The 1,063,646-nt window shown below is 45.3% G+C and overlaps 18 protein-coding genes, 1 non-coding gene and 3 pseudogenes across 63 annotated transcripts; 11 read left to right on the top strand and 11 right to left on the bottom strand.

The window, feature by feature from the left end:
• Window positions 1–26,858: 26,858 nt before the first annotated feature.
• ENTHD1 (ENTH domain containing 1) lies at window positions 26,859–98,378 on the bottom strand. Its single transcript, XM_036457824.2, has 6 exons — window positions 97,968–98,378; window positions 89,258–89,500; window positions 69,942–70,060; window positions 59,403–59,532; window positions 34,740–35,135; window positions 26,859–28,040 (listed from the first exon to the last, which is right to left on the bottom strand). Exons 1-6 carry the CDS (start codon window positions 98,314–98,316, stop codon window positions 27,427–27,429), a joined length of 1,851 nt encoding a protein of 616 aa, XP_036313717.1. The 5' UTR covers window positions 98,317–98,378; the 3' UTR covers window positions 26,859–27,426.
• LOC118730453 lies at window positions 50,667–51,496 on the bottom strand (annotated as a pseudogene).
• An 11,037-nt stretch (window positions 98,379–109,415) lies between the features above and the next one.
• On the top strand, window positions 109,416–174,492 carry GRAP2 (GRB2 related adaptor protein 2). 2 transcript variants are annotated; one of them, XM_036458219.2, is made up of 9 exons: window positions 109,416–109,633; window positions 110,581–110,583; window positions 153,988–154,076; window positions 160,766–160,857; window positions 164,774–164,893; window positions 168,051–168,219; window positions 170,374–170,562; window positions 172,526–172,648; window positions 173,248–174,492. In XM_036458219.2, the coding sequence occupies exons 3-9, from the start codon at window positions 153,999–154,001 to the stop codon at window positions 173,425–173,427; spliced, it is 951 nt and encodes a 316-aa protein (XP_036314112.1). In that variant the 5' UTR covers window positions 109,416–109,633; window positions 110,581–110,583; window positions 153,988–153,998; the 3' UTR covers window positions 173,428–174,492. The 2 variants fall into 2 exon arrangements, with proteins under 2 accessions (XP_036314112.1, XP_036314115.1); XM_036458222.2 differs by lacking the exons at window positions 109,416–109,633; window positions 110,581–110,583; window positions 153,988–154,076; window positions 160,766–160,857; window positions 168,051–168,219.
• Window positions 174,493–185,166: 10,674 nt separating this feature from the next.
• FAM83F (family with sequence similarity 83 member F) lies at window positions 185,167–214,958 on the top strand. 3 transcript variants are annotated; one of them, XM_036459363.2, is made up of 5 exons: window positions 185,170–185,757; window positions 204,895–205,062; window positions 205,557–205,678; window positions 206,880–207,550; window positions 213,766–214,060. In XM_036459363.2, exons 1-5 carry the CDS (start codon window positions 185,248–185,250, stop codon window positions 213,813–213,815), a joined length of 1,521 nt encoding a protein of 506 aa, XP_036315256.1. In that variant the 5' UTR covers window positions 185,170–185,247; the 3' UTR covers window positions 213,816–214,060. The 3 variants fall into 3 exon arrangements, with proteins under 3 accessions (XP_045443422.1, XP_045443421.1, XP_036315256.1); XM_045587466.1 differs by lacking the exons at window positions 205,557–205,678; window positions 213,766–214,060 and adding an exon at window positions 207,790–207,890 and having other exon boundaries at window positions 185,167–185,757; window positions 206,880–207,590; XM_045587465.1 differs by lacking the exon at window positions 205,557–205,678 and having other exon boundaries at window positions 185,168–185,757; window positions 213,766–214,958.
• A 12,815-nt stretch (window positions 214,959–227,773) lies between these two features.
• TNRC6B (trinucleotide repeat containing adaptor 6B) lies at window positions 227,774–432,939 on the top strand. 13 transcript variants are annotated; one of them, XM_045587458.1, is made up of 26 exons: window positions 227,775–228,006; window positions 277,629–277,702; window positions 284,968–285,058; window positions 293,404–293,471; window positions 367,635–367,722; window positions 373,745–373,766; window positions 379,001–379,342; window positions 381,754–384,078; window positions 386,309–386,467; window positions 389,974–390,149; window positions 391,773–391,847; window positions 392,662–392,707; window positions 394,392–394,540; window positions 395,467–395,715; window positions 400,024–400,149; window positions 409,207–409,338; window positions 409,520–409,624; window positions 409,807–409,984; window positions 417,972–418,109; window positions 420,836–421,012; window positions 422,495–422,641; window positions 422,844–422,939; window positions 426,255–426,479; window positions 426,940–427,010; window positions 431,123–431,262; window positions 432,202–432,939. In XM_045587458.1, the coding sequence occupies exons 3-26, from the start codon at window positions 285,014–285,016 to the stop codon at window positions 432,587–432,589; spliced, it is 5,667 nt and encodes a 1,888-aa protein (XP_045443414.1). In that variant the 5' UTR covers window positions 227,775–228,006; window positions 277,629–277,702; window positions 284,968–285,013; the 3' UTR covers window positions 432,590–432,939. The 13 variants fall into 13 exon arrangements, with proteins under 13 accessions (XP_036315233.1, XP_045443417.1, XP_045443414.1 ...); XM_036459339.2 differs by having other exon boundaries at window positions 227,776–228,006; window positions 395,545–395,715; XM_045587459.1 differs by lacking the exon at window positions 227,775–228,006 and adding an exon at window positions 259,653–259,676.
• Window positions 432,940–451,573: 18,634 nt separating this feature from the next.
• On the top strand, window positions 451,574–468,431 carry ADSL (adenylosuccinate lyase). Of its 2 annotated transcripts, XM_036459362.2 has the most exons (13): window positions 451,575–451,801; window positions 455,375–455,578; window positions 457,300–457,344; window positions 457,673–457,752; window positions 461,003–461,174; window positions 461,321–461,367; window positions 461,944–462,034; window positions 462,491–462,560; window positions 462,700–462,847; window positions 464,550–464,640; window positions 466,188–466,277; window positions 466,750–466,926; window positions 468,178–468,431. In XM_036459362.2, the coding sequence occupies exons 1-13, from the start codon at window positions 451,631–451,633 to the stop codon at window positions 468,262–468,264; spliced, it is 1,473 nt and encodes a 490-aa protein (XP_036315255.1). In that variant the 5' UTR covers window positions 451,575–451,630; the 3' UTR covers window positions 468,265–468,431. The 2 variants fall into 2 exon arrangements, with proteins under 2 accessions (XP_045443420.1, XP_036315255.1); XM_045587464.1 differs by lacking the exon at window positions 457,300–457,344 and having other exon boundaries at window positions 451,574–451,801.
• Window positions 468,432–474,009: 5,578 nt separating this feature from the next.
• Window positions 474,010–505,541, top strand: SGSM3 (small G protein signaling modulator 3). 3 transcript variants are annotated; one of them, XM_036459358.2, is made up of 22 exons: window positions 474,012–474,118; window positions 494,155–494,269; window positions 495,012–495,097; window positions 495,727–495,793; window positions 499,358–499,566; window positions 499,647–499,754; window positions 500,205–500,348; window positions 500,534–500,729; window positions 501,023–501,168; window positions 501,391–501,615; window positions 501,939–501,993; window positions 502,181–502,308; window positions 502,410–502,565; window positions 502,801–502,855; window positions 502,997–503,046; window positions 503,239–503,391; window positions 503,542–503,612; window positions 503,722–503,770; window positions 503,844–503,929; window positions 504,655–504,777; window positions 504,890–504,950; window positions 505,071–505,541. In XM_036459358.2, the coding sequence occupies exons 2-22, from the start codon at window positions 494,263–494,265 to the stop codon at window positions 505,149–505,151; spliced, it is 2,256 nt and encodes a 751-aa protein (XP_036315251.1). In that variant the 5' UTR covers window positions 474,012–474,118; window positions 494,155–494,262; the 3' UTR covers window positions 505,152–505,541. The 3 variants fall into 3 exon arrangements, with proteins under 3 accessions (XP_036315253.2, XP_036315251.1, XP_036315254.1); XM_036459361.2 differs by lacking the exons at window positions 474,012–474,118; window positions 494,155–494,269 and adding an exon at window positions 494,371–494,392; XM_036459360.2 differs by lacking the exons at window positions 504,655–504,777; window positions 504,890–504,950; window positions 505,071–505,541 and adding an exon at window positions 504,094–504,206 and having other exon boundaries at window positions 474,010–474,118.
• Window positions 505,542–505,702: 161 nt separating this feature from the next.
• On the bottom strand, window positions 505,703–664,283 carry MRTFA (myocardin related transcription factor A). 11 transcript variants are annotated; one of them, XM_036459353.2, is made up of 15 exons: window positions 664,021–664,283; window positions 635,449–635,510; window positions 610,809–611,070; window positions 546,859–546,924; window positions 524,624–524,679; window positions 522,266–522,341; window positions 521,278–521,439; window positions 517,628–517,803; window positions 517,107–517,238; window positions 514,672–514,925; window positions 514,260–514,434; window positions 512,335–513,342; window positions 511,113–511,265; window positions 510,771–510,831; window positions 505,703–507,113 (listed from the first exon to the last, which is right to left on the bottom strand). In XM_036459353.2, exons 4-15 carry the CDS (start codon window positions 546,863–546,865, stop codon window positions 506,599–506,601), a joined length of 2,775 nt encoding a protein of 924 aa, XP_036315246.1. In that variant the 5' UTR covers window positions 546,866–546,924; window positions 610,809–611,070; window positions 635,449–635,510; window positions 664,021–664,283; the 3' UTR covers window positions 505,703–506,598. The 11 variants fall into 11 exon arrangements, with proteins under 11 accessions (XP_036315246.1, XP_036315245.1, XP_036315249.1 ...); XM_036459352.2 differs by having other exon boundaries at window positions 511,104–511,265; window positions 664,021–664,280; XM_036459356.2 differs by lacking the exon at window positions 517,107–517,238 and having other exon boundaries at window positions 664,021–664,281.
• Window positions 548,330–549,420, bottom strand: LOC118730901 (annotated as a pseudogene).
• Window positions 664,284–691,251: 26,968 nt separating the features above from the next.
• On the top strand, window positions 691,252–693,522 carry MCHR1 (melanin concentrating hormone receptor 1). The gene is made up of 2 exons (XM_036458782.2): window positions 691,252–691,380; window positions 692,473–693,522. Exons 1-2 carry the CDS (start codon window positions 691,299–691,301, stop codon window positions 693,438–693,440), a joined length of 1,050 nt encoding a protein of 349 aa, XP_036314675.1. The 5' UTR covers window positions 691,252–691,298; the 3' UTR covers window positions 693,441–693,522.
• A 40,688-nt stretch (window positions 693,523–734,210) lies between these two features.
• On the bottom strand, window positions 734,211–766,637 carry SLC25A17 (solute carrier family 25 member 17). Its single transcript, XM_036457646.2, has 9 exons — window positions 766,469–766,637; window positions 757,688–757,748; window positions 755,382–755,448; window positions 753,483–753,634; window positions 743,947–744,063; window positions 741,847–741,992; window positions 741,666–741,761; window positions 738,258–738,340; window positions 734,211–735,538 (listed from the first exon to the last, which is right to left on the bottom strand). Exons 1-9 carry the CDS (start codon window positions 766,520–766,522, stop codon window positions 735,391–735,393), a joined length of 924 nt encoding a protein of 307 aa, XP_036313539.1. The 5' UTR covers window positions 766,523–766,637; the 3' UTR covers window positions 734,211–735,390.
• Window positions 766,638–768,831: 2,194 nt separating this feature from the next.
• Window positions 768,832–790,008, bottom strand: ST13 (ST13 Hsp70 interacting protein). The gene is made up of 12 exons (XM_036459037.2): window positions 789,749–790,008; window positions 786,184–786,238; window positions 785,124–785,199; window positions 783,970–784,040; window positions 780,454–780,520; window positions 779,173–779,257; window positions 778,709–778,819; window positions 777,719–777,821; window positions 775,958–776,074; window positions 775,163–775,211; window positions 772,403–772,536; window positions 768,832–770,887 (listed from the first exon to the last, which is right to left on the bottom strand). Exons 1-12 carry the CDS (start codon window positions 789,856–789,858, stop codon window positions 770,759–770,761), a joined length of 1,107 nt encoding a protein of 368 aa, XP_036314930.1. The 5' UTR covers window positions 789,859–790,008; the 3' UTR covers window positions 768,832–770,758.
• Window positions 790,009–790,303: 295 nt separating this feature from the next.
• On the top strand, window positions 790,304–824,420 carry XPNPEP3 (X-prolyl aminopeptidase 3). 6 transcript variants are annotated; one of them, XM_036459034.2, is made up of 11 exons: window positions 790,304–790,527; window positions 799,042–799,158; window positions 801,860–802,267; window positions 804,648–804,850; window positions 809,075–809,137; window positions 810,105–810,218; window positions 811,551–811,636; window positions 814,537–814,717; window positions 816,005–816,125; window positions 817,619–819,822; window positions 824,409–824,420. In XM_036459034.2, the coding sequence occupies exons 1-10, from the start codon at window positions 790,464–790,466 to the stop codon at window positions 817,783–817,785; spliced, it is 1,524 nt and encodes a 507-aa protein (XP_036314927.1). In that variant the 5' UTR covers window positions 790,304–790,463; the 3' UTR covers window positions 817,786–819,822; window positions 824,409–824,420. The 6 variants fall into 6 exon arrangements, with proteins under 6 accessions (XP_036314927.1, XP_045443410.1, XP_045443409.1 ...); XM_045587454.1 differs by lacking the exon at window positions 824,409–824,420 and adding an exon at window positions 821,539–821,851 and having other exon boundaries at window positions 817,619–817,871; XM_045587453.1 differs by lacking the exon at window positions 824,409–824,420 and adding an exon at window positions 821,536–821,851 and having other exon boundaries at window positions 817,619–817,871.
• DNAJB7 (DnaJ heat shock protein family (Hsp40) member B7) lies at window positions 794,073–795,026 on the bottom strand. The gene has a single exon (XM_036459038.2). The coding sequence runs from the start codon at window positions 795,011–795,013 to the stop codon at window positions 794,093–794,095; it is 921 nt and encodes a 306-aa protein (XP_036314931.1). The 5' UTR covers window positions 795,014–795,026; the 3' UTR covers window positions 794,073–794,092.
• A 1,353-nt stretch (window positions 824,421–825,773) lies between the features above and the next one.
• LOC118730805 (small ubiquitin-related modifier 1-like) lies at window positions 825,774–826,935 on the bottom strand. The gene has a single exon (XM_036459039.2). The coding sequence runs from the start codon at window positions 826,850–826,852 to the stop codon at window positions 826,547–826,549; it is 306 nt and encodes a 101-aa protein (XP_036314932.1). The 5' UTR covers window positions 826,853–826,935; the 3' UTR covers window positions 825,774–826,546.
• Window positions 826,936–830,538: 3,603 nt separating this feature from the next.
• On the top strand, window positions 830,539–843,397 carry RBX1 (ring-box 1). Of its 2 annotated transcripts, XM_036459033.2 has the most exons (5): window positions 830,540–830,696; window positions 832,490–832,568; window positions 837,223–837,293; window positions 840,397–840,482; window positions 843,212–843,397. In XM_036459033.2, the coding sequence occupies exons 1-5, from the start codon at window positions 830,619–830,621 to the stop codon at window positions 843,222–843,224; spliced, it is 327 nt and encodes a 108-aa protein (XP_036314926.1). In that variant the 5' UTR covers window positions 830,540–830,618; the 3' UTR covers window positions 843,225–843,397. The 2 variants fall into 2 exon arrangements, with proteins under 2 accessions (XP_045443408.1, XP_036314926.1); XM_045587452.1 differs by lacking the exon at window positions 840,397–840,482 and having other exon boundaries at window positions 830,539–830,696.
• Window positions 843,398–856,327: 12,930 nt separating this feature from the next.
• Window positions 856,328–856,878, bottom strand: LOC118730799 (annotated as a pseudogene).
• A 60,384-nt stretch (window positions 856,879–917,262) lies between these two features.
• Window positions 917,263–985,729, top strand: EP300 (E1A binding protein p300). Of its 5 annotated transcripts, none has more exons than XM_036454638.2 (31): window positions 917,263–917,478; window positions 931,688–932,307; window positions 939,765–939,941; window positions 941,301–941,562; window positions 942,794–942,907; window positions 944,136–944,381; window positions 946,970–947,063; window positions 947,594–947,731; window positions 949,579–949,696; window positions 950,343–950,517; window positions 955,190–955,267; window positions 955,694–955,803; window positions 957,384–957,521; window positions 958,419–958,862; window positions 960,311–960,490; window positions 960,730–960,874; window positions 962,742–962,860; window positions 964,299–964,538; window positions 964,957–965,045; window positions 966,569–966,679; window positions 968,757–968,813; window positions 969,339–969,416; window positions 971,544–971,611; window positions 972,636–972,786; window positions 972,887–973,033; window positions 973,639–973,752; window positions 974,698–974,863; window positions 975,963–976,127; window positions 977,805–977,966; window positions 981,812–982,093; window positions 982,457–985,729. In XM_036454638.2, exons 1-31 carry the CDS (start codon window positions 917,385–917,387, stop codon window positions 984,641–984,643), a joined length of 7,269 nt encoding a protein of 2,422 aa, XP_036310531.1. In that variant the 5' UTR covers window positions 917,263–917,384; the 3' UTR covers window positions 984,644–985,729. The 5 variants fall into 5 exon arrangements, with proteins under 5 accessions (XP_036310531.1, XP_045443407.1, XP_045443406.1 ...); XM_036454639.2 differs by having other exon boundaries at window positions 917,344–917,478; window positions 966,599–966,679; XM_045587451.1 differs by lacking the exon at window positions 931,688–932,307.
• Window positions 985,730–999,047: 13,318 nt separating this feature from the next.
• L3MBTL2 (L3MBTL histone methyl-lysine binding protein 2) lies at window positions 999,048–1,017,620 on the top strand. 3 transcript variants are annotated; one of them, XM_036456295.2, is made up of 17 exons: window positions 999,048–999,158; window positions 1,003,270–1,003,528; window positions 1,005,031–1,005,164; window positions 1,007,168–1,007,291; window positions 1,008,001–1,008,080; window positions 1,009,514–1,009,631; window positions 1,009,958–1,010,092; window positions 1,010,325–1,010,413; window positions 1,012,139–1,012,370; window positions 1,013,120–1,013,196; window positions 1,013,333–1,013,437; window positions 1,013,750–1,013,897; window positions 1,014,001–1,014,083; window positions 1,014,300–1,014,534; window positions 1,014,948–1,015,013; window positions 1,015,538–1,015,654; window positions 1,015,902–1,017,620. In XM_036456295.2, the coding sequence occupies exons 1-17, from the start codon at window positions 999,135–999,137 to the stop codon at window positions 1,016,012–1,016,014; spliced, it is 2,139 nt and encodes a 712-aa protein (XP_036312188.1). In that variant the 5' UTR covers window positions 999,048–999,134; the 3' UTR covers window positions 1,016,015–1,017,620. The 3 variants fall into 3 exon arrangements, with proteins under 3 accessions (XP_036312188.1, XP_045443405.1, XP_036312189.1); XM_045587449.1 differs by lacking the exon at window positions 1,015,902–1,017,620 and having other exon boundaries at window positions 1,015,538–1,015,877; XM_036456296.2 differs by lacking the exons at window positions 1,014,948–1,015,013; window positions 1,015,538–1,015,654; window positions 1,015,902–1,017,620 and adding an exon at window positions 1,014,688–1,014,746.
• LOC118731119 lies at window positions 1,000,002–1,000,164 on the top strand. The gene has a single exon (XR_004991811.1). It is a non-coding gene; the product is annotated as a U1 spliceosomal RNA (small nuclear RNA).
• On the bottom strand, window positions 1,015,509–1,025,947 carry CHADL (chondroadherin like). Of its 2 annotated transcripts, XM_045587446.1 has the most exons (7): window positions 1,025,683–1,025,945; window positions 1,024,287–1,024,449; window positions 1,021,603–1,023,318; window positions 1,020,944–1,021,110; window positions 1,020,229–1,020,414; window positions 1,017,898–1,017,900; window positions 1,015,509–1,015,700 (listed from the first exon to the last, which is right to left on the bottom strand). In XM_045587446.1, the coding sequence occupies exons 1-5, from the start codon at window positions 1,025,808–1,025,810 to the stop codon at window positions 1,020,246–1,020,248; spliced, it is 2,343 nt and encodes a 780-aa protein (XP_045443402.1). In that variant the 5' UTR covers window positions 1,025,811–1,025,945; the 3' UTR covers window positions 1,015,509–1,015,700; window positions 1,017,898–1,017,900; window positions 1,020,229–1,020,245. The 2 variants fall into 2 exon arrangements, with proteins under 2 accessions (XP_045443402.1, XP_045443404.1); XM_045587448.1 differs by lacking the exon at window positions 1,017,898–1,017,900 and having other exon boundaries at window positions 1,025,683–1,025,947.
• Window positions 1,025,948–1,030,593: 4,646 nt separating this feature from the next.
• On the bottom strand, window positions 1,030,594–1,054,238 carry RANGAP1 (Ran GTPase activating protein 1). 4 transcript variants are annotated; one of them, XM_045587444.1, is made up of 17 exons: window positions 1,053,901–1,054,238; window positions 1,050,489–1,050,638; window positions 1,044,647–1,044,774; window positions 1,042,403–1,042,462; window positions 1,040,862–1,041,041; window positions 1,039,245–1,039,379; window positions 1,038,400–1,038,558; window positions 1,038,214–1,038,327; window positions 1,037,330–1,037,429; window positions 1,037,157–1,037,241; window positions 1,036,215–1,036,284; window positions 1,036,101–1,036,184; window positions 1,035,511–1,035,630; window positions 1,034,229–1,034,331; window positions 1,033,236–1,033,324; window positions 1,032,535–1,032,656; window positions 1,030,594–1,031,457 (listed from the first exon to the last, which is right to left on the bottom strand). In XM_045587444.1, exons 2-17 carry the CDS (start codon window positions 1,050,598–1,050,600, stop codon window positions 1,031,388–1,031,390), a joined length of 1,731 nt encoding a protein of 576 aa, XP_045443400.1. In that variant the 5' UTR covers window positions 1,050,601–1,050,638; window positions 1,053,901–1,054,238; the 3' UTR covers window positions 1,030,594–1,031,387. The 4 variants fall into 4 exon arrangements, with proteins under 4 accessions (XP_045443400.1, XP_045443401.1, XP_045443399.1 ...); XM_045587445.1 differs by having other exon boundaries at window positions 1,036,218–1,036,284; window positions 1,053,901–1,054,237; XM_045587443.1 differs by having other exon boundaries at window positions 1,036,101–1,036,284; window positions 1,050,489–1,050,631.
• Between the last annotated feature and the right edge of the window lie 9,408 nt (window positions 1,054,239–1,063,646).

Here is a 1,063,646-nt window from a genome sequence, read left to right as displayed (position 1 = left end):
CAGTCTTGTAGGTACCCACCCGGAGTCCGCAGACACGTAGTAAACCAGTTAGATGTGTTTCTTTAGAAAAATCAGGGGTGACCGTTGTGTTTCCTTAGGGCTGGGGTGGGGGTGGCAAGCAACTCCCAGGCTGGCACAGGGGGCCCTGACCCGGGTGAGGCCCCTGCCCCAGCGGGCACTTCCTGGGTGAGGGTCTGCTATGGCTTTGCCCCCCGGGAAGCCGAGGGCAGGTGTGGAGGCAGCAGGAGACAGGACAGCCCCTGAGATGCTGGCAAGGTCAAGGGTGCCCCTGGCCTGTGCTGGCCGTGGCCTTTTACCCTCCCGGTGGGAGCAGGCGTGGGCACCTGCCTGGGCCCTGGGACCACCCCCTCTTCACACCTGTCACCTGGAGCCAACCCACACACACCTATTCCATTTTCCCACCTTCCCAAAGCTGCAGAGCTGGTTTCACTACAGCAACGCTTCTGGCGAGGTTTGTAGATGGGCATTTGAATGCATTTATTTCAGTACTTATTAGGAAGTCAGCAGTAACTGAGCCCTGGAATTCACAGACATATAGCTTAGGTCCAGGCTAAGCTTTTGAAAGTGAGTGGACAGACCGGCCAGTCTAAGGAAGATGGGGAAGGTGGTGGCCTTCGGGGTGGGACACGCTGCATTTCAGCAATAACCAGGCCTCTTCCTTCTGAAATCTCAGATGGTGTGGCTGGGCCCTGCCTGGGGGCCTGTCCTGTCCTAAACCCGGACCTTGAAGAACGTGGCTCAGGCCGGGCTGGCAGGTGGTGTTTAGGGGGGTAGCTGCTCGGACGGGCCCCGGGTGTCTCCCAGACTAGCTCAGGGACCCCAGTGCCGGGGGCACTGTAGCAAAGAAAGGAGGTAATGAGTGGCGTAAGCTCAGGGGCCTGCAAAGCCCTTCCCCTAGTAGTTCATGGTGGGGGTGGGGAAGGTGGCTAGGCCCACTCTGCAGGTGAGGAAACTGAGGCCTGGAGAGGCTGAGGGGCCGACTCAGAACCCCTCGGGGCCCTGGCAGCAAAGAGGCTGGGGCACCCCAGGGCCAGCACCAAAGTACCTGGAATGTGAAGAACTGGCCTGAGTTCAGAGAGGGCGGGAAGGGAAGGCAGAGCCGGCGGGGCCTCTGTCAGCGCCGTGGAGCCGGGCGGCAAGGCAGGCAGACCTGGATTGGGCCCTGCTGCGCTCTCTCCTCACCCCACTGTGTGGACGGTAGGCCGCGGTGAGGTGCGGGGCAGCAGCCTCCAGGGTGAGGGCTTAGCCGGGCCGGGCTCTCCCTCCTGGTCTTGCCCAGCCCCGGGGTGGCCCATCCCTGCAGGGGGGGGAGCCGGGCACAGATCCAAGCCGCTGCTCCAGAGCTCCCGGGCCGCCTCCCCTGCTGTGCTGACCTGTTCATTCGAGGGCAGGAGAGGGGCAGGCAGGCCTGTCTGGCTCTGGGCGCCCTCCCCACCCACACTGAGGGGGAGGGGGCAGGAGGGGAGGAGGGGCGCTCCCAGCAGTCGAGGTCAGAGGCGGCAGCACACGCATTGCTTAGCGCGCCGGAGCCTGGCGGAGGGGCAGTGGGTTAAGTCACGGCTGACTTGGCTTGGGCTCCAGGGGACCGCGTGGACACTGGTCACCCCATTTAACAGGCACGTGGCCCGGAGCAGAGCGCACACACAGGGAAGTGGCACCGGAGAGCAGAGCGTGTGCCAGGGTGGGACCTGCTGAGCCGAGAGGAGAGACAGATGCTTCGCCCCGGGAGCCGGGAGCGGGTCTGGTTCCCGGCCTGGGGGCAGCGCTGTGATTGTCCGGCCAGCACTGGCTGCAGCGGGGAGGGTTAGGCGATGGCCCCCGGGCCCTTCTTGATCCTACAGCCCCTCCGTCACAAAAGCACAAACTTACCCTCACCCCACAGGCCTGGTCCTGGGCGAGGGGGGCACGGGGTGGCGCTCCCCATGCTGTCTGTGTGCGGGGCTCTGCAGGGTGGGGGCTGGCAGGCACCTGGTGTCCGCGCAGAGGGAACCCACGACCAGCCAGGGGGGTGGCCCAGCCCCGTCTAAGCCTCTGCCCGCCGCCCGCCCTCGGGCACCCAAAGGACGCCGTGTGCACAGTGCCCGTCTGTCTGCCGTCTCCCCTTCGGGTCCTCTCCCTGGAGCCCTGCGTCCGGGGTCCCCTTTGCTGCATTGTGTAAGGGCTTGGGGTCTTAGAAGCCGCTACACATACTCTTTCTGTCTTTGTGCAATAATAGTCAGTGTTTCCGGCGGGGCCGGGGCGGGGGGGGGGGGGGGGGGGGGGAAGCTGGGGCCCAAGGGGGAGGCGAGGCCTCCTCCTCCTCCTCCTCCGGGAAGCCCTCAGCCTGGCTCCGCTGCTGTGACCACTGCGCTCCCAGTCGCTGTACAGTTTCTATGGTGTGAACGACCCTCTCCCCTAGCTGCTGAGGGCGCTGGTCCCGCTGGCCCACGGTCTGGGCACAGAGAAACCGCGCGGCAGCTGCTGCCAGCGTCGTTCTGAATAAAACCCAGAAGCCTATTTCAGAATGCCTCTGCGTCCGTGCTGCTCTCTCGGCAGGTGGGTGTTGAGCTCGTGTGTGTGTGTGTGTGTGTGTGTGTGTGTGTGTGTGTGTGTGAGGTGGGGTCCCCCATCGAGCCCAGGCTGGGGCCTGGGGGGTCTGGGACCTGGGGAAGGGCCCTGTGGCGGGGACCTCTCAGGGCCGGGGGATGGGTCAGGGTCTGCGGGGCCAGGGAGGAGGCAGGGCCCAGCTCTCACGCGCTGGTTCGGTCGCTAAGATGTTGGACTTGGGTGAGGGGTCACACGGGAATCATGGCCTCCTATATTTGGCACTGCTTCCTGAATTCGTATTATGGATATTGTCAGGACTCTCTCGGCTGCAAATGACAAAAAAAAAAAAAAAGATAAAATTAAAAAAAAAACAAAAAACCCAACTCAAAGGAGTTTAAGAATAAAAGAAAGGGGCCCTAACTGGTTTGGCTCAGTGGATAGAGCGTCAGCCTGCGGACTGAAGGGTCCCAGGTTGGATTCCGGTCAAGGGCATGTACCTTGGTTGGGGGCACATCCCCAGTAGGGAGTGTGCAGGAGGCAGCTGATCGATATTTCTAACTCTCTCTCCCTTGCTCTCTGTAAAAAATCAAAATATATTAAAAAAAAAAAGAAGAAGAATAAAAGAAAGGGGCAAAGCAAGAAAAGGAAGGGAGGGAGGAAAGAAACAAGGCCGTGACTTGGTAGCTAAGAGCCCCGAGGTGGTCTGGCTTCAGGTCCAGGTGGGTAAGGGCTCCCCTTTCCCACACTCAGGGCACAGCCTTTCCCCGCCTCTTAGCTCTGCTCCCTCCTGTGCTGGCTTCCCTCCTCTCCTGTGCCAGCGGCAGCTCCGGCTTCAGGCCTGCCCACCAGTCCCCACGAGAACGAGAGCTTTTCTCCTGACGGTCAGGCCAAGCCGGTGGCATCAGCCATGCTCTGACGGCCCGGCCTGGCCTCGGGGGCCCAGAGCTTGCAGCCCCCTCCCTGTGTCTGGGCACCCAGTTCACCCTCTCTGTCCCAGCCCCGTGTGAGTACCTCCATGGCCCCCGAGGCCTGTACCCCAGGCCCACGCTAGCCTCCCCTGCTCCCTTTCTCCCGTCCCCCTGGCGAATGTTTCATGGTCCCTTCCTCCGGGCAGCCTTCCCAGCTCCCCATGGCTTTGTCTGTCTCCTGACTGAGAGTCCTGGAGCCCCAGGGCCCTCGTCCCAGCCCAGGGCCTAGTGCAGGGCTGAGCCTCCACACGAGTCAGTGATGGGTCTTTGTTTTGGAAGCCAAAGGGGTGGATTTTCAAGATCGATGGAGCCTCTCTCCCCGCTTTATCTGCGCGAGGACACAGAGGCCCAGAGAGGGGGCACTGTGCTCGCAGGCCACACAGGAAGGAGGTGCTGGGATGACGGGTGCCCACGCCGCCCTCCCAGGGTGGGGGAGTGAGCACCCAGCTCTCCCGCTGCAGCCACTGCCCCTGAGGTGCCACCTCCTTTGTTTGGTCTCCCTCACCCATTAATAATGGGATTAAAAGCAAGTTGCTGCCAATGGGAGTGACCGACTTTAAAACACACATACACACACACACCCAGGAACATTTAAAGGAAATGAAAAACTTGAGCCACCAGCACTTTTTATTTAAACCTGAATTCATGAATTTTAACCAAATAGACACTGGCGTGTTCGGTATTAATATATGTACAATTATGCAAAACCGCTTTTATGGCTGTGACGAAAATTAGATTCTGACTCTGGGGTGGCATTCCAGGAGAGAGGCATCCTCCTGCTCCCAGCACCGTGAACGCCTGTTGCTGTTGCCATGGTGACTGAGCTATCGTGGGAATCTGTGGACCAGAGGCTGGCTGGTCCTGTGGGGAGGGGCTGGGCTCGGCTCTGACCCTGAACCTCATAGGAGATGGGCAAGCCACCAGTGGGAGCAGGCAGGGTGGGCAAAACCAGCAGGTGCCCAGTGCCCAGAGGTCACACACATTCTCTCGTGCTCCCTCCCCAGGGAGGCATCCCTTTCACTTTTTCAATAAACACTTGTTGAGCACCTACTATGTGCTAGGCCTATGGAAGGTGCTGAGGATACAGCAGCAACAGGTGCCTGAGCTCATGAACCTGTGTCTCAGAGGAGGAGACAGATAATAAACAGCAAACAGACCCGTGGGTTGGGTTCCAGGCACATCAGCGTCTGGGAGTCCCAGAAGGCAATGGGGCAGGTGATGTGGGGGGTGACTCAGGGGAGGAGGGGGGAGGTCTGTTCACAAGGTGCTCAGGGAAGACCGCACGGGGGAAGGGTCATTTGAGCTGGGGCCTAAAGGACAAGAGGGAGACAGCCATGCAAAGGCATTGCGGCCTCTCAGAGCAGAGTTGCCAGATGAAATGGAACACGCAGTTAAATGTGCATTTCAGATAAACCACAGACACATTTTTTAGGGTAAGTATGTCACGTGTCATGTTTGGGACATGCACTAAGAAGTTACCCATGATTCGTCTGGAATTCACATTTTTATTGGCTAAATCTGGCCAGCCTGGGAGGGGAGGTGACTTGCCCAGGTTGCCAACAGCACAGGCGGGCGCACACTCGGCCCATTCTCCTGGCCACCCCAACTCCTCTGACTCACTGCTCTGCTGGAAACCAGCTGCCATGACCTCCCTCCCATGGAGATGACCTCATGGCAAGGAATGGAAGGATGCCTCCTGCCCTGGGGGAGGAGGCCCTCAGGGCAACAACCATAGGGCAACGGATGCCACCAACACGAGCAGGTCTCCCTCAGCGGCCCAGCCAACACGCCGACTGCAGACTTGAGACCTCTCAAGCCAGAGGATTCAGTGAAGCCACGTCTGGCTCCCAACCCGCAGACACTGTGAAGCCCTAAGAGTCGTTGTTTTAAGCTGCCTAATTTTGGGGTGATTTGTTACGCAGCCACAGGTAACTGATACAAGTACATAAAACTGGACCGTGTTATGAAATCACATCCTGTAGGAGGTAAGATTCCACAACAGGCAAGATGAGTGAGAAGAGTGCATGATGGGAAACCGTCAGAAGAGTGCCCTGGGAACAGGGGCAGGGCTGAGCAAAAGAGGCCCGAGGGAATGTTCTGGAAGGAAGGCAGTGTCCTTTGAACTGACAGGGGCTTGTGTTTCACAGGCATAAGCATTTGTCAAAACTCAACAGCTGACTTTCAGGATTTGTGCATCTCACTATATGTAAGTTTTATATATAAAACAGTAAACACTAAATTGTTCAGGGGAAATTGGACTGATGTAAAAAAAATAAATAAATAAGGTGGGCGGAAACCGGTTTGGCTCAGTGGATAGAGCGTCTGCCTGCGGACTGAAAGGTCCCAGGTTCGATTCCAATCAAGGGCATGTACCTTGGTTGCGGGCACATCCTCAGTAGGGGGTGTGCAAGAGGCAGCTGATCGATGACTCTCTGTCATCGATGTTTCTAACTCTCTATCCCTCTCTCTTCCTCTCTGTAAAAAAATCAATAAGATATATTAAAAAAAAAAAAAAAGATGGATTGATGGTTGGATATCGGTAAAGCAAGTGTTATGAAATGCGAACGGTAGAAGTCCGCCATTACGGTCTACGGGTATTCACTACAGATTCAACGTGGCTGTGTGTTTGAAGTTTTCATAATGAAATGTTGTGAAATCGCCTATTTTGCAGATTCAGAGTGCTTAATGGGAGGAGATTAGAATTATGGCCCTGTGGTCTGATAATTGTAATCAAGGTTTATTATGTGCTTAAGCCTCTGCTGAGGCTCTCGCACACGTGTTGCCTCATTTCACCCTTAACGGCCAGCACACAAGGGAGCGGTGAGGGCTCCTCATTTACAGGTGGGGAAACTGAGGCATACGTGAGTCGATCCAGCCGTGTCATACGTCCAGAAAGCTGCAAAGCGGGGGTTTTCCCAGGGACGAGTGCTCAGAGGGGTGAGCTGTGTCGGCCTGAGGGTGTCATTCCCCTCTGTGCCTCAGTTTCCCCATCCCTGAAGCAGAGAGGCAACCTGCCCATGGGTGACGTCGGGGACCACGGCTGCCGTTCTCCAGGGCCGAGTCTGTGCAGCTCCGCTACTGTCGGAGGGAGAGGCTGTGGAGCCTTGGGGGGTCCAGTCCCCCCCAGAGCGGGTGCAGTAGGTGGGGTGACTCTGCAGCACAGAGGCCCTGTCCTTCCTTCGAGGCTGGCCTCCTCGCTTCCAGGCCTGCGGCCCAGATGCCCCGCCGGGGGCTTCTGGGAACCTCCATCCCACGCAGCCGGGCCCCCGTGGGCAGTGACTTGGCCTAGAGGGACACAACACAGCCTCTCAGGCCCCCAGGGCCTCGCCCAGGCCTTCTCTTCCCCAGGAAAAAGGCCACTTCGTTCAGGCCTCCAGCCCTGCCCCCGACAGTGTCGATGGGACACAGGCAGGGCTCCCCGGTGAGAGCACCAGGCCCGGAAACACGCACTGGAAGCCCAGTGTCTGCCCGGGAGGAGCAGGAAGAGGACGGAGGAGAGCGAGGCCCATGACTCCCACGCTGTCCCCCACCCGACACCCCGCACCCCACTTAGTCACCTTCTCTGACCACCGTGGTCTGGGTGCTCCCAGCGTCCCTCCAAGGACCAGCAGGCCCACCGTCTCAAACGGGCACACACGGGAGGAGGGAGCGGCCATGCTGGCAGACCACCCACGCACAACCAGCCCCAGCGACGTCAGGTGTTTGCGTGAGCAGCTCTCAAATGAAAAAGAGTTAAAGATGTTTCTAAAGAGAGAAGAACTGAGACCAGGGATGAGGAAACAAAGACGAGAGAGAGAGAGATGGAAAAGAAGCAAGCAGACCCCTGGCCGTGGACATGAAATAACTGAAGCATGAAGCTCTCTGGGTGGCTCAGCTGCAGACACACACAGTTCAGGAGGAATCAGGACCCAGAGGACGTAGCTGATGCGACTGGCAGGAGGCACCAGGCAGGGCCGGGGAAGGAGACACAGGACATGAGAAACGGAGGTTAAACCACGAGAAGGTGGGAGGAGGAGGAAAACGCACATCTATTTGGAGTTCCACAGGGAGAGCAGAGTCATTATTCAAAGAGGCAGTGGCTGAGGCTTTTCCGGAACCGAGAAAGGTCATGAATTTCAGATCAGGGCACACAGCTGATCCTTCGCAAGGGCAAGGGGTAAAGAAAACCGCCCCCACGTGGACCCCTCTCCGTGCACAGAAGAGAAGGTTTGACAAGGAGCCGGAGGGAAGAGGCAGAAGGACGGAAAGCAGACTCTCAGGCCGGGAGCCGGGGGGCCATATCATCAATAATAACAAATAAGGGACTTGTCCGCCTGGAATCGATACCAAGTGAAAACGTTTCTCAGGAACAAGATGGAGATGTCTCCAGACCCAGCCTGGGCCATGCAGGTGCCAGCGCACCCACGGGGCTGCTTCTAAAGAGAGGCGATCTGTTCCTCTCTCATCTGTGTTTCTAGCTCTCTGTCCCTCTCCCTTCCTCTCTGTAAAAATTCAATAAAATATATTTTAAAAACGAAATAAAGGGAGGCAGTCCTGAAGGAAGGAGGGCCCAGAGGCCAGAGCAGGGGGCTGAGTCGGCCGAGGTGCGGGGAAGACTCCACGTCCGCCAACGCGATGGAGCAGTTCCAATTCTGTCTCCTCCGGGGGCTAAGCGAGGCAACGCTCAGCGAGGTTCTGGTATGTTCCATGGTGCCTAGTTTGATGCTTTTGGGAAAAACACGAAATATGAAATTCTTTGGAAAGCTGTTTTCTGCTTTGCCCGTGCCCAAGTGCGCACTATCCACCTGCGGGGTGATCGGACACCTGGATGGGAGCCTGGAAAGCCCACACTCTTGGCCGGAGGAGAGAATTCCCAGGATGTTGGCTCCTTGGGGCCTGTCTTCCTGGCCCCCGGTGGTTCTCCAGCAGAGCACCTGGGGGGCTCCTCAGTCCCAGGCTGAGCCCCACCCCTGAGTCCAGCCGGAGAGTCTGCATTTCCACGTCCCCAGGGGCTGCTGGGCCCCTGAGCATCATGGAGAGCCATGGCGTTAGCCCGTGGTCAGCAAAAGGCGGCTCCTGAGCCACAGGCGGCTCTTTGGCCCCTTGAGTGTGGCTCTTCCACAAAATCCCACGGCCTGGGCCAGTCTATTCTGAAGAAAGTGGCTTTAGAAGAAGTTTAAGTTTAAAAAAAATGTGGCTCTCCAAAGAAATTTCAATCGTTGTCCTGTTCTATTTGGCTCCGTGGACTCATGAGTTTGCGGACCACGTCTCTCCCGTCCAGGCAGGGCTGGCCGCTCCTCCGGGAAGCCTTCCTTCCAGCACGCACACCCCATCGACTCTGCCTTTCACCACGACCTGCTCGGAGCAGAGCGGATGCTACATCACTTTTAGGTGAATGACTGACTTTCTAAGCCTTCAGGAGTGTGTAGTGTGGTCAGTGGGTCTTTGAGTAGGGGTGGAGTCAGAGTACCTCTGGGCCCTGCACACACACACACACACACACACACACACACACAATTTTCTCTTCACCGGAGTCAGCACATCTCCCCGCCTCTCAGCAGGCCTTCTCGGTGCCCCGTGAGCATCAGGCCTGGCGTTGGATGGGGCCCAGCCTACTGACCTCTAAAAAACGAGGTCACAGGCCCCAGGATGCTTCTCCTAGCTTCCCTTCCTCCTCCGAACCCCCACACCGAAGGCCAGGTCCCTTAAGGACTGGTGTAGGGTCCCCCAAAAGTCCTCGCTCCTCCTCTCCCCTGAAGCTGCCTCTCCTGGCGGAGGAGTGAGTGGGACGCACTCAGGGCTGGAGGGGCAGTGGGGCCTGGGAGTCCCGGTGGCTGGCGTTGAGGGGGATTGAGAAGACGGATGGCCTGTCCCTGAGCCGGGAAATGAATCTCCCTGCAAACCTCTGAGGTCGGGCGTGCAGGAGGCAGCTTTGTCCAGAGCAGCTCAGGGGAGTGACGAGGAGCAGTGGGCTGAGACGGAGGTGAGAGTCAGGAGAGCTGTCCGGGCGGGGAAGCGGGCGGTGGTTGGAAGGCAGCTAGGGCGGGAGGGGGCGGGCCTGCTGCCCTGAGTGATGGCTCTGGCGGCACCAGGTGAGGAGGCGGCTGGGAGAGCCGGCCTCGAGGATGACCCGCATCAGCCGGAGACCACTTCCCTGAAGCCACGACTGCCACGGCCTCCTCTCCTGGGCCCCGAGGCCAGGAGCTCCCAGGAGGGCTGGGACCCACAGAGGGACAGAGGCAGGGCTCGGGCCCCTGCTATCCTCGGGGCAGGCGTTTGTTCTTTTAAAAAATAAAAATAAAAATATTTTATTGATTTTTTACAGAGAGGAAGGGAGAGGGAGAGAGAGTTAGAAACATCAATGAGAGAGAATCATCGGTCTGCCGCCTCTTGCACACCCCCACTGGGGATGTGCCTGCAACCAGGGTACATGCCCTTGACCGGAATCGAATCTGGGACCATTTAATCCACAGGCCAAGGCTCTATCCACTGAGCCACACCGGTTAGGGCGAGGCGTTTGTCCTTGGTATCTGTCCTTTTCCTGGGGCGGGGGTGGGGGGTGGGGGTGAGGGGATGGGGGGCAGGGCGGTGTCTAGGCACCAGCACCCGCTGTGGGGGCCCAGGTCACACAGCCAGTGCTTAGCGGCGTGGGGATTCGAACAACAAGCGGGTTAATTCAGAGCCCAGCTTTCTGTCCCGGGTCCCTGCGGGGAAGCTCAGGAAGGCTCACCTCGCCTCCGAGGTGCTCTTGAAAGCATCTCCGGGGCCGCGGGGAGGGGCTGCACCGCCACGCTCGCACCCCTATCCTGAGCGGGCGCTGGAGGTTCCTCCACTCAGGAGCGGGCTCACAGTGGCCTGGGTCCCAGGCGGCAGGCGGGCCCAGCGCTGAGGACCTGGACACTGACTCAGGCCCAGAACAGGGGCTCAGGCTGGGGGTGCCGGGAGGGGGCGGGGACTCCCCTCTGCCCAGCGCCTGCTGGAGCCGGGGGTAGGCAGACACTGGTTCTCCCCACTTTGCAAACGAGAGATGGAGTGGGAGTGGGGTGTATGTGTGTGTGTGGGGGGGAGGTCAGGGGAGGCTCAGCATCCTGCCTTTGGAGGTCCCCAGTGGCTATGAAGTTCAGGTACAGTTCAAACCGCGATTTCCGCCTCGCCCGCCCGAGGGCACGGAGGGCACACGTCTGGCTCCTCCGTTAGTGCTTCATCGCTCCCAGCCCTTCCCAGGAGCAGGAGGCAGGCTGGTGCCCGCAGCGCCCAGGGAGCTGCCTGTCCAGCCTGGCCCTCGTACGCGCTCTGCCTTCTGAGGACCAGCGGGGCCGAGGGCCTGTAAAGAGGGACCTCCTCCCCATGCAAGCCCCCCGCATCCAGACAAGATCCGAGCTGGCCTGAGAGACGGACCAGGACCCACGTCCGAAAGGGAGAGGGTGGAGTCTGTCCCGGTACCTCGTCTGGAGCCTGGAATCGGCACGGAAACCTCTGACGTTCACAGAGGTCCCCACATACCCCGCCCAAGCCCAGCGAGGCCCTGCCCCGGGTGGGTGGCCTGAAAAGCCCCATCAACATCCCCCATCGGAGACCAGGCCTCTGCCCTCCAGCCTCTGGAAGGGGAGGAGGTGCTGGGTGGACGGGAGGCCAGGGTGGGGCCCATGCCCTCTCTCTGGACCTCAGCGTCCTCACCGCTGGACGGCAGCATCTTCCTGCCGCCAGTAACCTGAGGGTTCTGAGGGGCCCCGGCCGCTCTCACTCAGCGCCCCTTCTCCTCCCGCCCTTCTCCCCGGCCCGGCAGCCTGGGGAGGGCGGCTGGCTGCTTGGGGCTCCCTGGCCCCCGGCCCCCGGCCCCCATGGGCTCAGGGATGGCAGCCTCTGCCTGCCCCGATTTTAATGGTCTCCGTGCGGGTCTGTCTCCACCCGGAGCCTGTTAAACACGGGGCCATGCTCAGCCCTGACGCCCCTTTTCCCGGGGAAACGTCTGAGCAGCTCACAAACAGGGCCCAGGAGGGCTCTGGAGGGCTCTGGGGAGCGCGGTTAGGTTGCCTGTGATATGTTAATAGAAGTGCCGCTGCCCGGAGCTGCCTTCATTAGGGACCAGGTGTAGCCACCGGGGCCTCTTCCCGGCTCCGAGGGTAACAACGGCCTGCTGCCACCACCCCCCCCCCCCAGCCTCCCGCCTCCCCGTGTCCCTGCCTCCCCACCCGAGGCTGCAGCCCCCGGCGCTGGGACCTGCTCGGCTCTCAGTGGCCCGCCCGGAGCCAAAGGGCAGCCGGAGCCTGGCCTCTTGACCTTCCTCTGCGCCCAGACCACCGACCACCCGGCGGGCGGGCGGACCCGCCTCCTCATCCCTCCCCAGCACCCAGCCTCCCTCCCCCACCTCCTGGGAGCCACTTTAAGTGCAAATGAGTCGGAATGCACCAGCCTCTCACCTTTGGCAGCTCCCCAGAGCTTTCGGAATAAATAAGGCTCCCTCTGCCTCCCTGCCTTCCTCCCCTTCCCTCCCTCTCCTCCCTCTCCCTCCTCTCCCCTTACCTCAGCTGCCCTCTGCCCATGCCCCCCGCCTTCTCTCCCGTTTCCTGCCCTGAAAACCCAAGGCAACTGCAGCCCCCTCTGCCCCCCACTTCTCCCCTCCCCTCCCTGATGCCCCGGGCTCTGCGGGCTGCGAAATGTCACACTGGGTGAAAACTTTTATTTCCCAACTTATGTAAGCCTTCCCGCAATGCCTCCCCGCCCCCCCAGACACCCTGCCGCGGGCTCCCGCCCCACGGAGCCGCTGAGGACAATAAGCCTCACGCATTCCCGAGCGAGGCGGTGTCCGCGCCTTCTCCTCATCACTGCGGGGCCAGTACAGGACTGGGGGTGGGTGGGGGGCAGCTGTGCCCACAGCCTCGACCACAGCCCCACCGAGACGCATGCCAGACGGCGGGGCCTGTCGAGCACTCTCTTGCCCGTCTTGGTGGCCGTGCTCCTTCCATTCCTCAGAAACCGCCCAGGCCTCCCCACGGACACGACAGGGGTCCCAGGCAGGTGCACCCGGGTCAGAGGTCGGACAGGAGCCTGGAGGAGATGTGAGGGGCGGGGACACGGGATCTGAGTCCGTGTGGGAGGCAGCTGCAGGCCCGCAGGGAAGACAGAGTTGCACAGACCCTCTGGGGGGTCAGGTCCTGATTTCAAAGGTCTGGGCGGTGCCCCCTGTGCCCAGAGCAGGAGGCGGGTGGTGGTGCCCTGGAAGGGAGTGTAGGCGCACAGTGGGTGCTGAGGGTGCATAGCCCAGGACAGGGGCTTGGCTGGGGTTGGCTGTTTGCAAACCTCTCTGAAGGCAATTTAAATAAGGATCCAGGGGGAACTCCCCCTCGGGGCTCCCTCTGGAGTGGTGCCCTCTGCGCCTGCCCCTCTGCATGCCAGCCCCACCCTCACCCAGCAGCGTGGCTCCCGATATCCTGAGGCTTTGCCTGCGCCGCTCTCTCACTCCTCACCTGGACACACAGACCAGCACCGTCCCAGGCCTCTCAGCGTCTGCGGGGTCCCAGCCAGAGGCCGTTAGCCCCGGTCCCCCTGGGGTGCCCAGCTGGTCTCCTGCGGGGAGGGATCCCCTTTCCCAGGGGCTGGAACAAGCTCCCTTTGGATGGACATACATGCAGCTCTGTGCAGACCGAACATAGATCGGGGGGCCACCCCCAGGTGAACTGCGGAGAGCTACCCCCACCCCACCCCACCCCATCCTCCCGGCCCCAAGTGTCCCTCTGCGGCCAGCCTTGAGGATGGAGGGCGTATCATGATTAAGGAAACTGGCAAATTCCTTACAGAAATGAGGCTCAGAGGGTGGGTCGGGTTGAGCTTCAGAGTCCTGTCTCTGGGGAGGGGCCCCCGGACCCTCCCTCCCACGGTGGCAGCCGCAGAGAGAGCCGGAGTCGGAGCTCTGTCCCAGGTTCCAGCCTAGCACGACCCCTACCTAACCCGGAAGCTGGTCTCATTTTCCTTCCTCCGTCCCTGCTCCAGCTCAGTGACAACGAGGCCAGAAATCGTGGACTTCACAGTCTGCCAACCACGGCCCTAACCGCTTAGCAACACTGGGCAGGGCAAGACAGCCTTTCAGAGGAACAGCCTTCAGCCTTAAAGAGAAGAGCATTCCGGTTCAGGCTGCAGCGATGAGAGGGGCCAGCCACAGAGAGACAAACACTTCCGCTGCCATGTCAGCGCGGTGCCCGGAGGGACGGCCACGGAGCCGGGACGGAGGGCGGGGCTGCGGACGGGGAAGTGTTTCCGGGCGATGGGCACCTTCCCCTGTGGGTGATGAGAGAACCGTGGGGATGGGTGGTGCTGATGGCGCACCCATCTGCACCCTTACAGAGATTAAGATGGTAAGTTTTGTGTACATGTTACCACAATTAAAAAAAAAAAAAAAAAGCCACGTTTTGGGATGGAAAATGAGGGGATGGAGACGTACCTCATTTCCAGAAAACAGTAACGGGGTGTGTGTGTGTGTGTGTGTGTGTGTGTGTGTGTGTGTGTGTTTCCCTTAGACAGAGACACGTAAAGGCGGGGCCGTGAGTGGGACTGGGACGGAAGGTGCCGTCCAGGAAGCTGAAGTGTTTGCAGCCCCCAGGCCAGTGCCCTTCACCTGGGAGAGAAGCCGGTGCCGCCGGTAACATTTTAAAAGGTCAGCACCAAGCGGAATGTCAGCCGCTGCCTAAATGCATGATAATAGCAGATTTAAAAATTAATTACAGGGCCTCTCCTGCTCCGTGGGTGCGGGGCCCGGGGCGCCCTCCGAGGGGCCGGCCTCAGAAAGCCGTTCCCGGTGGCTTTGTTCTCAGGCCCAGCTCGGCGCTGCTTCAGGCCATTATCCCGGCCAACAACATGCTCTGAAATGAAACATGCCCTAATTGGACGCGAAGGGAGACACCTTCTGGGTCCGGAGCCCAGCCGGGAGTCAGAGCTGGACTGAGCCGAGGGCGGGAGGAAGAGCAGTCCGGCCGGGCGCCTGGGACCGTCCTCAGCTCCAGGACCCTAAGCTCCAGAGCCCGGGAAGGTGGACAGAGCGCCGTGGAGCGCCCACCCCCGCCGCGGGCTTCCCACCGGGCGCCTGGCTGACACTCTCCCCGTTCCCAAGGAGGCCCTGGGTTCGTGTGCATCTTCCTTCGCTCACTCACGCACGAATCTCTCTATCAGCCAGTATGGCGAGGTTCTGCTGCAGTGACAACAGCGGCATGCACCAGCCAACACACATTCATGCTACGTGTCTTTTTAAATTCTAATTTATCTTTATGGTTGACAGTATCACAGATGTCCCCAGTATGGTTTTCCCCAGGGACCCCTCATCCCCAGGCCTTCACCACGCTATTATGCTACGTGTCTCTTGCCAGCCAGCCGGCAAGCACCACATCTTCCACTGTGGGCCCCGGGCCATTCCACGCCAGGAAACGTGACTCGCAAAGGGTTTGGCCGTGTTTGAAGTGACCCTCCGGGGAGTGGGGAGCGCAGCTGTGCCTGGTGCTGGGGGGGAGAGGGGCCGGATGATTCCATCCACATGGTGTGCTCTCCTGCTTGCTCTGCTGGGTTGTCCTCCGGATGGAGGAATTGCATGTGATGCACTTTGCAAGTCATCAAGTCCTCCCGGGTGTAAATGGCGCATGAGATATACAAATGTAAGGTACGAATATATTATTATTTTTTAAAATATCTTTTATTTAGGAAGAGGGATAGACAATTAGAAACATCGAAGAGAGAGAAACATCCATCAGCTGCCTCTTGCACACCCCCCACTGCGGATGTGCCCCCCCAACCAAGGTACATGCCCTTGACCGGAATCGAACCTGGGACCCTTGAGTCCCCAGGCCGACGCTCTATCCATTGAGCCAAACCGGTTTTGGCTGAATGCATTCTTACTGTTGCTATTGTGACGTCAATAACCTCTCCTGTGTCTCACTCTGGGCAAGAACCAGCCGTGACCGACCGTCAACCAGAGTCGGGAGGCGCTCCTCCCGCCGGGACCCAGACGCCGAGCAGACGCGGCTCTGTCAGCCTGCTCCCCGCGCCTGCCTTCTGGTGTCTGAGCGTCATTAGGTCTTTCTCTCCCTCCGCTGAAATTTCTATCATTGCCCAATCCCAAAGCCACAGAGGCACCCGTTTTAATAGAGCTGGGCCCCTGAGCCTGCGAGCGAGGCATCGCGATGCTCAGCTACGGATGGAAGCGCCGCCTCCACGTGCCGGCTTTCACCATGGGGGGCGGGGAGGGGGGGCAGGGGCGAGCTCAGGCCCGGCAGGCCTTTCATCCATGGGATTTGGGGGGGGGGGGCTCCCCGGAGGAGCTCCGGGGGAGAGCATTCAGAGGCCCGGCGCCCGTGTAATTGGCTCGGTCTTGCTGGCCCTGGCCCTGCCCCAAGGTGATGCGGTAGGATGGAGAGCAGAGCTTTAGAGGAAACTCATCAACCAAGAGTTTGACAACCTCCAAACGTTCCCAGATGCCTGTGCTTGAGGCTTCTGCTCGCCATCGTGTTTCTGTATTCTCTCCCTCAGCCCAGGCCCTTCCCCCAGCTGCTCCGTCTTTTCCCTCATCCTTTTAGCTGATGTTTCTCATTCTGCACCGCCCCCCCCCCCCCCCCCCCCGACCGTGTCCCCAGGTTCTCTCTCTGCACTTCTTCTCTGAGAGGACGTGCAGTGCACGCAGCTGCGGGAACCCTGGGCCAGGCAGTCCTGCTCTCGGTCCCTGCCTCTGACCCTCACAGTGCGTGCTCCCGGCCAGTTCCCAAACCTCTCTGAGTCCAATTTCCTTCCGAGCCGGGGGAGGAGCGCCTGGTTTACAGAGCTTGCCGGGTGACTGTGATAACCTCGTGCCTTCCTGTCCTCCCTCTCCTCCCCCCACGGCCACCCGGCCCAAGACCCAGGCCACCCTCCTTGGGCTCCCCAGTCCCCCGCGTTCCCTGCCCTGCAACTCAGCCCACGGGGCCCTGGCTCAGCCCTGCCCTGAAGCCCCCACCCCATCTCAGCTCCTCTGTGGGCGGAGGGGAGGGCCAGGAGGAGATCCTCAGGGGGGGACCCAAAAAGGCAGCTTGGACACAGCTGCGTCGCTTTAAGAGACGTAGAGAGAAAGGCGGAGCCTTGAGTTTCGGGCCTCTGGCCTGTGGCTCGTTCAGAGGCTGGGCCAGGCGGGCCCAGGGCACAGAATTACCCTCCAGTTAATGCTCAGTCCCCTCGAGCGGCTCCCTCCCCGGTGTGGCTCACCCGTGGGCCCCATTCTCTCCCACTTTCACGGCTGGGACACGCTCCGTGGGACCATCGCTCGGGGTGACCTGGTGGACCTCACTCCAGGCCTCCAGCCTTCTCTGACATCCCCGGGCCCACCGGCTCAGCCGCGCCCGCGCTCCCTCCCAGCCTCTGTGAGCCGTTTGGAAATCTAGACTTGGGGTCCTGGGACTTCGCTTGCAGCCTCTTTGGGGTGCCACTTCTGCCACCGTGGGCCTGCCTCCTCCTCATCTCTGCAGCCTGCTCCCAGCACCCCTAGTATGGCCTCGGGCCTTGCCAGCAAGGTCTGGCCACACACAACCTCTCCTCTGTGAGTTTATGGTCCCCGAGACGCTGGTGCATTTTTCTGTCCTGAATGGACACCCCCAGGTGGACACACTGGCCTCCGCCGGCCTCTCCAGCCTTATTTCCCCTCTACTCTTCTTTCTCCTCTCCCGGGCTCTTTCTGTCCCTGTGCTGTGCCCACCACGGCTGGGGAAGCCCCTCCATCTTTCCAAGCCTCGGTCTCCCCATCTGCCAGAGGGAGGAGAATGGATTATTTCAAGGGGTAAAGGCGTCCACAGGGGAAAGTACCCGCCCTCCTGGGTGTTGGTTGAATGAACAAATGAATGAATAAATGAATGAATGAATGAATAAACACTTGAAGTCTGGTCCCTTTCGATTGGACTTTTTACAAATCAGTCTCCTCCGGCTTGAACGGGTCTGGAAAAGCTGATAAGGCAGGTGTTTCTAAACCTCTAACACCAAGGTGGTGGTGACCCCAGCGGTGACCCTGGCAAGGGGCTGCCCTCCTGAGAGGGACGATTTTCAGAAAGTGTCAGTCGGGCCCTGAGCAGAGAGACCTGTGCTCTGAATGCCGCTCCTCTCCTCTGAATGCTGCTCCTCTCCTCAGAATGCTGCTCCTCTCCTCTGAATGCTGCTCCTCTCCTCAGAATGCTGCTCCTCTCCTCTGAATGCTGCTTCTCGGGGTGCCGGCCCGGTGGCAGGGCAGACGATGCGGCTCGGCAGACACAAAAGCCCACGCACCTCGGGGCCTGGAGGGACACCGCGACAGCCAATTAGGGCCAGGCACGGCATTCGGCCGGTGTCCTTGTCACAGGAGGCAGCCCGCCGGCCGGCTCAGTGCCCCTGGGTGATTCTGGAAACCTAGGCGCTGAGAGATGCGTCTCCCTGTCGGCTGATGGAACCACAAAGTCAGCGCAGGAAGCACCTGCTTGTGGGGCCGTTGCCTGGGTGACAGTGTCAGGTCAACTGAAAACCTGACGTGTGTGAGGTCTGTGGGACTCACTGGGATGGAAGGACAGGGCTGATCTTTATCGGGCACCTACTATGTGCGAGGCAGCGCGTGGGTACGTTTTTATTGCATTCCCATAATAACCGGGCGATTAACTTTCTTTTCTTTCTTTCTTTTTAAAAAAAAATATATTTTATTGATTTTTTTCAGAGAGGAAGAGAGAGGGGTAGAGAGTTAGAAACATCGATGAGAGAGAATCATCAATGAGCTGCCTCTGGCACACCCCCCACTGGGGATGTGCCCACAACCAAGGTACATGCCCTTGACCGGTATCGAACCTGGGACCTTTCAGTCTGCAGACCGACGCTCTATCCACTGAGCCAAACCGGTTTCAGTGGGTGATTAACTTTCGATGCAGGTGAAGGGACAGAGGCGAGGCGCCCGTCAGCCCTGTCTGACCCCACACTGTGCGTATCCCATGAGCCTGCTGAGCCTGCATGGATGAGAGGCAAGACAAGAATGACCGGCCGTGGGGCCGGCTGCCCCCTCGGGACTGGATCAATCTGGGTGGGTGCCTGCAGGAGGGCCTGTTTTATGGACGTGTTTGTTCACATGTGAGGAGAAGAGATGCTATGGGTGGGGCACAGGGATTGGGATGGGCTGCATTGTGTCTCCTGAAAAATAAACGGTGAGTTCTGACCCCCAGGACCCCACACAGACCCGGTCCAGTATGAAGGGTGTCCTTATCAGAGAGGGACACGCACGGGGGGTGGGGGGGGTGCGATGGGACACGGGGTGAAGGCCAGGGGGAGGCAGAAGCAGAGGAAGGCGGAGGGAGGCCTGGAATATTCCACTCAGCCCTCAGGGAGCACCAACCTGCCAGCCCCCCGCCCCACCCCAGACCCTGGCCTCCGGAGCTGTGACGTCACACATCTGCTCTTTCAGGCCCCCACGCCTGTGGCACTTCGTTCTGGCCGCTCTGGGACACGAATGCAGGGGTGTGGCTGTGGCTTCCGCTCTCCTGTTGGCGCATTCGGCCCTGGCGTGGCTTGGACAGGCCACTCTCTCAGCAAGGTCAGCCGACCTCCCGGTGGGAGGGTTTTGGTGGCAGCCCGGGTATCACCAGCACTGCCACCGGAAGTCACACACCCTCGGCCCCAGGGAGCGTGGTGAAGACAGTGTTCTCATCCCATCTCCCGCCCGCTGTGCTGCGATGCCCGAGGGGCTGGCCAGGGAGACCTGAGAGCAGGTTCGAAGTGACAAACTTCAGGGCGAACTGCACACACCAGAGGGAGATCCCAGAAAGGCACCTGCTCACTCCTAACTCTGCCCACCATGGGGTTATTTTGACACTAGAGACCCGGTGCATGGAAATTTATGCACTGGAGGGGGTTCCTCAGCCCAGCCTGCCCCCCTCACAGTGTGGCAATCAGGGGAAGGCGTTGCCTCCATCACACCTCTGCTGCTGCCACTGCCAGCAGCGCAAGCCTCAGATGGCCCTGGTTACCTGAGCCTCAGGTTGCCCTCAGTAGCTGGGCAGCTGACATCTGAGGCTTGCCTGTGCCTCAGGCATCAGCGGGCAGTTGCCATTTGAGGCTTGTCTGCTCCTAGGGCTGGCCCTGGGTGGCTGGGGGGCTGAGGGGACTGGGGGACACTGGAGGCAGGCACACAGAGCTGCCAGACTTGCCCGGGGGTGGACCTGGCCGTGCCGTGTGCCTGCCACCCCTGCAGGGCTGAGGGGACTGGGTGCTACCATCTTGTGGCTGTGGGTGCCGCCATCTTTGAGGGTGTGACAGTCAATTAGCATATCCCCTCCTTATTGGCTGTGGGTGCCGCCATCTTTGTGAGGGTGTGACAGCCAATTAGCATACTCCTTTCTTTATTAGATAGGATTCTTTAAATTTGGGAGTTCTTATGAATAGATGAATGAATGAATGAACTCATTGCTCATTAATATTCAAGCCTCTACTTTATTTTTCCATGTGGGACTGGTGATGGGCTAGGAAGCGGGCATGTGCTGCTTATGTTCCAACATTAGACAGCAGGGGGGTATGGCTGAGAACCTGGGCTTGCAAAGACTGTCATTTAGGCATCTAGACAGAATCACAGGGACAGCCACCTCCCCCTTCAGCTCGCCTCAGGAATGCGAGGGGCCTGGTCTCCGGGGAACACAGTTTCCAGTAACCCTGGCTTGGCGGGGGAAGACGGGGAGATGAATGAGCCACAGAAAACACTAATTTCCGTACATTAGAGATGATAGGATATGCTAATGGCTTACACAAAGCTCATCTACAAGATGAAGAGTATAACAGACAACTCTAAGGGCAGAGGCGCCACTGTGAGTCTTTGGCAGCCGATCAGAGTCTGGGCGCTTCCCTGTGCTTTCAGAGAGGAAAGAGCTGGAGGCGCCTGGCCCCCCAGGAGACAACACCTCCAGCATCCAAAACCCGGGGAGGCCCTCACTCGCTGCCCAGGGCGGTGTGACCCGGAGCAGGTGCCTCAGCCTCTCCGGGGTCCCAGTCCTTCATCTGCCTGGCTCTCCGAGGAGCCATGACGCTGAACAGAAATGTATCTCCCCTACCGCCTGGAAGCACAAGGCCGGGGAGATGGGAACAATCGCGAGGGGACTGAACTGTGAGCAGCGGAAACCGGAGATAAATAGCCAGTTGCTCCCTCTGCAGCTTCCTAAAGCACTTCACCAGAGGAAACCCACAGGCCCCGGATGAGGCTTGCCAGCCCAGCCGGCCTACAGGGCAGGTAAGGAGCCTTTTGCTCCTGAGCCGCATGCCCTGGCTGTCCCGGGGACGGTGGCTGGCTACAGCGGTTAATGCAGCGTCCCCTCCAACAGAGCAGTGACAGAGCAGAGAGCCCGCTCAGCAGTGCTCCCCAGCCAACAGGTGAGGAAGCTAGCATGCATCTGCCAGCCTCCGAGGGGCCGGACAGCCGTGCTCAGCAAAGGGGGGGCTCTCAGAGAGCCGCCTCCCGCCCGGCCCCTCTGCAGCCGGAAAAGCCCGTCCGCCCTGCGGGCTCCAGAGGCTCCTGTTTTTCGGGGGCGCCGTGTGGATGCTGATGGATGGAAGGCGCGGCTTGTGCATCTTCTGTGCGGGCCCCTTGCCTCGTAGACACAGGAAGTTTGGGCTTCACGTTTCCCAACCACTCGGGGGACTGTGCCCTCTTGCACGGTCCCCAGAGGGGTCAGCAGGGAGGGGGTTGTCTGCCATACCTGCCTTCCATCCCAGACCAGCCGTCACCCCTAATCCCGCCTCTTTCAGGCTCAAGTCAGCATCTCAGTTGTGTCCCATCGTGTCCCTTCGCCAAAGGCTTTTGAACTGCCAGCCAATGCTGCGGGCAGTGGCTCTGTCACCGACCGGCCACTCTGCCCTGTGTAGGGGCCAGAGGCCGCGGGGGCTCCTCCCTCTGCCGGTTCCGCGCATCTTGGGAACGTGTGCTCTTCCAGCTGCGTGGTCATCCCCACACGTGGCTTCCTCCAGGGCGTTGCTGTTTCCAGTCCAGTCCCCCCTCCGTGTTCAGTTTTGGGAGTTCGGGGTTAATTCCGCCAGCTCCTCGGGGTGGGTGGCTGCTCCGGAGCCTCTGGGGCCCAGGGGAGTGGAAGGGACGCAAATAGCCATCATTACCAAAGACGAGGAAGCTAACCGCTGGGAGACACTGCTAAGTGCTCCCACCATCTTCCTAATGAAGTATGAACATATTACTGTGAGGGAATGGAATCCAGAGCTAATTTTGTGTTGGTTTCTGGCTGCTCTGTGTGGCTTCCAAGTGCAAATTACACTCTCCAGCGGCAGAGGCCCGCCGGAGACATGGAAATGCCCACGGCTGGGCCGAGCCTGCGAGAACCGTCCCCAATTAAAACCGCGTGTGTGCGGCTGCATGACATTAATTAGGTGAAAAGAGAGAAAACGGGACAGGCTCTCATCTCCAAAGCAGCCCTTCCTGTGCTCTCGCTCTGCCCCAGCCGCTGCTAATTTGGGTCTAGACATGAAAGAGGGCAAGGAAGGGCTGGGGGTGTGAGGGAGGCAGCCGGCGTCTCAGAAACAGGGGGACCAGCCGAAACCAGTTTGGCTCAGTGGATAGAAAGTCCTGTGGACTGAAAGGTCCCAGGTTCGATTCCGGTCAAAGGCATGTACCTTGGTTGCGGGCACATCCCCAGTCTGGGGTGTGCAAGAGGCAACTGATTGATGATTCTCTGTCATTGATGTTTCTAACTCTCTATCCCTCTCTCTTTCTCTCTGTAAAAAATCAATAAAATATATTAAAAAAAAAGAAACAGGGGCACCAGCGGAAGAAGACCCGGAGGTCTGGGGTGGCTGCTCCTGCAGAGCCTCCTGGAGTGAGGGGGGCGGTGACCAGCTGGGGAACAGGAGGCAGAAGGAGAGGGCACGTGAGGAAGGCGAGGCTCCAGCTCCTCCCCGGGAAAGCGGACCTGCCTGTCTTTCCGCTTTCCTGTCCCTGTCAGTGGCCACTGCCCACCCGGCCACCCTGACCCTGCACAGGGAGGCCGTGTGATCACGTGGTTGCACGCACAAGCTCCACACCAAGACAGACCAGGGTTCAAGGTCTGGCTTTGACCCTTACCCCTTCCCGTGTGGCCCTGGACGAGTTCCTGAGCTTTGCGAGGCCTCTCTTTTCTCATGTGCAGTGTGACAGCACGAGGACCTTCCTGGGGAGGGTGTTGAGAGAATTAGAGTGCCTATGCTAGGGGTGTCAAACTCAATCAGAGAAGGGGCCAAAATCTAAAATCCAGCCTAAATCGCGGGCCGAATGGTTTACTGAACAGTCATAAACTGTCATTGTGATGGAAACGCAGCGGAGTGCAGTGATGACAGTGCGGTGCGGGCCACATTGCAAGGCCTGGCGGGACGGATTTGGCCCGCGGGCCTTGTGTTTGACACATGTGGCCTACGCCCTAGTCCTGTGGTCGGCAAACTGCGGCTCTCGAGCCCCATGTGGCTCTTTGGCCCCTTGAGTGGCTCTTCCACAAAATACCACGGCCTGGGTGAGTCTATTTTGAAGAAGTGGCGTTAGAAGAAGTTTAAGTTTAAAAATTTGGCTCTCAGGAGAAATTTCATTTGTTGTACTGTTGATATTTGGCTCTGTGGACTAATGAGTTTGCCGACCACTGGGCCTAGCAGGTTTGGCTCAGTGGATAGAGCATTGGCTTGCAGACTGAAGGGTTCATTTCTGGTCAAGGGCCTATGCCGGGTTGCGGGCTCCATCCCTAGTAGGGGGCATGCAGGAGTTAGCTGGAGTCTCTCTCATTATTGATGTTTCTATCTCTCTCCCCCTCCCTTCCTCTCTGAAATTGATAAAAATATATTTATTTTTTTTTTAAAAAGAGTGCTTAGAATGCCTTGTCTGTGTGGCTCTGTTGGCTGGACGTCATCCTGTACACCAAAAGGTTGTGGGGCCAATTCCCAGTCAGGGCACATATTGGGGGTGCAGGTTCTATCTCCAGACGGGGCGCATAAAGAAGGCAACCAATAGATGTTCTCTCTCACTCTGATGTTTTTCTCTCTCTGCCATCCCTGCTCTCTAAAATCAATCAGCATATTCTCAGGTGAGGATTTAAAAAAGTGCTTAGAACATTGTTAGCATTTAATAAGTGTCAACCACTATTATTACTGCTGGAGTAACAATATTAAAGCAGAATCCTGGAGCTACCCGTGTTTCCCCGAAAATAAGACATCCTCAGAAAATAAGACCTAGCACACGGAAAGATAAGACATCCCCTGAAAATAAGACCTAGCGCAACTTTGGGAGAAAAAATTAATATAAGACACTGTCTTATTTTCGGGGAAACAGGGTAGTCTTTCCCCCATTCCTACCTCTCATCGCACATTGGTAATTAATCACCGAGTCCCGAACTTGTGCTCATGCGCCTTGCCACGCGTGCTCTGAGGCGTGAGGATGCGGGAGACGAGGGGGGACAGTGCTCAGCTGCCGCACAAAGGCTCGCACAGATTGCTTTACCGCATAATGGAATTCTGCTGTGCGAAGAGCTGCGCGTGCCGGAGGCCACCGCTCTGCAATAATTACCATATCTTTGAGAACTTTCTGCATCATCAGGGAGAAAGCAGAATTCAAAATTACCCAACAAAACCGTCCTGAAAACCGAGTTTCCTCTGAGCCAATTTACTCTTTTCTGAGCCTGCCTGCTGATGAAAGGTGGCAGCCACATGCGGCCGGAACAATAAGGTGCTCGGCCTCCGCAAATTACTCTGCAAGAGATAAAAATCAGCTCCACATCTCCACACCCTTTTATCACATCTCAGAATCCACCTATGGTATTCAAAGTAAGGGAGCCTAGCGAAACAGCCCCCGGGGCCCTGAGTGTGTACCCCCTCCACCCAGCTGTTCTTTCCATCCTTTCCCCTTTAAAACGGGTGTGTGTGTGTGGGGGGGGGGGTTGGGGGGGTTTTGCACAAGAGGAGGGATCCTGGCGCAACCAGGAGCAAACCCCTGTCACCCCAAACTCTGCGGGGAGATGAGTCTCCAGGTCTCCCAAAATCCATTGAAAGCTTATTTTAATCCGTTTGTGAATGGATTTTGGGAACCCTTTAATCCTCACATTTCTCTGACATTTTATTTCCAATAGGATCCATTTCCTTGTCACTCAGTTCTTTTCTGAGAGCCAGGCCAGAAATGCCACGTGACCACCGCTGACGGGGCTGCTGGGTAAGGGCCACCGAAGTGCTCACGCTTCTGACCTGCCGTTTTGGACGTTGTGTCCTCTCGGACTCACCCAGTTCTCTCCTGCTCCCAGCTTTCGTACACGCCATTCTCTCTGCCCGGATTCCCTCTCTGCCCAGAAGATTCCCTCTGTCCTGACCTCCATTGTTCGATGAACTCCTGCTTATCCTTCCGAATTCAGTGTGGACTTCGTTTCTGCCAGGAAGTGCTCCCTGGCCTCCACATCGGAGCAGGCTGTCCCTCTGTCCCAGGCACCCCCACTCCAGCCTGTGCTTACCAAGGTCATAGGCCTTACCAGGTGCACATTGCACTCCAGTTACCCATCTGCCTCTCCGCATCTCCCCTAGACTGTAACTGAGACAGGACTGCAGCCACCCTGCTCACCATGGTGTCCCCGGAGTCTAGCAAAAGGCCGACTCCTAACCGGGGCTGCTTAGGTATCTAAAGGAGGAACACACGAGTCATTTGACAGTAAGTAAACTGTCAAGTATTTTTATTGCTGGCTGATAAGAGCCACAAGTTGCAAGTAAAGTACTTAAGAGAGTAACGTCTAATGAAGTGTTTTAAAACTGGGATAATTACAGTCAATCAGTATACCCACTTCTAAGTGAAGCCAAGTTTGCTCTATTCGTTTAATGGAGTTGGCTACATAGAAACTCAAATAAGTGCTTGCTAATTAACAAATGGCTGAATTAAAATGCACGAGCTCTAGTTAAAAATCTGAAGTTCCCATGTGCGTGTACTAAGCACAGAGCGAGTAAGATCGTTTCTCAAAGGGATGGTTTTTGTTGTCTGAGTTATTTGTGAGGTTCCTCCGAGTAACTTTCTAGACATTGGAAGCAGCATGTTTTGGTGATGGGGGTATGGGGGTGGGGAGGAAGTTGTGTCTGATCCCTGGAGGGTTTTTATTCTCCTCTCTGAGCAAGGTGCAGCTCAGAAATGTTCTAGCCCGTATACAAAGGAAATACCGCATCCTTCTATTCCCTACGAATCCACTCGTGGACCTCCCGGGTGTATGAAGAAAGCCAACAGAAGATGTCTTAGGATTTTTTTTTTTTTTTAATCCCATAAAGAAGTTTTATGGCCAACATGTCATTAGTGACATTTATTTCCTTAATCCTGGAATCCATATTTCAGCTCAAAAGTGACTTCCTTAAAAATTCCTTTGCCAGGTTAAGTCCTCAAGAACCTTTCCCGGAACTATTAGCCTTTACATTTTTGAGAAAACAAATTGATCTCTGAAATTTCTCTAGAATTCAAGCTCTGAGGACAGGAGCTACTGGTTAGCTCACCACTGTACCCCAGGGCCTGGTGCAGAGTCTTAGGAGTAACAGGAACTGAAAAAGACCAAGACCCGATGGGTAAATGATGGCAGAAGCCACTCTCTCCCCAAGGGCACTTGTTGAGTTCACCAGATTCCAACTCTCTTTCTGATACCCTGGCCCCGTGACAGGAACAGAAACCGCCTCACCCACGGTGAACTCTAGCAAGAGAGCGCCTCCAGCAAAGTCAAATCCAACGACTATGCAATGAGAATGAATTGGGGATGAACCATCCCTATGAGGAACCGAAGTCTGGGATTAAGCTGGTATTCTAGAACACTGCAACAAAGGTCTTGAGGAACCTGCACTGCCCGGCACTCTGCCCTGCCTTTCCTCCCTGGCCTCGTCTCCTCCCGCTCTCCTCTTTCCTCACTCGCCGCAGCCACCCTGGCGTCTTTGACATTCTCAAACCTGCCAAAGACCTTCCTGCTGTGCAGTCTTTGCACTAACAGTTCCCTCCAGTGCTTGACTAGTTTGCATGAAAATCAGTTCTGATTTGGGAGTGGCATCCAGGCATGACAGTATTGTTTACACGTCCTGTATTTCTTCGAAATTTGTATCAGGAATCATCTTAGCTTTTTATAGAAAGTTGTTGAAACTGAGTGATGGGTACATGCAGCCCCTTATACTGTTCCATCAACCAAATACAAAACTAACAAGAGCTTCTCCAGGGATCCTCAGGCGAAACAGGAGTGAGAAGCATTGGCCTGTAATCCCCAAATGAGACCATTCTGTTCATATAGTAATTGAGATATTTCCAGGTGAAAGGATGTTTTAATGAATTTAAAAGATACAAGATGAAAAATATCAAATTTATTTTTGAAAATACAAGAGAGTAAACATTTGAATTCACTTTGAAATATACATGAACAACAAAAACACCTGTTCCATGTTCTGTTTGTCTCAACTAAATTCCCAAACAACATGGCATCCATAAGGAGGGGAAGGTTCTGGCCCTTGGTTTGCAGAACACAAACATGGCATGAGGAGATGTAAAACCCATGCCCCAGACTCAATCTTCCTAACTCAAGGCAAAGGCTTGTTGCCAATGACACCCCACACAGATGAGAAGTAAAGGGCCTCTCACTGCCAGCTCACCCCAGACCTCTACAATACTCATTTCCCCTGTGAGGGCTTACCTTAACTTGCACTGCTGTTTAAATGTATTTTGACTTAAAGAACATGGAAGAATGAAATTCTCTTCAGTTTCAAGTGAATTAATATCTAAATCTGAAAATATTATCAAAGGTGAACCTTTTCTGTTTGAAAAAAATAAACCACCCAAGTGAATTTATTGATGTGAAAGATACTTGTTATTAAATCTGACAAAGAAAAACCAAACTGTCAGTCTATTTCGCCATAGTAATGAGAGTCTATCGCACGCTAACTCAGTGTCGGGGAAGTGGAACCACATGAGCTCTATCAGATTTGGTTAGTGGGGTGACTCTATTGGACCTGAGCTCTCCTCAGAGGACTGGGGCAGCGGCGAAGCTGTGCTGGCTTGTGGGCTATTCCCACTCATTCTTACCAGATGGCTGTTGATGACACAAAGTTCTTGTATCACCATACTCAGGTCTTCGTGTAGTTTGACTATTGCATTTTTTACCTCCCCTAGAAGACCCTGAATGGAACTGTTTGCTTTAGGCTCCTGAGGCAGGCCTTTGGTTGTCTGGAAACTAGGACAGGGCACAGAGGTGAAGTGGTCTACACTTTGGGTGGAAAGCCCTGCCCAATTACTGCTGGAAATAGGACTTATCTTCTTTTTAGCAGAATCAGAGTTATCTGGAAGACTTTCCAGTAGATTGAAGTTGTCCGTTTCTTCATCAGAAGACAGAGGGCTCCTAGGAGCAAAGGGGTGACGAACCCTGGCTTTCTTATCTTTATCTTCAAAGAAGACAGAAGAAGACTGTTGATGGGACAAAGCCCAGTAGGAAGGTCCAGTCAAAATCCGCGGTAAGAGAGGAGCACACTTGTCCGGAGAGGCCGAGCCAGGAGACGATATGGAGAGAGTAGAAAAGGAGGATGTCCCCTCAGAGGTGGTTGACACTAAAATGTATAAACGAGAAAGATTATGCAACATACAAACGAGACTACTAGCTAGAATAATTTTACAGCATCAAATCCTATCTGAAAGGTCTCAACATAAATACCCTACTTAGAATTTGATGTGCAAAATAATAATAATAAACCTAAAGCAGGAAACAGAGAAAAATCTAAAGTTTTTCTAATGGAAACTAAAATAAAATGACCAATATTTATCTTCACTCTCAGATCCTGACTACCATATTTTTATATTCCACTTGTCAGAGAGAGCAGAAAGTCAAGCATTATGCCCCATTCTACTGATGGCATTTTAAGTTGACATTTAAAATATAAAGTCTGAGAAACCTGCAACTTACATTCCTTCTCCATTTTTTCTTCTACAGAGAATACTATGGCAAAACGAACAACCAACTACAGGTATCAAAAGTTGTGAAACTGATTTTTTTCTCTCAAGAGTCAAACATGTCAAGACTGAAGTCCATCTGAGATCCAGAACACTAGTGCATGCATGCAATTAGTTTTCCACAGAGAAACTGCATATAAAATAAAAAGCACTTTAAGTCTATTCTCCATAAAATTAAAGATTTAATAACATTTTAACTTTCAGGAAAAACTGTATTAAATCTCTTCAGTACTTTGTTCTAAATCATTATTTCCCAAAGTGTATTCTGAGGAATGCAGTGTGCCTGACGGTGTAACAACATGATCTGGGAAAACGGGGCTTCCGGGTCAAATCAGACTAGTGACTGCGTACGTGCCTCCCATTCAATTGGCACAGTGTTTACTCGTGTTTCCCCAGACTTTCTTGGACACAGAACTTTTTCTTGTCTCCTTGGAATGTCTATGTACATTCATTTATGAATTAGGTGGTACAAATGGTTAGTTCTAAAATCTTTGAAACTAACTCTGGACTTGCTACTTAAGTTGAAAAATAAAAAAACCTTACTCTCTTTAGTCATAGAACAGAGAAATCAATGCTTACCACTTAGCACCTATGACTTATAAATTACTTTCTTTTCTTTTAAAAAAATATATTTTATTGATTTTGTGTTTGTTTTTTTTTACAGAGAGGAATAGAGAGTTAGAAACATCGATGAGAGAGAAACATTGATCAGTTTCCTCCTGCACACCCCCCACTGGGTATGTGCCTGCAACCAAGGTACATGCCCTTGACCAGAATCGAACCTGGGACCCTTCAGTTGGCAGGCCGATGCTCTATCCACAAAGCCAAACCAGCTAGGGCTATTACTTTCTATCTTACTTTATTTCCTTTACATACTCACATCCCTTTAAACTAAATTGGACCTCTTGTAAAAATTATGGCTGGTGTAGGCGGCTTCTATTTCCTGCTTCAAAGCTTTCCAGTTCTCGGGAAAAATCCCAATCACAGAACTTTCCGGGGTGAAACGAGTCCTCTAGTGACGCAGCAGCAGGATGGGAAGGGAAGCAGCATGTCATCGGCACATGGTCAGGAGGAGACCAGCCCCCTTGAGACTCAGGCCGGCTTATCCACTGTCTCTCCTTGGGTTAAAAGGGGCACCATGCTAACGATGAAAGCCTCAACACATACTAGCCCTGAGTCACACAACATGTCCCTGCACCAGCCTCCTGTGTGGCTCTCCTGTGTCCTACCCCCCGTGTCTTTCTCTTTCATGGTTTACTCTCAGTTTGGAGTAGCACATTCTCCAGCAGTTCACTGGAAAAAAGAACCTGCTTGTTTGAAAATGTCTATAAAGAATGCAAATCTTTACCAAAAAAAGGGAGAGTGTGAGATAGCGTGAGAGGCTATATTTAATTATTAGAAGGTAGTCACAAAACCTTATCAATATTTATATTTCATTTCTCAAATTGTGGATGAGTTAGAACTGGGATTAATAGATGAAAGTTATATGCCGAAACCGGTTTGGCTCAGTGGGTAGAGCATCGGCCTGCCAACTGAAGGGTCCCGGGTTCGATTCCGGTCAAGGGCATGTACCTTGGTTGCGGGCACATCCCCGGTGGGGGGCGTGCAAGAGGCAGCTGATCAATGACTCTCTCTCATCGATGTTTCTATCTATCTCTGTCCCTTCCTCTCTGTAAAAAAAAAATCAATAAAATATATATATTTAAAAATAGATGAAAGTTATAGGAAAACAGATTTTAGCCCAATTAAAAAACAAACAAAAAACTGTAACATTTTCTAGTGCTTGTCCACACATGAAGTGGGAGTGTGGGGAAAGGGTGAGGTTCCTGGCACTCATGGGCTCAGGCATGGCGGTTTGCAGGACCATTTCATGAATCAGGTGGACAGACTATCTGTCCTTGATGAGACTCCAAAATTCCAGGACCCAAAGCATATCTTGAAGTTGCTAAGAAACTATCCTAGGAATAGTGCACACTGGTCAGGAAGAATGATTTTAATGAGAAACACTTAAGTAGGCCAAGAGGAAATAATATTTAAGTCAAATATTACCGTATATTTTTGAAGATAACCACTTATGTTAGTCACATATATACAATGTGGTTAAAATATCTGCGCTTTAGGAACAACTGTAATAATATGAACAATAAAGATTAGGAAAAAAAATCTGGACTTGAGTGGTTCTCAGAGTTGGTCCCTGACTCAGTAGCAGCAGCAGCGGCAGCACCTGGGAACTTGTTAAGGACAAAGGTCCTGGCTTCACTGCAGACCCACTAACTCAGACAGAGTGTTAACAAGCCTCTGGTGTGAGAAACCCGCTCTCTCCCGCACCTCCACCTTGTTTCCTCTGCAGCGGCGGCGGCTGACTAACTAGCTCACCACCACTCAGTTTAGCAGCTTTGATTCTGGGCTCCGTGCTGCCTCCGCTCCTAAGGAGCCACTTCACCTCTAATTGCTGCGCCATTTGCTTTTGTTTCCAAACACAGCGCAGCTGCACCAGACACTTCAGGCAGCTCTGGGGGCAGCTCCCTGCCCGCTGGGGTCCCCTTCTCTGACGCACTCGGAAGCTATGAGGGTACCTCTTTAACTCTCATCCCCTTCCAGCCGATCTGCCAAAGGCGGAACCCAGCAATTACTGAAATAAGCTGCAGTAAACGTGTGATGTATGCACACCACTTAATGCTCCGCTTGCTGAGGATCACACCGATGAGACGAGCCCAAGAGCTGTTATCTCTAAGTTTATACTCACGAGGAACACCGAACCATTATATTACAACTTTAAATTTAAAAAGCATTTAGAACTCGTGGGTGCAAAAGTAAAATGAAAAATACACTTCTACAAATATTTTAGAACTTAGCTGTACTGTGAATACAGTTCGTTGTAAACTACAGGGATTTTTTCCCCCATTCTCCAATTCATTTATTTCAATTTTCCGAAATGGTTTATAATGGCTGCCAAGTTAGCTCTACACATAAATTAAGACATTCTGACTTTGTCCAGTGGTTAAAAAATATTTTACACAAACATTCATAGCAGAATTAGTTATAACAGTCAAAAGGGAGAACAACTCAAATGTCCATCAACTGTGAGTGGATAAATGAAACGTGTTTGTCTATACAATGGAATATTATTCTGCCATAAAAAGGAACAAAGTGTGATACATGCTATAACATGGATGAACCATAAAAGCATGCAAAGTGAAGGACACAGTCACCAAGGCCCCATGCTGTATGACCCACCATATGAAGTGCCCAGAACAGGCAATCCATGGAGACAGCCAGGAGACTGTGGTTGCGGGCGGTAGGGAGAGGGGGGAGTGAGGGGGCTGCTGTGAGCACAGGCTTCTGGGAAGACGGGCAGCTGGAGGAGGTGCTGTACTGTCTCGGGCAGGGCGGCAGCTTGGCCGTGACTTCCGGTGGGACAAGGCTCCCTTCAACACTGAGCTTCTGAAGCGGCCCAACCCGTGGCTCAGGAATGGCCTAAAGGGTTTGCAGAACTGTTTCCTATCGTTTTCCCACTTCTTTTGAGGAAATTGTTAATTTTTCTGGCTCTGGAGTCCTGAGTGAAGCTTTTGAGAGTCAAAAGTTATATGCAGATTTTCAACTGCTCACACAGGTGTTGGGATTCCTAACCCCCGTGTTGTTTAAGGGTCCATTGTAGCAGAAACCGGTTTGGCTCAGTGGTAGAGTGTCGATCTGCGGACTGAAGGGTCCCAGGTTCGATTCTGGTCAAGGGCATGTACATTGGTTGCGGGCACATCCCCGGTAGGGGGTGTGCAAGAGGCAGCTGGTCGATGTTTCTCTCTCATCGATGTTTCTAGCTCTCTATCTCTCTCCCTTCCTCTCTGTAAAAAATCAATAATAAAAAAAAAGTGTCTATTGTACTGTTTTTCCCATACACATACTTATGATACAGTTTAATTTGTAAATTGGACACAGTAAGAATTTAATGATAATAATAAAATGGAACTATTATAACAACAATACAAGTTATGTGCATGTGGCCACTCCTTTCAGGGGACCCTGTGCAGTCTCCATATGGCTCAGTGCTTTCTGACGTGACTCGCTGGCATCATTCAGAACACGTCTTCTGCTCATGTCTTCCACCCCCAGATTTAATGCCTTCTCCCTCGTAACTAAGCAGTTATCACCAGCTGTGGCTGGAACCTACAGTCTGAGGTGCGACAATAAAGCTAGCACACATTTCTTTTTCCTGCCTCACAACTCACGGAGGACGATTTGTTCTTACCACAGAGCTTAGCAACCTCCGCACACGATTTCTCTTCTTCCCTTATTAGGTCAACAACTTTCCCCCTTTCGCTTGAAAGCAGCACTGACTGGCTTCTCCCAGCACATCCACATGGCCAGCATCACTACTCTTATGCTTCGGCGCCATCACTAAGTAGTTAAAACGGTTACAAAAACGGTTACATAAACACAAGCACCGAGAGACCTCACAGTCCGTCTGACCATTCAGTGACTAATGGGCAGACGGCATACACGTCCCGGACAAGTTGGACAAAGGTGATGATTAATATCCTGGGCAGGATGGAGGGGAAAGCATAAGATTCCACTGTGCTACTCAGACCAACATGCAATTTTAAACTTATGAGTTGTTTATTTCTGGAATTTTCCATTGAATATTTTCAGTTCACAGTTGGCCAGAGGTATGTGAAACTTTGAAATGCAAAACCATGGAAAAGGGAGGCGGAAGGCTACTGTATTACCTTCCCTATCCTCCATCATCCAGAGTGATGCCAGCGTCCATGGAGACTAGTCATCCATCCTTACCTCATCATTTCTTGAATCCTCAACCAGCCATTCCCCTGAGTATTCCTTAGAACAGGTCATCACTCAGAACTGCCTCTCTCTGAAATCTTATTTTCCAAGATTACTTTCCTTCTGAATCTCTCCCAACCCCCTCATTCCTTTAAATACATCTACCCTTTGGCCTCGTTGAGACCACAGATCTAATGATGCTTTTGTTTTCTCTACTCTACCAGTGTCTGCCTGGCTCGACCTCCCTTCTTGTCCAGCGTAAAATCCCATCATCCATCACTTTTAACCACTTTCTTGCTACCTCCGTGTTGCTGTGTTTTCTGCCTTACCTGCTGCTAATTCCTAATCTGAGAGTCAGCAAACCTCTTTCTAAAGGACCAGATAGCAAATATTTTAGGTTTTGTGGGACATACAGTGTCTGTTGCAACTGCTCAGCTCTGCTGTTATAGCACAAAACCAGCCAAAGACGGTATGCAAACCAATTAGCGTGGTTGTGTTCCAAGAGCCCTTAGATTATAAAAGCAGTCAGTGGCCCCGGCCAGTTTCACTCAGTGGTCAGAGCATCGGCCCTTGGACAGAAGGATCTCAGGTTCGAGGGCATATATCTCAGCTGCAGGCTCGATTCCCTGGTTGGGGCAATCAATGTGTCTCTCTCACATAGATGTTTCTCTCTCCCTCCACTTCCTCTCTACTTTCTCTTAAAAAATCAATGGTAGATATGGTCCCTTCCTGCATGAGGTTCCACTTTTGGGGAAAAACATTAAAAACTTAATGCATATATAATTTTATTTAATTAGAGTGACAATAAGTGCTAGGAAGAACAATTGTAGGATACTAAGATAGCATACTGTTGGGGGGATTTGAAATAATCCAGGGGTCAGGAAATCTTGAGGAAATGATGTCTGAGCTGACCTCTAAAAGATGAGTAAGAGCGAACTAGGAAAGCGATGGATTAGAGGGGACAAGAGTCCAAAGGTGGTGAAGCCACATGGTTCCTTTGACAACTGGAAAGAAGGTCAGGCTGCTGAGAGGCAGAAGCTGGACTGTGCAGGCTGGGAAGGCTATTGGGTCGTCAGGAACATGGGAGCAGCTCACGGTTTACGTGGGGAGATTAGTCTTCAGGTCATTCGGGTTGTTCTAAGGAGAATTAACTGGAGTTTCACAGAATTTCCTCGCTCAGTCACAACTCTATTATTCCTCAGCCTGCATGCCCTTTCTGGAAGGACAGACGTTTACATGTTCCTGAGAATAAACAAGAAACAACCAAAAGGAAGCTCTTGTCTATGCCAGTTCTTTCTAATGTGATCGCCACCAGAGCTGCTCAGGGCTTGTGCTTCAGTGGAGCATTGTCACCCACAAGGGTGGGCTGCCCATTGGCCCTTTAATTAAAGGGCACTTTCCCAACTGAGCAAGTCCTCTATGGCATGCACATTTTAATGCCCCTGGATGGAGAGTGAAAGGGGAAGAGAGAAAGTTAATGAAGAATGCTTCAAAAGAGCATTTTTGTGTGTTTTTAGACTCACCCCATTCCGTTAAGCTCTTGAGGATATCAGCATCCCTCTGAACAATGCTGGGCTGGGCTGGTTTCTGAGCATCCTTCTTGGTTACAGTCTCCTTCGCTGGGTCAAACATCTTGTACGAGGGAGAGACATAGAGTGTCTCTACAGAGGCCCGGTTATAGAAAGTCGAATCCGACTTGGATATTCTTACACTTGGATGGATAGACTCTTCTTTACTCAGTGACCCAAATGTTGGTAAAGTTGTCAATTTTTCAAAATTTTTTGCAGTTGACTGCTTTTCTGGAGGCATTTGAAAAGGGTTTTCTGGGACAGTATTTGTAACGGTACTCTCTGGTTTCTTGTCCAAATTTACATTTGTCTGCAGAGATGGGTTTTTTTCTGAGGGAGTAGTTACAGCATCTGTAAAATAACAAATCAAAACTGAATACACTAATTGTTTCTGCCTTCTTACTGTGTTTCTCCTCTGCCTCTTTGTTATATTATTGATTTTTTACAGAGAGGAAGGGAGAGAGAGAGAGAGCCAGAAACGTCGATGAGAGAGAAACATCGACCAGCCGCCTCCTGCACACCCCCAACTGGGGATGTGCCGGCAACCAACATACACGCCCTTGACTGGGATGGAACCTGGGACCTTTCAGTCCGCAGACCGACGCTCTACCTCTGAGCCAAACCGGTTTCGGCTCTCCTCTGCCTCTTTGAACTGTACCCGCACTGTAACGCCGCCTTAGTCATTCGGGGGCTGCCTTCGCTCCTCACTAAGCACACGAAGAAGAAAGCTTCAAACAACTTATCTTAAAATATTTCCCCTTCACCTACTACTGTTTCTGAAACCACTATGTTTTTAGTACTTTCATCTTTTATTTGTAAACCAGATAAACTAGAGAAAACCTGGCATATTATATTGGTCTATCCTTCCAGAATCCCCAGTCACACACACAAAAAGTCTTTTTTTCCTGAAATTATATATATTAAAAAAAGTCTTCTTCTGAACATAAACTGTGCACCTATGGATGAGGACAATGGGGGGTAGGGAGGGGGCGGAGGGTGGGGTGGGAACCTTGTGGAGGGGGGAAGAAATGAGGAACCTTTGTAATAATATGAACAATAAAGATTGATTAAAAAAAAAAAAAAGTCTTCTTGCCCCAATGTTACAACAAAGCCCATGAAAGAAAATCACTACTTTAGGTAGTGGTCTAATTTTAATAAATCCTTTGTCACATGGGAGAAAAGAGGCCATCTTTCAGAGCTGTTGTGATGATTACTAAAATGTTAGGTTCCATCTGGTCAGGGATCTTTGTCCATTTAATTAATATCACCAAGTATCTGGAGTATGACAAAGTACCTGAACAATAACAGATAAATAATAATTACTGTAAATAGAAGGAACTGAGGAATTGCAAGGAGTTGATATGTAAGGGGGTCAGATATAGGGATATCTATGAATTATGAGCCTAGTCCAAATTTCCAGGTGTACACTGTTATCCATGCTCAGCCCTACGGTTTGCTCTCAAGTAGTTTCACCTGAACTTGAATATGGACAGAAAGAAAATTATTTCTAAGAAAGAAAGAGTTCTTGAAATTAAAAGCATAACTATGTGAGAAAGGACAATAGCAAGATTATGTCATTCAAAGCTCTGAAAGAAGAGGGTACAGGAGCTGTGTAATTCGCTATCAGGTGTTTGCATATCACAATGTTCATCGCAGCCTACCTCATAATGCACATTCATATGTTAGCAGCACCACTTTCAGGCAATGAGTGACTAAGAAAAGAAAATTTTCTTAGACTCTAAAAACCTTCCTTTCCATTTTTTTTTTAAATTTTCTTTTTTTAAAAAATATATTTTATTGATTTTTTACAGAGAGGAAGGGAGAGAGATAGAGAGCTAGAAACGTCGATGAGAGAAAAACATCGACCAGTTGCCTCTTGCACACCCCCTACCGGGGATGTGCCCGCAACCAATGTACATGCCCCTGACCGGAATCGAACCTGGGACCTTTCAGTCCGCAGACCGACGCTCTACCAATGAGCCAAACCGGCTTCGGCTTCCTTTCGATTTTCATCCATAGTTGGAGGCCAACCACGGGCAAAAACGCTGCTAGTATACCAGCTAGACAATTCAAGAAATGTACATCACTACCTCTACAGGGAATTCCATTTTCCCCCAACCTTTTCATCTCTGAACTTAATTATCTTTCAAAACTCAATTCAAGAATCATCTTCTTTATATCCTTTTCTTTCCTGCCTGTAACCTATTGTTGTCTTACATATCCCATTTGGAATCCTGTGAATAACATTTCATCTCATTTATTACAAGGCTCCTCTCCCCCACCCGCAAACAGGCTCTCGAAGAGACCTTGTTAGGAGTCACCTTTGTATCTCAGCACCCAAGAGTGCCACTCGCATAGGATGTGTTCGATAAATGTTTGAACACTTTTGAGTGAAGAACAGACTGACGCACAAGGACCAAGAAAAAGTAATGATGTTGTTTTTCTAAATTGAATATAGCTTACTTAATAGTGATGAAAGGAAATAGAGAACTGGTAGATGAAAGCAACTTCTAGAATACTCTTAATTTGCATATGAGCAAGTTATATCTAGTTGGTAAAGGTTCTGTTAAAAATACTAACATACTCCTAGAATACTAGATTTATAGTATTCCAAAGTACATGGGTACATCTCCATATTTATTTATTTTTTATTTTTATTTTTAAATATATTTTATTGATTTTTTACAGAGAGGAAGGGAGAGAGATAGAGAGCTAGAAACGTCGATGACAGAGAAACATCGAGCAGCTGCCTCCTGCACACCCCCTACCGGGGATGTGCCCGCAACCAACGTACATGCCCTTGACCGGAATCAAACCTGGGACCTTTCAGTCCGCAGACTGACACTCTACCACTGAGCCAAATCGGTTTCAGCGATCTCCATATTTATATAAAGGTAAATTTCAGTCAAATATTTTCCGTTGACTTTCATTATACATGTGAGAAAGATGGGAGTGAGGGGGAAACCATTTTTCTATATGGTTGCAAGATTCTAATTGTTTATTTTTAAATATATACATATTTTTTATTTCAGAGAGAAAGAGAGAGGGAGAGAGAGATAAAAACATCAATGATGAGCCGGGACCGGTTTGGCTCAATGGATAGAGCGTTGGCTTGGGGACTGAAGGGTCCCGGGTTCGATTCCGGTCAAGGGCATGTACCTTGGTTGCGGGCATATCCCCAGTAGGGGGTGTGCAAGAGGCAGCTGATCGATGACTCTCTCTCATCGATGTTTCTGGCTCTCTATCTCTCTCCCTTCCTCTCTGTACAAAATCAATAAAATATATTTAAAAAAACAAACAAACAAAAAAAAACATCAATGATGAGAGAGAATCATTGATTGGCTGCTTCCTCCACGCCCCACACTGGAGATAGAGCCCACCACTTGGGCCTGTGCCCTGACCGGGAATCAAACTGTGATAGCTTGGGTCATAGTTGGACGCTCAACCACTGAGTCACACAAGCTGGGTGCAAGATTCTAATATTTCAAATGAGATGGTGATATAGTGAGACTGTGAAATGTTAAGGATATATAATTTAATCCCTGGAGAAAAAAACTAAAATTCATGCAAAGAGGCATAAATTTTTCTGCACAGAAGGCAACTGATAAGTTAAAAATTTTAAAGTACTGAATTAGCTCAAGAGAAGACAGCAATGGAAGCACAGAGGAACAAAACACAGGTGGGACAAACAGATGGGACAAGAAGAAAGTAAAATAGTAAATCTAAATTCAAGTGTATTGGTAATTATACTAAAATGCAAATTATAAAGCATAAATTTTCAGACTGAATAAAAAATAAGATCCAATCGTATGCTGTATACAAGAGACAAGCTTAAAAACAAAGTCACACATAAGTTGAAGGATTGAAAAAAAGATATCATGCAACAACAAACCTAAAAAAGCTTAGTAGCTACCTTAATATCAGTAAAATAGGCTTCAAGACAAGGAGTATTACTTGAGAATAAAAAGGACATTTCATAATGACAAAAGGCCACATCTTGAAAATATAACATTATAAGTGTGTAAATGCCTAATAATAGAACTATAAATAAATGAAGTAAAAAAATGACAGAATTAAAGAGAAAATTAAACAAATCCACTAAATCAACATTTGGCAATTCTGACATGCCTCTCTAAGCAACTGATAGAATAGATGAAATATCTGCATGAATACAGAAGATGTACACAACACTATCAACTCTCTTGGCTCAATCAATATCTACAAACCACCACACTCAGCCCTCGCACTGATAGTTTTTTTTTTCTCCTTGAAACTCATTCCTCTATAGATGCTTCAGCAGAACTTTGCTGGTTCTTCTCCATCTCTGTAGGCAATCTTCTCAATATTCCTCCCTGGCTCTGTTCCCTCTAAATTGCAGACATTCTATTCTTGACTCTTTTATCTTCTGCTCCTACAATCTCCCAGGGTGATGTCATCTATTACCTATTTAAACTAGGACCAGCTCTATCACTTGTATGCAGGTAATGCACACATTTTAATTCTCAGCCCAGACACCTGCTAAGGTCTAGCCCCAAATATACATATTCCTCTGCACAGGGAGGTCTTATTGCCCTCCAGCCTCCTCATCCTTGGGTGTACATTTTACCTCTATCAATATGACCATCAAGCACAATTTATCATAGCTAACATTTGGAAACAGCCTAAGTGCCCATCAGCAGATGAGTGGATTAAAAAACTGTGGTGCATCTACACAATGGAATACTGTGCTGCAGTAAAAAAGGAGGAGTTCTTACCATTTGCAACAGCATGGATGGAGCTGGAGAGCATTATGCTAAGTGAAATAAGCCAGAGAAAGATAAATACCACAAAATCTCACTCATTTGTGGAATATAATGAACAACATAAACTGATGAACAAAAACAGATCCGGAGACAGAGAAGCATTGATCAGCCCATCAAACCTCAGAGGGAAGGTAGGGGAGGGTGGGGGTAAGGGGGAGAGATCAACCAAAGGACTTATGTGCCTGCATATAAGCCTAACCAATGGACACAGACATCAGGCGGTGAGGGCATGAGTGGGGAGTGGGGGCTAAAAGGGGGAATAAGGACACATATGTAATACCTTAATTAATAAAGAAAAAAGTAAAAATAAAAAAATGACAAACACCATATGATTTCACTTATATGTGAAATCTAAAGAACAAAATAAACGAACACATACACACACACACACACACACACTGACCATCAGCTTCCCAGCCACTCAGGTAATTTTGGAGCTGTGATTGCTAGCACAGCTCTGAGAGGTCTCCCACGCTGTCCCCTCAGTTCATTCTGCACAGCGTACCCAGAGTGACCTTTCTAAAATGAATATCAAATCATGCTACTTCTCTCCATTACTTCTTCAAACTACTTCATGTGGTTTACAGCTTTCCATAAATTAGACCTATTTGCCTCTCTCGTCTTATTTTTTACTACTATTTTTCCTGAGAGTATATGGTCCTGCTACCCTAAATTCTTTCATTTCTTCAAATTTACCATGTTTCCTCTGTGCACCAGCCTCCATCCATGCTGTTCCTTTTGCCTGAAATGTTCTTCTGCCTCTTTATGTCTGATTCCCGACTTCCAGGGTGATGTCCATTAGGTGGACATACATGTGCATGTCTCTGCATTTTTGCTTGTGCTTTCCCTCAACCTAAAAATCCTTCATCCCTACCCTTCCTCTATCAAAAACTGCTCCGTTCTTCTACACTCAGTTCACATACAACCTCCTTTGTGAAACCTTTTCTTTATTCTCCAACGAATCTTTTTTTTTTTTTTGCTTTTGCTTAATCCAACGTGAATATTTATATTTTCACTTATTTCATATTTCAAATATTACAAATTTGGTAAGTATGTAATAAGTACAAGTATGTGGCAAGCACTATTCCATGCTCTGACAATAGCAATAAACAAATTGTTGTTTATGGCTTGTTATAATTTCCTGTTTTTAGATCTGTCACCTCCAGTAGACTCCAGGCCCCTTAGGGCACACATCTTGTTCAATGTGTTCAGGCCAAAGGTGACTAGCAAAGTGCCTGACATTCATTTGATACACATTTGTTCAATGAATCAGTATCTGACTAGCTTAATCATTACACTAAACTCAACGGTAGAGAAAGTCTTAAAGGACTTTGCGATAGAGGCCAGGACCTGAGACTTTCAGCATCACACAAAGGTTAAAGGGCAGAAGTAGGACCAGAACCTGAGGTTCTTGAATCCTAAATCAATGTTCTTTTTATGAGGGGAATAAAGGAAGGAACAAAAAATCTGGTAGAGCCTGTTGTACCAAGTATTTCTCTACTAACACTGTTCTAATCAGTCAGAACTGTGAGGTGACTGAAGCCCTTCTCGGGATCACTCCACCTGTCCCGGATGGTGCCTTCAGAGGTGCGGGGCCGTGGGGAGGGGACTGAGTTAAGTACATAGTTGGCCTACGTTCTTGGACTCACATAAAAAATGAATAGCATTTATGGAACATTTTTTGAAGCCCAGGAGAACTTGTGGGGATTTGACAGAGAACAGCAATGAATACTGTCTTTATATGTTTAAACACAGAGCACATAAATGCATGCTCTGTAAACACGCAAATGACTGTTTCAAAAGGGCTTCCCAACTCTCTCTGAATGTCTCTGAATTCCACCAAAAAGGCAGAGGGGAGTAGAGAGTGAATTAATTTGGTTGGCTCGCTTTTCTCATTTTCTTTCCATTCAAATCTCAATGTCAAAGAGCTTTGTTCTCAAGTAATCTACCCAGCAGACTCCTGGACGGGAAGCCCAGTATGAAACTGAGACTACATCAGCTTTCTCTATTGCACAGTGCTTTGCACTTGCAAATATATTTGATTGATGCAAAATGGGACCTTGAAATTTTGGTCAAATCAAAGCTGGCTTGATTATTCTTGATATTTTATCTTATCCAAAGAAGCTTATTCTCTACGTAAGACATCAGATTGCAAATTTAAATACAGACTTTCAGTAAAGTGCCTGAAGTAAGGAAAAAAACAAATCAACAGTAATACACCGCCATGCTTAGAGCCTAAGGACAAAAGAGAACAGCTCTGCTGTTGAAGGTACTGAAATGTTGTTGCTAGTTTGGAGAAAATGCTGAAATCATTTTTGAAAGAGAACTTCAGATTTAATTCTGAGCTAAGAGCCTTTGCCTACAGACAGGAACATTCCATCTGGTAATGCCTTCTCATTTTTCAATAATTCCACTGCCTTGTTCCAGGTACTATAATTACTGAATATTATTTTATATTCCGTTATACTGTGAATCTAAGAATGGGTTTATGTTCCAGCGGAGCTATCGCTGTGATCAATTCTCCTGTTGGTCTAACAAATAGTATCCAATTACAGCTACAAAGCAGAGAGCTGGCAAGCATGACAGAAAATGGATCCCAAAATATGTCTTTCAGTGGTTTAACAATGTGTAACTGAAGGAGTTCCTACTTTAGTAATTATGTTAATCGAAGGAAATAGGATCTGAAGATAATAAGGCCATTTTTTCTAAGCCACAGTTATAAATTATTAATATAGCAGGATGTTCTGTATTACTCATTGATATATTGGTATAAAGTAGACAAGCCACTAATTTAAAATGGATACTCAATGTGAAACTTAACATATTTGACATGCAAATTATAATATATTTGTCTTACTGTATATTTGAAACCCCAAATAATCATAATAAGGTGGAATAGCTATAATTTCCCTATAGTCTGTGTTAAGTGTAAGTGTATGTATATATGTGTATGTATGTAAACAGACAGTTGTAGGTTCTGAGAACTTTTTATTGTTTACCACCACATTAGCTGTATTATATTATACCAAAATATTAAAATAAGAAAACATTTGGAAAATGTAGCTATGAAATATGTTAAGTATATTACTTCTTTCAATATTTTTGAGTTAATGGTTTAACTTCTCATAGGAAAATAGATTTGTAGACACACTTAAAGGAGATTTTTTTTTATTCTCACCTGAGGATATTTTCCCATTGATTTTTAGAAAGAGTGGAAGAGAGAGGGAAAGACAGAGATAAATATTAATGTGAGAGAAACGCATCGATTGGGTTGCCTCCTGCAGATGCCCAACCAGAGCCCAGACTAGGGAGGAGCCTGCAACTGAGGTAATATGCCCTTAACCGGAGTCAAACACGGAATCCTTCTGTCAACAGACTGACATTCTATCCATACTGGTTAGGGCAGTGGTCGGCAAACTCATTAGTCAACAGAGCCAAATATCAGCAGTACGACAAATGAAATTTCTTTGGAGAGCCAAATTTTTAAAACTTAAACTTCTTCTAACACCACTTCTTCAAAATAGACATGCCCAGGCTGTGGTATTTTGTGGAAGAGCCACACTTAAGGGGCCAAAGAGCCGCATGTGGCTCGCGAGCCGCAGTTTGCCGACCATGGGGCTAGGGCAAAGGTGCTTTTCTTTTACAATTTCTTCAAGTAGATAGCTGAAGACTCCCAGGCCATGAATATGGATCATATATAACAGGTACAGGATCCTCATTAAATTTCACACAATTACAGTTCCATCAATAATAAAAATTGTCATTTCCTTCAGTAGATTATCATTATAAAACTGAGGCTGAAAATGACTCTGAGAAGCTGGCGATCATTAGCACTTCGATGCTTTCAGCCTTTCAGGCTGGAGTGGAATCGGGTCTCCAGCATGCCAAGGCCCCATGCTTTACAGAGCACACTCCAGGCCAAACAGATGAGCAGGGTCTGAAGGTCAAGTGCTTGTGACAGTCAGACCAAGTCTCATAATGACAGTGACACCCTATGGGTGACTTTAGGAGAGTCCGAAGTTAAGCTAGATTGGGTCAGGGTTTAATTCTGACATGAATTAAATAAATGGCATGCTTGAAATGGTACCTGGGACCTGGTGAACACTATGTAGTTACTGGGTTTTGTTGGTTATGGAACAGTCGGAAGAAGTGGAATCACAAGGGATTCAAAATGGGACCTTGAAATTTTGGTCACACCAAAGCTGGTTTGGTTATTCTTGGTATCTTATCCTGCCATGGGCCGACTGTTAGCAATGGGAACCTGAACACACCAGGTGCTCTCCCTGCCCCTCAGCAACCCCTGCACTTATAGACCACAGCATGACGCATGCCCTCTGTGCCCACCGCTTCTTGCATTTAAGGCCAGGAGAACTGGCATGCTGTGGAAAGATGACGATGAGAAGAACTATAATTCTTAAATATTTCCCTCATTAGATGTGCAGACCAACAGAAAATTTCTTACTTCAATACTGAGTAGGAATCACGCCTAAATCTGCAACACTGCAACAAACCTTTAAATATCATTTAAATTGTGCACTCAGAAGAAGTGCTAGTTCTCACGAAGCATGAGCTATTACTCAAAATAAGCAAAAAAAGAAACCCCCAAAATCCACACACCACCAACAAACGACAACAAAATCCCAAACAACCTCTCCAAATCCCACGTATTAAAAAGTAATATCCTATCTAATAAAAGAGCAATATGCAAATTGACTGTCACTCCAACAAACAAGATGGCTGCCCCCATGTGGTCAAAGATGGCTCTCCCCATGTGGACACAAGATGGCCGCTACAAGATGGCTAGCAGAGGAGGGCAGTTGGGAGGGACCAGGCCTGCAAGGTAGGGCAGTTGGGGGCGATCAAGCCTGCAGGGGAGGGCAGTTAGGGGTGACCAGGCCTGCAGAGGAGGGAAGTTAGGGGTGACCAGGCCTGCAGGGGAGGGCAGTTAGGGGCAAATAAGCTGGCAGGGGAGCAGATAGGCATCAATAAGGCTGGTAAGCAGAAGTGGTTAGGGGCAATTAGGAAGGCAGGCTGGCGAGCAGTTGGGAGCCAGCAGTCCTGTATTGTGAGGATCGGACCTAAATGGGCAGTCAGACATCCCTCGAGGGATCCCAGGTTGGAGAGGGTGCAGGCTGGGCTGAGGGACACTTCTCCCCCACCCCCTGTTCACAAATTTTGCACACTAGGCCTCTAGTCCTATATAATAAAGAGCTAATATGCAAATGGTAATCACGCCCTCACACCCTTGTGCCCTCGTGCTGGGGCCGGGGGACCTGAGGCCGTGCCCAACCAGACCCAGTGTCGGGGCTGGAGGACCTGAGTCTGCGTCCCCTGACATTGTGCTTGGCTGAGGTTAACCTGTTTGAGTCTGGGGGGAGGGGAATCAGTATGAAGCAACAGCAGAGCAGACGCTTTGACAATTCAGCATGGAGTCACTGTAGCCATGACAGTTTTGTCAAGTGCTATGTTAAGACTGAGGTAATGAGAACACACTTTGGAAGCATCCAAAACCACAAGTATGGGCACTCAGTGGACTTCCACCACTGGGAGAGCTATAAGAACTCAGAGCTCCAACCATTAAGCCACACCAACTGTACCAAGGTCATACTGGGAGCCCCGCTGGCCTTCCACTGCAGCTACCTGGCTTGAGAACCATGCCAACCTCTCCACCTGTGGACACGCCAGTGACCTAGTGGCTGGGACTGTGTCCAGCACTCGCTCGTTCCTGGAAGCTCCCTGACTCTGTGTGTGACTCTACTGGCTTGTTGGGGAGGTCTCTCCTAATGAGCCTGGCAGTGTGGAAAGAAAGAAGGTGTGTGATGCTTCCATGCTCACGACAAGGTCTTTGTCAGGCTGCTTTCCTCCAGGAAGAACCTGTTTGTCAGGAGCAGGACCAGAGGCCTAGAGCCGGTGTACCTCCTGGAACACGTCACTTAATGCAGAAGTTGAGGCTCCACTTCCTGCTGGGCTGGCTCCAGCCTAGTGTTCTGATTCTGATGCTGTTATCAGCATTGGCCTCAGGGAACCTGCCTGATTCCTTCACACTCAGCCCCCTGCTCCAATCAGGTTTCAGTCCTCAGGCCTACTGTCCTTAGTCCGCTTTTGTGCCGTTTTGCTCGTGGAGATTTCCTTTAACCTCCATGCATCTAACAATGCACTAAACGATATCTTTTATCCAGAATCTAGTTTTGTGGCTCTTTTTTTAACAGCAGGAGGACCTCCACATTGCAGAAAATGAAAGAAGTCCGGAGTACAGTTTTTATCCTGCAGATAATGAAGAGCCATTAAAGCTGCTTTGAAGTTTTGTGTTATCCAGATTCCTGGGGAGAGCGCTGGCAGTCAGACAGGAGTGAGACTCAGGCAAGATCGCTGACCAAGGTATTTTAACAGAGCAAGTAACACATGACAAAGGCCCGCGAAGTAGGCATAGAGATGACATTTAAAATATGATCATCAAAGAATCTTTACAACTTAGTGATTGAATATTTCTAAATAATTAGGCTTTCTCCAAGTTTATAGGTAGCAAGGACTGGTGACATGGAGGGCCTACTCCAGGAAGGAGCTACCTTCCTAGATAACTAGTTTAATCTAAAGTAAGGAGGAAGCTAGCAAGGCCTGTTAGATCAAAATCCATCCTGTGACCCATTGTTCAAGATGGCCCAGCAAATATTTATTTATCGATATTAAACATTAACATATTCATCTCCTTGTGAACTGCCTTACTTTCTGTTAGAAGTTCTGGGCCCCACCTTCCTCCTCTTACCATGGAATGACATATATGCCTCATGTTTCCTGTCTTTGGAATTTTCACACATATGTGAATTTCCCATGTGCACATATTAATATTTAATTTCTCCTGTTAATCTGTTGTATGTCGTTTGGATTATTCAACCAGCCAGAAAGAAGAACTAAGTGGGAAAGAGGAAAGTGTCCCATCTCCAACACCACTGATGTAAAACACCTTTTTCATTTATATTTACTAAAAACATTTGACCTTGGCATGAGCCATAACTGAGCTATCAGGGTCTGTAACTGCTGTAGCCCTTTGCTTATCCGGTCTCCAGGCCACAAGGCATGATGGTCCAAAAGAAACACGTGCTGCAAAAGTCTAAGGCACCTCCAGGGCTCCTCTGTAGTGCAAAGTGCAGCCATCTGAAACACACACACACACACACACACTACAAAATCTTGAGAAAGGAAAAGAGAACATTTGTAGGAGGCTAATCCACCTCTCAGAAACTAGGTCACTCCTTGTCTACTCTGCCCAGTCCTCTGAAACATCCATGCATTGTTGTGTGGAAGATAGCAATACGGATTGGAACAAATTAAGTACCACGATTTCCATTTCATTAAAACTGCTAACTTCAGGGAAAATGAAGCTGTAGTTTGTACATGTTGGACCTGTTGGATTATAATCAACTACAAGGGCAAAAGGATTAGCTACTTGCTAGATTTCTCAGAATTTACTACACGATTGGGCATGTTTGCTGATGACCTACTTTCAAGATGTGCTGTGCTTTTTATTTATTTTTCATGGTAATGAAATGCTCATATCTCTCAAATGCACAACAAACATACAAGCACCAGCTACATAGCACAGTTTGAATTTTTAAAAATTATGCATTTCAAGGGAAGACATTGGGGAGAGAATGCAGAGAGCATGGCCTAACAAGGCAACAGCAAGGCGGTGCTGTTAGATATCAGTGGACACAGGCAAAGAGAGGTGGACAACCTGGGAGCAATGGGTAAGTTTCCTCTCAGCAGAAGGCAGGGTAAAGAGATGGCAGGGACCAGGGAGCAAATCTCCCCCATCCCCAAAGCCATAAGGCCAAGCAGTCCCTGAAATTCTGCGGCCACCCTCAAGAGGAAAAGGGAGAAAGGGAAATCCTGAACTGACCAATTTAAACTGGAGGATGACTGAGAAAACAGAATAGCCAAGTTTATATTTTCTGCCACCAAGAAATTTAAGGTTATCTTGAATTATAGAAAAATATAGGGACTTTTGGCAGAGTTGAGGCCACGGCTTGAAAACATCACACCCATGACAAATGTGAGTAAGTGTCTTGTGGCCTGGAGACCGGATAAGCAAGAAAGCCCTTTGTCTTTCTTCACCCACCGCTTCTAAGTAAGACAGCTCCTTAGCACTCTCTCTGCTCTCCAGATCTTCCTGCCTCTAAAACGAACCTGAGTAACAATAGCTTGAACTGGGCGAGATCACCCATACTGTGTCTCTGGGTTTCTGCCATACAGAAACCCAGAGACAGATCCTGGTTTTAGACCAGATTTGAAGTGATATAAAAGGAAAAGCTAAATATTGTAAATAATATCTGGGCCAACACCAATGCCCATGTGCATTCCCTCTCTATATCATTTCAAACTAAAGGCACAGTGCACGAATTCGTGCACCAGTGAGGTCCCACAGCCTGGCCTCTGCCCTCTCGCAATCCAGCATACCTCGAGGGATGTAGTAGTGCGTGAAGTGGCAGGAAACCAGGGTGCCGCTCATTCTGGCCCTGCTGTGCCTGCCACTGCCGCTTGGTAGCACTGCACAGAGGTGGGCGAGGCTTACGCTGCCACAATTGTACTTGCCAGCCATGAGCCCAGTGTCTGGTGCCTGTCTGTCAGCTGAGCAGCGCTCCAGCTGTGGTAGCACACTGACCACCAGGGGGCAGCTCCTGCATTGAGCATCTGCCCCCTGGTGATCAGTGGGCACCATAGCTACCAGCCAGTCGTCCAGTCATCAGGTTGACAGGTCAGGTAGGCTTTTATATATATAGATTAGAGGCCCGGTGCACAAAATTCATGCCAGGGGGTGTGTCCCTCAGCCCAGCATGCACTCTCTCCAATCTGGGACCCCTTGAAAGATGTCTGACTGTCCATTTAGGCCCGATCCTAATAGTAGAGAGGGATGTCCGATCCTAATAGGGCAGTTGGACATCCCTCTCACAATCTAGGACTTCTGGCTCCCAACTGCTTGCCTGCCTGCCTTCCTGATTGCCCCTAACCACTTCTGCCTGCCAGATGGCTGACAGGTCCATGCAAAAGTGTTCAACATCACTAATGAAGGGAATGCAAGTCAAACCATAATGAGATACCACCTCATCCCTCTTAGCATGGCTACAATCAAAGAGGTAAGAAATAAGTGTTAGAGAGAATGGGCATTCAGGCCTGTCTTAGTCTGTAAGGGTTCTTTAACAAAATACCAGACTGGGTAGCTTATAAACAACAGAAAATGATTTCTCACAGTTCCGGAGGCTGAAGTCCAAGATCAGGGTGACAGCAATAGTCAGGTTCTGGGGAAGGCCTTCTTCCCAGCAGCAGACTGCTGACTCCTTCCTAAGTGCTCCCACATGGAAGCTCTATGGGTCTTTTTATGTCACTAATTCCATTCATGAGGGTTCCACCCAGGTGACCTAATCACTTCTCAAGGGCCCCACCTCCAAATACCATCCCTTGGGCATTAGGTTGTCAACGTATTTGAGGAGAACACAAACATTCAGACCAGAGCAATGCCCCTTTGGAGGAAGCTCCAGGTTCACTCTGTTACTCTGGCATCATATTAATTATGCCTCCTTTTACTTCAAAAATGTCAAGACTTGGACAATAAGTTACATGGTCACCTTTCCTGATATGACTGTTTACTTTTCTGGCTTCATCTGGTACCTTTCCGGACTTCCACTTAATCCTAAACCCCTGCTCATTTCTGTCAGTTAACCTTCCTCCTACCTGGTCTCACACACAGTTCACTTTGCCTAAGGTCCTCTCTTCTTCACTCCTCACTTGGTCTGTTCATTCGGTGTCGTAAGGAAAATAGTGCAGTGAACTATTTTTCCAACTGTGGGTTGTGACCCGTTCGTTAGTAGGTTGTAAAATCAATTTTGTGGGTCACATTCAGTATTTTTTAAAAAGTAAAAGTGTCTAGAATAAAAGAGAATTGATCAGAATGCATCATTAATAACTAGTTTGTGAAACTGCTGTTTCGGGGTGCGGAGTGATTGTGTGTGGACTGGGGTCATGACCTGAAAGGCACCTCTGACTGGATCAGAGTCACATCGGCATAGGCTGCGGGATCAGACTATTTGATCTAAATCCTGACTTTGCCACTTCCTAGCTTTGTGACCTTGGACAAGTTATTTAAACTGTGAGGATTTTCCTCGTTTGTCTTATGAGATTGTTACAAAATTAAATGAATTAAAATGGTTAAAACTGTACCCAGCACACACAACACGCGTTGACTATTTATCATTACCTATCCTTCAGGTTCTAGTTGGAGCATCACTTTCTCCAGAAAGCCTCCCCTAACATCCAAAGTCAGGGTTAGTGCCCTCCTATGTCCTCCCTTCTTACCCCTGATCCCACTTGTCTGAGGAGATGTGGCCAGATCTGATGAGACCACCGGGAGCTACAGAAAGGCGGGTATCTTGTTCATCATTTGGTATCTAGCCATTAGCACAGTACCTGGCACATAATAAGGTATCAGTACATTTTTACAGAATTAATCATTTAATCACTCTTGGATATAGATATACAGCCATTTGTTTTATGCAAATAAAGTCATCGTGAGACTTACACACCTGAGAAGTCACAGTCATTTTGATGAAGAACCTGTCACCTTAGTTTAGATTAAGCCTGATTCTCTTAATTTGAAATGTCAGAGGGTTATATAACTTTTTATAATATACACTCGTTAGCAAGGTAGTAAAAGATTTATGTTGGATGGCTTCTTGATCTAAAATTCATAAATAATTTTAAAATCAGCATCTATTAATTTTTCTTTTAATCATTACGATGGAAAAAGTTGGGTACTGCATGACAAATTGAAGGTGGCACCTTAATTTATTTATTTTGGGGGGGCAGTAAAAATAGTATTTTATTCCATCCCCTCCCACTCACCATCTCCCTACACCCACCAGTACATTTTTTCTTTCTCGTTCCCACAGCAATGTTACAATCAGAAAACAAATGTGTGGGTGTTTTTTGTTTGTTTGTTTGTTTTGTTTTGTTTGGGGGGGGGGGCACGGGATTTGGGGAGGAATATGGGTAAAAAAATCAAATTACAGTTGGAATTTTTCCAAATAGGTTATCCACCTAAGTCATTATCTTCTCTCTCATCTTCAGGTTCTCATTTTTGCTTCTGAGCCCTTTCTTCAAGATCTTCATCTTCCTCGTTGTTTACTTCCCAGTCATTATAGCGTCTTCATCCTCTTAATTCTCTCCAGTCACATCGTCCTCCTCTTCTTCCACTGCCTGAGCTGCCTCCTCCCCGTCCTCTCCTCCTCCTCTTCATCTTCCTCCCCCTCCTCTTCCTCTTGGTCCAGGCCCTCTACATAGCCCTGGGTGCCTGAGCCAGGGGCCTCGTTGTCATCCTTCCGGATATGTAAGTGATGGAGGAGCTTGAACACACTTTATCTATAGTCATTCAGGCTGGTTACCTCACAACTGAAAAGGTTCTGTCCTGAGCTTTTCTAGCTTTTTCAGTGGCTCTATTGTGCTGAGGTCTCTAATTTTGTTGACACTTTTTTGCCAAGACTTCCAAGCCCCTGAGATTGTTACCGCTTAGTTCAAGCTTCTTAAGTTTAACTTTGCTAAGCTTGTGACTGAGGTGAAGGCCATGGTGATTGCACATAAGAACTCCAGTTCTTCAAATGCATCTGTGAGGCCTTCGGTTTTGCCTTCATTAGACCGACAGCTGTCCGGGACAAGCTCTTTCGTATCAGAGGGCGTTCTCCGCAGCTCTCCGTGAACCCATTGACCAGGTCCATCTCCTGCGCTCTCTGCAGAGGCTCCTAAGACAGCGGAATTCAATCAATACACCCTCACCCCACAGCCACACTGTTTAGAATTTGAAGGCTCAACCAGCTCCGCTCGATTCTTCAAAAGGTGGCATATGTAAATGTACTTACCATCCATCTTTCTAGTCTTTTGTTTAACTGAGCTCTGCAAATAATTGTGGTTTTGCTCTATTCATTCATTTCAATGTAAGCATTGAAATAATTTTATCTATGTCTTTTTCATGTCTGAATCATGTTTCCCATATTTTTGAAGTAAAAAGGAACAATTAAGTTAAAAAGCATTTTAATTGGCTTTATTAATACCAACTATGTAATACATAATTACTATGTTGATAACCTCTCAAAGTTCTCTCATCGGTTCTTTAATTTGAAGAATGCTTTGCAATGCTCTGGTGACTGACATAGACTATTTTGGGGAAATGTGACTATTTCAGGGAAATGTGAAAGCCTCCAGCAACTGCCCTCAAAATGGAAGACATCAATCAGCGCCCAGTTTATGAGCAACATCTAAAAAGAATATGCAATAGCTAGAAGAGTATTGCATTGATAGGGGTGACAGAGAGCAGAGCCCAGAATAGTGCTGTGCTAACGGCAGATTCACCCAGACCCCTGCGGATGGACTGGGAACTCTTGTACAACTAACTCTCTTACTAAGTCACATGGACACAAGTCAGATGATGATGAGGGTTACAAAGAAAATAAAGCAGAGAAGAGGGATAGGGAGTGCCAATGGTGGTGGTGGAGGGTGTCAGTTTTTAATAAAATGTTCAGGAAGACCTCCCTAGAAGGTGACATTTCAGCAGAATATGAAAAGATGGAGAGACAGAGACAGAGTGAGAGACCGAGGGAGCACTATGGGTACAGATGCAGGAGTGACTTCAGAACAGAAGGCCTTCCTCCGGCACACTGTAAAGAAGGCTAAAGGCTCCATAAAGTGGGACTGGGAATAAGTCTCTTATATACTCAGCTATCTTCCAATTGTCCTGGAGGACACTCCTTTCACCAGGGATTAAAAATGTTCAGTGACGGGCACCTGTGTTTGTTTTCTGATTGTGACAGCTTTGTGGTGCTTGTCTTCTGTAGGCTGAAGATGACCGCTGGGTGATGCAGTGAAATCAGGCCCCCTGATCTCTGTGGGAATGATGGCAGCCTGGAGTGGTAGAAGCCAGATGCTTGTGCTTAACTCTTGGAGACAACTTGGCACAGTAACCATAGTTAGCCACAGGGATATAATGATAACAGCTTTTTGTTGTTTTTTTACTTTCAGGGATGTATCATAATGGTTAATGAATCACAAGACCTATAGGAAATAGATAAGCAGCTTACTACGTGCTGTTAGACATACATAGACGGAAGACTTAACTATTGTCATCATGGTGGGGTTCGTGGTCTCTTACCCAATTCCTAAACCTAAGCCAGTTCACAGAGCCAGAGCCTCTTGATTGAGGGGGAAGGTCAGATCCCTCTGAGGGAGAATCCTGAAATTCCACCACAGGCGTACATAGTAAATTTTGCTCTAAGCCTTCCCTACAGGTACCTGAAGCCATTTACAACAACTGCTGTACCAGGAAAGGGAAATACACAGGATTTCCAGGTCTTGTTAGATGCTGGCTCTTAACTGACATTAATCTCTGGAGATCCAACAACTCCACTATAGTTCAGTGAGTAGAAATTTATGGAAATCAGATGGCACCTGAAGTCTTGGCCTAGGCTCCACCCCACAATGGGCCCAGTAAAACCACAGACCTACCTCTAGCAGTTTCCATGGTCTCAGAACGTATGATGGGAACAGAACATTCAGTGACTGGAAGAATCCCCACATCGGTTCCATGACCCATGGAATCAAGGCTATTATGGTTAGAAGGACAGGGTAGATAGAAGCCCTCAGAATTACTCTCCCCACCCCCCACCCCCTCAAAAAAAATCCATCAAAGACTTGATTCTTATCACATTCCAATATCACCTGCCTGCTTTTCTGAAAAGCCAGATGGATTGTAGAGAATGATACATATTATTGCAAATATAATCAGATGGTGATGCCAATCATAGCTGTAGCTCCAGCTGTGGTATCCTTACTCTCAGTCTAGAAATGTTTTTCCAAAATCTATTAATAATTAGAATCAGTTAGCCTGCATGTGACTGGGACACAGTATACCTTGATTGTCTTGCCTCACAGCTGGATTTTCTTAATATCCCACAGAACATCACCCGGATCCAGTAGTGAGTTTTCTTAATATCCCACAGAACATCACCCGGATCCAGTAGTGATGGTACAATGCTGACTGGACTTATTAAGCACGGAGCAGCAAGCACTCTTGGTGCTACCTGCTTGCAGAAGGTGGGTGGTAAGTCCTGGGAAGTCCAAGGGCTGCCACACCTGTGCAGCGTTCATACGGTGGTGAGGGGAGGGTCAGGATATCTTCTCTAACGTGAGAGGCAAGTTGTTGCACCTCAAAATACGCCCCCTCGCCCCCACACACCCAATAAAATCACAGTAATCATGACCTCTTTGAATTTTGGAGGCAATGTATACGACATTTGGGCGTCTGCTCTGACCATGTACCCCGCTTTCAGTGCTCATCAAAACAAGAAAAGGTTCTGCAGCAGCACGGCCCACTGCTCAGGCTGCCCGGACAGTGCAACCTAGAACCAACGCAAGTGCCTTAGGCAGAGACAGATGCTCAATGAGCCCTGGTAGGAAGTCACAAAGCTGATCTCTAGAAGATTTAAATGAACAGAATAATTTGATATTGTAAAAATATCACTTCTCCAAATTGATTTAAAAATTGACAGTGCCAATGAAAACTGTAATGGAGTGGGGTTGTTGTTTTTTTTTTTTTCAAGGAATGTGACAAAACTTTTTTGTAGAAAAGCAAAAAGTAAAAAATAGACAAAACACTCCTAATGAAGGAAGTCATCAAGAATTATTGCAAAGGTAGAGTAATTAAAACTATTTGTTGGCGCAGGGATAATAGAATAATTTACAGAACAGAATAAAGAGCTCAGAAACAAATCCATGCATATGTGTAAACTTGCTTTAGGATACAGATGGCATTACAGTTCAGCTAGGAAAGAACACACTTTTCAATAAAATGATGCTGGGACAGCTGGATATCCATTTAGAAGTAAAATTAGACTCCTGCTTCCACCATACACAAAACCAATACCAGCTGCATTAAAATTGTAATTGTGGAAAGCAAAACTAGAAAATGTTTAACCTACATAGAAGTATCTTTATGGTCTTGAGGCAAGAAAAAATTTTTTTTTAAATAACAAGATACAGAAAGTACAAATCATAGGAATAAAATTCTACCTCATTAAAACTGAGAACTTCCGTTATTCAAAAGACTCTTTACAAAGTGGAAAGATAGGTCATGAACTGGACAAAAGTATTTTAAAAATGAAATGTTAGCCTCTAGAATAGATGAAGAATTCCTACAAATCAAGAAAAAGCCAAACAACCAAATAGAAAAATGGACAAAAGATCAGAACAGACAATTCACAGGTGAGGAAATATGAGTGAACCATGCACATATGAAAACATGCTCAATTTAATTATTAAACAATACATTTAAAAACAAATAAGATACCAACCATCACCCAACAGATTGGCGATTACCCTCCCCTCCCCCAAAATGACACTATACTGTAAAGAGCTGGTGGGGACATGGAGCAACTAGAACTTTGGAAAACTACTTGGCACTATCTAGTAAATTTAAAGATGTTCATATTGAACCATCAACAATTTCACTCTGAATATGTGCCCTAGAGAAACTCTTGCCCATGAGAACCATGAGTCTCATAGAATCATGTTCACAAACAGCACCTTTTACAATGCAAAAAACCTGAGCTCCATACTGATGGCAGCGTTCTAGAGTGGAATAAATGAATACGCTCTAATACATGTACACAATAAAATACTATACAGCCATGACAACCATGTACACATCTAGATGAACCTTAAAAACATATTACTGAGTGATAGAGTCACAGAAAAATAAACTCAATGACTATAATAAAAGGGTAATATGCTAATTAGACTGGACATCCTTCCAGACTAAGCTGGGCTGGACTGAAGCCAGGTCCTGGGTGCCTGCCAGCAGCTGGACGGAAGCTGCCTGGGTCCCCCAAGTGCCTGCTGATGACCAGAGCGAAGCCAGGGTCCCAGGTGCCTGAGGGAAGCCAGTGCTGGTGCCGGCAGCCAGGGGAAGGAAGGTCTATTCCTGCATGAATTTTTTGTGCAACAAACCTCTAGTATTTAGATAAAATTTTAAAGCCTGTAAAATGAATAATGTATTTTTCAGAGTATAAACATATGTAGAAAAACTATAAAGAAAAGCAAGGAATGGTGAGCACAAAATTCAAAAGAATAGTCACTCAGAAGAAAGGAATGGGCTCAGTGAAGCAATGACCAAGTGTTGGTGAGGGTGGCGCTCCCAAACACACAGGCCAGAGTGCGGACAGCGGATCACGCGCCTGAGGAGGGAAGCGACAGGCAGAGAGGAGAACTGAGCATGCTGCACCAGAATCACTTTCCTACTTTATTTTTGCCTTGGGCTGAAGTTGCCAAAATTATAACATGGAAATTAGAACCATCTGTTGACAGTATAAGTTAGTGAGCTGGGCAGAATTTACCAAAAGAAATTGAGTAATGTATTTTAAATCTGACTCAAATTGTGGAAAAATATAAATAAAAAGCCTACTTTATTTGAGAGAGGAAAAAGCTGTCATTTTATCATCATCTATTATGGCAAACATGGAAATAACTTAAACAACCATTAACATAATATTGGTTAAGTAAAATAGGAGACATTCATACTGTGCCACACTGTTATAATAATTATAAAAAATTAAATAGATCAGGAACAGTGAAATGGACCAAAGGAACAGGAGAGAGTTGTTAAATAGATGCTATTATATGACTCTAACTTAGTAGAGGTTAGAGTCATTTCAAAACAGAAGAGAAAAATTAATCAGTCAATAATAAATGTTTTTGAGACACTGGATCCCCTCTGATGTATCTCAAAACATTCACAAATATATTCAATCCAGATAGGTTAAGGAACCAAAAAAATTAAGATGAAATATGGGTGAACATGCACTCTGAACCTGTGTGGGAAAAGCCTTCTTAAAAACACAAAAACAAATGCTCAGAAGGAAAAGAGGAATAAATATGACTATGAAACAGAAAGCCTCTATAAAAACACCAACAAAACAAAAAAATCTCTATAAAAAAAGGTTTAGAGGTAATTCATAGCCTGAAAAATGATATTTGCAACATAAATAACAGAAAGGATTAGTAAAATGGTAGAATCTTCCCTCGTGTGACATATTTTGTGACTTTTTCCCTTTTAACAGTTGCCACTGATGCTCACTTATACTCAATTTCACTTGTATTAAAATGTTGGCAGGAGAACCATGTCCCCAAAGCCTGAGCATGGAAATTTACAGCGCCTTTAATTATAACTAGAGGCCCAGCGCACAGAATTTGTGCACGGGTATGGTCCTTTAGGCCTGGCCTGTGATCAGTGCCATCTTTCCCCCGCTGCCCGCAGCCGGCCCTCCCCCCGCCCCCCGCCCTGCTGCCACCCACCCTTGGTTTCCCATTTGCCATCGGCAATCGGAGCCTGCTGGTTGGTGGGGAAGAACTGAGAGGTCGGGGCACTTCCCTTGCCACTCACCCTCCGTTCCCCATTTGCCACTGGGCGATCGGAGCCTGATGGCTGGGGGAAGGGACCGAGAGGTTGGCTGTTCCTGCCTGCTCACCGGCCCCGTCCTTGCCGTGAGTTGCCCCGTGGGTGTAGAGTGACTGGCAGGGTGGGAGCCTTAGCCTGGCACAAACCGCATCCCCTGCCACCTACCCCCGGTTCCCCATTCGCCATCAGGCAATTGGAGCCTGCTGGCAGAGAAAGGGACCAAGAGGTGGTCAGTGCGCCTCATAGTGACTGGTTGAGCAGTCATTCTGGTCATTCTGTCATTAGGGTCAATTTGCATATCACCTTTTTATCATATAGGAGGACTGCCAATACTTGGAGACAACCAAGATGTTCTTCAGTAGGCGAATGGATAAGCACCCTAGCATATCCTACTCAGCACTAAAAGGAAAAGCCTATTAAGCCGTGGAAGACAAATATCACTAAGTGAAAGAAGCCAGTCTGAAAAGGATACGTAACGTATGATGCTAACTACGTGACTTTTTGGAAAAGACAAAAGTATGGAGACAGCTCCAGTATCAGTGGTTACCAGTGGGTAGAAGGGGATGTAGAAATGAACAGTGGAGCATAGAGGATTTTTAGGGCCGTGAAACTTCTCCACATCATACTCTAATGGTGGACACGTTACAAATTTGTCATAGGATGTATCACACCAAGAGTGAAGCCTAATGTAAACCATGGGGTTTGTATGCTATTGTAGGTGGTCATAAGGTGTTCATAGGTTCTCTGACTGCTATGAATGTAGCACTGTGGTGCGGGATGCTCACAGTATGGGAAGCAGTGCTTATCACCTGGAAGGAGGGGTGTATGGAAATCTCTGTACCTTCTGCTCAATTTTGTGGTGAACCTAAAGCTGCTCTTAAAAATAAAATCTATTAAAAATGTGGGGGAAATGTATGGGGTTACTAATAAGAATACAAAATGTTTCCTTACTACTCTTTCTTAAAGCTTCTGGGTTTGGGAAAAAAAAAAAAAAAAAGCTTCTGGATTTGGAAAAAAAAAAAAGCTTCTGGGTTTGGACCAGTTTACGTAAAGTGTATTCTAAGAATACAAAGCAAGATGTCTACAAAACTATAACCACTTACAACTAATTATCCATGTGAATAATGCCATTCTTGTGCGGCAGATATGACCTACAACTTCTTGGTTTTTGCCATTAAAATATTCTCACCATTCTCATGATTGGTTTTATAAGGAAACTATAAACATTAACTTGTAACATAAATCTATAGTAATAAGCTACAGTTTTTAAAAATATATATTTTATTGATTTTTTACAGAGAGAGGAAGAGAGAGGGATAGAGAGTTAGAAACATAGATGAGAGAGAATCATTGTACAGCTGCCTCTTGCACACCCCCCACTGGGGATATGCCCTCAACTAACATACATGCTCTTGACCAGAATCAAACCTGGGACCTTTCAGTCCACAGGCCAACGCTCTATCCACTGAGCCAAACCGGTTTCGGCATAAGCTACAATTTTTATATTTTTTGGATACTGGGGATCTAGTTAAAGGAAAAGTGTGGTGCATAGTCCAAAGATGAGGGAGAGGATGAAACTTAGAACATAAGGAGCCACCTCTGTGATAAAGGGAAAGCATGCCCAGGTGAATATAAAAGCAAAGATATCTGAAGGGATGAAAAACACTAATGAAAAAGTTTCATTCTCGTATTGGCAGATCTTTCATTCGATTTTTTGAAAAAATCAAGAGGAAGAATGGACTGAAGATTGAGTGTTCACAGAGAACAGACAGGATGAAGTGGCTCAACAATGAACCAATCAGATCTTGAGGAGCAGAAGAGCCCAAGTGGAATTTAATGGTGTAATTTATTGGAGACAGCTTTTGTATAATTTTATACTGTGCCTTTTTCTCTAGTGTTAATTACTCAAGAGGTGATTAACCAATTTGTGGGATGCTATATACATCTTGCTTTTCATCTACTGCTTGCTTCTGAAAAATGGCATAATTTAAAATCTTTATCAAAGAGAAGTTAATACAAATGAAAAAAGGAACTGAAATTAATTTGTTCTGTTCTTAACCATTCATAAAAGATGTAAGGCTTGTAGTTGATAATTTATTAAACTAAACAATGAAAAATAGAGAAAAAACATTGAAATAAATGGTAAAATAAGATTACAGACTCACATGTGGGTTGAATTTGCCCATTCCAGTCTTGTCCTTCATGTTCAAAGTTAAATTAAAACTATTGTTGCTATATTTCACAAAATAAAATTTGATGAAAAAAATTCCGCCCAGTGTTTCTTATTCACGTTTCTGAGTAAACTTCCTATTTTTTCAACCAACTTACCTGCATTCCAGAGGTTACAATCTTCCGCTTGCCCTTCTGACAACCACGTAGTTGATGAGATACTAGTAACGGTTGGAGGAACTGTCGGCAAAACTGGCTTTGGATCATCCTCATAAAATAACATCAGGTCCTTTCAGAAAACAAGAGAGCACATAAAAGTTGAGGGGAAAATACCATTGTCTTAGTTTGCTACAATGAATGGGCAATTTGTGGAGATACAACCTATATGCGTTATGTGCAAAATGTGCATAAACACATTTTGATGGAAAGAATTCACGCATGAGCTATCTATAAACTTGGGTGTCCACTGAGTATCGGATGATCCAAATAAAGTATATGCAGTGGGACTGGTTAATAAATCTTCTTCTCCCATAAATGGGGATATTTGGTAGTACTTTATTATAGTACTAGAGGCCCGGTTCATGAAAATTCATGCACAGGAGGGGGGGGTCCCTCAGCACCGCCTGCCCCCTCTCACAGTCTCAGGGGCACGAGGCGACCCAGTGATCAGGGGAAGGCAATGCCCCCATCACACCTCTGCTGCTGCCACTGCCAGCAGCACAAGCCTCAGCCAGCCCTGGTTACCTGAGCCTCAGATGGCCCTGGGAGGCTGGGCAGCTACCATCTGAGGTTTGCCTGTGCCTTGTGCTAGCCCTGGGCGGCTTGGGAGGCTGAGGAGACTGGAGGACTCTGGAGACAGGTGCACAGTGCACCAGTGGGGCTGAGCTGACTAGGCACCACCATCTTGTGACTGTGGGGGCCACCATCTTTGAGGACATGGAGTCAATTATTAATAACATATTCCCTCCTTATTGGTTGTGGGCATCACCATTTTTATGAGGGTGTGACAGTCAATTACCATATTTCCTCTTTATTAGATAGAATAATGAACATATAGTAAATGCATAAACCTTAAGTATGAGCTCAAGTAACTTTTAAGTTTAGGTGTATACCTATATAGCCACATTTCTTTCACTCCAGAAAGTTCTCTGGAGTTCCTTTATACTTGATACCATCCCTCCATCACTAGTAAACAGTTTTCTATCACCATCAATGAGTTTGCCTGTTCTTGAACTTTATATAAAGATAACCTTATACTATATATTCTTGTGTATCTGACTCTCATTGTTTTAACATAATGGTCATGAGATGCATCCATATTTTGTGTGCAAGTAGTTCCCCCCTTATCTGTGGTTTTGCTTTCTGTAGTTTTAGTTATCCATAGTCAAACACTCTTCAAAAATACTAAATAAAAATTCCTGAAATAAACTATTCATAAGTTTTAAATTGTGTACCATTCTGAGTAGCATGATGAAATCTTGTGCTATCCCACTTGTCCTGCCCAGAATGCAAATAGTCCCTCTGTCCAGCATATCCATGCTGTATATGCTGCCCCCCGTTAGTCACTTAGTAGCTGTCATGGTGATCAGATAGACTGTCACGGTATCACAATGGTTGTGTTCAGTAACTCTTATAGTAGCCTAATGCTATGTCACTTCATCTCACCATGGAGGCACTGTATCACCTCACATCATCACAAGAAGGGTGAGTATAGTACTACCAGAAGCCCAGTGCACAAAATTCGTGCATGGGTAGGGTCCCTAGCAGCTTCCAGCTGTCAGCTGCCAGCCGGGGCACCTCCCTACTCTGGAATGCCTGCTACCACCCTGCCCCTTGGTTGAACTCCCGAACTCCTGGTGGACGGGACAATTTGTATATTAGGCTTTTACTATATAGGACTAGAGGCCCAGTGCATGAAATTCATGAAGGGGGTGTGTCTCCCTCAGCCGAGCCTGCACCTTCTCCAATCTGGGATCCTACCTGGATTGGGCCTAAACGGGCAGTCAGACATCTCTCTCACAATCCAAGACTACTGGCTCCCAACTGCTCACCTTCCTGCCTTCCTGATTGCCCCTAACCACTTCTGCTTGCCAGCCTGATCACACCCAACCACTCCCCTGCCAGCCTGATTGCTGCCTAACTGCTCTCCTGCCAGCCTGGTCACCCCTAACTGCCCTCCCCTGCAGGCCTGGTCCCCACCCAACTGACCTTCCTTGCAGGCCCAGTAGCTCCCAACTTCCCTCCTCTGCTTGCTGGTCACCCCTAACTGCCCTCTCTTGCAGGCCTTGACCCTCCCAACTGCTCTCCCCTGATGACCGTCTTGTGTCCACATGGGAGCAGCCATCTTTGACCACATGAAGGCAGTCATCCTGTGTGTTGAAGTGATAGTCAATTTGAATATTACTCTTTTATTAGTAGGATATTTTGGATAGACAGAAACCACATTCACATAATTTTTAGTGCAGTATATTGTTATAATTGTTCTCTTTATAATGTTATTATTAATCTGTTATTGTGCCTAATTATAAATTAAACTTTATCACAGGTATTAGAAAAAACAGTACATATGGGGTTCAATATTATCCTCAGTTTCAGGCATCCACTGGATCTTGGAGCATATCCCCCATGGGTTAAGGTGGAACAACTCCATCGGTATCTTTTTTGAAAGAAATATTCCATTGTATGAATATATCACAATTTAAAAAAATTTCTTTATTATTTAAAGTATTACATATGTCTCCTTTTTCCCCCATTAACCTCTCCCCAGCCACTCCCACCCCCAGCACATGCCCTCACCCCCCTAGTCTCTGTGTCCACTGGTTATACCTGCATATAAATCCTTTGGTGGATCTCTTACCCCCTCCCCCACCTTCCCCTACCTTCCCTCTGAGGTTTGATGGTCCACTCGATGCTTCTCTGTCTCTGGATTTATTTTTGTTCATTAGTTTATGTTGTTCATTATATTTCACAAATGAGTGAGATCATGTGATATTTATCTTTCTCTGAATAGCTTACTTTGCTTAGCATAATGCTCTCCATGTCCATCGATCCTGTTGCGAATCATAAAAGTTTTCTTTTTTACAGCAGCATAGTATTCCACTGTGTAGATATAACATGAGTTTGTGTTTAAAAAAAAAAAAAATATATATATATATATATGTGTGTGTGTGTGTGTGTGTGTGTGTATAATTGATTTTTTTACAGAGAGAAAGGGAGAGGGATAGAGAGTTAGAAACATCAATGAGAGAGAAACATCAATCAGCTGCCTCCTGCACACCTCCTACTGGGGTTATGCCCACAACCAAGGTACATGCCCTAGACCGGAGTCGAACCTGGGACCTTTCAGTCCACAGCCAATGGTCTATCCACTGAACCAAACCAATTAGAGCATGTACCACAGTTTTTTAATCCACTCATCTGTTGATGGGCATTTAGGCTGTTTCCAAATCTTAGCTATCGATATTATAAATTGTGCTGCTATGAACGTATGGGGTGCATATATCCTTTCTGATTGGTGTTTCTGATTTCTTGGGATATTCACAATTTTCAATCCATTCTCCTGCATATGGACATTTGAGTTATTTCCAAATTTCAGTTATTAAGAATAAAGCTCATTACCCCTGGATATTACTAGGTGTACCAGTTAATAATGCGAATTTTTTCAATAGATGGAGTTACACATATGTTGATATATATACGATTTGATATGCATGCTGTTTTGTTGTATTGAAAGCAAGCTTCAAAACTTCATATGTCAAATTTGCTGAAGGTGTTAACATCATAGGTATTTTTACACTTAAAAATGTCGAATTTCGTGCCAAAAAAAGAGCATTTGCGGGAAGTTTTAACTGTTGGCCATTTGTATGTCTTCTAGGGAGAAGTGTCTATTTAGGTCCTCTGCCCACTTTTAATTGGATTGTTTGTTTGGTGTTGAGTTGTATTGGTTCTTTATTTATTTTGACTATTAACCCCTTGTCAGAGCTGTTGTTTGTAAATATCTTCTCCCCTTTGGTTGGTTGCCCTTTGGTTTGTTGGCAGTTTCTTTTGCTGTGTCAAACCTTTTAGTTTGACACAGTCCAATTCATTTATTTTTGCCTTTGCTTTCCTTGCCTTATGAATTTGGGATCAAATTCATAAAAGCGTCTCTAAGAGCAATACGATGGCCACAACACAATATAATAATAGTGATATGTTATTTAAATGTATTGTTGTATTCAATTTGTATTCATAAGTTTAGTATCTATGTTTTCTTCTATATGATTTATTGTTTCAGGTATTATACTTAGGTCTTTGATCCTTTTTGAATTAATTTTTATACTTGGGGACAGACTGTAGTCTAATTTCATTCTTTTGCATGTGGTTTTCCAATTTTCCCAGCCCCATTTATTGAACAGGCTTTCTTTTCTCCATTATATGTTTTCTGTTCCTTTGTCAAAAATTATTTGCCTACATACATGTGGTTTTTATTTCTGGGTTCTCAGTTCTATTCCATTGGTCTGTGTGTCTGTTTTTCTGTCAATACCATGCTGCTTTGATTATCATTGTTCTGTAGTATAATTTAAAGTCAGGTAGTGTGAGACCTTTGGCTACATTCTTTTCCCTGAGAATTGCTTTGGCTATTCCAGGTCTTTTGTGGTTCCATACACATCTGATTTTTTTGGTTTATTTCTTTAAAAAATATCATTGAAATTTTGATGGGGATTGCATTAAATCTAAATATTGCTTTGGTAATATGGACATTTTAACTATGTTGATTCTTCCAATCCATGAACGTGGAATATCTTCCAATTTCACTGTATCTTTTACAATCTCTTTTTTGTAGTTTTCAGTACATAGGCCCTTCACATCCTTTGTTAAAAGTTGATACCTATGTATTTTATTCTGTTTGCAATTGCAAAAGAATTTTTTCATTTATTTTTCTAATATTTCATTGTTAGTATATAGAAATGCAGTGGATTTTTGAACACTAATTTTGTATCCTGCAACTTTACTGTATTTGTTTATTATTCCTAAAAGTTTTTGGGGGAGTCTTTAGGATTTTCTATAGAAAAAAATCATGTCATCTGCAAAAAGTAACACTTTTACTTTTTCATTCCCAATTTGGATGGCTTTTGTTTCTTTCTCTTACCTAATTGCTCTGGCTAGGATATCCAGTACTATGTTGACTGAGAATAGTAAGGGTGGATATCCTTGGCTTGTTCCTGATTTTAGAAGAAAAGCTTTCAATTTTTTGAATATATTATGTTGAGGTACTTTCCTTCTATACCTATTTTATTGAATATTTGAATCACAAATGGATGTTGTAACTTACCAAATGCTTTTTCTGCATATTGATAAGCCCATATGATTTTTATCCTTTGTTTTGTTAATGTAGTGTATTACATTTATTGATTTGCATATATTGAACCATCCTTGTGCTCCTGGAATGAACCCCGCCTTAATCATGATTTATTATTTTTTAATGTATTATTGTATTCAATTTGCTAGTATTTTGTGTTTCTGTCTGTTGTTTTTATTTGGTGTATTCCACAACTTATTCCTCTGCTTCCTCTTTTTTAAAGTTATGTGTCTCAATTTTGTGGGGTGTGTGTATGTGTATGTGTGGTTACCATTAGGTTTATGAAAAAGAAAGTTTCATATATACAGTAGTCCTTTTTCTTTTTAATCTAACCTCCTTTGCAAATTCAGACTTTACCCTCACCCCTTTCATGTTTTTATTGTCACAAATTATCCCTGTTTATGCTGCTAAGTGTGTTGATGATCTTATTTGTACAGCAAAAGTTTTAAATTGTGATGTCTTACATCATGTTTTTTTCTTTTAGGGATTATGTTTTTGGCCAGCCCTACATCCAAAAGGGTTTTCTCCAATATATTTTTTTAAGTATTATACTTTTACATTTAAGTCTGTGATCCATTTGGAGTGAATTTTTGTTTAATTTCAAATTCATAGTTTTGCCCAAAAAATGTCCAACTGCTTGAATATAATTTATTGAAAATATTATCTTTAAATTTCTTTTGTCAAAAATCAGTTGGCCATATTTGTGTGGGTCTATTTCTTAGTTCTCTACAATGTTTCATTGACTTGAGTCTAGCCCTCCACCAACATAAAAAATCCCTATATGATTACCAACAGGGATTGGTTAAATAAATTAATTTATATATCAAGAATACAGCAAAGTTAATATGCACTGATATAAAAATATGTCCACAACATGTAGGTTAGTGATAAAAGCATATTTTAAAACAATATGCATTGAACAATTGCATTTATTACTACAGAAAGTTGTGCAAGATATATTGCTCAGTTCAAAGCATGTTACAGAGCACTATACAATGAATAAATATATTCAAGTAAAAGAAATGTAAGGACACAGAAAATTTTTTCCCAAAATTCATAGAAAAAACCCCTGCTAGTATAGTTGTCTCTTAGAAAAGGAACAGAAGGAATAGAGAGAAATAAGAAGAAACTGTTTTTTACTTTTTACCCTTCAATTTTGTTTAATTTTTCAATAAGTATTGTCTAATTTAAAAAGAATAAAAGCACAAACATAAAAATAAAACAGGATTCAACCATAAAGCAATGATGCAGTAAGTAAAGGGGTAATAAATTAACATAACTAAAATAAGCATAATTTTCATTTTTCTAACAGCTTTGATGAGTTCAAATTTTTACAAATATAATAAGTGACATGCTAATAAACCCAAAGATAAAAACTATTTATTCTTAATTTAGCAAAATAATAAATGAAGGCAGTAGGAAATAAATATTTATCTTCTATCACTAGCAATTTAGTAACTCACAAGGAGACTGAAAGCTTTGGTCACCTTTAATTTTGTGTGAGTCAATTCATAGCATCCCTATCTGTTGCTATGGGAACAACTGTGACTGAAAAAGTCATAGCCTCATTGTTGAATCTCCTCCAACAGGAAAAGAGGAAGGTTTTTTGAGGTGATGAAAAGCTACAAATGGCCTTATTAATTAGCAGACTTAATAAGAAAAATTCTGGACAGTATGCAAAGAGAAAGCACACTGTCTCACTGTCACACACGTAAAGGCTTTCCTTTACACAGGTAAGCACTGCTCTGCCTTTGAAAGCCATGTTCTATTATTGTTGTTAGATAATTCTTTCATTTATAGAAAGAAAATAGTTAAAGAGGTTTCTATTTAAAGTTTTTAAAAGGTATTTTTAAGCACTCCTCATTGTGCCTAAGCAACCAACAATATCATTTCTTCCTCATTCTCTACTAAGAACATGAGGGTTTTAATGTAGACGCAGTACATTTGGCAACAACAATGGGGTTTACTGTTTAGCACGATAGCTCTTGTCTTCTGCTTCAAGAGCAGGTTTCCGAAGAGGGCAATATAGGGTGGCATCAAATGTTCCTGACAGACATTAGGAGTTGCTTGTCAGTAGTAATGTTTTGAAAAAGGGAAATACAGCTCCAGCTTTAAACTTCCTTTGAGGAAAAGAAACCGTATTTTTACTCATTGATATAACATGTGGAATGATGTAAATCAATTACTGTACCTCCCTCTAAAGTAAGAAAAACAAATAATAATGAGAAGTTAATGACCGATACAAAAAAAGGCTACGTAGCACTTTAGATCTCTGTTTGGCTCCGATGCATGTAAGATTATTCCAGTCGATTTTCTCCCTTAAAAGCCAGCAGCAACAGATAAATTGATCTCGAATTTAAAAATCATTTTGATTTAATGTCATATCTTTTAAGATAATCTAGACATTTTCAATCTATGGGCTATTATGCAATTAAGGAATAGTGAAATTTTAATGTTATGTACTTCTCAGAGCTGCCATAAATCCAGTGCCTAATTGGGTTGGGGAAAGGAGTTGGAAACAGAAGGTCAAGAAATAATTCCAATCTCCCTGGCAGGAGCTGTGGCAGCGAATACTAAACAAAGCACTCAGAGCAGGAGACCAAACAAGCCTCTTTCACAGGAAAGGAAGAGAAGGACGGTACTATTGAAAGTCTACCATTCATTGATTTCATTTAAAAAAATGTGGCAACTAACGATTCAGTAGTGAATAAAACTTAAAAAGGTCTTTAGTCTCAAGAAGCTTTCCTTCTGGTAGGAGAAACACATACCAAACAGAAAAACGAGTGAGTGAATACGATAATTTCATATAGTCTTGAGTGGAACAGATTTCCAATCCAGATGGTTCTATACGTTTGGTTCATGCTTTGGGGATACCTTCCTCCCCCAAACACACAGCAATGAAAGGGAAAATGCAAATGTGAAAATTAAGGACACAGTGATGGTCAAACACAAGATGAACATCTTCATGGATGAGAGCTTCACAGAAACACATAAATGCTAAGGAGGTGGAAGCTGTGGACCTTTAGGGCTTTGGATCCAGAAAAGGGCAGAGAAAAGCAGGAGCTCCACTCTGAGGGGAGAAGTACAGATTTAAAGTGTCCATGTAAGACAGGAGTGCTGAGTATGGGCTCACTGCTGGAAATTATGCCCGGGCACTGGGATCTCCCACTCAATGAAGAAGCTGAAATAACCAGGCATTAATCACCACCTGGATAGACAGCCTCTTACAGTATTATACTCAGGTAGGTGAGAGCACACAAACTGAGCTTCACCAACAACTGATCCTCACCACCCACTGGTCAGAACCAGATCTGGAACATCTCTGATATGAGCACAAGGAAGGAGCCCCAAGCTGCCAGTGGAAGTCCTGAGAGTGGATCTGTGACCCTAAGTGTCAGAAGGAAGCAAATGAAAAACTGTCAGGCAGGAAAGGACTGTAAGAACTCTCAGAAAGAAGAAAGATTAAACACTTGAGCCACTGGCTCTGGCCGGTGTGGCTCTGTTGGTTGGAGCATTGTCCTGTACAACAAAAGGTGGCGAGTTTGATTCCTGGTCAGGGCACATATCCTATTTTCAGGTTTGATCCCTGGTTGGGGCGCATAGTGGTGCAAGGGGGCCAATCTATGTTTCTCTCCCCCCCTTCCTCTTTCTTTAAAAATCTATAAAAAGCATATCATTGAGTGAGGATTGAAAAAAACACACATAAATTAAATAGAAATATTAAATATAAAATGTAAAAATAAAATACTGAAATAGAGAACACAGATGGGATAAATAGTAGAATGGATATAGCTGAGAACAAATTAATAAACTGAAGGTCAGACTGAGGAACTTTAGAAGAAAAAAAGAAAACAGCCCCTCTGGAAAACAGTTTGACAGTTTCTTACAAAACCAGCAATCAGACCCTTGGATATTTATCCCAGAGATTTGAAAACTTTACATACAAAAACTATCCATAAATGTTCACTGCAGCTTTATTCATCAATAGCGTCTAACTGGAAGCACCCAAATGCCTCTCATTGGATGAACAATTGAATAAACTCTGATATATCTATAAAATGGGGTGCTTTCAAAAATAAACAATAAAAAGGAATGAATTATTGAAACATGCGACAACCTGAATGGATCTCAAGAGCATTATGATGAGTGAAAAAAAATCTATCTCAAAAGGTTACATTTACATAGCATTCTAGAAATAACAAAACTATAGATGGAGAAAAGATCAGTGCTTGCCAGGGGGAGGTTGTGGGGGGGCGAGATTGTAGCATAAGGGCATGAGGAACTTCTTTTGTGGGGATAGAACAGTCTGTATCTTCATTTTGGTGCTGGTTATACAAATCTATACTTAGAATAAAATTACATAAAATGCACACACATACACACCCAAATGGGGGTTAAAAAACTGAACACTGAATTGAAAATTGTAGTCCACTTAGCTGTAACACGCCAATGTTCGTTTCCTAGTTTTGAGATTGTGCTTCAGCTATGGAAGATGTCGATACTAGAGTAGGTGGGGGAAGGATACATGGAACTCCATACTATTTCTGCAACTTTCTATAATATAATCATTTTATAACAAAATGTTTTTTAAGACTGAGTAGAGAATGATAAACTGTTCAAAGAATTAAATACTGTTTTTCCACAGAGATTCAAATAACATAAGATCCTATCTCACACGACACAGTAAAATTCTAGAGGGCATAAGGATTTCAACATTTAGAAAAAAAAGTACAAGATCTTTATTATAGTAGGATAAAAAAGATTTTTAGATGCACAAGCTATAAAGGGAAGCTGATCAGTTAAACTTATTCTTATTCAAAACTCTGTGTAACAAAAACAAAGTTTAAAGACAAGCAGCTTCTCTTAGAACACATGCTGAAAAAGGCAAGAAAACCCCCTCCCCCTGGAGCCTGCAGAAAGGAACACAACTCTGCAGCACCTTGACTTTATTTTTATTTTATTTTATTTTATTTTATTTTATTTTTTATAAGGTAATCTTTTTTTTAATAATATATTTTTTATTGATTTTTTACAGAGAGGCAGTGAGAGGGATAGAGTTAGAAACATCAATGAGAGAGAATCATCGATCAGCTGCCTCTTGCACACCCCCTACTGAGGATGTACCCGCAACCAAGGTACATGCCCTTGACCAGAATCGAACCTGGGACCTTTCAGTCCGCAGGCTGACTCTCTATCCACTGAGCCACACCGGTTTCGGCCGGACAACTTGACTTTAGCTCAGAGAGCATGCTAGCCTTCCAGGCTGCACAACTGTAAGAGAATGCGTTTGTGTTGACTGAAGGCACTAAGCTTGAGGCAGTTTTTTAGAGCAGCAACAGGAAACTACCACAGCAACTTACCTCTGAGGATTTCCACGCATTGAACTTGAGTGGTAGTGTCTCCTGGGACAACACAGCATCCCCAGGCAGCTGGCTGTCCTGCCACTGCTCTTGTTTCCATCCAGCCTTGGACGTATTCTCTGTCAATGACATCAAGGGATTTTACTTTGGCAGAAAATTGTAATTTTTTTTGCATTACCTCGTGATTTTTAAAGCAATCACTTCTGAAGATCCATTTTGCCTACAAAATATATATATGATCTACCAATGGTTACTTAGGAATAGTAATCACTTTAATATAGCCCTTTATAATAATGAATTGAGACAGATTTCAAAAATACAACTTCGATTCTAGCCCTTCCCTCATCAACAATTTTTATTTTATAGATTATGTGAAACATCTTTTTAATATAAAGTATAATATTATATAGAGTTTGAAAATGTGAAAATTATTCAAATGAAATTTTAGCAAAATAGGAATAATTATAATTATTCTAAGTAATACTTTTTAAAACATATTTTTATTGATTTCATAGAGGAAGGGGGAGGGAGGGAGAGATAGAAACATCAATGATGAGAGAGAATCATTGATTGGCTGCCTCCTGCATGCCCCACACTAGGGTTTGAGCCCAAACCTGAACAGGGGCAAATACCCTGATTAGGAATCAAACTGCAACCTCCTGGTTCATAGGCCAATGCTCAACCACTGAGCCACACAAGCCAGGTTCTAAGTAATATTTAAAAGAAGTTTATTACTGCTGTGTGAACTTCATATGTTCTAAGCAAAACTATAAAAAATGTATAGATTATTTGATAAGAACTTTTAAACAAAGAATTTTAAAATTTAAACATAAAAAAATATGCCAATGAAAATAAAGATATTTCTGCTTATATATTTGTACTAAACTGAACATATTTGCAGTCTTACTATCACTTCCTCCCTATGTTAACTAATATGTAAATCAAGTATTAGTACCAACTCTCTATCAGCATACTACTGGGTACATTAAAAAGTACAAGAAAGCTATTTTCAAACTGGTGTACGCACATCACTGTGGATACTTGAATACTTCCCAAGGTCCAGGTGGGCCTACACCATTCTATGGGCATGAATACCCAGGTGCACAACTTCTGTGTATATTCTTTCCAAACACTGATCATTCTGAGAATGCAACTGTGTGGAAGCATCAGGCTAGTTCTCTCCCCTTTCCCTTTCACAATCATTTTATGCCACTTAATAAAGACAGACATAATCTTAGCCTAATCTTATTATGGTACATCTTCCCTTAAGTGCAAACGTAAGAACCTTTAAGGCACCAAACAGCAGCAAAAAAGATGGAGATGGGGTCACCTCCTTTAATCAAGGCATGAAAAATCCAAAGTAGAGCCTCAGAGTCTTTCCTGTCAAAGTATAGCACAGGCAACAGGGAATTTTGGTCCATTCTGGGATGTTTGGGAATCAGATATGTTACAGTATGGAGAAGCAGGACAGCTGACAAATTTCATTTAATATGGTTGTGATTTACACCTCTCAGCTATTGTCAAAGAGTGAATCATTCCTGAGAAAGAGTCCCATGGGAAGAAAGCAGAAAGCCTGGGAGGCAGGGGCCCTCATTTCATCAACACATCAACCTGGCCCTTATTTCATCAATGCATCAATAAGGCTTCATGCCTTGGCTTTCTACCTTAGGAAGAGTGCCCAGGAGCGTGAATACCACCAGAGTGATGTGTGTTTGCATGTTTATTTGAATAAAAAAGTAGTATATTTTATTTTAAAATATATGATTTGGTTGGTTGTTTTGACAGTAAAGTCTGGTTTTGCCAATTATGGTAAGTAATTTCCAAAAATTGAATGAACCAAACCCATACTTCTGAATAGTTGGTTAAAATATATTTAAAGCATATGACACATAAAATCATTTTCTCAAAAAATTCTTATATTGACAGATATATTGATAGAGTGTTTCCCTACTTCCCATGCATTCTGAGTATATTGTGTTCAGTGTAACACGTACAATTAATAGTCATTTGATAAATGTTAGTAAAGATTTTTTTTATTCTTAGAAACTGAAAAAGTAAATTATTCCTACTGACTGTTTAAACTGTTTAGTCTTTTTCTAAGTAGGATATTTCTAATCTTTTGCTTTCAACAACATGAAGAAAGACCTATTCAAGTTAAGAGTTGACAAGAGATGAAAAACGTTTTCATAATAAACCAATATATAATTTTTGGCATATTATTTGGAAGGTATTCATAAAATGACATTACATAGTAAAATACCTCCTATTCCTAAGAACAATTTTGTGTGAACAAGTCTTCTCAGCATTTACATATATAGAAATGTAAAACAGAAATGGAATTCATGCTATTAAATCTAGCAATAGGTAATGTTCATACATAAATGAAAAGTTCCATATATCTCACAAAAACATGAATTTCCAATAAAATTGTATCCTTTATGTGTTTTTTAATTTTAAATGTTTTTATTGATTTTAGAGGGGGAGAGAGAAATATCGATAGGCTGCCCCCTACTGGAGATCAAACCCACAAACCAGGCAGGTGCCCTGACCAGGATTTGAACTGGCAACCTCTCTGTGCATGGGACAACACTCAACCAACGGAGCCACACTGGCCATGGTAAGTATTTATAATACATTTATGTGGTTTTGATTTTGCCTGATTATGTACTAAAAATAATTGGAATGATAAAGCAATCTAGAAATATTTCACCAGTTAAAGCCCCTTATCAGAAAAAATTTAAAAATAATTTCAATTTATACCCATATTTGATTACTATATAAAAAGTAGTAGTCCTGCACACGAATCCATGCACCAGTAGCTCTCTGCAGGGCCTGGCCGCTCCACACCCCTGCTCAGAGGCCCATCTGCAGCCAGGTGTGGAATGCTTGCCTCGTTGCCGCGGTGATGAAGCAAGCATTCAGCCAGGCTGCTCATGCTGCCTGCTCACAGCGGCCGCTCCCAACCTCCAAGACTAGGGGGCTCTGGCAAGGCTCAGAGGACTGGACACCACCATCTTGTGGCTATAGGTGCTGCCATCTTTATGATGGAGTGATGGTTAATTTGCATATTGTCCTTTTATTAGCTAGGATTAAGTACTAGAAGCCCAATGCATGAAGATCCGTGCTAGAATGGGCTGTCCTGTCCCTGGCCGCCAGCACTGCCTTTCCACTCCGGCCCAGCCCCTTTCCACTCAGGCCCTGGAGCCACCTCTTTCCACTCCAGCCTTGCCTTCCCACCTACCCAGAGGCCCTGAGAGACCGGAGGTGGGGCAGAACACCTGTGTCATCGCCATGGAGACAACACAAGCATTCCACCCCAGTCACTTGGTGCCTGCATATGCAAATTAACAGCCATCTTTGCTGGGTTGATTTGTATATCACTCCTGATTGGCTGGTGGCATAGCAGAAGTAGGTCAATTTACATGTTTGTCTATTATTAGGTAAGATTTTATGCTTGATTTTCCTTTCAAGGATAAAAATACTTTCTATTTAGGATAAAATTCTGGGAAGGATATGGAAGAATAAAAATATGACTTCAAGTAGAAAAGGGAATAATGTAAAATTTCCAACAGTTAAAGAGGACTTTATGTATTTTTTTCAAATGAATGACTATAAGTATCACAATAGCATTTAGATTTCTTTAGTTACATTTAAAAGTCTCATGTGATAGTTTTTGTTTTGTTTCCTTTTATCTTCAATATTTTTAATGACATCCTTTCTGCTTATTTATACTTATGATAATATTTAACACTTCAACTTAAAACTGTGTAAAGAGGCATGTAATTTTTCAAAATAATTTTAGGGATTATGCAAGAAAAAATAGCTTGAAAAGCAATGATATAAAACAATGGATTGTCCTTGCCTTCAAAAAGTTGAAGCCTGACTAGAAAGATAAGTTTAACGTACAGACTTATGGAAACAATTAAAGGAGAATAATTATATGCCAAACTTCTTTAAATTAACTAACTTTAGAACTAGACATGCTGAGGAGGAAAAAAACCCCAAAATATATAACAGAGTAATAAGAAAGGGCCTTAAATAGGAAGTAAAATTTGAGTAAGTTTTAAAGGATGGCTAGGTTTCTGATAAATGTGGACAGGGAAATTATTCCAAGCAGTGGGCTCACATGAGCAAAAGAAGCAAGTATGGTGTATTCCAAGCACATCAAACTTGTGGCCCGCCAGCCACGAGTTTGACATGCTTGGTGTATATCAAAGATACTAAAGAAAGAAATAAAGCCGAAGCCGGTTTGGCTCAGTGGTAGAGCATCGGTCTGCGGACTGAAGAGTCCTGAGTTCGATTCCGGTCAAGGGCATGTACCTTGGTTGCGGACACATCCCGGGTGGGGTGTGTGCAAGAGGCAGCTGGTCGATGTTTCTGTCTCATCGACGTTTCTAGCTCTCTATCTCTCTCCCTTTCTCTCAGTACAAAATCAATAAAATGTATATTTTTTTTAAAAAAATAAAGAAATAAGAACTTTCCATTTGCATTTCTAGCTTTGCATTTTCTTATAAATTCACATGAAAATGAATAATTAAAATGAGTTTATTTTGGGATTGGAGATTTTGTGATTGGAGTTTATTTTGGGATTGGAGATTTTAGAATTAGTGCTGGCAAATAATAGGTTTGAGGCTTAGATCATCTATGTATTTTCATGTGATTTAATCAGAAACTATATCATCACTCTTAGAGGATTCAGCAACAAAATCATCCTTGAAATGATAATGACCTAGATTTCAGACATCATAGTAGATTTAAAAATTTTTAGGAAGTCAATGTTAAAGTGTGAGGACACTGAAGAATAGTTAAGAATTGTGAAAGAACAAATATCTTGCATATTAGGAGATACATTTTAGCCTAGAGTAGCTAAAATGTTACATACATATATTAACTAATCTTACAGGGGCAAGAAGGAAGACAGTTATAAAAGAGTGAGTCTATGGAAACTCATTTAGAAATTTTTTAGAATCAAACAGCATAACACTGAAAGCGAGGTGTGTTTAATGAAATAAGATCATTTCTGGATTTCACAAGCAAATGGGAAGGGATAACACACATTTAGTTCCTTGTAAAATAAAGTCCCTTTGGTATCATAAGCTATTTATCAACTGACATTGTGAACTCACATGCCAAGGAGGACCAGTAGATGAATGAGAAACCTCAAAGCAAAAAGTGAAGATGCTACAGGAAATGATGCTAGTGAGTCATCGAAGATGTGTGCTTAGATACCAAGGCCGTAGGTACTTTGTAGAAACTATCTAGAGAGAAGCTGTAGATCTCGTTGAGCCTATACCATCAGATAATACCACAAAGCAGAATTGGTAGGCCCTGTGATGCTTCTTAGATGAGATATCAAACTGACAGTCAAGCTATCAGACATTAACCATGCAACAGCACATCTTGGTAATGAAATGTTCCATAAATTGAACAAATTCCCAAATTGTTCCATTTATTCTTTAGCATATAATAAATATTGTTGCTATGTACTGACAGAGTCCTTTCAGGTATAATTTAAGTAAATTAGTCATTTATTATACTTAACAAAATTAATTTTTAAGAATAAAAACATTTTTAATTTTAAATAACAAACAAATCCATCATAGAGAACAGTCAGGGAGGACATATATGCACAGCCCACGGACAAAGACAATAGTGTAGTGAGAGCCAGGGGTTCGGGGGAGGGGCAGGGACAGGGTGGAGGTGGGCAAAGAGGGGGTGGGGGGAACAGGAGACATCTGTAATAGTGTCAACAATAAAAAAAAAAAGAAAGAAAATAGTCAGTGGGCTAATGAAGAACTGATAAGATATAAAAGTCTCATAGTGATTAAATTCATATTTAACCTTTATAGAATGAGTTTGGAACCTTAACAATTTTGCTGTCTTATGCTTTAGTATCTTTAAGTAATTGATATTTGTCCTAATTTCTGAAAATGTCATTTTATAATAATTTAAACTTGCAGAAAAATTGTAAGAATAGTATAAGGAACTCCCATATACTCCTCGTCCTGAGATTCACCTACTGTTAATATTTTGCCCCATTTGCTTTATAATTCTTTTTCTTCACTTAGGTACACATATTATGATAATCCTATAATTTGAATCTTGAATAAAAGCCATTGTGTTAGGTTGGATTCTTCAAGAAACAGACCCCATGGCTCAGGTTGGTGTGAGGGAGATTTGCTGGAGAATGCTCTTGAAAACAATCTTTAAAAAAAAAAATAGTAGCAAATATTAATAACTTATTATGGGCCATGCACTGTGCTAAGCTCTTTATATGTTAACTAGAGGCCTGATGCACAAAATTTGTCACTTGTGGGTAGGGTCCCTCAGCCCAGAGGGACAGACCAGGCTGAGGGACCCCTCCGGTACACAATTGGGTCCAAGAAGGTTTGCAGGAGGTTGGCCAGGCAGGGAGGGACTGCAGGAGGGCTCCAGTACGTGTCCGGCCTGTCTCACTCTGTCCCGACTGGCTGAACCGCAGCAGCAAGCTAACCTACCAACAGAGCATCTGCCCCCTGGTGGTCAGTGCACATCATAGCTAGTGGTTGAGCAGCCTTAGCATATCATGCATTCAGGCTATGGATTTGTGCACATTGAAAGGAAATTAATTAGAAGTTGGCTGGTGGGGTTGGCTGGTGGGGCCGGGCACACCCTGGAGCCAACTTCCCACAGTCCCTCCCCAGCTGGCAGCACCTGGGACAGCACTGGGGCTCAATGGAGTGAGAGGAGTTCCTCCAGCAGGTGGGATCCTTCAGCCTGGCCTGTCGGATCAGGCTGAAACCAGCAGTCCGACATCCCCTGAGGGTTTCCAGAGTGCAAGAGGGCACTCTACAAAGTTGCTGTTGCTCAGCAGCTCCTTCATTGAGCATCTGCCCCCTGGTGGTCAGTGCACATCATACCTGCCAGCCGGTCACTTAGCCTTTTATATATACAGATTACATTTTTTGATTGGTTGAATGGCCAACCGGACAACTGGACACTTAGCATATTAGGTTTTGTTTTTTTGTGCTTAGGAGAATTTATTGAGATTTCCTTAGTGAATGGATATATATTTCTGTAAATGTTTCACAAATTCTTCCTGGAGGCATTTGTAATATTTTCTTTCCCAATGTGACACAAGTCCAATTTATTATCAAAATCTGTCAAATCTACAAAAAATTTATTTTACATCAACCTCACTGTCTCCAACTTCACTGCCTCCTCCTCCCTCGCATATTAGGTTTTTATTATATAGAATAATCATAACAGTTTGCTGTAATTATCTTCACTTTACAAATGAGGAAACTGAGGCATAGAGGTTTATATACCTGTCGGCCATACAGCTGGTAAGTGGTGGAGCCAAGATGATAAACCAGGCCACTCAATTTCAAAACCCATTACTGTGTCAATACCCTCCAGCTAAAGACCGCCAGGGACACCTGTCGTTGAACAAGTTGGGTTTATGACTCATTACAGAGAGAGAGAAATAGCAGCATGGGGAAATGTGGGTGTCTCAATAAGAAGGTGTTAGAAAGGACTTATGAAGACCTGGCTTCATGTTAGGTGACTTGGGGGGGGGAGTTAAGGAAGTAAGACTTTTCTCTGAACTAGATGCTATCAGGAAATAGGGGTGATTCTATGATTGGGTATCTTAATAAATTTTATGAAGGAAGAGGAAGATTAGAGAGTTGAGTGGTAAAGCAGCAGCAGTCCCATGTTAGCAGGATAAAGACATAGGAAATAGGTAAAAGAGTCAATTGGATTCCAGACTGGACCAGAGTGGAAACAGTCTTTGTGGAGTGGGGGAGGCAGGATGGGCCAGGGAGAACTCAGCAGTTGCCACAGAGGAACTAGTCACTCTCCTCATAGGGGTTTTGAGGCTGGAATGGCTCCTCACAGTTGTCCTGCTTTGAAGCAAGGGGGTTGGCCACAGCTGTAGGTCTTTGGAGGCAGGTTCCCTCAGGAAGTGGGTGTGACCTTGGGCAAAGCTGTTGGGAATGCCCAGAGCAGGACTCTGCTGAGAGCCATGCGCCACCAACCCTCCCAGGAGAAATGAGTGCCTTGGTCTTGAAGCAGGGGCCTGGGGGCCCCACAGCAGCCAGGACAGTCACATGACTTCTGAGAAATGCTACAGAGGGACAGGACACAGACTGTGACTACTGTACATCTTTTCTGAAAGGTGAATTTTGACATTAGTGAGAAATTTGGAAAAACAAAAAAGGAAAAGGAAAACAGAAGGGATAAAGGATAAAAAAGCAGAGATGTTTAAGCAGATTTTTGATTTTGAAATAGGTAAATAAGAAAAGTGAAAAGGACAAACTTTTGTTGCAGGAGATCTTAAAATGGGATTAAAGCAATTTTATTTCTGTGTTTTGCTAACAATAGCATATGAAATTTGAGACACTGCCTGTAGTCCTTACTTAAGAATAATGGGGAACGGGAAACCCCACCAACTGTTAAATGCTCAGCTCTGGGCCAGGAGAAATAAGCAGTCACTACAAAAGCAAGTTTAAATAGTCACTGGCTGGCTCCTGGGTTAAGATAACAGATTGAAACGGCAGCACAGAATGTCCATCACCCAATACTTAATGAAATGTGTCTTTTTAAGATAAAACTAATAAAAAATGTACAACGGCAATCTAACACAGAAACAGATACAACAAACGTAACTTTTAAAAGAAAAAATGAAGATAACTGGTGCCATGAAAAGAAACAGGATCTAAGACAACCCTTCTTCCGCGAAGATGACAGTGACGAGCTGACAAGATTCTAAGATTTCTCATCAATATACGAATGTCTAGAAAAAGGGAGACCGGGTGAACAATACTTCTCCCCTTCTTCTGACTGAGAAGAGTGGAAATGGCTAATGAAAAAGATGGGTGTGGCAGTGAGTCAATAAGGTGCTGACGTTTAAATGGAAGTGAATCCACGGTTTCACACTGAGTTGGTAGATTAGTTGAAGCTTTCTTCTTGCAGAGACATCTCCCTAGTCCAGTGGTCAGCAAACTCATTAGTCAACAGAGCCAAATATCAACAGTACAACGATTGAAATTTCTCTTGAGAGTCAAAATTTTTAACCTTAAACTTCTTCTAACGCCACTTCTTCAAAATAGACTCACCCAAGCAGTGGTATTTTGTGGAAGAGCCACACTCAAGGGGCCAAAGAGCCGCATGTGCTTGCGAGCCGCAGTTTGCTGACCACGGCCCTAGCCCATGGGAACAGGGTACATTTCCCAACTAGACAGAATGAACAAGATCTTGTACAAGACTCAGAAGATAGAGCAGACTCCGGGTATTCTAAACAAGACTGCAAAGGGCCTAATGCGGGCTCCCATTTTTCTTGTGGCAGGAGAGTGGGTAAAGTAACGGCCTACGAACTACAAGTTGGTGGAGAAAACAAACCAGTCTCAGAGATGGTAAGAAGAGTTAAGAAATCACTAAGTGGATCTGAGCTAATAACTGCCAAAGCTTATTGTACTGCACCTGTGTTAGCCCTTTTAGGTCTTACAACCACTCTAAAATAGGAACTGTATTGTCTCCATTTTTCATAAAATAAAACTGCAGCACAAAGGTTTAAGTAACATGTCCAAAGTCAAACAAGTCACAGAATCTGAATCGGGATTCAAATCCAGGCAGTATGGCCCAGGACCTGAGCCCTTACCCATTCCTCTCTCCTGCCCTCAAAACAGTGCCTCGTCAGAGCTGCCACAGCACAAGCAAGATACAAAGGAATGGCCTGGCATAAACCCAACATGTTACAGCAGATAAGAGGAAAGAGAAGAGGAGAAGGAATGGAGGGAGAAGCAAGAAGGAGGAGAGAAAGGAAGAAAGTATGCAAAAAAAAAAAAAAAGATTGTAAATATATCGATAGCTCAAGGAACATAAGGAAACTCCTCACAAATGGCATTAGATGTTTTTTACAGTTATGGTGAATTTGATATTTTCACTTGTAATTATTTGTTGCTACTATATAACAACAAGGTTGAACATTTAAAAAAAATGTTTCTTGGCTTTACATGTTTTCTCTTTTTTTTAAAGGATGCTTTCCATGTCTCCTTCCTATTTTTCAGTCCGACTATCCTTTTCTTATTTGTAGGAATTCTGTACATAGTCTGGGTACTAAAACTTTGTTAGTTATTTGTATTGAAAATATTTCTCCTAGTTTCTGTATTTTTCTCTTTTTTTATGGTATTTTTATGAAGAGATATTTCTTAAATTTAGTATATTTTTTACTTTTTTAAAGCTGTCAAAAATTATTACAACTTGGCTTAAAACAATACCTATTTCTCATGTTACAGTTCTGAGGTCAGAGGTCTAGGCAGGCTGGCTGGGTTCTCTGCTTCAGGTCTCACAGGTCAAAACCAAGGTGTTCTTTAACTTAGATGGACTCCCATCTGGAGACTCTGGAGAAGAATCCACTTCCAAGATGATTTGGTTGTTGACAGAATTTAGTGTTCCTTGTGATTGTAGAACTGAAGTCCCCATTTCCTTGCTGGCCGGCAACCAAGAGTCCAGTCCCTCTGGTCTTCTAGAAGCTACTTGCACCTCTTAGCACTCCATCTCTAAGCGACTAAGAGTGCATCAGATCCTCACACAGCCCCTCTGCCTTCCTCTTCTTCCACTAGCCGAGAAAACAGCTTTTAATGGTTTGAGTGGTTAAATTAAGCCTGTCCAGATACTCCTTTTTGGCATATAATGTAACATAATCATAGGAGTGATAATTCAGCATGCTCACAATTACACCCACACTCGCAGGGGAGGGGATTATATAAAGGCAAGGGTCACTGAGGCTTACCACATCAGTCAAATTTAGAAATGCTGTAAAAAATGTTTGTACTTTTTTTGTTATGTTTAAGAAATCCGACTCTATCTTAATGTAAAAAAGATATTCTCCTACATTTTCTTCTAAACATTTTAAAGTTTTGTTTTTCACTTTTAAGTCATTCATTCATCTAGAATTTGTTTTTGTGCAGGGTATGAGGTAGAGACCTAATTTCATTTTTTTCAATATGGACAAATAATTGCCCAGGTATTAAGTAGTTCATCTTTTCCCATGCCAGTGAAATGCCACCTATGCTATGTACTAAGATAACACAGCTGCACAGTCCACATTCTGGGCTCTACCTGCATCAAGACCGGGTCTTTAACTGTCATGATGCCTAATGCTTTAGTCTTGCTTTCTAGAAAGGCAAGTTCTCATCTATTTTTCTTTAGGAATGTTTGGATATTTTTGACCTTTTGATTCTTGTAGTCAAATTTTAGAATCAGTCCATAAATTCTTCTTTAAAAATCATTTTTGGATTTTGATTGCAATTGCACTGAATCAGTGGTTCTCAACTGGGGACAATTTTGGACCCCAGGGAACATGTGACAATGTCTGCAGACATTTTTAGTTCTCACAACAGGAGGGATGTGTCTAATAATATCTAGGCAGGGAGAATGCTAAACATCCTATACTGCACAGGACAGCCTTTAAAATAAAGAATTATCTGGCTTAAAATGTCCACAGCACCAAGTTTAAGAAACCTCCTCTAAAACTTTTATATTTGTAGATAACTGATATTTATGTTTCTGAGGATTTCAATAGACAAACATAAATATCTTCCCTTTTATATAGGTACTTTTCAATGTATTTAAATTGTCCTAATTTTCAGTGTACATATCTTGAACATCTTTTACAAGTTTTATCCCTAAGTAGATCATGATATTTTGCTATTATATTATTTTTTAAATTATGTTTATTGCTTGATGAAACACAGAAATATAACTTGATTTATATATATTTTGATCTTATAGCTAGATATCTTGCTAAAGTTTAGTATTTCTTTTTTAACATTTTTAATTCGATATTATTTTTGTATTAGTTCAGGTATATAGTATAGTGGTTAGACAATCATTTACTTTACAAAGTATTCTCCCTGATATTTCCAGTACCTGCCTGGCACCACCCAATTATTATAGTATTATTGACTATATTCCCTATGTTGTACTTTAAATTCCCATGACTATTTTGTAACTACCAACTTACCTCTAAAAAATAATTTTTTAATACTCACCCAAGGATATGTTTTTTAAAAAATTTATTTTAGAGAAAGGAAGGGAAAGAGAGAGAAACATCAATCGATTCACTCCTCTTCCCTTGCCCCTCACAACACACCACAAATGGGGATTGAGCCTGCAACCTAGGTATGTGCCCTGACCAGGAATCAAACCCGTAACCTTTTGGTGTAAAGGATGATGTTCCAACCAACTGAGACACCTGACCAGGGTGATAGTTTATTAATATATTTGGACTTATTTCTACTATATTAGTGGGTTTTTTTTAATTTCCATTTGTCCCACTTTATCTATGCATTTTGCCCTGCATAATATTTTTTTCTCATTTCATTTTTTTCTCACTGCTTTGGAATTTATGCACTCTATACTCTTCTTTTAGCATTTACCCTTGGAAGTTTATTATGCACATTTACCTTTAAAAATAATATTCTTACCCTTCGCTAAAAAATTACGAGGACCTTAGTACACTATGATTCACAGACCCACTTCCAACTTCATACATGGCTATTCACTATTTTAGCTGCTTTTTTAAAAAACTCAAAAATGAGACATTATTTTACATAGAAAGTGTTTGTTTTAATTTATGTACATGTTTACTAGTGATGTCTCCAATCTTTCTTTTGGAATAATTTTCCTTCTTTTTAAAGTATTTCCTTTAATGTAGATCTTCTGGTGGTAAATTCTCAGTTTTTGTGTTTATCTGTAAATTATTATTTCACTTGCATCTTTGAATGATAGTTTTGCTGGGTACACAATTATAAGCTATTATTTTCTCTCAGCACTTTGAAAATAGAGCTGTAGCTGATGAGTTTATAGTAACTGTCACTCCTCTGGAGATGTATCTCTATGTCTCATTATTGCTTTCATATTTCCATTTACTTTGAACATATCTTCTAGTTTACTAAATTAAATTTTTAAAATTTCATTGGTATTTCTCATTTCTGTAAGTTCCCATTTTTCAAATTCATAGTCATTCCTAATAATCTTTTTTATAAAATAAAAGTTTTAATTTTTAGGAGTCTGGTTGAGCTCAAAGAGCTAGGCTATGACAGATATAACTGGCATTTAAATAACTGGATTAATTTAGAGAAGGGCAAATCTGTTTTGATGGTTGTGCTTCAGTGTATATATTTCTCTTTTACTTTATTTTTTAGCAGTTTTAGGTTTACAACAAAATTGAGAAATACAAAGATTCCCCATATACCCAGTGCCCTATATGTGTAGTGCCTTCCCCATTATCAACTTTGCATAAATCCTTTATTTATTTAAATACATAGCTATTCTACATCAAGCATCTGACCTTCTTAGTATATACAGTCTTTGGAAAACTAAATATGCTCTTCGCTAATTACTTTTCCTGTGTTTGGCTATTTGGATTGTGAGCTCATTGTCTAATTTTAATTGGTGGGAATCCTGTGAACCTAACTTGTAAATTGAGCAGGATTTCTTCTTGCAGAGACACTGCCCAGAATCAGCCTGGCCCTTCTTTTTTAAAACGTTTTTATTGATTGTTAGAGAGAGAGACAAAGGGAGGAGAGGAAGGAGGAAAGGGAGGGAGGGAGGGGAATCATTGATCTGTTTCTTCCTACACGCATCCCAACTGAGGATCGAACATGCAAACTGGCCATGTGCCCTTCCTGGGAATAGAATCAGAGACCTTTTGGTGCACAGGACAATGCTCAACCAACTGAGCCACACCAGCCAGGGCCTCTCATGACCGTGTGGGGGCAGCATAGTAATCCCTGGCTTCCCCTCCCAATACTCAAGGCAGGCCCCAAACTCACTTTCTTAACTGCCGACAATTGATCTTAAGCAATTCAACTGCTATAGTCAGTTCCAAAGGCAATAGCTTGAAGTCACTCTGACCCCAGATCACATGTCCTGTTCTTATTCTGCTTATTAAATTAATTAATTAAATTTAATTTTTGGAAGGAGACTCTTACAGACTTCCCATACCTCTGGTGAAGCCAGAACTTTCTCAAATGGTGTATCATTTCCAGTCTTTGGTTACTGTGCAATAAATGGACTTCCTGGGGCTCCTAGTAAGTCTTATTGCCAGAAGTAGACCCGAATTAATTTTTTAGTAAAAATGGCATCTAGTATAATTCTATTTTTATAAAAACGATTTCTTTTTAGTTACACATCTTTTGATATGATTATATGAATAGAAAGGTACCTAGATGTTATGTTCATCTGAGATTAACTATGGCTATTTCTGAGTGATGGGATTGGAAGTGACTCATTCTCTATAATGAGCCTGCATTGTTTTTACAGGAATAAAGTGACTTTTTTTCTGAAATAAAAACAAAAGAAAAAAAAGCTGACTGGAACCAACTATTCTAATTTGGTAATAGTGGTTGGTATAGAGTAAAAGGGATATAAGTTATTGTTATTTTCATTTTTGTACATTTATTTACTTCAAATTTTTTTAAATCATTGTTTGACATTCATCAATGAAAATGTTTGAGCAGCAATCACCATTTATACCATAAGCCCTGCTATCTAGGCTGTACATGAAAAGGCAACCAACTCTGTTAGCACAAAGTTCATTATAAGAATTGTAACAGCAACGTGTTTTTGCTTATAAAAGCACTAGTAGCCTGGTGCACAAAATTCATGCACTCGGTAGGGGGGGAAGAGGATTAGGGGGTTCCTCAGCCCAGATTGTGAGAGGGTGCAGGCCAGGCCAAAGAACCCCACCGGGGTAGGATCAGGCCAGGGAGGGATGCAGGAGGTTGGCCAGCCGGGAAGGGACCACAGGAGGGCTCCAGGGCTTGTCTCGCTCAGTCCCGATTGGCCAGACCCCAGCAGCAAGCTAACCTACCTTTTGGAGCATCTGCCCCCTGGTGGTCAGTGTACATCATAGCAAGCAGTTGAGTGGCCTTAGCATATCATTAGTATATTATGTTTTGTTTGGTTGAATAGCCAACCAGACACTTAGCATACATATTAGGCTTTTATTATATATTATAGGATGACAACTATTTCGAAGTTTAACTTTTGGTCCAACAGGAATCATACCATTTTTAGGAAAATGTTTCCATGACATAGACCAGAGTAATCCTTCTCAAATATGGGTAAAGTTCCATTGCAAAGAATACTACTATTAAAGAGCTCTTTATGGAAGATCAGACAACCAAGAGAAGTAATGCTTTGCTAATCTGGTTGTACACAATGTCTGTGGTGGTAGTTTTTATTACCTCTAAAAAAGGACCTAACTCTGATGCTTACAGCTCAGAAAAGCTGAGTTATAACTGTGCTTTATATACTTTTCTGTCTTGCCGTTAAGCAGCAATTATCCTTCAGCTCATCTCTTTCTCAAGACATTAAAATCATCTAAACAAAACCACCCAAGCTACCTACTAGAATTAAAACATGGGGAAAACATCCAGGAATAGAAAAAAAAAAAAGTATAAGTAGTAATGTGTGTATAACACCTTCTCTAAAGTACCTCTTTTCCCCTGCTAATTTACAACAAAGAAGCTAGACACAGCTGTTTCAGCTCTAGATCCTAAAGCCTGGAAATCATATTTCTAGCAATGCATTCAATTTTACATTTCATTACAACGAAATAATTTAGAGACGTCTTTACATTCCTTCTAATGGAAATTTACCTGCATGATACCATCACTTGCCTCCATTTCCTCTCTATATCCTATCCTTAAACATTACCTTCCCCTCATTTCAATAACCCTAGAGCAGGTCTTGGATGCTTGGGTGGGAACAACTGTCTTACAAGCTCCTTCCAGTTTGTTTCTCCTCCACTTCTACACCGAGCAATAACATCTCCCACCAACAGCTGTTTTCAGTAATAAGAAAGCTAAGTTCTGTGACTAAGCTAAACATCCCTTCTGTTCTCCGAGGCCTACAATGGTTCCTAGTTGCCAATTACATCAAATTGAAATTTCCAAATACTGTTCACTATGTCCTTAATGAACTGTACTGAGTACTCTGAACTATCTGTTCACATTTTCCTACATATTCAAATCTATATTCTCTATTCTATGTACTCTGACAACTTTGTATTATACCACGATTAATTCATTTCTTACTTGTATTTTTTCCTACTGTGGTCAGGACTATTTGCTGTTCTTATATTTATTTATTCTCTCCTTCCTCCTTAACAATAGATTTTTCTAACTTTTATCTGGCTACTTAGCTGTCCAGTATAAAGTTTGCATTATACTTTGCATTATATTGCCTCTCTTGCAGCTAGGAATATCCATGTGACTATGTGCTAAACAATAATATGTAAGCCAAATGTCATCAGCAACTTCAATAAGTGTTCTTAAAAGAAAGGATCATTCATATTTCAACTTCTCCTTCCTACTGGCTAGACTGCAGATGTGATGACCGGATCATGAAATGGAAGTTATGTGCTGAGTTTGGTGGAGCAACAAGAAAGAGCGAGCACTGGGTCACTGACATCACTGAGAGCCAGAGCAGTCCTAGAATACCTTGTTCTGGACTCCTATTATATCCTGGAGGCCCAATGCACGAAATTCACGCAAGGGTCTCGGTCCTCGCAGCCCTGGCTTCGTCCAGAAGGTTGTCTGGGAGGACATCTAGAAGGATGTCCAGAAGATCATTTGGCTGTTGGTCTAATTAGCATATTACGCTTTCATTATTATAGACATGTGCTACCATTTTTATGGCCTCTCTATCATTGTGGGTGTACCAAATTCTAACTGATGCATTCATCTCTAAGTTTTTATTTGCTACTTCTCCTATCCCACTAAGAAGGTCCCCCAATTTTTCCTATCTTCCCTCCTACCTCAATCAAATTGTCAGTTTTCTTTCTTCCTTTAAAATACAGCTTCAGATTCAAACACAGAATCCTACATGGAAATGGTAATGTTGCTAAGCTTACTTAATTAAATTATTCTTCTTTGAACAAAAAAACATATATATCTATATGGATAAATAAAATTAAAAATAATTTAACAGATTTTTAACAAATTTACTACAGCTTATACACCCAAACATTCACTATTTAAATAGTACTCTTACTACAGATTCATTATAATAATGCCATCATTCACCAAAACTTTTTGCACAGTAAGGAAAAACAACACAAAACCCGTGACCCTTCCATCACTAGATATAACCTCCATGAGAGTGGAAATATACCAAATTTGCTTATCAGGCCTAAAACAGTAACTAACATATAGTAAGTAGGTACTCAAGACATATTTTATACAGTATAAAAATATAAATTGTAGCAAAACGTCTTCATTGCAAGGTAGACTGATTTTTTTAAAAAGAGTCAAAAGTCATTCAGGGCTTAGGCTAGTGAATAAGATGTGTCATAAATCTGGGAATATAATTTTGGGTTAAAAAAGTAGTGATTATAAAATAATAAACTGGATTTTTCTTGTATGAATCATGAAACAGCTCAGAGATGAGCCAGTTCTGTAGCAGTTAGGGCCTCATTTCCTAAGCTTGTAGTTAAGGATGCCAAGCTTGCTCCAGTATCAGAACATTTTGCACCGCTGTGCCCTCTGCCTGGAACACTCCAGCTATCACATGATTACTCCTCACATCATTCAGGTCTCCTTTATATATTCACCTCTCCCAAAGGACTTCCCTTACTACCTGACCTAAAATAAAGCTGTTCTAGTCCTTCTCTGTCCCGACACTGCTTTCCTTGTTTTCTTTTGTAGATAGGAATTGCTATTTCACTATCTGACATAATAGCTTTTGTTTGATTGGCTGCCTTCCACATATACCCAACCAGGACCAGGGATCGGGGTCAGGGGTCAGGGGCAGGGATTCAAACTGTACATGTCCTTGATGGGGAATCAAACCCGTGACCCTTCCATGCTCAGGCAGATGCTTTAACCACTGAGCACACTAGCCAAAGCCTGCCATAACAGTTTTATATCTACTTTGCTTATGCGTCTTGAATATCTGTCTCAGTCACTAGAATATTTTCTCCAAAATGAAAAGGTCTTTATTATCAGTGCTATAGCTCCAAATTTCTGCTAGACGTCAAAATTTCAAATAATAAACTCAATAAAATTATGTTTATAGTAACAGAGAAAAGGAGAGAGAGAAGAAATGAAGGAGGGTACAAGAAAGGTAACAGAGAAGTAGCAAAAGGGGTAAAGAAACTCTAGATAAACCACAATTGGTTATTTTACAGTTACTTCTTTTTAGTGTCAGTTTGAATTCAAGGCTTCCCTGAGAAAATTTCAAAATGGGTCTATCTCTTTTGAGATATATTTCAAAGGAATGGGTACCCTAGAGAAGGAGGTTCCATCACCTTTTGAAAGCATTTGGGTGATATTTACTATTATAATTACAATGGCCACCTCTTTATTGTATTCCCATCTCCCCAGTCCACACAAGTACAGATAGAACTTCTGACCGAGTCAGACAAATACTTTAATGATTTCTAGTAGAACTGGTTTGTGTTGGTATTACTATTAACATTTTGACATTTTCAAACTGACATTTGGAATGTCTACTCATATTGAATACCTGCATCTCTTTCAGATCATGAGAAACAGATTTACCTAAAGCTAGAGGTACAATACTTGTAACTAACTATATGTTACTGCTACTAAGCCCCTCACTTATAGCACAAAGTTTAGTTCTGTTCAAGGGACAATTATCTACGTCAGATTTCATTAATGTTTCTGTCTCCTCAACCTGTCCATTCCTTAAACACGGCTTATCAAAACAGGTTTGTACTAGAGAAGTTAGGGCAAAATGACAGCCCTTTGTGTTTAAGCAAATTTGGTAGAAAAAAAAATCCATTTTCCTGCTTTCTAATAAAAAAAAATCCCTTCTTAAGAAAAGTTCAGTAGTCCAGAATTAACATTTTAGTCAAAGGAAAGAGTTTTAGAGCAATTTTAAAATTTTGAGGCACATTTAAGAAAATGTCAATTTCCTGATTTATAGAATTATTGTAAATGACACAAATGTACCCATACGCAGATCCGAGTCTCAGAAAACAATTCTTACTGACATTGCAATTTTAATTATAACCTTAAAGATCAAACAGGATGCAAAATAGGGTAGTAGTCACTCATTTAATTCCTTTTAAGCTCAAAATAATTTTATTTGAATCCCAGAAACTGCATTCAGAAAATAGCCATAAAATATTCTACTGAATATTATTCTTCATCTTTGTTCTCTAAAGTATGATGACTACTATAGTAGTAACATTACAACTACTATAATATTAACAAGTGTGCACTAAAAGTTACGCTTTACTTTTTGTAGTTGTTCTTAAATACCTATTGCATTTAGGCCAATGTTCACGTTATACGCACTTCTTTCACGCTGCCTTGCAACCTTAAGAAGCTTATACTTGTTCTCTGAGGCAGGAGCTTCTGGTGTGGGGGCAGAAGCCCAGGCTGTTGGTGAGTTACCTGTATGAGGTAATCTTTTAGAAAATGCCATAGAGTAGGAGCTACGCCGTCTAGTCCGACATGCTACTTCCCTCTCTTTCTGCAGCAACTGCTCATCCATCAGCAATGTTACGACTTGCTTAGACTTTTCCCGGATATGATAACCTGAAAAATGCGTTGAATGTGCATAGAAAAAAAATATTAATTAAGGCTACAATTAATTTCTATTCAAAAAAAGATTAGGAAAAATGAATATGTGAACAAAGTGAAAAAAACCTGTGGCAAATGTAGAGAGGAACCTGTTTCATTGCAATTATCAATAAATATATTCATTTTTTTATATTTCAAGAAACAAATAAACATAAGGTGAAATTATATCAGGTGGCATTACATTATTCACTTTACGTATAATTTAAAGAGCTACATAATCTGCAAGAGGTCAAACAAAATTGGCAAAGAGGAGGAATGAGTTAGATCTAGAGGTGCTGACGTAGAGGAATGACTATGACATATGGCAAAAGATTTAAAAAATGTGCATTGTATGACAAAATCTGTAAAGCATAGGGGAAAATAAACCAATACTTGTATCCAGGAGAGAAAAGTGGATGGATGGACAGATTGATGATGGATGGGTGGATAATGGTGGGCAGGCAGACAACCCACTGTGTACCCACATTAGTAATATGTAACCTCAGAGGGGTACAACTACAGAGGAAAAGAAAAGAAAGGGCAACTGACTTTTCTTTGACATGATAGCAAACTTGATGCCATTAACAGAGGCCAGAGCACAGTCTAAGACCTGAATTCCAACCGTGCTGCTGCCCTCTATCACCTGTGTGACTCTGAACCACATGTCTGTCTGGCCTGAATTTCCTTCCTGAAAAACAGTATAAGGATATCCGTTCAGTCTAACTCACAGATATAAAGTTTACTCTTTCAAACATGTAGTAATATTATTATCATTCTCAATCTTTTTCAATGTGATGATATAAGAAATCCCTTACTTCTCCACATTTTGGGACCAACATATATTAACATTTCATGTTTCTTCAAGCCTTCTTTGAGGAAAGCTGAAAAGTCCTTAAAGATCCACTATTATGTTCATTTTGGGCTTCAAGTGTAATGAATTAAATATTAATGTTTATAACTATAACTTACTAGTAGTGGAAATAATTTGAAATGGTCAAATTCAGCAAATACTGGGGTGAGCAAATGTAGGTTTATAGTTGTTTGTATAGAAAATACAGTAATTAATAAATATGATATAAGAATAAACTGTTTCACATACTCACAACTGTAAACCTATTTTGCCCACCCCCTGTTTAGAGAAGAGAAGCCAACAATGTTCTCTAAGTGCCCATCATTTCATCAAGGATTGATAGAGATCGTGTGAGAAACCTTTGCTCAAGTTGCCATCTTTTTCAAGATTTTATCCAATTTCACTTCTTAGTCATTTCTTCCTTTCAAACTTTCTTATAACTGCTTCAAACCTTATTCTATACACTCTAATTTCCTATAATTAGCTTGCAGTTTTTAACCAAAAAAATCCACATGAAAGGCAGACGGCTTCTGTGACTGTCAGCCTTCGGGGACTAGGAACACACCAGACACTACCTTCTCCGACCTCCCCCATAACTGACAGCACTTGGTTTGGGTGGGGAGTGAAAAACTTCTTTTCCCTTTAATTTCAGGAGCTCACCTCCTTCCACTTTTCCCCTCACTCCCTCTACGCTAGCTACCCTGGCTGCCTTATTCTATAATCCTACCGTGCTCTTTATCTCCTCAGAGCTGTGTGCTGGCTGTTGCTTCTACCAGGAACTCTGCATGGCTAGATCCTTGACTCATTCAGGTCTCTACTCCAATGTCAGCTCCTCAGAGAAGCCTTCCTGCTGCTCACCCTTTCTAAAATAGACCAGCCCATCAGTCCTCCCAAACTCAAGTCCCTTATCCTACTTTATATTTCACCTTGGCATTAAGCACTACCTAACATTGTATTATGTATTTATTTGTTTGTTTATTGTTTCCTCACCTAAAAATAAGCTCCATTAGAGCAGAGAACCTCATTCATCCAGTATCTTCAGCATCTAGAAGAGTAATTGCATATGGTAGATGCTTAATAAATATTTACCGGATGAATGAATGGATCAATAAAAGGAGCAAATTACCAAAAATCTCAATTTCCTCCTTGACATAGTACAAATGGATAATGAGAGCCAATTTACAACCTAGCCGCCTAAGGAAGTTTCTTGACCTAAAATAACTTCTTGCAACACCCCTAATTAAAAAAAGTTAGAAGTTATGGAACAGATGTGGGATATCTGCATGGATTGATAGGGATTGAGGGCAGCTCTCCTCATTCAAAGTGACAAGCAGGCACATAGAGTAGAAAGCCAACTGCAGTAATGGGAGATTTCTCCCTGAAACACCGGGGGTCCTCCCTGAGGGAGCAGTCTGCAGCATCAGTCAGGTCAGGTCACAGGAAGTGACAGAAAATTGGGAAGAAATCACCCAGACATGAACTTCCTGCTCACGGCTGCCCACTGCCCTGGCTACCTCCCCATCATCCTTGAGATGCTGAAGAATAGAAACCTGGCTGTTCTAAAGCATCAAAGTTGAAAGTGAAAAATTTTAAGAACCCAATAAGCCTGTTTCACAGATGGGTTAAATATTAACAATAAAAATAAGATGGCATCTACCTCACTTCCAACCAACATGTTTTTGTTTCATTTTTTAGAGGAGAGAGTGGAAGGGAGGGAGGGGGAGAAAGAGAGAAACATCAATGTGAGAGAAACACATCTATTGATTACCTTCTGCCCACAGGGCTTGGTCGACGCTCTAACCACTTAGTAACACCAGCCCGGGTTAACCAATATGTTTTTAAATAAAGGAAAGAGGACACAGAACTCAAATAGACTATTACTGGAACTAGAATAAACTTAGCAGAAACTTCTTTGTATCATAAAGAGAGAAAGAAAAGAGAGGGATGGGGAAAAGGAGAGGGAAAAGGAGGGAGTACAGCGAGACAGAGAGGGGGAGAAAAATATGGCTTCTCTGAAACAAGATACTATGCAAGAGATAAATACCCAAAGATACTGTATAAAACACACAAGATGAAAAGCTTGTTATAGTTGAGGTGAAGGTTAAAGTAAAAATAAAATTATATATTATTTTTAATTAGGAATATTTGGCTATAAGCAACAGAAACTCAATTTGAACTGGCTAAGGCAAAGGGCAGGAAAAAACAGGGGTTGCAATTGGGCCTCAGGTCCAGATGCAGCAGAAACTGGAAAACTACCGGGAAGGACTCTTTCTTTTCTCCTCTCCCACTTCCGCTTCTCTGTTTAATGCCTTCATTTTCTCCTCCTGCAGACCGGCTTCTTCAATCTGGATGTGGATATGGCCACAAACAGCTCCAGGTTCACCTCATAGTCTGCCACCTGAGAAGTCTCCTCCGACTCTGTCCTTCAAATTGGAAAACTCCGGGAGAAAACTCTGTGCCAGCTAGCAAGTCACTTGCCTGTCACTGTGGCCAGAGAGTGAAATGTTACCCTGGGCTCCTCCCACTGGAAAGGCACAGTAGAGTGAGGGCAGGATCAATGGGATAGAAAAGTGAACAACCAGAAGACCCACTGAGGAGTCCTCCCAAACTCAAGGCAGAGGACATGCAAATCAGAGCAACCATGTAACAGACCAATACCCAAGGTTATTCACATTTAATCAGTCTGAACACTTATGTTTCAGAAAATGTTCTAAACAGTGAGGGCACAGGTGAAGAAAAAAAGAGACAAGGACCCTAAACAAGATAATTTCAGAGAAAAATAAATACTCTAAAGGAAATGAAAAGTGAGATGCAAAACATTAATATGGGGTGTGATCAAGAACTGTTTTTTTGGGGGTTTTTTTTTGTATAATTTTATTGATTTTTTTACAGAGAGGAAGAGAGAGGGATAGAGAGTTAGAAACATCGATTAGCTGCCTCTTACACACCCCTTACTGGGGATGTGCCTACAACCAAGGTACATGCCCCTGACCGGAATCGAACCAGGGACCCTTCAGTCTGCAGGCCGACGCTCTATCCACTGAGCCAAACCAGTTTCAGCTCAAGAACTGTCTTGCTGAGGAACTACCACATCAGTTGGTCTTGAACAGCAAGAAAAAGCCACCCATCCAGGTGCACCGGAGAGCTCAGCCCTCATTTCCTCAGGAAAGCCTTTCTGAGAGGAAAAACCCCTCCCACTCGCCCCACACACACCAGGGCCGCAGACCTGGTCAGGCCGCACTCTCACATACAGCACGTCCACAGACTGTAACTGCTATTTGATAAATGTCCTTTTTCTCTATCCATGTATAACACTCTTCAATACAGCCAGAACTATATTTGCTTGCTTAAGCAATACTTAATGCTTGTCAAATGAATGAATGAATGAATGAATGAATGAATATGCTGAAAAAACTTCCCAAATACAGGGAAGGAGTCTAATAACCGAATATCAAGTGAAGAGATTTGGAAACATGGTAAATTCAAAGATCTTGGGCACTGAGATGCACTAGCATGAAAGATACAGACCAGACTTTTTGAATTATATGAACTGAGCTTCACACAGTAGTTACAAAACATCTTCATTCTCCTTTTCCTTTCTGCCCCACCAAAATCTACTCTTCTCCCCATATTCCTTTCACAGTGAATTTTATCTCCATTTAAAGCCAGAAATATGAGCATTCACCTCTTCGAATGCAATAATGTATGTCTATTGATTGTACATACTACACTGTAAATATCTTCTAAGCCAATTCTCTCCACTCCATCTCCCTGATCATTTGTTGCCTGTGGTATTTTAAATTATTTACTTACTGGGGGCCTGGTGCATGACATTCGTGCACTGGGGCGGGGGTGGGGGATCCTTCAGCCCAGCCATGCCCTCTCCCATGGGACTGGCCTAAGCTGGCAGTGGGACATTCCCTCAGGGGTCCTCAATGCTGCAGTGGAGGCGGGAAAGGCTCCCGCCACTGCCACTGTGCTCGCCAGCCATGAGCCTGGCTTCTGGCTGAGGAGCACGCTCCCTGTGGGAGAGCACTGACCACCAGGGGGCAGCTCCTGCATTGAACGTCTGCCCCCTGGTGGTCAGTGCACATCATAGCCACCAGTTGTTCTGACTAGGTCGATATGCATATTAGGGTTTTATTATATAGGATTTTTAGCCTCCCTTCCAATCTACCCTTCACGATGCCTCAGAGATGGGGGTGGGGAGAGAGAGGAGAAGTATGCCAGACATTGCTATTTTCAAGGTAAAAAAAAAAAACACCTTCAGTTCTGTTGGCACAGTAAGTTCATGCTTCAAATTACCCTTGGCTCTGCTCCAAAAATCACAGCAATGATAGATCATCAATCTCAAAAACAAGATAAAAACCTTGGTGACCCAGAAATAAAGAGAAATGAAAAGGCAGTGAGCAGGGCTGAAGCCACAGACGGTTAGACTCTTGATCTGGCACCAGGAGTTCAGCTCCTCAGGTGTCAGGGAATCTGCACTCTTTGATGTCAGGGGTTATCCATGCTTATAAGAGAAGTCTTGAAAGAAAAGAAAAAAAAAAGCCCTCAATAGCTTTCTCGGCTATAATGTATTCATAGCTGTGGGTCTAGAAGCAAGAGGCCACACATTCAGCCTTAAGGTTTAAAACTAAACTCAGCCACCTGCTGGCTCAGGGCGGGATCCACGACACACACACTAGTTTATCTCAAGCAGGAGCCCTAAGCTACCTTTCTGAGGGCAACACTGAAGGCTCAAAGGGAGCTGAGTGGCAGGAACTGAAAAACCAACATAAAGAGAAAAGTGAACAGGGGTGGTTGGGGAATAATATCTCATTCAAAATAAGGTGAAAACTAAAATTCCAAATATATTTTTTAAAAATATGTTAGTAGTCAATGGAAGAGCAATCACAACAAATTCACTCTGAATGAAACCAGTGTTCTACAGGACTCTATGAAATTTTCTACAAACCAATAATCTATATTGTTAAAGGATTTAAACAAAGATTTTGGTGTTTGTTTTTTTGTGTGTTTGTGTTTTTTTTTTTGTGTGTGTGTGTGTGTTTTAATATATTCTATTGATTTTTTTACAGAGAGGAAGGAAGAGAGAGAGTTAGAAACATCGATGAGAGAGAAACATCGATCAGTTGCCTCCTGCACACCCCCTACTGGGGATGTGCCCGCAACCAAGATACATGCCCTTGAGATGAATCGAACCTGAGACCTTCAGGCCGTAGGCCGATGCTCTATCCACTGAGCCAAACCGATTACGGCAGTGGTCGGCAAACTCATTAGTCAACAGAGCCAAATATCAACAGTACAATGACTAAAATTTCTTTTGAGAGCCAAATTTTTTAAACTTTAACTTCTTCTAATGCCACTTCTTCCAAATAGGCCAGGCTGTGGTATTCTGTGGAAGAGCCACACTCAAGGGGCCAAAGAGCTGCATGTGGCTCACAAGCCTCGGTTTGCCGACCACTGGGTTAGGGCAAGATTTGGTTTTGTTGTTGTTAATCCTCACCCGAGGATATTTTTTCATTGATTTTTAGAGTGGACAGGCGGAGCATGGAGGAGGGGTGAAAGGGAGAAACATTGACGTGAGAGAGACAGGAAGTAAATTAGAAGTGAGCAGGGGACATATGCTTGATAGTGGAGATGATTATGCAACATTGAGAATGTAATTAATGTCTGAATTGTACATTTAAAATGGCAAGTTTTGTAAGTATTTTAAGCTTTAAAAATAATATACCAAAGCCATGGAATTGTACACTTTAAATGGGTGAGTTATGTTATACTGTATATGACATATCTCAATAACAATGTTTTAAAAAGTGAAGAAAAGCCCTGGCCAGTGTTGTTCCAGGGGTCAGAGCATTGCCTTGTACCAAAGGTTTGATTCTCAGGCAACAACACGTACCTGAGTTGTAGGTTCAATCCCCAACCCCAACTGGGGCACATGAGAGAGGCAACCAATGTGTTTCCCTCATACCGACATTTCTCTGTCTCTGTCTCTGTCTCTAACTCTATCTCCTTCCATCCCTTCTTCCCTTCCATTCTTTCTAAAAATCAATGGAAAAAATATCCTCAAGTAAGGATTAACAACAACAAAAGAGTAAAGTACAAAAAGAGAAATTAGGTCTCTCAAGCTATAAAAAGACATGGAGGAATCTTAAATGCATATTGCTAAGTGAAAGAAACCAGTCTGAAAAAGCTACATGCCATTTGGTTCCAACCATGGAGACAGTAAAAAGATCAGTGGTTGTCAAGGCTTGAGGAGGGTGAGGCAGGGGAGAACAGGGCACTTATAAGGCAGTAAACAATCCTATATAATAACGGAACAGTAGATACATATCACTATGCATTTTCAAAACCCACAGAATTGTAGAACAGAGTGAACCATGATGTAAACTAAGGACATTAGGTAATAATAATCCTCCTATGTAATAAAAGGCTAATATGCAAATTGACTGAGCAGCAGAACAACCAGTTGCTATGACACCCACTGACTACCAGGGGGCCGAAGCTCCATATAGGAGCTTTCCTCTGGTCGTCAGTGAGCTCCCACAGGGAGAGCACCTCTCAGCCAGAAGCCAGGCTCATGGCTGGTGAGTGCAGCAGTGGCGGCAGCAGCCCCTTTCGCCTCTGTGGCAGCACTAAGGACGTCTGACTGATGGCAGGCCTAAGCCATCAGTTGGACATCCACTGAGGGCTCAAGGACTGCGGGAGGGCGCAGGCCAGGCTGAGGGAACCCTCCCCCCCAACCAGTGCATGAATTTTGTGCACCAGGCCTCTAATATATCAATATTGATTCATCTACTGCAACAAATGTACTACACAAATGCAAAATGTTCACTAGGTGAAACCATGTGAGGGTAGGAAAGGGTATGTAAGATCTCTGTACTTTCTGCATAATTTTTCTGTAAGCTGCTGTAAAAAGTCTATTTTTAAAAATGTACACTTACCACAGACACTGGCACTGAATTATATCCTTTTCTCATTATTCCTAAGATTATTCACTTTAAGCACAAATAATTTTACATTGGATGGGGAGGAAGTGCTGCTGCTTTTGCCATTGTAGAAAATCAGGCACTACTGAATCATCTCAGTCCAGTACTTCATTTACCCTCTCCCTACTTCACCCCTTCTCCCACTGACAAAATTATTTTATGACTTAGATTTTATATTCATAAAACCACTTGAATATAACTAGCCTATGAAGATTCCATAGCCTTTGCAAACATTTCCTTATATTTATGACTAAGCTCCAATCTAATTATAGTTATGAATTATAGTGACATTATTTCACCCATTTGCCATACCTCCTGTTTTATTCACTTTGCTCATTTTCTATGAGGTATTATTTTATCATGAACCAAAGTGTTAGTTTTATACATCCTTTTGGGGGGGGGGGGAACCAACAACAGAAAATGCTGCCCTCTAAGGCTCTCAAGAGACAGCACAAAGGATTAAACTGGAAGCACAACTGTCCCAGAGGAAAGGTAACTAATACGTTTAAGAATAACTTTTCCCCAGCTCCTGGTTTAAAATTATTCCCTCCCAAGCTCCTATTCTTTATTAGCACAACAGTGTACACTTCTTTAACTGTACCTTGGTCTTTTCCAGCTTCATCTACGTGTTGAAAATCTTTTAGTGTTTGAAGGTTACATAACCCCTCTCGGCAAAGCTGAATAACTTTCTTAGATCCATTCTTGAGGAGATAATCCATTAGCATAAGGGATTTATACACATGGCGCCAGTTCTTCCCATGGTCGTTTAGTCTCTGCCATAGCATATTCATAATCTCTGAGAGAGAAATCGTGTTGAAAGTCAGGTCACTGATAGCTAACATCAGGGAACTAGAAGGACCCCAAGGATCATTAGAAGTTGCTTCCCTGACTTTTATTTCAGCATCTGAGTAATTTTTCACAAAGTTTTTCACTTGCCTCCTGAATGCCATAGGTAAGACAAGTCTGAAGGTGACAGAGGAGAGCAGAGCAATGGCATAGGAGTGTGTGTAACTGGTTTATAAAACCCTTGGCTGGTCATTGGTTTCCGTTTCTGCTGTTCCCGAATACAAACGATTAATCATCATCTTGACAAGGCATCAATTTCCTGCAAAGAAAAGCACACACAAACGTGTAAGTTAATTATTTTTTTAATGTCTATTGAACGCTCAGTCTGAAAAATCTAGTTTTAGTTTCTAAATCGGCCCTTCGCTTACATCAGCCTGAATTGAGAGTACATATAAATATTTCTAAGATCATTATGGGATAATCTCTCATAAGGGATTGGCCTACTTAATTTAGAGCAATATAAGTGGTCTTTCTAGTCCTAATGGTTCCTGCAGAAAATATCATTCATCCTCTTTAGCCAGAAATAGAATTATTACAAAGCATTTAATGGACAGTGGACAACTTAGTGTAAGAAAATAGGACTTGGGCCCTAGCTGATGTGGCTCAGTGCATAGAGCATTGGCCATGGACTGAAGGGTCTCAGGTTTAATTCCAGTCAGAGCATGTACTTTGGTTACAGGCTCAGTCCCAGGCCCTGGTTGGGGCACGAGCAGGAGGCTACCAATCAATGTCTCTCTCAGATCGAAGTTTCTCTCCCTGTGTTTCTCCCCCTCCCTCTACTCTCTCTAAAAATCAATAGAAGAATACCCTCAAGTGAGATTAACCAAAAAAAGAAAAGGAAAATGAGACTTGGGCTCTGACACATCATGCTTAAGATTTGTTGTCATATCTAAAAATATTACAGTTCTAAAAGTAATTAAGATGGTGAAAATTGAGTCACCAAGTAAACTTATAGTCATATTCTTTTTAGAACTATAACCCAGTAGAACCAGATCTAAATGTTGTCCTCTTTCTTGTTAATCAAAAGGTGGAAGAAAGGGTCACAAACTATTAAGACAAGTAGTTGCACCTCAGTGGACTCCACATCCAACTCATGGTACCCTAAAGCAATATTTAGTCCTAGTAAGACTAACACATTCAAGGAAAAGATTAAATTACTTTATTTACTCAACTTAAAAAGAAAAAAAAAAGTCTGAGATTAGAACAGTATGATTCAAACAGTGTAAAAATTTTCCTAAAATCAGAAGTGGCAGGCATGTCTCTCTCAGATCTCAAAACAAGTACACAAGAAAGTCCCATGTAGGTTGATAAAAAAAAATACACTAAAACTTAAAAAGGGTATACACCACAAAACTTTAAATAATGCTTATGAATGGTCAATTCCATAAAACTCTTCCCTTTCTCCGTTTTCATTATTTTGGATTAAGGTGGGTCAATTAGTTTGCAATTTCTGTAGTGACCACCACTGATGACAATCAAAACAGTGAACACTAAATTGATTTCAAGCCCTGTGAGCATCTAGGCTCAATGAAGCCTCCACAACCTATAATTAGATCCTGCTGGAGAAACTGTATACATACAAAAGAAAATGGTTGAAATCCATAACAAATGTGTTTGTATTTTTAATTTTGTTTCTCTTCCTGACCTTCTCAACTCCCAGCTCAGACTTTATTAATTCCTGTGTGTGTACTTATGGAATACATTAATTTTTAGAAGCATTTTAAATGAACTATTGTATCCTTTTTTAAAAATAAGAGGAGATAATCTTTTTTTTTTTTTTAATACAACACATCTTCAAATAAGCAAGATAGAAAATGCATCAGTTTAATTAAGATTTCTCAGAAAGAGTCTATCATCAACCCAGGAAGAAAAAAAATAAATGGTGTGCTTTTTAATTTTTCTGATTTTTTCTCATTTTCACTTCAAATACAAGCATTTTTATATGACTCACCACTGCAGCAAAAACCCAGTGTATAAGCTATTAAAATTTTCAATCATGAGAGTTTTCTTTTCCTATTGTCCTTTTTCCCCCTCTACCAAGCTCACAAAATGTAGAGACACATTGTGACATTGGCTTAGAGCAACAAATATTGATCTGTTTCCTCACAATTCTATTAAAAAAACAACACCCTGTTAGAATCATACCCTTCTGTAATTGAACAACAGTCATTAAAACCCATTTTTTCTTTTTGAAGAGCTATCTATATTTTGGTGGGACAAAACCCTAATTTTTAGGTTTTCCTATTTTCTCTAACCTGCATTTTTAAATTAAAAAAAAATGTTTTCTTAAATGAATTTTCTGCCCCATAAAACTACCTAAATAATAGCCTTCAATCCAATATAGTAGTTTAAAATGGATGCTGTTGGCATCATACCAAAATTAAATACATTTCCAACCATTAGAAAAACCAAAAAGAAAAACATCTGGATAAGTGAATTAGTATCATTTATTAACATATGGTACTTTATGACAAGATAAAGAATATGTAAGACATGATCCTACTCCTGATGTTTTCACACTAAGAAGCTCAATTAACTGTAGCTGTAAATTATATGTTTGTTTATTATGTGTTTTAAACACCTTACTACATGCAAACACTCAATTTACTCATATCATCAAATACTTGAGATTATTATCACAATGATGAGACAAAATTAGTGCCCCCAAAAGGTAAATTTTCATACCAGAATTTGGTAGTATGACTACCCAAATCCCTATAATATGTAGAAATGGAGGTAAGATATTCCATACCCCAAGTCTATGTTACCTCCTTTGGGAGGTCTTCACTGCCCTTGCTAACTATTGTACTTACGTCTTCCCATCAAACTCTTTTTAACACCCGGTGTATTTCCTTTATAGACTTATCTTAATCTGTACATATGTATTTGTCATTTGCTCTTCAGCTTTCTCCACCACCAGACTGGACCTTGAGAACAGGGATCTTGTCCATCTTATTTACCAGTGTAATCCTATTGACTAACATGTACCTAGCACGTAGTAGGTACTCAAGAAACAGGTGTTGGGTGCATGGCCAAATGGTTGAATGATTCTGCTTTGGGATAAACTTGCATTGATTCTGTATCTTTAGATTATAAACATGACATTTTAAAAATATAACCCAGCTCTTGGAATTGTCCAGTAAAACTCTAGCATATTGAGCAAATGTTCTCAAATCAATAAATATTTCTTGAATACCTACCACTTATACACCTTTGTGGTAGATACCTATATATCTATATCTATATCTATATCTATATCTATATCTATATCTATATCTATATTTATATATGTATATAGACATATCTGTATCTATATATCTATATGTCTATATACATACATATAAAAGCCTAATATGCTAATTGTCCCTCCAACCATTTGACTGTTCAACCAGTCACTATGATGTGTACTGACCACCAGGGGGCAGATGCTCCAACTGGTAGGTTAGCTTGCTGCTGGGGTCCGGCAGATCAGGACTGTGTGAGACAGGCCAAACATGCCCTGGAGCCCTCCATGGTCCCTCTCTGGCCCTGATTGTGACTGGGCCCCAATCGTGAACTGGTGGGGTCCTTCGGCCTATCCTGCACCCACTCGCAATCCAGGACCTCTCAGGGGGATGTCAGAGAGCTAGTTTTGGCCTGATTCCTGCAGGCCAGGCCAAGGGACCCACTGGTGCACAAATCCATGCACCATGCCTCTAGTAAGAAATATAAAACATGATCCCTACATTAAAAACACATCATTAAGGATCTATTCCTATTAAATAACTTCAAAATGAACAAATGAAGTAGAAGAAGTCTCTTTTCTTTTTAGGTTTATCCACTTCCACAATGCTTTGTCAAAAACTGTTTCCTCCCACAACTTCACCTGAATCAAAACAGGAAGTCATTTTAACTTAAGTGAGTGACATTGGTCCACAATTTCTTATCCAAATCCAATGGGGTCAGGTGAGTTGCAGAATTCAAACTCAATTTTTAATTTTTATATTTTACTTTTGAAGGGTAATGCCATGCCTGTACTATATATCTGTACATATATTGATATATGTACTTATCATGATATCCACAGTAAGGTGTGGGACCACTAAGAACAATCAAACATTACCATGACTGCAAGCAAAACCTAAAAGTATATGGAATAAATTAAGACAAATGGCTCATTTCTGTTCAGGTCTTGCCACCATATAAGTTAGGGGGGAAATTGGTTTTCAAAACTTGTAGGGTATTAAAATTGAGGATAAGAGATTGAGCTGCTGAAATGCCTTTTTTCCAAAGACATAAAATAATCACCACCACCACATCCAAGAGGCTGAGTGCCAAAAAGCATGTCTAGAAAGATGGATTTAGGGTAGTGCAATAATGAGGAGAAAACAGCTCTTGTGTTTGTATAGGCTCTGCCTATGAGATCAGCTCGGGAGGAAATAAGGTCTTACCAAGACGGTTACTATGAAATGAGTATCTAGAATACTATGCCATTAGATCTAACGGTTCCGATGGAAAGAACACCGTCGGAGCCCCTCCTGTGTGTTCATTAATTGTTAGTTTTCCATAGTTTACCGTCTAACAGGCTCATTCTAGGACCTGGAGGATCAGGTGCACAAGCCGCAGTCACCACCCTCAGAAGTCATTAGCTCCTCTTTCCTGAGTGCTCGCATTCACCTGTCTCATCTCATTAGTTCAATAAGGATCCCAAAGGCAGGAACGTGAGGTGCTGCTCTGCCATCTCCTCAGGAAGGCGTAGAGCCTTCGCTGGGCCTCAGTTCCCCCGCTGATCACCTCACAGGCGGGGCGGTTGAGAAGAAATGAGATGCGTGGGGAAGAATTCTATACGTGAAGTGGCTGAGAGGGAAACAACTTCCGGCGACTGCCCTCCGTAGAGTCTAAGAGCACACTTAGAGGGGGAGAAGCTTCTAGAAAGCGGGAGTGATGGGATGGCGTCACACAGCAGGGCCCTTCCCTCAGGCAGACTGTGCGGACCTCGACCCTCTTTTACCGAATCCGGCATGAGACAGAGGCCTACGCAGGCCCCTTCCCGCCGACCTCCATCACCGCGCCCTCCTCCAAACGAGAATCTACCTGAGCAGAAATTCCAGCTTTCGTGTGGGGACCTTTTCCCACTCAAATTCACGCCCCCCGCTGCCCAGGCCTATCCGCCACCTCCAACCAGGCCCAAGTGCCTTTGCCCCGTCCCACTTCCGCTTTGTCACTTCCGGCCGCTCACTTCCGGGCCCTCACTTCCGGCCTCGCGCTTGCCTTCTCTCCTAGGGCGGGTGCGTGCGGCTCCCAGGGCCTCGAGCAAGAGAGACGCGAGGGGTTAAACCCAGCCGGCGCGCGTCCGGTGGAAGGAAGGTAAATGTCTTCATTTAACAATCTGCTGAACTGCGGCGCGACCCTAATTCCCCTTCCAAAGACTGAGTTTCACAGTTGTGTGTTGGTGTCCTTGGAACGGACTAAAAATGCCGCCCGCCCCTGATTTCCACCTCGAAGGACAGAGAATGGAAAAGTCGCGTCTGGAGACGAAAAGAGCGGTGTGCGCGATGGACAGTGACAGAGTGCTCCAGCGATGACCTGCGGGGCCCCTGCAAGAGGCAGCTGATCTTGAGGGAACACCCACCCACTAGGTGCCAGGCACCCCCCACACACACACACGCAGTAAGGACCCACACGTAACACACAACCCAGTGGCCCGTGAGTCTGCAGGCCGGTGGTAGTGGAGGTGACAGCCGCCGTCACAGAAGGTGGTGACAGGATGTGCATGGCGTAACGAGAGAAGAGCAAGCATCTAATTACGCCAAGAAGTATGTAAGGGCAGGTTTCACCGAAGAGTTTACATTTGATGTGAGCCTTCAAAAAATGACCGGGAGTTCACTGAAGAAGCAAAGTCGAGGAGGCCATTAAGAGGCTAAGGACCCCTCGTGTGTAAAAGCCTGAAGGCGGAGAGGGCTTATTACCTTGGGAAAACTGCCAGCACTGTAGCTGCGATGGCTATTGCCAAGGCCGTTAGCAGAACAGCGGAGGGAGAGGAAGTGGCAGAGGAAAATCAGATCATGAGGGACCTTATCCATGCTACTCGGTGATTTTATCCAGCAGGCATTGGAAATATAATCAAACCTATGCTTCAAAGCACGTTGGCGGTTGAGTGGAATATGTCAGCATGCTACGAGGATGGAGGGCAGACATCCAGAGAATAGGAAAATGCTTAGTAGGTGCAAGTAACGTTTGTTTTCAGTTCTTACTACTAAAATGATTATTATTAGAACAGCCCACATTGCTCATGCTGACGTGTAGATAGATACATATAATATAAAATGTAGGAGATAAGAAAGAAGTTGGTCTGCTTGAAATATTGCCTAGCCAGAGGTAATATAGAGTAGTGGGGTAGTAGCAGAGGGAAATAGAAAAGGTGGCCAGGAAAGAGGTTGTTCAAGGCCATGAATTACATGCTGAAGTGCTATTCTATAAAGTAAGGGGGGAGGGAAACAAGTATTTTATATATTGCGTTACCACTTATGAAGATTTTTTTCTAAGCATATCTTCTGAAAAGTAGGCATTAATTATCCCAATTTACTTAGGAGGCAGTGAGTTTGGGAACATGAATTCATTCTGCATGATTGAGCACCTGCTGTGTGCCATGCACTCTGCTGAGCCATGCAATACAAGGAAATTAGAGTCTAATATCTCATAGAGGAGACAGGAGTAAATCAGCAATTATAATAGGTTGATAATAAAGGCAAGGATAAAGTGATAGGGAGTAAAAAAGGGATTTGTCTAAATCTACAAAGTTAGGGAAGGCTTCCTGGAGTAGGTGACCTTGAGCTGAGTTTGCAGGAACAAAGAGGTTACATACTTGCCCGCAATTACTCAAGTAGCATTCGGCCAGCAAGTGATTTCGCTGGAACTTGAACACAAATGTGCTGTGTCCTGTTCTGTGCCCTTTCCCCTACCCTAAGGATTAGCTTTGGTCCTTGATATTGAGCTCCCATTGATATTCTCATTCACAAGTCCACCTGTTGTATTTTGAGAAGGACAGAGATCCCACTTTTTCTTTTTAAACCCATTCGTTTTCTCCTTTTAGACAGAATCTCTGGATACATGTAAAAGGGAGTTGATTAGACTTTGCATAAGTATAGTGCTACCTACCCCGTGGAATTAACTCCGGAAAGTGGCATTATGTAAGAGGTCCTTTTTATCTGCTTTCCTCCATTTGGGGGCACCATAATTTAGTTGCAATAATGTAGTACTCACCAAATACAGACATCATTTTACAATAACTTGGTGTGTTCCTCCCCACCCCTGAAACTCAGAGTTTTATAGAATTCAGCAAAGTTTTCTTCTCTTGATTTCTAGGTCACCTTCTCATCTCTTTGGCTGGTTTCTTCTCGTTTCTCTGACTTCTCAGCTTTACAGCAGCCTGTTCTCTGTATTCTGTAGGCGGCTTTATTCAGTTTCACAGCTTTAAACATCCTTTTCTTTCAACAACTCTCAGTGTTTCATTATCAGCTCTAACCTCTCCTGACCAGCCCCCCTACTGGCATTTCTCACAGACATCTCAAATGTAATATGTCCAAATTCCTGACTTCCCAGACCTGCTCCCCCATCTCAGTAAGTGACACATCCTTGCTTCTGGTTTCTCAGGCCATGACCTTGGAGTCATCGTTGACTCCTCTCTTTGTCACACCGCACATCATATTCCTCAGCTCATCTTTCATACTAAATCTGGATAATAAGTGGTCTGTAGTTAATAAATGGTGTATCAGTGCACATTCTAATACACAATAAAAGAACAATATCTATGTTTCCAGACTTTACAGTCACCCTGTATATTCAGAATTCAATTACTTCCACATCTTCTCTTCCCACAAGCTGTCCTAGGTTGCCATCATCTCTTGCCAGGAATAGTACAGTAGCCTCCTAACTGGTCTCCCTGCTTCTGTTCTTACTCTCTTATAATCTAATCTCAACACAATAACCTGGAGTGATCCTTTTAAAACTTAAAGCCCAAGTCAGATCATATAATACCCAGTTCAAAATCTTCCATTGACTCCCATCTCACTCAGAGTAAAACCCAAAGACCTTGCCATGGCTAGCAAGGCCCTAAGTGTCTGGCTCCTGTCTCTCTAACCTCCATCCTGACAGGCTTGCTCCCACCTTAAGCCTTTGCCCCTGCTGGTCCCTGTACCTGCAAAAGCTGTTAGTCCAGAGAGCTAATAGGCTGGTGCTATGGCTTTGTTTTGGATTTTGCTTAAACGTCCTTTGATCTTCCAGTAAAATCACAACCCCCACCTCAGCCATACTCCCTCTGACTCTTGCCCCATTTTAGGTTTCTCTGTGGTAGTACAACCATCTGACATGTGTCCTATTTCTCCTTGTGCCAGAAGTAAGATTCAGGATGGTAAGAGCCATGTTTTGTTCACTGATACATTCCCAGCCCTTAGAACAGGCCTGACACCAAGTAGGTGTCCAAACATTACTTAATGAATGAAAAGAGAGTGACTGGATCTACCCTATTGAATAAGAAGCACATATTACCATAGAGTTAGATTAAACATGGTTATGCACAAGAAGTTCTGATACTAACAACAATTCCCTCAAAAAGAATTGCTAAAAGTTTTTAAACAAGTATACAGTTTTAAAAGAAAAATTCTCCATTGTAGGTAAGTTGAGAATTCACATATTCCTAAACCCTCCCAAATTTGCTTATATTCTTCTGAGTGTCCATGATGGTGAGAGCGGAAATGCTGCCATTATCACATTACAGTCTATTCCAAGGTTCTGCCTTTGCACTTGTTCAATTAATTACAGAACTGTTATGAAATAAACCAATAAGTGGCCTTCCTACCCTCCCAATATGCTCTATCACATCTGCTGATTGTTACTACTGAAATAACTTCTCTTAGAGATTTTCCTGCTCTGCACTCTGCCCATACTAGTTAGGGGAAGGGCTATGTTCTCCCTGGAATGCAGTATCCTATGGAAAAGTAGCTTCCTCATTAAGGTGCAAGCTAAAAACACCATGGTGCTTCCTATAGAGCACTACTCAGCTTTTCCTTTCTTCCCACTCCCCAGCCAGGGAAGTTCAGGGATTCAGTGTGTAACCACTAACTTGGGATAAGGCCTGTGGCCAGAGGATTCAGTGTTTGAAAACCAGCAGTGGAGCTGTTGAGCGTAATGATGATCCAGGTCCATAAACTAGGAAGACTAAAGGATACGGAGGCCAAACTTGAGATGTCATTGATTTAAAATCGGCAACATGTTACCTTGAAATTTCTATCTTTACAACATGAGGAAATAACGGGGACCCTGTTCAGACATTTAAGGAAATTCAACAAGCTGGCATTATTAAAAAGAAAGTCCTTCAAAGAGTTGGGCATAGCAAATTACTTCTTTTAACTCGTTTAACAAATACAGGGTGTCCCCAAAAAAATGTATACACATTTTGAAAATGAAATGTATGTTATTAAACACTGCCTTTATAATTATTCAAAGTGTGTGTATACATTTTTTGGGACCCCCTGTACTTACTGAACATCTGCCTACTATGACCAAGGTAATTGCTGATTCTACACCAGATTCTTCTTTTCTATTTCAATTTTCTAAAAAGAAAACCATTACCAAATAAAAGCTCAAAAGGGTACATCTTGAGCAAGGTTTAGGCATAAAAGGGCAAAGAGATAGAAAAAGATACAATTTCAAAGTATAGAATAAATTTAAATTTTAGAATCCCAAATTGAGTCTTACATAATACCTTTCTTCTTAGCCTTCAAGGGATTAATGTTAGGAATATCCTGTGAGCCAGCAGTTTCCTCTTTATCTTGGGACAGTTCCTCAACTCTGAACGGTGCCAGTTAGCAAATTGAAATGTGTCTAATTTTTAAAAAATATATTTTATTGATTTTTTTTACAGAGAGGAAGGGAGAGGAACAGAGAGTTAGAAACATCAATGAACAGTGTTGTCTTATAAATTGAGAATTTTTTAATGCTTTTTTAAAAATATATTTTATTGACTTTCCACAGAGAGGAAGAGAGAGGGATAAAGAATTAGAAACATTGGCCGAAACCGGTTTGGCTCAATGGATAGAGCGTCGGCTTTGGGACTGAAAGGTCCCGGATTCGATTCCCGTCAAGGGCATGTACCTTGGTTGCGGGCATATCCTCAGTAGGGGGTGTGCAAGAGGCAGCTAATCGTTGACTCTCTCATCAATGTTTCTAACTATCTCTCTTCCTTCCTCTCTGTACAAAATCAATAAAATATATTTAAAAAAAAGAAAAAAGAATTAGAAACATCGATGACAGAGAAACATCGACCAGCTGCCTCCTGTACACCCCCTACTGGGGATGTGCCCGCAACCAAGGTATTACATGCCCTTGACTAGAATCGAATCTGGGACCCTTCAGTCCGCAGGCCAATGCTCTATCCACTGAGCCAAACCAGATAGAGCAAAAATGTATCTAATTTTGTACAAAAGATGCAATGTTTCAATCCATTTCCAACAAGATAAAAGATATGGAAAGAGGCCTTCACAAGCTGTACTTGTTATGAAAGAGAGGAACTTAGAGAGACGGGTGAGTTATAAATTTGAAGAGTTGCAAGAAAGTTGAGGTGACAAAAACTAAGGCAGTGGGGGAAAAAAATCTTAAAATTTCAGAAATCCTTTAGTCTAACCAACTCAAAAGAAAGTGAATCCCAGAAGTTGAAGTAGCCAGTCTCAGTTCATGTCCTGACAGCGGTAAAACAGGTTGGAACGCATCCTGGCTCAGAGCTTTTCTCTCTTTTGTTTGTTTGTTAAGGGTAATATTATGGGCTAAGTGCACTGAGAAAGCATTTTCCCTGGGATTTTAATATTGTGAGTGAACCGGAGTGGTATTAAGTAAGTTCCCCTAAGGATTCTTAATGTTCCTATGGATGCTTGGCTATACTAAGAGGAAATGAGCGTTTTCCTTAAGACCAGCAGCAGCTTGCCAATGGATCATCTCCGGGTCTAGAAATATTCTTATGTGAACATAATGGTTCAGGGGGAAATTGGTTAAAACTGAAACCAAGCATAAAGAAGCAGTGTTTCAGTGAGCCTCCTGCATTTTAGTTCAACTCTGGCAGCAAGAAAACAAAACCACATAATCTAAGGCTCACGCCCAACTCTCTGAAGCCCCATATCTGCTAGTTCCTGTGTGGTTTGCCTGCAGACTGCAGGACTGACTGGGGGTAGTTGGGAGGAGGGAGCAAGAAGTAGGGAGGAGGAGGAACTTTATTGGTTCTGTGAGCATGTACCCTCTGTTTAGTGTGGTAATTGGAAGACGGCACAAGGTGTATCTGTACCCTGAAATGCAGTAATTTGGATGTGAATGCATCTTCCTTCTTGCAGGAGAGGATTCTAATAACTCAGTGTCAAAGCCAAGATACAGACTCAACCGCTTCTCTTCTGAAAGGTATGTCATTATACATCGGTCCACATACCTTAGACATCTTGAACAATTTTATAATTTGCAGAATGCTCTCTATGAGTCAGATCCAATTAAAATGAACCCCATGGGCTCTCCAAATATTGCTTTTAATACTCTGGTCCATCAGCTAAGGTCTCTAAATCATTTGTTGTGGCTGTGGCTGTGGTGATAGGATTTGACTTCTATGGAGCAGATGAACTAGAAGACCTGTTCCTTCCCCAGCCCATTACAGAAAAATGCCTCCGCTGACTGGCCTCTGAGCCATCTCAGAGACTTTAGGCCCTGGGAGCATCACAAAGGTGAGATTCCACTTCACCAGAGTCAGCATTTGATTCAAACTGGGGAGTGGAGGTGAGGGGCTGAGCAGCAATGAATGAACACCAGTACGCTGAGGTCAGGATTTCTCTTATTGCTCTCATGTCTACTTCTGTTAGTACTTGTGTTACCTTTACAAAGAACTCCAGTTTGGGTTTCTTTACAAAAAGAAAACGTTATGTCGAAAGAGATTTTGAGAAGAGTGCTGTCTATCTTCGTCTCTTTATTAACCGTTAATGCTATATCCCTGGGTCTGTCTTTAGTTCAGGCATCAAGTCTTAAAAGATACCTCCTCTATGCTCTTTGCCCCATCTGTCCCTGCATGTGAGGACTGAACACACCTGCCAAGGATTTTACTAATTTTAAAATATTGTATTTAAACATGATTTCGTGGGGGAAAATATTGTATTTATATATTCCAAATTAGGCCTTGTTAATTAAGCCTATGCTCTTAATTTGCACATTACTGAAAATAAGCATCCCTAGATAAATTGAGAGGAAAAATTTGGGATCTAAAAATCCAATGGAAAGGATTACATGTTGCTTCTATTGTGTCATCTGAGAATGGGAAACCTCAGGTTGAAGACTCTTGTTCTGTACAATTACATTTATCATAGCTTGTTTAGGTCCTTGGTGGTCCCCTTTCCTATTTTTTTCTTATTTTTGGTTTCAGAAATAACATTTACTGTAAGTATATTCTGCTTTAACAAGCCAGTGTATTTTTTTTTATAAAACTTAATATTTTTTAAATAATTTAAAGTGATTCTCTTTGTAAAAGGACCCATTATTAAATAAAGAAAACTATGTAAATAGTCAACTAAGTGCATTTAAATTTCAAGTTTTAAAAATTCTGATTTGTACTTTTTTGAGAATTTTTTTTTTTTTTTTAAGAGAGACAGCCGTATATCATTGAATAAAATTACCTTTTTAGATTGAACTGGGAGTGTCTTCCCTGTAGTAAACTGTAATCTTATTCTCCCTAAATTATAATAGATTTTATCTTTTTAAAAAGACTTTACTGAAGCAGAGGGGAAGGAGGTGATCAGTTTGTTCAATATGAAGAAATATCACTATTGCCAATATAATATCCTTTTGAATTTCTTCCACATCTTAGACCTGATAAAAATCCCTTTTTAAAAAAATTTCAATAGTTCTATGTCTACCCTATAGGGATATTATAAGAATAAATGAGTTAACATAGATATGAAGTGCCTTAGGAAAATGGCACTTTGAAAACACAAAATTATATCATTATTATTTTTTAGAATCTCGATCATTTTCTTCCCACCTCTTATACAAAGTATATCTCACTTACTACCTAAACCCATCTCTTTGAGAATCATTGCCTTCTGGACGAGCTGAAAATGACTCTAGTTTCCACATATTTATTGATCCTCAAAGAATAACATCCACTGGTGTTGGTGACTTGTAGGGTTCATGCCGAAACTTGAGCAAAACTTGCCTCTTTTCCTGAATCAAGAAAAGTCTACAATTGTTCAAAACTGTTATTAAGTGTGATTCCATCAGTATTTTCTAAACAAGTAATAGTAGTTGCTTCTGGATTAATCCTAGGGACAGATTCTTCATTTTCATGCCTTTGCAAAACAAACTCAAAACTTGGTCAAGAATCTTCACAACCTAAGTTATTCGAATCAAAAGATAGGGTCGATTGGCCCCCATTTTGCCCATCTCAAGTATTTGCCCAGCATATCTTGATCCATAAAGAAACAGCACAGCCTCCTCTCTCCCTCTCTCTCTCTCTCTCCCTCTCCCTCTCCCTCTCCCTCTCCCTCTCCCTCTCCCTCTACTTCTACCTCTATCTCTATCTCTATCTCTATCTCTATCTCTATCTCTATCTCTTCCTCCTCTCCCTCTCTCTCTCCCTCCCTCTTTCTCTCTACTTTGCAGGCCTTAGGAAAGCATACTACATACATAAATGAACACTGACAAACATTTATTGGACATTTATATGTTAGGCACTGAATTCTCTTCAGCAATGTTAATAACAGTTTTCAATAAACTTGAGTCAATAGAAATTTAGTAACTTTTTAAAAAAGTTTTCTTTTTAAATATTAATTTAGAGGCAAACATTTTAGGAAATTAAAACACAAAACTATTATTAAGTACGTGAAAATAAAAGTCCTACATGTTCTTCAAAGATGTAAGACAAATATCTTATGAAGAAAGTGAAGAAAATGTTCAGAATTAAAGTTGAAATATTAGTACAATTAACACCTCTAGAATCACCTAGATTCAGCAGTTGTGAATTTATTGCTGTATTTGTTACATTTGTTTGTGATTTCTTTCTGAACTACTTGTAAGTTATAGGCAAAATGACATTTCATCTCTAAATAATTCAGTACACATCTAAAAGAAGGACATTTGCCTATATTACTACAATGCCATCATTATACCTAAGAAAATGAACAGTAATTCCTTAATATTATCTAATATCTAGGCCATACCTAACTTTCACCATTTGTCCCTGAAATGACTTCCATACCTAAAAAATAACAAAACAAAACTGGATCTGATTGTTAAAAAAGAAAGCACATTTTTTGCCTTGGTGTTTTATGTCTTTTTATTTGACGTTGAATTTTTTAAAAGGTTAGGCCATTTATCTTGTGGAATGTTCCACATTCTGGATTTGTTGTTGCCTCATGCTATCATTTAATTTCTTCCTTTACCCCTTGTATTCCTTGTAAACTCAAAGTTAGAACTAACACACTTATTATATTTCAAATGAGCATTTATTGCAAGGTGCTCTATATTGCATCTCATCAGGAGGTGCAAAATGCCAGGTTGTTCTTCTATTTGTGATGCTCCGTTTGATCATGGCTCAAGGTAGCGACCTCACTTCAAGGATCTCTGTTGCAAAATACCTTTTTCTCCTTTGCAATTGAGAAGTAATCTGAGCAGGTGACACTTTGGCACATGGCAATACCCCGTGTCCCAACAAACTTCACCAATGACTTTGGGCGATAATCCTTGCCTAAATCGACTCTTCCGTTAGGGGTCTTATACATCTTAGTACACTTTGAAGAAGGATTAAACATACAAATTCATCATTATCAGCAGCAACAGCAGATATTTATTTTTTATAAGTATTTTTTACTTTTTAAAATTTTATTGTTTGGTTTTTAGAGAGAAAGGAAGGGAGGGAGAGAGATAGAAAGAGAAACATTGATTTGTCGTTCCACTTTGTGCATTCATTGGTTGGTTCTCCTATGTGCCTTGACTGGGGATCCGGCCTGCAACGTTGGCGTATTGCAACGATGCTCCACCCAACTGAGCTACCCGGCCAGGGCAACAGGAGACATTTATTGAGTTTTAAGTTCAGGTAACAACAACAAGTAACATTTACTGAATGCTTGCTGTCAAGCCAGACAGTCTGGGTTTGAAACCAATCCTTCAGTTACTAATTGGACCAACTGGGACAAGTTACTTAGTCTTTCTGTGCCTTAGTTTCTTAAGCTATAAAGTGACAGTAATAATTGCACCTATCTCCTCCTATCATTTTGAAGATGAAATAATTTATACATATAAAGTTCCTAAAACAGTGTCTGTTATTTGCCATGCACTGGTCTGACACTTAGAAAGTATTAAATCATTTGCTTTTCATAATGGCACAATGAAATAAGTGCTGATATTATCCTTCTTTCACAAGTGAGAAAACTGAGGTACAGAGAAGTTAGGCAACTTGCACAAGGTCGTTTAACTAGTATGTAAGAATCCAGATTAGAACCCAGGTGATCTGTCAGGGAGAAGCAACACAAATGAAACTGAATGGAAATAAGTAACAGGACCCATCAATCCCCAAGCACCACCACCACCATCCAAGTTTGTGTGTTTTTTTTAATATATATATTTTTTATTGATTTTTGGCAGAGAGGAAGGGAGATGGATAGAGAGTTAGAAATATCAATGAGAGAGAAACATCAGCTGCCTCCTGCACACCCCCTACTGGGATGTGCTTGCAACCAAGGTACATGCCCTTGACCAGAAATCAAACCTGGGACCTTTCAGTCTGCAGGCTGGTGCTCTAGCCACTGAGCCACACCAGTTAGGGCCACCATCCAAGTTTTAAGTTATTAAAAACCTGGGAATGTTGCTACCAAAATGTTTTTTGGTTTTGTTCATCTGAATTAGAGCAATAGATTTCACTTATTGTATTTATATACCTTCAGGCTCTGTATAAGAAACTTGAAACATAAAAGATAATACTAGGAACTGAAAAATGTAAAATGATAAAGGAATAAGAAGGAAAAAAACTGAAAGGAATAATAGGAGAGGGAGGTTAGGAGACCTCGGAGCCTCAAGATACGAGATGATATTTTGATATATCAAGGGAAAATAATTTCTTATTTTCCACATTCCTGTACTGTCTAAGATGTCGCTGCTAAAACACAAGAGTATAGCCATTGTCAGAATTATAAAAGACCACACTGGATTTCTTCCTGGGACAAAGGATGAGTCTTGTTAGAAGGTGACTTCCCTAATTGGTTATCTCCTGCACTCAGACATTCTGTAAATCAGTCTGGCTTCTGAAACAACTACCCAGAAAAGGCCTTACAAGCTGGGGATCGTCCCTACCCCTTCATTAACATCACAAAGGGTCTCAGTGCTCTTATTTGCTCCTTTGATTGCCATTACTGAAAACTCTCAAGTGTAATTTTCTAAAGAGAACTAAAAATAAATGAGAAAAAATCCAACATTAATAATGTTTTCATGCATTTCTAACAGTCATTGCTAAATTGTTTCCGCCTTTTTTTATGTTTTTTAATGAAAAGCACTCTAATTGATCAATTGGTCATGAATAATACCTTTCCATTTGTTTTTCTCCACACCTCTCAGCCTTCCAGAAATACAGGTTTAATGTGGCAGCCTACAAATGGTGTGTGAGTAGTGTCTTCTGTCTGGTGCTTTGTCAGAAAATACTGGAAACGATCTGCTGGGGACTCAGTAGGAACTCAGTAAATAATATGTAGATAGTTCTCCTGTTAAACATGATTTTAAAGAAAAGGCTTTTTAAATAACTAAGAAAGCCCTAGCCGGTTTAGCTCAATGGATAGAGCGTCGGCCTGCGAACTGAAAGGTCTCAGGTTCGATGCCCAAGTTGTGGGCTCTATCCCCAGTGAGGACTTGCAGAAGGCAGCCATCCATGATTCTCTCTCATCTTGGAGTTTCTTTCTCTCTCTCCCTCTTCTTTCCTCTCTGACATCAATAAAAATATATAAAAGTAAATAAATAAGAAATATTACTAGGAAAGTATACAAGTAGAAAAAAATATGGGTGATTTGTTTGAAATATGTATTCATTTTATAGGTCATAGATTTTTAGCACCTTATGGAGCAAAATGTGAAGTCAGATTTGATCCCCACCACCAAAGAGAATTATATTCTAAAGTTATGAATTATTATTAATTATACCCTTATTATTAAGGCTAGCAGGAAGATCTCAACCATATGCTAAATCTAAGAAAAGTGTCATATTTTAATACAGTATATAAACTCTTTAAGTTAATCATAAATACGTTGATATCCAAGACAGCACATAGATTATCTCTGGTGGTGGTGAGGTGGGGGGTGGAGGGGAGTGTCAGAGACACATTTACAATGCTGAGGAAAGCTATAGAAATTCTCTTGCGGGGAGGGGGGGAGGCAAACGGGGAGGGGGGATATGCAAGCTCTCATCCACACACTGCTGTACACAGAATGTCCAATGGCCCATGGATCCCCAGAGTCCATCCATATATCTCTGACAGGAAAAATGTCCTTTACTTGGAGCTTTATCTTCCCCTCTGAGCCTTATAAAGCTTTAAAAAGAGTTTTCGAACATTATCTCGTTTGATCTGGCTGTGATCTCTGAGCTAGACAGACCACATATTTTACCTCTGGTTTTGCAGAGTGGGAAAAGCAAAGCTCATGAGGTAAAGCGACTTGCTCAAGGTAATTTTGCTAATGTCTGCCAAGACAGCGCCAAGGCTGGTAAGTTGTAGCCCTGGCCGCCGCCTCCTGCCACTGTCTGGGCACAGCATTCTGGAGACGCAGGAACCCTTTCTGGGACTTCTGGAATCTGAATTCCGGCTCTACTGGAAATGACCTGTGCGACTTTGAGCATAACATTATAACCACTCTGGGCCTCAGTTTCCTTCTTGGTCAAGTGTGAGGTTAGACCACGTGTTCTCTACAGCTCTTTTGGTTCTGTTGCAAACTACCTAATCCCACTGGGTCTGAGAACAGAAATGACCTTTTCTGTGATAGATGGCAACACCTTTCAACCCTTCCCTGTAGGTCATAAGAGCTGGCATCCAATTCCTGATGGGTTCCTTTGCAATATCCAAATCCTGTTGGAAACTATAAGCATCAATAGCGCTTTGATGGCCTGTTTGTGTGTCGTTCTGCTGGTTGCTTCATTTTCCTGCGGGGCTGACTGTCTCACAGCGATTTTGCTCTAACGCTGCTCTGCATCATACAGACATAACACGATATTTTATTATCCCTCTTGGGTAGTTCAGGGTATAATATGGAAATAAATCATGTTGATGGACTTATTTTGGGCTGATAGACCTTATCCTTCTGAAAAGGTTATTCCTCTTGAAAGACCCAAACCTTCCACCTGATTTTTCATTATTGAGAGTTATTTTTATATTTCCTTCATATCCCTGAAATGTGCTTGGAAACTTGAGATTCATGAAAGGCCCTGCAGAACTAAATGCAGAAGCCCCAAGACAGGAAAAATGTGACCAAGCTTTTGGAGATATTTGGAGAATCTTTGAGCCAGTATAATTAGGACAAGTTTGTATGTTAACATTTGATTCCGATTTATAAAAAGTGTCCATAGCATATGCTGCCAAGTACACAAAATCCATGATATGGTCCCGTTTAATTCTGAGTCTCTCCGGGAAGCTAAAACAAGCAGGAAATTCTTATGTTCCATATGTCAGTGAGCTGGGATTTTAGAACAGCAGTTGTCAAACGGTGGAACTGCAGAAACAAGGGCCTGCTGCAGGCACCCCCTGCCCTTGGCCTCTGGACTCATCCAAGCCAAATGCCGCCAGCATGGACAGGATGGCTACCTCAGTCACCAGGAAGCTGGCAATCTGTATTGGTATCAGCTGATGATAAGAAATTGGGGGCCTTGTTTCTCAGTCATTTTGCCCTTTAATTTCCTAAAAGAACTTCAGCCTGGCAAATGGCCTTATATCAATTTCTTACAGAGAAATATATAATTTGCTCTGTGCTGTGTCAGGTCATTGGACTGTGGGAGGTAATACTGTCCGGGGATGAGAGTGACGGAGCATGAACTTTGTCCCATGTTTTGTATTCTATTCTCAGTTTGTGGATGGCTCAGGGTGTCCATCCACTCCTCTGGGCTTGAGTGAAATTATATCATTCTTCAACCTGCTACCTAGGAGACTCAGGAAGAGATAGGCATTGTTACCCCAAAAGCATTTTTATGTCTTTGATATAAATATTCAGTATTTCATTTATAAAATGCATAACATGGTGCTTTCTTATGTAAACAAACCCGTTTGTGGAATTTCTGTCTCCTACACCAATATTGTTAAGTAGACTACTAATTCATTTTGTAAACCAGAAGCTGTGTGGTGTTGTGACTTGACATCGGGTACCCTGTGAAGTGTGAAGGCAAAGAATCCCCCAGCTGCAGAGTAATTCCCAAGCCCTGCCCCAGGCTGAGCTCTAAGACTGTGAACTCTGTTTTTCTCCAGCGTGGACACACAAGTTTTATTTTAAAATGCAAAATGCAGGGAGAAGTACGTTTTACTACACAGCCATCTCTGTCAGCTTGGATTATTTTATAAAGTGAATGTTCAATTAGGTGTTGTTATCGCCAAGAGAGCACGCTGTAATGCTCTGTCATGTAGACGCTGTAAAAAATTACCTGTCTGGTTACTTTAATTCATCTTTTGGCTCCCCTCCGTCTCTGATTCACTGTACCCAGATGTACTGAGAACATTTAGGGTAATAAAAACAAAAACAAAATGGCGTCCTTTCCCCCCGAGGAACTAACAAGCTATTAGGGAAACTGGGACAAACAATAGAAAATGCTGCTGCAGTGCAGAGCTCCGAGGAGGAGACTGCGGAGTAAGTGGCTCCAGGGGCTCTGCAGAGAGGGCTTCCTGAAGGAGGTGCACCTGCAGGCAGAGGGGTGGCTTGTTCGAGAGGCATAAATCCATCCACTTATTCGCACTTTGTAGAAAATCATAGGAGGAGCAGGGTCTTCTTCACTGGAGATCTGTTTATTTTGCAAATGACAGAGTTGAGAGGACTCTCATGATTCTACACCCTCCCCCTTGGGGATCTAGACATTAAACTTCTGCCACTGGAAACTGTACTTTAAGCTCTTTTTACAGAAAGACTGCTCTTTTCATTACAATGATGCCCCTCTCTAAGTCTTCTCTTTCAAACACAAATATCCTTCATTCTTTTAACTACTCTCCCATGATGTGGTTTTACATGCTATCTTCATCTTAAGTGTTCATCTGTCAGAGTGTCCATTGAAGACCCCTCCTAAACCATGGTGCCGGGATGGGACAGAGCTCTTGGGAGTAGTCTGACACATGCAGAATCCAGGCAGTAGTATCCTCCCTCGATGTATACCTTATACTTCTCTTACTATGGCCCAAGGTTGCATAAGCCTTTGAGCATTTATGTCACACTGCTGACTCATAGTGAAATTGTGGTCAACTAAAACCCATGAGTTCCCATGCACTGCTATTAAGTCAGATCTTTATTCTATACCTAGGCACACAGGTTCAAGTATAGAGAAGCCTATCCCTTTTATACTTCATCATATCAGTAACCCCCTCTCAAAATATTTCAGAGCTGGCATATTCGTTCTCTTTCCCAGCAGGTGAGTGTGTGCTTATTTGCTATGAGGGCATAGCAAGTCTCTTGCTGGGTCACTGGAAGAGGCCATCAAAGGGTCAGTACTTGGATTATCTCCTTCCTGTTGATAAATTGTTTGCAACTCTGCACAAATCTACATCTTTAGACAAACTAGTGAGCCCTAACTTCCTTATTATAAAATAGGAGCAAATGTGAATGGTTATTTCCTTCCCAAGGATACACAACAATGAGGTCTACAAAACTCGAAGTAAAAGTTGCTCAGAGCCAAAACCAGTTTGGCTCAGTGGATAGAGCGTTGGTCTGCAGACTGAAAGGTCCCAGGTTCGATTCCGGTCAAGGGCATGTACCTTGGTTGCAGGCACATCCCCAGTAGGGGGTGTGCAAGAGGCAGCTGATCAATGATTCTCTCTCTCATCCATGTTTCTATCCCTCTCTCTTCCTCTCTGTAAAATATCAATAAAATATATATATTTTTTAAAAGTTCCTCAGAGGCAGTATGAGAAAAAGAAATTTTTATTTTAAGCTCTTGGCAGCTTTCAGAAGATTTGATTTTCCTTATCATTTCATGATACAGTAAATAACATTCATTTTTTCAACTGGTTTAAAGTTATAATTGAGTTATCTAATTTGGGGTTCCAGTAACATCATGTGATGTTAATTTCAGTGGACAATTTTTTGTAATTTGTGTAAACACCATAAGGTGTATCTGTTTTATTGCAAGGCTCTGTTTAAAGTGATTCTCCTCTCTCCATCCCCTCCCCCACCTCCATCCTCACCCCTAGCCTCTTCCGTTAGTAAAACAAGGGCTACGAAGACCTTGAAGTTTAGGTTTTCATCAGACATTTGGAAACCTCTAAAAGTCTTGCCAAACTATTGTAGCTTAGCAGTTCATAGGTTTTCATTTCTGGTCAAAGCAGAGCGCTCACAGGAAACTTGTATAATATTTATAATTTTAACCTAATAGAAATGTCACGTTTCAGAACACATCCCTGTAGCAGTTTCATTTATTATAGAAAGGTACAGGGAACATCCAGGTTTTTCTGATCTGCCATTCTAATGCAAATTCTAAGGTTGTCATGATCATGACCTTGAAATTATTAAGATTCAAACCCCCTCTCCACCCCTCCCTGGTGATTTTGTTTAGGGTCTTGCTATTCTGTGTGAAATCTGGAGATCAGTAGCATTGACACCATCTGGGAGCTGGTTATAAATGAGGATCCCAGACTCAGAATCTTAACTTTAAAAAGATTCCCCTGCTGATTCTTATGCACTATAAAATCTGAGCATTGACCTAGGATGAAGGGACTTCATCCCACTTTACCCATTACCTACATTGTGTTGTGATACAAAACTTACAAAATTCCATTTGGTGCCTTCTAAGAGTTTAGAGTTGTTAGTTAACATTTTATCAGATTTAAATATTCTGTATACATCCAGCTTATATACATCCAGCTACTTCTCAAATATATAACTGGCTTTAAAATACTCTTGTCTTTGTGGGTTCTTATAGAGCAGAAGCTGTCAGCAGAGGGTGATTTTGGCAACCCCTTCCCAGCCCCAGGAATATTTCTCAATGTCTGCAGACATTTCTGATCGCCACAATTTGAATGGGGGGAGGGGAGGGTTGTCACTGGCACCTGATGGGCAGAGGCCAGGAATGCTACTAAGGATCCTGTCATGCACCGGACAGTCCCCACAACAAAGACCTAACCAGCCCAACATGTCAATAATAATGAGGTTGAGAGGCCCTATGATAAAGGTGTATGGTCTGTAGAGAAAGTCAGATGTGCAGCCATGCATAGCGGAATGACATAGGAGAATGGAGCCATGTGCCACATCATGGTATGGCCAGGCAAAGAGCAAATAGATTGACAGCTGCCTGAGTGATGATGGTGGGGGCTTGGAAGGAAGAGAGTGGGAAATCCAGCCACAGTGAGAGGAGACATCGGGACAGACAGTAAGTAACCAGTGCGCAAAGAGACAGTCAACTCTACGTAGCGGGCTGGCTGGGCTCAGAGGCTGCACACAGAGCGGTGTGGGCTGGAGAGACGCAGGCTCCTCGTGGGGCCACTCGGTCTGATCGCAAAGTCACGTGAGACCTGGAGAACAAGAAAGGATTTCAAGTGCTAGCATAGGAGTGCACGGTGGATTTCAAATGCAGGGAGATGTGGACTTGGGAGCAAGACAGAGTCCTACTTGCTAAAACTGGGACACCCCGGAGCCAGGCCAGCAGCAGGGGGTGAGCTTTCAGCCAGAGTGAGCGTCTTAAATCCCTCCCAACCTCGAAGCGCTTTGTGTTGTGTCTGCAGTGTGGTTCACTTGCAGGAAGACGTCAAGTGCTCTCAGCTATGGAGATAGGAGGGGCAGAAGCAATCCGGGCACTGACACCGGCTGCTGAAAAATCACAGGATAAGGCCTGGAATAGAACTTGAGAGTCTCTTCAGGTTGTTTTCCTACTACAGGGCACCTAAATCATTTTGGAAAGATCATCTTCTCTTCAAGTATAACATTTCCAGAGAAAGATGTGTGCTGATACCTAATCCGATCTAAACCAAGACTTCTGCATTCCTAACCGTGAACCTCTGGACTGGGGTGTAATGCAGTTGCCTCTCTTTTATCCTGCCCTGCACACAGGGCACTTTCTAACATTCAGGGATGGTAAGTGACCCAAATTGCCTCCACAGCTGCCAGGCCCAGGCTTCCCTGCTCTGGGCTGCAGAATCTCAATCCCATTAGCGTGTCACCCTGAGTCTCTGCCTAACCTCTTACCCCTTCGTACTTCTCCATGCGCTCTCCAAGTTCTGTCTGCTTGTGATAGTCACCACCAAAACGTGTTTATTAAATACATGCTGTGTGTAGACAGCCCTTTGACCCAGGAAAGCAAAGAATGGAAAATACAAAAGGATATACATGGTTTGATTGGTTTTTATAGTCTTTCTCTCTCCAAGGAGTTGTCAATCTTGGCCAAATTCATACACTTGGAGCAGTAGTCTTCAGGCTAAGTTCCACTGGGACATTCTGATTGTCCTTGCAAACACTTCCACTGGGCCCTCACCTAACGACGATAGAGTTCACTGTCATATAAAGTAGCTCAGATGTGAACTTAGCCCTAAATAAAAAAGATAAACGCATTGGCGAAGGTATTAGACTGCCGTGTGAATTTGGTTTCTAATGAATTGCAAAACCAAGTTCTTTCCACAAAAAGGGATTTATTCAACAGAATCCATTCCTTTGCTGCAATGGATTAATTCCATTCCACACCGTGTCTCTAAGTAGAGAAATAAACTGATTTGCAGCAGGCTGAAAGGATATGTTGACGCATCCAAGTCAGGAAATTATGCCAACTAGACTACAACCATGGTGGGCCAGTTGTTTTTGTTTCTGTAAAGTAGTTGCAAAAGCACTCCCCGTCAGTATGTGGGCTGACAAGAGCTTATCAAAGTTACAATAGATTTGGGATGTGGTAGGATGAGAGAGCGCGCAGATGTGCAAAATGAGATGAGTGTTCTGCCCTTTCCTCTGGCTGGAACCCCTCGTCCACTCCTCAGTGTCATAAAAGAATGTTCATTTTTGTCTTATGCCCATGTTCTAAAAACCACCATTTCAGACTTTTGAATTGTGTTTCCCATGGCACTGTTCAAGGTACGCACCCAACCCACTTGTGGTTAAGCAGGTACTGGCTGTGGGACATTGTGTGCTCAGCACTGTGCTGAGTACCACCGGGTAATGGGCCTCTACCCTCCACTCACTCCATCCTCCACTCTCTGCTGCGCGCCGCCTTTTCTACATCGCTCTCCATTTCCACAGGCACCACCTCTTCAGCTCCCCTCGGCTTTCAGTCTCTGTCTATCTCGGAGCCTTCCTTTCATTTCTCCTGAATTGCTGGCTTTATTCTGGCTTTCACTTCTAACACAAGAGGGCTGCTCATGGAAATTTTTCTCATTTCCATAGCTCGTAGTTTCTGTAACCAGTAGTTACTTTCAAAGGAAATAGCTGTGGAGAAAAAGCAGCTGGGCGATATATTAAAATTCAGTAGGACTGGGTAGCACAGTTGAAAAAGAGAATTGGAGAACTTGAGGCACTGACCCCTCCATGGGTAAGCTAGAGGCCTTCAACATTCCTTTCAGCCAAAACCCGCTCACTCCACTGAGAATGCATGCTCTAATCTAAGGACCAGGCCTTCCTTCTTGCTTGAGCTCCCCATCCCTCGCCTGGTCACCTTTCAGAATCCCAGCAACCTACAAGGGCAAGCCCCAAAACTTCCCTTCATCCAGCTCTTCCCCAGACAGAATTAATCTTTTTCTCCCCAGCACTCATGTCAGCCCATGGTAGAATTATTTATGTGGTATTGATCTCCCTGAATTGACTCTGACCTGCTGAAGGGCATCTGCTGGGCCCTCCCCGCCCTCCGTGAGTAACAGCTCAAAGTGGAGTGGCCAGAGGATAAAGGAGAAAACTCCAAGGACCAGAAATGTCCACAAAAAGGCTTTCTTCCCCGAGGCTGGTCTCAGATATGGAAATGACCTTGGGTGAGCAACCTCTGAGAAGGAAGTCCCCTCTGAAATGGAGCAGGGCCTAGTCAGTAGCTCATAAAACCCCCATGAGTGATGGGCACAGGGAAGCTTCTATTTCCTCTTCACGTTTCTGTACCTTTAAAATGGTCATAGAGCCGAGACCAGTTTGGCTCAATGGATAGAGCGTCGGCTTGGGGACTGAAAGGTCCTGGGTTCGATTCTGGTCAAGGGCATGTACCTTGGTTGCGGGCATATCCCCGGTAGGGGGTGTGCAAGAGGCAACTGATCGATGACTCTCTCTCATCGATGTTTCTAACTCTCTGTCTCTCTCCCTTCCTCTCTGTACAAAAATCAATAAAATATATAAAAAAAAAATAAATAAATAAAATGGTCATAGAGCCGAGACCAGTTTGGCTCAATGGATAGAGCGTCGGCTTGGGGACTGAAAGGTCCTGGGTTCGATTCTGGTTAAGGGCATGTACCTTGGTTGTGGGCATATCCCCAGTGGGGGGTGTGCAGGAGGTAGCTGATCAACGACTCTCTCTCATCGATGTTTCTAACTCTATCTCTCTCCCTTCCTCTCTGTACAAAATCAATAAAATATATATATTTTTTAAAATAAATAAAATGGTCATAGAAAGACCCCATCCTATTTAAAAAGTAGTGAGTTGAGTAACTTGCCCTGTCGCTTGATTTTCAGCCTAGAAGTTTCCCTGTAATTTAAGTGACAAAAGTCATCCTTTGCTTCCCAGCGTAATTGTATTTATCTACTGGATATGGTACCCCTTGAACTTGTTAGTTCTCTCACGGAATGCCAGGTTACACTGCACCTTGTGCAGGGTGTGGGACTCAGAGAATGAAAAGTTTCTCTATTTAGCACATTTAAAAAATCCTACAGCTGATTTAATATTTTAATACCTTATCTTGGGCAGAGCAATAGTCATTTTTAGGAATCATCTATGAACCCATGTGCCATTTAACTATTGCCAAGTACATAAAAAGCACTCAGTAAATATTTTTTAAATAAATTAGAATGATAAGCACTTCTGAATAAAAGACAACTTGAGTCCTTTAAAGCGGAACACAATGGGTATAGTTTCCAATTGCTGTTCTTTGTATCCATTAGAAATTATAGAAAAAATGGGAAGTTGGGTGGGGGAGATCAGACACTGTTATGGAAACTGCATGGATGATTAGCAGCTTGTAATTTTGTTTACAGTGACTTGATACACAATGATTCGAGGATTTTATTGTCATCCTGGATTAAAGCTGTGTTGTTACTATAATAGAAGATTGGCCCAGAGCCCTCCTCCAGGGCCAGACTCTCTAGCACCGCTTCTGTTCTTCCATCAACAACCCAGGGTCCCCTCCCCCCCCCAAAACTCTGGGATGCAGTCCTGGCACAGACCCCTAACCTCAAACTCCAGCCAACTTCTCTAAAGTCACTTTCCCCCCTTCATCTGCCGGATGCTTCTTGTTCTCAGACGTTACACCCTGAAATTGGGGCTTTCAGTGAGTTAAAAAGGGAAATATAGAATTACCTGGCTCTATCAGTGTTTTAGGTATTCTTGTAGACTGAAATGAGAGCTCTGTACAAAACCATTGAATTCTTTCTTAAGATATGCTAATTTCTTCTCTCTTTGACTGAACTGTTGACCTTCTAGATATATGACTAGTTATTACCTCAAGTATGTTTGGAACTATTCTCACCCCAACCATTCAAAAATGTAATTAGCATGAAGACATTATTGTAGGAGCACATCACCGTGGGCAACGATCTTATTAGATAGCACAAATTGAGCGGAATTAAGCGTGCTCCGGTGCTTTAAAATAAAAAATAAAAAAATCTCTGAGAAAAATGGGTGGCGTTGGAAGAAAACTTAAAATTAACACTTTTGTGAGCCCCCTCTTGCTCAGACATTTGATTTGTGTTAAGAATCCAAACGTAGAGAGGCTTGTGGTTCTTCTGTTTGAAAAATGAAAGCAACTCTGTTTTCTCAGAACTCAGCTTTTACGATGGGGCTGCTGTCACAGTTCTGGGTCAACCAAAACCAAAAGAATACATTTTAGGGCTCGAGCTTTCCTCCCCAAGAAACACAGAGCATTTGAAGACATCATCCCACCTATCCTCGCAACAACAGATGCAATAGAGAATGACGGTTCTGCAGGAGGTCATTAACAAGCAGGGGAAACTGAGGCCCAGGGAGGTGCAATCACTCGGTCACTCACGCTCCTTGCACATTACCCATCCATCTCTTCCACCATGGAAGGCACTCTTTCTTTTCTGACTTGAAAACCAGGCCGTGCTGCCTGCTCAATTATTTCAGTATGTACTCCTGAGTTGGGGCTAATCCCAACTGTTATGAAACCTAATGTGAATAATAATAAAGCTCCTAGTTCCTGGGATCGCAAAGTGACCATTTCTAGTTCATTTCAGGGCACTGTGGATGCGCTAGCGGGCCCCTAAAGGATGGGAACCTGCAGAGGAACCATTGCCTGATTCTGTCACTCACCTCATTTGCGAGTCTGTAATGTATTTTAGTGCACAGAGATGTCACATAAACAGTAATTTCTCATTATTGTACTCACATTTTCCCCTAATTGCAAAAGTATATCTGACCCAAATTTATTCTTGTCGTGTCTGTGTGCGCAAGCAGAGTCTTATTTGGCTTTACAATATATTAATAATGTACTAATTAGCTTCCCAGTGCTGCCCAAACAAGGAACAGAAAGATTTGTCTAAATCATGAAACACGAAACAAAGCTAGCAATTTGTTAATTTTATTTTAAGGACAGTCTCAGCATTAGGCAGTATGGCAAAATGTAGGCCTATTTTTGAGCAAAGATAGCAGAAAACACTGCTCAATTAATAAAACATTTGTTTAACACCTACTGTGCACAAACTCTGAGAGGCAAAAGAGGCGAAGACAACTAAATTGGCTAATTTCGTTTTATAGTCATTGTTAAAAGGCAATCAAGGGCAAGGTAATATGTGTTTTGATTGAGTGTCAAAGTATCTTACATATATCAGATGGAACCATATGAAATTGACAACGTCTGACAGTTTTTTACCGAAAGAAGTGGCAATTTCATGATTCAACCTAATATTAAGAATACCCTTGTCATGCTGTACCAGCTCCTAAAACGTTACACTGTTCATTTTCTCTCTATTTTTTAAATTAAATGACTCGTTTCAAGTTGAAGCTGTCATTATTAGACAATCAATAGAAGGTAAATACAGGTCAGAGTTTTTCATACTTATTTTTGTAGACTCAAAAATAATATATATTTTGTCTGTTTACTTTTGCTTATTTGACATAAAGTCGTGCATGAGCCTGCTACCGGTTCCTCACGTGTGATGTTCCCCTAGTCGGTTTCTCATGCCATTTCCTTCGAGATTTTCATGCAGAACTGGCATCGCTCTTCCTTCGTTTCTGCAGAGATGTGTGCTTGTAGAACACTTATTTAGGAGATTAAATCTAACATCCGGTCTGGTAGTCAGGCTACTGAGAAATCAGAACAGCTCACCATATGTATATTCCACTAAACACGTTCTTCTAGTTCCATCGATGTTTAACAAATATTTACCAGGCACCTATTTTGCGCAAGCCATGGAGTCAGTCCTCTGCCAAATATGAAGTTGTATAAACAGAAAATGTATGCATTAATATAAATACAAATGTAGTGCTGACTGTGTAGACTAGGCACTATCCCAAGTACTTGACAAGCATTAATCTATTTAACACTGCCCAAGGGGGTAGATTCCAGGGTTATATTCATTTTAAAGATGAGGAAAACTGAAGCCAAAGAGGTTAAGTGAGCTTTTAGAACCCAAAAGCTTAACCAAGACACCAACAGATTACCTGGTCATTGTGGGAGCCCGGATGTTAGAAAGCGAGTGCTTTTCCTGGACCATGATCTAAAAGTGTGAGCAATTAGCAATGCCTCCTAATGCCCTAAATATCAGCCAGGCCAACTTGTGTACAATGTCAGCACACACTTGAGCCTGTCCCACTGCGCTTACTCCCAGCTCAGGACACGAAGACACACCCCTGTGAGGCCCCTGACACTCATTGGGACACAGGCCACATGCACTGACCAGGGCATTCTTGCAGAGTCACATCTTAGTCCAAATCTTATCACAACCCTGCCGGAGGCCAGGCACTATCAAGAAAATGTTCCCTCATCTTCCCGTTATTTCCAATGTGTGAACACTGATAACACATCTAAATTCGAAGAAAATCAACAGACATCATCTCAGTCAACCTGAAAAGTCCAGTGACTCATTCACAGTCTTTCGCAGGGCTCCTGCCCAGCCACCCAGCTCTCCAGTGCCAGCCTCCGGGCCTCCCACAGCCCGCGCACAGCTCAGGGCTTGATCACTCTGCCGCTGAAGCTGAGCAAATGAGCGCTGCCTTCCTTTCGTACAGGCATTTGAGTTGCTAGGCAAGCTGCCGCTTGTCTGTGCCGACAGCGACCCCACTGCTTTGGTCCCCGAGGCAGGCTAAACTAGGTCGCCTTGGAAAAAACAACAAGGAATAAGATGCTGGCTTTTCGGCCCCCAAGAGTCAAATCCATCACTCTGAAGGTAAAATCAGAATATCTAAATGTGACCCGATGTATGTCAGGTCTTGTAAACACAGGCACACATGTGGATGCTTAAACCATGTATGCTGACTGCTGAAAACAAAACAACACGCTGTCTCTTTAGGAAGATAAAAGCTGGCAGGCCAGCTCACCAGAATAAAGAAAAATGGGCACTCTAACTTGGCTCGCACGCACATTGCTATAGTGAAGCCCACAAGACAGTTGCTCTGGCATTGGCGGGCAGATAATGTTCTCAATGATTTTTGCGTTAAATTTAAACCGGACCCACGAGCTTGGCTTTCGGCCTCCATCCTCAGCTAGAGGTCTGGCATCAATTGCAGCCTCTAGTTAGGCTCAGGAATGTCATGCTGGAATGTTAGAGCTACCATTTTCCAGCTGTGCACCCAGCTCAGTGACTTACCCACACAGCGCCTCCATTTCCTCACCTTAAAGTGAACTCATGCGGGTTTGTCATGAAGACTTAATGAAATAGATGGAAAAGTGTTTAGAACAATGCCTGGATCAGAGGAGGCCCACAACATAAGTGATTTGGTTTAGTAACTTGAACCTACATTTCCCAGTTAGCAAGCCTTTGAGTTCTGTTCTGTTTTCAACGTGAATCTTATAGCAGTTCAGTCTCATTTCTTCTTTTTCTAGGCACATGCAGAAGGAGGATGGGTAGTCATTCTTAGAGTACAATCTTCAATAAAAGCCTTTAATAAGTTTCTTTTCTGCGATAAATGATCCAGATTACTTAATGGTTCTGTTTTACATGCTTTGATCATTTATTTGAACTTCCCAACCATCTCCAGATTTATAGTACATGCAGAAATATTGTCTAAGAAATTTGATTTTGAAATTTCTTATCATCTACATCCATTAACTCAAATGTTTAAAATCCATTGTTCATAAGATCTAAGTTAAGTTCTTTACCATATTGGTAGGTTGGTTTTATTCTGTCATAGTGACCTAATTTTCAAATGGATAGTTCAGCACAAGCCGAACCAGAGAAACCATAGGTCATTTCATTCATCAAATATTTATTGAGGGTCTACTATATGCCAAGCCCTATGCTATGTTTCAGATTATAAATAAGACACTTCTGTCCGGCTTGTGTGGTTCAGTGGATTGAGCATCGTCCTATGCACCAAGAGGTCACTGATTGGATTCCCAGTCAGGGTATATGCCTGATTGCAGGCTTGATCCCCAGTAGGGGGTTTGCAGGAGGTAGCCAACTGACGTTTCTCTCTCATCGGTGTTTCTGTCTTTCTCCCCATCTCCCTTCCTCTCTCTCTAAAGTCAGTAAAAATATATTTTACAAAAAAGACACTCCTTACTTGAAGGAGCTTACAGCTTGGGAGGGAAGACATGGAATAAACAGACCACTGCAAACGTCTGCCATTAGATGCTGGACTTGGAGTGAGAAGGCGTCGGGATAACCTGGGAGAGAGGGAGGGAGAATGCAGCACTGCATGGTGGGAACAGCAAGGCTACACAGGGAAGTTGACTTTTGAACCATGTGAAAGAATAACAAGGGTTTAGAGGAAAGAAGGATGAGAGTATTCAGGGAAGAAGCAGTAATTTGCAGGTTGTATGGCCAGGGAACCTTCGAAGACGCAGGTATGCGTGGGGCCCAGGATCTAGGAAGGATGCAGAGATACAGAGCTTCCCAGGTTAGCTGGGCCAGGCCAGTAGAGATGGAGAAGCCTGAGCTCCATCCTGCAGGCACGAGGATCCAGGAGAGGGTGTGTTTACAATTCCCTCTGGAAGTAATGACGAGGGGACACTGGAGGCCTTTGAGCCTAGAAACAGAGAAGTGGCTGCTGGCGTCATGGAGAGAGGTTATGAAGCCTGCGCTGAGGAAAGGGGGCTGGAAATAAGAGAGCGATTTAAAAGATGGGGCTTAAAGGCTCAGGCGAGAGGGCTGTCAGGTTTGGGAAAGAGGGAGGAACCCAGAAGGAATTCCAGGTTTCCTAGGCGTGAGGGCCATGACACCATATAGTGCCATCGTGGAGCGAATACAAGCTGGCACAAATCCTTCTAGAAATGCTCCTCGAACACCTAGGACCTGTGAACAGTCCATAGGGAATGCCAACATCACATGCGAAGAGCAGTATATTTCTTATTACTTATTCTTTTTAAAATACCCGTTAATGTATGTGATATACATGAGCTAAGATAATACTTACCTGCGAGTCTTCATTTTTTAATGGCCTGGAAGTTAGTTTTCCAAATACGATGTTAGTATTAGCTCAGTTCTGTATACCTGACATAGTACATATCTGTTTGTGGGTTTACTTATTTATTATCTGTCTCCCCCAGCTGAACACAGGCTCCAGGAGGTCAAGGACTTTGCCTCTTTTCTCCCATCTCCATCCCCAGCACCTAAAATGCTGTTTGGCTCGTCATGGGTAAAAAGAAACAATCCTATCCTTTGCTAATGAGGAAAGAAAAGAGAAAAAAATAGATTTAAAACAGTTTCTCATGAACAGATCCAATTTGCAAAAAAATGGTACTGAAGTTTAAAAGCTATTTTTCTTCCTGAAGCTCTGCTTCTGGGAGAATCGCGGCTGCCAGCTTATAGATGGTGGTTTCAGCCGCCCGGTTACAAGTTCTGTGCAGTTGTACGGATTGGTGAAGCTCAGCTTCCTTAAACGCTGTTGGATCAGTGAGGAAGCGGTGATTTTCCTTATTGATTTAATGCCAGTTCCTCTTTTGTGAAAAATCCCATGTGCTGCTCAATGGAACAGGGACGATAAAAACCGAACATCGGGGCCAGACTTAAGTAAGTCACTCCTGTTCCTCTCTAGTCAGGTGATGCTAACCCGTTTGTACTCTCAGTCTGCAGCGTTCAGCGTTTTCCCCTTTAAATTTAGCAGAGTGATTGTTCCCCCTGGTGGGCTGCACATATGCTCCCTTTGATCTGTGAAGTAGCTCATTCCTGCATGAACTTTTAAGTTCTCAAGTAATGCATATAAAATACTGTTTATGGATCGTGGGAGGAATGTTTCACAATCTCATTACTCCAAAATGGTTGTGCCAAACTCTCTCTGAGGTTCCTTTTTGTTTTTTACCCCAGAAGAGAGAAAAAGAACTTCAGGCCGCAGTACTATGATAACAATAATAATCATACTTCCCAGGGATTTTGCTCCATAGGCTCATCAAGGCTGCAATGTAGGAAACATTTCATCAGCAAACACTTACTGGGAGCGGGGCCCTGTGCCAGGTGCATGGATCGCAAGAGGGGTGAGGCACAGTTCCTACCTCTAGGCTTATAAACTAACTGGGGAGGTCTGACCCAAACCACAGAGTAAAAGCAATCGGTAAATATGAACGACATGGTCAGTAAGGGGTTCAGAGGAGTTTGGGGTGTCTAGACAGCATTCATAGAGGAGATGGACTGGAATTTGAGTTGGGCCTTTGGTGGGGGTGGGGAGTCTGGAAGGAGAAAAGGCAGAGAGGTGAGAACATCTGTGGATTCCATTGCCAGGAGTCCCATCTGGCTGAGGCGCAGGTTGGGGCAGGAAAGGAGGGGGGTAGATTGGGGATGGCCTTGAATGCCACTCTAAGGACTTTGGGCTTGATTCTGTAAGTCAACTGAAATCATTGAGTGTTTGAGCAGAAAGAATGTGAGCTGAACAATGTTTCCCAGATACTAGACCAAGCAGGGATCTGTGCTGTGAATTTCATTGGGGGGGCTTCAGAATTGAGATGAGACTCCGGCCCAGGCTGGGGACAGTGGGATACCTCCATCCTGCGGGACATTTCTGTGAATACTTCTTAGGATTCTATAAAATTGTGCTCAGTGTGCCTCGCTGCCTCCACACTCCAAGACCACTTGATACTGTGATATTACCATGTGCTGAAAGGGCTTCATGATGTGTACATAGAACAGAACCAGGCGTGGGCCATGTGAGGCTTCAGAATCCAGGCCACTTCCAGTATGAAGCTGGGAGGACTCTAGGAGTCCGCCAGGTCCATCTCCTCATCTAACCTACACAGAAGCCGGCCTTGCCCCATTTCCACACCCATCGGTGGAGGGTCCAGACAGGACCAGAGCTTCTTACTGCACTCCAGCAGCTTGCCCAGTGCTGGTCCAGAGTCTGCTTTGAGATGTGTGTGTGTGTGTGTGTACGTACAGATGCTGGCAGAATCCAGAAGAGCTTTTTGGCCCTCTAACTGAGTTAGTTGAAGTTCTTTTCCTTTACTCCCCCAGAATCCTACCCCAATCCAGTCTTCACCTGAGCCCCCACTTCATTTCTGCCAACTCCCTGCCTCCATGCTTTCCTGCAGCACCTTCTGCCTTCTAGTTCTCTGCTCACTCCCGGTGGTTTCTCGTGGCCTGCCATCAATTGTGTTGTCTTCTTTGTCCGGAACTTTTTAAGGCCCAGCTTAAACCTCACCACCTTCAGGAAATGCCCCCTGGCCTCAACCCCTCCCCTAGACAGACTAAGGTCTCCCTCTGAGGAGCTCCCACACCACATGCACAGAGTTCTGTCTCTGTCTCCGTGATGTCTTATAATCCTCTGCTGATGGACCTGCCTTCCATCCTTCAACTGTGAGCTCCTGGAGGGCAGGAACTGTGTCTCTGCATCACTGAACACCCCGTATCTAGCCCAGGGCCTAACACACACTGGGCATTTAAAGGTCTGATGAATGAATCGATGGCATTTGCCTTCATTCACTTAATAAATATTTATTGAGCAATTTATATTATTTATATTGAGCAAATATATCAATAAATATTTGTTGAGTACTTATCATTAGCACCTCAGTAGTCACACTTACATGTCAAAATATACCAATGCACTCAAGCTACAAATTATGCATGCATCAATTATGCTTCTAGAGTGTTAGCATGCACACACAGCAGGGACTGCGTGCACAACCACACATACCGGCGCTAGCAGACGCAGAAAACTGTGCCAGATGTCCCTGGAATCTACAAAGACCCGAGAACCAAAAATGACAGTTAGCTCCATAAGCCGCTACAAGAAAAAAAATGCAAAAGAACAAAAGAACCTCGAGCAGGAGGAAGTGGCTATGTTTCTTTTTTTTTTCTTTTTCTCCCCCCCACCCCTCCCACCCCTGTGTACTTGAGCCAGGGGTGGGGGAGATTTATCAAAGCATTTTATGCTGGGCAGGTTCATGTAAGTCTGAGTTCCTCAAGGGTTGGCTTTAGAAGCTATTAGGAAAATTCATTGCCATGCAGGAGTCAGGGGACTGCTTTTTATTCCGCTGGAAATTGTTAATGGGGACTGCATTAGCGGCCCCTTATCGCTTTTCCTGATAGAGAGACAGCAGGTTCACCCAAGCAATTCTGGAACCCTGATCACTGCCAATTAGGGGAGCATTGTCTGGCTGACATAACCAAGTGAGTATAAATATATTTATTGTGATTAGCACGGGGAAGGGAGACAGCAGAGAGATGGAAGCAGAAGCTGCCACCCCCTTGCCTGGCTCCGGCTTGTGTCAGACTCGGCATGTCTGTCACCGGGTGCTCAGCAAAAGGGGTCATGGCTTCCTAAGGTGGAAGGAACTGTGAGAATTTGGGACCAGCGTTGTTTTTCCCAGAAGGGACTCTGTCTCCTTTTTTTCCTCCTCTCCTCTTCCCTTTTTTCACGTTTGCTTCTGTGAAAGCTGAATAGGGAAGAGAAACTAGATGCCACGTTGATCACATTTTAATTTCACCCTGTTGGCCACACCGCCCCCACTTAGCTTACCTGCAATTCAACGTGATCGTGGAGAAGTGGAGAATAATACTATGACAGGACTCCCTCACCTTCTCTCCCCCCCCCCCCCCCCCCCCCGCCTTCCTGGGTGTGCCAGTCTGTCTGGCATGGGTTTGTCTCATTGTGGACTTGTGGGACTTTCGTGGGAAAATCTGTGATGTGCCTCAGAGCTGGGATTGCAAGACCCGGATAAAAATAGTTCCCTGTGGGGGACTAGATATGGAAGGAATTTCAACACCTTGGAAAAGGAGAGCGGTGTTTAAATCCTATCTGGTGGCATTCTTGTCTGACTGGAGAGGAGGGTTTGTGCATCTGCACAGATTCCAACATGCAGGCGGCATCTCTTCATCCCCAAATGGCCGAGTCACATTGTTCTAGGAGTGGTCACCGACTGGATTCCAGCTCATGGCTGAATTGGAACTCCTGCCAATTCAGGGCCAGTCCATCAAACATCTGGCTTTTCTTTTCTCACCCTTGACTGTTGGATAACAGCAGTTACAGAGCTGAGTGAATTTCCGTTACTTCCCTCCGCCCTCCTCGTGTGTGCTGCTCTGTTCCCCACTTGAGGGCTAGAGACACTTCCCACCGGCTACAGCAGAGGGAGGAACCCCCTGCCCCGGGTCCTGTTCCTTCTGTTTGTCTTCACCACTGCAGATTGCTCTCAGCTTGTCTTCCTGAATATTTCAAAAAGGATTTCATTTCTGGTGGCACAGATGTAATATGCAACCATATAAGGGAAGGCATAGATACACAAAATAAATAAGGGAGAAGTGTTATCTGTAGATAGCACTTAGCCTGAAGACATCTGACCACTCCTTACTCAGCCTATTCCTGCTGAATGTTTCCCCCTGCAGCTGCTCAAAAATTGGGAGGCCAAACTCTTCTCACCTCGCTGCCAGACACATGTGTTCCCTTTGCTTTTCAGATCATGATGGACAAAACACTTCTTTTTCCTGTCTTCTGCCTCTTGTGAGCTATATTGTTTTGGGGGAACTAGAGCTCATTTATCTCCAAGGCAGAAAGAAAGTCATTCCATATTTACCCGTTAACAAATTACCACTTACAGTGAAAACACGGAGCCGCTCCCGCACTCTGCAGTAAATGGGGTTATCCGTCTTGGCTGAACCTTGGCTGATGGACAGCCACTGTTCCTTCAAGTTGGCTTAATTTCCTTTCGTTGGTTTTCATTGCTTCACAGCAAAGAGAATTCTGGGTTCTTTGTTTGATTCTGCTTTTGAGCAATGGGCCTATCTCCTCTGCATTGTTAGTTTTGTGAGCTGGTTGGATTAAACTCCTAACATTTATCGAGTAGTCTATTGTGGTGGGTCCTGTGGGTTCCTCTGAAGTCCTCCCTGCTTGGAAGGTTGATGAAGTCACTAATCTGAATGCTAACGCCCTTCTAATCCATTGTCTTTCTGCCATGTAAATGGGGGTATGAAATCACCATCGAACAAGAGACAGTGGGATGTCATAAACTGAGCTTGAGTTCTATAGTCAATGAGACCTAGGTTGTACAGCCATGCAATCTTATGTCGCATATTCTTTGTTATAAATCCTGGTGGGAACAGCAGAACAGTCTGTTGTTGTTCTTTGCTCTTCTCTGGAATGAGATAAAGCCAAACAGACAATGAAGGACCTGGTCTAAGAACATGGTACAAATTACAGATGACTGTAAGAAGGTATTTGGCATTTCGTGTTGTATTTGATACATGTCACTTAGTTAAGAGGCTAAACCTCTTGAACACACTCAAAACTCTTGATCTGGCTGGACATTACATCTAACATCATTTTGATTCTGTTTATTCAAGGTACTTCTCACTAGGAAGTGGTAAAAGAGATGATAGCAGTCCAGCTAATAGTATTGTCCAGTGTCAGTTTCCTGGGTTTGAGATTGTACTATGGTGATGTAAGATGTAACCATTAAAGATAGCAGCGTAACGGGTACAGAGGAACTCTCTGTACTATTTTTATCTCGTGTAGGTTTATTATTATTTCAAAATAAATATATTTAATGAGAGAATATAAATGGGAATGCAATTAGGAAATAAGTGTTCATCTTGGTTTCAGTCCTTGCCTGGACAAATATTTACATTTTTTTACCTCCTCCTCCCCTTTTCGCATATAGACTTTGTGAGCAGACAGGTGTAAGAGCTCAGGCTCATTTTTCTATAGAAGAGAAGAAAGAAGTAGAATAAGCCAAGAGAACCTCTGCCGCCATCAGATTAGAAGTCCTACTTCCTGCCTGTCCCCACCCCCTTCACCGACACAAACTTACCTCCTTCCTTCCATTCACCAGGGGGGTGCCGCACCTGCTGCTACAAACGAAGTCCTTCACCCACAGGCATCCATCCCTTCCTGCTGTTCCCAAAGGCTCAGTCCTTCTGTGCAGCCTTCCCTTGTGAGTTCCTCCTCACCGCCGGTGTTAACCACCACCTGTCTGAGAATAGCTCCCAAATTTATTTGTCTCATATCTTTTTGCTAGAATCCACACCTACATAACTCAACCCCTGACGAGGAATCTCTACCTAGAGGTATCACATTTCACACTCCTTCCAATTTACCTTTTCCTCCTATATGCCCTTATCTCTGAAAATGTTGCCATCTACCATATTGCTCATGGCAGAAATGTAAGAGCCATTCCTAGACCCACACTGCCCAATATTGCAGCCTCTAGCCACAGGTGCTGTTAAGTACTTAAGATGTGGCTAGTTTAAGTTGAAATGTGCAGTAAGTGTAAAATACATTCCAGGCTTGGTTCAGAAAGAAGGGTGCAAATAGTTTGATAATATTTTACACTGATTTCATGTTGAAATGACAATATGTTGGATTATTGTGTCTAATAAAATAAACTATTAAAAATAGTTTCCTCTTACTTTTTAATGTGCTGCTAGAATATTTTAAATTACCTGAGTGGCTTGCACTGAATTTCTATAGAATAGTGCTGCTCTAGACTTACCTGCCTTTTAGCCACTCCCAATTGGCCAAGAAATCTCAGTGATTCTCTCAAATCAAGACACGGGACAATATCAGTTAAGTGAACAGGCTGAATTTGAAACCTGGCTCCACATATTTTGATCCATATGAACCTGGCATGTATTTAGTAATAATAACTTCTTTGAACTTCAGTTTCCTCATCTGTCAGATTCATATAAAATAGTTCTTACTCTTCAGGTTCTTGCAAGCATAAAATGAGATGATATGTGGAAAAAACTCACTATGGAGATAAAAGCTTGTGCAAAGGCCCAATGCCAAGAGAAAGAGCATGGTCTCTCATTGTCATATTTCAGACCTTCATCATTTCTAGCCAAGACTTGCAATAGTCTTTCCATGTCCAGTTCACCCTGCCCTTTAGTCTCTCACACAATCACCAGATCAAGCATTTCATAATGCAAATATTATCAGTATCTTATTTACTCCCTATCACCTTTTGGCATGTATGCAAGGCCCTCCATGGCATGCCCTCATCTGAATCACAGTCCCACCCCCTGCCAGTCCATGATGGCCACAACTCCTATCTAAACATACTGTTGTCTCCATCAGTGATGTACATGCCCTCTACTTGTCTGCAAGACTGAGTTTATTCGTCACCTCATTTGGGAAGCTTCCCTGGTCCCTCCTGCACCTATGCCCATCCCAGCATGGATTAGGAACCACCCATTTGGGCTTCTCAACCACTTGAGGTTTGACACCACCACCACACTGATCTCACTTGTCTGTCTTTCCTGCAAGACTATGAACCAGCTGAGGCCCAGGATGGGTTCTCTAATCCACTCTGAATCACCACGCTGAGCACAGTGCGTGGCACAAAGTAGGGCCCATAAATGTTTGTTGAGTGAATACATGAAGTAAGGAGCATGAGAGGCCAGTGGCATCAAGCAGCAGAAAATCTGAAGACTAGCCCAAGGAGAAAGCACTGCTTCTTGGCCATGCAGACAGAGTTGGGAGAGAGAGAAAAGAATCTGGGCAAGAAGTCAGTAATGGGGGATTTGAAGTGAAAGATTATAAAGAAGAAAAGATCATGAACAAAACAGAACCACATTTGATACTGCTGGTGGTTTAGTAACTTCCTCTACATAGTTCCAGGAAGAGACGGGCTCTAGGAAGGCACAGATCATGTAAAGAGAGGACAAGGTATCAGCAGCCGGTTCGAGGATTAGCTGTCATCAGGAGTGGATGCATGGTGACACAGTAAATGTCAACCTGGTGACGACGTGATGGGACTAATAACTTACTGGTGCTGCTGCCTAGGAATTTTTTACTGTGGTGCAAATGCCAAGCATGGAAAATTTTGACAATTTACAGATATGGGATAGCAGATAGTGAATTTGAGAATAACGACGTGAAATGCCAGAATAATCACAAGAGGAAAATCTGAATATGTAAGAGGGCTGAGAGGAGACCTACTTTATTACAAGTTTGGATTGCAAGGAAAAAAAATAAATATATATATATATATATATATATATATATATATACACACACACACACACACACACACACACACACACACACACATATATATATATATATATATATATATATATATATATATATATATGCCAAACAATAGAACAATCGGTCACTATGACACTATGACACACACTGCGGTGCCAACTGGCCCCCACAACCTCCAGCAGCCCCCTCCACTGACCCAGCCCCAATTGGCCCCCATCAGGACGGATGGCCAGATCCCACTTGTGCACGAATTCATGCACCAGGCCTCTAGTTTACTAATAAGAACAGAAATGTCCATATATAAAACCCACTTATCAAAACTTGTAGTGTTCCATAATACATACTGGTAAAAGGATGCCTTTTGACCCACACAGTATTAAAAAGAACAAGCAATACAAGAAAGATAGAGAAAGAAAGGAGGACATTTTGAAGCTCATAGGATACACATAGAAAATATGTACTTCCGTGTGCAAGCCATAACCGTGACAACAACACCTTAAGGCTTCACTCCAAGACCTCAGTCTCACTCCACAGGTTGGTCCACTTCCCAATTTTCATGTATGAGGTCTTGTGGGAGAGGCATATGTGAGCTGGAGGGGCACAGGGGAAATCAAGATGAGACGATGGAAAATTGAAATGATTCCTTGCCATGGTTCTTAACACCGAAGTTTCCATGGAGAAGGAGAAATTTTGAGTTATACTAGGAAACTGTTTGTTGTTCATCTGAATTCAATTTGAACTGGGCATTCTGTATTTTATCTAGCAGCCCTCCCTGGTGAGCTATGCACTTTCTCCCTCATGCCTCCCGAGAGCCACAGACAGCATGTCTCAATCGTTAGCTATTGGTGCATAAAGTAGCAATAGCTAACAACTATTGAGTGCCCATTATGTGCCAGGTGCCAAACTAAGTGGTTTAGATGGGCATTTCACATATTCTTCACAAGAACACTATGGGGCAGGCATTACTATTATTTCTGTTTTAAAGATGAGGAAACTGAGGCTCAGAGAATTAAATAACTTGCTCAGTGTCCCCAGAGAGCTAGTGGGAGAGCCAGGATTTGAACTCTGGGCAGCCCGGCTCCAAAAGCCCAAGTGCTTACCCACCTCACTTGACATGGCACAGCACTCAGCCAGCGGTAGACACACTGAGTCCCCCAGGAGAATAAGAGCTAGAGCACAGGGCGAGATGGGCAAGCTCTGAGGAAGGCCTTGAAGGAGAGCTGAAATCCGACCAGGCACCTTTAAGTTAGAGAAGTGTGCCCTACCTTCAGACAGAAGCAGTCCATGCCAGGACTCCCAGCTCCATTAGAAGAGCAGCAGATGGCCCTGCCCGGTGGTGTTCAGTGTTCGGAGCATCACCCCCACACCAAAGGTCTCAGGTTCAAGTCCCAGTCAAGGGCACGGTTCATCCTCATCCCAGTCAGGGTGCATGAGGAGGCAGCCAGTCCTTGTGTCTCTTTCACATCAGTGTTCCTCTCTCTGTGTGTCTCTTTCTCTCCCTTCTCACTCCCTTCCACTCTCACTAAAAATCTACGGAAAACTTCGAGTAAAGATTTTAAGAAGGAGAAGGAGGAAAAGGAGAAGAGCACCAGACGGACTTGACCCCCACTGCAGGCTTAGCCCTTGTACGGCGAACATGCACGGCCGTACATAGCAGCCTGAGTTCGATGCTGAAGAAAAAGCCGTGCAGAGGCAAAGATGCAGATGGGAAGCTTAGAGGATAAGGAGAAGCCATTTTCCAAAGTGCACTACGGGGCATGTGGTTTTCTGAACTCAGTTTGCAGACAGGATGGGGGAGATTGCTGAAGGCCTGAAAGGACAGTGGATCAAATGGGGAGATGACTCCAAGTTGTATGTCAGAGAGCTTCAACACACAGGGCTGCTGCTCCATCAAGCAGGAGGAAGGGGGTGGAGGGAGAATGAGGCATGGTAGGTAAGGTGGCAGCAGCTCTTTAAAAGGCATTAAAAGAAAACTCAGTTGCCCGGAAAAGAGGACAAGGAGTAGGGAACAGAAAACACAAAAGAGGGGAAATGAGTGAGAAGATTCATTTCTTCCACTTAGCATTTTCCCAAGTGCGGCCCCAAAGCCGTGGTCAGCAAACTGCAACTCGAGAGCCACATGCGGCTCTTTGGCCCCTTGAGTGTGGCTCTTCCACAAACTACCACGGCCTGGGCGAGTCTATTTTGAAGAAGTGGCTTTAGAAGTTTAAGTTTAAAAAATTGGGCTCTCCAAAGAAATTTCAGTCATTGTACTGTTGATATTTGGCTCTGTGGGCTAATGAGTTTGCCGACCACTGCCCTAAAGGAAGCGTTGACCCTGTTCTAGTTTATTTTCTTCTCCTAAAGGGCGTTATAAGGAAAGGGTCGCAGGCACAGCACAGTGGTTTTAGCAAGGCATTTGGTTATATTTTTCATGATACTCTGGAGAACAAAATGCAGAAAGACAGGCCGAATGATAACTAATCTGGTAGGTTTGGAGTTGATACTCAATGTTGATTCATAGGTTAATGACAACCTGGAGGAGACGAGTGTTTAGGTAAGAAGCTGAGTTCTGAGATAACCGATTTACTTATGATCATGCAGCTGAGGAAGAAAGGAGCCAGGATTCAAACCCAGCTCTGCCTGACTCCAAAGCCCGTGTTCTATTTATTATAGAATAAAGACCAAAAAGGCATTATGTTTGCTTATGAAAAAAAGAGTTGGAAGAGATAAACAGGATAGGATTACAAATCCATGCCCAAAAGGATTGTGACTGATGGAAGAAACTTCCCAGTTTTTCAATGTTCTTTTCAGAATGTGTTACCTGGAATTGACAAAATCTCCCCATCTGACCCACTATCATTTCAGGCCTTCAGCAATCTCCCCCATCCTGTCTCTAAATTGAGTTCAGAAAACCACATGCCCCAGGGGGAGGGCAAAAACAAGGTGAATGGCAAACAGATTAAATGTGAACTCACATTTCGGTTCCCAAAAATTCCGTAAAGAATTAGAGAGGCCTGGCCTGGCTCTGCTTCACGGTGGGCAACACTTGAGGTTTTATCATAGTTGTTGTTGAACTCCCTGACAACCAATAGTGTAACAAATCCATAAAGATCTGTACAGCCCTGGCCAGCATCGCTCAGTGGTTAGAGGGTCAACCTGCACACTGAAGGGTGGAAGGTTCAATTCTCAGTCAAGAGCACATACATGGTTTGCAGGTCCAATCTCCGGCCCCAGTTGGGGCATGCATGGGAAGCAACCAATAGATGTGTCTCTATAATATCGATGTTTCTCTTATCCTCGTTCCCTTTCCTCCCCTTCCCGTCTCTAATACCCTCACTATTCGGGCGAGGATTTAAAATACATACATATACATATATATATATATATATATATATATATATATATATATATAATATCTATATAATAAAGAGTTGATATGCAAATTGACGGGCATGCCCTTGCACAAGATGGCCGCCTCCGTGGGATCACAAGATGGTTGCCCCATGTGGTCACAAGATGGCTGGCAGGGGAGGGCAGTTAAGGGTGATCAGGCCAGCAAGGAAGGGGAGTTGGGGGCCACCTGGCTGGCAGGGAAGGGCAGTTGGGGACAATTGGGCTGGCAGGGGAGCAGTTAGGCATTGATCAGACTGGCAGGCAGGCAAGTTGGGAGTAGGCAGTCAGACATCCCCCAAGGGGCCCCAAATTGGAGAGGGTGCAGGCTGAGCTGAGGGTCATCCCCACCCCCACCCCCTCAATTGCACAAATTTAATGCACCAGGCCTTATGTATGTATATATGTATGTGTGTATATATATTTTACATATAAAGTAATTATATAGTCCCATTCTACTCAGTCCAGCTCAGACCACACCTTGAACACTAGGTTCAATTCCAGATAACGCATTCTGAGAAGAACATTGAAAAACTGTGATGTGACCTGGAGAGCAGGGAGTCTGAGCCTTGTCACAGGGAGGCCCTGGGGCTATTTCAGCTTACCAATACGGAATTGGGGGTTGTGAGCACATCTTCCTATGTTCAGTGTCTTTATGTCTTAGGGCAGAATGCAGATTGAAGACTATAGTGAGACATTTCAGTTCCTATAACAACTCCTGCCCCTTCTTCCCCTCCCTGTGCCCTTTCTCTGACATCTCAATACATTAGGGAAAGACGGGACAAACTTTCGGGGTCACTTCCAACTTTGAGAACCTAAGATTTAGGGCCCTACTTAATCAAAACTGGCAATTAAAAAGAAACAGAACGACTTTAAGCAAGACAAATACAGGTGTTCCTCAGTTTAAGCAAACTCAGATTAAGACCTAAATTTCCACTTGATGGAAGTAATTTGCACTATCATTCCTCTTATTGGCAGCTCTTTAGTACCTGTATGGGGTGACTTAATATATAAAAATGTAATTATTGCCAGCTTTTTAGCATAGACATATCAAATTAAGCAAGGTGAGCTGTTACACAAGTTAATATCCGCTTTGGCGAGTTTTATGACCAGCGAACTGAAAAAATGACCCATGTTCCAATAATAAATGGGGGCTTGGGGACCTCAGTAAAAGTGACAAGAAGATGAAAGTAGCTGTGGCTGTGCAGTCATCTGCTCTACCCTTTGAGCTTTGCCCAAACAGGGATTAAGGCAGCGCAGACTGTGAGCGGCGGGGAGAGGACGCCAGCGTATTTACCACGTTTGTGAGTGATACTACAGCCCTGGTGACGCCAGAGCCAGGCCATAGAAGCTCAATTGTATGACAGATGAGCCGTGCCTGTGCCTCCCACGCCCAAATCAACAAAAACAAACATGAAATGAACAGAAGGGGAGGGGGGAAAAGAGAACATAAAGGCGCCTTAATATCCTGGTGATACAGTTGAGGGGAAATCGTGATGCAAATAGAAAATAGGAATGAAAACACAAATGAGGCCTGGAGATTTGCAAAATGGTCTCTCTGCCTGTCTCCTTCTTGCCCTCCGCTCACATCCACCACCGCCCTCCCACCCTCCTTACAGGGCTCATTAGATCAGATGTTTGTGATGCTTCTTTCACGTTGGGGTTGTGACAGCAGGATTCATGGTGTCCCCGGAGACAGTTATCATTGCTTTGGAAAACAATAAGGCTAAAAGGAGGAAATACAGTGACTTATCTCAGGGTGGCAGCAGCGTGGGGCTGGGGGAAACCTTTCCAGAAGGATTGGTTGCTCTGTCTCATTCTGTTGTGGTGTTGTGATTGATGTTCTCTTATGCTGTCATTTAAATAAGAAAAGTGGAGGAGATTTAAAAACAAACGCATTTTAGATACGCTTTTTTCCTTATTAGATTCATGGTGAGTAATGTTTTGAGGAGAAAGAAAAAGAACTTGAAAATGCAGAATATATTCTGGGGACATTTAATGGTGGGAAAGATTGGAAAATGAGAGAGAAAACGGAGCAGAAAGGCATAGAACAGAGCAGTACCTTGTAAGTTTATTAACAGAGATTGTTTCCATTTCTGCCATCGCCTTAAAGCACGTGATTGCCTGGGGTCAGCCACGTTTATTGCAATCTTTGCCTCTTTGACCAAAGAGTGATGGGCCTGAATTCTGTGGATGTGTGAGAATTATTGCCACCAATTGCCTGGCAGAAGGACAGCCGACCAAGAAGGGTTGGGGACCTTAAGCTAGTTAGTCATTATCCTGCACCAGGGCAAGACTGGCACCATGTTGCTAGGACTGGCAGAGGCCTGTGGTGAAGCAGGAGCACAGCCTGAGGAGCCAGCAGACAGGCACTCTCACCTCTCGCCTCAGTTTCTCAGCTATAGAGTGTGAGTGGTGGGAACAGTAATAATCCAGGTTGCAAAGGGAGACTTCTGTGAACCCCTGGCACCTGATGGACCATATCAATGAGCAGAACGGACAAGGTCTGCAGGAGGCGCACTGGGCCTCTGAGCTGATTGTTCTAGACTTAGGTGAGGCGCGGTTGGTGCTCTCCTAGCGTGGCTGCCCGGGCTTCCTGTTTAAAGGTAGCTACTCGGTGGCTGAGCTCTGGGCCCACAGCAAGGCTGAGAAGCCAGATCAGTTTTCTGTTGCTCAGCGTTCCATTTCCCCACCTCCCTTCTGTTAGTGCCATCTTTTCTCTCACTCGCTGGATTGTCTTGATTATAAGAGTGTTGTACCCTCCTGTGACATTGCACCCAGAACTCCGTGGTGAGAGAGAGGCTAGTACTATCCAGGAGTGTGAGGAATAACGGGACTTGAGAAGCTGAGAAGGACTGTATATGCTTTGTGGGTATACACTTTTTATAAATAGTTTTGAAATTTTCTTCTCTGCAAGAAAGGGTGGTAAGTAGCAGAGATGCTTTAGAGAAAGATGCTAAACTGTCAAACACCAAGGAAGAGCCGAGCATTCTCCATCCTCCTCCCGACAGTGCCGTGGAGTGAGGATTATAATCTGGATTCCTGATGAGAATACTGAGGCATGGAGAATTGTCTCCCCAGCTACCAGTCAGATCTGAGATTGGAAGCAGGTCTCCCTGAGGTCCGGGTCGCAGGGGCCTCCACAGATGCCAGCAGCCTCACCTTGCAGACAGTAGCAAGTTAAGAAGAGAAGGATGACATGGGTTGAGTTTGATGGGACATGTACACTACACTAAAAGACAAAGATCTTTTTCTAACAAGGAATTTGAGGACAAATAACATTTGAACTTAGAAAAAGTTACGTTTTATAAGCCAGACTGGTATTGATTAAAAAAGAATGAGGTGATACATAATCAGAGAAGGAATATAATATTGTATGTCAACTATGCTTTAACAAAAAATAATTTAAAAAATATATCAGAAAAAGGAAGAGCAAATGACCCTTCATCTGGACATCACTCATCTTACAAGGCTGCTCCCCAGGGGAGGGGACCTGCACTGGGACAATCTCCTGATTTGTCCTCTTCCTCTTCTATTCCCTCCTTTTACTATCCTGCCCCCACCCCCACCCCCACCACCCAAAAAAGAACACCTTAAGCAGGAAAAGAGGAACTAATTTAAAAAGAGAACAGCATCCTTGAGAGCAGTGGGACCTCCCTGATCCACAGTGGCAAACAGGGACCTGCAGAAGAGCAACTTGATTAAATAAGGATATACAGGATTTGGAGGAGCTCTCCGGTTGTGCACAGCGTATCTGTGCGTCTTTGAAATATTTTTATTTGGCTTCCAAGCCTAGAAACCAAGTGCCTTCTAGCTGAAGAGATGGTTCCTATTGAAAAAATTAGAAGAGATCTCAAGACAAGGCCAAAGGCTGGGACTGAAACCGAAGAGGTTGGCCGAGGGTCTGCAGGAGGCGCATTGGTAGACAGAGCCTGGTAGGGGTGTGTAAAGCCAACCTCCCTGAGGAGGCCGATGGGCGGAGCCTGAGCAGCCCAAGGAGAGAATAACACCCCTAAAAACCCACTGCCCATTAGTTACCTGCCACCAGAGACAGCTCTGTTGCTGCATTCCATGAAGGCGGAGTAGCCAGAGGTTGAGTGGTATGTGGGGAGCAGACATGCACAGAAAGATGGGGAACGCCCTGAAGGCTTCTTTCATAAGCCACTCCTTGTGGCCTCCACGACTGGCATCAGCAGATCAGCCTCCAGGAACTGCTTGCTGTTCTCAGTCAGGGTTTGGAGGGCCCCTCCAGTTCCCTGGGTTCACCCTATTGTCAAGCAAGGGGACTTACGCTTTCCTGCAATTTTGGAGGGGAAATAAGGAGTCACCAGGGAACGAGGAAAGTAAGAATGTCCTGTGTGCATAAAAGCATACACTGATCTCTGAATGCATAATAATCTGGCCACTCAGTGTACATTCTATGTAATAAAAGGCTAATATGCAAATTGTCCCCTAGACCAGGAGTTTGACCAGCAGGTAGGCAAGCCAACTGCCCATGTCCCCTCCCTCTGGCCAGGCTGGCCGTACCCCACCCATGCACAAATTCATGCACCAGGCCCCCAATACACACACACACACACACACACACACACACACACACAGAGTGGCCAGATTAGTATGCATTCAGAGATCATAATAATCTGGCCACTCAGTGTATAAAGTGGAGGCTCTCCGAGGGTACTGAAATCACAGTCACCAACCAAAAATGGTGTGGCAGGGTATGTTTCGCTTGTCTTGACTCACTCTGGTTGCTACGAAATCAGAAATGTTTAGATCCCATGGAGAGAGCATCTGGGAAACAGGCCAGGTCCTCTTGAGAAGGCTGTTTATGCCCCAGGGATCCTGAGCCCCAAAAGAAATGGTCTTGTCTCTGATTGGGAGATCCAGATAAGAACAGGAACTGTTGGTTGGAAATGGTTTAAAGCAGAGACCCCTGAAGGCCACTCCCAAGTTCATGGCTACCTGCAAGCTGAGTTGCCACTGCCATGATTCAGCCCCCACCTAACCCTCTGCATTTGGCCCAGGAGCTGAGTCGCCAGAGAACCCAGAAGGAGGATCTTACTAGAAAAGGATTTGAAGGTCTGTATTTTAGAGGATGTGCTAGAGATAATTCAAGAGTGAGCACAGTAAAAAATACATATATGTATATATGTAAGCCTTGTTAGACATTTAGGCAGAAGGTTAACATTTCCAACTTGGCCCGCTGATTAAGAGGTCTCCTGTAAGCAGCGATTCTGTGGGTTAGAATAGAGCAAAAACTGTTGTCAGATGAGAACTCACACTGAGAAAAGGCCAGCCCTCGATCTCCTGGCCAGCCTCAGCCTTTTGCTTCTCTTCTTTTCCAGAACAGATTTGTTTGGGTCTGGAGAAGACTATTTAAGCAGCGGCTGACAGGTGAACAATAGGTAGTTGTTCGTCCTATGCTTATGAATTTTCAAGGTTAATGATTTATGTTGAAACCTATTATATGTTTCTGTTTTTTTATGTGAACCCTACAGGTGGGACTGGAACCTTTCTGCCTCAGTTTATCCCCTTTTACTGGCCATTGGACAGAGGAACAGGGCCCTGAAAATAAATAAGAGGGGTTTCAACACAAACCGTTAACCTAGAGTCAAAAGCAGGAGCGAGGGACCAGTCACTTTGACATGAACAGGGACCACCTTTTCTGGAAACTCAGAGGAAATTTAAGCATCAGGAAACATAGGAGCAGATGGCTTCGAATTCTTTTCCATCTAAGCAATTCTGTATTTTATGGGCTTTAGACTCTTTGAAATGTTAAAGTTTATATGCTTCAAATGCATAAAAGACAATGAGCCTAATTGGGAAACCTGTCTAGATAAAGGGACTCACATACAAAGAGAAGTTAGCAGTTGGAATCGCAGATTTGGGGTGCACCATTGCCCTCTATTGGATTGAAGAAACCAGACCTTTAGTGTGGGTGTGTGTTTATCTCTGGCTGCATTTGCTGAGAAGTCAGGGCACCTTTGAGTGGGAAATTAATTTATCTTTGTAAATGGGTCTTATCTGCTGTCCCTTTCCCTAGAAAATCAATGACAGTTGTATCTCTGATGGCAGATAATTTATCATGTTTTTATTCACTCAGCAAACATGTATTAAGTGCCCACTATGCACTGGTTAGGTATTGTAGGGAATCTAAGAGTAAATAACAGCAGTAGCTACTATTAGCATTTGTTGGATACCTACTATGGGCCAAGGTCTTTATATACATGAACACACAACACACGACCCCATGAATTAAGTGTAGTTACTGCCGTCTTATGGATAAAGAAACAGGGGACTTGAGAAGTAAATGGCACATCCAAGATTCAAATCCAAACCCATCAACTCCTAAGCCTACCTTTTGTCTACTAATCTACAGCCTTTCTCCTCAAGTTTACAAATGTTGAGGAGAGACAGGAGATGAATATAAACGTTTATGCCACTGATTGGCAAACTGTCGCCAGTAGGCCAAATCAACCCATCACATCATTTTGAGAACGAGCTAAGATGGTTTTTACATTTTTAAATGGTTGTGGAAAAATCAGAAGAGCAATCATACTTTGTGGCGTGTATTATTCGAATCTGAGCGTTCATAGATACCGTTTTATTGGAATCCAGCTTCACCCATTCCCTCACTCTTCCCCCGGATGCCTTCCAGGCTGCAGCAGCACAGCCGAGTGGTTATGGTAGAGACCTTATGGAGACAAAGCCAAAAATATCTACTCTCTGGCCCTTACAGAAACCATTTGCCGACTCCCAGTCTATACTCCAAAGGGAAAAGCTACATATCAATAGGAGAGGTTTTTAAAAAGGGTTTTGAGAATTAAGAAGAGGGAAAACGAATATTGATTTAACCCAGGGTGTGAGGTGCCTCACGGGTTATACAGGTGTGTTCAAGTTGTAAAACTCATCCAGACTTCAAAAGAGGTAAATTAAAGGGTAGTGATTTGCATAACAAATTTTCCTTTGCACTTCGTAAAAGGATTCACCACGGGGGTTCTTTTATGGAATGAGCTTCCATATGTATGCTAATATGGTTCATTTACGAATACTCTTTTCATAATAACTTTTCTAGAACAAAGCTATTGTGTACAGTGAGGCTTGGCTACAGTTTTTCCTGGCGGGGTAAGGCTCCCTATTTCTGGAAAGTCGTTGAGCTGACCCATCAGTTCCTGAGGGCAGCAAATGCTCAGTCTCCAGGAGGGGCTTTGCCTGAGGAATAGAAGGGGTGTGGCTTCCAGTGTCTGCCTTAAGTGAAGTCCAATGGCTGCTCCAACTTCACACTTTCAGCCAAGCTCCTCTTCGGAGCTACAGCCCAAAACCTAAAACGTTAGCTCCTCACTATTCTGTTAACTCCTCACTATTCTACCACTTTATTTGATGCACAAGATAAATTCATAAAAATTATATTTGTTGCTAATGTCCTGATAAATATGCTACAAGCAATACAGTTGATCCTTGAACAGCACGGGTTTGAACTATGCCAGTTTACTTATACGTGAGTTTTTGTTTTGTGGGGCTTTTGTTTGTTTGTTTGTTTGTTTTCAGTAAATGTCTGTACAGTTTTTGACACATGAGGGGTCCATGGAAGTGGAGGGCCTACTGTATATGCTGACCTAGGAGACTTGAGCAACCTCAGATTTGGCATCTGTGGAGGTCCTGGAACCAATCCCTCATGGACACTGAGGGACGGCTACACTTATGAGAAGTCAAAAGCTATATGCAGATTTTCAGCTGGGGCGTCAGCACCTCTAACCCCCATGTTGTTTAAGAGTCTTAGAACGAGCAGTGTTTCTCCCCCCCCCCCCCAAGGCATTGTCTTAACTGAATTACAGTATCAACTCGGGCAAGTAATATGATCTTCAAATTAGAACTCTCCCCAGGAAAATAGGAAGTGGGGTCACTGATTCCCTTTAGGACCCGGCTCCCTCGCTCATGGACCTTGAGCCTGAGTCTTCAGACAGCTTTCTGGTGTTACGCAATTGCTCTTGTTAAGAGCCGCATAAAACAGAAACCTTGACTATTCATAGCTATCTTATGAGGAGCTGAAATCTTTTTAGAGGTTTCTTACCATTTTGATGGTAACCATGTGTTTCTGAACACATCCACTTATTCTGGCTTTCAGTTAAGGATTTTCTTCTCAATAAACATGTAGATCTACCTTCAATCAGTTTGGTACATGATACAGATTGGTTTTACAGCTTTTAATGAGCTGAACTAGACATTTCTAAGCACAGCAGTGCACAGAGGTCACAGTGCAACAAATATCTTAAGGTGAAATAAGGTCTTTTGATAGAACTACCTCTGCATGAACAAATAGATAAAAATTTGAAAAGGTTTCTGTATGCCTTCTGGATTAAAAAAACAAATTCTTAATGGCTCCAGACACTAAGCTGCTGAAGGACGGAGGGGAAAGGCCGAGAGTTTAGCGGCAAGAGCTCTTCTCGCAAAATCCAATTAATTTGGCATCACGTGACTTTGTTGTTAGAGCAGTATTCGAAATTACAGAAGATGAGATGCTTCATCAGCTGCATTTCACCAGAATTGCTCTGTGTGTTGCCATGATGTGTGACAGGTATTCGTATGTAGCTAAATGACATCAGTTACGGATGGGTCTGTCACAGCACTGTCTCCTGGCTTTTGTTTCCACTCTCTGTGGTGACTATTTCAGACATAGAGAAGCATTCCTGGTGTTCAGTCTGAATACTGTCTCGGGTTCTTTGGTGGTAAAAGTGCAAGGGCAGAGAAACTCGTGCGTGGAGTCCTGTGCAGTGCTGCCCCGCAGTGAGGCGGATCTATGTCACGGGGCTGCTAATGGCTGTTCCCTGCCATTAGTGAAGGGGGAGTGAGGCAGATGCGGAGGGCTGGGGAGAAGCAGAGGGCGCAGCAGGGACAGGCGGCTCAGAGGTAGGATTCCTGGATAAATGGCATTGTCCCCGTCGGGTTGGGGTGGGCAGGGGAGGCTGCTGGAGGTGGCTTGCCTGCCCCTGGAAACTGTCACTTCTCAGGCACACTGTATGGCAGATAGCATTGCAGCCATTTCTAAAGCTGGTCACTGGCAGGAAAAGCACACTTAATCTAGCTGGGAGGCCTCTGAAGGGTGGCTCTGTCTTCTGCTCCCTGTGAGGTCACTGGCACTGTTACTGCAGACAGCATGGAGAAGGCATTGCACTCTGGAATTCTAATTCTAGAAACCGCTTCTCTTTCCCCCTTCATATTCCTCTTTATCTCTCTCTCCCTATCCCCTCTCTCTCATCTTTCTCTCTCCTCTTTTCTATCTCAAAAGTGTTGCTACCATATTTTATCATATATTCATAGATATAGTTTCCCAGATGCAGTATGCAGTGGTAGTGGGTACAGATTATAAACCAAACAGATAAATATTGAATAAACTACATTAGTTCAGTTTTATTCTTCCCTCGTGGCAATTTTAAACTTTCCCAAATTAAATTAAAATGAATGGCTATTGAGGAATGAGAGATACATTGTTAGGCATTTCTATGCTCACACAGGAGACCGGCCTCCAGGGGTGGCACACGGACCATCCTCTGCCATTAGGGAGGCAGAGAATGGTAAAATCAAGGGAAGAGTTTGCAAAGCCCTGCGATTTGAACCAAAACAAAGCATACCTCACTCCCCCTGCACAGCTTCCTCCTACCGAACAGCAGCTGAACAGATTCCATTTCACAAATGGAAATGGGATGCAAACAAATTTTTTCAAAGCGATATCATGAAGAGCGGGCCTACTTAATTGGGTTTTCTGAGCCAGGATTAATATTATAAGCGGGGGAGCGATGTGATGCGGCTGCGTCGTTGAAAGCCAGCCACCTGCCTCGTGGGGGAAGGAGAAAAGTGCCCCTATTCAGAGGCAATTCTGCTTCCACCTCAGCCCTCTCTCTCTGAAGTGACTTACAGCCAGCCCAGGCCGAGGGCGTAATCGGAGTTCCATGTCATGGAGGAAAGCTCTTCCCAAGCTCAAGGTCACATCTAGAGCAGGCCTTGAATATTCCTTTCATCTCTAATTTATGTGGCTTTCTAATATGTTGAACATTTGCACTCCCCCGGTCTCCATCCTGCTCATTAAGGTAAATTTGCATGGAAATGGGATCTTGGTTTTCAGGACCATTCACCTGACACTTGATCTCCTGAAGTGGCCAGTGTCCACTGTTGATACCATGAGGGTGACCCTCAGACACCACATCTTAACGTGGTGCCAACTAGAGGCAAGGCCTAATTAGGGGAAGCTTTGGATGTTAAAGTAATGGAGTGAATCAAACCATCAAAGGCATTTAGCTCTCACTGTGGAGGGCAGAATAGGCCTTCCCGTTGAGTAGGTCATCCTAGGTCACAAGAATTTTAATGTGCCTTAAATAGACAGATCTTGAAGAAAGTGTACAAAGAGTATACTTTTTCCTTGCGCTTTCAGAATCATTTTGATGTGTGATAGGGCTCAGACAGCAGTGACATTTTACTTTGGCTCCTGAAATATGTCTTGCTTAATATCTTTCTTTGGGATGGGTAATATTCATCTCTACAAATTACCTTTGGACGGCCAAGCAAATGTGGCAAATCAAAGAGATGAGTCCCTTGCTGTCACCACTACACAGGTCTCCTCTGCTACTAGGAGGGTCAGTATTTTAACTAAATTCAGAAGTAATGGCTCCAATCCCCTGATCTCGGCCACTGCAGCTCCCACCCAGGTGGCCTTTCTTCCTTATTTACCCAAGTCTTGTCACTTAGGCCGAAACCTCCACTAAGGGGACAGTTTGCTGGTCCCAGTTTACTGGTCACCGAAAGTCAATTAAGTTTGAGTGTTACTAACCTAAAGGGTTTCAGATTTGGACAAATTTTGCAAAACATAAAAGCCAAACAACAGCTTTCAAGACTGTCCTGACAGTAAGCCATCTTAGCAGAGGACCAAAGGGTTTGAGGGTCACGGAGAATAATACCAAATTTCAATGAGAAAAGTTCTAGGAGACGGGGGAGATGAGAAGAAACTTGTGCTGCTGTTAGCCAGCTTTCCTTTGCTGAGGAGAAATTCATCCCATCAGATTATTTTAAAACAAAAATGCTACTTAGCTTTACCTTCTAATATAACATTTTGCATCTATTTAGTTTAATTGCACCCTCTTACTATCGTGTTTCCCCGAAAATAAGACACCCTCCGAAAATAAGACCTAGCACGTAGAAAGATAAGACCTCCCCTGAAAATAAGACCTAGCGTAACGTTGGGAGAAAAAATTAATATAAGACACTGTCTTATTTTCGGGGAAACAGGGTAGTTGAATATTATGACCCCATTTTACAGACGAGGAAACTGAGACTCCAAGAAGCTAGTTACTTGCAACCATTCACCAACAAAATCAGGTCTCAGCTCCCTATTACATCCCCACTGTCTCCTAGAACAAAAAACAAAAACAAAAACCTCTATTTCATTTGTAGGCTGACCTATTTCTCTTTACACAGGTTTCATCTGTTACGAAGAGGGGTCAATATTTTAACTCAACTCAGAAGTACTAAAATGAAAATTTTCCAAATGTACTTGGCTTACACAATATTAATAACATAAATTAGGAAGCTGACTAATCGAGTCTCCCAACTCTAAAACCAGAAAGCTTTCTATTCTCAAACATACAGAAGGACCTGACGGTCCCCACTGGCCAGCACTGTCTAATTCTCTTAAATGATTCAGATGTAAAGATGCCATGGCATCTGTCTAATTCACACCACCTGGTAAGATATAGCTGCCAAGGGTCGCCTCGGACAACATAGAGAATCCATCCCAATATTGGCAGCAAAAGAGAGGCAGGAAATTAGAAGCTAGATTGAGAAATGTAGTTGAAGGAAGTGTGTGTTTTTTTCCTTTTAACTTTTCTGGAGAATAGGGAAATTTTAAACAAGATATTAAGCTCTATTTGCAATGAGAGATGAGTCGTATGTTCACAATACCCATGGGTAGGGGAGAGATTGCTCAACAGGTGGCAGACCCTTCTGTGGCTTTGATAAGATCCCAAAGCATTGAAGGTCACCTTTTTCTGAGTCAGCAGTCAAAGGGCATTTTGACCTTGAAAAGCTCTAACACTGAAGGCACATTTAAAGACTGTGTTTAAAGAAAAGTCTTTCAGGCCCTCAGGCCTCAGGTTAGAGATGATCACAACTCTCCTTTCCTGTGAACCAAAAATGGAGATGCCCAGAAATGGTGACAGGCTGGGCCGGGCCAGGCAAAGGGAGATGAAGAGAGAGTCAGTCTCTGGCTTTCACTTCCTGCTCCTGGCATCCAGGGATTCAGAGAGTGATGCCAGGAAGCAGGCCCCAAGGGCTCCAGCAGGACTCCTCTCAAAAACAAGTCTCCACAGTACGCCTGCGCCTCGCCCTCCAGCCTGGACAGTGGACCACTCGCCTACCCACTGCTCAGACTGCTACCCAGCACCGTGTGCACTGCTGTCCTTCTCCCGGCAGAAGGCACAATGACCACGTTCCTTTTCTTCCAGCTCCTCCCAACATGGAAGCCATCGCCAAGTTTGATTTCGCCGCCTCGGGCGAGGATGAGCTGAGCTTTCGTGCTGGAGACACACTGAAGGTAGGTGATTGGAGGCCCAGGGGCGCCCTGGGGAGTTCAGGTTACTCCTGTCCGGCCACTGACCTAAAATAACTATGCGTACCTTTGTCTCTAAAGAATCGCACATGGTTCCTTTCCAAAATAGACGTTCACCTCAATCAAAAGGGTTCCTTCTGAGCACCTGGGTGCCAGCTACCAGCCCAGGGGATAGAAGTGCGGTTGACATAAGACATCATCCTTGTCCTGAGATGCCTGTTGTCTCTGGAGGGGAAACCAATCCATCGAAGGGCTGTTGTAGATGCTCTTACCCAAGAGCTCGGGGAGCACAGGTGAGGGAGGAAGTGGTCCCACCGTGAAAGGTGGTTTGTAGCCACTGTGGCAACATCAGGTGTGAGGATGTCATGAAGGTGAGTTGGGCTGTTCGCTGAGGCTCCGAAAGGAGCAAGCCCATGTGGGGTTCTGTGCACATTGTGAGACTCAGCGGGCTGGGGCTACAAGATGAGGGTGTAGGCGGAAATAGGACTCAACCAAGGCCACGCACACCCAGCCTGCACTGGAGCTGTAGCGGCCACTCGCAAAGCTGAAGGGGCCTTGGACCTCTTCCAAATGTCACGCCTCACACTGGCAGACTGTGCATCTTAGCCCCTGTTGTGTGCAAAAGAGTAAAGGTGGTCTTCAGAGGCCGCTGGGGAGTCTGAGGTGCCAGTATCCCCCTGCCTGGCCTCGGAGCGCCTCGGCTGTTGATCTGGCTCCCAGCAGCACAGAGGCCACCATGGTCTCACCGCTAAGATCATGCTTGTTATGGAAAGACACGTGTCGGTACAGGAGAGGTGACTCAGAAAGTGTCTGTGGAGCATGAGCCAGGTAGGATGACTTGGTTTGGAACTTGAACACCCCCAATATTTGTCCTTCTGGCTGTTCTCACCTTGCAAGTAAGGTGGTTGCAAAAAAATGTGCCTTCGATGTTAGAGCTTTTCAAGGTTAAAATGCCCTTTGACTGCTGACTCAGGAAAAAGCGACCTTCAATTCTTTGGGATCTTATCAAGGTCACAGAAGGGTCTGCCACCTGGTGAGCAATCTTTCCCTTACCCATGGGTATGGTGAACATATGACTCATCTCTCACTGCAAATAGAGCTTAATATCTTGTTTAAAAGTTCCCTATTCTCCAGGAAAGTTAAAAGGAAAAAAACACACACTTCCCTTAACTCCGTTTCTCAATCCAGCTTCCAATTTTTTACCTCTCTTTTGCTGGCAATACTGGGATGGATTATCTATGCTGGTGCTTCTACTCCCATTCATTCCACGGAAACCCTGGAATCTGACTTTCACCCCCAACACTTTCTTAAAATCCACCAGCGATGTCCTTTTATAGGATATAATGATCCTACTAAGATGCCTGTGGGGTGTGACACTGCTAACTCCCTCTCCCGGATCTGAATAGAGTTCTGTCTGACTTGCAAGCACTGTCCTCTGCTCTGAATACTTTTCTTCGATGGTATTTCTCAAGCAATCCCTTTCTTTGCTAGAGAGGAGCCGATGCAGTCAAAAGGAGCATGGGCTTTGGACACAGATAAATCTGCTTTTGAATCCAGCTTACTAGCTGTGCGGCCTGGCCAGTCACTTGCCCTCTGAGACTCAGTGTCTTCTCTAGGTGGACGCCATATCTGTTCTGCAGGGTTGTGGGACAGATTAGAGGTAATGGTCCCATCCCAAAGCGGATGCTCACTGAGTGGCCACTGTATTATTCATATTACTCATTCCTGCTGCCTCTGCCTGTTCAGACTATGGCCACAGCCCCCTGACTGACCTCATCACCTCCTGTATCTTCCTCCTTCCATCAACCTCTATGCTAGTCCTGGAGGGATCTTTCTGGAAGACAGATCAGATCATGTCACTTCCTTATTCAAAAGCATTCATTGGTCCCCCATTACCAATTGATTGAAATCTAAGCCGTCTGTCCCCAGCTTCATCATGCTCACACACACACACACACACACACACATACACACACACACACACACACGCGCGCACACATCTCTGTGTGCTAATGCCTCTCCTCCCCCTGCGCAGGACACACTACACACCACTCTCTCTCATGCTCTCCCCATCCTCCAAATGCCCTTCTCCTGCACACACACACTTGACCACTCTGCCCCAGAACCCTCACCAATCCTCCCGCTTCCTACTGCCCTGGAAAATTACCAATGGTAAGTACTCCCTCTTCAGCGATTCCACAGCATTTCCCAGGCACTTTATTCAAGGCATTTATGTCCTGCCTACATGACAGTTATTTATGGGCAGGCCGAGCGCCCGTGCTCTGATGTGCCTGTACCTGCACCTCGGGTTGCTGTCCTTGCCCCATGGGATCTGATGGCCATTTGTGTGTTGGCCACAGAACAAAGCTCCGTGAGGGCGGGGGCTGGGTCTGCCTCAGCGTTCAGAACAACAGAAAGGTGACCCTCCCTAGTAGGTGGAAAGTGAATGAATGGTTGACCCCTCCCCGGGTCTGTGAGCTCACTGGGAGCAGAGCCATGCCGTCTTTGCATCTTCCCAGCATCGAATACAAATCACGGCCCCAAACAGGTGCTCTTGAATGGCTGGATTGCGTTTCTGCAGGCTCGTGTGGAACTCCATCAGAAGGTCAGATTCCTCTTTCTTTTTAAACTCTGCCCATTGCAGCTGTGCAGTGAAGAGAAAAGCAGCGGGGCTTTCTCGCCGAGCTTCTCAGCGTGTCTGCCGCGCGGGGGTGAGGGGCCCTGCCTGTGGGACCCTCTGCATATGGCCGCAAAGCCTGTCCCTTCTCCCCGGAGCCGAGTAACGCCTGGGAGCCTCACCATTGTTTTCAAAGCCATTTCTGGACAGACTCTGCAGCTCCCTCCTGGGATGCTCTTTTGTGTTTGGCCTTTAGAGCTAAATAAAAGGCTAAACAGACTTTTGCATTAGAGGGTACAAAAAAGGCCTGCCCAGCTCGCCACCAAGCCACCCCCTCCAGCCTGTGAGTCCCGGGGGGGGGGGGGGGGGCGCGAAGGCCCCAGCTTATTCACCTCTGCATTCCCAGCACCTCCGTGCAAACAGCAGGTGCCCACTAGATGCTGGTGGCAGAATGGTGAACAGAGAACTCCTGCCAGGTGGCCTGAGCCCGCTTCTGCTGTGAGAGCAGCATTTGAAAAGCTGGGCGCCAGGTGTTTTGTATTTGTGTCAAACCTCGGACCTGCAGCTACACAGCGCCAGTTGAACTTGTCAGTATGTCTGTCTGTTCTGTAGCACATCTAATCCGACCCCAATTCTTCCTACTAAAACAGCCGCCTAAAAGCACTAATTTGATCCGGCGTCATTTACTTCAGTATTTCACATTTCTGCACTGCCTCTAAGAGCAGGAATTCCATCCAATTGTAAAATTCTCCCAACCGTACAACTCGTCCTCTTCCCAGTGTCAGGCCATGGAGCCAGCAGCGTGTCCTGTGGGCAGCGTCATGAGAATGAAGACACAGTGAGTGGGGCATCGGACCTCCCGTGCTCAGGCCGAACTCCTTGCTCAGGCTTCGGTGACGGGGACAGAGATGGGGGGTGGAGAGATGAGCACAGGAAACCCGGGGCCCCGCCACGGCAGGAGGAAACCACCTCCCCCAAACACTCTTCTTTGCAGAAAATGGATTTTTTTTAAACCTTGTCTTCTAGACACCAAAAACAGGCTGTAAAGTCACCTCCCAGGGACACAGTCTCAGGCAGACCGAACGCCAGGTGGTGGGAGAAGGGGCCGGCATCAGTCGCCGGAGAGGTGGATGGGTGTGAGCCACGATTACTAAAATGACAGCTAGTTTCAGGTCAGAGAACTAAGCACAGAATGTGGTTTCTCCTGCGGAGAGCCAGTTTCCAAATGGCCTCTTTCACCTCATCCCTGCCCACTCTCCTGTTTGGCATTGGCCACGCAGGCCAAACTCCAAATTGCCAGGAGACGGGAGAAGGGAATTCCGGAACCATAGACCCGGGGACACGGCCCGAGTGAACCGTCCTCAAACCGCCCTCGTGCCTGTATGTGGATCCTCCTTCTTCTGGCCTAGTTTTCTGTTCCCCGCCCCCTCCGCATACACACACCACACGTTCCCAGTGACAGCGTAGCCACATTTGGTGTAAGAAACTGTCACATTTTCTTTTCTCAGCAATTCTAGAACTTAGTTATTGGACACTTTTGTTTCTTCATAACAAATGATTAAACTCAAGACATATATACAGAATGCGTTTAAGAACTTACAAAACCCTCTGTGTCCTTCAGAGCTGGAGTCCTCCCTCATAAGAAATCACATTTTACAGAATTATATTTTTGAAAATCAGCACACTCCTTCTGAAGGAAGTCCGGGTACAGGGCTCCACTGATCTTCACATCAAGGCATGAGCCCGGGTTTCCGTCCCCGCATTTCGGATGGTCAGTTGACTTGCCAAAGGTCACGCAGCGAGTGCCGGGCCAAGCTAGAAGCCAGGTCTTCTCATTCCAAACTCAACGTGCTGTCCCCTTCCCTCCACCTCAGGAGGGACAGTAGAAAGAGGCCATCGTCGCTTCTCAATCACTTAGCTCCCTTTCATTCTCTGTTTGTCTCTGGGACAGAGAAATGCAGGGGTCCTATGGCCGCAACTCCACCCACTTTCCGGCGAATCTAGCATCCCGACCCTGCTGCTGAGTCCAGACACGTGTCTCCCACTGCTCCCCGAGCTCTTCTCCTCAGACGTCCCGGAGGCAACCTGGCTCACCCACACGCTGAGGCCCATGTGTTCCCCTCAGACCTGCTCCTCCTCCTGTGTTTTCTATTTTAGTGAGGGCATCACCACCCACTCAGCCTCCCCAGCCAGAAATCCTTCCCAGAATCCCCATTCTCCCTTCGCTCCACAAGCAGTCATGAAATTTTGCTTCCTGATTCCTCTAAAATGTGTCTCAGCTCTTCTTAGGCCAGATCCCTCCCTCTCTCGCCTGGATGTCTGCAGTAGCCTTCCTGCAGTTCCTTCCCCAACTTTCCCCCTCCTCTCATCTCTGCACTCTTTCTTCTCTCTCCTTCTCACTGTGTTATGTCCCTGCTTTAATGGCTCATCCTTCAATGGTTCCCATAAATGTCAAGATAAAAAATTCAAACTGTCAACATGGGCCATGAAGCCGGGTGTCTGGTTTCCCCTCTCCCTATCTCTGGACAACAATCTAAACTCTCACCAGAGTGAGGCATTCACTCCCAGGATGCACTGCACTTTCACATATCCCGGAAGTGGTTCTTTGGACATCAGACTTCTCCTGGGAGCTCCTGTCATTGCTTGGACAGCCCAGATGTCCCCTCCTCCAGATAGCCTTTCCGATCCGCCCTCTGCTCTCCCTTTCATCACAGCACTCCTATCAGTTAACACACTCTCAGCTACAAGAAACAGAAACTAAAAATTGTTAAAGATTTATTAATTCTCATCCAGAGTCCAGAAGTAGGCGGGCTCCTGGGTGGCTGATCCCATGGCTCAATGGCATCATCAGGGTTCTTCCCACCTTCTTTCTCTGCCATCTTCATTTTGAATTATTGTTCATGTCTATGCCACATACTATAGAAACGTTCTCAGAGGGTTGCTGTGGGCAAATACTTGTCTTTTAATGGCAAAACATTTCCTAAAATAACCAAAGGTCACATAGAGCCAAGGCAGGCCAGCCACATGTGTAATCACAGGATGTGATAACATTTGGGATCACAGTCAAGGGAGGACCATGCCATAGTGAGGCAGGACTTCTGGTTTGACCTGTGACCTGGCTCTAACAGCGAGTTTAATTCCCACCAGCAATGTGGGAGTGGTCCAGTTCTCTGCATCCGGGGCAGTCTTGGGTGCTACCTTCGCTTTTTATTTTCGCCATTCTGATAGGTGTGTGGTGATAACTCATTGTCATCTTAATTTGTGTTTCTCTAATGACTAATAATATTGAACACCTTTTCATGTGCTTCCTTGCCATCTGTATATTCTCTTTAATGAAATGGCTGCCTGTCATGTCTTTTGTTCTTTTTTATTTGGATTGTTTGGGCTTTTTTACCATTGTATTTTGAGAAGTCTTTATATAGTCTTGATGCTAAGATATGTATCAAGAATACATGTGATTGCAAATAAAATAAATAAAATAAAAGCAAGTTTTAAAAAGGCATTCTAGATATCTTGACTTATGCCCAAATTGTTTGTGAACCACATGGCGTGTGAACACAAAGAGTTACTGTTCTCAAAGCTGGCCCCACTTGGATATTTATGTTTTAATCTGCTTGTTTCCAAAAGAAAAATAGAGCAAATTAAATTTTTAAAAGGATCCTGGTTACCTGACACAGAAAAAAATTATGGAGCAGTCACTCTTGCCTTCTTACCGTCAGCCCAGACAATGAGCTTAGGTGCTAAGGTCTGGGGCACATGAATTTCCAAACTAGAAAGAGAAAGGGATTCTGGGAAGCCCCTGAGTGCTGAGTCTGGGGGCCACGCCATGGTGGGGGCACCTGTGTAGGTGGCACTCAAGGACAGAAATAGCTGGAGGTAAAGAAAGGCTAAACCCCAAAGATAGCTCTGCGGCTCCCCCTCTAGGGCAGCTGTGAGGTTTCTTTTGTTTATTTTCTCTAAACCTAAAATAAAAGAGCATTCTTCACCCTGCAGCCCCTTTCTTTGCTTCTCGATGTCCTCCCTACAGTGTCTTTGTCCTTCCTTCTCTTCCATGTAGATCTTAAGTAACCAAGAGGAGTGGTTCAAGGCAGAGCTTGGGAGCCAAGAAGGATACGTGCCCAAGAATTTTATAGACATCCAGTTTCCTGAGTAAGTATTTCCAGCCTGCTGAGACGGGCCTACCCACACACACTCCCCTTACTGCTTGGTAGTCACTAAAATTATCCACGCACACCAGGAGGCTGTCAAAAATGGTTGCCTTGAGAGGGAACCACACAGCTGAAGGCCAGGGGTGGGAGGGAGATTTGCATTTCACTGCCTTCTCTTTTGAATTTTATACCACCTGTTTAAAGTTCATAAACTAAAATCATCTATAATTGTAATCACAGGGTTTCCAAGAATTCCACTGGGGGCACTGTTGGCCATTGAACTTCAAGAGCAGCTACTACAAAGCACTCCATTACCTCCCAGCCAGCCAGCCCTCCCTCCCAACCGGGGATCCCAAACAGCTCCGGCCCTAGTCAGGCGCGGACACTCCCTGCCTGCCTTAAACCACGCTCACACCAAAAGGAGAAGTCAGTGGGAGAGAAGGGGAAGTTCCCTTCATAAAGAGGAAATGAAAATTTGAGATTGAATCTCATTTGTCTCAAGAACTGACCACAAGGGTTAGATAGAAAGCTAGTCTTATCTGAGCGGCAGGGACTAGCCAACGAGCAAAGGTTTGCTAGAAAACCAAAGTGGGGAGGTGCAGTGACACTCCTGCGAACCAGTGCTGACCACTGACCTCCAGCCCTCCCCCTCCCCCCAATCTTCTGGTGACATCATGCCTGCCCTGCTCCTCAACCTCCAGCGCCTCCGCCCCCGCACTCTCAGCCCAGGGTCCCTGGGTCAGTGGAAGCCACCAGAAAAGCCCCTCCACGCCACCCGCTCCTGACTCACTGCATCCTCCCGCCTCCTGCCACTGCACCGACACTGCTTGGAAAGAACCTTCTGTGCTTCCAGCAAAATTCTCCCCTCTCTCTCCCACATCGACTCTCTTTCCCTCTGCTCATCATCCCCACTGCAATTCCTCCCATCCCCAGCCAAAAACCAAAACCAAACAGCTCTGAGTCCCTCATCCCCTTCCAGCTACCACGGCACTTCGAAGGAATTGTTTATATCCATCATCTCTACCTCCTCCACTCCCACTCTCTCTAGAACCCTTCTACTCCTGCGAATGCTTTTGATCAAGGTCACAGTGAACTACATACAGTCCCGGTGGTCAATTCTTGGCCATTATCTCAGCACAGTTTGATTTTTTTTCCCTCCTCTTCGTTTGGCTCTGGGACATCCCTCCTCCTGACTGCTCCTCCGTCCCCTTTGCTTTCTCCTCATCCCCCCAAGCTCCTTTAGTTTAGAAAACGCCTTCCCAGTGAGGCTCTCGTGGCACAGTATGGTAACTACATACAGTCCCGGTGGTCAATTCTACACCATACACCCCACCCCTGCTCTCCACGCTCTTACCCTCCTGGACACACTACCCATTGGAACTACTCTGCTGTTTACTGTGCGCCCCTCCCCCAGAATAGAAAGTCCCTGAAGGCAGGGGTTTTTGTCCCTTCTGCTCACCATTTATCCACAGTGCCCAGAAGAGGGCCCGCACTTTTTTGAATTATTGATTTGAGAGAGAGAGAGAGAGAGAGAGAGAGAGAGAGAGAGAGAGAGAGAGAGACATTGATGTGTTGTTCCACGTATTTATGCATCATTGGTTGATTCTTGAATGTGCCTTGAGTGGGGATCCAACCCGCTACCGTGGCATATGAGCACAACGCTCTAACCAACTGAGCTACCCACGCAGGGCTGGCCCCGCACTTGTTAATAAAAGCTGTTGAATGAATGAATGGCTTTGGAATGAAATGTAACATTGAAACCCTGGCCACGCATTTAATATGTAGTGTGTGGACAGCTTTGCAAGTCTTGCAAAGTGTCATTTATCAAATTCCAGTCGGACGACAAATGTGTATTTTCTAAACGATCCCCCCATTGCCTGCTGCATCGTCTGATACGTTTCCTTTGGGGTGTGGCTGCTGTGTCCCGTTCCTGTTCCCATCCCCTTAGGTTTCCTGCACAAATCCCTGCAGGGCTTGTGGCGAACACTCTGGGCAGGACTCTAGGCAAGTGACCAGCAGAGCCTCTGCTTCCAGCCCCTCAGAGTCCCCCCCCCACACACACACACCCCGCCCCCTGCAGTCCTGGAATAAGGGCTCCCGCCCGCCACCCCGTCTGTTCGGATTCCTGGGTTCTAGAGAGCTCGGGGCGTCACAGAGACATCCCAAGCCGCGCTGCTGGACATCCACCTTAAAGGGGTGCACACTGGCCTCCCAGTGGCAGCAATTAGGGCGGCCAGCTGGGAGCAATGGGCCCCAGTCCCACCTTTGGCCGCTGAGTGATTGCAAATACTGGTTCACTTCCCTGTGGTTGAGTGTCTGGCCTCCTCCGAGGCGGCAGCCACTGTTGGCCTGGCCTGTGGAAGTGCTTGGCCCTTTCCGTTCTGGGTACCTTCCTGGTAGAGTCTTTGCTGTAGATATTTTGCTGCAGACATTTCTCCATATAACTAATTGGCTGAATTTAGGCAATTTTACAACAACAACAAAAAGATAAATAACTGGTTGACAGTTGTTATTTTCTCTGTTTTGGCTTCATCTCTTTATTGACAAATCAATCAACTGCCATAAAAAAGAAAATAACCGTTTGGCAGTTTGATTTTGACTTTTTTGTTTGTTTGTTTGGTTTCATTTCTCCATCGATGAACCGATCAATTGCCTTCCACACACAGTGCATCTAAGCTAGTTGTCATTTTGTCTCATTTCTCCACGACAAGCTCTCCCAGTTCCACCCATTGCTGTACTGTCTGTGAGTGTTATCCCTCTGCACAGTCTGTGCAGAGAGAGGAGGCGTGGCTGGGTCTTAACATAGCGTTTCTTCCAGGGGAGGAAGATGGGCCCCCAGGGTGGGTTTCTTGTGTTCAAACACACTGATTGGAGGAGAGAAGCGAGGCCCTGTGCGGGCACAGATCTGAACCCACATCTCCCACAGAACGAAGACACGTGCTCAGTGACAATCTCCAAAATAAAATCCGTTACCTGCGCAGCACTGCCATGAAGCCGTGTATATTCACACTTCGGCTATATTCACATAAAGCCCCTTCAATTTTATGTTCTTTTATTTGTCTTGCTTTTAACTTTTTTTACTGCAAAATTGCCTTGTAACCATTAGTTATGCGGTGAAAATGTTTAGGGCAAAAGGGCTTTTGACAGAGATGTTTCCGGCAAATAGCTTACGGGGAAGATACTGGGAATGCGGCCTTTTCCATAGGCGACGGGCGGCCTGACCCTTCCGAGGCCGCCACCCTCGCTGCCCCTCGAAAGGGCAGTCTCTCCTCGGTTCCTCCTTTCCCGCAGTGAAGGTTCTTGCCAGCCTGGGTTTCTGAGGCCCAGAAGCCCGCTCTGTAGATGTGGCTCCCCGGCTACTGCTGACCTCACTCACTCCCAAGTGCGTGTGCAGGGCTTCCAAGATGCCTTGCACCTTGGCCGGGTACTGAGCGAGAGCGGGCCCTGGGCTGCGACTCTCCTTCTGGCCCCGAGGTCTCGGCCCGGGAGCCCAGCCCCAGGCCCTCCCCAGCTCTGCCCGGTGCCACCTCCAGTGCTTGCAGGGATGTCCACCTGGCACAGGGATGTCCCTGGAGTTCTTCCCTCACAGCTTCCCCCCTGCAGCTGCCAGCAGAGCTGCCCCCCTCCCCCCCTTTCCCCCCCAGAGCCAGTCCCCACGAGGCCCCATCCTGGTGCAGCCGCACGTTTCCATGATGCAGGTTTTCTGAGCTGGACGGGCTCCTCCAGGAGGGGACGGGATCGCTGAGCCTGAACACACCGCACATGTGTTGGGCTTCCAGAGCTCCTGGCCCTTCTCCCTCCTTTCTCTGCTGCTGCCCCAGCCTCTCTCCCTGGGGTTATCTCACCTCTACCAGTACTTCCCCCTCCTATCGCTCCGGCATCTCACCAAAACCCTGTGGTTTTCTCTCACCCGGTAGATGGTTTCACGAAGGCCTCTCACGACACCAGGCAGAGAACTCGCTCATGGCCAAGGAGGTTGGTTTCTTCGTCATCCGGGCCAGCCAGAGCTCCCCCGGGGACTTCTCCATATCCGTCAGGTACTGCCATCCCCACAGCGCCCTGACCCGGGCCTCTAAGCCGTGCAGTGACCTCTTGCACGTGACCTATGGCTCAAGAGCGTGGAGGCCAGGGGCCTGGGCACCTTATCGGCTGTGATGCTATCCACTTCCTTCCATGGCACGTGCATGTAACTCCTAGGAACATTGGTTTGTGGCCAAAAACATGTATACATTTCTCCGCCTCCCCCTCTAGCGCAGGAGCTTCCGGAAGGATGGGATTTTTATCTCCCTCATCTCTGTGCCTTGAACAGTGCCTGTGCCCAGTGCGTGCTTGATGAGAATTTGTGAAAAGACGTGGGGAGAATTGTCCACCTTCTTCCTGAGATCTAAACTGTCACCTTTTACTGCAGATGGAGGTCTGAGGCGGGCTCAGAGAGGAATGAAAACCCCCAGTCATCACCACAGGGCCCATATGGAGTGGAGGATGGCCGCACCAAACGCCCACAGCAGGCAGCAGGGCAGAGCCGAGGCGGGCAGGGGTGGGAGACTAACAGCAAACTCCCTCCCGGGCAGCACCCAGAGGAAGTGACTCAGTCCAGGCACAAGCCTGACACGGCCCCACACTCAGAAGCCCCCAGCCTGAACACCGCGTGTGGTCAGCATGGCCGGGGCTGCCAGTCACGTTTCAGACGTGACCACGTGTGAAAGTGCAAGCATTCGTGCTGATGGCAGCACGGGAGGGTGACAGCCTGCACGGCGAAGCCTGCTGTCAAGCTGGTTGACAGGAAACGCTAGTCTGGATCACTCAATGTATTTTGAAAGGCCCGCAGCCTGAGTACAAACTCCGATCTCAGCTAATAAACTGAGGTCACTTTACTATTTAGGAAGAATGGATATTTTAAGGGCTCGGTAGGAGGGGCAGACACATAATGGGTCAGTGATTTGTCTGTGCACGTGCCTCTCGAGTGCTCAAACAGAGCTTGGGCTTGTGTGCATTGCCCTTGGAGTCTCGCTTAAACTCTTTAATTTTCCTTTCTTTTTCGCAGCCCGGACAGTGATATATTCTAGGTCAGGCCAATAGCGATGTCTCACAATTCTTTTATTTTATTTTTTTAATATTTTATTGATTTTGTACAGAGAGGAAGAGAGAGAGATAGCAAGTTAGAAACATCAATGAGAGAGAGTCATCAATCAGCTGCCTCTTGCACACCCCTACTGGGGATGTGCCCGCAACCAAGGTTGCTCTTGACCGGAATTGAACCCGGGGCCCTTCAGTCCCCAAGCCGACGCTCTATCCATTAAGCCAAACCGGTTTCGGCCGTGATGTCTCACAATTCTAAGCTTGTTACATCTCTTAATGAAATTTTGCTCTATCAATAAACCTTACAAGCCTAACCTAGTTCTTAAGAGCCTTGATTATGGAATGGACCAAGTGAGTTGTCGGACTGAAGGGCACCTCCTGGTGCATGAAGTTGGCTCTGGCCTCTTCAGCCGGGAACTATGACTTCCAGCTCCTTGACTGAAGTAGATTCTATAAAGCAGTCAGCCCTGCCTTCCTCCAGAGCCTTCCCCTGCTCCGGAGGCAATGCAGCTCCTTGTAACAGTGATCATTACCATAATCATGATCTCATCGTCTGCTGAAAAGTAGGGTAACGCATTCCAGAGTGAAGTCATTTTTTTAATTTATTTACACATTTGCTTTCTGTCATGGGCACAGATAATTAAGAGCTAATTGTAGTTCTGTCACTTAGCATTTTGATAAGCATCTGAAACACTAGACTTCAGCCTTTTCTCTGCCCCTCCCAGAACACGCTCTCTCCACCATAATCCTGGCATCCTCCCACTCCCAGCTCACGAGAGTGAAAGGGTTAAAGTTTCTTACTCTGTGGTCTTTGGCCAGAGGCATGGATGAATAACATACCCCAGGGACAGTCCCTCCTCTTCACCCCAGTGTGAGGGGTAAGGACTGTGAGCTGAGCCAGGGGATGTTACAGGAAGAAAACGTCTGTGACTGGCCGTGCCATGATGGCACAGTGTTGGTTACCACTCCAGAGCCACCACAGCAGAGCTCACGGCATGGGTTCACCTGCCACAGCAGAGCCCAGCACGTAAATGAACCCGATGATCAGAATCCCTGTCCCCTCTGAGCACAGACCACTAACTCCATCCCTAATGAAGCTCCACTCTCCATCCTTCAGATGTGTCTTCACTCTCCAACACTCTAAATTCTTGAATTTTCTGCTGGGTCAGGCAATTGGCAGTATTAACATCAGTTAATTTTTAGATAGAAATGTGTGTCCATTTCACACATAAACTTGATATTCTAAAGAGAGTGACTTGGAGCTATTAGTAAAGGTCCAGTCCTCCCTTTCACAATGAATAAAATCCAATCTTTCCAACCCACTACAAATGTGCCCCTGCCCTGTGAGTCCAGCTGGTGCTGAAAGATGCCCATCTAAAGGAGTTGGCATGTATACATTGTGTGGCAGGCAGGCAGCAGAGACCCGGGGTTCTTGCCTCAGCTCTGCCATTCACTCGTGGGGACCTTGACCAAGGCCCTCCACCTCTGAGCCTCAGCACCCTCAGCTGTAACATGGAGACATGAGGATAAACAATCTCTGAAGGCTGTTCCAATGAAAACATCACAATTCTAGGTGATACTTCTTTCCCCAAAAGCTCAAAATGCTTTGCAACCTTATTTATGCACAACATAAACCGAGACCGAGGTAGAGACCAAGCATGACATACTTCTCATGGTAGGTCTGACTCTCCAGAGCAAGCCTGTGGGCTTGAAGGAGCTGGGTCAAAGTATTTCTGATAACGGAAAGATAACAAGGGCTTAAAAAACCAGAGTCCTTAGCATAGTACATTTCTCAGGGGTGGCCATATTTCAGATAAACATAGTGGGAAAGCCTTGACCTCATAGTTTTTAAAGCACTGGGCACATTTTTTCTTGTAAAAGGTCGACTCCAGTGTCAGAAGACACATTACCTTCTGCTCTTGTGCAGCCTGTGTCCTGAACCGCCCTTTTCCGCTAGAGCTTGACTGGCCTAACCCACCTGCCTAGTGATGAGCTCCCCATATCGCCATGTCCTGCCCTAACAGAACTCGCTTGGCATCCCCAGATGCCATCAACCCCGAAGGCGGGGACACTGTCACCGTGTAACACACAGTTTGGATTTGCCTTGATCTCTAGGCACGAGGATGATGTTCAGCACTTCAAGGTCATGAGGGACAACAAGGGTAACTACTTCCTGTGGACAGAGAAGTTTCCATCCCTCAACAAACTGGTGGACTACTACAGGACGACGTCTATCTCCAAACAGAAGCAGATCTTCCTGAGGGATAGGACGCGAGAGGACCAGGTCAGCCTATCTCAGGATTGAAAAACAAATGTTTTCATATATATATATATTATTGATTTCAGGGAGAGGAAGAGAGAGGGAGAGAGGGAAGAAAACATCAATATGAGAGAGAATCATTGATTGGCTTCCTCCTGCATGTCCCCTAATGGAGATTGAGCCTGCAACTGGGCATGTGCCCTGACTGGGAATAGAACAGTGACCTCCGGTTCATGGGTTGACCCTCAACCACTGAGCCACACCGGCCAGGCCCACTAGGGATTTTAGGCAGCTAGAGTCTTACATGAACCACCAAGACGATGTATTTGATGGGCAGGTCCTCTGAGGATTCTGAAAGGTAGAATCACTGCGAAGTCAGATCTCAGTTTAAACCCCTAGCCAGGTGACTTTGGAAAGTTCTGCCATCCTCAGTTTCCTCATCCAAGAAATCAGGATGACAGTGATAGCCACCTCCCAGGGTGGGTGTGAAGGAGAGAAGATAATGCGTCCCCTTCCCGTACATCACTCCTAACCATGCAGCCCTCGGTGCAGTGGGGCTCTTACTGTAGACAGACACCACTGCATCAGTTCCGGCCCAGAGCTGGAGCTTTGTGACAGGATTTGGGGAGGGGAGGAGGCATCGGAGTGGAAAACTTAGTGTAGTACAGGATTTATAGTCCTAGAATTCCTGCTCTTGGGAAATTTGGAATGTAGAGACTTGTTTTCACAGAAAATGCATCAGACAAGACCTGGCTTTAAATCCTGATTTCACACTAGCTAAAACCTTTCTGCCCTGGCCGGTGGCTCACTTGGTTGGAGTGTTATCCCGTGCTCCTAAAGATTGTGGGTTCGATTCCCACAGGGTACGTACTCAAGTTGCAGGTTTGATTCCCAGTTGGGGACACATACAGGAGGCAACTCATTGATGTTTCTCTCTCACATCAATGTCTCTCTCTCTACCTATCTATCTATCTCTCACTCTCATTACCCCTCTTCCTCTCTCTAAAATCAATAAAAATATATCCTCTGATGAAGAATTAAAAAACATTTATAAAAACAAAAAAGAAACATTTATGAATATATTGTAGAATGGGCTGTTATGAGGATTAATTGAGAAAATGCCTGTATAGTTATAGCACTTGCCACAGATTCTGGTCCATAGTAGGTACAATGAAAATACTAACTTGTCTCCCATGAGTAAATTCACAGACACACACACACACACAACTTATAAAATGATTTTCAAAGGAAAACACATGAGAGAGAGGTCTGGGAAGAAGCGTTGACCGGAGTAGCTGAAATCCAGGGACGGGCTCTCTGAAAGGCATTGAGACTTTGAGAGCAGCACATGCTGTGGGGAAACAAAGGAAACCGTCCCTTTCAAGTAATTGGCTGCTTTTCAGCCTGAGAAGTTACCATCAAAGGAGAAAAGGGTGTTCCCACCAAGTGCACACACAAGTTCAGAAAGAAAAACAAAGGTTGGCCAAGACCTTGTGAGTTATTGTAACCAGGAAACGGACAGGGTATTAATTTACTAAGATGTGCATGCAGACATAGAGAGGCCACATGAAACTGCCCTAAACTGGATTCGATCCATTCGTATCTGTAAAGTGCTTAGAACGGGGCCTGGCATATACTAAACCCCTCTACAACTGTTACATAAAAATAACGGTCTCTGATTCCTGAGGTGGAGACCCTTGAGAAGAAGGCCTTGTGCCTCCCAGCATGCCCTGGGCAGGCCTTGTTTCCATGGTGCTGCAGGAGTGTTGTGTTTGTGTCTCATCACCAGGCTATAAATGACAGTTCAGAATCATGCAAAGTCAATAGCAGAGCTTATCTGGAGGGTAGCATGTCCGGCATTGTGGCAACATGCGATAAGGAGGGCTGGCATTGTGTCAGTAAGAGAATGTTTAAGCTTGATTACACAGAGAGGAAACAAGCCCACTAGGAAGGGACTAAATGGAGACCATATGGAAAGTGTCAGTCTGTGGCCCAGAGAGCTGACATCCCCACAGAAAGAGAATATGAGGGTCTGAACCATGGGTTCTCTCTAAGATGCCCCCCAACCTGTCAGCGGTTTCTCAGGGCTGTCATGAGCAATCTGGGAACAGCTGCCTGAAGGGTGGGGGAGAGCCAGGAGACACGGGAGGACGATGGGTCATCCTTGTTCTCTCCCAGGGTCGCCGGGGCAGCAGCCTGGACCGATGGCCCCAGGGAGGCCCACATACCAGCGGGGCTGTGGGAGAAGACATTCGGCCTGCGATGAACCGGAAGCTGTCGGATCACCCACCACCCCCTCCATCACAGTATCCCCCGGCCCCACCGCCGGCGCAGCAGCGGTACCTGCAGCATCACCACTTTCATCAGGTATCTGGAAGGGATGGAGTGGCACAGTGAGGTGGGGGCAGGCCCTTCTCTCCCTCACCCCCACCCCCACACTGAGGCTCAGGTCAACTTGATCCCACTGCCACTTACTGCGTGAGAACTCCCCGAGAGGCTGGAAACAGCCATAGCAAATAAACACCATGGTTCTGTGGGGTCCTGGGCTGCCGGCCTGGCCCCACCTCAGCAGGTCTCACAAAGTTCATAAAGAAGACGCTAGGACCCTAGCCAGTTTGACTCAGTGGATAGAGCGTATGTCTGTGGACTGAAAGGTCCCAGATTCAATTCTGGCCAAGGGCACATGTCCAGGTTGGGGGCTTGATCCCCAATGGGGGGGTGTGCAAGAGGCAGCCAGTCAACGATTTTCTCTCATCATTGATGTTTCTATCTCTCTCCCTCTCCATTCCTCTCTGAAATTGATAAAAACATATTTTTAAAAAAAAAAAAAAAGAAGAAGATGCTGGGGCCCCAAGTGGTAGAAATATAATATGGGAACTGGTTTGGCAAAGAAGCCTGTGTGAATCAAAACGGCTCCCTGCCTGAACACACACACACACACACACACACACACACACACACACACACACACACAATCACACACACACACACACACTCTCTCACACACACTCACACACAAACACTCACACACACACATACAGTACACTCACACACACTCTCACACTCACACACACACACACACTCACACACACACTCACACACACACCCTTTCTTACCTAAGGACTCAGGGAACAACTGTTTCATTTTCCCATCAGCAACATTTCCAATCTGTTCACGTCCCTCACCCCACCGGGCTGTGGCAATCTACAAGAAAGACGGATTAACACCTGCTGTGGAGCCTGCCTTACTTACTTACTTATTTATTTACTTCCCCCGCCTCGCCCAGATGGGATTTGAGGCGGCTTACCAAGATGGACAATACAGCCGGATAACATCGTCCGTAAATTCCTTAGCGGGGCATACAGAGTCCTTTGTGAGCTGCGTATATCTGTTCCCAGCCTCTCTCCCGCTACCTCCCTCTGCTGCCCACACACACACATTTCAGCGATGCCCACTGCCTTCAGTTAACCGGCATGCCTGTTGTTTCTTCTTTCATGCCTTCGAGACTTGTTATGTGCTGTGCCCTCTGCCTCAGACCCCCTTTCCTGGCGCGCCCCCTTAAGCTGCCATTCAAGCATCACTTCCTCTGTGAAGCCCTCCCTGGTTACCCGGGCAGACTTAGACATTCATCTCCCTGTTCACTTACCTCTTACATGTGCATGATTCCCCCTCGGGACTGACGCCCATGAAGACAGGGACCTTCTCTTCCCAGCCCCGTGTCCCCATTGCTGAGAGCAGTATGGAGCGCTTGAATAATTGGGGCCTGCCATCATCTTTGTCTTCAGAATCTTAGGTGCCTTTTCATCCCTCTGCCCCTCACCATCTTCTAGGGCAGTGGTTCTCAACCTTTCTAATGCCGTGGCCCTTTAATCCAGCTCCTCATGTTGTGGTGACCCCCAACCATAACATTATTTTCGTTGCTACTTCATAACTGTGATTTTGCTGCTGTTATGAATTGTAATGTAAATATCTGTGTTTTCCGATGGTCTTAGGCGACCCTGCTAGCCGTTCTCAACCTGTGGGTTGCAACTGTAGAGCCTAAGACCATCAGAAAACACAGATATTTACCTTGTGTTTCATTAACAGTAGCAAAATTACAGTTATGAAATAGCAAGGAAAATAATTTTATGGTTGGGGGTCACCACAACATGAGGAGCTGTACTAAAAGGCCGCGGCATTAGAAAGGTGGAGAACCGCTGCTCTGTAGGGTTTATTGCCATCATCAACAAGCATTACTGGAACCCGGGCCGTGTTTATCCAAGCAAGGCACTGGGGGAGACAGTGAGGGGTGCCGGCGTGATGACAGGTCCTCTCTTGCGTCCGTTTCTAGGACCGCCGTGGAGGCAGCCTGGACATAAACGACGGACACTGCAGCATGAGCATGGGCAGCGAGATGAACGCCACCCTCATGCACCGGAGGCACACGGACCCAGTGCAGCTGCAGGTGGCCGGGGTGCGTGACCTTCCCTCCGGGTCAGTGGAGGAGTGAGGGGGGCCATTAGAGAAACGGTTGGTCTTCAGGAAAGATGCCAAACTGCACGGAGCTCACACAGAGGGAGTGGGAACCCAGATAGTGACGGTGGGGGGCGTGTTCCCGGCGGGGGTGGTCCCAGCCCTTGTTCTCGGCTGGCCGGCGGCCTTGCCCTGGCCTTCTCCCATTTCCTGGCTCTGGTTCTGGTGGAGGGAGATGCGTTACCGGGATCCCTGCTCCATCCTGACTCAGGGCTGTTTTTTTGGACACTGCCGTTCTGCTTGTCACGTGAACAAAGTAGAAAGAGCCCCTGTTGGTGTAAGGAGAGTCGTCCTCAAGGGTTCTCTTGGGGCCTCAGAGACTCTGTCAGCCCAAGTCCTGAGCCTCGGCGATGACTCTTGGACTCGGAGCTCAGGGCCGTGCAGCCGCATCTGCTTCCCATTGCTGTGGGGCGAAATGTCTCCCGAGAGGCACGTCAGCCTTTAAGGCAGGCCGCTCTATGTCAAAGCCAGCAGATTCCCTGCTGCGTGGCGTGGCTCGGAGGCCGCCAGCTCATAGGACCCCTGTGACTCCCCCCACAGCGCGTGCGGTGGGCCCGGGCGCTGTATGACTTCGAGGCCCTGGAGGACGACGAGCTGGGGTTCCGCTCCGGAGAGGTGGTCGAGGTCCTGGACAGCTCCAACCCGTCCTGGTGGACCGGCCGCCTGCACAACAAGCTGGGCCTCTTCCCGGCCAACTACGTGGCGCCCATGATCCGGTGAAGCCCTTCCTGGCCGGAGGCTCATGTCTGAGCGGCCGGCAAGAAGCAGCAAGGAGGAAAGGCTGGAAGTGCATGTGTGTGTGTGTGTGTGTGTGTATGTGCGCACGTACCCACATACATGCCTATGGGTGCACACATTTTATAATAGTAATTTATTGGCAATTTAGTTGGTTAATTAGTTGATATGAAAGGAACTCAGGTGGAAGCTTATATTCATACTTGTTTTTCTGTCCCCCAAAGGGGTGTGTAGGAGGTGGGGCGCTTGGGAGAGGTGGGGGCAGGGAAACTGAAGTCCTTCCTCTCCTAAAGATGGCACCACGTCCCCCTGGTCTTGGGAATTTTCAAGGCGCTGAGCAGAGACCCACACCCGGAGCTGGACGCAGAACCACAGGCTCGGGCAGGACTCGGCCGGCGTGTTCGGGCTCACCTGCACGCCCACTCACCCCGAGGGTTTGCAGGGCGGCCTCCCGCCTGGTCTCCAGGGAGAGCGTGCTGGATTGAGAATTGAGGTGCAGCCACTCAAGTCTGAGCTGGCACGGCTGGGTGTGAGGCCTGGGCACGGCCGGCACCCTCCTCTCCATCAATGGCTGCTCCTGAGCTGCCGCTCTCCTGCGGCCCGCGTGGACACACGGGGACATCGTGCGGGGCCAGGCGCTGGGGAGTGAAGGGGCTGTCACACACCTCCCCGGGGCGGGCCAGGTGTACACTCTGTGTCCTGGCTTCTAAGAAAGTGCTTCTCAGAGAAGCCCTGGCCCAGGATGCAGGCAGAGGTCTTGTTCTGTGGATACAGATGTCTCTTCAGGGCTCTGTTTTCTGTCTTGGTTTTCTGCGTTTTGAAGATGCCTTGCCCAGCGGCACAGAGAGAAGCCCACGCCACAAGAGCGAGGACTAGTGACTGGCTAATTGGTTGGTTGAACATGACCCTGGGTGGGGCCTGGATTTCAGATGAGCTTCCTGTTCCCCTGGCCGTTGGACCTGCGCTGGCACCTTTCCTCCACCAAGAGCTGCACCTGGGGACCCTCCCCTCTCAGCATCTCCAAGCGGGCGGTCTCCCAGGCCCCCCCCCCCCCCCCCCCCCCGGGCGTGAACAGACCCGCCAGCGGGGAAAGGGGCCCTGGGGGCGGACGCTCAGTGCCCCGGGGTAGCAGCACACCTCTGCCTGAGGGCGCCTGGAAGGGTGTGTGTGTGTGTGTGTGTGTGTGTGTGTGTACGTGTACGTGCTGAACCAGGAAGAAAGGGTGGGCTGAGTGTTAGTGAGGGGCATGTGCGGTGAGGGGGGTCTGTTCCTTCTTCCTCAGTCCTTGCTGCTCTAAGGAGGGACGGGACAGCCATCACTGGAGGGGATAGAAACAGAAGAACGAGTTTGTGACTCAGAAGTAACTGTCGGTATAATGCGATTCTCTGATCCCCATGAGACCTTTAGAGACAAACAGGACATGAAGGGACACGTGGTGGGCTGTGGGAGGGGAGAGAATAGCCTGAGAGAAGCGGAGAGGCAAGCGTGCATGAGGGGCGTCTTGTAGCCTCTGAAAATGAAAGCACAGGAAGGAAAAGTAACGAAGACATTTCAAAAGATGAAGGAGCCGGTGAGAGGCGCAGAGGGAGGGGAGGGAGCCAGAGGTTAAGTGGGGCAGGCCGGGAAGACGCTGGAGTCAGCAGGCAGACGCTCCGGAGGAGGGCGAGGCGGAGCAGGTGGGAGGAGGAACTGGAGCGGAGAGATGAAGCCAGCAGGTAGGGGCAAAGGCACCGCAGGAATGAAGACAGAGCAGAGGCAGAGGGGACTCAGCTTTGTGGTGCGAGGCAATGGAAACGCGGTGTGGAAAATAAAAGCCAGAATTAATGTCTGATTTTACAGCATTTACAACTCATGCTTCAAACAGCCCTCAAACTGGATCCGTCTGTCTGATCGTGTGAGGACCAGCCCCGGAGAGGACAGAATCAGAGGATTTGGTTCTGGCCTGGATTTCGGGCCTTGAAACACTTTCCAAGAAAGCCGTGATAAGACAAGGGCCCTTGTTTTGTGGGGCTGCCTGCTCACACACACAGCACAGGAGGCTGGCCACACAGTATGGGCAGAGCTTTCAGAGCCCCTGGGACTGGGCCCTTTCTCCCCCCAGAGGCCCCTGTGGGAGTCGTTTTAACTGAGCACCAAAACCGCCTGCTCATTAGATGCTCAGCTCAGAAGGAAGGTGCCACCCTGGCCCCCCAGAGAACAAGAGCCTTGGGGACCACTCTGAGAGGACAAGGCCCCACACTGTCTGCGTCAGGGGAGGGAGCTGGAGCCCCTGCGAGTGCGTCCAGTAGCATCCCAGCCCCAGGGCGCGGCCACCAGTGCCCCGGGCCGCACAACCAGGAAGCAGCACACTGCCTCTGAACGCAGCTGCAGTGCCCTGTGGGGCTTGGGAGCAGGGAACTTCCAGCGAAAATCCAGTTCCTGTCGGACCAGTTGGGTTTCACCAAAGGCATGCCGAGTTCCTCGGAGTTCCACAAGCCGAGGCTCGCTGGTTTCCAACGCCTGGCACCTGCCCTGCCCACCCACTTTTAACGGCCTTGGGGTGAGCTAAGGCTGGTGCTTCTCAAAATAAACGTGCTGTGAGTTGCCTGGAGCATGTGTTAAGACGCAGGTCCTGACCAATCCTGCTTTCGGCCAGCCTCAGAAATGACGTTGCGTGGCCACGGCCCACATGGGAGCACAGGGCAGAGGACTTGTCAGTGAGCTAAACAGCTACTTGGACCTGGATCCCTTTTCTAGGGACGTTAGAGCACCTCTCCTTTTTGCTAACAAGTAAGCCACTTGGGCTGTGGGACAGAGACATGATTCAGAACTGTCATCATGACATCACATTTGGCTGCCCAGGCGACGTATTATTACAGCATCTTCATCTCCATCAGGAAGTCAGGAAATTTTAGGGGGAGGGGCATTCAGGTGAAGCACAAACTGGGATTTCCGAATGGTAATGATTCTGAGCGTGAGCAAAGGTTGTGGTTGTGAAAGCCTTCTCAGGAAATCTTTAAATCGATTCTCGTCCTCGGGTGTGGGCCTGCTGGGCGGCAGGGGAATGGCCTTGTGACATCCTTAGGTCTGAGCCAGCCCAAAGCAAAACAGGCCACATGAGAAGTGTACGGCATGGCCAGGACGCCGCCATTTGTCTGAAGTCTACAGTTCGGCTGCTCTAGCAAGGCACGGGCATGAGAAAAACATCGTGTCGGTTCTTTCTTTAAATACTGCTCAGCTCCTTCACGTCTCTCCCTGCCCACAGCCATGCCGGACCTTTCTCCCTCCGGCAACTGAGCCAGCCTCCGCCTTTCTCCCTGCTGCCCTCTTGCTCCTGCTCCCTTCTACACATGGCTGACAGAATCTGACTGCATCTTGCCCCTTGCACTTGGGTTAAAAATGCAAAGTACTAGCGTGGCCCTGTGAGGTCTGGCCCCGCCTTCCTCCCCAGCCCCCTCAGTGCCTCTCCCCTCCTTCCCTTCATGCTCCTGCCCCACTGGCCTTCGCTCAGCCCCCAGATGGCCAAGGTGTGTCCTCACGTCCTTTGCACCCGCTGTTCCCTCTATCTGGAACGCATGCCCTGTTCTTCCCCTGGCTGATTGCCATGCGTCTCCAGGTCTTGGTTTAAATGTCACTTTCTCAGATTGTCCTTTTCTGGCCCCTAATCTAAAACCGTCCTTCCCATTGCCAGGGGTGGGGTACCTTGTTCCTGCCAAGGGCCACTTGGATATTTATAACCTCTTTCACAGCCATACCAAATGATCAACGTAAGAATCGGCCTGCTGTACTTGGTCAAACATTTCACTCACCCCTATGCCTTGGCAGGGCCAGACCACAGGATGTCTCGGGCCTTACAGGGCCCGTGGGCGGGACTTCCTGCGCCTGCATTAGACCGCCTCGTGGTGCCGGGGCTTTTCCTGAGTCGCCCTAGATGATGGCACCAGACTGGCTGTATGACTGTTAGACTGTAAGCTCCCTGGGGGCAGGGGTCACCTCTGTTTTGTAAGCTGTTGTCTGCCCAGCATCTAGCACTGTGCATGGCATACAGAGGCTCAATAAATATTTGTCTAATAAAGGATGCGGCAGTGGCTGTCAAGACCCAGGCTACAGGGGATATTAAAAGATACACATCTTAAATGACCAGATCATTCCATAAACATTTCTTGAGGTAGTTAAGGAACAAGAATGCAGTGTGAGGGAGCACCATTCCCCAGCTTTTCCCAAGTCAAAATGCCTATGTAGTCAGACACACACACACACACACACACGTGGTGTCTGTGTCTCACACACACACACCCTCCCACCCACCCTCCTGTGTGGATTTCCACATGCAGATGAAGCCAGCACGGCAGTGGGGTCAGATTCCATGCTATTCACAGAAGCCAGACCCCACATAATGAGGCCCTGTGTCTGCTGTGGGACAGAGGCCCCAGCCAGCCTGATCTGTGTCATAAATCCCAGCAACTCACGGAGCCTCTGCAGCACAGGCTCTCTCAGGTATGGCTCTACCCAGGGTCATTGGTGAGCACATTCTGCTTGGGCAGTTCCATTTCCACAGGTCAGAATTCCCCGGGGTGGGCAGCGAGGGGCGCCTCCCTCCCCCTGCTCTGTCTGACCTGGTTATGGGGAGTTGCTAGGTAACCGCTAGTCAGCCTCTGCTTCCCATGCCGAAAGGAGGGTTGGTTGCCATGGCAAGTCCAGATGAGATGGGGCGTGCAGGGGAAAGGGAGTGCTGGCCAGGAGTTCTGCAGCCTGGATTCTGCCCTCACCCCCTCTGGGTCACTGGGCCTGAGGGCCGTCTCTTCACCCCTCTGGGCCTGAGTTTCCTTACAAGTGAAATAAAGGAGAGGCTGGGTCTCTTCTTGCTCTAAATCGCTGATGTATGCAGCCAGTGTGAACTAGTCAAACATCAGAGTCCCATGCCCCCAGTGGAGAAGGCCTCAGCTTTGAGTCAGACAGACCTGGGTCCCCGTCCAGACTCTACCACTGACTGTGTGAGCCTGGACAAGTCACATGACCTCTCTGAGGTCACGTAGAGAGCCAGAGCCAAAAGCACAGAGTTGTCATGAGAAGAAAACACAGGATAGGAATTGCTTGGTAAGGGCCCAGCCATGGTGGGCAGCCCTACCATGCCTTCCAGATGGCCGAAGCAGCCCTCTTTACCTGGCCACCCACCCCCAGGGACATGTTCCTACAAAGGCCTGCCCCCTTTGTCACTCCCTGTCCTATGGTCAGTCCTGCTCAAGGAAAGTCTCTGCGTTGGTGAAACCAGTAACTTGCTGCTGGAGTAAATCTGCTTGGGGAGATGCCCCCTCCCTGGGCCTCGCCCTCCCTCATCCAGGCGATGGCTGCCTGTAGGGGTGGCCAGCAGGGATCAGTGCTGAGGTGTTGGCCAAGTAAAAAGGAAAGATTCTTTGTTTAAATGTATTTTTCAAGTACGGTTGACGTATGTCTAGTTATGGACGTACAACATGGCTAGACATGTGCATACCTTACAGAGCAATCTGCTGATGATGCCAGTGCCCACCTGGCACCCTACACAGGTAGGACAATGTCATTGACTGTATTCCAGAGGCTGAGCTTCACATCCCCATGGCTACTTCCATCACTGGCCATTTGTGCCTCTTAATCCCTTAGATCTCGTTCACCCACTCCAGCCCTGCTCCTGCCTCGCAGCCAGCAGCTGCAGCATTCTGGACAAGAGCCAAGACTGGGAAGTAACTTAGGTGTCCATTGATAGATGAATGGATAAAGAAGAAGTGACATGTATATATAATGGAATATTATTCAGCCATTTAAAAAAGTGAAATCTTGGTGTTTGCAACATGAGCAGTCCTAGAGGATAATATACTAAGTTGGTGGTCAGCAAACTGCGGCTCGAGAGCCACATGCGGCTCTTTGGCCCCTTAAGTGTGGCTCTTCCACAAAATACCATGGCCCGGGCGAGTCTATGTTGAAGAAATGGTGTTAGAAGAAGTTTAAGTTTTAAAAATGTGGCTCTCCAAAGAAATTTCAATCGTGGTACTGTTGACATTTGGCTCTGCTGACTAATGAGTTTGCCGACCACTGTAGTAAGTGAAATAAGTCAGAGGAAGGCAAGTGCTTGATCATTTCACTGACATGTGGAGTCTAAAAATAAATGAACAAACACAATAGAAACAAACTCATGGAAACAGAGACCAAAGGAGTGAATCTTGTGGGGAGAAGTGTAGGCCAGGCCCAGGGGCTGGTAGCAGCTGGAGCCACCATCCCTCCCTTAGGCCTGTAGGCTCCCCGCCCTTACACACCAGCCCGCCCAGACCGGCACCTTCTCTCCTGGAACACCTTTCCCCGCCGTCCTGGGCGTGGTCCCAGCTGCCTCTGGAAAGCAGGGGAGGGGAGATGGAGGCAGGACCTCTGGGCTGCTTTGCAATGCCCCTGCCTTTCTATGGACCTGCGTCCACATCCTCACCAGCCTGCGAGGGCAGGGACAGTGCCATGTCCTCCCCAGTCTTCCTTGGGTCTCACCGTCCCTCTCCTGGCAGGTGCTCCTTGGGCCTTGCCCTAGAGAGGGGTGCACCGAGGGTCCGTGCCCTGGGACGGTCAGGTTTCCATCCCCAAAGACAGGAATGAGCAGAATAGGTAGGTAATTCCAGCTCCTGCCCCTTGTTTGAGGTCAGAGCTGTTTTAAAAATGTGTCCTCGGTTCCTGGCCCTGCCAGCGGGTGGGAGACGGAGGTGTTTCAGCAGCAGCTCTGAGCCCTGCGGGTAAAGGTTGCTCCAGCCACCTGCTCAGCTCCCAGGGTGCACCGCTCCAGGAATTCCCCGTGGCTGTGCCCTGGGGAACCACGCCGACATGTGAGGCATGACTGAAGCGGACTGAGAATGAGTAATGGGGGAGGGGAGGGACAGAAAACCCAGGAATCAGGGTGTCCAGTTGCAAAGTGGTTGGGGTCAGGAGAGTCCATATGTTTCCAAAGTTGCAGATACAACAAAGCCCCCAAGCCTGGAAGGCCTGGGAGGGCAGGAATGTGCCAAGCACGTAACAGCTCAATAAACCCTCCTGGATGGAGAGGTGAAGGCCTCTGTGAGTGAGGCCCAGCCGGGGAGAAGCTCGGTGTTCATTTCTCAGGCCAGAGTGAAAGCTGTTCAACTAGTCCGGTCCTGGGACCTACCCGCCTCCCTCACGGTCCCACTGCAGCCCCTGCCCTCATGCTCACATCCTCTCTGGGAGCAGCAGCAGCAAGCACGGATCTCAGAGGCGCGAGAGAGCCCTCGGCGTTTTATGATGCACTCGTGACACACGCTGCCACAGACGGGAAAGTCAGCCCGGGAACTCACCTAAGCACATGTCAAGAGGTGGGCTGTTTGGGGACGCGCGTTACCCGGATGGCCTGGGGATGAACACAGCTACAATTACTGTTAATGACAAGGCGTCCTATCTCCACGGCTCACGCAGCCAGCAGCGCGCCGTGGGTGCGGGGAAGGTGGACGAGAGCCAAGCTCCCAGGCAGGAGGGAGAGGCACAGTTCCTTGCCAAGGAAGGCGGAGGCGCGATTTCTCAGGAAGGCCAGTCACCTTGCCCCACCTCACTCAGGGGAACTCCAGACGGAAGGCAGGAGGAACTGGAGAGCCAGAGGCCTACTGGATGTCCCCATTCATGGAATGTCCCCCAGCACCACGGGAGCTGTGGCTAAAAGGAAAGGTTTCCTGGCTGACAAGGCTCTTCAGGAGTCTGGGTAATGAAGCTCGGCGTGCTCAGCTGGGCGGCCCGGGGCTCGGGCTGCGTGCACACATGTCCGAATTTCCACTGGCAGCAGACAGCCTTGAGCAGACCTCCCGGAGCCTCAGTGTGTGCATCTGTAGTACCGGACAGTAATCACTTCCACAGTTCCTTTCCCAGATCGGGGCAGGCAGGTCAGATAACCGTACATTCAAATACCTCCCTCCACAGCAAAGGCCACCGTGTCACTTACCAACCAGCCTCGTAAACATGGGGTGTCTGACTCCCCGCTGAACAAAGGGAGCCATCACAGCAGCTGGCTGGCATGTCTGGTGCCTCTTTCTTTCTTGTTCTCAGAGACGTGCGAATAAATGTTGGTTGAATAAATACGGCATTGGTATGTAAAGGGAAACATCAGTGTGTTTCAATCAGATCTAAGAAATATTTTTGTCCGGTGTGAACTGTCACTCAAGGATTCTACTCAGATCCTCACCTTCTGTTCCATTCCACTTTGTGTCATATAACATTTGTGCTCCTTCAGAGCAAAACCATGTCTCAATCATCCCACGTGGGCCAGGACTTGGTCTTGATCGGAGCTGCATCTCCAGCGCACAGAGCATGCCTTGTGCTCAGTAAGGCTCAGTAAGGCTATGGTGAGTGAATGAATGGTTTGCAGCCTATAGTATAAGGCTGAGCACTGAGCAGATGTTTGTTGGATGAATAAGTTACTAAATAAGGGGAACACTGTCTTTTACTAATGTCCCTTTCCAGCGCTCCCAACACACGCAGCAAAACAAAGTGGGTAGGTAGCCAGGCTCTGGAATCAGGTCCAGATTTTAATCCTGGCTCTTGTTTACTAGCTGGGCAACCTCGGGTGAGCTCCTGACCCTCTCTGTGCTTCAGTTTTCTCACCTCTAAGCTGGGGATAATAATAATTTTTCCAGGAGGGTTTTGTGGATTCACTTGGAGGATACTTAAAATATTGATACTTAGCACAGTGCCCGGCACATAGTCACTGCTGCTATTTTTTAATGACCACATCACTCTCTTAATAACCTTCATGGCTCCTCTCTAGCTACAGAATAAGATCTAAAGTCAAGGTCCCCACAATTTGGCCCCGATGTCCCTTCCTTCCGGGCCCGATGTCCCTTCCTTCCGGTCCCACTTACCCATACTTCAACACCGACTGCCTTCACTGGCTTCCAGACGCTCCTCTAACTAATGTGTGTCCATTAGCTTGTTTCCTTTCTCACACGGCCCTGGACTTCTTATTGCCCATATTTCGCTGATGATGTGACCGAGGCTCAGAAAGGGGACGTGGCTTCCCCAGGGTCACACAGCTTATCCCAGGAAAGTGGGACTCCATTCCAGGACTCTCTGGCATGCAAGTTCATGCTCCTGGTCACCGGCCTCTGAAATCCTTGCCAAGCACACTGTGACCTAGGAACCAGCACTGCCAGCCCTACCCGGGAGCTTGCTGGAAATGGAGACCCTCGCGTCCCACCTCACACCTACTGAACCAGAATCTCAATTTTAGCAAGATTCCCCAGGTGCCTACCAAGCTCAGTCAAGTTTTAGAATCACGGTTGTAAACCACTTTCAACCAGTCAGACAGAACTAATTAAGTCAAATATGTGATCTCAGTTAATCCCTACATCAGTCTGAGAGCTCCTCGGAGGTCAGCATTATTATCCCTTTTTACAGATGGGGACACTAAGGCTCTGAGGCATAAGTACAGCCATGCGACGCTTGACAACAGGGATGCATCCTGAGAAATGTGTCCTTAGGTGATTGCGTCATTGTGCAGACATAGAGCACCCGCACAAGCCTAGAAGGCTGGCAGGTAGGCGGCACAAGTCATTAGGAAACGAACTAAATGCCCTCCAGTCTAAAGATGAAAATTTGTCTATGCCGGGACTGGTTTGGCTCAGTGGATAGAGCGTCGGCCTGCGTACTGAAAGGTCCCGGGTTCAATTCCGGTCAAGGGCATGTACCTTGGTTGCGGGCACATCCCCAGTTGGGGGTGTGCAAGAGGCAGCTGGTCGATGTTTCTCATCGATGTTTCTAACTCTCTGTCCCTCTCAATTCCTTTCTGTGTAAAATCAATAAAATGTATTTAAAAAAAAAAAAAGAAAAAGAAAATTTGTCTATATATACAAGTGGAGTGTTAGCAGGAGTAAGGCTTGCCCATCCCCAAGAGTAGAAAAAGGACACAGGTTACTCACCACTAGGATCTTTGGGCTGACACAGGATGGCAGAGTGACTTTTAAAAAAAAACTTTAATATATATATATATATATATATATATATATATATATATATATTATTGATTTTTTTACAGAGAGGAAAGGAGAAGGATGGAGAGTTAGAAACATCGATGAAAGAGAAATATCAATTAGCTGCCTCTTGCACATCCCCCACTGGGAATGTGCCCGCAATCAAAGTACAAGCTCTTGACCAGAATTGAACCCGGGACCCCTCAGTCCGCAGGTCTGCAGGCTGTTGCTCTATCCACTGAGCCAGATCAGTCAGGCAACTTTTTAAAAGAACTTTTAAAAATATGTGTTTTTTATTGATTTTTAGAGAGAGGGATAGAGAGATAGAAACATCCATGAGAGAGAAACATTGTCGATCAGTTGCCTCCTGCATGCCCCCCACTAGGGATTGAGCCCGGAACCCTGGTATGTGCCCTGACCAGGAATTAAACCGGTGACCTCTTGGTTCATGGGTGGACACTCAACCATTGAGCCACACCAGCCAGGCAGAACTGACTATTGTAACAAAATTTGCTTATATTTGAAAATCTAATCCTCGTTTTATTTTAAGACCATCAAAAGGAAACCTATTCAAATTCCCTGGGTTAAAATCAGGGCCCAGATCCTGTCATTCCACAAGAGAAATAAAAAAGACAAAAGTGCTTTTAATGTCGGGCAAAGAGCTCTGAGACATAGAACCCCACGGCTGGTTTTCTTTGCAGAGAATGTGGGCAAACCACGTGTTTCCAAGCCCCAATTTCCTCATCTGTAAATGAGGGGGCTGGACGAGTTTCTGAAGCTCTAAGAGGCTGAGCTATAAAACGAGAGAAATGTGAGCCCTTGTCTGCTATGATCTGAAAATATTTTGAATGTAGAGAATCAAATGTACAAGAGTGCTGGAACAAAATAATACGGTAATGACTAAGAAAATTCTATTGAATCCAGTGGGAACCAGCAGAGCAGTTGCTGGGGGTGGAGATTGTGTGTGTGTGTGTCTGTGTGTGTGTGTGTGTCGTCTCCTCATGTGCGGCTTTCTTCCTTGAGCTCAAACATCTATTTTGAATCACTGATATGGTAATCAGGCCTCTGGCAGCCCATCTTGCCCAAACACACATACACATGCACACACACGCGCACACACATGCACACTCCACTTCAAATTAAAATGGGGTGAAATTCCACCACTGTTGCTTGCTTACTAGTACATCCTGATTGCTGCATTTGGGTGGGGTGTTTTGTGTGTGGGTTTTGTTTTTCTTGTGTGTGTGTGTGTGTGTGTGTGTGTGTTTACCGTAAATAAATTTCTATCCTGGTGAAGGTGTTGAAGGAGGCCTCTGATCTCTGCAAAGGGCCGCCTGGGCCTGGAGCTGGGGGCTTTATTATAATTTTCCTTGTGCACACTCCCTGCCCCTTACCGTCCAGTCCAGCATCGGGGCCCCAAGCTCTCCGAATGGGAGAGGTCAGACCGCAGCCCCAGAAGCGCCCCGGGCGGCCCAGCACGTGCTGGGGCTCCCCGCGGGGGGGCGTTAGAGGGGGCCCATGCCCGCGCACCTGCGACGCCCCTGGCTCCGGCTCCGCAGGAGGGTGAGCTCCCCCACCTCGCTCCTTGGGGAGGAGGAAGCCAGCCAGAGGCCGCCTGCGGTAGCTCCCGCGAGCCCCCCAGGACGCCCCCGCCCCCGCGCCGGGCCGTCGGTGCCGCTCGCGGCCGCAGAGGCGGAGGCCAGGCCGCCCCTCCCCGCCCGACGGCCGCGCCCGCGCCCGCCCGCCCGCCCATTGGGCCCGCGGCAGGTGCGCCCCGCCCCTCGGCGCTCCAGGTGCGGCGGAGGGACCGGCCGCGGTCCGGGCCGGGCGGCGGCGGGCGGCCGGCACCATGGCCGAGTCGCAGCTGAGCTGCCTGGACGAGGCCCACGTGAACGAGCGGGTGACCGAGGCGCACGCCGCCTTCTACTACTGCGAGCGGCGGCGGGCGGCGCTGGAGGCGCTGCTGGGCGGCGGCGAGCGGGCCTACCGGGAGCGGGTCCAGCGGGAGCGGCTGCGGGACTTCCTGTCCAGCCACGAGCGCCTGGCCCTCCGCGCCGCCTGGAGCCCCTACGAGGACGCCGCCGCCGCCGCCAGCCCCGCCGCCCGCGGCAAGGCCAAGGCCAAGGCCAAGGCCAAGGCCCCTTCGCCGCCGCCGGCCGCCGCAGCCGAGCCCAGGGAGTCCCTGGCCTACTGGCCCGACCGCTCCGACACCGAGGTGCCCCCGCTGGACCTGGGCTGGACCAACACCGGCTTCTACCGCGGCGTGAGCCGCGTCACCCTCTTCACCCACCCCCCCAAGGAGGAGAAAGCGCCCCACCTCAAGCAGGTGATCAGGCAGATGATCCAACAGGCCCAGAAGGTAGGCCCTGGCGTCCCCGCCGCCGCCGCCTCATGGGTGGGGGACCAGAGCCCCCACCCCAGGTGCAAACCGGACCAGACCCCCCACCCCAGGGGCAAACGGCCCTGCCCACCCTGGGGGCAAATGGGTCCAGGATGCCTCATTCACACCCTAGGGCTGCGCGGAGGCCTCTGGAGGGTGTAGGGGTCCGCGGTGGCAAATTACAAAGTAATGAGCAGGTGTTGGTCATTATTACAGGGTCCAGGGCGCTGGCTTCCACCTGCCATGTGCTTCTGTGTCCCCGTGAAGTTCCTATCCCCAGAGGCTAGTGGGGCCACTCAAAGGTCATGGCCATACCTGCCTGCTGCCCAAGGTTTTACAAGACATTTCCCTGGCCATTTCCTCATTTGATCTTCAAAACAGCCTCCGGAAGCCGGCGGTTTGACCTCCTCACTCCTGGCCATGATGCTCTTAGCCTGTGGCTAGCCCATCGGGTTCCCACTCCCAGCTGGAGCTCAAGCTGCCTGGAATGAATGAGGAAGCGTGAGCACCTGCTATGTGCCTGGCTCTGTGCTGGGCACCTGGGCACCTGGTCGCTGGACTCAGCAGCTCGGAAAAAGCTCCCCCTGACCTCGTGTGCTATGCACAGGGGCCAGAGGAAGGAATGCGCCGCGGTAGGTTGTGGGGCAGAAAAAAAAAGATTTTAATCTTTACTCCGTGCCCTTGGGTAGACTTCCCAGCTAAACGATAGGACGCCCCATTAACTTGGAATTTCAGCTAAACCACAGGTACTGTTTTAGTATTACTATGCCCCGCATAGCGCACGGGGCATACCAAATATTAAAAAGTAAATGGTTATTTATCTGAAACTCCGAGTTCACGGGGCATCCTGTGCTTTGTTTACTCAGTCCGGCTCCCCTCCACGGGGATTTGCTAAGAAACACCAGCAGCCTTTGGTGTCCGGTTCGGCATAGACAGCAGGAGCGGCTTGGGTGCACGGTTCTGATTCAGCTCCGGGCACGTGGTTGGAGTTCAGTTACCTCCGGAGGCTGACCGGCCTGGGGAGGGAGGACTGACCTGGAAAGAGCAGCGGGGGCGGGAGGTGGTGCAGAGGCACCTCTTCCGGGAAGGGGTGGCGAGGCAGGCTGTGGGCTGGATTGGCCGCCAGAAGGAAGGGTTCACTTGCTCCCTACTTCCCCCCCTCTCTTTCCCACGGAATTCTTCTTTGCCGGCCTGAGCTGTCTGTGCGTATTCATTGCATTCGGCAGCAGACAGGCAGGTTTGGACAGGGGAGGGAGGACGCGGTGGCTGTTGTGCGGCAGGCTGCCGCCGGGGTCAAGTCTTGTAACGCCAACAGGCCTGGACGCATCAGCGCTCGGTGTGTGCCAGCCGCGGCGAACACGGTTTGCCTGCAGTTTCTCCTGTGCTTTTCCCGACAGCGAGGGGAACTGGCGTTTCCCTTATTTTTGGATTCAGAACAGCTAAGTGACTTGCTGAGGGTCACATGGCTGGTTAAGGGGTTGAGGCAGGATTTAAACGCCGGAGTCCTTGCTCTCAACCGCTGGGTAGCCTGCTCTGCTGCCTGGTGATGGTGCGGCAGGATGAAGCCAAGGAGCTCGAGTGGCGTTAGCCTGGTCACTGCCTGGTTCCGAGTTGTGTACCCCTGTTACAAGAAGAGATGCTCAGGGCCTCTGCCCACTGGGACTTCTTGTCTGTTTTTGTTTGTTTGTTTTTGTTTTGTTTTGTTTTTTATAGAGAGGAAGGGAGAGGGATAGAAAATTAGAAACATGGATGAGAGAGAATAATCTATCAGCTGCCTCCTGCATACCCTCTACTGGGGAAGTGCCTGCAACCAAGGTACATGCCCTTGATCAGAATCGAACCTGGGACCCTTGAGTCTACAGGCTGACCCTCTATCCATTGAGCCAAACTGGTCAGGGCTGGTGGAGTGTTCTTAACTCTAACTATTTAACAACCGAAATTTTAACCATTGTAAGCTGTTCCAGTATTCCAATCTGTACATGTTTAAGAATAGGTATTTCCTGAGTGCTCAGTGTCAGGTGCTAGCCATGGGAGGACGTGATCTGTGGCCTTTGCCTTCCAAGAGTTAACTCGAAGGCTGGGGGGGGGGGGGGGGGGGTGCTCGAAGCAAGAACTTTTGAGGCCGGATGTGCTTAATCTGGGAGGGCTTCCTGGGGGAGGTGGACCACTGAGTTAAACAGGGAGAGAGAAGAACCTGGAGTGGACGGTGTCTCCATAAGACACTGAGGAGAAGGAGGGAGAGACTTTTGCTTCCAAACAGCAAGCAGCTTTGATTGGCAGAAGGGAGGAGCTGTCCTGGTGGGAGCTGAGTATTGTGTGGGCCTGGGGTGGGGATCCTAAAACTAGGTGCAAAGCGGGTGACCACCCCCTGGGAGAAAGAAGCAGCTTCTGACCCTGTCTATACCCCTCCACTGCCAGGCCCTCTGGCCCCCTTGTCATCACTGCTGCTCACACCAGTGCAGCACCTTCTCCTCAAAGACCCTGAGGAAAAGGTAGGGCAGCGGGGTAGACCCTGTTTCCCAGGGGAGGAAACTGAGGCACGGAAAAGGCAAGGGCCTTGCCCAAAGGTCACATGGCTGGTGACAAAGACACTGAGCCCTGGCTTCTGCTCTAACAGCGACCCCTCTGGCCACGGCCCGCCGCCACCCTCACCCCGACTCATCCAGCTGGCAAGCAGCCCTCCGAGGCCAGACTGGGCCCTTCCTCCTTCCTTGTTACCCCGAGGGAGGGAGTTTCTTTGTTTTCGGGGAGTCAGGCTGCTGTGAGGCCGGGTGGGGCAGACTGTGCGATGCGTTGAGTGCAGAGACATGGGTGATGGGGGAAGAGAGGAGCAGGACATGTGTGTCCAACTGTGTGCCAGAGTTTTGTCTTTTTTTTCCTTTTTTTTTAAATTAAGGTATTATATGTGTACATATCTTACCATTGCCCTCCCCACTCCTATACATGCCCCGACACACACACACACACCCCATCCCCAGAATTTTGCGTCCATTGGTTATGCTTATATGCATGCATACAAGTCCTCAGTGATCTCTTATCTCCCTAATATCTCCCTACCCTCCCCCGCTGTAATTTGACATTCTGTTTGATGCTTTACTGTCTCTGTATCTATCTTTTTGTTCATCTGTTTATAATGTTCTTTATTATCCATAAATGAGTGAGGTAATGTGGTGTTTCTCTTTCATTGATTGGCTTATTTCACTCAGCATAATGTTCTCCAATTCCATCCAGGTCGCTGCAAATGCTAAGAATTCCTTCTTTTTTATGGCAGCACAGTATTCCATTGTGTAGATGCACCATAGTTTTCTGATCCAATCATCTGCTGACGGGCACCTAGGCTGTTTCCAAATCCTAGCTATTGAAAATTGTGCTGCTATGAACATAGGGTGCATACATCCTTTCTGATTGGTGTTTCCAGTTTCTTAGGATATATTCCCAGGAGTGGGATTACTGGGTCAAATGGGAGTTCCAGAGTTTTGTCTTTTATCTCACTTAATCCTCAGAATAATCTCATGAGGTTATTCCTGAGTGAGAACCAGAAACTGGGGCTCTGTGGCTGTGACTTACCCGCAGATGCAGACCAGTGAGGCTTCCCCACCTGGGCCTCAGGGTTGTGGGGGAGGGGGAGCCTAAAGGAGACGCTTTGGAAATATGATGGGGGCTGGGGAGGAGGGGCAGAGGGTCGTGGCCGGTGAGGGAGCAGCCCAGCAGGCATGAAGGCAGGACCATGTGGAATGGGAGGAGGCCTTTGAGGCCGGCAGTCTTATCTGCTCCCCAGGCCTCCGCAAATGTCAGGAGGCCTCCCGGGGCACTAGGCAGCCAACGTGCAAACACGCGGCCATGTTTACTCATGGGGTGGGGTTTTTGTCATGTTTTTTCCCGGGAGTTGTCTGTGTAGTTTAGTGTCACTGAATGATGTCTTTTGTCTGCTTAAACTGCGGGCGGGACGGTTGCCTTCAGGGACCCAGAAACGAGTCCCTGGTGTGTCCCTGGCTGGCGAGATGACCAGCAGAGGTTGGGCTGCTAAGATCCTTGTCACTGCCAGGGGCGGACTTAAACCAGACCACGGCCTGGGAAACTCTTAGTTCTCACATGGGCAGAGCGAGAGGCTCCAACAACTCGAATTTGGATGGACTTTTGACTCTGAAGGGTAATGCACCCATTTGGTCACTGCGCAGATAGCAGTATAAATTGTAATCCTCACCTGGGGATATTTTTCCATTGATTTTTAGAAAGAGTGGAGGTGGGGAGGGGATAGACAGAGAGAGAGAAACATTGATGTGAGAGAGACATGTTGATTGGTTGGTTGCCTCCCACACCTGCCCTTCACTGGAATTGTGACCCTTCAGCCCTCGGGTCCACACTCTCTCCAGTGAACCAAACCAGCTGGGGCTGGACAGGTATTTTGAGGTCCACTGTGTGCGAAGCACGTTAGTAGAAAACAGCCATAGTAAACTCCCCTAGGTGCCCAATGGTCTGCTAACCCGTCGTTACAATGCAGTGTGCCGAGTGCCTGAGCAGAGGGTGTGACGGGAGGGCCGCTAACCCAGCCCGGAATGGGGTGAGGGCGGGACTGTGGATGCCGAGGACCTGCCCACAGCGGGTCTGAACGCGGCGGGAGAGGTGAGACTGCACCTCGCCAGCCAGCCCTCCTGGTGCCCAGGCCCCGCTGACCGCTGACCAGCAGCTTCCATGCGCGAGGCCGCAGGGCCGGGTGAGGGAGGATTTATCACCTGCGCCTCACCTCTGCATCCCTGCGTCCGTTTCCTTAGGTAGGGGTGTCGAACTCAATCAGAGAAGGGGCCAAAATCTAAAATCCAGCCTAAATCGCGGGCCGAATGGTTTACTGAACAGTCATAAACTGTCATTGTGATAGAAACACAGCGGAGTGCAGTGATGACAGCGCGGTGCGGGCCACATTGCAAGGCCTGGCGGGACGGATTTGGCCCGCGGGCCTTGTGTTTGACACATGTGCCTTAGAGCCTCCATCACCTGGGACGGCAGAGTGCTGTCCTCATTTCCCAGCGGAGGCCTCCGACGTCCAAAAGGGCCAGCCCCCCCAGGTCCCAGGTCAGGATGGCCAGGAACCCTGCACAGGTTATAAGCATGGCCAGGAAAGGGGGGTGCTGGGCGAGGCAGCTCTTATGAACCCGGGGACCGAGGGGCGTAGGTAGCCAGGCTCGGCCCTACCTCGCCTCCGCCTGCTGGCGGGTTTGTTCCCTTTCCCTCGGGGCCCGATCCAGATGGCACCTCTTCCTTGGCCCTTTATCGGGTTCACCGTCCAGAGGAGTCTTGTTGTGCTCAGATGAGGCTCCTGTCGGTGCCGCCAGGGTGCCTGGCACACAGCTCGCTGCAGGGGAACCCCTTCCCCCCCCCGGGACCGGGAGCTTTGAGGAGCTCTAAGGAGTCTGCTCCGGGAGGCCCTGCGCCGAGACGAGACGGCCGGCACCCAGCTCCCTGATTCCTAACCAGGGAGGCCCGAGGGTGTTGCCCTCGCACCCACCAGCACCCAGAGGGGCCTGACCGGCCACACAGGCTCCGCCCGGGGAGCCCCAGGGCAGTCTGGGAGGACTCCCCACAACTCGAGCTTTCCAGAGAGGGCGATGGGCCTGAGGGACAGGCTATTCCCTGTCGGGAGGAGAGGGAAAGCGAGGCTCGATTCCTGTGAAATGGACCACTTTGGGCCCCCGATGGTGAGGCTGGTGTTTGCCAGGGAGTGCAAAAGCAGGAGACGGGGCCCGGGTGAGCCGGGCCTGCATCGAGGCCTCTGGACACAGAGCCGGGTCTGCCGGGCAGCGGTGTCCGGAGGCCAGGCCACGGCAGGGGAGGAGGACACAGCTGGGAACCAGAGCCCGGATGTCCCTGTCCTTGCTTGGCTGTCTCTTTCCTCACCCACCGGGTGACCTTGGGCAAACCGTTTGACCTTGCTGGGCCTCCATCTCTGCATCGGGAAAGTGGGGACAATGTTTGCCTTCTTGCTTGCAAGGCTGCTCTGAGATGCTAGTGCGAGACTGTGAGGCAGCGCTTTGAAAAGGATGAGCAGTGTTTGCGGATAAAAGGGATTTCTATTAAGAGGGACTAATGTTATTGAAAGACAGGTGCCTCCCGTGTGGTTTCTGCCGATTGATTCAATCCTGGCAAGAGAAGCGGTGTTTTCCTGGAGGCTCAGGGAAAGCACGAGGCCCCAGCACGCCCAAGAGGCCAGCGGGCTCGACGCAGGCCCGAGGTCAAGGCTGCCGTCCCACTACAAACACAGGCTACGGTTGGGGGTTGCCCCCTGGGGCCACATCTTCCCTCTAAAACTTCCAAAAACAAAAGCTACCAGCCCGGCCCCAAGAAGCTCACACGCTTGTCTGGAGGCGGACAAGTGCAAGGTCGCTAGCTGCTCCGCCCTGGGTAGTGGGGGAGGGGGAGGACACACTGCTCGGGGACACGGGGCCGGGGTCCCCGGGAAGCCTCCAGGGGCCGGTTGTCCTCTTCGCGGCCACTTTCTGGCCCCAGAGTCCTGTGTCCTCAACGACAAGCTGAGACCTTGATGGGTTCCCAGCCAGACACCCCCAGCCCTCCGCGTGGTTGCCCCCGAGGATGCTTGTTGCTCACCTTGGCGGCCAGATCACCTTCCTTTTCTCAGGGGTACAAGGCCGAGCCTGTGCTGGGGCGAGCTTCTCCTGGGGGTGAGGGAGCCGGCAGAGAACCAGCAAGCCCGGCAGGGTGGGGCCTGGCGCTGTCCCCCGCCCCCCCCGCCCCGAGGCTGAGTCACTGGGGGATCCCTGCTCTTCCCCGTCCAGCACCTCACCACCCCAGGGCCATGAGCAGTCAGCTTCGCTGCCTTCCCAAGAGCTCTCTCTCCACTTCTCTGAACCCGTGGCGTCTGTGGACTTGCCCAGGGCCCCAGAGTCACAGGCCTGGACGAGAGTGTTTCTCATTATCCGTCTCTCGGCCCGAGTCTCCTGTTTTCTGGTGTAGCTGGCCGAGTGGTCATCATCTGTCGGGCCCTGGCAGTCCTGGCTGGGCACTGGGAGGCTCAGCTTGGGAGCCCTTGTTGGTGTGAGTCCCCGGATGGCTGGGGTGGGGCGGGCACCTGTAGGCGGATCTTGGAGGACAGACCGTGTCCTTAACTCCCCCTCCCAGGAGGGCTTCCGCACTGCCTGGTTTATTTAACGTGTTTTTTTTCTGAGGACCTAGTGTGTGCCATGTCCCAGAAGCACACAGATGAATAAAAAGTGGACCCTCGTCTTCATCCTGATGGGGGAGAGAAAAAGAAAATGAATGGCAGCACAGTGAGGCGGGTTAATAGCTGTTACTTACAGGGCAATTAAACTAAATGCCAGCCAGACATGTGCCAGCCCTGAAGAATAGATATCATTAAATTTTCACCAAAATCCGGCAACTTTCCATTGCCCGCGTGAGGGAAGTGAGGGTCAGAGAGGGTAAGGCCATTCTGCCAGTGGAACTGGGTGGGAATCCGATTCCCACCAATCGCCAGGGGAGCACCGGCCCGGGAATGCGCCGCCGAAGCAGCCAGCCTGGCCGGAGAGAGCAGGCAGGGCGGGAGTGTGCGGGAATGAGGTCTGGGAACGCATAGATTCACACCGTTCCCCTCGCTCCAACACCTTCTCTTTTGTTTTCTGTTAAGCCTCACCCGAGGATATTTTTTCCAAGGGAGGAAGGGGCGGGGGTGGCAGAGGGAGAGAGATACACATCCATGAGTTGCCTCCCACATGGGCCCCAACCGGAATCAGGGATCGAACCTGCAACCCAGGTACGTGCCCTTGACCGGGAATCGAACCCAGGATCCTTTGGTGCTGGGGCCAGCAGTCTGATCACATAGCCACACCAGCCAGGGCTCCGACACCTTCGTGGCCACTTTCCCGACCGAATTTCTCGCTGTGCACTCCCGGGCCCCCCCCCCCCCCCCCCCCCCCCCCCCCCCCCCCCCCCCCCCCCCCGCTCTGGGGAGCCCGCCCGGGTAGCATCACCTGACGGTGACCACAAAGCCGTCCTCTGCTGCTCAGAGCCTCCCGGGAACGCTGCCCGCTCCAGTCGTCCTGCCCGGCGGGTCCCTCGGGAAGCTACAGGCGGGTCCTGCCCAGCCCTGCCTCCCTCTGCCCGTGCATTACAGCGCCCAGAGCTCCGGGCCGGCCAGCCCAGCAGCTGAGCCTAAGGAGCGTCTGTGTATCTTCATTGGATTTTTTTTTTTTTCCCGCTGATTTATCTTCCTAATTATGTTTAGCTTTAAGCTAACGTTAAAACGAGCTTGCATTAGATAATTTCCACTAATTAACGCCAGCTTAGTGCGCGGGACGCCGTCCCAGCAGCGAGCCCGGGGGCAGGGGAAAGCTGGCCTCGGATCTTAAGAAGAATCGCCACGTCACTCCCCGGCGAATCGCATATGGTTCTTCACGGCCCACTTGGCTGGCCTCGCTCCCGTGGGTGCAGTCTGTCCCCTCTCTCCGGAGAGCCAGCTGCGTGCCTCCTGCAGCAGCCAGGGTTCGGGTTCGGGTGTGAAGAGCGGTGGCCGCCGAGGGCCAGGTCACCAGGGAAGGAGCGCCCGTGGTGAAACGGGGAGGCGTGACCGCGGGCTGGACCCGGAGCCCTGCGCCGAGGGCACGTGCCAAGGCCTGGGAGAGGAGGCGGCCGGGCTGGGCAGATCGGGCTCCAGCGGCTGCCAGTGCGGCCAGGGAGCCTGGTGTTTGATGGTGTCTCATGAGTGAGCCTGAAACGGGGTAACACGGCTGCAGACAGCTGGGAAGCCTCCGCTGACAAAGCACAGATGCCCCGCTGGTGGGCTGGGGGCAGCCTGGCCTCCAAACAGAATAGGACCCCTGGGTCTTGGCCCCGGTCCTTGCTGCCGCTCCCTCAGCTCCCCAGGGGAGGACCCCGGCAGAGGGAGTCTGCTGGGAGCAGTTCCTGCCAGTCAGGCCCTGTGCAGGCAGGGAGGACAGGCCTCTGTCCTTCACACACACCCCTCGGTCACTTGCTCAGACACAGGCCTGCGCAGACCAGCATCCCTGGGGGCCAGGGGCAGAGCTGGGTCCTGGGACAGCCTCAGGGAAGAGTGGAATGGTGGAGGGAGGGTATTCCTATTGCCACGGGGATAAGGTTGTGACGGCAAGAGTTAGGTCAGGAGGGCAGAGCCTGCTGGGTGTGTTTGGAGAGCTTAGTGTGTTGATTGTCCGGGGGTGGGGGGGGGGGGGAGGGAGTGGGTTGGACACACACGGAGGGTCTTCAGCCAGGCTGAGGGCTTGGTTCTGTGGGCAGTGAGGGCCAGAGTGTGTGAGCAAGGGAACACCGTGTTCAGGGCCGTGTTGGTGGAGCCGCCTGCCCAGAGGAAGCATGATCCGGACTGTGAAGCTAGCACCTCCATCAAGCTGACCCTGCGCACCTACTGTGTGCCAGACACTACAGGGGAGAGGGACAAAGCCCAGCCACGGGGCAGGCATCAGACCAGATCCTGTCCAGGCCTCAGAGTGTTTCTTTGCATCCTCGACAGAACCAGGAGGCAACCTCGCTATTCAGGTGGAATCCAGAGGGGTTCAGCAGAGCGCCCACAACCCTTCCACCAGGATGGGACTCTGGTCTCCACAGTCGCTGTCCCCACTGCCGTGTGCCCTTGGACTGTGGAGATTTGCCCCCTCCTGGTGCAGACATGGGCGATGCTTCCAATAGGGCCTGCTGCAGCCTTGATGACCAAAGAAAGCCTCCGGGTGTACCCGAGCCCAAGCCCTCCCCACAAGAGATGAATCGTTCCGTCCCCCAGCCCTGTGCTGGGCCTGCGTCCCAGAGCCACCCCCAGGCCGTCTCTGCTCTGCCCTGGGTTTCTCAGCAGGAGCTCCGGCTGCTCAGGGTGCGGAACAGCCGCCCAGCCTCCGCCACCAGCACGCCATGCGCTCTTCTCCCCCTAATCGGCCGCCCTTCCCCTCCGTTAGCGCGAGCTTGACCCTTCGGGGAGAGTACTGCCCCCCAGGCTCTGATCCGCGCCCCAGGCCGGCCTGCTGAGCCCGTACTGAGCCAAAGGAAGACAACTCCGCCGCGATGTCTGCTGGGGCGGCGCCCTGCGCTCTGCCTGTGGTCGCCCCTCACACACACCCCGGCTCTGCGCCCACACCGGCCGCTTCCTCCCCTCCCCCCCTCCTCTGAAGGGACGGCCTTTGTTCTGGTTCCCGCTCTGAGGACAGAGGAGGCCGTGGCATATGCCCACTGCTCCGCACAGGCCCGCACCGGCTCCCTCAGAACCCCGTGAACGTGTCCCCTCCCCGTCTACAGCGAAGAAATGGAGGCTGAGGTGGAGGGACTCGCTCGGGGCCACACCAGCAGGAAGGTTTTCTGCTTCCAGAGGGCATATTCTCTTCCGAACACCAGCCAGACAGGGAGACCTCGGCCTTGTCTTCTTGAAGGGAAAAAAATTAAGAGATAAAGTGCAGCAAAGCAAGCAAGAATGTATTGGCTCAGGACTGCAAAACGAGGGAGGGCTTAGCACAGAAGAGGCAACAGAGGAGCCGAGGCTGGGCTGCTGCGGCTCCCTGGCAAGTCAGAGAAAAGGGGCCTTGGAGGCAGGTCCGGGGGTTAGCCCGACACCAGCTGCTGCTGCCCGCTGCTCCCCTGGTTGCAAGTTTTGTGGGGTCCCTCCGAGCCTGGGAGATGCACACACTGTGGGGGAGGAAGAGGAGGCAGGAGAAGGTGCTCCCCAGAGGGCCCTTCCCTCCCCTGCCCCCTCAGGGTTTCTCTCTCTCTTGCAGGGGGAACCTTAGGGGAGCTCTCAGGGGAGACCTCAACAGAACATGCATCAGCTCTCCAGGTGTCCCGGTCTCCACTGATTGGTTGGCACTGGATCATTAGTCAGTGCAGCCGGTCCTGAGGCAGCCATGGAGCTGCTGGTCTGGTTTTGCTGCTTTTCTGGGCCCGGATGTTATCTCCCAGATGTTATCTTTCGGGAGGAAAGGTCTGGGTACCAGTGATATGAAAGGTCAGGGGCTCGCAGCCACATGACTGGTGATGTGCGAGGGAGGAAAGGGTACGCCGGGGGCAAAGTCCTGGTTTTCCTAGTTTTGCTCATAGCGAGGCGCTCAGGGCTTTCCGCCCTGCTGACCTGTATCTGGCCCATCGTCCTTGCTCAGCTCCTGGGGGTCTAACTGCCTCACCCAAAAGTCTGGTCTGCACATTCAGCAGGCTCACCCCCACCCCAGGGAGTCTGCACACGCTGACCTTTAAGTGTATCTGGGGCCCCAGACCCCTCTTTGGGGAGCCAGAGGAGGACATTCCACAGTTGGGGAGGCAGCCCAGCCCACCCAGCACTACCCTCCATGGGAACAGGAAGGCCTGCTCTCTGGTCCCAGACAAACCAACCCCCCTGGGCTGCCAGGCAGATGGCTGTTCCGGGAGGCAGAAGCTTGCCCAGCTTGCCCAGGTGCTGCCCTCCCTGCCCCCAGGGACCGCAGGGCTAAAGGCGTGGAGTTGGCACCCCTCACCTGTAGCGATTGAGCTTAATGGGCTCTCTCACTGCAGAGCTTCTTCCTGGGGCGCCCGGACATGATGTCACCGGAGCCGCCAGCAGGCATGGAGAGTCAGCAGGGTGAGCATGAGGGGGGAGGGTGTGGGGGGAGCATCAGAGTCGGGCCCCAGGCTCATGTGAGTCATCAAGGGGAAAGCAGGGACGTGCCTCCGTAGGCTCCCTTTCTTTCCTCCCTGGGAAGTGACCGTGCCAGCACAGCCCTGCGGTGAGCAGGCTTGGCCTGTGACCTCTTGCTTTTTCCCACCACAGATCTGAGAAAGGAGTGGATCTTTGCCAGAACAGCTACCACACCCACCCTAGTACCTAGAGCTCAGCATCTGCAGAACTGGGCAAACCAGTGAGGGAGTGGGTGGGATAGTCCAGTTCTACCAGTGCACCTCGGTTTTGTCTGACCAGAGGTGGCCTGGGGTCCTAGCCAGACCTGTCCCAGAGCCTGCCGTGGCCACATCATCGGGGGTGATAGCTCAGGACTAGTGCCAGACGCCGAGCTTTAGGCCTGCCTCTGCCCAGTCCCAGACGGACAACTTAACCTCCAGGCTAGGCTCTAGCTAAGCTTTCTCCTAGCTCGGAGGAAGTGGCCTTCTGGAATGTTCTTCAGTGCAGGGGCCAAGTGCAGAGGGGCAGCCTGTGCCCTTCAGGCGGGCACAGCCAAGGGGCTCAGTGGGGCTGCCATGGAGCCCATGCTCCACAGATGGGCTTGCGTCCAGCACAGAGAGGACGGCATCCTTTTGTAGTTTGCACCAAGATGTTTGCTCCATGGGCTAGTGACAGCCCTGCCTCCTCCTCAAGTCCCTGGTGTGGACTTCCGCCCCGAGGTTCAGTGCTGTCCTCACTCTTGGCTGGCTGCTCCTTCAGCATCTTCGGTGGATGGCGCAGAGCCGAGGCCAGGTCCCGGAGCTGTTGGCTGGGGCAGCAGTCCCTTCTCTGCAGCCTTGAGGGAGAACTGCACTCTGCCTTCCAGCAAGACAATCAACCAGGAACTTTGCTCAGCATTCTCTTTCCTCTCCACCCCAGTGCCCTGTCGTTACTGAAATAAAAGAGGCAACTACAAAGCTACACCCACCCCCACAAATACAACAATAAACACGAAGCAGCCTCCATTCAGACATTCATTCCACAAACATGGAGACCTGGCGTGGTGTTAAGATGGCCCCTGAGGGTAGAGATTCTGAGAGAAATCATGATCCCTGCCATCCGGGAGCCGTGTCCAGAAAGGGGCAGAGGCGTTCGGCAGACGTAGCCATACAATGTCCGGGAGTTCTGTTTGCCTGGCACCATGCAGGCAGGACGCGAGGAGCAGTGCTCACTGCCGGGCGGGGAGAAGCTCGGAAGTTCTCTGCTGAGTCCGGAGAGATGCCCGGATGTTTCACAAGGTGTGGAAGGGGAGGAACAGGCCCTAAACTGCCTGATGTGTGTAGTGATTCTCACGAGATGTCTGGAGGGGTGGAGGGGGTGAGATGCTGGGATTTTGCCCCCAGGAAACATTTATTCACGGCTGCAGACATTTTGTTGTTGTTGTTGTTGTTGTTGTCGTCACCACTCGGGATGCTACTGGCATGCTCCTAAATAAACATCCTGCTGAAACCGGTTTGGCTCAGTGGATAGAGCGTCAGCCTGTGAACTGAAGGGTCCCAGGTTCGATTCCGGTCAAGGGCAAGAGGGTGTGAAGGAGGCAGCTGATCGATGTTTCTCTCTCATTGGTGTTTCTAACTTTCTATCTCCCTTCCTCTCTGTAAAAAAAATCAGTAAAATATATTTTTAAAAAATAAACAATAAACATCCTGCAGTGCACAGAACAGCCTCCACAGCAGGAGGCCCCAGGAGGTCAGTATTGCCAAGAAATGGCGTGTGAGGGTAACTGTAGGCCCTTCTACTGGGCTGAAGAGAGGGCAGAGGTGAAACGGCCCGAAGAAGCTGGGGGGCTTTCTCATGCCAGGTTAGGGGTTTGCCCTGCTCGTGACTCGGGAGGGCCACTGCCGTGATGAATGGCATGGAGCGAAGATGGAGGAGGAGCTATTCCAGGGGTTCGGTAGGAAATTCGGGGCCTGAGCTGGGGCAGCGGTCCAGGGGGAACAGGAAGGAGTGAACCCAGAGAAGCTGCTGGGGCAGGTGGGACCTGCTAGACCCCATGACGGGTTGGAACTGTCAGTGGGGAGAAGAAGGGAGAGGCCAGAGGCTGTGGGTAGCGGACAGGATGTTGATTTGGGAGGGGCGGGGGAGGGTCAGGAGGCCGGTGAGCGGGCTCGGAGCCTGGCCAGGGTCATCTAATGCACCCGGGGAGCCCGTCGCCGGCTGTCTTGAGCCGAGGAGTGCTCGAGGGAAGGTGGATCCTGTTCCTTGTTATCTGGTGGTAATTAAGGAGTGGAGAAAGAGAACCTGAAACGCTGGCAGTTTAATTAATGGTGAGTGACAGGTAGAGGGGAATTCGGAGGCTCCCTGCCCCCCCTTCCTCCTCCCCCTCCTCGCTGCAGCATGATTTCAAAGCAGGAGGCCCGACGCTAAGCAAACGCCCTGTGAGAAGTATTACAGCATCAGAGCCTCCTTGCCAGTACCCACAGTGGCTTCCAAAGACTCCTGCCACCTGGAATTAGCCTCTCTCCTCCGCGCTGGCACCGCACGTCCGTCCGTGGGTACCAGCTAGAGGACACGGCGAGCCTGCCCCGGGGAGGGCTGGATGCAATCTGTCTCCCGGTTCTGAGCCTGTGACGTCCTTCTTTTAAAACCTGGTTTGGCACTGACGCCAGGAGTCCTGAAGCCCAGTCTGGTGCGGTGGGTCACACGGCACATTACACACCGGGCAGAGTGGGGGGAGCTGGTTGTCCCCGGCCTGGCGCTTGGAGCTGGGTGCCAACGGGGGCCTGGGAGACCCACGGGGAGGGTAATTATCGCTTCTCCTCCACAACGAGATTGCCGGAGTCGCGAGTCAGCGAGCAATTGATTTTTTCCTGGGACAGATAGTTCACTGTTTAATTGGCGGTGACACCGATGGCCGGCTTGCACCAGGGTGCCAGACCAAGCCGGAATACAGGGCCCTCGGATTTTCTCTCCCTCCCATCTGTGATCCCGTCCGGTCACAGCCTTAGCGGGTGGGGGCAGGGCAGCTCTTTCCATCACAAAACAAAAGCCTCCGTGCCTCCCAGAGCCAGTCCAGCCGGCCCCGGCCACAGCCTGGGAGCCGGCTTCCAGCTGGACGCTGTGGAGCATCTGGAAATGAGCATCTGCTGGGCCCGGGCTCAGACGGCACGGGGCGATCAGACATCAGGTGCCCTCCAAGATGGGGGGAGCCGTGTTCTGACGGAAGGAGGCCAGAAGTGTCACGTTAAAAACCTCTGTAGTTAAGCCCAGCCCCACCGCTGTACCTACCCCCAACTGCTCCAGGCCCCCGTCTGTTCCGGATCTCCTTAACGGCGCTGACTGTGAGTCGCAGTCCGTGCTCCACAGCCTCCATCAGTCCAAGTAGGACCCTCCCTCTCCTTTTCCTTCCTCCTTCCCTCCCTCCCTTTAACCTCCCCTAGGCAGTCACCCTTGGGTATTTAGCTTATGTCCTTGGCCATGTCTGTATCCTTGAAAAACACGCTGTGTTGTTTTATTGACGCCGGTATTAGGCTATAGATCTTGTCCTCTAACATTTTAAACCAAACTCTCTGTTTTAAAGATACCAAGTTCTGTGTGCAGACAGTTCATTGCTCCTGTCTGCTGCGCTGCTGTGTACATTCCTGACATACCTGGTGTCTGTTCTTCTAGAAATTCACATTAAGGTGTTGCCAGCTCTTTGCTATCCCAAAGGAAGCTGCAGTGAGTGTCCTTGTCCCTGGTCCCTTATGGACCCGTGCAGAGGCCCAGGAGGCTTCCTGGGTGCTGGCTGCCGTTAGACACACCGTTCACCGAGCGCCCTTCCTTGCTCCTGGGAGTAGCTGCACCAGTGTTCCCTCCCGCCATTTCTTTGCTTTAATTTGAATTCTTCTGATCGCTTTATATACTTATTAGCCATTCAGATATCTCCCCTAGGACTTGCCTCTTCATATCCTTTGCTCATTTTCCTAATTAGTTTCCTGGTTTGTTTGTTTTCCTTGCCAGTTTGCAGAGGTCCTGGCCTTAGATGGGTGGCTCAGTTGGTTAGAGCATCGTCCAGGTACGCCGAAGTTGCAAGTTCAATCCTGGGTCAGGGCACATACAAGAACCAACCAATGAATGCATAAATAAGTGTACAACAAATTGATTTGTATCTCTCTTTCCCTCTCCCTCTCCTTCTTCCTCTCTTCCTCTCCCTCTCCCTCTTTTTCTCTCCTTCTCCCTCTTCCTCTCTCTCCCCCTTTCCTCTCTCTCTAAAATAAAAAATTAATTAATTTAAAATTTTGCAGGAATCATTGTATATTATTAATTCCTTTTTATCACAGACATTGCATAAATCCTCTCCCTGTCTTTTAAAAAAGACTAAACAAGATAGTCTCCTTCAGTTACCGTGGTCTATGGCATCTTTCTTTGAACAAAAAATCCCAAATTTGCGGAGCACGGCTTTAAAAATTTTTATTTGCCTTAGGATTTCTGCTTTCGGAATCTTGAGCAATCCTTTCTTGCCTGTGCCATGAAGATATCTTCAACATGTCATCAATTCCTTTCTTAGTTTTATCTTTCACATTTAGCTGCTTAGCCTGCCTGCCGTTCACCTTGATATGTAGTGTGAGGTAGGGATCCGCTTATTCTTCTCTACACAGGAAACCAGTTTCCCCAATAGCATCTACTAAACCTTCCTCACCAAGGTGTGATCCTACCTCCATCAGACTTGGAGTTTCCTGCAGGTTGATAGGTGCACATACGGTTCTGTCTCTCCATTGTATTCCATCCGTTAGTTCCTTCCTACTTCAGTACCACAGCTTACCACTATAGCGCTGTAGTGTATCTATCTGCTCTCTGGTAGGACAAGGGTCCCCGTTTAGCTTTTCTTTTTCAAAATTGGCTTAGCTGTTATGGATCTTTTTGCTTTCTCACATCTTAGAACTATTTGGGTTCCTCAAAAAAAAAAAATGTGCTGAACTTTTATTAACCCTTTGTACGCCATTAAGTGTCTATAGACGCAAGCAGGGGACCTTCCCACACACCCTTGAGTCCGCAGGCCGGCGCTCTGTCCACTGAGCCAAACCGGTTAGGGCTGTCAGTCTTGCTAGAAATTTGTCTATCTATCTTGTTTAGTCTTTTTTAAAAGCCAGTTTTTTTTACGTGATGTTTCTAAAATAACTTACAGCTGCCCCATCTTTGTGACCCAGTATGATGCAGTGCAGTGAAGATCGTGGAGGTCAAACAGAGGACCAGAGTCCAAATCCCTGCTCTGCTACATGCTGTGTGGCCTCGGGCACATTTCTTGCCCCTTTGCACTTACCCCTTTGTCCTCTTTTATAGCTCCACCATCCTCCCCATTGTGAGGATCAGGTTAGAAAGCACCTGGAGCAGCGTGAGGCACGTTAAGACTGTTCAGTGCATGTTAATCCCTGCCTTCAGGCCTTTCTGCTGTGCTGTTTGCCGGAAATGCCCACCTGCTAGGCACCTGCCAGCCCGTTTGGCACCTGTGTGCAGGTTAGAAAAGGCGCCCCTTGCCGAGACTGGTTTGGCTCAGTGGATAGAGCATCAGCCTGCCGACTTAAAGGTCCTGAGTTCGATTCTAGTCAAGGGCATGTACCGTGGTTGCGGGCACATCCCCAGTAGGAGGTGTGCAGGAGGCAGCTGATCGATGTCTCTCTCTCATCGACGTTTCTAACTCTCCATCCCTCTCCTTTCTTCCCTGCTCTGTCTCCCTCTCTGCCCATTTCTCGTGGTGCCCCCTGCTGCCCATTCTCCAGATGTCAGCTTCCTCGCTGAAGTGTTTCTTGTTCTCTGCTGGCTGAGAGTAATCAATGTATTTCCTTCCTTCACCTCCTGGCCCCCACCCTGAATTCACATCACATCTCATCTGTGCATCTCTTAAGGCGTTTATTTCATCACACCTCATGTCTTAGTTCTTTTGTGCAAATGTCTTATCGTTCCTCCTGGATTAATCCCTTGAAGTTAGGGATTATAGTTTATTTGTCTTTAGCTCCTCCCTCTGCCTGGGCAGCTCAGTCAGTGTTACTTGTGTAAATGATGGGATGTTAAACATAGGTGCTCAGAAGAGCCTGGAGTAATGTTGTGTGGATGGCGTTGGGGGTGGGGTTCTTTAGAGGCAGGAGTCGTGGCAATGCACCTGCGTGATGGTGATGATAAAAATGACGGTGATGCCGAAACCGGTTTGACTCAGTGGATAGAGCATTGACCTGCGGACTGAAAGGTCCTGGGTTCGATTCAGGTGAAGGGCATGTACCTTGGGGATGTGCAGGAGGCAGCTGATTGATGATTCTCTCTCATCGATGTTTCTAACTCTCTATCCCTCTCTCGTCCTCTCTGTAAAAATCAATTTTATATATATATATATAATATATATATATATATATATATATATATATATATATATATTTTTTTTTTTTTTTTTTTTTTTTTTTTTTTTTAATGACGGTGATGATATGGAGGGTACCACTCATTGGGCTTCCCATGTGCAGGGGCCTGTGTGAACTGCTCCCACAGTTTCTCAGCCCTCCCGACAGCGCTGAGATAGGTGTTACTATTCGCTCCATGTTGCTGCCAAGGAAACTGGCGCTCTGACCAGTCAGCGGGGAGATGGCACCAGGTGTGGTCTCCTGGCTAGACCAGCAGGTGCCCTTGCCCACACAGCCGCGTCCGTTTGTTGAGGACTCGCTCCGTCCCAGATGCTTCACAGACCTTGTCTGTCATCCTAACAGCGGAGAGGTACAGGGCACCTCTCCTTTGCAGATAAGGAGGCTCATCAAGATTAAGAGACCTGCCTAAGGTCACATCCAAGGAAAGGTCGCCTAACCAGATCTCTCTGACCCCGAAGCCTGCTCTGTCTTCTGCGTCATGTGCACAGTGCTTGGGGCCAGCAGGAAAACCCTTGCATGGGGGCTGGGGCGGGGGAGGGAGATAGAGGAAGCTGAGGTCAGAAAAGCTTGCCTCCGGCTGCAGAAGGCCCAGCCTGCCAGCATGGAAACCCAGGGTCGTCGGCAGTGACCTTGCTCTGAGGATGGAGTGGGATGGCCTGCACACCCGGAGGCCGGGGAGGCCGAGCTCACTGGAGCTCTGCCTTGCTCGGCCCACAGGGAAGCGCAGGGCTGTTCCCTTAGCTCTGCCTGAGGGAAGCTGCGGGGAGATCAGAGCGCCCGCAGAGAGAGCAGCTCTGGAGCAGGTCCGAGGCTTGTGGGAACGAGTCCATTCCTTGCCTCTCTGTGATCACACCTTCTGAGCCTGCTTGTCTCCACCTCCCCAATCTCGCCCATCCGGCTTCTGCTGGGAACTCCTCAGGGGGGGAGGTTTGTCAGGATGGCCTGCACCCTCGGGGTTCCCAGAGCAGCGGGCGCAGAGGCGCTCAGACGCGGGTGAGGAGTGAGGCGCCAGGAGAGGTACCGGCGGAGTTTTTTACTTTGGCCACCAGTCTCTCCAGGTCCGCGGGCCCTCGCTGGGCCCAGGCGTGTCTCTGCGGGTGTGAGGTCACCACGTGCCTCACCAGCGCCCTCCCCACCCAGGTCATTGCCGTGGTCATGGACCTCTTCACCGACGGCGACATCTTCCAAGACATTGTGGACGCTGCCTCGAAGCGCCGGGTGCCCGTGTACATCCTCCTGGACGAGCCGGGCGTGAAGTATTTCCTGGAGATGTGCCAGGGCCTGGAGCTCACGGACTACCGCATCCGGGTGAGTCGCACCGCTGAGAACTGGCGTGTGAGGCCCAGAAACCGAGACAGGGATGGCCTCTGCCCCTTTCTCTGTCTCCTCTCCGGTTCAGGGGCTCAGACGAACATCACGATCTCAGCCCCTCCTGTCTAAAACCTGATCTCGCGAACCGATAACCCTAACTTACACGCCACGCTTACTTTCTATCACAAGACTGCTGAGGCTAAGGAGGCAGCTCTGGCCCAGATCTGGGTGCTCAGCCCATCGTCCAAGGTCAAAGCTGGGGCCGTGGCTCTCTTCTGGGGAGCTCTGGGCACAGGCAGGAACCACCCTGAGGTTATCCACACCCAACGCGAGATTTGCTGGCTTCTCCCCGCCGTCCAGTTGGGGTTCTCCTGCAAGGCCACGGGGAGCAGGGCTGAGTGCAGACAGGGGCCGGCAGGCAGGTCCCGTGGACCAGAGCGCCCCTCCGCTGCCCAGCCCGCGTGACCCCGTCTTTCTCTTCTTCTCCACAGAACATCCGTGTCCGCTCCGTGACGGGCGTTGGCTTCTACATGCCCCTGGGGAAGATCAGAGGGACCCTGTCATCCAAGTTCTTAATGGTCGATGGTGACAAAGTCGCCACGGGATCGTACAGGTCAGAGAAGGGCCGGGGAGGCCGTTCTTCCTCGTGATAAACGCTCATATTCGGGAATGGGCTGGCGGGGCCTCCGTGGCCACTCCCGAGGTATCGTCTGATCCGACGGCAAAGAAGAGCCTCCCGGCTCGTCCTTCCCCTCAGGCGTGGTGGCCACTGGGTTATCCCGGAGAGAGGCCAGCGCTTCCCGGACATAAGCACAGCTGCTTTTCGCGGTCCCCCGCGTCAGGCGGGACAAGCAGGAAGCAGAATGGGTCAGATCCGGGGAAAGAAATGTGAGGGTGTGGCACGGAAGGAACATCCCCTGAATTCTGAGGCTAAAGTAGATTATCAGGAACGTAGGAGGCGGTGTCTGTGCGGGGGGGGTCTGCCCTCCTCGTGAATTAAAGTCTAGCTGCCAGAGAGAAGCCCAGGTACCGAAACCAGCCACACAGGACCTGCGTCATCATCATCGTCGTCGTCGTCGTCTTCTTCTTCTTCTTCTTCTTCTTTTTAAATGTATTTCATTGAGTTTTTACAGAGAGGAAGAGAGAGGGATAGAGAGTTAAAAACATCGATGAGAGAGAAACATCGATCAGCTGCCTCCTGCACACCCCCTACTGGGCCTCTTGGATGGGAGCAAGGGCGCGACAAGAGGCCCGCAACCAAGGTACATGCCCTTGACCGGAATCAAACCTGGGACCTTCCAGTCCCCAGGCCGACGCTCTATCCACTGAGCCACACCGGTTTCGGCAGGCCTGCGTCCTCTTGCACAGCGCACGCAGGGCTGTCACAGACACTCGGTGCTCTGAAAAGTCACAGGAAAACCAACAAGGAACGGAATGATGTTAGAAAGAGTAGCAGCTCCAGTGTCTATTTACTAAACGTGGGCTTGTGGCCGCCGCTGCACTAGCCACTGTATGCACGTTATCTCACGCGAGCCTCGCAGCAGCTCTGTGCCGGCGCCCCCATGAGCCCCGTGTTACACGGGGTAGAAACCAGGGTGGAACCCGGGCCCGACTTCTCAGCCCCTCGCCTGGCACCCACTGCCTGCTTTCTGCCCTTGAGGCCAGGACCTGGGCCAAAGGGAGGCTTGGGCCCGTGGAGGGACGGGATCCCAGCACGAAGGCTGGACGGCGCCCCCCTCCCCCGGGCCCGCGTGGCAGGACGAGGCCACGGGCCCGGGCACACGTGTCTTGCTTTCCCGTCGCCACCCCCCCAGGTTCACCTGGAGCTCCTCGTACGTGGACAGGAACCTCCTGCTGCTCCTGACGGGCCAGAACGTGGAGCCCTTCGACGTGGAGTTCCGGGAGCTGTACGCCATCTCCGAGGAGGTGAACCTGCACCAGCAGCTGGGCCTGGCCGGAGGGGCGGGCGCATTCGGCCCCTACTCCTCCTCCACCGTGGCCCGCAAGCTCATCAACCCCAAGTACGCCCTGGTGTCCGCCAGCCGCCACCCGCCCGGGGAGATGATGCGCTGGGCCGCCCGGCAGCAGCGGGAGGCCGGCGGCGGCCAGGAGGAGGACAGCCCGAGCGGCGAGTCGGCCCAGCGCCTGGAGAACTTCCTGCACGACCTGGTGACGCTGGAGCAGGTGCTGCCCCCCGTGGAGCCCGTGCCCATGGGGGAGCTGAGCCGCAAGGGCAGGGCGGCTCCCCTGCGCGGGGACCCGAAGGCGCGGGAGGCCCTCGCCCAGAACGGCAAGGGAGAGGCGCTCAACGGGGACGCGGCCCAGGCCAAGGGGGGCAAGCGCTTCAGCTACCGGCTCTTCAGCCACCGCGCCAAGCGGCCCGCCGCGCCCAACGGCATGGCCGGCTCCCTCTCCACCGAGAACTTCGCCGAAGTGGAGTTCAAGGGCAAGAGGCCCAACGACGGCTCCGGCGCCAACGCCTCAGGTGAGCCCTCCGGGCGGCCCGGGCTCCCCGGCCTCTGGCCAGTGTCGGTAAGGTGACCAGACGGCCCGCGCTTTTGGCGGGGACAGTCCCAATGTTTTACAACTTGTCCCGCGTCCCTCAGCATTTTGAAACAGTACTGATGTCCCTATTTTTAACAATTTGTGCTGTGATCGGGACTATTTTAAAACGCTGCGGGACGCGGCACCAACTGTTAAAAATCAGGACATCTGGTCACCTTACGTACCGGGGAGCATGCACTTGGACCTGCAGAAAGGCAGCGGTGCCGGCGTGAGAGAGCCCCGGTCCGGGTCAGACCGTCCTCGTTTCCCTCCGCCCTCGCTCCCGTCCAGCTCCTGGTCCGGGCCAGGCACTGCCCGTCTGAGGCTCCCGCCCCTCGTCTCTGGCAGGGAGGTGAGGCTCGCCTTGCCCAGCTGCCCTGAGGATATAAGGCGCTCGGAGCAGCGCCAGGCGTGGGGGAGGCTGAGCGCTGCTATTGCTGCCACTGAGGGCCCAGAAAGTGTCTCCTTTGTAGATGGAGCCATGGAGCCACAGCGCAGTGGAGTGGCCGGGCGAAGGCCCGACCCTGCCTCTGAGCTTAGGGCTCCAGCTGGCAAAGCTTGTTCCTTGTCAGCAGGATCTCACCTGGACAAACACACCCCACCCTCCCCTGCGCCCCACCAACGCCCTGACCCACTTTTCTCGTTTCTGCTCTAACGTGGTCTGGCGGGGTTCCTTCCCGTGTTTATCTGATCAGCGGTGTTTGCCGGGCTGCCGACCTCCGGGAGAGGTTGTTCCTGATGGTGATGGTGATCTCCTTCTGGCTGTCCCACTGGGATCCCCCAGAGCAGCGGTTCTCCGCCTTCCTGATGCCCCGGCCCTTTAATACAGCTCCTCATGTGGCGGTGATCCCAACCATAACATTATTTCCGTTGCTACTTCATAACTGTAACGTTGCTACTGTTATGAATTGTAATGTAAACGTGTTTTCCGATGGTCTTAGGCCACCCTGCTAGAGGTTCTCACCCTTTCTAATGTCGTGACCCACAAGCTGAGAACCGCTAGCAGGGTCACCTAAGGCCATCAGAAAACACAGATATTTACATTACGATTCATAACAGTAACAACATTACAGTTATGAAGTAGCAACGGAAATAATGTTATGGGTGGGGGTCACCACAACCTGAGGAGCTGTATTAAAGGGCCGGGCATTAGAAAGGCTGAGAACCGCTGCCCTAGACCAAGCATGTCAAACTCAGAGGCTAACACGGGCCGAATAAACAAGCCTTACGTGTATGTGGGCTGCAAAACAACAAAAGCTTCCATTTTCATAGACACGTAGGTTTATTTTGATAGAGACACGCTGAATACAAAGGGCTGAAATAAGTAAGTCATCGGTAACAAAATAATAAAACACTTTAATAAAAGTTAATATTTTTCCTTGGACATTCGCTTACCAGACAATGAATAACTATGCAAATTAATAAGCGTAACGCTTTTTTTCTTGTTCTCCAAAAGCGAAATATTTCCTGTTGCACACACCAAACAAGTCAGTCCAAGACTAATGACGTGGCCATCGGCTGCTAAAATATCCGCTGCTGGTGTGAGTGGAGAGAAATGGTGCTCCTGCGAGTGAGGGAAGTGAGTGCAACACGATTATAGTCATCAGTCATTAGCGAGTGTTGTAGTTCGTTACTAATAATTGTGCATAACAGGCTATTGTAAACATTAAGTCATGAAATTTTCATTAAAACGTTCCTTACGCACCGTTTCATTGGCTGGGCCGCACGTGCCCTCGAGTTTGACATGCCTGCCCTAGAGGCCCTGGCCCCATCCCTTTCTCTGGAGCAGTTTCCATGCAGCCTTTCCGGAGGCCGGCGGTGACGGCCCGGGCTGCTGCGGGTGCCTCTGCTGGTGTCAGCATCTGGGAACCAAAAAGGTTTCCGTGTGGGGATGGCTCCTCCGTGGCTCCGGGGCCTAGCCGCAGGGCCTGGCTCCCTGGCCTGCCCGGGAGTGACGGCGGGGCCTGAGGCCTGGCCCTGGGCGGGCTGAGCAGCCCCGGCTTTGACCTCACAGTGAGCGGCCTGAGTGCCAGGCTCTTCCCCTCCGCTCACCCGCAGCCTGCCGCAGAGCCCGCACACTCTGCTCCTAAAGCGAGGACGGCCTGTGAACGGGGCCCCGCGGGAGCACCCTGCTGCACCCCTGTTTGGCCAGGGAGCGTTTACTGAGCCCCTCCATGTGCCAGGTCCCTCCCCAGGTGCTTCCTCTCTCACTGGCCCCACAACAGCCTGGAAGCCAGGAGCGGTGACTTCAGTGGTCCCTGCAGGGGGTGAGGGGGACCGGGGCCAGGACCCAGGCTCTGCCAGGGGGCGGGGTGACTGGCCTAGTCCCGTTTCCCCTCGGCTCCCTAGCTCCCCCAACACCAGATGCTGCTGCTGCTTTGCACCTCTTGTTTGGAGGCAGGGTTGCCATGGTGAACACCTGGCAGGGAAGGGAGGGGGAGGGCTGAGCCCAGCCGCAAGAGGGGCCATTTCCCAAGTCCTGGCGGAGGTGAAGTGGAAGCTTTTCTCTTCCTCAGCCCCTCACCCTGAGGTGCTGTTTCCATAGAAACGGAAGGCCCATTGTCTTGTCCCTTCTTGCTGCCTTTCCCCGAGTCTCTCAGCATCTCTGTGACTTGGGCAGTCTTTGCTCAGACATGCCACTCACACGGTGCCCAGCAGCCCTGGGCTGTGCCCTGGAGAAGCCCCTCCCCCCGGGGCCGGGCACCCCGAGAGAGCGCGACACCCGAAGAGATGGTGAGAGAGAGGACCGCAAACTCGAGAGTCACAACAAGGTGTGCCCAGCAAGATCCCGCGATTCCTCGCCATTCTTTAGAAGGAACACGGAGTGGCCTCGTCCAGCACAGCCTCTGCCCACCGGGGTGGGCACCGGTACCTGAGGGCCTGAAGTTCAAGTCCCTGATGAGACTTTTCCTCTCCCTGCTGCTTTCCTCCCTCCAAGTCCCGGCTGTCTGATGCCTCCTCTCAGTCACTGGAAGCCAGAGGGTGAGGCTCCTGACAGCACGGAGACCCCAAGGTGGGCACCAGTAACCTGGTGCACTCGGGACTGTCAGCTGCTCCCTTAGGGCCCCCAGTCCAGGGAAAGGTCCTTGTCCTGCAGTGAACATTCAGGCCATTGTCACAGCAGCTGGCCAAGGGCCTCCACTCCCGCTCCCTAGGCCTTCTCCCCACCCTCTGGACATTCCCCTTCACCTCCCAGGGACATTTCCCGGTCAAGAAGAGCCGGGGTGAGCGGGGGAGGGGTTCCAAGGTCCCTTTGAGCTGTGAGTCTGACTCTGTTCTTCCCGTTTCTGCTGCCCTGTCGCAGGGGAGAGCTGGGCTGACGACAGGGTGGGAGAAGGAGAGAGAAACAGGAAAGCGAGGTGCTGACAGCCTGTGAAATTGATGCAAACCCAAGTGCGGGCTCGGGAGGACCTTGAAAAATGCCTTCCTTTGGGCTGACATTCAGCAGGGGGCCGCCTGCTGGTGTGAAGGCTCACGGCGCCCTCTACTGGCGGAGCTGAGCACCTTTCCTTCCGGTTTCTCTCTTGGCTGAGACCATGCGCTGCACTGAGTTGCCCACAGTTCAGGGTCATTCCTGGGGGGCTGGGGCCTGACCCCAGCCGGCATTTAAACCGCAGTGCCGTGTTGTGAGCCTGGGCACGGTCAGCACTGAGGCCCCGGGCACACGGCCCCGGCGAAGGGAGCGGGGGGGGGCCTCCTCCACGGCACTGATCCCACTAGGGAAGAGGCGGGACCCTTGTTCTCATGGCGGAGGGCACAGCCCTCCCGCCATTCTGGCTGCTCTTGGGCCTGGGCAGGGCTTTGTCACCATCTCAGTGGTGAGGTGAGTGTAGAGGGCACATGTCCTGCAGTGAACATTCAGGCCTGTCCTCATCTGTTGATGCCATTCGTTTGTGTGTGTGTGTGTGTTGGTGGTGGTGGTGGTGGTGGTTTTTTATCCTCACATGACATAGAGCAAGGGAGAGAAATATCAGTGTGAGAGAGAAACTCCTGCACGCTCCCTGGTCAGGGATCAAACCCACTACCTAAATATGTGCCCTCACTGGTAATCGAACCTGCAGCCATGCTCCAACCAACGGAGCCACCTGGCCAGAGCTGCCTGTCACTCACTAACGCCTAACGAACGTCCGTCTCTGCACAGCCGGCTCCGGGCCGGTCGCGTCCTCCGTTCCGGGGCAGCCGTGCCCCCCGCGAGCCCGTCCCGCCCTGACGGAGTGGACGCCACGCTGCAGAGAGCGGCGGGCGGCCAGGCCCTTTGATGAAGGGACTTGAATGGAGGGAGGGAGAGAGCCAGGTGGACATCCAGGGGAAGAACCTTCCAGAAAAGGGGGTGTGTGGAGCCCTGAGACCCGAGGGACAGTGAAGCCTCCTGCCCTCATCCTGCTGTCCATGTCGGTGTAGTGGCCTGCCCACCTCTCCCCCTGCCCCAGGCTGTCCCCCCTCCTGCCCTGACTCCATGCTGCCTCCTCCCACTTCCCACCCCACCTGCAGTCTCACTCCGTGTGACCTCCCTTTGAAGCTTGACTTTCTCTCATCAGCCTCCTCCGGGCATCCATGCCACAAATTCTCTATTTAAAAAAAAAAAAAATACTTGGGCTGTTCATGATTCTCCCCTATTAATCGGAGCAGGTCTGATTTGCCTCGGAGCCTTGCCGAGCACCGGCATGCGCTGAGGGAGCGATGGAACATAAAGAATTTTCCCTCAGACAGTCTCCCTGTCAGAGGCATGACAATGAATTCCGAGTATAAAGGGTCTCCCCAGGCTCTCATCCAGTCTCTCGGCATGAGCGTGGGAGCAGATTCCTGCCCTCCCCGGGGGCAGCAGGGGGGGCAGGCTCCTCTGACCCCCCTGCCCAGCCCACTCCCGGCCCCGGCTTATCTCACTTACTGCCTCCCAAATGCCGCTGCCCCCGGGAGGACCGTGGCACCGGCTCAGTGGGCCAAGCAAATAAAAGCAGCCACGAGGAACAGAAGTGGGGACAGACGTGTCCACCTTGCTGAGGACAAGCTTGTCCTCCGCCAAGCCAGGCAGCCTGCCTAGCGGAGCGGGCTACGCCTGGATTAGGAAAATCGGTTCTGGAGCCGACAGAAGGGGCTGTGGGGCGGCAGGTGGTTGTCCCTTCACCGGGGCAGCCTCAGCTCCGCCCGGGAAGATGCCCAAGCTCCTTGGCCCTGGGGCCCTCCAGGCGGGGAGGGGCACAGTCACCCCCTCTGAGCTCTATGTGCCGTCAGCACCCCTCCCAGGAGCTCAGCTGGGCTTATAGGTCCCAAGGAGAGCTGATGGAGCAGGACAGGGGCGAGGGACCCCACTCGGCCTTCCAGGGTCCCTCCTGGCCCAGGGGAAGAGGCAGCCAGCACCTCAGCTGCCAGCTGAGGTGAGATGGGATGGTGGTGTGAGGACCTGACCCTGGCCGCGTAGAAGGGACCTGGCAGGGAACAGCTGGGCAGCGTCCACCTGGGAGGCAGGCAGCCAGCCCTCCTCCAGGGCCGGGGCCGGCAGCCAGGCCTCGAGGGCAGCCGGGAGCGGCCGGTGTCTGCCTGGCAGCCTAAGAGCAGGCATCCCGCCCAGGGAGCCACCGGCCTCCGCAAGGGGTGACGGGAGGGCGTGGGGAGGGGAGACCTGCTTCTCCAGCCCAGGGCACAGCTGCCTTCTCTCCTGTCCCCGGACTGTGTCCTCTCCCTCCACTCAAACCGCCTCCCGGCCAGCTGCCCACCTCCCGAGGCGCAGCTTGTCCTCCCCAACCCAGGCAGCCTGCCTGGCGGAGGGGGCTGCGCCTGGATTTGGAAAACCAGGTTCTGGAGCCCAGAGGCTCTGGGCTGACAGTAGCGTCTCAGGCGCGGCTGCCGTGAGGATGGGTGTGAGAACGGCTACGGTTATGCCTGTGGGCTCTGAGGCCGCATCGGTATCAGCTACAGGCGAACGGCCTTCTAGCAAGACTTTCTGTCACTGATTATATCTGTTGGTTTGGGGTCTACGTCCTCCCCACTGGCCCCCCGAGATCAGAAGAGGGCAGATCCCTCGATGGCCCGCCCCACAGCGGTCTTTCCTTTCGCATCCCTGGGCCCCACCGCCCTGCTTCCAGGAGAGGCGCTGGAGCCAAGTCCCCTGAGCCCTTCACTCACATCCTTTCCCGCCCGTGTCTCTTGTCTCCGCAGGGAAATCGAGTCCCAGTCCTGCCAAGGCCAGCAACTGCGTGATCTCCTGAGCCGCGGGCCCGCGGGGGCCAGGACCCGGCCGCCCCGCCGCCCGTCCTGTGGCGAACACAGGTCAAACCCTGCACCAGTTTGCACACCGGGCCCCTCCTGTCCTCCTGCCCGGCAGCCTCCGCCCCGGCCTCAGGGAGCCTGCGCCCCACATCTGCCCCCTCCCCCGGCGGCCACGCGCCGCCACGCGACTACGGGTGCCTGGGCAGGGGTCGCTCCTCCTTGTTTACATGAAGTGGAAGCTTGACTGGTGTCCTCTCTCCTTTATGCCCGACTCCCTCCGCCCACGAGGCCAGCCTCGCCCCGCAGGGCCCCAGAGGGGGTGAGCCCGTATCTTTCTGCCTCGATGTGGTGGGCTCTCCCGGGCAGCCCCAGGCCCTGGCTCCTCCTCTCCCGGGCGTCCTGGTGCTTCTGGTCCCCCGGCAGGTTTGATGGAATACAAGGGGAGAAGACGGGCCTTCGAACTGAAGGCAGAGGATCCTGGGTCAGCTAGGGCGCCGGCTCATGTGGCCTCCCGGGCGGTCCCTGCGGCTCCCGCTCTGGACCCTGATGGCGTGAGGATAAGACCGCCCTCGGGAGGCAGCGGCAGACGTGGATGCTGAGGGCTCCTTCCCTCACTCGGCTCCATCTTAGAGCTCTCTGCCTGGGGTCCAGACCTCCTTGGCTGTTGCCCCCTGTAAGCCATGATGGGGTTTTGGAGTGCCTTCACCTGGGGCTGCTCCCTCCCCCAATGTGCCTTGATTTGCAGCCCAAAGCTTGGCCAATCTAGATTCTGGTGGCCTCCCCCCGCCCCCGAGATGGCCCTTCACCCCCATCACCAGCCAGGACTCAGGTTCCTCGTCTGGTTACATTTCAGCCAAAGACCAGCCTTAGCCCCCTGCCGAAAGGCGGACTGGTTAGGGCCCTCGGCCTCTCCACAGGGCCTGATTACCATGGTGCCAGGCCAGCAGCCCTGCCTGGAGTCACATCCCACCCTCACCACTGTGTGACGGGGGTCTGCGGGGAGAGTTTGCCCATGCACACTTGAGAAATTGCCAAACTGCAGGCTCAGCAAGCGGCCCCCACCCCCACCCCGGCAGGCGCTGGGGGGTCAGAGCCAGCGCTGTGAACCCTGAATGCACCAGGCCTCTCACTTCTGAACCAAACTCGTCTCCTGTGTCTTTCCTTCTGCAAAGCCGGGGGGCACCGGCAGCACCGGGGAGGGCCCAGGTGTCTGAGGAGGCTGGTGGGAGGCCCGTCCGGCCGTGCTGAGGTGAGCAGATGTCTGTGAGGAGCGGGAAGTGGCCAGCACAGTGCAGTCACTGGAGAAAAACCGCAGGGAGGGGAGGGGAGGGAAGGGGAGGGGAGGGTGGTGGGGTGTGTGCGGGGGGGGGGGGGGGGCGCGAGCCTGGTTCCCAGGGCTCCTCTGTTCATCCAGGGTCGGACCCTGACCCACCCCCTGAGCCTTCGTGAGGATTAAACATGTTCTGGGAAGTGCTTCTCATGCCCCAGAGCCTGGCAGAGTGGCCCGTGCTTGTTCTGGAAGGGCAGGCAGGCAGGGAGGGAGAGACGGGCAGCTGGGGGCTATGGCCGTCCCCTGACGGTGTGGGGCACAGGTGGGTGAGGGCCATTGTGGGGAAGAGGGCGCTGTGGGTGCGGAGAGTGGGCAGCTCTGGGGACCAGGGAGGAGGCCGGCGAGGGACCAGCTCCAAGCGATTCCGCAAGGACTTCTGGGGCCTCCTCAGCGAGAAAACCCCAGAGCAGGCCGGGCACCCTCCCCGCCTGCCGCGTAGGAGGACCCAGATTGGAAGGCCCAAGTTAGTACGGCCCCGAGCCAGGCCTCCTTCCCGCCCCAGTTTCCGTGGGTGCCGAGCGGGCGTAGCTGGCCCCGTAGAATGGGGTGGACGACAAACGCAGTGGAATGGGAAAGAGTGCAGGCACCGGCCCTGTGGCCCAGCCTCCTCATGCCCAGCAGAGGTTCGGACAAGTGGCCTCTGACCCCCTCCAGCCCGGAGATGGCTTGCGCAGAGACAGGTGCAAAGGTTGCTGGGAATCCAGACACCCGAGAATGCGGCTCCCGAAGTGCGCCCCTCCGCCCGGGCTCAGCCCACTCTGGCCTGTGTCTTGGCTCCTCGGTTCTTAGATCCTCTGCCCTCTCTGTCCCAGCATCACACACACTCCGTGACATAGCCTCTATCCAGTCTCCAGGGGACAGCTGGCCTTCCCAGTTGGATGGCAAGTTCAAGGGTGGATCATGCCCTTGGTCCCCCCCGCAGAGGCTTGCACAAGTCCGGGAGCGTCAGAAGGGGGGGCGGGGAGAAACAGGGACCAGAGGGATGGTCCGTGGGGGCCTGGCTTCCCTGCCTCCGTCCCCCACCACTTGAGCTGCCCGCTTTCTGCGCCTGCGTCCTGTAGGTGGTGTTCACAGCGGGGGTGGCTATTTGAGAAGGGTGGCCTCCAGGAGCACAGGTGTCTGAGGGCTGAGTCCCGGGGCTGCTGCCCCTCCCCCCCCCCGATCCTGCCCCATTGGGGCTGGAAGCACCGGCTCCTGCATGGTTCCAGGAAGCTTCCCCTTGAGGTTTAGCAAGACTTCCCAGCCTCTTGCCAGATGTCTGTCGTTAGGTATGGTTAGTCCTGGGTGTGATCCCTCAAGGGTGCTTTCAAAACAGCTCTGCTAGCACCATGGCCCCCAGTCTGTATAGAGCCCAACGGAAAGTCTAACCCCGTGGTCGGCAAACTCATTAGCCAACAGAGCCAAATATCAACAGAGCAAGGATTGAAATTTCTTTGGAGAGCCAAATTTTTGAAACTTAAACTTCTTCTAATGCCACTTCTTCAAAATAGACTCGCGCAGGCAGTGGTATTTTGTGGAAGAGCCACACTCAAGGGGCCCAAGAGCCGCGGTTTGCCGACCTCGGTGCTAGGCCAAGAAAGGCAGCCTTGAGATGTAGAGGAAACAAGCCAGAGAGGGAGTGGACTTCTACTTTGCTGCTTTTTCCTTTTTAATTTATTGAGCTCCTGCTATATACCAGTCACTGTGCTGGGTGCTTTGCTCACTGGGGGCCTCAATCTTGGAAAAGCTCATGAAAGAGCTCTGAAAATAAAATTTTAAAATATATATATTTATTGATTTTTTTTACAGAGAGGAAGGGAGAGGGGGAGAGAGTTAGAAACATCAATGAGAGAGAATCATCGATCAGCCGCCTCCTGCACACCCCCTACTGGGGATGTGACCACAACCAAGGTACATGCCCTTGACCGGGATCGAACCTGGGACCCTTGAGTCTGCAGGCCGACGCTCTATCCACTGAGCCAAACCAGTTAGGGCTGGAAATAAAGTTCTAAAACACGCGCACTCAGAGATTGAGCCTCACAGAACTGTGTGATAAGCGGCACAGGCCTTATTGTCCCCGTTTTCCAGGCTCTGCTCGAACCCCACCTCACGTGAGCCTGCCTCTCCAGCTCCGGGCTTCTCACCTTCAACGCTTAGTGACACTCTGGAGCCGCAAAATCCTGTTGGGGGAGGGGCTGTCCCACACACAAATGATGTTCGCAGCACCTCTGGCCTCCCCCTCCTACATGCCAGTAGCACCCCTTGAGATAAGACAGCCCAGAATGCCTCCAGATGTTGCCAAATGTCCCCGGGGTGGGGTGGGGGTGGAACGGCTCAAACTGCCCCCGTGGGGGAGGTCCACTCTGCCCTGCAGCCCTGCAGTCCCTCGGGGTGCCTGCATGTGTGTCCCCCCTAAAACGGTGCTGTGGCCCAGAGAGGTTTGGCTTGCCAAAGGCTGTGCTTTCTGTGACGGACATAAGAGCATCTTCCATCTTGGTTCTGGTTACCGCGTTAGCGCTGGTCCCCCGGAGCAGGTGTTTGCGTGCACCTGTCCGCCTGCCTTCCCCCAGCGCGCCCAATCTGTCCCCCGTCCTCCAGTCTCAGCGCAGTCCCGCGTGGAGAGCCACCGGACAGAGCTGTGTGGGTCCAGCCGCGTCCCCTCCTCTGAAGGCGGCCGGCAGGGCAGGCCCAGGGGGAAGGGAGGACAGCGCTCGCGCCGAGCACCCACAAAGGCCTCTCCGCAGCTAATCAGCCCCGCGTGTGCCTGGACACAGCTCGTCATCCGCTGTGCACCGCATCCGTCCCCCTGCCCGGAGGCCCCGCGGCTGTCACTGTGACCATCGCTGCGGTGGTTTCTGTGCCAGGAGCCCTGGTGCAAGGCAGGCCCCGGCCTCAGCGAGCTGGCCCGGACCGAGGTGGGGAGGACCTAGCGAAGGTCCGCAGGCGGCAGGCACCGACGCCAGAGCGTTCTTAGGCTGCATGACCGCTGGGCCCGCCAGAAGGCCTAGAACATTAGGGTGACCGGAGCATCTCACCCCTCCCCTGCGGACGTTCGCCTGCCGGGCTGGGAACTGAGGAAGGCCCTGCACCGGTACCCGCTCCAGCAGCTCGATTGAAAACCTGGCAGCCGCCTGATGGAATAAGCCAGGCTGATCGATGCGGGTGTGGCGGGGCCTCCAGAACCGATCAGGACCTTTCGGTCCGTTTCCGACTTCCGGGACTCCATGGGAGGCACACAGGAGTCTACTCTCTGCTATCTAATTACTTAAGGCCTGGGTGTATCAAGAGTCCTCCCTGATCCAACCAGTTCCTCCAGGAAGGTCCTCCTTTCAGTGTGTGTCCTTGGTGGGCAGCCGTCATCTCCCCGTCTCTCCAGACCGGGTGGACCCAGGTCCGGGGCTGCCCTGGGTGACCCTATCTGCACATTTCCTTCCAAAAGTCCAACACAAAGGCAGGGAGAGAGGGACAAACCATAAAGGGAGGGAATTTGCCCAAAGGCACCCAGCAGGCGATGGGAAGGACTGGAAACTGGTCGTCCAGACCCTCTTGGAGCACCGTCATGTGGCCTCTCCGAGGGACAGCCTGCCGGAGACAAGTTTTCATCGGAAAAGCGGCTGGAAGTTAGGCGTTGTCCGCAGCCTCTAAAAAGCACCTGCAGGAACAGACGTCCCCGTCCGAGGAGACCGGCTAGGACCTGCAAGGAAGCCAGCCAGTGTGTGGGAAGCCTGGAGGAGGGAAAGGCAAGAGCAGGCAGTGTGCCCGAAGAGGCTGTGGTCCTCGGGGCCCACCCAGAAGAGAGCCGTGCTCTGCTAGGAGCAAGAACCGGGCTCCTGGTTCTCCTTTCCTGCGTGCAGCGTGGACTCGCTGGAAGTGGGCGATCGGACAAGGAAAGACCCTTCACCACAGTATTGGTCATCTGTTTGTTCAGTGGACGTTCACGGGGCAGCAGGCCTGGGGAGGCGTGGTGAGGAAGGCCATGTGCACTGGCGGAGTTAGTGGGGGAGGGAGGGGGCATGCTGCCTGCTGTGATCTTAGCTGAGGCCGGGTGGCGAGAGGATGGGCTTCAGAACCGGCAGGCTCCGGGGAGTAAAGCGCTCAGCACAGCGGCTGAGCAACCCGTGGGGACGTGCTGTCTCGGGGGCTTTATCGTTTTCCTGTTGGGGCATCCTCTCCCGGCTTCTCTCCCTCGCTCCCTCCCTTTGTACTTGCACTTTCATGTATTTCCTCCCTGTCCGCCTGGAGGAAGTTTCCAGGCCCAGGTTTTGGAAAGTGATGGAGAAAACCTGCCAGAGACGCCAGGCTGAGCCTCGTCCACATCCTTCCCCACTTCATGCGTTTGCTGGTTCCCAGCGTGGAACAGGGTCACAGCCTTACCTCGTTGTGCAAAACTGTTCTTGACTTCTAGTTTTGGGTAAAATGAACAATTCTAGTCTATTTGGAGAACTCTTCCTATATAGAATACAAATTAAACCAAAACCAAAGAAACAGCGCATCCAGAAAAGGCTGCCACCTGCACCTCCCAAACCAGCCCCGCACCCGCCCTGCAGGCTCCAGCCAGACGGGGAGGAGCTCAAGGGCTGGCTCCAGTCTCAGGTTCCTTAGAGGGGCCTATGGGGCTGAAGCCACTGTGGTGAAATGCTGACACCAGGTGGCCAGCTGGCGCCATAGCTCCTTCCTCCTCCTGGTAAGAGACGTCAGATGGCAGAAGCCAGGGGTGGGCAAACATTTTTACCAGGTGATAAATATTCCAGGCTTTGCAGACACGCAGTGTATGTCACAATATCGCTGCTGCAGCACTAAACAACCACAGTATACCCTAGTAAAGTGAGTGAGTGCGGCCGAATTCCAGTGATACTGCAGCCACTGAAATACGAATTTCATTATAATTTGCACATGTCACAAAATAGTATTCCTTTAATTGTTTCCCAACCATTAAAAACATAAAAAATATTCTTAGCTCACAGGCCATGGCAGAACAGACGGGCTGGATTTGGCCCCAGCCCAGGACACCTTTCCTCCACACTGCTAGCACTAACTCCCAGCTGTCACGCCTGGGGATCCTTGCTTTCTCATTGTTCTGTCCAGAGGAGTCCCCCATCCTTCCTCCCCCGGCCAGATTGCTGCCTCTTCTCAGACATTCTGGAGTTGTCCCTGGTTTTCACCCATTCTATAAGTTTATGTAAGTATCCATTAGGTGCCCAGTCCTGTACTGAGGGCCATAAGAGCCTAGAGTTTTAACCAGCATTTAACATTTACTTTTACTCATTTGCTGATGTGTTTAAACAAACATTGAGAACTTACTGTGTCCCAGGCGCTGTAATAAGACATACCCCATCTCTACCCTCAGGACATCCATAACCTGCTTGGGAATATGGCCCCAGGGAGGCGGTGTTAGGATGGGCGAGTGGAGGGCGGGTGGAAGCCCAGAAGAGGCACTGAACCCAACCTGGAGGAGGGGGTGACCTCTGAGCTGGTACCTGAGGAATGAGTGGGGGAAGGGAGGATGAGGCAAGACTTTCCAGGAAAAGGTCCAGAGCCTAGAAAGAATTTTCAAGAGAATTGTAAACATTAAAGATGTAGTGAGGATTCAGATACAGTATCTCCCCTCAAGGCCGCCCGACCTGGTGGGTGACACAGGCTATCACAGGCGATTGTAATGTCGTGGAGAACAGTTTTTTAAAATGTTCGCACCAGCCTTGCAGGGTTGGTTATCTGAAGGTTATGCATAATCCCCAGGGCCAGGCTGGGGGGTGGATCTGACTCCACATGGATCCTGAGAGGACCTCATGGGGAGAGAGCTGTCAGCTGGCTTCTCTGCTGCGGGAACCCCTGAGAGGAGGAGGGGCTGGAACTGAGCTTTGAAGAAAGTGTAGGCTCGGACCCAGAGAAGGAGGCTTTGCACATGCGCACTCACGGAGGACGGAGCGGACGTGGCCCACGGGGTGGCCTCCTGAGGGTTCCCTGGGAGGGACCTGCCCTTCTCTGTGTGAATCTCACAGCAATGCCCACTGGGCAGGTGGTGTTTTTCTCAACTCCACCAATGAAAAGCTGTGACCTGGAACCGTCTCTTAACCTCTCCCTACTTTGGTTTCTCATCTGTATCTGCCTCATCAGATTGTTATAAGGATTGGATAAGCTAATCTATATATAGGAAAGCCTAAGCAACCTATATGACCAGTCAACCAGAACGACTGATTACTATGACGAACACTGACCACCAGAGGTCAGACTCTCGACACAGGAGCTGGCCCTGGTGGTCAGTGCACTCCCACAGCAGGAGTGCCTTTCAGCCAGAAGCCAGGCTCATGGCTGGCAAGTGTAGCTGTGGCTGCAGCAGCACTACCCAGTGGCAGCAGGTGGCAGCAGGCTGGGATGAGCAGGAGGGGTAGGGCTCCTCCCCAGCTGCCTGCCACTTCAACACTGCTGCATCCCTCAGGGGGATGTCAGACTACCAGTTTCAGACCAAAACCAGCAGTCTGACATCCCCCGAGGGGTCCCGGATTGCTAGAGGGCACAGGCCAGGCTGAGACCCTGCCTGTGCATGAATCTGTGCACCAGGCTTCTAGTACATGTATAGTTTTTGGAACTGTGCCTGGCTTCGTGGACATGCAACCTGTGTGGTGTCACAGGCCCCTGCTCAGAAGGCAAAGGGGCCTACATCTGGTTTAATGCTCTGCTATTGCTGTCTTGATGTTCTTAAAAATTTTGGAAGAAGGAATCCCATGCTTTCATTTTGCATGGCCACAAATTATATAGCTGGTCCTGCCTGGCATAATATGTGCTTAAACATTTTAAGTGTTACCGTTATCTCAGAGTCTACAACAATAAATACATCCATTTTAGAAATGAGGAAATGGAAGCACAGACCATTTACGTGACTTACACAAGGTCACACAGCAAGCAGGCTGCCGAAGGAAGATTGAAGATGGAGAGGTGACAATCACGATCTTAGAGGTGAAGGCAGGACAGTGGCCCGGTGGCTCTCCTCACGCCAACCCTCCTACCCCCTCCCCCACCCCGAAGAAGGTGACATAAGGACAGAAGAACGGACAGGCTCCTTTGAAGGAGCTAAGAGAAAGAGGTGGTTCGAAAAAGGGCATGAACAGTTGTGGAGGTAGGAGGGAAGCTGGCTATTTTGGGAAGTCAGGAGACGATTCTCAGAGTACAACAGTGATGAAGCCATGGAAACAAGGGCTGGGAACGTCTCTTGGATCTCGGCCACCAAGAGGTCATAGATGTGCCTGGAGAAATGGGTTTTAGTGGAGAATTAGGGCTAGAAGCCAGGTTTAAAGAATGAACGAGCATCAACGGCGGAGACAGCCACGGATCGATATTTTAAAGCTAAGAAAAGGAACTAGATGGGGAAAGGAAGGAGGGGAGAAAGGCAGGTAGGAAGACAATTATTTTGAGGGGAGTGGCAGGAGAGCCAGAGCTCAATTAGGAAGTGGAGGAAGGACCATCAGGAGAAGCAATTTAGCCAAGAAGAGGTGCGCCTCTGCCCCTGAGTCTGTAGGGCAAAGAGCATGGGTTGAGCTAATAAAGCAGCGGTTCTCAACCTTCCTAATGCCGCGGCCCTTTAGTACAGCTCCTCGTGTTGTGCTGACCCCCAACCATAACATTTTTTTCGTTGCTACTTCATAACTGTAATGTTGCTACTGTTACAAATTGTAATGTAAATATATGTGTTTTCCGATGGTCCTAGGCTCTACAGCAGCGGTTCTCAACCTTTATGACATAAAGGCTGTGTTCCCTGGGGGGCTGGTTGTCTCCCCAACAGCACTGTGACTTTCTTCAGACAGACATCCCAGGGCACCATAACAGCATGGAAAAGAGCTTGCTCTTAGAGCCAGACTACCTGGGTTCAACTGCAAGGTTACTTACTACCTTAGGGGAATAACTGGGGCAAGTTAGTCAGCCCTCCAGTGCCTTCGTTTCCCTAACTGGAAATAGGGAAACCACATTAACTGCCAGGATCCAGCACGTGTTCACGAAAGGGTGGCTCCTAGCCACAGCCACGGCTGCTGATTCTCTCACGACCCTCCTGTGGGTCTAGCATTGGCCAGCACACAGGAACGGTTCGGCATCTGCTGCCTCACCCAGCGCTTTTCAGGAAGTGTGGTCTGAAGAAATGAGAGGTGACTTAGAAGTGGCTCAGCGTCGGCCACAAGGGCTTTGTTGCACAATAAGTGCTACCAGACATGTAATGAATGCTTATGAGCATGTCCGCTATAATCAGCGCCCTGAAGAAGGCTCCCCTTGGCTGTGGCCCCACCCACCATGCAAGTGAGCAGTATCAGCTGTCCCCCGTTCCTCTTGTCTTTTTGGATTAGGTTGCTGTGCCGGGATCTCCCCATGTTTATCAGTTTGGAGAATTGAAGAATGCTCACAAACACTTCCCAAGTGTCTCAGAGCAGCGAGAGGCCGGGGCGAAGGGTGGAGGGAGCTTTCCTGCACCGCAGCAACCGGAGCTGGCGCCCATCCAGCTGGCCAGGCCACCCCACGCCTGTGGGTCAATGCAGAATCGTTTGCAGAAGTTCCTGTTGCACTGGATTTTATCCAGGCCAATGCAATGTGTGCAGGGATCACAGAACACTCTCTCAAGGGAAAAAAAGGAAGGCCTATTGCTTGGAATGGCTCAGAGCACTTTTGGTCGCCATCCAAGGCAGCTATCACTCATTAAATCTGCCTTTCCCTCCAGCAGAAAGCCAGCTGCACAGAACCACACATACAGAGCTCTAAGAATAGTAGAGCACTCCAAGAACATACTGTACTTGGCCTGCATACAGGTGTGAGGGGTTAGCTGTGCCTTTTCGCTCTCAAAGCCAGGGGGCTTGAAACAAACATTCTCCTCCACCCCCCGCCCCCAATAATTTGCAGAGAAGAAATGAAAAAAGAGAGCAGAGAAGAACACCCTAGCATGTCCTTCTCTGACCTGCGCTGCCTTTTTCTAGGCATAGATTGACTCTACAGAAAGCATGTCAAACTCAAAGGCTATCACAGGCCAAATAAATGAGGCATGTGGCCCCGTAGGCCACGGGTTTGACATGTTTGCTCTATAGCCACCAAGGCATGCCAGTAAGCCCTAGAGCAGTAAGCACAGCAGGCCCTCCCCTCCCCCTTCCTCCTGCCATTCATTGTTTCTGCACGAGGTCCAGCAGGCCCCAAAGTCCTGGAACAGGTGGTTCATTTATCATTTGCTACGGCAGGAATTGGAAACCCATCATCCGCTGCAATAAATATTTGGTTGATTTAGAAGGACTTGTATACATGCATATAAGTACAACCAATGGACATAAAACTATGGGGAGGGAGGGGCTATGGGGGAGGGAGGGAGGGGGGCAAAAAAAAAATCATTAAAATATGTAAAAAAAAATAATTAAATAAATAATTAAAAAAAAAATAATAATAAAATAAATATTTGGTTGATTTATTGGCTTCCCTCCCATAAGCATAGAAAGTGAGACCAGGTTCCTTCCCAAACTGCAGTTCTGAGCCATGAGAGTTCTCAGCGTGCAGACCAGACCCTGAAACCACATCCCAATCTTGGGAAGAAAGCCATGTCTCGGTCTCTTCATAAAAGAGTCTGGGAGGGTAATCTCCTTAAGCGTTTGGTTTTAGCAATGGGATTTGGGGGAGCTTTTATTTTCTATGGTAAAACTTTCTGGATTGTCTGAAATCTTTACTCAAGTGTTACTTTTAACGATCAGGAAAAACAACAACAACAACAACCAGCAATCTTAATGTGAAAATGTTCTTATTCTCAAATGGGCAAACATGACAGGGTTCCCAGCTTCCTGCTTTCCCCTGGGGAGGGAAATCTAATGAGGTGAAGTGAACAGATAGCTGAAGGCCCTCCAAGACAAAGATTATAGGAAGCAGCTTTGGTCACTCCTGGGTATTCCTACCTGTTCCCTGACCCCAGAGAGATTTGTGGCAGGTCATCACAGATTCCCAGTCTCTTGCCTAGCTAACCACAAAGCATCCTTTCGTCCTCCTTGTAAATATCACTTCTAGGAAGCCATCCCTGTCTGTCCAAGATTGAATTCTGTGTCCCTCGCATGTGCTTCAAACCACCTGCACTTTGTGATTATCTGTCTGCCTCCTGGTCACCTTTGTTAGACTGAGATCCCTGAGGCAGAGGTGTTTTCTTTATCTGTTTAGCCTTAGGAACAGTGCCAACAGGCTCCATAAACATTTGTGTGTGTTATATGCCTTGCGTGCCATTGAGTTGGCTCCGACTTCTGGCAACCTTATCAGTGAGTGATGGATATCCACAGGTTCTGTCCTCAGCAAGGTTCAGCCCTGCTCAGCCCCCGTAGACTCATGCCTACGGCTTCTCTTACGGAGTCAATCCATCTCAGACCTGGTCTTCCTCTTTTCTTGCTGCCTTCTATTTTTCCCAGCAGGATTATTCTTTCCAAAGAACCCTGCCTTCTCAGGATGTGCCTGAAGTAGGGCAGCTTCAGTTCTGTCATTCTTGCCTCCAGCGATGTTCCGTTGTACTGAATAATGATTAATTGGGGAACTTCAATAATCAGAGCAATTTAAGGGATGAGAAGATGAAAAAGAAACCGTTCATTTTCAAGGAACTTTCAACTAGTTGGGGGAGATTGATGTGTCTGATTATAAAACCAAGTGCTAGTTTAAGGGTTCAAATGTCAGTACAAACAGCCAACTCTAAAGACAAGGAAGGTTGGACCCTGAACAATTCTCACTCATTGTTTCCAGCTCAGGATCTCAAACTGAAATGCTACTATGGGGTATGTGCACATGGTTATAAGGGCTCAGGATTTTAAGACCTTTATTAGAATCTGACGCACGATTTTCTGCTGTCAGTTGCCCTAGGAATACCTGCCATTCAACCTTAATTGGTGTTTGTGAAATGCCGTGTCTTCCTCTGCTGAAAGGCTTTGAGTGCTGAGCATTATGACTGTTACAGCGGTTGTTTTATTATTAAAGCAGTGCCAGTGAGGTTACACAACAGCTTGGGTCAGGAAGTGAAACCAGGGCGCTGATCCCACTGACGCTACAGAGGATGGGGATTTGGGATGGTAAAATGTTAATTACTCGAGGCAGAATGCAGGCTCCCATCCAGCACTGTGCTCCTGCAGATCCTTTTGGTACCGGAGGCTGGGGCTGGCTCTCTGGTCGTGGGTCCTAAGCACCCTTTCCCTCCCCTGGCCGGAATGCTGGATTCACTTCGCTGTAAGCTGCCACTGAAAAAGAACCCACTGGCCACCAGCCAGGAGCACACATCTTGTACAGCATCAGGGCTAATGCTGGAAGCTTCCCAGGAGCAGAAGGGCTGTTCCCCTTGCATGCAATCAATTATTTATTTCTAAGCCATGTATTCTTTCTCCTTGCTTCCAGCTCCTGAGGACTCTCTCCAAAGATGGAGTGGGGGTCGAGGAGGTAGGCTTGGGCACACAAGGATGGTAGAAATATCCATTTATAAAGATGAGAAGGTGGACATAGAGATGGACGGGCTTTGGGTCAGAAAGCACCAGGATTGTTTAATCTAGGGCGGGAGAAAAGGGTCCTGGAGAGGAGGCTGTGGTGGAGGCAATGACAACCTCTCCATAGCTTTTTAGGTCCCAACTTCTAGATACGGATTCAAGAACTTGAATTCTTAACGAAATGTTATTTTTAAGATGATGGGTTTGGCTGACAGGTACAATTCTGGCTAAGAGAGAGGCACTAAAGTACCATGAAAAAGAGAGAAGGCTCTGGAGTCAGACAGATCGAGGACCCAATGCCAGGCCCACCAAATACTTTCTATCTGGGTGACCTTGGGGCAAGTTTCCCAACCTCCCTGGCACCTTGGTTTCCTCTCCGTAAGATTTAGAGAATTTGTAACACTCACAGGTTTAACCAGATTAATTCCTGTAAAGGATTCCGCTCCGTACTTGGCACCACGTGGGCACCCAGTAAGTGCTAGTCATGATCACCATCACCTACAGGCCACAGGACGGAGTCCTCCACACTCCCCCAGTAAACAATTAACTAGCACGGCGAACCCCAGCTCTGATGGACGCGTTTATTTGCCCAATAAGGTGCCAGAAAAGAACTCAGTGGAGTCAAACCAATGGCGTTGGCCTTTGTTGTTGGCCGGGCTTTCTTGCTTTTCCACCAATAGTTGGAAGATTTGACTAGCGAGTGACATGCTGACAGCCCAATGACGCACCACCTGCCCACACTCCGCGCTTCGGCGGAGATAAATCAAGGAGCCGGCACGTATACATTCCGTTACTAGGCAGTATCGGATGGAGAGAGGGACTTAGGAGACACTGTGCGAGGGCGAGGCACTAATGAGCTAAAGAAAAAAAAGAAAAAAGAAAAAAGACGATGGTTGCGCCCAGTGAGCTCGGCCGCCATCATGCTCTAATTTCCCCTACGCCTCTCCCGGTCGGCGACCGAGGAAGCGGCCTCTGGGATGCTAAGGGGGTGTGTCCCCCTATGATTGGCGCAGGCGGTCCAGCCAATCGTAGCTCGTCAAACGGGAAGCACTTGGCCAATGAGGGGCGACGGCAGCGGCGAGGCATTGGAGGGGCGGGGCGTTAGCGTGACAAACACAAAAGCCAGCCAGTGAGAGCCGGAGGCATCCTTCCTGCAGCCAATGGCGCGGGGCTGTGGGCGGGCCCCCGGAGTGTTTGTGTTGTGGTTTTGGGGGAGGGAGGCGGAGGGGAAAGTTTGTTTATTTTGTTTTAGTTTCTGGGGGTCCCCGTGTGTCTGGGAGGCGAAGCGGGAGGGACTGACCCCCGTTCTCCTCAGTCCCCCTGCTGCGTCGCTTCCACAGCCGGCGGAGGCGCGGGGGCCGCGCGCAGCGCAGCGCATCGCCTCACAGCGGAACGCCGCGCGCTCGGAACCGGCACTGCTCGGCGGTGAGTGAGTGAGGACCGCGACGGCCGCCGCCGCTGCTCCCCTCCCCCGCACACCGCGAGCCCGAACTGGGCGGCCGGGAGGGCGAGGACGCCCGCGGGAGCGCGCGGGGCGGGCAGGCCTGTCAAGCTGAGGCGCAGGGCGTGCGAGTCCTCGCGAGTGAGCGAGCGAGCGAGCGCGGCGGGGAGAGGGCCGGGAGGGGCGTGAGCGCGCGCGGGCCCGGCGGGGCGGGGGTCCGGAGCGCGTGCTCCGAGGGGGCGGCCGGCTGGTGGTTTTGACCCGGGTAGGGGGGCGGGGGAGGCGGGCAGGGACGCGGGTGATGTCCCGCCGGCCGCGCAGGGAAGGGGCGCCGGGGATGGCGGGGCCGGGGCGGACGGGCGCGCGGCCGTGGGCGTCACGCGCCGGCAGGTGTGAGCCGGGGAGGGCTTCCGGGCGGGTTCCCTTCCCGTGGCCGGGGGGCCTCGGGGCGGGGAGGGGGGCCCCGTCGCGATGGGAAGCCGAGGCCCGCGGAGGCGCGTGTCCGAGAGGCGTCAGGCCTCGGAGCCTCCTGGCCCGGGTCTGTGTGCAGGACCTGCGTGACCGGGTGGGGGTCCCACCCTCTCACCCCCTCGTCCCAGAGCCCTGCGTGTGCGACCCCATCTTCGACAGGCGAGTCAGACTTTCCAAGAGGAAACGAGGGGAGTAACGTTGGGATGAAACAGCCCGAGGAATGTTGTCTGCCTTTCGATGGTCCGCCGCCCTTTAGTTTCGGACTAGCGCGGGGTCACCGGCCCACAGTGGGGTCCATACACTCGGGTCGCTGTAGACACCCAGTAACGGGAGCCTCCTGGGAGCGCGTCAAGGACCAGCCCATCCTCAGTGCCTTGGGCACGGGGTGCCAGTCTGGGGTTTTTCAGACTCCTTGCTCTCTCATGATTTGGCTGTTGTATTGCTTTTTAGCATCTGTGCTAGAGATTGAGCCGAGGATAAGGCAAATTTCAACTTGGTCGTTTGTATACCAATGTAAGCAATTGGTATACAAACCAATTTTTGTCAAGAGATGTTTCTCCATAAGCATTGAAAAAAAAAAAAACCCAAACACGTCGTTAGTTGCACCCACCAAGCAGTTAAACATTATAGCGTTTTGTGAAAATTTTAACCAGAGAGGCTGTTTCCTTCATCTTCGTGGAGAATTTCATTAGGTTGAGAGCTTCTTTTGATTTGGAGAAAAGCATTGGTGACTCGGGGTTTTGAACCGGCATTTATTCTTCTGGTAGTGTTATGTAAATGCCTCCTAAAAAGCAGAACTTTTAGCATTTGTCTTGCAGAGGGTAGTAGTGCTGTCGCTGGTGGTGGGAGGGATATGAATGCAGTAGGTCCCCTACATTAAGGCAAGTATCCCCAGAATGTAGATCAGACTGGCTCGTCCCATTTGGGACACCTTTATATTTTCTTAGAAGACCATTTTTAAATTGCTTGTCCCAAATATTATTTGAGCAGAATAGTTTGTAATAGGACTTCACGAGAAGACAATTCCAAGCTGCTTTTCCAAGGTAGCAGATAAATGCCATACCCTTGAAATAAAAGAATTTTGGTCCTCATTCAAAAGGAAGCACTTAGAAACGTTTAAAATCAGAACAGTATCATTTGTTCAAATGGTAGTAACACGTTTATTGTGTGAAATATGCCAGCCTCTATATATTTTTGATTGCTTGTTTTTGTTAATCCTCACCCCAGGATATTTTTCATTGATTCTTAGCGTGAGAGGAAGGGAGGAAAAGAGACACAGAAAGAGAAACATCAGTGTGATGAGAGACGCTTTGGTTGCCTCTGGAACATGCCCCTGACCAAGGGGCCTACAACTGAAGTATATGCCCTTCATGCCCTTGACTGGAATCGAACCCGGGACCCTTCAGTCCACAGGTTGGTGCTCTGTCCACTGAGCCAAACTGTCTAGGGCTATTTTTTCTAATCCTTATCTTACTCAAGCCTGTTTTATGAGTGAGAAAAGGAGCCTACAAGAGCCACTTAGCTAGGAAGTTGGGTGCATAGATTTGGTCTCAAGTCTGTCTGGTTTCAAAGCCTGTTCTTGTTCCATTTTGCTCCCTAAGTTATCCAGAGGAAGAAATACGGAAAGGGCACTGGAAAGTAGAGAGGAATAGTAGGGGAAATGCTACGAATGATTAGGTTGCCCCAACCTAATTTAAGAATTTAATGTTAAACTCATTCTTAGCTTTAAAAGTTAAGAACGTTTGTACCAAAGCGCATCTGTGCTGTTTTTATTTCCTCCCTGTTTAATTTTTATAAAGAAAGTGTATTTCATTAGAGGTCAAGGCTTTCAGAGCCCCTTGATCAGATCTCCGCTTCCCTACCTTGCTGTTATGATTGATCCTGTGCCTTCTTCCAGGGACCAGGAACTCTTGTATCCGGCACAGTGCTTAGCACATAGTAGAGACACAGTAAATGTTAGTTGACTAAGGAGCAGAGTTGTAATGATATCAGCTTCATTTTAGCAGTTTTAGTTTAATGGGACAATAAAGTGAATAGCTCATGTGCAAAATGCAAATTCTGGAAGAAGAATTAAATGGAACAGCATATGATCTTGGATGTTGGCTCTGCCAGTTTGCTAAATCTCCCAGGTGTACTTATCTGAGCTGCTGTACCATTCTGCTTTTCCTTTCACCTCGAGTTCTAAAAGAGGAGGCTATAATGATTGCTTCCCTTGACTACTCAGTTCTTTGAACCTTTGCTGGCTCCCAACCTCACCACTCTCTAAGGCTTTTCCCAGGTCATCAATTACCTAATGGTTAAATTTACCAGAACACCTTTTTCTGTCTTCCTTCAGCAGTCAGTCCTTGCACTGTCCCCTGCCCCTTTAAATTTATTTTATTTTTAAAAATAACATATAGTAGCATTGACTTTTAGGGTGTATACAGTTCCATGAATGTTAACACATGTATAGATTTAACCACCAACTAGGATACTGAGCAGTTACATTGCACCCCACACCCCAAATCTTTCATGCTATATCCCTTTTTATTTTTATTGATTTCAGAGAGGAAGAGAGAGAGAGAAACATCAATGATGAGAGGGAATCTTTGATTGACTGCCTCTTACATGCCCTCTACTGGGGATCCAGCCCACAATCCAGGCATGTGCCCTTGATCAGAATCGAATTCAGGACCCTGTAGTCCACAGGCTGATGCTCTATCCCCTGAGCAAAACCAGCTAGGGCCATTCTATATCCCTTTTGATATACTTTCTCCTGATTTCAATTCCAGAGGTGAACAAACACTAATGATCAGGCTGGGGCTCCGTTTGTTATCCTTGTTTTCTTTTTCTTTTTTCCTACTCCCTAAAAATGTTAACCTGCATATCTGTGCCTGGCTCCCTTCCATAATCCAAACAACATCCCCGTTTACCTGCTAGAATTCTTCATTACTCCTCTATACTCTCTGTGTTAAAGCTAGGCCTTTACTTCGCCTTCTGCACCTGCTTTTTCACCAGATTTTCTGTAATTTTCAGTGGTGCCATCCTTCTCCCAAACTTGGAACTCCGGAACACTTAGAGGGCCTCATAAAAACTCTTATCCCAGACCTGATATCCTGCTACTCAGCTACAAATTCTGCCCACTTGCTGCCAAGCCAGCTCTGATTCAGTAGGCTGAGTGGAGGGGAGGCAATTGGAGCATCTGGAACCCCATCAGGATCTGTCTGCTCTTCTGGTCAGAACCCCTCATGGCTTCCCATTGCACTCAGGTTGTTTGGGATTTTATTTCACTCCCCTATCCCCCTCCTTTAAAATAATACAAAATATTTACACATATTTTATTCTTTTTATTTTAGAGAGGAAGGAAGATGGGGAGAGATAGAAACATTAATGATGAGAATCATTGATTTGCACACCCCCCACTGGGGGTTGAGCCCACAACACAGGCATGCGCCCTGATGGGAAATCCAACTGTGACCTCCTGGTTCATAGGTCAGAGCTCAACCATTGAGCCACACCAGCTGGGTAACCCACCCCCCTGTCTGACTTAACTCTACTTGGTCTCTCAATTCCTTGAATTGCCCAAGCTTTTTTCAGCCTTGATGTTTTTGTACCTACCATTCTCCTGGCTTGGGCTGTTCTTCCCTCCCTGCTTCCTAACCTTATCCTAACCCTAATCCTCTGCTTCCCCCTTGTCTTCACCCACTTGACTTTAGGGTTCAGATTAAATTGTCACTTCCTCAGACCTCATCCCACTTCCTCCACCCACCCTCTGTTAGATCTCTCAGAGCTCCTGTGATTTTTTTTCTTAGCTACAATTTGTGATTCAAGACCATGTCTGTTTTGTTTCTCATGTCTCCAGAGCCTAGCCAAGAATCGGGCGAACAGCAAACTCCCAGGAAATGTTTGCTGGCTGTGTTGTGTCTGGGCTTTTGATTTTATAATTTATTGCTATCTTGTAGTTTCTGGTAACCTTGTTTTCTCCTACCTTCTCTGGGACTTGACCCCACGATTGGAGGTCTCGTCATGTAGAGAGAGATCAGAAATCGCTGAAGAGGACCCCGATCCTGTTCTCCCTCTGAATTGTGCCTCTGCCTGGAAGCCCTTACCACTGAGCCAGACTAGATCTAACCTAAACTGTTAGCTGAGCCTGCCAAGTCTGCTGAGCAGTGCACCTTGGTTATCTAGACTCGGGTCAGCGTTTGCAGCTGTTCTCCCCTCGCCTCACCCTGCTCTTGATTTCTTCCTCCTCTCACCGCGCGGTGTGAACTTCCAAAGGCAGTGTACCCTTTCCCGCTGAGTCTGCTTACCCTTTGACATTTACTACTCTTTGACATTGACAATTGCCTCTAGTGTCTTGACCCTACAGATTGCCCCCACACTAATCTTTGTTTGTGTTTCCTGCCCCCTCCCCAAGTCTGCCCCAGGCACTTAAGTTTGGAAACCTTCAATGGTGTTCCATTGTCCAGATAGTTTAGAAGGCAAGCCACAAATACGAGCCATGAAGGTAATTTTAATTTTCCTAGCAGCCACATTAAAACTAGTAGAAAGGGTAAAATAGATCTTTATTTACTTCAGTATATCCAAAATATTATTATATGACCATGTTATCAGCAAAAAAATAAAATTAAAAACATTGAGATGCTTTATCTTCCTTTTTTTTTATGTTAAGTCTTTGACATCTGGAGTATATTTTTCAACATCTCAATTCAGACTAACCACATGTCAGATTCTAAGTAGCCACATGTGGCTAATGGTTACCATGCTGAACAGCACACCTCTAAACCATATCCTCAATATAGTTGAAGGGCTGTAACTGGGAATTTCCAGCCGCTGGCCTTTAGATGACTCTGTGTCCCTTATCTAGAGCCAGCTCCTTTTCCAAATATGCGAACATTCCTTGCTGAGAAACCCCGGGGATCCCAAGACCATTCTTATACTTTCAGTTCTCAACATCTCTCCTGGACCCTTTTAACATTAATTTTTTGTGTCACTATTTTTTTTTCATATAGCAATTACTGATAATATTTATTAGTTTGTCTTGTAATCAGGGGTAACATTAAAATATTTAACAACTGATAAAGCATGGGCACTGACCAATAGGAATAGGTGCCTGCTGAAATAGAATCAATGGAATCTGTACACAGCCTGTATGTTCCCACTGTGTGTACCTGTTGAATCAACAGCTTGGATTATTTTGGGGTGTGCATTATCAGCTTCCCTTCAAGAGAGTGTGAGTTGAGTTCCTTGAAAGCAGACTTTTATTTTACTCATGTTTGCATTCCTAAGATAGCTCTTGACCTGACCTGTAGTAGGCAATTTATAATTATCCTAATATATAAAAACCCTGGGCCCATCATGATCAGAGGCTTGACCAACCAGAAGTCAGTCCTGCAGTCAGCCCTGGGTTGCCGTGGCGACCCAGCACTGACTGCTATGGCTGCAGGCGTGGTAACCCAGCACTGACTGATGAGGGGGCTGCAAATCAGACCTGAAGAGAGGCCCAAAGAGAGAAGCAGAGTCTGATCTGTAGCCTCTGTGGCAGCTGTTGATCAGCACTTGCCTCTTTCTTTCTCTCTGGGCCTGGCCAGCAGCCATGCCTCCATTTCTCTCCAGACCTCCACTGGGGCTGATAATCAGCCCCACCTTTCTGATCAGGACCCGTTAATAGGCCCAGAGATGCTGACTGGCATAGAAACTGACCAATTAGAGCCAAATCTGGGTGAAGTGTCAGGAGCAAATGGCTGCCTAGGAGGTGGAGCTTTTGACACTAACTAGCATAGAAACTGACCAATCAGAACCAAATCTGGGTCAACTGTGAGGAGCCAATGGCTGCCTAGGAGGCGGAACTTTTGACACTGACTGGCATAGAAACTGACCAGTCAGAACTAAATTGGCTAGCAGAGGACGGCAGTTTGGGGTTAATCAGGCCAGCAAGGGAGCGGTTAGGGGGTGATCAGGCTGGCAGGCTGGTTAGGAGCTAGCAGTCCCGGATTGTGAGAGGGAGGTCTGACTGCCGGTTTAGGCCTGATCTCTGTGGGATTGGGCCTAAACCGGCAGTCAGACATCCCCCAAGGGGTTCCCAGATTGGAGAGGGTGCAGGCTGGGTTGGGGGACACCCCCTTCCCAGTGCACAAATTTCATGCACCAGGCCTCTAATCCTATATAATTAAAGCCTAATATGCAAATTGACCAAACAGTGGAATAACTGGTCGCTCTGACACACTGACTACCAGGGGGCAGGTGCTCAGTGCAGGAGCTGTCCCCTGGTGGTGAGTGTACTTCCACAGGGAGAGCACCACTCAGCCAGAAGCTGGGCTCATGAAGCAGTGAGTGGAGCATTAAGGAGCAGTGAGCAGGTGGGTGGTAAGGAGCAGGTCGGGCTGAGGGACACTCTCCCCTCCCCCACCAGTGCATGAATTTTGTGTACCGGTCCTCTAGTTTTAAATGAATGAACAAATGCTACCCTGCATATAGAAACTAAAATATTGTATTTTTTTAAAAATTATTTTAGAGAGAAACATTGATTTGTTGTTCCACTTATTTATGCATACATTGGTTGATTCTTTTCTCTCTTTTTTAAAAATATATATTTTATTGATTATTTTACAGAGAGGAAGGGAGAGGGATAGAGAGTTAGAAACATCGATGAGAGAGAAACATCCATCAGCTGCCTCCTGCACACTCCCCACTGGAGTTGATTGGAATCGAACCTGGGACCTTTCAGTCTGTAGGCCGACGCTCTATCCACTGAGCCAAAAGGTTGATTCTTTTATGTGCCCTGACCAGGAATGGAATTCACAATCTTGGTGTATCTGGACAATGCTCTAATAAACTGAGCTACCTGGCCAGAGCCAAAATATAAGTCCTTTGAGGACAGAGATCATGAATTGTGAAGGAGTATATAGCATACTGTCTCCATAGGAACATTTCTTCTGAATGAAGATTTGCTTTTAAATAACTATGCTCAGATCTTGTTTTGGATTTTCAGGCTGGGTCAGAAATGAGGTTTGGCTTTAATTTAATGAGACTTATTTTCTGTTGTGGTTTGTGAGCTTCAAAAGAAGAGCTCCTTGGAATTAATGCAAACTCTTCCAGAGTTAGGGGCTCAGTTGATTACTGGAAAGGGACTGAACGAGGGGTTAAAAGTCCTAGGTTGGTTTACATTAAAGACATTTGGTTGAGTGCCTACTATGTCCCAAGCACAGGAATGATTGCAAATTCATCTACTACAATATAATAGTATGGAAAAAGTGCCCCTTTATCAAGAGTTGCAGAAATGATTCATTCTCCCTAGAGAGATTTAATTCCTCTCTGCTCCCCTATATTTTACTCATTTCTAACATGAACTATACTGTATTATGTTTCAAGATGTTTCTTTTACTGGATTGAGAGTTTCTTAAGAGGAAGGCTGTTGCATTCATCTCTGTGTCCTCAAACACATGCTGTACTTAACTGTACCTGCCATATTGTAGGCACTCAAATGTTTGAGTAAATAACCTCAAATAAATTACTTGGCTTTGTAGAACCTCAGTTTTTTCTTTTGTAAGTATGGAATTCTCTGCCTCAGCAAGAATAATCTTTTAAAACTACATACCTGTTCTCTATATGTTATACTTCAAATGTAAAACATTTACTTAAAAACCAAGTATAGCTCTTTCTGGTGTGACTCAGGTGGTTTGGCATCATCCTGTGCACTGAAAGGTTGCCAGTTCAATTCCTGGTCAGGACACATGCCTGGATTGTGTACTATATCTGTGGTGGGGGGCATATAGAAGGCAGCTGATCGATGGTTTGCTATCACATCAATGTTTCCCTCTCCCTCTCTCTCTAAAAAATACCAATTAAAAAAACTACACCCCCCCCCCTCCAAGAATAAATCTGATCATATTTCTTCCCTCCTTTAAACAGTTAATGAGTCTCCCAGACCCTGCTTTCCCCTCTCTGGAATATAAACTTTATTAGAACACGTACCTAGTCTGTCTTGTTCACTTGGTGCCAGTGGAGACCCTGCCTCTTTCATGCCGTTCTCCCCTCTGCTGCCTGCATGGTTGCACACTGATCCTCCTGGTTCTTGAGATGCATATTCCTCCCCATTCAAGTTCTCCTCCTGGCACTTGCTATTCCTGTGGCCTGTAAGCCTCCCACCCTGTCGTTTAAGCCTCCCTCCCTGGCCTTAGTTGATGCTTCTTCAAGGATTGGAGCTCAGTTTATGTTACTTCTTTAGCGACTTCATAGTCACCCCCAGCCCAGACCAGGAGATGTGCTCCTTTTACACACTCAGAGCACTTAATACAATTGTAATCAAATATTTGTATATCGTTTCCCTGCTAGACCATAGCTACGAGAATAAAACCGCCCTGTCTGTTTTTGTTCACGTTTGTAGCACCAGGATTTAGCGCTGTAGCTTATACATAGTAGGTCCTCAATAAATGTTTTTCAAATGAAGTTAGGAAAGAGAACTAAAAATAGAGTTTTAAAAATCCTTAGTCATTATAATGGCTTAAATAAATTAAATGCATGGGGGCAGGGAGTTTCCTTTTTAAATTATCTCCAGGTTATATTTTTCTTACGCAATGGGTAAACATTTTAAGATTAGAGAAAGAAGGTTGAAATTAAAAACTTGAATTTGTCTGGAAATTTTATTTAGTCATTGTAGACTTTAATGAGTATCCTTTTAATCTTTACTAGCAGGAATGATCAGAATGGTTATTTCTTTAAAAACCTTTTCATATGCTGGGGACTCACATACCTACAGTTTCACTGAACCTTTGAGGTACACCATGTGCTGAATTCTGGGACTATACGGATGGGATGAGAAGAGATCTTTGCTCCTAAGGAGTGCACAGCCAGGAGGGTGAGGCAGACATGGACCACTTGGTGTAATAAATACTGTAATGGACAGTACAAGGGAAGTGGCAGAGGTGAAAAAGAGAGTCATCAACACAACTGGAGGTCAAGGTAGCTTTCTCAAGGGAGGAAACACTCCCATTAAAGCCCTGAAGGAAAGGCATTCCAGGCGGAGGGCACAGCCTGTGCAGAGGCACGAAGCAGCAGCATATTTGAGACAGGATGTGGAGAATGACTATATAAAGTGGTATGTGTTATAAAGCTGATGTGGGATACAGAGCCAACAGCTAACTTAGACAGGCGAAGTCACACTGTGGCATGTCACACTCAGACTCTTAGGTTATACTGCATTTTAGAACTGGAAATGACCTTAAAAATAATTATGTGATTTCTTATCTTTGAATTCCTGAAGGCATTATAAAGCACTATTCAGAGAAGATCATCATAAACCAGGATGGTGCTTGTCACTTCTGGTGAATATGCTCGAGTGAGTGTAGAGAGTACTTTCAACCGTGCAGATGGTTCAGGTGGAGTTGTAGAAAGTGGTGACTCACTTAAACTTATCTTTAGGAGCTGAGGGTAAAGGCGGTGACCTCTTGGTCACCTGAGGTGAGTGCTGATCTGTATCTCTCACCAGGGCCAAACACTGAACCAGTGAAAGGGATGAGATCAGAAAGGATTGCCCAGAGGGTTTCTGGGTACATGTATGAGAAAGATGATTCCGCTAGCTTGAAAGTCTTTACAGTACTTTATAGCTCTCCAAGTGGTTCACTGGACCAGCATTAACTTAATTTGTTGAATGGAAACCTGGTCATTTTCCTTCATTTTGCTCCTCTTTAGTTCAATAGCTCTTTGCTTTCATGTCCTCCCTCTCCATCTCTCCTTTCCCCTTTCCCTAATCCACCCCATCCATTGCCATCTTTCATTCTATCACCACTAAATTGTTTTCAGATATAACCGTGGAGTGTCTGTACTTTGTTGGCAAACCAGTGTCTCAGCTTTCCATATCAGGAGCTTGATATTTTTCACAAAGAGATGATTAAGCTCTGGTAGTGCTGATCACACTCGGAAAGATGCTAACTGACCTATTAAATGTCAATTAATACAAATTTTGTATGTTCGTTTATTGACATAGATTACTAGGGGTGAGAAGATAATGGATAGTAGAATGAGTGAAAGCTGTGTGCAGTTTATTTCAGAATGTTTGGGAAAGAAAGGAAGGAGAAAATAGAAGCAGGCAAGATTGAGAAGGCAATATCTTAAGGTAAAATAGAAAACCTGTTTAAAGGTGTATAAGAAAAACCCAGAAGAGAAAGATAAATTAGAGCTTGACTGGAGAAAGTAGCAGGTGATTGGTGGGGAAGGGCCACCAGATTCCTCCCAAGGGCCTGGGTGGAATGAGAATCATTAGAAGTTCTTTATAGTTGCTCAACTAGAGAAGAGGGGTTGTCGGGCTTCTCTCTTGGATAACTTGAGCTCAAAACAAGTTTATACAACTTTATTTTTTCTGTGGTCCCCCAGCAGAATGGTTTGCACATTGTAGGTATAAAGTCTAAGAGATAAATTCACAGGATTAAAATAAGATATTAATTATAACTTTAAACTTGTTTCAACTACCAGTTCATCCTATCTGTGGTTCATGACAAATGAGCATGTTTATGAATCCTGGTATCTTGTGAATAGTACAGTTATACTGTATTCTTTTCCCAAAAGTGTTTTAATTGAATAAACGTGTACATTTATTATATATCACAATTTTTTTTCTTTTTTAATCCTCACCCCAGGATTGATTTTTTTTTTTTTTAAGATAAGGAAGATAGAAATATTGATGTGAGAGAGAAACATTGTTAGCTGTCTTCCTTACACCCCCGACCAGGGATCGAACCCACAACCTAGGTATGTGCCCTGACCACGACTTGAACCCGCAACATTTTTTATGTATGAGCCACGTGGCCAGAGCAAAACTATACCACAGTTTTTATAGTGCTGTTTTGGAAGTCTTTATTTCAAGGACATAGTAAGAACCTCAAAAAGTGGAAGTGACCTAGGCTTCCTAAGTTAGGCCCAGGTAATATATCAAGACAAATGTCTTGAGCCCTGGCCAGTGTGGCTCAGTTGGGTGAAACATTATCCTGTACACCAAAAGGTTATGGGTTCGGTTCCCAGTCAAAGCACATACCTAGGTTGCAGGTTTGACCCCAGGTTGGGTGTGTGTGGGAGGCAGCTAATCTATGTTTATCTGTCACATCATTGTTTTTTCGTCTTTCTCTCTCCCTTTCCCTTCCTCTCTCTTTAAAATGAGTTTTTTGTTTTTTGTTTTTAAAGACATGTTTTGAGTATCTGCTCTGCCCTAACATGGAGGAAGGAGATACAAAGTAAAACAAGAAATTGAGGCCCTCCACAGAGTTATGTTTTCCTTCCCCGGAAGATCTTGCTGATGGTGTATCATGTTTAGTACGTAATTCCCTTTTCATGAGATTCTCAGCCAGAATAAAGAAATGAAGGTTCATAAGGAGATATTTTACCTACATGTATATTTCTGTGGGACTTTTAAATATAAAAGCTTTCCACTTAGATATTCTAGTGGGCAACAGATTTTAAAACACAATTTTCACCAACTATTTTGTCAACCTTTTCACTACAAGAGTTTTATATTTGTAATCCTCAACCCAGGATTAATTTTTTTAAAGCTAAGGGAGACAGAAATATTGATGTGAGAGAGAAACGGTGCACAAAATTGATGCATGGGTAGGGTCCCTAGGCCTGCTGGCGATCTGGGCCAATCAGGTTCCCCGCCTCCCTGCCTCCTCCTTCCATCATTCCCTCAGCGCCCCCTGCCATTGCGGGTCCCCTGTCATGTTCCGTGCCACTCCCTGGTGGTCAGTGCACATCATAGCGAGGCATCAAACTCCCAGTCTCCTGATCGAACTCCCGAGGGGACAATTTGCATATTAGCCTTTTATTATATAGGATACCAAAGCGTTTAAAATTTATGATGTTTTTGCCTGCAGTTTGCTTTCTATTCCCTTAACAAAAGGGCCCACTAGTTATCAGTTCCCACTTAAACCATGCAGGTAAGTCTGTGGGTTGGTATAAAGAGAAATATTTTTGTGCCCCTTACAGTCCGAGTATATGGCCAGAACATGGGCCCCGAGGGGTGAAATGTTATTTTTAAAACACCGAAACAGTTAGTGAAAAGGCTCTTTGTAGGAACAAAAAAAACAAAACAACCTCCCCCCCCCCCCCCCCCCCACACACACACTCACACAAAACAAGAGAATGAAAATGCAAAAGACATCACATTTCCAGCCAGTAAGGGCTGGTTTGAAAACTTTGAAAAGGGAACCCTTGCCCCACACAGCCTGTGAGTTGGCCTCAGCACATCGTGACACCACCCTCCGCTTCCCGAACCCGCCAGAGCCAGGGCTCCACACTGGAGCCTTGTGCTTGCTTTTGAGTGAATGCTCTCCAGACTTCTATTTACTGTACTTAAAAAGGTGTGTTTACTGTCCTTCCTCTTGTTTTCCGTTAGCCGCCTGTGTTTTAGATCTTGGCTTTACCATTCAGGGTGCTTTTCAGAAAGGCTAACTCTGGAGGCTGAGAGGGGCCTTGCTTCGGGAACTCCCTTAAAAAGTTACTTATTGACTCTTTCTGGTCCCATCTTTGGTAACCTGTCCTCCCAGCACCTGGATCTTGAAATCCTGAGAGACTGACTCTTGAAACATTGTCAAATCCTTTAGCTCTATACTCTTTGGCTTTGGCCTTAGGACCCCTCATTTTTGTTTTTGTGCCGCCATCCTGATTCTAAGTCATCCTCAGGCTGTCTGGATTATTAAAATAGCTTCCTGTCAATTGTGCTGGTTCCAGAAAACATTTCCTACATTCTGTTTTCATTTCCCTTCTTTATCACCCTGTGTGTTCTTACTTCGTGAAGTCCGAGCGCCTGTGTCTGAGCCAGGCGCCTATATTGTGTCCATCTATCAGCTGTCATTCACTAGTTTTGAATCTTGGCCTTCTTTCATATAATCTTCTCTCTATTTTCTATATGACTTCCTCCCTTCCCCTCCCATACTTTATAAAGGCTCTGCCTTATATAAAACATTCTGTTTCTGGTTTCCAAGCCATTTTCTTTCTCACTCTCAGAAAGCCTTCTCTAAATTTTATTTTTCTTGGAATAATTTCTTATTGGAGACCTCTTCATTTGGGTACAGTTTGGTTTATTGACATGATTGTGACTAATAAAAATTTACTTAGCTAATTTTCTTTTTAAAAATATATTTTATTGATTTTTTATTTTTATTTTTTTTTAAGAGAGGAAGGGAGAGGGAGAGATAGAAACATTGATCAGCTGCCTCCTGCACATCCCTTACTGGGAATGTGCCTGCAACCAAGGTACATGCCCTTAACAGGAATTGAACCTGGGACCTTTCAGTCCACAGGCCGACTCTCTATCCACTGAACCAAACCAGTTTTGGCTGCTAATTTCCTTTATTCTAGTGGAATTTTTGTACATTTGTGGGGTTTTTGTTGTTTTGTTTTGTTTTGTTTTTACAGGTATCACAATTATATCATTTACAAATAAAGTCAATTATATCATTTACAAATAAAGTCAATTTTATTTTCTTACCTTTGAGTTCTGTTTGTTGCCTGTTGTACTTGCTATGACCTCAAGTACCACATTTGATAGAAGTGGTATGAATGTGCATCCTTGCTTTCCCCCCACAGATTTAGGGGGAAGGCTTTGTAGCAGTAAGTGTGATGTTAGCTTGTTTTTCTTAGTTCCCCTGCTAATACTCAGCTGAATACTCAAGGGGTCCCCTGCAGCTCACTCTCTCTGTGCAGCTCTTTCCTCTGCAGTACTGCACGCTGCAGACGCCAGCTGTCTTGGCCTCCCCAGAATCTCAGCTCTATCTTCTCAAATAAGAGCGGTCTCTGCGTTCCACCCGAGTTCCCCTTTCGTGTGCCGTGGCCTGGAAACCACCTAGGCAGCAAGCTTGCTCGGGCAACTGTGTGGCTCACCTTACTTGTTCACCATTTCTCAGGGGTCACTGTCCCTGCCTGCCTGATGTTCAGGGTTTTGAAAATATATTTTATCCGTATTTTTAGTTGTTTCGGGTGCAAGGTACATCTGGTCCCTCTTCCTCCATCTTTTCTGGAAGTGGCAGTGCTGCCTTTTCTTGAAACATCTAAGGAATCATTTAGGAGTTGCTTCCAGAGTATGAGGCATCCTTTGGAATTTCCGCAGAGGAAAATCTTCATTCTTTCAGGGTTGATTTGGTTTAGGGGGGCAACCAAGAATCACTTTTCAGGTCTGGTTAAATGATTTGTCTGGATAATACTCTTTGGGGTCCAAAATGAGTTCAGAGTTATGAGCAGATTTCCTTGTGTAATTTTATTTGTAAACTAGTTTGAAAGCAAAATAGGAGTTTCGAAATATTTTCAGTGGTGACAACCTAATTAAAATAAATATGAAACTTCTTAGGGGGGATATATCTTGAAAAATACATTTGAATGTTTCTATCTATTTATTGGTATATAGTTAGTATCAGTTTATATTTACAATTTGCACTTAACTGCTTCTTAGTAAGCTTTCTTTTTTTTTTTTTTAAATATGTTTTTATTGAGTTGAGAGAGAGAGAGAGAGAGAGAGAGAGAGAGAAAGGGAGAGGGAGACAGAGAAACATCAATCAGCTGCTTCCTGCCTGCCCCTCACTGGGGACTAGCCTACATACAACCCCTGCATGTGCCCTGACCAGGAAAGAAACCTACAACCTCTGGGTGCACACAGGTCCGATACCCAACCAAAGGAGCCACAGCAGCCAGGGCTTAGTAAGCTTTCTTACATTGTTTTTATATGATACAGATCTCTCTCCGGCTGATGTCTAGATATTTTCTTTTTTTTAAAAAAATATATTTTATTGATTTTTTTACAGAGAGGAAGGGAGAGGGATAGAAAGTTAAAAACATCGATGAGAGAGAAACATCGATCAGTTGCCTCTTGCACACCCCCCACTGGGGATGTGCCCGCAACCAAGGTACATGCCCTTGACCGGAATCGAACCCGGGACCCTTCAGTCTGCAGGCTAACGCTCTGTCCACTGAGCCAAACCGGTTTCGGCATGATGTCTAGATACTTTCGTGTATTTCCTCACTACATTGCACTGCATCGTGGGAGCTCAAGTCATGATGGTAGACTAGCTAATTTCTGTGTAAGGAAACTAAGATCACTCTGTCAAAATGCATTGCATGATATAAAGGATGTAAAATTGGTTCCTGTTACCTGTACAGCATTTTTAATACCTGAAGGTATGATTTAAATTTAAAGTTATTCATGTAAGATGCTGAATTCCAGAGCATGAGCACATACCTGTATCTGGCTTATACTAGGAATTATATGAATGACCTAGTTCAAAGACATGCCTTAAATCTGGATCTGTTAAGTAATTAACCAAGGCATATCCTTAGAACCTAGTAGGTTGGTGTATGGATACTATATTAATGCAACCTTATATAATTCTTTTCCTAACGTCTTTGTTTTTTAGCACCTGAATGTCTCATTAGCCCTACTCTGACCCCCAATTAGGAAACAAGGACTTTTTTTTTTTTTATTCCTCGAGGATATGTTTGGTTTTTTTAGATTGATTTTAGAGAAGAAGGGAGAAGAGAAACATCAATGTAAGAGAAAAACATACATTGGCTGCCTCCCATACATGCCCCAGTTAAGGATTAAACCCACAGCTTACATATGTGCCCTGACTGGGAATCAAACCCACAACATTTTGGTGTACTGAACAATGCTCCCAACTAGCTGAGCGACATGGCCAGGGTGAAACAAGGACTTTTAAAAAATATTCCTAATAGATTAAATTCTTACATTTTTAGCTTTCAACTTTGGTTTTCTTTAATTTTATAATTTTAGTTAATTGAATTTATAGCTTTATAGTTTTTTTTAATAATAAATCTTATATTAGAGAGTTTGGATACTCAAGTGTATCCTCTGGGCTTGCTCTTTATCCTCAATGGTCTTGTACCTTTTGTCATGCTCCTTTTCCTTTTCCTCTTCCTCTTTTTCTTCTGCATACAGGAGTTACGATTGGAGAGAGGAGGATTTATTTGCCTTCCAGGCCTTGATTTTCCTCAGATAAAGCTCCAGCTCCTTGCCCTCTGGTGCATAGCCATCTGCTGCCGAGCTACATTGCAGTGGTCTTAAAGCAATGCATGCAAGAAGCTTGCCCTGCTGGAACTACTCTTCTAGAAGACTGCTGATTGTGGCCTTATTTTCCCTTTCATCCTATTTCTTCAGAATTTTCTTTTATTTTCAGTAACCCTGCTTTGCATGTCTAACAGAAGTGTTCAGTCTTAAGACATGGTACTTCTGGTTACCTCCCTGCACATGGACGGTCTATTTGGTGGGGGCCAATCTTAGTGTTGGTAGCAGGGCATCCTATCGTGTTTCCCCGAAAATAAGGCTCTTCCGAAAATAAGACCTAGCGCATGGAAAGATAAGACATCCCCTGAAAATAAGACCTAGCGCAACTTTGGGAGAAAAAATGAATATAAGACACTGTCTTATTTTCGGGGAAACCGGGTACTAGCTCACCTTTTTGCATCTTTTGTTGGGCCTTTCTCTTGCCCCAGGTCTTGCTTCCCTTGCGCCTGTTGTCCCGAGAGATGCCCAGGGCTTGGCACTGGCTAGAAAGAGTAAATACCAGGGTCATGATCCTTGTCTTTTATTTTTTATCCTCTTTTCTTTAAGTTCGGTTTTAAGTAAAAGGGAGGAATGTAATGGGAAATTTTTCTTTTAAATCCAACTTTACCCTGAAGTTCTTTCTTTTTCTTTTTAATTAATTTAGAATTCCATGTTAACAGTGATGCTTTTATGTATACCATTTCTGATGCCGCATATTTTCTTGGATATTTAAAACCATAGGTTAGTAAGTGATACTTGTAAAGATAGCATTGTCCTTTGATTCCAGGATGAAGCAACAACCAATTTTGCTAAGGTTGCATTGAGTGTTTTGAATTATTTTTCAGTCTTTGGTTTCTTTAGACAGAAATAATTGGGGGTTCTTCTCTAATCCACACATTTATTAAGAGAGGTTTTCACTGCTTTCATGTCTACCAGTTGTGAAATGAGGTTCCTGTTTGGCTGCATTGTTTCTAGCATTGGTTAGTTGTGTTTGTGACAGAATGAGGGAGAGAGGCAGGATTGATTGGTGTATAGTAAAAAATAATGAAAAACAAAAAATTTTCTTTTATGTAGATACAAGGGTTTAAAATATAGTACTGTATTTATATTTATTAAAATGTTCATTTTGTCCCTATTTTTCATGGGAAATGTTCTAAATTATTTTTTATTATAATTAATTATAGGTTCTTAGTAGTCTTATATCTTAGTTCTTGCTTTAATCGGGTTTTACAGTTTTCTTTCTATAATAGAGATCTTTGAGTTTTGCAAGTTTTGTTATCATTTAGTTGCACACTATATTAGCATTGACACATGACTGGGCTAAAATATATCGTTTTCCGTGTACATGATCTCTTTCTTGACTTTTGTGTTCTGTTTCTTGATAACAACTCAGATTTTATGACTTTTTAAAATTTATTTAAATGATTTAAATTGGTGGCTGTTATTAACTTTTTAAGTCAATGCTCCTCTTTAATACACTGAGAAAATCTCATGCCCTTTGGTTTGTTTTTAACATGAAAAAGAAAAATCAAAGCATATTGACAGAGGTCTGCTTTTTTAACTTTACTATCTTTATCCCATTCAGATACCATCCTCTTGCCAAAGGTCAATTGTAATGTTGTCTTCAGAGAGAGGTTGACTTAAAATAATGTTGAAGTGGTATAAAGTATTCTAATAATACAATTATAGATTTATAGAAATTCAAGATATAATATTTTAAGAGTGGTAAGTTTTTTAAAGAGAGAAATTAATTAGTTCACATTAATTTATTAAGATATTTTTAGAAAATAATTATATATTTCAGTGGAGGTCAGCAAGACCTTTTTAATAAAAACCCATTTTTAGGTCCTTAGTCCCTTACTGGAAAGCTAGTAAGATGCATTTAACATTCATTATATAACGTCCCTGCAGAGTAGGGGGCAGCACTTTATAGTCAAATACATTTGTATTTCGGCAGCCAAAGCTATGACTCTCCTTACTTTAGTAGGTAGACTATAAATAGTCTCATGTTAGTTCAGGTCAGGTTTTGCTGCCAATTAGGTTCAGATCAAGTTTTGCCACAGAATGAACTACAGAAAACGTTTGGTTTTCAGAAGTTTTTGGATTTTGGAATTATGGCTAAGGGATCATGGACCTGTGTTTATTTTCTTAGCTCTAATGTTGGTTACTTTTGTTGCCTTCAGAAAATGAAACCTGTTTTCCTTTTTCTCTTCTACAGGATGTGAGATTAAATCTGTTCTCTCCAGGCCAGTTAATAGAAATTAGGACACCTCTTCACAAAGCTTGATACCTTATGCAGCTGTCACTGTCACGTGACACTTCACAATTCACTGGCTTCATGTGAAGAATCTTAGAGTTCCCTTCTCCTTTCTCCTTTCAGAAGTGCTCTGCAATAATAAATAATAAGGAAAAGAGATTTAAAAGGTGCAGCACTCCACACAGCATATATCCTAACTCAGGTAGTAAGGTTTCACATGCTTTCTCTGGATTGACCTTCCCTGCTCCCAATTTATGTGGTAGCTTAAAAAAGAAATCTTTTGCCGAGACCGGTTTGGCTCAATGGATAGAGCGTCGGCTTGGGGACTGAAGGGTCCTGGGTTCGATTCCGGTCAAGGGCATGTACCTTGGTTGCCAGCATATCCCCAGTAGGGGGTGTGCAAGAGGCAGCTGATCGATGACTCTCTCTCATCGATGTTTCTGACTCTCTATCTCTCTCCCTTCCTCTCTGTACAAAATCAATAAAATATATTTAAAAAAAGAAAGAAATCTTTCTAAAAAGAATACATGCGTATGGCAAAACAAAAATCCAAATGGTACAGAAGCATAAATAAGAAGAAGAGGCTTTCCCCTCCCCTGCGGCTCTCCTTCCCAACCAGCTTTTGATCACTTGTTTACTAGTTCTTAGGGGTTTGGCTCCTTTTTGGCTAATTTTTTTTTTTTTTTTTTTTTTTAGTTCAGGCATGACGGGACATTTTAGAAATTTCTGATTAAGCATTACAAGCCCACTTGGACTGATATTGTGTTCATTGTATGTTAATCTTTTGAGATGTCCTTTTTTTTTTTTTTAAGTATATTTTATTGATTTTTCTTACAGAGAGGAAGGGAGAGAGCTAGAGAGCTAGAAACGTCAATGAGAGAGAAACATCGACCAGCTGCCTCCTGCACACCTCCTACCGGGGATGTGCCCGCAACTAATGTACATGCCCTTGACCGGAATCGAACCTGGGACCCTTCAGTCCACAGACCGACCTTTTATAATCTAGCTGGGATGTATAAATTTTATTTCTAGTGCTATTGTTTGTTCAAACTGCATAGTTTTGAGACATTAAACATGTTTAAAATATTAATTTTGGTCCAGATTGAGTATTACCGATACACAGAAGTAGAAATACAATGACTTACTGATCTATTTAGCAACATCAATTCAAAAATTATACATATTATAATATTTTGTTTTGTTTTGTTTTTAAATTGCACATAATATTTGATAGTATGTACTTACTTTTAAGGAGCATTCACTTTTTTTAACTTTATTTTTATTGTTCAATATCTATTTCAGATAGTTTCATTTCTTCCCCTTTTTTCCCCCCTTCCCTCTAGCCATCACCTCATTGTCGTCTATGTTTATGGGTTAGCCAAAAGAGTACTACTTTTGTTTGCTTGTTTTTGTTCTCACCCGAGGATTTGTTTATTTATTTTAGAGTGAGGAAGGGGGGAAAGAGAGAGAGGAACATCGATGTAAGAGAGAAACATTGATTGGTTGTCTCCCATATGTGCCCCAAACTGGGATCAAACTGGAAACCTAGGTATGTGTCCTCATTGGAAATCAAACCCCAAACCTTTTGGTGCCCAGGATGCTGCTGCAACCAACTGAGCCACCGAGTCAGGTTCGGGGCACTCACTTTTATAGAAGGGGGGTGTTGACTCATTGGCCAAGTCAGTGCTTCTCAAGATAAGCATGTAGGCAACAGAATGCAGATGCAGTCCCACTAATGTCCCATGAATATTTTTGAAATTGTTCATGTTCTTCAACCCATGGTAAATATAAGGACACACAAACAAATAAAAAATATCAATTTTTTAAGTAGAGCTGATTATTTTAGGTAATTAGGTAGAGCTTAAAAGTAATATAATTATCCTCTCTGATAGAAATAAATAATGTAAGCTAATAATTTCAGAGTAAATAGTGGATATAGATATGGAGAAACTTTTTTTTTTAGAGCAAATGAAACCAATACATTGACTGCCTTGCCTCTGTGTGCAGCCATTCGTTTTGGTCTTGCCTTCTGGAATGACCTAGAGCATGGCGGTTTGTTCTTCACATGCAAGTTCTGCATGTGTCCCCCTTCGAGTATTAACCAAACTCCCCCCTCCCCCCGCAGTGACTTCTCATGGAACCTAGCTTCCATTTACCTTGTGGCCAGTTTCTTTTTATTTCACTTTATCTGGTCTTATAAATACAATTCGCAGACAATAGAAGGAATTGACTACTGATTCACACAGCAACATAGCTGAATCTCAAAAATGTGCTGAGTGAAAGAAACCAACAGAAGCAAAGAAAGTGCATACTGTATGATTCCATTTACATGAAACCCTAAAGAAGACAAATCTCTCGTGACAAAAAGCAAATCAGTGGTTGCTTGGGGCTGGCTGTGAGTGAGGGTGGTTGACTGAAATGAAGCACAAGGAAATTTTAGGAACGACGTTCTTTATCTTGGTGGTGGTAGTTACATAGTGTATAAACTTGTCAGCTTTTAATATTTATATTTTATTGATTTTTTTTTACAGAGAGGAAGGGAGAGGGATAGAGAGTTAGAAACATCGATAAGAGAGAAACATCGATCAGCTGCTTCCTGCATAACCCCCACTGGGGATGTGCCCACTACCAAGGTACATACATGCCCTTGACCGAGATTGAACCTGGGACCCTTCAGTCCGCAGGCCGACGCTCTATCCACTGAGCCAAACCGGTTAGAGCTAAACTTGTCAGCTTTTATCACACTGTACACTTAAGTGGGTACATTTTATTGTGACATATCTCAAAAAAGTTGATTAAAAGACTTCTCAGAAATTAATGTGATACTAGCTGCAGTTCCCCTAGTACAGAACATAATTGAACTATTTCTTCTCTCTATCTGGATACCTTACCTTCCTATTAATAATTTATTAGTTTTGCCCTGGCCGGTTTGGCTCAGTGGGTAGAGCATCAGCTGTGGACTGAAGGGTTCTGGGTTTGATTCTGGGCAAGGGCATTACCTTGGTTGCATGCTTGATCTCTGGCCCTGGTCAGGGCTTGTGTGGGAGGCAGCCACTTGATGTTTGTCTCTCACATCCATGTTGCACTCTCTCTTTCTCTCCCCCTCCCTTCCACTCTCTCTAAAAATCAATGGGAAAATATTCTCAGATAAGTTAATAAAAACAAATATAATTTTTAAAATAATTTAAATTATATATTTTTTAAATAATAATTTACCAGTTCTAAGGAACTCTTTCATATTGCTGATACCCTGTAAATCATACTTCACTGAAACCTCTTTCATATGTATTATTATCAACCCAAGTATAACTCTTCTAACTTTTATAATTGATTCTTTTTCTTTAAGTTTTTACAAATTCATTGATTTGAGAGAGAGAGTAGAGGCAGGGAGAGAGGGAAGGAGAGAGAGAGAGAGAGAAATTTTTGTTGTTCCACTAATTTATGCATTCATTGGCTGATTTTGTAGGTGCCTTGACCAAGGTTCGAATCCAAACCTTAACATATTGGGTCAACGCTCTCCTCAGCTTGGGTACTACCATTGAATCCGAAAATATATTCTCTGTGCTCCCAGACCATTTTGTTCAAGCACAGCACTGTGATAATAGCATTTGCCTCATTGTGTTGAGGTTTTTCTATTAAAGTGTCTGCCTCTCTCTGATTAAACACTAAGGCCCATGCAGAGCTTTAGTCCTTTCTTATCCCTGGATCCCAGTATAGTAATTGGGTATTAAAGGCACTTTATAAACGTTGTTTGGTTAAATACTAATGAATGCAGGAATAAACACATTTTTCAGAACCTATCTCACATATACCTCCTTTAGCAAGTCTTTTTTTATCTTTTACTGCTCAAAGCCAGGTTTAGGTGTTTTTCCTGGCTGCATCACTACTACCTTTACTTATCCATCGTAATATATATTATATGTCCTGTTTTCATATTTAAGGATACTCACTGTACTATTATTTATAGTAGTGTAAAATAGGAAATGGTTAAATTCTGATTCATTGTAATACTGAAATCTGTTATTAAAATATTTTAAAAGAATTTTTAAACATTGGAAAAATATTTCTGAAACAATGATAAGAGAAAAGGATGCAAAAGACTATATTTAAATTTCCTGGCTTTAAGAAAAGTAAAATTATTTGTATACATATATCAAATGGAAAAAAGACCAGTAGACTATAGATATTAGGAGTGCGGGAGAGAGTAGTATTAGAGATTTTATTCTTTCTTTTTCTTTTCTTTTTTGTTTTACTTTCCAGAAAACATCTATTACTATAAACAGGAAAAAAGTTATTAAAAGTATAATTGAGAGGAGACGGAGACGTGACAACTAATGGAATGAGGGATTCTGGAACAAAAAAGGACATTCATGTCAAAATTCGGGACATCAGATTAAGGTCCATGGTTAATGTTTTGTAGCAGTGTTAATTTCCTAGTTTCACTGATTGTGCCATAGTTACATAAAGTATTAATGTTAGGGAAAGCTGGGTGAAGATGCTATGATAACTCTCTATAACATCTTTACAACTTTTCTGTACTAAAAATATATCAAAGTGTAAAAATAAAAAATTGAGTGTTAATAGGGTTATATACTCATTGAAGATAGAGTGTTTGTCTTACTCATCATGACATACTGGGCTATAGCAGGCTTACTGTAGGTGCTCATTAAATATTTACTAAGTAAATGCATTGAGGTAAGTTATATGTTTTCTCAGTTACTATGATCCAAATTATTTTGACTTGGGCTTCAACCTCTTACAGTGATATTAAATCCTGGTATAATATTATCCATTCATATCCTAAATTTTTATTGAATATTTACAGGTAGCATTTAATATGCTAAGCCTCACAAGCTCTCAAATACAGTCCCCTGGCACTTGTGAGGTAATGATGAGAGAGATGCGTATAGATATTTATAAAAAGGATGACTGTGATAAGTACTACAAGAGAATTACCCCTCCTCTCACCCTCCCCCCAAAAAAAATATCTTATGGAGGTGGGAAGAAGACAGAGCACATACTCATTTGGGAAATTAAAGAATGCTTATTTGAATAGGAAGTGAAATTTTGAATTCATGGTGGTAAAATTCTACCATATTTCAAGAAGAAAGGTGAATATTTTTATATTTAAAATGTAGCATTTGGTTAAGATATGTGGAAAGAGATGTGTCTTTTCATTGACTTGAGCCATACAGAGAACCAGTCCCTCTCTTTCTGCTTATTTCTGATGGCAGGGATAAGGAGAGAAAAGGAGTGGGAAAGAGAGGTAGAAGGAACCGGAAGGAGTGGAACAACCTTTTCCCCAGGGCTATTACATCCTTCACGTGTGTTTTAGGAGTGTGAGGAGTTGTGGGTTAAAGAACTTTAGACATGAATATATACTGTATAGTTCGAGTGGTGGGATATTTTACAGTGTTCATTACATTTATAGGTGTGTGGAACACTTACTGTATATGGTATAGTCATTTACTCATTCCACAAATATTTATTGAGTGGCGTACAAAGGAAGATGAGCTCATTCAGTTCCCACTGCGGGCTCCCTGTGGGAGAGGAGTCTAGGATTATCATGGTTCTCAGTCCCCAGGTTGTGTTTTAGAGAAGTTAAGTAAGTAGTTTAGTACCACACAGCTATGTGGTAATTTCTAGAACCTGTCTCTTCCTTCTCAAATTAAGTGCTCTTCCCAGTCTGCCTTTTAGTTTACTCAGACATTTTGCTGAACATATGTTTTTGAGAGCTAAGCGAAATACTAAACAGTTTCCATTCCTGACCTTATTGAACCCAGTCAGTTACAGGAAGCTAGATCATTTCTTTTGTGTCTACCAAAACATTAGAGACTTTCTACTTCCAGTCTGTTAAGAAAGTAACAGTCTGTTGACCTTTATCCTTTCCTTAAAATAACTATTAGAAATTTTCATTTGAGAATCACAGATAGTGTGATTCAGTATTTGGCATTTGCTGGACTACAAGAGATCCTCATTTGCTTTTATTTTGTGTGATGGGAATGGAATTCAGATAACTAAAAAAAAGTTTTTATTACATAACTAATAGTTATTTTAGACAATTTTAGAAAATACACATTGCCCTTTATCACTGAAATTCCACTACACTGAGATAATTACTGTTAACATTTTGCTAATGATCATTCATATATATTACACACATATATATATACACACACACATAACATGACATATAGAATATATATAAATTCTATATGTATAGATTTTTTCCACAAAAATGAGCAGTACAATATATCATTGCATCAAGGTCTGTTTTAAATGAAGTCCCATGTTAATAGACTTCATTTTTAATGGCTGCCATGTATTTCATTATATGGATATGTAATAATTTCCCTTACTGATTCTAGCTTATTTCCAGTTTATTATTATTGACAGCAGTGTAACGAGTACATCTGTCCTTGTACACATCCATAGTTAACTAGTTTTCTTTATATAGAAGAATTGCTGGGTCACAGGATATATGTGTGTTTTTCAACGCTCTAAAAGTACACGTTGTCAAGCTAATGGTAAAGTGTAGGTACAGTAAGTGAAAATTTATCATGAAGTTTCCATACTACTTTCCTACATGAAGACTTTTTATTAAAGTGCTTTTTCAGTCTCAGTAAAATTACTAATTATCACTGATTAATGCTACTGAAAATCAATGTGCATTTTTTAAAATGAAGACTTTTATTTTTAAAAAGGTCTCTCTTTTAAGCCTCTCCTTCAGCCTAGGAGCTCTGGTATGCTTCTAGAGGGGTATCACCGAGCACCCAGGTAGTTCTGACCAGCAGAAAGGTGTTGGAAGTGCTGCTTGGGATCTCTGCTTCCTGTTTTTCTAACACGGTGGACTTGATAATCTTCATGTTGGTTCGCAAGCCACATTAGTCTGCCACCAGAACAACATTTCTCTGAAGCCCCGTTTTAATTGAAAAATTCATATAAAATTTATATTCTATTTCATAAAATGTTATTTTATAAATAATTTTATGATCTTATTATTTATATTTAACTAAGGCCCAATACATGAAATCCATGCAAGGGGCTTGGCCTCCACTGCTGCAGTGGCTGCCTCTGCCTTGGCCGCCATCGCGGAGTCATCCGGAAGGACGTCCGGAACCTCGTCTGGTCTAATTAGCATATTACGCTTTTATTATTATAGATCCCAAATCTTAAATAACATGAAGGTGAGGATCTAACTGGATTTTTTTTCATTTGGCATTTATTAAATGAACAATCCTTTCTCCACTGATCTGAATGCCACTATTATTGTATACCAAATTCCAATGTACATATATAGGTCTGTTTCTGGGTATTGTTTGGTTATATATTCCTTTGTGATGACCATGCTTTTTAAATAACTGTGGCTTTGAAGCATTTTTGTTAGGCACTTATTTAATTTTATAGTAAACAATGATATTGAAGATCACATCTGGACACTCGCTGCCAGCCTCATCTTTGCCACTCACACAAAATGGACTCCCTTAAATCTGGCCAGCCATGCCTTTATGCAGATCATTCCCTTTGCCTACCTTTTCCTTCTAATATGGTTAATTTGTCCTTCAAGATCCAGCAAAGGTTCATCTCTTCTGTGAAGCTTTCCCAGATTCCCCTCCGGCTGCAAAAATAAAAATTAAAAACACACACACATACCTTCCTCCTTTATGTCTTCATAGTGCTTCATGCATAACTTTTTCATAGTGTTTCATCTCTAGTCTCATACCCAAACCTCCTAGCACAATGTCACTCATTACACCCAGTTTTTAAAAGTAAACCAGATTCCTCGAAGAATCCTGGGTGTACCATGTTTCTTCAAGTGCCTACATATTTGTTTGCACATAGTGATTTCCTCAGACTGTATCTCCTAGCAATTTCCTGCTTAAGCTTTCCGACTCCGCTCAGGGAACGCCTCTGATGGAGACCTTTTACCTTCTTACTCTTCAGGTTTCCCTGCTTGCTTCCACCTTGCCGTATGCATGCCTCTTATAACGTTTTCCACAGTGCTCTGCTGGGAGGTGCACATCTGGAAGTATAGTGCTGTTTAGTGGCTTAGCTTTAGAATAAAGTATCCTAAGTTCTCCATCTGATTTTACCACTTTCCAGCTTTGTAACCTGCTACTAAGTATTTAACCTTCATAAACCTCAGTTTCCTTAGGTGCATGATGAGTATTATAATGGTTTCTTACAGCATTGCAGTTGGATTAAGTGAGACAATACTCTGAAATGCTTAGAGTATTTGTCCAGAACGTAAGTGGCTGTGAATAAGTACTACTTCTTCTTATATCTTCCTCTGCTAGACTCTGTATAAGACTTTCTCTTCTTTATCGCTGAAACCCAATACTTAGCACAGAGCCTGTGGCAGGGCGTAGACTGATGAATAAATTACCAAGTGAGTCCTCACAATCTTCTCTCCTGGTTTTGCTTTTCTCAGTTATGCCATCTCATTGAAAGCAAAAAAATTTGTTGAGTGTTTATCACGAGTCTGTGCAAGGTCCTGGATGAAGAAGAGATAAAGATACGGTCTTTATCCATCAGAGCTTCCAGTATAACAGGAAAAGTAGTCTGTGGTCTGTCTACTTTCCCTGCTATTCTAGAAAATGCTGCAGTCTGTGGTCTCATTATCCTGTTTGCTATACTTTTGTTTATGTTCATAAATTTTCAAAATAAGTTTTAAAATACGTAAATAATTATAAAACGTTATATGCTGTGAAAAAATGAATAAAGGCCGCCTTAGAAATTTTCAGGGAGGACCATCACAGATCAAGTGCTCTGGGGAGTTTACCTTTAAACTGAGACATGAGATTGAGAAAGGGTCACTATGCTCCACTAAGAAAGAAAGAATGAGGCCAATTAGTTGTAAGTTATAAGATGGCATTAGCCCTAACTGATTTGGCTCAGTGGATAGAGCGTCGGCCTGCGGACTGAAGGGTCCCAGGTTCGATTCCAGTCAAGGGCACATGCTTGGGTTGTGGGCGGGATCTCCAGTAGGGGGCATACAGGAGGCAACCACTCAGTGATTCTCTCTCATCATTGATGTTTCAAGCTCTCCCTCTCCCTTCCTCTCTGAAATCAATAAGTATATGTGTGTGTGTGTGTGTGTGTGTGTGTGTGTGTGTGTGTATATATATATATATATATATATATATATATATATATATATATTTTTTAAAGAAGGCATTAACTACAAAACCTGTCTGGATTTCAGAGATGTTAACATGTAAAGGAAAAAAAAATGCAATTCAGAATTGATGGAATACAGTATTTTAGTAGTAAGTACTCTTGAAGTGTAGGAAAAGAAAAAACAAAGTTTGAATGAGAACCTGATGAAATAAATACGCATTACTCATAGCTGAAGAGTTTGTGCATAAAATATTGAAGGTTAAGACAACTTCTTTACTTTTATTTCTTCAGAAGTCAATGTGAACTGCAAGTGAACTGCCCTTGAGAAGGATTAGGATTTTCCCAGTGGCGGTTACTTAAACAAAAAGTGTTCTTTAACATCAAATTAGTTTGCACTAGCTGTGAAAAGGACAGATGTTGAATGTGCAACATATTTGATAAAGCAGGAGTTTAATATGCAGCTAAAATAGCATTCTTTTGCAGGCGTTTCTTAGAAGTGTTTTCAATTTTCTTTTCACTCTGGATTTTGATAACCACATTCATGTAGTTGAGAGGATATTATTGCTAATTTCATGTGAACTTGGAGTTGATCTGTTTTGGTCTTGTTACTGATGATACTGCAATCTGTGTCAGTGCATATAAGCATCAGTACTCTTTCCAGACATTTTGATTTGGTTAGATCATCTCAAATCATTATGAAGCTTCTAGCTAGAGTGCTGTCATTTAATGATACACAGTCTAGAAATCTTTTCAACTCCGTTTCCACGAAGAAAAAGAAGACTAAACTCAGTTATTAGGATAAAATTTTTGTTCTTTGGATTGCCATAATAGTCTCATTCTTCCTCCTCCTACTACATATTTTTATCAATTAGGAATAAATTATACAATGTATAATGGAAAATATCAACCTTTACTTTAACCAGATAGAGATTAATTTTTTCTTACACAACATAAAGTTGAGAAGTGATCCAAAGCTCTGCAGTCACTCCACAATGCGGTTAACATCTCAGCTTCTTTCTAACCATCCTTAAATGTGTTGATGTGTTTTTTTTTGTGTGTGTGGTGGTTGTTAATCCTCATCCGAGGATATTTTTCCATTGATTTTTAGAGAGAGTGGAAGGGAGGAGGGGCAACACAGAGAGAGAAACATCGATGTGAGAGAGACTCATCAATTGGTTGCCTTCTTCACGCGCCCTGACCAGGGTCGGGAATCGAGCCTGCAACTGAGGTACATGCCCTTGACCAGAATCGAACCTGGGACCTTTCAGTCTGCAGGCTGATACTCTATCCACCCAGCCAAACTGGCTAGGGCTGTCACTGTGTCTCTTGATAGTGGAATGGTCACTTCTCTGTGACCCCCAAACCCTCCCCCACCCCGGAAGAAGCGGAAAGGGTGAGATACGAGAGAGGTGCCTCATCTAACGATGTGCGTCTCATTGACCAGAGCTGTGATACTGGGCCACATCTATTTATAAGAAATGTTGGGGAATCTAGCTGAGTACAGGGTTATGCCCAACCAAATCTGGATTGCAAGAGGAAGTGTAGGCAACTACCAGCATTTGCCATGAGCCCCTTTATTGTGTGATATATAGTTTTCTAAAGCATATGCTTCATTGATTTAGCAAACATTTATTGGGTACCTGCTCTGTGCCAAGCACCATGAATACAAATATGAGTAAGGTACCCCATTCCTGCTCTAATTGATAGCGGAAGTGGACATCAAAACAAAAAAAAATTATAAGTACTATGACTTAACAGCCTTCATATTCAAGGCAGATGTGATTGAAAATTACAGTAGTTCATCCATGTCATCGACAGGTAACTGAGCTAAGGACTTTAGCCCCTTCACCTTGCATGCATACTGACTCCCTTACACTCTGATCCCCAAACCCTAGTATTTGTATTTTATTGCATTGATTATCTTAGAAACATATAAACATAACTACCATACCAACTTCAGAAAGCACTGTCTGTCATATTGAATACATTGATGCCCAGAATAAATAGGGCACTAACAGCCCTAACCATGGCTAAAATTTTATGAGACTTCAGATACCGATCTTTATACACAGAGACCTGCCAGGGCTCCTCACACAGGGCACCACTGTGCTGGGGCTGACCAGCAGCCCCTGAATGACAGATGAATGGATCACTCCACCCAGTTTCACTGTGAAAGAGAGAGCTAAGGGGTCGCCTGACTCAAGGGACCAAGCAGCCTCGATTGCCTGCCTTGTTTGCCTTTTATTGTAGCAGCAGTTTGAGAGAAAGTTTATCTTTTAGATACCATCAGTGGGTGAGTAATCTTGGGAGGACACATGTGTTTACACTGTCCTCTAGGCAAGGGCATCCAGGGATTAAGCGTAAGGATTCCAGTAAACACCCGGGGATCTGCACGTGCACAGACTTATTTGGAAAGGTCAAGGAATAATCAGGGGCGCTGCCTTCACTCCCCTGAGTCTCCCCTAAGTCAGAATTCCAAAAAACAGGGCAGGCAGCCTTCGCACACTTCGCTTTTCTCAGAACGTCGTCCTCACAAACTTTCCAACTGAGTCTCGTGGTCCCCAACAGGGTACTACTGAAATGGCCAGTTCTCTCTCAGGAGGCCTGTGAGGACAAGGATCAGCCGTAAGGAGTGGGTTACAAAAGAGCTCAGATATTACCTAGTGATGCCCAAGAAACTCTTGATGTTATGGGTGATCAGAGAAGAGTTTCTGTTACTCAGGCATAGCATTGTCTTTTTTTATTTTTGGAAAATTCAGATTTCCTGCAGAGACATGATATTTCCATTAATTGAATGAACCCTGGGTCAAACTTGCACAGGCATATCGGTGGTGTGACATTGCTGGACCTTGGCAACTTGAGTGAATTTGGGCTTGCAGGATGAATAGCGCAGCTTGATCAGGATGTTGTCTGAGTACTTAATGGAACTCCATTACACTCCCACCAAAACTGGCTCCACCTCTCATGCCTTCTAAGAAATGTTTCCCCCTGCTATTGAACAATTGTAATTTTCTTAATTCATGGATTTCATAGGATGCTGGATATATGTCAACAAATGACTATGAAAAACAAGGCAAAAAAACAACCACCCCAAAACATTTTAAAATATTAGAAGAAGAAAAAAAGTTTGATTTTGGTTTTCAGTGATGGGGTTGTATTGGTTAGCCTGTACATTGTGACTTATTTTCCCACAAAGCAGTTGAAAAAATCTGTTAATTTATTTGCGCACTGTTAACATTGTTCTGAAAATAACCAGTTAGAGTGCTATTTCAATGTGCTCCATCGCGATAAAAGCTTTACTAATGGCAGGAAAGGTTATCAGGGGTGGGCAGGAGACTGGTTAGGAGGGCTACAATGAGGAGGGAGAGGAGATATTTCTGCCTAACCTGCTCCATCAGAGAGGTCACCCTGCCCATGGGTGGGGTGGCAGGTGGCAGAGCTGGGCCATGCTTCCATCTCACTGAGGAGTTTAGACTGTATTCTCTGTGGGCTGGGGAGTTCTAGAACTTTTTGAACAGACATAATTAGATTTACTTTTTATTGTGAGAGTGATTCGTGTTCTTTGAAGTTTATGAAGGAGAAAATGGAAAATTCCCCTATTCCACTCCTTAGCGGTACCTGTTTGTTTGTATCTTCACCCGCTGCTTGTTTCCCTCCTCTCCTTCCCATAGGTTGCCCTGACTAGGATCCAACCCCTAGTGCAGGACCTGGAATTGAATCTGTGTGCACAGGACAAATCTCCCACCAACTCAGCCACCTGGCTACAGCAGCAGCACCTGCTTTTAAAGGTTGCTGTATATCTTCCCAGGCTTTTCCCAAAACTTGTATTCTAGCAGATAATACATAAACACACACACACCTACACACACACACTAGTAGAGGCCTGGTGCATGAAAATTCATGCACTTGAGGGGAGGGGTTCTTCAGCCTGGCTGGCCTCCTTTTATAGTATGGGAGCCCTCAGGGGCAGGAGCTGACCTGGAAATCAGGAGAAGGCGATACCCCCTTCGCATCTCTGCTGCTGCCACTGCTGGCAGCGTAAGCCTTGGTCAGCCCTGGTTACCTGAGCCTCGGGTGGCCCTGGGTGGCTGGGCAGCTGCCATCCAAGGCTTGCCTGCGCCTCAGGCATTGGCTGGTTAGCTGCCATCTGAGGCTTGCCTGCACCTCGGGCCAGCCCTGGGTGGCTGGAGGGCTGAGGGTGGGTCCAGCTGCACCGTGCGCCTGCCACCCCCTTGGCAGGGTTGAAGGGACTGGGCATCGCCATCTTGTGGCTACGGGTGCCACCATCTTTGTGACAGCATGATGGTCAATTTGCATATTACCTCTTTATTATATAGGGTACTAGAGGCCTGGTGCATAAATTCGTGCACCAGTGGGGTCTTTTGGCTTGGCCTGCGGGATAGGGCCAAAACTGGCTCTCCAACATCTCCTGAGGGGTTCTGGATTGCGAGAGGCCACAGGCCAGGCCAAGGGACCCCACTGGTGCACAATCAGGGCTGGAGAGGGACGTGGAAGGTTGGCCAGCCGGGGAGGGACAACGGAAGGGCTTCAGGGTGTGACCAGTCTGTCTTGCTCAGTCCAGGTTGGACCCGAGCAGCAAGCTTATCTACAGGTCAGATTGTCTGCCCCCTGGTGGTCAGTGTATGTCATAGCAAGAGGTTGAGCAGCCTTAGCATATCAATAGCATATTAGACTTTGACTAGTTGAACAGATAACTGGACACTTAGGATATTAGAATTTTATTATATAGGATTATACATTTTGTGCATTATACAGGATTGGGCAAAAGTAGGTTTACAATCGTAAGTACATGAAACAGTTTATTCTTGAGTTATTATTTATTTATTATTTTCCATATAAACAAAAATCCTCCACCAATTTGAAGGGCCCTTCAAGCATAATTTCCCATATATAGTGTTCTCCCCCTCCCCCCACCGACTGCTTAGAGCCCCAACATACTAATCAACAAGATTAGTATATTGGATGAAGACTGGTGGGAAAGGAGGTTGAATGTAAGCAATGTAGAGGGTTGTGATAGAAGTGAATCACAGTTGGAAGAGCAGGTTTGGGGGGAGAGGTCTTTTTGAATAGGTTGGTTATTTGTTTTAAATATATTTTTATTGATTTTACACAGAAAGGAATTGAGAGGGACAGAGAGTTAGAAACGTCGATGAGAGAGAAACATCGACCAGCTGCCTCTTGCACAACCCCGCAACCAAGGTACCTGCCCTTGACCGGAATTGAACCCGGGACCTTTCAGTCTGCAGGCCGACGCTCAATCCACTGAGCCAAACCGGTCCCGGCTGGATAGGTTGGTTAAGAGTGGGGGGACTTTGTGGTAGAAATTCCTAGCAGGTCCCCACATTCTCTGCTCCTCTTGGTCCATTCTTTCCTCTTATCCTTCTCTCTATAAACTAATTCTCAAACTTGAGCCTACATCAGAATCACCTGGAGGGGCTCCTTAAGAACACGGAGTGCTAGTCCTGCCCGCAGTGTTTCTGATTTAGTAGGTCTGGGTAAAGGCTGATAATTTACATTTCTGCTACATTCCTAGGTGGTGCTGATGCTGCTGTTAGGGGGGGCCATGCTTTCATCTTAGATTATTCTATAGTGTCTGGTTTGGCTTCTTTCCCCAGTTTCCCAGCCCTTTAACACCGCTAGATACAAATTAGGATTATATTGGTGAGAGTAGAAGTTGAGAGAAAGGAATAAACCTGAAAGACTTGGCAAAAGAAAGATAAATGGTCTATGGAGACAGAGTAGATGTGAGGGACAAAGGAACAGAAAGCAAAAGAGGCATTTTCTAAATATTGCCGCCAGATTTACACTTTCAAAGACATTTCTTTCATCTTGTTGTTTCCCTGTTCAGAAATATGCAGAAAGATAAATCTAAAACGAATTTTATTTGAATAAAATACAACTGACAGTTGACACCCGACCAATGCGGTTTCTCCTGTTTTGTCTAAGTCAAATCTCATTATGACAAACGACTTTGCAAGTCGATCTCTGCATTACCAAATACTTTCAAGCCTGAGCCAGTGACCTACTTTAAGCAATATCCAATTTAACAATTTCAGTTCAGCAAACTAATTTGGATAGCATTTTAGGACTTGTAGAATTTGATCTGAAGTACATTTGTATAAAGAACTCTCAGTGGTTAAGGGTTAGTTTAAACCCTATTTACAAATCCTATTTATCGTACCTACCATATGTCATTATTCTTTTATCTTACAATACACTATGCTTTCTGTATTTACCTTTTCCTTAGACTTGCTATTTGCCCAAAAAAGGGAGGGCATCATGCCAAATATTCACGTTTGCAATTATAAATGCAGATGAAGCCAGTGTATGTTTGTACAGGTGGGATGAAATAAACAAATGACAGCGAAAGCCTGTTTATCAAGATAATTGTTTGTTGCTCCTAGATCAAAAGATGAGCATAGAGATGGCGTTTTGGGTTTTTTAAGATATTCAGTATGTGCCATTTTTATTTTTTTATTTTTAAAAGCTGATTTTTATTGCTTTCTTCTTATGCTATTTAATCCCTTATGTTGTTGAGATTTTAAAGATGTGGGAATTACAGCTGGCTGTAAAAGAGTGCCTAATATTTGTTTTTGTTTTGTTTTTAATTTTATTGAGGTATAATTTACATACCATAAAATTCACCCATTTTAGGTAATAGAATTAAAACATTTCAGTAATTTTACAGTCGTGTAATCATCATCACAACCCAAATGCAGAACATTTCCATGTTTACCCATTTGCTGTCAGTCCTTGTTCCCATTCCCATCCCTAGGTATCCACTAATTTACTTTCTGTCTGTATAGATTTGCCTTTTCTAAAATTTTATGTAAATGGAGTCAAACAATATGTGATCTTTTGGGGATGACTTCTTTCACTGAATGTAATGTTTTTGAGGTTCACCTATGTCGTAATATGTATCAGTAGTTTATTCCTTTTTATTGCCGAGCAGTTTTCCACTGGGTAGGTGTACCATACTGTATAAGTTCACTGGTTAATGGACATTTGGGTTCATTTATGAATAATATGAATAATGGGGCTATTACAAATAATGCTGCTGTAAGCATTCTCACTCACAAATGTTTGTTCTGACATTACATAAATGATGAATAACCAAATGAGAAAATAGGGAAATTTCATTGCAAAATATTTTAATCTGAAAATAAAAAATCTTATCTTAGACCATTATCAGATTGCATTTTTACATTATATTAATTTCTTATTATCCCTTAAAGTGCTTTCCAGACTTGCAATATCATAGTAATCCTGTTGTTCTAAGGTGGTAAAATCTCATACAGTAGAGATTCACTTTTAAAATTTTATTTTTATAGTCATTATCACTTGAGCTTCGCAATAGCCTTAGAGCAGTTAGATAGGACAAGTATTATTACTTGTCCCTCATTTGCTGCTACCAGAGGGAGTCTACATTCATATTCTGAGGTAATTGCTGTAGGAATCTCATCAAGACTATGCTTCCGGTTTGTGGAGTGCACAAAGGATAGGGTAGCGCCAAAGGACTGCTCTTACATGTGACGTAGATCCACGTTTGGAGTCTTTGTAGCTTATTCATTCCACAGATATTTGTTAAACATCTAGTACCTGACAAGCACTGTGTTAGAGAGGGATTGAGACATGAAAGGTATACTCTTAAGAAATTAACTGTGGAAGCCCAGAGGAAGACTATATCTAATGTGAAGGAGCCTTGTGGATAGGGAGGAGGTTATCAGTGCATTTTTGAGAATAGTAATAGCTTATACCTAGTTAGTAATAATAATAGCTAATGCCTAGTGTTTACTCTTTCCCAGGCATGTTCTAAGCACATGGCTTATATTTACTCATGTCATCTTCACAACAACCCAGTGAGGCAAGTCATATCTTTATCTCATTTTGCAGATGAGAAAGCTACAAAAACCGAGGCCGGTAAGTTGATCAAGGTCACACCACCAGTAAATGGCAGACCTGGAATCTGAACCAGGCAGTGTGCCTCTAGCATCCGTGTCTCCTGCAAAGGTCTCTCGCAGTAGCTGGCCCCCAGGCTGTATCTGGAATGACGTTTTGTACTTTGGCAGAAGATGATTGAGATATGTCTATGTGGCTTTCTAGACAGAGAAATACCACACGGAAAAGTAAGAAAGGCACAGGGTTGAGAGCGAGTATGAGACTACTTTTGAAGAGGTGGATGGTAAGAGATAAGACGAGAAAGACAAGGCTGGGTAAAGAATTTGGGTTTTGTGCTCTAATTTTTAAAATTATACCAAAGATACCACTTTATCCTTAGTATTAATTTTGTTCTTTTTAAGGCTTTCATTCTTTTTTTCTTGTAAAACTTATCATACAACTAGAAAAGTGCCTAATATACAAATATAAAACAATGAGTTATTTTAAAATAACCACCTCTGTGGTCAAGAAATAGGTTGTTGCTGGGAGCCAGCAGCCCCTTCTAACTAGTAGTGATCTCTGCTGGTCGTAGTCCGTCCCTTCCCTTTCTGCTTTTACCACCCACATACCGTATTTTTCCCACGTTTAAGACGACCCCCTAATTTTACAGTTAAAACATAGGTTTAGGCCTATATTCACTGAATAAGACTACCCCCCACTTCAAAGAAAAGACTTACTTTGCCGTCAAGATCTGCAGGTAATTTTTGTGCAATTTTGATCTTTTGCCCCCCATTTTCGGTTGACTTTTTTTGTTTTAAAAGCCGTCTTATACGCCGGAACATATGGTACCTCTAAATATTATAGTTTGGCTGATTTTGAACACAGATTCACATGCTATATCCTAGTATATAACCTGGTCATTATGCTTGCAAAATCCATCCCATGTTGTTGTATGTAGCTGTTATTTATTCTTTTTTATTACTGTACTAGAGGCCCGGTGCACAAAATTGATGCATGTGTGCCGTCTCTAGGCATGGCCAGCAATCAGGGCCTATTGGGGCTGTCTTGCCCAGTCCTGATTAGGGCTGGGCCTGCTGGGGCCTATGGGCAGCAGGCCACTGGCCAACCTCTGGCTGCCGGACAGGGCCTGCCAGAGGGGGAGAGGGACCGAGGGACGTTGGCTGTAGGAACACACTGACCACCAGGGGGTAGCTCCTGCATTGACTGTCTGCCCCCTGGTGGTCAGTATGTGTCATAGTGACTGGTTGACCAGTCATTCGGTCCTAACAGTCGCTTAGGCTTCTGTATATATAGAATGGCATTCCATTTTATGAATATTCCAGAATGTTTTTATCTCTTATATGAGAATATTTCAGTTATTCCCAGTTAGGGGTTATTATGAATAATGCTGCTCTGAATATTTTTATATATGTCTTTTTGTGCACATGTGCATGAATTCTGTTGGGTAGATACCTGGGGTGGAATTGCTAGATCATGAAGTATGTCTGTCTTTAACTTTACTAATAGAACAGAAGAGCCAGACTGCATTCCAAAATGGATGTAGCAGTTGACATTTTCACACAATTAGTATGTGAGAAGTCCCAATTGTTCCATATCCTTGACAGTACTTATTCTCAGCTCTTAAAGTTTGTAGCTATTCTGGTATATCATGATATATATATATATATCATGATTTTTGGGGAGGGTATTGGGTATTTTTTCATTATGATTGTTGTTGTTTTTTTGTATTTTTCTCATTTACTATTGAGGCGAGGCATTTTTTTTCATATATTTATTGGCCATTTAGGTAATATAATTTTTTTGTTTGTTTGATGATGTTCCTCATTGAACCTTTTGCCCATTTTTTATTGAGTTAGCTGCCTTTTTTTTTTTAACTTGTTAGAACTCTTTAATGTTTTGAATATGAGCCATTGATTGGTTTTATATGCCCTGCTTTTTTACTTTCAATCTTCAATGAACAAAAATTCTGAATTTTTGTGTAGTCATATTTATCTCTTTCTTTCTTTTTATTTTTATTTTTATAATAGGTGCTTTTTGTATTCTGTGTAAGAGATCCTTCCCTACCCCTAGGTTATGGAAACATTATTCCATATTATCTTCTAGAAGCTTTATTATTTGTTTTTCACATGTATAGTTCACCTGGAATTGATTTTTTGTATATGGTAAATCTTAATTAACTTCTTAGTACTCCTCTGTCTTCAAGATACTTTTTATATTTTGCCCAGATTTTCTGGCTGTCCTCGGTATTGATTGGTCTGGATTACATAGTTTACCATCCGCAGAGCAAATATCTCTTCTAAAGTTTTGGTTTCACTTTGACTTCAAAATGATCTGTTCTCTAAAGAGGCCTTAATAAATGTTTACTATAAAAATAAAATTAAAAAGACTGAAAAATATATAGATTCATAGTTTTTTTCCCTTTTTTTTTTAAAATTTGAGATCAAAAGAGAAGCTTGTTTCATCAGTGTTTCTCTTAACTATAAAATACTGTTAGACAACTTAAAACTTGCTTCATAAAATAAACAACTGTACTACTTGCAGGATAATTTTAGAACGTTAATCATGTAAATTTTCAAATTAAAGAGCATCCTCTATTGAACATTGACTTTGCTGATAAAAAAACAGTTTAACAGTGATAGTAGCTACCTCTCTCTCTCTGTCTTTCCATATATTTCAGCCTCTTTTTTTGGCTACCGGGGGACTGTGTGCAAACCACATCCAGAATGCTTTTAGTTTGTGCCACAAAATATGAAGAAAATGTTTTCAGTTTATGGCAACTAGATCCATGACATACGACGCTCCAGGAACTGTTTTTGCATGCATGCGAATGGAATAGCAAACTGGCATGGTTATTGGCAAGGGAAAGCTAGCCACGTGGCTGATGTTAACATGCTTTTTAAGACAGCCAGATCAAGAAATGTCTGAAGAATCTGAGACTGTAGCAGGAGAAGATTTTCAGTTATTAAAACTCAGCCTCGGGAAGCCAGGGGAAGGCAGTTTCTTGTGAGCCATTTACAGCTTCGAGAAGGAGAGCGTAGTGCAGGCGCCAGAGAGGAAAACCTGACGTAGCCTCCGGGGAATGCTGCCAGGGGAAGCACACACCAGTGTCCCGCTCTCACCAGAACCCCACCTCGCCCTGCCACTTCTGTTTCTGAGGTTCACAATGGAGGTTATAGCCAAGATATTAGGAATGAATGTGAGTATGTGGAAGTTATGGCTCTCAAGCCACCCACTTCCTTCCTGCCCAGCTCTTGCTTATAACCATTCTCTTTCTCTTTTAAAATTAATGATTAGCCAAAGTGTGGTCTGAGGGTCCCTCCCCACCTGCCATCCAGACCCTTTCAGGGGGTCTGTGAGGTCACAACTATTTCATTAGTACTAGAGTGATATATGCCTTTTAAACTCATTTTCTCATGATTGTAGAGTTTTTCCAGATGCTACATGACATATGAGACTACAAAAGGTTGAATGCAAAAACAGAAATTAGGATACAGCTGTTGTCTCTTAAGATATTTGCAAAAATGTAAAACAATGGCACTTTTCTCAAATTTTTATCTTTTAAAATATTTTTAATTTTAAAATGTTTATTTGTGTATGTTTTTAATATATTTTTATTGATTGCAGAGAGGAAGGAAGAGGGATAGAGAGACAGAAACATCAATGAGAGAGAATCATTGATCTGCTGCCTCCTGCACACTCCGTACTAGGGATCTACCTCATAATCGGGGCATGTGCCCTTGACTGGAATCGAACCTGGGATCCTTCAGTCTGTAGGCCGAGGCTCTATCCACTGAGCCAAACTGGCCAGGGCTGTTTTTTTAAATGAATACTTAGGAATAAATATTTTAAATTTTTCATAGTTTACTTTTTAATATGGTAAATATTGACAGTTATGACCCAAATAAACGAAAGCTCTTTAGGGTCCTTAATAATTTTTAAGAATCTAAAGAGAGCCTGAGGCCAAAAAGTTTGAGCATCACTGCTTTAAATCCCGTCAATTTCAGATGAAACCCTAGTTTCCATGAGGGCTGCAAAGATTGTCTAGCCCATTGTTTTAACTGCATTCCCGAAACTTCTGTGCCACACAGTTTAGCGCTTAGTTTTTGTGGAATTGCTTCCTGTGCTAGTTTTCTTCTTCTTAGAGTGTAAGGCTTCTGAGGACAGGGGTATCATAAATGAGAGCTTTTGAAGGCATCCATGATACATGTTTTTATTTATTTTTCTAAAAATACATTTTATTGATTTTTTTTTTTACAGAGAGGGAGAGGGATAGAGAGTTAGAAACATTGATCAGCAGCCTCTTGCATTCCCCCCCCCCCCACTGGGCATGGACCCTCAGCCAAGGTACATGCCCCTGACCGGTATCGAACCTGGGGCCTTTGAGTCCGCAGGCCAATGCTCCATCCACTGAACCAAACCGGCGAGGGCAGTTTATGATACATATTGCTGTTCACAGCAGGAACAGTTAGTAATGATGACGATGATTATTATCTTCAATATCAATATTAAAATTTCCCAAACTCACTGGTTTATTGAAGAACCAATATGCCTTTACAATTTTTTAAACAACCTTAATAGAAATAGTTACTTGATTAAAAACAGCAACGCTACATAAAATCAACATACATATGGGAAAAGATTAAAGCCTTTTTAAAAATCATAAATTGTCAATAAATTGGCTATAAAAGCTGAGTATGTTAGTTGATCTGTTTAATTTTTATGTGACCAACAATTGCTATAAAACCTGAGCATAGGCCCTTGCTCTGAAAACACCGAGCATCGTGCTGGGCACTTATAAGCATTCAGCAAAGGTTGAGTTGAATATGCTGTTTCAGTAGCCGGCCATCTCTACTGTTCTTGTAGCAGGCAACTGTCACTCCCTGCCCCCACCTCAGCTGCGTGTGGGTCTTCAGAAATTAGCCTTATTTTCCTAAGCCCTTTCTGTTAAGGAACTGGCAAGTTATCTTATACTAAGCTAGAGGACATTAGTTAACTGACCAAACTAAAATAGTAGCTTAGTAGCTGAAGGTGAGGCACATGCCTTTTCCTTCATCCTTGCTGCAGATTAAGGTGTGTGTGTGTGTGTGTGTGTTTATCAACACTCTCTGACTTAAAATATATAAGAATGAATTTAACAGTTTTATGTCAAGGTCCTGCTGTTAATCCCAAAGTTTCCTTCATTGCTTCTCCCCGGAAGCCTGAGGGTCCCATACAGGTAGAATATTGCCTTGAGACCCAAGCATTATTTCATCATGGTGTTCCTAGAACTGAGCATGATACCTGGCAGGTGGCTCATTCGCTGAATGAATGAAATGAAATTTGTACTATGGCCCTGGATAAACTATTGTAACTTAGAAGCAGCATCCTTATTTGAGTAAACTAAGAATATTACGACTATATTGAGTTGACTTTGTTTTCCCCCTGCAAAGTAACTGTGTTTATTCCATAAGAATTTATTGGGATGTCCTTTGTACTAGTACTGCTTTAAATGATGGTCATGCAGTGATAAATCAGACTTAGATCGTGTGTTCAGCAAACCTAGTAGTATAAACAGCATATACAAGCCTAGTGGACATAAATACAAAGTTCAGTCGCTAACTCAGCGGAAAGATCCATCCATATCACCTATAGCAAGAGAGAGGAATCAAGAAAGACTTCATAGAAAAGGTTTCGCTAAGCCTGCATCTTGAAGGCTGAAAAGAAATTTGCCCTGTGAGAAGGAAAGCAGTTCCAAGTGAAAACAGCATGTACACAGTTTCAGGCACATGAAACCATGGGGTGTTTAAAGCAATGTGGTTTTGTGAGTTGAAGCTGGGAGGTGAACAGGTACCAGGCCTTGTGACAATATCGTGCATTGGAAATTAGATTTTATCTTGAAGATGGATGAGAGATATTGCAAAGGCAATGTGGATTTGCACTTTATAAAGGTAATTCTAATGGCAGTGGAGGTGGGCTGGGTCTTGAGGGTAAGAAAATCAATTAAAAAACCATTTGAATAAATAGGGTGAGAAACTGTGCCAGGACTAAGGCAGTAGGAATAGGGAAGAAAGTATATCCTGAAGTAATGTATGTTTGGTGGAAGATGCTAACGAGGTCCCAGATTTTTTCTTTAGGTGGGATGATGGTATTTCCAAGAGAGGCTAAAGGAGAGGATTATTTTACTTACCTTATGTTTTAGGGCAGTGCTTGGCAAACTCATTAGACAACAGAGCCAAATATCAACAGTATAGCGATTGAAATTTCTTTTGAGAGCCGAAAACCGACTTTTGCGCATGGGCCACGAAGTTTCAGTTGCACTGTATGTGCGTGCCTGCACGTGGTATTTTGTGGAAGAGCCACATTCATGGGCCCAAGGGGCAGCATGTGGCTCGCAAGCTGCAGTTTGCTGACCACTATTTTAGGGACCCAGAGAACATAAGGCAAAGAAGACGTATGAGCTAGTTGTAAGATGTCTTTGAAGATTGTAATAAAGATCAACACTGGGGAGAGACTTGGGAGTCATCAAGATACAGGTAGTAGTCAAATCTCTGGGAGAGGATAAGGACATGTACATAAAATAGAGAAAGGAAAGGATGACAAATCCAGAGACAGAGAAGCATCGATCTGACCATCACACTTCAGAGGAAAGGCAAGAGGTGGCAGGGCAGGGGGTAGGGGAGAGACCAACCAAAGGACTTGTATGCATGCATATAAGTATAACCAATGGACATAGACACTAGAGGGGGTGAAGGCATGAGCAAGGGGGTGGGGGGAGGACAGTGGGGAGATAAGGACACATATGTAAAACCTTAATCAATTAAAAAAAAAAAAAAGGAAAGGAAAGGATGAACTCCTGAGGAACATACCAGTAATGAAAGGACAGGTAGAGAAAGGACATGCATCAAAAGAAATGGGTATGAAATGGTCTAAGAGGTGCAAAACAATGAATTTCACCCCTTCTGTGTGGTAAAGGGGCTAAACATGTTCCATATCAGTTTGGGCATCGAACTAAGCTCGATCTTTGAAGCTATGAGTTGAGTTTGGTTCTCTGACCACAATCCCTGTCCCCCAACTCCCACATACAGAAGCAGCAGCTCCTTACCCAGCCCCAGCCTGCCCAAGATGGGAATCTGAAAATAAACAGTATTGACAAAGGCCTTGGGCTGGCTGCAAATCCAGGGAGGCAGGAGAACTCAGACACAGCCAAGGGACCAGGAACTATTATAAAAGAAGGTGCCCCTAGCCCAGTGGCTGGATCTATCTGCATTATCCTTAATTGCCAGATAGGAAAGGAGCTTCCAAAAGAGTTTCGGGTCTTTCTGATGTTTAAATGCCCAAATTAAAGCAAAGGTAATGAATAATATTCATTGTATTTGGCAACTGGGACTGATAGAGAAAGAAATCAAATTGCAATGATTAATAAGTGAATGAAAGAGAGAAGGACATTGAGACCACAAATAAAATTTTCTTTTTATAAAAGCTTGACTGGGAGAGGAAAGAGGGGAGGGAGGACACAAAAGCTCGAGGAGGTTATAGATTAAAGGGCTGATTTTAGGAATGGGCAGACTTGAATATTTTTATAGGATTTCCAAAGTGTCAAACTGAAGTAGAAGTGACCGGAAACTGCAGAGATCGCGGAACAATAGTCACTTGTGTATGGTGGCTGAATAAACCCATTTGCCTATAGCAGTGGTGGGCAAACTCATTAGTCAACAGAACCAAATATCAACAGAACAATGACTGAAATTTCTTTGAGAGCCAAATTTTTTAAACTTAAACTTCTTCTAACGCCACTTCTTCAAAACAGACTCGCCCAGGCCATGGTATTTTGTGGAAGAGCCACACTGAAGGGGCCAAAGAGCCGCATGTGGCTCTCGAGCTACAGTTTGCTGACCACGGGCCTATAGCAATGCTCCCTCAGGCGTTTGTTGTTGTTATTTGTGTTACTTAATTAACTAGGCTCCTTGCCCACCTGAGCTGGGAATGCTGCTTACCAAGCTGGAGTTGGGGTGTCCTCCAGGTCCATGCTTGTCTCCTGGGAACACCCCCCCAGCCTCCTTGCTAGGGTTTTGTTCCTCCCTCACATCTGCTACTTCACTTAAGACATCTTTTCCTGACGTCATGCTTGAAGTTAGGCCAGTTGCCAGTGACATAGGCAGTCTGGGTTTTCAGTGTTATTAGTGACTCAATGAAAAGTTTATAGCATATTCTTAATAGTTTGCCACCCCAAGTGATGCCCAAACAGATAAATAGTGGTGAGTCTTGGGAACACTGAGGTTGGGGGAGAGAAGACAGCCTTATGTTATTTGATTTTTTTTATATGAGAATCAAAATTGAATTTAAAAGAATTACGCTATATAATCAAGTTTGAAAATGAAACCTACCATATCAGAAGTGATATTATTGATAATAACTATAGTTTTTTTTTAATATGTATTTTTAAACTTGCCTTATTTCTAAGGAAAGATGCAGTTTTAATTACATTCTGTGGGTTTAGTTAGGGGCTTGGCTGTGGAGGAACTCAAATCTACTTGCAGGTTAGCTGGTCCCGGGGGTTGATTTAGTCCAGGATCCTCTGAACCTTCCCAACCCCTGTGTAAATCCCAAGGTCAGCCTGGTTATTCTGCAAGAGAAGAGAGAAAACTCGAGTGGTTCACATAGTTGACTGCTGCGGCTGTATATGATTAGATAGTAGGATTACAATATATACCCTGTTTCCCCAAAAATAAGACAGTGTCTTATATTAATTTTTGCTCCCAAAGATGCGCTAGGTCTTATTTTCAGGGGATGTCTTATTTTTCCATGAAGAAGAATACTGTACACATTTATTGTTAAATGAAAATAAAGGAAATTTAGTACCTGTATACGGTACGGTAGTACGGTAGTTGTCAAAACAAACCAGACAAATTGTGAATCCTACAGTATCAAGAATTTACTCATTTATTCAATGACAATCATGTCATCATCTTCTGGAACATCATCATAACAATCCAATTCCTGAATTTCCTGGTGAATTTCTTGTGACTCCATTTCTTTCAGAATCAGTGGACCAAATCTCTCATGTTTAGCCTAGGGGGGCCTTATTTTCGGGGGATGCCTTATATTTCACTCAGAAGGAAACCTGTAAATAGGTCTTATTTTCGGAGGATGTCTTATTTTCGGGGAAACACGGTAGTTCTGAACATTTCAAACTGATATTTTGAAGGAATTTGCTCATACCTTAGAAGGAAACTAGGACTGTAGATAAAACTTTAACTAGATCATTTCAAATGTTGATTTTAGAATTAAACTTTATGTTTATCTTGAGTATGAATCCATCTGATACAGAGGCTCACAGCCCTGTGGAGAGTAATGAAGCTGGAACACTGCCCAGTCTCCCTTGCCTGCCTCTCCACTGCTTTCACTCCTTTTCTCTCACTGGATGACAGAGTCCGGGACCAGCTGCCAAGCAGGCAAAGGGCTGAGCTGGCCACCGTGTCCTAAGCTTGTCTGTTAACAAGATATGTAATAATGAGCTACTTTATGAAGTTGGTACAGCGTTTAGACTACTGGTAAGTCTAGAGAAGCAGTCCTGTTTAGCATGGGCAGAAACTAATCAGAATAGAGACCCGAAAATTAGAGTTGTCATCTTAATGATTTGTAGTGACAGTAAATTAAAGAATCCAGTCTGTCTCTGAGGTACTGAGGGTCACACATAACTGCATAGCTCCCATTCTCCGTGAGGGCCAAACCCATCTTGGAAGTGGCAGCTGGCTTCTTCCATGTCCCCCAGTGCCTTTTATTTAATGGGGAGCATCTGTGTTGAAGCACTGGGGTATAGGGATCATGTCAGGATTCAGTTCAGTTTATGTTTATTAAACTGCTACCTGATACCAAATTCAAAGATGTGTGAGACAGATATCTTGTTGTCTTGAGTGAAGGAAATAGACCCATGGATATTACCAATATTACATGGTATACCTCAGAGGAGGAACACTTAGTGGAGCCAGGGAGGGTAGCGAAAACTTCAAAACAACACCCGAGGCAGATCTCAAGAGAGGAGTGGAAGGGAATTAGGCAAAGGGTCCTCAGAGACATCAGTGCCAGGAAGTCATGTGGGCAAGGAAACCAATAGCAGTCCATGTGAACAGAGTGTAAAGTGATGATGTAGCTAAGAGAGATCTTGAATTTTACCCCAAAAGTAATGTGTAACTCTTGAGTGAATTTTGGCAGTGATATATTCAGAGATCAAATTTTCTTTTTAGAGATTGCTGGGACAGTGTATAGTAGGAGGATAGGGATAATAATTAAAGTATTACTAATATTCATTACATAGCACAATTCCGTTTAAGTTTTGTTTATTCAAATACTAAAAAACAAAGTGACATAGAGGTGATGGCAGATAAGGGGGCAGCAGATGTTTGCAAGTCTCGCTGAAGTTCCACCTCAAACACTGTGACATAAGGTGGGACTGAAGCTGTCGTTTACAGTCTGTAGCCATGGGGAATGGAATGCACTTCCTTGGACAGAAACATTGATTGTGAAACTAAGGGGCCAATTTCCAAACAGTGACAAGCTTTCTGGCACAGTGTGGATGCTAATGGCGGATACATCTCTGCCAGTTTTGCCCGGCATTGTTTTGCCCGGCATTGTTTTGCCCACCTGTACACACACAGAGGTCCAACCTCGAACAGAATATCCTCCTGATGTTCGTTTTTGCCGTTGTAACATGAAGTGACAGGCTTGGGGTCTCTAAGTATCTATTAATAAATGACTGTCATTTCATATATTTTGATGTATTTGAATATTCACAGATATAAAAATATGTATTTCATATATATTAAGAGACATTTCATCTTGAAATGAAAAAAACATTTCACAGCATTTATTAGCATCTTGCTATGATCTGATTTGATTTTTAAGAGGCCATTCCAGCCATTACTTGGGAATGGATTGGGGAGGAGCAAGAATAGGCTCCGGGAGGCCAGCGAGGAGGCCTTCACAAGTGAGAAGTGATGATGGCAATGAAAATGAAGAATTGTGGGTAGATCCGAGATGCATATTGTGAAAGCACAAATGACAGGACTTGCTGATGGCTATGAGAGGACTGGGCTAGAGTGGGAAATCCAAGATGAATCTGAGGTTCTGACCAGCAGCTAGGTGGAGGATGGTGCCCCTGTTTGAGACAGGGGAGATATGGAGAAAGAGGTCTGGGAAGGGATGAAGAGGGAAATTTGGGATGCAATATTAAATCTAAAGCGATTATGAGACATCCTCACATGAAATGGAGAAGTTGAAAAGGCAGTTTGCTATTTTTCTGGTAGGATATGAGGGTAAAATAAATAATAAAAGTATAATGTAGGTTTTAATGTTTCTTCAGCAAGTATTCATATTTCAGTTCATATTCTTAATAACCACTTGGCTTTACTAGTATTGAGCATGTGGTTGGTGCTGCCTTGTACTAAGTGTTCACATATATATATTTTTTTAATAAGTTTTTATTGTTCATATTATTACAAATGTTCCTTTCCCCACCCCCACCATTGCTCTCCTCCACCAGGTTCCCACCCCGCCCTCTGCCCTTTCCCCTCTCCCCATTGTCTTCATCCATAGGTGCACAGTTTATGTTCAGTCTCTTCCCACGCCCCCCTCTCCCCTTTTCCCCAAGAATCGTCAGTTCACTCCCCTTCCATACCTCTGATTCTATTATGTTCAACAGTTAAGATTGTTCATCAGATTTTTTTAATTTCCTTGGTTTTTAGATTCACTTGTTGATAGTTACGTATTTGTTGTTCATAATTTTTATCTTTGTTTACTTTCTCTTCTGAAAGAACCCCCTTCAGCAATTCATATAATTCTGGTTTGGTGGTGATGAACTCCTTTAGCATTTTTTTATTAGTGAAGCTCTTTATCTGGCCTTCGATTCTGAGTGATAGCTTTGCTGGGTAGATTATTTTTGGCTGTAGGTTCTTGCTATTCATCACCTTGAATATTTCTTGCCATTCCCTTCTGGCCTGCATGGTTTCTGTTGAGAAGTCAGCTGACAATCGTATAGGTGCTCCTTTATAGGTTACTACCTTCTTTGCTCTTGCTTCTTTTAATATTCTCTCTTTGTCTTTTGCTCTTGGAATTTTAATAATGATGTGTCTCCGTGTGGTCCTCTTTGGATTCCTTTTGTTTGGAGTTCTGTGCGCTTCCTGGACTTGTAAGTCTAATTCTTTCACCAGGTGGGGGAAGTTTTCTGTCACTATTTCTTTCAGTATGTTTTTGATATCTTGCTCTCTCTCATCTTCTGGGACCCCCATAATTCTGATGTTGGTTCGCTTGAAGTTGTCCCAGAGGTTTCTTACATTATCTTCAATTTTCTGGATTCTCTTGCCTTCTAGCTTCTGTGGAGGAGTGTTTTCTGGCTCTTTATGTTCCAAATCTTTGACTTGATTCTTGCGATCTTCCCTTCTGTTTTTAGGACTCAGTAAAATATTTTTTATTTCAGACAATGTATTCTTTATTTCTTGTTGATCCCTTATCATTTCTTGTTGACTCCTTATTAATTCTAGTTGATCTCTTTTCATATCCTCATAGGCCTTATCCATCTTTTCTAGGAAATTCTTGAAAAACCTTATAAGCGTAGATTTGAACTCTATATCCAGGCGCTTTTTGTCCTCCATTTCTTTCGTTTGTGATCTATTTTGTTGTCGCATTTCGCAGTTACAGATGGGACGGGGTTTCAGGGTGGAGCCTGCAGCTTTGGCTTCTGTCAGCCCCGCCCTACGCGGGTCCTTCAGTGCTCGCTGCTGCCGGCGCCTCTGAGAGAAAGGTGCCCTCGATTTTCGCCTGCTGCCAAACAGTCTATGCTCTCCCCCAATGAGCCCGGTATTGGGGTTCAGTTCAGTTGGAAGTGGAGTTGGAGGTGGCGTTCAGAGCAGTCTGGAGCCCAGGTCTCCTTCCCGTCAGGGCAATCCCGTGGCACAGCCGACCGTCTCTTCTCTGCACGCAGTGTGCGCGCCTCCGGGACCTCCTTTCGCCTCTCCCCGGGGTTCCGCCTTACAGCCTGGCTCCCTATGGCTGAGCCTGAGTCCCAGGGGTCTGGCCCAGAACTGGGGTTCAGAGCAGTCCCAGCACAGTCGGAGTTTTATCTCCTTTCCGCTAGGGAATGCCCGCCAGGCACTCGGCCTCCCTCCTCTCCGGCTCCGTCCTCTCCGCGCAGCGCGTCTCCGTTCCTTGGGCTTTTCCAGCTCCTCCGCGCCTCCTTCTGGTTTTCTCCTTGCTTCTCGCTGTAGAATTTCCAGTCAGTCAACCTCCCTGCAGTTCTGGGCAATGTCCGTTTTATATTTTAGTTGTATTTTATTGAAATTGTTGTGTGCGGCTGCGGCTAGGTGTTCACCTGGGCGCAGCCATCTTGGATCCCAGTGTTCACATATTTTATTTAAACTTCCAAAGAACCCTCTGAGAAAGATGCTGTTACTGTTTCCGGTGTTGAATGAGGAAGCTGAGGCTTGAGCCGTTAGGCTATTAGCTAGTAGATAAGTGGTTCCCAACCTCTTCTTGGCCATGCCCTAAGCATCTCTAAAATCCTGATGTCCCTCCTCCCTTGTGATATTTAATTCTTACTATTCAAAAAGTGAGCTCCTATGCACATGGAGGAAGCCTCAAAGGCCATTTACTTGGTCTAAACATGGCATCCATGAAAGAGAAAAATAAAAGAACAAAAGGACAATTGAAATACTAGGAAGAAATCACTAAGGAATTGTTGGAGAAGCCTGAATGCGGACTGGGCTGCCTGAATTCTGAACTTGTGTTCCGCCATTTGCCATGGCATCTTGCTGAGTGTGTGGCTTACTGTGATTTTTCTCTCTCTTCAGGGTTTTGGTTTTTGCACTGAATGTAGTCTAGATTCATCTTCACGGGCGTGTGTTGCCCCAGGATACTGTCAAAGGTAAGTTTTTAAAATTTCTTTTTACCCAGTATCAGCATTGAATGGGAAAGTCTTCGTCTTAATAAGAATAAAAGTACATTTTGATGTCATTACTTGTTTCCAGAGTTCTTACGGAAGGGTATTTAGAGTGTTCATCACATCAGCCCTTTTGTATTTCTACATTGTTAGGTCCCCTTAAAAAGCATTTGTATTTAGGTTGATACTGATATTTGGTGTCTCATCGTTTTATGAAGCTGTAATTTGTCATTAGGATTTAGCAATTCCACAGTTTTATGCGAGTGTATTCCTAGCTTCTCTGCTAGTCTGCCCCTGCTGCAGTTTGTAGTCCACATCAACTGCCCGCGTCAGCTTTCTAAATGAGAGATTCATTCGTGTCAGTCCTTTGCCTAAACAGCTCTCATGGCTCCCAGTTGCTACAGATTTCATCCTTTCAAAACCTAATTGCAACCAACATTTCTGGCTTCTTTCTTACTGAACCCCTATCCGTAGCCTTTTCCTATTTCCCAGATAGATAGTTCTTTCTCATAGCTTTGTGCCTTGATTGATACTTTGCTCTTTGCTTAGAGTTTGGAAGAGGGGAGAAAAATGCAACTACACTCCTTCTTCTTGTATCTTTTCTTTTTTTCTCTTTTTTTTCAATATATTTTATTGATTTTTCACAGAGAGGAAGAGAGAGATAGAGAGTTAGAAACATCGATGAGAAAGAATCATCGATCAGCTGCCTCCTGCACACCCCCTACTGGGGATGTGCCTGCAACCAAGGTACATGCCCTTGACCGGAATCGAACCCGGGACCTTTCAGTCCACAGGCCTACGCTCTATCCACTGAGCCAAACTGGTCCCGGCTCTTGTATCTTTTCTATTGTCCCCTTCTAGATTCTCTCGGCGATTTTCTTTTCCATCTGTGTTCTAGGAGCACCTGTCATTATTATAGTAACAAAGCATTCATTACTTTACATTAGAGTTGTTTGTTAGTATTTTGTCTCCTTTACTAGTCTATAAACCCTTTGAAACTTCTTGGAGAGGAACTGTTCTTTTAGTGCCTGTTGTCTGCTCCTAGACACCTTGTTCAGTGTTATACATATATTAGAGGCCCGGTGCATGAAATTTGTGCATGGGGGGGGTGGGGAGGGCCTCAGCCCAGCCTGCAACCTCTTCAATCTGGGACCCCCTGGGGGATGTCTGACTGTTTTTAGGCCTGATCTCAGGACCACTGGCTCCTAACTGCTTACCTGCCTGCCCGCCTGATCACCCCTAAACTACCTCTGCCTGCCGGCATGATTGCCCCTAACTGTGACCCCTGCCAGCCTGATCACTCCCTTATCACTTCTGCCTGCTGGCCTGATCACCCCTAACTGCCCTCCTCCCTTTTCCCCCCTGCTGGTCACCCCTTACTGCCCCTCCTGCCAGTGAGGTTGCCCCTCACTGCCCTCCCCCTCACCCCTGCCAGCCTGGTCACCCCCAACTGACCCTCCTGCCGGCCTTGTCGCCCCATGCAGCCTGCTGTTAGATCTTCCATCTGGTTGTTTCTGTTGTGATGGCCCCTGGCTTTTTATATATTAGAATTATTTAATTTAATCCTATATCATCACCTCCTGAACAGTTTTATGGGTAAAAATAATGAAGATTAAAAAGGTAAGTAACTTGCGCAAGATTACACAGCTACCAAGTGTCAAAGAGTAATGATTTTGCCCGTTCAAAACCAGTGCTTATTGTACTAGGCCACATTAGCCTAGCACCATCTGGCATGTGGTTGGGACTCAGTAAATATTTATTGAATTGCTATCTATTGCAGTTTAAGTGAAAAGGACTTTAGTTGATTAATCTAGTCATTCCTACATGGAGATTTATTGAATTCCCATTAAATACAGCTACATAGTTTTAAATAAACTGTGAGTATAGAGTGTAATGCAATATAGTGTCTGGTACTAAAAGGTCAACAGTCTAATAGGAAAGGCATTTATGCAAGCAAATAAGTCCAATAAAGTTGCAGATCCTATAACAGGGTTCAAATAAGATCCTCTGGGGACATTGAAGGAGAAATCAGCAGTTCTACCTTTCTAAGAGCTGTGTCTTAATGAGGACTATCAGGGGAGGAAGGGGCACAGGGAATAATATGAATAAAGCCATGGACTCCTGACACAGTCAGGCATATTTGTGAAGCTATAAGTAGCTCAGTGTGGTTGGAACAAAAGGAACAAAAGGCCTGGCTAGTGACACTGGAGAGACAGGTGAAGGCTGGATCCTGAAAGGCTTTGAAAATATTAGCGTATTTGCCAACTTTTAGAGGGGACGTAGCATATTCTGTATGACATTCCTCATAGTTGGTCATTAACATTTGTCGGGTCCTGCGTGTGCTGAAGCACTGTGCCAGGTCACAACTATCTGTCACTTACTGTGTATGGCAAATTGATGACAGCTCTGAGGTGAAATGATGTGCTGAAGCGGAAATGAAGTGCTTATGTTGTCACGTCATTTTTGACAGCTTTACCACCACTTGTTCACCCCGCCAGTTAATGTTCACATAACTGGACTTTGTCACAGCTTTGTCATCACTCGGTTAGCACCAATACACTGGACCCTATGTCACTTCCCACGTGGAACCCCTCACTTAACCATAGACTTCTGCATTGCCTGATTCTCCTTCCGTATTGTCAAAAGGACAGGAAACTGACCTAGAATCTCAGACACAACTATAAGCTATGCCTTCAAATAAGAATGTTATCAAGACTTTTTCAAAAAACACATGAAAAATATTAAGGGTAGTTTCAAAACAACAAGAGAATGAGAGGGAGCAAATTAAATAAAGGACAAATAATAAACAGGTATCTGTATGAAATACAGTAAGTAGGCAGATTATATGGTGTGAATCAGGAAGGGTTTTTAGAATTACAAAATGACTGAATATGAGAAGGATGGGAATGCGTGGCGAGAATGGAAGGTTTGCCTTAGTGAAGGCTCACTGTCCCCACAGGCACCAACCACATTCAGCCACCAAGTTGGAACTGAAAGGGACCCACTAAATAATATTCTATTTCCTGTTTACATTCTGAAACAATGGAAACAGACGATGAAGGAGTAAGACAGGCAGAGAACAAAATTTCACTTTTATTCTAAGTTGGCATGGGAGAACTGAACTCCAGAACTGAACAGGTTTTCTCCCCCAGCAGCACTAGTCTGGGATAGAAAGCACTGGTCTCCTAGAAGGAAGAAAGGAGCAGAGCAGAATAGGTACCCCCCAGGGGAAGGGGGGACAAAGTTGGGGGGAGAGACTCTGCAAGCACAGTTTCCTCTTCTAGGCTCACAGCAGGAGTCAAGGCTATGATAAGACAAGGAATAGCAATCGGACTGATAGTGCCCTGTGTGGAGGGGAGCATCAGGGGTGAGGAAGAAGTGTTTCTCCTCTAACACTCACCAGCTTTTGTCTCTTACACAGTAAATGTTGGTCAGCGGGGGTGTGTCTGTCCCCCTGAGGTCAGGGATAGTCTCAGGACCGTCCCACTCTTACTTTCATGGGGACACCACCCCACTACCAATCGCTGTTCTCTTGGGACCATCAATAGATTTTTGTCCCCAGAAGATTCTAAAATGGCTCAAAATGGTATACAAATTATATGAACTCAAAGGCTAACCAAAATCATTTCAGCACTGTCCCTACCACCACCAAATTTAAAAAATAAGCCTACCTCCAGCCCAAGAGCAGATAAAGTTACGTTCCCTGAATGCAATGCTCAGTCTTGCCAAAGATTGTAGCATCGATACATTGGTATTGGAGAGAGGGAAGAATGGGTGAGTTTCTCTTGGTTTGAGCCTCACCATGCTCCCGTTAGTCCATGCCAGTGTCCAGAATATATGATTTGGACACTGCCACCATTTGGAACAATCTGCCAGCAAGAAGTTAAATCTGGAACTGTGCCTTTATCATATCTATGGGAGAGGGGAAGGGAGCCGTAATGCACATGTTTTCTCTTTTAAAGATTACTATTTGAAATATCACCTCCTTCTCGCAAAATGTAGATGTTTATAGTGGCGGCCCCAGTTACCAGCTTCCCTCTCTTCCTCTCTTCCTCCCTGCCTCTGTTCTTCCTCCCTCTCTCTCTTTTCTCCTTCCCTCCTGTGAAGTATTGTGAGAAACATCTTAATTTCCAATTCCCCTTTGAATTGCCTATGGAAGCCTAGCACAAACAATTTAAACCTAGCTCACTGGTTTTGCAGCTCATGTGCTATTTCAAATTTAGTTGCCTTGCAGCTTATATGCATCAAATAATTGTTCTCATTAATATCCAAAAGGCCTGTGTGAAGAAAGTCTTTTTTCCTAAAGTCTAACAATCTTTGTCTCAGCCGTGCCTGCTGAGGAAAAGCTGTGTCAGCATAATTCAAGGTCAGGCATCAGCCTTCTGTGCTTTGAAGCTACCCAGGCCTGCTAATGCCCTGTTCCCTTTACTGAGGCCAGCACAGCTGGCATTTGCCTGCTAGGTCAGAGTGGCTAGTGTATGCCGAGACCACTTGTGCCTCTGACATCCAGAGCTTTCAGTACTGCGCAGAGTGCGGCTCCTTTCTTTGCTGAGGCCGGCAAAGCCCTCCAGCCTTCGCTGAGGCTTCCTGTGCCGGTATGCGCAGCCTGTCTCTATAGAAACTGCCAACTGCCACTACCCGCCGAAACTGGTTTGGCTCAATGGATAGAGCGTCGACTTGGGGACTGAAGGGACCCGGGTTCGATTCCGGTCAAGGGCATGTACCTTGGTTGCGGGCACGTCCCCAGTAGGGGGTGTGCAAGAGACAGCTGATCGATAACTCTCATCGATGTTTCAACTCTGTATCTCTCTCCCTTCCTCTCTGTACAAAAATCAGTAAAATATATTTAAAAAGGGGGGGGGGGGAAAGAAAAAAGAAGAAACTGCCACTACCTGAAGACAGAGTTGCCATAACTACAGTCACCACTAAGGTCAGAATACAGTGTGGCCTATGGTTTATAAACCTGTAATTTGGCCTCAGTAATTAAAAGCTAGGGTACAACTGTAAAAGCTCATGTGGCCCAAAGTAAACACTTTGCCCCCCTCAGTAAAGACCAAGGCCCTAAGTCCTGGCCCCCACAGAAGCCTCAGGAATTCCACATGTACATTACTCCGCAAATTTTACTTCCTGTCTGTTTATCAAGACTGATCTCATCCAGTAGGTGTTAGGGTTTGTGAGATACCCAATAAGCAGCAATCTTAATTTTCCCTTGGCTGAATTCTGTACCAATTGAGAAATAAGATAAGAGAAAGGCATTTGGGAGACCAAAAACATAATTGCTCTTTCTATGAAAATTAAATTGATAGCACTGGAAAAACTCAATCAACATATCTAGAAAGATTTGGTATGTAAATTACTTCCAAATGTCTTTAAGTTCTAATGCTACTTTCCTGAGACAATGATTGTGTTTCGGAGATAATGCATTATAGGCACAGCTGACCAAGAAAGGTCCCCATTCTCTCAGTGCCATTTCCATTTGAATGTGCTGGGAAAAAGGAATGCTTCTTCCCTCTCCAAGGTTTTCTCCTGGCTCTTCTCCCCGCCACACACACCACCCCAGAGGAGGTACAGGATCTTACCTGAAGGCACGTCCAGAGGGAGAAACAAGATATGTGATCTCTCTCTTCCTTTTGGAAGCCAGCCATCCCCAGGGAGCGCCCATTCTCCTCTGCTCCTGCCCCTATCAATGCAGGCCCCTCACAATCACCTGCGAACAGGCAAGTCTGAAGAGTTCTGGGGTTCAGTGTTAAGTTCACATGCCTGCAGATTCAAGCTGAATCCTCCAGTTTAGCTTTATTCATAATAGAGATAATATTTTGATCTCCCACATGCCTCCATAAAGAGATTTCTCTGCACACAAAAAAGTGCACTATGAAGCATCTTTTTAGCTTTTATATTTTATATGAGCCTTTTAAAGCATTTGAAACATTTAAAAATATTTGTACCTGCATGTATAATACAGATATTTGTGTCACTTTTGAGTAATGATTACTCAGTACTTACTTATTTAATGAATTAATTTGAATGTTGCATAAACTTATAGTTGTTCTTAATAAACTTTTACTAATTCATTGTATTCTTGGAGGAAAATTACTTTTTATTGTCATGCCCTATGAATAACCTGTTCTCTTATAAAAAGAAATTGACATTTAATTTATTAAGCACATTTTCTTAAAATAAAACAAGTAGAATCAATCATTAGAGTACAGCATAATTTCAGTCATAAAATATCACAAATGTGAATATAAGTTATAAATGCAAGAAACCCAGCCAGTTTTAATAGCCTAGCTTAATATCCAGGCAGTACAATTGGCTACCGCATAACAATCCTATCTAATAAAGAGGGAATATGCTAATTGACCCTCACACCCTCACAAGGTGGCAGCGCCCAGTCCCCTCAGCCCTGCCTTATCTAGCTGGAGTTCCCCAGTCTCTTCAGCCTTGCCTCATTCAGCCAGAGTCCACCAGTCCCCTCAGCCCCTCCTCACCCAGTCCCTGCAGCATCCAGCCTCATCTATCCTCAGTCCCCAAATTCCCTCAGACCCGTAGGGGAAGGCAGTTGGGGGCGATTGGGCTGGCAGGGGAGAACAGTTGGAGGCGATGGGGCTTGCAGGGAATGATCATGTCAGCAGGGAGCAGTTAGGCATCAATCAGGCCTGCATGAGAGCAGTTAGGGGGCTATCAGGCTGGCAGGCAGAGTGGTTAGGGGCAATCAGACAGTGAGGCAGGTGAGTGGTTAGGAGCCACAGTCCTGGATTGTGAGAGGGATGTCCAACTGCTAATTTAGGATCAGGCCTATACTGGCAGTCAAACATCCTCCTAGGGGTCCCAGATTGGAGAAGATGCAGGCTGGGCTGAGGGACACACATCCCCATACACGAATTTCATGCACCGGGCCTCTAGTTGATTCAATGCTTTACTTAGGTAGACATCCTAGTATTTGTACTGTATGAGTTACTGAAGATTTTCACTATCACTTCTGCCAAAAGACAAATAAAAAGAAAATTGTCTAGTACTGTTTAATACTCCAATGTCTTAAACTTTTGCTAGCTAACCTTCCTCAAGGTGGGGAAAATTCTCTCTCTACTTCAGTTATATGTGTATAGACAGACAGATGTACATACACACACACACAGGTTAAGGTCGTACTTCACAGTGTACTGTATCAGTAACAATTTCAGTCTAATCTTTGAAAAAACAAATGTCTGAACTGAATTCCTTGTGTGTTTTTCTCTTCCTCCCTCTCTTAGGCGGTATTTGTGTGTTTCTGCAGAGTTTTGCACAGAGTCTGTTCCCATGCAAACCAATGAGGGAGAAGTATCGGAAGAAAGTGGTTCCAAGGTCAGTGAATTGCTAAAGGTGTAAACAATATGAGTAGAAAAACAGAGACATTGGATGAGTGGAATGGGTATTTTGTTTTAGGTGAATTTAGAAATTAGATTGGTTTAAGGTAGACAACCGTAGATTGAGGTTTTTTTCCTCAATATCCATTTTTGTTATGCTATATGAGAAATTTGAAACAGATTTTACTGAACTCCTGGAGAACTTAATGATTAATTTGTAGAATACTTTACCTTTTAATATTTTGTTATACAAGTTATTTATACTTATTTGAAAATTAAAATAAATTTCACTCTACCTTTTAATATTTTGTTATGCAAGTTATATATATATATATATATATATATATATATATATACTTATTTGAAAAATTAAAATAAATCGAAAGTGTGTACAGTAAAAAGTAGAAGTATTCCTGTTGCACAGAGGCATCACTGATTACTTTTTACACATTTTTTATTATACATTTTTAAGTAGTAGTTTATTGTTTTTTTAATTATTTATTGACAAAATAAATTATTTTGAAAGTCATTTGAAAGACACTAAGACTCAACAGATACAGATTCCAAATTCATATTCTGTCCAACCCCTCTCACTGTCTCTGTCATGCCATTGGTTTGGTTTTTCAAGCTAAAGCTTAAGTGACTGTTATCACTGTCAAACCCTCTATATAAATAGTTATCTGTGTATTTATGTATAACAGTATGATCTGTCTTTGTGTCCTGAATCTGCTTGGCTCTTTCTCTGTTTGGAAATATAGGACCCTCAGTAGCACCCTCACTTCACCTCCCTCCTTCTCCTTTCATTGCTGTCTCTAGTCCCCCCCTGGAAGTGCCAAGGATGCCTCACACTGTGTGCAGGCCAGTGCCCAGCACTTACAGCATTATTGTCTGCCCTGGACCCTCCTAAGGGGATTCCTTTTTTTTGTCTCCCCTGCTACTGGTAGTCTCTGTGGAAAGGCTTATTCCTTCACCAGAGTAAAAGTGGAGAGGCGTCAAAATGTCACTGAGAATGGTCAAAACATCACGTTGTGTGGAAGATGCCAGGAACAAAAGGTCCTTTTGTGTGATTCCATTTATATGAAATAATGCAGAATAGATAAGTACATTGAGATAAAACACAGCCTGGTGTTTATCAGGGGCTGTTTGGGGGAGAAGAGAAAATGAGGAATAAGTACTTAGTAGGTACAGGGTTTCTAGTTGGGGTGATGGAAGTGTTTTGGAACTTGATAGAGATGGTAGTTGTACAACATTGTGAATATACCAAATGCCACTGAATTGTTCAACTTATAATGGTTAATTTTATGTTATGTGAATTTCACATCAGTAAATTATTATTTTTTTGTTAATCCTTACTCGAGAATATTTTTCCGTTGAATTTTAGAAAGAGTGGAAGGGAGTGGGAGAGATAGAGGGAGAAACATCAATGTGAGAGAGCCACTTTGATTGGTTGCCTTCTGCATGCGAGCGAGCCTACAATCATGCCCTTGACCAGAATCGAACCTGGGATCCTTCAGTCCTAGGCTGACGCTCTATCCACTGAGCCAAACTGGTTGAGACATATCAGTAAATATTTTTTTTAAAGACAGGAAAAAAAAAATACAGTCAAACCTTGATTCTTGAATGTCTCCCATCTCAAACAATTCACTTCTCAACCTGACAACCCTTTCATGCTGATACTTGTAAGATCAGTCACATGTCTCTCAGATGACAAACAAAGGAGAGAATGTGCAAGTAAGAGTCAGTTTACCAGAAAGGATCCAAGATGGCGGTGTAGGTAAACACACCTAAACTGCTGCCGTGCACAACAATTTCAAAACTACAACTGAAAGACAAAACGTCTATCACCCAGAACCACGGGAAAGCTGACTGAGGGGAAGCTCTACAGCTAGACTGAAAGAGAAAAGAGCATTCAGAGCACAAGCGCTGAAAAACTGAGGTACCGGAGCGTGAGCGCGATCGGGCTGGCAGCGGATCCTGGCTGGTGGAGGGCGTTGCTTTCTTCAACCTGAAGACAGACAATCTGCCAATCTCTCTGAAATCCAGTTTCTGGAAACAAGCTGGACTGTCTGCCATCAGGTCTGAAAGTGAGGATGGCTTGCTTGCAGAGCTGCACGCAAGAATAATTGTTTGCTGTGCTGGGGCGCAAGATGCAGGGACGTGGTCGGAGAGACAGAGACGGCTGATGCAGCCGTTGCTGTTTGTCACGCCCTAACCTAGTGACGCCCTAACCTATTGATGCCCCACACAATCTACAAATACACCCAAGCTCCAAGCAGCGGCTTTTGCATATGAATGGGCTTCTCTATTGCAGTTTAACCTAGCAAACTTGCAACCTGGTGCAGACAGCTCCAAAACCTCCAAGCTCTACGCAGGGAGGAGAGGACTGTGGTTCTCACTTTAGCTCCTGCAGAGTGGCCTCAGACAGTAGCTGAACTGAACCTCATTGGAGATCCAGAAGCCAGTGTATCTAGTGATCAGTGTGAGACACCAGATTTCAACTCCTCACATCCATAAGTGACACTTCGGGAGGCAGACTGAGTGAGCACCAAAGCCCCCTAAAACAAGGCCTGCACCATAAGCATGTCTCCAGCGCAGCAGTTCTTCCATTAGAGATAACAGCGGGTCCTCACAGCCAATTGGCCTGGAGGTCAATTCCTCCCAGTGTACCAACAGCAACCAAGGCTTAACTACAGACTTTGCACTCAGCCCACAAAGATGTGTACCAAGAGAATCACCTTGGGTGATTGGGGAAGCTGAGCTACTGGCCACTATAGGTCACCTACCACACAAAGCCACTCCATCAACACAGGGAGGCAACCAAAATGCAGAGACACAGAAGCATGTCACAAATGGGAGAGATGGAGAAAAGTAAACTACTGGATGACACAGAGTTCAGAATCACATTTATAAGGTTACTCAAGAATCTTCTAAAAACTGCTGAGAAACTTGAAGAGACTTTCAGGGACCTTAATGAGAATGCCAAAAAATTGGAAAAGGACCAACCAGAAATTAAGCATACACTGTCTGAATAAAGAATATATAGAAACTCAACTGTAGATCAATGTACCCCAAGTGTCAAATCAAAGATCTGGAATATGAGGAAACAAAAAACACCCAACCAGAGAGGCAGAAAGAAAGAAGAATCCAAAAATGTGAGGATAGTGTAAGGAGCTTCTGGGATGGCTTTAAGTGTACCAACATCCGGATTTTTGGGGTGCCAGAAGAAGAGAGAGAGAAGGATATTGAAGGCCTATTGAAAGAAATAATGACAGAAAACTTTCCCTTTCTGGTGAAAGGAATAGACTTACAAGTTCAGGAAGCACACAAAACCCCAAACAAGAGAAATCCAAAGAGGACCACACCAAGACACATCATAATTAAAATACCAAGGGCAAAAGACAAAGAGAGAATCTTGAAAGCAGCAAGAGAAAAACAGTTACCTACAAGGGAGTACCCATATGACTGTCAGCTGATTTCTTAACGGAAACTATGCAGGGCAGAAGGGAGTGGCAAGAAATATTCAAAGTGACGAACTTCAAGAACCTACAACCAAGGTTACTGTATCCAGCAAAGCTATCATTCAGAATTGAAGGTCAGATAAAGAGCTTCACAGAAAAGAAAAAGCTAAAGGAGTTCACCACCACCAAACCAGGATTACATGAAATGCTGAAGGGTATTCTTTAAGAAGAGGAAGAAGAAAAAGGTAAAGGTAAAAATTATGAACAACAAAAAGACATTAAATACATACCTAACAACAAGTGAATCTAAAAATCAAGTGAATAAGAAATCTGAAGAACAGAATGGACTGGTGAATATAATAGAATCAAAGACATAGAAAGGGAGTGGACTGCCAAAACCTGTTTGGCTCAGTGGATAAGAGTGTCGGCCTGCAGACTGAAAAGTCCTGGGTTCGATTCCAGTCAAGGGCATGTACCTTGGTTGCGGGCACATCCCCAGTGGGGGGCATGCAGGAGGCAGCTGATCAATGATTCTCTCTCACCAATGTTTCTAACTCTATCCCTCTCTCTTCTTTGTAAAAAAATCAATAATATATATATATATATATATATATATATATATATATATATATATATATAAAGAATTTAGAGGTCAGTAAAGGATGATTACAGTAATATTGCTCATTAATTAAAAAAATTAAAAAAAAATAGGAAGTGGACTGACAACTCTCAGGGGGAAGTGGGTTTGAGGGGTATGGGAAGAGATTGGACAAAAATCTTACACCTATGGATGAAGACAGTGGCAGAGGTAAGGATATGAGGTGGGGTGGGGAATCAGGTGGATGGAAGCTATGGGGGGAAAAAAAGAGGAACACCTATAATAATATGAACAATAAAGATTTATTATAGTAAAAAAAAAAAGTCAGTTTACCAGTGTTAAAATCACAATATATTGTGCTGTGAATATTTTAATGGTTTTTTGCTTTTGTTGCTGCTTATAATTATTATTAAGTTTTCATTTTTTACTATACACTTCCTTCCCTTTTTGTTAGATTTTTATTTATATTTCATGTCCTTTTTGTTTTTAAAGTGTTCATTTATAGACTAAATATACATTAAACATGTACTGTGTAAAGGAAAGGTTACAACAGGGAGTCACTTGGAGGTCTGAAATGGATTAATTCAATTTAATAGGGAAAGTGATTCGGTTTCAAACAACCTTTGGAGTGAATTAAGTTCAGGCGACGAGATTCCACTGTGTCTGTGAATTCCCATCAGGCCAATCCTCGCTGCCCATGGGCCTCATGCAGTGCTTCACTGCGTTTGCAGAGGCCACCCCTTCTCCGCTCTGTTGTGCTTTGTGGGCTGGGCTTCGCAGCAGTGCTATTTGAGCCTCAAGTCTCAGGGTCCCTCATGAAAACAGCTCCTTAGCCAAAACCGGTTTGGCTCAGTGGATAAAACATTGTCCTGCGGACTGAAAGGTCCCAGGTTCGATTCCGGTCAAGGGCATGTACCTTGGTGTGGACACATCCCCGGTGGAGGATATGCAAGAGGCAGATGATCAATGTTTCTTATTGATGTTTCTAACTCTCTGTTTTTTTGACTCTCCCTTCCTCTCTGTTAAAAACTCAATAAAATATATATTTTATAAAAAAAGAAAACAGCTCTTTTAGCTTCTTTCTGAATCCCCCCTCTCTACAGTCCATGGGTTGGGGAGAGAAATAGATATCGGCCTGTTCTCTTGTTTGTTTTATTCCCATCTCACCAGAAGAAACATAAATAATAAATGAATTAATTTTTTAAAAAGCAGAAGTCTATAGACTTGCATCAGATTCATCTAGATCCTGAAGCTCATTCAGGATTAGTCAGAATCTGGGATACACTCATACCCTAGGACTCTTCCCCAGACACACAGACACGGACACCCAGGACACCCAGACCTCAGGATATCTGAAATTCCCAATTTATTAACTTGCAGTGAACTATAATGTTAGGAAAGACCGGACTCTTGGGTCCTCTGGTTAATACATTCTCTCCCTGAAGAACTCAGTTGTAATTGGAACTTGGTGAGCATGGAATAGAATGTTTTATTGTGTCATAAACTTAGTTTCCACCTTCTTTCTGAGAAAAACGGATAAGACTGGTTTTCTTGACTTTTAAATTATTGTATAGTTTATCAATTTAGAATCAGTTAGACTAAATAATATACATTCCACCTCAGTGAGGGGGTAACTATAAAAGAGAAGGACAAAGGATCTGGGAAACAGCTGCTCCAGTGCAGGAGAGAGAGCAGGGAATTCCAGAGATGAAGGGGAAGAGACATCCCTGGCAAGGTGTCAGCTAATTAGCAGCCCAGAGAGCAAACAAGCCAGCCGGAAATAAGGGAAAACCCCCGAGGATGGTCTCCAGGCCTGGAATGAAATGGATAGATTATTTGAAGTGTTTGAACTGAGATAAAGGAGAATTACAGCTCTGTTGGAAAGTTTGAGGATGAATTGGTGAAAAATACATAATAAACATTAAGCCAAAAATATGGAGAGAAAGTCAAAGAAGAGGAAATAGTAATTGTTAGTTTCGGGGGGGGGGCGATTTATAAGAAAGGAACTTTGTACTGTGCCTATCCTCTGGAAGGAATCGGAGGCAAAAGAGCTGTGGACTAGACGTTACTCTCAGGACTCCTTGCAGGTTCACGTGGAGGAAGAGACACTGTGGTCTGAGACGGATTTGAGAGTTCAGAGACCTGGGTGTATAGCAGAGAGATGGATGGCGAGGCTCAGCTTGGGTCCTGCCCATTCCCAGCTGATGCAGGACAGAGATGATCATTGTCTAGGACAGAGGGTATCGGATTTCTTTAGACTGAGCTAAGTGTGCTTCCCGTGTTTCTTTGCTTTCTCACACTGTTTTGTAAGCGACTGGTTTTTTTGTCTTTACCACTAACCTATAAGTTTTTTTTTGTTTTTTGTTTTTTATGACAAAAACTGTCTTCTTCACTATTATCTCAGCACAGCACTTAGCATGTCATATGTTGGATGAATTAATAATAGTGGAAGAAAGTTAGGATATGGTGTAAGTTTTATGAATAACTATACTGAAACTTGTGAAGATGAGGTCAATGGGGAAGAATGGTGGAAGTAATAAAATTAAGTCCAAAAGTGTTCAGGAAATTTGTAGGAAAAATAAATTAGGATGCAGAGAGACTGGACATGGACTTGAGGAAAACAGGAAGTGGCAATAAGGAGCAGTGATCTTTCTGAACTGTCGATTGCCTCAGTGAGATGATGGAGATGAAGAAAAGGTTGAACCCTGGTGAAGGAGATAGTGCCTTATGGGAAAAATTACTTAAATTGGCACTTTAAGGAATGAGTGGGAATTTAAAGTGTACGTGCTGTGGAAGAGCAGGGCTCCCAAGCAAGACTGAACATTGTATGTAAAAGTAGAGAGGGTGAGGAGTTTGTGTGTGCTTCTCGGGTGAGGAAGCAGGGCAGATAAAAAAAGATCACTTAGGCAAATGAATTGAATGATCCCTCAGGATAGGTGATAGAGTGCCATTGAATAATTTCAAGGAGAGTGATGTAATCAGATTTGCAATTTACCAAGTCCACTTCATGGAAGTGGTTTAGAAGATGGATTGAAATGAGATGGGACTCAGAAGCACAAAGACCAGTGAGAAGGCTGTTATAGCAGTGAGATTTAGAGAAGCTGGCTTTAACTCTGGCAGTTAAAAGGGATTTGAAGGGGTGATTGATATGAGAGCTATTTAGGAGGTAAAAGCCACGGTGCTTGGTGATTAATAGGATATGTGGCGCTAAGGAAGCTTGGAGAATCTTGGACGATTATAGGTTTCCTGTTGGGAATCTTAGTGAATGCTGGCACTATTTACAGAGAGAGGGGATATAAAAAGGAGAGGAAATTTGAGGCAAAATGGTGTTTTGTTATGGCCCTGTTGAACCATCCCAGTGGAGAAGACTTGTTTGCAAAAGAGGACTGGAGTTAAAAATTTGGAAGCCAGTATAGGGTAGGTTATTGAAGCGGTAGGCTTTTAAAATTATTTCTTATCATTATTATGCTAATTCAAAATTGAGTATAGATAAACCTTTTGTTTGTTTATTGTTTGTTTAAACTAATAAGCAGAGGCTTAAGGTCCACAATTTAGAGCTCTTTAATTGGAGAGGATTGTTAAAGATGAAGGATCAAGAAAATTTTATAATACAGTATAATTTGAAAATAGTCATTTTTGTCTTTGAGGAAGTGACGTAGGTTTCAAGTAATTTAATTTAAACAATTTGTCACATATTTTCTAACTAAAGTCTGACATTCATACAATTAAGTGCATAAAATGCATAGTTCAGTGATTTTTTTTTCATGAATGTTTGCATTCTTATTACCAGAATCCAGATCAAGATCATCTCTAGCTTTAAATAAGGTTCCCTTGCAACATTTTAACCGTAGTTTTTATTCTAGAAGTTTTAGATCACTAAGTAAGCTTAGGATGGGAGCATCCTCCCTCTCCTTGACAAAGCCCTGAAAGGTGCTCAGTAAGAAGTTCTTAGAGAAGAATAAAAGTCGAAACCTGGCTTTCCAACTTGGGTCCAGCATAATTGCTCCGGTAAAGAAGGGCCATTCTGCCATCAGTGAAGTAGTGGCAGTGAGGGGGAATACACCATCAACACTCAAGCGCATCCATGCAGTGAGTTTCAAGAAGCGTGCCCCTGGGGCACTCAGAGAGACCCAGACATTGGCCATGAAGGAGATGGGAACTCCAGATGTGTGCATGGACATCAGGCCCAACAAAGCTGTCTAGTCCAGTGTGGTCCGCAAGGGCCCCTTGGAGTGAGTTACACCATAGTGACTGGCTGCCGCTGACCTGTGGTGCTTGCCTTTGCAGGTGGAACAGGAGGATTTTGTAATGGAAGGGCATGGCAAGACTCCACCTCCTGGTGAAGAAAGCAAACAGTGAGTCACACTTTATTTACAAAGGGTCTTATTACACATCGTCAAAAGCACTTTGGTTAAACATGCTGAGAGCATGTTTGCAGGGATGTATATGTCGGGCGCATTGTGGAACTCACCAGTTGCTTTGGCTGCTGTTAATGCATTGCTTCTATTTATAGACACTAACTGGAGGGACAAGAAAGTTGGCTTTGTAGTTTTTCATACTTGAGTAATCGGAATTTATGTTACACTTCAGCAAAGGCTTCAAGAGGATGTTCCAAATGGAACTAATTCAGTCGGGTTGATTTCCAAAGAAAGCACAAAATTGTATATCCTTTTCTTAGCAGTGTCTTTATGAAGTGACGAAATTAATAGGCTGTTTTCTTGCATTCCAAGTGTGAATTTATTTGAATAGTACTTCCTGAAATTCTTTTCCATCGAGTTAATTATATTTCTGATCTTTGTTTAAATCACAAATTGTTTCCCTAGGAATAGGATTTATAAATAATATAACTTAGCCAAAGAATTCTGAATAATTCAGGATTTCTTCCTTCCTGGTTTAAAAGTGGTTAAGTTTTAAATTTGAAATTGGGAGTCCTCTGGGTAGCTGTTGGTGGCAATGAGTAGTTTTTTTGCTCTCTGTCACAGACTTTGAAGAATTGTGTTATGTGTTATAGCATATTTCATATGTCCTGTTAAAGAAAAAGATAGTTAAGCCCTAACCAGTTTGGCTCAGTGGATAGAGCATCGACCTGTGGACTGAAGGGTCTCAGGTTCGATTCTGGTCAAGGGTACATGCCTGTCCAGGTTGCTGGCTTGATGCCCAGTTGGAGGCATGCAGGAGACAGCCGATCAGTGATTCTCTCTCATCTTTGATGTTTCTGTCTCTCTCTCCCTCTCTCTTCTTCTCTGAAATAAATAAAAATATATTTTAAAAAACAATAGTTAATAGTGGCTTAAAGGACTGATATAACTACTATTTTTTATTCAGACAGTAGTCTTCTAACTTGAATGGTTCAGTGATTCACGGAATTTACTGAAAATCTATAGAGAAATTGCATTCTCTTGCCTTTTTTATTTTCTAGAAAATAGCTTTTAGTTTTGGTCTGTCTTATGAAAATTGTGTCTTTGCAGCCCTTAGGAATGAATTATGCAGAACAGCTATGCTGCCACGTGGCCAGGTTCGTTAAAGGAGAATATTCATCTCATATTTGTTGTGAATGGAAACCAGGATATTTTCACAGCTGGCTTAATTTGCTAAGCAGGCAGTTTTAAAAATAGCTTACAGTATAAATCCTAACTTGGCTGTATTCTGTCAAATGCACTTATATTCTGCATGGGCTGTTGGAATCTATTTATCTTTAACAAATTAGAATACCAAACATCTAGTCCCAGTGAAATTACAGGAAAACTTCAGGTATTTCTTTCTGCCCCTCTGCCCACTTCCCAAGCCCTACACTTTACCCCTATCAGAGGTCTTTATAAAAAACATAGCTCTCATTTGACAAGGGTTTTCTGTGCACAGAATACTTTGCCAACTACAGTGTCTCCATTGAATTCAGAGATCAGAGTAGGTAACTTGCTCATGGTAATGTAGCTTGAAATTGAAGTTAGGATTTGAACCTGGATCTTTCTGATTTTATAATATCTCTTAAACACAAATCCTTTGTCAACCTTGGGAGCTATGTTTCTGAAAAATACTGTGGTTAGCAAAATGCAGTTGTCAAGATCAAAGTCTCATGGATAAGAGGGAGTTGGGGGAAACAATGAAAGTGGCATTAAGCCTATTTTTAAAACACAGATGAAAGTTCTATTCTTTGGAGGGTATCCATTTCTCAAACAAACCAGTCTTTATCTTTAAAAACCTGCTGCGGTAACCCTCTCCTGAATCGGCTTCTTTAGGGATTCAGGAAACATAGCTGGGGCAGATTCTCCCACAAGTTTTATGTGATACACACTGCACTTCTTTTGGAGAGAGTTTCAAACGGCCACAGCGGACCCGAAACGTCATGTGTTGTAGTCTTACCATTCTCCCTTGTTTTGTGTTAATAAACCTCATACTGCCTTTTCATAGACAATCCTGTTTTGTTTTTCTGGGCTTGGTCTGCAGTCATACATCGAAATGAGAAAGCAGAACTAAATCTTCTCGTTAGGTATTTTTCCCATAAGACCTACTCACCTCTTCTGTAGAAGTAGGGAACAGAGGTTCTTGTCTGAAGCAACAGAAATAATTTTTTTTTTTTTTTTTTTTTGTATCTCAGAACTGTAGTTAGCAAAGGATGATTGAATCATAGGATCTACGTTGTCGATCCTGAAAGTGACACATTTCTGAATAACTTAATGGAAATTCCCATTCATTATTTTATTTTATATTTTTTATTCCTCACCCAAGGATATGATTCCATTGATTTTCAGAGAGAGTGGAAGAGAGAGAGAAAGACAGATAGAAACATCAATGTGAGAGAAACACATCGATTGGTTGCCTCTTGCTTGCACTCCGACCAGGGGTTAGGCTGGGGATGTGTTTGCAATAGAGTTATGTACCCTTGACCAGAATCGAACCTGGGACTTTTCAGATGAGGGCTGAGGATCTATTCACTGAACCAAACTGGCTAGGACCATTGTTTTATTTTTTTAATTATAAAACTAATACATGCTTGCCATAAAACATTTAATAAATATGGATTTAGAAATAAAAGTGTGATTCTTTTTTTATGCTGTTTCCCCTACTAATCTTTCTATTTTCTGTGTATTTTAAAACAACTAGATTTTTTTCTGACATAATTTTTATGAAATATGCTTTTTAAATTTGACAACTTTCGCAGTCTATTTCAAACAAAAATCTTATTTAATAATGTATTTTATAGACAGAATCCCCATTTTAAGAATTGTTGATAAAATTAATTGTATCAGTTTCTATATTTCTACTCCCTTGGAATGCCTCCCCCGCTCCTTTTTAAGGGGGAATCTGTTCAAAGCTTTCATAGGAGTCTTGTAAGGAGTTCAAAGTGTTGGAGACAGTTTTATATTGATCTAGAGAAGAGAATGTCATTTGTGAAATAAATACTGATCTTCATTCCCAGTTTATGTAATATGGCTTTGTGCTTGAGGTGTTGTTTTTTGTTTTTTGTTTTTAATATCTTAACTCCAATATCTTATTTAAAGTCTCTTCTCATTACATACATTCTTCCCAACTTAAAAGGTCTAGACCTTCCTGAATTATTAATTATACAGGTCTTTTGTAAGTTCTAACAGTTTATCCTTACCTTATCTTTATTTCTATTCCTATTCTAACTCCTTAACTTACAGCTCTATTTTCCTTGAATTCATCTTATATTGAAGTTTATTCTCCCCAAATCTGTATAGTAAGAATTCCTTTTATTAGGGTTCTAGAGGTCCAGTGCATGAAATTCGTGCACGGGTAGGATCCCTAAGCCTGGCTAGAGATCCGGGCCGATTTGGGGCCTTCTGGCTGCCTGCTGGGGCCTTCCTTCATTCTGCGCTGCCCCCTGGTGGTAAGCGCACGTCATAGTGAGCAGTCGAAATCCTGGTGGATCTAACTCCTGAGGGGACAATTTGCATATTTGCCTTTTTCTTTTATATTGATTATGGTATCACATAATTGTCCTCCTTCCCCATTCCCATCCCAAATACCTCCCCACGGGTGCCCCCACCCTCCCTGTTGTCCATGACCACTGGTTTGGCTTATATGCATGCATACAAGTCCTTTGGTTGATCTCTACCCCTTTCTCCCACACTCCCCTACCATCTCTCTCAGGTTTGAGAGCATATTAGCCTTTTATCACATAGGATTTTTATGCCATATTTGACCCAGTTTAACCATTCTTGTGGATGCTTGTTTAAAAATTGTGTCTGGGTGGCTTAATTTGCTTGTACACCAAAAGGTTGTGGGTTTGGGTACTTATCTACCCAAAGTTTGCAGGTTTGATCCCCAGTTGGGGTGTGTGTGGGAGGCAACCGATCAATGTTTCTCATATTGATGTTTCTCTCTCACATCCTTGCCCAGCTCGTGTGGCTCAGTGGTTGAGCATTGACCCATAAGCCAGGAGGTCATGGCTCGATTCATAGCCAGAGCACATGCCGAGGATGCAGCTTGCTCCCCAGTGGGCAGCCAGTCAGTGATTCTCTCTTATTGATGTTTCTGTCTCTTTCTCCCTCTCTCATCTCCTCTGAAATCAATAAAAATACATATTTTTTAGGAAACATATCCTCAGGTGAGGATTAAAAAAAAAGATAATATTTCTAAATCACTCATAAATAATTATCATCAAAACACAAGCCTTGATATTTGGCCATAGACAAAGTTGTTTTTAAAAAATCAGTATGTTTTTTGCATTCTAACATCAGTTTTTCATCACTGTTTTTCCTTTGAACTAATAAAATTTGTACATGTTGAAATAAACTTATTAAGAAGTACCAAACTGAATGAGTAAATTCATTATTATTACACAGCAATAAGCTGGACCTCAGAAGAATAGTTGGATTTTTATATAATCTTATCAGATTATTTTTGGGAGAAATGAAGTGAGTTTTATTTGAAAATGTCACAAGTATGTTCAAAAGATGATAGTTATGCTCATGGAGTTTTTGCTGCCGGGAATGTTAGAATAACCATGAACCATTTGTACTAGGTCTTTGGAAACTTTCAGTTGCTAATACATTTTCTAATTTGCATTTGAAGTTACTTTAAAAAACTAATTCTTTGAAAACGTATTTTCCCCCCACGAGTCTCAGAATCATAATAAATGAGTTCTGAATCTATTTTATGAGGTTTCCCTTGGATGTCTGAGATTAATTACAATAAGAATAACTTCAGGAGATGGGTATCAAATTGAAAATGACTATAAACTGTGTGGATTGCTACTACTTATAGGTTAAGTTGATGACTTTAAACAACAATGAATAGGGTAGATCATCAGCTCTCAGAAAACTGCAGTTAATTGAATAAAAGTCTTATTTATTTAGCTTATATTTTGCTTATGGACAAAATAATATGCCTTATGAAAAAACTTGAAAGGCAAGATATGTTTTTCCAGTTCCTTGAAGTTGGTGTTTTAAGGCTTCTTTTTTGGCGATGTTATTGTTATGTAGTTGTGAAACATGTTGAAATACATAGCATGATGTAAACATAAGTAAATAAATACATGTTCAGAAGCAATAATCTCCAGTAATGTAGAAAAGCTAGTGTTCATTTCCCCCAAAATTTATGACCACTAGAGGCTAAGGACACTTCTGCCCTGAGCATGCTACCTGAGTGTGGGTTTCCCTTCCCAGGGTAGTCTCTGTGAGCTCCATTGTGGGCTGAAGTAGATGGGGGTAAAGGGGAGAAGAGGTACAATATGATGGTGGGAAGTGAACAGTCAGGTTAAGGCTTTATGCTAGATCTTCAACTCTTCTAGATCAGAGACTTATGTGACTGAGAACCACATAAATATATCTTACTAAACCCAAAGTAAATACACCAATTTAACTTTCCCTTTATAGGGATCCCCAAAATGCTTGTGGCTACTCTTAATTCTACTGACCTGGGGACTCATCTTGTGGGTATAGCTAAATGGAAAGAGGCTGTGGTTTTCCCATCTGAATTAAGATTATGATGAAAATATCTTGCTTTCATACATTTTATAAAAATAATTGGTAATGTTGGAGAACTCACACTTCCTAGAATCAAAATATATTACAAGGCCACAGTAATCAAAACAGTGTGGTATAGGCATAAAGACAGCATGTAGACTGATGGAATAAAATAGAAAACCCAAAAATAAACCCTCACATACACCGAGTGGCCAGATTATTATGATCTCTGAACGCATAATAATCTGGCCACTCAGTGTATAATCCTATATAATAAAAGGCTAATATGCAGCCAAAACCGGTTTGGCTCAATGGATAGAGTGTCGGCTTGGGGACTGAAAGGTCCCGGGTTCGATTCCGGTCGAGGGCATGTACCTTGGTCGTGGGCATATCCCCAGTAGGGGGTGTGCAAGAGGCAGCTGATCGATGACTCTCTCTCATCGATGTTTCTAACTCTATCTCTCTCCCTTCCTCTCTGTACAAAATCAATAAAATATATTTAAAAAAAAAAGGCTAGTATGCAAATTGTCCCCTTGACCAGGAGTTCGACTAGCAGGCAGGACAGCCAACCGCCCATGTCCTCTCCGCCTGGCCAGGCTGGCCGACCCCACCTATGCATGAATTTATGCACCTGGCCTCTAATATATATATATATACTGAGTAGCCAGATTATTATGCATTCAGAATCATAATAATCTGGCCACTCAGTGTATTAGGTCATGTGATTTTCAACAAGGGTGCTACAGAGAGTCTTTTCAACAAATGTTGGGAACACTGGATACTCACTTGCAAAAGAATGAAGTTGGACCCTTATTTTATACCATATGAAAAAATAACGAGGTGGATTAAAGACCTAAAACTATAAAACCCCTAGGAGAAAATATAGGAGAAAAACTTCATAACATTGGACTTGGTTATAGTTTTTTGGATATGACACCTAAAAGCATAGGCAAAAAAATAAAACTAGATAATGGGACTACTTAAAATTTTTAAAAGTTTTTGTACATAAGAGGACACAAAGATAGAGTGAAAAGGCAGCCTACAAAATGGGAGAAAATATTTGCAAATCATACATCTGGTAAGAGATTAGTATCCAGAATATATAAAGAATTACAACTCAATAACAAAAAAATCAAATAACTTCATTTAAAAATGGACAAAAACTTGAATAGACATTTTTTCAAAGATAATATGTAAATGGCCAAAAAGCATGTGAAAAGATACTCAACCCCTCTAATCATCTAAAGAAATACAAGTCAAAACCACATTGAGACAATTTCACACCTATAAGGATGGTTACTATAAAAAAGAAAAAAAGAAAGTAACAAGTGTTGACAAGATTGCAGGGGAAATTGGAACCTTTGTGCTCTGTTGTTGAGGTTATAAAATGGTGTAACTGCTATGGAAAACAGTATCGAGGTCCCTTAAAACATTAAGAATAGAACTACCATATGATCTAGCAATCTCTCTTCTAGGTATATATTCAAAAGATTTGAAAGCAGGTTCTGGAAGAAATATTTGCATATCCATATTGATGGCAGCACTATTCACAAGAGCCAAAAGATGGAAGTAACCCAAGTGCCCATCGGCAGATGAACAGATAAACAAAATGCAGTGTATACATATAATGGAACATTATTCAGCCATAAAAGGAGGAATCCTGTCACTTGCTACAACATGGATGAACCTTAAAAATACTATGCTAAGTGAAGTAAGCCAATCACAAAAAGATAAATACTGTTTGATTTCACTTATATGAAGTATCTGAAGTAGTCAAATTTAATAGATAAAAAGTGGAATGTTAGTTACTGGAGTCTGGAGGGAGGGGAATAAAAGGAAGTTTTTTAATGGGTTTTGAATTTCAGATTTTCAAGATGAAAAAGTTTGGAGATCTGTTTCACAGCAATGTGAATGTACTTAGCGTTACTGAACTGGACACTTAGAAATGGCTGAGATGAGTCCTGGTCGATGTGGCTCAGTTGGTTGTCCTATGCATCAAGGGGAGGCCTGCACTTAGAGGAGACAGCAATCGATGTTTCTCTCTCCCCATTTCCATTCCTCTCTTTAAAAAAATTAAAATCTTTTAAAAAATGGTTAAGATGAGCAGTTTTGTTACGTTTATTTTACCACAATATAAAGAGAAAAGAGATCATTAGGACCCCTTCTAGGGCTGTAGGAGAGCCCCATGGAAGTGACGAGTCCTACGGCTCCCAGTGAGCTTCATCAATTACATATTGAAGCATCTGTTTTGACCAGGCTGGGTTTGTCCTTCCTTTGGAGCCCAGCTTAACTGAGCTGTACTGTCTCCATTTTCTAATTCCTGTCTCTCATGGGGTGGAACCAGACAGTTAACAATTTATCGTACACTGCCTTGTGACTGTCCTGTGTATGTTTTATCTCCCAATTATAGGATTTTAAGTGTTGTCTTTTTTTGTACCCTATAAATGTCTAGGTTCATAGTATTCATCTTTTTATTCCTTTGCTTATTTATTCATTGGTCATTCATTCAGCAAACATTGATTCCTCCGTAGTACTAGATTCAGAAATAAAAAGCACATACCCTGTCCCACATAGTTTAGAGAGGGAAGCACCAAGTAAATAGGTGACAATAGTAATAGTGTATGGATGTGCTACCATAAAGATATGTACTGGAAGCACAGAGGACACTGGAGTCAAACGGGGGTGTCAAGGAAGGCTTACTCCAAATGCAAATTTGATTTTTGAGGCCTGGTTCTGAAGAATTTATGACTTTTTAAAATGTTCCCTAAAAAAGTCTGCTAGCATTCTAATTTCTAAATTTAATAAGAATGTAAATGCTAAGATTCTATTTTCCAACTACAGTCCAGAAATTTTGGATTCTAGTTACAATTGGAGATTCCATGTAGTTTTGGTTACTATTTCTACCTCCTGACTTTGTTGGCAATAAGAACCCTGGAAAAGCCTAGCTCTTACATTTTTTTCTTGTCACCCTTTCTCCTCGCCATTGATAGTACTGAAGATGAAAGGCCGTTGCCTTTCTTATATTCTCTACATGGCAAACTTCTACTCATTCTTTACGACTTAGTTCCAAATCTCATCTCTCCTGTGATATCTTTCTTGACTCTCACAGCAGTTAATCCTTTGTATCACTATAATATAACTGTCTCATATCTCTATTTATATTTTAATTATGGTACTTACCATGCTATATTTTAATTATGGATTTACATGCCTCTGTCCTTCAAAGTGTTAACCTTCAACTCTGTATCCCTCTGGGCCTGGTACTAGTATAGTATATTACATAGTTGATGCTCAAAAAATAATTTTTGACTGCATGAATGAATGGTGAGTCAAGTTTGGAATATTTTTTTGTTAATTTTTATTTATTGATTTTAGATAAGAAGGGAGAGAGAGAGAGAGAGAGAGAGAGAGAGAGAGAGGGAAACATCAATTTGTTGTTCTCTTTATTTATGCATTCATTGGTTGCTTCTTATATGTCCTATGACTGGAGATCTATCTGGTAACCTTGGTATATCAGGACAACACTCTAACCAACTGAACTACCTGGCCAGGGCCTGGAGTCTTATTTTTGAAAGTGTTGATTGACCTTACTATATTTCCTGGTCACAGATTGTATTCCTAACAACAACCAATTATCTGATGATAGAATCAGTGCTAGCTTCAAAATATACTATGTACTTCTCTCCAGCTCTACCACCTCCACCTGGTTCAGGTTACCCTCCCTCACCTAGGTGGAGGCAATCACCTTTCAACTTGTCTCTCTGCTTCTCCTCTTGGTCCTCTGTACTGTATTCTCCACATAGAAACCAGGATGAGCTTTTGAAAACATAAAACTGATGCTTCTAAAGTTGTTGTCCATGGGTCCTTGGAATTCTTACTTTGGGAGGTTTTAGAGACTTTGTCCCACTTTATAGGAAACATATTAAAAGGTACCTCCCATATTAAATATGTGGTTTCATTTTTTAATCTTTGCTATTACATGTTAAAATAACTGTACTATTTTGCTTCTGAAATTATTTGACTACAAATAACTGACTTAAATTAGAATTACCTAACATTTCTTAACAGTTAACATATTTAGGAATTTTTGCAAAGTGAGAATTGTTTTCAAATGTAATGAAATTTTATAAATGCTAAATTTATTAGTGAATAAAGTTGCTGGGTTATATTTTGAGGACATTTAAGCATTTGCTAATTCTTATGGTTATAATTTTCTTTTTATATTTTTTAAAATATATTTTGTTCTTTTTGTATTTTGAACTTGCAAATGTATTCTTCCAGGTCCTAAACATTTTCCTGGTCTCCTGAAAAGCTTATTGATTCTAGGTGTTAGATAGAGGGTGAATAATAGATAAAATGGCACTGTTCACTCCCCTGTTTTAAAATTCTTCTGTGACTTTCCACTGTCCTTAAAATAAAATCCTTACTGTGACTTGCAAGATCCACTATGATTTAGCTCCTCCTCCCTTCTAGGGTTCATCTCATCCCTCTTTTCTCTGTTCACATTGTCCTAACCTCCTGATCATCCATCCCTCTTATTCCTTGAACACTCAAGCAGTTGCTTTTCAACTCAGCTTAAGTGCCCCTCCTGAGAAAACCCTTCCATAACCACCTCAACTAAAGGGAGCCTCCCTCAGTTATTCCGTATCCCATCAAACTCTTTATTTTCTTCCCAGTGATTTATTTTTTCCATGAAGATGTTGGTTACATGTGGGCAAGGACCTTTCCTATTTGGTTTATTGCTCTGTCCCCAGCACCTGCCAGAGTCAGACACATAGGAGGCACTTAGTACATACCTGTTGAACAAATGAAGAGTTACATTAATAGATTTTGTAATTTAACCATTCTTGCATTTTTGGTAAAAACACTATGTGATCATAATATGATCTTAAAACTGATAAATTCAATTTGCAAATACTCTACTTAAGATTTTTGTGTCTGTCTTCACAAGTGAAGATTGGTGTATAGTTTTATTCTTTTGTACCATCTTAGTCCAGATGTGTATCAGAAATAAGTTAGCCTCATAGAAGAAATTAGGAAACTTTCCCTTTTATATCTATAAGTTTGAGAACAGGAGGGATAGATAATATGGAAAGTTATCTGTTTGATAGAAGTTTGGTACACTTCATCCAGAAAACCATTTGTACCTTCTGTAGTTTTAGTTTGGATATTTTACAAATTTTTTATATAAGTTTTTGTTGTTATTTTCACAACTTTTTGTTTTTTTTTTTATCCTCATTCAGAGAGATGAAGGAGAGAGAGACAGACAGAGGGAGAGGGTGAGGGGGAGAGACCAGAGATACGTATGAGAGAAATATCGATCAGTTGCCTTCCATATGCCCCCTGACTGGGGATTGGATGTGCAATCCAGGTATGTGCTGTGACCGGAAATCAAACAGGCAACCTGTTGGTGCATGAGACAAAGCTTAACCAACTGGGCTGCTCCAGCTGGGCTCCTGACTTTTCTTGAGTTGATATGGCACTTTCTATTTTCCTTGACTGTCATCCATTTTTATTTAATCTTCAAGTTTATTGTCACAAAGTTATGCGTAATTCTCTCACAATTAAAAAAAAAATTTTCTCCAAATCTGTAGTTATAAAGCCCCCTTTCTCAGTCCTACTGTTCATTTATGACTTCTCTTTTTTTAAATTGATCATATTTTCCAAATGATTATTTACTTTTTTTTTTTTCAATTTGAAGTGAACTTCATTTTTGGAGGACTTTTCCTATTTTATTTAATAAGCATTTTTATCAGAAATTAAAATTTTTAAAAAAATATATTTTATTGATTTTTTACAGAGAAGAAGGGAGAGAGATAGAGAGCTAGAAACATCGATGAGAGAGAAACATTGACCAGCTGCCTCTTGCACACCCCCTACTGGGGATGTGCCCGCAACCAATGTACATGCCCTTGACCAGAATCGAACCCAGGACCTTTCAGTCCGCAGACCAACGCTCTACCATTGAGCCAAACCGGCTTCGGCTAATTATTTACTTTTATTTATTTATTTTTAAACAAAAAAGTTTCCCGGGTTTTTTGTTTGTTTGTTTTTGCCAGTCTACTCTTTTAAAAAAAAAAGATTGCTTATGTTTTTATCATTATTAATTTTTCATTGGGTTTGTTACTTGTTTATTGGGCTTTTGAGTTAAATGTTCAGTTTATATTTTTCTGTTTTCTAATAAAAATATTTTAATAGTATGTAGTGATCAAAGATACTAAGTTTGAAAAAGGACACTTATGTGAGTGTATAACTTCTGGTCTGTTCGTTTAAAAAAAAGTAAATTTGCCGAAACCGGTTTGGCTCAGCGGTAGAGCATTGGCCTGCTGACTGAAAGGTCCCAGGTTCAATTCTGGTCAAGGGCATGTACATTGGTTGCGGGCACATCCCCGGTAGGGGGTGTACAAGAGGCAGCTGGTCGATGTTTCTCTATCATCGACGTTTCTAGCTCTCTATCTCTCTCCCTTCTTCTCTGTAAAAAATCAATAAAATGTATTTTAAAATAATAATAAATAAATAAGTTCATTATTTTATTACTTCGTAGCCCAACTTTACAAAAATATAATTTAAAAACAGAATCTAATCAATAGGAAAAAATTACAATAAGTATATCACAGAGTCCAAAAATGTCTGAAAATATAGGGGAAATAGAGTATTTATTGCACTTGTTTCTTTTAGATGAACAATTGGAATAATTGCTTTAAGTTTAGACGTATCTCACCAATAAATAAATAAATAAAGATGTTAGGATGTTGAAGAAAAATATCGATCATATTATTTGAAAGCAGAACTACTAATACTTTGTTTTAAAATGTGTCTATGTTTCCCAACTTTGTGCAGTTTGTTATTGAACACTAACATGGTAACACATACATCATTCATACAATAATGCTCTGCATTGGGGAATGGAGACTTAGCAAAATTCAGTTTATAAAGAGATCGTGTCCATCACAAATTGAAACAAGGCAGCTGTACAGTCTTCATGCATTTTAACATGTTAAGCTTGCTCCACGTAAGTAATCTTTCCGTAACTCATCTGGAAGGTATTGGAGGGATAAAAATAGACTAAGTATTCAAAATTTCCATCCTAGGAGTTTCCTGCTTTTGCCTACATCTCAATTGTCAGTCCAACTCCTGGCTCTTACTCCACTCAGAGCTGTGCAAAGACAGTGGGAGCATGTAAGCCATAAATACTCAAGCTGCCAGATCATCCAGGCATTGGCCTCGGCCTTCCCTGAAACAGCTCCTTTCCCGTTCTTCCATCGGAGTAAAGGGGAGGTTGGAGACCATGTAAGGGCCCAGGAGCCAGGATGATGAAGGTGGGATAAGGGAAGGGTTCATGGGTTCCTTTTTGAGGAATGTGGGGCTTACAGAATCCATCAGTTCTCTGCTGGCTGGCATGGCAGATTACATTCCGTCAGCCCGGTTCATTTGGAGAATCCCACTGGAATCCCACCTGATCCGCTCTATCGATGGAGTCTAATACACACAGGGCACTTTCGCTCACTGGCTATCATTTAGTTACTTTATTTCCTCAAGCAATCCTTTTTTCTTTTTTTTTAAATATATTTTTGTTGATTTTGTACAGAGAGGAAGGGAGAGAGATAGAGAGCTAGAAACATCCATGAGAGAGAGTCATGGATCAGCTGCCTCTTGCATACCCCCTACCGGGGATATGCCCGCAACCAAGATACATGCCCTTGACCGGAATCGAACCTGGGACCTCTCAGTCCCCAAGCCGACGCTCCATCCATTGAGCCAAACCTGTTTCGGCTCCTCAAGCAATCCTTAAACAAATAAATGGAGGCCAGTTTCTGAAAACTATGTGATTTTTATTCCTTATATTTGGGTGGCCCAGGACTTCCAAACGGAGGTCTAATTCATTTATTTACCTTTTTGGCGCTTGCTGTAGTCATGCAGGAAAACGAGGTGCTTGTCCTTGTACAGACTGGGGAAGATAGCAGTGAGCACATTATTTCACAAACAATAAATTGCTGTTGTGACCAGTGCTGTGAGGTATAATAGTAAAAGATACCATGGGCGTGTTGGACAGGGAGGCTGGTCTAGACTGGGAAGAAAAAGGAAAGTTTTCCCAGGGCAGTGACGTACTTTGGAGATGACAAGGATAAGATGAACAGACCTGGGGGGGGGGGGGGGGAAGTCATGTTTTAGAGCTGAAAGGAACCTAAGATACCATCTATGCTGACTTATTCTACAGATGAGAAGATCAAGGGCAGGGATAGGAAGGACTTGCCTCTCTGAGGTCACACAGCCTTTAGCCCCAGGGGTAGGGGGGCAACCCCAGTGTGGGTTTCTTAGTGATTAGAACTCTAAAAGCTTATAGCAAGAAGGGACCTAGGATGGGGGAAACAGGCAGGTTTTTAATTTAGTGCTTACTCCGTGTCAGCTGCAGAGCGACTTCCTCAGGCAGGGGAGTAGATCCATAATGACTCAAATCTGGCTTATCCTAGAGCCGTGGTCGGCAAACTCATCAGTCCACAGAGCCAAATATCAGCAGGACAGCGACTGAAATTTCTTTTGAGTGCCAAGTTTTTTAAACTTAAACTTCTTCTAATGCCACTTCTTCAAAATAGACTCGCCTAGGCCTTGGTATTGTGTGGAAGAGCCACACTCAAGGGGCCAAAGAGCTGCAGTTTGCCCACCACTGTCCTAGAGGAACTCTGTTATGCTGCAGCATAATTTTTATTTCAGGTGGTGGGAGGAGGCACCCAAAACTATTAACGTGTAGTTCACTTGGGAAGCCAGTCCCTGCCCTGCAGCTGTCTAGCTGTGTGATTTGGGATAAGTTACTTAACCTCTCTGAATTGCCATTCTCAATTTTTACTTTGGTATATTTACTTTCCTTCTTTTCCTGTTCATTTTAGGAGCTTGCTAGACATCAGTCGTGCCCTATGTTTCACCTTGATCTTTAAAAACTAAAGTCTCTTGTTTGGGTAAAGCATTGTTTAAGCCCCCTTTTAAAGAGCAATTTGCCAGCCTGTGCTTGCCCAAACAGCTAGAGAATAACTGTAGCAAGCAAGCCGAGCTCCAGGAGCTACAAGAATCGTTAGCAACTGAGCATATTTCCATAAACCAATAAAGGTTTTTATATTTTGTTCATCTGCTACCCCTGTGCTGTTGCCACTTTCACATGCAGTGTGTGTGGGCGGAGAGTATGAGATAACAGCTTCACAAACGAGTGGAAAAGGGGCGCTTTCCCTTTAAGGCAGTTTCAGCCTCTGCTCCCGCCCCTTTCCTGATTGACAAATCTACCCAGAGTCACATGATCCGCCTCTATTTGAAGGTCACAAAAAGCTGCTTCCTTTAGAGACAGAGGGGGGAGAGAGAGAGCAAGCGGGAGAGTGAGTGAGAGAGTTAGTTCAAGCCAAAATGGCCGACAGAGTCTCTGCTGGTTTCTGAATATTTAAAATACAAATACAGATAGACAAAAAGAAATCCTTTTTTGGACCTTTTTTCATTTCCATTTCTACCTTTTATGCCTCAATTTGCTGGATTTAAGCACTGCTGCACTTTATGAGGTTGGTACATATTTTCAATTTTTTAAAACCAGTTGATTTATATGGATTTTGTCTAACCGTTTTCACTAGTGGTGTTGCAAATCGACATTTGTCTAGCATGGAGACTGGCTTCAGACATTTCGTGAATCGGTGTAAATTAGACCCGTGGTGTACTTTTGGTTCGGCGTTTTAGAAAGGGAAAAGCCGTGGTAAAATATTTAGATTTTGAAGTGACTTAATTGCACTTTTCATCTCTGCGACTCTTGTCATCGTTTCTGTCTTGCCACTAAATGAAGCTGTGAGTAATTGAGATTTAATATTTAGAAGGGGGTTTTTAAAAAACACAGACCTCTCCCGGTCCCCTTAAATCTGCTGCAAAAATTTGCATAAATATAAATGGGTTTGCATTCTTTCGGCTGCTAAGGCCGACAAAGGATCTGGGAGGGCAAGCACTACAGCGGGGAAGCCTTTCTCTCTTTTTTATTTTTTTAAAGCTAGGCCATCTTCCTAAAGAGATATAAACCTAAAATGAGACCTGATACGTTTTAGACACCCGGAGGGGGCCGCTGAGCCCCGGGAGGTTGGGGTTTGTAGATTCCCCTGCTTGCAAACCTCCTGCTCGCCCCTCTCCTCCGCGCGCGCTCCTGTGCACGGGCTTCTCTCTTCTCAAATGTGCAGCCAGATGCGCTGTTATTTTGATCGCGATTTGAACCAAATGGTAGGACCATCTCGTAAACACAGTGTTTAAAAGGTATAACCAGCGATTCACCCCGATAAAGAATTATTTCTTTATCAGTTTCTCCCTGGAGACGAGCCTTCCCCCCGTTTCTCGCGGATTACATGTATTGTTTCATTTTACGCGGAGGAACTGGGCTTTTCAGCACGAATTCAGCATCTGTTTGTGCGGTGGCCTGTTCCGGTCATTTCCATTGTGAAGTGGACATCGAGGGGCACGTAAATAATTAGCTGTGCACGTACATATGTTAGTTACTCCTGAAACTATGCGCTGCCCCGAAGTTAAATTCCATTACTCTCAACGCAGGATTCTAGAAAGCCTCGGAGCGGAGAGGGAGGAAAGCTGAAAACTTGCTTTCTCAGAGCCACCTCCCCCTATCATTGTGAGGGTGTGATGTAATGCTGCTCGGTCTGGTGGGCTGGAAGGAGGGAGTTTGTGCTGTGGCGGGTAAATTGCCCCCACCCCTGGGCTAAATTACCCCGCTCGCTCAGCACATCCCGGGCTCGGAGAGGCCTTCTTTTCTTTTCTTTTCTTTTCTTACCCCCCGCCTAATTTGTGTCCTGATTTATGCCTGGGAATATTGGCATGAGAAAGAGACTGTTCTCCTAAATCTGTTACAGAGTATAGTTTAGGAAAGGCATTTAAAATATGCAAATTGGCTGAGTTGTCATAATCCCCATCATTAAATATGTAGAGTTGGATTAAAGCTAATTAGGCATAAATGGAATAATTTTAATCAGAAGGGAGCATTGGCTGTATTTTGGGTTCCTTTTTAATTAATCTAATTACAAGATGCATGCTGGGCCTGAAAGTGTTAAAAAAAAAAATGGAAAAAATGCTGGACCATTTTGAAAATTTGACAGTCTAGAAGAGGGCTGTGGAGTGCTTTCAAAAGCTTTATTCACTGTAAAAATGGATTGGCCTCTTGTGCTGAAAATGGCCTGTTTCTTTGGGCCAATTGTGTGTAGATGAAGGGACTTCCACGCTAATTTAACAAAAAGACTTTCCGTTTGAATACATAAAGATAATTAAAGCGCTCTCTCTCTAAAGAGCAAGTATTTTATTATTTTTCCAAAACTAATGTTATTGGTAATGGAAATAAGCAGAGAAGCTAAGTGATGGTTTTAAATTCAGTGTAAATTGTTTGGGTAATACAAGTTTCACTTTGGTGTAAGAAGGCTTGGAAACATCACATTAGAGAGGTAGTCTGGAATAAATTTGTCTCTTAAATTTTTTTTTTACGGCTTCAGTTTAAAGGAAAAACGTAGAATTTGCCATAGTGATAGAGTGATGCTTTGTGGTGGACCTGAGGAAAATGAGAGCTCTGATTTTGCTTGTGTTTATCTGAAAATGAAAGTGCTTATTTGGGGCTTTACTTGTTAGATGATTCATTTTACATCCATTTCCTCAATTGTTCCGACAGAAGACTAAGAAAAACCTAGGCTTTCTATGTTTTGCCACTAGCCTGTGTGTGTGTTTTGTGTGGACTGTTGGCTTGTGAATAGCAGGTTAACTCAGTTTGCAGAGCAGAGGACCCAGGAGCAGAGTGCGCCTGCTCTCTCAGGCAAGAAAGAGGAGGATATAATGAACATAGCCAGATGCCATCTAATTCTCTGAAATGTTTTTATAAATATTCTTTTATCCAAGACATTGGGAAGTGAGATAAGTAAGACCTGCTTTCACGTATGTTAATAAGCATTATGTCTCTGGTGAGTTTCAGAAACTCGGCTGCCATTTTGGATCGAAGTTCCTGCAGAGCCAGTCCTTATGGCACAGCCAAACTATGGTAATTCCGAAGCGAATGAAAACGAGTAACGAAACAAGTGTGCAAATGGATAGTATCTGATTTGTGTCTTTCATTGAAGTTGTCTGTCAATAGTGTGAAGTGAAGCTTTAAGAACTTTAGGGATGTGGCTGATGTTATGAAGAACAAAATCCAGGGATGTTAGGACTGGCTCTGTTGTGGTTTTTAAATGAGATGGCATGTGAGAGGAAGTTTTTTACTGGAGAAGATGAACATAGTCTACTTGCTTCCCCCTCCCCCTCATCCTCTGCTGGGTCTACTTGTGATGTTACAGCACTATCGTTCACAACGCTGCTGCCTCACAAGAAGGTGTCACAGATTCCTTATTAAAATTTTACTGAAACTTCACAGAAATTAGTAGTGCTTCATCTATCAGAAGTTGTATCTTGTTTTTAAACTGTTGTTTAGTCCTTCCATCTGGGTGCCAGAGAGGAAACGCTGGCAACTTTGATACATGGTGCAAACTCCACTCTGTTGTTCAGCTTTGAAAGGCCATTTGTTATTCTCTATGACCACCAAAACAGTCCTTTAAAAATAAACCTCTTAGAACTGGAGCGGAAACCTGTAAGGCTTTTCTAGCTCTTCAACTCTCCTGGAGACATTAAAAGAGCGACCTGATGGTGAGACCTTCAGGCTCTGCAGAGCGGGCCCAGCAGATAACAGCAGTGAGGGGTGGATCTCATCCTTTCCAGCTGCTCCATGACTGAAAAGTGCTGAAGAAATTTAATTTTTATAACTCACTGTAATCATTGAGCTTTTGCATTGTAAACTGGACAAGCCTAAAACAGTACAGATCATGTTCTTGGTCCCTTCCCTCAAGGGGTACCAATCTAGCAAGGGAGATACTCAGGTAAAGGGGTCAGCAAGGTGCTATGTGTGCAATCATTAGCATAATACTTGGTACTGAAGTGTCCTCAGTGTCTGTATTAGGTGAATCCTTATTTAAAGAAGCCAAATAACTGCCCCCTGCTAATTTTTAGTCATCGTTTGGATATTAGATTTTCTTTATTTTATTTTAATATATTTTATTGAGTTTTTACAGAGAGGAAGAGAGAGGGATAGTTAGAAGCATCAATGAGAGAGAATCATCGATCAGCTGCCTCCTGCACACCGCCCACCGGGGATGTGCCCGCAACCAAGGCACATGCCCTTGACCGGAATCGAACCTGGGACCTTTCAGTCCGCAGGCCAATGCTCCATCCACTGAGCCAAACCTGTTTCGGCTAGATTTTCTTTAAATGAAACTTGTGACTTAAAGATGTTTCAGATCGTTGGCAGCATATGCTAATTGTTTCCTAGTATAGTCTTATTCCTGGATTTACACTAATCTGACTTCCCTCACCTGCTTCTTGCAATTAAGACTGGTGGGAGAGTGAAGTTGGGTGAATTGAAGCCACTTGGCCTGAAAGGGGATTTAATCCATGACAGTGACAGTTCAGCATGTTCTTTTTTCTTCCTTTATATGTTCATTCAGCAGTCACTTAATGGTCCCTGGTGTGTGTCAGGTGCTGGGGAATCCAAGAATTAATTTGGTTGCTCCATTGTCTTAAACAGCCATTTGGTTCATGTGGACATGTTTGCCATCTGGTAACTAATTAACCTACTGCTTTGGGTTATGACTAGGGTAAGGCTATCGTTCCTTTCACACGATGGTCACTTTACTAATAATTGGGAAATGAATAGTAATTTTTGCTTCTCGTAGCTTCTAGAGACTTCTACTTAAGGTTTGACCGGATAGCCATTTTTTCCATTTTCTCTTAACTCTACATAAGTATCTCATCAAAATTATCTTTTGAATGATCTCTGAGAACCTCAAAACCTAAGTCACCTCCCTAGTTACTCTGACATTCCTCAGTTTTACTTTTTAACACCCCTTCATTGTATCTCCATCTGAAATTACATTATTTGTCTTCGGTGCATCAGCCCCCACTAACCCATCCGCTTTCATAGGAGCAGACTGTTTTTCTCATTGCTCAATCCCCAGCATACAGATCAGAGCTCAGCAGGAACAAGTGCTCAGTAAAAGTGTATGAGTTAGAACTGAATCACAAGGTCACCAGGACCAGCTACATGACCATAAGCCCCTGTTTCTTTATCAGTAAAATGGGGCTAATACATTGTGAAGCGGAAAGGAAATGCTGAAAGGGAGGGCCAGCACCTAGTCTTCCTAGTCTTATTGCTTAGTAAGTGTTTCCTTCCCCTTTGTTAAATAAATAAACCAGAAGGCTTTTATGGCCCGCAGATACCTCCATTCTTTCTCCCGACTCCCAGGATCCACTCCCAGGATCCTGAAGCTTGCGTACTGATTGCCCTGAGCTTCAGCCTTTTCTTCTTCTATGGTCTGATGTGGTCTCTTCAGGCGCTGCTGCTGTGGTGGGCCCGCTTTTGCTTGGCTGCTTTTCATACGTTCTGTGTTTTGCATCAAAAGTTTCAAATGAATTGGTCTAAGAGTTTACAAGGCAAAGGGGAACATAGCATACAGTGTCTTTTTTTTTTTTAACCTTATTTTGATTATTCTAAGCCTACTCATGTAAATTCTATTTAACCAAACTATTAATAGTTTTGACTTAAAGGACAGATAAAATAAAAATTTAGGTCAGTTGCCCACTTTATACAATGCTATTGAATTATAGATGATATAAAATTTGTGGTGTGTGTTTTTAAACAGAAAATTATTATTTATTTACTCATTCATTCAGCAAATAATTCTTGAATATATTGGTATTACCTCCCACATATTGAGATAAGTGCTAGCATAGGAGTAGCTACATGAAGCTTTTCTTTAGGCACCATTGCTGAAGTTAGAAAGAGTATGAATGCTAGGAGGTTAGCCAGCGCCTGGGGTATTGGGTGATTGTAAAGGAGGGGCACCCAACCCTACCAGCCTGTGCAAGAGCCCTGAGGCAAGAGAGAACATTGGAATATTTGGAAGACTGCATATGGAGTACTTGGACACGGTTCAGGTGTGAGGTGTAAGCGAAGGGATGATGTGGGAAATAAGAAGTGAAGCTGAAAAGGTAAACACTGGTCAAAAGCAGAAGTGGCTATGAGCCATGTTTGGAAATCTTCATCTTGAGAATAATTGAAGGGTTTTCGACATGAATTTTAAAAGATGAAGCTAGTTGTACTATAGAAAGGGGCTAGAGGATTGAGCATAGACCAGATGATATTGCAGTAATCCCAGGTAATAGTGGCCTGGATTGACAGCAAAGTTGGGAAGAAGTGGATACGTTCAGAGATACTTAGGTAGAAGATTTCACGGCCCCTGATCATTGAGTTTGAGAAGGTATGAGTTGGGGAAATTAAAGATTGATACCTCTGTTTCTGGCCTGGGCTACTGATGGTGTGGTGGTACCCTTTACTGAGATAAGAGACAGATGTGGGGTTGAGATGAGTTTAATTTTGGAGTTACTGAACCTTGCGACATCTAACGAAGGTCTGGAGTAATTAGATAACTAGCTGGAGATAAAGATTTATCCATAATCTTAAATTTACCAGGATTTTCCTTTTTAAGTTGATTTCTTTGAGTGTCCAAAGATGGCAATGTGCAGTGCAAGGTGCTATCGGAGGGGACACAATTTTATAGAGAACATAAGGCCACATACTCATTATCACAGTGGTTGCCATGAGAAATCTAAAGGAGTTTGCAGGTAGAGAAACACTAATGTTAGCTGGGTTGATCAGAGAAGGCTTTATCAGGACCTTGTGTTTGAGCTGAGCCTTCACGTTTGAGCAGAATTGTATAGCGTGGACTTAGAGGGCAGGACCTCTGGCTAGAGGATTAGTTGTGTTCAGGGAGGATTGATGGGAGGTCGAATGTATACAAGAGTGCAGGGGTACCTGTGAGGAGTTTGGATTGCCATGGTAGACAGTAGGGACTGTTAAAAGTTTGACAGCAACATGAACAAAGCAGTCATTTTGAGATTACTAACATGGCAGTGGGCAAGAGGAGGACTGGGCAGTGAGAAGACAATGGGGAGAATTTAGAGTTAGGCCAGTTAGGAGACAATGGCAAAAAGGACTCTTATGAAAGGCCCTTGGAAGGAAACTTGACTTGGTGTGGTGAGCACACAATACAGTATATAGGTGATCTATTTATAGAATTGTACAACTGAAACCTATATACTCTTATTAACCAATGTTACCCCAATAAAGTCAATAAAAAGTTTAAAATTAAAAAAAAATTAAAAGAAGGGCTTGCTATAAGACTGTGGCAGTAGGCTAGAAAAGGGATGGACTCCAGGTTTTCAAGGTGAATGATGAGAATCTTCATCAGAAATGAAGATGAGGAATTCCAGGTGAGATATTCCAGAAATAAAGATGAGTTTTAAGAAGTTGGTGGGACTTCCAGATGGATCTGTTTAGTAAGCATCTGGCAGTGTGCAGCTGAAGCTTGAGAAAGAGGTCAGAAGTGGAGATAAAAGAATTGGAAGCCATCCACTTCCAAGTGATAGTTGAAGCTGAGAGTGGATGAGGTCACCAGGGAAGTGTGGAGAATGAAAAAGAGAACTGAGAACTAGGCCTTGGGGACAGGAAGAGAAAGAGGACCTGGGAAAGGATGAAAAGAAAGGTAGTTGTGTAGGACAATCAGTAATAGTTACTGAAAATGAGGGAAGGTCGTCTCCATCTCAGATGTGGTCAGCAGGTTTTGATGCTCCACTGGAAGAACAGTATTTGATTATGGCAACGTTTCTGAACCTGGTGTTAGGACATGGTCCAGTGGGAAAGATTTGGCAATCGTTATTAGGTTACACCAACATCATCCAATAGAAATAGAATGTGAGCCACATGTGCTATTTTACATTTACCAGGAATCATATTAAAAATACAAAGAGCCCAGCCAGTGTGGCTCAGTGTCGATTTATGAACCAGGAGGTCATGGTTCAATTCCAGATTAGGGCACAAGCCTGGGTTGAGAGTTTGACCCCTATTGGGGAGTGTGCGGGAGGCAGCCAAAATGATTCTCTGTCATCATTGATGTTTCTCTCTTTCTCTCTCCCTTTCTGAAATCAATAAAAAAAATATATTTTTTTAAAAAGGTAAAAAGAAACATTGGATTTAATTTTAATATCTATTTAACCCAGTGTGCACAATATTGTCAATTTAATACTTGATTGATTTTTAAATACTAAGGAGCTATTTGACAATTTTCCATATCAAGTCTTTGAAATCTGGTGTGTATTGTATGCTTACAACACATTTCAGTTTGAACATGAAGTTTTTATTGGAAATGCTTGATCTGTATTTAGAGCTCATAAAATTTACAATTGCAAAAGTGCATTCACATATCAAAGTTGTCCCAAACTAATATTTTCTAGCAGTGGAACTAAGTATCAACTTTATTTATTTTTATTTTTTTATTTTTTTAAAATATATTTTATTGATTTTGTATAGAGAAGAAAGGAGAGAGATAGAGTTAGAAACATCGATGAGAGAGTGTCATCGATCAGCTGCCTCTTGCACACCCCCTACTGGGGATATGCCCGCAACCAAGGTACATGCCCTTGACCGGAATCGAACCCGGGACCCTTCAGTCCCCAAGCCGACGCTCTATCCATTGAGCCAAACCGGTCTTGGCCTAAGTATCAACTTTAAATTTTAAGTTAATTAAACTAAAATAGAATTGAAAATTCAGTTACTCAGTCATTCTAACCTTATTACAAGTGCACACTCCATATGTGGCTACCATTTTGGACAGCACAGCATTATGCAAAGTAAAATAGGTTACCTTACAGCTGATGTGTACTTTGAAAATAGCCAAAGCATCGCAAAGCATTTCACGGGATTGGTATTTCTTGGAACACCTATTTGCTTATGCTAATGGTATTTTTAGAATTGGAAGGATCAAATCCTAATTTTGCATATGAGGAGATGAACTTTTTATGAAAGTGCACTGATTGCAAAATTTAAGGCAGGGATTAAAAAATGTTTGGCTAAGACCAGCAGGGTGGTACCTTGGTAGAAATTCTTAAAACACAGTTTGTGTCATAGTTCAGAAACACGCTAGATGCACACGCTTACATTTTAAAACAGATTCAGCTGGAGGGGGGGAAGCATTCCCCACCCCTTTCTAAACTCGTGGAATCAGGGAGATAGGAAAGTAGAGTTCGAATGTTCAAGAAGCTTCTAGACAGTGGTCCCAGCCTTTCCCCTTATATATCCTCACCCACACTACAAGACCAAAGGGCTAGTTATTTTGTGCTTCCATCTCACTTCTTTTTGGTGCTATGCAGGCTGCCTGGCCTTAGTTTAGTAGATTCATTTTGTATTTCTTGCTATCCTGGGCCAGTATAATATTTACTAAATATGGGTGGTTTATAAAAAGCTGGCTCAGAGATTTTAATTTAATCATCTCATTCGTTTAGACTGCTCTGTAGTTACTACCTTCCAAGAACAGGTATACCTTGTTTTATTGTGCTTCACAGATGTTTTGTCTTTTTACAAATTGGAGGCAAGACCCTCCAGAAACTAAAGGATTACAACTTGCTTTATTGTAAGGCTCCCTTTATTGTTGTGGTCTGGAATCGAAACCTGCAATGTCTCCAAGGGATACACGTAATAACCAGCAAATGGAGAAAAGATCTGAATTGTGCTTGGAACTAATCCTTGTTTACATTAGAGAGTAAGAGTTGGTTTTGGTTGCTGCATAATTTCATTTTAGCGAAGAGAGGAGCTTATTTTTCTATGAATTGCCCTCGAAGAACTTTGGGGTATCAGCTATTCTGTGAAGTGCTGGTTGTTGCTATTTAAATCCATATGGAAATTTCTTACATTTTGCTTTCCTTTAGAAGTATATTTTGGTTTGCTCTTTATGCCTTTGTTAAAACCAGGCTGTATAGTGGTGGATTTAATGCCTTTAATGTTTTAATAAGGACCTAGCAGAAGGTTTCTCACCACCTCTCCCAAGAGCCCGAGTGCAAAAGTCTTTTAACTCCCAGTGCCATTGCCATTGGTTCTTTTACCACTTTGCTTACAGAAAATAATTGCTGTTCTTTTTATACCAAGAAATTCCTGTTTATAAGCTGAAGTTTGAAAATAATTGGATAAAACAGTGGCTTTCAAACTTTTTTATTGGATTTACAATAAGATAATATGCATTGAGACTTTGTACATACGTGAATACATTAATGTATACACTGAAGCAAAAGTATTTACTTTCTGATATGTAATGTGTTCTGATATATTCTGTTCAAGTCCATTTTGTAAAACAAACAAAACAAAAAGAATTGACTAGCCTAACCAACTAAATTGATCAGTGATTCATTAATGGTTGTCTCACTGAGGATTTAAGATTTAAGACTCAGGAGTAGTCATATTCAAGGATATGATTCTCAGTTTTGCTGGTCTTGAAAATCAAATTTATCAGTCTATTCAGTTGCCACACCAAACAAATTTATAAGTGATTTTTTAAAAAATGTTAATTTATTATTTTAACATGTTACAGATGGATATCCTCCTATATAATAAAGAGATAATATGCAAATTAACCCTCACACCTTCACAAGATGGTTGACTACAACTACGCCAGCAGGAGAGTTAGTGAGGGATGACCAAACTACTGAACAAGTAGGCTGCGTGGGGTGACCACCCTTGCGGGGGAGACCAGGCCAGCAGGGGGGGGCAGTTAGGGATGATCAGGCAGGTGAGCGATTAGGAGCCAGAGGTCCAGTATTGTGAGAGGGATGTGTCCAACTGTGGGGATCAGGCCTAAACCGGCAGTTGGACATCCCCTGAGGGGTCCTGGATTGGAGAGGGTGCAAGCTAGGCTGAGAGCCCCTCTCCCCCATGCATGAATTTGGTGCACCGGGCCTCTAGTATGTATATATTTTTTAAAAATATAAATATATTTTTTAAAAAAATATATATATTTTATTGATTTTTTTTAACAGAGAGAAAGGAAGAGAGATAGAGAGCTAGAAATGTCGATGAGAGAGAAACATCGACCAGCTGCCTCTTGCACACCCCCTACTGGGGATGTGCCCGCAACCAAGGTACATGCCCTTGACCGGAATCGAACCTGGGACCTTTCAGTCCACAGACCGACGCTCTTCCACTGAGCCAAACCGGCTTTGGCTTAAAAAAAATATTTTTATTGATTTCAGAGAATTAAGGGAAGAGAGAGAGAAACATCAGTGATGAGAATCACTAATCAGTTAGGCCCTTTCCCCCAGCATGTCCCCTACTGGGGATCAAGCCTACAACCCCAGGCATGTGCCTTGACCAGGAAGCAACTGTGACCTCCTGATTCCTAGGTCAACCCTCAACTACTGAGTCACACCAGCCCAGTGGAGATGGATATTCTTGATAATCAAAATGTTGTCTTTCCTGCCCATAGCATCCCATGTGGATCAAAAGGAGCTGGCTGTCCATATTGAGGAATGGAGATATCCTACATAATAAGAGAGGAATATGCTAATTATCCATTATGCCCTGAGGTGTAATGACCAACTGCATAAGGACCAGATCACGGATCTGCAGGAGGGTGGGGCAGCAAACTACAAGCCGGAGGTGGAGAGCTACAGGAGGGCAGTAGCGACCTACTGGTGCACAGATTCATGCGCAGGGCTAGGGGAGAGAGAGAGAGAGAGAGAGAGAGGGAGGGAGGGAGAGAGAGAGAGATTGATTGATTGATTCCCCAGATTTTCAAGAAACTTAAATAGAAGACAGTCTTTTACCAGATTATGTATTCTTTCTTGGAAAAGCCCAATAGAAAATACTGCTGTACTCTTTTTGAGGAGGGGGATGTGCTTCCCCACCTCTTTTCTAGGTTTCATTAGGATGCGTCTCTACTATCAACACATTCTGTTTTCGGACACGTCATTTTATTAGTTCCACATTTCCCACTTGTGTGGTGGGGTACTACCCGTGTTTCCCCAAAAATAAAACATCCTCCAAAAATAAGACCTAGTGCATGGAAAGATAAGACATCCCCTGAAAATAAGACCTAGCGCAACTTTGGGAGAAAAAATTAATATAAGACACTGTCTTATTTTCGGGGAAACAGGGTAATAGGTTTGTCTGCACAGAGAAAGGTTCTTTTCCTGATTAGGCTGAATTTAACTGGTCTTTGCTTGTTGTAGGACTTACAGTGTTTAAGATGCTAATGTGCATTGGAAATCTTAAGCGATGTGTATGTATAAAATCTTAATGTTCCAGGTGTTTGGTTTTTGTTCTTTTCGGCACAGTTTGGGGGAAATGCGTGGTTAGCTTTCCATTTTAATTATTTAAATTTGGCAACCTACATTTCTGGATTGGGCTATTTCCCAGTCTCTTCAGACACTTGAACATGTTGCTTCTCGGACTTAGGTTTCAGGGAATGGTAACATTGCAAAAGCAATATTGGGATTCAATATGAGTTACCAGTTTTAAATTTGCCAATGAAGGTATTTTTTAAACCCACTGTTTATTATTAATAATTTCAAAGGAAAATTGTAATAAGGGATATTGCAGTAAATTGAATGTAGCTTTATGAAAACCATTATATAGGTAATATAGATCAGCACAGGTACTAAAGTTTAGCCTTTGGGAAGCACATCTTAATTATAGACCACCTCTTAGCATGTAATACAATTAACTATGTGCTTGCTGATTTATATTTGTCTCATAGGAATAAACCTTACTTTATTCATTCTTTCTGATTATAGTGCTAGTGGTTTCAATGATTCACTTTTAAAAATATTACTTTGTTCTCTCTGAATATACTGTAAACACATAACTAATTTTACTTAAGTGTAAGAAAAAAAGCTAAAACAAGCCAACTCCATTATGTGCTGAAGTTGTAGAAGCTAGCACAGTTTATCTGATTTAATGAGATAGAGTCAAGGTGACTATGTAAAAGTGGCAAGTAGGTCACTAAATAATATTCCTTTCCTGCCAGTGTGGCTCACCGGTTGAGCATCGACCCATGAACCAGGAGATCATGGTTCAATTCCCAGTCAGAGCACATGCCCAGGTTGTGGACTCAATCCCCAATAGCGGGCGTGCAAGAGGCAGCCGATAATTGATGTTTCTGTCTTTCTCTCCCTTTCCCTTCCTCTCTCTGAAATCAAGACAAAAACATTTTAAAATAATATTACTACTTACGTTTGCAAGCCTGTTGGCTCTCTATGAGTTATGAATAATGGCCATGGCAGATGTCCTGTCATATTATGTACATATTTATTTTTATGTCTACCATCCCACCCTCACATTTAAGTAACAAAGTCCTTAAATTTGGCAACCTACATCACATGTCCCCTCTGTCGTCATCAAGAGAAAATGCTTCTTAGATATATTTTAATCCTGTAATGAAGGGGAGAGTGGCTAGCAGCTAACTTACCTGCCCCATCCCTGTTAATGCTGTCAGCAGTCTATGGGAGGGGCAAGCCCTACAAGGGCTTTGACTCTCATGTGGAAAGGCCCTGGGGCAGAGAGGAGGAGGAGAGAGGTTGGGTGTTTGGAGGTAGTGACATGCTGGGTAGACTTGAGTGTGAGCAGAATATACTCGAAGTCCTGTGTACTTGGAAGATGTTGTTTATTACATAAGTATTTATGTAGCAGACACTGTATAGTGCTCAGAATACCAAGATAACACCTTCGGAACTAATGTAAATGGTCAGTGAGGTTGTCTGTAATAAAGATGGAAGTATGATGCCAAGGGATCTGCGATGATGGAGAGAGGGGTCCAGGGCACTGGGGAAGTCTGTATCAAAGAGGAAGCATCTGAGCTGGATCTTAGCAGGTAATTAGGAGTTGCTTGGTGAAGGGATGGTGAGTAAAATATGTAGTGGTTAAAACCGAGATTTTTAAGTCAAGGCCACTATGTGATTAGGTCAGCCAAGTGTTGGGCAAGAAATATCTGTGTGCCTCAGCTTTGTCACTAGGAAAATGGGGAATATACGATGTACGGACCTCAAAGAATAGTGGAGAAATAAGTGAGAATTTGTTTAAAGTATTTAACATATTGTTAGGAGGCTTTCATTATTTTTACTGTTAGCATTTTAGACAGAGGAAATAACATAAACAGAGGCATGGAGTTAGGGTCTAGGAGAGTCTGGGAAATGGTGAGATACCAGTGGAACACAAGTGTAGGTTGTCTGTGGAACACATGTGTCAAACCTCGGGCCAAATCCGTCCCGCCAGGCCTTGCAATGTGGCCCGCACCGCGCTGTCATCACTGCACTCCACTGCGTTTCCATCACAATGGCAGTTTATGACTGTTCAGTAAACCATTCGGCCCGCGATTTAGGCTGGCTTTTAGATTTTGACCCCTTCTCTGATTGAGTTCGACACCCCTACTGTGGAAGAGAGTGGATAGGTTGGCTGAGTTTTGTATTTTAAGAAATTTGGGATTTATCTAGTAGGAAGCAATTTTTAAAAAATCAGCTTGTTGAGGGGCGGATGGGGGAGATATTATGGGTAGATGCTAAATCAAGAAGAGCAATTGGAGAACATCAACTAAGTCAGTGACAGTAAAGATGAAAAATCAGATTTTGGACTTTGAAGTAAAATCCATTGGTATGACGAGAAAGAGGGAGGAGTTGTGGATAAGCCTCGAGCTGTATGAATGGGTGATGCTAAATTAGTATAGGTGTTCAGTGGGTGGAATAGGGGCTTGGAGTATGTAGTAGGGTGAGGATGAGGGCTGTGTTTTGCTTGAGATATGTTTTAGATGGTTGATGGACATTTACTACAGCTTGGCAAGTGGAAATAAGCTCAAGAGAGAGAAATTTTGAAGACGTTGATTTACGTACAGAGATGGTCATCTAAGCCAGGGAAGTGACGGTGCATCCTGAGGGGAGTGGGATGAAACAGGAAAAGGGGTGGTGCAAGAGAAACCCAGACAGGAAGGAGTTTAGAGAAGTGTGAAGGATAGTCATCAGGCCCCTTGCCTCAGGGGTTAGCTGAGATAAGCTCTAAATATGGGCAGTTAGGTTTGTCCTTGGGTCTCCACTGGGGCCAGCTGCCCCTGCACATTGTTGTTCGAGCTGCTGGTCACTGTCATGGGAAACCTCCCCTTGGGCTCTTGGGGCTCTTTTGTCTCTACAGTGAGTAGCTCTAGGAAGGACCTAGCTGTGCTCACCTGTGTAACCTCAGCACCTGATACACAGAGTGAGTGCTCTGAGCATTTGTTGAATGAATAAATGAATCAAGGATGACTTAAATTAACTCAACAAAATTTTTTGAGTGCCTATATGTTCCAGGAGCTATGCTAGTTTCTAAGAATAAACCAGTGAGCAGGCCTGGCCAGGTAGCTCAGTTGGTTAGAGCATCATTCTGACATATCAAGGTTGCAGGTTTGATCCCCAGTCAGGGCACATACAATAATCATCCGATGGATGCATAAATAAGTGGAAAACAAATCAATGTCTATTTCTCTCAGATCAATAAATAATTTTTTTAAAGCAGTGAGCAAAATAGATAAAAATCCATTTTCTTGTAGGACTTACTTTCGAAAGCAAGAATCAGAAGGCCAAGGGGAAGGATCAAGTAGAGAGGTAACATTAGGAGTACAAGGATGAGCTCTGTATCATCAACATCCATGAACTGAGCCTAGCTCCCTAGTACAGTGAGTTGACTTGAACATGGGAGAGAGGGTGCAAAAAGAAAACTGAGGTATGGGAAGCGATTTGTTGCATAGATGACAGGTTAGCCTAGGAGAGGGGAGGGTAAATTTGGAAATGGAGAGAAGGCTATTTGAGAGAGTTCCCCCAGGGAGACATTCATCTCTAAATATGTAGAAGGCATTCCTCTCTGTAAAGTAGAAGATGAAGTCTGAATGAAAAGAGAAAACATTTCAAAAACTAAGCCCTCGCTCCACCACCTTCCAAGAAAACAAAACAAAACACATCTATGTAAAGAACTATCTACCAGCTCTAAGGGCTTAGCTGAGAGGGGAGATCTTTATTTCCCAGAAAGTCGGGGTGAAGAACACAGTTAGTTGGGGGTTATCTGAGGCTGAGTGAGGATTGGCCTCTGTAGGTGGTGTGGGATAACAGGGGATGAAGCCTTTGGTTCATAATGCTGGCGACTGTTCAGAGAAGTCCAGGCTGGGCTCAGGCAAATGACCTGAAAGAACAGGGAAAGGAGGAGTCTGGGTTGGAGGAGGTAAGAACTTACATACGAAAGGAGGAAGGTAGCGTCTTCTGTGTGCTTTCTAAAATGAGCACCAGGCACTCTCTCCTAACTGCATGCCATGCAGTAACTCATCTTTATGATGAAGACTGGAAGCTACCTGCAGAGAGGTTAAGTATCTTGCCCAAGGTTACACAGGTGGGCAGTGACCAAACACGAAGAGATGACTTTGTGTGCTTGATTACTGTACTCCTCTGCCAGAAACCAGACACAAAAGGTTCTCCCAGACCCGTGGTTGGCAAACTACGGCTCGCGAGCCACATGCGGCTCTTTGGCCCCTTGAGTGTGGCTCTTCCACAAAATACCATGGCCTGGGCAAGTCTATTTTGAAGAAGTGGCGTTAGAAGAAGTTTAATTTAAAAAACTTTCACTCTAAAAAGAAATTTCAATCGTACTGTTGATTTTTGGCTCTGTTGACTAATGAGTTTGCCGACCACTGTCCAAGACCAACTAGGTTGGCAATAACTTCCTGAAGTTTCTGGGCCTTCCCTCCATTCAAGGAAAAGTATTTGGGCTGGCATGGAAGGGAGCTATGGACTGTTTGGTGCCCCCTACAATAAGTATTTCTATTTAGGCAGCAGTGTACTTGGTGTCAACTCAGTTTTTCTCACCTCCCCGTGCTCATATCTGAATGATCTTTGATAGGAAAGAACATGGCAGAATTAGAGAAGACTTTTAATGCAAATCATTCTGAAGTCTCTGAGCTGCAGCACCTTCTCTGTTGACCTGTTCTTCCTCCATTAAACAAAGAGGAGCTAGAGTGGCTGTCTGGTCTACCTCTTGGAGGTTGGAGAGACTGAAGAAAAGCATGGCTGATGCGTGGTACCTAAAAGGAGGGAATCTCTTTCCGCTTTGCCTGTTGCAGAAATACTGGTGATGTCTACGGTGGCTGGGGGTTGCTGGTGGTGGTTACAATTCATAGTTTGACAAACGGGAATGTGTTCTCTTCCTGGGGAGAATTCCCTTGTTTCTTAAGTTACACAGGCTCTTCTGGATAACTAGTTGACTTCTGTTGGGTGAGGAATTCAGCCCTGGCTCTGTGCTCTCCACATGTGTCTGAGGCTTCTGACATATCACTCAGTGTCTAGCCCTTCGTAAGCCCAGGGGGACACTGACCTTTGCTTGCAGGCTGTTTAGAAGCACACAGGTTTTGCAAATGAAACATGTAGGCAACTTTATCCTTTATAAAGAAAGGATTATTTGCAGAGACAACGTATGTAAAACTTTTTTTTTTTTTTTTTTTTTTTTTGCAGTTTTTTAATATCTGGCTTTGCTCTTAAGGCAGTTTGGAAGGAATGCCACTATATCTTCCATCTCTTTGGTGTACACAAATTTTCGTAATTTTAAAAGAAATAGTACACTAAAACCACATAATTTTACATTCCATAAAAACTTTAGATATTTGAGATATTGAAATCACAGAGCAAATAGGTCATCTGGCAATATTTGCTGTTAATTTTTAGATTCACTCCTGATCCTTTTGTTTTTTGTTGAGGCCCTATGTTGGAAATGTCTTACCTGCTGGAACTTTTGTAGTTCTGCTTGGTTCAGTATTACAGGCTAGCATTTTTGTCTTTGTCTTTTTTTATTAAATACACACACACACACACACTGCTGGCCCATGGTGCATTACATTATTAATACCTTCAATTTTTAAAATTGCTTATCTCTAATGGATTTTAATAGCATGATCTTCTTTTGTTAGGTATTAAATGCTAATATTTAGCATTTGACAGAGCAGCTTAGGCAGAAAAAGCAGACAACCCACCACTGAGATAGTGCCTTCAATAGTCCCAGTGCCCCCACGCCAGCATTAATTGAGGTCTCAGGACTAGTTGGAGTCTTTACTTTGAAGTCAAAACTAGAAATTATAGTCTGTTTATTTCTAATTCCCTCCCTAACCCCAGCCCAGTTCTGATACTATTCTCCTGGGTAAGGACAAAGTCAGTTGCTCAGTTTTAGGTTATGGAACTCCTGCTGGTGTTTTTCATATTCCTCCTGTTTCGGTCAGTGGCAGTGATAAAGGCAGACACAGTTTAAGATGGCATGTTCTTCTCTGAGTTCCCTCTGAGGTTCTGCATGGCCGGATTTTGTTTATTTTTCTAACCCTCACCTGAGGACATGATTAGAGAGGTCGAGATGAGAATGGAAATGTGAGAGAGAAACATGGGTCTGTTGCCTTCTGTACCTGACTAGAGGTTGACCCCCACAATCCAGGCATGTGCCCTGATTAGAAACGGAACCGGCAACTCTTTGGTGCACAGGATGGTGCTCTGGCTGGGATGTATGACCAGATTTTAAAATCATACTGAGTTTTCCCGTGAGATGGGAGAGGAGCAAAGGACAATGAGTCCAGGAGTAGTAGTGTGCAGAGCAGAGGTCTTTGGGGGCAGCCTTCATGGCCATTGAAAGGCATTTTTCTTTTTGAGCAGCATGACAGATTAACTAAAAAAGAGAATGATTAAGTTTATTTTAGATGAGTAATTAATACAGTGACATTTTTTAAAGAGTCTTAACTACATTGAGTTTAAGTAGTAATTCTTACAGTATAATCAAATAGAGGGTTATCAAAGCCGTAATGGGAAAAAATAAAAATAATTTGTAATTAGGCAATAATTAAAGGCAAGTACATGCCCAGTGATTTTAAAGTGCTTGAAAACAATTAGTTTTCTTAAGTAGGTTAAACAACTGGGTTGCAAGCTTGTTTACACTGTTAATTCACTTAGCAAACCTGTTCTTCATAGATGATGCAAAAGTGAATTTTAGCTTGGCTGTCTGAATTATCATCAGTTCTAATTTAATGGGTATTCTTTTTTGAAAAAAAAATTTTTAACATTAAAATTTTTAAAGTATTCTTCTCTTCCTCTTCTCCTTTCTGAACAATTGTGTCCTAAAGCCTGTTAAGTAGGCAGAGAAGGGGCCTAAATCAGGGATATCAGAGACTGAGATGAATTTAGTGTGGTTTATCAGAGCTGAACAAAGGCAAGAAAGGCCTCCACATGGGGCTGAGGCGTCAGCAGCACTGAGAGATTGGTTATATACAGGAGGGTTGATCAAATAAGCATGTGAAGGATAATGGGAGCCAGCACTTCTCACTGTTGAAGCAGGGAGTTACAAATATTGAAAGAGGGAAAACTAGAATGTATCTTGTGGTGGTAGGTTAAAATCAGAAGTATTGTTGTGAACTCATGGATTTTAATAAGTTTTGATAAATATAGATATAATATAGGTGTAAAGTGCACACATAAATGTGTATGCGCCCATACATACATGGATTTCTTAGCTCTGTCCTCAGAGAGAGTAAGTATCTTGGAGCAGCAATACCCCAGTCACAGTGAGCACATTTCATGCTTAGATCTTGATTTCTAAATACCATTTTTTTTTTTTTAACTGAAAGGGAACCCCAGCTTCTTGAAGAAATGGCTGATTATAGGACAGAGCAGAAATGTTTAAGATGAACCTGGAATATCTTGTGCTAGAAAGGAAAGAAGTCTACAAAGAATGATGGACACATGTCATATGGACATGGAGCCAGTTTGAAAGTGTTCCCACTGGCCAACTCTGGGACAATTAGATCATCAAAATTTAAGAAGTAATAGTCATGGATTAAGACTGTTGAAAAAAGAGAAAATTGAAGATTCCCACACAATGTTACCTACTTCACAATAAAAGACATGTGTGGACTCATGAATAAATTCAGAGTTTGAGGAGTTGGTTGTTTAAATTTAAAAGTACCCCCCTCCCCTGAAAAATACCTATTGAATTCAGAGGGAGGAAAAGAGTAACTTTATAGTGGGGAAGCCTGGCAGACACCACTTAACCACGTGATCTGAGTGATCACTCGTGGTGGGACAAGTTGAAGTTTTGTCACCTGTTAGGTTACAATGAGAACACAGCATCACTTCCATGATATTCGGTCCAAGATGCATGACCTGGATCTAATCATGAGAAAACCACAGATAAACCCAATTTGAGGGACATTCTACAAATTAAATGGCCTGTGATCAACTTTAAAAGTTTCAAGATCATGAAAGTCAAAGCAAGACAGAAACCGAAAGAGACTGAAAAGACACATCAACTAAATGCCATATGTGATTCTGACTTGGGCCCCTTTTTAAAAAATACGTATATATATTTTTTTATTTCAGAAAGGAAGGAGAGGGTTAGAGAGATAGAAGCATCAATGATGAGAGAGAATCATCTATTGGCTGCCTCCTGCACACTCCACACTTGGGCATATGCTCTGACGGGGAATCAGACCGTTACCTCCTGGATCATAGTTCGACACTAAACCACTGAGCCATGGCGACCAGGCCAACTTGGGGTCTTTTGCTATCAAGACCATTGCTAGCACATGTGGTGAAACTTGAATGGGGCCTGCAGATTAAATAGTAGTCATGTATCAGTGTTAATGTTTTGATTTTGATAGTTGTATTGTAGTTATTGCAAAAGGGTGGTTCTCGGGTAACGCACCCCCAGAATCGGGCTCCAGCTGCCAAGTCAAGGCAGCTCCTGTGTTGAGTGTCTGCCCCCTGGTGGTCAGTGAGCATCATAGCTATTGGTCAGATGGTCCCTTAGGCTTACCGTATTTTTCGGACCATAAGACGCACCGGACCATAAGACGCACCGGACCATAAGACGCACCAGTTTTTAGAGAAGGGAAATGAAGAAAAAAAGATTCTGAAACAAATAGTGTCCTAAAATATTTTATGTGCATTAAAACCCAACATCACAGTCATAAACACATGTAATCAACCCTGTAAAGTAAACAGCAGCATTTAGAACCATTTTAGAGCCGGGCAAGCACACAGAGACCACACAGAGCCGGGCAAGTAAAAAAACTTTTTTTTAAAAGTATATGTGTAGGCTATATTTGGACCATAAGACGCAGGGACTTTTTCCCCCCACTTTTGGGGGGGAAAACGTGTGTCTTATGGTCCGAAAAATACGGGGTGTGTGTGTGTGTGTGTGTATATAGATAGATAGATAGATAGATAGATAGATTGATTGATTGGAGGTGTTACTAGTCCCCCTCTAACAGAAATATTTTGAGGCATGTAAAGTGCTTATTATATTTGCATGTGGCACATAGCATGCACTTAGTAAATATTAGCTATTGCCAATGAACATTTAAGTTATTGGTTTTTACTTTTATAAATAATCTTAAAATTTCCCTGTACACATTTTTGCATACTTATGCTTTAGAAACTTTAAAAGACATTTGATTACCTTACTATCATGAAGTTTTTCTTTTAGTGGATTTGTTAGCCTATTACATTTGTCTGAAATTCTTTGCCACATACAGCTAGAACTTGAGCGAAGTAGAATATGAAATAATGGCTTAATTCTAGATTTATCTCTACTCAAGCATTTGTCTACTAACATTGTTTTTATCTGGAAATTTGCCTGTGTTCAAATAATACGACTTCAGAATAGTTAGATGAGTTTTGCTCAAGTGGGAGAGGATCATTTACATAATACTAATCGCTAGGAAATTTCAGGTTTCTTTGTCTGAAGTAGTTAGTATAAGCCAAGAAAATACTGTATACGTAGAAGGTTTTGAAAACTTTGCCTGATGGATTTTGAAAGTCAGAGAATTCCTATATATTCTAGCTTAAAGTCATTTAATTTGGTGGTTATATTATTGTATCTACCATGCTTTAAAAGCTGCTTTAAAAACTAGAATAGATGTTTAAACCTCTGAATGGCGTTTGTTTGCTTCTGACAGATCTATTTTGCAAATGACCAACTTTCTATAATGAATTTTAACAAGAATGTATCTACTTTTTACCTTTCACATTTAAAGATTCAAATTACTTATTTTTAGAGTATTGTCATTGCAAATAGATCATGATTTTCCTTTACTCTTTGAAGAAGTGTAAATAAACCATTGCTAGCTATGAGTGTATATTTAAATTCATGTAGGATGGGGGAGATGCTTAAAAACTGTCTTTCAGAAGGAGAGGATCCATTTCTTAAAGATTAATCTGATTTATGCATTGCCTCAAGGTAGCGAATGACTTGTTTCCCAGTTTGAAGGTACATAGCCTACCATGCTGTGTAATCATCCTAATATCTTTGTGAAGACCAAAATGTTTCCTCTGTCATTGGCCCAGTGGATCTTAAGTTCTTGCAGATGTGTTGGAGGACCTTATGTGGAATAGGAACAGGAGAGGAGTGAGTGGAGGGGGTCATTGCAGGTGGAGGAAACTCTATTCTTCCAATTATTGATGATCGGTCTGAGCGTCTGTACTGCTGTGTATCTCAAAGGTTACAGCCCATCATCATTGTTTCTATCTTTCTCACTGTCTTTCTTATTAGCTTCTTTCTTCTTGCCTAGTTTTTCACTAACATTTTGATCTAACACTTTTTTTTTTAGATTCTTTATTGTTTAAAGTATTACATGTAGTATTAAATATTTCTCCTTTTTCCCCATTGACCTCTCTTCCGCCACCCATGCCCCCCAGCACATGCCCTCACACCTCTAGTGGATTGTGTCCTTTTATTATGCTTATATGCATGCATACAAGTCCTTTGCTTCTCTGTCTCTGGATCTATTTTTGTTAATCAGTTTATGTTGTTTGTTATATTCCACAAATAAGTGAGATAATGTGATATTTATCTTTCTCCTTCTGGCTCATTTCACTTAGCGTAAGCTCTCCATGTCCATCTATGCTGTTGCGAATGGTAAGAGTGGTTTTTTCTTTTCTTTTTTACAGCAGCGTAATCTTCCATTGTATAGATGTACCATCGTTTTTTAGTCCACTCATCGCTGATGGGCACTTAAGCTGTTTCCAAATCTCAGCTATTATAAATTGTACTGATATAAACATAGGGGTGCACATATCCTTTTTGATTGATGTTTCTTATTTCTTGGGATATATTCCTAGAAGTGGGATTACTGGGTCAAATGGGAGTTCCATTTTTAATTTTTAATTTCATACTTTTTTCCACAGTGGGTGCACCAGTCTGCATTCCCACCAGCAATGCACAAGGGTTCCTTTTTCTCCACATCCTCCCAGCACATGTCATTTGTTGACTTGTTGATGATAGCCATTCTGACAGGTGTGAGATGGTATCTCATTGTCATTTTGATTTGCACCTCTGGGATGATTAGTGACTTTGAGCATGTTTTCCTGTCTCTTGGCCTTATGTATGTCCACTTTTGAAAAGTGTCTATTTAGGTACTTTGCCCATTTTTTGATTGGATTGTTTATCTTCCTTTTGTTAAGATGTATGAGTTGCCTATAAACTTTGGAGATTAGGTCCTTATTGGATATAACAGTGGCAAATTTGTTTTCCCATGCAGTAGACTTTATTGTTGTTTTGTTGATGATTTCTTTTGCTTTTTATTTTGATGTAGCTCCATTTGTTTATTTTCTTTTTAGTTACCATTGCCCTAGGAGCAGTATCAGTAAAGATAATACTATGACATATGTCTGATATTTTGCTGCCTATAGATTCTTCTAAGATTTTTTTTTGGTTTTCCGTTTTAAGTCCTTTATCCATTTGGAGTTTATTTTTGTATATGGTGTAAGTTGGTGGTCTAGTTTTATTTTTATTTTTGCATGTTATCTGTACAGTTTTCCCAACACCATTTACTGAAGAGATTGTCTTGACTCCACTGTATATTCTTGCCTCCTTTGTCAAATATTAATTGAACATAAAGGCTTGGGTTGACTTCTGGGTTCTCTGTTCTGTTCCATTGGTCTATATGTCTGTTCTTCTGCCAATACCAGGCCATTTTGAGAACAGTGGCTTTATAATATAGCTTGATATCTGGTTTTGTGATCCCTCCAACTTTGTTCTTTTTTCTCAAGATTGCTACAGCTATTTGGGGTCTTTTTTTTTTTTTTTTTTTTTTTAATTTCAGATGAATTTTTGAAGAGTTTGTTGTAGGTCTATGAAATATGCCATTGGTATTTTAATGGTGATTGCATTAAATCTATAGATTTCTTTGGGTGGTATGGACATTTTAATGATGTTGATTCTACCAATCCATGAACACGGTATATTCTTTCATTTGTTTATGTCTTCCTCTATCTCTTTTTTCCATGTCCTGTGGTTTTCCAAGTACAGGTCTTTACCTCTTAATTTTTTTCGGTGCAATGGTAAATGGGATAGTTTTGATCTAACACTTTTGAATTAATTGAGAAAAACATCAGGTCTGTTGCCTTAGCCTGTGATGAAGCCAAGGTGTGTGTTGAATGGGCTACAGCATTGAGGCTGGCATTAGCTTACTAAGCTTCAAAAAAATGCTGACCACGATGACCAACTTATCTTGTTGAGTGCAGTAGAGAGAACAAAGTTTTGGTGCTCATGTTTAATGAACTTAACTGATAGCTCAAAACAAAACACATGTGGTCCTAAACTATTGGTGCTTCCCAGCCAGGTGTCAGCACACTAGTGCATCACAAAGACCTCACATGTCACAACATGCCAGGTTTTCCCTACTGCCCAGGGTCTGGCTTGCACCCTTAATAGATTCCCATCAGGCCTGCTTCCTCTTTCTATCAATCCATACCCACCGCATTCCTTTCCCTAACAGAAGTCAGCTTCATGAGAGTACTCTTTGCTTCGACTTTACTCTCTTTCAGGTATGTCATAAAAATGTACAAGTGTGCAGTTAAGTAAACAGAATTGAGAAGATAGTCCAATAGACTCTTTAATAAAGGACACTTAAGGAAAATCTTTACAGTAACAATATGTTGTATATTTAAGATGAAATTTTGAAACATTATATCTTTTTTTCTTTTTCCTTTTCTCACTCTCTCCTTTCTTAATTCAATCATGAGAGCATTCTCATATGCTAAGGCCTTCTGTTTCTGCAATTCTATTGTTTTATTTTCATTTCCTGCCACATGGCAGGTGCAGCTGAGAAGTACCTTTAGAAACCACTGAAAATTCTGGCCTGGCCTTTCTTCGGGGTGCAGAAGGACTGTTAGTTGCAGAGTGGGAGGCTAGTGACTCACCTCAACGTGGACCTCTCTCAAGTCTCTTCCTTTTCCTTCCCTTCCTCAGTTTTCCTTCTTGCTTTCTTTCCACCCAGTAGCCTTGCCTACTCTAGGCCTCTACATCTTACCTCCACTAGACTCTCATTAATGAAAGGGAAACAGAAAGAAAGAGAAGGGAAAAGAGAAGAAAAAATATTTTATAATGCAAAGTTTTGGGTTTTTTTTTTCGTTTTTTTTTATATTTTATCGATTTTTTTACAGAGATGAAGGGAGATAGAGAGCTAGAAACGTTGATGAGAGAGAAACATTGACCAGCTGCCTCTTGCACACCCCCTACCGGGGATGTGCCCGCAACCAATGTACATGCCCTTGACCGGAATCGAACCTGGGATCTTTCAGTCCTCAGACCGATGCTCTACCACTGAGCCAAACTGGCCTCGGCATAATTCAAAGTTTTGAGCAAACTACTTAACTCTGTGTCTTATGTTGCCACATCTCAAATTTTTAGAATATATGAACATTGTCTTTTGTATTTTATAAAACTGTCTATACTGGATTTAGACTGTGGGTTCTTTATTGTTTAATCATAAGAGAAAGAGTTATGGGGAGCAAATTTCTGTACTTAACAAATTTCTCTCTGTCTTGTGAAGCATAAGAGTCCAGTATTTGTTCACAGACCATTTGAATGAACTGGGCAGGCAGGCTCAGTTCTCTTCCTCCTGTGGGGATGCTGTGGCCAGGCCCAGGCCAGTCCTTCCAGATTCCCTTACTGCCACTTCGCTTCTCAGGGACTGTTGACCTTCCCTTACACTTCCTCTGTCCCACTGTATTCAGGAAATGCTAACAAGTGACTAGCTGGAGTAAACTTTACACGTTGCAAAGCAGTTTGTGAAGCTTGGGTTTTAGGGCTTGCACCACACTTTGTGATAGGCATGACGTGTCTGTGAATGGTAACGTGAACTGGGCGCTGCCTGGCCTCCCTGATTCTCTCCTGTGAGAATAACGGACTGGTAACTGCAGAGCCACCGTGGCTATCAGGAAGCTGTGCTGTATTTATGTCACCTGCTGTAGTTCCCTCTCGGCCTCCACTGCAGCTGCTTTTTCTATTTTTAATAAATTGCCAATTACTAGGTTTTATAGGGTACCGACGGTTCACTAATATGGGCATAGGAAAAATGTAGTTGCTTTCTAATATTTATTTTCACTTACCCAGTGAAATTATTGATACTAAAAGACTCTTAGCAGTTATTATTTTGATGCACTTTTATCTCACTAAACAGCACTGTTTAATTTTATCATTTTTAAAAACAGTGTACAAGCATTTATTAGCATAGGGTGCTTTGCCCAACATACACTAATTTTCATGATGGTTGATTTCAGGTATATTCCACAGATGAAGGCAATGTGGTACATAAATGCAGGGATAGTAATGGATCAGTGGGTCACAGTGGAAGTCCTAGACTCAGATGATCATGCCTGTGTAGAATCTATGATAGAACTGGCCTTACCAATCAGTCAGTGGGGAGAGGTGACAAATGACACTGCAGACTAGTAGGTTAAAGATGGACTTTTCAACAAATGGTGCTGAGATGCTCCATCTGTTTGTATTGGTCTCCTGGGGCTGCCATAACAAAATACCAGAAACTGAGTGACTTAAAACATGATAAGTTTACACTCTCATAGTTCTGGAGTTTAGAAGTCCAAAATCAGGGTGTGGGCAAGTTCAGGCTCCCTCAGGAAGCCACTAGGGAGGCATCTTTCCTTGCCTCTTCTAGCTTCCTGTGTTGGTTGGCAATCCTTAGTGTTCCTTGGCTTCTAGCCATATCATGCCAATTTCTGCCTCTGTCTTCTCATGATCATTTTCCCTTTGTAAAGGATCACGTCATCATATACACCACAAACAAAAATAATACCAAATAGATTGAGATAAATATGAAAAGATTTAATACTTCTAGAAACAAATATATGAGGATATTTATGACCTTGGGAAAGGGGTGTGTTAAGCATGATACAAAAAGCACAAATCATGAATAAAAGTTGATACATTCATGTTCATTATAATAAGGAATTTCCTTTCATCAAATGACACTAATGAAAGTGAAAAAGAAACTAGGAGAAAATATTTTCAACACATACTATCAACAAAGGATTTGTACTCAAAATACATTCAAGAACTACAAATCATTTAAGAAAAATACCTAATTGAAAAAGTAAAGAAATTGAATAAGAATTTCACAATAGTCCAACTGGATTGGCTTTGTTGGTTGAGTGTCATCCTGTGCACTGAAAGATTGCTGGTTTGATTCTCGGTCAGGGCACACATCTGGATTTCTCGGGTTCAGTCCCCAGTTGGGGCATGTACAGAAGGCAGATGATCCATGTTTCTCTCTCCCTTTTTCTCTATAAGCATGTCCTTGGGTGAGGATTTAAAAAAATTTTTTTAAACATTTTTAAAGGTATTTCACAGTAGAGAAAATCCAAATGGCCAATAATTAGAGTGAAAAGACATTCAATTTAATTAGTAATCAAGGAAATGCAAGTTACACCATAATGAGATACCATTTTGCACTCACCAAATTAGCAAACATTAAAAGATTTGAAAATACCAAAGATCTGTTGAGGATATGAAAATTTCATACTCAACAAGAATTTGTATAGTACTCTTCTGGTGGGAGGGTAAATTGTAGTGACCACTTTGGGAAGAGTAGCATTATCCAGTACAGTTAGAAAACATGTGACCCTGTGATCCAGGTTAAGTTGTAGGCACAAACCCACCCCACTGAAGAACTCTGTGTATATGCTTGTATTGGAGACATGTAGTAGGGTGTTTATAATAACATTGAATACAGTAATATAAATTGGAAACCTAAAATGGCCATCAGAAGGAGAATGGATACATACATTATTAACAATGGAACTTCACAGCATTTACATGCATGATAACACAACATAACAAAAATAAATTTCAAGAACAGTGTTGAGTGAGAAAAGTAAACCATAGAAAAACAAAATGCAGTTGACCCTTGAACAATATGGTTTTGAATTGGGCAGATCCACTTATATGCACTCCCCCCCCCCAATAAAAACTGTAAATTATTTTTCATTACTTATGATTTTCTTAATAACATTTTTTTTCTCTAGCTTATTTTTAAATATATATATATATATATATATATATATATATATATTACTGATTTTTTTTTTTTTTTACGAGGAAGAGAGAGGTATAGAGGGTTAGAAACATCGATGAGAGAGAAACGTCAATCAGCTGCCTCCTGCACACTCCCTACTGGGGATATGCCTGCAACCAAGGTACATGCCCTTGACCAGAATCGAACCTGGGACCTTTCAGTCTGCAGGCCGACACTCTATCCATTGAGACAAACCAGTTTTGGCTTTTCTAGCTTATTTTATTGTAAGAATATAGTATATAATACATATAACATGCAATATATTTGTTAACTGACTGTTTATGTTTTTTCAGTAAGGCTTTCCAGTCAACAGTAGGTTATTAGTAGTTAAATCCTGTGTATGGCTTCAAGGGTCAAATGTAGTATGATTCCATTTATAAAATTCAAAATGTGTAAAATGAAAGAAATTTATTTAGGTTAGAAAGCTTTATGTGTTACAAAACAAGGGGACAATAAATCTTCATTTGAGGTATAGTCAATTCGTAGAGTAGGAAAAAATAGGATTACAAAAGGGTTCAAGGGGGCTCTTGGTACTGGAAATGTTCTATTCTTTTTTTTCTTTTTTCTTTTTTTATTAATATACTAGTGGCCCAGTGCATGAAAATTCATGCACATTAAAAGGAGGACCCAGAGTCAAGTCCCTGCCAACCCATATGTGCCTCAAAATCGTGTGAGACCCAGTCCCAGCCAGTCCCACCGTTGTCAAGCCCCACCGGGCAGGGGGCGTAGCCTCAGGTCCCCTGGCCTGGCACCAGGATGGAGGGGGTGGCCTGAAGTCCCCCAGATGGGGCAAGGGGGCATACCTTGAGGTCCCCCGTCAAGCCCCACCAGGTGGAGGACACGGCCTGAGATCCCCTGTCAAGCCCCACTGGGTGGGGGGCATGGCCTCAGGACCCCTGTCAAGCCCTGCCAGGCAGGGGTGCAGCCTCTAGCCCTGCTGGGTGGGTGGGGGCACAGCCTGAGTTCCCTCGACCCAGCACTGGGGAGCACACCTTGAGGTCCCCCGTTAAGCCTCACTGGGTGGGGAGCATGGCCTGAGTCGCCTGTCAAGCCCTGCCAGGCAGGAGGGTGCAGCCTCAGGTTCTCTGGCCTGGTGCTGGGGTGGGGGGTGCAGCCTGAGATCCTTAGGGCTGGTGCCGGAGTGGGGGCACGGCCCGAAGTCCTCTGTCAAGCCCCACCTGGCGGGGGGTATGGCCTCAGGTCCCCTGGCCTGGTGCCAGGGAAGGGGGTGAGGCTTGAGGTCCTCATCAAGCCCTGCAGGGTGGGGGGCGTGGCCTGATGTCCCCCAGCCTGACGCCAGGGTGGAGGGCATGGCTTGAGGTCCTCTGTCAAGCCCCAAGGGGGTGGAGGAGAGTAGCCTCAGGTCCCTGCTGGTTGCTCCTTAGGGCTCCTTAACGGAACTTGGCCTCAGCTGTGGGTGCAGCCATCTTTGTGATGGAGTGATGGTCAATTAGCATATCCCCTCTTTATTAGATAGGATTTTTATTGATTTTAGAGAGGAAGGAAGAGGAAGAGAGAGAAGGAAAACATCAATGATGAGAGAATATTATTGATCATCTGTCTCCTGCATACCTTTGCTAAGGATAGAGCTTGCAAACCCAGGCATGAAACCCAGGAATTGAACCATAACCTCCTGGTTCATAGTTCGACACTCAACCACTGAGCCACACTGGCCAGGCATAGTCTTTAACTGAGTAGTCAGTACATGAATGTGAGTGGTTTTTTTTTTTGTATGTACTAAATATTTAATGATAAAAAGTGTTTTATTGTTTTTGAGAGTAGAAAAATAACAGAAACATCAAGTCTCCATCCAAAAAGTAATTCAAGCGCTCAATACTTATTTTTACATGTGTTTTAAATTTTTTGTAGATGAAGGAGGCTAGAAAAAGGGAGAAGGGAAAGGCATGCCTTTGTTAGTCCCATGACTTTGGCTTTGAGAAGGCTTCTGCCCCTGCAGACTTGATGCTGTGTTTTAGCTTCATGTGAAAGCATGTTCACATTTTTATTGAAGCAACAATATGCCCATCTCCTGTTCATTTCATTGTTTCTTGGCATCTAAGTAATTGAGCCAGATGGAAAACATTTCCTACACTAGGTTCTCTTTCAGCATGTCAGCCATTTAATTTTACTGTCCCTAATCTCCTGTTGATAAGACTTCAAAATGTGAGTAGTTGTCTTAGAGGCCAATTTATTCTCGACCAAGTCGATAGCAGCCTGTTCTCGGGGCAGCCTTCCTTTAGAGCATTTGCTTTTCTACTAAGTTCCTTGGTACAGAAGCTTTTCATGATAGCTTACACCTTCCCCTTATATTTAAGTCAGATACTTAATAGCGAGTGAGAACACAATAAATAAACTAGCTTTCTGTCAGCCTTTCTGGATGACGTCATCTAGTTAACAATTGAAAAAGCCCAAACCTTTATCTCATCAACACAACATGGAAAATTCAATATTAAGCAAAAGAAAGAGAGTAAATTAAGAACTTGGGCGTTAGCATCAGACAAACCTAGGTTCAAACCTCAGCTCCATCCCTTATTATGTGTAAAAACTGTAATTTACTTCAAGTCTCTGAACTTCAGTTTTCTCCCTTGTAAAAAAGGGATGATAATAGTTTCAACTTCATAATTTAAGGATTACAAGATATATATCACATATTGTAGCCATTGCTGTTATTCTTGACCAGCCCTAATTTTCATACAGTAAGCAGGGGCAGGTTGGATTCTTTGGATATTCCTCCCACTGCCCCTATACCCCTCAAGTTTCACTAGGCACTTCATCTCTTCCTCCTATTTAACTAGTTGTGTGATCATTAGCAAATCATATAAAATATTCACAATGGTTTCTTCAGCTCTACAGCAGAGGTGTCACAGTTTTGCTGCACAGATCAAATAGTCAAGTGCGATGAGACAGTGGACGTGACAATGCTCTGTCCTCTGTACCACACTGTGGGAGCATAGGCATTGTTGACCATTCTCCTAACACCCAGCCCCCCTCCCCAGCAGTTCTGTTCATGTTTATTGAACATACAGGGTTTGAACTTTATAAAATAACTTTGAAGGTATGTGGTTTGAATAGTCTTTTTTTAAAATTGATAAAGGGGGTTGTAAATCAACTTCCTCTTTCAGATTCATTGAGAACTGTTACTACTTTGGTAAAAATTATTTTCTCTAATATTTTTTAATGTATTGCTTTCAGTGGTTAAAATGGGTAGATGAGTGTGAAGTCTTAACACTTCCTAAATGTCCTCTATTGGCAGTGGAGATGGTCTTAATGGTGAGGATTGAAAAGAGACTTGGTAACAAACATTCTTTAATACCCATCTTTCCTAGAACTTAATTAATTAGAAGATAGAATTGTTTTTTCTGTTGTGGTTTGCTGAGATTTATATTATCCTAGATGTGTCCTTGGCCATCCTTTCTTCATGCTCCCTGGATAGAGTCCTTACTCCCAGGTCTTGGGCTTCCATCTCTGCACCTTGATGCTCCTTATTCTTGTTACCAGCTGGGCTGTTCCTCTGATAAGTTTCCAAGCCCTTACTCAACATCTTTATCTGAATGCCCAAGGGCACACAAGTTTTACCACATCCAAAACTGAACTCGTTATCTCCCTGGCCTTCTTCCCCAGCCCCAGCCCTGTATTCTTGCTCCTGTGTGCTCTCTCTTAATTAACAGCACATTCTTTACCAGTCACCCTAGTCCTGGAAATTATCGTGGACCAGAGTTTCTCAATCTCAGAACTGATGTTTGGGGCTGGATGATCCTTTGTTTTGGGGGCCTGTCCTATGTATTTTAGGGCAGTGGTCGCCTGCCTTTTGGACCTGGTGGACCATCAGTGGTCCGCGGACCCCCAATTGTCAGCTGCTGTGTTGGGGTGTTTAGCAGCACTTGTGGCCTCTATCTGTGGTGTGCGGGTAGAACCTGGTCCCTCATTAATGATAATTAGATGTCTTCACACATTATCAGATGTCCCCTGGGGGTATATAGAATCATTCCTGTTGAAAATGACTGTGTCACACTTCTTTTTCTCTTACCTCGTACCAAGCCCTTTTTGGTGCTACTTCCTGAATATCTTTCTGACATTTCTTTTTATTCTCATTGCTCATATGTCACTTCAGGTTCTCTCCTCTTGCCTGACCTATTTTAGTAGTACTAAGAACACCACCTGTATTGGGTATTCAATGTGCTGCAGACACCGTGCTTGTGCTTTACACGTATCGTATGTAATCCTTACTTTGCATTTATTGTAGGTCTCCCAACCTAGCTCAGACCTTTAAACCAAAAGAGGAAGTCTTGTTAGTAGGAAGCCCAGGACTCCATCCACCCTTCTCTATATTGCCAGGCTGTGCTGTGCTCAGGCTGGCAGGCTGTCCCTGCAGAGCCATCAGAGGAGGGCTGGCAGCTCCTAGCCCTTGCCCTTCCTGCTCTCCCTCTCACAGAGCAGGTGGTGTCGTCAGAACTCGGGGGGCCAGTCTGTCACCCACAGCAGAAATGTGCTGGAAGAGCCCTGGCTGGGTGGCTCAGTTGGTTGGAGCGTCGTCCTGTAAGCCAGAGGCGGCAGGCTTGATTCCGGGCCATCTCCTTCCCTCCCTCTCTAAAAGTCAATAAAAAGCATATCCTCCACTGAGGATTAAAAAGAAAACTGCTTAATTAAAAAAAAATTTGTGTAGGAAAAGATCCCCATTTTAGTTGTAAGGAAACAGGGTCTGAGGGAACCTTATGCCCAGGATTCTCTTTTGTGTGGAGCTGGGTGGGGTCTGACTCCGGAGCCTGACTCCTTCCCTGGCTGTGTGCACCGGCCTAGCTCATCTATCCTTTATCTGTCTCTCCTCCTGCCAAACGGCTTTCACTTCAAAGGTTCGCTTTCTAGAAGGTGAATTTGGTTGCTTAATTACTTTGCTTAGCAATTCCTTCAGTGATTCTTCCCCAAGATACAGCCTAAGCTTAGCCTGAAAAGCAAAGCCCTTTATATTGGCTCTTGCTTATCTTAGACTTACGGTATCTTAGGCTTATCTCCTGTCATTTCCCTATCTGTATTTAAGGCTCTAGCCACTGCTGCTTCAAATCATCACATTTTTTTTTTGCAGATTCACGGGTTTTAGTAGAGTGGTTCAAGATCATTGGGAAACAGACCTTGAGACTTGGCACTACCCCCTTACTAGCTCTGTGACCTTGGACCTGCCTGGAATGCCCCGCCTATCTTGTCCCCCTAACTGAAGTCCATCTTTAAGAGTATGAACCCTGCCTTTTTTTATGCCTCTTAACCATTCCATTCTTAGCCTCTGTACAAACTGCAGTTAGCCCTCTTATAAGGATCCTTATTTTTGTTATTTGTTATTTTTCAAAAGTATACCTTTGGGAACAGATCACTTGGAGTTTTTATGGCCTGTGGGGATGGACCCAGGCCAAGGTTGTGGTTTCTGCGTGCTGGGTTTCTACATGCTTCCAGCATGCATCAGCTTCCCTGGTAGCTGCAGTTTCGCTCCCTCCAGCCTTTCTGCCTTCCCTCCACCAGCCGGGTCTTTCTTCTTTTTCAAATGGTCTGAAGTAGTATAATTAATAGAACTTTCCATGATGATAGAAATAGTCAATATCTGTGCTGTCCAATATGGTGGACAGTAGCCACATGTGACTAATGAACATTTGAAATGTGACTGGTATGACCGAGGGACTAATTTTTAAATTTTACTTAAATTGCCACAGATGACTAGTGGCCACCATATTGAACAGTCTGAGTCTTCACTGTTAATAATAACCCTTCCTAATAAATCAGACTTGACATCTTTAATTTGTAACATTTGATATTCTGCTCCCTCTCTTACGGAAAACTGTTCTGTACTTCAGTGCCTGCTGCATCTAGAGTAACAAATTGTATTAAAGTTAAATAATGTACTTAATGCCACTGAACCGTATGCTGAAAAGCAGTAAAAATGGTGAATTTCATGCCATGTGTGCTTCACCACGTTAAAAACCAGAGAGAGTGCTGCACGGGGAAGGCTGTCAGGGAAGTCTTCTCTTCGGAGGCCGCACCCTGAGTCTGGAAGGTCTGACCAGCGGTCCAGGGAAAGAGAGGGCCTGGAGAGGCTGGAGAGCCAGCGGCGGTGCTGAGCCATGAAGAACCCCGAATGGCAGGCTAAGGAGATGAGACTTGGTTCGGAAAGCCATGGAGGGATTTTAACCAGCAAATGACATGTTTGGATTTTATTTTTTATTTATTTATTTATTTTTAAATATATTTTATTGATTTTGTACAGAGAGGAAGGGAGAGAGATAGAGAGCTAGAAACATCGATGAGAGAGAGTCATCGATCAGCTGGCTCTTGCACACCTCCTACTGGGGATATGCCCACAACCAAGATACATGCCCTTGACCGGAATAGAACTCGGGACCTTTCAGTCCCCAAGCCGACACTCTATCCATTGAGCCAAACCGGTTTCTGCTGGATTTTATTTTTATAAAGCTCCCTCTGGCTGCTTTATGGGCAGCGTAGCAGAGGGTGACAAAACTGGATCATGGGAGACATAATCAGACTAATAACCATCACCGGTAATAATATCCGCTAACACTCAGGGTTGCAGTGATTTAGGAGATGATGAGAGACTGAGGGTAGGAAAGATGCCGTCTCTTACTCGAAAAAATAAGATTTTCTTATTTGGAGGGGCCTTCACCCATTTTGCAGTGCACTGCTGTATAGCAATAGCGAACCCAGAGCTAACTGAGATGTTTTCTTTCATCACTCTTTTAATATGGAAAAAATCCTCGTTCAAATAATAATAGAATAATATATAAGCTCTTTTCTTTACAAATAACATTGATAGATATTGGTGCATCAGAGAGATGGCTGTGGTTTGTAATGCAACTGTTCTGTATCTTGTACAAATTCATACATGACAGGTTGTATAGAACTAAACACACACACATGCACATTAATCAGTGCACTTAACAGATGAAATATGAGTAAGGTTGGTGGGTTGTATCTCTGTCAGTTTCCTGGGAGTGTTGTTATACTGTAGTTATGTAAGATTTACCGTTGGAGGAAACTGAGTGCAGAGAATACAGGACTTCTCTGTGTATTTCTTATAACCACGTGTGAATCTGCAGTAGTGTCTAAAAGTTTTTTTTAAAAAAAAATTGAATAAAGCAAGTCTCCCTTGGAGCACCTGGTTTTTGGTATTTTCCTTTTATCTGGATGTTTCTTCAGTAATAATTTTCTACAGAAATTACTTGTTTTGATTAAGTTTGACACATTGCTAAAAAATATTTAGCTGTTTTGTCAATTCTGAGATACACATTTTTTTCTTCACCTTTTATTTAACATCTTTAAAGTAAGTATGCATCACCTGGCCTATGTGGTTCAATGGTTGAACGCCAACCTATGAACCAGGAGGTCATGGTTTGATCCCCGGTCAAGGCACATGCCCCAGTTTGCAGACTCAGTGACTCAATGACTCTCTCTTATCATTGATGTTTCTCTCTCCCTCTCACTTCCTCTCTGAAACCAATAAAAACCTTTTTTTTTTTTTTTTTTTTTTTTTTTTTAAAGAATGCATCTTAGAAATTCTTGGGGACTTGGCTATGAGTCAGTTTCATTGGCTACAGTTTTTCTTACTGGCATCTAAAATATTAGGGTTTTTACAATCACTGGTGCCCTAGATTTGATATATTTGATTAGTGAGTGGGTCATTCAGCCATGTTGGACAAGAACAGTGGCTGACCAAAGTTTTGTTAGGTAGAGGGGTGTGTGTGTGTGTGTGTGTGTGTGTGTGTGTGTGTGTAGAAAGAGAGAGAGAAAGAGAGAGAGAGAGAGATTGAGATTGGTTAAGTATTTGTTTCTTACCTCCAAGCCCACTATTCTGTACTCTGCAACCTGGCTGGTTGTTAGGTAGTGTAATATGTATGAGACTAGCGTGTGAGACGGTGACTACAGGGAAGGAAGAAGGAACTTGCTTCTTCCTGTCTGCTTCCTCTTCCTAGGAGAGTCACTGACCCAGCTGCAGCAGCAATGCCTTCCTATAGCAGCAGCTGAATCCATTTCCCAATTTTTCCCGTGTTTGCAGGACCAGCTTTATTGCATCCCTGAGGCACTGGCACCTGACCAAGCCCCGGCGCAGAGGCCCACGGCCCCTCCTTGGAGCCCTTTCCCTTGTTCCCCAGCTGCCTCACTTTATGCCTAGTTAAGAAGTCTTTATAGTAAAGTCTCTCTTAAAATAATGACGGTGGTCGGTCTCCTGGGTGGATCTTGACTGATAATAGTGAAGTCAATAGAACCAACAGGATGTGCATGGACTGCACCTGAGCGTCTCTCACACATACTCTGTTCTCTGCACCAGTGACCTTTTTAAAATAGAAATCTGATATTCTTCCTAATTAAACCTATGGATGGATGCCCACGTTCCGAGGGATAAAAAGAAAAATCTTCATGGGTCCTGCAGGGTCATGGGTAGACTGGCCTCATCTACTACCCCAGTCTCATCTCTTTACTTCACTTCCCCGTTCTCTGTAATCCAGCCACACTGATCTCATTTCAGTTCCTCAGCAGTCAGGGTTTTTCCTGCTGCACAGCCTTTGCCCATGGGGTTTCCTCTGCTTGGACTGCTTCTGCTACCCCCACTCCTAGTTAGCTCTTTCTTCCTTCAGTCCCAATTTAATTGTAGCCTTCTCTGGAACACCCTTCTGCCCTCTCTGGCAGATTCCCCCACCACATTCATTCTCAGTACCTTGTGCCCCTAAGCACTTATCACAGCCTTAGTGGGCATTTACATGCATTTTTCTCTAATGAATGTCTCTTTCCCCAGCCATGCACATACAGCTAGCTTTATAAGGACAGGACTAAGTCAGTGTTTGGGTTTTTCTTGTTTCTTTTCTTTGTCCTCAGTGCCTGCTATGTGCTAAATAGATATTTGTTGATTGAACAGTAGGAAGAGACCAGTCAGTGATATCTTGATGATAGCAATTCTTATTATAAGTTAAAAAATTTGAGAAAGTCTCTCTTGCTGTACATTAAAGTACTGCAGAATAAATACTGACAAAGAACCAACCCATGAGGAAAAATTCACTTATTGAAGTGGAAGTCAAAGTATGTCACATGAGCCTTCTGTAATATTCAGGTGAAAAGACAGAATATGAAAACCTGTGTACCCCGAGGAAGCCTACTTTTATAGAAGTTTCTGTATAACAAACCCTTCCTTAAAAAAAAGTCAAATAAGGATGTTATCCTAGTTTCTTTTCTTGTCTTTGAGTGGCCATTATCTCAAATTGGAGATTTTGCTACATCAGCCTACAATGTATGGGTATTTTTCTTCCTAAACTTTTTCTCTTAATCATTGCCTTGTGTGTAATGCAACTGTGCCTTTGCCTTCCTCTCCTCCAAGTCTTCTCCAGGTTCTTGGCCACATGGGCAAAGCCCTAGCTAGGTGTACCCTACATGTATGCTCCTGCAGCCCATTGCCATACTCCGAAAATTCATTCCGACCTTGGGATCATTTCCTTCATTGCTCATTGTCTTCCACCACTGTATTATTGGCATCAACTGTTTTGAAATTAACAATAAAAAAAGTAGCTACTTGGTGCATGTCCCACCTGGTAATTCCCAAATTATTCTTTTGTTGAAACTGGATTTTACTAATTTATAAAGCCACCATCGAAAGTTAGGGCTAAAAGGAACCTGGCATCATCTACCGTATTTTTCGGACCATAAGACGCTCCGGACCATAAGACGCACCAGTTTTTAGAGAAGGGAAATGAAGAAAAAAAGATTCTGAAACAAATAGTGTCCTAAAATATTTTATGTGCATTAAAACCCAACATCATGTAATCAATCCTGTAAAGTAAACAGCAGCATTTAGAACCATTTTAGAGCCGGGCAAGCACACAGAGACCACACAGAGCCCGGCAAGTAAAAAAAACTTTTTTTTTAAAAGTATATGTGTAGGCTATATTTGGACCATAAGGCGCAGGGACTTTCTCCCCCCCCCCCCCCACTTTTGGGGGGGAAAAAGTGTGTCTTATGGTCCAAAAAATACGGTAATCTAATTCCCGCTTATACATGTGTGAGCCAGAGCAGATGAGTGGCCTGCCCCAGGACTCCAGACACCCTGGCTCTTGTGTTCGGTGTCAGTGTGGGCCACAAGCCTACCTGTAAGGAGGGGTCAGGAAAGGAGGCACAGTGTGACTGTGAATTTCTTTGCAGGCCGGTTCTCTAGAACTGACACATCCCTTCATTGCTGCTTTTAAAAAGCAGACTGTGCAGAAACTGAAAAAAGGCCCTCCGCTGGTACATTCAGAAAGGAGATTTCAGACTGTGAGCCAATAAAATATGACTGGAATAAGCACATAGATAACTGCTTTGAAAGGGACAACACTTACTTGTCTCAGTAAATCCTTGTATGATTGTTAAAATCTAAGGCTTATTTCTTTATAATATAGTTTATAGTGTTATAGCTACTATTTCCAGCATGCTTATAATAGTCTTAGAGATGATGACCTAATTTTTTAAAAATGTATTTTTATTGATTTCAGAGAGAAAGGGAGAGGGAGATGGAAACATCAATGATGAGAAAGAATCATTGGTTGGCTGCCTCCTGCACACCCCCTACTGGGGATTGAGCTTGCAACCTCAGCTTGTGCCCTTACCTGGAATTGAACACGGGACCCTTCCTTTCGCAGGCTGATGCTCTATCCACTGAGTCAAACCAACTAGGGCAGATGATGACCTAATTTAATAAAACTAGAAATAACTTTTAAAATCCTGTTACGTAGCACCTTATTAAGTGATAATGAGGACTAGGAATTCTGAGGAGGAAGGGGAAAGGTGGTATAGTTGGACAGACATCATCTTTATTTCTTCGTTTTAACAAACATTTTTGAGTGCCTTTCTTGGACTACGGTTGGGTAGCACAGAGTGACCAGAGAAAAGGCAGAAGGTGACCGTGGGTTCTGGTAAACAGAAGCAAAGGTTTGTATATGGGGGTGTGGTAGAGGAGATGGGGATATAAGGTGAGGCCACATGAATGTGGGCTTGAAGAGCCAGGGTCAGGAGTGGAGACTTGGTCATCATGGATAATGTGAATTCTTTTTCCAAACCACGACTACCTTCTGAGCAACAGACTTCCTAGACCCTGTGGTGGGCAAACTGTGGCTCGCGAGCCACATGCGGCTCTTTGGCCCCTTGAGTGTGGCTATTCTACAAAATACCACGGCCTGGGCGAGTCTGTTTTGAAGAAGTGGCATTAGAAGAAGTTTAAGTTTAAAAAATGTGGCTCTCAAAAGAATTTCAATCTTTGTACTGTTGATATTTGGCTCTGTTGGCTAATGAGTTTGCTGACCACTGTCCTAGACATTCTGGGAAGAGGGTTCACCTGCCTTTTGAGTTGTTAGGCTGTTCTGGGCAGGTGACATCATGTACACCTACAAAAGAGTTAAGTTGCTATTAGAGGCACTTATCTGATTAAAAGTCAAGTGAGCCTTTAGTGTACAGTTACCCCATTGTATAGTGATTATTTACTATTTCCTCTCCTTGGGAGGCTGGGCTGAGCCCCATAGAAGTGGGGCCTGTGTCTGTTCACCTCTATCCCCAGGACGAGGATAAGAACCTGGCTTTTAATTTAGTAGGTGGACAATAAACGTTTACGTAGAGAAAATGAATACATGCCCTGGGCTTTCAGGAATCCTTCAGCTCTCACATGAATACTGGGGGAGGGGAGGTTCCAGTGGGGAAACTTCAGCTGGATGGGAACAATATAAGGATCAAGGAAGTCATTTCTGGAGGGGCGGGGGGCAGGTGGGGTGGGGGTGGGGTAACCTAAGCAAAGGTCCAGGCTTAGGAATGTGGACCCAACAGGAAGCAAGAGGTTTTTGGTTCTTTCATTGCTGCAGAAGGAAAGGAAGAGTCCTGGACACGACGGCAGGTGCTGTCCCCCTTTTGTATTGTTCATGGCATTCTCCATGGACCCCCTTCCCCCACAGCCAGCACCCACTCTTCCGTCATCTACCCTGCACTTGACAACTTGGTTCCCGCCCTGTGCCTTTCAGATGGGTCTCTCCTCTATCTGGACTCATCCCACCCGTGGCTTTTTCTGAACATTCAGCACTCAGATGTTAGCTGCTCAGAAGCCTTCCCTACCTTAGCCAAAGAAATCATTCTCTGCCCTTTCACACTCTGCCCCATTCCCCTCTCTAGCTCATTTTCTTCATAGTCTGATCACTACTAAAATCATAGTGTGCTGGTTTAATGCCTGTTTTCCCTTACTGGAAAATACCTTTTCTTTCCTCCTCTATCTTGAGTACCCAGAACAAGGTATGGCCTGTGTGGGGCACTAAGTGAATGCATGCTGGGAGGTAGATTTTAGTACTACAGAGGGAGGTCCCTTTGTTTTAAACAAATGAGTAAACTTAGGAACCGTATTGGGAACAAATGATGATGCAGCTCACAGCTGATCTCATTGAGAATCGTTGCTATAGTAGGTGGGAGGTGGAGCTTTTATCTGGGAGCATTCATTTTTGTATGTTCTAGCTTGAGTGCTCTGCCTTTTGAACTCTAAAGCGATGCTAGTTGCTTGTGGGTTATGGAATGTGTAGTAGGAAATCCTTGTTGAAGAATCCTCAAACTCAATCAGCCATGGACAGACAGGCCACAGTGGTCCTGGAGCCGAAGCCAGGATCCTGAGTGTGACCAGGAGCTAAAGTTGGGGCATGGCAGTAGGTATATTCAGGTGTGTTTTCCTCTCCCTTTGAGAGGGGGTGGCGGTTTGAGTCCTCTCTACTCCACCTACTGAGGAGCCTTTGTCATTGTCAGTCTTAGAGCGACTACGAAGAGGGAGGGAGGCAGGGACTGTTTGAATCTACGTTGCTGGAGGCAGCAGATAGTTTTGTGTGTGTGTGTGTGTGTGTGCACATTATTGTTCAAATGTTTGCTGAAATTATTTTATCTTCTTGGAATTCATTTCACTTTTCTATTAGCAACTTTACGAGTTAGTTTTGGTATTCAGTGTTTCATTTCCTGTCTCCTTTAACCTTTTTTTTTTTTTTTTTTTTTTTTTTTTTAGCAAAAGTTGCATACATAACTGTGGTAAGCTTAACTGTGGAAACCCCAAGTTGGCCAGGAAAATTGGCAGGCATTATGAATGTGCTTTCTTCACTTTCCTTTCCCTTTTAAAGCCTTTGTTTTTAGGGAAAAGGAAGTTGGTGTGTTTGGAGAGCAGTTGTTAGCTTTTCAAGACTGGACTCGTTGGTCTAATTTGGTAAGGGCCCTGAGCATGTCAAATAAAATGAGTAAAAAGGTAAAGCCAAAGCAGGCATGTAGGGGAAAGCAAACCACTGTAAATTTTAACCCCAAAAGCTGCACCAAATATGCTTAGTGAAAAGGCTTGGCTGCTTCTGTGCAGTTAGGTTTCCTGTCAATGGTGGCATCCTTTTAAGTTATCCCATCTCCTGCCCTTCTCACTTCACTCCCACCCCTTTCCACCCTCAACCCCCAATTCTGTTGACACCAAAGCATTATTCTACACTAGAGGTCTGGTGCACAAAATTTGTGCTCGGGGTTGGGGGTGGTGTCCCTCAGCCCAGCCTGTACCCTCTCCAATCTGGGACCCCTCAAGGAATGTCTGAAATCGAGCCGGACATCCCAATACAGGACTGCTGGCTCCCAATTGCTTGCCTGCCTGCCTTCCTGATTGTCCCTAACAACTTCTGCCTGCCAGCCTGATCACCCCCTAAACACTTCCATGCCAGCCAGATTGATGTCTAACTGCTCCCCTGCCAGCCTGTTTGCTCTCAACTTCCCTCCTCTGCCAGCCTGGTCACCCCTAACTGCCCTCCCCTGCAGGCTTGATCGCCTCCAACTGCCCTTCCTTGCAGGCCTTGTCCCTCCCAACTGACCTTCCTTGCAGGGTTGATTGCCTCAAACTGCTCTTCCTTGCAGGCCTGGTGCCTCCCAATTGCCCTCCCCTGCTGGTCATCTTGTGGTGGCCATCTTGTGTCCACATGGGGGCAGAATCTTTGACCACATGGGGGCAACCATATTGTGTGTTGGAGTGATGGTCAATCTGCATATCACTCTTATATTACATAGGATTGTGTCCATACCGACATGTGGAAGATTCCAATTCTTGCACTATTCCCAGTGATGGCGGTGTAGCGCATAGTTTCCTTTTAGTCAGGGCAATTGTTTTCTTCTTTGAGGTGTATGAATCATTTGACAGTAATCCTTACCTGTACTCCTAAGACAGGTCTCCAGTATCAAAGCAATGTTTCAGGAGTCATGTCCCTACACCAATTGACTACTCAGGAAATAGCTAAGTGCAAATTTATTTTATTGTTTGCTTTTCTTGGAGATAGTACAATTAGATGAAGACTGTTGGCTACCATCCTACTCCCTTTATTGACTTCTGTCTACTTCTGCTACCCCTTGCTCCAGCTTCCCACTAGACATTCTGCCCTCTCCTGTTCTTATTCTAAGTGTCCTGTGTATTCGAATTAGATGGTTGTTTGGTGAGCATGGAATCCATATAAGGGGTAATTCAATGGAAAGATTTTAATAGCTAGTGCCCTGAAATTAATGTGTCCTGGCCTATCCATCTCTTTCCATTTTAAGATGTAGCCAGGAGGCAGGATGACTCAACCCAAATAATGGGGGCACTTTCCACTCTGAGAGAAGTGGAGATAACAAGTTCTTCTTACACTTTGGAGTTTCCCCTGACCATCTCACTCACGCAGTATTCTGTCTTCACACCATCTCCTAGCTCCCTCATGGAGGTAAAAGTAGGGATTCCATGAAACCTCTTAGTTGTCCCTTTGCGCCTATTGCTGAGGAAGGATCCATTCTATCATGGATGATCTGGGCAGCCTGCATGCTCATGTTTGGTAGATGATGAGTTCCGTCTGTGTACCACTATTCAAAATGCTGAGGCTTAAAGAGGGTGGGGAGATAACCAAGGGGAAATTTTTTTGCCATTTGACAGCCTTGAATGGAACCAAAAGAAAGGGGAATTTGGATCTGGTTGTGAGGGATGCCTGGGTTAGAGAGGCAGAGAGGAATGGGGCTTGTCTGGGGAATGGAGAGTTCTCACAGAGGAATTGAGGCTCCTGTGGTGAGGCCCAATAGATTTCCTTCTGAACTCTGACCATGCTTTTGACTTCTAGATCCATTTTTATTTTAAAGTAATTGTAGATTCATATGCAGCTGTAAGAAATAACACAGAACACAAGATAGATAGATGACAGATAGATAGTTAGATAGATAGATAGATAGATAGATAGATAGATAGATAGATAGATACAGTAGGCCTTGACCAGTATGGCTCATTTGGTTGGTGCTGAAAACCAAAAGGTTGTGGGTTAGATTCCCTGCCAGGGCACATACTCAGTATGCAAATTTGATCCCCCATCAGGGTGCATATGGAGGTACTCACATTGACGTTTCTCTCTCCCTCTCTCTCCCTCTCTCTTCTCTCTCTTCTCTCTCTCCTCTCTCTCTAAAAATAAATTAAGTAGTAAGAAATAATCTCGTGTACCCTTTACTGTTTTCCCCAATGGTAATTCTTGCTGTTATTTTTTTAAATTGGATTTATGGGGGGAAAGACATTTGTCTTACAACCACCTAGCTTTTCCATCTCTGACACAGTAGTGTTACTAGTTTATGTTTCCTTCCATGGAGTCTCTATTCATAAATAATTACATATAAGCTCCCTTTTGCTTAGGGTACCATAAAGTAGACTTTTTGGATTTTATTTTCTAAATTTAACAAAATATCTTGAAGATCTATCTTCATTAGTACATAAAGAGCTTCCTTTTATAATTGCATAACATTCCCTTGTGTTGATAAGCTATAATTTATTTAACCAGTCTCCTAATTGATGTACTGTTTCAATATAAACATGTTGCAATGAAAATATGCTTTACATACATAATTTCCCACATATGTAATTGTTTTCCTGTGATATATTCCTAAAAGTGAAATACCTAGATCAAAGGCTACATAACACTTCAATTTTGACAGTTAACTGCCAGATTATCCTCTATAGAAATAGTATCAGTTGATGTTCTCACGAGCAATATATGTGAATGCCTTTTCCCTGACACCTTTATTAGCACTGTTTTGTTTTGTTTTTACCAGATTTGGTCTTCAACAATTTGGTAAGTGAAAGGTGGTGTCTCAGTATAGTTTTAATATGCTGTGTTCTCTCATAGGGAATGCAATAGCTCATTTTTTCATGTTTTAGAACTCTAATTTCCTTCTCTGTGAACTATCTGTTCATTTCTTTCTCGCAATTTCCTATTAGATTGTTGGTCTTTTCCTTATTGATTTCTAGGAGCTCTTTTATGTATTATGGAACCTAGCTCTTTGTGATATAAATTGTTAAGATATTTTCCCCAGAAAATACTGATTTTTGTTACTGGTGGGTTTTATCATAATATTTTTTTACAGTTCTTATCTGTTTGTAATACAGATACTAGAAGCCCCGTACATGAAAATTCGTGCACTGCAGGGGGAGGGTCCCTCAGTCTGGCCTGTGCCCTCTCATACTCTGGGACCCCTTGGGGGATGTCCACCTGCCGGCTTAGGCCCACTCCCTGGGGGATCAGGCCTAAGCTGGCAGTTGGATATCCTTAGTGCTGCCAAGGAGGTGGGAGAGGTTCCTGCCACCTCCGCTGCATTCACAACCGTCAGCCCCACTTGTGGCTAAGCTGAACTCCCCCTGTGGGTGCGCACTGACCACCAAGGGGCAGTTCCTGCATTGAGCATCTGCCTTCTAGTGGTCAGTGTGCATCATAGTGACCAGTCATTCCTGATAATTCTGCTGTTGGGGTCAATTTGCATATTACCCTTTTATTGTATAGGATAATAATCATTTGTTCATGGGTTCAGAGTTTGTGTCATAGGAAGTCTTTGCTAACTCTGCAGTTATGGAAAGAAGAATTAGCCACAGTTTCAAGTGCTCTAATGGTTTCCTTCCTTCCTTTATCTTTAAATATTTCCTCCATCTGGAGTTAATTTGCATGTATATTCTATGGATTCAATTTTTATATAGAGAGTCGTGGAGTTTCTGGAGTGCCTTCTCAGGAATGGTTTGTGTCTCATACTCTTCAAATTACCCATAGCGCCTTCTCTGGTGCTTTATGCAGCAGCAGTTCTCTTCAATTATCTCTGTCAATTAATTCACACAGCCACTCTTTAAGATAAGTAGTATAACCCCCATTTCATAGATACAGAAACTGATTTAGAGACCAAATAATTTGCCCACGTTTCTACCATTAGTGTTTGGACCTAAGCTAAATACAGATTGATCTTAGGACAGTCAAACTTCAAAGCCTGGGTATTTTCTCTTATCTGATGACCTGGGTATAGGGCTCTGCTTGCTATAATTGACCATGTTTGAATATGGGATTATGGGAGATAAAAGAATTTCGTAGATGTTGGAAACTGAGGGTCCTGAAACACAAAGAAATAGCATAAATACAGCAGGCATTCACCCTGGCCTGTGTGGCTTAGTTGGTTAAGTGTTGTCCTATGCACCAAAAGGTTGCTAGTTTGATTTCTGGTCAGGGCATATGCCCGGTTGGGAGTTTGATTCCCCAGTGGGTGTGCAGGAGGCACTGATCTATGTTTCTCTCTCTCCTCCCTTCCTCGCTCTCTAAAAACCAATTCAAAAATCTTTTAAAAAACATACTGCAACTAATATATAAAAAGCCTAATTCTTACCAGTAGTGGGGAGAAAAAATCTTCTTGATACCTTGTTTAAGAGAAATTTAAGTATTCTCAGAAAAACATATTTACACATAGCTATTGCTGATATTATTTATTAAAGATTACAATGATAGATCATCCTCTAAAAATTTTCCTCGGGATACTTAAGTAGAAATTAGGTACAAAACTGTATTGTATACCAACTTGAATATCATCTTAAATGGAGGTAGGCACCTTATATCTGATCCTGAAGAGTTAAACACAGGTACATGTTGGCTTAGCTATTTACCAAAAGGCTGTATATAAATACTATTTTAAAATTTTAAGTCACATTCCCAGTGGTGTATAATTTTAGTTGGAGAATTAAGTCATGTAAGTTCATGAGTTAGCTGTACTCTGTAGTTGGTTACTTATTAACATTAAACATACTTATTTTTTATAAATACACATTTTCCTCAACGTAATTCAGTTATTATCATTGAGGTTCCTAAATTTAAATGCTGACTGCTGGCACACAAGAACACGCCTTCCCACTTTTACTATTCTGAAAATAGAGTGCAAATTAAAACCATTGAGAAGTAGGGTACAACTGTCACCTGTGGAACTCTGAATTCAGAGTTGATTTCCTTTTCTGCTAATTTCTTCAATACCAAGGTGCCACAAATAACACCCTTTCTCAGAGGGTTTCCAGAATTAAAATAACTGGCACAAACTTTATAAGATAATAGTAGTGCAGTGAAATCAGGAGGCTTACATGCCACCTGTCTTACTATCTGCAGTAGGTACTATGTGATCTCTGAAAGTCCAAGTCTTTTCCATTTAATTTCTTTCACAAAATGCTTTGTTTTTTCTTAAGACACAGATCCAGAAAGGTGTGCAAAAATTACTTTCCCTTCATGGGCCACATTTTGACAATACCCTTCTGACCTTACCTGCCTCTTGGCCAATGTGGCATATGCATCAGCCCCTTGGGCAGATGTGAGCCAATGGGCAGAGGCGATCTAATTACTTAACCCCATTTCTTGTGTGTACGAGTGTAGCCCTGGGAGAGAAAGTGGCTTAGTCAGTGAGAGAAAGGATCCAGAAAGTGAGAGGAACAGCTCCCAGTTGAGGGTATGCACACTACCCAACTCCTTGCCCCTGTGCTGGTGGGCAGTCGACCTCCCAGAACCTTCCATACTTCTCCATTGGGAGTGCACACAGGGACCTGGGCCTCAGATCAAGGCTTCTGAACCTCAGACCAAGGCTTCTGAATCAGCCTCTTCAATGACGAAGCCCTGGTGTGGCTAGACATGTTTAAAGCAATTCAGACATATTGATGGCCTAGCCACTGAGTCACTCCTCAGTGCATTTGGATATGTCATGCTTCAGTTGCTTTATTGCCTTTTAATGGAGTTTCAATTTACTGAAATTTTGGTTGAATTGCTAGCAATCTTAATAGATATCAAATGTCACTTATTATTACTTACTAGAAGCCCAGTGCATGAATTTGGGTCCCCTCAGCCTGGCCTGTGGGACTGGGCAGAAACAGGTTCTCCGACATCCCCTGAGGGATCCCAGATTGCAAGAGAGCGCAGGCCAGGCTGAGGGATCCCATCAGTGCACGATCAGGGCCAGAGAGGGACCACGGGAAGGCTCCAGGGCATGTCCAGCTTGCCTCGCTCAGTCCTTATCAGTCGGACCCCAGCAGCAAGCTAACCTACTGGTCAGAGCATCTGCCCCCTCGTGGTCAGTGCACGTCACAGTGACTGGTCAACCTGTTGACTGTCTGCCCCCTGTCAGAGTGAGCGATTGAGTGGCCTTAGCATATCATTAGCATATTACCCTGTGATTGGTTGAACAGCTGACCAGTCAACAAGACACTTAGTATATTAGGCTTTTATTATAGAAGCCTGTTGCACGAATAGGCCTTCCTTCCCCTGGCTGCCACCACCGGGTTTCCTGCAGCACTCGGGACCCAGGTTTTCGCTCTGCACCGCTTTCAGTCTTCACTTCGAGTGGAGCGCCGCTCCTGTAGCTCCCTCCGCCCCCCTCTAAGGGCAGGGCCACCACCATCTTAATTTACATACTCACTCCTGATTGGCTGGTGGGAATAGCGAAGTGACGGTCAGTTTGCATGTTTCTCTTTTATTAGTATAGATTCTTATAATATCAGAATTATGTCATACTATGTGTGGAAGCAGGCAAAGAGGGAGAAGCTACATAAAAAAGAAAGCAGCCCACTATCTACTGTTAATAAGTTGTTAATTCTTCTAAATAACACATGCTTCACAAATGTGGATTCTGATTGATAAACGTTTTCTTTTCTGCTAAGGAATCCTATTTATCACTATTCTATAGTGATTTCCAAAGCTCTGGCTTAGGTTTCTATACCTTATTTCTTTTTGCTTTCTTTGCTGTTGTATGCTAAGGGAAGAGTACTTTTGTGGGTTTGTCTGGCCCTTAAGGTTTAAATATAGTTTTTAATGGTTCCAGGATATAAGTATTAGAATATGTGGTATACCCTCATCATGATGTTGTTCCTTGGCCTGTTTGGATATTTATAAAATTACTAATTTCAGGCTGTATTTAGGTGCCTGGCATGTTAATTGTAGTATATGGGAAAGTACTTTCAGAAGTAAGATAGGAGATGGTGTTTACAAAGATTTATTCACCAAATTTTAGCACAGTAAGACTAAGGGTTCCTTTGGGCTTACTGAAGCTTAGTGTAAGGCAAGTAAAATGACAAAAATGGTTGCAATAATAGCAAATTTGATTCAGAGTTACAACACAGAAACGTCATGTAGGTGTACCCAATTGAAAGAAACTTCATGAGAAAACCCAGTGAAGATGGCCATGGTTTATGGAGATCCAGCATGTTAGAGCAATGAAAGGGAAAAGGAAAGGTCTAAGCATTCAGATTTTGACTTAGTAAGCTTTCTTTCACTGGAGCCTTCATTGCATTTAAAAATGAAACAGTACGCTGTAGGAACATTATCCATGCAGAAGCTCCGATTTTAAAGATTTGCATCTTAGGGAACAGTGTGCACACCCAGGGTGAAATTTCAACTGATAAAGAGATCTCCCTGTACTGGTGTATCAGTCAGGGCTCTGTCAGGAAAACAGAGGTCATTCTAGGTATTCCATGTAGGAAATCTTTTCTTCCTTTTTCTTTTCCTCTTTTTTTTAATTTAGCCCCTTTGGAGGTATAATAAACTGCTTATATTTAAAGTGTTCAGTAGCCACTAAAATTTGGACTATGTATACAAAGACCATGAATGTATCCTTGGTCAGTCTCTGGTCAGCCCTCCTTCCCACCTTTCCCTGTCCCTCCCAACCCTCAGGTAACCACTGACCTGCTTTATGTCCCTAAAGAATATTTTGCATTTCCTAGAATTTTATACAAATAGAATGTGTAATACTTTTGTCTGGCTTCTTTCACTTAGCTTAATTATGTTGAGATTTATCCATGTTGTGTGAACCAACAGTTCATTCCCCTGATTGCTGAGCAGCATTTCATTGTATTTTGTTTATCCATTCACCTACGGGTGCACATTTGAGCAGTTTTAATTTTCAGCTATCTATAAAAGCCTAAGCAACCAGAATGACCAGACGTTATGATGTGTACTGACCATCAGGGGGCAGATGCTCCGTGTAGGAGCTGCCCCCTGGTGGTCAGTGCCCTTCCACAGCCAACCTCCCCCTGCCAGCAGGTGCGCCCCTTCCTTCTCCCCCTTCCCCCATAGACCCTAATTCAGCCAGCACCCCTGATAGACCTCAATCACCAGCCAGGCCAACGGACCCAACCTGTGCACGAATTCGTGCAACCAGGCCTCTAGTTATAAATAAGCTGCTTTAATGTTTATGTAGAAGTCTTTGTATTAGACATATTCTTTTCTCTAGAGTAAGTACTTAGGTTAGGAATGGCTGGATCATATGTTAGGTGTATGTTTAACTTTAAGAAACCGCTAAACATTTCCAAAGTGGTTGTACCATTTTACATTCTTCTCATGAGAGTTTCAGTTGCCAAAATTTGGTATGGTCATTCTTTTTATATTTGGACATTTCAGTAAGTATGTGTATGATATCATCTCATAGAGGCTGTAATCTGGTTTCCTCCTTAATGACTGATAATATTGACCATCATTTTATGTGCTTATTTGCTATCTGTATGTCTTCTTTGGTGAAGTGTCTCTTCAAATCTTTTGACAAGTTAAAAAATTGGGTTGTTTTCTTATTGAGTTTTGAGAGTTCCTTTGTACAGTAATTCTTTGACACAAATTTTTATCAGGTAAGTATTTTGCAAATATTTTCAGTCTCATAACAATATATTTTAAAGAACAGAATTTCTTAATTTTGATGAGTCAAATTTGTCTTTTTTTTTTTCTTTTATGGATTATACTTTTTTGGTATTATATCTAAAAAATAATTTGCCTAACCCAAGATCATAAAAATTTTCTCCTATAAGAAACGTGTGTTATCTTTTCTGTTTTAGGTTTTTTATTTAGGTCTGTGATTCATTTTGAGTTAATTTTTGGATAAAGTATAAGGTATAGATTAAGGTTTCCCCCCTTCTTCTTCTTCTTTTTTTTTTTTTTTTTTTTTTTTTAAACATATGGCTGTCCAAGTGTTCTAACACTTGTCAAAAAGACTATCTTTTTGCCTTGGCTGGGGTAGCTTAGTTGGTTGGAGCATCATTCCAGTACAGAAGGCAACCGATTGATTGATGTTTCTCTCTCTCTCTTTCTCTTTCTCACTCTCTTTCATCCCTTCCCCTCTCTCCCTAAAATCAATGGTGAAAAAATAAAAAAGACTATCTTTCTCCACTGAATTGCCTTGGCATCCTTTTTGAAAGTAATTTGTGTGTTCTGTGTCAGTCTCTGGAATGTATTCTATCCATTGAACTTTTTCTCTATTTGGTGCTAATATCAATCTGTCCTAATAATTGTGTCTTTATAATAAATATGGGTGTCAGATTGTATGTCAGATTTGTTCTTTTTAAGAATTTATTGGCTATTCTGGATCCTTATGAATTTGAAAAGGAGCTTTTCTACCGAAAAGTCATATCGGGATTTTGATAGGGAGTTCTTTGAATCTACAAATCAGTTTTAGGAGAATCGACATCTTAACAATATTGAGTCTTCCAATCCATAAATACAGTCTATCTCTCACCTTATTTAGGTTTTTAAATTTTTCTGTCAGCTACATTTTATAGTTTTCCATGTGTGGGGATTATACTTTTTTTTGGTCAGATTTATCACTAAATATTTTCTAATTTTGATGCTACTGTAAGATTTTTAAAATTTTTCCATTTCTGATTGTTGCTCTCGTACATATAATAGAATTGGTTTTATATGTGATCTTGTATCCCACAGCCTTGATAATTCTGGTAGATTTTTTGGTAAAATCTATTGCATTTTTTTCAAGAAGGGAAGGTTTTAATATATGAAATTAAAGGCTCACACAACTATTAGAAAGTCTGGGAGGAAAAATTCAAGGAGGCCACTGTTCTTGTTGATGAGATTAGAGTGCTAGTAGGTTCCCAGGAAGGCATTGATCTCAGCTGCCTGCAGTGCCAGTGTGGCTTTAATTCATCTGGAAGCTACTGTAAAGGGGGAAAGTCCTGTGTACTGATGCCCATGTTATCTGCTTACAACTATTTGCAGAGAATATTGACTTCTTTTCTGACTTCCAAATATAAGGTGGGTCCCTCTCACTGGCAGCAGCTAACCTAGAACAAACGGAGAATGGAATTCTGGGAAACGCAGCTCCAGACCTTTCCCTGCAATGCAGGGAAATCCTTAGTAGGTAGTGATCACAGAGAACATTAATAGAGATATATGCAAGATCCCGCACTTGATCATGAACTGACTTGGCAGTACTGTGAAGAATACTGGGATTGGGAGGTTTTAACTCAATAAGATATGACTTCCAAGAAGGCAAATTTGTTTTTTGACAGTACGGGCAGTGGTATGTTATTATCTGGGACAAGGAAGTAGCAGGCCTACACTGTGTATTAATTGATTACAACTCTTGCCATTCAAATAACTGGAGGAGTGTAGATAAACTGGAACATGTTTAGGGGATGTGGAATGTTTGATGGAACTGAGAGTGCCTCAGGGATGCGTGATGGATGACTACAAATATTTAGAAGACTTGTTCTTTGCCGTCTGAAAGGGAAGCCTTAGGACCAGTGGTTGGAAGCTGTAAGGAGACAGTTCCTAAGGCAGCACAAAGAACTTCCTGCACAGCCACATCATGATTGAACAGGAGCTCAGGAGTTTCCTTTGTGACAGATTGCTGGACTGCCGGGCAAGAGTGTGTAAGATAGAAGAATTGTGGTTTCAAATGAGATGTTCCTCCGGCAGCATTGTAACCTTGAAATTCTTTGCAGGGAAAAATTCCCCCAATTATTGGTTACAACTCTTGCCACATGGTATTTCTGAAAGTGAAAACAAGTTATTTTAAATATATTACAGGGTATTTTACTTTATTTGGTTTGAGTAATTCCAAATAAGGTCATTTCTTCATGTGCCTCAAAATATGGGAAGAGGGAAAGAGTCAGAAGCTGTGTGTGCAAAAGTCTTATAGCTATATTTCATTGATTCTGCACTCACTTCTTTTACATGCTTGGTATCTCTGACATCTGCATGCAGTTAATGGCACCCTTCAACTACTGATGCTTTACATGTGCTGTCATTCAGATTTTATTTTACCTGCATGGATTTGGTCCTAACTATTCTTAATGTTATTAATTCAAAGGAATTCCATGCATATCTTGTACTTCTTTAGTTGTTTAATTGCCTTCTAATATACTATCTTTATAAAGATTACACTAAAATTTGGCACTGAAACACAGATTGCAATAACGAGGCATAAGCTTGATATTAATGAGGTTATTTGTCTTTAAGACATAACTACAATTCCATATTTTCTTGGAAAGAAACAACCCAAGTGCATTATACCTGTGAAGTTCAAGGTACAGTCCAGGGATCAGTAGCTTACTAGTATTAGAAATGAAGAGTTGTAGGTCCTAGCCCACACCTGCTAAATAAGAATTGGCATTTTAACAAGATTCCCGTTAAAGTTTGAGAAGCATTGTTTTCCCCAATGTCTTATACAATGGTAACCCATATGTAGGAGGAGCTATGTTCAATTTTTCTTCCTGCAAGTCACTCAGTGTTAGAATGATTTTTTAAAATATGTTTTATTGATTTTAGAGAGGAAGGGAAAGGGAGAGAGAGAGAGAAAGAAACATCAATGATGAGAGAGAATTATTGATCGGCAGCATCCTGCACGTCCCCTACTGGGGACTGAGCCCACACCCAAGGCATGTGCCATGATTGGAATCCAACCTGGTACCCTTCAGTCCGCAGGCCAACGCTCTTATCTACTGAGCCAAACCAGCTAGGACTTAGAATGATTTTTATGTCTCAATGCTGTTTGGCCTTGTCTACGAATTTAATATCATGTGCAAATTACATTAGCATCCTATTAAATTCCCTCATTCAGATCCAGCAAATGAGAAAATGTTAAGGACAAAACCAACACACTTATTTGGAGTACCCTACTATGTAATTTCCTCTGCCTGAATGGATATATTCCAACATGTTATCTTTTATTGTGTGTGCATTTTTAATTAAAAATACTCCAAATGGATACTTTGAACACTTTAACTCTTTTCATTATATTCCTTTTGTAATTTTCCTCACCCCAAGTACGTGGGCGCTATCATTAATACTATGATTGTTAATGATTTTGTGTTGGTTATTTTCTTATTTTATAAATTGCTGAGCTTAACAGTTGTCTTTTAAGGAAATAACCCTCTATAAAAGTCACATATATCAGATGTGCTTTGGAAACCTTAAACAAATCTGTTTAGAGTTCTTAATTATATAGACAGTAAGAATTCACTGTCACTTATGCCACAGGTCTGTTAAATGGCAGTGCTATCTCACAGGTCCTTGGGAATCAGACCATGGATGGAAGGAAACCACTGTTACGGGTGTCGGCTTTAGGACCACGTCACCTCTCCCGTGCTCCCTGGGAGGATGAATGCCCTGTACCCTGTCAGTTCCCTGTTAAAGTCACACACAAGGACAACTTATTGGTAGAACATAAATCACATCTCAATCTCTAGTTACAAAGGAGTCAGGAAACAGACCAGAAGGGGCTTGGGATGGAGTTGACTGAGCAGATGCACTTGTCCTGCTGAGAGTAAATAATAGCTCCTAGTATTATTAAAGAATTATATTGTGAATTATGTGGTAGAGGAACATTTTAAATACCCCCGTGGTATCATATTGATCATATAATGTACTTGAGTCAAGGAACCGTGATTGATAAAACTGTAGCGGTTTGAACATATTAGGGTAAAGTACAGTTTCTAGAATATTTTTGGAAATGCATTTCTGTGAATGTCAGGACTAAACGATTTCTAAAATTCTTTTGGGCTTTTATGTGGCTTTCAAAAAGAGCTATTTAAAAATTGTTTAAAGTAGAAGTCCTTTTCAAAAATTTTAAAAGATGAGTTAATGTTGGAGGCTTTTTTAAAAATTAAAAATTGTATTGAGATAATTGTAGATCCACAAGTTCTTGTGAGAAGTAGCAGAGATTCCATGTGCCTTTTACCCAGGTTCCACCAGCGAGTTCTTCTTGAAAAATTGCAGTCTAACCTCATAACCAAGATACTGACTTCAGAATAACTCACTGGCCTTATTTATGTTTCCTCAATTTTATTGTACTTATTTGTGTGTGTGTTTAGTTCTGTACAATTTTATTACATGTAGGTTCATATATCACCACCATCGAGATATAGAATCATTCCCCACCTCAAGAATCAGTATTGTGATATATCCACACTGCCTCACTTCACCTCACCCCCTGATAACCCCACTTGTCATTTCAGGAATGTCATATAATTGGAATCAAACAATATGCAATCTTTGGGACTGGCTTTTTCACTTACCATAATTATCTGAAGGTTCATCCAAATTGTTGATGTATTAATAGCTTGTTCTTTCACAGTGTTGGTTTGCTTCTGGCATGTTTCATGCGTTGAATGGGTCAGTTGTTTATGTTCAGTTCTGTCTAGCTCAATTGTGTGGAGTTGGTTAAAAACTGGAACCAACGGTGCCACACTTACTGACCACAGAGCATGAGGGATGGATTTTGATGCTGTGATAACCAGTTATCCCCATCTTAAAGAAAGGACAGTTCTCTTTATAGCTGAACATAGTTTCCTGTCAAGATGAGTCCTGGTTGTTTAGCTGAATTTAGGCTCTTCCCATCTTTTCACTCTAATCCGCATATTGGCAATTACTGCTTTCAAGTAAGAAATTGTCAGCCCTGCCTCTACTTGATGTTTGAGGCATGGGAATATGAATTCAAGAACCATTGGCCATGGTTTTCTAGTTTGTGGAAAGAAGTTGACTTCCTACCTTGATTATCACAAGCCATGAATTCACATATTCAAGATTTGGTACTTTGAAAACAGCAAAGGACTGCAAGCTGTCTTCAGAGCAAGAACAGAGGTTCCTGCTCTGAAGCTGTTGTCCAGGTTGTGAAGCAAGATATAGCAATTTAAGAATTTAAACTGAGCCCTGGCCAGTGTGGCTCAGTTGGTTGAGTGTTGTCCCATGTACCAAGAGGTCATGGTTAGATTCCAGGTTAGGGCACATGGATTGTGCACTCAATCCCCAGTAGGGGGCAGCCGATTGATGTTTCCCTCTCATTGATGCTTCTTTCCCTCCCTCTTCCTCTTTCTCTAAAATCAATAAAAACATTTTAAAATTAATTAATTAATTAAATTAAGAATTTCAGGAAGGTCAGCAGCACTGCATCTTGTTTGCTGCTGAATTCTCAGCCTCCAGCACAGTGCTTGGCATCAAGTAGGCACTGGAACGAGGGAGAGAAGGAGGGAGGGAGAAGGGACCCTTTTAAGAAATACGAAGCCCAGTTCTTTTGGTATGAGTGAGGACCATTACAAAGTAAGTGCAGAAAACTCTGAAGGGTGTGTGTGTCGGGGGGAGAGGCGGTGCTATTGCTATGGGGGGAGGTGAGAAAAGAAGTATAGCACCCCATCCCCCAGAAAAAAGCTCTGAGTTTCACGAAAGCGCTTTCCATTCCAGAGCCTTACACTTACTATTCCCCCCACCTGGGCAGTCACTCATTTCCCAGAGAGCTTTCTCACTTAGGTCTCTACTCAGATGTAAACGCCTCAGAGAGGCCGTAGGTGAACATCTTGTATAAAGGAGACCACCCCTTCCTGTCCTTTCTCTTTTAGTCACTCTCTGGTCTGTTTCTCAGTTTGATATTCTTCTTGGCATCTGTAATGACTCCCTGGCACTGCCTGTTTGCTTTGTCTCCTATCTGGAATGTCAGCTTCCTGAGGGCAGGGGCTCTCTCTCACCCAGTGTTTTATCCCCAGTGCTAGGTCAGTGCCTGGGATGCAGTAGTAATCGGTGTATGTTTGTTAAATGACTTAACTATTTGCTTTGAGGCTTTTCTTTTGGATACATTTCCCAGGTTTGGCTTATAGGACCCTCTTCAGCTGGCCTTTCTATGACCATTTTACCTGTCTCATTATTTATTGAACATTTTTTTGCTCCTTGACAAGTAATCCAGGCTCATCTTGTACTTTCCTTGCCCTAATCTCCAGATTAGCTCTTTTTCCAAAGAAGTCTGTAATATTTTTTATTATTATTATTATTTTTTTTTTTTAGTGAATAATGGTATTTAGAAGCCAAAATCTGGATGCTGGGTATGTTTATTGGTATTTGGGTGTTTGTTCCTCAAGCCCTCTCAGTAATAGAGCTAGTGTGTGTGTGTATGTGTGTGTGTGTGTGTGTGTGTGTGTGTGTGTACATGCACACGCACAAATATATTCCTCACTTATGCGCAAGGGATATGTTCCAAAATTCCCATTGGATTCCTGAAACCGTGGAGAGTGCCAAACCCTATAAATTCTATGTCTCTTCCAAGATACACCTTTTCACTAAACCCATATTCTTTACAGCTTCTCTTTAGCATGTCGGAATCGCTAACATCACTACTCCAGTATTTTGGGGCCATTATTATTAAGTAAAGTTAGGGTTACTTGAACCCAAGCACTGCTACAATGAGAGTCAATCTGATTACTGAGGCAGCTACTAAGTGATTAACATGCAGGTAGCTCATAGAATATTAAAAAAAAAAATGAATTCATGCCAATAATTAATTCTGGTCCAACTCCACAAGGTGCATTCTCTCTTTTCATTTTGGTAACTCCTTTTTGCAATAGTGAGAAACCTAACTTTCACTATCCTTAATATATTTATTTAATTGTTCTTATTTTATTTTTTTACAGAGAACATTTTTTCCCTCTCATCATCATTAATCCCCTCTATACCTTCAACTATATTTATGTATTAATCAAATGCCCTTTATGTAACCAATCCTGCATCACCACCACCTAGATGCCTTCCCTGCATGGATGCCCTCTTCCCCCAGCGTGGGCTCTGGCTCAGCATTGGGAAATTTTAAAGCTCCCCAAACAATGCTAATGTGCAGCTAAGATGGAGTACAATTCAGTTAGGAAAAAGGTGAACCCCACATTATGTGATCCATTATTAAGTGAATGGCCAGTTTTTAATTTGAGTTTGGTTTTAGAAAATAAATTCTTCCGAAGGAAGTGAAATTTAAAGAGAGGACTCAATTCTACCGCTATACACAAGAAAAGATCAGAGTGAAAGCACAGTCTGTCCCTGGAAAGCTTGGTAAAATGTTTGTTTTGGAAGTAAATCTGCTTGTAGTGAACATGAATTTTAATTCCTTTCCCTAAATTACCTGTTTATAGGAAAAAATAATTGAAAATGTTAGGGTTTTTTTTGTTTTGTTTTTTAAGAATGTGTCTCATTAAAGACTTACCACTTCTTTTACATTGCGTTTTATAAGTGCACTTTTAATATTAGAGTAGATTTAGAAAAATGCAACTTAATACTTTTTAAAGCATCGTATATTTAAGTAGGAGATATTCATGCTGTTTACTCTTTCTCTGTAACCAGTTGCACTTTAAAAATCTGAAAACCAAGTTATAGTATCTGGGTCATGAGGAACCCCATCTTCTTCCACTTGCATCTAGAGGAAGCAAGAGGCTCTAGAAACCAAAATATAACATGATCTGTGGTCAGCCTGCCTTAGGTGGTCAACATCCATCTTGCCCGTTTTCATAAATCCATTTCTTAATGCATGGCCGCAAGTGGGTGTTCACCAGGAGACTCACACTGAGACCAATGTACACATAACCTGACTCCAAAGAAATCCAGCTCTAAACCTAAGGAAATTTCAATAAAATCTCTTTCATGATTGCAGTTTTAAAGTTTTCATGGAAATTACCTTGAGTGTGTGAATTGTGCACATTAGGCTTTTGTATATTTACGCTCGGAGGTTGTACAAGGAGAAAATGTGAATGTGGACAGAGCCACCGAAAACTTGACATGTAGATAAACATTTTTTTCCTGTTGTTGTTTGTTTTATCTAAGTGCAGCATTAATTACATATTCATGAGAGCTCACTTCGGGGGGGTTGGTCCTCAGCTCCTTCTGTGTGGGTCCAGTGATTTCTACTCCCCAAACTTGAATCCTTCAGGAACCATCTTTGTGATTTTTGCCACATATACAAACTTTCACCTTCATGTTTCCCTTTAATTTATGTGACTTTTAGGTCTTTCCTAGATAATATCTGTGAAACCAGGAATTTGATGTGTTGATCCCCTAAACTCACCAGTACTGTTTGGTACTTGGGGATCTGGGAACTAGATCTCCAACTTGCCTTCAAATTCAGAAATTCAATAAACAAGGCATCTGGGGTCTCCTGACTTGAACTTAGAAGTTACAACAATAGTTGCTTATGCATTTTTCCCAGTTGACACATAATATTGAAATTTGACATACCTATATAAATGTTAAATTTTAAAATTACTTTTCAAATGTGAGGTAGAAATTACATTATCTTAGTTTCTTAAGATTTCATCACATTTCTTTAACTACGATATTTATTATTATGTATCATTTTTATTTTAATTGAGGGGAGCAAAATCTGATTGTCCTGATTCAGGTTTTGCCTGGAAGATGCAACTGTGAACTCACCCAATAAAAAGTACCTGATATATAGGACACTCAGCCTTAAAAACACAAGATATAGGACATAGAGTATTATGATAATCACTCTGAAAATGTTTGGGGAAACATCTAAATTATAAATATCTTTGTGCCATAATTGAATTAATATATTCTGTTATTTGTGAAGACTATTGCCAGAAGCGAATTGTACATTGACATACGTTCACATCACGTTCTTTGATGAATGGCAATACACTAATTGTGTGTGTATGTGCACTCGCACTTTTAGGAAGATCTAAAAAAAAACCTCACTTTAATGGACTTCTTTGAAGCCAAACTTAATGTCCTGTTTTGCAAAAGGGGTGACAGATCAAAATTAGGGATAACTAAATTAGGTTTTTGCATTCTTTCAGTTTAAGTAAAAAACCGTGTTCTGCTCAGTCACAGAGATGAATTGTTGCGTTACACACCATCTACCAGCAGATATTTAACTTTCTGGTCTGACATTACTTTAACAGAGAGAAGGAGCAAGAAAGGGAAGAACAGTTAATGGAAGACAAGAAAAGGAAGAAAGAGGATAAAAAGAAAAAAGAAGCCACTCAGAAGGTGGGTTTGTTCAATTAAGTCTATTAAATAATGCTGCAGTTGAATTTATTAAAACAGCAGTAAACAATACAATAAAACTTGGATATAATGGGCTAATTTGAACAAGGGTGTGTCCATTAAAGTCAAAAGTCTGTTATATAACAAAGTAAGTTTTCTGAATGCGTATGTTAAAAATTTGACAAATTAGTTTACATGTTTTTACTTACTTAGACACATTTGTGTAATTAAAATTAAATATGCATGAAAATTTTAATTTCACAGAAAAGTTTTTTATATATATTATAGTAATTTTAAATTTATACTGAATAGGTCTAGTAATGCATGCATTTATTAGTCACCACAAATAAACAAATGCACACAGCTGGGTTGTGGCCTAGCGCAGGTCTGAACATCAGCAGCTCAAGTTAACCTGCTACAGAGGAAGCCAGCTTATCTCAGATGCCTAAGCCTAGACCAGTCAACTGTGCCGGGAAACTAGTTAGAATAAGGCAGCTCTGAACAGCACATCTTGAATGAAGCTGCAGCAAAGGGAGGTGTAGAGAGGTAGGGGGACTAGACACAGTCCTGTGAGGGCCCATGGTTTTTTCTTTTGTAGTTAACCTTTGTTACTGGCTAAAAAGATATCACAACAAGGAATTGCAAAGCCCAATTCAAAGTTCTGGCCATTTTAATAAGCTGCTATGTAATCTGACTAATCATTACAGCCATTTGACAATTGAAACATACCAGATGAGCTCCAAAAACATCACCTCTGTGGTGCCAAACTCCGTCTTCCTCCTCCTCTAGATTTGGTTTATAGAGTGAAGCTAAGTCCTGAAGTTCTTTTTATTTTTAATAATTACATTGTTCTCTCTGATGAATTGAATGCTGGATTTTTATTATCCAATAAACTGCTATATTCTGGGCTCATACATATTTGTGAATAAAATTAGCATTCACACTATTAAAAAAACAAACTACTGCAGAAAGTCTTGGTCTTTGACAATAGAACCAATTACCATGCTCAGGATGTGCTAATCCTTCACCGGACTTTGTTGAAAAGTCATGACTCTTGATTTAAATATGTAGACTATAGTTATAGGTTTGTAGTATTTATTTATGTTAGTGAAATTACTGCTATTTTTTTCCAACATAGGACCTATTCACTAAAATTTGTTAAAAATAACAGTAAATTATTAATAATAAGTAACATGTTAATTACAAGCAAATCTTGGTTAAAAACATTTTGTAACTAACAGGTGTTGATTTTCACATGTGACATATGGACCAGAAGTTTTGTTCATTAAATCAAATTCCACAAAATCAAGGGTTTACTCTATTGAGAAAGGCAAGACATTTTCTAACACTTAAACTCTTGACATATTTCCCTATTTGTATCATAATTAATCTCTATTTGCTTAAGCAAGCTTATAGAATAACTTCCGAGTCACCGCGGTTTGCTCTTCTGGCCTACTCCAGCATTGTCATTTATCTGAGCCTGCCTTTTGATAATTGCATAAAAAACCCTCCTCCGAGAGGATCTGATGGGCCTGCTCAGTGTTTTGGGGAAGAGTGTGTTGCACAGCTTTGAGGGATTTGCTTAGGGCAGTGGTCGGCAAACTCATTAGCCAACAGAGCCAAGTATCAGCAGGACAACGATTGGAATTTCTTTTGAGAGACAAATTTTTTAAACTTCTTCTAATGCCACTTCTTCAAAATAGACTTACCCAGGCCATGGTATTTTGTGGAAAAGCCACACTCAAGGGGTCCAAGAGCTGCATGTGGCTCTCGAGCCACAGTTTGCCGACCTCGGGCTTAGGGTAAAGGAGATGCTAAAAGGAAAAAAAGGCAGACAGCTGTCAGCTGGAAGGTCTTCGCTGAAGTGTTTGTCTCCTGGGCTGTTGGAGTAGAGATGGTTTGAGCCCTTGCCAGGCTCTCTTTGTGGCAGAGCATGCCCCTCTGCCCTGGCCGTTGTCTGAGCTCATTTCCCTCCCCTCTGAGCATCACCTGGTGTGGGCTTTGGCTCGGCAGGGTTGCTTTCTTTGATTCTTTTTTGGAGACAAAATTGATTTTCCTCCTGTGCTCGTTACCGCTATCTGTAGCACTTGGGAAGCAGGGGCTCCCCGGGAGAGGCGGGTTTAAGGATCCCTGCTGTGGTCCCAGCTTATTGCAGATAAGCTCAGGGAGGTGAGCACTGTTAAAGGTGCAGAGGGAGCTGTCCATTTAGCACAAACTCAAGGCAAACACAGCCAGTGCTATAGAAGGTAAAAGGGACACTGCAAGTATTCCCAGCATTGTTGGATAGAGCATTTCCCATAATTCAGTTTTCTGAATTATTGAAATTAGTTCACTTATGAATGCCAGCTGTAACAAAAAAATACTGGAGATATTTTCTGAATTGGAATGCCTATGATCCTGCCACATTAAACCTATGGAATATATTTTATCTTTTCTTCATTAAAAGGAATATTGATTACTGTTTGCTACTGTGATAGATTGCTGCTCTCTTTAAGATTTTGTCTGCTTTTAATTGTTTCTGTTTCTCTTTATAGTGCTGTGCTTGCCATCACATCTTCCTGCTATAGGATACCTCTCCTATGTTCCTTCTAACCTAAGCTTGTTAGAATTGTCTAAATCAGTGTTTCCCAAAGTGTGGTACGTGTACCCCCAGGGGTACGGAAGAGTTTGGTAGGGTACGCGTTGCACCGGAGTTTGGTGGAGATATGCACTGCACTGTGCTTAGCTGTGCCTAATTCTACGTTCTCATGAGTATGAGGGGTACTCAGTGTTACAAAAATTATAGAAGGGGTACACATATGTCAAAAGTTTGGGAAACACTGGCTAAAGTTGTTAGATAATGACTCGGATACTTTTAAAAAGTTTCTTCGGGATATGCAGCCACATTTCACAACATTGAGGTTGCAGATAAGCGGGTCCACCCACCAGCCGTGCAGTGTTACAGGCATTGCCCCCATGCCCCGCACATGCTGACCCTCCCACTGCAGTGATGGGAGAGTGAACCTCAGTGAAGGCTTCCTTTCCTGTGTGGCATTTGCATTCCATTTAGAAATTGTAGTTTTCAGCTGTGGGAATGGATGCTTACTAGGCTGGACACTAGGGAACTTGAGCAAAGGCTGTGAACAAGAAGATGCAACTAGAGCAGTTGACTAGGATATGTGCAGTTCATTCTAGTCCTTCATGTCGACAGTAGTGTTCTCTTAACCTAAAAATGTCAATATCTAGAAACAATTAATACAGTAGCAGCTGTAAACTTTCATTGTGGATCCTACTAATGGAAAAATGATCAGAATTAAAGATGGTCTGGATTTATTCAAGAGTGAATTGGGGCCCTGGCTCAGTAGCTCAGTTGGTTAGAGCATTGTCACAATACACCAAAGTTGTGGATTCAGTCCCCTGGTCAAGGCACATACAAGAATTAAGCATGGATGCATAAATAAGTGGAAAAGCAAAGCATTGTTTCTCTCCCCCCCCCCCCCCCTTCTCTCTCTATCCCTATCTTTCACTAAATTTTAAAAAAAATTTAAAGAGTGAATTGGGATGATTTATGCAGAGAATGTAGTTTATTCAGCTGGACGGTCTATCTCTGTGTGCTTGCATCTGCATCAAAAATTGGTTACGTTCTGGTAAATAGGAAAACCATCATAAGTAAAATTTCAAATGGAAAATTTGGAATAATAAAAACTCAGTCATTTTGTTCAAAAAATGTTCTAGATTGGCTGACATGGGATCTAGGCCAAAACGTGGCCTTTGATATTGTTCTATCATACTGAGCTATTGTGAAATTTCAGAATGAAATTGTGACTTAGCAGTTTTAAGGAGAGACCGAAAAGTTTACCATGTGATTGTCTTAGTAGTTTCCAACTTTATTATAGAGATGACACCTCACCTGGGATGCTATGATGCAAAGAATTGTGTAGAACATGCCAGAGGTTCTATTATGTAGTCCTTCAGTCAGTCAGTCAGTCAGCAAACATTTGTGGTTCTTTTTAGCCCTTCCACATCTTTTTTGCTGCCTGGCCCATTGCTTTATAACAATTTCTTCGCTTTTGTCTTCCCCATTGTAAGTTTCTCAAGATTTTATTCATATTTACATTTTCAGTAACTAGGATAGTAAGTACCTGGTGCATAGGAATCACTCAGAAAAATATTTGATAAATGAATAGTCAAGAATGAGTTCTGGCAATATAATTTTCTTAAAGAATTGACTTTTAAACCTAAATTAAATTATTTTGGCACAGAAACTAAACATGACCTTTTCCCATTGTGTTCAATGTTTGTGGCAGTTTGTTCTTTCTAGAGCCTTCACGTGTAAATGGTTAGATTTCCATTCATGAGAGAGGTGTCAGAGAAGGATTCCATTAACATTCATTAGGCTGATGCTGCTAAAGGATCATTGTTCATTGTTGGCAGAACGCATGCTTTGATCATCCGGCTTTTCACCATCAGGGGGACATCTCTTCTAATAGAACCCATATCATAAGACACATCGACATAATTTGGGTTTGTCACTTACATTTGGGGAAGACATTGACTTTCTGTATAACTGATCTTCATAATGGCATTCTAAGAAATCTTTACAATAGTATAAACCTTAAATTGCCACAAGGAATTGATATGTGGATACAAATCTGTTCATTCTTGGTTAAATGGGGTTATACAAAAAGCATCCAGTTGAATTGAGTTCTGTAACAATTAGAACTGGGAAACACTGTCTACCAGAAATTCAATACAGTGGAATTAGCTTGTCTTTTAATGCAAGAATGTAAAAACCACTCCAGGAGGTCACACAAGTAGATTGTTTCATTCAGATTCAATGTCTGACACTGTGTGCTGCAATCTGTTGTGAAATGGGCTGGTTAGCTACAGGACATGACCCTCCAAAGATGAGCATGTTTTTATGAACACCCATAGCAATAATTTAATATGATTACTAGCCACAAACAAAATCTCTTTTATATGAATTTTTTTAATGTAAAAGCCAGAGAAACAATATAAAAATGCTTTGAAGATTGACACTTGGTAAAAGGGTTCAAAATTACCTATGATCTCAATAATGTAAGATAACCATTATTGGAATTGTGGTGTATTTTTTTTTTTTTTTTGCATTTTCTTTTGGATGTTTACTTATGCATGCCCTTTTGTGGCTTTGTTTTAGTATTAGAGGGCATGTATAATTAGGCACCCATCTTTATTTTCCTTTCTTATTAACAGAAATAGTTTTTCATGTGTCTCCTAATCATCATTTCCAAACTTCCTAATAACCCATTAGTATATTCAGCCTGTTCAACTTTTTAGGTTAATCACTTCTAAAGATATATCAGTGACTATATAAAATAATATTTTCAACAGAGGTATCTTTATTTGTTCAAAATTTACATATTTCACTCTTACTGTATTTCATACTGATTTACATAAACTTTGATAAAAATAGCCAACATTTATTGAACATTGGCATAGCATATCTTTAAAACAACCTTTTTGCAAGGAGAAGCTGTTATTATCTCCAATCAAAAGATAAATAGAAAACTCAGATGGAACAGCCAGGAAGTAGCACAGCTTGGTTCTGGGTCCTGTTCTCCTCCCATGACCTCTGATGCCTTTGATGCTGGGCCTAGGAACTTTCACTTCCTAGATCTGAGATCAAGTGTGTGAGTCCTTACTCACAGGGGGATATTTCTGTCCCTATGGCTAATTTAGTTTCTGGGCCATATCCATTTGCTTTTCTCGAGTCATTAACAACCAAAATGGCAAACAGCATTCCTGGTTCAAGGACTTCATCGTTTAACGAGAGCGGAATGCTTTTTATTCTAACTTTTAGTTTCCTTTATAATGATGCCGTGTAAGTTATGATGGCCACTGTCTTTAGAAGGATGTCTGACCTGAGTCCCTTTTTCTGGGTTTCTAACTATGTCTGCGTACTTGGTAGCTAGAATTACTTGAGTGACTGGAATTAAAAGTTGTCTTATAATGTCAAGTTAGAAAGCAAATCTCATTGACTTGAAACTCTTCATTTATTTTGCAGGTCACGGAACAAAAAACCAAAGGTAAATTGGGTTTTGTTTCTTTTTTTTCCTTTTTAAGTCATTAGATTCTTTTGTGTTTCGATTTTGCACCCTCACTGACTGAGCCTCCAGTGCACTGGCTAAGTGAGAGTGGGTGTAGAGTAATAAAAGTGGTGTTTTGAAGTCACTAAAGAGCAGTAGCGACAAACAAAAAGTACTTGTCGTGGTGTTTATAGTGGCCTTTTTAGTAGCCTTACATTTTTTCAGGAAGTAAAAAAGTTTAGAAAAAGTGATACTTGTTTTAAAAGCATATGGGTCATGATTTTGAACTCAACCTTTTCAAAACTTTTCTTCCATTATTATTTTTTTTTAAGTGAAAATTGTGGAGAGAGCAGGACAGGGATTTCAGTTGGAAGTTATAAGAAGGCATGGACTAGAGTTGGTCCTCCTGCCCAGGTGACAGATAATCAAAAGCACTTCCGGTAGAAGCTAATGTCCCTCATTGTTGGATATTAGAATTGAGTTTCTGGGATTGATGCAGTAGATTTAATGGGGGGTAGGGTAAGGTTAGAAATTAAAAGATAGACTACGTAATGGAGGAATGTAGACACAGCAATTTAGCTTTGTTAAAAAACTATTCAGGTGATGGTTGACTTGATGAGCATTATCTATCAAATGATTAGTTTATAAAAGCTAACCTGACCTTAGCTGCGTTAGTAAAAATATGGTATCTAGAAAGGGATGTGCAATTCCTGTAATGGGCACCACACTATGGAAAGAACAGAGACAAACCTTTGTGGACGGTGTGGCATTTGGGCCAGATTGGTTAAGAAATGTGAACCTGTGTCACCACTAGGAAAGTTAAACACCCCGGGGGTATTTAACCCCCAGGGCAAGGCTTCCCACTGGGCAGCACCTGTCTTCAAAGATTTGAAGGGCCCCCGCCCCCCCCCCAACACTTAGCAGTTCCCCAGTAAATGTCTGTTGGGTGTTTTGTTCATTGAGACCCATTCTCATCCCAAAAGTACCAATGATTAGTGATATCAACACAGAAAAGCTTCCAGCTCAATATAAATTTTAAAAATTTAGATAATTGTTGTCTAGAGCAGTAAGTCATAACCTTTACCTTCTTGGGACATATCTGCGGGACAGCATCTTTCCATTAGCATCCCTGGGGTGGTGGACCAATCAGTGCATTGGGCACAACTCTGTTTTTTGAGCGTATTCTAGAAGGCATGTGACAGTGAGTGCATGTTGGTGGTTGGGATAATTTTGAATTTACTCTTATTTATTGATATTTGAGGTGGGGAGTTTTCCCCAAGTAAATAATTTACAAACTAAATTACTTGCAGTATCCTTCACACCTTGCAGAGACACCTGTGTGTTCTAACACTGTGGTGGGAGCTCTTTCTTCAGGGACAGAACTGGCTTTCTCTAGGGAGTGAATGAATGTGAGGCGTTATAAGACATGTGGCTCAGGTAGGTGACCCAGAAGGGAGGTAATGAGGATGGAACCTGTTTAGGAGCAGTGGTGATAGGAAGTTGCTTTGGTTCAGTAGAATGAATATAATGGTGATTAGATAATGGACACCTTCCAGGTTTCTGACTTGAACAGTTGGTTGGATAGTGACTCCATTCCTTGTACCAGGCGATAATGGGAGGGGAGCAAGTGTGAGGGTGACAGGAAGGGTGGGAGAGTTCTGAGTTGGAGATAGTGATTTGGGAAAGATTTTTACATAATGGTAGTTAAAGCCTAAGCTTGGGAGAGTTTGTGTTCAAATAACTTAAATATGAGAAGAACACAGGCCTAACCTTCACATTAAGATTTTTTTTTCTAAACTTATGACCAAATTCAGCTGCCATCTTGCAACTCTTATTAAGAGTATAGTCAAAAGCAGGAGCTGCCAGCTGTGACCCTTGAGCCAAATCTGACTCACTGCCTATTGATGGACAGCCCGTGAGCTAGGAATGTTTTGTACATTTTTAAATGGTTGGGAAGGAAATAAAAGAACAACAATTTTACAGCAATAAAAATGGTATAAAAATTGTATTTCAATGTCATAAAGTTTTATTGGAACACAGCCACACTTATTCATTTATACATTGTCTGTGGCTGCTTTTGCCCTAAAAGTACAGAAATGAGTCGTCAGGACAAAGATCATATGGCTAGCAAAGCCTAAAATACTCTCTGGCCCTTTACAGAAAAAATTTACTGACCCCTGACCAAGAGTATGAGAAACCACCCTGGTCAGGGTGCCCTTCGTTGCTTGGATGTCATCCTGTGCACTGAAAGGTTGCTGGTTCGATGCCTGTTTGGTGTACATGCCCAGTTTTCGGGCTTGATCCCCAGTATAGGGGCGTGCAGGAGGCAGCAAATCGATGTTCCACGGTCATATTGATGTTTCTCTCTTCCTCTCCTTTTCTGTCTAAAACTCAAAAAATAAAAATAAAAAGTATGAGAAACCTGCAAAGGAAGAGAGAAAATCTGAAGAGCTAGCTGGAGTAGGTCTCACAAAAACAAAGAGAAAGAGGACAGCCAGTAAGGTCAAGTTGAAAAGTCAAAGAAGAAAAGGTCCAGCAAGTGCTCATTAGACCAGTGGTCGCCAACCTTTTGGACCCCATGGACCACCAGTGGTCCACGGACCACCAGCCACTGCATTAGACCGCAATGAAGGTCACTGTGGTTTAATGAGGAGAGAAGCTCCTGGGCAGATGTTCAGGCCAAAGCCAGTGTGCATTGGGTTTGGGGAGTGAGTGGAAGGTAAAGAACTGAGACAGTGCTTAGAGGTTACTGAAAATTGTTCAATGCGCATGGGCTGCTCACCGTGGGTCATTAATCTCTGACATTTTTTTGGACTGCATTTTAACGGATTATTCTTCACAAGAAATTTTCAGTCTTAAATAATGTCTTTTCTAGGGCGTGTTTATATTTGCCACTTTTAAACATTTTCTATATTTTTTATGTAGGGTGTGAGTTGTTTATGTTTTAAATCCCTTTCAAGGTGTTTAAAGAAAATAGTAATTTGTATTGGTTCTGCCTGTTTCAGAATTTTCTTCATATTTTTATCTTTTAAAAAGTAGCATCTTATTGAAGTTTTCCAGAAATAGAGGCAATTAGAAGTTCAAACTGATATGAGGATGGTATAAGATAATTAAGGCAGTGGAACGGGGAAAATATTCAAGCCTTAGAGTAAAATAAGTAAATGTTTTGGGGGAGTAAATGAATGATTTATGATCCATTCTATCTCTGAGGGGCTTTGGCAGGGAATGTGACACAATATGTGATACCCACTAGATTTCTTTGGTTGTGCTGTGAGTATGGTAAAGTTAGTTCAACTGGTGTTCAGACCTCAATCCAGTAGGCTGGTCTTACTGTGTGATTCTATCTTAGGGGAATGAGTCAAGGCATGCAACAGACCTCGCTGAAGAGCAGCCTCATAGGAACCTAGCTCCTTCCCTCCTAAAAAAAACATTTGGGAAGAACCCTCCCAGCCTCTGCCAGCTTCTTGCCTCCCCCCCCCCCCCCCCCCCGCACCTCTAATGACGGGGAACCGGTATGGAGAATGCCATGCAGTATCGAATCTTCCAAGCACAGATAGAAAACGGATCATTAAATAATTCATCTTTATTCATCAATTTACCAGTTACTTATCCATTGGCTATTATAGCAGAGGGTACTGTGTTAAAAATATTAGATAATGACCAGTTTATTCTCTTAAGTCATACGTTTATTCTGACCTATCTTCCTTACTGGGAGGCCCAGTATAGTCTCCTGGTAGGCTCAGACACCAGGGTTGCTTTGACATAACTGCAGGCATCTACTCATTTCTCCTGTTACTCAGAGTACTCACCAGTGTCCAGTTGGTATAGATTGAGCCACCCTGATTTCTGATGATGTATCTCTCTCCTCATAAAGAAGCCAGTTCAACAAGTGACCTGCTGGCCCAGCATCGCTTCAGCAGTCAGAACACTACTGTCACCAGAGCTGGCTCTAACGTTACTCTGGATGGCAGGGATTTGGGCCTCAGAATCATCTGACTTATCAGGCTCAGTGATTGTTTCTGTGTCACTGCCAGCCTCTAGTTGCCAGGTAAATTTTCTTGGAAAGGGTGGCAGTCTTTTGGTAGGATGAAGCAAGGAAAGTACAGATCCAGAACAGCCCCTGTAGTGTTGAGCCGAGGGTCCTGCAGAGTATAGCTTGACAGTTGCCCAACATATCCCCATACTTCCTTTTGCCTTTTTTTAAAGAAAGTGAAAACATTATTAAAATAATAGGAAAGTATCTACATTGTGAAATTTTTATTTTAAATAAAGAGTTGGAAAAAAACATACATAATACACTTAAAATGGAAAGAGGTGGGGGAAAAGCAAAATGATTATAACATTTCTAATATTTGCACATAGTGCCAAGCAAGAGTCTTTGAGTTCGGGTAGCTGTAGTAACCAGCGAGTTGATTTTGTGATCCTCTACATTGAGGTTTCCTGTGGCAGACCTTAAGAAAAAAGGATGGCCCAAACCGGTTTGGCTCAATGGATAGAGCGTTGGCCTGTGAACTGAAAAGTCCCAGGTTCGATTCAGGTCAAGGGCATGTACCAGTAGGGGGTGTACAGGAGGCAGTTGATTGATGTTTCTTTCTCATTAATCTTTCTAGCTCTCTCTCTCCCTTCCTCTCTGTAAAAAATGAATAATATATATTTTTTAAAAAGACAAAAGGATGAAAGATGTATTTCTGGCTTTGTGGGACTTAAGATCTGGTGAGGAAGAAGAGCCTGTGAATGGAGAATTTCAGTGTAATGTGGCAGATTCAGTAGTAAAGAGAGATGGACGGCGTGTTCCAGGAGCAGGTGAAGAGTGCTTAGCCTACCTGGACCAGGGACTTTGAGGAAAGTTTCTCAGAGGTAGGACTTTAAGAATGTGATGACAGGAAAGGTCCCTTGGGCTGAAAGCCTTAAACCTTTACCAAAGACTGCCTGGGGACCACAGCGACCCTCAGAGCTGCTGAGAGGCCCATCAGGAACTTGCACCATTGCTTCCTTCTCCCTCTTAATGCAATGGAATTCCATGATACTGGTATCTTTGAATACTTGTCACCATCACACCCACTCCATCCACCTGTCTTCAGTAAACGGCAGATGCTGCAATTTGGAAAGACTGTGTCTGTCAGAAATAGTATTATTGGGTTGTCTTATTGTAATTTGTCCACCATAAGCATTCTTAAAATTAATCTTTAGAAAAATGTATTTGATTTCAAACATGGTTCCCCAATCTCTTCCAGTGCCCGAAGTGACGAAACCAAGTTTAAGCCAACCAACGGCCGCCAGCCCAATTGGCAGCTCTCCATCGCCACCAGTCAATGGTGGCAACAATGCCAAAAGGGTGGCAGTGCCGAACGGACAACCGCCAAGCGCCGCCCGCTACATGCCTCGGGAGGTGCCTCCGCGATTCCGTTGCCAGCAGGACCACAAAGTGTTACTGAAACGTGGGCAGCCCCCTCCACCATCCTGCATGCTCCTCGGGGGTGGGGCAGGGCCTCCTCCCTCCACAGCACCCGGAGCAAACCCAAACAACGCACAAGTGACGGGAACGCTGCTGCAGAGTGAGAGTGGGACTGTACCAGGTGAGGAATCGGTGTCACCGAGGTTAACTCATGGCCGCTTTAGAGAGGGAGAGCACTTACACTGCCTGGTGTAAAGTCCACAAAAAACATTAGTTATAAAGGCTACTGCAGGTACTCAAAAGATGGGAGAGGGTCCCAGTATGAAATGTACATCAGCATTTCTCTGCTGACACTGGGTTTTAGTGTCCAGTGAGTGCATGCTCTTGGCATGAGAGGTTAATATAGCTGCTGTTTGTCATCGCTTTTTGGAGCCTTTTTTCCCTTCTCAGACAAAAGCATTACAAATTTAAGCCTCCATTGTTCTATCTGTCTCCACAAGTATGTGCTCCAAGTATGATTGGAAGTGGGGCTAGTTCAAGAGTGTGTTTAGAAGCTTAGCTGCTCATGTTTATGCTCCCAGAGTGCTAGGTAGGTAGAAAGAATGGTCTCTTAAATTACTCTCTAGAATTCAGGGATTTTTTAGACTTTTTAAAAATATTTAAAGTATTTCTTTAGGGCAGTGGTTGGCAAACTGCAGCTTGCGAGTCGCATGCTGCTCTTTGGCCCCTTGAGTGTGGCTCTTCCACAAAATACCACGGCCTGGGCAAGTCTATTTTGAAGAAGTGGTGTTAGAAGAAGTCTAAGTTTAAAAAATTTGTCTCAAAAGAAATTTCAATCATTGTACTGTTGACATTTGGCTCTGTTGGCTGAGTTGGCCAACCACTGCTTTAGGGGGCCCTTGATTTTGAACATTATTAAAAACTATCTGTAGATACAGCATCTCTAGCTAAAGGGCTCTAGAAGAAGCTTTGTAATTCCTCCCACCCCCACCCCCGCGCCCCCAATGTGTGAATACTAAAGTAGTTAATAGCTAAGGACTTTCAAATATATACATATTTAGCTCATTAACAGATTTCAGCTTATCTCTTAAAATGTTTTTTTTGAGATTGTATTAAAACTCAGAACTTGAGCACAATTAAGCACTGGCAAGGACACTTTATTGTAGTCTTAAGTTTAAATATATAGAATTGCCCAGAAAATTCTCTTGCTGTCTCATGTGCAGAGCAAGGGTGGAAAGAAACGTACGATGACGTAGGCTTCATGCAGAGATAAACCCTGTGCATGGGTCTTCCCTGTGGTGACCATCCGGCCAGGCCCAAAGCTCTCAGGGAAGGCCTCCTGGCTCTTTCTTCTTGGCCCCTTATTACCAAGTACAAAAGGAAGTAAGTGAGGGGAGACTGTGTTCGGCATTTATTTCTGCATCCCCGGTTAGCCAGGCCTTGATGTGGACATAGGTCCAGTGTGAGCCAGAATCTCTTGTTTACATTTTTAAAACCAAGGAGGCCCCAAAATTTCAAGAATCTGTGAGTCTGTGCTTCCTGACTTTTATATCACTTTATGTAATATTTTTTTCAGGGTCATATTGATTTTAAGCTACTTGGTTAAAGGAATTAAATATGTTTAGAAGAAATTATCAATCTTAAAACATGTCATTTGCTCCCCACCAAATAAGGTAAATTCCATCAAAATATGTGCTAAGCCAGACTAATTCATCAGATTAAGTTCCTTGGGCATACACACTGATTCATGCTGGTCTGCCCTTGGTGTTCAGCTGGGTGGCATTTATTATTCCGTCGATGCTCACTGAGCAGCGACGGACTGGACACTGTCGAATTCAAATGTTAGCAAGATAGGGTCTCTGCCTAAAAAGCACTAACAGGGGAGGGAAGACATGAACACAGTGTTCTAGCCCAAGCAAAATGGCTCTAGACAGGAAAAGACTATTTTTGGTTGATGAGCTCATAAAAAACTTCAGTCAAAAATGTGGCACTTGAACTAGGCCCAGAAAACTGGGCAAATTCCATTGTATGAATTTAGGATGAAAAAAGCAGCAAGATCTGATGTGTAGTGATGCCTAGGTGAGAAGGTGCGAGTTGTGGAATGTCAAGTAGTCTGAAATGTAGATGTCTACATAGAAATAGTGGAAGGTGAGACTAGAAAAGTCACTTGGTCGCAGGTCATGGAGTATCTTGATCAAAAGGCCAAGGAGTTTAGCTTTATTCTTGTGCAACAAAGGGATGTGCCTTAGAAAAGGCCCTCCAGCGGGGGGTGTTCAGAGTAGGTTGGAGATGCAGAGCAAACAGGGTGTTGCTGCATTGTCCCAATGCAAGAAGGCCCTTCTCTATCAGTAGGAGTGGCAAAGGGATAGCTCTGAGAGATGTGGAGTTAAACTTAGCAAGTATACAAACCAGGTAAGACGAAAGAGAAGAAATGACTAAAATAGGGATGGTACAGTTCAGTAAGACAGGCAACTGGGTGGATAAGCTAGTTTGTGAGGAAATGTGACAACTTCTCTTGGGGGCTGTTTGAGCTTAAGATATTCCTAGAGCATGCATGTGTATCTGTGATTGATAAGACAATCTCTTTCCCAGAGTCAACCCTTGGAGGTGCTGCTGCTTCAAATTATGCAAATTCCACTTGGGGCCCGGGAGCCTCCTCCAACAACGGCACCTCCCCCAACCCAATTCACATCTGGGACAAGGTGATTGTAGACGGGTCTGACATGGAAGAGTGGCCTTGTATTGCCAGCAAAGATACTGAGTCTTCTTCCGAAAACACCACCGATAACAACAGTGCCTCGAACCCTGGCTCGGAGAAGAGCACTCTGCCAGGAAGCACCACTAATAATAAAGGAAAAGGGAGCCAGTGCCAGTCTGCAAGTTCTGGGAACGAATGTAATCTTGGGGTCTGGAAATCTGACCCTAAGGCTAAATCTGTTCAATCTTCCACCTCTACTGCAGAGAGCAACAATGGACTAGGAAATTGGAGGAATGTGAGTGGTCAGGATAGAATTGGACCTGGCTCTGGCTTCAGCAACTTTAACCCAAATAGCAACCCATCTGCCTGGCCAGCACTGGTTCAAGAAGGAAATTCTAGGAAAGGGGCATTGGAAACAGATACTAGTAATTCCAGTGCACAGGTTAGCACAGTAGGTCAGGCATCCAGGGAACAGCAGTCAAAGATGGAAAATGCGGGTGTTAATTTTGTTGTCTCTGGCAGAGAACAGGCTCAAATTCATAACACTGATGGACCAAAAAATGGAAACACTAACTCCTTGAACTTAAGTTCACCAAACCCCATGGAGAATAAGGGAATGCCCTTTGGGATGGGCTTGGGGAACACCTCCAGGAGCACTGATGCCCCTTCACAAAGCACTGGAGATCGAAAGACTGGGAGTGTTGGATCTTGGGGTGCAGCTAGGGGGCCTTCTGGAACTGACACAGCCTCTGGACAAAGCAATTCTGGAAACAATGGGAACAATGGAAAAGAGAGAGAGGACTCCTGGAAAGGAGCTTCTGTTCAAAAGTCAACTGGGTCAAAAAATGATTCTTGGGACAATAACAGGTCTACGGGTGGGTCCTGGAACTTTGGCCCTCAGGACTCTAATGACAGCAAATGGGGTGAAGGGAACAAAATGACATCTGGGGTCTCTCAGGGAGAATGGAAACAGCCGACTGGGTCTGATGAGTTGAAAATTGGAGAATGGAGTGGTCCAAACCAACCAAATTCTAGCACTGGAGCATGGGACAATCAAAAGGGCCACCCCCTCCCTGAAAACCAAGGCAATGCCCAGGCTCCCTGTTGGGGAAGATCTCCCAGCTCCACAGGAAGTGAAGTTGGAGGTCAAAGCACTGGAAGCAACCACAAGGCAGGAAGTAGTGACAGTCATAATTCCGGCCGTCGCTCATATAGGCCCACACATCCTGATTGCCAGGCTGTCTTGCAGACTCTTTTGAGCCGAACTGATTTGGACCCCAGGGTGCTCTCCAACACTGGCTGGGGCCAAACTCAAATTAAACAGGACACGGTGTGGGATATTGAAGAGGTGCCAAGGCCTGAGGGGAAATCTGACAAAGGAACTGAGGGGTGGGAGAGCGCTGCCACACAGACCAAGAACTCAGGGGGCTGGGGAGATGCACCCAGCCAAAGCAATCAAATGAAGTCTGGATGGGGGGAGCTCTCAGCCTCGACAGAGTGGAAAGACCCCAAGAACACAGGAGGCTGGAATGACTATAAGAACAACTCTTCCAATTGGGGAGGGTGTCGACCAGATGAAAAGGCATCTTCCTCTTGGAATGAGAATCCCAGCAAGGATCAGGGGTGGGGAGGTGGGCGCCAGCCCAGTCAAGGATGGACTTGTGGGAAGAATGGTTGGGGAGAGGAAATGGATCAAACAAAAAACAGCAATTGGGAAAGTTCTGCAAGTAAACCTGTGTCTGGGTGGGGCGAAGGAGGGCAGAATGAAATTGGAACTTGGGGGAATGGTGGGAACGCAAGCCTCGTTTCCAAAGGCGGGTGGGAAGATTGCAAAAGATCTCCAGCATGGACTGAGACAGGCAGACAGCCCAATTCCTGGAATAAACACCCACAGCAACCACCGCCACCACAACCAGAAGCTTCTGGTTCATGGGGAGGCCCACCCCCACCGCCTCCAGGCAATGGACGACCTTCCAATTGCAACTGGAGCAGTGGGCCGCAGCCAGTAACCTCTAAGGATGAGGAACCCAGTGGTTGGGAAGAGCCATCCCCACAGTCAATTAGTAGAAAAATGGACATTGATGATGGCACTTCAGCATGGGGAGACCCCAACAGTTATAACTACAAGAATGTGAATCTGTGGGATAAGAATGCCCAAGGAGGCCCAGCACCTCGAGAACCAAATCTGCCTACCCCAATGACCGGTAAATCAGCATCAGGTAGGCAGTTGCTTTTCTTGCAGGTTTTGATGAAGATAAATCCTAAAACAAGGTATTTTTATTAACTGCATTTATTTTTTTTATTTTTTTTTTATTTTTTTATCTGTAACACACATTGTTTAATGACAGGGAAATCACATTAAAAAATCCAAGGACCAAGGTGGATACTGGTTACACTTATACTTCAGTGACAGCTTTATTCTGATGCATTTGTAGGTATATATGTCTAGAAATATCCATGAAAAGGACTCGGACTAATTCTAACTTGCAAGCTTCTAAGCAGGTCATTTTTTATTTTATTTTATTTTTTAATATATTTTATTAATTTTTTTTTGCCCCCCTCCTTCCCTCCCTCACATCCCCTCCCTCCCCAGAGTTTTGTGCCCATTAGTTGTACTTATATGCATGTATAAAAGTCCTTCGGTTGATCTATTATCTCTCCCAGATCTTCCTCCCCTCCCTACTGTAATTTGACAGTCTACTTGTTGATATACTGTTTCTATATCTATCTTTTGGTTCCTCATTAACTGCATTTATTCAATTTGGCTGTGTTCTGGAAATCTTTCCTACATTAACAGAAGCTCTTTTTTTAAATTTTTTTTTTTAAATAAAATGATAGTGATAACAGATGCTAGTAGTACATTTTAATGCTCTTTCTTGGCAAAAGAAAAAGATGGTATCCCTGTGTTAGCTTCCCAAAATTATTCTTTTGCAATTGTATTGGTCTGCAGAATCCTAAAGACATATCTTGCTAAACAAACTATGCTCTAGATTTAAAAATAAGGAATTAAAACAGTAGCAGAAATAGATCTGATTTCCATTCTGGTTCTGCACATGGCCACATCCTCTGTGTATCTCTTTCCCCAGGGGAGGATTGTGTGTTGTTCTTGCAGAGGCCATCAAAATGCTGTAGCAAAGCTGGGATCTGGAGGGTTTGGTCACTTTCCAGATAATTTTAATGACCATCTTTGAAAGTAGAGTACTTTGTATAAGAGGTTATCTCATGATAATCACTTGTCCACCTTATTGGAATAGGAAATACTATACCTAGGATATGAAAAGTAGTGCTGGTAATATCATTCTTAGTTTGGCATTGTCAACTTGAATGCCCCCATAAAGCATATAGTTCAACAAACTAGAGGGATGCACTATTCAACTGCTTCCCCCCCCTTTTTTTTTTAATTTTCTTAGTATTATCACAATATCCAGTTTTCCACTCACTCCCCGAAGTGTTCAGTAAATTTAATTATGACCAATTAGAAAATGATTACTTTTAACTAGTTCTTTTTTATTTCAGATATTAGAAAGATTGAGAAAGGAAATGTGGATTGTTCATTAATTCCTTGTCTAGAATAAAACCTGATAATATATTAAAAAACAAACAAAAACTATCCATGTAGAAAGCCCTCTGGACCCACTGGTTCCTCATTGACAGATTTTATCCAACCACAGATCAGAAATTATGAGGGGGGGGGGGTAATAGAATTACATTGTTGTATACTATGTAGGCATCTGTACTGAATATGTACAAACTTGTTTTCCCCTAAACAGTACAGTATAACTGTTTATCTAGTATTAATACCTAATACAATAATGTAAATACAAATTAAATACAAATCCAGAGATGATTTAAAGAATGATGGAGAATGGACATAGGTTATATGCAAATACTATTCCATTCTACATAAAGGACTAGTGCATCCGTGGATTTTGGTTCTGGAACCATCCTTCTCAGATACCAAGGGATGACTATAGTAAAAACCTTCAAACTATACAAAAAGCAAAGGGTAATGAAAGAATCTTAGTCTCTAGGGTCTCTTCCCACAGGTAGCCTCTTAGAATTTTGTCGCATTCAAACATTTTGTTCATATCTATAGCAAAATATAGTATTTATTGCATTATATACAGTGTTCTTCACCTTGCTGTTTTCATTATACTTAAAAACTTCCCGTCACCAAATAACATTTTTGTCCTTCTAAATGCTTTGTATATAGTATTCATTTTATGGATGACCCACAATTGGTGTAACCAGTCCTTTTCTGATAGATATTTGGGCTGCTTCCAAATGGTTTCTGACAGTGGTGCTGTGGGCATTGTACATGTAATTTCATCTATTTTCATAAGTTTATGGTACATTTTCTGACAGTGGAATTACAGTTCCCCCACCACCCCACTGGATAGTATGCTGTTTAGGACATTTTTCTTAGAGCCACATTTCCTGTCTTTACAGTCTGGAGCAAAAGCACACCACCTGCTCCAGATAATGGTACTGCAGCTTGGGGTGAGCCAAACGAAAGCAGTCCTGGGTGGGGCGAAATGGATGACACAGGAGCATCGACCACAGGCTGGGGGAACGCACCTTCCAACGCTCCAAATGCCATGAAACCTAGTAAGTATGCAGCATTATTTTTGAGGGATTCTCTGCTAATTTGAAGGGTGGTCAGACATTTTGGGGAGGCCTGTTTAGTGTTTAAACTGTTATTACAGTGAGACTCAGGACCTTGAACCTTTAATAAATGTTAGTAGCAAATGGTGGGGACTTGAATTGGCATATATTAAAATGCACATAGTTTCCGAAACCGTTTTGGCTCAGTGGATAGAGCATCAGCCTGTGGACTGAAAGATCCCAAGTTCGATTCCTGTCAAGGGCGTGTACCATGGTTGAGGGCACATTCCCAATGGGGGGTGTGCAGGAGGCAGCTGATCGATAATTCTCTCTCATCGATGTTTCTAAGTTTCTATCCCTCTCTCTTCCTCTCTGTAAAAAAAAATCAATAAAATATATTTTGGGGGGGGGAATGCACACAGTTAAAATGCACACAGAACTAAAAGTCACAAGTTAATTTTGTTGACTTTACGTTAGGTTTAGTATCTGGACAGAATTGAAATGGTGTTGTGGTGCCTTTCCTTTTTCTTCCCCCCCCCCCCCCCCCCCAGTAACTGAAATATTGCTTTCCACATCTATTTTGCATTTCTACTTCTTAGTATAATTGAAAAAGAGTTTCCTGGCTTTTAAAGTGGGACATAGTCTCTGCTGCCCAGTGACTTCATTCTTCTGTTCCTTCCTATTTTCTCTTTGTCTCTCATACAACATCCACCCACATAGAAACATTTTAGGTTTCTTGAACCTGGCAAAGATTTCCTCATTTGAATTTTTTAAACAAAGCATGTCATACTTTGAAAATCTAAGCTGTACTTGATCCAGCTGGCAATATGTCATCACAGTAATTTGCAAAACTTTGTAAACTGATGCTTTGGAATGTCTCAGTGAATGTTCCCCAATTGAAAAATTCAAATGCCCGTTTTCATTTGTTTGTAGTTTTCCTAAAAAGTATTCCAACATCTTTTTCCTACCATGTTGCAGACTTAAGGCATTGTCTTTTGGGGGGAGTGTGGTCATCCTGAATGCTCAAAATTTGAACAAGAATAAAAAAATTCCATTGGATTGTGGTTTTAGGTACTTATTCTATATGTAATTTGACTACGTTTTACAATTAGGAATCTCTTCCACTTCATAAAAATCACTTTATAAAGATTTTGACTTTCATTGTAAATTGGTTGTATTGTCATGGGAGCTACCATTCTGTAGAAATGAAATACATCCAAAAAGCTGTTGAAAGACATTAAGACACCCTTGGCACAAGAGTGTACTTTAGCAGTACTTTCAGGATCTTTATGTCTTCCTCAACCTCAGAATCACCTTTCTTTCATCATAAAACCCTCACTTTTCTCCAGTTTTAAAAAATGTTTTCTACTCTTTAGGAATATCTGTAGTCATACTATAGTTATAGTTTCCCTTTCTCTGGGTAATTTGAATATGTAGTACTCAGAGGAAAAAACTTAGATCATCACAGCCTAATAATTGATGCTGGTCATTAGCCAGTAATCATTGTTTCTAGACTACAAATATCTATGATTAATAATAAGTACTCTTTTTTATCTTTTTCATAAGAAGACATTCGTTGAAAGTTCAGCTCCTTTCTCTGAAAGAAGGGTTGCATGGATGTCTTTGTTTTTATAAAGGGGTCAGTATGTTGTTTATATTGGGCATTCAATTCCCATTGCTTGTCAGAGGGCCTATACTATATAATAAAAGGCTAATACGCAAATAGACCAAACGGCAGAATGACCAGTGCCTATGACGTGCACTGATCACCAGGGGGCAGACGCTCAGTGCAGAAGCTGCCCCTGATAGGCATTGTGCTCCTGCAAGGGGAAACGCTGCTCAGCCAGAAGCCGGGATCACAGCTGGCAAGTGCAGCAGCGGTGGCGGGAGCCTCTCCTGCCTCTGCAGCAGCACTAAGGATGTCCAGCTGCAGGCTTAGGCCCGCTCCCTGACCTCCCCACAGGGATCCTGGAGTGAGAGAGAGCAACAGGCCAGGCTGAGGGACCCGCCTTCCCCCGAGTGCACGAATTTCGTGCATTGGGCCTCTAGTGCTTACCTAATAATGAAATATCTCATGCAGAAGAAACCATCCTGATTTTCAATGGCATTTTCAGTAGCAGGGAAAATAGCCCCCAAGCTCCGTCTCTACTATCCAGTCAGAAAGTCCTTCATGTGAAGCTGGATGAACCCCATGGAGGGTCCGTCAGGTTCACTCGGGCCATGTGGGGGCGGGGGTGCCGCTGTTAGAAGAAACCAACCCCCTTGTGCCCTATGTACATCATGGGTGCCTTCATGACTGTCACAGGCCTGGTCCCAAGGGACGGCAACAGTCATTCAAGGAGTGAGCCACTTTTTTGCTTTAGACTCTTCATATACGGCTGTCTAAATCAAATAACTACCCCTTCCATAAATTTCTGTCATTGAAGGTATGGATGGAGGTGTGTAGGCAAGATAGTGAATTTTCCCTTCTCCCATCAATTTGTAGAGTTTCATTACCACAAAATGTATCCTTCAGTTCCATACAGTGTTTTTAGAGGGAAGTAAAGGGTTTATTTCAATTTCCAAATTAAAGATCTTTATTTAGAAGGGGATGTTGGTAGAGTACATCATGGATACTGACATTCTGCTTCCTCATCACTGATTTCCCTCTCTCCCTCTCTTCCTCCCTTCCTCTTTTTCTCCTTCCCCATTCTCTATCTTCCAATTTTCTCCACCTGTCTTTTAAAAACCATTGCTTGCACATTGTCTTTGCCTAGGATCTTTATTAGTGTCTAACACATTTCAAGTATATCTGTATTATAAAAATCCAGTGGCCGCCCTAATGCCGTAACTACCAAATGGCTGGTCACCAGGAGGTGCAGCGGGGTATGGGGTCCCATAGTGGCACGTTGGTGGGCGGGGCCGTGCAATTTCTCGTGGTCGGCCTCTAGCATATTAATAAATTACAAATTTTTATGGTTCTCTGTGAATTTCTCTTTCACCATAATATTGATATTTAAAATCTAACAAAATCTTATTTTTTCTTCCCCTTTTCATGTTCTTAACTTCACTCCAAACAAGGTAGACAGGTGTTCTTTATCATACTCCATATTTAAGATGTCCATTGTCACACAGTGTATTTTTAAGAAGCTAAAACTATAGTAAACCATGCTCATTAAGTGGACTAGAGATGTGAAGTGACAGGTTCTTTTCAAGCTTGCATTTCCTAAACTTTTGCATAAGAAAAGTTGAATTTCCTTAAAACTTTGCTAGGAGGTCTTAATTCTGTGGTTTATCTGTGTCATTAAACCTCAATGGGTTTCCATTTTCTGCTCTCTAAAATATGAACAATGTTTGCCTTGTCATATAGATATAGTAGATAAAATTACAGTATGTATTAACAATGAATGATTTTTGTGGGTTTTGTTACATATATGTTGTATTTACAAGGAATGCTATATTTACAAGGAATGATTATTGTGTCATTTTATATAGCTATCACATACAGTTGATTCCTTCTTTTATTAAAGATTCCAAATCTATGCAAGACGGCTGGGGGGAGAGTGACGGGCCGGTGACAGGAACTCGCCATTCCAGCTGGGAAGAGGAGGAGGATGGAGGAGTCTGGAACACTGCCGGCTCTCAGGGAAGCGCTTCCTCCCACAACTCGGCAAGCTGGGGACAAGGAGGAAAGAAACAAATGAAGGTAGTCTGCTTTGGGAATACCTGAGCTTGCTTATTCATTCATATAAGGCAGAGCTGAGAATTTTTCAGTGGAAGAAGTAGGGCTGCTGGAGTCCCTGAGGTCCTAAGTAAGAGGAAAATATTCTCTTGGGAACAAATAACTGCTTCCTCTTTGCCCCTCGTGTTCCTTCCCCAGGACTTTGAAACCACGGACCACAGCACTGTTGCTATGGGTACAGTGGAATTTTCAAAGATAGATTGTTTTTACTTTTAGTTCCTATATTATAATTATTCTTTGGAAGCTTTCAAGGCATATTTTATAAATGTTTTATGCTATTGCGTTCTAAAGCCAAGGAAGTCCTTAGAGTAAATCTTCATGAATATGTATAGAAACCAAAGTAAGATAGCTTCTCCAGTGACACTCAGCATGGCTAGTTTTTATCTCATTCAGGAAATTCCAAGGCCCAGAACCCGTCTCCCAACAGTAGCATTAAATAAATTATATTCTTGTGCTGCCATCACCACTTATCCACAAAACTCTTTTCATCTTACGGAACAAACTCTCTATACCCATTAAACAGTAATACCGATACTCCCTCCCTCCATTGCGGGGTGGATTTGTTTGGTTTTTACCTTTAAACATGTACCTGAACTTAAGTATATTTCCAAGAATAATAAATTGATAGGTCGAATATCCGAACACAAACAGAATTTTTTAAAAATATATTTTATTGATTTTGTACAGAGAGGAAAGGAGAGAGAGAGTTAGAAACATCGATGAGAGAAAGTCATCGATCAGCTGCCTCTTGCACACCCCCTACTGAGGATATGCCTACAACCAAGGTACATGCCCTTGACCGAAATCGAACCCGGGACCCTTCAGTCCCCAGGCCGACGCTCTATCCATTGAGCCAAACCGGTCTGGGCACAAACAGAATTTTTAAACTGTAGAATGTACAAGTGCACAAACCCCCATCACATCACCCCTCTCCCCCAGCAAGTCTGTATCATAATTCCACCTGCTTTATCCATAGAAGTAAAAGTGGAGCTGGTGATTAGTATCTTGTTCAGGCGAGAAACTAATTTGACCCATTAAGAAACAAACAAAAACTCGTGTCTGCCTTATTTTGCAATAAGTCAGTGATGGTGTCTTCTGCTAGGCTTCTTTCCCATTGGGGACCCATGTATTTTATCTCTGTGAAGCAAACAGATCAAAGTACCACATGAATAAGTTTTTCATTGTATCCACACAAGAATAAGGAATGACTAGTTTAGTATGGTTTCATGCACTAGCATCAAACTTTTTTTTTTTTTTTTTTTTTTTTTTTAATACCAACTAACTGGCTTGGGTTACAAGAAGATACGAAAAGGGAAGGTACAAGCATGCAAACATTATAATTTATGAAATCTAATGTTACTTTTAATTCAGTGTGAGAAAAATAAGAATGAAAACGGATACATCTAAGGCTTATTACTCTTTTAGACTAATATATAAAATATGAAAATAAACATAATTAAAGAGGAATATTAGGGTTCAGAAAAAAGGTAAACTCTTGGTTCTCTGCTTTCAATCTGTGTTTATGTAACTCAGATATGAAGTTAAAAAAATAATTTGATTCTAAGGTTATATATTTCATTTCTGTAGTGCGCACTAAAAGGAGGAAACACTGATTCATGGATGAATCCTATTGCCAAACAGTTTTCAAATATGGGATTGCTGGTGAGTTTTATTTTTTCCTATGTGTAATGTATCCCGACTTTTAATTTTAGTACGCATTTTAAGACTATTGCCACATATAGTACAAAATTACTGATGTGGAAACTGGTTAAACAGTGTTTCTGGTTTGGAGTAGATTTGTTTTCTGTTCTTTTATTCTTAATCAAATACTCCAATATTTAAAGGTTACCATATATATATGTTTTTAAGTTGTAGTCCTTGTATTTTTTTCTTTAAAAAGGTAGGGGGAAAAAGGAACAGGCACTTAAAATTGATATAGTTTGCCTAACTACTGTACCAGTTTTAAGACAGCAATAGCAAAATAACTAGAGAGATCATTTGTGATTAATTATGTAGGGAATTCTTGTAGAATTTCTAATTTCTTTTATCTCTTGGGAACATTCTGGGGACACCCTGGCCCTGGTTGCCAAAAGACAAGTGACTTTGACTTGGCTGCACATTTCCAGATTTGATGACTTGACAAGTCACGAGAAGAAGCTGTCATCGTTTGGCTGCCACTTATGAAATTTGATCCTGAGCTGACTTGAACTTGAGGACAGAGGTTTATTTCTACAAGCAGCTGTTTAGCTATTGCTCAGTCCATAGATGTACTGAAGCTAATTCTATGTGAAAATTGAATTTAGGAATATAGGCACCAGCAGCAATCAAAAGTATTATTGTCTTTAATCTAAGTGTTATTGTCCTTGTATAGTGCCAGTAGTAAAATGGGACTCTTACATGAATGATGCCATTTATTCTCTGACTCAAACATTTAATTCAAACCTTTAATTTTCCCTCCTTGTTCTTTACTTTCCAGAATCAAACTGAAGATAATCCAAGCAGCAAAATGGATTTGTCTGTAGGTGTGTATCACTCCACTAATATGAATGAAATATTTTTCTCAACGACATCCTGTTGGGATCCCCTGCTCAGTTTGAGTTGGGATGGATGCCGTTCAGTAGACACGAATTGAACACTTACTCTGGAAGGTACTGTGCCAGACACTAGATATGACTTGAAAACTCAAATGGCTGCAAGAGCCAGGAAAGTAATGTAAACGAGTGGTGTGTGCCAAGTATGAGAAATCGGGACTTGGAGCTACGAGTTAGCCGTGGAGAATGGAGGCACCATCTAAAGGAATCAGTCTTGCTCGGCTCTTAGCAGTTGTTGCCATGGAGGAGCTCAGACTCAGCAATAATACTTTTGCCAGATCTTCCGGTTTTTGAAGAGAGGCCAGAAGAAATTCAGATGTATATTGATGTCCTGATTTTTAAATATTGGAACCTAATTCCAGTTTTTAAAAATGCTGTGTGTGGCCAAACAGAGTATGTCTGTGGCCCTGCCAGACTCAGCTCTCAGGTTGCCAGCCCTGTCTGCCCTGAGACGATTCATTACTGACTGACTCTCCCGTTACAAGGGGCGCAGATGCAGGGCCAGCATCTTTGTCTGTGGGATCTTCAGAGAGATGCTGCTGCTCACCTTAAAAAGAATCAAACCAAGAAGAAAGCAAAACAGTCCTGGATAATAAGGACATAGTCTTTGATCTGTGATATTTTAAATATGAGAATAGGCATAAGCTTCTGGGGCACTGATCATGTCATTGTTCTATGAAGCTGTGAAAGAAGAGGGGAAATAATCATTGCACCTGGGAGTTACATGGCACAAGTAACATGATACACCATCTCCTGTGTGCAAGTTCTAAATTTTTTTTAAAAAAATATTTTATTGATTTTTTACAGAGAGGGAGAGAGAGTTAGAAACATCAATGAGAGAGAAACATCAATCAGCTGCCTCCTGCACACCCCTCATTGGGGATGTACCCACAACCAAGATACGTGCCCTTGACTAGAATCAAATCTGGGACCCTTCATTCTGTCGGCCGAAGCTCTATCCATTGACACAAACCAGTTAGGGCAAATTCTAAATTTTAGAGGCAACATTATTTTTTTTCTTAACTAGAGGCCCGATACACAAAATTTGTGCAAGAGTAGGCCTTCCTTCTCCCAGCTGCTGGCACCAGCTTCCTTCTAGCCACTGGCAGGCACCCAGGACCCAGGAGTCCCTCTGGCCATAGGCTTCGTCCATCCGGAAAGATGTCCAGTCTAGTTAGCATATTATGCTTTTATTGTTATAGATAACTGTGTTTCACAACCCCACTTATTTGTCTCTAACAGATATTATAATAGCAGCAAGACACAAATTCTGTCACTGAGGATGTTCGAATATATGATCAAGACATACTCATCAAGCATATCAATAGCCAGAATAAATTTTTTAAGTCAGATTTTTATCAGGTTAGCCTGAAGGTTGTCTTTCCGTCTTCCATAGAAACAAACTACAACTGACACGTGTTGGGTTTGTTTGTTTGTGGTGGTGTTCTTTTAATTAAACAACAAGGACCCATGTTTCCAGGGAGGATCACCAGCAGCCGGAACTATGGAGAGCTATTTTGGTCTTATACCCAGCACCCAGGGAGGAGAACGGGGCAGTCACTCTTGGTCATGAGGGAGACATTGATTCTTGAAATTTTTCTGTGGTACCTTTCAGGGAGCCTTACAGATAAAAAATTTGATGTGGACAAGCGAGCAATGAATCTCGGGGATTTTAATGATATCATGAGGAAGGATCGATCTGGGTTCCGTCCACCTAATTCCAAAGACATGGGAACCACAGATAGTGGGCCTTATTTTGAGAAGGTGAGTTGAATCCTTTATTTAAGATAACTCATGAGAACCACTTTGGTTTCTATGGGTCTTTTGATAATTCCAAGAGGAAGCATAGAATCATTGAAGTAAATTAATGAATAAAACATAAACATCATATGATTTAGATGGTGACATGAAAACAGTTGATTTCAACCGGTGATGATGCAGGAGCTAGAACCATGTCTTTAGGTAATCGATATGAGCATTGTGAAGAAGGTCTAAGTTTTAGAAAGTTATGAAGTTTGGAGAAGAGAAATTGTCTAACTATATACATAGTGAGGGAAATGAAAGCATGTAGAAGAAATTTTAGAGACATTTCTGAATTATTTTTTCTATTACTCTGAGTCTCCGAAAGCCTTGACTTCTAGCTGTCACGATGACCCAAAACTTTCTCCTTTGCTATTTCTAAGTTTTCTTTGCTGATCTTTTTTCATTTCTTTAGTGATCTATTTAGTTACAGTGGTATAATTTCAAACTCTTAACTACCTGATTTAAATAAATCAAGTATACCTATTTGTTTTGATCTTTAACAATTCTAATGGAGGAGATTATTCCTGAATTCAGAATACCAACTTGCAGTGTTCATGGTCTTCAGAAAGCAGTTAAAACCAAAATTTTCAGATCTGGCACATTTTTTACACCATTGATGCTGGCCCAACATATTCACAAGAAGGTTTACTCTGGCTTCTATTTCTGCAGATACAAAGACTAATCAATATTCGATGCATAAAAATAAAGTGTCTGGCAATTTTTGTCTTAGCGCAGTGGACAGAATGTGTTACTAACTTTGAGGATAATAAAGATCTATATCAAAGAAGATGACAGATGGTGTCTGTTGGGCAAAGTGTGATGATTATATCAGATCCAAATTCTGTCCTTGTTTATTGCTAATCCACTCTAACATTGTTTATTCCTAGTGTTTTCTCTCTTTTCCCTTCTTGCATTCTGTTGCTTCACTAACCAACCCTGGTGATTGGCTAACTACTACTTTTCAGCTGACTTTGCCTTTCTCCAATCAAGATGGGTGCCTTGGGGATGAGGCTCCCTGCTCTCCCTTCTCCCCTTCTCCCAGCTACAAGCTGTCTCCCTCTGGTTCCACACTACCCAACGTCAGCCTTGGAGCAATCGGCACAGGGCTCAACCCCCAAAACTTCGCTGCTAGACAAGTAAGGAGGCCTCTCAAATTTATAACTGCTTGACTGTGGCCTCGCCTTGGCCCTGGTCTGAAGTTTATTGCATCATTTGTCTGTCTTGGGAAATTTGTTGATTACTGAATGCACAGAATGATATTAAGGATAGGCTTCAGATCTTTCAGCCCATAGAACCCATCTCTCTTCATGTTTCTCAACATGGATTTTATTTTAAATCTGTTTCTTTTGTCTTCTCATTCCCTGCTCTCTAGTTAACTAATAACTGCCTAAGGAAAATGTCAAAGAGGCTACATAGGTCACTTATATCATCTAATTTAGCAACATATTTGCCTTTTTTTTTTTTTAATATATTGATTTTGTACAGAGAGGAAGGGAGAGAGATAGAGAGCTAGAAACATCGATGAGAGAGAGTCATCGATCAGCTGCCTCTTGCACACCCCTACTGGGGATGTGCCCACAACCAAGGTACATGCCCTTGACTGGAATCGAACCCGGGACCCTTCAGTCCCCAAGCCGATGCTCTATCCATTGAGCCAAACCGGTTTTGGCAATATTCGCCATTTTTAACATTATATTAAATGTGAAGTACTAATACTTTTAAAGTATTTTCAATTTAATAAAACTGCTAGTTGAGGGCGACAGCATCTTAAAATCTAGTGTCTTTAAAGTGTGAAATGTAACAATTACCCAGAGAAAGTTAACTCTATTAGATAACTGAGCTGTGAAAAGATGCTGCTGCTCAGATGTGGCAGCTCCTCTCCCAGGGTCTGACCTGGGAGTCTCTGAGGAAGGCCATGCCATAGAAATGAGACGGGCAAGGCTGGCATGGCGAAGCCCACTTGCTTTCGCAGGACTGAGGGAGGCAGCAGGCCTTTGTCTGTCACCCTGCAAGAGCTCTGTTGCAGTTTTTGTTGAGAAAACCAGGAATTTGGAGACAATTCCTTTATGACAGCGACTCCCCTGTGATATTTTCCTAGTCATAGTTCTGTGACTTTCACCTCAGATGTCAGGGAAGGTGACTTTAGTTGCACTCCTTTTATTTCCACATGACTTTTCACATATAAAACATCTCTTACACCATAGTCCTCACAATGCATGTAGTTCTTTCGTGTGCTTTTTAATTACTGCCTTAGCATATTTTAAAAAATGGATATTATATCCATGTGTTCATATTGGTTATAGCACATTTTTAATGGATTCTACTATATCCATGTGTTCAGATTGATTATCTCTAGATTGGGAGTTACAGGTAATTTTTTTCCTTTATATTTCATTGTTTCTTTTAATGTTTGCACAGAGGATATGGATATATATATAACATATTAATATAGAAGAACAATTATATCAGTGTTTGGGGGGGGGCCCTTTTGTCTCTGGTCGAGGTATAGAAAATATAAAGTAGTCAAAACACTCTTCGTTAATAGTAATTATGAACGTGCTTCCAGGGTCACATGATAACCAAATGGTGTTATACATAAGCATTAATGCACTGCTCTGTGAAAAGGTCACTCCTCTTTGTCCTCTTGGGCTGTGGAATGCTGCAAAGTCCATCATGAGCCAGGTCGGCACACGCACTCCATCCAAATGCGGTCATGGGTTTTTCATAGTGTTTTTTAAATACAGACTTAAAATGTAAGGTTTTTCTTTTCAAATCTCGTAAGATTTCAGTCAGCTTGGTAGCTCTTTTTAATGTATATACCTTTGTATGTTAAACACCGTCGTCGTGGCAAATTTCACCAATACTTATGAGAACTCAGGTCATCATAGAAGCCTCACATATCACAGTAAAGTTTAGACAGCATTAAGGTGTACATTTTGGTGACCATTTTCCTAATTTCTAAAAGATTCAGCCTATAAGATTGCCACTAAATACATTGCTGGGCACAGTAGCTACTTCTGAGCCAAGAAAATGACTAGCTTGTAAAGCCAACATTTCATATTAAAAAATACAGAAGAAAAAACAGAGAAGGTATTTTTTGGTAGAATAATGTTGACTTCTCTATAATAGATATATCCAACTGCTTGGTGTAGCTTTAGAGACACTAGGCATAGAAAGGAGGGCTTGATTTCACAAAAACTAAAAATAGCAAGCTCTTTTTTTTTAAATGTATTTTTATTGATTTCAGAGAGGAAGGGAGAGGGAGGGAGAGATAGAAACATCAATGATGGGAAAGAATCATTGATCAACTGCCTACTGCACGCCCCCCTACTGGGGATCGAGTCCGAAACCCAGGCATATGCCCTTGACCAGAATCGAACCCCAGACCCTTCAATCTGCAGGCTGACACTCTTTCCACTGAGCCAGACCAGCTAGGGCAGCAAGTACCTTTTAATACTTCTTACCAAAAGAGATTAAAATTTAAAATGACCCTCACAAAGCAGCTTTGAACTTGTTAAAACATGGAATATGGCAAGACTTTAGCTACTAGAAACCCCACCATTCAAGGATCAGTCCATATGAATAATTAACATGTAATACAAGATTGATAGTAAAGTGTCAGTGAGAACAGCCTTAGCAAAACATTAGACCAGTGGTCGCCAACCTTTCAGACCTCCGCGGACCACTGGTTGGCAACCGTTGCTAGACCACTTGGCACCCTAGATCCCTCAGCCATCCTGACCTTGCAGAATATTCTTAGTAAAAAAAAAAAAATGCTTCCTGTTTTTCTAGGAATGTTTAGTAGCTAAGCTATTGACTACTACCTTGGCCACAGAAAAGTTAGAGCTGAGTCATTTCACCTTAGGGTGACACTTTGATTATTAAGACAGGAGAAAAAGAGATATTCAATTTTTTAGAATTAGTGTTTTCTTGTTTAAACAATTCTTTGGGAGATTTAAAATTTATGGTGAATCTTTGATTTTCTTTTTAGACAGATTTTTTATTGCCATTTCTACTTTATGCTCATAATCATTTTTATTTTCAGTGCTTTCAAGTTTATTAATTTCTTCGTAGCATTCTCTTGATCTATTTTAAATCATTAAGCCATCAAAACATCTTTAGTATTCTAGAACTTAATGCCATTACAAAATTTTTTAAAATACCTTATCCCCATGGTTCCAGGGATAAGATGATGGTGGTTCCTTTGGTTCATTGTACACATGCTTGGTATAAGCCATGGTAACAGCGGTCTTCACTGATGATGTTCAGTGGGACATCTCCAAGTAGATGAAATTGGTGGGTCAGGGGTGTTTGCAAATGCTGTGCTCCTCCTATAGACCAGGCTTCACTGAGCTGTGGGAATACAAAGAAGGACATGCGGTGAGAAGACCGAATGGAAAATAACTAATCTGTAATTTGATGATGGACATTATCAGAGAGTTTTAAAGTGTTTTGAGGACACAGAGGTGGGCTTAGTTAATTGGAATGTAAAATGAGGAAGAAGGTTTTGGGGGAAACTTTCATGAGGATGACCCCTGAGCTGGGCCTCAGTCAGAGGGAACATGGTGTCAAGTATGGTGTATGGTGTCTTTGCTGAAGGACTTTTCTCAGGAAGGGCTGTTCAGCCCCAATTTCTGTAGCTTTTTGAAATAGTCTAGATTGCTCCAGTGAGTTGGTCCTCCAGAAACCAGGCAGTTAAGTTTGTTCATTAGCTAGATAATAGTCATACATTTGAATGGGAAGTTACAGGTGAGTAATGTTTGTTTTGATGTCCCTGTAAAGGTTTTTCTCTTTTCCCCGTTCTTTTCATCTCGTTCTTTGATTCAGATTTCCTCATCTAGCAAAGAAGGGACCAAGCAGACCCAAGACAGAGAAGGGTATTCAGATCTGGAGTAGGGTTCTCATGGAGCTGGGCTGGGCTCATAATTGGTTTGCACTGATTTTATGATTGAACTAACCAGAGAACTAATACCATATGTTGTTTCTCAGTAATATTATTTATAAGATTATTCATAAGCTTGCATTTTTACTTCATTCCTTTTCAAGATGGATCTCAGTTTGTAAGGCTTGAGAATAAACATGGTAAACCCAATCTTAAAGCAAGTTGAAATAAAGCCTTTCAATACAAAAACAAAAACAAAAACAAAAAAAGAATAAAATGAGACTAAGTTTAATCCTTTTGGTTTATGTAGTTAACATTTGACTAAGTTTAATCCTTTTGGTTTATGTAGTTAATCAGATGACAGGGGTGGTAATGATATGGCTATGATTGAGTTTGAATAATATTCCTGAGCTTTCCAAGATCAGGAACTTTTCAGGTATAAAATTCTGTAATTCAATGGAAAATAAGATATGATTCTTTTAAGGCATAGAAAATCTGGACTGTTTCTTATTTGCATGTTCTTATATTAACAAAAAGCCTCACTGTTGCATTATGTTTGCAGGGTGGCAATCATGGTTTGTTCGGAAATAGCACAGCACAATCGAGAGGTATGCACACACCAGTGCAGCCGCTAAATTCTTCTCCTAGTCTCCGGGCGCAAGTGCCTCCCCAGTTTATTTCCCCCCAGGTAAGCAATTGTGTGTTTCCACAATCCAGAAGCAAGTCCCATTCAGGTGGTTGACTGGTTTTATGGGCACAAAAGGAATAATGGTAGTCTTAAATTTGAAAAATCCAAATACCAAAGATTAAGATTTTTACAACAAAATATTAAATCTTTTGTATTGTATTGTGCATACAAAGTAGAAGTTTTTGCATGAAAAGCATTATGGTTATATTCCTTTTACATCATATATTATTCTAATACTGTATTAGTTTTTTAATGGTATATGATTAAAGCTGCTTTATAAATTCTGTTGTGTCAGTATTCAGAAATTGGTTGCCCTCAAGGATTCACCCACAGATGAACCAGAAAATTGCCAGATTCTGATTTTTCTGAAAAGTTTTGAGGAGCTCTATCTGCTAAAATACAGACTAGGTACTCTGGGGGCAGTTCTAGAACTAAAGAAGTCTCAGGGAATCTACCACATACTGTCCCGCATACCTCTCAGGAAGCGTAAAAGCTGATAAGCTGATGTAAGAGTTCAGTGTGTGACCTTAATCTCCCTAATGAACTAAGTTAGAGCAAGGGCTTTGAGCCCCATCCCACAAAAGGGGGTGAGGCAATTACTAGATCCAGCAAACTGGTTTAAAAGGTCGGATTTTGTTTAGTTTTTTGAAATGTCTTTTAAGACAAAAGCTTAAAATGTTTATTTGAAACCATAATCTATAGATTTCAAATCCTATTTTTGACATTGTGTCCGTATCTGTCTTAGTAGAGGAAGGAATGTTCATTGTGTGGCCCCTTCTGAGTGTCTCTCTTCCCCTTTATGCTCTCTAAGTTCCAGTCATACTTCATGTCACGTACAGTGGTGTGTCCTCCAGACCAGTCTGTTCCTGACTTCCCCAGTACTTGCAGTGACGGTGTCCTAATCCTTGGAGCACTTTCTAGTATGCCTTAGTAATGGATCAGCAGTCATTCATGGTTATTGAATATCTGCAGTGTGCCAGACAGTGTGTTGACAATGCACATCTCTGCCTCCCGGAGTTGAAGAGTAGGCAGAAAGTGTGATAAATGTTGTATAGAAATGCTAAACAGAGTTTGGGGAGCTGGACAAGGCCTCACACTAGCAGTGACATTTAAGCTGGTTCTTGAAGCATGAGTCACAGTTTGCTGGGCACAGCCAGATTAATGGTGCCTTCTAAGCAGCAGGAACAGCTTGTGTAAAAAGCAGGAATATCTGGAAGAAAATGGCACGTTCAGGGGGATGCATTTAATCTGAATGATTGGTTTGAGATTGTGGAAGCATATAGTTGTATCTAGAGTAGAATAGGAAGAAGCAAGTCAGGAAGTTTGAGACCAAATTTGGAAAAACTTTGCCATGATAAGGAGCTTGGACTTATTTGGGCTAATCCTTAAAAAATATTTGAGTTCCTAAGTCTCCCCCAGGATACTGAGCAGAATCTTGGGTATTGGAGCCTATTTACCTCCAGGTGATTGTGATGTGTACCCTAAAGTTTGGCTGCTACTGTTATTGATAATATACTATTGGGCAAGATTTCTTTAGCTGAGTAACAGTATAGGAAAATTTATGTTTTAGAAAGATAACACTGACAGGAACATAGAGGATATGTTTGAATGGCAGAATTATTAGAGCAAAGGAGAACTGTCACGAGGCTAGTCCAGGAGTCCAGTGGCAGTGGGAATTAAGACCTTCTTGTGAAGGTCACCAAGGATCTTTGTGTTGTGGAATACAATGGTCTGTTCTCTAGTTTCTTATTCAGTGTATCAGCAGCATTTGCCACAGTCACTCTCTCTCTCTCTCTTTTTTTTTTTTAACTGTTAAACTGTTTATTTTTATTATAATTTCTTATTTATCTCTTGTCTTATTTTCCAAAATAATAAGTGTCAAGTAAACATTTTAATCTCTGTCCAGTCACAATAAAAAAATTGCCTTTATTGCCCTGGCTGATATGGCTCAATGGATAGAGCGTTGGCTTGCAGACTGATGTGTCCCAGGTTTGGTTCCAGTCAAGGGCATGTGCCTGGGTTGTAGACTCAGTCCCCAATGAAGGGTGTGCGGTAGGCAGCCAATCAATGATTCTCTCACGTCATTGATGTTTCTCTCTCTCCCTTCTCTGAAATCAATAAAGAATATAAAATAATAATAAAGAGAAAAATAAATAAAAAGGAAAAAGTTCTTAATTACCTTTATTGCTTATTACCATCTTTGCTCACTCTTCAACAGAAATAATATTCTGTGCTCTAAATTTAATACAGTGTCCTGATGTACCTCACCTGACATCAAGCATGAAATAAGTAGGAAGCAAAAGCCAGAGATACTTTTCTCTGAGGAATATTCAGTGTTATTAAGGAAAGAAGAGCATAGCACTTTGTACTAGGGACTCAACCAAGTATGTATACTAGCAAAAAGGGGCTTAACTTAGGAAGCCATTTTTATTTATATTTTAAATTATTTTTCAATTACAATTGACATACACTATTACGTTAGTTTTAGGTGTACACCCCAGTGATTAGACATTGTATAACTTACTAAGTGATCATCCCAATAGATCTTGTACCCATCTGGCACCATACATAGTTACTAGAATATTAGTGGCTGCCTTGGTCCCTGCCCACCACAGGGCTGCCGCGGGGGGTCGTCAGGTTAATTAGCATAAGACACTTTGGTTATTATAGATATTCCCTATGCTGTACTTTACATTCCCATGACTGTTCTGTTACTTCCAGTTTGTATTGCTTAATTCCTTCACCCTTTTCACTTAGTCCCCTATTCTCTCCCAAATCATTTTCTGTATCTAAAGTCTGTTTCTGTTCTGCTTGTTCTCTTGTTTTTTAGATTCCATTGTTTGTTGATAGATGGGTATTTATTGCCATTTTATTGTTTATATTATCTTTTTTCTTCTTCCTAAAGAAGACCCTTTAAACATTTCATGTACTTCTGGTTTGGTGGTAATAAACTTCTTTAGCTGTTGTTGTTGTTTTTTGGGGGAGGGGTGTAAGTCTTTATATGTCCTTCAATTCTAAATGGTAGCTTTGCTTAGTAGAGTAATCTTGGTTGTAGGTCCTTTTCATCATTTTGAATTTTTTTTTTTTTTTTTGCCAATCCTTTCTGTCCTGCAAAGTTTCTGTTGAAAAATCAACTGACAGTCTAATGGGAGCTCCCTTGTAGGTAACTAACTGCTTTTCTCTTGCTGCTTTTAAGATTCTCTCTTTGTCTTTAACCTATGTATTTTAATTATGATGTGTTTTGGTGTGGGCCTCTTTGGGTTCATCTTGTTCTCTCTAAGTTCATTTACTAAGTTCTTGATCATCCTTATAACCAATGTTTTGGACTCTGCATCTAGTACATTGCTTATCTCCATTTTTATTTAGTTCTTTTTATGGAGTTTTGTGTGTTTTTTTCTTTTGGGATATGTGTCTTTGTCTCCTCATTTTGGCAGCTTCCCTGTGTTTGTTTCTATATATTCAGTAGAGTTGCTATACCCCCTGGGCTTGGTAAAGTGGCCTAATGTAGTAGATCTTCTATAGGGTCCAGTGGCACAGCCTCCCTGTCATCTGAGCTAGGCACTCCCAAGTTCTTTCCCTCTGCCCTCCACTGTGTGAGCTTTGCACACCCTCCTGTTGTAATTGAACCTTGATTGCTGTTGGCACATCAATGGGATCATCTGTGCAAGAGCCCACCTCACAGAGCAGGACTTCAGTGGGGCTCTGGTGCCTGCTGAGTCCACCCCTTGAGTGTGTCGCCTGTGGAGGTGGTTCGGTGTTGGTGCTTCATCGTGGTCTGAAGCTTTTCCCCAGGTTCTGTGGATCTAGGGCCTCCCAGAAGGTATAAGCCAAGGTTATCCACAACCTATGTTCTGCCAGGGGCCACCTGGCATGAGCTACAAAGTGATCTGCAGATGGCTGTTACCTGTGCTGGACTTGGAGGTACCCAGTAAATGCCACGCTGCAAAACAAAGCTTGCTGCCCTAGTGCCAGGGTTGGGGCCACTTGTGGGTACGGAGCACGCTAAAGTGTGATGCTACTTGTTTGAGAGATTTTAGAAAGTCTGAAGCATGAACCAAGACAGGCCATTCAAATGCAAAAGCCACTGGAAATAGCTTGGGTGGGCTCAGCAGATTGATGGGGCGGTGTCAGGGAATCACCAGGGAAGAGAAAACAGTGATAGCCAGATTGAAGGAGGCTCAGATATGGCACCCACCTATTGGCTCTTTGCAGGAAGAGCTTGGAAAGAGAACAGTGGCCTCTGTCAGCATTTCTGTCTGGGAGAAAGCTGCCCCACCAGCCCTCTCCTGATGCCAGACACTTCATTTTCTCCCCGTATATTCCTGGTGCCTTCCAAGTTGCTGCCCCAACACTGGAACTCAGAGCACTCCTTCCTTTTTGAAACACTTAATTCATTTGGCTTTCAGACTCCTATATTGGTTCTCCAGCTACCTCTTCCCCATCTTCTTTATAGGTTTCCTCTCACTCTTTAACCTTTAAACATCAGAGTGCGCCTTTCTCAAACTTGGAACTCCTTTCACCATCTACGGTGGCTACTAGGTGATCTCACCCAGTGGAATGGCTGGAAATATCTTGTGTCTTTAGCCTAGATCTCTCTTAACTCCACAGACGTCTGGGGATCTCTACCAGGATGCCTTTCGCATCTCAGATTAACATGTCCTAAGTAGAACTTCTGACTTCACCCCACACTCCCCTCAAAAACATTCTCTTCCTTCAAGTAAATGGTACTCTCATTCTGCAGGTGTTCACATCACAGACCTGAGACCTAATCGTTCATCTTCTCACAGTACACATCCAGTCCGTCGACAAATCCTTCCTTCACAACTTTATCCAGAACCTGACCAGTTCTTACCACTTCCTCTAATATGACCCGTGGCCAAGTCACCACCGTATCTCTCCTAGAAATGGCCTCCTGACTTCTAAAAACTGCGCTGTGTGATGCAGCCATTAGCCACCTGCGCACTTGAAAAAGAACTAAATTTTTTATTTTAATTAATTTATATAGCCACAACTAGTCAGTGGCTACTATATGGACAGTACAGATAGAGAACGTTTATATGAATGTAGAAAGTTAAGGTAAATCAAGTTTACTACTCTACTGGGTATCAGTCCTCTTATTGCTCTCTCTCAGTAAGAACACTAAGCCACCTCTCCACTGGGGTCTTTGAGGCTCTTGGGGATATCCCCTCCTCTATCCGCCACGCTGCCATTTCTGTTCAGGCCTCTCCTGCCAACAGGCCCCAGCACACTGAGCTTGTTCCTGGATCAGTCTCCCAGATAGCCACATGACTTCATCTTTATTTCCTTTGGATCTACGCTTCAATGCCGCCTTATCAGAGAGGCTTTCTCAGGCCACCACCACCCACTGTTACTCTCCCTCCCCTGAGCATGGATTTTTGAGCTCGATAAATTTATGTCAAGTCATGGGAAGACGCATTCCTGAATGATTTAGGAAGTGGAATTGTTAGGAAAGCATAATTAAACTCATCTAAGAGACTTAGTGAAGGCTGCAAATTTCATTAGGACCAAAGTATGTGTTCCACTTGGAAAATAAAATACTTGTGGTTTCCTACATTTTTGAAATTTGTTTATTTAGCAAAATGTGATTAACATGTGTAGTCAGTATTAAATGTACGCATAGAAAGAAGACATTGAAACTAATCTTTACGATTTGGTATTACAAATGTTCCAGGCCTTGGGTTTTTCTACCTTATTCAGATATTCAGAAAGTAACATATTCTAGCAAGCTTTTGTCTTTTTAAATTGCTGTCATTTTGCACCTGCAGTGCTTCGTTAACTGCCATATTGGCTCCAACTATAATAGATCTTCACTTTCTCCAACCCAGCTGGAAATTGATGGCTCTTAAGCCAGAGTAATTAACTCCCTGCTATGGGAATGTGCAAACCTGCACTTTAATTACCCTGCAACCCAGGTACAAAGAGCCATTTGCCAGGAGCTAGTAGTTGTGTTTCTCTCTGGTCCTTCTATGTCATCAGAGGACTACACTCGTGCAATCTGAAGAAGGGAACGGTTGAGCAAAGCTAGGTAGGAAGTCCTCAAAGTGTAACTTTTATAGTCCTTGTAACTGTCAACTTGTGAAACCTATGAGATGCTGGCATTTAAATTAAATTATAAAATGGTCTTGGGTTAGCATTTCTTTGTAGTCTTTGTCCATCCTTAAATAATATATTGCTTCATTTTGCCTTTTTTGCACTTTATGTAATGAAACGATACAGTGTATAGCTTTCCCTGACTATTTTTACTTGGCAGTGTTTCTGAGATTTTTCCCATGTTGATTTGGGCAGTTGCAGTTTATATAGTATTTCATTGCATGAATACTACACCACCACATATTTACCAATTATATCAGTAGACATTTGGGCCGTTTCCAGATTTTTGCTATTATGGGCAGTGCTGTTACAGATATTCTTATATTTCTCTCCTAGGATGAATTTCTTTAGGTTACTGCTATGTCATGGGCATGTTTTACTTGGAATGGTAGTTTCTTTTGCTAGTTTTGATTAGTAGGAATAGTAAGGGAAGGAAATACTATTGGCAAGGAAAGGCATGCATTCTCAAGAGAAATGCATTGATCAGGAGACTAGCTGATTTGTTCAGTAGAGCTTTTAAAACTGACTGAAGAAGTGGGGAGAAATGAAAGTTCAGACAATGGCTTTTTATTTTGGAAGCCAGTGGATTGGGAAACAAGTGGAGGGGATTTCCCATGAATTAGAAAAAACGTTGGAAAAGAAGTTAGAAACAACAGTCTAGAATAGCACCGTCCAATAGAAATAGAAATGAGCCATGTAATGCAATGGGAAGTTTTTAGTAGCCACATTTAAAAAGATGAGAAGAGCCCGGCCAGGTGCTCAGTTGGTTGTCACCCATCTCATATACCAAAACGGTTGCGGGTCCTAGTCAGAGCACATACCTACGTTTTGGGTTCAAACCCTGGTTGGAGTGCATTTGGGAATCAGCCAACTGATGTTTCTCTCTAATGCTAATGTTTCTCTCTCACCACCACCACCCCCTCCTCTCTCTCCCGACCCCTCTCCAAAATCAATAAAAACATTTGTTTAAAAAAAGAATCATAGCTTGCTAACAAGTTTTGATTTAACTCATTTCCTTCTTTGGTAAAAAGAAGAAAGAAAAAAAAAAAAAATATATATATATATATATATATATATATATATATATATATATTGGATTATAGGAATGATACAGTTGTATCTCTGTTTTGACAAGCCAATTGACAAGCTATCTCTTTGTTTCAGACAAGGTGGAAAAATGTAGGCTAAATGCTGAAACAGTTGTGTGGATTAGTAAATGACTGACTGAGGATTCCCAAGCTGATCAGTTTCAGGTTGGAAAGGAGTTTTTATTGGCAGTTTTTATTACTAGATTATACTTAGCTCTTTCAAGTTCAACGTTCTCATTGATGATCAGATGAGGAAACAAAAACTGGGAATATGTGTGTGTGTGTGTGTGTGTGTATGCCTAATATGAAAAGTGTCTCCTTTGGAGTTCGACTGACCAGGAATTTGATCGCTCGCTATGACATATGCTGACCACTAGGGGGCTGCACGGAGCAAAGGAAGGCCCCAGCTGGCAGCCTGCAGCCGCTAGGGACTCTACCCATGCACGAATTTCATGCACTGGGCCTCTAGTAAGTAGAATAATAAAGCAGAAAAGAATTGGATGGAGTGACTGTTAATAAGTTAAAATAGAGTGTTCACTTAATAGGTATTTATCAAGCATCTACTATGTGCCATGCACATAAAGATAAATGTAAGGTCCTAAGATCAAATCATAAATTAATAAAATTTTAAAATCTAGATGCTTAAATATATATAGAGCAAAATATTTTAAAATATTGTAAATTTTATTTTTTAATATTGAGATTTTAATTGACATTACGTTTAGTATATGAATTGGAGTTATGATGCAATCATCGGAGAAACTGAGATCTTAGGCATAATTAACAAAAGCATGGATTTAACAGAAGGGTTAGTGGTGACCACGTCTACTCAGTACTAGACTATTCTAGGAAATGGCTCTCTGTTGTGGGCTCTGCATTGAGAAATTGAATGAGATACAAATGGAAAATAAAACAAAACACATTTAGCCTAAAGATGAGACACAAGAGACCTGTAACCACTGTCTCTAGACATTGAAAAACCATCCTGAGAAATCAGAGCATTTATGGAATGCATTTCTAAGCATTTGACATGGATTAACTCATAAAATTCTCAAACAATCACTGAAGTTAATATTATTCCAATTTTGGAGGTAAGGAAAATGAAGCTCGGAAAGGTTAAATAAGTAACTTGCCCTGAGTCACACACCTCCGAAATGGCATGCCTCCGGAATGAAATAAACTCTTGGCCAGGGTGCTTCTTGCCACTCATGGAAGAGGGATTAAGTTTGTTGTCCTTGGCACCAGCTGGCTCAGTGGGTTCAGTGAAAGAACGTGCAGAGAAACTCAGATAAGACATCTTAAATGAGCAATCCGAATATGGGAGGGAGTCTTGTGTCTACCCCTGGAGGTTCCTGCAGCCTAGCCTAGCTCAATCCTGAGAACCAGGGAGAAGGAACCAGCTGAGCCTGTCACTGTCTTGTTTATAAGTTGATATATTTTTTATTTGTATAACAAATACTTTCTTTTAAGCATTTGTTAAGTAGCTTTATACTGTTTGATATATTTTGTTTTATAGCACATTTTGAGTAATAATTTCTCAGCCAAACATCATATTGTCATTAAAATTTTCTGATCTTGCCGATGTTTTCATGATTGTAAAATTTATCATTTTTGTTGTAAAAAAATTGCAGAGTTTAATGAAAGAATTTAAAAGCTCATATACTATCACCACTCAGAGCTCATATACTATCACCATTGTTAATTCTTTGATGTAATCTTCCCAATCATGTAATTGTTTTCAAGGAAAAAATTGACTCCTGTTTTAGATCTATTAAGATTATTTCCACACAAGAATAATTTATTTTGATAAATTCTGACAGTTCAACTTGTTTGTTCTTTTTATTATTTTTTTGGCTAGGTTTCTGCCTCAGTGCTCAAGCAATTTCCCAACAGTGGCCTGAATCCAGGTCTTTTCAATGTGGGGCCCCAGTTATCTCCTCAACAAATTGCCATGCTGAGCCAGCTTCCACAGATCCCCCAGTTTCAGTTGGTAAGTAGCAGGTTTTCCTCCTGTAAATAAAAGGGCTGTGCACTTTTTCTTTAACTTGATTTGCTTCATTTTGTGTGTGCTCATCTGTGGGGTAAAAATGGCCAATAGACCAAGAAAGTGGTGGTACTCTGCTCGTGGACACCTGATTAAGGAAGCTCAGGGCCTCTCTCTCTTCCCGTAGGCATGTCAGCTTCTCTTGCAGCAGCAGCAGCAGCAGCAGCAGCAGCAGTTGTTACAAAACCAGAGAAAGATTTCTCAAGCTGTGCGCCAGCAGCAAGAGCAGCAGGTACATGGGATTGCAAGGGGCCCTCTCTGGTGCTCTTCGTAAGGAGTGCATTTCTACGAAACCTCTTTGATAGCAAAAATGAATCCTATGTAATCTCATCTTTTCCTGGGATGTTCGGGACTTGGCCTTACTGTGTGTCTGTTCTCCCTCGGGCCTCCTTGCTCTGGACTGCCCGCCTCCAGCTGGCTCGAATGGTGAGCGCACTGCAGCAGCAGCAGCAGCAGAGGCAGCCGAGCATGAAGCATTCACCGTCTCATCCCATCGGGCCCAAGCCACATCTAGACAACATGGTACCCAACACTCTGAATGTGGGGCTCCCAGACCTTCAAACCAAAGGGCCAATACCTGGATATGGTTCCGGTAAGTTGTTAGTGATGAGAATTTACTTTTTTTTAAGCCTGTGGTAAGGATTGACCCTACCTTACCCTCTGTTTTCATAACAGCCATACAAAGTGCATATAGTCTTAGGTCTGTCTTACAAATGAGAGGTATCTGAGTTATCAACATTTGAGAGTTTCTACCCTGTTTCCCCAAAAATAAGACAGTGTCTTATATTAATTTTTGCTCCCAAAGATGGGCTAGGTCTTATTTTCAGGTGATGTCTTATTTTGCCATGAAGAAGAATACAGTACACATTTATTGTTAAATGAAAATAAAGGAAATTTATTAACTGTATACGGTACGGTCATATGGTAGTTGTCAACACAAACCAGACAAACTGTGAATCCCACAGTATCAAGAATTTACTCATTTATTCAATGACAATTATGTCATCATCTTCTGAAGATCATCATAACAATCCAATTCCTGAATTTCCTGGTGAATTTCTTGTGACTCCATTTCTTTCAGAATCAGTGGATCAAATCTGTCATGTTTAGCCTAGGGGGACCTTATTTTCGGGGGATGCCTTATATTTCACTCAGAAGGAAACCTGTAAGTGGGTCTTATTTTCGGAGGATGTCTTATTTTCGGGGAAACACAGTATAGGTTTCAGAAGCTGGTCACACAGTGAGTAAATAGCAAAGACAGGGCTCCAATTTCTGACCGGAAAGCAGTCTTTTTATGTGGATGAATGGCAGTCCCCTTCCCCAGAAGTAGGAATTTTTAAAAACTGGTTTAAATGTTTGCATATGCTGAGAGTGCTACAGGTACCTGAGGTTATAACATATTAAAACATATACAGGTTGAGGTGTTTAACTTGACTGATAAAATGGAAGAAAATGGAGAACTAAAATTAAATTTGTAAGGCAAACTGATAAAATTCTTCTGATATTTGTATTTCATCTGATTTAAATAGAATTAACACAAGTAAGGCTACACCTTTGACATTCATAAAGAATTTCTTGGCAGGCAAATCATAGCTCTTTGAGAACTGAGAAACATGTTGTAAGCAGAATCCAATCAGTGAGGCAACAGTGATTTAAAAATAAATTTCAAAAATTAAAAATGTACCACACACCATAGCAGGTTTCTTCTCAGATTGACGTTTAGATTTTATTTTGGTGAAGAAGGTACTCTATTACGCAAACTCAGAAGCAAGAAAACCTGCAATCCATGCTCCTAGGTGGCAGGGTGACCCTGGACAAATGACCTTGCTCTCTGTGCTCTAGTCTGTGAGGCACCTACTTATAAATGTTTTTATTTCTTTCAGAGAGAGGAAGGGAGAGGTGGGGAGAGAGAGAGAAACATCAGTGATGAGAGAGAAACATCTATTGGCTGCCTCCTGCACATGCCCTACTGGGGATTCAGCCTCGGTGTGTGCCCTGACCGGGAATTGAACTTGGACTCCCTGGTTCATGGGGTGACGCTCAATCACTAGCAACACTGGCCAGTCTCAATTATACTCTTTCTTAAAAATGACCCACCTGAGAACTGACTTAAATTCAATATATTCTTTCTACCACTTGGCACAGAAGGGCAGACTCTCCACCATCCCATATCTTCCTAGGGCATGCTCATCTGAGTATAGAACACCAGGTTACCAGGAAAGGATGAGCCTCCCATAATAACTAATGAAGGTCGTTATCTCCTGGGTTTCCAGTCTGCTGTTTCATCATGCTTTCTGTTAAGGATGAAGCTTGACCTAAGAACCTGGGTGTTTTGGTATGTGTTGAGTTGTTCCGAATTTAGACACCATACGCCAGGGGTAGGGAACCTTTTTTCCTGCCAAGGACCATTTGGATATTTATAACATCTTTCACAGCCATACCAAATTATCAACTTAAAAATCAGCCTGCTATATTTGGTCAAACATTTAATTAACTCACCCCTATGCCTTGGCAGGACCAGACCAAATGATTCCACAGGCTGGACTTTCCCCACCCCTGTTATATGCTGTAAGAAAGCAGGACAACTTTGCTTCCATTTCTTTGTATCAAAGAATATGTAGTTCTCAACGTAGAGCCCAGGCAGTTCAAAGCACAGAGAGCATTTGCAAAGTTTGCAAGCAGTTTTTCCATGTATGTAAGTGCTATGGTGCTTTTCAGCTCTTCTCGGGATTCATCCCTAGAGCATGTGTCAGGTGGGAAGAAAGGCACCTTCAAACAGCTTGAACATTCAGGTTACTGACAGTACTCTTAAAACACATTTTCAAGAGTCTTTGTGGTTCAATGGATTGGGCATCATCCTGTTTACCAACAGGTTTCTGATTTGATTATGCGTCAGGGCACATGCCCAGGTTGCAGGCTCGATCCTAGGTTGGGGGTGTGGGAGAGGCAGCCAAGCAGTATTTCTCTCTAACATCAATGTTTCTCTCTCTCGCCCTTCGCCTCTCTAAAAATCAGTGAAAATATTTTTTAAGAAAAGACGTTTTCACAATGCATTAGGTAAAGCCTGTGGATAAACTTTATTGTGTGATTTTCTTAAACTGGGTAATATTAGTGAGACCTAAAGTCATGATGAATTTAGTGACAATCAGTCTTTAGAACAGCTTTAATATTTTCTGCCTCCTATTAAAAAGTAAAATTATACTTTGACTTTGAATCTGTTTTTAGCACATATACCTTTCTTATTTATTAAGAATATTGAAAAATTTTATCATGATGCCTTGCTAGATTAATGGTGTTATTTGTGATTATTGTTTTCATCTTAACTATTCCTAATAGCTAAAGGATCAGAGTTCAATATACACACACATATGCATTTATGAAAAAAAGTTTGTTTTATATCATATTGTTGTTTCATAAGTAACTTACACATTTAACTATGTATTAAAATCCTATTGAAGCAAGGAAAAAGAACATATTGACTTATTAACCTGTTTACATTTGATAACTTATAAAATAACTGGAGGCTGGGTGAATGAATTCGTGCATGTGTGGGGACCAGCCGGCCCACCCTGATCAGGACTCATAGGGACTGAGCAGGCCAGGGGGAGGGCCTGCAGGAGGTTGGCAGCCAGCCCCGCCCCCGATCAAGATAGTTGGCAGGCCTCAATGTGAGTAATAGCAACAGGTCATTCCAGTTGTTTTGGTCGCTTGGCCTTTATATATATATATATATATATATATATATATATATATATATATATATGTAGCTAAATTAATTTTATTAGGACTTTATCATATTAATTGTAATCTGACCAGTTTTAATCTTCCTTTCAAGGTACATTTTGTATCATTTTTCTTAATGTATATTACCTTATTTAAATTGAAAAATATATTTTTTAGACTCAAAGTAAGTGATTTGGCTGCCTGTTTTGAATAAATCTATAGCTATAAATTTTGATAAAAGTATATTTCAGGCTTATACAGAGATTAATTTTTTTTTCAAAAAAGATTATATGGCAAAGATGTAACAAAAGTAATAGTATTTTAATCTTTCTAATGCTGAGTGTATCAACCTAAAAAAGATAACCTGTGGGTAAAGGTAGCAGGAATAATTAAAAGTATCTTAATTCTTGATAAAGCCTCTTTTGGTATATTTTCTCAAAATTAAAAAGTTAAATGACTTTTGATGGCTTAATTAATTTTTATTTGATTGTTTCTGTAAAACAGATGTTTTTTAAAAATCTCTTCTTATAGCAAAATTGAAAATTAAATTGTCAGATGATAATGACCTATCTAAAAGTTATGTTTTAGTATATATGTTATCAAACCTGGGGGGGGTAGAATATACTTTTAAAATAATTCAAAGAAGTAAGTGATGTTATTTAAAAAAAAAAAAAAAAGTAATGTCATACCAAAACTCCTTCTTTTCCAATTTGCTTATTCATATAAAATTTATTAGTGCTTTATGTGTAAAAAGTGTAAAAATAGGCATAAAGTAGCATGAATTTGATCTCATTTTAATAAGTCATAGTCATATTAACGCAAAAAAAACAACAACAAAAAACACATTGAAATGTGTAAATAATTTTTGTGAGTTTATTTGAGCCAAACTGTCGACATATGCAACCTCAATGAATTGAGATAATGCTCCGGAGAATGGTGGGTTACATCTGTATTTATACATTGCAATCAAAGGAGGGACATAGGTGGGTTACATGAAATCCATTGGCGATAGACTAGAGAGGCGGGAGAAAGCAAAGTGAGAAAACCCTTGGGATTGGAGAAAAAGTAAAATGATGGACACGAACTTAGTGGGTACAGGAACAATTAACATGATAATGAAGGAATTTGTGGTCTCTGGCCCAGCGCCCAATACATTAGGTTGTGCCCCAAGGGGTCCAGAAAAAGGGAAGATACAAGCTACCCAACATCTCACAGGATATGTTATTATAGTTGCAAAAAGACAGATAGGCTCAGCTAAGGTAAAGGTTGACCTTGTCAGTGAAGATACTGGCCTAGGACGTAACTGCCCATCATCACTTTTTTTAATTACAGTTTAATTTCAGTTTAATTGTGGTGACTTTAGGTCTCTGAGTTTGCAGGACCACCATGCAGGCCTGAGCTAGTCAAGTCAGCATGTGGCCCCTTCCGTCCACAGTCATTGGTAGCTGAACTAATTGTCAAAACAACCACGCATCTTAATAGAAAATGCATTTCCAATAAAATCTTATTTTTTATGTTTAAAATGCATCCACATTTATAATATTTATGTGTGCATACCTAGTGAAAAGTAAAGTTATGAATATTATAGATTTTTAAAATAGCAGGAGAGTCATTTGTATCTATGAATGTCACACTATCATGTCCATGTGGACATGGACTAGAACTGGTGTGTGAAATGGGCAACTGAGTGATTTGTTTTTCTTGTAATGTGTTTATTATAGTCATTACAAAAGCAGTAGTTTGCTTTTTAATCTACAATAAAAGGAGTAAAAGAAAATAGAGAACTACAAAGGGAGTGAAGGAGGGAACAGTGAAGGACAAGTTCATTTGAGAGAGTTTCCTTCAGATGCTAATCACTGAGCCAATGGTAGTGATGAACAGATGATGAATTAAGATGCCTGGCAGCGGGAGAAAGGACCAATAAGACACACAAAGGGCCGAAGCCGGTTTGGCTCAGTGGTAGAGCATCGCTCTGCGGACTGAAGGGTCCCGGGTTCGATTCCGGTCAGGGGCATGTGCATTGGTTGCGGGCACATCCCCGGTGGGGTGTGTGTGTGTGCAAGAGACAGCTGGTCGATATTTCTCTCATCGACGTTTCTAGCTCTCTATCTCTCTCCCTTCCTCTCTGTAAAAAATCAATAAAATATATATATTTTTTTAAAAAGACACACAAAGGGTTGTTTTTGTAAGAACGATAAGATAGATAAAAGGGATATACTGGAGAAATGAGTCGCTAGGAAGGCAAGGGGCATGTCTTATCTCTCTGTTACCTCAGTTGCTAACATAGCACCCGGCACAAATTAGGTTCTCCATAAATATTCGTTAAACTGAGCTAAATGGTTTGTTTGAGTTGAGTTCAAGTGTTGGTAAGCTGGAGAATTGCAGGGAGGCCACTTGGTGGACTGAGCAAGTTTGGTTTTAATGAAACGGCAGTGTAAGAAAGTCAGCGTTCTCCTGGGTGTAGAGGTCTGATCGCTCAGGAGTACCCCAGAGATCACAAGCGGTGTGCCCTCTGCTTTCTGTTAATGCAGCTCAGAGCCTGGGGCCCAGAACCCGCCCTCCGGGCTTCTGAGTGCACTCTGTCCTGATGTCATTGCCAGCCCTGCATAGCATCGAGAAAAAGAGATTCATGTACAATCTTGCACTGACTTTTTTTACCCTCTCAATGGTTTTGGGTTTGTAGGGTGAGCCTTTCAAGGCAGTTTCATCTTCTGTCCTTCCTAACGCCTCTTTAATGTTTTTCCTTACCAAACCTTGTGATTTAAAGATGCTGCTATATTTTGGGGGCATTGGATCTGCAAGTTTCTAATGAGAATGATGCCCACTTTGCTTAAGGTTCAGGCGGACTCCCCTTTCCTATGATTAATAACTCTTACTAATTTTCTACACTTCATGTGTCACAAAAGAATTCTACACAGCTGAAATGTAATACCTTTAATTCACTATGAGTTTTAGAGAAATTTTAAAGCAAACGTTAAAGGAAATTAATGTGTAAGGAATGGTTCCTTGTCCTTCTACTAATCCCTACATTCTTGTTTTTAATCTTCACCAGAATCCCGAGTTATTTTCAAAAGCTCTTTCTCAATGACTGGAACCAGCTTTCAGATGGCCTGGAATCCAAGCACCTTGGGCTGGTTTTCTCTGTCAAAGGTAGAGGTGTAATTTGCCCAAGGAGCTGTAACACACTTAGGCCATTAAAGTTTATGTCAGAGAAAGCCCTTGTTCCGTTCAGCTTCCCTGCCCTCCAGTCTTATTTCAACTCAGCTGCATAGGACAAAAGATGAAAATATCTTAAACCCTATTTTTAAAAATTGTTTAATTTGAAATAATTCCAGCTCATACCAAGGATTTCTACTCTCCACCCTTCAGTTACTTAGACTAGTGAAGTCAGTTACAAAGAGTGTGAAAGAAGAGTTCTTTCTATTTATAGCAACATTTTGAACATGTCAAGAGGGTGTTAGAAATGGACTTGAACTTGATTTATTATGCATTTGTAGAACTATACCTGACAACTAGGAGAAGCACGGGGGCGGGGGGGGGGGGGGGGGAGACACCACATGTCCTGGACCCTCAGTGGAATTTGGGTAAATGGTATTTAGGAACCAATAAAACGCCAGCAGATGGTAGGAGAATAAAGTGGATGCAGCATGGAGTCTTGCCTGGCCAGAGCTGCACGTTCTAGAACAAGAATAGATTGGCTTTTGGCTCTTACAAGCCACCTGAGCTTCGGCATGGGGAACCCTGATCACTCTCTGGGTTGCTACACTTACTATAGCTCTTAATCTTCTCTCTGGTTACTCATTGTTCTTCCCTTCTCTTGTTTCTTTGCTTTATTTTAGTCCTTTATTTTACTTTTATGACAGTGGGTTTGAAAAATGTTAAGTACATTGTGATCCCAAATGGATGGTGGACCTTGCAAAACTCCCATCACCGAGTCTCTCGCTTTGGCTCTCTCCTGTCCAGCCCTCTGCAGTGGGAAAGCATTACCCACCAAAACTCTTGCAGAAAGCCTGACACCCGAGGCTTACCTGGGGGACTCAGGGCAAAGTCAGCCTCCTACTAATTACCTGTTTGAGCTTTGGGATCTGATCACTGCATGAAAACTTTTTTCAAAGTGATCTCTCAGATTCTGTCCTGGCCTTCATCTACCCATTCTCACCTTGCCAGTTCTCTTTCTAAAATACCAACCTAGCTACTGCTCTCTTGCTTGCTTAAAATTTTCTTTATCTCCTGTCTTAGAGGGGAAAAGGTCCAAACTCCTTTCCCTGATATATAAAGACCCTGCATGACATGACTCTTCATTTCTCCCCCACCTCCTGCCACTCTGCCTCCATCCATAGTTAGCCAAGCATCGGAACTACAGCAGACTCTCATGCCTTAAATATTGTCATGAGTTAGAGCTTTGTACTTGGTTTCCTTGATTTCCTTACATACCTCCCCTAGGTCCCAGGTCAAATTTCCCTTCTTCTGCAAAGCCTTTCCTCCCAGTGCCCTTACCACACCTCATAGCTGCTCTTATTTTTAAGTTAGTTGCACGTGTGGACACCTCCACCTCCGTTGGAGAATCTGGCTCCAGCATTCTATTTGGTACAAATGTCAGCTAAATTAATAGGTGGGCGAGATGGTCTGCATGACATGGCAGTCATACACACTTTCATACCTTAACAGTTGTTACGTTTTTTAGCAAGCAAGAGCCAAGATCAGTATTTTGAATTAAAATGTCTGTTTATGGATGAAACTCCTTGAGAATTAGTCTTTAAGTTACAAATGAATCCATTCATGGGTTCTGCCTCAGAACTCGTGTTACTGATACTAGAAATGTACAGAAAGACATAAAATGTGGTTCTCTGTTTCAGGCTTCAGCTCTGGCGGCATGGACTATGGCATGGTTGGCGGGAAAGAGGCTGGAACGGAGTCTCGCTTTAAACAGTGGACCTCCATGATGGAGGGACTGCCCTCTGTGGCCACACAGGAAGCCAATATGCACAAAAATGGTAAGAGCAAGCAAAGCATTATGGGTTGGCGCTCTTCTGACCCTCAGCAGGCCTTGAAGTGTCCTGTAAAATTATTGTAAAGCATGGATATAAGGTCTCGGAGTCTTCCTTCAGCCTTCGTTTCAATGAATAGTAATTGGCTTGGACTCAACTCTGTCTATGAGAGCCAAGGATAAATAGGAGAGGGACCGCTGCTGTGGCTCCCTGGCAGGCCTCAGCCCCGTCAGCCTGTAGCCGTCCATGGTTCCTTTATAAGCCACTCCTAAAAGCATGCCCACCCAGCGGCTGCTCCAGTGGCCCCTTGGAGCTCTCTGCCTGCTATCCCAAAGCACGTCATTTGATTTTGTGCCACAGAATGAATAACGATTTGTAGAAACTATAAAATCTGTTTCTGAATTCAGTAGTCCAGGCCCATCACCTGTAGCTTCAGGCACTTACACTACTTCCTTCCCCAAAGACTTTTTTTTTTTTAATATATATATATATTTTATTGATTTTTTACAGAGAGGAAGGGAGAGGGATAGAGACTTGGAAACATCGATCAGCTGCCTCTTGCACACACCCTACTGGGGATGTGCCTGCAACCCAGGTACATGCCCTTGACCGGAATCAAATTTGGGACCTTTCAGTCCACAGGCCGATGGTCTATCCACTGAGCCAAACCAGTTTTGGCTTTTCCCCAAATACTTTATGCATGTATGACAATAAGTACAAAATGGCCTGTGAGGATACTGCGAAGGTAGAACAGCCATTTGCCTCTTCAGAGCTAACAGGTGATATTTTCCATTTCCTTAGCAAGCTCCAAGGGACTCGAGCTTTTCGTGCTCTGCTACTGCACTGCGCTGTGCCCTTGAGTGGATTTCTTTCAGAGGCTCCAGAAAGTCAGTGACTTCTTAGCTGAGCAGGGAGACAGTTTTGATGATACCCCTAGGCCAAACCAAGCAGATTCTTTTAACCAACATTTTTATACACACATAGATATTTTAATACATAGCCTTTGAACTAATTTTATCAGTTCATAAATAGGACCCTAAGAATAGATCAAGTGACACAATACAGCATGTAAAATTCGTTTGAGAAATATTATAGGTAGAATGGTATCTCACAGAGACTGAAAATGTTATTTAAAGTAAAACTCATTTTTTTGTTAGTTTAAGGGAATTTTAAGCATTTGATTTTTTTTTCCTGCCTCGTGGCATCTAAAAGCGGGCACTGACAAAACCGCTGTAATGCTCTCAGGAAAGCACTTACAAAGGATTTGCTGTTCTTCGTGTGTGGGGCCATGGATCTCAGAGCTGCAGAGTTCACTGCTGGCCTTGTGCTGGCAACGACCCTGGGCAGGAATTCCATCTCATGGCTTTGGAATTTAAAGCAGTTGCAGATGCTTTTCTCTCTGGTGGACTGCCCTGCGTTTATATTCCTTCTGCCGGCAAAACTAGGCCTGATCAGCTCTAGAGAACTTGGGTGGGTAGTGTCGATACAAATGTAGTTAAAAAGCCTTCTTATGTGCTGCAAGTTGTTTAATGTTTTTATTATTTCTCACTCTTGAGTCATTAGTATAGAAACTGTGGGGATAATGTGTGTTTATAGTTTATGAAAGTTTCGTTAACTTCATAAGACCATGGAACTTTAAAACTGAAAGGAACATTCAAGAATGAAAATAGCCGAAACCGATTTGGCTCAGTGGAAAGAGCATCGGCCTGTGCACTGAAAGGTCCCAGGTTCGATTCCATCAAGGGCATGTACCTTGGTTGCGGGCACTTCTCCAGTGGGAGGTGTGCAAGAGGCAGCTGATTGATGTTTCTCTCATCAATTTTTCTAATTCTCTATCTCTCTCCCTTCCTCTCTGTAAAAAATCAATAAAATATTTTTTTAAAAAAAGAAAAGAATGGCCGAGACCGGTTTGGCTCAGTGGATAGAGCGGCGGCCTGCGGACTGAAAGGTCCTGGGTTGAATTCCGGTCAAGGGCATGTATGTACCTTGGTTGCGGGCACATCCCAGTGGGGGTGGTGCAAGAGGCAGCTGATCGATGATTCTCTTTCATCAATGTTTCTAACTCTCTATCCCTCTCTCTTCCTCTCTGTAAAAAATCAATAAAATATATATTTTTTTTAAAAAAGAAAAGAATGAAAATAGTGCTATATGCATGAGTAAGAAACTGAAAGACTCAGAAACCTGAAATGAATTGTTCATGATCATCCCTCTTATTAATTACCGTATTTTTCGGACCATAAGACGCACCGGACCATAAGACGCACCAGTTTTTAGAGAAGGGAAATGAAGAAAAAAAGATTCTGAAACAAATAGTGTCCTAAAATATTTTATGTGCATTAAAACCCAACATCACAGTCATAAACACATGTAATCAACCCTGTAAAGTAAACAGCAGCATTTAGAACCATTTTAGAGCCGGGCAAGCACACAGAGACCACACAGAGCCGGGCAAGTAAAAAAACTTTTTTTTTAAAGTATATGTGTAGGCTATATTTGGACCATAAGACGCAGGGACTTTTTCCCCCCACTTCTGGGGGGAAAAAAGTGCGTCTTATGGTCCGAAAAATACGGTATGTACTGATCTCAAGTGTGACCCCTCATCCTAGTACTCTTTCTACTTCTTAAGCTTCAGAATACTGTATTTGTGTGAGTTTCTCTAAATAAAAGATTGACACGTTCTATTCACAGGAGTCCTTTCCAAGTGTGAATTAATTTCCTCTCTCTCTTGTCAGGCGCTATAGTGGCCCCTGGTAAGACCCGAGGAGGGTCACCATACAACCAGTTTGATATCATCCCAGGTGACACACTGGGTGGCCATACGGGTCCTGCTGGTGATAGCTGGTTACCTGCCAAATCTCCACCAACCAATAAAATCGGAAGTAAATCCAGCAATGCCAGTTGGCCTCCAGGTATTGTCCAGGAATTCTGAACAAGTTGTTTTTGCCATCCACTTTACTAAGGCATCTGCTTTCATTTGCTTCATTTAGTAATTATTGCCTGACAAAAAGTAAAGTATGTGATATGCTGTGGGAAGATAGAAAATTTCATTAGATACAGTCTCTGCTCTGTAGCATTCAGTCACGAAAATAAGGTGTTGACACTGATCGCCTGCAAGGTAAGCTACTGAGTAGTAAATACTGCGTGGACTTGGGATGAACTGAAGGAAGTCAGAGGAGGGGAATCCGGAGATAAAAGAAGGCGACTTGGAGCTGGGGCTTGGCATGCATTTGTCATAGGATGCTTTGTAACGTGGATTCTTCTGAAATAGCCATTGAATTGATTTATTTTTTAAGCAAGTATTTATTGTCAGGTTCACAGTAATGAGTGAATGAGAATATTTATTGCTTGCGCTCTCTCTCTCTCTCTCTCTCTAATACAAATAAGCTATTCGTTGTAGAAAAAAATGTTTAATGTAGTAAAGCAAAAATAAAAGAACATTTGGTATATGTCCTTCTAAACCTCTCTATATAGTTATATGTGTGATATGAGTATACTGAGTTTCAGTCTATTATAGTAGGCTTATATAATGCCTGTTGCTCATAAATAATGCATATTGCTTTCCTTCATCGTGATTAGAAAAATAAAATTTTATTAACACATCACATAACTTCAAATGTGATTGAAATTAACCAATAAAAATTGTCAACACTATTTGTACATATTCCAGGCTTTTTCATCATAAGCCTAATTATTCCTGCCAGTTGTCCCTGCACATTTCGTGTGGTAGTGGACATTTGTATTGTGTTTTCTACTGTGCATCTGAGCCAGTTTCCGGTGAGATAAATGGGAGAAGCCACTGACCCCCAACCTAGGTTTTCTCTCAGTTCTTGTCCTAAATGCCTGAATAGTTCTCATAAGGACCATGCCTTAATCCTGTCCCTGCCCCTAGGCCTGGGTTTCCCTGGGAGCAGGAAGAGCAGGTATTAGGACTAGATACTGATGAGCTCTGGCATTAACTTCACAACCATAGAGAGACAGAAGGTTGACAGGGTGTGATAACACAAAAGTATATAACAGAGTATATTTTCAGGATGACATTTTTTAAAAATGCTATGATGAAAATCTGAAATAGATTATTTAGACTTTACAGATCTATTTCTTATATCAAAAAATAACTTTAGTGTACCATTTTTTGAACAGCCTTCTACCTCTTGCCTGGTCAGTGTGGCTCAGTGGTTGAGTATTGACCTATGAACCAGGAGATCACTATTTGATTCCCAGTCAGGCACATGCCTGGATTGTGGGCTTCATCCCCAGAGAGGGGCATGCGGGAGGCAGCTGATCAATAATACTCTCTTATCATTGAGGTTTCTATCGCTCTCTTTCTCTGTGAAATTAATAAAAATATGTTTTAAAATAAAAACCTCTAATACTTGTTGTTCTTCTCTCAGAATTCCAACCAGGAGTGCCATGGAAAGGTATCCAAAACATTGACCCTGAATCTGATCCCTATGTCACCCCAGGAAGTGTGCTGGGGGGTACAGCCACATCTCCCATTGTAGATACTGACCACCAACTTCTGCGGGATAACACCACAGGTAAATAAGTCAAGCATCCTGTGTTGATGATGATTCAACACCCAACATTTTCAAATGTGTCAACCTGTGGCTTCATTTATACTTGCTACTATCTAATAATTTAACCAGAAAATGTAAGAACATAAAGCTTTTCCAAGTTTCATTTGTTATACTGACATTTATCTGCAATATTTTCATCTTATTTTTCATCTGTCACTCAAAGGGTCTAATTCTTCCCTCAACACCTCGCTGCCTTCACCTGGTGCCTGGCCCTACAGTGCCTCTGACAACTCCTTTACCAACGTTCATAGCACTTCAGGTATAAGTGTGACCTGTTTATTTCCTTTTACACAGGAAATTGGCATGTATTTCTTAGCGAATACTTTTATAGTAGTTGAAGAGCAGCAATATGTCAGCATGGATGGAGGCACAACTCTGTATTGACCATGGTCCAGAGGACCTTGTAGTGTCAGGAGGGCAGGAGGACACAGCTTTAGGACAAAGCAAATGGTGATACATTCACAGAGAGCTGTCAGTGTTGAAAGAGGTCAGAGGTTATATCCTGATGGCACAAGTGCTTTCCTTTTAACCAGTCTGCTAGGAGAATCAAGGGCCACGGGAAGAACCAGGCAAGTCCAGGTGGTTATTCCTAAGGCAGCCAATTATAGCTTGCTTTTCCCTAAAAGTCCTTCCACTTTCAGACAAAGTCTATGGGCAGCCCTGGCCGGGTAGCTCAGTTGCTTAGAGCATTGTCCCAATACACCAAGGTTGCGGGTTTGATCCCCACTCAGGACACATACAAGTCTCACCAATGATGCATAAGTAAGTGGGACAACAAATCTCTCCCTCTCTTTCTTTCTTTCTTTCTCTCTCTCTCTCTCACTCTCGTTCTCGCTCTCGCTCTCTCTTTCCTTTCCTCCCCCCCTCCACTGCTTTCCTTGTCCTCTCTAAAATAAATAAATAAATTTTTAAAGGCTAAGGGAAAACAAGAGGACCTTGATTAATTCTACCAACAACCTTTGTTGAGTTCCTTTTTTGTTGTTTTGGGGGAAGACTACGGAATGGAAAAGTAATGGCTATATAATGGGTATAATAGAGTCTTTGAAGTTGCTCACTTAACACAATGCCTTACAGATTGGGAGAGAAATCATTAGTAATTGTCACTTTGGTCTTGGAAAAGTTGGACCTTAACCCATTCAAGTCATTACGGCTTCAGTTCTTTGTCTACTCTAGGCAAAAGTAAATAAAACAAGTCCTTAGCTACCTACTAAGACTGCAGGTTAATGACCTTACAAATTATTTTCTTTTTACCGCTGTCATAGCAACAGTGCAACAATAATCTGTCATTTTATTGAGTGCTCCTGTAAGCCAGGCATACGTTCACAAAACCATATAGGTTTTAAGTGTACAACTCAAGAAGACATTATCTGCACACTGCATCATGTGCTGATCGCCCCAAGTAGTCTCTTTTGTCCCCATTTTACCCCTTTTGCCCACCTCCACCTACTCCCCAGCTATAACCACACTGTTATTAGCATAAATTTCATTTTTTTCTTTTTAAGGTCCTTTTTTGATTTTTAAAAAATATTTTTTTAGCCGAAGCCGGTTTGGATCAGTGGATAGAGCGCCAGCCTGTGGACTGAAAGGTCCCAGGTTCGATTCCGGTCAAGGGCATGTACCGTGGTTGCAGGCACATCCCTAGTGGGGGGTGTGCAGGAGGCAGCTGATTGATATTTCTCTCTCATCGATGTTTCTAGCTCTCTATCTCTCTTCTTCCTCTCTGTAAAAAAACAATAAAATATATGTAAAATTTTTTTTATTGATTTCAGAGAGTAAGGTAGAGGGGAGAGAGAGAAACATCAATGATGAGAGAGAATCATTGATTGCATGCTCCCTACTGGAGATCGAGCCAGCAACCTGGGTATGTGCCCTTGTCTGGAATCAAACCTGAGACCCTTGAATCTGCAGGCTGATGCTCTATCCGCTGAGCCAAACCAGCAAGGGCTTTTCTTTTTTTTTCTTTTTTTTTTTTTTTTTCTTTTTTATTATATAAGAGAGAGGAAGGGAAAGGGGGAGAGAAGGAAACATTCATGTAATACAAAACATTGATCAGCTGCCTTCTGCATGCCCCCTACTGGGGATCAAACCGGCAACCTTTCAGTGCACAGGACCACACCCAACCAACCACTGAGCCACACAAGCCAGGGCTCAGCATGAATTTTTATCTTTTACTAAAAGTAAGGAGGTTCTGGTGTTACCGCATTTTGTAGATGAAGAAACTGAGGTTCAAAGAGCTAATGTAATTTGCCTCAGATCTGAATGTATAAAGGAGCCAACTCAGTATTTCATGTTTTAACCACTGCCCTACATTATACTTTTGCAGGACTTCTTCCTTACATGTAAAAACCCATTTTCACCTAACTCTCTTATTCCTATAACTGCCCATATCTCAGGTTTATCTGATTTATCTTTTGTCTATAATTGGACATTCACCTGAGAGATGGCCCAAGAATTAGCCCAGATATGTCTAAAACTGAACATATACTGTCCCACCTCCAAAATGTATCTTTCCTTTTTAACTAAACTCTGTATTTTTCTTAGTGATGTGCTCATGTATCGCTAAGTCACAAAATGTCAGTGTTGTTTTGTTCTTTCATTTCTCCCTTGTTCCCTGGATCCAGGCAGTGATGATGTCCCCAAGTGGTGTAGTCTGTCGTTGTACCTCTCTTATCCATGCCTCTGTTCCATTCTGTTTGCTGTCACCCAGGTTTTCGATCCTACTTTATATACGACATACTGAACCTACGGGGAATCCCCTCCTGATCGCTCCGGCAGTCCCCCCCCCCACCTTCAGGGCCTCCTGTACCCTCTGCCCCGGTGGAATGTGTTCTGCCAGAATTGGGGGAAAGCATATTTGGTACAGAATGGGTGTAAACTCGGAGCCCATCTGTTTATGTAAATCCTTCAAGGCCTGTCTTTGCAAAGCCTTTGCTGGCAGTTCAGTATTGTCTTTCTTCTCTGTGTATTGAGCATATCTGATGTTGCCTGGGGTTACCAATTTTGTTGTTCACCTGTTTTGTCTTCCCATATGACCTTGAAGTTCTTGGGAATAACTATATTACCCACACACTGATTTAGCATCTTAACGCATAGTAAGCCCTTAGAGAATATTTGTTGATTATATTTTTAAAAATCTGTTTGAATGTTGATATCTAATATTCTGGATATCAAGGATAATTTTCTAATGTAATTTCCATTAAGTCAATAAGAATTTGTAGAATGTTTTAGTTCTGCTAGGTTTCATATTCTATATCTAGAAGTCTAATGGATTCAGGAATACTGTTCAATTTATCTTCCCTTTCGGGCTGTGTTTAGTTAAGAAAGCAGTAGGGAATTGGATATCTTATTAAAGCTGTATTCCATTTGTTAATTTGCCAATTCAGAGTAATAGTCATTGAAATTTTTATATTTAGTAAGCTCAAAAACTATTATTTTGCATTGCTGCTTTTTAAATGTACACTTACTGTTTTTAGAATTCAAATGTGTGTGTATGTGTGTGCGTGCACAGAAGTTATATGTATTAGGTGACAAAAGTAACCGATTTAACCTTACTCCTTCCTCAATTTTCTTACAGCAAAGTTCCCTGATTACAAATCAACATGGTCCCCAGATCCCATAGGACACAACCCCACTCATCTCTCCAACAAGATGTGGAAGAACCATATTTCCTCAAGGAACACTACACCGCTGCCCCGCCCACCGCCTGGTCTGACCAACCCCAAACCATCATCTCCCTGGAGCAGCACAGCACCACGATCAGTCAGGGGGTGGGGGACACAGGACTCACGGCTTGCCTCGGGTGAGAAGGATCTGCTTAAAGGAGCATCCTTGTTCAAACACAAAGGTCTTATGTTAACACAAATGGTGAAGATATGAAGTCTTCACAAGAGAGGAAATCCAGGTTGGCTGGTAGAGGCGAAAGTACCCCTTGAGTGGAGAATTGCAGTCAGTGTAAGGCAAAGGGACCCAAGAACTAACTCCCAAGGTGCTAATGGAATAAAAGTGACAAATGGCAGAGTGAGAGCACTAGGAGGAAAATGTTGTCTTTTAGAGAAGGCATGAGAACGCATAGGGATCCAGGTCTCAGAGAAGAGAGCTGGCTATTCAGTGACAAGATAAAGGTGAGGGTGAGATGGAAAAGAGACACTGATTTATACGAGGAAAGAAGAAGCATGTGGGCTATATGAAAATGTCCTCACTCATGCCTTTTTAAATTCTCGGTGTGTTTTTTCCTAATCTTGTTTTCTGATTGCTTATAGGCTCTACCTGGAGTGATGGTGGTTCAGTTCGTCCTAGTTACTGGCTGGTTCTTCATAATCTCACTCCACAGGTAATTATGCATACTTGTGATTTTCTAGATAGAACTTAATTGTGTTAAGAGGGAGAACCTCAGAGATGTGGGCAGATACAAAAACTAATTTACTTCCTGTCACTGCAGAGAGGTCTAGCCTGCTGCTGAATGGGGGATGTTGGCCACTCAGCTTCACGCCTGCCTTCATGGTGATGTTAACATGTGTAGTTTATAAAATCGTGACAGTGGGGCATTATTACCTAGCGAATTCTGATTAGCAGAGATAACTTGCTATATAGCATATATATATATATATAAAAGGCTAATATGCTAAGTGCCTGACCAGTCACTATGACGTGCACTGACGACTAGGGGGCAGATGCTCCATGCGGAAGCTGCCATTTACAAGGACCTGGCACCCATAAAGCAATGCTGGGGTTCCCCTAAGTGGGACACAGGCCCCACCACCACCCTGGAGTGACAGCCCACCAGATTTGCCTGTTGGAATCTAGAACTAAGTGCGAGATAGCTATTTTAAGTGTTTTAACCACATGCAAAAAGTTACCTGTTTTTAATTACTAAAGACTTGAGACTTGATATTAACTCTTTTTCTGCTTCATAAATAATTAACCATCTGTCTCTGCAGAAGTAATGTGTCTATTTCATGAGGCTTAAATGCTTCGTGGGCACTTCTGATTTTTTCTGTGTTATACTTTTCTGTGTAGATGGCATCACTCCTTTCCATCATCAGAACATGCCCTCTAGGTTGTTTGTAGTGTGGTGGGACTTCAATTGTACCAGAGCACCCTCCCTTCACATTGGTTGCTTTGATAACTGACATATTTGCAGCAGCATTATGTTAAACATTCACATGAGGTTAAAGGAACCCATCGAAACTGAGCCCATACCCTTCATTTGGACTTGCCAGCACAACCTTTATAGCATCTTGTTAAAAGAGCTCAGTTAGGTGCCCGGCTGTGAGGCTCGGTGTTTGAGCATCGACCTATGAACCAGGAGGTCACAGTTCTATTCCCAGTCAGAGCACATGCCCTAGTAGGGGGCATGCAGGAGGCAGCCGATTGATGATTCTCTCGTCATTGATGTTTCTATCACTCCCTCTTCCTTCCTCTCTGAAGTCAATAAAAATATATTTTTTAAAAAGAGAGATTAATTAGACCTCCCTGTCTTCGACACACCAAATGATTTGTCTAGCATTGAATTAAAAAATGAATTTGTGTACACTTTGCTAAGCTAGCACTTCCAGAGTGGTTCCCATGGGGTATTAGTAGATGTCTGGCCTAATATGTTGGGAATGTATACTTGATTAAACAAAATTAAGCAGGTTACTTTACTCTGAGACTTTTTAGTTCCTTTAATATGCTAACATGTTACGATCCACTGTGGGGAAATAGAGCTTCTCCTAAATTTATTTGCCCAGTGAACTTATCTAAGGTTAGATAGGCCCCTTTTGTCACCAAATACACATAAATTTGTTAGTAAAACCAAGGCTTGTATTTCATGGTACATGCTGAGAAAGGCAGTTTCCTGAATACAATTAACATGAGGAAGAGACTGGATTGATTCTTAATCACAGTATCTAATAACTGAGCCAAAAGCCCCAGGTTATTTAGCTAATAGTTGACTAAAGCATGACGATTTTTTATAATCATCCTCAAAACTATAGCTTCCTCATTTTTTCTTAGTAGTCACACTAAGTGTGGTGTGTATAATGTGATTAGGAAGAAAGAAGAGATATACTGTGTTGAAATGAAACTGGGCACGCTAACCAGCTGTTCACTCCCATTTTATTTTTCACTCCAATTTTATAATATGAAAAATAGTATGTATATATGTGTATAAAAGGAATATAGGTGTTGGCAGTGTTTGTATTTAAAAATCAACACTTGCCAGTTAGCAGACTAATCTTAGTTGTAGTTTAAAAGAAGGTTATATAAAATCAAATCTTTGGTGCCCAGATAAATTTACTTTTTATTACCTAAAATATTTTTGGAAGACATCTATCCTGAAAATTTACTAGTGGCATATGCTGATACGCTTCTGCAGTCAATTGTTACTTTAAAAACAATGCTAAGAGCTGTTTCTCCAATCATCTATAATAATAAAAGCATAATATGCTAATTAGACCAAACAGCCTTCCAGACATCCTCCTGGACGACCTTCCGGACAAAGCTGGAGTAGTAAGGGCTGAGGCAAGCTGCCGCAGTTGTGAGATCCACGCCCCGTTTACAAATTTCATGCATCGGGCCTATAGTTTCTCTATATAAAAGGTTAATATGCTAAGTGTCCAACCGGTCACTATGATGTGCACTGACCACCAGAGAGCAGATGCTCCACGCAGGAGCTGCCATTTACAAGGATCTGGCACAAAGCAATACTTGGCTTCCCCTAAGTGGGACACAGGCCCCACAACCACCCTGGAGTCACAGCCTGCCAAATCGCAGCCGATGCTGCTGAGATCCCAAGGCACAAAATGCGGCCCATAGCCCAGCCCAGCCCAGAAACGGTTGCTTTGGGTGCCAGGTAATGATGTTACGTAGCAATGCCCAGCTTCTCCCTAGCAACTAGCCCCCTTGGAGTTTCTTCAGTTCAGGAACATTACTTGCTTTATAGCCAGGTGCAAACATTTTACACTTTAACAAATGTCTGTGAAGCATTTTCCCATGCCTCATCTCATTTGATCCTCACAGAAGTCCTGGAGTAGGTAGATAGGAGACTCAGTGGAATCCTATCTTCTTTTCATTAGCTAGAAAATGGAGATTTAGAAAGTTTAGAACACGACTGAAAAGAAGAAATGGTGGACCTTGAAAATGACTTCAGGTTTTCTCACTGCACAGAATATAGTCAAACACTGCTACAGTTAAATATTTCACCCTTTGTTCTCCCTGTGTGATCTACAATAATTATCTGCTTTGGGTTGATATTTACTGCTGTGTTGCTCACAGTTACCTGAAAGAGAAGTTGGGGTGATTCACTGGGCTGGAAAAGGTTTAGCTAAATCAGAAAACAGGTCTAATTAAGGAAGTTCATTCTATATACATAAAGCTCTTGCTGGGGCTGATGGCACACGTATTTTTGTGTGTTTCCATCTGTCATTGTCTATCGTGAATTTGGTTGACACTTCTATTATAGAGAAAGGGCGAATAGTGATATTAAAATATTTCTTCTGACTTCCTTTCTGTGTGCACGAATCCATGCACTGGGCCACTAGTTTTCTACTGGCTACGGGGAAACTGCCAGTCTCATCCTGCAGGGTTTCCATGGTAAAACCACAGAATGTTTCCCACTGCTGCTGCCAGTAGCGCTTTTGAAGGCTCTTCCAAAAGGAATCTGTTTCACTTCCAAAGAAATGAACTGAAATGTTGGATTGAGTAGCTTAAATAAACAGAGTTGAGATCTCGATACAAATAAATTAATCAGAGTGAATAAATAGATCTTTTCATTTGAGTCATCGGTGAGGGCAATTATCCCCAATCACTGAACATCTTAGTGATAAGATCCTTGCTAAGGTGAGCAAGCAACTACAACCTTTGGTCCCATTGGCAGTGGGCAGCAGAGGACAGAGCAGAAGGTAGAAATAGTTTCACCTTGAGATGGCCAGAGTATTATAGGAGAAAGAGGACATCAGAATAGTCTGTGAACTGGACAGCTGTCAGTACCTTAAATCATCAGATGGTTAGAAGTGCTTTCTTTGTGACTTTCTAGCTCTTTGTCAGGTTGTTAACTGGGGAGGTGGAAGACATTAGTAATGATGTTGAAAATTTTGTATTTCCTTAAACTCTTCTTTGGGTAGCATTTTATTATTTTTAAAGCTCTACAAATTAGCACTTTTACATCTTAAAGAATATAGACCACAGGTTGAATCATATGCTTTTGTTTTGAGCTGCACTTGTGCAAACTTTTTAATTTGCAAAATGGGCACATGAGATCTCTGCCCAATGCTTTGCATATCTTGAAGATGTCTGTATTTGATGCACTTTTTATTTTGAGTTCTTCATTCATCCCTCTGAGACTTTAGTACTAATACTCTTTACAAGACAGAAGCTCTTCTCGTTCTCATATATAAGAAAGGTCACTTGACTTCCTTTCACACCCACCTCCAGTTTTTATCTCACAAATGTCTTACTCCTTAGATTGATGGGTCAACCTTGAGAACCATCTGCATGCAGCATGGCCCACTGCTGACATTCCACCTGAACCTAACCCAGGGCACCGCCCTGATCCGATACAGCACCAAACAGGAGGCAGCCAAGGCCCAAACTGCACTGCACATGTGAGTACCCATCCTGTATGCTCACCGAGACCAGTACGCAGGAAGATGCACACATGAACGTTCTGGCACCTGCTTAATTAAACAAAGATGCACGAGAACACGCCCAAAACAGCACCATCCCATAGCAATTATTCGGTACTAAGGTGGCTCTTCTTTACCTGCTGAGCATGGATTGTCCTGTGTGCATCACAGGTCGATAATGAGGATTCCATAAGTGAAAAATGAGTGAAGTAGTGAATAAATTTTAAGTACAGTAAAACAAAGGTCAAGATCTATGGAAATGTGAAACCATAATTACTGTGTCTTTTTATAATCCTATCTAACTGCTTGCTCTGGCTTCTTTGTGGGTGATGGAATATTGTGGTCTTGATGGTCAGCAGGGGTTTTGCATCAAGTAGGTGGGACTGGATCAGACTTTGACCATCCCCTTCCCTGCCACTCTCAGACCGGTGGACAAGAAAGAGCTGACTCCCTGTGGCTGCATATGCCACCACAAACAGCTACGCACAGAACAAGCAAGTAACGGTGAGGCTCCAGCGGTGAGCCTGCCGCTGAGGTGGAGCAGCATTTCCAGGTGCCTGAAGCTGGGTCACCTTCATGCTTGGTGTGTGATCTTTTAACTCCCTTGTGGGTGGGGGAATGACATTATTCTTGACATATAAATTTCACACATCAAGGGATATCCATCTATAGTATCCTCCAATAGTCTTTGGATGTCTTGAGATTTTGTGATATTTCATTGCTTTAAATCAGTACCTAGAGGCCTGGTAAAAATGCAGGTTCTGACACTGTAACCCTGCATTTTGAAAAGCATCCCGGGGATGTGAACGCTTCTAGTCAAAGGACTGCACTTCGAATAACAAGGACTCGAAATGCTCGGTCCCCATGTGCTTTAGGATTTTCCTCAGATCCTTAGTTCTTCTCTCCCTTTTTTTCCAGGTGTGTGTTGGGAAACACTACCATCCTGGCTGAGTTTGCCACCGATGATGAAGTTAGCCGCTTTCTGGCACAAGCTCAGCCCCCTACACCTGCAGCAACCCCAAGTGCACCTGCAGCAGGTTGGCAGTCGCTGGAGACCAGCCAGACCCAGTCAGATCCCGTCGGACCTGCTCTGAATCTCTTTGGTGGGTCCACAGGGCTCGGGCAATGGAGCAGCAGTGCTGGCGGCAGCAGTGGGGCCGATCTTGCTGGCGCTTCGTTGTGGGGGCCCCCAAACTATTCTTCTAGCTTGTGGGGAGTCCCAGCTGTGGAAGATCCCCATAGGATGGGCAGCCCTGCTCCTTTACTACCTGGTGACCTTCTAGGAGGAGGGTCGGATTCAATCTGAACTTTGAACTTTCAACTCTGACCTCGTGACCTTTTTTGGAACAGCAGCAGCACTAACTTGACCTTTTCGTTTTTTTTTTCAACTTGCAATAAATACATTTTTAAAAGGAAAAAAGAAAACGGAGAGAGAAAAAAAAAAAAAAAAGGTGGGTCATTGACAGACTGTCTGAGCACATAGTTGCCTCCCTTATAACTTCAGTTTTTTCGTTTGGAATATGAATCCAAAAAGAGAACATATCACTCTTGAAATACTTGAATCATGAACGCCAACCTAGAAAGACAATGTGAAGCAAGTACACATACCATTTAAATTTAAACACAAAAAACATTAAAAAAAATTAGTTTCTAGTTTTTCACTTTTTTCATGTTATATGGAAGTTGTTGCTAAGAAACATATATACTGAAAAATAGCTTTTTAACTTTGTTTGCACTGGGTGTGTTTCCGTCCTTAGGTCTACCATGTTTGGGAGGGAGGGGAATTCAAAAGAATTGTTGGGGTGGGGGAGGGAAGACTTGACGGAGCCTCACTTTAAAAACAAAAACAAAAAAACCTAAAAAAAAAAAAAAAAAAAGGAAAAATTTGTGATTGGCTGGTTGATAAATACCAGTGTGTTCTGGCACATGTAACTGCCCAGGCATGCTCGTTCTGGTATGTGTGTGCACGTGTGTTCATGTGCATTCGCGTGCATCCTTCTCTCTGTCTCTCTGTCTCTGTGTGTGTGCGCGTGTGTGCCTGTGTCCTCTTCTGCCTCCTCCTCCTTCCTGACCCTGATTTCTCAGAAAGCTGCGTTGCTGACAGTCCATAGGCTGGCTGGCCGGCCATCTGCTTTTTACTTTTATTATCATTTTTTTTAACTATGAGAACACACAAGCACGGAGAGCCACTGCTGCTAAAGCAACTCCTTTGGACTGCATCAGAATGAGCAGAGTGCTTTTGGATGGTGAAAGCAGAGAGCTCCTTTCCATCTGCAAATCAGCCTGAGTGTGAGTTTTCTCCAGCTTTTCTTTTGACCTGGCAGTAGCGCGGAGCACTGCCAAGTCCAAAAATTTAGGAGAGCAGGAGGTACCTCTGGGAGCAGCTGTGTGTTTGTTTATTTCTGTTTTTTTAAAACAAGTGGCCACTAGGGCAATCTGAATCTCCGTTAAGTTTTACACAGGCCTTTTCATGACTCTGAATGGGAACAGATGATAAGTTAGTTTTTAATTACGTGATGTCTCAAAAGCAGGAAAACTGTGTTCCCCTCCTTTCTTGTGTAATCAGGTATGAGAAATTCATCAGAAAGTCAGGTGATGCTGAGTCCAACATTTCTATTCTCTCTCTCATTTTACGGAAACGGAAAAATGTAAGTTGTGGGCAGCCTCCTGTAAGCATCCGCAGCTCCTCCCTCTCTGCTGCTCTCTCGCTGAGCGTTACCTGTGCCAGGCCGTGGCGTGTTACAGCACCAGGCCATCACTGACAGAAACGTTTACTTAACGAATGTTCTTAAACCAGTGTGTACTTCAAGCGTTTCCTTTTGTTCCTCCATGTCGTGTATTTCCTGTGTATGTGGTATTGCTTAGGCAGGTATAACTTAGCAAAGACTTTTAAGTATTGCACCTTTTTTGGGTTTTGACTTTTTTTTTTTTTTCCTTATAATGTTGCTTTTTTTATTTTGGTATTTAAAGAACTTTTTTTTTTTTTTTAAGCATCAATGTAATAGTACTCTGGGCCGAATAGGAGGCATCTTTTAATCCACAGTTATCACCAACATGTATGTACTTATGTTGGAATCAAAATGTATCAAACTGCTTTTTGTGAAGAGTTATTGCAGCCCTGAGGGGGTACCCCTTTATACAGAGCAGATGGCGGGAGGGGTGGGGTGGGGGGAGGGGAGTTGTAGGCCGGTAACGTGCTAGCACTTGTGTGAACATCCCAATCTGCATTATACTGTTTAACATAAAGTGCCGACATTCTGTACCAGCAAATACCTGCCCATTCCAGCCCTTGGTGGGAGCAGACCTCTACTGTCCTCCGTAACTTGCTGCTAGTGAGGACAAAGGAGTTTTTCTTTCTTTAGCATCTTCAGTGAAGGATATAACAATGCCTAATGTATTTGACTTTTAGCTCGTGTATTTGTGTAGGTGGGTGGGTGGGTGTGTATAGGAAAAGGCAAGAACTCAAGTGGTTTTGTGAGACAAAGAACGGGAATTCTGTAGTCCTCTCGGCTTGCCCTGTTGATCATGAACCTAGCCTGTAAAGAGATTGACACGCATGATTCAAGTGAGCGGCGGCTCACCCAAGTCATCACGGACCCTTCGTGGGTAGGTGGTCAAACTTGAGTTGCCAGCGTTGGTTTGGTCCATTGGATGCCTTGTAGAAACTAACCGTGCCCTCCTCCTGCTCTCGGTTTTCATCACCACCATGCCCCTTCCACCTCCGCCCACGTACAGTGTCTCCTCCCGGCCCTCTGCTGCTCTGTGTGCGGAGCACAGCCCTGCCATGTGGCGGCTCCGGGCGAAGAGCAGCCGTGGCCAGACGTCTCCAGAAGGCTAGCTCTTAGCGTCCCCGGGCTAGGCGAGGAGCGAGTCCCGAGGCTCCGAGAGCCAGTGGTGACCCTGCCATTCTGGTTTCCCGCCTGTCCTGCCCCACCTTCCACCCTTCCAGCCTGTTGGTTCCTTGACCTGCACTATGGGTTAGTTGAGTTCCTTACGATACTACGGTGAAAGCCGGGTGCTAGAGCCCCTCTTGTTTACAAGACATACTGAGGGATTTGAAATATGTAAAATTAACACGAGAAGCTAAAATGTTCTTCCATCATAAGCTTAAAGGGAAAAAATTTAAAACTTTTTAAAAAGACCAAAAAGTGCGTATATATATACATAGACATATATATATACATATAAATATATATTTTAGATGAAGACTAACTCTGGGAGCATTTAACAGTGTTTTTTGTTTTTCGTTTTTAACATTTATTTTCCTGCTTTAAAATTTGCAAGCATTCTCAGGAATTCTAGGGTAGGAAGCCAGTTTTTTGAAGATGGGTTTATTTAACCGTATCTTATCCTAGATAGACAGCTGTTTCTTTCCTGTTAATAAACTTTTACAAGTTCCTGAAACTTCAAAAAGTTTAAAAAATTTTTACGTAAAAAAAAAAATGTAAAAAGAGAAGTCTCCAAACGTTATTGTCATACTGGGGAATCACACCTTTTAAACATGTAGAAATAAATATTTTTTAAAAATGATCAATTTAGCAGCAACAGGTAAATTCATTATCTTTAAAAATGCGGGAGAAGGATTGAGCTTTCTAAGTGCTCTATCACGGATTTATTTGACATTGTGTGTGATTTAATGGGAGAGTGTTTGGTGTATATAAATGGAAATTCCATCACTTAGTTCCTTTCCATTTGAGACTGAACTGGAATCTCTCCTACTAATTTTTTATTTTTGTTAAAGGAACCCTTCTCCCTTCCCCCAGCCCTAGCAACGAAAGAAAGAAAGAAAAAAACCCAACAACTTAAAAAAAAAAAAGTAACTCTAATCTGTAAAATAGTACCGTTGGATTGCTGAGAATCTATGTAAAGAGTTAAGAAATATAGGTTAATAACTTTTGGAACAAATTTTAAATATAGGCATTACTAGAGGAAAAATATCTATGGACTGTTCTATTAATGAAGAATGTCTGTCTTACCTCCATTTGTTATGGCAGGAGGAGAAAATAATAGAATTTAATAAGGAACAAGTGATTTTACTTTTTTTGCTCCCAGCCACTGTTGTGCTCATTTTAAACGCTGTTTTAAAGATCTGCTGCTTAACTATCCCCGTCCCTCAGCCCGAGATGTGGAGTGTTTCCTTTCAGTTCTGGGTGATGTCGAACTCTCCTTTTGTATTCCCTCCTGGGGCCCGGGGTCAGAGTCCCCACGCATGACCACCGCTTCTCTCAAACATCTAAGCTTCCTGGTGGGAAAGAAACTCCCACTCGACACGTACAGGGAGTGGGTGGGGCTGCTGCCTGCAATTTCTCTAAAACCGCATCAGTGCCTTCGTACATACACCCAAGCACCCTACACGGGAACCCGTGTGTATGTGCCCGTGGTCCGGCCACTCCGCAGACGTTAAGACGCTGGCCCGATAAGGACATGGGAGTGGTTCTGGACAAGCCCCAGAGGCAGTGGGCTACACTTAAAGTCAATAAGCAAACAGAAATCAAGGATGTTCAATATGTTTTATGTCTGGAAAATGTGGAATGCCAAGGTCCTTCCGTGTGTTGGTGCCCTCCAGGTGTGTCCATGTGACAGCTAGAATGATCTGGAAAGTCTCTGTGTCAGGCCAGTAGAAAGGGGTTCGTATTTTTCATCCTTGTCCTTCCTCTCCTCCCTGTCCCTGTCCTTTTCATTTCTTTTCCATTTTTTTTCTTTCTTTTTTTTTCTTTTATCAACTTGCTGGAAGCTTTGCTTTTATTGGTTGGCAGTGACTTAAGAACAGGATATAGTGAGATGTAATGGAAGAGAAAGACTCCTTTCCATGGTATTCTTTGGCAAGAGCCATGTCTGCTGAGAGGATATGCGGCTTCAAAACACTTCAGAAATTCAGTGGGAATGTCTTCTCCACCACATTCTGGCCTGTGTGCAGAGGCTTGCTTGTCACCTCTCATTACAGACATTTGCTTCACAAGCATTCTGATCATGTAAATTAAAGCTTTCCAATTTTTTTTTACTAGTTCCCCTTTGTTTCTTTAAACACTCTATTACTGGTGGCTAGAGGTGTCCATCTCTCAAACATCAGGAACTTGGTTTCTGTCTACCACATGCGGAGCCAAAACAAAAGAAGCACTAGTAGGGAAAGGGGTGTCTTCATCACACTGGGGACCTGTGCTGGCAATTGAGATCCAGTGCCATTACCTAATTTTAGGTGTTACTGTGTTTTTAAAAAAAATAATTTTAAAAAAATAGCAAAGTTCCTATCTCCAAGACACTGTGAAAAAATGGATGTGGCATCTCCGATCCCTCAGCCCTAGCTAGCCCTTGATGTTCTTCATTTACGACATTCATAGAAGTGAAGTGGCAGTGCTGCAGTGAAAGCCCAAACAGAATTCTTTCATCAGCGTACCCCAGTACATGAGCATTCCCCATTGACTGCCATTCAGTTTGCTTTATTTATAGCAGTTTGATTTCCTATCACGATGGCTCCTGTTCTCAGAACTCTCCCACCTCTTCTGACACGAATGTAGCACACAAATTAGCCGTCGGTTCTTCCAAGTTCCTGTGGGCTGAATGTGGTGTAGAAGATATGCAACAGAAAAGAACGGAAAATAAATTCCTGCCTAGGAATTTGGAAGAGCTTTGATTCATACATCTAGCAGAAACTAAAATTTCACAGGCTCTTAGCTTGTTGCAAATACTCACTCTTACTTTCACCACTTTTTTTGTGTGTGTGTGTTTGGTTTTTTTTTTTTTGGGGGGGGGGTGCAGTTTTTGTAGAGTTAACAGCCAGATTCCATATCGACCTCAGATGCTTGTTTGCTTTTTAATTTTATTTTTTTATATTCTGGCATCTTGATTCTTTACACAGAATGAAGATGCCTGTGTGCTGAGCAAAGTGTTTCAGCCAAGCCTGTTTCTTTGCAGGGCAAACAGGATGTTTTCGGCAGACTTGGCTGTAGCAGCCATCTCTAAGATTAGGGAACAATGGAGTCTTTATGTGGAAAAAGTCCCCTTCTCCCCCGTCCCGGCATTCAGATCCAACATATGACACTTTGTAGGTGGTTGTTTTGGATTTGGAAGGTTTTGTGTGTTTTTTCTTTTTCTGTTTTTTTTTTATTATTATTATTATTATCTATAAGATCTTTAGCTCAGAGTAGAGATATATTTTTAGCTGTTAAAAAAAAAAATCAAACTTTCTTCTCCAGTATTTTTGCCAAGTTTTTGTCAACACTTCCTGTCCGTGCATTAACCACCCTTCTTAGTGTTATTGCAAAAAGAAACCTTATTCTTTGTTTTCCCTCCTCTGAGTGTACAACAGCCAGGCCGCATGCCATAGTGCAAATAAGCATAGTCTAGCCAGTGTGTGTGCAGTGAATTGTCAATCTTTGACCTCAGCATCATTCAGAAAATAGGGTTCCCTTGCCCTTACCCTCTGCTGCACCCCATGTTCCACCCCCTCTGCTTTCTTACCTGCAAGAACAGGGTGTCCACACAGTCTAGAAACAGACAAATATACATAATGTTGTCAATTATATCCTCAACCTATTAAAAACAAGATATATATATATATATGTAGTTTCACAGTTAGACCATACCCTGTAGTATGGTCTGTAGGTTCATGGCCAGTGCCAAAGGTGTGTGTATTTTCAGAGGTGGTCCCCACTTGTCAACGATAGTGTTGTTCTCTTGACCTTAAATTTGACAGAGGAGGTGCTGGCATCATAGTCTTTAGATTTGAAATAATCAACTTCCAAATCTGTGAACATTGTAATAACTTAACAATTGAACGTCGGCCCTCCCTACCCCACCCAGAATGCCGCCTCCTGCCCACACCGCCAAAGCAGAGAGGCCAGGAGACTTCATCCCCACCGGCTGGCACCCGTGCTTCCCACAGGCGGTCGCTCTGACAAGATCTGGAGTAATGACCCAGTGCTGTAACATCTGAGTGGTCTTTAAACTGTCAGTCTCCTGTAGAAGCCTGCTGCCATCACCAAAAATAGCAAAAGTCACCGAAACTGCCAGTGTTTGCCTCACAGAATTTCAATCATTCCCTTTTCAGTTAGCTGTACGCCTGAATTTGTTTTTAACGAGAAATTGCACATCAGAAAAGATGGTACTGCCCTGGTCAAGGGGCCTCTGCAAGACTCTGGGCTGAGTCTGCATTCTGCCAGCGCTTGTTTTGATCATGGGAGGGGAAAGGTCAGATAAAGGCAAGAAACGCTCTGTGTTAAATTTAAAAAAAGGAAGTGTTTCCCTAGTAAATCGTTTCTTTGGAAATAAAACCCCAATTGTAATGGACCCATTTTGAGGCAATATTAGGAAGTTGGGACTCTGTTTTAAAGAAGTAAAATTCCTTTTTACAACTAAGTAAACAGCAAAAGACCGAGCAGTGAGGGTGGCTAGCAGTACTCTCCTCCACCCCTTACCTGCTCTCGGGACCCCCTGCTGAAGGTGGCAGTCCTCCTGGGGCTGCTGAAAGGTGTGCACCCTCCTCGGGGGGGGGGGGGGGGGGGGGGGGGGGGAGCCTTCCTGCAGGACCAGCCTGACAGCAGAGCTTTACAGAGAACAAGACAGGTGTCCTGCCTGTGTTCGCCAAAAACAAAAAGGGGAGGTGTACATACAAGACTAAGGAAAAAAACCTTTGCAACCATTAAGTTACATGCCTTCTAAAGGTAGTATAGCTTCTCACTACGTGATACACTTCTTGCCAGAAAATTCGGGGTAATTAGAATACATGTGTTTAAAACACCACCTCTACCCCTCCCCCCTTTTTTAATTTTGTCCAAGGAATTAGTTACTTATGTGTAGTATTTCTGAATGTGCCTTTGTGAGTCCAGAGCCCATCTGTTTTAGGGAGAAGCTGCCCGTTAGGATAAAACAAAGATGGTCAGCCCAGCCTGTAGGGCAGGGAGCCTTTCTCCTGGCGGGCTCCGAGGCAGCTGGTTGAGTGTTCAGTAGCATCCATGTTGCACAGAGCAGGGGGTGGGGGCGGCTCTGGGGCCTGGGAGAGGGGCAGGGAGGTGGTGGTGCCCAGGTGACAGAGACCAGGTAGTTAGTCCAGGAGTGCAGGTTGAATTTATCATCTGCATTGCCTAGATTTCTTCGTGTATGTGTGTGTGTGTGTGCACGTCTGGTTGTCTTACTTTTTGTTTTTCTGTAAGCACTGGAGAGCTGGACTATGGTGACGTTTGTGACACATTCATGCATGTCAGGGTGGCACAGTCCCACCCTCTGGGTCTGTGTCCCGGGAAGGCAGTCCTCTTCGCACATGGAAGTCACTTCCTGTTGCTGTTTCTGTGAACAGGGTATTACACACAAGGGAAAGGCTTTGAAAGAATAAGATAGAAGTGTTTGAGAAAGAAAAGAGAAAAACCTGAAATGGTATTTTATTTCTTCAGAACTATTAGAGCTAAAGCATAGAAACCTGCCGCGTGTCTTCATTTGTTTTTACTTGTGTTAAACGATTCCACCTCTTCTCCCTACTCCCGATCTTCTAAAGAAATATCAAGTGAAAACTAAGGGCCACTTCATAATTCCTCAGAACTCCCCAAAGAGGAACCCGATCCCATCCCTCCCACAAGGTTCCTTCCACTTCCTTCAGCTCCATTCAGGAAGACTAAGGGAGGAGAGATGCCGCCTGTTGCTCTCAGTGCTTCACTCTCATTCCTCTCTAATGGCCTTGAAATGTATTATTATGCAAATGTGAATTTTGATACTGAATTTAAGAAGAGGTTGTTAGATTTTCTTTTTCTTCTTTTTTTGATCATCTTTGCTTCTTCATTTTGTAACGTGAATTGTAACTATGCATTCTGCAAAAGGGGGGAGGAGAGGGCAGACGGGAAGGAAGTGGCTTTGCATCTTGTTCTATGGTTTCTGTGTCCATGGTAGCCCATGTCCTGGTGGGGAAGGGGAGTGAGGGCAGGAAGCAGACCTGTGGGTCCTCCTGTGGTGGCTGGCAGGCCCGGCAGCCCGGCAGCGCCAGTGTGGTGCAGGGTTCTCCATCCCGGCCGTGCAGTGTTAACCCGGGCTCCTGTGGGGCCCGGAGTCTCCGGTGTTCTCTGGAAAAAAGTACTCATCCTTCTCTGAACTCAGAACCCTTTCAAGCTCAGGAAACCACGTCTCACTCGTGCTGACCTTAACGTTCCCCTTCCATCGACTTCTCTTCCCCCTCCTCGCTCCTTTTTAGCTTTCTGTTTTTCCTTCTTAATCATGTTGAAGTGAACTTAATTATAAGGAAACTGTCTCGCTCTAAGGGGACGAGGATTGTTGCTTGGCAGGCAGAAGGGATTCTCTATCCCATCCACTACCCCCCAACCAAACGTGAGCTCTCTGCTTCCCTGGCGTTCACGAAGCTGCGCATAGCTAGCGGGCAGTGAGGTGTTTGCCACGGAAAAGCCAGCGGCCTTCTCTTTGTCCTTCTCTCTGTCCTAACGGGATTCCTCTGTGGATCTTGCCTGTGGTGGATCGTGGCCCCGGCATTGCTCTGGTCCAGGCATTATTTGCAACACACATTGTCGCACCCAGGAGGTGGTCCTGCCCATGTTCAGTGTTCATGCAGCAGCTCTTGTCCACAGTACTGTAACGAGTCACACGTGTGACCGGTCTCCTGGTGCCCAGGCGAGGCTGCATGGGCACGATCTTATCAGGGTTCCAATCTGTTAGATTGCCTTCAGACACACACAGAAACAAAACCGGCAAAAAAAAATGAAAATCCTGATGTCTCAACTGTCTCACACAAAGTAATACCTCAAGGTACATTTCCCCTGCAGTGTAGGCCTTGACTTCCCTCCTTTTCTGACAACAGTGGGTCATCCTTTTGAAAATATGAACGTGTACATAGCAGGATATTTTTTGTAATTTTTTTTTTTTTTTTTTTTTTTTTTTTTTTCTGTGAAAGTAACCCTAAAATATGATACTTTTCTTTCTTAAGTCATCAGAAGTTTCAGATCTTACTCTTTCATGTTTAAGAAGAGAAAGCTGAACCGGTCAGGGTGTGGACTTGCATTTGTGGGCTGGTGTTCCCTCCATTGCCCCCCCCCCCCCCCCCACTCACAATGACAGCAGGCCAGTATCTGAAGCCTGTTTTGGATGGATGCCATCTATTGCAGCCTTCTCCCTCCAGGTGGGGAGTCTGACTTCTCTCTTCTGGAAGCAGAATGTGCTCCGTGGGAGACCTGGAGCTCTCAGCCTTTTTTGATTTACACACACACACACACACACACACACACACACACACACACACACAGTAATTGAGTAGCATTCTGTAGTTCACGAAGAGAGTCAGTCCCTGGCATTTCAGTTTGGCTCTGTAGAATTTATAGCCTTGTCATCTTGTCATACTCTGGACATGTTTTGATTTGTTACTTACACAGAAGCTCATCTGAGATGTGCAGTCAGCCGCCCTGCCCCAAAAGGCTGGTGCACGCTCAGACACTGCCCCCTGCGTGAGGCTTGGCCGGCATTAGGTAGAGGGAGTGAGTTTAATCAATGCTGCTTGTAGGGCTCCGTCAGCTGCTATGCTCTTAGATTTGGCCACTAACAAGGCAGGGTCAGAACCGCTTCTTCACAAATACCTGACCCCCTCACCTCCGTCTTAAAGACACACGCTGTGTCTGTCAAGAAGCCCTTTTCAGTTGTAACTTGTACAGTGACGACTTCCTTTGAGGGGAAGAAGCTTGATTGTAAATGCATGTACGTTCACCTCTCGCCTTCCGATTTTGGCTTTGTTGACCTTGGGGTTTGATTTCTGTTGGTTTGGAGACCTCTTTTCCATCAGTCTCCTTCCTCTGACCCCTCAGAAGTTCTTCCTGCCCGTATCCCTCCACCACCCTCCCAAAGGGCTTTGTTGATCTCTGCACTACTTCCCGGGGCACGCACTCCCCCACCACCACCTTTGCACACACACCCGTGACCAAAGTGTGTCCAGTGATCTCACAGAAGACATCAACAATGGTGCCTGCACCATGAATGTGCTCACAGAGACACGTGCACAAGGATCCTGCACCCTTGGCCTTAACCTCAGTATGACTTAAGGTGCAGGAACGTTTTTAACAGGTTTTCAAATACAATTCCCATCTGGGAGGTGGGGGGCACGGGGGAGGCAGACACAAGAGCTCAGCTGTGCCGGCTCCTAACTCTCACCATTTGCTCACAACTTCAAATTCTGTGCCCACCCCGCTCCCATCCTTGTTCTGAGTAACCAAAAACAGACAAAAGCAACCCGAGGAGAGATTTCTGGACTATTTTGTCTTTCTCCATTGAGATGGAGATACAAATGCTGCTTTGGGTTCCATAATCTTAGGGGGCTATGTTTACAGAGTAAAATACATCCTACCAAATCAGGAACTGAAAAATGGAACCTCTGCAGTGAGAATTAGGTCACTGACGGTGAGCGAGAGAATCGAGGGGCTGGGGGTGCAGAGGAGGACAGACGGAGAAGTCCCATTTCATTGACTTGTGACACATTGCTCCCTTCCTCCGTTTCCTCCCTTCACTGCTCTCCTGGCCCTCTGGACAGAAGGTGCAGAGAAGGGCACCAGAAAGAGGCTAGACTTTTAAAAGGCAGCTCTCCAACTTTGCACACAAACAGGTCACAGGAAGGTACCGTAGAAACCCTCTCCTCAAACTGTCGGCAGAAACTGAACCTGTAAGACGACTGAACAGTGGCACCACATTGATGCTCTCTCTGCAGGTTACCTAGAAGTGTTTTGTTTTTCTTATACTTGAAATAGCTTTTACAATATTATTTTGGTGGCTTTCTTTCCTCTCTTCCGGTGGGCAATGGAGAAAAGTGGATGATGGGATTTTAAGGAAGTTTGAGGGGAGAAAAGGAAGGATGTGGCATTGTCTTTTTTTTTTTTTTTTTTTTTCCTTAAAGATAGAGGTTTAATCAAACTCCCATATGTTGAAATTGCTCCTCATATTACTGGTTTTACATGGACACAGAAACTAGGCACTTTAGAGGTGCACTTGCATGGCAGGCTGGGCCCCCCTTTTCTACATTTTATTTTACTTTTTTTAGTATAGTGGTACTTAAAATCACTGGTTCACTTATAAAACCAATAAAATGTTAAACTCTACTAATGTACAAATAAGCTGAAAAGTTGCATTTTATGTGTATTTTTTGCCATAGCAGGTACTGTATTTCTCATGCTGGATTTCAAAAAACAAAAAACAAAAAAAATCAAAAACAAAAAAACTAAAGGGTGGTGTTTTACTGGATTGTGACAGGTTGAATAATAAGGAATTAAGTCTTCGTCATTTCATTAAAGCTGAGAGATGATGTAATGCATATATAAGAGTTTTCTGAAGGGTTTTTTTGGGCTTTTAAACAGCTTATTTTTGTTTTTGTTTAGTATTTTATTTTATTTTGGAAAGATATGATTGTATTATGTGCAACTCAGTTGCTTACATTATAACTACAAAATATTTTTGGGTTCCTGGAAAAAAAAAAAAAAGAAAAAAGACTAATAAATGTGTTTGGCTGCTAAGCATTTACTGAGGTTTCCTGTTTTATTCTGCCAATTTAATTTGCTTGTTTGTTGAATATTTGTATTTTGCTACTCTTCTTCCTCTCTCTGCTCCACACCTGAAAGCTATCCAATACTCAGCGTCTAAATTGGGCCTCGACTTCACCTGCCTTGCCGTGGTATGTTTTTGCTGTTGGGGATGGCCGGTTGGTGGTGGGTTTCTGCTCCTTGTTCTTGCTGCCTGCTGCAGTGCAGAGTTCAAACTCTCTAACAGAAATTGATGTCCTGCCTTTTGTTGTCCCCTTTTAATCCTTATTTGCATTTGGAGTAAGAGCAGTAGAGCAGAGGAAAGAAGAGAGAAGACTCCTGCCCAGGGCTGGCTGCATCCCCCCAGCTGCTGCTGCTCCCCGGGAACAGAACCAACCAGCTTTACAGAGAACTCTCCTGCTGCTCTCTGCCCCGAGATCTCACTGCCGAGGAGCATAAGAGCCCTCCCCTAACGGCGAGGTTTGCTTATTTACCGTTCGCTGCTAACATAGAGACTTGTTGAGACATGGGATTATGAAACACCTCTAGAATGGCCAAGGGGAGAAAGGTAGGGAAGGCAGTGCTAACTCCCAGGTTCTGTGTTTGACCTAATTCTCAGGATGCTGTGTGAATGGACAGCAAACCACATTTCACGAGGAAACGTGGCTCAGAATAACTTACCAGTAATTAGCTGATCATAGGTAACATCGGTTGGTGGTTTACCATCAGCTGGGCACTGCTCTAAGCACACTATGTGTATCCATTTCACTGAAACTTGTCACAGTCACTGCTGACCCCATACTAGGAACCCAGATAGGATTCAAAAGTTACCAAATGCCTGTGCTGCAAAACACTTGGGCTTCTGAGGAAATGGTCCAAAAACAAGCCTGTTGTACACGGTGGTGGGCCACATGCCATCCAGGTCTTTTATCATACAACTAGAGGCCCTGTACATGGAAATTCATGCACTGGAGGGGGAGTCCCTCACCCCGACCTGCCCCCTCTCAAAATCGCGGAGCCCTTAGGAGTGGGAGGCCACCTGGTGATCAGGGAAAGGCCATGCCCCATCACACCTCTGCTGCTGCCACTGCTGGCAGCACAAACCTTGGCCAGCGTTGGTTACCTGAGCCTCTGGCAGCCCTGGACAGCTGGGCAGCCACCATCCAAGGCTTGCCTGTGCCTCAGGCGGGCCCTGGGGGGCTAGAGGACTGAGGGGACTGGAGGAATCCAGAGGCAGGCGCATGGAGTGGCCGAGCCCTCCTCGGGGTGGGCCCGGCCTTGCTGTGCCTGTGCTGCCCCAGCAGGGCTGAGGGGACTGGGTATCACCATCTTGTGGCATGGGTGCCACCATCTTTGAGGGTGGGGCAGTCAATTAGCATATTCCCTCCTTTCTGGCTGTGAGCACCACCATCTTTTGTGAGGGTGTGAGGGTCAATTAGCACATTCCCTCTTTTTGAATAGGATAAGTAACTACTGGGAAATCTGAAGTGACGAGGTGAGCTCTTCAAAAACATCTTGAAGGGCACTCTGTTACAAGTTGGTGGTGGTGTGTGTGTTTAAGAAATAGAGATCATTGTAAACACTACGAAAAACCAACAAAGATGTTGGATATTTTAAAAACGCACCAATGGCTAATGGAGGATATTTTGTAGAATTAAAGGTGGTACTCAGCCTTCCTCACTGATGTGCCCTGCTGTCACCTTAGGATATACCTCAGGATATGCTTATAGCAGGCTTCTACACGCCTTCCATCCACCCCAGCTATACACTCCATACTCACCCAAAATTGCTTCTCTCCAGAATCACTAATTGCAGCATTCTTGACCTTGACCTCTGTCCTCCCAGCCAACTGGTTCCCACTCCTTTCTGGCTGTGTCTTTCTCCCTCACTGGCCTGCTCTCTTGCTCCTTTTTCCTCTGAGCTCTAAATTTTGAAGTGCCCCTGGGCTCAGGCCTCAATTCTGTTTTCTGTTCACATTGCGTCCCCTTTTCCCTTCCCCAGAAGAGTTCAGTCAGCCCAGTGTTTTTAAATACAACACATGTCTCCTTCCTGCCTAAATTATATCTCCAACCCTGACCTTTCTGATCTACCTAACTAATTGTTTATCTACTTCTAAGTCTAATGGAAAAGACCCTCCACCTTTCCTGTCAAATCTACTTCCCCGGTCTTAGTAAATGACACCACTGTTCACCCAACTGTCCAAATCCATAACTTCTTCACATCGCTGATTTAGTCCATCACAGAGTCCTGTCAGTTCTGTACTGAACATATGTCCACATGTCACACCTCACCACGACCAGTGTGTGGGTCCAATCACCCTATACGCTCACCTGGACCACTGCAGTAGCTTGCTAGCAGTCTATCATCTTTCCCTTAATCCCACCCCAGACTATTCTCTGTCCATGTCACTACCCTCCAGTGGTTTCTCCTCACAATTGAAATCCAAACTCCGTACCATATCCCATAAACCCTTCACAAATCCCACATGCACTCTCATCCCCTCTGACTCCTAATCTCAGTCTTACAGTGGCCTGATTAGCCTTCCTTTTTCTTAATTGCACAAAGCTCATGTCTACCTCAAAGCCATCATGTTTATTTCTCCATTGCTTGGAATGCTCTTTCCTCTCTGCATCTTTGTCTAGTCACTGATGAAAAGTGAGATCATACTTGAATATCCTATCAAAAATGGTTGTTACCTCCCCCATCCATACCCTAGACCAGTGGTCAGCAAACTCATTAGTCAACAGCCAAATATCAACAGTACAACAATTGAAATTTCTTTTGAAAGCCAAAATTTTTAAAACTTAAACTTCTACAAATGCCACTTCTTCAAAATAGACTCGCCCAGGCTGTGGTATTTTTGTGGAAGAGCCACACTCAAGGGGCCAAAGAACCGCATGTGGCTAGCGAGCTGCAATTTGCCGACCATGGTCCTAGGTCAATGTTCAACCACTGAGCAATGCTGGCCAGGCTCATTGGTTGCTCCTTGTGTGTGCCTTGGCTAGAGATTGAACCCAAAACCTTGGCATATCGGGGATGATGATCTGACCTACTGAGCTACCCGGCTAGAGCAAGACAATTTAGTTTCAAAGTAGAAGGAAGAGATTGTCAAAAAAAAAAAAAAGCTAAATATTGCAACCACACAGGAAGGATGATTTAGTAAAGGGGGAAAACTTATTTGGCTCAAAAATCAAAATTATGTAAGACTGGAGATCTGGTACACGAAATTTGTGCACTGGGCTGTGGGGGGGCCTGCACCCTCTTGCAGTCTGGGACCCCTCGGGAGATGTCCGAATGCAGGCTTAGGCCCAATCGCCCAGGGATCCGGGATCCCCCCTACAGTCCAGGACTCCTCACTCCTTACAGCCCACCTGCTCACTGCTCCTTACTACTCAACTCGCTGCTCCCTAGCACTGCCGCAGAGGTGGGAGAGGCTCTTGTACTTGCCAGCCATGAGCCTGGCTTCTGGCTGAGCAGCACTCCTCCTGTGGGAGCACACTGACAACCAAGAGCAGATCCTGCATTGAGCATCTGCCCCCTGGTGGCCAGTGCACATCATAGTGACCAATCTTTCTGCCAGTCATTCTGCTGTCCCATCAATTTGCATATTAGGATTTTATTATATAGGATATACAGTGGGAATTTTGCTCCTAGTTTTGTTCCCTGCCCATCTCATTCCCTGCATGTGTTTCCCCGCCCCCTCCAACATTTAGACTTTATCATATTCTTTATGCAAACATATGTTATGGAGAAGGACCTTTTGCTTATTAGAGGAAGTTGTCGGTAATCAATGTGGTTTGGAGAAAACGAGAGAGGGCAAGGAGTTGTAGTGCAGTGCTAAGGAATAAGTCAGGGAGAGGAATGAATTTGTTGAATACAGATCCCAGACACTGAGTTAGGGGGTCAGCATCTATTTTTAAATCAGAGGAGAAGGGAGAGATTAAAAATCCATGATAAAATAATTAAAAGCAAGATAGTGTCCTGAATGAAGGGCTAGAAGGCTGGAGGCAGAAACTCCTATTTTGTGAAGGAAGGATAACAGCAAAGAGAAGCAGGGGCAGGAGAAAGGGCTGGCAGGCCAAGGAGACAGTTGCATTTGCAATAGTCACAAGTGAGAACAGTCAACTCCATGGCACATCAAAGCTATGAAACACTGCAAAGAGTGGAAAGTTGAAGGAAAGAAGTTCATCGTTCCAGAATTGCCTGCCCTCATCCCCAAAAGGAATCCTCTGCAGCTCAAGAGGGGAGATGGAAGAAGACCTAAATGACAAGCCCAGGTGACTGATGGGTTTCTCTGGTTCAAGGTATTCTGAAATCAGTGCTGCACTCAACTGATAAATCTGGAGTCCAGATGGGAGACATGAAGGAGCCATAGAATGAGGACACTGAAGAGGTGTTACAGAAGTGGGGGGAGAAGTACAATGTCAGGATCCAACTTGTATCTTGGCTATCGTAGGCCTTAGTTCTCTTTCTGGGCTAGGCTCTTTTGGGCATTATTCATTCACCCAGGAAACATTTATTGGACACCTATATTCTGCTAGCTCCTGTGCTAGGTGCCAGGGATATGGGTGACCAAGACATGATGGCTGAGTTTGGCATCAATGGGAAAAGTAAATTCTCTGATGAAAATTATGAGAGGCCTGTAAGCCATCTATGAAATCCCAGAGATGGGCAGGGAGGACACTACAGGAGTGATATATATATATATATATATATATATATATATATATATATATATATGTATGTATTTAAGTGAATCTGAAATAAATGAAACAAATGAAAAGATGACAGGAAAGTTACTGTCAAAAACAAGATCTTTACTTAAGATCTAATCAATGTTTAATATCCTTGAAATACAGTTACTGGGAAAGAGGAGCTCACCTCACCAAACAAGCTGGGAGGTCTTACTTTTAGTGAAAGGCTCAGAAGGCAATGTAAAATTTTTATTTATTGATTGATTTTAGAGAGGAAGGGCCAGAGGAAGCATGGTGAGTGGGGGAGAGAGGGAGAAAGAGAGAAACTTCAACTTGCTGTTCCACCCACTGGCTGCCTCCAGAATGTGCCCTGACCGGAGATTGACCTCATAACACTTATGTCCTTATGCTGCCTCATCCAACTGAGCTATCCTCTTGGGCCAGAAACAGGTCATTTTATTTATTTTTTATTTTTTAAAAATATATTTTGTTGATTTTTTTTACAGAGATGAAGGGAGAGGAGAGAGTTAGAAACATCGATGAGAGAGACATCGATCAGCTGCCTCCTGCACACTGCCTACTGGATATGTGCCTGCAACCAAGGTACATGCCCCTTGATCAGAACCGAACCTGGGACCTTTGAGTCTACAGACCAACATTCTATCCACTTAGCCAAACCGATCAGGGTGAAACAGGTCATTTTAATCTGCCTGCAATTAACTCCTATTTCTCCCCTTCATCGTGAACAAACAAAAGACACCCAACCTGCCCATGCCTTTGTTTTGTCATTTGCAAGATGAGATCATAATGACTAGCATTTATTGGGCACTAACTCTGGGCAGTGCACCAAGGGCTTTACTTGTAGTATTTCATTTAATAATACCTGAGCAACTCAGGACACAAAGTGCTACCTCCCTAAACAGGGGGCCTTTTATTAGCATTAGCCACCCAGGGGACATTCTCTGGACTGGGCCTTAAGTAGTGAGTAAGGAGGTGTTCCAGAACCGGGGAATGCCCTCACCAATCCCAGGTGTGGCCCGGCGTGGTGTGTGCTGGGAACTATACCGCTTCATGGCTAAGAGTGCAGAATCTCAGGTGGGACGGCTCCATTTAGCTGGGTGAGTGACCCTTCTGAGTCTCAGCTCCAACGCTTGTTGCCACTCAATCAATGCCAGTTTCCCTTAGGCATCTTCACTTCTCAGAACCAGACAGGCAGCAGGAGAGGGGGGAGAGGAGGCGACAATGATAGCAAACACAAAGGACGGCTTTCTAAGTGTCCCAGACATGGATCTGATGCTCAAACCTCACAGCAGTCTTAACGGCAGGTCTTAATGCACCTTTTCCGGATGAGGAAATGAGGAACAGAGCAGCTAAGTTTATGAAGAGTTAATCATGTTTCTTGTAAACGAAGAGAAAATTGTTAACCCTAGACAGCGAGCTACAAGCCAAAACTCCGTACTCTTCTTTAAAAAAAAAAAAATATATATATATATATATATATATATATATATATATATATATATATATATATTTATAATATATAAATATATATATATATATATTTATAATATATATATATAATTGATTTTTTACAGAAAGGAAGGCGGGGGGGAGAGAGAGAGAGAGCCAGAAACATCCATGAGAGAGAAACATCAATCAGCTGCCTCCTGCACACCCACCACTGGGGATGTGCCGGCAACCTTGACCAGAATCGAACCTGGGACCCTTGAGTCCGCAGACCGTATCCACTGAGCCAAACCTGTTAGGGCCAAAACTCTGCCTTTTATTATTATTTTTTAACCTCTGCACTCTTTTTTCTTTTTAATATATTTTTATTGATTTTTTTTACAGAGAGAAAGGGATAGGAATAGAGAGTTAGAAACATCGACCACTTGCCTCCCACACAACTGGAGTGAGATGTGCCCACAACCAAGGTACATGCCCTTGACCAGAATTGAACCTGGGACTTTTCAGTCCCCAGACCAATGCTCCAGCCCCTGAGCCAAACCGGTTAGGGCAACTCTGCACTCTTGACCCCCAAGGTTTTCCGGAGCCCCAGGGTCAGGACCACGTGGAGGAAGTCCCGCCCCCAGCACAGGAAGTCCCGCCTCCAGGCGCCTGCTTCCGCCCCGGCCGTGCAGTCCACTCTGGTGGGGTCGCGTGGTGGGCATGGCGGCGCGAGGAGACTGTGGCGCGCAGCCGGCGGCCTGCGGGCACGACAGCTACCGCTCGCCGCTCGCCTCCCGCTACGCCAGCCCGGAGATGTGCTTCGTGTTCAGCGACAAGTGCAAGTTCCGGACGTGGCGGCAGCTCTGGCTGTGGCTGGCGGAAGCCGAGCAGGTAACGGCCGCGGCTGCGGCCCCGCGCGGGGGGCGGGCCCCAGCTCGTGCCGGGCTCCGCGCCCGGTCCGGCCGCCGGGGACAGCTGCCCCTCTATTTTCGGCGGGTGTCCCCTTTCGCGGGGAGCCCGGGCGCCGCCACCTGTTGCCTCCAGGCTGCCAGTCTCAGAGGTTGGAGACGCGGCGGCGGCGGCAAGAAGTGCAGTCTGTGATTTCAGGTCCTGAACCTTGGCCGTTCCTGCAGGAGTGCCGCCAACCCTGGGCGCTCGGGACGTGCTGCTGTGCCCGTTTCTTTCTTTATATATATATTTTAAAAAAAATTTATAGAGGGAAGAGAGAGGGAGAGAGAGAATTAGAAACATTGATGAGAGAGAAACATGGATAAGCTGCCTCCTGCACACACCCCACTGGGGATGTGCCCGCAGCCAATGTACATGCCCTTGACTGGAATTGAACCTGGGACCCTTCAGTCCGCAGGCCAACGCTCTATCCACTGAGCCAAACCGGTTGGGGCTGTTGTGCCCATTTCTTGACGAGTCTTTTCTCATTTAACCCACGCAGCCCTTGCAAAGTAGGTGATGCTCTTCCCGCATTAGAGGGAGAAAACCAATAAGCAAAGGCGCTGAGTGCGCCAGGCCGGCCCCCCAGCTGCTGGGACGGGGCTGGGCTGTGAACCTGGCTGGGTTCAGTGCCGGGCCTGAGCGCTGGATTGATCAGCCACTTCGTCTTCACCAGGGATTCTAGGGACTGGACTGTCACCGCGAAGTCTGTTTCCTAGGCCAATCTTTCCTCTTCACCAGTCCGCAGTTTGCCTCCTAGGAGTCAAAGTAGAGGTTTATTAAAGGGGACTTCTGATTTGTTTGATAAGAACTGCATGTAGCCGAAACCGGTTTGGCTCAGTGGTACAGCGTCGGTCTGCGGACTGAAAGGTCCCGGGTTCGATTCCGGTTAGGGGCATGTACGTTGGTTGCCGGCACATCCCCAGTAGGGGGTGTGCAAGAGGCAGCTGGTCGATGTTTCTCTCTCATCGATGTTTCTAGTTCTCTATCTCTCTCTCCTCCTCTCAGAAAAAAATCAATAAAATATATTAAACAAACAAACAAACAAAAAAACCTGCATGTAGAACTATTTGGGACAAAGGTTTCAGAGATCGCTCCAGAGGGGCCTTCCCAAAGGAGGGAAAGGAAACTGAAGGTGGTGTAGAGAGCTGTCAAGTTTCAGAGGAGAATGCCCCAGCAAGCAGGTTGGCAGTGCCCTCTGACCAGGACGGTGGTACAGTGGTACAGTGGAATTCCCCCCCGAAGGGCTTACCCCCTCCATGTCACTGTGCTCAAGGAAATAAAGTGACATAATAATAGCAGGCATTCCTATAAGGCCTACTATGTGCTGGGCCCTCTTTTAAGACTTTACATATTACTAGCTCAGAGAGGTTTCATAAACTGTTGGCTCAGGTAACAATGGATAGTAAAAGAAGACATTAGTGGTTTATGTGCCAGCATGTACTTGACTTTCTATAGCCTTTGGTACTTTATTATACAGATCAGGGTAGTGGCATGCCAAGACTTTGCAGGGTCATCTTGGCTAGTCAATGGCTTCAAGCTGGAATTGAACTGTAGAGTTGTCCGAATATGCGTTCTTTCCTCTGCCCAGTCTGCATATTGCCTGAAATGCATACAATTTTGATATGATCCCCTAAACTTTGATTATCTATTAGTTAGGGTGTCAAAATTAGCATAAGTTACATAATTTAGTAGTGAAGGGAGTAGGGAATGAGGACTGAGATTAAGATGTAAAAAATGAAGAATCTGAAATGAATTTTGAGAAGATATTGTACATTGCTCACGGGTAGGAAGCAGTTTGGTCATGCTGCCCCCTGCTGCTTTGCTCTGGGAGGAGCCCTGAAATGTCATAGGTACCCTCTAAGATTCAAGGTAGCGTGGGCCACATAACTACTGAGCATTTGAAATGTGGCTGATGTGACTGAGGAACTGAATTTGTACTTTTTTTTTTTTTTTTTTTTTGATTTTTTACAGAGAGGAAGGGAGAGGGATAGAAAGAAACATCAATGAGAGAGAAACATCGATCAGCTGCCTCCTGCATACCCCCTACTGGGGATGTGCCCGCAACCAAGGTACATGCCCTTGACTGGAATCGAACCTGGGACTCTTCAGACCGCAGGCCAATGCTCTATCCACTGAGCCAAACCGGTTTCGGCTGAATTTGTACTTTTTAATTTTAATCAGTTTAAATAGTCTCATCTGAACACTAGTTACCAGCTTGGACAAGATAGTTGTAAGATGCAAGATCCTCCCCAGAACCAAGGCTTGGGAGTTTCAAATGAGGTTTGAATAAATTTCACCAATGTACACATTCAGGGTTCTGAACTGCCTGGGCAGCCAACTGTTCTTTGCCAGCATGATTTTTCCAGTGATGGATGAATGTAAGATGTTGTGTAGCCCTAGCCGATCTTGCTCAGTGGATAGAGTGTCAGCCTGCAGACTGAAGGGTCCTGTGTTTGATTCAGGTCAAGGCGCAGGCTCTATCCCTTGTAGGGGGCATGCAGGAGGCAGCCAACCAATGATTCTCTCATCATTGATGTTTTTTGTTTTTGTTTTTTAAAGTATTTTATTGATTTTGTACAGAGAGGAAGGGAGAGAGATAGAGAGTTAGAAACATCGATGAGAGAGTCATCGATCAGCTGCCTCTTGTACACCCCCTGCTGGGGATATGCCTGCAACCAAGGTACATGCCCTTGACCGGAATCAAACCCGGGACCCTTCAGTCCCCAAGCCGACGCTCTATCCATTGAGCCAAACTGGTTTCTCATCATTGATGTTTCTATCTCTCCCTTTCCCTTCCCATCTGAAATCAATAAAAATATTAAGAAGAAAAAAAAAAGATATTGTGTTTATTTTCTCATCAATATCTTTTGGAATTGCTTTTAGTTGCACTGAATTTCTGTATCTAATTTGTGGGGAAACAACTTACAGCATTCATAATTTTGCTTTCTCTGAATAAATCCATCTGAGTCGAATGTAAAGCTGTGGCTTGGATCCCACAATTTGGGCTCTTGCAAGCCAAGCACTAAGGAGTAAGCAATCAGTATGACAACATTGCTCATGGAGTATGTATTCTAATGATGAGGATGGACATTTGTAAAAATGGCATGTGATGAGTGCTCTAAATAAAACCAGGCTAAGGGATAGAGAGACACAGAAGGATGTCTCACATTGAGTCAGGAAAGAGCTCTCTCTGAAGAGGTGACATTTGAGCCCAGAAACCAAAATATATGAGGGAGTGAGCAGAGATAGAGGGCCAGAGGGAACAACGATGAGAATTAATTGTTGTGTATATTGGAGTTTCCTGAGAATACAATTTGCCAAGATTCATTGAGAAAGTCATCCCCTCCTGACCATGTACTTTGAGGTACACCAGATTTTAAGAATTGGGAGATAGAGCGTAAATGATAGCATGAACCAGGTTTTTTTTTGTTTTTGTTTTTCTCACTGTTATTTCAGTTCTAATAATTGTGACACCTGAAGTTATGTTATTTTATCTTGTGTGTTGTTCTGCAGACGTTGGGCTTGCCTATCACAGATGAACAAATCCAGGAGATGAAATCAAACCTAGACAACATCGACTTCAAGATGGCAGCTGAGGAAGAGAAGAAATTACGACATGATGTGATGGCTCATGTGCACACGTTTGGCCACTGCTGTCCCAAAGCCGCCGGCATTATACATCTTGGGGCCACCTCCTGCTACGTTGGGGACAATACCGTAGGAACCCCTTAGGACTCAGTCATCATTATTTATAATTCATTTACAGATTGTATTTTAGTTTCTCCAGTTTGAGAAAGTGATTCCATAGATCTTTAGTTTTAGGGATAACTTAATGCTCAGGAATTTTCTGCTTTTTGATACTCTTCCCATCTAAACTATAAGCCCCTACTCACCTCCATAGACTAAGAGCTGCAGATTCTGCTTACCCACTGGCATGCTGGACGTAAACCAAGGTCTTAGCATTTTCGTGGCCATAGTAATTTTCCAAAGGGATTTTTCTTTCCCAAGTCCATTACAATTCCTTATTGTGACATCAGAAAAGAAAAAAAGGATTGCATTGTAATTCTTAAACAAAACCTTTAATTAGAAAAAGCATCAGCATATTTTTTCCTAAGAGTTTACTAGGTGCCTGGCACGATTCAGAGCACTTTATGTATATATTAGAGGCCCGGTGCACGAAATTTGTGCAAGGGGCTCAGCCGTCGCAGTCCCGGCTTCGTCCAGAAGGTCGTTCTGTGTTCTAATTAGCAATTATCTCCTTATTATATAGGATTAATTTATTCTTCATGACAGTCATCAGAGTTAGATGCTATTATCTCCATTTTAAAACAGCTTTATTCAGGTATAGCTTACATACCATAAATTTACCCGTTTTAAATACACAGTTCAGTGAGTGTTAGTAAATTTGTACAGTTGTTAGCCTTCATCACACTCCAGTTCTAGAGCGCATCCCTCACCACAGGCAGTTCTCTCGGTCTGTCTGCAGTCAGCCCTCACTCCTGCTTCCAGACCCAACTGTCACTGGCCTGCGTTCTTTATAGTTCTGACTTTCCTAGAAATTTCATGTAAATGGAACCATATATGTAATCTTTGGAATAAGGCTTTCTTATCCCCGTCTCTACAGCTCAGGAAACTTAAAGAGAGATTACACAGCTGAAAATGACACAACACCCCTCGAATGGCTCCAGAGCTGTGCTCTTAGTCCTGGTGCACCATGGGAACAGAAGTTAATTCCAGATACACTTCCAATTCAAAGCAAGCCACCAACTTTTAAGTTGCCCCAAATACTTTATTAGTCTTAAGTAGTACATAATTGAAGGCACCTGTGTGTAATTAGTGAGTAACGGAAGAAGTACAATCCTGTCACTTCAAATGTACTTTTTAAAAGTAATAGTTGAGCTCAACAATTACTGTCTTGTATAAGTATGTTTCAGAGTTGTCTGAAATATATGTTATCTTCCTCAAAAACAGCTTTAACTTCCTAAACCTTAATGGTCTAGTTCATATCTTTTTTTGTCTGTTAGCAAAGATAGACATGATAAAAATAAGAGGAAGCTAATGGAATGGGCCCTGAGGAAGCTTCTCAAGACTCAAGCACTCTGAGAAAGTACGGACCTTGTTGACCTGGGCATCTTCACAGTATTCGGGAGTTACTCCATAAGTATTTTCCAGTCATTTTAGATGCCACATAGATTGGGCTTTATGAGTATAAAGGTTTTGTTCCTTACAGATTCCAGTAGTCCCACTCTCTAAGTTGGTGTGCTTTTAAGCAGTAATCAGAAAATGACACCCGTTAGCATCTTCTGATTTGCACAGTAGGTTGCTAATAGTGAGGTGGACGACTAGCTGAGAAACCCAATTATGATGGCCAGAAAGTGTTATACAATAATGTTTGGGCAAAGCTGTTTAATATAAAACCATTGCATTTTCCCTTGCAGGACCTGATTATTCTTAGAAATGCATTTGACCTGCTATTGCCAAAGGTGAGTTGACAGAAATTTCCTACCAGCCCCAGATTCCCTGTGATAGGGGACGGGCACCACTTACAAGTAAATCAATACAATAGTCATCTAAATAAATGCTCATTTATTCAGATGCATGATCCTACATCTAATTTCTAGTCAATTCATTTTTCAAATGTTCATTGCTATGAACTCTTTAAGGCACTTGATACAAAAATGAGAAGGTGCCTGTGCCTTCCGTGAACTGGAGGTCTAATTCTATATTAACTTGTGTAAAAGTTTAGTTCCTGATTATGTAATGAGCTCAACCTGAATTCACCCTCTTTCTACCACATGGTCTTTCTTATAGCTTGCCAGAGTGATCTCTCGGCTTGCTGACTTTGCTAAGGAACGAGCTGATCTTCCCACCTTAGGTTTCACACATTTCCAGTAAGTGATACGATTACATCTTGGGAATGGGGCTTGTTTATGTGCACCTGGCTTTCGTTTAGTTTTCAGTTCTTCTGCAGGGAAACCTCGAGGTGAATAATCTCAAAACATAGCTTAAGCAGATACCTGATTCCTACGCTAAATGATGTACTGGAGAGAGAGTAAATGTAATAGTTCATTTGGGAAGCATTGGGAAATAAGTATCAGGAGCCTTAGAAAGTATTCATGCCCCTTGATTTAATACTTCTGTTCTAGAAAATTTAGACTAGGGGTGTCGAACTCAATCAGAGAAGGGGCCAAAATCTAAAATCCAGCCTAAATCTCGGGCCGAATGGTTTACTGAACAGTCATAAACTGTCATTGTGATGGAAACGCAAGGGAGTGCAGTGATGACAGCGCGGTGCGGGCCACCTTGCAAGGCCTGGCGGGACGGATTTGGCCCGGGGGCCGGATTTGGCCCGCGGGCCTTGTGTTTGACACATGTGATTTAGACCAAAGAAGTAATCCAAATTATGGGGAAAGTTTTATGTACAAAGATCTTGTTAAAATACTAGAGGCCCAGTGCACGAAATTCATGCACTGGGGAGGGGGTTGTCCCTCACCCCAACCTGCACCCTCTCCAATCTGGGACCCCTTGGGAGATATCTAACTGCCAGTTTAGGCCTAATCCCACAGAAATCCGGGACTGCTGACTCCCAACCGCTCACCTGCCTACCTACCTGATTGCCCCTAATTGCTTCTGCCTGCCAGCCTGATCACCCCCTAATCACTACACTGCCAGCCTAATTACCCCCTAATCACCTAACTGCTCCCATGCTGGCCTGATTGCCCCCAATTGCCCTCCCCTGCCAGCCCAGTCGCCCCCAACTGCCCTCCCCTGTTGGCCTGGTCACCCCTAACTGCTCTCCTCTGCTGGCCTGATCACCTTTAGCTGTCCTTGTCTGCTGGCCATCTTGTGGCGGCCATCTGTGACCACATGGGGGGCATCTTGTGCGAGGGTGTGGTGTCAATTTGCATATTACCTTTTTATTATGTAGAATTATTTATAATAGGAAACAATCTAAATGTCCCACAATTAGAGGATAATTAAATAAGCTATATGGTATATCCATAGGTTGGAATAATATGCAGCCATTAAAATTATTCCGTTAAGACAAATACAGAAACATGCTTAGGTTAATGTTAGGGAATAAAGACAGTATATAAATAGCACAAAAATTGGAATAAATTATACCAAGCTGTAAATATTGATTGCTATGATTTAGGAGATGGTAGGGTAATCTTTTTCTCTACTGCTTTTTTAATTTTTAAAAAGTGCAAATATTTTTTATGATTACTCCAAAAAACTCTGTTTAAAAGCTGATCATGTGATTTTTGGAATGCGAGTAGCAGGTTTTGAGTGATGGTAGTTCAGAAGTAGTGAATTAGCATATGCCTTATGTTTTGATGGGGTGTTGCTATGGTAACAAGATTGTCATCTCCAATATCATCAATTTAGGAAAGCCCAAGTTGAGTTTAATCTTCCTAAAAGTTAAGGCCTGTATTTATTGGCAGAAACCTAAAGAAATTGTCCATGTGAAGGAGTTAGTCCTCAGTGTTTGTGTGTTCCTCTCTGCTGCCTCCCTACACAGCTAGCGTGACCTATGTTGCAGCTTCTCTTCCTCTTCTGCATATGTTGGAAATGCTCAGGGCCTGCAGGCATTCCAGTGTTCCGCTGGGGATAGCGTAATGAGAGGCATCTGCTGCCACAGTGAGCAGGCACTGGGAACTCAGAAAATGGTGTAGCTGTGTAGGCAACGAAAAGAAATAGCTGTATTGAGATATAGTTCACGTATTATAAAATTCATCCCTTTTAGTGTACAATTGAGTCGTTTTTAGTATATTTGCAGTTATACAGTCATCTCCAGTATATAATTTCAGAATATTTTCATCACCTCACAAAAAACCTGTGCCTATTAGCAGTCACTCTCATTCCCCCATTCCATGGTCCCTGGCAATCATCATACAATATTCATCTCTCTTGACTTGTTTTTTTTTAGCTTAGCACAATGTTTTAGCTACCCACATTTGTCCGTTCATCAGTTGGTAGATATTTGGGTCATTTTCATTTGTGGTTATTATGTAAAATACTGCTGTGAAACAGATCCATGCAAATTCATTTATTTCTTTGCTTGTACCTGTAATCTGTTAGCAGGAGTGAGCAAAGAAAACTACTTGATTAATTTGGAGATGTATTATAGACATTCCTATTGGTGTTTCTTCATTTCTCCAGCTATCAGTGTCATCAGCCTAATAGAGAAATTCCATCTGGAATGGGCTAGTGTAGGGGTGTCGAACTCAATCAGAGAAGGGGCCAAAATCTAAAATCCAGCCTAAATCGCGGGCCGAATGGTTTACTGAACAGTCATAAACTGTCATTGTGATGGAAACGCAGCGGAGTGCAGTGATGACAGCACGGTGCGGGCCACATTGCAAGGCCTGGCGGGACGGATTTGGCCCGCGGGCCTTGTGTTTGACACATGTGGGCTAGTGCATCTGTTAGGTCTCCTGCATTATTGCAGTTTATTCGTAATGTTTTCTGTACAGAATCAGACCTGTGGTGGATTGGTTTAGACTTCAGACTGCATACAAAGAAAGCCATTAGATGTTATGTTCTAGTCCTTTGGTTATATGTGATTGGGGATCTCCACAGTATGGCTGTTCCTTATAAAGTCTTGACTCCTTACAAGGAAAGGCCTTCCTTGATTGCCAATCTAGAGTAGCATTCGCCATTGTCCTCATTTTCTCTTTTTGAATTTTGCACAACAAATCAACAGTTACCTTGTTTATTTGTTTACAGTGTGCACTTCATTGGACTGGGTGTTTTGTTTGTTCTTTTATTTCCAAAATCAAGAAAACATTAGATTCTTGGCAAATGGTTTTCACATGAGGGTGTGTGTATTTCTTTCCGAACTCTGGGGATAAACAAAACAGAAGTTGTCTCTGCCCTTACCTTTCCTCTTGATGATGAAGAGACAACTGTGTTGGGAGCCCTTTAGCTTTATAATCTTTGGATATTTTAAGTGGCATAGAATCTCCTTAACTATTATTGTTTAAAGTTTTTAGCTTCAGTTTGTCCATGCTCCTTTCTCCCTCTCTTGCTTTAATTCCTCCCAGGCGTAACAGTGACGACTAGAGGAAGCGAGGCAGCTGTTACGAAGGTCAGTTCTTGGTCTGGAACTCCCCTGTGTTCTCTTTGGGTTGCCTGCAGGCCTGCTCAGCTGACCACCGTTGGGAAACGCTGCTGTCTTTGGATTCAAGACCTTTGCATGGATCTTCAGAATCTGAAGCGAGTCCGAGATGACCTGCGCTTCCGCGGAGTGAAGGGCACCACGGGCACGCAGGCCAGCTTCCTGCAGCTCTTCGAGGGCGACGACCAGAAGGTACGCCGAGAGCGGCCGGGGACACAGACTCCGTGGTGGAGCCGCAGGGGATTGATCTCGGGAGGCGTGGAATCGACTGGAAGGGGCCCGGGAGCGCAATCTGAGCAGGATGAAAGGATTACCATAGGATATCTTTTCTTTCCAAGGTAGAGCAGCTTGACAAGTTGGTGACAGAAAAGGCAGGATTTAAGAGGTAGGTAAACGGGGAAAGTGTCTCCCTATTAAACGATGAACAATCAGTGTTTACTTTATCTGTAGATTGGACCCTAACTTCTTTGGCTTTTTCTTTCCACCCATTTCCCCCCATCGCCTGTCTGGGAATTGTTTTCTTATAGCCTGGATTCTGTTTTCTTACAATCTGTAAAGAAAAAGGAAACTTTCACTTCGGAGATTGTTAGGATAATAGCCTTACACAGGTTACTGTGTTCGTTTATTTACTGAGGCCTCCAGTGCATTAGTTAGACCTGGCCATTCCCATTGAGAGCCAGCGGGCTCCACTGTGGCTCCTTCAGGCACACCCTCAGCTGCAGGGGGACACCACAGGCACAGGGGCCGTATTTCCTGCCTGGGTCAGGAGCTGCCTGGGTATTAGTGAAAAGGTGGAAGAACAGCCTGTTCCGGGAACTAGTTATCAGTGAAGTTCGTTGGGCCGAATGTGGCCTAGTGCACCGGTGAGACCAAGCTTTCACTTAGGGTCTGTTTTTCATTTGTTTGACCCAGTCACATTTGGAAATATTTTCACTGAAGGCTTTTTTCTATTTATTTCTAGAGCTTTCATCATCACAGGACAGACCTATACACGGAAAGTGGATATTGAGGTGCTGTCCGTGCTGGCTAGCTTGGGGGCTTCAGTGCACAAGGTGAGTGGTGGTAGCCGGTGGGTGGGATGAGAGCTTTGGACACCCAGACAGACCTGTCAGCCTCAGACTTTTACTTCCTTCGCTCAAGCGATGTCAGGTTTCATGTTTAACAATGTGGGCCCGTAAACGAAGCCTCTTATTAAGGCGTGTCGAAGGGAAGGACTAGTTGTGGTGTTCTCATTAAAGTTCATCTTGCCATTGTCTTCCCACAGTATTTTACTCATTGTTTCACCGAAACATCCCATGCCCCCTGAGCTTGTCTTCCCAGCTCTCCGGGGTCCGGAGAAGTCTGAGTACATTTCTCCCCACGCGCTCTGTGGGGGGGACGTGCTAATGGAGGAGATGAGCTCTTTAGGCTCCAGTAGCACACTCAGAGGGCAGTCCCCTGCAGAAGGCTAGCCCTGCATCCCTGCATTCAGGAGGGTGGGTGATGCCTCCACCCCTGCTTTTCCTCAGATCTGCACCGACATACGACTCCTGGCAAACCTCAAGGAGATGGAGGAACCCTTTGAGAAACAGCAGATTGGTGAGTGTGTGTGAAGACTGGCACACCGCGAGGTGCTGCCGGCCTGCGGGCGTGTGTTACGGCTCCCCCACCAGCACGCTCAGGCTCTCCCTCCTCTGAAGTCTGTCTGCCTCTGCTTCTCGTCCTTGTGCGCGGGCAGGCTCCAGTGCGATGCCGTACAAGCGGAACCCGATGCGCTCAGAGCGGTGCTGCAGCCTGGCCCGCCACCTCATGACCCTGATCATGGACCCACTGCAGACCGCATCCGTGCAGTGGTTTGAACGCACGCTGGATGACAGTGCCAACCGGTCAGTGGAGTGGGGGTGTCACAGAAGCACGTTTTGAGTGTCAGCATTTTCTCATTGTCCCCAAGGAGCCTGGAGTCTTGCAGGGAGGCAAGTTATAGAAAACACTGTGATAAGTGTTGGCATCAAAGTGTGTACAGGGTCCTCTGTGGGGAGTCAGGGAAAGCTGCTCAGGAGCTAATACTTAAGATTTAAGAAGTAGCGAAAACAGTTTGGCTCAGTGGATAGAGCGTCGGTCTTCGGACTGGAAGGTCCCACCCGGGTTCGATTCCGGTCAAGGGCATGTGCACTGGTTTCGGGCACATCCCCGGTAGGGGGGGGTGCAGGAGGCAGCTGGTCGATGTTTCTCTCTCATCGATGTTTCTAGCTCTCTATCTCTCTCCCTTCCTCTCTGTAAAAAAATCAATAAAATATATTTTTAAAAAAGCTTTAAGAAGTAAACATTTTTAAAAGACATTTAAGACAAGATCGGGACCATGTATAAGAGGCCAAAGACAGAAGAACATTTTACGGAGTGACCTTAGTTACTAACAGTAGCAGTGGGGAATGAAGTCCATCTGTGGCAGGAGATGAGGTGGGACGATAGGGATTGTAGCCAGTTGATGAAGGGCGTTATAGGCTCTGAGAAGGAGTTTAGATAACATTCTGAAGGCAGGTAGACGTCAGCTGTGGTGCCCAGCACAGTGACATGTGAATGAGGTGGGTCACAAGTAATTTCAACATGTAAGTGGTTTTCTACTGCACGTACGTACTTAAAGCAGATTCACATTACACCGGTTTGTTTGCTCTGAGTAGAGGATACATAGAGCTAGCTTTTGGGGATATCTGTGTAACCCAGGGTTTACCTTTGGAAATATGACATATGTACTCATTCTGAAATCAGCCATTGAATTCTTTTTAGCAGGTGTGACCTAGTGAGATATGCCCACTAAAACACCCTGTAACAATTAGGACATTCAGTTATAAAGGGACATTAATCTAATTAGGAGGCTATTTCATTTTTTTAGATTTTTTTTTTATTGATTTCAGAGAGGAGGGAAAGAAAGATAGAAACATCAGTGGTGAGAGAGAAGCATCAGTTGGTTGTCTCCTGCACGCCCTACACTGGGGATCTAGCCAACAACCCGGGCATGTGCCCCAATTGGGAATTGAACCGTGACTTCCTGGTTCATAGGTTGAAGCTCAACCACTGAGCCAGGCCGGCCGGGCTGGGAGGCTATTTTAAAAATCCAAATCCACAGCGGCCACGTGAAAGGAGAGGAAGGATGTAGACATAAAACAGTGGCAGATGAGCCCGGGCCAGCCTTGGTGGTTGACTAAATGACAAGGTGGTTGCCTTGGTGATGGGATGCTAGTGCCATTTACTGAGCCAGAGGCCACAGGCAGTGGGAGAGCAGTTTTGAGAAGTGAGCAGGAGGCACTGGGAAGGTGGCTGAATTCAGTTTGGGGTTTGAGATACCAATGCATCAACCAGGTGGAGCTCTTTGAGTACATGGTCTGGCGCTTGGGCAGGTGGTCTAGACAAGAGAAGGTAGATTTGAGGGTCGTCAGGATATTGAGGTAATTGAAGTCAGAGAAGGAAGGGAATTGTCCACATAGCACACATGACATGAGAAGTCAATAGGACTGCTTGGGACGCACCCTACGTTTCACTGAAATTGTCATTCGTTTAAAGAGATAACTGAATTGCCTGTTTGTTTTCTAGACGTATCTGCTTGGCTGAAGCATTTCTCACTGCAGATACTATATTGAATACATTGCAGAACATTTCTGAAGGACTGGTGGTGTACCCCAAAGTAAGAGGCCTCAATTAAAAAGCAAAATGTTAGGGGGTGGGGGGTGTTAGAGGGTGGGAAGGGGAGTGCAGCTTTATCCTGCTCTGGAGAGGGTATGTTGGGGGAGCTGGGTGTGCTCCAGTAGTTCTTCCCAACAGGAGCTCATCCTTCAGGCTTTCACATGAAATCTAGGGAACAAATGTGGAATTTATAGACATGTTTCTAGAAAATGGGGGGGAAGTACTTTGAATTGGCTTAAACAGTCTCCCAGCAAGAATCATCAGGTCTGGTGTGACTAGCAGAGTAGATTGTCCCTTAGCCTGTTGTTTCATCCTCACCGAAGATTATTTTTTCCATTGATTTTTAGAGAGAATGGGGAAGAGCGGTGTGGGGTAGGGAGAGAAAAAGAGAAGCATCAATGTGAGAGACGCACATCGATTGGTTGCCTCCCACATGCGCCCCGACTGGGGCCGGGGATTGAACCTGCAATCCAAATATGTGCCCTTGACCAGGAATCAAATCTGTGACCCTTCAGTACTTGGGCCGACAGTTTAACCACTTCACCACACCAGCCAGGGCCTCCCTTTGCCTGTTTTTTGTTGTTTTGTTTTTACTTTTTGTTATTTTCGTAAAGTAACATTTTTTTCTCAAAAACAACATTCAAGCTTCAAGTAGAAAACATTCTCTATGTGGCCTCTTCTTTACATCCTTGGTTGTAAGGGTTCTCTCCAACTGGTCTCCAGCTGGTCTTAAGGATGATTTTTCTATATCTCAGTTGTAATTCCAGTTTGGTCGTGGGAGAGTGTCAGTGTGTCTTCCATTTAATCCACCACCATCTTGGAACGCCCTTTGCCTGTTTTTTCTTGCTTGTTTGTTTAATATATTTTTTTATTGATTTTTTTACAGAGAGGAAGGGGAAGGGATAGAGAGTTAGAAACATCGATGAGAGAGAATCATTGATCACCTGCCTCCTACACACCCCCCACTGGGGATGTGCCCACAACCAAGGTACATGCCCTTGACCAGAATCGAACCTGGGGCCTTTCAGTCCGCAGGCCGATGCTCTATCCACTGAACCAAACCGGTTTTGGCCCCTTTGCCTGTTTTTAAACACCTGAGGCAGATGGGTTCATTTCCGTCAGATACTTGGCTCTTGCAATGGCACTGAAATTTAACAGTTGAGGTTTTAGGAATTGTTTTCAGTGAAGCAATTTTTAAAAGTTTACTTAACATTTAAATCAATATTTCTTTTTTAAATCAAAGAAATATCTGGATTACTAAGAAAAATTAAGCCTGGCAGGCCTGGTAGCTCAGCTGGTGAGAGTATCATTCTGATACGCTAAAGTTGTGGGTTCGATCTCTGGTCAGGCCAAACAATGAATGCATAAGTAAGTGGAACCACAAAATCAGCGTTTCTCTTCCCCAGAATCAATTAAAAAACTTTTTTAAGAAAAATTAAACATGGTGTAGATTTAATTCATAACCTGACACGCATTTTGCTGGTCACAGTTGATGTCTCACTGTGTGTGTGACTTCGCAGCTTTGAGGCCTGTCTTTCGTTCTTCCAGGTAATCGAGCGGCGCATTCGGCAAGAGCTGCCATTCATGGCCACGGAGAACATCATCATGGCCATGGTGAAGGCCGGGGGCAACCGCCAGGTGTGTAACTCCTCGTGCTCCTGGATAACTGAGTGCTCCTTTAGTCCTGAGGAGAAGTGGGTGAAGGAAGGAGTTTCTGTCACTCCCTTCAGTCACGGTATTGGTACAAAACAGTGACCGTATTCTATCGTAAAATAGAATAGGGTGATTGTGTAGACTCAGTTTAAAAGTGAATCAATCCCTTGTAGAAAAGGTCAACTGGTAGTGAAGGGCTTGGGTCTGAATTTCCAAAGGAAGGGATGGGAAGTAGGCAGGACACAGACAGAGGGTTCAGAGGCCTTAGAGGAGCCTGCCCTGTCCTAGGTTGTGGTTAGAGTCCAGGTCTTGGTAGGGCCAGACTATAAGGGGAACCACCTCAGCTGGAGGGGCTTTGTGTACCAGCCAGAGGCAGTGTGGGTGTGAAGTGTCGGGTGACTTACTAAGGCATTCAGAGGCCCTGTCAGTGAACCAACAAGGCCTCACTGTCTTCCAGGACTGCCATGAGAAAATCAGAGTGCTCTCCCAGCAGGCAGCTGCTGTGGTCAAGCAGGAAGGAGGTGACAATGACCTCATAGAGCGAATCCTCGCTGATGCTTACTTCAATCCCATTCACTCCCAGTTGGACCGTTTACTGGATCCTTCTTCTTTCACTGGGCGTGCATCCCAACAGGTAAGCACCAAAGCACTTCGGTGGAGCTGCAGGCTTCCCAAATGCCTGTGTGTGTGTGTGTGTGTGTGTGTGTGTGTGTGTGGACACGCATGGTGTTGATGAAAATGGGACCAGTTAGAATTCAAAGCAGGTTGCTGGCTAGACTGTAAGATTTTGGTTGTTTTGAGCTGCCTTAAGTATTTTCTGTGTGGATTTCTCTGAATTCTAGAGAATGTGGTATAATGGACAATGATAGGGTTTTATCCCCTAGATCTGAGTTCAGTTCTGATTTCTGGCATTTACTGACGAGATAAAAATACACATCTCGTAAAGGGATGTGAGATTGAAAGGCCTAGCATGATGCTCGGTGCATAGTATGTATTCAGTGTTTGCCATTTTTCCTCTTGGACTTTGGGGACCACAAGAGTCAATTCAGAAGCATTTCTCAAGTGTTTAAGTTGGGGACTTTAAAGATGTGTATTCTTCAGGGAGCTCAAAACTTAGTGAAGACTTGTAAATAGTTCATTATAATGCCAAGCAGTACATACAGAAACTGAGGGAAGCACATCTTTTAGGGGATCACAAAGGAGGACATAACTCTAGAATAATAGAAGGTGATGAAGACTTCTTGGACAGTATGACACCTGTGCTGGATCTTAGGGCCAAGTAAGAGTTAGCCTGGGTTCACCTGGCTGAGAGGATATGTCCACCATTGGAGAGAGAAACGCAGTCATTTGCTGGCATATCAAGTGCCCAGAAGTAGTTATATAATAGGATTTAAAGTTGAAGACAGGCCAGAGTTTATCATTTATATTCAAATCACAAGTTTTGGATTTGAAAGACTTAAACAGGAAGTAGGGAGGCCAACAGGAGGCTGCTGCATGGAACAAGCCCTGGATGATGAGGGCGTTGAGCCAAGGCGGTGGCAGGTACAGGCAAGGGGAGAGATTTGAAGGCCTTAGAAGGGTGAGCATAGCTGGTTGAATGAGAGGCGGGAAGAAGCAGTGATGATTTTACAATAGCTTGGGTAACAGGGTGGAGAATGGTGAGACCCATTGAAAACCCGGCTTGGAAGGATGGCATATGTGGGCATGATGGCTAAGCTGCCTGTGTCTAGGGAGAGAATCCTAACAGGCAACTGAGAAAAATAGCTCAATGGTGGAGTACATTCTTTATCAAATTAGGTCTCAGTGATATAAATTGACATTGAAAAAGTGTTATCAAAACTTACATCTTAATGTGTTGTTTCATATTTGCTTTCCTTTTTGGCAGGTACGGAGATTCTTAGAAGAGGAGGTTTATCCCCTGTTAAAACCATATGAACATGTAATGAAGGTGAAAGCAGAATTAAGTCTGTAGAGTTGGAAGAGAATTAAACAAAAAGTCATTGTTGGCTGTGTTAACTTCAGTGCCTTATTTTACCTCAAAAATTGTTACCTTAAGTTAACATAGCACTTTTTTCTTTCTGTGGCACTTTCACATTTCTCAAGGTTTACAATGCAGAAGTAAATTGCCTTGGAGTTGGACTCTTGTTTTTTTTACAGCAAAACAGACTTACGTAATAAATGTAGTTCATAGTTTGACCTCTGTTCTTTTGAGGCATATTTTCCCTCTAATCTAGTCCTTTTCACATGTCCACTTGATTCCAAGTTAGTAAGCAGGTTCCTGATCCTCTCTTTTGAAGGTAAATTTGATCTGGGACTAAGACACAAAGTAACCTGGATTCAGTGACTCAGTATGGTTGGATATCTTTATTTCAGTTATGTTTGGCAAAAATAAGTAATGAAATTTGGAAATATAATAAATTCTCAAAGAAACTGATTTGATCATTAGGCTTACTCAGCTTAGATTGTACCTGACCTTACTTCATCTTTTGATAAGGCTTTTATATATCAAGTAAAAGCCAATAAGGAATATTGATGTCTTCAAGGCATTTGACAATCTTTAGTCCTGGTTATTAATACACAAACTGATAGTTTATTGAATTAGCTGTAGCTAAGGAAGATAGATTATAGATCTTCTCCACTGGAGGGAGGGAATGAATATTAGGTCACAGCTCTCTTGTCACTAGCCGTGCCACTACATACTTTTTCAGCATAGCTGGGAAGAAGAAAGCTGCTTTATCAGATTTGCAAATAACACAAAACTAGGAGAATTTACCAATACATTTATTTGATAACTAAGATTTTATCTAACCGGAAATAGGCTGATATGTGTCCAAAACTAAGAAGAAGAAAAAATTAAGGTAAAAATGTGAATAAGTTAACCTTAGACTCAGTATAAACCAGAAAGGGTTGCCAGTGAGATAAGACCGTTTTAGGATGTGTTAATGGTACGTGTCTAGAAAACTCACCAGTCTTACTGTTCACACTCATGGTGTTGTGTTCAATTTTGGACAGCCAGTGTGAGGAACAGTTCATTGGAGAGCCAGCTTCCAAAGAAGACCTTATCACAAGTGGTGAAGGAATGTTAGGGCTCTTCATCCTGTAAGAGAAAACTTAGTGCTTCCAATACGGTTGTGAGAAGAAAGAATGACTTAATTATCTGTTGTCCCAAGAGACACAACTGAGACCAGTATCCATTGTTGCGAGTCTGAGGCTGGTTTGGACCCAGACATTGGAGATGCTAACAGTTAGTGATTCTCTCCCACCCCACCCTTTCAGGTCAAACAGAAGACTCCCTAGTTGTCGGGAATGGGAATGTTTTGAGGGAGGAGAGACTTAATTGCCTCCAGTTGTATCTAATCAAAGGTAGAAGTAAAGAGCTCAACTTATTGGAAAGAAAGGAGAATAAGGCAATCTTGAAAACCAAATTTTACAATACAGTTCAGTGTAGCAAGCATGGATGGTGTGGAGCCATATGACATTTCAACTCTTTCAGAAACAATTTGTTATTCCTCTTGTTTGGATGTTTAAATCGGGTCTGGCACAAGGAGTTAAGTCACTGGGCTCTGTTCAATCACTCTACTTCCTTCCCTAGATCAATCACTCCCTTCTCAGAGGAAGCGACTATCATCAGTGTATCTGTAACCAGGATTTCTATTACATAGCACATGTGTCAAACACAAGGCCCTCGGGCCAAATCCGTCCCGCCAGGCCTTGCAATGTGGCCCGCACCGCGCTGTCATCACTGCACTCCGCTGCGTTTCCATCACAATGACAGTTTATGACTGTTCAGTAAACCATTCGGCCCGCGATTTAGGCTGGATTTTAGATTTTGGCCCCTTCTCTGATTGAGTTCGACACCCCTAACATAGACACACTGGGGATATCCGATACCATGGAGTTAATAGGTTTCCTCAGAGGAAGTAAGATCTTGACAGTCTTGTTCTGACAATTCAGTTGGATTTCTGAACTCATGATTGGTGATCCTGGGCTATTTGAATGGGTACATTGGTTTGTTATGTGTTTCTTCTTTCCTCTCCCATGCTCATCTTTATATATTTGTGATATACTCGTAAGTGCAATTTTGTTATCTTATGTTCCCATTTAGCACTTTAATTAAAGGCATTTGGGTGGGCAGAAATTTGAGAAGAGAGCATTCATGCCTTCTCAAAATTAGGTTGTATTCATTTAACCAGTGATGCAAACTGGGATCTGAACCATCCAGAAACCAAGGTCTGGACAAACCCTGGGACAGTGGTCACAATTAATGAACTAATACTGACACATTATTAAAGTCCTCTTTGTATTCCAAGATCCCATTTGGAAGAGGAATTATATTTTATCTGTAACATTTTAAATATCATAAAGAACATTCTTTATAAGAGATGTATTAATAGTCTAATGAACATAAAATCTAGCTCATAAATTTAGCTAATTCTGAATGTAACCAGAAGTTAAAGCAGAATTTGGTTTTCCATTCTGGGTGACCTTGTTCTTACCTTTTAAAATGATATGTACAGTTAAGTTCTTAGAGGCACATTTCTGGAAAAAATGGTATAAGTGGTGTATGTGGCTATAAATTTGCCTTCATGAAAAGTCCAAGCTCAAGAAGAAACATCTGGGTTTCTGGCCCAGCTCTCAAGATGAGCTTGTCAGAAGACAAGATGATCTGCAGCTGACTACTTGGTCAAAAGGTTAAGTGAGAAATGGGTGGGTGGATGAAAAGAGGCCCTGTGAATCTTATATAACAGGGCTCTTTAGCCTTAGAAAAGCGAGGTTTGACCTGCCCTTTCAGATTCTGTTTTCGTACTTGGTTCTGCCAGTTCTCTTATATTTGTGGTGTTATTAGACCTTCCTCTTCTATAGAGGGCCAGAAATTGTGGTTCGGCAACATCTCAGCCCAGGATAGCAAGGAAGGGAGGGGTTTGAAGATATCTTTGGGGACTTCTTAGGCCCCTGTCTCTAATCCCCTTAAGGGGTTTTGTAGGAAATAAGCTCATATTGAGTAGTGGTTTTAAGTGGTCACATGTGAGACAGGGAAGGAGATGAACCATGAAGGCCTATCAGTTTCCATCCTTGAGTGATCTAGCCTTTCATTGCTATGGCTCTAGGACATAAACATTTAAAACAATGGGAAACAACTTCTTACGTGGTTTTAAACTTTAAAAGGACAGCTGCCTTTAGAAGTTGTAATTAGGATAGTGCCAGTTGTACCAGTACAAGCCAAATTTATTTAAAATACATAATGCAAAGCCCAGCTATGTGGCTCAGTGTTTGTATGTCAACCTATGAGCTGAGAAGTCACGGTTCAATTCCAGGTGAGGGCACATGCCCAGGTTGTGGGCTCAATCCCCAGTGTGGGGCATGCAGGAGGCAGCCAATCGATGATTCTTATCTTTGATACTTCTCTTTCTCCTTTCCTCTCTGAAGTCAATGAAAATGTATTTTGAAAATAATCCAGGAATCCAAAGAATATCTCTAAAGGATTTATACCCTAGTTCCTTAAATAAATTGCTCATTTCTTTCAAGGAAAAAGTGGGTAAAATAAAATATACTTGGAAAGCTTTATTTCTTTAGTGATAACCTGGAAGAAATAAGCATTTACACAATAATTTTTTTCTGATGGAGGTATTTTTCAGCACCCGACTGTGTACTAGGAATAGTGGTGAGCAAGACAGTCTGCCTTCCTGGAGCTGTGGTTCCAGGCCAGGAAGCCGACTACACAGAGTGATGAGTGGCTTCTCGGCAATGGGCCTTACAGAACTTAGCCAATGAACACGTAAAGCTCACTGAGCTCCACCGAGAAAAGGTGCTCCTGAGATTTACCTCCAACAAGAAGTTCACACTGCAGGGTTTAGCAGCTTGTAATACGCTCTTCATCCTGAGGCAGGCGCTGCTTTTCCCACCTGCACGGTGCTTGGCTGAATTACTTCAGTACACCTGGCTCCCCATGCACCCTTCCTGGGGCATTAACTAACGGGCCTTGCCGTGGTGCTATCCTAGGAACCTAAGAATTGGGCATTTTTCTTTCTCCCTCTTGTCCAATGGAGGCTAAATGTGTATGTCGTATTCTTACACAGCATTTATAAATAAGTATGTTTTATAGAATTGGTAGCTAGTCTGTCTCCTGTGGCCTTTGGGACTGCTGGGTATTAATCTCAGACAAATGTAAGTCCTTCGTTCCCTATTAAGTCTGTAGGGGAAGTAGGCAAAGGCAAAATGCTAATGCTTAATTGCAAAAACCTAAGGGGCCTTTGCTGAAACTAGCGTTAATCAGCTGTTGAGTTTTGACACTTAAGTTTACCTGACAGCTAAATTTGTTTTTTTCTATAAAGATATATTTAAGAAATAATAGCCCTTGAAAGTTGTGATATGAGAGAAAAGGGATGATACCACAACCAAAAGGCTGGAATTCATTGCTCTTAGGCATTAAAAAAAATTATTGATTCATTTGAGAGAGAGGAGGAGAGGGAAGGGTGGGAAGAAGGGGAGGAGACATTAATTTATTGTTCTACTTATAATACATAGTTATTGGTTGATTCTTGCATTTGTCCTGATTAGGGATCAAAAGTGCAACCTTGGTGTATCAGGAAGGCCTTTTTTTTTTTTTAAGAGCAGAATTTGTAAAGGCTAGTGTAGTTGGGAAGAAAAATGAACTTGGCCACAGAAACAGTTCAGATCCCGGCTCTGTCAGTGCTTCTCATTCTTTTGGCCAAGTCCTCTGTAAAATGCAAATGATAAAACTCACCGTGCTTTGAGTGTTGTGAACTGCATGGAAGCGCTTTGTAAAGTGAGCATGAAACAGATAACAGACCGCCTTCCTGTGTTTTGTGGGCTTGGCCTATGGTTCCATTCATTCACCCTGGGCATCACCACCCTGGAATACCACCAGGAATCCATGCTTAGGTTAGTAAGCCGCCTTCAAATGAATCTCTTCAGAAGAGGGTGAAATTTCTAGGAAACATTCCCGTAATACCATGGTAGCTTTTGGTGACCTTTCTAAAATGTGGCAATCGCGTTGTTTTTCCAACCTAGAGCCTGATAACAGCTAGGACCCTGATAACAGATGACCCAGTGTGATGAGGCCTGGAAGTTATCAGAGATGGGCTTGCCACCCGCTTGGACTATTAGTCTGTTCTGTGCATTAACATTTTCTCAAATAGCATTTAGTTCTCACAACCATAAGTTCGCATTCTCATTTTGTGGGTGAGCTCAATGTTAGCGTGTTTTAGTGACTCAAATGCAGGCCTCTGACTACACCCACCGCATTGCGGACACCCCGAGCGTACATTTCTTGGGCATCACCTCAGCCAATTTGTTCCCGTTCGGAGCTCCTTCCAAAGCTTGTGAATTGAGTAAGCGTGGATCTGGCTGGTCTTGTACTGGTTCTGTACACTCGTAAAGAAGGCACTTAAATATTTAGAAAATGAGCATCAAGTTCGTGCCCCTCCTTCCCAGAGACCTGTCGCATCTATCCCCTATCCTGACAGCCGGTTCGCCCCATTTTGCCCAAAGCTCCCCGAGCTGCGGTGCAGACAGGAAGCCGGTGGACGTTGGTAGGCTAAAAATGGGCTTCGAAGGTGGTTCAGCTCCGAAAGGGGGCTCGAAAGCGCAGTCGGGGGCGTGCAAACCTCGCCGCTCCCGCCCACCGGGCCCGGAGGACTCCAGCCCCCAGCATGCCCCGCGGCCGCCCTGCTGGGCCCTGCGCGCGTGCGCAGTGGCGCCGCGGAGCGCTGACTGGGTCGGAGGCGCGCAGCTGCGAGCCGGCCCCGGCGGCTCTGAGGTGGCGGCGGCGGCGGCGGCGGCAGCTGGACCTCTCCTGTGGGCGGGTGAGTGCGCGGGAGCGGCGCGGGCCGGCGGGGTCTGCGGGGCCGAGGCCACTCTTGCCCCTCGGCTTGGGTCGCGGGGGCGGCTGCGGGCGGGCGGAGGAGGGAGATGCACCTCCCGGGCCGCCCTCGCAGGTGCGACGCCGGGTTTGGGGCCGCGGCGGGGGCGTCAGGTGCGGGGCCTGCGGGGCGGGGACGACGCTCCGACCCGCGAGCCCCCGCGTCCCTGCTCGTCCCCGCTCGGAGCGGGCGGCCTCCGGGGCGGGGACCCCCCTCAGGGGGTTCCGCTGGAACGCCGGGCGGGAGTGGAGGGGGCCTCGAACCCCGGCACGTCCGTCCCCCTCCGGCAGCGGGGGGCACTGTTACAGAACCCGCGCCACATGCGGGGGCGGGCGTGTGCTTCTTCATGTTTATTTGTTGAAGGAACAGCTGCCTGGAGCCCGCTCACCGCGGGAACTTCCTCAGGTGTCACCGTGGACGTGCTGGCCGGGGTCCCACACGCCGTGACGTTGTTTGGGATTTAACTTTGGGGACTTGGGGATACATTAGGATGGCCCGGTGCGATGAGGCCTGGGGTTCGGAAACGCGTTCTCATCCCGGGTTCAGCGGCCCAGATGCTCCCGATCGGGGTGACGGCGGGAGGCCGGCGGTGCCTTGCGGCTCCTGTTCGGTTCTGGTGGCGCTGAGGGTGTCCTGGAGTGTTTACCCTTCTGTCTCCTTTATTTTATTTTATTTTGTTTTGTTTTATTTTATTTATTTTAATTCAAGCTCCTCATCAGACTGAGAAAAACTGAATTTTCTATTTTGACTTGTTTCCTTGTAGCTTTTGTGATTCTGTTTGTGATTCTTTGTGGGTACACATACATTTCCTGCTTCTTCCTTCCTCATCTCTTCCCTTCTCCCTGAACGCGACACCACAGTTATCCCTTCTTTGTTTTAAATCCGTGTTTCTGTTCTCCACGATCAGCTTGTAATTGACCCTAAATAAAGGCCAGGGTTTTTCCTGACTTTTGATAATCCTTAGTGCCTGTAGCCTTTTCGTCGCGGATTATCGCTTTGCCTGGCGTTGGTCCTCTTTCCCACATCCCTTTTTAAGCCTGGAGCTGTGTGATCTGGGAAAGGGGTGGTGGTGTTTCTGTTGAACAGATATAGGTAACAGGTGCGTGGCCAGAGCATTAACTTTAATTTAAAAGGCTGTGAACAGAAATTGTTTAAATATAAAAGGGCTTACTAACCTTATGAGTTTGGGATCTTGTCAGGTTGACAGGAAAGTCCCATCAACTAGAGTAGCACCCCACAGAAAGGAGCCTGGCACTAGGGTGAAATATTGAGAGAGGAATCAGGAGAGAATCATCTCATCCTACAGGCCATCTTTCTGTGCCTGGAGCCTGGAGCGGATGCTGGGAACACCTGTTGTCTTAGACGCTCACTGTTCTCTGTGTTTCTCTCTTCTTACTTCTCAATGAGAGTGTTGGCAGGAGCCCAAAATCTTGTCTTTAACATCAATTTCATCTAGTTATTCTCCAGATCCTCTCTGCTCCTCAGCTGGGGACATCAGTAATTTTCCACAGCACCATTCGTGAGCTCGTGCAGCCTGTCACAAGGAAGTGGATAGCACAGAGGGTGGTACACACAGAAGTAATAAGAACATGGTTTCTTTGCCGTCACACAGTACACACAGATTAGAGACGGGAAATCTGGACTGGAGCACACATTACATGGTTGAGTTAGTCCGGGCTTCCGCATACCGCAAAAAACATTGATAACGTTCATTGAACATCTTCTGTTTGCTAAGCGCTGTAATTGTCACCGTGAGGTGTAGGTATTATTCTCATTTCTATAGGTAGGTGTAAGCTGAAGTATAGAAATTCTGTGAATTGCCTGCAATTATAGTGACAGGGCCAGAATTCAACTTCAAGTCTGACTCTGACACCCCTGCTGTTTCTAATGTGCTTGCTGTACTACTTCCTTACCAGCAAAGATGTTCAAGACTTTCTCATTCTCTCTTTCTTTAAAAAAATATATTTTATTGATTTTTTACACAGAGGAAGGGAACAAGGGACAGAGAGTTAGAAACATCTATGAGAGAGAAACATCGACCAGCTGCCTCCTGCACACCCCCCACCAGGGATGTGCCCAAAACCAATGTACATACCCTTGACCGGAATCGAACCTGGGACCTTTCAGTCTGCAAATTGACGCTCTATCCACTGAGCCAAACCGGTTTCGGCGTCTTTCTCATTCTTAAAAATGTATAAAGCTTGTCTGTGGTCACATTTCTCCTTTAAACTACTACCATTTCCTGCCCTTCTCTTCCATTGACTCCTTCTCTTCAGCGGTTGCCAACCTTTCGGACCTCACAGGCCACCAGTCGTCAGTGGACTGGTCACCTAAGACCGCTAGCAGGGTCACCTAAGACCACCAGAAAACACAGATATCTACATTACGCCCCATAACAGTAGCAAAATCACAGTTATGAAGTAGCAAGGAAAATAATGTTATGGTTGGGGTCACCACAACATGAGCAACTGTTTTAAAGGGTCGCGCCATTACAAAGGCTGAGAACCATTGTTTTAGACAGTGGAGCTGGGACTGCATACTTAGGTGGTGTGCTTTTAGGAGAAACTCTGTCTTACACTTGAAATGTACAGTATAGGTTTTTGAGTCTGACCTAGGAACTGACCCTTAATTTTTTTTCTTCATATTGCCTGCCTGCAGTGTAAGCTCTATGAAAGTAGAGTTTGTCTTTTTCACCACCCCACTTCTGTCTCCTAGAATCGTGGTGAGAGATCAATAGATGTTTGTGGAGCGAACACTTCCTAGAAGGTTGTGTTCTGCACGTGGCAGGTACTGTCTAGTAATACTGTGTGACTGAGAAGGTGAGGCAGGCTTTCAGTGCGCTTGTAAACTGGTTTTGAAGACACCATCGTTTGAATAGCATCACCTCTCCCTCTTTTGACCAATCAGGCTTGTAACCTATGGTCACAATTCGTAAATGAGAAGCGAGACATTCACTACATTTCGATCGGCACTGTTAGCTATGTCTTCACTTCTAACATTGCGCCTCTTTTGCAGATCATGCTTTTTCTAACTGTGATGTAGGGTTTTTTTCTGTGCTAATGATGTGAATTGTTTTTGGAAAGTTAACTTCTTCGGCATGATTAAATAGCTTTATCAATAAGAGTAACCTCAGGCCTTGGCCCGGTGTCTCAGTTGGAGAGGGTTTGATTCCTGATCAGGGCACATAACTGGGTTGGGAGTTAGATCCCTGATTGAGGTGTATATAGGAGGCACCTGGTCAATGTTTCTTCCTCACATTGATGTTTCTCTCTCCCTCTCCCCCTTCCTCTTTTATATATATATATATATCTGGGAGGATTTAAAAATAAAAAAGAGTAACATCAGAAATGAGATTGAACACACTAATCCAGTTATCAGAAGGCTTATTCTTGAGAAAGGCCTGATTTTCAATTAGGGCTAACTTTTTTTTTTTTTTTAACAAAATGGTAAGACCAGGGCCTCTCTAAATATCTAGTTAGCCTTCTAACATCCTAAAGACATGAAACAACAAATCATTTCCCTCTTCTTGTGTTTGAGTTTCATTTGTAAATATTCTTAATTTGTGTGACTTGAGGTTAGGGTTAAAGTCCAAATACCACTGTATGTGTGTGTGTTTAACTCCGAACTCAGTAGAGTATAGTAATTAGGAGCATCTAACACTGACATTCAAATTCTGGCTCTACCACTTTAAACTTTGATATAACTTCCCAATGCCTTATTTTCCCTTTCTGTAAAATTGGAATAATTACTACCGTGTTTCCCCAAAAATAAGACATCCTCCGAAAATAAGACCCACTTACAGGTTTCCTTCTGAGTGAAATATAAGGCATCCCCCTGAAAATAAGGCCCCCCCTAGGCTAAACATGAGAGATTTGGTCCACTGATTCTGAAAGAAATGGAGTCACAAGAAATTCACCAGGAAATTCAGGAATTGGATTGTTATGATGATGTTTCAGAAGATGATGACATGATTGTCTTTGAATAAATGAGTAAATTCTTGATACTGTAGGATTCACAGTTTGTCTTGTTTGTGTTGACAACTACCGTACTACCATACCGTATACAGGTAATAAATTTCCTTTATTTTCATTTAACGATAAATGTGTACCGTATTCTTCTTCCTGGAAAAATAAAGACATCCCCTGAAAATAAGACCTAGTGCATCTTTGGGAGCAAAAATTAATATAAGACACTGTCTTATTTTCGGGGAAACAGGGTACTACCACCACCACCACCATCACCACTCATAATAATAGTTAATACTTATTGGGTATTTACTATATACTAGACACAGAATTTTATTATATTAACTCAGTCTTTACAACCGCCCTATATATTATTAGTATTATGCCCACTTAATGTGAGGAGACAGTCACAGAAATGTTGAGGAACTTGCTTAAAGCCACACAAATAAGTGGTGGGATCAGCACTTGAACCTGGGTAGTCAGACTCCAGAGTTTGTACTCATAACCTCCTACTTCGTAGGGTTGTTTTGAAGATGAAATAAAATCCAGGTAATGTGTCCGACAACTACAGTTGTTCTGGTCAGTGTGGTGTAATAGGACGGCTCCGGAGTCACTGAGGGTTCGGCGTGAGCATTGCTTAACCTCTCTGAGCCCTGGTGTTCTCAGGTTTCTTAGCTCAGTGGTAAATGCTCAGTAAATATTTCCCTTGGTACCTCCCTTATAATACCCAGTCCATTCACTGCCACAGAGTAAATAGGGTTGGTTTGCCATACTTTAGGGTTATTATGTAGTTATTCTCATATCCGCAATTGAAACATCCGCAGTAATTGTATAGCTGGTATGGCCAAATAGATGACTTAAAGGTAAGTAATTTGCACACCTGTGTGGTTTAATTATATGAGGAAGAGGGACCTTATCAACTTCATTTACGATCTCATGTTAAGCACTGTATGCTGCTAAGTTAATATAAAACTTTAAACACACAGTTCTCCGCGGCCTTTTTCTTGCTAGTTGGTCTTCAAGGAGCTTCTTTTCCTCAGACACCTTTGCCTGCCATTTTTCAGAGCTCCCTGAATGTTGAGTGCAGTTAGCTAATGGTCATTTGTTACACTTTTACTTCTAAGGAAGTGGTTGCCCCGCTCCCCCTGGTTGTGGGAATGGCAGAAGGTCCGTGCAGCACCGTGCTTTTGCTTCCTTGTCGCTAGCCAGGTACTGCCAGGCTATAAACGGAGGGGAGTGGTCCTGGGAGGGACTCAGGAAGGAAGCTAGATTACCTGGGGTAATTAATTATCTTACAGGAAGACCTAGAGTGGATGAGCGTGGCTCAGAAGTCTGGCAGCAGAGTTTCATGTAACCCGTGCTGCTGTGCAGGAAAGGGGGGCGCTGTGCCTGAGCTTGCGGAACAGGGATGAGGTTCCTGTTTCCATGATCTGTTCTTTCACAGTCTGCTCTGCCTCGCACAGTCACCCCCAGCTCTGCCCAAAGGAACACTCTCTATGGCCACAAAGGAAATATTGACTCAGGGAAGGGAAATCAGTCCCAGCTGTAAACCTGTGGGAGCAGGAGCAGGAGTGGAGCTCAAAATAGAGTCAATTATTGGAGTCATTTTGCTCTTTTGCTGATGCCAGTTTTGGGGGAGTCAGTTGAGAAATGTGGATAATGTAGTGGGTGTTTACTTGATATGTCTTTGGCAATAAGGGAGATAAAGGGTGATATGATATGAATAATAAACATGTTTTCAAAAAGAACGACTGAGATGACTGGAGCAGGGAACCAGTTCAAGATTAGTGCCACTTAGCTGCCTTATCATGGTGATGGTCGGGGCCCACGGTTCGAGACTTACCTTACATACTGTTGTTTCATTTACGTAGCAGCATGCTCTGAGAGAAAGTAGGTGGGTTCCAAAGTCGGAAAGAAGTATTCTATGGCTGGAGCATAGAGCATGTGTTGAGGGCGAATGAGAGGTAGGTGGTGAGAGATGAAGTTGGAATGGTTAGCAAGGATTAAGCCAAGTTATCAAATTTGGATTTTTTCCTAAAGTTAAAGGGAAGAAAAAGGGGCTAAAAGAGAAGGAAATCGTTTCAGCGGTTGCATTTCTAAAGGATTTCTCTGGCTGCAGAATAGAGAGTAGATGGGGCTTGGGGTGAGAGGGTAGGGATCCCAGTTGAGAGATTTGTAATAACCATGGTGGTGAGAATGAAACACTAGCAACAAGGGGAGGAAAAGGAAATTCAGAAAATATTAGGAAAAACCTAAGAGTTGGGAGTGGATGAAGGAGAATCCATTAGCCATGAGGCTGAAGAGAGTGGGTGGGTAGGTAATAATGCCAGTTTTCTGAGATAGGGACCACTGTTTTGCTCTTTGCCTTTTTCGCTTAATGCTGTATCTTGAAGGTCATTCCCTATTAATGCATAAATAGCTGACCTATTCTTTTTTGACAGATGCACACTATTCCATTATATACATGTACTGCCCTTCATTTAATCCCTTTTAATGGGTTTTAGATTTTCTAATATTTTGCGGTCACAAGCAGTGTTGTACAGATTTTTTTTTTTAATTGATTTCAGAGAGGAAGAGAGAGGTAGAAGCATCAATGATGAGAAGGAATCATTTATTGGCTGCCTCCTGCACACCCCTTACTGGGGATGAAGCCTGCAACCTGGGCATGTGCCCTTGGCCGGAATCGAACCCGGGATCCTTCAGTCTGCAGGCTGATGTTTTATCTGCTAAGCCAAACGTGCTAGGGCAGGAGTATCCTTGTATATGAATCATTTTGCTGAAATGTAGAATAAATTTCCAGAATGGAAATTGCCGGACCATGGGGCCTAAATGTTTTAATACAGCTTTGCTTATTAGAGTTCCTGGCACTTAGAAAGTCTGCAATGAATGGTAGCTATTAGGATGGATGTGTTATAGATGGGTTGTACAGTATGCTACAGGTAGAGTAAATAGGGGCATCTGACAGCCAAAGTGGGGAGTGTCCGAGAAGGCTTCCGGAGGAATTGCCTGGGCTGAGCCTTGAAGGAGAAGTCAGGTGAAGTGGAGGGCATTACAGACAGAGGAAGCTCAAGGAGCCAGGCACATGACTTCAAAAAGGACCTTGTACTGAGATCTACCAGGAGTTTGGCATTCCCTCCATTCAGCAGTCTGCCCCTGTCATGGGTCAAAGCTCTTAAGAATAAGGCAGGCTTGCTGGGACCGGTTTGGCTCAATGGATAGAGCGTCGGCTTGGGGACTGAAAGGTCCCGGGTTTTATTCCGGTCAAGGGCATGTACCTTGGTTGCGGGCATATTCCCAGTAGGGGGTGTGCAAGAGGCAGCTGATCGATGACTCTCTCTCATCGATGTTTCTGACTCTCTATCTCTCTCCCTTCCTCTCTGTACAAAAATCAATAAAATATATTTAAAAAAAAAAAAAGAGTAAGGCAGGCTTTAATGAAGAAACGGAATAACAAAGGGATCTTACTTTGCTACAACACAGTAATGGGGTTTGGGATTATCCTTTTCTGCAAAAGCATTTATTTGGTCCTTACCCCAAGGCCTCCTCAAACCCAGATGCACGTGTTAATGTCTCATAGGGGTTTTGTTGTACAGATGCAACTCCTTACCTTGTCTGTGGACCTCTCTTCCCCTCCCCCCCATAGTCCAGGCCACCTCTATGGTCCATTCTCCCGTCTCCAAATTTCTCTTGATTTCTTTTGCTAAGTCATTGATAAATCTTTCCTTTCTTCTAATCTATGCCTTCAAAGTTTACCCTCCACCTTCAGGGAGTTTATTTTCCCAAACAAAAATAAACTCTTTCTCTAAGAAACCTTCTGGAGCCAACTATTAAAAAGTAATTTTTCAGCTGAAACTCATTGGTTAGAGCGTTGGCCTGTGGACTGAAAGGTCCCAGGTTCGATTCCAGTTAATGGCATGTACCTTGGTTGCGGGCACATCCCCAGTAGGGGGTGTGCAAGAGGCAGCTGATCAATGATTCTCTCTCGTCGATGTTTCTAACTCTCTATCCCTCTCTCTTCCTCTCTGTAAAAAAATCAATAAAATGTATTTTAAAAATAAATAAATAAAATAATAAAATAAAAAGGAAGTGAACCAAGTGTCGATGTTTCTCTCTCATCAATGTTTCTAACTCTCTATCCCTCTCTCTTCCTCTCTGTAAAAATCAATAAAATATATTTTTTTAAAAAAGAAGTACTATGACAATAGCACTTTTCTAAAAAAAAAAAAAAACAAACAATTTTTCACTCTGCTATAATTATACAATATTAAGTTCACTTTAGGGATCATTATTGTCTGCTTCAACTCCATTGTTAAACTCCATTACCAGTCATTTGTTGCTAACCTAATCTTATACTTTGATTTTTATTAACAAAGTTGATACTAAAGTCAAGAAAGCAGACTTTAAAAATCCAAATCCTCTCCCAAATGAGACAGATGTGTTAATGTCATTTAAAAAAATCTTTAGAGGGAGAGTACCTCACAGCATTATTTTTATTGCAAAAATATGCTTTTCAGGTGCTTCAATATTGAGTTTTAAAGTGTTGTGTTTTTTTCCCAGCAATTACTTAGACCAGTAATCGGCAAACTCATTAGTCAACAGAGCCAAATATCAACAGTACAATGATTGAAATTTCTTTTGAAAGCCAAATTTTTTAAACTTAAACTTCTAACGCCACTTCTTCAAAATAGACTCGCCCAGGCCGTGGTATTTTGTGGAAGAGCCACTCTTTAGGGGCCAAAAAGCCACATGTGGCTCGTGAGCCGCAGTTTGCCAACCACGGACTTAGACTATGGGAAACTTGTTATAGTCTCCTATAATTTTTACGTTTTAGCAGCTTAGGGAGTTCCTGACTTCACAGGTTGCTAAGATGTCAAATTCATGCTGAGTAGTGTAAGTAAAGTGTTAGTTACAAATGAGAGAGAAAGGGATCCTTTTCACAGTTACAAATAAGCTATTGCTAACAGTTTACACCTTTTTATTTTTCACTTGTGCTTTTCTTGGTTTTGTATAAACATTAAATCCCCTGAGAAGATGGATATTTAAATTGATAAGTAGTAGCTTTGACAGAGAAAGAGCTGGGAAAACAGAAAGGCTACGGGTGTTGTATGTTCAGAACTTCATTTGTGGGCCTCAGAACACACTCAGGTAGGACACTTCTTATTCCTCAATGTTCTACAATAATTAAATGTCATTTTTAAAAAAATTGAGATATAGCCTTGACTAGTTTGGCTCAGTGGATAGAGGGTCAGCCTGCAGACTCAAGGGTCCCAGGTTCGATTCCAGTCAAGGGCTTGTACCTTGGTTGCAGGCACATTCTCAGTGTGGGGTGTGCAGGAGGCAGCTGATCAATGTTTCTCTCTCATTGATGTTTCTAACTCTCTATTCCTTTCCTCTCTGTAAAATTCAATAAAATATATTTAAAAAATAAAATAAAAATTGAGATATAATTCATGCACCACAAAGTCACAGTTTTTAAAATATACAGTTCAGAGGTTTTCAGTGTATCCACTGTGCTGTGCAACCATTACCACTGTCAAATTCCAGAATGTTTTTAGCATCCCCAAAAGGAACTCTGTACCCCTTACGAGTCATTCCCTATTTTCCCCTCCCTCCATCCCCTGGTAACCACTAATCTACTTACTGTCTCTATCGATTTGTCTATTCCAGGCATCCTATCTAATAAAAGAGTAATATGCAAATTAACCATCACTCCACTACAAGCATGGCCAGGGCGGGATGCTGGTGTCCTCACCAAGGTGATGACGCTAGCATCCCACGCCCAGGCCACCTAACGCTAGGCTGCCGGGCTGGGGGTGAGCTCTGAGTCACCGAAACACAGTGTGGGACACACCCCCGACCCAGCCAACAGAAGCCCAGCAAGCGCTGGGCTGAGGGTGAGCTATGAGCCGCTGCTGTGACAGAAACCCAGCTGACAGAACCAGGCCGCTGGGCTGGGGGTTGCTCAGAGTCACCGCCCGCATGGCTTGGGACACGCCCCTGGCCCAGCGGACAGAAACCCAGTTAAATTCTTTCCTGTTCCCCATCTTAGGGGAAAAGCTATCAGTCTTTGATCATTAAGTGTGATGTGAACTATAGGATTTTTATAAATGCCCTTTATTAGGTTAAAGAAATTTTCATGTATTTCTATTTGAGTTTTTATCGTGAATAGATACTAACTTTTATCAAATGCTTGTTCTATTGAGTTAATTATATAGTTTTGCTTCTTTGGTGTGTTGACATGGTTTTTAAATATTGAACAAATCTTGCATTCCCAAGATAAAGCCCACTTGGTCATGATGATATTGTTTTTCTAAGTATTGTAATTTTATGTGTATTGTGTGATTTTATGTATTGGCATAAAGTTGTTCATAATGTTCTCTTGTTACATCGATTTTTCTCTATTTTTTTTGTTTTCTACTTCATTGATTTCTGTTTTTATCTTTGCTTTTTTTTTTTTTTTTTTTTTTTTTTTTTTTTTTTTTTGCCTACTTTGGATTAAACCCATCAATAAGTTCAACAATTTAGATAATGGACAAATTTCTTAAAAGTACACAAACAACCAAAACAGAGCTCACTCAAGAAGAAAAAAGTGATTGGAATAGTCTTATCTCTGTTAAAGAAATTGTAGTTGGAAACCTTCCTACAAAGAAAACTCCAGGCGCACATGACTTCATTGGTGATTTTTACTCAACATTTAAGAAAGAAATAATACCAATTTCTATACAAACTCTTTTTGAAAATTGAAGAGAGGTACAGGGATTGACACTCCAACCACTGCACAAAACTGGCTAGGGCCTCTCCTCTAAACATTTTAGAGCTGGAATAAGTACCAGCTTAAGTCACAATAAGAAATCATTTTTGTTTGAAATTCTATCTTACTTTTATTAACTGGGTTTTAATCTCCTTGTTTCTAGCTTTCAAACCACATCTAAAATATTTAAATTTTTTTTTTTACTATATGGATATGCAAAAAAAATGCTCAGTTTTATAATTCAAAAGAGAATGCAAAAATATTTTGAACACCTAAAGCATCTTTGCAATAAATACAAGGTCTGCTAAGGTGACCATTCTGAGGATAATACTATATATTTGGATTTATAAGTATTGGGTTTAGTTTGTTTATTTGTTTATTTTTTACTTGAGCCTATTCATGAAATGGCAAGTTTTATTATTGTGCCTTGATTTTTTCTTTTCAATGTAACTTAATGAACATTGTTTTGAGAGAGTACTAAGAGTTTGCATGAGTCTTTTCAGATGCTCTGTGAAGTCACATGCACTGTGGTGAGGCCAAGCAAAATGGCAACTATTATAAGCAGAGTCCCAGCAGCCTTGCTGCCTGTGCCACCCTTCACTTCGGTGTTCCTCCCATGGGCCTCTTCTAACACCCAGGCTGCTCTTATCTAGATCTAATCAATGTGGGCCTTCCCTCCCAAAGTTATCTCCAACTCCACTCATAGGACCTGCTCTCAGCCTATCATGTAATGAACTAATTCCCATAATTAAAGAATTAATGAGCAAGTCTTGAAGCTCTAACCTTGTAAGCACATTCTTTCCTGTGTCCCTGGAGCTTCTAGTCTGAGGATGACCCATTCTTCTTGTGGTGTCTCCAGTGATCAACCCCTAAATAAACTACTTTTATTTGGAAAAAAAAAATTGAAGAGAGGAGACTACTTCCCAAATCATTCTGTAAAGCAAACATTATCCTGATACCAAAACAAGAAAAAGATATTAACAGGAAAGAAAAATACAGATCAGATATCATCCATGAACATAACTGCAAGAATTCTAAACAGAATTTTAGAGAACTGCATCACACAAATATATTAAAAGGTTAATACATCAGGATGATTCCATTGGGTGAGCTTTGGGTGTTACTCCTCTTACAGGTGGTTTTCCTAGCTTTGGGGAGTTTCCTCACACATGTGTTGTGACCAGTATTAAGATGAAGAGTTGGGTGCTGGCCGTTGTTATCAGTGGTTAGAACGTCGGCCCATGAACCCCAAGAACCATGGGTTTGATTCCTGGTCAAGGGCACTTAGCTGGGTTTCAGGTTTAATCCCCAACCCTAGTTGGTGTGCGTATAGGAGGCAACCTTTCTACCTCTCTCCCTTTCTTCCTCTCCCTCTCTCCCTCTTCCTTCCCCCTTCCACTCTCTCAAAATCAATGGCAAAAATATCCTTGGGTGAGATTAACAAAAAATAGCCTGGCTGGTGCAGCTCAGTGGCTGAGCACCATGCACCTGGAGGTCGCCAGTGCAATTCCTGGTCACAGCACATGCCTGGGCTGCGAACTCGATCCCCAGTAAAGGCATGCAGGAGGCAGCCGATCAATGTTTCTCTCTCGTCAGTGTTTCTCTCTCTCTGTCTACCTCTTTCTCTTCCTAAAATCAATATAAATTAGACAGATAGATGGATGGATGAAGATTTGGGTTGCCCTGTACAGATTTCTGAATTTTGTCTGTGTCAGTTTCTCTTCTCCATTTCTCTGCTCTGCACATTCAAGCTGCTTTAGCTTCTAACTCTCACCTCAGCTCCTGGTCACCTCCCAGCACTATAGCCTGCAGACTCTCCAGGCAGAGGCTGAGGAGAGGGTTGTTTTCTCTCTCTCAGATTCACTGCCCTGTGCTTCTTGATCTCCAGCATCGGAAAATCACTGTTTTATCTATTTTTCCAGTTTTTTAATTGTTCAAGTTTGGAGAGTAATATATTTAGTCCTTGTAACTCCATCTTGGCAGATGCAAAAGTCCAGAGTTGGAATTTGAAATGAATGAGTCAGATTTATTGTGTCAGTACACCAAAATTTGATGAACTTGCCTAATGTTCGATATTTAAATTATTTCATATTATTGTTGTGTGTAGATAATGCTGCAGTAAACCTTTCATGCACATATATTTTGCTTTAATTGAATTCTATTGTTTCTAAGAAAATAGTTACTGAATAAAGGATGTGAAAATATTTATGTATATTCCATTTCTAAAGGAATGATCAGTTTACAGCAGTTCATGAGTGAAGTAGATTTTTATCACAAAACTAGTTATTGCCAGCATTGAGTATTTTATTTAAAAATAGATTTTTAATTTTTAACATGTATATGTACATATGTATACATACATATGTGTATACATTTATATATATTTGCATATACATTTTAATATGTATATACAATAATTATACCAACATACATACATTCATGTGTGTGTGTATATATATATGGGATGGTGCAAAATTAGGTTTAGTTATTCATATGGAAAATAATACAATCTATACTAATAAAAGGGTAATATGCTAATTAGGCTGGACAGCCATCCGGACATCCTTTCAGACAAAACCACGTGGTGAGGTCCAAGACAGGCAGTTAGGGGCGGTCAGGTCAGCAGGGGAGGGCAATTAAGGGTGAGCAGGCTGGCAGGGGAAGACAGTTAGGGGCAAACAGGCCAACAGGCAGAGGTGGTTAGGGGCAATAAGGCAGGCAAGGGAGCAGTTCAGGGCGATCAGGCAGGCAGAGTGGTTAGGGGCAATCAGGCAGGCAGGGGAGCAGTTAGGGGCAATCAGGCAGGCAGGCAGGCGGTGAGTGTTTAAGAGCCCTTGGTCCCAGATTGTGAGAGGGATTTTTGAGGGATCAGGCCTAAACCAGCAGTTGGACAACCCCTAAGGGGTTCCTGAATTGGAGAGGGTGCAGGCCGGGCTGAGGGATCCCCCATCATGTGCACAAATTTTGTGCACTTCGCCTCTAGTCATCCCATATAATAAAGAGGTAATATGCAAATGGTCTTTATGCTGTGATGTGTAACAACTGATCACCAGAAGGGCGGGGCAGCTACAGAAGGGCAGGACAGTTGAGCTATGAGTGGCAGAGAGCTACAGGAGGGCGGGGCAGAGAGCTACAGGAGGGCGGGGCAGCGAGCTACTAGTAGCAGCGAGCTAGGAGGGCAGGACAGTGAGCTAGGAGTGGCAGAGAGCTACAGGAGGGCGGGGCAGCGAGCTATGTGCAGTGGAGAGCTACAGCGGCAGTGGGTGGGGTGGCCAGCTAAGGTAAGTGGCCGCAAGCACTCGCACATGGATTTGAGCACAGGGCCACTAGTAAATAATAATCCTATCTAATAAAGAGGGTATGTGCAAATTGACCATCACTCTGCCACAAAGATGACTGCTCCTAGTCCTCTCAGCCCAGCTGGAGTCCCCCAGTCCTGAGCAGGCAGCATGAGCGATCTGGCGAAATGCTTGCTTTGTCATCCTGGCAGCGAGGCAAGCGTTCCACCCTGGAGGGCCTCTGGGCAGTGGGCATGGAGTGGCTGGAGGGTGGGGGTAGGCATTCCGCACTGGGCTGCAGATGGGCCCTCTGGCCAGGCTGGTGCAGAATGCTTGCGACATCACCCTGACGATGAGGCCAGCGTTTTGTGCCCAGCTGTGGATGGGCCTCTGGCCGGAGAGGGCAGTTGGGGGCCTTGCGGCCGGCTGGGGAGGGCATTTGGGGGCGATCAGGCCAGTGCAGGGGGTAGGGGGCAGTTGGGTTGAGCAGGCTGGCAAGCAGACTGGTTAGGAGCCAGTGGTCCTGGATTGCGAAAGGAATCCTGCTGGCCTGATCCCACAGGGACATCCACCGAAGGGTCCCAGATTGGAGAGGGTGCAGGCCCAGCTAAGGGACACCCCACGCCCACCATCATGCATGAATTTCATGCACTGGGCCACTAGTATAAGAATAAACTCTGTTTCATGTACTCACAACTATAAGCCTACTTTTGCTCCACCTGTATGTGTGTGCTCCAGCTCTAAAAGTGATAGACCTCCTGCGCTCTTTGGTTCTGAAGTTCAAAATCTCCAAGAAGACATCTATTGGACCATTTTTGGTCAAGTGCTCACATCTGATCTGATCACTTTGGCCGTCTATTAAGTGTTATCATTGGCATGGCTCAGGTCTGCTCACCTAAAACCAGTGAGCTCGGCTCAGGTAGATGAAATCGTGTAAATATCAACAACTTCCCAAAACGGGGCAGTTGGGAAGAGGAAAGGAAGCAGTTTCACAAAGTCTGGGGTCAGTGTGGTGGGCAGGTTGCTGCTTTCCAGACACCTCAGAGGAAGGGAGAATATGGAACAAATAAAATGCTAGTTATTTATTACCATGGCATGAAATGTGCCTTTTGCTTACTTTTTTAAAGTTGGCTGTTCATTCATTCACCTAATTTATGTAATAAATGTTTATTGAGAGACTTTTGAGTGCCAAGGATGCAGAGAAACAAGATGCAGTTGAGTCTAGCGGAGTCATTTGGCCAAAAAAAGGGAAAGGGCTAAAATGTTATGGGGTAAGTTCTGTGATGGATTTTCTCACAGGGCTTTTTAGGAGCACAGAGAACCTCAGCTATAGGCAGAGAAGAGTCATGAAGGTACTTCAGTGTGTAACAGATCACCCCAAAATTTAGTGGCTTAAAAGAAGAATAACCATTTATTCTCTTTACGGTTTCTATGAATTGAATTTGGGAGCATGTCAGGAGATTTTGGATCGTGGGAGAGGAGGTCTCATAACATTGTAGTTAGACAATGGCTGGGTCTGCAGACATCTGAAGGTTTGGGACGCGGGGTCTACTTCCAAGGTGGCTCACTCATGTGGCTGGCAAATTGGTGTTCTCATGACCGGCCATGGTGCTGACTTCTCCCAGAGCAAGTGATACAGGAAACCAGGAGGGAAGCTGTAATGCCATTTACGGCCTATCCTTGGAAGTTATCCATGGCCACTGCTGCTGTATTCTATTGGCCGCAGGGTCAGCTGTGGTTCAGTGTGGAGAGGCCCTACCCAGGGAATGAATATCAGGAGGTGGAATCATTTGAGCCATCTAAGAGGCCAGCTACCACAGAAGGTGTCCTTTGAGTTGAGTCCTACAGTATAAATAGGACTCTATTTGGCAGATAAGACCATTAGAGACAAAACAATGGAGTCACTGGGCAGCTGATAATAGATCACTTGACCGTGTAAGGTGGGTGTGGGGATGGTAGGAGAGAAAGAGAACTAGATCTTGTAGAACCTCGAATTGCTAGAGAATGTGGCCCTTATTTGGGGGATAATGGCAAGCCATTGAAAGAGTACAGCAGGAGATGCAGGTTTCGCATTTGCATTAGGAGGATAATGTTGTTAGGAGGAAGTAGCTGGAAATAGGAGTCTGGAGCTTGCAAGAAAGGTGTCCCTGGATGAGGAGTCTGACAGGTGGTTGTGGAAGCCTGGCAGTTCATGATATTGCCCAGGAATAGCTCCAGAGAGAAGAGCAAGGGCGGAGCCCACACCCATTTAGAGATTTGCTGAGGAAGAGAAAACAGAACTTCATTATTTTTCTATTCTACCTTCATAAAAGTACTCCTATATTTTCCTTCATTTCCAATAAAATGCTCATATCCTATTGAGCATTTATTGTCTAATTTTACTTTTTAAAAAGCATTTCTAATAGCCACATTATCATCTTTCTCCAGCCTTTCTCAGACTTTCCTGTTTTTGTATTCTCACCCAGTTTGTTGTTAGCGATAGCTCTCAGTGTCCTGACATTTCCTGGAACAAAAAAATAGTCTTCAGGATATCAGAGGCCTCTTAGAATACAAGTGGTTTTGCTTTTGCTGCTTACAGCTTTTGTGTTCCCTGGAAAATGTGTGACCACCTGTGCAGTAGGGGCAACTCTGCTGTGTTGTCAAGAAAACTAGGAGAGAACAGGTTAGTAGGTCAGGAGTAGATAAAGGACGAGATCTCTTTAATCTATATCAAGAGTCCCCTACCCACCCCCTGCCTCTCACACCCCAATGATTTAGAATGACATCTGTTGATCTTCGCTTTGTGAACTTGTAGGAAATGTGAGGTCAACAGACTAGGGGGGGAAATATTGGAAGCAGAGTAAAAAGACCGATACCTTTAAGCATTAAATAAAATTTAATTTTCAAAGCTTCTGTTTAGAGCACCTCAAAGTTGTTTCTCAAAAATCTTTGCTGCGCAGTACTTCTGTGACAACAACAGGCAGCCAGTGATGTGGCTAACTCCTCATTTGCTTCTTCAGGCTCACAGATGGCTGGTTTCCATAGTGATCAGAGGCAGGAAAAACCTGCCTGCCCAGCTTAGCAATGTCACATCCGGCTCCTGTTGGGAATTCAGAGACTCAAGGGCAGTTCATGGGAGATATGGCACATATATGTGTGTGTGTGTGTGTGTGTGTGTGTGTGTGTGTGTGTGTAATTGCAGAGTCTCCTTAAAATATATCCAGAATCTGGTCATTTCTCACTATAGTAAAGCCAACATCATTCCAACCCCTTCTGCCTTGCTGTCTCTGCACTACTGCCAGAAGAGCTTTTATTTTGTTTTATTTTTAATCCTCACCCGAGGATATTTTTTCCATTGAATTTTAGACAAGAGTGGAAGGGAGAGACAAAAACACTGATGTGAGAGACACATATCGATTGGTTGCCTCCCACATGCCCCCTACTGGGGATTGAGTCCACAACCCAGCATGTGCCCTGACTGAGAATTGAACCTTAACTACTTGATTCATAGTCAATGCTCAACCACTGAACCACACTGGCAGGGCCAGAACACTGGTTTTTAATCCTTACCTGAGGATATGTTTTCATTGATTTGAGAGAGGGAGAAAAGAAGGGAGATAGGTAGGTAGGGTGGGTAGGTAGGTAGATAGGTAGGTAGGTAAGTAGGTAGGTAGATACCCTGTTTCCCCGAAAATAAGACAGTGTCTTATATTAATTTTTGTTCCCAAAGATGCGCTAGGTCTTATTTTCAGGGGATGTCTTATTTTTCCATGAAGAATAATACTGTACACATTTATTGTTAAATGAAAATAAAGGAAATTTAGTACCTGTATACGGTACGGTAGTACGGTAGTTGTCAACACAAACCAGACAAACTGTGAATCCTACAGTATCAAGAATTTACTCATTATTCAATGACAATCATGTCATCATCTTCTGGAAGATCATCATAACAATCCAATTCCTGAATTTCCTGGTGAATTTCTTGTGACTCCATTTCTTTCAGAATCAGTGGATCAAATCGGTCATGTTTAGCCTAGGGGGACCTTATTTTCAGGGGGATGCCTTATATTTCACTCAGAAGGAAACCTGTAAGTGGGTCTTATTTTCGGAGGATGTCTTATTTTCAGGGAAACATGGTAGGTAGGTAGATAGGTAAGTAGATAGATGATAGATGTGCTCAAGATCTCTCAAAGCCGTGGCCTGGTGCTGGAGCTCAGAAGGGGGCGTATAAGAAGTGCCTGGTGTTCCAGCAGCCTCCGTGTCACTCAGCCATAATCCTCGCTGGTTTTTATAGCCCAAAGTTACGAGGACTTCTCTTCCCAGGTCTGGAATCCTGGGCTGGGAGTCTGGGGTGGGGCTGGGACCCCATTATATCCCTCCCAACTGAAAAAAAAAATGCCACACATGGTGTTTGACCAGCCCTTCCACACCCCCACCCCTCCTGTTAGTCTCCATGTACTTTGTTTTTCTAGTTGTAGAATCACCAATTTTCAGGCGGTTCTGAATGATGCTTGTTAATGTATTTTTGTTATGATTTTGATGTGGTTGTGGGAGGTGGTGGCTTTTGCCTACACGGCCATCTTGGTTCTGTCTCTATCTCTATCTCTATCTCTATCTCTATCTCTCTATCTCTATCTCTCACATTGTGGTTTTGATTGCATTTCCCTGATGACTAAAGATGTCCAGCATTATTTACCAGCTCAGTGGCCACCCACATCTCTTTTTTTGGAGAAAAGTGTCTTCATATTTTTTACCCATTTTCTAAATTGAGCTATTTGTCTTTTTGTTGAGTCTTCGTTGTTGTTGTTTTTGTGTGTGTGTGGTTTTTTTGTTGTTGTTTTTTTGTTTGTTAACATTTTAAAAATTTATTTTAGAGCGAAGAAGGGGGGAGGAGAGAGAAGGGAAAAATAAATATCGATTTGTTGTTCCCCTTATTTATGCATTCATTGGTTGATTCTGTATAGAACCTGACCTGAGTGTATGAGGATGTCACTCTAACCAACTGAGCTACCCGGCCAGGCAAGTCTTTTTTTTCTTTTCTTTTTTTTATAAATATATTTTTATTGATTTCAGAGAGGGAGGGAGAGGGAGAGAGAAAGAGAAACATTAACAATGAGAGAGAGTCATGGATCGGCTGCCTCCTGTATGCCCCTACTGGGGAAGGAGCTCTCAAACTGGGCATGTGCCCTGACCAGGTCAACACTCAACCACTGAGCCACGCTGGCCAGGCAAGTCTTTTTCAAGTGAAAAAAAAGGGAGGGGAGGAAGGCAGGGTTCCAGGGGTCCTCAAACTTTTTAAAGTGGGGGCCAGATCACGGTCCCTCAGAGAGCTGGAGGGCCGGACTATATGAACTACTAATTCCTACTGTAACACCTCGGCTGCGCTCACTGCCCAAAAAACCTGGCGGGCCGGATCAGACTCCTCTGCGGGCCACATGTGGCCCGCGGGCCGTAGTTTGAAGTCGCCTGGAACAATGACAGTAGAAATCTGAATTAGATGCAGTTTTCTAGTTTCCAGGCTATAAGGCTAGTGGGAAATGTGGGAGAGCACACTGTTGGAGGAAGTGGAATGTGTGGGTGTTGGTTCAGAAGCTGAGTTGTATTCTCTCTAAATGATTCCTCAAATATTCTGGCTCAGGAAAACCTATTCACGGAGGTTTTGATGGTGTTGGGTTTTATTTTCTTAATTAAACATTTGTCTGAGCATAGGGCCTCAGGAAGTCTGGATGTGTGATTCTCTCCTTCCTTAATATGGGAACTGAGCGGACCCTCCCCTTGGCTCCAAAGCTGTGGAGAACATTGCTTTTGTAGCTTCTTTAGAGTGGATCTTCTCTCAGATGAAATGTTCAGAAAAAGGCCTTTTCCAGTGTGATTCTCCCTTCCCTTGGTGACCAGTGGCCAGGACTTCCCTCCCCACCGCCGCTGGGCCAGCAAACGCAGAGTGGTGGGTGAAGGACTCAGGAGGGGCCGCTTCAGAATGACTTTCCCCTTTGCTTCTGCCAGGGCACATGTTTCTGGACCAGATGAAGCCTGAGGAGCCTTCCAGCTGTAAGATGTCAGGAAGGAAAAACTTCTGAGTCTGGCTCTGCAGAAGACTTGCCTCACTTCACAATGTCAGGTGGGAAGAGGGACCTGGGCGGGGCACTGGGTGAGAAGCTCTGCAGAAAGAAGGAGGCCCCACTCAGTGTGGTGAAGCGGCTTGTTTGTTTTTCACGTACTTTTGAGGGTCATGGCCATCCAGGTAAGAGGTTGAGGAAGGAGGAAGTCTTCTGGCGGAGCAGCTGGGAGAGTCACAGCTCTCTTCTCAGCTCAGCTCTCCAATTTTCCTTAAGTCTCTGTCCTCTTCCCCCTTTCCCCCTGCAAATCCTCACTCTGAGTGGAGGGAGAGGCAAGGAGAGGGAGTTTGGTGGTGCTTTTAACATGCTGGTTTTTGTGGGGGTTTTCCTTTTCCTTCCTCTAGAAATGTGCACATTCCCGAGTTTCTGCCTCTGCCTACCTGTCACTTTATTTTATTTTAAATATATTTTATTGATTTTTCACAGAGAGGAAGAGAGAGGGATAGAGAGCTAGAAACATTGATGAGAAACATCAACCAGCTGCCTCCTGCACGCCCCCTACTGGGGATGTGCCCACAACCAAGGTACATGCCCTTGACCAGAATCGAACCTGGGACTTTCCAGTGCGCAGACCAAAGCTCTATCCACTGAGCCAAACCGGTTTCGGCTACCTGTCACTTTAAATGGCGCAGTCATTCCCTTTATGCTGGAGCTCTTGGGATGGGGGTGGATATCTCAACTTGAATTTTCTCTGTGTGCTCTGCATTGCCTTCATCTCCTATTCCTGGTTTTCCTTGCTTTCAGGAAGCCACATACCTTCTGCCTCTGGTCCCTTCTCAGCCCTGACTCCGAGCATATGGCCCCAGGAGATCCTGGCCAAGTACATGCAGGTACAGCAGTGACCAGTGGCTATGCTCCCACTTTGTGGTGCTGGGGGGACCTGCCGCTGCAAGCTCCCAGTGGGTGGCTATGCACCCTGTTCACACAGGGTCAGAGGCCACCATCAGAGATGGCATCTTAGCTCCACATTCTCTGTGAATGAGTTGTTAGGTTAGCACATGTGTCAAACACAAGGCCCGTGGGCCAAATCCGTCCCGCCAGGCCTTGCAATGTGGCCCGCACTGCGCTGTCATCACTGCACTCCGCTGCGTTTCCATCACAATGACAGTTTATGACTGTTCAGTAAACCATTCGGCCCGAGATTTAGGCTGGATTTTAGATTTTGGCCCCTTCTCTGATTGAGTTCGACACCCCTAGGTTAGAGTATTATGGCATTATGTACTCAGTATTATGAGGACACAAATGCCTTGATCTATTTCATTTGACATAGGGGAAAAGAAAGGAAATGCCAGGTGAATTCGAGAAGGTAGGGGCACCTGTAGCTGAGTGATGAACAGAGGCTTCAGAGGAACACAAAGGTCTTTGATCTGAGTCTGGGCAGCATCATGGGCAGCATATTCAGAACCTGTGGTTCTAGATTGGAGGCTGCATGACTGACTCTTCCTAATCCTGGTTCTAGAAGGAAGAGTCAATGGAGCAACCAGAGTTCTACTATGACGAGTTCGGTTTCCGGGTGGACAAGGAAGGTGAGATTGAGCCCCGTGAGTGTCATCTTGCAGGTGTTCTTGCCGAGGACCCTAGTTCCAGGGTCCCTCGTTGCTGTTCAAGCCCAGGTTGTTTAGGGGTCAACTGGTGGTTGGTAATCTGTGTACACAGAGAGCCAACTTAAGTTATTCTCGATTTTTTACCATGAGGGTGAACAGTGCCCCTAACCTGTGTTGTTCAAGGAACTGTGATTTTTTTAGATTAATTTTATTAATCTTTATTTGATAATAAAAACAATGTTCCTTGTAGAGAAGTTGAAAATACAGAAAAGTATAAAGATTAAAACAAAATAACCTATAATCCCACAACCTGAAGATAACTGCTGATATTTTAGTGTATCCTTTTCTAGCTTTGTGTTTATAACTATATATTGAATTGCACCCGCCTTGGCTGAATTCCACTGAGTCTCCTATCTACACTACTCCAGGATTTCTGTGATGATCAAATGAGATGAGGCACGGGAAAATGCTTCACAGACATTTGGTTAAAGTGTAAAATGTTTGCACCTGGCTATAAAGCAAGTCATGTTCCTGAACTGAAGAAACTCCAAGGGGGCTAGTTGCTAGGGAGAAGAAGCTGGGTGTTGTTACATGATGTCATTACCTGGTGTCCATAGCGACCATTGCTGGGCTGGGCTGGGCTGTGGGTTGCATGTTGCACCATTGGGTCTCGGCAGCGTTGGCAGTGATTTGGTGTGTGTTGGTCCAGGGTGGTAACAGGGTCTGTGTCCCACTTGGGGGAAGCTGAGTGTTGCTTTGTAGGCACCAGGTCCGCAGCGCCATTTCTTTGTACATGGCCAGTGTGTGTCACAACAGCTCCTGCCTTGAGTGTCTGCCCGGGGTAGTCAGTGTGTGTCATAGTGACCAGTCGGAGGAACACTTAGCATATTAGCCTTTATTGGCTATATATTATATATATTATTGACTATATTCCCAATGCTGTGCTTTACATCTCCGTGACTATTCTGTAATTACCAATTTGTACTTCTTTATTTTCTTTTTTAAAATTAACTTTATTGGGGTGACATTGATTAATAAAATTAGGTTTTTCCCTGGCTAGTGTGGCTTGGTAGGTAGAGTGTTGGCCCATGCACCAAAGGGTCTCATGTTCGATCCTCAGCCCATCAGGGTGCACATGGAAGGCAACCAATTGATGTCTCTCTTTCTCACATGGATGTTTCTCTCCCTCTCCTCTCTGTCTCTCCCTTTTTCTTCCTCTCATCCACTCTCTCTCAAAATCTATGTAAAAACTATCCTCAGGTGAGGATTAACAAAAAATTTATTTTATATATTTTATATTGTTAAATATTTTACACATGTTTCAAGTGTACATTTCTGTGATACATGATCTGTATATTGCATCGTGTGCCCACCACCCAAAGTCAGATCATCTTCCATTACCATATTTTTGGCCCCTTTTACCCTTTACTCCCCCATTGTCCTTATATACATATTTGTAGAGTTTTTAAAAATACTAGTGGCCCAGTGCATGAAATTTGTGCACTCGGGGTGGGAAGTCCCCAGCCTGGCCTGTGCCCTGTCATAGTGCAGGAGCCCCACAGTCCATGGCCCAAAAGAGGTGGGCCCCGCCCACCCATCTGGGGCTCCTCAATGGATTACCCCAAAGAGGCCAGAGCTGGGATCCTGCCTCCATGCCGTGTGGAGCCGAGGGATCACCAGGGCCCCTGGTGAGATTGTGATGGCATGATGCAAGTCCCCAATGCTGCAAGTCCCCGCCCACCCACTCCTGCTGTGCATGCAGCATGCTGATGGTTCGTTACACATGAGGGCATCCTGACTATTTGCATATTACCCTTTTATTAGTATACATGTTTCTATTGACATTTTAGAGAAAGAGGGAGGAGGGGAGGGAGGGAGAGAGACACATCAATCAGCTGCCTCCTGCACACCCAGCACTGGGGGTTGAGCTTGTACTGTAACCCAGGCATTTGCCCTAACCAGGAATCGAACTGGCTACCTCCTGATACGTGCATGTGTTCAACCAGCTGAGCCACACCAGCCAGGCTACATGTTTTTATGTTGCTCTTAGAGTTCAACATCATACCATGTGCATTTTTTTCTGTTAAAAAATGTTTTAAAGCATATTTTTCAGTGGCTGCATAATATCCCATTATAAGGGTTTTATCATATTATTTTTTATAACCATGTTTCTGAGTGGGCCTGCAGGCCATTTCCATTGTTTCCTAGTATAAATTCACCTGCTGGTTCCTGAGTGGGCTCTGGGGAAAGCTATTTTCCAGAACCCAGGACGGCCTCTTACTGTGACTAGATATAACCGTAACTAAAGATTTTAATTGGTTGAAACCAGTCATCTTCAGGTCATTCATATTTACAATTCTGGCATACGTTTTCCTTATTCTCGCGTTTGTAGGCATATATTGGCAAGTCAGAGCTCAGGGAACTCAGGAAACTTTCTAGAATGATGGGGACAGTCTATCTCCATGGAGACAGTGTTTATACATTTGTTTATCGATACTCAGCAAAATGGTCCCTTAACATTTGTGCATTTTACTGTGTGAAAATTCACTAAAGTTGGAATTCTAGAAAGCTGAGGCTGTGACTTAGGGTGAGTGAGGACGAGGCTTCCTGTGGGGCTAACTCACACCGAGACTGCCAGGCGGCTGGCGGCTCGTCCATGATCGGAGCAGTCAGGAGGCCACTGTCCACTCCCCACTGCTGCATCTCAGTACCGTGGACAGAACCGAAGGCGGTCTTGGTCCGTGGAGTTCCCCAGCAGTAAACAAACCAACAAACAAATATATCCTGTGCTGGGGGAAGAGCTGTGAAATAATCCCGGAACCAGGAAGCCTTCCTATTAACTTCACAGGAAGTCTTCTCGAAGGCAGAGGCGTTTGATCGGACACTGGGAGGAAGAGGCAGGGAGTGTGTATAGACAAGGGAGGGAACCATAAGTGCAAAGGCGCGGAGCGGGAGTGATTTGGTGGGGGTAGCTGGAGTGGAGGAAGCAGGAGGAAGGTAGGAGATGAGGCCAGGGAGGAGGCGGGTCAGAGCGCGATGAGGCAGTAGGTGAGGCGCCTCCACCAGTGCCGATTGGTAGGAGCGAGGCGGGCGAGTGAGTGGCACCAGAGGCTCTGAGCAGAGTGACGATCTGACTTGCCTGGTCAAGAGCGCTGTGACTGCTGTGTGGAGGATTCCCTTGGGGAGGCAGGGGCGGAACAGGGAGGAAGGATGAGGTGGTAACCCGCAAGGAAGGTGATGGCTTGAAGGGCAGTGGTCAGAGGTAGTGAGAGTGGAGAGACTCTGCCTGTGCTCTGAGGGCTTGATCCTGGGGTAGAAGTGGAGGTGGCTCTGAGGTTTAGACCCAAGCATCCGGGGAATAGAGGGGGGTCTGTGGGCCTGGGAGATCACGGGAGGGCAGGTTTGGGGAGAGTGAAGAGCTCAGTTTGCTGGTCCAAGTGCTCCTTGGGCTCTGAGTGTCCGTGGTGGATCTGGGCCCCGGACTGGAAGCCCAGAGACATTTTCCTGCTCCTGGCTCACCGCCCTGTCCTGGGTGCTTCCTGGCAGAGGGTGCCGACCCCAGTTCCAGCAGGCTGCCTGCCGGGTCTCTGATGGAGGACCCTCCCCAACGGCTGCGGTGGCAGGCCCACCTGGAGTTCACCCACAACCACGACGTGGGCGATCTCACCTGGGACAAGATCGCCGCCTCCCTGCCCCGCTCAGAGAAGCTCCGCTCCCTGGTGCTGGCCGGCATCCCGCACAGCATGAGGCCGCAGGTGAGGCGTGGAGGCCAGGCCACAGAGGGCCGCGGGCTCAGTGTCTCCCCAAGCCTGAACGCTCTCGGCTCCTCCCGCAGCTGTGGATGCGGCTCTCTGGGGCGCTGCAGAAGAAGAGAAACTCGGAGCTGTCCTACCGGGAGGTGGTGAAGAACAGCTCCAACGACGAGACCATTGCTGCCAAGCAGGTGAGCGGGAGGTCCTGCAGGCAGGCAGTGGGCTGCCTGGGGTACAGGAGTCCCCTTGGTCTCTCCTTGGCATTCCGGCTCCCTCCCAGTTCTCTGAGGCAGCAGGGGGATTGCCAAAAAGGCCATCTAACTGGGAGCACATTAGGGTCACCTGGAGACGTAAGCACACATTTCCAGGCCTCGTTACAGAGACCCTCATTCCATAGTCCTGGCCCAAAGCCCAGGAATCTGCCTTTTGTCTGTTTGTAAGTTCCCCAAGTGAATCTGGTAGAATCAGCTACAAACACTAGCTGGCTCTACCCCTGAAGAGAGGAGCACAAGGAATCCCCATTCCTGGGAGAGAAGCCCACCTGGGGAGTGCCCTCTTGGGTCAGAGGTCACGAGTGTGGAGGGGGTGGGCCCACCGGGGCAGCGGTCTCACAGGGGCTTGTTGGGGTGGGCCGCTGACAGATTGAGAAGGACCTGCTCCGCACCATGCCCAGCAACGCCTGCTTCGCCAATGAGAGCAGCATCGGGGTGCCTCGCCTGCGCAGGGTTCTCCGAGCACTGGCCTGGCTCTACCCTGAGATCGGTTACTGCCAGGGCACAGGCATGGTGAGCACAGGCGGGAAGGGGAGGGGTGCCCCCAGGGACCAATCCAGGGCAGTAGGACCGGAGCAGGGGTGGAGGTAGAAGTGCCCAAGGAAGGCACGCGGTCCGGGACGTGGCCCTCAGAAGGTGCTGCTTCTCATTCGTGTGGAGACCTGGGTCGAGGCCCCTTGTCCCCCTGCCCTGGCCAGGTGGCCGCCTGCCTCCTGCTGTTCCTGGAGGAGGAGGACACCTTCTGGATGATGTGCGCCATCATCGAGGACCTGCTCCCTGCCTCCTACTTCAGCACCACCCTGCTGGGCGTCCAGACCGACCAGCGGGTCCTGCGCCACCTCATCGTCCAGTACCTGCCCCGCTTGGACAAGCTGCTCCAGGAGCATGACATCGGTAAGGCCGCCTGTCCTCTCCGGGTTGAGGGCTCTTGCCATCTGACTCAGATACTGTGAATCGGTGCTTCCTGACAGAGCCTGCAGGGGGCGCAGCAGCTGGGGAAGAAGGGGCTCCGCTGTGCTTGCAGTCTTTGTTGATCTTGTTCTCTGAGCTGCACTGTCTCCTCCCTCCCCTCGGAGCAGGGTGGGCGGGTCTCCTGCTTTCTGGGAGACACTTTTCACCCCTCCCCAGCTCCTGGCAGTGCCCCTTCCCTCAGACTGTCTCATGCCAGTGTCCCTGTCTGTCCACAGAGCTGTCCCTGATCACGCTGCACTGGTTCCTCACGGCCTTCGCCAGCGTGGTGCATATCAGGCTGCTCCTGCGCCTCTGGGACCTGTTCTTCTACGAGGGCTCCCTGGTGCTCTTCCAGGCCACGCTGGGCATGCTGCGCCTCAAGGTGCGGCTGCAGCCCCCCACCCCGCACCACCCCCTCCATCCCTACCCCTATCCCCCCCCCCGCCGGCCCCGCTGCCCGTGAGGAGCCCCTCAGGGGCTGTCTCCTGGGCCAGGGACTCATCTGATCTTCCAGGAAGTCACACATGCCTGGGGGTGCTGATGGGGGTCCGCTCCTGGGCCTGGTGCCGGGCAGTGACTCCCCCTTTCCCCTCACGTGACCCAGGAGGAGGAGCTGATCCAGTCAGAGAACTCGGCCTCCATCTTCAACACACTGTCGGACATACCCTCGCAGATAGAGGACGCGGAGCTGCTGCTGGGGGAGGCCATGCGGCTGGCTGGCTCCCTCACGGATGTGGCTGTGGAGACCCAGCGCCGCAAGCACCTGGCCTACCTCCTTGCAGACCAGGGTCAGCTCCTGGGGACCAGCACCACCACCAACCTCTCCCAGGTGGGCCTGTGAGGGAGGAGCCCCAAGGGTCTCCGCTGTGCCATCCCCCACCCCCCTACCCCCAGCTCAGCACCCAGGCTGGGCCTGGCCCAGCAGAACCCAGCTATGGAGGGACACCAGTTTGGGTGCAGGAAGACCCACCTTTGAACTGAGTACATTTCTGACCCAGTCGGCCTTGGAGGCCATTTCCCATGAGGTAGTCCCCGTGAGAGGCCTGAGCTGCCCCCAGGAAGGGCTCTGTGCCCTCCCTCTGGCGCTGAGAGCGCTTCCCCTCGGCTGGGCCCTGGAAGCCCTCCTGAGGCCGACCATCCCCGTGCCCGCAGGTGGTTCGTCGCAGGACGCAGCGGAGGAAGTCTGGTTTCACCTCCCTGCTCTTCGGTGAGTCCTGGCCCAGTTCAGCGGTCTCTTCCCGGCAGCCGAGCCTAAGCTCTTGGAGCCTGGGTTTGGAGGGCGGCGAAGACCAGGGGTGTCCGCCATCCTCACACCGGCTGGGCCCTGAGCTTCCTTGGAGTGGGGAAGGGGACCGGGCAGGAGCCATGGCTGTCATAGCCTTTTGGGTCCTCAGGGGAGGACGACCTGGAAGCACTCAAGGCCAAGAACATCAAGCAGACGGAACTGGTGGCTGACCTCCGGGAAGCCATCCTGCGCGTGGCACGCCATTTCCAGTGCACTGACCCCAAAAACTGTAATGTGGTGAGTCGCAGGCTCCTAGTCCTGTGCCCAATGGATCGACTTGGGGTGGCTCTCCTTTCCCAGCCCTATCCTGAGTAGAGGGCCTTTCCACTCTCTGGCAGGAGCTGACGCCAGACTACAGCATGGAGAGCCACCAGCGGGACCACGAGAACTACGTGGCCTGCTCACGCAGCCACCGGCGCAGGGCCAAGGCCCTGCTAGACTTCGAGCGACACGATGATGACGAGCTGGGTTTTCGCAAGAATGACATCATCACGGTGCGTGGCGAGGCTGGGAGGCGGTGCTCAGAGGCAGGTGGAGCCTGGTTGCTGGGAGCAGGCACCATTGGTCCTGCCCCCTGCTGGCCCTGAGGGTACAGCCAGGTTATTCAGCCTCACCAACCCCTGTGCCTGCCAAGGATTTCCATCCCCCTGGCCTGGCCGAGGAGGAAACCGGGTGGTGTGCAAGGCGCTGGGCCCAGGCACATAGCTTTGCCTCCTGCTCTTTCTACAGATCATTTCTCAGAAGGATGAGCACTGCTGGGTCGGGGAGCTGAATGGCCTAAGAGGTGAGGCTGGTCACTTTGCTGTATTCCTCCTGGTCCCCTCCCCTCACCAGGAGGGCTGAGCCTGTCTTCAGCCCCTTTGGGACAGGGCGGGAGGTAGTGTGGGGACACCAGGCTCCTCACAGGACCCTGTCTCTCCCACAGGCTGGTTTCCAGCCAAATTTGTGGAAGTCCTGGATGAACGGAGCAAAGAGGTAAGAAGGGGACAGGGCAGGGCTGCCCCTGGGAACTCTGCTGCCTCCACCCTGGCAAGGCCTGCACCCTCCTGGCCAGGGCCTGTGTCCTTAGCGAGTTCTGGCTTGAGGCAAGGGATGTGAAGACAGGGAGAGGGTGACTGGCTGCAGGTGCAGGGCTGGGGCCTCTCAGACCCCATCCCCCACCAACAGTACTCCATCGCGGGGGATGACACTGTCACGGAGGGCGTCACAGACCTTGTGCGAGGGACCCTCTGCCCAGCCCTCAAGGCCCTGTTTGAACACGGACTGAAGAAGCCGTCTCTGCTTGGGGGCGCCTGCCACCCGTGGCTGTTTATCGAGGAGGTGAGTCTGTGGCTGGACCATGTCCTCCATGTCCTGTTCGCCAGGGCCCTGGGCTCTGTGGAGCTGGCAGGAGCAGCTCATGGGGTGGTGATGTGCACTGACTTGGACCCTACCCCGTCGTCCCTGACATTCTCTCCATACAACCTCCAGGCAGCAGGCCGCGAGGTGGAGAGAGACTTCGACTCGGTGTATTCTCGCCTGGTGCTGTGTAAGACGTACAGGTAACGGGGCCCCAGTTCCCCACCCTGGCAGGGGTCCTGGCAGCAGCATGGAGGGAGAGGGCAGCCCAGGCCTGCACACGTGGCAGCTTTGGGTTCCCGCCTTCCCCAGGTTGGATGAAGATGGCAAAGTTCTGACCCCGGAGGAGCTGCTCTATCGGGTAGGCAGGGCCCTGGGTGGGGTGTGGCTCCTGGGCTGGCAGCTGGGGCACCTGTGACAGCCGTGTCTCCTAGGCCGTGCAGTCTGTGAATGTGACCCATGACGCTGCACACGCGCAAATGGATGTCAAGCTCCGCTCTCTCATCTGTGTGGGGCTCAAGTGAGTGTCTGTGCCTACTGTGGGTGTGACAGGCCATAGTTGGGTGAGTGGCCACCTGGCTTTGGCCCTGTGGGGGAGCAGGGGCTGTGAGCTGGGCCTTCCAGGTCCGCAGGAGTTGGACAAATGGAAGGTGGCAAGGGTAACCCCCAAAGACCTTCCTCCAGCACGAGACGAGCTGCTGCTTTATGGGGAAGGTGTGTGAGGGTTTATGAAGCACGGGACCAGTGAAGGGCTTCCCAGGAATGCCTCTGCTGCAGCAGACTCGGGAGGGGCCTGCTGAGAGGCCTCGGGCATTTGTGAGGCTCAGGTCTGGGTAAAGGAGGGTTTCTGGATTTGCCCTCTGGGGTGGGAGGAAGAGTGGTTTGCAGAGACACGCTCAGAATGTGGCTGTGGCCCAACAGGCTGGTGAGTATGCACTTCACTCCTGGACTGACCAGCCGGGCTCAGGCCCCTCTGCCTGGCAGCAGGCAGTGACCCCACCTCCTTTACTCTCAGATGCAGAGAGGAAAGATCTGTGACAGGACTGGGGGCAGTGTGTCTCCCAGTGTGAGGGAGCTAGAGCCAGGGGCTGAGTAAAGGAGGTTGGGTCACCTGAGGAGTGGAGGGAAGGGGGCTGGGGTTAGAGAAGCCTGGAGTGGGGGCCGCCCAGCCCAGCACTGGAGGGGAGACCCACCCATGGTCCTCAGAAGGCTCTGTGGATGCCCACTTCCCCCACCTGTCCCCAGTGAGCAGGTTCTACACCTGTGGCTGGAGGTGCTCTGCTCCAGCCTGCCCACCGTGGAGAAGTGGTACCAGCCCTGGTCCTTCCTGCGGAGCCCCGGCTGGGTCCAGATCAAGTGTGAGCTCCGGTGAGGACCCTGCTCTGGTGCTTCTAGAGCCCAGGCCCAGTGGCTCCGGGGGGAGGGGGACAGAAGGAGCCGACCTGAGGGTGACTGACAGCCTCCCCTTCCTCCTCTCTAGCGTCCTCTGCTGCTTTGCCTTCAGCCTCTCCCAGGACTGGGAACTTCCAATGAAGAGAGAGGTGGGTGGTTGGGGTTGGTCTCCTGGAGGGGCCGTGGGTGCGGTGGCTGAGGCAGGGCCCCTGCCCCCTTGGGCTTCCTTGCTATGTGCAGCCTGTGAGGTGGGTGCTGTCCCTGTGCAGGAGGAGAAGAAGCCCCTCAAGGAGGGCGTCCAGGACATGCTGGTGAAGCACCACCTTTTCAGCTGGGATATAGATGGTTGACGCTCTTCCTCCAGTGGCCCCGTCACACCCAGGCCTCTCCCAGCCCACCAGCTACCAGAGCAGCGGCTTCCTTAAGAAGAGAATGGCGTTGGGATGGGGCTGACATGGTCCAGGCCTACCCCAAACTACGGGACCAAGGGAAGAAGACACTGGAGTTTGGCAGGCGCCATGGTAGGGAGATCGGGACGGCACCCGGGTGGCAGCAGGTGGGGCCGGGCTCGCTCTATCCCTCCCAGTGTGTACGGAGGCTCCGGGCCCCATCCGTCCTACTTGTACTGACCAAAAACCTCAGGAGGCGCTAGAGAGCCACCTCTGTCCGCTTTTGCTCAGGAAGGGAGTGCGGTGGCTAAAGGCTCCTTGGTCTGTAAATAAATTGTCTTTGAGGAAGCACCTTCTGTCTTCAGTCCAATCCGGGCCATATGTCCAAGGCTCTGTGCTTTCTGGAATGGCCTAGAATGGAGAGCCTGGCTGGGAAGGTGAGGTTAGGGTGTAGGGCCCAGCCATACCACCCACCTTGTCCACCGATCAAGCAAAAGGGACTAACACGCTGTTGTTTTTGCGTTTATTTTAAAAAGTTCACACAGCTTCCCCACCTCTGTCCCAGCACTGGTGCCCCCCCCACCTCCCAAACCCCTAGAATAACAGTGACAGCCAAAGGGGAGGCTGGGCCCCAGGGCAGGAGGAAGCCATAGACTGAGGGCCACGTCTGGCCCCACTCCGGGGCTAATGCCCTCCTGTCCCAGGGCTGTGGGCGCTGCAGTGAGGCAGCAGGACGGAATGTGGGCAGGTGGCCAAGATGCACCTCTGCCCTCGTGGCACTGATATGAGGACAGGTGGGGATCAGGCTGTGATGGGGTGTCTACATGTCAAACACACGTGATGGGTGGAGCAGGGGTCTCCAGACCCTTCTATATGTGCACAGTAGGATGGAAGGGAACTTCATCCACCTCTTACACCCCAAAAATATATGTATATATATATATATGGCGATATAATATAGAGGTATATACACCTGTACAGAGCATGTTTGCCACCAACCGCTAAATGGTTACTCTATAGCAAGACACTAACATGGCAGCGCCTCCCCCAGCCTAGGAAACCTGGGGTTAGGGTCACGGGGGATGGGGAGGTAGAGGCCCAGTTTGTTTTTCCCGAGAAGGGAGGGAATTCATACCTCGCCCACCTGAGCAAACTGTAGCCAGGCAGGGTACCTCCAACCTCTCAAAAGGAGGTCAAATAGGAAGTCCCTGGCCTGTCCAGGTCTCCAAAACCCCTGGGTGACCCTGAGCCAGGGAGGGGAAACGGGGCCTGTGATTGTCAGGACTCACGACCACAGAGAGCTGGATCCCGCAGGAGAGAGCCGGATCCCGCAGGAGAGAGCCGAGCTCCCTGTTGTTCCTGAGGCTCCCAGCCTCCAGCCCCTCCAGTCCCCTGGCACACCTGAGAGCTACAAGCAGGAATCCCAATGCAGCTGCAAGTCATGGCCATCGAGGAAGTCCGTGGAGAAGAGGCTGGGGGCCGTGTTGCTGAGTGGGGCCAGGCTGAGCACGGGGCCACCTGATGACAGCTCCAGCCAGTCCATGCTGTCCAGGTGGCCATCAGCCAGGTCCAGGCCCATGCTGCTGGGCTCGGGGGCAAAGTGCAATTCCGAGGTGTCCATGGGTGAGGGGGGGTGGTCCAGGATGGCAGAGCTGCTCAGCATCTGGCTATGGAGGTCGTCAATGAGGGGGAGGGGCTCTGGCCCCTCCTGTCCGCCTGTCAGCAGGGGTAGCCCAGTGCTGCTCTCCAGGAAGTCCTCCAGGCGCCCGGGAAGCACAGGTGAGGTCGATGAGGGCAGGGCAGCCTGGGGAAGCTCAGCAGAGGGCGGGGACTGTGTGGCCAGGGGCGACCCACAGGCTGCTGTCGCGGGGGGCTTCTCCTTCCCTGGCAGGGATGGCGGCTCCTTGAAATCTGCTGAAATTTCTACCAATCAAAGTGAAAGGATGTCAGAAACCAGGCCTCTCAATAGGACCTAAAGTTGGACACTACCTTACACCATGTATGTACAAAAATTAACTCAAAATGGGTCAAAGATCTAAATTCAGGAGCCAAAACTACCAAATGCTTAGAAGAAATTGGGGAATTTTCATGACAATGAATTTGGTAGTGATTTCTTGGCAACAAAAATACTGGACTACAGTAAAATTTAAAATTTGTACATCAAAGGACACCAAGAGACTGAAAAGACCCCATCAAAAAATGGGCAACGGACCTACTTAGATACTTTTTGAAAGAGGACATAAGGCCAAGAGACATGAAAACATGCTCAAAGTCACTAATCATCCGAGAGATGCAAATCAAACCGACAATGAGGTGCCATCTCCCACCTGTCAGGATGACTATCATCAAGTCAACAAATGACAAGTGTTGGCGAGGATGTGGTAAAAGGGAACCCTCTTGCACTGCTGGTAGGAATGCAGTTGCAGCCACTGTGGAGAACAGTATGGAGTTTCCTCAAAAAATTAAATTCGGAACTGCCATTTGACTCAGTGAGCCCACGTCTAGGAATATATTCCAAGAAACTAGAAACACCAATCAGAAAGGAAAATGCACCCTTATGTTCATAGTAGCACAATTCACCATAGCTAAGATTTGGAAACAGCCTAAGTGCCCATCAGCAGATGAGTGGATTAAAAAACTGCGGTACATCTACACAGTGGAATACTATGCTGCGGTAAAAAAGGAAGGAACCTCTACCATTTGCGACAGCTTGGATGGCGCTGGAGAGCATTATGCTAAGCGAAATAAGTCAGAGAAAGATAAATATCCCATGATCTCACTCATTTATGGAATATAATGAACATAAACTGATGAACAGAGAAGCATCAAGTAGATGCTCAAACCTCAGAGGGAAGGTAGAGGAAGGGGGAAGAGATCAACCAAAGGACTTGTATGCATGCATATAAGCATAATCAATGGACGCAGCCCCAGGGGGGTGAGGGCATGAACCAGAGTGGGATATGGGGGCAATGGGAGGATAAAGGACACATGTAATACCTTAATAAAGAAGAAAAAAATGAAAGCCCATGGAATTGGGAAGAAATATTTGCAAATCTTACATCTAATAAGTGATTCATATCCACAACAAAACCCAACTAAAAAATGGACAAAGGACTCAGAATTTCTCCAATAGAAGGAACACAAATGGCCTATAAGCACATGAGAAAATGCTGGACATCACTAGCCATCAGGGAAATGCAAATCAAAACCACAATGAGGTACCACTTATCCACTGGGATGGCTGTAATGAAGAATATATGTAACAAGTATGAACCCTGCACACTTCTATGGAAAAGTTAACTTTGATCCAACAACCCCACTCCTGGGGATACACCCCAAAGAAGTGAGAAGCTCGCTGGGGCTGAGAGAGCTGCACACCCATGTGCACAGCAGGATTACGCAGAGTAACCAGGAGCTGGAAACAACTGGGTGTCTGTCCATCAGTGGATAATGGATCAACACAATGTGATACACCCATTCGATGAAGTATTCAGCCATAAAAGGAAATTTGGCACATGCTATGTGTATGAGTCTTGAGGACAATATGCAAAGTGAAGTAAACCGGAAACAAAGGGGACAAAGACTGCATGGGTCTACTTATGTGAGATCCTAAGGGCGTCAACATCATGGAGAGAGGATAGGTCAGAGGTTACCAGGAACTGGGAGGAGGAAGGCAGTTACTGTGAAATGGTCAACGTGTGTCAGTATAGGATGACGAAGTTCTAGAACATGGTAATGGTTGCACAACACTGTGAATGTACTTAATGCCAATACGTTGTACATCTAAAGTGGTTAAATGGGAAATCTTACGTGTATTTTACCACAATAAATCAAAATTATGTAGAAAGTAGGCTTGCTCCCTGACCCTCTAGGCCCTATCTTCCCTCCCACTCCGCTCCCGTCCAGAAGACCAGCTTCCTCCGAGGTAGCTTGTCAACCTGCCCAAATGCTACCACTGAGGATGCTGCCACCCTACCATCTGATTCAAACGCCCTCTTCCTGGCATCCTCGCCACCTCTCTGGCCACTTCTCAGCACTTCCCTCCTCTTTCTCTGCCATCTCTCGGGGCTGGAGCTCAGGGCCTGCTCCCGTTCCACTTCCTGCACAATCTCTCTCCTCTGTTCTTGGACAGCCTCATCCCTCCCAGTGTGTTCCTCCAAAGTTCCCCCCTCAGGTCTCTCCAACTGCCCAGAGCACTCGCAGCCCAGGAGCCTCAGTGCTACCTGCCCTGGTCAGCAATGCTCCTCAGGCCCCACCGCAGACCCTGGCCCTAGAGAGTCCTAAGATCAGAATCAGTGACCTTGAAAGTAATGTCAGCTTTTGAGCTCTTTGTTTTAAAAAAAAAAAGTTGAGCCGAAACCGGTTTGGCTCAGTGGTAGAGCGTCGGTCTGTGGACTGAAAGGTCGCAGGTTCGATTCCAGTCAGGGGCATGTATGTTGGTTGCGGGGACATCCCCAGTAGGGGGTGTGCAGGAGGCAGCTGGTCGGTGTTTCTCTCTCATCGACGTTTCTATCTCTCTCCCTTCCTCTCTGTTAAAAAAAAAAAAAAAAATTGATATAAAATTGGCCATTTTAATGTGTTCAATTCCATGGCTAAGCTCCCACTTGAACATCTTAATCCTCTTCCTACTGTAATTAAGGCAGCTGACAGAGAACTTCCACACACTGCCTTGTGCCTGCTGCCACTAATGAAACCGCTGTGTTCAGACTCCTTCAGACCTGCTGCTTCCCACACCTTCAACCCTCTTAACCGGGCACTTGCCCACAGTGCCATGCTAACACCCTGGCTGAGGTCCCCGTCTTCCCTGACCGCCGTCAGCAGCCCTGGGCTTCAGAAGCGGCTCACTGCCCAGCCTCATCTGTTTGTGTCCCCAACTCACTCCATCTCACTCTCTCTATTCGCCCAGACCTCACCTGGGCGGTGTCCACACTGATCCCTCCAGTTTTGGGACACATCTAAGCCCAGCTGAGGCTGCACCTTATACGACCCCCCCCCTCCCCCCGCCCCACAGCCCACCGGGGCTCCCTCAGCCTCACAAACCCTTGGTGCCATCCTTGGCTGCCAAACTCCTAATCCATAAGGAAACCACACTGGCACTCCAAAATATACCCAGACTCCAGCCTTCTCCGCTGCACCACTGCCTCCCAAGCCTCTTGCTCCTGCCCTTCCAGCCTCTCAGAGTTATGCGGTTCTGGCTTCAGAGTCAAAGCCCCTCCACCTGCACGCAGGAGGCCTTGGGATCTGCCCCTGCCCTGACTTCTGCACCTGCTCACCAACCCACCACCGCACCTCAGCCCTCTCTTCCCTCTTCACAGCGCTTCTCTAACGTGATGGAATTTACTTGTTTTGTTGTTTCTCTCACACAAAGGCTTTCACTATTTTGCTCACTGCTGTGTCCAGGGCTGCAGGGGCAGTGGGTGCTGGGTAAGTGAACGTGTGTTGCTGCGCCCCCGCCCCCCGCCCCCAGAGAGCATGCCTCTCAGCCCTTGCTGCACCTGAAGTACAAAAAACAAATCACCCCACTGAGGGCTGAAGACAACCTATGGAGGAGGAGGCTGGGGAGGCAGCTCAGGGCCTTACCTCCACTCTGAATAAGAATGTCAAACAGGTCATCCATCTGTTGGCTCGAGGAACCATTTTCCTATGGGAGAAAAAAAGGAAAAAAGAAATGAAAATCTACACTAGGAGCCCCCCAGCCAGGCTCAAGGCACAGGCTTCTTCCCCTCTGCCCCCGAGCCAGCAGCCAGAACCCAGAGCCCACCTGCCCAGAACGGCCCGCTCCCTCAGGCCTCTCTGACCTCAGAGGACTGGCTCCTGCCCACCCCTCTCCTCCCGCTGGACTCGGGGTGGGGGGAGGGGCTGCGGGAACCCAGCAGCCAAGGTACCGCCCAACGTGGCCAGGCCTCAGTCTACCTTCTTCACCTGCTGTCTGGGCTGCTGGTTCACGGCTTCCTCATAGCCAGGCGGCTCCTTCTTCGGCAGAGAAATGGAGGTCCCGAACGGGGGCTGTGGCAGGGGCTCCAGGTCCATCTGGGCTGGTGGCACGGGGGCTGGAGAGCCAGGCTGGGACAAGGGCTGGACAGGAGGAAAGGTGAGAGGAGCAGTGATGACACGAGGGAAACAGCCAGGGCTCTGCACACTCAAGGAGCACAGGCAGGAAGCGCCTACTTTCTAGGCCGGTGGTCGGCAAACTCAGTCAACAGAGCCAAGTATCAACAGTACGACAACTGAAATTTCTTTTGAGAGCCAAAATTTTTAAACTTAAACTATATAGGTAGGTACATTGTTAACTTAATTAGGGTACATGGTATTTTGTGGAAGAGCCACACTCAAGGGGCCAAAGAGCCGCATGTGGCTCTAGAGCAGCGGTTTGCCGACCACTGTTCTAGGCTAAGCCAACCTGGCCAGCTGCACTGGCTTTCAGGAAGCTTTCATGAAAGCCACTGGGGGAAAAGGAATAAAGGTTGGGGGAGGCCCTCACCTCTGATCCTGCAGAGGGTGGGGTGAGCATGGGGTCTGGTGCAAGCCACACGGGAGGGAGGGAGGGGGGGAAAGGGGCTCTGGCTGATTCCTTTCTCAGAGTGCCTGGTTCCTGTCACTGTCCTCTCCACCCTGTTCTGCAGGGCTGAGGCCACACAAAGCCTAAAGCAGGCTGGGTGAAGGGTCTGGGCTGTGTAGGTGGCAGCAGCAGGGAGTCAGCTGCCAATGGCACCTTGGTGGGGACAGCTGGCCTCCAGGGAAAAGGCGTGAAGGTCACTCCAGGCTCAGCCCAGCAGCCCCTCCCTGACCCTCATCTGGGGCGTCCCACTCCCATGGAGCATAGGCAAGAGAGGGCCCTGGCCTGGGTGGGGGCTGCTCAGAGCCCTCTACCAGGGTGCAGGAATGTTCTGGTATCAGTGGCCAGAGGAGGTAGGCAGTCACTGACGGCTTCACCCTCATGGGTGTGGGGTCATGAGCAGGACCTTAACCATCTCAGATCTTAGTACCTCCTTGGTGACATGGGGATGGTGATCCCTCAGTTTGGACGGTTAAAGGGAAAATTAAAGGAAGCCTAACTGCCCGCCATGGGGGCGCCCAGTAAACAGAGCTATCGTCAGAAGTATCATCACACACGCCTGTCCCCTGCCCTCCCACACCTAGGTACCTGCTGGGGGCTCCCGCTGTCTGCATTCTTATTGGTCACAGTGAGGACAAGGTGGGTCCCTGTGGAGTCAGTGATGACGGCGGGAGGTGTCACCCCTTTGATGAGGCCGGGGCCCTGTGGGCCCAGAAGCAGCTGGGGTGTGGGGGCGGGCTCTGGCTCCGGCTCCGGCAGCATGGCTTCCTGCTTCACCACCACCGGAGGCGGCACCAGGGCACCAGTGTCTGCGTGGTGGGGAGTGGGGGCTGCCAGGCTGGGACTGAAGGGATGAGCAGGGCCCAGGGGCTGCTGGCTCAGCTGGCAGCTGGAGAAGCTGTTTTCTTGCTTCACTGGGACGCCAAGGGGGGCGGGGGCGGGTGTGGGCGCGGGCGGGGGCTGCTGGGCCCGCTTCTCCTGCTCCAGCTGCAGCCTGAGCCACTCCACCAGCTGCTGCTTCTGCCGGAGCATGCGGGTCAGCTCCTCGATCTGCTTGTCCTTTTCCTGCAGCATCTGGTCCTTGTCCCGCCCCTCCAGCTCCGCCCGCAGCCCCGGGCTCCCGCAGCAGGACCCGGCCCGGGGACCCTCCTCCTTCACGAGGATCTGCAGCGGTGAAGCCTGCAGGGTGAGCTGGGTCAGTGGCGATGTCACCATCTCGCCGAAGGTGTCCCCAGGTGTGGAGTTCTCGTCTCCTGTGCTGAGGAGCGAACGCTCGGAGGGAGTGGGAGACACGGGGGGGGTGGAGCCCGTGCTGCCAAATTTCACCACTCCGTTGCTGGTCACTGTGGCCACCACCACCTCGGCGGGGGCCAGGCCTGCTGCCACCAGAGCAGGCCCCGTGCTTAGCCGGGCCGCCGGGAAGGCCACCACCACCTCGCCAGCCTTGGGCAGGATGGAGGTGGCAGCAGGGACCTTGGGGGCTCCGGGGGCAGGGCTGACTTGTTCTTGGTAGGCACGCAGGCGCTCAATCAGGTCTGTCTTGGTGCCAGAGACGGGCAGTGACCGCAACTTCAGCTCCTGCTTCAGTTCTGCCACCTGCAAGGGTTTGGAGATGAAGGGAACTGGGTCCAGGCAAGAGGGCATCAGGGCAGGATGGGAGGGACGAGCTTTTTGTCTGTTAGGCCTCGTCTATTCGGGCCTCACTGATCAGTAACTACACATCAATCGCCTGACCCTCCCACCTGGACGGTGAGACATGCCCCCAGCCTCCTCCCTGTCCCCGTCCTCACCACCCAGGGGCCTGGTTAAAATGCTCCCTACTGCGCGCCTGGGCGGGACATGCCTCAGCTATCCCCAGCATGACGCTGGTGCTCAGTACATATTTAATGAAGTGACTGGATTTTACAGAAGAGAAAACTGAGCTCACAAAACAATGTCTTTGAGGTCACAGAGCCGACGGGCAGCAAAGTTAGGAGCTCTGGCCAGGTCTGATGGGCTCTGACCCTGTACCCAAATGCCCCCATGAGGCCTGTGACTTGCTGCAATGAGGCCTGCTCCAGAGGGGCTGCCTGGTTCAGGGTGCAAACCCTCCGGGAGAATTCGATCCACCATCTATGCTGATGGGCCATCCCTTCCCCGGAGCTCAGCCCCTGCCCAACAGGGGAGTGGAAAAGTGGAGGTGCTGAAGTGGGCAGCCCCGAGTCTGAATCTGGGCTCTACCACCAGCCAGTCCTCCACCCTGAGACCCCTCCACTAGCTCATCCTGAGCGGGAACACTTCCCGTTTCCCACTGCACTGAAGAGGCCGAGGAGGAGGAGAGACACACAGGGCCGGTAAGCCCCAGGCCCTGGACAGATGCTTGCTGATGCTGTTCGTGGTCATGACTACCCAACAAGCCTGATGTCTCCACCAGGGCCAGGCGGGCCTTGAACAGATTCCAGTGCCTCTGCCGGAGAAGACCCGTCGGGAGCTCTGCTCTGTCTGCTTTCCCCAACTTTGGGGCGACCACCTACCTTCATGTCGTCCAGGTTGGCGGGCAGGGCTCCCAGCTTGCCCGTCAGCGAGGTGCTGTTCTGACGTGTCAGCCCACTGGGCCCAGGGGCGACTGAGCTGGAGGTGGTACTGGTGGTAGTGGAAAGGCTGCGCATCGGGGGAGCCCCCCCACTTCCCAGAGCCTCACCTGCCGGCCTGAGGGGAAAAAAGGCAGAAATGAGCACCCAAGGCCCTCCCCCCCCAGGGCCGAGTGGAGATGGTGTGGGGTGAGGGGCCTGCCCATAGGCCCTGCCTGGGGGCCATTCCTGCAGGATCCAGACCAAAGGGTCCTCAAAGACTGGGGCTCACCTCTCCCTGCCACCAGAGACCTGGCATCTGCCTATCTTGGGGTACCCACGGGTGAGACGGGAAGGAGTGGGAGGGGGCTCCTACTTTGGGGGGGCTGGTAAGATGGTCTGGTAGTTATAGTGCTGCTGCTGCTGCTGGTTGAGGATCTGCAGCTGGAGGAACAGCTGCTGCTGCTGCAGGATCTTGGCGTAGGAGGAGTCCATGGGGGGTGCCCCCTTGTCCTGCTTTTGGTCCGGGGGGATGTACTGGTGATACTTGAGCTTCTTCACCTTTGGCTTCAGCTCCTTGGCTTTCTTGCTGCGCTGCGACTTCTCGCTGGCAGACTTGGGTTGGCTTTGCTGAGGGCACAGGAGACAGGGGCAGTCAGGGGGCATCTGGGCTTCCGGAGGGAGGCCCCCAGGTGGGAGGCCGATGGCCGTCCTATTGTAACGGAGTGGCTTCTGAGGCCTCCTGCCCAGTCCCACTCTCTCCCTCCAGAATCAGTGTCCACAGTGTCCCAAGGAGGGGCAAGAGCTCACAGGGAGCTGCTCCTGGGCTGGAGGGAAAATCAACCCAAAAATAAAGTCACTGTCGCCCCCAGCAGAGGGAACCTGACAAGAAAGTAAAACAGCTGGTTTTTGGAGTGTGTGCCTTCCACACCAGGTGCTTCACAAAGACCAGGTCCGGCAGACCTGCCAGAATCCTGCCTGGGCAGGAGCCAGCAAGCCCATGTGAAGCTGAGGAAACAGGCCCGTGAAGTCCCCTCCCAGGGTCGCAGTGATCTTGATCTCACCACGTGCAGCTGGGACTCCAAAAACTCTGTTCCTTCACCAGCTGGGCCTCAAAGACCCCAGCGGGCGTGGCGCACAGCCTCCCACCTGAGTGTCCGTGAGGACCCCGCAGACCAGGAAGGGCCAGCAGGTCCTGCCCGGAGGCCTGTGTCCGGGTCAGGAGGGGTAGAGCTGGACAGGGGCAGTCAGCAGGGCGTGCAGGCAAGGCTGTGGAGGGCCTAGCCACCTCTGAGTGGAGAATGCTGGGCAGAAGGGTGCAGATGGCGCGGCATCACCAGGGGTCTCCACCAGGTGGCAATGGGAGCCAATACGAAGGTTGGGCAGACGGACTGGAGGAAGAGGGGACAATAGCGCAGGAGGCAGGTGAGCAGTTCAGGGTGGCTTTGAGCTTTGGCGCAGTGACACTGGGGTCCCTTCAAGGGAGTCAGGAAGAGGTTCTGGGTTTGCTACAAGCATGGGAAGAGGAGAAGACGGCGAAGCTGGCAGAGCAACTGGTGCAAGAAGATGAGCCTGTGGGAGGATGACCCAGAGCAGGCTCCGAAGGGCGGCGCCGAAAGGGACCATGGATGGAGGCTGAGAGCTGGACTCGGGGCACCCCACTGAGAGGGAAGAGGAGGAAAAGCCAAGGGAAGAGCAGCCGCAGAGGAAGGGCAGAAAAAGCAAGAGAGAAGAGAGGAGCATGACCCGTGGGGGTCAGAGGCAAAAGGGGGACTGGGGGATTAGGAAGCCTTGAGGAGGGCTCACTGGCAGGGCTGGGGGGCTCTCCCCAGAGAAGAGGAAGTGTAGAAAAACACATATACATTCTTTCCAATGTGTGGTGGTCAAAGGAAGGACCAGTCAGATGACGAGAAGCAAGTCTGAAGGAGGAGTTTTGGGGGGAAACCATTGACACCCGTGGCCAAAGAGAAGTGCCTGTGATGAGGGAGCAGCCCGGAGCCAGCCAAGGCGCTGGTGCTTCCTCTGGGACTCGGGGCGGCCTCACAGAGACCATGGAAACGGCGGGCCTGGGGCACAGCCACACAGGAGGGCACCAGGAAGCCCCACCGATGACCAGGCAGCGGGGCTCAGCTAAGGGGAGAGGACGCGCACCTGGTCAGTTCCCCGCTGTGAGTGACAGGAGCCGAGGCCAGGATGCCAGAGACGCCCCCTGGGCCAGGGCCTGTGTGCCAGGGGGACTAGAGGATGAGGCCAGACAGGGAAGCAAGCGGGGCCAGGAGGAAGGGAGCCTGCCCAGCAGGAGCACAGCCTCGGGTCTCAGAGGCTCTGAGGGAGGGAGGACTGGGCAGTGGCTCTTGGTGGCCAGCACAGTGCTCCCCACGAAGGTCCCCAGCAGGTGTCTCGTGGGGTTGACAGTAAACCCCCGCAGGTATTTCAGGTCAGGCCTGACGGAGAGCAGGAGCCTACCCCGGCTCTGCCAGCAGAGGGCCCCAGGCGCGCCTGCACTCCTCATGGTGTCGCTTCCAGAACAGGGTTCTTCATTGCCTCTCGAGGTTGTCAGTGACCCAGCTGGAAGGGTGGGCATGTTTCCCCAGGGAGGGCAGGACTACAGGCCTGAAAGCCCAGCCCAGAGCCTGGCACACTGTGCTCCATAAACGGGGCTGTAACCATGACAACCAGCATCCCGGAGAACAGGAAGCACTCCCACATTCCTCAGCGCTTTGCTGAGCCCTGAGCCCCTGCAGTTGTCCCCACCCTGGGATGGAGCCTCAGCAGGCTCGGAGGGGATGGGTACGAGCTGGAGAACTGTACCTTAATGAGCGTGGGGGTGGGCTTGGTGGTGGGGACCGTGGTTCCGTTGGTGAGGCTGGGAGGCAGAGGATGCTGCTCTGGCAGGAAAAGCGTTTCTCGGGACTCTAGGCACACTGGGAGCTGAGACACAACCTGCGAGAGAAGGGGAGTGAGGACGCTTCCCTTTCTGGCTGCTCCAGAGGGCGGGGCCGTCTCCAGGTGGCAGTGCATCCCTGCCCTGCCTGGAGGTGGGTGGCAGCCACTTCCTTGGGCACCATCACTGTCAGGGGGCAAAGAGGACTGGAAAAGGGAGAGATGGAGGGTGTGAAAAGATCACAGAACTGATGAGTGGACACAGGGAGGGCCAAGGTGGCTAACAAATTGCGTCCACTGCCGGCACCTCTTCCCTCAAGCAGCCAGCCCTTGAGCTCCCAGGGCAACTCCCCTCCCTTCCCTGACTCGTCTGATCCCAGGGAGGGGCCTTGAGCTGGGCAGTCAGCGAGTCGGGGCCCAGAGGAGCAGGGAAGTGCTGCGCGGCTCACCTGAGAGGGGGATATGGAGGTGGCACTGGGCAGTGGCTCGCTGACTCGGGCTTCCAGGGGTGATGGCACTGAGCCCTGCGACTCCTGGCTGGCAGGCTGCTCAGGGGATAAGGCATCGCTGCTGTCCTCGTCGAAAGAAGAGCTATCTGCCACTTTCGGGTAGTTCACCTGGCCCACTGAAAGCAAACTCCAGTCAGCTCCTCTGCCGGCCCCAGGGAGGGGGAGAGGGTCTGCTCACCACCCAGAGGCTGTACCAGCAAGGTGCCCGCTCCTCAGCCCCCACCCCCCTCAGCCTCCCTGTCTCCTGGCTCCACGCCCCGGCGAGGCCAACAGGAGAAGGGAGACCAGTGTGCTCATCATCACGAGCCCGGAAACAAAGGCTGGGGAGTCCTGCTGAGCCAGCCAAGTGCTCCCTGGAAGGAAAGGCCCGTTCCCCCTCTTGCTTTTCACTCTCCACTGCCGTCAGTCTTCAGTTCTCCACGGGCACCCCCCTCACCCCCAACCCGCAGCCTGCTGCCTCCTTGCCGCAGATCCCCTGCTGTTAAAGGCATTTTATTTCCATCCTATGGCCGCACAAAACTCTCCTCTCTTCCCCGAGGAAAGAGTGAGGGCTGGGTGTGCGGAGGGGCCTGAGGAGCAGTACCACCTCTGGAGGGCAGTTCCGCCCTGGGCCTCCTGCACAAGGCCAGGGGATTCCAGGAGCTTCTTGGGAAAGGAACCCTGCCTGCACAAGCGAAACGGGCCCAGAGGAAGTGGCTTCCCATCAGTGACTCCCAGAGGCCCAAGGCCAGCAGAGAAACAGCCATCCTATAGGCTATTCCCACCCTCCCCGCCCTGGGCCGGCTGAAGCCAGGCCGAGGGGGAGAAACAGGACAGGCAGGGTCCTGGCATGGAAATCCCAGGATACAGACGGAAGGAAAGATAGTAATAGGGCAAGCAGGATATTTCAAAAGACTGATGTCCCCACCACGGCCTCAGCACAGTCAGGGGAGAGGTTCTGCACCGCTGACTGTCCACACAGAGGAAGTGAGGTGGTGGCCACGGCGTGGAGGTGAGCTGTCGGCCACAGCTGGGGAAATGTGCTGTGGTGGGAAGACCACAGACAAGGAACAAGAACAAGCCAGTAACTCTCCCCTCCATGGCCATGACCCGAGCTCTCTCCTCTCTGGGACTGGCAAGGAAGCCCCTGAGTTTGTTTCTCCACCAGCCGACTATGGAGATGGAGCCAGGAATGCCCAGGCCTGGGCTGGCTCACCCTCCGCCCATCTGTCCCAGCAGACACACACACAGCACACGGAGGGCAGACTGCTGGCCCCCGTGGACTTCCTGCAATCACACACCTCTCTTCTCCCATGCTTGTATCCCATGAGGGAAGCAGGAAGTGCTGCAGCGGCACCCCTGGGCCCTCCACCCACGGAAGCTGCTGGCCACTGAAGAAGCGAGGCCGGTGCAGGCCGGGCCCAGCAGCCTGCTCCTCTGCTGTGCCGGCTGTCGGCTCCACACAGGGTTTGGGGGACAGAGACGGGTCCGGGCCATCCCCTTGGAGCACAGTATATGCTCCACTCGAGGGAAAGGACACTGAGGGAGACTCAGGGAACTCTGGGAGAGAGGGCCTTGGCATGAGTCTCACATGGCCTGGAGGCAAGGGTGTGTGAGCGAGCAACTGTGGCAGATGGAAAGCCCCCTCCCAGCCCCTCTTGCAGGCTCCAGAACTGCCTCAGCTTCCTCTCCTCCCTCTCCTCCCCTCACCCCACTCCTTCCTCAGCCACAGTCTGCTCTACTCCTCCCGGCCTAAACATCTTTCCTACCCACCACTCCTCACTCTTCCTTCTCCCCTCACCTTGTGAACAAATGGGCCACATTTGCTGTCACCATTTCCTCACCTCCTGCTCATTCCTCAACCCACACGATCTGCCTTTTGCTGGAAAATGCTTCTTTCTCTCCTCATTGCCAAACTAAACTACTCCCAGGCCTTCATCGAGCCTCACCCCACCAGGCCTCCAGGCCACTGCTCCTACTATCCCCTACGCCTGGAATGTCCTTCTGTACTCCACTCGACAATGTGATCCAACCTTCGGGTTGACCCCAAATGGGCCAGGTCATCTATAGTTTCCCTAGCCCTGAGAGAAGCCCATCTTGGCAGAGCTCCCTGTGCACCTGACACACAGGCCCTATTCCATGCTGTCCACCTCTGACAGCACTAACAGCAGCAGCCCTCCCATGAGTCTCCACAGGACCGAGGACGTCCTGCTCCTTGTCCTGCAATCCACACGGCTCAGCTATGTCACAGGGCACATGCCTTTCTGCTACACAATGCTGGCAACTGCTCGGAGCCAGACTTGGGGGTTAATTGTTTATACATCAGTTTATACATCAGACCACATTCTTTGAGAGAAGCATCATCGTTGGTTCATCTCTGCAGGCCTTCATAAGGGGCCTGGAGCACTGCCAACTCTCAGCCAACATTTATCAGTCTGAGCTGGCTGGAGAGTCCAGAACTGACCTTGGCCCAAACCCTGGCCTGTAAACTAGGGGCTGTTGTGGGATCTGGTGAAGATCTGGGTAGGAAACCCTGAGATGAGGCAGATGGATGCCAAGGAAAGCTGTGAATAAAAGGGCTCTTGGGGGCCCCCAAGGTATGCCCACCTCCAGTGCAGTGGTTCCTCCTCCACTGGGCCCCACCGTCTGCAGTGCAGATAAAGCCCAAAAACCAGTCCCCTCTTGGAAGTGACCTTCTCAAGCTTGCTGTGTTACAACTTGCCATGCACTGGGGTCCACCCCTGTGGCTCTCCTCTCATACTCTGCCCAAGGTGGGAGCAGTTGAGTCCCCTCCCCTGAAGGCCCAGCTACCTTCCAAGGGCAGGAGCACACAGCCTTGCCCCGGTTCAGGTTTTGGGTCCACTGTTGCAAAGAAGACATTATCTGTACCAACACTCGCCAGCATCTAAGGGATTCATGTCTGACCACCTGACTGGGGCACACGAAGCCCTGCCCGCCTTCCAGCTCCACATCTCACTCTGCCTCTCTCCCATGCACGCACTTTCCTTTTTACTCCCCGCAGCCCAGCCCAGCCCAGCCACTGACCCCACACCCCGCTGCACTGTGAGGGTCGGCTTGGGGGATCCCCTCTGTGTGCCCCCTCTAGCACAGAACTTGCTTCTGCCTATTTCACCTGCCCTGTGTCTTCTCCTAGACGTGAGTTCTCTAAGGCCAAGGGACTTGTGGGGCTATGGTCCTAGCACCTGGCCACTGCTTGGATCAATCAATATTTGAAAAGTGAAATACCTGTGGAAAGTGCCAGGCTCCACAAAGAGATTTCACTAATAGAAAATCAGTGGGAACAGATTTCTAATCTCTGGCATTTCCGCATATTTACCCTCATCGATCCTGCCCCCCACCTACCCTGTGGGAGGAATCAGCTCCGAGCTTACACACGAAGGTGGAAGGCTCTGTTATCACCTATGTTGCCCTGGCGCTGATCCCGGTGGCCCCTGGCACTGTCCCAAGCTAACACAACCTGTTTATCAGGCTCTCACACTCTGTGTCCCAGTCCCCAAGTCAAAGCAGGAAGTCGTAGGGCAAAGAAGCCCAGAGCCCGCTCCTCCCGCCCCTCCTGCCTGCAATGCACCCAGGGTGCGGGGCCTCCTCACCGATGAGGGCTTCTTTCAGGCTGGACTCCACAGGCAGGATGTTCTTCTCCACCAGCTCCATGGGGCCAGGCCTCTGTGCAATCTTCTCGTTGAGGTCATCAGCCAGCCTGGCTCTCTTCAGCTTCAGCTGCTTGGCCTGGAGGGAAGGCTCAGCCGAGGTCTCTGCCCGTGGGAGAGAATGGAGTGCAGGAGGATGTAGAAATGGACCTGAGTTTGTTTGCCCTGGGAACTCCAGAGCAGTCTCCTTCCCTCTGAGGAAGGAGCAGAGACCATCAGAATGCAAAGCGCATCCCAAGCGAAAAGGGTGGCCCAGCTTCAAGTTTCGCGAGGACAGAAGGGGCCCCTACTGTGGGCACTGTGTGGCCACACACAACAATGGCCACCAGGCCAGAGGGTCCTGAGGTGGAGCAACAGAGCTGAAAAGAGCACCAGACAGCAAAGTGACCTTCTCAAGCTTGCTGTGTTACAGGGGCAATTCACTTCCTGCTCTGGGCCTCAGAGTCTTCATGAGCAAAATGTGGGGTTCACCTTAGGAAAGTTCTCTTCCAACCCCAAAGGTAGTTCAAAACTGAAAAAATGGAGATTCACACTGCTTTCAGCAGCCATTAGCTTCACCAGAAGGTGGGGAGAAGCTGGAGCCAGGGGGAGGGTGTCTAGGGTGACCTTATACATCACAAGTGCTCAAGGAAATGCTGAGCGAATGAATGGATCAATGAATGAAAAAGAGAAAGCAAACACATTTAAAAAACAGATTTTAGAAGGGAAAAATGTACATCAAGAGATGACCAGCCCCAGGAGAAAGGGTAAGCCAGCCCAGCAGAAGGCGTTGCGCTCCCAGGAATTCCCGGCTGTTTCAGCGTGCTAAGGCTCTGGCTCACCCACTGCCTACAGAACTGAGAGTGACAAGAAAGGGAAGAAGAAATGCGGGTGCTGAGGTGGTGAACACACAGTGAGAACAAGGGTTTAGAAGCATTGCCATTTAACACACCTTCCAAAATGTGCATCCTGACCAACTCCGATCTCTCTGGCCGGGAACGAATCTTGCGCTTCAGATAGTCCTCTGTCTATAGAAAAAACAACAACACCAAGAAACTCTCAAATCCAGATCACAAGCTTTGTGGCAGACAGGACCAAAAAGCAGCGGTGGCTGTTGTCACCTCTGCAGGCCCCCCTCCCCCCCCCCCCCGCTCAGTGTGGAGACTTCACGGTGCTGAGGCTCAGGGCAGCCAGGGAGGACATATCCACTTCCAAGTGCACCTGCCAACAGCACCATCCATCAAGAATATTTGTCAGTCTGAGGTTGGACTAACGATATATATATATTTTTAAATCTATTACTTTCATTGTTATAAAATTAATATAGTTTCATCAAAAAAGTAGAAAATTACCAAGCAAAATGACAATAAAACATTTTAATCATCCATTGTTAGTATTTTGGGATATTTATTTCTAATCATTCTTCCGAATGGAAGACAAGTTTAATTTTGCAGAGCTGTAATCATGCTGCATATAATTTTATATCTTGTTTCAAATAATGTGCATGATCTTATAAGCATTTTCCACTCATTTTGAATGACTACCAAATGGAATACTAATTTTGATACATGATGTCAAAGCTCTAGTTCCTTAAAGTCCAATGTAATCATTTCCGCATTTCTGAGACTCCAGGCAAACGAAGCCATTTCCTCAGCAGTCCCCAGCCACCCCACTGCCTGGCGCTCATGTTATAATGCATATAATGTCACCCCAGACCTGAGTGACTCCAGAACCGGGCTCTTAACCTCTGCACCAGAAATTTTCAAACCATAGGTGCAGACCATTAGTGGTTGAAGATCAGCAGAGAATGGGATAGGGTCAGTACAGTAGGGTAGAACAGAGGAGAATAAAAACAGAAAAAGTATCAGAGCACACTGCACGTAGGAAAGTGTGTAAAGACCTGGTTCTGTCCTGCCTGGACTCTGACTGGGCAGCCTGTGCCAGCCTGGGTTGGTGCTGAGCTCTCTGTGAGATGGTTTAAAGCGGCTTTGGGCTCTGGATCTATCACACCATCTGCAGTGGGCAGAAAAACTGCTCTGGCTGCTGTAGAAGATGCTAGAACAGCTGTCGGACATTGCAGGTCTTCACAGCTATCAGAGCAGGCGTATTTTCTAAGCCACCTGAAGTTCTGAGCAGTGACCAAGGCCAAGGCAGAACACAGTACTGATTAAGAAAATATCTGGAGTTCACAGACCAAGGTTGAATCCCAGCTTTGCCACTTGCTAGCTGGACACATTATTTAACCTCTCTTAGCTGAAACTATAAAATTAAAATGAAGGTAAGAACACCTAATTCATAAGAACTGATGTGAGCATAAACAAGAAAACGATATAATTTTATATGAAAAGTACTCAATAAGATAACAACTGCTCTAATCAGCTCATATTTACTCCCTGCCTGCTTGAGAAGCGTCAGGAAGTGTTGCCAAGCCTTACAAATGGGTTGGGGCACAGGCAATGCCGGTCCTGACCCCCACCCCATATTCTCTAGTGCTCCCAGCTCTACAACAGTGCAGTTTGTGGCTGCTTTGGTTCCCAGTACCCATGACCTCATTCTTCTCATTCTAAGAATTAATCGTGATTTTCCTTAGAACATTAAAAAAGTAATTTTAAAAGAGCAGGCAGGAGGGAAGTCTTGGAGGTAAACCTTTCCGTCTCTGAAAGAGCTGTGAGTCTTGAGGTACCTCAGTCTGTGACCCTCCCTCGGGGAGGCTCTCTTCCTTTGTCTTTTGCGTGAAAGACCAAAGTGAAGGGGTGCGGGTGCGAGGGGGAAGCATGTTTTGGCGACTTCCCCATCTCCGCCCACACTGGGCAGCAGAATATCCCCCGAGGCCCCTGAGGGAACCGAAAGCAGGGGAATAGGCAGCAGGCCAGGTGCAGCACGAACCGGCTCAGAGGGGCCCAGCTTCAGCTTCCACAGCCTCTAGCAGATACTGGCTGCTCAGGGCACACGAAGACGGGTGCATGCCCACCCTGGAGAGGCGTGGGCAGTGCAGCCGCTGACATGGAGGGCTGCTGATGCTATTCTAACATCCACAAAAGGCTGTGGTGGTTATAAACGGGAAAAGACTAGTGGTCTCCAAAACGACAGGAGAAAGGCTCGGAGAGCACTACATACTCTTAAAGGTGGTAAAGGAGAAAATCATTCTGATCGCGCTCTGAATCATCGCGCTAGGAGATGGCGGGTGGAGAGGAAGCAGAAAGGGCAGAGCTTGCTCATTAGAACTGTGAGGACTGGAAGGAACATGAGCGGCAATGCCATGGGCTCTGAAGATGCTCTTCGAGGTGCTCAAGAAGAAGGCGTGCCTTACCCTGGCCCGCTCCAAACTCCTTCTCTGTTCGTGAAACGCAGCTGGGCTTTTCAAAGCTGTTGGGAGAGGAATCATAAAAGAATTACTTTATTAGGGAAGCATCATGTCTACTGCTACAACTTACCATGGAGAAGGCATCTTGGATTCAAGTTAATTTTAGTAGTACTATTTTTTTAAATAAATATATTTTATTGAGTTTTTACAGAGGAAGAGAGAGGGATAGAGAGCTAGAAATATTGATGAGAGGGAAACATCAATCAGCTGCCTCTTGCACACTGCCTATTGGGGATGTGCCCACAAGCAAGGTACATGCCCTTGACCGGAATCAAACCTGGGACCCGTCAGTCCACAGGCCAATGCTCTATCCACCAAACCAAACCGGTTTCGGCATTAGTAGTACTATTAACACCAGTTGAAATGAAGAAGAAAAATAGCACGCAAGTAAATGTACACCTTTATGGTTCAGCTGTCCCATTAAAATAATTTTGGTTACTTTATTCCTAATAGGCGTCATCACTGGCCTAAGCTTAAGCTCTATAAAGTGCACCCATCAAATGTAACTGAAAAATATCCTGGGCCCATTAGCTGGACTGTTAGCTGCACAATCCTCACTGATGGGTCAACCTTCACACCGAGCGCCTGGGCCTCACCTTACTCTCGGGGAGACAGGGACTCAGGAAGGGTCAGCGCTGCATGTCGGGTCCACCTGACTTCTACCTCATGAGGAACCTCAAAGGACCAAACTGAATGGGCTGTTAAACAACAGAGACATGTCTACTTGGTGCCATTTCCTTCTTCATTTCAGCTGATATTAATAGTGCTGCTAAAATTAAACTTGAATTTCATCTCTAAGGACTAAAGGAACTTCACAGTGGTTGTATGTCTGACCCTGGTGCACACACACAACCAGCAGCTGACAAGAAGGGCTCTCTGCAGCCCCTGTCAAGGGATCCGCTCTATTCTGGAGCCACCACCACCACCACCGGGACCACAGCTCTCCACTCAGCAAACAACACTGAGGGTGGGGAAATCCAAACAGGACCCTCTACAAATTCGGCACCATGAAGAGAATTTTGTCAAAAACCAGGCTATGCCGAAGCTGGTTTAGCTCAGTGGTAGAGCGTCGGTCTGTGGACTGAAGGGTCCCAGGTTCGATTCCGGTCAAGGGCATGCACATTGGTTGCAGGCCCATCCCCGGTAGGGGGTGTGCAAGAGGCAGCTGGTCGATGTTTCGCTCTCATCGACGATTCTAGCTCTCTCTCTCTCCCTTCCTCTCTGCAAAAAATCAATAAAATATATTTAAAAACAAAAAAACCAGGCTATAGTGACAAATGACAAGTCGGGACACCCTGAGGACAAGAAGGGAAAAGGCCTGACTCACTTCATGGAGGGAACACGAGCAATAAGAACATTTTACAAGACAGTGGTCGGTTTCCCGCTGCTGCTCTGGAGTTTCAGAACAGCTGCTACACTGTGTGAGGAGATAACTTTTGCTCGGCTGCTGGCTGCGGTAGGAGTGCAGGGTAGGGAGACGCTAAAAGTAGCCAGAGCATAGATATGCCCCTATCCTGCCTGGGCCTTTGCACTTCCTCCCTCCATCCTAACCCTGGGTCTCAGCAACAGCAGTTCCAGAACAAAGCTCCAATGTACCAGAAGTACTTATTAAAATAATAATAAAATTAATAATAATAAAAAAATAATAATAATTAAATCTTAGCATTAAACACACACACACCTCTATTTCCAAAGGCAAGTTGGGAGACCACCCCATCTTATAACAGCAGGGGGAGCTAGAGATTTAACAAATGATCTGGCAGGAAAATACAGCACAGCCTGGAGCCCCAACAAACCAGGCTACCCAGCTCTGCTCGGGGAGTTCCTGGGCATCTCATTGGGTAAGTCGACAGCCCTTGTGCCTGTTTCTACTGCGTTAGACTGACTCAACTGCAAAATCCATCTTCAAAGGCCCTGATATGCAGGAATCTGTACTTGGCATGATGGGCCAGCAGGGAAGGCAGCCTTACGCTCTCCAGGAGAGCTTATCATATGGGTAAGACAAAAAGCAGAAGGAATCCAAGAGAAAACTCAGTGTTTGGTCTGCTCCGCCCCACCCTACCCCATCCACCCCACCCCATCCCGCCCCAGCTTTCTTTCTGCCTCGTTTGTCCTCACAGCACTCCTCAGGGCTGACCCTCTCTACAGTAATGCCACCTCTCTCTTACTTGTTTATGCTCAGCTCCTACCACAGAGGCTTCATCGGGGCATAGCAGGGGTTTTGTCCATGTCTTTCATTTCTGACAGTATCCTCATGCCTAGAGTACCCAGCACACAACTCATTCAATGAATTAATGAATACTCTGTAAGAAATGGATACCAAGTATACACGTGATAGGAAAATTGGAGGATTCTGTGGCACAGCACTAAATTTTCATTGGGACAGCCAGAACTATGGCTGTCATCTGGGTTCAAAACCTCACAGAAGTCCTATAGAAAATCAAGGTATCAGTGTTCTTGCCCTGAGTTCTACCAATGACAACTGCTGTGACCCCGGTACAACTGGTTTGGGGTCTCATTTTCTTCTCTGTAGAGTGAGAATCTGTCCACCTCCCAGAACTCTTGAGAGAGTGCTCAGAAGCAAATGGTGCACTCGCCAATGCCTTGAGGGTGCTACTGTCATCAAACGCAGAGTCTGGGTTGAATCATGGGTTCAATTCCCAAACAAGCCAGCTACAGTTTCTGTACCACAGCCCACATTCTGTCTAAAAATCCGGCTGACTTGCTGAATCAACAACCTATGTTGGCTATCCCTAGGGCTGAGGCACAAATCCAACTTCTGAAAAATCAACTCACGAAGCCCAGAATTTGACGGAAGGGAACTGCATCACCTTCATGTACAAGGAAGATGCAGCACTGCTGGGGACAACTGGCTGTGGTGTAGAGACCACATATAACAGCAAGGAAGACACTGATACCTATTGAGCACCTGCCTAAGTTACAGGCACTGTTCTAGATAATTCCTAAAGATTAGGCCTGCTCTAATACTCCTAAAGAGCCCAGGTGGTAGGTAACATTCCACTTTACAGATGAGAGCGGAAAGGCTCGCAAATGGCAGTTAGGATGACAGCCTTAGTTCTTTCCACTCCTCTGGGTTGGTTTCTTAACTTCTTCAGAACAACAGAGAAGAATGACCCTGTTACAAGCATGTCAAACTTGGGGCTTGCTGGCCGCATGCCTCGCTTATTTGGTCCGTGTTAGCCTTTGAGTTGACATGCTTGCCCTATTAGATGGGGAGGCCAGGAGGCTTCAATTACACAAACTTAGATGTAGGGCTGAGTGCAGGCAAGGTGGAAAGGTCAGTCAGACCACAGCACTCAGCACAAAACAGTGTAAGGAAGGCTCACAAGAAGGGTTCAGAATGACCACAGGCACAGAAAGCCAAGGTTCAGAGTGTGGGTCTTACTGTGGAACTTAAGGGGCAGCCTTCTGCACTGATACCAGCTGAGCTGGGAGGGGAATGAGAAGATGAGAGAACCGAATTCATTAGCTGTTCAGGACTTGGTTAAGAGAACCAGAAATGAGGACCAAGAAAATAATTCAAGACAATAACCACCAATCCCAAAAGACAGTTCATTTTGTAACAATAACACATTATAATTGCATCCTTTTAACCATCTGGTGGTAGAAACCAACTTTCCAGTTTTATGTGCGATAAAACCAACACTGCAGCAAGCTGTGAGGTCATCTATCGAGTGGTGGGCCCAGCCCAGGCCAGTTCTGTCTTCCCTTTCTTTCTTCTCTAAAATGTTTGACAACTGAGCCAGTGCCTCTCAGTCCTTGAACAGCCCACTCACTCTGCGTAGCTCTTCCCGCATTTCTAGCTGCTTTCTGACAGCAAGGGCAGCCATTCAGTAACTAACTCTAGCAGTGGAAGGAGCAATGGCCCCTCTTCCTTCCGGACTCTGTCAATATTCCTATAAGGCACTTCCCAGGTTTACTGGGACAGACTAGAGCTGGGGCAGCCAGTGACACACTGGGGAGCAGGGTTGAGAGGGCACCCCGATGCATGTCCAGACAGCTTTGTTAAAAGCCACAGCGGTAGAGGGTTGAAAGAGAGGGAGGGGGATAAAAAGGTTTATCTTTCTTGCCACAGGAACAAATGACAGTCACCTCAAGCTTCCATGCTAAGGGAATGAGACAAGAGGAAGCCCAGCAGAGCAGGAAATAGGTCATAAAATGCAGGCTTCTGCTGATTGTGGAAAAACCCAAAAGACTTAACGTTAACCCATAAATGTGCCTGACCAGGAGGGCTGCATTCATCTCAGACTTCCATCTCCCTCTGCCTTGCTGGTTTGGTCAGAGGAGCCAGGACATTACTCAGAAATTGCGTTTTCCCAGAAAGCGCTGGAAGGCAGTCTCTGAAAGAGAAGCCCCCAAACCTCTGCAAACCCAGCGCTGTGCACACCGTTGAGGGGAACACACATTTTGCTGATCCTTTACCCCCATGCTCGGGCAGCTGCTCTGCTGGGACGCTGGCAGGATTCTGTGTGAACAAAGGGAAGTGAGCAGCAAGTCCTGAAAGGGAACAAACCGAGCTCCCACCGAAGTCAAAAGCACAGAAGTGGCTGAGAGGTGTGGTGTTCTTCATCAGTTTCAGTTCTAGATGTAGGTCCCGCTCCCGACAGGCTAAAAACCACCAATTTATACTCTGTTCCCTGCCTCCAGCACCCATTTTCTTTCTCCCTTACACATTTGCTACATTACTTAAATGAGGTCATTGGGAACTAAAAAGAGAGAAATGGTTTCAACTTTCTTTTTAAAGACACACAGTCAGCCCTAGTTGGTATGGCTCTGTGGCTAGAGTGTTGGCCTGCAGACTGAAGGGTCCCAGGTTCGATTCCGGCCAAGGGTACATTCCTGGGTTGTGGGCTCAATCTCCCCCAATAGGGGGTGTGCAGGAGGCAGCCAATCAACGATTCTCTCTCATTAATGTTTCTCTCTATCCCCCTCCCTTCTGTTCTCTGAAATCAATCAGTCAATCAATCAATCAATCAATTATAAAAATACACAGTCATCCCTTAGTACCTGTGAAAGATTGTTTCCATGGCCTACCCCACTCCTGGATACCAAACCTTATATAAAGTAGTATCTTCATGTAACTGAGGCGATCCTTCCTTATTATACTTTAACTAGAGGGCTGGTGTACGAAATTCAGGCACTCGGGGAGGAGGGAGGTCCCTCAACCCGGCCTGTGCCCTCACACAATCCGGGAGCCCTTGGGGGATGTCCATCAGTCAGACATCCTTATCACTGCCGTGGAGGTGGGAGAAACTGTGGGAGTGCACTGACCACGGGGGTGGAGTTGGGGGTAACTCCTAAATTGAGCATCTTCCCACTGGTGGTCAGTACACATCATAGCGACCATCGTTCCACTGTTTGGTCAATTTGCATATTAGTATTTTATTATATAGGATCATCTCTACATTACTTATAATACCCAATACAATATAAATACCATATAAATAGTTACTATACTATGTTGTTTAGGGAATAACAAGAGAAAAAAGTCTACCTGTTCTGTACAGACATAACCATAACAGGCCTGACTATATGTACCTATCAGCAACCATGTAACATTTTTTCCTGAACACTTTCAGCCCAGGGTTAGTTGAATTCATGGATGCAGAAGCTGGAGACAGGAAGGACTGACTACACTGCCATCACTTCCCAGGGTGGTGGCAGGCTCTGTGGCTTACAATGCAGGAGCACCTCGATCGCTGGTCTTGGTTTAATCTAGCACTGAGTAAGTAGGAACCCTTGAAAACCAAACTATCGTGTTAATTTAGGACAGTAAACAGCACTTTCCCATCACCATCCCAGATTTATTTACACACGAAGACAAATGAAAGTCTAGGATCCAAAAGCAGTTCTAGAAATAAGTCTCAGCAAGGAAGAATAGCAATTAACCATCAAGACTTATTTCCTCATCATTATCATTAAAAGTACTAAGTGATCCCTCAAAGGCAGCTGAGGGTCTGCTGAGGAAAAAAGACAAACAATTACAATACAAGACAAAAGTACAATTGTAGAGGTGATTTAAAGTGCTACCTAAGACAGAAGAGGCAACATTCAGCCTGAGAGAAGTGTGTGAAGTGACCAAGTAGATTTTACAGAGAAAATCCATGTGAATGGGATACAATCTCCACAGGCCGGCAAGGAAGAGAGTCAAGAGGTCACCTGAGGCAGAGGAAGAGCAAAAGCGTGAAGTGGTGAAAGCACACAATGCCAAGCATTCTGGCCTGGATGGACCTAGAAGTTCATGGGGGCCATGAGGCTGGAAAGGGACGCAGGGACCAGCCCATGAAGAGCTTTAAGGACAGTATTCTGATTCTGGGAGGATGTAGCAGACATGCTTTCCTCTATTCCTCCCGCTAAGCACAACTAAACTCTGCACATTGCTTATTAAACAAACAAGCAAGTTCTGAAAGGTGGATAGAAGAAGGCAGACTGGCTAGGGACCTTGGGGCCCAAACAACAACACAGCGGTGTTTCCTGGATTTCCCGTTGCTTCATACATACCAGACTCGGAGCTGAAAACAGTCAGCAATTGGAAATGCCAATGAAGGTGGACCAAAAAAGCTCTTACAAAACCTGCTCTCACTAGCCAAAAGACTAGGAAAAGGGCAGCCTAGCAAGATGGAAAACTTTTAGACAATAATCGTCCTATGCCAGCCAGACACCAGAAGAAAAAAGAGGGGCCTCGGCCCTACCAGGAAAGGTCAAGTGGGTAGTCCAGCCCTCTCCCCTTGCAGCAAGGCTGTAATGAAGCACCCCAATAGCCCTGCAGGCAGTGTCAGAGGCCAGAACTGCATGGACAGGGTGGGAGTTACAATATTTCTATCTTGATTTTGTTTGTTGTTGTTAAAAAATAAAACAAGCAGAAACACACGTGATAATTGGCACATATTTGTGTCACCCTCGTGCCTGCACTCACATGCTCTCCTTCCCATGCCCTCTTTTAATTTAGAATTTTTCAAACTTCCAAACATCAAAAGAACAAATAATGAACAGCCCTATAATTGACCTAGACTCACCAATTCCTTTTTAGCGGTATTTGTTTTACCTATTTCTCATTTACACACGGGAATGCACACCTTTTGTTATTATTTTCCAAATCACTTGAAAATAAACTGCAGATAATAATCACATTTCATCCCTAAATTCTTCAGTGCCTATTTCCTAAGAATAAAAACATACTCTTTCATAACTACCATTATCATACCTAAGAAAATTAACAATAATTCAATAATATAATCTAATTTACAGTTCACATTTGAATTTCCTCAACTGCTCACAAGATGTCTTTCATAGCTGTTTGAATACCCGCTTCCTCCCCGCTCAAGTTAAGATTTATTCAAGAGTCTCATCCACCACATTTAGTTGTCTCTTTAGTCACAATCTAGAACAGTATTCCTACCTTTTCCATTTTTAATGTCATTGAATTAAGTATGTAAGCCAGTTGTCTTGCAAAAAAGAATGTCCTATATTTTGAGTCTGTTTCCTAAGATTTAGGCTAAACATTTTTGACATGAGGACTACATAGATGATGTGTACTTCCTAACATCAGGAGGCACATACATCATGTTGTCCAACCACCGACGGTGTTACACCAGAGCATATCACCGTTTGTAATGAATATGTTATCTGTGGACATATGAAAATCCTGTTCCCTAACCACCATTTACTTAATGGATTTAGCATCTACTGATGATCCCTGCATGACATCAATTCTTACGGCAGGAACTGCAAAATAATGAGAATTGCATTTTTAAAGATCACTTAGTAGTGATCAAGAGGCCATTTAGAAGAACAAAATGGAATGATTGGGTGAATGGTGCCATTAACACTCCCAGACAAGAGACACAGGATGATAAATTTGGGACAGGGTGGGAGAGACTGTGTTCACTTTGGGGCATTAGTTGATTGTGAGATATCCTATAAAGAGCCTTGGGGCCCAGTGCATGAATTTGTCACCCTGAAAGGAACTGTGGGCCATGTGGCTGCAGTGGGCACAGGGGTGGCCCATCTTTCTACCCCCGTCCGGCTCCTCCCACTGCAGCCCCTGGTCCCATCTGCTGGCAGCACCTCTCCCGCCACTGCCGCTCCCATGTGCTGATGGCACCGGCCCACTCATACCCACTGACAGCACTGGAGCAATTGGGGCCGATGCCAGCAGCGGGTGCAAGCAGGGCTGATGCTGTCAGCAGGTGCAAAAGGTGACTGCTGCCCCAATTGCCCCTCAGGAGGAGATGTGAGTGGGGCTGGTGCCAGCAGTGGGTGCAAGTAGCCGCCCCTCACACCAACAGTGCCTGGCGCCGGCAGCAGATATGAGTGACGGCTCTGGCACCAGCAGTGGGTGCGAGCAGGGCCAGCGCTGGCAACAGGTGCAAGCATGAGGCGGGACCATGTGTGTGGGAGCCAAGAATTTTCAGTAACCACCAGAGGCTCACCCCAATGACAGCAACTTTGGTCTGGCACACCCACTCATCTGCTCCACCATCCTGCTGCAGCCGATGCCCGCCATGTTCTGCACACAACCCCTGGTGGTCAGCGCACGTCATAGCAACTGGTTGTTCAGTTGTTCTGCTGTTTGGTCTTTTTGCATATTAGGATTATATATATATAGATATACAAGTGGTGTGTGTGTACACACAAATTGTGTGTGTGTGTGTGTGTGTGTGTGTGTGATCATCTAGGGATAATGTGACACAATATGTAGGACAGAAGACAATACTTCCGAGGCTGAATCTAAGGGAATCCCAGAATTCCCTTAGGTCATCGTGAGAGTCCAGCAGAGGAACCTGAGGCTCACAAAAGCAGGAAAGGCCAGACAAAGAGTAAGCATAAAGAAAGAGTGTAGGAAGAAAAAGAGATGCTAATAGTGGGCGAGCAGACTAAATAAGGCTTGCTAAATGTCCAGAAGATTACTTATACTAAGGACATGGCTAGTGGGCACAGAGCTATGCAAGTGGGTTGGTGGAGGCAGAAATTAACCATAACAGGTTGGGAGTAAGAGGTGAGGAAGTGGAGTCTGGAGGTGTATGTCCCTGAGAGCTTAAGTTGTACTAACAGTTAATTACTCACTCTCCCAATAAGTATTTACTGAGAGCCCATATGTTTCAGACTCTGTTTTGGTGCTGGGATACCCATGTTCTTGTGGAGCTTACACTCCAGTATAAAACAAAGATATAACACAGTAGTAGGTGATACATACTATGATGAAATATAAAGCAGGCTATGGTGACAGAGAGTGGGAGCAATTCATATGGAGTGGTCAGGAAAGTCTTTCTGATGTGACATCTGACAGTGGCCTGGAGGAAGGGAGTGGGTCCTGCAACCACTTGGGGAAGAGCCGCCCAGGGAAGGAGAACAGGAGGGCCCTGAGTGGGAAACTGCCTGAGTGACAGAGGAACACGGAGGCCAGAGGGGCAGAGCACAGTGAACAAAGGAAGAGTGGGAGGAGATGAGGGGTGGCCACACAGGGCCCTGTAGTACTCTGCTCCCAAGTAGTACTAGAGGAAGTAAAATTCCAGCATAAAGTAGGGTAGTGCCCATCAACCTTACTACTGATAAAGAGATTTGTAAATTGTTTTCTTGCCCCACCCCCATGGTTGCCTAGGGTGCTGGGAATTACCTTACTTGAGCTGTTATTTTCCATGTTATATAATGGAGAACTGACTTGAGATCACATCCTCATCAGCTGCAGAATGAAGACTAGACTCTGGTTCTTCTGATTTCAAAATTCAGACCTTTTACTTATGCATATTGCAGCATAAGGGAGGAAGGAAGAGGGGGAGGGTGGTGGTGGGTTGGAAAAGAGATGCATCCCTGATTTTTCCCCTCCAAATGTGATGGTTACCAAAACAAAACAAAGAAACACCTCTAAGTGATTTTAATCTGGTCTTTCACATTTTGCTTTCCTTCCCTGTTATTCCTCTGGAAAGAAATGCTGCCTTGTCCTTTTCTTTAATGTTGGCAATGGAACAGAAGGAAAGACTTTAGCAAAAGTCAAGGGACCCACATCCTCCCACTCCTTTTTCCCTCCAGCCTCTCTTGAAGGACACAGCAGAAGAGGGAGTCGCTGAATAATCAAACTCCTTCCAAAGTTAACTGAGCCTTTTGCCACATCGCTTGGCCCTAGCTCAGAAGTTTGTCACACTGCTCCAGGCAGTTTGTTAACTCTGCCAAACTGACCACTGACCACTAACATGATACAAGGCCATAAAAAAGGCAGGCTTTCACCAGCACTGGAGACAGGGGTTCATAAGTTCTCTCTACCCAATCCTATATAATAAAACCCTAATATGCAAATCGACCGAACAGCAGAATGACAGGTAGAATGACCAGTCACTATGATGCACACTAACCACAAGAGGACAGACGCTCAATACAGGAAATGACCAGTGGTGATCAGTGCGCTCCCACAGGGGGAGTGCCACTCAGCCAGAAGCTGGGCTCATGGCTGGCGAGCGCAGTGGCAGTGGCAATGGCAGGAGTCTCTCCCGCTTCCGTGGAAGCACTAAGGAGCAGCAAGCTGAGCAGTAAGGAGCAGCGAGCAGGCAGGCAGTAAGAGCGAGGGATCCTGGACTGTGAGAAGTATCCCAGACTGCGAGAAGGATGTCCGCATGCAGGCTTAGGCCTGATTTCAAAATTCAGGACATCCCCCGAGGGGTCACAAACTGCTGAGGCATCCCTCTTCTATCCCCTTCCAGTGCACAAATTTCATGCACCAGGACTCTAGTCATTTTAAATGATGCAGCCTTAACTGTTTTAGAAATTTGTCATCAACTCTTGACTTATGTGGACAGGGCCATCCTCTACTTCAGAACTCCTGGGAGAAGAGAATAACAGTAGTCTAGACATCAGTAAAAATGAAATGGGGAAAGATACAGCAACCCTTGGTCCAGTGTTTCTCCAAGTGTAGTTCAAGAACCATCTGCATTAGAATGTCTCTGGAGTGCTGATTCCTGGGCTTCAAGAATTTTAATCTTGCCCTAGCTGGTTTGGCTCCGTGGATAAAGTGTTCAGGAGGCAACCACTTTTCTCACATTGAGGTTTCTTTCTCTGTCTTTTCCCTCTCCCTTCCACCCTCTAAAAATCACTGGATAAATATCCTTGAGGAATTAAAAAAATTAATTTTTTAAATCTTTAGTAAGATCTCTGAGAATTCTGATGCCACCAAAAATTAAAAAGCCACTGTTTTCCTAGTCCAAAATGCAGAGGTAAGGTGACACTGCTGATAAGAAACTAAAGACCTTTATTTGCTCATTCTCTACCACCAGAGGCAAAGTGACTAAAAAATACCTTTCTCAACAGCTTAACTCAAAATGTCAACTCTGGCCTGCAAAGGTGCTCTTAAATTGGAAACGTTTAATCTCCTGAGCCCCTTTTTGGGATCAGTGCTCTGAGTTGCAAAGCATTTGTTTCTAAGAGTCAATGGGTCAAAGCTTTTTGCCCTTTCCCTTGCAGGGGCCTCATTCAGCAGGGCTGGATTCCACATGCTGCAGTTAGAATGAAGGGCATGACAGTCGCAATTGGTGGAAGGTAGCACAGAAACGTAGTCCTCAGTGTTAGCACACGGCGAGTGAGGCAGAGTTCACTTGTGCCAGGACAGGAAGTGGGGAGAGTCACTTACCCGCTGAGAAATGAAGCACAGAGGTGGGCTGTGTCACTGGTGTGTAAGGGTCTAGACTATTGCCATTATGTAGATGATTTATCTTAGGATTCCACATCCAGGCAGGGCAGATCTTAACCTGGGATGCACTGTACCAGATGTAGAGTATCCGTGAATCCCTAGAAACTGTGTGCTAAATTTGGGGTACTTGCTTGGGCAGTGTCTAGTGAGGGGTTGTGTAAAATTTTCCAAGGAGCAATAATGGCACAAAAGAAATCAAGAGCCTCTGATTTAAATAAGGGTCATTATGACAGATGTGGAAATATGCATGCATGCCTGTGGCCTTTAAGCCTCACAACCAGCAGACAAGAGCAGCAGCAGCACCTCAGAAGCAAGTGTTTAGAGGACTTAAAAATGACAGGGTTACTCTCACCCCCACTACCAACTTTCACCCAACCTCACCAACTAAGGGTCCTGATTTGATGCTATTTTCAAAGTTGAAATTTTAGTGAAAGTAAAGCAGCCTACCCTTATAAAATTCTCATGTCATTAAGAACCATTAAGCCATGGTCTTCAGTAATTAGCATGCAATTTGGAGCCAGAAACTTGGGTGAGATCTGCCTGTATTTAGTGGCAGTCTGACCAAGGGCAAGTCGCACAACCTCTCTGAGCCTCAGTATTCTCATCCACAAAATGGCAATTATACAAACTACTCTGATGACTTAGCATAAAATAAAGTGAAAATACTTTGCTAGAAGGTCTGTTAAGCTTGAGGCATTGTTACGCTTTTAATTTTTTTCCTCTCTGCAATTCTTCTTTTGAAGAAAACAGTATGTGTAGAGTCAATTGATGAAAGCTAAATAGGCTTGACGTCCATTTTTCTGTTTTGTTTTACTGTTTTTAGCTGTCATACCAAAAGGCCTACAAAAATATCCTGAAACAAAGACCATTAACCAAACAGTTGTGTCAACATTTCCAAATACTGGCCATGACAATGAGAACCAGAAGTAAGTTCATGTGAATCAAAGAGAGCTTGGGAGGTGGAGTATGAGGAAGGGACCACACATTCTGAGACAAGCAAGGATCCAACAGTCAGAAAACATGCTTCAGACACATCCTGTTTTGGTTCTCAGACTTGCCACCACCCTGTTTTGGCATCAGGGCTGCCACCGCCACCCAAATCAGCAGGAAAGCCAAGTACCAAGAATGAATGTAAAAAGTAGAGACTCGAGGATGCTAAATCTTTACCTTCCCAGAAGCGCAAGCTGTTCCAGTCTCGCACCCCTGACTCACTGACGGTGAAAGAGACTCCAGACTGGGAGAAAAGGTCAGTGCACAATCTTTTATAGCATGAATATCAACAGGTACAGTGAATTCCAAAGTATCAGGGCCCAAATATTTTGAACCTGACTTCCAATCTTCTCTTCGACATATATGCCAGCCCTATTAATATCTGCTTTTCAGACCATTGCCCAGTGTAATGTTCCAGATCAATTGTGATCCCAGTATGCACACACACAAGTTAGAACATGCTGAGAGAGAAGAAAGGAGAGATAGAAAGGAAGGAGGGCTAGACGGACACACAGACACAGACATCAATGTGAGAAAGAAACATCAATCAGTTGCCTTCCATACATTCCCTACATGGGGATCAAACCCCAACCCAGGTATGTGCCCTGACTGGGAACTGAAGGACAACCTTTCAGTGCACAGGACGACGCTCAACCAACTAAGCCACTCCAGCCGGTTCCCCTCTTTCTGAAGCCCTGTAATCAACATGCCTACATCATCTGTTAAGACACAGCTCCAAATCACCTTGCTCTTCTGCAAATAACATCCCACTAAATTGAAGAATTTTATTATTTTTTAATCCTCATCCAAAGGTATTTTTCCATTGATTTTTAAAAATATATTTTATTGATTTTTTTACAGAGAGGAAGAGAGAGAGATAGAGAGTCAGAAACATCAATGAGAGAGAAACATCGATCAGCTGCCTCCTGCACACTCCCCACTGGGGATGTGCCTGCAACCAAGGTAGATGCCCTTGACCAGAATCGAACCTGGCCAATGCTCTATCTACTGAGCCAAACCAGTTTTGGCCCACTGATTTTTAGAGCGAGTAGAAGAGAGAGGGAAAGAGAGAGAGAAATATCGATGTGAGAGAAATATATCAATTTGTTGCCTCTTGCATGTGCCCTAACCAGGGCCCAGGCTGGGGAGGAGCCTGCAACCAATCTACGGGCCCTTGACTGGAATTGAACTCATGACCCCTCGGTCCACAAGCCGGTGCTCTATCCACTGAGCCAAACCAGCTAAGGTTAAGCTGAAGAATTTGAAATTTCCAATCCTGTCATATTTCTACCAGGGCTCCATCTGGGGTGTACAATGAGTTAGGATTTATATTGTTTAGTAAAATCAGTGAGTACCCTGGTTCCCCGAAAATAAGACAGTGTCTTAATTTTTTCTCCCAAAGTTGCGCTAGGTCTTATTTTCAGGGGATGTCTTATCTTTCCATGCGCTAGGTCTTATTTTCAGAGGATGTCTTATTTTCGGGGAAACACGGTAGTTTCGACAAGTGACTATAAATTCCTGTACTTCGTTTACTAGCATGAAAAGAAGTAAGCCTTAGATATCTCAGACATTTCTAAAACTAATAATTAAGTGAAACTGAATACCTACCATACCTTTTAGACATTCAATTATATCAAGAACTCATATATATATAATTCTGAGCATCTTCATTGTTTAGTGAAAAGAAGGGTCCAACAGGGAGCTCTGTGAAATAAGCCCTCAAAAATTATTCCACAGAGCTCCCTGTTGGACCCTTCTTTGCACTAAACAATGAAGATGCTCAGAATGTGAACATGCAAACTCACTCAAGAGCCCTATTTTAGGATTTGTTAGCCACTGGACAAGAAGGAGGTTCTATCCTAATCACTGACCACAGAGGTAGGATACCCTACAACAGCAGGAAGAGAGGAAGGATGATGACATCGATCAGAAATGCTTGGGATTGATGTACCCAGCTGCTGTCCCCTGAGATAAAAGAGAAGATTTCTGAGGTCACATGCCTAACACAATTTTCTCTCAGCTTCAAGTCTAGGGAACAGGTTAGCCACAATTCTAGAACACATGTTTTACAATGCCATTTAAACTTGAAGTCAACTCCAGTTAAACAATCACATTCCTGTGCTCATTTACATAATCTAAATGACGTAGGATTCTTTGCTTCTTAAAAAAAATAAAAAATTTACAATACAACACCTGAAACCAATTAATGTTATATGTCAATTACATTCCAATTGAAACAAAAGCAAAAAAGGAAACTATTTTTAAAATATATATATTTTATTGATTTTTACAGAGAGGAACAGAGAGGGACAGAGAGTCAGAAACACTGATCAGCTGCCTCCTGCACACTTCCTATTGGGGATGTGCCCACAATCAAGGTACATGCTCTTAATTGAAATCAAACCTGGGACCTTTCAGTCCACAGGCCGACGCTCTATCCACTGAGCCAAACTAGTTAGGGCGAAACGAGTTCTTTCATCCAAAGATACCTGTGTACCTAAAGGAGCGAAATGGATGACACTAACGTGTGTGAGGCTCTGAAAGAAGCATGAGCCTGAGAGCACTGCCCGGAAGGGAGCAGTGAGCCAACTGCAGAGCGCCAGGGACAGCAGTGCAGACACCACCACACAGTGCTTCTCGCAGCTCCCAGTGGACTGGAGCCAATGGGAAATGATCACAGCCCAGATGAGGATCTGCTCCCACAGTCCAGATGAGGATCTGCTCCTTGAAGCCTACAATTTTGTCATCTTAAATCTTAAGTTGTTGTTTTTTAAAGGGCAACTCAGCCTTAAACCAGACCATCTCATCTGCTCTGGAATCACTACTATGTCCCACTGATGAACATTTTTGTCTCTTGGCAAGTTGCCCAGAAACAACAAGCAAATAAAAACCATTATTTCTAATCCAGCCACTTGTTAGTTTTAAGAGTTTAAAAAAGAAGCATCCACTACCACAGAGGGGGCATGCAAATAAAATGAGTCCTGTTCATAAAGGAACAAAAAGGGAACAATTTTAACAGAACCATATTGATTAGTGGTTCTGTGATTCTTGACAATTTTCAGTAATTGTTTTTAATTCCACAAGTAGGGAGAAAAGTAGAATTAAGGAGGATCTGGTTTATTGAAAATAGTTCCTGTTCCCAAACACTAGTTTTGACAGAAATTAATGAAATATGTATATGTATATGCGTGTGTGTGTGTGTGTTTGTGTATTAAAAGCTACTTTCAGATTCACAAGACGGTAGATCAAAGCTAATGCTCCTCTCCTGGTTTGCCGAGAATAGCAATGCCTGTATTTCAAAAGCATGAACATGTCATCTCATATATCTCCAAACCAATTCTGTGGAATATGTAAGACAGGCATTATTATTTCCATTTTATAAGAGTTGAAGTTGAGTTCAAAAGAGTTAACTGAGTTGCCCAAAGTCACCTTGTTCCTAAGTGGTAAAGTCTAAAACTCTACTGTCTAATAAAATAGCCACCAACCACCTGTGGCTATTTACATTTAAATTAATTAGGATTAAATTAAGTTTAAAAATCCAACTTCTCACACAAGCTAATCTCATTTCAAGTGTTCAACAGCACATGTGCCTAATGTTACAGAATATTTCTATCATTTCTGAGAGTGCTACTGGGCAGGGCTGGTCTAGAAGCTAGTTCTTCTAAATTCTTTTCTTTTTAAAAAAATATTTTTTATTGATTTTTTAGAGAGGAAGGGAGAGGGATAGAGAGTCAGAAACATCGATGTGAGAGAAACATTGACCAGCCGCCTCCCACGCACCTCCCATTAGGGATGTGCCCGCAACCAATGTACATGCCCTTGACCGTAATGGAACCTGGAACCCTTCAGTCCGGAGAACGACGCTCTATCCACTGAGCTAAACTGATCTCAGCAAGTTCTTCCAAATTCATGGAAACTTGGGTAAGATGACCAGATAGTCCCGCTTTTGGCGGCACAGTCCAGATTTCTAACAATTTTCCCCGCGTCCCACGGTGTTTTAAAAAAGTCCCTATTTTTGGAAAGAATTTTTCCAATCTTTCCAAAAATTGGGACTTTTTAAAAACAACATGGGACGTGGGGAAAATTGTTAGAAATCTGGACTGTCCTGCCAAAAGCGGGACGATCTGGTCACTAGGGGACTGAATCACATGGCATCCCAGTGCTTAATAAAAAAATGGACTGAAAGTGATAGTCTCTTTCTCATTACAAGAAACTGAAACTTTAGGAGGTTGTTTTATCTTTTTAAGGATTATAAAAACAGAAATTAGTTTTTAAAATTTTTAAACTGATTTTAGAAGGGAGGAAAAGGAGAAAGGGGGGAACAAGGGAGGGGAGCATCAATGTGAGAGAGACACATCGAAGGGTTGCCTCCCCTATGTACCCCAATCAGGGGTCAAACCAGCAACATAGGTTTGTGCCCTGACCCAGAATCAAACCTACAAACTTCCAGTGCATGGGAAGACACTCCAACTATCTGAGCCACATTGGCCAAGGCAGAAATTCATTTTAAAAGGTATTTACAAAAATGCATTTGATCCATATGTACTCAGGAAGGAAAATCTTGAAACTCAGTTATATATTTGGTGAAGAATAAGTAATAATTTCTCCAAGTTATAAACAATAAAAACATTATTAAGAAGAATTTTAGATTCAGAGAAAAAAGGATCAATCATAGCAATCAAACTTGTTACTTCCAGCCATTAAATAACCTCTTTCAGGGATTAGAATAAACTTTTTTTTTGGTGCACAGAATACCACAGTTAGATGGATAGGAGATTTTCAGCTAACCCTCAGGTCCAGTAAAATCACAGCTTAGATTGACCATAAGTGCAACTGGGCCACATAGTCTCTGTGAAGACCACTTAGCTCACACTGACAGCTGAAGTATGACAAAGAGATCAGACTGTAGAACTAAAGGGATAGGGAGTGAAGAAGTGGCAAAGTTTATTAAGAAAGAGCTGCAAGAACTCATGACATGAAGCCACTGTTTTCAGCTTCAATGTAAGGTACATGGGGCCAACTTATAGACCCATGAACCAGTCACGAGCTGGCCAATTTGTTCACCTTTCACTTAGCAATTTGTCTGAGCACCTTTCAGGGCAAGGTACTTCGTGAAGCCTATGGATTGACACTAACTGGCTGTCCCCTGAGTTGTGTTGCCCTCGGACTCTTTAGATTCTCCCAACATTTAGAGAAAAATGTTACTAATGACACTGGCTAGGTGCACAGAAACACCATTTAAAATGAAAAACAACCAACAACAACAACAACAAAAAAAAAACAAGCTCACTCAAGAACTAGAGCAAGGTCCTTAGAGAATCTGTAAGACAAAAATAATCATTTCTTCATGTGCTTTTCTCAGAGATTCACAACAGAGTAACAAAAGGTAGAGGAGGAAGAGACAAACCATTGTCTTCTCTCACAACCAGAAAAATTACAGGAGACTTTTCTCAGTTGTCTGGGTCAGAACTTCCATGTTTTCCTTTAAAAGGTTATTCCTTTACAGCAGCTTTCATTGCCAGACATTTTTCTTAATTTTCACCTTAACCTTATGATCTTGTGCACCTTTAAATGTCAGAGAGAAAGGCTGTGGGGGATGCTTTGTTTGAGAACAGAGTGTACCACACAAGACCCATCTCTTCTATGAGTCTTCACTCTGAATACAGAAGCATTCCTGATCTTAATCTTTGGATTTAAACACCAGCTTCCTGCCTGTGCCATTTCTCCTCTCCCTCAAGATATGCAGAGCTTCAGACATCATTAAAGAAAGCTTAGGGCCTGGAATATGTAATCCTTTGCTATCTGGCACTCTGTATTTGGTAGGGTTTAAGTGGTGTTAAATGAAACATATGTTTACATGATGAGAATGAAGGATTCTGGGAAGTGATCCTGTTTAAAAATACACCAGAAATCAACTGCTATACCCATAGTTTGGATGCCATGAACAGAGCTTATCAAGCAGCAGAGAGAAATGTGTCAGAATTGAGAGATTCTTTAATCCCCTGAACTTTGTGGAAAGGCCATATCCCAACTTTGAATGATATGTATGAGAAGCATGGCCAATCCTGAAGGCAAGAGAGCCACTGGAGACATTGTATCCTACAGACGTGATGGAACTGAGAGCCAGTCCTACATGGGAACTGTGCACAAGTTTTCTGGGAGATGAGGTGGGTGGGTTTTTCTTCCCAGAACTATTGTAGAAAAAACACACACAGTGGGATGAGAAAAACTTGATAAAACATATGAACACATAAATGATGAGGGGCAGAATATAGCCCTGACTACACTGCTCCTTTCCCCCAGCTTGAGGGCCCTACCCACTTCCTAATTTGTAAAACCAAGGTAAACATAAAGGCACTTTCCAGAAACTCCTCAGGCCAGCAAGATGGGAATGGACATGAGCACTTCAAATCAAATGTTACTTTTTCAGGGTTCCAAGTCTCCAATAATCAACAACAACTTTCTGGTCATTTACAGTTTGCCCTAGTGCTGCTCATACTTGCTTTGAAAGACTGGAGACCTTGGTGGAAGATGGCACATGATAATGTCTGGGAGGTGGAAGATGTTGGAGATTACAACAGGAATTAAGGTAGCAGGTGCAGGGTTGTGGTGAGGAAGCAAGGATACTCACAGTGTGTGTGTGGGGGAGGAGGGGGGCGCGCTAGCAAACAGTGAGCCTCCTCTTTGGAAACTCGGGACACTATCTTGTATAACCAGGTATGTAGATGAGCAGGCTATTTCATACCGGAAGCTATTCCCAGGCCTCAACATTCTCTCTCAGGAGCGTTGGCTACCTACTTCCTTCCCTAGAAAAGCTGAAAACCAAGACTGTGCCCACAGCTGACGGTGGCTCTTACTATGAGGGAAGATGTAGTATTCCCACAGAAGCAGGTCATTTCTATTCCTATGGGAAGGACAACTATCCTCACTTCACAGATACAGAGAATAACCCCAAGTAAACAATTAGATACTCAGAACATTTTCGAACCTAGCCTCCTGACAGAACTGGAGTGTTGTTTCAAATTCCATGTCTCCATGTCCAGAAATTCAACAAGTCTGCAACAGAGTAGTATCAGCCCCCAACCCCCTCTCTCACCATACTTTACAACTGTGTGTCTTCACCCATTTGTTCATTTGGTGCCAGGCATTGGGTACAGGAATATAAATAAGACACTTTCTCAAGGAGCTCACAGTCTAGTTGGAGAAACAAATGCATAAGCAGATAACCGTAATAACTGAAGCATGATTAGTCCTAAGTAGAGACCACATTCAATGAATCCTATTAAACAATGATCTCCAGTAGCCCTGGGTAGCAAATAAAAGATAGGAAGAAGACTGCAGGGCACCTCTGCATGGTTTTTAGATCCTGAACATATTATACAGATTCTGAGACGTAGCAGTATGCTCTCAGACCTAGTACTGTAATTACAGTCAACATCACTGATCAGCGAAGAATTGTTCCTTATATTGTATTACGGGTAAGTTTTAGTTACCCAAATAAACAATTAAATGTCTTGAGGGCAGGTACCCTGACATATTTCTTTAATCTCTATAGCAGAGGTCGACAGCCTTTCAGACCTCACGGACCACCAGTGGTCTGCGGACCACCGGTTGGCGGCCGCTGCTCTATAGCACCTAAGACTACCCTGGGCACAAAGTAGCTGCTAAACACTGATGTTCTTGGAGCATGCAACAAGGAGATGAGATTCTTGGTAACTTGTTCCTCTACAAAGGTTTGTAGATTGGCAGATGTGGAAGGTTCTGTAAATGACAACACTGCCCTACCTCATCCCATTACTGTCCTCTGCACAAGCCATCTGCTCTATCTGGCACATTAAGGGTTGGGGGAAGGAATCCTTTTTTTCTGGAGGGCCAGAAAAAAAGACAGTATAATGTGGGTAAACGGCTTGGTAGTTCATTGCAATAAACAAAATGACGAATTTGACACTAAAGTCCCTGGCTGATGCTTAGGATAGAAATAGAGCCCAGATTCCTTACACTTGTCACATTAATTCTAGCTTTCAGAAATGGACCTGCCATTACAATGACATAAATTATTTCTCACCCTCACTTGCTTAAGAGCCTTCAATGGCTTCCCATTGTACTTAAAATAAAATCCACTCCTCTGTGTGGTTGGTAAGGCCCTCATTCTGGTCTTGTTCACCTTACCAATCTTAACTGGCCTTGCTCTCCTCTCACTTACCAGGCCCCAGCCACAACAGCTTCCTTGAGGTTTTCAATATGCCAGGCCCTTTCCTGTACTAGGCCCTTAGACCTGCTTTTCCTTCTCCCCAGGCCCTCTGCCTGCTCTTAAATGGCTAACTCCATCTCATCCTTCAGATCTCAGCTCAAATACAATATTTCCTATTCAGAGAGGGCTTTCTTGACCATCTTATCCAAAATGACACCATCTCATTTCTTTTGCTTATTAACATACCAACCAGTTAATTTACTTCATAGCACTTCCCATACTCTGAAATTATCTTGTTTGGCTCCTTGTTAATTACCAGTATTCTTCTAAATAAAAAAACTCCCGAGACCAGGAGCTGGATTTATCTTGCTAATCAGCAGGCATACACTAGGCACTCAAATATTTTGAGTGAATGAATGAATAAGAATTAGGAAAATACAGTGGCAGTAGGTGAGCAGGCACTGAATTAATGTGAAAAATATCAGTTTTCCTACTGTGAAGCTAGGAATTGTTGTCTGACATTTTATTTTATTTTACTAGGGTATATTCAAGGAGCAATAACATACAAAGAAAAATGAAAGGAGAGTCTAAGCCCACTGTTGACTTAAAGAGAAATGTCAAAAAGAGCAAAATCTAAAACAAAACAAAAAAACAAAAACAAAAACAAAAATTAGAACAAAATCTTGCTGGTTCTAGCTTCCACTCAGTTTGTAATGAATATTATTAATGTTAGAAGCAAGTTTTACTATTCTTCTAACAGATTCCAAAGTTGGTTTCATTTCTCCCTGAGTAATGCAGTTCTGCCCCCCGCTCTGCAACAAGCCATCTAAGTCTCATTCAAGCACATCCACACACAGGCCAGCCTTGCAGACCTGAGAATCTCACTCTAAAAAAACCAAAACACTCTTATTGTTTCAAAACACCAGGCAGAAAAGTCTGAACACAAAGCAAATCATTTGCGCGAAGTAGGTTCTTCCTCACAATAATTCAGCTCAAGATCTGCTCCTCCAATAAAGGGAAGTGTTACAGGGCGAGTAAGTGTAACCCTTTCAAAGGTGCATTCAAAAGCTAATGCTGACACCATCAAAACTACTGCTGTTGGTCTCACTGAACTCAATCAATTAGGGCAGTTACCTTCACTCTTAGCGAAGCAAGTCCTGAACTTGGAAAAACACAAGCAAGAAAAGTGGAAGATGAAACCTGTTGCCCCTGTTTTCTGCTGGTGCCGCCTGTGGCATCCTGGGTACACACACTTATGTCCTAAAAGCAGCTCAATCAAACGCTGAAAGAGAGAGTACTTACGAGGCATGATCCCTTGGCTCACCAGCTCTTCCCGTGTCCGCCGCTGCTGGAGCTTCAACTGCAGCACTGCAGGGCAGCAAAGAGAGAGAAGAGATGAAGGCTCAGTAGGGCATTCCACCACAAAAGACACATTTTCAAATGCAAAGAAAGTCTCCAAACAGAAGGGTGTAGTGTAAAAGAAGGATCCCCTTGAATTGTGACTGTAATTGCAGAAGTGGCCTGATACAGCAGGGTTTCCGTATTCTGCTGTGGGCGGCGAGAGGAAGTTGCAAAGGGTCTTGCAGGGCGATAACAATCCACAAAGTACCAAGCTCTTGCTCAAAACCTCCTACAACACTGTCCTCTCAAGGTTGAAAACACAAGCAAATGCTTAACGCAAAGACAATATGAGGACCTCTACCCAGCAGAAAAAGCTTCCTGGATATTCTACGCTTCCTTCCCGGTAGCAAATGTTTACCACCATAAATAAAGTGAATGATACAGTTATTCACACAGATCAGGAAGTATTGGTAAGATCTTTTCATTTAAAAATCATACCTATTTTCAGCAGAAAATATTTTACCATTAACATAACTCTTTTCTTCCTATTCACTTAGAGCAGTTTCTCTTGAGGTGAAACACCAACCAACTAGATTAGTGGTCGGCAAACTGCATCTCGAGAGCCACATGCGGCTCTTTGGCCCCTTCAGTGTGGCTCTTCCACAAAATACCACGTGCGGGTGCACACGTACAGTGCGATTGAAACTTCGTGGCCCATGCGCAGAAGTTGGTTTTCGGCTCTCAAAAGAAATTTCAATGTTGTCCTGTTGATATTTGGTTCTGTTGACTAACGAGTTTGCCGACCACTGAACTAGATGATTAAAAGCACAGAGGCTATGGGAGGGTGACAGGTGTTTCTCCTATTTTCATTCTGGCAACACCACTTAATTGGACAACTTATTAGGAATTTTTTTAAACTTAAAACTCAGTGATCTATATTTCAAATGCCAATGAAACCTAAAGGGCATTATCACTGCGCACCATGCAGGATGATGATGCATGTCATGGCCTGCATTCAGAGGCTAGTGAGAAAATGTTCAAAAATTTCACAGAAGGGTCCCATGGGCCAAGATCAGTACCCTTACATGATAATTCTTTCATTTATAAGGTCCCTGCAAGTCACATGTGAGAGGGACCTGCCTCTATTAGGATCCATATTACCCTAATATCTGTCTTTTCCATCCATAGAGCCCTTTTTACGGCCTTCAACATTCATAACTAGGCTTCTGACTAGATCTCAAATCTAGCAGGCCCAAAGTAGAACTTGTCTTTCTCCCAAAACCATAATCCACTTCTATTCTTTTTCTCTTTAATGGTATCACCATCATTCCTAGTACTAGTATTAAAATTCCTGAGCCACTTCATCTCCTTCCCCTCCACAACTCTATTTTATAAAGTTGATTGCAGTGTTTTTTTCTTTTTTCTTTTTTGTCAACATAAATTTCCTTTATTTTACATTCCTAGAAGGATTTCATTTTGAAGTTTGATGTATCAAGCCAGTATAAAGTTTTACAATTTAGTAATTCTGGATTCCAAGGCATTTAAGATAAAAATGAAAATGTGAAGTTTAAGAAAATTTTCTTCTTTTGTTACATCTAAGTCTTCATCCTCTTCCTCATCATTGTCTGCTTGTTGATCCTTTCTTAGTCGATAATTGGGTACCTGTCCTGTTCCAGGTGCACACTTAGTTGACAGTGATCTCTGAAGTGGTGACTTTGAATTTGCTCTTACAATATCTAAACGAGATGAATAATCTGGTGGATACAGAGAATTTCGGAAAACCTCTAAATCTTCTTCTTCATCAATCTTTTGTATATTTTGGTAGGCAGCAGTGTAGACCTCCAAAGCTTTGCCATGAAACAGCATTTCAATAGTGATAAATTCTGAAAATATAGTCTTTATATCCTTTATTTTCTGCTTTTCAAAATTGTCAATCCTCCAGCTGACAAGTTATTCGAGTAGCATCCATTGTAGCTCTCTGTAATTCGGTTTCTGCCTGTGAAATAACATGTCGGTCAGATGGGTTTCGCTGGCGTGTTCTTTCTAACTGAGTTAACTGTTTGGCTTCTCGATTCCTTGCTGTTAATGTTGCTTTGAGGTCATCTCGTTTCAATTTTACAATGGTTCCCATAAGCTTTCAAGGGTTCAACTACTTTGGCTTCAAGTCTTTCAACCTCGGCCTGCCGGTAGTCCTGGAGTTTGGCGAACTCTTCGGCGAAGGTCTTGAGGCCCTGCTTGAGGTTGGGGGTCTCGGTGGGGGCGTACACGGTCACCTCGCTCACCAGCTGGTCCGCCTTGTGGCGCAGCCGCGCCGTCTTGCGCACGTAGGCGGCGAAGATCTGGCACAGCTCCCCGAAGTGCTTCTCCACGTTGGACACGGCGCTCTGCAGCTGCCGCGTCTGGGCGTCCGGGTGTTCCAAGCTGCGTCTCAGCATCCTGCCTCCCGCGCCGCCGCGGGGACCGAGGACCCTGGCCCGCGGCCCAACACCCGGATCCGCGGGGCCGGGGCCTGCGCGGGGCGCGAGCTGCGGCTCTGCACTGTTTTTCCCTTGTTGCAGTATTAGCTCACTGGCTTGTGTCCTTCCTTGTGCTGTGTGTCTTCCTTCTAAGTCACCCCAATGAAGGTTGTCCAATTTACTCTTAGGTACTTTGCACTTTTCCAACTCCTTATTCACTTCACCTGAAAAGGTCTACCCTCTTCACCTGACTTCCCAACTCATTCCCCAGCATTCAGAATTAGCCTAGACCTACTGTGAGCTACTTTTTATTTGGCATAAAAGATACAGTAATATTTTGTTCTGTGTAATTACCCTCTGAATATATTTTCTCTCTCTTGCCAGTTTATACACTCAGGAAATATATCTTATTAATGTAGTATGCCTCCCCCCAATAGCACTTGATACACCATAGGCATTTAATAATTGTTTCTTGAATTTAACTGAATCTCAAAATGATGATACATACAGTCTAAGAAATCTAATCAGGAGGTTATAGCTATAATTATATGTATTTTTTCTTTTACAAATTAACACTGTTAAAAGCAAAGCCTTGTAGAATAAAATAGGTATAAACAGCAATAGCCACTCTAGTAGCTAATATTTACAGGCTATATGTTCTGTGCCAGACACTGTTCAATGTGCTTTCATGTTTTAACTCGTTTACTCTTCAAAACCCCCTATGGCAAGAGGAATATTATTAATCCTATTTTACAGAAAGGAAAATGTGGCCCAGAAAAATTAAGTAATTAACCTAAGGTTATCCCGCTAATAAGAGGTGTAACAGGATTTGAACCCAAGCATTCTGATTCCAGACCCTGGGCTCCTTACTCTGCTTCTCCAGGGTCTTCTGGAACCCTGTGCTGTTGAGATAACAGGCATGGAATGTGACCACCTGGGTTCATTCTCTAGAGAGAGAGACAAAGGGTCTGAGGAAAAGAGATACTTCAGGCCAGGGTCAAAGAAATTTGGGTGATCAACTTCAATAAAACAAATTTAAATGAATCTAGGAACTTGATTTCAGAATAAACTATAACCATAGATAAGTAACAATAACAATTATAATAAAATACAAATAATAATAGTAGTTAGTGTTGCTGAGACAGTCCTGTGGTAAGTAACTGATAGGTTTTTAACTTATCCAAAAAAAAAAAAAAAAAAAAAGGCCTTGTGACTCTAAAAGTGTGGGCACTTAATACTAACTAACCCATATGAAAGAGAAGTGCCAGGCAAGATAAAGAGGGGAAAAAAGAGCAAATATTTGTCATTTTCTATAGTATGTCTAAGGCCACTGTAAGATAAGCTATTAGAAAAGTATAAAATACAAGAAATTAATTTGATTTCAGAGAATATGAAAATCTAATGTAATTCAGTAAGTCTGAACACCTCAAAGAAATGAGAACTAGGGCTGTTGGCCAAGAATAATTTGGCAATATCAATCAGCAACCCTCCTAAAAAAAACACACCAAACATATACAGATAAGGCCACAGGAATATTTTTGCAAGCTTCTGGATTAAAAATTTCTTGCTTCATGAAAGCAAAATTTTGAGTCCATGGTTCAAGTTTTTTAGGAAGAGCAAAGTAAAAAACTTTTTAAGCTTTATATTTTAAGAACTCTAGTTCAAAGAGAAAAGTTTACTGAGTAAACCTTTTCCATCTCTAAAACTAAATGAAATTAAAGTTTAGTTGTTTGAAAATTCCATCTTGTCCCTCTCGGTGGGTTAACTTGGGTTAACTCCAAATTCCATTCTTATCTGAAATCTGACCAAGTTCCCCATTCAAATAACAGAAGTTGCCCTGCATCAGTATTATCTTGGGTATCACAACTGATTGTAGGTATGTTCTGTTTTATACATTGCATAACCCTCTCCTATTAACTCTATCTTTATAAAGAGGGTGAAAAGACTTAAGCAGTAAACTCAGAATTATGGTAGTCGACCTGTATTTTATTTTATACTTTATCTGATTGCCTCTTTGTGTGTGTGTATGTGTGTGTATACATGCAATGATCCTTTTTCTAAGATTTCCACTATAAAGAAATGAATATTTACATAAATATCCCATTTCTTTAATATATCTTACTTTCTCTTAAACACTAAATAAAATGCTTTTATGTTTCCAGATTTTAAGGATTATTCATTTAAGAAGAAACCATTTAGTAACTTTCAGTAAATAACATTACAAGGCATATGCTCTGTATTAGCTGCAGAAGGTACCCTAATCAGAAGTATATTTCATAGGCCACACATTTAATGCACATCCACCCTCACGAAGAATTACCTAACACTAGTTCAAATTAATATTTTCACAGATAGTGCTAGACCAAAGAGATACAAAAAAGTAAGACTTCATCAAAATCTCTAACATACACCAACAGTTTTCTTCTCCACTCCCCAAATCAATAAAAACTAAACAAAAATACCTACTTGTGTACAAGTCTATGTTCATGTTATTGAATGCCACAAGTTTAATATATCATCTGTTTCTTTTTTTTTTTTTTTTTTTTTTTTTTTTTTTTTTAATAAGTTTTTATTGTTCATATTATTACAAATGTTCCTTTCCCCCCACCCACCATTGCTCTCCTCCACCAGGTTCCCATCCCACCCTCTGCCCTTTCCCCTCTCCCCATTGTCCTCATCCATAGGTGCACAGTTTATGTTCAGTCTCTTCCCACGCCCCCCTCTCCCCTTTACCCCAAGAATCGTCAGTTCACTCCCCTTCCATACCTCTGATTCTATTATATTCAACAGTTAATATTGTTCATCAGATTTTTTTAATTTCCTTGGTTTTTAGATTCACTTGTTGATAGTTATGTATTTGTTGTTCATAATTTTTATCTTTGTTTACTTTCTCTTCTGAAAGAACCCCCTTCAGCAATTCATATAATTCTGGTTTGGTGGTGATGAACTCCTTTAGCTTTTTTTTATTAGTGAAGCTCTTTATCTGGCCTTCGATTCTGAGTGATAGCTTTGCTGGGTAGATTATTTTTGGCTGTAGGTTCTTGCTATTCATCACCTTGAATATTTCTTGCCATTCCCTTCTGGCCTGCATGGTTTCTGTTGAGAAGTCAGCTGACAATCGTATAGGTGCTCCTTTGTAGGTTACTACCTTCTTTGCTCTTGCTTCTTTTAATATTCTCTCTTTGTCTTTTGCTCTTGGAATTTTAATAATGATGTGTCTCGGTGTGGTCCTCTTTGGATTCCTTTTGTTTGGAGTTCTGTGCGCTTCCTGGACTTGTAAGTCTAATTCTTTCACCAGGTAGGGGAAGTTTTCTGTCACTATTTCTTTCAGTATGTTTTCCATATCTTGCTCTCTCTCATCTTCTGGGACCCCCATAATTCTGATGTTGGTTCGCTTGAAGTTGTCCCAGAGGTTTCTTACATTATCTTCAATTTTCTGGATTCTCTTGCCTTCTAGCTTCTGTGGAGGAGTGTCTTCTGGCTCTTTATGTTCCAAATCTTTGACTTGATTCTTGCGATCTTCCCTTCTGTTTTTAGGACTCAGTAAAATATTTTTTATTTCAGACAATGTATTCTTTATTTCTTGTTGATCCCTTATCATTTCTTGTTGACTCCTTATTAATTCTAGTTGATCTCTTTTCATATCCTCGTAGCCCTTATCCATCTTTTCTAAGAAATTCTTGAAAAAACTTATAAGCGTAGATTTGAACTCTATATCCAGACGCTTTTTGTCCTCCATTTCTTTCGTTTGTGATCTATTTTGTTGTCGCATTTCGCAGTTACAGATGGGACGGGGTTTCAGGGTGGAGCCTGCAGCTTTGGCTTCTGTCAGCCCCGCCCTATGCGGGTCCTTCAGTGCTCGCTGCTGCCAGCGCCTCTGAGAGAAAGGTGCCCTCGATTTTCGCCTGCTGCCAAACAGTCTATGCTCTCCCACAATGAGCCCGGTATTGGGGTTCAGTTCAGTTGGAAGTGGAGTTGGAGGTGGCGTTCAGAGCAGTCTGGAGCCCCAGTCTCCTTCCAGTCAGGGTGATCCCGCGGCACAGCCGACCGTCCCTTCTCTGCGCGCAATGTGCGCACCTCCGGGACCTCCTTTCGCCTCTCCCCGGGGTTCCGCCTTACAGCCCGGCTCCCTATGGCTGAGCCTGAGTCCCCGGGGTCTGGCCCAGAACCGGGGATCAGAGCAGTCGGGGGCCCAGCACAGTCGGAGCTTTTCTCTCCTTTCCGCTCAGGAACGCCCGCCAGGCACTCGGCCTCCCTCCTCTCCGGCTCCGTCCTCTCCGCGCGCCGCGTCTCCGCGTCTCCGTACCTTGGCTTTTCCAGCTCTTCCGCACCTCCTTCTGGTTTTCTCCTTGCTTCTCGCTGTAGAATTTCCAGTCAGTCAACCTTCCTGTAGTTCTGGGCAATGTCCGTTTTATATTTTAGTTGTATTTTATTGAAATTGTTGTGTGCGGCTGCGGCTAGATGTTCACCTGGGCGCAGCCATCTTGGATCCTCTCTAATATATCATCTGTTTCTAAGTGGTTCTGTGTGAGCAGCCTATATATAGATGAGCAGATCTCTTTAAAGCTAGTGGATGGTAGGTAAATCAACTGAATTGCCTGCCAGAAAAGAATTGGAATGAAAAGAAACTGGACCATAAAGTAGAAATAATAGTTTTCCACCTGTTTCAAACAAAAGCAATCAATTGCTATTTGAATAATTGGCTACTTTAGAAATCAAAGCAAAGAAATGAACATCACACATTTCTGCTCTGTAAGAACATGGAAGTACCTTTATGGTATTCAAGGGGTAATGCCATCAAAACAATTGGGTCTATCAGGACTGGAAAGAAAAAACAAAAATAAGTGCAGTGTTCTCAAGCCCAGCCCTGTGGCTTCCATTTGGGAAGACGGGAGAAGGAACAGTGTGGATTTTAGCCTTACAGCTTAGCATGCCAATGTCAGAATGTTCACCTTTGCAGTAGTAAATTATACCTTCTTTGCTGGTGTATTTTATATTTCAGTTTTATTCTACATGCCTCAAAAATAATTTAGTGACACCCAATTGTAAAACCACATCACCTATCACTCAGATCCCAAGGCTATTATTCTCTGAGCACTCAACTAGCTTCATTCTTAGAATGTATGATAAAAAATAAGTGAAGGGTGCCTACAGAGAGGGTATTCCTGAGTTACTTTATAGCATCACCACCAAAATAGGAACTAGGAGTTGGAATGGAGAGTTCTTCTCCATTCATTCATCTAACACATATTTACTAGACAACTATTCGTATACCTCATTTTATTACACTTCACAAATGTAGTGGGTTGTTGTTTTTTCTCAATTCCTCCCCCTCCCACCTAACCTCCCAGACAGCTGTGAGCCTGCTCTCTATGAACATATGAGTGAAATCTATGGTACTGGTTGTGTTTCTATTTACAAATTGAAGGCAAGACCCTCCACCAGCAAAAGGGATTTTGACTCACTTTATTGTGGCATTCACTTCATTGCAATGGTCTGAAGCAAACCCATAATATCTCTGAGGTATGCCTGTGCTATGTGTCAGGCCCTATGCTGGGTGATGGATACACCTGTGGTCTCTGCTCACACAAAGCTTTCAGTTCAATTGGGGTAGAATACATCAAATCAAGTATAAAGTACAAATTATGATCAATCTTTTATAAGAAAAGAATAAAGAATATTAGAGAGGCCGGACCCTCCTTTAATATTCTATGATAATTAACTTTTCACATTTCCTCTTTACTACCTACCATACAGTCAACTGTCTAAGATACTAAAACTCCTTGAAAAACAGAAAGCTCAGTAAGCTGAATGAAAATAAGTAAGAGAAGGCACACAATTTCCTTTATTCTTTACACATATTTGCTTAGTTGCTCTAGGGTTCACACACTAGTTGGTCAGCACATCTATTCACTTCATATTCATCATGCCTTATTCAGATCTTCCTTAGTTCCTTGTCAAAACTTGCCTTAGGCATTCATTCAAGAAATATGGGCATCTACTATACACACCAGACCCAGATTGCTGCTGGGGATATAGTAGTGACCAGACCAATTTAATTGCTGCCTTCAGTGGAGTTCATACTTTTGTGGGGAAAACAACCATCAAATAAGTACTTAAAAGAGTGAAAAGTATTTTCAAACAAAACATACTCAGACACTACATCCTAAGTAAGCAGTTTGACTGTTCCCATGACTCAATTCATACATTCAAATGAGTAATTTACAATGCTATAAGAAAAACACTGTTATCTGTAATACAGAGTTTTACTTAAAAAGTTATAGGAAAATTCCATTTTAGTTAACACACATGCACTACTACTACAGGTCCCTGCCAAATTCCAATCATCTAGTCTTATGTGTGATACATATATTGCATAAATAAAATAGTTGATTCTTAAAAGCAATAAAAATTCAAGTACTTATCTATTTTTTAGGTGCAAAGGTGATACTAACCAACACTGGAAGTCACAAAGAAAGAGAAACGAGGTCCTTTCTATGTGGGGTAAGACTGATTAACATATTAAACGGGGCCTTAAAAAATATTTTATCCTCAGAGTCAGTTTTATTAAAGTTTCAAGTAATATCATTCCTAAGAAGTAACATTACTCTGGGCCCCTACTTACTATAATTCCCATATATCTTTCCTGATACAGCCTAGAAAGATGCTTCCTAGTTCTCAATCCTTACCCCATCCTACAGCATCTCTGGATTTTTTTTCTTTTCTATTTCTTATATATAATTTCCTCAAACTTTCTAAACTAATTTTCTCTGATCCTTTTCATGATTAATTTTCTTCCTTCGACTTGGGAAGCGAGCCTGAATGGGTTAGCACAGTGTACACTGCACCAAAAATGTATTTCTGGCTTATGCTTTTAACATAAACAACAGCATTTTAAAGGCTCTACGTATTCTATAATTAGCTTTACCCTTAAACAGAAGGATTTACTGTCAACCTAACTATGATTTCTGGGGAAAGAGGCAAGCATTGTATATTGAGTTGATTATATGAATATTTTATAAGTTCCAAGTGAATGCAATATACTTACAGACTCAACCTTTAAGTGGAGACCGAAAAACATCAGTGAAAGAATCGGAAGACAGGGGAAAGGGGGAGAGGAGGGACAAACTGGAAAAAAAGGGACAGGAGAACTGTTTCCTTTCAGAAGGTAGTTCCTGAACATGCAGTCAGCGAAGATGCACTCTCTGCTCCCAGACTCTAGGCAAGCTAGTACTATGTATAAAGCAAGACTTGGAGAAAGAAGAATCGCTACTCATCCTATATAATAAAGAGCTAATATGCTAATTAGCCATACAGCCATATGACCTCTTGGATGACCTTCCTGACAAAGCCAGAACTTCAAGGGCGGGCGGAGGCTGCAAGGACTGAGCCCTTTGTACGAATTTCGTGCATTGGGCCTCTAATTCATTAATAAAATTAAATAAATAAATGAATGTTGAAAGTATGCTCCTGAAATTCTAAGTTGTCAATATAGAAATAGTGGTTAAAGGATCCAGAAAGGTCCATTCGTTTGTTACCAGAGAAAGAAGGACCTGCTGAAATTCAGATCTAGATTTAAAACAAACAAACAAAAAGTGAAACAGAGAAAAAGAAAGTGAATTCTCTCTGGGATCCTACTGATTCAGCAACTAAAAATCATATGCAATGTGGTATCTTGGATTGGGCCTTGGAACAGAAAAAGTACATCAATGGGAAAAGAGATAAAATCTAAATAAAGTTTGGAATTTGCTTAGTAGTATACCAATGTTAATATATTAGTTTTGACAAATGTACCATGATGCTAACATTAGGGGTATATGGGAACTCTCTGTACTATATGTGCAATTTTTTGTAAGTCTAAAATTATTCCGAAGGAAAAATTTTACTTAAAAATCCCATGGAATTGATTCTCCTTTCAGAAAGATATATGAATAAATTACTAAAACATATCAAAGGTCAGGTTTTTTCAAATTGAAATGTTACCTTATCTTGTACAGAAAGAGATTGATTTCTATAAATGATTAACTAATTAAAAATAAATAATAATGCACCTTTTAATAAGTGCAATTTAGAAAATGATTTGTGATACACACACACACACACACACACACACAAAATCCTCCTATATAATAAAAGAGTAATATGCAAATTGACACTAATGGAGGAATGACTAAGAACTACCAGTCACTATGATGTGCATTGACCACCAGGGGGCAGACGCTCAACGCAGGAGCTGCTCACTGGTGATCAGTACACTTCCACAGGGGGAGCACTGCTCAGGCAGAAGCCAGCTTATGGCTGTCCAGTACAGTGGCAATAGCAAGAGCCTCTCCCGCCCCATAGCAGCACTAAGAAGTCCAACTAAGAGCCTAAGCCGGCAGGTAGGCATCACCAGAGGGCTCCTGGGCTGCCAGAGGGGTGTCTGATCGGGCCTAAGCCATCAGTCAGACATCCCCCAAGGGGTCCTGGACTGCAAGAGGGCGCAGGCAGGGCTGAAGGACACCCTCCGCAAGTGCACGAATTTTCATACACCAGGCCTCTAGTCTAATCTATAAAAATCCTGGGTCCGTCACAACCAGAAGATCGACCAACCGGAAGTCAGTCCTGCAGTCAGTGCTGGGTTGCTACAACTCAGCACTGACTGCTATGGCAGCAGGCACAGTGACCCAGCACTGACTACTGAGAGGGCTGCAAATCAGGCTCAGAGAGAGGCCTGAAGAGAGAAGCAGGGTCTGATCTGTAGCCTCTGTGGCAGCTGTTGATCAGTACTTGCCTTTCTCTCTCTCTCTGGACCTGGCCAGCAGCCATGTCTCCATTTCTCCCCAGGCCTCCACCAGGGCTGCTAATCAGACCTGCCTTTCTGATCAGGCCCCAATGATAGGCCCAGAGACTCTGACTGGCATAGAAACCGACCAATCAGAACCAAATCTGGGTTAACTGTGAGGAGCCAGTGGCTGCCTAGGAGGCAGAGCTTTTGATGCTGACTGGCATAGAAACAGATTAATCAAAACCAAATTGGCCAGCAGAGGAAGGCAGATCAGGCCAGCAGAGGAAGGCAGATGAGGGTGAGATCAGGCCTGCAGGGGAGGGCAGTTGGGGGCAAGATCAGGCCAGCAGGAGAGGGCAGTTGGGGGCAATCAGGCCAGCAGGAAGCAGTTAGGTGTTAATCTGGCCAGTAGGGGAGTGGTTAGGGGGTAATCAGGCTGGCTGGCAGAAGCAGTTAGTGGCAATCAGGCAGCTAATTCGGCAGGCAGGCAGGCAGGCAGGCAGGCGGTTAGAAATCAGCAGTCCCAGATTGTGAGAGGGATGTTTGACTGCCGGTTTAGGCCCGATCTCTATGGGATCGGGCCTAAACCAGCAGTCAAACCTCCCCTGAGGTGTCCCAGATGGGAGAGGGTGCAGGTTGGGCTGAGGGGCACCCCTCTACTCAGTGCACAAGTTTCATGCATCAGGCTTCTAATATATAATAAAAACCTAATATGCTAAGTGTCCTGTCATCTAGTCGGCTATTCAACCAATCAAAACATAATATGCTAATGATATGCTAAGGCTGTACAACTGCTTGCTATGATGTACATTAACCACCAGAGGGAAGACAGTCAACTGGTCGACTTGTTGCTATGATGTGCACTGACCACCAGGGAGAAGATGCTCTGACCTGTAGTTTAGCTTGCTGGTGGGATCCGGCCAATTGGGACTGAGCAAGACAGGTCAGACCTGCCCTGAGGCCCTCCCCTGGTCCCTCCCTAGCTGGCCAACCTCCTGAATCTCTCCCTGACCCTAATCCTTCACCGATGGGGTCCCTTAGCCTGGCTTGCATCCTCTCATAATCTGGGCTGAGGGACCCCGCCCCGCCCTCCGAGTACACAAATTTCATGCACCGGGCCTCTAGTAAACAATAAAGTAATGTTGCAAAGACTTAAAGAGAAGAATTCCTAATTCTGTTTACAATCACAATGTCAATAGCCATCTATAATGAGATTTCAAGTTTAAGTTTTATCAATATGCTCAATCATTTATTCCTTTCACAATTCCATAAATTTCTCTTCCATCTCTGTAGATAGTGTGTAAATATAAGTTAAATTCTCAATCAGCTTTGGAAATTAGAAATAATACCGCCCAAAATGGTAAATATTTTCAATTTAACCTGAATATCATTAGGAATACAGGCAGAAAGATGAGAGATCTTCCTGGTTTGGTAAATCTGGGCTACTTATACATCTATCCTGCTAATTTAAAAAGAATAAGCTTATGAAAATTGAACATGAGCTACTAAAATATTCAAAATAAAAGCTCTTAATACTGTGTAGTAATCTATAATAATAAAAGCATAATGTACTAATTAGACCGGACGTCCTTCCTTCTGGACAAAGCCGCAGCAGGCGGGGCCTGAGGCAGAGGTGGCAGAGGCCCCTGGCTGCTACGCTGGCGGGTGTGTGTGTGTGTGTGTGTGTGTGTGTGTCAAGGCCCTTGCACAAATTTCGGGCATTGGGCCTCATGCATGTGTGTTTTTACCATTTTATAAAGTTATTTATAAAATGGTAAAAACACACATGCATCATTTTATTTAATTCTTAAAACAAGGCTTTGTGGAAGACACTATTATTATCCTATTTGTAGATGAGGAAATTGAGCATTAGAGAAATTAAGCAATGTGCCCAAGATATGTATTGCAATCTACAGCCTGAGTCCTCAACCACTATTAAATGTGGCGCTTCTCCTTTAATAAAACACACCAGTTCCCTGTGTTTAAAAATGACACTACTACATTAATAGTGCTATCTGCATGAAGTGGCTAGAAAAGACCTATATACTTACTAACTAGGAGAAAATCCAGGTGATTTCAGTAAACAGTATTTGACATTTCACAACTCCACAATTGGAAATAATTCCTATATTTAAATTCCAAAAGGAGGAACTCTAACAGGGTAACAATGGTCACAAGTAAAGGTCATTTAGAGGGACTTATCCCAGAGACAGGAAACAGTATGGAAGGTTACAAGCGAACTTCACAGGCCTACGTGCCACTTGGTTCTCAAAGCAGAAACATCCACACTGACAAGGCAAAGAGCACTCACTTCCTGGTACAACTACTACCTTTCTGCATTCTGCCAGGGTTCTTCCCTAGTACTAGGGAAGTTCTAGGTTAATTCACTAATTCATTTATTAAACTAATATTTATCATGCACCTATTATAGCTAGGCACCGTGCTAGTTGATGTAGCAGTAAAATGGGCAACAGATGAGGTCCTTGCCCTCACAAAGCACGTTTTAGTGGGAGAAACATAACAAATATATATAATTTTTGGTGGTACATTATGTGAAGAAAAATACAGTGTAATAAGAGAATAGAGAGAGTGACTGAGGGTGATAATTTCAGACAGAGTACACAGGGAAGACTTCTGAGTAGATAGATGACTTTTAGGTAGAAACTTAAATATTATAGTATGATAAACCATGAAAAGATCTGAAGTAGCAAATGAGGTGAGAAAAGGCTTATATTGAGAAAGAAACTCAGATATAAAATGAGAAATTTAATATGCTGAATTCCCACATTATAAAGTCATACTGGATTGGGTGTACTACTTCAGTAATTCATTTTCATTTAATCTCAACAGCTAGCTGAACTATGTATTACCTCGATTTTATGGATGAAGAAACAAAGGTTCAAAGAGATTAAGTATTTGTTTGCACAGCTAATAAGAGGCAGAGCCAGTGTTCAAACACAGATTGATCTAATACCAAAGTCAGTGCTTTTTCTACTATTTAACCCCAGAATCAGCAAAAAATATTAATAATCTATAATAATAAAAGTGTAATATGCTAATTAGACCAGACATCTTTCTAGACAACCTTCCAGATGAAGCCTGGTCTGCAAGGGAAGCCCAGGTACTGGGTGCCTGCCAGCGGCCAGAGGGAAGCCCGGGTCCTGGGTGCCAGAGGGAAGCCAGTGCCAGCAGCTGCGGGAAGGAAGGCCTACTCTTGCACAAATTTTCATGCATCAGGCCTGTAGTATATGTATATAGAAAGTTAAGTGACCAGCCAACAGGTCAACAGTTTGATTGACCGACTGCTAGCTGTGACGTGCACTAACCACTAGGGAGAAGACACTCAACACAGGAGTTGCCGAGCTGTGGTGACTTGGCAGTTGCAGTTCTCAGGTGAAGCACCCAGAACCACAGAGGAGGGAGCCCAATTCTGGGGTGTGTCACCCAAGAACCGCCCTCTTGGAATCCAGGATCACTCTGGGGATGTTGGAGAGCCGGTTTCAGCCTAATCCCATCAGACCAGGCTAAGGGACCCCACCAGTGCATGAATCCGTGCACCGGGCCTCTAGCTATATATAAATATGTAAGTAAATAAATCAAACTCTTTCTCACATTCTCAAAACTCTGGGGCTACTATTTCATTTCAGGTAACTGCTCATCTCCACCTTGGAGAAAAGAAGCCAATTCCTTCTCTAACTGCAGCAGACAGGTCTCAAACAGCCAGCTGCTTCAATGTCTTGAGTCCCTATTCTGAGGATCAAAAGACAATGCTCAAACAACATCATCGCATGAGATTGAGCATAACATGTACCTGTGCCGGATGTACAAATGAGCATAACACTGGGCATGTCATTCCTTTACACTGGCAGGGCCATCTCAGGGATCCCTCCAAAGTCAAAGGCACCAGGACAGCATTTTCTCAGCTGCATTCATTCTGTACATTTGCCCAGAAAATATGGGCAGTCTCGAATCTCATTTGCTATTCCCTGCTGGTATTACTGATGATGACTTTATACTCATCTTTGTTGAGGGTAGGGGACAGGTTAGCAGATTTAAAACTTGGAAAACCACAGCAAGCCAGAAGTGACAAAAATTTTTCCCTTAAAACTACATTGGAGTACTTACTCTTTCTATAGCTTTATAATATGGACTTGAAAAACATAGCATGGTAAAATAATCAGTACCAACTCTCCTGATAGGCTTTTTTATCTGTCTGTCTGTCTGTCTGTCTACCTACCTACCTACCTATTTATTTACTAGTATATCTTCACTCCAGGATATGTTTAATATGTTTATTGATTTTAGAGAGGAAAGGGGGGGGAGGCAGAAACATCGATTGGTTGCCTCTTGTATGTGCCTCAACCAGGGATCAAACCTACCTATATGCCCTATCTATATGCCCTGATCAGGAATCAAACCTGAAACCTTTTGGTGTACAGCATGACCCTCCAGCCAACTGAGCCACCTGGTCAGGATTAGGCTTTCCTATTTAGTTTCTTGATGTTTTTGAAATTAATTTACAGTGTTTGTATTAATTAATGACATTTCATTTAACTGACATTAAGAAAAATAAAAATGCAAATTCTGATAAAAATAATTTTTAAGTTAGAAAAATTTTTTCTAAGGGAAGGATTAGGGATCAGAGAGGGTTTTAGAAATTAAAATTTTGGCCAAATGGGTTAAAAAAAAAAGCGCACATATGCACGCATACGTGCACAACACACACAATCTAAAAGTTCTTCAAATGTTTATGTGTATAGTACTCTATGGATATGTAAAGAAAAAAACTAACTTCTCACCCTCAAATCCTAGCTGATATAAAATTTTATATATTTGTCTATAAAATTTTGGTAAAGGCTACAGCAAAGTTTTTCTTTATAGAATGAAATTCATAAAATTAAATTTCACACAGCACATGAAGTGTGAAAGTCTATTAGCTAAAATTATTGGGTTTAAATTCTCAAGTCTATTATAATATAGCAGCCCATTTTACTACAGGATTTTCCCACTCCCATCCCCTAGATTAAGTAAAGACATATTAAAAAAGTAAATGTACATGTAACTATAAAGGAGTTCATGTTGTTAGAACTGCAACTTTATATTTCCTGAAGTATGTGTGGTTGAATTTGCAAGTGGAACATTTCATTACTGGAGGTTTTGCACAAAATTTTACGAAACAAACCTGCATTAAGTTAAAGCAGAACTGAAATCAATGCCTTTTCTGGCCACTTCAGGAATGATTTCCAAATATTTTCCTAGCACAGAATTCTCCTTTTTATTTTGATGTTTGGCTACTTCAGCACACACCATGGGTGGAGGGAACATTCAAGCTCTAAAGCTTTAAAAAAAAAAAAGTAGTATGCAAAGTGATCAAACTATTACTCAGTTACCACATACCACATTTTTCTAGTGTAATTTTGAGTGAAACAGACAGTGCCACACCTATGAGCAGAATGCTTATTTTTAAAATGTTCTGGTAGTAGGTTACAGTTTCCCTCTTCCTGCATTTTCAAATTATCCCAGCATTAACATCCCTCCCTAAGAAGCCACAAGATAGCTGTTTCAGAAAAAATGCATTAGACTTGTCTGATAACCCTGTGTGACACAAGCAAGCCCCATCTTTAGTGGCTTTTCTGCCTCTCCCAGCCATGAAAACAGCCAGAACTACAGCAACAGCTGGGGATCATTAAACCGACAGAAATAGCTTAGGAGACTCCATTGGTGTGAGAGGGGGGTGGGGTTGGGGAGGAGAGTATCAGATTTTAAAAAATCAAAAGGGCAACAGGAAAGGGGCGGAGAGAAAAGATGAAGCCTAAGGAGTGTGTCATACCCAATTTTCCTTTTCCCCGCTGCAAAGGGACTCACTGCAGTAAATGAAGGGACAAGTGACTACAGTTTAACTTGCCTAGTCCCCACTATTCTGGGATGGAAGGTTTAGTTAAACCTAAAAATGTGGGTCAGTGAAGACAGGCTGGGGTGGGTGGGGATCAGAGTTGTGGCATCTCAAAGGCTAACCTTGGGTCATCCCAGCCTGGAGAAATCACTTGGAGGGTGTGAGGCAGTCCTGCGGCTATGCTGACAGTAAAAATCAACTCCAAGATGGGGTAGGGGCGAAGGATGTAAGGATATACGCCAACCCCTAAGTGGACTCAGAGATCAACCCAGTCCCAAGGCATTCCCTCAACTGGAGAGGACCAAACACTAGATGAAATGCAGGCTCTCCGGGTTGTTCGTGCCAGAGAACAGCCATGCCTCCAGTGCCAGCTGTGTAATCTGGCAGCTTCCGAAGGAATGTGCCATCTTCCTGGCCCACTGCCGGAGTGTGATCAGCACATATCTGGTGCCCCAGAGGAGCTTTAATCAGATCACCCCATGGAAGTGAGACTGCACAGCCTGACCTATGCCTTAAAGTCTGGTTAGTCCCAGGTTCCTGGGGTACCCGCCCGCCCCCATCTCCACACTTACTAGGCTGTCATTTAGTATCATCAAGGCCTCTCACACCAAAGCATTCTCTTTATAACTAATCTTACAGAACTGCAGTTTCACACAGCTCCCACCTGCAAGCCTGAACAGGAAATGATTCGATTGCAGATATTGTGACAGCAACTCTCTTTGGCAAGAGTGTTTGGTAACTGTGAGATTGCATGAACTTCAGCTGAATATTTTATTTAATGCATATAATGATTTACTAGAGAAGGCTCTAGGCAGACGGTTGTTCTCAACAAAAAGCAACTACTGCAATACCCTCTTCTAGAATGGCTCGATTCTTTTCTAACCCACGAACCTGGCAGGAAAACATGCTCATGAATATTTTCCAATGACACCAGTATTTGTATTTGAACGTGGTTTTCTATAACAAGTCAAAAAACTTCACAATAATTAGCTCATTCTGAATATTTTAAGTTGCTATTAAGGAGGGTAGAGTAAACTAAAAAAGAGTCAGAACTATACATAATCCACACACACATATCAGATACAGTTCATTTTAAGGCTGTATAACATCAAAGGACAGGATATATGCTAACCAAACTCTTGTGACTGTAATCACTTCTCAGTGTATGCAGTGTAGGTGAAAGTAATTATATCAACATCAACCTTTAACAAAGTACATTCTTTACTTAAAATGTAAAAAATTTATGTCAAAATATTTATAATCAATCACTTACTATGTACATGCCCTGCACTAGCTAGGTACAAGGGAAGGAAATGAAAAGGAAAATAACCCTCTACATTTATATAACACTTTACAAAGCTACTTTCACACATGAAGTCTTATTTAACCCTATGAATTAGGATGGCAGACATTACACCCACACACAACATAAGAAACTGGTTTGCCAAGCTTCAAGCAACTTCACCATTGGCAAGATCAAACCAAGAACTTCAGGTTCCTGACTCTCAACTCAGTGCTGGAACACAAGCTACTTATCAGAAAAAGGCTTCTGCCCTCAAGGAATTAATCTCTGACATTTAATGCCTTGACCAGTGTTTCTTAGATGTACCAAGTTTCTTCTTAGTACAAATCTCGTCAATCTCCTGGTTCAACATCATATTCTGAATTGAAATTAAGACAATTATGTGACAAGGTTATTAATTAACACTAAAAAGATGTGAGCTCCTTAGGAAGATTAGAATTACTAATATGAGACTGAATAAAACTAAATTAGGACAGAGTGCTCAAAATATATGACACTTTGAAATAAACATTTTGTTTATGGGCATGATACTGCCCTCTAGTGCCAGGAAACACAGTAACTTCAGTAGACTAACTCAGCTAATGCATATTAATCACCTACTATGTATAAACATATTTTACTAAGCGCTTGGGGGTGGGGGTTGGGGGTGGAGAAGAGGTTAAGCCTACCACACACCTATAATCATAAAAACTATATAGGCCCCTCAATGAATTTATAAATAATGGGGAGTATAAGAAATGTAAAATAAATCACTGTAATCAAAGACAGTGCTATAAATGCTTTAAAAGTTGGCAGATAATAAATTACTAGAGTACAAAAGGGATTAGGTAAGCTTCATGGGATCAGTAGCATATAAGCCATCTTTGAAGAACTTCATAAACAGGAGATGAACAGTATGAATCAACACCTGAAAGTAGAAATTACTATAAGGTTAAGAAAATAACTAATATGCTCCAACTGAGCTTGTAAGGGTGTAGTAGAAAGCGGCAGAAAAGGCTGGCTAAGGTTAGACTAGGAAGGGTCTGGAACTGCACTATCTAACATTGTAGCCCCTTGAAGTATATACCATTTAAATTTAATAAAAATAAAATGTTCAGTTTCTTAGTCATTCCAGTCACGTTTCAAGTCTCAATAGCTACATGTGGCTAGTGGCTACCATATTGGACAGTACAGATGTAGTCCTGAGCAGTGCTGTATCAGCACGTCGTATTAAACCACAAAACATCAATCTTTCAAGGCTTACTCCTCCTAAAATTTTCATATCTGATTCTTACCAAAATCCATTAATAAAGAAACCCATATGTCCTAATGCCATAAGAGGTAAATTTAAAAGTTTGGCTCCTATTCTTCTGGGCATTTCCAACTGTCAATTAAAACAAAAAGAAAAGTAGCACAAGTGGCCACTTAATAACCCTAAACAATCGTATTTTTAAAAGTGTACCAGCCTTTAGAGAATCTCTTTTTTTATTAAGAAAAAGAAAAGACAGAACTAAGAAAACTATGAAAAATGGAAGAGACTATTAGGGCTTTATCTATAGTGATAAAACAGAAGACTAAGAGGAGTCATTTCCAATGGTATCTCTGGGTATTTAAAGAAAGTATTTGAGTATTTATCCCTCAAACACCTGCTTTGGCCCCAAGGAGTAACATCAGTCATGCTTTATACTTTTCACTATTTAATGCACAATCTATTTCTTTTGTGCAGTTTACAAATTGACAGCCATTAAAAAAACAATGTGTATAACCTATTTGTAGAAAGCATAATGTGAATCTTTCAAAGATCCAGTAGACATTCAGAATTCTAAATACAGGTTCTAAGCATAGTATAAAACCACAGAGTCAATTGCTTAGGGTAGTTGTCTAAAATTACCATTCCGGTCCTACTTATGGCAACAAGTCTACATTTCTAATTCTTATCCACATCTATGCGTAAAACAAATATATTCTTAATCATCAGATTGGGAATCTAAAACATTGCAATCCTCACCTCCGAATTACAAAGAAACCAACAGTAAGAAACAGTTCAAAGATACAAGCCCTGAGCCATACTACTTGTCTCTGACTCTTAAATAAACTTCCTTCTACTGTAGCTTTGTGTTTTGACATGAGTGTAGTACATATTCAAAGAAAAATCAACTTCTCTCAACCAGTTTTGTTTTTTTAATTCTCTTTGCAAACTGGGCACTGATAATCATTCATCTCCTCTTCAGTGGATTCATTCTTTGCCAATTCTATATATACAATTCATCTTTTCAGATGTTCATAAAGTCCCAAGGAGATCTCAAAAATTCAAGAGAATTATCTAAGTTTTTAGGAAAGTGGCATTTATGTATAAATATTTAAAATTGTATATAAATTCTGATAATGAATAAGAGAGGGTCTCCAAGATAGGCGAGGGGAAAATGTCAATAATTATTTTCCATTCACATTTGATAGAATTTGGGTGAAGTCCCTATTCCCCTCCCTTTTTCCACAATCCAAAACTCTTCTGAAATAATTTACCTCAAATTTAAAACTGAACTTTTTCTTCAGAACTTAAATGTGTCCTACTCTCAAATAGTATTTTCTTAGCACTTTCAGAATATAAAAGAGAGATGTTCACAAAGAAAAACTTTATGGGTGTCAACCTAACAAAGAGTTTCTTGCTATCTTTCACATATCTGGATGTAATTCTAATGTAATTCTACAATTACTAAAAAGATTTGCTAAGGCCAGTCCAAATTGTTCACCCAAACCAAAATTAACATGAAAATACAAGTGTTATTTTATTTTAAATTATGTTATCTTAGTGTTGTGAGATTTTAGAGGTTATCTACCTACTTTTAGTATTTAGCAGAGAAGAAACTGAAGTCATTATCATCAATAGCCCCTTGTTTATTTATAAAATACCTATGGCTAAATTATGTTTTATTGATAAACCACTGTATTGGACCCACATAAAGGAGAAGAATCCCATCTTACTAAAGAAGTTTTTCATTCTTCTTCCCTGATCTCAGTTTGGTAACATGAGCTTTGCATGGGTGGAAGGAATAATAAAGTAAAACATCCTGAACACTGTCTGATCAGATCATGAATTATGTCCTACAGTTCCATGTCCACCTATTAGTCTGTTGAGTGCTCAAAAAGCTTTAATAAAAACCCTGTGACAATACACCACCAAAAGTCAAAGCTTGAATGACTATAGAAAAATGGGAAGGGGATAAAAAGACAGCAGTAAGTTGAGGAGGGAAAAAAGCATGCAAATCTCAAAGGGATAAATATGCCAACCTTCCCGCAAACTGTGATAAGGGGCCAGGCACACTGTGGAGTAGCTGTCCTTCCCCGGCTTCAGGACAATCCATGAGAGTGGCAGAATCCTGCACGTGGGTGGATGAAGCTTGGTCTTCTCCTCCAGCATGCTGGGGGAGATGTGAGACTTCAAAGGCCAGTGCTGCAATAAACCCGTCTTCCTTCCTTCACTCCTTAAAGAGGCCATTTATTATTTGCTGAAGATTTGATTAGCATTGTTCTTTAGGTTAAAGTGGGTACTTCATTTCTGCAGTACTAAGGTTTGCAAGAACAGCTAGACCCCAAGTTTACTCAGGGAGTGGGGCATTAAAAGTAGTGACAGCAGAAGGTCAGAATCAGTAAGTCTCCTGGAAAACATTTCTTCCTGTCAGCACTGGGCCTTGACACAGACACCTCCCTCCTCTACCCAAATGCCAAAAAGCAGGACTGATTTCAATGTGTAGAGCTGGAAGACAAGAGGGTTCCCTCAGAGAAAATGCTCGTAGCAACCAACCAACCTCATTCACCCAAAATAGTAAACAGTTGGTTTCTCTGCTCAGAACCAAAAGACTTCTGCCAGACAAGCAGTATCACATGACCAGGTTCCCTCTTCTCTCCTCTGCCTCCCTCCCTTTTTGTGCAAAGTCTGCACCAAAGTGGAACAAAGAGCTAAAACACTGCACTATTTTATTTCACTTGACATTTGTTTTTAAAATGTTTATATATGAAACATACCAAATTAGGGTGGGGGGGGAGGTACCAATGGAAAAACCAGGAAGCATTTACTTTGAATTAAGTCATACCACGGCATTGAGAAGAGTACCATTAAACAGAATGGTTAATTGGCAATTCAATGAATGAACAAATGAATAAACAGATGGACACTTAACAATATGCAAATATTTTGCTGATAAAATCTCTAAAAGAAGATATACTCAGTACATCATCTACCATGGCCATAACCACAGGGCCAACCAGGGATCTTTGAGAATAGAGTTGTTTATCCTTATCCATCCCCTTGCATTATAAGATGATCAATAAATATTTGTAAAATGGAAAAGAAAAAGGGATACACACACACACACACACACACACACACACACACTGAGTAGCCAGATTATGATGATCTCTGAATATACACTAATAATCTGGCTACTCAGTATATATATATATATATAGCCAGGATGAGGAGCAAATGGAACTCTCAGACATTATTGGGCACAACACAAAATAATAATGCTACTTTGGAAAACAGTTTGGAAGTCTCTTTTTAAAAAAAATATTTTTATTGATTTTCAGAGAGAGAGAGAGAAACATCGATCAACTGCTCCTGCACGCCCTGCAACATGGATCAGCCTGCAATCCAGGCATGTGCCCTGACCAGGAACCCAACTGGCAACCTTCTGTTGCACAGGATAATACCCAACCAACTGAGCCACACTAGCTAGGGTAGAAGTTTCTTATAAAGTTAAATTTACACTTAACATACAACTTAGTAAATCATATTCCTGGATATTTAAACAAAGGGAAATTTGAATGTATGTCCACATAAGCAGCTATACATGAATATTCATAGCATCTTTATTTTAATAGCTAAACACTGGAAACAACCCCAATGTCCTTCAACTTGTGAACAGAATAAAAATTGTGGTACATCCATACAACGAAATACTTAGTGACTAAGTAAACCTCCAACTTCTGCTACCTACAACATATATAAACCCCAAAAGCCTTATGCTAGTGAGAGAAGACAAATGCAAAAGGCTACATACAGAATGATTGCATTAACACGACATTAAGGAAAAGGCAAAACTATAAGGGCAGAAATAACATCAGAGGTTGCCAGGATTGGGAATAGAAAGGAGACTGTCTGTAAACAGGCATGATGGGACTTTTTGAGGGAAATATTCTTTATGTCTTGATTGTGATAGTGGTTTACCTTTTTTTTTTTAATATATTTTTATTGATTTTACATAGAGAGGAATTGAGAGGGACAGAGAGTTAGAAATGTCGATGAGAGAGAAACATTGACCAGCTGCCTCTTGCACACCCCCCACTGGGGATGTGCCCGCAACCAAGGTACATGCCCTTGACCAGAATCGAACCCGGGACCCTTCAGTCGGCAGGCCGACGCTCTATCCACTGAGCCAAACCGGTCCCGGCAGTGGTTTACCTTTTACCAAAACTCTCTGAACTGTATCCCTATAAAGGGTGACCATTGTTGCATATAAACTAATCTCAATTTTTTAAAAAGCAGGCTATGAAATAGTATGCATAGAGGCAGAATGGAATAGTAGTTAAGAATAAGAGCACTAGAATTAGATTACCTGGGTTTAAATCTTGGCTCTACAACTTACTAGCTGTGTTACCTCAAGAACTTGAACATCTCTATGGCTCCGTTTAGTGGGGATAACAGTATTCACCTCAAAGGGTTGCTGTTATAAACGAGCTAATACACTTAGAACAGTGCCTATTCTGTAAGCATCCAGTGCATGCAAGCTGTTGTCATCACACAATTATTTAACACATACATATATCTCTGGGCACAGAAGACAGTGGAAGGATGGTCACTATCTGGTTGGTGGGAAAGGGTGATGTTATTTCCTCACTCCCTGCTGTTTATGTGTATTTTCCACATTAAAGAATACTTGCCTTTATAAGCAAAAAATAATGATTTTCTCAAAAAAATAATAAAAGAAAGGACACCGGGCTATGATTTAGTTGTCCTGTTTTTCAGCTGTGCTAACTAATTAGTTGTATGACCTAAGGGTGTCACCTGCATCTAAAAAGGAAGGGCCAGAGCATATAGGGTGTCCTCTACCTCTAAAAAGGAATAGTTTTTTAGGACTTATGGTGGGACTAGGTGAGTAATACCCTTTATTTTGTCTCACTTTTCTTTCCATATTTGCCATCTGGCTACCATGTACAAGGCACAGTGGCACACACAGATAAAACACCCAAGTTCTTGTCCTTACGGAGCTTACAGTACACGCTATTCAAAACAGGGAGGGACAAAAAACAAACAAACAAACAAAAAACAAAGACAGGCCTAAACCCAGTTATTTAATCAGTCAGCATGGTAAGTGCTTTGAAGGGAACACAGAAGCTGACTAGCTGGGTTTGGAGGAGTCGGAGAAGATACCTGAGCCAAGAACTGAATAGTTAAAAAAAAAAAAAAAAAGTCAACCAAAGAGATGGGGAAGGAAATTCTAACCAAAGGAACAGGAATGTACAAAAGCAAAAGGAGTGCAAATAGCAATTTCTTGGAATGAAGGATAGCAGTATGGAAATGAGGAGGGCCAAGACCAGCAACAGGGAGGCTGGTTATCTCCCAGCAAAGAGGGAGATAAGCATTTGTTTATTCAGACCATGGATAATCTCCAGAAAGCATATGAGACTGTTCTATTATTATTCAAATGTCTCTATATGCCACAAATAACTCTGATAAATATTAATCTAAATGTACTTTACTATATTTATAAATATAGCATACTAGAGGCTCGGTGCATGAAAATTCATGCACTTGTGGGGGAGGGGGTCGCTCAGCCCAGCCTGTGCCCTCACAGTTGGGACCCATTGGGGGATGTCCACCTGCCAGCTTAGACCCGCTCCCCGGGGGATCAGGCATGAGCTGGCAGTCAGATATTCTTCTGGCAGCCTGGGAGCCCTTAGGGGATGTCCAACTGATAACTCAGGCCTACAATCGGACATCCTTAGTGCTGCCAAGGAGGCGGGAGAGGCTCCCACCACCACTCCTACACTCATAGCAGTCAGTCTGACTTGCGGATGAGCAGAGCTCGCCCTGTGGGAGCACACTGGCCACAGGGGTGGGGATGGGGGACAGCTCTTGTGTTGAGTATCTGCCCCCTAGTGATCAATGTGCATCAAAGCAACTGGTCATTCCTGGTTATTCTGCCTTAGGATCAATTTGCATATTATCCTTTTATTATATAGTATTATATAGGACTAGAGGCCCAGGGCACGAATTTGTACATGCGTGGGGTCCCTCTGAGTGACCTGCAGGGATTGGGCTGAAACCCGCAGTCAAACGCCACCTGCAGCTCCTACCTGCCACTCCCCCTCATCCCAACCCCACTGCACCTGCTGCGGGCTAGTGCCCACACACTCCTGATCAGGAGAGGCTCATGCTGCCTTAGCAGCTCTCACCAGCTATGAGCCCTACATCTGATGCCCTCCCCAGGGGAGTGGCCTGTGGGATCAGGCTGAAACTGGCTCTATGACATCCCCTAAGGGGTCCCAGGTTGTGAGAGGGGGCAGGCAAGGCAGAGGGACCCCGCCAGTGCACAATCAAGCCGGGAGGGACCTCAGGAGGGCTTCAGGGAGTGTCCGGCCCATCTTGCTCAGTCCCAATTGGCCAGACCCCCTCAGCAAGCTAACCTACCAGTCAAAGCATCTGCTTCCTGGTGGTCAGTGCACATCATAGCGAACAGTTGAGCAGCTTTAGAGTATCATTAGCATATTACACTTTGATTGGTTGTTCAGTTGTTCTGCTGTTCGATCTATTTGCATATTACCTTTTTATTATATGGTTTCATTGTAATTTTTCAGCTTTAGGACAGCTCATGATCTCTAAGTTACAGGCAAAATTACAGGGTAGAAAATAGAGGGAATGAGGTATAAAAATCTGTTTGACATTATAAATTAACATTTTAATGACTTCACAATTGTTTTTTTATAAAGATATTATGCTTGGAACTAACATTTCTTTAGCATTTCTCAAGCTGTTAATATCTGTCTAAATTATAGAACCTAGTAAATTAAATAAAAATCATCACCCAAAATGGGAGCCAGTCACAATCTCTCCTGGGATTCATCGTTCTGACTCTAACACTGAGTCATTTAAAAAGCAGAGAAAACGCAGAGTACTGATAAGTAGTCTGAACACAAGGAGCCGAGTTGCCAGAGCACACTGCATATGCAGGCTGACCATTTACTGCAAGCTGAAACAGAAAAACCAAGATGGCAGGGGAGTTATATAACTGTGCCTTTGAGTAATCACAGCCTCCAAAAGAAAAGAGGCAAAGCAAATGTTTCTCAAGCAAACAAACAAAGAAAGCAAAACCCTGCTGCCTCCCTATAATCACATACTCAATATATTTTAACCACATTTTACTAGTAAATCCCACTTCAAGGAACATATCTTTCTGATCGAAATACCAGTCAGAAAGAATGCATGCATCTCCAACTGGAAACAGCCCAAGTGCCCATCAGTAGATGAGTGGATAAAAAAGCTGTGGTAGCCGAAACCGGTTTGGCTCAGTGATAGAGCGTCGGTCTGCGGACTGAAAGGTCCCGGGTTCGATTCCGGTCAGAGGCATGTACATTGGTTGCGGGCACATCCCCGGTAGGGGGTGTGCAAGAGGCAGCTGGTCGATGTTTCTCTCTCATCGACGTTTCTAGCTCTCTAGCTCTCTCCCTTCCTCTCTGTAAAAATCAATAAAATATATTTAAAAAAAAAAAAAAGCTGTGGTATACTTACACCATGGAATACCATGCAACAGTAAAAAGAAGGGTATCTTACCCTTTGAGACAGCATTGAGGGACCTGGAGAGTATTATGTTAAGCAAAATAAACCAGTCAGAGAAAGACAAGTATCACATGATCTCACCCATATCTAGAATTTAGTGAACAAAATAAACTGATTAACAAAATAAATCCAGACACAGAAGCATGGAACTGACTGTCAAATTGCAGAGGGAAGGCGGGGGTGGGTGGGTGGATGGGAAGAGATCAACCAAAGAACTTGTATGCATATATACATAACCCAGGGACACAAATGGGTGAGGGTGGCTAGAAGTGGTCAATAGGGAGAAAAGAGGGACATATGTAATACTTCCAACAATAAAGATTTTTTTTAATAAGAATATTTATTTCTTACAAATAACTTCAAAAACAATAAAAGTCATTTTAAGATTTTGAAGGCAGAACATACAAAAAGTCTTTTCTGTAATCTGAGACCTTAAGAGCCAAAATGATTTTATTTAAACTTTTCCCAAAAACTTCCCTTCATAATGAAACCAGGCAGTAATATTATACTTCAGCTCAAACAGAAGAATTTAAGAAGCAGAGAAGAACCTACACACGATTTTCTTTTTAATATGTACTTTATTGATATTTTACAGAGAGGAAGGGAAAGAGATAGAGAGTTAGAAACATCGATGAGAGAGAAGTATCAATCAGCTGCCTCCTGGGGATGTCCCCGCAATCAAGGTACATGCCCTTGACCGGAATCGAACCTGGGACCCTTCAGTCCACAGGCTGAACCTTTACCCACTTAGCCAAACTGGCTAGGGCCTGCACAGGATTTTCAAATACAGTCTCTAATTTTTTATACTGAAATAAAAGTCTACATCTATAAACAAAAAGAATACCATCCTTTTACATCTCTTCTCTTATTAGTGGTTTACAAACTCCTTTATAAAGATAGTTCTCACATGCTTACAGTGAAGCCCAGGTCCTTTTTGCCTACCTACTACTACAGAGGACACCTTTCGGCTGTGTTCCTCCACTCTCTCCCTCAGTCATCAATGCACAGGGAAGCCAGCAGCTTGTGAGCCTCCGAACACCCTGAGCACCCCTGCTATGTTCTATTCTCTTAAAGGTCTCCAGCTGAACTCTAGGCAAGAAGACCGACCCTACAGGAACCACAAAGCCCTTTAGATACTGGACAGCTGAGCTAATGAGGCTAGAAATCCGTTCACAAGTGCTTCCCATAATTGTTTGTGGTAGCCCCATTACATACCACCATTTGCTCTTTTCTCAGTGACCCAGCTATCACCAGCCAAATAAGCTCTGCACATTATGAACTGGCAATAAGACTAGAAGTGCACAGTTCCAAGGAAAAAACTATTTAGATTATATCAAACTACATTTCTGCTGGCTCTTTCACATGACTTCATTGTTTTTTATTCTCAACTTTCAAAGTCAAAAGCTGCTAGAACTCTTCTAGGACAAGGCCATCTCCCTCTACTTATCTTCTCTAAAGCAAGAGTAGTCACGTTAATTCTTCAGCAAATCCAGGCATTTTCCTCTAGAAATCAGGTTGCCAGCAGCCATTCACTCACTAGGGTTACATCTCTTGCTTCATATACATCAATCCTCTAGTTTTACATGGATACACACAAGCCTCAATCGCAGGTTGAGGCCCTCCCCTACAGGGTTGATCACCTCCAACTGCCCTCTCTTGCAGGCCTGGTCCCTCTCAACTGCCCTCCCCTGCAGGGTTGATCGCCTCCAACTGCCCTCCCTTGCAGGCCTGATGCCTCCCAACTGTCCTCCCCTACTGGCCATCTTGTGTCCACATAGAAACAGGATCTTTGACCACATGGGGGCAGCCAGCTTGTGTGTGGGAGTGATGGTCAATCTGCATACTCCTCTTTTATTAGATAGGATAGAGCTGGGAGCCAGCTGGTTTGCCCTGAAGGGTGTCCTGGATCAGGGTGAGGGTTTCCTTGGGGTGTGGGGTGGCCTGGGCGAGGGGCCTGTGGTGGTTTGCAGGCCAGCCACGCCCCCAGTGACCCAAGTGGAGCCCTGGTATCTGGAATTTATTTACCTTCTACAATTGAAATTCTGTAGCCTGGAGTGGAGCCAAGCCTCCTGCTCCCTCTGTGGCTGCTGCTATTTCTGTTTGGATTTGTTTGCCTTCTATAATTGAAACTTTGTAGCCTTGAGTGGAGGCTTCGCCCGGGCAAACGGAAAGCTTGGCTTCCTCCATTGCCTGGGAAACCCAAGCCTCCCTCCTGCTCTCTGTGGCTGTAGCCATCTTGGTTGGGTTTATTTGCATACTTGCTCTGATTGGCTGGTGGGCGTGGCTAGTGGGTGTAGCAGGGTGATGGTTAATTTGCATATTACTCCCTTTTTTTAAGGTAGGCTTTCACTACAACAAATTAAAATTTTTAAATTATCCATAAATCTTATCTAAGCTCTTTCAACTAATTCAATTAATATACAGTCAGGTGCTTTGAAGTCAAAGTTGTGACCCCTAGTTCCAGCTATTATCAGCTAGGTTCCAGGTTCTCTCGAAGTAAAATTTTACTTAATTTGAAGGACTTCTGTTGAAGTTAAATAAGATACTTAAAGTGCCTTCTACAAGGGAGGCCGACAATAAATACATGGCAGCTATTATTGCTGTTAAAATTACGATTAAGTATAAGCTAAAAATTATTCATAATATAAATTAAATTACATTAAAGTACATTATGAAATCAATATTCTGGTAAAATATGGAACATAAAACACAGTCCCTTCTTGAACATGATTTGCTTACTACTATGATAAACTTCCCCAGAAAAATGATCTCAGTATAAAGATAAACTTGTCAAGGATCTAGGGGAAAAGGTTTTGCATAAAGACTATGCACTAAAACTCAATTTTATGCAACATTTTTATATATAATAGGTGCCTTAGAATCCAAATGCCCAGCTTTTTACTATTAATTAAATCTTGTACTCGTCCCCCGATTCCTTATAATCCCTATCTCTGTCATTTTAAGATGTGACTGCAAATTGGGTTGAGATTAAATTAACAATGAGCTATCACCTTGTTCCTATTAGACCAGTTAAAATTTTAAAAGAGTTACCCTGGGGCTCAACTGGTTGGAGTGTTGTCTTCTTTCTCTCTCTCTCTCTCTCTCTCTCTCTCTCTCTCTCTCTCTCTCTCTCTCTCTTCCCTTCTCTAAAATTAATAATTTAAAAAAAAATGAAAGTGGCAGACCAGTTGTTTGCCTACACCACCATCTTGGTTTCTCCCCTCTGCCACCTTTCTTAGCCTCTATCAATTAATCTTCTACATTGAAACCAGAATAATCTCTAAAATACAAATATAATGTCATGCCTCTACTCAAAACCTTTCCCCATTACTCTCAGGATAAAGACCAAACTCCTAAGGTTTTTCTGGGCCTCCACGAATCGCTAAGTTACTTTTACCATTCATCTTTCACATTTAATAGCTGTAGTCATAGCAGTATCAGTAAAGCTAACAGGTACTGAGCACTTGCTGTGTGCCAGGCACTAATCTAAGGGCACTATATGTCCTAAATAATTTAGTCCTAATTTGTAAAGTAGGAATTACTGTTATATCTATTTTCAGATAGGGAAACTGAGGCACAAAGAAATAACTGTCCAAAGGCAACTAGTAAGAGGTAAGGCCAAGATGTAAACCCAGACAGTGAGGCTCCAGAGCTCTCACTCATATGCAGATATTCTATGCTGTCTCTCTACATCAACTGTAACAAAAGTCCATCACTTCCTCAAACGTGCTATTTCATTCACACACCCAGGTCTTCACCTTGTTCTCAATGGTGAAACATGCTTCAGATCATAGCTTACACATTCCTTCTTCTGCAAGGCCTTCCTGCCATGTTCCCTAGAATTGTTTGGATCCCCCTGCTCTCTTCTCCCATGGCACCCTAAATTTCCCATTATAACCCCCATTCTATTTTATTATAAGTACTTGTCTTCCTTCACCAATAAATTTCAGGATGCACGACGACAGGAACTCTGTCTATGTTGTTCACCACGGTACCCCCAGCACCTGCCATAGGCCTGGGATATATGCGGGACTGAGTGAATAATTTCTTATGGTACTAGCACCATGAGGCCTTTCCTAACCCCGTCCTAAAAGTAATTCATTGTTTCTCTAGGAACCCTGCTCATATGGCACATATTTTATGCTTTATATTTTATTACGTTTCTATTAAAACAATGTACGGTATATACATGTATTCTTTTCCTGTATGCTTGTAAAAATCAGGTACAATATATATCTATGAAATTTTTGGAGTGACTTTCACAAACTTAGCACTTAATAATTATTGTGTATAAGGGATCACTCTATTATTTCTTATAGATGCCTGTAAATCAATTTAACAGTAATAATTGAAAGAAGTGGACTGATAATTACTGAAGAGTTTTAAATGACTCCCCACTCCTGATAAAGGCCAAGCTCTTCAATTTAACACTCAGGGTCCTCAATAATCCAGCTCCTTATTACCTATGCAACTCAATCTTCTTTTCCAATGATCCCATATCTATAATTCTAATCAAGGAGAAAACCTTATTTTTCCTCGCATACCCTGCCTAGTCTTCTTTCCAGATCTTGCCTTAAGGATCCTCTTCCTATCTGAACACCTTTGATTCACCCTTATCTTCTCTGACTCTTCCCGCCTGTCCAAATCGCACTTTCTCTCAAAGGTCCAGCTCTAATCTTACCTCCTCTATGAAGTTTTCCTGACCTTATTCCTCTCTCTTTCCAAGAAATTTATAATACTCTGTAACCCCTGTATCTCCAAAAATAATATGTTTTCTGAATCTCAGGATCATTCTTTCTACTTCTCAGAAATCCCTCAGAGTATCTACCAGAGTGTTAAATATATAATCAATAATAAATACTTCCTAGTTAAAAGAGAAATCTCACAGTATAGATCTTTATCAACCCTCAACCACCCATGCTAACAGAAGCCATTGCACAGAATGACAACCTACTGGATGAGTGCAACTGTCTCTTAGAGTGGACAGGAATGCCTGTATTTGTAAGAAGTACCATGTACTGTTTCCAATTTTCCAGAAAGTTACAAAGCTGCCACAAATGGTCTAACTACACAATTCTTCCAGTGTCAGGGCCCAGAGCCTGCTCAGCTTATCATTCCATAAAGGCAAACAACTGTATAACTTTTCCTCATCTGTGACACAAAGATAAAAATAAGCAGAGGTAGTCATATTCTAAACATCTGCTGGTTCACACCTTCTCCTAATAGGGAGATCATCTATTCTAACTTAGTGTTTGTATCAATCAAGTGCTTTTGTAAACAGAATACAGTGAAATAAAAATAAGAATTTGAAAGAGAGATTTGCCAAAGAAAATCCCTGTGATGATCTACTCTTAGTATAATCCAGAACTGATAAAAAGCCAAGTTTTTCCCATAATCCCTAGAGATTTGTCTCGGCCTACAGCTATTTTCCCCTGAGAGTTTCTTAACTCCTAAAACTCACTCTTGTTAGCTTCTCTTCCTCACCCAAATGGTCAAAGTTTTCTTATAACAACTTACCACACAACTGAAAAGCTAAGTTCCTCAGTCTGAATTTTTGTTTATACCTGACAGAAGCTACAGCTTTCTACCAGAAGCATTTCAAAATGCTGAAGCTTATTTCAGAAAACTTTTCAGTAACCTAATGGCAACTGCTTTGCTACCAAAAAATTGCTCAACATCTTCCTGTTTTGGCAAGCCCAGCTGAAATCCCCCTCCCCATAAAGGGGAATTTGAGTAAAAACACTGCCAGCTTAAAGTTCCCTTAGGCAAATTTCCAGCCTCTGTGCAAGGCCATGAGGTTAAACATTTCTCAATGACGCAGACTCCCTCAGAGGGAGGAACAAGGAAAAAATAAAAATCAAGACTTATTCTTCCCAGTGCAGTAAATCAAGAGACAGTAGCCAACTTCTAAAATCTAAAATGTGAGTGAAGCTAAACTATATACTGTTTGCTTTGCTAAGGCCCCAGTAGGAGCATAGAACCAGGATGAGAGCTGTGGAATGAGAGAAAAAGTTACTACAGAACTAGCAGTCCAGCCAAATTAACAGATAAATTTCCAGGTTCTCTGGAGAATCTCTAGAATATGCATACACGTATCCAGCCACTGTATAATTTATAGTTAAAGCATAGAGACTGAATCGGTGGGTGTGGAAGAAAATGGAGTCACACATGAAGCAAATCATTACTTAGGATTAAAATGTGCATTAGGTGGAAGACTGGAAAAACTAAAGGAAAGAATGCTTAATCGACTTGTTGGGGAAAAAGAAGAAGGCTAATCACAGGGAAGGTAAACTCATCTGAGGAGCTGATAGAGGTCTTGAACCTTTGGCTCCCAACATTTAGAAAAAAATGAATGAAATAAAATCAGAACTGTTCCCCTGCAACTGATTTATAGAGTTTGAAAGGGCCTATTGCTTATAAGAAAATTCCTATGTTAAAAATACTGTTACATTTGTACAAGACTTTAAATAAAAAGTATTATATACTTGCTATGTACTGGGATCTGGGGAAAAGAAATAAGACACCTCCCCTGCATTGATGAGACCTGCTGGGAACCATAATGTAATTAAACAATTGTTCTGGTGGTTTGCACCAAGTATAGGGAGAGCACAGAAGGAATACCTACTAAGTATGTCTGGAATCAAATACAGCATGCATTATGGAAGAGGCAGCCCTTGCTGGGACAGTCTGGCAGGCAGAGAGAATAGGTAAAAGCAGAGGGAAGATTATATGAAAAGAAACAGAAAATTTAAAAAAGCACAGGATGTTTTATAAAAGCAGGTCAGCATTACCGGAGACTGAAGTTGGAAGTGATAAGAAATAACTGAATAACCGGAAGCCAAACAGACAAATATAATAGTTTAAATTTTACCCCACAAGAAGTTGAATAATTCTGAAAAGAAAATTATTAGAACTGACTGTAGGAAAAAGAATGTTAGCAGCTGTATAAATGACAGATTAGAAGAGTCAGGTTATAGGCGGGAGACCAAGAGGAAGGCTACTGAAACCACAGTGAGAAATATCACCATCTGATCTAGGGCAATGAGACAAAATAGAAGTCTAAATTGAGGTACAATCTACAGAACTCAGATACTAAATAGATGTGAAGAATACAGGAAAAGAAGAATTAAGAATGACTCTTAATTTTCTGGTTAGGCTACTGGTACTGAGTTAGGGAATGCAGGGGTAGTCCTGGAATGATGACATCAATTTTAACTATGTAAAAGGCTGAAGTGTTTATGAGTCATTTAGATGTCTACGTGGGAAGAATTCACTGATTAAATGAATCCAGATCTCAGGATAAAGATATACATGCCCTAGAGATACAGATACAGACATCCTGATAGGTGATAGCTGAAGCCACAAGTTGGGAAGAGATTGCTAGAGAGAATGTATAGGCTGAGAAGAAAAAAAGAGTCAAGGACTAACCCTGGGAAATACTTAGAGAAGTAGGATGAGTAGACTGAGAGATAGAAGGCAAACTGGAGGGAGAATGGTGTCTATAGTTTAGTTGCGCAGGATGTGAATGCCTTTCCCATTTGGGGGAAATCCCATGAGAGGGGGAAGTCGGGCCCCTCTTATTACTACGGAAGCTGAAGAGGAACAGATAGTCCCTCTCTCAGCATCCCGGCATCTAGCTCACAAACACAGTGCAAGTCTAGCCAACAAGGTCCTCCCATTTAGAAATTTAGAAATTGGGGGGATGACACAAAGGTGGGAAATATAATCAGAAATTATTCATGGCACTGCCACAAATATCTACTGGTGGCAATGTCAACAGCAACAAGAGTTCGTTGGAGAACAGGCCAGCAGCAATGGCAAAGAAGATCCAGTGAGCAGTGCCAGTGAGAGTCCTCAGCAGACCGGTTCTGTGACATGGTCATCACTGTTTTAAATGTGCTTGTTTCTGTACATTTTATTTTTAAATTTTTTATTTAGTGATTTTAGAGAAAGAAAGGGAGAGAGAGAGGAACATTGACTTGTTGTTCCACTTATTTATGCATTCATTGGTTGGTTCTTGTATGATCCCTGACCAGAGTTTGAACCCTCAACCTCTGACGACACTAAACCAACTGAACTACCTGGCCAGGGCCTCTGCTCACTTTTTGACCTTTATTATCCAGCCCTTTTATTAGGCTGTGCACTATCCAACTTTTCAAAAAAATTATTTTATGCTTAGGTTAATCAAGATTATACAAAGAACCCCAACTAATATAGAATGAGGAGAGAGCATCAAATAGGGTCAAATGGTAAAGAAAAATCAAGTAAGAGGCCTAAAATGGGCTCACTGAATAGCATGGCTAGGACAGTGGTCGGCAAATTTATTAGTCAACAGAAGCCAAATATCAACAGTACAATGATTGAAATTTCTTTTGAGAGCCAAATTTTTTAAACTTAAACTTCTTCTAATGCCACTTCTTCAAAATAGTCTTGCCCAGGCCATAGTATTTTGTGGAAGAGCCACACTCAAGGGGCCAAAAAGCCGCATGTGGCTCACGAGCCGCAGTTTGCCGACCACTGGGCTAGGAGATCAGTGGTAATCTTGGTAAAATTGTCCACATGTTATCTCATTCAATCCTTACAACACTTTGAGGAAGACAAAACATCTTAATTTTTAAAAGAATTATTTAATAAAAAATTTGAGGCTAAAGATTAAGAGAAATCAAGAAAGTATTTTATAGATGCTCATTAAAGGAGATGTTAAATGTCCATACTAATTCTTATACCAAATGTCAACGAACACAGATGATGACCCCACTGGGTCACAATATAGGACTTTCAGCTTCTCAATAGGTAATATAAAGAGGATCCTAAGAAAAGCGCTAGGATCCTTGTAGACAACCATCCAGAAACATACCTCAAAGTGCAAGAGGTTCCTTGCCACTCATCTTTCTCATAGCTCATTTATTGGCCACTACATAAAGAATATATCATCAACTATAGGATTCAAGTGGAATAATAAGGAATCTTCTATCCCTGGCCATGAGAACCACTGTGGGAATGAGAGGTTGAGAACTATCAAAAGAAGATGATTATTTCTCAACTTCATTCCTTTGGGATATGTCACAGCCAGGAAGAGAGAAATTGGAAAAAGCAGCTTTCACAAGCTGCCAAATCCATGTCCTAGTCCCAGGGGATAATTAGCCAATGAGGTTTTGTGGAACTGATGTAATGCTGGCAGAGGGTAAGTTTATGGTTGAACATGTAGCCTCTTGATATTTAGCTAGAGGCTAAAAAGGATGACATCCTGAAAAGCTAAGAAAATCATACCCATAATACCACCACTTAGCAATTTGAATCTTAAAATGTAATTTGTAAACTTCAACCAATTCATCTTTATTATGAATAGTTTATGAGAGCATTTGTTAAACTACAAATTTTCTAAATCTTGTATTATGTAACTCTTTTGTCAGGAAAAGAAATTTCTAAGCACCTCCAAAGAACAAAGACAGTTCAGAAAGCTCAAAGTAACAAAAGAAATTAGGAGGGAAGTTTTCCAAGGAATAAAGTCTGTTTGTGGTACTTTAATCCAGCATGCCAAATTTAAAGCTGTCTGACGTCCTTATGAAAAGAATTTTTGAAACTGAGTACACTAAGCCAAGAGCTTTCAGAAGCACCACATATCTCATAAAAATTGTCCATCTTCACCTTAAAAGTGCTCTGAGGCACAGGAAGTAAGAAATCAGCCGGCAGGGAGCAGAAGTACTCAGACACTAATACTCTTGATTTGAGCTTATGTGATTAAGTTTCAAAATGAATACTTGCCATTTTAACAAAAATGATTAAGTCACTTGAGTTAAATATGCCATGATGATATCCCAAATCCTGAGTCAAAACTAAGTATATTAAAAAGAAAAAAAATAATTTTAAATCAATTACCAGAACAGAGGGCTCTCAAATGAGGGCGCCCTACATGAAATAAGACACAATTTCTGGTTCAACCCTGAGCAGAACAGTATCTAGCGACAGGAATACGAACACTGCAGGTTTATGTATCTTGACCATTTCATGAACATTAAGGACCACCTTTTCCAAAATGAATAAAGGACAGAGATAGATGGCACACAAAAACATGACTGCTACATCTCTGTAAAGGAACTAGAGTCATCCTTAGCAAGACGGTTTGTACTTGCTTTGTGAGAAATAGTTTGATTGGGGGACCTGAATACCAAATACTCCAGGAGTGGCTTTCTTCTTCCCAGTCTTTCCAATATTTCATGCTCACTTCATTCATTCATTAACATACATTTAGTTAGCATCTACTAGGTATCAAACTAGATAAGTCCTGGATATAAAATGGTAAAACAAAATGAACAGTAATAGATATAATACCTGCATTCATAGAGTTTATTATCCATTATTATCCATTAAAAAAATAAAAAAACACCCATAAATAAAGTATAATCTCAAAGTATAAGTGTGTGAAGAAAAGAGAAAAAGAATGAAAACCACTGGAGAGGAGGAGCATTCTCTGAGATCTGAAGGGTAAATAGGAATAAATAAAACAGGTAAGAAATAGAAGGGAAGAAAAAATGGTATAGAGTTAGAAATCTTACTGCCGTGTAACTCAAAACGGCATCCTTTCTGATCAGTGTGAACAGGTACAAGAGTCACTGTTAAAACCAGGAAAGCTCTAGGTAGAGGATAGAGCCTGTAGGAAAGCTTTCTAAATAAGTTAAATGCAGGGGGCGAGGGGGGGGGGGGGGGAATAAGGCCATCTCTATCCAGAGAGGAGGTCTAGAACAACAGAATTTAATACAGGTATTCAAAAAGAGCAAAAGGTTAGAGGTATTTTTTGTTCTTAACTATTATGTCATAGTGTTCTAGGGGGAAAATAAGGCTGGGAAGGAAGGGGAGCAAAAAAGACAGGTAGGTCTATGTCTTGAAAGAAGGGGACAAAGGAACTTAGACAAACTGGGTAGCCTGTCAAAGGCTATTATATAATTAATTGGGGATAAAAGGATTTCGAGTTCACATGAAAAGCAATATAATGTAGAGGTAAAGAACATGGAATCTTAGCTCTATCACTTACCAGGTGTGTAGCATTTCACATATTCCTTATCTACTTTGCACCATCAATTTCATGATCTGATAAAGGGAATAATAAGCCCTGGCTGGTAGCTCAGTGGTTAGAGTATCGGCCTGTACACCAAAGGGTTACCGTTTCAATTTCTAGTCAAGGGCAAGTACCTGGGTATCAGGTTTGATCCATATTAGCCTTTTATTGTATAGGATATATTTATATTTTCTATAATTCTTACAAAACCCACTTGAAATTCCATAATGGAGGAATGTGTCTGTTGTGTTTGGCGTTTACATTTTTTTGCACTTTCCTATTTGGTTTCTACTAGTTTTTAATGGTTTGTTTTTAAAATATAAGGCTGCCTCAGCTATGCTTAAGGAAAATAATAAATTATTTGTCCACCTATGGAGATTTTAAGTGGGAAATACTCAAACCCCTGGTTTGGGGCATGATCAGGCTCCCAAAATGAGTGAGAGCAGGGGAAGAAAACTTCAGGGAGAAAGTTCAGGAGCCACCTACAGGGTTAGTATTTCTAGCTTGGCAATCATCTTCCAGAACTGTTCTCAAACCTGCGAGGGTTTTGTGTGATTACAGCACATTTCCTGGCAAGGTATCAGGGTTGGGAGACAGAGGTGATGTAGGTGGAAAAGAAGTTCACACACTTGGTATTTTCTTAGTTTTGTTTGTTAGCATTACCTCGCTGTGCTACCTCCTTTTCATCGTTTGCTTACTCCCTTGAAGAGTCACTTTAACTCCAACCTCCTAAAGCCCAAATTAGCTCCAGGCACCCCACAGTGGAGGTGAAAGGCAACCAACCTGACTTTTAATACCCAATGAAACATTATTCTGTTGTACATAAAAGGGAAAAAAGCAAAAGCTAATAGAATGTTCCACAAGTTTAAAAATATTTAGAACAATTACACCCACTCACAGATTTTTAAAAAGCACAGCAACAGAATTATGCTAGTTCAAAAGTGTAAGAGCACAGTCTGATTAAAACTGATTAATTTAATTTCACTTTGTAAAGTGACTAGATGGAAAAAGATATAAATTAGCAATATAAGTCAGAATCCCTAAGTTAATATTTATAATAGCTGTTAGCCTATATTAATAAAAGACAGTTTTAACCTAAAGATCACTTTAAGCTTACAAGAATTAGAAATAATTTTTAGAAAATTTAAAATCAATTATATTGAAGTTTAATTTTGATATAATAAACCTTGCCCATTTAAAGCATACAGTTCAATGTGTTATGACAAATATATACACCTACCATAACCACTATGACAATTAAGATATACACTGAGTGGCCAGATTATTATGATCTCTGAATGCAAAATTAACATGCAGTTTTAAGAAATAATACAGTGAGATCACATCTCATATTAATATCCTATATAATAAAAAGCTAATATGCAAATTGTCCCCTCAACCAGGAATTTGACCAGCAGGCAGACCAGCCAACTGTCCATGTCCCCTCCCCCTGGCCAGGCTGGCCGGACCCCACCCATGCACGAATTCACGCACCAGGCCTCTAACACACACACACACACACACACACACACACACACACACACACAGTGGCCAGATTATTATGCATTCAGAGATCATAATAATCTGGCCACTCAATGTACATTTTCATCCCCTAAAGTTCTCTATGCCCCTTTGTAGTTATCTTCACTTTCTACTTCTGGTCCAGATAACAATTATCTGCTTTCTGTCTATCACTCTAGGAACCCACATTTTTTCTCATACAATTTTTTTATTGAGATATTCACATATCATTTAATTCAGTCATTCAAAATATATAATTCAGTAGTTGTAAGTATATCCCCAAAGTTGTGCAACTACCGCCATCCTCTTATTCCAGATTATTTTCATTACCTCCTAATGAAACTCACATCCATTGGCAGTCACTCCCCATCCCATCCTGTCCAGGGCCCTGCACCACTAATCTACTTTGTCTCTATGAATTTGCCTATTCTGGAGATTTCATATAAACTGAATTGTACAATATGTGCTTACCTTTATTCGCATAGCATGTTTTCCAGGTCCACTCATTTTACAGAATATTTAAGTACGTGATTCCTTTTTATGGTGGAATACTCTTCCATTGTAAGGAAATACCACATTTTGTTTATCCATTCATCAGCTGATAGACATTTGGGTTGTTCCCACTTTTGGCCAATGCTGCTATACATATTCATGTACAAGATTTTGTGTAGGCAAATGCTTTCAATTTTCTTATCTATATCTTGGAATAAAATTGCTGGGTTGTACGGTAACTCTGTTTAGATTTTTAAAAAGCTGCCAAACTTTTCATTTTTAAATTAAGCTTATTATTTTTGAGATACTTATGGATTAACATGCAGTTTTAAGAAATAATACAGTGAGATCCCATCTCATGTATTCTTTATCCAGTTCCCCCACAATTATAACATCTTGCAAAACTGTGGTGCAACATTACAACCAGGACAGTATGGATATTGACAGAATCAAATTACAGAACATTTCCAACACTACCAGGATCCCTCATGCTGATCTTTTATAGCCATATTTTCTCTAGCTCCTGACAATCATCAATCTTTTTCATATCTATAAGTTTGTCATTTTAATAATGTTATGATGTTACTAGAGGCCCGGTGCATGAAATTCATGCATGGAGGGGGGTTCCTCAGCTGGCCTGCACCCTCTCCAATCTGGGACCCCTCGGGGGATGTACCACAGGGATTGGGCCTAAACCGGCAGTCAGACATCCCTCTCGCCCTCTGGGATGACTGGCTCCTAACCACTTGCCTGCCTGCCTGCCTGCTCACTCCTAACTCCTCTGCCTGCTGGCCTGATAGCCCATATACCTTGCACCCCTGCCAGCATGATCACCCCTATGTTGCCTCCCTGATGGCCTGATTGCCTCTATCTTGCCCCTCCCCCACCAGCCTGATCACCCCTAACCTCTCTGCCTGCCTGCCTGATTATCCCTAACTGCCCTCCCTTGCTGGCCTGATCTCACCTCAACTGCCCTCCCCTACAGGCCTGATTACTCCTAACTGCCTCTGCTTCAGCCCCTACCACAGCTTTGTCCAGAAGGAAGTTGGACATCTGGAAGATGGCCAGTTGACCTGATCTAATTAGCATATTACCCTTTTATTAATATAGATATGAATGAATCATATATTATGTAACCTTTTGGGACTAGCTTTTTCATTCAGCATAATTCTCTGGAGACTTGCCCAGGTATTTTATGTATCAACTAGAGGCCCAGCACACGAAATTGATCACAAGCTAGGCCTAGGGACTCATTTTTTATGCATGTATATGTCCAATTTTCCCAACACTATTTATTGAATATGTTTAACTTTTTAAGAAATAACAAATTGTTTTTCAAAATGATTACACTGTTTCACATTAACCAGCCGTGTAGGAATTCCCATTGTTCCATATTCTTACCAACACTAGGGATTGTCTATTTTGTCATACTGTCAGTCTTTTTAATTTTAATTATTCTAGTGGATATGTTGTAGTATCTCATGGTTGTAATTTAAATTTCCCTAATGTCCAATGATTTTGGAGCATCTTTTCATGTGCTTATTGGCCATTGCATATTTTTTTTGAAGTGTCTGACCAAGTCTTTTCCTATATTTTAGTTTTAAGAGTTTTTTATGTATTATAGATACAACCCTTTGTCAGATACATGTGAATATTTTTTCCACACTCTATGGCTTGTCTTTTTATTTTCAGCAATATACAAAGAGGAAGTAATGTATTTAAACTTCATAAAGTCCAATTTAAAAAATTTTCTTTTATAGTTCATTCTCTTTGTGTCCTTTAGATTTTGCATTTAGGTTTGTGAACCATTTCAAGGTAATTTTTATGAATGGTATGAAATAAGAATCAATGGATTTTTGTTTTGATTCACTGTTTTTGGTGTTTGGGGGGACATAGGCAGCTAGTTCTTTCAGCATTCTTTGTTGAAAAGGTTCCCTTCCCTGAAATACCAATTTTTATTTAAACAAAGGAAAGAAAAAGGAAATAACACTATTTCTAAATACTCAAAACCACTGCTATTCCCACCTTAGATAGCATAGGCCTGAACAGCAAGGTCTGTACCTTCCCTCCTTAGACTGCACAGGCCTGAACAGCAAGCTCCAATGGTTCAGAGAAGAAGCAGCCTAACTTTTAGACAATAGTAAATGTATTTTTTTTTCCTTTTTTCTGAAGCTATTACCTATTCTTTTTTCCAAAAGCCAAGAAAACTTACCCTAAAAGATGTCAAATTGTGAACATTTATCACATGGTGAATACTGTACTTAGAGCAAGTTTCCTTTTTTTGTTTCCTATTTTATCCAATGTTTCCATAGTAATCTTTCCAACCATTGTAGTTCTATCTTCTGATTTTTATCATTTTGAATAGTGCTTACTACTCAAGAAATACATCAATACATCATCAACTGCACCTGTTCACCTCAACAATAAAAAAAGGTGAATAAAATATCAGTTGGAACAATACTCCTCAACTTTAATATGCACCTGAGGATCTTGTTAAAGAGAAGATTCTGATTGCATGCCTAAGGTGGAGCCTGAGACAGTGCTCCCAAGTGAGCTGTTAGTCCTTGAAACACACTATGAGTAAGTAGGAAGGTGTTAAAATACTGAGTTCATAGTATCTATTTGGAGAGACTAATTAATATTAATACCACAAGTTTTCAATACTCTATACAGCCAAATATTTTATAAATTAGTTTTATGGCACTGATTTGAGGAATATAACCCCACTTAGTCTCAAGAGAACATACGAAATATAACAACTCAAAGTCAAGGTCAAGTTAGCTTTTTTGTTGCTAATATTTTTTGCATTGATTTTTAGAGTTAGTAGAGGGAAGGAAGGAAGAAAGAAAGGAAGAGGAGGTTGAGGGGAGAAAAAGAGAGAGAAATAGCAATGTGAGAGAGAGACATCAATTGGTAGCCTCCCACAGAGGCCCTGACGAGGGCGGGAGAATGAAAGGAACCTGCAATACAGGTATGTGCCCTTGACCAGGAATCAAACCAATGACCCTTTGGTGCTCGGGCTGACGTTCTACCACTGAGCTATACCAGCCAGGGCTAATTAACATTTTAATGCTTGAACTAAGTGCTCTAAGTCCTACTTATAAAACAAAGATGAGGCAATACGAATTATGGCTTTCTGATAAAGAGTAGATGGGTTATTATGAGGATTTTCAACCTACCATCAGGTCAAAGAACAAAATATATTACAGAAATTTACTTTCAAATAATTTTTAAAAATTTATACTAATGCCACTCTTTATGCCTAAGAGATCTCAAATTATTCTAACCCATCAAAAATAAAAAAAATAATTTAGTGTTTTTACTTTATAAAAACATCTGAAAGGTTCAGCAGATTGAGAGTAACTTAGTGTGCATAGGAAGGATCTACAGCTCTGCCAAGAACATGGCCTAATACAAACATTGCAAAGATAAATTTCAATAAATCTTACAAAACAGAAACAAAAGGAAAAAATGAAAAAGGGGTTTATACAAACTAGACTGTTAGAAGGAACAGCTTAATGGGATGAAGTGCCTCTTTATCACACATTGTTTGGTCAGTGGAGTGCTTTGACTACAGAGGTCCCAAACTAACAGTTCTAGCTCCTAATCCAAGATACTATTTTCAGCCATTTTCTCTCCCTTTTATCCATACCTACAACACACACACACACACATACGCACATGCACATGCATGTACTCTCTCTCTTGCTCTCCTATTATAATACTAGAGGCCCGGTGCATGAAAACCCATGCACTGGAGGGGGGGTGGGGATACCTCAGCCTGGCGCGCCCCATTTCACAGTTCAGGAGCCCTCAGAGGCAGGAGGTGACCCAGTGATCAGGGGAAGGCAATGCCCCATCACACCTCTGCTCCTGCCACTGCCAGCAGCGCAAGCCTCAGCCAGCCCTGGTTACCTGAGCCTCGGGCAGCCCTGGGCGGCTGGGCAACCACCATCTGAGACTTGCCTGCGCCTCAGAATGGCCCTGGATGGCTGGGGGGCTGAGAGGACTAAGGGACTCTGAAGGCAGGCAGGGCTGAGAAAACTGGGCGCCACCATCTGTGGCTGTAGGCGCCACCATCTTTGAGGATATGGCAATCAATTAGCATATTCCCTCCTTAATGGCTGTGGGCACCACCATCTATGATGGCATGAGGGTCAATTAACATACTCCCTCTTTATTAGATAGGATTACTGTTTTACAGATGAAATAACAGATACAGAGAGGTTAAATAATTTACCCAATGTTACCAAGGTCCCACAGTTAATTAGTGGCAAAGCTAAGAAACCTGGACTCCAAAGTTCATGCTCTTAAACACTATCCCTACTCTTCTCAAACTTTTTAATGTCAGGAATCCTTTACCCTTTAATAGTTATTGAGAAAAAGCTAATGTATAACATACTTGTTTATGTGGGTTATACATATCAATGCTTTTCATGTAAGAAATAAAAAATAAAAATGAAAAACATTTAAAAGATTTACTCTTCTTTTAAAACTAGCAATAAACCCACTACATGTTAACAGATTTTTATGAAAAATACTATTATTTTCTAAAATGAAAAGACAACAGGGAAAAGAGTGCCACTCTTTTATCAATTTTGCTCATCTCATGTGTAATTTACTGAAAGACAGCTGTATTTTCATATGATACTGTACTCAATTTGTTAGGATACTGAATACCATGTACCTCTACAAAAATACATTGTACACTCATAAGAGAACAATTGGAAAAAAAGACAAATAAAATTTTAGTATAAATATATGAAGTTTTAATCTTGCACCCTCTGAAAAAGACACTCAGAGAGGACCCCAGACCACATTTTGAGAACTACTACATTAGTTAGTGCAATGCATGTGATACAAAATTAAAATGCGTGGTCTCAGGAACATACATGCCTAAAACATATTCCACATTTTTTAGTAAATCATTTATACAAGAATTACTATTAAGCGCATATTATGTGCCAGGTGCCCTTACAGGCATTGGAAACAGCAGAAAACTAGAGAGAAGCCCCTACTTTGATGTATTTATATTCTAGTCGGGAAAGAGCAATAATCAATAAACAAATAAATCACATATTCTGTCAGGTAACTAGCATGAAGAAAAATAAAAGGAGGATTTAAAAATATAGGGTGGGTCAGGGAAGGCCTAACTGAGAAAGTGGCATTTGAACAAAGATCTGAAGAAGGTGAGGGAGCAAGCCATGAGGCTACCAGCAAAAAGTGCTCCACGTAAAAGTCACAGCAAGTACACAGCCCTAAAACAGAAGCATACCCTAAAGGGCACAGGGGACAGCGAAGAGGCCGCTAGGCTAGGGTAGAATAAACAAGCAAGAGGAGATGCAGCAGTTATAGGAATGGGGCAGATCACGTTGAACCCTGTAGGACCAGAGCTTATTCTGTGAATGAAAACCACTGGCAGGTTCTGAGCGAGAAAGGATATGATCTGACTTTCATTTTAAATGAACATGTCAGTAGTGACTGCCATGAGATGAAGGATGCCCAAGACCCCTGACACCATGAGCTCAGCCAGATACTTCCCTTTAGTTTGTTGAGAGCAAGACAGAGAAAACTGATTTTTGTTGTTGATGTGTTTTGGTTTTTTTTTTAGTATTTTTCCCTTGTTATTATACAGAAAATCCTTTAAAAAAATAATGCATGTGGTAATCATAAAAATGAATCTAAAAAAAAAACAACAAAAAAAAACACACCCACAAAAGTAGGAGACTCATCTTTATTTACGTAATTTGGCACTGTTCTAATAAAGCTAAAACTGTGGTTCATGTTCTTGACAGCTTGCCTTATCCAAAAGGAAACAAGAGGGAGGAAAAAAAGATTGAGACAGACAGATGAATTCAGATTCCTTTGATCTGGATCCTAACTCTTAAGGGGATCCCAGATAAATCAATGAGTCAGAGAAAGGGGAGTAAGATGTAATCCAGAACACTGATGACAACAGCTGTCTGTCTGCCTACCTGTCTTCTGAGATCATCATCAAGGTATGAGATCATCACCCAGGCCAGAGAACACAGGGCAAGATGGAAGTCTACCATAGAACTATAGGGTAGGGCCTGTAGCATCTGACTCCAGTTCCTAGGGGCAGGAAGTGGACACCCAGGCACTGTTCTTTTGTGTGTGTGTGTGTGTGTGTTTTTTAACATGTTTTTATTTATTTTAGAGATGGAGGGAGGGAGAGGGGAGAGGGAGAAAGGAGAGGAGAGAAAAAGAAAGAGAGAGAGAGAGAGAGAGAGAGAGAGAGACAGACAGACACATCAATGATAACAGAGTCATTGATCAGCCACTTTCTGCACACACACAATGGGGATTGTGCCCCAACTGGTAATCGAACCATGACTTCCTAGTTCATGGGTCATTGTTCAACCAAAACAGGGGGATGGGTGATTAACTAAAGAACTTATGTGAATATATGTAAAACCCATGGACACAGACAATAGTGTGGTCAAGGCCTAGGGAGAGGGGTCAGGGTAGGGGGGGGGGGGTCAATAGGAAAAAAAGGGACATACGTAACTCTTTCAACAATAAAGATGAAAAAAAAATTTAAGCAAACAAAACTGTTTCTAAGGGATAAATCAGAGAGGGCATTTAGAGATTTCAGAGTATATTGTACACTTTCTTAGGTTGTCCATGGGTTCATGCACTGTGTATATTGTTGGACTCTATTCTTTCGCATTTACAGGGTATTCCATAATAATAATAAACCTAAAAAAATCAAACTCAGTTGATTTGTGGGGGGGAAAAATCTTTTCTATTCCAATCCCATGAGGTAGTCACTGCTACTACCGTGTTTCCCCAGAAATAAGACATCCTCCGAAAATAAGACCTAGCGCATGGAAAGATAAGACATCCCCTGAAAATAAGACCTAGCGCAACTTTGGGAGAAAAAATTAATGTAAGGCACTGTCTTATTTTCGGGGAAACAGGGTAGTTACTTCCAGAGATATTCTATACATAGATAATCATGGGGTTGGAGGGTAGGGTGTGGGTAGTGTGTGTGTCAGGGTGCAGTGCATGAGTGGGTTGATGTGTGCACATATGTGCACAAAAGAGAAAGAACAAACTGACTCCCTGACTGTGCCTCATCAAGATCAGGTGTATGTAAGGGACCAAAGCATACCTAGAGAACTGCTTCAATACTTTCCTCTACAAGGGAACTTTGACTCACTACCAGAGTTATCCTATATAATAAAAGGCTAATATGCAAGTTGACCAAATGGCAGAATGACCAGTCGCTATGACACACACTGATCACCAGGGGGCAGATGCTCAACACAGGCTGCATCCTGGTGGTCAGTGCACTCTCATAGGGAGAATGCCACTCAGCCAGAAGCCGGGCTCACAGCTGGTGAACACAGTGGTGGTGGCAGGAGCCTCTCCTGCCTACCAGGCAGTGCTGAGGACCCCTCAGGGGGTCCCAGACTGCGAGAGGGTGCAGGTCAGACTGAGGCACCCCCCTTTCATCCCCCCAGTACACAAATGTCATGTACCAGGACTCTAGAAAATTAATAAGACTGCACTGGTTGAATGCTGGGATAAGGCCTGCCTGGTCAAAGCCTTACATATTAGCTGAGAAGAACTGAACCCCAGAATTTCTCTGTTCTAAAATACATGAGACATAATACTGTGTCCCAATATTTCCTTAATGTTAGCTTCAGAAATCCCAAATATCCATCTAAGATCATCAGTTTTCTAATCACAAGGATTTAGATAGGCTTCCAGAATGGTAATAGATGCTTTAATCCTGTAACTGTGGCTTGATCAGAACACTTAGATTTAGCAGTGTGCCCTGCCTTCATAGGAAGACAGACAGGACACACTGCACATCCTGAGATGTAGAAGAATCTCAATTTTGAAATCCTGCTTTCAACAGCGCCTGCTTTGGACGAGGATTGGCTGAGATACAGGATGGTAGTTAGAAATGAATTTACTTCTTAATGCAAAAACAGATCCCAAAACACTTCAATAAATTCCTGATCTTAAAAGGCTTATGCCTATTAGGGGAAGTGTCCCAAACCATTTTCATTCATTTAAAAAAAATTTTTTTCTGAGGGTCTACATGTGCCAGTGTCAAGAGCCAGTATATAGATTAACATATTACCTTTGAGAAGTCAATAGTTTAACTAGGGAGGCAGGTAAAAAAAAATGATAATTAGCCTACATTGTAAAGGTGGTACTACGGAACTAATAGGAGGAAGGGCTGACTCTACTGAGAGAGGTTTCATAGAATGGCAGTATCTGAACTGGATCTCAAACAGTCAGAAAAAAACCACCACCAGTGAGCAAGATGAAAGTCTTTCTGTGCAAATATGCCTCACCAAAATCCCCAACCTCCAAATACTAAAAAATAACTGTCAGTAAGTACACAATGAACCCTGGAACTCTGCTATATAGTATTCAGTATCCTAAAGTTTAATGTAGGGTAAAAACTTTTGCATCTTGAATTTTGTCTTAAAGAGGTTTAACTACTTTAAAATCTTATTAAACAGTAGTTTCACCTAAAAAGTATATATTAATGGAGGTCCCAAATATTTTACTGCTAGAAAACCTATGGCTCACACAGTCTAAATGTTGACTTAAAAAAAAAAAAAAAAAAAAAAAAGTTGGCTTTTGGCTTATGAAGGCTTCATAACATGCTTTTTTCACTTTCCATCATAAATATAATTGTCAGATTACTATTATATTTCATAACTTCTTCTGAAGGGTAGAGCTTCAGAATAAAACAGTAACAATTTCACATTATCAAAATTTTTGAGCATTTAGGAATCACAATTATTATAGAAATAGGTTTCTTATTACTCCTTCTTATACCATTTCTCTTTTACAGACAGGCAAAAGAAAGAGGTCCACATACATGCTGTTCTCTGCAGATCTTTCATTTTACCTGTTTCCAACACCCTTGTCAATTTCATCTATACTTGTCTTACATACTATTATCCTTTGAAAGTTTTATGAAGTAGTTAATTGGTCCAACAGATGGGTGGCTAGCTCTGCCCAGCATATGTCATAGGAAAAACAGCTCTTAGGGAAGACAAGAAAACAAGTAAATCCCTTTCCCTTATCCAGCTGGGAAGAGTGAGACCCCTTAGGAGAAAGCAAACTATCTTTTAACCTTTATTTTAAAAAGTGACTACAGTGAGGTGATCTGTAAGCAAAAGATGATCAAAGAAGGGAGAGAGAGTTCAAATGCTAACATCTACTCCCGCAGATGAACCATGCACTTGCTCGCAGACAGCAGAGAACTAGAATACAGAGAGGAAAAAATAATTGAGTCAGTGTAACTGGGAGCTATTTCATCAAAGACAGATGGGAAACATTCAGATAAGCACATTATCTTGTTTAGAACATAGAGCTCAACAGATTTGGGGGAGGAAAAAGAAAGGCAACCTGGAACACATAGCATATTATAAACAGAAAAACTCAAATGTCTCATCACAGCCTTCTTTGTAACAGCAATGTCTTCTCTTTGCCCCTTACCTGTCCATAAGCTTAGCCTGATAGCATCTGATCCTATATTCAGATGGCTATCTGTGTCTTTCAACATACTACTATCTAATCACTCCCCAAGAAAAACAGTGAGACCAATTCTGCCAGAGACAGTATCTTCCAGAACCAAGGAGTCTCATTCTCCTTTGAGTGAAGGCCAGTGGATGGGAAGAGATCCTCAAATGCCACTTGTACAAATCTATCGAGCTATGCTGTAAAACAGGAAAACACTAGACTACATTTTAGCAGAAATCTAAAAATAACAAAAGAACATTCCCTATTTTTAGATGTCTAACTTATAAGTTTAAAAACACTAAAAGTAAAACAAACCATTAAAAATAACTGGAATTTAAAATGTTTTAAGATACTTTTTTGAGTTGGGGAGGCTGTTTTTAGAGAATTTCAAAAAAAATTTTGTTTTCTCTTTCCTTGCTCAAACTTTCCCATCTCTAAAACCTAAGAGTCCTAATCCTATGTGTTATCAAGAGCATTCCCAAAAACAAAAAACAAAAAATAGAATGAAGGTTATACCACAAGAGAGAAAGAACAGCTAGGAAAAAAATTTTAAATATGCTTTCACATAAAGACATAAAAATAGAGTATAGATTATTGCCTGAAGACAATAATATATAAAACAACAAAAACAAGTTAATTATCTTATATTAAAACCAGTGTCACAGATGATAAAATAATTGATTAAAGGAAAATAGTTCTTTTCCCCCCACTAAGTCTCCTCTCTAAACAGTTTTAAGGTCAGTAAACATCTAATTCAAAGCTATGTTTGAATAATCGAATCTGTAATTAGAAAAATAATTTTTTGCAATAAAAATCTGAAAACACATATAATTTACTGGAACATTAATCTTAATCCCTATCTTCCTCCCCATCTCCACCCAATCCTAGCACAAATATTCCCAACCTTTTTTAAGAAACCTATGGCAAATAGGATTTGCAGAAATATGGGAAATTACCGGACTGCACAGCCATCATTAACATCTCAGGTTCCAGTAGAGTCATGACAAATTCTTCTCAAAAACAACAGTCCACAAATATAATGAAAAAATTCAAAGTCACAGAAGAAAGATGTTGTTTTCAGAGGCTACCGAAGCTTTCATAAATTCAATCTCATGTCTGATGCTCAAAGCAGACTGTGAGAACTCCCCTTCTCAGAACAGTTACCAGTTTATCCACCCTTCAGGCAAGTTAAGATGACACAGAGTTGAATTACTGCCGACAGGAAACCAAGAAAGCTCTCAAGCTAAGACATATGAAGTGTGGTTAGAACAGTGAGTGAGCTCCTCCCCTTGCTATTTGTCTCTGGGGGAGGAGAGAGAAATACAGAAAGAGATCTTCAGAAAACCAATGAACTGCTTTTCCCCGCTCTCTTTTTAAAAAGGGAAGTTGAGATTTTATTCAAAATCTTAGTATAAGAGACTTTGCTTCAATGCAATTTAGAGCAACAGATTAAACAGAATCTCTCAGTCTTGTGAAACAGACAGCCCAATTACTGACCCACTGATAGGAGATGAGGGTGAGGATTAGGTATATAGAAACATATATATACACATACATATAAATATGCATGTATGGTGAATTCGTTTTTTGAAAAATGGTTCCAATGGCTTTTTCATCTGTGATATTTATAGATAGCAGGCTAAGGAACTTGAATATTTAACTTTAGAAGCTCAACTATTTCTCCACCCCCACTCCAATTAAAATATGTTTCAAAAAGTCATCTGAGGGGACATAAGCAGTACTTTCTACAATAAAATTTAAATTTCTTTAAGTCACCTGAATTCATTCCAAAGCTATAATCTTTCAGATCTGCCAATCCCCTAGAAGAGCCTCTAACTTATTCCTATATGAGAAATGTGATCTGTGACTAGACAGCTTACTGATGTTATTTGACTTTTCTAAAATACTTTATGGTCTTGCGGTATATATGGAACATACAAAAAGGCAGTTTTAATACATAAGAATTTCCTTTTTCTGATAAAGAAACCTCAATTCTTTTTCTACTAGCACAAAGCAGGACTTCTGAATAAGAATGAACATGGGCACTTTACCTTCCATTGCAAAAAAACAAACTGAAATACTTCTAAATTATAGCAATTTCCAATTATCCAAAATTAAAAGCTCATTCACTCCCTTCATAGTACTTTTTACTAACAGATATTCAATAAGAATAGTCAGATGCTTTTACCATATTTAATTAAGTTTTAAATAACTCAAAACTAGAAATCCATGTTTAGGCCCTGACCAGGAAGTTCAATTGGTTAGAGCATGGTCCCAGTATGCAAACATTGCAGGTTTGATACCCAGTCAGGGCAAATACAAGAATCAACTAATGAATTCAATGGAAAAATAAACTGATGTTTTTATTCTCTCTCTCTCCCTCCCTCCCTCCCTCCCCCCTCCCCCCCCTCTCTTTCTCTAAAATAAATTTTTAAAATGTTTCTAGAAATCCATGTTTAGTATGTTTACCTAGAATTCCTCAATCTTTCTGGTAAAGTATCAGCCTGTATTTTGAGAGCCTACTGCTGCAAACTCAGTCTAGTGAATGCCTAAATGTTCACATAGTCAAACAAATGATAAATTAAAGTACCAAGACACTTTAAAAGAGAAAACTTTCAGAATGACTGAAGGCAATATTTTGTTATTAGGAAAGAAAAGCAATGCAAATTGTGGGCGGGGGGGGGGGGGGGGGGGAGGAATTCTATGGCAGAAAGAAAAAAACTTCCTTTCTTTCTCACTCCAAGAACATCATGTTTGAAAGAAAAGCTCTATATAGAACTGTTGGAATGACTCAACAGGCAACAGAGTGGCAGCCAATGTGGGCTAAATGCTGCTCTGGAAAGACAGAATCATTCCCTCTGGCCCCTTCTGGCAAACAAGCACACAAATTGTCTTATGAAAAATGGATAAATTTCAACCCTCATTCTACACAGATAGTCTGGTCAGAGGTTAGGAACTAAAGGAAAAGCATCCCTAAAAGGTTGAGTCATCCCTTTGTCCCTATGTGGGCTGTAAAATCTGCTGTGTGAGGGTTTTTCAAATGAAACAAGTTCTCACAGCTATGTGCTTACATGAAAATATAGACAAAGCAGAGGCCTAGTGCACGAAACTCATGCACAGGTAGGTCCCTAGGCCTGACCAGTGGTCAGGGCCGATCAGGCCCCACCTCCCAGAGCACTGTCACCATGTGACTCCCCCCCTCCCACGCCCTTCCCTTGCTCCTCTGTGCTCTGCCTCCACCATGCTGACCCCTGGTGGTCAGCACATGTCATAGTGAGCGATCGAACTCCCATTCTCCCAGTTGAACTCCCAAGGAGACACTTTGCATATTAGCCTTTAGATAGATAGATAGATAGATAGATAGATAGATAGATAGATAGAAAGAAAGAAGATACTAAGATTACTGCACATAAGATGGTTTAGAAGGGCAGAGGGCTATTTCCTTCCTGCCAAAACTTCTCTCTTTGCTGTTTAAGAGTGTTCGGAGAGCCACAATATTTCAACAGTAACACAGACACTGTTGGTCATATAGTGGAAGTAACAGTAACACATCACATTCCAACTTCTTCACAGCAATTCCATATCCATTTCTGTCTCATCTGCCCTTTGGAATAAAAGGAGCTGCCCTAACTGGTTTGGCTCAGTGCATAGAGTCTCAGTCTACGGACTGAAGGGTCCTGGGTTCGATTCTGGCATGTACCTCGGTTGCAGGCTCGATCCCAGTCAGAGCACAAGTGGGAGGCAACCAATCTATGTGTCTCTCTCACATCAATGTTTCTCTCTCTCTCCCTCCTTCCACCCCTTCCACTTTCTCTAAAAAAAATCAATAGAAAAATATCCTCAGGTGAGGATTAACATCAAAAAAAGGAATTAAAGAAAAACAAATTTTAAAACAAAATTCTAAAAAAAAAATCTTTAAAAAAAGGAAACATAATCTTTGCCTACTGCTAAGACTGTTTGCATTTACCCTGGAGTATCAGCACAACAGCAGGTTTCACAATTCCGAAAATATGAACTATGGCAGCTTCAGTTTCACTATTTTTTTTGTGTGCAAATTGACAAAATTTTCATTGAGAACTAAAGTAAAGAGAGGGAGATAGAAACATTCAACCTATGAGTGAAACATTAGGGTTGCCTCCCATATGCACGCCTACCAAGAATGAATCCACAATGTAGGCCTGAGCCTTGACCAGGAATTGAACCTGGCAACCTTTCTGCGCATAAGACAACACTTCAACCAACCGAGCCAAAGTGGTCAGGGCCAAAGCTCTTTTGCTTTTAAATCATAACTCTCTAGCTAATCAACACAAATTTAATTTGACTTACAATCTCTATTAATCTACTCTAAAGGGACTTGATAAATGCAGGATATCAATAGTTTGCTCACAAAGCATTCTCAACACACACACACACACACACACACACACACACACACACACATACACACACCACACACCACACCAGCTCCTCAAAGGTTATTAATGTTCATAATAAAGAGGAACTAAACAAGTTTTAATCCTATTTGACCTTCCTACTGGATTTGTCATAGTTTTCATACTCTTCTGAAAACTTATCTTTTTAATTTTCTTAAAAATCCTACTCTCTGACCTTCTCCTCAGAATCCTAAGTGGCTCCTCTTTCTCTGTCCCTCTCAGGGACACTCCTTTCCTTTTACATATTTTCCCTGGCCAGTTTCATCTTTTCTTAAAGTTACTATCACCTACCGTACATACTGATCCATATCTAGCTCTGACTTCTCCTAAGCTACCAATTATGCACTTCTATCCAGATTCTTAAAACTCAGTATGTCCAAAAGCAAACTTCCAATATCACCCATCACCCTGTTCTAACCCTCAAAGTATACTGCTTCCATTTTCCCTAGCTTAGGTAATAGTACTCAGGTCTGAAGCCATAAATTTAGACTCCTGTACCTCCAACCCAAACTTCTAGGTATTACTAATTATCAAGTAACTTATTCCTCAAATCTATCCTTTTTGTTCCATCACTACAACCAGTATTTTTTATTTCGGGTCCTTAATAATTATTGTCTGGAGTATAGCAACAGCTTTTTAAAAACATAGAAAAGTTCAAACAGAATAGTATAATAAGCTGTATGTACCCCAGCACCTAGTTTCAAAATGTACCAACAAGTAAATGCCCCTCCTCCATACACATAGCACTCAGCTAATACTGGATCTCTCTGAAGCCAATTCTGAGCATCATCTAATTCCATCTTTATATATATATATATATATATATGGAAGCACAATACCATTACCACACCTACATTTTTTTAAATTCCTTAATATCATAAACTATCCAAAACTATCCAATCAATGCTCAAGTTTTCCCAACTTTCTCATTAAGTGTTTTAAGATTAATTTATTCAAATCAGAGTCTAACAGGGAAAACACATTGCATTTTCATTGACGTGCCTCTTAAGTTTTTCTTCATCTATAGATTTCTCCCTCTTCCTTTCTTATTTGTTGAAAAAAACAAGTTTTCTCATATATTGGATTTTGCTAATTGTATCCCCTTGATGTTATTTAACCATGCTCCATACCCTATATTTGCAGTAAATTACTAGTTAGATATAGAAGCTTGATCTAATTCAGGTTAAAGTTTTTCACAAGAATATTACATAGGTGGTACTTCAGCAACGACTTCTTAACTTTCTCTCCATCCTTACCTCAATTAAAACTTACCCTTGTTACCACCCAATTCTTACTAATTCTTCAAAACCAGTTTAAGTGCTGCCTGCTCCAGAAAACCTTCCCAGATCCTGGCACTTTCCACACCGTCCATGAATATGATACCTATCCCTCATTTTTGCTCCCCCAAAACCTGTGCCCACCTATATATATTGCTCATTACCACGTAACTTAACGCCTCTGCATTAAGAGATTTAGCACAATGTCAGAAGTGAAAGCATTCATAGATGTATGCCAAATGAAATAAAAAGCCCTATTTGTCGCAGAAAATTCTAACAGGATGGCGAAAATTCATAATGAAATAATCCCTACCTACCCAGAAAAGACAGGTAGTTTGCTAGTTTTCATTAGAATACTTGCTGAAGGTGCTATAGCAAAACTACTTGAGGAAGACAACTTATCCATAGCAATGAAGCATAGGGTTAACATAAATAGAACATCCACAATAACGCACTCAGCAATATTAAATGCTAATGACAACGAAAATGTCCAAATTGTAGGAAAGGAGTAAAAGAAACCAGAGAAACAGAAGGCCACAAAATAAGCAATCCTTTAACCTTCGAAAGCTGTCAACCTCACTAACAAGTGATATCAATTTCAATGATGGACTGTGGTATAAAAAGATATTCACAAAATAACAAATGATCTCTGTGGGATTTCAGAACATTGAAGTGTAACCTTGTTCCTGTGTCCATTTCTGATTTGGGTTCTCACGAATGCATATATGAGTTTACTGATGTTCAGATCTACAAAAATCTAATCATCATATTGAAAATTTACAGGCTCTAACCAATTAAGTCTCTCTCCCAGACACCGAGTGTTGAGCAAAGTTAAAACACCTAAAAGATAGCATAACCCAACACCCAGGCAAGTTGCTACAGATTCAGGGCAGCTTCTATTTCCTGTGACCACAAACTACTACTGATGAGAAACCCTGTCAAGATGAGCAGTCCTGGTTTTGAGTAAGTTACTGCAAATATAGGTTATGGAGCATGGTTAAATAATAACAAGGGGATAGAGTTAGGAAACTCCTCTAGGTATGCTCTTCCTTGACATCAGAATAGTGAAGGCTGTATAATAAATGTTAAGGGTTATGATAGCCATAAACATAAATAGCCAATTCATTCATCCTGTGTATCCGAAATACTGTCATTATGCACAATGGCAATGCCAATGGGGGCACAAAGACAGATGAACCAGACTGACACTGCTTCTGCTCTCAGGAAGTAGGGTAGAAAATCTCTAACCAACAATTTAAAGAAAAGAAAATGAAGCACTAAATAAAAGTACAAGCAATGAGCTAAGCAAATAGAAAAGCAGCAGCAATTCATTCTGGGAAGAATGATGTGAGCTGCCTCTTAAAAAAGTAAAGGGGCCGGAACTGATTTGGCTCAATGGACAGAGCGTTGGCCTGCGGACTGAAAGGTCCCCGGGTTCGATTCCGGTCTAAGGCATGTACTTTGGTTGCGGGCACATCCCCAGTGGAAGGGTGTGCAAGAGGCAGCTGATCGATGATTCTCTCTCATTGATGTTTCTAACTCTCTATCCCTCTCTCTTCATCTCTGTAAAAAAAGCAATAATATATATATATATATATATTTTTTTTTTTTTAATAAGTAAAGGCACCAGAGTTTATCAGTTTCTTTTCAAAATTCCAACTCCACAGACGTGTATACTTGTACACCCAATAACAAAGCCAAAAGAAACTCAGTCTTGACCTTATCTGGAGTACTAAGAGTGAAATACATGTAGGAAACTCTTCTACAAATTCCTGACACGTGGTTCCCAATGTGTTACTAGAGTACTTGTGGAATAACTTAAAAATAATGTTTAGAGGGAAAGAAATGAACTGAATGGTCAAAAAAATGAAACATCCACCAGCTGCAAACATTTAGGAAAAAGTTCTTCCTCACTACTAATCAAAGAAATATAAATTGAAATGAAAACATTTCATCTATCACACCAGCAGTCTTTTATAAATGCTATTATCAATGTTGATAAAGTGAACCAGGCATTCATACAGGATTGACAGAAATATAAATTGGTAAGCCACTATTGGAATGGAACCAGACAATGTATTTCTCAAGAACCTCAATTCTTAATAAGGCCTACAAAGGCCAGTGTGATTTGACCCCTATATACCTACTTATTTCACGTCACTCTCTCTCAATCCCTCCATGACATATTGGTATTTTCTTAGTTTTGTTGTGCCAAGTTTTACACAATAATCTTACTTTCCCGTTTCCATTTCCCTTTCCCCAGCCTTAACGCGTGCTAGTCCCCCTCTCCTTTGTTTGCCTATCACTCCTTGTGCTCTGGCTGTCAGCTTAAATGTCTCTTCCCTCAAGAGGCCTTTCCTGACCATCACCTCACCACTTAAATTAGAACCATCACCATTAAATGTTTAACATCTCACACCCTGCCCCCTCCAAGTTTTAACTATGAATTGGCTTGTATAAATCTGTTTAATCTTTCTTTCACCCATTGTAAGTCTGTGACGATGAAAACCTTATCTGTGTTGTTCCTTACTGTCTCTCCAATACTTAGCACAGGGATGGTGCCATAAGTCACTGAATAAGTTTTCAATGTTGAAATGGCTAAATTCTTTAAGCCAGTATTTCTACTTCTAAAGAAATAATAAAAAAATAATAAAAAAATTTTTAAAAAGCTTCAAAAGATGTTCATCAAATTTCTGTAAAGTGTGAAAATCAGAAAATGATTCAGTGGATAGGGAGGTGGGGGAATTGAATAAATGATGGCATAGAATGGAATGTCATACATCCATTAAAATGGCTACTTATGCTGAAACCGGTTTGGCTCAGTGGTCGAGTGTCGGTCTTTGGACTGAAAGGTCCCAGGTTCGATTCTGGTCAAGGGCATGTACATTGGTTGCGGGCACATCCCCAGTAGGGGGTGTGCAAGAGGCAGCTGGTCGATGTTGCTCTCTCATCGATGTTTCTAGCTCTCTATCTCTCTCCCTTCCTCCTCTCTGTAAAATATCAATAAAATATATTTTAAAAAATGGCTACTTATAAAACTTGCAGTGACATCTGAAAAATCTTAAATTATATAATGCTAAATGAAAAAAAAAACACATAATATTAGCTTAGTTGTTTTTAAAACATACATTGGGAAGAAGAGAGAAATAAACCACATACTATAGCAATTTTCTCTGGAAGATGGAATCCATTGGGAGGTTTGGTTTTGTTTTTTTAAAGAGGGAGAATCTATGTGGTATTTGTTCTCTAGCAACCTAGCACATTTGACAAGTGCATGAGAATGGAAAATTGATTATCTTTAAGTACTGAAATGAATTAGGTTATGAAATTCTATAAATCACATTATAAATAGGATCAATGAGTTAACATGTTTAAGATTTGGGCATTTTCACATTCGCTGGGAGACCTAATCTGCAGAATCCCTGACAACCAAGCTGCCTGAGGAGCATAAGTAACAAAACTCTTTCCTTTCCCAAAGAAAATACTATAATTTGAGTCAGAAACTGCCTACTCAAAATTTTTATTTCTCCCAGCAGTTAATTAGTACCTCCTGTGAAACACTAAAGCATGAAAGGATACAGTGCGTACCTTACAGAAAAAAACTACATTATCTGCCCTTTCTTCTACAGGCTACACATGTGAAAAACAAATGAGTATTTCCTAAGTTTTACACAAAGAAAAGAAAAGCCTATGAAAGGGGAACAAGAAAGAAACCAAGATGGAGGCATAGGTAAACACCTGAACTTGCTGCCTTGCACAACCACTTCAAAACTACAACTAAAAGACAAAACGGACATCATCCAGAGCCACAGGAAGGCTGGCTGAGTGGAAATTCTACAACTAAAAGGAAAGAGGAAAGCATATTGAGACTCAAAGGAGCTGCAGGAGTAAAGTGCAAAGGTACAGAGGCATGCGAAGAAAGGGCTGGCGATAGTCACAATCTCCCGACTGCTCTGAACTCCAGTTCTGGGCGAGACTCTGGGACCCAGACTCATATGGACTGACTGGCATTGGGCAGAACTCGAGGGCAGCTTTGTCTCAGAGGTGATTGCAGTGATTACGGAGGGCACTGAGACCCGGGGGCCTCTTAGGATATCCGTTGCTGTTTGCTCCACCCTCAGACCCTGCCCCACCCAAGTTGTGCGCAAAGGCTTTTACATATGAATGGCCTGGTCATTTAAAATCTAAACTTACCTAACAAACTGCAGCTGAGTCATAGAGTCCCAGAACAACCAAAAGAAGGCCCACCACAGCTTGCATTGTTTCACAGTTGGGCCTCATCTAGGCGCCTCTAAAACCCAAACAAAGAGGAGTCTGCAGATCTCTCCTAGCTCCTGCTGGGTGGCCTCAGGCAGAGGCTACATTAGCAACTTGTTAGAGACCCAAGAGCCAGTGTACCCAGCGGTCAGAGTGAGACCACCCAGATTACAATTCCTCAGCTCCATAAAGGACATACTCAAGGGGCAGATTCAGTGAGCACCAAAGCCCCACAGAAGCAAGTCTTACCTCATAAGGGTGTCTCCAGCACAGAAGTTCTCCCATCATAGACACAGCAGATCCTCACAGACAACTGGCCTGGAGGTCAATTCCTCCCAGTGATACCAACAACAATCAAGGCTTAACTACAACAAAACTGTGCACACAGCCCACAAAGGGGTGCACCAAGAGTGTCCACTTCAGGTAACTTGGGAGGCTGAGCCTCTGGACCCTACAGGACACCTGGCACACAAAGCCACTCTATCAACACATGGAAGCAGCCAAAATGCGAAGACAAAAAATCAGGTCACAAATGAAAGAAATGGAGACTATAAAGTTCAAAACCATGGTTATAAAGTTTTTTCAAAAACTTTCTAGAATATGCTGTTAAATTTAGTAAGACTATCGAGGATATGAAAAAGGACTAACTAGAAATTAAGCATACACTGACTGAAATAAAGAATAATATACAGATATCCAACAGCAGACTAGAGGATCGCAAGAATCAAGTCAAAGATTTGAAATACAAAGAACCAAAAACACCCAACAGGAAAAGAAAAAAGAAAAAAGAAAAAAGAAAAAAGAAAAAAGAATCCAAAACATGAAGATAGTGTAAGGAGCCTCTGGGACAACTTCAAGCGAACCAACATCCAAATTATGGGGGTGCTAGAAGAAGAGAACAAGATATTGAAAATCTATTTGAAGAAATAACGACAGAAAACTTCCCCCACCTGGTGAAAGAAATAGACTTACAAGTCCAGGAAGTGCACAGAACCCCAAACAAAAGGAATCCAAAGAGGACCACACCAAGACACATCATAATTAAAATGCCAAGAGCAAAAGACAAAGAGAGAATATTAAAAGCAGCAAGAGAAAAATAGTTACCTACAAGGGAGTACCCATACGATTGTCAGCTGGTTTCTCAAAAGAAACCATGCAGGCCAGAAGCGAGTGACAAGAAATATTCACAGTAATAAATAGCAAGAACCTACAGCCAAGATTACTCTACCCAGCAAAGCTATCATTCAGAATTGAAGGGCAGATAAAGAGCTTCACAGATAAGAAAAAACTAAAAGACTTCATCATCACCAAACCAGTATTGTACGAAATGCCGAAAGGTATTCTTTAAGAAGAGGAAGAAGAAGAAAAAGATAAAGATAAAAATTATGAACAACAAATACATACCTACCAACAAGTGAATCTAAAATTCAAGTGAAAAAAAAAAAAAAATCTGATGAGCCAAAACCCGTTTGTCTCAGTGGATAGAGCATCGGCCTGCGGACTGAAAGGTCACAGGTTCAATTCCAGACAAGGGCATGTACCTTGGTTGCAGGCACATCCCCAGTAGGGGATGTGCAAGAGGCAGCTGATCGATGATTCTCTCTCATCCATGTTTTTAACTCTCTATCCCTCTTCCTCTCTGTAAAAAATCTGCAGCTTTTCTATACTTTATCTGATTATAAAACAAAACCTTTACATTTTCATATACGAAGAAAACAAAACAACCCTCTGGTTTGAGCATCTGGGTGGATGGAGGTATGGTTTCCTACAATGGAGAATTCAGTAGAAACTGCAGGTGAGGTAATGAGTTTAACTCTGAGAACACTGAGGTCAGTGGAGGTGTTCAATAGATAGCCAAGAATATGAGTCTGAAATTCAGGGGAGAGACTTGGCTTGGACCTATAGGATGGGCAAAAGTAAGCTTACAGTTGTAAGTGAAACAGAGTTTATTCTTATACCGGAGGCCCAGTGCATGAAACTGCTGCACAGGTAGGGTCCCTAGGCCTGGCTGGCGATCAGGGCCTATCTGTGGAGTGACCAGCAGGGCAATCGGGGCCCCCCGCTGGCACCCACATTGGCTGGCCTGATGCCATCCACTCGCTGGCTCCACTCCCTGCCACCACAGCCACTGGTTGGGGCCTGTGGGCTGGGGGCAGTTCCTGTGTTGAGTGTCTGCCCCCTGATGATTAGTGCACGCCATAGCGACCAGTTGTTCAGCTGGTTGTTGCGCTGTTCGGTCGATTTGCATACTAGGGTTTTATTATATAGGATTATTATTTATTGTATTTATTATTATTATTAACCTACTATGCCCATCTTTGTATAAGATGGGAATCAACAGCATATGATGATGATGGTTAAAGCCAAAGTTCTGGGGGAAATCATCAAGGTAAAAATATAAAATAAGCCCTAGCCAGTTTGACTCAGTGGATAGACCGTCAGCCTGTGGACTGAAGGGTCCCAGGTTCAATTCTGGGTCACGGGCTTGATCCCCACTAGGGGGTGTGCAGGAGGCAGCCGATCCATGATTCTCTCTCATCAATGATGTTTCTCTCCCTCTCCCTCCTTTTCTCTTTCTCTCTGAAATAAAAACATATTTTTAAAAAGATATAGAATAAGAAGTAAAGAAGCCCTATAAGTAACAAAATTAGGAGATGGGTAGAGAAAGATAGCAAAAGATCTGAGCAGAAAAGAGAGTGGCTGGAAAGGCAGAGCTTAAAAACCGCTTAGAAAGCCAGGAAAGAGTAATGTCACAGAAGTCAGTGGAGGAAAATAACTCTTATAATGTCTACCTAAAAAAAAGACCTAGAAAAGTATTTACATGACCTTTATCAAGAAAATTATACAACTATTGAAAGACATTAAAGGAGCCCTAGCTGGTTTTGCTCAGTGGATAGAGCATAGGTCCAAGGACTAAAGGGTCCTGGGTTCGGTTCCTGTCAAGGGCACGTACCTCGGTTGCAGGCTTGATCCCCAGCCCTGGTCAGGGCACAGGCAGGAGGCAATCAATCTATGTGTCTCTCTCATATTGATGTTTTTTTCTCTCTCTCTGCCTCTCCCCTCCCTTCCACTCTCTAAAAATTAATGGAAAAAATATCGAGTAAGGATGAACAAAACACAAAAAAGACATTAAAGGACGCCTATTTTATTGAAAGATTCAACTAGTTGGGAATTCCCAATATTTAAAATGTGGCCCCTGACCGGGTAGCTCTGTTGGTTAAAGTATTGTCCCAATACACCAAGGTTGTGAGTTTGACCCCTGGTCTGGGCACATACAAGAAACAACCATTGAATGCATAAATAAGTGGAACAACAAATAGATATTTCTCTCTGTCTCCCACCTTCCTCTCTCTCTAAACTCAATAAGTTTAAAAATGTTTTAAGTGTGTATTGTCCCCATTAACCTATGTATATTTCAAATAAAAATCTGAATAAGTATATCAAAAGACATGCACAAAAATTTCATAGGACCATGACTGATAATAGTCCCAAATGAAAACCACCCAAATATCCATGAAAAGTAAAATGGAGACGAAATCGGTTTGGCTCAGTAGATTGAGCGTCGGCCTGTGGACTGAAAGGTCCCAGGTTCGATTCCTGTCAAGGGCACTTACATTGGTTGCGGGCACATCCCCAGTTGGGGGCATGCAGGAGGTCAGCTGATTGATGTCTCTCTCTCATTAATGTTTCTGACTATCTCTCTCTCCCTTCCTCTCTGTAAAAAAAATCAATAAAATATATTTTTTTAAAAGAAAAGTAAAATGGACAAATTACGGTATATTAAAAAAATAGATTATAAAGCAACGAAAATAAATTAGATATAATTCAACACAAATCATTCCCTAATTTTAGAAGAGTTTATAATATAGTGATGTTCAATAAATATTTCCTGAGTTAATGAATTTATGGAAGGAGTGAGGAGGGAGAAGTAGAAAAGTAGGAAGACAAATTAAAAAGCAAGTATAATAACCCAGAAAGAAGATGTTGGGTTCACAATGATCACCTAAACTTATTATTTCTCTGTTTTACAAGAAAGAATAAGATTATAAGAAACTTTTAAGAGACCTAAAATAAATTAAGACGCTGGGTCAAATCAGGCAATGCAACAATTCCCTGTCTACTCACCATTCTTCCGCTCACTAAGTGGAGGCAAATTGGGATTCCTGCCAGGGTGGAGGCCAAGGGTCAGCTCGGGCTGCAAGGAGAGCTCCTGCAGTTCATTGGCAACAGCTTCGCTCTGGGGGCTGGGGGCCGCAGACAGGGACACCAGCACTGGTTCATCATCATTTTCGCCAGCCCCTCCTCCGTCCAGCCCATTCACAGCAATGACGGAAGGGGGCAGGCACACTACACTGGAGAAATCCACTTTGGCTTTCGTGATGGCAACCTGGAAATGGAAGGAAAAACAAAAAGCTTAGATATCACTGTAAAGAGACTAAGCTGAATGCTAATATTATAAATTATATTATTAGCAACCCACCATCATTCTTTAAAAATTTTGGTAAAATAAGATAGCAGCATTAATAAATTAACTATACTCACAGAGTGCATGAGATTGAAAGTCTGATACTATCCTCAACTACATCACTCAGGAGGACAACTTACAATAAATAAGGGGAGCGCGCGCACGCACGCATAATGAAATAAAAGGAATAGTGGCTAAGGAGAAATAATTGAGATCAGTGTTACCTTCCAATTACTACAGGAAAGTATCCTGAGAAATAACAATGAGTATCCACAAGGTACAAAAGTGTCATATACTACCAACACAATTTGGGGGAGAAAATTTCTTTAAGAAAACAATTCCCAAGTCATTAGATTCCATAAAGAAATATAAATATAGAGATACTGTTTGATGATGGGTAGTAACTTACATGAATATTTAATCATAGTGCCCAGGAGTAGGAAAATAAAAAACAAAAATAAAAATGGCAACATGGGAAAGGACAAGATCTTTAAAAATGAAAGAGCCCGTCATTGCTGTGAATGGCCTATGAATCAGGAGGTCATGCATGGTTCAATTCCCAATAATGGCACATGCCGGAGTTTCGGGCTAAGAAAAAATGGAAATAAATCATCTAACTCTACAACTCAAAGAATTAGAAAGAAAGCAACAAGAAAAGCCTACAGTGAGAAGAAGGAAGGAAATAATAAATATCAAAGCAGAAATGAATGCCATAGACACCAAAATAATAATACAAAAGATCTATGAAACCAAGAGCTGCTTCTTTGAAAGGATAAACAAGATTGATGAACCTCTAGCTAGGCTCACCAAGAAGCAAAGAGAGAGGACACAAATAAGCAAAATCAGAAATGAAAGAGGTAAAATAACAACAGAACACACCAAACTACAAAGGATTGTTTAAAAAAAAAATACCATGAACAACTCTATTCTAACAAACTAGACAAGCTGGAGGAAATGGACAAATTCCTAGAACAATACAACTTTCTAAAACTCACTCAGGAAGATTCTAAAAATCTCAATAGGCTGATAACTATGGAAGAAACTGAAATATGATAGTTAACAAAAAACTTCCAGCAAACAAAAGCCCGGGTCAGGTGGCTTCACAGGGGAGTTTTATCAAACATTCAAGGAAGAACTAAAACCTATCCTCCTCAGACTATCCCAAAAAATTCACGAGGAAGAAACACTTCCAAGTTCCTTCTATGAAGCCAGCATCACTCTAATACCAAAACCTGATAAAGATAACACAATGAAAGAGAATTACAGGCCAATATCCCTCATGAACATAGATGCCAAAATCCTCAAAATTCTAGCAAATAGGATGCAGCAGTACATCAGAAAGATCATACACCATGACCAAGTAGGGATGCAAGGATGGTACAATATTTGAAAATCAATAAACAGTGATATACCACATAAACAAATTGAGAAATTAAAATCACATAGTCATATCAATTGATGCAAAAAAAAAAGCATTTGACAAAATTCAACACCATTTCTTGATAAAAACTCTCAGCAAAGTGGGAATAGAAGGATCATACCTCAACATAATAAAAGTCATATATGACAAACCCACAGCCAACATCATACTCAATGGGCAAAATCTAAAACCATTTCCCCTAAGAATAGTAACAAGACAAGGAAGCCCACTCTCACCACTTCTATTCAACATACTGCTGGAAGTACTAGCCATTGCAATCAGATAAGAAGAAATAAAAGACATCCAAATTGGAAAAGAAGAAGTAAAACTGTCCTTAATTTGCCGATGACATGATACTGTACATAGAAAACCCTAAAGACTAGACCACCAACTTACACCATACACAAAAATAAACTCAAAATGGATCAAGGACTTAAACATGACAGTAAATAAAAAAATTATTAGACTTAATAAATGAATTCCTCAATGTAGCAGGATACAAAATTAACACCAAGAAATCTATGGCATTTCTATACACCAATAATGAACTTACAGAAAGAGAGACTAAAAAGCAATCTCATTTACCATCGCACCAAAAAAAATTAAGATACCTAGGAATAAACTTAACTAAAGAGGTAAAAGACCTATACGTGGAAAACTACAGGACACTGAAAAAAGAAATATAGGAAGACATAAACAGATAGAAGAACATACCGTGTTCAAGGACTTGTAGAATCAACATCATGAAAATGTCCATACTACCCAAAGCAATCTATAAATTCAATACACTTCCCATTAAAATACCAACAGCATATTTCACAGATCTAGAACTAACTTTCCAAAAATTCATCTGGAATAAAAAAAAGACTCAGAATAGCTGAAGCAATCCTAAGAAAGAAGAACAAAGTAGGTGAGATCTTAATACCAGATATCAAGCTGTATTACAAAGCCACTGTTCTCAAAACTGCCTGGTACTGGCACAAGAACAAATATATATAATAGAGGACCCAGAAATCGACCCAAACCACTATGCTCAATTAATATTTGACAGAGGAATGAACATACAATGGAGTCTAGACAGTCACTTCAATAAATGGTGTTGGGAAAATTGGACAGATACATGCAAAAAATGAAACTAGACTACCAACTTATACCATACACAAAAATAAACTCAAAATGGATCAAGGACTTAAACATGACAGTAAACCATAAAAATACTAGAGGAATACAGAGGCAGCAAAATCTCAGACATATGCTGAAGCAATTTCTTCACTGATACTGCTCCTAGAGCAATGGAAACTAAACAGAAAATAAACAAATGGGACTACATCAAAATAAAAAGCTTTTGCACAGCAAAGGAAACTATCAACAAAACAACAAGAAAGCCCACTGCATGCGAGAACATATTTGCCAATGATATCACCAATAAGGGTTTAGTCTCCAACATTGACAGGGAAATCATACAACTTAATAAAAGGAAGTTAAACAACCCAATCAAAAAATGGACCATGTCACACCTGTCAGAATGGCTATCATCAACAAATCAACAAATGACAAGTGCTGGCAAGGATGCAGAGAAAAAGGAACCCTCGTGCACTGCTGATGGGAATGCAGACTGGTGCAGCCACTGTGGAGAACAGTATGAAGTTTCCTCAAAAAACTAAAAATAGAACTTCCATTTGACCCAGTGATCCCACTTCTAGGAATATATACCAAGAAACTAGAAACACAAATCAGAAAGGATATATGCACCCAAATGTTCACAGCAGCACAATTCACCATAACTAAGATTTGGAAACAGCCTAAGTGCCCATCAGCAGATGAGTGGATTAAAAAACTGTGGCATATCTACACAATGGAATACTATGCTGCAATAAAAAAGGAGGAATTCTTACCATTTGAAATAACATGGGTGGAGCTGGAGAACATTATGTTAAGTGAAATACTAAGCCAGGCAGAGAAAGATAAATATCACATGATCTCACTCACTTATGGAATATAACGAGGAACATAAACTGATGAACAAAAACAGATCCAGAGACAGAGAAACATCGATCAGAATGTCAAACCTCAAGGAAGGTAGGGGAGAGTGGGGATCAGGGGAAGAGATCAACCAAAGGATTTATACGCATGTATATAAGCATAATCAATGGGCACAGACAACAAGGGGGTAAGGGCATGAAGGAGGGAGTTGAGGGATAATGGAGGGAATAAGAACACATATGTAATACCATAATCAATAAAGAAATTTAAAAATAAAAAAATAAAAAAATGGTCTGGCAATAGTGTTTACTAGGTATAAAGTTTCAGTTTTGCAAGATTAAAAAATTCTAGAAATACGTTGTATAACAACGTGAATATACTTAACACTACAGAGCTGTATACTTAAAAATAGTTGAGGTGGTAAGTTTAATGCTGTATGGTTGTTGTTTTTTACCACAATAATTTAAAAATGGCCTGGCAAGATTTCTTCTTAAAAAGATAATTTACTTCCCTGGCCTGCACACTGAAGGGTCTCAGGTTCTATTCCCAGTCAAAGGCATGTTCCTGGGTTGCAAGTTCCTGGGTTGCAAGTTTGTTCCTTATCCCCAGTAGGGACATGTTTGGGAGGCAACCAGTTAATGTCTGTCTGTCTGTCTGTCTGTCTGTGTCTCTCTCTCCCCTCTCTCTCTCTCTCTCTCTCTCTCTCTCTCTCTCTCTCTCTCTGTGTCTCTCTCTCCTCTCTCTCTCTCTCTCTCTCTCTCTCTCTCTTTCTCTCTCTCTCTCCCCCCTACCCCCTCCCTTCTTTCCTCCCTACCTCCCTCCCTCCTTCTCTCTCTCTCTCCTTTCCTCCCTCTCTCTCTTCCCCTCCCTCCCTCCCTTCCACTTTGAGAAGCAATGGAAAAAAATATCCTCGTGTGAGGATTAACAACAAAATAATAATTATTATTACTATTTACTAAGCCAACCCTCGTTATTCATCAAGCTTAAAAGAATAAATTTTCTATTCTTTAAAATATTAATTTACTTTGCCAAGACCGGTTTGGCTCAATGGATAGAGCATAGGCTTGGGGACTGAAGGGTCCCGGGTTCGATTCTGGTCAAGGGCATGTACCTTGGTTGCGGGCATACCCCCAGTAGGGGATGTGCAAGAGGCAGCTGATCGATGACTCTCTCTCATCGATGTTTCTATCTCTCTCCCTTCCTCTCTGTACAAAATCAATAAAATATATTTTAAAAATAAAATAAAAAATAAAAATAAAATAAAATATTCATTTACTTTTCACTAATTCAGGACCTCCTTTGAATGTGATTACTATTACTAGAGGCCCAGTGCATGAAATTTGTGCACTCAGGGGGTGGTCCTCAGCCCAGCCTGCACCCTCTCATAATCCAAGAGCCCTTAGGATGTCCGACTGACAGTTTAGGCCCATTTCCTGCGGGGAGCAGACCTAAGCCAGCAGTCAGACATCCTTAGCACTGTTGAGGAGGCAGGAGAGGCTCTGCCACCACCACTGCACCTGCCAGCCGTGAGCCCAGCTTCTGGCTGAGCAGCACTCCCCCTGTGCCCCCTGTAGGAGTGCACTGATCACCAGGGGGCAGCTCCTGCATTGAGCGTCTGCCTCCTGGTAGTCAGTGTGCATCATAGCGACCAGTCATTCCTACATTGGGCCAATTTGCATTTTAACCTTTTATTAGTATATAGGATTTCTGAGATTCAGAGATTTGACATTCACATTTATTACTACTCCCAAAGAGACAATAAATATCATGATTTTTCTAATGAAGCATGAAGTTTAAAAACAAGAGTCTGTAATTCTGGTATGCACTTAATGCATGTAACTAGTATCTTTGAAAATGATTTTTTTTTAAAAGCTATAGAAAATGGCTCCCAAAAGAAAGTCAATACAAGCCTAGTGCTAGGCATGAAGAGATTATGAAGAAATTTAAAAGTAATGTGTCTTAGAACACATACATTTTTAGTAGATTAAAGAAAGAAGTATCAAATTCTGGAGTAACTTGGGTCACAATTGTGCCTGTCACTGCCTGTAATGAAAGAAAAGCAATTTAAAAAACTGTCTTAGTGAGTGTTTCATTCAGAATTTATTTTAATAGCTCAGTAACAAATTGAGTTCCATGTTTATAGGATCATTAAGGGCTTGAAGAGATCACTTAAAATTTTTATATATATGTTACCACGTGTTTTTATTGGGTAAATTATATGCTATGGTGTTAATTTAGAGATTTCAAAAATTTCAGGATATGTCCTTTAAAATGCTAACATTAAACTGTATTTCAATAAAATTCTTCCATAAAAATTAGAGTTAGAGTGAAAGAAGGGTGGGCAAAACACTGATAAATGGTGAAGCTAGGTACTGGGTATAAAAGATTCATTATACTATTATTCTCTCTATATTTTTGCATGTTTGATAACATTCTAATAATTTTAAAAAAAATAAATAAATAAGATTCTTCCATAGAACAAAGTGAAGACTTTGTGAAACATACAGGAAGGTCTCCTTTATCTTGACCTTAGAAAATGAGCCCAACAAAAGTCAAGTACAAGCACTGACAAGAGAGAGAATAGTTAGCATAAAATATATACTTTGGGAAGATTTATTTCTCTAGCAAACACACTACTTTCTATTCATTGTTAAATAACACACAGGAGAAAGTCCTAGTAAACTCTGACAATCTAGAGACAAGATCCAAAAATGAGCCACAGACTCTATCAATTCCTGAACACTACTAAAATTTTACTTACTATAAAACTTACATGAACAAGAAAACCTAAAAGAGTAATATTTATCTCAGAATCTAGGTATCATGTTATTCAGAAAATTAAAGTTTTATCTCAAACAAAATACTTTCTGAAATGTTTCAAAGGGAACATATTTAAAATAACCAGAAGAAAAAAATGTGCATCGTGTTTTAGTGTTACAAATTTGTAATTCTACTCAAGATCAAACTTTCTTTTTCATCTTAGGACTACTAACTCCAATTTCTTGGCTGCTGATTCACATATGATCAGCAGCAGCCAGAACAAAAAAGACATGGGGGCAGGGTCATCTCCCACAACCCATCTGCTTCCTCTCTTGCTGGTTTGATTCCATCGCATCTTTTCTCCACCCCACCCCCTTTCGGGGCTGCAAGCCTTCTGCTGTTGCTGAGCACATATGCAACTAAAAGCAACAGTACAAACTGTGTTAGAGAAATGGAAGACAGCTGAAAACTCTAAAAAAGTATATACTAGCAAGATTATTTATTATGACCCATGACAAAAAGTTAGTTTCATACAACCAAATTATATGATTCTTGTGGGGGGAAAATGCCTATATAAAAATCATTGTTAATCAATTAGTGAACTTTAAGATAGACAGATTTTTTTACTTTGATTTTTCCCAATTTATCTTCAACATAGTAAATAAACCAAAATATTTAAAACTATTCCTACCTAAGCAGACATATATATAAAATTAGACACAAAGGAATTTGAGGAGTATTTTCTGAGAGCTTACTATATACGTATATACTAGGTATTAGCCAAGACTTGCTTTTCCTCACAGAAGGTGACAAAAATACCAAGTCTTGACTAATTAGCTGCCCTTATCTCCATCACTACCACCCTCATGATCTTCAGATATCTTCAAAACTACTCAGGCTTTAAGAAATGGCAAAGAAAAGGCCGCCCTCTTCATCTTAGAAATCATCTAAAACTAAGAATACGAGAAACAGAAAAATACAAAATTTACCTCAAAACAACAGAAAGCAATGAGAGTGGTATGGCATATTAAAGATGACCACAAATTTGCTTACGCTTCTCCCTTTGACAGGTGAGATCTATTTCCGCTCCCTTGAATCTGATTGGCCTGTGAATGCCTTGACCAATAGTGAAAGTGATCTGTGCCAGTTTCAGGTGTAGACTTTAAGAGGGCTGGCAGTTTTTATCTTGCTTCTCTCACTACTTACTTTCACTACTACTTTAGTGAATTAATCTTCCAGTAAATGGTAAGGGCAATGAGGAAAGGAATTCCATCTTATTGTCTTTTTGACTCAAATACCTAGATACAATACTTGACACAGACTAGGAACTCATTAAATATTTGTTAATTTACTGACTCTATTATCCTCACAGCAGCCACAGCATAGTATATACAAAGGGAACATTGATTCCGAAAAAAAGAGGGAAGATGGTTCTATCACAGGTTGATATTTATGTTTAACAGAAATACACAGAAGACCAGAAAAGGCTCCTGAGGTAGGTAACATTAATATTTAAGAACAATAATTTAAAGTGGTTAGGAATGACAGGATTCACTTATTTTTCATTCTTTCTTTCAATAAATAAATACATTAAGTAGCTACTACATGTCAGATACTGTTTTGGTGCTGAGGATAATACAGTAATTAAAACAAAATTCCTGACTTCAAGTTTATATTCTTCCAGGAGACAGAACATCATGAACAAAAACATGGATGTGATCAAGTGTGGAGAACGTTCTAAAAGGGCAAGCCAATTTGGCAGGTAACATAACTCAGGTATAAGTTACATGAGATGTGCCTGGAATGGCAACCTGAGTTTAGCTCTAGAAAGCAGGGAATGACATGGTCAAACCATGTTTTAGAAAATTAATCTGCCAGTGAAGTAAATACAATACTGGATTGGGAAAAAAGAAATATGAGGTAGGGGAGGAAGTTACAAAGCTATCTCAATAGGCAAAGTATAACTTGTTGAGATCCTGAATTTGGGTAGCAAATGTAGAAAGAAGGGGACCGCCACACAACACAGAATCACACCTGGCACAGAGCAGGAATTAATTTCTGTTGAATTAATGTTGAATGAATGAGACAAAATGTATATGTACCGTATTTTTCGGACCATAAGACGCTCCGGACCATAAGACGCACCAGTTTTTAGAGAAGGGAAATGAAGAAAAAAAGATTCTGAAACAAATAGTGTCCTAAAATATTTTATGTGTATTAAAACCCAACATCACAGTCATAAACACATGTAATCAACCCTGTAAAGTAAACAGCAGCATTTAGAACCATTTTAGAGCCGGGCAAGTACACAGAGACCACACAGAGCTGGGCAAGTAAAAAAACTTTTTTTTTAAAGTATATGTGTAGGCTATATTTGGACCATAAGACGCAGGGACTTTTCCCCCCCACTTCTGGGGGGGGAAAAAGTGCGTCTTATGGTCCGAAAAATACGGTAATAGGATGGGTTTGTGTCTGGCTGTGGAGGTAAAGAAAAGTATCAAAGATAGACTGCTAGAATGATGATTCTGCTAATAGAAACGGGGAAACGAAGAAGGAATTTTATCTAAGAAGATGATAAATTTTATATTGGTTGTTGAGTCCAGGAGCCAAAGCCAAATCATTTACCTAATGTCAGTTGAGTTTTCATTAGGTACATGAGAAGGAAAACATGGAAACGAAGGTACAGTGATAGAAACAAACAAAAATACACAAATAGGAGGAGAACAACAGAAAACTGTTGGAAGAGAAAGAGGCAGAGATATTGATATAAGGAAATGAAAAATTGCTATCAAACCTGACTGTTCATAACTCGGGAATTACCAGTCTCAGATTGCCTACTCTGGATCTTAAACCATCCCTCTGACTCCTAAAATTATCATATACAGCTGAGTATCTAATTTCATATCAGTACTTTCTACTCACACTATTTTAGAAGCTCAATAAAGCTGTAACTTTATAATGCTGAGGGGCAACCAGCTGTCCCCAAACTTAAAGACACAAGAAAGCTCAAGGGCTTATATAAAAGGACATGAACTTAACAGCTGGAAGCAAAATAAATAAAAACAGAAGAAAAGTAAAATAAATATTTTTTATCTCCAGGCTCAATTCCTTCTCTATTGATTATTAGTACCTCTATGCCATCTTGACAAGTCCCTACCAGATATCCATAACATAGGACAGCGATTTTCAACCTTTTCATCTCATGGAATACATAAGCTAATTACAAAAATTCTGCAGCACAACAAAAAATATTTTTTTGAATCTGACAAAAAAAAAAGGAATAATTTTGATTCACTCACACCAGAAGGCTGTTGCCATATTTTTATTTGACAAAGGAAGAGTCAGTGCGCCCCTGACTAAACAATTAGCTATTGCATGTTCTAAAAGTTCTGCAGCACACCAGTTGGAAATCCCTGGGGACATCTTCTATTAACATCTCTTAACTTTCAGTCTATGTCACCTAAGATCTTATGAAGTGGACCTGACTTCCATTAATTCACTCAATAAATATATATTGATCAAGCATTGTTCTAGGCATTGGGAGTGCAATAAACAGAAAATACCCCTGCTTTGATGAAGCTTACATGACAGGGAGAGAGACATATAAATAAAAGCAAATAAATATACAATAAAATAATTTCAGGTAACTATATTATGTGTGGGGGGAAGGAAGTTTAATTTAGATTAAATTGAGGAGGTCATATCTGAACTGAGATTGAATAATAGCCAACACTTAATGAACACTTCCTGTAAGTGAGGCACTTTATGTGTATGAATTCAATCTTCATAACACGGAAGAGATATATACTTATACAGGGTGGGACAAAAGTAAGCTTACAGTTGTGAGTATGCAAAACACAAGAGTTTATTGTTGTATTATTATTTATTAAGTATTGTATTATTTCTCCTACAAACAACTGTAACCCTACTTTTGCCCTGCACTACCTTTTTTTTTTTTTTTTTACAAATGAGGAAACAAAAGCACTGCAAAGTTAAATAACTTGAAAGTGAGTAATCAGGAATATGATTAGAATCCATGTCCATAACACTACATAATCTGACTCTACCAGAATTTGACAAGAAGCCAGCCATGCAGAGGAAACAGCGTGTGCAAAATCAAGGGCCATGAAGTGGGAATGAACTTGGCATCTTCAATGAACTGAAAAACCAGCACAGCCAGAGAAGAGGGCAGGGGGGAGAAATATATAATAAGAAAAACTGGATTCCACTGGGTACACATGGAGTGAAATAATCTGACGTATGTTTTTAAAAGATCAATTTGGCAGCCGTGGAGAGAACAGATTGTAGGGGAACGTGTTCACCTCAGTCTTCAGCCTGACTTTGAGTTTGGTATAATTTTCCATTCTGCCTGGCCCTAGAGCACATGTGTCAAACACAAGGCCCGCGGGCCAAATCCGTCCCGCCAGGCCTTGCAATGTGGCCCGCACCGCACTGTCATCACTGCACTCTGCTGCGTTTCCATCACAATGACAGTTTATGACTGTTCAGTAAACCATTCGACCCGCGATTTAGGCTGGATTTTAGATTTTGGCCCCTTCTCTGATTGAGTTCGACACCCCTACCCTAGAGTAACAACTGCAATAATGTTTTGGGCAAAGTTATTATATGTGACCCATATCTCAATACATCATACAACCAAATTTGGTAAATATGATCTTGAGCAAGTCACTTTGAGTAAAATTTGTTGTTACTATCTTAAAGGATCTTATGAAAAGTTACTCTAAAAAGTACAAAGAATTTAACTACAAGGTGATATTTTGTTAAAACATTTAACAGAAATTTGACAACTCTGCCTTAACCCTTCTCCCCAAATGCCTTCCTTCCCAAGAAAAGGTTGCTTGAGCCCTAACTGTTTGGCTCTGTGGATAGAGCATCAACCTGAAGACTGAAGGGTCCCAGATTCAATTCTGATCAAGGGCACATGCCCTGGTTGCGGGCTCGATCCCCAATAGGGGGTGTGCAGGAGGCAGCCAATCAATGATTCTCTCTCATCATTGATGTTTCTGTCTCTCTCCCTCTTCCTTACTCTCTGAAATCAATAAAATATATTTTTAAAAAGAAGAAGAAAAGGCTGCTTGAAATGTAAAGCATTATTTTGGCAAAATGACTTGGTTACATTCCTTGAATATATTCATACCCACAAACATTACAGACATGCTTTCCTTATGATTTCTAATCCCTCTTCTATGGTGTTCAATGCATTCCAATTTTTAAATGTGTAATTCTATCTGTCTTTTAGAAATGACTTCTCTAAGAGAATGGATGATGGATATTTATAAATCCACATGCTATGTATAAAAAACTAAATAAAATAGGATCTAAACGTATTTTGTGTATTCGCCTACAAAATTATGTAATCTGTCATGAGATGATTTTCAATTCTTCTGTCACTTCCACTCTTATACTAAAACCTTACACTTCAATAAGCCAAGACAACCTGAAATGTTGACAAGCCACAGTACAGAAATCTGCCATAGTGATCTTGTTTAGGGATGAATAATGTGAAATATTTTAGAACATACTAACTTTGGAATGAAAACTTGTTGAGACGAACCTCACCTAGGATGCAGTTAGGGGAAAGGGAAGACATTTACAGTATTGTGCTTTGTTTCCACATTACAATGAAGCATTTGAAGAGAAGCCCTATTTTCCGGTGGCAGAGCCTCATATCCTTACGTTTCCCAATGAGCTCTCTTTCCATATCTTAAAACTCTGCTCACTTTTTATAAAATGAGCCATGAATATTTTCCTAAATTCTTGATCAAATATTTTTAAACACTGGAATGAAATATCTTGCCATAAAAAGAGAAAGAAGACCAGAAACTATTGCAATTTTGTAAAACACCCAAATACAGCAAACCATACTGACACATTTAAGACAGAAGAGGCCAGCTACATTAAGTCCCCCAGGGCAACATCGACACCTATGATAGCACTGAAGCATTAGAGCTGAAACACCTCGGTATACCACCATCATACTCACCCATTATTTTTCTGATTACACTTTAATTACATAAGCTAACTTGTTAATTAAAACAGTCTATTCAGGAAAGACCAGTTACCATACAAAAGCACTGGCTCTCACATTACCTTCACAACACACATGTGCAGAGTCTGTGCTTTAAATGCATTTTCAGTTTCTTATTGTCATTAAGGGCTTCAATCAACATAGAACCTCTGGAAACATAATGAATCTCAGCAACTTAAATAAAAACGGCTTTTAAATCATGGCTCATTATTCTTCCCTTCTGACAGCCTCTTGTTTCAAACAGTAGTACTTTCGGTGAATTAATATTTCTAACAAAGGTGCTGAAAATTTCTGATAAGTAAAATGTAACAGATATTAACAAATACAATTTTAACTTTATTGCAATTATATTAAAAGCTTTAGAATAAAAGGGAAAGAGAGAATAGAAGCAAAGAAATCCATTTCTCAAACAAGGCAAATAATACAACAAAGTGTTCTCAACACTGCAGGAGTTTTTACATTACAGCTACATTAAGAGCAATTAGTGTAGAATTTATAAAATGCTAAGGCATAGCTGCAGCACTCAGTAGTCAGTGCAGTGCATATTGAAGGCATTTGTGTGGGCAACAAGTATAATAAGAATAGCAAGAAAAGGTAAACGCATACCAGCATGAAAATTTTCAAATAGCTTGGTAGCATATCTTAAAGTGGAAAGGTTCTAAATTTAACCAAGGAGAAGGGAAGCACATTCATGATCTATATCTAAAAAAGAAGAAAGCATCTACATGTAGTAACTCAAAAAGTCTTAGCATGAAGAAGAAGAATACAATGGGAAGAAAATTATGAACATTTTTAAATATTAGCGAATACTAATAAGCAGGAAGTAAAAAAACCTCATCTAGATCATTGTGGCAGGTACTGGATGTCATTGCCCAATGTCCACTTTTCCCTTCTTCCTTAGCAATAGAACACCTTCAGCTAAGTGAGTGCCAGAATGAAGACTGCATTTCCCTGCAGTTAGGTGTGGTCATGCCAATGGGACATGAATAAAAGTATTAAGTGTGATTTCAAAAAAATGTCCATAAAGGAATTGGGTACATCATTCTTTGGATTTCCCTCCTTCCTGCTGGCTGGAATGTGGATGAGGTGCTGGAGGGCAAGCAGCCATCTTACACTATGAGGAAGAAGCCGCATGTTGAGAATGACAGGGTAAGAAAAAGAGAAAGAAACTGGTTCCCTGACATTGTGGAGCACCACGCCACCAAGCAACTCTACCTGATTAAAACGCCAAAGTCTTGTTTTGCCTATTTTCATAGGACTTCAACAGATATCTGCCAATCCTCCCAATAACTTGAAAGCAAATACAGGCACAGGACAGCTCATTAGCACCTCAGAAAAAACTACAATGTTTAATGAAAAAGAAAATATGCAATAAGGAAACCACAGCTCCCGAAGTGATATCAGGGACCCTGCTCACAAACATGGCAGTCATAACTAGTAACCTTATCTTTTCTAGTGTTAAATTCTCCTGCAAAACTGCCCTAAGATAAAAGAGAAGAGAGATTCTAACCCTCAAACCAATGAATTCCCCAGCTTTACCTCTGGGTGAGTAACACACATTCAAGGCACAAAACAAAGAGTATGCTACAAGAAATTAGACTTGCAACTCAAGGAAAGCACAATAAAGCATTGCCCAAAGGCTTAGGTGGACCATACAATGTGACCACAGAGCAGTTCATAGAAAATGTACATGAAGTGACTGCCTATATCCATTTTTTACCCCCTCAGTGGTATATATAATTATTTTCCATATGCATAGTATTATACTTTATATGTCCAGACTACTTATCATCACAATTCTGTAATTATTCTATCACAAAAATTGAGTATGAGCAATTAAAATTTGCTTTCTTTCTTCTAGGTGTTCAGATTAAAAAGCTGAGAGGTAAGTTTTCTTTTCTCTTGCTGCCTTTAAGATTCTCTGTCTTTAATTTTTGACATTTTAATTATTATGAGACTGGGCGTGGGTCTGTTTAGGTCCTTCTTGTTTGGGGTTCTCTATGCCTCCTGAACTGATGTGACTTTTTCCTTTACCAGGTTAGGGAAGTTTTCTACCATTATTTCTTCAAACACTTTCTCTATTCCTTTCTCCCTTTTTGCCTCTCTGGCACACCTACTATTCTAATATTGTTACATTTCACATTGTCCCACAGCTCCCTTAAGCTGTCCTCTGGTTTTTTGTGGTTTTTTGTTGTTGTTGTTTTTTTTTGTGTGTGTGTATGTGGTTTTTTTTTTGGGGGGGTGTCTCTAATTGAGTGATATTTTCAACTCTGTCTTCTGATTCACTGATTCAATCCTCAGCTTCCCCTAATCTGCTGTGTATTCCTTCCAATGTGTTATTTGTGTTATGTCATTCTCACTGTTCTTTTTTCATAGTTACTGTATCTTTTTTCATATTGTTGACCATTTTTTTTATTTTTTAAAAATATATTTTATTGATTTTTTTACAGAAAGGAAGAGGGATAGTTAGAAACATCGATGAGAGAGAAATATCAATCAGCTGCCTTCTGCACACCAATGCTCTATCCACTGAGCCAAACAGGTTTGGGCTTGTTGAGCATTTTTAACATCATTACTCAACTCTGTTTCAGATAAATTTCTTATCTCTGCTTCATTTATCTCTTCTTCTGGAGCATTCTCTAGTTCTTTCATTTGAGGTTTGCTTCTTTGTTTCCTCATTTTGGTTGTCAGTTTGGGTTTGCAATTATGTATTAGGAAGATCCTCTACACCTCTCAATCTCTAGTGCAAGACAGTATTAAAGGCAGTTTCTGACTAACTGGGCCAGGCAAAAACTCAAAGCCTCTAGAGACCGCCTGTCTACAGACTAATAGGATTCCAACTTGAATGCCCCCAGGTAATCGTCTGTAGATGTGGGGAGAGTTTTTTTAATAGGGTGGGGCAGTTGCTTCTGCCTGGAGGCTAATTGTTACTTTTAATCTCTTAAGAGGCCTGGGGGAAAGGTGTTTTCCAATAGGGTAATAGACTGTCTTCTCCCAGGCGAGGCTGATGTCAATGGGGAAAGAGGTCCTCCCATCTGTGAGGGAATGACTCAGCCCAGGAAACTTGGGATGTCTGCCTTCTGAGCTCTATCTCCTGATTCCCCAGTCCTGGGTTCTGCTCTCACCGCTCCACTTCACACTCCCTCTGCCAGAGCACAAGGTGGGTGGCTCCACGGGGAATTTTTGTGCACTGGCCCTTTAAGAGGGTGCCTGAACTGTCAGGTGCCACTCCCTGGCAGACAGCACCCCACTGCTTTTCACAGCTAGATGTTAGGTAGGTACCTCCTCAATTTGGTGCTCTCTGCTGGGGAGCCCAGCTTCAGGATTAGATCCCAGAGTTCTCAGTGGCACCACCCTACAGCTGAGCTATCTCTCCAGGACTTCAGTTGCTATCTGTGGGTGCCCAGCCAGTCCTTTTGCACCTCCACCCCCTCCTACCAGTCTCTATGTGGTCCTTGGGAATCAGGGTTCTCTCCTATGAGTTTTCCGTTAATTATTCAGGAAGCCCTTTCTTATTTCAGTAGTAATTCCAGCTTGTTCCTAGAAGCATGTCCGTGCAGCATCCTCCTACTCTGCCACCATTTTTAATCTAAACTAGCTTGTCTTTTAAAATGACAAACATCTTCTCACACTGCCTTATAAATAAAAGTTACAATAAAATCCAGCACAGCTATCATTTCTGCCAATTTGAAAGGAAAAGTAGATAATAAAATGCACCAGGGAATGCACTGGAATTAAAATGAGTATAGCAGGATTGTGAGGATAACAAACAAGAAAACAGGGATGAGAAGACTCTGTTTAGGCCTCAATACTACTAAGTAAAGGTATAATTTGTTCTAGATACCCAAGATCAATAATTACTACTTTAATTTGTAATTTTTAAATTTTTATTAAAACATTATATAAGGTTTTAAAAATTGCATAGGCTATTTTGTAACAAAAAGCAATAATCACTGAAACATTATGACCCAAAAACTATTTTTAAAAGTAATTTTTAAATTATTGATTTGAGAGAAGAATGGAGATAAAAATATCTTTCAGTTGCTCCTGCATGCATCCTGACCAGGAATCAAACCCACTACCTTTGGTGCATGGGACAACACTGCATCCAACTAAGCCTCAGGGCTGAATAATATTTTTAATCATCATTCAGACAGCAGAAAGGAGAAGAGACCTGGGTGAGGGGAACAGGAAGTACAAGCAGGAGGCTATTGGAGAAGTTTAAGAATGAGATGAAGGTGGCTTAGCCAAGGGCAGTAGTAAAGCAGACAAATTAGAACACTTTTGTAGTAAGCATAATTTTATGAAACTTTTGTTTCAGATATCTGTATACTTATGGGTCCTAATATAAAATGTCTACAATTATGGGTCACAGCAAAACAGTTTGAGAAACACTGCCCTAGGACAGCAATTTTCAATCAGTGTGCTGCAAGAATTTTTAAACATGCAATACCTGACTATTTAGTCAAGGGCACTGATCTCTTTTCCCTTAGACTGTCAAATTAAAAAATGACAATAGCCAACACAACAATAGCCACTTGGTGTGAATGAATCATACAGGCAAAAAAATGTATTATTGGTGTGCTAGTGAACTTTAGTAATTAGTTTATGTGTGCCATGAGATAAAAAATGTTGAAAATCACTGCCCTAGGAAGCTGAGAATACTTATGTTCCCTTTGTTGAAGTCCTAAATTAAGTTCTCAAGTGAAACAAGCTACAACAAGTATAATTACATACCAAATATAATCTTATTAATCTGCCAAAAGAATACCATCTGGTCTTCAAAAAGAAAAAAAAGGAAGAACAGTACAAGCAGTATTCAAAAATCACTGGAATGCGAGGCACAAATTATGTTACTTCTACCAACCATGAGATGTACAGATTACTAAAGGAACATACCAATTTTTTTAAACTACTAAACCATTCTAACCATTCAAGTAATACTAGTTTTAGAAATTCAACACTACTAACACACATTCATAATGGCAATGTTTTCAGCATTTTCAGGAAAATACCTTACTCTCCCAAATGAAAAAACATGGCTTAATTCTTCTTGAAGAATTCAGAGATTATATACTACAGCTCTGAAAGATTCTTTCGGAAAACTTCCTGCCCTTTTTTTTTTTTTCTTTTTTTTTTTTAATAACAGAGATAAAAATAAAACATTTCTGATTTGCCCAGCTTTTAGGTTCAATTAGCTCAGTTTCTACAGCAATGCTATTGGCATTTTAGGTGGGCAATTCTTTGTTTTAGGTTGTTATCCTTGGTCCCTAACCACCAAATGCCAATGGTGCATCTCTTCCCCTCCCCCACAGTCACCATAACAACCAAAAATGCCCCCATACTTTTCCAAATATTCTGTGGAAATATGGTACCTCTCCCACTGAGAATCACTGATGAACTTAGCAGATACCCTCCTTTCATCAAATGATTGCCACATAATGAATTGTGGCGTTAGATTTGGGGCATAGATGACGGGTAGCTATCAGTGTCTTGAGTTTAACCATTTCCAAGTAGCATTAAAATCATCTGGTCTGAAGCAGAAAGAATATTTGCTATCTTTTTCCTAGCACAAGGCTGTCCCTGGATGTTATTTTCAAAGTGTATGTGGCAAATGTAGTACTTTAAGAAAAAATACACAGAAGGGAACTTGTGTCTCAAAAAATCAAATTTATCCAACATGGAGATCCAGAATAAACACTAACAATGTGACTGCTGTTTGTTATCAGACAAAAGAACAGTCTTTACAATAAAGGAAATGACAAATGAGACAATGTACATTAAACAACCTTAATTATTCTGTTAAAAAAAATGTTTAGATCGACACTTATATCTCCTAATTTGTATATCTGGGTCAGCTTCTACAAAGCTTATCTAATTGTTTATACACTTTATACTTATTAAAGCAGAAATTTCTAAAAATAAATAAATATGTGGATTCTGCACATATTCTAAGTTAAAAATAAATCTAGTTGGTTTTTTCAGTGGTTAGAGCATTGGCCTGCAAATTGAAGGATCACAGGTCTGATTTCAGTCAAGGGCATATACCTCAGTTGCAGACTCAATCCCGGGGAGGCAACTAATTGATGTGTTTCACATCAATGTTTCTAACTCACTGTCTCTCCCCACACCCTCTCACTCTTTAAAAAAAAAAAAAAAAAAAAATCCATGGAAAAAATATCCTCCATTTTTTTTAAATGAGGATTAACAACAAAAAAAGGAAAGTAAACCTACATTTCTCTTAAGTTTCATGAAGAAAGGATGGGACACTGAATTACAGAAAAAATGTCTAAAATTATTTCCTTGAACAAAATCTATATATATACACTATATATATATATATATATATATATATATATATATATATATATATATAAAACATTTATATATTTATATATAGTGTACAGATTTAAGGGAAAAGTCACTAATATGTGACAAGTTTTATCACACTGAGAAAAATGTAACACTAACTGAACACTTATGACCAGAAACAGTGGCAAGTGCATATTCAATCCTTGCAGCAAGCTTGTTGAGGGTATTATTATCCTCCCTATTATACAGAGGAGAATACTGAAGTACAGAGAGGTTAAATAACTTGTTCAAGATTACCTAGTGATTAAGTGGCTGAGCCAGGATTCAAACCCAGATTAACTCCAGAGCCCTCACTAAGGGCTGTATTCTTTCAAGGCACACACAGGAAGACTGGAAGAGAGGATTTTAAAAGTAGGAAAGTACTTGTCTAAAAACCAGGAATTTGAAAACATGCTAAGTGACAAAAAAAACATATATCATACTAGTGGCCCAGTACACATAATTCATGAGCGTTAAAAGGGGATTAGAGGAAATATTTTAATATTGCTCTTTGCCCTTTCTTTATAATAGAAGTGTCAGAGATGAAAAAAAATTAGTAAAATGTATATGAAATCTTCCTCCTATCAGAGTCTGGGGCACCATGAGAGCCAGAGTCAAGTCCCCACACACCCACATGCACCTCAAAATCACTTGAGACCCAGGCCCGGCTGTCCCCCCACCCCCACCCAGCGCCCGGGTTAGATCCAGACCCGGCCAGTCCTACCCTTGTCAAGCCCTGCCAGGTGGGAGGCGCAGCCTCAAGTCCCCCACCCAGCGCCGGGGTGGGGGGTGCACTTTGAGGTACCCCATCAAGCCCCACCTGGTGGGGGACATAGTTTGAGGTCCCTCATCAAGCCCCACTGGGCAGAGGGCACAGCCTCAGATTCCCCCGGCCCAGTGCCGGGAGGGGGTGCAGCCTCAGGTCCCCCGGCCCGGAGCAAAGGGAGCAGCCTGAGGTCCCCAGACCTAGTGCCCAGGCCAGGGGCACAGCCTGAAGTCTCCTGTCAAGCCCCACAAGGGAAGGGGAGTGGGCACAGCCTCGGGTCCCTGCTGATTGCTCATTAAGGCTAGTTTCAGGAACTCGGCCTCCCCTATGGGTACCACCATCTTTGTGTCGGAGTGGCAGTCAATTTGCATATTCTCTCTTTATTATATACCGGTAGGATGATTACATTTATATGACGTGTCCAGAATAGGCAAGTCTATTGAGTCCAAAAGTAGATTAGCAATTATATTAAGGTTGTGGGGAGAAGGGATAGGCCAAGAGGAGGGGGTAAATGAGGAATGGCTGCTAAAATCTATGGGGTTTCTTTGAAAGGTTATGAAAATGTTCCAAAATTTATTTTGGTGATGGTTATACAACTCTCTGAATATACTAAAAACTATTGTATATTTTAAATGGGTGAATTGTATGGTATTTTAATTATATCTCAATAAAGCTATTTTTTTAAACAGACATAAATTGAGGTGATAACGTGGGGTGAGGAGGAGGGGTCTAAGTTGTTGCCCAGGTTTCTAAAATGAGTAATATGAATAAAAAAGTGATTTATGCTGCCCTCACCAGATACAGAAGGAAGTGGAGTAAGAAGAGGTTGATTAGTCAAGTTTGGACATGTTAAAGTTAAGATATCTATGGAACACCCAAATGGAAATGTTCGGGAAGCAGCTGGATTGATGAGTCCCTCTCTCCCTCTTCCCTTCCTCTCTAAAAATCAATTTTAAAATCTAAAAAAATAAAAAACAGCCAAGAGGAAAAGTATAGTAATTCATTCAACAGAAGATAAAATAAAATGGAAGTTTTCACAGATTAAAAAATAGTAATATTTCCATTTCAGCCCAATAAAGGACAGCATTGTGTTTCTGGGTAATAATTCTGTGTATCTTGCTAAGACCACAAAAGCTTACTATCTTAAGAGTAGAAAGAAAATAGATCTAGAAACTTCAACTGTAAATTAAGAAACACTTCAGCCCAAACCGGTTTGGCTCAATGGATAGAGCGTCGGCTTGGGGACTGAAAGGTCCCGGGTTCGATTCCAGTCAAGGGCATGTACCTTGGTTGCGGGCATATCCCCAGTAGGGGGTGTGCAAGAGGCAGCTGGTCGATGACTCTCTCTCATCGATGTTTCTAGCTCTCTATCTCTCTCCCTTCCTCTCTGTACAAAATCAATAAAATATATTAAAAAAAAAAAAAAAAGAAACACTTCAACTTAATTTTCTATTTTAAAATAATGTATGGTAATTTCTTTACAAGCATGATGACAACACTCAAAACATTCAAATGGGGGATTTGGAGTATTTTTTAAGTAGATTAATTTGCATTGGTTCAGGGATTTTTGCAGTTTCTTAAAAACAGCAGTACTGTATTTTATTTACTCCATTTGCACTAGAGATCAAACAAAACTGCACCTATAAGCAACTACAATTCGCGCTCGTTTTGAACTATGAAAATATTAACCTACTCTAACCTCCCCTGCACCAACTTCAGCAAACCCTGGGTCAAGAGTCTCAACTTCCCAAACAGCGCAGGTGTCTCTAATTTAAGACCTGCTAGTCTCCTCTCTGCCTTCGGCCAAATCAGTAGCAAGCCCAGAAAATAAAAACAAAAACCTCTAATTCATGTAGGTATTTTCTTTCTTTCCCCATAAAAAAATGTACTAGCAGACACAAATTAAATAACATATATCAATACATAATTCTATTTTCTCTAATTAGCTATAATAAAGGTCAAAATAGTTTAAGATAGCGATATTTGCTTATTTTCCACCTAGACTTGAAAAATTGCAATATCAATGAACTTTATATATTTCAGTAAAACAACATATTGTGAACATTTACAGTACCATGACTCACCCTTAGTAGGCATTCAAGAAATGTTAGTCCCCTCTCTGTCCTTTCCATTCATTCTTAAAGTATCTCCATGAAATATTTCCTGTTTATTATTACCCCAATATTAAGCAGGAGAACAGACCCCAAAAATTCAGGCCACCAGGTGGTGATAAAGGGATGCATTTGCAGAAGTTAAAATTTAATCTACCTTTGTTGCCTCCCTTCCTAGGAAGTCAATTCCAAGGACCATGTTCCTTCTGTTATAGGAAGTGGCTCATCTGTTTTTCCTTATAGCAATGTATTATCAGCTCCTGTTTTTTGTGATTAAAAGAAAGCCAATCTCGAGAACCTATGTTTTTCTAATCATAGATGCAGCAAGAATCCAAAGATTATCATATACAAGAGTTCATGGGATTCCAGGTTGGAGGTGTGGGGGAGTACTGTCATGTTGTTGGGGGGAGGGGGATTGTTTGTTTTTTTTCTATCAAATTCACTCTCCAAGTAATCCAAGTCTCCTGCACCAATGAGCAATGGTGTCTCCACATATCTACAATCATGGAAAACTAGAACTACATGAACTATCACTAGCCCTTACTTTGACACAAAATACTCTGGCAGAAATAAGTTTGCAGAGCTGGTGAAGGTGCCATCTATAGCTCTTTTTGTGGACATCTGACACAAGATAGATATATGATCCAAGCCATATCTGGTGTAGTTTTGTTCAGGCTCTGGAGCTTAAGATAGGAACAGAAGCATACAATGTCAAATTAAACTTCAATGCTGAAACTGGTTTGGCTCAGTGGTAGAGCGTCAGTCTGCGGACTGAGGAGTCCCGGGTTCGATTCTGGTCAGGGGCATGTGCATTGGTTGCGGGCACATCCCTGGTGGGGGGTGTGCGGGAGGCGGCTGGTCAATGTTTCTCTCTCATCGACGTGACGTTTCTAGCTCTCTATCTCTCTCCTTTCCTCTCTGTAAAAATCAATAAAATATATTTTTAAAAAAATTAAACTCCCATGGTTAGAGATGGACAGATTCTGTCTTCAGTAATAAAATTTATAATTGTCAGTGATGGCCTGGCTACTGTCAAGATAGGCCCTTTGAGCGGCCAGGCCCTGAGCGGCTGGGCCTGGAGCAGCAGCAGCCAGGCTGGGAGCAGCCAGGCCCGGAGAAGCCAGGCCCGGAGAAGCCGGGCCCAGAGCAGCCGAGTCGGGTGTGGCCAGGCCCGGAGCAGCAGCTGCCAGGCTGGAAGCAGCCAGGCCCGGAGCAGCCGGGCCCAGAGCAGCCGGGTCCGGTGCAGCCAGGCCCGGAGCAGCAACAGCCACGCCCGGAGCAGCCAGGTAGGGAGCGGCAGTGGCCAGACCCGGAGCAGCTGGTTGTGGAATGGACCAGAGCAACAGAGGCCAGGCCCGGAGCAGCCAAGCCCGGAACAGCTCGCTCCTCGCCTGCCTCCGCCCCAAGGCTGCCTCTCAGACATGGCTGGAAACTTTTGGGGGAACTTGAGGGTCTGCTGAATCAAATGAGGAAGGCTTAGAGCTGGATGTGTTGAGTTAGTATAGCACTGGGGTGTTGATCTGTGAGTGCCTAGATGAGGTTGGTTGATCTATTTGGAAATGTCTTTTGTGTGAAGTGTATCCTTGGGCATGTGGAGGTATTATTGATTTGAGAAAATGCTAAATAACTGATTAATATCTGAAAAATTTAAAGTTCTGAAAGTTTAAGGTCTCTTGCCAAAAAGAGGTTTTAAAGCTAACACTTAATTTTAATGGAGAAAGGAAATGACAAGCCCTTCCCACCCAGAACAGGTAATCCAATTCCAACCAGCAGCTATGTTTAAACAATGTGTCCACCTTTTGATAGCCTAAGGGCAAGTTTACATGTAAACAAGTTTGCTCTTAATTCCCAGGGCAGAAAAAAAACAAAATTTGGAATTATTAGATTTTAAAATTTATTCTTAGAAGTGTAAAAGTTTATTAATTAAAAAAAAAAAAAAAAAAGGAGATTGAAAAACCTGATGAACAATAATAGCGGTTCACTGTAGTAGAGTCGGCGATATGGGAGGGGAGTGGACTGACTGTTCTCGGGGAGGAAGAGACTGAACATAAACTGTGCACCTATGAATGAGGACAATGGGGGGTGGGGAGGGGGCAGAGGGGGGGGTGGGAACCTGGTGGAAGGGGTAAGAAATGAGGAACCTTTGTAATAGTATGAACAATAAAGATTGATTAAAAAAAAAAAAAAAAAAGATAGGCCCTTTGTTGCATTTAGTCTACCATACACTGAATTTTAGAGAGGCTGGAAGAATTAGCTAGCCTGTCACTTCCCACTACCCTGGGCTGGTTTATAAACATAATGGCTCCAATACAAGAACTATACCCTCTAAGGATTTAATCGGGGTATATAAGACAGACAGAAGGGGGGGGGGGGGGAGAGAGAGAGAGAGAGAGAGAGAGAGAGAGAGAGGGAGAGGGAGAGGGAGAGGGAGAGGGAGAGGGAGAGAGAATTTGTGGTTCTGTTCTGCGGTCACCAAAATTTTATATTGGTTGGGCTATTTCTTTGACATTTAATACATTCTAGCAATATACTAGATGTAGTCCACAATATTACCGTATTTTCCGGCGTATAAGACGCTCCCTAATTTTACAGTTAAAACCTAGGTTTAGGCCTATATTCGCTGTATAAGACTACCCCCCACTTCCGAGGCAACACCAGTTCTTTTTTTAATAGAAATCTGAGCAGACTTTTTTTTGTTTCAAAAGTCGTCTTATACGCCGGAAAATACGGTAAATAAACCATAGGGTCATGATTAGTATTTCCCTAAACAATCAAATCTGATCTATTCTAGTTCAGTGGAACTGAAAATACTAACAAACAACACCTTGGGCAAGAAAGAGTAAATAAACCCAGGACATACCTTATTTACAATTCCCACAGACAGATGAAATTCAATTCCATGCCAACCACACCTTTCGGTCACTAAAACATAAACAGAAAAATAAATGTTCATGCACTATAAGCAGTTCTTCCAGTTCCTAAAGGGTATTTGGTTTCGAAGCTGTTTCTTATCTCCTTTCTATGGGTGAGCTCTATCACTGGTAGAAAGGCCCAGGGGGTTAGGAGGTAAACAATAGGTAACACTGACTGAGCACTTAATATATGCCAGGCACTGTTCTAAGTGCTTAAATCTATTAATTAGCTTAATACTCACAACAATCCTATGAGATATTCTTGTTAACTCTTTTTACATCCAAATAACAACTGACCTATACATCTGAAAATTGTTCTTACTGGTGTTAAAAAATGCCTTTTAAATAAACGTAGGCAATTTCAAACATTGTAGCTGGACTGTCTCAATGGCTGATATCTGTGTTTCATATTCATCTACTCACTGTGCATTTCTTTTTTTTAAAAAATATACTTTATTGATTTTTTACAGAGAAGAGGGGAGAGAGATAGCTAGAAATGTCGATGAGAGAGAAACATCAACCAGCTGCCTCCTGCACACCCCCTACCGGGGATGTGCCCGCAACCAAGGCACATGCCCTTGACCATAATCGAACCCAGGACTTCAATCCGCAGACCGACGCTCTACCACTGAGCCAAACCGGTTTCAGCTCACTGTGCATTTTTTGAGCACACACCAGGTGTTAAAGAGGATTCATTCTCTGCCCTTTGGGAATTGAGAAAGTAGTTGGGAAGATCAGACTAAACTACAAGAAATGGTTTAAGAAATGAAATGCCCTATTACGAGGCACATTATCTTTATACAATCATTCAGTTTGAAAAAAATCAAATCTCACTTTGGTAAAAGGGAGAAAAGCTGCACATAAACGGTACCATAAACATAGACCTTTAAAAATAGGTTACATTGCCAAAGTAAGGAAAAAGGCTCTTTAGATAAGAAAATAAGAACAAAAACATGGTGGAAGGGACAAAGTGTACCTGAGGTCCTTCGTAATCTGATTCCACCAGTTTAACTAGCTTTTGCTGTGGCCACTAATCACCCTCCCACTGCCCATTAGCCAAACCGAACTTCTCACTTCTAGGACGTTCAATCTCTAATAGTTCCACTGTTTCTCCTTCTGTATTTCCCCCTTTTCCCTGGTGGGTATCTTTAATCCTAGTATACAGTAGGTAGTCAATAAAATACAACTATTGTTGTATAAAACTTTTATTATTATTTAACTAGAAGCCTGGTGCGTGAAGTTCATGCACGGCGGGGGTAGGGGGCCCCTCAGCCCAGCCTGCACCCTCTCACGTCTGGGAGCCCTCGGGGAATGTCCGACTGACATGGAGGCCAAGAGGCTCCCGCCACCACCACTGTGCTCACCAGCCATAAGCCTGGCTCAGGGCTTCTGTGGGAGCGCACTGACCACCAAGGGCAGCTCCTGCATTGAGTGTCTGCTCCCTGGTGGTCAGTAAAGATCATAGTGACCAGTCGTCCTACTGTTCGGTCGATCTGCATATTAACCTCTTATTATGTAGGATATCCAATTGAAACATTTTTCTAAAGCTTTTTCCAATTCCCCAGTTAATCTACTCAGTACCTCTCTACCACCCTCACATGGCACTTGTCCATTTCTCTGTTAGAATAGTAAAACATTTTATTGTCCCCAGGTTACCTTTTTTCTCTTTCTCTTTCTTGTCTGAACAGGAAACATCTTTTATACAATTTGATATCCCATGAAACCTAGCATAGCATCTGGCACATAACAGGTACCTATTATGTTCTTGTTAACTGAAGACTCAACTGACTTGAATTTACCAAACTATAGAATTTTTGTAAATATCAGTTCCTTTAGTATATTTAAACAATTCCGTTTGTCAACAATCTAACCCACTTTTACATTTTCATGAATATGTTAGCTACATAATTATAACAACAATTTATGCACAACAAAGTCAAAGTAAATTCACTAAAAACTACCAACTGTCTATTTTTTTTGTGTGTGTGTGTGTGTGTTTAATATATTTTATTGATTTTGTACAGAGAGGAAGGGAGGGAGAGAGAGAGTTAGAAACACCGATGAGAGAGAGTCATCGATCAGCTGCCTCTTGCACACCCCCTACTGGGGATATGCCTGCAACCAAGGTACATGCCCTTGACCGGAATCGAACCCGGGACCCGTCAGTCCCCAAGCCGACGCTCTATCCATTGAGCCAAACCGGTCTCCGCCCAACTGTCTATTTTTTGCTTTACAACAAAACAAGATCCTCATCCAGGCCAACTGAGCTAGGAGAAATTAACAGAATTGATCACTTAGGTATTGTGCTGAGGACCTTTCTCACTGAAACAGTGCCACAGTTCTGTATGCAATATGCATGTTTAACTAGGTATTTATATTGGCTTTAGCTGAGGTTACAAATTTAGAAGTTCAATCATAAACCCAAAGTTTATTTATAGAAACTTTCCATATGGTAAGAGGTTAAGAAGTAAAACAGCAGCCTTTTTCTCTGCCGAAAGCAGAAGGTAGCAGAGTGCCAAAGAAGCAAACCCTCTCCTGACTCTGTTCTTGGCTCTGCTTAAAGCAAAAGAAATGGGCATGGAAAGAAGGAGCCTCGCTAAAACTCATTCACCCACAGCAACGGGCATTTTCAATATTTGTGCTAGGCAAGGCTTAGGAATTAATTTTATACATGCCCATGTTCATTTGAAGCACAATGTGTGGCTTGGACTTAAAAAATGTTCTAACGTGCTAGTTTGTCCACATATTAATCCAGCCAGCCAGGTTTGAACATGCCAAGCTTAAAATACTCTCTAGATCATTATGCGAAGGTATGAACTCAATCCTTTATTCTCAGGAAAAGGAACTTAGGGGAGAATGACCAAAGCAATAGTATTTCAATGGAAGCCTTAACACAAAAAGCCAACTCCTAAATAGTGATGAGTTAATTTTTTAAAAATATCTAAATGGAAATAAGAATCAAGCTAATATCACATTTGTTATAATTATTAATCTCAAAATGAAATCCTACATTTTTATGTCAAAGTTGTCAGAGAATGTATTTAGAAAATGATTTCAAAAATTTTCTACATGAGACCATCTTATAAAAAAGTTGTTTAGCCCAGCCGATGTGGCTAAGAGGTTGAGCATCAACCCATGAACCAAGATGTCACTGTTCAATTCCCAGACAGGGCACATGACTGGGTTGCAGGCTCAATCCCCAGTAGGGGGCGTGCAGGAGGCAGCAGACAGATGATTCTCTCTCATCAATGATGTTTCAATCTCTCTTCCTTCCTTCCAAAGAACTTATATGCATATAGGCATGACCCAGGGACACAGACAATAGTGTGGTAGGTCTGTGGTGGGGGATGGCAGGTGCAGGGTGGAGAGGGTCAATGCGGGGAAAAGGGAGACTTCAGTAATACTTTCAACAATAAAGATAAATTTTTTATAATTAGCCGAAACCGGTTTGGCTTATTGGATAGAGCATCGGCTTGGGGACTGAAAGGTCCCGGGTTCGATTCCGGTCGGGGGCATGTACCTTGGTTGCGGGCACATCCCCAGTAGGGGGTGTGCAAGAGGCAGCTGATCGATGACTCTCTCATCGATGCTTCTAACTCTCTATCTCTCTCCCTTCCTCTCTGAACAAAATCAATAAAATATATTTAAAAAAAAAAAAAAAAAAAAGATGGCTATATTATAAACAAATAAATAAATAAATAAATAGATGTGTGTGCCCTAAAGATTTAGAAATCCTGACCCTTAAAAACTTGGGCAGCAGACCCTGGCCTGGTAGGTCAGTTGGTTAGAACATTGCCAGATACAGCAAGAATGTGTGTTCAATCCCCGATTAGGGGAGATGCAAAGAATAAAAGGAAAGTAATCAAAAAATGGAATAAATGGGGGGAAAGAAGATAATTAATACAAAGGTTTGACTCTGATGTGGAAAAAAGGAGAAAAAACAATTCTCAAATTAATGAACTGTGGTTTTTAAGCAATCAACAGCATCTGATAACGTACCTCCTCAAACTGAACACCTACGAAAAAAAATCACAATCTCATTTTGCCTAAATCCTCTATTTGTTCCTTCGCTTCCAAAGAGAATAGCAGTAAGTGGACTGGGCCCCTGGAGAAAGTAGGGGTGAGTAGGTTTAGCACACAGAAATTCACCAACTGGCATGTACAATTAGATTCAAGAAGACAGAATTTTCATATCAGGTTTTTTCAAGACTTAACTAGTTCTTAAATTGGTTATACATTTCTGAAGTATTTACAGATTTAATAATATAATGTCTGGCCAAAACCGGTTTGGCTCAATGAATAGAGCATCGGCCTGTGGACTGAAAGGTCCCAGGTTCGATTTCGGTCAAGGGCATGTACCTTGGTTGCGGGCACATTCCCAGTAGGGGTTGTGCAAGGGGCAGCTAATCGATGTTTCTCTCTCATCGATGTTTCTAACTCTCTATCTCTCTCCCTTCCTCTCTGTAAAAAAATCAATAAAATATATATTTTTTAAAATAATAATATAATGTCTGAGATTTGTTTTAAAATATTGAGGAGGAACCAAAACCAGTTTGGCTCAGTGGATAGAGTGTCGGCCTGCGGATTGAAAGGTCCCAGATTCGATTCCGATCAAGGGCATGTACCTTGGTTGTGGGCACATCCCCAGTAGGGGGTGTGCAAGAGGCAGCTGATCGATGATTCTCTCTCATCGATGTTTCTAACTCTATCCCTCTCTCTTCCTCTCTGTAAAAAATCAATAAAATATATATTTTTAAAAATATTGAGGAGGAAAAGAAGAGCAAGTTCAATAATCAAGATTGGTTATGTGTTGATAATTATTTTTTTAAATATTTTTTTATTGATTTGAGAGAGAAAAGGATAGGGAGAGATAGAAACATCATTGACTAGCTGCCTCCTGCATGCCCCCAACCGGGGATCACGCCCACAATCCGGGCATGTGCCCTGACCAGAACCTTTCTGTCCGCAAGCCAATGCTCTATTTACTGACCCAAACTGGCTAGGGCTGTTGATAATTACTGAAACTGGGTGATAGGTCCATGGTGATGGTTCATTTTATTATTATTCTCTTTATTTTTATGTGTTTGAAATAGTCCATAATAAAGATTTAAGCTTTTTTAAACTGTTATGATCTAATGAACTTGAGAAACAAATAAAGAACAAAGTGATTATTGAGACCAGTGAGCTCCATAATCTACCAGAGTAAAGTGTTCCTTTCTCTTGCCCTGGACCTTTTGGCTCAGTTGGCTGGTAAATAGAGAAACTAACTGAGGGAAACTAAAAGGTAGCCTTTTCAGTTCCCAGAGAGGGGACATGCCTGAGTTTCAGGCTCAATCCCCTCCATGGGGTAAGGGGGGGTGCAGGAAGCAGCCAATCAGTGTTGTGTTCTTCTCCATCTCCCTTCCTCCCTAAAAATCAAATTTTAACTTTTAAAGACATACTTCGATTCTAAGACTTATTTCTCACTGAACAAATATTTACTGATCATAACTACCATGTGCCAAGCACCAGCCTGAGTACTAAGGATACAATGATAAACTAAATTCTCTCTCCAAGAAGGAACTGAGTAGGGAATGTCTCATGAAAGAGCAAGGACATGGTGTCATAAGCCAAACAAGAGGGATATCTAATGCAATTTCTGTCCATCAGGAAAAGCTTCTCCGGCACCATCTAAGTTAATTCTGACAGATTCAACCCAAATAAATGAATCATTTATTTTGTCCATGTTGACTTTATCAATAAGGAAATGCTGGTTTCTTTCTGAAGTATTCATTCCTTTTAAAGCTGAAATTATCAAATTATCATTCATTCAACAAATACTTATTAAATACCTACCATGTACTAGCATGTGCTAGATAAAAATAATAAAACATGTTCTCTGCCCTCCTGGAGTTTATAATCTCAGGGCATAGGAAGGACAAAAACAAACAAGAAAAGAAGCTATCAAGCAGAAATATAATTACAAACTTCTCCAAGCTGTAAAGGAAACTAAGAAGGAACTTTGTGGGCAGAAAGTATCCACTTTAGATATGGTGATAAGGAAAGTTGAACAAATGCAAACCAAAGGATGATGAAGCAACTGACTGAAGGGTAATGGAATTTTAGACCAGGTGGTGAGATCAGCATAGATAAAACATACTTACAATGTAGGTCATGGGAAGAATCTTGATTTTAAGTGCAATGGAAAACCATTGGAAGTGAGGGTTTTAAGCAAAGAAGTGACATGATTCAGATTATGTTTTTAAGATCATTCCTGCTACTCTGGAGAGAATGGATTAAAAGAAAATAATTTTTCCAAGAAGGATTTTAGATGAGTAAAATTGATTTTGACCAGTGAAGATCATCTCTGTGTTCTATTAACAATCCAATCTTTTAAATTGTCTATGTCAGTGGTCAGCAAATTGTGGCTCGAGAGCCACATGCGGCTACTTGACCCCTTGAGTGTAGCACTTTCACAAAAGACCATGGGCTGGGCAAATCTATTTTGAAGAAGTGGCGTTAGAAGAAGTTTAAGTTTAAAAAATTTGCCTCTCAAAAGAAATTTCAGCCGAAACCGGTTTGGCTCAGTGGGTAGAGCATCGGCCTGCAGACTGAAAGGTCCCGGGTTCGATTCTGGTCAAGAGCATGTACCTTGGTTGCGGGCACATCCCTAGTAGGGGGTGTGCAAGAGGCAGCTGATTGATGATTCTCTCTCATCGATGTTTCTAACTCTCTATCCCTCTCTCTCTTCCTCTCTGTAAAAAATCAATAAAATATATTTTTTTTTTAAAAAAGAAAGAAATTTCAATCATTGTACTGTTGATATTTGGTTCTGTTGACTAATGAGTTTGCTGACCACTGGCCTATGTAGTCCAGGCTTCATCTACAGTTTTGTTTTGTCTTTTGTTCTTAATGCTTACAACCAGTAGGCCATGAATTGAAACAAGTCCATATGCCTGAGGGTTAGCATTCTTCTCATTCTCCAATTGCCAAAGTCGGATTAATTTTCATTGACATTTCTTCTATTCCACCATCAGAATTTGACTGAAAGGAGGAGAGAAGGGGACTCCTCTCTCAAGTGTTTCAGGAGACAATAAACTTTATTGAAAATCTGATAAGAAATATGATTGCAGCCGAAACCGGTTTGGCTCAATGGATAGAGTGTCGGCTTGGGGACTGAAAGGTCCTGGGTTCGATTCCGGTCAAGGGCATGTACCTTGGTTGCGGGCATATCCCCAGTAGGGGGTGTGCAAGAGGCAGCTGATTGATGACTCTCTCTCATCGATGTTTCTAACTCACTCTCTCTCTCCCTTCCTCTCTGTACAAAATCAATAAAATATATTAAAAAAAAAAAAAAGAAATTTGATTGCAAAACCTTTCTTCTCGTTGCCAACTATGTTTCAGTTGAGAACTCTACTATGAAAGTGATTCTAATATTCCTGTCCAAATTATCTCAGAAAGCCATCTAAAACATTTTTTTAAGCTGCCTAAAGCACACCCATTTATTTCTGCTTTTAAAAAAGTTTCCTCATTCCAAAGTTGGAATAAGAATAAATTTCTAATAACATTTGTAATTGAAACAGAAGAAAAATAAATTCCATTGTCAATCCCACTGTCACTAAAATCTTAATAAAGCACCAACAACACTATGCTCAAAGAGTTTTATTCAGTTACTAGAGGCCGGGTGCATGAAATTCATGCACCGGAGATGTGGGGTGTCTCTCAGCCTAGCCTGCACCCTCTCCAATCTGGGACCCCTCAAAGGATGTCTGACTGATCAGGCCTACACAGGAAATTGGACATCCCTCTCACAATCCAGGACTGCTGGCTCCCAACTGCTCACCTGCCTGCCTGCCTGATTGCCCCTAACCACTTCTACTTGCCAGCCTGATCACCCCCTAACCACTCCCCTGCTAGCCTGATCAACACCTAACTGCTCCCTTGCCGACCCGATTGCCCCTACTGTCCTCACCTGCCAGCCTGGTCACCCCTAACTTCCCTCCCTTGACAGCCTGGTTGCCCCTAACTGCCCTCTCCTGCAGGCCTAGTCACCACCAACTGCCCTCCCCTGCAGGCCTGGTTGCCCCTAACTGCCCTATATATATTTTTTTAATTTTATTAGGGTTAAGTTATTTGCTCTTAATGAGGCCAAAGGAGCTTCTCCTTAAAGGCAGTATATACTTTCTCAGGGCTAGTATCTGTGACTCCTGACAGAAAGTATGTACAAGAACCATTCTGAAGTCCAAAAATGTCTGTGATGATTTAGGGTGGTGACAATGAGCAACACAAACATGGAAAAACAACTATTCTGTCAACAAATAAAATCAAGACAGCATAAGTGAAAGCACCTAATAGCGGCCAGCACAAAACAAATATTCAATAAAAACTAGTTTTTTCAGCCGAAGCCGGTTTGGCTCAGTGGATAGAGCATCTGCCTGAAGACGGAAGGGTCCCAAGTTCGATTCCGGTCGAGGGCATGTACCACTAGAGGGGCGTGCAAGAGGCAGCTGATCGATGACTCTCTCTCATTGATGTTTCAAACTCTCTCTCTCCCCCTTCCTCTCTGTAAAAAATCAATAAAATATAAAATAAAATAAAAATAAAAAAAGTTTTTTCTATTCTCTGCTCTGAGTTACCTGTACAAAAAAATAACTGTGCTGAATGAGCCATATCATCTTACTTAGTTAGGCAAATTGATGAAATGCTCTAAATCCAGTCAGATGAGTTTGCATATTTGGCCCCACATTTCCTAAGAACAGAGGTACAACCAACCACATCTCAGAAGTCTCTTTTTTTAAATATATTTTATTGATTTTTTACAGAGAATAAGGGAGAGGGATAGCTAGAAACATCGATGGGAGAGAAACATTAATCAGCTGCCTCCTGCACACCCCCTACTGGAGATGTGCCTGCAACCAAGGTAACATGCCCTTGACCAGAATCGAACCTGGGATCCTGAGACCCTTTAGTCCGCAGGCCAACGCTCCATCCACTGAGCCAAACCGGTCAAGGCCAGAAGTCTTTCCTTAAAGATATTTTTTTAATTTAAATTCTTTATTACTTAAAGTATTAAATACGTTTCCTTTTTTCCCCATTGAACTCTCCCTGGCCGCTCCCACCGCCCAGCACATGCCCTCACCCTCCTACTATCTGAGTCCATTGGTTATGCTCATATGCAGGCATACAAGCCCTTTGGTTGATCTTTTACCTCTCCCATCTCCTACTGTCCCTCTTTGGTTGGACGGTCTGTTCAATGCTTACATGTCTTTGGGTCTATTTTTGTTCATCAGTTTATGTTGTTCATTATATTCCACAAATGAGTGAGATCATGTGATACGTATTTTTCTCCAACTGGCTTATTTTACTTAGCATAATGCTCTCCAGGTCCATCCATGCTGTTGCAAATGGTAAGAGTTCCTTGTTTTTTACAGCAGCACAGTATTCCATTGTGTAGATGTACAACTTTTTTAATCTACTCATCTGCTGATGGACACTTAGGCCGTTTCCAAATCTTAGCTATTGTAAATTGTGCTATGAACATTGAGGTGCAGATATCCTTTCTGATTGATGTTTCTGATTTCTTGGGATATATTCCTAAAAGTGGGATTACTCGGTCAAATGGGAGTTCCATTTTTAATTTTTTTGAGGAAACTCCATACTGTTTTCCACAGTGGCTGCACCAGTCTGCATTCCCAACAGCAATGCAAAAGGGTTCCTTTTTCTCCACATCCTTACCAGCATTTGTCTTTTGTTGATTTGTTGATGATAGTCATTCTGACAAATGTGAAATGGTACCTCCTTGTCATTTTTTGTTTTTTAATATATTTTTATTGATTTCAGAGAGAAAGGGAGAGGGAGAGAGAGATAGAAACATCAATGATGAGAGAGAATCATTGATTGGCTGTCTCCTGCACGCTCCCTACTGGGGATCAAGCTCACAACCCGAGCATGTGCCCTTGACCATAATTGAACCTGGGACCCTTCAGTCCACAGGCCAATGCTCTATCCACTGAGCCAAACCAGTCATTTTGATCTGTATCTCTCAGATGATTAGTGACTTTGAGCATGTTTTCATATGTCTCTGCATTCTGTATGTCCTCGTTCAAAAAGCGTCTAGGTCCTTTGCCCATTTTTTCATTGGATTATCTTCCTTTTCTTAAATTGTATGAATTCCCTGTAAATTTTGGAGATTAAACCCTTATTGGAGATAACATTGACAAATATGTTCTCCCATGCAGTGGGCTTTCTTGTTGTTTTGTCGATTGTTTCTTTTGCTGTGTAGAAACTTTTTATTTTGATGCAGTCTCATTTATTTTCTCCTTAGTCCCCACTGTCCTAGGAGCTATATGAGTAAAGATATTGCTACAACTTATGTCTGATATTTTGCTGCTTCTGGATTCTTCTAAGATTTTTATGGTTTCCCGCCTTACAATTAAGTTCAATCTGCAGCAGAGCACGTAGACAGATAGGTATCATTAAAGCAAGTCTCCCTGACTGCTGAGTACAAGACACCTCAGCAAAACCACCAAACTATCACTGCAGCCTACATTACAATCGGCATTCCTTCATTTCTATGATCTCTATGTGATCACACACAACCTGGTAAATTAAATCATTACTTGACACCTCATATTAGGCCAAATTATTTGTCAATTATTTCAATAGTTTAATTTTTTAAAATATATTTTATTGATTTTGTACAGAGAGGAAGGGAGAGAGATAGAGAGCTAGAAACATCCATGACAGAGAGTCATCGATCAGCTGCCTCCTGCACACCCCCCACTGGGGATATGCCTGCAACCAAGTTACATGCCCTTGACCGGAATCGAACCCGGGTCCCTTCAGTCCCCAAGCCGACGCTCTATCCATTGAGCCAAACCGGTTTCGGCAATAGTTTAACTTTTGAAATTGTATGATATTTCTTTAAAAAGTTATTTTAAATCAATTCTATCATTTACATGCTTCTGAGATTCAAATTCTGGGATTAACAATCTTCTATTATAAAACTGAGAAGGTGTGAAGTGGCAATGATTGCTGGAGTGAATATAGTGATAACTGTAAGGATCTAATTAATGAAAATCATATGAGGGTCCTTAGGGGTCATCTAACTTAATACTCTTATTTTACAACAGAGGGGGGGAAAAGTCAGATCAAAGATGTTAAAGAAAATGTGCTCAGTATTGCATAGTTTATTAACAACATAATGAGGTTTTTAAAGCCCCAAGCCTATGATGTCCCATTGGCCAGTTAGTTCTAATAATAATAGCTCTTACTTAGTCAGTTAATTACAATATCCTAGGATTTTACATATTTACTAGAGGCCCAATATACAGATTTGTGCACCAGTGGGGTCCCTTGGCCTGGCTGGGAGGGACCACCAAAAGTTGGCCAGCCAAGGAGAGACTGCAGCGGGAGGGCTCCAGGACATGTCTGGCCCGTCTTGCCCAGTCCCTATCGGCCAGACCCCAGCAGCAAGCTAACCTACCTGTCAGAGAATCTGCTCCCTGGTGGTCAGTGTGCACTATAGAGATTGCTTGAACGGTCAAATTGTGGGACACTTAGCATATTAGGCATATATATATATATATATATATTAATGACATTTAATTTCATCCAATCCACTGAGAAATGCATTACCAAACCCATTTTATAAATGAGGAAACCTGGATTCAAATCCAAATCTGTCTGATGTCAGAATCCTTGGTTTCACCCATTACACTGTACTTCTCTACTTTTCAGCCATCGTTCATTTATCAAATACTTGCTAAGCAGGTACTACTAACATAGGGATATTAGTGATGAAGATGGATAAGGTGTCTGCCCTTTTAGAGTTTATGGTAACAAAAAAAACAAAAAAAACAACACTTCAGGTATGACTGGTAAGTACTGTAGGTGAGGAAAACAGTCATGTGAAAATAACTACAGAGGCAACATTATGCTACCAATCTTTTTTTAATATGTTTTTATTGATTACAGAGAGAGGAAGGGAGAGGAGGAGAGAAAAACATCAATGATGAGAATCATTGATTGGCTGCATCCTGCACACCCAAACATGTGCCTTGACCGAGAATCGAACTGGCAGGGCTATGCTACCAATCTTATATTAAAACACTAAAAATGTAAAACACTACCACCTCACACCCATTAGGATGGCTACCATAAAGAAACAAAACAAAAAGAAACAGAAAATAGCACTGGTAAAAATGTGGAGGAAGTGGAATCCTTATGAATTGTTGGTAGGAATATAAGATGAAAGTACATACTATAAACTTAATCTTAAAGATAGTGAAAGTGATTAACCAAGATTCTGAACCCATCAAACATAACAGGTATTTGAAAAGCATATTCTGAAAGGCAGATAAACAAGTGTCCTCTTTCTTTAGTATGATATTAATTCTAATGTGGCCATAAGTAGAAACACTTCTAACCAGAGCAAACTGTCAATAACAGATCTTTCCAAATTAAAATAAGCTATCAAGGTTACACACATATGCAATTCCGATGCCCACTTCTTTTTTCCTCGTTTCTATATTCCTGTTAAATTCTCTGTCAGTTCCTCTGATATCTCAGCAGAGACAAACTCTGACTGCTGTACAGGTAAAGGCACTTCATTAAGCTCGCTTACTAGATTCAGATTGCTGCTGTGGGAAATGCCTCCTCTTAAATTTCTGGGCTATTATCAGATAGAAGCAGCTCTTAATCTCCCTGGTTTCCTTTTCAGGTGCAAGTGCCAAGAAAAGGTGGAGGAGAAAAACACAGGTCCACAGCTATCTAAAGTGCTTGCACTCTCATTCATTATGAACTCTGAACTGCCTGTTATTCACCTTCAGGCTAGAATGTATCACCCAACTTCTTTCTTTTATTTACTTTACCCACAAGGTACAGGTACATGGAGAGAAAATAATATTAAGTGCACCTGCTACCTCCCAGAGAACTATGACACTAATAGAAATTTTTTCTTGATGAAAAAAATGTTAAGTAAAAAAACGCACTATAGGGAGACAGGAGTCTGAAAGCAAGTTTGAGGTTGTATTAATCAAAGACAATTCTTCTGTAAAGAAGTTAAGCCTCAAGCTAACTTAAAAAGAGGCAAGGATAAAGTTTGGAGAATGAGAGGCAGAAGGCTGTTCAGAGAATTCAGAGTAGCCTGATCAAAATCAGGAAAGTAACAATTGTCAGTACAGAATAATAACCAGTGCTTTTTAAAGTTCTGGTTAAAAAAAAAAAAGTAATAATTCTGCTTGGTGACCTATAAAAGTATCCATTAGCCATATCCCAGTTTAATGTCTATTCCTTCAGTCATTAATCCATTCAAATATCTATTAAAAATCTACTACATCCTGGCCAGTGTTGCTCAATTGATTGAAAAGTTGCCAATTCAGCTCAGCCTGCATGGGCTTAAACTTCAAACTATGAACCAGGAGGTCAAGGTTCAATTCCTGGTCAGGGCATTATGACCAAAAAAAAAAAAGGACGTTAGGGGTCTTTGTTGATGTGAGAGAGACACATTGTTTGGTTACACTGGGCTGGGATTGAGCCTGTAATTGAGGAGATTAGCCTGGATTGAGTTGGTAAACCCTAAATGTAATCACATGTCTTTATAAATGGGAGGTAGAAAAGATTTGACAAACACAGAGGAGAAGATATGCAGAGAGATTTGAAGATGCTGGCTAGCCTGAAGTGATACTGTCAGAAGCCAAGGAATGCACAGCCATCAGAAGCTGAAAGATGTGCCCTAGCCCGTTTGGCTCAGTGGATAGAGTGTTAGCCCCAACAACTGAAGGATGGCAGGTTCAATTCTGGTCAAGGGCATGCACCTCAGTTACAGGCACAATCCCAGCCCGAGAGTAACCAGCCAATGTGTCTCTCTCACATTGACATTTCTTTCTCTCTCTCTGTCCCTGGCTCCCTCCCTTCCACTCTCTAAAAATCAATGGAAAAATATCTGGTGAGGATTAACAAACACACACACACACACACAAACACACACACACACACACACACACACAAGTAAATAAATAAATAAATAAATAAATAAATAAAATTAAAAATAAAAATAAAAATAAAATTAAAAATGCAATAAACAGACTCTCCCCTAAAGATTCTGGAAGGACAGCGGCACCTTGATTTGGGTCCCGTGAATTTAAGATATTTGGCCATCAGAATTTTAAGAGAATAAATATGATTGTTTTAAGCCATCAAGTTTGCGGTACTTTATTATAGTAGCCAAACAAATACAGACTAGTATAGACAAGAATGATTATAGTGGAGGTTGTAAGAAGTGACCGGATTATAGGTATATTTAGAAAGTATATCAGAGTTTGCTGATGAATTAGATATGAAATAGGAAAGAGAAAATGATTCTAAATTCTTGCTGAATAACTACAAGAGTTACCATTTTACTAAGCTAGGGACAACCCACTCGCTCAGCAACATGAAGTCAGTGGTGGCTTCACTGAAATCTGTTCGGTAGAATTTTGGCTCAACACCATATATATATGCTTAAGTGACCATTAGACCATTCAACTGGTAGCTATGACACGCATTGACACCAGGGTGAAGACACTCAACACACAGGCATGGAAACATGGAACAGACTGATGAACCTCACTCAGGGGGAAGGGAAATGAGGGAATGGTAGGAAGATATTAACGTAAGATCTTATATACATACTAGAGACCTGGTGCATTGATTCATGCACTGGTGGGGTCCCTCAGCCTGGCCTCTGGAGATCAGGCTGAAAACAGCTCTCCAACATCCCCAGAGGGGGGGTCCCAGATTGCGAGAGGGCTCAGGCTATGCTAAGGGACTCCACTGGTGCACAAATCTAGTAGGATTAGAAAGTCCAAAGTACTATGATGTTACATATATATATAAAAGCCTAAGCAACCGTTACAACTGGTTGACTGAACAACAAATCAACCAGTCACTATGATGCACACTGACCACCTGGTGGTCAGTGCGCTCCCACAGCCAGTCTCCCGAGGCCGGTTAACCTCCCGTGGTCCCTCCCCCCCAGCCACTAGCCCCACCCCAACTGTGACTGGGCAAGATAGCCCCAATGGGCCCTGACCTCTGGCCATGCCCAGGGACCCCCCCCACCTGTGCATGAATTCGTGCACTGGCCTCTAGTTATAAGTTATTTTGAATATTGCTCTGCTCTCTTTCTGGTTATTATTCATCTACTCATTATCTTCCCTTTATCTAGCTCTAATCTTTCTTTTTTTCTGGCTCTAATCTTCAATAGACTAAAATTCAAGTAACAAGTTAATTAATTCTCAAGTGGACCAAGGAAAATAAATTCAGTACACTGTCCTTTAGGTAAGGAAGGAGAGAATAAAGAGAGAATGGATCACTTTTATTCATTTGACAAGTATTTATTGAACATCTATTATGCCATGCCAAGTACTTTGCTGGACACTGGGAATATAGCAGTGAAAAAACAGACATGGTCCTTGACTCATGAAATTTATAAGAAGAAAAACATAAAATAATTACAATTGTTTAGCTTCAATTTAGCTAGAGCTACAAAAGAAAAATTCTGGGGGCTCAGAAAATGAGCATGCAAAGAATGCCTATTATGTGCTAAATACTTTATATGTGATTTTATTTACCTCACAACTATCCTATGAGGAAAGAGAGATTCAGAAAACTTAATTCTCTTGCCCAAGATCAGAGTCAGTGACCAACAGAGCCAGGACTGAAAACAGGTGCATTTAACTCCAAAACACATCACTATCTCCAAACAGTAGAGAAATCTACCATGCTTTAAATCTATGTTTTTGTTTTTAAACAAAATAAAGAAGTGGTCAGAAGAGATAAAGAGGATCATGCAGGTAAAATTTTGAAGATCCCTGTTCTAGAAAGAATTTTTAAAACTCACTTGATGAAGGTGAATTTTGGAAGGTATTCAAAATCCCTTAACACTCTCCAAATAGAACAAAAGGTTACACTATAATTAACTCAGTTTTATTTAGGCACCCAACAGGTTATCAAACATGTTGAAAATAAAATGTCATGAATAATTTATCCAAATTGTACAAATCATGCCCAGTTTTCATACAAATCAATTTTGCCAGGTTCATCTTCAGAATCAGCTTTCAGGTAAAGGTCAAAAAAAAATTTTTTTTTTAAATAATCAATCATGCTACAGAGTAACTGACTTAGGAAAATGATTAAATAATCATTTGACTCAATGTATACACAGATTCTTGATAGATAAGTGTGTGTGTGTATTTATTTATTTAATTTTAAATAATCATTACCCATATTATATTCTAGATTCCCTATGCCCATTCCAGACTACTTCCAACCTCTTGAAAAAATAAAATCTGAACACATGGAAACATTAATAAGATGTAAAATGATTCACTGAATCTATAAAATAGAATTTAAAATACCAACATATCTCTGTCTTCAATGCCACGACCTCAGGGCATTCACTTGGAATGTTAGAATTAAAAAGTGAAGACTACCCAGCTGGCATGGCTCAATGGTTGAGCGCCGACCTATGAACTAGGAAGTCACAATTCAATTCCCAGTCAGGGCACATGCCCAGGTTGCAGGCCAATCCATGGTTCTCTCTCATCATCGATGTTTCTATCTCTCTCTCCCCCTCCCTTCCTTTCTGAAATCAATAAAAAAAAATGTTTAAATAAAAATAAAGAGTAAAAGGCTCCTCCTGAAAGGAAGCTTTAGTTCAACTGACTTTTCATTAAAAGTGTATCAAGAAGCCCTGACTGGTTGGCTCAGTTGGTTGGACGTTAGCCTATGTACCAAAAGGTTGCAGGTTCTATTCCTAGTCAGGGCACATATCTAGGTTTTAGGTTCTATCAGGTCGGGGTGCTTACAGGAGGCATCTCTCTCCCTTCTCCTCTCTCTCCCTCCTTCCTGTCCCTTCTCCTCTCTCTAAAAATCAATAAACATGTCCTCAGGTGACAATTTTAAAAAAGTACATCAAGAATAAGAAAGAGCCAAAACCGGTTTGGCTCAGTGGATAGTGTCAGCCTGCGGACAGGTCCCAGGTTCGATTCTGGTCAAAGGCATGTACCTTGATTGCGGGAACATCAATAAGGGGTGTGCAAGAGACAGCTGATCGATGATTCTCATCGATGTTTCTAACTCTCTATCCCCCTCTCTTCCTCTCTGTAAAAAACCAATAAAATATTTTTTTTAAAGAATAAGAAAGAAAACGGCCTTTATTTTCTTTCCTAAATTGTTTCCCCATCTCTAGCTCTCAAAGGAAAGGAAAGATATCAAATATAAAGCAAATTTTAAATATATCCATTATATAACAAAATATAAAATTAACAATAAAGCCAGTTTCATAACCATGATATCACACTCATACCAAAATGTGACATGGTGTGTTCTAAAGTATAAAGAGAGGACAACTTTCCAAGTTCCTGTAAATTTTGTGGTAGTGAAAATATGTACAAATTCACCATAATTAAGAGACTTTGGCATCACTTACTCCATTTACAGATACTGAAACACTGATAAATTTTTTTAAATTTGGACATTATAGTATGCCCTTATTTAGGAAGTATTTATTGAGCAATTCCAGGAATGGCAACAAGATGCATATAAGGAAAGAATATTTTTATTACTACCATAAAGAATTCTCAGAATACTGACATTTTTCACCAACTATGCAAAAGAAAGTGAACAAAAACAGACATTTACTAGTGGCAAAATTAAGCACTTCATATACATTAATGTAGGGAGTCAGTATCTTTTTTTTAAATATTTTTTATTGATTTTTTACAGAGAGAAAGGTAGAGGGATAAAAAGTCAGAAACATCGATGAGGGAGAAACGTTGATCAGCTGCCTCTTGCACACCACCTACGGGAATGTGCCCGCAACCAAGGTACATGCCCTTGACGGGAATCGAACCTGGGACCCTTGAGTCCGCAGGCCGACGCTCTATCCACTGAGCCAAACCGGTTTCGGCACGAGTCAGTATCTTTTAATTTAAAGACAGACCTGGGTTCAAATCCTCAATGTGATCTTACTAAATTAGTTCATCTCTCCAAGCTTCACTTACCTCATCTGCAAAATGATACTACTACATTTGTCACAGAGCTGGTGCAAGTTAATAAGGAGCACCATGACGATGACACTGTTACTTCCCTTTACAGTTTCCCATAATCCTTACAACCTCATGCTGTAAGAATTATTAAATCAATTTTACAGATCAGGAAATTGAGTCACCAAATGTTAAGGAGTAAGCCTAAGGTTACACAGCTAACAACTGTCAGAACCTAACTCTGTTCACGTCCTTAAACTTGACATGCTACCTCCTTAATTTTTTTACTCTATCATAGAAGAGAATTTAGAATTCTTTTCAAATTACACCCATTATAATTTTAAATTTAAAACCAAAGTCACATGTAGTCAATAATATTGTGATAAGTTTGCATGGTGACAGACAATTACTAGAATTACTGGAATGATCACATTGTAAGGTAGAAAAATGTCGACTCACCATACTGTACATGTAAAATTAACATAATATTGTATATCAACTATACTTAAATTAAAAAATTTATAAAGAACCAAACTCACCCATAATTCCCACAATTTTAGAGGTAAAAAAACTTGTAAGTAGTCCACCTGCAAATCCAGTAACAAAAATAGGATACACTCCAGATTTCAAAATGAGCTATCCAAATTATTATCAGCACTCTTCTATATAAGGAATGACTTCTAAATATATATGAACAAGCGTGAGTAAGGAAATAAATGAACCAGATATAACACAAAAGTGAAAATATGGTATCTAAAGAAAAGAAAAACTTTTCACATCACTCAGTCTTAGAAGAATTCTGCAATGTTCTCTTATTGTGAACCAGCCTTAAATACAGAGTGAAGAACTAATCCAGGCTCAGCCATGAGACTTGTGAAATCTCAAATCATTTAATTTCTCAATGCCTTCGTTCAACTAAACCAGTGGACAGCAAACTGCGACTCTTTGGCCCCTTGAGTGTGGCTCTTCCATAAAATACCACAGCCTGGGCAAGTCTATTTTGAAGAAGTGGCGTTGGAAGAAGTTTAAAAAATTTGGCTCTCAAAAGAAATTTCAATCGTTGTACTGTTGATATTTGGCTCTGCTGACTAATGAGTTTGCTGACCACTGAACTAAACAATGAGAATTGGACTTGACTCACGGAATCACAGAACTGAAGAAAATATAAGCAATTAGCTTCACCCAATGCACTTTGGCAAATCACTCAATTTTTGATTTAACACCTGCAGTGACATGGAATTCAATTATCTTTCCTCTTCTTAGAAGTGATATAGTATTTTTAAGAATGTCTACAGATTGTCTTGTCACTTAGTCACAAAAATCCTCCTTCTAGGCATTTTTACTATGGGTCCTAGGTTCCACCCCGAAGCTCTTTAGAAACATATACACCTGTTAAGTACTACTACCTTATTTCCCCGAAAATAAAACATCCTCCAAAAATAAGACCTACTTACAGGTTTCCTTCTGAGTGAAATATAGGGCATCCCCCCCCCGAAAATAATGGCTCCCCCCAGGCTCTGTCTCAGAATGAAAATTAATTTACCGAAAACTAGGGCCGCCCCGACTGGCATCTAGCAACCAGTGATGTTACGCGGAGTCCTGACGTCACTGCTGTGTGGAGGTGGAGCGGAGGTCAGAGTGAGCAGTGAGCGCGGAGCGGGAGAGAGGAGGAGACTTTCGCAGATGCGTGTAGAAGAACAGGAGGATTAGAGAGGACGGGATGCGGCGAAGGTGATGAGTGCTGGTCTGTCTTTTGTGACACTACCTGATGCTCGCGGCTGCCCTCATGATGACTGAAGGTTCTCAGTCAGTGGCAGACCCTGCTCCCTGCTCCAGCCCAGGCAGGCCCCAGGGGGTATATGTCTGATAAAGGGGTAGAGGGATGTCTGCTGAAGGTGTTCAGTGGCACAGGGGTGGGGGGAGGGGGATCACTTAAAATGACACAGGAGGATCAGAGGGGGCAATCAAAATGACACAGGAGGATCAAAAGGGGTTAGTAAAATGGTAATCCCCCCTCTGATTCTCCTGTGCCATTTTGATTCCCCCCCCTGATCCTCCTGTGTCATTTTGAGTGATCTCCCTCCCACCTTGATACCCCAATTCCTTTTTTTTACCCCTAGAAATGAGCGCAAAAAGAAAAAGCTACTCTGTGGAGTACAAGAAAGGAATCGTGGAAGACTCTTGGGGCCAAAATCTTACTGCTTTCTGCAAAGAGATGATGTTGAGTAGCCAATTGGTCCGAAAATGGCAAGCAGAGTATGGTAACCTCATTGAACAAGTGGACAAGGGGAATGCTAAAAAGCGCAAGTGTGGATCTGGTCCGCAACCATTATTTTCCGAGCTGGAAGACCTGATCTGTGAATGGGTTGTTGACAGAGAGCAAAGGCTTTGGTTGTGAATAGGGCTCAGATTCAAGAATTTGCCCTTGCAATGGCACCACAGTTTGACATAGCCCCCGAAGACTTCAAAGCATCATAACACTGGCTGGATAATTTCCTTCAGCGAAGTGAACTGTCTTTAAGAAGATCTACTGGTACAACATTGCTTAGGTTGGAAGATACTCAAGTTATTAAGCAAGCACTTGCATTCAAGTCCTTTATTGATGATGCTGACTTCTCTAAATACAATCTTTCCAACATGATTGCTATGGATGAAACTGCAGTGTTTATGGGCCAATCATCTCAAACAACAATTAAACAGCGGGGTGCCTCCTTAGTGTACATTCCCTCCACTGCTTACACAAGTGCACGTGTTTCCTGTATTTTGGCAATTCGTCTCGATGGCACTAAAATCCCACCTTTAATCATTTCTAAGGGCAAGAAGGAAAAGATTGAATGTGTTTTGGGCGTTTTTATTCTTGAAACTGAAAAAGCCTGGGCCACACAAGCAGTTATAAGGAAGTGGGTCGATTTAATGCTGCCGCTTGTTATGCGAGGGAGCCAAAAAGGTCTGCTAGTCTGGGATGCAGCCAGCACTCACTGCGCTAAAGACATGAAGACATTTCTTCACAAAAGAAAAATAGATCAGATAATGATTCCCGCAGGAATGACGGCCTATCTCCAGAATCTTGATATTGCAATAAACAAGCCATTCAAAGACAATTTGTGCATGGAAATTAATGACTACATTGAAAATAGAATGGAGAGAAATCAGCGTGGAAACTTTGTGAAACCTAAAGTGCAAGAAGTTGTGACTTGAGTGAAGAATTCATGGGAGAAAATCACTGACAGTTGCATTGCAAATGCACTGCGAGCAGGCTACCTTGACAAGAAGTACTCATTTAAAGACAGTGCTATTGCTAAACATGAGAGATTTGGTCCACTGATTCTGAAAGAAATGGAGTCACAAGAAATTCACCAGGAAATTCAGGAATTGGATTGTTATGATGATGTTCCAGAAGATGATGACATGATTGTCATTGAATAAATGAGTAAATTCTTGATACTGTGAGATTCTCAGTCTGTCTGGTTTGTATTGATAACTACCATACTACTATACCGTATACAGCTCATAAATTTCCTTTATTTTCATTTAACAATAAATGTGTACCGTATTCTTCTTCAAGGAAAAAAATAAGACATCCCCTGAAAATAAGACCTACCGCATCTTTGGGAGCAAAAATTAATATAAGACACTGTCTTATTTTCGGGGAAACAGGGTACTAGCTAAACCCATTGAAGCACATGCTCGTGTTAGCACTGCTTCTAGCAGATAGAGGGCCCTGTAATGTAAAGAGGTCCAAGAGGATATGCTATGACCTCAACAAGCAACTGTGGTTTTGTTTTAATTATGGAGTTCAATTAACTGAAATTATTGGTTCACTCTGCTTTGTAAAATAAAAATTATTAGATGTAGATAGGTACTTGAACTGAAAAAAAAATTGATACTGAAGCAGCAATGACTGACATTTAAATGTCTCTTTCTGAATACTCACATCACTCTACATCCAATCATCTCTGAATCCAACTTCACTCATATTCTAAGCTACTACCAAAAATTAATAATGATGATAGTGATGCTGTTACAAGGATTTGGCACAATTTTAACTTATTTGAGTCTCACAGCAGCAATGTTAAGCAGTCAGGATTATTATCCCCATTTTAAAATTAGTAAGTCACTGAGAAGATAAAAGTAGACCCCCGGCTGCTGTGGCTCATTGGTTGAGCATCATTCCATACACCAGAAGTTTGCAGGTTTGATTCCAGGTCGGGCCACATGCAGGATGCAGGCTCAATACCCATTGGGGAGCATGCAGAGGTGGCCCATATATAAAATATGTAAAAATGTATTTTTTTTAAATAGCAAGAGTATCATAGTCCCAAACACAAGGACACACAACTAGCAGTTGGTGGAGCCACAATTTGAACCTAGGAAGTCTAGTGCTTATACTCTTAACTTCTTGCATTCTGCAACTGCTTGTCTATCATTCTGATAAGTTACTGTTCTCTTCAATATTAGAAAAATTACTCCACCCTCACCTTACACACAACGATCAAATATTTGTCCTTAGTGTAAATGCTGACCTAGAATACTTAAAATAACTCTAATTCAGTGTTCACTTCCACATTATTAGCTGACTATGTGGAAGGCACACAGTAAGCACTCAATAAATATTTGTGAATATCTGTTAAAAGAATTACATCTTTCCCTCTTCTCCCCAGCAATAACCTTTTTCTCCTGAGATTTCTTCCTTCCTCTCCCCCAGCACTTCGTACTTTCTTCCAGCACTTACTTTTCTATTCTACCCACTGAGGCAGTCAGCCTCCAAGACAGCCCCTAATGATCCTCACCTCCTGGCATTCACATCCCTGTATTCTCACTTCCCACATGTGTGACCAACAGACTATTGGAGAAAAGATGCTGCAGCTAAATCATAAAAGACAATGCAACTTGGTCTCTTGGATTATTTACTCTGTAGGAAGTCAGCTGCCCTGCCATGCAGGCATTCAAGTAGCTCTACAAAGAGGCCCACATGGAGAACTGAGACCTCCCACCAACAGCCCATACCAACTTGTCAGCCATGTGAGTAGTCACCTTGGAAAATGATCTGCCAGCCTTAGTCAAAATTTCAGATGACTAAAACCCTAGATGACATATTACTGCAATCTTTTCAGAGACCCTGAGTCTGAACCACTCAGCCGACCTATTCCCAAATTCCTGACTCACAAATACTGTGAGGGATGTTTATGGATGTCTTAAATACTAACTTTTGTGGTAAGCTGTTACACAACAATAGCTAGCTAGCACTCTATTCTGTGAAACTGGAAGCTCTTGGAGAGCAGAAACTGTTTCCTTGACTCTTAAAACGCCAATAAGGCCATAGGAATAACCAGTGCTGCCCTGGCCCATTTGGCTCAGTGGTTACAGCATCCACCCATCAAGGGATCTTGATTTCAATTCCCAGTCAAGGGCATGTGTTTTGGTTGTGGGTTCAATCCCCAAGCTCTGGTCTCAGGCCAGTGGGGGAGGCAACCAATAGATGTGTCTCTCTCTTTCTACACCCCTCATCCCTCCATTCTACTCTGTCTGAAAACCAATAAAAAAATATCCTTGGGTGAAGGTAAAAAAAAAAAAAAAAAAGAAAAAGAAAGAACCGCTGTCTATACTTGTTGAATTGTCTGTCAATTATCTGTCCTTATACAATAATTTGTACAATTATCTGGCACTTTCTGCTTCTCAGTGTCACTGGGCCATTCCCTTTGTTCAATGTTCCTTTTCTTCCCAAATTAATTCATTTGTAAACTACTATTATCTTTAATCTATTAATGTCTTCCCTTTTCCCTTTCAAAGACCTTCTGAAATATACCCTATACAAAGTTTTTTTCAGCAGGTTAAAACATCTCCTATTGTGTTAATCAATTCTAACTATCAATCCTAGTATTTATACTCATAAACACACTACTCACTGTAAATATACATTTGTTCATACTCATCTTTTGTTCAACAAATATTACTGAGCACCTATTATGCCCCAAAATTTGCTCTGTGGAGCTTACCGTTAGTATATGTCCATGCGATAGTGATCTCTCTAAACATAATACAATAATCTTTGTTACTATGCCTTCAAAATTCTAATTTCCTCTTTGTAAAAAATTAATTATTCAAAACTACTTTACCCCATTCACTGTCTAATTGGTTATATTTCTGATATACTTTACTTTGTATACTTAATCTAGTAGCCCTGTGCACGAATTCGTGTGCCAGTAGCTCCTCCTCCCCCACATAGCTTGGTGCCCTACACTGTCCTGCAGCTTTCCACCACCTGATTGTAGTTCGCTGCCCCACCCTCCTGCAGATCCGTGATCTGGTCTTTACACAGTTGGTCATTACGCCTCAAGATGTAACAGATAATTAGCATATTCCTCTCTTATTATATAGGATATTTAAACTACAATCTCAAGGAAAATCTATATCGGTTTAACAAGTGTGTAAAGTGCTCCATATAAAATCTATATGTATTAATCAATGACTTCCATTTTATTTAATCTTTCTATGGGCCACACTTTTTAGCCAATGCCACACTTAGAAGCATAAAATTAATACCATTTGATAAAGACAGCCTTCATCCTATCCTATGTAAAATGAAAGCCCAGCAACTGAACAGCAGAATGACCAGAACAACTGGTCAACCAGTTGCTATGACATGCACTGACCACCAAGGGGCAGACGTTCAACACAGTTGTCCCCTGGTGGTCAGTGCACTCCCACAGTGGAAGCACACACTGCTGACGGGATGAGAGGAGCTCCCACAGCGAGAGCAGCTGCTCAGAGGGCGGGTCCATAGCCTCTCGGCTGACCAGGATGAGCAGCACTCCCACCGTTGGCCCATCCTGCAGGCCACGCCCCCACCAGTGCACAAATCCCGTGCACCGGGCCTCTAGTTTATTATACAAGCTTTAGCAATTCTAAATCAAATATGAACATTTCACAGAATGTAATTTGTCATAAATGTAATTAAATGACATATGTAGGTAGAACTTTCTCACCCATTTATATTTACTTCTATAAAACAGAGTGTTAAGAAGAGAATACTACAATTTTAAGACTGAGATTCAAGTCCTGGCTCTGTCACCAACCAGACAAATACTTAATTATTCTGAGCCTCAGTTTCCCTATCCTAAAGTGCAGATAAAATTCTAGGGTGGTTGTAAGGATTAAGTAATACACTAAAAGCCTAACTTAATGCCTGTTACATAGTAGACATCAAGGAGTGTCAATTACCTTCCCCTTCCCTAGGACTTACACCTGTGGTCAGAAGAGTATCAGGAAATCTTTGCAAGTTCAGTTACATCTGTTTGGAATAATCTTCCTATCCTTCATCAATTAATAACAATTAGCATCAGACACCCAGTCCCTGCAGTCATACTTCTGGGGCACCATGGGGGCGGGAACCTTGGTATCTCCCCACCAGCTCAAACATCATCTTCCCTTTAAAATCCAAAGGAAAAACTCCTTTGACTCTCCCATACAATTCTGGGCTTTCCCCTACCTTCCCTTAGGTTTGATGTTCTGATCAATGTTTCTCTGTCTCTGGATCTGATTTTGTTCATCAGTTTATGTTGTTCATTGTTTTCCATAAATGAGTGAGATCATGTGGAAAAGAAAAAAAAATTCTGGGCTTGTACATAAAGTTTATTTCAGTGTGTTACAATTATCTGTCACTTTCTGCTTCTCCCATTAGACTGTGAGTACCTCACCATCAGGGAACATATCTCACTTATCTTGATCTTAGTTTTTAGAAAAACACCTGGCACTTTACAAGCATGGAACAAAAGTTTGTTGAATGAATAAATGAATGAGTGAATGAAGTCATTACTTAAGTAAGGAGTATCCATAATTACTACTGGGTAACCCAAATTTTATGTTTTTGCCCTTTATGGACTGAGATGCTGTTTTATACTTCTTTTGAATCTCTTCCTACCACGCAGCAGTGTACTACGGACATCGAAAGTCTGCAATAAATACTTTTGGATAATGGGATTCATATTACTCTTCCATCTTATAATTTTACTCTAAATTTAAAAATTATCCTAATGCATAGGACTTTTGGAAGCCTTTTTAAAAGCAGGGGCTCTTCAACAATTCTTGCAAATGCTAGAACTAAATTACAGTCACTTTTTCTTTGCATGTGTTTTTGAAAAAAAAATAGTAATGGTTTCTTTCTAAATTAAGAAACTGAGTATTATGAAGTGAAGCCCTTTGATTCACTATGAAAAATGCAAATGACAACAGGCAAAACAGTTTAGTAACTTTCAGCCAAAGGTTCCCCACCCTGCAGTCATGGGGCTGTGGACCAGCTGGCTGTACCACCTCATCCCTGGGAGGTGGCTGCTTCTCAACAGTAAAACTGGCTAAGTAAGATTTGGAGGGTGGGGTTTTTTTTGCTTTTGGGGTTTTGTTTTCTTTGGGGGGGGGGGGGGTTGTCTCTTAAATGTTTTAAAATGGACAAATTTGCCGAAACCGGTTTGCCTCAATGGTAGAGCGTCGGTCTGCAGACTGAAAGGTCCCGGGTTCGATTCCAGTCAAGGGCATGTACCTTCCAGTCAAGGGCATGTACCTTGGTTGCGGGCATATCCCCAGTGGGGGGTGTGCAGGAGGCAGCTGATCGATGTTTCTCTCTCATCGACGTTTCTAGCTCTCTATCTCTCTCCCTTCCTCTCTGTACAAAATCAATAAAATATATTTTAAAATAAATAAATAAAAGTTATAGACTTTGGTTTCAAGTAGAAAAGATCTGGAAAAGATCTCCAAAAACTAGCACCTTAGGAACAGACAGCTTAAGGATTTTGGAGTATGAAAAAACACATGAAGCTAGGTGTAATTTCATATTACATTTAAATGATGTATTTAAATTCCTGTACACACTTGCTGCCAAGTACGGGCTGGTAAGCAGTTAACTGTCCACCAACTGCCCTTTACTTATGCTACATAATAGTGAAAAAAGAGAGAAATTCTGACAAGGCCAAGTTCGGCATAGTGCTTAAATATAAACTGACCTCTCATTTGGGATCAAGTACAAGGAGGGAGAGGGAGAGAAAAACCTGGATGTAAGAAATAAACATCAATCAGTTGCCTCCAGTACTCGTCCCTGCCCCCCTCCCACCTCCCAGGGATGGAACTGTAACCTAGGTATGTGTCCTGACTGGGAACCAAACCTGCAACCTTTTGGTGCACAGAACGACACTCAACCATCTGAGCCAACCTGAAAAACGTCAGCTGAAAAACGTCTACTTTTTGGACTCTGTATGCCACGCCCGGATTGGAACTGGGCATGGGTAAAGCTGAGGGGGTCGCCCAAACCCGGGTAGCTCAGGGGTCCAGCCTGAGTCTGAGCGCCATTGTGGTTCTCAGGAGTCTATCTGTTTCTTGGTGCCCCTCCCGCCCACCCACCCCGCTTCCCGCGGGAAAGTCCCAACCTCCAGACCCTATTCAGCTCCCTACAGGGCAGATGGACACCTGGCTGGAGACTCTGAATGTAAATCAACATCCTGGCGCTGTGAGGCTCGAGCAGTCCAGTCCATCCATATCATCTACCTGAAGTGCTTAGCAATAAAGCAAATGTGATATGAAAATTACATCCATCCATACAAATACGTCTACCAGTCCAATTTACAACCCCATGTGATAGGTATTATCCCCATCTTCTATATTTTTTAAAAATATATGTTTTTTACTGATTTCAGAGAGGAAGGGAGAGGGAGAGAGAGAGAAACATCAATGAGAGAGAACCATGGATCAGCTGCCTCCTGCGCACCCCACCCTGGGAACACAGCCCCGCAAGCCGGGCTTGTGTCCTGACCTGGGAATCGAACCGTGACCTCCTGGTTCACAGGTCCGTGCGCAACCAACCACTGAGTCACGCCGGCCGGGGCCCCGCTTTCCTACTGAAGAAACTGAGCCCCAAGATTACACAGGTGGCACCTGGCAGGCTCGAACACCTGATGGGAAAGCTCGCGCCCAGACACCCCCGGATCCATGCTTTCCTACGGCCCCGGCCAGGGCGGGGGTGCCATCCAGGCGCCCGGACAGGCAGGCCCGTTCCCTGAGGATGAAGTTCCGGGCCGGCAGGTTTCCAATCCGCCGGAGCCCTCGCACCTGGAGGCTCTCCAGTGGCCACGACAGGCACCGACAAGCCCAGGTGCGCCTCCCTCGCCCGGGAGTCCCGGGTGTGCACATGGGTCCTGACTGAGGGTGTGCACAGGTCTCCGCCGGACACCGGTCCCTGCGGTCCCCGCGCTCCCGGGCCGCCGCGGGGGCGGGGACCTCGGGGTCTCCCCACCGGCGCGGCCCCGCCAGGCAGCGCACAGGTGCACGACCGCGCCCCGCGCCGCTCGCCCGGGCGGAGGGGCGGAGAGCAGCGGCGGGGGCGCGGATCCCGCCCGGTCGTAGGAGGCGCGGCCGGCCCCGAGCGAACCCCGGAGGCGCGCGCGGCGGGCGCTGAGGAGAAAGGATGCTCCCCAGCTGAGGCGGGGCCGCGGTGGGGGAGGGGTCCGCGGCCGGACTCTCACTCACCGCCTCGCTCCGCTCCGGGCCCGGGCTCCGCGGCGGTCCCCGCTCCGGCTCTCACCGCGCGCCTCTCCTCACGAAGCTCGACGTCCCTCGAAGACGCGCGGAGCTGCGGAGACGCCCGCCCCAGCGGAGGCTGTGTGGCCGGCGGAGCCTGGGAGATGGGGAAGGTGGGACAGCCGTTCTCGCCGCCGCCGCGGACACCACAGAGACACGGTCGCCGCCGGCTCCTCTCAGCCACGGAAGCTGCAGCCCCTCCCACCACACCCGCCTCCCGCCTTCCACGCCGCCCGCCGGAGGAGTGATAGCGGCGCTAGCCAATCATAGGCCTCTTGGAGGCCTGGTGGGCGGGGCAGAGGGGCAAGCGAGGAAGGGAGGGGCACGAGGGAGAGGAGGGCGGGGGCGGGACTTCCTGTGACTGACGGCCCGGAGCGGCCAATGGGAAGCAAGGAGATGACCTCATCGCCGAGGGAAGTCTGGCACTGGCGGAGCTGGGCGAGGAGGTGGGAGGAGGCCTGCGGCGGGCCGGGGCGGGACGCCGGGGCCTTAAAGAGGCCGCAGGCCCGCTGGTCACCCAGTCCAGCGCGGGGCGGCGGGCTCGGCTGGACCTCGCAAAGTTGCCCACGGGCCAAAGCCGCGAGCTCTTTCACTGCATTAATCCTCCCGACCCCGTTCCGATCCTTCTAGAGGGCTGCAAGGTCCCGCCTGGGACTCGTAAGCGGATTACTTCACTCTCACCCTTCCCAAAAGGATACACAATAAATTTCACTCTGGCCCGGAGCCCTGAATTCCCGTTACACTCCCGCCCCTCCGAGGCCCGTCTGAGCCGTCTGAGTCAGTGCACCCTACGGTGAAAAGGGAGGCTGCTGACACCTCCCCGCGCCTCCCCACCTGCCCGGAGCGCTGAGATCATCCACAGAGAAAGTGCTTTGGGCTTCGAGAAGGAAAGGGACTGAATGAACCCAAAGCCTGTGTTATGAGATTCCGGGAAAGGCATCTGCAAAGGGGAGGGCTGCGCCCGACGACTCTGGACTCTTGCAAATTCTAAAATGCTGGCGTCCTGCTCTTTCTGGCACCCACTCGTGTAGCGAAGGGGCGTGTGTGTGTGTGTCTGTGTGTGTTTGTGTGTGTCTGTGTGTCTGTGTGTGTGTCTCTGTGTGTGTCTCCGTGTATCTGTGTGTGTCTGTGTCTGTGTCTGTGTCTATGTATGTCTGTGTGTCTGTGTGTGTGTCTGTGTGTTTGTCTGTGTGTGTGTTTCTGTCTGTGTGTTTGTGCGTATGTCTGTGTGTTTGTGTGTGTTTGTCTGTGTGTGTGTCTGTGTGTGTTTGTGTGTGTCTGTGTGTGTGTCTGTGTGTGTGCGCGCGCGTGCACGCGCTGCCTTAGGCACGGAGCCCACACATGGACCTGGTTCATAACTTCCACCAAGAGAAAGAATGCAGGCGAGCAGGGCGAGAGAAACAAGTGAAGCCAGGTCTGCTGTGGGAAGTGCCTCAGTGGAGGCGGACCGTTTGCTCTTATCCCCTCCCTCTGGGAGGGAGCCCAGAAAAGGAGAAATAACGTCAACTTGGCAGGGTGGAAAAGAGTGGGGAGAGCTCTCCTACAGCTCCCCGGGGATGGTGTCACCACGGGGCGGGAGGACGAAGTAACAGTAACTGGAGGAAGAAGAGGCCAGCGCATTCTTCCAGGTTTCAGGAGGAACAGTGAGAAGGAACAGAGACTGAAAGGGGGCAACTCGTTTTACATCCAAGGGGGAATTCTTACTGTAATTCCCTGTTCTCCACAGTGGTCTCCAGGGACTGCCCGTTGGTGCAATTCTCTGAAGAAAGGAAAGAGAGTGTGCCCCCTCACTCCCTCCAAAAGCCAAGGTGGCCCTGGGTATTCCCAGTTAGTTCTTCATCTACTGGAGCCCAGCGCAGGAAATTCATGCATGGGCAGGGTCCCCAGGCCTGGCCAGTGATCAGGGCCAATCAGGTTCCCCACCTCCCTGCCTTCTCCTTCCCTCCTCCTTCAGCAACCCCACCATGTTCCGCACCGCCCCCTGGTGATCACACACATCATAGCGAGCCATCAAACTCCCAAGAAGAATCTTTGCATATTGGCCTTTTATATATATAGACTAGAGGCCTGGTGTATGAATTTGGGAGGGGAGGAGATGGTCCCTCAGCCCACCCTGCACCCTCTCCAATCTGGGACCCCCTTGGAGGATGTCAGTAAAACAGCAGTCGAACATCTCTCTCACAATCCGGCACTGCTGACTACTAACCACTCACCTGCCTGACTGATTGCCCTTATCCGTTTCTGCCTCCCAGCCTGATCGCCCCCAACTGCCCTCCCCTGCCGGCCATCTTGTGGTGGCCATCTTGTGATGGCATGAGGGTGGACATCCTGTGATTATGTGAGAGTGAGGGCACGAGGGCCACCTTGGCTTTTATCAGTGTAGACTAGAGGCCTGGTGCACAGATTCGTGCACTGGTGGTGGGCGTGGCGTGCAGGGATCAGCCTGCTGTGAGAGTGCTGCTCATCCAGGTCAGCTGAGCAGCTATGGACCCACTTTCTGAGTGGCTGCTAAATGAGGAAATTAGTCTGAGCTGATATTTTGGGTAATGTCATGGGTAAAGGCATGGTCTGTGTCCTGGAGGAAACTGGCAGAGAGCTTTACACACCAAAGCCACTCAGTGAATGTCTTTGATATATGATGCCAGGTCGGTGACACCATCGGGATGTTTAGGGCAGCCGTGCTCCAGGATTCAGCCATCAGGACAGCCTCCCCAGAGGGTCCACAGTCATGTCCCCTCTTGCCATCTGCCTATGCCAGCTCCCTTCGCTCTTTCTAGAACACACCTTAGAGGGCCTGCATCAGCTAGTGGGGTCAAGCCAGAGTTTGCATTGTCTCAGGTATTTGATAGGTACAGAGACTTGGTCTCACCGTGGGCCTGGTAGCAGCTGTGGGAGCAGCTGCACATCCCAGTCAGCGGATCAGGGCTCCCCCTGTGGGAGTGCACTGACCACCAGGGGGCAGCTCCTGCATCGAGCTTCTGCTCTCTGTGGTCAGTGGGCGTCACAGCAACCGGTCCACCAGTCGTTCTGGTTGTCACGCCATTCGGTCGCTGTGCTCTTTATATATAGATAGGTGAACTTCAAGTTCAGTACCACGTGGTGGTCAGACTCTTTGAGTTGGGCAGGATTCTCATGACTCTTAGTCATACACCTTCCCCCGTGGCAAGGAATCCTTCCACAAAAGTCAAATCCTGATAAAATTATTCAACGTTATTCAGCATTTCTTGAGTAAGATATATAAGGGGTAAGATGAAATAGTCACTGTCCTGATGCTTTCACCAAACTGGGGAAAGTTACAGAACATACTGAGGTGACTATAAAGCCAGGCCATATCCCAAACATTAGACACCCCACCCCCATCCCCACCCCCAGAGCAAGGAGAATGGGCCAGGGCATGCCTACAAGGGGCAAAATTGGAAAAACAAGAACCTGGCCCCAGGGTAACCTCTCCTCCCCCAGCATATCATGGTCATGCGGTTTGGACCTCTGATCTTTCATATCGCTGATCAGGCAGTTTAGACCCCCTGAACTTTTCTTCCCTGGAGATAACATCTAGGCCTCAGTGTACATCAGCTCCAGGCGCAGAAAAGCAGCAAAACCAGACAAGTGACTCCTCGGCTGCCTCAGGACCAGCATTAGCTAATGACCCCCTGCCCGGGCACCGGCCAATCAGTGGACACCAGGACCCTGAAGCAGCACACCTGGGGAGCTGATGAATATTCTACTCAGAACCTTCTCTGAGAGCTCCTCTAAGATTCCCACCTGCAAGAGAGAGAAATATTCTCATGACGAAGAAGCCAGTGCACCTTTCCTCCGAGGAGCACACCCATGCCCTTCCCTTCCCTCTCTCCTTCCCCCACAGGCACGTATCCCCTAACCGCTAAGGGACCTCCTGAGATTGCAACCAGGGGAGCAATGGGCAGCCGCAGCTCATCCAGAGCGTAGCCCCTGGACCTGTCTCCAAGGCCCCCTTTTCTCTGGGATAGCCCTCGCCTTTGGATGCCCCCACCTCCCATCCTCTCTTCCTTAAATAAATTCAATTGCATTTCATCACCATCGGAGATGGCTACTGAGCCTGCCAGAGGACCCCTACATTAACCTTTCACCCAGAGTCATGAGTAACAAGAGAGTGCAGAAGTACACCCCAGAGAAAGGACTGCTGATTGGAATGACTGGGGTAGGGCAGATTTCCCCAAGATAAAGCCCAGGTGTAGCTTTCCAGATGGAGGCCTCCTACACACAGCCTCCGTGAAAAAGGCAAGGCAAGGGGGAAGCAGACGTGGGTTCCATTAATCATGGGGAGAGGGGTATGCCCGTGCACAGCCTCTCAGACATGGCAAACTCAACCCTCAAATATGCCTGTTTCTTGTGTTTGTTTTAAATATGTTTACTGAATTCAAAAAGAGGAAGGGAGAGGGAAAGAGAGAGAGAGAAATATGAATGATGAGAGAGGATCCTCTCTCATCTGCCTCCTGCACGCCCCCTGCTAGGGATCAAGCCAGTAACCCAGGCATGTGCCCTGACTAGGAATCAAACTGTGACCTCCTGGTTCATGGGTCGACACTCAACCACTCAGCCACACTGGCCAAGCAGCCCCTTTCTTTCTTTCTTTCTTTCTTTCTTTCTTTCTTCCTTCCTTCCTTCCTTCCTTCCTTCCTTCCTTCCTTTCTTTCTTTCTTTCTTTCTTTCTTTCTATCTATCTTTCTTTTTGACAATGTATATTGTATAGATTTTGTGTATACATACATACATGTCTATATTGTACAGTACAATCAGTTTTTCTAGAATATTCATTTATTTCCATTAGCCATGTTAATTTCCCCTGAGAAACTGGCTACTATTCAACTGTCAAACTCAACACTCTAGCAACAATCTTATTTACCATGTGTGTATTAGTGGAATTGATTATTTGCCTTCTTTATAATGTATATTTATAAAGTTGTGGATGATTTGCCTTTCTCTTATCTCCGACCCTCGATCCTAATGTTTTCCCCAAAAGCTTCACAGAGCATGTCTAATTCCACGCCATCGTGACAACATTCCAAATATTGGAAGATGATGATTATGCCCTTCACACCCCCTCTACTCATCTCTCCCATCAATGGGCATAAAGCCCCTTTTTCTTGCTGCCATTGCTCAGAGGATGGCTCCCATAAGCTCTGTCTTGATGACTTCTTGATGACATCTTCCCCTTTGCCAGGATCGACCAGGATCATGTGTTATTCCTATCCTTCTAGCAAGTGCTCCCTTCCTCCTGGCAAGGAAAGCCTAATTTTCTCTGGGAGACCGTCCTCCCTACTCCCTGACCTCACTACTCACTTTTCCAGGGGGAGAGAATGGGGCCCAGTCTTAACCAACCAAAGCATTGTTCTCCCTCCCCACCACCACCATCTGCAGTGATGATTCAGGGAAAGTTTGAGACACAGGGCAATCCAGTCAGAGTGGTTCCTTTGGTGAAACTATGGGACAGACATTCTCTCTGCCCTGGGGCTGCTGAGCCGTCTGATATGCACCTGGAGCTCACAGCGAGGGCCAGGTGACTATGAGCTGGCGTTAATCACCTCAGTATGCTCAAGGATAAGGCCAATATGAACACGAACTATCAGAGTGGAGACACAGATGAAGGCCTGAATCCAGCTATTTCCTGACTGTGATTCTGTAGATGTCTTAGGTCAGGGTTCGCAGAAACACAGAGATGCAATTTACAGAGGGAGGAAGTTGAGCAGACAAGGGAAAGTGAAAGAGCCACGCAAGGCTGGGCCTAATTTCGCCTTGGCCTTGGCCTTGGCTGGACCCACAGTGGAGAGTTCTGGAGCATAAACCACACACCCCACAGCGTTATGCCTCCATGGGCACCCCAGAATCAGCCAGCCATTGGCAAAGAGCCACGGAGGGGTAAAGATCACCACAGCTGCTCCCTTCAGCTAAGGGCAGGTCTCTGGAAGTTCAGGCACTTCGCTGCCAACACGCCGGCTGGGGCGTGGGTGCTCTGGCCTGTGAGAGAGAACTGGGAGGGGCACCGTTAGATCGATCAGTCAAATAGGCCAATACTTTCCCTTTCCAGTTGAGTTTTCATTTCTTTTGTTTGTTTGTTTGTTTGTTTGGGGGAGGGGTTGTTTGGTTTTTTTAAAATGTATTTTATTGATTTTTCACAAAGAGGAAGAGAGAGGGATAGAGAGTAAGAAATATCGATGAGAGAGAAGCATCGATCAGCTGCCTCCTGCATGCCCCCTACTAGGGATGTGCATGCAACCAAGGTACATGCCCTTGACTGGAATCGAACCTGGGACCCTTCAGTCCGCAGGCCGATGCTCTATTCACTGAGCCAAACCCAGTCAGGGCTCACCTGTTCTTTTCCTCTGTCTCTCTTCCTGGGGAATCTCTCCAAAGATCTTTCCCGGGACTGGACCGCTGCTGTCCGCAGCAAATGCTGCTCTTCCCTGTTTCCTCTGATGCCTGTGTTCAGGTTGGTCCCTCTGTCTAAATGTCTCCTCTTTTCGATCTGCTCACATCCCAGCTCACATCCCACTCCTCCACCATTTCTCCAGACCAAACACCTCCCACCTTCTCGGACCTTCCACAGCCCCTACTGTGCCAAGCTCAATACTAGCCCCGTATGTGCACTTATTACCTTATTTCATTCTTGCAGAAACTCTGAGGTGGATGCTGTTATAATCCCCGTTTTTCAGATGAGAAACTGAGACTTAGGAGAGGTTAATTCAGTAACTCAGTGTCTAAAAGCCGGCAAAGCCAGGGAGCGGATACTAAAATCAGCACTGTGGACGTGATCCAATACGCATTCGTGGGCTGCACGCAAGGAACTGGAGGAAATATAAAAAAGTGAGAGAGACAATGCTTGCCCACAATCCAGAACAGGATCCATAAACGACCCGAATGTGAACAATGCTGGGAGGACAGTAGACTTGAAGTCATGTCTGGTGGGAAACCCAGGATGGCCACGCGAAGGGGTTTGCATTCGCCAGGCGGGACGGAGGGAGGGCACCCCGACATAGGGAACACCGTGAGCAGCAGGGAGGAAGGAAAACACACGGGCATGTTTGAGCGAGGGAGTTGTCTGCTTTGTCTGAGAGATAAGGCTTGGACGTTGGGTTGAGTCCCTGTTGTAAAAAGTAAAGAAAGGCGAAGCTGGCATCGGGCTTTGGAAAACAGGATCCAAACTGTATCTGAAGGATATTTACCTGGCTGATTGGACAGGAGACTGCCCTGGGAGTGAGGAGATAAGCCAGGATGTGTTGGTCACCCACAGGAAATGAGGACTTATGATAGCAAGGCAGTAAATGTGAGTTACTTTTCCCTCTGTGCTCTGTAAACACTCCCTGCCCCTCCTTGGCCCCTAGAGATCACAACATCCTTGAGAAGAGTCAGTCATTTTTTAAAAAATGTGCCCATAAGCACTAAACCCCTGATAATCACTCAGCAAATATTTTTGGAATTGAATTGAATGCATGATGGAGGTGATAAAAATGCTGCGGCTCTGTTTACTTTTTATTTGCTTGTCTTTAAAAAATATATATTTTATTGATTTTTTACAGAGAGGAAGGAAGAGGGGTAGAGAGTTAGAAACATCGATGAGAGAGAATCATCCATCAGCTGCCTACTGCACCCCTCCCACCCCCCACTGGGGATGTGACCACAACCAAGGGGGACCTTTCAGTCCGCAGGCCGACTCTCTATCCACTGGGCCAAACCGGTTTCAGCTGGGGTTTTTTATTTAAATTTATTTTAGAGACAGAAAGTAAAGGGGGGGTGGGAGAGAAACATTGATATTTGTTGTCCCACTTATTTTTCATTTATTGGTCGATTTTTTTAAACATGTTTTTATTTATTTCAGAGAGGAAAGGAGAGGGAGAGATAGAAACATCAATGATGAGAAGGAATCACTGATTGGCTGCCTCCCGTAGGCTCCCTACTGTGGATCAAGCCTGCAACCCCGACATGTGCCCTTGACTGGGATCGAACCTGGTACCCTTCAGTCCACAGTCCAACTCTCTATCCACTGAGCCAAATGGGCCAGGGCTTGTCTTTTTTTTTATTGATTGATTTCAGAGAGAAAGAGAGAAGGAGAGATAAATGGAAACATCAGTGACGAGAGGGAATCATTGAACAGCTGCCTCCTGCACACCTTACACTGAGGATCAAGCCCACAACCTCAGGCACTGAACTGTGACCCCGGAATTTAACTGTGACCTCCTGGTTCATAGGTTGACACTCAACCACTGAGCCATGCTGGCTGGGCTCATTGGTTAATTCTTGTATGTGTCCTGCCTGGGGATCAAACCCACAACCTTGGCATAAAGGGACAACACTCCAACCAACTTAGCCACGGCCAGGGCCCTGGGCCTCTGTCTACGTTGTTTCATAGGAACTTAATCATGCCCGCAACCATCTACATTATTACTGGATAACAAAACTAAGCCAGTTTCATATTCAGCACCTGCTGTGTATATCACCGTCTCACTGAATTCTCCCAACAGTAGGCACTGACGTTATTTCCATTTTACATATCAGCAAAACTGGGGGTCAGGCAAGTTGAGTGACCCGTTGTCCCAGTTTGCTGGGACTTTCAGTTCTAAAACTAAGACTACCCCGTCAAATAGAGAAGATTGGTTCCTCTGCCAATAGTACCCCCTGTCCACAGCACACAGGCCTATAAACACAGGTCTGGACCCTGGCCAGGCGGCTCAGTCGGTTAGAGGGTGGACCTGTACGCCAAGTTGCGGGTTTGATTCCAGTCAGGGCACATATAGAATCAACCAATGAATGCAGAAATAAGTGGAACAAACCAATGTTCCCTCTGTCTCTCTCTCACACACACACACACACACACACACGCACACACACTCTTTCCCCCTCTTTTTCTAAAATCAATACTAAGTAAAAATAAACACAAGTCTGACAAAATCAAACCCCATAAGGTTTTATTTTGGCTTTCTGATCAGCCAACATAAATATCTTACTTGGGTACTTTTGGGATAGAATCCAAGCATACTCTGATATTGAATTTGGCTCATGTACTTGGGACTGGAGCGGATAGAGGCATGGAACCACAAAATGGATGTTTTTTTGTCAGAGAAAAGGAATCCAGGCTGGGGAATGGCTTTCCTGGAGGACACCGTTACCCAGGAGTTTGGCTTTATAAGGTGTTCTTTGGCGCCCCCTCGTGTTTAGGAGCTGTAATCCCTTCTTGACTACCTTCACTAGAGACTAGGCAACACACTGATAAACCGTGAGAGTTCTTAATTCTTGGGAGGACATAGAGATTTCGTTTTAAAAATAAAAACTAGAATAGCTTTTTTTTTTTCTTAAATAAAAACTGGCCATGCTGTCATCATCTAGGGTGAGAACAACCAGATACAAAGTTTGAAAGGATGTCAATTCCTTTAAAACTGCCACCCAGGCGTGTGCCCTGCCTGGGAATCAAACAGTGACTTCCTGGTTCATAGGTCAATGCTCAACAGCTGAGCCAAACTAGCCGGGCCATAATATATTCTTTATGTTGTTGTTGTTAATCCCCACCAGAAGGGGGAGGGTGCTGAGAAAGAGACCGAGACAGAAAGAAAGGGAGAGAGAAATTGAGAGAAACATGAATGTGAGATGCATCGATTGGTTGCCTCCTGAACTCACCCCAACCAGGGGGCAAAGAGCGAACCTGCAACCCAGGTACATGCCCTTGACTGGGAATCGAACCTGCGACCCTTCAGTGTGAGGGCCCACGCTCTGACCACTGAGAAACACCAGTCATGGCTTATTTTAGTTTTTGTTATATTACCTGCTATTAAAGTATATATAGCTCACAAGTGTACGGAAAAGTGCATTTACCATAACTGTACAGCTCAGAGAACTCTCACAAATAGAGCACATGTACATCAGCATCTAGATCGAGAAGAAAATTGCACAAGGTCCCCAAAAGTCCCTCCCATGCCCCCTTCCATTCAATACCACCCAAGGTACCTCCTCATCGATATATTCATTGATATACGATTCATGCACATTGAAAGGAAGTTAATTGGAAGGTAGCCAGCGGGGTGGGACTGGGTGAGACAGGCTGGACATGCCCTGGAGCCAACCTCCCACAGTCCAGGCCTGGCCTGCGGGGATCGGGCCAGAACCGGCTCTCCCACAGGCCCGAGGGGTCCTGGATTTGCAAGAGAGTGGTTCTTGGGTGACACACCTCGGAACCGGGCTCCCTCCTCTTGAGTTCTGGGGTGCATCACCCAAAGCCATAAACCAGTCACAGCTCCTGCTTGAGTGTCTGCCCCCTGGTGGTCAGTGCATATCATAGCTACTGGTTGGACAGTTGGTAACTTTATATATATATATATATATATATATATATATATATATATATATATATATATATATAAAACAGCATAGATTAGTTTTGCCTATTTTTGCTCTTTATATAAATGGAATGATCTGGGTTATTTTGCTCAAAACTATTGGTGAGATTAGACCATTTGTGTGTGTGAGAGAGAGAGAGATTGTTCAGTCTCATTGCATTGTATGAATATATTACAATAGATTTATCTATTCTGCTGATGTGGGCTGTTTTCCATGTGGGATTGTCACACATTGTGCCGGTATGAATATTCTCTTGGGTGTCCTTTGGTTAACATACATGCACACGTTTCTATTGGGAGTGGCTTTGTTGGGTCATTGGAGATGCATATTTTCAGCTTTAGTTAGCTTTCTCAAGTAGCTGTAATAATTTTTACTCACTGAGAGTTTCTGATGCTTCACATCCTGTCTAGACTTGATGTGTTCAAACCTTTTTATTGTATCCAGTCGAGCGGAACAGTATCATATTGTAGTTTGCATGTCCACGGAGAGTAAAGTGATGAGTTTAAGAACATTTTCATATGTTTATTATGCATTTGAATAGTTTCCTTTGTGAAGTGTCTGCTCAAATCTTTTGCCCAGATTTCTGTTGGGTTGTCTGTCTTTTCCTTATTGATTTGTAGGATAAATTCTGGATTTGAGAATATCCTATCCCATTTTGTAGGCTTTCTTTTTACTCTCTTAATGGTATCTTTTGATGAATAGAGGTTCTTAGTTCGAATACAGTTCATTAATCATTATTTTTAATTTATGATTCTTTTTGTTTCCTGTTTGTGAAAGATGTGCCTATCCAATGTCAGAAAGATATTCCTGTACTTTAGTCTAAAATGTATTTATGTTAGCTTCAGATCTGTAATCCTTCTAGAAATGATTTTTAGTATGGTGTGAGAGAGGGGTCAAAATACATGTTTTTCCACATATACGACCATATACGTTTTTTTCTACCTTCCCTCATTTAATTCTCATATACTTGTAGAGGTAGGTATTTATATTTCAATTGTATAGATCTAAAAAAGTGAGGCTCAGGAAAGTAGATAGGTTAAGGACACCCAGCTAGTAATTCCAGAACCCTTTAACCAGAATTCTATCTATCTAATAGATTCCTTTGCGGTAAAAATGTCCATTCGGGGAGCCAGTCATCTGCCAGAGTAACATGTCTCCCTGCTCACAAGTGGATGGACATGTGGACTCTTTCTAGTTTGGGGATGGTATGAAGAATGCTGCTATGGACGTTCTTATTTAATTGTTCCTGTTTTGTAGCTTGGTTCCTTGCTGATTTCCTTTGTGATCTGATGACTGTGTGTGGCCGTATGCTTTGACTTCCTTATCCAGATCTCTTCTGTATCTACCTCTGTGTTTCCCAGGAGGCGTACAGAAAATATATCGTCCCATTTTAAGCTGATAACAGCTTGACTTTGATAGCATTCAGAAACAGTCTCCCTCACACGTCAGGGTATGGGTGTTGAACCAGTCTGCAAGGTGGCCGTCATGGTTGGCCCCCAGTCTCCCCTTCCCTCCTGAACAGTTTCTGAGCCGATAACGGCCGTGTCCCAGGTCTCCTTTAAGAGGGAGGAAGTTGCCCGATCCTGGGAAATGAGACACAACAGAGCTTTCCCTGGGGATGGGGTGTAAAAGGCCCTCTTGGGCTCAAGACTGAGGATATTTGGTGACAGCCAACTGTGCAACCACCCTGTGACCAGGAGGAAAACTAGACTTACAATGAAGCGAGAGAGGCAGAGGGGAGACATGGAAGAACCGGGACCCCCCAGGGCGTGGAGAGCAGCCGATCACCCACTCCCGGAGCCAGATCCTCTGCGGGCTTTGAGTTGTGTGACATCACACGTTTCTTACTGTGTGTCCCTTTATTTGAAGCCGGAAGGAATCTAACCGAGACAGACTGGTCAGCAGTGTCCATTCGTGTTGCCAGGAGGTGGCATGTGTAAGGTCCAGGGCAGTGGTCGGCAAACTGCGGCTCTTGAGCCGCTCTGTTGACTAACGTGTTTGCTGGCCACTGGTCCAGGGGATGTATTTTGTCGGACCAGGGAAGTTTCTGGGGAATAACCCACACCTGTTCTTCAGAAAGCCTTCTCCGTCCACCTGACTTCAATGGGCTCGAGCCCTTCCCCAGCCCCCACGGAGGCCGCACAATGGAGCTCAGACCAGAGGATTTCCTCCCCTGGGACAGGGCCGGAGCCAAACCGGGCCATCGGAGTGCCGCCTGGGGCCTACACCACCGTCCTCAGGAGAAAATATTCTCACAACATAAACTGATGAACAAAAACAGATCCAGAGACAGAAGCATCGATCAGACCGTCAAACCTCAGAGGGAAGGCAGGGGAGGGTGGGGGTAAGGGGGAGAGATCAAACAAAGGACTTGTGTGCCTGCATATAAGCCTAACCAATGCACACAGACACTAGGGTTTGGGGGGGTACTAGGGGAATAAAAACACATATATAACACCTTAATCAATAAAGAAATTTTTTAAAAAGAAGAAAAAAATATTCTCTCTTCTACTCTAACTTCACAAGCTGTGAAGACCAGGTAGGCTTGAAGCTGCTGGTGGCATCTTGGGGGCAAATCACAAAGTGGGGGGAGGGGACCCCAGCACCCGAGGCGCTGAGCGGGTGGGTGGGTGATGCTGGTTCCTCTCCCCACCTGACCAGACAGGGCTCTGAAGTCACCCTGTCCCTGCCCCCGGGCACTGCTCGCCTGAGTGGCCAGGAGTCCTCAGCGGCCCGCTGCCTCCACAGCTTAGAAAATGAAGCGTGGGAAGATATTTTTTTAATTTTTAAAAAATATATTGATTTTTTAGAGAGAGGAAAGGAGAGGGATAGAGAGCTAGAAACACTGATGAGAGAGAAACATTGATCAGCTGCTTTTTGCACACCCTCTACTAGGGATGTACCCACAACCAAGGTACATACATGCCTTTGACCGGAATCGAACCTGGGACCTTCCAGTCTGCAGGCCAATGCTCCATCCACTGAGCCAAATCGTTTCGGCTGTTATATTAATTTTTAATTGCACTCCCTGTTGCTCCGGTCTCCCTGCCTTTCTGTCTGCGTCTTCACTTTTTATCGGAAAGCTGTCACAGTGTGATTTTCTGAAGACATCTTAAAGAGCACTGAATGTGTAACCGGACAATCAGTGGGTCTGGGCCGCCTGTCACTACGTGAGCCAATTAAGCGGCGGCAGGGTGGAATCGTATATGAGTGTTTGTGCCAATACTGTCACGGGGACAATTTGCATCCTCCCATAGGCCAGCTGCCTACATTGGGCAGGAAGACAAAGATCCCATGGGGAAGTAGCCACGGGGCATTGCCAAATGGGCAGCCTACAGGTGATGGGGGCCGAAGGAGCCATAGCCCGCCCTCCAGGAGCTCTGTGAACGGCCCACTCGAAACTCTCTTTCCAGCGGACTCTGCTTTGCTTGCTGAGTAAACCATCTCTCTAGAGCACATGTGTCAAACACAAGGCCCGCGGGCCAAATCCGTCCCACCAGGCCTTGCAATGTGGCCCGCACCGCGCTGTCATCACTGCACTCCGCTGCGTTTCCATCACAATGACAGTTTATGACTGTTCAGTAAACCATTCGGCCCGCGATTTAGGCTGGATTTTAGATTTTGGCCCCTTCTCTGATTGAGTTAGACACCCCTACTCTAGAGCTTGAGTCTCGTCTCTGAATTCTTTCTTAGCCAGAACGCAAGCACCACGGTCTACTTTCGCTGTGTACACAGACATACATACGGGACCTACAGGGGACCTGATTCAGTGAAGGACGATTAGAACAGCTGTACCTAATAGCTCAAATTTACAAACAGTGGCGGTTTCATCGCAATGTTGCCATGGATTATGAGATACACTCCTGACATCAGAGATGTTACAGCCGAGGGAAATGCATAGCTTAGAAGCAGTTAAATGTGGTAGCAAATACCAGTATTGATTAGAATTCTTTCAACTGCAAGTGACAGAAAACTCAGACTGACCCAAGCCAAATGGGTTCAGAGAGCCACAGAAATCCAAAAGTCCCTGTGTTACCAGCTTCAGGTATGGCTGGATCCAGGACTCCAGGAGAGAATCAGGACTAGTTTCTGGCCATTTCTCTCTCTCTCTCTTCTACAGGGATGCTTTCATATCAGGTTTCACATGGTAGCAAGCTGGAGCCAGCAGCTCTCACCCCCATATCCTCTCTGCTCTCAAGTCCAGCCAAAAGGAAGGAGACTCCTTTGTTCCAGAATTTTTTTTTTAATTTTTAATTTTTGGTTAATCCTCACTTGAGGATACTTTTTTCTCCACTGCTTTTCAGAGAAAGTGGAAGGGAGAGCAGGAGGGGTTGAGGGAGAGACACAGAGAGAAAAACATCAATGTGAGAGAGACACATTGACTGGGTTGCCTCCCCACACACTCTGACTGGGGGCGGGAAGCAACTGCAACCCAGGTCGTACCCTTGACAGGGAATCAAACCCGAAACCCTTCGGTCTGCAGGGCAATGGCTAGGCCAGGGGTCGGCAAACTCATTTGTCCACAGAGCCGAATATCAATAGGACAACGATTGAAATTTCTTTGGAGAGTCAATTTTTTTTTTTAACTTAAACTTCTTCTAATGCCACTTTTTTAACATAGACTTGCCCAGGCCGTGGAAGAGCCACACTCAAGGGGCCAAAGAGCCATGTGTGGCTTGTGAGACCCAGTTTGCCGACCACCGGGCCAGGGCAATGTCCCAGAATTCTTCACCTGACGTTCAATGCCTTTCGTCGGAGTCACCCGCTGGCAGCCGGGGAAACGAGGAGGACTGACAATGGGGCCGCGGAAACCGTAGACGTGGCTTGTGGACTGGCTGCAGGGAATTAGGAAAGATTAACCCGAACATCAGTGCCCAGCCTGGCCCGGGGCGAGCCTCCCTGTGGGCACATTGGGTCCCTGCTCTCTGCCTGCAGTGCGGACGGAGGAGGCCTCAGCGCTGAGTCAGCCTCGCACCGGCCTGTCGCTGGCTGGGACGGCTGACTCAGCTCCTTCGTGAGCTGGCTGCTGCCTGGGAAGTTAATAAGTCTGTGCGGCAAGGCGCTCCTCCTGGGTGTGAGTGGCGCCCTGAGTGGGTGGGGATGAATGAAAAGCAGTGGGAACACGGGGGCTCCTCTGGAGCATCTGTGACGTTAAATATACAGAAGGAGAGCGTGGGGGGAGTCAAGAGCAGCGACTAGAAAAGGCTGCTGACCAGGGCGGGGTGCCTTCTGCTAACGGTCCTGGGCTGCCCGGTCCCCGGGGGTGTGGGGTGGGGAGAGGGGGTGCTCATAGCTGCCCCAGCTCCAGCCCAGCCCCCTGGCCAGCTCTGCCAATTTCCCCCCTTCACATGGAAGTTGCAAGGAACAGAGCAGAGGGAATCTGTCACTGGGGAGGGGAGGGGAGGGGAGGAACGGAGCAGGGGGGCCATTAGGAGGGGATCCTGGAGGAAAGGAGAGGGAATGAAGGAGACGGAAGCAGGAAGCCCAGGCACAATGCAGGATCTCATGGGGTGCTTTTCACAACCGCTCAGGAGCTGGGCTGAATTCAACCCGGAGCACCTGCTGTCGGCTGGGGGGCAGGCGTGGGGGTGGGGAGACACAGAAAGAAATCTGATGTGGGCCCTCCATGCCCTGCATGCAGAGTCTCGTGTGGGAGACAAGAAGAAAACCCTCATTACACTGTCCGGCAGGGCCCGGCTGCCGGAGGAAGACCCCCCTGAGGGGAGCGAAGCAGCTCAGCGAAGGAGACATTGCCGGTGGGGCCTCAGGTCAAGGCCGCCGCCTCCGGGCCGAGAGGACGGGGGTCTGGGCTCTGAGCACAACTGTGCCCCAGAGTGGGTCCCCCCATGGCTTTTTCCTCTCTGCCTCCTTCTTTGGCAAGGAGGTTCCTCCCCGAGAGAGGACAGGCGGGGTGGCTGTGTGTCCTTGGAGCCAACGAGCTCGGCAGCTGGCTGCTGGGCACACTGGCCTGGCAGAGCGGCCCCGGAGGCACCAACAGCATCTGCTGCCGCCAGTGGGGTGTTTGTGGGGGACACAGAGGGGAGCAGGAGGGAGGGCATGGGGGGCCTCCTAGAGGAGAGGGTTATTCTGCTGCATTTTTTTTTAATTTTATTTTTTTTAATTTTAATTTTATTTTATTTTCCCCCCTCCCTCCCTCCCACCCATCCCCTCCCTCCCCAGAGCTTTATGTCCATTGGTTGTACTTATATGCATGTATACAAGTCCTTCAGTTGATCTATTATCTCCCCCAGATCCTCCTCCCCTCCTCGCTGAAATTTGACAATCTGCTTGTTGCTTTACTGTCTCTGTATCTATCTTTTGGTTCATCAGTTTATAATGCTCTTTATTATCCACAAATGAGTGAGGTCATGTAGTGTTTCTCTTTCATTGATTGGCTTATTTCACTCAGCATGATGTTCTCCAATTCCATCCAGGTTGCTGCAAATGATGAGAATTCCTTCTTTTTTATGGTATTCTGCTGCATTTTGAAGGACAGCGTAGGACAGTGGTCGGCAAACTCATTAATCAACAGAGAGGCAAACCGCGGCTCGAGAGCTGCAGTTTGCAGACCACCGGCATAGGAGGCAGCCGAGCAAAGAGAGATCCGAGGGCTCACCATGTGTAAGAGTTGCAGGAGCTTGCAGAGCTTTCTGGAAATGGTAAGATATTTAAGGCCAAGCTGGTTTGGCTCAGTGGGTAGAGTGTCAGCCTGTGGACTGAAGGGTTTGATGCTGGTTAAGGGCACAGGCCCAGGTTGCAGGCTTGATCCCGAGTGTGGGGTGTGCAGGAGGCACCTGATCAGTGATTCTCTCTCATCATTGACGTTTGTGTCTCTCTCTCCCTCTTCTTCTCCCTTCCTCTGTGAAATCAAGGATGGATCAAAGGGGGGAGGGAAGGGGGAGTCTGTTAGTTATTTTGTGTTTGCCTCAAACACAAAAACCAACTAAGCAAACGGAATCATCAGGAAAATCCCGAAGCGGCCTCAGTTTACCCCACTTACCATTTGGCATCGAGCAAGTTGGGGACTTAGGGGACACAGCAAGTCAGCAGCAGAGCCATCCCTGATTTCAACATTGTCAGCAGAGTCCGCAGAAACCCAGCTTCCCCCTGCAGTTCACATGTCAGAGGCGTTTCAGGAAGTCCCTTTCAACAGAGTGTCGCTGGCGGTTCCCGGTGGGCAGTCCCAACGTCCTCCAAATCATTAGCAAGATGTAGCTGGATGAGATTCCCAGGAGGCAGGGCAAAAAGGGAGACAGAGAGTAGATGTGTACACTGGGGACTAGAGAAGAGACCCCATTTGTCTAGAGCACATGTGTCAAACACAAGGCCCGCGGGCCAAATCCGTCCCGCCAGGCCTTGCAATGTGGCCCGCACCACGCTGTCATCACTGCACTCCTCTGCGTTTCCATCACAATGACAGTTTATGACTGTTCAGTAAACCATTCGGCCCGCGATTTAGGCTGGATTTTAGATTTTGGCCCCTTCTCTGATTGAGTTCGATATCCCTAGTCTAGAGCATCCACCCATAAACCCACCTTTTAAAAACATAACTGGTTTGGCTCAGTGGATAGAGCATCGACCTGCAGGCTGAAAGGTCCCAGGTTTGATTCCAGTTGGGGGCATGTACCTTGGTTGTGGGCACATCCCTGGTAGGGGGCATGCAGGAGGCAGCTGATTGATGATTCTCTCTCATCGATGTTTCTAACTCTCTATCTCTCTCCCTTCCTCTCTGTAAAAAATCAATAAAATATATATTTTTAAAAACCACAGGTGTGCAGAAACCGGTTTGGCTCAGTGGATAGAGCGTCGGCTTGCGGACTGAAGGGTCCCGGGTTCAATTCTGGTCAAGGGCATGTGCTTTGGTTGCAGGCACATCCCCAGCAGGGGGTGTGCAGGAGGCAGCTGATCAATGTCTCTCTCTCATCAATGTTTCTAACTCTCTATCCCTCTCCTTTCCTTTCTATAAAAAACCAATAAAATATATTTTAAAGAAGAAGAAAAAACAACAACAAAAAAAGGTGTATTGAGATATAATTCACATACCACAAAGCATATCCTTTTAAAGTATACAATTCAATGGTTTTTAGTATAGTCAGAGTGGTAAGGCTAACACACAGTACATTTTGGAATATTTTCATCACCCCACAAAAGGACTGCTACTCAGCCCTAGCGGGCTTGGCTCAGTAGACAGAGCGTCAGCCTGCGGACTGAAGGGTCGAAGGTTCGATTCCGGCCAATGGCACATGCAGGAGGCAGCCCATCAATGATTCTCTCTCATCATTGATGTTTCTATCTCTCTCTCTCCTCCTTTTCTCTCTGAAATCAATAAAGAAATATATTAAAAAATAAATAACTAAAAGGACTCCTACTCACTACTAGTCACTCCTTTTCCCACAGCCCCGCCTTCTCCGAGACCTAGACAATCACTCATCTACTCTGCAGCTCTGTAATTTTGCCAATCCTTAGCATTTCATATAGAGAGAATCATAAGATATGTGTTCTTTGTGTGTCTGGCTTCTTTCCCTTAGCCTAATGATTTCAAGGTCCATCTGTGTTGTAGCATGTTATCAGTACTTCATTTTTTATGGCTGAAAAATATTCCATTGTGTGAATATACCACATTTTATTTACCCATCCAGTTTATGGGCATTCGGTTGTTTCCAATTCTTGGCTATTGTGACTAATGCTGCTCTGAACACTGAGGTGCAGGTTTCTGCATGGACATGTTTTGTTCCTTTTGGGAATAGACCCAGGAATTGCTGTGTCACATGGCAACGCTATGTTTAACATTTTGAGAAAATGCTGGGCTGTTTTTACAGTGGCTGTGCCATTTCACGTTTCTACCAACGGTGTATGAGGATTCCAATTTCTTCACTTCCTTGCCAATACTTGTTATTACTGTCATTTTAATTGTTGTTACCCTAATGGGTATGAAGTAGTATCTCGTTGTGGGGTTATTGTGTGTTTGTTTGGTTGTTTTTTTGTGGTAAAATATACCTGACATATTATTTATCAATTTAACTATTTGTGAATGTATAATTCAGTGGCAATAAATAATTTCTTAGTGTGGTTTTTCATTACCTCTATGCTAATGATGTTGAGCATCTTTTCATATGCTCATTGATTGTGTTATCTTTCTTTGGGAAATGCTAGTCCCTTGCTCATTTTTAAATTGGATTGTTATTTTCATTACTGAGTTGGAGGACTTCTTTATATATATTCTAGATGCAAGTCCCTTATCAGACATAATTTGCAAATATTTTCTCCCATCCTGTGATTGTCTTTTCACTTTCTTGACGGTGCCCTTTGAAGCACAAAAGTTATACATTTTGATGAGCTCTATTTTTTTCTTCTGTTGCTGTGCTTTGGTATTATATCTAAGCAGGTTTTATCTAAACCGAGTTCATGAAGAATTACCCTCTTCTAACAGCTTTATAGTTTCAGTTCTTTCAGCTTAGTTCTTTCATTTAAGTCTATGATCTGTTTTGAGTTCATTTTTATTTATGGTATGAGGTATGGGTCCAACTTGGGGGGGGGTGCATATGTGTGTGTGTGCATGTGTGTGAGCATGTGTGTGCATGTGTGTGCATGTGTGTGTGTGTGTGTGCATCCAGTTGCCCCAGCACCATTTGTTGGAAAGGCTATTTTTTCCCCTTACTGAACTGTCTTGGCAATATTACAGAGCTCCTTAAAAAGGAAAATAGGCCGTAAACAGCTATTTCTTTGTGCAATTTGCACAACTCTTATGATTTCTGACAGTAAAGTCAGCTTTTCTCCCCCTGGTGACGGCACCTTAGACTAGTGCCTATGGTCTAGGGCACATGTGTCAAACACACGGCCTGCGGGCCAAATCCGTCCTGCCAGGCCTTGCAATGTGGCCCGCACCGCGCTGTCATCACTGCACTCCGCTGCGTTTCCATCACAATGACAGTTTATGACTGTTCAGTAAACCATTCGGCCCGCGATTTAGGCTGGATTTTAGATTTTGGCCCCTTCTCTGATTGAGTTCGACACCCCTAATTTACGGAATGGCCACCATGTGCTGGCACTGAAGCGGGCACAGGAGATGGAGTGAGGAACAGGCAGGCTTGGTCTCTGCATCCATGGAGGGAAGACTTGGCATAGTGACGGAAAGACAGTAAAGACTCCCCTACACCAGTGGTCGGCAAACTCATTAGTCCACAGAGCCCAATATCAGCAGGATGACGATTGACATTTCTTTGGAGAGCCACATTTTTAAAACTTAAACTTCCTCTAACGCCACTTCTTCAACATAGACTCGCCCAGGCCGTGGTATTTTGTGGAAGAGCCACACTCAAGCGGCCAAAGAGCCGCATGTGGCTCTGGAGCCACCGTTTGCCAGCCACTGACCTACACGAATAATTATATGATTACAATTGTGGTGACTGCTATGAGGAACAGCAGGGTGCAATGTGAATGTCTAAATGGGGGGGGGGGGGGGAGCACCAGGCTGGGGTGTGCTCAGAATCCATGACGGACATGCAGCTGTGCCTGACACCAGACTAAGAATCGTGGTCCCCGTGCTGAAGGCAAACCGGGTCTAACGGGGGGGGGGGGGACTGGTGGCCTGGGCGCCCCTGGGTTTGGGGATCCCAGCACCACACTGCTCCCCCTTTTTGCTGGGATCTGGCTGTCCCCTTGTCCCAGTGTGTGTCTCTGGAGGCGCCTCTTTTGCGGTAGACAGTGTCAGGTTCTTTACTTTGGGGAGGACGTTTGACACGCCCAGAACACCGGGCCCCAGAGCCGTGGCGGAGACGCCGGGCCTGTGTTTCCACGGCCCTCACACCACCCCCGGGGCCCCCGGCCCCCTCGGCTCCGGGCCCAGCAGCACGCTGTCACCCACCCTGCGCTCCGGCACACGCGTGGGTCATGAGGAAGCGCCCTCTCTGGGAACGGTCAAAGGCGGCAGCTGAGTCCTGGGGCAGATGGCGAAGGTGCACTGATGACCTGGCAAGTGCAAGCAGGGCTTCGGGTCGCCTCTGCTTCTTGGAATAAAGAAAAACACGCCTCCAGCTCCAGAGCTGCCCACCAGGGGGCCGGGAGGGCACTGCCCTTCTCCGCAGTGATGCCACCTCCCAACCGGCAGCTGCAGAGGGAGCGCCAGGTGAGTGGGTCTATGGTCACCCACTGTCCACATGCCTGCTCCCGGCCAGGCTGAGAGAGCCGTGGGGGTGTGATAAATCACCCCGCGGCCTCTGTAAAGGCCAGGATGACGTTATTAATCCCTCCAGCAGCCTCGCCTTTGGCTTCTCGCTTCGGTAAGGAGGGGTTGCCAGTGGATTTCCTCCCATCAGATCCCTCACTCTGCCAAGAGCCAATCGGTGATCCTGCCAGCGGGGCCGTCTCTCCCAGCGGGGAAGGGGCTGGTCTGAGGCCCGGGCCCACCTCACTTCTCCCCAGGGTCCCGGTCAGTGATGGCTCGGGCCTGGGATGGGCGCAGGAACGGCCTGCCCATCACGGTGGCGAAGGTCAGGCCTCTGCTTCCCAGGCCTGATGCTTTTTCCCCCAGATGTACAAATCCAATAGAAACGTAACGGGTGGGTGGCTCACATATGTTGGTTTTAGAGATGCCATGATCCGTTAGCCACATCCGCCTCTGCAGTTAGACATCCGGGTGACTCCAGGGCCTTCTATGACCATGACGATGCTCCTATCAGTGCAGCCGCCTGCTCCCCCCACCCCGGGCTCTGCTCATCCCGGAGATAAAGAACCCTCCTCAGCGCTGCTCGTCCCATCGCAGCTCCGCCTGGGCTGTGAGAGGCGCTGGTCCTTCCCCCGCAAAGGACTTCTCACGCCCTGGTTCTCGGGGGGCGGGAGGCTGAGGGGGGGGGGGAGATGAGCCCCTGACTGACGGCTCTGTATGTGAGCCTGAACCCACTGCGGCCGCCTGTCTGTCTCCGTCTTCGTCGTCTGTCTTTCGGTGTGCATCGCCGGGTGGCCTTTGCCGGAGCCCAGGACACAGTAGGAATAGGTAAATACACCTTGTGTGAGTGCATACATGTATCATGTATGTGTCATGTGTTCCGATTCGGCTCAGCTGTCTAGACATGGAAGCACCAGGGGACAGGCCGATATTGCTGACTCCTGGTCACCTGCGTTTGTCCCACTGAATCTAGACAGATAATTAATTGGGGCTTAATTGGGACAACGCCCCTCTCCATGCCAGCATCTGCTCCCAGAAAACCCTACCTGTCCAAGGAGTCTCCTTAAATATCTATAGTTGTCTCAAGGATTAGTAACAAAACGATGTCTGTGAAATACTGTCTCCGTGTGGATGCCTCCCCGAGTCAAAGGGCTGATTTGCTATTTGCACCTTCAAAATTCAAGTCCCGCCTTCATGCACCCTGCGCCGGCCCTGGAGGCTGGCCCGTAAGGACAGCACCCACAGGCAGAGGCCAGAGGGCAAGGTGAGAGCGAGGCCAGCTTATTCCCCCTCTGGCGCCTCCCCTGCCAGGCGGCCTCCAGGCCACAGCTCCTGAGACAGAACTGCCTGGTGGCCCTCAGGCTGCAGACTTGCCACCTCAGGGCACAGTTGCAGCATCCCTCTCATTTCCTTTTTAAAAAATACATTTTTATTGACTTCAGAGAGGAAGGGGTAGGGATAGAGAGATAAAGATAAAAGGGTAGTGATGAGAGAGAACTATTGATTGGCTGCTCCCCGCTGGGGGCAGAGCCAGCAACACTGGCAAGTGCCCTGACCGGGAAGCGAACCGTGACCTCCTGGTTCGTAGGCCGTCACTCAACCACTGAGCCATGCTGGCTGGACTTCTCATGTCCCTTAGCCGTGCCTCAGCCTTGATAAATAGGCCCTTTATCAAACACTCCTCCTCTTCCCCTCTTGAATGTGTTCCGTGTTTTCCTGACACCCTGATTGATTCACTCAGCGAGGACATTTTCACCCACTTTAGTGTAAGCTTCTTGATATCCAGCATTTGCTTTTCTTCTCTGCATCTGCAGAGCCTGGCACAGAGCAGGGCTCCAGAATAACTTGCTGGATGGACAGAAGTGAGAGCAAGAACGATGGGGGCAGGGTCACTGGGTGGAAAACTCCAGGTGCCTAGCACAGGACAATTGTAGGGTGGGACCTCGCCCCCACGGTGACTTTTCCTCCCCTAGCATATCCTTTGGACCCCCTGACCTTTTCTTCCTAGAGATGACATCCAGGCCTCAGTTGTATTTTAGCTCCAGGCCCAGAAAAGCAGCAAAACCAGACCAGGGACCCCATGGCTGACCTCAGGACCAGCTGCATTGCGTAATGATCCCCTGCCCTGGTGCCAGCCAGTCCATCAGTGGAGACCTCAACCCTGATAGGACACGCCTGGAAAGCTGCTGAATATTCTGTTAGCATCCTCCCCTGGGACCGCCCCTAAAACCCTCTGGCTAGAGGGAGCCTGTGCCTTTCCCTTCCTCCCCCTCCTCCACCCTCAGGCACATTGCCATTGCTCCCTCACTCCCAAGCTCCAAGGGCCCTCCCTTTGCCTCCATAACTTGTTCCCTTAGCCCATTTCTTCTAGAAATTACTTCTTCTGCCTCGGTTTTACCACGTAAATGTTCTTACAGTTTGGGTCTTTTTCCAGCCAGAACCCAAGTACTGAGGTTTGGTCTGATGCCATGGGTCAGACACCTGGTGCTGTTCCCACTGCCAATAACAGATGGATGGAAGGATGGATGGATGGATGGATGGGGGATACTATGGCAAGTGGAAGAGGAGAAAACAGTGGGCCATAAGGCTCATTCTCTCAACCTGTAAACTCTGGAATGACTGGTCTAAGTCCCCAAAACTCTTCTAGTCACCCTCACTCCCTAGGGGAGCTCATCCAGTGTCATCAGTTTACTTTCATGTCTCCAGGCATGACCTCTCCCTTGAACTTCTGACTCATATCCAATGACATGTATCCAAAACGGAACTCTTCATTTCTCTCCTAAATCTTCTTCTCTCACAGACTTCCCTACCTCAGTAAAGACAATGCCATTCTTCCTGTTGCTTGGGCCCAAAACTTGGGAGTCATCCCTGATGCCTCTTTTTCTTGCATATTTCTCATCCAAAACTTCAGCAAATCCTCTGGGCTCTACATGGTGTATAGAAACCAACCGTTTCTCCCCACCTCCACCTCCACCTCCCTAACCCATTTTTCTATTGGATTATTGCAATAGCCTTCTATAGCTTATACACCTGCCTCTTGGCCACCTCCGACTTCAGCTCCAGCTGCAGTGGGCACTGGGCTGGGCTCAGCTGATCTTGTGCCAATAGTGTCTTGCCTCAAGCGAGCACCTCATGTCCGTTTGCTTTCTGCCCTGGGCTTGAGCTGGCCTTTGGGCTCCAGCACAAAATTCACCTGACTGACAGTCCACCGCCTCACGAGTGAGCTGCACGTCTACCTGCTTTTGGCCCCATTGACTCCTGATGTGCAGAGTTTACATCCAGGGGCAACCTTCACCCGGGGGGGGGGGGGGGGGGGGACGGGGCAGCTGGGAAATTCCACCTCCCCTCCCGCAGGTGGGGTTCTGGGGAACAGTTTGTGCATTGTTCAAGGACCCTGTGAACTCAAGCTCCCGAGGCCCACAGCAGCAACAATGAAAACACACCCTTACATTGCCTGTCTCTCCTTTCTTGTCTCATTGTCCCTGCTGCTTCATGCCTGGCTCTGTGGTCATCTCTCAGAAAAGCCATGTGGACGTAAGTCCATGTCTCAGCTTCTGCTCTCTTTTAAAATCTTTGTTGTTGAAAGTATTACATATGTTTCCACCATGACCCTCCACCCCCCACCCCAGGCCTTCACCACCCTATTGTCTGTGCCCATGGGCTATGCATCTATGCATACAAGGTCTTTGGTTGATCTCTTCCCACCCACCTTTCCACCCTCCCTTGCCTTCCCTCTGTGGATTGACAGTCTGTTCCATGCTTCTCCTAGTATGTCTCTCTGGGTCTGTTTTGTTCATCAGACTCCACATATAAGTGAGATCATGTGATACTTATCTTTCTCTGGCTTATTTCGCTTATCGGCCTCTGCTTTCAAGGAAACCCAGGCTAAAATGTGTTTTCATTTTGTTTCCCTTGCTACCCAGAAACAAGCTGATCATTTTATTGTTGTTGTTGGAGAGAGAGAGAGAGAAGGGAGAGGGAGAGATAGAAACATAGATTGGCTGCCTCCTGCATTTCTCCTACTGGGGATCAAGCCGCAACTGGGCATGTACCCTGACCAAGAATCAAACTAGTGATCTCTCAGTGACCTCAATCCACTGAGCCACACAGGCCAGGCCAGACTGATCTTTTAAAAGCCTGTGTGATCATGTTCCTCCTCAGCTGAAACCCTCAGTGACTCCCATTTCCCCTAAAAGGAAAGGCGAAGTCCTTGCCACGGCCGGCACGGCCTGGCAGAGCCCACCCTTCCCACTGCTTCCTCTCGGGTGGGTCCTGCTAACCTTTCCCTCCTTCTCCTGCGGCCCCACTGACTGGTCTGCACAGAGACCCGCCCCCGCCTGTGCCAGGGCCTTTGCACTGGCTGTTCCTGCTGCCTGGAAAGTTCTTCCTGCAGATGTTTCCAAACATCCTCTTCTCTTCAAGATTCTTCCCAAAACACTTCTTGAATAGGCTGTCCTGTGTCAAACAGCAAACCCCACCTCCCTGCTGCTCCCTGGCCCTGCCCAGCTGTAAGCTTTTCTCCACACTGATCGCAGGATCACAGCTTGTCTTCTCCATGTGGGTACATTAGCATCTTCTGTCTCCTCCCGGTTTGCATGTGATCTCCATGAGGACAGGGCCTTGGGCACCTGATCGCTCGTTTCCATTGCAGAGCCTGGAGCAGTACGTGGAAAGCAGTAAGTGCCCAACAAACATCTTGTTGGATGAAGCAAGTAAATAATGAGACTGAAGAAGCACGTAAGAATTAGACGATGGTGAGCTTGAACCCCCAGCTCCTGAGTCTGGCAGTGGGTGGGTGGGTGGCAGCTGCAGGCTCGGAGGGGGCCCTGAGGCGGGGCCTCAGGAAGCCTCTGCAGAGCCTTCCCGCCATGCTTTGCCCTCTGAGGCTGCTCCTGGTTAGTGAACTCTTTGGGGGGGTCGCTGCTCTGAAATGTGTCTCAACGAACCCCAGGGGGAAGCCTCAAGGACCGCAGAGCATTTGGGAAAACAAAAATCTGTGAGTCTGGCCCTCTGGCCTCTGAGACTCTGCCATCACCAGCACGGAGTGCCTGTCACAGGCTCAGCAGCCCGCAGCTCCTTAGCTTCGAAAGGACACTGGCCACTGGCCGTCTCCCCAGCGCGATGGCTGGACTCCCTGGTCTCTGGGAAGGGGCTGAGGGTGAGTGCGGGGCAGGTGTGCTGTGACCCCAGCTTCCATTCCCAAGCCCCGAGATCAGCCATACCCTCCCCTTCAGGTGGCAGCCACGCAGACCTGGGCTTGGGGGCCAGGCCAGGCTCTGCCTTTCCCCCAGCGGGAGGCAGCCCCTTGTCCTTTGCAGGCACCTCACGTGAAGCAAGCAGCACCCCCTGAGCACAGGGGGACGGCAGCCCCTCCCTGCTGGGCGCCTGGGCCGGGGGTCCTTCGGGCTTCCCGGGCCCCTGGCTCTGCGGGCAGCCAGGCGTGGGAGCCGCAGCCCGGGACTGAAGAGGTTAACGTTCATCTGCCTCCGAATGTTAATGTGTTTAGGTGATGTCAGTGAGAGCCGGGAGGCAGGGAGTGGGAAGAGAGTGGGGCTCGGAGGCAGCTGAGGCTGCCAGGCTGCCGGGGAGCCCCCTCCGGGAGGCACTGCGGCTCGCGCGCCAGGACAGGGCGCCGGGCGCCGGGCACGGAGGCTGCCGCAGCCGCGGGGGCGGACGGGCCAGTGGCCGCGGGCACCGCAGGATGGACCTGGAAGCCTTGGTGCTGACCTCTGGCCCCAACGCCAGCAACCTCTCAGCCGGCCGGGACAACCTCACCTCCGCAGGTGAGCCTCCTCCTGGCGCAGGGAGGGAGGGGGAGCCGGGCACCTCGGAGCCAAACTGCCTGGGAAACTTTACCTCCGGGTCTGCAGGCTGCCTGCTGCAGGGGAAGGGGGCAGGGGGCGGGGCAGGCGAGCTGGGGCAGAGGCACAGTCAGAAGTGGCAGGGACGGTGGCTGATGCCTTCCAAACAGGCTCTCAGGGAAGCTTCCAGGCTGGAAGAGCCGGCGAGAGGAGCTGGAGGACGGTCTGCGGGGAGGCACCTGGAGGCGCCCTGATTCCCCGATTCGCCAGTCCCTTTGGCTTTTCGCTCCAAGGTGGCGATGGGACCTGAGCCGCCCGCTGCCCCCGGAGAGGCTGTGGGAAGGGGTACCTCCCGGGGATTAACTTTCCTGCTGAGGGAGCCGCCTGACGGACAGGTCCAGCGCCCCGTTGCCTGCGGGTCTGGCTTTGGGGGGGTCAAAAGGGAAGAGGGAAGGTTTGTGTGAAGACAGTTCTCGGTGGTGAGGCTGCAGCGCCCCCTCATGTCCCCCGGGTGGGGGTCGGGCTCAGAGGACCCAGGCCGAGGAAACCCCTGTAGGACCCAGGAGCGGGGAGGGCAGGGGACCTCCTGGGCAGAAGCCCCCACAAGACAGTCCCCCACAGAGATGCCCAGGAAGCAGTCACAGCTCCACCGCTCCACCAGCAATTTCAAAAATGAAATGGTCACGACTGCAAATAGGGAAAGAGCATGTGCATACATGCATACACACACACACACATTCTCACGTCCTTCTGCTAAGCCAGCGGGACCTACAGCTGCGTTGTTGGCTCTGTGTCGCCTGAAACGATGCAGGAGGCAGAGGACTGGGTCCTTCCACGGACAGGCAGTGGGTTCGAACCTGGGATTGGCCAGGAAACCGGCGGAGGAGGCCAAGGTGAGCACAGTGTGTGGAGGGAGCACGGTGGGAGAGAATTCTAGACAAACGGCGGGCCCTGAGCTGGGAGGGCAGGGAGGACGCAGAGGCACGTGTGGCCAGAGGCTGAGCGAGCCAGAAGGACGCCGGCCCTGAGAGCGGAGTCCACACCTCGTGACTGACCCTCGGCCTCTGTCCCCAGGGCCGCCTCCTCGCCGGGGGAGCATGTCTTACGTCAACATCATCATGCCCTCGGTGTTCGGCACCATCTGCCTCCTGGGCATCGTGGGCAACTCCATGGTCATCTTCGCGGTGGCCAAGAAGTCCAAGCTGCACTGGTGCAGCAACGTCCCCGACATCTTCATCATCAACCTCTCGGTGGTGGACCTGCTCTTCCTCCTGGGCATGCCCTTCATGATCCACCAGCTCATGGGCAACGGCGTCTGGCACTTCGGGGAGACCATGTGCACCCTCATCACGGCCATGGACGCCAACAGCCAGTTCACCAGCACCTACATCCTCACCGCCATGGCCATCGACCGCTACCTGGCCACGGTGCACCCCATCTCCTCCACCAGGTTCCGGAAGCCCTCGGTGGCCACGCTGGTCATCTGCCTCCTGTGGGCCCTCTCCTTCGTCAGCATCACCCCCGTGTGGCTCTACGCCCGGCTCATCCCCTTCCCAGGGGGCACCGTGGGCTGCGGCATCCGCCTGCCCAACCCGGACACGGACCTCTACTGGTTCACGCTGTACCAGTTCTTCCTGGCCTTCGCCCTGCCCTTCGCGGTCATCACGGCGGCCTACGTGCGCATCCTGCAGCGCATGACGTCCTCCGTGGCGCCCGCCTCCCAGCGCAGCATCCGCCTGCGGACCAGGAAGGTGACCCGCACGGCCATCGCCATCTGCCTGGTCTTCTTCGTGTGCTGGGCGCCCTACTACGTGCTGCAGCTCACCCAGCTGTCCATCAGCCGCCCGACGCTCGCCTTCGTCTACCTGTACAACGCGGCCATCAGCCTGGGCTACGCCAACAGCTGCCTCAACCCCTTCGTGTACATCGTGCTCTGCGAGACCTTCCGCAAGCGCCTGGTCCTGTCCGTCAAGCCCGCGGGCCCGGGCCAGCTGCGAGCCGTCAGCCACGAGGACGAGAGGACAGAGAGCAAGGGCGCCTGACGCTGCCCCCGCTGCCTGGGCACCTCCGAGCGGGACACGGCGCAGGCCGCGGGGAGAGAGACGGACAAGCACCCAGGACTGCGCTGAGAGGACGCGGGAGGCCACAGGGCCCCCCCCCCCCCCAATTGCTGGGAAGGCTCCATGCCAGGTCGGGGGGGGCTTCAACGTCAGAGATCCCCTGGGGAGGGCAGGATGGAGCCTTTGGGCTGAACAGAAGCTGAGCGAGAAGAGAATGCGGCTGTGAACGCTGCATTGGCCAGCGCCCAGACGGCTTTTTCCTGAGACAGGAGGTTTGTGCAGAGCCAGGCAGGGCCTGGGCGTGACAGCGAGGCCCCGGGCACAGCACAGGCCTGGGGACACGGGGAAAGGGGTGCTGCCCTTTCCATGTCTCCCTGGTGGGCTGGCGGGCAGCCTCTCTCCCCAGCGGAGGGGGAGAAAGGAAGCGTGCCTTCTCTCCGTGCCCAGCATCCTGGGTTGGTCCCCCCGTATCTTTAGGGGATGCATGTTTCTTTTGGGGGGCGGGGGCTCTGAGCCCACAGGAGTAAAACGTGCCAGGAGATCCAACTGAGAATGACAAGGCTCGCTGGGGGTGGGGGTGGGGGGTGTCTTGAAATTTTTTTTTTTAAAAAGGAGGTGACAAGGGGGTTTTTGCAGCTTTGGGCACATGGGCATCCTGGGCACATCCATCAGCCGCCACACCCAGGGCGAGTGCCCATCAGTGTGCTGCATGTGCAGGCTCACCGGTGCCTGGTGTGTGGGCACCATCTCTCTGCTGTGCCCTTCCTCTCCCAAATAAAAGCCTCTCATGCTGCTGTGCAACCGCCTGGGCGTGGGCTAGGGGCAGGGTGGGTGCCAGAGAGGAAAGAGGGGCCCCTGGGCTTGGGAGTCTAGAGCTTGGTTCAGGCTGCATTGAGGAAGCGAAAAGCAGGGGATCTGCTTCTCTGGACCCGCAAGGAGGATTGGGTGTCACAAACGGAATCACTGAGAATTCATTAGGTGGCAGTGCTGCTGCTGTGCTCTGTCAGAACCAGCTTTCTGTCTGCTCCTCTCCGCCAGGGCCGGCCCCTCAGGCCCCGTCCCACCACCGCATCCCGCTGAGTCACTGGTTGCAGGGCTGGCTTCTGGGGGCAGCTGCTGAGAGTGGGGGGAGCACGCTGAGCAGGAAGCGTGCAGGCGGGGCCGCTGGGCGGCAGCCAAGGATGCTGCTTCTCGCTGCTTCACCAAGAGCAGCTGGGAGCCAGGAGTCCTTCGCACACGGCTCAGCAGATGCTGATGAGGGAGCGGGAGCAAATTGTGAGCCTCGGAGCCTCCAGCGGGTCCAGATGCATCCTGAGAGCAGGTGCAGGGCACGGGCTGTTCTTGCCATTCATCCCCCCAGAGTTGGGGTCGGTAGCCTGTTTTACAAACTTTTGGACAGCTTCCGTGGGTCGGGAGCTCTTTTTATCACCGTCATTAGCAGCAGCACTTCTCAGCTTGGTTTCCACTCCATCCAGCGTCTGGGAGCAAAGAAGCTGATGGAGCCTCTTCCTACTCACTCACAGCGGGGTCTCTAGCTGCCAGAGGAAAACTCCAAACACATTTGAAAAGCACATCCAACAAAAGAAAAAAAGATTCTTCGGGAGCCTTGAGGCAAATCCTATCCACTGGAGTTTTTCCTGAAGCTGGTTTGCCTGTGAAACGTTTGCCCGCAGGTCTATCGCCAACCCCCACATCCAGGAATTTGGGAGAGGAAATAGGTGAGGTGACCTGTCTTGGGAAGTGACCAAGTCAGCAGCTCTGTAAGTGGATGATCACCCTGCTGATGGCCCTGCAACCCCCAGGGAGGGCAACACCCCTCCTTTCAGCTCCCAACTCCATGTGAAACCCTAAAGGGCAGCAGAGTGGGTTCACGCAGAAAAGTGAGTGGGTGGTTGTTAGACAGACATGCGCAGAGCAAGGACGGTTGGCCAGGAACAGAAGCTCACCAGGGCAGAAAGCCCGGAGGGCCTAGCAAGGGGCAACACTGGGAAAATGAGAATCTTGTCCCCAGGGTAACCTGTCGTCCCCTAGCATACACTGGTCATGTGATTTAGACCCCAGATCTTTCATATCGATGGTCAGGCAGAGTAGACCCTCTGAAGTTTTCCTCCCTGAAGATAAGGTCCAGGACTCAATGCATTTCAGCTCCAGGCCCAGAAAAGCAGCAAAACCAGACAAGTGACTCCTCGGCTGCCTCAGGACCAGCTATACTGACTAATGACCTGCTGCCCTGGCACGGACCAATCAGTGGAGACCAGGACCCTGAAGCAGCACACCTGGAGAGTTGATGAATCATCTACTGAGACCCTCCCCTGAGAGCTCCCCTGAGATTTCCTATAAAAGAGAGAGAGAGAGAGAGAGAGAGAGAGAGAGAGAGAGAGAGAGAGAGAGAGAGAGAGAAATATGCTCTCAGGACACAGGACCCAGTGTGCTCTCTCTTCAAGGAGCATACCCATGCCATTACTTCCCCACACCATCCCCCCACAGGCATGCATCTCCCAACCTATAAGGAACCCCATGAAACTTGCAACCAGGGGAGCAGTGGGCAGCAGCTTATCCCAGACCAACTCCCTGAACTGTCTCCAAGGCCCCCTTTTCTCTGACTTCCCAGTGAGACAAAGCCGCCCAGCCTGGGCCCTCCTGTTGCTTCTTAAGTGCCCTTCCTTGTTTCACTGTCCTAGATATATTTTTGCTGCCATTATGGACCCAATACCTTTGTCTCAGTGCTATGTAGCCCCTCTCTTTGGATATCCCCATCTCCCATCCCCCTTTCCTTAAATAAATTCAAATTTTCTTTAATCACCATCATTAACAGCAACAATAGATGGCCTTTTAGCCTGCTCTCAAACAACCCACTTTCACCTTTCAGCGGTGATAAAAACAGAACAGAGGGGAGAGGATTGGGGGAGCGAGGAAGTCAGGGAGAGAGGGGCAAGGAGACTATAACAAGACTAACAGATCCCGCCGTGAACAGAACACGTCAGAGGTGCCCTCACACAGTGCTGACTGTCTGACGTTTATGGTGTTTTGCTACAGCAGCCCCCGCTGAGACAGCTGGTAAGAGTCCTTTAGGTTGTAAATGACAGAACCCCAACTCCCACTGATCCGAGCGAGCAGGGGGAATGTATTGGCCTGTGAAGGGGAAACATGCCTGGATCCAAGGGCTCGAACTCTGTCCTCGGGACAGACTTCCCCTTTCTCTCTTCCTCACACCCTCTCTCTCTCTCTCATCACTTGTCTGTTTCCCTTCTCAAGGATGTCCTCCCATGTAGAAGCATCAATGGCCCCAGCAGGTATTAAAATGTGTCTTCCCTGGCAGCAGCTCCATGAATGAGCCAGGACTTCTGTTCTGCCACCTTCCCCTCAACATCTTTTTAAAACCCCAAAAGCCTCTATTGGTGATGTGTGAGTTAGTAGTTCCCGTTTCCACCCAACCTGGCCTGAGAATTAGGGAAATGAGACACTCTTATTGGCTAGTGTAGGTCACATGTTCATCCTAATTGGGCCTAGGCAGCCTCACTCTCGTGTGTGTGTGTGTGTGTGTGTGTGTGTGTGTGTGTGTGTGTGTGTGGCGTAGTTTGTAAGAGAAGAGAATTTATATTATTGCAAATAGAGAGAAGGATGACAGGCAGATAAAATCCCACCAGCTAAGTTTTCAATAATAAGAGACAGTGGCACGAAAAAACAGAATGGCTAAGGAACAGGCAAGCAGGAAGGAAGATTTAGAGTTCAGCAGGGAAGCCAGTGATTGCTGGTAACCTTGAACCTGAGGAATACCCCCCCACACACACACAAATGCACATTTGTTTATGCACATAAAAGGCCGCAAGCAAGTCTGGAGGATTATAACTCCTCCCCAGGTGCCGGGAAAGAATCCTGGGGTGGAGCCACCCCTGGGGTGGGACCTAGTACCTGGCAGCAAAGTCAGATGTGAGACCCAAAAGGCTGTGGCCCAGGGCGCAGGCACAGGGCCCCTCAGCAGAACGGAGCAGCCAGGTCTCTGTCTTCCCGCAGCTTCCAGCCCAGGAGGGAGCAAAACATTAATCAGATAAACTCAGAAATGAATGTGAAGTCACCACTGGGACTCTCCAGAGGAGAGGCCTGAGAGAGAATGAGCACCGCGGGAGAGGAGCAGAGCGGCTCAGGCGGGCGGGAGAAGCCTGGCTACGTGCCATTTCCCCCACCGAGCTGCCAGGGCAGAGAGGGAGGGGCCGTCCGGCAGAGGAGCTGTCTGTGCAGAAGCCCGGGGTCTGAGGGAACGCTGGTGGACGGCCTGGCAAGGGTGAGCCACAGCGATGTCTCGGCCGCACACACCATGTCCTCAAGGTCACCTGGGCTCTGTGTAACATGAGAGAAATCCGGTTGCAATGACAGGATTGTCACAGCAACCCAGCGGGCAGACCAACTCATTGCCAAAGGGAAAAACTAGAGAGCTGGCTCATCCCAGTCTCTCCTGGATCTCATTAGGGAGGAAAGGCTGACATTCCAAATGCCAGCTCCATTACTGACATCTGATAAAGCTCTGTCTTGTCAATTTTTTAATATATATTTTGTTGATTTTTTACAGAAAGAAAGGGAGAGGGATAGAGAGTTAGAAACATCGATGAGAGAGAAACATCCATCAGCTGCCTCCTGCACACTCCCCACTGGGGATGCGCCCGAAACCAAGGCACATGCCCTTGACCGGAATCGAACCTGGGACCTTTCAGTCCGCAGGCTGGCGCTCTATCCACTGAGCCAAACCGGTTAGGGCCAGACAAACAATTTTGAACACAAACTACCCTGTCCTGTCGCCATCGCATTGCTCCGCCCTCCCTGGTCAGCGAGGGCACACACACATACACCCTGCTGCCAATCATCTGAGATGAGCGTCAGGTCCCACCTGGGGCCAGGTGGCTGCAGCTGCTCACAGTGGCTCTGCGCAGGCTCCCTGGCTGCCAGATAAAGCTTTGCTAGGGCCCTTATTTCTGGCAGACGCTCCTCCAGAAAGGGAGTGAAGAGGAGGAAGATAGAGGTTAAGAAAATACCTTTCTGGCCCTGGCCCGATAGTTGGTTAGAGCACTGTTTTGGGTTTGACCCCCAGTCAGGGCACATTTGAGAATCAATCAATGAACGCATAAGTAAGTGGAACAGCAAATCCATGTTTTCTCCCCTCCCCCTCTCTCTAAAATCAATGTGAAAAAATTAAAAATAAGTAAAAAGGACAATACCTTTCTGAATAAACTGGGGACAGGAACCTGAAATGCCGCAGCACCTTTCAGATAAAACGAGGCCTTCCCACACAGCACTCACTTCCTTTGTCATCTCTGACCATTCCGTCGGCCACGCCCCCTTTTTACTGATGCCCTTCAATCCCCACCTTCCTTCCTGACCACTGGTCTAATATTTCCATTTGTCCACATATCTTTAGCAGCCCTGGCTCAGGATGATGGAAACCATGTTTTCATGATCTTCTACCACTTACTACTCACACCAACTCACTCTCCAACACTCCCCAGTTTTCTCCGGCACATCATGTCCCTTGCTCTTTTTTTTTTAACTTCCTATATGTTTCATTATAAAGTCCTATCAAGACATATTATTTAGCAGATTCCTGCCTTCCCTCTGATTTCTAGACTCAGAGTCACCTGGGTTTATTCCCCCAGCACGGCCATTTACTTGGGAAAATCACTTCACCTCTCTGAGCTTTTTAATCTGTAAAATGGAGGTAAAAATCCTTGCAGGATTGTTATGAGAACTGAAGCATATGTAAAGTGGCACACTATGGGAGTGGGGGGGGGGCGGCAATGGTAAGATATGTACACATATAATACCTTAATAAAAAAAAATTAAAAATAAAGTGGCACACTACTGTAAATGTGAGGGGGTTATGTAATAAATCTTACAAGTTCGGGGGGCACATGGCAGGCCTGGCAAGTTCAGTGACATAAAGTAACCACACAGGATGGTCTGATCGTAAATTCGTGACTGGACGGGTCATCGTCCCAGGCCTACAGCCTCCTTAGCAAAGGTCAACCTTGACCTTAAGAGAGCCCTGTCCTTTGTTCTTATGCATCTAGGATAACATACCTGTGAAAGATCAGGTCATTTTCTTTTTCAAACCCCTCTGAGGCACAACTGCTGGCACCAGAGCCCAAGACCACTGGTGCTGGAGCCCAAGAAACTCCTGGTTGTCTTGTGCTTGCATAACCTCTGTGTCTCTCCATTTTGCTTTTTATCCAATCCTAGAGCTTTCTCCTCTTGGTTTTCTCCCGCCCCCTAATCTACCACCAATGAATTTCATGTGACTCTCCTTACACATTCTCCTTTGAATCTAATGTATAAAATTGGCTGCAAAACTCCATCCTCTGGAGCATTTTCTTAATCCATTGAGATCTTGCTTCTGGGCATGTCCTCAAAATTTTGGGTCAAATTAACTCATGTTTGGACGTTCTTTTGTCAACATTATAGCTGTCGCAACCCACAGGTTGAGAACGGCTAGCAGGGTCACCTAAAACCTTCGGAAAACACAGGTATTTACTATTGTATACTTAACTAGTGCTCAAAGGCAGAGCACTAAGTTAGGTGTACAATCTTACCTATATGTTCCCAAAAATTCTAGTTTAGCACTTCTTAGCTGGGATTCAGGAATCTGTAGTTTAACAACTCAACCAGGTGATTCTCATCAGGAGAGAAGTGTGGGAACACTCCGTCAGACAGGTAGGACTGGCATCCTGGAAGCCGATTGAAAAGATAGTTTCTGAAAGCAAGTGATCAAGAGCATCAAATGCTGCAGGAAGGTCAACTTCAGGCCTGAAAAGGGTTCAGTATAATGGGTTGAATCGTGTCCTTCAACAAGGTACGCCTTAGTCTTACCCCCCAACACCTGAGAACACAATAGTTGGAAATTGGGTCTACACAGGTGTAATTAAGTTAAGGATCTCAGGATGAGATCATCCTGTATTGAGGGCAGGTCCTAAACCCAAGAGCTGGTAGTCCTGGGTGCCTATGAAAGGACGGGGAGACTTGAGACACAGAAACCCGGAGGACAAGCCATGGGGAGACGGAGGCAGAGATTGGAGTGATGCGCCCACAAGCCAAGGAATTATATATATTGGACCTCGAGGAAGAGACCCACATGGGGCTGGACACTGAGTCCACAAGTCAGAGGGCGGGGAGGTGGGGAAATGGCTGGATAATGGCCCTGCCCACACGCACGAATGCAGGGGATCCTGAACTTCCTGTGGGAGCTGAAATGGAGTGTGGGAGGGCCTGAGCCTCAGGCCGGAAAAGAGATGCTCTCTGTGGGGCCCTCATGCTCCGGGCACAGCCTCCATACTGGGCGTCAGCAGAGCGCTCCCAAAGCCCAAGGTGACCCCTCCGCGGACGTGGCCACCCGGAGAGAGGCAGCAGGAAGGAGAGGCGATGTAAACGGTTAATGAGCCTTTACCACTTAGACTGGGAGACGCCATAGTACCTTGTGGTGGCAAAGAGGGTTCCCTCCCACTTCCCCAGGGAGGGGCAGGGGCTCCTCCACCAGGCACCGGAAACAGAGGAGCAACATGTGCCCTTGCATTTGCCCTTGAACGTGAACCTGTGCTCCTGCTGCCGTGCCGCTGTCACTGAGGCAGTGTCCGAGGCGGGGAAGCACAGAGCACCGGGCGCCTTTCTGGGGCCTGGAGGGTGGGGGGTGGGGTGAGGCTGTGCACAGGGGCCCCTGGGGAGCCTGGAACGCAGAGACTAAATGTGAGTGACAGTGAGACAAGCGTCTTTGTCTCCGGCGATGGAAGGCTCCAGGGCTGGTTGCCTCTGAGAGAGGGTGTAGGAAAATCAAATTTATGCCTTCGTGAATGACAGATCAATCAGGCCTGTCACATTCCCCGGAGGCGAAGGCACGGAGCTCTGCCTTCCCACAGGAGAGCCGGTGCCGGAGAAAGTGGAAAAGGCTCCCAGCTGCTGGGCTGAGTGAGTTTAATAGAAAAGTCACGTCCTGGATGCTTCCCCTCAGCTCGCTTAATCCTCCCGACAGCACCCGGTGCTCTCACAGAGAATGAAGAAAGCCCAGAGGCACCGGCTGGCCAGGGCTCTGTGTTGAGGCTGGCGTTCAGACGAGGTCCGGATCCAAGGCTGGCATGGATGTGACCCTGCACACCCCCTGTGCCCCCGCGGCAGCCCCTGCCTGGTTACAGGTGGGGGTCGAGGAAGAGGAGGCTGTCAGGTGAGGGGACCAGGTGACGCTGGTGGGTTACACCCCACAGACGTCTCTGTCCAGTTAGACAGAGGGAGATTTCAAGCTGGCTGCTATCCGTCACATCCAAGAAAAGGGACCGCCCTCCTCTGTCTAGTTCACATCACCAAGTTATAATATATTCCGGTGGTGGTGGTGGTGGTGGTGGTGGTGGTGGTGGTGGTGGCGGCGGCGAGCATGACCTTGAGGCCCAGGCAGAGCCGGTCATATTCCTGCACTGTGATCTTGGGTAAACCACTCAAGCTTCAGAGCCTCCGATTTCATTGCTATAAACAGTGGGGGTCATACTAGTAATTCCCACATCCCTGATTGGTCAGAAGGATTGGACAGGAACACGTGTGCCTAGCCTAGAGCCTGTGCCGGGAGCAGGTAAATACCTTAATTCTGCTCATCTGTCTGCTGCGGCCCCTCAGCTCTATTGGAGTCAGCTTTTTCAGGGTTAAACGTCCCGGAGGAACCCTGGCGAAGGGACACAGCCCCGGGGCTGATTCAAGAGGCCAGCTCCAGAGCTTCCCCTGACCTTGACCGTCGTCGTCGTCGTCGTCGTCGTCGTCGGCATTCTTAAAACACAGAAGCCTAGAAAACCTCTCCCTGGGAAGGGAACAGGACAGTCTCCTTGGGGTCTGGGCTGCCCTGGCTCCTCGGGGCAGGTCGCTGGGGTCCATGACGTGGGGTTTTAGGGAGGTGCCCGGTGTGCCTGCGCTGGGGGACGGGGCGCGGCCAGCCCCTCCCGGAGAGGCCATCGCGTTGTGCAGTGACAGGGAGGGCCCTGTCAGAAACCGTGCGCTGACCTCGATAAAAGAATGCCCAACTCCAGCTTTCTCTCTCAAGTAACGGTGCGGGGAGGGGCGCGCCTGCCAGATGCAGAAGAAAAAAGGAAACCCACTCTTGGCAGCAGGGGAAACGGGTTGCCACAGCAACGAGCTCCTTCCAAGTCCACTCATTTGATGGCTTTTGAATGAACTTCTCCTGTGTATCCATCCAGCAGCTCGGTTCACTCCCAGCTCACCTCCCAGGCTTCTCCCTGGAAATCCTGCTCAGCAGGGCGTCCCTAACCCCCCCTCCCCTGGTCCCCGCCCCCGCAAGGCTGGTCCACCTGTCTCTGCGATGGGCCGCGTTCACTTCGCTTAAGGTGGGTCCTGGCCGGGGAAGGAGCCTCTCATCCGCTGTGAGCGGGAGTCACTGGTGCTTCTCTGAGCAGTGATTTGGCAAAATGGAAGGGCATACTTTCTGACCTCAAGTTCTTTTTTTTTTAATATATTTTACTGATTTTTTACAGAGAGGAAGAGAGAGGGACAGAGTTAGAAACATCGATCAGCTCTCTCTTGCACACCCCCCACTGGGGATGTGCCCATGACCGAAATCCAATCTAGGACCTTTCAGTCCACAGGCCAACGCTCTATCCACTGAGCCAAACCGTTTCGGCCTGACCCCACAGTTCTGGGGACTTACCCCGGGCACTGCAGCACGGTTTGTAACAGCAAAATGCTGGAAACAAGCTCCCTATCGCTGCCGGGATTAACCCCCGGCTGGAGCTCCTGGGAGACACTCTGTGGCTGAGGATAATGGGTGAGGTCGGGGAGCCCCGTGGGGAGACGTGTTGGGTGTGGAACCGGGTTGGTAAAGCTTACGGAAACAGGAAGGGGAATGGCGGATGCCAGGGACTGGAGGAGGGAGAAATGGGGAGCTGCTGTTTGATGGCTGTAGAGCTCCAGTTTGGCAAAGATGAAAAAGTTCTGGAGATCGGTCATACATCAACGTCCATGTGCTTAACATCACCAAACGGGACACTTAAAAAAAAAAGATCAAGACGGTAACTTTTATATTTTCCTATTTTACCAAAATTTAAAGAAACACAAGTTGTAGAACCTGGCCGGTGGTGTTCAGTGGCTAGAGCACTGCCCACGCACACAGGGTCACCGGTTCAGTCCCCATCTCCGGGTCCTGCTGTGTTCAGAAAGCAGCCAATCAATGTGTCTTTCACATCATTGTTTCTCTCTCCCCCCTCTCCCCTTCCTCCTTTTTACTCTCTCTCAAAATCAATGGGAAAAATATCCTAAATTGAGGGTTAACCCAAAAAAAACCCAAAAAACAAACCACCACCCCAAAACAAGAAAAAGAAGTGCAAGTTGCAGAATAGAACCAGTACGTGTAGCATGATCGTGTGTGTGTGTGTGTGTGTGTGTGTGTGTGTGTGTGTGTTTTAAGGGTGATACAATTGTGGCAGAAGACAGAACCAGCTGTTACCAGTGGTTACTTTTGCAGTGGGAAGGAATTGAGGGGAAAAAATAAATGGTGATTCTTGTCATTTCATTCCTTCCTGCAGAGTTTTTAAAATATATAATTAGCATCTATTATTTTTGTAGTTAAAAATAAAAACAGGGTGATGAGCTCTAGCTGGTTTGGTGCAGTGAACAGAGCATCGGCCTGCGGACTAAAGGGTCCCGGGTTCGACTCCAATCAAGGGCACATACCTCGGTTGCCAATTGGTGTGTTTCTCTCACATTGATGTTCCCCTCCTTCCCTCCCTCCCTCCCTCCTATCCTCCCTCCTTCCCTCCCTTCCTCTCTCTTTCTTCCTGCGCCTTCCATTCTCTAAAAATCAATGGGAAAATATCCTTGGGTGAGGATTAACAAAAACCAAAACAAAACAGGGTGACGATGTTAATATGTCTGATCTCCAGGAAACAGACATTCATTCGACAAAAAATTGCACTGAGTATTAACCTACCATAGACAGGTGCTGTGCCTAGAAGGGAGAGTGAGGAAAGGTGGTCTCCTGCAGTGACACAGTCTTAACCACAGCCAGTGAAAGACGGAGAGCACTGGCAGGCAAGGGCATGCTTTCCCATTTCCTCTCACTCCTCTGAAGAGGTGACATTTAAGCTGAGACCTGAGAATGAAAAGGAACTAATCAGAAAAGAGAAAGGAAAGGGGACCCAACACAGGAGCAGAGGATGCAAAGACCCAGAGGTGAACAAGAGAAAAGGTCAGTGTGTCCAGAGTGAGAAGCAGGAAGGAGAGGTGAGTGACAGGCACAGCGAAGAGGCCGATGGTGTGCCCAGGACGATGGAAAGGCACGGAAAGATTCCCGGCCAGAGAGTGACATGATCTGATTTATGTTTAAAACTAGAGGCCCAGTGCACGAATTCGTACACAGGTGGGGTCTGGCCAGCCAGGCCCCAATAGAGGCGGATAGGGGCTGGGCCTGTCAGGAGGAGATGGTGGAAGGTTGGCAGGCTGGGCCGAGGGTGATTGGCTGGCGGGCCCCACCCCCGATTGGGGTTGGGGAGCCAATTGGGGGCGTTGCCAGCCATGGGGAAGGACTGTGGGCCGATCAGGGTGGTGGGGGCCCATGGGGACAGAGCCAGCTGCGGGGAGGGGCTGCAGGCCTATCCTGGTGGGGTAGGCCGATCAGAGGCAGGGCTGGTGGTGGTGGGGGGGTGAGGAAAAGAGGGTGGGGTGTTTGGCTGGCTGGCCCTGCCCTTGATCAGGGTGGGAGAGTCCAGTAGTGGGCAGTACTTATTAAAGGATATTTTTGAGAACAGTAACTGGGAAGAATGGGAAAAGAGCAGGTTTGAGCAGAGGAGTAAGTAAAGCTGCAATGCTGGCCAGGGATCAGCCTCGGTGAACCACACAGAGAGCTCCTGGGTCAATGGGGAAAAAAGGAGACATATGCACCTCATCGGGCAGTTCGCTGGCCACAGTGGGCGTCATAGCGACCGGTCGTTAGGGTCCTTACGGTGTGACGTCGCTGGCTTTATATATATATATACAGAAGATAATCACCATGGCTGCTGGTGGGGGAGCAGTTGGAGAGGGGCCAGAGTAGAAGCAGACAGGCCAGGTAATTAGCTTCCTGCCAAATGACTTTGATTTTAGAGGAGGCTAGAAAATTGCAGGTAATTGCGGAGAGGTCAGAAGAGTATTTTAAAAGGTTCTCACATGCTCGCCGCGCTGGTGACAGCTGTTGTGTTAGCTTGGGCTGGGGCGGAGGCTGTGGCCAGCTCTCCGAACTTTCGGGTGGCTGTGAGTCACTGTGGGATCCGGTTAAATGCACATGCAGACTCAGCAGGCCAGGGTGGGAAAGGCCCGAGACTCTGCATTCCTGACAAGAGGCCAAACCAGGAACCACACCTGCAGCAGCAGGTTAGAAGGGCTTTCATTTTTCAAAGTTCCTGCAATGTCCAAATTCCCTTTTGGAAGGCATGACTTGCTCTTGTGATGGAAAGCAGTAACCATTGCATTCTCTCCTCCGTCTCTTCCCTACGTTCCCTCCTCCCCCTCCCCACTGCCCCTTCTCTAGGCGAAGGCTGTACAGTCAGATTTTCTCCTCGGCCTCTGCCTGGGGCAGGAGGGCCTGAAAGCATTTTGATGGTACGACCAGGAAGCAGATATTTTTTTTAAAGGGCCCTCAGAACAGCAGGCTTGAGACATGAGAGGACAAAGCAGACTAGGTCAGGAAGGGATATTTCTGGCCCTGATTTCTCCCGGAATCTCATGGCTCCAGTGCCAAACAAAGAGAAACCATCTTTCAGTAAACACCTCTTCTATGTCAAGAACTATGTTAAGCCCTCACCGATTTGGCTCAGTGGACAGAGCATTGGCCTGCGGACTCAAGGGTCCCAGGTTCAGTTCCAGTCAAGGGCATGCACCTTGGTTGCAGGCACATCCTCAGTGGGGGGTGTGCAGGAGGCAGCTGATTGATGTTTCTCTCTCATCAATGTTTCTAACTCTCTATCCCTCTCCCTTCCTCTCTGTAAAAATAAAAAAATCAATATATATATAATATATATATATATATATATATATATATATATATATATATATATGAAGAACTATGTCAAGTGCTGGGATGTAGGAGGGAATTTGCCGGCAGAGGAGCAGGGAAGACAGATGCAAATAGAGAATTGTAACCCAAGTCCAAGGGCCCAGGAGAATCAATGGAGGCACCACGCAGAGTGCCAGGATCACTTAGATCGACTCTGGGGAAACCCGCTCAGCGGCTCAGACACCACAACAATGACCTGCCTTTGAATGATGCCTTCTGGGTGCCTGGCACTACCCAGATCTTTGCAGACAAGTTTCAGAGCCCCAGTGAGTAAGGGCACAGACCCTGGGGCTGTGTTACTGCTTGGGTTCAAACCTTGCTCTGTCACTCACCAGCTGTGTGAACTTTGGCATTCCGAGCCTCAGTTTCCTCCTCTGAAAAATGGGGATAATAATAACTAAAAATGTTGTAAGAATTAAACTTTTACTTTAAAAGTTTACTGTGTGTAAAGCTCTTAGAATGATGACTGGCATATAATAAAAGCTATTAAAACCCTAACTATTATTATTTACCCTTGTGACAGCCCTGTGAGTCCAGTAAAACTAAATACCCATTTTGTGGATAAAGACATTGAGGAGCCTAAAGGTCGCACCCAGCTCTGGAAAAGGCCCAGGCTCTCTCTGGTAGCTTTCCATCCCAAAGGAGAAGCCCCCAGACAGCAGCACTCCAGGTGCGTCTCTGAGTCCTGAATCCCATTTGCCTCAACCCAGGTCCGGTGCCCCACCCCCACCCCAGGTTTGCAAACAGACCTGGTTCTCCCTCCTCTCTCTGACTTAAAATAGCTGCCGCGTGAAGGGTTCAAGTGTGTTTGTCCTCCGCCTGCAGCACCCCCAGCTGCTCACTCATCGCGAAGGCAGATGAATCACAAATCGGAAACTCAGCCCTCAGGGGCCACCATAAAGCAAAAACAGCTCTATTCCGGCTCTGTTCCCGCCCGCACAGAGGCCTCTGCAAGATGAAAGGGGCTTCTGAGATGCAAAAGCAGGCCGCCTCCATTCATCTTCCTTAATCCTGCTGGCTGGACGGAAATTGCTTTCTCACACCGAGGCAAAGGAACACTGGTGGGTGGGATGCAGTGACAGGGACACGCAGCTGAAAGATGTCAGGAGGAAGCAGGATGCCAGAGTGGGTGCCTGAGGCAGGGCAGTATGTGGCCACCAAGTATCTCTCCTGCTCCTCCCTCCTTCCCTCCTCCCCCTCCCCCTGCCCCTGCTCCAGGTGAGGGTTGTGGAGAGAGAGGTTTGGTCCCTGGCCTCAGTGTGGGGCAGGAGGGCCTGGAAGCATTTTGTTGGTGCAGCCAGGAAGCAGGCAGGTTGGAGAGAGGTCAGGTCTGCCTCTGGGTAGTCGACTCAATTTCATATTTTATTTATGTGTGATGGACGTATTTACTAGGTGTCCCAGTTAATAATGCGGATTTTTTTTTTCAATGGATGGAGTTACACATGTGCTGATGTTATGCCCAGACTTCGTGATCCCCAAGGACCACCAGGGAGCCAAGTCTGATGCAATAAGCAAGAGAGACTTCACCATGCTAGCATGTGCTCCCCAACTCATGCCGGCAGCATGGCGGAAGAGAGCGAATTTCTTCCGGTCCAGGGGTTTTGAGGGCTAGGGATAACTCCGCCCTACGGGGCAGAGTTGGGAGCTCATCCTCGCCCCGCCCTGCCCTTTCACTGATATATATGCAATTTGATATGTATGCTGTTTTGTTGTATGGACTGCAAGCTTCAAAACTTCATATGTTAAATTTTCTGAAGGTGTAAACATTACAAGGTGTATTTTTACACTTAAAAATGTCAAATTTCATGGGGGGAAAAGCATTTGAAGGGTTTTAATTATTTTGAAGAAAAATGCTGCTGAAAGTTGTATACTTCGGGAAGCTTATGGTGAACATGTTCCATTTCAAGATACTTGTGAACGTTGGTTTAAACGCTTTAAAAGTGATGATTGCGATGTGAAAGACAAAGAACATCCAGGTCAACTGAAAAAGTTTGAAGACCTACTATTACAAGCATTATTGGATGAAGATGTGTGTCAACTTAAAAAATAACTTGCACGTTGTTCAGCAAACAATTTCTGATCGTTTACAAGCAACAGGAAGGATTTTAAAGGAAGGAAAATGGTGCCACATCAACTGAACGAAAGGCAAACGGAAAAACAGAAAAGTCATCAGTAAAACGTTGTTTCAATGGTACGAAAGAAAATCTTTTTTGCATCGAATTGTGACTGGCGATGAAAAGTGGATTTATTTTGAGAATCCCAAACGCACAAAATCACAGGTTGATCCAGGTCAACCATCAACATCGACTGCAAGGCCAAATCGCTTCGGAAAGAAGACAATGCTCTGCATTTGGTGGGATCAGGAAGGTGTGGTGTATTATGAGCTTCTAAAACCAGGTGAAACAGTTAATATTGATGGCTACTGACAACAAATGATCAATTTGAACCACGCTTTAATCGTGAAACCACCAGAATGTGCCAGAAGACACGGCAAAGTAATTTTGCTTCATGATGACGCACCATCACACTCTTCAAAACCAGTTAGAGACGTTAGAAGATCTTGCCTGGGAAGTATTAACCCACTGGCTGTATACACCAGACCTTGCTCCTTCCATGACCACTGTTCTAATGGATGGCACACGCACTTTCTGAGCAGCACTTCAAAACGTAAGAAGAAGTGAAAAATTGAGTCTCTGAATGGTTTGCCTCAAAACAAGAAAAGTTCTATTGAGACAGAATTCACAAATTACCCGAAAGATGGGGAAATGTGTAGCTAGCGATGGACATTACTTTAAATAAAGCACTTTTGATGTTTCTCTTGAAAATGATCATGTTTTCTTTTATTACAAAATCCGCATTATTAACCGGTACACCTAGTAAGTACGTATATGTTTCTTTATACCCACTTACAAAAATGTGTTCAATGTCAAGGAATAAAACAAGTAGCTTTGGAAATTGAAGTGGAAGGAAAACAAAGGGAGGTAAAATAGTGAAAGTAGGAGTAATGTGTAATAAATAGCCCTGTATGGGTGCAATAAGACCCATAAACTTGGTTCCAAGAACCCTAGTGGCCAAAGAAAAGAGTAAATAATAATCAAATATAAGAATTACAGGGTCCATAAAATGAGTAAGACCCAGAACTTCTAAGAAGAACCACTTAACCTTGGTACCGAAACTCGGGAGGAATTCCTCCACTCCCCATCTACCTGGAGATGCAGAAGGTGAGAGATGCTGCACTGTCACCCTGACAACAGATATAACAACAAACATCTCTCATCCATGGTGTAAGCTGAGGCACTGAAGTTCATTCAAGAGTAATCCTAAATATGAATAATAAAGATTGATTAAAAAAAAAAAAAAAAAGTAATCCTAGCCCTAGCTGGTTTGGCTCAGTGGATGGAGCATCAGCCTGCAGAAGAAGGGTCCCCTATTGGATTCTAGTCAAGGGCACATGCCCGGGTTGCGGGTTTGATCTCCAGTAGGGGGCATGCAGGAGCAGCAGGTCAATGATTCTCATCATGGATGTTTTTCTATCTCTCTCGCTCCCTTCCTCTCTAAATCAATAAAAATACTTTTCTTTTTTTAAAGAGAAAAAACCTTGGGATCAAAACAAGTGTCTGTATTGTTTTTTTTTTATCCTGGATCGAAGAAGTCATAATTACTTAAAAATATAAAACATGGGGCCTGGCTGGTGTGGCATTGTCCCATGCGCCAAGAGGTAGCCGGTTCAATTCTGGTAAGGACACATGCCGAGGTTTTGGGTTTGGGGCTAGGTCCCCAGTAGGTGGTGTGCAGGAGGCAGCTGACCTATGTTTCTTTCTCTCTCTCCCTTTTTCTCTAAAATCAATACAAACGGATTTTAAAAAAGAGGGGGAAACAGTGTGGCAGCTGAGATCCCTTACAGGCAGCAACCCTTTCCAATATAAATCACCCAGAGGGCTTGGTGCACTTGAAAAGACATGTTCCAGGGCCGGGGTGAGGGGTGAGGGGTCGGGGACTGTGCCTCCCAGCTCTAGGCACTTAGCAGCTATTTTCATCCTCTTTCATCTCATGTTACATATAAACTAATAACTAAAATCAGCGGCACACCAAGAAATGTACTCTTTGTCCATCTGACAAAAAATAGATATAATTTTGATTCATTCACATCGACTGGCTACTGTTGTGCTGGCTGTTGTCATTTTTAAAATCTGACAATCTAACGGAAAGAGGTCAGTGCCCCTAATTAATCATGCATTGCACATTTTACAAAGTCTAGCATCACTCCAGTTGAAAACCACTGACTTAGCTCTGATAGTCTGTTTATTGCTGTCTCTCCTGCTCCTCTGGAACGGGGAAGGTGGAGGGCAAAGACTACCCTTGACTTCCTAGTGTGTGGTACATACTACCTGGGCCACAGTAGCCCCCGATATGTGTTTGCTGAATAAATGAATAAATGGCTATCTGAGCCCCGTGGCAGAATATACAGCTTCAGTGACCACAATGTTCTCCTCTACAGATTTGGTGTCTCCTCCCCCCTGAGCTAAAGCTGGGTAATCACTGCTAATTTCTTTCTATTTTGCTCCTTCTGGACACATGGTCTTTTTTTTTTTTTTTAGCTCCCCAGTATCTTTTATTAGAGCTGAGCCTGCTTTTACATTCTGTTCTGTTTTACTGAAACAATACTCTTGTAACCACGATTAATTCTAGCCAGGTCCTGCTTTGACTTAGAACACGCCATATCCCTGAAGGGGAGAGTCCACTATCACCCCGTTAAGTATGCTTTTACCAGTTCAAATGCTCACAGGGAAACGGGGTCTTTCAGTTCCAGGGATGCCCCCACCCCAGGAGGAACGGCAAGCTCCTAAGAGGAGCTGGTGGAGGGGGGCGCTGTGGCTGAGTGAGGGATGAGTTCTTTCCCCTCTTCTTCCCTAACTTGAACCCTGGCCAGCACAGTATCATGGTGCCTTCTCTACAACCCCCAAGAAGAAGGCGAAGAGAAACAAATTCACAGAGCAGTAACAGACAATGCATTCTGTATAGCCTCTTTACAAAAGGGTACTGCCATTTTGAAAAACCTAACAAGTTAATAGAGCCAGGCAACTGTCATCAACGGCTGTCAACATCACAAAAAAGAGAGACAATCAGGCCAGATAGAATAGCACCATCTAGTTTTGAAAAAAAGGAAAAAAAAAGAAAAAAAATCAAACCTGATCACTTGATAGAAAATGCGGGGGACAGAGGAACACTTTCAAGTGGCATCATGGGGATGCAATCAGCACAACCCACAGAAAACGCCACAGAACCAACGAGCCAGTTTCTGAAATAATGGACGAGAGGGAATTAGACATAGCAACTTAGCGAAATGTATGGATCTTATTGATTCTGATATAAAAAAAATTTTTTAATTGATTTCAGAGATGAAGGGAGAGGGAGAGATAGAAACATCATTGATAAGAATCATTGATTGGCTGCCTCCTGTACTCCCGCCACTGGGGCGCGAGCCCTTAACCCAAGCGTTTGCCCTATCTTGGAATCAAACCAGGGACCTCTTGGTTCCTGGGTCGATGCTCAACTGCTGAGCCACACCAGCTGGGCCAAATGGTTTTTTGTTGTTGTTGTTGTTGTTGTTTTAATTTGAGACAATAATGATGGAAATTAAATACTGACTAGATATTTGATGATATCAAGGAATGATTATTCATTTAGGGAGATGAAAAAGTCTTGGGGTTATTTTTCTAAAAAGAATCCTTTTCAATAGATACCCTTGAATATTTGCAGACAAAATTATGAGGCCTGAGATTTGCTTCAAAATAATCAGATGGAAGGTGGGGTGAGGAATGCCCACATCCGGTTAATCATTAAGTCCTTTAGGTTTTATCCTTCAAAATATTATTCAAATTTACCTTTTCATTTCTCCTTCAGTATCTTTTCACTGGGTTCCTTGCTTTCAATCTCAAACCCTTCAATCTCTCCTTCCTTAGAAATTAGGGTAATGGTTCTCAACCTTTCTAATGCCTCGACCCTTTAATACAGTTCATGTTGTGGTGACCCCCAACCATAGAATTATTTTGGTTGCTACGTCATAACTGTAATTTTGCTGTTAATGAATCATAATATAAATATCTGTGTTTTCCAATCGTCTTAGGCTCTACAGCAGCAATTCTCAACCGGTGGGTCATGACCCACAGGTTAAGAACCGCTAACAGGGTTGCCTAAGAAGAGCACAACAAAATGAAGCTGTTATTTACTTACTTATTTATTTGTTAATCCTCATCCAAGGACATGTTTCCATTAATTTTTAGAGAGAGCGGGAGAGGGAAAGACAGAGAAACACTGATGTGTGAGAAACACATCGAGTGGCTGCCTCATGCACAAGCCCTGACCACAGCCCAGGCCAGGGAGGAGCCTGCAACTAATGTATGTGACCTTGACCAGAAGCGAACCCAGGATCCATGAGCCAAACAGGCTAGGGCTGAAGCTGTAATTTTGATAGCCTTTTAGAGTGTTTTGATAAAAAGTCCACAACTTTCAGAGTACTAATTCATGTGGTTCTAGCATGAATTCCCATGTGCCACGCAGTCAAAAACTACTGAACTGGACAAGCACACCAACCATTTAATGCAGGGCTCTGAGGAAACGGGCTTATGGGAGGACAGAATGTCAGGAAGGCTTTCCAGAGAGGGTGACCTTTGAACTGAATTCGGACGGTTAGATGGAAAGTTATCCAAATGGAAGAGCTTCTCCCGCATGAGAGCAGTGGGTGCGAAAAGGGGGCTCGGAGCACATGCCTGGCAGGAGTTCCCACAGAGTTCCACTGTTTCCCTAACCAGCCCCCTCATTTGCCCCGTGTCTGTATCCCACATGGAATCAGGGCACACAGAGGCTGTGTCCCGTTCATGTCTGCATTCCTAGCACTTAGCACATGCCTGGCAAACAGCTAGGATGCTTATTAAATGTTGATCCAATAATGCTGGATTCAAGTTCAGATTTGGTTAGAGTGTGGATCCACCCTAGCCCATCAGCCTGTGGGCAAATCCTTGCCGTTCACAAGGAGGCCTGGGCTTCAGAGAGGGAGACGGATCATCACTACTCCCTCTGAACTGTAAAAAAAAAAAACAAACCCACAAAAAAACCCCTGCATATTCTATTATTGGTGCCAACATAACACCAGGAAAGAACAGAACCGGAAAACAGCTTTTGCAAATGTGGATGTTATGTGTTCATCTAAAAGCCACTCATTCAATAAACGTGTTTTTGAACAAATGAATAACCACATCCTGTTTCCTGCTAGGAATAGGTATTGTGCTCAGTGCCACAGATCATTTGGCACCGGGTATAAAAACGTGCAATTCTCTATGTGCTGTCTTCTTTAGTTTTACATCTAAGGCAGCACACGGACAAAAGACTCAAGTGGGGGCCAGGGGAGGCAGCTCTCAGTAATCTCAGCAAGTTCCCCGGGGATTTACACAGTGAAGAAGAGAGAAATCAACAAAGTCTGCACCACTGCCGCCTCAGGGTTTGGTTACTATAGCTACAGGCCCGCTCTCGGGGAGCACACCGCACCACACAGTAGGCTCCCTGAACAGGCCAGGCTGATCATCTGAGATAGAGATCTCTGCCTCGGGGACACGATATCCCTGGGCATTTTCATTAATGAAGTGACATGCAATCGTGTGAATGTGACAGAACAGGATACAATAATAATAATGATGGGTCTGCTTCCTTCCAAGAGGAAATGCAAAGCTGGACCCTGCAGTGATCTGTTCATTGTGATACATCCTTGGCTACTGTCACAGCATGCTTCCACACAGGAGACATGTTGGAGATTAAAAAACGAAAACCTGCCCTAGCTTGTTTGGCTCGGTGGATGGAGCATCAGCCTGCGGGCTAAAGGGTCCCAGGTTCCATTCCGGTCAAGGGCACACGCCTGGGTTGCAGGGTCCATCCAGTGTGGGGCATACAGAAGGCAGCAGCCTATAAATGATTCTCTCTCGACATTGATGTTTCTATCTCTCTCTCCTTCTCCCTCTAAAATCAATTAAAAAATATTTTTAGAAAACAAAACCAAACCCTTGTCAAAACCGGTTTGGCTCAGTGGATAGAGCGTCGGCCTGCGGACTGAAAGGTTCCAAGTTCGATTCCGGTCAAGGGCATGTATATTGGTTGTGGGCACATCCCGATAGGGGGTGTGCAGGAGGCAGCTGGTCGATATTTCTCTCTCATTGATGTTTCTAGCTCTCTATCCCTCTCCCTTCCTCTCTGTAAAAAAAATCAATAAAATATATATTTTTTAAAAACACACAAAAAAACACACCAAACCCTTTCTAGGTGGGGAACCAGAGCGACAGGTTTATGTTAGTCCATCTCATAAGAAGAATGACATTCCCATATGGTGCCTTTTAATTTCTACCACACATTCTTGCATAGTCTTGAATTTAATCGAATCCTCTAACATCTTTCATAGGCCATTATATACAACTCACACTCCCATTTACAGAAGAGGAAACCAAACTTCAAAGATGTCAGGCGATTTGCCAAAAGCCACCCAAGCAGTGAAAGAACGAAAGCAGTAGCCAGGTCTCCCTGCCCTGCAACCAGTGACTTGCTACTGTATCCTGTGGTGATTAAAAAATAATAATAACTCACTTGCTTGTCTGAATCCTTGGGAAAGCAACTTGGATGGAACAATTTTCTAGAAGCAAATACCCCACAGAGATCCAGCAGCTCACAGAGAGGGTCACGTGAGAGGCTTTTATAAATTGGCATCCCAGGGCCCTAGGAGAGCTCTGTGGCTTATTTATCAACTTGGTATATTTGAGGGGAAATTATGCAACATTTATGAGAAGTTCTCCTCCCCTCTACCCCACTGAATCTATTTCCTTTTCTTCTAAATTAAATTCTAATATTCACACTGAGGAACACAGTAAAATAAAGGACCTCATCTAAAGGCATGCAAACTGTTAAGTCCCAGTAGAGGCAGACAAAAGAAATGATTGCAGTGCCCCAACCTCACTGGAGGACCTCTGGCCATAGTTAAGAAAAACAGCCAAGTTATAACACTTCGGAGACACCAGGCACTATTTATTTACTTCCCATGTATTGACTAATTTAATCCTCCCCAGAACCCTAGGAGGAAAGAGGTATCACACTGACTTTGTGGAGGAGAAAGCTAAGGCAAGCAGCCCGCCAGTGCAGGTCTTGGCCATGGGACCCAGTCTGACTCTACCTCCTGAGGGGAGCCGTTTGCAAAGGCTTCTGGGGTTTCTTCCCACCCCCTCACTGGCTCCTGTTACGTGAGAAGTGGCGGTTTCCAGCATCACTGGCCTGCATGAACACTGAAGTGGACCACTGAGAAGTATGTTTCCCAAACCATGTCATCACACTGGGAACTGGGGACCTGATGCAGAGCGACAAAAATAGGACAAATTGCCCATTACACTATGAATTAAAACTATAATTATGTACATCTCACCTTAGTTTTAGACACACACACACACACACACACACACAGATACACAAGTAAAAAACGCACAAGATATTAACAGTGGTTATTTGGGTTGATAGAACTCTGGGTGATGTTTTTCTTCATCCATTTATGTAACTGGCCTACATTTTCTTCATGAGGAAATTTGTATAATAAAGGCAGGAAATTTTCAATCATGTCACAACTGGGAGTAATTCTGGCAAACCTTGCCTGGGAGGAGGGAGAATGAACGAAAAGAAAATGTAAAGCTCAGGCTGCTGTCACGGGACTGGTTTGGATGTTGCAATGGAAGAGTGGGCTAGCTTGGACAGAAAGCATCCTGAAGGTTTAAGAGGGCTGCACACAACCCCACTGCCATTCAGGGAGGGACACGTTTCCCACAGTGGGTGGTGTTGCTGGTGTCCCGTTGTTCCCGTGAGCCAGGGAATCCCAATCTTCCATTTGCTCAGAGCTAAACATGCTGAGAGAGGGTGGTTTCTCGGAAGCCACCAACAGAGCACATTGGCGACTCTCACGGCTGAATCTAAATTAAATTCCTTCTCACCTCTCTGCCCATTTGGCTGGAGCCAGAGGGAAGGGAAGAGGAAGAACCAAGTCAGTGACTGTGCTCTGCAACTGATCCAGTTCTGTCAACGATGACTCCTGACAGAGCACAGAAGTCCTCCCATGAAACCTCTGGCAATCACACTCTGTCTTTTCCAAATAAGCTCCTTGTTCGCTGCAGAGACAGGCAAGAACCTCACCGCCTGTGTAACTCAGTATCCTCTCTAACCCAAACAGAGCTTCTGCATGGAAATATGCAATGAAGCATACGATACAGTCTCTGTTCTCGTGGAACTTACAATGTTGATGCACTGATGAGATATTTATTTACACATCTACCTAATTAAAAAAAACAGTATGCTAATTGACCATACCTTCGTGACACCCACCAGCCAATCAGGAGCGAGTATGCAAATCAACCCAGCAAAGATTGGCAGGTTAATTTGCATATGCAGGCGCTGAGCGGCCAGGGGCAGGGTGAAATACTTGCGTGGTTACCATGGGATGACACAGGTGTTACCATGGGATGACACCCCAGCCACTCTGGGCCTCTGGGCAGTGTGGGAAGGCAGAAAGGCAGCTCTGGGTCGGAGCGGAAAGATGGCTCCGGCCAGAGCAAAGGCAGTGCCGACAGCCAGTGGAAGGAAGGCCAATTCTTGCACGAATCTTCATGCATCAGGCCTCCAGTGAAGAAATAACAACATAGGAAGATATATAGGCACTAATTTTTAAGTATATTGTACCATGTTGTATTGCTGGTTATCTTCCAAAATAAATCACAAGCTTCTTGGGACTAGGATGGCTTTGCATTTCTTCACACGCCCTGTGGTGTCTGTTCAATGCCTTGAGTAGAGCCACGCACTGAATAAATGTTTTAGACTGAAAATTAAATGTCAGTCCTTAAGCCCTGCTTGGTGGGCAGACGCCTCTATCGGGAAGGTGACCGCTTCCTCTCTGAAGAGGATGACCATCGAGATGGCCTAGCTTTAACCTGGCTACCAGAGGACGACGGAAGAAGAGTAGACTTTCCCCACCCTGGAAAACAAGAACTCAAACTCAGGAGAGACCCCATCGGAATCAAAAGAGCAATCAATGCATTCCACAAGACTCTCCTAGCCTAAAATTTCAGGACTTCTTTTCCCCTTAGGAAGGGATATTTTTTTAAAATCTGCCTTAAAATTCCCCAATAAAAAAGGTTAGAGGAACATTACCTAAGAACTAGGAATCAAAAACACTGGATGAAAAAAAAAAAAAAAAAAACACACACACACACACAAAAAACACTGGATGACTATGTACAAAATAAACCAATTAAAACTCACAGTAGGGGATTGTTAGTTATTTTTGGGTGGAGGGCAGGTAAAAGGTGTGTATTTGAATGGTTTGAAGCCTTTACAAGCAGAGTGTTTTCATGTACAATCGTTTTTGCAATAAAGAAGGGGGACACAGAGAAGGAGAGACGGTGGAGGGAAATGGGGAGGATGGGAAGAGGCCAGTGTAATCTGCAAGGAAGGCTGGGAAATGTGTTATATTTATCTGGGTCCAGAGCCAGCATCCAACAATGCAGGGATTCTGTTGCTAATGACAAAGAGGAAATGGTATTAGTGATTAGTAAGCAACTGAGCGGTCTCTGCTTCAGGGAAGAAAAAAACAAGCAGCGAAAGGGAGTCATTAACAGATGGTGTAGGTGGAAGGTTAGGTGACATAAAGAAGCAATGCTTAAAGAGGCAGGGAGGGGCTTGAGAATAAAGGGCTTATCACAAAGCCCTTGCACTTCAGACCTAAGCCCGAGAGATTCACTCAGGCTCTAGAGGCCGCTGACAGGGTTTGGACTTGCCGTTTTAAAGCCCTCCAGGCGAATCTGATTTAGAGAGTGGCTTGCTCTAAGCCAGTTGTTCTCGATGGGATGGTTTCTTCCTTTAAGGGGACATTTGGCAACATATAGCTACATTCTGTTGTTAATCCTCACTAAAGATATTTTCCCATTGCTTTTCAGAGACAGAGTATGGAAGGGAGGGAGGGAGGGAGGGAGGGAGAGAGAGGGGGGGGGAAGGGAGGGAGGGAGGGAGGGAGAGAGAGAGAGAGAGAGAGGGGGGGGGGGAAACATGGATGTGAGAGACACACTGATCAGTTGCCTCCCACAGGTGCCCCAATGGGGAGTGGGGAGCAAACCTAAAACCAAGGTACGTGCCCTTGACTGGGAATGGAACCGAGATCTTTGGTGCTCGGGCTGACACTCAAACCATTGAGCAATACGGCCAGAACTAAAGTGACATTTTTTATGGTCTCTGCTGTTCAATACCCTACAATGCACAGGACAGTCTCTCCACAAGCAAGAATCATCCAGCCCAAATGTCAACCGAGCTGAGGCTGAGAAACCTGCTCCAGGCACTGAGGAGCCCTTGGAGATTTTAAACAGTAAATAACCCTTCACTCAAATACTGAGCAGAAATGAAGATGAAGTGGAGGAGAATAGAACAAAATTTATTTAAAAATAATGTGCAGTTCAGCAGTAATACCTCACACCTGATAGTGATTCAATCAGAACAGAGTTGAGAACGTAAGAAACATTTAATAGCCAAACATTAAAGTGGAAACATTAAGTAGCCAAAGTATTGAAAAGTCCATGTGCTTTGTTCCCAGAAGAATTTCCTCCTCAGCTTATTTACTCTTATTTTATAAAAAATTCTAAATACTTTGGTTGTCTGGCAGCCTGGCCCTCATCATACTAGAAGTTGCCTATTAGAAGAGAATGTTCTCAGAGGCAGGCATATTAAGGTCAGAAAAAGTGCCAATTAACAAACTAGGGTCAGGACAAACTGTAAAAGGCAGACACAGAAATGCAAAACACAGTAGTTGAGAGTCATTTTTTGAAAGGCCAAACTACCCACTGATCTCCCAAAGGCATCACATTGTTAGCCAGCACAGTAACGCATCACAATTATGTCCAAGTTTTTTAAAAAAATGTTTTGTTTTAATTGATGTGAGAGAGAGAGGGAGAGAGCAACATCGATGTGAGAGAGAAACATTGATCAGTTGCCTCCTGTATGCACCCTGAGCAGGGATTGAGCCCACAATGCCCTGACAGGGACTCTAACCAGTGACTTTGGTGCACAGGCAAGACAATGCTCAGCCAACAAAGCCACCCAACCAGAGCCAACTATGCCCTAGTTTTAAAGCAATGTTTGAAATATATATATATATTCTATTATATTTAAAGTGGATGTTTAACATTTCAGAAAGATTTCTCTACAAAAAGGTAAAACAAGGCAAATGAAAACATCCTGGTGCATAAAGTAGCATTGCAAATATGCTAGAAAAGCAGTATGTGAATATTCTGATGTAGTCCTAAGGATGGCTAAAAGTGCTGAGTATAGAGTAGAGGCTCAGTTCAAGCTAACTGACTGACTGTGAGCAAAGAAACAATAGAAGGAATCTAGAAAAAACCCATAGCTAACATCATACTCATTGGTGAAAGACTGGATGCTTTCTCCCCAAGATTAAGAATAAGACAAGGATGTGTGTGCTCTCGCCACTTCTATTCAACATTATACTGGAAGTTCTAGTCAGAGAAATTAGGCAAGAAGAAGAAATAAAAGACATCCAGATTGGAAAGGAAGAAATAAAAAAGTCCTCTATGCTTAGATGACATGATTTTGTATATAAAAAATGCTAAGGAATCCACTGATAATATTAGAACTAATAAGTGAGTTGAGCAAGGTTTCAGGATATGAAGTCAATATACAAGTTAATTGTATTTCTACTCACTTGTTACAAACTATCCAAAAGTGAAATTAAGAAAACAATTTCAGCCGAAGCCGGTTTGGCTCAGTGGTAGAGCGTCGGTCTGTGGGCTGAAGGGTCCCGGGTTCGATTCCGGTCAGGGGCATGTACATTGGTTGCGGGCACATCCCCGGTAGGGGCTGTGCAAGAGGCAGCTGGTCGATGTTTCTCTCTCATCGATGTTTCTAGCTCTCTATCTCTCTCCCTTCCGCTCTGTAAAAAATCAATAAAATATATTTTTTAAAAAAGAAAAGAAAAAAAACACAAAACAATTTCAGCCCTAGCCGATATGGCTCAGTGGACAGAGTGCTGGCCTGCTGACCAAAGGGTCCCAGGTTCAATTCCAGTCAGGGCACATGCCTGGGTTGTGGACTTGGTCTGACATGCATGAGGCAGTCAATCAATGATTCCCTCTCATCATTGATGTTTCTATCTCTCTCTCCCTCTCTGGAATCAGTAAAAATATGTGTAAAACAAAAAACAATTTCACTTGTAATAGCACCAAAAGAATAAAATACTTAGGAATAACATTTAACAAAAAAGTTATACTCTTAAAACCACAAAACATTGTTGAAAGATATTAAAGAAGGTATAAATAAATGAAAAAGGCATTTCATGTTCATAGAGTTAATATTAAGACAGCAATGTTTACCAAACTGATCTACAGATTCAAGACAATCCTTATCAGAATCCCAGCTGGCTTCTTTGTACAAATTGACAAGCTGATAGAAGCAGTGTTTTAAGAAAAATTCAAATGAAATTTTAAGGGACTGCAAATAACCCAAACAATCCTTGCCTGTCTCCATTCCAATGCAAGTCCCACAAGAGCAGTGACCTTGACTGTCTTATTCAGAATGTATCCTCATTGTTTAGCAAAGTCGCTGGAGCATGGCAGATGCTCAGAAATTATTTGTTGACTTGAGGAGCAGGATATCTCTGGTACAAGGCAATGATATTTATTAGCACCATTATTACATCTATTCTTTGGTACTGGAGACAAAAATGAAGCTTGCACTTCAAGAACAGGAGTGACAGATGAACAAATAATAACAATGTGATAAGGATGTGATAAGGATGATATCAGCGTTCTTGTTTTAATCATAGTATTTTTTCTTCTTATAAGCTCCTCGCTGCCTTTATTACTCAGCTCCCTTCTGCCTGGACACATTCCATCATTTATTCAGTTCAGAGTAAGGTAGGAATACATGTATCATAGTGTATTTAATGTGTTGAAATTACTAAGGCACTAAACCTTAGGAAAGCCTTACTTTTTGTCCAAATACATATTTTAGGGACTGCAACTCTAGGTTCTCTGGTTTAGACAAAACAAAATTCAACACAGTACCTACCTGCCTCTATATATACTAATTGGACAAATACTTATAAGAGTACTCATCATGATAATGCTTGGGATACAATAATGGTGATGAGGATTCAGAGCTCTTAATCTACTGAGGAAGAGAGAAATGAAACAGTGCAAAGGTACTCGATAGTGCTATACTAAGGATATTAAGTTCCAAAAACTATTAAAGAAAAAATGGCCCTGGCTGGTTTGGCTCAGTGGATAGAGCATCGGCCTGGGGACAGAAGCATCCTGGGTTTGATTCTAGTCAAGGGCACATGCCTGGGTTACGGGCTCAATCCCCAGTGGGGGGTTTGCAGGAGGCAGCCGATCGATGATTCTCTCTCATCATTGGTGTTTCTCTCTCTCTCTCTCTCTCTCTCTCTCTCTCTCTCTCTCTCTCTCTCTCAAATCAATAAAAATATATATTTTTTTTAAAAAAAAGAAAAAGAAACGAAATGCACAAAGAGACTTTTGTGTTAGGACATCCTTACCCCAGCTTGACACTCAAGTGATGGGCCCATTAATTTTAACATGGACATTATTGCATAAATCATACATGCCTTAGGGAAAGACACAGGGATTCAGAGACTTGAAAGAATTAAATTCCTAGTAAATATGTCAACCAAGTAGTAAAAGAGTCTGTTAGTCAGACATGAACAGAGCAAGGACAATGGGCAAGGCACAGAAATGCAACAGGGCACAAAGCCCTGGATGCCTAGCGAGGAGCAAAAATGGGAAAACAAGAACCTTATCCCCAAGGAAACCTACCTTCCCCTAGCACAGTGGTCGGCAAACTGTGGCTCTCGAGCCACATGTGGCTCTTTAGCCCCTTGAGTGTGGCTCTTCCACAAAATACCACAGCCTGGGCGAGTGTATTTTGAAAAAGTGGCATTAGAAGAAGTTTAAGTTTTAAAAATTTGGCTCTCCAAAGAAATTTCAATCACTGTACTACTGATATTTGGCTCTGTGGACTGATGAGTTTGCCGACCACTGTTCTAGCATATCATTGTCGTGCGGTTCGGATCCGCATCTTTCATATCGCTGATCAGGCGGAGTAGACCCCCTGACCTTTTCCTCCCTGAAGATAACATCCAGACCTCAGTTGTATTTCAGCTCCAGGCCCAGAAAAGCAGCAAAACCAGACAAGTAACACTGTGGCTGCCTCAGGAAGGGCTGCATTGACTAATGACATCGACCAATCAGTGGAGACCACTGACCCTAAAAAATAGTCTATGAGACCCTCCCTGAGAGCTCAGTGGTTGAGTATTGACCTATGAACCAGGAGGTCACAGTTCGATTCCAGGTCAGGGCACATGCCTGGGTTGCAGGCTCCATCCCCAGTAGGAGGTGTGCAGGAGGCAGCCGATCAATGATTTTCTCTCATAATTGATGTTTCTTTCTCTCTCTCCATCTCCTTTCCTCTCTGAAATCAATAAAAATATATATATATATATTTTTAAAAAGATGTGGATTTACCTGTTTACATCAAAACCACTTGTTTAATACAGATTTAAATTGATTTTTAAGTTCACGGTTGTCAAAATGCCTTAAACCTCTTTTATCTCCTGCTCTGATTTTTCTTAATAATTTTTCTGCTTATTGGCTCTTTCACTAGGCAATGACAAAAATGAGGGGACTTATTCAATGGTGGATTAGTCAATTTTGCAAGTTTTTGTTTGTTTGTTTTAAAACAAATTTGTATTTTTTAAAAAAAAACTTTTTTTTTGTTAAATATAATATATTCTTATTGATTTCAGAGAGGAAGCGAGAGGGAGACAGAGAGAGAATCATTGACTGCCTATATCCTGCATGCCCTTTACTGGAGATTGAGCCTGCAACCTGGGCATGTGCCCTTGACTGGAATCGAACTTGGGACCCTTCAGTCCGCAGGCTGATAATCGATCCACTGAGCCAAACCAGCTGGGACTGCAAATTTTTATTAGTGTCAATAAAAACCAGTAAAGAGATGGATGTTTCTGGCCATGAACTGTGTTCTTTTGTTTCTTTGACTTTAATTTCTATTTTTAAAAATATGTTTTTATTAATTTTAGAGAGAGAGGGAGAGGGATGGAGAGATAGAAACATCGATGGGAGAGAATATCAGCTGGCTGCCTCCTGCACACCTCCTACTGGGGATGGAGCCTAAAACCCAGGCATGTGCCTTGACGGGGAATCTCTTGGTTCGTGGGTTGATGCTCAATCACTGAACCACACCGGCCGGGTAATTTCTATTGATATTGAGAGCTACTGGCTTTATCATCTGGCCAGGAGAAAATTATAAATTATGGGTGACAAAATAATTATGTTTCAGGAAAGTAAAAATGTAATTTCAGCAAAGTACTACTTACTCCACTCTTTGCTTTTATAGATAAAAAGGCTGCTTCAAGGTAGAGGTCCACCAATTTCAAGCCACAGTTCCTATTCATTGAGTCTATGAATGCTTGTTTAACTGGGAACGAAGTTCACTAGGCATCTCTAATAGCAGCGATTTATAATGGTGATAAAGGAGGCCAACTGCAATGCCCTCTGGTGGCCTGAAGGTTTCTCTCTATCTGCAATTGCAAAATAAAAAACCTCAGTCATTTTCTATCAAATTAGGAGCTCCTTTATAAATGAAAAACTCAACAAAGATAAATTGTGTAAGTTTTCTTTGACTTTCATAACGATCATAATCATAAAGTATTTCTATAGGGACACTTGCCCAATGGAACCCCACATTCATGGTGATTCAAAAAATGATTAAAAGCAAGCCCCTGCCCTCTACTCTAGACTCTGTCGTCTAACAAAGGCACAGGAACTAGGATGCAGATTTGAAAGCAAAGCCTCAAGGGGAAAACTGAGAGAAGAGCATGTGCTTTGGAGCCTTCGTAGAAGAATTAAATAAGAATATATAACAAATGGTAGGGAGGGGGGCAGTTAGAGAGCAACCAAAGGATTTGTATGCCTGCATATTAGCATAACCAATGGACACAAACACTGGGGCAGTGGGGGCTTGCCCAGGGTGGGAATGGATGGGGGAGAAGGGGCGGTCATGGGTTCGATTCCTGGTCAAGGGCACATACCTGGGTTGCAGGTTTGATCTCTGACCCCAGTCGAGGAACTTTCAGGAGGCAACCAATCAATGTCTCTCTCCCACATTGATGTTTTTCTCTCTCTCCTCCCTCTTCCTTCCACTCTCTCTAAAAGTCAACAGAAAAAATACCTTGGGGTGAGGATTAAAAAAAAGAATATACATAAAGCATTCAGTATGGCAACTGGTACATAGTAGGTGCTCAATAAATGCTAGTCATCATTATTATTATACTCTAGTATGTAGTATTTATTGATCTTAGCTACCTTCTGGAAGATATATAATTTTCAGCTCTAAACTCCTATAAGACTTTTTTAAAATATATTTTTTTAATTGATTTCAGAGAGGAAGGGAGAGGGAGAGATAGAAACATCAAAGATGAGAGAGAATTATTGATTGCCTGCCTCTTGCACGCCTCCTACTGGGGATCGAGCCCCCAACCCATGCATGTGCCCTTGACTGGAATTGATCCCAGGACCTTCGGCCCATAGGACGACACTCTATCAACTGAGCCAAACCAGCTAGGGCAAGACTTACTTTTGATATGCCTCATTTAACTCTATTTCATAGGCTATTGTGAGAATTAAATGAAAACACATAGAAAGCCCAGCCCCTGGCATATAACAACATAGAGATGAAGAAAGAATTTATGTAATCCAAAATGACAATGAACATAACGGGACAGAATGACATTTTAATTTAATTACATATCACAGCATATTTTTTGACCCAGTAACTGGATTCCTGAAAATTTTTTTTAAAAGAACAACAGGAAAGTATAAAAAGATACATATAGTAAGGATTTTATATTACATGTATAAAAGCAAAAAATGAGAAACAACCTAAATAGTGATACACTCGCAATGTAATTCTACGGAGCGACTAAAATAATGAGATGGATACTTATTGACATTAAATGATATTTGAGATGAAAATTTACAAAATTAGATAGATCTCCTTTTAAAAACCCTATATATAAATATATCTGTATATGTAATCTATGTATGCATATATTTAAACAAGACTGAAAACAGATATGCTAAAATATTACCAATACATCTTCTCTTCATTCTTTTCTGTACTTTCTGAAGTTTTTATAGATATGTATTATAAGAAAAAATTTCAAGTCAAAATTATAAATATAGCTATCTCCAAGTAGTACAAATGAGTGAAAGACTATTAAGTAGAACATCAAGAGGTCTGAATTCCTATTTTCAAATCTTAACTCTCTGCTATGGGACCTGAGCCAGATTTGTGTCTCAATTTCCCTATCTCTACAGTATAAGCTTTTAAAATAAATCTCACAGTAGAGAATGAAATGACAATGAATGTGTTAGAAAGTCTGTAAATGTCACACCTACGAACTAATTGCAAAAAGAAAAAGAAACAGAGGACTTTGTCAATTTTTAAATTCCTTTTTCCCTACGTTCCCACCACTTTTACAATTTGTAATCTGGTAACAAATGCATGATAAAGTACTCGGGCTTTTAGCCTCAGCGAGGCTCCAAACTATTTTCAAGTAAACATTCTCACAGTGCGTAGATCAGGTGCAAGTTTGAGTAGATCAGGTGACAGTCCCAGCAAAGCACAGTGAGCCTAAACAGCTCTTGCCGCCTAATCTTCAGCAGTAGAACGAAACTATTCATGTTACATCTAATTTTCAAAATATGTGTAAAATTATATTTTAAATTCATTGAGTACAGGGGATATACAGTGGGGCAAAAGCAGGTTTACAGTTGTTCATATGGAATATGTTAATAAATAATACAAGAAAAAACTTTCTCATACAACTGTAAGCCTACTTTTGCTCTACCCTGTAACTTCCTTCCTTCCTTCCTACTCTTCCTTCCTTCATTCCTTCCTTTGTTCCTTCCTTCCTTCCTTCCTTCGTTCCTTCCTTCCTTCCTTCCTTCCTTTTCCTTCCTTCCTTCCTTCTTTCTTCTCTCTCTCTCTCTCTCTCTTTCTTTCTTTCTCTGTATCTTCTTTCTTTAGACTGCAGTCTAACTGTAGACAGAATTGCTAAGTAGGATGGGAGTCCTGGTCACCTCTTTGCCTTGTTGCATGCAGGCTCTCAATGGCCTAATGCTGGCTCCCCTCCCCCATTCTAGCATGTGTTCAACTTGGAGAATTCAAACCAATTTGCAAATAAGAAAGCATCTTCTTTCTTCTTTGCAATTGTTATTTCCTCTGTCAAGAAGGTCCTCTACCCACTATTTAATGTGTTCCTAATTTAAATGTTGCCTTCTGATCACATACACTACGACACAGTTGGGCCCCGCCTGTCCATACTCCCAGGGTAGCTAGCTCCTGAAGGTTTATGGTACATTTCTCATCTGAACTCATCGGTGATAGAATTCCAAATTGTTTTTGTCTGACCCTATGCTATACAATGAGCTACACCAGGATAGATTGACTATTATTCTTCTGGGTAATCCCAGCAATTGGCATATGGTAGGTATTCAAAAATGATCTTTTGTTTTTGTTAATCCTCACCAGAGATTATTTTCTCCATTGATTTTTTAGAGAGTTGAAGGGAAGGAGAATAGGAGAGAGAGGGGAGGAGGAGGAGCAGATGGAGGAGGAGGAGAGAAAGATAGAGATAAACATCAATGTGAGAGAAACGCATCGATGGTTGTTTCCCAAACTCACCCTGACTGGGATTGGGGATTGAACCTGCAACCCAGGTACATGCCCTTGACCAGGAATCGAATCCAAGATCCTTTGGTGTGGGGGCTGTCGCTCTAACCTGAGCAACACTGGTCAGGGCTCAAAAATAATTTATTATTCCTAAAATAAAAATTTATAATTTTATGTGGTCTTTCATACAACATCCACATAGGGAATTACCTATTTGGCTGGTCACCTATTCTACCAATGGGTTCAACAGAAACCAAAGCAAAACAAGAATGAAGTGCACATGAAAGAATTAAATAGATGATGCTACTGAAGTAGATAATTTCAGTGACTCCAATTAAAGCCAGGAAAAAAAAAAAAGACTCTTTAAATATTAAAAAAGCTGATGATTAGCAAAATAAAATATACTTCAAAGAAGTGAGAACTAATTAATCTAAAAAAACCCAAATGTGAAAAACTGATCATCACCAAGCAAACACCAGAGTACAAGAATTCTAAAAACATAAACTCTTTAATTAACAGACTGATTTGCTTGGAGAAAGGTCAGCTCTGTTTTAAGCCAAAAACACTCATGTAACCACTGAGTGCTTACCACAGTGAGACATTCTGCTAGTTGACTCATTTCCTGTCCTGAAAGAACTTGATATCGAAGGGAAGACAGAGATGCCTGGTCAGTGTGGCTCAATAGTTGAGCGTTCACCCATGAATCAGGAAGTCATGGTTCGATTCCCGGGCAGGGCACATGCCCAGGTTTCGGACTCCATCCCCAGTAGGAGGCATGCAGGAGGCAGACGGCTGATGATTCTCTCTCATCACTGATGTTTCTATCTCTCTCCCTAGCCCTTCCTCTCTGAAATAAAACACATATAAACACACACAGAAAAAAACATATTTAAGGGAAGACTGAGATACAGATGGACTTCAAAACAGGATGTAGCAAGTGCAATGATAGATATAGCACACACTATTTTAAGAGCAGAAAGGTCTTTAGGGGTGGGTGGGGGTGGGAGGGAACAGTTTCAGAAAGGCTTCCGGGAAAAGGTTATGGTTGTTTTGGGCAGGAATTCAGCAGGAAGCATAAAAAAGGCACTAAGGCCCTACCAGATTTGGCTCAGCGGATAGTGTCAGCCTGCAGAGTGAAGAGTCCCCATTCAGTTCCCAGTCAGGGCACTGGCCTGGGTTACGGGCTCGATCCCCAGTTGCGGGGGAAGGGAGGGTGCAGGAGGCAGCAGATCCATGATTCTCTCCCATCAATGATGTTTCTCTCTCTCCCTCTCTGAAATCAATTTTAAAAAGAAGAAGGATATTCAGATGTGTATAAATCTGCCCAGCTGGTGTGGCTCAGAGGTTGAACATTGACCTATGAACCAGGAAGCCATGGTTCGATGACGGGTCAGGTCACATGCCTGGATTTCAGGCTCGATACCCAGTGGGGGGCGTACAGGAGTCAGCCGATCTATGATTCTCTCTCATCATTGATGTTTCTCTCCCTCTCTCCCTTCCTCTCTCTCTCTCTCTCTCTCTCCCCCCCCCCCTTCCTCTGAAATCATACAAATATTTTTTAAATGTGTTTAAATCAATTATGCCTGGCATTTATTAGGCCCTCGATGCATTGAAGTCCCATTACTGTCTCATAATTAGTCCCAAACCAAATTTTCCCTCACTTGCTGGCTTCCACTGTGCAATGCCCAATCTATGTACCCATCACACTTTTTTTGAGTGTGTCGCTTTAAGTCCTATGCTAGGAGTTGGTGCCTTGTGCCTCTTCCCCATTTCTCATGCTCATCTCTTAATTTCCTTTTCCACCTCTGCCTTTAAATAATAATTTTATTTTTCTTTTAACCGTCACTGGAGAATATTTTTTCCATTGATTTTCAGAGAGTGGAAACAAGGGAGGAAGACCAATGTGAGACTCACACATCCACTGGCTGCCGCCCGCACATGCCCCGACCAAGGCCAGGAACTGAACCTACAATCCAGACACGTGCTCTTTATCAGAATTGAACCCGTGGCACTTTGATGCACAGGCCAATGCTCCAATCACTGAGCAATGCCAGCCAGAGCAGTCATTTTCTTTCTTCTCTTCTCTCACCCAGGTCTCAGAAAACTTTTCCTCTTTTAATCGATTTTTAGAGAGAGAAAAGGGGGGAAGGGAGATCAAACCCACAACCTTGGCATATCAGGACAATACTCTAACCCACTGAGCTACCCAGCCAGGGCCATGAAGAACTTTTTTCTTGTCCATGGTGTTCCCTGAACATACTTTTTGGGGCTACCAGTGTGCCCCACAAAGATCAGCACGAACCCAAAGCCCTTTCACTTCTATGGTAGTAAAAACCTTGCAGAGTCACTATCAGTTATATTTACTACACACATAAATATCCTACAAACATGTCTTCATATATATTTGGTACTCTGGTGACAATCAGCACTGCCAGGTAAGTAGCTGACCTGCCCAGAGGGAGGACTCTCCTTAGATATCTGGTGTTTGGCTTTACCAAGTCCCGATTCTTTAGCTTTTCCAGAGACCAGGTGAGACACTAGCTTAGCCAGTGACTTTTTCTTATTGAACCAGTCATATTTTACTGGCTAACTGATAAATATTTGGGGGACTTGCTTTGAATACTAAATAAACATAAAATTACTGGATCTGGCTTTTCTTTTGACACAGAGACACATCAAAAGGCTCTCAAAAATGTTCACAATTAAAACAAATGGAAAGAGAAAATGATGCCCCAAAGTAAAACCTAATGATTTTCTTGATTCAAACAATATTATGTGATGGATATACATTTAAAATATTTTTATTAATTTTTACAGAGAAAGAGAGAAGGAAAGAGAAATATCAATGATAGACCAGAACGATATTGATTAGCTGCTCCAGCATGCCCCCTATCTGGCATGTACCCTGACCAGTAGCCAGCAACCTTTTGGTGCATGGGACAATGTCCAACCAACTGAGCCACACTGGCCAGGGCCATCCAATGGATATTTTAGTAATAGATACAAACTAGACTTACTAGTGGTGATCATTTTACAATATACACATATATCAAATCATTATGTTGTACACCTGAAAATGCTATATATCAATATCTTAATGAAGAAAAACAGCATTTATTAAGCCCATATACATCACGTACTTTGCCAGAGACACACCCACATACACACACTCACACTTACATACATACATATACTAGAGGCCTGGTGCATGGATTCGTGTACCAGTGGGGTCCCTAAGCCTGGCCTGCACCCTCTGGCAATGTGGGATCCCTTGGGGGATGTCGGACTGCCAGTTTCGGTCCGATCCCTGTAGGCAGATCGGGAGGATCAAGCTGACATCCCGAGGGATATAGTAGTGTGAGAAGCAACAGGGCTGGGCTCCGCTCCCGCTCTTCCTGACCCTGCTGTGCCTGCTGCCACCACCCAGTAGTGCTGCTTGGGAGGCAGAGGAGGCTCACCCCACCGCAGCTGCACTTGCCAGCAATGAGCCCCATGGCATCTGGCACTGGGTGGTCAGCTGAGTGGCACTCCCACTGTGGGAGCACACTAACCACCAGGGGGCAGTTCCTGCATTGAGCATCTGCCCCCTGGTGGTCAGTGCACATCATAGCGGCCAGTTGTTTGGTCACTTAAGCTTTTATATATATAGATATGTTCTCATTTGTCCAATAGAAATGATTACCTCACAAGGCTGTTCTGAAGATATATAACAGCATTGCTATTGGGCAGATGAAGGCGTAAACTCAGAAAGGTGCAGAAGTGACTTGTCTGTGGTTATGATACTATTAAGTGGTAGAATGAAAATCTGAACCCAGATCTGGCCCAAAATGCAGAGTGCTTTTCACTGAGCACTATCCAAACAGTCGTATCCCTCATCCATCCTATATAATAAAAGGGTAATATGCAAATTGACCCTAGGCAGAATGACCGGGAATGACTGGTTGCTATGATGTGCACTGACCCCCAGGGAGCAAACACTCAACACAGGAGCTGCCCCTGGTGATCAGGCACTTCCACAGGGGGAGCCCTGCTCAGCCAGAAGCTGGCTCATGGCTGACCAGTGCAGTGGCAGTGGCAGGAGCTTCTCCCAGCTTCACAGCAACGCAAAGGATGTCTGACTACTGGCTTAGTCGGGGAACGGACCTAAGCCATTAGTTGGACATCCCCTGAGGGCTCCAGGGCTGCCAGAGGGATGTCTGACTGCCAGCTTGGGCCTGATCCCTTAGGGCAGTTGTCGGCAAACTGCGGCTCACAAGCCACATGCAGCTTGTGAGCTGTGGTTTGCCGCTTTGTTGACTGATGAGTTTGCCGACCACAGGTATAGGGGCTTAATCACAAGGAACAACAACAGCCTGTAATTATTGGAATCAAGAGTCTAGGTCAGCGGTCGGCAAACTCACTAGTCAACAGAGTGGCAAACTGCAGTGGCAACAGAGTGGCAAACTCACGAGTAGCATGTGGCTTGTGAGCCGCAGTTTCCCAACCAATGCCCTAGGGTAGGGGTGTCGAACTCAATCAGAGAAGGGGCCAAAATCTAAAATCCAGCCTAAATCGCGGGGCCGAATGGTTTACTGAACAGTCATAAACTGTCATTGTGATGGAAACGCAGCGGAGTGCAGTGATGACAGCGCGGTGCGGGCCACATTGCAAGGCCTGGCGGGATGGCTTTGGCCCGCGGGCCTTGTGTTTGACACATGTGCCCTAGGGAGTGGGCCTAAGCCATCAGTTGGACATCCCCCAAGGGGTCCTGGGTGCAGCCCGGGCTGAGGGACCCGCCGAGTGAGTGGATTTTTGTGTACGAGGTCTCTAGTAATACTGTAATAGTAGTCGCTGCTAACATTTATCTAGCTCTTCTCATGTGCAAGCACTGCACTAAACAATTTATATGATCTCATTTAATCCTCACAACCACATTGTGAGGTAGTTTTATCAAGTTAAGGAAATGAATTTTTTCATAGTTGAGGAAATGAATTTTTATACAAGTTCAGTAATTACTTTGTTCCCACAGCTGGTAAGAAACAGGACCAGAGTTGAACTTAATTCCAGAACCCATTCTATTTTTTTTTTTTTTAGAACCCATTCTTTTAATCACCACTTTAGACTATAGGGATATTCACTCTAATCCTGGCTCCAACCAGGCAAGTCATTTGATAGTTCAATTTCCTTGTTAATTAAATGGGAATATTGTTATTTGTCCTTACCTATTTCACAGAGATATTGGGATGATAAAATGAGAAAGTGTATAAGCTTTAAGGAGGAAAATTGCTATATAAATCTGGGCACTGTCACAAGTTTCACTCAGCTCTTCCCTCTCCCATGATCATAAAGGGATTTAGCTGATATCATTAGCTCTCAAACAACCTCTGAAGTGGGCAATGAGTATTATTATCTTCACTTATCAAAACACTGAAGCACAGAGATGATGTAATTTGCTAGTCAGTGGCAGAGCTGTGAATAAAACCCAAGATTCTAACTCCTACTGCTTATGTTCTTACGGTAATTCCTTTTTCTGTGTTTCAAACAACTGTAAAATAGACATGGGTAGACATTTTCATGTCAATTTAAAACCCAGATTAAATACTTACAGACATAAAATTTTCTACTGCAGTGACACTTATCTAACCTCTAAGGTTCTTAATGCTCACACTCTAGAGAAACTGCATAAAGAATCAAAAAGAAAAATTTCAATTTCCCAAATCTAGTTTTCTCAAATACCTTATTAATCAAAGATTATAAAACTGGGCAAGTCATTACTTAAGTTTCAATTAGTGAGTCTATAAGGGAACATAAAACCTTAGTATTAAGTTGTTCCCTCACAAAATCAGAAAAAAACATCAAATACATTCTCACATCATAAAAATTTAATATCTTATATAATAAAAAGGTAATATGCAAATCGACTGAACGATGGTATGATCAGTCACTATGATGCACACTGACCACCAGGGGGCAGACATTCAATGCCCCTCAGTCACAAGCCAGGCTGACACCTAGCGAGCGCAGTGGCCTGCCTCCACAGCAGCACTAAGGATGTCTGATTGACAGCTTAGGTCCGATCACCACAGGGAATGAGCCTAATTCATCAGTTGGATATCCCCCAAGGGCTCCCAGACTGCTAAAGGCGGAGGCTGGCCTCAGGGGACCCCCTCCGAGTGCACTAATGTTGTGCACCGGGCCTCTAGTAACTATATAATTTGACTTGGAAATTATGCAAACATATCATTCCACAATACCTGAGCTCAAAATCCAAGTTCCAACATGAACTGTATAATTAAAACAAAAACAAAACTACACATGGCATCTTTATCATCATTCTTCTCCTGTATAAAAATAAAAATCAATTATGTGCTTCCCACTCAAGACCCATCACAGATACTCACAAACTTTAAGTAAAATAAAAAGCAGTAATGGGCCAATTCTGCCTACCATTCTGTTTTAATTAAAGGACGAGTATTCAGTCTAGTCCCCAGTTAGTAGCTCCTCCCAATTCTGGTTTTCTAGACCAACACAATGATTTTTCAATTACTAGTTTGATAATCAGATATTTTGAAATTACCAAAGTGGCCAGAGGAAAAATAACAAAAAGAAATTTCTCCTCTCAAAATGGAACTATCGTAAATACCACAGTCCACAGATTCTTCATTATTAATCTCTGATTGAATTATATTTATACATAAAAAGCCTGTCATTTTATTATAGGGATAAAAACTAAGTCACAGAAACCCAAAAAGCTAGTTTACTAAGCTTGTTTGTTTCTTGAGTGGCTTGAGATGTCTAATTCCCTCCTGGCTACATACCACCTTACCCTGTGCTACGAGGGAAAGTAAATGACATAAGACTCCCGGTTTTCCCAGAGGTTGTTTTAATACATTAGTCAATCTTCCCAATCTTTGTCTTGGTTTCCATAATTGAAAACAATCACATCCTCTGTTGGGTCAGGTGTGCTAAGGTCTCTGCAACTTAAATGTGAGTATGAATCTCCTGTTGATCTTGTTACAATGAAGATCTGGGCCTGCATGTCCAACCAGCTCTCAATACTACTGCTTGACATACTACACTTTGAGTAGCAGAACTCTAAGGAATGTTTCCCAATAGAAAGAATCTCAATCATATGTTTATTGTAAAAAAAAAAAAATAATAATAATAATAAAAAAAAATACAGCCTCCTCCAAGAGTTTGGTAAGGGAGATAATATTCCAGAGACTAACCAAGGTTTGCTCCCTTCCCCTTTTCTGTGATTTTTACCAGGTCAATTCAATGTAATATCTTAATAAAGGTGCTGACAATTCATTGGGGTTTGACTTGATTGAGACATGTTTGGATAAACATAACACTTCAAGCCTTTCAGAATCAAAGAGTTGATTCAAAATAAATATTTTAAAATTATGTCAAATACTAATGAATAAGTGATGTTTACAAATAGTTTATAAGAGAATCATTTGGGATTAATAATTTTAATTTCTCCCACAAAATAAATAGCTCATGTACTAAAGAAGACACCTTTCCTAAAGCAGAAAAAAATCCAACAAAAATAAAATCATGCTCTCATGACATAGTCATAATATTATTTTCAGTGAGGAAAATAACAAGATTAAGACATAAAAGGCATATGAGGAGAATTTCATGGCATAAAATTTGTTCTAGAACCTGGGGTAGAAATCAGGAAAAGAGAACAGTTGGTAAATTTAAGAAAGATTTTAACTAGAAAAGATTACACATGAGAGCAATAGTCTATTCTTTCTTAATAGTTCATTAAGAAGACTAATCAATCCACAAACTTTTAATTTTAGGTTTTCAATAATGCTTTCTCTTCATAGACCACCAGTCCAACCTCCCCCACAAAATTCAACCAATCATCATAAAAATTAAGTTGGCTATCCTCTATGTTTACCCTTAAATATTTTTAAAGCCAACGAGGGTAAAAATTCATGGTGGAAGAGCAAAAGTTAAAAAAAAGAAAGAATCACTTCTCTTCGCACAGAAAGAAACTCCCATCTTGAGCACCGTCCTCACTCCGCAGGGTAAGGTGTCTCAATGCTTGGGTCCCCTCTTCAGCCCCATCACTGTGAAGGTAGCAGCCACCAGTTTCTCATACACAAGGAACATGAGAGCAGCAGTGAGGACTGTCTGTAGCAGTTTGGCTTCAAGTCCTTTGTAGAGTCCTATTATTCCAAATCTCCTAAAAGAAAAGAAGTTTGAAACATAAAGTAAAAGATTTTCTTTATAAAAGTCAACTCCTGCATCAAAGAGACAGTCACTACTTTGATGGCGACTTTGCAAAGGTTTATCCTCAGGATTAAAACAAGCAATGGAAGTTTTAGGTAGAAACAGACTTCTGTTGTCAAACTATTATCTGTCAAGGCACTTGAAGATCGATTAAAGTTCAGTATTCACAAGCCACCAATCCTTTTGTCTTCATTATCACCATTAATTAGTAGAATGCTGACAATATCCCAGATAGGATGCAAATCCTAAAACCATCTCAATGCCAAGATCTGAGATCTAAGAACTTTTAGATCTTTAACACTCTCCCGACTCAGTTATTTCAACTTAATAGTCCTTAAATGGTAGGAAAACTGCAAATTGTTTTAGATCATTTTGGCTTCAACAGAACTAGGCAAAATGACCAAAGTGAAAGCTGCCTGTTTTTCAGCCTTCCTATACATTTGGTCTTCCAACCCAGGGGTTCTCAAAGTTAGCGTCCTGCATCAGAATCACCTAAAGGGCTTATTAAACCACAGATTGCTGGGTCACATCCCCAGAGTTTCTGGTTTATTAAGCCTGGGATGGGCTTAATTAGAAATTCGGATTTCTAATAAATTTCCAGGTGGAGATCAGCCATTTAGGACCACTACTCTAACCATAGAGAAGACTACTTCAGCTAAAACCAAAACCTCAGAGGAAATGATTTCTCCATAGCCGCTGCATGTTGAGAGTGAACTGATGTCATATGCTAGTTCATCAGCAACTCCAGGCCTATGTACGGCATGAACACTGAGGCAGACAGTACAACTGATCAAGTGCTCCATACACAAGCTATTCTATATTTTATTTGCTATGTGTGAAAACTTACTATTTGGGGCAAATCATGTGATTAAATAGCAATGAAAAGCCTAGACGCATGAATTGCTAGTTCATTAATTAACGTGAATTACGTTCCCCCAAGAAAGTCCACTTCAGTGTTTCTCAAGGTGAGGTCTGCTGTGACATAACAGAAAGCAGGTAATCGATCTCTGTCCCTGGTTCCTGGCACAGAGCGCTCCTAAAACCCTTGGGATTACTTGAGGGATAAGAGCAACAGGATCATCTCTTGTTCTAATATTTGGTCTCTGACCCTGGATCCTGGCAGAGTCTCTAAATATCAGAATATCCTCGGTAATTGCAGTGTCTTCTGTTGTAATGAGATGACTCTTGGTGGGCTTCTGGATGGTGCGGGGGTGGGGGTGAGGTGGGGGAGTAAGCCATGATCAGAAGCTTGGAATTCTCAGCCTCATCTCCATCCTCCAGAAAGGGGAGAGAGCCAGACAAAGAGTTGATAGATTGTGCCCACATGATGAAACCTTCATAAAACCAACAGTCTGGGGTTCAAAGAGCTCTCAGGTGGGTGAACACATCCACGCCCCAGAAGGGTGATGCACCCCAACTCCATGGGCACAGGTGCTTCTGTGATGGGACCCCACAGACCTCACCCTGTGCAGCTCTTCATCTGGCTGTTCATGTGTCATGACATCCTTTAATAAACTGGTAACATAAATGTTTCCAGAGATCTGTGAGACACTCTAGCAAATTAATTTAAATAACTAAATCCCAGTGGGATGGAGGAATGGGAACCTCAGAGTTGTAGCCAAGTCGGACAGAAGTTATGGTGAATTTTAACTGATGTACATACCCACAAAACCATCCCTACATTCAAGATAGTGAACATATCATCACCCCCAAAGTATCCACAGGTCTCTTTATAATCATTCCCTCCCTCCTCCTACCTCTGCCCCAGGTAACTACTGATTTGCTTTCAGTCACTATGGATTTGCATTTTCTATGTTTTATATAAGTGGAATCATGTCTGACTGCTTTCACTCGGCATAATTATTTTGAGATTCATCCATGTTGCTGCATGAATCAATAATAGCTACTTTTTTATTTCTCAGTATGCCATTATAGAGAAATATCACAATTTATGTATCTGTTCACCTGACAATGAACATTTGAGTTGTTTCCAGTTTTTGACTCTTACAAATAAAGCTGCTATTAACATTTTGTACAAGTTTCTGTGCAGACACATTTTATGTCCTGAGGTGGAATGGCTGGGTCCTATGGGAAGTGCATCTAACTTTTTAAGAAAATGCCAAGCTGCTTTCCAAATGCCAAGCTATATTCCCACTTCCTCTTTCAAAGGATCCCTAAAGATCAATTTCTTGAAACAAAACAAAGTACATGCCTCACAGGACTACTGTTCAGACTAAGTGATATTGTCTACATAAAGCATCAAGATCAGTGTCTGCCACAAAGCGAACACTCAAAAATGTTACTCTTACCATCTTCATTACCATTATAATTGTTATTACTCTCCCTACTCCCCGCTTCCTTCCTCACTGTGACTACTGCTCTATAATTCCTATCTCTGAGAGAGTCCACAGGATATGCCACTCAAGCAGAACGGTATATTAGATTTTGGAGGGTTCCCGTTATACAGGAGTTCTGCATATTTATAACGAAGTACAAGGATTTGAACTTTTCCCTAATTTCCCAAAGTACTGTCATATTTCACCAAACCCCTAAAATGAGAAATGTCTGAGCACAGAATCCAAGGGAGAGGTTTCCAGGCTGCCGCTAAAGAGGCAGCTGAACAAGGTCAGCAAACCCACCCGCTCCCCAGCAGGGGGGCTGTGAAAACGCACCTTACTCGCTGGTGAAGAAGATAGAGAACATTGCGAAGACTCCCCAATGTTCTGTTTTCTGGGTTGAGTCTGTGACGTCCAAACTGGGGAAGAAGGAAAAAATAAATAAATAAAAGACTGTATAGTACTGCTTTCTTTATCTTAATTTGTACCTGCAGAGTAAATTCTGTTGGGAGTGATGTCTTACACACCATACAGTAATAAAAATATCCAATTACTATGTGGATTTTATGAATCCTCTATGTTTCAGTGAAATAAGTGAAAACAAGAAATATGTTTCAATGAAGCAAGCAAGAGAATTTTCACTTTACAGAGAATTATGGGGAAGATTCTACCTCAAAAGAAAAAATACACGCCCATGATGAAAATATAAATAGTGATGGTATGTATGGCTTTACTTCCAGTCCTTTAAGATGTTCTGATAAATACTAACCAGTTAGAACCATTAAAGTTTAAGCTCTTCACATTGTTATGTTTATATGATAAGTCAAAAAACATTATTTGAATGCTACTGAATTCCTTTATATAAAGTACTAAGTTTTAAATAGTACATTAGTAAAAATACTTTTAAGAGGTTATAATTTTTTGAACTGACATACTCTCACTACTACTGCCATTTTATCCATCGATGAGTTCTTTGACGTTTTTTCTCCAAAACAGATCATAACACTTTTTAAAATATATATTTTTTTATTGATTTCAGAGGGGAAAATAGAAACATCAATGATGAGAATCATTGATCGGCTGCCTTCTACACACCCCACACTGGGGATTGAGCCCTCAACCCGAACATATATTCTGACCAGGAATAGAACCTAAACCTCCTGGTTCATAGGTTGAAGCTCAACCACTGAGCTATGCCCGCTGGGCCAGATCATAACTCTTTCCATATCTCTCTCCTGGCCACTGCTACCACTTCAATCTAGGCCACTATCACCTCTCACCTGTGTTGCTGAAATGGCCTCTTACCCGATTCCCAGCCCCCTTTTCTCTTAGCCTCTGACCAATTCATCAGAACAGCCACACTGCTCTAGAACTGTAAGTCAGAACACATTACTCCCCGGTGTAAAACCCTTCAAAGGCTTCCCACGATTTGCGAGTAAACTCTAGACCTTCCCTGCTACTTTTCCAATCTCATCCTGAGCCATTCTCCACCCACAGCGGCCTCCTTTCGGTTCCTAGGATTCACCAAACGCTTAGCACATAATGTTCCCTCTTCCTACAATGCTCTTCGCATAGCTGGGTCCTTATCTCACTTTAAGTCTTGGTAATGCCTCCTCTGAGGAACCCATTCCAACCGTCCTATGTAATGAGATCCCCATCAAGCACCTCCCCACCAAGTCACAGAACGCTGCTTACTTTCTTTGTAATTATGTTCAGTTTGTGTGTATTTTGCTTCTTTACTTGTTCATTCTCTCCTCAATGAAAATTCTACCTAAAATAGTCATAATCCCTGAAGACATAGATTATGACTAGTTTATTCACCACGTGTACCCAGATGTAGAGGGCCACCTGGGAAGGCACATAGGCATTTCTTTAAATTGTTGTCAGCTGAGTCCGAGACGACTGGCAGATAGATACACATTTCCCCAAGATGGCAGAGAGTGTAACCAGCTTGACCTTTATATCAGCCCAGGTGTCGGCAGGGCAGGTCTAGATATGTAAATCCAGTCAAGCACTAGGAATGCTAGGGCCTACTCAAGAATGCAAATAAGCTCCTTTGATCCTAAGTTTTGGTGATACTTCCTGGTATTTGGGGTATAAAATAAATGCGCTGCATGGGATCAGGGTCGCTGCCTGTCCGTCAGAGAAACTGGCATCCCACCTGGCTCCCAGCTTGCTTCTATTTCTGAATCTTGCTCTCTTTCTTTCTTTTATTTCTTAATCCCCAGCTCCTCCACTCAGGAACTGGACTCGTTCCTTTTCCATGCTGGACTCGGAAAAGAGAGAAACACCTCCGCACCCAGACCTTCACACGGAGTGGGCACTTAATAAACATTTCAATGAATAACCCAGAAATTTGAAACTGTCCAAAAAAGCAAAACCATTAATAGATGCAGAGATGCAGACCTTGCGAAGACCCTAACTGGTAAGACCATCACCCTTGAGGGTGAGCCCAGTGACACCCTGAGAATGTCAAAGCTAAATCCAGAGCAAGGAGGGCATCCTGATTTTTGCAGGCAAACCACGGGAGCATGGCCATACTCCCTTAGACTACAATATTCAGAGAGTCCACCCTGTACTTGGTGCTTGGAGGGGTGGCATCATCAAACCCTCCCCCGCCAGCTAGCCTAGCAGTATAACTGCAACAAGATTACACCTGCCCTGTGCTGTCAACTGTGACAAGAAGGACGGCCACACCAACAACCTGCGCCCCAAGAAGTTAAATAAGGCCCCTCTACCCCTTCTCCGAGCCAACAGGGCAGCCTTCCGGCTGAACTGTGACCCTGGGGCCTCAATAAAATGTCTCTTTTGTTGACTGGAGCAGTTAAAAAAAAAAGCAAAACCATTAATTTCTCTAGAATAAACGACAGGAATCAACCTCTGGTTTTGTAAAGAATAATTTGCCCTAGGGCACCTTCTCTTTTTTTTTATTTTTATTGATTTTTTACAGAGAGGAAGAGAGAGGGATAGAAAGTTAGAAACATCGATGAGAGAAAATCATCAATCAGTTGCCTCCTGCATACCCCTCATTGGGGATATGCCCACAACCAAGGTATATGCCCTTGACTGGAATCGAACCTGGGACCTTTGAGTCCGCAGACCGGCACTCTATCCACTGAGCCAAACTGGTTTCGGCTAAGCACCTTCTCTTGAATGAGAAGGACACAAACTTATACTTTCCTGAGTCAAGAACCTGCATTTGGGTTTTCTTTTTTTCTTTTTCTTTTTTTTTTTAACCATAACTGATTTAATGAGCCATTCGCAGTTTCACTGTACCGGCCGTGCGTACTTAGACATGCATGGCTTAATCTTTGAGACAAGCATATGCTACTGGCAGGATCAACCAGGTAGGAGAGCGCGGTGAGCCGGAAGAGCGCGCCACCGCGGCGCGTTCTCCTCCGACACGGGCCGGACGTGTGCCGAGCGCGGCAAGAAGCGAGCGAGCGCGTACACGTGCGGGCAGGCGGGAAGGGGGGAAGGCGGCGGCACGGCAGACGAAGCCCGGCGCCAGCCCGGCGGACCACTTTTCTGCACTTGGGTTTTCTGAGACACTATTGTTACTTAAGAAATTGCAAATGTAAACTTCGTTCCAAATCAAATAGGACACTAAGTGACAGCCAGCCTGGTGAGCAGAATGTAAGACAAATGGGAAAATGAATGAGAAAGCTTAACCTGCTTTAAACAGAGAAACTACGTATTTTAGGATGCTGCTCGACTAAATGCAGGAAGAACCCCAGCACTCACCCTCAGAATGGACTGTACTGTCTGCATGGGGTAGGTAACGGTGGTGGCAATCGCTTTGGCTACTGCACCAATGATGAACACATCCAATGAAGAAAGCTGGAAAGCAAAAAAAGACCAATCATGTCAATCCAAACAATAAGAACAGGAGATTACTGATTGCTGAATTCAAAATCAGTATTACCGTCTTTCGTTTCTTTAAAAGTTGCCGTTTTAAACCTTCATAGAACATGAACTGGATGGCAGGATTGAAAACCAGCAGCAAGGAGGGAAATGTGCCATTCCATAAAGACAAGATTCCTTCATCTCGAATGATCTGCTGAAAAGCATCTAAGCAAGAAATCAAGGACAATCTGATGACAATCCCATAACTAGAGAAGACAAGGCAAATTCTGTTCAAATGGTTCTATCAAGATTTCCTTCTTGCCCAGTTGGCATGGCTCAGTGGTTGAACGTTGACCTATGAACCAGGAGGTTATGGTTCAATTCCCAGTCAGGATATACGCCCAGGTTGTGGGCTCAATCCCCAATGTAGGGACTGCAAGAGGTAGCCAATCAATGATTCTCTCTCATCACTGATATTTCTATCTCTCTGTCTCCCTTCCTCTCTGAAATCAATTTAAAAAAATTTTTTTTAATTAAAAAAAATATTTCCTTCTTGTAATATTTTAAGGACAAGTTCATCAATTCACTACTATATATATATATATATATAATATTTTATTGATTTTCCACAGAGAGGAAGGGAGAGGGATAGAGAGCCAGAAACATCGATGAGAGAGAAACATCGACCAGCTGCCTCCTGCACACCCTCCACTGGGGGATGTGCCCGCAACCAATGTACATGCCCTTGACCGGAATCAAACCTGGAACCTTTCAGTCCGCAGACCGACGCTCTATCCACTGAGCCAAACCAGTTCCGGCCAGTTAACTACTGTTGATAATTATCAGATACTGACAGTCACCAAGTTACTGAGAGAGAACTTCAATAGGGAACTCCTTTTGATCATCTGGAGTCAGAATGTCAAGTTTTCCTAAGGAATCACCAACTCTGGAAACTCTGTATTACAGAGAATTATGAACTGATAGCCTGTGTATTTCACAAAAAAAGGCCAGTAAAACAAATGATAACATAGTTCCTTGGAGTCCATTTTATAGGACTGACTTATAAGAAAATCACTGTCATTGCAAACACAGGAAAGGAGAGCCTGGCAGTGTGATACTATTATATTAGAAGCAGAGGCTCATGGATAGCAGACATTAATCTGTATCTTTGTCTAAAGCTAACACTAGGGGGACAAGTATAGTAGATTACTCTTCAGATGTACTCAACCCCTCCCACCCACACTCCAAGGCAGAGGTTACTTCTCCTCCCCATGGCTTTGAGCTTGGCCATGTAATATGCTTTGGCCAACAGGATGTTAGCAGTCAAGATTCAAAAAGGGACTCGAAGTATGCTTGTACGACTGGGTGTGTCCTCTTGTGCATCATCATTACCAAGAGAAGAATATGCTCAAGCTGGTGCCAGGAAGGAGCTGAGACTCCCAGGCTAGGGTTGGCCTAGAGGAGTCAAATCCCTGACAACTCTAAGATATATGAGCTAAACTAAACAAATGCTTACTATTGAATGTTGAGGTTTGAGGTTGACTTTTATATAAGACTAGAGGCCTGGTGCATGAAATTATTGCACATGGGGGGAGGGGTCCATCAGCCCAGCCTGCGCCCTCTCGCAGTCCGGGAGCCCTCGAGGGATATCTGACTGACGGCTTTGCGCCGCTGAGGAGGTGGGAGAGGCTCCCGCGACAGCTGCTGCTCTCGCTAGCCATGAGCCTGGCTTCTGGATGAGTGGTGCTCACCCTGTGGGAGCAAACTGACCATCAGGGGGCAGCTCCTGTGTTGAGCATCTGCCCCCAGGTGGTCAGTGTGCATCATAGCGACTGGTCATTTCGCCGTTCAGTTGATTTGTACATTAGCCTTTTATTATTGATATATAGAATTATTGTGGCAATAAATTCCAAATTCAAAAAAACCCTTAAATAGAAACTCAGAGCCAAAACCAGTTAGGCTCAGTGGATAGAGCATCAGCCTGCGGACTGAAAGGTCTCGGATTCAATTACAGTCAAGGGCATGTACCTTGGTTGCGGGCACATCCCCAGTGGGGGATGTGCAGGAGGCAGTTGATCCATGTTTCTCTCCCATCTATGTTTCTAACTCTCTTTCCCTCTCTGTGAAAAAAATCAGTAAAATGTTTTTTTTAAAAAAATAGAAACTCAGAGACACTTACCAATAATACCTTTGTAGTTGGTTGGTACAATGTCTTCATTCCTAAATTTTGCCCCTTGCAGCTTTAGTCTGGTGTTTACCACCCAGAGTGGAGTTGTCAGCAACACATTCACCACTCCTTTAAAAAGAAAGAGGGAGAGACAAAAAGCAAAACATAACCTTTTGAGCTTTGCTGTCTTAAATTGAAGCTACATACCAATATTTCATTTATTCTTCTGCCACTGACCTACTAGGAGACCCTTAGTGTCACTTTGTGCGAGGGTATATCAGAACCCACAACTGTTAGAAGCAATTCGGAAGACTTGCCGATGGCAAAACGTCTGGCAGTAGTACCTCTCCTCACGAAATGAGTAGTAAGTTTAGGAGGTAATCTGTCAATTTATATAGCATCTAAAGTAGCAATTTTGATATAGTTTTAAATACAATTTTTCAAAAACAGCTGTAAGAGACAAGTGGTTTATTGATCACATGCTAAGTCCACGACAACATCAGATAAAACACACAATTAACAATTCTCTCATAAGTAGCTCACATGGTTTTAAGTGAGTATGGATCTGGTATAATGGGTGACAAGTGGTGACATTGGAAAGTGCTTCAATAGGGACTAGATGATTACAAAAGAGTTCCTCATCACTTAGGGGATCAGGATAGGCAGGCAGCAAGCAGTCATGACCAACTGTCATAAAACACTTAAAACAGCTTTGCAAGCACCCTAATCCTTACAACTTAAAAATGGGGATCATGGCCCCCCAAGGCTGCCTTGGAGTTATACAAAACAATGATTCAGCTACTTCTTTTTGAAAACACATGATCCCAATTTAACACCATCTTAAGATATTAATATATTCCTCATCAGTCCTGAAATGATCAAAACAGAGTTGTAATAAAGTGCCTGACACATACTATATACTTTATAAATATCTGTCAAATAAATATTGAACAAATGAACCTATGAACAAACTCAGTAAATGACCATACATGGAGCTATCTGGCCCTAGTCATGCTGTGAAGAACCAAGAGCTGCCGAAACCGGTTTGGCTCAGTGGATAGAGTGTCGGCCTGTGGACTGAAGAGTCCTGGGTTCGATTCCAGTCAAGGGCATGTACCTTGGTTGCGGGCACATCACCAGTGGGGGGGACGTGCAGGAGGCAGCTGATGGATGTTTCTCTCTCATCAATGTTTCTAACTCTCTATTCCTCTCTCTTCCTCTCTGTAAAAAATCAATAAAATATATATTTTTTAAAAACAAGAGCTGCAATCCTAAGGAAGAGAAATCTCTTTTACTAAAAGTCATTTAAATAGGAGAAAGAAGATTTTGATTTAAGGAATCTCAAAACATACTACAGTCAAACCTCGGTTCTCGAATGTCTCCCATCTTGAACAATTTAGTTCTTGACCAAGTTGTTCATAGGAAAAAAGGTCTCAGTTTTCTAACAGAACTTCAGTTCTCAACCTGACAACCCTTTCATGCGGACACGTCAGCATGACAAAACCATCTCTCAGGCCACAAAGGAGAAAGTTCCAGTCAGCTTACTGCTAAACCTCCTTTGTGAACATCTCAGGAAACCAGGAAAGTGTGTTGTGAATATTTTAATGTTTTGTGTGTTTTGTTTGCTTTTGTTGCTGGTGAAATGTACACTTATCACAATTTTATTTTATTTATTATTTTTTTAAATATATATTTTATTGATTTTGTACAGAGAGAAAGGAAGAGAGATAGAGTTAGAAACATTGATGAGAGAGAGTCATCGATCAGCTGCATCTTGCACACCCCCTACTGGGGATATGCCCGAAACCAAGGTACATGCCCTTGACCGGAATCCAACCTGGGACCTTTCAGTCCCCAAGCCTACGCTCTATCCATTGAGCCAAACCGGTTTGGCACTTATCACAGTTTTAAAACATAAAGAGGCCGTCAGGTGTGCTAAAGTTGCTAAGGGTGTGAAAGTGCTCATAAAACAGTGATCATAGGCTATCGAAGAGAAAGGAAAAACTGTTATTGATTGGGATAATTGTAAAGCAGTCAGTGGGTTACAATTTCAGAGGCAATGCTATGTGAAAAAGCAAGATGGAACTGAGAGAGATTCACTTAAGGCTAGTAGGGGGTGGTTCGATAAATTTAGGAAAAGAAGTATTTGCTTACAGATTAAACAGTACATTAGAAAGTTTAAAAGAGGGAACAATTTAAGGGTCTGGAATGGATTAACTCCTTGACATTATTTCTAATGGCAAGAAAATTATCTGCTTTTCAAACAAACTGTTTCTCAAACAGCCTTCTGGAACAAATTAAGTTAGAGAACCGAGGGTCCACTGTACATAGAAAATACAGTCTAACCAAGAATAAGCCTTTGTGACAGCCAAGATATTAAAATTGTTTTCATTTGTCGTATACAGAGCAAAAGTAAAATATTTTGCTACTGCTCTCTTGGAAGCATTATGGGAACATATTTCTCAAAATAAAAGACATTATCAAATAATTTTATGAGCTGTATTTGTCATATTTTTATAGAGTGGCATTCCACCAAGAAGCCATCATTAATTAGGACTCATGTATTGTCATTTTAGGCATTGATCATAATCTGAATAAGTCTTAACCAAAGATTCCTGCTGGTCTCATTTTTTAAAAGCACCAATGCCCAAGAGGCAAGATAAAAGAATATTAATTCATGCCCATTTGTCTAGACTTTATAATGTACTAGGGACCTGGTGCACAAAACTCATGCACTTGCGGGGGAGAGGGGGGGTCCCTCAGATTGCAAGAGGGTGCAGGCCAGGCCAAGGGACCCCACCGATGCACAATCAGGGTTAGGGAGGGATGGAGGGGGAGGTTGGCCAGCCAGGGAGGGACAGCCAGAGGGCTCCAGAGCGTGTTCAGCCTGTCTCACTCAGTCCCAACTGGCCAGACCCCAGCAGCAAGCTAACCTACCAGTCAAAGCATCTGCCCCCTCGTGGTCAGTGCATGTCATAGTGACTGGTCCATGGGTCGACTGCCCTCTGGTGGTCAGTGAACATCATAGCAAGCGGTTGAGCGGCCTTGGCATGTCATTAGCATATTACACTTTGATTGGTTGAATGACCAACCGGTCAACCAGACACTTAGCATATTAGGCTTTTATTATATATAGGATTCCTATTCAATGCATGGTACACATCACTTAACAGAAAAACCAATAGTAAACAAAACCTGACTGAAAAGTGCTACTGAGCAAACGGCATTTTAAAAAATATATATATATATATATTTTTTTTTTTACAGAGAGGAAGGGAGAGGAATAGAGAGTTAGAAACATCGATGAGAGAGAAACATCTATCAGCTGCACACCTCCTACTGGGGATGTACCTACAACCAAGGTACATGCCCTTGACCAGAATTGAACCTGGGACCTTTCAGTCCACAGGCTGACGCTCTATCCACTGAGTCAAACCGGTTTCAGCACAAACTGCATTTTTTTATAGATGAAGATGGGAGAGTTCAGAAGCAGAGATCACAAGAGTCCATGGATACTGCAGGCAGGCACAACATACAGGAAAGATTAACATGGATGGTGTGATGGTATGTACAGGCAGGCTAAATAGCCATCTCAGGTGGTGATTAAAGGAAATTTTAATTTATTTAGAGAAAAGAGATGGAAGATTGGATATCCAAAGGGAGGCGCTGCACAGCATGGAGACAAGGGGATATGGGGTCAATGATGGCAGCAAAAATATACTAGGCAACGGGAAAGCCTAAGTTGGGCTGCTTTGACTCACTGAGAAGTCAAAGAGAGGGGGGCCTTGGAGACAGGTTCAGGGGGTTAGCCTGGGATGAGCTGTCACTGCCCATTGGTCCCCTGGATGCAAGTCTCATGGGGTCCCTTAGAGGTTAGAGGATGCATGCCTGTGGAGGAAGGAGAGGGAAAAGGGAATGACAAGGTAGTGATCCTTGGAGGGTGGGGGAAGGGTGGGAAGGCACAGGCTCCCTCCAGCCAAAGGGTTTTAAGGGTGGAGATTTTAGGGGGGGGTCTCAGGGGAGGATGGTAACAGAATATTCAGCAGCTTTCCAGGCGTGTCCTTTCCGGGTTGTGGTCTCCACTGATTGATTGGCTGGTACCAGGACATGGTGGTGCCAGCCAATCAATCAGCCGGTCCTGAGGTCAGCCATGGAGTTGCTGGTCTGGTTTTGCTGCTTTTCTGGGCCTGGAGCTGAAATACAACTGAGGCCTAAATGTTATCTTTAGGTAGGAAAAGGTCAGGAGGTCTAAACTGCATGCACATGGATATGCTAGGGAAAGATCGGTTACCCTGGAGGCAAGATTCTTGTTTTCCCAATTTTGCCCCTTGTGAGGCATCTGGGGCTTTCTGCCCTGGTGAGTTTCTGTACCAGGCCCATTGTCCTTGCTCTGCTCATGTCTATCTAGCACTACATACCTTTCTTTTTTTTCCTTTTAAATATTTTTATTGATTTCAGAGAGGAAGAGAGAGGGAGAGAAAGATAGAAAACATCAATGATAAGAGGGAACCATTGATCGGCTGCCTTCTGCATGTCCCCCACTGGGTATGGAGCCTGCAACCCAGGCATGTGCCCTTGACTAGAACTGAACCTGAGACTCTTCAATTCGCAGGTCAAGGTTCTATCCACTGAGCCAAACCAGCTAGGGCTAGCACTACATACCTTTCTAAACAAATATAATAGGATGCCTATTAAATAAATTCTTTAGAAATAAAAATTTCCTTCATGTTTTATTCAAAGGCTAGGCACAAAGAAAACATGTCAGAGGCAAGGCAGCCAAGATTAAGATTTACCCATTATTTGAAATTCTGTTTTCATATTCCCTTTAGTAACACGAGTTGATAGACTGAGAGGGTCTTAAGGACAATCTCAAGTACAAAAATGCACTACATCATTGAAAGAAAATATAAAATCCTTGTAAGAACATTTTGTATTTCAAAGCTTTTTATCTGAGAAGTTCAAGTGCTCTGTTCATCCTCTAAGCCAAAATAGATAGAGAGGTATTTCTTAAACACTATAATTTTATGAGTTCTTGGAAAAGACACTCAAAATACTTGAGGATCCAAAACTTTATTAGAACCTTACACCCTATGTTATCAAGCAAAGGACAACATTTCAAGTTGGAAAAACAACTATAAATGGTCATGATGAGTGATTCCAACACTTACTGAAGCATTAAGGATAGGGCTGAAGGATAAAGAATGCTGTCTGCTTATTTATGAGCCTGTATAGAAAAGTCTTTTTCTAGTGCCAGACTGTGGCTGTTACTTCAGCTCTAAGATAAGAATATAGGGTATTAATTCTTTATCTACTTTATGATAGGAGATTGATTTTCTTCCAATTCAAATGATTCTATTTTCTTTCTTCTTATTTATTTTATTTTTTTGTAAAAATCATTTATAGGTGAACAGAACCAAAATTAAGACATGAAGAATAATAACCCGCTCACTAAAATTATTCACTGACTCAAGGAATAATTAAAACACAGCTATTTACTTCTGAAATCCTCAAAACAAATAGTTTATCAGCAGTGAGTCTCCTTTGGTAAGGTGAGAAAACAAAAATGAAATGCTAATCAACTATGCACAATGACCCCTGACATAAAAACATGGCAGATCACGCCTAGCCAGTGTGGCCCAGCAGTTGAGTAGTGACCCAGGAACCAGGAAGTTAACGGTTCAATTCCCGGTCAGGGCACATTACTGGGGTTGCGGTCTCGATCCCCAGTAGGGGCATGCAGGAGGTAGCCAATCGATGATGGTTCTATTTCTTTATCCCTTCCCCTTCCTCTCTCTATAAAAATCAATAAAATACATATTAAAAAAGAAAAGAAAATGGCAGATCAAGACCATGAATCTAACTATTTGTCTCCCTATGAAAGAATGCAACTAGATAAACAAAAGGAACAAATCTGCCTCCAGGTAAGGCTGGAGGGCAGGAATATGAACATGAACTGTCACAATGATAACACCACTGGCATTCAAAAATAGTTATTCTTAAAAATTCCAATTGCATAAAAATGGTATCTTCTTCATTATGTTATCTATAAGGTTATTTTCCCAAATTCTTCCCCAGGTGTCAAGCTATATGGGTTTTCTTCTGTGAAAATAAATTAGTTCATTAAACAAATTTCTAAGTTTCAAGAAGAATTTGAATAACAATACAGGGGTGGGCAAAAGTAGGTGTACAGTTGTTTGCATGAAAAAAGTCATGCAGGTTACGATTATAATAATACAAGAATAAACTGTTTTGTATACTCACAACCTGTACACCTACTTTTGCCCATCCTTGTACTGTTCCTAGTTTTAATTGGAAATAATGAAACTTATTTCTACAGTGATTACAATATAATAATAGGGGCTCACAGAAGGAAATAAATCTATTCTAATTATTGTAAGAATGCATAGGTATTAAGATGTAAAAAATGTTATAAGGAGAAGTTTAAAACTCACAAAAGTAGTAAGTTCCAAGGAATTCCCTACCTTCAGAAACTTGTTTGACCAAGGTTCTCAACTATGACACTGCTGACATTTTGAGATACATAATTCTTTATTTGGGGGTGTGTGAGGGGTGCTATTGTATAAGATGGTTAGCAATATCCCTGATCTACCCACTAGATACCAGTAGCACCTCCCCCTGCCCCCTAGTTGTGACAACCAAAACTATCTCCAGACATTTGCCATATGGTCTGTGTGGGTCAAATCAGGCTCAGTTGAGAAACATTTTTCTAATCCAATCACCAAGTGGTTATTCACTTTATTTTTTAAAGTTTCAAAAGACAACTCTCATCCCAATGATATATTTTTTTCTAAGCCCTGTTAGAAATGTTATTTTTATTGATATTAAGTCTACCTTCTTAAACAACTGGAAACATATATGACATTAGCTAGTAAATGATTTTTACCAAAAATATGAATCAGCAACTCTGAATTGACTTTATGTGTACTGTTATCCTGGCCCAATTCCTGTGGGTAATATAGAATAAGTACAGTCTTTCTTCCATAGGTCATTCGTTCATGGTCTGCTCATCAAATATATATTGTGTGTCTAGTATGTGATCAGCTCTGTCCTAGATGCTGACGATAGAGCAGTAAATAAAAATAAAATCCCAGCCGAAACCAGTTTGGCTCAGTGGATAGAGCGTCGGTCTGTGGACTGAGGGATCCCAGGTTCGATTCCAGTCAAGGGCATGTGCATTGGTTGTGGGCACATCCCTGGTGGGGGTTGTGCAAGAGGCAGCTGGTCAGTGTTTCTCTCTCATCAATGTTTCTGGCTCTCTATCCCTCTCTCCTCCTCTCTGTAAAAAATCAATAAAATATATAAAAATTTTAAAATAAAAAAATAAATAAAATAAAATCCCTGTTCTCATGAAGCTTACATCTTAATGTTGTAAGTAAAATAAATAAAATATGTAGGATGTTAGAGAATAAGAGTTAAGGAGAACCCGGAGCAGCTGGTTGTAGAATGAACCAGAGCAACAGAGGCCAGGCCCGGAGCAGCCAGGCCTGGAACAGCTTGCTCCTCGCCTGCCCCTGCCCCACGGCTGCCTCTCAGACATGGCTGGAAACTTTTGCGGGAACTTGAGGGTCTGCTGAATCAAGTGATGAAGGCTTAGATCTGGATGTGTTGAGTTAGTATAGTGCTGGGGTGTTGATCTGTGAGTGCCTTGGGTGGGGCCTGGAGGAGGTTGGTTGACCTATTTGGAAATGTCTTTTGTGTGAAGTGTATCATTGGGCATGTGGAGGTATTATTGATATGAGAAAATGCTAAGTAACTGATTTACTATCTGAAAAGGGATTTACTATCGGGGAAAGGGAGGGAGGAAGAGACTGAACATAAACTGTGCACCTATGGATGAGGACAATCGGGGATGGGGAGTGGGCGGAGGGTGGGGTGGGAACCTGGTGGGGGGGGGGAAGAAATGAGGAACCTTTGTAATAATATGAACAATAAAGATTGATTTAAAAAAATTAATTAATTAATTTAAAAAAAAAAAAAGAGTTAAGGAGAAAACTTTAGATTAATGAGGTGTGTACTTCAGACATGGTGGCCATTTGGGGGGAGAGACTTTGAAGGAGGTGAAGGAATGAGCCAGGCAGTTACCAGGCAGAGGATGGCAGGGACAGGGGCCCGGAGGCAGAAGCATGCCAGGGGTGTTCAGAGAGAAGAGGCAGTGTGGTGCAGTGGTGTGAGTGAAGAGAAGCGCAGGAGGGCCAGGTCTTTGACTACAGTGCGTTGTAGGACAAGGTAAGGACGTTGGCTTTTACTCTGAGCAAGATGGGAAGCAACTGGCTTTGAGAAATAATATGATCTTGCTTTTGTTTGAACATGATCACACTGGCTGTTATGTTGAATACAGATTAAAGGGGACAAAAGTGAAAGCAGAACATCAGCCGAAGCCAGTTTGGCTCAGTGGTAGAGCGTCGGTCTGCGGACTGAAAGGTCCCAGGTTCGATTCTGGTCAAGGGCATGTACATTGGTTGCGGGCACATCCCCGATAGAGGGTGAGCAAGAGGCAGCTGGTCGATGTTTCTCTCTCATCGACTTTCTAGCTCTCTATCTCTGTCCCTTCCTCTCTGTAAAAAATCAATAAAATATATTAAAAAAGAAAGAAAGAAAGAAAGCAGAACATCAGTCCAAGAGGCTCTGAAGATAATCCAGTCAAGATTTTATGGTGGTTTGGATTTAGGTAATAGTGGAGACAAGTGACTACACTGGATACATATGGATAGAGCGGCCGGGTGCATGAATTTGTGCACCAGTATGGTCCCTTGGCCTGGCCTGTGGAATCGGGCCAAAACTGGCTTTCTGACATCCCCCAAGGGGTCCCGGATTGTGAGAGGGTGCAGGCCAGGCCAAGGGACCCCACTGGTGCATGATTTGGGTTGTGGAGGGATGTGGGAGGATTGGCCAATTGGGGAGGGGCCACTGGAGGGCTCTAGGGTGTGTCCGGCCCATCTTACTCAGTCCCAATCAGTTGGACCCCAGCAGCAAGCTAACCTACTGGTCTGAGCATCTGCCCCCTGGTGGTCGGTGCACATCATAGAGAGCAGTTGAGTGGCCTTAGCATGCCATTAGCATATCACACTTTGATTGGTTAGCATAACCAATCACTTAGCATATTAGACTTTTATTATATAGGGTATATGTATATGTATATATATACACACACATATACACTTATTTTACACACACACACACACACACACACGTATGTGTGTGTGTGTGTGTGTAAAATAAGCAAGGAAGTTATTGAAATTTCATTTTATTTGGAAAGAAACCTTAACTTCCATATATTCTGGGTATAGGCTGCTAAACATGGATAACTGATCTTCTGCTCTGGGTTAAAAAGATAAAAATAAGCCAAGTCAGCTCAGAAATAAACATTTGTATATATGGTCAATGGATTTTCCACAAGGATGCCAAGACCCATTCAATGAGGAAAGAACAGCAACAAATGTGTTAGCAAAACTGGATATCTACACACAAAAGAATGAAGATGGAACCTTATCTTATACCCCATACAAAAAAAAAATTGACTTTGTTACCTGCAACAAATCCAACCACCAGATCTTTTCCAGTAGTAGAATGTTGACCTTTGACCCAGACTGTTTTGAGGCTATTAAAAGTGTAGAAATAGACAAAATTGGAGCAGCAGAGACTGGAGATAACTGGAAACCACCCTCGATATGGGGCCAGGCTAGGGAAAAAACAATAAGTAAAGTAAAGATGATGGACAAAAGCCACTAGAAATGAATTAAGTCCAAGGAAAGGGTGATCATCATTCACATATTTTTAAAGTTCACTCCTGCACTACAATGTACTTTGCACTATACACATCTTACATTCTGAAGGATGCCCAAACCAACGCTTTTCTAGCGCTAATAACGCCAAAGAAACAATACACTTTCAATGGCTGATTTACTCTTTCCCTTTAGTAAATAACTATGTAATACTAGACAATTTTCTCATGGCTGTTAGCTAATACAGTATCATTCACATTTTATTACAGGGCAATAATATTTAAAATAAACTAAATATAGAATATAAGTGCAAAAAAAGTGAGGAGGGCATATTATAACAGTACAAGAACCAGACTAAGAGATTCCCACTGGCCAAACCAGGAAAAATTTATCAGTAAAATAATAAAGTATAGTAATCAATTATAAATCATTAGTAAAACAGAAACTTCTGAGTCTATATTGATACTAACTAAAGTAACTGCTCAGAGAGTGCTTATACTTATAATTGCAACAGAGGAAATATAAAATCATTCAGTGGCTAACTCAAATCTAAAAAATCATGATTAGCCCAGCCGGTGTGGCTCAGTAGTTGAGCATCGACCTCTGAACCAGGAGGTCAGTTAGATTCCTGGTCAGGGTCCATGCTCCAGCTGTAGGCTGGATCATGATCCTCAGTAGGGGATGTGTAAGAGGCAGTCGATAAATGATTCTTATCATTGATGTTTCTATCTCTCGCTCTCCCTTTCTCTCTGAAATTAATAAAAATATATTTTTAAAAAATCACAATTAACCAATAAAGAGCAGATGGGCAATATGTGACTCTAGATGTGACCCTGAGAAGGACACATTATCACCTACACATATTTCTAATCCTGAAGAAACACGAAGCAAACTTAAACTAACCAGCATTTTATTTTTTAAAAGTGAGTGGGAGATTGACTATATTCTTTAAAAGTGTCAATGGCAGCCCTGTGTGGCTCAGTTGATTGTCATCCTGTGCACTGAAAGGTTGCCAGTTCAATTACCATTCAGAGCACATGCTCAGGTTACTGGCTTGATCCCCAGTGGGGTACATACAGGAAGCAACTATCAATCCATGTTTCTCTCTTATATCGATGTTTCTCTCTCTCTCTCTCTCTCTCTCTCCCTTCCTCTTTCTTTAAAAATCAATAAAAACATATTGAAAAAAACTTTTGTCATAAGGGTAAAGGGTTTGGATGTATGAAACTTATACTAAAATAATTTGGAAAAAATCTGTGTATGGTGTGTGCTTGTGGTACAGAGAGAGAAGGAAGGAGAGAGAAAAGGAGGAAAGAATGCATGAGCAAATGACCAAAAAAAAATGTTAACAATAGGTGAATCTGGGTAAAGCATTTTACTAGTAATAATCAAGTTTTGCAACTTTTTGTAAATTTGTAAGTATTTCCAAATAAAAAGTTAAAATTAATACATAATCTGGATGCACCTGATAGGAATGAACTACACAACTATTACCTTCTTCAGTTTAGTGTACAAAAAACAAAATACTGATTTCATGGAAGACTATAATCAAGATTCAAAATGGCGAACCACAGGACATGTGCTTACAAGTCAGTAATCACAGATTCACAACACTAAGGCTATGAGAACGTACAGGAAAGAGTGTAGGCCTGTGAATCTCCTAGGGAGGTGTTTTCTAACAAAGATGAAGGCAGTAGTACTCACAGGCCTTCTTCTTTAATGATCTCCAGGAGCACCATGTGTGTAGTTTTGGACTTTCTTTTCTCATCAACTACAAGAGAAAAAATATATCTGTTATTTATGGATCATAGAATTTTAATTCAGTACCTAATACCCCAAGTAAAAGATGTGACAAAAGCATTGGCTAGTTTGGTTCAGTGAACAGAGTGTTAGTCTGTGGACTAAAGGGTCCCAGGTTCGATTCCGGTCAAGGGCACATCCCTCGGTTGCAGGCTCGATCCACAGTGAGGGGCATGCAGGAGGCAGTCAATCAATGATTCCCTCTCATCATTGATGTTTCTATCTCTCTCTCTCTCTCTTTTCCTCTCTGAAATCAATAAAATAAAATAAAAAACTTTAACAAAAAATGTGACAAAAGAAATTTACTTATTTGGGGGGGGCAGGGTAGGTTGAAAGGGTTAATGGGGGGGAGGAAAGGGATGTTTGTAATATTTTCAACAATAAAGATAAAATTTTAAAAAGAGAAACTTATTTCTTATATTTATAAGGCTCTCTTGTTTTCCCCTACCCCCAAGTTACATATTTTCATTTTTATCTTAACATCTTACAGAGAGGAAATAAACTATCATCTTCCTTTTAGAAAAAAGGCCATAGAAACAACAGCTGTGAAGGATACGTAAATGGCAGCAAAGTCAGGATTAAAACTCAAGCTTCCAAAAACAAAAAAGAAAAAAAAAAAACCTTCAAGTTTCCAGCCTGGCCAGAGTTGCTCAGTTGGTTGAGCATTGTCCAGCGCACTGAAATATTGCCGGTTCGATTCCCAGTCAGAGCACTGCCCAGGTTGCTGGCTTGATCCCTGGTAGGGGGTGTGCTAAAGGCAGCCCATCGATGTCTCATTCTCACATCTGTGTTTCTCTCTCTTCCTCTTCCTTCCTCTCTCTCTAAAAATAAATAAAAATAAAAACAAAAAAACTCAAGTTCACAAAGTTTTAGCCTTGCTGTGCTCTCTCCTACTGTCTCTAAAAATCAATGGAGAAAATATCCTCGGGTGAAGATTAACAAAAACAGCAATAAAAAAGAATTACATTGGTACCTATATGGCAAATTAGGAAACCTATACAGAAGGAATCTGGCAATAGCTATCAAAATGAAAAACACATTTACCCTTTGATCAGCAATCCCACTTCTAGGAATTTATTTCATAGAATTTACAGAAACAGTGGCATATGAATAAGTCTATTCTACAAAAGGGCACATCCCTGAATCTCCAATTGGGAGCTGGAGTGGGTGAGGGGAAAATAGGTTGTGGTGCATCCACACCATGGATTTTTCTTCAGTCAGAAGAGGCTCCCAATGCACTGATTTGGAAGGCAGCCAAAATACACTGCTAAGTGAAAATGCAAGGTACAGAACCGTGGGAAAAGTATGCTTTTGGCATAAGAAAGAAAAGAATATATATATTCTTATTTGCTTGTTACTCCATAAATAAACTCTGCAAAACTATTTGAGAAACTATTAAGGACATTCTCTGCAGGGAAGAAAAAAGGAAAAGGGGGGCAGACTAAAGAGAAACTTTTCACTGACTATATGTTTTGGGTTTAAAAAATATATATTTTATTGATTTTTTTACAGAGAGGAAGAGAGAGAGATAGAGAGTTAGAAACATCGATGAGAGAGAATCATCTATCAGCTGCCTCTTGCACCACCCCTACTGGGGTACCAAGGTACATGCCCTTGACCGGAATCGATCCTGGGAGCCTTCAGTCCGCAGGCCGATTTCTATCCACCGAGCCAAACCGGTCTCGGCTGACTATAAGTTTTTTTTAGTATTTTGTTTTTCGAGTTGAGTCGACTAAAATTATTATCTATCCTAAGACTCTAAAATTAATTAAAAATAGTAGTAATGGAAGGTTTTAACATAGGAATTAGTTTATTCAAAACTCATTTTACTCTTATCTCTTCATGTACATTTTGGCATAGGTTTGAGTATTAGGCTCCACTATTCCTATTCTTTCTTCTCTTTTGAGAAAATCTACCCCAGCAAAAACTCTCCACTGTGCCTTTTAAAAGTCATATTACTTATTAGAAATAATCACAATGATTCAAAACTATTAATGCAAGCCCAACCAGCTTATCTCAGAATAGAAAATGGTTGAGGCTGACTAATCCATGAACCCGTCTCCGTTACTTAGGAAATAGCAATGATGATGAGTATTTAAAGTGTCAGTGAAAATGGACAATGGATCTCTAACAAAACAGAATATCTTTGTGTTAATTTAGAACTTACTAGAAAAATATGTTTGCTTCCCGACACTACAAAAGATACTCACCTTGAAGTCGCAGCCGAGCTGTATCCAAAGGAAAAAACACAGTCATTGCTGTCACGCTGCCCTGAAACGTTTGAAAAGCCTTTAGGCATTACACATCACAAGGCAGTGAGCCATAACTTTTAAATGAACAGAAGTTCGCTATTAACTATGGGCCAAGTCAGGTTTTCAGTGAACAAACACATGCAACCTTTTAACCTATTGGGATTATTACTGTTCCCACTTCTATAGTTATGTACCTAAACAGAAGTATTACATTTTCTGGAAGAAATACCTTTCTATCTCTCTGGTATTGAAAAAAAACATGTTGTGGCTCCCTAGAGATGACAATCTTAAGGGTTTGGAAACTAGGACACTTGTCAAAGATAGCAGGTAAATGGATTTGTAATATTTCACAGGTCAGCTGCTATTCCTATCCACTGGAATAAAAATATCTAGTAATCATACAAATAACTATTTCTATTCTCCATGCTCAATCAAGATATTCACCACAAAGTAAAAGTGTAAGAACCATATTGTTCTTTTTTAAAATTATTATTTATATTTTGCTTTATTTTTATTGTTGACACTGTTACAGATGTCTCAATCATCCCTCCCACACTTCCTTTCACCTAGTCCCCAATCCCCTTCCCTCTGACCATCACCATATCATTGTCTGTGTCCATGGGCTATGCACATATGTTCTCTGACTAATCTTCACCTTCTTTCATCCAGTCCCCACTTCCGCTCCCCTCTGACAGCTGTCAATTTGTTCCAAGTATCATGCCTCTGTTTCTATTTTATTCATCACTTTATTTTAGATTCTACATGTAAGTGAGATCACATGGTATTTGCCTTTCTCTGACTGGCTTATCATATTATTCTTTATAATTTTGTTTGCTGTGCTTTAAATAAAAGAGACAATCTCTTTACTAAAAATTATATAAATAATTCATCCAAGCTAACACAATGAAAAAATGATCAAGGAAAAAAAAGGAGCCAACAGCCAGTCTTTCCATTCATTAAGATCCTACAAGTAAAAACAAGCATATAGTTAGGGATGAAATTATACACATGAAATTTCTCTTATGTTTATGATTCTCAACCCAGAAATAGGCCCACTGGTGGTATATATTCTCAGCCAGAAGATCAAGTTTTAGGCTGCTGATTGAATAATGGTTAAGTATTATACAATAGTCTAATCATGACAATGGCTGGAAACTAGACTAATTTTACTAGTGTACAAAAGAACAAAAACTTAATAGGTCTCTTATCTATTTTTTTTAATATATTTTATTGATTTTTTTTTACAGAGAGGAAGGGAGAAGGATAGAGTTAGAAACATCAATGTGAGAGAAACATCGATCAGCTGCCTCCTGCACACCCCCCCACCAGGGATGTGCCTGCAACCCAGATACATGCCCTTGACCGGAATCGAACCCGGAACCTTTCAGTCCGCAGGCAGACGCTCTGTCCACTGAGCCAAACCAGCTTCGGCTCTCTTATCTATTTAAATAGGTCAGCCAGCTCTGGCCAGGTGGTCAGCTGGTGGGAGCACCGTCCCAAACACCAAACAGGTCATGGGTTGGATCCCCAGTGAGGGCACGTATCTAGGTTTTGGGCTCCATACTTAGTTGGCGCATGAACAGGAGGTAATGGATCAATGTTTCTCTCTCTCTCATTAAACCAATAAACATATCCTCTGGTGAGGATTAAATAAATAAACAGCTCAGCCAGCTTGACAGGGAGAACACTGTACTGTCTTATTAGTATTCTTCAAAACTCAGATTAAATGTTACCATCACCCACCACCCACCCCCACCTACTAGGTTACAATTGGTAGTTCATTCCTCTACATTCCCACAGCACTTGTTTACATCTCTTACAGCACTTACATTGTGGTTGGAAATATTCCATTTTCTTATACATACTAAATAGTTTTGTTTTTTTTAATCCTCATCCAAAAATGTTTTTTAAATTTATTTTAGAGAGGGAGGGAGAGAGAGAAAAAAAAAAGAAAAACCAACACGTCAATGTGAGTGAGAAACATTTGTCGGTTGCCTCTCCTATGCCCCTCACCAAGGATCAAACCCGCAGTCTTCTGGTGTACAGAATAACGACGTGCCAACCAACTGGCCAGAGCACTAGCAGCGTTTTAAGACTGTGACTGAGCATCCGTTTTCTGACTGTTGCTGTTGTCCATGCTTCTTGCTCACAGTGCCTTGCTTCTCTCTGAGTTTAGTTAGTTGGATTGAGCTGGTCATTGACCTTAGAATTTTATTTTGGGGCATTCTTTTCAACCCCATGAAGATAAGTATCTCTGGAAAGGATATCTGTTAGGCACTTCGGCTCCGTCCTGCTGGGATCACTCTTACGTTACTGGCTTAAGGTTTTCAAATGATGCAAGCGGTGGGAGGGCTTGTGGTTTCAAAATCTCACTCCCGGCCCCCAATCAGTGCCAAGGTTGGAGATAGCTGATTTTTCTAGGGAGAAGTAAAATTATTTCCTATTCACCTTTATAGCATACTAGAGGCTCAGTGCATGAAAATTCATGAACTGGAGAGGGGGGGGGGGTTTCCTCAGCTCAGCCTGCCCCCTCTCACAGTCTGGGAGCCCTCAGGGGTGGGAGGCGACCCGATAATCAGGGGAAGGCAATATCCCATCACACCTCTGCTGCTGCCACTGTTGGCAGTTAAAGCCTCGGGCTGGCCCTGGGCAGCTGGGCAGCTGCCATGTGAGCCTTGCCCGCACCTCTGGCTGGCCCTGGGCAGCTAGGAGCTGGGGGAACTGGGGGACTCTGGAGGCAGGCATGCAGAGTGGCTGGGACCGCCTGGGGGCGCGCCTGGCCTTGCCTTGTGCCTGCCGCCCCAGCGAGGCTGAGGGGACTGAGCACCACCATCTTGTGTTTGTGGGCACACCATCTTTGAAGGTGTGGCATCAAGTAGCATATTCCCTCCATACTGGCTGTAGGCGCCACCATCTTTGAGGGCAGGGTGGTCAATTAGCATATTCCCTCCTTATTGGTTGTAGGCACCACCATCTTTGAAGGTGGGGCAGTCAATTAGCATATTTTCCTCTTTATTGGTTGTGGGTGCCACCACCTTTGGGATGGTGTGAGGGTCAATTAGCATACTCCCTCTTTATTAGATAGGAATCCTTTGGGCAAGTCATCTTAGACAGACTTTCTCACCTTCCCTGTACCTCTGGAAGGTACAAATCTAAAGTTCATGTTTATCTGGTTAAGCAATTTCTGCTCTCCTTGCCCCTGGATCCTGCCTTTACTCATTCTCTAGTCTGAGTGTTCCTTATATTCTTGTCATCTTATTAATACTTTTAAGAAGTTATTTTTTAAAGAACATTTTATACAAGTTTTTATTATAAAGGGAAATTTTCAGAAGAAGGTTTGATTAGCTCCTGAGTTAGAAAAAGAAATCACAATGTATTTTACAATATAAGTATTAAAATATTATTAAATTATTTGAATTATTAAAAGATTTAAAATTTGTTTTACCTTTTACAGTTTATTCTACTTCATTCTTATTTCATGATAAACTTCTATAAGAGCAAGTTGGGCCGGGACCGGTTTGGCTCAATGGATAGAGCGTCGGCCTGCGCACTGAAAGGATCCGGGTTCGATTCCGGTCAAGGGCATGTACCTTGGTTGCGGGCACATCCCCAGTGGGGGGTGTGCAAGAGGCAGCTGGTCAGTGTTTCTCTCTCATCGACGTTTCTAACTCTCAATTTCTCTCTGTGTAAAATCAATATAATATATATTAAAAAAAAAAAAGCAAGTTGGTAGCATATCATATTTCGAATCTATTTCCCCATAATATCTAACACGATTCTTCTATATTCCCTGTATGTTTAAATATATTTTGAACTTAACTCCCTGCCTCCTAAAAGTTTATAAAATTTAGTAGAGTAGCAAGTACTGAACAAAAGCAAATCAAAACAAACATAAAAACCAATTTACCCTGGATATGAAAATTAGGAAAATGGCAAAAATTGGAGAGGAATTCCCTCCCACCCCCTGCAAAAATCTGAAGGTAGGCACTCTGTACACAGGAGTCTGATTAACCACACACCACGGGATATTTAGGGAGTTATCCAAGTAACCTCAGGAGCTTCCAACCAGAAAGACCAGAACACAAATACAAACACTGCTCTAGCAAAGTACATCTGATATAAAAACAAAGGGCTATCTGCCAGAAGAACTGTAACAGGAGAATCAATATTTCTTGCTGATTTACAGGATGTGGACTACTAGTACAAGAGAGAAGAGTCACAGGAATAAAGACACCACTGACAGAAATAAGAATGTCAAAAGAGGGACCTCATTTTAAGAAATTACTAGTTCAATTTGAGATGATAAATGAACTATTCTCTCTCACCTGGGTTCTAATGGTATCATGCAGCCTATGCACAAGATTCTATTTCTTAGCAATCATTGCGCTGTACTGTGTTCAGTTGTTAACGTGTTTTTCTTCCTTATTAGACCACTAGAGGCCTGGTGCACAGATTCGTGCACCGGTGGGGTCCCTCAGCCAGGCCTGTGGGGACTGGGTCAAAAAACGACTTTCAGACATCCCCTGAGGGGTTCCAGATTGAAAGAGGGCAGTTCTCAGGTGACACACCCCGGAGTCCAGCTCCTTCCTCTCTTCTCCCAATATTGAATCACTTTCTGTCTGTCTCGCTTCTTTCATCTCACTGTACTCTAAGTTTAGCAGTAACTGACAATGTGTGGGCATTTAGCTGTAAAATGCAATTATTTAGCAAACAGATTTACTTAGCCTGGAATCTAGTCAGCCTAGGGCAGGACTCTGCTCAATGCCAGGCGCCCGCCCAGGCCCTTTGCCCAGGAAGAGTCCCGTGGCAGCGGGAACCTCCTTCCTCCCACCTAAGTTGCTCCTTTGCCTACTTCCCTCCCCAGATGTTGCCCACTGGTGCTACTGTCCTCACGGAAGGAGGGAAGCCACAGCCGGTTTAAAATTCACTGCCTCCACTGAAAATCGACATTAAGCAGATGGGCCAGAACCAGACATTGGGGCCGCAGTCAGTAGGTCCTGCACATCTCATCATTTAGATAACTGAGTAGAAAAGTTTCTGTAAGGGCCAGATCCATGACCTCTGCACTGGGGTAGAGGCCTGGTGCACCGGTGGGGTCCCTCGGCCTGGCCTACGGGGCTTGGCCTGAAACCAGCTCTCTGACATTCCCCAAGAAGTCCTAGATTGTGAGAGGGGGTCTCGGGTGACACACCCTAGAATCGGCTCCCTCCTCTCTGGTTCTGGGTGCATCACTCCAGAACAGCAGCTGCCAAGTCACTGTAGCTTGGCAGCTCATGTGTTGAGCATCTGCCCTCTGGTGGTCAGTGTGCGTCATAGCTACCAGTCGGCCAGTCAGTCTGTTGGACGATCACTCAGGCATACACACACACACACACACACACACACACACACACACACACACACTAGTGGCCCAGTGCATGAAATTTGTGCATGGGAGGGTGTCCCTCAGCCCAGCCTGCACCTTCTCCAATTGGGGACCCTTTGGGGGATGTCCTACTGATGGCTTAGGGGAGCGGGGAGCGGGCCTAAGCCGCAATCTGGCCTCCCTCTGCGGGAGGTGATCAGTGGGCCGATTGGGATGGTGCGGGCAGTAAGCGGCCAGCTCTGCCCCCAATTGTGCCACAGTCATTGGCGGCCTCCCTCTGGGGACAGTGCTGGGTGGCCCTGGACAGAATTGCCCTGCTGCCGCCGCCTGTGGCCTCCCTCTGCGGGAGGCAACCAGGTGGGTGATCAGGGGGTGGTGCCAGCGCCCATTGCCCCCCCGCCCCCCCCCCATCACTGTCCCTTCCCTCTGCCCTCTGGCATGCACCTTGGCTGGCCTGGCAACACCTGCTCACCGGTCCCGCCCCCCACTGACCAGTTGCTCTGCTGTTCCATCAATTTGCATATTATACTTTTATTAAAATGAGCTCTAGAAAGAGCGTTTTCAAGGTGTGGTCCTACATTTTAACAGGTAACCCCCAGATGAGTATTATGCATTGTATTATTTGAGAGGATCTTTTTTTTTTTTTTTTTTTTTTTTTTTTTTTTTTGAATAGAGGAAGGGAGAGAGCTAGAGAGCTAGAAACGTCGATGAGAGAGAAACATCGACCAGCTGCCTCTTCTACCCGGGATGTGCCGGCAACCAATGTACATGCCCTTGTCCGAAATCGAACCTGGGACCTTTCAGTTCGCAGACCAACGCTCTACCACTGAGCCAAACCGGCTTAGGCGAGAGGATCTTTTTAAAATATATATATTTCTATTGATTTTTTTACAGAGAGGAGAGGAGAGGGATAGAGAGTTAGAAACATCGATGAGAGAGAAACATTGATCAGCTACCTCTTGCACACCCCCAACTGGGGATCGAGCCTGCAACCAAGGTACATGCCCTTGACCGGAATCAAACCTGGGGCCTTTTCAGTCCAAGGCCCAAGGCTGTATCCACTGTGTGACACAGGTCAGGGCTGAGAGATCTCTTTTGAAGTGTGACACTTCAGTAAAGAGACACTGGCTCATTAAAATTATGCCTCTGGCATGACCCAATATCTCTTTATCAATCTTTATAGGCTCATATCTTGAAAGTCCCCATAATCACAGAGCATTGAAATACTTTGATAAGTATCTTTAAGGGACCGTGCAGGAAAGCTAATTTAGGTGATAGGAATGTATAGTAGGTAGATAATATCCTAGATTAGGAGAAAAGATGGTGGTGATGGCTGAGGCAGAAAAACGCAGCAAAGAAAGAGCAGTAAGTCTGTTTTCTGTCCTAATTGTTTGGCTATTGCTGAACTAAGCAAGCTCCCTTATATCTTTCTTTTCCTTTACATCTTCTCCCAATTATTACAATCACCCACTCAACGGAGTTGCCCAAACTGGAAACCTGGGCTAATACCATTTCATCCCTGTGTGATCAGCCAAATAGTTCCGTCAGGTTTCCTCATAAACATGTCTCTGATCCACTGCCTCTGTCTAGTCCTCATTCCCAACATCAGTCTCTCTTTTTCTTGGGCCCAAAAACACTGCAGCTGTCTAAACTGATCCTTCCCACAGCCACCAGGATGGTTCACTTAAAATGAAAGCAAGACCAGGATGCTCCCATACTTCACATTCTTCACTTCCTCCTTCTGTGGAATCAAATCTAAGCTCTCAGGCGCCGGCCACCACAGAAATCAGGCCTGACTGGCGCCGTGGTGGCTGGGACCTGGGCATTGACTTGTGCAGCGCCCGCCATCTCGACCCAGGCCTGACTGCTGCCGCTGGCAGCCTGGCCCCGGGCCTGACTTCCACCCCAGGTCCCTCCTGCCCCCCTGCCTGTGTCCAGTCCGGGCCGCCCGAGCCACCACGCAGGCCCAGGCAGGCCCACCTGGCTCTCTCATCTTTGCTCTGGGCCTCATCTGTGCGTGCAACCTCCTCCTGCCCAGTCGTGACAGTTACGGTGTCCCAGCCTAATTTGCATATTACTTAGATAGATAGATAGATAGATAGATAGATGCCAAGAGCAGGAACCTAACAATTAAGTAAAATGTACATCAGCCAATGGCTGCATGCTCTAACCCTGCAACTGCCAGCTAGCTCTTTCCCACTCAGAGTTCAAGTCGCACACAATGTGGTTCCCTGAAACCCATTCGCCTCTTTGCTCCCTCCCCTCCAAGAACACCGGCCTCCATGGCCATCCGAGAGCACGTCAAGCAAGCGCCCCCTCAGCCTCTTCACTCTGGCGAAGGCTCTTCTCATTTAATGGAGGAACTGGGGCTCCTGAGTCAGGCACTGCCGTCAACTACTGTGTCATCTACTTCTAACCACCGTGAGGGAAGCTTCTACACCCCCACTTCACAGGGTGGGAAAGTGAGGTTTACGGGCCAGCTGTCTCACAAATAAAGGAGTTGGGGTTCAGCCCTGATGAGTCTGCGCAGTACAGGAGCTCTCTGCACCCAAGTAAGTATATCAAGTTAAGGAGTATTTTTCTGACCCTTCAGTCTGAATGAGTTCTGAGGCGCTATAAGGAGAGGGATCAGTGATGTTTCTCTTAAGTCACACGCCTTCCAACAGCTACAGGTGTGTGTTGCCAGTTAAAGGCCTGAGAAAGGGCAGGCGGGAAATAAGATGAGAACCAGAAGAGGAGCTCACCCAAGTCAAGAATGGAAAGTTTCAGGGAAAAGGGGGAGGGGTGTCAAATGGAACCGAGACATCCCGAAGCCCAAGAACCCAGCACACACCTCGCAGCAAACCACACGTCTGAAGGACAGCAATTCTGAATTTGGTTTGTTGGTGTGTTTTTTAAAAATGTATCTTCTATCAATAACATCAGCCAGAGACAGCCTGTGAGGCAGGCGCCTGCCCAGGCCGCGGTGAGGTGTGAGAGGATAGGTGTAATTCAGCATGTGATTCAGGAAAACAGCATCGCATCTGGTGTTCCTCGGCCCAGAGGAGAAGTTCGCGTGTTGGGCTGGCGAGGGGTGACCATGACACTTCAGAAGGCAGGGAACAGCCATTACCTCCGCCCGCCCCCTGTGGGACGTGGGACCACCTGTCTACACCTCAGTCTCTCAAGAAGCCAGAGCGGGGGCAGGGCGGGGGGTGTCAGCCCTCACACCGAATTCTCCCGCCTCTGTCCCTTCCTTCCACCCACAGTCACCCCCGGAGAGCCTCGACCCTAACCCACCATCTCCCTCTCATCCCCGCCCCCGACACTTCCCGGCGGCGAGCCCTGAGGAAGCCCAGACCCGCAGCGGCCCGGGCGTGGGAACCCCGCCTCACCACGGCTCCGGCCACCGCGTGGACCAAGCTTTCGTAGGACAGCACGGAAGCCATGGGTGCGGTTCCCTCAGACTGAGCCGCACTTTCCCGCAGGAGCCGAGCCAGGCGGGTGAGGAGAGCGCCCCAGCCCCGGGCGAAGCGTCACAAGCTCCGCCCTCCGGCCCCGCCTCCTCCGGAAGAACCACTTCCGGGTCGTAGGGCGCCCCGTCTCCCAGCTAAAGGACCCCGGGGCTGGAACCGCCCCCTTGGCTCTGATTGGCCCGTACAGCGCGTGCGGGGCGGGGCGGCGTTGGCTCCTCCCCACGGAGCGGCCGGACGGCCGCCCAGAGGTCCCCAAACCTGGCAGGTTACCTTCACTTACCCAGAGGGGGACTCTGCGAGACCAGAGGGCCTTCTCACTCTCCTCCAGAATACACACCGACGACGGGCAAGATGGGGGACAACATCTTCCTGTTTCTCTGCAACTTGACTCGTTTTCTCTCGCTAGAATATTTTTTCTCACTAGTAGTTTTAAAGTCATATTTTAGCAGAGATATCAATTGGGCATGGTTCTCCCACTGAAAAACCCTGGGGTGTGATGGAAAAAGAAAGTGGCTTCGGAAAGTCAAAATAATCAGGTGCAGAGGGGAAATACTCGTTGGCAACAAGGGAAGTCTTTAAACTCTGCAGTACCAGGAGGTTTTATAACATCCTCGCTGATAATTCTTGAGTTTACTGAAACGTTAACTTTTTAAACTAATTTTTTCTTGCCCTTATTATTGGGTTTGTCACAAGTGGACCAAGCACTTCAGTCATTACATCCCTGTGAGGAGCAACACCTGCTGGCTGTGCACACCAGCACACCTCATGAAGTAACGAACAATTCTGCAAGAAGCAACCTCATACAGACGGGGCAAGAGAGCACAGAAATTGAGAGACCTTTGACCACAAGCTTGGTTAAAAATCCCAGCTCCACAGTCAAGGGTATTATCCTGCACAATTCTCTAAGTGCTCATTTCATCTATGTAAAATGCAGACAAGAACACTTATGTTATGGTCATTACCAGCATTGTCACTATTTGCAAACTGATTTACAAAGTGCTTGGCAAAAAATACTTAATATATGTACCTACTTGGGTGCATTAATTTCAGATACGGCCACATCTCTAACATGTAAGTTGTTTCTCCCTATGTCCCATTAAGCCAGTTATTTCCTAATGTTACTCCAGGTCTTTCCTCCATTTCTCCTGTGGTAATATTTTATTGGGCTCATGACCACACAGCTATGCTTACTCTGCAGCTAAAAAATTTAGGCCTCAAGATTAAGAAAAAGCTGATTAACAAGGTAGGAGAACAAAATGCTAATTCCATGTGTCATCCTAAATTTTTCAGCATATACTTCCCTGGAGCCGTTTCCTCAGGATATGCTTGCAGAACAAAATTATCTTTGGACCCAGAAATGGAAACTAACCAAATATTACCTCTGGACTGCTACCTGAAAGAAAATAAAAGCATATTTACCTAGGCCAGCAATTTTCAACCAGTGTGCAGCCAAGAATTTTTAAAATACGCAATATCTGAGCTGAAACTGGTTTGGCTCAGTGGATAGAGCCCCGGGTTTGATTCCGGTCAAGGGCATGTACCAGTAGGGGGCGTGCAGGAGGCAGCTGATTGATGACTCATTGATGTTTCTCTCCCTTCCTCTCTGTAAAAAAATCAATAAAATATATATATTTTTAAAATATGCAATATCTGACTACTTAATCAGGGGCACTAACCTCTTTTCCCTTAGACTGCCAATTAAGTTAAAACAGTCAGCACAATAGCTGTCTGGTGTAGATGCCCTGCCTTGAACTATAGGTAATATACAAAGAGTTGCATCTGATTGGTTAATTTTTGGTACCAGACATCCTTACATACAAGTATAAGCACCTAATATTTTTTAAAAAGTCACTTTGAAACAAAAAAGGTAATTACTATTAATTTTTCTTTGTGTAAATTAATAAAGAGTATACCTATTTTTTGTCAGATTGGCAAAAAAATTTTGTTGTGACACAGAATTTTAGTAGTAGGTGTGCTATGAGATGAAAAAGGCTTAAAATTGCTAATATATTTTTGTGGGTCCCTGTTAACTGCATTTTATAATCTGAAGCCTACCATACCAGTAAATATCTTAAGATGAATGCCAGAGACAAAAGAAATAGAGCACGAGCTAGGGAGGGAAAGGGGGTGGGAAAGTCAATACCCAGTTTGAAACCATACTTTATTTTTAATGTAGCTAGAAATATCCAACAACTATATATTTTTAAGTAGGAAAAACCGTTTAACTTTTTCCTTCTTACAGCATTAACACAAAAAAAGAACATTCGTTTAAAATGATATATTGAAAATGAATGTATTTTTTTATTTGTGGAACTTAAAAGTCTAAAAGCACAGAACACATTTTCAGAAGACCAGTTTTAGTTTCACCCATTTATGGTTAATATTTGCAATGTTAGAATATACTTGGGTAATGTATAGTCAAGTAAGTAAATCAAATAAGGAATTCAAAACCAACTGGTCTTCTTGAGTTATTATTCACAGCCCACATTTGAAATTTTGAGAAAGAACACACATTAACAAAAAGAACACTGGCAAGCTCAAATGCTAGTTTATATGCTGAGTATTTTTAAAGGGTTTAAAAAGCATGCTCAATTAGCATACAGCTTTTTCTCACTTATATAAGATGCATTTCTAACTGCTTGTGTACAGCAAAGGATTAGAATCTGAATCGACTTATGATTTCAGATGTGTGCCTTTTAATAAATGTATTCAATGGAATTACTTTACTGTTCCTACCACTGATTCTTCAAATAAGCAAAGTACATTAGCATTTAATTGAAAGATAGGTAGAAACCTAAAAATTCCTTGTACAGTGCCTGGACTTAGTCTCATTTAATATAGGAACTGAACATACAACAGAAAATTTATCATTTTCTTTTATCCTTGGAAAGAAATAAAGAGGTGAAAATATGATGGCAGTATTTAAGCGCTGAATAGGTGAACAATGCATTCTTTGTAATACCAACAACTCTACAATAAAGAACCATGGATCTCATCAAGTTTATAATTCACGCTGGAGCAAAAACTTAGGTTCCCCTCTATGTATCTCAAGTAATTCAAACCTCAGACTCTCTCCAAAATACAAAGATATGACTGATATTTCCTAAGTAAAAGACCAAACACCAAGGGAAGCCCTCCTTCCAACATCTTTTGATGTAAGATTTCACAAAAGTAGAAATCTAATACTTAGATATGAGTTCTCTTGGCCTAGTAGGAAACTACAGCTGTTGTGGGTATTACCCTACAGTCAGTCACTATATGTATTACATATTAAATTAAACCCAGCATTAAATATGCTTGCACAATTATGCTGTGAATTATTCACCAGCAGTGATGGTGCTAGTGAAAAAGGACTATCTTTAGCCCAAGAGTAAGGGGGAAAATGTAAAAATAAGTAGAAAGCTGACAAACAGTTGGGTATTTTCTGACCAGAAAAGGTAATTTTAAACATAGAAATATAAAAAGAAAAGTATTCCTTCTTTCCTCTATGTGGAAATAATATGAAACATTTATCTATCAGACAAGGACAGAGCTAAGTAATCCAACTCTACTGCAGCATTATAAAAAAATCACCCCTTCACCAGTGTAAGATTTAAATGCATCTGCATTAAGGGTATGTGTTATATAAAATGTAGTAAGATTGCTGCTGCCCTGCTTAGTACTTCCAGTCCCTACCGAGGTCCCAGTACATTTATCGAAATAAATCATTTTTTTTAATAAAGCATTTAAGAGAAATCAAAATGGTTACAATATATGGTTACTGAGGTAAGCCATATATCTAACTCAAACTTTATTTAAATGTCCTATTTGCTTTCCACTAATAAAACTTTACTTCACTCTGAGCAATAAATCTTCCATCCTGAAGTATCTTTTGCCCAATTAATTCAAAAGAAAACACCAAAATGATTAGTAAAGAAAAATGTAGGGTTTAACACACCCTTTTAATTTGTTTTTAAGTATTTTTAAGATTTAAAGTGTTTAAACTTTGTAATTCCTAGTAGGAAAACATTATCTGAACGAATACCGTAATGGCAAACTGCTGTAAAATGTTACAGTTGTATTTAGGAAGGAGGGGTAGGGATTCTCCTCAAAGCACCCCAGCTTTCTTCATGAGAAGGTCAGAGGTACACTGGTTTGTATTATTGCGACATCCATTGGGTGATCCAAGTTGCTTTTCCTTCAGCAAGGGCTCTATTTGTCAGAAGGGCATTATGCTTGACCTCCAAATTTGGCTGACAATTTACTGATGAGATTCATAACCTTTGGGTTGCTCTGATATTTTGACATATTTGCTGGGTTCTGAGCCACATCCTGGAAGGCCACCATAACTTCTGGATCCTGCAAAGAAAGGTTTTCTTTTTAAGTACTTAAAAATTTTACGGTTAAGTTTTTATATTAAATTCCACCTATTTATTTAAAACTATAATTTTGTCATGGCCTAGTTATTTGGGATTTGGACAAATCTCAGAACTATTGATAGAAACATTACTAAATGTGCACGTTAACCCTAACCGGTTTGGCTCAGTGGATAGAGCATCAGCCTGCAGGCGGGAGGGTCCCAGGTTCGATGCTGGTCAAGGGCATGTACCTTGGTTGCAGGCACATCCCCAGTAGGGGTTGTGCAGGAGACAGCTGATTGATGTTTCTCTCTCATCGATGTTTCTAACTCTCTATCCCTCTCCCTTCCTCTCTATAAAAAAATTAATATCTTAAAAAATTTTTTTTAAAACACGTGCACGTCAAAGTCAACCTCAACTATATCATTTTACCTAATGAAAAAAGCATATAAGTCTTTATATAAAGAAAAGGACAACCAAATATAATTACCAACTATTACAAAGTATTTCCTATAAAACAATTTTTTAAAATTTAAATGCTCTTTGCCGAAACCGGTTTGGCTCAGTGGTAGAGCATCAGCCTGTGGACTGAAAGGTCCCAGGTTCGGCTCTTCCGCCATGCTGCCCGCATGAGTGGGATAGCCCATGCTGGCATGGAGATGGCTCTTTTGTTTATTGCGTCGGACTCGGCTCCCTGGTGGTCCTTGGGGATCATGACTGGAATCCCCAGCCAGGACCATGAGGGACCCCGATCCGGAGAGCCTGACTGGCCGCGGTAGGTGTGTGTTTGTGTTTTTGTGTGAGCGCTCTGGAGGGACTGCCCCTCCATCGGGGCTCTCACCTGGGTGTTTACCGGCTGCTGCGTCAGCCATGGTTTGAGTTCAGATTCAAATCTGTAATAAATTCTAGCCTGCTTAATCAAATTGGAAAAAAAAAAAGAAAAAAGAAAAAAAAAGAAAGGTCCCAGGTTCGATTCCGGTCAGGGGCATGTGCGTTGGTTGCGGGCACATCCCCAGTGGAGTGTTCAAGAGGCAGCTGGTCGGTGTTTCTCTCTCATCAACGTTTCTAGCTCTCTGTCTCTCTCCCTTCCTCTCTGTAAAAAAAATCAATAAAAATATATTAAAAAAAAAAAAAAGAAAAAGAAAAAGAAATTTAAATGCTCTGACCAATGTGGCGGTTGATTATCTCGTATACCAGTAGGTTGCTAGTTCGATTCCCAGTCAGGGTACCTGTCGTGGTTTCAGGCTCCATTCCTGAGAGGGCCTGCCAGAGGCAGTCAATAAATGTTTCACTCTCAGATCAGTATTTCTCTCTCTCTCTCTCTCTAAAAATCAATAAAAAATCTTTAAAAAAAAATTTTTTAAGCTACTCATTCTGAAAGAAAATAAATATCACAAGCTATTTGGCAATTCAGATCAATACAGCGTGGCTAACAGAGTAACCTTTGTCCCCACCCAGAATTAGGAAAGAAATGCCTCAGTGATATGAAGTTCCACTCTGTTTTTCTAAGTCTTACCTGCATGGCTGCAAGGACCTCTGGGTCACTAAGGATTTCGTTGAGCCCAGGCATTCCTGCCATCCCAGGCATGCCGCCCCCCATTCCAGGCATTCCTCCAGGAAAATTGCCAGGCATTCCTCCAGGAAAGCCACCTACAAAAACAAGTGGGAAGATAATATAGACACAACCACGTTTCACAGTACTCCAATAGTGTACTATTTTCTCCCATGGATGAAAAAGGGATTTATAGAAAGTAACTTCACTGGGCGATCCAATCATAAATTCCTAACTGGGTAGGTCACAGTGGGTAGTTAGGCCTCAGCTATGTAACTTCTTTAGTAAAAGATTTATCTTTGCCCTAAGCCAGCCCTTTCTAGGTAAGGTACCTTTGAAGTAAGTAGCAACTTTGCTCAAAAGAGCACATAATTTTTGTTAACTCTCCTGGAATCCAATTCCCAATTTTGCTTTTTCCCAACATCATGTAATGTTCCCTCAACTTCAGAAAAGAAATGCATAAAAGAAACTACAAAACTGTCCTCCAAAGCATGAGATGAGCAACTCTCAAGCGTTTTGACTCAAACAATTATTAAAAAAATTCTCTACAGGTTTGGCTAGAGAAGTGTAGTACGGGTCAGTTGGCTTGAGCATCATCCCATACATGGAAAGGTTGAGGGTTCAATCCCAGTAAGGGCACATACCTAGATGTTTCTCTCTCACATCAATGTTTCTCTTTCTCAAAATCAATTTTTGGATTAAATTTTTTTCTAAACAATGAGGCTGTAAAATCAGACTTTGTTACCTTCTGGATTCATTTTCCCCCCTAGCAATAAAACTCTTAAAAAAAAAAAAAAAAAAAAAAGAGCTGGGACCAGTTTGGCTCAGTGATAGAGCGTCGGCCTGCGGACTGAAAGGTCCCAGGTTCGATTCCGGTCAAGGGCATGTACTTTGGTTGCAGGCACATCCCCAATAGGGGGTGTGCAAGAGGCAGCTGATCAATGATTCTCTCTCATCGATGTTTCTAACTCTCTATCCCTCTCTCTTCCTCTCTGTGAAAAATCAATAAAATATATATTTTTTAAAAAAAGAAAAGAAAACTAATCTTACCTTAAAATAAAAAGAAAGTTAACAGTCCCTTGGAAGTACAAAATTTCTTTAATATTATTTCTGTCAATTTAAAGTTAATTCATTCAAGTTTAGTTATTCCTTAAAAAAACAACAAAAAACTACATTCCTCAAGAGCAGTTATTCCTTTAAGAACTACATGGAATGCTGTGGACTTTTATCACCACAGAATCAAAATTTCTCACAGTGAAACTAAAAATCTGCATTTTTAACAAGCACTCCTGGTGTTTCTTCTTTACACTGAGAATAATGCTTTAACAAAAAAGATTTTCTCCCAACATGTTTAGATTATAAACCAAAATTATTTTCTACTCATTTTTTCACTATCTTTAAATCCACTGGGAGTATTCTGAAATAACAATTATACCAATATAATTCTAAAGAGAAATACAGGTAACATCAATGTATTCTACAGATCAAGAGTAACTGTAATAAACCCCCCCCCCAAAAAATGAATAAACTAAAAAATATGGATCACAAAGTCATTACTAACTGGCTCAATAATTTAAAGATGTGCATAAATAACTAACAATCACAGATAAGGAGATCTAAGCCATCTAAAAGCTTCTCTTCCTGCTCCTATTAACTGAAAAACTAGATTATACTTATAAAAACATTATTGACCCAATGCAATAACAATTCACTTGTCTGCTCGTCAATCTAGGTAATAAAAACTACTAACAAAAAATTATCTCTACACTAGTCTACATTAGTGGTCACTTTCTAAAACAAAGTACCTGACATAAGCTCATTTATGTTTTAAACGGGAAGTAGATTACGAACTAAAATTTCATTACCTTTTCTCCAAATTGCACTCAGCGCCAGTGTGTGTGTGTTTTCTTTCTGGTTGTTTGGCACACGACCTTTTAGAGTACAGGCTACCTTTTCTAGCCAGTGGCAGGCGCTTAAGCATAAGCAGTGTATGGCTACCTCCACCCCCCTAAGAGGAAGCTGGTTACTATGAAACAGTTGCTTCCCGCTGGGACCGGTTTGGCTCAGTGGATGGAGCGTCAGCCTGGGGACTGAAAGGTCCCCTGTTCAATTCTGGTCAAGGGCATGTACCTTGGTTGCGGGCGCATCCCCAGTAGGGGGTGTGCAAGAGGCAGCTGATCGATGATTCTCATCGATGTTTCTAACTCTCTATCCCTCTCTCTTCCTCTCTGTGAAAACTCAATAGAATATATTTAAAAGAATAAAAATTAAAAAAAAATAAACAGTTGCTTTCCATTAGAATTATAAACTTTAAAAAAAAAAAAACCTCTAATTTTTATATAAATTTCAAACTGTCTCATTAAGGAAGTATTTATTCATTCATTCTGAGTGCCCTTTTAACTGCTCTTCTACTTGTATTATATAGGATTGGTATCATTCAAGGCTGTGTCTTGCTGGTAATATCAGATCACGTGACACAAGAAAGGAAGAGTGTGTATTATTTTAAAACATTTTTTGTGTTTAATTCCACACAGCACTTTTACTATCATGTGAACAGATAAAATTCCATTATATTTAGAAATATTTTGAATCCATCACAATCATTATAGTCTTAATAAAGCTACGATGCTTGGGCCTCAATAATATAATAAACATATCAGAGCCCTCAGATCAGAACACTCCAATTATTTACAATACTAAGGCTTAATTCTCATTTAAAAATACCTGGAAAAGAGCCAAACTGAGCTCCTGATTGTCGTCTGGCTTCTTCTTCCTTTAATAGAAAAACAAATTATGTAACAGGGAGAGATAAAGTCCTGCTGCCCACCCCTATTTATCCATGCAGAATCATGGAAAAACATAAACTCAGAAAAATTTAAAGACTAAAAGTATTCCCAAAATTTGGTTTGGCTCAGTGGATAGTGTCGGATTGCGGACTGAAGGGTCCCAGTTTGATTCTGGCCAAGGGAACAGGCTTGGGTTGCATGCTCCTTCCCCAGTAAGGGGCATGCAGGAGGCAGCCAATCAATGGTTCTCTCTCATCATTGATGTTTCTCTCTCCCCCTCTCCCTTCCTCTTTGAAATCAATAAAATATATATATATTTTTAAATAAAATAATGCCGAAACCGGTTTGGCTCAGTAGATAGTCAGTGGACTGAAAGGTCCCAGGTTCGATTCCGGTCAAGGGCATGTACCTTGGTTGCGGGCGCATCCCCAGTGGGGGGTGCGGTGCAAGAGGCAGCTGATCGATGTTTCTCTCTCATTGATGTTTCTGACTCTCTATCCCTCTCTCTTCCCCCTGTAAAAAATCAATAAAATATATTACAAAAATAAAATAAAATAAATAAAAAATAAATCAAAGTATTCCCACAAATTAAATAATAAAGGGAAAGAAAACCCTTTGTCATTATTGTACCGAACTACTTGCAGCATGAAAGAAGAGCCAAGAATGGAAATAATATCCTCAAAGCTCTAATCTACTGTATTTTCCACTAATGGTTTAGTTCTAGAAACTTCACCCTCTGGGCTTTCTCATGTTCTTCCCGAGCCTTCTTGACCCTTTCCATCCTTTCTTTGATCTCTCGCTCTTCCCGTTTCCGCTCATACTTCCTCCGATGTTCTGCGATTTTCTGGGCCTAGGAAAAAGAGGCACAGAAAAATGTTCTAGAAATTGGATAAAGTCAATACACATCTACAGTTTTGTTAAAGAATTACTTTTCTTTGTGGAGAGGTGTTTGACATAGTTTTGACTAATGACAGATTTGCCAGATAGAAAAACATGAGCGGCACCGCAGGCTTTAACAAGTACATTGTGAAACAGGCTAGGATTTGAAGTTAGAAGTATTAAAAATCTCAAACTATTAAATATAGCCAGGAAGACAAGTAGGTTTCAAATTGCACAACAACTTTCATCTATACCTGCCCTGGGAAGGCAGAAACTGGAAACATATACATCAGTTATTTGCCAGTCTAATGATCCTTAGCTTTCCTCATCCATAAAATGAGGTGGAAAGGAGTAGAAACATGCAAATCTTATAGAAATGCTGTAAGAACTGAGAGAGAGCCCTAACTGGTGTGGCTCAGTGGATAGAGCATCGGCCTGTGTACTGAAGGGTCCCAGGTTAGATTCCGGTCAAGGACATGTACCTTGGTTGGGAGACATCCCCAGTTAGGTGGTGTGTAGGAGGCAGCTGATTGATATTTCTCTCACTGATGTTTCTAATTCTCTATTCCTCTCCCTTCCTCTTTGTTAAAAACAAAACAAAACAACAAACAAAAAACAATATATATTTTTTTAAAAAACTAAAAGAGCCCCAGCTAGTTTAGCTCAGTGGATAGAGCTATGGCCTGCAGACTGAATGGTCCAGAGTTCGATTTGGTCAAAGGCACATGCCTGGGCTGCAGGCTTGATGCCCAGTAGGGGGCGAGCAGGAGTCAGATGTTTCTATCTCGCTCCCTCTCTGAAATCAATAAAAATATATTTTTTTAAAAAAAGGAACTAAAAGAGAAAATATATGTACCAGGCACTAGTATATCATTCACAACAAATTCTTTAAATATATTCTTTATTCAGAGAATAACACTAATTAAATGAGATTCACATTCAACCATTAGTTTACTTGTGATTTTTAAAGAACCTCATGTTTTAGAGTTTCTCACATAATATTACTGAGGTAGCCCTGCTATGAGAAAAAAAATGTCTCATTATAATAATAGCTAAATTAAAGAAAATCTGCACTACCTTAAAACCTTTGGGAATGAATTCTGGATAGTATGCTTCTCACAAAGCTGAAGGATTTACCATGTGAATGCATTAAAATTAATTTCACTGACAATTTTAGGCAGAAATTATCTTGAAACAATATTCTAGCTTTTGGATTCAATATTATCATTTTTCCAAGGGTTGAACTTGTTAACTCTCATAGGGTCCTCATATTTTATAATGTGGCAATATATACCTATGATAAAGACAGATCAAACTCAATCTTGACTCACATTTTATATATTTTTCCATTTGTCCCTTTTCATTTGTTTTTAGTTATAATTCTATTGAAGGCGTGCAAACAAAATAATAGAGCTTGCTATAATGCAGAATGAAAAAGAAAAGCATGAAAACCAAATAAGATTTCCTGAGTTGAGCATAAACTTCAGTGATTACAGATGATAATTTCCAAATGTTTGTTTCTTGGCATGTTTTGCAGGTAATTTACTGCCAGGGGCTAAGTGCTTAGAGCCATGGAGCATTACAGTAGTGGCTTTCCTTTCTCGATTTAACATACCTTTGGTTGAACTTCTTTCAGCATTGCACTGGCATCTTCATCATAGTCCAATTTACATGCAAGGGCAAGATCATGGGCTGCTTCTTCCCAGTGGCCCAGGAGTCTGAAACACATTGAAATTCACTTTAGAGTATTTTATACATATTCACTTATGCAGCTCGGTGTCGTTTCTCATATGAGAAAGGATTGTTACATCCTGGCCAGTTGAGGGACAACCCATGCACTGAGAAGTCTCTGGTTTGATTCCTAGTTAGGCCACATGGCTGGACTGTGGACCCAATCCCTGAAAGTAAGAGGAAATCTGATACCAGGTGAGGAATAGAGTGAAGAAATAAAATGGAGTCACCATGGTCTAGCTTCTAAATTATTAACTTCAAGTGGGCTGAGGCACAAAGAAACAATTATTCTTATTTTTACTGACTCTAGGAATGTCCCATAAGACGCCTGAATAAATCTTTGTCATTTATTTCCAGACAAAGTCCTGACTGTGAGTTTGCTTGATAAAAGCCATTCCTGGAGATAATTTTTAAGGAAATCCTTACCTTAAATCTGGCTATGTGATCAAAAACTGTAACAGTGGCCAAAACCGGTTTGGCTCAGTGGATAGAGCGTTGGCCTGCTGACTGAAAGGTCCCAGGTTTGATTCGATCAAGGGCATGTACCTTGGCTCCGGCACATCCCCAGTAGGAGGTGTGCAGGAGGCAACTGACAGATGATTATCTATCATCCATGTTTCTAACTCTCTATCTCTCTCCCTTCCTCTCTGTAAAAAAAATCAATAAAATATGTATTTCTTAAAAACTAACTCCTTTTGAATAAAAGGAGTAAAGAATTTTTATTTGTTCCTTATAATATGAATTCTTCATGTTGAGTACATATAATTATTACTTTGAAATTAAGTCTTTTAGGCAATGTTGTTTTTATAAGAAAGCATATTTAAAAACACCAGATTTAAATAAAAGAGTTCAGAAAATAAATTCCATTACTTACCTGTGTGCTTTCCCTCGCCACTTGTAAGGCTGAGCTGAATCAGGATTTATTTCAATAGCTCTGTCACAGTCTCGGATAGCAGCATTTGGCTTCTGTAATTTGATGAAGACACTAAAAAATAAGTGTGATATTAAAAAGTATTCATTTAAAACAGTAACACCTTTGGGACTGCTACAGAAGCATGTCTATATAAATAAGTGATCAGAATTATTCACAGGGGCTCAGCCAGTGTGGCTCAGTGGTTGAGTGTTGAGCTATGAACCAGGAGGTCAAGTTTAATTCCCAATCAGGGCACACATGCCCAGGTTGAGGGCTCAATCCTCAGTGAGGGTTGTGCAGGAGGTGGCCAATCAATGATTCTCATTATTTGTCTACCTCTCTCTCCCTCTGAAATCAGTAAAAATATTTTTTAAAGGAAAACGAAATTATTCAGCAGGGGATGCTATTTTGTTTAGCGCTCTCACCTGGCTCTCTTGGCATACAGAATAGCCAAACGAGGATTCAGCTTGATGGCATCTGTGAATAAGTCTATGGCTTTCTGAAGTTCACCTAAAGGGAAAAAAGAGTTATTGAGAAGTAATCAGAGGATAAAAAATATTAAGAAAAATTATTCATCTCTTATCTGGTTAGTCTTTCACATACTTTATTTAGACCGGAGGGGAAAAAAAGACTAGTTTCTAAATTAATATACAAAACGGGCTCTTCAAAGCAAACCTTTACCAAACCTATACTGTAAATCACTCAACACAGGGACAATAGCACACTCTTAGGTCTCTTATTGATTTTAATTAAGAAAAAATGGATAAAATTTAAAGAATAAATCAATTTTATTCCATTAATTAAATTTTCTTTTATCCATTAAGTTAAAAGGATAAAATTCAACTTAACAAAAAAGTATTCTTACTAAATTCTCAGAGCTTATGAAAAAAATTATTTGAATTCATAAGAATGTTATAAAAATTCAAAACTAGCCAAGACCGGTTTGGCTCAATGGATAGAGCGTTGGCTTGGGGACTGAAGGGTCCCGGGTTCGATTCCAGTCAAGGGCATGTACCTTGGTTGCGGGCATATTCCCGGTTGGGGGTGTGCAAGAGGCAGCTGATCGATGACTCTCTCTCATAAATGTTTCTAACTCTCTATCTCTCTCCCTTCCTCTCTGTACAAAATCAATAAAAATATATTTTAAAAAAACAATTCAAAACTAGAAAATCATAACCCATATTATTATATCTATTCACATAGTTAGCTTCTTTATTAGTTCCTTCAGTGAAGTCATTGAACAAATAAAATGTACTATAGAATTAGAACAGTTCTTTGCATAAAATCTAATTTACTTGGGCATAGGAAACATGGAAGGCAAGATAAATACCGAATTTTAAAGTAAATGCACAATTTACTTTGACAATATATTGTATAAAGGGCCTTAACAGAACTCATGGAAAAATGGTTCAGTCTTATTGGTTATTAAAGATGTCCAGTACAAGTTATTACTCTGGGATGTCTTTCAAGCAACTCACATCAGGATCTGTCTATGCCCTGAGGCATGATGATTGATACCTGAGTGATTTCAGCCTCTTTATTATTGGGGAAGGGTTGGGTGGAAAATAGGCACTCTCTTCTCTAGTATAAGATATTCAGTAAATTTAAATTCCTTTCCCTTTCCCACTATTTAACAGTTACTACGGTAGAGAAGAGAAAATCCGGAATATCACAGAAATGTAGCAAAGTATAAAAAAATCACACACCATTATTTAGGGCATCAATGGCAGCCACTTTTTTATCATTTGCCTGATCCATCATCTCGTCAGTTATCTAGGGGAAAATTGAAGGCAGACTTAGAATAGTAAAGAGAGAAAACAGAAGAAGAAAACAATTTGGACTTCTTAAGAATGAGGTAGTCACAAACCCCATTTTTATTCATTTTTCTCTAGTCTCCAGAAAGCCAAGAGAGTAATTATAACAATTGAATAACCTAGTATACAAAATGAGTTTTAATCTTTTACATGAAACAACAAAATTTCCTCCCTACATTCAGCCTTAGATATTAATATTACCTCTGCTCCCCTCCATCCCAACCTAGCAGGCTGTCCTGCCCTTGTCTTACCTAGTCCTTTTTAGTTATTCATAAATATTAAAACTCAATCTCCACACAAGAAGTAACTAAAGCTAGTTCCTTTTAGGTTTGAATTTTCAGAAAAAGAAATATCTCATAAACACTTTATGAGGTAATAAGACAGCCTACAAAGCCAGAATAATAAAAAAAAATTTTAAAAATGATGGCATCTGTTTTACATGCTTGGTTTACAGCAACATGGTACCCATGATACCCTGAACAAATCAAAAAAACATCTTTTAAAAGCAATATTTAGAAAACAGCCCTGGCCAGTTTGCTCAGTGGATAGAACATGGTCCTGTGCGGAAGGCAACCAATCGTGTCTTTCTTACATCGATGTTTCTCCCTTTCTCTCTCTCCTTCCGTTCCAGTTTCTAAAAATCAATGGAAAAATAGCTTCAGGTGAGGACTAACAAAATAACAAAAACCCATAACAAACAAAATTAAAAAACAACAAAAGTATATACCAAAAAATAAATGTAAAAATATATAAAAATAAACGCAATCTTTGATCTAAGAATGTAGAAATCCTCAAGGACCAAGATTAAATAAAGGCTTGAAATCCAGTGAGATAGCCAAGTGCTCCATCTGCTTTGACCCGTGCGGCAGGTTTCAGATCTGGTAACCATGCAATTCTGTTTTTGAAGATAGCGCGGGACACATGAAACAAACGTCAGATCCAGGTGAAGAGTATATGTTGTCTAATCAGATACTCTCCAATATCAATCTGGAACCCCAAATGCCTATAGCTATAAGCATAATGGTAAGTCAAAAATAAGCCTACCAAGGAGAGGGACAGACAAATAGAAAATATCACCTCTGTATTTTCATTACCACAAGCCTGCCTTTTCAGTACCATTCACGTTACTTACGCAAACAACAAAAAAGATGCTGAGAATTAAAAGTGGTCCTTGTGGCAGTGCCATCTCAGAGTCTAGGGGAAGCAAGTATTTTCCTTTTTGAAGGAATATGCCTTCTATCCATACCTCAAAACTTTCCACAGTGACCTTTCAGAGACCTCATAGTTTAAATAGCACACATAAAATCCAAAAGTAAACAAGATGCCTCAATTAGCAAGTGTTAGGAAAAATCATAGAAAAATCAGCAAAAAGAAAAAGTACTTAAATGTGTTTAAGAGAATTAGGGCAAGTTCTGAAATGAATAAGGAGCAAGAAATTTATAAATAAACAAGTGGACTTAATTGTTATTACTATTTTTAACTTTAGCAGAGGATATGCTTAGAGGAAGGAAGGAAAGAAGGGAAACATCAATCGCTGCCTCTACATGCCCAGGAGCGAAGAGCAAACCCACAACCCAGGTATGTGCCCTGAACAGGAACCAAACTGGCAACCTCATGCACCAACTGAGCCCCTGAGGCTGGCCCCAGCAGACTTTAAAAAGAATCAAAGTGAAATTATAAAAATGAAAAACATAAGCATTCTAATTAAAATATCAATGGAAAAAAAGACAAAGAAAGCATATATAATTCAGCAGAGAGATGAATTTTAGTGAAAAATTCTAGCATATATCTAACTAGGAGCCCAGAATGACAACAGAGAGAATGGAAAAGAGTAAATATCTGAAAGAGATATTCACTGAAAATGTTCCAGAGTTAAAGGTTAACAACCTTGGATTTAAGATGATTAATAAATCCCAAGCAAGATAGAGTATTGTAAATCTATATAAAGAGATGGAACTTAGTGAAAAAAATCTAGCATATATCGGGTCTAGTAATAATTAATGTCGTTTTTAAACATTCGTTTAAAATCTTGCTTGGCGTTGACTTGTATTGACATAACCTTCAAACACGTGGTATCTACAGAACATGTGAAGTGCAATTAACAAGTTTTGCTTGGAAAAGTTTGTGTTTGGTTTGGTTTTTGTTGCAAAACTAGGGCTAAGAAGATGGCGGATGAAGAGCATATTCGGCACTGCATGCTTTACGAGTTCCAATTAGGAAGAAAAGCAAGTGAGGCTGCAAAAAACATCTGTAGTGCTCTTGGTCAAGATGCAGTTAGCGCCAGAAAATGCCAGCGTTGGTTTGAGAAATTTCGCGAGGGAAATTTTTCGTTAGATGACAAGAGTGGTCGAAGCCATGTGTCCAATTTTGATCAAGAAGCTCTTCAAGCTCTTTTGGTGCAAAATCCTCAAATTACCCAACAAGAGCTTGCGACAACTTTAAATTGTTCACAAAAAACAATTTCCAATCAATTGTGTGCACTTGGCAAAGTCCAAAAGTTTGGAAAATGGGTTCCTCATGAGTTGACCGACAACAACCGTCATCAAAGAGTCACAATTTGCAGTTCGCTCCTCTCTTGTCAAAACCGTTTGCCGTTTTTAGAGCAAATTGTTACCGGAGATGAAGAATGGGTGCTGTATGTTAATTTGAAAAGGCGGCCTCAATGGTTGGACAAAAATGAGGCTCCGCAGCCCACGCCAAAACCTGACTTGCATGCGAAAAAAGTGATGTTGTGTGTTTGGTGGAATTTTAAAGGAATTCTTCATTATGAACTTTTACCATCTAACCAAACCATTACAAGTGCAGTGTATAGTGCCCAATTGGAAAGATTAGCCCAAGCTTTAAGAGAAAAAGAACCCGCACTGATTAATCGGAAGGGCGTAATTCTTCACCACGATAACGCACGACCGCATACTGCAAGAATCACTGCTGAAAAACTGCGCCAGTTGGAATGGGAAGTTCTCCCTCAACCTGCATGTTCTCCTGATATTGCCCCTTCCGATTACCATTTGTTTCGATCTTTGCAAAACTTTCTTCTTGGAAAAAAATTTAATAGTGAAGAATGCCTCAAAAATGCATTGACCGAATTTTTTGCATCAAAATCACAAGAATTTTACAACAGAGGGATTAAAATGCTTCCTGAGCGTTGGGCACAAGTAGTAGAAAACAACGGCAACTATATTGTTGATTAAATTTTGTTGTATTGTTTAAATAAATTCGATTTAAAAAAGTATTAGAAAACGATATTAATTATTACTAGACCTAATAGACAATGTGTTATTAGTACATGGGAAAATTTAGACAAATAGAACAAAAGATCACCAAAACTGACCCACACACATATGAAAGCACTAGAGGCCCAGTGCACGGATTCCTTGTAACAAGTAGAAAATAAGCCATCGAACTTACCTCTACATTTTCATCTCCCATTTCTTGAGGAGCATCAGTGTCTGGTTCAATCACACCCTCATTGTCGATTTCTGCCAAAGAAAAAAATGGCACAAGAGACTATTAAACACTAATGAACTAGTTACTGCAACTAATCAACTGAATATCTTACTTTATGTTAATTTTATTTAAACTAATACATTAGGAAATATTTCTCCATTAAACACAACTTTAGCATTTTGGTAAGACTATGTTTAATTTCAACTGTTAAATTATATTAAGGTGTGCTAAACCAGTGGTTGGCAAACTCATTAGTCAACAGAGCCAAATATCAACAGTACAACCACTGAAATTTTTTTTGAGAGCCAAATTTTTTAAACCTAAATCATATAGGTAGGTATATTGTTATTAACTTAATTAGGGTACTTCTAAGCTGACCTTTGCTAAAAACTCAAGAGGCCAAAGAGCCGCATGTGGCTCTCGATCTGCAGTTTGCCGACCACTGGTCTAACTGGTTTGGCTCAGTGGATAGAGCATTGGCCTGTGGACTGAAAGGTCCCAGGTTCGATTCCAGTCAAGGGCACATGCCTAGGTTGTGAGCTTAATCCCCAGTGTGGGGTGTGCGGGAGGCAGCCAATCAATGATTCTATATAATCAGTGATGATTCTGTCTCTCTCTCTCCCCTCTCCGAAATCGATAAAAATATATTTAAAACAAACAAAAAACAGAGAGAGAATTTTTTTTTAGGTTCTCTATGCCATTACTCAAAAACTTTTACCTTTGTTTGGAACAACTTGGGTCCTGACCCAACTTTTCAACTTCACATTTCATAAAGTCTGAATACAAATCTAGCACTTCAACTAAAAATGTAACATCTGCATTGAGATATGCTAGAAATGTAAAATATACTCTGGATTTTAAAAACTTAATATGAGAAGATCTCATTAATTAATTATCTTTCCATATTGACTACATGTTAAAAAGTTACTATTTATATATGTTTAAATATACTATTGCAGTAAATTTCACCTACTTTTAAAAATGTGGTTACTAGAAAATTTTAAGTTTCATATGTAGCTCACATATTTCTAATACACAGCACTGATTCAGTGCTATTAGAAAAATCAACACAAGATCTTATTATGAGGGTTATCAAGTACAAACTACCATCTCACCTAGATCACTTTCCTCACTTGATGGTTCATCTGTCTTTATGTCTTCCTCCACCTTCTTACTATCTGTTTTTTCCGCCTAGCAAAGGAAAGGCACACAATACTGTCAGTATGTAATAATACACCCAATATGTTTATCACATGGCAGAATAATCTTACCTAGGGCTCAGAAACTATTAAACTCTGACAAATACTTCTCTGGGGAAATATTTGGAGCTTTGGCTTTACTTCTTTCATTTCACTTGTTCAAAGATATAACTTCTACTTTCACATAAAAATAGATAAACCTAGTTTAGGATTCTAAATAACACAGCAACACCATGAATCATACTCAAAAATATCCCTCATGTGGTAGCACAGAATAAATTGGGAATTACTGACTTTAACTATTTGTTCATTTACTTTGCAAAATTAATCAAGTATCCACAATGCATAAAACAATGTGCTAGATGCTAACTATACAATGTTGAAGACTAAAAAGTGCACTCAATCACTGAGCTTGCCACTTACAGGTCATGCTTACAAAGAGTATTTACTTTTATTTATTCTAAAATACAGTGAACCCAAAATTCTCAGTTTTAAATCAGTTTCCAGAGATTTGATGTCCAAATAGAAATGTTACAAATATCTTATTTCCAAGTGATCTTGGGGAGATCAGGAGTGGTAATTTGAGAGCAGCAATTAAAAAAAAATCCCTAAGAGCCCTAGCCAGTTTGGCCCAGTGGATAGAATGTTGGCCCACAGACTGAAGGGTCCCAGGTTCGATTCTGTGCAAGGACACATACTTCGATTGCAGGCTGAATCCCCAGGCCCAGTCTGGGCTCATGCCGAAGGCAATCAATCAATGTCTCTCTCACATTGATGTTTCTCTCTCTGTCTCTCCCCATCCATTACAATCTAAAAAACAAAACAAAACAAACAAAAAAACACACAAAAAATAAAATAAAATACAAAACAAAATGGAAAAATATTCTTGGGTGAAGATTAAAAAAAAAAAAAAAAAAAAGTCCCAAAGAAACCTTATAGTTTACTACTGAAAAAACGAATAAAACTCATAACTTACCTTATTTTCTTCTGTTTTAGTTTTATGAGTAGCAGGTGGTATTTTACCTCCCATACTGAGAAAGATGAGAAAAAAAAGATATTTATTTAGAAAAGCCAAGCAATGATTTTTATGCTAGGAAAAAAAAAAAGTTAGACATTCAGATGATTATCCTTTTCAAACTTTAAAGCCAAGGGCCATTTGGATATTTATTACATCATTTGAGGGCCATCCAAAATTATCAACTTAAAAATTAACCTGCTATATTTAGTAAAGCATTTAATTAGGCGCCTAGGCAGGGCCAGACTATACAAAATTCCCCAACCCTTGCTTTAAAGAGTAAAAACTCAGATTAATTTGAATAAATTCAGTATTATGAGTTTTTTCAGCTTAAAATTTCACTTTTTAGCGTATCAGTTAATGAAAATTAAGCCTAATGAACACTCACACAGCAAAAGAAAAACATACAATGACAAAATCATTTGAACAAGTTGTCAGTTTAGAATTCAGAAGATATATTAAAGTCCAGTTAAGAGCCCAATGAAATTCAAAAAGGCCACTTAGGAAATAATTATGAAGTCATTGTATAACAATTCAAAACTTTTGTTTCCTTTGGGACCTATTAAAGGTTCTGCTGGCTTGCATTCACATGCGGCTCAGATTTTAGATTTCCTCATCTCCTCTGAACTTTACCATCAGTACTTCGTCTTGGAATTGGCAAGCCCTTTTCTCCCAAAACGTTCCAAGGCAAGACCATGAATTACAAACAGGTCAATCAATATTGTTATAGCTGGTGGGATATTGATATTAACTCTTGTTTATATCAACATATTGTAAAATTGATTTCATTATATGTCCTCTTGCTTAAAGCTGAAGAATCTACTGCCTAGCCAGCATGGCTCAGTGACTGAGCATTAACCTATGAACCCGAAGCTCACTGTTCGGGTCAGAGTCCCGGTCAGAGCACATGCCCAGGCTGCAGGCTTGATCCCCAGAAGGAGTCAGCCAATAGATGTTTCCCTCTTATATCAATACTAGAGGCCCAGTGCACAAAATTTGTGCAGGGGGGAGTGGGGAGGAGCCGAGGGTCCCTCAGCCCAGCCTGCACCCTCTCCAATCTGGGACCCCTCAAGGGATGTCCAACTGCCTCTAGGCCCGATCCCACCAGACATCCCTCTCACAATCCAGGACTGCTGGCTCCCAACTGCTTGCCTGCCTTCCTAATTGCTCCTAACCCCTTCTCCCTGCCAGCCTGATTGATGCCTGACTGCTCCCCTGCCAGCCTGTTTGCCTCCAATTTCCCTCCTCTGCTGGCCTGATCACCCCTAACTGCCCCCACCTGCCCTCCCTTGCCGGCATGGTACCTCTCAACTGCCCTCCCCTGCTGGCCATCTTGTGTCCACATGGGGGCAGCTATCTTTGTGTGTTGGAGTGATGGTCAATCTCCATATTACCCTTTTATTAGATAGGATAAAGGCCTGGTACACGGGCAGGGGCCAACTGGTTTGCCCTGAAGAGTGTCCGGAATCAGAGTGGGGATTCCCTTGAGGTGTGGGGCAGCCTGGGTGAGGGGCCTGCGGTGGTTTGCAGGCCAGCCACGACCCCTGGTGACCCAAGCGGAGGCCCTGGTATCTGGGTTTTATCTTCTACAATTGAAACTTTGTAGCCTGAAGTGAAGGCCTAGGTCGGCCAGGGCTGCAGAAGTTTGGCTTCCTCAGTAGCCTGGGGCAACCCTAGCCTCCTGCTCTTCAGCTGTCGCCATTTCTGTTGGAATTTATTAACCTTCTATAATTGAAACTTTGTGCCCTTGAGTGGAGGCCTGGGCTTGCCAGGGTATGTGGAAAGTTTGACTTCTTCCATTGCCAGGGAAACTCAAGCCTCCCTCCTGCTCTCTGTGGCTGCAGCCATCTTGGTTGGGTTTAATTTGCATACTCACTCTGATTGGCTGGTGGGTATAGTGGAGTGATGGTTAATTTACATATTACTCTTTTATTAGATAGGATCTCTCTCTCCCCCCCACCTCCTTTCCTCTCTTAAAAAAAAAAATCATCTTTGTTTTTTTAAGTTGGCCCTAGCTGGTTTGGCTCAGTGGCTAGAGCAGTGGCCCGTGGACTGAAGGAAATTCTACAAAATAACTGGCCCGGCAACCATAATTCCTTTAATTCGGTAACATTCAATCTATGTTGTGCTATAGTTACTTAAGCACATGTTTAAAAAGAAAAAACAATGGATGCTATATTCTAAATTAATTGAGCCCACTGGCTATGAATTGGGAGATCGACACTCAACCACAGAGCCACTCTCTCTCCTCCCTTCCTCTATGAAATCAATACATACATATAAAATAAAATAAGTTCATTGAGGTTAGAGGCTTTCTGCTCATGTCAGTTAAAATGTTCACCGAAGCCTTGGCCAGGTAGCTCAGCTGGCCACTGAGGGTTCCATTCCCAGTCAGCGAACATACAAGAATCAACCAATGAATAAATAAGTGGGACAATACATCGATGTTTCTCTCTTCCTCTCTCTCAAATCAATTAAATACATAAATAAATAAGTAAAATCTTAATAGTAGCTAGAAAACTGGTGAGGGAGAATAAGGGCTTAAAAACTTCTTACAGGAAACTATACCCTCATGGACACACTGAGAACAAGCTTGTTGGAGGAAATAGCCTTCCCAACACTTGTTAAGTATGGGTTCACCTTCCCTTATGGAAATATTACTAAAGGAAACAGACCCACGGTTAGGGTACTGTCTTTTGGAAGTCATACTGCCTTGCACTGTCGCTATTTACCACCACGAGGCACAGCGTGTAGGTTATCGCTTTTAAATCCCCACTAGTAGTAGTGATTTTTAAAAATCATTTCTGTAAAGATCTCCTCTCTGTGCTTATTCATCTGTATCCCTAGAGCGTGCTGTTTCCTAGCATCTGGCGCAATGCCTATGCAATTAATTCCGTGCGCTCCAAAGATAATGATCATGGAAATACACCGGTCCTTGAAAACTCCTTTTCTTCCCTTTTTTTATTTTTTTTTCTTGTTTTTAGTGTCTGGAACGACGTTACGGCGGAGATAGAAGTGATTCCCAAAATAATTCTACGCTGTTAGACTCGCTGTCGTTAACGGGCCATTAAACACAGCGATCCGTGTTTTTGCAACTTAACGGCGTCAGGAACCAACGTTACAAAACACGATTTCAAGGCACAGTCCGAAAAGGAGCTGCTGCGTGACCCTGCAACCTAAGCAGGACGCTGGAGATTTCCAGAAAAACAACTCCGTGCAACTCCTGACCCTCCCCCCGTGACGCGCGACCGCGGCCCGGCCCGGCCGCCCCCGGCATTCACGTCCCGCCCCGGACACACCCCCGGCGGCGGGAGCGCGCGGGGCCCCGCTGGGCTCGGGGCCCCGATTCTCCGTTCGCCCCCGGAGGTGGCCTCGCTTTCCTGGGCCAAGAGAGCGAGCCGCAGAGCCGGCCACTCCGCCGCGGCCCTGCCCGCCACCCCCCCCACCCCGGCCCGCGCCTCTCCGGCCCAGCGCCCCCTCCGCGCGCCCCGGCTCCCGCCCCAACGGCCCGCAGGCCGGGGCTCACCTCTCCACCCACTCCCGCAGGAAGCGCATCTCCTCGGCGTGCAGCACGCTCGGGTCCTGCTTGCACATCTTCACGAAGGCGCGGAGCTCGCTCACTTTGCGGGGGTCCATGGCGGGGCTGCGGCGGGCACAGGCGCTCCCTCGGCCGCACCGTGTGGAAGGGGGCGGCAGCCGCGAGGCAGAACAGACTAGAACTTCCCCGGCCTCCGGCTCCTCCCACCAACGGTCTCGTGACCCCGGGTCCTTCGCCGGTTCATTCCGACTCCCTTCACCTCTCCTCCGGCGGCGCGCTGGTGAGAACCTTCTAGAAGCGTGGCTGTTCGCGCCGTTGCCTGCCCCTTTGACGCACGCTTTCTTACGTTCTCAGCTCCGAGCCGGTTCTCCGGATAGAACCGCCGGCCGCATGGCGCCTTCCAGGAGGCGGGAGGCGGCAGGCCCTGCCGGGAGTCATTTCGAACCCGGCGTTCTGGGACTGGGAGCCCTTAGTGGGGCGTGACGTCATGACGCCACCAAGCCAATCCGGCCAGAGCGGTGGTCACCCACAGCCGCGGCGTGACGTCATCCTGTGCGCCGCCTCCGGAGGAAAGCCCGGCGAGCAGCGCGCCGGCCGGAAGGGGCGGGGCGCTTGGCTCGGTTTCCTGGCGACGCAGCCCGGCGTGCCGCCGCTTCCCCCGCCGTCCGCCTCCTCTCCTCCCTGACGCGTGTGCGCGGCCGGCATGCCGTGGCTTCTCTCAGCGACTAAGCTGGTTCCCGCTGTAGCGAGCGCCCGCGGCCTCTCAGGTTAGACTCGCCTCCCCCTAGGTGTCCTCCGAGGTTTGCGAAGCCTGAGGCGCCCCGGAGGGGACCCACGTTGGTCTCAGGGCGATCGCTGGTTCGAGGGGGACCCTTCTGCTGAGGCCCCCACTGCTCAACCCTCCGGGCGCCCCTCGGACCTCTTTACCGGCCGCTCCCCGGGACGGGTGGGCCCCGCGTTCTCTCTTCCGTTACGGTTATTCTGGGAAGCTGGAATGACTGCGGAGAACAGCGTGGCCACCCCGAGAGGGGCTGTCTTCAAAGTTACGTGGTCTCGGGAGTTATGTCAGTTACCCCGTTTGCTTAGGTGTCAGAGGGACTGCTGCCAAGTGGCTCTTGTTTCTGTGAGGTCAACCTGACATTCTATTTTCTCGTGTTGTTAATGAGTTTTTTACTTAAAAACCAAGGGGAGCCGAAACCGGTTTGGCTCAGTGGATAGAGCGTCAGCCTGCGGACTCAAGGGTCCCGGGTTGGATTCCGGTCAAGAGCATGTACCTTGGTTGCGGGCACATCCCCAGTGGGGGTGTGCAGGAGGCAGCTGATAAATGCTTCTCTATCATTGATGTTTCTAACTCTATCCTTGTCCCTCTCTCTCTGTTAAAAAAAAAAAAAAGAAAAAAAAAGAAGAAAAAAAGAAATCAATAAAATATATATTATAAAAAAAAAAAAAATTGGGCCCAGAATGTACAACAAGCATGGTTAGTAACACAGATCCTTTGAGCAATCCCTCTCGAAGAGGTAATGTTTGGAAATAATCTTTTTATTTATGTATGAGCTCCCTGTTTGTAAAGACAAGGTGAAGAAGTCTAGGAATGGGGGGCCAATCTTTTAGGGTGCATCTAAATCTCATGAACATAAGACTTCGTCCGTGAAAGCTGAATCAACTGCGTTGCAGGTGGATGTGCCATTGAATCAAATTTCGTTTTTGGGGGGGCCGATGTGTGAACAATGAGTGAACCAGAACATATGGTATTTTGGCATCAAAGCTATGACTTGGCATATGTTTCTGATTCTGGTGGTATACTTGAATTAATTGAAAATGGAATGGTAATTAAATTAAAACTTGCTCTAAAAAATAAAAGGTAATCATTGTCCAGGGCTCAGACCTTGCTTCAGTTCTGCAGAAGCTTTCCCTTCCGTGGGAGTGGGTGAATAGATGTGCAGTTAGTCTTTTTTTTTTTTTTTATTGAACTTATTGGAGTTACATTGGTTAATAAAATTATATAGGTTTCAGGAGTATAATCCTATAATACGTCAACTGTAGATTGTATTGTGTGTTCACCACCCCAAGTCCCAATTAGTCGATCTTAATCACAGAGGCCACAACCTATGACTCAGAGCTGTGACCTTTGCTTGTGACCTTTTTTGTATTTGTTAAGGCTTTGTGTAAAACCCAATTCATCAAGGTTTAGGACTGGATACTTTATTATACACACCAAGATCCTTTAGAAAGATATTACACTTCATTTTGCCTTAATAAAATAAGTAAATTTAACCACCTCTTATGTTATCATTTCTATACTATATGCATATGCTTTTTTGAATAAACGAGTGATTCTACTTGGTTCTTCACAAGTCCAATCAATTAGGGCAGATACTCTTATGTTACTAACTGGCAACTGAAACTAACCCAAGATCACAAGTAGCAAGTCAGGAATGTTACCAGCTGGTGCTTTTTCTGTTATGTCATCACTGGGTCTTACTCTGGCTTAGTAGAGTCCTTTTGGAACTTTTTATTGAACCACAATGACTGCTAATGCAATAACCGTTGAGTTAGTAGTCACTGTGGATGGATCTCCACTTTCCTGGAGTTGCTCAAGTCTAGCCAGAGTGATAAACAATAGATGAGTGACAGTATAGCCAAGAATGGTAAAAGAGTCTTCACTCGGGTGACATGGGAGCTCAAAAAAGGCACTACTGGGTTGCAAATCTTATGTTGTCCTGAGATTTTACTAAATTCTAGAATTTGAAAACTCTTGACTTAAGGTGCTCAGAAATAGAACTTTTAATGTCTATGGTGCTCTTGGTTGCCCTTGCAATTGTTAATAAGCCTGGAGAAGCCTTTTTTGAAATATGTTCCCAGGTACATTGATAGGTGTTACACCAAAATGGTTCTGAGGAATAAGTATGCGGAATGCTGCATTTCACAGTGCCCATGGCAAACCACTTCTGGGTCTCTAAGAGGGAAACGTATTTGGCAGTAATTTGCAAAATATTAAATATATTTAATAAATTATATTAATAAAATTAAATAATAAGTTCATTTGAAAGGACGTATTCAAACATTTAGTTCAAACTACTTGCTCAGTGTCTAATGTGTCTGTAACTCATTATTTATCTTCTATCATAACCCTAAATTGTAATGGCTAAAGTATCTGTAGATCCTGCGTAGATACTCAAAAAGAAAATGGAGCCTTGGCCATTGTAGCTCAGTGGCAGAGTGTGGCTGCGCACTGAAGGGTCATGGGTTCAGTTCCTGGCAAAGGGCACGTACTTGGGTTGCAAGTTGGTTCCCCAGGCCCAGTCTGGCTTGTGCAGGAGGCAACCAATCAGGGTGTGTGTGTGTGTGTGTGTGTGTGTGTGTGTGTGTCTGTCTGTCTGTCTGTCTCCACCATTCCTTCTATTTCCCCCCTCCCTCCCTTCCACTCTCTCTAAAAATCAGTGGGAAAAAATAACCTCAGCTAAAGATTAACAAAACAAAATAAAATCGAAAGTTTCTTACCTGGAGTGATTCACTCATATAGCACTGGTCTAGAGCACATGATATAGCCAGGTTGCTCTGAGGAATCCATGGTAAGTCTGGCATTTTTGTTTTTGTTTTGTTTTGTTTTGTTTTGTTAGTAAAATACATATAACATAAAATTTACCATGGCCCTAACCGGTTTGGCTCAGTGGATAGAGCGGTGGCCTGCAGACTTAAGGGTCCCAGGTTCTCTTTATGGCTGAATAATATTCCACTCTATGCCTGTATGTACACATATTTTACGTATTTACTAATTGGTTGACATTTGGATTGGTTGTACCTCTTGGCTATTGTGAATAATTACTGCTGTGACATGGCTGTACAAATATGAGTCTAGCTATTTTTAACTTAAAATAAAATACTTTATACTTTAATTTTTAATTTATAATGTCTTTAAGTTATGTCCAATGCTCTACCTCATTTCATGAATAATTATATAACCTGAACCTGTATGTCTCAATACATTTTTAGTTCCTAATGCTATACATATTTCAGAAATTTGTATAGTTTTCATTAAAAGAAAAATAACGAAATAGATCATAAGCTATTAAAAACCTAATATGTAAACTTTTAGCTCAAAAACAGAAGCAAAATCATCTTTGCCACTTTCCAAATTCTTAATGTAATTGTCACCACACATACATCTTTTGCAGAGATACCTCCAAACAACCAGGCCACAATCCTGCTGATCGTGGTGATGGTAAATCTTACTCTGGTATTAAACAGAAGTTACCTATAAGGCGGATAAATCACAACACAGAGAGCCGTGTTCCAAATGTTATATGAACATAATGTGTCTGAAGAGCCAATTTAACGATGCCTTTTGGTTGACTTCTTCTTGTGCGCCTCTCTGTGCTTCTTCTTTTTCCTCTTACCACCTTCTTTGAATCCTGCTGGGAAAACAGGGGGCTCCTTGCTGCTGGTAACCCACGGTGCACATGGCTCCTTTTCCACGCAGGTGCACTGAGGGGCGTGCTTGGAGCTGTAGGACTTCGGGGTACAGTTGTCGGGTGGCTGCCTCCTCCAGCTGCGTTCTGCGAAGCCCTCCTCCGCGGCCACACCGTTTATGATGAGGAAGGACTCGAACTCGCCATCCTCTTCGCCTTCTCTTTCCTCAATAATTCTGCTCATGTTGGTCTTTCTGCCGTTAGCAGCTTTGTGTGCAGTAAAAGGTGCGTCGTTGTCCAGCCCACTGTCCTCAAATGCCAGGGAAGAGAAAGAATTCATGTCCTCATGGCCCAGTGAGTCATATGGTGCGTATCTTGCATCATATTCATAAAACCTCTCAAAAACTGGATATTCACGGAAGGTCGAGAAAAAGGATCTTGCACCTCTGTTTCTCCTCCTGTAGGACCTCCTTGCACTATTTAAAAGGTCCTCGAGTGAGTCGTCAAAGAAAAGACATAAAAATGAGTCCCTTTCACCAAAAATTTCTTTAAAGACATCATCTGGCTTATGGAATGTGAAGCCATATTCAAAAGAATCATCAATATTACTTCCGACTTCGCCATTTAATCCTTCTTTGCCATATTTATCATAAATGTCCCGTTTTTCATCATTCGATAATACCTCATACGCTTCAGCTACTTCTTTGAATTTTCTCTCTGCTTCTTCTTTATTTTCTGGATTTTTATCAGGGTGCCATTTAAGTGCCACTTTATGATAAGCCTTCTTAATGTCCGCACATGAAGCATATCTCTGAACTCCTAGAACTTCATAGTAATCTACCATGTCTTAACGAATTGTTGGAAGGGGGTGCCCTGGGTAGTAAGAACCGGGGTTTCCTTTCTGTCCCGGCTCTGCTGGTGGTGGTGGTAGAGTGACTGCAAATAGGCACATTTGTACATTGAAGACAATGTTCCTGCGGGTCGCTAGGAGACGATAGGGTACTGATTGTGAGGCAGGCAGAGGTACACGCTTATGTCAGAGAGAGCCACATTATGGTGTCATTCTGGGGTTGGGTAGGGACTTGACCTTCTAAATGGAGCTAGTCCAGAGTCATACCAAACCATCCTGAACCCTCTGGATGATCCTCCTATATTTCTCTGGAAGCCTCACACAATTCCTCATAAATCAGTGGAACCTGTTGTTACTGGCCACAGCGTGCCACTTGCATAATGTGATCTCTAAGTTATTAGGTTTCTAAGTCCTAATAACTTACTTCCCAGTGCTTGCATGTTTTGGTTTGGAAAAATGAAGAAGTCTAAAAAAACATAATAAAAGATTTTGAAAACTGTGTATGTATTCAATACATATTGAATTCCTACTTTGTGCAAGGCTCAGTTTTAGCCACTGGTAATAACAGTACTAAATTTTAAAAATGCCAGTTTTCATGGTGTTTACATTATCATAGAGTGCAACGAAAAAAGTAGCGTGATGGCAGAAAGCTACCTTCCATTGGTTTTCCCAGGCCCCTGAAGAGATGGCATTAGAGCTGTGATGACCCAGTATAATAGCTACCAGCCATGTGAATGGACATGTTGGTTTTCCACTTTTGACCCATTCTGAATAAAGCTGGCATTCATTTCTAGTGGGAAGCCAGGTGGGGGGGAGGAGTAATGCATCAGATTTACCTTTCTTTTAAATATATGTTATTGATTTTTTACAGAGAGGGAGAGAGAGTTAGAAACATGGATGAGAGAGAAACATTGATCAACTGCCTCCTGCATACCCCCTATTGGGCATGTGCCTGCAACCAAGGTACATGCCCTTGATTGGAATTGAACCTGGGACCCTTGAGTCCACAGGCCAACTCTCTATCCACTGAACCAAACCAGTTAGGGCCAGATTTACATTTTCAGTGGGTCAGTGTCTGCTGTGTGGAGAATCAGTTGCATGTGGGAAAGTTAGAATTAGAAAATCCAGGTAGACTCTCTCTCTCCCTCTCCCTCGCTCCACCCTACCCTTTCATTGTCTCTAAAAATCAATTTAAAAAATATCCAGTTAGAAGCAAACTCGACCAAAGTTGCTTTTCTTTGGGGACAATTTAAATTATCAATAGGCTGGGCCTGAATTAAAAAGATGTACTTTCTATTCCTGGCTCATTTTATTGCCCTAGGAAATTGCCTGTGATGCTCTTTCTCTGTTTCTCCTCCTCTATATATTATTTTGTTTCATTTTCATCACATGTATAAAAAACTTGTTTAAATGATACTCTAGTGACATAGAAAATAATAGTGTACGTTTCTAGCCAGTCTTTCAAGACAATTTGTCAGCTTTGAATATTTTTTACTTTTTGTTTGTATACCGGTTGACTAGAAGTATTGCAAAACTCTTTCATTTCAATTCTCTCCAGTATCTGTGCTTAAACTATGTATGGTACACATGTAATTATATTTGCCTGCCATTGAAAATAAATAGCAGCAATAATAATATTGAACATTATTTGAGTACCATCTTTGGGTTAGATCCTGTAGCATAGGGGTGTCGAACTCAATCAGAGAAGGGGCCAAAATCTAAAATCCAGCCTAAATCGCGGGCCGAATGGTTTACTGAACAGTCATAAACTGTCATTGTGATGGAAACGCAGCGGAGTGCAGTGATGACAGCGCGGTGCGGGCCACATTGCAAGGCCTGGCGGGACGGATTTGGCCCGCGGGCCGTGTGTTTGACACATGTGCTGTAGCAAGTGTCTTACATGCAGTTTCTCATTGAACTGTCATGGCATTCCAGCAAAATAAATACTTTGTGTCCATATGAAACCTGAGCCTCTGAAAAATAGTAATTTGCCTAAGGAAACCTAGCTCATTAGTGAAAAATCTGATATTTAAACTTGGGTTTGTCTGATTCCAAATTCTACTCTTTCCAACTCTATCTCATTTCTTAGACCAGGATTTAAGAGTTTAGGTTCTAGCCGAAACCGGTTTGGCTCAGTGGATAGAGCATCGGTCTGCGGACTCAAGGATCCCAGGTTCGATTCCGGTCAAGGGCATGTACATTGGTTGTGGGCACATCCCCGGTGGGAGGTGTGCAAGAGGCAGCTGGTTGATATATCTCTCTCATCGATGTTTCTAGCTCTCTATCCCTCTCCCTTCCTCTCTGAGAAAAATCAATAAAATATTTTTTTTACACTTGATCTTAGCCAAAAGGCCGAGAAGCGATTAAAATATATATATATTTTTTAAAGTTTCGGTTCTGGACATTGCACATTATGAGCCCTCTATGGGGGATTGAACCTGCAACCTAGGTATGTGCCCTGACTCAGAATCGAGCCCTCAACTCTTTGATGTACAGAATAAAGCTACAACCAACTGAGCCACCTGGCCAGGGCTGTTGTAAGAACTTTTAAGTTTTACTGTTTTAGCAACTTTCAAATATACAATACATAATTGTTAGCTATAGTTACCATACTATACATTACATCCCCAGAACCTATTTATCTTGTAAATTCACCCATTTTGATGTCTATCTTCCATATTCCACTAAAACTGTTCTTGTCAGGGTCTCTAGTGACTTCCGTGTTGCTGAATCCAGTAGTTCTTTTTTGGTCTCATATTTAGCAGCACGTAGCACAGTTAAGTGCTTCCCCTCTCATAACACACTTGTTTCCTTAGCTTCCTAAATACCACATTCTTACAGTTTTCTTCCTTTCTCCTGTGCTTTTTCTCCTCACATCAAAATAATAGAGTACCTGGACTTTCTCTATACCATCTTCATAGGTAATAATTCAGTCTCAGGACTTTAAATACCACCCATGTGCTTAGGACACCTTAATTTATATATCTAACCTATTCCTCTTCATCCCTCACACCCACCCACCAAATTAAGACTCTCCATTGGAATAGCCAATAATTATCTCAATCTTTTCCATTTCATTTAATGGCATAACCTTCCACCCACTTGCAAAAGCCTGGGAATCATCCTTAATATGCTTTTTTTACTCCCTGCATTTAATCAGAACCCAGATTTGTTGGCTTTTTTACCTTCAAAAATATATCCCAAATTTCATCACTGGGAAAAATAAAGTCAAATAATAATCTCTATCTTCCCAAAGTTCATAGCAAACTAATTTAGCAATTATGTGCAGTGTAGTAGGTCCTAAAATAGAATTAAGCCCTGGTTGATATGGCTCAGTAAATAGAGTGTTGGCCTGTGCACAAGGGTCACAGGTTCAATTCCCAGTCAAGGACTTGTACCTGGGTTGCAGATTCTATTTCCGCCTGGGTCGGGCACATACAAGAAGCAACCAATCTATGTGTCTCTCTCACATCGATGTTTCTCTCTTTGTCTTCCTTCCACTCTCTAAAAAATCAATGGAACACATACCTCAGGTTAGGATTAATAACAATAGCAAAATAGAATTAAGTGCAGTAGCATTGAGAAGGGGCCTTCGAATCAGATGCAGTAGGGATGGGGAATTAAAAATCAGGCTTCCTAGATGTTGGAGCTGATTTTTGAGAAGTTGAGTAATCGGAAACAAGCAAAGGCCATTAACATATTTTATTGATTTTTTTACAGAGAGGAAGAGAGAGGGATAGAGAGTTAGAAACATCGATGAGAGAGAATCATCGATCAGCTGCCTCTTGCACACCCCCGATGTGCCCGCAACCAAGGTACATGCCCTTGACCGGAATCGAACCTGGGACCTTTCAGTCCGCAGGCCGATGCTCTATTTACTGAGCCAAACCGGTTTCGGCAAAGGTGAAATTAATTTGCATTTTTCTAAAACACCCAAATGCTGGAGATGGGTAAATGTACACATGTACTGTGAGGACCTTCTAGATTCCTTCTCCCATTTCACCCTCTTTCTTTCTCCTTAGGATGCACATCGTGGTCTCGGAGAAGGTACACTCTCCAGCCCATTCCAGACAGGCGGGTTCCAAACCGATACTTGGGCCAGCCCAGCCCCTTCACACACCCGCACCTCCTCAGACCAGGTAAGGGCTTGACCCATATAACTGTCTCTCTCTCAGGTGCTTTATCTAGAGCTGTGCTGTCCAATACAGGAGCCACCAGCCACACGTGGCTATTGTATACTTACTATGTTGCTAGTGCAACTAAGAAACTAAATTTTTAAATTTTATTTTAAATAATTTAGATTTAAACTTAAATAGCTACATGTGGCTACTGGTACTCCACGGACAGCACTATCTAGAGCCATAAACACTTTATTAAGCCTTAACCATTCAGAATTATCAGTGACATATGTACTTGGGATTTTCTTAAAGAAAAGTTCTATTGCTTTCTAAGACTTAGTTTCTACAGTTGTGTTCTATTAATTCCTAGTGAACTACTGTGTTCAAGATATTTTATAAAACATACTTAAAAAAAAAAAGGAATACTTCATGAATTCGTGTGTTATCTTCAAAAACATGCTTTTCTTGAAAGTGTTAAATACTCATTTCAAACGTTTAACAAAAATATTCCTGTATAGATTATGCAAGATTTCCAGATCTGACCATCACGGCTTTGAGAGGTGACAGTACTATAAAGATGATGCAAAAATTGGTGTTTATTTGCTTCTCTGGTTTTTGTATTTGATAACAGTTGACCTCCCCAATATTGTTTTCTGCTGTAAGACTCCAGTGTTCCTTCTAGCTATGTCATCACTGTCGCTCAAATTCATGTCTAAACGTTTTTATTTTGTTTTATTAAAAAGGCATGAGGGATGAACGGTGGTGAATGACTGTCATCCCAAAGAGGTAGGTGGAGTGAAACCACATGCTTGGTCAAAAAGCAGCCAGGGTTTCCAGTCTGCCATGAGAAGTTAAATCTGTGTTTTCTGTGTACGCATAGATGCGACCAGTCTAAAGTGCCTTTAGAAATATGTTGCTCTTTCACTGTCTCCACTCAGTGAACGATCCCAGTGTGTCTCTCAGTGAGTGCTTCTTTTTGCTGATTCTTCATGAGACGAATTCCTGCTGGGAAGTCGGCTGAGACTCAGGAAATGCAGCTCACCACTGAAACACACAAGAAATCAGATTTTTTCAAAGCTGTAAGGTAAGCTTACTAGCAACCCAGTTGATATGAATTTAAGTGTTCCTCTACCCTATTAACCTACCTTTAGCATCAATCTTTTTTAAAATGTGGAATTGATATTAAGCTTTACCAGCTTTGAAAATTATTGATTTCTTGTGCTGAGATACTTTTATGTGGTGAGCTGCATTTTCCAGGCCCTGAAACTAGTAATCATATTGTCAAAATGATGGTCTCTGTATCTAGAATGTTTGCTATGTATGTTTTATACATGTTAGCAAAATAAAAAATGAGCGTAGCCTTGGCCAGTGTTCTCAGTGGTTAGAGAGTCAGCCCACACACCAATTGCTGGTCAAAGGTTTCCAGTTCGTCCCCGGCCCAGTCGGGGCACGTGCTGGAGGCAACCAATCAGTGCGTCTCTTTCACATTGATGTTTCTCTCTCTGACTTTCTATCTCTGTCTCTCTCTCCCCCCACACTTCCTCCCTCCCTTCACTCTCTAGAAAACAATGGGAAAAATATCCTCAGGTGAAGATTAACAACAAAAAATAAATGCAAATAAATATACACACATACATGTTCATACACATTCACCTGTTCATCTCAGCTATAGGGAGAAGGGATGCCTACCCTAATTTTTATTCTCCTAGACAAAGGCTTTGGACATTGGGGTAAGTGAGAAGGGAGAGAAGAAGGTAAAATTTTTCAGTGGTTGAGTGTCAACCTATGAACCAGGAGGTAACACACATGCAGGCTTGATCCCCAATTGGAGTGTTCAGGAGGTAGCCAATCAATTATTCTCTCTCATCGTTTCTATCTCTCCTCCCTTCCTCTCTCTGAAATTAATAAAAATATATTCTAGATTGGTTCTAGAATGATTTAAAGATAATAATTCCAAAGTCTTAAAAGTTTTACAATCAGGTGTTCATATTTCATTGATTGTTTAATTGTGTGTTTTGTTGTTGTTGTTGTTGTAATTTTTATTTATTGATTTGAGAGAGAGAGAGAGAAACATTGATTTTTGTTGTTCTACTTATTTAAGAACTCACTGGTTCACCTCTATATGTGCCCCAAACAGGGATTCAACCCACAATCTAGGTATATTTCCTGAAAGGGAATCAAACACCCAACTTTTGGTGTACGGGACAATGCTCCCGCCAACCGAGCCACCCAGCCAGGGCTTATTATGTCCATTTTAAAGATGAGGAAACTGAGGCATAGAACAGATTGGTAGCTCTCCCCAAGTCAGCTGTTAAGCCAGGATTTCAATTCACAACAGTCCAGCAGAGTCCACACTCAACCACTAAATAATATGGCCCTGCCATTGTGGCTCAGTGACTGGGCGTTGACCTACGAACCAGGAGGTTTGGTTCGATTCTTGGTCAAGGCACGTACCTGGCTTGCCAGCTCGATCCCCAGTGGGGGGCGTGCAGGAGCAGCTGCTCAATTTCTCACTATCTTGTTTTTTGTGTGTGTGTGTGTTTTCAAATTTTTACAATAGAATAGAAAATTTAAACCTGGGTTATCCCATAATTCTCCATATGCTATGAAGAGATTTGGCCTAAATTGAAATGAACTTGGGTATCTTTATCTAATATTAAACTACCTTGGATACTTTGGCACTAAAGAAATGCAAAGCATCACTGTTGTTTGTCATTTCTAGGGGAGGTGACTCCAGGACTGACCCAGGTGGAATATGCACTTCGCAGACACAAATTAATGTCTCTGATCCACAAGGAAGCACACGGGCAGAGTGGGACAGAACAGACAGTGGTTCTGCTATCCAACCCTACGTACTACATGAGCAATGACATCCCCTACACTTTCCACCAAGACAACAACTTCCTGTATCTGTGTGGATTCCAGGAGCCCGACAGCGTTCTGGTCCTCCAGAGTCTCCCTGGCCAGCAGCTCCCCGCGCACAAGGCCATGCTCTTCGTGCCTCGGAGAGACCCCAGTCGGGAACTTTGGGACGGCCCTCGGTCGGGCGCTGATGGAGCCTTAGCTCTAACCGGTGTGGATGAAACCTATACGCTGGACGAATTTCGACATCTGGTTTCGAAACTGAAAGGTAACCAATGGGAGCAGAATTCAAATGACAGGCTGGATCGGGATTGAGACCTTCCTTACCTATTCAGACACAGTTCTTAATGTCCTGAAATGATTATCCATAGCAGTGGTTTCTCTTAAGCACCAAGAAAGGAACATAAATTTTTACCACAAGACCGGTCTACTTTAAAGACTTCATTTATTCATTTGCTAAGGCTCCTGGAGTATTCATTCACATAGACTGTTAACTGTCCTCGTGTGAAATCCCAAAGAGTGGATTTCCTCCTAAAGTGGAGGGTGGGCCACTCTTTAAGATTACTGACCAGTCTATTGTCCTTTGATCACTGCTTTTTACTGTTTTTGCCAATTCTTCAAAATGAAGTAGTATTCTCAAAAAAGGATCTAAGCATCAAAATCACCTGGTGATGCATATTAGAATTACAAATGCATAGTAGATGTTGGAAATGTAAAATCATAGGCCCCCCTTTCATACTGACTAAATCAGAATCTGCATTTTAACAAGATTCTTAGGTGATTTACATACACAATTCATACTTCTCAAAATAGTCACTTTCTCTACATTAATTCTGGTGAAATTATAATCACTCAGAATATTTTGGGATTCCTTTTCTGGAACTTTGCAGAACCTACATAACAATATAAACTATCCTTAGAGATTCTTATAAACCTATAGTTCTGGAAGCATTTTTAAAGTATCCAAAGTCACTTAGAGCCAAATGTGTTAAATAAGATAGATGATTATGTTGGAAAATACTGGTTTTAGACAAAATAATGCAAGATTGTGAAAAAAATTTTTTTTTAATTATTATTATTTTTTTTAAGAGATAGAAACATCAATGTGAGAGTGAAACATCAATTAGCTGCCTCCTGCATGCCCTTACTGGAGATCAGGTTCACAAGAGCCCTGACCAGGAATTGAACTGGCAACCTTTCAGTGCATGGGACGGCGCTCAGCCAGCTAAGCCACACTGCCAGGGCAAGGAGTGTAAAATTTTAGTCTGATTTTTATTTTTTTATAACCCATTTCTGAAGTCAGTTTGTAAAACAGAATTCCAAAGTAGTTTCCAACAGTCATGGAATTTACGGATATGTTTTCTACAAAGACTCCCTTGAAAGAAAATACTTGCTTGAATATGCACATCCTAATATGTTTCAATTCTTTCCATTTATAAAATATTTTCTATTTTGTAGAAATGATTACCCAACTAAGCTAGTGGAATTTTCATAATCTTCAAAGTCTTCATGAATGTGGGCATAGAAACTTTTTCTTTGTAGCTATTCTATTTCTTGAAATTACTTTGTCCCTTGCCCTGGCTCAGTTGGTTGAGCATCGTCCTGTCTACCAAAAGATTGCCGGTTTGATTCCCAGTTAGGGCATACGGTGGGCTTGATCCCCAGTAGGTGGTGTGCCAGAGGTAGCCAATCGATGTTTCACTCTCACTTTGCTGTTTCTCTCTCCCTCTCCCTTTCTCTCTAAAAATCAATTTTAAACATTTTTATTAAAACACATAAAACATACAATTCATTAGGCATAGTTTGAGAATGCAGTTGCTCATTAGCTACTGTCAGAAAAAAAATAAAAGGAAGGTATTATAGAATTGCATACCTGAAATCTATAATAATAAAAACATAATATGCTAATTAAACTGGACATCCTTTCAGACAAAGCCAGAGTGGCAGAGGCCCCCAACTGCCTCTGTGGATGGGGGCTGAGCCCCTTGTGTGAATTTCATGCATCGGGCCTGTAATATATTAACCATGTCACCCCAATAAATTCTATTTAACAAAATAAATTTTAAAAAAGAAATGGAGACTTGGTGTAAATGGAAATCATTTTCATAATGCGCCTACTTCTTTTATATCAGACAAATATAGTTAAAAGTTGAATAGTGCTAGTCTATAATGAAAATAGCAGATGGGAAAGAAAAGATTTCCTGGATAAAAGTGGATTAGCACATACTATCAACTGTAGCATTTCTGTAGGCGTGAAGAATTGCTCCTGAGAGAACTTCCTTTTACCAACCCACAGGTTGAGAACTGCTAGCAGAGTCACCTAAGACCATCGGAAAATCAGATATTTACATTACGATTCATAACAGCAGCAACATCACAGTTATGAAGTAGCAATGAAAATAATGTTATGGTTGGGGGTCACCACAACATGAGGAGCTGTATTAAAGAATCGAGAGACAGTAGAAAGGTTGCGAACCACTGCTTTAGAGCAGCACGTCAAATTTGCGGCTGCGAGTTTGACATGTTTGTGTTAGAGTTTCATACCACTTTTTATATTTGATTCTTATTTAAGTCATCGTGACAGTTGGTATTTGTTGTTGTTGCTGTTAGTCTTATTTTAAATTGACTTTTTGGCATCTTACTTTAAGCCGAGACAAATACCCTTTGGTATGACTGGATGAGGCCCGCTCATGCACAGCTTCACTCGGACTATATGCAGCATCTGACTGAGGTCAAAACCAAGAGCAAGAACAAGGTTCGGGCTGTCCAGCAGCTGGTACAGCGCCTACGGCTGATCAAATCTCCTGCTGAAATTGAACGAATGCAGATTGCTGGAAAGCTGACGTCACAGGTGTGATTCCTACTGCAAAAGCTGTTTCAGATGAAAAATATCTAAGCTCTTAGGGTTCAGGGGGCACTTTGAGGTTGTGTACTTAATGCAGTAATTTCATGGCAGGTGAACATGCAGCTTCAACCTTGACATTGAGGGAACACATCTGTAGACTTGCTCAGTACCTTGCAAGGCAAAGTAAATCTGCCGCCTTGTATTTTTCACCCATGGTCTCAGTTGTTTCTCCTTGGAGCAACGTCAATTAATTTTATTTCCTTTCCTGATAATAACGGCAATAATAGTAGCAGTTTGATGGTTAAAAAAGAATCATAGGACCCAAAAGGGCAATGCTTACAAGTCCACAATTAACACGAAAGGGTGCAGGATAGCAGCAGCATTAACATAAGCATACCAGTCACATCCAGTGGCTGTCTCACAGCCAGGGACCAAAAAGCCAAGTTCAGGCTCCTGCTGTCCTGTCCATGCTCAGTAAGAGCTGGACAGGATGCATTTTCTCTCCTGGATCAGGAACCACAGATGCCTGCATGGAACACCTGGAAACCAGGGAGCCCAAAATGGAATCTCAACTAGAGATTTTTCTGGTTTGGACTGAATTGGTAGATTCCTGCTATGTAACAACAAAGCCTTTTGGAATTCTCGTGGAAACTAAGTACAAACCATTAATCTCACTGTCGCCAATACTGACAAACTGATGCAAACTGCTCTGAAACTCCTCTCAACACTATTAATCAGTACGTTTCAGGCCTTAACCAGGACCCATTACATGCAGGGCCTTGAACAAAACAGCTCAAGTTAATTCCAGGCCTACTATTGTAGAATTAACTTCATAGCATTATAGCACACAAACATTTGAAGGCTATTTTTCTGAGTTCCACCTATAGTCTTCCCAAAGTTAAACATTGTTGTCCTGAACTATTCCCTCATCTCTTTCATTTTACCCCATTTGGTGACTCCTCAGGAAGTGCTCTAGTCTGTCTAGTCCACTGTCCAGTGTTGTAGCTTTGGCCAGACCAACAAAGACAACTTACAACTAATTACGAATGTGAAAAGTATATGTCTTTGTTTTCCGTCAAATCATTGATTTTTTTTTTTTAATATATTTTATTGATTTTTCACAGAGAGGAAGAGAGAGGGATAGAGAGTTAGAAACATCGATGAGAGAGAATCATCGATCAGCTGCCTCTTGCACACCCCCCACCGGGGATGTGCCCACAACCAAGGTACATGCCCTTGACCGGAATCGAACCCGGGACCTTTTAGTCCAAAGGCCGACGCTCTATCCACTGAGCCAAACTGGTCCCGGCCAAATCATTGATTTTTAAAATAAGGAAGAGAAGTAGCTAAGAATAGATTGGGATAATGTTCAGGGCTCCAAGAAATTGGTGATCAGTGATCAGATGTCTTTGCATAAGATGTAAAATCAATTACAAATTTACCTGGAGTATTCTGATCTGCACTTCTGTCACTTGTCCATCCTGCTAGTGAGAGACTATTTTAAGTGTGCCAAAATTTAGAAGTATTAAATTTGAATATTGTCTTTAAGTATTCCCAATTCTGGTGTAGAATTATTCTGTAAGATTTTTTAATATTTGTGCAAAATAGTTTTCTTAAGAATAATGATGCTATATTTATGTTTTTCAGCCCAAATGAAAGTTTCCTATCTTTTGGGGAAATAAGCCAAATATAATTTGTGTCTCTGTGATACGGATCAATTGGATTTTCTTGTAGTCTGATTTGGTTTACTAGGTGTACCAGTGAATAATGTGGATTTTGTAATCAATGAAAACATGATAATTTCAAGAAAAACATCAAAAGTGCTGTATTCAAAGTAATGTCCATCGCTAGCTACACATTTCCCCCATCTTTAGGTAATTTGTGGATACCATCCCAAAAGAACTTTTCTTGTTTTGAGGCAAAACATTCAGAGATCCAACTTTCCACTTCTTATGTTTTGAAGTGCTGCTCAGAAAGTGTGTGTGCAAGTGGTCATCTGAAGAAGCAAGGTCTGGAGAGTGGGTTAATATAATACTTCCCAGGCAAGATCTTTTTTTTTTTTTTTTTTTAATATATTTTATTGATTTTGTACACAGAGGAAGGGAGAGAGATAGAGAGTTAGAAACATCGATGAGAGAGAGTCATCGATCAGCTGCCTCTTGCACACCCCTTACTGGGGATATGCCCGCAACCAAGGTACATACCCTTGTCCGGAATCGAACCCGGGACCCTTCAGTCCCCAAGCCAACGCTCTATCCAGTGAGCCAGGCAAGATCTTTAACTGGTTTTGAAGTGTGCAATGGTGCGTCATTGTTAAGCAAAATTACTTAGCTGTGTCTATTGACACATTCTGGTGGTTTCATGAATGTGCCAATAGATTGATCATTTGTTGTCAGTAGCCATCAGTATTAATGGTTTCACCTGGTTTTAGAAGCTCATAATACACCACACCTTCCTGATCCCATCAAATGATTTGGCCTTGCAGTTGATGTTGATGGTTGACCTGGATCAACCCATGATTTTGTGCACATGGGATTCTCAAATCCACTTTTCATCGCCAGTCACAATTTGATGCAAAAAAGACTTTTTTTGTGCCTTTGAAGCAACATTTTACTGGTGACTTTTCAGTTTTCCATTTGTCTTTTGTTCAGTTGATGTGGCTCTAATTTTCCTTCCTTTAAAATTTTTCCCATGGCTTATAAACGATCGGAAATAGCTGAGCAACATTTAATCTTCCTGCAAGTTGTTTTTGAGTTTGACATGCATCTTCATCCAATAATGCTTGCAATTGTTGGTCTCTAAACTTTTTTGGTTGACCTAGATGTTCTTTGTCTTTCACATCGCAATAATCACTTTTAAGCATATAAACCAGCGTTCACAAGTATCTTGAGATGGAATGTGTTCACTATAAGCTTCCCGGAGTATACAATAACTTTTTCTTCAAAATAAAGTAATGAATTAAAACTTCCTTCAATCGCTCTTTTTTTGGCACGAAATTGGAGTGTAAAAATATCTATGATGTTAACACCTTCAGCAAATTTGACATAAGAAGTTTTGAAGCTTGCTGTCAATACAAAATAGCATACATATCAAATCACATATATATATATATACATATGTGTAACTCCATCTATTGAAAAAATCGGCGTTATTAACCATTATTAACTAGGTACATCTAGTACAATAAGTAAAGGGCTTTGCCATTAGAGTTAAGTAACCTTTCAAGAGAGGAGAATTGGTAGAATGAATGGGCAGAAGTAAAAGCAGGGTGAGGCAGACCTGTCCAGGCCAGATCTCTCCTATGATTGAACATATATCCTGGACATTTCTACCTGAATTTCCTGAAATTGTCTAAACTTGTGCTCTGCCAGCTCTACCAGACCTGCCTCTTCTCTTGTATTCTATTTCGTGGTTAATAACATCAACCCAGCTACCTTAGATAGAAATATGGAAGTTACCTACATAATTGTTCTCCCAGACCTTATATCTAATTAACTGGTCCCCAAGTTCTCTTCTCAGGAGGCAGAGAGTGTAGTGGAAGGCAGACCTGGGTTTCATACCAAGCTGTGTTATTTCGGCCTCTGCCTAGCACAGTAGGACACCTAATACCCCTTTGCTGTCTCTTTGCTTCTGCTGTTGCCTGCGTCTAACTATCCCAGCCACAGTGATCTCTTCAAATCTGACTGCCCTTCTCATAAAGTTCTTTGGTGGCGCCTTGTAGTTTTTAGGATTAAATTTCAACATGCTCACGCAGGGCTTTTCATGATCTGGCCTCTTCTGTCTTTCCCTTCAAGCTTTATATCTCCTTCTCCCACAGGTGCGTGACACATACTGAGCAGCCTCAAGTGTCACAGGCTCCCTCCTCTCACGTTAGCTGCATGTGGACCTACACACAGGCCCTCATGCAATCCTCCCTGCTTTTTCCCTCCACTGTCCCTTCCCCGTAAGCTGTACAGTATCTACTCATGATGTATCCTGTTATAAGAAGCATGGGATGAAATGCAAAGAAATTCCATTTTATGTCAAAATACAAACATTTAAAGAGCACCTGGTGAAGTGAGAAGTCAAGTGCTAATTGAGAGTATGGGCTATGCTGTGATAAGACAACCGCAATAAGAAGTGGCAGTCATAAAGTCTGCCCTTGGTCTTTATAGGAGAGAGTGCTTTGAACATTTGAGTAAGCAGAGTCGTTAAAATTAGACTTCTTTCCATCCTCCATTCTATTTGCAGGCTTTCATAGAGACCATGTTTGCCAGCAAAGCGCCTGTGAATGAGAGCTTTCTTTATGCTAAGGTGAGCTTTAAATGTTTGGGAGGCATGCGTAAAGTAATGTCATTGGTTTGCAGGTGGCATCTGGTTGGCTTTTATGGAAGAGGCCAGGAGAGGATTTGGTTCTTAAATGTGACTAGTAATTTATTAGGTGAGTCTAAAATATGTGGAGTAACAGTTAAATGAAGAAAATCCGCAGAGTAGAGCTATTGAAGAAGAAGGAGTTTACAAAACTGTGAGATGAGAAGGTTAGTACTGTTTAAGTCAATGTAAAGGAAGAGACTGAGGTCGAGCTGTAGAGAGCAGCACATGCCAGTCTCAAGCTCCATCCTAGGACATAATGAAATTCATAGAGTTATTTTTTAAAAAATATTTTATTGATTCTTTACAGAGAGGAAGAGAGAGGGATAAAGAGTTAGAAACACTGATGAGAGAGAAACATTGATCAGTTGCCTCTTGCACCCGCAACCAAGGTACATGCCCTTGACCAGAATCGAACCCAGGACCTTTCAGTCCGTAGGCTGACGGTATATCCACTGAGCCAAACCGATCTCGGCCTAGCATATTTTTATTTGTAGGTCAGTAGCTATTTGACATTAGTCATTTAGAGCTGTTGTTAAAAAATGCAAGCCATATTCCAGTGTTTATCTAAATAAGAATCAATAAACAATAATTTTACATAACTGTTATCTTTTTGTTTTCCCTTGATCATAGGTTTTCTATGTCCTCTCTGGACTTAATTTGAAAATCAGAAATTTAGAGTACTCACAAGAAAAGAACAGATTTAGTCATAGGATTGAATAACAGGCCTGGGTGAGACTAAAAGTGGCCTGAAATTAAGCACGAAAAGTTTTGTTAGTATGATGAATAGTTTTCAGTAGTAACTTAAATGGAGGTGTGTGCTGTTGAGGAGAGCCTGGGCTGGGACAGCCCTAAAGAAATCCTTTCTTCAGTCACACTTACAGTCACACTTTGCTGTGTTTTTTTTCAGTTTGAATTTGAATGCCGAGCCCGGGGAGCAGAAATCTTAGCCTACCCACCCGTGGTTGCTGGCGGTAATCGGTCCAACACGTTGCACTATGTGAAGAACAATCAGCTCATCAAGGTACAGTACTACCCATCGGCGCTGCTTCCTCTGGGTCCAGATGCCCTAGGACAGCGGTCGGCAAACTCATTAGTCAACAGAGCCAAATAGCAACAGCACAACGATGGAAATTTCTTTGGAGAGCCACATTTTTTAAACTTAAACTTCTTCTAACGCCACTTCTTCAAAATAGACTCGCCCAGGCCGTGGTATTTTGTGGAAGAGCCACACTCAAGGGGCCAAAGAGCCGCATGTGGCTCACGAGCCGCGATTTGCCAACCACGACCCTAGTAGGAAACTCACTAACTTTGGGGTCCCCTAATTTTCAGCTTTAACAAAATGCTTTTACAGACATTATCTCATTTGATCCTCACGTTAACACTATGAGATAGGAACAGTTATTAACATGCCTGTTCAATAGGTGAGGAAAATAAACTTTTAAAAATTATGCTATTAGTAGTGCAGAGGCAAATATTCTACCTAAAGCCTCTGCACTACTAATAGCATAATTTTTTTATAGCACTCCTCCCCTAAGGACTGGTAGCTGCAGTGGATAAGCATATGGGAGCAGACGAACTTTTTTTCTTTTTTTTATGTTTTTATTGACTAGGAGAGGAGAGGAGAGGGCGAGAGATATAGAAACATTGATGAGAGAGAAATATCAACATGGATTGGCTGCCCTCACTGGGGACTGAGCCCACAATCTGTGCTTGTACATTCACCCAGAATGGAACCTAGTGCATGGATCTGTGCTCAACCACTGAGCAACACTGGCCAGGCAGATTTTAAGAATGAATACTGCCAAAACCGGTTTGGCTCAGTGGATAGAACATCGGCCTGCGGACTGAAGGGTCCCAGGTTCGATTCTGGTCAAGGGCATGTACCTTGGTTTCAGGCACATCTCCAGTAGGAGTATATAAAAGCCTAAGCCACTGGCTGATATGCTGACCGTTCGGTAGCTATGATGTGCACTGACCATCAGGGGGCAGATGCTCAACACAGGAGCTGCTGAGCTGCCATGACTTGGCACTGCGGTTCTTAAGTAACACACCTGGAACCAGAGAGGAGGAAACCTGATTCCGGGACCCCTCAGGGGATGTGGGAGAGCCGGTTTTGGCCCAATCCCCACAGGCCAGGCCGAGGAACCCCACCTGTGCATGAATCCATGCTCCAGGCCTTTTGTGTGTGTGTGTGTGTGTGTGTGTGTGTGTGTGTGTGTGTAGATATAAATATAAATAAAAATAAATAAATAAATAAATAAATAAAGATATATGCACAAAGGGTTTAAGTTAAAAGAAGAAATAACTGACAATCCCAGGGTCACCGACTTTGACCTGTTTTGCTCTTTTCCAGGATGGGGAAATGGTGCTGCTGGATGGAGGTTGTGAATCTTCTTGCTATGTGAGTGACATCACCCGTACCTGGCCTGTCAATGGCAGGTACGTCTTTTGCAGATCCCACTGCTTCTCTGGAGTGTGGTCATATTTGGAGTAAATGGCTAACAAGGTAGACAGGTCCCCTTTTGCTCAGGTTAACTGCCTTGGCAAAGCTGCTGATTTTTTCTTTTTAATATTTTTTTACTGATTTCAGAGAGGAAGGGAGAGGGAGAGAGAGACAGAAACAACAAGGATGAGAAAAAAATCTTTGAACGTTGCCTCCTGTAGACCCCACCCTGGGACCAAGCCTGCAACCTGGGCATGTGCCCTGACCGGGAATTGAACCGTGACCTCCTGGTTCATAGGTTGACGCTCAACCCCTGAGCTACGCCAGCTGGGTACTCCTGATTATTTCTTTAAGACATCGTCACAGGATCAGGCACCTAGAAACACCTAGTTAACATTCACACACGTACATATATGTGCACATACATATGTATGTAGATTGGTAGGTAGATTGATTGATAATGATTGATGCATTTAAGGAATTGACTCACGCATTTGTAGGGCTGGCTAGAAACTCACTCAAAAGTTGATGTTGCAGTCTTGAGGCAGAATTCTTTCTCCAGTACACAAGGCAGTTCTGGCATTTGAATTCATTTAGTATAGGATACCTTATGGCCCATGTTTCAGCCAACCAACCAAGTTAACTGTTGGCGCCTTTTTGAACCCTTGAGCTATAACATTGAATCCAGAATCTCTGCTTTGTGGATAGACACTGAGTGGCCAGATTATTATGATCTCTGAATGCATAATCTGGCTACTCAGTGTGTGTGTATATATATATATATATTAGAGGCCCGATGCATGAATTTGTGCATGGGTGGGTCTGGCCAGCCTGGCCAGGGGCAGGGGCCATGGGCAATTGACTGGCCTGCCTGCTGGTCAAACTCCTGGTCAAGGGGACAATTTGCATATTAGCCATTTATTATATAGAATATACACTGAGTGGCCAGATTATTATGCATTCAGAGATTATCATAATTTGGCCATTCAGTGTATATCAATAAATTCAACCTGATCCAACTTTGTGTTCCTTCCAATTATCCCACACATTACTGTCCATTTCCACATACATTCTCAGATTTTTATCTATTTAATTAGGAAAAATCATGCAGTTCTCTTTGGATTATCATGCACTTCCTGTGGGTCACATTTTGTGCCTAACCTTCTGGGGCCTGCAGGAGTACAATCTAGTTAAAGTCCAGACACAAGTACCAAGGCAACTACCTAAGGGGAGAACCTGTAGGTTCTCAGTCCAAACTAGATCAGTCTCAGATGGCGGCAGAAGGGCTGCTTCTGCCAGCAAAGACTCGACAGAATTTAGGGTCAGTGTCCCTAGCTTTCATCAGGATCGTTCAGAATTGCACAACTCAGATTTGTGCATTCCAGTGTTTGTAAAATTTACGTTTTAAAAAGCTCTAAAGATATGTACTAGTACTGTGGTGTCATGGAGTATGGGTATAAACATAATGTTGATAAATTTGAACCTGGGCCAAAACTGGTTTGGCTCAGCGGTAGAGTGTCGGCCTGCCGACTGAAAGGTCCCAGGTTTTTTTTTTGTTTTGTTTTGTTTTTTAATTTATTTCTGGGCTTTTTATTTTGTTTACATAGATCTATCTGTTTAGGTCCCAGGTTTGATTCCTGTTAAGGGCATGTACCTTGGTTGTGGACACATCCCCAGTAGGGAGTGTGCAGGAGGCAGCTGATCTCTCTCATTGATGTTTCTAACTATCTCTCTCCCTACCTCTCGGTAAAAAACCATTAAAATATAAAATTAAATTAAATAAATAAAAATTTAAAAAAAGGAAAGGATCAAGAATGCTCTGGTCTGGCCCTCTGACTGCATTCAGGGCTGGGTTCATCCTCTAGCCTCACCTCATGTACGTCTGCTGACTGTCTGAAGGACTCTTTCTGCCCCAGTTTGAAGGGTTGTTGCTCTTCCTGTTGAGCACCTAGGGTATGATTAAGGTCCTGTCAGTGACGCTCTGCCGGTATGATTAAATATCTGCCATGCCGCATCATCATCGCCTTGGAGTTTTTCTAATGAAACTGAGAAGCAACTGTTAAACAAAACCTAATCCCACAGCTGACCATTTTTGCTTGCTTTTTAAAAAAATTCTTAAATCCTAGCCAGCAAAGGACCAGGCCCTGGGGCGTGGAGTCTAAACCACCAGCAGCAGGGCGCGGTGGAGAAGGCAGGACGTTCGCCACCCTGGAGTTGGCAGGCGCTCTTACACATTCTGTTTTGGGGAAGAAAGATGTTAGTTGTTTTGAAAGATTACATTGGCTACAGATAAGGATTGGGGTGCAGGAGGGCATTTTAGGATAGGGGCACAGTCTGAAAAAAATATTTACTCTTTTTTTTAAAATATATTTTATTGATTTTTTTTTTTTTTTTTTTTTTTTTTTTTTTACAGAGGAAGGGAGAGAGAGAGTTAGAAACATCGATGAGAGAGAAACATGGATCAGCTGCCTCTTGCACCCCCCCCATGGGGATGTGCCCGCAACCAAGGTACATGCCCTTGACTGGAATCGAACCTGGGACCCTTCAGTCCGCAGGCTGATGCTCTATCCACTGAGCCAAACCGGTCTCGGCTATTTACTCCTTTTGATTGGTTGCAGGCAACAGTCCTAAAAGTTCATGCACGTACTGGCTGCGTGGTGGCTGGTGTTCAGCTCATAGACCCTGGGGCTGATGGAGAGCTCTAACATGCATCCAAATATGAGCGGTCTTCGTTAGTTGGCACGAAGCTGTTAACTGGTTAACTCCTCCTGCCCCTTCCTCTCACCCTCCCACTGCTGTAATTTGATTTATAGCATCTCAGAATTATTTTCTTGTCACAAACTTCCTGAACATCAGTCAGTTCCAGATTTGCGATCTTTGGTTTTCCTGTCCCCAGGTTTACGGCACCTCAAGCAGAGCTCTACGAAGCTGTCCTAGAGATCCAGAGAGATTGTCTGACCCTCTGCTCCCCCGGAACAAGCCTGGAAAACATCTACAGCATAATGCTGACCCTGACAGGGCAGAAGCTCAAAGAGCTGGGGTTCCTGAATAACATGAAGGAAAATAACCCCTTGAGGGTACCGCACTTCTTTTGACTCACTTCTCAAGAACACCTTGCATGCTGCTCGGTTCTTATTAAAGCGAATTAGATTTAGAAATGGTCTTTAGGATTCTTCACCGAAAAAGGGATTTACATTGAACCGGGATTACAACCAAAAGGAGTCAGTACTTATTTCTCCCAGAAGGTGGCAGCACATTCTGGTTCATTGCTTACTGCGTAGTGCGGGACTGGCTCAGTCACCAGCGGACATAAAATGAAGTCTGGTGCAGAGGGTGGAAAAGAACACAAAAAGGACGAGAGGTTAACCTTGATTCTTCTGGGGTAATTTTGAAAAGTCAGAGGTCGAAGGGGAGGGTGTTTGTTGCTTCAGTGACACTGTTGAGACTTGAACGGTATCCTCAAGGGCATGTCTTTAGTGAATTTCATCCGCATCCAAATGTAATGGTATTATTCAGTAAAACTGTAAAGCCTCGGCTTTTTTTTTTTTTTTTTTTAATATATTTTTATTGATTTTTTACAGAGAGGAAGGGAGAGAGATAGAGAGCTAGAAACGTCGATGAGAGAGAAACATCGACCAGCTGCCTCTTGCATGCCCCCTACCGGGGATGTGTCCACAACCAAGGTACATGCCCTTGACCAGAATCGAACCTGGGACCTTTCAGTCCACAGACCGATGCTCTACCACTGAGCCAAACCGGTTTCGGCAAGCCTCAGCTTTAAGTTAAAATGCCGGGTGGTCAAGCCAAACAGACTATTAAAGCATCTCCCATCACCAAGGTTAGGCTGTCAGGGCTGCTTTTATCAATAGGAAAGAAGCTATAAAGTCTCCTGCTCAGGCCAGCAAATCTCTAATTAACGGATAGCAACATCCAGGCCAGTAAATGCCTAGTAATTGCAGTGTTATTGATGTTTCAGCTGCTCCACAAGTTGCTGTGAGATATTGGGGTCTCCAGAGTAGACTTCCTGAGAGGGACATGTGAACATTGAAAAGAGAACTATTCTAACATAATCGCCCTCTTTCAAGAAAAGAGATTTTCATTAGGCACAGTCGTTGCTGGGTTTACCTAAGTTGGCATGCGTGTAGTATATTAAATACTGAGAATGGAAATGTGGATTAGTTAGGATGCAGTGGCAGAATTTCATCCGAGAGGTGGCAGGGATCAGGTCTCTGTCAGTGGCCTAGGACAGATTAAACAGTGGCCGAAGCACGGGGAGCTGGTAACACCTGCCTCACTGACTTACATGCCCCACTTCCCCTCAGGGACCGTTGCTCTAACAATGCTGCGGCAATCCCCTTTTTCAGGCTGCTCGAAAATACTGCCCGCATCACGTGGGCCACTACCTGGGGATGGACGTCCATGACACTCCGGACATGCCCCGCTCCCTCCCTCTGCAGCCCGGCATGGTGATCACAGTGGAGCCAGGTAAGGGGATGGAGCATTAGCAGCTCTAACCCCCGGGACACGTAATAGTGTCAGGTGGGAAGGCAGACACCATGATGAGGGGCAAGATTGCTATGGCAGGAGTCTGTTATTTGTAGTGAAAACAGATCTCATTCTTAGATGTCAAGTGTTTTTTATCTCTAAATTAAGTAATGCTAGCTGGGACACATCTTTCATACCACCCTTTGAATCCAGGTAAACATTACTCTCTGGCCTCATACCACTTAGTCCAGTCTAGTCAGTGCGTGGGTGCCTCCTTAGACTTTGACTACAAATTCTTCCTTTTTATCACAGACCAGAGGGTGAATCTGTCTGACTTCATGATTACAGAGGGTATCTTGGGCTCTTACAATTTTCCAAATGTTTATTAAAGTCTTTTTATTTTATTTTATTTTTTTACTTTATATTTATGGCTTATTGAGAGGGCTTATTTGAGTATTTCTACAGCTTCTGATTGTTCAGGCTAATCTAAATAAGTGATATTTAAATATGTTTTCAAATATCTTATGTCTTTATTTTAGCAAAGTTCCCTTTTTCCAGGGGACTATTAGGCAAAAAAAGAATACATTTATATAATCTACTGGTTCCCAGCATGTGCCAACATACTCACAGTTTAAGTAACTTTAGTGGCCTGCTTGAGCCACTAGAATATGACAGAATCATGACCAGCATTACCATATGGAGCCTGTAGTCTACTATCCTATATAATAAAAGGGTAATATATAAATAGTCCAAATGGCAGAACAACCAAACAACCAATCAAAGTATAATATGCTAATGATATGCTAAGGTTGCTCAGCCATTTGCTATGACATGCACTGACCACCAGGGGGCAGACAGTTGACTGGTTGACCAGTCACTATGGTGTGCACTGACCACCAGGGAGCAGATGCTCTGATGGGTAGATTAGCTTGCTACTGGGTTCCAGCCGATCGGGACTAAGTGAGATGGTCCAGACACGCTCTGGAGTCCCTCCCCAGCCCCATCTTGCACCGGTGGGGTCCCTCAGCCTGGCCTGCTTCCTCTCACAACCCAGGACCCCAGAGAGCCGGTGAGCCCGATCCCGCAGGCCACTCCCCATGGGAGGATGCCAGACGCAGGGCTCAGGGCTGGCAAGGGACTGATTGGGCACCGGCCCGTGGTAGGCAGTGGGGCCGGGATGGTGGGAGCTGCAGGGGGCATTGGACTGTGGGTTTCAGCCTGAGCCTTGCAGCCACCCAGAGAGACCCCACCCGTACATTAGGCCTCTAGTACAAAATAACCATAATAATAGTTATAATAATGATAGTCAACATTTATTGACCATTATACTAGACACTTTCGTCTGTATTATCTCATGTAATCTCCAGACTCTAGTGGATACTGTTAAGATCCTAGCTTTATAGATGGACTGTAACAGAGAGGTTAACTTACCTGCCCCAAATCACCCCGTTACTGCCATGTATGAACAGCACATTCTTTTTCCTGCTCCTCAGGCATCTATATCCCAGAGGATGACAGGGATGCCCCAGAGAAGTTCCGTGGTCTTGGTGTGCGGATCGAGGATGACGTAGTGGTGACGCAGGACTCACCGCTCGTCCTTTCCGCAGATTGTCCCAAAGAGATCAGCGACATCGAGCAGATCTGCAGCAGAGCCTCTTGACCCTCATTGCAGCCCACATGCGCCTCAAGTTCAAGGGTGTGCACGGGCACCTGTGCACCTGCGCTTTCTGAGTGCTGTCTGTGGGGGTGCATTTATGTGTGTGTTTCACTTGGGAGTGTGGGGCCTGTGTGAATGTATGTGATTGAGTGTGTGGTCTTTTCTTTGTTTTAAGTAACTAGAAACCTAGAAAATTGAATTTTTGGACTGTATGTTACTGCAACTTTAGTTACATTATTTTATAGAATTAATGGCCCAGGCGAGTTTAACTTTTAAACAGAAAGGTAGATCTTGGTTACATATGTTCATGCATTCCAGTTAACACATATAAATGTACAGAACTCTCTCCTTTCCGGGTCTTTTCCTTGCAGTGCTTTTGCTCAGATCCAGTTAATATCATAAGATACCTGTGTGATGCTCATATTACACTAAAAACCAGTGATTGTGTGAGGCAGCCCTTGTAAGCCTTCCATGCTGGTTCCGACCTATTCCAGAGCCTGCACGACTACGGAGCCTCGTGGGCACTGGGGCCCCGCAGTCCCGCCCTTCAGCAACAGTGTATCAGACAAAACAGCTCTGAGCCTTTCTTGCTACTTGGTTGCCTAGGGCCTGGAAAGTATTGAGATTCTTGATAAGGAAGGGCATGGAAGAGAAAGAAAAGTATATGTGCATCTGCTACAGATCCAGCCCTCCATCCATCTGTTCTCAGTCTAAAGACAATCCTGTCCTCCACACCCACGCTTCCTGTGGAGACTCTTAGTGCACTGCTCCTCACAGCACATCCTTGAAGCTGCTGCCCTGGCCGAGGGCAGGTCCCCTACTTCTCCAGTTAAAATGGCCACCCAGTTTGCAGAGAGCTCCCCTTGTTATCGGCCTGAGATTTCTTCTAGTGCTAACAAAAACGAAACACGCCTGTGCCACTGAGTGCCTAGAAACAGCCAAGGTCCTTTTCTTTCTCTGATGTGAGCACTGGAAGTGTCCTATGTCTCTCAGCCCTGCATTGGACACGATTGTGCAGGGACTCGTTGTACAAGTTTGCAAAGCGAACGGCTAGATGATTATTTGGGACCTTCTGTCAAAAAGGGGAGCTTTTAAGAACTAGTCTGTCCCCCTCTTAAAGTTGGGTATGAGCCCAAGACGTATAAAACATGCTGATTGTTGAAGTATAAATTTGAGGTTTTTAAGAAAATGTTTGTATTAGCAAAGCACAGGCTCAGGGATTACCACTCCCTGCGGTGATCCACGCTTGCCTGTCTTATGCCACAGTGCAGAGCTCAAAGCAGGCAGACAGAGGCTTCATCCGGAGACAAAGATAATATAAACCGAAGTGATGGAGACCGTGTCCTGACAGCATCATCCTCAGTGCTTGCTTTGCTCACCGTGTCTCAGCAGCTGTGGGAAGGGATGGCTGCACAGCTGGAGTCGTCATCCGTGCCTGCCCTCCTGCCAGCCTCAGTCCTGTGATCCTTTCCCAAAGAAGCAGACTTACAGTGGATCCGCAGCGTGGCCTCTGTGGCCCTCACGGCCCTTGGGTTGGTTTGGTTTTTTTTGTTCATTCACCATCTGGAAAGAAGGTCTTTCTTTTTCTTCTTTAAGTCCTTTCCTGTGGTCTTCACCGTTTTAGCTAACCACTGAGGCAGCTGTTACGTGCAGCGGTGTACTTGGACATGAAACAGTCCTTCCAGTTAGATTCCAGGGAAACTGCAGGTGTTGTGAGTAGTTAGAACGGCTGTTGTGGAGTCCCTGATCCAAGAGTATTGTCCTTTGAGTCCCAGTTTAACCACCGCAGCTAGACATTTGATTCAGGGTATCGGAACCATCACGCGATGACATAGTGAACATCTGAGAGCAGTGTCTTACGGGCTGTCAGACAGACCCAGGATCTGTGCGCAGATAACCGTGCACAGTACAGGGACTTCACCCATTCTTCGCCACACCACAGACACACCCCACATTTCCCTTCATGAAGCACAATAAATACCTAATATATATACCAGGCTCTCTCCTACAATGAAAACCTTAATTTTAAAAAATCTTTCAGTCCCAGCCAGTTTGGCTCAGTGAATAGAGCATCGGCCTGCGGACTGAAGGGTCCCAGGTTCAATTCCAGTCAAGGGCACATGCCAGGTTGCGGGCTTGATCCCCAGTAAGGGGTGTGCAGGAGGCAGCCAATCAGTGATTCTCTCTCATCATTGATGTTTCTATCTCTCCCTTCCTCTCTGAAATCAATAAAAATATAACAAAACAAAAAATCTTTCAAATGTTCCACTGGGATTTTTCTCCCTGAACTGAATAGATGAGATTGGATCCTTAACAATACCATCTAAGTGAAGGAAGCATATCTAGTTCTCTCTGCCACATACTTTGTTGTTTTTTATTAATCCTCACCTCGGTTCTTAGAGTGGGAGAGAAGGGGGAGAGAGAGAGAAAGAGAAACATTGATGTGAGAGAGACACAGTGATCAGTTGTCTCCTGCACACACTTTGACCTGGACTGGCCGGGTCCTGGTCTGCAACCTAGGTATATGCCCTTAACTGGGAATTGAACCCAGGCCCTCTGTACCCAGACCAACACTCCAACCCTGAGCCAAACCGGCCAGAGCTGCCACATACTTTTCTGTGTTTACTTCAGGAATTACTGTTTCCCCCCATAATCAGGAAATGGACTGTGGAGTAAGAATTCACCCTATCCATAGTCATAACATCCAAATTAGGAAGCTACTTCTGATGGTGACTCCAAATTCTTGGTGTGGGTCTTCTTTCAAAACATAATTTTCTTACTGATTTTTATAAGGTTGGAAAGAGAAAACTCCTAACAGACATATCTTAATTGAGATTAAGATCCATGAAACAGCCCTGCTGGTTGGTGGCTCAGTTAGTTGGAATGTCATCCCATACATCAAAAAAATAGGATTGCAGCCGAAACCGGTTTGGCTCAGTGGTAGAGTGTTGGTCTGCGGACTGAAAGGTCCCGGGTTCGATTCCGGGAGGGGATGTGCAAGAGGCAGCTGGTCGATGTTTCTCTCTCATCGACGTTTCTAGCTCTCTATCCCTCTCCTCCTCTCTGTAAAAAATTAATAAAATATATATTTTTAAAAATAGTGTTGCAGTTCCATTCTTAGTCAAGGCACATACCTAGGTTGCAAGTTGATCCCCAATCAGGGCATGTACAGGAGGCAACTGGTCTATGTTTCTCTCCTCAAATCAATAAAAACATCTTGGGTGAAAAAGTCTGTGAAACAAATTCTTAGTTAAAGACATCATAACTAATTTAGAAATATTGAGTTAACAATTTTTTTAAATTTATGTAACCAATGCCCTCTTAAGCTTTCTTAGTAAATTAAAAATATGGCGCATGAGATCTGCTTCTCCCTCTCCCGTACCCATGCCAGAGGTCACAAGCAGAGTGACTGTCCCCTCGGCCCATGTATGACCTCAGTCCTTTGTAACACAGTTTCCAACAATTGCTACCAATAAAGCCATCGGAGTAAGACCCTCTGCCAACCCCCCCACTGGCATATAATAGATGACAGTGTGACGTGTGTGTGTGTTGGAAACTGAATGACAATGTGACTGTGTGTGTATGTATTGGCCCAGGATTGTGCATGGACGAGGTTTTATGGTTTGGTTAATTTTTTAAATTTAAGTTGTTAGGGTTAAGTTTTAAGTCTGGGCAAATATACTTCAAGGTAAAGTGTTTTATGCCCTTAATAAAATGAGGAAGTGAATACCTCATGAAACTCTATCATTACAGCAGAATTCCATTGTCACAAAGCTGCTGGGTTCTGGCTGCTCTTCTGACCTCGGCCTCTGTCACAGAGGAGCTTGGGGGATGTTTGGATCAGGGGTCCCCATAACTCAAGGCCTCTTGGGGTGTGCTCATGAAGATCTAAGAGAACTGTAGTCTGTGAGCATTTCTTAATGCTTTGTATGACTTTTGTGCAATTATATAAATTCAACTTGGATAAAACGCTGTTACTTTTAAGGCCCTTTACATTGAAAATAGTTATCGCATTCCCCATCAAGGGGAAAGTATTTGTTATTGCCATTTAAAAAATAAATCATAAAACTGTATGGCACATGTGTGTTACTTTCAAATCTAGAGTTTACTGCTTCAACTTTGAGGATATTTTTATTTACAAAGTATTTTATTTTACAGAGTGTTCATTAACTGCTGTCACAAAATCATGATAGCGCCCGGCCGGTATGGCTCAGTGGTTGAGCATCAACCTATGAACCAGGAGGTCACAGTTTGATTCCCAGTCAGGGCACATGCCTGGGTTGTGGGCTCCATTCCCAGAGTGGGGCATGCAGGAGACAGCCGATCAATGATTCATCCTTGATTTTTCTCTCTTTCTCCCTCTCTCTATCTCTCTGAAATCAATAAAAATATATTTTTAAAAAATAATTACAAAACTGAGGATACGATGTCATAACAGTTACAGGGATGACACGAAGGAGGAAGCATGGGCTGCATTTGTGAAGGGAGTTGAGCTCATTGGTCAGAGAAGACACCCCTTGAGTTTTATAATGAAATTGCCCACACATTATAGCACTTTCATTTTCATTATTGTCTCACCTTCGCTTATGTTGAGTCTGTGAGCCACGTCACTAACCTCATTGTACATGTGAGGAAAATAGGCTCCCTGAGCATGCAACTCACCCAACGTCATATCGTGATTAGATCTGGAAGGAATTCAGCTTCTTGAATTTGAAACTGATTTGTAAACCTAACACTCACTGAATTCTCATTAAGTCATCAGAGTGCATTATCTCATTTAATCTCTGCAGCAACAATTTTTATCATTTATTTATTTTTAAACTTATTTTTATTGATTTCAGAGAGGAATGGAGAGAGAGAGAGAAATATCAATGATAAGAGAACCATTGATCAGGCATGTGCCCTGACTGGGAATCGAACCATGACCACCTGGTTCATAGGTTGATGCTCAACCACTGAGTCATGCAGGCCGGGCTCACACCTTGTTTTATAAATGAGAAGAGCAATACTTTCAAAAGTTCAAGTAATTTGTCCAAGCCAGAATTTAAATTGAGCTACAACTCGGCACATGAGCCCTGAACAGCCCTACTGCACTCTACTATTTCCCAACTTCTGCAAGTGAGCACTCCAATTTTCAGTGATCCTGCCTGCCATGGCGCAGCTGGTGTCAGACACACCTGGGTTAGAATCCCCCCTTGGCCATGTACCAGCTCTCTCACATTAAGATAATTTTCTTAACTTTCTCTTACCTATATGTTCCTTGCTTATAGAATAAGAATCATATGTATCTGCCGAAACCAGTTTGGCTCAGTGGATAGAGCGTCTGCCTGCTGACTGAAGGGTCCCGGGTTCAATTCCGGTCAAGGGCAGGTACCTTGGTTGCAGGCACATCCCCAGTGGGGGTTGTGCAAGAGGCAGCTGATCGATGACTCTCTCTCATCGATGTTTCTAGCTCTCTATCTCTCTCCCTTCCTTTCTGTACAAAATCAATAAAATATATATATTTTTTAAAAGAATCATGTATCTGGCTCATAGCATCTCCACTTTTTCTTTGATTTTGCATTTAACCCAATCTATCGTCAATACTGTTGTCTGCCTTTATCTGTAGGACATAAACTACATGAGGAGAGCCTACGACTATCTGTACACATTTTGTTCACCATTGTAACTCCTACTTGCAGGACCGGGCCTGGCACATGGTGGGTACCCAATAAACATCCTATATAATAAAAGCCTAATGTGCTAAGTGTCTGTGATCTGGTCATCTGTTCAATCAAAGCATAATATGCAAATGATACGCTAAGGCCACTCAACCGTTTGCTATGACTTGCACTGACCACCAAGGGGCAGATGCTCCGACCAGTAGGTTAGCTTGCTGCTGGGGTCCAGACAATTAGGACTGAGCAAGATGGGCCGGACATGCCCTGGAGCCCTCCCGCGGTCCCTCACCTGCAGACCAGCTTCCTGTGTCCTTCCCTGGCTCTGATCATGGGTCGGTCAACCAAAGACCATTCTATATAATAAAAGGCTAATATGCAAACCGACCGAACTGTGGAATGACTGGTTGCTGTGATGCACACTGACCACTAGGGAGCAGACGCTCAAAGCAGGAGCTGCCCCCAGGTAGTCAGTGCATTCCCACAGAGGGGGCGGGAGGGGGAAAGCACTGCTCAGCCAGAAGCCTGGCTCACGGCTTGTGAGTGCAGCTGCAGTGACAGTAGCCTCCCCCACCTCCATGGCAGGGCTGAAGATGTCCGTTGGACCTCCCCAAAGGGATCCTGGGCTGGAAGAGGGCATGAGCCTGGCTGAGAGTGTGTGTGTGTGTGTGTGTGTGTGTCCCCCAAAGTGCATGAATTTTGTGCACTGGGCCTCTAGTCTGTTCAATAATCAACTCATCCCAGAGAGGGGAAAGTTCCTTCTTTCCCAGCTTCATTAGATATGACTTCCCTGAAAGGATTCCAGTAGAAGTAACCAGGGTAATGAGATACGAATGGCCACCCTTGGATAATTTGGGACCATCTCCTGCCAAGGGAGGTGGGAGGGTGATTGGCAACTCTACCAGAATCACAAGTGGGGCCAGCATCTCAAGAGTGTGACCGTGAAGTCACACAGGTCTCTGAGCTCAGAATGCTCTGCTGTTGCCCTCTCAAAATTCTTAATAATTTTTGAACAAGGACCCTTGCATTTTCATTTTGCTTGGGGCCCTGCAACTTAACGCAGCTGATCCTGATCACATCCAATGGGTGGTGAGGGACAAACAGGGGAACAGGAGGAAGTTTTCTACCAAAAACAAGGGTGGAGAATGATAGAAAGTCCCAAACTGGAAACATTGTGTGTGTGTGCCCAGCTCCTCATGAAATAGACGGTGAGCTCCTCTAAAGCAGAGATTATACCTTATTCAGGGCAGTTTGTAGCTTAACATGGTGCCTCCATTTGCTTTTAATTAAGTTTATTATTTTGAGCCGAAACCAGTTTGGCTCAGTGGTAGAGCATCGGTCTGTGGACTGAAAGGTCCCAGGTTCGATTCTGGTCAGGGACATGTACATTGGTTGCGGGCACATCCCCAGTAGGGGGTGTGCAAGAGGCAGCTGGTCAATGTTTCTCTCTCATTGACGTTTCTAGATCTCTATCTCTCTCCCTTCCTCTCTGTAAAAAATCAATAAAATATACTTTTTAAAAAAAGTTTATTATTTTGAGATAATTAGTACATTCTACATATGAGATCCTGTGTGTGCTGTACTCAGTTTTCTCCAATGCTAACATCTTGCAAAACTATAATGCAATCTCACAGCCAGGGGATTGACAGAGATATGGTCAAGATACAATGCTGCCATCACCACAGGGATCCCTTTTAGAGCCACACCCACTTCCCTCCCACTTCTTACCCTACTCCTGGCAAGCACTCATCTGTCCTCCATTTATATAATTTTGTCATTTCAAGAATGTTATGTAAATAGACTTATACAGTATGTAACCTTGTGGGATTGGCGCTTTTTTTTTTTCACTCAGCATAATTCTCTGGAGAATCATCAGTTGCCTGTAACAATAGTTCATTCCCTTTTACAGCCAAGTGTTATAGATGTACCACAGTTTAACCATACCCCCATTGGAGGACTTCTGGATGTTTCCAGTTTGGGGCTATTAGAGATAAAGCTGCTGACATCTGTGTATGGATTTTTTTTTTTTATGTGCCCATTTATTCAACATGACTGGATAAGTGTCATATATATGCACCATACAGAAATATCAAGTTTTAAAAACACACACAGAACACTGAGCATTTAAGAAGGTATTGTGGCCTTAATTAAATCCTTAATTCAGAAGGCACTTCAGTAACTTTCAGTGCTTCAAAGTCACAATCATCACTGTACAGTACTGAAAAAAAAATTTATTTGTTCCATATACAAACAATAATTTCCAGTATTATGCAAGAAAATCTTGTTTCAGCCATTTTTTTCTTTCTATACAATAAAAATAAAATGGAACATTAGTAAGATTTTTACAAACATTTTGTTTATTTTAATGAAGCTGGTACAGATAATGTCCATTTAAAACCCAAATCCCAGGCCAAAAAGTACAAATAAAATAAAAAAGAGCAGTGTTCTGTTGCACACACTTCTGCATGAATAACTCTATTAACTGCTAATGAAAATTAAAACTGTTCTGGGATCTTCTGACAAGATTTTTCTTTATTCTTAAAATGCTCTCTCTTCAGTGAAGCCATCTTTGGAGTTAGTCTTTACTCTCACCTCATTGGTCATCTTGACTCCAACCTGATATTCCTCTTCTTTTGGTCCAGACCTTCAGATTTTAAAAGTAGCTTCAAGCTGAGAAAAGGTCATTTTTCCACAGTTGAGTTCTCTGAAAAACTTCCACCTCCCACTGAAAGTCATAGTCCAGGAGTGAAGCAATCACATGCTAGAACTTCAGGGCCAATTAGAAGTCATTATGAACACTTGCATTGGTCGACTCTATTTATATCACAAGCCTGAAAATGCAGTCCTGGAAAAGGTGGCCTCCCTGTGCACACACGTAATATTTCAAAAGGAGAGGGCAATATGAAGGAGGCTGACATTTGATCACCAAAAATCAGCACAATGAAAACAAACAATAATGAATAATGGGCACTAGAATTCAAATTACCAGATGTTTTAAAGAGATGGGGGTATCAGTTTTCAATTCCGTTTTAACACCACATTACAAAAGAACTATTTTTAAAAATAAAAAAGGATTGAGGGAAAAGAAAAGAAATTAAAAAGAATATCTAAACTGTTGAATGACCCCCTGTTTGTTCCTGATAAACTTCAATCACATCTTCTTCCTCCATTCCCAGTTCTTTTGGAGTGTGATTATCAGCAATTCTCTGACCTTCAAAGAGAAACCTGGGTGAATTCATTGGAACTCCCTGTCTTTGACAGTATGATTCTTTGAGTTTCTTGAGATGTGTTGTCATTTTCACTTTGAAGTGAATCTCACTGCTATCCTGTCCAATGACTTTGAGTTTAATGTATTCTCCTTCCTTCTTATCCCCCAAGCCCTCAGTTGAAGGTTTTGCCTCCTGGTCAGACATGGTGACGGCGCTTCGCCCGGGGTCTCCGCACCGCAGCGGCCTGGGGTAGGCAGGACCTCGCTCCGGGGTTTACAAACCCGTCCCTCCTCTGTGTATGGATTTTTATGTGAACAGAAGTTTTTATTCTTTGGGATAAATGCCCAGGACTGCAATTGCTGAGTTGTACGGTAGTTGCATGTTTACCTTTCAAATATATTGCCAACTTGTTTTCCAGGGTGGCTGTTCCATTTTGCATTCCACCTGCAATGGACGAGGGATCCAGTTTCTCTGCATTCTTGACAACGGTGGCGTTGTCACAGTGTCTGGTTTTGTTTTGTACTTTAGCCATTCTAATAGGTGTGGACTGACATCTAATTGTGGCTTTAATTTGAGTTTCTGTCATGGCCATTTATGTTGAACATCTCTTTCTGTGTTTATTTGCCATTTGTATATCCTCTGATGAAATATTGAATAGCTCTTTGTCTTTTGCCCATTTCCTAACTAGATCATTTGATTATTGACTGTTGACTGTTAAGAGTTCTATATTCTAGATATTAGTGCTTCATCACATATATGCCTTGCAAAAACTTCCTCTCACTCTGTCTGTAGCTTGTCTTTCCATCCTATTACCAGAGTCACAAAGCAAAAGTTTTAAATTTTGATGAAGTCCAACTTAGCAATTGTTCCTTTAAGCCTTAAAGTTTAAGGGATCATGTTTTTTGGTGCCAAGTCTCAAGAACCCTAGCCCTAAATCCTGCAAATTTCCTACTGTTTTATTCCAAGAGTTTTATAGTACTATGTTTTATATTTAAGTTCATGATACATGAGGAGCTAGTTTCTGTATAAGGTGTGAGAGTAGGTCTACAGCCTTGTGTTGTGTTCTTTGTCCGTGGATGTCTTAATTGCCCCAGCAACTTTTGTTGAAAATGCAATCTTTCCTCCACAGACTTGCTTTTGCGCAGTTGTTAACATTTAATTGAGCATATTTGGGTGGACCTTCTCCTGAGTTTTCTGTTCTGTCCCATTGACATATATGTCTGTTCCTCTACCTATAGCACACAGTCTTGATTACTATAGCTGCAAAGTAAGTCTTATAAGCAGGTAAAGATTCTTGATTTTCAAAATTAGTGATTCTTCCTTTTCAAAATTATTTTAGCTATTGTAGAGCTTTTGCCTTTCTATATAAATTTCAGAATAATTTTACCTATAACTATAATAAAAAAAACTTCCTGGGATTTTGAGAGGAATTGTGTTAAAACTGTATACTAATTTGGTGAAAGCTGAACTTTTTACTATGCTGAATCTTTTCATCCATGAACATGGTATGTCTACTTATTAAGTGTTAAAAATAATTTTCAGTGTTGTTAATTTTAAGTGTAGCAGTTTCTATACATGCTTTGTTAGGTTTGTACATATTTAATTTTATGATTATATTATTTTTAATTTCTATTATGTCCACGTTTATAGCTTGTATATTCAAATGCAATTTTTGTATGTTTACTTTGTATCCTATGAGCTTGTTGATCATACCTATTAGTTCTAAGAGGGTTTATTTTTTTTTAAGATTCCTTAGATTTTCCACATAAACTGCGTATCATCTAGAAATGGGACAGTTTTATATCTTTGTTTCCAATCTGTATGCCTTCTGCTTTCTGAATGCACTGGCTACAAGTTCCAGTGTTACAATAAGTAAGAGTGGTAAGAGAGACCATCCTTACCTTGTTTCCAATTTGAGGAGGAAAGCATTCAGTAAGTATTTCACCATTAAGTATGTTAGCTGCAGGTGTTTTTTGTTTTTGTTTTTGTTTTTGTAGGTGCTCTTTATCAAGTTCAGGAAGTTCTCTATTCCTACTTTTCTGAGTTTTTATAATGAATGGTTGTTGAATTTTGCCAAATGTTTTTTCTGTACCGATTGTATGATCATGTGATTTTTCTTCTTGAACCTGTTAAAAAATAAAATATTGAAATGTACATCCCTGGAAGAAATCCCCTTTAATCATGGCAAACAATTCTTTTTGTTGTTGTTAATCTTCAGCTGAGGATATTTTTCCATTGATTTTTGGAGAGAATGTAAGGGAGGGGGAGAGACAGAGAGATAAACATCAATGTGAGAGAGATACAGCGACTGACTGCCTCCCCCACGCCCTGATCAGGGCCAGGAATCCAGTTTGCAACCAGGATGGTATAGGATACTATAGGTCAGCTGAGGAGCTGGTACTTTTATTCTCTGACTGAGAATGAACTCCCCTACCCCTATGATGCCTAAATGTTGCTCCACACAAAGACCTAATCACCCAATTTAATATTGCTTCATCTCCCCTCAACCGCACGATCTTGTGTCTTCTTCATAGCCCTTGGGGATGCCAGAGATTATCTTCTGTCTCTCTTCATTGACATGTCATTTCCTTACTAGGAGTTTGACATCTTCATCACTGTCTCTCCTCTCTGTATCAGGACCTGGATCATACTCAATGAACTCGGTGAATGAAGGATAAATATGCCTTCAATATTTTAATTTACTAAAGCTTCCTAGACTTCATATAGGGGCCTGCAAGGACACAATAGATGACAGAAACCTTAACATGGAATCATTAGCAAAACTTGAACTAAGAAAAACTTTGTAGGGCTCCTTTCCCTTCCGAGTCTGGCTAAAGCCGAGATGTTTTCACGGATTCGTTGTACCTGTTTATGACTAAGACCGGAAACAAATTGCAGTTATTCTGGTTTAGCAATGGAGTCAACATACACTCCATTGCTCTCCGGTTTCCTTTCAAGAGAAAATAGGAAATTTCTAATAAAGCCAATATAAAATTTAATTGTGATTTGAGTTATACCTCTGCAAGGTGAGAGATAACAGGTCTGAGGGTGACATAAAGGACAGGTTCTGGGCTGGGAAGGGATGTCCGGTAAGAATAAATAGCTAACAGAGTCACACAAATTCAAGACTAGCGATGTGGCTATGGCTAGAGAAGCGAAAAGAGGATCGAATTTAGGGAGAAAGAACCCCACAGATAACCAGGAAACGTGTGCTCAAGTGCGTCAATTCGTGTTCCTTTAACCAAAGGCCATTCTGGGGCGTAGCGTCTCCTTCCTCGTTATTTCAGGGGGGCAGGTGAAGGCGGAGCTGCAAGATGCCTGCTCCGTGAGACGATCTGAGCTTCCGGAGCGTTTCCCCAATTGGACTCAGGGCCCCGGCTGCCTTGGCTGCCCCGGCCTCAGGCCTCCACGGGAGGCGGCATGTCGGGCCTGGCTCGGGAGGCGGTCACGATCTGCGAACGGCCCGTGTGTGGACGCGGGTTTCGGCAGTAGAAGAGGGAGGCCGCCCACCGCACCCCTCTCCCGGCGGAAGGAGGAGGACACCCGCCGGCACGCGAGCCGCGGGGTGGCCGGGGAGGCGGGGCGGGGCCGGGGCCCGCAGGTCGCGGTCCGGGCGGAGGAAACAGCCGCCGCCCCAGCTGCAGCAGTGCGGCCGGGCCTCCCCGCGGGAGGGCGACGAGAGCGAGTCCTTCCGAGCGCTCCCTCCCCGCTCGCTCACGTCCGCCCGGCCCCGCCCGGCCTCGCCCCAGCCGCCGGGCCACCGGCTCCTCCCCGACCGACGCAGGACGGGGGGGGGGGGGAAAAACCTCCGCCAGCGCCTTTAAGGGGCGTGGCCACACGCCCCGCCCACACACCCCTGACTGGGTGTAGAGGAGGAGCCGGGGCGGGGGGAGGAGCCGGGGCGGGGGGGAGGAGCCAGTGCACTGCTGCGCAGGCGCAGTGGCTAGACGGCAGACCGTGTGTTTCCAAAATGGCGGCAGCGATGGATGTGGACACCCCGAGCGGCACCAACAGCGGCGCGGGGAAGAAGCGCTTTGAAGTGAAAAAGGTTGGGTCTCGCCAGCGCCTTCCTCAGGGGAGCTAGAGAGGAGCGGAGATGGCTGGCAGGCCCTAGGATGACCGAGGCGCGGGGGAAAGGGCTTCATTTCGGGGCGTTCCTAGGACCGGGTACCACGAAAGGAAGCTGGGGGGCGGGTTTTAGGGTTGATCGGCGTGGCTGTGGCCCACTGCCGCTGTCAGTATTGGTTTCGCTTAGAGGCTGAGCGGCCAATCACGAAGGCGCTTGTTGAGATGTGCGGGGTTGTGAGGAGGCTGAGGGAGCCAAGCGTCTGAGCTGTCACTGGAGTGGCGGTGGCTGCGGTGGTGTTGGGGGAGGGCGGGGGGGTGTAGGGGGAGTCGGAGCGGTGCGGAGGGTGGAGGATGGGGCCGCGCAGCGAAGGCCGGGAACCTGAAGTACTACCGCATTGGAGGCCTCCGAGGAGCCGGGCCGATGGCCCCGCCCCTTCCCGAAAGTCGGGGTCCCCCTCACCCTGAGGGACCCATACCCGGCCTCGCCTAATCGAGGCGTCCAATACCCTTAGCTCCTTCTCTGCCCCGAGCCCCGCCGAGGAAGTGTCTTGAGCGTAACTCTTGCTTTGGGGAGGCGTGTTGGTTTGTAACTACAAGCCAGCCCGGTCATAACACATCCAGAACCCCTTCCCCCCAAAAAACAAAAACAAAAAAAAAGCCTGCTGGAATTCGTTAAAATGCGAGCCCAAATTGTATCTTTTAAGCAAAGGTTTGAGTACTTGTTGCGAACGACCTACTAAAAGTGGGAAAATCTGGAATGGGTCTTTTTGCATGAAATGCCTTAGAGTGGTGATTTGCTGAGAGACTGGGAGCAAAGTGCCGAGTCCTGCCCAAGATAAAGTAAATCTGTCCGAAGTGAAGGTTGTGAAACGGGGACGGCATTATCCCTGTCGCATCAGGCCAGACGCAGGCAGCGTTCCCCCCTCCGGCTGCTGCCTGGCGTTTCACTGTGGGCCCTGCCTCAGCCACAGCCAGCAGCCATGTTGAAGAAGAAGAGAGAAGCAGGATATTTTTCCTCCCCAGTTGAAGCTGTCGCGTGAAAAGTGCTGCAGAAGTTACTGAGGACTGGATTGAAAGAGATGACAGTTTGGAAAGCGGCCCCCAATTAGTGGGTAAAAAAGGAAGTTTGGGGAGATTTATAATGGCAGAAGCCAGGAGGTTGAGTTACTTCAATGCCAATTTAAATAAACTCTTACTGGGGAATGTTTCTTAATATCAGAGTCTGAGTGTGAAAAGTTGAGCACATCGGGTTATTTGATGGTGGGAGCGAAGTCAAATTCTAGTGAATTGTAGAGTTTATTATGAAGTAAATCTTGTAGGATTTAAATGATGCCCTTGTTCTGTGTACTGACACCGGGTAGTTAGTTATGCAGCTTATCCCACGATTACCCGTTTTATGATCCAGTCAGCATCTTAGTTCATTCTGTTCCTAGCTTTCACCTCCCTACTCCTGCATCCAAAAGCCACCTGGAAGAGCAGATATTAACTTATGCAGACATTGATCTCTTCCGCAACTGTAATTCAACTCTGTGCTTATTAAACCTGAAACGGCTACTTAGATGTTATTCCTGATTTGCTTAATGATGAAATGATTTTAAGCTGTAGAAAAAAAGGTAAAATTAAATTGGTGACTCATTAATTTCTGTTGGAGAATGGTGAACATATGTAAGACTGAATCAGTGTGCCCAACCTATGCAGCATGGAACCCTACAGCGTGTGTGTGCGCGCGCGCGCGTCACAAGGAGAGTGTTTTATTCCCTTTTCTCTTCGCAGTGGAATGCAGTAGCCCTCTGGGCCTGGGACATTGTGGTTGATAACTGTGCCATCTGCAGGAACCACATTATGGATCTTTGTAAGTAATGGCAGGGGGATGGGAGGAGATTGAGGAGGTTACAGAGATTGTGGCTATCCTGATGTGACCAGTTTTATTCTTCACAATGAAATAGAAAGCACAGGCCGAAACCAGTTTGGCTCAATGGATAGAGCGTCAGCCTGTGGACTGAAGGGTCACGGGTTCGATTCCGGTCAAGGGCACGTGTTCTGGTTTCGGGCACATCCCCAGTGGGGGGTGTGCAGGAGGCAGCTGATGGATGTTTCTCTCTCATCGATGTTTCTAGCTATCTTTCTCCCTTCTCTCTGTAAAAAATCAATAAAATATATATATTTTTTTTAAAAGAAAGAAAGGAAGAAAGTAAACATTGAGCTAAGATATTTAATCAGAGCTAGTTTCTGCTGGGCAAGCTATATAAATAAAAGAAGCTTAAGAAGTAAGGGTTTTCAGTCTTAGCCCCAATCACAGTTAAGAGGACATCACTGCCAACATCTAAACAGTTAATTACACTAAAGACATTTTGTTCAAATCTCCACATATTCCACCACACATGGCAGATTTGATTATGGCTATTGGTGGACTAACTTAGAAATAGGGGCCAGAATGTTGAGCACACCAGGAAAAGCTGAGGTTACTTTTTCATCCAGGTACTAAAATGGTTTGTTATTGAGATCAGAAATGGGACAAAGAAATTTCAACTTTGTAGAATTGAAATTATAGGCAGTTATTTTTGAAATCACTCACCTGCCTCTCCAACTTCATCGTAACTCACTCTCCCGCTCACTCTGGTGTGTCTCTGGCTTTCCATTCTTGAAGTATCCGTGGTCTTTTTTAGAGGCTTTACTTATACTGTTCTCTTTGCCTGGAATGTTCTCTGCCTCTTCTCCCCCCTACCGTGGTCTAACCCACCATTATCCAATCTAAATGTGAGCCACAAATGCAACCACATATGTAATCTAAACTTTACCAGTACCCACATAAGAACGTAAAAGAAACAGGTTATTTTTGTTTTATTTATCCTACTATATCCAAATCTGATTTCCGTGTTTTAAAGTAAGATATTTTACATTCTCTTTTTTTTTTTAAATATATTTTTATTGATTTCAGAGAGGAAGGGAGAGAGAGAGATAGAAACATCAGTGATGAGAGAGAATCATTGATTGGCTGCCTCCTGCACACCCCACACTGGGGATTGAGCCTGCAACCCAGGCATGTGCCCTTGGCCAGAATCAAACCTGGGACCCTTCAGTCCATAGGCTGATGTTCTATCCACTGAGCCAAACCAGCTAGGGCTTTTCATTCTCTTTTTGTACTAAGCCTTTGATGTGCATTTTATACTTACATTTAGTTTAATCTTAATTCAGACTAGCCAATATCAAATGCTCAATAGCTACATGTATCTAGTGGCTACTTCATTGAGTAATGCAGAATTATTAAGATGAGGTCTTCAGATCTTACCTTCAATTTGCTCCAAGATGTTTCACTGACCATACTTACACACACAAACACAGGCTATGACAGTTCTGTTAAATATTCCTAAGAAATTGTATAGTTTCCTTTGTAGCTACCATTTAATTTAACTTGGTCCCCTCTCATGTCCATGTTATTTACTGCTTTGTTCCCGGGATTTAGCATAGTGTCTAGTACATTATAGGTTCTCACTAAATATTTGCTCATCGATATATATACATAAAAGCGACCGAACTACCTGCCGACCGGCCACTATGATGCGCACTGACCACCAGGGGCAGACGCTCAATGCAGGAGTTGCCCCCTGGTGGTCAGTGCACTCCCACAGCAGGAGTGTCGCTCAGCAAGCTTACCAAGCCTCGGTAGCAGGTGCAGCGGGACCCAGCCTGGGTTCGGGCTCCTCCTGGCCACCAGCGGCTTTGCACACTACTACAGTCCTTGGAGCCAAAACTGGCAGTCCAACATCCCCTAAGGCAGTGGTCGGCAAACCGCGGCTCGTGAGCCACATGCGGCTCTTTGACCCCTTGCGTGTGGCTCTTCCACAAAATACCACGGCCTGGGTGAGTCTATTTTGAAGAAGTGGCACTAGAAGAAGTTTAGGTTTAAAAAATGTGGCTCTCCACAGAAATTTCAATCGTCGTCCTGTTGCTATTTGGCTCTGTTGGCTAATGAGTTTGCCAACCACTGCCCTAAGGGGTCCCAGATTGCAGAGGGCGCAGGCCAGGCTGAGGGATCCCACACACTGGGCTTCTAGTTGAATAATAAAAACACAGAATTGAGGAATAGTTTATGATCATTGCAATGTGGAAAGCACAACTCAAATACTTGTGTTGGAAAGCTATTGTAGCTTACTGCCCTTGACTTCTTTGAGTTTTGACCCTGTTGGCCTTTTCACACAGCAGTCAAAGCAGATCAGCTGCCACGATGTTTAATACAGATAGAAGGAACTCATCACGGGAAAACACGCACGTTTTTCAATGTGTTTGGGTGGGGTATTTGATTACATGCCTGCCAATTTCTTGGGCCATGCATTTTCATAAGGAGTTACAGCCAAGAAAATTTTACTTTTGGGGGCTCTCTTCTGTAAATAGTTTATGATTTTTTATAACCCTGATTTTTTATTTTTAGTTTTTTACTCTGTATTTAAGTTGTGTGTCTGTCTGGATGGAAGAGATGCACTTCTTGGGAAGATGATGACAGACAAGGCCGTTGATATTCTGTCTTCTATTAGAGTTGACCACTTAAGGGATCAATGTAGCTTCAGTTAGACACCTGCTTTATCATATATTTTAAATGTCAAATGAAAAAGTAGAACACTGAACTCCTATAACAAAAAATTATGAAAGTAGTATTTTCAAGTTGTATCTTTTATTCATTCAATAAATAATTATACCCTGGACCTTTCGCTAGGCACCAGAATAAAACAATGACTGAGACCAAGTCTATATCCTTAAGAAACATAGCATTTATTTAATACAATCACTAAAGAGAAATCTGATTGCCACAACTGGACTTGTCTTCCTTTCAAAAGTAAATGGAATATAATTTATTTTTTTATTTTTATTATTATTATTTTTTTTTTCGGAGAGAGTGATAGAAACATCAGTGGTTGGCTGCCTCCTGCACGTCCCCTACTGGGGATCGAGCCCGCAACCTGAGCATGTGCCCTTGACTAGAATTGAACCTGGGGCCCTTCAGTCTACAGGCTGACACTATCCACTGAGCAAACCTGGTTAGGGTTGGAATATGATTCTTGAAAAAGGCATTTTGTTAAAGATGAGAATAAGATTCTTGGTTTACAATGACCATTTTATAATATATTCTGGTCTGGCATTAAATGAATATGTATATACATAGCTTTAAATAAATAAGATTAATTATGGCTAGGCCCCAGTTGGACTCTCTTACAAAGCATTCTTGATCTGAAAATTTCCTTTTTTTGAGTCCAAATTGATACTACATGCCTGTATTTATTTTATATTCCCCCATTTTTTGGTGGCTTACAAAGTTGATTAAATACAGTCTGTTGGGTGTTTTTCTCCACTACCTCAGGTAATCTAGTTCCAGCTTTGTCCATAAGAAGTTAGTCTCTTCCTAAAACCACAGCTTCATCAGTGTCTTGAAAGTGAGGCATTGGTTCACTTTCAAAATGAAGCCATTTCTTCCTTAGCTTCTATTGAAATTTAAAAATTCCCAAGCTGCCCCCGCTGATTTGGCTCAGTGGATAGAGCGTCGGCCTGTGGACTGAAAGGTCCCAGGTTCGATTCCAGTCAAGGGCATATGCCTTGGTTGCAGGCACATCCTCAGTAGGTGTGCAGGAGGCATTGATCGATGTTTCTCTCTCATCAATGTTTCTAACTGTAAAAAAGCAATGTATTTTTTAATGTCAGGATTTCTCTTAAAAAAAAAAAAATTCCCAAGTTTTGTATATCACATGAAATAAGCTTTTAAATGTCAGGATTTCTCTTAAAAAAAAAAAATTCCCAAGTTTTGTATATCACATGAAATAAGCTTCTGCCTTTGCCAGGAGTATGATAGGAACCCTTTCTGTGTTGCTTGTCTGGCTGCTTTTGGCTGATTGTTCCCCTGGTCTGGCCATAAGCATCACTAACCCCCTGGCAGAACAGATTTGCTTTGTTGACTGTTTTAAAGACTCAAGATTTGACATTTTCGTGCAGAACGGGCATAGCTTGCTGTAGGTCTCTTCACCCCTTTTATCACTTCTGTCCCAGTTCACATATGTCTGCCTGACTCCTTTAGGCCTCGGAGCTTCCCGTGGGGAAGCCTGGGTGTTCCGAGGGCCTACAGGAAGCATTTGTCAACAACAGGGAAAAGATACCAGTTACCAGAGCAGTAAGAGTTAGGAGGTGCCTGAATTACGAGATTTTCCAAATTAGGAGGACTCACTTTCATTTGGACAAGTCAGACTATGTGCAGAACTAAAAAGTACCTTTTCTTTCATCACTCTGTTCTTGAGCAAGGGTAGAAAGCATTGCAAAGCACACTGGTAAGTCACGTCTCTGCCTTATCTGTTCTTCACTCCTCTTCACATTCATTGAAAAGACAGCCTAGTTATCACTGGAGACTTTGTTCAGCTTTACTCCCCCGCTCCCCCATGGCATTGTGTAGCTGCGCAGGGAGGGCTGCTAGAGAGCTCACGGCGGTTGCTCCTGCGGTTTGTGATCTGTCGCTCTTGTTCCCACAGGCATAGAGTGTCAAGCTAACCAGGCGTCCGCCACTTCCGAGGAGTGCACCGTGGCGTGGGGAGTCTGCAACGTAAGGAAGCGTCTTTCCCTGTCAGCGTGGCCTGCACATGAATTAGCACTTTCCTGTTTGCCCGTCTTGAAAATGACTAGAAAAAAAATGACCAGCTCAACTCTCTCCCAAAAGCTATACAAATAGTTTAACAGATTAAGCTTTTGTGCTGCTCACCTGTTACAGGAGAATTATTAGTTATTGTACAGGTACTAGTTTGTCTTAATACAGGTGGGCCCACTCTTGTTACCCACATTTTGGAGATTAATCTTTGGGAACTGCTTCCAAGAGCCTATGGCACAGGTTTTGGAATATTGTCCTGTTAATGGAAATCTTTACCTTCTAAATAGATTTTTTTAATTATATATTTTTTTATTGATTTCAGAGAGGAAGGGAGAAGGAGAAAGCACATAAAAACATCAATGATGAGAAAGAATCATTGATCGGCTGCCTCTTGCACGCCCCTTACTGGGGATCGAGCCAGCAGCCCAGGCATGTGCCCTTGGCCAGAATCGAACCTGGGACCTTTGGTCCACAGGCTGACACACTATCCACCTAGCCAAGCTGGCTAGGACTAAACCGATTTTTTTAAAGGGCGGGTGACCTGTGGAACTAAGTTTGATGAATAAATTGAGTGTGTGTGTGTCTGTGTCTGTGTGTATGTGCATGTTTGCATGCACTTGAAGTGTGGCAAATGTACTAAATTCGGATTTTTGGGGGGTGTTATTTTTTAAACATGGCTCAGGTGAGAAACGTTTTGTGCAGCATCATTGAACTAAATGTACCGCCTTCCAGGATGTGACAGCTGTGAAGCATAACATACATCAAACATGTTATTTCTAGCATGTGTTAAAATTCATATATAGCCGTATAGTCCCAGTCAGATGAGCTAAAATTGTTCTGCCTGGACCTCCTGTGCCAAGGTCCAGAGGACCCACAACCCCTGCGTGGCACAGACCTCAGAGGCCTGGAGTCAGACCGCCATTCCCTGATTCTGTGACTTAACTGACTAGTGACTTCAGACAGGTATTTGACATCTCTCAGCCTGGGTTCCCTCAGGTAAAATAGGGCTAACGTAGACTGCATAGAGTTTAATCAGAATGAAGTGATGTATATTCACAGCACTTAGAACACCTCCTGACACATAGTAAGCATGAGTGTTTGCTAAGTAAGTACCAATTGGGAGTAGTGTGTTTGCTGAAGAGATAGCGGCTGTCAGTGCTGGAGGCTCACATGCAGCTGTGGTTCCCCTCTCAGTTCTGTCATGGCCTCTGGGCAGGGTCCTGGGAGCCTGCATTGGCTAGGGGACAGCGTTTGTTGCTTATGGGGGTAAAGAAATAAAATACATGGGCTCTTCGCTCCCCTGGCGTTCAGGCACACACTAAGAGCAGGTTGCTCTGGCAGAAGGAAAGGAGAGGGAGCTTCCCTTACATTTGGCTAAGGTGAGACTCCTCCGCCTGCCAGAAAGAGGAGCCAGCACGGCGTGGCAGAAACCTCTGGACTAGTCATGGGCTCTAGTTCTGGGTCTTTTACTAAAACCAGCTCCATGAAATAGGTCACTTGCCTGGGTTTCAGTTTCCAGTCTATAAAATGGAGATGATAATACCCGTCATGCTTGCTTGCTAGAGTTGCTGTAATGCTCAGTGACGGAATATGTTTCCTTCTGCTGTGAAGGCGGGTCAATGTACTCGGAGACTGCTCAGCATTTCCATAATGTATCCTAGATTATTAACAGGAAGAAGGTTGGGGTCAGGCAGGGTCAGGGTTGCTGTCATTTTCTGAGGTGATTGGGGCACACAAGACCCTGGATGCTGCAGAGTGCCTATCGGGGGCGGGGGAGGTGGAGGAGGTGTCTTGGATACCTTAGATGAGTCTGTCCCCGTGATTGAGGAAAATGCCTCAGCTTCTGCCTTTTATAAGTTTTGTGGGTTTTTTGTCCATAATGGGTTGTGTGAGAGTCAACAGGAAAGGGATCTTCCAGAAGCTGTCGCTGTGTTGACTATCCATAGCGTACTAGCTATGGATTCCACTCTTAATTAGGGAATTCTGATTTTGTCTTTGTCAGAAGACAGTTCACAAGATAATAATCCATATTGTGAACCTTCTTGTAAGTTCCATGCATGTTATGGGAGACATAACTGACCAGATCTCAAGACTGTTAGTAATCCAAGCCTGCAAAAGCTTTCATCGTTTGGTTGAGTGTCAGCATTTCTTCCCTGTCCCCACCTCAGCTGCCCCATCACACATTAGATGAGAAGGAACCCTTACCACTTGTACCTTAATACTGTACTGTCTGAGCAGGGGAGGGATAATGGCCGTAGCAGACGTGCTGTGGTTGGCACCTGCAGGTCACTAAGGTGCAGGGCACACAGGCTGTCCTTTCCCCAGTCTGAAAGCTAACGCCTAGCTCCCTGCCAGCTGCCAGTATTCTTGGTGCTCTTGCCTTTTTATTTCCTGTCTTGATCATGAAATAACTTCTTTGATGCTCTTTCGGCTGCTTATGGGCGGTTTGCCCATCATGATACTTCCTTTTGCCCTAATTTTTATACATCATTCCCTTATAAGACAAAACCCCTTGCCATTAAAGGCGTATTGAGTACTGGGTCCTGAAATAGCACTGTGTTTGTGAACAGATCTGGAAATCAGGTTCTAACAGATGAGCTGGGTGTGGGAAGGAGGAGAAGTACTCGCTCAGCTCGGGCTGGGTGGCAGGGCAGCGCACCACCAGGGCTGGGAAGGCTCTCCTGGAGTTCTTCTCCACGGAGGGAGCACAGCTGGGGCTCAGGACTGGGAGGTTTGGCATCTACATGTGGCCAAGGTGTAGCAGCTTCCTTTACGGGCCCGTAGGACTAGGGAGCTGCCGTATCTTCCTGTAAGAGAAAGGGAGAGTCACTGCTGGAACATACACTTCTTCCTACATGGCTTCCTCCTGCGTAGTAATGACATTTCTAGTACATGTCTCGTTGGAAACGTCCTGTGCCTAGTCCGTGTGTGAGTGTGACCTTGGCCTCTCCCATTGCTCTTGTCCAGCGCCCTCTGTAACCACCCGCTGCATGGAGACATGCTGGGAGTAGATGGTTGAGCCTCCACCGTTATTTTTAATAAAATGTCTCTTTTCTTCCAGCATGCTTTTCACTTCCACTGCATCTCTCGCTGGCTCAAAACACGGCAGGTGTGTCCGCTGGACAACAGAGAGTGGGAATTCCAAAAGTAGGTGTCTCCGCTGTTTCGATGTTACAAACCTGGGCTCTGTGGGCAGTGCTGTTCTTGGTCTCACCTCAGGCTGAAGGCTGCATAGTCTTAAGACATGGAGCCGTGGGAATACCTTGTTTTAGAGACTAGCTTTTGGTTATTTAAGGCACTCATCTGCACGGGAAATCCACAGAATAACAAGTTTGCAGCCTAGAGTTTCCCAGCTGTCTCGGGTCTATGAAAGGAGAGAATTTCATAGGATCTGCAAACTATTAAGTATTTTCAAAATCACATTGTGATGGAGGTAACCATCAGCAAGGGCTTCTTAGCTTTCCTGATTATACATATATGCACGTGTTATGTTGTATATGGGTGGGTTATACATATATAATTTTTTTCTTTACCATAGATATGAGCTTCTTATATAGTAATTTGCCTTCCTTTTTCTTTTCATTTTGGAGATTTTTTCACATCTACACATGTCAAACTACCTCCTTTCAAATGGTTGCAGAGTATGTTTTTGTGTAGATGTACTGTAATTTATTTAATCAATTCCTGTTGATAGACATTTAGGTTTCCAGTTTTTCACTATCAAAAATAATGTGTAGGGATGAGCATCCTTATACATGAACCTTTGTGTATATATGTGAGTAGTATATATCTGAAACAGTAATTCTTAAAAGAGGTATTTCTGAGTAAGTAGTACATTTTTACTTTTGATAATTTCAGATTTTCCTTTCCTCAGAATACGTACTAATTTACACTCCTCTAAACAGTGCATATGCACACACGCTTATACTAGTATTCGCAAGTTCAAATACGGAGATGATCAGGAAAGCTAAGAAGCTCTTACCAGTGGTTCCCTCCAGAGTGAGATTAAAAAGATTGGGTGGGAGACTCATTTTCCGTCTTAGCTACTCTGATAATTGGAAATTAGTATTTAGTTGCATTTTTTTACATTTTTATGAGAATGGGGATTTTTATTTCAGTATGATTTTTGGTTAATAGGATATAATTATTTTTAAAAACAAAAGAATAAGATTCTTTAGTTTGTTACGTGTTTAGAAATCCCTGATTAGTACAGTTATTTTGCTTTCAGACTGGGTTATTTACATAGGTAAAGAGCTTCGGAACTCAAATGCATGTTCATTTTTAAGAAACCTGCCAAATACTCAGTATCTAAGTCATACCATTGCTCTCTGTCTAACAAAGTGCGGCTGAGTGAGTGTGAGGTGTACAGTGGCGGAGACGGTCCTTCCCTGCTCTGGGGGAGCTTGCGTTCTGAGGGGAGCCGGGACGGTAATCACGTCCAGGCAGAAGCACTTTCCCCAGTGCTCCAGAGGCCTCTGTGACTTGCTCTTCCCTGGAGCAGCCTCAGGGTTCTGTTTTGGACCAAAACTGTTTGTGTTGCCCCATATGTATGCCAGGGCTGAGCCCAGGCCCGGGGGGGGGGGGGGGGGGGGGAGAATTCCGTGTGTGGGTTTTGACACTGTCACTGTATCCAGCCAGCGACTTAGCCACTGAGTGGTTTTCTCTTTTGTTGTTAATTCTCACCTGAGGTGGTTTTTCCCATTGAGAGGGGTTGGAAGGAGGGGGGTGGCAAGGTAGGAAAGAGACGCATCAACTGGTTGCCTCCTAGATGCACCCTCACCAGGGCCAGGGAGCGAACCAGTAGCCCAGGAACATGCCCTAGACCGGGACTCAGATCTGTGACCCTTTGGTTCACAAGCCCATGCTCCTCACTGAGCATGCCGATCAGGCCAGGCCGTGGCTTTCGGAAAACCTTCCCTAGGAACAGATGGCAGCAGTCTTTCCTCCGATGGGCAGCTCCTGGCTGTTCTCCAGCTCACTGACACACCGAGAGCTCTGCCCTGTGTGCAGTTGGGCACAACTTTCTTTTAGACAACAGTCAAGTGGATTTCTTAAGAAACGAGCCTTGACAGACCTAGCCTTCCAGAAGGATCGAAGCAGTGATCTGGAGTTCACGTACCCTGGCTTTCACCCAAATAATGAAGCATTTTATTCAGACGCTAACTGCCCAGAGAGAACCAGGACGAAGATGAAGTAAAATGATGAAGAGTTTTGTGCTCAAGAAATCCATTTACTGTGAAGAAACTTCCCGGCCTGTTTACTTTTATAATCTCCTTAGGGCCACACTGGGCTTCAGGGGAATCAGAAACCGCTTGAAATTCATGCCTAGTTTTCCACATTCCGTAGCGGGGTTTGTGTGTGTTCCCTTCCTCTTCCTGATGCTGAGTACAGTCACAGCTGAATGGCCCTGTGGTAGGTTTTGAAAATGAAGGCTGCCCTGGTCCTGTTCTCGAAGCTGCCTTACCCCGGACTTGCCTGAGGACTGGAGCCGAGGTGCAGAAAGGCTGCCATGGGTAAAGGGAGGTCAGGGGCTCAAACTCTGAGCCACTGACTCGAGCCAGCCAGTCAGATTCCCTTTCATAACCACCAGTTCTGACTTCTCAACCCCTCATGCTGCCCAGCATCTGTCTGGTAACTAGGAGGAGAGGCCAGTGGGCATGGCTGAGTCCCAGGGAGGGACCTTCACTAAGGTGGGGGAGGGGGTAGGCAAGCTATTACAGAGGACGAGAAGAGGAGGGGCAGGAGACTCAGTTTGGGAGCACACTTCCGTCTCTTCAAAGTTTTTGTCCAATTTGCTCATATGTTTAAACAGCTTGTATAGTCTCAAAACAGGAAACTACTGCGGAATTAATAAAATAATTTACTTTGTCTTTCAGGTATGGGCACTAGAAAAAGAATATTCTCCATCAAGCTCAACTGTTTTGTTACTCATTTAATGACTTGCCCTCCCGTTACTTAATTGTAAGTTAGGTAGAACTGGGTGTTTTCTGCTTTGTCTTTCCAGTTAGCTAATCCTGCAGTCCTGATGTGTTCTGTGTCAAATAAAATCCAGTTGGATTCTATAATAGATGCTGTCTCTTGTGTATGTGGAAAAAAAAAAAGAACGTAAATATAGAGTCCCCTCTTCTCGGTCGGACAGCCAGCTTGTGAAAGCGAGACGTTCGTTCACCAGAGCCAGAGCAGAGGTGTCCTGCGCGCACATCACTCGGTCCAAGGCTCTGTCCACATCCTGGTTACTGCTGGCAATCTTGGGCAAGTCGCCTCTGCTCCCAGCTTTCCTCCTCTGTAAGTGGCTGCCGAGGACTCACTGGCATCAGGTGGGCACAGGAAGAGGCTTCGTAAACTAAAAGCTCTGTCCAAATGTTAGCTCTGTGTGACATACTGCTTTCTCCTCTTGGTTTAGAAAGGTAAACTTTAAAAAATCTAATCGGTAATCTTGGCTGGCAAAAGAATAATACATGAAACCAAGTTGAAAATTGATGTCACTTAAAAATGAAGTAAGATAACTCAAGTTTCCTTCACCACATCACTTTGGGAATTTGAAATGCGTTGGCCCTGGTGGACTTGCCACTTATAATATTCAATGTCTGTGTATAGAATCTTTACCTGAGAAGCAGTCTAGTTCCTATGGTGGTGCTCAGTGTGGTCCAGAGCAGCGGGCACCAGCCGGCGGTCAGCAGAACCACTGGTGGTCCGTGAGGACATAAAGATTGGCGACCGCTGGCCCAGAGGAGTTCCGGTGGCACCTGAAACGCTTTGAGGAGGTTCATGGAGTTTCTTTTCCAACTGCCTGTCTGTATGAGGGTAGCTTTTCTTTATATGATTCAGTCAAAGCAACATATGGAATGAAGAAGCAGTCATAGGATGCAGCTGTCTTTATTACGTCAGATATGGAGATCTGCAAAAATGTAAAATAGTGCCACTCATCTAACTTTTTTGTTTTAAAAATAATTACTTGTAATAAAAGTATTTATTATGTTAAATGTGATGGGGTTTCGTTTTTTATAAATCTCTTAGATTTCTCAATTTTGATTTCCATTATGGTAACTGTAGATATAACCCATACAAACAAAAATTCTTTAAAGTCTCCAATTTGTGAGATCATAAAAGGATTCTGAGACTAAAAAGTTTGAGAGCCTCTAACTTAGTCATAAAGAATTTTAAGTCTTGTCCTGACTGGTTTGGCTCTGGATAGAGCCTCAGCCTGCGGACTGAGACATCCCAGGTTCGATTCTGGTCAAGGGCATGTATTGTACCTTGGTTGCGGGCACATCCCCAGTAGAAATTATGCAGGAGGCAGTTGGTCGATGTTTCTCTCTCATCGATGTTTCTAATTATCCTCCCTTCCTCTCTGTAAGAATACAATAAAATATATTAAACAAACAAACAAAAAACTTGATAAACCTGGATCCAACCCAGCTTCCCTGCTTACTGTAGCTACCACACACGCCTGGCACGGAGCTAGCCCTCACATGGGGGTAGCTACTTCTGTTGCTGTTATTTTAGGGCTTCCACCTGGGACAGAAATACCATCTTTGAAACCCCTTTCACGCTGGTCATTTAAACTATGTGAATGCTTTCAGTAGCGAAAACCACGTTAGCTTTTCGCACGGATGACAGCATCATACGATGTATATTTGGTGAGTTCCTCGGTATTTATCAGGACTTGGGTGCTGAGTACAAGAACTTAGCCCCTGCCTAGGTGGAGGGAGACTTACTGGAGGGTGTGGCTATGGAATGGATCAGAAGAAAAGGCCAGGGATACCGCAGACCTAACCGTCTAACCAGGAAATCGCTGCTGGTGTCCTCACTGCTGCTCCTCCGCAGAGACCAACACCACCGCTCCTCCGCTTGAGAGGGACTCTCCCAAGTTCTGGTTCGGAAAGCCCCGGCTGGGTTCAGTGCCCATGACTGGACGAATTGGCAGGTGCACGTAGAAAAGAGGGGCTGCCTTGAGAACCTGGCAATTGGAAGGTGGGGTAACAGTTGCCAGAACGGAGGTGGTGTGGGAACGCAAAGCAAGAGGTGCCAACCTAAACGCTCGCTGGGAGACTTACCTCGAGCCAGAGAGTATTCTGGAAACACATACTCAGTCACTTTTGTGTTGCCTTCTGCAAGTGGTGGACATAAGTCTTCCTCAAGAGATTAGTGGAGAGCCCTAACCCTAACCCTAACTCTATCCCTAACACTGACCTTAGCCCTAACCCTAGCAAAAAATGAAAAGAAAAAAAAAAAAAAGAAATTAGTGGAATTATTTGCTGAATGCCTACTACCCTGTTTCCCTGAAAATAAGACAGTGTCTTATATTAATTTTTGCTCCCAAAGATGCGCTAGGTCTTATTTTCAGGGGGTGTCTTATTTTTCCATGAAGAAGAATACGGTACACATTTATTGTTAAATGAAAATAAAGGAAATTTATTACCTGTATACGGTACGGTAGTACGGTAGTTGTCAACACAAACCAAACTGAATCCTACAGTATCAAGAATTTAAAAAGAAGAAAAAAAAGAAAAAAAAAGAAAGAAAAAAAAAGAGAATTTACTCATTTATTCAATGACAATCATGTCATCATCTTTTGGAACATCATCATAACAATCCAATTCCTGAATTTCCTGGTGAATTTCTTGTGACTCCATTTCTTTCAGAATCAGTGGACCAAATCTCTCATGTTTAGCCTAGGGGGGGACCTTATTTTCAGGGGATGCCTTATATTTCACTCAGAAGGAAACCTGTAAGTAGGTCTTATTTTCGGGGAAACATGGTATGTGCTCTACCTAGAGGACACAGCTAACTTAGACAAAGTCTCTGCCCTCAAATAGCTCACAGTCTAGGACAGTGGTCGGCAAACTCATTAGTCAACAGAGCCAAATATCAATAGTACAACGATTGAAATTTCTTTTGAGAGCCAACTTTTTAAAACTCAAACTATATAGGTAGGTACATTGTTATTAACTTAATTAGGGTACTCCTAAGCTGGCCTTGGCTAAAAACTCAAGGGGCCAAAGAGCCGCATGTGGCTCACGAGCCACAGTTTGCCGATCTCGGGTCTGGGAGGAGATTGTTGCAAGAATGAATGGATGGTGGAAACAGTCTGTGGAGCTCGATCGTGAGGTGCCCATCCCTCCTGGCTTTCCCCCTCACAGCCGTGCCAGGAGGAGCTCTCTTCCTCCGTCGCCCTGAAGGTTCTGGTCTGGGCCTGCTCTGTCTGGGAGACCTCAGCCTCACCTGTAGTGCAGCAGTGTGCCAGACCCTCAGATGGACTCCTGACAGCTAACTGTGTGCCTCTCTTCCCAGCTCTAGTTGGTAGCTTGGAAGTGTATTCATCCACAGAAATGGGATGGATCAAAGTGTCTTCCCTAAAGAGCCTGTTCGTCATTTGCCAGCAGACCGCTGCACAGTTGTGCCCATTGTCTACCCCTGATTGTGTATCTCGGACACAATCTCAGCGTGTCAAAAATAACGGGCCTGTGATCATTTCCCCGTATTATTGTCCTAGCACTCATCCCATACCTGAAGCCACAGGCATTTCAGATACTCTCCTCTGCCTCTGCATTTAATTAATCATTAACCTCTATTCATTCCACTCTTGTACTCTCACTAAAACCTGTGTCATGTTTTCCTTCTCACTGCCAATGATAGGACTCAACCCTCTTCACTTTTTTTTTTTTTTAATACGTCTTTATTGGTTTTAAAGAGAGAAACGTAGATGTGAGAAACATGGATTGGCTGCTTTCTGCATGCCCCCCTACAGGGCATTGAGCCCGAAACCTGGGCATGTGCCCTAACCGGGAATCGAACTGACCGCTTTGGGTGCAGAGCACCCTGCTCAACCAACAGCTACACTGGCCAGGGCTCACTTTTCTCAAAGAAGGTTGAAGTTGCCTGTCTGGCCATACTGCCATCAGTTTCCTTGCTACAACCTGAAATGAGTCTTTAATTTGGTCTGATGCCCTTCCACTGGTTGAGAAATCCCCCACCTTGATGGAAGCAGAGTTCATTTCCCATCGTAGACTTTGAACATGCTGATCTTGGCTCTCCAGCAAGGTGGGTTACCTAACTTCCACCTCTCGGGGACACGCACCCTGCCATCCATCATGACCTTGGGCAGCAGCACGTGGCCCAGTGCAGGTGGGAAAATGGGTTATGAAATCCAGTGTTTAACAGCAGCAACAGCCAGCACCTTCCCAGACTAGTGTTATGGCTCGGTGTTGGCTGTGGTCCCCGTGGCTGCCCGTTTTCTGACCCCAGTTCTTCAACACCCCTGCCTCCTGCTCTCCAAGACCTTTTAATTGTTTTTGTTGTTCTTAATCCTCACCTGAGGGTATTTTTCCCATTGAATAGAGCACATGTGTCAAACACAAGGCCCTCGGGCCAAATCCGTCCCGACAGGCCTTGCAATGTGGCCCACACCGCACTGTCATCACTGCACTCCGCTGCGTTTCCATCACAATGACAGTTTATGACTGTTCAGTAAACCATTCGGCCCGCGATTTAGGCTGGATTTTAGATTTTGGCCCCTTCTCTGATTGAGTTCGATACCCCTAGAATAGAGGGAGGGAGGACAGGAAGAGATGAGAGAAACACTGATCAGTTGCCTTCCATACTGACCAAGGCAGGGTATTGAACCTGCAACTCAGGTATGTGCCCTTGACTGGGAATTGAACCCATCAGTCTACACTCTTTTTTTTTTTCCTTCTTTTTAATATATTTCTTTATTGATTTCAGAGAGTAAGGGAGAGGGAGAGAGAGATAGAAACATCAATGATGAATGAATCATTGATTGGTTGCCTCCTGCATGCCCCCCATTGGGGATCGAGCCTGTAACCCAGGCCTGTGCCCACAGTTGGAATCGAACCTGGGACCCTTTGGTCCGAAGGCTGACGCTCTATCCACTGAGCTAAGCCGGCCAGGGCTCAGTCTACACTCTTAATCACTGAGCAACACCAGCAAGGGCTCTCCAAGTCCTTTTAGTATTGACTCTACTATAAAAAATCAGCCAGCTCTTTGGCGCCCACTGCCCACTCTCTAAACTGGGCCCTCACACAGATGTATTTTTTCTGATCTCTGTAATAGTTCACTTTGAACTTATTTTTGTGTTATCTGAGCTTAAGAGCTTGGTAATTATTGTTGATGTTCATTATTATTATTCACTACTCATTGACTCTCTGTGATGTGCCAGCCATCGATGGGAACTTGACCATTCACTGAATCTTCATCAAAATGAAATCTGAATGCTGTTACTGCCCCATGTTACAGACCAGGAAACTGAGGCTCAGAGAGCTTCAGTGACTATACGTACTCCTTGTAGGGAATGATGGAGGCAACATTTGAATCGGGGTCAGTCTGACTCCTGTCCTGGGGCACAGGGTTGGCACCAAGCCCTTTTCACTCCCCACCCAGAGGACTCGGCTCGCCCTCTCTTGGTCTTTGCTGATAATAATTCCAACTCACCCCACCCCTGGCACAGGCCTGCCCACCCTGCAGTGCCGTCACCCATAGGCAATCTTTTCATTCTAAACTGTAGCTTTTATTTCTCTTCAAAAGACATGAACTTTAGGGAAGAAGGAGTGAAGACATCACCCGTTGTTTTTCATTTGTTTGTTTTGTTTTTAAGAACCTCAAGTCTTAATATATTAAAGGTCAGAGCTGAGTGTACAAATCAATAATAATAATGCTCTTCATCAAATCGAGGCTGCAGGAACAGCCACGTTCCCTGATTAATAAGGAGCCCTGACATTTGTGCAGCCCTTACCTGTTTACCAAGGGCTTTCCCTCCCTCCTCTCATTTCCCCTCTCCAGCCCTCAGAGCGGCCGCGTGGGGGAGAGGAGGCAATCTTGGAAGGATGAGCCTGCCACGTGGCCATGTGACCTTGGGCTGGCCACTCAATCTGTCTGAGTCCCTCGTTTATATTTCACTTTAAAGTGTCATGCAATAAATTTGACTTTAAGAAAGTCTTGGTGAATTTAGTGCCATGCATTTTAACAGAACACGGGTTATTGTAATCGTCACCACAGTCAGTGTACAGAGCAGGTGCACCTCCCAAACCCTCTCCTTGTGCGGTCCTATATAATAAAAGGCTAATATGCAAATAGACCGAACGGCAGAACAACCAACCAACCAAACAACCGGTTGCTGTGACATGCACTGGCCACCAGGGAGCGTGTGTGGAACATGGCAGGCGGCAGCCGTGACGGAGTGGTAGAGCAGGTGAGCGGGTGCGCCAGACCAAGGCGGGGCTCCAGTTGCTGTCATTGGAGCAAGCCTCTGGTGGTTACTGAAAATTCTTTGCTCTGAGCACCACGGTCCTTCCTGCTGCCAGCACCGGCCCCATTTGCACCTGCTGCCAGTGCCAACCCTGCTTGCACCCGCTGCCAGCACTGGAGCTGCTGCTCGCACCCATTGTCAGTGCCCAGCACAGTGCCAATCGCTCTGCGCCTCCAGTGGGTGAAAGCAGGGTCGGCGCCATCAGTGTGTGGGAGTGGCAGCACAGCAGTGGGACTGCCAGTAGACAGCGAATGGGGGGCAGAGACCCGAGACTCGCCCCTGTGCCTTCCGCAGGCTTGAGGCCCACCGTTCCTTTCAAGGTGCACAAATTTGTGCACTGGGCCCCTAGTCTCTTTATAAACACACTTTCCCCACTCCTAACCCCTGCCCACCACTGATCTGTTCTCCATCCCTAAAGGGCTGTCTTTTTGAGAATATCATATAAGGGAATCACACAGTATGTCATGTTTTGAGATCTGCTTCTTTCACCCAACATAATGACTTATTATTATTATTATTTTAAATATATTTTATTGATTTTTTTTGCCCCCCTCCTTCCCTCCCACACATCCCCTCCCCATAATGACTTATTAATTAATCAAGTGATTATCTGTATGACTAACTGGTTCCATTTTATTTCAACATGTGGATGACAATTGCTTATCCGTTGAAAAACATTTGGGAAACATGTTTGAGTCTCTTGGTTTGGTTGGTGGTTTTGGTTTTTTGTTAAATGGTGGTAAAATATACACACTATAAAATTTACCATTTTAAGTATACAATTCAGTGGCATTGAGTATTACATTAAAAAAGTTGTATAAGCCGAAACCAGTTTGGCTCAGTGGATAGAGCGTCGGTCTGCTGACTCAAGGGTCCCGGGTTTGATTCCGGTCAAGGGCATGTACATTGGTTGCGGGTACATCCCCGGTGAGGGGTGTGCAGGAGGCAGCTGGTCGATGTATCTCTCTCATCGATGTTTCTAGCTCTCTATTCCTATCCCTTCCTCTCTGTGAAAAATCAATAAAATATATTTAAAAAAAATAGTTGTATAACCATCACCAGCTGTTTCCAGAACCTCTTCATCACAAACATATTCTCTACCCATTAGACAATAACTCCCCATTCCTCCCCAGTCCTGGTAACCTCTATTCTTTCTATCTCTATACATTTTCCTGTTCTAGGGACCGCATATAAGTGGAATCATACAATATCTGTTCTTTTGCATCTGAATTCCTTCACTTACACAATGTCTTAAAGATTCATCAATGTTGTGGCTTATGTCAGAATTTTATATTTTTTTAGACTGAATAGTATTCACTTGTATGTTTATACTACATTTTGTTTGTGCATTCATCTATTGGGTGTTTTCCACGTTTTGTCTATCATAATTCTTCTGCAATTATATATAAATATTTAATTACATACAAATACAAATTACTACTAGTATATACAAATATTTGTATATAATGTATACAAATATTTGTATATAATGTATACAAATACCTCTTTGGGACTCTGCTTTCAATTCTATATGCCTAGAAGTGGAATTGCTGAGTCATATGGTAAATTCTATAGTTAGCTCTTTAAGGAACTGCCAAACTGTCTTCCATAGAGGGTGCACTATCTTTACATTCTGTGGCTTAAACAGAAATGTATTATTTCTCACAATTCTGGAGGCTGAGAAGTCCAAAGATCAAGGTATTGGCAAATTTGGTTCCTGGTGAGAGCTCTCTTTCTGGCTTATAGATGGAGGTCTGCCTTCACATGGCCTTTCCTTGGTATTGGTGTGAGTGCTCAGGGACAGAGAGAGAGAGAGAAGAGAGAGAGAGAGGAGAGAGAGAGAGAGGAGAGAGTGAGAGAGAGAGGAGAGAGAGAGAGAGAGAGAGGAGAGAGTGAGAGAGAGAGGAGAGAGTGAGAGAGAGAGGAGAGAGAGAGAGAGAGAGAGGAGAGAGAGAGAGAGAGAGGAGGATGAGAGAGAGAATGCCCCTTCTCTATCATCGAACCACCAGGCAGCGCTCGATCACACCGCCTCAGGGAGCCCCGCCCCCCCGCATGACTCAGGGGTTGAGCATGGAGCCATGAACCAGGACGTCATGGTTCGATTCCCAGACAGGGCATATGCCAGGGTTTTGGGCTTGATCCCCAGTGTAAGGCATGCAGGAGGCAGCCAGTCAACGATTCTCTTTCATCATTGATTATTTCTCTCTATCTCTTCCTAACCCTTCCTCTCTGAAATCAATAAAAATATATTATTAAAAAAAGAGAAAGAGCTCTTGCCATTCTTCTTCTTCTTCTCCTCCTCCTCCTCCTCCTCCTCCTCTTCCTCCTCTTTCTTCTCTTCCTCCTCCTCCTCCTTCTCTTCCTCCTTCTCCTACTTATTTATTTACTTATTTTTGAAGCAAATATCTTTTTAAAAAATATATATTTTATTGATTTTGTACAGAGAGGAAGAGAGAGAGATAGAGAGTTAAAAACATCGATGAGAGAGAGTCATCAATCAGCTGCCTCCTGCACAGCCCCCACCGGGGATATGCCCGCAACCAAGGTACATGCCCTTGACTCGAATCAAACCCGGGACCCTTCAGTCCTCAAGCCGACGCTCTATCCTAGGGGTGTCGAACTCAATCAGAGAAGGGGCCAAAATCTAAAATCCAGCCTAAATCGCGGGCCGAATGGTTTACTGAACAGTCATAAACTGTCATTGTGATGGAAACGCAGCAGAGTGCAGTGATGACAGCGTGGTGCGGGCCACATTGCAAGGCCTGGCGGGACGGATTTGGCCCGCGGGCCTTGTGTTTGACACATGTGCTCTATCCACTGAGCCAAACCGGTTTTGGCTGCAAATATCTTTATTGTTCCATTTGGTCCAGTGCACGGGAGAGGGCTTGGGGGGGGGGGGGGGGGGGTGAAGAATGGGTAGTGGTTTCGGGGAGAGGCTCGGGTAAAAGCCAGACGTAGGGGTGCAGAGGGGCCGCTCACAGGCCTCTGGGCTCAGGCTCCTGGCCGTGCTGGAGGGTGAGCCTTTGGAAGAGGTCCTCGCCCAGCCCAGCCTGGGGCCCAGCCCCCTGCGGAGGGGCGTCAGGTGTGGCCCCTCTTCTTGATGCGTCTCACCTCCTCGCCCCGGAAGTGGCTCTGCGGGAAGCCGCAGAGACCAGGGCCTGTGGGTAAAGCCCAGGCCTGCAGCGCCGGGGCCTGGCTCCGGCTCCTCTCCCAGGCCGGCGGCCTCCGTGGTGCTCACCGGGGAGGCCCAGCAGGTCCTGGGAGAGAACACGGCTCCTCGCTGGTTTCCAGCTTTATTTTTTATTATTTTTTAATATATTTTATTGATTTTTTACAGAGAGGAAGGGAGAGAGATAGAGAGCTAGAAACGTGGATGAGAGAGAAACATCGACCAGCTGCCTCTTGCACACCCCCTACACCGGGGATGTGCCCGCAACCAAGGTACATGCCCTTGACGGGAATCGAACCCGGGACCTTTCAGTCTACAGACCGACGCTCTACCACTGAGCCAAACCGGCTTCGGCATGGTTTCCAGCTTTAAGATGCTCAGCGCCCTCCTTCTCGGCCACCAGAGGAAGAAGCGGTCCAGCCCCGGAGAGCTACGCGGTCCCCATGGAAACAGAAGCCCAGGGCGAGGTGGGTGTGGAGGCCGCGGTCCCCATGGAAACAGAAGCCCAGGGCGAGGTGGGTGTGGAGGCCGCGGAGGCGGGGCCAGGCGGTGACCGCAGCCCCCACCTCGGTGGGATAACGCTGATGCCTGTGAAAGCTCATGGTTGTCAGAGTTCAGGTAGGAAAATAACGGTGTGTCGGCTGGTCCCGGAGCAGGTTCTGCAGGCGGAGGGTGGATGAGACGCAGGAGGGTGGCGGGAGGCTGGCGGAGGGGCGTCCCTGGGCCTGTTCCGTCCACACACAGTGGAAGCAGGAGACAGACCGGGCGCCGAGGACGCCTCTTTCTCTTCTCATAGGGACACGATCGCGTCAGGAGCTGGGGCTTCAGCATGTGAACTTGCGAGTGGGGAGGAGACACAATTCAGTCCCTGGTAACATCCTTGCCAACACTTACTATTTTCCGTTTTTATAAAATAACCATCCTAGAGGTGTGAAGTGGTATCTGACTGTGGTTTTGATCTATTTTCCCGAATGACTAAAGATGTTGAGCATCTTTTCATGTGCTTATGGGTTATTTTTATATCTTCTTTAGCAAAATGCCTTAAGTTCTTGGCCCATTTTTTAGTTAGGTTGTTTGTTTGTTTGGTGATGATTTATAGTTTTTTTGTTTTGTTTTTTTAATATAAACTGGATATTAAATCCTTATCAGATAAATGATTCACAAAATTTGTTCCCATTCTGTGGATTGTCTTTTCACTCTCTCTTTTAAAATATATTTTTTTAAATTTATTTTTATTTTTTAAATATATTTTATTGATTTTTTGTTTGTTTGTTTTGTTTTTTGTTTTGTTTTGGGGTTTTTGTTGTTGTTGTTTTTTTGCCTCCCTCTCATCCTCCCACACATTAAAATATATTTTATTGATTTTTTACAAAGAGGAAGGGAGAGGGAGAGAGAGTTAGAAACATTGATGAGAGAGAAACATCAATCAGCTGCCTCCTGCACACCCTTTACTTGGGATGTGCCTGAACCTGGGATCTTCATTCTGCAGGTCGATGCTCTATCCACTGAGCCAAACCAGTTAGGGCTCCCTCCTTCTTCTTCTTCTTCTTCTTCTTCTTCTTCTTCTTCTTCTTCTTCTTCTTCTTCTTCTTCTTCTTCTTCTTCCTTCTTCTTCCTTCTTCTTCTTCTTCTTCTTCTTCTTCTTCTTCATTATATTTTTATTTATTTCAGAGAGGAATAGAGAGCTAGAAACATCGATGAGAGAGAAACATCAGCTGCCTTCTGCACGCCCCCCACTGGGGATCAAGCACACAAGCAACCCGGGGGTGTGCCCTGACCTGACCTCCTGATTCATGATCCGACTCTCAGCCTCTGAGCCTCACCCGCCGGGCTCCTCTCCCTCTCTTGATCATGTCTCTGGATACACAAAGTCTTACATTCTGATTAAGTCTCTTCTTTTGTCGCCTGTGCTTTTGGTGTCATATGTAAGACACCATTGCCAAACCCAGCATCCTAGCTATTTGCTCTTGTGTTTTATTCTAAGCGTTGTGTAATTTTAGCTCTTAGATGTAGCTCCTTGGTTTACTGTGAGTTAAATTTTTATCTGTTTTGAGTTAAGTGGGGTGTGAGGTGTACAAGTGCATTCTTCCAGTGTTCCCACCTCCATCTGGGAAAGAGGCTGCTCTTCCCTCCGAAACCAGCGGCTTTGTATCTGAAGCTTCCTTTCTGGGCTCTCTCTTCTAGCCGTCGGTCTGCATGTCTGTCTTTAAGCCGGTACCACACTGTTTTGTTAGGAGAGAATATTACCTCCTTTGCAAGCTGTCCTGAGGATGAGAGAGAATGCCTGGCACGGAGCCTGGCACATTGTAGGCGCTTAGCAAACAGCTGGCACCCTCAGGAGGAGTCTGGGTAGGTGCTCCCAGGGGGAAAGGAGCAGAGGCCCCTCAGACACGCTGGAAAGTTCCCTAACGGGAAACCCTTCCCGCCGGCACAATGGGCCTGGTGACCGGACTGCCGCTCCGGAGGCAGCGGCCCTCCGGCTGTCCCGGAGCCTCTGTCCACAGCTCCTCGGCGCCTGAGGTGGGTTTCCCTTTCTGCTTCTCTCCTCTGGTGCTCCTGTCTCCATCCAGATGCCCCCAAAGACCCCGGGGCGAGAACTTGGCAGTTAATTTTGGAAGAGGTTCCAGGAAGCACAGCGGGGGAGCGGGAAGGGGAGGCAGGGAGTGAGGGAAGCCCAGAGTGGTTACCTCGTGGGGCTCAGTCCCTCTGCGGCCAGCGGAGGGGATGTGTCCACGGCCTCCTGCTGCCTGCAGCCTTGGAACCTCTGGCCCTCTGGCCGCCCTGCACAGCGGGCCGAGCAAGTTCGGGAAAAAGCCCTCAGGAGCAGGGCCAGGAGGGCTCTGGAGGGGAAAGCGTCGCGCACAGGCCACAGCCCTGCACCTGCCGCGGACGGAGAAGGACCAGAGGGATGCGGGCGGGACCAGCAGCCTCTGCAGCCAGCACCGCCAGCGCCTCTGCCCTGACTCCCCTCGTGCCTCCCGCCCACCCAGGGCTCCCACTTCCCCTCTGCGCCCCCATCCTGTGCCCGGGTCACTGTCTCCCCCGCTGCCCAGGCTGTGGAAGCCCTGCATTGGGCCTGTCCTGCTGAGTCACCGCCTTGACCTTGACCGGGCAGGGCTTTCCCACCAGCCCGGCCCTGGGGCCCAGGGAGCACTGACCGCCGAGGCCCGGATCCCGGAGGAACAAAGCATCACTTTGGCATGAAACCCGCTCCCGCCTCTGTCTTCAGTGGGGCCGCCAGGGGTTCCCGATGGCTCCCGGGTGGTTCAGTTAGTTATCTCCCTTTACCAAGGAGGGAATTGGCGCTCAGAGCTTTAGAGACTCACCTCAGGGCACACAGCTAGCCGAGGGCAAGCTTGGGCCTGTACACAGCCCCCTGAGCTAAATCTCACGCCCGATATATCTGTTGTTCCACTTACTTATGCACTCAGTGACTGAAGCTTGTGTGTCCTGACCGGGGGTTAGGCCTGCAGCATGGGTGTACCAGGATGAAGCTCTCACCATCGGAGTTCTTGGCCCAGGGCCGCCTTGTTCATTTTTTGTTTGTTTTTGTTTTTCTTCAAAAATATAAAAAGATTTACTACAATAGTATTTTAAACAATAGAAGGTAGCTGGAAGTCCTACACGGCACACAGACAATAGGACACACAACCCGAGGGGAGGAGCAAGAGAGGGTGGCAGAGGCCGTGGGTTAGACTAGGAGCCTTTCAAGGGACTGCTGAATGGACTGGATCTGCTGCTTCAGCTGGGAGCCCTCTTTGATGGTGACGGAGCAGGCGATGACAGGCCTGGAGACCCCGCAGGCCCGGCCCAGAGCCTGCTTGGAGCGCACAAACACGTAGGGCACGTTCTTGTCCTCGCACAGCAGCGGGAGGGGCAGGATGTTCTCCAGGGGCTCTGCGTCCGCCGCCATCACAATGAACTCCGAGATGCCTCTGCTCAGGGTTTTGGTGGCCTCGTTGGCCTTTCCGAAGCTGCTTGTAGTTTCAGGACTGCCGGACGAGGTCCAATAGCTTTTTGGTGAGGTGGGCATCGGCGAGAGGGTAGGCCTTCGGATTTCCATCAGCCTCGGTCATGGCTGCGGGCCCGCGGTCTCGCCCTCTTCCCCCGCTGCCTTGTTCTTTTAAAACTGTTGTCATGTGTAACGGGGGCCGATCCAGGCTTTATGGGGCCTGAAGCTTATGCGTTTGTGGGGACCTCTTTAAGAAAACCAGTACGAAGTTACCTGGAGAAATTCCTGGAGTCCTCTGGGGGTTCAGAGGAGCCGAGGCCAGTGAGGGGCTGGAGCTGAAGCTTCCTCAGCTTCCCAGGGAACCTCCAGGCCCGTTCCTGTGACCGTTCTGTCAGCGGCCGTGGTGGAGGTGCCGGCTGTGCTATTACAAAACTACTGCGAAGAACGTGACTCTTCTGTGAGCACACATCTCTGTCCACGATAGAAAGACCAGGAGCCTCTGGGCCATGGGCCTTTCGACTTCTATTTGTTGGTGAGCTGCCGAATTGCCCTTCAAATAGGTGTCGGTAAACCCCACTCCAACCAACAGTTGTGTGGGAGTTTTCTCACATTCTTGCCAGCACTGGATATTAGAATCCTTGTGTGTGTGTTGTGTTGTTGTTGTTTTTTTTTTTGTTTGTTTTGCCAAGCTGATGAGAGAAATAAGGCATTTCAATGTTTTAGTTTACTGTACTAATTCCTAGGACTGTTGTAACAAAATGCCACAGACTTGGTGACTTTAAAGAACCAGAGATCTAGGTCTGGCCAGATGGCTCAGTTGGTTTTCCCATACACCAGAAGGTTTTGGGTTCAATTCCTAGTTGGGGTGTGTGCAGAAGGCAACCGTTTGATATTTCTCTCTCACAAGAAAGTTTCTCTCTTTCTGCCTCTCTCTTCCTTCCGCTCTAAAATCAATAAGAACATATCGCCCTCGCTGGTTTGGCTCAGTGGATAGAGTGTGGCCCTGTGGACTGAAGGGTCCTGGGTTCGATTCCAGTCAGGGCACATGCCTGAGTTGCAGGCTCCATCCCCAGTAGGGGGCGTGCAGGAGGCAGCAGGTCCATGATTCTCTCTCATCATTGATGTATCTATCTTTCCCTCTCCCTTTGTCCCTGAAATCAATACAAATATATATATATATATATATATATATATATATATATATATATATATATATAGCTGGTTCTTTAGAAAAAAATAGTAAAACTAATAAAACTTAAAAAAAAAAAGAACATATCCTCTAGTAAGGATTTTTAGAAATCCGTGTCTTTGAAAAATAGCACAAATGCCTCACAGTTCTGGAGACTAGAAGTGCAAGGTTAAGCCGAAACCGGTTTGGCTCAGCGGTAGAGCGTCGGTCTGCGGACTGAAAGGTCCCAGGTTCGATTCCGATCAAGGGCATGTACATTGGTTGCAGGCACATCCCCGGTAGGGGGTGTGCAAGAGGCAGCTGGTCGATGTTTCTCTCTCATTGATGTTTCTAGCTCTCTCTCTCCCTTCCTTTCTGTAAGGAAAATCAATAAAATATATTTTAAAAATAAATAAATAAATAAATAGAAGTGCAAGGTCAAGTTCCCAGAGGGCCATGCTCCCTCGGAACTCAATAGGGAGGCTTCCCCCTTCCCTCTTCCTGGCTTCCGTGAGGCTCAGCCTTGGTTTTCCATTCCAGTTCTGTCCTCACTGGCACTCTCTCTGCGCTTCTGTCATTGAGTGGCTGTCATGTTAGAAGGACGCTAGTCCTTTTGGATCAGGGCACTAATCTACCCAAATGTGAGCTCATTTTAATCACTTCCATCTGTGACAGCCCCGTCTCCTCGTAGGGCCACGTTCTGAGATTCTGGATGTCAGGACCTCAACGTATCTTCGTTGAGGGGACACAATTCAGCCCATCACATTTCCGTTCCTCTAAATCCTAGGGGCATCGGGCATCCTTTCACACGTTCACTGGAGATTTGGACTCTTCCTCCTGCACCTCACCCCTCCGGGACAGCTGCCCAGGTTTCCATCAGGTCATTGGCCATCTTCCTGCTTCTTTCCCGACCCTCTGTCTTTTCCGCGCTGAAGCTGCTGTACCCGTGGCCGAGGTTTGCTCCCAGCCCATCGCACAGGCTTTCACTTCGGTTTGGTGTTTGCCTGGACTCCGGGGACACTCCCGGCAGCCCTCTCCTCTGGCTCAGCATCTGTGTGCTCCCTCCTCTGCCTCTTCACTCCGAGCCTTCCGCCTCATACAGGGCACCCCACCCGCCCATGCGCCAGCAGGAAGCACGGGGGTCTCCTGGATCTTCCTTCTCCCTCATCCTCTGACTCTGACTTCTCACCGGTCTCCGTCACCTGAATTCTTAACACTGGTACAACCCATGCGTTTCCCACCACCTCTCTCACTGGTCTAAGGCACCATCCTCTCTCACTTAGCCATTTGCCAACTTCTTCTGGTTTCCCTACAGCTTCTCTGCCCACTCCAACCCTTTCTGCCAGGATCTGGTTTTTATTTTTATTGTTGTTGTGTGTGTGTTTTTTTTATTTGTTTGTTTTTAATATATTTTATTGATTTTTCACAAAGGGAAGGAAGAGGGATAGAGAGCTAGAAACATCGATGAGAGAGAAACATTGATCAGCTGCCTCCTGCACATCCCCTACTGAGGATGTGCCCACAACCAATCACATGTCCTTGACCGGAATTGAACCCGGGACCCTTCAGTCTGCAGGCTGACGCTCTATCCACTGAGCCAAACCGGTTTCGGCTTTTTTTTTCTTTTTTTTTTTCTTTTTCTTTAGAGAGAGAGAGTGAGAGAGAGAGAGAGAGAGAGAGAGAGAGAAACATCGATGTGAGAATGAAACATCCATCTGCTGCCTCCTGCACATCCCTTACATGGGATCGAGCCTGCAATCTGAGCATGTGCCCTGACTGCCACTTGAACCCGAAACCTTTTGGTGCATGGGATGGCGCCCAACCAACTGAGCAAATGAGCTGTCACATGTTGGAAGGCTGCTTCTCACCCTGAGCCAAGTTCACAATTGTTCTTGTGGCCCACAGGGCCCTGCCTGGTCTGGCCAGAGTCCCTCTTCTCCCCCATGTCCCTCCCCAGGGCTCTCCGTTCATAGCAACCTTCAGAGCCAGTCCGCCTGCCCCTGCTTCCTGGAGGCCTTTCCTGTGCGGTGCCTTCTCTCCGGGAAGCTCTGTCCCCCTCCTCCTTCAGACACCGGACTCCGCTTTCTCTTCTCCTCCCCCGGCCTCGTTCTGGCAGAGCTCCCCGCGGGGTGCGCCGCCCCTGGACCCCAAAGGCTGCTCCACGCCTGCTTCCTGCCTTTTCCAGCGGCCACAGAGGCTCAGGCGGGCCGTTGTTCCTGGCCTTTAGGAAAAGGGCACGTTTGTTATCATGCTGAGGAGCGCATGTTCTCTTCCTGCCCTGCCCAAGACCTCCCATCAACACCAAAAATAAAATAAACACGGACAAGCTCCGCTGCTGCTCCCCCCAGACGCTCTGCCTCCTGTGGAGATGGGTTACCTGGACGAGAGTTAGGGTGGCTGCGCAGGAATGCACCCAGCCCACGGTCCGGAGTCAGCCTGTGACGGTCACATAGAATAGCCTTCTTTAGTTTACCTAGTTTTAAAAATATATGTTTTTATTGATTATTTATTTATTTATTTATTTATTTTTAATTATAGTTGAGCCTTTTTTAAAAATATATTTTATTGATTTTTTACAGAGAGGAAGGGAGAGAGATAGAGAGCTAGAAACATCGATGAGAGAGTCATCGATCAGCTGCCTCCTGCACACCCCCTACTGGGGATGTGCCCGCAACCAAGGTACATGCCCTTGACCGGAATCGGACCCGGGACCTTTCAGTCCACAGGCTGATGCTCTATCCATTGAGCCAAACCGGTTTCGGCTACCTATTTTTTTTAAACAAAGATTTATTACGCCCCCACTATGAGCCGGGAGCGGTTTGAAGCAGAATGTGGAGAGACAGCCAAAAAAAGGTGGGAATCCCTCCAAGAACCCGCTCCAGTGGAGACAGAAAACAATCAAATAAGCAGGCGCAGCACTGAGCTCTGTGGAGCACAGGGTCTGTGTGAAGAAAAACAAGGCAGAATGAGGGACCGAGTGGAGGAGGGGGGGGGGTGTTTGGGACAGAACCGACAGGGAAGGCCTCTCTGAGACGGTGGCATCGGAGCCGGGCTCTGAAGGCGGCGAGGAACGAGCATTCCGGACAGAGCCCTCAGCTGGGGGCTCGGATGTCTGGGAGGGCACGGGGGCCAGGGCGGCTGGCGTGGAGGGAACAAGGTGAGCACAGGGGGCCGGGGGTGCAGAGCAGCCAGATCTGACTCGGCTCGGACGCGGCTCGGACAGGTTGTGGGGACTGGGACGCCGAAGGAGAGCAGTCACTGGCTTGGATGTGTGTTTTGGAGAATTCACTCTGGCTGCTCCAGGGCGATAGACGAGGGGACGGCTGTGGCAGGGGGACCAGGTGAGGGGTGAGCGCAGCAGCGGGAAGGGCCAGGAGATGCGGGTCGGGGGGATTTGGAAGGAGGGCTTTCAGCACTTGGTGGTGGGTTGACTGGAGAAGGGTGAAGGAAACAGGTTTCTAGGGTGACGCTCAGGCCTTTGGGTGAAACAAGCTGAATGGCAGTTTTGCCTTTTACTTGAGGAAAAGTGAATTTCTAGATTCACGCCTCCAGTTTGGAGGGTCTGTTGTTGTTGTTATTATTATTATTATTATTATTTAAACAAATCATCCCAAGCACTTTATTGTTGTTAATGCTCACCTGAGGATATTTTCCATTGATTTTTAGGGGGAATGGAAGAGAGAGGGAAAGACAGAGAGAAACATCCATGTGACAGAAACATGTGGATTGGTTGCCTCCTGCACAAAAACATACCCTTGACCAGAATCGAACCCGGGACCGGTCAGCCCACAGGCTGACGCTCTATCCACTGAGCCAAACCAGCGAGGGCTTGGAAGGTCTTTTAAACACCCAAGTGGAGGTGTCTACAGGCAAGCACATGTGCTCGTCAGAGCTCTATGGAGAGGCTGAAGGTGCAGATATAACGGACTCACTGGCAGAGAGCGGTCCAAGGCGTGACATTGTGTTGAGTGAGTTTCATGAGAGAAAGCAAGGGATCTAAGGATCGTGTAGGTAGAGGAAAGGACCCCATGATGCTCCATCCTGCCCAAAATCCATGGCTCCCACCCCCCTGTGACTCTGACCATCCCTAATCTGCCCAGTCTCACTCCTCATCTGCCAGATGCTCCCCCCATGTCTGAGACCCCCGGCCTACCCCCAGCAAAACCTTCCCTCTCCCCAACTTCTTTTCTACCCACAGACTCTCTCCGGAGGACACTGCTTCCTCCAGTGCTTAGGGAGGAGGGGTTTTATCCTCCACGATCCATGCACCAAAGAGCAGGCGGTGAGGTTTTATCCTCCTCGTTGCCACCTCCCGGCCCTTGTCCCTCCCTCCTCCCTCACACCTCCCAGCACCTTTGGTGCAAGGTGGAGAGCGAAACACGGATGTGGGAGAGACGCATCCATCGGTTGCCTCCCCTGCATGCCCCGACCAGAGATCAGAAGCTCAGCCTAGGCCTGGGGACGCTGTAGAGTGCCCACAGGAAGGGAGGCGACTTGCAATCAGGGAGATCATTCAGCTGTTCAGCAAGGACTAGATCACAACGATGGCCCTGGCCAGGAGGCTCAGCTAGAGTGTCATCCATACATCAAAAGGCTGCAGGTTCGATTCCTGGTCAGGGCGCATTGCCTAAGTTGAGGTTTTGCTCTCTGGTCAGGGCATGGACGGGAGACACCTCTACTCCTTCCCAACTTTCTTCTTCATGAATCCTGCCTCCATGTAGACAATTAATCCAAAACCAAGGCTGTCAGTTCCTTGATCTCTGCTGCCACGGCCTACCCTTGTCACACCCTGGACCTCATCATAGCAAGAGCAGCACCGCTTCCAGAATCTCCATGTCCGACATCCCAGTCTTCAACCGCTACCTCCCGCTGAATTTCTGGCTCCTTCCTTCATTCTGACATGACAATTCTTTCTCACGTTTGGGATCTCTAGGCCACTGGCCCTCCATCTTTTAACTGGTCATCCCCTCCTTTCCAATCATCACATCCCTTCTTGCTGATATTTTTTTACATGTTTTTATTGAGTTGAGAGAAACATGGGTGTGAGAAACATCCATTGGTTGTCTCCTGTCCATGCCCAGAGATTGGAACCTAGGCATGTGCCCTGACCAGGAGTCACACCTGCAGCCTTTAGGCGTACAAGATGGTGCTCCGATGAACTGAGGCTCCGGCCAGGGCCATCGCTTCCGTCTGCTCCTGCGGGCGGCTGCGTGTGGCCGGGGAGAAAACACTCAGGCGTGCTGAAGGTTCACACTTCGACTTTATCACACAAAACTCAAGTGGGGCCTCAGTGCCGCTCAGCAACCCAACCCTCTCCCCGGCTAACTACAGGTCCGTGTCTCCTCCCCCCTCTCTCAGAGATAGAGCCGGAATCAGTGCTACACACAGCCTCCCTCTTGACAAGTTTTAACAGGCATTTTGTCACCGATACCAGTTTGGCTCAGTGGATAGAGCGTCAGCCTGCGGACTGAAGGGTCCCGAGTTCGATTCCAGTCAAGGGCATGTACCTTGGTTGCGGGCATCTACCCCAGTAGAGAGCGTGCAGGAGGCAGCTGATTGATGTTTCTAACTCTCTATCCCTCTCTCTTCTTCTCTGTTAAAAAAAAAAATCATAAAAAAAAATCAATGATATATTTTTAAAAATAAATAAAAATAAAGGCATTTTGTCAGGGGGTAAGGAGACCTGAGGAACGCCCACCTGCTGTGGGGAGGGCCGAGGCAGAGAGCCGGAGTTTTGATTTACACAAGCTGGGTTTGGAGGCCACCGAGGCAGCCTGTGAACGGGGAAGGACATGGTACTTATCCATCCGCAGGAGCTCGGGAAGAAAAGAGATGAAGGGTTCGGCTTCACCTGGCGCGGGAGGAGATTGGTCTGGGGGGACAGGAGGAGGAAGAGAGTCAGGAGGAGGTTGATCTGGGGGTGCAGGAGGAGGAAGAGAGTCAGGACGAGGTTGATCTGGGGGTGCAGGTGGAGGAAGAGAGTCAGGAGAAGATTGATCTGGGGGTGCAGGAGGAGGAAGAGAGTCGGGAGGAGATTGATCTGGGGGGACGGGAGGAGGAAGAGAGTCGGGAGGAGATTGATCTGGGGGTACAGGTGGAGGAAGAGAGTCGGGAGGAGATTGATCTGGGGGTGCAGGAGGAGGAAGAGAGTCGGGAGGAGATTGATCTGGGGGGACGGGAGGAGGAAGAGAGTCGGGAGGAGATTGATCTGGGGGGACGGGAGGAGGAAGAGAGTCGGGAGGAGATTGATCTGGGGGTGCAGGTGGAGGAAGAGAGTTGGAGGAGATTGATTTGGGGGGACAGGTGGAGGAAGAGAGTTGGAGGAGATTGATCTGGGGATGCAGGAGGAGGAAGAGAGTCGGGAGGAGATTGATCTGGGGGGACGGGAGGAGGAAGAGAGTCGGGAGGAGATTGATCTGGGGGGACGGGAGGAGGAAGAGAGTCGGGAGGAGATTGATCTGGGGGTGCAGGTGGAGGAAGAGAGTCGGGAGGAGATTGATCTGGGGGTGCAGGAGGAGGAAGAGAGTCGGGAGGAGATTGATCTGGGGGTGCAGGAGGAGGAAGAGAGTCGGGAGGAGATTGATCTGGGGGTGCAGGAGGAGAGAGGGGGATCTGGGGGTGCCAGGAGGAGGAAGAGAGTCGGGAGGAGATTGATCTGGGGGTGCAGGAGGAGGAAGAGTCGGGAGGAGATTGATCTCGGGGGACAGGAGGAGGAAGAGAGTCGGGAGGAGATTGATCTGGGGGTGCAGGTGGAGGAAGAGAGTTGGAGGAGATTGATCTGGGGGGACAGGTGGAGGAAGAGAGTTGGAGGAGATTGATTTGGGAATGCAGGAGGAGGAAGAGAGTCGGGAGGAGATTGATCTAGGGGGACAGGTGGTGGAAGAGGGTCGGAGGAGATTGATCTGGGGGTGCAGGTGGAGGAAGAGAGTCGGGAGGAGATTGTGTCTGGGGGTACAGGTGGAGGAAGAGAGTCGGAGGAGATTGATCTGGGGGGACAGGAGGAGGAAGAGAGTCGGGCGGAGATTGATCTGGGGGGACAGGAGGAGGAAGAGAGTCGGGCGGAGATTGATCTGGGGGGACAGGAGGAGGAAGAGAGTCGGGAGGATGTTGTGTCTGGGGGTGCAGGTGGAGGAAGAGAGTCGGGAAGAGGTTGATCTGGGGGGACAGGAGGAGGAAGAGAGTCGGGAGGATGTTGTGTCTGGGGGTGCAGGTGGAGGAAGAGAGTCGGGAGGAGATTGGTCTAGGGGGACAGGAGGAGGAAGAGAGTCGGGAGGAGATTGATCTGGGGGTGCAGGTGGAGGAAGAGTCGGGAGGAGTTCGGTGGAGCCTTCCTGACCCAGGGAAAGAGCGGATATTGAATCCTCTCCGGAGGCCCACACTCTACAGGGAACTAAACCAACTCCTGGGACCACCAGACCCGCCACTCGAGTGAGCACTGCACGCCTCTCCCCTGTGTCCGGGGAGACTGAGCTGTGTCCGCTCTCAAAGGGGGCGCTCCCATGACCAGCTGCCTGCTGGACCATGACTGTCACCCGCTCCCCTGCGTTCCCACCGGCCTCCCATGTGCGGGCCCCCTGCCTCAAGGCCTCGCTCGTTTTCCACGTGAACGATGCTCTAGTCCAGCGTTTTTCAACTGCTGTTCCGCGGCACACTATGTTGCCTGGTGTGCCGTAGGTGCAGACAAGACAAGAATTTTATAATTTTTCACTATTTTGTTTACTTAATATTTCATAATAAAGTAATTATAAAATACTTTCTTTGTGTTTATTTGATTCCTATTCAAGAGAATTACTTTATATATAGTCAATATAGGCACAGAGTTAAATTTTTTAACATTTTCTAATGGTGGTGTGCCTCGTGATTTTTTTCATGAAACAAGTGTGCCTTTGCCCAAAAAAGGTTGAAAAACACTGCTCTAGTCAACAGCCCCCAGCACTTGTCAGCACTCCCCAAACAGAGTCTCTGCACTCCCACGGGGCTCCTGGCAGTGGAAAGCCCAGGGTTTATTCTTGGGGGGAATCTCCCCAGAAGTAGCTTGTGATTATTCCCGTTTGTGAAGACACTGGTGACACCTCCTGAAGGAAAGGTACCGGTCCTACTTAATTCTCCACCTGATTGGGATGTGGCAGGGAGCTTTCTTTCTTTCTTTCTTTCTTTCTTTCTTTCTTTCTTTCTTTCTTTTTTTCTTTCTTTAAATATATTTTATTGATTTTCACAGAGAGGAAGGGAGAGGGATAGAGAGCTAGAAACATCGATGAGAGAGAAACATCGATCAGCTGCCTCCTGTACATTCCCCACTGGGGATGTGCTGGCAACCAAGGTACATGCCCTTGTCCGGAATCGAACCTGGGACCCTTCAGTCTGCAGGCTGACGCTCTATCCACTGAGCCAAACCGGTTTCAGTCAGGGGAGCTTTCTAAGCCCTCTCCTGCCCCGTCTCTCCCTTATCCACCCCCAGCTCCATCCTCACGGCCACTTACCTGGCTGTCTATCTCCCCTCCCAGACGGCTCGCTCACCAGTCCCTTCGGCGGCCATACTTGCCCCCACTCTGTCCCATCTTTCTACAAACCGGTTCCAATTACGTCACCCTCTTGCTTTCCATCAGCGTTGGCAAACTCCAGCCTTTGAGCCAAACCTAGTCCTCTGCCTGTTTTTGTCCAGCCCATGAGCTAAGAATAGTTTTTTTCATTTTTAAATGGTCAGAAAAAATTCAAAAGAAGAATAGAATTTCCTGAAAGATAAAAAGTACATGACAGCCCTAACCGGTTTCTCAGTGGATAGAGCGTTGACCTGCGGACTGAAGGGTCCCAGGTTCGATTCGGGTCAAAGCCACATGCCTGGGTTGTGGGCTCCATCCCCAGTGGGGAGCGTGCAGGAGGCAGCCGGTCAGTGATTCTCTCCCCTCATTGATGTTTCTCTCTCTCTCTCTCTCTCTCTCTCTCTCTCTCTCTCTCTCTCTCTCTCTCTCTCTCTCTCTCCCATGTGGGTGCCCAGAGGAACAAAGGCAGGCAGGAGGAGAGGAAAGCAGTAAGTTTGGGTCTGTCGTTGCCGCCTGTGAGTGTCCTTGCAGCTCAGGGGCCAGGCCTTGAGAGGGGCAGGGTCTTTGACTGCCAGCCAAGGAGAGAGGTCGGGAAGAGTCCTTGGGGCGGTTGGAAGAGGGAAAAGGAAGGGGAGGAGAGAAAGCCACCGGGAGGGAGGGGGCCTGAGACGTGATGACTTCAGAGAAGAGCATGATTTATGTGGAAAGCTTCCGAGTCTGCTCTGCTTGGTCAGAAAATAAGTCCACACGAAAAGCATCCACAGTCCTCACAGAGACCCAGATTGCCCGGCTCGCTCTCCTTTCTCTGCTTGCTTGCTTGTTTCTCGGCTAGAATTCCCCCACCGTAAAACTCATCATGGCCGAAACCAGTTTGGCTCAGTGGAGAGTGTGCAGGAGGCAGCTGGTCGATGATTCTCTCTCATAGACGTTCCTAACTATCCCTCTCCCTTCCTCTCTGTGAAAAATCAATAAAATATATTTTTTAAAATTCAACATGTTCGCGTGTACAGGTGGGTGGTTTTCAGTATATTTGTGAAGTTGTTCAACCGTCATCATGGTCTAATTCTAGAGCATGTTCTTCATCTCAGCTCGAAAGCCTACACCTGTCCGCGATCACTCCCCATTTCCTCTCTCTCCCCGTCCCCCCCACATCTGCTTCCTGTTTCCGTGGACCTGCCTGTTCCAGACGTTTCACCCGGAGGAGTCCGACAGTGAGCTGGTTGTGTTGGTTGTGGGCACATCCCCAGTGGGGGGTGTGCAAGAGGCAGCTGATCGATGTTTCTCTCTCATCGATGTTTCTGACTATCCCTCTCCCTTCCTCTCTGTAAACAATCAATAAAATTAAATATTTTTAATTTTTTATATAAAAAAAATAGATTGAGAGCCAGACATGTTATCAGCAATACTAGTTTTATCTTTGCCAATCATTGAGTCTAAGCGGCATCTCATTGTGCCTTTAGGTTAAGTGAGGCTGAGCATTTATACAAGTTGTTCTTATGCTGCGTAACTTCGTCTCTCACTTGTGTTGCATATATTATTGTTCGGTCACCCTTTGATTTTCTTTTTTTTTCCATGGAAAATTTAAAACTGTTTATTGTGGTCAAAGTTGATGACTTCTTAGTTATGAGTCATACTTAAGTAAACCCATCCCAAGAATATAAAATTTTTTTTTTTAATCTTGTACTTTAATCTTTCCTATTTTAGATTTATATCGTTGAGCTGTTTGAAGCTTATTTTAGTGTAGTAAGGCAGGAAAGATACAAATGTGTCTCCAAATATCCCCCCACACAATGTATTGCATAATCTATTGTTTCCTGTGTGTGTTGGGGTCTGTTTCTGGGTCTTCTCTTCTATTGATCTGTCCACTCATGTTCTGTTCCCAAACAAAAAGTTCTTTTCAAATTGTAAACCATAGTGTTGTTTTGTAAAATATTAAAAAAAAAATTTTTTTTTATTGATTTCAGAGAGGAAGGGAGAGGGAGAGAGAGAGAGAAACATCGATGATGAAAGAGAATCACTGATTGGCTGCTTCCTGCACACCCTCTACTGGGGATCGAGCCTGCAACCCGGGCATGTGCCCTTGGCCGGAATCAAACCTGGGACCCTTCAGTCTGCAGGCCAATGCTCTATCCACTGAGCCAAACCAGCTAGGGCTAAACCATAGTTTTATAATGTTTTAATGTCTGGTTGGAATAGCCCCCTTCCTTATTCTTCTTTTCAATAATTTTCTGCCCAGCTAGCATGGCTCAATGATTGAGTGTTCATCTATGAACCAGAAGGTCATGGGTTCAATTCCCGGTCAGGGCACAGGCCTGGGTTGCAGACTCCATCCCCAGGGTGGGGCATGCAGGAGGCAGCTGATTAATGATTCTCTCTCATCATTGATGTTTCTCTCTCTCACTCTCCCTTCCTCTCTGAAATCAATAAAAATATATTATTTTTTTAAAAAAAGAATTTTCTTAGCTCTTAAAAAGTAGCTTTTCTGCCCAGCCTGTATGGCTCAGTGGTTGGGTGTTGACCTATGGACCAGGAGGTCACGGTTTGATTCCCGTCAGGCATGTGCCCGAGTTTCCAGCTTGATCCCCGGTAGAAGGGATATGCAAGGGGCAGCCGATCGATGTTTCTTTCTCATCAGTGTTTCTGTCTCTCTATCCCTCTCTTCCTCTCTGTCTAAAATCAATAAAATACAATGTTTTTTACAAAGTAGCTTTTCTGTTTCTTTTGGGGAACCCATATTAAGTTTATAAGTTAACTGAGAAAGCATTGGCATCTTTCTAATATTGATTTCCCCCTTTTCTTATACAAAGCCAACATACTATATAACCTGTTTCACTCCTTGCTTTCTTTTGTTAAGATTTTTTAATGACGTTTAGAGAGAGAGGAAGGGAGAGGGAGAGAGAAAAAGAAACATCGCTGTAAGAGCAAAACACTGATGGCCGTCTCTCTCCTGCACGGCCCTTACTGGGGATCAAGCCTGCAACCCAGGCACCTGCCCTGACCAGGAATCGAATCAGCAGCCTATCCGTGCCCAAGACGATGCCCAGCCAACTGGACCACACTGGCCAGGGCAACGCCTGGCTTTTTTTTCACTCTCCAGGGTGTCCTGGAGGTCATTCCATGTGACGTCGTAGAGACCTCACGTATGCTTTGGGACAGCTGCGTAGTGTTCCATTGGCAGACTCCATCCCCAGGAGCTGAGCTGGTCCTCGACAGATGAGCACACGTCCCAGGACCCTTTGCGGTTACAGACATAGCTCACTGTGTGTGCACAGGCCGGGCTCAGTCCTGCCGGGGGCGCTGTGCTCCCTCATCGCACCTCCTCCTTCCCACTATGCACGCATTGGCATCTTCCTCCTCCCCCTCCCCCCCCAGGAGACCCACCCGACCACCAGCTTCCCCTCTCCCTGTCCTGCTCAGTTTCTTTCCCGATAGCACCCTTCACCATTTACCTGGTAAGTTATGTTTACTGTGCGTTTCCTGCCGCCAGAGGGTCCCATGGCGGCTGCTGTTGTTTTTGTCTCATTTGTTTCCGCCTGTATGTGTGGCGCTCGGGAATCTGGTGCTGAATGAGTAAGCATTCATAGTGATGCTGTACGAAGGAATGGATAAACGAATGGATATACAAGTCCATTAGTGAGGTAAATCTCTATAACTGGGATTTCTGGATCTAAATGTAAATCTTCCATTATGTTTTCCAAAAAAAGTTTTTTTTAAAGATATTTTTATTGATTTCAGAGAGGAAGGGAGAGGGAGAGAGAGAGAGAAACATCAATGATGAGAGAGAATCATTGATTGGCTGCCTCCTGCACGCCCCCTACTTGGTCGGAATCAAACCCGGGACCCTTCAGTCTGTAGGTTGACACTCTATCCACGGAGCCAAACCGGCTAGGGCTTTCCATTGATTTTTAGAGAGAGAGGAAGGGAGAGAGAGAGAGAGAGAGAAGCATTGATGGGAGAGAGATACATCAGTTGGTTGTCTCCTGCACACACCCCATCCAGGGCCAGGGCTGTATCCACTGAGCCACACTGGCTAGGGCAAGTAGGAATCATTTTTATTTTGATGTTAATTAATTTGTTTGCTTATTTGTTTGTTTATTTATTTTTAGTCCTCACCTGGGGATATTTTTCCATTGATTTTTAGAGACTGGACTAGAGAGGGAAAAACAGAGAGGTTACAGGGAAGAACCTGCAACCAAGTTACGTGCCCATGACAGCACCCTTTGGTCCATAGGCTGATACCCTATCTGCTGAGCCAAACCGGTTAGGGCATCATTTTTACTTTCATTTAAAAAAAAAATTTTTTTTATTGGCGTCAGAGAGGAAGGGAGGAGAGAGAGACAGAAGCATCAATGATGAGAGAGAGTCATTGATTGGCTGCCTCCTGCACACCTCCCACTGAGGATCGAGCTCGCAACCCGGGTGTGTGCCCTGGCTGGGAACTGAACTGTGTCCTCCTGGCTCATAGGTCAGTGCCCAACCACTGAGCCACACTGGCTGGGTTCATTCTTAAGCCACCGATCTGTGGTAAGGTGACACGGTGGGGCAAACAAAGGGACCTGGTTAATAACCATGGTCAAGAGTAAGGCAGGTGTGCTGGGAAATCTCTGTCTAGCTCTGCTGCTTTGTGTTAACCCTTGTCAGCTTTTTCTTTTTAAAAAAAATGTTTTTTATTGATTTCAGAGAGGAAGGGAGAGGGAGGGAGGGAGGGAGGGAGAGAGAGAGAGAGAGAGAGAGAGAGAGAGAGAGAGAGAGAAACATCGATGGTGAGAGGAAATCACTGATCAGCTGCCTCCTGCCCGCCCTCCACGGGGGACCCAGCCCACAACCCGGGCAGGTGCCCTGACCCTGACCTCCAGGGTCACAGGTCGGCAATCAGTGGCTGAGCCACACCTGCAGGCCCTTATCAGCGTTGGCGGAAAAGCCTTAACTCTCTGGTTTATCAGGAAGGGGGTTGCTGCTTTTGTCCTGGACTGCCTGCAGCTGTTGTTGGTAAAAGTTCAGTTACCCTGGCAACGAAGCCGAGGGCCTCTGTTAACTTTGAACGGGGAAAACCTGGATGCAGGTGCGGGAGAGGGAGGGGGTTTGCTGCTCGGTGTGCCCACTCATCCTGGCATCGGAGATGCCTCTGGGAAGCAGGCGGGGGAAGGTCTAGCCAAGGGGCCGGGCGGACCCACAGCCCGCCTGCCCAGAGCTGGTGGCGAGGGCAGTCACCAGCCTCAGCCTCCCGCGGAGCGGAGCCATGCCTCCTGTTCGCAGGGCAGAGACGCGTCCATCGGGGCTGCATGAGGCCGGAGCAGGTGCCATGTCACCGTCTCTCCCCTTCGGCCCTTTCCAGGCTGCGAGATCGGGAGGAGGAATTTATCTCCTTGGAGCTTCCAATCCCTCCTAGCCCCGAGGCCGGCAAACTGCGGCTCAAGAGCCACATGCGGCTCCTTGGCCCCTGGAGTGTGGCTCTCCCACAAAACACCACGGCCTGGGCGAGTCTATGTGGAAGAAGTGGCGTTAGAAGAAGTTTAAGTTTAAAAAACGTGGCTCTCAGGAGAAATGTCAGTCGTTGTCCTGTTGGTATTTGGCTCTGGTGACTGATGAGTTTGCCGACCACTGATCTCCCAGTCCTTCCTGCTCGGGAGCCCTGGGCCCTGAGGATGGGGTAGGGAAGCCCCAGGAGCCAGGCCGGCGGCTCCTGCTGCTTCCTTCCCACCGGGACTGGAGCACCCCGGAAGGGCAGGGCGGAGAGCAGCCCCAGCGGCTCCCCAGGGCAGGGCCTCTCCCTGTGAACCCGCGCCTGTCCGACCGGATTTCCTGGTTTCAGATCCCAGGCGTCCTCAGCTGCTCCCAGGGCACAGCCCTTCGCTTCTCCGAGGCTCTCCCCTCGCGGGGCCCTGGCCGAGCGGGTGGGGCCTCCCACCGGGTTCTCCGCAGGGGGTGGTTTTTTTGTTGTTTGTTTCTTTTTATTTTTTTTTATTTTATTATTATTATTATTATTATTTTTACCTTTTAAAAGTTATAACTTATAGAGTATTCTGTACAAAAGCAGTCTTTATAAAGGGACTCTGCTACTATCAGAAGTCCATAGCTGTGGGCCTTCTCTTTGGGGTGGCAGTCAGCGGCTTCTTGGTCCCCGGGGGTGTTTGTTTCTTTTTAACTGATTTTTCACAGAGAGGAAGGGAGAGGGATAGAGAGTTAGAAACATCGATGAGAGAGGATCATTGACCAGCTGCCTCCTGCACACCCCCTACTAGGGATGTGCCCGCAACCAAGGTACATGCCCTTGACCGGAATCGAACTCGGGACCCTTCAGGCCGAAGCTCTCTCCACTGAGCCACACCGGTCTCGGCTGTTGTGGTTTTTCTAAAAGGTGAGGTGAAAGTCACCTGAGAAAAGTGAGCCGTTGGAAAGCGCTCCCGGTGACATTCGGCGACACTGAGCACATTCTCAGGGCTGTGCAACTTCACCTCTGACGTTTCCTCCTGTGCTCGTTCGGCCGTCACGCCCACCGCCCTCCCGGCCCTGCTCTGGCTCTGAAGACGGGCCTGGCCTGGATGGCTGCTCTGAACGGAACCACGAAACACGTGGCCTTCTGTGCTTCTCTCGCTTAGTGTGCTGTTTCCGAGGTCCTTATCGCATGTATTGGCCTTTCACTCTTTTTGGCTGAATACTAGCCACTGCAGGGACAGGCTGTTCCTATGCCCGTTCCCTAGCGGGTGGGCATTGAGCTGTGTGCGCCTGTGGCTGCTGTGACTGGCGCTGCCGTGGGCCTTCTCCGTGCCGGCCTTGGTGTGGGCACCTGCCTTCCTCCCCACGCACTCTTCCCAGGACGTCCCCCCGTCCGCTGGGAGGACACCGCCGTCTCACTGGCTGTGCGAGGCCGGGGAGGGGAGGGAGGAAGAGCAGTGAGCCATCCTCACAGTTTTGTGGGGATGCCTGCCCGACGTCCACATCCGAACCCTGAGCCAGGGAGCGTCCCCAAAGGGAGTCCGCACGTGTGTGTCTTCTCACAATCCAGCCTTCTGAGGGGAGGCCCCATGAGGCCAGCAGAGCCACACCCTGGTCACATACACACACACTCACACACACACACACACACATACACACACACACTCACATGGAGCTTACACGATAGAAGCCAGCAGAGCGAGTGCCCAGCGCCAAGTCTGTGTGGCTGGTGGCGCCCACAGAGGGGGAGGCGGCTGCGGTGGCGGCTGCATTGGGTGCTGCATTGGGTGCAGGGAGACCAGCAGGGCTCCAGGGGTGACTGGTGCAGCCAAGCTCGAGGATGGGGTGGCTGGAGCCATGAGTTCTTGCACCCCCGGGATGGAGTTCCCACGCATATCGGTGTCCTGATCCGGTGTCCAGACTTGAGCTTTGGGCATTCCAGGCCCCTCCTGAGTAATTTTTATTACACCCAATTACCTGTCTTCACATGGCACCTGACATACCCGGCAGGGCTAAGCTGGCTCCATGCTGATTGTCACAGGTGTCCCCAGTGCCTGCTCCGCTCTGTCCGTTTTGAATACACCCCAGGCTGAGCCCTCGCTCTCCTCCCCAAACCCATTTCACCTGCTCCCACTTGTCCAGGCGCCAAGCCCCAGCACCATCCTCTCTCTCCACCTTCCCCATCCAGCCCTTCAGGAAAACGAGCTGGCTCTGCCCTCAGAATGGATCCAGAATCCGACTGTGTCCTTCCCACCCCACCCCTGCACCCCGGGTCCGGGCGTAGGGCTCAGCATCCGCTCTCCTGGCCTCTGCCTTCCCTTTACCGTCTACGCTCAATCCTGTAGCCAAGGTTTTTCTTTATTTTGTTTTTTTGCTAATCCTCACCAGAGGATATTTTTCCCTTCGCTTTTTCAGAGAGAGTGGAAAGAAAGGGTGGCAGGGAGTGGGGAGAGAGAAAGACTGATGTGAGAGAGACATATCAATCAGTTACCCCCCACCCCGCCCCCGCACGCGCCCCAAAGGGGGTGGGGATCGAACTGGAGACCCTGTGGTGCATGGGCTGACACGCTAACCACTGACCCAGGGCCAAGGGTTATTCTTTTAAAATGCGAGTTGGGCCCTGACCGGTGTGGCTCAGTGGTAGAGCGTCGGCCTGCGGACTGAAGGGTCCCAGGTTCGATTCCGGTCAAGGGCATGTACTTTGGTTGCAGGCACACCCCCAGTAGGGGGGTGTGCAGGAGGCAGCTGGTTGGTGTTTCTCATCCATGTTTCTGACTTTCTCTCCCTTCCTCTCTGCAAAATAAATGAATAAATAAACAAATAAATCAATAAAATATATATTTTTTAAAAATAAAATGCAAGTCGGGCCCTAGCCAGTTTGGCTCAGTGGATAGAGCATCAGCCTGCAGGTGGGAGGTCCCAGGTTCTAGGTTCCCTAGCCCTGGTTGGGATGTGTGCAGAAGGCAACCAATTGATGTGTCCTCTCACACCAATGTTTCTCTCTTTGTCTCTCCCTCTCCCTTCCACTCTCTCTAAAAAATCAGTGGGAGAATATCCTTGGGTGAGGATTAACTATACATATAATTTTTTTTTTTTTTTAATGCAAGTTGGATCATGTTCTTCTGCTCAAAACCCTCGGTAGCTCCTCTTCACTTGGCCTAGAAGCCAAGTTCACGATGGCTGGCCATGACCTTCGTGACCTGGCCACCTTACCTCTGGCTTCCTCTCCCCAGCTCCAGCCACGCCCACGGTTCGCCTGGGGAACTTGGCACTGGCCTGTCCCTCTGACTCTTCCTGGAGATTCTGGCAAGTCTGCCTCCCTCACCTCCAGCCTCTGCTCAAACGACACCCTCCCAATGACTGCCTACGCGGTCTTCCTATTCAAAATGGCAGTCCAGCCCGCCCGCTGCACCCTACTCCCCACCACTTTGTTTACCCATTTGCTGTTGGTTGTCTCTCTCCTCTGCCTGAAGGTCATCCCATAAGGGGAAGGGTCTGGGTGTATTTTGTTCAGTGATCTGGCCCAAGTGGCTGGCACACAGTAGGCACTTCATGCATAGATGTTAAATTCCTAAACAATAATAATAATCATAGGGACCACTTAGTAAGCTTATTGTGTGCCACGGTCTCTACAAAGGTTCCACGTAAGATTATTATTTTTTTTGCTTCCATTGTACAGCTTAGAACCCAGACTCAGAACATTTTAAAATATATATATTTTATTGATTTTGTACAGAGAGGAAGGGAGAGGGATAGAAAGCTAGAAACATCGATGAGAGAGAAACAGCAATTAGCTGCCTCCTGCACACCCCCTACTGGGGATATGCCTGCAACCAAGGTACATGCCCTTGACCGGATTCGAACCTGGGACCTTTGAGTCTGCAGGCTGATGCTCTATCCACTGAGCCAAACCGGTTAGGGCCAGACCCAGAACATCTTAGGTGACTTGCCCCGCAGAATGTGGCAGAGAAATGTCGTGCACCCCGGTCTGTCTGCCGGACTTTGGAACTCCTGCTCTTTTCTACTTTGCCCTGTGGTCACTGCTGCACTTAACATCGTTCATTCATTCATTCATTCATTCATTCAATATTTCCCAAGCCTCCTCCACCTCTCTCTCACCATGGATCCTGCCCCAGGAGCTCAGGTCCCGCAGCCCAGGCAGCAGGGTCCCAGGGGCTTTGTAAACTTGAGCAGGGGGTGCGGGGGTCCCTGCTCCCCCCACAACTCCGCATTAGCTCCACCAAATGGGTCCACCTGAGCCGATGCCCTCATTTACAGCAGAAACAGGATGGCGCTCCTGGTGGGGCCCCTGGGTGCCCCGGGTGGAGGGAGGCTGAGGGTGGCCCCCTCAGCTTCCTGCACCTCGCCAGGTCAGCTGCCCCAAACCGGAGGCTGTGGGCGTGGGCACAGGCCCAGGGCAAACCAGGCAGGAGCAAGCGAAGGCAGAGAGGCAAGGCGGAGAGATCAGGAGGAAGTGTGGGCGAGGGCGAGTGCTGGGTCTGGAGCAATCACGATTGCCCAATGGGGAAGGCACCAGCCCCAGAGAGAGGGGCCGTCTTCTAGCTCCCTCTCCTCCCAGCTCCCAGCTCTGCACCCGTCCCGCCTCCTGGCTGCGGGCTGCGATCCGCCCCCTTCAGCCCTGCATCTCCCAAGAAAAGCGGGAACCACTCAGCCAGCTAATCCTCAACTGCCCTGGCATTCGGGTTGGGAATCGATTAAACACACACCCTTGGCCATGCTCTCTGGGTGGCTTTTCTGTCCCATTTCATTCAGTCTGCACACATTGTGAAAGCTCCTCTGTGCCCGCCCCCGCGGGATCTGCTGGAGATGCGAGAAAGGCCTGGACCCACATGGCAGCAAGGGGAGGTGCCAGGGCTCTGGGCCCCAGAGCAGTCCGAGCTGCAGCCTGGAAGGCGGGATCCTGCCCAGGAAAGACATATAGGACCTGAACAGAACGTGATCCGATGAGTCCCTGGGCTCTGATTTTTCACAGAGAGGAAGAGAGAGGGATAGAGAGTTAGAAACATCAACGAGAGAGAAACCTAGATCAGCTGCCTGCTGCACACCTCCTACTGGGGATGTGCCTGCAACCCAGGTACATGCCCCTGACCGGAATCGAACCCGGGACCTTTCAGTTCACAGGCCGACGCTCTATCCACTGAGCCAAATCGGTTAGGGCTCAAGTGTATTTTTGTTTTCTAAATATATTTTTATTGATTTCAGAGAGGAAGGGTAAAGGAGAGAGAGAGAGAAACATCAATGATGAGAAAGAGAATCATTGATTGGCTGCCTCCTCCTGGGGATGGGGCCCACAACCTGGGCATGTGCCCTTGGCTGGAACGGAACCTGGGACAGTCTATCCACTGAGCTAAAGCTGCTAGCTTGTTTGTTTTAAGGATTATTTCTATATCGTTGTGCAATTATATTTGTAGGTTTAACCATTTAATGTAGTTCATAGTCCTTTGCAGTTGTTATTATTAATATTCAAATTATCCCATCTTTGGTCTGTGGAAATCTCTCCAACTTGGAGGGAAGTAGTATTTAGAGATCACAAGCTGGGTGCTAGGGTTATAACAGGCTTTTTTTTAAAAAAAAACAAAAACTTTTTATTTTGAAATAAGGTTAGAGTTACAGAAAAGTTGCAAAAATAGCACCAAGAGTTCCCGTATATCCTCTCACCGAGCTTCCTCTCAGGCTAACATCTTACATAACCACCCACAGTAAAATGGCCAGCACCAAGGGTAGTTTGCTGAACGACAGGCTTGATTCAGATGTCACCCACTTTCCCGTGAATGTCCTTTTTTGTTGTCGGTCCAGGATTCCCACGCTGAATTTACTTATCACGTCTCCTTCGCCCCCCCAACCTGTCACAGTTCCTCCGTCTTCCCTTCCCTTTCATGACCTCGACACATTTAAAGAGGATTGCTCAGCGGAAACCGGTTTGGCTCAGTGGATAGAGCATCGGCCTGTGGACTGAAGGGTCCCAGGTTCGATTCCGGTCAAGGGCATGTACCTAGGTTGCCAGCACATCCCCAGTGGGGAGTGTGCAGGAGGCAGCTGGTCAATGTTTCTCTCTCATCGATGTTTCTGACTCTCTATCCCTCTCTCTTTCTCTCTGTAAAATAAAAAATAAAAATAAAAAATGAAGAGGACTGCTCAGGTGCTTTGGAGAATGTCCTTCCGTTTGTTTCACGCCTTCTCATGGTGAGACTGGGGTCACGCCTTGGGGGAAGAATAACCCAGGTGCTCCTCTCTGGGTGCCTCCGGTACATACATGACGTTGACCTGTCTCGTTCCAGGATGTTAGCTTCCTCATTTGGTGAAGATGGTGTCTTCCAGCTTTCTATACCGCCCGATTATTATTCTTCCATTTGCAATTAATATTTGGGGGAGGGGCTTTTCAGATAATGCCCATAGTCTGTTTCTCCTCAAACTTTCGCCCATTCACTTTGACATCCATCGCTGGGTCTTGCCTGCAGTGACTATCATTAGGGTGTTCCAGTGGTGAGCGCCCATGTCCCTCCCTCCTCCGCATTTATTAATTAGAATCCTTCAGTGTGAAAGAGCTGCCCTCCCTCCCTGCCTCTGTTTGTTTATTCATGTTTGTACGGACTTGCGGGTATTTTATGCTGGGGGGGATAACCCAGGACTGCAGCCAGTATAACAGGCTTTGAATAAATGCGTCTGGAAGAAAGGAAGGCAAGCAAGGAAGGAGAAAGAAGAGGAGAGATTGGAAATGGAACTTGTCTTATTTATTTATTTTAAAATATATTTTTATTGATTTCAGAAAGAAAGGGAGAGGGAGAGAGAAACATCAATGATGAGAGAGAACCATTGATTGGCTGCCTCCTGCATGCCCCCCACTGGGGATCGAGCCCGCAACCCAGGCACGTGCCCTTGACTGGAATCAAACCCGGGACCTTTCAGTCTGCAAGGCCCACGCTCTCTCCACTGAGCCAAACTGGCTAGGGCTGTCTTATTCATTTATATTTAATAAATCTTTATTGGAACACACTCTACAGGCCAGCAAAGTGTCCCAGTTCACCCCTGTGCTGGTGGGAGTGACTTCTACAATACAAATCTGAACGGGTTGGGGGACACCCCGCTGCCTCCCCCTCTCACTCAGTGTAAGAGCCGGAAGCCTTACAATGGCCTCGGGGTCCACTTCCTTTGAGGCTCCTCGTCTCTCCCTGCCCTCTCTCCTCTCGGCCCTCCGTCAGTCACCTTGGCTCCGGGCCGGAGGCCTGGTCTGTGCCCTGGCCCGGACTGCTCTTCCCCTGCAGCTCTCTGTGGCTCCCACCCCTTCTTCCTTCAGGTCTTACCTGTCCCCTCCTCAGCGGGGACTTCCTGCCCACCTTACCCCACACTGCGACTTCCTTCCCTCCAAGGCACTATCTATTTTTTCCTTTTTTTTTCTTTCTTTCTCCATTTTTTGTGTCTTCCACTGGAATCGAAGCTCCAGGAAAAGCAAAGGTATTTCCTGTGTTGCAAATCTGACCTTTTTCTAGGGTTTACAATTGTTCAAAGGCTTACAGACTCTCTCACCCAGCACCCTCTCAGCCAAGGAGAGCGAGGCTGGCTGGCGTGCTGTGGTCCCAGAGCTGTGCTGGCCGCCCCAGGGGATGGGGCCCGGTGAGAGCGCGAACAGAGCGTTCGCCTCTGTTACCTACGTGGGCGCTGCGTGCGTCTCCCGCAGACTAAGGGGCACGATGCCCTCCAGGCTCCCGCCCTGCCCGGCCCACAAGCCCCTGCTTTCCTCTCTCCATCCCCCCCGGGCCCCTGCAGCTCACCTTGTCTCCCTGGGCATTTCAGACACAGAGCTCCCCTCCTCACAGCCAGCGGGATGGGTTTGACGGAGGCCCTCTTCCCGGAGGTGGGGAGGGCCAGCTCTGCCCCTTGTTGAGTCCCCAGCTCCTAGCATTGCCTCTGGCCAAGGGCAAGAGGTGGGAGAAATATTACTTGAGCAAATGGATGCTGTAGGGCACATGTGTCAAACACAAGGCCCGCGGGCCAAATCCGTCCCGCCAGGCCTTGCAATGTGGCCCGCACCGCGCTGTCATCACTGCACTCCGCTGTGTTTCCATCATAATGACAGTTTATGACTGTTCAGTAAACCATTCGGCCCGCGATTTAGGCTGGATTTTAGATTTTGGCCCCTTCTCTGATTGAGTTCGACACCCCTACTGTAGGGGGAGAATAATAGTGAAGTTATTACAGCGATCAGGTGAAATGCATGTAGGTCTACTCTTGGTTAGTGACAGTTGTGATTTTTTTTTTCCGGGGGGGCGGGGGGGGTCAATGGGGGAAGAGAAAGGAGTCCAAATGTGAGAAGGTTTGCAGAGGTAAGATTTATTTTCTTATCCTTACACAAGGGTATTTTTTCCCATTGATTTTTATTTTTATTTTTTTAATATATTCTATTGATTTTTAACAGAGAGGAAGGGAGAGGGATAGAGAGTTAGAAACATCAATCAGCTGCCTCCTGCACACTCCCTACTGGGGATGTGCCCGCAACCAAGGTACATGCCCTTCACCGGAATCGAACCTGGGACCCTTGAATCCACAGGCCAACGCTCTATCCACTGAGCCACACCGGTTAGGGCTCCGTTGATTTTTAGAGAGTGGAAGGGAGGGCGGAAGAAGGGGAAAGGGACACCTCGCGTTGGTTGCCTCCTGCACGCACCCCACCTGAGGGCAGGGATCGAACCTGCAGCCCAGGTGTGTGCCCGTGGCCAGGAATCAAACCGTCAGCCCTTCGGAGCCGGTGCCGATGCTCCCGCTGTGCAGGGCGCACAGAGGCAGAATCTAGGTATTGGTTCCACACCTCACGGCCCGTCCACGTTCTGTTTGTCCCGAAGGGTGAGGCGCCGGTGCGGCAGATACTGGAGCCGCTGCAGACGTCTCCGCAGACGAGCAGCTGCTCTCTGACGGGCACTGCTCCGGCATTCTGTGTGGTAGAAGTCGCCTCGGTCTGAAGGTACTGGGGGCCTGGGCCTGGCCTGGAGGGCCCCTCACCCCTGGCCAGCCCCTTTTCCTCCCTGGAATCTGAGGACGTGTGGCCCCTTTGGGGATGCCCGCACCTCTTGGGCCAGGCAGGTGCAGGTATGGCTGACAGTCCACCTGCAAAATCAGTTGCAGTGGCAGTGCTGTTGCCATGGTAATGAGATAGCTTTTGCAGGTACCTTCAGACTCTCCTTCTAAACCACACTGAGAGGGAGGGAAGGCCAACCCATGGCCCCGGCCAGCCAGTGAGCTGAGAAAAGGCCACTTTAAAAAATATATATATAATAATAATAATTTTTTTATTTTATTTTAGAGAAATAGGAAGGGAGAGGGAGAGAAACATTGATGAGAGAGAAACATCGATTGGCTACCTCCTGCACACCCTTACCGGGGAACGAGCCCACAACCCAGGCCTGTGCCCTGACCAGGAGCCAAACCAGAGACTTCCTCACCGGCCAGGCAAAAGGCCACTTTTTATCTTAGATTCAAACCATAGCGGAGTGCCACAGCTCACATCCCAATCCCAGCTCTCGCCCTGTCTGTCCTCACAGCTTACTGAACTCCTCTGAGCCTCTTTTCCTGGACTGGAAAAAGGAAATGTGAGAAGTCAGTAAGGACATGCACGTGGTGAATGTTAGCTAATATTCACCTCAGACACGCCCCTCACCCATCCTCTGCAGGAGAGTCTGACAGGAAGCCCAGTGGTGATTGCACCCAGCACCGCCACCCTGGGGTGCGGGCAGTTTTCTGGGATGGTCAGAGGAGCCTGAGAGGAGAGCGGGAGAGAAGGCGGCCCTCACAAGGCCTCGGCGGCTCCCTCTGGCTCCCTCTGGCTCCCTCTGGCTCCCTCTGGCTCCCTCCGGCTCCCTCTGGCTCCCTCTGGCCGGCACAGCTCCCACCCTGCCCTGGCCTCTGGTCTCTGCCGCTGTGGGTGGCAGTGCACCCGCATTTGATTAATTGCTTGAGGTGAATCTTGGCAACTCACTGGAGACCAGCAAGCAGATCCCACCTGCACCCCGTCATCCTTTTATTCTTTCTTCCTATCTTGTTTTTAAAAACATATTTTTATTGATTTCAGAGAGGAAGGAAGGAAGGAGAGAGAGAGAGGGACATTAATGATGAGAGGGACTCACTGGCTGGCTGCCTCCTGCACGCCCCACACTAGAGACAGCGCCCACACCCCGGGCGTGTGCCCTGTCGGGAACTGATCCATGACTTCCTGGTTCATAGGTCAAAGTTCAACCACTGAGCCACGCCAGCCAAACCATTTATTCTTTCATTCATTCGACTCGACACATGCTGTGCTAGATGTTCGGAGTCCGCGTGTGGTAAGACAGTCCTGCCCTCAGGGAGCGCCCAGTCTTCAGAGGAACCAGGAGAGCGAAGGTGACTGCATCCAGCCATGGAGCGCTGTCCGGGGAGTCAGGGGACACCGGGGCACCCCAACTGTGCATGCTGTGTCTTAATGCCTACAGCAGGGTGGCTGGGAAACGAGCTGAACACGTGACCCAGATCCTTATAAGCCACCGAGGAAGTGTGGCTTTTATTCGGAGGACAGAGGGCCTCCGTTAGGGGGCTTCAGGGTGTCCTTTGCTTTTAGGTTCCTTTGATGTTGCAGGACAGGGATGGATGAAAAACGGAGAACTGGCAGCTGGGGTTGTTTGAGGGGGGAGGGGAGGGGGGTTGCTCTGTGTGGCGCTATGGGGACACCTGATGAGACCTGGGTGGATGTGAGGGACATCAGGGGTAGAATTGGCAGGGCCTGGAATGGCAGTCCAGGCCCGGTGCTGACTCTGGCCCCGGCTCTGGGTGTGCGGGCTGCTCAGCTGCCACTGGCATTGTGGGCGCCCAGCAGGGCAGGGAGGGAAGCCTGTTGCCCTGAGCCTATCCACACGGGGTCCAGCCTGGGCTGGGCCGGGCGGGACTGCCTGAGCGATTTGGCTGTGCGCCCGCTTACAGGAGGGCAGGATGTGGCACCGGGCATAGAGCCTGGCCCGGCAGAGGCACTCCAGCGGGACCGAGGGTCATTCATCTGCTGTGACTTCGGGAGCCCCGGCAGAGACAAAGGAAGACGCCCTCCCCTCCATTCGTGCACAGAACCCGGGGCAGGTGGGACGGAGCAGCTGAGCACAGTGTTGAAGCTGATCGGGCACCAAGCCCCGCAGGGCGGGGGGAGGTGGGGAGAGAACGGTTCCAGGCAGAGGCCTCCGTGCAGAGGGCCCGCGTCTCACCTGAGCATCTCACCGCCTCTGGCAGAAACACCGACAGTGATCGGCCTGGGCTGCAGGGCCTTCTACAAAGCATTAGGGAGCAAATGCTCCCAGCGCAGGGCACTGCCCTGGGCCCTGGCACCCGGGAGGGCTCGGGCAGAGCGGGCCCTGGCGGGCTGGCTTCCAGCAGCTTCCAGGCCTACTGCCTGGTCCGAGGAAGAGTCAGGGCTTTATTGGCTTCTGCGGCCCGGCCGCTGCGTCCTCAGCCCAGCCCGGGCCGGAGCTCAGAGCCCGCACCGGGGCCGCGATGGGAGCGGGGGCCGCGATGGGGCCCGGCCGGAGCTCAGAGCCCGCACCGGGGCCGCGATGGGGCCCAGCCGGAGCTCAGAGCCCGCACCGGGGCCGCGATGGGAGCGGGGGCCGCGATGGGAGCGGGGGCAGCGATGGGGCCGGGCCGGAGCTCAGAGCCCGCACCGGGGCAGCAGCGGGAGCCGTGCAGCGGTCGGTCTGTCCGCGCTGCCGGGCGATGGCTCCTCTGTGGCCGCTGCTCCTTCCCGGCACCGCCCAGCACAAAGCCCCGCCCATTACAGACCGGGAAACTGAGGCACGGAGGGCGGTTTGCTGAGGTCACGCAGACCCTGCCCGAAACCCGTGTCCTGGCTGTTCCGTCCTGTCCTCCCGTCCAGGCGCCCAGGCCTCCACCCCTGGCAGCGCCCCCACGGCCCCGGGACTGACCCCCTGGACTCTGCCTGAGCCCCTGCCTCCAGCGCTGCGCCAGCACCGAGCACCCAGCACCGAGCACCCAGCACCCAGCACAGCACCCAGCACCCAGCACCGAGCAAGCAGCACCGAGCAAGCAGCACCCAGCACCCAGCACCGAGCAAGCAGCACCCAGCACCCAGCCCGGCTTGGCAGTCCGCCCCACAGCCACACCTGCCCCGGGTGTGACCGGCCGCGGGGGGCGCCGTGGGCGGGGGGGGGGGAGGGGCGCCATGAGGGGGATAAGGGGGGGAAGCGGGGTAAGAGGGGGCGCCATGGGCGGGGGGGATAATGGGGGAAGGGGGGCCATGAGGGGGGGAAGGGGGAAGGGGGAGGAGGGGCGCCATGGGCGGGGGGGGTAAGGGGGGAAAAGGGGGGCTATGGGGGGGAAGGGAGGGGAAGGGGGGCGCCGTGGGCGGGGGGGGGAATAAAGGGGAGAAGGGAGGGGAAGGGGGGAAGGGGGGCGCCATGAGGGGGGGATCAGGGGGGGAATGGGGGGCCATGAGGGGGGGAAGGGAGGAGGAGGAGGCTGGAGGGGGCGGCTGGGGGGAAGGGAGGAGGAGGGGGCGGGGTGTGAGGAAGGGAGGAGGAGGGGGGCCGGAGGGGGCGGCTGGGGGGGAAGGGAGGAGGAGGGGGATGGAGGGGCGGGTCGGGGAAGGGAGGAGGAGGGGGCTGGAGGGGGCGGTGGGGGGGGAAGGGAGGAGGAGGGGGCCGGAGGGGGCGGGTGGGGGAAGGGAGGGGGAGGGAGCGGGTGGGGGGAAGGAGGAGGGGAGGGAGGAGGAGGGGGCGGGAGGGGGCGGGTGGGGGGAAGGGAGGGAGGAGGGGGCTGGAGGGGGCGGGTGGGGGGAAGGGAGGAGGAGGGGGCTGAGGGGGCGGGTGGGGGGGAGGGGAGGCGGAGGAGGAGGGGGCTGGGAGGGAGCCGGTGGGGGGAGGGAAGGGAGGAGGAGGGGGCGGGTGGGGGGAAGGGAGGAGGAGGGGGCTGGGAGGGGCGGGTGGGGGGGAAGGGAGGAGGAGGGGGCCGGAGGGGGCGGGTGGGGGGGAAGGGAGGAGGAGGGGGCTGGAGGGGGCGGGTGGGGGGGGAAGGGGGGGGGGGGGGGCTGGAGGGGGCGGGGGGGGGGGGAGGGAGGAGGAGGGGGCTGGAGGGGGCGGCTGGGGGGGAAGGGAGGAGGAGGGGGCGGGTGGGGGGAGGGAGGAGGAGGGGGCTGGAGGGGGCGGGTGGGGGGGAAGGGAGGAGGAGGGGGCCGGAGGGGGCGGGTGGGGGGAAGGGAGGAGGAGGGAGCGGGTGGGGGGGAAGGGAGGAGGAGGGGGATGGAGGGGGCGGGTGGGGGGAAGGGAGGAGGAGGGGGCTGGAGGGAGCCGGTGGGGGGAAGGGAGGAGGAGGGGGCTGGAGGGAGCGGGTGGGGGAAGGGAGGAGGAGGGGGGCCGGAGGGGGCGGGTGGGGGGAAGGGAGGAGGAGTGGGGGGATGGAGGGAGCGGGTGGGAGGAAGGGAGGAGGAGGGGGCTGGAGGGGGCGGGTGGGGGAAGGGAGGAGGAGGGGGCCGGGGGGGACGGGTGGGGGGAAGGGAGGAGGAGGGGGCCGGAGGGGGCGGGTGGGGGGAAGGGAGGAGGAGGGGGCCGGAGGGGACGGGTGGGGGGAAAGGACAGAGCCGAACTGGCTCCCGTAGTGGCCTGGCCAGCGCAGAGGCGGCGCCAGGGCTTCCGCAAACCCCGGGGAGACAGGCCTCCGGGGCGGGGCGGCCACACCCGGCGGCACCTGGGCCCGCGGAGTCCGGGTCCGGGGAGAATTGGGAGGAGGAGGAGGAGGGGAGGGGGAGGAGGGGGAGGAGGAGGGGGGGGGGAAGGGGGAAGGGGGAGGGGGAGGAGGGGGAGGAGGAGGAGGAGGAGGGGGAGGGGGAGGAGGGGGAGGAGGAGGAGGAGGAGAAGGAGGGGGAGGAGGAGGAGGGAGAGGAGGAGGGAGAGGAGCCGGTCGGGGGCAGCCACCAAGGCCCCGTCCTCCCAGCCCGGTCCCCCCACCAGGCGGGTCCTTTCGCCCCAGAAACCACCGCTGGGTCTGGATGAAAAGCTATTGTTTGGGAAACTTTTTTAAATCTGAGTGGATTAAACATATTTAGGAGTGAAGGTGAAGATGCTGATGGGAGTGGAGGGAAGATGAAGGAGAGAGATCAGTGGGAGGGGCGCCGGGCAGGGGGAGCCCTGGATCGTCCTGGGGCCTGGGGGGGGGGGGGGGAGGGGTGAGAGCGGGGCTGGCACAGCAGGAGCAGAGGGTGACTCAGGCCCCAGCTGAACTGAGAGCGGGAGTGACCAGAGGTGCTGAGCGATGGAGAGGGGCTGGGAGGGGAGGGAGGGGAAGCTTCGAGGATGGGAAGCTGTGGCAATGGCAGTGCTTTCCATGGTGATGGGGAAGGCTGGGTTAAAACCCTGGGACATCTGCACAAGGAGTTCTTTCCATTGGCAGCAGCTGGGATGGAGCTGGAGGAAATGTTCATCTCTCCAAACTTGGTCAGGCCATGAAGAAATCCTGATGTGAGGAGACACTAACGAAATGAGGCTGAAGAGGGCATAAGCTCAAGGCACATTTCAAAAGAAAACAAAAATCATCTTTAATATGGAAAATGTAAAGTTTACACCAAAGCAGACAGAGGAACATAATTGTTACTGGAGAGACGAAGAGACCTCGGTTCTTGTCTTTTTTCTTTTATGTGTGTGTTGTTGTTGTTGTCTTCTTGACAGAAAGATTCCAATCAAGTGACAAAGCAAGCAACAATGAACTCTAGCAGAAATATACTTAGGACAGCTGAAACCGGTTTGGCTCAGTGGTAGAGCGTCGGTCTTCAGACTGAGAGGTCCTAGGTTTGATTCCGGTCAAGGACATGTACGTTGGTTGTGGGCACATCTCCGGTGGGGGGTGTGTGGGAGGCAGCTGGTCGATGTTTCTCTCTCATCGGCATTTCTAGCTCTATCTTTCTCCCTTCCTCTCTGTAAAAAATCAATAATATATATATATATATATATTTTTTTTTTTAATATATATATACTTAGGACATTGGGACAAGGAAGGACATGGGAGAAGCAACAGGATCTAGACGGGGCCGCTTTGCTTGGCTCACTGAGAATTCAGAGAAAAGGGGGCCTTGGAGACAGGTTCAGGGGGTTAGCCCAGGACCAGCTGCCACTGCCCACTGCTCCCCTGGTTGCAAGTCCAGTGGGTCCTGTGGAATTTAGGGGATACATGCTGTGGAGAGCAGGAAGCAAAAGGCACGGGCATGCTCTGTAGGGGGAGCATCCTGGGAACTGAGCATTTAGGGCAGGTATTAGGGCACAATCAATAGAATAGTCATCATTTGCTGGGCCAACGTGGTTCAGTGATGGAGCTTTGAACCAGTAGGTGGAGGTTCGATTCCCAGTCAGCGCACATGCCCGGGATTTGGGCTGGATTCCCAGTGTGGGGTGTGCAGGCGGCAACTGATGGATGATTCTCATCATTGATGTTTCTACCTCTCCCTCTCCCTTCCTCTCTGAAATCAATAAAAACATATTTTTTAAAACATGGAATTATCCATCAGCTTTATGCTGATGTACTAAAGTGAGATTTATTCTCTTAATTTGTCTGTCCAGGGTGTGGTTGGCAAATGGCACTAATTGGATTTGTGTTATCTGTCTCCTGGAGAAGGGTGGCTTACGGTGAGCTTTTTACCCTCTGGTTGGGGAGGAGAGGTGTAAACGCTTTACTCTTTATCCTTGGTTTAGGGAAGATAGGGCATACTAGGTGGCTGTAAACTGCTGTTTCACTGTTTTTCTTAGTTCCCCTATTCCGCTTGTCCTAGAATTTCCCTAGCTTCTTACTATTCTATAACATTACGTACCTATATCCATCACACAGCTTCAATGACTCTCAACACAAAGCTAATTTTGTTCCATCTATTCCTGCCTGGTTATTTGAAAGCAATCTCAGAATTCATTCTACTTCAATCATAAACAAACCAGTATGCATCTCTAACAGATAAGGATTATAGTCAAGGACTTTGTTTTTTTTAACATAGCCACAATATAATTATCACACCTAAAAATAAAAACAACAATTCATTAATATTATCTAGTCATGCATGTTCACACTTTCCTGCCTATACATATAAATAATTTCCTGTATAATTGGTTTGTTACAATCAAGAACCGAATATACCACGTTTGGTTGATATGTCTCTTAAGTCTCTTCTAATCTATAACCTCTTTTTTAAAAAAATATTTTGTATTAGTTTCAGAGAGGAAGGGAGAGGAAGAGAGTTGGAAACATCAATGATGAGAATTATTGATCTGCTGCCTTCTGTACGCCCCAGCACTGGGGGTTGAGCCCCCAACCTGGGCACGTGCCCTGACCAGGAATCAAACCCTGACCTCCTGGTTCAAGGGTTAATCCTCAACCACTGAGCCATGCTGGCCGGATAGTTTGTCTTTTAGGATTTACCACATTTTTGGATTTTGCCCATGGCATCCTTATATGATGGCGCTGTGAACTTTCCATTCCACTGCATGAGATCTGGCTGTCTCTCTCTCTCTGACTGATAGGGGTGGTTTCTGCCAGATCCTTCCAGAATGAAGTTTCCCATCAGTATTTCACCTGTTCACCCATCAGCATTGCAATCCCAATCAAGAGTGCTCCTGACAGACAATGGTGAAGAGAAATTCTCCCAAAGAGCAGAACTTAGAGGGGACTGAAATTGAACGTATGCTCCTTGTTGGTTCAAGAAAGCTTGTCACCCCATGATCCTCCACTCCAAGGACAGAGGGAAGGGAGCCTCTCAGGGATTTTTCAAACTAGACTCTTCAATACCGGGAAGATTCTGACACAGCCCCCTCCTCCCATCGCCCTCTCCCCGTGCACAATGGAAGTCACTGTCAGAAGCCCGGCCTCCCCCCGCCTCGCTGGCAGTGCCGAAGCGTGGAATCCCACCCACACGTGTCCCTGATCCTGCAGGAAGGTGCAGAGAGGCGCACTCTCATCTCACACAGCAGCACCGCCCCCCCCCCCCTAACCATCACCAGAGTTAGTCACCTAGCAACACAGCAGTCATCGGGGTAGCAACCACTCACCAACCCATTCATCCCTTCCACAGACACGGAGGGAGCTGCTCCCACGCACGGAAGAGGAAGTGACTCAAAAAGACTGGCATGAATGAGTGGAGATACAGGGATGAATGAGGCCACCGAGGAGACCCTAACCTGGGCAGGAGAAAAGCAACTGTATTTTTTTTTTTAAAGTCGTAATATAGGCCCTAGCAGATATGTGTGTATGGACATGCAGATTCTAAACAGGAAGCTACAATCCGGTTGAGAAAAGTCAGAGAAAGGGCGGCATGCTGGGTGAGTGGCTGTATGGGATGCTTACCTGTTCCCTCCAGCTTCCCTGGTCCATGCTTCCTGAGAGCAAAACGGAGTGAATTACTAACTCAGGCCGCGGTGAGCGGATGGGAGCAGGAGCCGTGCCTCCGGGCAGACCTGGGTTTGAATCCAGGCTCTGCCACTCGGCTGTGCCACCACCACGGGTGGGCGTGTCACCCTCTCTGAGCACAAGTAACTCACCGTTTAGGTGCCCAGGATGCTTCTCGCCGCTTCTCGCCTCTGGCCTCTGACCCACGGGGTGAGCACAGAAGCCTAACTTGCAGCAGGCACTAACGCCAGCAGTGAAGGTGCAAGTTGCTTATGCTTAAAAGTACTCTTCAAGCCGAAACCGGTTTGGCTCAGTGGATAGAGCGTTGGCTTGGGGACTGAAGGGTCCCGGGTTCTTCGATTCCGGTCAAGGCCATGTACCTTGGTTGCGGGCACATCCCCAGTAGGGGGTGTGCAAGAGGCAGCTGATCGATGACTCTCTCATCGATGTTTCTAGCTCTCTATCTCTCTCCCTTCCTCTCTGTAAAAAAATCAATAAAAATATATATATTTTTAAAAAGTAACCAAATGGGCAATCTATAGCTACAAGCCAGGGCTTTGGGTTCACTGTGCTGAGAATTTGGCTTTGGCCCGGGCCTCCTCTCACCCCCAGGAGTGAAGACCGCCGGGCCTGCCGTGCGAACTGACTCACCTTTTGCAGGTGCAGGTGGAAAAGCTGCGAGAGTGAGCCCAGCCTTCCGTCCCACAGGGCTGTGCCAGGGCAGACAGAAAGGCGACGGGCACCTGCCATGGTCTCAACGGGGCCCCGCCCACTAAGCAATGATTAACACTGAGCCTCAGGTCAGCTCCTCTTCCCGGCAGGAGAAGCCAGGAAGTGGGAGAGAGAAAGGCTGGCGTGTTCTCTGTGGGCATCTGGATGGGCACCGCCCTTCACAGCGGAGGCGGCCACCGAGGAGGGGACTGGATATGGCGCGCGCCCCCCACGCTCACCTGCTGTGCCGTCGTTCCCTGGAGAGGGCCTGGCACAGGGCCTGGCACACAGTCAGACTTCAAAAAGTGCCAATTGTAGCGCACAATAGTATAGTCAACAATAAATGTAATAACACATGGATTGGTAGTAAATACAAATCCGGAAAATGAAGCGTAGGGGAAGTGGAGTGATATAGCCAGATTCATCCTGCTAGCGGAGTTACAAACCCGGGTAACCTGCCCTCAGAACCATGCTCTTAGGAATTCTGCTCTAGTCCTGGCCGGTATGGCTCAGTGGATAGAGCGTCAGCCCACAGACTGAAAGGTCCCAGGTTTGATTCCAGTCAAGGGCACAAGCTCGGATTGCCATGATTCCCGGGGGGTGGCACAGGAGGCAGCTGATTGATGTTTCTCTCTCATCGATGTTTCTAACTCTCCATCCCTCTCCCTTCCTCGCTGTAAAAAAATAAAATAAAATAAAATAAAAAAGAATTCCCCTCTACTTATTCACTGAGGTTGGGGCATTTTACTTTTCTAAATGATGATCCTGGAAACCTGCCAGATGAAATATACTTGGTCCTGCCAAGACTGGTTTGGCTCAATGGATAGATCGTCGGCTTGGGGACTGAAGGGTCCCGGATTCCATTCCAGTCAAGGGCATGTACCTTGGTTGCGGGCATATCCCCAGTATGGGGTGTGCAAGAGGCAGCTGATCAATGACTCTCTCTCATCGATATTTCTAACTCTCTATCTCTCTCCCTCCCTCTCTGTACAAAATCAACCATGTATATATATATATATATATATATATATATGTATATATATATATGTATATATATAGAAATATGCTTGGTCCTCATCCTGACCTGTCATCAGGAACTGGTGTAGGAATCGGGCAGTGATCTGTGGATCCAGGTAATTCTGAAGCCTCAGAGGAGGCAATGGCTGTCGGCATGGCTGGATGGTCCAGGGTAGATAAGGCTCCATTTCTTTCTTTTAAACATTTTTTTAAAAATCGATTGATTGGTTTTAGAGAGAGAGAGAAGCGTTCATTTGTGGTTCCACTAACGTACACATTCATTGGTTGATTCTTGTAGGTACCCTGACCGGAGATCAAACCAGCAACCTTGGCGTATCAGCACAATGCTCTAACCACCTGAGCTACCGGCCAGGCCAAGGCCAAGGCTCTCCATTTCCTGACTCTGCTTGTTTTTTATTTCTCTTTTCATGCTTGTCGCATTTCTCTTACAGCCAAACCCTCTCTCCTCCCCAATGCACAGCCTAAGCGAAGAACCCGGTCCCTCCTCAGGCTCCACAGCGAGGGGACCGGGAAGAACTGATTGGCTGCGACTGAACCACCTGCCCTCTGACCCGTCACTCCTGACGGGTGACGGGGCACCAGTATCGCCCAAACCTTGACTACGGGGCCCAGTCCCACAGTGAGGTGGCGGTCCCTGCCCTGTGAGTGGCCACCCCGTATGCCATGGGGTGGGGTCAGGCTGCCGGTGGAAAAAGAGGGGCTGGGAACACAAAAGCAGGCATCCATTACCGGGGGGGCAGACAACGTGGGAGGTAGTGGGTTCTTGCGAGTCTGGGCTCCGGGATCTGCCATTTCCGGTTGGGGTTGAAGGAAGCCTGGCCGGCGTGGCCTGGCACCAAGGGCGATGCGGCTGAGCAGTGACCTGCTGCTCCCACACTCCCCAGAGGCCCAGCTCAGAGCGGTGAAAAGGGCAGTGAGTGGAGACATCGGAGCCCTGGGATTCCTGTCCAGCTCTGCTGCCCAAGCTGTGTGACCTTGTGCTGATGGCATCAGCAAGGGAGGGGTTTGCACAGCAAGAGTGTTGAGCCCTGGCCGGTGTTGCTCAGTGGGTAGAGTGTCAGCCCGCATATCAAAGGGTCTTGGGTTTGATTCCTGGCCAACGGCATGTATCTGGGTTGCAGGTTCCATCCCTAGCTCCAACCAGGGCCCTGTGGGAGGCAACCAGTTGATATATCTCTCTCACATCAGTGTTTCTCTCTCTCCCTCTCTCTCTCTCTCTCTCTCTCTCTCTCTCTCTCTCTCTCTCTCTCTCTCTCCTCTCCTTCCCCCCCTTTCTCCCTTCCACTCTTTCTAAAAATGGAAAATATATCTTCTATACTGGAAAGATTCGATATAGAATCTTTGGGAAAAATATCCTCAGGTGAGGATTAACAAAAAGAAAAAAAGATCACCCCTTGGCCACGGCTGAGTCCCTGTATGTGCGATCTATGTTAATAAGCAGTACATGTGCAATACACGTGTTTGCACACTTTCTACCCACTACTCCTGTACCATTTTATTTCCCTCTGCTTCATAAGGCAAACATTTTAATTATGGTGATTGAATATGTATAAATATTTAAGGATGCTTATTTGACATTAAAGTAAGGTGCAAGTTACATCAACGTGGGAATTTAATTTTTAAAACAGGTTTGAAGGAAGTATTCACCAGAAATGATAAGGGAATAGAAGCAACTCAAAGTTAACAGTCACAGGACAGCTAATCCCAGGGTAGTATACATGCTATCTTGACAGCCTGCTAAGCAGCCATTACAAATGAGAATCCTCCGCATAATGTCGCCACATGAAAAACCACTCCTGCTACAGCATCTGAAAAAGCAGAAGTAGAAATTTCATGCGCCTCTACAGCTGTTTGCCGAGCACCCAGGAAGCACCCAATAAATGGTAGACATAATTATCATCAGTTGTAACAGTGCAAAAATATGCATGTCTAGCCCAGATGGTGTGGCTCAGTGGTTGACCGTCAAGGTCACGGCTTGATTCCCAGTCAGGGCACAGGCCCAGGTTGTGGGCTCATTCCTCAGTGTGGGCCATGCAGGAAGGAGGCAGCCGATCAATGATTCTCTCTCATCATTATATTTCTATCTCTCTCCTCTCTACTTCTCCCTTCCTCTCTGAAATCAATAAAAAATATACATATTTTTTAAAATATGTATGCCTATAGAAAAGAGCATTAAAGGACCACACCAAAAGTAACTGTGATTTTTTAGCTGAACGGGTACGATTTTTTTCATTCTATAAAGTATGTTCTCTAAGCAAAAATTGGGTTTTTATAAAAACGGACAACTCAATGAAAAAATAGAATAGAAAAATGGACAGAGGATATGAACAGACAGATCTCATAGTGAAAAATCAAGAGTCAAACCAAGGGAGAGCATGCTCAGGGTGCAGTGTGTGTTGTTAATGACAGGAGCAGGGTGTGGATGGCGTGTCCAGCATGTTCCCTCCTGGGGGAATGAGAGGGGAGCACGTTCACCACGCACAGACCATCTCGGGAAGATGCACAGAAGTCCCTACAGTGGCACCTGGGGCAGGGGTGGGGCAAAGCCCCAAGAAACCATGAGAAGGAGGTTTCGCATTATGTACGTTTTTGGTGTTGCTGTATGTGTGTGTGTTTTAGTTTTTTAGCTTTGGCAACTCTAATTCAAAACTAACTAAAATAACGACTACTTAATTTAAAAAGATGCCAAAAGGTAATCACTGTTCTTTTTTAAAAATATATTTTATTGATTTTTTACAGAGAGGAAGGGACAGAAGCTAGGGAGAGGGATAGAGAGCTAAAAACATTGATGAGAGAGAAACATCAACTAGCTGCCTCCTGCACACCCCCTACTGGGGATGTGCCCACAACCAATGTGCATGCCCTTGACTGGAATCGAACCTGGGACCCTTCAGTCCACAGACCGACGCTCTATCCACTGAGCCAAACCGGTTTTGGCTCACTGTTCTTTTAAAAATCAATAAATCCCTGGTCCTCTAAGAGGTTTCTTAATTCAAACTGACTTCCTGAGCAAACAAATGAGTAAATAAGCTTCTTGCTGAGGCCACCTCGTTCAGTGGAATGGGGACCCAGGGGGTTCTGAAGACCCAGTTCTGGTCCTGCCCCTGACTCTGCCTTTCTTGTCAGTACAGCGTGGAATTTGATGGGTAATCCTAAAGTCCCTTTCACCCTAGGAGGGCCTTCGAAAATATTTTATTGTCTTCAAAAAAGAAAGCATCATTCACCGATTTTTGTTAAAGCAAACATTTTATTGAAGTACTAGGGGCTCAGTGCACGAATTTGTGCACCTTGAAAGGAACTGTGAGGCTGCAGTAGGCACAGGGGCGGATCTCAGCCCATTCTTTGCACCCCACCCAACCCTTCCTGCTACGGCCCTGGTCCCCTGTCTGCCACAGCCCCGCTCCTGCAGCCCTGCTCCTGCCACCGCTGCCGCTCCCATGTGCTGACCTGACAGCACAGGCCCCACTTGCACCCGCTGACAGCGCAGAGCAATTGGGGCCGGTGCCAGCAGTGGGTGCCAGCGGTGGCTGCTGCCCCGATCGCCCCTCAGGGGCAGAGGGAGGTGGAGAAGCCCTCAGGGGTGATCAGGGCCAGCAGCCACCACTCGCACCCGCTGATGGTGCTGAGTGATTGAGAACTGCCTGGAATCCACCCTCAGGAGATAACGGGTCGACACCAGCGGTAGGTGCACGTGCCCAGTGGGACTGCAGCACGTGGGAGCAAAGAATTCTCAGTAACCACCAGTGGCTCGCCCCGATGACTGGCGAGCAGGGCTCTGCCTTGGTCTGGTGCCCCCACTCACCTGCTCCACCATCCTACCGCGGCCAAAGCCCACCATGTTCCTTCCGCACACCCCCTGGTGGTCAGGGCGCGTCATAGCGACCTGTTGTTCAGTTGTACCGGTTGTTCCACCGTTCGGTCTATTTGCATGTTAGCCTTCTATTATATAGGACACCACCCAGAAAAGCTTGGTGGATAAAGTGAACACACCCACAGAGCAACCCTTCCCTAAATGGAGGGAAGACCATCGCCTGCACCCCAGAAACCCTGCCCCGTCTCCACCCCGCCCCAGGGCAACCATCACTCTGGGCCCCCTCCCCACCCCAGATTCTTGTTTTGCCGAGGACAGTTATAAGCAAATGCTCCCAGCACCCAAACACAGGGTTTCCACGTTCGTACTTTACTTGTGTGTCTTTTCAGGATGTAAAAGGGCATCGTTGACAGAATCCCGGTGCCACCAGGTGTTCCCACCCCCTGCCAGTTCTCGGCCAGTCCTAACCCAATGGCAGATCATCCTCTTGGGTGCTTCTGTCTGCGGCCTGTGACAGCGTCCGCAGCCCTTTCCGGACGAACCACTCTCCCCGATGCCCTGTCCGGAGCCGAGGAAAAGCCATGCCTGCCTGGAATCCACCCTCAGGAGCCCAGGGGCCGGTCCAGGCTGCCTCTGACAGCTGCGCTGACTAACACACAGGACGGGGCCTGGTCCCCTCGCCTTGGGCTCCAGCGCGTGTGCGGGTTACAGATCCGCTTCCCCGGCGGGGAGAGCCAGCCTGCGGGCCTGCAGGCCCCACGTGTGTGTGAGGGGCTTGTCCTGCGGCCTTTCCAGTTCCCACTCTGCGTGTGTCTGCAGCCTCCCCTGCAAGCCCACGGGCCGCTGCCTGCGGTGTGGGGAGAGCTGTGGGGTGGAGGAAAGTGTGCCCAGAGGATGCAAAGCTGCTCCCCTGGGCGTGGAGGCAGCGGGTGGGGTTTGGGGGGTGAGGGTCAGGAGGGTGTTTCTGAGCCCTCTCCCCCTCCTGCTCCTCCTCCCCCACGGCCTGGAGCAGCCGGCCACCACGCTCAGCTCGCTCAGCTCGTGTCATCAGTGATGGACGGCCTGCGGGGCCCAGCTGTTGGCGTGGACTTGGCAGCTGCCCAAGGTTAAGGGGCCTCCCGTGGGGTCCGCCTGCCCTGGGGCTGCCCCGAGCAGCTGCTCCTCTCAGGGGTCAGCGGGCGATCGTGTTGCCGGCCTGGGAGCCAGTCCAAGCTGAGGAGAGGCTGTGGCTCCCCATGGCCCCAGCAGACTCACCTCACCCCGTCCGCGAAGGCAGCACCTCTGCTCAGGCCTGACCCAGCCAGCCGGCCTGCAGGATGCCAAGTGGCTGTTCGAGCCGCCCCCCCCGGCTCCCGCTGCCCCCGTTGTCACCCAGCAGAGGCAGCGTCAGGGAAGGGCAGAGAGCAGAGGGAACACCCAGCCCTCTCTCCATGGAACCCCTGTCCCCAGGCCCGGTGCCAACTCTCTACTGCGACTTCTCATCGAATTCTGGCCGTAAGCCCCTGAGGTTCATCTTGCCAATATGCCCTGAACCTCCGAAAACTGGGGCTCCGAGAGGTCAAGGACACTGACCAAGGTCACACAGCGAGTGGCCCGTCTGGAGCCAGAGCTTTTATTTTTATTTTTATTTTTTTGCTTTTTTTTACAGAGCAGAAGGGAGAGGGATAGAGAGTTAGAAACATTGATGAGAGAGAAACATCCATCAGCTGCCTCCTGCACATCCCCCACTGGGGACGTACCCGCCACCAAGGTACATGTCCTTGATGGGAATTGAACCTGGGACCCTTCAGTCTATCCACTGAACCAACCGGCCAGCAGTACCTGCCGGTCCCTCGGGCCCCATCTGGGAGCCGGGGATGCAGGCTGGGTCTTTCCTGAGGTGGCGGAGCTGACTGTCCCTGTGGTGCTGGACACCAGGCTCTGCGCTTTTTTCCTATTCCTTCTACACCTTCTGCTGCGGGTGTGTGTGCGTGTGTGTGTGCGTGTGTGTGTGTGTGACCACCACTGGCTTTTTGCCAGAGATGTAGGACAGTCTGGGTTGGTGCTTCCCACCTGCCCACTTTGCTGCCTTGATACACAACCCATCCCCCTTCCCCAAACGCTCCTCTCTCGGCCTCAGCTGCTCCGCCTTACCCAGATTTCTCCTGCCCCAATGACTGCTCCTAGCCAGCCTCCTTCTTGAATCCCCTTAGTTCCTCCGCCAACAAGGAAGCATCTCAGGAGCTGATCCGGATCCTCTGGCCTCGGTGAGTCTTTTCAGTCACCATGTGTGACTGGATACCTTCTCAATGTTCCTGCTGCTCCAGCCTCTCCTCTCAGGGGCACGCCCATTGTCTCCTTCACACTCTTCTTTAAAAAAGTATATTTTTATTGATTTCAGAGAGGAAGGGAGAGGGAGAGAGAGAGATAGAAATATCAATGATAAGAGAATCATGGGTCGGCTGCCTCCTGCATGCCCCCTACTGGGGCTCGAACCCACAACCTGAGCATGTGCCCTTGACCAGAATCAAACCCAAACCTTCCAGTCTGCAGTCCAATGCTCTACCCACTGAGCCAAACCAGCAAGGACTTTAAATATATATATATGTATGCATTAGGAGTTTATTCCTTTTTATGGCTGAGTAGTATTTCAAATAAAGCTGTTCTGAAAGTCAGTATTTGTATGGACATACAAATGCTTTTTTTTCCCCTCCTGGATAAATATCTCAAACTTTTTAAATTTTTTTGCAGTAAAATATACTTCACAAAATTTGCCATTTTCCCCGTTTTTAAGTGTTCGGGTGGCACCAGGTATATCACAGTGTTGTGTTACCGTCACCCTATCCATTTCTAGGGCTTTTTCAGCATCCCAGGTAGAAATTCTATACCTGTTAGACAATCGTTCCCCCGCCCCTCGCCAGCCCCTCTAACCACTTCCTGTCTCTGTGACTTTGTTTAGTCTGGTACTTCATAAAAGTAGAATCAACAATGTTTGTCCTTTTGTGCGTGGCTTTTTTTCACTAAACATGATGTGTTTAAGGTTAATCCATGGTGTAGCATGAATCAGTACTTCATTTCTCTCTCTCTCTCTCTTCCTTTTATTTTTTAGTTTTTATTTTATTGGTTCCAGAGAGGAAGGGAAAGGGAAAGAGAAAGAAAGAGAGAAATATCAATGATGAGAGACAATCATTGACCGGCTGCCTCCTGCACGCCCCGGACTGGAGCTCAAGCCTGCACCCCGGGCAGGTGCCTTGACTGGGAATCCAGCCAAGACCTTCTGGGTCATAGGTGGACGCTCAGCCCCTGAGCCATGCGGCCGGGGTGTACCTCATTTCTGTTCTGGCTGAATACTGCTTCATCGCATATGTACTTCATGTTTTGTTGATGCTCCGTCTGCTGACAGACACTTGGCTGTCTCCACCTTTTGGCTATTTGGAATAGTGCTGCTGAGAAGGGGCATGCTCACGTATTTGAGTCCCTGCTTCCGGTTCTTTTGGGTCTGCACCTGGCATTGTTGGATGACATGGTAATTCCATGCTTGGCTTTATGAGGAGCCACCACCCTTTTTTTAAATTTTTTTATTAAATTATTATCTTTGTACATATACCATTGCCCACCCTTTTTCTTTTTTTTTACTTTTGAGTGAGAAGAAGTGCTGTTAATAATTGTGTGGGATAACAGTGTAAAGCATGACTATCTCACGAAAATTGGGGTGTCATCTTTCGTAGACATGGGCATAGGGGTGGCGTGTGGCAGAGAAGGTTATCTGTTCCCTAATATGTGTTCCGCTCCTGGGCTGTGAGATGTGGGGGTGCCCAGGCGGCCTTGCGGCCAGGCGCAGCGGGGGGCGAGGTGCTGGGCCCCGGGGTGCGTGCGGCCCTGCAGCTCCGGGGAGAGCCCTCCGGGCTGGCAGCCTCCCTCCCATCCCTCCTCCTCCTCCTCCTCCTCCTCCTCCGGCTGGACAGCCTCCCTCCCACCCTCCTCCTCCTCCGGCTGGACAGCCTCCTTCCCACCCTCCTCTTCCTCCTCCTCCTCCTCCTCCTCCTCCTCCTCCTCCTCCTCCTCCTCCGGCTGGACAGCCTCCCTCCCACACTCCTCCTCCTCCTCCTCCTCCTCCTCCTCCTCCTCCTCCTCCTCCTCCTCCTCCTTCTCCTCCTCCTCCTCCGGCTGGACAGCCTCCCTCCCACCCTCCTCCTCCTTCTCCGGCTGGACCAGGGATGTGAGGGCTGGGGAGCCTGCCGCAGAGCGAACCCAGGAAAAGAAGATGCTGAGAGAGAGGAGAAGGAGGCTGGGCCCCTGGGGCCAGCGGAAGTCCCTACCGCCAGCCCTGGGCCTCCTACCTGCGCACTTTTATTGGAGAAAGAAATACATTATTTTTTAAAAAATTATGTTTTATTGATTTTTTTTTTACAGAGACGAAGGGAGAGTGAGAGAGTCAGAAACATCGATGAGAGAGAAACATCGATCAGCTGCCTCCTGCACACCTCCCACTGGGGATGTGCCCGCAACCAGGGTACATGCCCTTGACCGGAATCAAACCCGGGACCCTTCAGTCCACAGGACAACGCTCTACCACTGAGCCACACCGGTCAGGGCTTCCACCTTCTTCATTCAGCCTCTCGTCCTCTGATGACTACGGAAGCTTCTTAACCAGTCTTCTGGACTCCACTTTTGCCCCCTTTCAATCTTTTCCCGTATTTCTTCTGTGTCTTTTTCTGGAAACAGTGTCAGCTTCCGGCTGAGCGGGACTTTCAGTTCCTCAAACGGCAGCGGCCTGCTCTGCCTCAGCCAGCGCTTCCTCGCCCCCACGGCCGCGCCCTCCTCCTCTGCTCCCCCGGGCCCTGCGGGGGTCCCCTCTTCCATCCTGGACTGGGTGCTCCCAGAGGTGAAGTCTCTGTCATTCACCACCGTCTGTATCTCTAGTGTTCCCCAAAGGCCTGGCCCATAAGGGGAGCTCCACGCATTTTAAGTGTATTTATTTTTTTTTTTATTTTTTTTAAAGGAGTAGAGGATTATATATCTTGTATATATAATTTGATTTTTTTTACAGAGAGGAAGGGGGAGGGAGAGAGAGTCAGAAACATCAATGAGAGAGAAACATCAATCAGCTGACTCCTGCACACCTGCTACTGGGCATGTGCCTGCGCCCAGGGTACATGCCCTTGACCAGAATTGAACCTGGGACCCTTAAGTCTGCAGGTCAATGCTTTATCTCCTGAGCCAAACCGGTTTCGGCTTTAATTTATTTTTAGTGGGTGATGCATGTACCCCACTAGAAAACCCAAAAGGTGCAAAGGGACTCAGTGCAGAATAAGCCTCTCTCCACCCCAATTTCCCAACCACCGTCCAAGGATCCTTCCGCCATATTCTGCACAAATGCGAGCAGCGAGCACCTCTCCCGCGGTGTGCGCGCGCCTCCTCCCAGCGTCCTGCACTCGGCCATTTTCTCACTTAGCAGTGTGTCTTGGGAGATATTCCTTTTCAGCCCATATAAAACACCTTAAAATATACGTTAGTATATTTTACAAGTTCCCTTGTGAATATGTATCATACGTTATTTAAGTAGTCCTTAGCCACTGGGTATTTACACTTCTAATATCTTGTTATTATAAACAGTGTTACCATGAGTGTCTCCGAACATGTTACTTCACACATAAGTGAATGTAGCCACAGGATAAATTCCTAGAAATGAAACAGCCGAGTCAAACCGAACATGCATTCCATAGTATGTTAGGTATGCCAAAGTGATCGCCGCACAAACTCACCCATGTACACACCCAACCTGCAGTGTGCTACTGAGCATTCTTCACCCGCTCGCCAACAGTGTCAGCAAGCTGCATGATCTGATAGTGACAAGAGGAATAGAGAACACCATCGCAGTTTTGCTATCTCTTTTATCGTTGAAGGTGAGCATCTTATCATACTTGTGATCCACTTGCAAAGTTGGACAAATAACAAAATGGGATATTACAAATTATATTAATCAGACAAGGACCAACAGGCCAATGGGAAACTGAACAAAAACTTGAACTGGTGCTTCATAAAAGAAGAAATCCAAATGGACATAAAGAGAAACACAAACTAGCCCTGCTCGGTTTGGCTCAGTGGCTAGAGCGTCGGCCTGCAGACTCAAGGGTCCCAGGTTCGATCCCGGTCAAGGGCAGGTACCTTGGTTGCAGGCACATGCCCAGTAGGGGGAGTGCAGGTGGCAGCTGATTGATGTTTTTCTCTGATTTACGTTTCTAACTATCCTCTCTTTAAAAATATCAATAAAATATATTTAAAAAATAAAAGAGAAATACAAATTAAAATCACACGAAGGCCCAGCCAGTGTGGCTCAGTGGTTGAGCATCGACCTATGAGCCAGGAGGTCATGGTTCAATTCCAGTTAGGGCCACATGCCAGGGTTTCCAGCTTGATCCCCAGTTAGGGGGCCTGCAGGAGGCGGTCAATCTATGATTGCGTCATCATTAATGTTTCTATCTCCCTCTCACTTCCTCTCTCTGAAATAAATAAAAAAATATATATATATATATATTTAAAAATCACACTCAGACAGCACTGCGTACCCACCAGCGTGGTTAAATAGAGCAGTCTGCAATGCCAAATGTGGTTGATGGAGTGGAGCCGTGGAAATCTGCCCGCTGTTGGCATACTGTAAGCTGGTAAAAAAGATAATATGAATGTCCTTCATCCCAGAAATCTCACGCCTGGCATCAAGACTGCTGGAGCAAGCCTTGCCCATGGGCACCAGGAGTCAGGAAAATAATGTTCAAAACAAAACTATTTCTCAGAGAACAAAAATGGAAAGCCTTAAACGTCCGTCTATGGTAGCGCGGAAAAAAAATTGTGGTTTATTAGCACCGAGGAAAACCAAACAGCAAGAGAACGAGCACATGACCATTTCATGCATCGATGTGGCTCGTTTGCATAAGAAAGTTGAGCTCAATGAGTAAGTCGCAAAAGAAGAGTATGTTTCCCTTTAGGTGAGGGTCAAAATGGACTAAGTGGAACCGCTGGTCAGCAGCTGAGGATTCAGGCCGCGCGGGAAGAAACTCTGTGGAAAAGACCGGGGAATGATCGCAGCTGACGTCGCTGTGGTGGTGGCCACGTCCTCCGCCACGTCCTCCAAGAAGCAGTGGGAGAAAAGAGGCCACACGGCCAGGGACTGGGCTTCCGACACACCGGCTCTGTTTTATGTCAGACCTGGATGAGGTTACACAAGTGGCTCTGTCTTTAAATAGCACATGTATGTTTCATACACTCCTGTGTGAATGCTATATTTTATAATTTTTTTAAAAAAGAACCCCAGCTGTGTGGCTCAGTGGTTAGAGCACTGGCCTGTGGACTGAAGGGTCCTGGGTTCGATTCTGGTTGGGGGCACATGCCTGGGTTGCAGGCTCGATCCCCAGTGGGGGGGGGGGGGGGTGCAGGAGGCAGCCGATCAGATATTCTCTCTCATTATTGAAGTTTCTATCTCTCTCTCCTGCTCCCTCCCGCTCTGAAATCAATTTAAAAAAATTCTTTTTTAATGAAAAGGTTTAGAACAGCATATATATAGTAAGCAAGGAAAATATAAAGAAATATACATTTGTTTTCTCAAATATGCACTGATTAGCTCTGGACACATATGTAAGAAATTGGTAACAAAGATTATCACTGGGCTGGGGTACTGGGTGGCTGGGGGAGACGGGTAGGAGGAAAAATATACCTTTTATAAAGTGTTGAACCATGTCAATATATTTAAAAATACATTTGATTTTTTTTAAAAAGAAGTCCCATTTGTATTTTCTTTCTTGATCTGTTGTGTTAGTTTTCTATTGCTACATAATAAGTTATCATAAATTCAGTGGCTTCAAATGATTTATGCTTTTATTATCTCACAGTTTATGTGGGTCAGGAGTCCACACAGATTAGCTGGGTCCTCAGCTCAGGGTCTCCCAGAGTTGTAATTAGTGTTGATTGGGCAGAATTTATTTTATTTTATTTTATTTTATTTTATTTTATTTTATTTTATTTTATTTTATTTATTTTATTTTATTTGATGTTTTAGGGGAAGAAGAGGGCTAAGGAAAAGAAGAAGGAGAATGGTGGGGAGAGTATGCTGGGCTGCACTTTCATCCGGAGACTCAAAGGGGGAAGAACCTGCTTCCATACTCATTTCCTTATAGCCATGTAACTGAGGGCCCCAGCCTTTCTTTGCTTTTATCTGTTGACATGCAATTCCTAGAGACCACCTAAGTAAAGCCTTCTTTCATTTTTAAATATTTTTTTTATTGATTTCAGAGAGGAAGGGAGAGGTAGAGAGGGAATCATTGATCAGCTGCCTCCTGTACCCCACCTCCTGGGGATTGAGCCCGCAACCCAGGCATGTGACCTTGACCGGAATTGAACTTGGGACCCTTTAGTCTGCAGGTGGAAGTCTATCCAGCCAAACCAGAGAGGGCAAAAGGTTTCTTCTTTTTTTTTTTTTTAATAAAAAAAAAAGTGTATATATATATATATATATATATATATATATATATATATATATATAGTTCTTTTTACAGAGGAAGGGAGAGAGATAGAGAATTAGAAACAGTGATGAGAGAGAAACATCGATCAGCTGCTTCCTGCACACCCCATACTGGGGATGTGCCCACAACCAAGGTACATGCCCTTGACCGGAATTGAACCTGGGACCTTCAGTCCGCAGGGCAACGCTCAATCCACTGAGCCAAACCAGTTGGGGCCATAAAGTCTTCTTAATGTGGCTGTTAACTTTATCAAGCCAGCAGGGAGAATCTCTCTCTTTCTCTCTCTTTTTTATTGTCCCTTCCTGGGCAAGCCCCCACCGCCCCAGTGTCTGTGTCCACTGGTTATGCTAATATGCATGCATACAAGTCCTTTGGTTGTTCTTTAACTCCCCCTCCCCCTGCCATTTGTCTCTGGATCTATTCTTTTTTTTTTTTAATTATTATCTGTGTACATATTTTAACATTGCCCCCCCTCCCATACATACCCTCCCTCCCCAGAGTTTTGTGTCCATTGGTTTGGATCTATTCTTGTTTATCAAATTAGGTTGATCATTATATCTCACATATGAGGGAGATCATGTGATATTTATCTTTCTCCAACTGGCTCATTTCACTTAGCAGGATGCTCTCCTTCCATGCTGTTGCAAAAGGTAAAAGTTCCTTCATCAGGCGTAGTATTCCATTGTGTAGATGTACCACAGGTTTTTAATTACCCACCTGCTGAGAAGGAGCATCTACTGATGCCACCTTACCTAAGACTCGATGCCATCTTACCTAACCCAGCATGCTCTGGGAGTGCCATCCCATCCCCTTTGCTGTATTCCTCTGGCTGGAAGTGAGTCACCGATTCTGCCCACACTTAGGAGGAGGGCATAACACAGGTGTGGACACAGGAGGTGGGAATTGTTGGGAGTCACCTGAGAGTGTGTCAACCAGTGACAATTGTTTGAGGAGGCTTTCTGCCCACTTTTTTTCTCTCACTCATTTGCAAGAGCTCTGTGGATTAATGAATTAACCCTTTTTTTTTTTTGCCATGTGAGGTGACAATTCAATACATTTATGATACATTTTTTTAAAAATATGATTTTAGCCGAAACCAGTTTGGCTCAGTGGATAGAGCGTCGGTCTGCGAACTGCGGGGTCCCAGGTTCGATTCCTGTCAAGGGCATGTACATTGGTTGCGGGCACATCCTCGGTGGAGGGTGTGCAGGAGGTGGCTGGTCGATGTCTCTCTCATCGATGTTTCTACAGTAGCTCTCTATCCCTCTCCCTTCCTCTCTGTAAAAAATCAATAAAATACATTTTAAAAAAATATATGATTTTATTGATTTCAGAGAGAAGAAGAGAGAAGAAGAGAGAGAGAGAGACAGAAACATCAGTAATGAGAGAGAATCATTGATTGGCTTCCTCCTGCATTTCTCCTTCTGGGGACTGAGCCCAAAACTGAGCCGCATGGGTTGGTCCATTTTTGATAAATTAATAAAAGACTTGATGAATGTCCTAATGCTTTTAGCTGCAGTGACTTCCTCAGGCCTTTGTGAGCCCGTTTCCATTTCCTGGGAAGCTAAGCAGGGTCAGAGCCCAGAATCTAATTGGGTTCAAGGATAGGTGAGAATACGGATTTGAACTTGACTTGAAATTGCTCTGACTTTGATTTATGCCAAGACGAGTCAAAGATGTAGTGCAGCCTGGCCTGTGTGGCTCAGTGGTTGAGCGTCAATCTGTGAACCAGGAGGTCACAATTCGATTCTCAGTCAGGCACGATCCCCAGTGGAAGGCATGCAGGAGGCAGCCAGCCGATCTATGATTCTTTCTCACCATGGATGTTTCTATCTTCCTCTCGCTTCCTCTCTGACATGAATAAGAAAATAGATTTTAAAAAAAGAAGAAGTGCAAAGAAGAAGCCCGCAATGAGGCTGCAGGGAGGAGGCCACGGCAGGGCTCACCTGTCTCAGGCAGGGGCACCTGCAGTCCTGGCCAATGAGAGGTCTGTCAGTGGGCGCAGCGCGGAGCTGTGGTTCGCTGCTCTGTGTGCCTCTCACCACCTCAACGCCCCAAAACATCGCTGGGCAATGCCATACCTTCAGCCCCCCGTGAGCCACATCCCTGGTGCCCACTGGCCAGGCCTGGCCAGCTCGGGGCACTCTCCCTTGAGAGCCTGGACTGCAGAGCCAAGGAGCGGTTCCGTTATTATTGTTTTTCCCACCAGGGTTTACACTCTGAATCAATCAACGCTCAGCCCCGAGGCTGTCTCCTAGGGGCACAGCCAAACTTCCGGCCCAGGAGTGTGCCAGCGTGTTCCTCTGAGCTCCGTGCTAGCATCCAGCACAGAGCATTGTAACTGACTGATTGTACTTACATTTCTTTTTTTAAAAAATAAATCTAGTAATTTTTCTTTAAAAAAAATTTTTTTTATTGATTTCAGCGACTAAGGGAGAGGGAGAGAGAGAATCACTGATCAGCTGCCTCCTGAACACCCCCCACTGGGGATCAAACCCACAAGCCCAGCATGTGCCCTTGACCTGAATCGAACCTGAGTCCCTTCAGTCCGCAGGCCGAGGCTCTACCCACTGAGCATCCAAAGCAGCAAGGGCTGTATGTGCATTTCTCTCTCTCACTCGATAGCAAGATCCTCCAGGGCAAGGACTGAGGACTGTGGACTGAGGGGCCCCAGGTTCGACCCCTCACCTGTTCACCTGTTCACCTGTACGCCCAGCTGTCCACGGGAGACCTCCCTGTGTGTTTCCCACAAGCACATCACATGTTCAAAGCCGAGTCCATCTGAAGTGCCCCCCCTGAGAGTCAGCATAGCACCCACGCCTCTGTCATTGCATCTCGTCTGTTACATTGCACTTCCCTGTTTATAAGACTCTCTCTCCCACTAGCTAGTGAGCAACTGAGAGCAGACAGCATGTGAATTGTGTTATTTTTGCATCCCTGGAGCCCAGCATAGCGCCTCCCCGGGGGCAGGTACTGGGAGGGTCCCTGGGAAATGCTCAGGACCCGTTTGTTCCGTTAGATTCTAGCAAAGATGCTTCTCCCAGCGCCCTCTCCCCGCCCTCCTCCGGCAGGCTTGGATTAACTCCGAGCCAATAGTTTGTCACATAGCAACAATAGTAAAGACAGCTCCGACCCAATCGAGCAGACGCTCGCCTGCCGCAGAGCGCAGAGCAGAGCTATTTTGAGATCCTGTAGGTAGAGTCCTGTTCTGATAGGCCCGCACGTGGTGGCGATAGTTTCCATCAGCTGAGGGGTACAAGGCACTGCATACCTTATTTGCATATCTGTCTCTTCTGCCATCCTTGGGAGTACTGTTTTAGAATGCAAAGGACCAAACTGGAGACCACTGTGTTCCTATGTTGAAGTCAATCAGATTTTTATTTACAATGCCGCTGAATTACTGCGCAGACGTGCAGCTGTATAGGTCACAGATTCCAAACGAATCACCACAAATTCCAAACGAAAACAAGCCCGAGGCCTCAGCCCAGACTCCCCAGCCCGGCCCACGAGGTCCTCCGGGCCTGGCTGGGCCCCCTTTTCCACATCCTCTCCTACCTGGGCGCCCCATTAGCGTACACTTCAGGCTTGGTGGGCAGCATCCAGGCACCAGAGTGACACGTGCTTTCACTCACAAATCACCCATCCTGGTTTGTCCTGAGAGAGCCTCGTCCCTCTGTCCGCCATCCCCGTGAGCTCTGAGTCTCTCTCCAACCAGATAGTGTGCCCAGAGGCGGGAGCAGCGGCTTGTCCGTCTTGTAATCCACAGAGCAGAAGCCTAGGAAAAGGTTGGTTCAGGGTATAGAGAGTGTAGGTTTGCCAAATCCGGTGTGGCTCAGTGGATGGAGCGTTGGCCTGCGGACAGAAGGGTCCCTGGGCTCGATCCTGGTCAAGGGCATGTGCCTTGGTTGTGGGCACATCCCCAGTGGGAGGTGTGCAGGAGGCAGCTGATCGATGTTTCTAACTCTATCTCTCTCCCTTCCTCTCTGTTAAAAAGCAATAATATATATATATATTTTTTTTTATTTTTTTTTAAGTGTAGGTTCCTTGGTCACCGTCGGCTCTGCTGGTCCGCTTCAGTCCTGATGGCGGGACACCATGCCCACCGACACGAAAAGTTACATGTTCTGTGGCTGCTTTGGTGGCTTTGGCACTATTTGTTCTAATTTTACAGAAAAGATATCGTGAGTACGTGTGTGTTTGTGAGTGTGTGTTTATGTATAAACCTTCATCCATCCATTCAACAAACACCCGTTGGCTGTGGATTATGTGGCAGTTGCTGTACTCGGACCAGAGACTTGCGGAAGCGGAAGACCTGCCTCCTGCCTTCCACGCGCGGCGGGAAGGGCCTGTATGTGGTGTTGGGAGACCTGGGTTCGAGCTTTCCCTCTGCCTCAGCTTGGGATCTCAGGAAGGTCCTTTTACTTGCTTTTGAGCCCTCGTTTCCCAGATCATTCATAAACACAAATACTAATTCTCTTTATGTTGTAGTTATAAAGACTCTGCGTCAAGATATTCAAGACTCCAGGAGAGAGGGAGACTGGCTGGCCCCTGGGTGGACAGGGAGGATATATATCGCAGCTTTTTCAGGACCCACCCAGCCAGGCCAGATTCACAAATCAGTGTTGTCTATTCATTTGTTCGAGAAGTCTGAGGTGAGCCCTAACAGGTGTGGCTCAGTGGATAGAGTGTCGGCTACAGACTGAAGGGTCCCAGGTTCGATTCCAGTCAAGGCGGGTACATCCCCAGTAGAGGGTGTGCAGGAGGCAGCTGATCGATGTTTCTTTCTCATCTGATGTTTCATATATATATATATATATATATATATATATATATATAATATTTTATTGATTTTACATAGAGAGGAATTGAGAGGGAGAGAGAGTTAGAAATGTTGATGAGAGAGAAACATCGACCAGCTGCCTCCTGCACACACCCCCACTGGGGATGTGCCCACAACCAAGGTTCGTGCCCTTGACCGGAATCGAACCTGGGACCTTCCAGTCCCAAGGCCGACGCTCTATCCACTGAGCCAAACCGGTTTCGGCTCATCTGATGTTTCTAACTCTCTATCCCTCCCCCTTCCTCTCTGTAAAAATCAATGAAATATATTTAAAAAAAGAAGTTTGAGTTGAGTTCCTGCTTTGCATCATGTCCTGAGTTAGGAGATGGGGGCAGACAGGTGAACACCATGGTCACCCTTCCGGCCTGTCACAGGGGAAGGCCGGCAAGGACTGGAGCTCAGAGTGAGTGTGAGGTCATTGGAAGTCAGCCATGGAGGGCAGAGGAGGAGTGTGCAACCAGGATTCAAGGAGAATGAGGGAGGGCTTTACGTAAAAAGGGATGTGTAGCCGAAACATTTTGGCTCAGTGGATGGAGCGTTGGCCTGCGGACTGAAGGGTCCCGGGTTCGATTCTGGTCAAGGGCATTCCGGTCAAGGCAGCTGATCGATGTTTCTCTCCCATCGATGTTTCTAACTCTCTATCCCTCTCCCTTCCTCTCTGTAAAAACTCAATAAAATATGTATTTTTAAAAAGGGACCTGTAACAAAACAACAAGAAAGCCCACGGTGTGGGAGAACATATTTGCAAATAATACCACTGATAAAGGTTTAATCTCCAACATTTACAGACAGCTTATACAAATAAATAAAAGGAAGATGAATGATCCAATTAAAAAATGGGCAATGGACCTAAATAGAATATTTTCAAAAGAAGACAGAAGGAAGGCCAAAAGGCACATGAAAACATGCTCAAAGTCACTAATTGTCCGAGAGGTGCAAATCAAAACAACAATGCGGTACCATCTCACACCTATCAGAATGGCCAACATCAACAAATCAACAAACGCGAGGTTGCGGAGAAAAAGGAACCCTTGTGCACTGCTGGTGGGAATGCAGAATGGTGCAACCACTGTGGAGAACATTGTGGAGTTTCCTCAAAAAACTGAAAATGGAATTCCCATTTGACCCAGTAATCTCACTCCTAGGAATATATCCCGAGAAACTAGAAACACCAATCAGAAAGGATATTTGCACCCCTATGTTCATAGCAGCACAATCTACAATAGCCAGAATTTGGAAACAGCCTAGGTGCCCGTCAGCAGATGATTGGGTCCAAAAACTATGGTACATCTACACAATGGAATACTATGCTGCCATAAAAAAAGAAGGAATTCTCATCATTTGCAGCAACCTGGATGGAATTGGAGAGCATCATGCTGAGCGAAATAAGCCAATCAATGAAGGAGAAACTCCACATGACCTCACTCATTGGTGGATGATAAAGATCATTATAAACTGATGAACCAAGAGACAGATATAGAGAAAGTAAAGCAACAGGCAGACTGTCAAATAACAGTGGGGAGGGGAGGGAGATCTGGAGGAGATAATAGATCAACCGAAGGACTTGTATACATGCATTTAAGTACAACCAATGGACACAAAACTCTGGGGAGGGAGGGGATGTGTGGGAGGGAGGGAGGGGGGCAAAAAAAATTAATAAAATATGTAAAAATAAATAAATAAATAAATAAATAAATAAATAAATAAAGGGACCTGTAAGCTGAAACCTGAGGGTGTTGGAATTAGACACCTAATTCAAAGGGGTGGGCAAGCAGTGGCCACCTCTGGCACATGAAATTTTATTCTGACAGCCAAGAGGATCAATGGAAGGTTGTTTTATTTGTCTTATAATGCTTGTTGGTTCTGATTTCACAGACCTCACCAACAATGTAATGTGTAGGATGAAAGCTCCCAGCACTGTTAACAGTTTGGTGCATATTCTTTCAGCTTCTAGCTCATTGTTATTGTTTACTACACTTATAAAAATAGAGCCATCTTTTACCCGCTGTTCTTTACGTTTCGTTTTGTCCTTAGCAGTATATGGATATATTTTTGTGGCAGTACATATGGAGCTACTCATTTTTATTTTTATTTATTTTTATTTTTTTTCAACATTAAGTACAACTTTATTACCATATATTTCTTAAGATCATTCATGGCACATTGCCCCTTAATCCCTAAATATGCAGTTAAAGGTGTTTTCAGAAATGACTATGAAACTGAGCTAAAATAATTTCAGAAGTCAAGTAGATATGAATCTTGGCCAGAGAGCTCCTTAATTTCTCATCTTCTATAAACAGCTTCACAAATCATTTGGAAAATCAGCCTAGATGTACACATAATAAACCACATTTCCTGTCCATTCTTGAACTTTCTCAAGAAATGATTTAACAGCACCTGTCTTTGAAGATGGCAGTAAGGCCTGACCCTAATAATCAAGCTCTGGTTCTAGATCAGTTTTCTGTGTTGGACTGGTCAAGAGTCACTTCCTCCAGCATCTTCATCAATGAACTTAAGTGATTATGCGTTAGTATTACCTTCTCTTTTAGCATTCCATTTTGTCACTGGAAAGGCAGAAGTGACCTTTCAATGCACTCAGGGCAGCATGGGGAGAATACAGATGGAAACCAATGGGAATCTCACAGGAACTACAGAATAAAAGGTTGTAAGTGCTGCCCTTGAGTAAACCTTCGATGCCAACAGGGAAGGGAACTTCCAGAACAACGTTATTTGTGACCCCTGCGTGTCCCACTCCATGGACGTCGCAAAAGAGGATCTGTCAAGTGTCTTAGTGCCATCCCAAACGTCAGCCTTCCGCAGCTTCGCATACAGAGAGCGATGCCGCCGCGGCTGGGCAGCCATCTTCCCGCTGCCATGGCCTGGAGCTACTCGTTTTTAAGTTACTGTATAATACTGCATCGTTGTAAGCCTAGGGGATAGTCATTGCTTAATTTTTTTACTGTGATAAAATATATGTAACATAAAAGTTACCATTTGGGCCCTGGCTGGTTTGGCTCAGTGGATAGAGCGTCGGCCTGCGGACTGAAGGGTCCCAGATCCAATTCCGGTCAAGGGCACATGCTCTGGTTGTGGGCTCGCAGGAGGCAGCCAATCGATGATTCGCCCTCATCATGGTTATTTCTCTCTCTCCCTACCTCCCCCTTCCTCTGTGGAATCAATAAAATATTAAAAGTTACCATTTGGGACCATTAAGATTTTTCAGTGAATGGTGGTAAAACACACAAAACATAAAATGTATCATCCTAACCGTTTGTAAGTGCACAGTTCAGTGGCGATCAGTGCATTCACACGGTTGTACAACCTTCACCACCTCCATCTCCAGAAGTTTCTCATGTGCCAACCTGCCCCTCTGTCCCTGTTAAACAGCAACCCCCCACTCTCCTCAGCCCCCGGCACTCCCCATTCTACTTTCTAAACCTATGAATGTGACCACTTTAAGTATTTCATTTGAGTGGAATCATATCCATGGTGGTTTTATCTTCTTTTTAAAAATATATATATTTTATTGATTTTTTACAGAGAGGAAGGGAGAGGGACAGAGAGTCAGAAACATCAATGAGAGAGAAACATCAATCAGCTGCCTCCTGAACACTCCCCACTGGGGATGTGCCCACAACCAAGGTACATGCCCTTGACCGGAATCGAACCTGGGACTGTTAAGTCCGCAGGCTGATGCTCTAGCCACTGAGCCAAACCGGTCAGGGCACCGATAATGTTTTTTTTAACCATTCATCTAGAGATGAGCTGTTGGTTTGTTTCTTCTTTCCTTGGGTCGGGGAGAGACTACTGCGATGCTACAGGGAACGTTTTCATATACAACAATCCCCCTTACCTATGGGGCATATGTCCCAAGGCCCAGTGGGTGCCTGTAACCACAGTACCGCGCCCCATATATACCACGCACCGGTTATGGCTTCTCTTTGGCATACCCCAGTTGCCAGCATCACTACTCTTGCACTTTGGGGCCATTATTCAGTAAAATAAGGATAACCTGAACACAAGCCCTGTGATATCTCCACAGTCAATCTAATAACCGAGACAGCTATGCGTATACAGTGTGGAGATGCTGAACAAAGAAACGATTCACATCCCAGGCGGGACAGAGCGGGACAGAGTGAGATTTCATCGCACAACTGAGAACGGCGCACGGTTGAAAATGTACGAATTGTTTATTTTGGTAAGTTTCCATTTAGTATTTTTGGACAATGGTTGACCGAGGGTTACTGAAACTGTGGAAAGTTAAACGGTGGATAAAGAAAGACTACTGATACATGTCTGTACTCCCGTAGAACACATCCTAGACATGCCGGGGTTTTCAAAGTCTGCAAACATTTGGCACAAACCTAGAGGTTTACACCAGGCGTTGTTACCACTAACAGTGTATGAAAGCACCAGGTCTTCACGCTCTCACTGATATTGGCTATTTAAATTTTTTCAAGGACAGAAGTAATTGGTTGATTCTTGGATGTGCCCTGCCAGGGATCAAACCCGCACCCTTGGCCCATTGGGATGATGCTCTAACCAACTGAGCGACACGGCCAGGGCTCAAGAACAGATCTCATTAAAGGTGTGATATAAATAAAAATGTATTCTTACAAATGCTGGCAACATTGTAGAACAGTATTTCTAAATCGACAATTTCTTTTTTTTTTTTTTAATATATTTTTATTAATTTCAGAGAGGAACAGAGAGGGAAACATCAATGATGAGAATTATTGATTGGCTGCTTCCTGGACGCCCCCTACTGGGGATCAAGCCTGCAACCTGGGCATGTGCTCCTGATTGGGAATCGAACCTGGGACCCTTCAACACGCCATCCACAGAGCCAAACCAGTGAGGGCTAAATCGATAATTTCTTCTAAAAAATGTGCAGCCACGTTCACAATCCTGAGCACATTCACATTTGTGGCAGCAATCCAAGTTCCTGAACCATTTTTGCCTTGACAAGTATTTTGGAACAGATGCTGTTGAGGCCACTCCTATGAGAACCCTTTTTAATTTCTGCTCATAAGTAGTGCTTGCACATGGTGCGACGTTCATTTGATTGGAAGGTGATTCAGGAAGTGGGGCCCATAGGACTTGATGACCGGGTGTGTGAAAGAAGGAATGGGAGGACCATGTGGATTCATGGTGGTGTGCAGTTTTCCAGCTGGACTAGCAGGAGGACAGTGGGATCGCGCATAGGAAGAAGGTATAGAACCTGAGAAGGGGGTATGTACAGGCTAAGGCTGCGGTACCTGTGGGTCACGTGGGTAGCATCTTGACCATATGCAGCTGATGACTTTATCCGGAGGTTATGCTGTTCTATTCTGGTGCCCGCTCTCTAGGGGTCTCCTTTTTGGCCATCAGGGCACCTGGAAAGCCGGATTAGTCATCTGGAGGATTCAAGTGAACAGAGAATGCCGTAAAGGAGACAGGTGATCCTGTGAGACATTTCCTTCTGACCAGGAGGCCAGGCTCTGGGCCCTGCAGCTCCTTGCCTGCAGCCATCACAGTTTCATTCTCCTGGCAACTCTTCTGAGTGAGGTGAGGTCCTTTCCCTTTTAGAACAAATAGGACTCAAAGCAGCTAAGGTATCTGAGTGCTCACTATTTGCCAGGCACTGCTTACTCTTCGCTATTAATACAATAAAACTATATTAACTATTATAAACTATCCTGCTTACTCTTTGCTACAATAAAGTGGACCTCCTCAGGAAATCCCTTAGCCTTCCCAAGTCACACTGCTGCTGAGCGGCAGAACCAGAATTTAAACCCAGTCCTGCCTGACTGCAGTGCAACTGCTTTTACCTGACAATCTCTACTATCTCCTGTGTGTTCCTCTGCCCTCCCCCATGCCACCGCCCCCCCCCCCCAACCCAGCAGCTCAACTCCACTCCCCCCACCCCCACCCCAGCCCCTGGCAGACAATTCCTTCTTCATGAATGCACTTTTAATCTACACAACTGGTTGCACTGCCGTTTGATTAGGTTATACATAATCCGTGCCGGTGATTCAATTCTGCTCTCTGGAAACCATCTGAAGTCGCATCTTGATTGCATTAGTGTGGTTCTGTTTGCTCCAGCCGCTTCCAACACGGCTGACTTCGGGGTTCCAGGTAAAGACGCAGAAAAGGGTACCCCAAGAGGGGGCAGAATCCCGGCAGGCCCATGGCTCCCGACTCCAGACCTTCCTTTCATCTTCCAGAAGCTTCCTGAACCTGGTCCCACAGTGGTTTTGGCTGAGCGGGACAGGCATGTTCGAATGCTGCTGAGACTCAAGATGGATCCTCTGCAGAACTAGGCAGAGGTTTTCCCAAAGGTAAGAAATTCTTCCAAAAACTCAGGTGAGCAACCTCCCACAAGGAAACTACCGGCCGAGCTTCCAGGCGTTGTCCACATTTCTTTGTTCTGTTTACTGTGAGTGTGGGCATAAGCGATTGAAAATAACCGAAGGCCAACTTTGACCTTAGCCCATATTGGATCCATTCTATAACAACTTTTATTTTTTAATTAAAAAATGTTTTCATTGAGTTCAGAGAGGAAAGGAGAGGGAGAGAGAGAGAAATATCCGCACACGGGATGGAGCGGGCACCCCAGCTCCTGTCCTTGGCTGGAATCGAACCTGAGGCCTTCAGTCCACAAGCCAACACTCCATCTGCTGAGCCAAACCAGCGAGGGCCTTTAGCAACTTTTATAAGCTAATTGCCCTTTCAACTTGCTGCTTTTCTACTGCAGTTTGGATGAATTAGGCCTGAACATTACACAACTTACTTTATCCTTGTTGGCAACCTGAGTTTCAGCTCAAGGTGTTCACTCCTAGGTTCTTATTTACTCGTTCATTTAAAATGCAAACCATAACAACAAAAACTAAAGGGAACTCAACAATAAGCAAGCACCAACTGAGGCGCATAATACTTTAAGTATGTTAAAAAGCTCTTAACTCTCTCCGCAGACGCTGGTTTGGGGGTTTCCTTGGGGAGCACAAACGGTTTTCTCAAGTACCCATTTACCCCCAGCCAAATCCAGGGAACCCCGCCATGTGCAGGAATGTGAGCAGCAGCGGCCCTCCTCCGCAGAGCCCTGGTCTCGCACAGCGCACTTTATTTAAGCATCTCCTCCATCCTTAACATCACCTTTAGCGCATTACATCTTTGTTCCCCCCCCCCCCGCCCATAATTACATTATCTTGAAGGCACCGCATAAACGTGGTTTTTTATTAAGCTGGTCTATTTGGGGGAGGGGGTTGAAAAGAAATGCCTTCTAATGTCCCCAGGTCCCAGATGAGTTCAGAAAAAAATAAAAATAAAAATTCCAGGCCCCTGTGGTGGCAGGGGTATCGGGTAGGGGCTTGTGGACACGTGGTGGGCCAGAAACGAATTTGGGTCTGGTCCTGCAACGTCTGGCCCCACTGCTGTGATTTTTGTTTCCCTGTTCTCAAATGATGTATGTGCGTTGTCAAAGATAATTGTAAAAATCAGAGAAAAAGTAAACAACTCGCGATCGGTGTGATTTTTTGAGGAGTAAACCGTTCGCTTTGGGGAAGCGATGGAGAGGAGAGGACACACTGGGTCTCTGGCCCGGAACGCCTGGCAGCAGGGTACCCCCGATGGAAGGATCCGATCAGGATTCGAAAGGCCGGCGGGCCCAGGGCCCAGGGCGCAGGGCGCAGGGCGCAGGGCCATCTCCTCCGCCGCCACCTGCGCGGTGACTGGCGCCTCCCCGGGCCCCGCCACCCGGTCCCCGCGGTCCCCTCCACGGAGACCCAGCCCGGGGACCTTCCCCGTAAGTGTCTACCGACCGAAAATAGGTCCCGGGTCCGGCCCGGCCCCCCGACCGTCCTCCCCTTTAAAGGGAGCCACCAGGCGGCGCCGGGGGGAGTTTGCGGAAGCGCCGGCCGCGGCCGGGCCGGGCGGGGCGGGTCCCGCGGGGCGCTGGCCACGCCCCCGGCCCTCTCCCCCATTGTGCGAGCCGCTCGCGCCCAGGCCCCGCCCCGAACCCCGCCCCCGGAGCCAGGCCCCGCCCCTCGCACCCTCCCTTGGCTCATTTCCGGCCGCCGCCGCTACCGCTAGCCCGTCAGGAGGGTTCGGCGGAGGGAAGAAACAACAGCCGCCATCTTGTTTGTGTGCTAGGCCGGGGGGAGCGAGGGCCGGGCCGGCGGGCCAGCGGGACGCCGGGCGGAGTGCGGACCGCGGGAGCCGGGGCGCGGAGGGGCGCCGGGCCGGGGGAGAGGCGGCAGCGGCCGCGACAGTCGCGGGGGGCCCGGGGCGCACGAGCCGAAGCGAAGCCGCCGAACCCGAGCCCCCTCCCGCCCGCACACACCCCCGCCGCGGCTCGGGAGCCGGGCCGGCGTCGCCGCCTTCGGGGGGGACCCTTACATAAGCCCGCGCCCCGCGGCGCCTTCCCCGCCGCCTTCCCGCCGCCAGGGCGGCCCCGAGCGGAGCCCGGGAGGGGGCGGCGCTCCCGGCACCTGGCCGCCGGCGGAGCGGCCGGAGCGGCGGGCGCGGAGGCCCCGGAGGAGCGGAGGCTGCCGCTGCGCCACCGCCGCCGCCGGGCCTCCTTCCTCGGCGCGCGGCGTCCGCTCGGGCGGCGGCGCCGTGCGGGCCGGCGAGCTCCGCGCCCGGCGTCCTGGCCGCGCCTCCGCCGCCACCGCGCGATGTGAGGCGGCGGCGCCGGCCTGGCTCTCGGCGCGGCGGTCCGTGCGGCCATTAGCGGCGGCGGCGGCGGCGAGCGCGGAGGGTGGGGGCGCAGGCCGGGAGGGGGCCGGAGGAGGTGAGCGTGCCTCGTCGCCTCCTCCTCTCCCCCCCGCTCGCCCCCGCCTCCTGGTGGCGATGAGAAGGAGGAGGACAGCGCCGAGGAGGAAGAGGCTGATGGCGGCGGAGCTCCGGGAGACCTCGGCGCGGCGGGCACCGGCCGCGGCGGCCCGGGGACGGCGCCGCTAGAGCCGCGAGCGGCGGGATTCTCCGCGGCGGCCGCGCTCGCTCGCTCTTCGCCCGGCGGTGTGCGCCTCCTGCGGGCCTGGGCCCGGCCCGCACCCCTCACCTCTCTGTCCGCATCCCCTCCCGGTCCCCGCGCCGGCGGGCGGCGCCGCGGAAAAAGGAACCCCCCCCCCCCCCCGGCCGGCGGAGCCCCCAGCCCACCCCGGAGCGCGGGGCGGGGACCCGCGGAGGAAGAGGCTTCCCGGGGACTCTCGCTTTTCCTCGCCTGTGGATCTCCGAAAGAATTAAAAATGGCCGAGAATGTGGTGGAACCGGGGCCGCCTTCAGCCAAGCGGCCTAAACTCTCCTCTCCGGCCCTGTCGGCGTCGGCCAGCGACGGCACAGGTTAGTCCCGGCCCGGCCCGGCCCGCACCTCCCGCCCGGCCCGCCGCTCCCGCACCGTTCTTCTCCGGTGTGTGTGAGTGTGTGTGTGTGTGTGTGTGTGTGTGTCCGTCCCCGTGTGTGTCCCTCTCCCCCGATCGCTGTTAAAGGTGTTTGAATGAGCTGGTCCAAGACGTCCAGCAGCCCAACCATTTTCTCTGCCTCCTAATCCATTCGTTGCAACATTATGTCATGTCGATGTGTGTGCTGGAATCGGAGCTGCTCCGAGGGGCCGGAGGAATGCCTTTCTTATTATTGCTCCGTGCAGTTCAGTGTTGGGAATGCCAGTGCATTTGTGCGGGAAGGTTTGGGGGTTTGGGGGCTTTTTTTGTTTTGTTTTTTTTATATATGATTTTACTTTTCATTTTGTTGTTGGTAAAGGAGGAATTGCAAAATCTTTTCTCCTCGGTTTCTCTTACTCTGTTTCCACTACTTTCCACTCTTGAGTATTTTCGTGGCACAAGATTTTTTTCTGTTGAGAATGAGGGTGTCAAAAATAATCATCATCTTGGTTTTATGGATTTATGTGTATGTGTTCCAGGATTTCAGGTTTGACGTGAGAGGTTTAACGTCAGATGTGAAATTTGGTTTGAGTTATTTTACCTATCTCTAGCTTTTTTTTTTTTTTTTTAAGAATCAATATGGAGCGCAGTTCATTTTACGTCTCCAGTCTTTGGGTTAGGACCAAAATGTCTGAAGCTCTGGGTTTTCGGGTTGGGGGAGAGAGGGGTATTTTCTTTGCAGTTCGCAGTCGCTTTCTCTTTGGCTGGGGAGGAAAAGAGGTGACTGGTTTTGTGGCATGAGTTACTTGGAGATCAAGCTAAGAAATGGAAAGCGTCCCGATCATGAATTGATGGGATATGTCCGAAATGTGCATTAGGTTTAGCATCTGTGTGTGTTTACCTTGCTTTGGTTTAAACATGTTTGGGAGATTCCTGTTTAAAAAGCTCTACGAATCCTTTACTTCACTCAGCGCTGGGCTCCCCTTTCTCCAGAGAGAATCCAAGGAGACTTGCTTCCATCATGCCTTCCCCTCTGTTCCTTCGGTGCCGTCCTGGCGGCCCGGTCTCTTTTGCTGTCAGCTGTTCGGGGGGCCAGGATGACGAAGAGGAAGAATGGCTGGCCGCCTGACAGTCCAGGAGATGTTCCCCTTCCTCTGAGCATCTCTGACCCCCACACAGGCTCGGCGCCCCCCCTCCCTCTGCCAGGGAGAGTGCTGATGGAGCTAAAGGCGCCCTTTGAGTTTGCAGAGAACTGGAAGCACGTTTCTAAGGCGGCTTCATTTTAAAGGGTGGCATGTAAGGCTGGAGCACACGTTTTTGTTTCTTTGTTTTAAGGGTTTTGGCAGAGTTCCTGTACTTTAAGATTGTAACATTGGCAATGCATAGGCTTTGGTCTGTCCTTACTCCTTGAAGTTTCTGTAGTCTTCAGGGATTTTTCTTAGCCCTCAGTTCATGCACATAAATATTGTATTCCTTTGCACTTATTAAAGTCACTCAGAAATTTTTATAAATCACGATTAGACATGTCTTCACGAATAGATTTTTGGATTGTTTACTTTTTGTGTAAGATGGTAATGGATTTTACATTTGAGTTAGCCAGTGGCTTGGGATATTTTAGAAAAACTCCTGTGCATTCTCTTGATGACCCCTTATTGGAGTAGCTTAGTCTTGGAGTAATGCAGGCCTGGAAGGAAGACTCTGCTCAGCTTCCAGACACCTCTGTGCATGGCACTGCTGCCTCCTCCATACTCATCTGTGTAGTTGGTAACTGTAGCGAACTCATTCTGGATAGTGTTTCACATGTCTTACACAGAAACGATTTTGCTACTTGATATATCTTTGAATAGTTGTGAGACCCAAATGTATCAAGTGGGTTTTTGTAATAATAATAATTTAAAAAACCCTCTCAACATTGAGATTAACTCAGTCTTGGGACTAAGTGTTTATTTTAGTTAGCTTTCTCTAAATTTTATTGTGAAGCTTAGTTCCCAAACACCCCAAGTCCCCCAATTAAGATTCTATTCCAATTTTTTTTGTTTGTTCATTTTTTAAATCTTAATAGTCTGGGTTTTGTTTTGTGTTTTTGTTATTGTTGTAGGGGTGGGGAGGGAAATGTCAAGAAAATACTGTCCCCCTGTGAACTTGGTTGGTTCCTGTTACATTTTTATTTTCTTATTTTTTTGTCCACTGGTGTGTAGTATAAGTTTGCAGGCAACTTCTAACAGATCCTTCACTTTTAACAACTTTAAATTTTCAAATTTCTAACTTCTACATTTTGAGTTTTGAGTTGTCACCTAGACATTTTATAAATGTGAAAGTAAATTGTTCCTTATATTTGGTTGTGAATTTTATCTAGAACTGGTCAAAATGATGCCATAATTATAGACCACAGAAACTTTATTTTCTTAATAGTATTAGGTAGACGGACCAAGAGTTCGCTTGTGCCAGTTTTATAGGAAGAAAGACTAGAATCCAATTGGGTTGACATTCGAAAGCATTACAAAACAAATTAGCACAGGACTGGTGCAGAGTAAAAATGTGTTACTCAATGATAAAAAAATTTCTAGGTTGATTCAGATAACTTGAGTTAAGTTTAAGTTTTCATTTGTTGGAATGAGTAGGAAGAGATTTATTTTTTAGCTTTTGCATCTTTATGTTCCTGTTTCAATATTTGCCCTTGAGTCATTGAAAGTTTTACTTTACTATGGTTAGGTCAGAACTATTTGATAAATCAAATGACTTATCCCCCCCCCCCCAAAAAAAAAAAAAAAAAGATCATAAAAGTCACTTGTAAAAAAAATTTTGGTAAAATTATTGACAGAAAAGTTAACAGGTAAGTCCTGGAAGAATTTCTTGAACCTGTTTCTAATAACCTGAGCGATGGGGATGATGAGAATTACATGTTGCCTTCACTGCACGCTGGACAAGCACGGGTGACAGCACACAGCACTAGGATCTGGCATATACTAAGTAGGTAAAGATCTTTCTGGTCCTGGTATACTTTTGTGTACCTACTGTGCACTCCCATGTCAGAATTGACTTGAGTTTATGCCTGTTTTTCATTTTAAAGGCACAGGACAGCTAGAATGTAAAATATACTGCATTTTAAATATATATATATGTGTGTATATACTGTGTGTGTGTATATATTTTTTTTTATTTCAGAAAGGGGGAGAGAGAGAAGCATTAATGATAAGAGAATCATTGAGTGGCTGCCTCCTGCACACTCCACACGGGATTGAACCTGTAACCGGCCTGTGCCCTGACCAGGAATCGAACCATGACCTCCTGGTTCCTAGGTCGATACTCAACCACTGAGCTACGACAGCTGGGCTAAAATATACTGCATTGTAACCACAGGATTAATGTACACAATAGAGAAGTGGCAAGGATTTTTTTTTTTTTTTTTTGTAAAGAGTGAGGAAGGAGGTTGGGTATAAGGGGAGGGAGAGAGGAAAAGAGGGGGAAGGCCCTGGAAAAATCAATGTGTGTGTGAGAGAGAGAGACATTAATTGATGGCCTCTCGCATGCACCCAACTTCATGCCCAGGATGGAGCCTGCAACCTAGGTATATGCCCTTGACTGGGGCCAGTGGTCTAACCACTGAATAACACCTGCCAGGGCGTGGCAAGGGTTTTTTAAATGTCCATTTTTACTTCCTCAAATACCATTGGATATTAGCAGTTTACCATCCTAACCAGTTTTTGGTGGAAGCCATTTCTTTTTTCAGCTCTTAAACCTGCCACATTATGTTTTAGTCTTTACACATGAATGTTTACATTAGAGTCCTGCTTCTGGAGTTTTTCAGCTATAGCTCTTCGGCCAGTGAGAGATCACTGTTCAAATTAAAGTGCAAGACATTTTACCGAGTGAGTGCCTTGAACTCTGGCAGTTGCTCATTCTCAGAGCTTTGTAAGCTCATTTATAGGGAGGGCTTCGGGAAAGCTGGCTGTGCTTGATGCGAGTGCAGTGCCTGTTGTTAAATTGTAGTAAATCTTGTGTGTGTTACAGTAGGGAGCCCTGGCCAGCCGGAGTCCATGTTCTGGTGCGGAGTAAGAGATGAGTTGTCACATCCAGCGAAGGGATGATGGGGATGGAGGAAAGGGTTTCTGCCTTGGTTGCCTTTTGGTATTTTCTGTTTTACTTTGCTTTGTACCTTCTCCTTAGTCTAGTCTATAAAAAGGGTGAAGGGTGTGATTAAAACAGTAAATGGAGAATTGGTGCCTAGTGCTGTTTATAGGGGCGTTAAGTGGTAAATAAGAAAGGGGGGGAAATAGCAAAAATGTTGCAGATTCAGTGGGAGTATAACTTCCTGGTATATTTATAAAAGGATTACAGGCCGAAACTGGTTTGGCTCAGTGGATAGAGTGTCAGCATGCGGACCCTTGGTTTGATTCCGCTCAAGGGCACGTACCTTGGTTGCGGGCACATCCCCAGTAGGAGGAGTGCAGGAGGCAGCTGATCGAGGTTTCTAACTCTATCCCTCTCTCTCTCTGTAAAAAAAATCAGTAAAATATATATATTTTTTAAAAAGTATTCCAGGAGTTATTCTGCTAAACACTCATCAATTAATGGAAAAATAAGACATGCTTCTTTAGTGGGCTTTTTTGTTGTTGAGATTTTAGGGTTCTCTCCTTTTAGAATTTTTTAGTTGTGGCTTCATTTGAACCTTGGCCAGGTGGCTTAATTGGTTAGAGCAGCGGTCGCCAGCTGGTGGTCCGTGAGCCGAAAGGTGGCGGCCGCTCGGTCAGAGCATCATCCCCGTGGAACAAGGCTGTGTGTTCCGTGAGAGGATCAGCCAAGGAGTGCAAACGTAAGTGGGACAAGAAGTTCCTTCCTTCCTCGCCCCCTTCCTCTCTCAAATCAATGTTTAAGAAATTAATGAGTAAGGTAAAATTTAAATTATGCCAAGTGTAAAATTTTTACAACACTGAATTTTGCCAGTGATTTTCCCCCCCATGTGATGGATGGTCGTTTTCTTTTAAATTTTCCGTGGGAATTTTTTATTATTCAGTTCTCAAAAACAGGTTTTCAATAGAATAAATATTAATTGAGGTGTTAAGCCTCTTCTAAACAATTTGGATCTTATTTGTTTTTAGATGTAGATCTTTTTAAATAAATGGCCAAGAAGGTAATTAGAAGTAATTTGGTTGAGAGAGAGAGAAATTAAAACTACTGGGGGAAAATGAGTGATTAAAAGATTGTGTTTTGAAGTCAGACTACGTACTAGAGTTCAGATCCCAGGCCTGCCTTTATTAATTGTGAACCTTAGGCCAGTTTCTTAACTTCTCTGTATTAGCTTCCTCACCTATGGCACCCACCCTATAGTGTTGTGGCAAAGAATCAATGAGAATTCTCTTCATCGTATGCTTAAGATAGTGCTTGCTAGAGCATAGTGTGTACTCACTAATTGTTAACTTTTTAACTTCACTACTGAGTAATAATGGTAGATTTTTAAAAACTTAAAATTTACCGATTTTGAGAGAGAGAGGGGGGGGGGGGAAGGGGGAGAGAGGAACATCGATTTGTTGTTTATGCAGTCATTGGTTGCATAAAACTTTGGCATATTAAGATGGCGCTCTGACCAGTTAAGTACCTGGCCAGGGCAATGGCAGACTTTTTAATGACTATGGAGAGATAGAAAAAGAAAGCCAAGTACATGAAGTTCAGAGAGTAGTCTTAAAGTAAGGCTTATGGTGCAGGGTTAGCCTAAGATCACCTACTCAGATTAAATTTTTTGAGAATATAAGAGTGTACAGCAAAGATTAAAATAAAAGTACTACATATACTACTGTCACATAGGATGTCTTCTTTATGTAATTGAAATTAAAAATCAACAAAATTTTACGGCATAATGATAAATCAGAAAACAGATTTTCTTGGAAATGCTTACGATAAGAATGGCTTTTTGCTAAAGAATTGTGTGGTTGAGCACTATTTTTTCTGTTACGTATCTGCTTATCTGGGTGTTAAAAGAATGCTTTCTTATAAAGGAGGAGGAAGGAGAGTAGAAGGAGCAGTGCAGTGCTTCTCAAATTTTTTTGATCACACACGAGAACTATATTTTGCGTGTAAAAACAGAGACCCTGTCTTAGCAAGTGAACACATAATATTACCCTTTTTGTAATATCTGCATTTTTATTTGTAATCATTGCATTTCATAGTTGTGGCCCACTATATTGAGTTCATGCCCCTCTATTGGCTTATGACCCACAATTTGAAAAATATTGGCTTAAAAAAGTTGACAAGGTAACAGTTGTCCTGTATTGGACCAACATTTTCTCTATGCTAGGTATTTGTCTTCAGTACAGGGAATACTCCGAGTATCCTGGAATTTATAGATAGGGGAGGAGAACAACGTTCGAGTCTGGTGTGACCCACACTGTACTTGGAAGTACAGTGTATATTGGCAGAAACAGGAACAACTAGTCTGTAATACTGTGACTCTGGTGGCTGTCTTTGAGGAAATGGTGTCTGGTCTTGGGATCTGAAGGATAGGTGTAGGGTTAGTTAGTAAGAGCAAACCAACCTGGGAACAAGAGAGGATGGCCTGTCAGGTCCCTGTAAGTTCCATCTGGCTGGGAGGAGCAAGAAATGTCCGGAGAGATGAGCAGGGGGCCGATATGCAGAGCTTATCATGCTTATTGGAGTTTAGACTCCATGTTAGCTCTTTTAAATGAATGGAGCAGTATTGTACCTCAGATGATTGGCTAAATGAGGAATTATTTGGATGGGAAGAGGGAAAAATCTGAAGCTGAGAGACCAGTGAGATGGCTGTATTGGGATTCTGGCTGTGATGAGGGTGGCCTGCCTGGATTAGAAGATGGAAAGAAGTGAAAAAGACTTGAGGAAAGGTGACGGTCAACAGGATTTAGATGTTAGGAAATTGCGATGGAGGAATCAAAGATAACTTCCAAGTTTCAAGTTAGGGTAGCTGGATTGGTGAGGCTGCCATTAACTGAAATAGCAAACATAGGAAAAGAATATCTGTGTCTAGCTCTGGGAGGGGTGGTTGATGAGTTAAATTTGGGACATTTTGAAGTGTGATTCTCCTACATGGAGTGGTCACTGTTTTTATTTGGTGTGCCTTTCTTTCACCTCAGCCCAGAAACAATACTACTCACCAAGGCTTAGGCACTCTGAATTAAAGATGAATTAAGTTAGTTTCTTCTCTCAAGTCCTTTAGGATGTGGTGGGGTTGGTATACATGTATACACAATTTTCCCATAAATTATACTCTGCCAGTTTTTAAAACAATCTGAATAAAGGCAGAGAATAGGAATTATTTCTAACAGGGTGGGTTTACTGTATTGTGGGAAAACTTTATAAAGAAATTTAGGGCCCCAACTGGTTTGGCTCAGTGGATAGAGCGTTGGCCTGCAGACTGAAAGGTCCAGGTTCCATTCTGGTCAAGGGCTTGTACCTTGGTTGCAGGCACATCCCCAGTAGGAGGTGTGCAGGGGACAGCTGATCGATGTTTCTCTCTCATCAATGTTTCTGACTCTCTATCCCTCTCTCTCCTTCTCTGTAAGAAAATCAATAAAATTTAAAAAAAATTAGAGTTTGAGAGGTAATTTACTTTTTCATACAAGTAGGAAAGTTGTGTATTTCAGGTGGAACAATACAAGTGATTCTTTTATTATTATTATTGAAGATATAGTCATTGATTAGAGAGAGAGACACACACACATTGATTGCCTCCAGCACCTGCCCCAACAGGGAATTGAACTTGCAAGTTTTAGGTATGTGCCCTGACCAGGAATGGAACGGACAACGTTTCGGTGTACAGGACAGTGCTACAACCAACAGCCACACAGGGCCAAATACTAGCTGTTCTTATGTGATTGGAATACAGACTGTGTGGTAGAGTAACACCATGGAATGGAGACAGATTGAAAAGGATATGAGCCCTTTTATGGAGAAACAGGCTAAGGCATTTGACATTCATCTTACCATCAGGAGAAAGATCTATGAGCCAGGGCAGCGACATGGTCAGGGAAAGTGGAAAGACAATTCTGGTGGTGGTGAACAGAATCAGCAGCAGCAGAAGAACCTAGTGGTAAGAGGACCATGGGTATGTCACTTATCTCTTGAAATGCATTTGTCATATGCATTCATCATTTGTAATTACCAAAGTGAATTTTTTTAAGATCCAAGTTTTGCTTTAGCCTGGTTGCTCAGTTGGTTGGAGTGCCATCTATTGCACCAAAAGATGGCGGGTTCGATCCCTGGTCCAGGCGTGTAGTGGAGGCAACTGATCAATATTTCTCTCTCTCACAATGTTTCTCTCCCTCCTCCCCCTCAGTCCCTTCCTTGGGTGAGGATTAAAATAAAAACTCCAAGTTTTGTTTACCAGTTGACATAATTATAGAATATAGCAGATAGTCCTACCACTACAGAGTTGGATTATTTACAGGTTTGAGTTAATAGGACTCATATTCAATAACAAAATAGTATAATCTTAGGGAAGCCAGTATTAGCGCCAGTTACTGTAGCTATACAATGAGGAATCAGTCATTTCACACTCGGGTCTTCCCTAGCATGGGCAGTGTTCCAAGAGAAGTGAGTAGGATGGATATTTATTTTCCCAATTGCTCTTCAGCCAAAACTGTTCTGCTTTTTTGTTTTGTTTTGTGTATGTTTCCCCCCCCCCCATATAAACACTATCAAGATAATCCTGAAGAATACTTTTGCTCTAGCTTAATAAATATGCTTATTTATATGCTTTAAAATCTTTTAGAATCTTTAAGAGGTATTTCATTGGTTCTTTTTTATTTTTTTAATGTATTTTTATCAATTTCAAAGAGGAGGGAGGGAGGGAGAGAGAGAGAGAGAGAGAGAGAGAATCATTCATCAGCTGCCTCCTGCACATCCCTTCTGGGGTTTGAATCAAACTGCAACCTCCTGGCTCATAGGTTGACACTCAGTCACTGAGCCATACTGGCTGGGTTCATTGGTTCTTAAAACAATTCCATGAGGGAGGGAGACAGAATAGTTTTTTACTTCCACGATTGGGACATGACAGCTCAGTGAGGTCAGCTTGAAGGCTTAAATCCAGGTCTTTAGACTCCTTGAGCAGTGCCAAGTTAGATACCAGTGGTTGCTAATGGCATTTAGGAATCATAAATGCCCAGAACTTAGAGGAATAATCAAAAATAGCAAAAGAGAAATAATGACAGTCAGTGATATAATAACATGAAAGTCAAAGTATATGTGACTTTTTTTTTTACATAGTCTTCCAGTTTTAATCAGTAGTTAAAAGTAGTTTAAAGTTGATATAAGAGAACTTTTTATAAAGTTATACCCAATCAAATACAAGTAATTATAGTATGCAGTTGTAAAATTGCTAAAAACATCTTATTCCATGAGCATATCCTAGGTGCTATAGGAAATGTAAATAATAAATGAGACCCCTTTTTCAGATACTTATAATTTGGTAAAGAAGTAAGATGTACACAAATATTATTTAGCTGTAATAAAAGATGGACGATACACAGTACATAGTTGAGATTGTAACAAAATGAGACATCTTGGGAAATAGGATTACTGGGATCAGAGTTGAAAACCTGAGTGGTAACTACAGTTAGTCTGTTGAATGTATAGGATTACCAGTAAAAAAAGGTAAACCTTTATTTTTCAAGATCTACCCATGTAAACCCTCCTGTTGGCTTCAAAATGGAGCCTAATTTTGTAATGTGAGATCACGCTTTGCATAAACATAAAATAACAACCAAGTGCGTTGAGCTTTAGAATCCTTCTATATGATAAAAGGCTAATATGCAAATTGTCCCCTCGATCAGGAGTTTAACTGGGGGCAGGGCCACCTGGCCAAACGCTAGGGTCCCTCCCCCAGCCCCATTGGCCCGGACCCCACCTGTGCACACATTTGTGCACTGGCCCTCTAGTAAGTTAAATGAAAATCATCAAGACTCTAGGGCCTAGAGTAAGATTTCTACATTACTGAGGTTAATTTCTCCTCAGTGAACTCTATATATGGCTGTTACCTGCTTCTGATATTGAGATGACTAATAAGAATAATACAGTTATTGAAAGTGCCTGATGAAAGTTTGCTCTTATTATTATAAACCAGTCTTAACTCCTGTTAAATTGAATTATTATACTCGATAACATTTTCATATTTTTATGTGTCAGGCAATGTTTTAAATACTTTACACATATTAACTCATTTAATCCTCACAAATAACTTATAAGTATTGAAGTAATAAGCATATGGAAGACCTCTATCCTATTGAATTGAAATTTTCAATACATGGTTTTTACTGGCCATAACTTTCTTATTTATACAGAGTTGGAAACTAGGTTCTTCTGTATATACTTTAGAACCATCTTGTCTGGTTCCCTTAAAAACTGTAAGGATTTTTATTGGCATTGCATTGAATCTTTTGGGGCAGAATTATTTATATATAGATGTCTTTATATAATAACAAGGATTTGTATCCAGATGTTTGGGATATTATTCTACTTATGTAGTCTTTACTTTCACAACTTAACATATATTTTTAGTAACATATTGTTAGATTTTTTTGTTTTGTTTCCCCCATGCTATCATAAATTGTATTAAATTTTTTTCTAAACATTTATCACTGATGTACAGAAATGTAGTTTAATTTTTTAATGTTTGTGGTATATTTAATCACTGTGCTACCCTCTCACTATTTCCATTTCTTTGCTTTGGACTTTCTATATTGATTTATCTCCATAAAATAAGTTGTGTTTCTTCTCAGTCTTTTAACTTATCTTTTTTTTTTTCTTTTTTCTTTTTTTAATATTATTGAGTAGAAGTGGCTATCATGAGTATCTGTTTTGGTCTGATGCTAGACTACTTTTAATGTTGGTCCATTATGCATATTCGCTGTCAGTTTTTAGGTTTTGGAAGAAACTATCAATTTAAAGATTTTTTTAAAATGTGATTTGGTATTGAATTTTATCCAGTGCTTTTCTTGTTCCACTTATTATGCTTCATTGGTTGGTTCTTATATGTGCCCTCACCAGGGGCTCCAGCCTGAACCTTAGTGCATCAGAGTGATGTTCTTGCCGAGTGAGCTCCGGGCCAGGGCCTCCAGTGCTGTTCTTGCAGCTATTGAGATTAACCTTATATTTTCTTCTTTGTTAATATGGTAGATGACCATCTATGTACTTATAGATGGTCTAAGGTTCCATTGCAAACCTTTCCCCTTGGATTCCTGAGATATCCCAACTTGATCAATACATTTTTAAGGCACTAATGAACTGGTTTGCTTGCTTTTCTTTCAAGGGTTTTTGCTTCTTTGTTCATAATTTTTACTGGCTGTTATGATTTTTAGAGTATTCTGTTTTTTTAAGATATATTTTTATTGATTCCAGAGAGGAAGGGAAAGGGAGAGAAGAGATAGAAACATCAGTGATGAGAATCATTGATCAGCTGCCTCCTGCACGCCCCCTCCTGAGGATTGGATCACACCCAGGCATGTGCCCTTGACTAGAACCAAACACAAGACCCTTCAGTTTGCAGGCTGCTGCTCTCCACTAAGCCAAACCCGCCAGGTTTTTCTATTTTTCCATTTTCTAGAAGCTTTTTGTGTAAGATGAAGTTGTCTTTTCCTTGAAAGGTCTGAAGGATATGTCCGTAGAAACATTTAGATCTGGTGTTTTTTTTATGGAAAGACTAACCAATGATATATTTTTGTTAATAGTAATGGGATTATTCAGGCTTTCTATATCTCCTCCTTTTAAACTTTTTTTTTTTTTAATATATTTTATTGATTTTGTACAGAGAGGAAGGGAGAGGGATAGAGAGTTAGAAACATCGAGAGAGAGTCATCGATCAACTGCCTATTGCACACCCCCTACTGGGGATGTGCCCGCAACCAAGGTACATGCCCTTGACCGGAATCGAACCCGGGACCCTTCAGTCCACAAGTTGACGCTCTATCTATTGAGCCAAACCGGTTTCGGCTCCTTTTAAACTTTTTAAATGGGAAATTTCAATTCAGTAGGACAGAGAACTTCCATATGCTTATTACTTCAAGTTACCAGTATTTTTGTCTGCCTTTCCCCCCGCCCCCGTCTTTTTACAACTGGTTTGAATCAGAACTTAAACAAGGTATATCTAGTTGTTGACTCTCATTTGATATCTGTTCTCATTCTCTTTTTGCATTGATTTGTTGGAGAAACTGGGACATTTATTCTTTATAATTTATTTTTGATAAGGTTTGGTGAGTGTTTTATCAGGAATTCATTTATGTCTCTTCAAATTTTTTTGTATGAAGTTGATTAGTATTGTTGCTTTCTCATTTTATTTTTTTCTTCTTAATTTTCCCAGAAGTTTATTACTCCTTCAAATAACCAAATTTTGGTTTGTTGATACCTTCTCAGTTGCATCTCTGTCTTTCTCAAGTTGATAATTAAATGCTTTTTTATCTTTTAAAAAAAATACGTTGCCCTAGCCGGTTTGGCTTAGTGGATAGAGCGCCGGCCTGTGGACTGAAGGGTCGCAGGTTCGATTCTGGTCAAGGATACATTACTGGGTTGTGGGCTTGATCCCCAGTGGGATCGAGCCAGTCAATGATTCTCTCTCATTGATGTTTCTATTTCTCTCTCCCTCTCCCTTCCTCTCTAAAATAATAAAAATCTATTTTTTAAAATATATGTTTGTTTTTTTTTAATTTTTTTAAGTGAGAGGAAGAGATGGGTGAGAAACATGGATTGGCTGCCTCCTTCATGCCCTCTACTGGGGATCAAATTCCCGACCTTTTGGCACAGGGTACCTTGCTCAACCAACTGAGCCACACCGGCCAAGCTGCTTTTTATCTTTGATTATCTTCCTGCTATATTCGGTTTCTTTTCCGATTTCCTCTTTAATTTGTCACTTAGGTATATGTGCATTTTTTTTAATTTCTAAATGGGCAGAGATTTTTAATTTTTCCTAACTGTGCAACTGTAAAAATACATTTCTTTGTATACTTCTGGGGAAAAGTAGGATGCAAAATTGCTCATAAAGTATGTATGATTCCAGTTTTGTGAGTTATGTAAGTAAAAATGATTAAGGAAATATATCAGTATATTAAAGTCTTCTTTGAGTAATGATATCAGATATGTTTTAAGACTTACATTCCAAAACTATTCATAAGATACCTTTTATTCTTTTTTTAAAAATGTATTATATTGACTTTTTTTTTTAAGAGAGAGCAGGGGAGAAGGATAGAGAGATAGAAACACATCCATGAGAGAGAAACATCTTCACTGATTGGCTGCCTCCTGCACACTCCCACAGAGGAGTGAGCTGCAACCCAAGCATGTGCCCTGACTGGAATCCAACTGGTTCCTGGCTCGATGCTCACCCATTGAGCTACACCAGCCGGGCAAGACTCCTTTTATTATAATGTGTGGGCACATACGATTTTTTTCAGAAGGAGAGAAATTCTGTAAAAGTCTGGGTTCTAATCATGTCCTGAGATCCTGGGACCATTTGGTTCAATTAAAATATGACCAAAATGCTTACCTGTGTTAGGCATTAGGCAAGGTGATAGATTTGTGCTTTCCAAAGAGGTACAGGATGGGTCAGGAGTGGATGGGGAGGGGAGAGAGAGACGGGACACTTAACAGTTTCAGTGCTGGGATAGAATGCTGTAAGAACTGGAAGGGCATGCAAAGGAGTTAGTTGTGCTTAAAAGCAAGATTGGTTGGACCAAATAGATCACTTACAGTGGAATCTTCTTGTCTTCAAGCAATGAACTATTTTTAATGGGATAGTCAGTTGTAGAGTCAGGTATATTTAATTATTAAATACCCAGTAATGCCTATTTAATATGAAAACTACCTGGAGAATTAAAAGGGAAGAAAACTCAGCAGTAGAGAGAGAGAAAGAAAAAAAAACTCAAATACCTAAATACAAACTTTTAGCAAGTATTGTACTGAGATTTTAGTCCTTCTTCTTTGGCCTTATTTAAATACAGTTCATTAAGTGTTTAACTTTGGTATGATCAGACATTCTCCTATTTTTAAATATGCAAATATCAAAAAAGGCTTTTTAGTATAACATGAAAAACCTCAATACAAATACATAGTATTCCATAGAGTGCGGTGTAGAAATGTAATGTTTATCAATAACAAAATATAAAGCAGTTTTTAATTTTGATTTTGTCTAACTTTACCTTTTCTCTTGCTTTCAGATTTTGGCTCTCTATTTGACTTGGAGCATGACTTACCAGATGAATTAATCAATTCTACAGAATTGGGACTGACCAATGGTGGTGATATTAGTCAGCTTCAGACAAGTCTTGGCATGGTACAAGATGCAGCCTCTAAACATAAACAACTGTCGGAATTGCTACGGTCTGGTAGTTCCCCTAACCTCAACATGGGGGTTGGTGGCCCAGGCCAAGGCATGGCCAGCCAGGCCCAACAGAACAGTCCTGGATTAGGTTTGATAAACAGCATGGTCAAGAGCCCAATCCCCAACATGGGGATGGGCACGAGTGGACCAAGTCAGGGTCCCACCCCCCCATCTGCAGCAGGTCTGATGAGCAGTCCGGTAAATCAGCCTGCCATGGGAATGAACACAGGGATGAATGCTGGCGTGAACCCTGGAATGTTGACTGCAGGCAATGGACAGGGGATGATGCCCAATCAAGTCATGAACGGTTCAATTGGAGCCGGCAGGGGACGACCTAACATGCAGTACCCAAACCCAGGCATGGGGAACGCTGGCAACTTAATAACTGAGCCCCTGCAGCAAGGCTCCCCCCAGATGGGAGGACAGGCGGGCCTGAGAGGCCCCCAGCCTCTGAAGGTAAGTGCGCGCTGCCCGTGTGTTTTTGGTGTTCCAGGGTTGGAGGGAGGGGTAAGGTCAGGTCACTTATTTTTATTGTTCGTATTTAATCTTCTTACATTGTGTAGCATTTTCCACGTATTTTTTTGCTAAGGCTCTATAAATCCTAAGTATAGTTACAAATTTTATGGAGCTCTTCTGTTAAGTAAAACATTTTACACAGCTAATTGGTATACCTTCACAGTTTGTTCCAAATTTTTGCCAGCTAATTCCTATTCTCTCTGGCACAAGTATGAGGATATTTTCATACTATTTCTAAACCCACTTTAGTCTTCATATCCTCCTTATAAAAGTGCAGTCTGAGATAACTGCCATTATACTGTCTTCAGGTAGACTTCGTTTGTTTACACTGTTTTGTCCCTGGTTTTTAAGAGATGTTTCTTTATTATAAGCTCTTTTTATTTTTATTTTTTATTTTTTTTTTTATTTTTTTTTTTATTTTTTTTTTATTTTTTTTTTATAAGTTTTTATTGTTCATATTATTACAAATGTTCCTTTCCCCCCCCCCCCCCCCACCATTGCTCTCCTCCACCAGGTTCCCACCCCACCCTCTGCCCTTTCCCCTCTCCCCATTGTCCTCATCCATAGGTGCACAGTTTATGTTCAGTCTCTTCCCACGCCCCCCTCTCCCCTTTTCCCCAAGAATCGTCAGTTCACTCCCCTTCCATACCTCTGATTCTATTATATACAACAGTTAATATTGTTCATCAGATTTTTTTTTAATTTCCTTGGTTTTTAGATTCACTTGTTGATAGTTACGTATTTGTTGTTCATAATTTTTATCTTTGTTTACCTTCTCTTCTGAAAGAACCCCCTTCAGCAATTCATATAATTCTGGTTTGGCAGTGATGAACTTCATTAGCTTTTTTTTATTAGTGAAGCTCTTTATCTGGCCTTCGATTCTGAGTGATAGCTTTGCTGGGTAGATTATTTTTGGCTGTAGGTTCTCGCTATTCATCACTTGAATATTTCTTGCCATTCCCTTCTGGCCTGCATGGTTTCTGTTGAGAAGTCAGCTGACAATCGTATAGGTGCTCCTTTATAGGTTACTACCTTCTTTGCTCTTGCTTCTTTTAATATTCTCTCTTTGTCTTTTGCTCTTGGAATTTTAATAATGATGTGTCTCGGTGTGGTCCTCTTTGGATTCCTTTTGTTTGGAGTTCTGTGTGCTTCCTGGACTTGTAAGTCTAATTCTTTCACCAGATGGGGGAAGTTTTCTATCACTATTTCTTTCAGTATGTTTTCGATATCTTGCTCTCTCTCATCTTCTGGGACCCCCATAATTCTGATGTTGGTTCGCTTGAAGTTGTCCCAGAGGCTTCTTACATTATCTTCAATTTTCTGGATTCTCTTGCCTTCTAGCTTCTGTGGAGGAGTGTCTTCTGGCTCTTTATGTTCCAAATCTTTGACTTGATTCTTGCGATCTTCCCTTCTGTTTTTAGGACTCTGTAAAATATTTTTTATTTCAGACAATGTATTCTTTATTTCTTGTTGATCCCTTATCATTTCTTGTTGACTCCTTATTAATTCTAGTTGATCTCTTTTCATATCCTCATAGGCCTTATCCATCTTTTCTAGGAAATTCTTGAAAAACCTTGTAAGCGTAGATTTGAACTCTATATCCAGACGCTTTTTGTCCTCCATTTCTTTCGTTTGTGATTTATTTTGTTGTCGCATTTCGCAGTTACAGATGGGGCGGGATTTCAGGGTGGAGCCTACAGCCTTGGCTTCTGTCAGCCCCGCCCTACGCGGGTCCTTCAGTGCTCGCTGCTGCCGGCGCCTCTGAGAGAAAGGTGCCCTCGATTTTCGCCTGCTGCCAAACAGTCTATGCTCTCCCCCAATGAGCCCGGAACTGGGGTTCAGTTCAGTTGGAAGTGGAGTTGGAGGTGGCGTTCAGAGCAGTCTGGAGCCCGTCTCCTTCCCATCAGGGCAATCCCGTGGCACAGCCGACCGTCCTTTCTCTGTGCGCAGTGTGCGCGCCGCCGCCGGGACCTCCTTTCACTGCTCCCCGGGGTTCTGCCTTACAGCCCGGCTCCCTGTGGCTGAGCCTGAGTCCCCGGGGTCTGGCTTAAAACTGGGGATCAGAGCAGTCGGGGGCCCAGCACAGTCGGAGTTTTATCTCCTTTCCGCTAGGGAACGCCCGCCAGGCACTCGGCCTCCCTCCTCTCCGGCTCTGTCCTCTCTGCGCGCCGCGTCTCCGCGTCTCCGTACCTTGGCTTTTCCAGCTCCTCCGCACCTCCTTCTGGTTTTCTCCTTGCTTCTCGCTGTAGAATTTCCAGTCAGTCAACCTTCCTGTAGTTCTGGGCAATGTCCGTTTTATATTTTAGTTGTATTTTATTGAAATTGTTGTGTGCGGCTGCGGCTAGGTGTTCACCTGGGCGCAGCCATCTTGGATCTCTATTATAAGCTCTTTTTAAATGTTATTTTTCCTTATTGCTTGATGGAAATTAAGGTGTATTCCTTTAGTATGAAACCTTAGCTAATATTCCAGGTGTTTAAAAAAAAAACAAAACTTAAAATGAGCTCTCTCTATGTAATTAAGACATTTTAAACACATTCTTGATGCTTATTCTGCCATATTTTTCCTGTATATATTATTCCTTTTTCTTAAAATGGTATCACACTATAGTTGCCACTGCCTGGGATATGGTTAGTAAATATTTGTTGAATGAAAGAGATGGCTTCGCTTGAAAGGTATTATTGGAGGTGGGTAAGATTCTCACAAGGAGTCCAGAGCAGGTTTTTTTCTGTAAGAGGAATAATTTTTAGCAGGCATTAGGATTTCTGTGCTCCTGAGAATCACGATGGTGAGAGCCCTAGGATTAAATTAAGACATAGGTGTGAATCAGGAATATGGGACCTAGGGTCAGATATAGCTGTCTGAAAAGCCCTTACAGCTTTTTACAGCCAGTAAAGAATCCTGACCTGCCCTCGTTGGTTTGGCTCAGTGGATAGAGTGTCTGTCGACTGGCAGACTGAAGGGTCCCAAGTTCGATTCCGGCCTAGGACCATGCCCGGGTTGTGGGTTCGATCCCTAGTAGAGGGTGTGCAGGAGGCAGCCGATCAATGATTCTCATCATTGATGTTTCTATCTCGCTCTCCCTTCCTGTCTGAAATCAATAAATATATATATATATATATATATATATATATATATATATATATATATATATATATTTTAAAAGAATATTGACCTTAAACTTGGGAAGGGATTCTGTTTGGCATCCCTACCTATGCTGTAGATTCTTTCTTGCTGGCACTTTTATGTTGCTGTGTTGCTGTAGTTTACCTAGAATATTTGGAGTGAAAACCAGAAACGAGGTAAAATATTTATTAGGTACCTCTTCTAGGTCCTAGGAACGTAGTTGTGAAGAGTCCCTGCTTACTGATATTTATATTCCATTGGGGAGAAGAGGGATGGCAGACAGTAAATCTTCACTGATTGATCAGATATTTATCGAGTCCCAGTTTTGGTGCTGAAGATAGAGCAGTGGAAACTTATTTCATGGAACTTACTTTGTAGTGTCCACATAAGATGTAAATGTATAGTGTTCCGGTAAGTGCTATGAAAATAAAGTAAGGGTAAGGGTCGTGGGGAGAATGCCTCAGCTGGGAGTTGGGCCTTGTTTTATTTATAATCTGAGTCACAGATTTCTTTTTCTTTTTTTTAAAGATTTTTAAAATTGATATTTGGAGAGGGAGGAAGAGAGAGAGAGAGAAATGGAAACATTGATCAGCTGCCTCCTACACACTCCCTACCAGCGATTAAGCTCAAAACCTGGGCATGGCCCTGACCGTGAATTAAATTCCTGGACTTTTGGTGCACGGGTTAACGTTTAACTAATTGAGCCACGCTGGCCAGGGCAAAATCACAGATTTCTTGCATTGCCATTGTTTGAAAAACTGGGTGTATACAATGAATAAAGCAGTCAAAATTCCCTGTCCTTAGTGAAGCTTTATTTTCACAGGAAGGGGGGATCCAAATATAAGAACTTTATTATTAAAAATTTCCTTATTTTAGCCTTGACCAGTTGCTCAGTGGTTAAAGCACTGGCCCAAGGTCTGAAGGATCTCGAGTTCGATTCCCAGTCAAGGGCACATACCTTGGTTGCAGGTTGGAGACCTGGCCGTGGAATGCAACCATTTGATGTGCTTTTCTCACATTGATATCTATACCTCTCTCTCTCCTTCTCTCCCCCCCCTCTCCCTCCCCCCTTTCTTTCTCCCCACCTCTCTCTCCCTCCCTCTCTCCTTCCCCCCCCCCTCTCTCTCTCTATATATATATATACACATATGTATATATATAAAATATATATATATATATATATATATATATATATATATATATATATATATAAAATAAAAGCTTAATGTGCTAAGTGTCCAGTCATCCATTCAACCAACCAAAGTGTAATATGCTAATGATATACTAAGGCTGCTCAACCGCTTGTTATGATATGCACTGATCACCAGGGGGCAGACAGTCAGCCGGTCAACCAGTTGCTACGATGTGCACTGACCACCAGGGAGCAGATTCTCCAACCAGTAGGTTAGATTGCTGCTGGTGCCTGACCAATCGGGACTGAGTGAGATGGACCAGACATACCCTGGATCCTTCCCAAGATCCCTCCCCAGCTGGCCAACTCCCGCATTCCTCTCTGGCCCCAATCGTGCACCAGTAAGAGCCCTCGCAATCCAGGACCCCTCAGGGGATGTCAGAGCCCATTTTGGCCTGATCCCACAGGCTAGGCCGAGGGACCCGCTTGTGTACAAAGTTGTGCACCAGGCCTCTGTGTGTGTGTGTGTGTGTGTGTGTGTGTGTGTGTCTTTGCGTCTTTGCGTCTTTGCCTCTCTCCTCTCCACTCTGTTTCAAAATCAATGGGGGGAAAATCCTTGGATGATTAAAAAAACACATATAGCTGAAACCGGTTTGGCTCAGTGGATAGAGTGTTGGCCTGCGGACCGAAAGGTCCCAGGTTCGATTCTGGTTAAGGGCATGTACCTTGGTTGCGGGCACATCCCCAGTGGGGGGTGTGCAAGAGACAGCTGGTTGATGTTTCTCTCTCATCGATGTTTCTAACTCTCTCTCCCTCTCAATTCCTCTCTATGTAAAATCAATAATATATATATGTGTGTATACACACACACACACACACACACACACACACACACATATATATATATATATATATATATATATACATTTAAAAAAAATAAAAATAAAACTCGGTTAGTATAGGTAGGCAAGTTAGTGACTATGTGTACAAATATGAAGGGCCAGATTCTGCTGGGATGTAGTATTTGAATAAAGACATTATCCTATTTTTTAAAAATATATTTTGATATTTTACAGAGAGGAAGGGGGAGAGAAAGAGAGCTAAAAACGTCGATGAGAGAGAAACATCAACTAGCTGCCTCTTGCACACCCCCTATTGGGGATGTGCCCGCAACCAGTGCACGTGCTCTGGACCAGAATCGAACCCGGGACCTTTCAGTCCACAGGCCGACGCTCTACCACTGAGCCAAACCCATTTCGGCTATGCTATTTTTTTTTTTTTTAAACATATTTCTTTTTTTCTTTTCTTTTCTTTTTTTTAATATATTTTATTGATTTTGTACAGAGAGGAAGGGAGAGAGAGAGTTAGAAACATCGATGAGAGAGAGTCATCGATCAGCTGCCTCTTGCACACCCCCTACCAGGGATATGCCCGCAACCAAGATACATGCCCTTGACCGGAATCGAACCCGGGACCTTTCAGTCCCCAAGCCGACGCTCTATCCATTGAGCCAAACCAGTCCCGGCCGGCTATGCTATTTTTTAAAGTACATAATGGTTGCAAAGAAAATCAAATTACTTTTTAAGTACCAAGTAAGTAATTTAATGAATAAAGAAGCTAGGTTTAAAAGAGCAAGAAATGGTGTGGACTCTGAAATTTAGTGTGGACTCTGAAATTTACATGCTCTGTATAAAGGATTTGGATTCAAAAAGTTTAAATCACTGTGCCCTTGTGTTCCTAAATAAAAAAGGATGTATCCCTCAATCTATCAGTTTTCTACCTGTTATATAAACAGAATGGCTGGAATAAACATTCAGATGCTTTGACATATTAAACTTTTTAAAAAAATATATTTTATTGATTTTTATAGAGAGGAAGGAAGAGAGATAGAAACATCGATGAGAGAGTCATCGATCAGCTGCCTCTTGCACACCCCCTACTGGGGATATGCCCGCAACCAAGGCACATGCCTTTGACCGGAATCGAACCTGGGATCCTTCAGTCCCCAAGCCAACGCTCTATCCATTGAGCCAAACCGGTCTTGGCCTGACATATTAAACTCTTAATATATTTGGAGTTAGGCAAGTTACTGAGGTTAATTCATTAAGCCTATAGTTTATACATTAAATAAAAGTGCATTTAATGCATTAAAAGTGGAGATGAATGCCCAGCCGAGTGTAGCTCAGCAGTTGAGCGTTGACCCAGGAAGCAAGAGGTCACCAGTTCGGTTCCTGGTCAGGGCATATGCCCAGGTTGCAGGTTTGATCCCCAGTGGGGGGCATGCAGGAGGCAGCCAGTCATTGATTCTCTCTCATCGATGTTTCTATCTCTCCCTCTCCCTTCCTCTCTGAAATAAATAAAAATATATTTTATAAAAACACAAAACTTGGAGATGAATGATAAACCTTGCTTAGCAGATATAGCTAACTAAAAATATGAGTTTTTCTAAAGCTCATTTATCTCAGATATTTACAGAAGATAACCCTATAAATTTACTGTACCTTAGAACCCTAAATCTTAATTGTTATTTTCATGAGCATACTTCTACAATGTGTTCATATATGCAGAGGTTGTCCATTGAATTTTTCTTTGTAATTTAGGAAGTGAAAATGAAAGGGTCTATTAATGTTCTATTCATACTAGAGGCTCAGTGCACGGGGTTCATAAACTGGTGGGGGGCATGGCCTGTGGGGATGCTGTGGGAGCACTGCTCATCCCGGTCAGCCAAGCGGCTGTGGGCCCATCCTATGGGTGGCTGCTCCCTGCTCTAGCATCTTGCGTGGAGCCAGAGCACTCACCTCTCCAAGGGACCCAGTTGGGGCCGGATCCAGGGACAGTAGCACTGAGAGGCAGTGTAGTAGGCCTCGATCCCATGGCACCACCCACCAGCCTGCAGGGTTCGCTGCAGCCCAGAGCGGCGGTGGCTCCACTGCTCACCCTGCGGGCCTCTCATCCCAGTCAGTCGAGCAGTGCTCCCACTGTGGTAGCACACTGACCACCAGGGGGCAGCTCCTGCATTGAGTGTCTGCCCCTGGTGTCAGTGCACATCATAGCAACTGGTCAACAGGTCGTTCGGTCGGTGGGCTTTTATTACATAGGATGGGGAATAAGATTTAATTTTTTTCTGTTTCTTGTTCTTAGATGGGAATGATGAACAACCCTAATCCTTATGGTTCACCGTATACTCAGAGTTCTGGACAACAGATTGGAACCGGTGGCCTTGGTCTCCAAATTCAGACAAAGCCTGTACTGCCAAATAGCTTATCTCCATTTGCAATGGACAAAAAAGCAGTTCCTGGTGGAGGAATGCCCAACATGGTGGGTAGTAATAATCTATTTACAAATTTGTCTTCAAATTGGCATTTTTAACAAAAGAATTATGTTAAACTTCTATCCCTTCTAGTGTACACACTACAATCGATGACCCCTGTGATTGAGGAGACTTGTACCCTCCTTCCGGTTCACATGGTGTTTGGTCATGTGTGAACAGGAAGGGTGCAGGTCCAATAGGAGGGAGAAGGGTTGCTAAAGTGAAAGTTTTGGAGGTCTGCTATAAACTTCCGCTTGTGAGCATTCTGTAGGATAGGAAGCGGAACCATCCTCCCTGGGAAGGATCTGGCAAAGGATTCCATCCCCTAGTGAACGTGTCTGCTGATTTGAATCCAATACTGCTACACTAAAGGAACATCCCTCTTAAAGTTATGCATTGTTTTAAACTTGTTTTTTTTTTATGAGAAAATTTTCTAACACTTTTAACGCTGCTCTTTTTCTGAAGTAAAACTATTTTGAGTTATAAATGTGTCAAGTTGTCCACAAGTGTGTCACTTGTCCTACGGGAATACTTTTTCTCAGATTTTTTTAGTTTTTTGCTTTGCGTCATATAGTTGAGTGGCGCCTGTATTTGATACTCTAGGAAGTGAGGCAGTGAAGATAAAGGGATGACTTAAATGTGGTGTTTCTGCCGGGACCGGTTTGGCTCAATGGATAGAGCGTTGGCTTGGGGACTGAAGGGTCCCGGGTTCGATTCCGGTCAAGGGCATGTACCTTGGTTGCGGGCATATCCCCAGTAGGGGGTGTGCAAGAGGCAGCTGATCGATGACTCTCTCATCGATGTTTCTAACTCTCTATCTCTCTCCCTTCCTCTCTGTATAAAATTAATTAATTAATTAAAATAAAAAATAAACCACCTACTCTTTAAAAAAAAAAAAAAGTGGTGTTTCTGTCCCCAGAAATGTTTGCCTTTTATTGAGGAGAAAAAGAAAACCCACAAGTTGCTTCCGGAATATGTAAAAGCTAGTTTTCAGCCACCTGAAAGGTCTGCTTCCCGAGAAGCCCCCTTGTTCTCCAGAACCTTACTGGGACGTGCTCTTCACTGTCAGGTCCTTGCTTTTCCCTGTCCCCCTGGAGTGTGCCGTGTCCTCCTCTTTCTTTCCCTCCACGTCATCTATTCTTTGATTGTATCATTTGGTAATACAGTAAGTATTTTGTTTTCTTATTAAGTTGAACGTCTCAATGGAGGACCATTTGTTTTGGAATCTCCTGTATCAAAAAATGGAGTCTGGCTTATAGTAGACTGTCCTTAAAGGTTTTATCTGAAAATACCCAGGTTTGTGTTTACTGGAGAGAGTACATTGTCGCACCGAGCACTAAGTGGATCTTTATGGTGTCCTCCCGTAGGGCCAGCAGCAGGCCCCTCAGGTCCAGCAGCCAGGCCTGGTGACGCCAGTGGCCCCAGGGATGGGCTCGGGAGCCCACACGGCTGACCCAGAGAAGCGCAAGCTCATCCAGCAGCAGCTCGTGCTCCTTCTGCACGCTCACAAGTGCCAGCGCCGGGAGCAGGCGAACGGGGAGGTGAGGCAGTGCAACCTCCCCCACTGCCGCACCATGAAGAACGTCCTCAACCACATGACGCACTGCCAGTCGGGCAAGTCCTGCCAAGGTGAGTTCTCAAAGGTATTAGTATTTACATCAAAGACGAGAGAATATGGCCATCTGCTTTGAGGCTCCTTTACTGATGTCTTCCTCTCTAGTAGGACCGTGGTCGGCAAACTGAGCTCCAGAGCCACATGCTGCTCTTTGGCTCTTAAGTGTGGCTCTTCCACAAAATACCACAGCCTGGGCGAGTCTATTTTGAAGAAGTGGCGATAGAAGAAGTTTTAGTTTAAAAAATTTGGCTCTCGCCGAGACTGGTTTGGCTCAGTGGATAGAGCGTCAGCCTATGGACTGAAAGGTCCCGGGTTCGATTCTGGTCAAGGGCATGTACCTTGGTTGCGGGCACATCCCCAGTAGGGGTATGCAAGAGGCAGCTGATGGATGATTCTCTCTCATTGATGTTTCTATCCCTCTCTCTTCCTCTCTGTAAAAAATCAATAAAATATATTTTTTAAAAATAAAAAAATAAAAAATTTGGCTCTCAAAAGAAATTTCAATCGTACTGTTGATATTTGGCTCTGTTGACTAATGAGTTTGCCGACCACAAACTGTAGTAGGATTTTCTAAAATCCAGTGTCATTTATGAGTATCTAAGGATGTGGTAGAAGAAAGTTTAAGGACTTCTTTTTTGTGTTGATAATTACTGACTTTGATTTGCCCAGCATAGCACACCTGAAATATTGAGGGTTTGCTAACTGATATAATACAACTTATGTATTTGTGGAATCATAAGAAATGTACTTTTATAGAATAAAGTACACTGCACAGCTTGATGGTGAAAAATATGGGGCCTAGCCCTTGTCGAGTTACTGCCCTACACCAAAAGGTTGCGGGTTCGATTCATGGTCAGGGCACAATACCTCGGTTATGGGTTACTTCCCCTGTCGGACTGTACAATGGATGCAACTCACCAATACTTCTCCCTCCCCTTTCCTTTCTCTCTAAAAATCAATTTTTCAAAAAGTGTGTTTTTTGTTTTTGTTTTTAATGGGCTCTGGAGCCAACTGCTTGAGATTGAATCCCATTCTGGGTACTCTCTGACTTTGTGCACATTACTCACTTTTTGCCTGCTTTCTCAACTATGAAATATGAGTACTAATAGCTACCCTGTAGGACTGTTATAAAGATGAGATCAGTTAATAACATCTGTGACACTTGTTAAGTAGTCAGTAAGTTAGCTGACACTAATGTAAAGATGTAACCTGCACTTTAAAAAAAGTTATTTTTCTTTTTTTTAGTGGCCCACTGTGCATCTTCTCGACAAATCATCTCCCACTGGAAGAACTGTACGAGGCATGACTGTCCTGTGTGTCTCCCCCTGAAAAATGCAGGGGATAAGAGAAATCAGCAGTGTAAGCAATTAAATCATATATATATCATATATCATATATAATTATATATATATAATTAAATCATATATATATAATTTTAGAGAAGAGGGGAGGGGGGAGAGATAGAAAGCAATTAAATCTTTTATACCAAAAGTATTCCTAGACTCTCTTCATACAGTTTGGTGGGATTTAGAGTATTTGATTATGCGAAGTTCCTGTTGTTTTTACTTTTCATTAACTTTTTATTAATGAAGTTAGACTTGAATTGTTTATTACCTAAAATAAGATCCAGAAAGTTAGTCATTTTTTATTAAAAAATGACGGGTGGCCTGGCCAGTGCGGTGAGGCTCAGTAGTTGAGCATCGGCTCAGGAACCAAGAGGTCACCCCTTCGATCACCGATCAGGGGGCATGCAGGAGTCAGGTGATCGATGATGTTTGTTCCTCTCTAAAAATCAATAAAAACGTTGAAACAAAAATGATGGGTGAATTTATGCTCCATTTTTAAATTCATGAAAACGTAAAAGATTAATGCTTTAACATTGGGCAAATCATTCCTCTATATCTGTGTTCTAAATATTTATATAATTTGAAATTATTTTAAAAGAGTGAAAAAAATGGAAATTATATTTTTAGAAACCTGAAGCAACAATATGCTTTTCATAGAGAAAAGGCAAGTCAAGAGTAGAAAGATAGAAGTGCAGGTACCACATCTCCACTTTGGAAACAAAACATTAAGCGTTTAGGACTGAAAGACAAATTCGGAGATGCAGATAGAGCATGTGGAAAAGAATTAAGCTTCATAAATTAATGAAGAAATCATAAGTAGCCCAGTAGAAGATTTAGACTAGGAAACGGACAGCTCACTGGTGGGAGGAAGTATCGGAAAGTTCCCTGTAAAGTAAGAAATGAAGTACCATCTCTCCCATCCCTTCGGCGGAAGTATGCTCCCTGGTGTCGGTGTCGGTATGGTCCGAGGCTTCCTGCACTGTTGCTGGGACATTAATACAGCCGCAGGAAGGGTTTGGGGTATTTTGGATCAAAGCCTTTTCATGCCAATGATCCCCTTTGGCCAATCAGTGCTGAATCTAGACATTTTTTCCAGGGAAATAATGGGGGGAACGATGCATGTACTGAGATGTTTCACAAAACAATAGTTTTATGGTTTTAAAAATTCATTTAAACATGTTAATCCTTTTTTTTTTCTTTTTAAGCCATCTTTAACATTGTAATTCTTTTTCTTTCTATAGCAATTCTGACTGGCGCACCAGTTGGACTTGGAAATACTAGCTCCCTAGGTGTGGGTCAGCAGGCTACGCCCGGCCTGAGCTCTGTCAGTCAGATTGACCCCAGCTCCATAGAAAGGGCCTATGCCGCCCTCGGACTCCCCTACCAAGTCAATCAAATGCCGACCCAGCCCCAGGCGCAAGCCAAGAGCCAGCAGAACCAGCAGTCGGGACAGTCTCCCCAGAGCATGCGGCCCATGAGCAGCATGAGTAAGTTTGTGTCTATAAACACTCTCTAATACATGAAGGATTAACTCTTTAGGTTATTTACTTTGTATGTACCTTTCCTCCCCTCAATTTTTTGGTCACGTTTAATTTTTGAAGTAAATTTTTTTTAACCCTTTGCACTCCGAACCATTCTGGACATTGGCTACCAGCAACTCGACGCTAACGGCGGAAACGCATTGAATTAACTCAATTCCCCGTAATCACTAATAAACTGCAATGTCCCCCCTGAGAGGGGACAGCGGAGTGCAAAGGGTTAAGATTATAGGTGCCTTGTAATCCATACATCAGAGGCAGCTTCTACTGGTTTATATCCTTCTAAATCCTTTTATGCATGTATAACTTTAATTTCTAGACTAGAATTCCATGTGTTATTCTATAAGACAATTTCTTTATATCCTTTTTAGTGGTTGTATAGTGCTTCATTGTATAAAATAATCTCTAACAGATGGCTATTTGGATTTTCAGGATTTTGTTTGTTTCTTTGTCTTTTGTTGTTGTTTTACTTTATTTATATATATATATGATATATTTTATTGTCCAACCAGCGTGGCTCAATGGTTGAGCGTCGACCTATGAACCAGAAAATTATGGTTCAGTTCCTGGTCAGGGCACAGGCCCAGGTTGTGGGCTCCATCCCCAGTGTGGGGTGTGCAGGAGCAGCCGATAGATATAAACTCTCTCTCTCTCACTTCCTCTCTCTCCAAAACATTTTTAAAATAATATGTATTCTGGGTTCTTAATAGTCATTGCAGATTTAAAGAACAAAGTAGTATTTTGGTGGCTTCTCTTTTTTGACTACATTTTCTTCTAAATTAATTTTAATTTGGACCAGCGTTTGTTCACTAATATCATGTAATGTACAGTTTATATTTTAATTACTCCATTTGGTGTTAGCTATTTTCCAGCTACTTTATGGAAATTCTGGAACTATTACCATCGAAAACTTCCCGAGTTTTGCACCCTCTTCTAAAAGTTTTGTATCTCGCCCTAGCTGATTTGGTTCAGTGAATACAATGTCGGCCTGCGGCCTGAAGGGTCCTGGGTTCGATTCCAGTCAAGGGCACATGCCCGGATTGTGGGGTCCATACCTAGTAGGGGCATGCAGGAGGCAGCCAATCAATGATTCTTTCTCATCATTGATGTTTCTCTCTCCTTTTCTATTACTTTCTGAAATCAATAAAATATATTTTTAAAAATAAATAAATGAAAGTTTGTATCATTTATTTAGTAGATGTGATCTCTATTTTATGCTTTCAAGTTGTTGGATTTTTAGAGAAAGTATTTATGTTTATGGGTCTGTATCATAGCATCTTTTTTTTTTAATATATATTTTATTGATTTTTTTTTTGCCCCCCTCCCTCCCTATCACACATCCCCTCCCTCCCCAGAGTTTTGTGTCCATTGGTTGTACTTACATGCATGTATAAAAGTCCTTCGGTTGATCTATTATCTCCCTCAGATCTTCCTCCCCTCCCCGCTGTAATTTGACAGTCTACTTGTTGATATACTGTCTCTATATCTATCTTTTGGTTCATCAGTTTATAATGCTCTTTATTATCCACAAATGAGTGAGGTCATGTGGTGTTTCTCTTTCATTGATTGGTTTATTTCACTCAGCATGATGTTCTCCAATTCCATCCAGGTTGTATCATAGCATCTTTATCTGAGTCGTGTAGTACTGGGGAGGATGAAACACCTAAGGAAACATTTATACTGATGGGGAAACTATTCACCGTCACAACTTGATATTACAAATGTGTCTCTGTGGCAGAACTGGCTGTAATGCTGGACGGAATATTCTCAGAGCTAAAAGTTTTAGGTACCGCCAAAACCGGTTTGGCTCAGTGGATAGAGCGTCGGCCTGCGGACTGAAGGGTCCAGGGTTCGATTCCGGTCAGGGGCATGTACCTTGGTTGAGGGCACATCCCCAGTGGGGGGTGTGCAAGAGGCAGCTGATCGATGACTCTCTCGTCGATGTTTCTAACTCTTTATCTCTCCCTTCCTTTCTGTAAAAAATCAATAAAATATATATATTTTTTAATTAAAAAATAAAAGTTTTAGGTACCTATGCTTGGCGAGAGCATTTGGATAATTGAATAAGCAACATTCATTCAGATGTGCTTTGTGCTGAAAAACATACCAAAGGGACATGTTCTTTACTTCGTAACATTTCTAGTCTGGATGGGCGGGTAAGTGATTAAACAGACAAAGCTACAGGATCTCTATTATATGGCAGGTTATCAAGATTCTGTAGCAGGGAGGCGAAGAAGGAACCCCCTCTGGGGCCCCAAATTAGAGATTTTCCTGTAAACCTTCCACAATCACATTCTCAATCTTCCAGTTGCTATTGAATTCCACTTATTCTGTAAAGATTTTTTTAGTGCCCAGCCAGTATGGCTCAGTGGTTGACTGTCGACCTTTGAACCAGGAGGTCATGGTCAGGATAAAAATTTCTTGTGATAATTTCTTCAACACTTTTATAACTTTTCCTTCTTTTTTGATGTTTTGTTGTTGTTGTTGTTACTAGTATTTAAAACATACTTGTTTTTGTGTGTTTTTTTTTAACCTAGATGCTAGTCCTATGGGAGTAAATGGAGGTGTAGGTGTTCAAACATCAAATCTTCTTTCTGACTCGATGTTGCATTCAGCCATAAATTCTCAAAAGTAAGTTTTCTTTTGGATGTGGTCTGTATTGTGTTCTAAACATGCTAGAATTTCTTAGATTCGAAGATAATTCTGGATGTATAAAGGCAAATATGGTGTTTTGAGACCATACTTTTATGCTTTCTATAACATATTTGAAATTGTATTAATTATTTGGGGAAATCTACAACTTCCTATATACTTGATTAAGGAAGTTGCAAGTCTGCAGCTACTTAAAAAGTGAATTTGCTCTATCTCATTGTTAAGAATTAGTCCATTGCCCAACGAATTCCCTGGGATAATCTGTCAAAATGCCAGCTTAGTCTTACAAGAGTTCGGTGTCTTCCTCCCCTTCACAGAATGGAATGTTGTGGGGTAACACTTTCCCTCCCAGAAGTACACACACACTCACACTGTCTCCCCACCCAACTTCTTTACGTAGTAAATAGAACCCACAGTGTGTCAGACCCATTGCAGCCGTCACCTTCCACTCTGCTTAAATGAGGTCTTGCTCCTGTCACCTTCACTTACACTCTCTCTCCTCTGTGAAGCCCTATGATGAGTGAGAATGCCAGTGTGGCCTCCCTGGGTCCTATGCCAACAGCAGCTCAGCCGTCCAGCACTGGAATTCGGAAACAGTGGCATGAAGATATCACTCAGGATCTTCGAAATCATCTTGTTCACAAACTGTAAGATGTCTGCATGTCGTAGCTATAAAGAGCCACCATGTCAGCATGCTTCCGATCCGCCAGGCCCCTCACCGCAGCGGAGTATTACTGAGTTCTCGCTAGCCTGGCTGCTGCTGCTCATACACTTCTGCTCCGTGGCTTTCCTGCTTCTTAGTTTCTGCTTCTCAAGTTTTGTTAGGAGTATCTCAGCTTTAACTATTCTGCCTAGAGTGATAAATATATTAGTTAAAAATTATTCATGTTATTGTTACTGTTTATACAAAATTCATAATTTCAAAAGGAAGCCTAGGTCTCGCTCATTAGAATGTGGCAACCATTTTTTGTTGTCCCTGAGCTTTTATTATGTTTATTACAACTTAAATCTGGTAGAATATTTTTCTGATCCTCCAATAGTATATATATCAATAACTTGTGGACTAGTTCGCCCTGTTTGTTGGAAAGTTTATATATTTCAGGCATTCTGCCTCACAAACACTGTCTTATTTAAAAAGTGCTTGTCAGGCCAAGACCGGTTTGGCTCAGTGGATAGAGCATCGGCCTGCAGACTGAGAGGTCCCAGGTTCGATTCCGGTCAAGGGCATGTATCGATAACTGGGTTGCTGGCACATCCCCAGTAGGGGGTGTGCAAGAGGCAGTTGATCGATGACACTCTCTCATCGACGTTTCTAACTCTCTGTCCTTCTCAATTCCTCTCTGTGTAAAATCAATAAAATATATTTTAAATAAATAAATAAAATAAAGAGTGCTTGTCAGAATAAAGAGGGGAAAGGCAGGTAGAGTGGGAAAGTGTAATGCACCCAGGATCAAACAGACAGAGCCTAGACCGCTCCCTACAGAACCAGCACTTTTATTTTTGGAGAAAACAGTCTTAGGTTGTCTTTTCTCCACTTAATAGAGGGATTTCGTTCATTCCATCCACATTTTTACTTAATGAACAGAGAGAATTATTTGGGGTTGATCATCTGACTTGATGTTATTTTTTTTACCAACCCAAGTATTCATCTTAACTTCCACTTATTTCTTCCTCTTCTGGATCTTCAAGAACTATTAAACTGAACATGAGATAGCCAAATGATAAAATTAGTGGCTTGAAATCACATTGGTCAGTTTTTAGGAATACTAGTGCCAAGCATTTTGTAGGAAATGGCCAGAGAGCAAAAGACTTTTAGCAGAATTATGATGCATTTCTGCCTTCTCCGATTCAAGTTTTTTATATTTTAATATTTCATAATGATGATTAGGTTTTATTTTACTAAAGGGAATAAATTTAGGAGAGTAGAAGGATCTGAAGGCTGTTGCTAATTGATATTGTACCAAAGGTCAGGTTTCCTCACTTCCTTTATGCAAATTGTACAATATAATTGTTTGTTCCAAATTACAGTCACAGAGAGGGGCCAGAGAGTATTTTTATGAGTCATTTTATTAGTCATTTCTTTATTCTGATCAGGAAAACCTTTTGTTTACCACAAAAGGACAAGTTCATCTTGGTCAATATTTTATATTAGAGTACATTCCACCTTTTCCCTTTATTTTATTTTTTAATGTTGATTTTAGAGAGGAAGGGAGAGAGAGAGAAACATCAGTGATGAGAGAGAATCATTGATTAGTGCCTCCTACATACGCCACACGAGATCAAGCCCAAATGACGGGGAATCGAACCATGATCTTCTGGTGCATAGGTCAGCGTTCACCTACTGTGCCACACTCACCAGGTTCACCCCTCACTTAAATTTCATTTAATGTGAACATTGTACAAAAATGAGGGGGAAATTTAAAGTGCAGTATATTTCTACGATGAGTTTGAAAAGCTTTTGTGATATAACAGTGTTAGGATTCTCTGTTCTTAGTGTTCAAGCCATATTTCCTACTCCGGATCCTGCTGCTTTAAGAGACAGACGGATGGAAAACCTAGTTGCATATGCCCGGAAAGTGGAAGGGGACATGTATGAATCTGCAAATAACCGCGTGAGCACCTGTTCTTTTTCTATAGAAAGTCAGAAATGGCCCTGTGTTTATTCCTCTTTGTAATGTGTACTTCAGAAGATACCTTTAGCTGTCCTCTTATTCCCATTGTGCATAGTCAAGATAACAAAGTAATTTTCTTAAAGTGTACATCATCAAGACTTTTACATTTTTTTCCTCTCAGTAATACAGTCCACTCATGTGGCACTTTATCTGGGTTGTCCTTCTGTCACTTAGAAGTGGTTGAGCTGTTTCCAGCTCTGTGCTATTTTCACTAGAATATGGTGAATCAGCTGCTTAGTCAAGTAGTATTGCAGTTTCTGAATCAGTTGAACTTTCGTCTCTAAATTGGCACTTCTTAAAATACGTAGCATAGTCTTTGCATGTGCTGTAAATTGCCAGTACATATTTTGTAAACCAACTTTGAGAAGTCATTCTTACTTTATAGATTCATAGTGAAGCTGCTTTTCACATGATCATTCCAAAATGAGCTCTTGTTTGGAATGATCCAAGAAAGTAGATTAGGTTCTTCCCACTTTTGGTTTCTGCCTACTTAAGTGCGGCTAAAATTTCTTCTTAGTTCATTTTTTCTGTTACTAAATGGTAGTTCTTTTTCCTCATCTCCATTTTATTTCCAAAATTTATAAAGGCGGAATACTACCACCTGCTAGCTGAGAAGATCTATAAAATCCAGAAAGAACTAGAAGAAAAACGAAGGACTAGACTACAGAAACAAAGCATGCTACCAAATGCTGCAGGCATGGTGCCAGTGTCCATGAACCCAGGGCCTAACATGGGGCAGCCACAACCAGGAATGACTTCTAGTAAGTGCTTTTTGTTATATTTGATTTGGAGAAAATTTGGTAATGATTTCTCACCAAAGTCATTAATTTGCATAAGCTTATGCAGCTATTCTAGTTTTCCTTTTTTGCCTATGCAAAGAAAATTTATCCTCTGGTAAAAACAGTAGCTGAGCAGCACATTTAAGATTTCTGGGCATGGTACTTAACATGTCCTGATAATCTGGCATCATTTGAGAGCCTTTCTCTCACAGTGACACTTAGGAAATGTTAGCTCACGGGTTTGCACTAACTTGCACATAGTAGGCAACCAATAAATATAGCCTGAGCAGGTTCAAAGGCCCCATCAGTTTTTATACATCATAAACACACACATGTTATTTATGTTGACACAATATGTTTAAAGCCTAAGAACTATTTTTTAGAAGGATCGTTTAAAATTCATCTTGACACTTTGTGTTCTGATAATAGCAGCCTTCTCAGCCAGATGATTTAATCAGACAGCCAGGATTATTTACTTCCTTATTCATTCATGGACTTGTTGGTAGGTTCCAAGCAGTGGAGTTAGGTACACAATGGTGAGAAAGAAGGTAGGTTATTTAAATCACGTGAAGAAAGGCTATGATAGGGGAAACGCTATATTTCTTGAGTCAGGGCAAGCTGACTACCTGTAGGTAGCACCAGCTGAGCCAGCAGGCACCAGCTCTCTATGCCTTTGGTAATTTATATATGGATTTAGAAATCCATCCTCCTCAGGCCTCACCATGGGAAAGTGGAGAACAGTTGGTTGCCACTGGCCTGTAGCGACTTCATTTATTCAGTAACTGCCACGTGCTAGATACGTTTTCTCATTGGCTTATGTTATGAAAAGAATTGAGAAGACATTTCTGGCTGAAGAAATAGTGTACACAAGGCCCACTGGCAAATGAGAGTGCAGGTATTAGGTCTAGTAATAATGTCGTTTTCTAATACTTTTTTAAATCGAATTTATTTAAACAATACAACAAAATTTAATCAACAATATAGTTGCCGTTGTTTTCTACTACTTGTGCCCAACGCTCAGGAAGCATTTTAATCCCTCTGTTGTAAAATTCTTGTGATTTTGATGCAAAAAATTCGGTCAATGCATTTTTGAGGCATTCTTCACTGTTAAATTTTTTTCCAAGAAGAAAGTTTTGCAAAGAACGAAACAAATGGTAATCGGAAGGGGCAATATCAGGAGAATATGCAGGTTGAGGGAGAACTTCCCATTCCAACTGGCGCAGTTTTTCAGCAGTGATTCTTGCAGTATGCGGTCGTGCGTTATCGTGGTGAAGAATTACGCCCTTCCGATTAATCAGCGCGGGTTCTTTTTCTCTTAAAGCTTGGGCTAACCTTTCCAATTGGGCACTATACACTGCACTTGTAATGGTTTGGGTAGATGGTAAAAGTCATAATGAAGAATTCCTTTAAAATTCCACCAAACACACAACATCACTTTTTTCGCATGCAAGTCAGGTTTTGGCGTGGGCTGTGGAGCCTCATTTTTGTCCAACCATTGAGGCCGCCTTTTCAAATTAACATACAGCACCCATTCTTCATCTCCGGCAAACGGTTTTGACGAGAGAGGAGCGAACTGCAAATAGTGACTCTTTGATTACGGTTGTTGTCGGTCAACTCATGAGGAACCCATTTTCCAAACTTATGGACTTTGCCAAGTGCACGCAATTGATTGGAAATTGTTTTTTGTGAACAATTTAAAGTTGTCGCAAGCTCTTGTTGGGTAATTTGAGGATTTTGCACCAAAAGAGCTTGAAGAGCTTCTTGATCAAAATTGGACACACGACCTCGACCACTCTTGTCATCTAACGAAAAATTTCCCTCGCGAAATTTCTCAAACCAACGCTGGCATTTTCTGGCGCTAACTGCATCTTGACCAAGAGCACTACAGATGTTTTTTGCAGCCTCACTTGCTTTTCTTCCTAATTGGAACTCGTAAAGCATGCAGTGCCGAATATGCTCTTCATCCGCCATCTTCTTAGCCCTAGTTTTGCAACAAAAACCAAACCAAACACAAACTTTTTCAAGCAAAACTTGTTAATTGCACTTCACACGTTCTGTAGATACCACGTGTTTGAAGGTTATGTCAATACAAGTCAACGCCAAGCAAGATTTTAAACGAATGTTTAAAAACGACATTAATTATTACTAGACCTGATATATTTTGAGTAGTTACGAGAACAGATGTTCAGAAACAAAGTCAAGTCTAGAGTTGAGACTGCTTTATTGCTAATGGTTTGAACTAGGGGCATAATTAAGTTACAGAGACAATTGGACAAACCTGAGATACTTGGGTGTGGTGAATTTACTTGAGTTCTTTAGAAATTTGAGCCAAGTTTAAAGTCTATCACATATTAAATTGTAATGCTGTGTTAAGGACAGTATGGTACAATGCAGGATCACGTGTTAGTAGAACCAAGTAGTCCGAAATATATGTTGACTTTTTGCTTATACTACATCTGACATTTTGTAGAAGATTAAGATTCCTACTATACCCAGTGCACAGAAATTAATAGTGAATAATTAAAAGTTTTAAACTTTAAACAAAAACTAATGGACAAGCCAAGGAAAAAATTATTTTTTTTTAATTTTCACCCTAAGATATTTTTCCATTGATTTTTGGAGAAAGTGGAAGAGAGGGGAAAGGCAGAGAAACATCGATGTGAGAGAAAACACGTCCATTGGCCGCCTCCTGCACGAGCCCTGACCGCGGCCTGGGCCAGAGGAGCCTGCACCCAAGGTGCTTGCCCTTCCCGGAATCGAACCCTTTGGTGCGCAAGGCCGATGCTTCATCCACTGGGCCAAACTGGTTAGGGCTCAAGGAAAATACTTTCAGTAGTAAAGATATTAATTGAAGAAACATTTACAAAGAAAAGTAGGAAAAGGAAATTAAAGAATAAGTAAAGTCAGAACATATCTTTTTAGAGAAGGGAAATGAAGAAAAAAAGATTCTGAAACAAATAGTGTCCTAAAATATTTTGTGTGCATTAAAACCCAACATCACAGTCATAAACACATGTAATCAACCCTGTAAAGTAAACAGCAGCATTTAGAACCATTTTAGAGCCGGGCAAGCACACAGAGACCACACAGAGCCGGGCAAGTAAAAAAACTTTTTTTTTTAAGTATATGTGTAGGCTATATTTGGACCATAAGACACAGGGACTTTTTCCCCCCACTTCTGGGGGGGGAAAAGTGCGTCTTATGGTCTGAAAAATACGGTAATTGCACAGAAGTCGTGAGGAAACATCAGAAATATCCTGAAAGTGTCCCAGCATTTAGCTTGGAGTACCCATGCATATTATTGACAGGAGAAAAAGTCCCTCTTATATTAAGTGAAAACTTTTTTTTGTATAAAGTGTATGTGAATACATAATATGGAAGATTAAAACTATTAATGGAGGTTTATCTCTTTTTGCTATGTTATCTAAATTTTTATATAGTGAACACAGGTTATACATTAATTTTGTAAGTCTTATACAGTCATAGTTGCAGTTAAATCATATGACTAAGTGTTCAGCATTCTTTAGTTTTCAATTTGACTATTAAGTCCTTATGAATTTAGTAACTTGAATTGCAATAAGATACATAGTTGTGGGATCATTTTAGTAAATGAACAAAAGTGACAGTAAAATTTGAGAGTTGTCTGATGTGGTGGGTTTGTCTTTAGAGCACAGTGTGCCACAAGTGTTCCTAATGTTTGAGCACACAGCAGTGGGTCGGGGGTGTATGAGATAGGGCTGGTTCACTCCCAAGCATTCTGCCTTTCTCCCAGTGCTATAGAAATATTCTTTTCTCTGTGTATTATGGTGTGAAATGGGTTGGGAATGTGCAGTAGAGGATATGCACATAATCCAAGAAAATATTAGAACCTTATATATTCACTAGAGGCCTGATGCATGAGATTCATGCACTTGGGCATGGGTCCTCCAGCCCGCCCTGTGCCCTCTTGCAGTCTGGGAGCCCTCGGGGGATGTACTGAGCCATTGGTCGGATATGCTTAGCACTGCCACAGGGCAGGAGAGGCTCCACCACTGCCCACTCACCAGCCACACACTGACCACCTGTGGGCAGCTCCTGCATTGAGTGTCTGCCCCCTGGTGGTCATTGTGCGTCATAGCGACCAGTTGGTTTACATATTAGCCTTTTATTATATAGGATATTTTAATTATATCTATTTTTTGTATTTTAAGAGGTGCATAATATGTAGTGCTATATAGTAAGTATTTTATTTAAAGCCAATATTCATAGCACTTAAAAAAAACATTATTGAGATACACAATCAAATTTTGTTACTGGACAAAATCTGTGGCCCTTGTCTCTGGAGCTATTCTGCATACAAACCAAAGAACCTGCCTTAGTTAAATAGCATATTAAATGCTATAATAGTATTTTTTCTTTTAATATTTTCCTGTTCATGCTGAAAGCACCGAAGTTCATAAAGGAATGTACTAAAACCTTTTGGAAGCATTTTAAAAAAATATTTCAGAACTAACATTTTCTTCCAGTTCCTGTTTGAGTCATAATTTTTGTTATTGTGTGATTCAGACTGAATTCTTCAATATGTGACTAAAAATATTATGTGGGGTTTTTTCTTTTAAAGAGAAAGAAACTTAGCTGAAAGATGCTTTTCTAACCATTTCTCTATCCACTCTAGACGGCCCTTTACCTGATCCATCTATGATCCGTGGCAGTGTGCCAAACCAGATGATGCCTCGGATAACTCCTCAGCCTGGTAAGTTATGGGAGAAAACCATGTATTTAATTGTGACCTCTAACAGTCCCTGGTGTACTACGAGATTATACTTGCACCTTGATTCTGGCCCCAGGCCAGCAGTAGGTATCATAATTGCTTGCCTGAGAAATCTGAAATCCTTTTGAAGTTTGGAGCCCACAGAGGAAGAGGAGGGGTGAAGACCAGATTGGCTGGCATATTGAGAGGCAAAAGACATTAACGTGATCAGGCATCCATTTAAAAACAGCGGGCCAAGATGGAATCGATAACAGTGCCCTTCTATTGCTATTGTGAATTATACAGATTCATTCATAGTTGAAAACAGGTTCATTTGTCCTTATAAAAGCATGTAGAATCAGAAATAAGAACTGTCTTTTATTCTTTGATCCCATAAAAGTGTTCAAATCTAGTATTTTACACTTACAGGTCTGAATCAATTTGGCCAGATGAATATGCCCCAGCCCCCTATGGGGCCCCGACAAACCTCTCCTCTTCAGCACCATGGACAGTTAGCTCAGCCTGGATCTCTCAACCCAGTAAGTTTGGCCTGTTCGGGTCATCTCTTTTGACCTTTACCTGACAATTTTTAAATCCTTTATTTTCTTTGTATATAAAAATTCTGGCACTAGCTTAAACAGCTGACTATAAGTAATTCTTATGTAATTCTTTTGTATTCTAGGGCCCTAAAATAGGCATTATTAAATGAGTATGTATTTCAGAAATGAGAATAGGCATTGGACTCTAAAATTAATTTTCACCTTTCTCTTTATCTATAAATTGTTTTTTTCAGAATTTATCCTACAGAAATAATCACTGAGATACTAAAAGGATATACTTTGAAGAAAATTTGTGTGAAAAATGATACATTATATATTCTCTTTTGAAATAAAACCGTATTCTGAATGTGCACTAGGGGATTTGTTAGGTCAAATTATGGACATCTGTAAATGGGAATGCTCTGTCAGAACTTCTATAATGGCTTGAAAGCTTTAAATGGGAAAACCAGGTTTCTAAAGTATATATATATCCTGGAATTCAATATATATGTTAAAAACTGTCTTGATTGTAATCTACCGTGTTTCCCTGAAAATAAGACATCCTCCAAAAATAAGACCTAGCGCAACTTTGGGAGAAAAAATTAATATAAGACACTGTCTTATTTTGGGGGAAACAGGGTGTATAAAATACTATAAGACTTGCTTCCAACTACTGTTCATAGCCATAGCATTGAAAAGCTTATAAGAATGGCCAGTCAGTCACCTTTCACTGGAATCACAGCGTTTGTAGCCTATACACTTTGACATACTCGCCTCTCTTCTAGAATGTCTGTCTTCCCCAGGAAGGGGACTGTCTTTTGCAGTGGAGGGGCAGTTGCCTGTTCGTAGAGACTGGAGAAGGACTCTTAGCATTTCATTGCTCCTGTTGCAAACTCTAAATCTATCGCCAACCTTTGGCGGGCCCCACCCTTACCTTGTCGTTGCATTAGCTGGTGCTTCTAATTCTTGAGTCTTTTTAGCCTTGTGTAGCATAATGTCTTCCATATTTAATGGGGAGGCTTAGTAGTCTTCACTTTAATATGTCCATACCTTTCTTAGATTATGGTGTTTGGGGGCCTTTGGCACTCCATAATTCTTCATTAAAGGCCTGTATTTGTTTGGGATAATTTTTTAAATGAGATGTAATAGTTCATTGGGGACCATATTTGCTACACCTTGTTTAGTACAACTTGTAATTATTTCTTTGTTCCCATTACAGAGTCTTACAATTTACTCTGTTACAATATCACTGACGTAAGCAGAGTAACGGTCTCCTGAAATTTTGATTCATCCTTCTTCCTTAAGCAGAGTTTGTGAAGAAACAATTACCTTTACTCTGTCAGCTTTAGGTGCATTTGTGTAGCAGAGAATTTGTCACCTCTTGTAATTTCTCTAAAGTAGGCTTAGGTAAACTGTGAAACTTTCCTCCATTATCTTGGCATGAATACAGCTGTTGCAACACTTTCTTCCTTTCCTGCCTACCCCATCCCCCCACAGCAGGGCCAGGCCAGTTGGTGATTCCAGCTGCTCTGGCAGAGTAACTGTAACGAAGCACTTGGGTGCTGTGTTTTTGTGTGCAGCCTATGGGCTACGGGCCTCGAATGCAGCAGCCTTCCAGCCAGAGCCAGTACCTTCCCCAGACACCGTTCTCAACACAGGGAATGAATGTAACGAACATGCCTTTGGCTCCGTCTGGCGGTCAAGCACCAGTGTCTCAAGTATGTCTCACAAATGGATTTTCTTACTTGGTTTTGTGATTCTTGAACCTGAACCTCTGGTGTAGGTTTTATACAGGGAAGGGTGGCAACAATAGTGAATAAGAGTAGATGATTTTTTTAAAGCTTTTACTAAGAACAGTACAGCCCTAGCAGGTTTGACCTCAGTGGATAGAGCATTAGCTTGCGGACCAAAGGGCATGGGGTTCAATTCTGGTCAAGGGCATGAACCTCAGCTGCAGTTCCTCCCCAGTCTGGGCCCTGGTCAAGACTCAGGAGGCAACCAGTCGATGTGATGTGTTTCTCTCACATCAATATTTCGTCTTTCCCTAGCTCTTCCATTCTCTAAAAAGATCGATGGACAAATGTCCTCGGTGAGGATTGAAAATAAACAGTATAGACATGTGGTATTCTGAACAATGAAGTAATTACTCTGTGGCATAGCTATGTTAATTGTTATAAACCAGGAAATAAATTAAATTGGTAGTAGTAACCATTTTTTAAAGTAGTGAGCACATTAAAATGCCATCTTCGTTATAACTGCTGTGCAGAAGGCAGAACTCGGGCTGAAGAGAGCATAGGAGGGCAAATCCACTGTGTACGTGTGCTCACCTATTCCATGCCCGGCAGAGACTGAGGCCATTCAGCTGAATTTTTTGAAGTTTACTTAATTGTACTATATTATCCAAAGATATATGCTCCCAATAACAATTTTTATCACATTTTTGTGAGGCGAACGTGATAACCACTACACTACGGAAACGCAATTTTTATCACATTTTTAAATGGAGGCATTCATGGCCATTTTTTGTTTGTGTCCTTAAATGCATATAGCCTATCTATGTAAATATTGCTTTAATTCTCTTAATTTCCATCTTACTCTGTTTCTCATTTTAACAGGCACAAATGTCCAGTTCTTCCTGCCCTGTGAACTCTCCTATAATGCCTCCAGGGTCTCAAGGGAGCCACATTCACTGTCCCCCTCTCCCTCAACCAGCTCTGCATCAGAATTCACCCTCTCCTGTACCTAGTCGTACGCCCACCCCTCACCACACTCCCCCAAGCATAGGGGCTCAGCAGCCACCAGCAGCAGCAATTCCAGCTCCTGTCCCTACACCTCCAGCAATGCCACCGGGACCACAGTCCCAGGCTCTGCACCCACCTCCAAGGCAGACCCCTACACCTCCGCCAGCGCAGCTTCCTCCCCAAGTACAGCCTTCACTTCCTGCTGCTGCTGCTGCTGCAGCTGACCCGCCGCCGCAGCAGCCTCTCTCCCAGCAGAGCGCGTCAGCATCTGCTCCCACCCCGACGGCGCCGCTGCTGCCTCCACAGCCTGCCACTCCAGTAAGCAGCCTTGGGTTCGGCGGGATCGTTCAACTGTACTGAGGTGTTAAAGGGCTGCTGTGCTGTGTTAGCTCTGGTGTCTACTGTTTCATCTCTGTTGTCTGCCCAGCTAGACTGGGACCCCTCGAGGATTCACCTTTCTTTTCTTTCTTACTTTCCCTACCCTTTTAAAATTTATTTTTCCCATTGTAGTACCTAGCCTCAGAGACTTTGTTTAGGTCTGACATTGACCATGCTGTTTCATGTTGTCTTCTGAGGCTTTAAGGCACCTAAGGGGGACCCAGGGGAGAGACTCAAGTACATTTCGTATTCCCACATGAGTTTTAAAGAATCTTTTTCAATAGTCTGAGCTGTATTATATGAGAGCAAATGAACCAAAAAGAATCATGAATTTGTGAGTGTTTGTGGTCCCAGCCGCAGTTAGAACATTACGATCTAAGCTGAGGAAGGTATGGGCTTGGAAAGCTTGTGGCTCCTTAGGAGAGGCTCGTTTTATGTCCAGTAGACATCTAAATCCACATCTAACAGCTGCATCCTTACTAACACAGCTGGGTGAAGGCTTAGAGCCTTCTACTTAATCACTGATACTGTTTTCGTTCTCTGTCAATATTGAGTTAAAATCTACTTTATCAAACATTGTTCACTAGTGACTGGTTCACCTGGCCTTTGATGGGCAAGAAGGGGGCAAAGTGCAAAAGGAAACTTGATTTTATTCTGCACAGGGTAGTTCCTGAAGATGCTAACCTCTCATTTTGAGGCTTCTTATTGGAAGACTTAGGAGAATGGACATTTATCCTTTAGAATTTGATTATTCCAAACAGCCATGAAGTATGAGGGTTCTTTCTATTCTACTTTTCTGCACATTTGAAATGTCCTAATGAGAAGTGATAAAAACAAGATAGGCAGGCAACCTTTTTTCTTTTCTTTTCTCTGTAAATGTGAGCTCCTCCTGGCAGTCATTTCTGAAACCTCACACACTACCACAGAACAGGAATCACCAAAAAGCCAGTTGATGACTCTTTTATGTGCACCCGATGAACCAGTATTTCTAAGTCCTCAATCTCCTGTTCCAAAGCATGGTGTGCGCTGGCAGAGGGGCTCGCCATCCTGTGTACCAAGGGTGGCTGCTGTAACTCTCGGTCGGGACACATTCTTGGGTTATGGTTATGACCCCTGTTAGGGAATATGCGCAAGAACCCAATCTGTGTTTCTCTCTCACATTGATGTTTCTTTCTCCCTCTCTCTAAGCATATCCTCCAGCGAGGATTTAAAATAAAATAAAGCATGATTTATTACAAGGGGATGAAATAGGCAGTAAGTTAAAGCTCTATAAAAGGATGTAATGATACCAGCCTAGAAATGGGTTAACCGTGCCATCCTATTGTGTAGCTTAAATTCTAGTTGTATAATTGGCAAATTTTTTGTGTTGTCCCCCCCTCTCTGCCCAGCTTTCCCAGCCAGCTGTAAGCATTGAGGGGCAGGTGTCAAACCCACCATCTACTAGTAGCACAGAAGTGAATTCTCAGGCCATTCCTGAGAAGCAGCCTTCACAGGAAGTGAAAATGGAGGCTAAAATGGAAGTGGATCAGCCAGAACCAGCAGATACTCAGCCAGAGGATATACCAGAGGTGAGAGTAGGGCAATTATTGTGATTTGGTAAGGAACTCAGTCTAGAAACCCAATTAAACACATTGCAGGAACGTATTCTGATAATTAGATGTCATTTCATTGATTTCCACTTGAGAAAAGGGTCTTCAGATACTGGTACTGGGGGCGGGAGGGCCGGGGGAGGTGGCGTCAGTCAGTGATCTTGGCTGCTTCCGGTTGCGTGTCTTTGGAATACTAAAACACCTACCTTGCCCTTTAGACGAAAGCAGAAGACTGTAAAGTGGAGCCTACAGAAACAGAAGAGAGAGGCACTGAGATAAAAACTGAGACGAAAGAGGAGGAAGACCAGCCGAGCACTTCAGTCACTCAGTCGTCTCCAGCTCCAGGACAGTCGAAGAAGAAGAGTAAGTCTCAGGCCTTGCTTCCTGCAGCAGGAGGAGCAACTGGAGGAGGGTGGGGCCAGGCTTCTTGGGCCTGGGAGATGGACTGTAATGTGCTTTCATTAAGCTTCGAGCCCTTGGCCTGGTCTTTTCATTAATTAATGTTGGAAAGGAATTTATTTATTTATTTATTTATTTAAAGGTATATTTCCTTCCTGGAAATACTGGGTCATTATACCCATCATTTCTTCATTTTTGGGTAGTTAACACCCTGTCAAAATTGGACTTTTCAGAGGAGAGAAATTAATCTTGAAATGCAAAAAAATAACAGCAATAACAACATTGTGAACCTACTGTGCACCAGGCATTACGCCACACACCTGCATTGTCTCATTGGATAAGTTTATAAAACTCTGATGCTGCTGACCCCATACAGGCAGGAAAACGGATGCTCAACAAGTGACTTGCCCCAGCTTACTCAGCTAAGGGAACCCAGGCCAGCTACGAGTCTCTGCGTTGAACCACCCTGCTGAATATTGATGAATCAGGTTGACCCAGCAGCGCTGCTTAACACAGTGTTCAACTCACATTTCCCCAGAATGCACTAGTGCAGGGCTGCCACCTCGGGCAACTCCGGGGACCGCCTCAGTGGCACAGGCAGGGCTTACCTCGGGCAGAGCCTCCTGACTCCCGGAGAGGATGTTTATAAAAGTGTTCTTTAATGCGTTTTAAAACGTTGGGGCTAAAAATCATTTTCACTTACAAATCAGGTTGTATACATTGCGGAGTTGTTTTAATGTGGGCTGCCACAAACCCAGTGTTACAATCCAGATTCTCTTTAAAACAACTAATCACAGAAGTTTGCTCAAAATCTGTTTATTGAAGCCATCTGTTTGTCTGATTTTATTTTTATGGCAGCCTCCATAATGAGGTGAAAAATACCTGAAGTGCTAACATATATACCCTCTTAAAGATAAAATTTATTTGTAAATGGTAGAAATAGGCCTGTGCTCTAAGTGTAATTTTAAAGCTCAAAATTGGACCTTTTATGGCTTAGCTTCCTGAATGACAGCTTAAACTGATTCCCTTCAGGACACAAGCGCAACTCAGTTTCTGGCTTTTGCAAAAAACACTTGAATGTCATTTGGTAAATTGAGTCCAGTGTTCTGGCAATAACAATTCAGTCTGTTTTCTTAGACTTAAACCTAACATTTGCCATTAAAATTGTAACTATGTCTTCCTCCTGAGCTCTGAAACATACGGGACTCTTTGAGAGCTTCTGATACCTTCAGCGATAAGACAATGCCAGATCCCGTTTCTAGTTAAATCCTGATGTTGTGACTGAGTTATTTCTATTCTTACTTGATAGCCTCCTCTTCCTCTATTATTTTGACAAGTCTCTTCATAAATTTTTGGCAGGCTTGGGATTCTTTTTCTACTTGGTCAACCATCTTAACTACCCTGGCTCAGTTGGAGCATCATCCCATACACTGAAAGGTCACGGGTTCCAATCTCAGGTGGGCCCGTACCTAGGTCCCAGGTTCAATTCCTGGATGGGACACATACTAGAGGCAACCAACCTGTTTCTCACATTGATGCTTCTGTCTCTCTCTCCCTTTCTTTCTCTAAAAATCAATAAATGGGTCTTTGGGTGAGGGAGTAACAAAAAAATCTTAACTAAATTTCTGACTGAAAAATTAGCTGAGCCATAAAAGGTGTTTAAGGATTACAAGACATGGTGTTCTGAAGGTGCTCCCCACCCTTAGTGATATTTCCATGGCGACAACATTGGCGTTTTTGTATTGTGATTCTTGAGGTATATTCATAGCTTTGACTTGAACTTTTTCTCTTTTTATGTCAATTGATAACTAATTTTAAATGTACTCTTAAGTTTTCAAACCAGAAGAATTACGCCAGGCACTGATGCCAACATTGGAGGCACTTTACCGACAGGATCCAGAATCCCTCCCCTTTCGTCAACCTGTGGACCCTCAGCTTCTAGGAATCCCTGTAAGTACTTCTGATTTTTTTAACTTGTTAATAGCTTTATTCAGATATAATTCACATATGGTGTGAGTCATTCATGTAAAGTCATTCATGTATACAATTCAATGGTTTTTTGCACTCACAGAATTATGTAACCATCACCACGGTTTTGGGTCATTTTTATCAGCCCACCAAAGAAAAGAAACGCCATATCCATTCCCCATCTGCCTCCCAAATCCTACAACCAGTACCCCCAGCCAACCATAAGTCTGCTTTCTTGAGTTGTCCATTGTGGGCATTTCACTAAATGGAGTTACAGTCTGTGGTCCCTTTGTAACAGGCTTATTTCACTTAGCGTGATGTTTTCAGGCTTCCTCCTTTTGTAGCACAAGTCAGTATTTCAATTTTTTTATGGCCCAGCAGTATTCCTTCATGTGGCCATACCATATTTTCTTCACCACTTTATTTTTTGTTAGATATTTGGATTATTTACACATTTTTTACTGTTGACACTGGTGCTGCTGGGAATATTCGCAAACACATTTTGTGCAGTTGATGTTTTTATTTCACTTGGATATATACTTAGCGGGCTTCCTGAGTCTTATAGGTTATTTTTATCACTGGAGTAGCAGGTTTTTGTTTTTGTTGTTGTTTTATGGAAAAGATAAATCCAAATTAGCTTCATCAGCTTTTTTTTTTTTTTTTTTTTTTTTTTTTTAATAACTGGAAGACCTTAAAGGCCTATTTGAATCAGCTGCTGTCTTAAGTTCTCCAGAGGATTTTTGTGGGATTTTTTGTTTTTTATTTGATTTCAGAGAGAGGGAGAGAATAGAAACATCAATGATGAGATTGCCTCCTGCACGTCCCCTACTGGGAATTGAACCGTGACTCCTGGTTCATGGTGGATGCTCAGCGTCTAAGCCACATCAGCCAGGCAGCTTCCTCTGCTTTTAAAGTTGCCTTTACACCAGTCTGCTAGCAGGTTCCAGCTGAGGTTTTTAAGTAGTATTGAATAAGACAATGGAGTGCTTCAAGGGGTGGGAATTCATTAGGAACTTTTTCCTCCATCCTCCATCCCCATCCCCATCCCCTATATTTTTCTGTAGCCTGAGATGGAGCACTGATGATGTGGGCTTAGTTTCCTTCTAGTACTGCAGTGTTCGGGGTCTTTAAGCTGATTGCACATACACTGAGTGGTAAAGCGCCTGCAGCTGCTCCTGCAGACTACAAGCCTGGCGTAGGGAAAGTCTGGGGTAGCTCTGTTCTCCACTCTTTCTTTTGACCTGTTTCACATCTCTGTAGACGAATGACTTAAAGTGTGTTGGGTCAGTAACTCTTCTGAAATATAGACAGGTCAAAGACTCAACATTACCTGGAAATGAACGATAATAGGAAGATAAGCCATCTATCTTAAATGTACACTGAGGCTTTGGGTAATGTTGCTTGGTGTTCCTTGTCCTAGGATTATTTTGATATTGTGAAGAGCCCCATGGATCTTTCCACCATCAAGAGGAAGTTAGACACTGGACAGTATCAGGAGCCCTGGCAGTATGTGGATGACATTTGGCTGATGTTCAACAATGCCTGGTTATATAATCGGAAAACATCGCGGGTGTACAAGTACTGCTCCAAGCTGTCTGAGGTCTTTGAACAGGAAATTGACCCAGTCATGCAAAGCCTTGGCTATTGTTGTGGTAGAAAGGTAAGAATTTTTGCACAGATAAAAATTGTGTTGAAAACTTGACTAATTAATAATCCTGAATCATTAGATTATAAATTCATCTGGAGTAGGGATTTGATCATAACCTCCTGTGGGTGCATACTACCTGCCATGTCCTGGTTTGCCTGTGCATACCAATTCACAGTAAGCTCCTCTTATCCTGTCGAGTTCTTTGGTAAGTCATGAGAGGATATGACCACTAAGTCTATCAGTGGAGAAATAACACGTTAGTAAACTAGAATGGTTTTAGTTCTGTGAACTGTCTTGGAAACAGAAAGCACATTGTGATTAACACAAATGAGAATTAAGACTTCACTGACTTGGTTTCTATTTGCCCGTGTAAATATTCTAGCTTGTCCTTCAGGCCTGTGTACTATTTAATGAATGGTTTCTTTTGCAGTTGGAATTCTCTCCACAGACACTCTGTTGCTATGGCAAACAGTTGTGCACAATCCCTCGTGATGCCACATATTACAGTTACCAGAACAGGTAAGCTTGACCATGTGTGGCCCATGGTCCGTGTGTGCATGTCTAGAGAGTGCATGCACATGGACCAACTCACATAAGGTCATGGTTCATGTGTAATTTGCTTGAAAGCAACTGTATAGCACGAGCTCTGGTTCTGCAGTTTGCCTTTGTAGAAATACACAGTTTTATAGCAGAAAGTAGCCTTGTGTCAATTGGTCCCTGGTTTGTAAAAATTCTAGTGTCCAGTGCCAGATCGTGCACATTGAAAAGAAATTGATTAAAAGAAATATTTTAATACCACTATTCACCCTTTCTCTATAATGTTTCCTTTTTGGCAGTAATTACAGAAATTCACTCACTGTTATCTTAACCATGATTCGTCTCCTGTTTTCAGAATTTCAGAATTAGAGTGTTTACTGTGGGCTCTGAGACAGTCAAGAGCAAGACTAGCATTTACAACGCTCTTCTGTAATAAAACCAAGCCCACAGTGGTGTTTTTTCTGAACTTGTGTGTTACAGATGCAGTTCTAGCTTGGAAAGAGTCACTTAAACTTTTTGTTTTATTTACAAAAAGTTAGGTGCACTCTCTTAGTGCTTGTAGTCATTAGTATCCATAGTGTTTTACTGACTAAAACCTGGCCTGGAAAAAGTGGGTCTCAAGTTGTTTTAAGCACCTTATGTTCAAAAAAGCAAGTGACAACCAGCATGAAACTTTCCTTCTCATGCTACAACTTAACATTCATTTTTGTATTTTTAACATCAGTCTGCAGTGTTTGTAAACTTTTTACCAAGGATCTACACACACCACTGCCTTCCTTTTATCTTTTTAACTATGTCAATTGATGGTTACAATCCGTATTTAACTGCTTGTGCAGACTTTTCATTGAAAAGCGTTGTGTGTTTTTTAATGTGGCTTCCTTGGGATCAAAAAGAAAATTTTTCCAACCCACAATTGTTTTTGGATAAGTTGTTCCCTGGCACTGGATCCATAATGGATTTTTTTTTTTTTTTTTTTTTTTTTTTTTTAGAAGTGGGAGAAGTGTGTGAATGATGTTTAGGTAACAGGATGGCAATTATTCTCTCCCCAGTATATTTATTCTCCTTCCTTTTGATTAATTTATTCCAATGAGTATTAATTACTAAAATGAAGGGTTTAGGTCTGTGTAAGGGAAACTTTTTTATTTGCTACTTGTGATCCCATTTGAGATATTTAATGCTAATCTGTGCTTTGCCTTGGCTTTCTGCTTTGTGTTGTCTTGTCTTGCATTGTTTTGTTATCCTGCAATCCCTCATTTCTTCGTTTGTTTTGTGTTTTTTTTCCCTCCCTCATGCTTGTCGTTGTCTGCATTTGGCTTTGATTGCAAAAAAAAAAAATACAAAAAAAACAAACCAAAAACAAACCCATTCTGTGGGGCCCATAAATCTGCATCATTGAATGTCCTTGTCGCCGCTGATGACCTGCTCTCTGCTCCTGTCCCCCTCCTTGGCCTGCTGTGTTGGTGGCTTCGTTGCTTGGCTTGGGCTGTGTTGTGTGAACGGAACAGTTCACCCCAGTATGGCCTTCTTGCCGACAGGTATCATTTCTGTGAGAAGTGTTTCAATGAAATCCAAGGGGAGAGCGTTTCTTTGGGGGATGACCCTTCCCAGCCTCAAACGTAAGTACCTGCTTATTTTCAAAAGTGCCATCTTGTGTGTTGTCAGATGATTATGCTCAGTCTTGGATTATGCTGTCCAGTGTGGTAGCCATTAGCCACAGGTGGCTACTGAAACACAAACTAATTAAAAGAAAGTAAAACGTAAAGTTGTTTCTCACTTGCACTCGCTGCTTTTTAAATGCTTCATAGACCTCTGAGGTTAGTGGCTGCCATGTTGGTCAGCGCAGATACAGAAAGTTTCTGTAGGTTCTGGGAGTGCTGGATGAGGGGCTCGTCAGTACTGGGGGTCACTGCACATATATTTCTTCTATAAGGAAACACTCAGCTTCTTTCCTCAATGCTGAACGTGTGTAGTGCCAGGGAGCTTCGCTATTAACAGTTTTGAATTTGAGGGGAATTGAACAAAATCTTACAGCCTTCTCATCTAAGTTAATAATACAGAAGTCACTATAATTGTGAATAGTATTAAACAACCTTTGTTAGTGACTTAGAGACTTTGTTGGGCTTTTTAAGATCTTACAAGTTCTTCTTTTTTTGGTGAATGCCAAGGGAAAAATTTCAGACATGTCCAGAATGCCTCATTGTTCTTGTTTTGTTTTTTTGTTAATCCTCACCTCAGTATATTTTTTCCATTGATTTGTAGAGAGAGGAAGGGAGGGAGAGAGGGAGGAAAAGGGAAACATCAATGTGAAAAAGACCTATCGATTGCTTGCCTCCCACAGGCACCCTGACTTTGGTCAGGGCTCAGAGTACTTCTAATCTCTGAGACTTAGACAGACATTGTATTTCAAATTTGGACCGTTTTAGGAAGAAAGAGCTGTTTGGTGTACTTATAATATTTTTCAGCTTCTTTTCTGGTTTAACCCATAATAAACAAAAGCAGTTCCAAGTACCTTAAAAAAAATATGGAATTGTTATGTTACTAGTAAAATAGGGCTTCATTGAAAACCATTAATTTTTCCAAATTAGGTTTTTTGAAGTTGCACTTTAACTTTAATCACCACTGCAGTACAATTGAGTGCGTCAGGCTTTGGTCTGGGGAGTAGGTGCTAGTCCCTGAGCCTTCTGGAGGCTTTCTGGCATTGGGCTGGCCCGGGGGAGGCAGGCCTCTAGCGAGGCGGCCCTGCTGCAGGGTAGGAAGCAGCCTTGCTATTGGCACTGTGGAGTGTCTCACACGTGTCCGCACAGTGCGTCTGTGCTTTGAAGAGTAGAAACCACATTCTGATATTGTGGGCCCGGAGTCTGCATCACTAGCGAGGTCTCAGGCCGTGTAGAGAGGTGTGGCTGGACTTGTGGATGTGCCTCGTTTTGTTTGTTTGTTTGTTTGTTTGTTTGTTTTTAATATATTTTATTGATTTTTTTTTTTGCCCCCCTCCTTCACTCCCACACATCCCCTCCCTCCCCAGAGTTTTGTTGGACGTGCCTCGTTTTTGTGAAGAAGAATCACAGTAGTCAGAGTTGGGCCCCTTAAGTTTACTGTGGATGGAGAATGATAGAGGGCCAGCTTCTGTATTTGTGAGGCTGTCAGAGAGTGTGGTGTGCCAGTTCTGGATGGTTAGGACGCCATGTGAAATTTTTTAAATAATTACTATAAGGAATTTTAACCTTTAAAACTTTTTTTGATATTGAAATTTTCTCTAATGTAAAAAGTTATTTGACTAGACTTCCCTGAAAAATGAGTATTATTTTTAAATAGTTGCCTCTATTAACACCATCTTTTATAGTTCAGTCTAGGAACATTAAACAATTAAAAGACAAAAAAATACATAAAATTAAGAATATCAGGCAAGATTTTAAAAGGAAAAGGAGAATTACCTCATGTTTCTAAGTTCTTCCTGGTTTCTCCTACAAAGAGAAATAGATTTACGCTAAAGTCCTTTCCAAAAACATAGGTATTCCTTTATGTAAACATGCTTTTTATGTGAGCCAAGAATGTACCTGCTTAATTTATGCTCAGTATATCCTCAAAAGATTTAAATAAACCACTTATGAGATTTATTCCTTGGGAGAGAACAGTGGTCAGGATGCTCACCTTTCTACATCGCTTTTTCTCATTGTGTCCCTCTTCTCTCTTTAGTACAATAAATAAAGAACAGTTTTCCAAGAGAAAAAATGACACACTGGATCCTGAACTGTAAGTAGATTTCCTTGAATAGTCAGTACACTTTGATTTTCCTTCTTCATTTTCTTGGTTTGCATGGCCAGTGAGATGATTCTATATTGGGTTGAATCTACATACATACAACTAATGTAGGTGGTAGAAATGTAGGTGTTTACATTACAGTTAGTATTTGTTTAGATTCCTCTAAAGTGACCTAATATTGGTGTTGCATAGGCCCAAAGGGCTCCTAGCTGCCTCTGTCCAGGGCAGTGTGATCCATCCCTGTTGTCCTCTGCATTTTCAAACAAGCTCACAGGCCTCCTTGGTGGCGAGGCCTCTCAGAGCGCTGACATGCACCACTGGAGTAGGCATCCCTAGAGTGGCTGAGGTGGTGTCAGACTCATTTGGAAGTAGGAATCATTCACATTTTACTGCTGTTCCAGTCACACTTTAATATGTCACATTTAATTTCTTTGAAATTTGTTCTACCTGTAACAGTAAAGATCTTGTAAAAACTATTATTTTGAGTCTTTAGATACTTTGGGATTTTACTTCCAGGTTTGTTGAATGTACAGAATGTGGAAGAAAGATGCATCAGATCTGTGTCCTTCATCATGAGATCATCTGGCCATCTGGGTGAGACACCAGTATTTATCTAGACTCTTTCTTCATCATGAGTTTTAATGAGTTTTTTGTCTTTGCAATGATTATATCATATCTTTAAAGTTACTGTCTCTAAAATTGTTATTTGGATTGGGAAAAGCTAATTTAAACCCAGATTTAAAACATTAAATAACCTAAAATCAAAAAAAGTCATTCTCTTGTTTGCATGTAGTTTTCTAACCCATATACAATTATTCTTCTGGTTTTTATTTTAAACTAGAGGCACAGTGCACGAAATTCATGTACTTGGGGGAGGGGGTGTCCCTCAGCCCAGCCTGGGCCCTCTTGGAATTCAGGAGCCCTTAAGGGCATGTCCTACTGACAGCTTAGGTCTACTCCCGTGTGGAGCCGGCTAAGCCTGCAGCGGACATCCTTAGCGCTGCCATGGCGGTGGGAAAGGCTCTCCCACCACCGCTGTGCTCACCAGCCACGAGTCCGGTTCAGGCTTCTGGCTGAGCAGCACTCCCCCTGAGGGGGCGCACTTACTACCAGGAGGGGCAGCTTCTGTGTTGAGTGTCTGCCCCCTGGTGGTCAGTGCACATCATAGCGAACAGTCATTCCACCGTTTGGTTGATTTGCATATTAGCCTTTCATTATATAGGATTATTTTGTGATCTTTGGTTACATTCAAAGTAAATGCTTATTAAAGATTTTGAATAGAGGTAACAATAAATCTCTACCACCTGGAAACTAGCAAGGGGGTGTTAGATGCAATTAAATTTACCAAATTTTGAATGTTTGCTTATACTGCGTTAGAAAAATCAGAAGATACAGATATGAGGGTACTAAGGGGACACCTTTTTCCCTCTGAGAAACATTACACAGAATAGTTCATCAAATGATGGCCCTGGTTAGGATTAGACGTAAACATTTTTTGGGAGATTGGGCAGTAAGGTTAATGGCTGTAGTAATAAGGCAATAGCTGTTGTTCAGTGAAAGGCAGAATTGCATAAAGTGACTGGATACAGACTTCAGTTAACAGCTGTTCTCGGGCCAATGTTCTGTTTCTGTGTATTCTGCACACACTTATCCAAGCTGCCCGTCCTCACTGACTTTGATGTGGAGGTTTTGGGACACTTAGCCTGCTGCTGCTAGGGGCCACTTCCTACTCCCCAATAATGGGTTCGTCCCCGCTCTGTCCAAGGGAAGGGGACGAGGAGGACAGTCTGTGTATCAAGTGACTTAGGGTGGGATCTCTGTCTATACTGTCCTCTGTTCTTTTCTTGGACTATTGATGCTGGTTTGAAGGTCACAGAAAAGAGTGGGCTAACAGGTTTCCAGAAAATAACTCAGGAAACTCATAGTAGTTGATATTTATGCAGCTGTCTATAGATATAAATTTTTAGTGTTCTCCTTAATACAGAGGGGTGAGAATAATTAACAGATGGGCAGTGATTCCTGCAGCTTCTGGCCACTCGGATCTTTGTAAGAAATTCAGCTAAGATACACGTCCTCAGGAACTGCAGGAACATGAAGGATGTCCATTTGGCCCTGGCTGGCGGCTCAGTCAGTTGGAATGTCATCCATGCATCAGGCCTCGGGTTAGATTTCCCATTCAGGGAACTTACCCAGGCTGCGGGTTCGATCCCTGTATGGGAGGCAGCTTCTCTTTTTTTTTTCCTCTTTCACTCTTTCTCTCTCCTTCTCCTTTCCCTCTCTAAATAATTGATTTTTTAATCTCCTCAGGTGGGGATTTTTAAAAATGTATATTTTAAATCTATTGGTACTTCTGAATGTACCCACTTAAATATCGATCACAAGCAAACAGACTGATAGCCAAATTTTGCCAAAAACCAAAATTTCTATCTTAACCTATAATCCTTCATCATTTTCAAATGTAAGGCAGTTTATATGCCCTTCACATTTCTTCATGTCTTTTATTTTTCAATATAGTTTTTCCTTTTTTGTACGTGAATGATATCTACAAGCTCTTCACATACGTTTGTATTAATTTTTTGTTAATGTGTAGAAATGTTTCTATTTCTCCCAAGTCATCTTTTGAATTTTAACTTGACACCTACCAGTACATACGCTAGATTATGTAATATCCATTACTTCGTTTCTCTGAGTTTTGTAACCAAAGTTTTATTTACATTTAAGGTTTGTCTGTGATGGCTGTTTGAAGAAAACTGCACGAACTAGGAAAGAAAATAAGTTTTCTGCTAAGAGTAAGTTTCATTTTTACAGGTACAGCGTGGCAGCACTTCACTGAAGCAGTTAATAAGCTGTCTAAAATGAATGGCTTCGTTTCAATCTTATTTAAAATATTTAACCAAACTAGGAATAATGTTTCTATAGTGTATGCACTTAGGATTGAACTGTAGGTCCGTTTTGATGTGAAATTCGTTAGACCTAAGAAGAACATTTCCGGGGTTAGGCTTTGTAAAATGGACAGTTTGTTTTCTTGTTTCTGCATTTCTCCATATTTGGACCATTTTTTAATGGGGGCCAGGTGTGGAAATATTTGGCCAGAATTGCCATTCCATAAACGGTTCTCTTAACTTTTGTCCCTACCATCAGCGGGGGCTGCTTTGAGACCTGTGACCTTTTCAATTGAGGGTTGGGGGGGGGGGGGTAAATTTTTATATTAGTATTAATTTGTCTAACAGTATTTGGTTTAGTTTCGTAAGTGCCTTTGCAATTCTTTGCTGACCTACAGGTCACTTTTATTCCTGCAAGGTTTCTCATAATATCCATCGTTTTTAAAAGTTATTTTTGCAGCACTGGCCATGTGGCTCAGTTGATTGGGCATCATCCCGTCCTGATTCAGTTCCTGGTCAGGGCATATGCCTTGCTTTCAGGTTCGGTCCCAGGTGGGGGTGTATGCAGGAGGCAACTGGTCAATGTCTCTCTCACATTGATATCTTTTTCTTACTCTAAAATACTTTTTTTTTAATTAGTTTTGCAAATGGAGGCAAAGTGCATATGGATATTTGGTCTATTTCTTAACTTCTGAAATTATAGTTTTCAAAATAAAAAGTTGTGGGAAATAACATTTAAGAAGTATTGACGCCATGCTTGCTTTGACTGTATATACACTGGAACGATTCAAACAAGATCAGCACGGCCCCGTGCAAGGATGAATGCGAATTCATGAAATCTTCATGGGGGACTCTGACTGCATTGCTTGCTTTTAACAGTAAACATTTTGCATCTTGGTTACTACTGAACTCTACCCTTCTGCATCTCTAGGGTTGCCATCCACTAGGCTCGGCACCTTTCTAGAGAATCGTGTGAATGATTTTCTGAGGAGACAAAGTCACCCTGAGTCGGGAGAAGTCACTGTTCGTGTCGTTCATGCTTCTGACAAAACTGTGGAAGTCAAACCGGGCATGAAAGCAAGGTATCCTCTTCTCTTTGGATCCATCCACACTTGCTCACCCCGTTACTATCGATGATTCTAATCTGAATGACGTGTTTTCCCTCCCATCTGAATTGTGTAGGTTTGTGGATAGTGGAGAGATGGCGGAGTCCTTTCCCTATCGCACCAAAGCCCTCTTTGCCTTTGAAGAGATTGATGGTGTGGACTTGTGCTTCTTTGGCATGCACGTTCAGGAGTATGGCTCCGACTGCCCTCCGCCCAACCAGAGGTAAGGGTTACCGAGCTGCTTCTGGTGTGGGCGGAGCTTGTAAGATGAAAGGCCAAATGGGCAAAAGAAGCTGTTTGATGGACTTGGTTTGGAAATGCAAATTCTCAAGTGTAGTATTGGAATGAAACCAAAAACACAGAGTACTGCTCAATACTGCTTTCTGTGGTCATATTAATAAGGAGAGTGTTGTGAATAGCAGCCTGGGATGGGAAGAAACACTCCTTTTCAGAAAATGGGCTTAAATCTAGATAAGTACCTTGCTGAGAGGTATGTGAACGAATGTCATACAGATCAGGTAGAAATATGGCTTAGGATTTGTTTCCAAAATAGTATAAAGGCCAGAAGAAGAATGCTGCCAGAATACATTTAGATCCATAAATATGGTTGATAAACTATGTTTCAGGCACTACTGGGAGCTGAGATTATAATAGAGCCTTAGGCTCATTAAGCTCCCCTAAAGGGTTCACAATCTAGTCATGTACATACCTGGCAGTCATACCATGTTGACAAGGTGAGCTTTGAAGAACGTGGAGAGCGCGGGTGCTTTTAGCACAGGTAAGGAATCCGGTGCTGACCGCCTTGGTTTCTCCCCCCGCGCGTCCCAGGAGAGTGTACATTTCCTACCTCGACAGCGTCCACTTCTTCCGCCCCAAGTGCTTGAGGACGGCGGTCTACTACGAAATCCTCATCGGGTATCTAGAGTATGTCAAGAAACTCGGGTAAGCATCCGAATAACATGGCATTGTTAAAAAATGGTTTAAGTTAATTCCCACTGGGATGTTGTGATAAGATATAAATTGAAACAAAAATATATAACTTTTTACCCTTTTCTCTCAGCTTTGGTTTCATCTAATAGAATTGGAACTTGACTCTCGCTGGAGAGCTTTGGTGTTACAGCCATCCCAGATTAGTTTTGTTTGTTAAGCGGTTTGGTACAGTTTTATTTCAGAGGTGATTGTTACTCGTTTAGGACCAGAACCTTGAACATTTGCATTGATCCTTTTACACCTGAGAATCAAAACCAAAGCACAGGTCTGGAGATCTGGATAGAGAAATGTGTCAGACTGGTTCCTTACACCTCACCTTGCAGGCTGTTCCGCTTTTTCTTTTTCTTTTTAATATATTTTTATTGATTTTTTACAGAGAGGGAGGGAGAGAGATGGAGAGCTAGAAACGTCGATGAGAGAGAAACACCGACCAGCTGCCTCTTGCACACCCCCTGCCCGCAACCAACATACATGCCTCTGACCGGAATCGAACCTGGGACCTTTCAGTCTGCAGACAGATGCTCTACCACTGAGCCAAACCGGTTACGGCTGTTCAGCTTTCTTATTGAAATGGATCTATTTCCGTTTGCATTGTAGCTTTCATTTGATTTTTAAATGCAAATTTGGATCTTCTCTTCCCCACCCCTCATCCCCCTTTAACAACTAGCCTCCATGGAACCTCTGAGAAGCTCTAGGCAGTGTGAGCTCCATTGTCACTGCTGTGCGCCATGTTAGTTCTGGCCTAAGAACTTGGATCTGATGCTGGATTAGCTACTTTGCATTGTCTTGGGGGCGAATCATTGGTTTCTCTTTTGACTTCACCTTGTAGCTTAGTATGCATTCTTCCCAGAATCGATGATCATTTCTGTTGAATGTTCCTTCTCTTTGTATTGTTAGTTATACCACAGGGCATATTTGGGCATGTCCCCCAAGTGAAGGAGATGACTACATTTTCCATTGCCATCCACCTGACCAGAAGATCCCCAAGCCCAAGCGACTGCAGGAGTGGTACAAGAAGATGCTGGACAAGTCCGTGTCCGAGCGGATTGTCCATGACTACAAGGTCAGGAGGGGGGGGGGAGTGATGGAGTGGAGATAATCCTGCTTCTCTGTGTTCTGCACGTCACTGTTTTAAAAAGCTGCTATGGGTTCTCCCTCTCCCATGGAACTTACACAATTATGCTACTTTTGTAAAGTGTTTTTATTTTGCTTAGATTATTAAGATGGCTTATATCTGGGAAAATGTTTAAAAACTGTTAAATCTATTGTAGTTAGTTGAATGTATCAGTGTTTAATATTCTCTCTTCTGTAGTCAAACTTTTTCAAAGTAAGAAAAACAAGAATCCTAGATCAACAATTTGTTTTAAAGACTTGACTAAGAATGTATTCTTAATAATCACTTGTTAATAATAATAGGGTCTCTCAAAATAAGAACTTGTGCTGAATATCTTACCTGTTTTTACTCTTGGGGAGGGAATCATTAGCTGGGTGTGTTCCCAGCAGCACAGCAGAATCTCTGTAGCCATGTATTATAGTTCCCGGTGTTTGTGGTTTTGTGATGTACATGTTGCTCAGTGAAAGCTGCTGGGCCTCACCTGGCACCGCCTTTGTCATCAGGAGCAGCCAGAGCCTGTGTGAGTGACGGCTCCTCTGCAGGATGGTTTACCACTTGCAAGGCAGGTAGCCTGCCTGCCTGTGTGGGTAGAGGAAAAAGAAAACCAGAAGTTTGAGACAGCCCTTTCACTGTTTATGACACTAAATGTCTTCCTGGCATGATGCTTAGATTAAAAAAAAAATCTGCCATCATTTTAGAAGACTTTTTTTTTAAATCCTCACCCAAGGGTATTTTTTCTACTGTTTTGTTGTTTTCAAAGAATAGGGGGGGACAGGGACATTGATGTGATAGGTTGCCTCCCACACGCACCCCTCCCCAGGGCCAGGGTTTGAACCTACAACCAAGGTAAGTGACCTTGACTGGGAATCGAACCCACGACCCTTGAGTGCACAGGTAGGCACTCACTACTGAACCACACTGCCAGGACTAAAGAGATTTTAATCCTTGGTGTTTCATATGTGCATTAGTTGTGACTGCTTTTGTATAATATATGCCTTTTTAAAAAAAAAAAATAGAAATTCCATTTTGTGCCTGGATATTTTCACAGGATATTTTTAAACAAGCTACTGAAGATCGGTTAACAAGTGCAAAGGAATTGCCCTACTTTGAAGGTGATTTCTGGCCCAATGTTCTGGAAGAGAGCATTAAGGAGCTGGAGCAGGAGGAGGAAGAGAGGAAGCGAGAGGAAAACACCAGTAACGAAAGCACAGATGTAAGGGCTCTTCCTTTTCCTTCCCAGCTTGTACCTTGATTCTCGTCTATAAACCAGAAGTGAGCGTAAACTTTCAGCTTGGTCTTACAGCTCTCAGGTGTGAGAGAGCTCTTTGATTTTTTGTTTGTCTTTGATAATCTTCACTGGAGGTTATTTTTAGAGGTTGGAAGGGAGGCAGGGGAAGAGAAACATCGATGTGAGGAGCCACATCAATTGGTTGCCTCCCCAACTAGGGTAGGGAACCTGTAACCCGGTAGGAATTGGAATCAATCCCATGACCCTTCAGTTTGGGGCCGACAGTCTCTGAATATCGCTGACCAGGGCTGAAAGACCTCTTTAAATTGGGAAGAAATCCTGGCTACGTTACCAAGGTCCTATTTCTGCGGTTTGAAACTCTCAGCGTGAGACCCCTTTGTAAATGGAATCTTGGGTTTCCAGTGTGGAAGCTGATCATGGAAACAGAAGGAAAACCTAATAACTGATGACCTTGATAACTGCCAATTAGAAGGGGGCTGGTAAACTTCAGTTTCTCTAACGGTCCAGATTATGGATATATTGTCTCCGACACTTTTCCCCCCTTTTATTTATTTTATTTTATTTTTTAAGTATATTTCATTGATTTTTTTTACAGAGAGGAAGGGAGAGAGATAGCTAGAAACGTCGATGAGAGAGAAACATCGACCAGCTGCCTCTTGCACATCCCCTACTGGGATGTGCCCGCAACCAATGTACATGCCCTTGACCGGAATCGAACCTGGGACCTTTCAGTCTGCAGTCAGGCGCTCTACCACTGAGCCAAACCGGTTTCGGCTTTTCCCCCCTTTTAATAACAAAAACAGGCCTGGCCACAGTTTACTAGTCCTCTGTGTACAGAGCCTGGTTTTGTAGGAGGGTCATCTAAGGAGCTTTTCCAGTCTTGTTATTTACTCACAGCATGTCTAGAATTGCCCTCATTTAGTTTGGCCTTCTAAAGTCATCCTAAGTAGCCTGTACAACTCTTTACAGCACACGTGTCAAATACAAGGCCCGCGGGCCAAATCCGTCCCGCCAGGCCTTGCAATGTGGCCCGCACCACGCTGTCATCACTGCACTCCGCTGCGTTTCCACCACAATGACAGTTTATGACTGTTCAGTAAACCATTCAGCCCGCGATTTAGGCTGGATTTTAGATTTTGGCCCCTTCTCTGATTGAGTTCGACACCCCTACTTTACAGCCTTACTGTTTAAATTCATTGATTGGATGTTTTTCAAGAGTGTTTTGTTTTTTGTTTTTTCAAGTAGACCCATAAAATTATTGAATGTGAGTATATGTCAGTGAGTCCAAGTCCTCGGCTCACCACTTCTGTGCACCCTTCACTGCCCCACACTGCCACTCCTTGTTTCCCATCCTCAATTCGGAGACAGGGTTGCTGGATCTGAAGGGTCTCCAAACTATGGGGCTCCCCTGGTCAAAAAGCTCAGACTGCCGTGGCCTTAATGAGGGGTCTCAGTGCAGGGATTCTTCACTGGGAGAAATGTTACTGTAAATAACAGCTTAAAAACAGTACAGAGCATTTGACGGAAGACATAACTCATCTCTAGTTCCAAAGAAAGGAGCCTTTTTTTACCATTCATATTATTCAATCACTTCCTAACAGAGCATTCACATTTTCTTGTCTCCTTTTTGCTATGCTACAGGTGACAAAGGGAGACAGCAAAAATGCTAAAAAGAAGAATAATAAGAAAACCAGCAAAAACAAGAGCAGCCTGAGCAGAGGCAATAAGAAGAAGCCAGGCATGCCCAACGTGTCCAACGACCTCTCGCAGAAGCTGTACGCCACCATGGAGAAGCACAAAGAGGTAAGAACAGGAGAAAAGCAGGCAGGACTTCCAGAAACGCCGCCCACCATGGTTGGCATGTACGATGTAGCCCCAGATGGGAAATTCGGGACGAGGAAGTCATTTGCATGAGAAGGAAGGAAGAGGGCAGCTAGGGTTGTGAGAGAACAGGAAAAGAAGGTTGCTTCGATTTGCAGCTGTCATGCATCTAGATGGTGTTGGATTGTGTCTGACACGGCCATGTGCTGCCTGGTGACATTTGGCCAGTGGTGGTCCCATAAGTTAAGCTGAAAAATGCCTGTCACCTTACAGCGTGACAGCTGTTGTCATAGCGCAACATCGCTCAGGTTTATGGTGCTGGCGGGCATGTACAAGCATAGCACATACATCTAGGTTTGTGTAAGTACAGTATGACGTCGCATGATGATGCATTTCTTAGAATATATCCCAGCTGTGAGGTGGCACACGACAGTGGGTTTTGAAAGCACAGTTTATCTTGTTGGTTCACCATTGTTCAGGAGATTGTCTTAAACCAAGTTCCTTAGAACACCACTGGCCGTTCCAGTTTGTCTGGAGTGGAACTTTGGCCAAACAAATGAATCAGAATGTTGACTTCACCTTCCTGAAAGGGAATTGGAAGGTGGAGAGAATTGAAGAAGAAAAGTCAAACTTTCATAAACCTCTTCTCAGAGAAGTTAAAACAATTATTTCATCATCTAAATTACCTACTTGTAGGGTGTGCTGGGGTTCTTTTTCCTTCCAACATCATCATTGGTGAGAGAAGTCTTAAAGGGTAACATGTCTGATTTGTAATGTCTCAGTTCTTCTCTGTTCAGACATCATAATCAAGTCCTTACAGGAAGTGGCTAGTTTGAGAGTTACCTATTATAGTGGTACTGACCTATATATACAGCTCTTGAAAGTATCTTTTCCCATACATCACTACTCCTTTAAATATACACTGAGTAGCCATATTATTATGATCTCTGCACGCATAATCTGGCCACTCAGTGTACATCCTCTATAATAAAAGGCTAATAAGCAAATTGTCCCCTCGACCAGATGTTCGGCCTGCCTGCTGGTCAAAGTTTCAAAGAAAGGACCCACACACACACAATTTTCTTTTATTGATTTCAAGAGAGGAAGGGAAAGAGAGAAACATCAATAATGAGAGCGAGCCACTGATTGGCTGCCTCCTGCATGTCCCCTACTGGGGATCAAGCCTGCAACCCAAGCATATGTCCTAACTGGGAATCAAACTGTGCCCTTCTGATTCATAGGTCAATGCTCAACCACTGAATCACACTAGCTGGACCCCCATGCCTTCTTTGTTGAAGGCTAAAGAAGTAAGGTCAGTCCTAGCCGGTGTGGCTCAGTGGATAGAGCGTCAGCCTGCAGACTGAAGGGTCCCGGGATCCATTCCGGCCAAGGGCACATGCCTGGGTTGCGGGCTCCATCCCCAGTAGGGGGTGTGTAGCAGGCAGCCAATCAATGATTCACTCTCATCATTGATATTTTTTTCTCTCTCTCTCTCCTTCTCCCTTCCTCTCTGAAATCAATAAAGAAAAAAAAAGTAAAGTCAGCAGGCTAGCCTACAACGATAGAGGGTTAATACCATTGCCTCAACCATGCTAATGAAACGGAAGAATTTCTTAGTTCTAATGTGTGTCTTTCTGAGATAATCATCTATTTAGAGCACATGTGTCAAACACAAGGCCCGCGGGCCAAATCCGTCCCGCCAGGCCTTGCAATGTGGCCCGCACCGCGCTGTCATCACTGCACTCCGCTGCGTTTCCACCACAATGACAGTTTATGACTGTTCAGTAAACCATTCGGCCCGCGATTTAGGCTGGATTTTAGATTTTGGCCCCTTCTCTGATTGAGTTCGACACCCCTAATTTAGAGCGATATGTAGTGTCACAAAGTTCTAACATAACAGAGCAATTGGGAAAGGTCCTGTTGTGACAGGTTTGACTTAGAATGAACAAAAATCCTACTATTTACGATTTAGGTAGTAGTAGTCACTGTGAGGAATTGAAATCTAAGGTTGTCGATTCAGGTTAGATTCCAGTTCTGCCCCTTAGCTACAGAGTGGCACACAATAGACTCAGTCATGGTGGTGGTTAGAAGGTTGGCCCTGGAGCAGATCGCCTAGGGCAGGTGTCGGCAACCTGCGGCTCCGGAGCCGCATGCGGCTCTTCGTTAAGTGAAAATAGCCTTTTTCGGCATGACCCGGTCTATAGTGTTAAGGTAAGAAACAATATGTGCAGTGTTATATTTGTTTTAAATGTCGCAATGGTTTTGCGGCTCCCAGGTTTTTGGTTTTTTTTTTCATTCGAAAACAGGTCCAAGTGGCTCTTTATGTCTTAAAGGTTGCCGACCCCTGGGGAGTCACCAGCTGGGTTTTGTTCTCTCTTTTGAGTGGGTTAGGCATTCCCCACTTGTTAGAGTGCTTTCCTCTGGTCACACTGTCAAATGCTGTTTCTTGCTTCCTGAGTGCTTCCTTGGAGCCACGATCTTAAACCCAATATTACAAAGTCCAACACCCCGTCACAGTCCTTCCTCCCTGTGCTTGTAACTCATTCTGGCATCTGTGGGTATCTGCCTCTGCCCGGTGCTCTCTTCTCCTGTGCATCTTATCTCAGTGAGTTGTTTATGCTAACATGGCTGCCCAAGCTTACAGTGAGTCTCCTGATAGTTTGCACAGTTTAGTCTCGGAAACAGGCACAGTTCAGGGGGCAGTACAGCAGCTGCTCACAGCGTCCTGGTCTCAGGAAGGCACCATTTTACATTTTATTACATTAATGAGAGTTTATAGTTTATATACTGGTTAACTGCAAACACATACATACCAGCTTCTTATTGCAGCCTTTCCACTGCTGGGAATGAGAATGGGTGTTGTGTGTGTTCAGACTTCCATGAGCAAAACATTTGCTGCTTGCTGTATCTTTCCCACCTTACTTCCAGGGAAGTTTCCTGAAGGGCCTCCTCCCACACCCTTCGTTGAGAGTCGCCAGTGGCTACCATTTTGCTGCATTTCCTCTCTCTCGGTTTCAGCAAGTGCCTTTTTTTTTCTTTTTTCTTTTTTTCTTCTTTTTTTAAATATATTTTATTGATATTTTACAGAGAGGAAAAGGGAGGGATAGAGAGTTAGAAACATCGATGAGAGAGAATCATCGATTAGCTGCCTCTTGCACACCCCCTACCGGGGATGTGCCCACAACCAAGGCACATGTCCTTGACCGGAATCGAACCCGGAACCTTTCAGTCCGCAGACCGATGCTCTATCCAATGAGCCAAACCGGTCTCGGCAGCAAGTGCCTTCCAAGAGAGAAGACACTCTGCCTGGCCAGGCGCCTGCCTCGTACTCAGGCCGCTGTCCGTGCCCGGTCCTCGCACGGCCCAGCAGCTGAGGAGCATTGTGGAGCTGCTGTGCCGTAGCTCCCAGCCCATTTCTCAGGATACAGGCATTTTGTACACGTGCGCAGGCCTTCACAAGCCTTACAAGATTTACATTTTGTACAGTTTGTCTTTTTTTTCTTCTTTCTCATGATTAGATTCAGATTAAACCACGGTTGCATCTTAAATGTAGACTTCTCTGAGGTGAAATGTCCACTGTATGTGTACTGTACCTGACCTGTTGATTCTTATAAAGAAAGTATTGAATGAGGTAGGAGAGATAGGTGTAGATCTTAGGCCCCTGTAGACAGTCTCGGAGAAGACCAGAGCCGTGAAGCAGGAGGGGACAGTGCCGCCGACTCCGTGTCCGTCGGCCTCGTGGGTCCAGTCTGGCTCACCTGTCCAGGCACTGACCGGCTCAGCGCGGTGCTCCAACTCCAGTCCGAATGAGATCGTCTGTTTTGCAGGTTTTCTTTGTCATCCGTCTCATCGCTGGCCCTGCCGCCAACTCCCTGCCTCCCGTCATTGACCCTGACCCCCTCATCCCCTGCGACCTGATGGACGGGCGGGACGCCTTTCTCACGCTCGCGAGGGACAAGCACCTGGAGTTCTCCTCCCTGCGGAGGGCGCAGTGGTCCACCATGTGCATGCTGGTGGAGCTGCACACCCAGAGCCAGGACCGCTTCGTCTACACCTGCAACGAGTGCAAGCACCACGTGGAGACGCGCTGGCACTGCACCGTCTGCGAGGTGGGTGCCAGGCCTGGCCTGCGTGTTCGATGGCAGAACCAGAGGGGCTTTTGCGCTCGAGCAGAATGTGTAACTAAAGGCCCTGTGCACGGACTCGCACCAGTGGGGTCCCTCAGCCTGGCCTGTGGTTCTCCAACATCCCCCGAGGGGTCCCGGATTGTGAGAGGGGGGTCTGGGTGTGTCACCCGAGAACCATAGCTGCCAAGTCACTGCAGCTCAGCAGCTCCTGCACTGAGCGTCCGCCCCCTGGTGGTCAGTGCGCGTCACAGATACTCGCAGAAAGGTTGCTCGGGCTTTTGTACAGATAGAAGCTTTGGAGTGACTTGTCTTGTAGTTGACCTTACACCTGTGTTTCCCCCCCAGGATTACGATTTGTGTATCACCTGCTATAACACTAAAAACCATGACCACAAAATGGAGAAACTGGGTCTCGGCTTAGATGACGAGAGCAACAACCAGCAGGCCGCCGCCACCCAGAGCCCAGGAGACTCCCGCCGCCTGAGCATCCAGCGCTGCATCCAGTCCCTGGTGCACGCCTGCCAGTGCCGCAACGCCAACTGTTCCCTGCCCTCCTGCCAGAAGATGAAACGGGTCGTGCAGCACACCAAGGGTTGCAAACGGAAAACCAACGGAGGGTGCCCCATCTGCAAGCAGCTCATCGCCCTCTGCTGCTACCATGCCAAGCACTGCCAGGAGAACAAGTGCCCTGTGCCGTTCTGCCTGAACATCAAGCAAAAGCTCCGGCAGCAGCAGCTGCAGCACCGGCTCCAGCAGGCCCAGATGCTCCGCAGGAGGATGGCCAGCATGCAGCGCACGGGTGTGGTGGGACAGCAGCAGGGCCTGCCCTCCCCGACTCCTGCCACGCCAACCACGCCGACCAGCCAACAGCCCACCACCCCGCAGACGCCCCAGCCCCAGCCCCCGTCTCAGCCGCAGCCCACCCCTCCCAACAGCATGCCGCCCTACCTGCCCAGGACTCAAGCTGCTGGCCCCGTGTCCCAAGGCAAAGCACCCGGCCAGGTGACCCCTCCGACCCCGCCTCAGGCGGCTCAGCCCCCCCTCCCGGGGCCCCCGCCGGCGGCAGTGGAGGTGGCCATGCAGATCCAGAGGGCAGCCGAGACGCAGCGCCAGATGGCCCACGTGCAGATCTTCCAGAGGCCGATCCAGCACCAGATGCCCCAGATGGCGCCCATGGCGCCCATGGGCATGAACCCACCGCCCATGGCCAGAGGCCCCAGCGGGCATTTGGAGCCCGGGATGGGGCCCCCTGGGATGCAGCAACAGCCACCGTGGGCCCAAGGAGGATTGCCTCAGCCCCAACAACTGCAGTCCGGGATGCCAAGGCCTGCCATGATGTCCGTGGCCCAGCATGGCCAGCCCTTGAACATGGCTCCCCAACCAGGATTGGGCCAGGTCGGGGTGAGCCCTCTCAAGCCAGGCACTGTGTCTCAACAAGCCTTACAGAGCCTGCTGCGGACTCTCAGGTCTCCCAGCTCTCCCCTCCAGCAGCAACAGGTGCTCAGCATCCTCCACGCCAACCCCCAGCTGCTGGCTGCATTCATCAAGCAGCGGGCTGCCAAGTACGCCAACTCCAACCCGCAGAACCTCCCTGGGCAGCCCGGCATGCCCCCGGGCCAGCCGGGGCTGCAGCCGCCCGCCATGCCTGTGCAGCAGGGGGGCCACTCCGGCCCCGCCATGCAGACCATGAGCCCCATGCAGGCGGGCGTGCAGCGGGCCGGCCTGCCCCAGCCGCAGCCGCCGATGCAGCCGCCCATGGGGGGGATGAGCCCCCAGGCCCAGCAGATGAACATGAACCACAGCGCCATGCCCGCCCAGTTCCGAGACATCCTGAGGCGGCAGCAGATGATGCAGCAGCAAGGAGCAGGGCCCGGACTTGGCCCCGGGATGGCCAACCACAGCCAGTTCCAGCAGCCCCAAGGGGTGGGCTACCCCCCGCAGCAGCAGCAGCAACAGCAGCAGAGGATGCAGCATCACATGCAGCAGATGCAACAAGGAAACATGGGACAGATGGGCCAGCTCCCCCAGGCCCTGGGAGCAGAGGCTGGAGCCAGTCTGCAGGCCTACCAGCAGCGACTCCTTCAGCAACAGATGGGGTCCCCTGCTCAGCCCAACCCCATGAGCCCCCAACAGCATATGCTCCCAAATCAGGCTCAGTCCCCTCACCTCCAAGGCCAGCAGCTCCCTCCTTCTCTCTCCAATCAAGTGCGCTCTCCCCAGCCGGTCCCTTCCCCGCGGCCGCAGTCTCAGCCCGCCCACTCCAGCCCTTCCCCGAGGATGCAGCCTCAGCCTTCTCCACACCACGTGTCCCCACAGACCAGCTCTCCGCACCCGGGCCTGGCGGCCGCCCAGGCCACCCCCATGGAACAAGGGCATTTTGCCAGCCCGGACCAGAATTCAATGCTCTCGCAGCTCACTGGCAATCCAGGCATGGCAAACCTCCATGGTGCAAGCGCCACGGACCTGGGACTCAGCACCGATAACTCAGACTTGAATTCAAACCTCTCACAGAGTACACTAGACATACACTAGACACACCTTGTAGTATTTTGGGAGCAAAAAAATTATTTTCTCTTAACAAGACTGTTTTGTACTGAAAACAATTTTTTTGAAACTTTCTTAGCCTAAAAGACAATTTTCCTTGGAACACATACGAACTGTGCAGCAGCTGTTTGTGGTTTAAAGCAAACATGCCAGATGAACCTGAGGGATGATAGACACAAAGAATATATTTTTGTTAGTGCTGGTTCCCACCAGCCCTCCCCTTCGTGTGTGTGGTTCCAGTGTGCACTGGGAGGCCTAAGGCCTGCGAAGCCACACGTGCTCCTGCCTAGCACCTCCGATAGGTTTTATTATTTTTTTTAAATTAATGAAAATATGTAATATTAATAGTTATTATTTACTGGTGCAGATGGTTGACATTTTTCCCTATTTTCCTCACTTTATGGAAGAGTTAAAAAAGAACATTTCTAAAACCAGAGGACAAAAGGGGTTAATGTTACTTTAAAATTACATTCTATATATATTATATATATATATAAATATATATAAATATATATTAAAATACCAATTTTTTCTCTGGGTGCAAAGATGTTCATTCTTTTTAAAATGTAAAATGAAAAAAAAAAAATCCTTTCCTTCCCCTCAAGTCAACTTTTGTGCTCCAGAAAATTTTCTATCCCTTAAGTCTGAGCGTAAAAACTTCAAGTATTAAAATAATTTGTACATGTAGAGAGAAAAATGACTTTTTCAAAATATACAGGGGCAGCTGCCAAATTGATGTATTATATACTGTGGTTCTGTTTCTCGGAAGATTTTTTTTTGTTATTTTTACATCTAACAGAAAAAAAAATTAAAAAGAGGGTAAGAAACACTTCCGTTGGGATGGTTTTAACATACAAATGTCCCTGGGGTTTCTCTGCTTGCTTTCTCCTCCTGACCCTGCCCCCGACACACACACACTTTCTGTAAAACTTGAAAATAGAAAGCAGAAACCCTCAACTGTTGTAAATCATGCAATTAAAATTGATTACTTATAAATATGAACTTTGGATCACTGTATAGACTTAAATTTGATTTCTTATTACCTATTGTTAAATAAACTGTGTGAGACAGACAGCTAACTTTGTTTCACTTTTTTTCCAACACAACTTTGTCTTAGAAGGCATCAGTTTAAGTCCCTGATGCGTGGGGTTCAGAGGAAAACGCAAAACCACTCATTCCAGCCTCTGGATATTCAAGTGAACTTGAAAACGGACTTGGATAAATTTGTCCACCATTCAGGGAAAAACACTGCAAGTACCAGCCAAATGTCAATTTTATCTATTGGAGTTTGTATTATTGAGCGTTTAGCATGTTCTGTGACCCCTATGGGCGATTCCTGGTTTTCCGATCAACCTCACCTTACAGGGATGAGAACAAGCCACAGCGGTTTCTTGGAAACGGAGTACTGAAGGGGCTACCGTACCTCCCTCCTGTCACACTGGTGGCCAACTGCCAACCAAGAAGACAGGCTGGGGAGGAGATGGGATGTAGTAGGAAAAGAAAATGGTTGGAAATAAGACTGGACCGCTAAGCAAGAGAGAGCTAATTGTAACAGTGAGACCGTTACATGCCAGGTATTAAAAAGAACTGAGGTGCTGGCTGGTTTGCTCAGTGGTTAGTGTTGGCCCACAGAGCAAAAGGTCCGCGGGTTCAATTCCTGGTCAAGGGCATGTACCTTGGATGCAGGTTCTCAGTCCTAATAGGGGCTTGTGTGGGAGGCAGCCAATCATGTCTCTCCCTTCCATCTAAAAATCAGTGGATATCCTAAATGAAAATCAAAATGAAATCAATGAAAATCAAAAAATATCCTAAGAATTTTTTTTTTTTAAATCTTTATTGTTCATATAAGAATTTTTTTAAAAAGCCCTAGCCGGTTTGGCTCACTGGATAGAGCATCGGCCTGTGAACTAAAGGGTCCCGAGTTCAATTCCTGGTCAAGGGCACATGCCCAGGTTGCGGGCTCAGTCAGTCCCACTGGGGAGATGTGCAGGGGCGGCCAATCAGTGATTCTCTTCATTAATGTTTCTATCTCCCACCTTTCTCTCTGAAATCAATAAAATGATTATATTTTTTTAATTTGCCCCCCTGACGTGGCTCAATGGTTGATCAACTTATGAACCAGGAGGTCATGGTTCAGTTTCCCATGAGGGCATACACCCCGGTTGTGGGTTCAGTCCCCAATGGGAGGCATGCAAGAGGCAGCCTATTGATAATTCTCATTTCGCCCTCTCTGAAATCGAGATATTTATTTTTATTAATTTTTTTTTTAATTTCAGAGAGAAAGGAAGAGGGAGAGATAGAAACATCCATGTTGAGAGGGAATCATTCATTGCTGCTTCCAAACCTGGGGCCTTTCAGTTCGCAGCCAATGCTCTATCCACTGAGCCAAACCGGTTAGGGAAAAACATATTTTTAAAAATAAAAACAGAGATAACTGATCCTCCAACTTCATATTACATTGGCTATGAACAAGTTTGAAAAATTAGAAGAATACCGTTAGCTGCTTTGACATTTGGTAAGGTCTTGTTTTTGTTATTCAAACTCCTTTTTATTCCTACTTTATATTGTCTCATCAAAAATAACTAGTATCTTAATGTGAGGTTAACCTGTCAGTATTTTAGAGCCCTCCCCGGAAAATGTGTCCAGCGCACACTGCTCAGCCAGTGGTCAGCAGCTGTCCCTGGACCTACAACCTTCCCCGCAAACACTGCACGGGACACGATGCAGGCCTGCCCTCAAGCGAGCCAGGGTGAGATCTAGAAGAGAGAGTGATGCTGAAATGGATGAAACAGTGTTCACTGGTGTATGCAGGAAGAGGTTCGGAGAATGGGGCAGGGGGCACCTGGCTAATGGGAATTGGAGATGTTTCTGGAAAGGCTAGTATTTAAATGGATCTTGGAGATGAGTGAGGAGCTGTACCCAGAAGATGCAGAATTAGATCCTGGCGAGGAAAGCACTTCAGAATCAGTGGCTGAGGCCAGACTAGATGACGGGGAATGCCTGTGGCAAAAAGACTTCCCTGTTTGCTTCCTGTTACTAGGGACCCAGGATCTGAATCCCCAAAAGAGAAATATTTAGAATTCCAAGCAGTAAATTTCCAGCTTTTATAGCTCTAGCCTCTGACCAGAGACATGTAGGTTGGCGCTTCAGACCACATTTCACTGCAATATTGTATGGAAGGGAGGGAAGAAACGTAACTCAGGGGGAAGGGGAAATAAAGCCGTCCTTGCCCCGACCAGAGAGAGTGCTAGAGACTATTCTAGAGCCAGGAATACAAGACCATGATTCCAGTTCTAATGTGTATTTGAAAATTACCACAATGGAAAGCTGGGACGAGCTCAAAGCCACAGATTGAGCTGTTTCTAACGTATCAACCTTGGAAGTGACCCACTAGGGGTGGCAGTATTCCAGGTGCTCTCACTGACTTAAGTTTTCTAAATCCCCAAACAGCCCCAACGGACAAATGAGAAAACTACAGCCAAGATGAGACAACTTGCTCAAGATCTCAGAGTCAGTCAGAGAGTTATCAGAAAGTCAAAGTCATCTCCCCTCCTGGAGAGAAGCCCGAGTGACGGCTGCAGGTTAAAACACATGACACGGATCCTCTTCCTGTCCCAAGCAAATGTAAAATACAGACTAATGAAAGGTTGGGGCTAAGGAAAATCTGAATAGCTCCTAATCTATTTAAGAAATTGGATTTATAGCCAAAACTAGTTTGGCTCAATAGATAGAGCATCGGCCTGCGGACTCAAGGGTCCCTGGTTTGATTCTGGTCAAGGGCATGTACCTTGGTTGCAGGCACATACCCAGTAGGGAGTGTGCAGGAGGCAGCTAATCGATGTTACCCTCTCATCGATGTTTCTAACTCTCTATCCCTCTCCCTTCCTCTCTGTGGAAAATGAATAAAATATATTTTTTTTAAAAGAAATTGGATTTATGCTGGAACCGGTTTGGCTCAGTGGATAGAGCGTCGGCTTGGGGACTGAAGGGTCCCGGGTTCGATTCCGGTCAAGGGCGTGTGCCTTGGCTGCGGGCATGTCCCCGGTGGGGGGTGTGCAAGAGGCGGCTGATTGATGACTCTCATCGATGTTTCTGGCTCGCTCTCTCCCTTCCTCTCTGTACAAAATCAATAAAATATATATAAAAAAAATTGGATTTATAATTAAAACCTTCCCACAAACAAAATTCCAGGACAGCCAAGGTTATGTCAATAAATTCTATTAAACAAATAAGGAAGAAATAATATAAATCATATACAAATTCTTTCAGAAAATAGCGGGAACGCTTCTAATATTATGAAATCAAGACTATCCTGATACCAAGAAAATTTTTTAATTATAAGAAAATTAAAGACCAATTGCCCTCATGAACATAATATGAAATAATCCTAAGCAAAATATTAACAAATTAAGTCCAGCAATATATTTAAAAAAAAAAAATACTGTATCATGATCAGGTTGGGTTTATCCCAAGAATTCAAGGTTTGCTTAATATTCAAAAGTCAGTTTAATCCACCATACTGACAGAAGGAAGGAGACAATATGGTCATCTCTAGATCACATATTCATAATAAAAACTCCTCAGCAAACTAGGAATAGAAGTGAACCTCATAGCCTAGAAATGTGCATCTATTAAAAAACCCAGTTAACACCATCCTTCCTATATAATAAAAGACTAATATGCAAATTGTTCAACTGGGAGTTTGACCACTCACTATGACGTAAACTGACCACAAGAGGGCGGCATGGAACACAGCAGACATCTGCAATGCTATGGTGGCCGGGGGTGGCAGTAGAGACGCTGCCTGCCCTGATGGGTCTGGATGAGAGCAGGGCTGCAGTGAGATGGTAGAGCAGGTGAGCAGGCAGCGTCAGGCCAAGGCAGGTGCGAGCAGAGGCCCAATCACTGCAATTGAGCACCCCAAAGACAAGATGGTGGAGGTAAGGGGCGGCGCCAGCCCACAGTGGGGTGCCAGGTGGGGCTGCAGGGTTGCGAGCCCGGGTGCAAGCTGGGGCCTGATCCCCGCAGGTCACCACAGGGACCCCACCCATGCATGAATTCATGCACCGGGCCTCTAGCATGTGCTAAAAGAGCAAATGCTTTGTCCCTCCTCTTAAGGAAGGAAGACTCTCCATTCTCATGAATTCTTTTCAACATTTATGTTGGATATTCTAGCCAGCAATATAAACCAAGAAAAATAAATCAAAGGCAAAATTGTTGAAAAGAAAAAAGTAGAAAAGCTGTCATAATCATATAAGTGAAAAACCCTAAAGATCTATAAAAAAAGCTACTCAAGCCGAAACCGGTTTGGCTCAGTGGACAGAGAGTCCGCTTGCGGACTGAAAGGTTCCAGGTTCGATTCTGGTCAAGGGCATGTACCTTGGTTGCAGGTACATCCCCAGTAGGGGGTGTGCAAGAGGCAGCTGATCGATGATTCTCTCTCATCGATGTTTCTTTTTTCTTTCTTTTTTTAACAGAGATCAGTTAACAAACTGCTATGTGTTTTTTTTTTTTTTTTTTAATATATTTTATTGATTTTCCAGAGAGAGGAAGGGAGAGGGATACAGAGCCAGAAATGTCAATGAGAAACATCGACCAGTTGCCGGGGATGTGCCCACAACCAAGGTACATGCCACTGACCGAAATCAAACCCGGGACGCAGCCCGACGCTCTATCCACTGAGCAAAACTGGCCTCAGCTCTCATCGATGTTTCTAACTCTCTATCCGTCTCTCTTCCTCTCTGTAAAAAAATCAATAAAATATACATTTTTTTAAAAAGCTACTCAAACTAATTAATGAGTTTAACAAGGTTGCAGGATACAAGAAAAATTCACAAAGATCGCTTGCATTTCTATATACCAGCAATTAACCGTTAGAAAATAAAACATATATTCCAGATATGAATCTCTGTCAGATATGTAGTTTGCAAATATTTTCTGCCTGTTTATGGTTTTTTCATCTTTTTAGCTGGGTTTTTACAGAGTAAAGTTTTATATTTGATGAGCTCCAATAACTTTATCATTTTCTCTTTTTTAAATCATGCTTTTGGCCCTAGCTGGTTTGGCTCAGTGGATAGCGCATCAGCCTGAGGACTGAAGGGTCCTGGGCTCCATCCCCAGTAGGAGGCCTGCAGGAGGCAGCCGATCAATGATTCTCTCACCATTGATTTTCTCTCTCTCCTCCTCCCTTCCTCTCTGAAATCAATAAAAATATATTTTAAAAAATTACTTTCTCCATTGAATTGCTTCCCCACCATTGTAAAAACTCATTTGGTTGTATTTGTGTGGCACTATTTCTGGGTTCTCCATTCTGTTCCATTGATCTGTCGGTCTATCCCTCTGCCAATACAAGCACAGTCTTGAATAATGTAGCTATAAATCTAAAATCAGATAGAGTGGTTCTTCCCACTGTATTAATCTTATTCAGAACTGTTTTAGCTCTTCTTGTTCTTTTACCTTTACATATAAATTTTAGAATAAACATATATTTACAAAAAAATCTTGCTGGGAGGCAGCTGATCAATGATTGTCTCTCGTTGATTTTCCGTCTTTCCCTTCCTCTTTGAAATCAATAAGAATATATATTTTTTAAATCTTGCTGAAGTTTTTTAATATATTTTATTTTTTACAGAGAGGAAGGGAGAGGGATAGAGAGTTAGAAACATCGATGAGAAACATCAGCTGCCTCTTGCACACCCCCTACCGGGGATATGCCCGCAACCAAGGTACATGCCCTTGGCCTGAATCAAACCTGGGACCTTTCAGTCCGCAGACTGACGCTCTACCACTGAGCCAAACCGGTTTCGGCTATCTTGCTGAAGTTTTAATAGGAATTGTGATAAAGCTCTATCAATTGAGGGAGAATTGACATCTTTACTATGTTGAATCGTCCAATCTAGGAGTGTCGAACTCAATCAGAGAAGGGGCCAAAATCTAAAATCCAGCCTAAATCGCGGGCCGAATGGTTTACTGAACAGTCATAAACTGTCATTGTGATGGAAACGCAGCGGAGTGCAGTGATGACAGCGCGGTGCGGGCCACATTGCAAGGCCTGGCGGGACGGATTTGGCCCGCGGGCCTTGTGTTTGACATATGTGGTCCAATCCATGAATACAATGTCTATTTATTTATTTATTTATTTTAAATATATTTTATTGATTTTTTACAGAGAGGAAGAGAGAGGGATAGAGTTAGAAACATCGACGAGAGAGAATCATCGATCAGTTGCCTCTTGCACACCCCCTACTGGGGATGTACCCGCAACCAAGGTATGTGCCGTTGACCAGAATCGAACCCGGGACCCTTCAGTCCGCAGGCCAACGCTCTATCCACTGAGCCAAACCGGTTTCGGCTGTTTATTTAGATCTTTGATTTCTTTCATCAGCATTTTGTAGTTTTTGGAATACAAGTCCTGGACATGTTTTCTTACATTTACCTAATTTTTCTTTCTTTCTTTTGAAATGTATTTTATTGATATTTTACAGAGAAAAAGGGAGAGGGATAGAGTTAGAGACATCGATCAGATGCCTCCTGCATACTCCCCACTGGGAATGTTTAAAAAAGAAGAAGTCCGCAGGCCTCTATCCACTGAGCCAAACCGGTTTCGGCCCAAGTGATTTTTCAATAGGTCTGGGGTGGATCTTGAAACAAAATCTGTATGATTAAAATTTCCCCCTGGTGTTTCTGATCCCTGGAATCCACTAACTTATTGGAGTAAAGGTTCCCAAGTTTTCTTCATTCACAGTGGCTCTGAGGTTTCAGTAACTGTTTCATGATATTCCTAGGCCTGCAGAAATAACTAACAGTCTGTTATTAAGAAAATAAGTCCAGCCCTAGCTGGTTTGCTCATGGTTAGAGCGTCGGCTGTGGACTGAAGGGGTCCCAGGTTTGATACCAGTAGAGGGCACATGCCCAGGTTGTGGGCTCAATCCCCAGTCCAGGGCGTGCAAGAGGCTGCCAATCAATGATTCTCTCTCATCATTGATGTTTCCATCTCTCTCTCCCTCTCTCTTCCTCTCTGAATTCAATAAAAATATATTTTTTTAAAGAAGATAAGTCCAAAGAACAGTATTTATGTCCTAAGAACTCAATGCCTTTGGGACACCACATACCTGCTTGAACGCTGGAACCACACAGGACACACATTATCGTTTCTTGTTCCATATTCATGTGTAACAATGTCCAAAACCCCAGCTTCCAATAGATGTGACATTATCAAAAGGAATGTAGAGCGAGCATTCAAAAACTGCCTCGTTAGTTTGTGCGGGATCAGACAATGTCACGTGTTGTGAGCTGACTTATGTCCACGTGTTGAAGTCCTAACCCGCAGAACCTCATTTCGACTGTGCCTGGGTCTGAAGACGGGGCCTTCGAAGAAATAGTCAAGGTCAATGCGGTCACATGGGTGGGTCTCCTCACAAGGTCCTGACTGGTGCCCTTGTGAGAGGAGATTGGATACAAACGCGCATGCACAGGGGAGAGACCACGGAAGGACACTGTGGCCACCTGTGAGCCGAAGAGAGAGGCCTCAGAAGAAACATACCCTGCCATCACCCTGGTTTTGAACTTCCAGCCTCCAGAACTATGAGAAGATTGATTCCTGTTTAAGCCCCTGGCTGTGGTATTTCGTTATGGCAACCTAACAACACACACCCGAGGGTTCCCCTAAGACTCTAAAATCCCCTCAGCACCCGTGAGTTCTCTAACTGTGAGCACGACACACAGATGGAGAACCACAACCTGGGGGCTTCCCCGTGCCCGAGCCTGACCCCCTCAAACCTCCAATGGAGGTAACGGACAGACAGCCAGGGTCCAAGTCAGCTGGCACATTTCACTCAACACAAATCCACATTTCTGCGCTCACAGCACAGCTGATTGTGGCTCAGCAGCTTGAATCCCCAGTTGGAGGTTACCCCAGGCAGTTTAGGCAGCCAGCTGGCAGGTTGCTATGGTGGCAGAGGAGAAAGCTGGTTATGACCTGGACAGATGGGGGCAGTGAGGACGCAGAACAGTGGGCACATTGGGGTGTATTTTGTGGTGAAGTTCTTATGACTCAGAACTCGCAGACGGATCTGTGAGTGGGAGAGCGCAGAGTCAAGGATAGTTCCTAGTTTGTTTACAATGGAGTCTGTGCTATTGTGACTGCACTCTTTCACTCTCACAGTTCTCATTGAGAGCCTGCTTACTGCCTGCCCTGTCCACAGTGCTGGGCTACCAGGTGGGAAAAACAGACTTCTTACTTTTGCTTGATTAAGAATGTGGATGTTGGAGCTGGACTGCCCAGGTTCAAATCCCAGCTCTGCACTTATTAGCTGTGTGGCCTTGGGCAAGTTACTTAACCTACCTCAGTTTTCTTATCTGTAAAATGGGGATAATAAAGATATCCAACTTCTATTAGAACTGTTATAGGATCAAATTAGATAATATATTAAAGCACTTAGAATAGTGCCTAACCAGTACCAGCATTTTACCGTCCAGGGAGTTTTCATTCTAGTGGAAAGAGGCAGAAAATAAGCAAACAATATTATATCATGACTGGTGACCCAGTGCACGAAATTCATGCACATTAAAAGGGGATTAGAGAAAACAATTTAATATTGCTATTTGCCCTTTCTCTATAATATAAATATCAGAGGTGAAAGAAAATTAGTAAAATGCATATGAAAACCTTCCTCCTGTCAGAGTCTGGGGCTCACCATGGACCCAGAGTCAAGTCCCAGCCCACCCACATGCACCTCAAAATCACGTGAGACCCAGACCCAGCTGCCCAACCCCCCCATTGGGCTAGATCCAGACCCGGCCAGTCCCACCCTGTTAAGCCTGCCGGGCAGGGGGCATAACCTCAGGTCCCCTGGCCTGGCACCAGGATGGGGGGCGTGGCCTGAGGTCCCCCAGCCCAAACCAGGGGGCCTGCCTTGAGGTCCTCGAGGTCCCGTCAAGCCCTGCCAGGCAGGGGGGAGGAGCAGAGCCTCAGATCGCGTCAGTCCCACCGGGCGGGGGGGTCTGCATTCCCCCAACCCAGCACTAGGGGTGCACCTTGAGGTCCCCCACCAATCCCCGCTGGGTGGGGGGCACGGCCTGAGGTCCCTGGCCTGACCCTGGGGCGGAGAGAGCAGCCTGAGGCCCCCTAGCCCAGCACCAGGACGGGGGGCACAGCTTAGCTCCCGTCAAGCCCTGCTGGGTGGGGGTGGCGTGAGGTCCCCTGGCTTGGCTCTGGGGGGGGAGCAGCCGGAGGCCGTAGCCTCGGTCCCTGCTGGTTGCTCCTTAGGGCTCCTATGGGAACGTGGCCTCCGCGTGGGTCAGCCATCTTGTGAGGAGTGATGGTCAGTCAGGAGTCTAAAAGGGCGATGGAGGACTTTGTGAACTACTTCACAAGCATGCTCCCGAGAGCCTTCCAGAGGAGATGACAGTAAACTAAGACTTACATGGCAAGGAGCCAGGCGTGAGCATATCTAGGAAAAGAATATTCTAGAAGGAAACAAATGTAAATTCCCTCAGGCAAGAACCAGTTTGTGCCAGCGACAGAAAGAAGGGCTGTGGGGCTGGAATTCAATGAGGGAGCCAATGACACTGGCGAGGCTGGCAGTGACAGATCAGGCAGGGAATTCTGTTTGGGGGCCAGAGGAGCCGGGATGTTTGAGGAGGAGGGTGGCGTGTTTGACTCACATTGAGAGGCCAGCCGCTGACTGCATGAGGTTTGGGGGCACAGAGGACGCAGGGAGACCAGGTGGGAGGCCACTGAGGGCTGCAGGCAGGGATGATGCTCCGTGTGGGTGGCAGAGACAGGCAGGACAGGCCGGGACGAGCCTTAGATGCAGCAGCAGCTGGACTTGGACTTCACAGCAGGGGCCCAGCACTGGCTCGGGGTCTCAGGGACAGCGGAGGACAGCCTGGGGCAGGGGGGCGGGGGCAGGAAGAGAACTCTGCAGGGAGTTCAGTGAAGGGGCGTGGAAACGCCCAGGAACTGGTAAAAGGTAACCGCTAACATTCAGAGCCCTTCCTGTGTGGCCAGCGGAAGTGCTTTGTGTGCATCATCTTTTTTTTTTTTTATTGATTTTTCACAGAGAGGAAGGGAGAGGGAGAGAGAGTTAGAAACATTGATGAGAGAGAAACATCGATCAGCCGCCTCCTGCACACTCCCTACTGGGAATGTGCCCACAACCAAGGTACATGCCCTTGACCGGAATCGAACCTGGGACCCTTCAGTCCGCAGGCTGACGCTCTATCCATTGAGCCACACTGGCTAGCACACGTGCATCATCTTATTTAACTTCCACAACCACTCTGAGCTAAGTATCGGTATCCCCATAGGGGAGGAGCGACTGTGTGAGGGTCACACAGTAATGGAATTCAAAGCCCATTTAAAAAATATGTGTGGCCGTAACCGATTTGGCTCAATGGATAGAGCGTCGGCTTGGGGACTGAGGCTCCTGGGTTCGATTCTGGTCAAGGGCATGTACCTTGGTTGTGGGCATATCCCCAGTAGGGGGTGTGCAGGAGGCAGCTGATCGATGACTCTCATCAATGTTTCTAACTCTCTATTCGTATCTCTCTCCCTTCCTCTCTGTACAAAATCAATAAAATATATTGAAAAAGCAAATATATGTGGGCTACCAGGTGGGAAAAACAAGCTTCTTACTTTTGCTTGATATAAAATTTCAGAGAGGGAGGGAGAGAGAAAAAGCATCAATAATGAGAGAGAATCATAGATCGGCTGCCTCCTTGTACTGGGGATCAAACCTGCAACCCAGCTCGTGCCCTGACCGGGAACTGAACCCTGACTCCTGGCTCAACCTCACCAGCTGGCGCACCGCTCCTTTGGGTGCCGGGAGTGTTACCGGAACGGGTGCTGTTGGCACCCACAGCACCCTCCCACCCTCAGAGGGGCAGGCTCAGGTAACAGCGGTTACAATGCCTTCTCCGGGCTGGGGCTGCGTGTCTGAGGCTCCCTCACCGATCTCCGTGGGATCAGCTGTGGCGTGAGGACGCAGGGCGATGCTCAGAGGCGCCTGGCACAGGCAGGCACTCGGTAAGTATCTGTCTCTGAAGCTGGATCCACCGCGGAGAAGGCGTTTGGTGAAAGGTTTTTTCCGGCACCAACAAGGCCGGCGTACCTAACTGGCCTGAGCTCCCTCTCCTCGGCTCTGGCCTCTCCCGTCCCGCCGCGGGCCGGAAGCAGCCCCCTCTCCACCTGTCCATCGTCAGCGGGCCGGTGGTCCCCACACCCTCTCTGCCTGTGTTAGTAGCAAATGTGCCCTCAAAACGGGCATCGGAAAGGCACCTGCCAGTGGACTTCACACATCCAGAAATAGTGCCACCCAATTAATGTTATTACCCTATAAATAATGTCAGCTCCTTTAACTGACACCAAATCTCTACTTACCCTTCTCGTGATCCTTCCAAGAATTTGCCAGAAGGTTGGACCTGTGGATAGAAAGGACACCAATGATTATTGCCCACCAATGCCGCCAAAATAACTGTTACCCAGAAAACCCACACATTCAGTGGAATTTTCAGAATTCAACCCACACACACACACACACACACACACACACACACACACACACACTACTTCCCCCTCCTGACTTTGCCCAAAAAGACTCCTCACGGTGGATCCAGCCCAAACCACAAAGGAACATTTAAAAAACAGAAACAATCATTAAACCGCCGGGCGGCGGTGGCTGGGAGGTGGCTGGTGTTGCGAGGCCGGTAGCTAGGAGCTGGGAGCGGGGGATGAGGTCACAGGGAGGCTGAGGGGAACTTTCTGCCCCTCACAGGCCGTCAGTTACCGGGAAGCCGGGAAGGGCCCGGGATGAGCGGTGGCGCCGCTCCATCTGCTCCCCGAGTGGATGGGCCGCGGTGGGCCGTCCCGTCTCCCTCCGGGACGGGGTGGGTCCCCCGTGGCCGCCGGGGTGGGGGGTCCCCGTGGCCGCCGGGGTGGGGGGTCCCCCGTGGCCGCCGGGGTGGGGGGGTCCCCGTGGCCGCCGGGGTGGGGGGTCCCCGTGGCCGCCGGGGGGTCCCCGTGGCCCGGCCGGGCCGGCGCTTCCACACGGCAGCGCCGCTCACTGAGCCGCTCCGGTCCGCCGGCTCCCGCGGAGGGGCCAGCGGCCGGGACCACCGCCCCCCGGTCCCCGAGGGTCCGGGCCGAGCTCCGCCACCATCAGCCTGCCCGCCGCCGCGCCACCCACCCGGGTTCGCGTCCCGCTCCGCCTCCGCCCAGTGGCGGGGCGGTGGGGGCGGCCGGGCCGGGGCGGGGCGGGGCGGTGGCCGTTGCCGGGCAGCTCAGTATCGAACCCTCCGTGCCCGGCGGTGCCCGCGCCGCGGGGCGTCCAGGCCGGGACCCGGGGCTGGGCTCGCCCCGCGCCGCCCGCTCAGCGCCCCGCCCGGGGGGTCCGGGACGGGACGGGTCGCCGTCCGCTCGGTGGCTCCAGGGGTCGCCGCCCGCCGCCCCCTCCTCCGGCCCCTCCTCCGGCCCCTCCCGCCGTCACCGACCCGCCCGCACCCGCCGGCCCGCAGCCGCGCTCCAAGCCGCGCGGCTCCCAGAAGCGGCCCCGGGACCGGCTCCGGGGGCGCGGCGGGCCGAACGGCCGGCGGTTGGCGCTCCCTCCACGCGCGCCGCCGCCACGTGACGCAGGCCCCGCCCCCGGCTGGCCCCGCCCCCGGGGCCGGGGGTAACGGGGGGTGGAGGGGGGGTCGGGTGGGCAGTGCAATCACCTCTGACCGCGGCCAGATCCCCACCCCCCACCAGGGGGCGCCAGTCCGAGCTGCCCCCATCAACCCATCTAGCAGATGAGGGGACTGAGTCCGGCCCAGGGAGCGGGGAGCGGCCCCGCCAGAGCAGTCACTGACCCTCCTTTCCGATCCGGTGATCAGAGGGCCCGGTGATCAGAGGGGCCCATGAGAGCGAGAACTCTGCTGTCCTCTCACTCACGGCTCCCTCCCCAAAGACTTTGTTAAATGTATTTTTATTCAGAGAGGAAGAGGGGGAGAGAGAGAGAAACATCAATGATGAGAGAGAATCATGGATTGGTTGCCTCCTGCACGCCCCCTACTGGGGATCAAGCCCACAACTCAGCATGTGCCCTTGTCCAGAATGGAACCTGGGACCCTTCAGTCCGCAGGCCCACACTGAGCCAAATCGGCCGGAGCCCTCCCCAAAGATCTCATAAAAGTAATTGGGGGGTGGGGGGGGCTGCCGAAACCGCTTTGGCTCAATGGATAGAGCGTCAGCAGCCCGGGGGATTTTCAGGTTGTAACGCCACCCCCTGCCACTAGCTCCCATGAGTGAACTACAAGTCCCACAATACCCCGCCTCAGGGGGAGGAGGGGCGCAGGCGAGGGCGGCACCGGCTGCTCCTCTTTCTTGAAGCGTGATTGGCTCGCGGCTCTGGGCGGCGACCAATGAGCGCCCGCGGGAAAGAGCGGCGAGGCCAATATGGCTTCCCGCACCCGGTGACGGTCGTGGAAACTGTTGGGTCTCATGGAGAAGCCGCGCGGCGTGGAGGTGAGCGGGAGAGGGCTTCTGGGGCGAGGGGAAGGGGACCCCGAGAGCCTGGCTCGGGGGACCCCGCTGGAGGCCTTTGGGTGCAGGGTGGAGGATGGGTAAACGGGCTGAGCAGGGCCGGGAGGGGTTGGTGCTGCTGCCTCTGGGTCCGACGTGGCCGGGGTCCCCGTCTGGCGAGGAGTCCGGGAGGAGCCGCCGCCCCGGCCTCGGGGAAGGGGGACTGGGGTGGGGTCTGAGAGCTCCCGAGTCTCCGCCGCCCCTCCTGCCGCGTGGCCCGGTTCTTCGGGGACTGACTGATCGTGAGGCCTGTCACGTCCCGGCGACGCGGAGGGAGGTGAGGGCTTAGCAAACATTCGGTGCCGAGGTGGCCGCGTGCGCGGCGCCCGGGACCCGCACCGCCGTCCGGTGTCCGCTCCGCGTCTGCGGTCCTGGCCGCTGCGGCTCCGGAGCGGGACCCCCCTTCGGGGAGGCTCCCCCGCCGGCAGCGGGGAGGCCGGCCCCAAACCCCACCTGTTAGCGTCCCCCGCGCTGCTGCGAACTGCCCCGCGCACCCTTTCATCATTGGCTTCTGGTCACCTTGTGGGGTTTTGTTTGTTTTCGGAGAAGAGAAGGGAAAGGGGGAGAGAAACATCCATCGGCTGCCTCCTGCACGCCCCCTACTGGGCACTCGGGGATGGAGCCCGCCACCCAGGCTGGTGCCCGGACTGGGAACCCAAGGGCCACCTCCTGGGAGGAGGCCCAGCTCACTCAGCCTCGATGGCAGGGCCTCGTCACCTTGTATTTGAATTCAGTTTCCTTTCCAGCACGTTTGCATGTGTAGTTGGAAATAGAAAGTGGAATAGGATACTTACCTAGCAGGGGAGGTACCATGATCACGAAGGTGGGTTTCCCAGGCGAGGCTTATCCAAGGCACTCCGGATGTGCTGACCCCTGCGATTTCCCCAAAGGTGGGAAACTCGACTGCATCATTTGTGGTAGTGGGGGACTGCGTTCGCTCTCTCCCTTGAAAAAAAATTAAATAATAATAATAATAATAATAATAAAGTGGAATAGTCTTTGAACCAGGGGTCACGGGTGGATTCCTGGTCTGGGCACATGCTTGGCTTGCGGGATCAACCCCCCAGTAGGAGGTAGCCAATTGTTGATTCTCTCTCATCATTGATATTTCTCTCTCTCCCCCTCCCTTCCTCTCTGAAATTAATTGGGGGGAAATATTTGAGAATGATAGCTCACCCTTTGAGAGCTGTCACTAACTGCTGGAAACAGACTTGGGCTTTACACAGCTCCATCTCCATACCCGTCCTCCAGAGAAGGCTTGCTATTGTCTCTGGTGCACAAATGAAGAACCAGAGCAGCAAGGGTAACCGACTTGCACCAAAGCACACAGAAAAGCGGCAGAGCCAGGATTCAAACCTGGGCAGGTCTGATTTGAAATGCCGTGCTTTTATTTTTATTTTTTATTTTATTTGTTTATTTTTACATTTTTTTATTAAATTATTATGTGTACATATTTTAACATTGCCCCCCTCTCTAGAGTTTTGTGTCTATTGGTTGTACTTATATCCATGCTTTTATTTTTAAAAAAATATTTTTTATTGTTTTTCTACAGAGAGGAAGGGAGAGGTACAAAGAATCAGAAACATTGATGAGAGAGAAACATCCATCAGCTGCCTCCTGCACACCCTTCCACTGGGGATGTGCCTGCAACCAAGGTACAGGCCCTTGTCCGGAATCAAACCTTTCAGTCCACCGGCCGACGCTTTATCCACTGAGTCAAATCAGTTTCGACTGCCATGCTTTTAACCAGTAAAAAGTGCCAGTATTTATTGAATACTTACTATGCGCAGGTCACTGTTCCCAGTGCTTTACAGTATTAATCCTCACTTTCCCCCTGAAGCCTGTGAGCGAGGTGGTATGTGCTCATTTACAGATGGGGAAACTGAGGCACTGAAAGACTGGCTCACTGTGATCACACAGCTGGTAAACTAGCCATGGCCCTGCAGGGTAAGCAGAGCAAGGGCTGCTCGCTCCCACCCTGGTCAGGTGGAGGGGCGTGGGGGTGGCAGCCAGTAGATGTGTGTCTCCCACAATGCTGCTTCTCTCTCCGCTCCTCCTTCCTCTCTCCCTCCCTCCCACACCCTCTCTGAAAAGAAATGGGGAAAACATCCTCAGGTGAGAATTAACAACAAAAACTAGAGATGGTGTTTGAGCCCTAACCTAGAGTCCAGATTCTTAACACCTTTTCTAGATGCCAGGAAGATTCTTATACACCGTCTCATTTACATCTTAATCCTGTGAGGCAGGGTTTTTATTCTTTTATAGACGAGAAAACGGGGGCCCAGAGAGGTGAAATGACTTGCCCCAGAGTCCCAGTTGTTAGGATCAGAGCTAAGTCCAAAGTTGGGGTACATTCCACTGTGCTATAGCTACCATGTTTCCCCGAGAATAAGACATCCTCCGAAAATAGGACCTACTTACAGGTTTCCTTTTGAGTGACATATAAGGCATCCCCCCCTGGAAATAAGCCCCCCCCCCCCCCCCCCGGCTAAACATGAGAGATTTGGTCCACTGATTCTGAAAGAAATGGAGTCATAAGAAATTCACCAGGAAATTCAGGAATTGGATTGTTATGATGATGTTCCAAAAGATGATGACATGATTGTCATTGAATAATGAGTAAATTCTTGATACTGTAGGATTCACAGTTTGTCTGGTTTGTGTGACAACTACCGTACTACCGTACCGTATACAGGTAATAAATTTCCTTTATTTTCATTTAACAACAAATGTGTACAGTATTATTCTTCGTGGAAAAATAAGACATTATCCCCTGAAAATAAGACCTAGTGCATCTTTGGGAGCAAAAATTAATATAAGACCCTGTCTTATTTTCGGGGAAACAGGATAGTGTGTCTTCTGCCTTCCACATCCTTATGGCAGCCTGGGTCGCAAAATAACTTTCCTCTGACTTAATTCGTTTTGAGTTGAGGTTATTTTGATGTACGTATGCTGAAGCGGGGGGAGAGTAAAATTTCTACTGAGTGCAGTTCCAGACCCCCCCAACGAAGACAGCCGTAATCTTTTTGCTGGTGGAGGGTCTTGCCTTCAATTTGTAAAACTCGCAACCTCTGTGAAGTGCAATGCAGCAAAGTACAGTAAAATAAGGTATGCCTGCGCAGTTTTCCCTCAGAATCCGGGGCATTGCTTCCAGGAACCCCCACAGACACCACAATCTGCAGGTGCTCAAGTCCCTTTTTTTTAAAAAAAAAAAATATATTTTTTTATTGATTTTGTACAGAGAGGAAGGGAGAGAGATAGAGAATTAGAAACATCGATGAGAGAGAGTCATCCATCAGCTGCCTCTTGCACACCCCCTACTGGGGATGTGCCCGCAACCAAGGTACATGCCCTTGACCGGAATAGAACCTGGGACCTTTCAGTCCCCAAGCCAACGCTCTATCCATTGAGCCAAACCGGTTTCGGCAAGTCCCTTGTGTAAAATAGCGTAGTATTTGCAAATATCCTATGCATATCCTCCCATATATCCTAAATCATCTCCTGATTACTTATGACACCTAATACAATAGAAATGCTATGTAAACAATTATTATTCTGTATCACTTAAGGAATAAGAAAAGAAAATTGTCTTCAAATATTCAGTACAGATGCAACCATAGGCCTAACTATATAGCACATGTCAGCAATACTGTAACGTTGTATTGAATTTTTTTTTTTTTTTTTTTACGGGATTGTGGAACTCATAAGGAGGGCTGACTGAATATTTCTTTCCCAGAAAGTTTTCGTGAGGCACCTCATTTAGGATATTTTCATATCATTGTATTCTGTTGAATCATGTTAACAGCATCACTTACAAATCCACAGGAGGAGCTAGGTTAATTCCTAAAACAAGCTCTTCTGTTGAATTACACCTGCAAGCTGTCCGAACAAGAGTATAATGATCGTGGTGTTCGCAATTCTGCCTGCCGTTTTGCCCAGAAATGCTGACTGACCTAAAACTGGAAAGGCAGCAGCTAGCGATCGGCAGCTGCCCGCCCTGTTCACGAAGCCAGCCATGCTTCCTGCCTGCTCTGTGTCCTTCTCTCTTCACTAGGAGGTTCCTTCCTCAGAGCCCATGGAGGAAGAGGAGGAAGAGGAGGGAGAGGAGGGAGAGGAGGACTTGGAGCTGCTCGGCGGCTATGACAGCTTCCGCGGTTATAACAGCAGCGCCGGCAGCGAGAGCAGCTCCTGCCTGGAGGAGTCCAGCGAAGCCGAGACTGAAGAGCGGGAGGCAGGGGAGCTGCCCACCTCCCCGCTGCACCTGCTCAGCCCGGGGACTCCGCGCTCCCTGGACGGCAGTGGTTCCGAGCCAGGTGCCTTCGGAGTTCCCTGAAGAGGGGGTTTCGGGAGGCTGTGGGGGAAGGGGGCAGAGAGGCCATGGCACAGCGCTGTCAGGGGAAAAGGGCTGTGGAATCTTAAGTGTAAGGGGTCAGATGTGTAAGGACCTGAGAGAGACAGAAGCACCCCAAGTATCCCCCGGTCTGATTTCAGATTATGGTTTCACTCCCTCTTTCATACAACTGATTTTATTCAGCACATATTAGATGCCAGTCATTCACATGGTACTACTTTTACATTTGTGTGAATAGCTGGTGGACTTTTAAAAACATATATTTTTATTAACTTCAAAGAGGAAGAGAGAAGGTAGAGAGAGAAACATCAATGATGAGAGAGAATCATTGTATGCCCCCTGGGGATTGATCCCACAACCCAAGCATGTGCCCTTGACCAGAATCAAACCCAGGACCTTTCAGTCCACAGGCCAATGCTCTATGCACTAAGCCAGGGTAGCTGGTGGATTTTTATTTTTTTATTGATTTCAGAGAGGGAGAAGGAAAGAGAGATAGAAACATCATTGATGAGAGAGAGTCATTGATCAGCTGCCTTCTGAGGACTGAGCCTACAACCAGGCATGTGCCCTCGAGCGGGATCGAACCCGGGACCCTTCAGTCCACAGGCTGATGCTCTATCCACTGAGCCACACCAGTGAGGGCAGCTGGTGGGTTTTTAATCATGGATGTTGAAAAGGTAGGATACCGGAAGTGTTCTGATTATTATCCAGGAAGGAACAAGAAATAGCTTATGGTGTGGAGGTGACGGTGAGGGAAGCAGAGAATACAGTGCCCCTGGGTAAGAGGACTAAGGTGATTTGGCAGAGAATCCCATGGAGCATGTGGAAGCCAGCTGGCTTCCGTGAGGTGATGCGTGGACAGCTGCTGGCCCGTGTCCGGCCTCCACATGTGACGGCCTGTGAAAAGGCAGGTGAGCCAGGCGGGCTCTGAGGACACTCTGTTCCTTGGTGCCCAAACTCTGGAACAGTTACCTAAGACTCTTTGCCAGTTGAATCTTATTTCCTTCCTGTTCATCCTGTCTTCTCTGCCTTCGTGTGTCTTTCTCCCTTCTGTCTCCTAGTTCTCTTAGAATCTCAGAACTTTAGAAATAGAGACCAGCCAGCCCAGAGTTCTCTAGCTCTGCCTGGGCGTTTTTAAAAGCCCCCAAGTGATTCTACTGTGAAGTTGGAGTTGAAACACTGATCTAGTTCAGTCTCTTTATAGACGAGAAAAAGACTCAGAAGTTAAATGATTTGGGCACTTTTTTCTACTTTTTTCCTCTGCAAACTTTCCCACTCGTTTCTTCGTGGCTTTTTCTTAGCCCCTCTATTGGCACAGAGCCAAGGGACGCCAAGCAGCTTATCTTGGTGAGACAGATTCAGGACTTACCTGGCTAACGCAGTGCCCGGGTTTTGAAGGGCCCGTCATTCTGTTTGATCTGGGGTGGCCTATCAGGTGAGTCACGTGCTCAGTTCTCTTCCCAGCCGTCTGTGAGATGTGTGGTATCGTGGGTACAAGGGAAGCCTTCTTCTCCAAGACCAAGAGGTTCTGCAGCGTCTCCTGTTCCAGGAGCTACTCCTCCAACTCCAAGAAAGCCAGCATCTTGGCTCGATTACAGGTGAGAGGCGGCCACCTGGGAAGACCCCCTTGGGGCCCTCGGTGCTGAGACTGATGGCAGGGGCCACGGGGCTGGGGCGGACCTTGCTGTGTCCATCCGAGGATGTCAGTGGCCTGGTATTGATTCTGACCTCAGGCTTGAGAGGGAGAGGGATGTGTGTGTGGAGCCTGTTAACTTGTTAGCCTCACTCTGTTCCCACTTTGGGAGGTTCGATGAGTTTTAAAAACGCCCTTGGTCCTCGTACCACACTTTTATAAATGTTCTGAAAGGGAACGGAACCAGCCACAGCGAGCTTACGTATTTTCCGGCGTATAAGACGACCCCCTAATTTTACAGTTAAAACATTGGTTTAGGCCTATATTCGCTGTATAAGACTACCCCCACTTCAAAGAAAAGACTTACTTTGCCGTCAAGATCTGCAGGTAATTTTTGTGCAATTTTGGTCTTTTGCCCCCGATTTTCAGTTGACTTTTTCTCGTTTCAAAAGTCGTCTTATACGCCGGAACATGTGGTAGATAAGTGAGGCCTCCTCTGACTCCATGGCACAGACAGCCACCCAGACACTCCTGGTCTCTAGCTGATGGCTGACATTCAGGACGGTTCAGACATGGGAGGATTCTGATGTGTGTCTGACCCACACGTTCACTGGTACGTGTGCCGACAGAGGAAGAGGGACTCCCCCAGGGGGCTCTGGGACGTGGGTGGCAGAGCGAGGCTGGAAGCCAGTGTCAGGCGCTGGCCTGTGTTGTTTATGGTGACTGGCTGCCATCCACACGCTTGTTCTCAGACTGGACAGCATGCTGAGATCACCCAGAAGGTTTTAGAAATACTGGTGCTTGGTCTGCCTCCCAGAGAGCCTGATGGAGGGGGGTGAGGTGTGGCCTGGACATGGGCTCAGAGAGCTCCTCAGATGGCCGGATGTGCAGGCAGCTTGTGGCCCTGCTCTGCTGTGCAGTGAGCCAGGGGCCAGTTCTGCCCGGTGCTTCCTACCCTCTCACCTTCCCGAGACCATTATTGCTGTTTCCCTCATTTTGTAAGAAGTCAAGAATGGAAAATCCTTCCTCGGTGAGCTGATCATACCGTTAATAGCTACAATTCTGAGGTACTTACTAAGGGCTTGGCACTCTCGGTGTAACTAGAGATCTCTAATAAAATAATTTTTAAAAATATATTTTATTGATTTTTGTACAGAGAGGAAGGGAGAGAAAGAGTTAGAAACATGGATGAGAGAGAGTCATCGATCAGCTGCCTCCTGCACACCCCCCACTGGGGATGTGCCCACAACCAAGGTACATGCCCTTGACCGGAATCGAACCTGGGACCCTTCAGTCCGCAGACCGACGCTCTACCGCTGAGCCAAACCGGTTTCGGCTAATAAAATAATTTTTAAAAATTCCTTTTAAAGGGCCAGTACATTTTAGTAACTTGCTGGAAGGCACACAAATAAAATTGAGCCAGGACTTGACCCCAGGTCTGTTTGGGTTGTAAACCCACCACACTGATCTCTAAATTCTCTGGGCCTCTCTAGCAGTGCTTAAGTTACAAGTTACAGAATGGAGCCGCGCCCTTCAGCCTTGGGGGCGTCTTTGAGCACTGATAGAAGCAGGACATTCGTGTACATACAGAATGTCTCCTGGTGCAGGTCACAGATCCCCTGAAGCCCATTCTCCGCCATAAAGCTGTAGAAGCGCAGGAGCAAGGAATGCTGAGAGTTGAAGCCGCTAGGAAAAGGTTGCTGGAGGAAGCACAAGCTTAAAAGATGGAGCAGGTGTCCCTCTGCCTTACTGCTCCGCCATCTGTCCCCAGTCCCTCCCCTTGGAACAAGAGTTAAGCCCTCACCCCATCCTTGCAGCCCTTATTGTTATTAGTATCACTTGATTAACAAATGGAGAACCGAGCCCCAGAGGGCTCCCTGGGAGCTGACCCCTGTTGAGATGTAAACGCGGGCAGTCTGAGTGCAGAGCCGGATGCTTAGCCAGTGCTGCACGCCCTCTCCGCCCCAGGGAAAGCCGCCCACCAAGAAAGCCAAAGTCCTGCACAAGGCAGCCTGGTCCGCCAAGATCGGAGCCTTCCTCCACTCGCAAGGGACGGGGCAGCTGGCCGATGGGACACCCACAGGGCAAGACGGTAAGAGGGCAGGTTCTGTGCTCAGGAAGCTGCTGGGCATGGGTGCGGGGTGCCAGGACTGGGGTGGCTCCTGCTGGGAGCGAGGAGAGAAGAGCCAGAAAGAGCCCTGGCCCAGGCCGGCTGGCTGCGTCTTCCTCGCCTGGTGGGGAAAATCCCCTCAGACACCCTAATGGCGGGCCCCCCACTGATGGTTCAAAAGCCATGATTGGCCTCTATTGTTCTGCATTGATCTGCACTCTGCTGTGGTTCCCTGGCGGTGGAAAGCCAGGTCTCGTTGGGAGAGGGTGTGCAATAAGAAAGGAACCTTCTGGGTGTGGAGCAGCTTCTGAGCAGTTAAATACAGGCACACAGCAACTGCCGAGTGGTCGGAGCTCCACAGGCGTGAGTGCTGTGTGCTGCAGCCAGTGACGGGTCAGGGGAGGTCCGAGGAATTGAAGCTCAATTCAAGGGTCTTTGAATTGCATTTTTCTCGGGGGAAGAAAGGTCAGACATTTCCTTCTGACCGTTTACCCCGGGGAGTCTGGCGGCCGTTGGATGAGGCCCCGATGGCCTCTCGGGCAGGTACGGGCACGGGTGGCCTCGCCGTGCACTGGGGCCTGAGAGCGCCTGTGGGAAGGGACCTGCCTCTGCCGGCTCCTCGGGGCCAGGTCCCTGGAGTGGCCGCTGCCTGCGCTCCCAGGCCCCCCTCTCAGCTCCTCTCTGTCTGCAGCGCTGGTCCTGGGCTTCGACTGGGGGAAGTTCCTGAAGGACCACAGTTACAAGGCCGCCCCTGTCAGCTGCTTTAAACACGTGAGTGCCGGTGGGCAGGGAGGGAGCAGGGAGCCAGGGCTCACCACCTACCTCACTCGCTGCCTCGCAGACTGGTCCGCTGGAGCTTGCCTTGGCACCAGAGAGAACGGTGGTGGCGGAGGGCTCCTGGGTGGCGGAAGCCAGCTCTGCTCCTCCTTTACCTCTCTGTTCCCTTCACAAGTCTTCCCTCCGGCCTCCCTGAGGCTCTGGCCCCGCACTCCCCTCTGCGGAAACCTGTTACTTACACGCTGGGACTCTGCTGGCTTCTGTCCCACACCCAGCGTGAGCTCCTGTCTCCTGCCCCACGGAAAGCTGGGTGCTTCTCAACCAGCCCGGGTGGCAGAGGGGAAACCTGGAGCCTCTGCAGAGCTCCCTGGCCCGCCCGGCATTGAGAGGCCGGGGGCAGGGTGAGCCTGAGCCCGGGGGCTGGGCGGGTGGAGGACTGAATGCGAATGGGAAGTTTCTGCAGCGGTGATTGCAGACAAGCAGGGCTCAGGCTTTGTCTTCCAAGCCAGTTTCCAAAACGCCAGGAAATGGAGGAGGAGGCCTCTCCCCAGAGGGAACCCTCCCTGGCTGCTCCTTTCTGAGCTGCTGCCGAACTCTGCAGGGCGCCCCGAACCGCGAGCAGCTGGCCCTCGGCGCAGCCTCCCCTCCCCTGAGCTGCGGTGAGGGGCCCGCTGTCCTAGCTGCCTTCTTTCCGGAGTTCTCTAGCACCCCAGGCCCTGGCACCTGTGCTGCAGGGGCGTTAGCATCACCTGGCATTTACCATCCAAGCCCTGTGCTCCTGGCAGCATTTCTGGGTTCTCTGATGAACCCAGTCTCTGCGGCGGGGAGATGGGACAGGATGGATCGGCTTAAGCGAGGCTGAGAATGCCGAAAAGGTGAATTTCCCCAAAGGAGAGCAAGGTGCCATGGGCAGCAGAGTGAGGACCAGTTATTGGGAAGGCACCCAAAAAACAGTCCCTGCTGTAGGGGACACTTCAGCAGGAGAGGGGACCAGCTGGAGGTGGAGAGAACACACTGGGAGTGAGGTGTGCTGGCAGCGCTGAGAACCGGCGTGGCCATGGACGGGAGACCGGGAGTCATGATCCTACCGCCCAGACTGAGTGAGGATTGAAGGTGATGTTTGTGCCAAGAACGGCTTGGCACGTGTAAGCATCGCAACCATCTGTGTGTCATGCGCTCAAGATGAGACGAATCCTCGGGGCGCCTGACTGGATCTCTGACCGTCACCCTGGCCACCCCTCCATCCCCTGACTCTGCTCTTCAAGGGCACAGACAAACTTGCTCAGCTCTTCCTCCCTCGCCCCGTGCCTGGCTTCCGCACCCAGGGACTGATGAGAAAGGCCACAGACACAGTTAGGAAGCCATGGGGCCATGCTCTCCGCCAGCCAGGCAGTCGGTCACCGTCCCTTTGGGCTCTCCTCCCGCAGGTGCCCCTCTATGACCAGTGGGAGGACGTGGCGAAGGGGATGAAGGTGGAGGTGCTCAACAGCGACGCCGTGCTCCCCAGCCGGGTGTACTGGATCGCCTCCGTCATCCAGGCCGCAGGTGGGCGGGTCTGCAGAGGGGCCCCTGCAGGTGGGTGGGCAGTGCTGCGGGCTCCCTGGCAATGCAGAGCTTGGTGAGTTTGGAAACTCCCATTTTTTAGTTTATTCCAGGGATAATCAGGCAATAGAAAGTCTATTCTCCCGTTGGGCACTGCTTCCCAAGTAAGTGGCATGGGCTTGCTTTGCCATGACTGCAGGCAGCAGAGACCTGTGTCCACACGGAGTTCTCAGAGGCGGCAGCGGAAATGCTGGCTGAGGCTGCGGAAGGAGGAAGCCTAAGAACATCCTTTCCCGTCGCCCCCTCCCTCACTGCGGCCTGTCCTCCAGGGTACCGAGTGCTGCTGCGGTATGAGGGCTTTGAAAACGATGCCAGCCACGACTTCTGGTGCAACCTGGGAACTGTGGACGTCCACCCCATCGGCTGGTGCGCCATCAACAGCAAGATCCTGGTGCCCCCGCGGAGTGAGTGGGCGAGGGCTCTGGGTGCGGGTTCCTGCGGGCCCTTCGCTGAGGCAGGAGAGAAGCCACCTGCCGCCTCTGTCCCGGAGGCGGTTCTGTAGGCTGAGGCGATTGCTGACCCTGACCGAAAGGCAGAAATAAGTTGTCCGTCTCCTCTGCTGGTCTCTGGGGCGGCTCTGGCGCCCTCTGCTGGTGGAAGTGCTGTCAGCGTGTAACCGGGAATCTTGTCCTGCAGCCATCCATGCCAGATTCACCGACTGGAAGGGCTACCTCATGGAACGGCTGGTGGGCTCCCGGACGCTCCCCGTGGACTTTCACATCAAGGTCTGCACTGACCCTTGGGTCTAAGTGATCTCCTTCCTGCCCCTCCGATTTTACGTGCTTCCTGCTGCTCACCGGCGTGTCCTTCCTGAGCCACCTGTCTAACAGTCTGGGTGGCTCCATGTTTCTCAGGGAAGGATGGTGGTTCTTGCCTCCTCCCGACCCAGACTCTGATCCCGCCGCACCCACCACCCTACCTGGTCTGCCTCTGTTCCTCTGCGCCCTTCCCTTGCTCGTAGCGTTCCCAGGAGCGTTCACGCGGCAGGCTTTGTAAGAGCTGTGGGCACACAGGCCCTGCGGTCCAGACTCCTGTCTGGCAGAGTAATTATATAATTACATGAATAATTATAAAGCAGCCTTGGCTCGAACCAGGGAGGTGCTTCAAAACCACTGGGCGGCGTTGAATTGTAATTTTAAACATTACTCAGTTCTTTAACCTACAAAGCCGTACACACGGTGAAAGTCGAAGGGACCTTAAGGGACAGAGTGAAGACAGTCCCTCCTGCTCCAGAGGCCAGATCGCTCGGGGCTCACGCCCTGGGTGCTGGGGCGGGACCTCAGGTCTGACCCAGGTCTCAGGTGTGGTTCCCTTGTCGCCTGGTGTCATCTCAGCAGTGAGCGGGGGAGTGCAGGCAGGTGCTGCCATGACAGGAAACTGAACCGGAGCAAGTATTAAAGGCGGCTTCATGGGGGAAGGGCATTTGAACTTGAACTTGATCAGTAGGGTATGGGTGGCATGGAAGCCAGCATTGGGAAACAAGGATGGAGTGGCACCGGGCACCAGCCTTCAGCGAGGGGTGGTCCCAGCCCCTCAGGGAGGCAATCTCTGACCTTTCCCCCTAAGTATTGTAGAAATGATTTTCCCGTCTTTGAACTCAGCGGGTGCTACTCATTTGCTCCTAATCTCTATCCATCGTTAGTTACCTGTTTGTATTCTCTTCCCAACCGAACTGTAAGCTTTTCTCCTGCATTTCCCATAGTGCCTTGCACAGCTGACAGATTTGCCGTTAAGATGACGGTTTACTCTTTCTCGGCGGCCCTTGTCCCAGACGAGGCAGAGGACGGTGGTGGCGCCGGGCACTGGGAGTATCAGGGCGGCCTCTTTTCTGCCTAAGTCACAGGGCTTTGCTCTGGTGGCAGAACAGGTTCCATGGGAACCAGAAAGCAAGCATGCGGTTCCTGTCTCACCTACCCCTGTGTGCAGTGCATGCTGGGGCGGACACACAAAGCCGCTCCTGTGAAGGCGGGTGTGTGTGTGTGTGTGTGTGTGTGTGTGTGTGTGTATGTGTGTGAAGCTTCAACTCCTCAGCCATCCAGAGGCACGGCCGGTGAGGCTGGAGCCGGAATTGATGCTCAGGAGGCTGTGTGTGCCGCTGGCAGGAGAGGGGAGTGTGGGATGCCTGTGGGTCAGAACGCAGGTCCCCGAGGAGCACAAGGCTGGATACTGGGCCCAGGCGCAAGGCTCAGTTCTGGCACGAATGACTGTGACTGGCAGGTCACCCTCTGGCACCCGCCGCCTCAGTCTGAGAGGGTGTTGTCACTCCCTCAGGCTGACTTGGGGCACTGTGCGCAGAAGCTGCGCCTTCTCAGTGTCCCCCTCAGGACGCGGGGGCAGGTGGGATCGGGGCGGGAAGATCACTTCCTGACCGGTGTTCCCACAGCTCCCCTTCTCGCCTGTAAAGGCGGGGGCGGGGCCCATGCCCACGCAGGCCGTGTTCTGTGTTGCAGATGGTGGAGAGCATGAAGTACCCCTTCCGGCAGGGCATGCGGCTGGAGGTGGTGGACAAGTCCCAGGTGTCTCGGACCCGCATGGCCGTGGTGGACACGGTCATCGGGGGGCGCCTGCGGCTCCTGTACGAGGACGGCGACAGCGACGACGACTTCTGGTGCCACATGTGGAGCCCCCTGATCCACCCCGTGGGCTGGTCCCGGCGCGTGGGCCACGGCATCAAGCTGTCAGGTCAGCAGGGCCCGGCAGCTGACCCCGCCTTGCCACCTGTGCCCCAGCACGCTCCGTGCGCTGCTCATCTCCGCCTGCAGGTGGCAGACTGAGGCCCAGAGAGTGGAGTGACGTGGCCAAGGTCACTCAGCTTGTCGGTGGAAAACCGATTTGGAACCAGAGACCACAGGCCCATCTTCCTTCTTGTCACACGGGAGGAGAGGGGTCTTACGGCTAAACAGTGTCTATAGAGCAGTGGTTCTCAACCTTCCTAATGCCCCCGGCCTTTAATCAAGTTCCTCATGCTGTCGTGACCTCCAACCATAAAATTATTTTCATTGTTACTTCATAACTGTGATTTTGCTACTGTTACGAATCATAATGTAAATGTCTGTGTTTTCTGCTGGTCTTAGGCGATCCTGCTAGCGATTCTCAACTTGCTGTAGAGCCTAAGACCATCGGAAAACACAGACATTTACATTACGATTCATAACAGTAGCAAAATTACAGTTATGAAGTAGCAACAAAAATAATGTTATGGTTGGGGGTCACCACAACATGAGGAGCTGTATTAAAGGGCGGGGCATTAGGAAGGCTGGAACTGCTGCTCCAGAGGGTGCTGATGCTGGGGGTCTAGTCCAGGCGGGTGGGGCTGGGGTACAGATCACGGCCTCTGCGGGCAGCACCCACACTTCTGGGGAGTGTAGCGATGGCCCTGCTCGCAGCCTTCAACGCCCTTCTCTCCCTCCCCCTCTGCCATCGCCCCAAAGAGAGGCGCAGCGACATGGCCCATCACCCCACCTTCCGGAAGATCTACTGCGACGCCGTCCCTTACCTGTTCAAGAAGGTGAGGCCCCGCCACGGCCCTTTCCCCTGGACCATGGGTCCAGGCCTCCCTGTCCCCTCCCAGGCCTGTGACAGGAGAGGCCTGCTCCCCCCCGCACTCGGGCTGCCCCGATGCCCAGCTGTCCCCTTCCTTTAAGGTTCGCGCTGTGTACACAGAAGGCGGCTGGTTTGAGGAGGGGATGAAGCTGGAGGCCATCGACCCCCTGAATCTGGGCAACATCTGTGTGGCCACCGTCTGCAAGGTGAGCTGTGGCCGCGCTTACAGCTCCGGTGGCAGTCAGGAGGGGCCGTGCGGAGCTGGGGCTCCGTGCCCCCACATCCCGCTGCCTGCTCCCGGGGCCCGTCCTGAGCGGAGCGCTCCCCCGGAGAGTGCAGGGGCACAGACAGACCTGGCCTGGGCCGGGGTGCTGTCCAGTGAGGAGGTCAGTAACTCACTCATGCTCAGGCTGCAGAGCGCGGAGCGGAGCGGAGCTGACGTCTGGCCCCACCACAGCCGCCTTGCCCTGGGGCGCAGCTCATGCTCCTGATTCTCTGTGTTCCCCTCGGCCGCCCAGGTCCTCCTGGATGGCTACCTGATGCTCTGTGTGGACGGGGGGCCCTCCACCGACGGCTCAGACTGGTTCTGTTACCACGCCTCCTCCCACGCCATCTTCCCAGCCACCTTCTGCCAGAAGAACGACATTGAGCTCACTCTCCCGAAAGGTAAGACCGGCCTGCCCAGGCCCCAGGCCCCCTGTGGCTGTGTGCTCCCTCCTGGGCTCCTCCCACTCCCCTCCTCCCTCCGCCTCTCCCTCTGCTCCTCCAGGCTATGACACCCGCACCTTCAACTGGGACACCTACCTGGAGAAGACCAAGTCGAAGGCGGCTCCGTCCAGACTCTTTAACATGGTGAGGAGACAGCGGCCTGGGGTCGGCCTGCCCGCGGTCAGCCATTCCGGGGAGAGGGCCCGGCTCCGGCACAGGCCCCGCCTGATAGTCAGCGGTCCTTTCCCGCAGGGGCTGTGCTTGGCAGAGGACAGGGGCCGTTGGTCAGAGGCCCTCCCCTCAGGCACCCGCCCCGGGCAGGCGCTGGCTGGCTAGGTCACCGCCTCCTTCCTCCCGCAGGACTGCCCCAACCACGGCTTCAAGGTGGGCATGAAGCTGGAGGCCGTGGACCTGATGGAGCCGCGGCTCATCTGTGTGGCCACGGTGAGGCGGGTGGTGCACCGGCTCCTCAGCATCCACTTCGACGGCTGGGACAGCGAGTACGACCAGTGGGTGGACTGCGAGTCCCCGGACATCTACCCGGTCGGCTGGTGCGAGCTCACCGGCTACCAGCTCCAGCCGCCCGTGTCCACAGGTCTGGGTCCTGCAGCCCCGAGGCTCTGACTTCCTTTCCTTCCCTCCGACCGCGCCCCTGCCCGCGCCCACCTCGTTCTGTGGCGTGAGACCGAGAAGCCTCCGACCACCCTTGCTCCTGACTCCTCTGTCTCCCTCTCCCTCTGGCCTGCAGAGCTCCTTCCTTGATCTTGCCCTCTGTCATATGCTCGTGCCCCTGTGCGCCAGGTAAACCCCGGCCTGGAGCAGCCCTGGTGACGAGGGTGGGAAGGGACAGCTGCTCTCCAGTCCCTCCCCCCCCATGGGCCACCTTCGGCTCTCCTTCTGGGTGTCCCGAGCATCAGGGAGGCCGTGCGGGCGGGCCGGGTCTGGGGATATGCCTCTCCCGTGTCCTCTCAGAGCTCTCCTCACCTCTGTCCTTTTCTCTAACCACAGAGCCAGCCACGCCGCTGAAGGCCAAGGAGGCCACGAAGAAGAGGAAGAAGCAGTTTGGGAAGAAAAGTGAGTGGCCACGGGGAGGGCCTGGGCTGTCCCTCCCCCTCCTCCTTCCCATTGGCCCTCGGCCGTCATCCTGTCGTCAGTGACCCGGCGCACAGTAGGGGCCTTCAGTGCCTGGCAGCGGTCAGGATGCGGGAAGAGACAGGAGCTGTATCTGAGAGGGGAGGGGAGGCCATGCCCCCAGGACAGGAGCCGGCCCTCTGGGTGTGGAGGTCAAAGCTGCTCTCCTCTGCCCCCTGGGGGGCAGGGCAGCCACAGCTTCAGGCCGCTCCCAGGCGCTGCCATCTCAGCAGGTCCGAGTCCAGCACGGCTCAGCTCGGGGCAGCGGCCGGAGGGGACACCGGCCTGAGGGGGCGGGGAGGAGAGGAGGTGCCCAGTGAGGGGCCCTGAGCCTGAGGGGCGATGTCAGAGGCTCAGGCCCATTCCCCTGACCACCCCTCCGCTCTGCTGCAGCGCTGGACGAGGTCAGCCTTCCGGCCTCACAGGATGTGACCCTGATGCTGGTTTAATTCCATTTTTATTCAAAGGGAAGAGGATTCCTCCGGCCAAGGCGCGGCCCCTGAGACCAGGCTCCAAGAAGCCGCCGCTGGAGGAGGACCCCCAGGCCCCGGAGAAGGTCTTGGCGGCGGCCAGTCCGGACGAGAGTAAGCCGGGCGGGCGGCAGGCTCAGGCCGGCGCCTCTCCTTCCCCCTGGCACAGAAGGGCACAGTCAGTTCCCAAGGGCATTTTCTGGGCACCAGCAGCCCTTCGCAGACTGCTGGGCAGGAGAGCTTCCGAAACGCCCACCCAGATCAGAGCAGAGCCAGGCGGGAGGGAGGGGGGGAGACCCTGAGCCCCGCCCTCCCCAGCGTCACATGCACTGCCTCTCCTTCCCTCCCCCATCCCCCTCAGTCATCGCCGTGCGCGTGAAGGAGGAGCACGTGGAGGCGGCCACGCCTGACAAGGCCCGGAGCCCGGAGCTGCCTGTGTCCATCGAGAACATCAAACAGGAGGCAGAGGACTGAGCCGCCCGCTGCAGCCGGCCCCTCACCACCTCCCGTCCACCTGCTGCGGTTTGGAGACTGAGCCTTTTAGAAAAATCCCGCTGGTGCTGGGGGCCCGGCACTGAGGGGTGAGCCAGGTCTCCTCTGACCTGCCTGTGACCTCTGCCCTCTGCAAGGCCCAGTGACGGGCTGCCTGGGTCCCCAGCTCCCGTTCCTGCAGCCGCCCTCACCCTCAGCCGCAGGTACACGGCCAGACAAGACAAGGCTGAAGTGTGCGCACCGGTGTGCGGCCAGCCAGTCACAAAGGCTGCAGCCGCTCCTGGGAGGCAGGCACCTGATCGGCGGTGGGTGGTGTGATGGGTTCGAACATTACCAAGTGGCCTGTCCTGCCTCCTGGCTGGTGCTCCTCCCAGCACCGCAGGGACAGCCATGTCCGTCTGGCAGCTGAGCAGCAGCAGCCAGGATGTGGTGTCAGTGGTTGTGAGGTGTCCTTGCCCTGTTTTCTGTTGGCATGAGCACCAGTTCCCATTTCTGAAAGGACAGCGTGGGGACTGCTCCAGGGTCGGGGGTTTGCAGGGACCTGGTGAGGGGACGCCCACACCTGCCTGTGCCCCTTGGGGAGGGTGGTGGGTGGGATTGGGGGTGGCAGGGGCAGCAGGTGTGGTGTAGACCCCTCCAGCATCGATCTGGACCTGCCCCAGCTGCAGCTGGGCAGGGCCTGTCCTTGCCACGCCCCTTCTGTTAACCAGGGTCCGTTCAGCCTCGCTGGAGCCACAGGACACACTTCCTGGTTCCCTGCTCCTCGGAAATCACATTCTAGCTCCCCTAGTGTTTGCCCAAATCCGCCTCCATTGAAACTCCTTTCTGATCAGCCTGACCTCGTTGGCTCCCTCTCTGGAGCCGAGGGCGGCAGCTGCAGGCCGCCTGCGCTGCGGGCAGCAAGCCGCACTGTCGGGTCCACCGCCAGGCACAGCCGTGCTGGCTGGAGTCCAGCTGCACCGTGGGCTGGCCTGCTGCTGTGCCTGAGCTTGCCACAGGGGGTGCTGTCTGCTTGCTCAGGGCCTGGGCTGTTTGGTGTCACCCCTGAGGTGGTGATCAGCCCCAGGAGAGCCATGTCCCGTCAGCTTGGAGAGAACTTGTTCTGGCTCCTTTGCTGAAGGCACCGGGCAGCTCCATACGGAGCAGGAACAGCCCCGGGAAGCAGCCTGTTGGTGCAGCCCGGGTTCTCCAAAGCGACCAGGTTTGGGGTCCGTGAGGCCGGGAACGGACCGGGTTGTGACAGGCAGTGGCATCCACCCCCAGGGACGAAGATGGCCTAGTGTTCCCTCTGCTTCTGGGGAAACTGGAACCATATGGCATTTTGGCCTTCAGTTTCTTTTCAGAGGAAGAAGTGATGCTACAGGTGCATGGCTCCCACATTCTGAGGATAGAGCTGAAGGCCAAGTTAGCTGCCACTCAGGCCCCGGAGGCCTCAGGCAGTGAGGTCGTTAAATCCCGTTGTTGCTGAAGTCCAGTTTGTCAGACTTTTGTTCCCTACAGCAACGTGTATTCTGACATACGGCCTCATAGTTACCGTTATGAGGCGAGTTCACATGTGAAGAAGAAATAAAGAACAAATGGCACCTGTTTCCACAGCAGGCACACATACTGCCCTTATTTCTGCCGTTCTCCCCCCCCCCCGGGCCTGGGACAGAGTGTGATGTGAAGGTGTGTGTTGGGCCTGAAGGCCATTGGATGTGTCGCAGGTCAGGTGTTGACCTCCAGGCACAGAATGACTGTTAACCCCGATGGCCTCGCAGTGGGGCTGCTGCTGGGCAGCATCCTGAAGGGCCGTCTGACTGCCCCCGCTGCAGGGCACGCAGTGGCTTCCGTGTGGATTGGACCTTTGCCGTCACCTGGGCCACACCCTCCGCTCTGCCCGAGGGACCGGGAAAACGGAGGAGCCGGCCAGGGAGACAGTCTCACACGCCAGCCCTGGTTTATACACATTTACAGCTTCATCTGCACAGCAGGCCTGCGAGGACCTGACTTCATTACAGACAGGACAGGGAAGGCTCAAAGGTCAATAACTTGGTTGTTTAACCACTTAAATGATGGCAGCCGGCCCTAGCCAGTCTGACTCTGGTGAGAGCATTGGTCGGCAGACTGAAGGGTCCCAGGTTCAATTCCGGTCAAGGGCATGTACCTTGGTTGCAGGTACATCCCCAGCAGCTGATCCATGTTTCTCATTCTCATTGATGTTTCTAGCTCTCTATCCCTCTCCCTTCCTCTCTGTAAAAAAATCAATAAAAAATATATATATTTTAGCCGGGACCGGTTTGGCTCAGTGGATATAGAGCGTTGGCCTGCGGACTGAAAGGTCCCGGGTTCGATTCCGGGCAAGGGCATGTACCTTGGTTGCAGGTACATCCCCGGTGGAGGGTGTGCAAGAGGCAGCTGATCGATGATTCTCTCTCATCGATGTTTCTAACTATTCCTCTCTCTTCCTCTCTGTATAAAATATATATTGAATATATATATATATATATATATATATATATATATATATTTTTTTTTTTAATGATGGCAGTGGGATTAAGCCATTAAACCCTGGTTGATCAGCCATATTTCTGCTGGCAATACTCATTCCCTCACTCGGCACTAAGCAGCTCGCAGTGCTGGACCCCAACGAGGTCAGGCTCCAAGGAGAGGCAGGCGTGTGTGATCCAGCCTCTGCCTCCAGCACGGTCAGCATCCCGACCCGGAGCATCCTGCCACAGCCCAGGACCCGGATCCTTCAGTTCCTTTGTGTTCCTGGGAGAAAACTGCCACTTTTACAAAATAAAAACAAAAACCCAGAACTCCAGGCTGGCCTTCGGTGGAATATCTGTGTGCCAGAGAGGGTGGCTGGAAGGCATGGCTGAAGGTTCCCATTCCTGCCGCACCATCAAACTCGTGTGTGTGTGCGCGCGGGTGCCCTTGACCAGAATCTAACCTGGGACCCTTCAGTCTACAGGCCGGAGTGCTATCCATTGAACCAAACTGGCTAGGGCAGGGGGGTCCCTTTGAAGTAAAGCCCTGGCCAGGAGCTCCAGGCTGGCACACAGCGCCCCAGGCCGTTCATGAGCCGAGCCTGGCACAAGTCCACGCACAGGGGGCCAGCTGACTCCTGCTGTGCTGTCACACTGCCCAGGCCGCCTTCTGCGGCGGCACTGCCCACCTTCAGCGTGGGGTCATAGAGGGGTTCCCTTCTCCTCCCACCTGCCCCACAAGGAGCACTGCTAGGGGTTAAACACCTCATTTAGAATAGGAACTCACAGAGGTAATCAAGGTCAAATGAGGTCATTAGGGTGGACCTAATCCAACAGGTCTGTGCTCTTTTACGGTAAAAATAAACAAAGGGAACCTGGACACGGATGTCGGAGACGATGTGAAGACAAGGAGGTGCCAGGGGTGGGAGCTGTGCTGCCACAGGCGACCATCTGGGCCCCAGAGGCTGGAGGGGGCAGGAAGGACCCTCCCCTACAGCGTCAGGGGAGCGTGGCCTGGATCAGACTCCCGTCCTCTGGAACAGCAAGGCAATCAAGGTACCGTCTGTGGTACTTGGTTCTGCAGCCCCAGGAACCACTGCACCATCTAACGGTCCCCGGCACCCCAACTCCCAGCACCTCCTCATCCTGTTCCCATTTTCCCTCCAAGGACTGGCTGTTCCCCTTAGACCCTCCGCCCCCGGTGCCCTTGCCACACGGCGAGGCGCCCACACCTCGCTCGCTCGCTCGCTCGCTCGCTCGCTCTCTGAGGTGCTGGGCCCTGGCCTGCGGCTGGTGCTCAGTGTGACTGCATCTGTCGGGATGGAGAGCATAATGGCCCCGGCTGCCGGATGCCAGAGCGGAGCCAGCTGGTGGCCAGGAGCAGGGGAGGCACTGGCGCTGCTGGCTGCCCGCCCAGGCACAGCCAGGCCCGCGGGGTCAGAGGGACATGGCTGAGCCAGCAGGGATCAGCCTCTCAGGAACAGCGGGATTGGTTTCATGAACGTGCCGGCCCAGTGTGCCGGGGCCCAGCAGAACGGCCGCGTGCAGCAGCGCGTCCTCACAGACCACCCCGGCCCGGCCCGGCCCAGAGGGAGAGGCGGGGAGGAGACGGGCATGGGCACTGCCCAGATCCACACCACATGAGACTGAGACCAAGAGAAGTCACAGCCCTGCTGCCCTGGGCGCTTGGGAACCTGCCCCCCCCCCCCCCCCCCCCCTGCCAACCTGTCCGCTCCCCGATGTCAGCGCTGCCCGCGGGCTCTCCGGGCACCCGGCATCCGCTTGGTCTTCCTGGTCGCCCAGCCCGGGCAGACTTCAAAGACGGCGGCGGCCGCCTTCACCTGCTGGCCCCGGGCGCTGGGGGGCGCGGCACAGGTGGCACCCACCCGCAGGTTCAGCCCCGCGAGCCACCTGCAGAGAGAGTTCGGGGACGGTGCTGAGCCTTCCGGGCGGGGTCCTGGGAGCTTGGGGCAGGGAGAGCCTCATGCTGAGAGCGGAATCAGAATCCCCGGACCAGGTCCCTTCCAGCCTCACATCCCTTCTCTGCAGCCAGAGGGTCGCACGCAGGGCGATAAACACTCACACGGCTGGAATCGTTCAATCCGCACACGTGACTGGTTCACTGTGACCGTGGACAAGCCCCCACGAGGTGGACAGACTGCCATCGGCCCTCACAGAGGAGGGCTGTGGCCCGCCAGAGGCCGGCCCGGCAGGCAGAGCTGGCATCAGCGGGCCTGCGGGCTCCAGTGACGGCGGCTTTCTGTGTGATTACGCGGAGCCCACGAATACTCATTCCCACTCTGTGCTTGAGGGACCCCCAGCTTGTGTCCTGGCAGGACCCGGCTCCCCAAAAGCTGCAGGGGAAGCCGGGCAGACGGGGCCCTGGGAACACAGGGGGACTTGGCTGAGAGCAGCTGGCGGGTCCCGGTGGAGTGCTCACCTGTGAAGGGGGAGCAGCTGGCAGTCACAGCGGAAGGGATTGCCACTGAGGTCGACCAGCTCCAGCTGGCTGAGACTGGGCAGGGCGGGCAGGGCCTGCAGCTGGTTCTTCTGCAGGTGCAGGCTCTGCAGCTGGGGCCCCAGGCCCGAGAAGGCCCCGGGGGAAACCTGCAGGGAGACGCCAGGCCCTGGGTGAGCTCCCGTCAGGCCAGGGGGAGGCCCGTGCTCCCCGGGCACAAGGGCAGGGGGCCCTCAGGGGGCCAGGCAGGAAAACAGCACTGGGGGGGACACGTAAGTGCGTCTGATGCCAAAGCACCTGCCCTTGGCAAGTCACCGGACCGGCTCAGGGTGCCTTCTGCCTTGCCTGAGCCACCCGCACCCCGCCTGATGGCACCGCCCTGAGGGCTCCCCCTGCCTCCAGGGCACACAGGAGGGGACCCTGAGGGCCCAGGTTCCTCAGTGCCCTCCCTGCAGGCCTCTGTGTGGCCTGGATTCTGAGCTCGGTCACCCACACCAGTTCCCTGGGGCAGGGCGGTCTGGCTTATCCAAGGCTCCCCGTGCCCAGCCGCGGGCCTGGCCCTGCCGGGCCGGCGGTGTTTGTTGGTTAATGTTCCCTTCCTAGGGCCAAGCTGCGCCCCCCTGACCCGCCCCCGCGCCCACCTGCTCCAGGCCGGTGCTGTTGAGGAAGAGGTGCTGCAGGGACTCGCCCACGGGCCGGAAGGCGCCGTCCCGCAGCGCCCCCAGCGGGTTCCCGGAGAGCTGCAGCTCCCGCAGGGCGGGCAGCCCCTCCAGCGCCGCGGTGGGCACCTCCCGCAGCTGGTTCCGGTCCAGGTGCAGCGTCTCCAGCTCGGGGGCCGGGCCCAGGGCGCCGGGGGCCACCTGGGCGAGGCGGTTGCCGCTCAGGTAGAGCCAGCGCAGGGCCGGCGCGCCCGCCAGGTCCCCGGGCGCCAGGCGCGCCAGGGCGTTGCCCTGCAGGTGCAGGGCGCAGAGGCGCGGCGGGGCGCGCAGGGCGGCCGCGGGCACCTGCAGGAGGCGGTTGCGCTCCAGGTAGAGGTAGGCGAGGCGCGGGGCGCCGTCCAGCGCGCCGGCGGCCAGGCCGGAGAGCCGGTTGTCGGAGAGGTAGAGGTAGAGCAGGCCGTCCAGGCCGGCCAGCGCGCCCGGCTGCAGCGCCGCCACGCCGCAGTGCTGCAGGTGCAGCGACACCAGGCGGCCGAGGCCGGGGAAGGCGGCGCGCGGCACGGCGGGGAAGTGGTTGCGCCGCAGGTCCAGCAGCTCCGTGTCGGCGGGGAAGCCGCGGGGCAGGGCGCGCAGGCCCCGGGCCTCGCAGCCGCTGTGCCGGGCGGCGGCGGCGCACACGCAGGCGCGCGGGCAGGGCCGGGCCGCGCCGTCCTCCTCCGCCGCCGCCGCGGGGCCCGGAGGGGCCGCCGGCGCCCGGGCCCCCGCCTCGGCCCGCTCCTCCGCCTCCTCCTCGGCCGCCGCAGGGTCCCCGGGGCAGCGCAGGTCGGAGGGCCGCAGCGCGTCCAGGGCCTCGCCCCGCAGCCGCCGGGGCCCCCGGCACGCGCCGTCCGAGCGCACGCGCGCCCGCGCCAGCCACTCGAGCAGCGGCCGCGCGCGGCAGCCGCACCACAGCGGGTTGCCCCGCAGCCGCAGGCGGCGCAGCTGGCCCGGGCCCTGCAGCGGCGGCAGCGCGGCCAGCTGGTTGCCGCGCAGGTCCAGCGTGTGCAGGCGCGGGCAGCGGGCGAAGGCGCGGGCGTCCAGGGCCTGCAGGGCGCCGTGGTCCAGCAGCAGCTCGCGCAGGCCCGGCAGCGCCAGCCCGTCCTCCTCGCCCGCGTAGGTGAACGGGTTGTGGCCCAGCTCGAGGCGCGCCAGGCCGCGGGCCGGGGCCAGCGCGGCGCCGGGCAGCGCCTGCAGCTCGTTGTGGCGCAGGCTGAGGCGGCGCAGCGCGGGCAGCCCGGCCAGCGCCTCGGGCGCCAGCACGCTGAGCGCGTTGTGCTCCAGCCGCAGGCCGCGCGCGCGCTGCAGCCCCTGGAAGGCCAAGGGCGGCAGGTAGACCAGCGCGTTGTGCGCCAGGTTGAGGCTGAGCAGCGCGCCCAGCGCCCCGAAGGCCCCGGGCCGCAGCTCCTCCAGCCGGTTGCCCTGCAGCTCCAGGCGCCGCAGCGCGCCCAGCCCGGCCAGCGCCTCCTGCGGCAGCGCGCGCAGCCGGTTGGCCGCCAGGTTGAGGACCAGCAGGCGGCCCAGGCCGCGGAAGGCGCCCTCCGCCACCTGCTCCACCTGGCAGCGCCGCAGGTCCAGGTGCGTGAGGTGGGGCAGGTCCTGGAAGGCGGCCGGGGGGATCGCCTTCAGCTGGTTGCCCTGGAGGTCCAGCTGCTGGGTCAGCTGCGGGGGCGGGGGGGAGGGTAGACTGAGCACCAGGAGCACTAGTGCCCCTGTGCCCTCGCTAAGTTTCCTCTCCTGGCCGCCTCCCCTCCCCTCTCATCCTCACCCAGCTCCGACACCGCCTCCAGGAAGTCTTCCGCCCCAGCCACCTGGCCATCCCCAGCTCTGGCACTTTTTGCATTGGATTATCACTGCCTGTTTACGTCCTTCTTTTTTAAAAAAATATATTTTGATTTTTTTTTTTACAGAGAAGAAAGGAGCGAGATAAAGAGTTAGAAACACTGATGAGAGAGAAACATCAATCAGCGGCCTCCTGCACACCCCCTACTGGGGATGTGCCCGCAACCAAGGTACATGCCCTTGACCGGAATCAAACCTGGGACCTTTCAGTCCACAGGCGGACACTATCCACTGAGCCAAACCGGTTTTGGCTTTACTTTCTTTAAAAAAAATTCTTTTTAATTGATTTAAGAGAAGAAGAGGAGAGAGAGAGAGAGAGAGAGAGAGAGAGAGAGAGAGAGAGACACATCAATGATGAGAATTATTGATTGGCTGACTACTGCATAATCCACACTGGGAATCGAGCCTGCAACCTAGGCCTGTGCCCTGACCAGGAATCGAGCCGTGACCTCCTGGTTCATAGGTCAATGCTCAACCACTGAGCCACACGGGCTGGGCATGCCCATTTACTTCCATCCGCACTAGTTCTTGAGTCTCTAGAGCAGACACCATATCTTCCTCCAATATATGCGCAGTTCTCTGCCGCTAATTCAGTATTTATCTGTAGGTCACCTGTTTGTGCCAGTCACAGAGGGTTTTAAACAGCTGGTCTGCCTTGTTGCTTACTGCCATCTCACGGAGTGAGACGGGTCAGAAAGGAAAGTGACTCCCCAGGTCTCCTCCCAGCCAGGCAGTGGCAGGTCCTGGCATGCCAGCCGCTGCCCCCACCCCCCTCACACTCCGCTGACCTCCGGGATGGCGGGGGGCACCTTGGTGAGGTTCTGGTGCCGGCAGGCCACGTGCCGCCTGGCGTTGTCACAGACGCAGGGCTGCGGGCAGCGCTGGGCGGCCGTGCGCCCCGTCAGGCCCAGCAGCGGCAGCAGCAGGAGCAGCAGCAGGACGGAGGAGGTGCTGTGGGGCAGGGAGAGGGGGCGCCGTTGTTCCAGGGGCCAGGGGCCCACCTGTCCGCTCCCTGAGCCCGGTCTGTCCTTCGGCCCCGGGGAGGGTGTTCTTTCCCTCTTCCCCCCTCAGCAGCCGTTCCACGCCGGGGGAAACTGAGGCGGAGGTGACTGGCACCTCCCTGTGGCCTTGCTAAACCCTAGATGCTCTGGGTCCGTCTGTGCCGCTTGGGGAGGCTCCTGCGCCCAGAGGCAGGACCTCCCGGCCCAAGGCTGGAGACGGAGCAGCAGCCCAGCTCCGTGGTGGCGGGGAGTACAGGGACACCCACCTCGAGAAGACAGAGGGGAGGGCTGAGGTCCAGCCCGTGCTGAGGGGTAAGACTTGGGGGACCAGCCATTGTGGGGTCCAGAGCCTTGAGGAGCCTGAATGGCTGGCAGGGGAGCCGATGGCTTGCCCTCTCCTCTCCTGCTTATTCCCTGTTGTCCTTTCCTTGAAGAGTCACTTGCCGGCCAGGACTGGGAAGGGAAACTGAGGCTCTGGGATTAGGGCTGAGCTTGGGGCAAGGTCTGTCCACTTGCCTGTCTGTCTCCCATCTGTCCCTCCACCCCACCTCCACTCACCCAGCACCCACTGGGGCCTGTTGCCTCCTGGGGCCAGTCGCTGCCAGTGGGTCTCCCGCCTCCAAACCCTCTCAGAGGGAAGGTAGCAACGTTCCGATGGGCTGACGCCCGCTCCCGCCGACAGCCCTCAGCACCCGGCTGCCTGGGCTGGGAAGCCCCACTCTTGGCTCCAGTGGGAATCTGCTCAAACACTTGGGGTTCAGCGTTTGCCCCCATAAGCCCAGAGCTCCCTCCTCACTGTTTACAGCTCTCAGGCCCAGCAGCCTGCCCTGCCCGCGGGGCTCCTTCCGCCCGGGCCTCCACTCGCAGCTTTGTCCCATCTGTTTTCCTCTCTCCTGGGGTCTCAGGCTCAGCCCTGGCCTTGGGGCGGGTGCCCTCCCTGTTTGTGGTGAGGCTGAGGGTCTGAGGTTCAGGGTGGACCATGGAGGGGGGCCTGCCCCCAGGAACTAGCCCACATCCCCGCTCCCTGCCTCCTTAGAACCAGTGAGGAGACCCTTGGGGTCTCTGCCCAGGCAGATCGCAGAGGCCTGGAGAGGGGCGGGTGGGCTGGGGTGCGGGGAGGGCTTGATGCAGCCACTCAGCTTCTCCTACCCCCCCCTCCAGACTCCGGGGCCCAAAGGCTCACCCCTCCATGCCGTCCTCGGCCGTCCAGCCCGAAGAGCAGCAGCACGGGAAGGCTGTCTGTCCTGTCTGGAGCTGGCGGAGCCCCCTCCCCGCGCAGGCTGGCAGCGGGGACAGGCTGAATGGGGGCATTGTGGGCAGCCCAGCAGCGCTGAGGCGGAGGGCGGGCAGGGGCGGGCGCAGCGGCTGGAGTTACAGGGCCTCCCGTCCAGCGCCAGCTCAGGATTCCGGCCCAGGCCTGAGGCCGGCTGGGCAGCCAAGTCCCAGGGCGGCTGGCGGGGAGGGGCCTGAGGGGGTCCTGGGCGGGGCTGTGCCTCACGGAGCAGGAAACGGGCTCGGTGAGGAGAAACCGTTAGTAAGGAGCTCAGGGCCCTATTAGTAACCAGGCACCTGGCACATAGTAGGTGCTTAATAATGGTTAACTCTGTCTTGTCCGTTTGTGATATTTACCTATGTTGTTTAATTCCACACACACAACATTCCGCAGTTTCCCCCCCGCCCCCATAGCAAATTATTGTAAGCTATCCAAATTGATTCTTAGCCATACTCACTCATTTTGACAGCTGTATGGTATTTCCTGGTATAAATGTATCAACTCTACTTATCCATTAATTTGTTACTTCCATGTTTTTTCTACAATATTGCAAAAAATATACAAATAATTACCTTCTTGGAAACGTGTTATTTGTTTATTTTTTGTTTATTTTTTTTGTTACTCTCACTTGAAAAATTTTTCCCATTGAATTTTCGAGAGAGTGGAAGGTAGGGGGAGAAGGAAAGGGGAGAAAGATAGCCGGGGATCAAACCTGCAACCTTTTGGTTCAAGGGCCAATGCTCTAACCATTGAGCAAGTTTTCAGTTTTAAAGGAAATAGTTCATCCAGACCATAGCACACAGGAAACTGAATTTTTCATTATTTCAATTGACTATATATATATATATATATATATATAATTTATTTTACATTTTTTATTAAATTATTATCTGTGTACATATTTTAACATTGCCCTCCCCAATATTAAGTTGATTTTAGAGAGTAAGGGAGAGTGGGAGAAATAGAAACATTAATGATAGAGAATCATTGACTGGCTGCCTCCTGTACGCCCCCTACTGGGGATTGAGGCCCCCCCCCCCCCCCCAGGCATGTGTGACCAGAATCAAACCTAGGACCCTTCAGTCTACAGGCCAACACTGTATCCACTGAGCAAACCCAGCTAGGGCACTTTTTATTTTTACTGATTTCAGAGAGGGTGGGAAAGATAGGCTCATCAATGATGAGAATCATCAATCTGCCGCCGCCTGCACACCCCCTACTGGGAATCAAGCCCAAAACCTGGGCATGTGCCCTGACCGGGAAATGGACTGACTGCATGGCTCTTAAGTCAGTGCACAACCAGTGAGCCACACCAGCTAAGCTTTTGTTCCTTTTTTAAGTAGAAACAGTGCCGCATCACACACAACCTGTGTATGTGCCATTTCACTCAGCAGCCCCTCTGCCGAGTCACAGCGCACACCCTCCCCGGCTGCTTTCTGCACTCGGCTTCCAGTCGGTGAGACTCACCGCGGTGCTATTTTTTAACTTGTTCCTCTCCATTTCTGCAGCGCATGCAGCATGCCCTCTGGGAGTCCTCCACAGCACGAGGCATATTCTCACCACAGGTCTGTTCTGTGCTCCACATGTGCCAGGTCTTCCCCTCACCTCGTCTTCACTTTCATGGCATTTGCCATCACGGAGGCAGAGGCCCACGGCTTAAGCTTTTTCTGAGTCCAGGTCCCGTTTCCGTTCGAAGACTATGGCTCTTAGGTGGTGGACCTGGGTCACTTTGAGTGCTTGGTGCCCCCCCCCGCCCCTGCCCCCTGCCTTTCCCAAACTAAGTCCTATTGTGGATGCCGGGTTTAGCGCCCTTTATTGGCCACAGCATCGTCACATACACACGGCTGCCTACACACGTGCACTTGCTCATGTATCGCCGAGATCTCCTTCACGCGGCCCTGCACGGCCTCCTGTGCGTGTGGTATGCTCCCACCTGCTGCCCGTTCTCCCATGGCCGCCCCCGCTGGCCCGCACCGCCTGAGCCATTTCCCCGCTACCGGCTCCCGCCATCCCATCGGGATGTGCTGCCCGCGGCACCCGGGACCCCACTCCCCGGGCTTCGCAGCCCGAGGTTCAGATGGAATTGGTGGTTCCCGAGCCAGAGGGGACAGCCTGGTGCTGAGCAGGCGCTTCCCCCGGGGGCTCCCAGGCCAGGGCGTCTGACCTCAGAGCCCATCACGGTGCTGGCGGCCTCTGCCCTCAGGGCCGGAGCTGGGAGCACGGAGCCTGGGGCAGCCCCAGAGCTGCAGCTTTCTCAGGGTGCCCGCCGCTGAGCTGGTCTGAGGGGCGGGGCCGTCGGAGCCGGCACTCCTGGGACCGAGAGGCACGCCAGGGCCCCTCCTCAGCCTCACGCCCGTTTCTCCGCCTGAGATGGCGCCTTGGGAAGTCCAAGACTCAGTTCCTGCACCCCTAACGCTGGCACTTCGCTGCCCTCCCGGCCAGGCCCCACGGAGGCCGCTCTGCTCTGGCCGGGCACCCCCAGGGGCAGCGCAGCTCCAGAGCCGAGCCCAGCGCCTGAGGCAGAGGCCTGCCCTGCTCCTCCCCACCTGGCACAGGTCACTTAGCAGCCCATGGCCAGCAGGAAAGTGCCCTCAGAGATCTCAGCGACCTCTGCACCCAGTGGACACGCAGGAATGCCCGCTCTCTGGGGTGTGAGGTGAGGGGGGCCCAGTCCTTCCCCCACGGGCAACAGCAAGCTGTCCCCTGTCCCAGGCCCCACAGCCAAGCAGCCTTCCCGGGCTCCCCACCAGGCCTGACCCCGTCAAGTGACCCTGTTGGCCAGCCCCGGGGGGGGGGGGGGGGTCCAGGCTGCAGGTGCAGGGCCTGCGGCGAAGTGGCATGTCCGCCCAGCCAGGCCCACAGATGGAGCCACGCCGGGTCCGGGCACTGCTCAGAGGGGAGGTGGCATGGACCGGGGGTGCTGTGCTGAGAGAGGAGGGTGGCATGGACCGGGGGCGCTGTGCTCAGAGGGGAGGTGGCATGGACCGGGGGCGCTGTGCTCAGAGGGTGGCATGGACCGGGGGCGCTGTGCTCAGAGGGTGGCATGGACCGGGGGCGCTGTGCTCAGAGGGTGGCATGGACCGGGGGCGCTGTGCTCAGAGGGTGGCATGGACCGGGGGCGCTGTGCTCAGAGGTGGCATGGACCGGGGGCGCTGTGCTCAGAGGGTGACATGGACCGGGGGCGCTGTGCTCAGAGGGTGGCATGGACCGGGGGCGCTGTGCTCAGAGGGGAGGTGGCATGGACCGGGGGCGCTGTGCTCAGAGGGGAGGGTGGCATGGACCGGGGGCGCTGTGCTCAGAGGGGAGGTGGCATGGACCGGGGGCGCTGTGCTCAGAGGGGAGGGTGGCATGGACCGGGGGCGCTGTGCTCAGAGGGGAGGGTGGCATGGACCGGGGGCGCTGGGCTCAGAGGGGAGGGTGGCATGGACCGGGGGCGCTGTGCTCAGAGGGGAGGTGGCATGGACCGGGGGCGCTGTGCTCAGAGGGTGGCATGGACCGGGGGCGCTGTGCTCAGAGGGTGGCATGGACCGGGGGCGCTGTGCTCAGAGGGTGGCATGGACCGGGGGCGCTGTGCTCAGAGAGGAGGGTGGCATGGACCGGGGGCGCTGTGCTCAGAGGGGAGGGTGGCATGGACCGGGGGCGCTGTGCTCAGAGGGTGGCATGGACCGGGGGCGCTGTGCTCAGAGGGTGGCATGGACCGGGGGCGCTGTGCTCAGAGGGGAGGTGGCATGGACCGGGGGCGCTGTGCTCAGAGGGGAGGTGGCATGGACCGGGGGCGCTGTGCTCAGAGGGGAGGGTGGCATGGACCGGGGGCGCTGTGCTCAGAGGGGAGGTGGCATGGACCGGGGGCGCTGTGCTCAGAGGGTGGCATGGACCGGGGGCGCTGTGCTCAGAGGGTGGCATGGACCGGGGGCGCTGTGCTCAGAGGGTGGCATGGACCGGGGGCGCTGTGCTCAGAGAGGAGGGTGGCATGGACCGGGGGCGCTGTGCTCAGAGGGGAGGGTGGCATGGACCGGGGGCGCTGTGCTCAGAGGGTGGCATGGACCGGGGGCGCTGTGCTCAGAGGGTGGCATGGACCGGGGGCGCTGTGCTCAGAGGGGAGGTGGCATGGACCGGGGGCGCTGTGCTCAGAGGGTGGCATGGACCGGGGGTGCTGTGCTCAGAGGGGAGGTGGCATGGACCGGGGCGCTGTGCTCAGAGGGTGGCATGGATCGGGGGCGCTGTGCTCAGAGGGTGGCATGGACCGGGGGCACTGTGCTCAGAGGGTGGCATGGACCGGGGGTGCTGTGCTCAGAGGGTGGCATGGACCGGGGGGGCTGTGCTCAGAGGGTGGCATGGACCGGGGGCGCTGTGCTCAGAGGGGAGGGTGGCATGGACCGGGGGCGCTGTGCTCAGAGAGGAGGGTGGCATGGACCGGGGGCGCTGTGCTCAGAGGGGAGGGTGGCATGGACCAGGGGCGCTGTGCTCAGAGAGGAGGATGGCATGGACCGGGGGCGCTGTGCTCAGAGGGGAGGTGGCATGGACCGGGGGCGCTGTGCTCAGAGGGGAGGGTGGCATGGACCGGGGGCGCTGTGCTCAGAGGGGAGGTGGCATGGAGCCCAGCGGGTGAAACAGGCCGAGGGGAGCCCGGTCCTCGGCACCGCCCTCGGCTGTCGGCGCTGGCGTGCCCACAGGACGCACCGGGCCGCGGTGGGAGAGCTGCCCGGTGGTGACGGAGGCTGGCACGGGGACTCCTCGGCAGGAATGACTGCCCCTCAGACTGAGGGGGCACCAGGTGCTCAGGCCCCGAATGCCATTGGGGGAAGAGCCTCAGTCTCCATGGTTGTCACATGACTTTATTATGAAGCCTCAGGCACAGCCCGGACAGAGCAGGAAGGGAACAGGACGCCGAGGGGCACCGCTGGCCAGTCCAGCCCTGCCCGCCGTCCTTGAGGAGCTCAGTCAGTACTCAGGCGGGAGAGCAGTGTGCCTGCCAGGTGCCCCTCCGGGCCAGGCACCGTCATCTCCTGGTCCAGAGCCAGCGCCGGCGGATCTCCTACTCCAGGACCCTCTGCCCACAGGCACGCACCAGGGCCTGGCCCTCCGCTGACCACTCCGGGCTCACCATGGCCGTCTCTGCCTCTCTTGGGAGGGCCAGCACAGCAGGGATGGACGGTGGGGAGTGCGGGGGCTGCAGGGTCAGGGTTGGTGATGGGAAGCGGAGGCCCAGGCAGTGAGAATGAGAAATGCAGAGTCCCAGCCCAGAGGGAGGGACAGCACGTGGGCAGCAGCACCCAGGCTGTGGTGCGGCCTGAGGATGAGGAAGGCAAAGTGGTGGGAAGAGCCACAGGCCCGGAGCCTGGGCACAGACCAGCAGAGCGCCCTCAGATGGCGGTGAATTTAATGGCAGTGCAGCTCGCAGCTCGCAGCCCTTTCTCCGGGGCCAGCTCCCCTCCAGCGGACCAGGGCCAGCCCAGCAGGAGACGTTAAACCCAATCCCGACAGGAAGCACACACTGGCACGCACACACCGACACACATTCCCGGGACCAGCACGACACCCGCACAAAGACCCGCCCTGCCTCTGCCAGCGCCTCCGTCCGAGTCCCTTGCGCAGGCCCTGGCCGCCCGGGGCCGTCAGACCTTGTACAGCGTCTGCAGCAGGCTGTGGCGGGCGAAGGAGCAGGCCTCCAGGGCGCCGTTGGGCCTGCGGGGGGAGAGGCGCGGTGGGTCGGAGCACAGGAGGCGGAGCGTGGGCCATTTCTGTGCTAGAAATGTGCCCGCTCCACCCTTCCAATTTCACATGCCTTTTGTAAATTTAATTTTCATCATATATTTTCTTTAGCCCAGTGGATGCAAAGTATTATCCTTTCAGTATCTACGTACTATGAGGCGAGTGAAACGTGTGGAGCTATCGATGTACTTTGCCTGCCACGTTCTCACTGAGTCTGCGGAGCTGTGTTCCTGAGCCGCCTCAGCGTGCTGACCGTGTGGCCCTCAGCTCCACCGCCCCTGCCCGCCGCCCCTGAGGAGCTCAGTCAGTACTCAGGCAGCCGTGGCCCGCCCGGGCCTGCTCCCCCGGCAGGAGAGCAGTGTGCCTGCCAGGCGCCTGTCTCCTCAGTCCCCCGCCCCTCTCCACTGCGGCCAGTGGGCGTATCTGCTGGTGTCCCTGCTTTTCTAAGATCCTCGCTTGATGCCACGCTGCTTCAGACTTCAAGGCCCTGATACTAGAATAAGCTGGGCTTACCTCTCCAGCCTCATCTCACTCTGTCTCACCTAGGACCCCAAATACCCGGATTCAGTTGGTGGTGACTTTTCAAAGGAGCACACGCGAGTGGGGGTGGCCCCATCCCACCCCTCCCGCCCTCTCCCCGAGGCACTGCACTCACTCGCAGTGTGGCCGGTCAGAGCCTTGGAGACAACCTTGGTCGGTCATAAGGGGAGACTGAGGCATGAGCCTCCGGGAGGACAGGGGACACCCCCCCATTCATAGCGGCCCCAACAGGACTCGGAGGCTCTCCATTACCTGACTGGCCAGCACCCACCCGCCCCAGCGTGACCAGGCCCGTGGCCTCGACAGCTGTGGCACGCGCCTGACCGGCCGGGTTCCCTCTGGGAAACGGGGCGCTACGTCCTCGGCCATCCAAGGAGAGGCTTCGTCCCCGAGCCCTGTGTCCTCAGCTGGGCCCAGGGAGGAGGCCTCAGGAGCGGCGGTCAAACATGGATGCCAAGAGCCGGAGGCACGAGGCCCCACAAGCCGAGGGTGGCCGCCGTGGACACTCACTTGGTCATGAACGCCTGCAGCAGGGGAGCGAGCGCCTTGGGGAAGTAGTCCTGTTGCACCATGTGGTTCAGTGCCATCAGGGGACCGTACAGGTTGGCAATGGCCTTGACCTTGTCTTCACTCTGTAAGGGAAGCACACGGAGCAGCAGGTGAGCTTTGAGGTCCCCTGGGGGCCCAGGGTCTCTGCCACCCAGTCCACCTCAGAAAGGCCCCCGGCCAAGGTGCTGAAGCAGAGCCAAGACGGTGTGGGTGGCAGGCCCTGCGGGACTCCTGAGGGACGGGGCGTGGAGCATGGCCAGAACACCCGCTGGTGCACCCCCACCTCCCCCTCTTCCTCCTAGCGCACGTTGAGCAGCCCCCCCCTCCTAGCGCACCTTGAGCAGACACCCCCCTCCTCCCAGCGCACCTGGAGCAGACCCCCCTCCCCCTCCTCCCAGCGCACCTTGAGCAGACCCCCCTCCCCCTCCTCCCAGCGCACCTGGAGCAGACCCCCCTCCCCCTCCTCCCAGCGCACCTTGAGCAGACCCCCCCCTCCTCCCAGCGCACGTTGAGCAGCCCCCCCCTCCTAGCGCACCTTGGGCAGACACCCCCCCTCCTCCCAGCGCACCTTGAGCAGCCCCCCTCCTCCCAGCGCACCTTGAGCAGCCCCCCCTCCCCTCCTCCCAGCGCACCTTGAGCAGCCCCCCCTCCTCCCAGCGTACCTTGAGCAGACCCATGTGGATGAGGAGCCTGGTGAGGAAGATGTTGGGGTTGAAGGAGGAGGAGCTGAAGGCCTTCTTCATCAGGGCGTCTGCAAGGCAAAGCAGTGTGGGCAGAGCGCCCACTGAGGCAAAGGCCCAGCCACGGGCCCAGGCGTCAGCCCCTCCTCCCGCCAGCCCTGCGAGGGCAGCCGGCACGGAGAGGCTGGCTCTACCGGCTGTGACCCCGTGGCCACTCCTGTCCCGGCCCCTCACGTGAAAGGGGCTCGGGGACCGCGCCCAGCTGGGGTGGAGGTGGAGTAAGGGCTCAGCGCTTTGTGGAGGGAGGTGGACAGGGAGACGGGACACGGGGCCGAGGGCCTGCGGAGACTGCTGTGGGCACTCCCGTCCGTGCTGGGTGCGCAGGGAAACCACGTGGGTAACCTGGCCTCACCCACGGGGCTGGGCTCCCAGGGCGGAGACCCGCAGACTCCCCCCGGCTCTCACCACCCACCCAGCCTGACTGCTCCCTGACCCTCCCGCCTCCGTGCTGTCCGTTCCCAGGCCGCGCCCTCACACACAGGCCCTCCTCCCGCCTGCCTGCCTGCCAGGACCTGGACCCCCAGACACGCTGACAGGCGGGAGGCTGGAGGTAACAGAACCAGGTGGGAGAGGGGAACTCATGACCAGGCTTGGGGGAGGGGGACCCGAGGTCCCAGAAAGGCCGAAACAGACATGAAGGGGGCGGGGAGCCTCCAGGTGGAGAGGACATGTGTGCAAGGCTCTGGGCTGTGGCCAGCTGGTCTCCTGCGTGGCTGTCCGGCCTGAGCCCTAAATGCATAGAGCTGACCGACCTGGGACAGGCCTCTGCCTCCCACTTACAAACCAGCGAGAAGCCAAGAGGAAGAGGTGGGAGGGGCGGAGAGCAGCTGGTGCTGGAGGGGGGGCCCAGTGACCGGAAACACCCCTGCCTGGAGCAGGAAGAGGCAGGAGCACCCAGTCCCACACCCACGTTACCCACTGCGTCCTGCACCGCCGTCCTCACAGTGGCCTCGTCCTTGAACACAGAGGACACCTTCAGGAAGGCGGAGACCACCTTCTCTGGGTCAGAGGTGTCAGTCTGAGGACACAGGAGACAGAGGCTGGTCAGCAAGGCCGGAGCCCCCGGACCTCCTGGCCCACACGGCCCCGCAGAGGCGCGTGGCCCGGGCCCAGGCAGGTGGCCAGGCAGGGTGAGTGATGCAGCCATCGTCACCTGCGACTGACCCTTCCCATGTCTAACCTGACAATCCCCGGGCAGACAACACGCCATGCAACCAAGTGACCTCAACTTTACCGACAACGAGAAAAGCAGAAACAGGCAAACGCCCAGAAACCAGGGCCTGCCTCACCGCCCCATCTGCTCGCTGGCAAAGGGCACAGGAGCGTTTCACTGACAGGAAAACGGTGAACCGCCGCCGATGAAAAGGTGGGCCACACAGGTTTACGTTATATAATCTCACTTATGAACAAACGAAACAAAAACAGTAAAGCAAGAAAATCAGCCAAGCCAGGTGTGAGCCAGACCGTTTAAAAAATATATATTTTCATTGATTTCAGAGAGGAAGGGAGAGAGAGAGAAACATCAATGAGAATCACTGATAAGCTGCCTCCTGCACACCCTCTCCTGGGGCATGTTCCCTTGACCAGAATCAAACCCAGGACCCTTCAGTCCGCAGGCCCATGCTCTATCCACTGAGCCAAACCGGTTTTGGCCTGGTCCCAGACCAGCTAGAGCACGTGAGCCCCTTTTCCGGTATTTGTCACTCGCCCTTTGAGCCTCAGTTTTTCTCAATGTACAGAGAGAGTAACAGGTCTCCATTTCTAGTCGCCAAGAGCGTTAAATAAACCGTGCCCAGGTACCAGAGCAGTGCCCAGCGGACAGGAGGTGCCTGATAATCACCTCAGAATGAATGAGAGGACCCACTAACCAGCCAGCAAGTGAGGCCAGAGCAAGGGCAGCCTGCCAGCAATACACGAGATGGATGGCCACAGGAGTCCTGGGCAGCAGATTGTTCTAGAAGCAACTAGTCCTACAGAACATGCAGAAGGAAGACTAGGGCCGGGTGTGTGCAAGAGAATACATCCCTCAATTCCAGTAGTCTGAAGTGCGGCATCCTGCCTCCTGCCTATAACAACGCCACACTCACTCCCTCACACGGCTCCGTCTGGAAGGAGCCCTGCAGCCCTTCCCGCTGCCCCCCTCCCAGCTCGTGCCCAGCTCGCCCCTCTCCTCCGGCTGCCCAGGCCGCTCGCTCACCTGCTGGGCTATCAGCACGGAGCTCTTGGGCCCCAGGCGCAGCAGCTTCTCGGGGGAGGGGAAGGCCAGGAAGGTGGAGACGTCGGCGGGCGGCGGGGAGGACAGCACGGGAGCCGGGTCCTGGGGGGCGGCACAGGCAGCGCTGTGAGGTCTGAACCCAGGCTCCTCACCCGGAACACGTGCCCATGACCACTCAGAGTTGGGGTCCTTCCTACCACTCATGTGCACGTCCCAAAGGGCAGAGCCAGACACGGCTCCCAGCACTCCCGCCTCTGAGCTGGGGACAAGCCACCTCCCTCGGATCCCAAGGGCCTTTCAAGACCAAGTGGGTCCTCGCCATGACATGACATGACATGACATGGCCCAGAAATGACGTGAGAGGCATGTGGCCCTAACGTGGGCCCACCAGAACCAGACAGAGCCTGCTCTGAATGAGCACTGCCAGTGAGCACCAGTGTGCCCAGAGAAAAACTACACTGCCGAGCGCTGGCTGAAATGCTCCCCCAAGTTCACAAGAGGAGGGGATCCTTGTCCAACCCCGAGTCCTCCAGAAGCTTTATTTACTGGGAACTGAGGGAGCAGGAACTCACCCCACTGTTGGGGTCCAGAATCTTCCTTGATGGGGTGGATGACTCCTCTCCTTGCTCTCCCTGCTGCGGCTCTTCCTCCTCCTCCTCTTCTTCCTCCTCCTCTTCATCGTCCTCCTCCTCCTCCTCTTCTTCTCCTTCCTCTTCCTCCTCCTCCTCCTCATCCTCATCTTCACCTTCATCATCACTGCAGAGGGGAGTTGGCTAAGGAGACCCTTCCAGCCCATGGCCATGTTGGCTCTGAGGCCCGGCTCTGAACCCACAGACCCAGCTGGGCAGCTGCTCTCAGGGCGGAGCCGGTCACTCACAGCTCAGCACCAGGGAAGCCCATGCTGAGACTCAGAGCTCGTCCCTGTCGAGAGGCCCCAGACCCACAGGTACACAGGAAAGGAAGAGAACTCTCAGGGGCCCAGGGTCCGGCAGGAACACTGCCCAGGCTGAGTGCCTGGGGCCGTGCCACCTATTATCTTGCTGACCGTAACAAGCCCCAGCTGGGGGGACGGGGGTCCTGGCCCAAGGACAGCTGTTCTGTTTCCCTGGACCCTGAGCCTTGAGCCCATCGAGTCCCCACGTTCTAGCGACAGCAGTGGCTGAGGATGACAGAGAATGAAGTCAACTTGGAGGTTACAGGGGCGGAGGGAGAGGGTGCCATCTACTGGAGGAGGCGGCCCCTCCCCATGCCTCCAGTGGGCTCTGCCAACCCAGAACCCCACCCTCCTGCTTCGGCCCCGCCCTTTCTAGTCAGTCTGAGCAATGCGGAGCCCCGCCCCAGCGCCACCCCGGCTCTGCTGGCTGCCCTGCCTTATCCGTGAGCATCAGACCAGCCGTCATCCCCTCAGAGCTCTCAGCTCCCTGCTCTAGCCCTCCTTCTCCCTCGGCTGAGCGGCTGAGCGTGCAGTAACACCGTGACTGGACCCCCTGCCCCACTAGGAGGAAGTGGCCCCTTCGCTGCCGTATTTTCACCTCCCAACGCTGAGCACGGCGCCTGGTACCTACAGAGCCTCCGCCAGGCTCATGAGATGAATAAGATGAACGAGTCCCTAAGCGCCCAGAGCTCACCTGAGGGACGCCAGCACCTGGGCCATGTGGAAGCTGTCCAGAACCTCCTGGAGCTGCTCACAGCCTTCCTCCCCCAGGGCGTTGCCTGCTCGGGGGAGGGGAGAGGAAACCAGGGTCAGGGTCAGGGTCAGACCCACCGGCAGGCCCGTGCTGAGGCCACCGCTGCTACTTACCATTGAGGTCCAGTTTCTCCAGCTCGGCCTTGTCTGCCACAGCCTCGGCCACGGACAGAGCAGCATCTCTCTTGATTTCACAGAACGACAAGTTCAGCTCCTAAAAATAGGAGGAAGGGGTAGTGGCTGGCAGAAACGTGGGCCAGAGAACCAGGTCCCACTGGGAAGCCTCCATTCCCCAGGGGAGGGGGGGGATCCGTCCCCAGATGGCCAGACCGCCACCAACAGAAATGCCACGTACCCAGGGATGTGCCAGGCACCCAGGATGTTTATATACAGTCAACTACGACCCCATTTTAACAATTAAGAAACTGCCCAGCAGGCGTGGCTCAATGGCTGAGAGTTGACCGATGAACTAGGTGGTCCTGGTTTGATTCCTGGTCAGGACACATGCCCGGGTTGTAGGCATGATCCCCAGTAGGAGGTGTGCAGGAGGCAGCCCATCGATGACTCACTCTCATTAGGAATGTTTCTGCCTCTCCCTCTCCCTTCCTCTCTGAACGCAATAAAAATGTTGGGTTTTGTTCGTTTGTTTTTTTTTTTTTTAAATATATTTTATTGATTTTTTACAGAGAGGAAGGGAGAGAGATAGAGAGCCAAGAACATCGATGAGAAGGAAACATTGACCAGCCGCCTCCTGCACATCCCCCACTGGGGATGTGCCCGCAACCAATGTACATGCCCTTGACCGGAATCGAACCCGGGACTTTTCAGTCCGCAGATCGACGCTCTACCACTGAGCCAAACCGGTTTGGCTGTTCGTTTGTTTTTAAAGAAGAAACTGGCCCAAAGGGGAGAAGGCACTGGGAGGAGCAGAACCCCGGTCTCCGCTCCAGCCCCTCCGCCCCCCGCTGCCCCAGTGGGGACCCCAGCCCCGGCGGCACCTTCAGCTTGGGCAGGCCCTCGCGGACGGCGTCTGCGATGGCCACCGCGCCCTTGGAGCGCACCAGGCAGTCCCCGAAGTTGATCACCTGCACCTGCCGCAGGGTCTTCAGCGTCTGCGGGAGGAAGTGGGCCGGTGAGGCGCAGCTCACCCGCCCGAGCCGCCCTCCGCCGTGGCCCCGCCTCACCTTGGCCATGGCCGCGGCGCCCTTCTCCGTGAAGGTGTTGTCGTTCAGGTTGATGACGCGCAGCAGGGGGTTGATGGCGAGCGCCTGGGCCAGGGCGGTGATGCCGGGGTGGCTGATCCCGTTCTGGGGCATGTGGACCTCCTCCAGAGTCCCTATGACCTTCGAGGGCAGGGAGGAGAGGGCAGAGCGGTGGGCCCTGGGCGCCAGCTGCAGGCCCATGCCGGTGACACCAGCAGGCGGAGGCCGCACTGCACAGACATGGGGAGGAGCTGCTGGGGACGTCTGGGCAGATCAGACCTCAAAGCGTGCTTTTGGACGTGGCTGCACTGAGCCTCTCCACAAGCTCACGAGGGAGACCTACCCGGGATCAGGATCACCACAAACAGAAGACCAGGGATCAGAGGCTAAGTGACTGGCCCAGGGTCACAGCTCTAACACAAGTTTCCTGGTAAGATGTCCTCCGCTGTGAGAACCTTGGACTCTGGCTCGGCAGTCAGCCAGCCCGCTGTGCCTGCGGCAGCTCACTGGCCTCTTTCCCGGGCCCCCTCGTGCCCCTCCTCTCGGGCCAGCAGGGGCTCCCCTGATGCACCCTGTGTCACCAACCCTTTGACACTCCATTCTCCCCGCTGGAACACTGTCTCCTTATCAGCTGCTATTTTCTTGGCAGGCTGACCATTATGCATTCTACAGCTCTTGTTCTCCGCCTCCTCCCCAGGCAGGTTTCCTGGTCCCCAGCAGTCCAGTGCTCTCCTTCTGTGCTCCAGAGCCCCCGAGGAAGTGGCTTGCTTAGGTGTCAGCTCTGTCCCAGAGCTGGGAGCACTCCCAGGACATGCAGACCCACTCACCCCAAAAGCTTCTGCCAAGGCAGTGGCTCCGTCGTTCTCGAGACGGTTCCTGCCAGCCACGAAGACCTTGAGGGCCAGCGGCTTGCCCTGGGCACTGGACTTCCGGTAACACTCAGTCAGAGCTGCCGCCAGGATCTGTGGGGGAAGGTAAGAGGCCCAGGCCTAGGCAGGCGGCCTTCTCCCAGCAGGGCACAATGTCACTGAGTGGGTCTTCCACGTCCATGCCGCCCACTGGTGGTGGGTACAGGGACAAAGAACTGCCCAGCCCTGGCCGGGCAGCTCAGCTGGTTGGAGCATCACCCCAAACACCAAGGTTTGCGGGTTCAATCCCCGGTCGGGGCACAGTCAAGAGACAACCAACAAATGTATAAATAAGTGGAACAAATCAATTCTGTCTCTCAAAATGTTTTAAAAAGCTCAAACACTGAAGGGTCACCTCTCCCATGTGCCCAGCACCTATACCTTACAAAGAGCTTTTACATCGACTGCTTCATGTGCGGTCCTACCACCCTAAGGTTAGCCTCATGGTACAGATGGGGGACCAAGGCCCAGAGGGAGAGAGACCAATACCAAGTGGCCAACCTGAAGCCAGGGCCGGGATGGGGTTCACCATGAACCCACTTTCCTGTCACAGCCCTCTCTCAGGCGGGGCCGTCAGGAGGCCCTTTCCAGCGGAAGCTACTCAGGCGCAGGGAAGGGCAGAAACGTTCCTATGGTTGCTAAGCAAGTGGCAGACAGGACAGGACCCAAACCTTCCAGTGTCTCTTCCGTGCTCCCCAAGATCTAAGGGGAGCCGGCCAAAGAGACACGGCCCCACTGAGCCCGTCGGAGGCACCAGTGTCCAGGCAGCCACACAAAGCAGGGTCTCCGCTGCCGGGAGCAAAAACCGAACCTCTCTCTCCTGTCCTTGGGGTGGTGCCTGGAGCAGCTTCTCAGCAGAGTGAGGTGCGGGTGGAAAATGGAAGCATTTTACACGGATGAGTCTGGCTCCCCCAATACATCACACTCTAGGCAGGGCTGGACCTGATTTCTGTGGACTCAAATCTATTTAGGTCGTAACACACCCCAAGCTTCTTCCCAATCAGGCTGGGTGGGGGGAGGGGTGGCCGGGACAGCAGGGAGCGTGGCCCTCGCTCCCCCTCCCAGGGGGCAGGGCAACAGGCACCCTCTGCAGGGGAGGCCGCTCTGGTCCTCAGGACATATCAGCCTGGAGCCCTGCAGGCACCACACGGTTCTTCCTGCTGCTCCGACAGGGCCACGGGGATGAGCATTCAATCCCACATTATCCCCTGCCCTCGACCCCAGATCTCTAAGCCCAGGCCTACGCATCTGAGAAGATGGGACAGCATGTCGGAGCACATATGCAATACTGCATGTGTTGCCAAGCAACACAAGAATTGGGATGGTTGCTTGGCAACCCCACCCTCACGAACTCCATCTCCTCTCCCACTGGCCACAGGCTGCCACCTTTAAGGCCTTTCTCCTTTGAAGAGAAAAACAAGCCAAACCCAGAGGGTGGGTGGCCAGGGCACACTGCAGGTGGAGGCAAGTGCAGTGGGGACTGGGCAGGGAGGGGGTGTGAAGAGCAGAGGGACGGGAAGGGGGCCCTGCACCCACCTTGCCACCACCGATGCCCATGCCGCAGTTGTTGAGCTTGAGCTCGTGCAGGGTGAAGCAGGCGGAACTCTTCAGCAGGGCCTCGAAGCCTCGCACGCCGTCAGGCCCGAAGGCATTGTCGCTTAGGTCCAGCTCCACCAGCTGGGCCCCCGCGGTGATGAGGCCCTCCCCTAGTGAGATCTGGGCAGAGGGAGCTCATGTCAGAGCCCTACCAGGTGCTGCTTCTGTGCCAGGGGCACTCGGGCTGGTGAGAGCCGTCAGAGGGCTCCCGATTCTGCTGGGGAGTGGGGCTTGGTGCATGTCATGTGGTCAGGGAAGGCTCCCTGCAGAAGGTAACATGTGAACTCAGTCTGAATGAGAATCAGCCAATCAAACATGAGATTCCAGGCAGCAGTAAAAGCATGAGCAGAGCTGAAACCGGTTTGGCTCAGTGGTAGAGCGTTGGTCTGCAGACTGAAAGGTCTCAGGTTTGATTCCGGTCAAGGGCATGTACATTGGTTGCGGGCACATCCCCGATGGGGGTGTGTGCAGGAGGCAGCTGGTCTATAACTCTCTCTTCAATGTTTCTAGCTCTCTATCCCTCTCCCTTCCTCTCTGTAAAAAATAAAATAAAAAAAAGCATGAGCAGAGACATAAGCACAAAGCAGACATGTGTGCCTGGGGAACAGCTGGTAGATTCCGAGAGGCTGAGGCTAGAAGGGAACTGGGTTTTGCTAGAAAGAAAGTGAGGCATCAGATCAGGCAAGGGCCTCGAAGGCCAGGCCAAGAACCGCGAACTTGAGACCGAGAGCAATGGGCTTTGAGGTGGGTGAGGGGTGTGGAAGGAACAGCCCCCCAATCTGAGGAGGGCAGGGTGAGGGGCAGACGGAGGCTGGAGGCAAGTGTCCACCAGGAGTGAGACAGCAACCTAGGGCCAGTGCGTTGGGAGACGGAGAGGAAACCGAAGCCTCTGCCCAGGACCAGAGGTGGAGAAAGAAGCCGGCAGTCCTGGGGCCCTCCGAGCCACGGGTACTGCAGTGCCCCGGAGAAATGGGGGCAGAATGAGGCGGGCAAAGATCAGGGGAGGGGGTGGGGAGACATTGTCTCTGGCTGCCCCAGCCACAGGAGGAGGGCCGGCCCTAAGAATCTGCCCCAACTGACCTCTCACCCCCAAGCAGTCAGAGCTGCTCAAACCCTCTGAGCTGGCCCCCCTTCCCTCTGTGTCAGCATCCCAGTCACCCACAGAACATCTTGGCCTCCAGAAGGTGTTAGACCAAGGCCTGGGATGGCCGGGGGCCTGGGCTGGAGGGGAGAGGCCTGGGATGGCCGGGGGCCTGGGCCGGAGGGGAGAGGCCTGGGATGGCTGGGGGGGGGGGGGGGGGGGGGGGGGATGCCTGGGATGGCCGGGGGGAGAGGCCTGGGCCGGAGGGGAGAGGCCTGGGATGGCCGGGGGGGGGGGGGGGGTATGCCTGGAAATGGCCGGAGGGGAGAGGCCTGGGAATGGCCGGGGGGAGAGGCCTGGGAATGGCCGGGAGGGAGGGATGCCTCGGCCGCTCACTTACCAGGGCTGGTGGGATCTCAGACCGCAGCCGCCCCGTGAACATGTCGCTCCAGTGGCACCGCTTTGGAGGAAGAGGGAAGGAGGAGGAAGAGTTAGCTGAGACCTCATCTCGTGGACTTACACTACCCAGCACCACGGACTTCTTCATTTGGGCTTTGTCAGCGGAAAGCTGGACCAGCTCTGGCCAAAGCTGGTGGGACCAGGAGACCCGCAGGGCCGTGGGAGCTCAGCAGAAAGCTTAGGAACCCCGATCTGTCCAGCCCCGTGGCTTCAGGGGGAGAGAAAAGAGAAGCTCCGGGCCCAGGCCCAGGCCCAGGCCAGCCAGGTGCTCCTCCAATCACGTCCCACATGGGCTGGGCGGCGCCGTGGAGCGTGCCCGGGTGGTGCAGGAACAGGAGAGTTAACTCCGGGGGGACAGCTCAAGGAAGTTCCTCCTTTTGAGTCTCTCTTCGCCCTCCTGCCTCAGGAAGCAGCTCACCTGGAGGCTGGCGGGTCTTGCCCACCTCTCACTCGTCTGCCTTCTGAGCAAAGGAGCAGGCTCAGGCTCAGGGCCTCTGGGTGGCCTTGTGGGTTGGGACACCTGTGGATTGTGTGTGTGAAGTGTCCCAGACAGGATAACACGCCCCCATTTACAGGAGGGACCGGGTGTGCTTTTCAATTACTTCAGTGAGCTGATTTCGAGGAAATACGAGGCAGGTGGCACAGAAGTGGTGGCCACGGCACCGGTCTGATGCTGGCCAGCAGTTTAGTCGCCACGCATGGGCACACCCTCCCCTCCCACTCTGGCTGCTGCGTCCACCTAGAATATCACCGGCATTCCGGCCTTTCCTGACCACACCTGGAATGCTGAGGCATGGTTCTGATTCTGACTTAATGGACCCCCGGATCAGAGCCCAGGCCCCACAATCCCCATCTCTGACTTCGAAAAAGGCTTCAGGCCCACAATCTCAGGTGGCAGCAGAGCAGTTAGCGGGCTGGGCTAACATCTGGGCTCCAATCCCTAAATGTGTAACTGTGGGCCACACTCTTCTCCTCGGTCACGACCTAACTTGTACACATGTCACATGGGAGAGAACATCTCCATCACGAGTGCCCGGAGCAGTGGCCATCAATGGCAGCTTCCCCGCCCCTCCGCAGTCCGGGGCTCCCTCCTGCAGAGCAGGCCCGTGGTGCTGGGCGGGGGCTCGGCTCTGGGCTGCAGGGACAAGACGCACACAGCGCTGCCCCTGGCCGAGCTCCCATGACACGAGCCTGCCCCTGGCCATCACACCTCTCCGGAAGAAGGCTTTCCAGGAAGGAGCCAGGCTCACTGAGCTCAGTGCAAGGCCACGTCCCGCAGCAGGTGGTGCTGGGGCATGAAGCCAGGCCCTTGGTGCCAAAGCTCAGCTCCTGCAGAGCCTCCAGGCCCAGGCCCAGGCCCAGGCTGCATCTGCTCCGTTTCCTTCCTGACCGGCCACCGGCCACCAGCCACCGGCCACCGGCAGGGCTAAACTCTTCTGCAGGAAAATGTCTGGCTTCTGCTCAAGGGCCTCCTGGGCAGGAGAGCAGACATAAGCACTGCCCGGCTGCTCACCCGGCCGTGACCTTCCTGAGCACATCAGCCCAGCCCTCACTAGAAAGTCACTCCGCTTCTCTCTGGCCCCAGCCCTCGTGACCTCCTCTCCCCAAGCTCAGGGAGGAGCACTGGACGCAGGAGTGCGAACTGCACTCAGCAGCAGGAGGAACCCGGCCATTAGCCCCGGAGCCTCCGTTCCCCGGACTTACGGAGTGGACACTCTTCATCACCTGGTGGCTGTGAGGACTCAGTGACCGTGCAGTGAAGGCCAGCCCGAGCCCAGCCGTGTATGAACTAAGCCGTTCCGCCTGCCAAGCAGGGCCTTTCCCCCGGACTCTGGGGGCTTTGCTACACTCACACATGCGGGTCCCGGCCAACAAGAGCACGCGGCATCTTCCGGACGATTGGAACGTGGTAACCCACGTTCCCCAAAGAGCATCTTGAAGTACTGGCGTCCAGCGGCACCCACTTTGGGACGCACTAGGAGGGTCACCCCTTGGATCTAGCCCATAAGAAGCTGCCAATCAGCTGTGAGGAGGGCAGTCAGCTGGCATCTCAGCTAAGGCCGGGCCATTTCTGCCCAACACGAGTGCTCTGGGGAAGCCAGAGGCAGGAGCTGGTCGTGGGCCTGTGAGTGGAAGCTCATCCCCAGCTGGTCCCCTTGGGGCAGCTCGTCCCCCTGGGGCTCACCTTCAACTCCGACTTCTTCTCCAGGGCCTTGGCGATCACCCTGGCGGCCTCCACGCCCACCGTGTTGCCCTCCAGGCGCAGAGCCTCTAAGCCATCGAAGTCTTCAATCTCTTTAATCACATCCTTGGCTGCCGGAGACCAAAGAAGAGAATCTTACTTTTGGAATCACCAACAAGGCAGGAGAGAGCCCAGACACTACCTTGTCACTCAAGTTCCTACAGCTATGACGTGCCTGCCGTGTGCCAGGCCCTGGCTCACAAAAACATCACACAGCCACCCGACCACTTTTCTGTAACAGGCGTTAGAACAAGGCGTGTGGGGAACCGTCTGGGAGCAAGGGAAAGACCAACCGGCTGCTTGAGGCAAAGGAAGAGCTTGGGACACCTATGGGTGGTGTGCATGGAGCCTCCCGGGACAGGGGGCACCAGGCCACGGGGGAAAACGGCACCAAGTCAGAGGGCCAGCAGTTCAATGGCACGAAGGCTTTGGAGTGTTCTGTTATCCATGGCTGGGGTGTTCATTACTGTGCTGTTTATGATGATGAAAAATTCCACACAACCGAAATGGCCATCGACAGCAGACAGGCTGATAGGTTAATTCATTGGAACACACTTATGAATGGTGAACAGGCGTCTGACTTAGAAAACATTCATGTTAGATGGTAAGTAAAAAATGAGGTTATTCCATGATATTTGGTCTGTTAACACCTTAAAAATGTTAGTTGTAGCCAAGACCGGTTTGGCTCAATGGATAGAGCGTCGGCTTGGGGACTGAAGGGTCCCGGGTTCGATTCCGGTCAAGGGCATGTACCTTGGTTGCGGGCATATCCCCAGTAGGGGGTGTGCAAGAGGCAGCTGATCGATGACTCTCTCCATCGATGTTTCTAACTCTCTATCTCTCTCCCTTCCTCTCCGTACAAAATCAATAAAAATATATTTTAAAAAAAAAAGTTAGTTGCAGTCTCTCTCGTATGCACATATGAGCATACAAACAAACATACACATTCGCACAGCGAGGTCCAGAAAGATAGAAACCAGATGTTAAAGCAGTTATGTCTAGGTGATGGGTTATAATAAGTGATTCAGGTTATAAAGTAGCTTTTAAAATATCTCTAATATGATCATAATTGTTGTTTTTTTTTTAAAGAAAAAGGGCCCTGACCAGTTCGGCTCAGTGGATAGAGAGTCAGCCTGGGGTCTCAAAGGTGCAAGGTTCGATTCCGGTCAAGGGCATGTACCTTGGTTGCGGGCACATCACCAGTAGGAGGTGTGCAGGAGGCAGCTGATCGATGTTTCTCTCTCATCGATGTTTCTAACTCTCTAACCCTCTCCCTTCCTCTCTGTAAAAAATCAATAAAATATATTTAAAAAAAAATTTTTTTTTTTTTAAAGAAAAAGGAATTCAGCCATGTTTAGGAAAAACACAGACACAACAAATGACTTAAAAAATGTACAAAAATTAACAGTAGTTATATCCCTGGGCTGTGTGATAATTAAGTTATTGAGTTTTTTTCCTTCTTCCAATGTTTCTGTATTCTATAATGTGCATGTATTAACTTTATAATCTGAACAAAACACACCAGTTACATGAAACGAATAGTAGAGAACAGATGGAGATGTATATATGGGAGATAAAATTTTGAACTTGACCTTCCAGGTTACAAAACCCACACAGGGTCTTTAAAAAATAAAAAGAAAGAAAGAAAGAAAAAAGAAGAAAAAATCTATATCTATATCTATATCTATATCTATATCTATATCTATATCTATAAAATTGATTTTTTTATAGAGAGGAAGGGAGAAGGAGAGGGATAGAGAGAAACATCGATGAGATAACATCGACCAGCTGCCTCCTGCACACCCCCTACTGGGGATGTGCCCAAAACCAAGGTACATGCCTTTGACCGGAATTGAACCTGGGACCTTTAGCCCACAGGCCAATAACACTCTACCAACTGAGCCAAACGGGTTAGGGCCCACAGAGGTCTTGAGAAAGGCTTTAACTTTCGACCTCTAAGGGGTCCCTTCGGAGCTGTCCAAGCTGGGGACCTCTGTACCCCCTGCCTCCCTCTGCCCCCCTCTACCGCACGTCCTCAGAAGCCCTTGCTAAGCTCCCAACAGGCGCACAGCCCACCTTCTATGGAGCCCGCTGCAGTGTTACCCCGTCTCACGAACTTAACACCGTCTTCCCACTGGGTCATGAGGAAAGGGGCTCGCCTGCCTCTGCTCACTGCCTCGTATGGATAAACAGTTAACACGCTGACGTGTGCACATTGGTCTTTACACACACTGACTCCTACATTCCCCTCAGCCTCTAATGAGGCGCTACTGTCACATCTGTTTTACGGGAATGTATTCAGACACGGGAAGTGAATGCCTACCAAGGTCACACTGCTAGGAAAGGAATGACTCAGCATTCATTTCCCACTTCTCTCAGAGAGGCGACAGGTATGGGCCTCCACTTAAAGAGGAAGCTGAGGTTTCAAGGATGAAGCAACATTGCTCAGGAGCTCAGGGAAACCAGCAGGGCTGCACTTCAGACTGCTTTTCCAAAACCCTTTACCCTTTACCCTTGCCTCTGTGCACAACCATGGACTTCAAGCAGCCCCCAGCAGAGACGCCCCTTTACCCCTCCTCTTCCTGCCCCCCTCCTGGGTGGCTGCTCCGGAGCTAGCAGCCGTGCGGGGGCTGAATGCCTGTTCCAAAGGGAAATGCCCCTTAGCACCCAGGGCCTGGCAGGTCAAGCCTGTCTATGCCGTCCGTGAAGCACGGCGGCAGAGGCCAGGGCGCCAGGGAAGAACACTCTGCTGCCTGAGTGACCCAAGCACAGACACAGGTGCTGTGCTTCCCACAGACCAACCTCGCAAGGAAATGCACCAAAACGGGAAGAGCAGGGACAGGAGGCAGTGGGGGTCGCACGTGAGTTGCCCTCTCACTTGGTTTCCAATCCAAACGGAGTTACACCTAACTTAAAACCAGATCAGAGCCAAAACCGGTTTGGCTCAGTGGCTAGAGTGTCGGTCTGCGGACTGAAAGGTCCCAGGTTCGATTCCAGTCAAAGGCATGTACTTTGGTTGCCGGCGCATCCCCAGAAGGGGGTGTGCAAGAGGCAGCTGATTGATTATTCTCTCTCATCAATGTTTCTAACTCTCTATCCCTCTCTTTTCCTCTCTGTAAAAAATCAATAAAATATATTAAAAATTAAATGAATTAAAAAACACACAAAAAACAAACACAAAACAACAGATCAGAAATGGGCCCCTAACATCCCTAAATAACCAGCAGTCACGTGGTGGGTGTTTCTCTTCTCAGCCTCTGGGACAAAGTAACAAGTTCCGGGTTAATTCCTCTGCCACATACAGCAGGAAGGCCTTTCTCTGGTCCTTAAATGACTTCCGGGGAGAAAAGGGCCTGACCGAATCACCACCAGACACACGGCCCCCTCGCACAGGCCCTCGCCCACCCTGTCTGCGTGGCCTCCCTCCCAGCCAAGACCCTTTCTGGGTCCAAGATGAGGCCCAGGCTCCTCGCCCAGCATCCAGGGCCTCTGCCCTGGGCTCCCGGGGGCCTCTGGCTTTTCTCCCAAGCCCGCCCTGTGTTTCTCCCAGCCTGCAGTGCTCTCTCCTTCAATCTTCCCTCCAGGACAAATGCCACTCATCCACAGGGACTTCCTGGACCCTCCTGCCCTCCGTGGTCCCTGTCCCCCACATGCTCCCCTGCGCCTCCCGTGCAGGTCAGTAATTTCACCTTCGGCCTCCTGCTCACAATGAGCTCCTCGGAGGCTGGGGCTGGGAGCTGGGCATCCTTAGTGACCTCCTAGCTGGGAGGCAGCATGTCCAACCCGTGCTGGGGAAGCGGTTGGCTATCTGCACAGATGTTAGGGCCACAGGAACCTGAGCTCCAATCCAGCTGCACTATTTAGAGCTGTGCCCTCCGGTAAACATACCACCTCCCTGAGCCCTCACGGAGATGAAGCCTACTTCCAGGGCTTTTGTGAGATAAACTGAGACGCTACTTGTAAGGCACTTAAGACTCTGCCTGACACTGTGCTCAATGAAGGGCGTTTAACACAAATCCACGTTGACCGCACTGAGCTGAACGTCCGCGGAGAAGCAGAGAACAGGACGCAGCCAGCCTCTCTTAACATCCTGGCTCCACTTACCAGGGCAAGTTACTTAAGTTTCCAAAGTCCTTTTTCCTTATTTATAAAACAGCAACATTTGTATCTCAGGGTGATGCAAGAATCAAAAGTAACAAAAACACAGGGAGGCACTCTGTAAATCCTGATCTTTGAACACGATTTCCCTGTCATTAAGCAATGTGTTACAGATATGAAGGCTCTTTGTTGATATATTCCTAGTGTTCCAAGCAAGTTCTTAGACATTAACCTAGGTTATCATTGTAAACTTCCGGAGTTTGATTCACTTTTTTCTAGTGTTTCAAGCTCATTCACTGTGAATTCCAAGTGTTTAAACAGCATTTTTACATATATACCAGCACTTTAAATAACAATTACCATTTGAAAGACTATCCTACCTTTCACAGTGCTTTGAATACAAATTCTCAGTATTTCAACATTCAGTAGAGATGTGAAGGTCGTATTCCAAGTGTTTCACAAACACTCTTACACATTCCCCTGGTCTGTTATTTTGAGCTCTGAGAGTTTTAACATTTTAATACAGGTATCATACCAGATTTTTAAAGGTACATTATTACTACTTTGAACACTAGCCTAACTAGTGTTCTGATTTCTTAGTGTTTTAAATACTCTCTTACTATTACATAGCTCTATGAAAATGAATTTTTAATTGTTTCACCAACTTTTTTTCCAAAAACGCCAACTCACTTTGAAGGGGAAGAAAATATATAAACAGTATCGCACTCAGTTCTCAGCTCTGTGAATACGATTGGGAGCAACCAAAGACTAAAGCAGTCTCTGACACGGCGGAGGGCAAGCACACACTCCGACCAGTTTCCTGGTTGGGCCAAAAGTACCAACAGGGTGCCTTCACTTCCAGCCCCCAGGGGACTCAGGGATAGTCAGTGCCAGGGGTGGAAAGACGGTCTGCATTCCGATTCCTAGTTCTCTCCCATCCTCGTGCCTGTACACAGGCAGGGACGGCCATCCTGCCTCGGGGAGATTCAGCTGCATCCACCAGACCCCCCGAGAGGGACCAGACTGTTTTAATGCAGCTCTGGGGAGGGTGGCAGGTATTCCCAGACCATGGGGATCATGGGGGTAAGGTGGGGGGGATCTGAAGGAAGAAGGTAGCAGCTACACCTTGGGACGCCACAAACTATGGTCTCTCACTGCCTGTTCCCCCAGAGACAAAGGGGCTCCCCCCCTGCCAGCCTGAGCCGTCATGGCAGGAATGCCCACCGCAAACACGAAGACAGGCAGAAACCTGTTTGGCTCAGTGGATAGAGCATCGACCTACGGACTAAAGGGTCCGGGTTCGAATCCGGTCAAGGGCATGTACCTTGGTTGCGGGCACATCCCCAGTAGGGGGTGTGCAAGAGGCAGCTGATTGATGATTCTCTCTCATCGATGTTTCTAACTCTCTATCCCTCTCTCTTCCTCTCTGTAAAAAACCAATAAAATATATTTAAAAAAACATGGAGACCAGCAGGGAAGCCTGTGCATGCTCAAGGGCAAGTCACCTTTGAGCCTCACTGTTAGATGGGCCCAGTGATACCTCAGAGCTGCAGGGACAAAATGTGACAATGTAGCTAAATGGGCCTGACAACCAGGAAGAGCGAGCACTATTCCCCACTCCCTTCCCCCCTGGGGCAGCCCCGCCCCCGCCCCCCCCCCCCCCGCCCCCACTCCCTCAGGAACTCACCGTCTTCTGCAGTGTTGAGTTTGAGGCTCTTGCCCTTGAAACTCAGCTGTCCCCCAGCCACCTGGGTTTTGGCTAGCGTCTCTGCCAACTTGGCAATGTCTTCAGAGGCCATGCTGGACACACTGGCGGGCTCCCCCAGAAACCTGCAAACTGAGGTGACCAAAGCTTCATTGAGAGAGAGGAGGCTCATTTCCAGAGAGCATCACAGAGCTGCACTTACTAATCATCATAAGCAAGTCTGTAGGATATCACTGATGTGATGAGTTTTGTGTTTTAAATAAAATCTTTAAATGGTAGGAAACAATTCAATTTGGGAGAACGGTGCTCTAATAAGATGGAGAATGGCTCTGATGCAAGAATCACAAGTAACCACATCAAGTTCACTGGTTAGTCGGTGGCAGACCACTGAGAAGCAACATCACATTTTTGGCAGACAAGTATTTTTCTTTTACAAGATGACAAAGAATGATATTTTACTGCCCTCTTTAGTGGCGATGGTGGCTGACATTACTATGCCCTATAAACATGCATGTATTTTTTTTTGGGGGGGAATCCAAACAAACATACTTTATCTCTATTTTTAAAGTAATGATAGCTACAACGAATGAGAAGGTAACTGAGACCCATGTTATAGAGAGAATGTTTTCATATTTAATGTTTGTAATTATTTTCTTTAATTTTTTATGTTATTCTTTACTTTTTATTTAATGTATTGTGGTGACACTGGTTAACAAAATTACACTGGTTTCAGTGCACAGTTCTAAAATACATCACCTGTACACTGTATTGTGTGTTCATCACCCCGCGTCAAGTTTCCTTCCATCAACTCCTTGTAAAGAGTCTGCCCCTCACCCTTCCTTGTAATTATTTTCATTATAACTTAATTTGTTGCTAAAGCTAATGTTATTGTAAAACTCTAGCTTCTGTATAATTTTAAAACTGTACCTGAATAGTTGAAACAAAATTTTGTAACTTGTTTTAAAATCTTTCAAATGAAATCTTTAGATCATTTTTTTGTTAAAAAATTAAAATGTGCCCTGGCTGGTGTGCTCAATGGTTAGTGTCGTTGGCCCTCACACTGAAGGTTTACAGGTCCGATTCCCAGTCGAGGCCATTACCTGGGTTGCAGGTTTGATTCCTGTCCTCAGGCTCTGGTCTGGGCACATTCTTGGGGACAACCAATCTATGTCTCTCGCTCACATCCATGTTTCTCTCTCTCTCTCCATCCCCCCTTCCTCTTTTTTTTAAAAAAAAGGGGAAATATACTTATGTGAGGATTAACCAAAGTAATAATAATAATAATAATAATAATAATAATAAATGCTACATATAAGAGACAGAGGGAGGGAGAAAGTGGGGGACTCCTGGGTCCCTGGCTGGGGAGAACCCAAATGCCCCGCTGGGACACCTGGCAAAGCCCTGTGAGCTGCCCATTGCCTGGGCCCCCGTGAGAGGCAGTTAAGTCCAGACCCATGGCGGTAAGGAGTCTGCCCCAGGCACACACCTGCCTGATCATCTTGGCTACTTTCTGTCTGAGGGCCCCACTCCTCAAACAGGACATAGAAGGCTACAGGATCCAGGTCGTCCATCCCGGAGGATGCCCCACCACCCACGCTGGCATGACTCTGGGGGTGGGGCACAGCGGTCAGCCCACTGCACATCTGGTTTCAGCCTTGGCCAGGAGACCAGGCAGCCCACGTGCTCAGACCTCAGGGGTTCCTAGGACACCAGGGGTCCCTACATCACAACAGCCAAGCCGCCATCACAATAGACCAGGGGCAGGGCTGCCAGCATGGAGTCCAGCACTCAGAAAGGACCACTCCATTTCTCCAGAGGAAATGGCAGGTACTCGGGAGATCAAGGCAGACTGATACGGGGGACAGAACTGCTTCCATCAGGATGGCTTTCTCCCCCAATCTATTCACCTTCAAGATAGCTCCCCATCTTCTCACTCCCCTGGCTTCCTCTGGGCCTAACAGCCAGCTTCCCACCCCGCTCTCCTGATCTTAGCCATATCACCCTGGTCTGCCCTTTTTTTTTTTTAATAAGAGAGAAGAAAGGAAAGAGAAACATCGATTTATTATTTCACTCATTTATGCCTTCATCAGCTGGTTGTTATTGTGTGCCCTGACTGGAGATCGAACCTACAACCTTGGAGTATTGGGATGATGCTCTAACCAACTGAGCTACCCAGCCAGGGCCTGTCTGTTCTTATCAATAAGCATGAATTATTCCTCTGGGGAAGGAGGCATCTGTCCGTTCATTCATTCATTTAACATTCCTGAGTACAACTGTGTGCCGGACACTGTCCCAGGTGCCGGCAGTGAATGATGAAAAAAACCCTGCACAAGTTCTACACGAGATATTTAGTATCTTTAACAAGATACTCAGTGCCTGAAGAAAAATAAACAGAAAAGGAGGCGGGTAAAGAACTGTTTGGGTGTGTGTGCGCCTGCCCAATTTCAAGTAGAATAGTTAGAGAACGTATTAGGAAAGAAAGACTTGGAGGGAAGAACATTCTTGCAAATGCAAACTGCTTTTTGGGGGGGACTTCAAGGGGGCCACGGAGGCTGGGGTACAGAGAGCGGGGAGGAAGGAGGGGAGAACTGGGGAAGGAAAACGAACCAAGGCCCACGCCACAAAGGTCATTTTCAGAGCCGTGGCTTTTTTCATTCTGGGTGGCACCCGGCAGAGGAGAGGGGTGACCTGACACGATCTGCGGGGCGTTTGGAAAGGGCTCCAACGGCGGTTTGAAACGGAGTAAACATCAGCCTGAAACCCCACCACCTCTGGCGGTTCTGCGAGGGAACAACTCGGGGATAGAAAAATGGTGGTGAGGCCCCCAAAGGCAACAGGCACCAGAACTTAGCAGCCGGAGGAGAGGCCACCGTTCAGCCTAGTCCACACACACACACACACACACACACACACACACACACACACGATCCACCCCAAGCACAGAGAGGTGCGTTAATCTGTCCGAAGACAGACAGTAAACACACAGACAGTCCTCCGCCTCCACGCTCTCCGGTGCGCGTCCGTGGCCGGGGAGGCGCCGGTGACTCAGGCCGGGCCCCGGGCGGCGGGCGTGGGTGCGCGGAGGCGCGGGCGTGGGCCGCGGTGACAGGCGGCGGCGCGGGAGCCGCCCCCGGGGCCCGGAGGACGCGCACCGCCCCCGGTGACACCGACGCCGACAGGAAACGCCGGGGCGGCCGGGCGAGCCTCAGTTTCCCCCTCGGGAGAGGGGCCAGCACCTCCCTCCCAGCCGCTCCGCGCTCCGCCCTGGAAGGCGCCGGGGAGAACCCGCTCCGGAGGCCCCCACCTTCCACGTCCAGTTCCGGGGACGCGCCACCCCCCACCCCACCCCACCCACCCCGGCAGGTGACGGGAAAGGAAAGGGACCCGACTGTACCGTAAACAGCCGGCGCCGCCGCGCGCGGAGACCCGAGCGGCGCGCACCCGGCCGGAGCGAGGACGGACTGGCAGCCCGGCGGCGCGGGTCGGCGTCGCCCCCTCCGAGTCCTGCGGTCCCGATGCCCAGCCCGCCCGCCCGTCCGTTCTCCTGACGGCCCTCCCCACTCGACACCACCTGCTCGCCGCACGGCGGAGGATGATGGCGGAGGAGGAGGATTTTGAAAGCCGGCAGTTTCTTTCCTTCGATTTGATTTGTCCGAGGCCCTGACGGCTTCCCCGGCCCCCGCGCGAGTGGCCTTTCGGGAGTGGTAGTCCAGTTCTCCCGCTTGGGGCGCGGCAGAGGGCGGCCGCGAACTACCAATCCCGTGATGCAACGCGCCCAGAGCGCCCGCCGCCGGCGCCCTCTCCGCCCTCCCTTTTCAGCTTCTGGCTCTTTCTGCGGGAGACCACAGGGCGGCGTTAGACGGGAGCGCCCCGGAAGACTACAATTCCCTGAATGCTTTGCGGTCTAGCATCCCCGCCCTTCCGGAAAGGTGCAAATTCGCTTAACAAAGCCGTAGAGCCGAGGGCACGCTGTTGGATCAGTTCTGCAAGCAGTGGGTATTTCTTTGGAAGGAAAGCTGCGCCTTTCTTTTTTTCTTTCTTTTTTTTTTTTTTTGGTCCCATGAACTTGAAAAGACATTGGAAGCTTTCCACGTAAATAGCCACAAATTACTTGATCATTAAAAAGGGGAAATAGTAACCCGATTGTCCCAAGTAGATCCCGGGAAAGGATCTGGGGCGTTCATCGAAGGCGTCCCTTGAGATAAACTTGAACCGTGCAGGAATCGGGACATTCAAGTCGAGACTGCTCTGCATCAGCAGGACCAGAGTGACAGGCAGGCCTAGGACCAACAAAGACTAAAGGCTTTCATTTAAAATTTAAGCGTACGCAAATTAATTCAATTAACTGCCGGAGGAATTACACCACATGAAGCATATGCAGTTGCAAATCACAGCTTTTTATTACTCACACAAATTCCTGATGCTGCGGGTACAGACTTAGGGATCCCTGTGGTGCTGTCCTCTGTGGTCAGGCAGCTGGGCTAGGCTGGTCCTGGTGCAGGGGCTGGCATTCTTCCCCCAAGAGCTCGGTCTCATCTCAATTGGGGATTCCTGGCTGTTCCTGTCATCTGGCAGGAAGAGCAGCCACAAAGAGACCAGCCTTTGTAATGTTCGACAAGAGGAGCATCGTTGGCTGGCAGAGGTCCATGTTTAAGGCCTGTTCGTACCCATAGCAGCCCAGGTGGCTATCAATGAATTAGTTCAATGTACATATGTCCATCTTTAACACTGCGAGGGGCTAAGGAGAGTACCTCACTCAGGCAAGTGTTACACTTCATCTAATAATGAGGGAACATCAGACAATTCCAAGCATGTTCCAGAATAACTAAAACCTCTGTCATGAAATAGACAAAGACAGCCGAAACCGGTTTGGCTCAGCAGTAGAGCATCGATCTGCGGACTGAAAGGTCCCAGGTTCGATTCCGGTCAGGGGCCTGTACGTTGGTTGCAGGCACATCCCCGGTAGGGGGTGTGCAAGAGGCAGCTGGTCGATGATTCTCTCTCATTGACGTTTCTAGCTCTCTATCTCTCTCCCTTCCTCTCTGTGAAAAATCAACAAAATATATTTAAAAAAACAAAACAAAATAAAAAAATCAATAAAATATAATTAAAAAAAGAAATAGACAAAGACAGGCTGAGGAATTATTGCAGATTAGGAGAGACTAACAAACAGGACAATTAAAAGCAATAAATACATGTACTATAAAGGGTAATATTGAGCCCGGCTAGCATGGCTCAGTGGCTGAGCGTGGATCTATGAACCAAGAGGTCCCGGTGGATTCCAGGTCAGGACACATGTCCCCCACCCTCGCCCTTGATCCCCAGTAGGGGCCCCAGTAGGGGGCGTGCAGGAGAGCCAATCCATTATTCTCTCTCATCATTGATGTTTCTCTCTCTCCCTTCCTCTCTGAAATCAATTAAAAAATATTTTAAAATAAGGTAAGATTGAGACAATTGGCAGAAGCTGAAAAGGGAGGGCGAAGAGGGGACCGGCGGCAGTGCTCTGAGCACGCTGTATCTTGGGACTGAAAGATAATAGTAGGGGGGAAGTCAGGGAGGGGAAAAAGGAGACACATGTGCTACTATTTGTAATGCTTCAAACAACAACAAAAAAATTAAAAAAGATAATAGTATTGTATCAACATTAAATTTATTGATTTTATTACTGTACTGGGTTATGTAAGAGATGCCCTTGTTCTTGGAAAATACATGATGAAATTATTAGGAGCATGAGGTCTGCAACGTACTCTCAAATGATTCAAACATTCCTGTCAGCCTCCATGATGAAAAGCAAAGAGGCAATTACCATTAATTTATATGGAAAAAATTTTTAAGGGTTCCCAGACTCAAAAATAGCCTACCCCATCATAGCAAATAACATAAAATCTAAGCTAACACAAGCATAGAGTAAAAACAAGAACAATGTGATACACAGCCTACAGAAAGAGATAACGCATGGACAGTGCAGTGTCACTCTGTGTGGGTAACAGCTCCCTGCAAAACCCGAACGTAGCTCCCTACGAACACTAACACTGTTCTTGGCTTTCATCCACTTTCTGAAATCTTCCTGATTCCGTTCAGTTATGAAAAGAGGTAGTCATCCCTCTATATCCATGGTGGATGGGTTCCAGGACCCCACTTGGCTGCCAAAACCGGCAGATGCTCAAGTCCCTGTAGAAAACAGTGCAGCGTTTGCGTATCACCTGAGCACACCTCCTGTGTACTTGAACCATTTCCAGATTGCTTGTAATGCCTAACACAATGTAAATGCTATGTAAACAGTTGCTACACAATATTGTTTAGGGACCGATGACAGGAAAGAAAGTCTACCTGTTTGGTAAAGATATAGCTACTGCAAGGCCTAATTACATGGTACAACAGTCTGACTTTTCCCCCCAAAATATTTTCCAGCTTTGTTGATTGAACCTGAGGATGCAGAACCCACAGGGACAATGGGCTGACTCTACAGTGTACGTCTTTCCTAAAAAAGAGTGGCATATGCTGGAACCGGTCTGGTTCAGTGGTAGAGCGTCAGCCTGCGGACTGAAAGGTCCCAGGTTCGATTCCAGTAAAGGGCATGTACCTTGGTTGCGGGCACATCCCCGGTGAGGGGGTGTGCAAGAGGCAGCTGATCGATGTTTCTAACTCTCTATCCCTCTCTCTTCCTCTCTGTAAAAAATCAATAAAATATAGTTTTTAAAAAATCAATAAAATATATTTTTTTTCAAAAAAGAGTGGCATAGCGAACTTTCAAAAACAGGAAAATTATCTCTCTCTCTTGAGCCAAACCATATATGAGAGAGAGAGAGAGAGAGAGAGCGCACACAAATGTGGCAAAATGTTAATAGCAAGTGAATACAAGAATTCTTTGAATATTTTGGCTTTTCTGTAGGTGTGAATTTTCTAAAGTATCAATGCACAAGTAGCTTTTCCTTTTTTCTTTTCATAAAAACAGTTTTCACCATTATATAAATAACACCTGTTCGTCAAATCACTTCAATCAATACAGAACAGGACAGAGGGAAAAGTAGACATTACCCAGAAACGTTAGCACCCAGAGGTACCCCGTCAGCTGTCTCTTCCGAGGTTACCGCGCACAACGTGGCCCCCACACATGCTTCTGCTCTACCTGCAATTCCGTTACATACAGGGTGGGGGGAAGGGGGTTTACCATTTTAATAACACCAGAATAAACTGTTTCCTGTACTCACAACTGCAAACCTGCTTTTACAAGCCAGATCCTTACCACACAGTTAATATGTATTACTGATTTTTCACAGAGAGGAAGAGAGAGGGATAGAGAGTTAGAAACGTCGATGAGAGAGAAACATGGACCAGCTGCCTCCTGCACACCCCCTACTGGGGATGTGCCTGCAACTAAGGTGCATGCCCTTGACTGGAATCGAACCTGGGACCCTTCAGTCCGCAGGCTGACCGCTCCATCCACTGAGCCACACCGGCCGGGACCACTTTTTCATTCTTTGCCTACAAGGCTCATATCCAACGCCCCTTCCTCAGGAGGCTTTCCTACACCGCTCCAGTGAGAGGAGTCACTTTCCGCCGGCCCCCACAGCGCTTGGTCTGCGGGCTCTTTCACAGCCAGTTACTGGCATTCGTGGCAGCTTCCCCCTCAGCCTGGGGGAGCCCGTGGGATGGGCACCATTTCCGTCTTGGCAGCGTCCTCTGGGGCCAGGCCTGTCACAGGCGCTTCAGGTTTCCTCCTCTGAATGGGATTCCATCAGAGTCCCTGGATGTTTCCTTAGAATGAATCATCAGCCCACCTGGTCTGGCTCAGTAGATGGAGCGGCGGCCTGTGGACGGAAGGGTCCCCAGGCTGATTCCACTCAAGGGCACGTACTTTGGTGGCAGGCTCCTGCCTGGCCTGGGCCCTGGTCGGGGCTGTGCAGGAGGCAACGGATGGATGTGTTTCTCTCACGTCGATGTTTCTCTCTGTCTCTACCTACCTCTTCCAATCTCCCTAAAAAAATCAATGGAAAAATATCCTTGGGTGAGGATTTAAAAAAAAATAATAATAAAATGAATCATCACCTGAGAAGGCTGAGATGCTCCCACGTAGGCCTGATGGCCTTCCCGTGCTGATTCCAGCTAGGATCGACCAGGTCTGAGGTTATCTGGGGGTGATCCCCAGCTCCCTCTTCCAGGCCCTCGGACACATACCCCCAGAGAGAAGAGGAAGATGGACAGTGGCACATGAGGCCATCTCCCCTCTCCTCCTCCTGGGGGGAGGGGTGTCAGGGAGGTAAGGGGAGGTGACAGGGTCCCCTGGAGAGCAGCCGTTCTGCTGGGAGATGTTCACATTCTGAGCTGAAAATCAGAACCCAGCCTGACAGGTTCTGTTTGCTCCCCTGAATCTCCATTGTGTCTCAAACCCCTTCGAGAAGGAGACGGGGCTTTGGACATAAGAAGGGGAAGGGGTTTGCCCAAGGGTGTGCCCTGAGTCAGAAGCGTCCGGAGCCATCAGCGTCTCCAAGCAACCCATTTGTCATCTCCCCTCCTTCCTCTCCTTTCCAGCCCCCTCTCCTTTGTTACCACGAGAGCTGGCTCCAGAGGAGGAAACCTCGCCATCGGCAGCAGAGGAAGCCATCTCAGCGACCCCTTTCCTCTTTAAAGTAGATGAAGACCTGCAGCCCAGAGAGGGCAAGCCACCTGCCCAAGTTACACAGAAATGTAGACAAGAGACGGAAGCCGGGCCTCTGGGCTTCTTTTCAAATTCCACCCGCCCCACGCCCCCCCAACACACACACACACACACACACACCAAGTCATTTTGTGAGTGTGTGTGAGGTGGGAATAAGAGGAGAGGGAATGTTCCAGACCTTTCTCTATGTGTTGTACAGTGTTTTGTTTTGTTTTTAAAAAAAATATATTTTATTGATTTTTTACAGAGAGGAAAGGAGAGGGATAGAAAGCTAGAAACATCGATGAGAGAGAAACATGGACCAGCTGCCTCCTGCACACCCCCTATTGGGGATGTGCCCGCAACCAAGGTACATGCCCTTGACCGGAATCGAACCTGGGACCTTTCAGTCCGCAGACTGACACTCTATCCACTGAGCCAAACCAGTTTTGGCCAGTGTGTTTTGTTTTTTATTTTAATGTTTTGAAGAGGAAATCAGGCTGCCTCTGATTAGGTTTGGCTTATTTGAGCGGAGTGTTTTACATTCCATCCTAGTGCCTGGAATCAAACTTAATTGCCGATTGTAAATGATATAAATAATATTTACCCTGGTTTCCTGAAGAGCCACCAGGGCTGCAGACTGCCATTTAGTCATATCAAAAACAAATGCCTCCAGCGTGCCAGGCCGAGAGGAGGAATGCGGGAGACATTCCTGAGGCCCAAGAATGCTGCCCTCAGGCCTGGAGAGCGCCGTGTGGGCCCTGCCTGGCCACTGGCGAGGGCCTGTCCCCCCCCCCCCCTCCCAGGGGACACCCCCTGGTGGGAGGGGGTCTCCACCTGGTTTATGAAAGACAACTCAACCCACAGCCCCCCCCCCTGCGTTCAAGCTCCATCAGAACACTGTCTCTTTCCGTAACCTCGATAAACACCCATAATTAAAATAATTCATTAAGTCTATTAATAGTTATCGAGCCTCCACTCTGCGCCAGGCACTGCTCCAGCAGCGGAGCAGACAGTGATGAATGAAGAGGAAAGGACGGTGTCTGCAGAGCTCAGATTCCGAACTCACATTTGTGAAGCGCTTCCTGGTGCCAGATGCTTTGGGTAGGCTATTTTCTCCTTCAATAAGTATCTCGTTCCAAAACAGCAATTAAAAAAACACACACACACAGCCGGGACTGGTTTGGCTCAATGGATAGAGCGTCAGCTTGGGGACTGAAGGGTCCCGGGTTCGATTCAATGTTTCTAACTCTCTATCTCTCTCCCTTCCTCTCTGTACAAAATCAATAAAATATATTTAATAAAACAAAAAACAAAAAAAACACAAACTGCTGGCAATTAAGAAAATGAGTATACTAATAAATGCGAAAGAGCATAAAGAAGAAAGTTAAAACTTATTTTTTTAATTTAAAAAAATATATATTTTATTGATTTTTTTTACAGAGAGGAAGGGAGAGAGATAGCTAGAAACATCGATGAGAAACATCGATCAGCTGCCTCTTGCACACCCCCTACTGGGGATGTGCCCACAACCAAGGTACATGCCCTTGACCAGAATCGAACCTGAGACCTTTCAGTCCGCAGACTGACACTCTACCCACTGAGCCAAACCGATTTCGGCTATTTTTTAAATTTTATGTACTTTTGAAGGTTTGCACTTTTTAAAAATATATTTTTATTGATTTCAGAGAGGAAGGGAGAGGGAGAGAGAGAGAAAAATCAATGATGAGAATCATTGATCGACCCTCCTTCCCACCCCCAACTGTTTATAGGTTGATGCTCAACTACTGAGCCACACCAGCCAGGTCCACTGTGGATTTTTAAAAAATATATTTTATTGATTTTTTACAGAGAGGAAGGGAGAGGGATAAAGAGCTAGAAACATCGATGAGAGAGAAATACCGACCAGCTGCCTCCTGCACACCCCCTACTGGGGATGTGCCCTCAACCAAGGTGCATGCCCTTGACCAGAATCGAACCTGGGGCCTTTCAGTCCACAGGCCAAAGCTCTATCCACTGAGCCAAACCGTTTCTACTCCACTGTGGATTTTTAAAAAATATATTTAACATTAAGGGGCAATTAAAAATTACCACTTTCAATACATGAAACCTAATGTCAAAAGTGCCAACAATAATTTTTCTTTTTCAAAGGCAATAGACATGGCTAAACTGCAAAAGGCAAGTGGTAAGGTCCAAATCTAAGACTCTAAGACTTAGGAATGAGTCAGACTTCATTGTCTATGTGAGTAAAAGTAGCGTCTAGAAGAAAAGAAAGTGTGTGGATAACAGATTCTAAAGAAGCTTATTTTATTATGAAGAGCATACAATTCCTTTCCTCATAGGGAAAAAAGTACTATTTCCTGAAGGTTTGCACTTTTAAAAAATATATATTTTTATTTATTTCGGTCCACAGGCTGACACTCTGTCCGCTAAGCCAAACCAACTGAGGCCTGTTTTTTTTTGTTTTTTTTTTTTTTTTTAATATATTTTATTGATTTTGTACAGAGAGGAAGGGAGAGAGATAGTTAGAAACATCGACGAGAGAGAGTCATCGATCAGCTGCCTCTTGCACATCCCCTACTAGGGATAGGACAGCAACCAAGGTACATGCCCTTGACCGGAATCGAACCCGGGACCTTTCAGTCCCCAAGCCGACACTCTATCCATTGAGCCAAACCGGTTTCAGCTGTTTTTAACATAAATGTTATGTGGATTGCCAAAACTGGTTTGGCTCAGTGGATAGAGCATCAGCCTGCGGACTGAAAGGTCCAAGGTTTGATTCAGGTCAAGGGCATGTACCTTGGTTGCGGGCACATCCCCAGTAGGGGGTGTGCAAGAGGCAGCTGATCGATGATTCTCTCTAACTGATGTTTCTAACTCTCTATCCCTCTCTCTTTCTCCCTGTAAAAAAGGAATCAATAATATATATATATTAAAAATAAGTATTTAAAAAAATGTTATGTGGATTGCTGGATGGATGGATGAATAGAAGGATAAATATGTGACAGAGCAAATACAACAAAAGGTTCACAATCACGGCATAATTTAGGGCATTCAAAGATAGTTCTCTCAGCTTTCTGCATGCTTGAACATTTTTATAATAACGTGGGGGGCAATGAAAGAAAAACACCACATGATCTCACTCATTTATGGATAAAAGAGAACATTATATATAAACTGATGAACAAAAAGATAGATACAGAGACAGTAAAGCAACAAGCATACTGTTGAATTACAGCGGGAAGGGTAGGGAAAGGTGGGGGAGATGAGAGATCAACCAAAGGACTTGTATGCATGCATTTAAGCATAACCAATGGACGCAAAACTCTTGTGGGGGGAGGGCACATATGGGAGTGGGGGAACCATGGTAAGATATATACACGTATAATATCTTAATAAAAAAATGAAGAAAAAAAAACATGTGGGGGACAAATGTGACCATGTTTTATTGCCTGCATTTCACCTTCTGTGTTATACGCCGACCTCTAGGCTCCTGGGTCCTGCCCTCTCTTTTTTTTTAAGTCCCCTTTGAGAATCAGAATTCTGTGGACTGCTTCCCAGAGGGATGTATTCGCTATTTACTTTCTAGTCAACCACACATTTATCAGTGCTTCGCGTGCTTCATCCTCATGGTGACCCCATCGGGGAAAGAACCCTTCTATCCCCAGCCTAAGCCGGAAATGGTGCCTACATCCGGGGCCCAGGGTGAGAATCTGTGCGGAGGACTGGGGCCTGGGACTCTGCCCGAGTGCGGCACACGGGGTCCTCTGCTCTCCAGGCCCCGCAAAGACATGCATGTTTGTCAGGTGAGTGAGGAAACGGCACATGGGTGCAGCTGAGGTTGCCATGTGCTCAGGCCCTGCCCAGGACACAGGGGGCGGGGGTGAGGGGGTTGGGGGGTTGGGGTGGGGTGGGGGGCGGGGGTGTGTGTGTGTGGCAGGCCCAAGCCTGGAGCAGGCGGTGCTCACTGGAGAAGGGGTAACCTCTCTGTTCCTCAGAGGCCGGAGCACGAATGTCTGGCTGCCGTTCTCCTGCAGCCCACCGACCTGACAGGCCCTCGCGATGCATGCGGACGGAAGAGGTCCACGTCTCGGTGGGCGCCGTGGCCAGGCCTCTCGGGTGGACAAGCCTGGGATGGAGCTGTCTCTCTGCCTCTCTCTCAGCCCTGGGATCTCCAGCAAGTCACTTCCCACCTGCGTCTGTGTCTTCGCCTGAAGAGCCCGCCTCGGGGGTCTGGGGAGGGCCAGGGCCAGCGTGTGCAGAGGTGGCTCAGACAGAGAAGAAGCGGTGGCTGTGGCTGCTGTGTCAGCTTTAACACCAGAAAGCAGCCTGCCACCTGCTTTCTCTCCCCGGCGACACCACAGAGGCCCGCTTACCACCGCAGACCGTTGGACTAGCTGGTGCCAGAGGAAGAGGCAGCGGGCTGGTGTCCACTGCATCCCCCTGGCACGCTGCTGCCCTCACAGCGGGCCCCCTCCCTGGCAGCCTCCCCTGACCTGCTG

Source organism: Pipistrellus kuhlii, unplaced genomic scaffold (assembly GCF_014108245.1).
Source record: "Pipistrellus kuhlii isolate mPipKuh1 unplaced genomic scaffold, mPipKuh1.p scaffold_m20_p_3, whole genome shotgun sequence".
NCBI classification, from domain to species: Eukaryota; Metazoa; Chordata; class Mammalia; order Chiroptera; family Vespertilionidae; genus Pipistrellus; species Pipistrellus kuhlii.
The sequence above is the reverse complement of the archived record's forward strand: the minus strand, read 5'-3'. Positions and strand labels throughout refer to the sequence as shown.

Bases quoted from the DNA above. Each gene is read 5' to 3' on its own strand.
- LOC118730805 (XM_036459039.2), bottom strand. From the start codon at position 826,852: ATGTCTGACCAGGAGGCAAAACCTTCAACTGAGGGCTTGGGGGATAAG.
- RBX1 (XM_036459033.2), top strand. From the start codon at position 830,619: ATGGCGGCAGCGATGGATGTGGACACCCCGAGCGGCACCAACAGCGGC. The intron at 830,697-832,489 runs GTTGGGTCTCGC...TTCTCTTCGCAG, and splicing joins AGCGCTTTGAAGTGAAAAAG to TGGAATGCAGTAGCCCTCTG. The intron at 837,294-840,396 runs GTAAGGAAGCGT...CTTTTCTTCCAG, and splicing joins TGGCGTGGGGAGTCTGCAAC to CATGCTTTTCACTTCCACTG.
- GRAP2 (XM_036458219.2), top strand. From the start codon at position 153,999: ATGGAAGCCATCGCCAAGTTTGATTTCGCCGCCTCGGGCGAGGATGAG. The intron at 160,858-164,773 runs GTAAGTATTTCC...CTCACCCGGTAG, and splicing joins ATAGACATCCAGTTTCCTGA to ATGGTTTCACGAAGGCCTCT. The intron at 168,220-170,373 runs GTCAGCCTATCT...GTTCTCTCCCAG, and splicing joins ATAGGACGCGAGAGGACCAG to GGTCGCCGGGGCAGCAGCCT.
- RANGAP1 (XM_045587443.1), bottom strand. From the start codon at position 1,050,600: ATGGCCTCTGAAGACATTGCCAAGTTGGCAGAGACGCTAGCCAAAACC. The intron at 1,044,775-1,050,488 runs GTGAGTTCCTGA...GGTCTCCGGCAG, and splicing joins ACTCAACACTGCAGAAGACG to CCAAGGATGTGATTAAAGAG. The intron at 1,041,042-1,042,402 runs GTAAGTGAGCGG...CCCTCTGCCCAG, and splicing joins CTGAGATCCCACCAGCCCTG to ATCTCACTAGGGGAGGGCCT.
- TNRC6B (XM_045587458.1), top strand. From the start codon at position 285,014: ATGCAAACCAATGAGGGAGAAGTATCGGAAGAAAGTGGTTCCAAG. The intron at 379,343-381,753 runs GTGAGGAATCGG...TCTCTTTCCCAG, and splicing joins TGAGAGTGGGACTGTACCAG to AGTCAACCCTTGGAGGTGCT. The intron at 427,011-431,122 runs GTAATTATGCAT...CTTACTCCTTAG, and splicing joins TTCATAATCTCACTCCACAG to ATTGATGGGTCAACCTTGAG.
- DNAJB7 (XM_036459038.2), bottom strand. From the start codon at position 795,013: ATGGTAGATTACTATGAAGTTCTAGGAGTTCAGAGATATGCTTCATGT.
- EP300 (XM_036454638.2), top strand. From the start codon at position 917,385: ATGGCCGAGAATGTGGTGGAACCGGGGCCGCCTTCAGCCAAGCGGCCT. The intron at 939,942-941,300 runs GTGGGTAGTAAT...GTCCTCCCGTAG, and splicing joins GTGGAGGAATGCCCAACATG to GGCCAGCAGCAGGCCCCTCA. The intron at 950,518-955,189 runs GTAAGTGCTTTT...TATCCACTCTAG, and splicing joins ACAACCAGGAATGACTTCTA to ACGGCCCTTTACCTGATCCA.
- MCHR1 (XM_036458782.2), top strand. From the start codon at position 691,299: ATGGACCTGGAAGCCTTGGTGCTGACCTCTGGCCCCAACGCCAGCAAC. The intron at 691,381-692,472 runs GTGAGCCTCCTC...CTCTGTCCCCAG, and splicing joins GGACAACCTCACCTCCGCAG to GGCCGCCTCCTCGCCGGGGG.
- ADSL (XM_036459362.2), top strand. From the start codon at position 451,631: ATGGCGGCGCGAGGAGACTGTGGCGCGCAGCCGGCGGCCTGCGGGCAC. The intron at 461,175-461,320 runs GTACGCCGAGAG...TTTCTTTCCAAG, and splicing joins TCGAGGGCGACGACCAGAAG to GTAGAGCAGCTTGACAAGTT. The intron at 466,927-468,177 runs GTAAGCACCAAA...CCTTTTTGGCAG, and splicing joins CTGGGCGTGCATCCCAACAG to GTACGGAGATTCTTAGAAGA.
- ST13 (XM_036459037.2), bottom strand. From the start codon at position 789,858: ATGGACCCCCGCAAAGTGAGCGAGCTCCGCGCCTTCGTGAAGATGTGC. The intron at 786,239-789,748 runs GTGAGCCCCGGC...CATCTTTCTCAG, and splicing joins CTGCGGGAGTGGGTGGAGAG to TATGGGAGGTAAAATACCAC. The intron at 780,521-783,969 runs GTAAGTTCGATG...ATTTTCCCCTAG, and splicing joins TGGGAGATGAAAATGTAGAG to ATAACTGACGAGATGATGGA.
- CHADL (XM_045587448.1), bottom strand. From the start codon at position 1,025,810: ATGCCCCCATTCAGCCTGTCCCCGCTGCCAGCCTGCGCGGGGAGGGGG. The intron at 1,024,450-1,025,682 runs GTGAGCCTTTGG...CCTGCCCCACAG, and splicing joins GCCGAGGACGGCATGGAGGG to CACCTCCTCCGTCCTGCTGC. The intron at 1,021,111-1,021,602 runs GTGGGCGCGGGG...GTCTCCCTGCAG, and splicing joins ACAGCACCGGCCTGGAGCAG to GTTTCCCCCGGGGCCTTCTC.
- ENTHD1 (XM_036457824.2), bottom strand. From the start codon at position 98,316: ATGGCATTCAGGAGGCAAGTGAAAAACTTTGTGAAAAATTACTCAGAT. The intron at 89,501-97,967 runs GTACAGTTAAAG...CGCATTTTTCAG, and splicing joins TGAAGCTGGAAAAGACCAAG to GTTATCATATCCGGGAAAAG. The intron at 28,041-34,739 runs GTGAGTCTAAAA...TATACATTTTAG, and splicing joins CAAGAGCTTAACGGAATGGG to TGTCAACCACCTCTGAGGGG.
- SLC25A17 (XM_036457646.2), bottom strand. From the start codon at position 766,522: ATGGCTTCCGTGCTGTCCTACGAAAGCTTGGTCCACGCGGTGGCCGGA. The intron at 757,749-766,468 runs GTGAGGCGGGGT...CAAACGTTTCAG, and splicing joins ACGCGGTGGCCGGAGCCGTG to GGCAGCGTGACAGCAATGAC. The intron at 735,539-738,257 runs GTGCGTTTTCAC...CTTTTCTTTTAG, and splicing joins CTTCTTCACCAGCGAGTAAG to GAGATTTGGAATAATAGGAC.
- MRTFA (XM_036459347.2), bottom strand. From the start codon at position 597,718: ATGACTCTACTGGAACCTGAGATGTTAATGATGGCTGTGCAGTCCG. The intron at 546,925-597,672 runs GTAATTTCCCAT...GCTGCCCTGCAG, and splicing joins AATGATGGCTGTGCAGTCCG to TGCTGCAGTTGAAGCTCCAG. The intron at 522,342-546,858 runs GTAAGTACTCTC...TTTTTTCTATAG, and splicing joins GAGCCAAGGGATCATGCCTC to ACAGAGGACTATCTGAAGCG.
- SGSM3 (XM_036459358.2), top strand. The intron at 502,856-502,996 runs GTGAGGCTGGTC...TCTCTCCCACAG, and splicing joins GGAGCTGAATGGCCTAAGAG to GCTGGTTTCCAGCCAAATTT. The intron at 503,613-503,721 runs GTAACGGGGCCC...CGCCTTCCCCAG, and splicing joins GTGCTGTGTAAGACGTACAG to GTTGGATGAAGATGGCAAAG.
- FAM83F (XM_045587465.1), top strand. From the start codon at position 185,248: ATGGCCGAGTCGCAGCTGAGCTGCCTGGACGAGGCCCACGTGAACGAG. The intron at 185,758-204,894 runs GTAGGCCCTGGC...CTCCCCACCCAG, and splicing joins TGATCCAACAGGCCCAGAAG to GTCATTGCCGTGGTCATGGA. The intron at 207,551-213,765 runs GTGAGCCCTCCG...TTGTCTCCGCAG, and splicing joins CTCCGGCGCCAACGCCTCAG to GGAAATCGAGTCCCAGTCCT.
- L3MBTL2 (XM_045587449.1), top strand. From the start codon at position 999,135: ATGGAGAAGCCGCGCGGCGTGGAG. The intron at 1,008,081-1,009,513 runs GTGAGTGCCGGT...CTCCTCCCGCAG, and splicing joins CTGTCAGCTGCTTTAAACAC to GTGCCCCTCTATGACCAGTG. The intron at 1,015,014-1,015,537 runs GTGAGTGGCCAC...TTTTATTCAAAG, and splicing joins GAAGCAGTTTGGGAAGAAAA to GGAAGAGGATTCCTCCGGCC.
- XPNPEP3 (XM_036459034.2), top strand. From the start codon at position 790,464: ATGCCGTGGCTTCTCTCAGCGACTAAGCTGGTTCCCGCTGTAGCGAGC. The intron at 802,268-804,647 runs GTAACCAATGGG...TCTTACTTTAAG, and splicing joins TCTGGTTTCGAAACTGAAAG to CCGAGACAAATACCCTTTGG. The intron at 804,851-809,074 runs GTGTGATTCCTA...TTCTATTTGCAG, and splicing joins CTGGAAAGCTGACGTCACAG to GCTTTCATAGAGACCATGTT.